This window comes from Phocoena phocoena, chromosome 10 (assembly GCF_963924675.1).
Source record: "Phocoena phocoena chromosome 10, mPhoPho1.1, whole genome shotgun sequence".
Lineage (NCBI taxonomy): Eukaryota > Metazoa > Chordata > Mammalia > Artiodactyla > Phocoenidae > Phocoena > Phocoena phocoena.
In genome coordinates this window covers 44,633,670-45,787,102 of record NC_089228.1, presented here as the reverse complement: position 1 = coordinate 45,787,102, position 1,153,433 = coordinate 44,633,670, and the positions used below count along the sequence as shown (strand labels likewise).

At 43.2% G+C, this 1,153,433-nt stretch overlaps 5 protein-coding genes, 1 non-coding gene and 1 pseudogene across 11 annotated transcripts; 5 read left to right on the top strand and 2 right to left on the bottom strand.

Moving 5' to 3' along the window:
• Positions 1-32,115: 32,115 nt before the first annotated feature.
• Positions 32,116-36,482, top strand: LYZL4 (lysozyme like 4). Its single transcript, XM_065885927.1, has 4 exons — positions 32,116-32,254; positions 32,359-32,481; positions 34,832-34,892; positions 36,413-36,482. Exons 1-4 carry the CDS (start codon positions 32,116-32,118, stop codon positions 36,480-36,482), a joined length of 393 nt encoding a protein of 130 aa, XP_065741999.1.
• A 50,107-nt stretch (positions 36,483-86,589) lies between these two features.
• Positions 86,590-91,658, top strand: CCK (cholecystokinin). The gene is made up of 3 exons (XM_065885938.1): positions 86,590-86,648; positions 87,722-87,937; positions 91,241-91,658. The coding sequence occupies exons 2-3, from the start codon at positions 87,724-87,726 to the stop codon at positions 91,372-91,374; spliced, it is 348 nt and encodes a 115-aa protein (XP_065742010.1). The 5' UTR covers positions 86,590-86,648; positions 87,722-87,723; the 3' UTR covers positions 91,375-91,658.
• Positions 91,659-118,545: 26,887 nt separating this feature from the next.
• TRAK1 (trafficking kinesin protein 1) lies at positions 118,546-216,442 on the bottom strand. Of its 5 annotated transcripts, none has more exons than XM_065885848.1 (16): positions 216,352-216,442; positions 194,344-194,538; positions 160,591-160,667; positions 153,519-153,635; positions 150,837-150,937; positions 149,897-150,005; positions 147,938-148,016; positions 146,842-146,972; positions 146,099-146,173; positions 145,426-145,563; positions 141,703-141,779; positions 140,146-140,382; positions 138,771-139,087; positions 132,423-132,641; positions 122,597-122,699; positions 118,546-119,344 (listed from the first exon to the last, which is right to left on the bottom strand). In XM_065885848.1, exons 1-16 carry the CDS (start codon positions 216,440-216,442, stop codon positions 118,546-118,548), a joined length of 2,865 nt encoding a protein of 954 aa, XP_065741920.1. The 5 variants fall into 5 exon arrangements, with proteins under 5 accessions (XP_065741920.1, XP_065741922.1, XP_065741924.1 ...); XM_065885850.1 differs by having other exon boundaries at positions 132,486-132,641; XM_065885852.1 differs by lacking the exons at positions 194,344-194,538; positions 216,352-216,442 and adding an exon at positions 180,018-180,081.
• Positions 182,165-184,942, top strand: LOC136128932 (hypoxanthine-guanine phosphoribosyltransferase pseudogene; annotated as a pseudogene).
• Positions 216,443-311,611: 95,169 nt separating the features above from the next.
• Positions 311,612-824,485, top strand: ULK4 (unc-51 like kinase 4). Its single transcript, XM_065885322.1, has 36 exons — positions 311,612-311,749; positions 316,186-316,285; positions 318,316-318,455; positions 320,777-320,939; positions 322,836-322,937; positions 323,507-323,590; positions 325,465-325,540; positions 327,504-327,596; positions 330,017-330,132; positions 330,279-330,348; positions 331,685-331,781; positions 336,038-336,142; positions 337,888-337,948; positions 339,306-339,487; positions 340,378-340,424; positions 356,431-356,509; positions 391,200-391,307; positions 397,201-397,284; positions 407,106-407,267; positions 417,530-417,712; positions 435,461-435,588; positions 451,545-451,678; positions 453,086-453,207; positions 453,356-453,412; positions 464,644-464,695; positions 464,798-464,892; positions 486,935-486,986; positions 487,086-487,230; positions 501,010-501,102; positions 530,956-531,004; positions 584,448-584,553; positions 652,552-652,718; positions 663,385-663,483; positions 698,807-698,992; positions 821,449-821,534; positions 824,422-824,485. Exons 1-36 carry the CDS (start codon positions 311,612-311,614, stop codon positions 824,483-824,485), a joined length of 3,825 nt encoding a protein of 1,274 aa, XP_065741394.1.
• A 5,415-nt stretch (positions 824,486-829,900) lies between these two features.
• CTNNB1 (catenin beta 1) lies at positions 829,901-872,655 on the bottom strand. Of its 2 annotated transcripts, none has more exons than XM_065885343.1 (16): positions 872,507-872,655; positions 845,271-845,331; positions 844,603-844,830; positions 844,142-844,395; positions 843,772-844,010; positions 843,482-843,683; positions 842,210-842,354; positions 836,821-836,924; positions 836,400-836,738; positions 835,963-836,121; positions 834,347-834,466; positions 833,579-833,729; positions 833,369-833,490; positions 832,205-832,265; positions 830,967-831,187; positions 829,901-830,664 (listed from the first exon to the last, which is right to left on the bottom strand). In XM_065885343.1, exons 2-15 carry the CDS (start codon positions 845,281-845,283, stop codon positions 830,979-830,981), a joined length of 2,346 nt encoding a protein of 781 aa, XP_065741415.1. In that variant the 5' UTR covers positions 845,284-845,331; positions 872,507-872,655; the 3' UTR covers positions 829,901-830,664; positions 830,967-830,978. The 2 variants fall into 2 exon arrangements, with proteins under 2 accessions (XP_065741415.1, XP_065741414.1); XM_065885342.1 differs by having other exon boundaries at positions 829,901-830,505; positions 872,507-872,654.
• Positions 837,982-838,054, top strand: TRNAR-CCU (transfer RNA arginine (anticodon CCU)). The gene has a single exon. It is a non-coding gene; the product is annotated as a tRNA-Arg (tRNA).
• Positions 872,656-1,153,433: the final 280,778 nt, after the last annotated feature.

The window sequence follows — 1,153,433 nt, the reverse complement described above, 5'->3', positions numbered from 1 at the left end:
TAGCGGAATAACTGAGGCAGAAGAATGGATAAGTGACCTGTAAGATAAAATACTGAAAATAACTACTGCAGAGCAGAATAAAGAAAAAAGAATGAAAAGAACTGAGGACAGTCTCAGAGACCTCTGACACAACATTAAACGCACCAACATTCGAATTAATGTGGTCTCAGAAGAAGAAGAGAAAAAGAAAGGGACTGAGAAAATATTTGAAGAGATTATAGTTGAAAACTTCCCTAATATGGGAAAGGAAATAGTTAATCAAGTCGAGGAAGCACAGAGAGTCCCATACAGGATCAATCCAAGAAGAAACATGCCAAGACACATATTAATCTATCAAAAATTAAATACAAAGAAAACATATTAAAAGCAGCAAGGGAAAAACAACAAATAACACACAAGGGAATCCCCATAAGGTTAACAGCTCATCTTTCAGCAGAAACTCTGCAAGCCAGAGGGAGTGGCAGGACATATTTAAAGTGATGAAGGAGAAAAACCTACAACCAAGATTACCCAGCAGGGATCTCATTCAGATTTGATGGAGAATTTAAAATCTATACAGACAAGCAAAAGCTGAGAGAGTTCAGCACCACCAAACCAGCTTTACAACAAATGCTAAAGGATTTCTCTAGGCAAGAAACACAAGAGGAGGAAAAGATCTACAATAACAAGCCCAAAACAATTAAGAAAATGGGAGTAGGAACATACATATCGATAATTACCTTAAATGTAAATGGATTAAATGCTTCCATCAAAACATACAGACTGGCTGAATGGATACAAAAACAAGACCCTTATATATGCTGTCTACAAGAGACCCACCTCAGACCTAGAGACACATACAGACTGAAAGTAAGGGGATGGAAAAAGATATTCCATGCAAATGGAAATCAAAAGAAAGCTGGACTAGCAATTCTCATATCAGACAAAATAGACTTTAACATTAAGGTTATTACAAGAGACAAAGAAGAACAATACATAATGATCAAGGGATCGATCCAAGAAGAAGATATAACAATTGTAAATATTTATGCACCCAACATGGGAGCACCTCAATACCTAAGGCAAATACTAACAGCCATAAAAGGGGAAAGTGACAGTAACACATTCATGGTAGGGGACTTTAACACCCCACTTTCACCAATGGACAGATCATCCAAAATGAAAATAAATAAGGAAACACAAGCTTTAAATGATACATTAAACAAGATGGACTTAATTGATATTTATAAGACATTCTGTCCAAAATCAACAGAATACACATTTTTCTCAAGTGCTCATAGAACATTCTCCAGGATAGATCCTATCTTGGGTCACAAATCAAGCCATGGTAAATTTGAGATAATTGAAATTGTATCAAGTATCTTTTCCGACCACAATGCTATGAGACTAGATATCAATTACAGGAAACGATCTGTGAAAAATACAAACACATGGAGGCTAAACAATACACTATTTAATAACGAAGTGATCACTGAAGAAATCAAAGAGGAAATCAAAAAATACCTAGAAACAAGAGACAATGGAGACACGACGACCCAAAACCTATGGGGTGCAGCAAAAGCAGTTATAAGAGGGAAGTTTATAGCAATACAATCCTACCTTAAGAAACAGGAAACATCTCGAATAAACAACCTAACCTTGAACCTAAAGCAATTACTGAAAGAAGAACACAACAACCCCAAAGTTAGGAGAAGGAAACAAATCATAAAGATCATATCAGAAATAAATGAAAAAGAAATGAACGAAACGATAGCAAAGATCAATAAAACTAAAAGCTGGTTCTTTGAGAAGATAAACAAAATTGATAAACCATTAGCCAGACTCATCAAATAAAAAGGGAGAAGACTCAAATCAATAGAATTAGAAATGAAAAAGGAGAAGTAACAAACTGACACTGCAGAAATTCAAAAGATCATGAGACATTACTACAAGCAACTCTATGCCAATAAAATGGACAACATGGAGGAAATACACAAATTCTTAGAAATGCACAACCTACCAAGACTGAATCAGGAAGCAATAGAAAATATGAACAGACAAATCACAAGCACTGAAATTGAAACTGTGATTAAAAATCTTCCAAGAAACAAAAGCCCAGGACCAGATGGCTTCACAGGCGAATTCTATCAAACATTTAGAGAAGAGATAACACCTATCCTTCTCAAACTCTTTCAAAATATAGCAGAGGGAGGAACACTCCCAAACTCATTCTACGAGGCCACCATCACTCTGATACAAAAACCACACAAGGATGTCACAAAGAAAGAAATCTACAGGCCAATATCACTGATGAACATAGATACAAATGTTCTGCACAAACTACTAGCAAACAGAATCCAACAGCACATTAAAAGGAACGTACACCATGATCAAGTGGGGTTTATTCCAGCAATGCAAGGATTCTTCAATATACGCAAATCAATCAACGTGATACACCATATTAACAAATTGAAGGAGAAAAACCATATGATCATCTCAATAGATGCAGAGAACGCTTTCAACAAAATTCAACACCCAGTTATGATAAAATCCCTGCAGAAAGTAGGCATAGAGGGAATTTTCCTCAACATAATAAAGGCCATATATGACAAACCGACAGCCAACATCGTCCTTAATGGTGAAAAACGGAAACCATTTCCACTAAGATCAGGAACAAGACAAGGTTGCCCACTCTCACCACTCTTATTCAACAAAGGTTTGGAAGTTTTAGCCACAGCAATCAGAGAAGAAAAGGAAAGAAAAGGAATCCAAATTGGAAAAGAAGAAATAAAGCTGTCACTGTTTGAAGATGACATGATACTATACATAGAGAATCCTAAACATGCTACCATAAAACTACTAGAGCTAATCAGTGAATTTGGTAAAGGAGCAGGATACAAAATTAATTCACAGAAATCTCTGGCATTCCTGTACACTAATGATGAAAAATCTGAGAGTGAAATTAAGAAAACACTCCCATTTCCCATTGCAAGAGAAAGAATAAAATATCTAGGAATAAAGCTACCTAAGGAGACAAAAGACCTGTATGCAGAACACTGTAAGACACTAATGAAAGAAATTAAAGATGATACAAATAGATGGACAGATATAGCATGTTCCTGGATTGGAAGAATCAACATTGTGAAAATGACTCTACTACGCAAAGGAATCTACAGATTCAATGCAATCCCTATCAAACACCACTGGCATTTTTCACAAAACTAGAACAAAAAATTTCACCATTTGTATGGAAACACAAAAGACCCCGAATATCCAAAGCAACCTTGAGAACGAAAAATGGGGCTGGAGGAATCAGGCTCCCTGACTTCAGACTATACTACAAAGCTACAGTAATCACGACAGTATGGTACTGGCACAAAAACCGAAATATAGATCAATGGAACAGGATAGAAAGCCCAGAGATAAACGCACACACATATGGTCACCTTATCATTGATAAAGGAGGCAAGAGTATACAGTGGAGAAAAGACAGCCTCTTCAATAAGTGGTGCTGGGAAAACAGGACAGGTACATGTAAAAGTATGTGATTAGAACACTCCATAACACCATACACAAAAATAAGCTCAAAACGAATTAAAGACCTAAATTTAAGGACAGAAACTATCAAACTCTTAGAGGGAAACATAGGCAGAACACTCTATGACATAAACCACAGCAAGATCCTTTTTGACCCACCTTCTAGAGAAATGGAAATAAAAATAAACAAATGGGACCTAATGAAACTTAAAAACTTTTGCACAGCAAAGGAAACCATAAACAAGACTAAAAGACAACCCTCAGAAGGGGAGAAAATATTTGCAAATGAAGTAACTGACAGAGGATTAATCTCCAAAATTTACAAGCAGCTCATGCAGCTCAATAACAAAAAAACAAACAACCCAATCCAAAAATGGGCAGAAGACCTAAATAGGCATTTCTCAAAAGAAAATATGCAGATTGCCAACAGGCACATGAAAGAAAACTCATCATTAATCATTAGAGTAAGGCAAATCAAAACTACAATGAGACATCATCTCACACCTGTCAGAATGGGCATCATCAAAAAATGTAGAAACAATAAATGCTGGAGAAGCTGTGGAGAAAAGGGAACAATCTTGCACTGCTGGTGGGAATGTGAATTGGTACAGCCACTACGGAGGACAGTATGGAGGTTCCTTAGAAAACTACAAATAGAACTATCGTATAACCCAGCAATCCCACTACTGGGCATATATGCTGACAAAACCATAATTCAAAAAGAGTCATGAACCAAAATGCTCATTGCAGCTCTATTTACAATAGCCAGGAGATGGAAGCAACCTAAGTGTCCATCATCGGATGAATGGATAGAGATGATGTGGCACATATGTACAATGGAATATTACTCAGCCATGAAACGAAACGAAATTGAGTTATTTGTAGTGAGGTGGATGGACCTGCAGTCTGTAATACAGAGTGAAGTAAGTCAGAAAGAGAAAGACAAATACCATATGATAACACATATATATGGAATCTAAGAAAGAAAAACATGTCATGAAGAACCTAGGGGTAAGACGGGAATAAAGACACAGACCTACTAGAGAATGGACTTGAGGATATGGGGAGGGGGAAGGGTGATCTGTGACAAATTGAGAGAGTGGCATGGACATATATACACTACCAAACGTAAAATAGATAGCTAGTGGGAAGCAGCCGCAGAGCACAGGGAGATCAGCTCGGTGCTTTGTGAACACTTAGAGGGGTGAGATAGGGAGGGTGGGAGGGAGAGAGACGCAAGAGGGAAGACATATGGGAACATATGTATATGTATAACTGAGTTACATTGTTATAAAGCAGAAAGCAACACACCATTGTAAAGCAATTATACTCCAATAACGATGTAAAATAAAATAAAAGGTAATGAGGGCTTCCCTGGTGGCGCAGTGGTTGAGAGTCCGCCTGCCGATTCAGGGGACACGGGTTCGTGCCCCGGTCCGGGAGGATCCCACATGCTGCGGAGCGGCTGAGCCCATGAGCCATGGCCGCTGAGCCTGCACGTCTGGAGCCTGTGCTCCGCAACGGGAGAGGCCACAACAGTGAGAGGCCTGCCTCCCAAAATAAATAAATATATAAAATAAAAGGTAATGAGAAGTCACAGATGTAGAAAACAAACTTATGGTTGCCAGGCAGGAAGGGGGAGGGAGGGAGGGATAAAGTGAGAGATTGGGATTGATATATACACATTACTATATATAAAATAGATAACTAATACGGAACTACTGTATAGCACACGGAACGCTACTTAGTACTCTATAATGGCCTATATCGGAAAAGAATCTAAAAGAGGATGAATATATGAATATGTATAACTGATTCAAACTGCTGTGTACCTGAAACTGACACAACATTGTAAATCAACTGTATTCCAATAAAATTTTTACTTTAAGAAATGAGAAAAAAAAGTTGAGGAACCCAGTAGGAACCACCTCACGCCACAGGGCACACATAACAAAGGGGATGAGGAACACAGCAGGAACCACCTCAAACCATATCCCACATCACAAAGGGGATGAGGATCCAAGCAGGAACCAGCTGACACATAAGGGCCCACATAGAGGAGTTGAGGAAAATGGCAGAAGCGTAAGACACCGAGATCACCTTCCTTCCCACAGATACATCCGAAATACATCTACTTGTGGAACTGCTTCTAGAGAACACCCACTGAACGCTGGCAGAAGACCTCAGACCTCCCAATAGGCAAGAAATTCCCCACGTACCTGGGTAGGGCAAAAGTAGAAAGGGTAAACAGAGACAAAAGAATAGTCACAGGACCTGCACCAGTGGGAGGGATCTGTGGAGGAGGAAAGGTTCCCACACACTAGGAAGCCCCTTCGTGGGCGGAGACTGCGGGTGGCGGAGGAGAGCACAGCAACAGGGGTGTGGAGGGCAAAGTGGGGAGATTCCCGCACAGAGAATCGGTGCCGACCGGCACTCACCGGCCCGAGAGGCTTGTCTGCTCACCCACCGCGGTGGGCGGGGGCTGGGAGCCGAGGCTCGGGCTTCGGTTGGCTGGCAGGGAGAGGACCGGTGGCGTGAACACAGCCTGAAGGGGTTAGTGCACCACGGCTACCCGGGAGGGAGTCCGCGGAAAAGTCTGGAGCTTGCAAAGAGACAAGAGACGTTTTCTTACCTCTTTCTTTCCTGGTGCGCCAGGAGAGGGGATTAAGAGCGCTGCTTAAAGGAGCTCCAGAGACGGGCGCGAGCTGCGGCTAAGAGCGCAGACCCCGGAGACGGGCATGAGACGCTAAGGCTGCTGCTGCCGCCACCAAGAAGCCCGTGGGCGAGCACAGGTCACTGTCCACATCGCCCCTCCCGGGAGCCTGTGCAGCCCGCCACTGCCAGGGTCCCGTGATCCAGGGACAACTTCCCCGGGAGAACGCACGGCGTGCCTCAGGCTGGTGCAGCGTCACGCCGGCCTCTGCCGCCGGAGGCTCGCCCCGCGCTCCGTGCCCCTCCCTCCTCCCGGCCTGAGTGAGCCAGGGCCCCCGAATCAGCTGCTCCCTTAACCCCGTCCTGTCTGAGCGAAGAACAGACGCCCTCAGGCGACTTACACGCAGAGGCGGAGCCGAGCCCAAAGCTGAAACCAAGGAGCTGTGCGAACAGGGAAGAGAAATGGAAATTTCTCCCAGCAGCCTCAGATGCAGCGGATTAAATCTCCACAATCAACTTGATATACCCTGCATCTGTGGAATACCTCAATAGACTATGAATCATCCCAAACTGGGGAGGTGGAGTTTGAGAGCAAGATATATTTCCCCTTTTCCTCTTTATGTAAGTATGTATGTGTATGCTTCTGTGTGAGATTTTGTCTGTATAACGTTGCTTTCACCATTTGTCCTAAGTTTCTGTCTGTCCGTTTTTTTTTCTTTTCTAAAAATTATTTTCTTAATAACTATGTTTTACTTTAATAACTTTATTTTATCTTCCTTTTTTATTTTATCCTCTTTCTTTCTTTCTACTTTTTCTCCCTTTTATTCTGAGCCGTGTTGATGAAAGGCTCTTGGTGCTCCAGCCAGGAGTCAGTGCTGTGCCTCCGAGGTGGGAGAGCCAACTTCAGGACACCAGTCCTCAAGAGACCTCCCAGCTCTACGTAATAGCAAATGGAAGAAACCTCCCAGAGATCTCCATCTCAACACCAAGACCCAGCTTCACTCAACGACCAGCAAGCTACAGTGCTGGACACCCTATGCCAAACAACTAGCAAGACAGGAACACAACCCCACCCGGTAGCAGAGAGGCTGCCTAAAATCGTAAAAAGGCCACAGACACCCCAAAACACACCACCAGACGTGGACCTGTCCACCAGAAAGACAAGATCCAGCTTCATCCACCAGAACGCAGGCACTACTCCCCTCCACCAGGAAGCCTACAGAACCCACTGAACCACCTCTAGCCACTGGGGACAGACACCAAAAACAACAGGAAGTACGAACCTGCAGCCTGCAAAAAGGAGACCCCAAACACAGTAAGATAAGCAAAATGAGAAGACAGAAAAACACACAGCAGATGAAGGAGCAAGGTAAAAACCCACCAGACCTAACAAATGAAGAGGAAATAGGCAGTGTACCTGAAAAAGAATTCAGAATAATGATAGTAAAGATGATCAAAATCTTGGAGATAGAATAGAGAAAATGCAAGAAACATTTATCAAGGTCCTACAAGAAGTAAAGAGGAAACAAGGAATGATGAAAAACACAATAAGTGAAATTTAAAATACTCTAGAAGGGATTAATAGCGGAATAACTGAGGCAGAAGAATGGATAAGTGACCTGTAAGATAAAATACTGAAAATAACTACTGCAGAGCAGAATAAAGAAAAAAGAATGAAAAGAACTGAGGACAGTCTCAGAGACCTCTGACACAACATTAAACGCACCAACATTCGAATTAATGTGGTCTCAGAAGAAGAAGAGAAAAAGAAAGGGACTGAGAAAATATTTGAAGAGATTATAGTTGAAAACTTCCCTAATATGGGAAAGGAAATAGTTAATCAAGTCGAGGAAGCACAGAGAGTCCCATACAGGATCAATCCAAGAAGAAACATGCCAAGACACATATTAATCTATCAAAAATTAAATACAAAGAAAACATATTAAAAGCAGCAAGGGAAAAACAACAAATAACACACAAGGGAATCCCCATAAGGTTAACAGCTCATCTTTCAGCAGAAACTCTGCAAGCCAGAGGGAGTGGCAGGACATATTTAAAGTGATGAAGGAGAAAAACCTACAACCAAGATTACCCAGCAGGGATCTCATTCAGATTTGATGGAGAATTTAAAATCTATACAGACAAGCAAAAGCTGAGAGAGTTCAGCACCACCAAACCAGCTTTACAACAAATGCTAAAGGACTTCTCTAGGCAAGAAACACAAGAGGAGGAAAACAGCTACAATAACAAGCCCAAAACAATTAAGAAAATGGGAGTAGGAACATACATATCGATAATTACCTTAAATGTAAATGGATTAAATGCTTCCATCAAAACATACAGACTGGCTGAATGGATACAAAAACAAGACCCATATATGTGCTGTCTACAAGAGACCCACTTCAGACCTAGGGACACATACAGACTGAAAGTGAGGGGATGGAAAAACATATTCCATGCAAATGGAAATCAAAAGAAAGCTGGACTAGCAATTCTCATATCAGACAAAATAGACTTTAACATTAAGGTTATTACAAGAGACAAAGAAGAACAATACATAATGATCAAGGGATCGATCCAAGAAGAAGATATAACAATTGTAAATATTTATGCACCCAACATGGGAGCACCTCAATACCTAAGGCAAATACTAACAGCCATAAAAGGGGAAAGTGACAGTAACACATTCATGGTAGGGGACTTTAACACCCCACTTTCACCAATGGACAGATCATCCAAAATGAAAATAAATAAGGAAACACAAGCTTTAAATGATACATTAAACAAGATGGACTTAATTGATATTTATAAGACATTCTGTCCAAAATCAACAGAATACACATTTTTCTCAAGTGCTCATAGAACATTCTCCAGGATAGATCCTATCTTGGGTCACAAATCAAGCCATGGTAAATTTGAGATAATTGAAATTGTATCAAGTATCTTTTCCGACCACAATGCTATGAGACTAGATATCAATTACAGGAAACGATCTGTGAAAAATACAAACACATGGAGGCTAAACAATACACTATTTAATAACGAAGTGATCACTGAAGAAATCAAAGAGGAAATCAAAAAATACCTAGAAACAAGAGACAATGGAGACACGACGACCCAAAAGCTAGGGGATGCAAAAAAAACAGTTCTAAGAGGGAAGTTTATAGCAATACAATCCTACCTTAAGAAACAGGAAACATCTCGAATAAACAACCTAACCTTGAACCTAAAGCAATTACTGAAAGAAGAACACAACAACCCCAAAGTTAGGAGAAGGAAACAAATCATAAAGATCATATCAGAAATAAATGAAAAAGAAATGAACGAAACGATAGCAAAGATCAATAAAACTAAAAGCTGGTTCTTTGAGAAGATAAACAAAATTGATAAACCATTAGCCAGACTCATCAAATAAAAAGGGAGAAGACTCAAATCAATAGAATTAGAAATGAAAAAGGAGAAGTAACAAACTGACACTGCAGAAATTCAAAAGATCATGAGACATTACTACAAGCAACTCTATGCCAATAAAATGGACAACATGGAGGAAATACACAAATTCTTAGAAATGCACAACCTACCAAGACTGAATCAGGAAGCAATAGAAAATATGAACAGACAAATCACAAGCACTGAAATTGAAACTGTGATTAAAAATCTTCCAAGAAACAAAAGCCCAGGACCAGATGGCTTCACAGGCGAATCCTATCAAACATTTAGAGAAGAGATAACACCTATCCTTCTCAAACTCTTTCAAAATATAGCAGAGGGAGGAACACTCCCAAACTCATTCTACGAGGCCACCATCACTCTGATACAAAAACCACACAAGGATGTCACAAAGAAAGAAATCTACAGGCCAATATCACTGATGAACATAGATACAAATGTTCTCACAAACTACTAGCAAACAGAATCCAACAGCACATTAAAAGGAACGTACACCATGATCAAGTGGGGTTTATTCCAGCAATGCAAGGATTCTTCAATATACGCAAATCAATCAACGTGATACACCATATTAACAAATTGAAGGAGAAAAACCATATGATCATCTCAATAGATGCAGAGAACGCTTTCAACAAAATTCAAACACCCAGTTATGATAAAATCCCTGCAGAAAGTAGGCATAGAGGGAATTTTCCTCAACATAATAAAGGCCATATATGACAAACCGACAGCCAACATCATCCTTAATGGTGAAAAACGGAAACCATTTCACTAAAGATCAGGAACAAGACAAGGTTGCCCACTCTCACCACTCTTATTCAACAAAGTTTTGGAAGTTTTAGCCACAGCAATCAGAGAAGAAAAGGAAAGAAAAGGAATCCAAATTGGAAAAGAAGAAATAAAGCTGTCACTGTTTGAAGATGACATGATACTATACATAGAGAATCCTAAACATGCTACCATAAAAACTACTAGAGCTAATCAGTGAATTTGGTAAAGGAGCAGGATACAAAATTAATTCACAGAAATCTCTGCATTCCTGTACACTAATGATGAAAAATCTGAAAGTGAAATTAAGAAAACACTCCCATTTCCCATTGCAAGAGAAAGAATAAAATATCTAGGATTAAACCTACCTAAGGAGACAAAAGACCTGTATGCAGAACACTGTAAGACACTAATGAAAGAAATTAAAGATGATACAAATAGATGGACAGATATAGCATGTTCCTGGATTGGAAGAATCAACATTGTGAAAATGACTCTACTACGCAAAGGAATCTACAGATTCAATGCAATCCCTGTCAAACACCACTGGCATTTTTCACAGAACTAGAACAAAAAATTTCACCATTTGTATGGAAACACAAAAGACCCCGAATATCCAAAGCAACCTTGAGAACGAAAAATGGGGCTGGAGGAATCAGGCTCCCTGACTTCGGACTATACTACAAAGCTACAGTAATCACGACAGTATGGTACTGGCACAAAAACAGAAATATAGATCAATGGAACAGGATAGAAAGCCCAGAGATAAACGCACACATATATGGTCACCTTATCATTGATAAAGGAGGCAAGAGTATACAGTGGAGAAAAGACAGCCTCTTCAATAAGTGGTGCTGGGAAAACAGGACAGGTACATGTAAAAGTATGTGATTAGAACACTCCATAACACCATACACAAAATAAGCTCAAAACGAATTAAAGACCTAAATTTAAGGACAGAAACTATCAAACTCTTAGAGGAAAACATAGGCAGAACACTCTATGACATAAACCACAGCAAGATCCTTTTTGACCCACCTTCTAGAGAAATGGAAATAAAAATAAACAAATGGGACCTAATGAAACTTAAAAACTTTTGCACAGCAAAGGAAACCATAAACAAGACTAAAAGACAACCCTCAGAAGGGGAGAAAATATTTGCAAATGAAGTAACTGACAGAGGATTAATCTCCAAAATTTACAAGCAGCTCATGCAGCTCAATAACAAAAAAACAAACAACCCAATCCAAAAATGGGCAGAAGACCTAAATAGGCATTTCTCAAAAGAAAATATGCAGATTGCCAACAGGCACATGAAAGAAAACTCATCATTAATCATTAGAGTAAGGCAAATCAAAACTACAATGAGACATCATCTCACACCTGTCAGAATGGGCATCATCAAAAAATGTAGAAACAATAAATGCTGGAGAAGCTGTGGAGAAAAGGGAACAATCTTGCACTGCTGGTGGGAATGTGAATTGGTACAGCCACTACGGAGGACAGTATGGAGGTTCCTTAGAAAACTACAAATAGAACTATCGTATAACCCAGCAATCCCACTACTGGGCATATACGCTGACAAAACCATAATTCAAAGAGAGTCATGTACCAAACTGTTCACTGCAGCTCTATTTACAATAGCTAGGAGATGGAAACAACCTAAGTGTCCATCATCGGATGAATGGATAGAGATGATGTGGCACATATGTACAATGGAATATTACTCAGCCATAAAAAGAAACGAAATTGAGTTATTTGTAGTGAGGTGGATGGACCTGCAGTCTGTAATACAGAGTGAAGTAAGTCAGAAAGAGAAAGACAAATACCATATGATAACACATATATATGGAATCTAAGAAAGAAAAACATGTCATGAAGAACCTAGGGGTAAGACGGGGATAAAGACACAGACCTACTAGAGAATGGACTTGAGGATATGGGGAGGGGGAAGGGTGATCTGTGACAAATTGAGAGAGTGGCATGGACATATATACACTACCAAACGTAAAATAGATAGCTAGTGGGAAGCAGCCGCATAGCACAGGGAGATCAGCTCGGTGCTTTGTGAACACTTAGAGGGGTGAGATAGGGAGGGTGGGAGGGAGAGAGACGCAAGAGGGAAGACATATGGGAACATATGTATATGTATAACTGAGTTACATTGTTATAAAGCAGAAAGCAACACACCATTGTAAAGCAATTATACTCCAATAACGATGTAAAATAAAATAAAAGGTAATGAGGGCTTCCCTGGTGGCGCAGTGGTTGAGAGTCCGCCTGCCGATTCAGGGGACACGGGTTCGTGCCCCGGTCCGGGAGGATCCCACATGCTGCGGAGCGGCTGAGCCCATGAGCCATGGCCGCTGAGCCTGCACGTCTGGAGCCTGTGCTCCGCAACGGGAGAGGCCACAACAGTGAGAGGCCTGCCTCCCAAAATAAATAAATATATAAAATAAAAGGTAATGAGAAGTCACAGATGTAGAAAACAAACTTATGGTTGCCAGGCAGGAAGGGGGAGGGAGGGAGGGATAAAGTGAGAGACTGGGATTGATATATACACATTACTATATATAAAATAGATAACTAATAAGGAACTACTGTATAGCACAGGGAACGCTACTTAGTACTCTATAATGGCCTATATCGGAAAAGAATCTAAAAGAGGATGAATATATGAATATGTATAACTGATTCAAACTGCTGTGTACCTGAAACTGACACAACATTGTAAATCAACTGTATTCCAATAAAATTTTTACTTTAAGAAATGAGAAAAAAAAGTTGAGGAACCCAGTAGGAACCACCTCACGCCACAGGGCACACATAACAAAGGGGATGAGGAACACAGCAGGAACCACCTCAAACCATATCCCACATCACAAAGGGGATGAGGATCCAAGCAGGAACCAGCTGACACATAAGGGCCCACATAGAGGAGTTGAGGAAAATGGCAGAAGTGTAAGACACCGAGATCACCTTCCTTCCCACAGATACATCCGAAATACATCTACTTGTGGAACTGCTTCTAGAGAACACCCACTGAACGCTGGCAGAAGACCTCAGACCTCCCAATAGGCAAGAAATTCCCCACGTACCTGGGTAGGGCAAAAGTAGAAAGGGTAAACAGAGACAAAAGAATAGTCACAGGACCTGCACCAGTGGGAGGGAACTGTGAAGGAGGAAAGGTTCCCACACACTAGGAAGCCCCTTCGTGGGCGGAGACTGCGGGTGGCGGAGGAGAGCACAGCAACAGGGGTGTGGAGGGCAAAGTGGGGAGATTCCCGCACAGAGAATCGGTGCCGACCGGCACTCACCGGCCCGAGAGGCTTGTCTGCTCACCCACCGCGGTGGGCGGGGGCTGGGAGCCGAGGCTCGGGCTTCGGTTGGCTGGCAGGGAGAGGACCGGTGGCGTGAACACAGCCTGAAGGGGTTAGTGCACCACGGCTACCCGGGAGGGAGTCCGGGGAAAAGTCTGGAGCTTGCAAAGAGACAAGAGACGTTTTCTTACCTCTTTCTTTCCTGGTGCGCCAGGAGAGGGGATTAAGAGCGCTGCTTAAAGGAGCTCCAGAGACGGGCGCGAGCTGCGGCTAAGAGCGCAGACCCCGGAGACGGGCATGAGACGCTAAGGCTGCTGCTGCCGCCACCAAGAAGCCCGTGGGCGAGCACAGGTCACTGTCCACATCGCCCCTCCCGGGAGCCTGTGCAGCCCGCCACTGCCAGGGTCCCGGGATCCAGGGACAACTTCCCCGGGAGAACGCACGGCGTGCCTCAGGCTGGCGCAGCGTCACGCCGGCCTCTGCTGCCGGAGGCTCGCCCCGCACTCCGTGCCCCTCCCTCCTCCCGGCCTGAGTGAGCCAGGGCCCCCGAATCAGCTGCTCCCTTAACCCCGTCCTGTCTGAGCGAAGAACAGACGCCCTCAGGCGACTTACACGCAGAGGCGGAGCCGAGCCCAAAGCTGAACCCAAGGAGCTGTGCGAACAGGGAAGAGAAATGGAAATTTCTCCCAGCAGCCTCAGATGCAGCGGATTAAATCTCCACAATCAACTTGATATACCCTGCATCTGTGGAATACCTCAATAGACTATGAATCATCCCAAACTGGGGAGGTGGAGTTTGAGAGCAAGATATATTTCCCCTTTTCCTCTTTATGTAAGTATGTATGTGTATGCTTCTGTGTGAGATTTTGTCTGTATAACGTTGCTTTCACCATTTGTCCTAAGTTTCTGTCCGTCCGTTTTTTTTTTCTTTTCTAAAAATTATTTTCTTAATAACTATGTTTTACTTTAATAACTTTATTTTATCTTCCTTTTTTATTTTATCCTCTTTCTTTCTTTCTACTTTTTCTCCCTTTTATTCTGAGCCGTGTTGATGAAAGGCTCTTGGTGCTCCAGCCAGGAGTCAGTGCTGTGCCTCCGAGGTGGGAGAGCCAACTTCAGGACACCAGTCCTCAAGAGACCTCCCAGCTCTACGTAATAGCAAATGGAAGAAACCTCCCAGAGATCTCCATCTCAACACCAAGACCCAGCTTCACTCAACGACCAGCAAGCTACAGTGCTGGACACCCTATGCCAAACAACTAGCAAGACAGGAACACAACCCCACCCGGTAGCAGAGAGGCTGCCTAAAATCGTAAAAAGGCCACAGACACCCCAAAACACACCACCAGACGTGGACCTGTCCACCAGAAAGACAAGATCCAGCTTCATCCACCAGAACGCAGGCACTACTCCCCTCCACCAGGAAGCCTACAGAACCCACTGAACCACCTCTAGCCACTGGGGACAGACACCAAAAACAACAGGAAGTACGAACCTGCAGCCTGCAAAAAGGAGACCCCAAACACAGTAAGATAAGCAAAATGAGAAGACAGAAAAACACACAGCAGATGAAGGAGCAAGGTAAAAACCCACCAGACCTAACAAATGAAGAGGAAATAGGCAGTGTACCTGAAAAAGAATTCAGAATAATGATAGTAAAGATGATCAAAATCTTGGAGATAGAATAGAGAAAATGCAAGAAACATTTATCAAGGTCCTACAAGAAGTAAAGAGGAAACAAGGAATGATGAAAAACACAATAAGTGAAATTTAAAATACTCTAGAAGGGATTAATAGCGGAATAACTGAGGCAGAAGAATGGATAAGTGACCTGTAAGATAAAATACTGAAAATAACTACTGCAGAGCAGAATAAAGAAAAAAGAATGAAAAGAACTGAGGACAGTCTCAGAGACCTCTGTCACAACATTAAACGCACCAACATTCGAATTAATGTGGTCTCAGAAGAAGAAGAGAAAAAGAAAGGGACTGAGAAAATATTTGAAGAGATTATAGTTGAAAACTTCCCTAATATGGGAAAGGAAATAGTTAATCAAGTCGAGGAAGCACAGAGAGTCCCATACAGGATCAATCCAAGAAGAAACATGCCAAGACACATATTAATCTATCAAAAATTAAATACAAAGAAAACATATTAAAAGCAGCAAGGGAAAAACAACAAATAACACACAAGGGAATCCCCATAAGGTTAACAGCTCATCTTTCAGCAGAAACTCTGCAAGCCAGAGGGAGTGGCAGGACATATTTAAAGTGATGAAGGAGAAAAACCTACAACCAAGATTACCCAGCAGGGATCTCATTCAGATTTGATGGAGAATTTAAAATCTATACAGACAAGCAAAAGCTGAGAGAGTTCAGCACCACCAAACCAGCTTTACAACAAATGCTAAAGGACTTCTCTAGGCAAGAAACACAAGAGGAGGAAAACAGCTACAATAACAAGCCCAAAACAATTAAGAAAATGGGAGTAGGAACATACATATCGATAATTACCTTAAATGTAAATGGATTAAATGCTTCCATCAAAACATACAGACTGGCTGAATGGATACAAAAACAAGACCCATATATGTGCTGTCTACAAGAGACCCACTTCAGACCTAGGGACACATACAGACTGAAAGTGAGGGGATGGAAAAACATATTCCATGCAAATGGAAATCAAAAGAAAGCTGGACTAGCAATTCTCATATCAGACAAAATAGACTTTAACATTAAGGTTATTACAAGAGACAAAGAAGAACAATACATAATGATCAAGGGATCGATCCAAGAAGAAGATATAACAATTGTAAATATTTATGCACCCAACATGGGAGCACCTCAATACCTAAGGCAAATACTAACAGCCATAAAAGGGGAAAGTGACAGTAACACATTCATGGTAGGGGACTTTAACACCCCACTTTCACCAATGGACAGATCATCCAAAATGAAAATAAATAAGGAAACACAAGCTTTAAATGATACATTAAACAAGATGGACTTAATTGATATTTATAAGACATTCTGTCCAAAATCAACAGAATACACATTTTTCTCAAGTGCTCATAGAACATTCTCCAGGATAGATCCTATCTTGGGTCACAAATCAAGCCATGGTAAATTTGAGATAATTGAAATTGTATCAAGTATCTTTTCCGACCACAATGCTATGAGACTAGATATCAATTACAGGAAACGATCTGTGAAAAATACAAACACATGGAGGCTAAACAATACACTATTTAATAACGAAGTGATCACTGAAGAAATCAAAGAGGAAATCAAAAAATACCTAGAAACAAGAGACAATGGAGACACGACGACCCAAAAGCTAGGGGATGCAAAAAAAACAGTTCTAAGAGGGAAGTTTATAGCAATACAATCCTACCTTAAGAAACAGGAAACATCTCGAATAAACAACCTAACCTTGAACCTAAAGCAATTACTGAAAGAAGAACACAACAACCCCAAAGTTAGGAGAAGGAAACAAATCATAAAGATCATATCAGAAATAAATGAAAAAGAAATGAACGAAACGATAGCAAAGATCAATAAAACTAAAAGCTGGTTCTTTGAGAAGATAAACAAAATTGATAAACCATTAGCCAGACTCATCAAATAAAAAGGGAGAAGACTCAAATCAATAGAATTAGAAATGAAAAAGGAGAAGTAACAAACTGACACTGCAGAAATTCAAAAGATCATGAGACATTACTACAAGCAACTCTATGCCAATAAAATGGACAACATGGAGGAAATACACAAATTCTTAGAAATGCACAACCTACCAAGACTGAATCAGGAAGCAATAGAAAATATGAACAGACAAATCACAAGCACTGAAATTGAAACTGTGATTAAAAATCTTCCAAGAAACAAAAGCCCAGGACCAGATGGCTTCACAGGCGAATCCTATCAAACATTTAGAGAAGAGATAACACCTATCCTTCTCAAACTCTTTCAAAATATAGCAGAGGGAGGAACACTCCCAAACTCATTCTACGAGGCCACCATCACTCTGATACAAAAACCACACAAGGATGTCACAAAGAAAGAAATCTACAGGCCAATATCACTGATGAACATAGATACAAATGTTCTGCACAAACTACTAGCAAACAGAATCCAACAGCACATTAAAAGGAACGTACACCATGATCAAGTGGGGTTTATTCCAGCAATGCAAGGATTCTTCAATATACGCAAATCAATCAACGTGATACACCATATTAACAAATTGAAGGAGAAAAACCATATGATCATCTCAATAGATGCAGAGAACGCTTTCAACAAAATTCAACACCCAGTTATGATAAAATCCCTGCAGAAAGTAGGCATAGAGGGAATTTTCCTCAACATAATAAAGGCCATATATGACAAACCGACAGCCAACATCATCCTTAATGGTGAAAAACGGAAACCATTTCCACTAAGATCAGGAACAAGACAAGGTTGCCCACTCTCACCACTCTTATTCAACAAAGTTTTGGAAGTTTTAGCCACAGCAATCAGAGAAGAAAAGGAAAGAAAAGGAATCCAAATTGGAAAAGAAGAAATAAAGCTGTCACTGTTTGAAGATGACATGATACTATACATAGAGAATCCTAAACATGCTACCATAAAACTACTAGAGCTAATCAGTGAATTTGGTAAAGGAGCAGGATACAAAATTAATTCACAGAAATCTCTGGCATTCCTGTACACTAATGATGAAAAATCTGAAAGTGAAATTAAGAAAACACTCCCATTTCCCATTGCAAGAGAAAGAATAAAATATCTAGGATTAAACCTACCTAAGGAGACAAAAGACCTGTATGCAGAACACTGTAAGACACTAATGAAAGAAATTAAAGATGATACAAATAGATGGACAGATATAGCATGTTCCTGGATTGGAAGAATCAACATTGTGAAAATGACTCTACTACGCAAAGGAATCTACAGATTCAATGCAATCCCTGTCAAACACCACTGGCATTTTTCACAGAACTAGAACAAAAAATTTCACCATTTGTATGGAAACACAAAAGACCCCGAATATCCAAAGCAACCTTGAGAACGAAAAATGGGGCTGGAGGAATCAGGCTCCCTGACTTCGGACTATACTACAAAGCTACAGTAATCACGACAGTATGGTACTGGCACAAAAACAGAAATATAGATCAATGGAACAGGATAGAAAGCCCAGAGATAAACGCACACATATATGGTCACCTTATCATTGATAAAGGAGGCAAGAGTATACAGTGGAGAAAAGACAGCCTCTTCAATAAGTGGTGCTGGGAAAACAGGACAGGTACATGTAAAAGTATGTGATTAGAACACTCCATAACACCATACACAAAAATAAGCTCAAAACGAATTAAAGACCTAAATTTAAGGACAGAAACTATCAAACTCTTAGAGGAAAACATAGGCAGAACACTCTATGACATAAACCACAGCAAGATCCTTTTTGACCCACCTTCTAGAGAAATGGAAATAAAAATAAACAAATGGGACCTAATGAAACTTAAAAACTTTTGCACAGCAAAGGAAACCATAAACAAGACTAAAAGACAACCCTCAGAAGGGGAGAAAATATTTGCAAATGAAGTAACTGACAGAGGATTAATCTCCAAAATTTACAAGCAGCTCATGCAGCTCAATAACAAAAAAACAAACAACCCAATCCAAAAATGGGCAGAAGACCTAAATAGGCATTTCTCAAAAGAAAATATGCAGATTGCCAACAGGCACATGAAAGAAAACTCATCATTAATCATTAGAGTAAGGCAAATCAAAACTACAATGAGACATCATCTCACACCTGTCAGAATGGGCATCATCAAAAAATGTAGAAACAATAAATGCTGGAGAAGCTGTGGAGAAAAGGGAACAATCTTGCACTGCTGGTGGGAATGTGAATTGGTACAGCCACTACGGAGGACAGTATGGAGGTTCCTTAGAAAACTACAAATAGAACTATCGTATAACCCAGCAATCCCACTACTGGGCATATACGCTGACAAAACCATAATTCAAAGAGAGTCATGTACCAAACTGTTCACTGCAGCTCTATTTACAATAGCTAGGAGATGGAAACAACCTAAGTGTCCATCATCGGATGAATGGATAGAGATGATGTGGCACATATGTACAATGGAATATTACTCAGCCATAAAAAGAAACGAAATTGAGTTATTTGTAGTGAGGTGGATGGACCTGCAGTCTGTAATACAGAGTGAAGTAAGTCAGAAAGAGAAAGACAAATACCATATGATAACACATATATATGGAATCTAAGAAAGAAAAACATGTCATGAAGAACCTAGGGGTAAGACGGGGATAAAGACACAGACCTACTAGAGAATGGACTTGAGGATATGGGGAGGGGGAAGGGTGATCTGTGACAAATTGAGAGAGTGGCATGGACATATATACACTACCAAACGTAAAATAGATAGCTAGTGGGAAGCAGCCGCATAGCACAGGGAGATCAGCTCGGTGCTTTGTGAACACTTAGAGGGGTGAGATAGGGAGGGTGGGAGGGAGAGAGACGCAAGAGGGAAGACATATGGGAACATATGTATATGTATAACTGAGTTACATTGTTATAAAGCAGAAAGCAACACACCATTGTAAAGCAATTATACTCCAATAACGATGTAAAATAAAATAAAAGGTAATGAGGGCTTCCCTGGTGGCGCAGTGGTTGAGAGTCCGCCTGCCGATTCAGGGGACACGGGTTCGTGCCCCGGTCCGGGAGGATCCCACATGCTGCGGAGCGGCTGAGCCCATGAGCCATGGCCGCTGAGCCTGCACGTCTGGAGCCTGTGCTCCGCAACGGGAGAGGCCACAACAGTGAGAGGCCTGCCTCCCAAAATAAATAAATATATAAAATAAAAGGTAATGAGAAGTCACAGATGTAGAAAACAAACTTATGGTTGCCAGGCAGGAAGGGGGAGGGAGGGAGGGATAAAGTGAGAGACTGGGATTGATATATACACATTACTATATATAAAATAGATAACTAATAAGGAACTACTGTATAGCACAGGGAACGCTACTTAGTACTCTATAATGGCCTATATCGGAAAAGAATCTAAAAGAGGATGAATATATGAATATGTATAACTGATTCAAACTGCTGTGTACCTGAAACTGACACAACATTGTAAATCAACTGTATTCCAATAAAATTTTTACTTTAAGAAATGAGAAAAAAAAGTTGAGGAACCCAGTAGGAACCACCTCACGCCACAGGGCACACATAACAAAGGGGATGAGGAACACAGCAGGAACCACCTCAAACCATATCCCACATCACAAAGGGGATGAGGATCCAAGCAGGAACCAGCTGACACATAAGGGCCCACATAGAGGAGTTGAGGAAAATGGCAGAAGTGTAAGACACCGAGATCACCTTCCTTCCCACAGATACATCCGAAATACATCTACTTGTGGAACTGCTTCTAGAGAACACCCACTGAACGCTGGCAGAAGACCTCAGACCTCCCAATAGGCAAGAAATTCCCCACGTACCTGGGTAGGGCAAAAGTAGAAAGGGTAAACAGAGACAAAAGAATAGTCACAGGACCTGCACCAGTGGGAGGGAACTGTGAAGGAGGAAAGGTTCCCACACACTAGGAAGCCCCTTCGTGGGCGGAGACTGCGGGTGGCGGAGGAGAGCACAGCAACAGGGGTGTGGAGGGCAAAGTGGGGAGATTCCCGCACAGAGAATCGGTGCCGACCGGCACTCACCGGCCCGAGAGGCTTGTCTGCTCACCCACCGCGGTGGGCGGGGGCTGGGAGCCGAGGCTCGGGCTTCGGTTGGCTGGCAGGGAGAGGACCGGTGGCGTGAACACAGCCTGAAGGGGTTAGTGCACCACGGCTACCCGGGAGGGAGTCCGGGGAAAAGTCTGGAGCTTGCAAAGAGACAAGAGACGTTTTCTTACCTCTTTCTTTCCTGGTGCGCCAGGAGAGGGGATTAAGAGCGCTGCTTAAAGGAGCTCCAGAGACGGGCGCGAGCTGCGGCTAAGAGCGCAGACCCCGGAGACGGGCATGAGACGCTAAGGCTGCTGCTGCCGCCACCAAGAAGCCCGTGGGCGAGCACAGGTCACTGTCCACATCGCCCCTCCCGGGAGCCTGTGCAGCCCGCCACTGCCAGGGTCCCGGGATCCAGGGACAACTTCCCCGGGAGAACGCACGGCGTGCCTCAGGCTGGCGCAGCGTCACGCCGGCCTCTGCTGCCGGAGGCTCGCCCCGCACTCCGTGCCCCTCCCTCCTCCCGGCCTGAGTGAGCCAGGGCCCCCGAATCAGCTGCTCCCTTAACCCCGTCCTGTCTGAGCGAAGAACAGACGCCCTCAGGCGACTTACACGCAGAGGCGGAGCCGAGCCCAAAGCTGAACCCAAGGAGCTGTGCGAACAGGGAAGAGAAATGGAAATTTCTCCCAGCAGCCTCAGATGCAGCGGATTAAATCTCCACAATCAACTTGATATACCCTGCATCTGTGGAATACCTCAATAGACTATGAATCATCCCAAACTGGGGAGGTGGAGTTTGAGAGCAAGATATATTTCCCCTTTTCCTCTTTATGTAAGTATGTATGTGTATGCTTCTGTGTGAGATTTTGTCTGTATAACGTTGCTTTCACCATTTGTCCTAAGTTTCTGTCCGTCCGTTTTTTTTTTCTTTTCTAAAAATTATTTTCTTAATAACTATGTTTTACTTTAATAACTTTATTTTATCTTCCTTTTTTATTTTATCCTCTTTCTTTCTTTCTACTTTTTCTCCCTTTTATTCTGAGCCGTGTTGATGAAAGGCTCTTGGTGCTCCAGCCAGGAGTCAGTGCTGTGCCTCCGAGGTGGGAGAGCCAACTTCAGGACACCAGTCCTCAAGAGACCTCCCAGCTCTACGTAATAGCAAATGGAAGAAACCTCCCAGAGATCTCCATCTCAACACCAAGACCCAGCTTCACTCAACGACCAGCAAGCTACAGTGCTGGACACCCTATGCCAAACAACTAGCAAGACAGGAACACAACCCCACCCGGTAGCAGAGAGGCTGCCTAAAATCGTAAAAAGGCCACAGACACCCCAAAACACACCACCAGACGTGGACCTGTCCACCAGAAAGACAAGATCCAGCTTCATCCACCAGAACGCAGGCACTACTCCCCTCCACCAGGAAGCCTACAGAACCCACTGAACCACCTCTAGCCACTGGGGACAGACACCAAAAACAACAGGAAGTACGAACCTGCAGCCTGCAAAAAGGAGACCCCAAACACAGTAAGATAAGCAAAATGAGAAGACAGAAAAACACACAGCAGATGAAGGAGCAAGGTAAAAACCCACCAGACCTAACAAATGAAGAGGAAATAGGCAGTGTACCTGAAAAAGAATTCAGAATAATGATAGTAAAGATGATCAAAATCTTGGAGATAGAATAGAGAAAATGCAAGAAACATTTATCAAGGTCCTACAAGAAGTAAAGAGGAAACAAGGAATGATGAAAAACACAATAAGTGAAATTTAAAATACTCTAGAAGGGATTAATAGCGGAATAACTGAGGCAGAAGAATGGATAAGTGACCTGTAAGATAAAATACTGAAAATAACTACTGCAGAGCAGAATAAAGAAAAAAGAATGAAAAGAACTGAGGACAGTCTCAGAGACCTCTGTCACAACATTAAACGCACCAACATTCGAATTAATGTGGTCTCAGAAGAAGAAGAGAAAAAGAAAGGGACTGAGAAAATATTTGAAGAGATTATAGTTGAAAACTTCCCTAATATGGGAAAGGAAATAGTTAATCAAGTCGAGGAAGCACAGAGAGTCCCATACAGGATCAATCCAAGAAGAAACATGCCAAGACACATATTAATCCATCTATCAAAAATTAAATACAAAGAAAACATATTAAAAGCAGCAAGGGAAAAACAACAAATAACACACAAGGGAATCCCCATAAGGTTAACAGCTCATCTTTCAGCAGAAACTCTGCAAGCCAGAGGGAGTGGCAGGACATATTTAAAGTGATGAAGGAGAAAAACCTACAACCAAGATTACCCAGCAGGGATCTCATTCAGATTTGATGGAGAATTTAAAATCTATACAGACAAGCAAAAGCTGAGAGAGTTCAGCACCACCAAACCAGCTTTACAACAAATGCTAAAGGACTTCTCTAGGCAAGAAACACAAGAGGAGGAAAAGATCTACAATAACAAGCCCAAAACAATTAAGAAAATGGGAGTAGGAACATACATATTGATAATTACCTTAAATGTAAATGGATTAAATGCTTCCATCAAAACATACAGACTGGCTGAATGGATACAAAAACAAGACCCATATATGTGCTGTCTACAAGAGACCCACTTCAGACCTAGGGACACATACAGACTGAAAGTGAGGGGATGGAAAATCATATTCCATGCAAATGGAAATCAAAACAAAGCTGGAGTAGCAATTCTCATATCAGACAAAATAGACTTTAAAATAAAGAGTATTTCAAGAGGCAAAGAAGGCCACTAAATCATGATCTAGGGATTGATCCAGGATAAAAATACAACAATTGTAAATATTTATGCACCCAACATAGGAGCACCTCAATACATAAGGCAAATGCTAACAGCCATAAAAGGGGAAAGTGACAGCAACACATTCATAGTAGGTGACTTTAACACCCCTCTTTCACCAATGGATAGATCATCCCAAATGAAAATAAATAAGGAAACACAAGCTTTAAATGACAGATTAAAGAAGATGCACTTAATTGATATTCACAGGAAATGTCATCCAAAACCAACAGAATACAAATTTTCCTCAGTATTCATGGAAAATTCTCCAGGATAGATCCTATCTTGGATCACAAATCAAGCCTTGGTAAATTTAGGAAAATTGAAATTGTATCAAGTATCTTTTCCGACCACAATGCTGTGAGACTAGATATCAATTACTGGAAATGATCTGTAAAAATTACAAGCACATGGAGGCTAAACCATACACTAGTTAGTAACGAAGTGATCACTGAAGAAATCAAAGAGGAAATCAAAAAATACCTGGAAACAAATGACAATGGAGACACGACAACCCAAAACCTATTGGATGAAGCAAAAGTATTTCTAAGAGGGAAGTTTATAGCAATAAAATCCTACCTTAAGAAACAGGAAATATCTCGAATAAGCAACCTAACCTTGAACCTAAAGCAATTAGAGAAAGAAGAACAAAAAACCCAAAGTTACCAGAAGGATAGAAATCATAAAGATCATTTCAGAGATAAATGAAAAAGAAATGAAGGAAACGATAGCAAAGATCAGGAAAACTAAAATCTTGTTCTCTGAGAAGAGAAACAAAATTGATAAACCAGTAGCCAGACTCATCAAGATAAAAGGGGAGAAGACTCAAATCAATAGAATTAGAAATGAAAAAGGAGAAGTATCTACTGACACTGCAGAAATACAAAAGTTCATGAGACATTACTACAAGCAACTCTATGCCAATAAAATGGACAACCTGTAAGAAATGGACAAATTCTTAGAAAGGCACAACCTGCCTAAAGTGAATCAGGAAGAAACAGAAAATATGAACAATCCAAACACAAGCACTGAAATTGAAACTGTGATATGGGTTGAAGAGCTAAATAGACATTTCTCCAAAGAAGATATACAGACTGCCAACAAACACATGAAAGAATGCTCAACATCATTAATCATTAGAGAAATGCAAATCAAAACTACAATGAGATATCATCTCATACCAGTCAGAATGGCCATCATAAAACAGTCTAGAAACAATAAATGCTGGAGAGGTTGTGGAGATAAGGGAACACTCTTGCACTGCTGCTGGGAATGTGAATTGATACAGCCACTATGGAGAACAGTATGGAGGTTCCTTAAAACACTACAAATAGAACTACCATATGACCCAGCAATCCCACTACTAGGAATATACCCTGAGCAAACCATACTTCAAAAAGAGTCATGTACCAAAATGTTCATTGCAGCTCTATTTACAATAGCCAGGAGATGGAAGCAACTTAAGTGTCCATCATTGGATGGATGGTTAAAGAAGATGTGGCACATATATACAATGGAATATTACTCAGCCATAAAAAGAAACGAAACTGTGCTATTTGTAATGAGGTGGTTGGACCTACAGCCTATCATACAGAATGAAGTAAGTCAGAAAGAGAAAGTCAAATACTGTATGCTAACACATATATATGGAATTTAAGGGGAAAAATGTCATGAAGAACCTAGGGGTAAGACAGGAATAAAGACACAGATCTACTAGAGAATGGACTTGAGGATATAGGGAGGGGGAAGGGTAAGCTGTGACAAAGCTAGAGGGAGGCATGGATATATATACTCTACCAAATGTAAGGTAGATAGCTAGTGGGAAGAAGCTGCATAGCATAGGGAGATCAGCTTGTGCTATGTGACCGCCTGGAGGGGTGGGATAGGGAGAGTGGGAGGGAGGGAGATGCAAGGCCGAAGAGATATGGGGACATATGTATATGTATAACCGATTCCCTTTGTTATAAAGCAGAAACTAACACACCCTTGTCAAGAAATTATACTGTAATAAAGATGTAGAAAAAAAAAGAAGGGAATAAAGACACAGACCTATTACAGAATGGACTTGAGGACATGGGGAGGGGGAAGGGTGATCTGTGACAAATTGAGAGAGTAGCATGGACATATATACACTACCAAACATAAAATAGATAGCTAGTGGGAAGCAGCTGCATAGCACAGGGAGATCAGCTCGGTGCTTTTTGACCACCTAGCAGGGTCAGAAAGGGAGCGTGGGAGAGAGGGAGATACAAGAGGGAAGATACATGAGAACATAAGTGTATGTATAACTGAGTCACTTTGTTATAAAGCAGAAACTAACACACCCTTGTAAAGCAATTATACTCCAATAAAGATGTAAAATAAAATAAAATGAAATGAAAATAAAAGGTAATGAGAATACACCGATGTAGACAACAAATTTATGGTTACCAGGCGGGAAGGGGGAGGGAGGAAGGGATAAAGTAAGAGATTGGGATTGACATATACAAACTACTATATATAAAACAGATAAGTAATAAGGACCTACTGTATAACACAGGGAATGCTACTTAGTACCCTATAATGGCCTATATCAGAAAAGAATCTTAATAAAGGTGAATATATGAATATGTATAACTGATTCACTTTGCTGTATACCTGAAACTGACACAACATTGTAAATCAACTATATTCCAATAAATTTTTTTTTAAAAATGAAACAAAAAACGGGATAAGGAACCCAGCAGGAACCACCTCACACCAAAGGGCCCACATCACAAAGGTGATGAGGAACCCAGCAGGAACCACCTCACACCAAAGGGCCCACATCACAAAGGGGATGAGGGACCCAGCAGGAACCACTGCACACCAAAGGGCCCACATCACAAAGGTGATGAGGAACCCAGCAGGAACCATCTCACACCAAAGGGTCCACATCACAAAGGGGATGAGGTACAAAGCAGGAACCACCTCAGACCAAAGGGGCCACTCACAAAGGGGATGAGGCACCCAGCAGGAACTACCTGAATCACAAAGGGGATGAGTAACCCAGGAGGAACCACCTCACACCAAAAGCCCACATCACAAAGGGGATGAGGAACTCAGCAGGAAACACCTCACACCAAAGGGCCCTATTCACAAACGGGATGAGGAACGCAACAGGAAACACCTCACACCAAATGGTCCACATTCCAAAGGGGATGAGGCACCCAGCAGGAACCACTTCACACCAAAGTGTCCACATCACAAAAGGGATGAGGAACCCAGCAGGAACCATTTGACACCAAAGGGCCCACATCACAAATGGGATGAGGAACCCAGCAGGAACCACCTCACACCAAAGGGGCCACATTACAAAATGGATGAGGAACCCAGCGGGAACCACCTCACACCAAAGGGCCCACATCACAAAGGGTCCTTATCCCTTTTGTGATAGGGGCCCTTTGGTGTGAGGTGAGTCCTGCTGGGTTCCTCATACCCTTTGTGATGGGGGAACTTTGGTGTGAGGTGGTTTCTCATCCTCTTTGTGATGAGGGCCCTTTGGTTTGCAGTGGTTCCTGCTGGGTTCCTCATCCCCTTTGCAATGTGGGCCCATAAGCTCCCGGACCATAACGGTGGCTCCCTCCTGCGATGCCGGCACTTAAAGTCGTGATGTGTCCCCTGCTTGCTTCCAGCTCAGAGTCTCTCTCTGTTCAGCCTGAAGTCTTTCTCCTTCCATCTCAGCATCCGAGGGAGGCTTTGTCCTACACGGGCAACAACAAAAATTTTCATAGAAGAAAACACCTCCTCTCCCCTCTCCCTTTCCGCGAACACACTTTGCCTCAGACAACCCCTCAGTGAGTACACAAAAGTGGGGCTGTTTTCTTTCTGATGCCATTTCAGCTGAAGTGTAAAAATATCTTTTCAAACTAGGGAAGCAACACCACAGCTAGAAATGCTTGGATTTGAAAATAAACGTGTGGCAGATTTACACAAATCCCTTGAATCTGTCAGAGATGCTTTCAGCAGAAGGTACATTGCCTGACAAAAGGGGGCTCACGCCACAGAGCTTTGTTTTCCTTGCATAAGAAGAAGTCTGGAGATGGGCGACTGCTGATAGTGGTTCAGGGATCAGGGGTATCAGGCTGTGATTTGGTATCAGTGTCATTTTCTAGGTCCCCTAATGTCAAATAATGGCAGCATCATCCCTCGTGAGGCTGAGTTCAAAGGGGAAGCAGGGTGGCCTCGAATGGGACTCTCTCCTTCCTTGTGTCTGTTACCAAAAGGAAATCATTCCCAGGGGCCCTCTCCTCAGTGCATTTCCCCTTACATCCTACAGGCCAGAACTAGGTCATACACCCACCCCTAGGCCAGAGACAGGGGTCCTGCTCAATCAGGGCTCTCTGCCCACCACGGAGGTTCTTTTAGGGAGGAATGGTTTTGGCTGGACGACCAAAAATATATTCTCAGACCTCTTTCTTTGGGCGCAGAAGCCCTGAGTTCCGGACCTGGTCCTGTTTCTGCCTTACTCAGATATGAATAACATGATGAACTGGTTGCTTCTTCCTCAAGCCCTGATATCGTCCCTATGGGCCACTTGCAAAGGCAGCACAGAAGGTGAGCTGGCATCAAGGGTTTCTGCATGCCACTGGCTTCACTGGCAAGAAACAGTTTTCAGAACAGGTAAACTAGATCATTTCAAAGGGAACTTCCACCTTGCATGTTTTTGAGTGTCTGTAGGATTGGCTAGCCAGCGTCTTTTCTTGTCTCCAGCCTTTTTTTTTTTGTGCAGACGCTGTACAGATATAGATGCAGATACAAACGTAATTATAGACTGTGTTATCGGGTGATGTCTGAGGAGCAGATGGAGATCCATCTGTTGGGGAAGGCTCAGGAGAAGTCCGGCTAGAGCCCAGGGCTGGGGCAAACTGAGAGGGCTCAGCCCTGTGAGAGCAGGTGAAACTCAGGGATTCAGGGCTGGCTCCCTGTCCCCGACTTAGAAGTGGCTGATCCTGGCCCCAATTCAGGGATCCTGGCTCCTGTAGTGGACTTGGGACTTGAAGCAGCCAAATTTATCTTACAGTTGGATTATAGCTGACAAATGATCTTTACAATAACCAAAGCTGTGATGGAACAGTTGGCAGGGGCCCCCTTATGCGCACATCTCTGTATTCTGGGGCTAAAGGTGGCCTTCGTGTATACGCAGGTGTTCTCCACTTGTGGGAGGAGGGATCCTAGCAGCTTTGCTGGAAGACTCAGGACCATGGAGCTTAATGATTGATGCCTTTTCCTGGGTCACCAGGTGTGGGGAACAGAATGTGAGGGGCCAGTGTGATGTTGTGTAGCTTCCCCCGTAGGTCATGAGTGACACGTAATGTCAGGCCATCCCACTACTGTCAGTGCCAAGCCTGACACCTTGGTTAGAGTGGTGCTGTCAAGACTTCTCCACGCAAAGCACATTTCCCCCTTTGTAATTAGTACAGGCCAGGGAGGGAAGGAAACTACATCAGGTTCTAGGGCTGCAGGAGAGGATGGTCCCACAGTGCGCCTTCCTCAGGGCAAGCACATCCCCTGCCACTCCCGGAACCTAGAGAATGTCCAGATAACAATAAGCACTTATAATATTGACTCCCAAGGCCACAGTTTTCTCCCCTCATGCAAATTCAGTTAGGTCATAGTAAGTGAGGAATGGGTACTGATGCATTATTCCTGGGAGAGTGATTATAGCATCAGAGCTTCTGGGGATCCCAGGACCCAGCCAGGGCCGCTCCCCTGGAAAACCTCCCAGAAGCAGCGTGTGGGTGCCCCATAGTAGAAATGAACATACCCTCACCCTGCCAGTCCAGGCCCACTGACAGAAGCTTGTTTGGGGGTAACTCCAAATGACATAAATGGGGAGATTATCCTGGAGAGTCTGGGCGAGCCAGTGTAATCACACGTGTCCTTAAAAGCAGGAGGGGAGGCAGAAGGTGAGTCCATGAGATACAACGATGGAAGGAGAGGCAGGTGAGATTCAGCGTGAAAGAGAGACCCTTGCTGTCTTTGAAGTTAGAGGAAGGAGGTAGAGTCCAGAAATGCAGATGGCCCCTGGCAGCTAGGAATGACCCTCAGCTGACAGCTGGCAAGGAAACAGAGATCTCGGTGCTACAGCTACAAGGACCGTATTCTGCCAACAGCCCAAATGAGCAAGGGAGTGGATCCTTCTTTAGGGCCCCCAGAAAGGAGCATGGCCCTTCCAACACCTTGCTTTTAGCCTGGTGAGCCCTATTAGACTTCTGACCTATAGAACTTTGAGTTCATACATTTGTGTTGTTTTAGCTGCTAAGCTGGAGGTGACTTGTTATAGCAGGAATAGAAAACTAATACAAATGTGCTGGTGACCAACCCCTCCCTGTTTCAGAATACCCTGGTGCATAGCAACTGATGTCATAGAAAAGATTCTAGAAGAGCAGGTCACGAAGAAGGACTTAGGGTTTGGAAGCTCTTGGGTGAGGGCAAACGGGTGATCAAGGAAGTGACCTCTGAAAAATCCAGGGAGCGGAGTGTAGATAGAGCGACTTTCCTGCAATCAACGTTGAGCCTGTTGCAGTGGCTGCTCTTCCCTTCCCCTGAGGAGGCACCAAGGGCCTGCAGAAGGATGGTAAGTGGGTGTACGGTGGGCACGAACTGGGACAGGCATGACTATTCCCAGCTGCAGGAGATGCACATCAGCACATTCACTTATTGCTCATCCGATGACAGTTCTGTTGGGAAGAGTAGGTTTTTGTTCAATCATTCATTCATTCATTCATTGATCAAAGATTCACTGAGCACCTACTGTGCCCCAGGTTCTGTTCTAAGTTCTGAGGCTAAAGCAGAGGACAAGACAGGCCAGTTTTCTGCATGCCTGGTGTTTACACTCTGGTATGGGAGGTAGACAGATGAACGAGGAACTTTCTGAAATTTACTTATATTGTGAAGAAAATGAAAACTACTTTCTGGGGTGGGGAAGTGCTCAGACAATCCTATTTGAAGTGGTGAGCTTGTGTGAGCTGAGACCATGACAGGAAAGGGCAAGCTGTGTGGTGGTTGGGGGAATCACGTTCCAGGCAGAAGGGATAGCAGGTGCAAAGGACCTGGGTGGGAATGAGATGGGCAGGTACAAAGAAATGTGCAAGGTGACTGTGACGGCATGAAGGTGAACAAGAGGAAGAGAGGAGTGAATGCAGAGGTGCTGTGAGGCTAAGAGACTTCTCTGCTCTTTCCAATGACGACCCAGCTAATCACTGGCAGGTCCGGACAGGTCCAGGTCTCCTTGTGAGGACAATGAGAGAAAAGGTCACTGGAGTTTGGTTTGTAGACCACAGCACAGAATATATTCCAGGATAAAAGGCAATGGTGGAAATAATTCAACATGACAGTGGCTGTTGTGCTCCTCATGGTGGGGCCGTGATGAGTTATTTTTTTCTTTTCTCATTTTCTATTTTCCAAAATGTGTTTCATGAACAAGTTCTGCTTTCACAGTAAAGAGGAAAAAAGCATTTGAGCATCTGTATCTACTGTCAGGAGAAATGAGTGTGAAGAAGCATCCATTGGGTTTTGCTGGAGGGAAAGAATGGGGGTGGGGGGTGGGAAGGAGACCTTGGAGAGAGCAGTTTCCTGAGAAAACAGGAGGTGAAGGGGAGGAGGAGAGGCAGGGCCTTGGGTACCATGGGTTTGCAGTGACACGAAACACAGAATTAGGATGGGAAGAGGTATTGTGGTTAAGCCAGGAGGGCATCCCTGAATTACACACCCCCAGTCCCACAGCGCCCTCCTCTTCGGCCAGAGTCCCAGTGATCTCGGTGAGAATTACCTGTGACTCCATCCACTCACCTGGTGGCCATCACCCTGAGCTGGAGAGGATGAAGGCGTCCATGGTGCTCTCCCTCATTGGGTACCTGGTGGTTCCAAGTGGCGCTGCTGTCTTGGGGTGCTGGGTGGTGGCTAAAAAGCTCCACGAAGGAGGCCTGAGTGATTTTGAGGGCTACAGCCTCGAAAACTGTAAGTAGCCCCTCTCAGCCCCACTCCTCATGTCTTTTACCACTGCCCCCTGCCCAGGCTTCCCCAGCTCTCCTCCGAGCCACACCCCTCCCGTTCCATCTTAGGGGTGTGCCTGACTGCTGCCTACGACAGCTTGCGCGGTGACTACACCGGCTACGGCCTCTTTCAGATCCGCAACCGTGACCGGTGTGACCACGGCAAGAACCGTTGCCACGTGTCCTGCTCTGGTGGATCCCTCCCTCCTTCCACCCTGGGGCCCGCGGGGGCGGCCGCATTGAGCTCAGAGGGCTGGCCAGCGTTTACAAGTTTGGAGCTGAGAGAAGGAGGGCCTGGCAAAGACGGGGCTGAACCAAATCCAGGGTGGACCCCAGGGAGGCCAAGCAGAGCACTGCACTGCCAAAGGTCCGCGAGGAGAAGGGGCTGCGGTGAGTCAGGCTGGGCAGCCTGGGACGCAGCGATGGAGACCCACGTGCAGGTGGGCAGAGGGGGAGGCAGGGAGGAGCCTGACGGGTGAGGGCAGAGGGCTCTGGCTGGGCCTGATATAGAAGACACTCTTCTTCAAGGGGAGCGGAGGCTGCCACTTTGACAGGCAGAGTGATCACCGGGAGAAGATGGGCTGTAATTTATGTCTCATAAGAAGGTTATGTATGTTTATCTCCAGAATCCAATACAATTATCTGTAATAGAGGTGGTATTGAGTGCTGTGATGAAAATACGGTGGACTAGATATCTTGAAAAACCCTCCCACTAGATAAAATGTAAAAAAGTAAAAAAACAAAACCAAAAAACCCCCCATCTTTTAAAGTACCTAGCTGAACTGGCAAGAAGGTAAGAAATCCCTAGAGACTAAAGAGAGGAGCAAGAATGCAGATAGATAAGTGAAGACTGAAGCCGATGATGACCCTGGGGGTTTGAGGTCACTGTGTAGACAGGGTCTGAGCAAGGTACGCAGGCGCACTGGCAACGTCCAAAGAGACCTGAGAGCCCTGAGAGCTACCCTGTCAGCTGAAAGGGATGAGCCAGAAAACCCCAGAGGGAAGACACTCTAACGAAAGGGGTAAGACAGTCTTCCCTGGGAATTTGTAACCACAAGCCAACAGGACTCACAAGGCACCATCTAGAGGGGCTAGACCTTGTGCTAAGTACTGGGGGGCAATTCAGAGGAATTGCATAGTTTTCCTGTCAGGCAGGGTGGGGAACAGAAAAAGCACAGGCTTTGAGGTCAGACAGAACCTTGGCTCTACCTCCACATAATCACTAGTTATGTGATTTGAGCCTCAGTTTTCTTATCTAGAAAATGGAGTTATGGGACTTCCCTGGTGGTGCAGTGGTTAAGAATCCGCCTGCCAATGCCGGGGACACGGGTTTGATCCCTGGTCCGGGAAGATCTCACATGCTATGGAGCAACTAAGCCCATGCACCACAACTACTGAGCCTGTGCTCTGGAGCCCACGTGCCACAACTACTGAAGCCCGCGTGTCTATAGCCCATGCTCCGCAACAAGAGAAGCCACCGCAACTAGAGAAAGCCCGCGTGAAGCAACGAAGACCCAACGCAACCAAAAATAAATAAATAAATAATAAAATTTTAAAAAGAAAATGGAGTTAATAATAGTACCTACCTGACAAGGCTTTTATTTTATTTCAGACTAGGTTATGGAAGGGGGGAGACTGTAGTGCGGGCAAGAAGGAGGGGGTCCCAGGTGGGAGGTCTTGGTTTCACGGTCCAAGGAGGGAATGGAAGGATGGATGCATAGACATGTTGGTTCTTCAGGGGCACCTCTGGGCCCTCTCACATGCTGTTCCTTCTGCCTGGAACAGTTTTCCTTCTGTGATGTCAACCCCTTTTCCTTACCTACTCCACTAGATGTCACTGGGCCCAATAACCCTTCCGTGACCCTAATTCAACACTGAATTAGGTGTCCCCACTCAATGCTGCCTTCCCCCGTGGTTCCAGGTATCCTTTGTATTATAATTGTCTATAATCTTTATCTACCCCCTTCCAGACTGTAGGCGTTATGAAGGCAGGGATGGATTTATTGTGTTTCTCATTCTATCTCCACTGCTTCTTCTATAGCCTAGCACAGGATATTCACTATACATATACATTTTTTTTGGCTGCATCGGGTCTTAGTTGTGGCACATGGGCTCTTTCTTGCAGCGCGCAGTCTTCTCTCTAGTTGTGGCGTGCAGGTTTTCTCTTCTCCAGGTGTGGCGCGCGGGCTTAGTTGCCCCGCGGCATGTGGGATCTTAGTTCCCCGATCAGGGATCAAACCCACGTCCCCTGCATTGGAAGGCAGATTCTTTACCATTGGACCACCAGGGAAGTCCCCATCATATACATTTTTAATGAAAATATCATTATAAGAATTATAAGAAAAAATCAATAGATTTAGTAAAAGATGATGACCACATCCTGCTACTTCCCAGTGTTGTCTGAGAAAAATACAGGGATAGATTTATTCTTGGAATCACATGGAAGCCTCTCTAACGTGAGCCCCTGGTAGCTTCCTTGACATCACTCTGACTTAGCTGCCAAGTGGTGACATGGCATCATTCCACTTCATTTTCTTCACAGCTTTACTGAATCCAAATTTAAAGGAGACAATTGAATGTGCCAAGAAAATTGTAAGTAGCCTGTATTAATGACTTTCACCCACTCATCAAGTCCCACTGGTTTGGGACTGTAAGTGTATAGCAACCAAGATTAAGACGAAAGATTCTAAAGAAATCAAGCCATGTTTTCCTCTATATTAGGACAGTCCCTGGCACAAAATACCCTATGTTAAGTTTTTGTTAAATAAATTATAAAATAGAATTGTCATGGCTTTATACCTAAATGTTGGTCCTTCTTGGAAATTATTTTGGTATTAAAAAGTGAGACAGGGCATCCACCTTTATATTTTTCAAATGGCTGGTCGGTGGTCTCAACACCCCTTATTCGTTAACCTATTTTTCTCACTAAGTTAATAGATTGCATTTTAAAGTGGGAATCCTCTTGTTAATGTTAACTGTCTTCTGGGTGTTGGAAATATCTTTCATGCATAGTCTTGACTTTCCAATTAATTTGGAAGCTTGGCTGGCCCCCTAGGGCAAGCATTAATGAGCTAAAGCCATCTTCATTGTATGGCAGTAAGTAGAGATGTGCTGGGCCAGTCTGATCAAGGTCTCTTACATGCTCAGGATTCCCAGGGAAGTGAGCTCTCATTAAGCTAATACGCCGCCATGGCTTTTCCAAAGCTCAGATCAGGCTGCTCTGTGGAACTTGGGGCGGACAGGAAGGGAGAAGACCCAGGCTCCCCCCACTTGCCTCCCCAAGGAGTTCCTTCTGCAGTGCCTGCCAGGGGCTATGGAGGGCGCTGCAGTTTCTGAAAATACGTCTGTGTGTGTTTTCCCTGCTGCTTTGTAGCTATGAGGGGCCAGGGGGTCGCCGCCCCTTCTCCAACTGTGTGACCCCCTACCCTGGAAGACTCATGGAGCTTCATGCCCGGTCGAGGGATGGGACGAACTGATGTCTAATGGCCTGCCGTGGCCTGGTGACTCCCACCACTTCTAGGATGGGAGAGGAGGACCTGGGGTCTGGATTCTGGCCAAGGGGCTGGGAATAGGAGGGTCATGTTTGGGGGACCAGGAGAAAAGGTTAGAGAAACTCAGTCCAGCTGACCTAGGTTGAAGAGCTGGAAGGAATTTTGGAAGGTGAGGGGTGAAGCAGGTGCATGGAAAGGTAACAAGAGGCCGTGGCTGTGGGACAAGTGTTCCAGTTTCAGGACTAGGATCTGCCCAGTACTCACCATACATGTCACAGAGCTTCTCTGATGCTCACTTCAGAGAAGCTACAAATGCTTTGCAGGGTTGGAGAAGGATTTCACAGTTCACAGCTCAGCCTCTCCATCTTGCAGTGTGGGGTTTACAGGAAGGGGAGATGTCGTGAGCAGGATGGAGGAAGCACCAGCTCTCATGCCAGCGGGTGGTGGAGCCAGCCAGCGAGAGAGACATACTTGGGATGCAAGAAAGCTTTCAGAACTGTGCCCACTCAAATGCTCCAGGGGCCAGGCAGTGGGTTTAAATTGGCCAGCGGGGGCTGAGCTCCCTGGAGATGCCGAGCTGTGAGTATGGGGAGCCCCCTCCGGTTCTCTCTCCCTGGCCTTCCTCCCCGCAGGACCTCCTGGACCCTCAACTGCCAGGACTCTGACACTCTGGAGCGGTGGTTGGACGGATGCAAGCTGTAGCTACTGGGAAGCCCTCGCTGCACTTGCCCCTGGCATCTTCCTAGTGAAGATGCTCTCCTGTTCACTGCCTTCACTCATCCCGTTGATTATCTCACCGCTTGATGGCTCCAGGTGGAAAAGGGCAAAATTTGCTTCATCCAGGGATGCAGGATGCAGAGTAGACCACTAGTTATTCAACCTGGTTCAAAGGGCTCCACTTGTCCTATTATACTGTGATTGTTACGATGAAAATCACTATTTACCATTATCATGCTTCCTTAGTATTTAATCTCAGGTGGAGGATTCGAAGGAAGGAAAACATCTGGAAAATAAGATGTGCCCATGATAGCCAATATTAATAGAGAAAGGAAGAAAAGATACAGAGGATGGGAAGGGGAGTCACAGAAGAGAGGAAGAGACGCCAGCGCCAGCTACGGTGTCCACACCGGGACACACAGGTGGCAGCGAGGAGACCACAAAAATCCTCTCTGCACTTTTGTGGAGAGACTCCAGTGACAGTTGATCTTTCTTATGAAATGTTAAGTTTTAAAAACTTGTCAACACATACTTGTATTAGAGAAATTGTGCAAAAGACAGAAACATAAACAAGAAGAGTCCTCCTGTGATCTTAGAAGCCAATCAGTCACTGTCATGCTTTGGTTGCATTCCCTTTCGGTCTTTTTTTCTGATTTGGGTTTTTCTTCTTTTCCAACAAGGCTGTGATACTGCTCTAGAGAGAGTTTTGGACCTCACTTTTTAGAAAGGAAGAGCATGGTAATGAACCTTTCCCTACATGTATTTCCATTTTAAGAAGAAAGGGGTTTATTTCCAAAGCTTCGTGGCTCACAGAATCCTTGCACGGAGTGGAGCAGCGGGTGACAGTCTGGGCTTCCAGGGCGCACATGCCTGAGACATGGAAGCAGTAGCAGCAGCAGAGAACCTGTTCCTCGGAAGCCAGTTCATTTGCGGGAACCCAAGCTATGATGGGGGACCCTTGTACAGGAGGGAAAGAATGGAAGTGGCCCTAGAGAGCCTGTCTGCAGCAACATCTTCACCAAGGTGCTAGAGCCTTCAGAATGAAATCTTAAGGCCAGTTAACATGCAATTGGATGAATACACCAGATTTTACTTAACTTTTCCCCCTACTGTCAGATTTTTAGATAGAGCCATTTTTTAAACCATTACAAAGAATGCCGTAGTGCCTGTTTGTGGCTTCCCCCTTTTCATTTTCTGCACTTTTAAAACTAAACAACATACATTTCATAAGGAAAACTCAGAGAGTACAGGGAGTCATAAGGAAGGAAATTTAAAATGCTCACCATCCCCCCACTGGAAGCAGAAGTTTTCATTATTGTCAGGTAGACACAGTTGGGGGCACCCTGCCGCGGGGATGGTTAGTGTCAACCTCTTCATGTGTGCTCTTCCTGACTTCATTGTGGGTGTGGGCACATTTTTTCCTTATAAACATGAACTACTACTGTGTATACAGTTCTGTATCTCGCCTTCTTCACTTAATATTTCGTGGTCTAAAATTTCCATGCCTATGACAGGGATCCCAGAACCATTTTTAACAACTGCACCGTATCCACTTAGTGGCCAAACTATAATGTATATAAGCCCATCTTGTTTCTCCGGTCAATCTAGACAGAAAGTAAACAATATGAGTGAATCATGGCCACCTGAAAGGCAGGCAACACTGAGAGCAAGTCAACCCTTCCTTTTGTTTGCTTCCTGGTCATTTTCAGAAAGCAGAAGAAAGAGCTGCAAGTTGGAATTTCAGGGGCAGAACTTTTCATCATTCTCAGTACTGACGGATCAGCTTAATCAGTTGGTTTGGGGTGGCTTCCCCTACCTCTAGAGAAAAGGGTACTTGATAGTTCCTGCCCACACAGCATGAATCGTACAGTAAAATTCCTGCTGGCGGCCTCCCTTGCTGTTGAGGTCATTGAGAAGCTTTTGAGGCCTTGAGAGCCCCTTTCTTCTTGAGCTGGGAACCCACATTGTTTCCGAGGTTGGGTCTGCATGCGATAACACACCTGACCTCAAGCCAACCTTATCCCAGACATTAATGACCACCTACAATTGATTAAAACACTATCTCCTCAAGTGCCACATCCAGCGTGCTGCCGCCTCCTTCCAGCCCATTACTTCTGCCATGGCTCGTCATCGTCCTCTAATGGCCACTTGTGTCAACATGGGCATGAGGCTTGATGACAAAGCAAATGTTAGTGTATTGATTGGACCGGCCTCTCTAGGGTTTCCCAACACCAGCTCCTGGCGTGTTGCTCTCAAAGCCACTGATAATGGGCGTTACGATGAGCACTCATCCCAGGGCCAGATCTCCCTGTCTGCTTTACAGAATGATCAAAGCTAGGTTTAAAAATATCACTAACAATGATTCCTGTTACTATTCTATCACCAGCAACTACCATATTAACGCCAGTTTTACAAATAGTACACATAGGCCCTTACATGCAGTGTTTTCAGAACTTGCAAAATCTTACAGGGTAGGTATGAAGGTATGAATCATAACTATATCATAGGTGGAGAAACTGAGGTTGGAGGAGCTAAATAACTCAGCTTTACTCCAGCCTGGTGAGTGATGGAGATGGAATGGGTATCTCCCCAAAACCTAGAGCTTCCCCACACAGCCCCTCCAAACTCTGGTACAGTACTGGTGTTAATTTTCCATCCCATTCATTAGCTGGAAAATCGCGTCTCCAGCTTTTTAATTAAAGACTTTGCACTGAAGACGTTTTAGGCAACTGACACATAATAATGGGTCACTATCATAGTGCCCAAGTCAAAGGCTGGAAATTGAGGCCCCAGGAGATGAAGTAACTTTCTCAGCTACGGAAAATCAATAGAGAAGGCAGCGTGGTGACTTGCAATGTTTCCACACTTGTGTCATGATAAAAATCACCTGGAGTGGCTGTAAAATGGTGATTCCTAGGCCATTCCCTTTATCTACTGAGTCATAACTGCTGCAAAGAACTCTGGCCTGTGGATTCTCAATGTACACCAGTTCCTGTGAGATGGAGAATGTCTATTACCTCCCTTCTGCCTTCTAAATTTCTGCAAATGTAGCTCAGTGGGGAAGCCAAAACTGCATCTGGAACCCTGTTGGTGCAGGTACCTCCCAGGCCCCCAGCTCCTCCAACCCCAGGGAAAACAAAGAAGCAGGAGTATTGCTCACGACACCATCTTTTCCTTGGTGGGAAAGATTCATTTACTTGAAAAGAGACAAAAAGGATTGTACAAATCCTCAGAGAGGTCTGGTTTAATTAGGTTAATTTGTTAAGTACTTATTGCAGCGAAAAACTTTAAGTTAGCACGGTTTGTTTCTTTTAATTATTAATTTTTACATCGCTATATAAGCTCATAATATATAGAGCAAAATAGGTTTTGTGGTGAAAGGGACGAGCGTTCATTGTAACGCACTCATGGTGATTTGAGAGCATCACACCAGGAGCTGGTGTTGGGAAACCTGGGGACCTTGCCACTACGGCATCTCTGAGAACAACAGCTCACAAATCCTGCATGGATGAGCCCTCACAGGTTTTGTCTACACTGCACGTCCCCACCCTCTTGGCCATCCCTGGCTGATATATGGGAGAACCCAATTTTGGCTATGGCCATCATGTTCTCTGCCCTTGAACTGAGGGGCTGGACCTTGGGTTGCTAAGTCACGGACAAGTCAGTTCACCAAAGAGGTCATCAGCAAACCCTACTGCTGAGTCCACAGACCTGTCCCTGGATCTTGCCCTTCTCCAGCCTTGGGTTGGCTGTTCCTTTTTACTCTGCGGGATCCAGCAGTATTTACACAGTAAGTACTGCTTTTTATCTCATTTGATACCCTAAGAAACTTAACATGATGGAGATTTAAAAAACAAACAAACAGCAAATGATTTACACAGTGAGGGTTCAAAGAGACGCTATTATACAGTCAAGGTTACCAGCCCTGTGTCTGCGCAAAGTAGGTCATCAGGACACGCAACACGTATCTCGTCTCCCTTCCCCCTTTCCTTCTCTTGGGTACCCTACGCGGGAGAGACACACTCATTACCACAAGAATGCTCTGGAGTGTTGTCCTATTGCTTCAGGAGCCCACAGCCCTCTGCCCATCTCGTCTACATACTAATGCAATTTCTCAGTATGATATATTGCAAGCGTGGCTAAAAATCCTGGAAGATTTATTAAGTTCCCTAGTTCTTATAGATCAGGGACAATTTTTTATAAATTCTTGCTTTTGCTAAACACTTTAATATGCCATCATCTAGGCAACAAAATTTTCCTCGATTCGATTTTAAGGCTAATCTGGGGAAGAACTTTCCCCCTTCCTCTCCAACACTATTAGGAAAGGCCATAAGTCCTGATCAAGAACATTTGCTGGTGCCTCACAGGGAACTTCAAGCCTGATTCTGTTTTGCAGCAGTACTGGGTCCTACTTTCTGCCCCAGACCTGATGTCTTGTTGAGGTGCTTGAGGCTACTAGGGGAAAGAGCCCTCAATCACATTTGGGGTCCTGGTACTGGCCATACAGAGAGGCCCCCACCAGGGAACACTGACCCTGGAGAATGAGTCACTCATCTGGTTCTTACCTTCAGCCGTGTAAACTCAGAGATTGAATCTTTTCAGTCCCAGAAGTTATTGATGCTTGAATAAACATAACCCACACGGGACCTGAGAACAAACCAGAAAGAAAATTACTAATTTCAAGCAGCCTGGAGGTTGGCAGCAGTGGGGTGAGAACATTCTCTCCTTGGAGGCATTGCTCCTCAGGAAGCCAGGTTATCCGATGGTGCCTTGGTGAACATGAACTCAGAAAGCGAAATTTTAATGGCTCCAGCCTCTCTCTTGGGCAGTGGGTGGGCAGACTCCACCAGTGTGCAACTTCTGCCTCTCCTTCAGGCTTCCCTGTTTCATCAGCCTTCGCCAAGGGACCCATTCTCCCTGCGAAGGAGTGATTCCATTGTGGGCCTGGGGCCTCTGCATTTCTGTTCACTTGATCATGAGCTGATTTTCTGGTGTAAGTCTCAAGACATCCTTAATTCCTTCCTTCCCACGCTCCCTGGGGTCTCTCTCTCTCTTTTTTTTTTTTTTTTGCTACACCACGTGGCACATGGGATCTTAGTTCCCCGACCAGGGACGGGACCTGCGCCCCCTGCAGTGGAAGCCTGGAGTCTTAACCACTGGACCACCAGGGAAGTCCCTCGGGGGTCTCTTTTAGTCACCATGCAGATAGAATCTTGGTTTGGACTGGACTTGAAGGTGGGTAGGAGGGAGGAGTTAAGGCTGACTCAGGTCATAGATTTGGGTGGCAGGCTGGGCGGTGGCACCATTCTGAGCAGTGTGACAATAGTCCCTGTGTATGGAGTGCTATGCTGTGGACCTCAGAATCATCATCTCATTTAATCTTCCCAGTGTTCCAATGAGAAAAGTACCAGTATATTTCCCACTAGGCTGAATGGCAACTTTGATAAAGTCACTTCTTTTGTTTAATCATTTCATTTTAATTGAAGTTTTCATTATGTCTTTATAGCAGCATTGAAAAGGAACATTCAGAGTGTCCTTGCTCCCATTTCCTGCTGCTGCTGTTGGAGCCTAAGGGTGGACAGGGGGAGGGGGAGGGAAAGGAGAGTAATATATTCTTTAATAAGGAGAATTCTTATGGGCATATTCTTCATTCATGCTTTCTTATTCATATGGATAATGTATTTATGAGAGTCTTCATAATAAAGAACACAGTCTCATGAATGTATTCTCTTTATGCATCGCCTCCATTCCCCGCCCCAGCCTGCCTCTCTTTAATCTCCTTTCTCCCCTGTAATCTTCTCCCCCACTTGGTGCTTCAGTCTCCAGCTGCAGCAGTGGAGAGCTGGGGAAGACAAGAGCTAAATATCCCGTAAAATCCTGATATGGGGACAAGACAAGAGCTGATCAACGGAAACAGGATACTTCAAAGAATCAAACGATTTGGTGACTCGCTCATTTGGTAGACTGGGTCTCAGCGTTTTGGGCGAACTGAGCATTTGACTTGCCTTTTGTCTAACTGCCCACGTTAAGTGACCTGGAGTCCTTTTCCAGATGAGGAAGCAGAGGCTGGGGGAAGTTAAGGAAGTTGCCTGAGGTCACAGTAACTCGTTTGGACTGTTACTGTCTCACACAGTAACTCGTGTGAGATCCACAATTTTAAAAAGGTTCGTTCGCAGGTGAGTTGGTGTCTTTGTGCCATTCAGCAGGATAAGAGCACAGGAGAGAGGACAGTAAACCTAGGATGGTTTCCTGGTGTTTCTAAAGAACCAAACTGGGGAAGCTGATTTTCTTTTTTAAACAGTTAAAGAGGAATTTGTTTATTAATTTTTAAATGGATAATAGAGAGTATCAAATAACCATTCCATTGAATTCATCTAAAGAAGTTGATTTTTAAGTGTCAAAACCTCAAATGCCTACAGAGGCCAGGAAGGTGAGAAAACAATTGCGGGGGTAAAGGAATTAGAAAAATCTAATGTACTCTAAGAAAAAACACAGTGCAAAGTGTGATGCTACCTGGCTCCTGTCACTTGGCACCAATGATAGGGAGGCATTAGAGATGGGTGGGGACTGCGGTGAACAGAAGAGGGAGCTGCCATCAGCATTGTAGATCCTCTGATTATTCACAAAGATCTGGAAATCTTGATTTTGATATCAAATCTCCCAAGCTGTAAGTGTAACTTCAAATTACTTTTAAATACCGTGTAGGCCAATGTAAGCAAATCTGCATGCTGGATTTGGTCTATAAATTTGCAGCCTTTGTTAGTTGGTTGGCATGGAATCATCACCAAATCTGGAAGTCGAATCAAAACCATGGATTCCATGTGGCTGTGGAAATTCTGCAAATTCTGATTATGATAAAGAGTAGATAAAACGGTCAAGAAATGACCTCAATACTTACAAGAATACCATTTTACCACTCAAAGGAAATCAGTTTCAAATATATCACCTTGTCCATGGAGTGAAGAATTTAAAGAGCAAGCTTTGGAACGTGAGAAATCTGGTGCTGAATCCCAGCCCTACCACTTAACCACTGTGCAGCCTTGAGCAAATCAATTAACCTCTCAGTGCCTTTGTTTCCTCATATCTGGATTCTTGTGAGGCTTCAATGTAATAAGATACAAAAATCAAGATAACTGGTACATGGGAGATTCTTGAGAAACGGTGCTTGCTGAAATAGCAATAGTGATTGTTATCATTGATAATAATGGTTATCATCAGTACCTGTATGAGGAAAACTCCAATGAAACTTGTGTTCTAAAAGCTCCATTTTTTGTTTTTCGGCCTCAGCACGCGGCATGCGGGATCTTATTTCCCGGACGAGGGAAAAAACCTGTTGCCTCCTGCAGTGGAAGTGCAGAGTCTTAACCACCGGAGGGAAGTCCCCTTAAAGCTCTTTTCCTGGGTGATTTTTCCATGAGAATGGCGAGGCGTTTTGATGTTACTTTCTCATTTCATTATACTTACATTTGGAAGTCACAAAGTCTCTGTAATTCTGTCTGCAAAGCATTCAGAGAACCCAAGTAATCCGTTCAAATCCAAACCGGGTGGGAATTTCTGACACTTGACTTAGACAGCGTAAGGCATCTCCAGATACTGTTATCCACTGGCCTTTGGGGGAGGCTGCGCCTTGAGAGGATTCACACAGAATTCAGCCCGTTTCTCCTGCACAGGGCTCCTTAATTCTGTTCTCTGCCCCTTCCATGTTGCCCATCTCTTATTGTGCTATTCATCTCAGCCCAGTCTGCAATCACTGTATTCGATGCGAGAACGGGTCGTCCTCCAGGCAGTCCTCCCAGGACTTGCACACACACACACACACACACACACACACACGACACACACACACATGCACGCTCTCTCCCGCTCTCATGCTTGGGGTGAATCTAAAGAGCTGGTACCGAGTGCTGAGCGAGGGTGTGTGTGGGAAACAGGGACCCTTATGTTTTGAAAAGACTGAGAAAATCTCTCAACATAGTCCCAGGTCATCCCGGGAGGGAGAAAGCTAACCTGCCTCACACTGTGGCTCGTGCCCAGGAACACAAGACTTGGGGCTCCAAGACAGTTGATGACAAATGTCCAGGACCCCTCACCTCATTCCTGGCTCACTCCTCACCTCCCAGGGCCACCTGCACCAGCTCCTGACTTTTAGGTTTCGCATCCTAATTCTAGCCCAAGCTCAGACCTGATAGGACAGATCTGTCTTCTCCTGATGAGCTGTGTTGCCTTGTAGCAGATACTGTGGGTGGCTTGCCCTGACCATTCCCATCCATGTGGACCCCATGATGTCCCCAGCAGCGGCAACCTGCTGCCCAAAGAAGGCTTTCTCTGGCTACTTAGACCCACTGAGCTGGCATAAGGAGCAAGTTGTGCTGGGAAATTAAGCCCAGTCCCCCGGCAGCCCTCAACCAATGGTGGATGGTCACTGGGGTGGATAAATATTCCAACTTCCTCACCCTTTCCTGGAGGGACAATCTGAGGTGTGTTCCACCTGCCTTCCAGAGGTCCCAAAGGGGTTGAACTCCAATTGCTCACAGGGGTAGCTGCACATTAAAGCATTCCCTTTCCTGACTCACTTCCCCACTCTCATCCTGGTGTTCCCTAAGATCACCTCCCAAATAAACTCCTTGGCTCAGGGTCTGCTTCTGGGGGAGCCCAGCCTGAGACTGCCCTCTTTCTTATTCTACAGAGTAAGATAATACTCACTGACCACCTTTATTCACCTCACGTCAGCTCCCCAGGGTGAATGTTTTTAATACTCCCACTTTTCAAGTGAGAAAATGAGGCCACAGAGCCAGCAAGTGGCAGAGGCAGAATTTGAACTCAGATCTTTCTGGCTCCAACAGTCCTGCCTGTCCCATCACAAGACACTCACCTGGTTCCTTCCATCTTGGATGTCTCTCCTGCCTGTTCAAGCCTCAGCTACCAGGAAACAAGTGGGCATGGTTGACCGGTTACTGTGATACCAATTATCACCACAAGTAAAGAGCAGGAAATTGTAATTCAGGAACCGAGTGTACCAAGACAGCTGGCTCCAGCCCACAGAGGCAGGCAGCACTATTATTTTGAGAATGCTCCTGGGCACGGAATAGCAGCCTTTGTGTCTGTGGAGGTTGGCACGGGGATGCTGATGCCCTCCCCAGGCTGTGTAGGAAGACCCAGTGGAAAAACCCAGCTTGGACCCTCTCTTGTCTGTCACTCTTTGTAAGAAATAGAGGACAAACAATCTGGAGTCTGCGCTTCTACTTCCCACGCTTCCCTTTATTTTCTGTGTGAATTTCGGTTTCTTGCTTCCCCACTCTGGACCTTGGTTTCATGGGTTCCATGTGCTGAAGCTATGAGCACAGGCCACCAGGGTCCCCTCAACTGCAGCAGAAAGGTTTGAGTGAATTTCGTGTTGGGTGCTTCATTCGGATGTTTTCCCATAAGGTTTGGCCCGTGGCTGACCCCGGACCCAACGTCATCCTTGGACAGGGTAAATAAGATGATAGCCATGTCCCATCTCAGGATAGAAGGAAGCACATGACTGGCCCCAAATTTATTTGTATTATGTGCTTATTCTGACCTGAGATTCTAGAAAAGATGGACATTTGTTCATGCCTGCATTCGAACCACCAACAGCTCTTTAGAGTATACCTTTGTTCTTGGCTTTGAGCTTGATACCATGGATACAAAAATAGATACTACAAGACCCTTAATCCCAAGCGTCAGTGGCACCCGAAATGCCGCTGGAAAGTGACTAACAGGGATGAATGTGATGGAAAAGGTCTTGGGCTCCCTCTGCTCCCCCTGAGTGTTGGCCTCAGTGAGTCCACCCTGGTAAGGGAATAAACCATACAGCTCGTAAAGGAAGGTAAGCTGCCTCCGGACTAGGGGCAACTGCTTCCAGTATTGCAGAGGGGAGAGGGGATGCCCGGAGAACCTAGACATGGTGTTCGGGTGAAGTCCTGAAAGGTGCACAGGACTTCAGCCTCTGGAGATGGAAGAGGATGACCCAGGCAAAGCAACTGTATACAAAGCCCCTTGACATTCTCCGGGGCACATACTGTTTCAGCTGGAAGCAGCAGAGGCCATTGAGAAAGAAAAGGATGGTGGGGAAAGGCTGGAATGGAGCGTTCAGATCATATGATGGAGCTTCTGGATTCAGCCCGAGGAGTGGGCAACTCTGCAGAGGAGACTTGGCCCATGAGTTCTACAATCAGGACTGTGTGACAAGCCACAGAAATCAATTCCACCTAACTTTAGCAAAGAGAAGAATTTATCAGGAGGATATGATGAAGCTTGCAGAACCGAAAGGAAAGCTGACAAACCAGGCCTCAGAAAATGCAGGAACCAGAACATCTAGAAGAAAATTGTGGTAGGAGTAAAGAGCAGTGTATTAGTCAGGTCTTGCTGCAATAAAGCTGCTCAACAAAGAGTCCTTGAATCTCAGTGACTCACAACCTTTCATTTTTCTTGTCCTGGGCATGGGGGTTGGCTGGGATGGCTCTGTTTCAAGCTACAGCTAAGTTCAGGTTGTGCAATACATATCTCCTTATTCTCCTTGGACCTGGGGCTAGCTGGGGCTTGTCTTTTCATAATAGAGAACAGAAGAGTAAGACAAACCGCAGAAGGACATTTGAGACCTCTGCTCCTGTCAAGCTCAGTAATATTCCGTTGGCCAGAACAAGTCCATGGAGAAAGAGAAGGAAAACTAAGAAGGTGGGAATCCATGAGGGGTGTGGGTATGTATGTGAGGGAGAGGAGGGTGGTTTTTCAAGGAAAGATACTATAACTACCAAATAGGGGCAGTTTGTCTGTAGGATTACAACACCAGCCAGAGCCCCCTACTCTCCTCAGAACTCCACTTCCTGAGGAATGTCCTGGAAGTGCTAAAATCCACCCCCTAAGCCTCATGGTATGGGAGACCCTCAGGTGGTTTTACACATTACTGCTCAGACCCAGGTGATAAGGCTGGACCCCCAGGAAGCAGACTTCATGTCCACATTCTTTTTTTTTTTTAAGTATTTTTTTAACATCTTTATTGGAGTATAATTTCTTTACAATGGTGTGTTAGTTTCTGCTTTATAACAAAGTGAATCAGTTATACATATATATATGTTCCCATATCTCTTCCCTTTTGCGCCTCCCTCCCTCCCACCCTCCCTATCCCACCCCTCTAGGTGGTCACAAAGCACCGAGCTGATCTCCCTGTGCTATGCGGCTGCTTCCCACTAGCTATCTATTTTACGTTTGGTAGTGTATATATGTCCATGCCACTCTCTCAATTTGTCACAGATCACCCTTCCCCCTCCCCATATCCTCAAGTCCATTCTCTAGTAGGTCTGCGTCTTTATTCCCGTCTTGCCCCTAGGTTCTTCTGACCATTTTCTTTTTTTTTTTTTTAGATTCTATATATATGTGTTAGCATACGGTATTTGTTTTTCTTTTTCTGACTTACTTCACTTACTTCACTCTGTATGACCTTATCTTTGATAAAGGAGGCAAGAATATACAGTGGAGAAAAGACAGCCTCTTCAATAAGTGGTGCTGGGAAAACTGGACAGCTACATGTAAAAGTATGCGATTAGAACACTCCTTAGCACCATACACAAAAATAAGCTCAAAATGGATTCAAGACCTAAATGTAAGGCCAGAAACTATAAAACTCTTAGAGGAAAACATAAGCAGAACACTATGACATAAATCACAGCAAGATCCTTTTTGACCCACCTCCTAGAGACATGGAAATAAAACAAAAGCAAACAAATGGGACCTAATGAAACTTCAAAGCTTCTGCACGGCAAAGGAAACCATAAACAAGACCGCCCTCAGAATGGGAGAAAATATTTGCAAATGAAGCAACTGACAAAGGATTAATCTCCAAAATTTACAAGCAGCTCATGCAGCTCAATAACAAAAAAACAAACAACCCAATCCAAAAATGGGCAGAAGACCTAAATAGACATTTCTTCAAAGAACATATACAGATTGCCAACAAACACATGAAAGCATGCTCAACATCATTAATCATTAGAGAAATTCAAATCAAAACTACAATGCGATATCACCTTACACCGGTCAGAATGGCCATCTTCAAAAAATCTAGAAACAATAAATGCTGGAGAGGGTGTAGAGAAAAGGGAACCCTCTTGCACTGTTGGTGGGAATGTAAGTTGATACAGACACTATGGAGAACAGTATGGAGGTTCCTTAAAAAACCATATTCTTTTTTTTCACACCTTTTATTATTTTTTAAACATCTTTATTGGAGTATAATTGCCTTACATTGTTGTGTTAGCTGCTGCTGTATAACAAAGTGAATCAGCTATATGCATACATATATCCCCATATCCCCTCCCTCTTGTGTCTCCCTCCCACTCTCCTTATCCCACCCCTCTAGGTGGTCAGAAAGCACGCAGCTGATCTCCCTGTGCTATGTGGCTGCTTCCCACCAGCTATCTATTTTACATTTGGTAGTGTATATATGTCCATGTCACTCTCTCACTTTCTCCCAGCTTACCCTTCCCCCTCCCCGTGTCCTCAAGTCCACTCTCTACATTTGCGTCTTTACTCCTGTCCTGCCCCTAGGTTCTTCAGAACTTTTTTTTTTTTTTAGATTCCATATATATGTATTAGCATACGGTATTTGTTTTTCTCTTTCTGACTTACTTCACTCTGTATGAAAGATTCTAGGTCCATCCACCTCACTACAAATAACTCAATTTCATTTCTTTTTATGGCTGAGTAATATTCCACTGTATATATGTGCCACATCTTTTTTGTCCATTCATCTGTCAATGGACACTTAGGTTGCTTCCATGTCCTGGCTAGTGTAAACAATGCTGCAATGAACATGTGGTACATGACCCTTTTTGAGTTATGGTTTTCTCAGTGTATATGCCCAGTAGTTGGATTACTGGGTCATATGGTAGTTCTATTTTCAGTTTTTTAAGGAACCTCCATACTGTTCTCCATAGTGGCTGTATCACTTTACATTCTCACCAACAGTGTAGGAGGGTTCCCTTTTCTCCACACACTCTCCAGCATTTATTGTTTGTAGAGTTTTTGATCATGGCCATCCTGACCTGTGTGAGGTGATACTTCATTGCATGCCCACATTCTTGAGTGAAGCTTTGAGCCCTGTGGCTCCCAAGTATTGACCACTGGGGAGCACCAAGTGTTCCAAGAGCCTCAGCTACCTGTCTCAGATCACTCAGGGGTTGTGGCACCCAAGTTGAAAATACTGAGCTTCTGGTCACCCCTTAGAGTGGGGATCAAAGCTCCCAGAGGTTGTCCCTGAAGCCACGCACCACTCCAACTCTGCCTCAGGACTCAGTGAGCCTGGGTTCCCCTGGGAAAACGATCTTGGCTCTTCCTTCTCACTCAGTGCTGTGTCTCTGGCTGCTCTCAAGTTCAAAGCTAAAACTTTTCATTCCAATTGGTGATTTTCCCCTCTTGGCCAGGCCACAGCTTAGGTTTCTATAAGCAGAGCGCTGGTTGCTAGGTGACAGCCTCACTCCCGGTTCCAGAGGCAGCCAAGGCAGATATGAACCTGAGAATCTGAAGCTTCCCTTTTCAAGACAAAATACGAAAACTAAAAGAGGAAATAAGACCCTAAATTAATTGGAGGGTTATATAACAGCCAGACACGGTCCTCATGCCCTCCCCACCACCCTGCCAAGACCAGAGGGATATATTTAAATGTATTTTTCAAAATAGACAAAAAAAGTAGGAAGTTGAACTGATAAATATAGTTGGGTCTTTTGATCGGGAGAGGAAATTTCTAATTACGTTGCTTTTCTAAGCTCCCACAATCAGATCTACACCTTCATTAACCACTGAGTCATTAGTGAGACTTATTAAAACAATTAGATCTGCAGAGAACTGCAGCCGTAAGCAGTTCTGACAGCTGCACCAGGAATTTAAACTTTTCATTAAAATTGGATGGAGGCTCTTGCAAATCAATACGGAATAGATGAGCATTCCAAGTGAAAAATGAGCAAAGAACGTGAATAGGCGATTCATAAAAGAACCACAAATGGCCAATAAACAAATGAAAAAAAGTCCCAATTCGTTAGCAACTGAGGAAATATATTAAAACAATAACGAGAAAGCATTTTTTTAGCCTATTAAATGGCAAGAATTTAAAAAATGATATTATACTGGATGGTCAAATATACAGAATATCTGTTTCTTTGATACACTGTTGGAATGAGGATAGAGAAGACCTTTCTGGAAAGCAATTTGGCCACATATTGAAAATGGTAAACATAAGCATCTTTTGACAGAGTAACGTGATGTCCTTATTTACAAAGATGTTCGTTCATTGCAGTGTTTATAAAAAGGGAGAAATTTGAAAAAATATCTATCTAAAAATGGGATGTTAGTTAAGTAAAAAGAAAGCATTTAATCCTGCAAGCCATCCTTCTCCGGATGTGGTAGGAAAGTGTGCAGGGAAGAGGGGCCAGGTCTCATGAGTTGAGTGCACACATGCACCAGGTAAACTCCACGTAGAATCAGGGCGGGACTCCTTGTCGCCTGGGTGATGGCTGCTTTAGCAGTTGCTTTTCTCTTTTGCTAAGAAACCTAGGGGATTGTAGAATGTGAGGTGATAACCCAGGGTGGGGTTCCTTCCTTCAACCTCACCCTTGGACGTGAGGCCCTGAAGATAAGCCTGCCCCTTATCACGGATTCATTTTTACTGTCTTTCAAGCCCTGGACTATAGGGCTACAGGCTGTTTGTAGGTGGTTGTTGAGTTGAGTGTTGATTTTGCTTTGGAGGAGCCATGTCCCTGCAATCTGCACATCGACAATGTTCATCCATAATGCATGAGGCTGGAGACCCAAACAAAGAGTACATTCATGCAAGGGGCTGTGGGAGTTGATTATCCATACAGAAACATGAGGAACATTTTCTTCTGTAAGAGTTAGCATTTATCATCACTGTTTCTGTCATCGTCCTAGGCTTTTATTTCTATGCAATTTTGTACCTTTCAGTGCTCCATGATTAGAAATGAATCAAACTCAACTCACCATATCAACCAGGAACAGAGCACCCCGAGGACTCAGAGGATGGGCATGTAGTGTGGTGGGAAGAGCACTGGTCAGGAAACTGGAAGATCCAGACCTGTCTCCAATTTTCTGTCCCTTATCAGCTTTGGGTTTCAGCTTGTTTTTGTTTTTAATTTATAAAATAAGATATTTGAATGATATTATATTAATCAAGTGTCTGGTATATCATTTGTGTCAAATGTAGCTGCATCAATATTTACCCACCAAAACTCAGGCATAAAATGTAATTTTCTTTGTGTGTGTGTATGCATGTATCTGTGTGTGTGTGTGTGTGTGTGTGTGTTGTATGATACATATGAGAAATATATATGACCATATCTTGCTTCAGAGTCATTTCCCTCTGAGGGCAGAAAACATTTACATTTATCAATTAAAGGTAATTAATTCTTTTAATCAAATTCTTCTGATCTGAATGCCTCTTTTGTGTAAATATTCAGTTAATTCTAAGTTCAAACTTCATGTCTGGAATGACGATGCTTGCCTCTCAAGAATTCTCCTTACCCCTTTTCCTTTCCAAGGAAAATGCAAATCAAAACCACAATGAGCTACCACTTAACACTCACTAGTGTGACTAATGACAGCTAACAAGTGTTATTGAGGATGTGGAGAAACAAACCTTCAAACGATGCCGATGGGAACGTAAAACTGTGCAGGCTTTTAGGAAAACAGTCTAGCAGTTCCTCAGAAGGTTAAACATAGAATTACCGTATGACCCCCTAATTCCACTGCTGGGTATATACCCAAGGGAAATGAAAACATATGTCCACACAAACACTTGTGCACAAATGTTCATAGCTTCATTGTTTACAATAGCCCCAAATTAGAAACAACTCAAATGTTCATCAACTAATGAATGGATAATTAAAATGTTGTATATCCATCCAGCAGAATATTGTTAGACAATAAAAGGGAATATAATATAATACTGATATATACTACAATATGAATGAACCTTGAAAGCCTTATGCTAAGTGAAAGAAGACAGTCACAAAGGACGACACATTGTTTGATTTCATTTATGCGAACAGTTCAGAATAGGCAAAGCAGTAGAAACAGAAAGTAGATTGGTGGTTGTCTAGGGTTGGAGGTGGGAGCTCCGGGAAAGGGGGAATGACTGCTAAAGGATATAGAGTTTTGTTTTGGGATGATGAAATATTCCCAATTGATTGTGATGATGGTTGAATAATTCTGTGAATAAATATACCAAAAACCATTGACTTATCAAGTGGGTGAACTTTAAGAGGGTGAGCTATTTAATATGGGAATTATATCTCAAGAAAGCTCTTACAAAAAGTGAAGAGTCGGTCTCTTACCTCTGATGTTAAGCTGGTAGAATAAAAACTGGAAACTGCTAGTGGTCATATTTGTCTACTTCTGAATGAAGCCAACACAAAGGAAAGCAAACACAAGAAAGGTAGAGAAAGTTTCCTGTAGATATTATCTGAGCCCCTGCTTCAGCCATACCTGAAGCCATATACTCCCGGGACTTTTTTGGTTATGCCAACCAACTAATTATTTTGTTTAATAAATTTTATTTTGACTCTCTCTCTCTCTCTCTCTCATAACTGAAAATATCCAGACTTGTATAGCAAGATGGGCAACCTGTTTTTGTAGAGTTTACCTTGGCTATGATTCCAACTCTACTTTTGAATAGGACTTCCAGAATTTTTTCAGCTACATAAACCTCAGTGTGGGTAAGAGGTGGCCAATTCTGCACACAGGTGTGCTGGGCCCTGAGAATCATCTGTACTGAGTCCACTCCTCACCAGGGATTAGCATGGATGGGACCCCAGTGTCTTGGGGCTCATAGTCGCAGGATGGCCTGTAACATGAGGCTGATTTTGCTGCAGGGGTAACTATTTCAATCTCCACAGCTTCTTACTTGAAAATGTCTCAGGACTTCCCTGGTGGTGCAGTTAAGAATCCGCCTGCTAATGCAGGGGACACAGGTTTGATCCCTGGTCCAGGAAGATCTCACATGTCACAGAGCAACTAAGCCCCTGCACCACAACTACTGAGCCTGTGCTCTGGAGCCTGTGAGCCACAACTACTGAAGCCCGTGCACCTAGAGCTCATGCTCCGCAACAAGAGAAACCACTGGAGTGAGAAGCCCGTGCACCGCAATGAAGAGTAGCCCCCGATTGCTGCAACTGGAGAAAGCCCGCACAGCAACAAAGACCCAATGCAGCCAAAAATAAAATAAATAAATTTATTTTTAAAAAAGAAAGAAAATGTCTCAGATGCTCAGACATAAAGTGTAGAGTGAGCGAACTCATTAAAGCCATGGAATACTTGAACTGAGGATAAAAAGTTACACAAAACCCTGTTTGTTTCTGAAAAGCTATGTGAAATTTATTCAAGTTATTCAATTTAGCAAAAGCAAGACCATAAAAACAAACGTTTAAGCTGGAAGAAATCTAAGGCATTATCTGGCTCAGGAGCTTCTATTTTCGAAACTGAGTTAATGAAAAAAGAAAAAGAAAAATACTTTCCTTCCTGTACATTTGAAATAACAGTACTAAGCTCTGAGTTCACTCCAGAGAAGTGTAGGGTGACATGGAAAACCAGATCCACATGTTTGTCTGTCAAAGGTGCCATGGGTTGGCCATGCAGGGACCACTCAATAAGCCCATTTTCTTATTTAGACCAAACACCATCATATTATTAAAATTCACTTTAGAGCAGATTTCATGTTAAAATTTAATGACACAGTTTGAGTTTGTCAGGAAGTGAGGATGAAGTAGATGTAGGGCTGCGGACCGAGGGGCAGCGGTCAGGCTCAGAAAGAAGGGCAAAAATGGACAGAAAAGGCAAGGTGTCTGAAACTCAGGAGGCAAGAGGAGGAGTCCAAGGTCAGTCAAAGGTGGAGAAGAGAAAAAAAAAAAAAAAAAGATGGAGGAGAGGGAGGCACTAAATCAATCAGGTCTCCATCCAGGGCGCCAGCAAGAGCAGGGACTCGGGGTGCTGGGTGGGAGACTGGACAGCAAGAACCTAGGAGTTTGGACAAAGGTCTGGGTCAGCAGAGGTCAGGGAGGGGACAGAGCCTGGGAACCCAGTGCAGCTCAAGGCCAGCAGGAAGGGCTCACAAAGCTCCGCCCTTGGGCTGAGGGCTACCAGTCAGGGCAAGCGTTCCTGGCTGGGTGGGGGGGTCAGGGGCCAGTTCTTCCTGCACCCCAACCTGGCTCTCCCAAGGTCTCTTTTCCCACCTTGACCCGGCGCACTGTCCTCCAATGCTGGGCTCTGCTTGCTCTGGCTTTGGACCTGGCTCCTGTACTCAGAAGTTAGCTTCTGACCTCCAGACATTCACCCTGTCTGCCAGAGCTCTGGTCTCTACCATAACTCACCCCACAGCTTGGAGCCGGAAACCCACCACTTATTCCCAGGCTCACTGTCACTGTCCTGTGGTGTCCCTTGTCCCTCCCCTCCCTCTATGACACCTCTGCTCCCACCAGACTGTCCCAGCCTCCCGGGCACAATTCCCTCCTCCCCAGGAACCTGCCCAGTCCACTGCAGCTTGAAGGAACAGTGCTCAGACCATGATCTGAGCTGCTCCTTTAGCCCTTAGATTGCCCGTGAGTGCTAGTCATCTGATTTGTGCAAACGTCTTACCTCTCAACTAAAGTGAAAAGTCCCTGAAAGCAGGGACTTCCTCGCAGCCCTTATGCAATGCCAGATATACATGTCGTTGATGCCCAATGTAAGTTTCAGTTGAGTGAATGAGGCCTTTGCGTAGTTTTCTTTTCCGACCATGTTCTCAGCCTGATTGCAGGAGGCTTTTGCTAACAAGCTGTTCTAAATAACGTTGGTTTTGTACTTCAGAATTTGGAATTGCTTATTGGGCTGTTGGTAAAAACCAAACCCAAGGGTGCCTTTTAAGTAAAGGACCCAATGTTTAAAGCTCATGGTAAAAATAAAATAATGAATACCCTGGAGGGATCTTGAAATCAGGGCTGGAATTTCAAATTGGTTATAATTATTTTCTCTCCAGCTTGAGAGCTCTGAAAGCCACTCAGAATTTCCCTTAAATATAATAAACAACCTCAAGTAAGGGAATGAAAGACTGTCCCTGGACCAGAGTCACACGGGGAGGGTTGTAAACGGGGACACCTGTATAGCTGGGCCAGGCGATTTACCTGAGCAACAGGGAGCTGCTTCCAGGCCAGGAGAGGGAAGAGAAAGATGGAAATGCAATGCTTGTTTTTGTAGAAAAGTGCCAATGAGTAAAATAAACATAAGTGAGATGATATCAGATCATTATTGAGAATTTCTGATGTTGATAATGCTTCGAACAAAAGAATCTTTGTGTTTTAGAGATATCTACTGCATGATTTACTAATGAAGTGGTAAGCACCCTCCCTGGGATTTGCATAAAAATAAAAATAGATGCAAGTAATGGGTAAATGAGAATTTGTGTATACTGTTTTCTCTACTTTTATATGTGTTTGAAATTTTCCATAATTAAGAAGTGAAAATGAACAACAGAATAGTCCTGAGCCATCCCAACTTGCTTACGGCCATGGCTTCAGAATTTCTCCATGAGCTGACTGGGGGAGGTAGGGCGAGTGAGGGTAAGCTAAGGATAATTGTTTGCATAACAAGGGCACTCCTTTTACTTAGATGGTTTATTTGGAATGGCCTGGTGAGGGGCTGTCGGCAGTTACGGGAGAGGGGATGGTAAAGTCCCCCAAAGACTGGCTAATCCTAGGGACCTCCCAGTGAGTTTTTTTCTTGAAGTCAGAAACATTCTGGAACATGTGACCTGTTCCTGCAGGTTTGGGGACTTAGAGGAGGAAGAGAAGCAGCGAAACCACAACCGCTGTGTTCTCTGGCTGTAGAGGGACTGGGTCTACTCCTGTGATCTCGGCTGGTCTGGCTCTGTATGGCCAAGCCCTGGACTCAGAGTTCAAAGAGTATTTGAGGATTGATAAACTGACTGATTGATCATTTGATGATCCCTGTAAAGCCAAGTTATTGGGAGGATTACTTGAGAGCACACACCTGGCCCAAGGCTAGGCACACTCAATAAATGGTCATCCTCTCCCTCTGATCCCGCATATTCTCTACCCCTTGCATACATCAAAACTGCACAGACCAGTGCCTGGAAACAGAATTTTTCTCATTTCCGTTTCCTTGCTTTGCTGTATTCAGGTTCTGAACTTAGTAATTCTTTACCAGCTTAAATTTTAAAAGCGTGTTTTTTGGAGAAAACTTCCTACCTAGATGCTGCCTAAACTCAGCAACCATGTATTCTTTCTCTAAAAAAAATATTATACACAGTTAAGCAGTCAGCTCAGGGTCCTGAAGACGCAAAGTGAGCACTATTCACTTACAATGAATACGGGAAAGGCACACGAAAAAGCCCACCTGTCATCACTCTGACCCTCACTTCTTTGTCCCCATGCTCAGTTGAGTCTGTCTCCTGAACATCTCTGGAATCTATTCACTCTCTTCAATCTGAGGACCTTTTTTTTTTTTTTTAATAAATTTATTTATTTATTTTTGGCTGCATTGGGTCTTCGTTGCTGCGCACGGGCCTTCTCTAGTTGCAGCAAGCGGGGGCTACTCTTTGTTGCGGTACGCGGGCTCTAGGCGCACGGGCTTCAGTAGTTGTGGCACACAGGCTCAGTAGTTGTGGCTCGCAGGCTCTAGAGTGCAGGCTCAGTAGCTGTGGCGCATGGGCTTAGTTGCTCCGCAGCATGTGGGATCTTCCCGGACCAGGCCTTGAACCCGTGTCCCCTGCCTTGGCAGATGGATTCTCAACCACTGCGCCACCAGGGAAGCCCAATCTGAGGACCACTGATGGTTAAGAAGTTCATCATCTCTCTCCTGGATCCTGACAGCAGACTACAGCCTCGATACTTCCAAGTGAATGGATTTAAGGTATTTCCTTGAACAATGAGTGAATAGACAATCTCAGGAAGATAAGTAGGGGCCAGTCCACACTGAGAACTGGGTCTTTATCTATGCTCTTTACACTATCTTTGCAGGGAGGGGGAGGGGGAGGAGAGATAAGGTCCTCAGCCAAGAGAAGGGCACCATGGCACTGTTCTAGACACCACAGGCAAATCACCTTTGTCCTTGATTTCAGGTAGTCTCATATGGGTACATTAGCTCGGCACAACTTAGGAAACCTTACTTACAAAAAAATCTGGAAAATGTAGTTTTTAGTTTTTCAGAGGCTGCAGGACCAGAAGCCAAGCAGATGAGGAAAGTGTGTGGTGGGTATTGAGTGAGTCTGTCTACAGTATCTGCCCCAGTGGCTCCCCAAACTCTTCCAGTGAAACTTTCAAGAAAAAAGGTGAGAGGAGAATCAAATAAATACTATGAAAGCTGTGAAGACAAAGAGCCTAAAGCCACCCTCCATAATTCTAACACTTCTTTGACATCTCATATTTTATCTTAAAAATTAATGGTGAGATTGCCTTCTACTCCATAATATGTCTATGTTTGTTTGTTTACATAAAACTGTGATGCTTCCCCTGAACGTTTCTGGAAAAATTGATATTTTAGATAAAAGTACCACTTTTATGTAACAGCTGCTCATACTCCTGGGATGCTGAGAAGCTCCACTGGGGTAGATCCACCTGCCCTGGCCTGAGAAGCTTGGGATGAAGCCAATATGACAAAGTTTGGCGACATGCCTGGAGCTCACCCAGGAGCTCACCCAGGTTCCGGCACCACCAGCAAATGAAGTTGGGAATTTCTCAGCGCTGAGGTTTCCTCTCTTACCTTCTGTAGGGTCAGGAACCAGGCAGGAGGAGCCCACGGGTGGTGAGGGATACTGTTTAGTACTCCTTCTCAGAGGAGCTGGGGAAGGTAGAATAGTGTGGGTATTCTTATTACTGCTTTCATGGGCAATTTCTCCTGTACCACACAGATCCCTATCAGTTTGCAGATAAATTCAACCTCTTTCCACCATGATGACTGCTTCCCATTTGTAATTCTCAAGCTCTTACCTGCAAAACATTTAACATTCTTATTAAAGCTTGTTTAAAGATGTCTTCCTTGGATAAAGTGGCAATTACCAGGTATATGGGTTGTGACTTGGGATCATCTATTATCTTACGATCAATGGGATTGATTTAGATTCTGAGCACTATGGATCTGAATGTTTTCCAGCCAACAGTAGCATCACGGAATGGCAACCAAGTCATTGTTATTACAATGGATGACAGAGGAATCCCTGACAGGAATGGGATTCGAGAACACCATGATTCCCTAGGGTCCTTCCTTTGCAGTCTTAGGATCATTAATGGGAAATAGTTCAGATCCTAATTTTGCAGTTTCCGTTCCTACTCTGGGAGCCCAAGGACAATTTTGTCAACGGCCTAATTGCCTGCTTATACTTTTTACAAAGGATAACCTTGGATCAAGAGAATTATACGTAGCCACTGCAGTCTCCTCATTTAAATCCCAAGAAATTCAAGAAAATGTATCTTTTAAAAATCTATAACTATTTTGGAAAACAAGAGATGGTGCCATTAGTGGACATTGTGAGAGATACCTGAAAGTCAGAAGGAAATGGGATCGATTTGAAGGATATGGGAAGGAAAGGACTCAAAAAGGAGGAAGGGATTCTAGGGGGAGCTCCGAGGTGGGGAGAGGTGGGTACAGAGATCTGAAGGGGTTCTGGCTGGGATATGACAGGAGAAGCAGACAGGTGGTTCAAAACATCTCCCACCTTCCACTGCGTATGCTACTAGTACGTGACAGAAGTGTCAGCGTTCAGGAGGGAGAAGGGAGTGTAGATGCTTAGGTCACCAGGCAGGCAGTATCCTTCCCGGCCAATGACTCAGAAAGAAACCAGTGGTCCCCACATCCAGAAATCTGGACTCTCCCCCGGCAGCTGTATGTCACCCATTGCCTGCATCAATGATGATAAACTGTGGTAAATAATGGCACACACACAGACAGGCTTTCAGGACAACTCAAATGCAAAAATGAACACACAACCAAAATTTACAAAACACCTGAAAAAAGTCAAGATCACGTAAGAGAGCACTAATGAAGCAGAGAGAAGAATGAACAAACACCCGAGGAAGCACAGTTAATCAAGAGAATAAAACTTCAGAAGGATGAGAGAGAATTTCACATTAAGCAAGAATAGGTTAGCTTAAAAAACCAGCTTCAAGGGGACTTCCCTGATGGTGCAGTGGTTAAGAATTCGCCTGCCAATGCAAGGGTTCGGTCCCTTGTCCACGAAGATCCCACATGCCATGCGTGGAGTAACTAAGCCCGTGGGCCACAGCTACTGAGACTGCGCTCTACAGCCTGCGAGCCACAGGTACTGAGCCCGCATGCCACAGCTACTGAAGCCCGCACACCTAGAGCCTGTGCTCCGCAACAAAAGCCACCACGAGATGCCCACGCACTGCAACAAAGAGTAGCCCATGCTCGCCGCAACTAGAGAAAGCTTGCGCGTAGCAATGAAGACCCAATGCAGCCATAAATAAATAAATCAAATTATTTAAAAAATAAAAATAAAAAAGCAGCTTCAGGTGTTTAAAGGAATCCATCCATATTTTCTTTCAGTACTTACGATTTCATTTTTTACATGTAGATCTCTGATCTATTTGAAGTTTATCTTACTATACATATGAAGTATAGGTCCAGTGTGATCTTTTCCCAAATGGCTGGCCAGTTGTCTCAAACCAGTTATTACACATCCCATTTTCCCCACGGATTTGAGACACCGCCTTTATCCCGTACTGGATTGATACATGTACTTGGGTCCTACCCCAGGTCTTTCTATGATGCTCCATTGGTCTGTCTCCTCAGGCAACAATTAGTTTAAATATTGAGGATTTCTAGTATGTTTTAATATATGATAAGGCGATACCATATTCTCCAGTATTTTTCTTTTTTTTCATGGTTTTCCTGGCCAATTTTGCCTTTTTGTTTCTCCATAGGAACTTCATATCTATCTTCGCAAGTTCCTGGGGGTCGGGGGTGGGGGGAGGAGGAAAGCTTTGTGTTTTTGTAGAGATCACATTAAATTCTTTAAATAATCTGAGCAGGATTTAAATCTTCATGATGTTGTCTTCCTATCCAAGAATACGTTATATCTTTCATTGGTTTAGGCCTGCCTTTTTGACTCTCAGGAGTGTTTCAGAGTTTTGCACATAAAGGTTTACACATTTCCTGTTCAATTTACTTCTAGATATTTTATCTTTCTGATGCTGAAGTGCAGTGGCAACCATTTCTTTCTTGCCTTGTTCTTATCTTTAGCAGGAACGTCTTCAGTATTTCCCCATTAAATGAGAAGCTGGCTTTGGGTTGAAACATATCTATTTTATCAGAATGTGACCTAACTTTTGACGTATTCTTTAGGCAGCTGGAGAATGAGCAGAAATTGTGCTCCAGGATTGTGTAAAAGAAAGGCACATTTAGAGAACAGTCAGTAATTTAAAATCATTGTAAGTGGCAGGAGAGTAGGTTGCCTGTTACAGGAAAGGCAGGAAATGGGGATGGAGACCGTTAGAAGGAGAACATGAAGACCTCACAGGCTGTGCTGGGGAGCTTGGACTTCTTCCATAGTATAAAAAACCACCAAAAGGTGGTAAGTAGGAGAATGGCATGATTAGATTTATATTTTAGGAAGATTCTTCTGGAGGCAATGGCTGTTGATTTCCATTAACAAAACATTTCCAATACGACAGCAAATCAGACCAGATACGACCCCACTGGATAAGCCAGGAGGATGAACAAGATCGGTCCAGAGAAAAAAATTGCAGCCATGTCACTTTTTTTTTCCTTTAATGTCTTAAAAATTATGGAGTAAGTAAATCTATTCGGGACTAAACGTGAAAGATATTTTCTTTTTTTTTTTTTTTTTCTGTATTTTCAGGACATTTTCAGGTTGTTTTTCAAAGCCTGAAAGTCTTGCTGGGGAGATTCAGCTCCAGGAGGCTGCTGACTCCTCATCCGACCTCAGCGTGAGCTCGAGTGGGCAGACCTAGTCAGGAAGTGGCCCCAGTGGCATGGCAGGGCCTGAGGGACACTTACAGCAAGCCCCAGAATCCCTTCCTTTTGCTGAGGACATGACTGTCTTCTCTCCCTTTCTGTTTTCCTGAGTGGAGCACTGCAAATAGTCAAGCACAAAGCACAGCATAGTGGACAAAGAATATGATGTTTGCGTTCGTGAAAAATTCAACCCTAATTATACCTCTGGGAGCCAGTGGGAGTTATTGAAACAGTGTGCCCAGAATGTTCATCTTGTTAATAGGTGCTGGCCATGGGGTCCTTATTTTCCATGCCATTTATAAAGCCTTTGATGGACAGAAAGAAGCTACTTGCATCAGTCCATAAAATTATAAGATATGAAGGATATTATAATTCTTTGGGGTGATTTTCTTTTAGTATCTGGTCTAGGAGAATGCCGTTCCTCCCTTCAGTGCAATTTCCAACAAATGCAATAATCCGCTTAGCAGGAGCTCTCAAAATATACACACTAGCTTTGGTTCAGACACCAGGGATGCATTTTGCTGCCATTTAAAAGTAATTATTTTCAATATGTTTGGGAAGGAAACAGTCTTTAAATTTTATTGCTGACTCTCAATTTAGGAGTGATAGCTCCTAGATTGCAATCACACGGACTGACATACAGAAACCTTTCAATCACGTGGTTTTGGACCCAACTGAAATGGGGAAAGCTCAAAGGAAGTTTTCTAAGGACCAAGGCAGACAAGATCCACTTATTCCAGCATGACAGCCAGCTTTCTGAAGGCAAATGAGCAGTCAGATAAGGTAAACACAAAAGAGTGAAAAGGGAAAAGTAGCTGGTCCTTTTGTTAGAAGGACAGAGAATATACAAACAAGGGTCTTCAGCCTGAAACCAAGTTCAAAAACTCTACTTTAGCGACTTCCATCAATGCTTATGTATGTTGAACCACATGTAGCTCCTGACCTACAAAATCAGTCATTTTATACAGTTCAACCTAATGCTTTAGGAATAACATCATGTCCACACCCTAGAACTTGGCATAACCCGCCACTGCTTTGACTCTAAAGCCTTAAACTACCTGACTGCAGCTTCCTGTCCTTCTAGACCTCTTAGGTCCTCCCTTTCATCACACATCCATGTCTGCAGCCCAGACCAGTTTGCTAGTCTTCAGGCCCAATGGAGCCAAAAGTCCCCTGGGTGTCTCTACAAGGAACTCCCACGGATACTTCAGTGTGATGGTTTAAGAAATATGTCTACAAATTCTTTGAAACTCTTCCCTTTAAGAGGTGGAGTCTAATTCTTCTCCTCTTGAGTGTGGACTGAACTTAGTGACTTGCTGTTAATGAATAAGAAGAAGGAGAAGTGTGTAGCTTATGAAACTGGGTCATGAAAAGCCTGTGGCTTTTGTCTTAGTCTCTCTCTCATCTCATCAACTCAATTAGTCTGTTGAGTTATTTTGAAAGTGGAAAGTGGTTCCTTCAGTTCCAATCAAGCTTTCAAAACCCTGCATCTTTGGCTAACATCTTGACCGCAGTGTCATGACAGACTATAGACAGGCTTACCCAACTAAGAATGTCCTAAGTTCCTGACCCACAGAAAATGTGAGATAATAAATGTGTGTTACCGTAAGCCAGTAAGTTCACGGTAATTTGTTATGCAGCAATAGATAACTAATACAACCAAGAACAAGAAGCCCAACTCTTAATTCACCATTGTATTGGTTTCCCAGGATTACTGTAGGAAATTACCACAAATTACCTTTCAACCCAGTCAGTCATTCCAGGAACCCAGGAATGTTTTAGACTCTTCTGTTTTACTCACTCTGACCATCAGTTGGTTACTGAGTTTTGTCAACTTTACTTGCTAGACACCTCAGATCTGCCCCATTCTGAAGGTCCATCCCCACTGTCACTGCCTCAGTTGGGGTTCTCATTTCCTTGTAGCCAGATGGCTGGAATTGCTTCCCAAGTAGGCTCCTTCACTTCCATCTCACTCCCCATTTCTTTGCAGCCAGAATGGTTTTCCTAAAGCTCACCATGTCACTCTTCCGCCTGCAAAATTTTGATGACCGCTTGTTTCCTCAGGAACTCTTTGGGTTAACCCTAAAACAAATCCATGATCTAGACTCACCTACCTCACCTCCTGCCATTTTTTACAAGCATCCTTGGCTTTAGCAATACCAAATTTGCCTTCAGACATCAGAAAAGCCAAGTTGTTTCACGCAGGTGCTGTTCTTTCCATCTAAAATGCCCATGATTTTCTCCTTTCCCACCTTTATCTAGCTACATCCAAATGTGTTTAAAATTCAGGTTATATTTCATCTCTTCCTAGAAGACTTCTCCAAGTCCCCAGAGGGATTCTGATGCTTCCCCCTACAGCCTCCCTGGGCAGAGGGTGTAATTCTAAATCCATCTTCCCCTTTAGAAGTGTGCTTCTGGGCTTCCCTGGTGGCACAGTGGTTGAGAGTCCGCCTGCCGATGCAGGGGACACGGGTTTGTGCCCCGGTCCGGGAAGATCCCACATTCCACGGAGCGGCTGGGCCCGTGAGCCATGGCCGCTGAGCCTGTGCGTCCGGAGCCTGTGCTCCGCAACGGGAGAGGCCGCAACAGTGAGAGGCACACATACCGCAAAACAAAACAAAACAAAAAAAAGTGTGCTTCCATGAAATTCCAGGATAATGTCCATGTTCATCTACCTTTTTTATCCCTAATGCCTGGCACAGTTGTTGCATGTGGTAGGTAAACAGTAAGAGTTTGCTACCTAATAAGTGACTGAATGAGAGCGTCAGGGAAGGCAACATTTATGGCATGATTATAGAGCCCTGATTGAAAAACAAATCTTCTTCTTTGATAATATAACTTCACCCCTTTATTTAGATTAACACGGTGGTACTTTGTAAAAGTTCACCTTGTGTATTAACTGGGGCCCTGCTCACACCTCTGACCACGGAGGAAAGGGACAAAGCAAAAGGGAAACGTCACAGTCTTAATTACTTCCATGCCTGTCATCCAGGAAGGATGGGGTTAAGTTTCCTCATTCCTGAAACAGCCAAGGGTAAACAGACTGAGCTTGAGGGAATCCAAAAATCATTCTCTGCTTCCAGAAGACATGCTAGTCAAATTAAATGGAGGCCTGAAGAGTGCTGCCAGACCTCTGTTTTAGAAAAGGAGGTGGTATCTCCTCTTCCAGCAGATGGAAGGCCTCTGTGGCCTGAGGGGGAGGGAGCATTTCTAAGGTCCATACCAGGGCTTCCCACAGGTGCGTCTCCATGGCTACCTTTTCATTATCACCAGAAACAAGGGCCAGGCTGATGTAGACATCCGCCAGAGGGCAACTGGGATTTTCCAGATGGAACTGCCACACCCTTGATAGAGAATACCTAGGAAAAGAGGAAAGGGGGCAGGGCTGGTAGAAGCGGTGACCTGAGGGCTTGATGGGCCAGCAGAGGGAACCACCAACTAGCCTGAGAGAGCGGCCCAGGACACCAGCCTTGGGGAGCACGCTGGAGAAATGGGAAGATGGCTGGGGTAACAGGAGAGGATGGTGAAGCTCACCCAGCAGGACGGGCAGGCTAAGCATGTCCTCACACATCAGGAAGAGAGGCCAGGAAGGTGACAAGAGGCCGAGAGGGAAAGGCTGGGCTAGGCAGGGTTGCAGAGTCTCAGGATCTTTATACCTGTCCCTGGGCCTTACAGAGGTGAGCATTGTCTTTCGGTCCCAATAAAGATGGTCACAAAGGATGCCCCTAGGTCTGAGCAGAGGGACAGGGATGTTTCCTGAGCAGATGCGGGGAGAAGTTAGAGCCCATAGGAAGATCTGCAGTGATGACCTTCAAGAATGGGGGTAGGAGAACACTGCAGGTGAGGGGCATTTGCATGCTGTCATTTGTGGTGCAATCTGTGATTCTTGAGTATAAGAACTAAAACCTGCACGAGAGGGACCCCTCCAATTTCCTCCTTGCCTTCTAACCTTGTCCCTTTTTCTTATTTCTTTGCTATATAGCTCCCTCATGCTGGAAACCTTGACTAGAGGATAAGCCATGGCTTACAAAAATGCTTCTTGGGATATACTATACTGATGATGGTATTGGGATTGCACTGATGACATGAGCAAGAGGCAGAAAACCAGGAGTGACTTTTAAACCATGAGCTGCTATTAAAGGTGAAAACTGTTGCCTAAACCCAAACCACACGTCCACGTGTTCAGCTCTCCCGTCCTATAAAAACCCTGACCGTGGTTTAATCCAGGGTCACCTGTTCTTTAGGTACTCTCTGATGTGCCTTAATTGATAAAGTCTTTAATTTCTATTTGTCACTTAAATAATTTTCTGATATTCAGAAAAATGGTCCTAGAATGTTATTTGGGTTGTCTGTCCCAAAAGCCACATCTTGGCAAGTGTCCAGTGGCATTCAGGGAGGGGATTAGCCTCTCTCTGCCATGGTTTTGGGCTTCATCTGACCTCACTTTGCCAAGCACACAGCTGTACAGGACGGGGAGAGCCTGAGGGCAAGCATGTAGGAGTTAGTGCAAACCAGATGGAGCATAGCGGTCAGCTCACCCCGTCTCAGTCCATGTGGAAGGAAAGGAGGTGGGGTGGAGTAGGGGCAGGAGAGGGGAAGTTTAATGTCCTTGGGTGTGTGGTAAGCATAAGTTTCATCTTTTGAAATAAAGAATTCAAGAACTAGAACTTGCTTTGTATCCCATGACTCTACTTAATTTCTCACTCAAGTCCCCATTCTGCTGGGCTACAGGAAGAACAACCTCAGTCCTCCCTGGGAAACCCCACTCTCTAGGTGGTCCCACAATCCCCGGTCTTGCACAGCGCCAAGGCATCGGGGTAGGGGAACCCTATTTGGTCCTTAGTCATCAGTGCTCACAGGGAGTCATGACAACACCCGTCATCCTGAATTCCCAATTCCATCAGGCTGGGCAGCTCTTGAAGAGAATTAGTATGTCTTTGTGAAGCACCAATTCGAGTGAGGTCAACATGATCTCCAGGCCAGGGGAGACCATCTCCTCTGGCAGAGAGAGGAGGTTGCTTTTGACAGCCAGGAAAGTTCAAGGGAATCTGGGGATTCAAGACTGTTGGGTTCAGCCACCAAAATGTTTCCCACCCAGGTGTCAAGCTCTCACTCTTTCCCTATTAGCTACTCATATAGTAAGTGGGATTGTTTTCTTAATTTCTCTTTCTGATAGTTCATTATTAGTGTATAGAAACGCAACAGATTTCTGTATATTAATTTTGTATGCTGCAATTCTCCTGAATTCATTGATGAGTGCTAATAGTTTTTTGGACCACCAAAAAACTTAGGATTTTCTCTAGGGTTTTCTATATACAGTATCATGTCATCTGCGAACAGTGACAGTTTTACTTCTTCCTTTTCACTTTTAAAAATATATAAGAAGATATTGACATTCTTTAATCCAATAATCTAATTCATGGAATTATGCTTTAAGACAATAATGAACTTAAAGGAAAAAGATCTATTCACGAAGAAATTAGGCCCTTACCTCCTTAAAAAAAAAACACTGGGGCTTCCCTGGTGGCGCAGTGGTTGAGAGTCCGCCTGCCGATGCAGGGGACACAGGTTCGTGCCCCAGCCCGGGAGGATCCCACGTGCCGCGGAGCGGCTGGGCCCGTGAGCCATGGCCGCTGAGCCTGCACGTCCAGAGCAAAAAAAAAAACACTGGAAATAATATGAATGTTCAAGAGTAGGAACTCTGGGGACTTCCCTGGTGGTGCAGTGGTCAAGACTCACACTTCCAATAAAGGGGGCCCGGGTTAAATTCCTAGTCAGGGAAGTCGATCCCACATGCATGCCACAACTAAGAAGCCCACTTGCTGCGACCAAGACCCAGTGCAACCAAATAAATAAATAAATATTTTTTTAAAAAGTAGTAACTCTGGTTCATTCATTCCTTCATTCAATAGATGTTTACTTAGCTTTTACTATGTGCTAGACATTAGGTTAGGAACTAAGAACCTAAAAACAAATGTGGCATTTGCCTAGGGATCTGCTGGGGGGAACATGCAAACACATTTAGTTCACAATGTGAGAAAACCACAATGAGGTTGATTTCCCATCTTTAATGATTTCAGTGTACTTCCCCCCGTGCACCATGACCTCCCCAGATGAATTGATTTCCAATTCATTTGACATTAATTTCTAATGTAATTGCAATGTAGTTTTATAAAAGATAAACAAAATGATTTTTCAGGTAGCACATATCGATAAACCGGTATCTCTGAAATACTGAAGAGTCCCAAGATATGGGAGATGATATTTGTTCAACAATAGAATTCGATCCATCAAGTTTTAATGGCCTGAGAGAAAATGTATGGGGGGAAATGAGCATGATTTATTTGTAGATGTAAATCTTGTCAGTTTTTTAAAAAATAAATTTATTTATCTGGCTGCATTGGGTCTTTGTTACTGCGCGTGGGCTTTCTCTAGTTGCGGTGAGTGAGGGCTACTTTTCATTGCAGCATGCGGGCTTCTCATTGCGGTGGCTTCTCTTATTGCGGAGCACAGGCTCTAGGCACGAGCGCTTCAGTAGTTGTGGCCCATGGGCTCAGTAGTTGTGGTGCACGGGCTTAGTTGCTCGCGGCATGTGGGATCTTCCCAGACCAGGGCTCGAACCCATGACCCCTGCATTGGCAGGCGGATTCTTAACCACTGCGCCACCAGGGAAGTCCAAATCTTATCAGTTTTTAATGATGCCTTTTTACTCTCTCTGAGCCTAAAATTATGTCCCAAAGGTAGCTTACGTCATGGCAGTGGGGGGTCAAGTTTACACCATCACCAGGCCCAGGTTAGCAGCAGGGCAAGCACATGGGAGCAGGTGTGTGAATAGACCCATGTCTACATCAGAGGATCTGCTCATTGCTGACCTTTCTCAGCACAAAGGCTTTCTGTTGATAATCTCAAAATGGAGCTTATCAAGTTAGGCTCAGACACTTTTAAATGTTCACTTGATAAGCTATTCTTCAAAGTATGTTTATGTAAAACACTGTAAAACTTTTTATGATTGAATCAGACCTGGATGAAGATTTAGGATGTCTGTAGTCCATTCCTCTGCCTTTAAACTGGACGGACCAAGGCTACTTCAACTCAGAAAGATGAGAATTTATCTTTTTTCCTGGTAGCATTACGGTAGTAGCCAAAAACTGGAAACCCTCAAATGACAATTAGAATAAACTGTAAGATATATTCATTCTATGAAATATAATAAACCGAGCAAGGAAAGTGAGTAAACGACAGCTACAATTAATTCCCCCTTCTATCCTATCCCTGCTACATCCCAGCCCTTCATTGAAAAAAAAAAAAAAATCAGTGATAATGATAATTGCTCCAAGAGCTAGTTAGCCATTTCTGCTAATTTGCTCCATTGTTTAGAGACATTAACATTTAAAGGCTTCCTCCTACATTCCTTGTGCTTCAGAATAAATGTAGTCCCTTTGGTTCTAATCATAGCAAAATGAAGGGCCTTGGATCAGTCCCTTGGCCATCTCACCCCCCTCATCTTTCTCTGCATCGACCTAAGAGCCTTGGCTCTACTTGGATAACTCTTATTGCAAAGTTTCCAAACACATGCCACCCCCTGGGCTAGCCTATGGCTCATTTCTCAAGGGACAGTGAGAGGAAAACATCTAGGAATTTATTGTTGGGCAGAGAGGGTATCTGCTCCCAACTCCACCAGTTCAGGGGAGCTTTCCCCATTTGTTTTGAGGAGGCAGTACTGTCTTATCTAAACACTGTTTTCAACTCACTTTAAAATTATTATTAGCGAGCCTAAGAAATGGAAACGAATCTATACTGACAACAGATCAATGGTTTCCTGGGGCTTGGGAGGGAAGGTGGGAAGAGATACTTGGAAACTTTGCAGGAGATGGAAATGTTTGTTGTCTTGATTGTGATGGCTTCAAGGGTGTACACATAGGTCAAAAGTGATCCAACTGTATACTCTATGTGCTGTTTGTTGTACTCTATACCTCAATAAAGTTATTTAATAAATTCTTAGCTGTTAGTTCAACATCTTTCAGACCTCGCCTAATTTCAAACGCCTTGGTTTACTGATTTGGAAAGCAAAATCCCTCAGTCAATAGCTTGTTTCCCCAGTCCCCAGAGCTGGAAACCAGTAACATCCTAAGCAAGCCCTGCTCTGTAAGACAGCCTTAGTTCCCTGTAATCATGCAACCAGTTCACTGTCAACAAAGCCCAGAGAAATTAAGTCAATTGCAATTTGTTCTTGCCAGAGAGCCTCATCCTTGCAGTTCAGCTGGGCGTGGGCCACTCTGTGACATTGGAGAGGCAGTACAATGGACATTTCATAAATGAATATTATGAAGAGGACGTTCAGCTTCAGATATATGGACCACCACCCCCACCAAGACCTCCTCAAGGCCATGACTAGGCCTTTTCCTTTCCGAATGTGTTTGTTGAGGTGCCTTGGGGTTCATCCAGTGTCTCCTTCCCGGCAGCATCCCAGCTGTTTTAAAGGGAAGGGAATCTAAGGCTTTCTCTTCCAAATCAGTCCCCATCAGTCCCTTTTCTCCATTCTCTTCATGGGGGAGCAGTGGAGAGAGAACATGAGAACACTGAGCATCTTAGAACACCTCCAGAGCCTTCCACAGCAAAGGCTCCAATTGCATTACGCTCTAAGGCAAGGTAGAAGAGAGGAGAAGACAATGATGAACACATGTATCCACGTCTGAGCTGCCTTTTCCAAGGAGTAGCGTAAGTCGTTGATTGTAATCACAAATACCCTTCCTATCCCAAGAATAAATGCTTCTTCCTCCATTCACCTGGATAAACAAGGCGGGACACACTTGATAGAAGTCAAGGTTCAGACTGAAATGAATGTGACAAAAGCCTGGCTCAAACAAACTGGCAAGAATTGCAATTTGCTGACTACCATTACTAGGAAATCCAGATGTAGGTCTTCTCAGGCACAGATGGATACAGGAGTTAAAATCCAAAATAGGAAGAAATCAGAGCATCGTTAACATAAATCAGCACTGGAAGGGAACATAAATCTTTTCTTCTGGTTTGCTCTTTTTTTTTTTTTATGTACCATTAAATAGTCTATCAACGGTCCTAAAAGAAATGAGCGACTCATTTTTCCTAAGGCTTACATCTTATGATTACAGTCATTCTGCATTTTCTTTGTCATGTAAATTTTAAGAATCTCACTAGCAGGCTTCCCTGGTGGCGCAGTGGTTGAGAGTCCACCTGCCGATGCAGGGGGCATGGGTTCGTGACCTGGTCCGGGAAGATCCCACATGCCACGGAGCAGCTGGGCCCGTGAGCCGTGGCCGCTGAGCCTGCGCGTCCGGAGCCTGTGCTCCACAAGGGGAGAGGCCACAACAGTGAGAGGCCCGCGTACCGCAAAAAAAACAAAAAAAAGAATCTCGCTAGTAAAATTTCACTAGTATTGGAAAAAAAAAAAGGCATTGTCCATCTCTTTTTCTCTTTCCTGTCTCTCTCTCTCTCAGTCCTCCATACTGGCTGAACTCTCAGGCAGACTCCTGCGTTTTTGCAGCCACCCACAGCTCTTGATTACAAAGGCCTCTACTGATTCTACTGTATCCTAGATAAAGACAAGCCAGCTCCCTCAGTGGTAACGTATCAAGTCTTATAGAGGAACTCTGATTGGCTCTGCTTGGGTTAAGTGCTGATCTGGGAACCAATCACTGCAGCCAGGAGAATGGCCATACCTACTGCCATGGCCCACGCATGAGGGAGTAGGTGAGGAGGGGAATTATAGACCCATCCAAAGCACATGAGTTGGTTTCCCCACAGTAAAGAGAAGCTCTGCTAGCAGAATGGGAGAGGAGATGGCATTCTGGGAAGCTGTCATGGTCCACTAGAAAGAGGAAGAGAAATTGCTAGCATCATACCAGAAGGCTGTTGCCTGAGGATAAAACTCTCTCCACTTGCTACCTCCTGGAGGGTCACAGAACTCGTCTTCTCTCTTGTGAACCTCCACAGCTCCCATTCATCTGGGGGAAAAGGAGATACTTCAACTCTTCTAGAAAGGCTACTGCCCTGCCTCTGCCTGCAGCAGGAGGAAAAGCTATTGGACTGCCCTCCCCATTCACAGTAAAATAACGATGTCGGCTTGTGATTCGTTCAGAGCACGGAGAAACCTGACCTTCACAGAGAAGAAAATAGCTCAGATGGGCAGAAGTGATGATGAATGAAACGTCATTTTTCTTGGCCTTGACCTGGAAGACTTAGATATATAGTGATGACCTTCATGGAGGAAAGGGGCACCTGTAATCATCTTCTATTATGTGCCTGAGGTTTATGTTCTCAGAAAGTCCGTAATTTGAGGTTCTTTCTCCCCCTCCCTTATTCAGTGCTATTCCACTTAAGAGAAAGGAAATTTTAGCTGATATTTCTGTGATTTGAAAGCAAGTCTACCTTGTGCTAAAGCTTCTACTTTTACCATTGACCCCCCATTTCCCTGGTCCCTGCTTTGCCATCTGTTGGCTCTGTGGCCTCGGACAAGTACTGTAATCTCTCCAAGTCTGTTCCCTAAAGGGCAGGTAGAAATAATCAGACCATTTTGGTAGGAAGACACACCAGAAAATGTTCCTCAAATTTCTTTCTTTCCCCAAAACCTAGGACAGCTTTTTAGAACTGCATTTTTAAACAGACTACACTAATAAAATGACACTTGTGCTATATACAAATGAAGGTTATCCAGACCTCCTAAAATGTGAATTTATACACATTTGATATCACTCTGTGCTATGCTAAGAATTGTGTTTTTATCAAATGCTTTTCTTAAATCCATGCACAGTTGCATCCCCTTTCTCCTGACTCTGATGCATGAGCTACTTCCTCATAAACACAACTAGGACAACAACAGGGGAAGGGAAAGAGAAAGAAGTGTGTGTGTGTGTGTGTGTTTGTGTGTGTCCCTGCATGTGCACACACAAATATGTGGTGAGGTGGGTACCATGATTATTTGACCTGTGCATTCCTACCTAGCAAGGAAGTATTCTGATTATCACATATGGGCTCCATTCCCATGAGGATCCTCTGTGGGAACCCAGTGCCTCCATGATGTGAGTGGGCACTCAACCAGTCCTAACTTCATACCTAAGGGAAGGGACTTGTCCTCCTGCAAAGTTATTCCATTCAGAAAAAGCAGAAAAGAAAAAACCCTGCATGCCTGTGTCCTCTCCTCTGCCCTGTTCTGTATCCTGATTGCCAAGTAGAGAAAAAAAATAATAGCTTAGGCTTGGTTGGAGCAGTGTATGAGGACAGAGATCTCAGGATGACTTTAAGCCCTTGACTATCATTTGCTGAGAAAATATGGAATTGCAATCATTTCTCCAACAATGAATATTTGCTTCACTGACAAAATATATCTAGGTCTTACTGCTGTTTCTGTGTAAAAGAAACAGAGAAAAACCTTTTATTTTGATGTCAAATTGTAGTGTAACCTTATGAAAGACATGAAAATAGTGTTTAAACTCAACACGCAACAATGCCATTACTTAGGTGAAGCGATATCAATGTGAACAACTACAGCAATCTAGTCTCCAGCAGTTGTGAGATGCCTGATTTCAAATGTTAAAATGTGAAAAAATATCTACATCTTAGAATTGATAAAATATGGTAAACAGGGACTTACCTGGTGGTCCAGTGGATAAGACTCTGCGCTTCCACTGCAGGGGGTGCAGGTTCGATCCCTGGTGGGGGAACTAAGATCCCCCTTCCAATTATAACCTGCCATCTCAATGAGAAATCGTGCTCCATCCAAGGGACTGTCTAAGAAGGTGAGGAATTAATGCTAAACTCACGCCTCTGATTGCACAGTGAGCCCACTATTGGCAGTAGGTGTCCTATCCCAGAGAATGGGGAAAAGCGCAGCTGGTACCCCATTTTCCAAACACAACAGGCTTGGTCCATACCTGGTTTGCCACCATCCCCAAAGTGAAGATTACCAGCTCTCCAGTAAGGGACTTACTCAGTCCCTTAAGCTAATGTTAGCCTTAAGAGGGGGTAGTAGAATATGCCCCCAGGTGTTCTTGGGCCACATTTTGGCTCCAAGTGGGAAAGGTAATTGTAAATTTCAGCTAACCAAGAAGAAGGAGAGAATCCAGGCTTAAAATGGGGGACACCTGGTCAGAGAAATATTTTTCTTTAGATGCCCTTATTCTGGTTTGGCCCCAGATCTCACACAGACAGAGGATAGATGCAGGTGGGGAAACTGTAGAGGCAGGGGGATGTGGAGGTCACTGCCAGAAAAAGCTAGTTTTGGGGTGATTTGTTATGCAGCAATTGATATTGGAAGGAAGGGAAGGAGCGGGGAGTGTTAGAGGCTATGATAACAGCCTCAGTATGAGCCCATGAGAACCTGAACTATAGACTGAGAGAGAGAGAAAAATCACCTTTGATTTGACCCAGAAAACTCAGAGCTTCTAAGCCCTGACAGACATGAAATAATCCAGCAGCCAGAATTTCCACTGTCAAAACCTTCCAGATTGGACAACAAACCATCAGACAATTTTGGTCACTGCCCCATATAAAGTTCTACTCTGTAAATTTTCCCTGAAAGGAAGAGCGTGTTTTCATTCGCAGTGGTGATCAGGTTCTAGCTACGGAGAGGCTTCACTGATCTCAATGTCAAGCCCTTCTGAGGAGTGTTCTTGAGAAGTGGCTGCTCTGAGGAGCAAACAGAAATGTGTGTGAGGGTGGGAACAAGGTCCAGAAGCTCCTGGCATCCTCCTCGCCTCCTTTCCTAAATTTATCTGCTCTCACTTTCTTTTCTTTTCTTTTTTTTATTAGTTACCTATTTTATACATATTAGTGTATATATGTCAATCCCAATCTCCCAATTCATCCCACCACCACCCCAGCCCCCAATTTCCTCCCTTGGTGTCCATACCTTTGTTCTCTACATCTGCGTCTCTATTTCTGCCCTGCAAACCGGTTCACCAATACCATTTTTCTAGATTCCACATATATGCGTTAATATACAATATTTGTTTTTCTCTTTCTGACTTACTTCACTCTGTGTGACAGTCTCTAGGTCCATCCACGTCTCTACAAATGACCCAATTTCGTTCCTTTTTATGGCTGAGTAATATTCCATTGCATATATGTACCACATCTTCTTTATCCTTTCCTCTGTTGATGGGCATTTAGGTTGCTTCCATGACCTGGCATTGTAAATTGTGCTGCAATGAACGTTGGGGTGCATGTGTCTTTTTGAATTATGATTTTCTCTGGGTATATGCCCAGTAGTGGGATTGCTGGGTCATATGGTAATTCTATTTTTAGTTTTTTAAGGAACCTCCATACTGTTCTCCATAATGGCTGTATCAGTGTACATTCCCACCAACAGTGCAAGAGGGTTCCCTTTTCTCCACACCCTCTCCAGCATTTGTTGTTTGTAGATTTTCTGATGATGCCCATTCTGACTGGTGTTAGGTGATACCTCGTAGTTTTGATTTGCATTTCTCTAATAATTCGTGATGTTGAGCAGCTTTTCATGTGCCTCTTGGCCATCTGTATGTCTTCTTTGGAGAAATGTTTATTTAGGTTTTCTGCCCATTTTTTGATTGGGTTGCTTGTTTTTTTAATATTGAGCTGCATGAGCTGTTTATATATTTTGGAGATTAATCCTTTGTCCGTTGTTTCATTTGCAAATATTTTCTCTCATTTGGAGGGTTGTCTTTTTGTCTTGTTTATGGTTTCCTTTGCTGTGCAAAAGCTTTTAAGTTTCATTAGGTCCCATTTGTTTATTTTTGTTTTTATTTGCATCACTCTAAGAGGTGGGTCAAAAAGGATCTTGTTGTGATTTATATCATAGAGTGTTCTGTCTATGTTTTCCTCTAAGAGTTTTATAGTGTCTGGTCTTACATTTAGGTCTTTAATCCATTTTGAGTTTATTTTTGTGTATGGGTTAGGAAGTGTTCTGACTTCATTCTTTTACATGTAGTTGCTCAGTTTTCCCAGTACCACTTATTGAAGAGGCTGTCTTTTCTCCATTGTATATCCTTGCCTCCTTTGTCATAGATTAGTTGACCATAGGTGTGTGGGTTTATCTCTGGGCTTTCTATCCTGTTCCATTGATCTATATTTCTGTTTTTGTGCCAGTACCATATTGTCTTGATTACTATAGCTTTGTAGTATAGTCTGAAGTCAGGGAGTCTCATTCCTCCAGCTCTGTTTTTTCCCCTCAAGATTGCTTTGGCTGTTCAGGGTCTTTTGTGTCTCCATACAAATTTTAAGATTTTTTTGTTCTAGCTCTGTAAAAAATGCCATTGGTAATTTGATAGGGATTGCACTGAATCTGTAGATTGCTTGGGGTAGTATAGTCATTTTCACAATATTGATTCTTCCAATCCAAGAACATGGTATATCTCTCCATCTGTTTGTGTCATCTTTGATTTCTTTCATCAGTGTCTTATAGTTTTCTGAGTACAGGTCTTTTACGTCCTCATGTAGGTTTAACCCTAGGTATTTTATTCTTTTTGTTGCAATGGTGAATGGGATTGTTTCCTTAATTTCTCTTTCTGATCTTTCGTTGTTAGTGTATAGGAATGCAAGAGATTTCTGTGCATTAATTTTGTATCCTGCAAATTTACCAAATTCATTGATTAGCTCTACTAGTTTTCTGGTGGCATCTTTAGGATTCTCTATGTATAGTATCATGTCATCTGCAAACAGTGACAGTTTTCCTTCTTCTTTTCCAATTTGTATTCCTTTTTCTTCTCTGATTGCCGTGGCTAGGACTTCCAAAACTATGTTGAATAATAGTGACGAGAGTGAACATCCTTGTCTTGTTCCTGACCTTAGTGGAAATGCTTTCAGTTTTTCACCATTGAGAATGATGTTTGCTGTGGGTTTGTCATATATGGCCTTTATTATGTTGAGGTAGGTTCCATTTATGCCCACTTTCTGGAGAGTTTTTATCATAAATGGGTGTTGAATTTTGTCAAAATCTTTTTCTTCACTTTCTTTTCATTATGATTCAAAAATATATTTATTTTATGTGGACATAACCCCTCCCCCACCCAAAAGAAATAATAAATAAGCCTGGTTTTCCCAGGACAGTCTTAGTGCTTGACACCAAGGCATCTGCTTAAAAATACAGCCATTGAAGTGACTCCCTCCTATTGTTCAAGTAATTACACCCACCTCTCCACTGTGAAACCCCGTAAGGCATTGGGATGTCCTTTGCAGTTTCTGTGGGGAGGGAAGGAACTTGGCAAAAGAGCCCTGGGCCTCCTCTTTCCCTTCCAGCAGACAGAAGGGAGAAAAACCTTTGAAGGTTTGATCCAGTTATGTTTACTCTAATGGCATGTGTGCATGCTTGTACATTAAAAGTTACCCATCAGACAACCAGGAAGAGTGATCAGGAACATTTGCACATCGCAGTGGTGGAGAGATCTCGAAAGGAGCTGGCTTGGAGAGCCAAGCCCATCTGGAATTGTCTGACCCAACCACACTCCCCAAAGCACCCTCCATCCCCCGCCCGACTCCTATCACCATCTCCACTCCATGGAGTTAATTCTAGTCCAAGATCCCGATTTCAAATAAGAATCAACAGATACATGGCCACGGTCTGTGTTCTGCCAAGGTGGATCAGTTTTGTTGCTTCTAATGGCTTCCACTTGTGATTTTATCTAGAGGGCTGTGCTCGGGCTACTGGAGTTTCTGCCTGCACCTACAGAAAACCGGAAGTGCCCACACAGCCCTCAGCCAATGATTGACGGGTGCAGCTATGAAAGCTCAGCCCCCTTGCCTCAAGTAGGGACATCACTGAGATATAACTTAAATGCCAGAGCTTCCCTGAGGATCAAGTGAAGCCCAGCCTGTGTGGGATTTCTCTGGGATCACACCCTGCCTTGGCTTCCCCATCCCTGTCTTGCTTCCCTCACTCTTCGACCAGTCTTCCCTGGGAACACTGCCTGCTGCATCACTCAGATCGGCTTCTGGGAAGCCCAGCCAAGACATTTCAGGAACTTGTTAAAAAAGCAGACATCTAAGTCATCTCCAGAGGTTCTGATGCAGTAGGTCTGAGAGGAGACCCCTAGTCTGCCTTTTTAATAGGCATCCCTGATGATTGTGAAGTAGGGGATGGATCCATGGACTCCACATGGAGAATGATTAGTCCAAAACATGGCATTCAGACTCAAGGAAATATATACCTGGGGGTTACCCCGTGGTTTGATGGTCCTAAGAAAGCATGAAAGTCTGGATGCTGGATTGAGGCCACCTCTGTGGATTAGGGGCCATGAAATATTCAGCAAATGCTTTGCCAACTTGCGCAAAAGGAAGCTTCTGCAACCTGCCAAGATAAACCCTCGTGTTCACATCTACACGTCAGCCCCTGATGCCTGGGAGAAGTAGACTCTTCAAAGCCAACACTACACCCTACTAACCACAGCATCCCAGGACTGTGCAGGGCTCTTAGCCACATAGCCAGCAGAAGTTTATAGCCCATGGACAGGGGTAATAAGCAGGAGGAATACGTTTAACCCTGGAATATGACCCAGGTTGATGGAAGCTGGTTGAAAATTCAACCATTGTAGTTTGGGTTTTTGCAGAAGTAGACCCTAAGCAAAGACTTTGAGGGCAAGTGGTTAATGTGGGAGGTGATCCCAGGAAGCACAGGGATGGAAATAAGGAAGTGAGACAAGTCAGGGAAGGCAGCCAATAAAGGTTGCATTACTGAGCATGATACCACCAATGGCCATTAGGGCTGAACTGTGCTAGGGACCCATGAAGCCAGCATGGAAACTGGTTCAGCATGAGAGAGCTGAGGTATGTGGTCACCACTTCCCACTAGTTGCTGGTTGAGGGCTGCTCCTCGGGGCATTCATTCCCTAGCCCTTGAAGCAGGCTCCCCTCTACGAGAGACAGCACTCCGGCAAAGAGTCATGGGGGCTGGGAGCTGGAAGTCAGAACAACCCACACAGGAAAGTAAGTGCTAAAGAGACATGGGCAGGGCACCCATGCCATGTGATGAAGCACCTACACTAATACGTGAGAGCCTGGTCTGTGAAGGCAAGTGCTTTCCAATCACAGTGCCTATTGCATGGGCCTTTTTAAAGCAAGAAAGCAAATTGTTATGGGCAGAAGAAAAAGAAACACAACCACAGCCAAGAAATCAGTAGCATTTCTCCAGACAAATCCTTGAGACCCATCTGTACCTTCTCAAGGAGAGCAGATTGCCTTGTGAGTTCCAGGGTTTTGGCTGGTAACAAACCCAGCTCCTCGCTTCTGATTTCCCAGCTGTGTGTACAGCCCAGGCGAATGCCTTTAGCAGCCTGGCAACTCTTGCAGCAATTAGGATTGCCAAGAAATAGCTACACGTTCACTCCTGCTCTCTGCATCCATGATTTCCCGTTAAAATTAGCATCTTGTTATACAAGGGGTCGTCCCCAGGGAGCCCAGAATAAACCTTCTAAAACTTGATGGTTTCAGTGGACTTGAGTGCTGTTCTCTGTCACTTTGACATCAGTGGAGCTGCTGTTCTCCAAGTAACTGATAGAACTCAGGAGCCCTGGATCTGTAAAACTGGAAGGTGGAAAAGGGCTGGAGGTGAGAGTTTTCTTGTCCCCGAGCCCTCACCTCACATGGCTAAGGTTTATCCCCTTGATGGTTTACATCCTTCTAGGAAGTGATTTCTCCCCACCTTGGTTCGTTGTGCAAACGCAGGGTCGTGAAACCAAAGTGGCTTGCTCTGCGTGACACAGACAGTGGGTGTGAGACCTGAGACTCAGAACTAATATCATTTTCACTATGAAGTTCCCAGGGTCAGAGAAGAAAGAGAACAGCGCCCACCATGAAAGAGGACATATTCCTTGAACATTTCTCCAGGTCAAAATATTTGTACACATTGGTGCACATGTTCCCCCCCAAACAAGAAGAAAATAGGGAGATTTGTGTGTTTTCACAGTTCAAGAATGTAATGGGGTCTTTCCTGAGACTTGCACTTAGGGGCTGCAGGAGCCGCTGTTGATGTTTCACCTGATATCCCCTCTGTCTCCCTGAATTCACCTGCAGCTGTGGGGGACACTTCTTGTACCAGCTGATGGCTTCCCACGCCGAATACCTGCATCTCTCTTCTCTGCCTGTTAGGTCTCCCTCTTTCACACTTGCTACAGAAACCCTCAAACAATAGGACATAGGAGTCACGGATAAACGCTCTAGTGGGAAAATTTTGAAGTGATTTCTATACAGCTTCTTTGAACCCCAGTGGGCCCCAGCAGTAGCCTGTTCTTTTTTTCTTTTTTTTTTAAGACATTGTTTGCTTCATTTTTTTTTAAATTATATTTATTTTTGGCTCCATTCTGTCTTCATTGCTGCATGTGGGCTTTCCCTAGTTGTGGCGAGCAGGGGCTACTCTTTGTTGCGGTGTGCAGGCTTCTCATTGTGGTCGCTTCTCTTGTCGTGGAGCATAGGCTCTAGGTGCACGGGCTTCAGTAGTTGTGGCACATGGGCTTAGTTGCTCCACAGCATGTGGGATCTTCCCAGACTAAGGATCGAACCAGTGTCCCCTGCATTGGCAGGCAGATTCTTAACCACTGCACCACCAGGGAAGTCCCAGTAACCTGTTCTTTTTTTTTTTTTTTTTTTTATTTATTTATTTATTTTTTGTGGTACGCGGGCCTCTCACTGTTGTGGCCTCTCCCGTGGTGGAGCACAGGCTCCGGACGTGCAGGCTCAGCGGCCATGGCTCACGGGCCCAGCCGCTCCGCGGCATGTGGGATCTTCCCGGACCGGGGCACGAACCTTCGTCCCCTGCATCGGCAGGCGGACTCTCAACCACTGCGCCACCAGGGAAGCCCCAGTAACCTGTTCTTTAACCCATGTTGTATCGACTTTTCTCTCTTCCCCACCTTCTCAGTTCAGCTTCCTGGGATGCCCTCCCAAACACACCACCTGCATCTGGACTTTGTCTCAGGGTCTGTTTACAGGGAGTCCCAAACTAAGGGACTCAAAATATAAGCCAACATTCTTGCTTAAAGACTGAGTCTCTTTTTCCTCCCCACTCCAAGCTCTAGAAACTTACATAAGAAACCCAATCTGGCAGCCACCATCATATTCTCACTCCTCTGCACGTCCTCGGCGACCCTGGGCCCAGCACCCTGACGCTCCCCGCTCAGCTGGAGGCCTGTCTGTTGCCAGCGTCTCCAGGGAAGTCTCACAATGGGATAAACAAACCCCTTCCTTCACTCATCATCATGGGTGCTAGGAGAATCTATGCACAGATCCCTCATTTCCGGGTCTCCAATTTCCGCACATGCTGCAGGTTCCTGCCATTCCTTAAAGAATGGATGTCGTGAAAATCTAAATAGAACTTTTACCTTCATGGTTAAATTCCCTCTGCTTTTTTAAAAGCACTGAATGATTTTCTCTTGTCCTTTTGCTCCCTTTCCCGTCGACACGCCCTTTGCACATTGCTCAACATGATCCCTAGGCAAAGTAGCCCCAAACTTGCTCCTCCTAAAACCCTGAACCTCTGGAGCACCTCAGCTGGCTCTGCCCATCTCTGTGCTGAAATCTGACATCTCCCTCTCCACCCTCAGGTCTCAGGCTTGTCCAGGAGAAGCTAGTGCACATGGGATGCCGTGGTCAGGCCCAGTGGTCAGTAGCTTGGTGAGGAGGAGCTTCTAGGCTTGATTAATTATAGGTAAGATTTTCACCCACATGAATCACCGGGGGTCATCCGCCATCATGTGCTTGTCCGTCCAGCAGGCTGTCAGACACCCTGCCTCCTGGCCCCCTCCCACCAAATGCCAGTAGGCACTGCCTATTACTGTGCTCACCCAAAAATTCCTCATAAATTTCCAAAATGTCACCTAGAGAGCAGTATCTGCCACATTGAGAAGTATCACCCGCCCTCTGCCCCCTACATGCACAGGCCACAGGAATTCAAACAGAACGGTGATCCAAAGATAAAACCCAGTGGGTTCAGCTCTCCACCACCTCAGAGCTAGTGCTCTCAGGCAGTGAGGAGGTGGCCAAGAAGCTGGAGCTGAAGCATTAATAAGCAAGAAAAGATAAATATACTGCCCTACTGACAGGTGCGGACAATTGCCCCAAGGGTAACTTGGCAATATTTACCAAAAGTTTAAGTGTACATACTCTTTAATTCAGCAGCTCCACCTCTAAGAATTCATCCCAAAGGTAAAAGTGTGTATGAGCAGAATGGTATATAGTCAAGGAGCCTCGGTTATAATTGGAACATATTGGAAATTATTTAAATGTTTATCAGTAGGGCACTGGCTAGATGAATTAAGGCACATCCATCCAGTGGAATGTTCTACAGAAACAGAGGTAGAATTATGCCAACAATACAAAGTGACCTCCAATATATATTTTAAGTGAAAAAAGTAAAGCAGAGAACATTACGTATTATGTGCTTCCAAGTAGGAATTATACGTGTGTGTGTGTGTGTGTGTGTGTCTGTGTGTGTGTGTTTGACACTTAATTGATTTGCTTGTATGTCCGTGGACTCTCTGTGGAAGAATTCACTAGAAACCAGAAGCAGTCCTTGCTTCTAGGGAAGGACAGGGGCGAGGGGGAGACTTAGTTTTAACTATATACCCTTTTCTACCTTTAAGTTTTTGAATTATGTGCATTTAATACCTATTCAAACCACTTTAATTTGTAAAATTAAGAGCCTTCCCTGATAAGGCTGTCTAGGAACAGCTGTGTCCTCAAGCATTAATTTGGAGTAGGGGAAACAGCTGCCATTGACCAGCAGCCAGGGTGGTAGGTGGGACGTGTCTCTGCTGGGGGCTGGGGACATTGCAGGGACACTTGCTTGTCCTCTGCTATGAGGGGCCCGCTTCGGAGGGAATCTGGATCAGCAGGACCTCAAAGACTTCACACTGCCCCTCAAAGAATTTAAGTCTCCCTGTTCATTAACTTTTCCCAATTATGGCCATAGAGGCTGCTCTTAAAACTTCTACAAAGGCAAGTGACCCAAAAGACAGGCCTGGAGACACTGGTGGATGGTTTCCCCGGCAACTACAATTCCTGTTGGCTTTTCAGTATTAGCTTGAAAAGCAAAGGCTCATTCTGCATGTGGGGATCAATGGGCTGAGAGATGACCTCTCCTCTTTCCTGTCACCTGTTCAGGAGGCGACCTCCCATTTCTGGTGGCTCTTACAACCATGGCTAAAAGAAATGGTGTTACAAACAATTCCTGTGGCTATTTGGGAGACAAACAATTCCTGTGGCTATTTGGGAGTCCATGACCCAGCCAAGGGCCAACCAATGGCTTTTCATTCACCGCTATATGTCTTGTAAATCCAGTCAACTAAACTAAGAGTTGTTTCCTCAGTGAACATGTATTGATCACTTAGCATGTGCCCGGGTTCATTCTTGCATTGGGAGAATAAACCATGGCTCCTGTCCTCTGGCGTACTGGCAGATGAGATGTTCGTATAGATGAAGAGTTCAGTTAAACATCTACTGAGCAACTGCTCTCCTCCCAGGCTCGGGAGTGCTGGTTATGATGTGTGTGCCTTGGGTTATCTCACAGAGACCTCAGCGGGATTGAGTCCACAGCAGTAACCCCCTCGTTAACATGCACTTGATTTTCTTCTGTCTCTTCCCTGCTCCTTCACTCCTGCTTCCTTGAGATTCCTCCCAAGTAATCTCCCTGCACCCAGGTGCTTGTCTCAGCCTTGCTTTTGTGAACATCTGAACTAAGACAAGAGATTCTGAGGGAACTCATCATTAGGAACAGGAAACTGTTCGCCATGACCACAGCTACTTCTTTCTTTTCTGTCACATTGCTTCATGTAATGGCAGATGACATTGGCTATGTGGGCCTTTGGAAAATTCCAGGGCAAATAATGGCATTTCTAATACAAGGTTAAGAGAAAAAAATTCAAGGTCCCAAACAGAAGCCTTCAAACACATTTCTAATCACAGCAAACATTCTCCTGACCTCCTTTAAATGGGGATCACTGTAACAAGTTTAAATTCCATGAATAATAAAGTAGGGGTCTCTAGTAGGTCCCTGGAAATTCCACTAAGTTTTGTACAAAAGCAAAATGGACATATATCTTTGAGATACTTCCCATGTCTTTGAGATACTACCTGGAAACGATCACATTCCTGTTTCAGGGACTGCTTTTGGGGATGCCTCCCCAACTCTGAATGGGACCTCACTAAAATTATCTTCACCACAATCAGATGGAAATTTCTAGATTCCAAACCAATAAACAGTCATAGGTTTTCTCTCACCTCTACTCTCTCTCCAATGACACATCTGGATATGGTTCCCACCCTTCCAGTTCCCTGCATGAAGCTAGGGACCTTCCACATCATGGGGCATCTGAGTCCCAGCTGTGAGTCTCACTCAGTGATAAGAGGTTGGCTGGGGTTGGGGTGGGGGCAACAGAGAGGGCTCTGCCCTTTTCTATTCCTTTCCTGAGACAAGGGTAAAATTTAATTGCCATCTCACACTTGGGAAAATAGAAAAAGAACCTCCAAACAAGGTAAAATTCCATTACAACTCCCCTGGTCTTTATTCGTACTGAGAAGAAAAACCATTTCTCCTTAACATGAGCAGTGAGGTCTACATGTCAAAGACCCTCACAGAGGGACCTCAAGCAGGGGTTTGCACATGTTCATGCAGATACCCTGCCCAACCCCCTCATACCCTCGCCCGGCTCTACTTTTCTCCTAAGCATTTGTGACCATCCAATCACCTACTGCACCTGCTAATATTTGTCTTGCTTATTATCTGTCTCCGCAACTAGAATGGAAGCACCATAAGTGCAGGGATTTTGCCTGTTTTTCTCTCTGTTGTAACCAAACAGTGCCTGATAGACAGTTGGTATCTTCAGTAGTATTATCCTGAAATTAGACAAAAGCTTGGGGGCAAGTAGTTTATTTGGGAGATGATCCCAGATACCAGAAGTGAGGAAATGAGGAGAGGACAGACAGGACACAAGGAAAATTGTTCAATAAATGTTAACTAAATGGATGGAAGGAAGGGAGTTCAGTAACTGGCTTACCCTAAGGAAATTCTACAGCAGTGGGTCTCTAAGTGTGGTCAGGGAAGCACCACCAGCAGCATTAAGGAACTTGTTAGAAATGCAGATTCCTGGGCCCCACCTCAGACCAACTTGAATCAGAGACTCTGGGAGGTGTTTCAACAAGCCCCTTAGGTCAGCAGTCCCCAACCTTTTTGGCGCCAGGTACCGGTTTACCGGAAGACAATGTTTCCACAGACCGGGGTATGGGTGGGCGGGTGTTTCACGCAGTAATGCGAGTGATGGTTCAGGCGGTAATGCCAGCGATGGGGAGCCATGGGGAGCGGCAGAGGAAGCTTCACCAGCTCGCCCGCCAGCCGCCACTCACCTCCTGCTCTGCGGCGGGTCCCTAACAGGCCGCGGACCGTTAGCGGTCCGCAGCCCGGGGATTGGGGGCCCCTGCCTTAGGTGATTATGCTCTATAACAACTTTTGTGTTCTCAGACACTTCTTGGCCACAGTCACAAACCAAACGAGTTTCCCCAACTGAACTACACAGCAGCCTCGTGGGAAAGCCACTGGAAAACATCCAATCTGCAGCTCTGTTTCAAAAATGTTGCCTTTAGATTGCAGAAATGCAGCAGCTTCTAGAGATTAGAAAGGGGGACGGCAACCAGAGGCGGCTCCCCGCCAAGCTCCCTGCCCCGCGCCGGCTCCCCACCCACTTCGATCCCTACAGTCCCACCGTCCCGGGAGCTGAGTACAGATTCCCATTTTGAAAGAACCACTTCCAAATCTTTCTCCGGAAGGGAAAAAAGGGGGAGGAGTGGAGGACCCCGTGAGGGGACGAGGGATGGGTGGCGACCCCCAAGTCCCAGGCTGGAAGGCCTCGGTGCGCTGAGGCTCCAGGGGTCTGTGGAGGAGCCTCGGCCAGGCGCTGCTCCTGTTCGCACCTAGGTTGCCGACGGTGAAATGGGGTTATCAGTGACTTTTGCAGGACGCGGCGAACTGGAGCAGCAACTAGCGGACTCTAACTCAAATGGCTTCAAGGCGGAGGTGGATGTGCACCCCTACGGCGCACTAGCTGGGGGTCGCCTAGCTACGGAGCCAGGGACGCGACCGCGCAGGGAAGGGCGCACAGCGGCCGCGGCGCCACCCGTGTCCCTACCAGGTGGTTGAGTGACGAGGGACGAGGTCCTTATTTCAAAGCCGGCGGGGACCGGGCCAGGTGTGAGAGCTCGGGTACTCAGGGAAGGTGGGAGTGGCGGATGCCGATGCCAGAGGGGAATGGGGACTGGGAGGATTTGGGGGACACTCGCTGGCGCCACTTGGCCACAAGGAGCCGCGGCCACCGCGGGCAGGACGCAGCTCCGCTCGGAAGAAAACACAGCCCTTTCCCAAACTCCAGGCAAAGCCCAGTGGTGTCATCCTCATTTTACAGCTATGTGAATCGGGGCCCAGGACGCCAACAGCCAGCCGTAGCCGAGCCCTTTCACTGACCCGGGAACCCTTGCCCTCAGAATCCTGGAGAACTTCGAGGGCTTTTCATGCGGCTGAGAACAAAGTGAAGACCCCTCTTCCCTCCCCCCGCCGGAGGAAGCCCACTCTCGGGTCAAAAGACCAGAGCTACTTGGGATGCTCCAAGCGGGGCCGACACTTCCTCCGTCTCAGAATTACACTTTGCTGACACCCAGCCTGGTCTAGCGTCCCCTCCACCCCACCCCCAGTTTCCCTTCTGGCCCCTCTGGTCCCCCGAGCGGACTATAGGCGCGCGGGCAGCTTCTCCATCCCGGAGGAGGGTCCCCATTCCTAGGTCTCCCGCCCTGAGAGGGGGAGCTTCGAGCTGGAATGGGCAAGGGAGAGGGGGTGGGCCCGGCTTGGGGAGGAAGCTCTCCCGACAGAGACAGGGCTGACGCCGGACACCCCGCCTGAGACAGGTTCACCCGGCTCCACTGGGCCATTGCCCCCTCTCTCCCGGCAGCCACCTAAATCTTTTGTCGCCCCCGTTGCCGCCCTCTGAGCACGTGTCGCTACCCGGCTGCGTCAGCGCTGGGTAAATAGATGACTGGCGAACGGCTCGGGCGGGGCTATTTAAGAGGCAGCCTCCTGCCCGCCTACCAGGAACTTGGCTCGGCTCCCCCGCTGCTCTGGCAGGAACGCGAAGCCGGTTGTGTCCTGTTCCGAAGGTAAGTTCCCCGCTTTGGGGGATCCAGGTGCCAAGTGTCCTTCATCCAAGTGAAGAAGGGTGTCTTCACTTTTGTGCCCCTTCCGTTTCATTTTTCTGTTTTCTGTGTCTTCTTTCCGACAGCTCGAAAGACATTTCTTGTAGTCAGAAAGGACAGTGCGGGTGGGTAGAGCTGCTTTAGGGGCTTCTGCTCGCCGGCTTTGTTCTTCTCTCGCGCAGGCAACACCGGAGTATCTGTCTGTTGGCTCGGATTAGCATGTAAATTGCGTTTTGCTAGATGTTACACATCGGGGCAGTCTACTTTGCAATCTTTTCCAATAAACTACCGAGAGGTTTTAAGATTTAAATTCCTTTTCTGAATACTGCAGGGAAATTCAAGTCTTTGGGGGAATAGAACGTGCGTGTTTTCTCTGCCGGCGGATCTAAAATGCAGCGGTGCTTGGCTGAAGCCCGACGACTGAGCGCAGATTTCTGACTTTCTTTAAAAAAAAAAAAAATCTGCCTGTGCTTTGCGTAGTGGCTCATTGCCAGTCCCCATGTACACCTTGAAGAAACTTGAAAGATGTGGCTTTTATTTATTGCTCCCACATTTTAAACCGTGCTTCTTGGTTTTTCACCATTTATTTCCCTATTGGAAGCTTCTTAGCTCTCTGGGAAGGTGCTACTATTCCTCAAGGGTCTCATTTCTCCCACAGAGTCTTCTCTTTAGGATAATTTTCACTTATCTTTAATCTCTTGCTTTTCCAGTTAGGAGAAGAGAGACGACACTCTGTAACACTTCCTCAAACTAAAGGAAAACAGAAGACATTCCTTCTGCTAAACAGGGCAGAGGACAGGGTCCCCTGCACCATTGCCCAGCCCCGGCTGTGGTTCCCCAAAAAAAGACGAGCGCGGTGAGCCCGGACGCGCGCGTTGGGGTCACGGCTCCCTCGTGCTTGCACCTGCCTGGCGGGTCCCGAGCCCCGCGCGTTTGGACTGAGCCCCCTTCTCCGTACCTCGGGGGCCCGACCCTCCGCGAGAGCCCGCGGAGGCCCCACCTTTTCGTTCACGTCCCCTCCCCTCTGCTCCCCGCAGCCATGAACGGTGGCTTGTGCCTGTGCATGCTGATGGCTGTCCTGGCGGCGGGCGCCCTGGCGCAGCCCGTGCCTCCCGCGGACCCCGCGGGCCCCTGGGAGCAGCAGGAGGACGAAGCCCCGCGGAGGCAGCTGAGGGCCGTGCGGAGAGTGGACGACGAATCCCGAGCGCACCTGGGCGCGCTGCTGGCCAGGTACATCCAGCAGTCTCGGAAAGGTACGCAGGTCGCCTCCCTGTCTCTCCCTTCTGCCTCCAGCAGGGGCTAAACAAGCCACACTTTTCTCAGCCTCAAAGTCTTTCTCCAGGAATAAGGTGGTTTGGCAGCTCAGTAGCTGAGTGGCATATGGACAGCCCTGTCCCCTTCCTGGGCCTGGCTATCTCATCTGTAAAAAGGGCATGAGGGTGGGTTCCCCTCGGCCCCTTCCAGGTCTTTCTGAGATTCAGAGGGAGGCTCATTCATCTCTAGAATTCCTGGAAATCATGATTTGGACTGGGGCAGATTTTTTCCTACCACCTTTATCCACAGTGATACTGATGGCGAACACACTGACCGGGGAGCGGTATTTTAAACTGGACTAACACAGCTGGACAATAAACCACAGCTGCTGGGAGGGGGAGGGGTGGGCTCCATTCCCACGAGGCTCTCTTAACCTGCTGTTGTGCCACGACCTGGATTTGAAATTTAACTCATGGCTTGATGAGATGGGGAGAAAATAAAGGGTTTGGCTCTCCAGAATCTCCTATAATTCCATATGAAGGTGAGAAGGGACCTTTTTACCAGGGGATTTCAGAAGGAAAGAATAGAAGATGATTTGTTGTATTTCATCCTCTCATTGGGAAACTGTCCCAACTACCATCTTCTATTTTGCTTTACTGCTAATTAAACTGAAAGATGTGGAAATACTAGTCAGATGACAGAGAACATCTGAAAATTTGGGGGGTGCCTGAAAGTAGTTTAGTATCTGTCCTTGGATATGGGTTGAATTGCAGCCAGACCAGTCTGAAATACCGTAGGCTTTTCATTGACCATAATCTGGAAGCCCCTTCATACCTTCAAGAAAGATCCACCAGAAACAGTTGTGGGTAAAAAAGACAATTACCAGATGAGTTCCCTAGAACTGACACCCGCCAGTGGCTTTAAACCACAAATCTTAGCTGGAAGGTCCTTCCTGGTGCCTCTTCTCAGCCCTTTGCCTTCAGCCTGCCGTGACACACAAACTCATATGGGAATACCCGTCACTTGGAACTTTAGCTGCCAACACCCAGGATCAGCAGTAACTAGAAAATAATCATGCTCTTCTATTTGACAAATATGAACTAGAAATAAGTATCTACATCTATAGAGTTTCTTTGACTGTTTTACACATTTTGAGATGACAGTGAATATTTACTCAACTATAGTATATATTATGCTTAAATATTCCAAACAAGAAAACGCACCCTTTGGGGAGTGCTCAAGAGTTTATCATTAGAAACTATCTGTAGAGCTTTCCATGATCTGAGGAGAAGCAATTCTGTTAGTGTACACCTGCCCCAAGTCCAGCAAAGTCCAGTGCTACATCTGTATTGTCTCTCTTCATCCTCACAACAGCCCTGCACAGTAAGGTCTATTATCCTCCTTGTGTCAGTGTGGAAGCTGGGATTCTGGAAGACTGAGTGACCTACATGAGGTAGCACATCTAGGCAGCATCAGGGTTGAGAGTCTACTCAAGTCCTGCCCTCCCTGGAACGTCTGGAAGCCATTCAGCTTCCCAGCTGTACTGTCCATTTTACAAGATTTAAAATTTCAAGGAGCCCGGCCCTTCAATTGTGTAAGTCAGGTATAAGTGCCTACTCTGTGTCCACTAAGTGAGTGAGGACCCTGGTAAATGCACAGAACCATGTGTACCTCAGCAGCAACAGGCAGGAGGATGGGGCATATTGCCGTGTGACTGCACAGATAACTGGGTCTGAGAGTTTGGCTGAATGCAAGGACTAATATTTCACCTGAAAGGTGTTGAACAATTAAACAGCAGGGGCTGTTTTTCCTTTGCATAGACTGGGGATACCTGCAAAGGGGCTGGAACGTGCTGGGGTGACGCTTGGTTCCAAAGCGCTTAGTTCCAAAGCTGGGAATTAATGGAGCTGGGGGTGGGGGAAGAGAGAGGGGAGAAGAAGAAAGGGTGGGGATATAACCTGCTCTGTAGGGTTGTTTCTGGTTTTTAATTTAGCTAGCTTTATTTGATTATCCAACAAGACAGAATACCTGCTTCTGCACTGTCATCAATGAATAAGCCATGGTCTGACTCAATGCAGCCTGTGGGCAGGAGTTGGCAAGGGCAGCCTTGTACAAAAGAGCTCAATGTTAGCTGTGGGACCACGGTGGCTCCCAATACAATAGGAACCATCGAGTGATCCTACACCCCTCTGCCCTTGAAGCCACCTGGGCTTTACCTGTCAAGGTCCCTAAGGGACCTTTCTTGGCCCTTAGGTTGTGTAAGAGAAGGCATGACACTGATTTTCTACCCAGGAGACCACTCTGTGTGATCCGTAGGCCAGGACTGTCACATGCCTCATCATGGCCCTATCCACTCAACGTGAATCATTCCCGGACTCATCCTATTCCTAAGAACTTAACTCCCATCCCTAAGGGCCCATTTCAGGTTCAGTTATTGCATTTTGGTCAAAATGGCTGAATTAAATTACCTCTTTGTTCTGCCCACCCTTCTTTGAGTGTTACTGAGGTGCTGAGATTTTAATCCGATGGTGTGCCTTTTTCTCAATACCACTTTTTTAAAAGAGAAGGTAGCTTTCAAATTAATAATTTTAAAACAGTATTTATCTAGCAGTGGGACTGGATTCCATTTTTTAAAAAACATCCTAACATCAAAATATCGTAACTGCATTACCTTAAAAGGAGTCAGGGGGCTTCCCTGGTGGCGCAGTGGTTGGGAGTCCGCCTGCCGATGCAGGGGACGCGGGTTCGTGCCCCGGTCCGGGAGGATCCCGCGAGCCGCGGAGCGGCTGGGTCCGTGAGCCATGGCCGCTGAGCCTGCGCGTCCGGAGCCTGTGCTCTGCAACGGGAGAGGCCGCAACAGTGAGAGGCCCGCATAACGCAAAAAAAAAAAAGGGTCAGGCAGGCTCAGGGATATTAAGGTGTAAACTTTAGAAGTGGGTAGTACTGGGGAAATCCTGGGTTAGCACCTGCTGAGAGCCAGCTACGTAAGGGAAAACACCCCTAGGAGTAGAAAAACCTAGGCAGGTCCCAGCTGTGAAAGGTGAGAGCGAATGTATTCATACAGATCGCAAACCACACCCACGACTAGAAAAGACTACCCTGTCTCCAGTTAAACAGACATGGGTCCTTCTCCTCGCTTAGATTTTGGCCCAGCAGTCCCACTATCTTGATACCTCTTTGATACCTTTCAGAAGGTACGGGTTATGTATTGTCTGGCCTTTTCTCTTGTTTTCCTTTACAAACTGAACACGTGATGCTCTTAGATATAATGGTCCCGTTTCCTTCCTCTCTGCCCCTTGTAGCTCCTTCTGGCCGAATGTCTGTAATCAAGAACCTGCAGAGCCTGGACCCCAGCCACAGGATAAGTGACCGGGACTACACCGGCTGGATGGATTTCGGCCGGCGCAGTGCCGAGGTGTATGAATACACCTCCTAGAAGACCCAGCCTTCGTCAGCACAACAGGAAGCAAACTCCTGACCCAGAGGAGGCAGAATAAGAAAACAATCACGCTCATAACTCGTTGTCTCTGACGTCTGACACTTAAAGTATCTATTTATTAAGTGTTCAATGTGAAAAATCTGTCTGTAACGTTGTCCAATGTAACCATGCACCTTAGCACAAATGTACAAGTGGAAGACAAAATGTTTCCCTCATCTGTGACCCACACTCCCCGTTCCTAAAGTGTTGCTATGCTATTAAAGTGATTTCATTCTGCCCCTTATTCCCTGTTTCTACCGAGGGCAAAGGGTCCTTTAATCCTCAGAACATTCAAGGAGGGATTCCTGATGTATGCGGCCCAAGGAGGAATCCCTGTGGTAGATGGTCCCAGAAAGGGCTTGAGAAATGAGGGTCGGGCATAGAGCTGGCTTCTCTACTTCAGGCCAGGTAGCTAGTGAAAGGGCCTTCTGTGTCAGTTCCATGGCCCAGCCCTGGCCGCCCTGGGCCCCAGTGGGGCACTGTTGCAAAAATAACCTGCCCAGCTTATAGTGCTACTCGTTTGTCTGGGTGAATCCCAGAGAGGCAGCTGGAGATGGAGGTTTCCATCAGCCCATCCCCACGGGGTGCTCTCATCTACCAGCTCCATCCCACACCAGGGTTTCTCTGGGGGTGCTCTTGGCCTTTAAACAAATAATGGGACAGTGCTGGTCAGCACTTTTATATGTATTGGACCTCTCCATGGCCCTGTGGCACAGAGGTTATTGTCCTTTTACAAATGAGGAAACAGACTCTGAGAGATGAAAGTGACTAGCCCGTGGTTCCCCAGCTAAAGAAATTCACAGACTTGCGGGCATATGGCTCCTAGGTTAGCGTGACCTCCATCGCTCTAGCACTTCTCAGACTCTGGAGTGGGTGTGAGTCACCTGGAAATCTTGAGGAACTGCACATTCTGACTAAGCAGTTCTGGGCTGTGGTCTAAGCAAGCCCCCAGGTAATATCTGGTCCTGGACCACACTTGGGAGTCACGACAGTATAGAAAAGAGTCTGTGATTACAACCCCTTGGGTCTCACCGTATTCCAGAGATGTATTGCCAGGCATGTTCTGGGGGATCTGGTAGCTACCCAGAGCAGAAGCTCTCTTTTCGTGGGCCACTCCCTCTATTGGGTCTCTGCCGGGATCAGCAGAGAGAACTAGTCCAAAGGGATGTCCAGGGATCATCTAACACCAGCCATCACACAGCAGCTTTTCTGTACCTCCTGGCTGAGGCCCCCAGGAACCCAGGGTTTTATCCAGCAAAGGCCGCAGGTGGCCCAATACAACAGGACATGCAGCCCCAAAGGGGACAGACATTGGAAAGACTGGTGGTCGGTTCAGTTTTCAAGGAAGGCTGTTTGGTTCCACATCAGTTGGGCACCACCCAGTGACCAGTCTGGGAAGTAGATGCTGGTCTATGTGTTACTTTAGTTCTCAAAGTCTTCGATATGCTAATTAGGACCAGATTCAAGCTTGCATGGCTTGGGGTGAGCCCTGGAGTTCATGAAGGACTATATGGGGTTGCTTTCCTGAGCTACTCCCTTTCTACGATCTCCCCAGTACTTTCCAGTTCCCTGGGGCTCCCCTTTTTGGTCCTCCACCCAAAAACTTGGGGCTCTGGCTACCCTATTCTGCCACACACTGCCACATTTGGGCCCATGTTCAGGTCCAAGTAGCAGAAGAATAGAGAGAGAAAAAAAGCAATGGGGATTGACTCCACCCTCTTGGGATCACAGCTCCTCTGATCCAAGAGCAAGTTTCCCCTTCCCTAGAGTTTTGGCCCTGGCCAGGCTCATGACTGACTGCTACCACAGCAGCTGTGTGTTTGCCTGGGGGCTGTGGCATGAAAGAAAGAGAAGAAAGAAAAAAACAGGGAATGTTCATGCTCTCTGGCCATTAGGAATTCCCTTTTTCACTCCTCGAGCCAGAACCAAGGGACATCTCCTGGAGGTGTCTGTGGCCCAGACCCCACTTCTGGTCCTCAGCTGTGTTAGGCTCAAGAAAGACCCCACTCATAGCCTTCAGGGACTGTCCCTGCCTCCTCTCTGCCCACCAGGGCCTGGTAGTTTCCGCTGAAATTCTAGGATCTTGATGAAATATTATCTCAAGATGTGCTGAAATTTAAAAACCCAGTCATTCACAGCATCAGCCTACTCTCTAAGATTGGGTGGCTTATTTTATTCTCTTAATTTTGAATCCTTTACTGTGACTCCCAAGAGGCTTCTGGTTTGGAAAATCCCAAGACAGCACAAATGGGATTAGTGACACGTGGGATGTTACACCTAATCAAGCTCCAAGACTAACAACTTCTCTACCTTTCCTTTCCATGGCTCACATGCTGGTCTGGGCACATGGAAGCAGGCAGAATTGGCAAGAGTTCAAGCCTTACCTGCCCTAACACCTCTGGACTGTAGCCAGAGTGACTCAAAGTGTTTGATATTTTTCCAAGTTCCATTCTGGAAAGGATTCAACTGCTCTCTGGTATCACCTCGTGTGGACTGTCACAAGCTCTTCACTAGCCCGACAACACTCATTGAAGCGCACCTGTGTGTCAGGCACTATACTGATATGGCAGGTACAGCAACCAAGAACTCCAGTGGGAGATTCACAAAAGCACAGTATAATGTTCCAAGAATGATGGCAGGTAATATTCAGAGGCTGGGAGAGAGCAGCAGAGCTGGCTGAATTAAGGGGCAAGACAGCTGGGCAGCTGCCCCAGGAGCCAGTCTCAAAGAGACATCTAGTCATCACTGCAGCACTGGAATCTGGGTATCAGCGAAATTCTTCATACTCAGTAACTTAGCTAACTGAAGAAATGGGCATCGATTCCTCCTCTACAGAAGATGACAATGCCCTCAAGTGGACAGTTTTTTAAAACAACCACTCCTGTGGGTGCCAGCTTCTCTCCATAGAGAAACACGTTGAAATCTGCAGGATTCTCTTTGCCAAGCTGCTGGTTAACCCACCTAGTCAGCTGAAATTTTAAAACCAGATAATTCAGGCCCTCAGACTGTTTATTCTAAGAATGGGTGATTTATTTTATCTTAACGTTGGAACTTGAATACGACTGCCAAAAGGCTCCAGAGCTTGGAAAATCACTCAATGAAACTGAAAAGAGAACAAGAACCACCGACAAATGAAACGCTTTTTGTAGAATTAAAACCAAGAAAAAAAAAAAAGGAAATCTTAGATGTATTTTAAAGATAACTTGGTAGCTATGGTTACCTCTAATTAGTGAGCGCCTCACGCTTTCCAGATTTGAGCAGAGGAAAGCTGAAGTGAAAAACAATTCCAAGTTATTAAAAATGTTAAGTTCCAATGAGTGCATGTAATGTACTTTGGAAATGTAATTTAATGTCTGTTGAATCCAGTAATTAAGAAGTTGGTCTTGCATTTTGGATTTTTTAATTTTATTTTTTTCTGTAACTTATCATTATAACATGTTACAAAAAATATTGCCCCCTGATAGATCAACTTAAAAAGCAAAACCAGGGGGGACCTTCAAGATAGCAGAGGAGTAAGACGTGGAGATCACCTTCCTCCTCACAAATACAACAGAAATATATCTACACGTGGAACAACTCCTACAGAACACCTACTGAACGCTCGCAAAAGACCTCAGACTTCCCAAAAGGCAAGCAAATCCACACGTACCTGGGTAGGGCAGAAGAAAAAACAGAGACAAAAGAATAGGGATGGGACCTGCACCAGTGGGAGGGAGCTGTGAAGGAGGAAAGGTTTTCACACACTAGGAAGCCCCTTTGCAGGCGGAGACTGCAGGTGGCGGAGGGGGGAAGCTTCGGAGCCTCGGAGGAGAGCTCAGCAACAGGGGTGCAGAGGGCAAAGCGGAGAGATTCCCGCACAGAGGATCGGTGCCGACCAGCACTCACCAGCCCGAGAGGCCTGTCTGCTCACCCGCCGGGGCGGGTGGGGCTGGGGGCTGAGGCTCCGGGCTTCGGAGGTCAGATCCCAGGGAGAGGACTGGGGTTGGCTGCGTGAACACAGCCTGAAGGGGGCTAGTGCGCCACAGCTAGCCGGGAGGGAGTCCGGGAAAATGTCTGGAGCTGCCTAAGGGGCAAGAGACCATTGTTTCAGGGGGCGCGAGGAGAGGGGATTCCTTCCCTGTCTGCCCACAGAAGGCAGAGCACTGCCTAAACGAGCTCCAGAGATGGGCGCGAGCTGCAGCTATCAGCTCGGACACCAGAGACGGGCATGAAACGCTAAGGAGCATTTCACCTCCTGCAGCCACCAAGAAGCCTGTGTGCGAGCACAGGTCACTATCCACACACGCCCGGGAGCCTGTGTAGCCTGCCACTGCCAGGGTCCTGTGATCCAGGGACAAGTTCCCTGGGAGAATTCACGGTGCACCTCAGGCTGTTGCAATGTCACGCTGGCCTCTGCCGCCGCAGGCCTGCCCCACATTCCAATTATAACTACCATACCCCACACCCCCCAGCATGAGTGAGCAAGAGAGCTCTAATCAGCCGCTGCTTTAACCCCGTTCTGTCTTGGAACAGCCCTTGGGGCCAAAACCAAAGCTGAACCCCAGGAGCTGTGCGAACAAAAAAGAGAAAGGGTAATTTCTCTGTGCAGCCTCAGGAGCAGCGGATTAAATCCCCACAATCAACTTGATGTACCCTGCATCTGTGGAACAGACAACTAATCATCCCAAAATTGAGGCAGTAGATTTTGGGAGCAACTGTAGGCTTGGGGTCTGCTGTCCATGACTGATTTGTTTCTGATTTTTATCTTAGTATAGTTTTTAGCACTTGTTATCATGGGTGGATTTGTTTATTGGTTTGGTTGGTCTCTTCCTTTTTTAAAATTATTATTTTTTTTTTATTTTAATAATTTTTTTTCTTTCATTTTTCTCCCTTTCTTACTGAGCCATGTGGCTGACAGGGTCTTGGTGCTCCGGCCCGATGTCAGGCCTGAGCCTCTGCTATGGGAGAGCCAAGTTCAGGACATTGGTCCACCAGAGACCTCCTGGCCCCACGTAATATCAATCGGCAAGAGCTCTCCCAGAGACTCCGTCTCAACCCTAAGACCCAGCTCCACCCAACAGCCAGCAAGCTCCAGGGCTGGAGGCCCCATGCCAATCAACTAGCAAGACAGGAACACAAACCCACCCATTATCAGAGAGGCTGCCTAAAATCATACTAAGTTCACAGACACCCCAAAACACATCACCAGACACCAGAAAGACAAGATCCAGCCCCACCCACCAGGAAGCCTACACAAGCCACTGAACCAACCTCACCCACTGGGGGCAGACACCACAAACAACAGGAACTACGAACCTGCAGCCTGCGAAAAGGAGACCCCAAACACCGTAAGTTAAACAAAATGAGAAGACAGACAAACAGGTAGCAGTTGAAGGGGCAAGGTAAAAACCCACCAAACCAAACAAATGAAGAGGAAATAGGCAGTCTACCTGAAAAAGAATTCAGAGTAATGATAGTAAAGGTGATCTAAAATCTTGGAAATAGAATGGAGAAAATAAAATAGACATTTAACAACGACCTAGAAGAACTAAAGAGCAAACAAACAGTGATGAACAACAGAATAAATGAAATTAAAAATTCTCTAGAAGGAATCAATAGTAGAATAACTGAGGCAGAAGAATGGATAAGTGATCTGGAAGATAAAATAGTGGAAAAAACTACAACAGAGCAGAATAAAGAAAAAAGAATGAAAAGATTTGAGGACAGTCTCAGAGACCTCTGGGACAACATTAAACACACCAACATTCGAATTATAGGAGTCCCAGAAGAAGAAGAAAAACAGAAAGGATCTGAGAAAATAGTTGAAGAGATTATAGTTGAAAACTTCCCTAACAAGGGAAAGGAAAGAGTCAATCAAGTCCAGGAAGCGCAGAGAGCCCCATATAGGACAAATTCAAGGATAAACATGCTAAGACACATATTAATCAAAGTATCAAAAATTAAATTCAGGGGCTTCCCTGGTGGCTCAGTGGTCAAGAATCTGCCTGCCAATGCAAAGGACACAGGTTCGAGTCCTGGCCCGGGAAGATCCCACATGCCACAGAGCAACTAAGCCCGTGTGTCACAACTACTGAGCCTGTGCTCAAGAACCTGCAAGCCACAACTACTTAGCTCACATGCCACAACTACTGAAGCCTGCGTGCCTAGAGCCCAGGTTCCGCAAGAAGAGAAGCCATGACAATGAGAAGCCTACGCACCACAACGAAGAGTAGCCCCCGTTCACTGCAACTAGAGAAAGCCCGCGCACAGCAACGATGACCCAACACAGCCAAAAATAAAAACAAACAAACAAATAAATAAATTTATTAAACAAAATTAAATTCAAAGAAAAAATATTAAAAGCTGCAAGGGAAAAGCAACAAATAACATACAAGGGAATCCCCATAAGGTTAACAGCTGATCTTTCAGCAGAAACTCTGCAAGCTAGAAGGGAGTGGCAGGACATATTTAAAGTGATGAAAGGGAAAAACCTACAACCAAAATTACTCTACCCAGCAAGGATCTCATTCAGATTCGACGGAGAAATTAAAACCTTTGCAGACAAGCAAAAGTTAAGAGAATTCAGCACCACCAAACCAGCTTTACAACAAATACTAAAGGAACTTATCTAGGCAGGAAACACAAGAGAAGGAAAACACCTACAAAAACAAACCCAAAACAGTTAAGAAAATGGTAATAAGAACATACATATCAATAACGACCTTAAATGTAAATGGATTAACTGCCCCGACCAAAAGACACAGACTGGCTGAATGGATACAAAAACAAGATCCGTATATATGCTGTCTACAAGAGACCCACTTCAGACCTAGGGACACATACCTAGGGACACAAACTGAAAGTGAGGGAATGGAAAAAGATATCCCATGCAAATGGAAATCAAAAGAAAGCTGGAGTAGCAATACTCATATCAGACAAAGTAGACTTTAAAATAAAGACTGTTACAAGAGACAGAGAAAGACACTACATAATGATCAAGGGATCAATCCAAGAAGAAGATATAACAATTGTAAATATTTATGTACCCAACATAGGAGCACTTCAGTACATAAGGTAAATGCTAACAGCCATAAAAGGGGAAATCCACAGTAACACAACAATAGTAGGGGATTTTAACTCTCCACTTTCACCAACGGACAGATCACCCAAAATGAAAATAAATAAGGAAACACAAGCTTTAAATGATACATTAAACAAGATGGACTTAACTGATATTTATAGGACATGCCATCCAAAAACAACAGAATATGCTTTCTTCTCAAGTGCTCGTGGAACATTCTCCAAGATAGATCATATCTTGGGTCACAAATTAAGCCTTGGTAAATTAAAGAAAATTGAAGTCGTATCAAGTATCTTTTCTGACCACAACACTATGAGACTAGATATCAGTTACAGGAAAAAAACTGTCCAAAATACAAACACATGGAGGCTAAACAATACACTAATAACGAAGTGATCACTGAAGAAATCAAAGAGGAAATCAAAAAATACCTAGAAACAAATGACAATGAAAACAAGACAACCCAAAACCCATGGGATGCAGCAAAAGCAGTTCTAAAAGGGAAGTTTACAGCAATACAATCCTACCTCAAGAAACAAGAAAAATATGAAATAAACAACCTAATCTTACACCTAAAGCAATTCGAGAAAGAATAAAAAAAGAAACCCAAAGTTAGCAGAAGGAAAGAAATCATAAAGATCAGATCAGAAATAAATGAAAAAGAAATGAAGGAAACAATAGCAAAGATCCATAAAACCAAAAACTGGTTCCTTGAGAAGGTAAACAAAATTGATAAACCATTAGCCAGACTCATCAAGAAAAAGGGAGAAGTCTCAAATCAACAGAATTAGAAATGAAAAAGGAGAAGTAACAACTGAAACGGCAGAAATACCAAGGATCATGAGAGGTCACTACAAACATCAATATGCCAATAAAATGGACAAATTCTTAGAAAAGCACAACCTTCCGAGACTGGACCAGGAAGAAATAGAAAATATAAACAGACTTATCACAGGCACTGAAATTGAAACTGTGATTAAAAATCTTCCAACAAACAAAAGCCCAGGACCAGATGGCCTCACAGGCGAATTCTAACAAACGTTTAGAGAAGAGCTAACACCTATCCGTCTCAAACTCTTCCAAACTACAGCAGAGGGAGGAACACTCCCAAACTCATTCTACGAGGTCACCATCACCCTGATACCAAAACCAGACAAAGATGTCACAAAAAAAGAAAACTACAGGCCAATATTACTGATGAACATACATGCAAAAATCCTCAGCAAAATACTAGCAAACAGAATCCAACAGCACATTAAAAGGATCATACACCATGATGAAGTGGGGTTTATCCCAGGAATGCAAGGATTCTTCAATACACGCAAATCAATCACTGTGATACACCATATTAACAAACTGAAGGATAAAAACGATATGATCATCTCAATAGATGCACAAAAAGCTTTCGACAAAATTCAACACCCATTTATGATAAAAACCCTCCAGAAAGTAGGCATAGAGGGAACTTACCTCAACATAATAAAGACCATGTATGACAAACCCACAGTGAATATCGTTCTCAATGGTGAAAAACTGAAACCATTTCCTCTAACATAAGGAACAAAACAAGGTTGCCCATTCTCACCATTATTCAACATAGTTTTGGAAGTTTTAGCCACAGCCATCAGAGAAGAAAAAGAAATAAAAGGAATCCAAGTCAGAAAAGAAGGAGTAAAACTATCACTGTTTGCAGATGACATGATACCATACATAAAGAATCCTAAAGATGCTACTAGAAAACTACTACAGCTAATCAATGAATTTGGTAAAGTAGCAGGATACAAAATTAATGCACAGAAATCTCTGGCATTCCTATACACTAATGATGAAAAATCTGAAAGTGAAATTAAGGAAACACTCCCATTTACCACTGCAACAAAAAGAATAAAATACCTACGAATAAGTCTACCTAAGGAGACAAAAGACTTGTATGCAGAAAAGTATAAGACACTAATGAAGGAAATTAAAGATGATACTAATACATGGAAAGATATACCATGTTCTTGGATTGGAAGAATCAACATTGTGAAAATCACTCTATTACGCAAAGCAATCTACAGATTCAATGCAATCCCTATCAAATTACCCGTGACAATTTTTACAGAACTAGAACAAAAAATTTCACAATTTGCATGGAAACACAAAAGACCCCGAAGAGCCAAATCAATCTTGAGAATGAAAAATGGAGCTGGAGGAATCAGGCTCCCTGACTTCAGACTATACTACAAAGCTACAGTAATCACGACAGTAAGGTACTGGCACAAAAACAGAAATATAGATCAATGGAACAGGATAGAAATCCCAGAGATAAACGCACGCACATATGGTCACCTTATCTTTGATAAAGGAGGCAACAGTATACAGTGGAGAAAAGACAGCCTCTTCAATAAGTGGTGCTGGGAAAACTGGACAGGTACATGTAAGAGTATGCGATTAGAACACTCCCTAACACCATACACAAAAATAAGCTCATAATGGATTAAAGACCTAAATGTAATGACAGAAACTATCAAACTCAGAGGAAAAGATAGGCAGAACACTCTATGACATAAACCACAGCAAGATGCTTTTTGACCCACCTCCTAGAGAAATGGAAATAAAAACAAAAATAAACAAATGGGACCTAATGAAACTTCAAAGCTTTCGCACAGCAAAGGAAACCATAAACAAGACCAAAAGACAACTCTCAGAATGGGAGAAAATATTTGCAAATGAAGTAACTGACAGAGGATTAATCTCCAAAATTTACAAGCAGCTCATGCAGCTGAATAACAAAAAAAAGAAACCCAATCCAAAAATAGGCAGAAGACCTGAATAGGCATTTCTCTAAAGAAAATATAGAGATTGCCAAAAAGCACATGAAAGAAAACTCATCATTAATCATTAGAGTAATGCAAATCAAAACTACAATGAGATATCATCTCACACCGGACAGAATGGGCATCATCAAAAAATGTAGAAACAATAAATGCTGCAAAAGCTGTGGGAAAAAGGGAACACTCTTGCACTGCTGGTGGGAATGTGAATTGGTACAGCCACTATGGAGAACAGTATGGAGGTTCCTTAGAAAACTACAACTAGAACTACCATATGACCCAGCAATCCCACTACTAGGCATATACCCTGAGAAAACCATAATTAAAAAAGAGTCATGTACCAAAATGCTCATTGCAGCTCTATTTACAATAGCCAGGAGATGGAAGCAACCTAAGTGTCCATCATCGGATGAATGGATAAAGAAGATGTGGCACATATATACAATGGAATATTACTCAACCATCAAAAGAGACGAAATTGAGTTATTTGTAGTGAGGTGGATGGACCTGCAGTCTGTAATACAGATTGAAGTAAGTCAGAAAGAGAAAGACAAATACCATATGATAACACATATATATGGAATCTAAGAAAGAAAAACATGTCATGAAGAACCTAGGGGTAAGACGGGAATAAAGACACAGACCTACTAGAGAATGGACTTGAGGATATGGGGAGGGGGAAGGGTGATCTGTGACAAATTGAGAGAGTGGCATGGACATATATACACTACCAAACGTAAAATAGATAGCTAGTGGGAAGCAGCCGCATAGCACAGGGAGATCAGCTCGGTGCTTTGTGAACACTTAGAGGGGTGAGATAGGGAGGGTGGGAGGGAGAGAGACGCAAGAGGGAAGACATATGGGAACATATGTATATGTATAACTGAGTTACATTGTTATAAAGCAGAAAGCAACACACCATTGTAAAGCAATTATACTCCAATAAAGATGTAAAATAAAATAAAAGGTAATGAGGGCTTCCCTGGTGGCGCAGTGGTTGAGAGTCCGCCTGCCGATTCAGGGGACACGGGTTCGTGCCCCAGTCCGGGAGGATCCCACATGCTGCGGATCGGCTGAGCCCATGAGCTATGGCCGCTGAGCCTGTGCGTCCGGAGACTGTGCTCCGCAACGGGAGAGGCCACAACAGTGAGAGGCCCGCGTCCCAAAAAAAATAAATATATAAAATAAAATGTAATGAAAAGTCACAGATGTAGAAAACAAACTTATGCTTACCAGGCAGGAAGGGGGAGCGAGGGAGGGATAAAGTGAGAGATTGGGATTGATATATACACATTACTATATATAAAATAGATAACTAATAAGGAACTACTGTATAGCACAGGGAACGCTACTTAGTACTCTATAATGGCCTATATCAGAAAAGAATCTAAAAGAGGATGAATACATGAATATATATAACTGATTCAAATTGCTGTATACCTGAAACTGAGACAACCTTGTAAATCAACTGTATTCCAATCCAATTTTTACTTTAAAAAAATGAAAAGAAAAAAAAAAAGGTGAGGAACCCAGTAGGAACCACCTCACACCACAGGGCACACATAACAAAGGGGATGAGGAGCACAGCAGGAACCACCTCACACCAAAAGGTCCTCATCACAAAGGGGATGAGGTACCAAGCAGGAACCACCTCACACCATATCCCACATCACAAAGGGGATGAGGATCCAAGCAGGAACCAGCTTACACATAAGGGCCCACACAGAGGAGTTGAGGAAAATGACAGAAGCGTAAGACACCGAGATCACCTTCCTTCCCACAGATACATCCGAAATACATCTACTTGTGGAACTGCTTCTAGAGAACACCCACTGAACGCTGGCAGAAGACCTCAGACCTCCCAATAGGCAAGAAATTCCCCACGTACCTGGGTAGGGCAAAAGTAGAAAGGGTAAACAGAGACAAAAGAATAGTCACAGGACCTGCACCAGTGGGAGGGAGCTGTGAAGGAGGAAAGGTTCCCACACACTAGGAAGCCCCTTCGTGAGCGGAGACTGCGGGTGGCGGAGGAGAGCACAGTAACAGGGGTGTGGAGGGCAAAGTGGGGAGATTCCCACACAGAATCGGTGCCAACCGGCACTCACCGGCCCGAGAGGCTCCTCTGCTCACCCACCGCGGTGGGCGGGGGCTGGGAGCCGAGGCTCGGGCTTCGGTCAGTTCGCAGGGAGAGGACCGGCGGCGTGAACACAGCCTGAAGGGGTTAGTGCACCACGGCTACCCGGGAGGGAGTCCGGGGAAAAGTCTGGAGCTTGCAAAGAGACAAGAGACGTTTTCTTACCTCTTTGTTTCCTGGTGCGCCAGGAGAGGGGATTAAGAGCACTGCTTAAAGGAGCTCCAGAAACGGGCGCGAGCCGCGGCTAACAGCGCAGACCCCAGAGACGGGCATGAGACACTAAGGCTGCTGCTGCCGCCACCAAGAAGCCTGTGGGCGAGCACAGGTCACTGTCCACACCACCCCTCCCGGGAGCCTGTGCAGCCCGCCACTGCCAGGGTCCCGGGATCCAGGGACAACTTCCCCGGGAGAACTCACGGCGTGCCTCAGCCTGGTGCAACGTCACGCCGGCCTCTGCCGCCGCAGGCCCGCCCCGCACTCCGTGCCCCTCCCTCCCCTCCGGCCTCAGTGTGCCAGGGCCCCCGAATCAGCTGCTCCCTTAACCCCGTCCTGTCTGAGCGAAGAACAGATGCCCTCAGGCGACTTACACGCAGAGGCGGAGCCGAGCCCAAAGCTGAACCCAAGGAGCTGTGTGAACAGGGAAGAGAAATGGAAATTTCTCCCAGCAGCCTCAGATGCAGTGGATTAAATCTCCACAATCAACTTGATATGCCCGGCATCTGTGGAATAACTGAAGAGACAATGAATCATCCCAAATTAGGGAGGTGGACTTTGAGAGAAAGATATATTATTTTTTCCCATTTTCCTCTTTATGTAAGTGTGTATGTGTACGCTTCTGTGTGAGATTTTGTCTGTATAACTTTGCTTTCACCATTTGTCCTAAGGTTTTGTCCGTCCGTTTTTTTTTTTTCTTTTCTAAAAAATTTTTTTCTTAATAACTATTTTTTATTATAATAACTTTATTTTATTTTATCAAACTTTATTTTATTTTACCCTCTATCTTTCTTTCTTTTTTTCTACTTTTTCTCCCTTCGATTCTGAGCCATGTTGATGAAAGACTCTTGGTGCTCCAGCCAGGAGTCAGTGCTGTGCCTCTGAGGTGGGAAAGCCAACTTCAGGACACTGGTCCACAAGAGACCTCTCAGCTCTACGTAATATCAAACGGCGAAAACCTCCCAGAGATCTCCATCTCAACACAAAGACACAGCTTCACTCAACGACCAGCAAGCTACAGTGCTGGACACCCTATGCCAAACAACTAGCAAGACAGGAACACAACCCCACCCATTAGAAGAGAGGCTGCCTAAAATCGTAAAAAGGCCACAGACACCCCAAAACACACCACCAGACGTGGACCTGTCCACCAGAAATACAAGATCCAGCCTCATCCACAAGAACACAGGAACTACTCCCCTCCACCAGGAAGCCTACAGAACCCACTGAAACAACTGTAGCCACTGGGGAAAGACACCAAAAACAATGGGAAGTACGAACCTGCAGCCTGCAAAAAGGAGACCCCAAACACAGTAAGATAAGCAAAATGAGAAGACAGAAAAACACACAGCAAATGAAGGAGCAAGGTAAAAACCCACCAGACCTAACAAATGAAGAGGAAATAGGCAGTGTACCTGAATAAGAATTCAGAATAATGATAGTAAAGACGATCCAAAATCCTGGAAATAGAATAGAGAAAATGCAAGAAACGTTTAACAAGGACCTACAAGAACTAAAGAGGAAACAAGGAATGATGAAAAATACAATAAATGAAATTTAAAATACTCTAGAAGGGATTAATAGCAGAATAACTGAGGCAGAAGAACGGATAAGTGACCTGGAAGATAAAATAGTGGAAATAACTACTGCAGAGCAGAATAAAGAAAAAAGAATGAAAAGAACTGAGGACAGTCTCAGAGACCTCTGGGACAACATTAAATGCACCAACGTTTGAATTAAAGTGGTCCCAGAAGAAGAAGAGAAAAAGGGAATGAGAAAATATTTGAAGAGATTATAGTTGAAAACTTCCCTAATATGGGAAAGGAAATAGTTAATCAAGTCCAGGAAGCACAGAGTGTCCCATACAGGATAAACCCAAGAAGAAACATGCCAAGACACATAGTAATCAAACTATCAAAAATTAAATACAAAGAAGACATATTAAAAGCAGCAAGGGAAAAATAACACACAAGGGAATCCCCATAAGGTTAACAGCTGATCTTTCAGCAGAAACTCTGCAAACCAGAAGGGAGTGGCAGGACATATTTAAAGTGATGAAGGAGAAAAACCTAGAACCGAGATTACCCAGCAAGGATCTCATTCAGATTTGATGGAGAATTTTAAATCTTTACTGACAAAAGCTGAGAGGGTTCAGCACCACCAAACCAGCTTTACAACAAATGCTAAAGGACTTCTCTACACAAGAAACACAAGAGAAGGAAAACAGCTACAATAACAAGCCCAAAACAATTAAGAAAATGGGAATAGGAACATACATATCGATAATTACCTTAAATGTAAATGGATTAAATGCTTCCATCAAAAGATACTGACTGGCTGAATGGATACAAAAACAAGACCCATTTATGTGCTGTCTACAAGAGACCCACTTCAGACCTAGGGACACATACAGACTGAAAGTGAGGGGATGGAAAAAGATATTCCATGCAAATGGAAATCAAAAGAAAGCTGGAGTAGCAATTCTCATATCAGACAAAATAGACTTTAAAATAAAGATTATTACAAGAGACAAAGAAGGACACTACATAATGATCAAGGGATCGATCCAAGAAGAAGATATAACAATTGTAAGTATTTATGCACCCAACATAAGAGCACCTCAATATATAAGGCAAATACTAACAGCCATAAAAGGGGGAAGTGAGAGTAACACATTCATGGTGGGGGACTTTAACACCCCACTTTCACCAATGGACAGATCATGCAAAATGAAAATAAATAAGGAAACACAAGCTTTAAATGATACATCAAACAAGATGGACTTAATTGATATTCATAGGAAATGCCATCCAAAAACAACAGAATACAAATTTTTCTCAGTACTCATGAAACGTTCTCCAGGATAGATCCTACGTTGGATCACAAATCAAGCCTTGGCAAATTTAAGAAAATTGAAATTGTATCAAGTATCTTTTACAACCACAATGCTATGAGACTAAATATCAATTACAGGAAAAGATATGTAAAAAATACAGACACATGGAGGCTAAACAATACACTATTTAATAACGAAGTGATCACTGAAGAAATCAAAGAGGAAATCAAAAAATACCTAGAAACAAATGACAATGGAGACACGACGACCCAAAACCTATGGGATGCAGCAAAAGCAGTTGTTAGAGGGAAGTTTACAGCAATACAATCCTACCTTAAGAAACCGCAAATATCTCGAATAAACAACCTAACCTTGAACCTAAAGCAATTACTGAAAGAAGAACAAAACAACCCCAAAGTTAGGAGAAGGAAACAAATCATAAAGATCATATCAGAAATAAATGAAAAAGAAATGAACGAAACGATAGCAAAGATCAATAAAACTAAAAGCTGGTTCTTTAAGAAGATAAACAAAGTTGATAAACCATTAGCCAGACTCATCAACATAAAAAGGGAGAAGACTCAAATCAATAGAATTAGAAATGAAAAAGGAGAAGTAACAAACTGACACTGCAGAAATTCAAAAGATCATGAGACATTACTACAAGCAACTCTATGCCAATAAAACGGACAACATGGAGGAAATAGACAACTTCTTAGTAATGCACAACCTGCCAAGACTGAATCAGGAAGCAATAGAAAATATGAACAGACAAATCACAAGCACTGAAATTGAAACTGTGATTAAAAATCTTCCAAGAAACAAAAGCCCAGGACCAGATGGCTTCACAGGTGAATTCTGTCAAACATTTAGAGAAGAGATAACACCTATCCTTCTCAAACTCTTCCTAAATATAGCAGAGGGAGGAACACTCCCAAACTCATTCTACGAGGCCACCATCACCCTGATACAAAAACCAGACAAAGATGTCACAAAGAGAGAAAAATACAGGCCAATATAACTGATGAACATAGATGCATATATCCTCAAAAAACTACTATCAAACAGAATTGAACAACACATTAAAAGGAACGTACACCATGATCAAGTGGGGTTTATTCCAGCAATGCAAGGATTCTTCAATATATGCAAATCGATCAACGTGATACACCATATTAACAAATTGAAGGAGAGAAACGATATGATCATCTCAATAGATGCTGAGAAAGCTTTCAACAAAATTCAACACCCAGTTATGATAAAAACCCTGCAGAAAGTAGGCAGAGAGGTAATTTTCCTCAACATAATAAAGGCCATATATGACAAGCCGACAGCCAACATCGTCCTCAATGGTGAAAAACTGAAAGCATTTCCACTAAGATCAGGAACAAGACAAGGTTGCCCACCCTCACCACTCTGCCCACTATGTTGAATAATTCAACATAGTTGTGGAAGTTTTAGCCACAGCCATCAGAGAAGAAAAGGAAATAAAAGGAATCCAAATTGGAAAAGAAGAAAAAAGCTGTCACTGTTTGAAGATGACATGATACTATACATGGAGAATCCTAAAGATGCTACCAGAAAACTATTAGAGCTAATCAATGAATTTGGTAAAGTAGCAGGATACAAAATTAATGCACAGAAATCTCTGGCATTCCTATACACTAATGATGAAAATTCTGAAAGTGAAATTAATAAAACACTCCCATTTACCATTGCAACAAAAAGAATAAAATATCTAGACATAAACCTACCTAAGGAGAAAAAAGACCTGTATGCAGTACATTATAAGACACTAATGAAAGAAATTAAAGATGATACAAATAGATGGGGAGATATAGCATGTTCCTGGATTGGAAGAATCAACATTGTGAAAATGACTCTACTACGCAAAGCAATGTACAGATTCAATGCAATCCCTATCAAACAACCACTGGCATTTTTCACAGAACTAGAACAAAAAATTTCACCATTTGTATGGAAACACAAAAGACCCCGAATATCCAAAGCAATCTTGAGAACGAAAAATGGAGCTGGAGGAATCAGGCTCCCTGACTTCAGACTATACTACAAAGCTACAGTAATCAAGACAGTATGGTACTGGCACAAAAACAGAAATATAGATCAATGGAACAGGATAGAAAGCCCAGAGATAAACGCACGCACATATGGTCACCTTATCTTTGTTAAAGAAGGCAAGAGTATACAGTGGAGAAAAGACAGCCTCTTCAATAAGTGGTGCTGGGAAAACTGGACAGGTATATGTAAAAGTATGTGATTAGAACACTCCCTAACACCATACACAAAAATAAGCTCAAAATGGATTAAAGACCTAAATGTAAGGACAGAAACTATCAAACTCAGAGGAAAAGATAGGCAGAACACTCTATGACATAAACCACAGCAAGATGCTTTTTGACCCACCTCCTAGAGAAATGGAAATAAAAACAAAAATAAACAAATGGGACCTAATGAAACTTCAAAGCTTTTGCACAGCAAAGGAAACCATAAACAAGACCAAAAGACAACCCTCAGAATGGGAGAAAATATTTGCAAATGAAGTAACTGACAAAGGATTAATCTCCAAAATTTACAAGTAGCTCATGCAGCTGAATAACAGAAAAACAAACAACCCAATCCAAAAATGGGCAGAAGACCTGAATAGGCATTTCTGTAAAGAAGATATACAGGTTGCCAACAAACACATGAAAGGATGCTCAACATCACTAATCCTTAGAGAAACGCAAGTCAAAACTGCAATGAGGTATCACCTCACACTGGTCAGGATGGCCATCATCAAAAAATCTACAAACAGCAAGTGCTGGAGAGGGTATGGAGAAAAGGGAACCCTCTTGCACTGTTGGTTGGAATGTAAATTGATACAGCCACTATGGAGAACATTATGGAGCTTCCTTAAAAAACTGAAAATAGAACTACCATACGACCCAGCAATCCCACTACTGGGCATGTACGCTGAGAAAACCATAATTCAAAAAGACTCATGTACCACAATGTTCATTGCAGCTCTATTTACAATAGCCAGGACATGGAAGCAACCTAAGTGTCCATCGACAGGTGAATGGATAAAGAAGATGTGACACATATATACAATGGAATATTACTCAGCCATAAAAAGAAACGAAATTGAACTATGTGTACTGAGATGGATGGACCTAGAGTCTGTCATACAGAGTGAAGTAAGTCAGAAAGAGAAAAACAAATACCGTATGCTAACACATAAATATGGAATCTAAAAAAAAAGGTTCTGAAGAACCTAGGGCCAGGGCAGGAATAAAGATGCAGATGTAGAGATTGGACTTGAGGACACGGTGAGGGGGAGGGGTAAGCTGGGACGAAGTGAGAGAGTGGCATGGACATATATACACTACCAAATGTAAAATAGATAGCTAGTGGGAAGCAGCACATAGCACAGGGAGATCAGCTCGGTGCTTTGTGACCGCCTGGAGGGGTGGGATAGGGAGGGTGGGAGGGAGGGAGACGCAAGAGGGAAGAGATATGGGAACATATGTATATGTATAACTGATTCAATTTGTTATACAGCAGAAACTAACACACTATTGTAAAGCAATTATACTCCAATAAAGATGTTTAAAAAGAGGTGGTTGGTTACAAGCAAATCAGAAAAACAAAAAAACAAAACCAACCAATCAACCCTTCACCACTGAGGGCTGAGAAGTAGCACAGTACATGTTGTTAAAGTCCCAGAGCCTTGGCTGGCTGTTGACACCTGGCTAAGACCCTTGTACCCATCCCTGTGTAATCTGCTGGTCAGAACTCTGGCCTTGAGAGGGCAGCCTCAGTGGGGCCGAGAGAGTGGATATGAGCTGACGGGAGTAGAGGTACCTTCCTACACAGTTCCTGAGCCAAGCAACCGTTTCTGTGGTGGGTCAGCCACTCACACAGCCGAGCATGCAACGCAGTTTCTTCTCCAGTCACAGACTAATAGCCCAAAGGTGGTGAAGGCCACCGGTGGCTGGACGTCAGGTAACCAGGAGAGTCAGGGGTCACATGCTGTCACTGCTACTCTGGGCCTTAGTGTCACAGGTGACACATAGAAGCCCCTGGGGGGACCAAGGGTTTATATACTGGGGGGCTTGGGAGAACGACACATCTGTGGCTTTTCTCTTCTGAATAATGTCCGTAAACTTTAGCCTGCAGTTGGGAGTCTCTGCTACCGACGGCCCCCCAGTGCTGCAGCTGCCTGGCCCTAGAAAACCCTGCCGAATCCTGCCCTGCCCTCTGTCTTACCTCAGACTGGGGCTCTTCGAGAGCAGACCTGTTTTTCCTCGTAGTCAGGCACCCTGAGGCAGGGCTGTGTCTTCCCTCAGAATGTGGCCCCTCAGTAGCAGTGTTGTGTTTTCTGAGAGTGGTTTCCTGAGGCCGGGCTGTTTCTGTCATCAGACTAGGGCTCCCTGAAGTCATGGCTGTGTCTCCCCTCAGAGTATGGCCCCCTGAGGCAGGGCTAGAGCTCCTCTTTTTTCTTTCTGGTCATGCCCCTCATGGCTTGAGGGATCTTAGTTCCCTGACTAGGGATTGACCTCGGCCAGGGCCAGTGAAACAGTGAAAGCACCGCATCTCCTCCTCACTGTGTCTCCTCAAGGGCGGAGCTGTGTCTCCTCAAGGGCGGAGCTGTGTCTCCTCAAGGGCGGAGCTGTGTCTCCTCAAGGGCGGAGCTGTGTCTCCTCAAGGGTGGAGCTGTGTCTCCTCAAGGGCGGAGCTGTGTCTCCTCAGCCTGAGGCTCCTGGAGGCGGGGCTGTATCTTCCCTCAGACTGGGGCTTCATGAGAAAGAGCTGTGTCTCCCCTCAGACTCAGGGTTTCTGAAGCAGGGATCTCTCCCTCTTTGAGAGCAGGGCCGTGTTTCCTCACACTGTGGCTCCCTGAGTGTAGGGCAATGTTTCTTTCAGTTTCTGGCTCTCTGAGGAAGGGCTGTACCTCCCCTCAGAATGGGGCTCCCTAAAGTCGAGGCTGTTTTAATCCTCAGATTTGTTTGCGCTCCCTGAGGCAGCTCTGTGTCTCCTCTCAGATTCCAGCTCCCTGAAGGATCGCTGTATCCCCACCTCCTCACTGTGACTTCTCGAGGACGGGGCCGTCTCCCCCTTAGACTGGAGCTGCACGAGGCCAGGGCTGTGTTTCCCTCAGACTCGGGCTAAGGAAGGGCTGTATCTCCCTTCAGAATGGGGCTCTCTCAGCAGGGCTGTGTCACCTCTCAGACTGGAGCTCACTGAGGACAGGGCTGGGTCTCCCCTCACATCTGGGTTCCCTGACGGAGCTCTGTGTCTCCCCCTCACTGTGATCCTCAAGGATTGCAGGGCTGTGTTCCCTCATAGTGCGGCTTCCTGACTTAGGGAGGTGTTTCCCCTCAGAATGGAGCTCCCTGATTGCAAGCCTCTTCTTCCCCCTCAGCCTCCCACTCCCTGAGCCAGGGCTGTATCTCCCCCTCAGACTATGGCTCTTCGAGAGCAGCGCTGTGTGTCCTCATGGTGGGGCTCCCTGAGGAAGGGCTATATCTCTTCACAGAAGGCAGCTCCCTCAAGGCAAGGCTGTTTTTCCCCTTAGATTCGTACTCCCTGAGGCAGGGCTGTGTCTCATCTCAAAGTCGGGCTCCTTAAGGCAGGGCAGTGCCTCCCCTCAGAATGCGGCTTCCCCAGGTTCCCGTCTTGCTTGCTTTCTCTGAACAAATACTTCCTCCAACTCTGGATTCAATCATAAAGAATAAAGATTATTTTTAAAAGGAAGATGTATTAAAAGTGGGGTGGGTTAATTTCAAAAGATGGAAATACCGTAACATAGAATGTTGTTTTGTAAACTAGTTTAAAAAGGTGCTTTCGGGCTTCCCTGGTGGCGCAGTGGTTGAGAGTCCGCCTGCCAGTGCAGGGGACACGGGTTCGTGCCCCGGTCCGGGAAGATCCCACATGCCGCAGAGCTGCTGGGCCCGTGAGCCATGGCCGCTGGGCCTGCGCGTCCGGAGCCTGTGCTCCTCAATGGGAGAGGCCACAACAGTGAGAGGCCCGCGTACCACAAAAAAAATAAAAAAAAATAAAAAAAAAAAAAAAAAAAAAAAAAAAAAAAAAAAAAAAAAAAAAAAAAGGTGCTTTCGGGCTTCCCTGGTGGCGCAGTGGTTGAGAGTCCACCTGCCGATGCAGGGGGCATGGGTTCGTGACCTGGTCTGGGAAGATCCCACATGCCACGGAGCAGCTGGGCCCGTGAGCCGTGGCCGCTGAGCCTGCGTGTCCGGAGCCTGTGCTCCGCAACGGGAGAGGCCACAACAGTGAGAGACCCGCGTACCGCAAAAAAAAAAAAAAAAAAGTGCTTTCCTCTGTCTCCTGGGTGTGGCAAGAGGATATTCGAGGTGGTTTCCTCCCCATTCTACGCTCAGTTTTTTCACTAATGCCCCAAACCTGTGTGTATGTCATGCCCTTCGCTGTGAATGCCTGCCTTGGGTTCACCTGGTGAATGTAGACCAGGCCTCATGACTTTCCTCAGTGTCTCTACTAGGACAGCTGCCTGCCTTGAATTACTTTCCAGGGAAAAGCACACCCACCTGATTTTAGGATTGGATCATCAGGGCAGGTTCCTTCAGGTCTTCTGCTGTCTCCAAGTGCCCTCTACAGGCCAAAGAAAATAAATCCTCCCAGGATATGGTGTTTTCCAAATGTGCAAAACATTAATTTTTTTCTAAATTTGACTTAACCCCTATTATGATCTCCCAATCAATTCAGGTAATTCAGAATAACTTTCTACCTCCACCAACTTCTCCCCAGGAAGCGTCTAAGTTCTGTGCACCGGCTCTCATTCGAGCTTGGGGTAGGCACGTGTCCACTTTCTTTATCCTGTTGGAAAGCCCCCAGGCCATACCTGCCTCTGCTCTCAGGCAATGTTTGGAAGTGAGTCCCACATTTGCCTGGTGCTAGACACTTCGGGACCTCCTGCGGATCTTTCCATTGAGACCCACTTGCTGCCACTTCTACTCTCCCTGTGGTCACTGCCCTGTGATGGGGGTGAGGAGCTGCGCAGGGGTTCTGGAACATCTCCATTTTCTCAATCCCCCCAGGAAATGAGCTTGCCTGTCCTTGGATCCCCACACTCATCTGGGGCTTCCCCCGGACCCTGGACTTGGTTCAGGGACAGGGAAGGCGAAGGCTGCCGCAGCAGCTCCCTCCTTCCTGCATCAGCTTGGTGAACCTGTTTGGGCCCTGGGAGGCATGGAGTGGGGCATGGGGGAGGGGCAGTAAGCAGTAGAAGGAAAAACTGCTAGGTTTTCCATCCAGATCTTTTTGTCCTATACCAAAACAGATACTCAGCCTTTTCTTTCTTCGTAACTAAAAACCAAGACTTTGACATCTTTGTTTCCTGGTCCCATCAGCTGCCTCTTTGAGAACTTCCCTTTGGGCCATGGTGCCCTCTGGTCAAGCTCCCTGGGCAGGGGGCAGGGCTCAGATCTACAGAAGGAATTTCGTCATAGAACAGGGAGGGAAAAACCAAACCACCTCGAGCAACCCTCTGCCACAGTCACAAGACGGAAGAATGCATTCATTTTTGTATTTACAAAACATATAGTATGAGGGTGCTTCCCAGCTTTTGAGGGTTCCTTTTCTTGCACCTTCCTTTGAAAAAAATTCTTATTTGCTTTTGCAAGAAATATCTGAAGGTGACTTGCAGAGAGGCAGCTAGTCTCTGCTAGGAAATAGGACATGCTTTCACATAGAGTACAAGGACTGAATTCAGGAAATTTAATATTAATACAATATTTTAAAATATACTCCCAATATTCAAATTTCTCCGATCATCCCAATCTTTTCTTGTATAGCATCTTTTCCAATTTGGGATCATGAATTGCATCCCTTTATTCTGGAACAATTCCTCTTTCTTGCATGGCATTGATATTTTTCAAGGGAACAGGTACATGGTTTTATAAAATGTCCCTCAATTTGGGTTCGTCCATTTGTCAACTTCGTGATTCAGGTTTTGCATTTTTAGAACAGCAGCATAGAAGTGCTGTGTCCTTCCCAGGACATCACACATGAGTGGTACCTGATACCAGTTTGTCCCATTTGGGTAATGTTCAGTTTGATAACTTGTTTAAAGTGGTGCCCAACAGGTTTCTCCACTGCAAAGGTACCTCCCCAGCACTTCGAAAATTAATAAACATTCTATGGGAAGGTACCATGTATGTAAATATCCTGCTACCTAACAAATTCTTACCCAATAGTTTTAGCATCCACTGTTGTCTAAATGAGTTAGTTTTGCAAAATTGAGGTTTTTCTAACTCTATTGTCCCTTCTACTCAGCATTCTACTTAGAAGCATGCATTCCAGCCTCCTTTTCCCATCCCTCCACCCCTTGGAATGCCCTCCCCACTTGGCAAATCCTGCCCATCCTGGAAACCCAGATCCAGGGTCACCTTGTCTCAAAGCCTTCCCCGCCGCAGCCGGTAGATTAACCCACCCGCGCTCTCTCTCCACTTCAAGCAAGGTGGCTACAGCTACAGCTGCCTGGCCTCCCTGAGCCCGAAATAGGGAGACACTGGGGAGGGGAACCCACTCCTCCCACGGCAGGACTCCCACCCGAACTCCGCCTGATCTAGCACAGTGGTTCTCAGAGCCTAGTGAGCCCCAGGACCCCCTGCCGGGCTTGGTGAAACACTTACCTGGACCCTACCCCCTGGGATTCTGATGCACCACCCCAAAACCTCACTGGCTTAACAACAAAAGTTGGTTTCTCCTTCAGAGCGTATGTCAAATGCTAGAGGGCAGCGAGTCTGGTCCACACAGAGACCCAGGATCATGGTGGCTCTGCCAACTTGTGACGCCATCATTTCAACATGTGGCTTCAGAGCAAGAGAAGAGCATAGAAAATCATGCATGGACTTTTCTCTGCTCACAGCTCACTGGCCAGAACTAGTCCTGTGCCCTGCCCACTGCAAAGTGACTGGGAAACACGGGGATCAGGAGGGCCATTTGGTGACACTGGTTTCTCTGCCGTAACCATGCTCCCCTTCTCTACTGGCACACAGCCATGCAGACCTTCTCTCTGTTCCTCAAACACACCACATGCTTTCCTACCTTTGGGCCTTTGCACCAGCTGCTCTCTCTGCCTAGATGCCCGTGTGCCAGATGTCACATGGTTGGCTCAAATGCCACTTCCTTGGAGAGGCCTTTCCTGACGGCCCAAAGTAGCCACCCCATCTCTCACACCAGCCTATTTCAATTCTCTGTTGAAACAGCCCTTACTATGCCATGTTTGGGGTCATCTCTCTCCTATTAACAGACTGTACGCACACTCCATGAGAGAAACTGATCACTTATCACCATGTCCCATAGATGTTCAAAATATATCTCCCTCAGCGCATCAACCCTAAGGTGTATTACTATTCCCATTTTACAGGTTAAGAAAATGGAGGACCCAAACAGAAGTGGCTTGCCCAAGGTCACACCACTACCAAATGGTAGCACCTGATTGAAATCCATGCCGCCACCACCCACTACTGTTTGCTTGTGTGATTTCACTGCTCCCAAATATTAAGGTGGCAGAAAATTTTATTTTATCCTTTCGTTCTCCATATGGTGATCCTCCACTGTGCTTGGTTTTTAAGTCTCAACAAGTTCTATGGAGGGCAATTTGGCAACATCTATCTGGGAATTTCTCCTACAGATATGCTCATGTATGTGGAAAATTACATAGACGCGAGGCTTTTTCATTACAGTGGTGTGAGAGCAAACATTTGGAATTAACTTAAAGGTCCACGGGGGTGTGTATGCATTCACAGTGGGCACGTGCACGTGGTGGAGTAGTATGCAGCCCTGAAAAGTGAGAAAGAGCTTCAGGGTCTGATTGGAAGGTTATCTAAGGGAATGTATTACATTAAAAGAAAGGTGGGTTACAACAGAAGTATATGACTTTCGTTTCAGTTCCCCCAAGAGCTGAATACCTTCAAGTCTTGCATAGAGATGGTCTCCTCAATGAAAAGAACAAAATACAAATCAGAATAGCAGTGTGCTTTCCATCATTTGAACTTATTTTATTGGTACTCGCTAGCAAATAAAATTTAATTGTTGATTTTGGATGCATTACAACACACTTTTTGGTAGTGGGTACACAATGTTGATCATTTATTAACTATACTAAATACTGCAACCTCCGAATTGTTGACTTTTACACGGGTATTTCCTTTATGATGATGGGTGGCCCCTGTCTCTGAATACATAAAATGGTCCGTTCCATCCATGGTTTTCATATTCCTTTGTTATTCTACCTACGGCTTTAAAATACATTCAAATAAAAAGATATAAGTTCCTTGCAGTGAGTGCACACATACCACAGCGAGGAGAGTTGAAAACACAATTAACCAACACCCTCGTGTTCAGAGAATAAATAGTATGAAATCATGGGACCAAAGCTTGCTCCTGGGGACTTTCTCAAAGTATCTTCAGTGGACATAAGGTCACACTCACTCAATTGAAGGATACGTCTTTTGCCAAGGGTGGCGGGAGGAGGGTAATGGGGGGTGCAAATGACGATTTCATTTTCATATGGTGTTATCCTTCCATAAATGTCTGGAAGAAATGGCCACAGAGCACCGTGACGTGCAGTGCAGTCCTCAGATCAGAATAAATAAACGACCTGCTTGGATTGGAAAGCCGCAGGCGCACCGTGACCGAGCTGGAGAGGACAGAAGATGTTTGTTTAAAATACAGCACACACAAATAATAAATAAAAGTTTGAAACTTAGTCAGTGACGGCGATGGGACCAGACTCCCTGTCTGTTCATGGTTCTTCTCACAACACCTCTACCTTTTCCTAAGGATGAAAAGTGGCACAAGGACACAAAGGGCTTTTGGGGACCACTCTCTTCTGAAACAAGAGGGCAAAACGTGTTTTGAGGGCATCGAACGGCTGCAGAAGAAGACCACAGACGTGAAAGCATGCTCACCGGTCTAGGGTCCAGAACAAGGACCAGAACAAGAGGACCGCCAAAGCCTCCTTTCTCTGTGAACCAGTCTGGTGTTACCTTTGGCCGTGGTTCTTCTCTTTTACTGTTGACAAAATTTCATCCACCACCTTTCCCCAACCCCCTTTCCTTATGATCCTATTGGCAAAATCGCCTTGGTCTTAATTTGGTTGTGACACTGGGTCCCAGAAATAAGCTGCTATCTCATTAGCTGCTTGGTGTGTCTGAAACTTGTATTTTGGTGTCACAGAACGATAGAGAGAACATTCACTGCGACTTCCCATCTAGTACCATTACTTCCCTGCATATATTAAAAAAAAAAAAAAAGCAGAAAAATAAAACAAATCACACAGAACACACAGGGGCTGCCAAACGGGGCAGCAGGAGTGTAAATACATTCTCTTTCAGGTCAGACGTCTGGCCCGACGGTGGATTACAAAACACGGAGGGATGAATTCAGGCTGAAGGCATGACAAGAAAAAGTCACAGCTCAAGAAAAGAAGCGACCGTCCGTCGGGGCCGAGCAGTGAAGGTCTTGAAGAAGCTGGGACCCAAGAAAGAAAGAACAGCTCTCCCATCGTGAAAGCTACAGCAGCTGCACGTGGCAGCAGACAGAGGCCCCTTACGCTCTTACAGGGAGGGTGAGACGAGGTGCCCAGTGACACCAGGCGGCACAGCCACTGTGCTGTGTGACAGCTCAGGATGTGTGGCTCCGGCAGCCAGCCACAGCTTCACTGGTTTCCTATCCATGGGATAAGAACACACATGGGGGTTTCAACGCTTCTCAAAGGAAAGAAGGAGGAAAGACACCGGGCTGCCCCTGCCCCCGGCCAGCACGGGCCAAGTCCTCAAGAGAGCGATGTCGGTGCTGGGGTGCTTCCCGTGGGATTCGAAGGAAGGGCAGGGCAGATACAGGTCTCCAGGTCCTATGTACACATTTTACAGAGTCTCCACTCTGCCCCCATTAGGCACGAGGTTGATTTGTCTAGCTCAGGAGGGGATGGGCAGAGGAGAGCAGAGGAAGCGAGTGCAGTGAAGGGGGAGGGGAGGGAGGGGAGAGCAAGACTGGTTTCCTCTAGGGGAAGGGCCTTCTCCCAGCCTCACCGTAAGCTAGTTTGTTTGGGGAGTTTAGCACCCATCAAGATGCCCGAGGTGAGCGTCACGGGGGCTTTCATCTGCATGCTGGACCCCACCATGGTGGGGAAGCTGCGGTTCCGTCGGATGCCACTGTTGAGCTGGAGCCCGCCGATGGCACTGGTGACAGTGGGGCATCCGAGGGGCAGGCCCTCAGGTACCAGGCCTCCGGGGACAAGAGCCTGCGTGGGGCCCGGGGGCCCACAGAGGAGAGGTCCCTGGTCCTCAGTCAAGGTGGGGACGTGGGCTCGCCCCGAGTTCACCACTTTGGCCACACCAAACCTCCTAACTTTGTCCACGAGGTTAAGGTTGGAGACAGACACATCGGTCTGGCTTTCGCTGCTCCGGACAGCCTTCTTCTCCCTCACCTCCCTGAGGATGGAGCTGGCTGGCTTGGAAGCCAGGAAGTTGTCGTAGGGAGGGCTCGTGCACTTGAGCTCGAAGGAGGGTGGGGAAGACACGGGCGACTGCATAGGCGAGTTGGGCGGGGTAGAGGGGATCACGGCCATCCTGGGGGTGTAGGAGTGCAGGATAGAGCCCCGGCCGGCCCTGTCCCAGCTCTGGGGGTCGTAGACAGCCGCGGAAATGCCCCGCTCCTTCAGCAGCCACACCAGCCCCAGGGATGTGCTCATGGTGGTCGTGGACTCACGGACGTTAGTGAAGGATTCGGCCAGGCTCAGTCTCCGCGGAGTGCACGGCGTGGCCACCGGCGTGGACTTCAAGTGGCTGGTGCTGCCACAAGCTGGAGTCGGGGCCGAGTTAAGGCTGATTAAGAAAAGATGACAGGTCATTGATCAGAAAATGCCCACGAGCACCAAGGAAGCAGTCCGCGGCCAGCCGCCTGCAGGGGTACAGCGCAGGCCTAGGACATGCTAAGGGGACTCCCCCAGCCCAGGCTCCCCAGGTGCCTCTTTCCATGTCTGCTTTTCCTCTCACCAAAGGGGCCATGGATTCCCCGAAGTGGGGACGTGGTTTAAGTTAAGGAAGCTGCATGTGATTTCCCTCCTTCAGCCCTAGAGGGTGGGTACAACTGTCCCCTTTGCAGGTGAGGGAACTGAGGCTCAGCTTGGGTGACTTACTCAACGTCACACTCACCTACTCAGTGGAAGACCCTGGATTTAAACACAAGTCTGAGTGACCCCAAAGATAGGGGAGGAAGGCCTTCAGCAGAGAGGCTTTCTGTCCCTACCAAATTTACTCAGATTCCCGCCCTCCTTCCCAGTAGCCGCTTCCCCAAGGCAAGACGTTAACCAGGGCTACGGGATATGAGAGTTTATCCTGGGAATGGCCGAAGCAGGTGGGACATCTCGGTGGAGGACCCTAGGGTGATGGGGAGACTGAGGCTGAAGGTGCCCATCAACTCAGCAGCAGACCCGGGCCTCCTGACTCCCACCACAGTGTTCTTTCCTCTGCACCCTGCTGCCCTCTAGTCCTTCCCCCGTGGTTGCCCAAGTCCACCTTGATGAGTGGAGTTATTGGGACAGAGGGAGCCACGTCACGTATTATCAGATCTTCATCTATGGTACCACCTAGAAAAAGGCCCACTGGGTGTATGAAACCTGGTTACTAAAGGAAAAGTGGAAAGATTCCTTCGTCTACTCATGTCATGCTGACTGAGGACCCACTATGTTCCAAAAGCTGGTATCCAGCAGTGAGGGAGTTAGGGCAGAAGGTATAACAGAGGGGCAGCAGCGGGGAATGCACTGCTGTCTGCCTGAAAACCAGGAGAGACCCACTTTTAACAACTGCTTCAGGGATGGAGTGAGGCCACCCAGGCACAGAGGCCCTGAGCTGCTGCTGGATGAGCAACTGGGCGGCACAGAAAACACACCCCCCGACGGTCTCATGAGATCTGCCCTGGCACCTGCCTAAGGACGCAGCAGGGGCTGCAGGTGCCCCTGGGAACAGGCAGCTGGGTGCCACGGGAGCCGGGGGATAGAGCCCTCTCTCCCCAGCCTGACAGGGGACAGGCCACATACCTTGGACAAAGCACCAACTTAGGGAAAGGGGAGGAAGGGGATGGGCTCTGGAGCAGGTCCTTGGAATGAGTGGAGCAGGGTCCCCCCTGCAGGAGGGGCAGGTCAAGGGCAAGTACAAGCAGAGGCATCACTTGTCTGCACATTCAGGAGACCTCACCACTGGCCAGTCTGCACAGGGTGAGGAACCCAGAACAGGCCTGTCTCACGCAAGCTCGGGACTGGGGATGCTGGTGGGTCGGGAGTACTCAGAGGAACATGGGATTAGAAACCACAGCAGATTCCTCAGGTTAAAAGGTGGATTCTTCAAAAGGCACAGGTGGGGCTTCCCTGTTGGTGCAGTGGTTGCGAGTCTGCCTGCCGATGCAGGGGACGCAGGTTCGTGCCCCGGTCCGGGAAGATCCCACATGCTGCGGGGCGGCTGGGCCCGTGAGCCATGGCCGCTGAGCCTGCGCATCTGGAGCCTGTGCTCCGCAACGGGAGAGGCCACGACAGTGAGAGGCCCGCGTACCGCAAAAAAAAAAAAAAAAAAAAAAGGCACAGGTGGAATTCTACAAAATTGATCTACAAGCAATAGAGGGCCCCCCAAAAATCTGGACTTAAAATCTTGTTCACAGAGCCATTCCTAGGGAGATTCTCTATTTTGTTTCAAGCGGCAGTTCTTTCAAACTCAGGTAAAAAGCCTTTTCTTACTACTGACTTCTCAGGCTTTTTCATCCCTGACGAGGCCAGAAGGACTTAGAGAAGAAGGCAGGAGTGTGGTGCCGGGTCCTATGGCTACAGTCAGAAGGGCACCAGGATGCCAGCCTCTCCCAGGGCGAAGCTCTGTCCAGTGGTTTTAAACATGATCTCTTCAAACATAAAGCTGAGGGATAGGGAAGCCGGGTTCTCCAGAGGCAGGAAGGGAGACGGAGAGACAAGCTAAAATTTAGAGGTCCCCTTCCAGTGAGAACCTCGGTTAGACCTGTATTAGTGCTGGCACTCGGAGTGACTGGGGCATTTAGACAGGTTAGAGGTATCCGCTGTCAAGGCCGAGTTAGCCAGGCACAATCAGAGACACATCCACGCCTACATCGTGGGTTAGTGGCGGCCACGCGTGCACACACAGCTCCTTCATGGGGCCCTGCTGGTGGTGTTCTCACCCCCTGCCTTGCCCGCGGGCTCACTCTCTGCCCTACATCTGCTCTCAGCTCAACGGGGCCTGGGGCTGCTTCGTCGTCCTCCTCACATGACCTGCGGAGAATTATTCATCATTGAAGGTGCTCCTTGGGGCAGCTGCTCCCTCCAAACTGGCCCTGCTCGCCTCTCTCCCGTAAGTTACCTTCCACTCACCCTGCCACCTCGTACCACAGAGAAATCAGCTGATGGGGTCACGCTACCACGTTGGGGGAGACCATTTTCCCTTTTACTGGAAGCTCTGAAATCCAGCCAAGCAGACCGCCCCCCCTACCCCCCGCCCAGGCCATACAAGTCCTCTGTCCCATGGTACCAACTCTTATCACTTCTTGGAGGTGCCCAAGGGAAATGGACCACGCTGGACATGTGGTTCCATTCAAGTTTTATCATTTCGGTCATTACAGGGTGGCTGTGATGCATGGCCCCTGGGGCCATCGCCAGAGGCATAAGTGCTACCACAGGGCTCAGTAACTCCATTCTGTGAAAGAACACGTTCTACTGACAAACTTCGGGGCAAAATGCCAACAGACTTGGACTTGGGGGCTGTGGTAGTGCCCTAAACTTCAGCTGGTTGAGAAGGGACGTAAGAATCTTCCACGGCCAATAAAAGAGCAACTAAAAGTGGGTCCAGGTCTCTCTATCTGTGCTGGATCTGAATCAATAGGGGTCTTGATTCAAAAAGAAAGAAAGAAAGCAAAAAAAGATGGGACTCAGAACAGGTGACTGCAGTGCTTGGGAGATGCTTCCACTGGCTAGGGGTAGATTTGAATGAGCCTCTCTGCTTTGGCTTTCCTCAACGTTAAGTCTCACAGGGAGTGTCTCAACCTCACCCCACCCTGCCCACCCCCCCGGCCGGGTCCCTTACCTTGGTGTGACCCGCGTGAGCTCGTCTGAAGGGTGCAGGATGCGACAGGTGGTGAAGGTGAAGGTGGAGTTTGTCTGTGACATGCACTTCCCAGGGTGGTGGGCTAAATCGGGGGGGGGGGGGTGGGCGGGGAAGGGAAGAACAAAATATAGTCCTTGCATCCAAGTACACCCATGAGAAAAGTCAAAATCCCGCATGGCCCTGGACAGATGCAAGAAGCGATGGGCTACCTTGTGAACTGGATCTGGGCGAGGAAGGTGAAACGCGAATGTTCTGGATCGAAGGTGGTCCCTCAAAAATAACCACACTTTTGAGCACTGGTGTGCAGAGCATCGAATTACAGCTTCCAACCCAGTCCAGACAGGGTTTCCCATCAGCGTTCTTTGGCCAGTAGTGGATCCAGTTTGAAGGGCTAATGGGCCCTTGGGGGTAAATTTGGGTTCCCTCCTCAGAGGTCCAAATCGGCTTCCTTCTTTTGTTGCTTTACTTTTCTTTTCAGTGGCAAATAGGTGCTAAACTCTGCCAAGGGGAGGGGAGAGGTGCAGGGCAGGGAGAGGTACTTGCGCCTGGGAACAGGGCAAGGCTCACGGGCTCCCTTTTCTGTTTACACAAAAAGGGGCTTGAGGAAGCTGGCTCCACTACTGTCTAACTGTGGTCGACAGGGAGGGAGATGGGGCCTCAGCTGCCTCAGCAACAACGTGGCAGGAGTCCCAGGGCCTGGGTTCTCCGCGGGGCTGAAGTGCCAGGACCTGGGCTGGGCTGACACACAGCGGTGCGAGCAGCACCAGTCCCCCTGGGCTGCTTTCTTGCCATCTCTAGGATGTCTGGTTTCTGACGAAAATGAGACAGAACGAGTCGTCCTCAACTTATTTCCTCTGAAAGCTCGAAAGAGTTGTTAAGGCAGCTGAAAGACTAAGATCTGGAGCAAAGTAAATCACAGAAGCGTTAGGACCATGCACCAGAAAGCCGGCAGGGGATAAGTAGGAATAGAGTCTACAGGAGACATCATGATTGCAGAGGTCATCCTCATTCATAACTCAAATGTAAAAAAAGAAGAGAAAAAAAAAGGAAAAATGATGCTGCTCCCAATAGCATGCAAGGTGAGGTCTGGGTCAGCCCCCCTCCCCACCCACTCCACCCCTGCAGCCTCTCAGCCCCCAGAGACCTCCTTGGGAGACAACGGATTAGGATATTGGAGGCCGTGAGCACGCTGAAGATTCGAAAGGCTGGAACTAGAATCTTCTAGCTCTTTATGGCAAGTTTTCTCTTGGATTTGACAAAAAGGAAAAGGAAAACAAACCAGAAGAGATCGGTGCCCCGAACCTACAGATCCACACATGGGTGACTGTATCTTAAAACAAAAAGAAAAGAAAAAACTAGAACCCAGATGAAACAAACAAACAAAAACATATTGGAGACACGCAAATTGAAGGCAGGCAGGACACAGCCAAGGCACAAAAATGGTGGCGGTGACTCAGGAGCTACGCAAGGCTGGTTTCCCCTGATTATTGTGGTCCAATCCATGTCTTTGTGTCAAGGAAGGTTCCCGTGGCCCATGGCATGGCAGCCAGCACCACGGCCACAAGAGCAAACTCTCAGCCACTGGGAGCTCCAGGCAAAGCAGGAGGGGGGTGGAAAACACACGTAAAAATAGCCTTTATGCATCTTTGTTTCTCAAGCAAAAAAGTAATGGTTTAGGAACTCAGATAATTGAGAAATGACTGCAAACAATACAAAAATGTTAGAAGCTATGAAGGAAAGGCAACCAACCAATCACGATTCTCTGATTGCAATAAGGTCTAGAAGCAAAAGCAACAAAAAACCTGAGAAAAGCATTCCAAATAACAGGCGTGAGGGGTTATTTGGGAGGGAGGAAAGAAAAGTGCAGTAAGTAGAAGTAATTAAGACAGAACAGTTGAAAGAGAGAGAACATTTTTTAAAAAAATCAAACAAAAGCAAGGCTTGATTTAAACTTAGAAGTGTACCCCATTTAAATAAATACATGGCCAGAATATCAAATCAAAAGGTCACACATGTTCACTTTCTCCACCCCATTACATATCGGATCTTCAATCGCAACAGTTAGTGTGAGATGGACATTTTAGAGAGACAGTTGCATCAGCAGAAGCAAAACCCATCTTATTGCAAATGGGTTTTGGGAATAGGAAAAGGCTGCTAAAATTCAGAGGTCATCATTCCCCAGAAGCGATGGACAGCTTTAGAAGACCAAGGAAAATCAACAACAAGGATCAAAAGTGCCAAAGCCAGAGGTTCGGCCCCTCCGCAATACCACTGGGACGCCTGGACCGGCCAGCTCTCCGAGTCACCACTGCCCACCGGGCCGCTGCAGCATCTCCCTTCCTTGGGACACAACACAGAGACAGTGAGTCACCCGAGGCTCCTTGAGCTGCTGGGGGCTGATTCCTACAGTTCTGTGAACAGTAGAGAGCAAATTCCCAAAGCAAGAGGCACTGACAGAGTCCTCTAGGCAGGGAGCAGGGGCTCAGTGGGAGCACTCACTACTGCAGTCACCGCTGCACCCCAAAGCCCTGCCTTAGGTGCTGTGGGTAAACCGCATGCTGCTTGCTCGGGGCCTCCAAGGACAGGGGTTTTGGATTTAATGTTCTGACTTCCTACTTAAATCCTCATTCCTTTTCTCGGTCTGACTGGAGGACTGCAGTGTTGTGAGCCAAAAGTATCAACACTGTCAAGTACTTTCATCAAATATTGTATTTGGGAATGAACTTGCACTTCCCCCCCTCAAAAGACCCTAACCTTTATTATTTTTCTTTGTTCCTCCGGCCATGGGCTCTGAAACTGGTACAAAATCCTCATCTGTCAAAGAGAACCTTTAAACTTAATTAATCCTTGATTATTCAAGACCATCTACGTTGGTGAACTACATACAGGTAGCTACCGTGCAGATTTTTCGTTCTTTAAAATGTGCCACCTGCAAGCACACACCCTTCAGCCGAGGTGGGGTCTCAGAGGGCTGTATAAGGAGGACAGTGCCCCTGCCCACTTGCACTCTGACCGACCCCGGTGGGCTTTCTGCCCAGAGCAGGTGCACTTGGTAAATGGCTCTGGACTGGCTGTGCTCCTCTGGGGGCACATGGTGCCTGGTACTGAATGGGAAATTGGGTGCTTGGGATCTTGCCGCCGCAGCCAGTCGTGAGGGAGCCCTGGCCCAGCCCTGAGTCTCCAGTGAGTTGGGGCTTCCTTCTTGGATGCCCTGAAGACCACGCTGGGGATTATCTGCAAGTGTGCTACCCAGACCAGGTTGACTGCTGCTTGGTGGAAGGCTCGGGTCTCCAGGGAAGATGGGCAGGAAAGCCCAGTGCTCTCCTCGCAGCCCAGGGATCCAATGGTGAGAAGAGGAAAGAAACACGGATACAGTTCGGTATACTGGCAGGGACCTGCAGGGTGACTGGGCTTTGCAGCCTGGCCGTCCACGTGATGAGATCTGTTCACACGCGCTCATGCATGTCGGTCAATTGGAACGATGCTTTCCTTCCCCCACCCACAGGGAAGGCCAGGCTGGGAATGTGCCGGGAGACCAGAAACTTCTCTCTCTAAAGGCCATCATAGCATCGTCCTTAAAAGAACCCTCCCGGGAGCCCACACAGCTGTCAGGGTGCAGCTGCCCCTACTGAAACTCTATGGGGAGCTGGGACCTACACACACACGGCTTCCAAGGGGATCTCTGAGGACAGAGGAATGCTGGCCATGCTACACATGCAAGCTATTTTTTGGCTTACAGAAGTAACTTATTAAAATATTTTCTTTAAAATGACAAAGCCATCCCAAAATCTTGGAAAAAGGGGCTTTATCTTTGTGACATACTGAGAGCCTTCCAGATTCTTTTCCCACTCTTCATGGGAAGTGGCCAACTTGTGTAAAATAAACAAAATGGCTTGACATTTTCCCCCTTTTCTTGATTTGAACATGTCGTGTGAAGCTACCATCACACGACTCGGATCTGCTCTGCCATTTCTATAAACTCATTCACACACACACACACACACACACACACACACGCACACACACGCGCGCACACACACACACACACACACACGCACACACACACTCCCCCCCACCTCCTTTAATTCTAGTAGCTGCCACCACATCAACAGTGGCATCCACCGGCCGCCCTTTTCTGTCCAAGAAAAAACAAACCTATTGAAAGTAAAAGCATTGTCCATCCAGCTTAAAGCCATGGCTTGAAAGCCCTGCAAACGTCACTACTTTATTTTTTTTTCATCTTTTTACCAGCTTCTAATGACTTTGTTGTTTTTTGCTAAAGGAGTAACCACAGTGGAGGTGGGATGCGTATCTTTGCCTGTCAGCTACATGCCCCCTTTTATTTTTAATTTTTTTAAGCAATGTTTTAGAATTCTTCCTAAAAAACTAAACTCTCAGGGCATAGCAAAATGCTCTAAAGACTTTTTCTATCACTTCTTTATATAACTCTGCGTATAAATTTTTCTGGAAAAAAAAGTTCTATGATGAGTCCATGTGGGAAAAACTCCATAAAACCTTTGTTTGCCGTGTGCTTCATCATTTACATAAATGCTGTTTGGGATTAATGTGGCTTTAACAAGTGTTTTTCTCTGGGGGGGTAGGGAATCAAGGGCAGTTTCAGATACAGCAGTACAGCTTCTTTTCTTTTTTAAAAAATAAAAGTGATATTAAACTACACAGTATTACAAGATGACATTTTTAAGCCCTTAGTTCCAGGCTTAACATGGGCCTGTGACTCTTTTTCTCTGCTTCTTAAGCATTTCTTTTATACAGCCCCTGTCTGGTCCTGCAGCTCTAGGGACCCCTGAGTCCCCAATGCAGACATCCAGCCCATAGGCACTGGGGAGGTTTCTAGCACAGAGATTGCGAACCACATCACAAGATCTCTTCCTGGTTTCTGTACAACTTGTGTTTCCTGCAAAATTTTTAAAAATAAAAAGTCTACTCGTCCCCCTTACACCAAGCTGTCTACTCTGTTTCATCTAAAAAGTGACTTAACAGAGGAACAATCTCACGGAATGGCAAAGAGAGGACCAGAAATTCCCTCAGGTGGCCCTTGGGATATCTTCAGGAGATAAAATGACTTTAAAAAAAAAAAAAGATATATTTATTTATTTTATTTATTTTTGCCTGCGGCAGGTCTTAGTTGCAGCACGCAGGATAATTGTTGAGGCATGCAGCATCTTAATTGTGGTGCCCGGGCTTCTCTCTAGTTGTGGCGTGTAGGTTTTCTCTTCTTCAGTTGTGGCGTGCAGGCTCCAGGGTCCATGGGCTCTGTAGCTGTGGCCCGCCGGTTCCAGAGCACATGGGCTCTGTAGTTTGCGGCACGCAGGCTCTAGTTGAGGAGCTTGAACTCAGTAGTTGTGGCACGCCAGCTTAGTTGCCCCGCGGCATGTGGGATCTCAGTTCCCTGACCAGGGATCGAACCCATGTCCCCTGCATTGCAGGGTGGATTCTTTACCACTGGACCACCAGGAAAATCCCAAAATCACTTTTTAGAATGCTGTTAAAATATCAAAAGGGCAAACGCAAGAGTCTCTTTGGATTCTTCGGATGCCAACAAAGCTGGACCCTGCGCCCTCTGCCTTCATGTCCGTCCCGTGGCAAACACCAACAGGTGCGGGGAGCGGGCCTGGCTAAGCGGCCGCAAGTCCATCATCCAGCGAGTGCTACCAGAGCCTGTTCAAGAGCGTACTTCTCCCGTGCGTCAACAGGCGGCGCAACCGGACAACTCACCGGAACCTCAACGCGCACCCACGTGCTACCTCAAGGGCCATCCACTTTAGAAGAGGCATTGTACAAACAAACGCCCACTCAACAATCCATGTGAGTGCCCCTTGGAGCACGGCCGTGCCCTCCTATGGTTTTCAGAGGTGAGGTTCCATAGAAAAAGCGGTTCCAGCAAGCGGGCTTGTTCTGGAAATGTTAAGCAGGGTTGACTCCGTGCTGTTTGGGATGAGTCAGTTATGTGATTCTTCATTTTTCACTTTGGGCTGCACTGGCCTGGTTCTGGTTTACTATACATTTTGATGCAAGAGCACAGGGCTTCCTTAGCATCTCCTAATACGGGGGGGTGAGAGCAGACCCCAGCTTTGTCCATAATAACCAAACTCCTGTAACTGCTACACACCAGGGTGGGGTTGAAAAGTCTTCTCACTAGAGTGGGATCTCTTTGTCAACTCCCTGGGTGGAGATAAGAAGGAACCTTCCCAGAGGGTCTGTGAATCGAATGTATCAGACTTTCCCTTCTACATTCATCAGGTCCTCATGGCCAACGTTCCCTCACAAGCCCCTTTGGGTCCTGCTTCTGCAGTGGGACTGACAGTGCAACAGGACGCCCACCCGGGGCTTTGCTCACACCAGCCCCTGCCCCAGAGGAGGCTGGAGTGATACTCAGTTCCTCGAGCTTTCTGTCTGCCTCCTTTCGTCCACCAGCTTTTCCCTTCTCTTCACGTAACCTCTCCTGAACAGAGCCTGGACCTACGTATCAAATAAGCAAGCTACAAAAGAAGCTAGTTCTTGGCTTTTGCTTCTGGGGTCCCAAGTGCTGCAGTTTCAGGGATTTTCAAGGGCACTTTTGGCCAAATGTGATTTTTGCCTTCAACACTCAGCCTCAAAAATGACACACAGCTCCACTGCAGCACCACTGCCAGATAGGCTGCCATGATTTATCGGAGCCTGTTTTAGGATATTTCTCCCACTGGAAATGGTCTCCATGTGTATGAGCATTAAGTAAACTGACCTTTGCTTTCTTCTATGTTGCATCAATCCTGCCTCTGTCTCTCCTTTAAGAATCAAGGCATCCACGATAATTCACCTAGACTGTCCATCCAACCATCTGCTGACCTGTGTGACTTTAAACTCGGACCTTAATCCTTTACCACACGCAGCCTCTTCTCTACACATAAATACCTAAAATTCAGAACACTGGCAGTACGAGATTATGTCTATTTCTGATAAAAGTGCACTTTCTATACGAATTAAAACATAAAATATATTACTGAAATAAAGTAAAACTATAATCTAAAAATTGTTTTACATAGTCCATTTTAATCATCTAAATTATTTACAAATATAACAAGGATTTATCCTTTTTAAAGACATGGGATTATAAAACTCAAATAATGACACAATAATACATTAAAATATATTAATAAATATTTTTCAGTACTCAAAATGTTTTCTCCATGAGAGCAGGCTCTAGACAAAAGTGCCTAATATACAAGTTTTCCCAATTTCCTCCCATAATACCAGTTGTTAAAAAAGAAAGGTTAATCACCTTCTGTCTTCAAAGGTTCTCCCTACTAAGTCTTCCCAGGCAGATGGCAGCTCCTGGAACTGTGCTGTTTGGCAACAGGAAAGGGCAGACCAAGGCAGGGACCAGGCCAGCGGGGGGTACAAATTCCAAGACAGAGGAAGCCCCAGGCTTTCCCACTGAAACTTATCTGTCTGCCTGTGACTCCAAGATTGTGTGCATAATGCCACTCAGGGTCCCTGGGATGATTTATGTAGAGTGACGTGCTTCTTACATTCCTAGAATCAAAGTGGTTCTGTCATTCCCCACAGGGAAAAAAGAGCCAGATCATTGTCCGCGTCTTTCCCTCCTGCACTGAGCTTTTACCAAGTCTTACCCAGAAAACAAGCTCGAAAGAACCTTTGCCTAGATGATCAGACCTTCCCTAAATTACCTTCAGCGATCTATATAATTCTTTCTGGTTGCACACTACCATTGGGACTCCTCTGTAGTTTCCACTGTACGTTTGCGTGCCTCTCCTCCAAGTTGCTGGGATGGATTTGCTGCAGGTTTCAGGAAGGTGGGAAGAAGCAATGGATACGCCTTTGTGTGTGGTAAGGAAAGTGGTTAGGACTTAGCTCCTCGTAACTGGTCCCCTTGCTCCCTCTGTCCTCGGCGAGATATTCTTAGCTGAACTGATAAGCTTTATTCCTTCTCTACAACTTCTTCTCCAAGAGAAACCGAATGGTGCTTCTTTAAATCTACAGGATTCACCTTCTAATCCACCTGCAAGGCTGCAGGGAGGGGTCACCACATTCAACACGATGCCTGCCCCTTCAGCCACAAAATTAGCAGACACAGTGTCTCCTGTACCACGGTCTGCCTTCCAGAGGGGCACCAGTGCTGACGACACAGGGAGGTAACAGTACCGGAGGGAAAAGGGTTCCTTTTCTTAAGTGAGAAGATCCTAAATAATGTGCATTTTCATTCCCTTGCAAGCTTAATCTGGTAACTCAGTGGCTAAAAATTAAAATAAGACATAAACAAACCCAGGTGCTAAATAATCCTTTTTACTTGATGATACCTCTAAAGTTTATGTCAAAGAAAAAAGAAAAGTTCCTTGGCCAGAGGTGTGTGAACTTAGCCAGGGGATGGGAGACACCACCATGAACCTCAGCTCTCTCCTGCCCTGTACTCTGTGGGGAGTGTTGTACCTCTCAGGAACGAAAATTATCAGTCACAAAGATGAACGGCCTCTCCTCAAATCTGGCGGCTTGGGAATGTCATGAGGATGACGACATTGGGTTAATTCATCTTTTTCTGGGTCTCTCCCCTCAGCCCAAGCAGCCAGGGGGTCCAGGAAGTCTGGGGTAAATAGTAAACCACGTGACCCTGTGATGCTAGGGCCCTGGGCACAAAGCTTTTCTTCCCAGTGAGGCCTAGGATGTGTAATTCTGCAACCTCATGGTCATATCTTTAATATCGGGGTGGAGGGAGGTGGGCACAGAGATCAGCCAGTGTTCTTTCCAGATCCATCTAGAGTTCTCTCTCTAAAAAAGCTTACTGACATCCTCTCAGGGTTTGCTGGATTAAGAAGTATTGCTAAAACACTTTTAAAAAAAAATCTACTTTGGGGCTTCCCTGGTGGCGCAGTGGTTGGGAGTCCGCCTGCCGATGCAGGGGATGCGGGTTCGTGCCCCGGTCTGGGAAGATCCCACATGCCGCGGAGCGGCTGGGCCCGTGAGCCATGGCCGCTGAGCCTGCGCATCCGGAGCCTGTGCTCCGCAATGGGAGAGGCCACAACAGTGAGAGGCCCGCGTACCGCAAAAAAAAAAAAAAAATCTACTTTGAACACATGTATAAGCTGGAAAGAAAACACATATGCCTTCACTGCAGTTAGGAAAGGGAACAGGCTGATCTATGAAGTGATCTCTGAAATCCTGAAAACTTTCTGGGCTTCTTCCAATTTTAATGCATCGTGTAGGTAACAGATCCTCTCATTCACCTTCTGAACGATCCAGCACTCATAATTGCCCCTAAAACTGCCCAACTCAGCTCAGCTCAGTTTGGAAGTCACCAGGGGACCCGAGAAGCTGCCTTTTAGACATGGGGAGAGAGCCAGGACAGGAAGGGGGAGCTGATGCTCAGGGCGGGTAGGGGGCAATAATCCACTTCTTTTTAGCAGCCTTTCCTACTCCCCTTTAAGAGCCCACCGGGCCATGCACCTCCAAGGTGGGCAGGGAGCCGCACCCATTTGTTACAAAAGGAGGCATCAGACTCTATTAAAAAACGGAACCGCACAGTGGGAATGCTTTCATCATCACCCACACAGACGAGCAGAAGCTACAGACAGAGAGCCACTACGGATGGTGCTTGGGACAGAAGTGAGAATGGCCCGGAACTCTGCCTCCGGTAGAGATGCCAGGTTTACAGGAGTGATCGCGATGCCCTCACCAGACCCCTCCTCCTCCTCGGCCGCTGGCGGCTCCTGCATCTCCTCTGGGAAAGCCTGAGGCCGGCTCGGGTAACTCCTGCTGCCTGAGACAGTCACGCGTGCTCGGGACCTCTCACCTGAGGTCTCTGGGTGCTGAACTGGCGTGGAGGTAGCTAGGCCCGGGAGGGAAATGTGGTCACCTGTGTCATCTTCTTCGAAGTCGTTAAGGCAGTACACTTCGTCCAGGTCAACGTCCAGCGTCCGGAAGCCCTTGGTGACCACACCAGGCCGGGGGTCCAGGATGCCCCCGAGGTGAGGCTGGGCCAACTGCTGCCAGTGGTGAAGGGTGGCAGAACCTTGCAGGGGAAAGGGCAGAGGGGGCGACAGGGAGAAGAGAGGGTTAGGACGGGGGTCGAAGCAGATGGCTGTTCACCACCCTCCAGTGCGGAGCGTGAGCCCCAGGGGGCCCTGGGTGCCACAGGTGGACTCTGGTAGGGACACCCATTGAGCTTCCCTTGCCCCTCCTGCTGTGCAGCAGGTGCTAATCCCCTTCCATGCCCGGAAGGGGCACCAATTTAAGGACGAAAATCAATTTTTTTACAAAGTAAAATTAACGCCATACTATGTGCCAAGGACGTTTGGTGACAAACTCTTTATTTTAATCAACTGATGTCAACCCCCAAATCCAACACAGAATCACTTTAGAAATAGAAGAGGAAAAGATAAGCAAGGCAAGCACAGAAGAGGGGTGGGAGGGGGGAATGTGTATGGATTCTATACCAAGTACACAGCTGGGAACAGGGAAGACAGAGCAGAGGCAGAATAAGACGATGTCAAACCAACTCTAGGACCCACAACAAGAGAAAAGCAAAAAGAAATTAAAGTAGCACACAGAGAAGTGGTGGGCACGGCCGTCACCTCCTTTACCCAGGTTTTCTGTATTCCGCCAATAAGCCTGATAGGCTGCAGGCTTTGGGGAGTGGGAACTGGCTTAAAGAGACGTGATTTAAGAACACGTAAGTCCACACAGAGGTCTGAAGCAGAGGAGCCCATCTCCTGGCTGACACCAGAGCCTGGGACTCAGATGACACCAAGCAAGGTCTGTAATAACACCGGAGTGCGTCCTTGAGGACCTGGAAGGTAAACCCGGTGCTCCCAAAGAGAGGTGTTCCAAGACCAAGTCTGCTTAGGAAACTTGGGTTAAGAAGTGTAGTTACTGAGGAACTACATCTCAGAACCTTTAGCATGTCACTCTGTGCCGGAATTCTGCCCAACCCATCTGCTAGAGCAAACCTTCTCCCCCTTAGGACACTTAATACCCCTCACACGGCCCTGGTACTGTGGGTGCCCCGCCCGTGGGCATTCTATCCCCATTCCACAGATGAAGAAGCTAGCCACACCAATAACATTCCACGCTCAACAGAGAGACTTTGAGAACAGTTCTCAATGAACTCCCAGACACTCACTGCTGGTTTCCCGAGGGCATCCTCTGTTGGGAGGGCAAGAATCCCTCCAGACTACCAGGATGCCCTGGGGAACGTCAGAAAGGGGAACCAGGGATGCCAGGGGCCAGGAGCTCAGGAGTCAAGATGAAAGAGAAGTGAAAGGCAGGCAGGCAGGCAGTGGGGTCAGGAAGTGGTCCAGGAATGTAACTGAACTCCCCGACCCTCCGCTGTGCCCAGTGAGTGCACTGCCTCCAAAACACTGCTGGGAAATAACTCTTCGTGGGGCAGTCTCGGCCGAGGAGTCTTGAAAGGATTTTGCAAATGGGCAATTTCAAATCCACTTAAAAGAGAAAAAACTGTACACTCTTAGGGGTCTCTCCCGGTTTTAAGTGTCCCAAGTACGATAGCAATCTACGTAACCGCAACCTATTGAATATAACTAGAAAATACTCTAAATGCAAAAAAGAAAGAGATGAAAGGTACATATAATGAAACAAACCTGTGCATGGGATCCTGAGTCCCAGGTGCCACGGCAACATTTTCTAACAAGCTACCCTGTATGGAGGCGTACCAGCAGGGCAGCTTGCTTTACATGTATCACCTAGACTCACTCCTCAAAATCGCCCTGCAAGGTTAAGTATTATTACCCACACCTCACAGACAGAGGTTCACTGAAGTTACGTAACTTCCAGAGTCACCGAGTTAGCGGTAGCATAGCCAGGGTTCAGTGCTAAAGGCCCAGTTCTTTCTGTAAACTCATCCTGCCTCCCTCCTCAAACCATAGGTCTGAAAACTAGCCAGGAACCCGGGCTCGGTGAGAATATGGAGGAATAAGTGGCGGGCAGGGCAGCTTCCCCGTGGGCGTCCAGGGCCTGCCGGGAGATGCACACTCTCCCACCAATGGGGTTTCTCCTGCCACTCCTGGGGACCTCCACGCATAATAATCCAAAATGGGCCCCCGGTTTGTGTGTTCACTGTTCACATGTCCACATTCCTGGCAACAAAACTGCACTGGGGAGAAATTTTAAACAAGGCAATACGACACCCAGCTTGGGGCGGCGCATCCAGGTCTTAGAAGGAAGATGAGAAATCCCCAGATGCAATGTGGCCATGGCCACACTGGGAAGGGGACTCAAGGGAAAGTCAGCACAATGGAAAGTGAAGAACCACGTCAAGGAAGTGGCAGATCTCCTCATCCTTCTGAAGGGGGTTCTAGACGTTTACAACGCACCGGGAAAGAACTCATTGAGGCTGGAGGTCTGGGCCCAGAAAAGAGTCCCGTGGGCCTCCATTCTCCATCTGTTTAACAGGCTGCCCCATCTCTCCCCACCCCATGCATGAGTCCGAGAGAGAAATGAGGCTACAGAGTTGCTATTTGGAGTTAAAAAGGCTACAGAAGTACATGGAGTTTTTTGCATTCCCTGAAAATGCAGAGCAAGGAAATCTAGTGAGATTACAATGGAAAGGTTATGCGGAAAGATGCATAATACGTGCCTTTTTACCCCACGCCTCAGGCCTCCTTTACTCATGGAATAGCCAACCTTTACTGAGCACTAAGGGCCAGGCTCTCTTCTAAGACGCCTACGCTTACTGACTCATTCATCAGGATAACCCTGCCATCCTCACAATACAGATGAGGAAACCGAGCGCAGGGAGGTAAAATGACTTGCCAGAGGCTGCACAGCCAGGCTTTAAACCCAGGCTGGCTCCAGTGCCCAGCCTCTTGACCATAAACACCACATCTCAGATAGCACTGAGGAGGCCTCACATAATGTGAGCCTCAGAAATCAGGTGAGTAACACACATGAATGGTGTTCTAATTCTCAAACAGGTGTCTTCTATTCTACAAAAGTGACTATTGGTGAAAACCTCTGCAAACTTGACTGTCATGTGAGTTATGCCATGCAGGGAGCTCATGGACCATCTCTACTCCTGACTGGTTCTAAGGGCCCGAGCAAACGTGGTGGTCCAGGCGTGGCAGTGGATGGGAGGTGGAGTGTGAGGAGTTCTGCCTTATTCAGAGCCTTTGTTGTCTCCCTCCTATCCCCAGCTCCCCCCCCACCTCCCGTGCCAACCCCTCCTGGCCTCCTTTCTTTGTTAAGCACAAAGCAGGAGGATTGCTGTACTATTAGCTACCTCCCATTACCATCACCTTCTCCCACCCACATGAGAATGAAGCTGGGGTCAGGCAGGCAAAGAGGGGAACCTTCACGTTCCTAGTTGGCACCAGGATGGTCTATGGAGCAGGGCATGGACAGCGCAGAAACGTAATTACGGCCACTGCCCCTTTCCTTCTGTTTGCTGTCTTTCCACACCCCACTGTTGTAACTAAAAGGTTTTCATGTCACCAAAGGAGAAGAAAACTAAATCCATGTATGTCAGCAGAGCACCTAGGGCTTAAAAGTTAGAACTAAACCTGCTGGATAATGTACACCTTGGAAGTGTATGCTTTTCCCCAATTACATATTAACTTGTTTATATTTGGAAATACTATCTGGTTATAATCAATCAGAAAGGAAGAGCAAAATAGAGGGGGAAAATACTGCCTGATTCATCCTTTTAATGCCGATATATCTCCTTCTACTTTGAATATTTTGTTTGTCCTTTACCTGCTTAAAACGTGTAAGATAAGATGAAGAGACAAGAGTGCTAGCATTCTTAAACACCTAGCCCAGTTATTTTGGCTGACACCAATGAGCAGATAGCAAGATTAATTAAATAGGTAAGGGAGACACAGATGGACGACACAGATTGGCTATCTGCTATGATCCCAGCCAACATTCTCCAGGGGCCTCACCACAGGTACATTTACCTGGGCCACTGGAGAGCATGGGAATCCTATCAGCTTCTTGGTGGCAGTGGAAAAGGATGTAAGAACACTGGCCACAGCAAAATACTGGTCCAGGTCTCAACACTGGTAAGGCTAGCCCTTATACCTGAATTACTGGAAAAGGGGCAAGTTCAAGGAGCCTACAAGTGAACAAGCACCTATCAGATGCCGGGCACGATAAAAACGCATCACATTTATTCCTTGACACAATCTTGTGTGGTAGACGTGAGCCCCATTTCACAATAAGGGAAACAGGACTCAAAAAGGTAAAGTAACTTATCCAACACCACAGTTAGAGCTGTAATGAACCCAGCATCAGGCAGACTTCCATGTCAGCACTTCACCATATCAAATTAAACATGGTAACACAGAAGTAATTGTAGAGGAGAGGAAGAAAAAAAATATTGGTTGTATTTTAAACAACTAAGAAGTCAGAGCACTACAAAATGGAGCCAGAGGGATAGATCTCTATCATGAGGATACCTTACAGCCCATAGTGATAAGACATGACTTTTTAATGGTAGTGATATGGGTTCCTGGTGAGCAGGGTACTATAGTTGAAATTTATCTTGCAAATCTAATGGGATTTCCTCTTATTCTATTAATTTATCACAAAACTACTGCTATCTATGTCACAAGATTAAAAGAGAAAAGGATGAATTGGTCAAAATAACTTTTAAAAAAATCTCTTCCTACAATATGCTTGGAAAATGAATCCAAAAACATATCCTTAGATGATCTAATGAAACACAAAGTAAAATATAGAAAGCAGACAAGATAGAGATGATAAATTCCAATGACCTCTGAGAGACAAAGGAGAAAAAAGAAAAGAAAGGCAAAAAGTAAAATTGCAGAAATGGAAGATTTTATTGAAAGAAAAACAGACATAATTATGGATCAGAAAACAATCACCAAGCTTACAACTGAATAAACAGTTAAAAAAAGGATGAGCCATCCCTCTTCTGAAATCTAAGAAGGACCTAAATTATACAATTAAAAAGTAATTATGAAAAAAGAATGTTCGCCCACCCTCTTCCTTCCTTTGGAGAATTATGGCACCCAGCATTTCTTGGGTCTTTTACAAGTACAACCTCATCTTACAGCATGCATCCTAACAGGGGTGATACTGCCCCCCAGGGCTGAAAACTGGTTCTTCTGGGGTGAATATCTGTACTCTCTTTAGGCACAGATAAATATATAACACATATATCTACGGCATTAACTTTTCTGGGGGGGAGGGATTGGGAATTCATGTCTAAAATGGCTTCTTAAAGAGGGTAATAAAAAAAAAGGTGACAAATACTGCCTTACAGAAATTCTGATTTGGCTTTGCATTAGGTACACAGTAGAATTCTGAAATACCTTCTCAAACTCTCTTGGGTTTCCAAACTAAAGAAGAAAAAAAAAGAAAATTACAAGCACTTAGTGGCTCTCAGCAGGGTAGCGGTAGGTAAGGGGAACACATGTTATAATGCCTAAAGCAAAAAGAAGGAAAAAAGGGGAGTTTTTCCATGGGGTTAATCATCTAGGGTGTCCATGACACTAGAAACTGAATTGCCCCTGGAAAAGGTAGGCTTAGAGAGGGACAGGACTCACTCGCCACCACAGCCACCCACTTCCCGGCCCCCAAATTGTGGAGGTCTACAAGCCTTGCTCAGAACACTGCATCTGCGGAAAGCCACACCCTCTTTATTTGAAGACCAAAGCGGAACATGTGAGTCAACAAATAGCAAACCGCTTTCACCTGGCTATTGAAAAAAACAACTTACAGCGTTTGCTTTGCACACCCCCTCCCTGACACCAAATTTTTTGAGAAGTCAAAGCATCAATTGGCTACACTTCTCACACCCCCAGGCATGTCCTGATTAACCTCTGAGGATGTTAGGAGCGCCTCTGCCTCCCCAAAAGATTTGTACTTCTAAGGTCCTAAATGCAAGAGAAAGAGAACTAGGAAAACCGGCGCCAACACGTTTTCTTTTCTTTGGCTGAGTTGGAGGTTAGTCTGGGCTGCCTGTGTGTGCATTTCCAAACCTGCACCGGGAGAGGTGGAGGCCTGGGCACTCAGAGGAACTCAAACCAGCAGCGCGGGTGGCTATCTCGGAAGAAAAAGGAGTAGGCGTTACAGAGGTTGCCAGCTTTCCGGTGGTGGATCAGGGACCACAGAGAGTCGCTGAGGAGGGCAGAGAGGGGCCGAGGCCCCTTGTGATCACCTTCCAGCGGCTTGACGATCTGCAGCTTCTCGGGCAGGTAGGAGCGGCTGCTGAACGACATGCCAGAGAAGCCGGTGAACTCCGAGAAGCGCGAGTGCGTGCCCAGGGACATGATGCTCTCGGTGGGCGTCAGGGAGCCGCTGAGCAGCTCGCCCTTCTCCGCCAGCTCCCTGAGCTTCCGCTCCTGCTCCTCCTCGAAGAACCTCCTCTCCGAGAGGTAGTTCTCCCGGCGGAGGGACAGCCGCCGCAGCGCCGTCTCCAGGTCGTGGGAGCCCGGGGTGCCCGGCGTGCCCGGCTTCTTGCTCCGCTCCTCGTTTCTGGAAGGAGGGGAAACGGGGGGGTGAGCGCGGAGCACCCAGCAGGGGGCGCTAGACAACAACGGCCTTACTGCTAGTTTCCAGGTGGCAGCTGATCTTTTAAGGAAACCAAGGCAGTTGAAATTTAGGCTAAAATGGGGAAACAAATGCCTGTCCAGAATAACAATTCCCTCTGTTGGTTCTTTTTTTCCTCAGGGAGGTGAGGAGGGAGCACTAAGGTGCATTGCAAATTTGCACACACTACATAAAATCCAACCCCTACAAAACATCTCCCTCATGACGCCTTAGGAAGAAACCTTCTTCAGGCCGATAACCAATATTTTATAATAACTCTAAGTGGACTATAACCTTTAAAAATTGTGAATCACTATGTTGTACACCTACCTGTAACTGACATAATATTGTACAGCAACTATACTTCAACAAGAAAAATGATAAAGTCCAGAAAAAAACCAAAGTTCCGATAGAGCAGTTTCCAACTGTCTGACCCATCAGTCAGAAAAGCCAATTTTGTGAAGTCATAGGAAAAGGATGGACAATGAAATGGCGGTGGTGGTGGGGTCCTGCAGGGCTTCAGGATGAGAGGGACAGACCACCACTGAAGAGGACCCATCCCAGTAATGCATAGTGTGGCGGGCACTTGCCAGACACCCTGCACCCCACCTCCTGAAGCAAACCAGATTCTGCTCACAAGACCAAGCCTGAGTCCTCCTCAGCCTTTCAGAATCCAAGCTACAAAGGGGTTCATGAAACAAATGTCTGGTCTGTAGCCTAACAGATAAAGGTTAACAGAAAAAAATTGTCATTTCTCCTCTCCTCCAACATTTTACAGAAAAGCCGACTTCTGGTGCATCCCGTTATAACTCTTTAAACTGGTTAATATAGCAGCATCAAGATAAGCATAAGCTCAGCCGGTTGGTACAACAGATTTGAGAACTGAAAGGTCTACACTTTTCAGGCGACTCTTATCAGCCCCCCTTCTTCTGATTACCGAACCTGTGTTCAATCCCCCCTACCTGTCCCCAAAGCAGAAAGATAAAAGACCCTGGCTGGCTCACCCCAGGTCTGCTGACTCTGCTTCCAGGATGATGCTGTTGGTCTTGTTGTCAAGGACGACATTGCTGACATCGCTGCCGTAGAAGCTGGACCGGGGGGTGCTGACACAGCTGGACAGGAGGGAGTTCATGGCCGAGGACTGGTTGGAGCCAGGGATGTTCATGGGGGACGGGGTCAGAGACCTCTGCTTGACGACCTGGTTGATGTTTCTTACGGTCTCGAAGACTCGCTTCTGGTGACTGGGGAGAATGCACAACATCATCCATGACTAAGCAAATGCAGGAATGACCCTGGAGTTCAACCCTCCAAACACTATCCACTGAGAAGCCAACAGGCAGCTGGCCCACTGTGACCCCCAAGCAACCCGACACCCTGTGCCTTTCACGTGTTTCTTAGGGTGTTGGTTGGAATTCAAGAGACTCAATACCCACAGAATTCAGGGCTCCACTACGTGGTTGTGTCCTAAAGTTGATACTGCTTCCTACCGGAGCACAGGCTCCAGACGCGCAGGCTCAGTGGCCATGGCACACGGGCCCAGCCGCTCCGCGGCACGTGGGATCTTCCCGGACCGGGGCACGAACCCGCGTCCCCTGCATCGGCAGGCGGACTCTCAACCACTGCGCCACCAGGGAAGCCCCTACAGATATATTTAATGGTAACTTTTGTCTCCCACCTAGTTTTCTTCTCTCATGATAGTCTCTAGAAAGCAAATTCCACGAGGGCAGTGTTCACTGCTCAGCACATAACAGGGCTCAATAAATTTTTGCAGAATGAGTCTTTGTTGACCATTCATATTTTTTTAAAAAAGTAAGACTTAAAGTTAGTCTTAAAAACTTCTATGATGAGATGATAAACACCAAATTAGTCTTTTTTTTTTTTTTTTTCTGGAAACTGCCATTTCTAAGAGCAGAACCACACTTTGATGCTCATTTGTTCTCTTTTAAGGAGAAAAAGGTAGGTATGTTTCTATAATGGCTGCTTCTTTCTGGGCTGCAAAGGGCTTCACACATGCACCGAGGCTTAGGGACTGGTCACTTCCAGGATCCCGTTTAAGTTCTGTCTATGGGATTTGGGTACAGAGAAAACTTGATGAAATCAGATCCACAGGTTCCTTACACCTCTGAGCAGGCCAAGTGCAAGGTTTCAAGTTAGGGAGAGACATGGCACAAGCCGGTATGTATGCAGAAAGGAAACGGAAGCCTTGCTCACACCCCACCCCCTGAAGAGCCCTCTGTATCTCAGATTGCATCTTATTCTTCTTTTCCTGACAGACGTCAAAATTCTTTTAGGTAACATGTTCCACTGAAAAGAAAGATAAAAATGAGCGGTGGTGTCAAGATGGAGCCTGTGTGAAGAGAGATGGGAAATACATCTGTCCTTCCCTGACTTTCTGCAAGTTCATAATATATATTTAAAACGCAACCAGAGGAGGAGGGGGGTTGTCAGCTGTGTTCTCTAATTTCCCTTAATTTAGACTGTCTGCGGAAGGATCACAGTGATCACTGCTGGCATCTGAGGCCCACCCCACAGTCCCTGGGAGCTGAGAACCAAGGCCGTACGCGATGTCTGGCGACTCGGGCTCTTCCAGCTGTAGCTCCTTGCGCATGGTTCCCTCGATCTCCGCCGCCAAGGAGTCCTGGGAAAAGCCGGGAGACACACAGTGAGTGAGCAGCAATTCAAGTGCTCTGTCTCTAGAAGAGGCGCGAAGACAGCCTGGACACAGAGCATAAACCGAGGCCTCGGAACACAGGGTGACAGCATCTGCCACGAGCAGAACGCCGGGCTGAGCGATCCCCATGGAGCTGAGTGTAAAGCCCCTTGGCTCCTATGAACTGAGGGTCTGATAGCAAACCCTATGTTCCCTGGGCTTAACCATGGAGCCGTGGCGGTGACCACAAGAAGAGGCAGAGAGCTTGCGGGGGAGGACCTGAGTGATGGGTGCTGTCATTTGGGCTCTGCTCTTGTGATCCCTGGCCTCCGGCAGGGAAAGCTCCCGTGCCCACCAACCATCTGTGGCCCACCCACCTTTAACAACCGGCTCACATCTCACTTCCGCCAGGAATCCTTCGTCTCCTCCCCAAGGAGACAGCAAACACATGAAGACCTTGCCAGTTCTCTGAACACTCCACTTGCGTCTTTCTCTAGCCAGGTTGTGAATTTGTGGGTCTGGGGAAGACCAGTCATTGAGCACTTCTCACCTCCTGGATGGGCCAAGCCCCAAGCTCAGACTCAACAATGGAGGGGCCTGCCGAGTACCCCTCTCCCTGAACCGCCCACCAGGCCTCACTGGGTGAAGCGGAGGCTGACAAGCGATCCCTCATGCTCACGCAGGTGGATGCCGATAGGACCAGGGTGTACAGAAAAGCACCTGCTGAGGCCTCAGAGGAGGACACCACCTCGGAGAACCTGAAGAGGAGGGCTAAATTTGTGCCGAACTTCCTGCGATGACGGGAATGTTCTCTTTCTGCACCATCCAGTATGGGAGACACTGGCCACAGGTGGCTACTGAGCGCGTGAAATGTGACCAGTGTGACTGAGGAACCGAGTTCTTTTTTTTTGCGGTACGCGGGCCTCTCACCGTTGTGGCCTCTCCCGTTGCGGAGCACAGGCTCCGGATGCGCAGGCTCAGCGGCCATGGCTCACGGGCCCAGCCACTCCGCGGCATGTGGAATCTTCCCGGACCGGGGCACGAACCCGTGTGCCTTGCATGGGCAGGCGGACTCTCAACCACTGCGCCACCAGGGAAGCCCGGAACTGAATTCTTAACTGCACTAATTTTAAGTGATTTAAATTTACATAGTCACTTGTGGCCAGTGGCTTCCCAGCTGACAACGCATGGGGCCTCCTCCAGGGCCCCCCAGTCCACTGGGGATGCTCCCGTCTGGAATTTGTAATTTTTAAGCTAGTTTATTTTTCTTAATACTGTTTACATTCCAAGTTCTGCACAAGGGAAGGACCTTCATACCACTTAAGAGAAGAAACAAGATACCAAACTACTAATGACACTGCTGTTCTGAAGGAAAGTCACAAGCAAGGTCTGTGACATTTGTGGCCATGATCCCCCATGGGCCATCTGGAGATGAGCATGGATCCCTTCTCAGAATAATGTTTTTAAATGAATAAAATAATTAGGATTAAAGAGGAAGCCAGATATACTGAGTTAATTACTAAAATATTAATAACTGCAAGTAGGATAGAGTAACACACAGGATCGGGTTTCAGGACTGGTAATGACTGAAGCGGAGATTAGCACAGGTGGTGTCTTGGGACATCTGTGGCCACTGACATGTGCTATGAAAAGAGCTGTGATTTCGATGGATGACAAAGTCACGCTATGGTGATATGCTAATATCGCTGTGGTTTGTTACCTACCTTCATGAAGGAAGGAAACACCAAGTACAGTTAGGGATTAATGAACATATGAGATATAATCCTCCCTCGAAGTTCAAGGGCCCACTGAATCCTGTCTGTAGATCCCAGATTAAGAACTCTTGGCCATAACGCAAGAGAATTGGGAACATACTTGAGCAAAACCTGCTACTCACTGTTTTATTCAGCAGTTAGAAGGGCTGGGAGCAAGAGAGGCAGAGCCGGGTGTTCTGCTCCAGAGACACAGGCATGATGCAAGCTTTGGATTGCCTTAAATACCTTTCATGCATAATGCACTTTAAAAATAGCCGTCTTCAAAAACTGAGCTCTGCCAACAGCAGAAAAAGGGCAAACAAAAGCTCCACCTCAGCAAATAATAAACGCTGAGAATCAGTCTCTCCAGAAGAAACCCAAATGCAGACTTAATTCAACTTTTCTTACGTCCTGGTTTAGCTTTAAAGTACAGGTCTGTCCTTGAGAGCAGGAACACAGGACAGTGAACCCCAGGCATGCAGGAGACAAGACAGCCCCAGGAGATGTGAAACCAGGAAGGAGGAAAAGTGAGGCAGGGAGCGTACAAAGCTACACGGGCCCGTCCGTCTGTGAGCCGAGCATAGTCAGCTCTAGATGGGGATTCAGGGGATATATTGTCCTTTGCTGCCTTCACTGGGATTCTTGGAATCACTGGATCACCAATCAGCTTCTTGGAAAGCTGACTTATTTACGCTGTGTCTTTCTTTTTTGGTTTCCCTTAGATTTCAATCAGGTGGAGAGAGAGCGCCTGACTTTATATACGAAATCAAAGAAGAAAAGGAGATCATGATTTAGAAAAAGTGGTTCATTCAGACAGCAAGGGGTTGGGTGACAGTGTCTGCAGTGTGGAGGGGGAATCTGTGAAGAAAAAAGAGCCCTGAGTAAAGGTCAATTTGAAAGGGACCAACTTTCACAAACATTTATACAGCCCTCCACTCCTATTTCATTTAGAGGAGTTTCTCTCAAAAGGTCTTCTCTCCTCAGAGAGAACTGGTATCTCATCAAAGCATGGAAATAGAGCCTGAAAAGTTTGTGGTGGTTTGCTTTTCAGTCCGTTGATCCAGCCATCCAGATCTAACACCTAGTAAGCACCTACAACTCTACAATGTACCAAGCACTGTGCTAGGTGCAGAGTATTAAAGAGAGGGAAGGAGGAAAGAGCCAATAAGACATGGTCCCCACCTTCAAGGGGCCCTAGTCTGACAGAAGAAGATAAAATGAGAAAGTTCCCCCCAATACTACTGGGAAATGACCGGCAGAGGGGCACCACCCTGTGCTGACCATAGGGAGAGGTCAGCGTCCTGGAAAGCCCCCTTCTCAAACACATTCCCCTAAAGCTTAAGCATGAAACAGATCAGGCCAGGGTGAAAGAAATAAGACTGTGGGGAACTAAGACGAAAAATATAAAAACGTCACACCCAGCATAGAGGGAAATCTTTTTTCAGATCACGGATGCCGAAAGCCACCAGAACGGTTAATAAGCATACAAAGAACCAGCGGAAGCTTAAGGCAATTTAAGAATTCTCCAACGCGCTTATGAGCCCAAAATAGCACATACTCTAAAAAGGTCGGGGGGAAAAATAATGTAGGGTGCCTTCCAAATACCTGAGGTGCCTACTAAATCTAGTTCCTACTAAATTTCTCTTCCAAGGGCAGGAGTAGAAAAGACAGATTCAGAGGGACGGAAAATAAAGGACCAATTCGTCTCACGTGGTTAAGAAGCCACGGGCTGGGCTCGTGAGCCCTCATCTCCGATCCAGATCCAAGCTGCAAAAGGAGAAGCCACCTGCAGAGGCTCAGCTCCAGACCCGCCCTCCTCCCAGGAGCACCTGCTGGCCTGAGGGTGGGAAGTGGGGGTCAGGCAGCAGGCGGGCACTCACCATGGGAAACAGGCCCAGCGAGTGGTAGCGCCTGGACGTGGTGTTGGGCATGGTCTTGTTCCGGAGGTTCTTGAGCTCTTCCTGGGCCTCGTGGAGCATCTCCATGCACTCGGCGTACTTGTCCTCCAGCTCGCGCAGCTGCCGGACACCAGGAAAGGGCAGAGGGCTGGGATGTGAGACCTGGTACCGCCCACCCACCCACCAGGATCACTACCAGAGGCTCCTGCCCTCCACGGGACCAGCTGCCCTGTGTCCTGAGGCCAAAGAGTCCTCAAGGCATAGTTTTTCTTTTACTTGCAGACTCGGAAATCTCCTAAAACACTAACGAGCAACTGAGAGAAAACAAACGAGAGGACGAATCATCACTCCCTCGTTTCCTGCCACGTCTTTGAACGGGGCTCCTCTGACATGGCGTGCTCTGTGTCCTTTCCCTTATTGGAACGTTTGTCGTGGGCCCGTGCGCACCGGGCTCCAGGCTGGTGTACAGCCCAGCCCCCCAGGTGCTCACGACCAGCGTCAGCTCAACTGGGAGCTGCCTTAGGAGTAAGAATGACATTCAATTCAAAATCAGAATGGTCGTTAAGATGGACGGGGCCCACACAGCCTGTTGGAGGGAGGCTGATGTACACCAGCTGGGACTGGGGCCCTGATGAAATGAGGGAGAGCCACTCACCTCGGCCGTGAGCTGCCGCTGGGCATCCTTGGCGGCCCCCAGGTGTTGGACAAGTTCTTCATTTTCCACTGTACACTAGAACGTGGCAAAGGGAAATCAGCTTCTCTTTTAAGACACGTAGAAAAGTCTAACTTTTCCCCTCTTATTCCCTGATCCGTTATGATCCTATCACACGTCCACAGGGAGATTTTATCTTATACTGGAGTAAAATTTTGTCTTTTATATAGTTTGGAAGGCAGCGTACTTCCTGTGTCCGTGTTCATTCCCTATCGCTTACCCCTACCCTCCATAGTCACAGCCGCTCTCTGGAAGCATTTCACCTCAGGCTTCTAGCAAAGGCCTGACGTGGGGAAACTTAATTGTTTTTTCGCTGCTTCATCTTAAATCTAAAGGGGACAAGGTTCTACCGCAGAATATACAGATGCCCTAAGGACAAATACCAAACTAGATCATTCAGACTTTGAATTCCCAAACTCTCTGTTTACAGTCCCTTTACCTTTCTTAATGAGTTCTATTCATTTGCAGATTTTTCTTAGGAGGTGAGTGGTGATAAATGTGATCCCCTTGCCAATTCAGGGCAACAAATTTTATGCTATTGAATCCGCTAAGCTTTAGCAAAAGCTCTAAAGGGACGGCACAAATTCCTAAAATATGAATCTAAAGGGCACTGTCTTTGGGGTAAATGCCCCTTCTCGATCTCAGAACAGCTAGTTTTGTATCGGCCAGAGAAACAGAAGCCTTACAGCTTTTGCCTTCTTCTGCAAATCAACTATCTGGGAAAGCAGGTGTGTGATCTCCTCCTGCTGGCGGGCAGCATCTTCCGTCTTCTTGGCCAGTTCCTCCGAGATACTGGCAATCTGCACGTTGGCGTCCCCTTTGACCAAGAAACGACAGTCGCAAGAGCCAGAGAGAATGGTTTCTTTGTGGTTTGTCCAAGAAAAAAACATCTTTATTACAAGACAGGGGGGAGTAGTGGAGAGGGCACGTGAAGATGGCTTGGAGGGAGAGTCCCCATCTTCCTATATGGGCTCGGTCTGTCGTGAGGAGGAACCGGCCCACCAGCTGTGGCTCGCAGGCTCTGTGTGGGTCCTCACCCCATTGCCCAGAGAAGATCGGGCAGGCTTTCGCAGTCAGCCGTGAGGTGCCATACCAAACAGAAGGCGCCTCTGGCCAATTCTGCACGTTCCACACAGGAACACACCCCCATCAGTAACAGGAACCCCTGCTGCACTCTGTTCCAGAAAGGAACTATCGCCATGCACAACACAATTCCCCTGGGCGTTTTCAACCCATATTCAGAGCCATAACTCATTCTACTAGATTTAAACATAGGGTGCGTTTCATTGACTCAGTGTTTTGCTGACACGCAGAATACCGTGTTGCCCATTTGTCTTAACGTGTAAACTTATAATGGAGAGGGTGGGGGGAAGCACATCGTATTTGCAAAGCTGAGAACTCTGGCCTCAACGTTTACACATCAAATTACTGATACTATAAGGCTGTTCTTCCACATCTTCAGCTCAGGACTCCGATGCTGGACCTAACTCAGACATTCGATAACCAATATTCCAGCAGAAAGCCAAAATTAAAATTAATTTTAATTAATTGCGAGAGACTGGGAATGTATGGCTGACAACACCGCACCCGCTGTCTCATACACGAGGGTGAGGGGTGCCGCACAAGATCAGGGGAGGCCTCTAGTTTTCGGAAAAAATGCTACTGAGCCCAGGCCGGCAGGAAGACCACACTCTATCAGGTGATGCAAATCCGTCTGGTCTTAATGATGGCAGATGGGGAAAGTAAAAGCGGGGGACAGGAGGGGCGGGGGGCAGGCCATACTCAGCTCCTTCACGCAGTCGTTGACCAGCTGCTGCTCCTTTTCTTCATAGGTAATGGTCTCCGTCTTCAGCTGGCAGGCCTGTGGACAAGGCTCAGGTCAGAGATCCCACAGTCGCACCTGGACAGCCTAGGGGATGCAGCAAGGGCTAACCTGGGTCTGGAAAGCTGCCCTTCAGCATCTCCCCAGCTGTGACCCACTGAGCCCTCAGATATAGAAAGTCAATCCCAACCACTAGAGGGCACCACACAAAGCAGCTGCTAAAACTCTTGTGAGCGCCCCCTCTATCAGTCGGCCTGTCTATTCACGTGTGTCTGTCCTGGCTCACAGTCATGGACCCCCTTGTGACCCAAACAGTGGCTATGACACAGCCCTGCCTACCGTGGGCATTCTAAGGATAATCACCACCACAAGAATGGCTAAAACTTATCACCCCTACTACGTGCCGGGCACCATCCTCTGAGTTTCTGAGTGGGAGTTAGACCTGTTGTATTCAGCTGAGCAAAAACAGGGTATAATATGAAAGCATTAAAGTTCAGAGACCCAAGAGCTACCCCTCAGACTCTGGATGGCTTTGCTCCTGGCTGAAAAGGTGGGAAGAGATCTGAAGGCCCCAAGAAAATGTCCCAGTTAGAGAGGTATCTCTGAGCCCTCAGGTCCTGGCCCCAGAGATGCCACAGTCCTGAAAGCCAGATGCAGGAGCTGGAATCTGTGGCTGGGATCAGATTCCCTCCGCTTGCTTTAGGGGAAGACTCCGACAGAGGGACAAATTGCTGTGTGCCTGGGGCTAGAGCATTTACTTGGGGCAGATGCTGGAACTCAGAATAGGGAAAACTGGACTGTAGTCGTGGCTCAGCCACTGCCTGGCAGAGAAAGCTTGGTCGCACTGGGCTTATGTCTCCCATCAGTAAATGAGAGGCTGGAAGAGTTGATGGCTAAGAGACACGAATGACCCTTTCCTCGGGCAGGAGAGCATCCCGTTAAGCCCAGACATGAGGCTCTTCCCAACATGCGAGGCAAGTTCGAGGTGACAGGTGGTCTGCCCTATTGGAGGGACTCTGGGGAACCCTGGGCCAGCTTAGGTGAACATGCAGCCCAAACTTGACAGACAAGGGCCTGATCGATAGGGCTGTACCACACCTCTGGCTAGAAAGCATAAACTCATGGATAAGTAAACAAAAAGTACTAAATTTGCATGCATCTGTATTTCTGGATAGGGGTAGTGGGTGAAGAGAAATAATGTGGGGTTTGGAGCCACAGAGACTTACAAACCCTGGCTCTGTTGCTCACTAATTTGCAAGATCTTTGGCAATCAAAACACTTAGTAGCCTGGGTCCCGGTTTTCCCTACTGTAAATGAGAATCAGAGTAACCAGCTTCCAGCCTTGTTGTGAAGATTTTTTTAAAAAAAGAATGCAGGCAAAGTACCCACCACAGTGACTAGCCAATCAGAAATACTCAAAAGCACGGGTTTCCAAGCTGCCTCACTCAGTTCAACCTTTTTAAGTTAACTGTCTAAGAAATATGTCTCCAAGTTCTCGTGTACTATTAGGGCACATCTGACCTGCAGTAAAGTGAAAACGAGGCTTTCACACCAGGCCTCCAAGTCACTTCTGCGTCCGAGCTGGAGACCACCATGGCAAGCCCCACTTTCCAGGAGCTTTGGCCCTGACCGAGAAGGAGAAGGGTTTGCCACTCTTACCCAGCCTCACGCTGCATAATTCACCAGTCCGTCTGCTGCAGCCCGGACAGTATGTGCTGCCCTTTGAAGGCAATGCCCAGCTCATAAGTGAGGCACGCCCTCTGGGCACTTGGTGTGGCTGTGACCCCAGGTCCACATGGCTCTTTCACAGACCATCACCCTGGAGGACGGAGGGGCTGTAATCACAGCTATTCTCACCAGACATGCAAAATGGGGCCACCACCCTTGCAGAGGGGACGAGGGCAGGGAGTGCACTTCACCTCTGATCGAAGTACAACGTTCTCCTCTTCAAGGTCCTTCAGCTTCTTCTGGAGAGAATCCAGATGGAAGTAATTCTGGACGGAGGAGGACGACTCATTCCTCTTCAACCTGGGGGAGAAAGTTCACTTTCTAGGGAGGGAGGCATTTCCTCCGACCACCTGGCAAGCCATGGAGAAGCACCAAGAAGGGCCGTTTCAAGGAAAGCTCACGAAAGGTGCAGGGGTGACAATGACCCATCAGGCTGCTCCCTCACCACCAGGAAAACAGCACAGGCTTACAACACTTCAGAGCCACATCCCAACCCTTTGCTGTTACTTTGCCTCAGGTTTCGGGGGAACCAACTCTATTTGAAGTCTACACAATCTGGGATGCCTTCTATGTGCCAAGAACTATTTTAAGTACCCTACATGTATGAACCCATTCAGTGCTCACAGCCCCAAGAACTGAGTACTATTATTATGCCCACTTTACAAATGAGGAAATAAGCACAGAGAGGTTAATAACTTGGCCATGAGCCACAGAGCCAAGATCTGAACTCAGACCACCGGGCTCTAGAGTTCATGTTCCTAATAGGAGACTCTGCTGACTCAGGGAAGCCCCTCCCCCCAGGCACCCCCCAAGGACCCACCACAGCACTGCTGGCTCCAGAACCCTGTATTTCCTCCAAATGCAGAGTCCAGCCTGTTACTCCTTAACAGTGAGGCCAAACCAATCTGAACTGACAAATAAGCAGTAAGACCCAGGAAGAGGAAAACTAAAATCCCATCAGAATGGGAAAATCCATCTGTCGGAGGCACTCGGAGATGTCTGGCCTACAGAAGGCTGAGAGCAGCTGACCTGTGCTGTCAGTGAAGGTGACGCTGTCTAGGCAACTCCAAGCACATGGACCACAGCCAGCCAGTGCTCCAGCCTCTAGAGACAGGCCCTTGGGTGACTTACGGGGTGGAGCACACAGACTCCGGCTCGCTCTCCTCTGCGGCGCTGGTGTAGAACTGAAGCAGCTCATCCTTCATGGACAGTTCATGCCGGAGCTGTGACACCTGCACAAACACAGCCCGTCACGCGCTCTCTAAATGTGACAGCATCCCCACTCGTGCTTAAACACTTATTGCTCACTGACAACATTTTTTAAATTCCTCATTCAAAGTGAAGGCATGTCACCGATTTTGTGCTATTCAAGGAAAACAAAGGGCCGAGTTTGATCCCATTTAAGAAAAATACAATTACTTTTTGGCAAAAATCCCTCTGTTTAAATTTGTAGTTTTTACTTTGGTACAAAGAAGAGGTGAGAGGGGACTAGAAGGTGCTAGAATGATGGCTGGGGCGGGGGGCGGCAAGACAGCATAGGGGCTTTGCAAGTAAATGGATGACCAGCTGGGAAAACACTCAGAGACGTGGACCATGTTACCACATGGAGGAAGAGGCCATTCACTTCTGCCAAAACCAAATCCCATCTCGGACCAGGACCCCTGGTGATGTCAGTTCCGGGTGGGCAGCTACAAGCAGCGAGCCCGGCAACCCTTGTTCTCCCGCTTGGAAAATCTCATAGCGCCACCTTGTGACTGCTTACACCCTCACAGGAATTCTGGCCAAGCTTGGCCAGACCCTGCTTTGTACTCAATGATTACAAGATAGGCATTGCAGATACAGGAAGAAAAGAGGCAACCACGAGGAACTGGCCGTACCGACTACTCTGCAAGGATGGTTCTGCAAGTCGCACTTATTTATACTTCAGGTTTAAAATAAACAAACCTGAACCATAAAAATTTTCACCTGCCCTTTCACCATTCAGCACCGATGAATAGGCAACCAGCACTGTGAGGGAGGATTATAATCGTTTTAATTCTTTCTTGTTTCTAATTTGATTTGGGGTCTATAGTTTATCCCAACTTTCCTACACAACACCGTGAATATATTTTCTCTTCCACGGAGAAACCAGTTTTACGTGCGTAAAGGCTTCGGCTTCAACACCTAGACTGATCATTTAATGATGTGCCAAGGGGAAACAGTTTTCAAACTCCAAGGTTTCCCAAGGGGACAAAAAGTCACTTCCACCCCCAAGTGCAGGATGCACTTTGTGTGAGGAAAGGAAGCCCCAAGCAAGGGCAGCACCTTGGAGAAGTAGCACGTGAGGGGCGACGGGTGACCATTTACTGGTTCCTGATGGCATGTCCCTCTGCTCAGAAGGGGCCAAGTAGGGGGCCAGGCTGACCTTCTCCCATACTTGGGAGAAGGGAGATTCAGGTCATGATGCTGGAGGCCGGGACAGCAGGGGTCAACTTTATTTCTCCTTGAACACGACCGTATCTTACCTCATCACCTTTTAAAGAAAGCCCAGGATTAAAACTTGCCTTTATACAGTGCCGTACATCAATTATATCTCAGTAACACCGGAAGGGGAAAAAAAAAAAATCAATAAAAATTACAATAAACGCTTAAAAAAACTTTTTCTTATTGAGTGGCTACTCTGTTTCATCACATTAGATTGGTAAACCCAGACGACAATAGCTGGGAATATCTTTAACGAGGAAAAAGTCTGAATGCGTCTTAGGGACATGAATAAGGGCATCCCCGTCGCCCCCCCCCCCACTAAGAAAGTTTCTGATAGAAAATAAGGGAGAAGAAATGAGAAGAAGGAAAGCCAATCAAAGTCCTCACAGTTCAGTTCAAAGGCCAGTTACGGGGCTTCCCTGGTGGCACAGTGGTTGAGAGTTCGCCTGCCGATGCAGGGGACGCGGGTTCATGCCCCGGTCCGGGAGGATCCCACATGCCGCGAAGCGGCTGGGCCCATGAGCCATGGCCACTGAGCCTGCGCATCCGGAGCCTGTGCTCCGCAACGGGAGAGGCCACAACAGTGAGAGGCCCGCGTACCGCAAAAAAAAAAAGGCCAGTTAGGATGATGGCAAAGACACTAGCAAGGGGGGCCTGGCTGTAAGCTCCTAATTCTGGTTGTAGCAAACCCGCCTGACTCTGCAGCCTTCCTCCTCCCGTCCACACCGTATCCCTCCCAGAAAACCAGTGCCGCTCCTCTGAGACCTCAGCCCCTAAGTTAAGCCTAAAATGTTCTTCCCCTGCCCCCCACCCCCCATAATGATGGGGGCTGAAGACATAGACCAAGATTTGTATCATTAACATAGTAGGGCTTCGATCATGAAAACAATAGGCTATTTTTGGTTTTGTTTTAGAAACACAAAATTATATTGTGCTGACGAAGGGGCAGTCACTGCCTCACTCTGCAGCATGGCTGCAGTTCCTTCTCCGCCTGCCAACGCCCACCCTGGCTCAGGAATCTCCGCTCATTGTTGGAATAGGCTGTGTGCCCTTCAGCCAAGCTCTGAGTGTCTTTCTCAGCTGACATGATGATCTAGATTCTTGGAGGACACGGGCTGTAGCTGGTCCACACTGGGGGCCTACTGACCATGTGAGGGCTGGTCCCAGCCTGGGCGACCTGTCCACACTGCCGGAAGGAGACACAGATGAACAGGAAGGGCAGCAGGAAGGCAGCTCTCCATGTCCGGGGAGGGCCTTCCCCAGCGGGATCCCGTGAAATCATCACCTTCCTCAGGCACGCCTTTTGCGGCACCCAAGCCCCTGCAGATGCCCCTGCTGGCAGGTCCTTACCTCCTCCCTGATGTGTTCCACCTGCTCCTCCAGCAACTCATTCCTCTCGGTGAGTGTCTTGTTCTTCTTCAACAACGACTGGCCGATCCGAGCAGCCAACTCTAGATCCCGCTCTTTCTATGAAAGGCAGAAGCGAGAGCAGAGGTTGAGAAAACCCGTGCTTCCAGCAGGAGCCCACAGAACTCAGGGTCAGCTGAGGAAAACAAGGGCGTTCAGCAAGGACAAGGGAATCAACTAATTCACCATCCACGCACCAGTGTCTGATACCTGTTCAAAGAGGAGCTCACTCAGCTACCAGGGCCCCAAGCAATGAAAGGGAACCTTCCGATCTAACGAAAACAAGTTTCTTCCTACAGCGAAGACATGCTTCCAAAAACCTTTCTATGCAACTGCTTTTGGTCCTTGTGTAATCATTTGATAACCTATCTCTCTACCTGAAGGGCTGAGCTATTGTATCGCCAGCACCCAGCACAGGGAGACACTCGGTAACTATTTGCTCAATGAATACGTGAATCCAGAAATTCCAAAGTGCACTTAAAATAGCCAAGGCAGCCTCTCTGGCACACATTAAGCTGGAATTTACTGAGGTCCTTAGATTTACTGCGTATGAAACAAAAATGTTTAAAGTTCCTCTAAACTAGGATACAGTTATGTGTTTCTTTTACTTATGGAAGGTAGGCTACTTAGGCTTTATTTTTTTAAAAAAATAGCTTTAAAAACGGAGAAACAACGCATAACATTGCCCTACTTCAGAAACAAAGACTATTGCAGACAGAATTTTCTGTTAGCTCAGTTGCTGACATTTAGAGCACAGCAGGGCACAGAGGAAAATCTTTACTGGCATACAAAGATACAGCTGCCTTTATGGGAGGAAAGCTGTTGCCCGACAGTGGAGACAGCGGGGTGGGCGCCGTCACCAAATGCAGACTCACTGATCCTTGCTGGTGAAACTGCTGGCCATCACGAGTAGATGCACTTGCTCACTTTTAGGCGGGGATTGGCACGGGGAGGAGAACTCCGGAAAATGAAATCCTTTTAGAAGCCTACGCTAATTATTCTGCTTATCTGGTGTAAAAAAGCAGAAGAAGAGGGACATGGGCTTTTGAGCAGAAAAAAAGCTGGGGATTCAGGAATCTCCGCTTCTGATAACCATGTAGTCTTGTGGCTTCCACTTAACAAGGATCGGGTACCCTCTAGATCCATCTTTCCCAAACACAGATTATAAACCATCAGTAGGTTGAGAATCATTTTAGTCATGGCAACTGTCATTTTGTTTTAAATGACATTCAACAGCATAGAACTGAAATACCAAAGTGCATTCCACATAGTGAGGTTATCACTTCATGCTTAAATTTTGCTTGTCACACATTTACCGACAACCTAAGAGGCATTTCTTATAGCAGGTACCCGTCAAAAGTTTAACTGCTCCAGGTGAACCGTTCTACCCTAAAATTTGAGAGTCTGGGTTCTGATTCAACATCCCCGGGGTCCAGTTCCCTCGTCTGTGAGATGAGGTAGGGTGGACGGGCAGACTTGCTGAGGGACCCTTGGAAGAACCTTCTAGCTCTATGATTCATTGAGTTGTAAGATACTTCAAAAAAGCATTTTTTATTTCTAACTGCCTATGTATCCACCAAATTATACCACGCAAGAGTAGCACACCTTCCTTTGCTCATCATGGGAGTTTCGCTGAATTACGAGCAGAGCACTGGAGGTCAGAGCATAGTTTGGGGGGACTGAATCCAACAGCGATTTGGCTCTCTGGAGCTCTTGCATAAATGATGGTCTCTCTCCCCTAGGTCTTCCATGGTCCTGAAACCTGTAACTGCTGTCCCAGAAGCCAGCTGGGTGTCATGTCAAGTGAGCCATAAATTCCTCCAACTCCTTCCCAATCTGTGCCTCCCCCTCATGCCCTCCCAGGGAACAAAGGGGACCAGTGAGTCTGCCCAACGAACCGAGACGCCCCTCTCTGTGCATTCATCCGTGCCGGCTACTGTGTCTACCAAGGAGGGTCCTTATCTCAGCGGCCCTTTATTACTTTTCAGACACAACGGTTGTGCGTATTTGGTACTGGGAGGAAATGACCCACAGGGATCGTGTGAGGGAACCCACTTCTACAGGGGCCGTCTCAAAATTAGCAACTAGTGCAGGTTTCAGCTGGCTAACTCTCCGTGAAAACTGTAGTACCCCTGTCCATTTCCCTTTGGAAGTGTGGTCTCCATAAATCTCACTCCAGTCTGTTAAATCTTTCTACTAGAGCAAGCCCTCAGACTGAATAGCCAGCAGGTGCTTCATGCTCACTGGCTCACTGCCTACTGTTCTGTGCTGCTTGCGATCATGCAATCCAGCTGCTAAGTTCCAGCACACACAGACATTTCATATGCAGATTTCAGTGCAAACGAATCAAGCCAAAATCATAATGATGAAGACAGGCTGGGCAAGGCACTGATGAGCACGTGAAGAATGCTGAAGGCTTCCCACGGCACACAGGGGCCTGAACCCAAGAGGAATGGGACGCAGGCAGGGGAAGGAAACAAATGCTGAGGGGCTCGACAACGAAGCCCCTCGCCCCTCCCCACTATACCCCAATACACGTCAAACCTCAGACTTGAGGGCCTCCTTGCCCTCCGGAGGGGACAACTCTCACTTTGTCTACACCCACAATCTAATCTGTATAGTAACATAAAGAAAATGCTCTGCTGGGAAAAAAAAAAAAAAAAAAGGAAGTTAGAGTAAAAATATTCAGAGATGAAATGAAATTCTTAAACAAAAAAGTCATCAGGTCTCTGGTTTTTCTAAGGCAAAAGGCCAGTTGGGTTTCTCTTTAAGAAATTCAGTAAGCGGGCTTCCCTGGTGGCGCAGTGGTTTAGAGTTTGCCTGCCGACGCAGGGGACACGGGTTCGTGCCCCGGTCCGGGAAGATCCCACATGCCGCGGAGCGGCTGGGCCCGTGAGCCACAGCCGCTGAGCCTGCGCATCCGGAGCCTGTGCTCCGCAACGGGAGAGGCCACAACAGCGAGAGGCCCGCGTACCGCAAAAAAAAAAAAAAAGAATTTCAGTAATGAAAAGAGTCTCATTTCTTACAACCAGCCAACATGTGATAAGTATTTACTTCGAAAACCAGGAAAACAGCTAGGAAATGACCACTGGATCAAACTCCAGTGAGAAAATGAGACCATAAATAAATCTCAATTTGGAAATCAGCTATTAGAAGAACTGGTTCTTTTATTCCCCAGGAGATGGCGGTCAGGTGGGGCTCATTCTGGCTCTCCTAGCTCCCTCTCCGCAGCTATGTTTCGCTGAAAACTTAATGCACTGTAGGCTATACGTATATGTATGGCTGATTCATTTTGCTGGGCAGCAGAAGTTAACACAACCTTGTAAAGCAACTATACTCCAATAAAAATATTTTTTAGAAAGACTGTGACTTGTGTCTCAGCCCCTTTTAGCAATGACCATGAACACTCGAGCCACCTGGCACGGCCCCAGAGACGGAGAGCTGCCTGCCTCCCACGCTGAGCAGCTGACTCATCTCATTCACCCATTTTGGGATAAAAAAGCATGACTCAGGAGCTCCTGGAATAACCCTCTCCGTAACTGGGGAGGAGACAGCTTTGCCCAGAGGTAAATTCCGAACAGCAGCAAAAGCCAGGGCGAGCTGCAGAATCCTCTTCCCCTTTAACCCGAAAGCAAACTCTTCACATTGGCCAACGGCTGTGCTCCGGCATCCTGTGCAAATCCCGCCAGCACCCCGCCTGCCTGCGGCAGCCGTGCGAAACCAAAGCAAACGACCAGAGGGAACGGGACCAAAGCCAAGAAAAGCACAGCATGGCACAACCTTCACGCGACTGGGGCAATTAGACTTTAACCAGGAAACCCGCCTAGTTCCAAAGAAAGGCAGCAACTCAGATGTGATTCTTATCAGGAAAAGGAGAGGCACAGCTTTGTATATAAAACACGCTGATGCACACAGACCATGGCCATGGTGAGCTGTTAAAAATAAAACAAAAAAGCACAGCAAAGAGCCACCTGAAGAGACTGCCCCACAAATACTCTTTTGAGCAACTCGGTTTTTTTTTTAAAGATGACAGCATACTTCCTGATACAGTGACACTCATTTAAGCAATGAGCTGTGAAGTGCTGATGACCAGGATCTCCATACAGGGCTGGAGTCCCAGGCTCCTCTGAAGTGGTCCTCAAACATCCAAGCAGAGACAGGTCTGGCCCTGCAGAGTCCTCACCCAGCCCTGCCAGCTCACACCCGGCAGGAGCCAGGAACCACGGGCCATGGATACTCACTGAAGCAGCAGCCCATTAAAAAAAAAGTTATCCAGTTCATGTTTTTAAAGTAAAAATGTCTCATTGACAATCAACTAACCGTACTCCCCAAAACTAAACAAACAGGGCAGTAAACAACTACAGCCAAAATCAACAGGGCCACGTGCATAGTGGTTAAGGGCCCGGGCTGGAAAGCAGCTGAGCCACCGGGTGTCGTCTGTCCTCTCAAATGTAGGTCCCCTCACAGTAGGATGGGGGAAATAGTGGCATCTACTTCTGAGAACTATCGTAGAATTAATGAGATGACGCACAGACAACACCCAGCTCTCAAAGTTTACCCTTAATAATAAGCGTGACCACAGAGGCAGACACTTATCAAAGGCCCATCATTTCCAAGATTAAAAGGGCGAAAGAAATCAGGACCCAACAGGGTCCTCGCCTTGGAAAAACTTCTAACCGATCCAGTTGGATGAACAAAGCCAACAGAATGACAGGGTGGTTCCCGAGCTCAGGGCTGGCTGGGGCACGGACTACCTGGGGCTGGGGGAGTGTGATGGCTTCAGAGATCCCTAATGAGCCCTGCAGTATGACACTCAAGGCAAGAAAAGACAGAGGGGCCAAACGGTGCAAAAGGTCACAGGTGGGAGAGCAGGAGGCAGGTCCCGGTGATGAGTATTAAGACGATTCAGGAATGTGATCGAGTGTGTAGCCTTGAATGCCATGCCAAGGAGTTCTGAGTGTCGTGGGAAGCCGAGGTCATTAAAGAGGGCTTGGGAGGGTGGCAGCTGCAGGGAAGATGACAGAAGAGAGAAAACTCAAATCTCACTGCCAGGGCTCCAGGAGCTGGAGTGGTGGCCTTGGAAAAAAAATAATAAAGGTACAGACGTAGGACCTCCCTCAGAAGACTTGAGGACTAATTGGGTATGGAGTGAGGAGTGGATTTAGAAACAGGACAGTGTTGAGGAAAATTGACACAGCAGGAAGGGGGAACATGGTAAAAACTATTTTCAAAAGTTGGTGGTGCCAACCAAGCTAGCCTACGAGGTCACTAATGCCAGCCGCCGAGACGGCTGCAACTGGAGAGTCACCAGAAGGCCAGTGCCCTAAAATGCCTCACCAATGGCCCTGTCACACAGCCAAAAAATATAAACTCACTTATTCGGGGCTGAGGAGTTTGTAACCTCCCTGACATGCAGGTGGTCAAGCGGGTCTCGGCTCCTGCCCTGTCTCAGCTACACTGGGTCTACCCATGGGGGGCCTCCAGGAGAATGGGAGGGGAGTGTGTAGCAGGGCAGGTGAACCCTCAGGAACTTGAGGTAGGGGTAGGGGAGTATTGGAAGGGTCCAGCCCTCAGAGCAGGTAGGAGAACACTGGATGTGCAGAAGGGAAAAGCGCAGGGAAAGAGAGAGACATAAAAATGGGGTGAAAAGGGCTTCCCTGGTGGCGCAGTGGTTGAGAGTCCGCCTGCCGATGTAGCGGACCCGGGTTCGTGCCCTGGTCCGGGGGGATCCCACATGCCGTGGAGCGGCTAGGCCCAAGAGCCATGGCCGCTGGGCCTGCGCGTCCGGAGCCTGTGCTCCGCGGCGGGAGAGGCCACAGCAGTGGCAGGCCTGCGTACCGCAAAAACAAATAAATAAATAAAGGGATGAAAAGATGCCCCCCACCAAAAAACCTCAGGTCCCACACTCCTGCTTGGTCCTGTGTTTCAACTTTGTTCTGCCACCGGCTGAAAATGATGATTTCTGTGTCTCTCATATCTTTCTACTCTCTTCCTCAAGAAGGGCTAATGAATAGTCACATGACCCCAAATCATTCTAGATTCTAGAGCAGAAACCAGGGTCTAAAAGTTAGCACCTCTGGGACTTCCCTGGCGGTCCAGTGGTTAAGACTTCGCCTTCCAATGCAGGGGGTGTGGGTTCGATCCCTGGTCAGGGAGCTAAGATCCCACACACCTCAGGTCCAAAAAACCAAAACATAAAACAGAAGCAATATTGTAACAAATTCTATAAAGACTTTAAAAATGGTCCACATCAAAAAAAAAAATCTTTAAAAAAAAGGTTAGCACCTCTGCATTTGAGGTCTGATTTTGTGGGAAGAGTGGGAGGTACTGCTTTAAGATGGGCACTTATTCAATAAATACTGAGAACCTACCATGTTCTGACCTGTTGAAGGCATGGGGATACACACATTATACTCATCTGCTTCCAGAGGCCACCACAGCACCTTAATTCTCAAGTGTCAACAGAATGCTGAGAAGAAATTGAGAAAAGCATAGTCTCTAAACTAACTACAGCTCATCTAATCCCAAGCACGTTTCCTAAAATTTTCCTTGCCATGCTTGTTTTGGTTATTTCCATGCTGACACCGCATAATAATATTCCCTTAACCTGATGTAAATAAAAACATAACAAAATGCAACTAAAACATTACAAAGATATGGATAATGATGTATTTTTCTGACATTTTTTGTATACACTTAACATATATCATTAGTATATATTTTAAGGGTTTATAAGTCTTAAACAGGGTATTCTACAGCAAGTATTTAAATGCCACCCTATTCTGTGTCATTAATACATTCCTTTTAAAATCCAAAATACCTTGTACAAAGTTACAGTGACAGAAGCCAACATAGCTCTCAGTTCAAAAGATAAATAAAATAAAGCCACTGAATTATACCCTGAGAGGGCTCAGTTGCTGAGAATCTTCACCGAGAAAGACAGTAATGTATGCTTTAATTGATATAAATTATAATCAGCTATAAATGACTCTTTGCCTTGCCCCAAATCACTTACCTCCTCAAGAAGCCGAGTTACAGAATCTATGTCATTATATGTCTTAGTCATCTGGCCAACTCTTTCAGCACATAAAACTGCAAGAAATAAAAATGACAATGAAACTACTGATGCTACAGGCCTGCCAAACAAACAACCCACCTAAAAAAGTGACTCTAAAGTCGTACTGGGCATAAAGGGTGATTGGTTTTGCTGGGTTCAGCCCCACCAGGTTTCGTTCCCCGGTTCCAGAGAAAAGATTCAAGCTGTGGGGTGAGGGGGCAGGGGTCTACTGTTCACTGCAAGGCCTTGACGCCGCGCGCGTGTGTGTGTGTGTGTGTGTGTGTGTGCGTACGTGCACATATGCACGTGCACACTCGGGGGTGGTGCTGAGGGTAGGGCGCTGGAGTGGAAAGGGGTCTGGCTTCGTATACGGTCAGCAAACCAAAGTGGGTCAGCAGCACAGCGACTGAGGTATGAACCGTCAGAAAGATCCATAGGATCTCGAACCCACTCACTGTACAGACCCAACTACGTGGATAGTCTGGGTCCTTCCCAAAGCAGCTCTTGGTATAATTATTAAACAGCCTTAGCTGATAATTTCATAATGGCACACAGCCCACTCTTCCCCAAATGGACTAAATTCTAAGGCTATGCAAACAGTTTCCAAACCATGAAAACCAGGGTGACAGATTTTTTTGTTTTAATCCACACTCCCACCCAATACTCTCATATATGGTATTTCACGACATATGCCATTTGCTTAAGAGGCCTTAAGAGGCTGTCTGCAGGCCACTTTAGGACTGTGCTCTTCCTCCGGAGAAAAAGGGTGTGCACTGAAAGGAGGCTTTAGTCTCCAGAAGAATCTCAGGGTGGTTTTATTTTAAATCAATGGCAAGGGATCGATGTGTAGTCCAAATACCATGAAGGTAGCATGGGTTTTATTCTGAGGAGGAAGGAGTGAAAGCAAATGGATTTAGGGCCAAAGTGTAAAATTTTTTGAAACCAGCCACTTAGGGGCTACATAATAACTTGTTAGTAACTCCTCATAACTAAGACTCTAGAAAATCATTCTTTTAAGCGTAGAGAACTTCGCTTTCGCAACAACCCACTTGCAGTCACAGCCCATGCAAGGCCTTTGGGAACTGAAGTATACTGCTAAACCAAACTCAGTAGCGTTACTAATGGCTAATTGCAACTGGACAATAGGTTTCTAAATATTTTATAAATCCAAGTAGAGATCATCCTAGTGGGTGAGCGCAGAGAAATCTGATCTGTTGGAATGATTTTCTAGCTTAAGGAGGAGACCTGAAATCTGGTTCCAAATCTGAAACCCTCCCAACACAGGGCCCTCAGAGCTGGGGGCTGGGGGAGATGAGCAGAGGTTCCTTTGCTGGCCTCTCCTCCACCCAGTTTATGGCAGGAACCCTCCAGCCACTGGAGGGAGCATTGCCTCAGGCATTTTCCTTCTCTTCCCACAAGGAAAAGCAAGGGAGATGTACAGGGTTGGTTTGAACCAGAATTTAATATGATGGAGACGGAGTCCAGCTCAAATTGCTCTAAATAGATCATCAGCCCGAGGTCACAAGAAATCCTTAAGTGGAGATTCCTGTGCCTCGGACAGGAGTTGGTTTTCATGCTGCACAGCTGTGATGCTCTGCAATGGTACAGACAAGACCCGGGAGCCCTCTAGCCAGGTCCCTCTAGGAGAGCATGGCGTCCCCTGTCATCTACCGGCAGGTACAAAGGCCTCTCTGTTGAAGCTTGTGCTGCGACTCTAGGGCCAGCTAATGTCCCCCTTGCTCTCCTCAAAGGACCAAGTCCTCTGCTTTCCTGGAAAAAAGGACAACCAGGCTACATTTTAAACTAATCTTGGCTCTATGTCACCCTAACATAAGAGAACAAGATTCGGAGCAGCTTTTTGCTCTGGGATTGTATTAAACAGAAATTATATTTTTAAAGCTATTTTTTAAAAAATTGCGATCACTGTCGTTAATCACGTGTAGATAATCAGATGCAGATGTCAGAAATAACACAGAGATCCCATATACCCTTTAAGTGTCACCCAACGGTAACATTGTGTAACGTTATATTCACAACCAGGGTACTGACATTGCTACAATCCAGGAATCTCACTCGATCTCCCCATTTTACTTGAATGCGCACGCGAGCGCACGTGTGATTGTAAGCGTGCATGTGTGTGTGTGAATATTAAGCTCTAATGATGTTATCGCCTGTGTAGTTTCTTGTATCCCCCAGCACAAGGACCCCTTGTGTTGCCCTTTTATAAAGCTAATTGTAGAAATATTTAACTTGCTTTAACAACTGAACCCAATAAAACGTACACCTGGGCCAGGGTTTTTTCCAGCATTAACCAGTCAGGCACGTAGTGTCACCACGTACACGGTGACTGGAGGCTTGGGGTGCAGAACATGCAGGGAGAACCTCCGGGAGGTTCTGAGGTCTTTGACAGAGCCCACCTACAGAAGTCAGAGGCAGAAATGAAAAACTCCTACGGAAGCATGGGCACTATTATTCCAGTTATGTTTTCAAAATACATATAATCTCACCAGCGGGGAGGTGTACGGATTTACAATACACACAAGAAAACAGCAAAGCCATTAAAAACGCTGATATTTGGATAGAATTACCAATTTTAATATCTTTTTTGTGCTTAACAATTTTTTTGGGGAGTGATCATGCACCGATGGGGAAAACATTACTTAAAATATTTTTCAAAAAATATGCAGTTGACTACAATAGAGGGTCCTTCCTGAGGTAACTTTTAAGAGAAATTAGTAGCAGCAGCAGCCTACTTTTACCAAAGCATGCTGACTACAGCCTAGCCTTGTTCTTAGCCCTCTAGATGGATTATATCATTTATTTCTCAGAGCAATAAATACTACAGGGTAAACACTCACGTTCACCTCATTTTACAAATGAGAAACTGAGGCCCAGAGAGGTTAACTAACTCATCCAATGTCACACAGCTCGCAAATGGTGAATTTCAAAATAAAAGGAGACTCCTAGCAGGGGCAGCAGCTAACATTTATGGAGGCCATGCTATGTCCGGGGATTTAATGTGCTTCTTTTCGTTTACTCCTCAGAACAATCTTGCAGGGTAGGCGCTGTTATGATGACTACTCCATGGATGGGGAAACTGAAGCTCAGAGAAGTTAAGGACCTGACCAAGGTCACAGCAAATGCGGTTGCATATGGCGGGAGCTGAACCGAGGCCAGTCTGGCTCCTGAACTATAAACTAAGGAGCCACAAAGAACGCAAGGGCAAGGCTGAGGTCAGCACAAATGAACAAAGTTTAAGAAGCACACAGAAACCAAAAAGCATCTGTGGTGTAGGTCAGATCCCTGACTCTGTGGCCCTGAGGCTGAAGTTTTCATAGGAGACTCTACCAAGGTCATGAGGCCCTGGGCAAACTCCTGTAATTGTGTCTTGGGTTTCTCTTCCGAGAAATGAGGAATAACAAATGACTCTTTTAAACAGGAAGACAAGCACAAGCTGCATGTTTCGAGCACCAGTTTTCTAGATACTCAATCTAAAATAAACTGTCACAAGTTTTCTCTCTCCAGGAGAACAGTATTTCAAATAGAAGTTCCACTTCTGACCAAGGGAGCTCTACCAAATAAATCCACTTCCCCCAAAAGGTGTCCAAAACAAACGCAAATGTTATGCTCAGCAGAAGCTAGACATAAAAGACCATCTATTATATGACTCCATTCATATTAACTATCCAGCACAGGCAACTTATAGAGACAGAAAGCAGATCGCTGGTTCCCTGAGATTAGTAGGAGTAGGAATGGGGATTAATTGTAAACAGGCACGAAGGATCTTACGGGAGGGAGATGTGTATGTTCCAAAACCGAATTAGGGTGATGGTTGCCAACTCAGTAAATTTACTAAAAAACACTAAACTGTTCACTTAAAATGGGCGAATTTTCCAGTATGTAAATTATACCTCAATAATTTAAGTTACCACCAAATAACATGCAAACAAGCATCCCTGAACTACCTATGCCATATTCCAGCCACGTCCCCATAACATGACAAGGTAAACACATTCTTCCATGATCTCATGATGGAGCCTTCCTCCGGCCCCAAGAATGTTCTCAGACAGCAAAACTGTTTAGGAATAGCAAATCATCCATTCGAAAACTCAGCACTGGTGAACGGCACATAAATGTACTAATCTATGTCACACAGACGAGACTATTTTTATTTTTTATTTTATTCATTATGTATTTTTTTTTATTGGAGTATAACTGCTTTACAATGTTGGGTTCATTTCTGCTGTACAATGAAGTGAATCAGCTATATGTATACATATATCCTCTCCCTCGTGGACCTCCCTTGCACCCTCCCCCATCCCACCCATCTAAGTCATCACAGAGCACCGAGCTGAGCTTCCTGTGCTTTATAGCAGGTTCCCACTAGCTATCTATTTTACACAGAGATAGCTGTCATAAATACTTGCTCAGATGGCAGAAGAATTTCATGATATGTCCATAAGAAAACCGAGAGCCAGCTCTCTCCAGTTTTACTGTTTCACCCTTCTCCCAAGTTACAGCCACTTCTTGGAGATTCAGCCATGCCCTTCCTTTGCCTGTTGCCCTTCAACATCTATCTTCAAAATAATTTAGACTTGGCCCCAAAGCCCAAGTGTATTAACTACTAAGACCCATAAGACACACATGATTTGGCTTAAAAAACAAATAAAACCTATTTTCATGCAGCCCTTGAAGTGTGTACAGGAATAGGGTGAGGCCCACAGTACCTGGTAATAAAAAACAATGCTCATTTGTCAGTAATTAGAACAAAACGAAAAAAGGCAGAACAAATGCTTTGTATTCTTGTTTAGATGGCTTCACGTCAAAACTGGCCAGAAGCGTAACGAACCTAATTCTTACGAATGTCCCAGGTCCCTTCCCACCTGTATAAAGTCACACGATGGCAGCTGAGTCTTATTCATTTGGGGCCCGACACATGGTTGATGCTCAAAAAAAAGGGAAGGTTTTGTTTTACTCCCAGACCGGTCTTTGCAAAGAAAGGCTCATTTCTAAGCAACCAGAGGGCCCAGGGAGGGGTGAAAACATAAAAGCCTGGTGTATATCTCATCACCTCCAGATGAGCATGTGTCTTGGAAAGGGGAGGTACCCCCTCCCCGCCAGGCTTCCTGCATGAAAAAGAAGCCATCTGGAAAGAGGCAATCAAGTTCAAATCCAGCGAGACACAAAGACATGATGAGGCACAAAGCTGCTAAGAAAGAAGCTGCATTAACAGAAAGGCCTCGACTAATAAGCAGCTGTGGTCTTAAGCTAGAAGCAAACGGGCAGGCTGCTGGCTACTACGACTGCTCTTAGGTGAAAGGTGCTGGTTTATCATGGCAGCTTCAGGGACGGTCTGTGGGACGGCGTGGTGGCAGAGGCCGGCCTAGAGCCCAGTCCATCGCGAAGAGTGGTCTGTTTGGCCACGACCAGCATCTGCATGGTGCTGGGTCTGTGCACTGGGAGGCGGGAGCGAGGTGTCTTGCCAAGAGCAGAGACCTGACCGTACAGCTCTGGCTACATTTACCTGCCCATCAACATCACCATCAGCTGAAATTTTAGTGTGACGATTGTACAGGCTCACTTCCCCTTGCCAGGGTAGTCTGAGAGCAGGGCACCAAAGCAAGTTACTGAAGAGGCCAGGAAGAAGAAAGGAAATAACTATTAAGTATTTACAACATGCTAACTGCTACCATGGGCATTTTACAAATATTATTTCACTTAAAACCCAGAATAACCCGATGACACAAATATGACCCCCATGAAACACTATGAGACAGAGAGAGGGGCTAAGTGACTTGTCCAAAGCCAGACAGGACATAACCATGTACTTGAACCTGGTCTGTTGGGGGATATAACCATCCGCCCTTCCCTAACCTTGAACACTCAGAGTTGACCTATGGTGGCCATCCATCACCAGAGCATTTAATGAAGGCCTCCTTGGTAATAACCAAGTGGCTCACTTATGGACTGCTCACTGTGTGCCCAGCCCTCTGCTAAGTGCTAGATGTCTAAGTGCTGGATGTAGACCCCTCCTTCAGGGTCCATCCTCATCCTAGGAAGAAAGTACTACTATTACCCACATTTTAGACGTGAAACTGCACAAGGTCACAGAGCTATAATGAGAGGGTCTGATTCTATTTGACCCCCAAGTTGGGGCTCTTAACCACAGCTGAGTAATAAACACATGAATCCTACCCTCGAGGACTTCGAGGCCTAATTGGGAAGGTCAGACACATGTATAAATTAGTATGGAACAAGCAGGATGTGCCAGGTGACAAAATGCTCTTGGGGAGTTCAGACACAAGATGACTGGGGACTGGGGGACAGGTGCCCCAAGTGGGCAGAGCAGTGAGGGGACCCCAAAATGCACAGACTGTGGGTCAGCTTTGCCCATGGCCAGCCCTGGGGTGATGCTGGTACCCCCACCCCAGAAAGAGAACCGCCCTGAACAAGGGACATCACCAGAGGCCCGCGTGGAGTAGCCATGGATACTAACAAACAAACCCCAGGCTGAAACCAAGGTGATGAAAACCATGGGCAGAGAGACCTTTGTAACAGTGCTGAGGTCAGTGCTGATAAGCTAGGCCAGCTCCTTTCTCTAACGTGATCCTACAGGAGAGAGTCCTGTAAGGACTCAGCGCTGCTGGCCACGCTGAATCAATACAGACCGCAGGGCCCAGGCCTGATGGCTCTTTCCATGGGGTGGACATTCCCACCCCACAAGACGGCACAACCACCAGCGGGACACGGCACCATTCCCCACATGGCTCAGCCTTCCCCCTGCAGCCCAGGATGTCCCTCTCAAACTGGAGGAATGAGCTCCATTTGCACTACTTCTTGTGCTTCACCTTGGAACCATCTGGAGAATTTGGACATGGGACGTTGGCCATCGTTTTCATCTCAGCTTTTGCAGATGATAATTACCGGTCAGTGCTCAGCACCTGAAAACTACCCTTTGTGCGGAAGACTGATGGCAGGCACCTCTGAGGAGGGGATGTGCGCCGTCCCGCGGTCTCAGTAAACCCCAGACCATGCCACATGCTCTTTTCAAATCCTGCCACCCGAAGGCAATCCTGAATGACGCCTGCCAGGAACTGACTGACCAAGCTTGCAATTGGGTAACAGCCTCAGAAGCGTCCAGGTGAAACAACATTACGTAGCCGGGCTTCTTTAGGCCTCTTCTTGAGAAAGCTGCGGGAAAACTGCCATGCAACAAACCACAAGGGAGTGATGACAAAACTCCACTCTTCACCAGTGTTTTCCTGGTGTAGGTGCTGCCACTCGGGCACAGAGGGGGCGTGACCACCATGTCACTCAGCATCACTGTGATTCCCCCCGCTCCAGCTCGTCCTGAGCAGACGGGATGGGGGAAAACAAGCAAAGCCTGTCTTCAAGAACACCACTCAGTAAGAAATCACTTGAGATCGACTCAGTTTCTGCACAACGCAAGCCTCCAGCGACCAGAAAACACAGAGCCCAGGTATTTTCTCTCCTGAAGACAGAAAGAGCAGTGCTGCCTCTGACAGCTGTGTGAGCCAAGCAAGATGCTTCTCCAGGTGCCTTGTGGGTTATGAGGATGACATGAGGTAATGGGAGACAAGGGCCCGAGGATCTACTAGCTGAGAGCCTGGGTGTGGCGGAGGGCAGACCCCAAGGCAGGGCGAAGGCCCTGCTCTGTGCTTGTGGCCCTGGGACTCTGGACAACATATCTGAGCCTCAGTCTCTTTGAGTGCGAAATGGGAGTAATGCTTATTTCAAAGGCTGTCTTGAAGATTAAACGGGTGACACTGGGAGGCCTATCACCCCCACAAGGTAACCTGGGAGGGAACAACAAATGTCTCCTGTATCCATGGCTACCAATATGAGTGTTACCCCAATCTCATTTTGTCCTTCAGTTTTCAATCAGAAGTATCTCTTTTAGAACCATTAGTGGTGTAGAAAACCACCTAAATCACCTCAGAATCCAGGGAACATGGTTACATCCATGTCTTGCACATATTCTCACTATTCACAGGGTCAGAAGAAAACAGGGTCCCACCCAGTGAACACCTTGCTCTGGGATACAGGTCAGGCTTCCAGCAAAACTGGACACAGAAACCAAGACTTCCAAACCAAACCTCTGTCTTCCTGATCTACGCCACAGACTTCCTTCAGGCCGGGAACAAGTCTAGTGAATTTCAATTTACAAAGAAAATTAAGCATGTTGACAGTGAAGTCTAGTTGGCCTTCCATATCCATGGGTTCTGCATATGCAGACTCAACTAACTCCAGATTGAAAATATTCAGAAAAGAGAAAATTCCAGAAAGCAAAACTTGAATTTGCCACACTGGCAACTATTTACATAGCGTTTACATTGTATTAGGTATCATGTGTAATCTAGAGATGATTTAACGTATACGGGAGGATGTGTGTAGGTTATATGCAGATACTATGCCATTTTATATAAGGGACTTGAGCATCCATGGGTTTTGGTATCCAAGGGGGTCCTGGAAACAATCCCCGGCTGATACCGAGGGTCAGTTGTATCTTTCTTTTGCAGTTACTGTCCTGAAAATATTATTTTCACCTTCAGGACAGCTAAAAAAATTTTTACTACTGAAAGGAGGGAAATTGGATGGGAACAAAGAAGAGACAAGGAAGAGAAATACAACAGTCTATCTTAAGATGGCAAATACAGAGACTGTTCCCCCCCGCCCCCCGACCCCTACCATCGAATGTGATCACAAAGTAGAGACCCTGTCATCTGTGAGATGTGGACCAGCACAGGACAAGGTGCAGTGGAATCACCCAGAAGGTGTGCTAAAACCCAGATTGCTGGGTCCCACCCCAGCATGTCTGACTCAGCAGGTCTAGGGTGGGGCCCAAGAATGTGCATTTCTAACCCGTTCCCAGGTGATGCTGATGCTGCTGTGTAGGGACCCTACCTTGAGAACTGCTAGCACAGTACCTAAGAGCAGTCTATGTAGGGCCCTAGAGCCAGTCTATGTAGGCTGAAATCACCTATGAGCTGTGTAACTTTAGAAGAGTTGCTGAAGGTTCCTCTTAGAAGTCTATGAAATGGAAAATGATAACAGTACTTAACCTCTTATGGTTATTTTAAGGATTAAATGCATGAATCCACGTAAAGTACTTGGAATGGTGCCTGGCACATAGCAAGTACATACTAAACACCGGTATCGTCATCATCTGGCTATCAGTTAAAAAAAAAAAGTTCAAAATACATAGATATATGTACATAAAATACATACAATATGGTTTTTCTTCTCTTGACGAGGATATATGATACTGCTCTAGAACCTAGTAAAACCTTTCATTTTAGAATCATATGGTTCAATAATTGATTTTAAAAATGCTCTTACTATGCTTTTAGGCAGCAGCTCATCTCATACTTTAATGTGCATAGGAATCCCCTGAAGGTCTTGTTAAAATGCAGATTCTGACCCAGTAGGTCTGGGGTGGGGCCTGGGAGTCTGCATTTCTAACAAGCTCCCAGGTGATGTGGGTACGCAGGGTGCACGCTGAGCGGCCCAGCTTCAAGGGACACGAGCTGATCCAGTGAAATGTGGGCTGGCCCTAGTTCTTAAGAGCAGATGGAGGCCTTTCTCTTGATCACTTCCAGGAACCCAACAAATGCACAGTCCCAGTCGGTCTTTCACTCCTCTCTCCTTTCACCTCCACCATCTCTTTCATGAAAGGACCAGGCAGGGGGTGCCAGGTTTCAGCACTGCTCCCCCTCTTTCTCCAATTGAACACTTTTAACTGTCCTATAGGTGAAGTGTTAATATTTTCAGGGCAGTAACCTCAAAAGAAAAACACTTTCAGTATATAGCCAATTGTAAACCATTTAAAAAATAAAAAGTTATTCTGAGACATGAAAACAGGCCATCACAGAGGAGAATTTTGAAAAAGTTTTTTGATTGCTTTTACTCAAGACCTAAAGAACTTCTTGCAGTCACTCTTTAAACATTCTGTTTCACAACACCGCCCCCCGCAAAAAAAATCCCTTTTTCCGGGCTGTGAGTGAAAGCCCCAAAAGCCCAATTAGGAAACTCACACTCAGCATTTGGGTGTATCTTTATTTAAAACACTCCTCCTCTTCTCCAAAAGCAGCACCCCTCTGATACAGCCTGGTGGTGAGTTCCCAGGTAATTTCAGTGTCAGCCCTTGTACTTTTCTATTTGAAATATTTCTAAACTTTTTTAAAATTCCTAGTTCAAATTGGTGATTAATAATTTTTTAAAATAAACAATTTCCTAAAGTAAACAAAGACGTATTATTTAATAATGACTCAGTTTCTTGTCCATTAACCCACCAAAAGCCATTCAGTCAGAAGAAAACAATGAAAACTCTTAAAACAGAGTGCTGGAATGCCGTAAAGTGTGTGCATGCCGGGGGACTACCGACGTTTGCAAAAAGTATGAATTTCAGGGCTTCCCTGGTGGCGCAGTGGTTGAGAGTCCGCCTGCCGATGCAGGAGACACGGGTTCGTGCCCCCGTCCGGGAAGATCCCACATGCCGCGGAGCGGCTGGGCCCGTGAGCCATGGCCGCTGAGCCTGCGCTTCCGGAGCCTGTGCTCCGCAACGGGAGAGGCCACAACAGTGAGAGGCCTGCATACCGCAGGAAAAAAAAAAAAAAAAAAGTATGAATTTCAAAGACCTCGGTTAAGCAACAGAAGCTAGACAAAATAATACACACGGTTTGATTCCATTTACATAGATCGAGAACAGGTAAAACAAATCTAAGGTGATACAAGTCAGGACAGTGGTCTCCCAGGAAGGAGGTGTAAACTAGAAAGAAAGTGGGGCAAGGGGACTTCCCAGGATGCTGGAAACGCAGCTTCTCTCCTGGCAGCTTTACATTCACCACGTAAGACGTGTGTACTTGACCTCATACCCCACTACGAAAATAAAAGACTTCTGTGAGATCAGTGAAACAGCCAGGCCTACATAGACACTGAGAGGGAAAGGATCAGACTGGCGCAAAGAACAGAATTTACCCTCCTCCAAGAGGTCCAGGGTTTCAGGCTGCTTGTGGATGGGCTTCCTCTCTTCACCCTGGCAGTCACACTGAAAATATTCTTCTTCTCCTCCCACATCTCTTAGGGACATTGCTGAAGTCACCCCAAAGCCAAAACATCACCCAAAGGAGCGGTCCCTGAAGGAGCTCCTGGCTGCCCTCCCGGAGGAGGCATTGGGGCCGGGGCCCCCGGGGCGCACGCTGGGCCTTGGCTGGGGCCACGGACAAGCCCTGGCTCAGCTGAAGTGGAGAGTGTACACAGGCCCACTGGCCCATTGGCGCCCAGACGACCCGGAAGCGGGTGGCTCCCACAGAAAGAGGCGGGGCGGAGGGGGGGAGAAGCACCTATCGGAATGGGAAAGCCCTGCCCAGCCCTGGGGTGGCCCTAACGGGTGCTCTGGAGTCAGAAGGAAGGAGAGCAGGCAGGTGCACGGCCTTGGGCCAGCTCTCTGCATCCAGATTCTTCTTCCGCTTTTGCTCCCCCAGAAGCAATGAGGAATGGTAGCTTCCTGCAAGTTTCGCAGCAACTGCACAGGGCAATACCATCCATGCCTCAAGCAGGCACACCTGTCTAAAGGTGGAGCTCTGGCGGAGGAGATGCCCTGGTGACTGATTGCCCAGTTCCCTCAGGTGAGAGAGTTCCTGTGGGCGTGCTTCAAAACTTGAGACAAATCTGACTGTGACAACAGCATGACACGGGGCTGAAGAGGGAAGGAAAAGATCATTCTGGTTTCTAGCAAGAGGAAAAGAAAAAACTGCAGTAAGCACTACTTGTATTAAGCTTACTTCATCCCAGTTTTTCTTTGGTAATAATACATTGCATTTGCTCTTTTTTAAACTGCGTCTTGTAAATCACGCTCTCACCCTACATCTGTGTACACACAGCCAAATTTATAAAGATCTTTTCTAATGGCAGGATAAGGGGGAAAAAATCTACAGCCTAATAGTTTGCAAAGTTGCCTGAGAAAAGAATCAAGTTTCATTGCACATCTCACTACCAATTCCTCTACACTGTTTGATTTTGCCTGTAACAGTGAAATGGCAGGTCCTTCCATCAAACGCACTGAACGGTGGCCTGAAGCAATGGTGTCTCAGAGAATCATGGCACATTCTACAATTCCTGTGCTTCAGCCACCTGCCCGCTACACTGTGGCACGTCTCCCTGCTCCTAAAAGCTATACCAGGAGACCTAAACCACCTCTCTGCCCAGTCACCTCCCTCAGGTAACCAAGGGGGCCTTTAGCAGAGGCCAGATCGTCAGCAAGAATCCTCTGCACAAGTTCAGGAACTAGGTCTCGTCCATCTTTAAATCCTTAGGGCTGCAGATCCTGCTAAGTCAGCTAAAAATGTCTGCTAAACTGAATCGCTACCTCCATAAAAATAAACAGAAGACCACAGACCAGTGCCTATAAATAGAAAACCAGAATAGAATAAAGATTTTATTACAAAATTAACACCTGGAGACATACTCATTGCCGGGTTACTTTTCTGGAACCTGAAAACGATTGCTACCTTTTAGGATGATAAAAATGTGTTCTTTGTAAAAAGTAGGGTCAGGGCTTCCCTGGTGGCGCAGTGGTTGAGAGTCCGCCTGCCGATGCAGGGGACGTGGGTTCGTGCCCCGGTCCGGGAGGATCCCACATGCCGCAGAGCGGCTGGGCCTGTGAGCCATGGCCGCTGAGCCTGCACGTCCGGAGCCTGTGCTCCGCAACGGGAGAGGCCACAACAGTGAGGGGCCCGCGTACCGCAAAAAAAAAAAAAAAGTAGGGTCAGTAGAAATTCAGTAGCAGGGAGTTCAAAATCACATTTTGAAAATCTTCATAAGCTTTAAATACAATGTTTATAAAGGCAGACACTCAGGGGAAAAAAATCGTTCTTTAACGATTGGGGCTTGTTAACTCAATGCAAAGGACAGTGAGTCTGAAGCTCTGGGAGGGGAGGGAGGGAGGGAGAAAGCTCCACTTTGTGCATTATTCATTCGGTGAGTATCAGATTGACTATATGATGTGCAGGCTAGTGGGAGGGGCTGTAGTATATATAAATGAAAAAAAAAGCTGATTTCATATATTTGAAAATACTTTTAAGTGATTTTACTCATAACCAGTTGGTTATACTCATCTTTTAACTCAATTCTAGGCTACCTTTAGCAAATGATGTTCAAGTCTCTATATATTATATAATTAAAATATATATACATGTAAATTAAAAGATAAATTTAGGACATGGCATTGTGAACACAAGACCATCCTAGCCTCCCCATGTCACCCCATTTCTCTCATTCTTCAGGGTACTCCCCACCTCAAACCCTTCCTCCTTCCCTCCCTCCCTCCCTCTGCAGGGGGTGTGAGGGAATTCTCCAACCTCATCCACATCTGCATTCACTTCAAGATTAAAGGCAGAGATGGGACAAAGTGTACCTTCTCTGAGAGAACAGTTTTCCAAAAGTCAAAGCAGAACAGACCCCTAAAGACCAGCACGAAAGCCCGGGAATCCCTGTGCCAGGTGACGGATGGACCATGGGACATGGACATGGGAGGTGGAGCTGAGGGTGGCCCAGCTCACCCCGGACAGACAAGCAGCTACAGTGTGTGCTGTCCCAGAAGTAAGGACTAGAGCCGTGGCCCAGAGCGGGGGGGCAGGGCACGGGTTCTGACCCACGTCCGGGAACGTTCAAGGCCACAGAAGGCAAGTGTCACTCGCCTCCCTCCAATCAGAGGGAGCTCTTCCTGTGAGTGTCCTCTCCAGATTTATTCTGCACACCCCACAGAAGTCCACCCTCCGCTGCCCAAAGAGGGGTCACGAGCCACTAGGGCTATTTACATTGAAATCTCTATTGATTAAAATTAAATAAAATCCAAAATTCAGTGGCAGTAGCCACATTTCAGACGCTCCATAGCCACACGGGGCTAGTGGCTACCAAACTGGACAGCACAGAACGTTTCCATCATCACAGAAAGTCCCACTGGACAGGCACGCCCAAGGATGCCCCGCGTCTTCAGACATGAACCTGATGCTCCTCGGCCAGCTTGGCCTGCTTTTCCCCTGCAACCTGTTCCCGCTGACCCCCCCTCACCCTCTGCCAAGAGTCTCCTTCCCCTCTGTATCCCATGCATTCTGCTCCTCTCCACGAGCCTCCCTGTCCTTTTACTTCTCTGCCTGTACAGAGCAGGGTGGCCCGTCACTGAGGGTCACTTCCCCAAGGCCCTTACTTATGCTATTTAAAAAAAATAAATGAGAAACACAAAGCTCTGAAAACTTGGGCTCTAAGCTCCCTCTGGCCCTCTCATCAGTCCTCTAGTCCTCCGCTTCTACATCTGAGGGAGGACGTTATCTCTGCTTTACCAAAGTTGCTGATAAAAATGTACAGCTACGTCATACATTTACATTTAGTTCTTTTTTTTTTTTTTTTAAATCATCTTAACAGCCATTCAGAAGACTGCTGAGTTGGAAAGGGAAAGTCAGCCTCTACCTCCAATGGTGCATCCCACAATAAACACACATGAAAAATGGGGCCTGTTTACATGTCTGAACACAAGTGCAGGAAAGTTAGAAAAGCATCTCAAAAGCCTAGTAACAGTTTTTCAATTAATGCTTAAAATACCTCTGACAAAACTTCACTCGCAAACCAGCCACCCTGACCCTGGGTGACATTTTAGAGGTCACTGCAGTCAGGGAACAGCACCCGTGCCACCTGTGTGTAATGCTGTGGATTTTCATTATGGAATAAGAAGTCCTAAAAACAACCACTGCGCAATCTGCCTGAGTGTCCCCATTTATAAAATCAGTATGAATTAGACCACCTCCTGCTGTGACATTCAAACCTATAATGTTGTAAAAGGGGACACGACGGTGGATGAGTACAAAAGAGTTTGCAGCAAGAAACAGGTGGTCAAGATACTGTACCTTTTTTTTTTCTGGCTGCACTGCACAGCTTGTGGGATCTTAGCTCCCCGACCAGGGTCTGGACCTGCGTCCTCAGCATGAAAGCGTGGAGTCCTAACCGCTGGACCGCCAGGGAATTCCCAAGATACTATACCTTGTTCAAAATACCAATTACCTTTAGAAAGGGATTTTTTAAAAGAACTTAATAACTAGTACTATTTCTGAAAAAATAAAATTAAGCACTGGCCTGGCACTTCGCCGATCACAAAGAGCTTTTACTTTATTTACACGCATTACCCTCCTTCGCAATGGTTCTGGCCAACGTGGTTATCCCCATTTGCCAGATGAGAAAGCTGGGTTGACAGAGGCTCACTGGGGTACCAGGATGTACCCAACCACTGGTAAAAAGAAACAACAGGCCCCAAATGGAGTTGCTTGTGCTAAGCCCCAGGGCAGCCAACCAAGACTTAATACCTGACCTAAATGCAGCTTCAGCCTCTCCCAGGAATGGAGTCTTAACCAGTCCGTCTGGAATTTCCCGGTCAGCAGTAATGAGGTAATCTGCCTGATAGACCCCATCCATCCCCCAAAGAAAGAGAGATAATCTGCTTTTTCCCTGTCCCTGCTCCCATCTGTCTATAAAAGCCTTCCATTTTATACAGCTCCTCAGAGATCCTTTCTACTTGCTAGACGGGATGTTGCTCAATTCATGAATCGCTGAAGAAAGCCAATTTGATCTTTATATTTATCCGTTGAATTTCCTTTTTAACACCACACAGCCATGCAGAATGCAAAACAGGCCCCAAAGGCAGACTCCAGGCCAGCACTCTTTTCCGGCATTCTACCTATTTCTAGAATAACTACGAAAGTGTACTCCAGGGCTTCCCCGGTGGTGCAGTGGTTGAGAATCTGCCTGCTAATGCAGGGGACACGGGTTCGAGCCCTGGTCTGGGAGGATCCCACGTGCCGTGGAGCAACTAGGTCCGTGAGCCACAACTACTGAGCCTGCGCGTCTGGAGCCTGTGCTCCACAACAAGAGAGGCCGCGATAGTGAGAGGCCCTCACACCACGATGAAGGGTGACTCCGCTTGCCACAACTAGAGAAAGCCCTCGCACAGAAACGAAGACCCAACACAGCAAAAATAAATTAATTAATAAACTCCTACCCCCAACATCTTCTTTTAAAAAAAAAGTGCACTCCATTTCTTTAACTTAGGGACATATATAATTGAACCCAAGCCTTTCTGACAATTAAAAAAGCCTCACACTCTTTATAAGCATACTTTTTTTAAGTGACCAGTGTAGCCAAGAAACAACATAGGATTTCGTGACAGACATAAAGAATTATCTTCCAGACCCCTGTGCCCAGGAATGGTCTCCACTCACACTGGCATAGTTTCCCAAACACACCTGACGTAAAGAATCACCGAAAGCGTGCACTAAAGATCCAGATTTCTCAGGGCCTCTCCTGGTCTGGAGTTAGTCTGGGAATCTGCTTTTTTAATAAGCGAATGATTGCCATTATTTGCCAGGTTTTAGAGGTTCCTGCAATGAGAGGTGGGACACAGCCAACGTAGGTAACCAGGACCCTGTTTGACGCTACAGTTGTTGTTTTTTTAATTTTTATTGGAGTAGAGTTGATTTACAGTGTTGTGTTAGTTTCAGGTGTACAGCAAAGTGACTCACTTATACATATACATATATCCACTCTTTCTGATGCTAGAGTTTAAACGGTAAACACTGAGTACATGTGTGAAAATTCTGCGAAGACCACTGCTGTACTCTGTTGATCGCTAGCTATTTCAAAACTCTAAAAATTACCTTAAGGTATCGGGCAATCAACCCCTCCAATTTCCTACTATTCTAAGCCCCTGCCCCATACCGCTTGTTTGGGCGGTAGTGGGGGACACAGAGTATTAGACTCCACAACTAAAACTGATTAAGGGGGAAGGATACAATCAGTGGACTGAATAAAGCTCTCCTAAACCTCAAAGAGGAAAGAGAAAAGCAGCCATTTCTTAATTCCACCTTTAAAAAAGGGGTCCCTAATCATCCTGCAATCTGTATTCCCACCCATATGTATTACTCTTTCGGTGCTCACGCTGCAATTTAAGTGCGAGTCGGTAACTCTGACATAAATGATGATTCTGCATCTTTTTCAAAACATATGACTTATCGTTTGTTATTAGTATGGAAAGTTCCCTAGAAGTTTCCCTCACTAAAGATTCGAATGGCAAATAATAAGAGAGACAAAGCAACGCTGTGTGCCTAACTCCTACCTGGCCTCCTCACCAGGAAGTTCAGGACCAGGAGATGAAAGGGTTATTCAAAGACTGATTTGCAATTTTAAAGATGCATAAACACAAAGGCAAATCGCCTTCGTTTCCAGACTAACCTGCCGAGGTCAGGAAAGAACCCTAGTGAGACACGTATAAACAAGTAACGACAACATTAGCATATTCTTGAATTCCACCCTCTTTTGTGGGGTTTCCTAAACCAGATTAGCTCTGAGCTTCCATTCCTTTAATTCCCTGCTTTACTTAACTATCTTTAAAACGAAATGTAACGGGATTACGAAAACATCAGTTGCCACAGTCAATTCCGTCCCAGTGGCCTTCTCTGCTTCATCTAAATTGGGATGGAGGATAAAGGCAAGTATTTTACTCAACATAATCCCGACAGTAATTGCAATCAACATTTATTTACCCTTGGACAGATGAGCTGCCTCTTCTTCCATTTTCCTTTTCTGCTGGAAGAAGAGAGATCTGGCTGCCTCGGGGCCAAAAGACTCAACTGAGAAATGGCTGGGTAAGAAAATCCTTCCGATAGACACTCAGATAAGAGCAGGCCTCCTCTCACCCTTCAGATTAACCACCGAGAGTGACTGGCTTCATTTCCTCAGACAAGGGTGTAAACAGAGCTGGACGGTGTGCAACTGGGTCAAGACAGTAAGAAACCTTCCTCCCTCACTTCCAGGATGGCTCCGTGGGAGCCATGGCCACACCCAGTGCATCCCCGGGCTGTGAGACAGGCCCTCTGCTGTAACCAATGCTCCGTGATCCTGTGGTCCATACTTTAAAAAGTTATGGAGGGTTCAGCGAGTCACAAATCACCAAGAAAACTTCAAGAGGTCAATGATGGATTCTGAAAAGAAGCACCCCTATAATTGCCTCCTGGAGTTGGGTAATAGGATGGGAACTTGCTTCAAGAATAATATACCCAAAAGAGAAAAAACTGAGTCATCTTTTCCCCTCACAACCCTGGGAGTTGCCCACCATCATCATTACTCAAGATGTTTAAAGATGCACAGGGACTCAACATGGCAATGTCTTCATCTAATGCTTGGGGATGGTGGGGCTCAGCTAGGGAAGCGTCTCAGCACATTTTAATATCCATTCACCCCCACTAAGAAAGGCTCTTGGCCCTCTTCCTGCAGCCCACAGTCAAGGCAGAAATCAGCAGATAAAGAGATAATTATGTAGTTCTTAGCTTACTAATGAGGTCAGGTCCCAGCCTGTTACATCATTCAGGTTAATCAAATGTAGTCATGTTAGAGAGACTGAAACTCCAGATTCAATTAAAAACCAGTTAGTTACCTTACCTATTACTGGCTCGCGTGAGGCTGGGAACATATCATCACTGGGGGAATGGACCCTCTAAGTATATATATTGTTCCCTTTTTGTGTGTGTCTATGTAAAGGCATAGATTGAGAGTCACTTTAAAGAAGAAATTAAAGATGACAGGTTAACTGTGTCATATACAATTTGATGCCAACAGCACAGGAGCCCGAGGCTCCTCCCCTGTAGCCTGAGAATGCACCTCAGTGCAATTTCCTGATGCCTAGAACCTCCTGAGGCCGATCCAGCCACATAAACTCCACCCAGTCTCCTCTGGAATGTGCCACACCCTCCCTGCACACACGGCGGAGGATACCGGCTCTTCCAACCCCTCCCAGCATCTCCCACCCCCATCTCTGGGAGCCCACAAGAAATATTCACTTGACTTGTCTGCCAGGTGGGAGGCTGCTTCTGCCTTTTCTCCAGCCTCCCCTGTGCCCCCAAGTCTGGGCTCAGAAAAGGGTGGATTCTCCCAGGGCAGAGGACCACTTCCTGAAGACACTAGTCCCTTAACCCTAACGAGGACCTCATCTCCACTTGCGCGCGCGCGCGCGCGCACACACACACACACACACACACACACACACGCATCACCCCAGAGAGAATTCAATCCCACTGAAGTGTGATGCTCACAAGCCCATCACACACCAACACCACCTCCAAACTGCCAAGGAGCCTCCCACAATCACGAGCCCTGCCCACCTGCTGTCTCCTCCACCATGCCTTCGCAAGGGTCAGAGCCATGCGGTGCTGGTCCCGTGGCCCTCCTTCTTCCCGTCTCCCCAGGAAGATTCCAGGACACCCCCTCCCCCGAAGGAGACAATGGCCCTACACATCCCCGCTCTGTTCTGCAGGAGTCATAATTACCGTCCGAGCATTCTTCATAATACCAGTCTAGTTCATAATAATCCGCTTCGATAAATTTCTGCATAGTCAGTATTCTTGCAGAGGAGAGAATGCACTTCACGGCGCCATCGACGTCAAGTGAAACGCTGCCATGCCTCCCCGCCCTTCCAAAACACTGGGCAGAAGAGCGTCCCAAAACACGCCAGAATTAAGCTGTGCATTCTTAATGACAGTCTGGAGCCAAAACAGAAAAGGGGCAGTGAAAAGAAAAATTGTGGAGGGTCGGAGGAGCAGAAAGAAAGGCAATTTGCAGAGCTATCAGAGACCCTGGCAGCCCCGCTAATAAAGCGGCACCAGCCAGCAGCCCTGAATGGGAGTAGCCAGAATCGTCCTATCCAGAAGCACAGAAGGTGACGTCAGGGACACACACCACCACCCTGAGGTCTCACTCCAGCCTCGCCTCCCGCTCCCGCTCATCTTTCAATCTCACAGTTGCCATAGAAACAGGCCGGCTCTGAAAAATGATGCAGAGATGGAGGAAATGTCTTCCAAGGATGCTGGGAGCAGGGGCTGAGAGGTGCCGCGTTGGCAGAAAGGAGGGTGCAGGTGGAAAAGGGGGGCAGCACCAGGGACCTTACCACCATCGTACCCTCCAGCAAATGTCAGCACAAGTTTATTTGCTTAATTCTGGGTCACTACAGAATCTGCATTTGAAAAGGCCACCTTTAAAAATCTGCAACCATTACTTCTTTCCTCAACCTGATTTTAAACATTAAGCATGTTTTCTTAAAAATTTTAACGACCACCTAAAGGAAATGTAAAATACTTAGAAAAATGGAAACGTTTTCATTTAGATACAGCCCTGTTCTCTGCTCATGCCTTTGCTCAAACTCCTAGAAAAAGAGCCTGCAACATACAAATAGAGGAGAAGGCCATTACAAAGGGGCCCGTGCAATATAATAGGCTGTTTTCACGGACATTTATATGTGTAATCAAGGTACAAAAATACACACCCGAAGGAAACCGCCCACCCTCAGGAAGGTGGTTCCCTCTGGGGAAAGAGTGGAGGAATGGGACTTTGAAACTGTACTTATAAATGCATCGGTAACGCTTTATTTATAAAAAAAAAAAAGTGAAGTTAACATTTATTAGTCCTAAGTGTTTGGCATGTTTGAAATATTTCTTTTAAATGAGTAATGGGATAATTAAACAGATTTTAGACTTCCTATAAGTTAAACTCACTCCCTAAAGCAGGGTTTCTCAACCACAGCACTACTGACATTTAGGGTCAGATAATTCTTTGTTGCAGGGCACTGTCCTGGGCATGGCAGGATGTTTAGCAGCATCCCTGGCCTCTGCCCATTTAGGTGCCAGAAGCACCACCCTCTCTCTCTGTAGATGTGACATCCAAAAATGTCTCCAGATGCTGCCAAATGACCCTCGGGAGCAAAATCTCCCTCGGAAAACCACTGCCCTAAAGCAAAACTACCTACAGAACCTCACCAGCCTGTTAGCCAGGTACTGTAACCATCTGTTGGTGGCAACAGCAACAAGTGTGGCCTTGATTCAGTTTTCCTCTTAACTTTCTATAATATATATAATTTGTGTATCATTTGTGAATGAGTAATAGTAAAAGGACTCTTCAACCACCACTGGGAGGGCAAGCTTCTTTCCTACCACAGTGACCAAACGGGGACAATTTCCCTTTATCCTTCCAATGGCATATGATACCTCAGTGAATGACCTTGGAGGAAAAGGCATCCCTCTAGGGCAGGGCTTCCCAGGCTTTAACTAGCATGTGAATTACCTGCAGCTCTTGCTAAAGGGCAGACTCTGATGCAGCAGGTCTGCAGTTGGGCCCAAGATTCTGCATTGCTAACAAGCGCCCACATAATAGCAATGCTGCTGCTCCCCAGACTACACTGGATGGCAAGGCTCTTCAATAGAATAGACAGATTGGGGTGGGGGGTAGATTTTACAGTGTGTGTGTATATGTGTGTGTGTGTGTGTGTGTGCGTGCACGCGCCCTCCTCAGACCCTAACTTGGATACACATTTAGAATTTTCTAGGACATTCACCTAATTAAAGTCAGCAGCCAATGATTTTAATTCCTGCTGTAACTGCCCCCATTATCTGAACATATCTCATCTCTCCCTTTGGTCCTTATCATGTCTCTTCCTGGCAATGATGGCACCTCTCAAGAGTCCCACAGCAAACCACTAGGCGACCTCTCAGATGTCATTCCTCATGACAGGTGAGCTGAGGCTGGTGTCCTAAGGTTTTCCGAGACTTTTATTTTTTTAAGGTTCCCTAAGGTGTTTCTAAAAAGATGATTATAGGCCTCATAAATAAACCTATCAACAGTTAACAGGTTCCTCAAAATCAGCATGTTCAACAAGTTCAATCCAATATTCGGGGCGGGGAGAGTCCAATATTAATTTTCAAAATGAAGATGTAATAAAGGAACAGGAAATGCAAACTCCACAAAGCATCATAGAAAAGTTAGATGCAGTTAGAAACCCCTTAAACAAAGGCTGGGCCCATTTACCTCACAGTGCTACGAATTTCAAAAATATTCTATTCATCCCACATCACCATAAAAGCAAAAAATCAATGGATGGATGGATGGTCAACTAATGGCAGGCAGTTTAGCTTCATAGCTAAGAGCAGAGCTTCTGGAGTTGGGCGGCCTGAAGTTTGGTCCAGGATCCTCATTTCCCATCTCTGTGACTTCTTAGACACCTGAGTCTTATCTGCTCAATGGGGTGACTATACCTGCCGCATAGATGGGGCGAGGCGTTAATTAATTAATGCATGGCAGAGCACTTAGCACAGTGCCTTGGGACAAAGTGAGTTTGCGATAAATGTTAGTTGGGATCATCTTCATCACTCTAATTCCTTAAAAAAAGGAAACAAGCCAGTATGAGCAATTAAAAAGAGAGTACAATTTTCTAAGCTGTAATTAGGGAAATGAGGTAGAAACGTCATTTATTAGCTTTTCCCAGCATAATTCGTTAGAAGGCATTGAGTTCACAGTAATGAGCAGAAGTGGCAATCTGGGGGTGGGGTGAGGCCATTTACAAATTACTGAACACAACTTACCTCAAATCCGAAGACTGCATATATACCCAATTGACTTTTTTTTTTAATTAATTAATTATTTATTTATTTTGGGGGGCTGCGTTGGGTCTTCATTGCTGCACGCGGGCTTTCCCTAGTTGCAGCGAGCGGGGGCTACTCTTCGTTGCGGTGCGCGGGCTTCACATTGCGGTGGCTTCTCTTGTTGCGGAGCACGGGCTCTAGGCGCACGGGCTTCAGTAGTTGTGGCTCGTGGGCTCTAGAGCGCAGGCTCAGTAGTTGTGGCGCATGGGCTTAGCTGCTCCACGGCATGTGGGATCTTCCCAGACCAGGGATGGAACATGTGTCCCCTGCATTGGCAGGCAGATTCTTAACCACTGCGCCACCAGGGAAGTCTCCCAGTTTATTTTCTTAGAAAATGTGAAAGAAAGCAGAATGTGTATGAATAAGGAAACAGCATCATTTATGGGTGAATTTTATGGGCCTTGAGCAAATTTTAAATTGAACCTCTATACCAAAACTGCCATGTGATAGGCTCAGAAGGATGCAGTAATCCATCCACAACTCTGCAGAGATGGTTCCAAGGTTAAAATACAGGTTTCTCTGCCTTCAAATCCACACTTTCCTCCAACATTCCCACGACTCGAGAGAGTTACAGCCCTTCCTTGGCCCAGGCTTACTGCAGCTGAAAAAGCACCTCCTCCTCCGATGTTCCTGGGCTCCCCCCCATCACTGCCCCACCCCAGGAGGATCAGGGATCGGGACTGGTCCCAGGAGCAGCCTCAGAGAAGACCCCCTCACTCACCCTCATGTTCACACAACACTATTTAAGAAATGCTGACTGCACATCAGACAACAGCCCTTTACAGCTCACTCACTCCTCAGACCCCTGCTACCTAATACCCCCTTCATTGGGCAGACAAGGAAAGGGGGCTCAGAAAATTGAACTCACTTGACCAGGATCACGCAGCAGAAACCAAGAGCAACTGAATCCAAACCCGGCACCAACCACCTGCAAAGCCTTTTCTGTCTATAATTGAGAAAACAGGCCTGGGCTCTGAGCAGCGGCGGCCGGAGCGCAGGGGCAGGCCGCTCTGCTTTCCCGACGCCTCCCGCCGTGCTGCCGCCTCCCGCCGTGCTGCCGCCTCCTGCTCGGCCAGCCGCCGGCTTCTCCTCCCCAGACGGCCCTCAGCCCGCGCGCCAGCCGGCTCCGTTACGGCGACCCGCAGTCCCAGCGTCGCGATTAGTGATGATGCACCAGGTTATGACCTAGATTTATTCTGTAGACCTAATCAGTATGCTGAGGATTTGGAAAAGGTGTTTATTCCTCATTCACTAATTATGGACAGGGCGGAACGGCTGGCTCGAGATGTGATGAAGGAGATGGGAGGCCATCACATCGTGGCCCTCTGTGTGCTCAAGGGGGGCTATAAATTCTTTGTTGACCTGCTGGGTAACATCAAATGAACAGAAATAGTGATAGATCTAGACCTATGACTGTAGATTTCATCAGACTGAAGAGCTACTGTAATGACCAGTCAACAGGTGACATAAAAGTAATTGGTGGAGATGATCTCTCAACTTTAACTGGGAAGAATGTCTTGATTGTCGACGATATAACTGACACTGGCAAAACAAGGCAAACCTTGCTTTCCTTGGTCAAGTAGCATGATCCAAAGACGGTCAAGGCTGCAAGCTTGCTGGTGCAAAGGACCCCTCGAAGCGTTGGATATAGACCAGACTTTGTTCGATTTGAAATTCCAGACAAGTCTGTTGTAGGATATGCCCCTGACTACAATGAATACTCCAGGGATTTGAATCATGGTTGTGTCATTAGCGAAACTGGAAAAGCAAACTACAAAGCCTGAGAGTTCAAGTTGAGTTTGGAAACGTCTGGAGTCCCACTGAAATCACCAGGAAAATGATCAAATGTTCTAGTTCTGTGGCCAGCTGCTTAGTAGAGCTTACTGAATGTATCCTCTAAGAATTTTATCCGTTTTGTATTTTAGAAAGGTCAGTTGCTGCATCTGCGAACTCTTTATTTGCACTAGGAGCCTACAGACTCTCGGTTCCCTTTGGGTGGATAGTTGTTTGACTTGTGAATGAAAAATCGCTTAAACCACACCACTATTTAAGGAAAATATTGAAATTGTATCTGTAAGAAACATTGAAAGAGAAGAATGTATTAGTTTTTTAATTGGTATTTTAACTTTTATATATTCAGGAAAGAACAGAAGTGATTGAATATGTGCCTTTAGAAAAGAAGCAGTCGGTTTCATATCAGTGACAGCATTTAGAGGGATCGTTATGTCGGATAAACCATATGTCCTGGAATTATTTTAGTAGGTTTCAGTAGTATTAACTGTATTTTCCCGTTTGTTCAGCTTATTTCTGGCGAATCTTTGTCAACAGTTCCTTTTAAATACGGGTCAGTAAGTTCTAAAAACCTACCACTTTTTGAAGTCTTCAATGTAAAAATCCTTAAAATAAAGGCTGTCTCTTTAAAAGAAAAAAAATAATTGAGAAAACATTCAAGGAGTATTTACGAATAAAATTTGAAAGAAAAAAAAAAGAAGGGGTAGAATTAAAGGAGATAACTCAAGTTGGCATCGCACAGAGAAAACAAATTGAAAAGATATTTTTAAGAACGATATTAAAAATGATCAGGAGAGTAAGAGTTAAGTTAAAATTACCAACGTGTCTTTTGTGATGTTAAAAAAAATTCTATAGGTATACCTCAGAGATCCTGCGTTTTTGGTTCCAGACCACCACTTTCATAAACCAAATATCGCAATAAAGCAAGTCACATGAAATTTTTGGTTTCAAAGTGCATATAAAAGTTATGTTTGTATTATATTGTAGTCTATTAAGTGTGCAATAGCATTATGTCTTAAAAATATGTACCTACTTTAATTTAAAAATAACTTATTGCTAAAAAAAATGCTAACCATCATCTGAGCCTTCAGCAAGTGGTAATCTTTTGGCAACTGTAACATCAAAGATCACTCATCACGGGCTTCCCTGGTGGCGCAGTGGTTGAGAGTCCGCCTGCCGATGCAGGGGACACGGGTTCGTGCTCGGTCCGGGAGGATCCCACATGCCGCGGAGCGGCTGGGCCCGTGAGCCATGGCCGCTGAGCCTGTGCTCCGCAACGGGAGAGGCCACAACGGTGAGAGGCCCGCGTACCGCAAAAAAAAAAAAAAAAGATCACTCATCACATCCCCATAACAAATATAATAATAATTTAAACTTTTGAAATATTGAGAGATTTATCAAAATGTGACACAGACACACAAAGTGAGCAAATGCTGTTGGAAAAATGGTGCTGACAGATTTGTTCGTTAAAAAAACCTTCAATCTGTAAAAAATGCAGTTATCTGCAAAGCACAATAAAACGAGGTAGGCCTGTATTGTCAGCTCTGTCAAGAAAGCGGCCCAACTAGGACACTATTCCACCCAGCCCCAGCACATCAACATTCTGGTGCCCAGATCTGGGTTAAATCTTAACAGGGCTCCTTGGAGAGTTGCTGATTCCACGTCTTTGGGCAGGAAAATTCAAGACAGGCCTGCAGTGGCATGTTGCAGAAAAGCAAAAGACCACTCCGAAAGGTCTGGGGTAGAAGTGATAAGGAATTGGCACCTGCTTAAAAGGACATCACCAGCCAGCTTGTGATAATTCGAACACCAAAAAGAAAAGATAGCTAATAACAGTTAAAGGAAAGGGGTTGCGTCTGTGAAGGCCACGAACATCAATGAACGTGAAAATAAAAAAAGGGCAACCAAGTGAACAAGGCAACTGATATATTGCCTTAGGGAAAGGGGAAAATAATAGAGAGACATTTTTAATCCATCTTAAGAAGTAGGGGAGGGCGGGTGTGTATGACTGTTCTCTTTCTGGCACTAATATCTTTTATAAAGCACTGTATGAACATTTCTCTAAGTAGGGTGGCTATGGATAAGCCAACCGCATACGGAATGAGGAGGTAGGTAGAAGAACAGAAAAACCTCATGTTGTGGCCACAACTACCCCCAGGTAGCAGGAGGATCAGATCCTGGGCTGCAAAGTTAGTTCTATATTGGCTTTTGTAAGCATTTAAGAGACTCTAATAGATTTGGTCTGCAAAGTTAAGAAGACTCTAATTAAATTAACCTGTAATCAAAGTTAAATGTGTAAAAGAATGTGTAAAATTTCTGAGTTTCTAATTATTAGTTGTGTGAACACATAACTATTCACATACACAATTTAATAGACTCATATGTATATATATATACACATATAAGAATTTTTAAGCTATTCAATACATTTTAAAAATGACTAAATGCTAACAATTTTGGATTAAATTACTACTGATGCAGTTATGAGTTTGCAGATAACTGCAAATTAAGATGAGTTTCTGATCTTAATTTTTTAAAACACTGCCACTACCAGCCACTGAGCTCCTGTGGCAGAAGGCAGACTGCTAGCGAACAGCTTGCTGTCAACTACCCCCTCCCAAACCATCTCCACCTCATTTCAAGCACAGGAAAAGCAGGCACCCATCCCACCTCCAGGGAGAAGGTGGGGACAGAACAAAGGCAGGAGACGACACCCAACAGAGACCTACAGACTCAAGTGCACCCCAGCCTGGATGCAGTCCTCATTAAAATCACTCATACATCTGAGAAGGATACAGAGAAGAAACAGAGTTCGGATATGTTGCATGGTTCCAAGTTTGCTTCCTGCAACCTGAGAGGGCTGCACAGGGCATCTCACGCCTGGGACCAGCAGGTCATGTAGCAGACGTCACAGGGTTCAAAACACAAACCAGAAGCTCAGAACACAAACCGTACCTCAGAACCACTACAGCCTGAGCCCATCACCCAGGAGGGGCGGATGGGCTACAAGCTGAGCTGTCATGTCAATTTCCCACCTGAGTCCGTTCCAACTTTGTCTTAGACATGCTGGATTCACATGAAAAGGAAAACGGTCAATCTGTACAGAATTGCTTGCCAAGCATTTTTGTTCTTAAAAGAAAAAGCAAAGATAAATCAGCATTGGAGTCTAGAATGATGAGAAAGAGTGAAAGCTGGCAGGTGGCAGGTGACAAAGTAGGCCTAAGGGTCACAGGGTCATCTGCTCACTGGGATAGGTAGCTGGCTGCCCTGCTCACCAGACACTGTGCCCAGGGCTCCTGGTCCCGGTCAGTACCCTGCATGGATGTGGCTGCTTTGGACCTTCAGAGATAAGCTCCTTCAATTCTCCCGGATGCCTGGCGCCCAGGCCCACGCCTGGAGGGGAATGGCGGGGAGGCGGCGCCTTGACCACGTGTCGCTGACATGTGGGGAGTGATGGTGCAGCCAGAGCTTCTCTGCTTCCACCTTTGACCCTGCAGACCTCTGTGTAGCTAAAAGCAATGAAAATGGGCCCAAGGAAGAGCCCGCTCACAGGAGGAGCGAGCAAGAGAGGGGAGAAGATACAATTCCAGGGCTCACTCAGGTCCTCACCTGGAAACAAAATTGCCTGAGGTCTTGAGAGCAGCAGAAAGGACACAACCAGTACGTGGGCGTTTACATGAAAGAAACTCACGGTAACTATTTATAAATATATTATAATGTATACATTTTAGTATTATTTTTGTTAGCTGATGATAACGAAATGTTTTCTCTGGCTATTAGATCCCTTCTCCACGCCCTGTACAACCTCCCCTGACTCCCATCTTTTATCTTTCCTTCCTTCTTTCAACCCCACCTACCACAATGTTTGTCAGCGCTCCACATGGCACCCCTTCCGCAAACACACACGCACACACACACGCACACAGTGTTTTCTCTTAGGTCACCATCTCATATAACTTTTGACCCCTCCCTTTAGAAGGTCAGCATTGTGTGCTATTTATCCCTTTAATTTGCACAGCCTCAGTGCATATCGTGGTGCCTTTATTTTTGTTTCACTTACGATTTTAGTTAGATGAAGGCAATCTTTGGAAGGGGGCAACAAACAAAATCATCTTTCTATTCTGTACGTTGTTTTTAATTTTGCTTTGTTTTTACAAAAAAAGATAAGAAAGGAGAAAAAACTTGTTTTTTAATTTGAAGAAGATGCTTTTCCATTTTCTCTTATTTAAGAAGCACTTATTAAGCACCTATTTAATACAAGGCACTGGGCTGAGGACTCTGGCCTATTCAAACATGAAGTGGACATGGGCTGTACCATAATGGTTAGACTAGATCAACGGCCTTTGATTTTTTTGCCGTTGTTTAAATTAAATGTTACAAAATTAAAATGGGACGGGGAGCTGGTTTAACATGCAGGTTCCCAGACCCCATTCACTCCTCCCACACAAGCAAGGTAGACAACTCAGTACAGGATGCCAACGGAAGGCCTCAAGGGCATCTTGTGTTGGCCCAACCTGGTGCAAAGTCCCTGGTTAGGTAATGAAAGAAAATCAATAATCAGATGTCTTTGCTTCCTTAGCCGGAAAACCTCAGCTGAAACTCAAACAAGTCAAGCTCATGAAAGATTACAGGTACATAACAGGCACTCAATAAATACCTGTTGATTGATTCATTAATAATACTTTACAGCAAAAGCAAACAGTGAGATGATATCTTGAAACTCTTATTTGCTGCATAACCTTCTCTTCTTAGGAAAAGGATTGTTCCAGATAAACTCAGAGGTGAAGTTGTCAGCAGATCATTTGCACTTGATACAGAGAGAGATTTCTTCTCTCGTCCAATGCTCCTTAACCAAAAAGTTAACAAAAAGCACTGCTCTTAGAAAAGGAATCAGAATGAGGCGTAGCTACCCACATACCAACACGGCAACCCTCATGGCTGGTGTCCACTAAATGTTATGAGACTAGAAAAATCTACAGCACACAGAGTCATCTCCACTTGAGTTCAGGGAAGCATAACCTATAGACCACAGGACACAGGGGCAAAAATCACAGGGAAGAAGGAAACCTCATCTTGAAATTAAGCTACATCAGGCTAAGTTTCACTTCGGACCGTGACCTTGAGTGAAAGAAAATGAATTTTGAATATGTCGGACACATTTTTATAAATAAATAAGCTACTGACATATTCTAAAGCTGAGGGTTTGCTTTCTTTACATTTACTAAATGTGTTTTATTCCTAAACTAGAATTTTTTTCTTATTTAGCTTCTCTGAGAGAACGGCTAATTAAGACATAAAGTGAGACCAGACAACCTAGGTTTGAAACTCAGCACCCCACCTTACCAGCTGTGTGATCTGGGGCAAAAGCTCCTTAACTTCCCTGAGCCTCAGTATTCTCATCTGTAGAATAGGGAGAGCAAGACTATTTTATTCACAGGTCACCGTGAGAATTAAATGAGATACTTGTAAAGCATTAAAAACAGTGCCTGGGGGCTTCCTTGGTGGCGCAGTGGTTGAGAGTCCGCCTGCCGATGCAGGGGACAGGTGTTCGAGCCCTGGTCTGGGAAGATCCCACATGCCGTGGAGCAACTAAGCCCGTGCGCCACAACTACTGAGCCTGCGCTCTAGAGCCTGCAACCCACAACTACTGAGCCCACACGCCACAACTACTGAAGCCCGCGCGCCAACAGCCCGTGCTCCGCAACAAGAGAAGACACCACAACGAGAAGCCTGCGCGCCGCAACTAGAGAAAGCCCGCGTGCAGCCACAAAGACCCAACACAGCCAAAAATAACTAAATAAAATAAAACAGTGCCTGGCACACAGTAAGACTATCCTTTCTTCCTGTTGCACCATCGAATCCTAAATGCTCCATATTTATGGGTACATTTGCTGTGTGGGTCATTTTCATTTTCTGTGTTTCTCAGACTCAACAGGAGTGAAAATCCACTTGACTGTTGAAATTTGTCTGAAAAGGTCATTCTACCACCTGGTAAAGGTGGAAACCCAAAGCTTTCTTGCCTCTTCTTAACAAGCCAGGTGAGGGCCAGATTTAAAAGGCAAAGCATCGTTTCTCTCCTCTGGGGGATGACATGTAGGAAAGGGAGATGAGTTTTATCCCACCCAAGGTGTCCACTCTGATCTGTGTAGCAATGGTGTAGGTGACCCTCTTGTCCAGTGGTTCTCACCTGGGGGAGCGTATCAGAACCCCCTGGGGAACCACTTACCCTGATTCCCAAAGAGAACCACTGCCCTGATTGATGCAGAAAATAAATCTAAAATGAAAGGAAGGTTTACGTTGTCTTCCCACACACCTCACAACTGATTTAATATGCTGGTGAGTCACAGTGGTGTGAACCACGGCGTGTCCTGGGTTACAGTTGTAAACAAACAGATGAAATCCAGGTACAGAGCAGGGCTCCTAACCTCTGCTTCCACCGACCCCTGGGCCAGTCTGGCAAGGCTCACAGACCCCTCCTCAGAAGGAAGATTTAGAGACGTAAAATAAAATACAAAGGACTACATAGGAAACCAATTGTATGTCAACGCAGTTATTAAAACTTCAAAAAGAAGTCTGCGATATCCGTGCCTCTTTATCAATGCACATTAAATAACAAGCTCAGCACATCTAATATTGAGTGTAATTTCAAAGCAGTGATGAGTAAAGACCTTATTTCTTCTGTATCTGCTTCTTCTGTAGCGTGACATGAAAATATCTGTGACTTCTACTGGTGACAAAGTCACAGGCCCTGGTAATACCACTGTGCTTTGTTTTTTCTATGTTCATAATGCAAGCAAATGCTGCATTTCAGTTAGAAGTTTATGAAGTTAAGGATGTAATTTTTTTTCCTTTACAAGTTAACAGAACTCCAATTTCTCTCTACAGACCCTTTGGGGGTCCCAGGACCTCAGTTTGAAAGCCCTGCTCTAGAGGGCGCTGTATTTAAGTTAAGAGTTAATGCTTGATCGTTCGTTCATTTAATTGATATTTAGCAAATACCCACTTTGCTCTAAGCGCACGTACCACAGAAGAAAATACAGAATTAAGGTTAGACTTGAAGGCAAACATGCTCTAAGAACTTTTGGAATCTCTGTTCAATGTTTATTTTGGTTTTCTAATTTTATTATAATTTGTGTTATGCACTGCCAAATCCACCAGGATTTTCTCTCTCTCTCTCCTTTAAATATATCACTAGAAGCAAAACAAACAAACAAATAATAACAAGCCACAATGTCTGTTCAAGTATACTGTTAAAAGGATTTTAGAAGCTATAGATCAGTGCTATGGAATAAATACTATGAGCCCTCCACACCTCAATTTCCTTGATAATAAAATCAGCCTGGCCCAAACTGTAGTCATTTTACAGGGACGAGATGAGTCAATTCGTATGAAAGGTCTCTGACAACAGTGAGGTATTATCCTTGGGTGGTGTTCCAATCATACTGTGAATGTCAGTGATTGATCAGTGTGTGTATGAGGGACCCGGGAGCCTCCCTCAGCAGAAATGGCCAAGCGGAGTCCTGCAGAATCACAGGAGGGTCTGTTAAGGAAGAGTAAGTAACACACAGGGATTTCTGGAAAAATAACTCTGCTGTGAATTCTACGGTGAAGCAGTCTGGAGAAACCAAACACGAAACCTACCAGGGAGGTCACCCAGGATGCGGTTTTCCAAAAACTACCACATGTCCCTGGGCATACAGATACCGTGGGTAAAAAACAAAAGTGACTTGTAATGAGCCTCCTCTAGGCTGCAAGATACACTGGAAGTTCTGAAGCGTCAACTTGACCACTAGTTCAAGTCTAATGTGCTTCATATCTGCCCTGGTGTAGACTATTCTATTTTTACTCCTATCAAAACTGACCGTCTGCAGTGCTCACAAACAGACTGTGGGGTTTGCATGAAGTATAAAAACACAGGCCAATTTAAACAAAATTCCTTCCTTACTAATAGAGAAAATGTGAAAATAGCCCAGATACATGCTAAAGAAGAAACTTGCAAGTTCGACTTGTTTATTATTAATGATTTCACAAATTCAAGAATATTGGAGATTGGTTTGTATTAGCAAAAATAATTACAGAAAACTTTACAGATGCACAAAAACGCTGGGGTTTTTTTTCTTTTTTTTTCCCCCACTTTATTTATTTATTTATTTATTTATTTGAATAAGCCGGTTTTGAACCAAGTTATCTCGAAGTAGAAGCAGGACTGCTGTACTCTTTTTTTTTTTTAAGGTGACACAATGATACATGGATATGTAAATGATGTCACTTTCAAAGTGACATCACTAATTTAGACTGGGTTCAAATTAACTTGAATTTTAAGTCAGGAGGGTCAAAACAAAAGAGAACTGGTCTTCCCAATCTCACAGGGCTGCCATGAATTTCTAAAGAGAAAAATTACATCAAAATTACATCTTGAGTGAACGTCAGAGATATCATTGGTATGTTGTAAATCAACTAGACCTCAGTCTAAAAACAAAAAAAGCAATATCATTGGTATGAATTTTTTGAATTATCGTATATTTTTCAAACCTGCAAAATCAAGTTGCACATCCTTGTCATCACAAACACACTGAAAGAAGCCCCACCTAGTGTACTGCTCACCCTAACAGGTGTCAGCTCTGCAGCCCACGGCAGGACCAGTTTGCTGCTGCAGGAACATTTTGCCTCTCCTGAATAACCAGCTTAGTGGGCTTTCACACAGAAATCAGCAGCCTTGATATGTCAGGCTACGTCCTATAAACACTGAGCAGCCTAGAGATTCCCAATACCATGGGTTTTAAATGCAGACAAGCTCCTCCCCAACACAAGTTTCTAAGGATTTACATGGAAGGAAATGGGAGCATTTTTTTTTTTGGCCCTGGCTAGGGAAGTCCCTGGGAGCATTTTCTTTTTTCTTTTTCCATCTTTTTTGTTGTTGTTGTTAGTAAACTTTTATTTAGTCAGTTTTTGGAATTTTATTTATTTTTTTTTATAAAGCAGGTTCTTATTAGTTATCTATCTTATACATATTAGTGTATATATGTAAATCGCAATCTCCCAATTCATCCCACCACTGCCCCCCCACCCTCCTTCCCCCCCTTGGTGTCCATACATTTGTTCCCCATATCTGTGACTCCATTTCTGCCCTGCAAACGTGGGAGCATTTTCTGTTCTTCAATATGGTTAAGAGAAAGCTGGTTCAAATGAAAACTCATACTTGTCCCCACTACTCTGACATTTCTATCCAGAAGACTCAAAGTCAAGGCCTTTTAATGGGGCTAAATCCCACAGCCGCATTTCTTCAAGTACTTTCCACAGATGGCAGGCTGCAAGATGCAGCGGCCAGTAGAAGCGCTCACGTGCGGCCATGGCTAAGGAGGACAGGGCATCACAAGAAAGGGGAATCACTCACGGAAGTACTTCAGCGTCTCCTCAATCTGCTCGGTCGTGAGGTCAATGTTGGCATCTGGAGAAATGAGGGGGGTATGGAGCCAGTCGTCGTGGTCATAACCGTAGATGGTGTCAGCTCTTAGCTTGTAATGGGGCAGCTGCTCCTCCAGCAGGCTGATGATCTCAACTTCCGGAAGGTCAGTGCTGTTGCACACGTCTGGAGGGGACAAGATGGAGAGATGAAAGCCCGACCTGGTGGTGGCCCCGCCGCTGCTAGTGACCTAACCCTGGGGCCTACAGCCAGTGTCTTGGCTACTTACCCGCAGCACAGAGAGGCCAGATGAGGCCACATCAGAGATCCTTTTCCAATTTAAATTCTACTCTTGAAACTAGGAGTTATGCATGCTTACCGCCAGACCTACCTGAAATAGTTCCTGCTTGTTTAGCTGCCTACTTTCTGTGATGTAAACCCAAATTTCTTGTGCTTTCACCATTTGGGCTAAGTCTTTCTTTCCAACCCTTTCTCTGGCCATTCTCTCAATGACTCTACAATTAAGCCAAAGCAGTTATAATTTCACCAATATGCCAAACTTCTTCCTGCCACTATTAAAACCGTGTCTCCACATAGATAAGATTTTGCCTTTGTTTAATTCATTCATTCGCCTGTTCATCCTCCTGCATTTCCTTCCATCCACCGACATCCATCCATCACCATCCAACTACATCCTGAGTCCCACAGTCACAGGAGACACGATGCAAAATGCAACAGTCATGGTCCTGCCTTTGCAATGCTTGTATCCTCATGGGGCTTCCAGCCATTAAACCAACAAGTGCCCCTCCGTCAAGGCACAGCTTGAATACCACCTCTCCCCCGACAGAATGGTGTTTTGAGCATACCAGGCAGTATTAACCTGTCTTCCTCAGGAAGAATGTGGACACCTTTGCCCAGAAGAAGGGCTATACCAGAGACTTACCAAAATCCCCATCTCCTTCGTATTTAATAAGAAGGCTGCACGGCAGCCAAAAAAATTACGGAATCACAGGTAAAGAGAGCGTTCAGTGGCCAACTTCCCCCCTTCTGGGGCAGGAGCCCAGGGAAAGCACCTGCTAGCCGCCCCCCCCCCCCCAAACCTCCTACCACTCCACGCTAACCGTTCTAACTTAATTCAACATATAAAGCTTCACTGCAGGACATTTCGACTCAGGAAGTCCACATGGCTTTTCAAGTGCTTGCGGAAAGAGTTATAAGTGGAAAGTAAAGACATCTCAACTTTTACTTGGAGCTCTGGGGACTGGAGGGGGACATATGAACGCTCAGGATTCTCTGTCTCATGTGGGAAATGTCACAGCCAGCGCACTTGGCATTTCAGCCAGCCCCCACCAGGCTGGAGCTGCTCAGACACTCTGCAAAGGTCTGCAGAGAACAGAGTGATGCCCTCCCCTCGGTCAGGGCCAGCAGCCCAACCTCAAGGCAGAAGATGTCTCATATCTCTTTATCATCTCCCACCAACGACAAAACACCCTCCAAAAGGCTCCAGCTGAGCTCCTAACTAAGGAAGTATTTCCTCGTCTCACAGTCGAGTGGGGAGTAAGTTCCCACAAAGCTCATCTCGAGGTGAGGCCTCACAGCCATAAAATGACGAGCATCTGGCTGAGGGGATACAGGGTCAAGGAGGGATGACACCCAAACGATGGCATCTCTTGGCTAACCATAGATCTGCTCCACAAAAGCCCACGCCAGCCTGTCCCTAGGAGAACGGGCAGGGTACCAACACATTCCTGCGTGACGCTCCCACACGACAGGCTAGAATCTTCTGGTGTCACTGCCATTTGGTGGTGGGAAAGGCAACGGACTCCAAAAAATAAAAATAAAATCCCTTCTAAGAACACCGTGTTACTTGTGAGCGCACTGGCAGCTGCTCAAACGCTGAGACTCCCCTGTCCTTCCAGGTTCCCAGGGCTGAAGGTCAACATATTTACAGTGTGAGTCCTTGTGCCCAAGAGGTATCGTTTTCCTTAAAGCGTATGACGACCAGTGAGATCAAGTATCCAAAGGTGAGGCTGTGTCAAAAAGCCTTTTTAAAAAACTCTGAATGTTTGACTTTTCCGTAATGTGACCCGCCATGTAAACGTCAACAAGTTTTCAGCTGTGTGGCAGGCCCAGAGAATTAGGAGACGATTTTAAAGACTGCCCAGGGAGCTTTCCTTGACCCTGGCTGCAGGGCTAGGGGCCCCAAGGACCCCCTGTGGAGCGGGACACCACCTCTGCCACATGGAGAAGACACATCTGAGGCCTGAGGTTGGGTAAACATAATATGAGAGCCTTTGAGAATTCCCCCGGAATGCTTTCACCGTGCCAAGCACCAAGCCAGGAGCCTTCAGTGCGTTCTCTGACCCTCCCGGCAACCCGCGACGTAGCTAATATTTGCTCTGACTGATAGGTGAGGAAGCTGATTCACAGGAGCTGTGGAATATCTTGTAGGGCAAGGTCACCTGGCTAAATAAGTGGTAGATTGTGTACGAGAAGCCTCAGCCGTCTGACTGTAAGCTGTGCCCTTCCCTCTGCCATCTGCTGCCCGTCTCCCAGGCGAGAGCACTAGAAATGCTGGGGGATTCCCAGGCTATTCTCAACAGGAAGTGTTCGTCCTCAACAGGTACAGATTTCATAAGTATGGTAGAGGTGTCCAACTAAACACACTGACAAATCAGGGAGGTGTCTGGATGATTTTTCCTTCCAGAGCGTAGGAAGTAGAGACAAGAACTGAAGTAGCTTGTCTGCCAACCCACCCCCACCCCCGGCGCTTACTCAAGCTCAGTGCATGAAAGGGCACCGCTGGCCTCACCTGGAGGAAAGGAACCTTTGAATGCTCTCTACGGTCATCATTTCTCCACTGCTCCAGCTCACACTATTAACAAGCTATACCATGTAGTCTCGGGTAAGTCTCAAATGAAGGGCATCCACCTCCTGAGTGAACCCAGGCCCCGAAAGGTCCATGGCTTCTGGCAGATCGACAGCAACAGCAGCCCGGAACCCACCGACCCCCAGCCTGGCAAACCATCAAAGGCCAGGCTCACCCAGGCAAGTCGGGTGGACTTAGGCTCAGCATCCTCCCCTTCTCCAATTACAACAGCCCCATGGATGCCGGCTCCACCTGTGAAAGACACTTTTAAAATCACAGTATTGCCCTGCTTTAAAAACCTCCCAGCTCCCTATAAAGTGCTTCATGATTCAGCCCACACTTTCCCAAGACAGAGTCTACTGACTGCTTCCCGATATCCAATTTCTGCTTCTTTCTTTCGGTAAAGTCACCCCGAAGGTGTGGCTGGGCACGTGGCCACGCAGCTAAAAACTACCTTTTCCACCTTTCCTTGCAGTAAGGTCAGTCCATATGCCTGGTTAACAGGATGTAAACAGAACTTCCGAGTCAGACCCTATCCAACTGTCGAAATGCAGAGATGGGGTGGTGCTGGAGGAGCCGCCTTCAACTGTATAAGTAAAGGCAGCACCTAGGGGGTTACCAGAGCTAACCTGGGTGCCTCGGACAAGCGGACAGGGGCAGCACTCCTGGGCCATCTACCACTTGGACTTTTAAGAGAGAAAGAAATACACATCTACCTTATTAAAGCCACTTCTCAAGTGTCCCTTCAGTGAAGCCACACCAACTTTTTGCCATCCTCCCAACACATTTTTGCACAAACCTTGGTTTGGACATCAGCTGTTCTAGCTGTCCGGAATGCCCTTCCCTACCAGCAAGCTCCATCGCAAAATATCACTCAAATTCACCCCATATTTCAAGCTTCCCTTGACCTCTCCCCTCTGGCTATGTGTTTAGTACAGAGATTATTTCACTACAGTGTTACATGCCTTTTCTAACAGAGTCCCTGGGGAGGAGCTCTGAATTACCCCTTAACACCTAACCCAGCCCTCAGCATCACGCTGGGCAACAGGAAGTGCTCCGTAAGCGCTGGATGAATGATGGGAAAAAGGGAGGAAGAATCAGCAAGGGGATGGCAAGCCTAGTCGGACAAACACCCAGCCTTTAGCATGGGGGAGGTGGAGCCATCTAGTGTCCAGGTCTTTGCAAGTCTCACTCAGTATCTTCATCCAGCACGGAGGAAAGTCCCCACGGGGAAGTGAATGTCGCCTCAACCACTCAGCAAACGCAAATCCAATCCAGTGTCCAGCATTCTTAGAGCACCACCCTGGGAGCAGAATGTACGACTTCTTTTCATCTCTTCAGAGCTATAACCCTTCCTAGTTTTCTCCAAGGCATAAGGTTTGAAGCGGGTCCTCCTGTCCAAGGATGGGGGCTTCACTGAGGGCTGTGGGAGGTGGGAGAGGGCCCTGAGGGTCTGGGGCTGTAGGTCCAGCTATGTCCACTCTCCACCTGACTTGGGCTAGATCCATAACCCCCAGAGGGGGCTTGAAGGAGGCCCCTCCATCTTAGCATTTGCACTGATGCAAAGGTGACACGCCAGGTTCATGAAATGTGCCAGGCGCCCCAGATGATGACACACTTTACAGCAGAGGCTGCAGCTCTGAATTAGTGTCCAACGTTTAAAAATCAGAGAATCTCATGCAGAAATACAGATCCCTAGCCTGTTGGAAAAAGCCAGCATTATCTAGGACCACACAGTTACAGGCTCTGAGTGGTGGCCACCTCCAGATGGGCGGGGGGTAGCTCCACCGGGGTTTCTGGGCCTTCTGCCTGTACACAGGAGCTGAGGGCGCTGGGCCCAGGAGAACAGAGAGCTGCAAGGGAGAGGAGGACAGTATCCTGAACACTCACTCCCCCAGGCTCCGGAGATCCTAGGAAAAACAGCAGGGGGAGAGAGTGCAGTGCTGGACAAAGGGGAAAAGCTTGGCCAGAGAAAATCTGGCAAAATCAAAGTAAGAGAGGAACAGAAGGGCACAGGAAAGGAGGAAGGAGGAAAGCCAGACCCTGAGGCAGGCCAGCCAGCACCACGACTGCCACCTGCTGGCAAGTGCCTGAGGCCCTGGATGCAGCAAGAGCTGCTCCAGGAGTTTGGAGAATGCGCTCCCAGCCCTGGCCCTGCCCCCAACTTCGCCATGTCACCCGCAAGTCACGTCTTGGTTTATCTGGGACTTTGTCTCTCCATCTGTAGAACAAAGGCATCAGGTTGCAGAAAAGCTCTTTTTCTACCCAAAACGTCTCCGAGCCACCAGACCAAGGGCTGTGTCTGGGGGTGGCCGCCACTCCCAGCACACCCCGCCTCCAACGAGGGGGGCCCATAGCACCTGGATATGCCGACTTCTTCTGAGAGGGCGGGGATCTGTATTTTTACATAAGATTCCCTGATTTTTAAATGTCGGACGCTAGTTGAGAATTCTGTAAATACCTGAGGTCAAATTAAACACATGTGCCTCCGGTTTGCACGCCGGGGTTTCCCATCCTGGTGTCTAACTCTGGGACTTGGGAGAAGGTTCCAGGCTACACTAAAGGTGACAAGCAAAGAACGTGACGCCAGCCTGTGCTTGAAGAAGTTCTGGCTAGGGTCCGTAAGCCCCTGTCATTACGCATTAACCTTGGCAGTGACTGCAAACCCATAGCCATGTTTTAAAGTCTTCACAAGACGAGAAAGCTCACCTACTCAGCCGCCTTCAAATCATTCTGTACAGACTTGGAAACAACGCCTTTTTCTTGAGTTATTAGGATTAAAGGGCATGGGCTCAGAGACTCACACACAGGCCATACTGGTGCCAGGGACACATCTGATACTTTGCAACTGGTATCTGCCAGACGTCCTTCTGGAAAATTCTTCTCTATCATAGGGTCACATAGTTAAGAGCCTCACCTAAGCTTCGTCGGGGAACTCAGTGTTAGTAATTATTCTCTAGAATACCACAAAAGTTGTGATTTCACCAACTACAAAGGGGCCTTTAGAACTAGAAATTACTGGCTCAACCACGTCATTTAATAGAAGAGGGCTGCACTCAGAGAGGTTGAGGAGGTGGCTGAACGTCACAGAGCAGCCAGTAGCAGACGTGAGACCGAGGCACGGTCCGCTGCATGGCCCCCCCGCACCAGGAGCCTCAGGAAGTGTCAGGACCACCCCGCAGGCTGACATTCTCCACTGTTTACCCAGCACCCTGCCTGGTAACCAGTAAACGCTCAATAAACATTTTGCTGAACGATACAAACCACTTGTGCCATTTCCACCCGAGACTTCTCAGACCCCTCCCCAGGGCCGGCGTGAGCTCACACCCAAGCCAGCCTCTCCCAGCCCTGCCACCTACAGAAGGGGACACTGAGGCCCTGCCAGAGGTGCGGGGACCTGGGCGAGGTCTCGTGGCTGAGCAGTGTTGGCACTGGACGCCAGGTCTCCCGATGCCTTCCTGTCCCCACCATCCTGAGTTCACCTCCCGACACAATACCTCCTGCTCACATTCCAGCCCCACAAGGACATGACGGGGACAAGAGTTCTCTTCTCTTCCTTGATGCCTCGCTGTGAGCAGTAACCAGTGTCTCCAGAGACATTCGCATGGAAGCAGAGAGGCCAAGGTAATCAGGATTCAGAGAGAGAAACAAAACCTGACGCTGGAAGGGCCGTGGCCTTACCTGCCACCAGAAGTGACTCTTTCTAAGAAAAAGGATAAACAATGACCCCGGTTCAGTTCCGCACAGGTGGGGTGTCAGGTTCTGAGCCGTGGCTTGATCACACACGACACCAGCTCCCCATGACAGCAGCACAAACGGAGACGGCCGAGCCGCCCAGCGGCCGCCTTCACGAGCAGGGTCTCCAACACAAGGCGGAAGTGCCACCTCGTGCAACTGAATGTGGCCCCGGCCACTCAGACTCGCCAGCGTGTTGTGCAACCAGAGGGCAGGAAGAGGCGGGACAAAGCAAAGTCAGAAGAACCCTGCTATGGAGGCCCCCGGATGTCAAACTGATTGCAGTGTTTTGCAGAAATAGCGACTCCAATGGGCTTGGCACAGAAATCTACAAAAGCAGACGATACCACATTACAAGATAGATTGATTCTAACACTAAGACATAAAGTTAGAACTGCACAGAAATTTTATTTTAAAAGGAAAAATCAATGTGTTAATTTTGAGTTAAACCTGCAGGAAAATGCTCAAAACATGGGGTGGGGTGGGGTGGATTAATATTCATTCGAATTTGTTTTACTAGGAAATAAATAGAAAAAACGACTTTGGTTTTCCAGTTTTCTTGATAATTTCTCTTAAAAGCGTACATATTCTATATCTTATAATTATTAAATTACCAGGCGAAAATATTTACATGAAAATAGCCAGTGTCAGTGTGATTGTAATTAATGCGCTCACAGCTGAATTAGTGTTTAGACAGATGGAGCTGGTGGAAATTGGAACGACACTTGCAGCAAACGGTTTGACAGCATGTTTGGAGGACCAAAATTCTGCCATGACCCTCAAACAAGTAATCTCCCATATGGGATTAAAAATGAGAGCGGAATCCAAAAAATCTGAAGGGCAAAATACATAAGTGTGTCTATAGTACATACCTGATAAAGTTCAAAACATGCACAACCAGGTTCCTCGAAAAGTTAAACAGAATTGCCATATGATCCAGCAATTCCACTTCCAGGTATATACCCAAAAGAAGTAAAAGCAGGGACGTGACCAGATATTTGTACACCGGGTTCATAGAAGCATTATCACAATAGCCAGAAGGTAGAAGCAACCCAAGGGTCCTTTAGTGGATGAACAGATAACAAAATGTGGTAGATATGTACAACGGAATATTATTCAGCCTTACAAAGGAAGGAAATTCTGACATAAGCTACAATATGGATGGACCTTGAGGACGTTACACCAAGTGAAACAAGCCAGTCACAAAAGGACAGACACTCTGAATCCTCCTGTGGGGGCTGTTAGAGGAATCAAATTCAGAGACGGAACGCAGAAAGGTGGCTGCCAGGGGCTGGAGGAGCGGGGAAGAGGAATCTGTGTTTAATGGGTGCAGCTGCATCTGGGGAAGGTGACGAAGTTCTGGAGATTTACAGAGGTGATGTGTGCACAACAAGGTGAAGTGTTCACTTAAAAATGGCTAAAATCGGGCTTCCCTGGTGGCGCAGTGGTTAAGAATGCACCTGCCAATGTAAGGGACCTGGGTTCGAGCCCTGGTCCGGGAAGATCCCGCATGCCTCGGAGCAGCTAAGCCCGTGCGCCACAACTCCTAAGCCTGCGCTCTAGAGCCCGCGAGCCACAACTACTGAAGCCCGCGCGCCTAGGGCCCGTGCTCCACAACGAGAGAAGCCACCGCAATGAGAAGCCCGCGCACCGCAGTGAAGAGTAGCCCCCGCTCGCCTCAACTAGAGAAAGCCTGCACGCAGCAAAAGACCCAACACAGCCAAAGAAAGAAAGGCTAAAATGGTAAACTTTATGTTATGTACGTTTTACCATTATTTTCTAAAAATAAATAAAAGATGACCACTCTACTCATGTTATCTCCCAATGTACGGTTTTTGTTGGTTCTGGTTACAAAGTCACATAACTCCTGCTATTTTTAGTGTCCATTTTGTAGAACACAAAGTTTTTCAGAAGCAAATATACTGTGCTACAGCAAGAATGCCTGTCTAAAGTTTAATTTTTGTGCAAATTATTTTCCACCAGTTTTACTGAGATATAATTGGTATACAGCACTGTATAAGTTTAAGGTGGACAGCATACTGATTTGACTTTACACACATCATGAAATGATTATCACAGTAAGTTTAGGCAACATTCATCACCTCATATAGATACAAAATTAAAGAGAGAGAAAAAATTGTTTCCGTGTGATGAAAACTCTTAGGATTTACTCTCAACAACTTCCATATATAACAACAGAGTTAATTATATTTATCATGTTGTACGTTACACCCCTAGCGCTTATTTAGCTTATAACTGGAAGTCTGTACCTTTTGACAGCCTTCATCCAGCGCTCCCTCCCCCGAAGCACCCATCCCCCCCTTTGGTAACCACAAATGTGATCTCTGTTTCTATGAGTTTTTGTTTGTTTGTTTCTGAAGTACAACTGACCTACAACACTCTGTTAGTTCCTGTTACATAACATCGTAATTCAATATTTCTATATATTTCAAAATGATCACTAGGATAGGTCTAGTCACAGTCTGTCACCAACCAAAGATACTACAAAACTACTGAGTATACTCGCCACACTGTACATTTCATACCGTAAATCATCTGTTTTGCAACTACAAGTTTGTACCTCTTAATCTCCCCTTGATCATTTTCTTTGTAATCCTAGCCTTTGGATGGCCTTCCCCATCTCAAGATTACTAAAATATCCAGCAATATTTACTTCTAGCACGTCTATGGCTTCATTCTTAACATTCTCTCTTGATGAATCACCTGGATTTTATTGGGTTTGAAGGAGCTATATAGGGATCCAGCTGTACTGTTTATAATGATAACAAACAACAGCAATAATAATGGCAACTGTTTATGGATGCTACCATCTCCAAGCATTTATCTCCACTGACTCATTTAAACTTCCCAACAGCCCTAAGAGTGGAGACTATTAGCATCCCCACTTTACAGAAGGGGAAACTAAGGCACAGAGGTTAAGTAACTGGATCCACATCACGTGGTAAGTATTAGACCTGGCTTTCTCACACAGAGTCTGGACCCATTGGCCATAGCCACCACCCACGCTGCCTCTGGCCCTCTGGTTGCACTGATTAAATAATTTCTCCGTGTAACTCTCTTTTCTCTAAATTCTCCTCCTCCTCCCAACTTCCACTCTCTTGAGTACTTTGCTTTGAGACTTCCTAAAACATAGCACATCGTTAAAGCTTTACTTTTGACCCATTCAGAGACTTTGTCTTCAAATGTCAGACGTGACTGATCTTACTTTTGTCCTGCCTCCTGGTGGTTCTACTCTCGAGGTTCTGTTAGTTACCTGTCTTTTGTTTTATAGAATATGTGTCACCAGATTCTTTTTTTTTTTTCCCTAGTGATTTAAGGCTGAGTTTCCTCCAAGTGCTGGGAATGGAGGGTGGCAGGCACTAGGCAGGGTGGCCTCCAGCTATGAGTTACCATCACCATTTACCCTTTTGTTTGTTTTTTTTGTTTGTTTTGCGGTACGTGGGCCTCTTACTGCTGTGGCCTCTCCCGTTGCGGAGCACAGGCTCCGGACGCGTAGGCTCCGCGGCCATGGCTCACGGGCCCAGCCACTCCGCGGCATGTGGGATCTTCCCGGACCGGGGCACGAACCCATGTCCCCTGCATTGGCAGGCGGACTCTCAACCACTGCGCCACCAGGGAAGCCCACCATTTACCCTCTGAGCTATGCAAACATCATCATTTTCTTATGGGGGTCATGTTGTGAAAGACAAGGAAACACTGATTTGGAAGGTTCACGCTCTATCTTTAAGATATGACACCTTATGATATCACATCAAAGAGGCATGATAGACACTGCTAGTGGCTTCCCAACCACCCATACTCTCCTACTTTCCTTAGTATCAAAGACCTGGGAAGTCTACATTTCTCAGCCTCCCTCCTAGCAAGGTATGACCAAGAGTGTTAAGTTCTGGCCGTTGAGATTTAAGCAATGGAATGGTGAGGCTTTCCCAAAGGCTGCCTTCCTACAACCTGGAACTTGGACATGATAGCTGGAGCTTCAGCAGCCTTCTAAGACCATGAGGTGACCTTAAGGATAGAAACCACGAGTATGGTGGAAATGAAGGACAGGAGGAGCCCAGGCCTTTGAGGACAGGAGGGTCACACCAGCACGGCAGAGCCTCCCTCTGAACTTCTTTTATGTGAAAGAAAAATAAATCCTATCAGGTGAAGGCACTGTTCCATGCAGCTAAGCTTAAGCCTTGCTGATACAGGTAGTTACCTTTAAATTACTAGGAGGTAAATCTGTATTTCTCTCATTATCTGTAGCAAAAATAGGATAACTTGCTTATACTTCATCTCACTAATCTTCCTCCCCCCTCTTGGGTTTTGTTGCTCTAATCTGGGGGTTCAGATCCAATTTCCTGTTTTCAAATTATTAACTCTTTACACTTAACCTTTGCTTTCTGGTTTCCAAAAACATTTACACCCAATATTTACAGTTAGACTCTCAAAGACCTTCAAGGCAGCCTGAGCAGCTACCAGAGTTCAGGGCCCAATCCTGTCTATCCTCTCCTCTCCAAAGTCAGCCCTTACCAAGGAACAAAGGAAGTCAGTTAGCATACGGGATAAACTTTGAGATAAAGACTTATGTGCCAAATCACAGAAACTTTATTTTATTAATAGAACAAAATTTTGTGAACCCGAAATTCCTGCTGTGCCTCTACCATTCAATGCAGTCAACTGTCTTATTGTTAATCTAAACTAACTTCCGGAACAGGAAATTCTGTTTATAAATGAACAATGGTTACTTTTTCAGAACATCACATGAGATCATCTGGATATTAAAAGATTTCAAACTCATCCAAAAACAGATCACTACAGTCTGATAATAAACAGTTAAAACAGATGAAACAATAAAACCTGGGCGTGAAACGATTCCACGTTACTTGAACCAGGTTTCAAACCAACACAAACGTAAACTCAAAATGTAGAAAAATTACAAAGGATAACCTCCTACAAAGAATACACATGAAGAAATATAAGCCTTTGTTAAATATAAATAAATAAAGGGAAAAAAATTAAAGTTATCTCATCAGGTGACGTATGTATGATACGCAAGTGTCAGGAGCAGTTAAAGTTCCTCTGAGGTGCACACTTGAATAGCATGGATGACCACTCAAGATTCCTTGCTCAACTCCCCAACGCCAGGGATGAGCCAAGAAAAGCAAGGACAGCAGAAACCAAAAAGCGACTCTGTGAAAGCTTATTAAAAATGCAGGGCTTCCCTGGTGGCGCAGTGGTTGAGAGTCCGCCTGCCGATGCAGGGGACACGGGTTCGTGCCCCGGTCCGGGAAGATCCCACATGCCGCGGAGCGGCTGGGCCCGTGAGCTGTGGCCGCAGAGCCTGCACGTCCGGAGCCTGTGCTCCGCAACAGAAGAGGCCACAACAGTGAGAGGCCCGCGTACCGCAAAAAAAAAAAAAAAATGCAGCCACACTGGGAGACATGTGAGTGTATTGGTGGGTGACAGCTAAAGGGCCTGGGGTGTCTTTTTGGGGTGATCAAAATGTTCCAAAATTAACTGTGGCGATGATTGCACAACCCTGTGAACATACTAAAAACCATCAAATTATACACTGTAAATGGGTGAATTCTATCTCATTGAAGTGGTTACTCACACACCAAAAATGTAACCCCACAAGGAATGTGAGAAAAGGTCTCTGGGCACACCTACCACCACCCTTGGGCATATCTCCAAATCTCCTGCCAAACACTGTTCATGAAAGACGTGTCTGAATCCATCCAAAAGGTTAAATCACCTTCCCTATCATCCTAGGAAAGCCCAAGGAATTTCTGATACCCTTCACTGCCATTTCTACTGAAAATGGGTCACGCAAAATGAGATTTCACGCTGAGAAACAATAAACTCTGGCTGCCTGGAGACTCCAACGACATGGAACAACTGTTCACGGCTTAACAATGCTGAGGAGAATGGGCTATTACTGGACCCAACAGGAGCCCTTTGAATTTTTATTTTTGGCTTCTCAGCTAAAAAGGGATATTTCTCTCTTGTTGTTAAGTTGAAGTCCTGATACAGATCAGGGCTTGAAGGTCTAGACCAGCAGTCCACCAACTACAGTCCACAGTAAAATTCGGCCCCCTGCCTGTTTTTATAAATAAAATTTGCATCGGAAAAGAGCTACGCCCATTCCTTTAGGTATTGTCTGTGGCCGCTGTCTGCTACAACAGCAGAGACTACAGAACTGACAAACCTAAAATATTTACTCTCCGGCCCTTTAGGGATAAGTCTGCTAGCCCCTACCCTAGGCCATTGGAGCCCAGGTCCTTCCCCTACCCACCCCCACTGAGTTTCCTAGCCCAGCAGAGCTAAGAGACTAGGCAAAGGGCTTAAAGGTCACTGACACCACTTCAGGGGCTTTCCTGAAGACCACCTACATGCCTGTGCCATTCAAGACCACTACTGCTACCTGAGGGTCTTCTAAAATCCGGGCTGATCTTCCCTCATTCCCCACCCTTGCTATGGCTCACTTTGAATGAAGTATCATTTCGCAACTCAGTGACCTTGAGCTAGGCCATGGAACTTCCCTGGGCCAATGGAATGTGTCACTTACTGCATGTCCAATCAGAGGCTCTGACTGCGCCTGTGTGGTTACATTTGTCCCCTTGAGCTCCTGTCCCCTGCCAGGAGAAGAACACGGCCCTACACAGCTGCTGCCCGTCATCCCAAATCTTCAAATGAGACAAGTGAAGCAGACGTGAAATGAAGCTCAAGCATGGAAACTTAAGACAAAGAGCAAGGAGTAAATGTTGCAGTAGCCACTGTGAAATTGAGAGTTGTTTGTTACCCAGCATTTCTACAGCAAAACCTAACTAATACACACACCCAATTTAAAAGCATGTAAAGTACAGCCACCAATAACTAGGAGGATAAAGTTCACTGCATAGGACTGACATTCCATCACCATCAGGATCTCCTAACAAGTAGTCTAAGCAAGGAAGATGTGGCCACTCTTGGCTTTCACAACACCCTCCCTTAAAAAAACAACTCCTGGAATTAACTCCAGCAAATAGCAGATGGGAATAAAATAAAATAAAGGTGGGATGGACCAAGGCAGGAGAAGAGATGGGAGCAGATTTCTTTTGTTCTACACATCTAAAGTTGCCGGCCCTACCTGTCATACTCTTTAGACAAGTAACTCCTCTCTCCTCCAATCCCTTTCAAAAGTTGCACACCCAGGGCACTGCAGGTGTCTGGTCTCAAGGTTAAGGCTACCACTCCAGTTGCTAGTGCTCCTCTGGCCCACTAGGTGGCGCTGCATCCGCACCTGGGCAGGCCCACACCCTCCCTCAGGTCCCAGACAAAGGGAGGAGAGGACACCAGAACACAAGTACTTCCAGGCCTGCCTCAGACTCAGACTTGACCCTTCCCATTTCTACTCTCCACAAACCCCTCCTTAAATAGAAATGAAATAGCACTGAGCAGTGGAGTTCAAACCTACAGTTAACGACAACCTGAGCTGTCTGTTGTGAGGTTTTTTCAACACTGAAAAAAAAAGTGTAGTTATCAGATACACTGAAATCTAACGTGTTGGGTTGGGTGTGAGAACTGAATTCCTACCAAAAGAAGAGAAGGGAGGTCAGGGTTCCCATGCCCATCGGCTCTGCAAGACCTTCCTTCTCTCCCACCAAGAACATGACCCACATGCACGGTCCATCATGTAGATCAAAATCCAGTTTAGCGCTGAAAACCTCCTGGAAGAGGAAAATTCGAGTCTTGCCCTAAGCTGACTCTCTGGGGGTCTGGGCTTCGTGTTGGCAATCTCTGGCTCCTCTGGCCATACCAGGTCATTTTCTTCCACCTGCCTTAAAAAGTCCTTGCTAGCTTGAGACTGAAAAAGGGAATACTGCCTGCTATATCAGTAAACAAAGAATGTCACAGTCATCACCGATTGCAGCCATCACCAGACAGTGAGCTGGTGAGCCCTGAGGGAACTCGGGAAGGAAGAGAATACCTGCCATCTAGCAACCTTCAGACTGCAGCCACTCCCTACCGTGAGCCCGGAGGAAACTCAGGATGTGAAAACACAAGGATACTGGCCCCAGATAGCCGAGATGCCTATCAAAGGAATGATTTCAGTGAGCCCAGACTCTTGCATCTTCCCATACACAGAGAAGTGCTCAATTCCTTAACTTGGGATATCTGTTTGTTTTTAATTAACAGTTATCTTTTTTTAATTTTATTTATTTATTTATTCTGGCTGCACAGAGTCTTCCTTGCAGCGCACAGGGTCTTCCTTGCAGCACGCAGGATCTTCCTTGCGGCATACGAACTCTTAGTTGCGGAATGCACGCGAGCTCTAGTTCCCCCACTAAGGGTCGAACCCAGGCCACCTGCATTGGGAGCACGGAGTCTCACCCACTGGACCATCAGGGAAGTCCCATAATGATATTCTTTTTTTTTTTTTTTTTTTTTTTTTTGTGGTACGCGGGCCTCTCACTGTCATGGTCATGGCTCACAGGCCCAGCCGCTCCGCGTCATGTGGGATCTTCCCGGAACGGGGCACGAACCTGCGTCCCCTGCATCAGCAGGCGGACTCTCAACCACTGCGCCACCAGGGATGCCCCAATGATACTCTTTTGACATTCAGACTACCTGCCCTTTGTTGCAAAACTTCTATATAACCTGGCTCCCCACTTGCCTCCTTGGAGCAGTTCTCTCAGGGTTACTTGAGATGCTGCCTCTGGGCTTGAAGTCCTAAAAATTCCCACCAAATAAAACATAACTCTCAATCGTTAGGCTGTGAATATTTTTGAAGTCGACAAGACTCACGCTGCCCCTGGCTTGTGCTCACTTGTCCACTGCCCAGTCCGTCCCCCTGCGGCATCAGGCTTGCAGTCATCATCCCCATGACGTGATGGGCACGTCACCTCCAAGCCAAACACCGTCCAACTCCCCACCGCTCAACTCCTGGACCCCATGCTCCCCCTCTGCCAGCGACCTCTGAAATCTGAAATCCACACATCTCCTTCCCTGCCCACAACCCCCAGTCCTCACAGTTCTGAAGACCCCCTCCCCTTGATCCCCCATATCGCCTCCATCGCCTCTTCCCATGCAGCTTCAATCCCACAGCCCTCCCTCCCTCCCTCCCTCCCTCCCTCTGTGGTACTTTCGAGGCACCCACAGGACAAAACCCAACGCTGCACAAAACCAACTGTCCACCTTACTCTGCCCTGAAGCTGGGCTCCGGGGGGTGAGGGGTAATCACAAAGCATGATGGGTAGACGGAGAGCCCTAGAATGCCGTGGGCTCCCAGGCTCACCGCGCTTGGCACCCCATCTCCTCCTCCAGCACGGTGCCCAGGGGTGCCAGGGAAGGAAGTCCAATGGGCTGGTTAGGGTCTGAAACAGCCTCTCCCCGGGCGGGAAACTAGGGTAACACAGCCTCTGCGCAGCTTCCAGGTGCCCAGAGCGGAGGCGGGCTGGTCCTCTCTCCTTTCCTCCTCTCCCAGAGGTCACTTCCCTCCCGAAGACTCCCAGAACTCCCAGCCTTCAAGCCTCCTCTTCACTCCATTCCTCTCCCAGCACGTTTACCTCCATCCAAGAATTCAGAAGATGTCCTGCCCAGGGACTGCAGGCAGAGTTCACACCTTCACGACAAACCCCTGGGTTTCCCAATGAGCATTACAAAGCCCTTCATTATCACAGGAAGCCTGTTACCTAAGACACTACAGGGAAAGGGCCAGCTTTACAACAGGCCAACCTCACCTCTCCCACATGCTGGAAAACACCAAAGAACATTAACGCAGCACTCCCTGTAACCTGCTGTCTTTACCTAAGAGGTTCTGACTGAACGGGACGGCGAGGCTTACCATGTCTTCACCAACCGAGATCCACCTCCGTTGTCAAATTGTTTTACAAGGCAAAAAATTAAAAACTGTAACTGTTTCTTTTTATGCAGTGGGGGAGGGGAAACACAGGGAAGGGAAGGAGAGAAGGGAAGGAGTAGGGAGATGGGGAAACAGGTAGCACGGAGGAGAGAAAAGGAGTGGGAGGAAAAAGAAAGAGGTGGAGAGAAGAAGGGGGACGCAGTGGCGAGAGGAAGAAAGAAGCAAAGGAGAGAAGAAAGGAAAACTGAAAGCAAAAGTTCTCCAAGAGCGCCCTCTGGAACCAGAAAGCCTGCTGGCCCCTGTCTCTATTCGATTTCCCTATTCCGGACATTTCACATGTGACCTTTCGTGTCTGGCTTCTTTCAACGAGCACACTGTTTTCAAGGGTCATCCATGCCATAGCATGTATCAGTACTTCATTCCTTTTTATTCCTGAACTATATATACTCCATGGTATGAATATACCACATTTTGTTTACCCATTCATCAGCTGATAGACATTTGGGTTGCTTCTACTTTTTGGCTATTGTGAATAATGCTGCTTGGAACACTCACATAAAGTTTTGTGCGTGGAATTACGTTTTCATTTCTCTTGGGTACGTAACTAGGAGTAGAACTGGTAAGTCAAACAGTAACTAGTATGTTGAACCTTTCGAGGAACTACCAGACTGTTTTCCACAGTGCAAGCTTTCACCTTGACTGCAACATCATGAGGGACCCTGAGCCACAGCCACCCAGCTAAGCTACTCCTCAATTCCTGACCCACATAAATATGTGAAACTATAAATGTTTGCTGTTTCAAGCTGCCAAGGTTTGCGGAAGTTTGTTTCACAGCGAGGGATAACTAACAGATGAGAATTAAACGAAGTTAGACACAAAAGGTGTTTAGGACAGTGTCTAGCACATAATAAGTGCTCTATCAATGTTAGCTACTATTATCACAGTATCTTCCCACCACAGGGCCTTTGTTCATGCTATTTTCACTGCTTGGAATGCTCTTTCCCTCCCTCCCTTCCTGCTAGCTCCTACTTATCCTTCAGATATCTGCCAAGACTACTTTCCCACAGAAACCTTCTTAGAAATGCCACTTCAGGGAATCCCCTGGTGGTCCAGTGGTTAGGACTCTGCACTTTCACTGCCAAGGGGCTGGGTTGGATCCCTGGTCAGGGAACTAAGATCCCACAAGCCACGTGGCGTGGCCAAAGAAAAGAGAAAGAAATGCCACTTCAGAAATCCCCTTTATACAATCTCTTAGCACCCTGTACTTCTGTGAATATCAAACATAGTCATAGTTAAATCGTTATCTGTGTAACTATTTTCAAGACATTTTCTCCTCTTCCGAAATATAAAAGACTCTCAACCTGGCACACCGCCCTACCCTCTGTACACACAACGAAATCTCAAGAATACCTCTTAAAGGCCAACAACCCACTAGAAAAATGAGCAAAGACAAAAAACAGGTTGCCTGCGGAAAAAAATAGAAAGGAGGCAGAGACTCATTCATAATTAAAAAGAAACAAAATAAGATGAAATACCATTTTTTATGACTATCTGATTAACCATGATGAAAATGGTTGATCAAACTCAGAGACGGCCACTTCCCCACATGGATGCTGGGCACTTAATGGGTGCAGGCTCTCTGGAGGGCCGTGCTGTGATGCACGCAAAATCCTAAATGCACATTTCCTGTTAGCCCACAGACATGAAGGATAAGTGACCCAAAAGATGTACATGCAAGAACGCTGTTCCTTGGAGCACTGTTAGAAAGCAAATACTGGAAACAACTTAAAGCATCCATCAAGAGGGGACTGGCAAAAAACAGAGGCTCTTTTTTGGCCACTGAGTGGCGAGTACGATGAACTCCCTGCCCTTATAGCTGCTACTTGCACAGCAACCCTGTCTGCAGGGGCAGTGCCTGCCTGCTCACCACATACCCTAATGAGGCCAGGTCCACACACCTACAATCAGAATCCAGGCTCCATCATTTTAATTTAGTTTCTCCTTTACATTACAGTAAGGCATTACACTGGTTCTGCTAAGATGATGTGTTTAGAGGGATTCGTTACCTATTAATTTTTGATTAATAAAGGAGGAACTACACAATGTTTGTTATAAAAAAAATGTCTGAGAAAAGCTGGTTTAAATAAATGGAGATGATAACGATACAGCCAAACGAGTGACTATAGAGCCATTGCAAAGCATAAGGCAATATTCCATGTACTGTAATGAAACAATCATAAGTAGTAGTTAATTTTTTTAATGCAGATTAGGGTATATGGTATGGTCCCATTTGTGTATTTCTAGAAAAGGAATTATGTGCATAAAAACTTCCTGGAATGATTTTTTTTAATGGTTACTGTACAGATGGACGAGTGATTGTTACCCTACGTTGACTATGCTTTGGTACAATTCCAAGTTTTACCATTTGCATGTGTTACTTTCATCATTTAAAACCTTAGTTAAATGAAATTATTAGAAGAGAAAAATCCACAATGAAGGAAGCTAAATAGGGTCAGAAAACAACACTACTGGATTGTAAACCCAAGGATGCCTGGTTTCCATGAGAGGACAGGCCACCCCACTCTGCACCTCCTTAAAGGTGAGGGTGATAACAGTACCTGCTTGGCAGGACTGTGCTGAGAAAAAGGTGAGTTTCCAGAGCAGTGCACGGAAGCCTGCCAAGCACAGAGCAACTACTCAATACGTGTCAGCCATTGCTAGGATTTGTGATGGCTGTCAACTTGACTGAGCCATGGGGTACCCAGATATCTGGCCAAACATTATTCTGGGTGTTTCTGTGAGGGCGTTTTTGGATGAGATGAAGATTTAAATCGGTAGACTGAGTAGAGCAGATTCCCCTCCATGACGTGGGCAGGCCTCATCCAATCCACTGAAGGTCTGAAGAGAACAAAAAGGCTGACTCTCCCTCGAGTAAGACAGAATTCCTCCTGCCTGACTGCCCTCCAGCTGACATCAGCTTTTTCCTACCTTTGGACTCAAACTGAAATACCGTCTCTTCCTAGGATGGCGAGCCTGCTAATCCCTGGACTGGAATTACACCACTGGTTCCCCTGGATCTCCAACTTGCCAACTACAGATCTTGGTACTTGTTAGCCTCCATAATTGTGTAAGCCAATTCCTTATAGTATGATATATCATATATATATCTCCTGTTGGTTTTCTCAGGAAAGCCCTGATTAATACAAGATTTATGAAATTTGATTTGTTCCAGGTCTAATTACAGTTACAAAGTTTCTGTTCATAATAGTTTCACTTGATTTGCTCAAGTCTGTCAATGTTCACACAAGATCAGACGTCAGAGAAGAAAGTCAAGTTTCTCTGGGCCGTGAGTCCCAGAGTCACCAGTGAACTGTGTGGCTGGGAGAACATCCAAACCCAGCTGCAAGGCACACCCAGCACCCTCTCTTGCTGAATCCCTGGAAAGCCCCCTACAGCAAACCTCCGCGGAGTGGGACAAACAGGGTGCTGACGGCAGAGGCCCACATCTGGCCGCTTCAGTCCCACTAAAGAGCATCTTGAACGAAGTGTGTGTGAAGTGACACTTGTTCTAATACTTGCAGAACAAATTAATGTAAATCCATTATGAAAACTTGGCATCTAAAAGAACACCCTTAGGAATACTATTTGTGGCTGGGACCAAAGCACCCCTGATCAATTCTTTAATAAGATTACTCTTTACTTTTCTTGTAATTTATTATTTGCCAGCTTCCTAAAATGGTTTAAAGTAGGCAAGGACTAACACCAATACATTAGGTGCATTAAAAACCTGCTTCAAATTCAGAACGAAACCAATTAGGAGGATAAAAATATAGCAGGCACCTGCAACTGTAGCCTCCCAATCACATGTCAAGAATCTTACTAATACATTTTAACTAAATTTTACAGTATATGTCAAAACCTTGTGTGATAAATATTCTACCCACTCACCTAAGGCTGAGAAATGGAGAAGCAAGGTCAGCTGGTAACTCCCAATCTCATTTACAGCATGTTTAAAAGGCAAATGTGAATGTTTTGTGTTTTGCTGAAGGTTAAGTGTTAGCTCTAAAATCAGCATAACAAGGCCCTCCTCCTGCACTGCATTTGCAAAAACAAACCGACTGCTAAATAGGGGCCATTCCACTGAGAGAAGAAGCAAAGAACATTTCTAAATGATAAATTTGAAAAAAACTTGTAATTCCCTAGATTCTAATTCACGTTTTCTCTCTCTGTGAAAGAAGAGATGTTTCACTGTCCATTCTTTTCTGTTTCGCCTAGCCAAGTAAGTACCATTTACATCATATATTTTCAATGGAAAACACAGTAAAAGTTTTATTCTAGACAGGAATTGACAAGCAACATTTTACATTCAATTCGTAAAAGAAGTCCATAATACTTTAATTTGAGCATGTTTTCAGAGGACAAATCATCAACTCTGATGGCTTTAAATCAGTGACAGAAAAGGGACAAATCTGAAATGGTGGCCCTGTGATGACAAGGACACCAGACAGGACAGTTCCCATAAGCATAGTGGCAGCAATCCTGTCCGGGTCACAGCGAGTCATTTCCACCTCTGCCCACCTCCAGGGCTCTGAGGGAGAGGCCAGAGCTCATCTACGGACACCAGCAAAAAGCTGGCCTCGAACAGATGCTAGTTGAACAGAATTATTGAACAAGCCTGAAAATACTTTAAATACACAGACACACACACACACACACACACACACACACACCCCACAGCATCTCCATTATCTCCCAACCAGAGTCTCATCTGTCTTGAAACCTAAAACTGAATAGAACAGGGCAAGAGGAGCTCATGCCTCTGAGGAACTCACTGGTTTGTGGCCCAGCAGATTGTGAGTAACAGCATATAGACAGGACAGAAACCAGATGGGTCATCAATCATCAGACTCTGAGCAGCCTGGAGGAAGTGAGGAGAAACGTCAGCCCCACGTCAAGAGACAAGCCAGAGCAGAACTCATTAGCAAGCTCGCCGTCACCGGGGTGTGGATGGAGGGACCGGGCCAAGCACATTTAGTACAGAAAAAAAGAAAAGTGGGGCAGAAAAGAGGGAAGGAGCGGGGGAGACACCCTGCCTGACTCTGTTCTTCACCTCCTGAAAAATTCCTTGCTGACCCAGACACCAGGTGAAGCTTTAAGAAACCAGGATAAGACACAGGATCAGGAGAATCAGTAGGAGAGGCCAGAAGGGGCCTCAGAGACTGTGGTCAGCCGCTGCAGAGAATTTCAAAGAGCAAGGTGGTGGAGTCCAGAAGCCCGGTCCCAACTCAGACCCACTGCTCATGGCCCTGCAGGGGTCACCTGCCTCCCCTGAGCCTGGATGAGGGGCTGAGGGGTGAGCAGCCTCCGAGGTCCCTCTGCTCTGCCTGTCAATAACTCGATACTGCAATTCCCCACCCCAGGTCCAAGGACAACCCGCCAAGCCGAACAGAACAGGAGAGAAACAACTTTCCCTGTGGCCTTTTCACCCTTCCGGCCGCAACTTTCACAAAGAAAAGCAACAGTGGACACGCCGGGCAAACACACTTACCACATGAGCTTGTCCGAATGAGCCTGCCTGGGCAGAGTCTTGGCAGAGGCTGGGCCCTCACGGGCTGCTCAAACTGAAATACCAATGCCATGTGCAGAAAGAAACTCCAACAGCAGTTCAGAGCGAACAGCGATCCCCCATTAGCACCCAACCCGGGCAGCACTTCAGCACAGCCAGCTTCTGTACCTACTCAGCAGTTCTCTGAGCTTGCTTGTTGGGGCAAATCCTAAGACTACTCGCTGCCCTGGAAGCACAATGGGTTACGTAACTAGAGGCAGCATGGGCACCCTATCGGCTCATCTTGTTAAACTGCCCCAAGAAGAAAATGACGCACCCCAAAATGTGATATCCCTAGGTTGAGGATAAGGGGAGGGAGAGGGGGAGCAGGGCTTTGTGATGGGCATTTGGGCTTTGCCTAAAAATTAAAGAGGAACAAAAAGCCTGCTGTTCATCTCAGCGCTCCCCAGGAACTGTGGGTGGCGTGGATTTATTAGAGGCCGGGTGCCAAACGGTCTCCCAGGACTGCACTTGGCAAAGCCCTTGGAGTCCACATACGCATTCTCGGAGAAACTCCAGATCTCTGGAAAATGTTTTCTGTTCTGTGTCTTCCTCTCAGTGACCGACAAATGAGACTTTAACCTGAGCGTGTTCTGTGTTGTCGGGCTGCATCTTAAACATGTAACAGTGTCTGTGTTTACGCTCCTGTTTACCAAGCCACCGCCAAACGTGACAGCACTGAGCTGCTTCTCAGCTGTCTTATGGTGCTTGCTACAGATGTTCCAGCAAAGAACCCCCAGTTACCACGCCCCATAGCCTTTGAAGTTTCAGCACTGCAATTCTGCCATTACTTTGCCCTCGGTTGTCATGTTCAAAGCGAAACGACTTTGACAAGCTAAATGTTTCCCGGATTTCACTGGCACAGATGCCACTAGAATCCCAGTGATTAGCTCATGTGTTTAGACAAATGAAGATGCAGTTGGGACACTGCCTCCTCCGAGAAGCCCTCCTAGTCTCCCAGATCCTTTCCCCTCCAAGGCTCACCCAGGCACCCTCCTTGATGCTCTCCCGTGTGCTGTGCTTATCACTGGTGTAACCATTCTGCACAGCCTATTTCCACTCATCTACGTCCCCACCCAACTGGACAGTATTCCTTGGTGGGGGGTGGGGGGCAGGTAGCAGGGAACACATACCCCGGGGGTCATGACCTACACGCAAGCCCCGCCCCTTAGAGCTCAGGGTCTTAGGCCAGATGCTGAACCTTTCCTGATTTAGTCTCTTTACCTGTAAAAATAGGACAACAGTCTCCATTTAATGGGGATGCGGTACTAATTAAATGACACAACTCATTCATTCAGCAAATGTTTACTGAGCACTGGCCACAGGCAGGCGCTCTTTCAGACACTGGGACTCGGTGATGCACAAAGTCCTTGCCCTTAGCGAGTTTCTATTCTACTGCAAGTTTGGTCAACGAAATACAAACATGTAGTACTCACGGCTAAGTATGGGGAGACAGCTAAAGCAGGTAAGGGAGATGGGGAAGGTGGGTGTGGACCACCCTCTATGCAGGGGAGTCACAAAAGGCCTCTAAGGAAATGCCATTTGGAGAAAGTAAAGAAGGAATCAGGAGGACATCTAGGGTTAAGGCGATCCAGGTGCTGAGCAGCAGCAAGAACAAAGGCCCTGAGGTGGGATGTGCCGGGTGTATCCAAGAATTAGTGAGGAGGCCGGTGTGTCCGGAATGGAGTGAGTGAAGAGGAGATAGGTCAAAGGGGCACAGGCAGCCCTGTCACTTAGGCCACGGTCAGAAGGGAGCCCGCTGGAGGTTTGGAGCACAAGAGTTAAACCACCTGACGTGGTATTTAAAAAGCCACTCTTTTGGCTGGGCAGAGATTGGATTACACAGAGGCAAGAAGGGAAACAGGAGGCCCAGTTAGGAGGCCACTGCGATGATCCGGGCGTGAGATGAAGGTGGCTTGGACCAGGGTAGTTACTGTGGCGCTGGTGAGAACCAGTCAAACTCTGGACACACTGGGAACAAAGAGTCAACAGACTTCCCAGCAAACCAGGGTCTGATAGAAATACAGAGGTCATGAATGCTTCCAAGGCTTCTGGCCTGGGCAACTGGAAGGATGTAAGTACCATTTAGAAAGACCGCAAAGAAAGCAGGTGGAGGGGGAAATCAGGAGTTCATTTCTGGCCAAGTTAGTCAGAGATGCCCAACAGGTGTCCAAGTGCAAGTGTTGTTGTGTGGAGTCAGATGGACACATCTGGCCTTCGGGGCAAAGGTCCAGTCTGAGGACAGGAACTGGAGTGCTCAGTGTAGAAGCACATTCTAAATCCCGGAGCCCGCGTGAGATCACTTAGGGCGCGGGTTACCCGAGAGCGTGAAGGGCTGAGCCCCGGGGCCCCCAAAGTTCCCAGAGGGGAGCAGCTAGCAAGGTCGGGACCCAAAGCCAAGGGAGGACAGTATTTCCAGGAGAAGGGGGTGGTCGGCAGTGTCAACTCCTGCTGAAAAGGCTAAGGATGGACCCCTGAACCGAATGAGGCCGTCAGCACTGGGGGCACGGTGGGGTCACAAGCCTGCTCGCGGTGGACACAGGAGCAAAACAGGAGGAAAAACAGAGCAAACCGAAGAGCAGAGACACAGGCGCTAGCTGCAGGGAAAGCAGAGCAAAGAAGGATTCTTTTTAAGAAGGGAGAGATGATAGCATGCTTTTGTGCTAACAGAAAAGATCCAGGGGCAAGGAGAAACGGATGGTGTAGTAGAGAGAGGGCGGGGGCCGGAAGCGTGTCCTTCAGGGCACAGGCAAGCAGCAGTAGGATTTAGTGCACACGTGGAGGGGAGGCCCCTGGTGCAATCGGGAGCTCAGGGGGTCAGCACCCAGGCATTCGGCTGGGATCCCGGCACCTAGAAGCCCCTCACACCCAGGAAGCTCTTGACATGGGGTGGGGCTGGGGGCCCTCAATGCCTAACTGGAGAGAGAACAGGGGAAAACTACACACCATTCCCACTCAGAGCCCCCTCCTGTGAGGGCTCCAAGCAGTTGTCTCAATGATCCCTTGAGGAAAGACACAAACGAGAGCTCCATTACAACGTGCCTGAATAGCAGGTGTGGCCAGTGCGCTGGGGGATGAGCGCCCTGTTCTCAAGACACTGGGAAGGCATGACCGACAAAACTCGACAAAGTTTTTGTCTGTGCAAAACCTGACAGTGTACAAAGGGTGCTGCAGGGAGTTCCCCACTGCTGCAGCCCACAGCATCATGGCATGTTATTTCCATTACACCTATCTTATGTCTGAAGAAACTGAGCCTCAGAGAGAGGGGCAGGGGGCCAAACTACACTGAGCCCCGCTACGGGCCAGGGACGCTGCTCAAGGTTCAGTGATCCCGTCTTTAACCTTCACGACAGTTCTATGAGGTGCTGTCTTCATCTCAGACAAGTCAGTTCTGGATGGCCAGTCTCATGATCCCAAAGCTCAGCCTCTTTGCACTTCGGTAGTCCCTCCCCACTCTCCACATCCCTCCCCAGGACCCACTCCTACGGCCCCACCCTTCCCCGGCCCTCACTGACTTCCCCCGTTCCTGGCAAGGAGAGGTGCCCTTACCAGTGATGGTGCAGGCATCCCGGTACCCTCTGCAGCCGGGAGCATCTTCCACAGCCTCGCTTACATAGTGTTCCTCAGGGATGCCCGGGCTGCAGGCTAGGACTGCATGGTTGCACGCCTCCGAAGGGGGCACGGAGTTGGCCAAAGTGTCGTCGTGCAGAGCTGTGGCGTCCAGCTTGGCAGGTTTCACGGGGAGGTGCCCACTGCCATCGGGGACCCCGCTGCCGGAGTCAGGGGCAGTCGGGCAGACGGCCCCCAGGAGGTCTGGCACACCAGCAGCGGCTCCTCACGGGGAATCTATGGGACAATCCAGAGAGAGGAGCTGAGTGACTTAGAGTCTCTGAAAAAAAAAGAACAGAATCTTCAGAAAATAAGGACCCCGAGATGATGTGGGATCAGACTGTAAATTCTGTTTCCTTCAAGCCAAGGTACTTCCAATTGAATTCTTCAGTTTCGATAAAAGAACTGCAAGGGAAGTTCCATTCAACCAATCAGGAACCAGTACAGAACAAAATACAGAGTGTGTGGCTTCATTTACTAACTGAAACCTGTCTTGAAGCAGCTCTAAGCAAATCAACAGACTGGACCACAGCTAAAATGATGACACCTACCCTGAAATGAGCATACCCAGGTCACCTGGCAGCCACATGGAGTGTGGGAAGAGCTATGCATGAGCATCCTGGGGAAGACATGCACCCCTCTAAAAAAAAGCCATCTTTTTTTTGTATATTGAATTATGTAAGATGTGATACCTCTCTTAAACCCTTTCCAACCACCGTATATTCTCAACTCTCCAAGAGCTTTACGGCATGCCCCAACCTTGAGCTACAGCATGAAATTAGAAGACTTCTTTAAGAATATGATGCAAACTACAGACCTTATGCCAAAAAAACACACGCAGGTTCAGGAAAATCAGCCCATTCATAGGCTCTCAGGAATCCAAGGGCAGCAGGTTAAGGGTCTGGGGACTAGCAGGTCACTCTCTCTAGGGGCCATTCCAGCAACATCAGCCTGACCCAGGGTCCACACCCCCGCGTAAAATCTGGATGGGCCTAAAAAATACCTGCTAGAAAAGGGATGGTGCATGGCAGAGGCTACTGAGAACCCCACTTGGTTCCAGTAACAGCAAACCTACATGCAAGAGATGTCTCCACATGGTTCAGGAGAGCGCTACCGCCTTAGACATTAATTTTCAATTCAGCCACGGGCCCTTTCCTCCCAGCCCACCTCCACATACCACATACTGTGGGTATGCACACATATACCCAGAAAAAAATGCCGAACATGACCATCATGAACAAGACAGAAAGCCTGAGAAACCTTCTTCAGCAGGACAGTTCTCAAAGTGTGGCCTGAGAACCCCCGGGGTTCCCTGAAACCAGTTTAAACGGTCTGCAAGGTCAAAATGATTTTCTAAGGTACTTTCACTATCATTCTCTCATAGATGGTACGGTGGAGCTCTCCAGAGATTTCCATGATGTGTGATGATACCTTTGCTCTGAAGGTTAACGAAGGGAATGTGTACTTCTGAATCCTTGTGGTTTAAAATTTTCTGTTTTGATTTCTAATACAATATATGTAAATCAAGGTGACACACATGAACAAAAGCTCTTTGGGATCCTCAATCATTTTCCTGGGACCAAGAAAGTTTGAGAATTATTGTTCTAGTAATGATATATTTACAGTTCATTTTTTTTTAAATAAGAAAAAAAGAGGAAAAAGGAAAGTTAACAGAGGTTTACTCAACATGGTGCAGTCAGTGATGAAGGGAAACTACAGCCCTCAATATGAAGTTATTTACCAAAATACACCAAGAGTTCCTATTGTAAATGGTGATCAACTCCCTGCCCTCATTAAAATGAACACACAAATATAAAGTAGGAAGAGGTGCGGGAGCCTGTACATCCCTGGTGAAAAGTGATAGGCAGCCAGAGATAAAAAACAGGATTGTATCAACAACATCTCCTCAGTGATTCAAGTACAGACAAACGGAGAAGCCGCCCAGTAAGAAAAAGCCTGGAATTCTCAAGAACTCCCAAAATATTGTGGGCAGCAGAGGCCTGAGGGCGTGGACTAGAAGACCTTCCAGAAGGGAACCAATTAAGCTATTGTTATAGGGTACTCTGAGATGTTTAAAGACATAACGACCCCACTCTTCCCGAGGAGCTGCAGGTACTCGGACCACACCTTGTGAGCTATCACTATTAAACAGATGGACAAAAAGAACTCAGAGGTGGGGAATACAAGCTAAGTAGGCACGGCAGTGAAATTAAACCAGGGACACTTAAAAGAAGAAAAATGGGCAAAGGATATGAAGATTCTCTCCCCTCCCCAAAAAAGAAGTATACAAACACACACACCAAACATTTTCAGGACCCTTAATTGTGATCCAAAAAAATCTCTTTATCAGACTGACAAAGATTTAAAAAGTATAACAATGCTCAATTTGATAAGACTTTTAAGAAACTTATAGTGGAGAGATGGGTAATAAATTCAGAAGGACAGCTTGGCTAAATGCATGTGGCTTTTTGGCCCGAGGATGCACAGACCAAGGGTGCTTATCACAGTGAAAGGTTAAGAACAAGCTAACACGTAACAGAGAGGATGGAGCCAATTACGGTGCAGCCACAGAGACGTGAACTCTGCAGCTGCTAAAAGGAAGTGTCAGACCAGATATGAATTGATCAGCGTGGAAGGATGCTCTACACAGAGAAATGGTAGGTAATGAACATGGGCTCTAAAAGGTTTTGAAAACTCATTAATGGATTGGACCCTCATTCAAATTTTCTTTAATCTGTACTTCGACGCAGTCTATATGATCCTTACACAAAAGTTTGAAATAGTTTCTCCCTTTGCAAAATGCCATTGTCCCCCTGAAATCAATAGGGTTTTTTTAAAATTGAAATATAATTAACATACCATATTTTGTTAGTTTCAGGTGTACTACATAGTGATTTGACATTTGCATACGTTATGAAATGATCACCATAAGTCTAGTAACCATCTGTCCCCACCAATCAATGTGGTTTTTAAAACAAAGGGTCAAAAACATAAAGATTTCTTAAAGAGAACTTCAATCATGGATTTTACAACGTTTGCTTTCATTTTCTATAAAATGAGGGAGTTGGCCTAAATCCCGATCACCAGCCCCAAATCACTACTGTCCCTCCTCCTAGTACCTTCGCTTCAACTTACAGCTCTCACGCACTAACTCAGAAACAGCCAAATAGTTCAAGTAAGTGCAAACATTTTCTCAAAAAAACAAATTTTGGAGACACCAGCCCGTGCTCACTCAAGCCTCAAGGGGAACTCAAGCAACCACATTCAAGTCCAAAGTCCCCTTTTTATGGGCATCAACTTGGCAAAGCCTTCAAAAGCTTGAGAAGCCCTCTTTTTTTTTTTTTTAAAGTAGAACAAAACTACTCCAATTGATTTTTTTCATCTCAAACCCCAGTTAAAATAATTAAGCACACAGATGTGTATATTCAGCATTCACATACATACCAACTTGAGGTCCATCATACCCCACGATTTGTGAATTTTAATTCTCACCATATGACTTTTTTTGCCAAAACAGTATTTTTGTTTTACTGTGGTTAAAAACAAACACGTAACATAAAAGGTACCATCTTAACCATCTTTAAGCTCAGGAGTGTTAAGTACATTCACACTGTTGCACAACCCATCTCCAGAACACTTTGCATCTTGCAGAAATGAAACTCTGTATCCGTTAACCAATAATCCCCCACTTCCGCTCCTGCCAGCACGGGGCAGCCACCAGTGTGCTGTCTATCTGTATCTCTATGAACTCACTACTCTTAGTGCCTCCTATAAGAGGGATCCTACTGTATTTCTCTTTTAGTGACTAGCTTATTTCACTTAGCATAATGTCCTCAAGGTTCATCCATGTTGCAGCATGTCAGAATTTCATTCCTTTTTAAAGGCTGGATAATATTCCACCGCGCTGAGAAACCCTTCTTGAAGTAAAAAGATCAATCTTTAGCCCATGAAAATCTAGTGGGAAATAATCTAAATCTCTATCAATACAAAAGCAGTTTATAAATTATGGCCCGCCCAAATCACTGGATTTTATAAAATAAGATTATCCACATAAGGCACTTACGTCCATGCCAGGTACATATCACATTCTCAAAATAATCATTATCATTGAAAGTATCGTTTCCAGACTCTCGGAATCAGGCACCTTTCTGGACTCTCCGCCAATATCCATATGCCAACATTTCCAAACCTATTATATCGCGAAACCTTTTGCCACAGGATATCTGGCCCCATGGCATTTATTTCATGGAACAGACTTTGGGGAAAGCTTCTCTGTATTTGGCAAACCTCCATACCTTCATCACCCCCTGTCCAGGACTCATCTCTCCCACAGGCTGTGGAAGCTCCTTGAAAGCATGGGCTGGCCCTAGCACCTGTTAGTTACTGAGTAAACATCTGCAGAATAAATAATAATGAATGAAACAAGGGGTTTGGTCCAAACGACCTGAGGATTTCCTGAAGCTACGAAGCTGTAGTTCTATGACCCATACAGGAACCAAAGGGTCAAAACTCCCAAATTACACACAGCTAACCCTGAAGATTCACAGAAATCAATGGGGAAACTTTCTGCAACACTCCTGAGGTGTTCCAGGGATGCAGACCACCTCCCATGGGCCCTTCAGAATGGCCTCAAATGAACCTCACTTCATCCTTTCCAATACAGATCAACATACACCAAATGTGATGTCACGATTAAACGTGTAAGATCATCCATATACAATAATTCAGGAATCAGGAAGCCTCATTTACAGACCACTGAAAATCTGGGTTGCAAGTCCCTCATCCAGTTTCTAGAAGAAAGAGTCACAGCAGGTACCCTCTGAGGAGACCCAGGGACCGCGGAGTGCTGAGTGGTGCTCAGAAGGACACCGTTAAGGACTCAATTTCCTAGGACAACTGTCTATCAGTGTTTTTATTCATAATGCAGTTTTTCTGCTGATAACTCAGGATCTCTAACAGCTCAAGGATCAGAAATAAACAGAGCCAGGCATCTGATCAGACTTGCAGAGGAGGCAAGCCTCCACTGTGGGAGAGACCGCCTAGCACATGGCCTCAACGACCCCAAAACATCGTTTGGGGTGAAGAGGCGAGAGATGAGTTCCTGTAGGTCTCCAGCCTCAGTTTCCTCCTCTCTGAGGTAATAACACCCACACCTCTCGGACTGTTAAACTGATTACGGACACAGATGCAAATAATGTCCCCAGCACAGTGCTAATTAAGCACACGGCAACCCTCCAAGTTCACACACTCTCAAAGTGGTCACCTCCCCCTCAAAATGATTCATTTACTGTCTAAGAGAAGTGACCCTTGCATGTTCCTAAATTTTCACAATTTCCCACACCAGTATTCTGTTAAGGCAGTGCACAATTGTAAAATCTTAACAGTATCGACTTTTGTTGAGACTTACGGTGTGCGCCAGATACTATGTCAAGTGCTTTGGAACCTCTAACTTCTACCACCTGCCGCTGGTCACCTCTCTCTTAGCTGAGTACTGCTACCAGTTCCATTTTACAGCTGAGGACAAGAATGCTCAGAGAGGTTCAGTATCTTTCCAAAGGTCACAGAGCCAGCAGGAGGGGAATCCAGGTCTGAACTGAGATAAGTGATGGGAACCCCATGGGAAAACGATCCTCGGCACCTGGTTACTGCCCCTCACTCTAATGTACGCGGGCATTTCCAAGGCTTCACACGGGGTTCAGGAACAAAGCAGCCACAGCCCTGGATGCTCTCTGGCTCTGGCCAACCCTGGCACACCAAGCAAAAGGCTTCTTTCAGGCAGAGGGAACAAACGAGGCTTAAGCAAAGTGAGAGTGGATGGCCCTGAGAGATGAAAGCGCCTCTGTCTTATCGATTCTGCTTAGGGAGCCTTTGGGAAGGAGAGATTTTTCTTCGCAGAGGAGTGAGAAATTCTGCAACCTGGTCAAATTTTCAGCAAAAGAGGTACCAGGAAACGAAGCAGGAAATAGTACCCAAGGAGGCAGGCTGTTTTGCATTTGAGCTGAGAGGGATCTCCGGCCTCTCGCCTGGGGCCCTTGGCCCAGGTCCGGTGCCTCACTCTTCTCCTCAACTCGTGATCAAGATTCCAGCCCCTAGGCTGTCAAAGAGTACTGACCAAGCTGCTCTAGCCTAATGCAGTTTGCTGCTGACAGAATACATGTGTGCACGATTTCCTTCCCCTCCAGCATGGGATTTTTGTGGCTCAGAACCTGAGCAAAAACTCCAAGAGCTGTGTGACACTGAGGGGATGGTGTCACTCCTCTGGGCCTCAGCCACCCCATCTGAACAAAGAAGAGACTGAGTGAGCAACAAAAAGCCAGTGGCCTTGCAGATAAGCCATGCCAGGAACCCCAAGTGCAGGCAGGTGGAGCTGCAGGAGGGCTTCTGTGTCCTAGTCAGCCCTTCCCCCACTGCCCCAGTGCTATTAGCATGAACCCTCTGCCACCCACGAGTAGGTAACTTCTGGCAGGAGAGCCAAGCGATACTGTGCAGACAGAGCTGCCCTTTGTGAACACAGATCACCTGTTTCCCTAGGGCTAAAGGAGGTGCTTCCTCCAGGACAAACTCAGAGGCTGTCAGGAGAAAACCAGAACAGAGCTTCGGGGTTGGCGGCCCAACAGGTGACAAGGAGAAGCCCGTGCTGGGTGACCCCCTCCATGGTCAGCCAGGTGCCTGCGCTTTCAAGGTTTATGTTTGGGGGGCAGAGGCAGCCAATGTATCTGGGGGACTGACTTACGGTCACAGTTCAGCAATTCTGAACAAACAGGTCCCAGCGCAGCAAAAGTTTTCAAAACGGGATGAATTGTTCTCCAGGGTCATATCAGCCCTCTATTGCTATTGTGACAAACTGCCACAAATTTAGTGGCTTGAAATAGTCATTTTTCAAGTCACAGTCCTATAGGTTAGCAGTCTGACACGAGCCTCGCCGGGCTCCAGCGGAGGCGTCAGCAGGGCTGCGCTCCTTCCTGGAGCTCCGGGGGAAAACCCGTATCCAGGTTTATTCAGGTTGTTGGCAGAAATCAGTTACTTGTGGTTGCAGGACTGAAGACCATACTTCCACGCTGGCTGTTAGCCGGGGGCTGGTCTTTGTTCCTAGAGGCTGCCCGTGTTCCTTCTCCTCCTTTCCTCCTTTCCGTGGGCTCCTAGAGGCCTCTCTCCAGTCCCTGCATGCGACCCCTACATCTCAGAGCCAGCAAAGGCATGCCGAATCCTTCACACACTCTATCTTCTCCTTCTGCTGCATCTTTCTAGTCTCCTCTTCTGTCCTTTTCTGTTTTTAAGGGCTCATGTGATCACACTTCAGAAAATCCAGACAATCTCCCTATCTTAAAGTCATGTGACCAACAGCCTTAATTCAACCTGCAAAGTCCCCTCATAGCAGTACCTAGATCATTACTTGACTGACGAACCAGGTGACAGGAGCCTTGGGAGAACAACTTCAGAATTTTGCCGCCCACAAGGGCCTTCGGTTCTAAAGGCACAGTATGCTTTAGAAGCCCCCACTAGCCCCAAGCCTACTGAGAAGGCAGACCACAGTCAGCCCACAGCCTCCCAGGCCCTTTCAGCCCCAGAGCAAGATGACTCAGATCCAACGATGGGTACCACACAGGACTGGGTTTTAGTCCCAGCCCAGCCACCCCCTACTGACTGCAGTCCCGGGTCAGGTTCCAAGATGTCTCATCTATAAAATGTGGGTACGACCAATGGTTGACAAGCTGCCGGAAGAAGCAGACACAATGAAAGGAAATGGCCTGCCAGGCCTAGGACGGCAGGCCTGAGACCGAATCAAACGTCTGGAGACCCACCTTAGGGATCACAAGCATTTAGCACCTGGACATGCAATGGAGGCACTTTTTCACCACATTGTTTCTATCTTAGGAATAATCTCACATGAGGCCAAGGAACTTGCAGGCTGTGGATAGTCCTAAAGGAAAAGAGCCATTTGAAATCAGGGTGAGCACCCCAGAACCTTGATACCTGCTTGAGGCCGACACGCTCGCAAAGGATCTTGACTAAGGCATGACTAGCACCAGGGTTCCCCCCTCTCTGGCCAGGGCTATTTGCTTTGATGCTATCTTACAGCTACTTCTCTGAGCAAACGGCTGCCTGCTTACATGGTGATAAGATGAACATGTGCTTTTTGCAAGTGCAGAGAGCCCCAGCACTCCTTGCAAAATGAGCTACAGGTCTGGCACTGGGCTTGTTCATTTACATGCATGATCTCGTTTAAGGATCACAACCTATGAAGTAATATCCGTATCTGCTTTTTACAGGAGAGAAAACAGCCTCAGAGAGATTAAATTACTCTCCCAGGATGTGAACCTAGATTTGAATGGCTCCAAAGATGTTGCTGTATTACAGTTTTGAGTGTATTGTGCTTTATGTCCTTAAAGTTGTTCGAAGTCCAGTGGAGAATCAGATATTTCATGGGGTCCTCGACCAATGATCATTCTCCTGCATCTAGCCACTGTCTCTCAAAACAATGCTCTTGCCATAACAGAGGCAAAGGAACTCAAAGCGAGGACCCCACTGAGACCACTCAAGCCTGTATAAGAAATATGCACACCCTGAATTCAAAAAGAGTCATGTACCAAAATGTTCATGGCAGCTCTATTTACGATAGCCTGGAGATGGAAACAACCTAAGTGCCCATCATCGGATGAATGGATAAAGAAGATGTGGCACATATATACAATGGAATATTACTCAGCCATAAAAAGAAACGAAATTGAGCTATTTGTAATGAGGTGGATAGACCTAGAGTCTATCATACAGAGTGAAGTAAGTCAGAAAGAGAAAGACAAATACCGTATGCTAACACATCTATATGGAATTTAAGAAAACAAAATGTCATGAAGAACCTAGGGGTAAGACAGGAATAAAGACACAGACCTACTGGAGAACGGACTTGAGGATATGGGGAGGGGGAAGGGTGAGCTGTGACAAAACGAGAGAGAGGCATGGACATATATACACTACCAAACGTTAAGGTAGATAGCTAGTGGGAAGCAGCCGCATAGCACAGGGAGATCAGCTCGGTGCTTTGTGACTGCCTGGAGGGGTGGGATAGGGAGGGTGGGAGGGAGGGAGGCGCAAGAGGGAAGAGATATGGGAACATATGCATATGTATAACTGATTCACTTTGTCATAAAGCAGAAACTAGCACACCACTGTAAAGCAATTATACCCCAATAAAGATGTTAAAAAAAAAAAAAAGAAATATGCACACCCCAAACAGCCCAAAGATGGGGGTCTGACCTCCAGGGCCATGTTGGGCTGGCCGACAGCTGACGGGCGACTGTGCAGGTCTTCTCCTCTCCTACTTCTCCATCATATCACTCCCCACTTCATCTGACTTTTCTGGCCAACGGGACAAGGGGCTAAGGAGTAGAAAATATCATGTAAGAGTTGAACAGCTGGAGGAGGAGGAGATGAGTTGCAGTTTTGCAGCAACGGTGTCAGGAAAGAGCAGGACCGCCAAGAAGCAGCCACTGGCCCTACAGGACGATGCTGCTCTCTGTGGGCTTTCACACATGTAACGCCATTTGTCCCCTAAAATAAATCCATGCCATAGCTTGGTAGAACCGTTCTCATTCTGTGAGGTGGGGAAAGGTTAAGCGACTAGCTCAAAGTTTTCTCTCAGATAATGGCAGAAGCATCTCAGATAATGACGGGAAGCATTTCTTATTTACTCAAAAATGTCAACTACTGCTATACCATGCTGCAAGAGGAAGGAGCATCTTGGGAGAGGGCACGTGTGGCCACCCATAGAATGAGGAAGAATACTCGGAGGAGCTGATATCAGCAACTACAGCCAGAAAGTCGGAGCCACGTGAGGTAACCAAAGGCACAGGAAAGGAGATGCCATATGGTCTCCAGGACGGCAATCAGGGCTCTCTGTGAAGTCCTATGAGCACGCCTGAGGGTTCCTAAAAAAGGAGAGGCCAGGACAGCTGGAGACTAAGGCAGATACTGTCAAGGTTTCCACGAGGATGATTGAAGGGAAGAACTTGAGCACGCAATGGGGGCTGCACGGGTGTGCCCGTCACATATGCCCAACACCTGCGCCTGTCACTTGTGTCTGTCACGTCTGCCTGACCCGGACACCTGACAGGTGTGCCCGTCACGTGCGCGGTGCCCATCACGTGCACGGCCCCCATCACGTGCACCCGTCATGTGCCCCTGACCCGCGCACCAGACAGGTGCGTCAGTGCTCCCATCATGTGCGCCCAAGACGAGTGCGGTGCCCTCACATGTGTCTTTCCTCCCTCGCTCTCTCTCTCTCCCAGGCTCTCATGCCCAGGCACACACAAGCACCCACGGACACCAACATACACGTGTGAAATAAATGTCATTCTTAAGGTCATACTGTTCTCTAGCTCTGAAGGTGAATCCCTCCGATTTTTTTTTTTAATCAAGAATCACTCAAAGAAAATTTCCATCACTCAAGTCAAGTGGAGAAAAATGCCTCTGACCCAGCTTAGTCCCATACCTCAGCCTTCTCTTTCTAAACTGTGCTGAGGACAGAAGCAAACCCACCAATACAAGGCACTGTCCCCTGAAGATGCCTACGAAGTAAGGACAAAGCCATTTCATCGGTCAGGTCTCACTGAATGAGAAGTGTCATGTGACCAAATTCCCCGGTTTCCAAAAATAATTCTGCTACAACCCAGAGCACAGAAGTGCCCAGCCACGCTGCCTTCTGTAAGCCCAGTGCCCTCTCCCAGAATAAGGAAGAAAGGAGAATAAAAAGGCAGCGCGCTCTGACAGCCTTACGTAACAGTCCCTGTCTCTCCGGCTGGCCGCAGCAGATTTATAATGTGCCATAAATAGCTCCCTCTCCAGGGAAAGGAGACCACGCTGTGAGGCTGAGCTGCAGAGCCTCACTGACAGCCTGCCTCTCCTCTTCCATCCCCAACGGAACCTTCATGCGTCTTACAGCACAAAGCGAGTTCAGTGAGAGCAGCTGGCCCAAGCCCAGCGCAGACCTAAGAGACCTGAGTCACCTAAGAGACCCTAAAAGCTGAACAAGACATTCAGGGAGCACCGTAGCACAAGCCAGTGTAGGAACCATAATTACAGCATGGTCCTCTGCAGACAAGCCTCCCCAGCATAGCAGGCCGACAGACCCGCTCTGTGCTCCCAAACCAAGTCGGGACAAACAGCAGCCTCTGGACATTTCATTCTGCTAGCCAGAGAGCGTAAGCCACCCTGGCAGGTGGCAGGCAGGCTGGAGGTGGTTCTTGGTGGAGCATCATGGCCCGTATGCTCCCTGCCCCAATTCGAACCCCCATCAGAAAACCCCGATCTGCACCAGAGTCCTCTCCACATTCCCAGGTCCAGGGAGGAACCCTAGAGGCTGGCCAAAGCCGGGCAGGGTGAAGCAGGAGTGGGAAGCTCATCCCAAATCCCTGTGGGGTGGCTTGTTGGAAATCTCTGCGATTCCAGGCTGGAAAGCGGTTGCTCTGAAGAGGAAAACTTTCCCTGAGAAGACTCAGATGTTTTAAATGAGGAAGCCCTGCAGCCCACACTGCATGTGCTGTCACTTCGAAGGGGTGTGGGGTGCAAGAAACGGGGAGAGAGAGAGTCGGGATCCACGGGGAAGGCAAGTACGTGAGACCTGTTAGTGATAAAACCTCACCCAGCCAGAACAGTGGCTGCGGAGCTGTCACGCTCAAGGATAAAGGTAATATAATAACCAGAGTGAGGAAGAGGCCTGGGAATGCGGGGCAAGGGTGAGAGAGGAAGAGAGGGAAAGAGAACAGTTCTCTGTACGGGACCCCTTCTTGGGTCCCGGCTTTTACTGCACTCACTCCCCGGGTGGAGTCTGGCTTTAAAAAAATCATAATGACTCCAACAAGGAAAAGAACACGAATGCTTCCCGGTTATTGCAGTGACCGTGAGCCCGGCCAGGCCCGGGTACATTACCCCAGGGAATGCTGACCTAAAACTCAGGGCAGCCTGCAGGCCTGCGTCATAGCCCTCCTCCAGTTGCCGATGGGGAAACTGGGGCTGGAGGCAACGCCCCACAGTCCCAAGAACCTATAGGCGGGGCCGGTGTTGAACCCAAATGTGTTTAATGCCTCAGCACGTGGCAAACGCGCCAATAAATGCGTAACGACAACATCAACTTAGTTCATGGTATTCTTCTCTTACCACTTATGTAGATCTAAAATTTTCAAGACCAGTTGGGACATAAAAAGGAGCAAGCCTACATGAAAAAGAAAATTTTAAGATTATAAGAGAATGTCATTTCAAGACAAATGCTTTCAAAGAAACCATGAAGATTATTTTACACTGAAAAATGTTAACCTCCCCAATAAAAATACTCATGTAGGAATCATTATGAGAGAAAATTCAATAATAGTTTTCAGGAGAAAAATCACAAGTAGTCAGAGAAATGAAAATGAAAACAAGTATGAGATACTCTCTTGTTATCTATCCCACATGCACACCTTTTCCCCCTAGTTATAACCTGTGCCTCTGACCATGTGGGTAAGGAGGTCACTCACATCCGGGAGTACGCATCAAAAGCAGTTCCACTTGGGGCTTCCTGGTGGCTCAGTGCTTAAGAATCCACCTGCCAATGCAGGGGACATTTAATAAATTTATTAAAAAGAAAAAAATAGCAGTTCCACTTCTACGATTATTTCCTAAGGAAAAATCATAACGGTGCACAGAGATTGAACTTTCCTCTTCCAGCACTGCGTCACAGTGAAACACTGGAAAATAAAAAACGTCTAATAATACGGATTTCAATGAAATAAAACATGGTCCATCCATATAACAGGTCTGTACATGTTCCATTCCTAATGATGCTGTAGAGAAACCCACGGAAGCCAAGAAAAGGTACTCGGGATAGCCTGAGTGGGAAAAAGGCAGGTCACCAAACAGGGTATAGAATATAGTGTCTCTGTTTCAGTAAAAATGAGACACATACAAATATAATTGAAGAGTATCTCCAGTAGAATTTCATCTCCGCAGGTATCCTTTTCCCATCCACAGAACTACACCCAATAGCCCTGTTACCCCTCCTTATTAGGTCCTTGGCTGTCCTCCAGCACGACAATCGAGCCCTCACCTCTCCACGCTTCAGCACCGCTGCACCGTCCTACCAGTCCACACGTTTAAACAGCCTGGATATGAGCACATTTCCTCACCATGGCCACAGAGGTACAAATGCCATTTCCTAAAGCACATCCACTACAAGTTCAACCCCTCTGGGGACAGAAAGACACCATCACCATTAGTCACTATGGGATGTTGGGCAGGTCGGTTTAACTTCTACAAGCCTCAGTTTTCTCATCTGTAAGATGGGAAATAGTAATAGTACCTAATGATACAGGGCTCTCACGGGGATTAAAGGAGATAATACACTAAAGTCAAATGTCCTCTAAGCCCTTAGTAAATGCTCAATAAATCACACCTCTGCTCAGACCTCTGAGAAAACTCCCCAGAAGCGGGGGTTAACCTTCTGGGGAAATGGGCGCCCTATTTCAACAGGCACTTACCTACAATCAGACTTTATAAAAAGTTCAAGCACACATAATTTAAATTCCATGCCTCCTATAGTATTGGCAGAAACTGAGTAAAATAAAGACTTACTCCTGTCTGTTTTGTTCACTGTTGTGTCCCCAGTGCCTGGAACATAGTAAACGTCGAGTGTAGAATGAATTAAATGATTCACCCTTTATGCTCAAACCTACTGAACACAACCAACCCAACTGTTCTATCTTAACCACAACTACACGATAGGCTAGTCACCACGATAATTGTGGTGACGTAAAGTACAATGGATTTCCACTGAGTCATCTGTCATATTAGGAAATGAGAAGGAAATGTGGGATCTTCCCAGACCAGGGCTCGAACCCGTGTCCCCTGCATTGGCAGGCGGATTCTTAACCACTGCGCCACCAGGGAAGTCCTTAAATTGTGTTTTGAAGAAAACTTCATTTCCATTTCCATGTGAGCTTCTCAATGTGCACTGAACCTACAGTGAAATCATAGCCTTGTGTTTTTGAAAACAGATTCCGCAGCTATGGAAACAAGTTGTCACTGTATACTGACTTCACTGTAGGATCAAGTGAGAAGAAACATCTCAGCTTGGACACAGCTACTTAGCTACAAACATTGTTCTTTTCAATAAAAGTGCTTAACCGTAATCAATAAAGCCCTTAAGTTCCTAATTCTCTAGACAAACTGTAGCACATAAAAGTTCCTTCAGCCAACAATTCATACTTCAGGCACATGTGTAGTAAAAAAAAAGTGTCCCATTCCTGATTTTATTAATTCTAAATAATCCCCCGAGAGGCAAGTGGGTTCCACTTGGTCCACATTCAAAGTCAGATTCTAGACTTAAACCAGCTTGACGGCAAAGAACAAATTCTCTATAAAGCACTAATGCGGGCATCTGGAAATTACCAGAAAGGAATGGGAAATCTTAGCTCAATTTTTATCATCCACTTTCAGTTAAGTAATCCAAAACAGACCTTGGAATTACTCATGAAGTAGCACAAATAATTAGGAATGTGTGGTACTGACAGCAGAAGCCCAAAGTCTCTATATAAGAATATCCCAGGAAGCAGTGAGGTCAGAGATCAGAGCCACCAATGGGCTGAAGGAAGCACATTTTTACCCCAGAAAAAGGCACTCCATTAGTCTTTCTGACTGAAATTAACAGGGCCGTTACTAGGAAACTCGTCAAAACAGCCATGCAAACATTGAGTGAACAGACAGCTGGGCCTTCAGTCACAGAGCTTCCTGGGATGGCAGGATCTCACTAGGGTGAGGGATTATGGTTAGTGCAATACATAAAGGCAACAGCAAGACAGGAAGTGAAAGGAGGAAACACACCAGCTAGGAACTGGATGGCGGGGAGCCGGGGGGGGGGGGGGGGGGGGGGGAAGGGGGCAGGGAGGACTGAGTCATCCCCAAGCAGAAGAGGGCTGGCACCTCACTAGTCCCCGCCAGACACCACCCCCAAGGGTGCCAACTGCGGGCGGCCCCACAGAGGCACCACATCTGACCGTTGATGACCTTGCTCAGAGGGACCAATACCCACATGCAGCTTTATTTAGCAAGCCAAGCTATCTCTTTGTCTCTCCATCATATTTCCAGAACAGAGCAAGCAGCATCTCTGCACAGCCTTGGTGGGTCTAACACACCTCACAGCTCCTCTTCACAACTTAAAGTTGAACAGCAGACCCAGCTAAGACAGCTTGCTCATAGCTTTAAAACAACACCACCCACGTGGCCTCAGGGGAACTGATGGGGTCACATTTTTACAACTGTGTTATGCTTTGCCTACACTGTGTTTTTAATTTTTGGACTAACTGCCAAGTCTTAAAAATCATAAGTTTTCACACACAAAAGTCTGGATTGCTCAGCCCCTCTTGATAAATGTGGAGATCCGGCAACTTGAGGCTCACATTCGTGAGATTTTGCTGACAAGTAACACTTGGTCAGGACCTAGAAAGCAGCTGCCCTCCAATGTGCCAAAGTCCCCACCACTCCCTAGTACCTGGTACCCGGTTGATCTCATCCCTTTGTGTTATCCACCTGGCCTCTATTAGCATGTTCTATGGGAAAAAAAGGGGGCAACATTCTGGAATAGCTTTGCTTCCACCAATACAGAATGATTCCAATCTTGGCAGATCTTCTTTTACATGTCAATGTCATTTGCAAAATTCCAGTTAAAAAGAATCTCCGGAAAGGGGATTGGTTTTAGATAGAGTTCTGATTAGCTTATTGTTTATACTTACAATTGTGACATATAACCCAACATAAAAATTTTTTAAGAAATCCTTAAACTTCACATCATGAGAATTTTCTCCAACAAATCCTACTGTTAATTTACAATCAGAATCTTACAGGAGATCTATTAGACCTTCAAAGACTAGATAATCCCAATTATACTTAAATTGTTCCAGAGCAAAGGAAATGAAAAAGAAATCCATTTCTTTTTATGAAGTACATATAACACTGACACCTAGGTACTTCCCTGGTGGTACAGTGATAAAGAATCCACTTTCCAATGCAGGTTGGGTTCGATCCCTGGGACCCCACATGCCGCGGGGCAACTAAGCCTGCGTGCCTCAACTAGAGCCCGCGTGCCACAAACTACAGAGCCCACATGTCCTGGAGCCTGTGCGCCACAACTAGAGAAGAGAAAACCCACATGCCACAACTAGAGAGAAGCCCGTGCACCACAACGAAGAGCCAGCATGCCGCAATGAAAGATCCCACATGCCACAATGAAGAGCCTGCGTGCCACAATGAAGAGCCTGCGTGCCACAACGAAGACCCGAGCCAAAAATAAATAAAATAAAAATAAATAAATAGGGACTTCGCTGGTGGCGCAGTGGTTAAGAATCCGCCTGCCAATGCAGGGGACACGGGTTCGAGCCCTGGTCTGGGAAGATCCCACATGCCGCGGAGCAACTAAGCCCGTGCGCCACAACTACTGAGCCTGCACTCTAGAGCCTGCAAGCCGCAACGACTGAGCCCGCATGCCACAACTACTGAAGCCTGCGCGCCTGGAGCCCGTGTTCCACAGCAAGAGAAGCCACCGCCATGAGAAGCCCGCGCACCGCAACGAAGAGTAGCCCCCGCTCGCCGCAACTAGAGAAAGGCCACACACAGCAACGAAGACCAACGCAACCAAAAATAAATGAACAAAATTTTTAAAAATAGATAAATAATAAATCTTAAAAGAAACCACTGACACCTAAACCAGATAAATACAGCACAAAAAAAACGTAAACTAGAGACTAACCTCACTCGTGAACAGCAACACCTTGCTCCACGAGGAAATGCCAGCAGCATTCTCAATAAGGTTGGCGACAAAGTTATATCTATACTACTGTAATATCTCCACGGCTATGTAACAATGGGCCTTCATCAGTAACCAGTTAGAAGATGCAACGGAAGATAAAACGCCAAATACGACAACAAAATATAATACTCAGAAGTAAACTGAACAAGATTCATGTAAAACACAGGAAAACATTTTTAAAAATCCAAGTGATTCACTAGGACACAAATTAATTGTAAGAGTAAAATACTGGAAGCAACCTCAATGTTTACATATAGGAGTTTATACCAAACAATGGAATACTACGCCACAGTAAACAAAAGAATGTATCGGGAAGATCTCCGTAAACTGATTCTAGAACAGTCTCTGGAATATACTGCTAAGTGAAAAAGAAAAGGTTACTACTTTCTCTACAAGGAAAAAGGGAAATAAAATATTCACACTTAAGTAGCTGTTTATTTTTACAAAAAGAAATAAGGAATAAACTAACAATGGAAAATGGATTACCTTTGGGGGTGGGTAGGAAAAGGGTGAAAGATTAAGAAGGTAATGAGCCGCCTTTGGGTAGAGCCTTTCCTACACTTTGGACTTTGGATCATGTTAATGTTTTCCATAATCTAAAATTTTAGTTAAGCCAATGAAGATGGAGACTCTAACACTGAATATAAACAGAAAGAAATGGACATAACCAGAGAGCAAACAGTAACAACCTTAGCAACCTTAGCCCTCAGAAGAAAAGAAAGCATCAATCAAAAGAGAAAAAAAGGGCTTCCCTGGTGGCGCAGTGGTTGAGAGTCTGCCTGCCAATGCAGGGGACACGGGTTCAAGCCCTGGTCTGGGAAGATCCCACGTGCCACGGAGCAGCTGGGCCCGTGAGCTACAAATACTGAGCCTGCGCGTCTGGAGCCTGTGCTCTGCAACAAGAGAGGCCGCGACAGTGAGAGGCCCGCGCACCGCGATGAAGAGTGGCCCCCGCTTGCCACAACTAGAGAAAGCCCTCGCACAGAAACGAAGACCCAACACAGCCAAAAATAAATAAATGAATAAATAAATTTATAAAAAAAAAAAAAAAGAGAAAAAAAAAAAGCATCAATCAGTGTCACTGGTGCATACAATACTCTTATATGTACTCAATGAGATACATTCTCTAAGGGTCAGAAAGAACTGCAAAAAGTAAATCTTGAATTTTATATAGTAGGTTTGTTGATGGTAGTGGTATGAGTGTAGCCAATTTTTAAATTATTTGGGGTGCAGTGTGTAAATATATTGGTGTTGTTTATAACAAGGTTCGGGAGTTGTCAGTTTAGTTGGAAGGGCAGGGAAGGCATTTTTGGCAGAAGGCACAAGAAAACCGTAAAAAAGTTCAACATGGGTGGAACTTGAGATTTGGGGGGTAAAGGTGGAGGGGGCGAGTGCAGACGCAGGCCACTTCAGCACACAGCTCCAGGGGCTACTACTCACGCTGTAATCTATGTAATCGTATACTAAGGTGGCCCTGGCCTCGTACCCCATGCTAAAAAGAGCTTGGCCTTTGTCCAGAGGCAAATAATCCACCATGGCAGACATTCTGTCGGCTGCAAGTTCACCCTGAGACGCTCAATGATTTAAAGGTAACCATGGGCTTTGACATGAGAGCTTCACGGCCTGGAGGTCAGGAATACTCAGTATAAACCAACACTGCCAATTCAGATCTGCAGAAAGACATGTATTTTAAAACCCATTCTAAAACCTGTTCTAGAATTTCCACAATTCTGTGACCTCTGATTAGACTCAAACAATATCAAAGCAAACGGCCTTTACCCAATGTAACTACTGAAAAAAATGTGGTTACTTAACCCACTGAAAATATATCCTTAATATTCTAAGGTAAAATCAATTCATAGATCATTTTCAGAAAAGAGTTTTCATTTCCCAGAAGAAATCTAGCACAAATATTTTAACTTCAGTATTTTAGGAAACATTCTGTAAGCTGCTTAAAATCTTTACTTTTCAATTGCTTTTCCATGATAAGTTCATAATAAAGCAAGATTCATCCTGTCCTTATTAGTCTAGAATCACATGGTAGCTTCCCAGATTCCAGTTGACAACATCCTCAGAGTTCTTAGGAATTACATTCAGGTAACTCAGCAAGTTCAGAAAACTGTTTCACAACTCAAAAGTCCTCCTGCACTGACTTGGGACCGTCTGTGAGAGAATTCACATTTTTGTGATGTGTCACCATCACCCAATCCAGGAGCCTTCTGTGGCATGTCCTCCAGGTCCTATCTCACCTTGGTCTTGGGGTGTTTCAGTTATCTACTGTTATACAGCAAACCACCCCAAAACATAATTGCTAAAAACAACAACGACTGACTATCTCTCACATTTCTGTGGGTGTGGCAGAGGCTCAGCAGGGTGGTTCTTCTTCTGGTCTCACTTGGGACCTCTCATGAAGTTGCATCAGATGATAACAAGGGCTAGGGCATTTAAAATGAGTTCCCTCACATGTCTAGCATCTTGGCAGCGATGCCTGCAAGACTGGGACCTCTCTCTCATGTGGAAACATGCTGTTTCCACCATTGGGCTTCTCCAGTGGTGGCAGGAGTGTTCAAAGTATGAGGCAGAAATCGAAGATCTCTTTAAACTCGGTCTTGAGAGTTACACAGCGTCACTTCTGCCACAGTCTACTGGTAAGAGTAAGTCCGAAGGCCAGCTCAGATTCAAGGGGAAGAGATACAAACTCCACCTCTCCACAGGAGTGTGGCAAGAATCTGGAGCCCAGCCCAGATTTGTATAAACTCCTATATGTAAAGACAGCATCGTTATCCTCGGACAATAAGGTACAGCTGTGTTGCCCCTGCCTGCTTTCTCTTTGTTCACCATATGGCTCACAAGAGAGTAAGAACTTGGGACTTCCCTGGTGGTCCAGTGGTTAAGACTTCGCCTTCCAATGCAGAGGGAGCTAAGATCCCACATGCCTCGTAGCCAAAAAACCAAAACATAAAACAGAAGCACGATTGTAACAAATTCAATAAAGACTTCAAAAATGGTCCACATCAAAAGAGTAAGAATTCACAAAGTCACCAAGTCCTTCCCGCAAGAAAAGTCTGATTACACAAAGAACCTTAATGCTTCTTCGGCTATGGTCAAGGACAAGAGTTGCCAAACTTTTTCTATAAAAGGAAAGAGAGTGAATATCTCAGGCTTTGAAAGCAATATGGTCTCTGTCACAACTATTCAACTCTGCCACAGCAGCAGGAAAGCAGCCGTCGATAATATGCAAACAAATGGGTATGGCTGTGTTCCAATAAAAGTTTATATACAACAACAGGTTGGAGGGGGATGGAGTTGGCCTACAGGACTTAATTTGTCGAGCCCTGGGCTAGGAGAATGAGTGCTGGATTTCGGACTGGAAAATCAGGCCTGGAATTCTGACTTTACTCACTATCCATGTGACCTGAGTTTCTTCAACTTTCTGAGGTTACCTTCTTCATCTAAAACGTAGAGAAAATGCCATTCATCTTCTGAGGCGGTTGTAGGAAGGGATATGCGTGAAAGTGCACGGCCCCTTCCCTCAGTAAGAAAAACATGCCTTAGTTCTAGCCTGCAGGGCCTGGAGAACAACTCCTCCAGAGGGGGGTCCCAGGGAAATCTAGCTGGCAGGACAGAAGGACTGTCCACCACTGTTTCCCAATGAAATGGAACCTTCACTGATGAAAACTGTATTTCGCAGCAGACTGAACAGTCTTTGTTAGAGACCTGGCCCTGTTTTGCTCTTCCTCAATAGCAAAATATCTTGTTTTAAGGCATATAGACAGTATAGACACAGATGGTTTTTTCACAAACAAGTAAGCATACATGGTCAGCGAAAAGAAAAAAAATACCAAGTAAGCAAGCCTCAAAAGTGTGATTACTCAAATAGAAAGTTTATTCAGCGGTACAGCAGTATAATCATATTGTATTTAAGCTGGTTTTGTAGCTTCTGAAAGGTTAAACAAAAAACAGTCTCTGAGACAAGTATATATATACATTTTTTAATGCTAAAGGCGTCACTGGAATTTTTTTAACATGGGAGTGCAAGCTTTACTTTTCTAAAATTGGCCCTGATAGGGAAAAATAAAGTATTCAAAAAATCTATCCTTAGCCAAAAGGAATTTAAAGCATTAAAGTACTTGGTTTGCATCTCCCCTAACAGGGCAGTGCTTTGTAATACCAACAGTCCTCTAAGAAAATAAGAGATTTCTATGTAGCTGGCAGCGTTCTACTCCAGCTTTCAGAAGATTCCATTCATCCACAGGAAAGTAGACAGATTAGAAGTTGAGCGATTTGTCCACTGTCAAAACCTTGTCCGCTGTAGGATTTTCCCGCAGCACCCACACGAGCAGGATCTCAGCCATGGCCCCTCTTGCAATTTCATCGTCCCCCTTCTGCCACAGCGGTGTGACCCTGGCCAGAGCAGCTGTCCCAGTCTCCAGGAGAGACAGCTGCGTTCTGGGGGGACGGCGTTAGAAGGGCGTGCGTTCCCTCCTAAGCCCCAGAGCGAGTGCCAATGGCTGTCATCATTTGGATTGAATGTCCCCTTCCAAAGCAATCTGGATCACTTCCAGAGCAAAATACTACTGAATAAAGTTAAAATCTAGGCAAACGGATGGATGGAAGGATGGATGCTTCGGACTTGTTGCTCCTGATCCATAAATTAATAAATGGATACACATTGTTGGTCTTCTGAGTCAGAAATGAGATGGAAAAGAAGTGAGATGACTTAGCATGAGACAAGCAAAAGCGAACATTCCCAAATTCCCTTGTATTTGTACTTGAGTGGAATGGAATTCTCACATGATAGCTGGGATGTCTATATTAAGGATCTCAGGCCAATCTTCTACTAAATAAAGTTCCAGTGGCGTTGAGTTCACATGATACCCAGAGCTCTCCAGACAGCTGCTTGTTCTCCCCACATCTCCCGCTTTGGAACTGCAGCTTCAGAGTACCTGCTTGCCTGCTCTTGCCATGGCCAGAGTCCACCCTGTACCCAGGAGGTGTGAGGGTGATGAGCTATCAAAGGACTGACAGATAACAGAGCTGCCTCTCTCACGCTCTCTGTGTATGTGTGTGTGTGTGTCCGGAGCCTGTGCTCTGCAACGGGAGAGGCCACAACAGTGAGAGGCCGATGTACAGCAAAAAACAAAACAAAACAAAACAAAAAAAACCACCACTGAAGGTCGATGGGTATGAAACATGTTAACATCAGGGAAAGATGGATCAAGGGTGTGTGGAAACTCTCTGTACTCTTTGCAAATTTTTTGTAAATCTAAAATTGTACCATAATAGAGGTTTTTTTTAATAAATAAATAAACTTTAGGTCAACTTGAAGGCTTGAAGCATATCATTCCAGTTTCCAAAGGCTCCATCTACATAAGGAGATGAAGCTGATCAGGTCCCCAAAGGACTGCAAAACACACCTGACGTTCTGTGACTCTTTAGTGTTGACATTAAGACGTTTCCCCCCTCCCCGATGGCAGGCTGCAGCTATACACTAGTGAGATTGCTAAGCCGAGTCCCACCTGCAGGATAGGCAGTCAACTGCTTATTATGTTCCTAACCCTTCCCACACTGTCGGTGCCTCCCTGCCTCCACTCTCCCAAACGCAAAGGGATAACAAATACCAAGACGTGACAATGCGCAGGGGAAGCAGAGGGGCAGTATTCACATGTCTCCTTCTTACCCACAAGAACCTTCCTCAGGAGACCGAAGCAGACTGGTCCTAATTGCGACGGCCCGTGTCAAAACCATGGCGGGGGTGGTGGGGAGAGGGTGGGGGGATGGAGGGTATGGGGGTGATGGTCAGTGGGGGTGGAGGGTGGGGGAAATGGGGGTGAAGAGGTGGGGGGGATAGGGGAAGGGGGGGTGAAGAGGTGGGAAGGGATGGGACCACGGTGATAGGCCTGGACCAGTCAATGCCTGCTCATGCCTCCCCCGCCCCCAGCCCCAGGTGTTGCAAAGGAGGAGGCTAAAGAGTGGAACAAAATCTGGATTCTGTTAGGAAAGAGGAAAGGGTAGTAGAAGACGGATAAGTGAACTGGCAATCGGTTTCTGCTACTCCCATCATTCATTTGCTCATTCATTCATTCATTCAAGCAGCACCGCTGTCAATCTGTTGACAGTCTGTGTCTTGAAAACTCTTGCCCAGAATTGGATTCTAGCCCTCCAGGAGCCCATGGTAGAGCCACATTTGCATAAGAATATTCCATTTCTCTGATATTCAAAGTAGCACTGGATATCCCAGGCAGTCTAAATACCAAAGAGTAATTTACTGGTTTCAGAGTGATTTTAATTACTGCATCGTAAAATGCACCAGTGCCCCACTTCCCATCTCCATGGTCACTGCTGGCTGGGAAGCTGCTTAATCTGAATCGGTTGAGGCAGCAGAAGGTGCCCTTCACCAGGCCCCATCCTATTAATAGCAGCTGTGCGTGACTCAGGTTACAGGTTGGCTCAAATCCGTATCAAACTGGCTCCTCCAACTGAGGCAATTTTGGTACTTAACTTTGTCTCTCACATGAGATTCTTATTTTTAAAACCCAAGTACTGGAAACAGAAAAGTTGATGTTGAAGTATGTTAGAAAGGATATAGAGCAGTCTACTATTACAATTAAGGCCAGAAAAAAGTAAGCACTGTGATTTTCAAAAAAAAAAAAAACCATCCCAAGTACTCCGTGTTGTATCCTCACGTGGCACACAGTTAAAGCTTAAGATACGAAAAACACATACTATTATGTTGCATTTGGGACATTAAAAAGCAGGATTTCTTACCTTGTTTCTACAAGATTTCTGAGTGAATAGAACAAAAAAGAATGCTTTTGATTTGACAATTTCTAACATTCACCTGGGTTAAACAAACTATTTAATGTCAGTTAACAGATATACTATCTATAATTTTAAAACTCAATGATACAAGAGAAAAGGGTATATTTCTATTTATGTTGAAATACGGTAAGCATTTATTGCAGGATACTTAACCCCAGGTATATTTCAATTAAACAAAATCATTTCAAAGGTATGCATGACACAAATGGCCAATAGGCACATGAAAAGGCGCCCAACATCAACAGACATCAGGGAAACGCAAATCAAAACCACAGTGAGACACCAATTCATACCCTCTGGGATAACTAAAATCAGAAAATAATAATAAGGTACTTCCCTGGTGGCACAGTGGTTAAGAATCTGCCTGCCAAGGCAGGGGACACAGGTTCGAGCCCTGGTCCGGGAAGATCCCACATGCCGCGGAGCAACTAAGCCCATGCGCCACAACTACTGAGCCTGTGCTCTAGAGCCCGTGCTCCACAACAAGAGAAGCCACCGCAATGAGAAGCCCACACACGGCAACGAAGAGTAGCCCCCGCTTGCCGCAACTAGAGAAAGCCTGTGTGCAGCAACGAAGACCCAACACAGCCAATAAATAAATAAATTAATTAATCAAAAAAATAAAATAAAAACAAATTGTTTTTAAAATAAAAAAAAGATAATAACAAGTGCTGGAACCCTGATACACTGCTTGTGGGAAAATGTAAAAGGGTGCAACCACTCTGGAAAGCAGTCTGGCAGTTCCTCAAAAAGTCACCATATGATCTAGCAATTCCACTCCTTCCCATCTACCCAAGAGAAATGAAAATATATGTCCACACAAAATCTTGCCTATGAATGTTCGTAGCAACATTATTCATAGGAGCCAAAAAGTGGAAACAATCCAAAAGTTCATTAACTGATAAATGGATAAACAAAATGTGGTATATATCCACACAGGGAATATTATATGGCAATAAAAGGGAATAAAGTACTGATCCATGCTAGAACATGGATGAACCTCGAAAACATCATGCTAAGTGAAAGGAGCCAGACACAAAGGACCATATATTATAAGATTCTATTTATGTGAAATGTCCAGAATAGGCAAATCCAAGGAAACAAAGCAGATTAGTGGTTGCCTGGGGCTGGAGGATTGGGGGAAATATGGAGGAAGTGGTGATGAGTACGGGGTTTCTTTTTGGGGTGATGCAAGTGTTTAAAATTGATTATGGTGATGGCTGTACAACTCTGTGAATACACTAAAAACCAGTGAATTCTACACTTTAAAGGGGTGAATTGTATGGTATGTGAGTTCTATCTCAATAGAGCCATTTTTTTTAAGCTGTTAAAGTCTATGGGAAGGGGTGACAATAAAGGGATAGGCACAATTTGGAGTGATGAAACTATTCCGTATCCTGGTGGTGGTCACACAACTCTATACATGTATTAAAATTCACAGAAGTGGATGCCAAAAGAAAAAAGTCTATTTCGCTATATGACAATGTGAAAAATAAACATTTTTCCATGAGTCTATGGCTTTGGGTACGCACAGCTGACGTACTATGAACAAATGCTCAAAGATAATCACGTCAATGATTAGTCTGTAAGACAGGGAATGACTGACCTCTTGCTGACTTGGCTGTATCTGCTTCAGTGAATAAACTAACCAAGTCACCTCCACTTAGCACCACGCATAAACTATAACATTCCCTTCCAAACAGTTCAACCATGCTGGGAACAGGTATGATGGTGATAAAACAGCAGAAGGCCATTTTGATAGGAAATAATGGAGTCTTCCGATATAATGCCGCTTCTTCCAGCCACTAGGTGAGGAGTGGGACTGGCTGTACAACTGGTGAGCAGGTGACCTGGGGTGAGTTATTTCAGACACTCCTGCTTAAACCTACCCACAGCTTCTCATCATTGCTTAAATAAAACCCAAGCTCCTGATTCTGGCCTGCAAGGCTCTCACTGTGCAGCAGGTATCTGGCTGTACCAGGCTGGGGGCCAGGACAAGGCAGGACAGCAGCGTGGGCCATGAAGCCAGCCAGGCCTGACCCTGCAGCCAAAGGGAAGACTGAAGGAGGTCATTCACTCCACGGGATTGATTCATTGATCACGCTGGCTCAGAGCTCAGCGCAGTAACCGGCACATATGAGCCCTCAATAAACAGCAGCTACTGTTACTAATTTTTTCTTTTTTTTTTTTTTTTGGCTGTGTTGGGTCTTCGTTTCTGTGCGTGGGCTTTCTCTAGTTGCGGTGAGCGGGGGCCACTCTTCATTGCGGTGCGCAGGTCTCTCACTGTCGCGGCCTCTCTTGTTGCGGAGCACGGGCTCCAGACGCGCAGGCTCAGTAGTTGTGGCTCACGGGCCTAGTTGCTCCGCGGCATGTGGGATCTTCCCAGACCAGGGCTCGAACCCGCGTCCCCTGCATTAGCAGGCAGATTCTCAACCACTGCGCCACCAGGGAAGCCCCTACTACTGTTACTATTATAGACACACAAGTTCCACACACATACACAGACACACACACACACCCCCCAACGTCAGCTTCCTAAGGACAGGTGTCTGCCTCCCCCGTAACCTCAACACCCACAAAACCAGTCTTAGAGAACAGAGGTAAGATTCAGGTAGAGCCCAAGTGTTTAGAGAAAATTCTACAAAAATTGAAAGCAGACCTTTCCCAATATCTCTGTCACAGCTTACCTAAGTGTCAGGGTAGAGTAGGCTGTCTTCAGGGAGAGAGATTTTGGTTCCCACCTGTGTGAGACGAGCAGTAAATCCATCGCTGGTCATGGAAAAGGCACAGGGGACCCTCAGCAGACAGGGGCTGGGTCTCATTTCACTCAGGAAAGACAAATCAAGGAGGCAGGGAAGGCAGTGTCCCTGGATTCGGAATACCTCTTTGCTCGGGCCAGCTGAGGCCTGCTCTACCTGCCCAGCCAGGTCAAGCAGGGTCAGTGTGAACTTGGCTCAGAGCAGGCCCTTGCCAGGGCTCCTGTGGGCCTGAATCCTGGGGGCGGCGGCGGGGAGGCAGTGGCTCTTCTGACAGGATTTCTCCAGTCTTCACCCGGGTCCAGGAGGAAAGGAGACCACACCACAGAAGGGGGCCAAGCAGAGTGCACCCAGTTCCCTCACGGAGAGGAGAGGCTTAGCAGGACCCTCGAAAGCAGCCACTTGCCCCAAGGGTCCTCTTTTACCCTCTTCCTTCGCCACCAACGTGATCCCTAATTCTGAATGGGACTGTGGTATTTTCTCTCTGGCAGAGTGTTCGGGTGTTTTTTGTTTTTTTTTTCCCCAGGGATGGGCGGTTGCGGGGTGGTCATCATCCACCTTTTCTTTCTCTAGGTGCAAAGGATGAGCTCAGCTATCACACTACACAAACTGTAAACGTCCACTAAAAGTCAAGCAGACGGGGTCCATAAGGTCCACCAGCTTAAACAAATGGAAAAGAAAAGATTTCATTGTACGGGGCATTGCCTGGGAGAAGCAAGAACTCATAAAAACAGCCATTGTTCGGGAGGAAAGAATCCGACGGCTTTATTCCAGGCAGCACATGAAAAAGCAACATTCAGCCAGCTTGCAGAGTCAGGGAATCTAAATGGCAGTGGAGTGGCCGGTCAGCCGGCTCCCCCTGCCTTTCCCCCTTAACAGAAGGCTTGAGAGGAGCCAGGCACACCAACACCACCAAATGCCATGGGAAAATGACTTCTTGAGGGCCTGTGCACCTGGCCCCCGATTTGCTCAGGATGGAGGGAACTCTGACAACGGGAACTCAAATCCTGAGGCCCCCTCACCACCCCAGTCCTTAGCACACTGGTGTCCGCGGCTCTTGCATGATGGGGGGGAGGGTCAGAGGGAGACAAGGGAGAACAATGCATGCAGTGTGAGCTCAACCAGGTTAAACACACATCTCATAAGCATATGCGCACAGAATAAAGACTGGAAGGAACCCCCAGAATGCCAACTGCTGTTATCACTAGCATCCACACACACAGACCTTGTTAGTTCTTCACATAATGTACAATAAGACAAGTTATTTTTTCCTTCCAGATTTAATCATGCTTTGGGTCCACTTGGCTACTTTCCCAAATCAGAGGCTGAAATTGCTCAACAATGGCATAAGCAGCCTTAAGCAGTGATGCTCCAGGGATATTTCCCTCAGGAAGCCTCAGGTGAGATTATGGCTCCCTAGGGGGACAGCTTTCCAAGTTTTCTGGGACTAAACCCCAAAGCCACAACAACTGACTTTTCTGTGTGTGTCTACAAGATCACCTGAACGAGTTAGCGTGCACTAGAACCTTCTGGAGGGCTTGCGAAAACACAGATTGCTGGGCCCCAAGCCTGAGTTTCTGTGGTCTGGAGTAAGGCCCGAGAATTTGCATTTCAGACAAGCTCCCAGGTTAGCTGATGCTGCTGGCTGGGGACCAGCAGGAGGGCCACTGTTCTAAACCAAAAGGTAATTTCAAGCCAAACGCATCCCTAAGACACCAACACACTGAACTCCAGCACAGGGCTGATGCCATGCCCCTCAGAGCCCTACCTGGGGTGGAGCGTTTTTGTTTTGTAACCTCCTTTAAATTCTTGTGGGTTTGGACTTCAATGATTACTCCCTGCTTCTGACGGAACCTGCAGATCTAATAATTCAAAAACTGGGCACGTGCTAAGTAAGCTATCGTATCACGAGGCCATAGCGCAGCTGCAAAACACAAAAAGGTCTCCAAGTAAGTCACTGGGGTGTCGCCAGGCAGTAGAGAACACAGGATTAGAAGGGGGAAAAGGCGATCCTGATGAACAAGAAATAAAGTTATTTTAAGACCCTCAGAAAATACCAAAACTTAGTGTTCAGAATTGACAATCAAAAAGCATACATTTGGGGTTTCCCTGGTGGCGCAGTGGTTGAGAGTCCGCCTGCCGATGCAGGGGACACGGGTTCGTGCCCCGGTCCAGGAAGATCCCACATGCCACAGAGCGGCTGGGCCCGTGAGCCATGGCCGCTGAGCCTGCGCGTCCGGAGCCTGTGCTCCGCAACGGGAGAGGCCACAACAGTGAGAGGCCCACGTACCACAAAAAAAAAAAACAAAACACAAAAAGCATACATTTACTGGGAAGGAAGAGAAAACTACTCCATTAGCACCAGAAATATGACCCATTGGTGCTTTATGGATTTATGATTGGCAGTTAGTTTTAAGGGAAAACATTTCTATTTCTTCCTCCCAAAACAAGTACTATAAATTACAGCAGACACTGCACCTTCTAGCCTAAAACCAAGCATAACAACTGTGAACACACTGATCCATCTTCCCCCCGTTAGACGGGCTCCAAGCATGCAGTAGACATCCTCTGAATTCCATCTTCGCAGGAGTGGGAACTCCAGCAAGAGCTGGTTTATCCTCCTGGCCGGTCAGCTGAGCCACAAACTCCTCCAGAGCAGGAAGGTCTTGTACAAGCAGCCAGGCAAGGCAGCACAGAAGCAACCAACCAGAACCCACACCTGCCGGTGGAGCCACCTAACTCCAGCCTGCCTTCCTAAGCTATGGCCTTCTGAGGGGCTCTTAGGAGTTCCAGATTAGTGCAAAACTTACGTGTGATTTTTTTTTTTTCCCCAGATGTGCTCTATGGCAGATCTGAATCAATAGAAAGAAATAAAACTGTAACAGTTGGACTTCCCTGGTGTTGCAGTGGTTAAGAATCTGCCTGCCAATCCAGGCGACACGGGTTGGAGCCCTGGTCCGGGAAGATCCCACATGCCACGGAGCAACTAAGCCCGTGTGTCACAACTACTGAGCCCACGTGCCACAACTACAGAAGCCCGCACGCCTAGAGCCCGTGCTCCACAACAAGAGAAGCCACGGCAATGAGAAGCCCACACACCGCAACGAAGAGTAGCCCCCGCTCGCTGTAACTAGAGAAAGCCCGCGTACAGCGACAAAGACTCAACGCAGCCAAAAATAAAATAATAATAAAATAAATTTTTTAAAAAAACAAAAAAACTGTAACAGTTGCTCAGCCAAAACACAACACTTCCAGTGATGCAACACTACCCAAGTGAGTCCCCAGTTTTTATCTGTTTGCCACTCAGTTTGGAGACCACTGCCCCAGAACACACATTACTGGCTCAGATACCAGCCTGGTACAGGAGAGGAGGGAGGTAGGAGAAGAAGGCCAATCTCTGCAGGCTCAGGGGTGTGCAGGCACAAGTGCTCTGCTTATAGGATATACTAAATTGTTCAATTACCTGAAGTTCACACAACCAAAAAGCTCCAACAAACAGATTTTTTAAATTACCTTTATATGTAACGGGCAATTATGACAATTCTGAAGAACGTCTAAATAAAGAGTACACTGTGCATGTTCCAATTTATTAAGCACAACGGCCTGATTTCCAGCCCTTCCAGCTGCAGGAGCCTCGGCTAAGTGGAAAACACATGCCAAGTCCTCAGGATCACAGAACACCGCAGGCTGGGCTGAGATCTGGGTCCCAGTCTGGGGCCCAACCCCGGCAGCGAATGGAGAGTCCAGGGGCCTCAGAGGCCCCATCTTCACTTTAAGCGTTAGCATTAGGCAAAGGGTATCTGATCTTCCTTATCCCAGAGTAGACCCATGACTACCCAACCTCAGAGAAACTTCAGCTTTTGTTTCAATGAATTAAATAACAATGTGATTCCACCGTTAAAACTTCTACCCTGGAACAGTTTCCACAGTGGGTTTCCTGTAAGTGAAGATGAGTCCAGCTTCTACATAAGGTTATAAAATGAAAAGGTATACATTTATAGAGATAAAATATACTATAAAGTGTGTTCTCATGAGCAGAAGTTTATGGTAGCAACAGGTTTCTGCTTTGAGAAATTTTAATCATCACATTTCAAAATTGCCACATCTTACAGGAAATCTTTTTTTTTACATCTTTATTGGAGTATAATTGCTTTACAATGGTGTGCAAGTTTCCGCTTTATAACAAAGTGACTCAGTTATACATATACATATGTCCCCATATCTCTTCCCTCTTGCATCTCCCTCCCTCCCACCCTCCCTAGCCCACCCCTCTAGGTGGTCACAAAGCACCGAGCTGATCTCCCTGTGCTATGCAGCTGCTTCCCACTAGCTATCTATTTTACGTTTGGTAGTGTATATATGTCTGTGCCACTCTCTTGCTTTGTCACAGGAAATCTTTTTAAAGAAACACACAGGCATCAGCTGGTAAAGATTTTATTTTCTTCGAGGAAACTGGTTTTATGGCTTGAGTTTCTTAAACTGAGCTAACTTAAAAATCCAGAGAAATCATGTAATTCCAGTGAAAAAAGAGCCCAGAAAGAAAACTGGCAGCAGGCTCATAGCTGTTTCAGTGGCTGACCAGCTGACCTTTGCTACTAAATATCTGTAATAACTAACAGATAGCATTTATTAATAAGCACTTAACCTGTAGCACCTCCCCTCACCCTCACCACCTGATGAATGAAGCACCCCATCTCAGTCCTACTGAGGAGACCGCAACTTTAGAAGCTTAGGAAATGATCACACGGCTGGCAAGGGGTAGAGGGGGCTAGAACCTGGGCGGTCTGGCCCCAGAGCCCAAGCTCTTGGCACCGCAAGACGAAACTTGTACTGGCAGATCCAATTTATCGACTCTACTTTCTAGGAAAGTTGCCCTCTTACACAGAGAAAACTCCTTCCACATAACACAAATGAGATGCAAACGACCTTTAAAAAAAAAAAAAAAACAACAACAGCCTGAGCCTGGATGGGAGGGGAATCTGGGGGAGAATGGATACATTCTCAGCCATATGTATGGCTGAGTCACTTTGCTCTGCACCTGAAAGTATCACAACATTGTTAATTGGCTATACTCTAATATAAAATAAAAAGGTTTTTTCTTTTACAAAAAAAAAAACAGGCTTAAGAGTAGATGGGGGTGAGGGAGGAAGACACTATAATAATGAAAAAGCAGTATTTTAAAATTCCAGCATCAGTGTTATGGTCCACAATCTACAACAACCCAGTGCCTGGGGCCACTTGAAAGGTGGGTTTGTACCCAAGCCAGGGGACAGGGACACCTGGACTCCAGCAAGTCAAGAGAACTAGCTGGTCACGGGCCACACTTTTTATCCCATACCAATCCACTTCCGGAGATCAGCAAAAAGAATCACAACCAGACGGCAAGGTACACTCGCCTTTCCATTTTCAAAATACTAAACTATGATCACAGTCATCATTTTGTTTTATTTAAACTATACAGCCTCCCACTAACCAAAGGCATTTTAAAGGGCCAGGAAGAAGACTGTCCATCAAGTTATCAAGAGCTCTAAGAGGCCAAAGCATTGTCCTCTTCCAAATCCCAGTCCCCTGGGGAAGGAGTGGGGAGGGGCTCCTGTTCCCTCAGCAGGCCACTGTGTGAGAACCGGAGACACAGGGAGCAAAGCCAGGGACTGGCTCAGAAACGGCCAGACCTTGCAGACACAGCCTGTCGGAGACCATGGACGCTAGCATCCCCTTTACTCCCCACCTCCATGGAGAAAACAGGACACAGGGGCTCGCGTTGGAAAAACCCACAGGCAAAAAGCCAAAGACAACATCCATCTAAAGCTGGAGAGATTCGCCCACAGGGCTGGGGGTTTGGAGCAGTTACAGGGGTGCTGCGGTCAGAGCAAGGACAAAGGATTCCCAAGACAAAGGGGGAAGGGAGAGGGCAGGGGTCAGGAGGAGGGAACTAGGGAGAGGAGGAGGGATGAAGGAGGGACCAGCAGGAGAGGCCATGGGGAGGAGACAGGAGGAAGAGAAATGGGGAAAAGACAGGAGGAGAGGGGCGAGATGGAGGGGAGAGAAGAGGACAGGCAGGAGGAGAACTAAAAGCAAAGACAAAATGAGACAGCTTAGGGCTTCCCTGGTGGCGCAGTGGTTGGGAGTCCGCCGGCCGATGCAGGGGACACGGGTTCATGCTGCCCCGGTCTGGGAAGATCCCACATGCCGTGGAGCGGCTGGGCCCGTGAGCCATGGCTGCTGAGCCTGCGTGTCCGGAGCCTGTGCTCCACAACAGGAGAGGCCACAACAGTAAGAGGCCTGCATACAGCAAAAAAAAAAAAAAAAAAAAAAAAAAAATGAGACAGCTGAGCTCCATGAAACGGTTGCCAAGCTGCTGCCCATAAACCCACAATAACAACCACCGATACACTAATCCTTACCCCAAAAGGGGAGGAAAGGTCAGCAAGAACCGTAAAGCAGAGTTCCCAGGATCGAATTCCACATAAGCACCCTTCCTAATGAATTCTTTACAAAGGAGACCAACATCCTCTGGTAATGAGAACCCAGGATCATCATTCTTTTTAAAAGATGAGACAAAGAGATCAGTATAATTAGCAGCACTTCCAGACCATGACAGGTCAGGGTCTACTTCAATATTAAAGACAGTAATCACAGCGGTGGCAATGATACATAATCAGCCCTAGAGAGTAGAACAGCCCTTTCGCCATCCAAAATAAGAATTGTATTCCTTGTCTGGGACATATACTGTGAAGCAATCACTTTTATAGGTTCTTTTTCCAAAAGAAAAAGGACAAAGAACTTTAGTTCAATGAAAAAGAATTTTTCAAGCACAAGCAATTTCTATTAAGAAGTGTCTGTTTCATTGAAAAGAAAAGGTATTTTCACTTAATGGCAGTTCTGAAAAATAATATAAAAAAGTGAGGCAATTTCTGAAAATCATTTATTGTAATATACCATATTAATAAAATAGAGGACAAAGACCATATGACCAGCTCAAGAGATGCAGAAAATGCATTTCACAAAATTTCAACAACCTTTCAGGACAAAACATTCAACAAATTGGGAATAAAAAGAAACTTCCTCAACCTGATAAAGAGCATCTATGAAAAACTTACAGATAACATCAGACTTAATAGTGAAAGACTGAATGTTTTCCCCTATGATCAGGAACAAGACAAGGACGTCCACTCTTGCCACCTCCCTTTAACACTGTCCTGGAAGTTCTAGCCAGAGAAAATAAGCAGAAAACTACTTGCCGGCTGGGCAACCTCTAATTGGTTTCCATGAACCCACCTCTGGGGGGGTCGGCTGGGAGGATAAAATGCTATAATCCATGTAAATGCTCAATAAATGTTATCCACTGTTATCATTAAGAAAGAAGAATTTCCACTAAGACCAGGAACAAGACAAGGTTGCCCACTCTCACCACTCTTATTCAACATAGTTTTGGAAGTTTTAGCCACAGCAATCAGAGAAGACAAGGAAATAAAAGGAATCCAAATTGGAAAAGAAGAAGTAAAGCTGTCACTGTTTGCACATGACATGATACTATACATAGAGAATCCTAAAGATGCTACCAGAAAACTACTAGAGCTAATCAATGAATTTGGTAAAGTAGCAGGATACAATATGAATGCACAGAAATCTCTGGCATTCCTATACACTAATGATGACAAATCTGAAAGTGAAATCAAGAAAACACTCCCATTTACCATTGCAACAAAAAGAATAAAATATCTAGGAATAAACCTACGTAAGGAGATAAAAGACCTGTATGCAGAAAATTATAAGACACGGATGAAAGAAATTAAAGATGATACAAATAGATGGAGAGATATACCATGTTCTTGGATGGGAAGAATCAACATTGTGAAAATGACTCTACTACCCAAAGCAATCTACAGATTCAATGCAATCCCTATCAAACTACCACTACCAAACTAGTTCCATTTTTCACAGAACTAGAACAAAAAATTTCACAATTTGTATGGAAACACAAAAGACCCCGAATAGCCAAAGCAATCTTGAGAACAAAAAACGGAGCTGGAGGAATCAGGCTCCCTGACTTCAGACTATACTATAAAGCTACAGTAATCAAGACAGTATGGTACTGGCACAAAAACAGAAATATAGATCAATGGAACAGGATAGAAAGCCCAGAGATAAACCCACGCACATATGGTCACCTTATCTTTGATAAAGGAGGCAGGAATGTACAGTGGAGAAAGGACAGCCTCTTCAATAAGCGGTGCTGGGAAAACTGGACAGGTACACGTAAAAGTATGAGATTAGATCACTCCCTAACACCACGCACAAAAACAAGCTCAAAATGGATTAAAGACCTAAATGTAAGGACAGAAACTATCAAACTCTTAGAGGAAAACATAGGCAGAACACTCTATGACAAAAATCACAGCAAGATCCTTTTTGACCCACCTCCTAGGGAAATGGAAATAAAAACAAAAATAAACAAATGGGACCTAATGAAACTTCAAAGCTTTTGCACAGCAAAGGAAACCATAAACAAGACCAAAAGACAACCCTCAGAATGGGAGAAAATATTTGCAAATGAAGCAACTGACAAAGGATTAATTTCCAAAAATTTACAAGCAGCTCATGCAGCTCAATATCAAAAAACAACCCAATCCAAAACTGGGCAGAAGACCTAAATAGACATTTCTCCAAAGAAGATATACAGACTGCCAACCAACACATGAAAGAATGCTCAACATCATTAATCATTAGAGAAATGCAAATCAAAACTACAATGAGATATCATCTCACACCAGTCAGAATGGCCATCATCAAAAAATCTAGAAACAATAAATGCTGGAGAGGGTGTGGAGAAAAGGGAACACTCTTGCACTCCTGGTGGGAATGTGATTTGGTACAGCCACTATGGAGAACAGTATGGAGGTTCCTTAAAAAACTACAAATAGAACTACCATATGACCCAGCAATCCCACTAATGGGCATGTACCCTGAGAAAACCATAATTCAAAAAGAGTCATGTACCAAAATGTTCATTGCAGCTCTATTTACAATAGTCAGGAGATGGAAACAACTTAAGTGTCCATCGACAGGTGAATGGATAAAGAAGATGTGGCACATATATACAATGGAATATTACTCAGCCATAAAAAGAAACGAAATTGAGCTATTTGTAATGAGGTGGATGGACCTGGAGTCTGTCATACAGAGTGAAGTAAGTCAGAAAGAGAAAGACAAATACCGTATGCTAACACATATATATGGAATTTAAGAAAAAAATAATGTCATGAAGAACCTAGGGGTAAGACAGGAATAAAAACACAGACCTACTAGAGAATGGACTTGAGGATATGGGGAGGGGGAAGGCTGACCTGTGACAAAGCAAGAGCTAGTCATGGACATATATACACTGCCAAACGTAAAATAGATAGCTAGTGGGAAGCAGCCACATAGCACAGGGAGATCAGCTCGGTGCTTTGTGACCACCTAGAGGGGTGGGCTAGGGAGGGTGGGTGGGAGGGAGATGCAAGAGGGAAGAGATATGGGAACATATGTATAACTGATTCACTTTGTTATAAAGCAGAAACTAACACACCACTGTAAAGCAATTATACTCCAATAAAGATGTAAAAAAAAAAAAAAAACGAAGAGACAAGTCCATTCTCTATGTCTACATCTTTATTCCTGCCCTGCAACTAGGTTCATCAGTACAATTTTTTTTTGATTCCATATTTATGCATTAGCATACGGTATTCGTTTTTCTCTTTCTGTCTTACTTCACTCTGTATGACAGACCCTAGGTCCATCCACCTCACTACAAATAACTCAGTTTCGTTTATTTTTATGGCTGAGTAATATTCCATTGTATATATGTGCCACATCTTCTTTATCCATTCATCTGTCGATGGACATTTACGTTGGTTCCATGTCCTGGCTATGGTAAATAGGGCTGCAATGAACACTGTGGTACATGTCTCTTTTTGATTTATGGTTTTTCAGGGTGTATGTCCAGTAGTGGGATTGCTGGGTCATAGGGTGGGAGGGGGAAGCTGGGGCAAAGTGAGAGTAATATCAACATATATACACTACCGAATGTCAAACAGTTGGCTAGTGGGAAGCAGCAGCATAGCACAGGGAGATCAGCTCAGTGCTTTGTGACCACCTAGAGGGGTGGGATAAGGAGGGTGGGAGGGAGGTTCAAGAGGGAGGGGATATGGGGATATATGTATGCATATGGCTGACTCACTTTGTTGTACAACAGAAACTAACATGGTATTGTGAAGCAATTATACTCCAATAAAGATCTATTAAAATAAATAAAATGAAATACTTTGCCCAACATCAAAAAAAAGAGAAAGAAGAAGCAAGTGCTAGAGCCCAATTTTAGAGGCTGAAAGAGATTATCTAGATCTCGCTCGGGTTGGTTCCTCTAACACACTCTCCCAACACAGAACATGCTATCCCCTCCACCTGAATGGCACTGCCCGCTCCGTTTGACTGGCTACTTTTCCTTTAGCTCTCGGCTCCTCAGGGGAGCCTTCCCAAACTCCCTAAGCCACAAGTTCCTATGATAGCCCTCCAAGCACAGTGGCCTCATGGTCACAGTTACAACTTTATATTTGTTTGTGAAATTGCATTATGTCCATGTACACAACCATACTGTAGACTCCGGGGGGCAGGTCTGTGTGTCTGTTCACCATCCCCAGCATTGTGCCTGCCACTCATTCAACGAAATCACTGTGCCAGTTATCTAGAATAATCTTTACTTAAAACCAACTGATTATGGACTTTAATCACATTTACAAAATACCCTCACAATAACAGCTAGATGAATGTTTGATTGCATAACTGAGGACTACAGCCTAGCCAAGTGGACACATTGAACTGACCATCACACCCCCTAAGATCAGGAACAAGGCAAGTATGTCACCTTTTACCAAGCTTACTCAGCACAGCGATGAAAGTTCGAGCCAGTGCAATAAGGCAAGAAATGGAAATGAAAGGCACATGGGTAGGAAAGGAAAAATAAAACTGTCTCTATTTGAAAAAACAAAACAAAACACTGTGCCAGGCACTCTGCTAGTTCCTGAGCATCCCCAGTTCACGTGATATATGACGTCCCTGACTTACAGCAGCTTCCATTCTATTTAGGGGAAAGGCTGGAAACAAAACCCATAAACCAGTGAGTAACATCGTAGAAGAAAATAGGCAAGGGTGGTCCAGTGGTTAAGACTCTGTGCTTCCAGTGCAGGGGGCGCAGGTTCGATCCCTGTTGGGGAAACTAAGATCCCACCTGTGGCGCTGCCACAAAAAAAAAGAAAGAAAGAAAATGGGCAAAAAATGGGCACACCATAAGTATCTGTCCAATAAAAGAATGACGAAGACCCTTCTCTAATTAGTTACTTAACTCCTAAAACTATCAAAGTAACTTTTGTTTGTATCAGACCACAATAGCACGGCTCTCCTCCATGGTTCCACAGTGCTATCTCTGCACTCTGCCAGGTTAACTTCAAAGGAGCATAAGCTCCCCAGAAGGTTAAAAGGCACTTCAATAGCCAGAGACAGATCTGGCCTGAAAGTGAGGAGACACTGCCTCTAATTCTCAGGACCAGAAACACATCAATTTTTCCCAGTTGCGACATGAGTCAGAGCAGCCACGGCTATCTCATGACCCAGGAATTCTGTTACACGGCTCTTGTGACTACAACTTGTGATTTTAAAAGGTTCATGAATGTGTGATAAAAGAGAGCACAGGGAGGCTGCAGAGAAAGTCGGCTCCTGTGAGGCCGGCTGCTATTTCCAAATCCATGCCCTTCTATCACTCTGGCGGAGGGACGGAGCAACTTAAACCAGCACCATGAAAACCAATTGGGTTAAGATTGGAAAGCTCACTTTTGCCCTTCAGTCATTCGAGAAATATTTATTGAGCAACTATTATGTGCCAGGCACCATTATGTGCCCCCCTAGTACTGGGAATATAGCAGAAAATGAATACAACAAAAACCCCTGCCCTTGTGGAACTTGCAATCTGTGGGGAGTAACTATCTCAACAAGTTTTGTCCCCTATACTACACAGACAGGAATGGCCCTTTGGCTCAAGAGCCGAATGCCGAGTCAGACGTCTGCATGCCTTCCACTGTCCAACTGAAGCCTTGCACAATGCTCTTTACCGTCAAGGAGCCACAGACAAAAATAACAGCAGTGATAGGCCACTGGAAAAAAACCTGCTGATACAGACGGGTAACCTGGTGTCAGGAAAGCCTTCCGAGGCCAATCTCAGGTCAGAACTAAAAGGTGAGTGGGAATTAGCCAGCCTGCCAGAACAGGCTGTGCAGAGATTGGGGCGGGGGGGGCGGGGGGGGTCCTCTACAGGAGAGGTAACAGCAGAGGCAAAGTCCCGGAGGAGGAAGAAAGCATGGCTCAGTTAGGGAACTGAAAAAGCTCTGAATGGCTTCAGCAAAGGAAGGAGGGGCAGCAGCCTCTTTGGCCCCATGGGGAGTTCCTGAATGGGTTTGAAGCAGGGGAGGGATGGGATTCTATCTGCACTTTAGAAAGGTCACTTTAGCAGCAGAGTAGAGAAAATACTGGAGCAGCCAAGCCTAGCAGGGCATTAAGGGAGATCTGGGAGGCGACTGCCCAGAAGGGAGGGAATAGCAGAAATGGAGAGTCAGGAAAAGGTCCAGGTTCCTGCCTGAGCAGCTGAGAACAGTGGTGCCCTCCAGGTGACTAGGCAGACCCTTTTTATGGCGGGGAGGAGGCGGGGACGAGGGGGAGTACGCGGTGGCACTGGCAGTGGTAACGAGCTGGGCAGTGTCTGTGCATCTTAACACGGAGGTGTGCGGTGCGCAAGCCGGTAGGTAAATGGGTCCAGAGCTCAGGAGAAAAGATTTGGGTTGTGATGGGAACCGAGGCCACAGGTGTGGGGCCTGTAGGGGCAAAGTACAAGGCAAGGTGCTCACCTGAGGTGACACACCCTGAGGACACCACCACTGAAAGGCTACACGGGGGCAGAGGAGGCTGCAGCCTGCCAAGGCGGGGTGGCGGAAGGAGGAGGAGGGAGGCCGTGAGGGGGTAGCTTTCCAGAAGCCAAGGGAAAAGAGTGTTTCGGGATGGAAACGATGCAAGTAATGTAGTCTGTGCTGTCAAAGGTCAAGAACGCCAGGACTCGAAGGTGTGCTCCAGGCTTAGCACCAAATTCACTGTGCTGGTGGTGGTGGAATCATGGGCTCAGGTGCCCAATGGTAATAGGGCCACAAAGAAGAGGAGAGGACGTTTCAGTGAGACTGGCAGCGAAGAAGGGAAAAGCTAGGAATGGGGGTGAAGACATGGGGCCTAGGAAGATAGCAGAGAACTGAGTATGTTATAGGATAGTGGGTGGGGTCCACGGATAGATGATGCTCTCCTAAGAGACAGAAAGGAGGGCCGATCAACAAGCACCAGCCCTGAGTAGGTGGGATAGGATGCGATCCAACAAGAGGGCACAGATCAGCCTCAGGCAGGAAGAGGGTCCTTCCCTCACGTGACAGGAGGGAGGACAAGAGAAAGGCACTCCCACGGCCGGCCGGGCATGAAGGCTGCAGGGCAACTAGGCTGCTGTCTCCTGCTCACTCTGTTAAAAGTATCTACTGGGCTTCCCTGGTGGCGCAGTAGTTGAGAGTCTGCCTGCCGATGCAGGGGACACGGGTTCGTGCCCCGGTCCGGGACGATCCCACATGCCGCGGAATGGCTGGGCCCGTGAGCCATGACCGCTGAGCCTGCGCGTCCGGAGCCTGTGCTCCGCAACGGGAGAGGCCGCAACAGTGAGAGGCCTGCATACCGCAAAAAAAAAAAAAAAAAGTATCTACTGAAAGCAAGCGCTTAGGTATTTGAAAGAGACACGGGAAGTCTAGATCAGTCACTGCAGCAAAACACAGAGAGAGAAGCCCAAGGAACCACAAGGGAACTGCTGGGCGGAGCCCACGGCTCGGCTGAAGCTGCTTTTACATGGTCATCACGTTGGGTGACAGGTGATTATATAATTTCTCCAGCCATCCCCAAAAGGCAGGGGCAGAGTTCTGCCAGGTGGCACCAAGGAAGGACAGCAGGTACTCAGTGAGGACAAGATAGGGTGGAAGGGGAGAAGCCAGGAACCTGGAGGGGGCAAGGAATGCGTGCAAAAGGCTGGAAGGACTGGAGTTCAGAGAACAGGGACGTTACGCCTAGGATCTGAGGTGGAACAGATAACTCCAGGAGATGACACAGTCCAGCTGTGACCGGAGCAGTGGGTGAAGCAGGGTGGAGAAGCCACTGCTGGAGGGGAGACAGGCAAGGTGCTAGGTGAGTCATCAGAATCCAGAATGATTCAGAAGTAGGTCGGGGAAGATGTCCTGAAGTCAAATGCTTAAGTCTTCTATGGAGGAGGCAGTGAGGCTGGGAGCCGAAAGGAGGAAGGAGGGGATAATACACCGAAACTCACCAGCCCCAAAGGAACGGGCTCAGAGCTTCTTCACTGAATGCCTGCTACATGCTGCCAACCAGCAAGAACAAGGCAAACCTTCCTATACATCCCCTTCTTTAATCCCTGCAATCACACTACACAGTCTTATTTTATAGAATAAGAATATGGAAAAGAATATGGAAAAATCGAGGCTCACTGGCTAAGAACTCGCCCAGGGTCACAGTGCTGGACCCAGAATATGAGGTTCCGGCTTCTGAACATCAAGTCAGCTCGTGCCCACCACATTCACAGAGAAGACAGGGTAGATTGCATTATTTATGCCCCAGCAATCACATATGCCCATGCAGGGGTTCTCTAATTGTGCCTCACACCATCTCCGAGGAGGAGGGGTCAGGGGCCACCCGCTGGTGGCTAATAAGCAACCACCTGTCCTCCTGAATGGCTCACTGTACTCACTGAGATGGAAGGCCACAGTAATTACCCAGAGCCCATTAAAAAGAGCCCAGAACATGACGTGCTAATAGTTCCAGAATAAACTCATCGAAATATCTGTTTTTAAGGAAACACTAGTCTGGAATTTATATTTCTAAAAGAGCTAACTTGACCCTACTCGACAGGAAAAATCCCTTCCTTCCCACACTTCCAAACAAAGCAGCCAGCGTTTTAATTCCAATGACAATGGATTTTCATTTCTAGGAGGACAGCGACCTACCACACTTTTTTAGGGGGGTAAAAAATATTGGTGCCACCGTCTCAGGGTGATTTAAAAAACAACAAAAAAAACCCAAAACAACTCTGCCAGAAAGCAGCATGATTTTCTGTCCTCAAATACTTCAGATTCCAAGAGAATGCACCCTTCAAATTCTTTACCCATAACCTCAGCCTCTGACCCACCTGAAGCATGAGCGCCTGCTTTACAAGGGAACCTGCTAAGCATTCTTGGCTCAGTCCCTCCAAGGCTGCGGGGGACCAGCCGAGTCCCCTCACTTCTCAGGAGCTGTGGCTGTGTTTAGTTTCTCCCCTGTGCCACGCCTCAAGGCCAGCCTTGCAGGGAGGGAAATAATCTCAGATTGCTGATGTGAGCAACAGTGATAATGATAAACCTTGGATCAGCTGTTTAATCTTTTTGAATCTCCCTGGCCCCTGAAATTCTGATCCTCCCTGGGGGGAAAATGCTATCACCCACATCCATCATAAGGAAACCGGAAACGTACCTTCAGATAGCCCTAGTCTAACGTATGAGAGAAGCATTTTTAAAATAGCCAATTTCCCAATGCCATTTGCAGCAACATGGATGGACCTAGAGATTACCATACTAAGTGAAGTAAGTCAGACAGAGAAAAACAAATAACACATGGTATCACTTATATGCAGAATCTAAAAAATGATACCAATGAACTTATTTACAAAACAGAAACAGACTCTCAGACATGGAAAACAAATTTATAGTTACCAAAGGGGAAAGGGTGTGGGGAGGGATAAATTAGTTTGGGATTAGCAGATACAGATTACTACATATAAAATATATAAACAAGGTCCTACCCTATAGCAGAGGGAACTATATTCAATATCTTGTAATAAACTATAATGGAAAAGAACCTGAAAAAGTATTTATATACATAAAAAAACTGAGTCACTTTGCTGTACATTAGAAACTAACAACACTGTAGATCAACTATACTTCAATTAAAAAAACATAAAAAATAAGAAATAAAATGGTCGAGTTCCAATAGGGCACTGTCTCCAGACACAGGTTAAGCAAATACGTGTACTTACACTGAGACGATATTATCGAGCCCTTTAAGAATCCCGGACATTTTTCAATTTTGAAAATCCATATTCCTAAGGTTAACGATCATCGATTGTTATTGATACCGTGCTCTGAGGCATATTGCTCCTGTCTCTTCGTCATCTGTTCAGTGGTTACTTCACGCTCATCGATTTGAGAAGCACCTTCTGACTTCTGCCACGAAGCGTCGTTTCTCAGCCATAAAAGAAAATAGCATTCTCGTCCTTCTCATGGTGTAGCTCCAGCTTGAGATGAGGAGGCCTCCACTCATTTCTTTGGTGTTGGGAAAACTTAAACCCCAGTGCCCCTACCAACCACTTGACCAACAGATTGCATGTAACGATTTTTAAGACCAGGATTCTTAAACTGTGTAAATGCTTTGTGATGTTAAAAATTCCACTTAGAATACAGGTAAGATTGAAGGCATCACACTAGATCTTCTTTGCTCGTGGCTTCCCTCACCCAGGGCCAGGTGTCCCGAACTGCCAGCCACCGGGCCACAACACATCTTTCCACTGGCCTTCAGCTGCTACCACTCTCCCTAGGCCTGTACCAACCTCTCCTCTCTCCCTGCTTCCACTCCTGCCCCCAGACCCTGGCTCTCCACACAGCATCTGGGGGATCGGTGAAAAAGTCAATCAATTCATGTCACTTGCCTGTCCAGAATCCTCCAGCAGCTTCCTTCCAATCATACTTGGATTAACATTTCAATTCCCGACCAGGGCCCGGAAGGCCAGTGAGATGCAGGCTTGTGCTGACCATCCCCCTATCCGTGTCCACTTACCCAGGGGGTGCTGCCCTCCAGCCACACTGGCCCTCTTGCAGAGGCCTGGGCACTTGCTGTCTGCCCTACCTGGCACTCTGTTCCTCCATATTTTCCCATGGCTCATTCCCCTCCCCTCACCATTACTGGGTCTCTTCTTACCCACAACATTTGCATCTCTCTGGCCTGCCCCCAGACCTGGACTGTCTATTTACTGTCAAATCTCAAGGCCTGGCCCAGAGAAGCCACTCAACACACGCTTAGCAATCATTCTTCTAAGGAGACCTCCAGCTCCTACCCTGCCAAGAACACCCTCACTCCAACCAAAGGTGACTCTTACCTGCAGAAGGCCGATGAAATCAGAACCAACCACCTTTCTGGAGCAAACATGAACCACTCAGCAAATACATCGGACGTGGCATGTACACATCTCTGCCCACAGCCCGGAGCTCCAGCACCTGCACCCACCAGTCTGTAAGATTCCTCTTCTCCAGATAAAGTTAGGAAAATGAAAAGAGACTGTTCCTGTTTTTCTTTCCCATTCTCTCAATTGGCAGAGATATCAATGTGAATAATTAGTTGCCCAGTTCAGTATCACTTTTCTCATGCTGATCTCACTCTATAGTTGGAGTTTGGGGTGTTGTTGGTTTTTTTTTTACCTTTTTTGCAACTAAATACTTTTTTATTTTTTTTTTTTCGGTACGTGGGCCTCTCACTGTTGTGGCCTCTCCCGTTGCAGAGCACAGGCTCCGGACGCGCAGGCTCAACGGCCATGGCTCATGGGCCCAGCCGCTCCGGCCTGTGGGATCTTCCCGGACCGGGGCACGAACCCGTGTCCCCTGCATCGGCAGGCAGACGCTCAACCACTGCGCCACCAGGGAAGCCCCTCTAAATACTTTTTTAAATTCAAAAAAAGTATTTTTCTACAATAGTTATATTTACTCTCTCTTGAAGAAAAATGCCTAGGTTATAGAAACTTTTCTTAAGATCTACTTCTGACAGTTATAGCAGTTTTCTTACTCATTAGAGTAAGAAAAGATGCTAATGTATGAACATATTATTTCATTATTTTTGAAATGAGAATAAAATGCTGTGTCATAGCTACAAAATTAACATAAATAGTTCAAAATATCAACACTTTGAAATAAACACGAGGAAACTTCTATAATGAAGCCTGCATCACTCTGAGCTTTAAAGAATATACGTTGAGGTCATATCATATAACAGCACATCTCCTGCAGAAATTCAGGCTCCTAGAACAATAATTTAAGTCAATTTGATATTGATTCTATCTTGTGATCCCAAGCTGCGATGTAGGTTACTATCAAAAGAAAGGGAGAGGGGGAAGGGACATGTGGAAGCTGACTGATAAAAGCTGGTCAATGAGATGCAGGAGAGGTCATCAGCAGAACCAACAAGGCACAAATCGTGTGCCAAACTAAACAAAAATTACCCGTGCTCCAGGCCAGCTCATCGATCTGTTCGGGCTTAGAGTGGCCCTGCAGCCACTGCTGTGCCACAAGAACGAAGAGGGCATTTAAAACGGACACTTGGCCAAACAACCTCCAGTGTAGCATCACCCTCGGACTTACCTGCCCTCCTTATACTTTCTAGAAATGCCAAGGTTCACTTTTACCCGAAAATGGGCAAACTTTCTTCCTGCCCTACTGTGTCTTTTTCTAGTTCCACACAGGGTTAAATAAAAGGGCCTAAAAGGAGAAAATAAGGAAGTATGGAAGGGAGGGACAGAGGGAGCACCAGGGGAGTGAAAACAACACAGAAATAGAGAGAGAGAGACAGAGGGAGGGGAAAAGACACAGAGAAGACACACAGAGAGAAAACAGAGAGAGAGAGACAGAAGGAACAGCAGAGAGAGAGAAAATGACACCGAGGGAGTGACAGTGAGAGGGAAAGAAAAGGAAAAAGCTCATGGGAAAAAAGGAATAATGTGTTTCATGGAAAAGCTATTTGTTTCCGAGTCGCTCTTTTTTCCATGTACTGTATCATGCCATATGTGGGAAGTGAGGGAGGCTGGAACTCCGCCTAAGAACATCTGCCAGGGACCTTAAAAGCCTTAATAATAGCACAGCTGGTGTCCCCAGCCTAATGAGCTCACCACCCACGTGACCCCCCCTTCCTCAGAGGCTCCTCCAGGGAAACGAGGGGCCGAGGGCTGGCCCAGGCCCGCCTCCTGCCCTCCCCCACGTCCAGGCTCTCCTTCCTCCACTGCCTTCGCCCTCCCTTTCCTGAAATCACCCCCACCCGTTTTCCTGAGCTAACTTACTCTGATTCCCCCAGCTCCTCGGAACAGAAAGGTTCTTAACACGAAAGGCAAATATCAGAAATAAAAGAGGTGGACATCCCTACAGATCTTCTGGACATTAAAAGCACAATAGTTATGCCAATAAATAATTCAACAGCTTAAATGAAATGGACACACTCCTTGAAAGAGGCAACTTGCCAAAACCAACACCAGAGGGAAGAAAAGGTCTGAAAAGCCCAATATCTATTAAAGAAATGCAACTCCTAAATGAAAAACCTTTCCACATTCAGGGAAAGGCCAGGATGCCACCACGTGGGCCTTTCTGCCAGGGTACAGGCCCCTCCAGGATCTCTGGCGATTCACTGTCTCTGACAGGGAGGCTCTCGGCCAGCTTGACTTTCCCACTGATCACTGCCTGTAACTAGGAGGAAATCATGCACAAAAAATTGGAAAGGAGGGTGCTGGGGCATGGGAACAAAGAAGTGAAGCTTTACAAGTTTGGGAAGTTTTAACCCTCGCTGGTATAATCTTTTGAAACCAATTCCCATCACAGTGCACTTTTAAAGGCCCTCTGGGACTTGAACAAAAGGCACCTTAGCATCAGGATGGGCAAGGATTTCAACTTCTAAGGGGAAACCTATTGGAAATTGACAGAGAGGAGACTCCAGTTGGCCCTGACACGGTATCCATAGTAATTGAAAGAAGCTGAAAAATCTGCAATCTCTCTCTCAGTCCGAGCAACACATCCCAACCACAGTGAGGAGCCAAATGGACATGATACATGGGGCTTATTCACCAGAAAAAGACAAAGGAGGCCACGTTTCAGAAACCGCGCTTGGTGATACACAATACCATGGATGTCTGTAAGCACGTACTGAGGCCAGCAAATTACATGATTCTATCCCTGCCTACCAGGTAATTATATCAACAGCAATCACATGATTAGCTGAAAGGTGGAGAATCATTAACTTTTCCTACTGTTAAACACTGTTACACACCAAAAGACAGTGTTTTATACCTTGTTAATGCCATGAATAAGTTATCTAAGCCTTGACAACTTCCTGTTTTGATTTATAACACCAATGCCACTCCTGCCATAAGTTAACATGGCAAAATTCACAAAAATTTAAAGAACAATTATGGTATTTTAAGGACTATAAGCACTTTTATACATTATTCCCTTTTGTTGAAACGTTTAATAAACTGAGAATCCTTTCCAAAAATAAGAGTTGTTTCCGTTCGCAAAACACCAAAAGCATCAACAGAATCAGTATATTCTTTACCAACCTTGTCCTTCCACTTTCACTTTTTTTAGGTTATACATCCAAGGTCAAGTCTATGGTTCTCAAGTCTTAGGGACTCCTCCTGGCTCCACCTTCGGGCCCATAACAGTACACCTGGCCAAGCTGTATTTGGGCATCAGGTAAAAAGAAAATTCGGTAATACCAATTATGTCTTTATTTAAAATTTTGATTTTTTTATCACTGATTTCTTTACATTAATTTAGACTTTTTTTGAAATATTGCACTAAAATACTATTGATATTGATTACTTAAATGTTTTGGCAACTCCCCCGCCCTTAAATTTTGTACCGTAGGCAAGTGCCTCAGTCACTTTAACTTAGCCAAGGTCCTAGCCCACAATAATAACAACACACCTTGGGTGAACCAATGAAGCAGAATAAACACCCATGCTCCCTGTCAGAGACTGGACAACAGCTGCCTTACGGACCATCTACTAGGGGTATGTATGTGTGTGTGTTCTAAATGACTCCAAGGGGAAGGGGGATTGGTATGAAAGCCACAAGTTCAAGCACAGTTAAATTCTGTGGAATAAATATTTTACATCATGTTGCATTATAATCTAATAGTGGCCAAATTAACTAGGATCTTTAATTATCTTACGCATTCAGCTCCATTAATTTTTACTTACATATACACCTTATACAGTCAATACTTCCTCAGAGGTAACCACCACTATTCTGATCCTTATTCCAGGATAGTTTTGCCTGGTTTTTTTTGTTTTGTTTTATTTATTTTTGACCACACCACGCGGCATGCGGGATCTTAGTTCCCCAACCAGGGATCAAACCTGCGCCCCCTGCAGTGGAAGCGCGGAGTCTTAACTGCTGGACCGCCAGGGAATTCCCTGCCTGCTTCTGAAAACGGAATCCTACAGTGTATAATTTTGTGTCTGGTCTCTTTTGCTCAATATCTTGCCTGGAACTTTCATCCATCTGTTGCGTGGATTAGTATTTCATTCCTTTGTATGGCTGAGTAGTACTCCGTTGTGTGGATATACCAATTTGTGTATACAGTCAGCAATAATTAATGGACATTTGGGCTTCTTCTAGTTTGGAGCTATTGCTAGTAAAGCTGCTAGGAACTAAGTAAAGAACACTGGTTTCTGCTGAGTATATGCCCAGAAGTGAATCACTGGGTCATAATATATACGCTCAGCTTTAGTAAATATTGCCAATGTTCCCAGTGTTTGTTCTTCTTTGCATGCGGTGCATGAGGATTCCAGCTGTTCCACATTCTCACCAGGGGTTGATATTGTCAAATTTCTTATTTTGTCCATTCTGGTGGGGCTGCAGAAGCATCTTTGCTAAAACAAGTGATTTGTAATTCCAATTTTACCACGATTCTACAGTTCCAATAGCACAAACCGTAAAACCTCAAGCAAGATGTACGTGAGTCACGAAGCGCAGAAAAATCTCTAATTCAGAGCTCATTATTTCAGGAATTCATAAAAATACGGACACAAGCAATATGTGAGACAAACACACATGATGCTTGGCAAGGAAACCTGAACACATTCATGAATACCAAAGGAATCCTTACAGTCAACGTGTTACTGTAAGATGTTTACAAGGCTAAGCCAGCATCTCTCCTGAACCATGGAGAACCGAGTGATACAACTCTACAAATAAATGCACACCTATTATGTGTGAACGAACCCAAAGAACATTTTAGCCCTTATCCTCCTTGGCCTCTCACCGCAGAGGGACCCTATGAACCCCACCTATCGCCACAAGAACACTCTCTCCCAGCATTTCTGGTCTCCTCCTGGTCAATCTCTGTGAGTGCTTCTACATGTGGTATCACCACTGTCCACACGGGGACAGCCCCCAGACCCTGACCTCACACTCAGATCTTTCTACTGAGTGTCAGCCCCAGATGTCCCACTGCCCTAAATACCTCCCCTTGGAAATCTCACGAGCACATCAAACTCAGCACACTCACAATAGGATCCTCCAGGCTTTCACCCCTACACAACTGATTGATGTTAATCCAATGTGGAAATCTTGGCCCCAGGCTTGACTCCGCCCCCCTCCCCGAACCCTACCACCATCTCCCCGAAGAGCAGGGCTCATCCCCTCAACATCACTCAAAGGAATCCACTTCTTTCCACCCACAATATCACTTACAACCCCAGGTGAAGTCACCATGCTCTCTCTCCCTGGGTAAAGCCAGGGCTTTCACTGCAGGTCTCAGTCGACTGGGAGGTGGATGAGGCCTGGGACCACACGCCGGCCTGGGCACGTTCACCAAGGGAAAGCCAGCCACCTCCCCTAAACGACACCCCTGCCCTGCCACGGCTTTCTCTTAGGAAAGTCTACAAACTGCATCCCTTTTCCGCCCTTGTGAACAAATGTAGCTGCAGCTTCAGAGTTTATGAGGGAAATTCTGAGACTTGATTATCCTCGTCATTCTCTGTCTTGCTGCCTCTTGCCAAATAGAGAATCCAGTATATCATAAACGATAAAGGTCTGACTATAAGATAACCAAACTCCCAGGAATATTTATTTTCTTTTATCCCTTCCATAGGAGTATTATTTCTCTTCTAGTAACAAGAGACTTACCCAGCTAAAAGTTTTTCATGTCATGGATAGATCTAGAGATTGTCATATTGAGTGAAGTCAGAGAAAGACAAATATCATATGATATCACTTATATGTGGAATCTAAAAAAATGGTACAAATGAACTTATTTACAAAACAGAAACAGAGTCACAGATGTAGAAAACAAACTTACGGTTCCCGGGGGGAAAAGGGGGGAGGGATAAACTGGGAGATTGGGATTGACATATACACACGACTATATATAAAATAGATAACTAATAAGCACTTACTGTATAGCGCAGGGAACTCTACTCAATACTCTGTAATGGCCTATATGGGAAAAGAATCTAAAAAGTAGTGTATATATGCATGTATATAGCTGATTCACTTTGCTGTACACCTGAAACTAACACAACATTGTAAATCAACTATACTCCAATAAAACTTTCTTTTTTTTTTTTACGGCATGCGGGCCTCTCACTGTTGTGGCCTCTCCCGTTGCGGAGCACAGGCTCCGGACGCGCAGGCTCAGCGGCCATGGCTCACGGGCCCAGCCATTCCGCGGCATGTGGGATCTTCCCGGACCGGGGCACGAACCCGTGTCCCCTGCATCGGCAGGCGGACTCTCAACCAATGCGCCACCAGGGAAGCCCTCCAATAAAACTTTTTTAAAAATAAAAAGGTTTTCATGGTAACATTCAATAGTTGCTATGACATTCCTCTTGTACTTGTAAAGTAGCTCCTCGTTTAATAATACAAACTATTTTCCTACCTTGCAAGTATAGTATAAATACATCCACTGCATCAGCCAGCACTTTAGCCTATTTTCCCAATGATCTGTTTGTCATTCCTTATCTACTGTTGTAGTAATAAGAATATTCTCCTTATTTTCTCAAATAGAAAGGTATTTTCTCAAAATTTTAACACAAACTACACTTCTCCCTTTAAGAGACCTTTGAAATGTCTTGATATTTGTGTCCAAATATCAAGTCAAAGGGATTTCTCTAATACCTTGGGATTCTTGCAAAGTTAACCCTTTCTCCTCAGAGCCAAAGGAGGGAAGATAGTTGTCAGATGAACAAAAACCACAGCCTACATCACTTCCTTAGACCACGGGGGCTATTCCTGTTAGTATCGCAAAGATGAAGGCCAGCACACACCCCTAGGGCGTGGCACAGATATGTGCTCCAAAATTATCTGTGGATGAATGGATCATAACGAGTTCAATAACAGCAACAATAATAATGGCTAACACAAAATGCTTACTGAGTTAAGCGTACATATTAATTCATGTGATCCTCTTAAATAACTATATGATATAACTATATGAGGTTATCATATAAGGTAATGATTCAGGAGCTCACTATCATAAACAGTTCTTTGCTGGGTTCAAAATATCTAGCCCTGACAAAGCACCAATCTTAAAGTGGGGAATAAAAAAGGAACACGGCTTCAAACACATCAACAGTATGGTAGTTTATCCAGACACATTGTTAAATCTGGACGTTTTTATTTTTTTACCAAATGAAAAAAAAAACAAGGCTATACACTACTCAGGTCCATAAAGCAAAATTTTACAATTCCCATAGTACTCAGCCTTTTATTGAAAACATTCTAGATACAAAGGTTGAAATGAAATACCCACCGTCCAGATAACAATCTTTTCTTCTCTGCAATGAAAGCCAGTAAGCCAGTTGTCTCAGAAATTCTGCACCCAAATGTAGCACTCACAGAGCACCAGTGAGTCATACATGTAACAAATTGCTCATTTTCCTGCTCTCCACCTTTCCTCTAAATCATTACGGCTGCTATCCCAGAATCATAGGTTTGGTTTTTTGTTTGTTTGGTGTTTTTAATCCCCCATCACAAAGCTTACCAATTCCAACTTTGTTCCAATTTCTTAACTCAACAAGAATCTGCCTGTCCCTTTAGTTTAAGTAAACCTCCAATTTTCTTCCCAGGTTTGAAATTCTCCAACGAAAGCAAGGCCCACGTCTTTGGACTCCTCTTTTAACTGAGGAAAAAAAAAAAAAAAAGGCCCTTGCCATTCTAACTGTCCTGCCAGATTTCTGCCAGTGTCAGACCACCAACACCCCACCCCCACTGAAAGTCAAGGTCCAAGGAGAAAACCAAATTCACTGTTAGAACCCTGTATTCAGAATCACAAAATGTAATGGATTGTCTTCCTGAGTTGCCCTTCTGTTTTATCCTCTTTGGTCCTCCAACTCACACACTCCAATTTCCATTCAAAATAAAAAAGGTGAGGGAAAAATGGAGGCAAAGACCATAAACACAGAGACCCTAAAACACTGGTAGCGTCTAGAAACCTTATTAACCTGAATCCCACTACACTTGCTGAATAAATTAAATGTGACGCCCCCAGAGTTAAACAGCAATCAAAAGCAAGGGCTGAAGCAAGAACTCCTATTACCAACCACTTTTCAGGAACTCCCCAGAGCTCAAAGCAAGGCACAGACCATGGTTAGTGCTGGGAGGATAACAGAATGAAGGGAGAAAAGTGACTTGAAATAACCATGTCACAACCATTATGATGGCAACTATAAAAAACAACAAAAAAAACAGAAAATCGGACTTCCCTGGCGGTCCAGTGGTTAAGACTCCATGCTTTCAACTCAGGGCTCATGGGTTTGATCCCTGGTCGGGGAACGAAGATCCCACATGCCGTGTGGCTAAAATAATTAATTAATTAATTATACATAAAGTAAAATTTAAAAAAACAGAAAATCACAAGTGCCAGTGAGGATGTTGAGAAATTGGAACCCTTGTGCACTGCTGGTGGGAATACAAAACGGTGCACTCACTGAGGATAACGGTATGGTGATTCCTCAAAAATTAAACACAGACTTACCATAGGATCCAGCAATTCCACTTGTGGATACATACCCAAAAGTAGTGAAAGCAGGGACTCTAACAGTTGTTTGTATACCCATGTTCATAGCGGCCTTACTCACAACAGCCAAAAGATGGAAGCAACCCAAGTGTCCAAAGATGGATGAATGGGTAAACAAAATGTGGTACATATATAACAATGCAATAACATTCAGTTTTAAAAAGGAATGAAATTCTGGTACGTGATACAACATGATAAACCTTGAAGACATTATGCTAAGTGAAATAAGCCAGATACAAAAAGACAAATACTGTATGATTCCTCTTATATGAGGTTGCTAGATATTCAAACTCATAAGAGACAGAAAGTAGAATGGTGTTTGCCATGGGCTGAGGAGAGGGGGAAAATGGGGAGTTAGTGTTTATTCAGTACAGAGTTTCACTGGGGTAAGATGAAAAAGTTCTGGAAATAGATGGTGGTGATATTTGTACAACAATGTGAATGTACTTAATGCCACAAAACTGTGCACTTCAAAATGGCTAAAATGGTAAATTTTATGTTATATTTACTTTACCACAATTTTTTTAAAGAAACGAAAATGGTCACTGCATTAGGGATTTCCCTTCATCTCTCAGACTGGAGGACTTGGGCACCTCTAAGGGAAAAACAGAATTTGGCAAAGATAGGTTATCTGCTCCCACACCCCACAGGAGGTTATGGAAGGGGCACGGTAGCCCTGTGGCGCTGCACCTGCTAAGGAAGCAGGAGGGAAGATGGTAGGGTGAGGAGAAAGTTACATATACTGGGGTCAGATCCACTCACCTTCCATCTGGCTCCCATTCTGTCATTCTTGTGGTCTCCCATATTCACAGTGCACATAAGCCAGCACTTAAGATTTACTCTTCAAAGGGTAGGTAGGTGGATAGGTAGGTGGATAGATGGATGGATACATGAATGGACATCTCAACTACTTGGCTAGAATTTGAGAACTGCCTATGACCGCTCTGGCATATTTTTAAGAACTCAAAACACCTCCCAATGTTGGGGTAGGGAGGGTAAACCACTGGTTAAATTTTGGGCTGCTTTTCTCACTACTGATTTAGAATGACAGTTTGTCCCTTCTCTCCTGGGTCCTCCGATTATACAGTTCATTGCATACAAGTGAAGGAAGGGAAGAGGTGGGTGTTGGGAAGAGAGTGGATTCAGCAATCTTTTCTGAAAACCCCAGCCCCTTTCTTTTCAGTGGAGGGCAAGGGGTTGAATCCAGCTTTGAGCACCAATTCTCCCCAGCAACGCAGGGAGCAAGTGTGTGCTGGCTACTTACTCTTCCCAACATACGAGAAGTCTGGCCTTGTGCTTCTGAAAAGAAAGAATATTCTGTGTAACCATGAAGGAATGTCTAACGATTAATACCACCTGGGGACGTGTTTAAAATGCAGATTCAGATTTAGCAGGTCCCGGGCAGGGTCTGCCATTTTGCAGGTCTAACAAGCTCCCAGGTGACGCTGAGGCTGCAGGCCGACCCACCACACATTGAATAACAAGGCCTTACACTCCTGCAATCAGCCGGAACCATGACAGCAGGGACCAAAATCAGGCAGAAACAGCAACAGTCAGGATCTCCCTCTAATGAGCGTCACCCTCCTCCCACTGCCATTCTCCACCCAGGCCACAGCCACTTGGTTCCACTATGAATCTGGACCCTTTGTCCCTTTGGGATAATTAGCCAAGCGGTCTGCAGTCACTCACTCCCAGCTTTTCTCATCATACTGAAGACAACTGATGCTCCTGGAGCTCAAAGAAATTTTTGCTCCCCACTCCCCAAGAAAAGTTTCCCCATGGTCCTCAAACAGAAACTCGAGGATGGCTTCTGCATTCATTGCTTACCTGCTCCTCTTGGCTAAAATAGATGATTCAATAATACAAGTAAAGCCAAACTATTTTCAATACTCTAGGGAGACATTTTAGCTTTGGCCACATCACAAACTGGAAATTTTTGGGGAAGGACCATAATAAAAGGAGGCGAGCATACACTAGATCATGCCTCCTCTACTTTTTGCAAAACTGAAAAACTGAGAGCTTGCAGGATGCTACCATTAAAAAAAAAAAAAAAAATCCAGGCCCACCCACAGTATATGCTGTTGATATTAAAGGGCTGCCTGGAAGGACTTTTTTGACTTTACCAAAACATCAGAGGAACTGATGGAGAACCTCGAAAATCCTCTGGTTCTCCATATGCATGGATGCTTCTTCTCTCCAAACCTGGAGAGAGAAGAAAAAATAAAATCTCATATTCCTATTCTAATCAGTACCTATTTTAAGAGCTGCAAATACACCTGCATCTATGTTATCAAATGTAGAATTTACCAATAGCTAATCTGTGTAAACACAAGTCAGGAGACAGTGGCATTTTTTTTTACGGTCTTTTTTTTTAAAAAATAAATTTATTTATTTACTTATTTATTTTTGGCTGTGTTGGGTCTCTGTTGCTGCATGCGGGCTTTCTCTAGCTGCGGCGAGCAGGGGCTACTCTTCGTTGCAGTGCACGGGCTTCACATTGCAGTGGCTTCTCTTGTTGCAGAGCACGGGCTCTAGGCGTGCGGGCTTCAGTAGCTGTAGCACGCAGGCTCAGTCGTTGTGGCTCACGGGCTCTAGAGCGCAGGCTCAGTAGTTGTGGCACACGGGCTTAGTTGCTCCGCGGCATGTGGGATCTTCCCAAACCAGGGCTCGAACCCGTATCCCCTGCATTGGCAGGCGGATTCTTACCCACTGCACTACCAGGAAGCCCTCCACAGTCATCTGAGATCCCACACCAGGTTTTAGGACTTAATTAAGTTCAGGTTCTTGATGTCTCATCGCAGATAGAATTCAGTGAGAGACAAAGTGATAGGTTAGAAGTGGATTTATTTGGAGAGAAACCAACCATCACAAAGCCATCTCAGAAGGCAAAAGCACACCAATGGCATTTTGTTAGTCAACATAATCACACTATCTACTAACTAAGCCTAGGCATTAGGAGAAGTACAATAAAGAGGGAAGGGCTCTGAATGGCACGCTAAAGGATACTCGTCAGAAAAAGTCAAACCACTTACTCCACATGTTCACAGTTATTTCCAACTAATTCTTTTTTTTTCTTTTTCAATTCTTTTATTTTTCGTTGCATTGGGTCTTCGTTGCTGCCCGCAGGCTTTCTCTAGTTGCGGTGAGTGGGGGCTACTCTTGGTTGCGGTGTGCCGGCTTCTCATTGCAGTGGCTTCTCTTGTTGTGGAGCACGGGCTCTAGGCATGCGAGCTTCAGTAGTTGCGGCACATGGGCTCAGTAGTTGTGGCACATGCGCTTAGTTGCTCTGTGGCATGTGGGATCTCCCTGGATCAGGGATCGAACCCGTGTCCCCTGCATTGGCAGGCGGATTCTTAACCACTGTGCTACCAGGGAAGTCCCTCAACTAATTCTTTTTGTCAAAAAAGATTTCAAAGCCCCCTGAATACCCCGAGCAGGGTCTTCCTTAACATTCAAATCCAGATAATTTATATTCTGGTGGTTCTTTAATTTACTCATATACCTATTTCCCCTAAAAAATGGAGCATCCTTTTCAGATGTCGTACAAAATCCATTTCCTCTGGGAAGATTACCTTCTGCTGTGAAGTGTCCTGGCGTATCATAAAATCTGGAACTAGAAGAGATCCTAGAAATAATCCAGTTCCAAGACTGTCAAACTGGGGTACAGGTGCTTATGCTGTGGGGAGCCCCCAGAGTCCCAGGGAAAATAAGGTACATCTTCCCTGAGCGCTTTTTGACTCAAGGCAGCAATTTAAAGCATTTTTATACTGAAATACGTAAGATGAATCCTGCATTCCAGTCTACATCAAAGGAATCGCTGACGGCTTCCTTGGTGGCAGAGCGGTTAAGAATCTGCCTGCCAGCCGCATAGCACAGGGAGATCAGCTCAGTGCTTTGTGACGACCTAGAGGGGTGGGATAGGGAGGGTGGGAGGGAGACGCAAGAGGGAGGAGATATGGGGATATATGTATATGTATAGCTGATTCACTTTGTTATAAAACAGAAACTAACACACCACTGTAAAGCAATTAAAAAAAAAAAAAGAATCGGCCTGCCAATGCAGGGGACACGGGTTCAAGCCCTGGTCCAGGAAGATCTCACATGCCGTGGAGCAACTAAGCCCATGCACAACAACTACTGAGCCTGTGCTCTACAGCCTGCGAGCCACAACTACTGAGCCTGTGTGACACAACTACTGGGCCTTGTGCCACAACTACTGAGCCTGTGTGCCACAACTACTGAAGCCCACGCGCCTAGAGCCCGTGCTCCGCAACAAGAGAAGCCACGGCAATGAGAAGCCCGTGCACTGCAAGAAAGAGTAGCCCCCGCTCGCCGCAACTAGAGAAAGCCCGCCAGCAGCAACAAAGACCCAACACAGCCAAAATAAATTAATTAGTTAATTTAATTAACTAATTAATTTCAAAAATAAAAGGAATTGCTGAAGTAACACTGAAAAGTCGTGGAAATCTCAGGCTGAGCTCCCCCATCCTCCTTTCCAGGGTTCCTTTGCCCTGAAGGTTATGAGGGCAAGTTTCAGAAGCATGAAGAGAATCCATTTCCTAGCTTGAGACACGGAAACCAAAAGACTTTCTCAAGGCTGTGAGCGGCCGTCTGAAAGGTCACTGCCCCTAGATAGTCTTCAGAGAGATTTACAGTGCTTCTCACCACCACCCAGGTGAGTCTGGGAGCAGTCTTTCCTAGAATGCCAGACTAGAAGCACAAACAAGGATTTTAAGAGCTCGCTTCCCACCCAGTTCCACCCTCTTCTACCTCAGGTGCAGTATTAACAAACACATAATTAAATAGGCTTCTCAATGAATAATGAAGCCACACAGCCCTTCATAAACACATGTCAAACCCTTTCTTTAACCAGCTACACATCATTTGGTATTATATGTAGCTCAGAGGCATCTAGATTGACACATATGCTATTATTTACTGTCTCTTTGCTAAAGCTTTGAATTTTTCAACAGTGCAGGTGGCCTTCATTTGGATACACCTAATAAGAAGGCAAGTCAAAATAGGGAACATTTATTCAAAAAGAAGAAAAAAGAGTGGGGGAGGAACCAGAAGACCCATTCACAGTGTATCTCTATACAACAGACACTCACCCAAGATAAAATCTAAGAACACACATGAGCCTTGGGCTTGGTGGAGATAGTTCTCTCCCTAACATCTGAATCTCCTTAAAAGAACCATCCCTGGGCTTCCCTGGTGGTGCGGTGGTTGAGAGTCCGCCTGCCGATGCAGGGGACATGGGTTCGTGACCTGGTCCGGGAAGATGCCACATGCCGTGGAGCGGCTGGGCCCGTGAGCCATGGCTGCTGAGCCTGCACGTCCGGAGCACGGGAGAGGCCACAACAGTGAGAGGCCCGCGTGTCGCAAAAAAAAAAAAAAAAAAAAAGAACCATCCCTTTGTCCTCCCACAAAAATCATGATGCATACCAAATACAGAGGAGTTAAACAGATCAGGGTTCATTTTCAAAACCAAGGGTCATGTAATCGTATATTTGAACAGGCTGGCCACGGTAATATTATCCTCAAGTTTATTAAGCTGCAAGACAGGTGAAAGGCTTGATTTAATATCTGCAACCCTCAGTGAGTTTAAATGAACTCTTCACCCTCCAATGCCTTTCTCATTGGAGCCCTATAGGAGAAATAAAGAACTGCCCCTTCAGGAAAAGCGGCCACCAACCTGCTTGCCTTCCTCGGCTGTCTTCCAGGCTGTACGGTGCCAAAGAATAATCAAGTGTATGAAAACACCAACAGCTGATGGGGCAGAGAAAGCCCAAGGTCTGCTGCCCATCTTGGGAGCAGGCAGTCAAGATGGGAAGCCCAGAGGGTTAATTCCAGACTCATCTAACAATTACAGAGACCTACTATGTGCAAAGTCGGGGTAGGGGCTCAGAAGAAAGTCCACATCAGATGGCAAACAGTAAAAGGTTGCTAGTTTGGAAACTGAAAGTTTAGGAACTCCTCGGAATGTGAACAGTGCTATTTTATTTTCAAAGTCCTTTTACAGGATCTGATTCAACCCTCACAATAAATCTATAAGAAGGAAAATAACCGCTATTATATCTGCTATCTTATCCCTGTTAGGGCTCAAAAATGTTACCAAGTCACAAATCCAGTCATGTTGGAATGAGACCTGAACATCCTCCCAGGTCATTCAAACTTTTACAGACACTTTCATTCAAAACACTCTTTAATCCTTACAACAGTCCAGTGAGGTTTGTTTGGGTTTTGTTTGTTTGTTTTAGGGGGGCAATCCCAGAGAGGGGGAAGCCAAGTCAAAGAGGTTAAAAAAGGGCCCAAGGTCACCCAGCCAGCAAAGAGAGAGAAGAGCTGGAATCTGAATTCAGGTTCCCCACTCCAAGGCCAATGTCCTTTTTTAACACACCAGAGAGGAGTGTGGGCAACACAGCGAGAGTGGAGACACCCTCCACGGAGAGCTGGGGATGGGAAACCAAATCCCACAGGTCCCTGGGGCATCAAACAGGAAACGGCTTGTGCTCAGGCCAAGCTGAAACCCAACTCTTGCCAAACCTGCTGCACACAGACATGGGCTTTCTACCCAGCTCAGCATCATCCCTGAGCCCGGCTCAGCGCTCCAGGCGACTCAGCCCATGATTGTCTGGGCACCTCTGTGATAAAGCTGGGGCCAGAGGTCGGAGCGCAGACAAGACTGATCTTTCCAAACCAAGAGAAAGAGGAAGGTGCCATCTGTCACTCCAGGTCGAACTCTGAACCTGCCAGCCAACCTGTCATCCTCCACTGGAACTTGGGACACCCTTCCCAATGCAGCCTGCCCAGAGCCCACACTGCTCAGTCGGCCACCTCCCTCTCTGCTGCTCTTGTAGTTGGAAACCGGAAAAGACCCTGTTCCTAGTTTCCCTGGGGTTTGTCTCCCCCCCACCCCATCACCAAAAGATGCTCCACGGAAAGGGTACCCAGCCGGCCTACACACTCGCAGACACTGACAACGTCCACACATTTGTTTGAAGCAAACAAAGTTCTAGGGAAGCTTATGGGAAAAAATATTTTTTAATCAGAGGCCTAGACATACTTAGGAGGCGCTCAAAGTGGACGCTGATTTCAGTTTCTGAACAAGTGCAGCGAAGGGTTCTACAGCACGTAGACTGAACGGGTAGGGGCCATCCAGCGCCAGCCCCAAGAGCAGCGGGGCCGGGCTTTCGACCTGTACTTCCCTAAACACAACTTTACAAAAGAAGCAGCAATACATTTCATTAAGTTTCTTGTTACCTGCAGGAGGCTGACCTTGTAGATTCGAAAAGAACTGAAAAACTCAGGTCAAAAAAGTGACAAAGTGAACTTCTTAACTCTCAGGACGGAAAGGAGGGGTCCTAAAAGCCATTTGTCTCGACCGAAACACTCTCAGGATATGTAGTTTACATTCGTTTTGCGGGTGAGTGGCAATCGGGGTTCAGCTCTCGCTCAGCTCGGGACTCTTTGAAGGTCGCCTCACTGTCACTTCGGAGTGCCGGAGCCCGGAATCCAGGCCACGCGGCGTGACCGATACGATGCACTACTGGCACCCTCCTGTGCCCCCCAGGGCCTCCCGCAGGTGCGGCCGATGCCAGAGGGGGGCCGCCCCCTCAGGGTCCCTGCCTCTCGCCGCTACCACACCACGCATCCACACTCCCGGGACACCAGTGTCCTTCTCCACCCACCCCCGGGCCCGATGCGCCTGAGGCACGGGTCAGCGGTCCACGGGCTTACCCTCGAGAGGCGCACGAAGCGCGGCCCCGTAGCAGGCGTGATCCCGGGGGCCTCCGGCGCGGGGCTGCCCGGGAGCTCGGCTCTCCTGGCCGCCTCCTCTTCGTTGTCCTCGGCCGAGTCCCGGCCGCCCGGCGGCTCCGGTTCCCTCCGCAGCAGCCGGCCGGGCGGCAACGGGGCGCACGCGACAGGCTCGGCTGGGGCGCCTCCTCCTCCTTCCTCTGCCCGCCCGCCGACTCTGCGCTCCCGGGCTCGGGGTCCGAGGCTCCGGACGCGGGGTTCGTCGGGGCGCTCGGGCACCCCAGCGCTCCCTCCCGCGCCGCCCTCCCGCGCGCGGCCGCTCTCTGGGGGCGTCTCGCTCGTAGCGCGCGGCCGTCAGGGGCTCTGGGTGCGCGGGGGCGGCGGCCGGGTGGGCCCCAGGGCGGCGGGCGGGGGCGCTGCTGTGGACCGGGGCACTGATGCGGGCGCCGCGCCGCGGCCTCTCGCCATGGCTCTCGGCGGGCGGGCGCTTCGCACCTCCCCTCCGCGCTGCCGTCACCGCCCGACGCTCGCCGAGCCCTCCCCTTCCCCCGGCCCCGCCTGCCGGCCCGCGCCGCCACCTCCAGGACGCCCGCCGGGCGGAGCGCGGCCCAGCGGCCCAGAGCCAAGCCCCTCCTACCTCGCTGGCAGGTGACCCGCTCCTGCGACTTTGGGCCTGGAGAAGTCCCCGGCGAAATACCCCGGGTCGGGAAAAGATATCACACACCACCACCACCACCACCACTACCACCACCCCCGCCGCGAGCACTTATTTACTTCTAGCACTTCTCCGTGCCCGTCCAGCCAGTCTAAGGGCAGGGTGGAACTCACGCGGAGGCTGTTTGCCGAGAATACAGTAGAAGTCCAGACGTTTCGTTCCTGCAGGCCGGGCTGTCCCTTAGGAAAGCAATCCTTAGTCTTAAATAAGGGTGGGACAGAGCTGGGAGGTGGGGGGAATATGGATGAACAAAATGCCACCAAAGGGTAAGGGAGGAGGACAGGTGTGTGGTGGATCAGGAAACGATCCAGGAAGTAAGTCCTCACAGGCTACACTATTATGCAAATGACCGGTGGAAGGTTTAACGGGGAACAACACGCATGACCTCATTTCCACTTGAGGCTGCTGAGTCTACAGCGTTGGGCTAGTCCCTGGCCAGAGGTCATAGAGGACATTGGGAGGACATGGAGAAGACTCAGACCAGAACCGAAGACCCAAGGAAACTAAACCATAGAAAACCTGGTTTCCAGTACTGGAAGAGTCAGTGTATAGTAGAGACTGGGTCAGGCAAGAATCATCAATGGATACTCACCCTAGGGGAGACTTTACTGGGGAGCAGATATTTACCTGGATTAATGTGTTTTCCCATAGGTGGTTTAGGCTTATTAGTAGCAAGAGAGAAATATTCAATATGTAAAGGCACAGGGAGACAGCACCTTGACCAGGATCAAAACTGACATCACTGGGCTTCGCTGGTGGCGCAGTGGTTGAGAGCCCGCCTGCCGATGCAGGCGACACGGGTTCGTGCCCCGGTCCGGGAAGATCCCACATGCCACGGAGCAGCTGGGCCCGTGAGCCATGGCCGCTGAGCCTGTGCGTCCGGAGCCTGTGCTCCCCAACGGGAGAGGCCACAACAGTGAGAGGCCTGCGTACTGCAAAAAAAAAAAAAAAAAAAAAAATACTGACATCATTAATGAAAGCAGATGGATATCATGTCCTCAGAACACATCACCTATGCAGTATTTCCCGGAAGAATGCATAAGCTGAATCTAATGATAATGAAACCCCAGACAAACCAAAATGAAGAATATCTATTAAAAGGGGGCAGGAGTTGTATTCTTCAAACATGTCAATGTCACAAAAGAAGGCTTGGGAAATGTTCCAGATTAAAGAGTGCTATAAAGTCGTGACAGCTAAATGTGATACCTGGTCCTAGACAGGATTCTTTTGGGGGGAGGGGACGCTGTAAAGGACATTCCAGTGGACAAAATTGGAATCCTGATAGTAGATTAAAGTATTGGATCAATGTTAAATTCGCTGATGTTGATAATTTGTACTATGTTCATGTGTAAGAATAACCCTATCCTTGGAAATACACACTGCAGTATTGTGTAGGGGTAAGGGGGCATTCTGTATGCAACTTACCCTCAAATGATTAAGGAAAAAAATGTTGATAGAAAAATAATAAAGTAAATGGGCAGAATACTAACAGTCAGTGAATTTGGGTACAGGGCGTATTGGAATGTTTCTGTAAGTTTGAAATTATTTCCAAATAAAAAGATTTTGAGGGACTTCCCTGGTGGCGCAGTGGATAAGACTCCGTGCTCTCAATGCAGGGGGCCTGGGTTCGATCCCTGGTTGGGGAGATAGATCCCACATGCATGCTGCAACTAAGAATTCACATGCCACAACTAACAAGCCCTGAAGCCGCAACTAAGGAGCCTGCCTGCCGCAACTAAGACCCGGTGCAACTAAATAAATAAGTAAATAAATATTAAAAAACAAAGATTTTGAAAAACCATCAAGTGGGAGAAGAGATGAGGTGGGAGGAAGGCAAGAAGTGGTCATAAAAAGACAACACGGGATCCTTGTGGTTTTAGAGCTTGTGGCTTTAGAACAGGTGATAAAATCTATATAGAACTTACACAGACACACATAAGTACAAGTAAAACTGGGGAAATGGAGTAAGGCAGATTGTATGAATGTCAGTATCTAGTTGTGATACCATATTAAGGTGTTGCAAAATGTTATCATTGAGGAAATTGGGTAAAGTGTATTATTTCTAATGACTGAATGATTTTTTATTATCTATCTAATGATTTTTATTGTCTAATGACTGAATAATTTTTAATTATCCCATTAAAAATTTCAATTGGGGGTTTCCCTGGTGGCGCAGTGGTTGAGAGTCCAATTTCAATTGGGCTTCCCTGATGGCGCAGTGGTTGAGAGTCTGCCTGCTAGTGCAGGGGACACGGGTTCGAGCCCTGGTCTGGGAGGATCCCACATGCTGTGGAGCAACTAGGCCCGTGAGCCACAACTACTGAGCCTATGCGTCTGGAGCCTGTGCTCCGCAAAGGGAGAGGCCGTGATAGTGAGAGGCCCGCGCACCGCGATGAAGAGTGTCCCCGGCTTGCCACAACTAGAGAAAGCCCTCATGCAGAAATGAAGACCCAACACAGCAAAAATAAATAAATGAATTAATAAACTCCTACCCCCAACATCTTCTTAAAAAAAAAAAGAAAATTTCAGTTACAGGGAGTTCCCTGGTGGCCTAATGGTTAGGATTCCAGGCTTTCACTGCTGTGGCCAGAGTTCAACTGAGGTCCCTGCAAGCCACATGGCAAGGCCAAAAAAAAGAAAAAGAAATTCAATTACAAAAAGAGATCAAGCATATTCCAGGTGTACATAAATGAGCACGGCTGCCTGGGAATTCAAAGAGCAAATGTGCTGGAGCTGACTCCTAGTGGGTTTAGAGCAGACATGGAGCTGTTACCAAGAGCGAGGGTTTTTAAGGAAAAAAAAAAAAGACTATGTGAAGTGTAACTGACAGATCAGGTTCCTACCAGTTCTGTAATTTAAGAATCCTAGAGCTGGGGGATCTTTGAGATCATCTAGTCCAACCTTCTCATTTTCAGGAAACTGCGGGCAGAAAAGTGGTACATGACCAGAGGAGCATCAAATTAGTGGTAGACCCATAACTACAACTCTTGTTTGCTGAACATGTGCAATGGTCTTTGCACCTTTACCAGCTGCCTGTCACTCTCTATATCCATGAGATTTAGTCAAGTTTGGTACAGAATTTTGAAGTCATTCATTCACCCATTTGGAGTGTGACAGTGGCCTTGTGGGAGCAGGGTCTTGACATTTGGTTTCCAGCACCAGATGGCAGACATGTGGATCCCGCTCAGGAGGAGGAGGGGCCAATCTCCCTCTAGAACTCCCAGCTTGGAGGAAACAGGTGGCAAGCAGAACGCCTGGAGTGAGTGAGCCCCTCCCCCCAGCTATGGGCCCTGAGCTGCTTGGAGATGCTGATAACCTGCCGCTGCTGCAAGTCAAGGGTGCAGGGCCCTGGGAGGGAGGCAGGATGGGCACACAGAAGAGAAAACAGTCATTGCCCTGGTAGGTCCCAGTCCCATCCAGTGTTAGCAGAGGTCTCTGCACCAGAAGTGACTCTGGGCTTCCCTGGCGGCGCAGTGGTTAAGAATCCACCTGCTGGGCTTCCCTGGTGTCACAGTGGTTGAGAGTCTGCCTGCCGATGCAGGGGACATGGGCTCGAACCCTGGTCCAGGAGGATCCCACATGCCTGGGAGCAACTAAGCCCGTGTGCCACAACTACTAAGCCTGGGCTCTAGAGCCCACGAGCCACAACTATTGAGCCCAGGAGCCACAACTACTGAAGCCCGCGCGCCAAGAGCCCATGCTCTGCAGCAAGAGAAGCCCCCGCAATGAGAGAAGCTGGGGCACCACAACGAAGAGGAGCCCCCGTTTACCGCAACTAGCGAAAGCCTGTGCGCAGCAACGAAGACCCAATGCAGCCAATAAATAAATAAAAAAATTTTTAAAAAGTCACTCTGGCCTCCCTTGAGCCACAGAAAGCCACACTATTCTTTCCTTTTGTCAAATCAAATAAAAATCAACATGTTTGTTGATATCTGCCAGGCTCTGAATTAGTAACTGGGGGAAAATACAAACAAACAAAACAAACAGCAAAAAAAAAAACCATATCTGATCCCTGAACTTTAGGAACACAAAATACAGCAAAGGACCCAAGATGGAAATGTAGAAAATGATCTGACAAAAGAATTAAAATGCTATTAGCTCTGTAGGCTCGGGTTCTCCTCAAAAGCAGTGTTGGAGAAGGGCTTGAGGGCAGTGATCACTTTTGGGAAGTGATCCCATGGAACAGGGATGGGAAAAGGAACCAGGACCACACAAAACAGAGAGGGAGAGAAAGCCCATCCAAGGGTGCTTAATCTAGGTGGTCACCTCTGTGATCAACTGAGCTCAGTCCCACTGGGGGGGCCCTCTGAGGAACTGCATAGAATGCAAGACAAAAGGAGGATACATCTATCCACCAGCTCCTACCTCTCATTGGTCAAGTGGATGCTGAGCAAAAAAGTAAACGAAGCAAGTATGACACAGGACATACATGCATAAAATGATGGCTGACTCACCAGCAAAAAAGCAGCCTGAGGGCAGGGATTTTTGTCTGCTTTATTCATTGTTGCTTTCCCAGCGCCTGTTACCTAATGGATGCCCAGTCAGTACATACGGAATGGTTGAAATACTAACTCAGGTTGATAATAGAAGACATTGTAAAAAAAAATAGGAGCATAAGTCATTTTTTAACAATTTGTGTCTGTATGTGTCTATTTGTGCCAGGTGTTGGATAGGCTAGGGTGACAGTATAGTGAAAACAGGTATAGTCCTGGCCTCATTGGACCTTTCAGTCTAGGAGAGGAGTCAGGTAACATGATACATACACACATATTGAGTTAGCTTGTGACAAGGGCTATGAAGAAAAGGATGCAGGCACTAGAAGTAGGTAATAGGCAGATTTATGATAGATTACTTGGTTTGGGAGGACCTGTCTAAGGAGGTGACGCTTAAGTCGAGACCCAGAGGAATAGGAGCCAACCATGCAAAAGGGAGGGGGCAGCATGAGACAGAGACCCAGAGGCAACAGAGACTCTCAATAGCTGGAGCTCTGGGGAAGAGCCAAACCATGGGCCTGTGATGGTTTTGGTAAGAGAAGAGTTTTAGGTAAGGGAACTTGAACCTGCCACCATTCCAGAATGAGAGCAAAGGTCCAACTACCTTATATCCACATTCACGTTATCATTGAATGTCTTATCTTGGGGTTTTAATCTAACATTTATTGAGCACATATATGTACCAAGCACAGTACTAAATGCTTTCATAATAACAGCTCATTGAATCCTCACAGTAACTCTATGGGGTAGCTGTTATCATCTGAAGTTTATAGATAAAGAAACTGAACCTCAGAGAAGTTAATTAACTTACCTAAAGTCACATACAATTGACAAGGTCAGAATCCACTCCAGGTTTCTAGCCTCTTATGACTAATTAAACACATTGCTTTTGTTCCCTGCATATAAAGGAGAATCAGCCTCAGTCTCGGAAGATGGGAAGAATGGAAAGGTGAGGATTGGGGCGGGAAAGGAATCCTATAATTAAGACATTAATGTCGATGCATTGCTCACAGATTCCTTAGAAGGAAAAAAAAATGGATTAGTACCAATAGCCTTTATTGCATCTGGTGTTTATCTTGAGACTTTAAACACCAGCTATGCATGGATAGCTTCCAAATTTATACTTCTAGCCCCGACTTTCCCTCCTGAACTCCAGACTCCAGAAGTTTATAAACAAACTTCCTACTTGACACTGTCATTTGGATGTCTAATAGGCATTTCAGCCTTCTATGCCCTAACCGGAATTGCTGGTCTTTCCCCAATTTCTGCTCTTTCAGGCTCCTAGGTTTCAGTGGCTCAGGCCAGAAACCTTGTAATCATTTATAACTTCTCTCTTCTTTCCACCCCACATCCAATCTGTCCTCAAGTCTGTAGGTTCTACCTTCAAAATATAGGCCAGAATCTACTTCTCACCACTGTCACTGCTTCCGTCTTACTACAAACCACCGTCACCTCTCCCAGATTCCTGTTAGAGCCTCCTAAATCCCTGCTTGCTCCCCGGCCCCCATCTCCCCCACAGTCCATTGTCAACACAGGAGCCAATGTTCTGGAAAATGTGAGTCACATCATGGCTTTCCTCTTTTATTTTTATTTTATCTATCTATTTATCTATCTATCTATTTATTTATTTATTTATTTTTGGCTGCGTTGGGTCTTCATTGCTGCCCACGGCTAGTTGTGGAGAGTGGGGTGGTCTACTCTTCACTGCGGTGCACGGGCTTCTCATTGTGGTGGCTTCTCTTGTGGAGCACAGGCTCTAGGAGCACAGGCTTCAGTAGTTGTGGCACACGGGCTCAGTGGTTGTGGCTTGTGGGCTCTAGAGCGCAGGCTCAGTAGTCGTGGCGCACGGGCTTAGGTGCTCTGCAGCATGTGGGATCTTCGCGGACCAGGGCTCGAACCCGTGTCCCCTGCATTGGCAGGCTGATTCTTAACCACTTCACCACCAGTGAAATCCCAGCCTTCCTCTTTTAAAACTCAAAAGTCTCCCCAGTGCTCTCAGTATAAGCAAGAGTCTTCCCAATGGCCCATAAGACCTACATGGTCTGCCCCCGACCTCATTTTCCTCTTTTCTCCGACTCACTCACTCATTCCAATGGTCTCCTTGCTGTTCCTTGAACATCCCAGGGACACTCTCACCTCAGCACTTTGGCTCTGTTCCCTTTGCCTGGAATACCCTTCCCCTCCTTGAACCATCTCATTTAATAATGCCACTTCTATTCCCTTTGCATCCCACTTCCCTTGCCCTGCTCTATTTTTTTCTTATTTAGCACATTTAAAAATACTATAAAATTTATTATTGTTTATTTTCCATCTCCTCTTTCTTGATTCATGAGGTAGACTTATTCCCAGATGTATCCTCAGCACAATAACTAGAACATAGTAATTGCTCAATAAATATTTGTTGAATGATCAAGCCTTCAGAATCTAACCAAAGATCAACATTTTATTGTTTAGGGGGTGGACAATGTAGTAATTTTTGTTTTTCATATCAAACTTAAAAGATCTTGAGGATATGTCCCAAACATTCTTAGCTGTCTTTTCACAGCCCATTGTGAAGTGACCATCTATCAAAAACCTACTAGATCCTATTTGTTTCAAGATCTACATTATTATCCTTGGGGTAATGAATGTCCCACATTACTTTCTGATTATGATGGAAAAAGACTTCTTATCTCCAAGTTCTAGGACTCTACAGTTTCATTGGATGACTCTGTTGACACTGGCTAAACCTCCGGCTTTCATGGACTTTGAGCTCATCTAATCCTTTTTCTAAGCTAAAGAGTCCTAATCTCAGTTTAGCCTGGTAGAAAACTACCTCTGCTATTTTAATTCTCTAGTTGCTTCTATCTAAATCTTTTCAAATGTATATGCCTTTCTGAGTTTCTGGTGTATATTTTAAGTGTGGCTAATATTATCCTAGATGCTTGTTTCCTAGTGCTGTGGGTATATGTTTTGTTTTATTTTCCCCTGAGCAAGGATTCTTCATCCAGGGTCCATGGGGGTCCCAGGGTAGGTGTTGGGGTTAATTAATATTAGAGCAGACTAAAGTGATATAATAGGTAGCACTAAAATATAATGGCTGAACACAATGCCAATTTTTTGCTCAAGTAACAGCCTAGAGTAATTCCAGATTGTTTCACACACTTATTAAAGGACTTGGGCTAATTTTGGCTCTGCCGTCTTAGGTCACCCTGGGCCTGGCCATCTCAGTTAGGGGTTGGGGTGAAGAGCATGGAGGAGGTTTTATGAGTCAGGCCTGGCAGGGGCACACATACCACTTCCACTCAAATTTCACTGGCCAGAGTTCCTACTGACATAGCCACACTTAATTGCAAGGGAGGCTAGGAAATATAGTCTAGCTGAACAACAAAGAAGAAGGGGAAAATAGATTTTGGTGCTCAGCTAGCATTTTCTGCCAAAGGGAGGTCTGAGAAACGGACACATGCACAAAATATATTTTTTATTCCATTTGTTTTGTGCTATTTTGAAAAATATCAAGAAAATTTGCTTCATCAGTTAAAATTACTAGCTTATGGTTTTACTATACTTTATGCTTCATCAGGAAGCACGAAGTTATATGACTGGCCCAGCTCGGTCACATGACTGTAAGGACTTGGGGTTGCCGTCTGTTACTCATGAAAGATGCCAGTACATACGATCTGGCAAGGTACATGTACCATCATACCATCATACTGTGTTATGACATCTGAAATAATTTCTTGTTAATAAGAATGGAGCAAAACCTGCTCTGAGGGACACTCTTGGGGCTCCAGCCACATCCTTTGTGGCCCTACAGTTTCGTGCAGCCAGTACCAGCTGCCAGCCCCTGCATCTCTTTCACTGTCTGCCTCCCCTGGCCACTGAAGGCTGCTCTGCTCAGTACAGCGGCCTGGAAGTTCTGGGGAATTGATGACCTTGTACCAGAAGTTCCTCTGTCCCTTAGGGCAATCTATGTTTTATGCTGGCTGCCAGAATCCCTCCATGTGATTAAGTCCCAGTTAGTTTTGCTTGATTAAACATCCTTCATTGGCTATCCTCCTTCCCCTGTCTCACTTCTCTTCTCTCCTGCCTATGTTTCCTGGGATCACCAAATAAATTGCTTGCATAGCTCTGGATCTTCTTCTGGAGGAACCCAAACTAAGACACCTATCCTGCCATGAGTATTACGCATACTAGTCAGTGTTTGCGCTCAGAACAGATTATATTGGAAGCCGTCAAAGCAAAGCAAAGAGCCTCAAAGAAAATTCTTTAGCCACTCTGTGATTATGTCACAGTACAAGGGAGGTGAGGAGAGGCAGGGTCAGCTGTTTCCGCACTGCAATGTCTCTGAGAAGAAAACGAAAGTAACAATCTTGCACTGCTCAGCACCATCAAGTAGAACATTTTCCTCCTGGTGTTACTAAATTTACCGCATTTAGCAAAATTAAGCCATTGACCCAATATGAATAGATTCCTGTTTTTTTGACTGGGCCCTGGGAATAAAGAACCAATAAGACACAAACTCCAGGGCTTCCCTGGTGGCGCAGTGGTTGAGAGTCCGCCTGCCGATGCAGGGGACACGGGTTCGTGCCCCGGTCCGGGAAGATCCCACATGCCGCAGAGCGGCTGGGCCCGTGAGCCATGGCCACTGAGCCTGCGCATCTGGAGCCTGTGCTCCGCAACGGGAGAGGCCACGACAGTGAGAGGCCCACGTATCGAAAAAAAAAAAAAAAGAAACTAACTCCATGTAGGGTATACTAACTTGGCAAAGACACAGCTGAGTTAAATGGTGAAATAAGGTGGCGAGACACAGTTTAACTTATTCCTCCCAAGCCCACTCCGCATGGACCAATTAAATGGAGGGTGCAGCGGCAGCCTCTTAAAGGAAGATGCCGGGCCTGTCAGCTGAGTACACAAAGAAGGACTTTCAGGAATGGAACGAAGTGCTCATTCCTCTCATTTTACTTGAATCACCCCACGGGACAGGACACAAAAGCCACCTCATCACATAGGATGACGTTATTGCCAACAAAAGCACAAAGCCCAGGGCAAAGTGCAGGAGTGCCTACGTCTGAGCATCTCGGACATTCTGAAGAAAGCGTGAATCTTTTTCCTGAAAAGTCAAACTTGAGTCAGCTTCCATTCAGAAACCTTGTTTGAAGCAGCCTTCAAGGTCATACATCCCAGGGCCAAGCAGGAAAAAATGACACACTATTCGAAGAAACTTGATTAAGTCATCGTTTCCCTTTTCCCCTATTTTCAAAAGCTTGTTGGATAGAACACATTGTTTGGATTCTTTTCCTCCCCCTCTCAATGGGTTTGAAAGTTTTGCAAACGATTTCTATTTCTTTAATATTGACCCTTAAAATTTTAACAAATTTGTATTTTTTTAAAACAAGACGTAATCTTACTTGAGGATGTACTCTAGGAAAACAAACAAGGATGAACACAAATAAAGAACGTAATCATTCACACGCAAAACATGATGATAAAATACAATATATGCCTGGAGCATCTGGGAGTGCCAGCAAGTAAGAAGCGCTCAAAACACAAAACCCAATCCAGCCCACAGTGATAGGGTATGTCAAAGGGCACAGGAGTTCACTGAAAGAGCATCCGACGGCCAAAGCTGAAATAATTTGAACCACAAAATAAAGTAGTATTGGATTATAACCCAAAGTACAAAATAAATAGCCGTGAATCCACACTGATATAGATAAATGACTGAATAAATAAATACATGGGGAGGCAGAGACAGACCTCTCACGCAGAAGAATTCCAAATAAAGTGTGTAGATCTCTACTCTCAAGCACGTGGTGCACAGCTCCGCACTCCGGAAGTGTGGACTGCACGTAGTAACTTTCTTCAAAGAGTACAGCACAGAAAGGGGGAAGAAATCACTGTACGGTGGAAAAACCTGACAACCACCAGCTCAGTTAGGCAATCAAGGTTTTCAACGGTGATAAGTCAGGTTGATAGTATGTAATTTTGATATGATGTGATGAGAATGGTACTGTGCCTCGGTGGTCATCCTCTCCCAAACCCACAACCCCAGTCTAATCATGAGAAATATATTATAAAAATCTCACTTGAGGGACATGCTAAAAATATCTGACCAGTACTCTTCAAAACTGTCAAATTCATCAAAAACAAGGAAAATCTGAGAAACTATCACAGCCAAGAGGAGCCTAAGGAGACACAACAGCTAAGTGTAATGTGGTGTCCTGGAACAACAAAAAAAAGAATATTCAGTAAAAACTCAGGATATCTGAATAAAATATGGACTTTAGTTAATAAGGTATCAATATTTTTTCATTATCAGTATTTGTGAAAAATGCACCACACTGATATGAGATATGAATAATACAGGAAACAGTGTTGATCATATGGGAACACTTTTACTATCTTTGCAACTTTTCTATGAATCTAAAACTATCCTAAACTAAAAAGTTTACTTCAAAAATAGTGGTAAACATTGAAATTGGTACAATTTAAGGTCTAAATAATTTTTAATACTGTGACGAGAATGTTTAATGCATTGGTTATTAAACAGCCATTTCCATTAACAGTATTATTTAAATGTCAACGAAATGAATGACTTGAAATTAAGAGATAATTTCTGCAGAGTCTGGACCGTTATGGGTGAAGGAAGAAGATGGAGAATGGAGATCATTCTAAAGGTTTCATCCTGTGTAAGGTATGATTTTGATGGAGAAAGGTAAGTTTTTTTTAGATATTAGGGGTTATTGCTAGAGAAACTGAAGTATAGCTGTAGAACATTCAGATCAATAGAGGGGAACAGTGATAAAGTCAAAACAAAATATGACAAGAATAAGGGCAATGAGTAACCGATGGTCAGAGGAAACATTAAAAGGTAAATCCTCCTTTAGAAAGAGAAGAGTCTCAGACAGGGTGAAAAAACAAAGTCCAACTTTCTGGTGTTTATGAAAGACACACCCAAGAGAACACGATTTTTAAAAAGTTGAAAGTAATGGGAAGGGCAAAAATACAACGAAAGAATGCACAATAGGGGGCTTCCCTGGTGGCGCAGTGGTTGAGAGTCCGCCTGCCAATGCAGGGGACACGGGTTCGTGCCCCGGTCCAGGAAGATCCCACATGCCGCGGGGCGGCTGGGCCCATGAGCCATGGCCGCTGGGCCTGTGCGTCCGGAGCCAGTGCTCCGCAACGGGAGAGGCCGCAACAGTGAGAGGCCCTTGTACTACAAAATCAAAAAACAAAACAAAACAAAAAAAAGCACAATAAGTTAAGAAAAGAAAAAATAAAGAGAAAGCTCAGGTGACTGTTAATATGGCAGCAGTGTCCTCAAATTCTGTACACCTGCCTTTCTCAGTCAGCTCACATACAACCTGAGTCCACATCCGGCCTGGGTGCAAGGAGTTGTGCCCTTCCCCCCAGTAAACCTGAGGATCCTGAAAACTTCACATTTTCCAAAAATCCATCCCATTATTCTCATCACTTCTTGTGCTGGGCCTCTAAATGACCCATTGCAGGCCCCTTGCCTCTGCAGATCTCACTAGCCAATGCCACTTTGAGGCCCCCCAACTGTCTGCCTGAGCACAGCTAATATAACGTTGTCATGTTTAATTAGAGTTGACTAAGACCTGCGGATAGTAATTACACGTTAGCCCAGTTAACCAGATGGAAAGACTCGATGTTGTGATATGTCGTTTATCCCCAAATTAATCCGTGATTTTATGTAATTCCAATCAAATGCCAAAGAAATCTTATTTTAAGGAAATGACAATATATCCTAAAGTTCATATGGAAGAAAAAATACATAAGATTATACATGACAATTAAAAAAACAATCAAGGGATACTAATTTTGACCAGAAAGCAAAATATGACACAAAGTGACAGTAATTAAGGGGTTATTTCTGTCATAAGAATAGACGAATTGCACAGAACTGAGAGTAGAAAAGCAGAATAATGTATCTGTGAGATTTTAGTTTTATGGATAACAAGACACTATTTTCCCCTCATTATAGTAATCTAGATTCTTAAGGGTCCTGGATAATCAAATAGAAACTATTTTACTGGAAGAAAACTGTATTAAGTTTCATTAATCCTATGGTGCCCACTGTGACATGGGTTTTAGGCAAAATCCTGGAACAAATCAGAGAAAACACTTTTCAAAAAAACCACTTTTCTCTAAGTGTTCCAGTCTTCTCTAATTTCTTCTTCCTTTTTTTTTTTTTTCCTGGTACGCGGGCCTCTCACTGTTGTGGCCTCTCCCGTTGCGGAGCACAGGCTCCAGACGCGCAGGCTCAGCAGCCATGGCTCACGGGCCCAGCCTCTCTGTGGCATGTGGGATCTTCCTGGACCGGGGCACAAACCCGTGTCCCCTGCGTCGGCAGGCGGACTCTCAACCACTGCACCACCAGGGAAGCCCTCTTCTTCCTCTTTTTAAAGAGGTGATCCTGATAATATATCCCTAGGGGCCTCACTTCATCCTTAGAAATTCCAAGATTAACAGCCACCACCAATAAAACCAGCCATTTTTTTAAAAAAGTTATATTATAAAAAATTTCAAATATAAAAATAGAATCAAAGGGACTTCCCTGGTGGTCCAGTGGCTAAGACTCCGAGCTCCCAATGCAAGGGGCCCGGGCTCGATTCCTGGTCAGGGAACTAGATCCCAAATGCCACAAATAAAGATCCCACATGCCGCAACTAAAGATCCCACATGCCGCAATGAAGCTCCCGCATGCCGTGATTAAGACCCAGCGCAGCTAAATAAATAAATAAACAAATATTAAAAAAAATAGAATCATAGAGTGAGCTCGATGTATTCACCACTAGCTTCAAGAATTATCAGTGCGGAGCCGATCTATCTCTACCCTCACACAAGCCCCTCATCCCTTGAATTATTTTGAAGCAAATCCCAGTCCCGGACATCATATAATTTCACTCATAAACATCAGTGTTACAACTGGGGCAAAGATCAGACTTAGGGTTAAGGTTAGGTCTAGGGTTGCAACAGAGTGTGTTTTAGGGTTATGGCTTGGGCTTGGCTTCGGGCATTTGTTAACCTTAGGACAAAGAGCCATAGGGCGGAGGTAGGGCTACGTCCAGCGTTATAATTAGGATGAGGGTTAAAGCCAGTGGAATGCCCATATGGTGAATGTAGTACATGTTCTTGATTTCACACCCAGGTTTTCTAGCCTGGCTAGCGTGCGCATCCTCCATTCACTTCCTTCTTCTGAAATTTACTCTTACCTTAACTGTAACAACCTCAACCCTGGAAATTAGGTTGCCCGTCCCTAGTAGCCTGCAGTCACAGTTTGACTGCTACAGGCATTCTAAAGTGACACCCTTGCCTCAAGGTGGGACCAGCTCTGGGGTGCAAATTTTGGTTCCAAGCTCCCCATGGGTTCAGGCCTATTGTAGTCACCATTGCTTAGCTCTTCTCATGCCCTGTCTTGTTTCCCTCACTGCCCTCCCCCTACAAGCACTTTCCCAGTAAATCACATCCACAAGAATCCCCTTCTCAGGTTCCACTTCTAGGCAATTCAACCTAAGATAGTGATCAACAACCCAAATATAAGAAGGAGATTAATATTCTGAGCTGTCAAAAACTGACAGTCACCTACAATGCTTATCTCAATAAGAAAAGGAAACAAGATGCATAACCCCCACTGACTACATATCCTACTCCAGGGACAATATTTTTCTCTCTCTCCTTCCAGTAAGCTCAAGGAGGCAGAATCCCATTTTTTTGTTCACTGCTTTAGCCTCAGGAGCTAATGTAGTACCTGACACATTGTGGGCCCTCAATATATATCTATTGAATGAATGGACAGATGATACATATGATTCCTCTAACCCTGCTCCTAGACTACTGCTGACTCCAGGCAGTCACGATGCCAGACTTTTCTCTCATAATCTGAGGTTCTTTAGTTACAGCCAGGCCGTGAGACAGCTCAGTGCCCTGACTCGAAATGACCCCCAGTCACACACACTGCACTGCCTTGTCTTAACCATTTTCCCTCTCTGTATCTTTTGTCATCCTTGCCCCTTCATTCTCTGCGATAATTTTTCTTTCTTCTGTATTATTAACATTTAATACCCAGGGGATTAAGAACCATCTCCAACTGGTTCAAAAATGGAGAACTCGATGGCGCAACTTTAATAAGCTAGCAACAAACCTCAATGTGCTTATTAAAAAATTGGTCTGTAATGAAGGAGGCACCACAAATTCCCGAGGAAAGGAAGAATTTTAGCGCTAGGATAATTGGTTAATTATTCTGAGGGGTAATAAAGTTATAACCTAATTTACCAATGTTCATCAGAACAAATTACAGATGGACTAAGTAATCTGATACCCCAAACTGAAACAAGTAGAAAAACAGGTGAATAACTAATTTCCATGTGGGAAATGCCTTTCTAAGGTTAAAAATAATTTTTTAAAAATCACAAAGGAAGTGTTAAACCTTTGGCACCACCCCATCACATATGAATTTATCCTCAGGCAAAAAGTCAGAGATACTTGCCAAGATGGATGTATAAAAATGTTCATTTCAGTGTTAACTATGTATCAGGAAAGAGGAAAAGAAACTGGCATTTACTCTCGACAAGGAGAGTGTGCCTCTCCTCTCCCCTATCAGAGACTGTTAGGGAGGTTGACCTAGTAATTTGTAAGAGAAAAATCTGAACTCAAATAATCTGCATATTCTTTGCACTGCTAAAGGTAAAAGTCAGGAGTGGGCGACATTTGTTTAGGCAAACTCCTCAATGACTTCGCTGATGATGAAAGGTTAGATTAGGTTAGTTCTGTCTAGAGGGAGGTGAGTAATGGATAGAGAGTTTAGATGCTCCAACAGATAACATGCTAAGACTTACAATTTTCCCCTGAGGACAAGGAAGAAAGGGAGGTAAAGTCCTGGATGAGTAGAAGAGGTAAGAAAACTTGCAGGCTGTAGATCGGCCACACTCCATTTTGTCCATTTAAATTATAAATGTATAAAGTACACACATATATAAAATATAATTTAAACATATATTCATTTAAATTACATGGTGTACAGATAGAATAGGTAGTTCAATTGTGTGCTTCCAAGTTAGAACTGTTCAAAATGCATCTCTTATACCCAGTCCTGCACCCATCCACCCACTTCCCCTCCACAGAGTCAGTAGTTACTGGTTTCTCGTCCATCTTTCAGAAGATGGTGGATCTACTCTTTTATATATGAGCGACATATATTCTTGCCCCTCTTTTTTTCTTTCCACAGATGGTAGTCTACTACACTCAGTGTTATGCACCTTGTTTTTTTCCCCTTAATCATTAGTCTTGGAGATATTTTCATATCAATGCACAAAGAGCAAATTCATTTCTAATTTAATCAGTCTCCTGTTGATGGACATTTGAGCTGTTACCAATTTTTAAAAATTACAAACAAGGCTGTAATGAATACTTTTGTGCGTACGTCGTTTTGCAAATGTAAGAATATATCCACTGGATAAATTTTTAGAAGTAGAATTTCTGGGTCAACGGGGATGTGCATTTATTATTTTGATAGATATTGACGGATCGCTCTCCCATCAGCAATGTGAAGGTGCCTGCTTTCTAACACCCTTATAAGCATCATGTCTAACGTTCACTTAAAATTTTTATTGAAATATAGTTGATTTACAATGTTGTATTTCAGGTGCACAGCAAAGTGATTCAGTTATACATACATACGCACACATATATTCTTTTTTAGGTTCTTTTCCATTATAGGTTATTACAAGATACCAAGTATAGTTCCCTGTGCTATACAGTAGGTCCTTGCTGGTTACGTATTTTATATATAGTAGTGTGTATATTTTAACGCCAAACTCCTAATTTATCCCTCCCCGACTTCCCCCTTTGGTAACCAGAAGTTTGTTTTCTATGTCTGTGAGTCTGTTTCTAACACTTTTCAGTTGTTCCCTTTCTGGGCTGTAACCTCCCTCTGTTATTGCTACAACTTCAGTAAAACCTGTTTCACACAGTAACGTGGGCTTTGGGGAAGGAAGAAGAAGAAAGCACTGTCAGGTACACGAGGGGAGTCAGGGCCAGAGGTGGACAGGATGCGCTGGAGATAAGACGGTCGGAAGGGACCAGCCATTAAGAAATTTTTTGCAAGAAGTGACCAAAAAATACATTTTCACTGGAAATCTAGTTCATCCAGGAGTTGCCACAGTATGTGCGGTGGATGTTAGAGTGATTAATTTTGTCATTAAAGGAAAAAGACATCCTAGGAGGCCAGACATTTTACAGGCAATGGGTTAGTATTATAAGGTTGAAAATCCCCTATCCAAGAGGGAGGTGGTGTTTGGCTTTTCAGGAATAAGTTGGTGCTGGAAAGATGATCATGCTTTCTCCCAGGCCTTCCAGAGTGATGGGGCACAGCAGTCCTGAGGCTCCCGGACTCCAGCTTCTGTCTCCAGGAGAATCTGTTCCTTGAAGGGAGGGCTGGAAACTCCACGACACCTTGGCCAGCCTCTGTGTCCAGTTCTCTGGGGAAATGACAACCTAGAAGAACATCATAGAAACCATCTCCTGCCCTCTCGGTTTATACCCCTGGTTAGTGGATTCCTCCCCACCCTCCATTCTGTTTCATTCATTTCTGGGGTTTTTTTGTGTTTTTTTTTTGGTACGCGGGCCTCCCACTGCTGTGGCCTCTCCCGTTACGGCTCCAGCACAGGCTCCAGACGCGCAGACTCAGCAGCCATGGCTCACGGGCCCAGCCGCTCCGCGGCATGTGGGATCTTCCCGGACAGGGGCATGAACCCGCGTCCCCTGCGTCGGCAGGCGGACTCTCAACCACTGCGCCACCAGGGAAGCCCTCATTTCTGTTTTTGTCTTTACTAATGCTTTCCTTCTATTTCCATGGGGATCATTTTGTTGTTATTTTTCTAAGCTCACTGTCCTTGAGCTAAACCTAACAACAAAGAATTGGCAAATCCACAGCCATAACGAGTAACTTCTAAAAATGGTTCTGAGGAACTGGCAGAGCAAGCAGGACAAAGCAACGTAAAAAGAGGATTTGGAAGATTTGAACATGCCAGTTAATAAGCTTGAAGATATGCATATGAAATTTTGAACCCAACAAATAAAAACAAATCTTCTTTTCAAACTCCTGTGGAACATTTAAAAATAGTAACCACCGATTAGACCACAAAGGAAATTTCAAAAAATCCCCCAAAGCCAAATAACGTACAGGCCAACTGCAACAACAGCAAAAGTTGTTAATTAAAACCAAACAAAACCGTAACTCTTAAATATCTCTTAAAGAAAAAAGATAATGCAAACTATGGATGCTATACCTTTTCATGTCTATAAGGCTATTAATTATAATTTTGAAGTTTTAGTCTGCTCTCTGCATTGTTTTTGTTTCCTCTGAGTTACTTTATTCGTTTGCTTATTTTAATCTTTGTCTTTAGAGTCTTTTCTTGTATATCATGATATTTCTGGCTATGTGTTCACATGCAAGGGTAAGGCACTAAAAGGCTCATTCAGTGTTTATTACACATTTTGAGGGTTTATTGATGAATAAGCTGCATTTTGTGTCAAGGTGCTGAAATAGCTCTTTTATTGGGAGAACTTGCCTAAGCCAGAGGTCAGTATTTTCTCTTGGGCAAATCTCTTTTCCCAGCAAGGAACCTTCCAATCTTTGCACCGAAGGTGAGAACACTAGCTACTGCCATCATTCTGGTCAGGAAGGGCCACAAAGTTCAGAAGACATTCTCTATCCTCTAATGCTCTAAGTCCTTTATTCATGTCATTAACGAAGTACTTCCAAGTTTTTATCTTGAAAGCAGAAGCAAGGGCAGAGAGACACTGCCCAGAGTTTCGAGTTAGTTGGTAGCAGAGGTGGAATTCCTTTCATCCACTACCAGGATGAGGATTAAATTCCCAGAGACTCACATGTTAGTGGCTGAGTTGGGGTTACTTCTGCTATAGATCCTCTGCTTATGTGAAGCCAAGTGCCTTCTGTGTTCCAGATGGAAAGGCCTCAGATTTTCCATCTGATGATGATTTCTTTCCTTGTTCTTAAGTGTCGTTATGGTTTAAGTTCTGATTCAGTCACTTTAGTGCGGATTTGGGAGGCTGCATAGTAAATTCATGTGTTCAGTTCCTTGAATCATGAGTCCAAATTATTTTGTGAGGACAGTTATAGCCTTTTACAAGTGTCCTGGTTTGGCTTCCTTCTGAGTAGAAGTGGAGCATCTTTCTCAGGTTCCCCAGTTGTCATAAGAATATGTGAACTTTTTTTTTTTTTTTTTTTTTTGTGGTACGCGGGCCTCTCACTGTTGTGGCCTCTCCCGTTGCGGAGCACAGGCTCCGGACGCACAGGCTCAGCGGCCATGGCTCACGGGCCCATCCGCTCCGCGGCACGTGGGATCTTCCCCGACTGGGGCACGAACCCGTGTCCCCTGCATCGGCAGGCGGACTCACAACCACTGCGCCACCAGGGAAGCCCAGAATATGTGAATTTCTTCAACACAGGTGCTGCATATTTAACTGGCTTTAAGGAAAAACTACACTCCAGGTATTTTTCATGGTAGATAAACGGGGATTTAAAGCTCTTCTGTCATTAAAAGTTGTGACCTAAGTGTAGCAGTGTCAATGGAAGCTTCTCTGCTGAGCCTCTACTCTGAAAGCTTCCCTGGACTAAACAGACCTAGAGGGCTGAGTGCCCTGAAGCATACCCATTCCTGAAGAGGCCAGCGGCATTGAATGGGGTAAAGCTATCTGCTTATGTGGAGCGAACACGGAGAGGAATCCGCCTATGAACTCATAGTGTTTACAACACTGCAGCTTTTCACAGCGCATGTTATAGACCTCGAGGATGCATTTATTTCAGGAATAAATTTTTCCTGACTAAACGGTTTGTTTTTACTTTGTAGCCAGTGAAGATTTAAGATTTTCTCTCTAATAGCAGCTAGAATACACAAAGCCCATTTCAGGGCCCATTCTGCACACTTACCATCATCCAGAGCCTTCAAAATATGTATTTTTTTGTTGTTGTATCTTCTATCCAGGATCCAGGTGAATTTTCTTAATTTGTTTGCCCTTTCCCTAATTTTTTTTTTGCCTAACTTTACATGTATTATTATTTTGCATGCTTCTTCGAATGAAGAAAGATAACCAATAAGTGATTTTTTTCTCCTCTGCAATGTCTAACATAGTGCTTTGTTCAGAGGAACTTTGTATGTGACTGAATGAAGAGATTCTTTATGATAATCTAGACAGTAGGAAGAGGAAGCAGAAGGTATTTCTGAGAGGAAGAGGTTGCATGTAATTCGGCATTTGGTATCCTTCATGTCAGATTCATTCTTACCAACTATAATGAGAAGGAAAATCTAAAATTAAGGTGAAGGCAAAGGTCACCCTGAAAGTGCCCAGGAATTGAAGCAATTAAGAACATGGTGTTTCAGCTCTGCCCTGTTCAAGAACCTAAACAGCACTCAGCTGTTTTTTATTTTTTGAAATTGAACTAATGCCTGTTGAGGTCCTACCTTTGGTCCAGTGGTTGTCACTGAGCGGGGTGAGTTTTTCCTTCAAGTACTCTCTAGCTTGTGTTTGTGATATTGTCTTAAAATTATCTATAGCAGTTCTTAAACTTTTCTGGGTCATTGGTACTTTTGAGAATCTGATCAAACCATAGACTCTCCACCCAGAAGAATGCACATGCACACAACATTTTAACTGCCTTGGCAGGTTTATGTATTCCCTGGAGGCATCCAAAGAACTTAGGCTAAGAAGCACCCGGATTTGGTATTGTTTCTGACATGAACGCGTAGGCTGTCAAAACTCGGAATAAACTAGCTGATATTTCATTGTATGTCTTGATTAATTAGGAAGTGATAGATGAGGAATTTTTTTCTACATCAATTCCCTTAAATACAAAAAACTGACAATAATGGCTAATGTAAGACTCCTGAGAAGGCAAGAAGGGTTAGAAGTCAAAGAATAGGAGATGTGGTTAACTTGAGATCAGAGAGAGGCACGGTTCCTACACGTAAAGGTTTGCAAAGCGTGGTCCCTTATCGGCAATATCCACATCACCTGGAACCTTGATAGAAATGCGAAATTAGGGGCCTCGTCCTGATTTACAGAATCAGAAGTTCTGTGGGTGGGTGGGCTTGTTTTAACCAGCGCTCCAGATGATTCTGATGCCAAAGTTGATAATCTCTGCGCTAACTCGCATGGAAGAGAGGAACTGGCGTTAACGTTTCTGGTGGTTGGAATTTGAGAACATGGAGCTTTGAAAGTCATAAGCAACCAACTGGAGATCAGGGATCTGGTCTGTTTTCTCATGTACAAGAAAGAAAGTAATTCATAGCCTTCTTTTTTCTAAAGGGTCAGGAAGCTATTCGAGGATTCGTTATCCGGATTATGTCGTCACGTCCACCTGAACTCTGGAGGGCGTCAGAAAGAAAAAGGATGGAAGGAAACGGAGGACAGTGGGTGAAGGAAGAAATGACGAGGGCCCAGGACTCCACTGCCACCAACTATGCAACTACCGCCCAGGCAGTTCTCCTCCACCCGCCCAAGCCCCCAGTCCCCACACACAGTTCGGAGGGACACTCTCCAACACTGCCGCCCACTTCCGGGCCCCAGCCAATAGCTACTCAAAGTGCTCAGCCAGTCAGCGCCCCTGCGCTCCTTCCGGCGTTCGGCGTGCTGCCCTGGAAACGGGATGGGCTAATCCAAACGCGGAGGGGTGCAGAACTCGCAAGGCCGGTCGCCGACGCTCTGAGCCCTGCACTTTTTACCCCGACCTAGGGTAGATCGGTGGACTCGTCCTAACGCTGGGCGCGAAGCGGCTTCACTTCCAGGCCCCAGCCAATGGGAAGCGAAACTGCTCAGCCAATCAGCGCCCTGCGCTCCTTCCGGCGTTCTGCGTGCTGCCCTGGAGACGGGCAGGCCGAAGGCAAACACAGAGGGGTGCTAGACCTGCACGGCCTCACGCTGTCGGCCTTGCTCCATTGCTTCGCCCCTGGCTTTTGGCCAGTGGACTCGTCCAAAGGGGTCGGGGGCGAGACGCGCGCGCTGGCGGCCGGCCTCCAGTGGACCTGCGGCTTCTCCCCACCGAGCTAGAAGGTGAGCGGTAGTGTCGTTTTTAATGTGGGTTCCTGTGTCTTTCAGCGTTTGTTTGAGAGACTGTAGGCCTGCAGGGAGCCGCCCACCACCCTCCCTCCCTCCGTGGACCCTGTGCCCTCGGCGCCCCCTCTCTCTTCGGGTTCTGCTTTGTGTTTGTGTTAAACCCTGCACATCTTTTGGTTCAGGGTACGCGGGACACCTATTCTAGACCTGGGTTCGGGAGATGCGCTTTATAGACGCCCCGTATTCGGAGTTTTATCCCTTAAAACGCTGACTTAGCTTTCTGGGTTCTAAGCCGGCCTCGCTGACTGATGTCGGTGGACATGGGGAGGCAGTGAAAGCCGCCAGTTCGCCGGCCGCGATCTACTTGGGGTGGGGAGGAGAGGGTGTTTACGTAGCGACTTAGAGCCTACACTTCCGACGTCAGACCAGGCTCAAAGCTTGCAGTTGATTTGGTCCGAAAAGTGTTGCGAGGAGGAGCACTTGTTTAGTGCTTAGCATAGTGCCCGCCGCCTTTTGTGCTCTCGGGAAAGGTTGACTTCGCCTGCGGTTTTCAAAGGTAGCGCGCAACCGGACGGCGAGTTAAAACGCAAAATTGCTGGACCCTGTTTCCAGAGTTTCTGATTCAGTAGATCTGGGCCCAGGGCGAGAATTTGCATTTCTATCGAGTTTCCTGGTGTTGCTGATTGCCGCTAGAGAGGGAGTTAATGATTTGAAGGTGGGGATGATTAAGAGGAGGGTTCACACATGTCTTTACCAGCGTGCTGTTACCACCTGAACCGTTTCAGAGTTTATTGAATGTAGGCTCTGTCCGCTGAATCTTAAATGCTTCAGTTGCTCATTTGTGTGAATTCCTCTGACTTCTCAGATGATACCTAGGTGAACTTGTAGATTAAAAGAGACTTAAAAATACACCATACTTTTAGAAGATGTGGAAGACTAGACTGTGGTGTATGGGAATGCACACTACAGTGAGAAAACTATAAAGAAACGCATCAAAGTCCGGAGAGTGATTACTTTTGGGGAGTAGGAGTTGTTATTGTCCTAGGCTCGGAAGGGATTCTGGGGTCGCTGGCAAAGTGCTATTCCTGACCTGAGTGATGATTACAAGGATGTCTCTCTTATAATAATACATTAAAGTATACATTTATTTTGTGGGTTTTTCTGTATTTGTGTTTTATTTTACAAGTTGACGTTACAAATGTTAAAAAAATGCATATTAGGAAGTCTAAGGTGAGGAACATCCCTGGAGTGAGTCAAAAAGAATCTTAGTCATGGGCTTTCAAATTTGGAAGATAAACTTAGAAGACCATCTGATCCAATTCTTATTTTAGCCTAAGGAAGTGGAGCTCACAGAATCGGGAAGTGCTGCAGGTAATAAACCCTCGTCTAAACCCAGTTTGTAATTGATGTGTTTTGTTAATTTCAGCTGCCTGCTCTGCTCAGATGCCTCTATTCAGTGAAAGATTGAGGACGTGAATTTGGCCTGACTCAAATTCAAAATTTTAAGATTTTATTTTCTTGTGGCCTAAAACCTTGTTTTCAAGAAATCACTCATCTTACATAAAAACTTCTTATTTCAACATCTTATTCTGATGTATCCTAATGTACCAACTCGTGAACATTTAATTAAGGTCTCTGGTTATTTTTTTTGCCACATAATTACTCCTGTTAAGGCTGCATTTTAGTGGGTTAGGACTCGGCACTGGTTCTGTTTACCTGAACCAAAAGACTGGCACACATTTCTCCAGGAAAGATGGGTTTATTTGGCATCAGCAGGGAATCCCAATTCGGGGTGTGTAACCATGACAAGCCACCGTGCAATTCCCCAGCATGGCAGGGAAGGCGAAAGCTTTTTTTAGAGAGGAAAAGGAAGTTGGGAGGGCTGTAATAAACAAAGAATCCATGGCTTTTCATTGAGTTGAGTCCTTGCCAGCCAAGAAGAGGAATCTTTCTTCTTCTCGTTGGGCTCTGCTATCTTTGCAGGGCATGAGAGCTCCCCGCTTCTGGTCTTCTGACTCTAATTGAGGTTTCTGTTTATTAGTTTTTTACACTTCTCCATTTTGATCAAGATTTTTCTCTGAAAGCGTTGCTGATCAAGAGTCAGGTTTTCTAGTTTCAGGGGCTTTTTGTCCCTCAATGTCGGGAAGTATCTTTCCTGGGTGTAGTGTCTCAAGTCGGAGGGAAAGTGCACACATGGGAAACCTATTAAGGTCACAAGTAACGAGGAAAGGTAGGAGGGAGAACTCTCAGGCACTTTTAATCTAAAATCCGTATGTTGTCAAGATGATAGATATTGGCGATCCTCTGAAGTCTTAGGCCATCATCAAAGGTTTGGCTACTGTCTGGTTAGGCCATTCAAAATGGCTGTTCTCTGCTCTCTGTACACGTCCTGCTTGACCAGTCCCTGCTTCACTCACATGACTATCCAATCATCTTAATTATAGAGGTTAATTAGTCCCTGGTAACTGATGAGCCCATCTGATGTCAATTCCCGCCCCCATAAATGGTAGCCTCCTCCTCCCTTGAGTAGTGAAGAGTGCTGCCACGTCCTGTCCTGTCTGCTGTCTGCCATACACGGTGGGGTGTCACTCCAGGACCTTGCTTCAGGCATGTAAGATTCTCTGTCCAGTAAGCCATTTATGTCTCTGTCACTGAGTCTGGGCTCTTCGAGGCTTGGCAGCTACAAGGCTTGCAGGCCTGAGGGGTACAGCCTAACAGTGGCAACCTTCCAGCAGGTCTGATCTGGACATCTTGGGAAAGCTGTCTCATCAGATACTGTCTGCTTCAATTGTGGGAAATCTTTACTTTCAGGTCACCAGAGGATGTGCAGGTCCAGTCAGAGTGTGGTGCTTCCTTTAGATGTATTGTGAATCCTAGAGTTGTATTCCTTGGAGTTGGTGGCACAAGGGTTGGTTACTAGTATTTGATAGGGGCCTTCCCGGTGATGCTGAAGACAGTTCTTCTGGAAGTGTCTTTTCCAGTAAATGAAATCTCCAGTTTGCAAGGTGTGATGCTTAAGGTCTTCGTCTCCTGAGGGTGCATGGTAAAAAGACTGCTCTACCGGGCTTCCCTGGTGGCGCAGTGGTTAAGAATCTGCCTGCCAATGCAGGGGACACGGGTTCCAGCCTTGGTCTGGGAAGATCCCACATGCCTCGGAGCAACTAAGCCCGTGCGCCACAACTACTGAAGCCCATGCTCTGCAACAAGAGAAACCACCGCAACGAGAAGCTGGCACACTGCAACGAAGAGTAGCCCCTGTTTGCTGCAGCTAGAGAAAGCCCGCGCACAGCAACAAAAACCCAGCACAGCCAAAGGTAAATAAAATAAATTTAAAAAGACCACCCTACCAAAACATGTTTTTTTTTTTTTTTTTTTTTTTTTGTGGTACGCGGGCCTCTCTCACTGTTGTGGCCTCTCCTGTTGCGGAGCACAGGCTCCGGACGTGCAGGCTCAGCGGCCATGGCTCACTGGCCCAGCCGCTCTGCGGCATGTGGGATCTTCCCGGACCGGGCCCGAATCCGCGTCCCCTGCATCGGCAGGTGGACTCTCAACCACTGCGCCACCAGGGAAGCCCATCATGGTTATTTTTAATAGAGACAATTAGATCTTTCAATGTTGGAGTATCTCTCCTTTTATTAATTGTGGGTCGTAAGAAGCAGGAGACAAGTGCTTTGGGTGTCCTCTGATGATCTCAAAGGTTGAGAGTTTCTGAATTCCAAAAGGGGTGGATCTGAGATTTAGAAGGACCAACAGCAATGCTTTTGGCCAAGGTGTTTGGAGGGTCTTTACACATTTTGCCAATTGAGTCTTCATAATGCTGTTAGTACGTTCAACTAAACCAGAGGATTGAAGATGGTGAGTAAAGTGTAAGTGTTGTAAAACCAGCTGAACAGCGCACACTTGTTGAAGCACCTGGCCTGTGAAATGGGTTACTTGATTACTATGAAGTTTGAGAGGAGTTTCCCAAGTGGCGATACTCTTTTCCAAAAGGACTTTAGCCACGTTAAGAGGCAGTAGGCTGTCTGCAAGGGAAGTCCAGTGAAAACGTACAGACCGTGACTAAATCATACTTTATTCACTAGATAAGTTTTATGAAATCCATTTGCCAGACCTCAAATGGTCCATCATGCAGATGAAAATGTCCCGGGGCAGTACACACAGGCCTACATGGGTTGTATTTTGACAAGTGAGGTAGGCACCTTTTGTGGCCTTCTTAATGTTTCCCCAGCAGTATTGATTCATGAAGGCTATCATTTTGTCAGTAGACTGATGCTTTAATGCAGCATGTACAGTGGTGAGGAGTGGGGATCTTGGTCCCCCATAGGACTGTTGTTACTTAGTTCAATCCAGAGCTTTCTCTTCTATCAAACCAACAGTTGCTGAATTTCTAATTTTTTTTTTTAAGTCAGCAGGCAGCTTTCTTTTATTTTTATTTATTTATTTTTGGCTGCATTGGGTCCTCGTTGCTGCATGTGGCCTTTCTTTAGTTGCCGCGAGCGGGGGCTACTCTTCGTTGCGGTGTGCGGGCTTCTCATTGCGGTGGTTTCTCTTGTTGTGGAGCACGGGCTCTAGGCGCGCGGGCTTCAGTAGTTGTGGCACATGGGTTCAGTAGTTGTGGCACGCAGGCTGTAGAATGCAGGCTCAGTAGTTGTGGCGCACGGGCTTAGTTGCTTCGTGGCATGTGGGATCTTCCCGGACCAGGGCTCGAACCCGTGTCCCCTGCATTGGCAGGTGGATTCTTAACGACTGTGCCACCAGGGAACCCCCTGAATTTCTAATCTTGTTTTTCCTTTTCTGAGGCCAACAGTTGGGCCTTTCTAGCCAGTTTTTCTAAATTATCATTTGGAGAAATATCTCTTTGGACCGTGACAGAGGTTTGGCTGCCGTTGGCCCCTTTAAGGGCAGCATTCCTTGTAGAAATAGCAGCAAGGTGATTTCCTTTTGCTTCCAGAGAGTCAAGCTTAGAATGCCCTGGAATCTTAATAATAGCTAAAGCGGCAGGTAAAAGTATTGCATTCAATAATTCCCGAACATAGGGGCCACTTAAAATTTTATTTCCACTGGAAGTAAAGAAGCCACATTGCTTCCCTAACATTCCAAAATCATGAGCTACTCTAAAAACATATCTACTATCAGTGTAAATATTGACACTTTTGTCCTTGGCTAAACTACAAGCCCCTGTAAGGGTGTGTAATTCAGTATGTTGGGCTGAAGTAGCCATAGGTAAAGATGCTGCCTCAACAACATCAAAAGGAGTTGCAATAGCATACCCAGCACAGTATTTGCCGTTGTCACCTTTAAAATAACCAGCAGTGAACTATGAGAAGTCACGTTTACCCAGTGGAATTTCTTATAGAACCATGAGGTGGTTCGTGTGGAGAGGTACTTTGTTGGTGAAGGAGGGGAGAAGAGTAGCCAGGTTAAGTTATTACAACAATAAAAGAGTTATGGGAGGGGCAGTTAACAAAAGGATTTCATAGGCGGTGAGGAGGCCAGCTGATAAACGTTGAGTGTAATGAGAATTTAGGAGAGCTATTGCATGAGGCATAGATGGTTAAAGGGGATCCCACATGATTTTCCCAGTGGCCTTAACCAAAGGGCAGTGGCTATAATGGCTCTAAGGCAAAGGGGTATCCCTGTGCCACAGGGTCCAGGTGCTGTTTATAATACTCTTTGGGCTGATGGTGGTCTCCATGGTTTTGGGTGACTACCCCAAAGGCATGCTCTTCCTTTTCATATACAAAAAAGAAAAAGGGAATATGATAATGGAGATGCCCAAGGGCAGGTAGGTTCATCAAACTCTATTTTAAGGCCTTGAAGGCTGTGTCTTGTGGTCCTTCTCAAAAGATTGGGTTGAGGTTGTTATTGTTGAGTAAAACACGTAGAGATTTGGCTGTAAGCGAAATGTGGGATCCAATTTCTGCAGTAACCAACTAGCCTGAGAAAACCTCACAGCTGGTGCTTAGTTTTGGTTTTGGGAAACGTAGGCTGCCATGAAGTCTATCTGGGTCTAGGTGTAGCCCTTTTTCTGATATTAGATGCCCTAAATATCAAACCTGGGTTTGGGCAAATTGCAGTTTTTCTTTGGTGACCTTATGTCCCTTTAAGGCCAAAAGCTTTAGGAAGTGGATGCTATCTTCCTGTGTTTCTGTTTATTAATTAAAAAAAAATTTTATTGAAATATAGTTGATTTACAATGTTTTAATTTCAGATGTACAGCAGAATAATTCAGTTATACATGTTCATTAATTTTTTACAGTTCTTTTTAATGAGTGGGTTTCAGGGAGGAGAGGAATGTAAAAGGGACTTAGTAAAACTGTTTCTTAAAATAGATATTATCTGTGCCTTTTTTGGGTTTGATTGATTTAAATTCAAAACTGTCCCACATTTTTTCTACTTAGAATTTAGAAATTTCGCTGTTAATAGTTTGATTTCTTATTTGATCTAGATACCAGGTTTATAATCCAAATGACTAAATGTAATTACTAGCCTATTAATGTTTTTAATTTTGGCTGCATTGGGTCTTTGTTTTGTGCGGGCTTCTCATTGCGGTGGCTTGTTGCGGAGCACGGGCTCTAGGCCCATGGGCTTCAGTAGTTGCAGCACATGGGCTCAGTAGTTGCTGCACATGGGCCTTAGAGTGTGTGGGCTTCAGTAGTTGTGGTACGCGGGCTCAGTAGTTGTGGCTCGCGGGCTCTAGAGCGCAGGCTCAGTAGTTGTGACGCAGGGGCTTAGTTGCTCCGCGGCATGTGAGATCCTCCTGGACCAGGGCTTGAACCCATGTCCCGTGCATTGGCAGGCAGATTCTTAACCACTGCACCACCAGGGAAGTCCATGAGCCTACAAGTTTTTATAGTAGAATTTTTCCCATCTTGCAGTAAGTTTTAATTTCATTGGAAGTTGGAATGATAGAGTTATTCCTAGATTCTTAGATTAATGGTTTCCTATACCAAGACAGGGGTCAGTAAACTATTGCCTACCGGCCAAATCTTGCTCCTCTGTTGCTGTATGGCTTATAACCAAAGATGAATAAGTTCTGGAGATATAATGTACATCATCGTGATCATAGTCAGCAAAAATGTACTATGTACTTCGAAGTTGCTAAGAGACTAGATCTTAAATGTTCTTGCCGGAAAAAAGAAATAATTATGTGATGAGATGGTTACCATCATAGCATTACGTAACACTATTATAATGTATAAATGTATCAACATGTTGTACCCTTTAAACTTACACGCTGTTATATGTCAGTTATACCTCAGTAAAAATATTGAGATAAAATTCACATACTATAAAATTCAGCCCCTTTAAAATTGTACAATTCAGTGAATTTTAGTGTATTTACAAAGTTATACAACCATCCACATTATCTAATTCTAGAACATTTTATCTGCCCCCAAAGAAACCCCATACCCATTAATTTATTGCTCTTTTACATTCTGTTTCATAGGGATTTTGCTATGTTCTGACTTCCTGGGTACCATACGGAAACATAAGCTGTTTTTAAAGAGGATATCTTACTGCTTGGATAATTTCAGGGAAGTTTTATGTAGTCTAGCATGTATAATCCTCTCAAAGAGATGCCAGTTTAAAAGATGTTTTTGGTTGAGTAAATAACTTTGTTGTTGGAAATATGTTTAATATATCAAGTCCATTATTTTATTTCAGTTTTAATTAAAAATCTAGACTAGTGGGCTTCCCTGGTGGCGCAGTGGTTGAGAGTCCGCCTGCCGATGCAGGGGACACGGGTTCGTGCCCCCGGTCCGGGAAGATCCCACATGCCGTGGAGCGGCTGGGCCCGTGAGCCATGGCCGTTGAGCCTGCGCGTCCGGAGCGTGTGCTCCGCAACGAGAGAGGCCACAACAGTGAGAGGCTTGCATACCACAAAAAAAAAACCAAAAAACCTAGACTAGTAAAAGACTACATCAAATTGTTATTCACTCAGGAATACTAGGGGATTTTTCTTGGCAAAGAAAATGAACTCATTATCTTTGATAATGATGTGGATGTTTTAAAAAAAAATTCTTGATTTAAAACAGGAGTTGGCAAACTTTTTCTGTAAAGGGCCAGATAGTAAATATTTTAGAGCGTGTGCAGGCCATAGGGTCTCTGTTACAACTACTCAACACTGCCATAGTAGCCTGAAAGCATCCTTGGGCAATATATAAATGATTGAGCATGGCTATGTTCCAATTAAGTTTAATTTATAGAATAGGCAGCAGGCTGGATTTGGCCCAGGAGCCAGTAATTTGCTCAGCCAGTAGTTTATTTGCTTCGAATAATATTTGGATTGACGCCAATCCTTATGGATTAGATAGATGTACTATCATTCCATATTTGTTTATAGAGTGTATTCACAGACATTGTCTCATTTCTCATCATTTGGGTTTAGGTGGGGCATATTACCCCATTCATTATACAGATATGGACACAAAGTGCTTTCCAGTGTAACAGAGAAAGTAAGAGAGGTATCAAGATACACTGGCTGAAATCTCACTCATTCCCTGATTTTGTTCCATGTATTGGAAATAGCTGTCATTTTCATTATTTTTATTAAAGTCTTGTTACTAGGGCGTTGAATATTAGTTTGTGAATTGTTTATTTTTTTCCTTTTTTCATTCTATGAAAAAGACTTGTATTCAACATTTGTAGGTGAATATTTTGAATTTATAGAATTATTAGATTTATTTACATATTAAATAGCTTAGGCTAATTAATCATGCAACTAGCTTGCATTTTAAAAAAATAAATTTATTTATTTATTTGGCTGTTATTTGGTGTTCGTTGCTGTGTGCATGCTTTCTCTAGTTGCGGTGAGTGAGGGCTACTCTTCGTTGCACGGGCTTCTCATTGCGGTGGCTTCTTTTGTTGCACAGCATGGGCTCTGGGTGCGTGGGCTTAAGTAGTTGTGGCTCGCAGGCTCTAGAGCGCAGGCTCAGTAGTTGTGGTGCAGGGGCTTAGTTGCTTTGCGGCATGTGGGATCTTCTCAGACCAGGGCTTGAATCCGAGTCTCCTGCATTGGCAGGTGGATTCTTAACCACTACACCACCAGGGAAGTCTCAAGCTTGCATTTTTAAGTGTCATTTTTGTTTACTTTTTAGGAGCTGGAGATGCTATTAGGCTGCCATTTTATCAAACGTGAGAAGTCAGCCCAGAGATGGAAAACTTCATTCTGTATGAAGAGATTGGCAGAGGAAGCAAGACAGTTGTCTACAAAGGGCGACGGAAGGGAACAATCAATTTTGTAGCTATTCTCTGTACTGATAAGTGCAAGAGGCCTGAAATAACCAATTGGGTAAGTCAAGTATGTTTCCCTCCCTTTGGGAAAAGACAGAGTTATGATCAGATAGAGTAAGTAGTATGTAAACAGAAGCCATTGAACTCACTATAGCAAATGGCACATTATCAATTTGGAATGGGCAGCCTTTTCTCTGTAGTGCCACCAATCCTGAATAATGACTAATAAACATACCCAAGTAATTAGCAACTTAGGTTTTTGTTGTTTGTTTTTGTAAGAGTCAGGGAAAATATACTCTATATTAGATCACTTACTTTTAAATTTAGTATATGATTATGAAGCTTTCCAAAGGCAGGACATTGGGTGAGAGTGACTTGGGTTTGCAGTAGCTGTACCAACTTTACAGCCCAGGCTCATTGGACCAAACCTAGCTTTTTTTTTTCCAACTTTTTTTTTATTGCGGTAAAATACACATAAAATAAAATTTATCATCAAGCATTTTTAAGTATACAGTTTGATATTAAATACGTGCATATTGCTGTGTAGCCATCACCATTTTATATGAGGTACCTTTCAGAAACAAAATACAAAGGTGATTGCCGGAGGCCAGGGGAAGGGGAAATGGGGAGTTATTGTTTAATGTGTATAAAGTTTCAGTTCTGCACGATGGAAAGAGTTCTGGACAATTCAACAATCAAACTCTTGGTATTTTCCCAAAAGAGTTGAAAACTTATGTCCACACAAAAACCTGCACACACATGTTTATAGTAGCTTTATTCAAAATTGAAGCAATCAAGATGCCCTTCAGTAAGTGAATGAATAAACAAACTGCTACATATATGCAATGAAATACTGTTCAGTAATAAAAAGAAATGGGCTATCAAGCCACAAGGAGACACAGGAACCTTAAATGCACGTTGTTAGGTAAGAGAAGCTGATCTGGAAAGGCTACATACTGTATGATTCCAACCATATGACGTTCTGGAAAAGGCAAAAGTATGGAAACAGTAAAAAGATGAGTAGTTACCAGAGTTTGGGGGGCGGGGGGAGGAGTGGGAAGGATGAATAGGTGGAGTATAGAGGATTTTAGGGCAGTGAAACTCTTCTGTATGATACATGTCATTACATATTTGTCCAAACCCATGAAATAAATATACACTCTGTTTTCCACAGAGGCTATACCATTTAATATTCCCACCAACAGTGTGCAAGGGATCCCATTTCTCTACATCCTTGCAGGCACTTGTTATTTTCTGTTTTTTTGTTTGTTTGTTTCGTTTGGTTTTTGTTTGTTAAAACAGCCATCATGTACATGAGGAGGTGTTGGCTTTTGAAAGGTGTGTGAACAGTTTAAGGGAAGACAGGTATATGGGGGGCAAGGTGCACAGTAGTTGGTAGATTCAGAGCTGGGAACATGAGGAATTTCTCTTCTGAGGTGAAAATCTAAGCCTTCAGTTAGGAGATGGGGGAAGGGGAAGGCAGTGTTCTAGAAAAGAGGAAAGAAAAGGTGTGAATTAGTCACCTGGAGAACAGACCAGCTGGGGCCATTTGAGATTGGGAATCATCAGTGGAAGGTAGCTCAGTCAGCGTGGTTTGTGTCTGCTTAAGTGCCGTGGGTGTATGCAGAGTGTGTGGAGGGTTGAATTGAACTGGAATAGCAGTACTAGAGCGAGTGAGCTGGAAAGTGAGTGAGTGGTGGTCATGGACTAGGGTGTGTGGAAGAGATTTTGGAGAGAATACAGTTATCAGTAAAAAGAAAAAATCAAAAAAAAAAAAAAAAAAAAAAAAAAAGAAAAAATCTAGGGCTTCCCTGGTGGCGCAGTGGTTGAGAGTCCGCCTGCGATGCAGGGGATGCGGGTTCGTGCCCCGGTCCAGGAAGATCCCACATGCCGCGGTGCGGCTGGGCCCATGAGCCATGGCCGCTGGGCCTGCGTGTCCGGAGCCAGTGCTCCGCAACGGGAGAGGCCACAACAGTGAGAGGCCCGCATACCGAAAAAAAAAAAAAAATCTAGCAATGCTATCCAGTAGGAATATAATGGGGGTTACAGACATTTTTATTTATTTTTTATTTGTAGCTGTGTTGGGTCTTTGTTGCTGTGTGAGGGCTTTCTCTAGGCGGTGAGCGGGGGCTACTCTTCGTTGTGGTGCACGGACTTCTCATTGTGGTGGCTTTTCTTGTTGCAGAGCACGGGCTCTAGGCGCGCGGGCTTCAGTAGTTGTGGCACACGGGCTCTAGAGCACAGGCTCAGTAGTTGTGGCCCATGGGCTTAGTTGCTCCGCAGCATGTGGGACCTTTCTGGACCAGGGATCGAACCTGTGACTCCTGCATTGGCAGGTGGATTCTTAACCACTGCACCACCAGGGAAGTCCTTGTGGTTACAAATCTAATTTTAAAGTTCATAGTATCTACGATGAAAAAGGAAAAATCAGTGGAATTCATTTTATTAATATATATTACATAATCCAGTATATACAAAGTATTATTTCAGCACGCAACCAGTATAAAGTTATCGAGATATTTTTCTAATTTTGATGTTAAGTGTTGAGCATCTGGTGTGTATTTTACACTTGGGGCTCGTCCCAGCTCAGACCAACTGCTCCTCAAAAGAGCACAGTAGCCATCTGTGGTGAGTATTGGCCACTGTATCTCCTGCATTGGCCAGCGCAGGCTCCAGATGGGTGGTTGCGGTGAGGGTGGAGGGTGAGATTGGCAGCCCAGCGTCTGGAAGAGTGGGTACTTGGCATGTACTGAGTGTACAGGAGGGTCCGGAGGGGTGTGCTGTGGCCTGAATTCTGTCGGGTTTTCTGTACCTCTTTTATTTTTTCACTAGGACCTTCCCTTTTCTGTGCCAGAATCAGCAGAGATCCCTTTGAACTTGCTCACTGAGGGTTCTGCGCATTTTCTCTTGGCCTTATATTAGGGATCTATTACAAGGTGCTCTTCAAATTCTTTCTTAGTCACTCTGATGCTTGGTTTTCTACTCTTCTGTCTTCTAAGTCATGTAGATTCATTTTCCTTTATTTTTGGTACAGTATGAGCCCACCTAATTGTTCCTAGAGTGTGCCAAATTCCATTTCTTTTTCTTTTTTTTTAAATATTTATTTATTTATTTGGCTGCGCCGGGTCTTAGTTGCGGCACATGGAATCTTTTTTCTTTTTTTTAGCTGAGGCATGCGGGATCTAGTTTCCTGACCAGGGATCGAACTCAGGCCTCCTGCACTGGGAGCATGGAGTCTTAACTACTGGTCCACCAGGGAAGTCCCCAAATTCCATATCTAAAATGGGGAGCTCTGTATTTCTACTAATTATGGGCCCGTTAGCCTGTGTTGAGTGACAGTAGAATTTGTAATTTTTTTTTCTTTTTTTAAAGAAAATCAGAAAGCAAGGGTGCAAAGCACTTTGGTAAGTTAGTCATCAGCAATTCTGAGTCTTGATGGTTCGCATACATTTTTGTGGTTTTAGTTCCTATATTTAATGGGAATTTTAAAGGGAGAAAGCAAAAATTCCAGAAGCAACTTAGCGTTTTTAAACGGACAGGCTTTTGCATCTTTATTGTTGAGTTTTGAATTCACTCTTGTTTTTGGTGCATAAGTATTCTTATAATCTAATGGAAATGTACATTTTAAGATCGGTAATCATTCCTCTTTTAAGAATCTAGGTGAATTAATATTAGAATTCACTAAGGATATGCTGAAAAAGAAAATAGAAGGCTTTGAGAGTTCTTTTCAATATTGTAAAAGTAATACACTGTCATTATAGGAAATTTGAGAATATAAAGAACTGAATAGAAGGAAAGAGCAGCATTGTTGTATCACCCAAAGGCAATCATTGTTCTTTTTGGTTTGTTTCTTGTCTTTTTTTCTATGGGCTTTTAAAAAATTTTCTAATCATGGTATTACATAATTTTATTTCTTGCTTTTTTCACTTAACATTATAACGTCATTTTTCCATGTTATAAAATTCAACGAATACTTTAATGTTGGCCTAATAATAATTATTAATATACAACTTGTTTAACTATTATTGTATTTTTGAGCCTTTAGGTTATTCTTACTTAAAGGTTTTTTTTGTTTCCTTTAAAATTATTTCTTTTTTCCTCATTATGAAAGTACTGGGTACTTAATATAGGAGATAGAAAATGAGAAGTAGAAAGAATTTAAAAACACGAGTAATTCTCCTCATAACGGCAGCTATTTTGATGTATACCTTCTGGTCATTTTTCCTATGAATATTCTTTTGTGATGTTAATTTACACAAATACACAAAACTTTCGTACAAGGTTTTGTTTGTTTTTAAAGACTGTACATTGAATTAGCATTTTTCCATGTCACCAGCCTTCATAACCATCATTCTTAATGTCTGTATAGAATTCCACTGAATAAATTCCAGTGTTTTCTTATTTATTTCCCAGTTGTGTATTTAGGTGTTTCTTAATAGATGCAAGGGTTTAAGAACTTTTTTATTTTAGTGTGAATGCTGTGTGTTTTTATAGGTTCGTCTCACCCGTGAAATTAAACACAAGAATATTGTAACTTTTCATGAATGGTATGAAACCAGTAATCATCTCTGGCTAGTCGTGGAACTCTGCACAGGTAAGATCATGTAAGAAGTGCTCCGATTGTAGCCACAATATATAGTTTTGAAAAAACATGATGTAGTTTTTTTTTTTTTATAAATTTATTTATTTTTGGCTGTGTTGGGTCTTTGTTGCTGTGCGCGGGCTTTCTCTAGTTGTGGTGAGTAGGGGCTACTCTTTGTTGCAGTGAGTGGGCTTCTCGTTGCGGTGGCTTCTCTTGTTGCAGAGCACAGGCTCTAGATTCGCGGGCTTCAGTAGTTGTGGCACGCGGGCTCAGTAGTTGTAACTCATGGGCTCTAGAGCGCAGGCTCAGTAGTTGTAGCGCATGGGCTTAGTTACTCTGCGGCATGTGGGATCATCCCAGACCAAGGCTCGAACCCGTGTCCCCTGTTTTGGCAGGTGGATTCTTAACCACTGTGCCACCAGGGAAGCCCTGATATAGTTTTTGCTATTTTCCATTTTCCTTCTATTACAAATATAAGCAGTGTTGATACTATTGAGTACATTAACTTGAACACCTATTGCTTGATAGATATTAGGGACTGGAAAAGGGCAAAGGTGTTTGGTAAGAGGAAGACGTGTAAAATTCAATTTGGGGTTAACTTTACTTTGGTATAAAATAATGCTAAATCACCTATATAACACTTAGAAATCTTTTTTAGTGATTATTGATCAAAAAAGCTTTCCCATTCAGTAAAAACAAAGTATTTTAGGTCAACTAGCTATTAGCTAATTAGTTTACAAAGTGCTTATCTTTTTGTGCAAAGGATACTTGCTCTTAAAAACTTAAGCAATATGGAAAAATACAAAGATGAATCAACAAATACCGCCACCTAGCAATAATTAGAGATAACATGTTATAGCTCTTGCTTGCTATAACTTTCTAGGACTATATACAGGAAGAAAGGTGACTAAATACATAGATACTGTATTATCTGGGCTTTCAGTTGCAGTGTCTTTAGGAAAAAATGTAACAAGTACCATGGTGAGTGTACTTCTATTTATACACTGAGTAATAATAATAAATCATTAAATATTAAGATGAAATATAATTATAGCTTTATGAATCTCCTACATACTGGCACTTAGAATTTAATACAATCATTAAAGAGGTTATTTGGAATAATTTATTTGCATTTTATTTTTCTGAATCAATAGGAGGAGTCTGTGGTTTAATTACTTTCATGAGATGTACACACTTTTGAGGTGATCAGGGCACTCAACCTGTTGTACTTTTTGCTTCAGCTGTTATTTGTGACCCCTGGCCATTGTAATAGCCTAACTCTAATTTATGCCTGTGTTTGGAATGGTTCCTCACCCGCCAAACAAAATGAACAGACCCCAAAATACTCCTACCTTCATTGCACTAATTCTGATTGAACTTTCAGATGCCGGCTAAGACTTCACTTTCTCTGAACTTGACTCCTGTTATAATCTTGACCCTAAAAAAAAAAAAAAAAAGGTTTGTTTCTGGCACTTAGATGATAGGAGATGTGAGTGGGACCCTGGTAGGGTATAGAAATGGAATTTGCAGTGTGTCTGCCATTGGCCTTTTATTTCATCAGTGGTGTACGTCAGCGTTTGTGATTTTCTGACTATTAAGGAAGAGCACCTTTTTTTGTTGTGCAGTTCTTGTAGAATGTGACCTCACTTTGCACAGGAGTAAACGTAACCGTACTTTGCACAGTGTGATTAAAGAGCACAGCTTAGGTTACTATTTAACACTAATTTTTGTAGCTGTTTCTTTCCTGAGGGATCTGGAGTGAGAAATCACAGCACCAGAGTGATTCTCCCTTCATCCCACTGGCTTATTTATTGACTATTCTTACAGTCTGAGCAGTCATTCTCCCTGAGCTGGCTCTGGAGCGTGGAGGTTTCCATTTACGGTGCTTGGACCACTGTTTGTTAACATGTATGTTTCCCCTGCCAGACTGTCCAGGTATACTGATTTGATCATGTTTTAATGCTCAGGTCCCAGCATGGAACCTCCCAGAGGCACTGTGTAATATTGGTGGGTTAAAGTGGGTGATTTTAATCAACTTGCAGGTGGTTCCTTAGAAATGGTTATTGCTCAAGACGAAAACCTCCCAGAAGATGTTGTAAGAGAATTTGGGATTGACCTGATTACTGGATTACATCATCTTCATCAACTTGGCATTCTCTTTTGTGACATTTCTCCTGGGAAGGTAATTCATGAAAGTTTGGGTTTCCTGTTTGTGTTTCAATTCATAGGGCTTCCTCAAAGATGTTTTTATTTTTAGATACAATTTTGATATAGAACATCTTGAAATTTTAAGTTAACATTTTTTTTAAACAAAAGGAAGTACATTGTACTATATTTCAGGTTCCTATTTAGCTACCTATTGAAGTAGCTTTTAGAAAGTGAAGTCTCCCCTCCTTTCAGGGTTCTCTGAGTAATTATTATTGCTCTTGAGGTATATGGTGAATGATGAGCTCAACAGATCAGTAAAATAAGATTCTTTGCTCTTAAATTATAGTACACAGTTATGAGCCATTATTTTAGTTTGATGATGACATTCTTGGCTATGTACGTATGATTCCTGATATTATGGGTCAAATATTTTTCTTTTCTGGTAAAACTAATTATCCATAAGTAAACGTGCTTCAGTGTCGTAGAGTCGCAAAACCTGCTTAGAGTCCGAGCCACTTTAACACTGATATTTAGAAGCTGTGGGCCCTGGACAAGTTACCTTTTCTCTCTCTCTGTACCTCAGTTTTCTTGCCTGTGATGTAGAAGGAGATATTTCAGGGAGATTGTGAGGATTATGCATTATATTTAGGTTAAACTTTTAGGACATTTTCTTAGGGATTGTATGTGTTACTGGTCTTAGCTGCTAGTTCTTTTCCTTTGTTAATGTGAACACAATGAAATGAAAAGTTGAATATTTCCTTGTTAAACATTTTTCTAGGCCATCTATATAAGAACCTAATTAAACCTACAAAAAGCTCCGTAAAGATTCTGTATAACAAATAGAAGTTCTTGTTGAAATATTCATATACTTGTGTCAAGACTATAACCACTTAACTGCATTACAGCCCTGAAAGCAGCTATAGACAATATGTAAATGCGTGGGTGTGACTTTGTTTCAATAAAACTTTATTTATGGACACTGGAATGTCAGTTTCATGTAATTTTCACATGTCAAGAAATATTAGCTGATTTTCATTTTTTCCCAACTGTTCAGAAACATAAAAACCTCTCTTAGCTCATGCTTATACAAGCCTAGAGGCTATAACGTACCAACCTCTGTGTGGGAGCTCTTTAGTGAGGTCTAGTATCAGCTCTTTATAACCTAGGAGCTTCAGGCTGATAGTAAGGTTACTTTTATTCCAGAACTGGGGTTGGCAGAGTTCCGGCAGGATGACTGTTTCTGTAAATGGAGTTTTACTGGAACACCCACATTCTTTCATTTATGTATTGTCAGTGGCTGCAGACTTCAATAATCAGGACAGAAGCCTTACGGCTTGCAAAGTCCAAAATATTTACTAACTTAAAATTTTTATCTGCCCCCTGCCGGTGGTTTTCAAAGTGTGTTCCCTGTACCAGCAGCATCAGCATTACCTGGAACTTGTTAGAAATGCAGCTTCTTGGGCCCTACCCCAGACCTGTTGAATCAGGAACTCTCAGGGTAAGGACTAGTAGTTTTTCTTAACAAGGCCTCCAGGCTGCTCAAAAAAAAAGTTTAAAGGTCACTGTTGTAGACTAACTGACATCCTTAGTATTTGTGACTAGAAGTTGAGGGTAAACTTTAAATTGCTTTTAAGGACCAAGAAGCCCCCTGATCCATTGCCAGGGAGGAAGAGATAAAGGTATGATTTCAACAATCAACAGATAACTTCTAATCACAAATTATATTAGCAGACTTGTGCACTTAACACGTGCCAGTCACTGTCAGAAGCCCTCTGCATCGTGTATAGCCTCAGTCCTTACAACAGTCCGAAGAGTTAAGTATCATTTTTTCCATTTTGTAGGTGAAGAGACAGATTTACAAAGGTTAAGTAAAGTCTGCAGGTCAGACTGCCAGTAAGTGGTGGACCTAGGGCTCAAATCTAGATCTCTAACTTCAACACCCTAGTCTCAACCCTAAATCATACATTCTCATTTGAATGAACAACCCCTAGGACAGGTGGGCTTCCAAATCCTCTTTCAACTGTCACTGAGAATAGGTGAGTATAGATTGTTTCATATACTTTCCTTTTTATCTTTCCCAAAAGACTGAGGTTTCCCTCTGTGGTTAAACGATGTGTTTTTCATCTACATCTGAGAAGGGACAATTTAATATTTGATTCTCTTACTAGTCAAATGTTGAATTTATGTTTCTTTCGCTTCTTTTTTTAAAAAATTGTAAGCATTTAATTTTCTGAGTTGTGATGAAGCAAGAAAACCAATACTCAGAGTTCTATAGTGAGATTACAAGAGGTACGGATGGAAATGCAAATTGAATAGAATTTGTTTCTGAACACATTTGTTTTTTAACCTTTATAGATACTCTTGGAAGGGCCTGGCACACTGAAGTTTAGTAATTTTTGCTTGGCCAAAGTGGAAGGTGAAAATTTGGAAGAATTCTTTGCATTGGTGGCAGCAGAAGAAGGAGGAGGTGATAGCGGGGAAAATGTACTGAAGAAAAACATGAAAAGTAGAGTCAAAGGTACGTGGAGAGCTTCCAGGTCAGAACTCTAGCTGTGGGCCGCCCAAGTCACGTGTTTAGGAGATAATGTCCACCTTTTATGTTGCCAGTCAAAAAATGTATTAAAAATGATCAGGAGAAGTCTGGATTTATGGATGGTTTTGTCCAGGGCCTACATTTTCCGTGTGGCTCTAGTGTCGTGTGAGGTGCAGGGAACCTCTGACAAAGCCTTATCCTTAGCTTTATCACTGACCACTCATTAGAACATAAGGAGGGGGGTTTTGTCTCCCTTCCTGCTGTATCCTCAGCACTTAGAACAGTGTCTGGCATACACTGGTGGCTCAGGAGATACTCAGCGTTGTTGAGCAGCTGATATTCTTCTGCAAGTAAGGAAGGTTTTTAAGGGTGCGTCCTTGGGAGGTGGTTTTGTCAGTGAGATGGGGCCTGGGCAGTTAGATTGCTGTGCTTGAGGGGAGAGTGTGAAGTCATATTTCTTATACCAGAACTTTTGATAGATAGAAGTGATAAAGATCTTTTTTCCTCAAGTTCCTGGTGTATGTACTTGAGACTTTGGACCACCGAAGCTCTGGTACACTCACCAGGAAGCAAAGGGCACTGAGAGAGAGAGTGGCATCCTTGGGCTTGGTAGTCATATGGCCATGGATGAGAGGAATGAGGGAAAGGGACGGCGGGGGAGCAGCGGGTTAACAGAGGCCCCATAAATACAAGCGAGGAACTTTAACTTGCAGGGCCAGTCTTGAAGTAAGATTTCACGCCCAGGAAGAAGGCTTTCTAAATCCCCAAATATCATTCCGTGGCATCCTATGAAAATGAGTATTATGGACTATGCTTTTATACAGAAACCAAGGAGGGCAATATGTTTCAGGAATGTGTATTTGAAATTTTCCCCTTTCGTAAGGGGAAGAGGGCTGTGTTGTGAAGAAATGTCAGAGTTTCTAGCAGTGACACTCGATTACTTCTGAGCTTAATCTAAGAACAGTCCCCATGGTGGGCGCACATTAACCTCTTTTCCAAGGGATTGGTGATTACTCACTTCATGGTAAGAACATTCTCATTGGAAGGTGGGAGGCTGTGGGTTTTGGCGAGTGCTCTGTTACTGCCCAGCTCTGTGACTTAGAGGATGTTAGAGTACCTTCCAGGCTTCAGCTGCTCTCATAAGTAAGCAAGGGAACTTTCTATCTCTAGAATTTGGTGTTTCTATGTAATACTAAACTCTGTATCAAGTGTACATGATACACACTAGTGCTGTTCACCAAATAGGTCCTGTTCTGTTCCTCTTCTGGTTACATGGTAGGATTGCATCTTCCCTGCCAAAGCTCACCAAGTGTGCGCAGAAGTGATGCGAGTCTCTTTGGGAATTTTAAGAGCCAGTGTTTAATTTGCTACGTTCTTTGCCCCTGCCTTGGTGATTGAGGAAGCATGGTTGAAATGAAGCCTGGGTCTTGGATGGACTGACTGTGAGGGTCGGGGCCCCTTGGCTGACCTGTGAGGGACTTGTAGTTTCAGTTATAAGAAAACCTGTGTGGTTAAGTGATTGGGAATTTGGGGTGCTTACTGCTGCATAACTTAACCTATCCTATTCAAAATACTACAATCAAAGGTTCTTTACTTTCAGCTATTTGCATTGTTAATTTAAAAAAAGAATGCACCTCAATGTGCCCCACCTCTTACTCAGGTGAATATTCAAAATCTTTGTATTTTTATATATTCTCACATAGTCTTGGGAAGTGGGACCTTAATATTAGAAAACATTTAAAAAATGTGAAATATGCATGAAATTATATTTATGTGCGTGTTCTCCCATCTTTTTTCACCTCACCTGGTCTCTCCTAGGTTGATTTGTGTTGGGAACAGGACAAACGCCTAACAAAGCTGTCCTTTCTCCCTTGTTCTTAGGATCTCTTATCTATACAGCTCCAGAAATTGTGAGGGGTACTGACTTCTCCGTTACCAGTGACCTCTGGTCCTTGGGCTGCCTGCTCTATGAAATGTTTTCAGGTGATTACTTTCTGGTTCAGTTAAAATCAGAGCTGGACACACACACCCAAAGGTTACATCTGGCGTTTTCAAAGAGTTTACCTATAAGATGTGAAAAAGCTAGTTTTCCTAAAATTTTCTATGTACTGATTTTGGCCGACTTGCTTGGTGTCTAGGCATATGCAGATTTGTAGGAACCTTTGACATGGAGGTATTTTTCATGATAATCATTTGGAATGTTGAAATATGCCTAACTGATGTGTCTAACTGATTATTAGTAGAAAATCTTGTAAAGGTGCCTGTGACTGTGAATTGTCAGATGTATCCAGTGGCCCATGTAGGCATTGGATCATGGTTGTCCATAAGTGAATTTTGTATTTGTTAGGTTGATAAATTTTGAATTACACAACTATAAAAATACATAGACAGTGTGCCTGGTATGTACTAGGCATTCAATAATTAGTTATTGCTATATACATATTTTTTCCTGTAAATTATGCAATCCTGAACTATCTGTAGTTGAGATTTATTAAGAATTATTGGTAACAGCAAACTGTTGTTTAATTTTGCAAGTTTTCACATGATTTCAGGAAAACCTCCGTTCTTCTCAGAAAGTTTCTCAGAATTAGTTGAAAAGATTTTTTATGAAGATCCTTTGCCACCTATTCCAAAAGGTAGGATGTTTTTATTATAAATGCAGTTAATATACTCCTTACGTGGACTAAAGGTGCACTTTTATCCCCAAAGTGTGTTTGTATTGATTCATAACCCCTCAAATTTATATTTTCTAAATAGTCACAAATTGATATTTTTAGAAATGCTAGCATTCCTTTTGCTATTTTTTTTTTTTTTTTTTTTTTTTTTGCGGTACACAGGCCTCTCGCTGCTGTGGTCTCGCCCGTTGCGGAGCACAGGCTCCGGACGCGCAGGCTCAGCGGCCATGGCTCACGGGGCCCAGCCACTCCGCGGCACGTGGGATCCTCCCGTACCGGGGCACGAACCCGTGTCCCCTGCATCGGCAGGCGAACTCTCAACCACTGCGCTACCAGGGAAGCCCCCTTTTGCTATTTTTAAAAAGATACTGAAATGGAAAACAAAGTACTACTAAGACTTTCCCTCGTTTAAAAATACAAATTATCTTGTGCTCCTATATCAGAAGAAGTCTGGTTCAAAGATTTAAGAAACTCAAACTTTTATGTCTTTTTTTGGTGTGTTCATGTGTATGTACCATTTACTTAATGTGTAGTCATGTCCCATGTAGTTATTTCTATTTAGTCCTTGAATAGGAACAAAAAGGTGTTTCTCAGTCCTTATCTTGATGAATCAGAATGCTACCCAGATAAGCTTTTAAAGTCTTTTAAGCTAGATATGGTTGTATTTTTAAAGTGTTGGCAATTTAATCATACAAAGTGTAATTAATGCAAGTCTACCATTAACAGTTTTAAGAAAAGAAAAAGAAGGTACAAACATAATAAAACACTTTGCTACACAACTCAAAGGATGTGAATCTTAAGTCACAAAGATGAAAACAGGACTTTATGAAAAATAAGGTTGTGAGTTTTTAAAGAAAAAAATCCTCAGTAATTAATGGAAAGAACAGAAATACGGAATATTTTCAATATTTTAAGAGTCATCCTTGGTGAAAAAAACAACTCTCGGTATTTTGAAAATGGTCTATATTTCTTAAAACAAAAAGCATTTCTTTTTTATTAACTTTATTTTAATTTTCGTAGAAATCAGTCCTTCCTGTCTCCCATAATGATGACTTCTGATTTTTTTTGTTGTTGTTTTAAGTACTCATAGTACTGAGTATTGTTTTCTCCTAATAAGTTAAAGATTTTTATGTAGGGAACAGAAATCTGAGAATGAAGGTATCAAAGGTCTGGTCAAGATACCACTTTGGCCTAAGCGTAATTATTTCACAGGGATCTTGATCAGACTGTGGCCACAGTGCCTGATAGCACCATCTGTTCTGATGGCTTTGGCCATTATCTTCATGGCCACTTCTTTTTAATGATAGACTGATAATTTGACCATGGTATGTACCTTTCTAATATAAAAAGACAAAACACTTGGAGATTAATGGAATTGGACATTGTCATAATATTGTGATGATTATTTTCCTGTTAAAAATCTTTAAAGAGAGATTGCAAGTACTCTAATCATAGTATATTATAAAGCAAAGCTGGTCAAGTTAAGAGAAAATGGTCAGAAAATGAGGCATAATTAATAGCTGAAGACCAAGGGTATGAGTTTGTCAAGCTGGTGGTCCTTACTGGGGTTGTTCAGTAAAGAGAAAGTTTAGAGGTTAGTCAGAACTTAGTTTTTTGAGATTCATATTTTTTGTGGTCCAGGGAAGAGTTTTTAATTTTTGTGTCCTGCCCCCCCCAGCCCTCTCCTGGCATTAAATGAAGACTGTTACTATGTATTCAGTGTTCTCTTAAAAATAATTTATATGCTTAAAATACTATTATTATGATGTTGATGTAGGGTGTGTTTTCAGCTACTTATCACTTTTTTTCTTTTTTGGGTATTACTTTGTGTATAGATTCTTCTCGTCCGAAAGCTTCTTCAGATTTTATTGATTTGCTTGATGGTTTACTTCAAAAAGATCCTCAGAAAAGGTATGTATGGGTAGTACTTTAACATGAATAGAGACTGGAATCCTTTTTGCCTTTAGTGTACTTCTAACACTGTACCGGTCTTAATATAGAAAGAACTGTTCAAATTATCTTTTTTGGAAAAAAAAGAAATCTGAGTTTACACTGAGTGGCTGCGATCGGTTTACAGGTGTTTTTAATCATGAGGAATTTTAACTCTTTTAACGTAGCAAATAGTCGCCTCATAGGTTGACAGATTTTCTTGTAACTCCCAAATCCAAGAGGTACATTTTTTTTTTTGCCCCCCCGTTGTGGATTTCAGGCTAAAACTGTCTGAGCCTACTCAACTAGGGATGACACTGTCAAGATAATGTAATAACGACTAACGGAGCAATATTTCAATGCGATGTGATTTATGATAATCCTGTCATACTGGGACTATCAAGTGACAGGATAATAGGCACAGTGTGAATTTTCTGTGTTGCAGGGATGGCAGGAAGTTAGAAATCCTTATGGTGTGGAGTGGGGCAGGGCAGGAGGGAGTGGGGAGTGAAGAGGGGGTCTCCCTGGCCTGGGAGACAAGAGAACCTAGGTTCTGGTTCTGCCACTAGGTATCTAGGGGTTTTAGGCAAGCATTTGGGGTCTCTGCTTCAGGGTATAAAATGAAGAATAAATTTAGTGTAGCATGTAATGTATCTTCATTAAATATAACTGAAAAACTGCAGAAGACTGTTGATTCTCGTATAAGTTGTAAGACACTCCTATGCTTACAATAGAATGCTTTTAGGATCAACGTTATTTTAGTGGATACCTTCCCAGACATATTTGGATGAGATATAAATATACTTAATTTAACTTACTTTATTTAGGATTTATTTAGGACACATTTCCACATATTTATATCCCATATTAAATACTCTTTTGCATACATGAGACCACCCCATAATCTAGTCTTTTTCTCTCTCTATATTTGCTTGGTTATTTTAAATGGCTGCTGAATGTACATGTAATAACCTGTAATAACAACATTGAGAGTTTTCTTGATTTAGAATATCATATACACTGACTGCTACAGTAAATATCCTATTTTTGTTTTTGTTGTTCACTTAGGCAGTTATCACCTTTGGATAATTTTCTTAAGGTGGGGTGGCTGGCCAAAGGCTGAGAACAGTAAAAAGTTTGACACATTTGCTGCATCCTAGGAACACGGGTGGGTTTATACCTCCAGCATTAGAAATTTCCTCCCCCCACCATTGTTACCTACAATGGGTTTTGTTGATCTTATAAATTTTTGCTAATCTAATGGATGAAAAAAAATTCCATTTTATTGGTAATTTTAATTGTTAGTGAATTTTAGGAGCCCTTTGTATAAAAGGAATATTATATGTGGTTGCAAATTCTCTCTTTTACATTTGTGTTTTAATTTTGATCAAGGTAGTTTTTATTTCAGTATGGAAATTTTGAACGCTTAAATGAATCAGATACAAATTACTTTTTTGTTTTAAAATTTTAGTCGAGCTTAATCATTCTGAGTTTGAGTATACCTCAGATATAATCTATTTAATTAATTTTTTGGCCGCCTCTGCGGCATGCGGGATCCTAGTTCCCCAACAAGGGATTGAACCCGTGCCTCCTGCAGTGGAAGCATGGAATCCTAACCACTGGACTGCCAAGGAATTCCCCTCAGGTGTAATCTACTAGGAGTAAAAGTTGATGCTTTGCTAGTGAGTCTGGGTTTTAAATATGGCCTGAAGTCATTTTAAAGTGGGTGAGCTAGTTAGATAACGTTTTGACTTCTAAAGAGAAGCGTGACTCTGGATATAGTCATGAGGTTGATAATCTTGTTTCTTTCTGAATGAAGTTCTAAAAGTGAAGTTCCAACAAGAATGTGTGAAACAAATCTGATCTGTGTAACTGGGGCATGTCCTGGGAATTCTCTGTGGTAAATCATGTTAAAATAGATTTTTTACATTTATGTTTTATAAAGATTAACTTGGGCAGGACTACTGCAGCACTCATTTTGGAAGGATGCTTTCACTAGAAAAGATCAGGACTCAAGCAACGAGGATTCCAGTGTCAGGTAGTATAAGCTTATTTTTGTGTGTGGGACATGGTTATTAAACACTTGTACCCTTGCTATTCTATTTTTGCAGCATCAATGACATGAATTTCTATGCCTTCATAATAGGAGGAAATCAAGCATGTGTTTAATTAAGGGTTGCTTAAAGAGTTTAGTCATGACATTTTGTGTTCTTGATTTTGCTGATTTTCTGGTCAATTGTTTATCCAGGCAGAGATTTAGTATGGTCGTCATTAGTTTTTGTTCATTGTGTTCAGCTGGCTTCCCACCTTGTCAGCGCATGGTAGGATCTCATTTCCCCAAGTTAGGTGCAGTCACGTGACTTGCTTTGGCTAATAAAATGTGAGCAGAAGTGACCTGTGTTATTTCTGGATAGAAACTCAAAGAGCCACTGTGTGATGTGCCACATTTCTTTCTCTTGATGAGGTAATTGGGAAGGAAATGTCCAAGTGGAGTTGCTGTCAGGCTGGGTCTTTAGTGACCATGGTGAGCATAGCTTTCCTGCCAGCCTTCAGTGGCTATGTGCTTGAGTGAGACATAAAGCTAGGAGATTCTGAGTTCTAGGATTTGTGGATTTTGTGTTACCACAGTATAACCTAGTTCATCCTGACTAATCCACTTCATTTTATTATAAAATCTTTTTAGCCCAGGACAGTTATAAAAGTGATGGTATTTTCAAAAAATTAATTAATTTGTTTTTGGCTATGTTGGGTCTTAGTTGTGGCATGTGGGATCTTTCGTTGCAGCGTGCAGGCTTCTCTCTAGTTGTGGTACACAGGCTCAGCAGTTGTGGCGCCTGGGCTTAGTTGTCCCATGGCATGTGGGATCTTAGTTCCCTGATCAGGGATTTAACCTGTGTCCCCTGCGTTGGAAGGTGGGTTCTTAACCACTGGACCACCAGGGAAGTCCCAAAGTGATGGTATTTTGAAAAGAACAAGGTGAGAAGTAGATGAATAGAGGCAAAGTCCAGATAATTGACTCTCCCTCTCCTCCTTTCATTCGATGGTAAGTGGTTGTCTGATTCTTAATTTTGATCTTGTAAATTCACTGTATCGGATAGAGAAGTCTGAATTCTATTTAAGGTCTCTCCCAAACTTCAGTTTCTGTGATCCATTGAGCTTCAGCTATGTTTTCACATTGTATTAGACTCTGAAAAGTACAGAAACCTGGGCTTAGGACCTGGTCCATCAGTGTCAGCAAATCCCAGGACACCTTTCACCTTAGTTTGTCATCTTCCTTTTAATCTGTATGCTTTTTATTTCTTTTTCTTGCCTTACTTCCCTTGCTGGGACTTTTTCAGTAAGGTAATGAATGAGGAGTGATGAAAATGAACACATTGCCTGGTTTCTCATTTTAGAATGAAAGCATTCAGCCTTTACTTGTTAAATATGATGAGCTGGAGGTTTTTGTAGCTTCCCCTTTTCAGTTTGAATGAATGTTAAATTTTGTCATTCTTTCTGTATCATTTGATATGATCATGTGGTTTTTCTTCTTTAGACTCTCATTATGGACTCTTACATAAAGTGGTTTTCATATATTGAGGCAGCCTTGCCTTCCCACAATAAACCCCACTTAGTCATGGTGTATTATAGTTTTTATGTCTTGATGGATGTGTTTGGGACCAAGTTGCAGTAGGACAAGGAGAGAGGAGAAAAAAGAGAACAGAGCGACAGGGATTTGCTTCACATTCTTGGGGGTCATAACTCTCTGGCTAGAGAAGAGAATGTTCCTCCTTCAGGGTTTTAGGCACTGGCCAGAAGTGGCTACTGTCCCTTGTAGCTGCTGCAGGATTACCTGCAGGCTGGGGAAGGACAAAATGGAAAAAGCAAAAGCAAAAGAACAAACAAAAAACTAGGGTGTTTCCACTGCTCTGACCCTTAGGGGTCCCCTTTCCTGTTCCTTGGAACAGAAATACAGGGCTTCTCTTGGGGCTCCTGTCTACTCACTGCTTTTGAGTCCAGGTCGAACAATACTGGAAGGGAAAAAAATAAAAGGGAAACTCACTACTGGTTCACTGATATCTTGAGTTCTGGTTTACTTCTCCGATCTGCCTGCTGTTACTTATTTTTCAGGGATAAGGTTTATAGGCTTCTTAGTACAATACCTACCATGTAGTAAGTGCTCATTTTAGCTACTCAATGAAAAATATTACTTTCCTAACTCGCTAGTTGTTTTTTTTTCTGGCCATGCCACACAGCTTGCAGGATCTTAGTTCCCCGACCGGGGATTGAACCCAGGCCCTGGCAGTGAAAGAGCGGAGTCCTAACCACTGGACCACCAGGGAACTCCCTCTAACTCAGTAGTTTTGCCAAATGTCCTGTGCAGTTTAAGTATCTTTTCCAACCTCTTGTTTGACAGAGAAAACTCTACAGAAAGCTCAGTAGTAAGCTTGGTTGTGTTGGGTTTCTATCGTTGAACAGCAGAAACCTGGAGTATTCTGGGTCACAAGATTCCAAGGAGATTCTCAAGAGCCCTCATTGTGGACAAGCAAAAGGGGAGAAGAGTGGTGAGCAGCTCAGTCGCTCGTTTAGACTAGGTGAGCTTTCATTTGGCACTCTTGAACTCAGTGCTATTTCTGAGAGTTCCTAATTTGCGTTACCTTTCTCTTTAAATCTCTGTGTACGTCGTGCCCTGCTCATATTTTTGTTCATTGATGGATATTGTTTTATCTTCCTGCCACAGAAAATCCATCTGAGTTGCGGCCTAAGAGCACTCTTGGGGGTCAGTTGAATGAGTCCATGTTTCTTCTCAGGTATGTAAAATGACGGAGCAATAAGGGATCCATGGGAGATGAAAGTGAAATCTTCTTCAAGTGTCTGTTGTTTGGCTGGTAAACCATGTTACACAGAAATAAAGGACAGGGAGAAATGCAAATTCCAGTCTCACTCTCTACTTTCAAAGTTACTGTTAAGTGCTGGCCAATAGAATGTAGACGTCGCTACGTATTTTTAAAAAATTGTAACCAAACCACCTTATTTTTCCTATTTATAAGGGTTAATTAAAACTTTTTCATTTTGTACTTCTACTTCAAATAAAATTGAATTTAAAATTTCAGAACTCCAGCTTTATTTAGATAAAGACTTATAGAAAAAGAACAGGTTGTGTTTTTATTTAAATGTCGCTTTATCTGGGAGGCTTAAACAATATTTGCAATCATTGAAATAATAAAATTAGAATGGTATTTAAAGTGACCAAGACCAGTGTATTTAAAATTTTATTAATGTGTAAATATTGTGTTATATTTTATTTATAGTTTTAGTCTCAGAGAAATAGTTTAATTTCATGACATAGGGGTTATAATGATAAACTAAAGTTTCCTGATTTGTTTTACTCATATTTAAATATAAAGCATGTTAAATTTATTTATATATATCTTGGGCATTTTAAATTCAGTTTTTTAAAAAAAATTTTGTACGATCTCTGGTATATTTTATGACCTAAGTAAGTCCTCGTTTAATGAATGAACAAAAAGGCAAGTAGGTGAAGGAGGGGTGATAATTTGGAAATTTGAAGGAATTCATTAAAAGAGACCGTAATGATCTGAATGGAAGAATTTCTTAAAATGCAGAAAACTCAGAATCAGAGACCTGGGTGTAATGGAGTGGTCCACAGAGTATGGCAGCCATCGATGAGTGTAGGAGGAATCATTAAAAATAGATACAGAATATAACTTGTTGCTTAAGTAGGTACCAAGGTAATTTTCCATTTCAAACATTTTATGAAATAAAATTGTAAACCTTGTCTATGCTTTGTAGAGTATCTGTTCTATTTTATTATGTTAATCCTGCCTAGATCAGCAGACATTAAAATCTTTTTTTTAGGTTTCTGGTTAAAACAGAAAATACTGTATATAGTATAGAAGCTCCAAATAAAAAAAACAATTACCCAGGAAATTACTTTGAAAACAGTTTAAAAAAATGAGTGTCATAAACACAAATTAGAGTTTAAAGTTTTTAAAATCTTAACGAGGTCACATAGAATCATCATATTCTACCGTTTTTCATGAGATGTGTTTTTTAACCCAGAAAATAGTAAACAGGATAAAGTTTCTGAAATGTGAGTAACGTTAACTGGTGTGCACTTTTCAGTTCTCGTCCGACTCCAAGAACTAGCACTGCAGTGGCATTAAATCCTGGTGAGGCTATGACTCAAAGTTCACCACAGAAGACTTCTCCCTTGACCAAAGTAAGCAGAGATGGAATTTTCTTTTTGCGTAGGATACAGGGATTCAGAAGAATAATTGCAAGTTAATCTCTGAACTGTGTTTTTAATTGCAAAATTTACGACTGAGTCATCTTCCTTGATTATCACTGGTTTTTCTAGTAAGTACTCTTAAGAGAGAGGTGCTTCATAGGTGTTTTTTTGCTAACAGCTTTATTGAGATATAATTGACACACCATATAATCCACCCATTTAAAGTGTATAATTCAGGGGCTTTTAGCATAGTCACAGAGCTATGCAGTCCTCAGCACAGTCAATTTTAGAATGCTCATCATTTTGCAAAGAAGCCCTGTACTCATTGGCAGTCACTCCTATTTTCTTCCAGTTTCTCTACCCTCTTGCCTGAGGCAACCACTAATCTACTTTCTGTCTTTATAAATATGCCTATTCCGGACATTTCATATAAATGGGATCGTACAATATGTGATCTTTTGTGACTGGCTTTTTTCACTTAACGTGATGTTTTTAAGATTCATCCAAATTTACCATGTATCAATACTATATTCTTTTTTACTACCCAATAATATTCTGTTGTATATATACCACATTTTATTTTTCCATTCATCCATTTGTGGACATTTGGATGGGTTTCCCCTTTTGGCTATTCCGAGCGATGCTGCTATGAACATTTGTGTACGTCTTTGTGTGGGTGTGTGTTCTATGCTGTATCGTATGATAACTGTTTAACCTTTTGAAGAACTGCCAAATTGTTTTCCAAAGCAGCTGTACCATTTTACATTCTCAGCACCAGTGTATGAGGGTTCCAGTTTTTGCACATCCTCACCAAAACGTGTTATTATGTCTTTTAAAAAATTGTGGTAAAATACACATTACATAAAATTTACCGTTTTAACCATCGTTAAGTGTACGGTTTGGTGGCATTAAGTACATTCACACTGTTATGTAACCATCACCACTATCCATTCCCCCCTACCCATCCCTCCCCCCAACCCCATCCACTGGCAACCACTATTCTACTTTCTGCTTCTATGAATTTGCCTAGTAACCTTATATAAGTGGAATCACACAATATTTGTCCTTTTGTATCTGGCTTATTTCACTTAGCATAATGTCTTCATGATCCATCCACGTTGTAGCGTGTATCAGGAATTTCATTCCTTCTTAAGTCTGGATAATATTCCATTGTGTGTATGTACCAATTTATTAATTCATCTTTTGGTGCACACTTGGATTGCTTCAACCTTTTGGTTATTGTGAATAGTGCTGCATCGTCTCTTTTTGGTTACAGCCATCCTAGTAAGTGTGAAATTATATCTCACTGTAGTTTTAATTTGCATTTCCCTGTTGGCTAATGATGTCGAGCATCTTTTCATGTGCTTATTGGCCATTTGTATATTTTCTTTGGAAGAATGTCTATTCAAACCTTTTGCCCATTATTGAGTTGTAGGGGTTCTTTATATATTACAGATATATGATTTATAAACATTTTCTTCTGTTCTGTGAATTGTCCTTTCACTTTCTTGACGGTGTCCTTTGAAGCACAAAGGTTTTAAATTCTGATGTAGACCACATTATCTTTTTTGTGTGTTTGTTGTTGCCTGTGTACTCTTGGTGACATAACTAAGAAACAGTTGTCTACTCTAAGGTCTTAAAGGTTTATTTCTATGCTTAGCTCTTACATTTAGGTCTGTAATCCATTTTGAATTAATTTTTGCATATGGCACGAGGTAGGGGGTCCAACTTCTTTGTTTTGCATGTGGATATCCAGTTGCCTCAGCACCGTTTGTTGAGAAGGCTCTTCTTTCCCAAGACATTAAATAATGTCTTGGAATTCTTGTTGAATATTAATTAACTATAAATGTGAAGGTTTACTTCTGGGCTCTCAGTTCTGTTCCATTGATTGATATGTCTTTCGTAATGCTACTAGCACACTGTCTTAATCACTGTGGCTTTTTAGTAAGTTTTGAAATTAAGAAGTATGATTTCTGACTTTGTTCTTTTTCAGAGTTTTTTGTTTTTTGGCTATTCTGGGTCTCTTGCATTTCCATATGAATTTTAGGATCAGTTCGTCAGTTTGTGCAAAGAAGCCAGCTGGGATTGTGACAGCAATTGTGTTGAATCTCTAGGTCAATTTGAGGAGTATCGCCATGCTAACAATATAAAGTTTTCTTCCACAAACATGGGATGTCTTTCTATTTAGTTATTCTTTAATTTCTTTCAATCATAGTTTTTTTGAATGCAGAAATATTCTGAAGTAAAAAATTCACCAAGTTATTATTTATTGTACTTATTGCAGTTGTTGCTGTATTTTTTATGTAATGTGAAATGCATTCGAACCATGTGAAACTTAATTTTGTATGGAAATGAAATGTAAATAGGTTGTAATAAAATCTCACTGTGCTAATAATTGGTTATATGTGAGATAGAAAATCACTGTAAAAGTAAAAAAATGCATTCTGAAATGCGATAGATGTTGAATTTCTTCTGCCAGACGTTTATTGTGGAGGAGTGTATGTAATTATTTTATTGAGAATATTTAAGCACTAATTATATAAGGGAGCTTATGTTTTGTAATTTTTTAAAATAAATTTCTAAGTTTGTTTACTGGCTGCATTGAGTCTTTGTTGCTGCGCATGGGCTTTCTCTAGCTGTGGCGAGCAGGGGCTTTTCTTGTTGCGGAGCACGGGCTCTAGAGCACAGGCTCAGTAGTTGTGGCTCACGGGCCCAGCCGCTCCGTGGCATGTGGGATCTTCCCGGACCAGGGCTCGAACCCGTGTCCCCTGCATTGGCAGGCGGAGTCTTAACCACTGCGCCACCAGGGAAGCCCCTATGTATTCATTTATAAACAAGGGAACATAATTTTATGACTTAATTTTTTCATTTAATATGTAGGACCTCATTGCAATTTTTGATTAGTTTATTCCTGAGCATTTTATTTAACAGTTTATTTTTTGCTATTGTGAATGGGATATTGTATTTTTATAACCTGTTTTTGTGCATACATTCACTTTATGTATATGAAATTAATTTCTACATATAATTTTCTAATTGGTCTACCTTACTCATTTTTAGATTATTGTAAAACTTTTTCAGTTGACTTCATTTTGGCTTTTCTTTCAAGTTTATCTGTTTTGAAAGTCCATGTTCTTAAATTTTCTTTAACATAGTTTTTTACAAAAGTTCCTCCTTATTCTTCATGTGTTTTTAATATGTCTGTCTTCTAAGTTGAAGAAGGGTTGTTGTGGTTTCCATGAACTTTGTTAGCTAATTACTCTGTCCCTTACCTTAGTTTTGGATCATTTCTTTTTCTGCTTACCTTTCACTTCACTGATTTGATTTTCTGGTTAGCATTTTTTCAGTCAAAGTTTCAGTGGAAATTCTTAATGCATAAATCCTCTTTTTTTTGTCTGATGTGAAATACTAAGGCATAGCACTAGGAATAAAAGTTGAGTTTTGGGCTTCCCTGGTGGCGCAGTGGTTGAGAGTCCGCCTGCCGATGCAGGGGACGCGGGTTCGTGCCCCGGTCCGGGAGGATCCCACATGCCGTAGAGCAGCTGGGCCCGTGAGCCATGGCCTCTGAGCCTGCGCGTCCAGAGCCTATGCTCCGCAACGGGAGAGGCCACAGCCATGAGAGGCCCGCGTACTGCAAAAAAAAAAAAAAAAAAAAGTTGGGTTTAAGGAGAGCACAAAGAAACATCTTGAATAACCGATGGGGAACATCTAGTTATTCATTTTCATTATGTGTCAATTCCGCTTTAACTAGGATTTGTAAAGATGTGGGTGCTTAATACTTATATAACAGGTCAGTACTTCAGCTTGAAATTTTTTTATGCTGTAATTTAAATTTCATATTGAATATTCTGTAAAGCAGAAATAAGCTGATTAATTTTTGGTCGATGAAAGATAACAACCCTGCTGGTAATTGAAAGACCAATTTGTCTCATCATAGTTTAGAACATCAAACTATAGAAGATCTGTTTTCTAGTTCTAACCAGCCATTGTGGTAAACACGAGCAAGTCAGTTACTTTCTCTGAGCCTTGTTTTTTTCATCTGTAAAAATGGGAATAGTGATACACTAGATTTAGGATTTTTGTGAAGATCAGATGAGACTGTCTGTGGAAGTGTTTTGAATAGCAGTGGAGGTCCATTGATACAGGTGACTTTTTTCAGTGGAGTCTACTCAGCATCTTACTAGCTCCGTCTCTTAAAGCTTTTCACTAGTCACAGAAACCGGGTCTAATTTTTGTTCTTGTTTCAGATTACACGTGGACACCTGAGTCAGCAGGACCTGGAGACCCGGATGAGAGAGCTTATCTACACAGACTCAGATCTTGTCATCACCCCAATTATTGACAATCCGAAGGTGCGGGAAGGCACCCTAACAACCGAGGGCTGAAATCTGGGTGATGTTTTCATACACAGTATACTTTGCCTTATTTTCCTTTTTTTAAAAAAAATTATTTTTTGGCCACGCTGTATGCGGGATCTTAGTTCCCCGACCAGGGATTGAATCCACGCCCCCTTTCAGTGGAAGCGCAGTCTTTTTTTTTTTTTTTTTTTTCGTTGGTACTATGGCCTCTCAGTGTTGTGGCCTCTCCCGTTGCGGAGCACAGCCTCCGGATGCGCAGGCTCAGCGTCCATGGCTCACGGGCCCAGCTGCTCCGCGGCATGCGGATCCTCCCGGACCGGGGCACGAACCCGTGTCCCCTGCATCGGCAGGCAGACTCTCAACCACTGCGCCACCAGGGAAGCCCTACAGTTGGTTTCTATACCTCCTTAGTTTGCTCTAATCTGTCCTTGTCCTTCACAGTCATGTGGTAATTTCATATTCCTTCCTTGTGTCTCATGATCTTGACACTTTGAAGAGTACTGGGCAGGTATTAATATTTTGTAGAATGTCCCTCAATTTGGGTTTGCCTAAGTGTTTCTCATGATTAGAATGAGGATATGCAGTTTTGGTGAGAATACTACCAGCAGAAGTTTAAAAGATGCTCTATGGAGAGGTTTTGGAGAAGTTAGACATAGCAATGATGATTGAATTTTTTTTTTTAATTAATTATTTTTGGCTGCATTGGGTCTTCATTGCTGCATGCGGGCTTTCTGTAGTTGCGGCGAGCGGGGGCTACTCCTCATTGCAGAGTGCGGGTTTCTCATTGTGGTGGCTTCTCTTTGTTGTGGAGCATGGCTCTAGGCACATGGGCTTCAGTAGTTGTGGTACTCGGGCTCAGTAGTTGTGGCTCTCGGGCTTAGTTGCTCCGCAGCATGTGGGATCTTCCCAGACCAGGGCTTGAACCTGTGTCCCCTGCACTGGCAGGAGGATTCTTAACCACTGGGCCACCAGGGAAGTTCGATGGTTGAATTTTTTAATTAAAAGTGTCATGTTGAAGTACCCCAGCTATTCCAAACTCATGGATCCAGCTGCTATACGCTTTCCTCGCTTTGCTCAAGGAAATGGTGTGCTTTCCTATTCATGAAGTTGTATCTTCGCCAATTCAGTCATCAAGTCCTGACCACTCTTCAAGACCTCATGCCACTTTCCAGGTCTTCCATAAACCCTGCCCTGACCACGTCAACCTAAAGTCCTTTCTGATTCTCTATCTTTTTAGAAACACTTCTCTGAAGTGTTTTGTCTGTAATTATGTCCCACCTGTTTTGCATTCTAATTTAAATATCTTGTGTTTTTCTGTTGTTTCACAGATGTTTGTCTTATCTTTCTAGCCAGTGTGTCGGCTCTCTGGCAGTAGGATCATGTCTTTGTATCCCCCTTAGCATAGTGCCTCACCCTAGCAGGTATCCAATAAATATTTGTTGAGGAACTAAATTTCTAACCTAGAGGTAAATTAGCCTAAGAGTAAGCCAGGATAGGGTGACCCTTTTCCATGATGCTTTATTTTATTGAAGATAGCAATTGAAATGATTTTATTTTATGCATTATTACCTATATTTGTGTATTTTACTCTGAAGGGGCCTTGTTGAATGCTTATTCTTTTTGGTGATAAATTTTACAGTGTTCTTTTCTGTCCTCATTGATTTATAATCTGATATAGGAGACATATCAGGAGATAGATACCCATCTTAAAAGGTTTTGTTTTGTTTTTTTAACCACAGATAATGAAACAACCACCAATTAAATATGATCCAAAAATACTGCATCTACCAGCACATTCAGGTAGGATCATAAAGGGCTTATCAAGCACATAGATTCATGGCGGACAAATACAAATATGAAATTTAATAGCAAATGGAATATTTTATTTATGAATAGCTAAATTTTTATTTTCTTGCCAACTGGCTGTATTCTTGAGACACTATAAATTATAAACAACCTGTAATCCATTTGAGCCAGCGTTTGACCTTACTCAGCTGGGTCTAGTCTGCTCAGTACTCTTGTGACTGGGAAAGTTCCTATGAAACTGGGCGAGTTTTCCTGTTGAACGGGTGGGCCCTTCTCCTGTCCTTTCCCTTTTAAAGCCAGTTGAATTTCCAACATTAATGGTGCTCTTATGGGTACAGAAGGTTGGAAACCACAATGAAGAATCGAGATTCTACTTGAGGGAGTAGGGTCAGATGGTTGGTTCACTTTTGTGGGGTTGATGTAGGACTGGAGATACTTAAAGGTTGATTGTTACATTCCCTTTCCCCTAACAAAGTCTTACTTAGGGTGAGTATAAGAATTTTTCTTATACCTTAAATTTTGTTTGATAAGTTATATTTTAAGCTGTTAAACTAGATCTGGAAAAATTCTTCATCATAGCTAGAGTAGAATCTATGATTTGAAATCAAATCAAAGTAAATTCAAAATAAACAACATACGTTCAAATTGAAATAAACTGTTCCAAGTAGAAGCACTATTTATGAAAACTTAGAGGAAAATTATCTCAAAATAATATTCCATCCCTTTCCCCCTTTACTTTGAATTATTTTAGGAAATTACCGTTATAGCTTATTTTGTTTAAATACAGAGATTAGGTGAAACTATGTTAATTTCAGCTGGCATTTCATTTCCCAGTTTTTGTCTTTTGTTTGTATAGGGGTTTGGAGGTGGGACTCCCAGATGATTTCAGCTTTGTATTAACCTAGTTATGTTTACTAGTAATTTCACTGGGACCTTATAACATCTGTAGAAGTTTTGGCTTTTCCAGTACTTTAAGGCTAGGTTGCTTTATTTATGCAAAGGGTATCTTGTTTTTTCCATAGTACAGTTTTATTTAAGTTTGCATTTTGTTATGTTCTTGGTTGCAAGAACATTCTCCTAAATTTAGGCATCCACCTTCTTTTTTTAAGCATAGGTTTCCATTGACGTAGTTCAAACCGTCTCCATGGGGAGAAAAAGAGATGAACATAGAAGAGCAAATAAAAGTAGTGATGTCTGTCGAGTGTTTTTGGTTTTGACAGTGTAAATTTATAATTTTGTGTGCCATCACCTTAGGTATTGAAATTCTGTGTTCCATTTTATTCTTCTGGTAATGTTCTCAGCAGTCCTTTTTCACATGGTCCCCACTTTTAATATTTTCTTTCCTCTGCAGTGGATAAATTAGTATTTCTAGAAGACCAAGATTGGAATGACTTTCTGCAACAAGTGTGCTCACAGATCGACTCCCCCGAGAAGAGCACAGGGGCCTCCCGAGCCAAGCTGAATCTCCTTTGCTACTTGTGCGTGGTGGCCGGGCACAGGGAGGTGGCCACCAGGCTCCTCCACTCACCCCTGGTACGTAGTTAAGTCGTGAAGTAAAGACTCCTCCTATCACGGGCTCGCAGCTCTCCTGCACATAACTCTTTTATTTCTGTAGAGATTAAAACAAGCGCTAAAATACTAATACGATTTAATTACAATGAAAACAAGTGACTCATCAAGAGGATAGGTTTGCCAGAATTGTCCTCTGTTTAATGCTTAGATCTAGAAGCAGTTGAATCGACAGTGATTTTGAACAACTCCTTTGGTAACACTCAGCTTGCATTTTACGTTAATTTGTAGTAGTTGTATTTTTCGTCTGTGAAACCATAAGACAGAGGTCTTTTCATCAGCTGCTGGAGTGAGCTGCCCACGTGGAATAGGGGCTCTTTTTACTGGGTCTTCCTGGTAAATTCCAAGGCTTCCGATGTGACACTGAACGGGGAACTGAGTCTCTAAGACTTTTCTTTTTCCTTCCTCCCCTGGAGATATTTCTTGGACCGTCTTGATTCATCGATGAAACCATGGGAATTTTGGCAGATCTTTTGAAGTCATCCTCAGAAAGGAGTTACGGTGGTCTGGGGCCTTTTCCCTTGTGGGCCTTGGTTTGGGGACTGGCTTGAAAAAATCTAAGTTCATTTTCTTCCAGGAGAGTATTACAGTTCCTTATTTGGTACTTGGTGCGTGTTTGTGGGGTGAGGGGCAGAGGCATATTTAGGGAATATAATTCAGTGGGAGGAACTGAACGTTCTTATTTTTAGTTTTTATTTTTATCTTATATTTACAAAGATGCAAAAACACTGAACGTAATTAATTTCCTTGGTGCAGGATTTGCATTTCATATGTATACTGGTTTGATTTGTTAACTTAGTGGTCACTTTCTGTGTCATTACATGAATTAAATACATCTTAATTTTTTTTTCTAGTTCCAGTTGCTAACTCAGCATTTGCGAATAGCTCCAAACTGGGATAGGTAAGTAATATTTACATCTTAATAAATTATTATATTATTAAGTAGTTAAAACATACATATTTATCAAAAGCACATAGTCCTAAATACTTATCACGAAATAGTCTAAAGTAATGATGACCCTGAATCATAGCACTTTCTGTAGGCATCCCAGTTGTCCATTTAAAAAGATTTCAAAATAGTCTTTATTCTAATATTATAAATATAATTCCAAGGTTATGTAAACTACATCTGGAAGCTTTATTAATGATTACTCTTTTGAATATTCTTTATCAAATACTTTACAATTATCCCTGTGTTTTAATTTAGTTATGCTTCTAAGGCGTTTTCCCTTGCAACTTTATCTTTCCTTAAGATGGTTTACAAAATCTAATGAGATTGTGTTCTGTAAACTCCTGATGGAAGGATGTGTACTTGCTTATATGAGGGCAGCATACTTGGTGAAAAGCTCATTAAAGTGTAAGAAGGCTCTGTGCTCTGGTTGCCAATGAGACTTGGTCAGATAATTGATTACCTCTTTCCGAGTCTCAGCTTCTGGGGGACTGTTTGTGGGATGATGGAAGTGCTTTGGATTCAGACAGATGTGGGTGTAGATCACAAATCTGCCCCCAGGCAAATTATTATAACTGCTGAGTGTCAGTTTACTCATCTGTAAAATGGGGATAGTGTATCAACTTCATAGATTTTTGGTAACAATCAAATTTTTTTTAACTGAAGTGTAGTTGATTTACAATGTTGTTAGTTTCAGGTGTACAGCAAAGTGATTCAGTTTTATATATTCTTTACAATTAAATTTTGAATGAAGTAGGTGTATGAAATACCTTGCCCGGTGCCTGGTTCTTAGTGGGTACTTAGTGTATTTTGGGGGTTTGGAAGTTGGTGTTATCAATCCTACTTATCTTGTATTATTGTTGAGAAGCTTGTGAAAACTTGAATGTGAAGGGGTTTTGTAAAATGTGCCAGTGGTAGGATAGTAATTATTCTTCTATGCTGCCAAAATATAGGGGAAACAATAGGTGTTCACAAAATGCTTTTTTGGATAATTATTCCTACGCATCTTCTAATGTTACTCTCTCAAGGTAAAATCTGGCGTTACAAAATAGGATTTTTAGATCATTTTTGGGCATGTTAAACTTTGAGAAGGATTGGGGTATGCTCACTGTAAAAGAAACCAACAAAAAAATCTTAGCACTTCGGCTAAAACAGATTATATCCTTGAATAGGGTGCCCTCTGCTGATTTTTAAAAAACAGACATTCTTAATCCTTTCCAGGTACTACTATTTTTTTCCATTTTTTAGATTTAAGTTTGATTGTAAAACAGTTTTTATTTGAGGAAAATATGGATAGATAAGCCCTATGCTTGGAGCCTTCTTTTACTCTCTTTCTCCATTCAAATACTACGTCTTCCAGCGAGGCCTTCTCTGTCCTGGGTCATATCACCTTATCATAGCATATGATAAGGGTCTTTAACTTAGCTGGGGGACAGTCACTGTTGAAGTATGTATGTTTATTCCTTGGCTTTGTTCAGTATATAGAAAAACAAAATAAAATAACATATAACTTTTTACGTTTCTCCACTTTATAACATGTATTCTTTTAATGTCACTAATTAATTTGTCTAAGTTTTTTTATGGTATGCCTCTTTTTATATGCTATGAATATTTGATCATTTTATTTACCCTTCCCTATTTTTGGATAGTATTATAATATTGTAAATAATATATTGATGAACATTTTGTGCTTAAATCTTCATGCCTATTTTTCCTTTCTCCCCTAAGGGCAGATTTGTAGAATTAGAACGAATAGGTAGAGGGCAATAGATACTTTTGTGACTTCTGATAAATTGCTGAAATGCTCTATAGAAACACGATATCAACGTGCATTCCCAGTCAATGTGTGTAAAAATGCTGTTTTGTTAGAACTTTTAACAGTGGATACGTATCAAATTTTATAGCCTTTGCCAATCAACTTTATTGAGGTATAATTCACAGATAATGCGTAATATTTTAATTTAAAAATTCTATTAATTATAAAATATACGTAACAAAATTTACCATTTTAGCCATTTTAAGTGTATAATTCAGTGGCATTATGTATATCGTGATACGTATATTGTGCAACCACGATCACTGTCAATTTCCAGAACTTTTTCATTATTCCGAACAGAAGTTCTTCCCCATTAACCAGTAACTCCCATCCCTCCTCATCCCAGTCCCTGAAGACCTTTGTTATACTTTTTGTTTCTATGAATTTCCCTGTTGTAGATACCTAATATGAGTGGGATCATACATTTGTCCTTTTGTGTCTGGCTTATTTCACTTACCTGAATGTTTTCAGAGTTCATCTGTGTTGTAGCATGTCTCAGACTCATTCTTTTTTAAGGCTGAATAATATTCCATATATGTATATGCCACAGTTTATCTTTCCATTTGTTGATGGACACTTGGGTTGCTTCTACCTTTGGCTGTTGCAAGTAGTGCTGTTGTGAGCATTGGTGCAAATATACCTGTTTGAGTCCCTGCTTTCAGTTCTTTTGTGTATATACCTAGGAGTGGAATTGCTGGATTATTTGATAATGTTATGTTCAACTTCTTGAGATACCATCATAACTGTTTTGCACAGTGGCTGCACCATTTTACATTTCCATCAGCAATGCTTGAGGGTTCCAATTTCGCCACATCCTCTTCAACCCTTATTTTTTTCAATTTTTTTTAATAGTAGCTCTCCTAATGGGTATGAAGTTATATGTCATTGCGGTTTTGATTTGCATTTCACTAATTACCGATGTTGAGCACCATTATTTACCTTCTCTGGAGAAATGTCTGTCCAGGTCCTTTGCCCATATTCTAACTGGGTTTTGTGTTGTTTATTTATGGGAGTTCTATATGTATTCTAGATGTTAACGACATATTAGGTATATGACTGACAAATACTTTCTTCCATTCTGTGGGTTGCCTTTTTACCCTGATAGTGCCCTTTGCATAAAGTTTTAAGTTGTGATGAAACCTAGTTTTTCATTTTTTCTTTTGTTGCCTGTGCTTTTAGTGTTCTAAGAAATCACTGCAAAACCAATGTCATAAATGTTTTCATTTGTTTTTTTCTAAGGGTTTTATAGTTTTAGCTCACATTTAGGTTTTTGATCCATTTTGAGTTAGTTTTTATTTATACAGTGTTAGGTAAGAGTCCAGTTTCATTCTTTTGTTACGTTTATATCCAGTTTTCCCAGCACCATTTGTTGAAAAGGCTGTCCTCTCCCCATTAAACGGTATTGGCACTTTTGTTGATAATCATTTGACTATATACGCTGAGGGTTTGTTTCTGGGCTCCCTGTTCTATTCCCTTGGTTTATAAATCTGTCTTTATGTGAGTATCACAGTGTCTCGATTACCATAGCTTTGTAGTAAGTTTTGAAATCAGAATATGTGATTTCAACTTTGTTCGTTCTCAGGTTTATTTTGGGGTCCTTTGATATTTATATTCTAGGAAGGATTTTTCTAATTTTTAATAGTTTGGTACTTTAATACAGTGAATGCTCATCATCAATTTTTAAAATACAGTTTCTCCATTTGTGAATTACTTCACTTCTTGGTTGATGGGATTTCATTATTTGGTAGTTTTTTGTTTTGTTTTTTAAATAGAATATCTTTCAGGCTCTGCTTCTGGAGTTCCTCCTTCCTTGAAGCTTTCTGCCTGTGGTTTGGGGGCTCAGGCATAGCAGGCTGAATGAGACCTTCTTGCACCTTCAGGCCACACTCACCTCTGTGCCATGCTGCTTTGTTGCTCACTCGTGTGCTGGCTGCAGCTCTGGAAGACTCAGGGGCCAACCTGACTTTTTCTTCCTCTTATATGTGACCAGTTTGATTTTGTTTTCCAGTGAAAAAAGAATTTTTCTTTATATTCCAGGCTTGCAAACTTTTACTAGAATGTATCTAGGTATCCCTTTTTACTAATTTGCATTGCCAGTCGGTCTGTTAAATGCTGCAACCTTTCTTTTCCTTTCCTATTTCCTTAGGATTTCCTCATCTCTATTTCATCCTTTTTCTGCTCCTGAAACTCCTGTAGGATGGGTGTGGGATTTTGTGTGTCTCTCTTTTTTTTTTTTGCTTGCCTATTTATTTATATTTTTGGCTGCGTTGGGTCTTTGTTGCTGTGTGCGGGCTTTCTCTAGTTGCGGCAAGTGGGGGCTACTCTTCGTTGTGGTGCATGGGCTTCTCATTGCAGTGGCTTCTCCTGTTGCGGAGCATGGACTCTAGGCACGCGGGCTTCAGTAGTTGTGGCATGTGGGCTCAGTAGTTGTGGCACATGAGCTCTAAAGCGCAGGCTCAGTAGTTGTGGCACACGGGCTTTAGTTGCTTTGTGGCACGTGGGCTCTTCCCGGACCAGGGCTCGAACCCGTGTCCCCTGCATTGGCAGGTGGATTCTTAACCATTGCGCCACCGGGGAAGCCCAAATTTAGGGTCTACTGACTTAATTTTCTTTTGCTTTCTCACTCTTTTATTGAGATACAATTCACATATCAAAAAATTCACATTTTCTTGGTTTTTTTTGAGTTTATTTTTTAGAGCAGTTTTAGGTTCACTGCAAATTAAGGGGAAGGAGCAGAGTTTTCCCACATATCTCTGCCCCCACATATGCATCGCCTCTCCCAATTATCAATATCCCCTGCCAGAGTGGTACATCCTAAATTGACACATCAAAATCATCCAAAGTCTATACTTTACATTACAATCCTGTCTTAGTGTTGTACATTCTGTGGATTTGGACAAATGTATGATGATGTGTATCCATCACTGTGGTATCATACAGAGTATTTCCACTGCCCCCAAAATCTACGTGTTCTGCCTATTCATCCCTCTGACAACCACTGAACTTTTTATTACCTTCATAGTTTCTCCTTTTCCAGAATGTCATGTAGTTGGAAACGTAAAGTATGTAGTTTTCTCAGATTGGCTTCTTTTACTTCGTAACATTCATTTAAGGTTTCTCCATGTCTTTTCATGGCTTGATAGATCACTCTTTTTAGTGCCAAGTATCCCATTGTCTGCAGGTACCACGGTTTATTTGACCATTCACATACTGAAGCTCATCTTGATTGCTTCCAAGTTTTGACAATTATGAGTAAAGCTGCTGTTAACATCCATGTGGACATATGTATTCATCTCCTTTGGGTAAATACCGAGGAGCCTGATTGTTGGATTGTGTGGTAAGAGTACATTTAGTTTTGTAAGAAATCACCAAACTGTCTTATAAAGTGACTGTACCATTTTGTATTCTCATCAACAATGAATGAGAGTTCTGTTGCTTCACATCCTTGCCAGCATTTGGTATTTTCAGTGTTCTGGATTTTGCCTATTTTGATAGGTGTGTAGTGGTATCTTGTTGTTTTAACTTGCATTTCCCTGATGACATATGGCGTGGAGCATTTTCTCATATGCTTATTTGCCATCTGTATATCCTCTTTGGTGAGGTGTCTGTTCAAGTCTTTGACCCATTTTTTCATCAGGTTGTTTTCTTATTGTTGAGTTTCAAGAGGTCTTTGTATATTTTGGAAAACAGTTTTTTATCAGATGGGTCTTTTGCAAGTATTCTTTTCCAGTCTGTGGCATATCTTCTCATTCTCAACATTTCTTTTGCACAACAGAAATTATTAATTTTAATGAAGTCCAGCTTATCAATCAATTCTTTCATGGATCATGCCTTTGATGTTGTGTATAAAAAGTCATTGCTACACCCAAGGTCATCTAGGTTTTCTATGTTATCTTCTAGGAGTTTTATAGTTTTGCATTTTACACTTAGGTCTGTGATCTGTTTTGAGTTGAAGTTTTGTGAGCGGGTGTAAAGTCTGTGTCTAAATTCATTTTTTTTCTTGTAGATGTCCAGTTATTCCAGCACCATTCATTGAAAAGACTATCTTTGCTCCATTGTATTGCCTTTGCTCCTTTGTCAAAGATCATTTGATTATGTGAGTCTGTTTCTGGGCTCTCTATTCTGTTCCACTGATCTGTTCTTTGCCAATACCACGCTGTCTTGATAACTGTCGCTTTGTAGTAAGTCTTTTTTTTTTTTTTTTTTTTGTAGTAAGTCTTGAAGTCAGGTAGCATCAGTCCTCCAACTTTGTTGCTCTTCTCCAGTATTGTTGGCTATTCTGGATCTTTTGCCTCCATATAAACCTTGGAATCAGTTTGTCAGTATCCACACTGACAATGTGGAATCACATCAAATCTACAGATCAATTAGGGAAGAACTGACATCAGGACAATATTGAGTCTTATTCATGAACATGGAATACCTCTCCACTTGTTTACTTCTTTGATTTTGTTCAATAGCGCTTTGTAGTTTTCCTCATATAGAAATTATACATATTTTATTAGATTTGTTCCTATGTATTTCATTTATTGGGTGCTAATGTAAATGGTATTGTGTTTTTAATTTCAAATTCTACAAGTTTATTGCTGGTAAGACTTATATATTGACCTTGTATCCTGCACCTTGCTGTAATCACTTAATAGTTCCAGGAGGTTTTTTTGTTGTTGTTAATTCTTCAGGATTTTCTGTATAGACAGTCATTTCATTTGCAAACAGTTTTATTTCTTCCTTCCCAATCTGTATGCCTTTTGTTTCCTTTTCTTGTCTTATTGCATTACCTGGAGCTTTCAGTGTAATATTCAAAAGGAATAGTGGTGAGAGGTGATGTCCTTGTCTTGTACCTGATCTTTTTTTATTCCTTAACTATTATTTATTTATTTTGATGGCGCCAGGTCTCAGTTGCGGCATGTGGGCTTCTTAGTTGCAGCACGTGGGCTTCTTAGTTGTGGCACGAGAACTCTTAGTTGTGGCATGCATGTGGGATCTAGTTCCCTGACCAGGGATTGAACCTGGGCCCCCTGCATTGGGAGCATGGAGTCTTACCCACTGGACCACAAGGGAAGTCCCTGTACCTGATCTTAGTGGGAAAAATTTGAGTTTATCACCATTAAATATGATGTTAGCTGTATTTTTTTGTAGATAGTCTTTAACAAGTTAAAGAAGTTCCCTCTATTCCTAGTTTACTGAGTTTTTGTCATGAATGGGTGTTGGAATTTGTCAAATGCTTTTTTTGCATATATTGATATGATCATGTGATTTTTCTTTTTTAGTTTCCTGATATGATGGAAATTCACTTTTTAAAACTGTACAGTTTAGCGGTTTTTAGTGTAATCACAAAATTGTGCATGTATCACCACTATCGAATTCCAGAACTTTTCATCACCCAGTGAGATCTCGTACCTGTTACCCTCTTCCCCTCAGTCCCTGGAAACCACTAACCTACTTTCTGTCTATAGATTTGCCTATTCTGAATATTTCATATAAATATACAAAATGTGATCTTTTGTGACTGGCATCTTTTCACTTAGCATAATGTTTTCAGGGTTCATCCATGTTGTAGCATGTATTAGTACTTCATTTTTTTTGGCTGTGCCACGTGGCTTGTGGGATATTAGTTCCCTGACCAGGGATCGAACTTGGGCCCCTTCAGTGAAAGCAGGGAGTCCTAACCACTGGACCACCGGGAAATTCCCCCTTCATTCTTTTTTATGCCTGAATAATATTCCATTGTATGGATAAACCGTATTTCATGTATCCATTCTTAATGGACACTTGGGTTGCTTCCACATTTGGCTGTTATGAATAACACTGCTCTGATCATGTGTATAAAGGTTTTATGTGAACATATGTTTTAATTTCTCTTGGGTACATACCTAGTAGTGGAATTGTTGGGTCATACGGTAATTCTGTGTTCAGCCTTTTGAAGAACTGCCAAACTCTCTTTTACTGCTCTTCTCTGATTTTATCTTTGGGTTTTCAAGCTTGATACTTATCCTTGCTCATTTTACTGAGAATCACTATTTTATTTCAGCAATCATATTTTCAAGTTTTTGTTCATTTGTTCTCTGATTGGTCCTTTTTCCTAGCTGCCTAATTTGATTTAAAATGTACTTTTGAATTTGAGGATAAATTATAGGATTATAAAAATTCTGTTTTGGAATAGAATTTAGGGTTAAATATTGTGACTAATATTTAAGGTTAAACATTAGGATTATAAAAATTTTATTCTTTTTAACCTGTGGGTCCCTTCGTTTTCATCATGGTCCTGCTTTTTAATGCTGTTGGTTCCTCAGATGCTTGGCGATCTTTAGTGCTTAGTTTATATTATGAATAAATGGTTAAATTGATCAGCATAGAAACTGGCAGTACACATTTCCCCTATGGTTCTCTTCCTCTGTTTCTCCAACAACGTCTTCTTTAAAGGGCTAGCCTGTGAGTGGTTGATGCCTGTTGACTAGTTGACTTGTATGTTGGGAGCCCACCTAGCTGAAGGAGCAGGTAGGCAGGCTGGAGGCCTCTTCAGTTTCCAGGTTGGGTTTTTCTTTGGGGTGGGGCTGGCTTTCCTCCATTAACCTCTTTCCTTGCTCTGGTATCTGGTGTGGAGGACCACTCTCTGTTCTCCACATCCATACTTGTATCCTACCCCAGAGTAGATTGCTCACTGCAGGGATAATTTTACATTTTTACCCTGGAGGCCAGGACTGAGGGTTTATTCTGTGTATCAGGGAGGGAGATGGGAAGGAGGCAGGACCTAACTGGCTCACCTGTTCATTGTGAAGTTCTCTAATCTGATGATTGTCTATGACTAATCCTTGCTTTCTGTTTTACTTTATTCCAAGCCTCTGAGGCTTGTTGGGAAGACCTGTCTTTACCTGTGGTTCTTAGACAGGAATTTCTTCTCTCCATTTTCTAATTGCATCTAAGTGTGTCATCCAGGATTTCCTCAAACATTCTGGTCTACTTTCAGCCCTTCTTTCTGTCTCCAGTTATTTAATTATAAATTTGTTTTCTTTTAGCAGACTCTTGAGGGAACAGAAAAGTGGGTGTCAGTGTCCCGTCTGCTATCGTAAAGTTTTTTTTTAATTTTTTAAAATACAGGTTCTTATTAGTTATCTGTTTTATACATATTAGTGTATATATGTCAATCCCAATCTCCCAGTTCATACTCCCACCCCCGCGTTCCCCCCTTGATGTCCATACGTTTGTTCTCTACACCTGTGTCTCTATTTCTGCCTTGCAAACTGGTTCATCTGTACCATTTTTCTAAATTCTACATATATGCGTTAATATATGATATTTGTTTTTCTCTTTCTGACTTCACTCTGTATGGCAGTCTCTTGATCTGTGTTATTTACACGATTGTGATTAATGGGCTTTTTTTTTTTCTTTTTGCGGTACGCGGGCCTCTCACTGTTGTGGCCTCTCCCGTTGCGGAGCACAGGCTCCAGACGCGCAGGCCCAGCGGCCATGGCTCACGGGCCCAGCTGCTCCGTGGCATGTGGGATCCTCCCGGACCGGGGCACAAACCCGCGTCCCCTGCATCGGCAGGCGGACTCTCAAGCACTGCGCCACCAGGGAAGCCCTAATGGGCATTTTTATTTTTCATTTGCTGTCTAAGCTATACAGAAGTGCTTCTAAATTTACAAATGTTTAGGATTTTTGGTTTATGTTTGTTATTTCACTTTTATTATATCATCATATGTCCTGTATAATTTTTGCCTTTGGGAATTCTATGAATTTATCTTTGTGCTCTAATAAAAAATCATTAAAAAAATGTCATGGGGCTTCCCTGGTGGCGCCGTGGTTGAGAGTCCGCCTATCGAGGCAGGGGACACGGGTTCGTGCCCCGGTCCGGGAGGATCCCACACGCCGTGGAGCGGCTGGGCCCGTGAGCCATGGCCGCTGAGCCTGCGTGTCCGGAGCCTGTGCTCCGCAGCGGGAGAGGCCACACCAGTGAGAGGCCCGCGTACCGCACACACACACACACAAATGTCATGAATGTAGTAGATAATGTGGTAATCATAGCTGGCCTATTCAGCACATATTAAATGTCAGACACCATGGTAATTTCTCCACACGGATTATTTCCTTTGACTCTGAGTAACTTGGTGAGGTACATATTGTTGTTAGTCCTAGTTAACATGAAGTCATCAGGCACATGAAGGAGGAGTAACTAACCCAGGGTTTCTCTCCTCCCCCGCCCCAACCATGGGGCCAAGACTGGCCTCAGGACATTTCATTCCAGAGTCCTGAACACCATCCTATACAGCCTCCCACTGAGTAAGTGTGGTCTGAGTTTAGATCGTAGAGCTTGATATATACATCTGTTACTATGATGCTTGTATGTTTGTATTCACTGTGGCTTTCTTGCTGTGCTTGGGAGAGAGGTAGATTGGAGTTTCCCACTACTATTGGGTTTACTTTTTATTCTTTATTATTATTAATGTAATAATATTATATATTATTATTCTTTATTAATATGGTTTGTAACGACTCACAGCTTACATCCTTTGTAGGTCATACTGTTTTTAGTCCTCAAACAATCTTTTCCTCATTTAATGATTTTAGCCTTAAGTTCTGCTTTGATATTTATGTTGAAAATCCTGCTCCAATTTTGTTTACCTTTATTCAGTCATATTTTTACCCACCCATTTTCTACTAATGTGTTTAGTTACTTTGTTTTGATGTTGATATTATATTCATTCAACAAACATTTATTGAGGGACCATGCCAGGTACTGTCTTAGTGCTCGCAGCCCTGCCTTCATGGACCTTGTGGGCTAGTGGGGGAGATGGATAATAAATAGTCTTTTATTAAACACACAAAGAAGTAACTAACATTTTAGATCTGCTCTAATACAGTAGCCACTAGCTGCATGTGGTTATTTATTTATTTGTTTAAATTTATTTATTCAGTTATTTAATTTTTGGTTGCATCGGGTCTTTGCTGCTGCATGCAGGCTTTCTCTAGTTGCAGTGAGCGGGGGCTACTCTTGTTGCGGGGTGCAGTCTTCTCATTGTGATGGCTTCTCTTGTTGCAGAGCACAGGCTCTAGGCGCACGGGCTTCAGTAGTTGTGGCACAGGGGCTTCAGTAGTTGTGGCACAGGGGCTTCAGTAGTTGTGGCTCGCGGGCTCTAGAGCACAGGCTCAGTAGTTGTGGCACGCGGGCTTAGTTGCTCCGCGGCATGTGGGATCTTCCCGGACCAGGGGTCGAACCCGTGTCCCCTGCATTGGCAGGCGGATTCTTAACCACTGTGCCACCAGGGAAGCCTCATGTGGTTATTTAAATTTAGAACTAGTTCCATATTTCTCAAAAAACTAAAAATAGAACTACCCTATGACCCAGCATTTTCACTCCTGGATATATATTTGAAAGAAACAAAAACACTAATTCGAAAAGATAATGCACCTCAATGTTCATAGCAGCACTCTTCACAATAGCCAAGACATGGAAACAGCCTAAATGTCCATCAGCAGATGAATGGATAAAGGTGTGGTACATATATACAATGGAATACTACTCAGCCATAAAAAGAACCAGATTTTGCCATTTGCAGCAACGCAGATGGACTTGGAGGGTATTATGCTAAGTGAAATAGAGACAGACAAATACTGTATGATATCACTTCTATGTGGCATCTGAAAAATAAACTAGTGAATATAACAAAGAAGCAGACTCATAGAGAAGAAACTAGTGGTTATCAGCAGTAAGAGGGATGGAGGAGAGGCAAGATGGGGGTAAGGGATTTAGAGGTACAAACTAATTTGTATAAAATAAGCTACAAGGATATCTTGTACAACACAGGGAATATAGCCAGTGTTTTATAATAACTATATGTGGAGTATAACCTTTAAAAATGGTGAATCACTATATTGTACACTTGTAACTTATATAATATTGTACATCAATTATACTTCAGTAAAAAATAAACTAGTTCCTTAAAGTAAATTTTGTGTGTGTGTGGGTATACATATATATATTTCTTCAGTTGCACCAGCCATACTTCAAGTGCTGGATAGTCACATGTGTGTGGTAGATACTGTGCTGAACAATGTTTCTGTTATCACACGAAGGTTTATTGGCCATTGCAGCTTTGCGTGCTGTTATGGATGTGGGATGTTCTGAGCTACAGCGTAATGGGTCATGTGGGGCACCCGAAACGGTGACCTTTAAGAAGAATTCTGAATTATGAGACGGAGCCAGTTTTGTGAGGGCATTACATATAGATATAGCTGTATGTAAGTATTTGGCATAAATTGAGAAATACTGTCACTATTAGTTTAAATAGTTTACAACTTAAAACTGTAGGAGTTTCAAGGAGGGTGTTTTCTCTTGTTCTGATAGGAATTGTTTCTCGTGAGAATGGGAAAAATATTTAATTAGCATGTCCCGATACATTTTTCTTTTACTTGGATAAATCTGGTTGCCATTATCTACTTCTGTAGATTGAAAAAGTGCTTCAAGGTTTCTGAAGTATTTTGAGCTTGTCTTTGAACTGAGATAAATAAGTTTTTGCCTTGCATCCTTTAATGCATTAGTGAGTTTTTGATAATAGCATTTGTTTTACATCGTGAGAAAACTCAGAAGTTAATCCATCTGACCTTCTAACTGCACACATTTAAGCAATTCAAAACTGAAGTGTAATTGACTTGACTGTGGTCCCGTATCTGGTCAGTGACAGAGCTGTGACTGGAAGCTTTTCCTTGTAACTTTTGGGCCAGTGTCCTGCCAAATCTTTTTCAAAACCATTACTTTTAAAACATAATCTTCTTACTCAGAGGCAGAATGCTAATCATAGAAATGCCTAGGACTTCTTTAATCTGTTTATGTTTAGAGATTTAAATGGCTAATCCAAGAAGCGTTGAAAGCCATAAGAATTATCTCTGTGTGATAGAGTTCTGACAACATGAACACTTACCTGTGGTACTTCTCTGAGTGTGATTTGTTTCCCTCCATGGGTTCTGCACAGTTTATTTTACGAATATGAAAAGTAGAGGCTCTCTGGATGAGGAACATGCAATGCAAGCATTACTAAGTAAGAGTACAGTTATAGTCAACTCAACCATTTTCTTTCCAATTAAAAAAGTCTTATCAAAACTAATTTTCTCCGTGAAGTGAACTTTCCAAATCACCTGAAGTGATATTTAATAATTTATATTTCATTATAAAACTGCTTTTATAATTTAATACTTCATTTTCTGCTGGGTAATGAAACAAACACCTCACTGAAAGTATTTTTACAATATTTGTTAGACTTGTAAAAATTTCTTTTAAAGCGAATATATACACATACGCTTCACTATCCTGATATTAATTACTGACTACTTGCGTATAAACTCATTGGTCTACTAATAAGTAGAGCAGAAATCTTGAGAAAGAAAGACGGAGCTGGAGGAATCAGGCTCCCAGACTTCAGACTATACTACAGAGCTACAGTAATCAAGACAGTATGGTACTGGCACAAAAACAGAAATATAGATCAATGGAACAGGATAGAAAGCCCAGAGATAAACCCTCGGACATATGGTCACCTTATCTTTGATAAAGGAGGCAAGAGTATACAATGGAGAAAAGACAGCCTCTTCAATAAGTGATGTGGGGAAAACTGGACAGTTACATGTAAAAGAATGGAATTAGAACACTTCCTAATACCATACACAAAAATAAACTCAAAATGGATTAAAGACCTAAATGTAAGGCCAGACACTATAAAACTTAGAGGAAAACATAGGCAGAACACTGTATGACATAAATCACAGCAAGATCCTTTTTGACCCACCTCCTAGAGAAATGGAAATAAAAACAAAAATAAACAAATAGGACCTAATGAAACTTAAAAGCTTTTGCACAGCAAAGAAAACCATGAACAAGATGAAAAGACAACCCTCAGACTGGGAGAACATATTTGCAAGTGAAACAACTGATAAAGGATTAGTCTCCAGAATATACAAGCAGCGCATGCAGCTCAAATCAAAAAAACAACCCCCAAATGGGCAGAAGACCTAATTAGACACTTCTCCAGAGAAGATACACAGATTGCCAACAAACAAATGAAAAGATGCTCAACATCACTAATCATTAAAGAAATGCGAATCAAAACTACAGTGAGGTATCACCTCACATCAGTCAGAATGGCCATCATCAAAAAATCTGCAAACAGTAAATGCTGGAGAGGGTGTGGAGAAAAGAGAAACTTCTTGCATTTTTGGTGGGGATGTAAATTGATACAGCCACTATGGAGAACGGTATAGAGGTTCCTTAAAAAACTAAGAACTACCATATGACCCAGCAATCCCACTACTGGGCATATACCCTGAGAAAACCAAAATTTAGAAAGAGTCATGTACCAAAATGTTCATTGCAGCTCTATTTACAATAGCCCGGAGATGGAAACAACCTAAGCGCCCATCATCGGATGAATGGATAAAGAAGATGTGGCACATATATACAATGGAATATTACTCAGCCTTAAAAAGAAATGAAATTGAGCTATTTGTAATGAAATAGATAGACCTAGAGTCTGTCATTCAGAGTGAAGTAAGTCAGAAAGAAAAGGACAAATACTGTATGCTAACACATATATATGGAATTTAAGGAAAAAAAATGTCATGAAGAACCTAGGGGTAAGACAGGAATAAAGAGGCAGACCTACTGGAGAACGGACTTGAGGATATGGGGAGGGGGAAGGGTGAGCTTTGACAGGGTGAGAGAGAGTCATGGACATATACACACTAACAAACGTAGTAAGGTAGATAGCTAGGGTGAAGCAGCCGCAAGGCACAGGGATGTTAGCTCGGTGCTTTGTGACAGCCTGGAGGGGTGGGATAGGGAGAGTGGGAGGGAGGGAGACGCAAGAGGGAAGACATGGGAACATATGTATATGTATAACTGATTCACTTTGTTATAAAGCAGAAACTAACACACCATTGTAAAGCAATTATACCCCAATAAAGATGTTTAAAAAAACAAAAAAACAAAAAAACTAAGAACTACCATATGACCCAGCAATCCCACTACTGGGCATATACCCTGAGAAAACCATAATTCAAAAAGAGTCATGTGGGCTTCCCTGGTGGCGCAGTGGTTGAGAGTCCGCCTGCCGATGCAGGGGACATGGGTTCGTGCCCCGGTCAGGGAAGATCCCACATTCCGTGGAGCGGCTGGGCCCGTGAGCCATGGCCACTGAGCCTGTGCGTCCAGAGCCTGTGCTCCGCAATGGGAGAGGCCACAGCAGTGAGAGGCCCGCATACCGCACCAAAAACAGAAAAAAAAAAAAAAAAAAAAAGAGTTGTACCACAATGTTCATTGCAGCACTATTTACAATAGCCAGGACATGGAAGCAACCTAAGTGTCCATTGACAGATGAATGGATAAAGAAGCTGTTGCACATATATACAATGGAATATTACTCAGCCACAGAAAGAAATGAAATTGAGTTATTTGTAGTGAGGTGGATGGACCTAGAGTCTGTCATACAGAGTGAAGTAAGTCAGAAAGAGAAAAACAAATACCGTATGCTAACACATTTATATGGAATCTAAAAAAAAAAATGGTTCTGATGAACCTAGGGGCAGGAATAAAGACAGATGTAGAGAGTGGACTTGAGGACCCATGGAGGGGGAAGGATAAGCTGGAACAAAGTAAGAGAGAAACGTTGACATATATACACTATCAAATATAAAATAGATAGCTAGTGGGAAGCAGCAGCATAGCACAAGGAGGGTGGGAGGGAGATGCAAGAGGGAGGGGATATGGGGATATACGTAGTATATAGCTGATTCACTTTGTTATACAGCAGAAACTAACACAATATTGTAAAGCAATTATACTCCAATAAAGATGTTAAAAAAAACAAGCAGAGACTTTAAAAAATTTTTATTTTCCATTTCACTATTAAAGCACAACTTGTTCAGTTTTTGTCACCGTTACAGATGGTGCTACAGAGGGCATTGCGTTCAGGTCTCCCCGTGTACACAAGGGAACGTTCCTCTGGACCGTATACATACAGGAATGTTTGCTCACCCTGTCTTATTCCACTTCTATCTCATGTTAATGCTTACAGTTGTGTAATGTGACTAACTGGGGTTGGTTTCCTTAGTCCTAACTCTCCACTTCAGAGCCCATTTTCTCTCTGTTTACAGAAGGGCCAAGGTAGCTCGGTTGATTGGTTTACTGGCCTCGCACACAACGGAGCTCCAGGAAAATACACCTGTTATTGAGGTAATTTCTTTTATTACTGAAATGTTACGAATGGCAAAGATTGTTCTTGATTTTAGAACATGCAGCTTTCATTGGTGTTAAGTGTGGAATTGTGGCAGTTGTTATAAAATAACCTCAGTAGGCCTGTACACTTCAGCACGGCCGCTCATTTACAGCATAGTCTGTTGTCAAAGGTGGTGCGGTGGAATTACAAGGCTTGTGGACTCTAGTCATCATTACTGCATTTCAGTAATTTATGGATAAGGTTTATTTCATTACTAGTTTTCATGTGGTCTACTCAACATTTTATTATAACTAAAGTATTTTCTACTGAAGCCCAGCTCAACTTCAAATTAAAATTTTTGGGGGTTTTTCACATTGAATTTAGTGTTTTTATCCCCACCAGTTGTCATTTATTTCTGACAATAGTGACAGTATTTAACTGCCAGGCATGCACTAAAAGTATTTTCAAATGTGGTTCGGCACTGTGTATTCACGGATTCTGAGTCTGTGGATTCAGTCAGCCATGGATTGAAGATATTCAAGGGGAGAAAAGTTCTAGAAAGTTTCAGAAAGCAAAACTTGAATTTGCTGTGCACTGGCAAGTATTTATATAAAATTTACATTGTACTCGGTAGAATAAATAATCTAGAGATGATTTAAAGTATGTGGGAGGATATGCATAGGTTATATGCAAATACTAGGCCATTTTATATAAGAGCATCTGTGGATTTTGGTATTTGTGGGGTTCCTGAAACCAGTTCCCCACAGATGCTGAGGGACAACTGAATCAGTCATTTCTTTCGAATACCAATATTGGGAAGCCCTTATTAATTAACCAGTAATTCCAAGTCCCACGAAGTGGATGCTACCATTGTACTGCCCCTTTTTTTTTTTCTCGTGGTACGCGGGCCTCTCACTGCTGTGGCCTCTCCCGTTGCGGAGCACAGGCTCCGGACGCGCAGGCTCAGCGGCCATGGCTCACGGGCCCAGCCGCTCCGCGGCATGTGGGATCTTCCCGGACCGGGGCACGAACCCGTGTCCTCTGCATCGGCAGGCGGACTCTCAACCACTGCGCCACCAGGGAAGCCCTGTACTGTCTTTTTGAATGTTCCTGAACACTAAAAACTACTTTCTATCTATCCTGTTAATGTGTACTGCACTTAACTGGCAGTAGATTTTTATCCCTTGGACTAGGAGAGTGTTGAGTCAAAATAGGTGAGAAAAACCAAGGCTTTTAAGGGGGAAGGGCAGAACTCCTGAAGGAAGGAGAAAATGGTAAAAAGAAGGGATTTTTGTAGAGCCAGACCTGGTAGTGTGGTTTTTGGGGCTCTGAGAAGAATTGTTTAGCCAAGTACTGTCTAATAGAACTATCTGTGGTGAAAGAAACTGTCCTGTATCTGTGCTGTCCAGTACCATAGCCAGTTGCTGGGATGGTATTCCAGCTAGTCCTGGGCTGTCTAGGTGGAAGCAAATGGGAGATTAATTTGTGCTCTGTGCATTTCCTCTGCTTATGATTCCGTCCCCATTCCCTGCAATTATTAGACCTCTGAGCTACTAAAGAAAATGTTAGTAAGTCTAAACTTTTCCTTCTTTTTGTGACCAAGAAAAATGAATTGTGACCTATATGATCACTGATGGTACCCAGCTTGGCTATCAGAGATCTGTAAACTAGATTTTTATCTAAAAGACCAAGCAGACAGGGCGGTGACATTTAGGCAGAAGAGGAGAAGACTTAGAAGCTCAAGAGTGGAGGCTCCTTCTGATGACTCAGAGCAAAGAGTCTCCAATGAAACAGATTTGCTGGAGGAGATGGGAGAGAACTTGATGAAAATTCTAAGACCAAGTCCTGACATTCTAGAGGACATTCCTGGATAATCAAAATAGGAGGGAACAGTGTGCCGTGAAGAAAGAGCCCCTGAAGGTGTAAAGTATGACTGAATTAAAATATTCAGTAGATGCCGTAGTAAGCAGGAGATACTGGGTACCTTAGAAGCCGAGTTAGTGAATTTGAAGATAAGTAGGATATGAATTCTCTTAGGATTCAGAAGAACAAAAAAAAAGGATAAAAATCCTGAATTAAAAAGGCACGGAAGACAGTTGCAGAACATCTCTTACACTGTCCAGTATGGTAGCCATCAGCCAAAAGTGGCTACTAGACACTTGAAAAGCAGCAAGTCTGAATTGAGATGAGCTGCAGGTAGAGACCACACACCAGATTTTGAAGACTCAGTATGAAAAAAAAATAATGTAAAGTATCTCACCTGTAATTTTCTTTATAGATTACATTTTTATTTTAAATTTTTATTGGAGTATAGTTGATTTACAGCGTTGTGTTAGTTTCAGGTGTACAGCAAAGTGAATCAGTTATACAAATACATATATCCACTCTTTTTTAGATTACATTCTAAAACAGTATTTTTGGATATATTAGGATAAATATTAAAATTTCTACTTTTATTTTTTAATGTGGCTACCAGAAAATTTTAAATTGCCCGTGTGGCTTGAGTTCTATTTCTATGGGACAGCACTTATCTAAGAGAAACACAATGGGATTTCCAGGAGGAGAGATCCAAGCAAACAGAAATGAAAAATAATAGGAGAAAATTTCACCCTGAGCTGAAGAAAGACTCACATCTTTAGATGAAAGATTTTTCACCAAGTGTCAGGCAAAACATTGAAAAAAAGAATGCATACGTAGACCTATCCTGGTGAAATTTGTAATTTCAAAGATAAAAATAAAACCTAAATCCCAGGTTATAAGGAAATAAAAGCAAATTAGGCTCAACATTTAATTTTTCTGTAACACTAAAGGCTAGAAGATAAAGAAAATGGTGGAAATGGATTGACACTTAGGAGGTCATGTGATGTTAAATTTCTCTGTTACGTCCATTGTACTGCCTACTCGTGGGGACAGAATACATTTTCAGAAACTCAATCTGAATTTCACCAACATTTCTAAAAAAAATTTACTTGGGCAAGCTACTTGAGCTGCCAACTTCAACACCCACTTTCCCACCCAAGTTTTAAGATAATGTAAAGGAGAAACAAATAAAAACAATGAATCTATTTAACTGTAAGTCTAAATAATAGCTGCCACTGTTGAGAAATATCATCTGGAAAGAATGGATTCTTGAAAAAGAATATAAATATTCTTAAAAAATTAATAGTAGCATGGAAGTAAATTCTGCATTGTTTTAGAGGGTCTGAAAAGGTAGGGGAGAAGGGAATGGAGAAGGAAAAAGTAAGTTCTTTCTTGTTCTTTTACGAATTGAACACTTACGGAGTACCTCTTGTGGGTATGGCCGGTGTTACTTGCAGTAAGACCGTCGTTCCAGGCAAGTTCTTGTCTTGTTCTAGAAGGAATTCATAGATGCTGTTTTATTCTTGGCACTGATAATCCATTTCATTTTTGGCATTGATACTCTTCTTCTGTTTTTTTTTTTACATCTTTATTGGAGTATAACTGCTTTACAATGGTGTGTTAGTTTCTGCTTTATAACAAAGTGAATCCGTTATACATATACATATGTTACCATATCTCTTCCCTCTTGCGTCTCCCTCCCTCCCACCCTCCCTATCCCACCCCTCCAGGCGGTCACAAAGCACTGAGCTGATCTCCCTGTGCTATGTGCTGCTTCCCACTAGCTATCTATTTTACGTTTGGTAGTGTATATGGGGAGGGGGAAGGGTAAGCTGTGACAAAGCCAAAGTGGCATGGACATATATACGATACTCTTATTCTTAACAAATATTTGTCAGTACCTGCATATGTACAGGGTGCTATCTAGGTGCTTATTTTATAAAAATAGATGGCACTCTCTGTTCTTGCAGAGTTTGTGTTCCAGTGTAAGGAGAGAGATAATAAACAAATAAATATATAAAATTCGGTGGTGATAAATGCAGTGGGAAAGATGTAGCAGGGTTTGGAAATGATGAGGTGGCAGCAGCAGTGGTTTAGAGATTGGCTGTTTGGGGAAGGCTGAGCAGAGACCTTAGGGAATTCAGGGAATAGTTCCCTCAGCTGGTGAAGAACATTCCAGATGGGGAAGACACATGCACCCCAATGTTCATTGCAGCAATATTTACAATAGCCAGGATATGGAAGCAACCTAGATGTCCATGAACAGAGGAATGGATAAAGAAGATGTGGTCCATATATACAATGGAATATTACTCAGCCATTAAAAGGAATTAAATTGGGTCATTTGTAGAGACATGGTTGGACCTGGAGACTGTCATACAGAGTGAAGTAAGTCAGAAAGGGAAAAAGAAATGTCATATATTAACTCATATATGTGGAATCTGAATAAATTGGTATAGACGATCTTGTTTACAAAGTGGAAATAGAGATGCAGATGTAGAGAACAAACGTATGGATACCAAGGAGGAAAGGGTGGTGGTGAGATGAATTGGGAGATTGGGATTGATGTATATACACTATTGATACTCTGTATAAAATAGATAACTAATGAGAACCTACTGTATAGCACAGGGGACTCTACTCAGTGCTATGGTGACCTAAATAAGAAGGAAATCCGAAAAAGAGGGGATATATGTATACGTATAGCTGATTCACTTTGCGGTACAGTATAACACAATATTGTAAAGCAACTATACTCCAATAAAAATAAGTCAAAAGAAAAAAAGAAAGGACTGGGGGTAGGTAAGTGATTGGCACGTTTCGAGAAGCAACGAGGAGGCGAGTGTAGCTGGAACTGAGCATGAGACACCGATGGGAGATGAGGTTAGTGAGGTAGCCAGAGGCCAGGCCATCCAGAACCTTGTTGTAAACCATGGTCAGAACTTGGGGCTTTAGTCTGAATGAGATGGGAAGCCATTGGAGGATTTGGAGCAGAGGAGTGCCTTGGTGTGGCCGATGTTTGGAAAGGATCACTTTGTTTCAAGGACAGGGGCAAGGTGGAATCAGACCAGTTTAGGGGGCTGGGGCAGTTCAGATGAGGGATGGTGGTGGTGACTTGGACCAGGTGTGTAGTGGTGGAAAGAGTGAAAAATGATTTTATTCTGGATACGAGTTCTTTTTTTTTTTTTTCACAGGTAGATTTTGAAGAGTGTTGATAGATCTGCCAATTGCTGTGATATTTGAAGGCAGACGTTAATAACCAAGTCTGGCCAATATAAATTCTAGTATTCAATATGAAAAGTGCTGAGGCATCAGAAAAGCAAATCCGAAATGAAATTTCAAGACAGGCACCGGACTGGCAAAAATGAAAAAGCCTTAACAGTCCTCAGTGTCGGTGAAAATACTGAGCAGAAGGAGGGCTCACATGTTGCTGAGGAATGTAAATGGGCGGAGCCGCTCTGGGAAACTGCTTGATCTCTGAAAGCTGAGCACGTCACTACCCTGTAACCCAGGGTCACGAGTGACACGTACAGGAATATATATTGCCAGCATGATTTGTAACAGCCCGAGATTTGAAACAACCCACGTGTCTATCAACAGCAGAATCGACAAAGTATGTCGCCTTCACACAGTGGAATGCTGAATAGCATTGCAAATGAGTTCATCCTTTCAGCACTGGGAAATACGCTGGGGTGAATCTCACAGTCATAGATAGTTTTCCTGGACATCAGTAGGACATTCCCTGGGCAAGACTGATCTATATATTCAGGAATGTCCTGGGGCTGTGATGGCTCTTGTTTAGAGAGTCAGCTCCCGCTCGATGCCAGAGGTGATGAGGGAGAGGCATACGTAGGTAGGAGTCATGGAAGGTCTGGAGATGAGGGCTGCCTTGAGGCACAGAGTCTGGGGAAGACAGAACAAAAGGCAGGGCTGGAGCTGAGAGGCTGCCCAAGTCCTCGTGCTTGGGACTCCTGTGGCTCTGATGGGATAGTATATTCTGCCACAGGAACTGGGCAGGTCTGGGCAGAAGGCACCAGTCACCTCGGGTGATGTGCCCAGCTCACCCCTGGCTCCATGCCTGTGGCCTGGTCCCCCTGGAAATTGCTGCGGCTGCGGCTGTGGCTACTGGGAGCATTTGGCCCAGCAGTTCTTGAGCTGAACCTGTCCCCGTGCTCACTCGGGTTGAGTTCTGTGGCCAGTGCTTTCTTCCCTTCAGAGACTGGGTACTCGGTGTTCTCAAAGTATTTCCCCAGCTCCTGTTGCTGTCCCTTATTAAACATTGCATTCCTGGGCTTCCCTGGTGGAGCAGTGGTTGAGAGTCCGCCTGCTGATGCAGGGGACGTGGGTTCGTGCTCCAGTCCGGGAAGATCCCACATGCCGCGGAGCGGCTGGGCCCGTGAGCCGTGGCCACTGAGCCTGCGCGTCCGGAGCCTGGAGCCTGTGCTCTGCAATGCGAGAGGCCGCAACATTGAGAGGCCCGCGTACCGCAAACACACACACACACACACACACACACACACACACACACACACACACACACACACACACACACACACACCCCCCCCAAAGATAACCCATTGCATTCCTGATGCTCCATTGAGAGGAGGAGGTGCGTGTTAATTCCTGAGGTCCTTGTGTACTCTGTTCTTTCACTTTTCCCTCTCTGGGTGTTTGCTGATGTATGAAACTTGGGAAAAATCATACTTAATTTAAAACAGCAAGTGTATATCTAACTACCTAGGAAACTTTTGAATTATGAATACACTATACTGTGAATTATTTTCTGTTGGATAATGACGAGTTTACAGAATAACTTGAAATTGTGTCAGGTGCTCCTTTGTGATGCCATCTTTTTTATTTATTCTGTTACTACTTAACGTTTTTTAGTTCTTGATTAATTCCTATGACCAATTGGCTGTAACAATTAAAACAACCACTAGAGGGCGCTCAAACACTGGAAACAAAGTTTTTCAAGTTAATTTTATTTTACAACTTCGGGAAGAAGTAGGCTTGGCAGGTATTTGGTACTGTGTTCATCTCTTCCCTGTTTTTTGGAGTTTCTGCTGCATGAAATGTGGTTCCAGTCCATTGGCAATTATTACCATTTGAGGTTAACGAAAGCCATGACAGCCTCTCCAGAACAATGCAGTCATTTCAGGAGATTTGGACTCCTGGGAGGTCCTATGATGAGCCTTAGGTTCAGAACTCTTGAGACCAGCTTTCTGTAACACAGTTGTGTCTTCATACATAGTTTTTCAGTAAATCATTAATAAAATTTCAAGTGTGAGACGCGTTCTGATTTTTCCAGTAGGTTTACTACCAGCAGACAATAAAACTCATGGTTGAAGATCCTGTAGGCATTTTAAAGGCATAGAATCTCATTTTATTTTATTTAAGTAATTTATTTTTTAACTTTTTAAAAATTTTTTATTGGAGTATAGTTGATACAGTGTGTCATTTTCAGGTGTACAGTAAAGTGATTCAGTTATGTATACATATATATTCTTTTTCAGATTCTTTTCCCTTATAGGTTATTACAAAACATTAATGGTTTCCTGTGCTATACAGTAGGTTCTTGTTGGTTATCTATTTTATATATGGTAGTGTATATATATGAATCCAAAACTCGTAATTTATCCTCCCTCTCTTTCCCCTTTGGTAACCATAAGTTTGTTTTCTATGTCTGTGGGTTTATTTCTGTTTTGTATATAAGTTGATTTGTATCATTTTTCTGTTTTTTAGATTCCACATATAAGCGATACCATATGACATTTGTCTTTGGCTTACTTCACTTAGTATGATAATCTCTAGGTCTTTCCATGTTGCTGCAAATGGCATGGTTTCATTCTTTTTTATAGAATCTCTTTTTTTTTGCGGTACGCGGGCCTCTCACTGTTGTGGCCTCTGCCGCTGCGGAGCACAGGCTCCGGACGTGCAGGCTCAGCGGCCATGGCTCACGGGCCCAGCCGCTCCGCGGCATGTGGGATCTTCCCGGACCGGGGCACGAACCCATGTCCCCTGCATCGGCAGGCGGACTCTCAACCACTGCGCCACCAGGGAAACTCAGAACCTCATTTTAAAGATAGATTTTATTCATTTTGTTTTATTATTTTTGGCTGTCTTGGGTCTTCGTTGCTTCAGGCGGGCTTTCTCTAGTTGCGGAGAGCGGGGGCTGCTCTTCGTTGCGGTGCGCAGGCTTCTCATTGCGGTGGCTTCTCTTGTTGCGGAGCACAGGCTCCAGGCGCGGGCTTCAGTAGTTGTGGCTCGCGGGCTCTAGAGCGCAGGCTCAGTAGTTGTGGTGCACGGGCTTAGTTGCTCCACGCCATGTGGGATCTTCCTGGACCAGGGCTCGAACCCATGTCCCCTGCATTTGCAGGCGAATTCTTAACCACTGCTCCACCAGGGAGGCCCTAGGACCTCATTTTATTATTCATCACTGTAATCCACAGTGCCTAGCCAGCCAAGTAACGTGTATTTCTGGTATTCAGTCAGTGTTAAAGGATTTAATGAATGATTATAAGAATGGTGGGAAAGTGTGGCAGTATAATTTGTTACAGAGACAAGAAGAGATGGAGAAAAATCTATTTTACTATTCTTATGATACAATTTAGGTCCTTTCCATCCTATTCTATCATCAATGGCTACAGAAAAGAGTTGGTCATGATCTCTTGTATATATTGAGTATTTAGAAGCATTTATTCAATTCTTCTTTGTCTTTTCTACAGAAAAATATTGCCAGCTGCTTAAACTTTTCTTCCTAGATATCACATTTACCACCCTGTTGTGATTTGTTGTGGTTCTTATGTGTAATAATTTATAGTAAATATTATATTATCCTACATATATGTAGTCTTAAGCATGCAGTGGATATATTTTATGAAATTAAATATAGAGCCTTAAAGTTTAGAACTGGAAGGGATATTAATAGACACTCTTGTTTGATCCCTTCATTAAACATTTTTATTATGGAAAATGTCAACATACATAAAAGTAGACTGAAATAATGAGCTATCAATTCCAACGATTATTAGAATTTTACCAATATTGTTCGTGTGTTGTCTTATCTCTCTCTCACTCACCCTCCCTATCCCATTCCTTCTCTCTGTTCTCTTCCCTCTGTCTTCTCCCTCCTCCTTTCCCTTCCCCTTGCTATAATTTTTTTTTTTTTTGGCTGTGCCATGTGGTGTGCGGGATCTTATTTCCCCAATCAGGGATTGAACGTGTGCCCCCTGCAGTGGAACTGTGGAGTCCTAACCCCTGGGCTGGCAGGGAATTCTACCACCACCTTGCTATAGTATTTTTTAAAAAAATTCCAGACATCATATTATACTCTTAAATACTCTAGTACATATATCTAACAGAAAAGGTTTTTAAAAGATACAATCACAATACCATTATCACACCCAACAAAATCGACAGTGGTGTCTTAATATCATCTAATACCCAGTGTTCATGTTTTTATGATGGTCTTATACATGTCATTTTTGTGTGTGTGTGTGTGTGTGTCGCGTCTTAGTTGTGGCACTTGGGCTCTTTGTTGCGGCGCATGGACTTCTCTCTAGTTGTGGCTCGTGGGCTCCAGAGCGCGTGGGCTCAGTAGTTACAGCACACAGGCTTAGTTGCCCCACGGCATGTGGGAGCTTAGTTCCCTGACCAGGGATTGAACTAGCGTCCCCTGCATTGGAAGGCAGATTCTTAACCACTGGACCACCAGGGAAGTCCCTCATACCTGTCATTTTGTATTTTATCATTGAACCAGGATTGAAACAAATGCAGTGTATTGCATTTAGATAACGTTGACTCTTAAGTCCCTTAATTTCAAACATGTTCCTATTATTTTTTAGTGCCATGTATTTATCAAAGACAAATTGTCATTTGTTTTAGCCAAAGCTGCAATGTTGGAAACTTTCTTCTGTCCTTTTTTTTTTTTTTTTTTTTTTTGCGGTACACGGGCCTCTCACTGTTGTGGCCTCTCCCGTTGCGGAGCACAGTCTCCAGACATGCAGGCTCAGCGGCCATGGCTCACAGGCCCAGGCGCTCGGCGGCATGTGGGATCTTCCCGGACCGGGGCACGAACCCGTGTCCCCTGCATCGGCAGGCAGACTCCCAACCACTGTGCCACCAGGGAAGCCCTCTTCTGTCCTTTTGGTGCCGTGGTTCTCTCTCACCTGTATTTCCTATGAACTGCTAGTTAGGTGTAGAGCCTTGATTAGATTCAAGTTGCTTTATGGAGGAAGGGTGGGAATTCCCCCTGCCTGGTGCTGTGTATTTCCTGTTGCCTCATAGGGAGGTGTGTATAATAATGTCTGGTTGCCTCCTTGTTACTGGTGTTGTGATTGCTCACTGGCTTCAGGTGTGGTCAGCCCTGTGACTATGACCTTGCCCATCACTCTCATACTTAGTAGTTTTAGCATCCATTGATGACCATTGCTTAGTTGCATTAGTCCTTTAGGGTTGCAAAAATGATAATTTTCTCGTTCTGTAATTCCTTTCTCATTTACAGCTGGGAGTTTTCCTTACATAAGAGCTTTCCCATATCAGCTAATTGGTTATCCTAAAATATAGTTTGTTTAGAGAAGGCAGGATAAATGATTGTTGCCCTTTATAGACCAATATTCAGAATAATAAGTTGGTGCCTTAGTAGTCTTAATCTGTCCAGTGAGATTTTCTTTATATTAAGAAATTATGGATTTACATATGTATGTTTATTTCAGTCTGTTGCAGTCATTAGTCTTTTAGATGCTTAAGTTGTTCCATCTCAGGCCAATGGGAGATCGTTCTAGTTTGCTCCTCTCTACTTTCTACATGAGCCTACTACTGTGTCTGATACCTTCCTTGCTTTCTGTCAACAAGATTTCACTGTTCTTGGGAAAAGTCAGCCCTAGTTCTGAAGTCAATTCTGTAAGGAACCTTGTTTAATTTTAGCTGAAAATGGTGCTTCGAGAATGCAGTCTGGGTAGGGGTGCTCACTGCTGCTGGGATTGTCGTTTCTTTTAGAACTTTTCACGGGTGAGAGCTAGGAAATATTTCTTAAAGAGAAAAGTCACAAGTTCTTTCATACCTATACTTAAATGCAGTTCACATTTAAAATTATGTTTTTTACCTTTTTATTTAAAATTTTACTTTCTCATAAACTGCAAGTCTTAGCTGACATTAACATTAACATGCCTATTTTCTTTAACCTATAATTTAGATTAAATAGTTTAAAAATAATAACCATATTATTCCTAACAGTAAAACTACAAAGTGCTGTTTAAGATATTTTTGTTTTGGTTTGGTTTTTTTGGTCCTTGGGATACAATCCACTAGGTGATATATACCGTCAAAATACTGAGTTTTCAGGTCAATTCAAATAATTCTTCACTTTGTACTTCTGTCACCGGTATGATAAATAATTATATATATATTTCAATTTGTATTACATATTTTGGCATTAGAGATTTAGGGATTGCTTTGTGCTTTCTTTTTGAGTCAAAGATGGTAATGCTTTTTTTTTTAACTGAGGAGTTACAAATATACAGAAATGTGTACAAAACATAAATTTCATGCTCACTGAATTGTCACAAAGTGAAAACCCAGGAAGCTGCCACTGGTAACATTGCCAGCTCACGCCCTGTCTCGATCGCTAGTCTCTCCCTTTGCCCTAAAGGTATCTACTACCATACCTTCTGGTACTGTGATTATTTTGCCTGTTTTGAAATTTATTTAAATTGAATCATATGACGTATTCTTTGGTATCTGGCTTATTTTGTTACGTGTCATGTGTGAAATTCATCCTTGTTTTAGGTGTCTAGTTCCTTTACAGTATCACACCACTAGTGATGGACATTTGGGTTGTTTGCCATATTTGGCTATTATAAATAAATCTTGTAAAAACATTTTGATACACTTATGTGAACTTTCTGTTAGATAAACCTAGGAGTTAGAATTGCTAGGTCATAGGGTATGTGTATGTTCAACTTTAGAGGGTAATCTAAACTGTCTTCCAAAGCAGTTATATAAACTTAAAATCCTTTCACCAATGAAAGAGAATTTTCAGTGATTTGTATTCTCATTAATACTTGGTTTTGGTATAAAATCACATTAAATTAGTATCTACCAAGTTCTTTATTTTTAACATGAATGAGTATTGAATTGGTTATATCTATAGAGGTGATTGATGGGTTTTATTCCTATCTCTGTTAATAGGTGGATTATATCAGTGGCAACCCTAAAATTAAACCACCCTAGCATTTTTCAAAGTAACTCTACTTGAGTCATGATGTAGTAACATCTTTATAATGCACTGTTGGATTCTTTTTGCTAATATTTCTTCTGGATTTGTCTCCTCATTTTTCCCCCCATGACATTGAGTTCTTGAAAAGCCCAAGCCAGTTGTCTTGTAGAATGTTCCACATTTGTCTACTTGCTTTTTCTTAGTATCATGAAACTTGATTTTCTAGTCCCTACATTTCCTATAAACTGTAAGTTAGGTTTGGGGGCTTGATTAGATTCAGGCTAAAGTTTTTTTTTTTGTAAGACTATATCATAGGTGATGTTGGGTGCTTCATATTTCGTCATATCAGGAAGCATATGGTGTTTGTACCCTATTAATTGTACTTACTTGGATCACGTGATTAAAGAGGTGATGCCATATGTCTCCATTGTGAAGTTACATCTTTTTCCTTTGCTTTCCTTTCCTTTGGGCTCTTGCTCTCTATGAAGCTGTACAATTGTACCGCTTCCTCCGCTCTGCCGGTGCCTTGCATGCTGTAGCTTTTCATTACTGGAACAACTGCACATGGCAAGCTCAGTCACGGTCCTTATTTTCCACAGTCCTCATTTCCAACTTATAGCTTTTTTGAAGAACAAATGATACTTGTTGCACTTTTGGGGATGTACATATTTTATGTACATAAATGAAATTGTTTTGGGGAATGTACATATTTTATGTACATAAATGAAATTGTTTTTACCTAGAGTTTTCCCCATGTAGCATTTATTATGCTTTTTTCTAATTATAAAATAACGTATGGTTTTCTTCTTTAAAAAATATTTCATTCATTTATTTATTTATTTATTTGTCTGAGCCGGGTCTTAGTTGTGGCACACGGGGTCTTTACGTGCGGCATGATCTAGTTCCCTGACCAGGGATCAAACCCTGGCCCCCTGCTTTGGGAGCACGGAGTCTTAGCCACTGGACCACAAGGGAAATCTTTGGTTTCCTAATTATGACAAGTTAGCTACTTAGATTACCTGGAAATCCTCCCACAGCAAAATAAATATCTAGAAATGCAGGATAAAATGTAACAGAAAGATTTGTAAAATACTTAGATGCGCAAGAAAGGGAAATTCTCAAAAGTCAGAAATGGGGAGCTGAAATCTGAAATGGTAAGACTTTGAGGCTGTCTGAGGCAGGGTAGGGTGGTGGTTATTGCTGTTAATTTTGAGATCTGGTAGAACCTAAGAACAGTAGATGAGGCCTTAGTTTCCCCAGTGGCAGTTAGTTGGAACTAAGGCTCTTGAAGAGCTATCCCTGTAGTAAAAGGGGAATTTTGCAGGGAGAATAAAAAATGGAGCAATCCATTTATCTACACGGGGAGATAACAAGCAAGCTTGTTGATTTTATCTTCAGCTCTAGAAAGGTTAAAAAAAGTTTTCATATAAGTTTGTAATCACAGTTTTTTGAGTTCATTAATGTTTGGAGTATGCATTTATACTTCTTCCCAACTGAGAAATTAACATAAAAATCAGACCTGCGTTGGAGTTCTGGTTCTGGTAATGGTTGAGAAGCTTCTGCCAATAATGATAATGAATCTGGACAGAATATAAAAACGGAAGTAGGTAGAAGCTAGAGGGGACATACAACTTGAAAGAAAGGAATCTGTGTGAGCTGTGTTTTTAACTGGCTTATCCTCAGGCAGGTGCTCTGAGTTCACACAGGGGAACAGAGTTCAAGTAGAACCCAACAGTCTTCCTGGATCAAGGAACTGAGTCCCACCACTTAACTTGGTGGGACTTGACCTCCAAACTCCATCTCCCCAGCACACTGAGCAACTGTTGAAATTTCTACTCCTTTTTGACCTCTCACTCACTGCTTTCTGCTGGGGTCCAGGGAGTTTCACTCAACGCACACACGCAGCCTCCAAGTTGGCCAAGGACCTCAGAAACTTTTGGAAAATTTTCCACAATTATCCCATCAAAAGTTTTTTCTATCTCGTTCTATATTTTATGTGTATGTTATGTTGTATGTACACATTGTATGTGTTTTTGCATTGTATGTGAAATAGGTAATGTTGATTTAAGGTGAAATGTGATTACTTAACGGATGCTATCATAACCTGAAGAGTATCCAGTAAAAACGTAAACAAAGAGCTATAGCTAATTTGGTCAGTAGAAGAAATGAAATGCAATTCTAAATTAATACTCAATCAAAAATAAGTCGGGAAAGGAAGATTAAAGGGAGAAAGATCAAATGGGACAAATAGAAAGCAAATAGCAAGATGATAGACTTAAACCATACCACATTAATAATTACATTAAAGTTCAGTGGCCTAGGTACTTGAGCCAAAAGGCACAGATTGTCATACTGGATTAGAAAGAGAAGCCTAGCTATATGCAGTTACATAAGCCGTACTTTAAACATGAAGATAGACTAACAACACGGAAAAAGTTATACCATGGAAACACTGATAACAAGAAAGCTGCATGGCTATGTTAATAACAAAGTATATAGTAAGGGAGTTACACTAGAGATAAAGATGGGTGTTTCATAATGAGAGTTTCAATTTATAAGAAAACATTAACAATCCTGAATTTGTAGGCACCAACCAAGAGCACTTTAAAATAAATGAAGGGAAAATTGACAGAACTAAAAGAAGTAGACAAACCTGTTATTATTGTTGGGTAATTTTTAAACAAGCAAGACAAAGTCAGAACACAGCAGATTTGAATGATATGAATGAAATTGAAATAATTGACATTTATAGAATACTAATTTGAACAACTGTAAAATATTTACATTCATTTCAAATGCACACTGAATATTCACTAAGACCATATTGTCAGCCATAAAATATATCTTAACAACAAAGGATTAAAATCATTTAGAATATATTCTCTGACGACGATGGAATTTAGAAGTTAATAAGAGGAAATCTAGAAAATCCCTGAAATATTCAGAAATTAAGCAAAATACTTTTAAGTAACTCATGTTTTTTTTTCCTCTTTTTTCATCAGTTGCATGATTTATTTATTTTTACTGAAGTATAGTTGATTGACACTGTTGTTTCAGGTATACAGCACAGTGATTCAGTTATACATAATATATATCTATTCTTTGTCAGATTCTTTTCTCATAGGTTATTACAAAATATTGAGTATAGTTCCCTGTGCTGTACTGCTCCTTGATGGTTATCTATTTTATATGTAGGAGTGTATATATGCTAGTCCCAGACTCCTAAATTATCCCCCACCCCTTTCCCCTTTGGTAAGCATAAGTTTGTTTTCTATGTCTGTGAGTCTCTTTCTGTTTCGCAAATAAGTTCATTTGTATCTTTTTTTCAAAATTCCATGTGTGAGCCATATCACATCTGTCTTTCACTTAGTCTGATCATCTCTAGGTCCATCTCTGGTGCTGCAAATGGCATTATTTCATTCTTTTTTCATGGCTGAGTAATATTCCATTGTATACACATTCCACATCTTCTTTATCCGTTCTTCTTCTGTTGATGGGCATTTAGGTAGTTTCCATGTCTTGGCTATTGTAAGCAGCACTGCAGTGAATTGTAATCGTGCTGCATGTGTCTTTTCGAATTAGTTTTCTCCAGATACACGCCCAGGAGTGGGATTGCTGGATCACAGTGGTAACTCTAATTTTAGTTTTTCAAGGATCCTCCATACTCTCCTCCATGGTGGCTGTTCCAGTTTACATTCCCACCAACAGTAACTCATGTGTGAATGAAAAACTCTGAAGAGGGAGGGTTTAGGTAAATTTTAAACTGAATGATAATGGCCGCCTACCACGTCAAGAGTTTTGTGATGCTGTTGAAGTGGGAGTGAGAGGGAAATAGTCCACAGCTTTAAATGCTCAGAGTAGAGCACTAGCTATGAAAAGCCGAACACATATCCGAGTTGCCTGGAAGGCTTGTTAGAATGCAGTTGTTGGACCTCACCTACAGAGTTTCTCATTCAGTAGGACTGGAGTGGGGGCACAATTTGTATCTTAATAGATTCCTAGATGACTTTGTACTGCTGCTGGTTCCAGGACTGTACTTTGAGAACCACTATATGAGAAATCAAGAATGTTCTAAGTTCCAATTTAGGAAGTTTAGGGCTTCCCTGGTGGCGCAGTGGTTAAGAATCCACCTGCCAATGCAGGGGACACAGGTTCGAGCCCTGGTCTGGGAAGATCCCACATGCCGCAGAGCAGCTAAGCCCATGCACCACAACTACTGAGCCTGCGCTCTAGAGCCCGTGAGCCACAACTGCTGAGCCTGCGTGCCACAACTACTGAAGCCCACGCACCTAGAGCCCATGCTCTGCAACGAGAGAAACCACTGCAATGAGAAGACCGTGCACCACAATGAAGAGTAGCCCCCGCTCACTGCAACTAGAGAAAGTCCATGTGCAGCAACAAAGACCCAATGCAGCCAAAAATAAATCAATAAAATAAATAAATTTATTAAAAAAAAGTTTAGGAAAAGGAAAGCAAATTCAACCCAGTGCAATTAAAATAAAGGAAATACTAAAAAGTAATAGCTGAAGTCAATGAACTGGAAAAGTAACAGTATATAAAAACCAGTAAAACTGGTAGTTCATATGTTGATAAACTTATTAAACTTGTAGCCAAATTGATCAAAAGAAAATAAAGAGAAAATACAAATAAGCCATGTCAGGACTAAAAGGGAGACAGCAAGGGAGTAGATCCAGCACTCAGGGTACTAAGGAGGTAATCTGAATAGCTTTATGCCTACTTACTTGACAGCTTAAATGGACAAGTTGTCCGAATAACACAACTTTCTGGAACTGATAGAAGACAGAAAAATTTGGAGAACCCTATGTGTGTGAATACATTAATAAAAAACCTTCCGCTCCAAACAGCTCTGGGCTTCTGTGAGTTCATTGGTGAATTCAACCACCACCCTGCCCATATATTTGTGTGTGGGTGTGTGTATGTGTGTATATACACATATGCAACAGTATATACATTGATACATGTTTATATTTACTCAGCATCACGTTTACTTAGCTTTATGAGAAGGTACAAGACGGGCAACATAGCATGAATGATAACAGGGCAATTGTCCTTAAATCAGAAGGGACACGATTCACTGTCACAGGAAGAAAGGATTAATAAATGGAGGTGGAGTGGGGGGTTTGATTTGGTGGTGGGAGAATGAGGGATCTTGTATCTAATGGCTTCTGACAATGGAGTACCTCAAGGTCACCACCAGAAAGAGGTGGAGGAGAAGATATGAAGTTGTCATTTCAGAGAATGGGAAAGAGAATAAAGCTGCACAGAAACCAAGTTTGGTTTGTTTCACCTTAAATTGTTTATCACAATCTGCCCAGTTGTGTGATGTTCTCCAGAAGATAATTGGGTCTTTAATCAAGGGAGGACTTGAGTCTGTTGAGGGGAGAGAGTGGTCATTTCCAAACCCTCTTGCCTAAGGCCTTACAGTTTTAGGTCTTTTCTGTTCAGAACCCAGTCTGTGTAGGAAAGCATGTAAAGAAAGACTGTGAGAAGGTGGTGGGATCATTGGCTTGGGTGTTTAAAGGAATATTGCTGAAGGGCTTTGAATAAGGAAGCTTGAGAGAGGTGTGAGTGAAGGCGAGAGGGTGTCTGAATTGGAGAAGTATTGGGGATACTGTGAGGGTTCTGGGTGTGACTGGATGAGTCGGGGTAGAGGAACAGGTCAAGGGACCAAGTGTTATGAACTCAAGGGACCGTGGTGTGGTCAGGGTTCCAGTGTGTCTCCCATAGGGACATCCACTTGGCTGAAAGTGAGGACAGGGGTATAGGTGGGGAGGAAGGTGGTGAGCCAGGAAGGAAGCCGTGTCCTCAGTGGACAAGAAGCATGAGCAGGGGGGTCAGTAGCCAAGGGCACTGAGGAGAGAGGACAGTGTGATAAGATGATGGGAGACTCAGAATCACAGGCCCTTGGTCAGGACAGAGGTTTTGAGAGCATCAGCCGGAGTGAGGAGGAACGCAGCCTCACCCAGCCTCAGAATACACTTTGAGTTCGGCTAAGGATGTTTGCTGCTTGGCAGGGCAACAGGAAACATAGAGAGACGTAGGTTTTCCACGTAAATCTCAGGGAAAACGATCGCTCTCTTCTTTGGCTAAAGTGCTATTGATAAATTTGGCCCACCGTAAGGACTCGCTTAACAGCAGTGCCGCCTGTGCGAGGGTTTGTGTTACAGCCAAACACAGAGCACTAGTCAAAATGTTGCCGGTGGGAAGAGCTCTTAATGAATTAGTTAACCATGTTTTTGTGAATACTTTTCTTTCTAAAACCTGCATTTGAGCAGGATTTTCTTGTTGATGGTAATTTATGAAAATGGTGCTAGGTGCTTGCCTGAAAAAACTACCTCTACCTTGTTGGGCTTGTATTTCCCCCCTTTTCACAGGTATCAGATGGCCCCGCAGGGTGCTTTGTACCCCACTGCTGCCTCAGTGTAGCATCCTCAGCAGTTTCTGTGCTGAGGGGCTGTAAGACGCCATCTTTCACACCAGGCGCTGCGTGACCGTTTCTGGCTTGTTTGAGGGCCTGAGCTGGGACTGATTCTCATTTATAATTCTTCCTCATGGTTAGTTTCAGTGAATTTGCCCTTGTAACTTTCTGCTAAACAAACTTCTTTTTCTGTTACTTTATGGACAGCATGAGAGACAAATTTGTTAAATAATAAAGCAAGGGTTGAATAATATTCATACCTTTGTGTAGAACGAAGTGAAACGTTCTGGGTTTATTGTATTAAGCCATGATGCTGAAGTGCGTATCGTTTGGGGAATTGCCATATTTGAATCACTTTTGCATACAAATTAAACATCTCACATCAAAGAATATTTAAAAGGCATGCTTCCTAATTTCTTATAATGATAGAATTCATTTAATTTCTTACCTGACATCTTGTAGAACAATTTTCAGCCTCTATGTTTGCTGCTCTGACTAATTTTTATGCTCATTTTACCTGGGCTATGAACATACCTTTGTTATAATACTTTTAGGACAGCAGTTGTGAGGCTTATATATTTGAATGGGATATAATTTAGTAATCCTTGGGAACCTAGCAAAGCATCACATTTAATTTTCTGTTAGATGAAAGAAACATGGGAAGAGAATTGGTGACGGAAAGAGTTGCAGAGAACACAAAATGAGAGCTGATTCCTGAAGCAGAAAAATGCAATTTAAAAATGAGCTTCCCTTATATTTCTATTTGAGGAGTGTGGAAAAGATGACATTAAGAATATAGTGATGGGCTTCCCTGGTGGCGCAGTGGTTGAGAGTCCGCCTGCCGATGCAGGGGACACGGGTTCGTGCCCCGGTCCGGGAAGATCCCACATGCCGCGGAGCGGCTGGGCCCGTGAGCCATGGCCGCTGAGCCTGCGCGTCCGGAGCCTGTGCTCCTCAATCGGAGAGGCCACAACAGTGAGAGGCCCGTGTACCGCAAAAAAAAAAAAAAGAATATAGTGACAAGTAAATAATACTAGTTGTATATAGCAAGCTCAGAACTACAGTATTGGAGCTATGTCTTTGTGCCATAACTTTTAAATTATTATACATCGAAAAGAATTTTAATAAAGGACAATGGTAACGACCTCTTAAGGAAACATTTATGTCATGAACGTGATTGTCTTCTGCTCTTCCCAAGTAAAATGTCATTTAACCCTCAGTAAATATATATATATACTTTGCCCCCCAGTAGATGCTTACATTAGATACAGAAGAGGGGACCTGCCACCGTGTGGCCGTACCTGGAATATATGTCTGGCTTGGTTTCTTCTGCCTGGCCTGGAATGGCCTCTTCCTCTGTCTGTGTCAGGTTTAGTTTGTGGGTGCCAGAAGGAAGCAGAGAAGAGTGGAAGGAGGGTATATGCATCTCTTTCTGGTATGGCTGCCAAGGATTGTGGCTATAGTACCCTATGTTGGTAAAAAGGCACGTGTTAGGACAGCATTGCTGTTCTCGTCACCGTAGGTAGATTCTCTCTGGAGGCCCCTGCAGGCTGCCAGTGTCTACTTTGCACCCCTCTCCTTAGCCTCTGCCACCCCGTTGCCATCTGTGTACATCGATGCTTGATGAGTAGTCAAGAAGTGGGATTCAGAGGCTGATTCTCTGATACTGAGATGACATATGAATTCTGTGTCCCTGGTGATTCCAGCAGTTTCTTTCCCTTTTTAAAAAATTTGAGTAAGACTAACTCAAAACTATAAAACCAGTGGTTTGTGAAGGCTTAAAAGGCCATTGCTCAAAATGAAGCCTGATAACTTATTGGTCAGTCTAAGTGTACGATATGGGGTTCCACCATTCTTTTCCAAGGTGGAAAGGATGAATCCAGCTATTGTCATCCAATACTGTCATTTTCAGTATTAATTGATTTCACAAGGTGATAAGGAAAAACTGGAAAGTGAAGCTTTTCAAAGGGGACTACCATTCACCCTCCCTAACCTGTGGTACACTCAAATTGGGATAATTCAATGGTGGTTTATTTACAGAGGGGTGATTGAGTACAAGGGATGGTGCCATTTTCCAGGGTTGGTAATAGTAGAATTGTTCTCACCTTTCGGTCCCAAAGGAATAAGTGGGTTGGGGAGTTCCCTGGCGGACCAGCGGTTAGGACTTGGCACTTTCACTGCTGTGGCCTGGGTTCAATCCCTGGCCAGGGAACTAGGATCCCGAATGCTGTGTGGTGTGACCAAACAAAAAAAAAGAAAAAGAAAAAAAGTGGGTTGGGATGAATGTGGTTCCTGGAGCCCAGAAGGAGATGCGTTTGGGAGGCTGATTGAAAGGGGCAGGACCGTGGATGGTGGAGTTGGCACAGGTGCAGGGGCAAGGATGGCTGATCCATACCTGGAATGGGCATCTCTTCCTGTGAGGGCACAGTGCTGTCCCCTCCACGGTCAGAGGGTTCTAGTGTAGTCAACTTGCTGCTGGCCGGCCGGCCAGGCCCTCCAGGGAATGGAGCTGTATCATGGCTCAGTATTGGCCTCTGTTCATGGCAGGTTGGGCACCCAGCAGTGGCAGTAGCCAGGTCAGCCTGGGGGAGCAGAAGCCCCTGTTGTTGAGCCTATGCATCGCCTCCATCCTTCCCCCCACGTTCTTTGTACATGGCCTCGTTGAGCGAGCACCAGTGTAGCTGGTGAAAGATGCTGCCTGGCATCCGCGGGATCGCTCTGCTGTTCCAGCCGGCTGGTGATGCCCTCTTGTGGGCACTTACATGGTGGGCTGTGAATGTCTTCGCACTCTGTTCCCGTCCCAAGAGCCCATCTATGCCTCTCTCCCTCAGACTTTTTTTTTTTTTTAGTACAGTTGTTTTCTTTCTAAGTATTTGACCCCCTGGCAAGCCTGTTAGCTACTGCTTTCTGTGTTGGTACAGATGCATCCCTAAGTCCATCTCTCTCTGGGCAGTGCATGTACATTTACCATAAACAAAGTCCTGCCCACTCAGAGGATTTCCTTTCACCGCTGTCCTTCTGGGCCACCTTTGGGTGGGATTGCACCGAAGTGGCCATCCACTTTGTACTGGTGCCGAAGTACCATGCAGATCCATGTGTGCACCAGGTCTATTTATGCTTTTTCGTCCTGGCAGGGAGGAAATGTAGAACTCCCTAGAAAGTCACGGGGATGGGCTGAGGAAGGGAGAGGCAGCCGAGCAGTGACAGCGGATACCGTGGGAGTCTGAGCTGCCTGCATGTGGAATGTGAATGAGTGAATCTGCTTGGCTTGGGCTCACACGTACCATTTCAACTTTAAAATAAGATGCTACTGCGCTTCCGGCTCATGATGGGCAGGTCAGGTCCCGAAGTATCTGGAGGCAGGCATTCAGCCTCAGCCAGGGCCCAGCAACAAGCCAGGAATGGCTTTTCAAATGGAGAATGACGGCTGGCAGAGGGGAGGGCAAGACTTATTCCAAAATCTGGGGCATCTGTGCCGTGAGTCTGCTACAGGGGCTTGCCACGGGCTCTCTATAGCATCCCTTTCTGCCACAGTCAGTTCTGACAGTGATAGGACACGTCTGCTGGGTCTGGCAGACAAGCCTGGACCTGCTGCGGAACTCCTTCTTGGGCCTCTCTCAAAACTGGTGGCCTTATCAGTGATCACTGAATGGTTGGAGCCTCTGAAATCCAGATGGGCTCGCTAATCATTGGACCTCCTAATCTTGGTGGGTAGTGCCAGGTGTAGCAAATTCTGTCTCACTTTAGAAGGAATGTAATCGCACGCTCCAGGACCACTGGATTCCTAGGAACTTCACCAATGTTAATAGACCGTGAACTTCTGGCAGGATTTATCTCCTACCCTCTGGCGTGTAAGTTAGGGTGCTGCTCACTAGGTCCAGTTAGCGTAATATCGTCGGTGTAAGGGAACAGCATGTTGTCCCGCAGAGTAACAGGATGAACAGGGTCCCTCTGGACTGTATTATGACAGAGTGGGAGACTTGATATAGGGGCAATTCAGCAAGTAGAAACAACTTTGGATTTTTTTTTTTTTTTTACACTGATTGGCATAGAAAAGAAAGTGCCAGGGGCTGTATTGATTTGCTTCTGTAAAGATGCCATATCTGAAATTGCAGCTACAATCAGCATCGTCATCTGATTAGATTTGCGAAAGCTGTAGTCATTCTGCATGACCCAAGTGGATTCTGCACTGGCCTAACAGGAAGTTCAGTGGGCATGTGGTAGAAATCACTGCCCCGACACCTCTCAGGTCTTTAATGGCACTGATCCCTAATCGTTGATCTCCATGGATATGATTTGCTTTTGGTTTACTGTCATCAGGTGGGCAGGCAGGGGAGGTTTTCTATTTTTTTTTTTTTTGCGGTACGCGGGCCTCTCACTTTTGTGGCCTCTCCCGTCGTGGAGCACAGGCTCTGGACGCGCAGGTTCCGCGGCCATGGCTCACGGGCCCAGCCGCTCCGTGGCATGTGGGATCCTCCCGGACCGGGGCACGAACCCGCGTCCCCTGCGTCGGCAGGCAGACTCCCAACCACTGCGCCACCAGGGAAGCCCTGGGGTAGGTTTTCTAGTTCTAGTTGCTGCCACTTCGGTCCTTCCTACTCTAAATAGGGATCTGTTGTGGGAATCCTGCTAATTAGTATCTTTTTTCACTGTATGTTCTAGGGCTAGGAAAATAAGCAGGGCTAGGTGTGTGGGCCCACTGGACAGATGTGAGATGGATTTGGTTAAGACTCCACGCAGCCCCAGGCCTTAATAAGCTCCTCCTCTGACTCCTGGAGTATAGTGGCACCTTAGGGCTTCAGAGGTCAACCCTCGTTCAGAGCCAGTATCTAATAAGTTCAGAGAGTCTGAGCATTTCCCTTTGCCCAGTGCTCAGTCATGGTAGATGGCTGAGGACCCTCTGGGGAAGCAGAGTGCTGGGACAGATTCACAGCATTTACCTGTGGCCAATTTGTAGGCGTCTCTTTCAAGGGGACTTCAGCTTGGTCCAGGAGCTCTGGGTCTGTGAACCAGCTTGGGCGTGGGATCTGGATAAGAGGCTGTGAGTCCTTGTTACGGTGATTTTTGTTAGGTCTCTGCCCAAATAGACCCAGACGTTTTCTTACTATATGTCAAGTATCACCTTTGTAGGCTGATTTGATGGTCAGTTGACCGCTGTCTGAGATTCTAATGGGTCAGAATACTCTGATCACCAAATTGCCCTGTGACTCACTGTGGCACTTGTACGGTTAAGTGCTGCCATTGGTCTTTGCTATCCCTAAATTCCTTTGCTCCCTCTGTGATCAGAGAACCCAATTCCATCGTCAGTGTGTCTTCCCACTGTCGTTTCTGACCTATAAAGGATCCCGCTGCAGAGCTGCTCAGAGGTGCTGGTGCCCCCCCTCACCAAGGCATGTTTCTTAGGCCCTCCCAGGAGGGGTGGTTTAGGGGGATGGCTGGGCAGTTTGCACTTTGCAGAACCATTCCAATGTTTCCAGCTCCCTGCACTTTCAGACTCTGTCCTCTGTAGCAGTGGTTCTCAACTTTAGTGGCTCATAAGAATTCCCGGGGGGGCTTTAAAAATTCTCATGTCCAGGCTATACCCCAGACCAGTTAAACCAGAATCTCTGGGGGTGGATGCAGATAGCTGTAGTTTTTAAAGCTTCACAGGTGATTCGAAAGTGCAGACACTGGAGTCCCGCAGTAGTGATTCTCAGTGTGGTTGAGGCCATCAGCATTAGCATCTCTTGGCAGCTCGTTAGAGTCGCACATTCTTAGTGCCCACCCCAGGCCCAGTGCATGAGAAGCTCTGAGGGCAGGGCCCAGCTTTCTGTGTTTTTACAGATTCTTCAGCGATTCCGTTGCATACTAAAATTTGAGAACCAGTGCTCTGCAGTATGCTGGTGAAATCCTAGCGTTTTGACCTCATTAATTAAAGGCCATCATTAAGGCCACATTTCAGTTGGTCAAGCTAGGAAACTCCCAGGTGTTTGAACCTCTGGCCTCCAAGGTGAGAGGCATTGTGACTGTGAGCTGCAGACCTGCTTTTTTTAAAAAATTAATTTATTTTGTTTATTTTTGGCTGCATTGGGTCTTTGTTGCTGAGTGCGAGCTTTCTCTAGTTGCGGTGAGAGGGGGCTACTCTTCGTTGCGGTGCGCGGGCTTCTCATTGCGGTGGCTTCTCTTGTTGTGGAGCAGGGCTCTAGGCGTGTGGGCTTCAGTAGTTGTGGCACACGGGCTCAGTAGTTGTGGCTCGCGGGCTCTAGAGCGCAGGCTCGGTAGTTGCGGCGCACGGGCTTAGTTGCCCCTCGGCACGTGGGATCTTCCCGGACCAGGGCTCGAACCCCTGTCCCATGCATTAGTAGGTGGATCCTTAACCCCTGTGCCACCAGGGAAGCCCTGCAGACCTGCTTTGTTTTGATTCTCATGGAAGATTTTGTTTTTTCCCCCACCGTTTCATTCAGTACCAAGGTCTTGAGGTTCCTTACTGCCCTCTCTTGCAGGCTGGTTCACTTCTTATTCGTACATCCTTGGGGTACCAACATAATGTGAATGGTTTCCTGTGTGATAGCACACCATGGGTAAGCCCTAGAGTTTGTGTCTTGTTCCATTTCAAAAGGTCATTTCAAGGTCACAAAGATTCACCCACACGCCTGCAGGGTTAAAGTGTCTTGAATGCTTACCTATTTCTTTATTTTCTTGTTTTCTCTCTGTTTGAATATTTTTTAAGTTTCTGTCTTTGAGATTTCCTTAATTTCTTGCCAGTTCAGCTATGCATTTTGTAAGGATATTTGAAAATATTTTATCTGGCATTTTACAATTACTTTCCATGGGAGGAATCTTTAGGATATTTTGTCTGCCATCTGCCAGAAATGGACAAAAGAATTTTAATGATTAATCAGGTTTTGAACTACAGATTTATTGCAGTTTGACATTGAATTTCTTAACCTGTATAGCAAGATTTCTCAGTATACTTCTCATTCACAGCTTTTCTGGTGATTGGTGCTTTGCGACACTGGTGTCAGTTCCATGATATAAATGTTGACGGCAGACCTTAGCTGCCGCACAAATGATCTTGTACCCTAAGATGTGGGTGCAGTAGTTTACTGACTTGTTTTGTCAGTGATTCTTTTAAAATGGGAAAACGTCATCATTCCTATGTATCATTAGAGTGGTCTCTGTGAATTGGATGATTAGCGCTGTGTCTCAGTCAGGATATGACTAGCTAAAGATATGGTAATGGAGACCATCAAAATCTCAGAGGCTTCAAATTCTCTTGCTGCAGGCCTAGGTGGCTCTGAGGGCAGCTGCCCTCGGCATTCCAGGCTGCTTCCAGCTCACGTGGCATCTCCATTCAGCAGGATGCTTTCATGTTTCCTGGGGCAGGGGACTAGAGTAGGGAAAATTGCACGTAGGTGTACATACATCATTTCTACCCAGCCAGTTGGTCAGAACTACTCACACGGCCCCACCCAACTCCACGGGAGCTGGGAAGTATTTTTGTGTGTCCAGGAAGGGAGGGGAACTGGACGGCGCAAGTACTGTTTACCGCTTTTGCAGGTTGACTCTGCCTAACTTAAGCATAAAGGGTATTTATTAGGGGAAATGAGCAAGGTCAGAGACTCCAAGAGGAGGTCTGGAACAGTCAGGACCTGGGAGCTCCAGAGGGCCTTTGGAGCAGAACCCTCTTGGAGTCTTGCTTGGGACCATTGCTAGAAGGAATGAGTGAACTTCAGCTGTTCCTTTATTCTCTGTCACCCGACTCAAGGTTCAGATTTCTGAGCAAGAGCCTTGGCTGTGGGAGGAAAGATGTTTCTGAAGGGAGCCAGGGGCCCTTGCAGGTTCCATGTTTGGAGGGCTTCCCACACAGTGCCTGCTTTGTCATCCCACAGACCAAGCACAGTACAGGAGAGGTATTTCTTCAAAAGGAAGTTGGGTGATGTTAGGAAGAGGGTTTGGGTGACTGTTGACCAAAAAAATGACACATTCTTTTGCAGTTGGAATTTGTTGACATCTAATTAAAAAATCCAGGAACGTGATAAAGTTTGTGTACCTACTACTTCCAAACTTTTTCTACGGCTGTAAAAGACTGAGAAATTTACTATGCATTTTATTTGCTTTTCCTGACAGTTCATAATCTTTGAGAGAAAAAAATCCACCAGTTACAGGTTGTTTGTTTACATTTAGGCCTTGACAGGGAAGTGACAAGATAGCAGTCCTTACTTCTCCCTGATTATTTGCTTTTAGGAGTTCGATGCCACGTAGTTACCCAATTAGCATGCAGAGAATTAGGGATTAAAGTTTACATCCATAGACGCTATTTTTTTTAAAACATCTTTATTGGAGTATAATTGCTTTACAGTGTTGTTAGTTTCTGCTGTAAAACAAAGAGAATCAGCTATATGTATGCATATATCCCCGTATCCCCTCCCTCTTGCGTCTCCCTCCCACCCTCCCTATCCCACCCCTCGAGGTGGTCGCAAAGCACTGAGCTGATCTCCCTGTGCTATGCAGCTGCTTCCCACTAGCTAGCTATTTTAAATTTGATAGTGTGTACATGTCCATGCCACTCTCTCGCTTTGTCCCAGTTTACCCTTCCCTCTCCCCGTGTCCTCAAGTCCATTCTCTACGTCTGTGTCTTTATTCCTGTCCTGCCCCTGGGTTCGTAAGAACCATCTTTTTTTTAAGATTCCGTGTATATGCATTAGCATACGGTATTTGTTTTTCTCTTTCTGTCTTACTTCACTCTGTATGACAGACCCTAGGTCCATCCACCTCACTACAAATAACTCAGTTTCGTTTATTTTTATGGCTGAGTAATATTCCATTGTATATATGTGCCACATCTTCTTTATCCATTCATCTGTCGATGGACACTTAGGTTGCTTCCGTGTCCTGGCTATTGTAAATAGAGCTGCAGTGAACATTGTGGTACATGAGTCTTTTTGAATTATGGTTTTCTCAGGGTATATGCCCAGTAGTGGGATTGCTGGGTCATATGATAGTTCTGTTTTTAGTTTTTTAAGGAACCTCCATACTGTTCTCCATAATGGCTGCATCAATTTGCATTCCCATCAACAGTGCAAGAGGGTTCCCTTTTCTCCACACCCTCTCCAGCATTTATTGTTTGCAGATTTTTTGATGATGGCCATTCTGACCGGTGTGAGGTGATACCTCATTGTAGTTTTGATTTGCATTTCTCTAATGATTAGTGATGTTGAGCATCCTTTCATGTGTTTGTTGGCCATCTGTATGTCTTCTTTGGAGAAACGTCTATTTAGATCTTCTGCCCATTTTTGGATTGGGTTGTTTTTTTTTGGTATTGAGCTGCATGAGCTGCTTGTGTATTTTGGAGATTAATCCTTTGTCAGCTGCTTGATTTGCAAATATTTTCTCCCATTCTGAGGGTTGTCTTTTCGTATAGACGCTAATGTTAAAACTTTGATATCCAGACATCACCAAGGAGAACTTCTTACAGTGTTGCCACATTGCAACAACATTTTTAATTATTAGATACAGAACTTTTTTTTCTTCCAACAGGTTTACCATCTTTCTGTTCCTGCCTCTTCAGCCTTCTCCTATCTGTCTAGTGTGTTTTCTCTCTCTCAAACTTTTTAAACCAACACTTGTGAAAATGAGAACTTGAAGTTTCAAGTCTACAGATCTGAAATGCAATACCCAAAGAAATCTAAGATTTAATAAAATTGAAGAAAGAATTATGGGCTCTCCTTTTATGTGCCCAAGCTGTGTTTGGGACATTGAAAATGGTGTTCTAAGAAAGAAAAGGGCTGGGCAAAGTGGTATCAATTGGAATTCTCTGTTCCTTTGAGATTGTGGAATGCCTCTTACTTCAGGGATTGGGGAGGAATACTGAATAGCATCTAATTTAGGAGACTATGTTGTTGTGATGGCTGCTGCTGTATCTCCCTTTGGGAATAGTTGTATAGGGTTTCAAAAATGTCCCTTTGGCCTGGACTTTAATTCAGTTTCTGTTTGTAGCTGTTAATTGTATACCTGTTAACATGGACATTTAAAAACTATAATTTGAGAGTCAAGAGCAAGCAAACTCTTTCTGCAAGTTCAGAATATTAGTTTTATAACTGCAGAACTTCTTACTTCTTCATCTTCCTGTCTTTCTGCCTAAGAGGCTCAGTCCAGGGTATGTGAGATTGAAGCACATTTGACCTTTTAATGTCAATCTGATGATTTCAGATAAAGCCAAAAGAGGCCTGGCTTCACTTTGTCAGAGTTGTTGTAAAATGGGTTTTGATTTCAAAATAGTTTAGGGAATAGCATTACAATCTTAAATTATTACTAGAAATAAGCAACCCATCGTGCCCGTGGTTGCAGAAGGATAGTTTCTATTAGGGAAATAGAACCAGTGATGGTGTAGATATGCCTCAAAGCATAAAGATACTAGAAATAAGAGTCCCCCCACCAACCCCCTCATTTTCCTTAGGTTTTCCAAAACTGCACACAATAGTAGCACAATACTTGAATATCCCATTTTTTATCTCTTTTAGTTTCAATGTTAGAAGGCCAGGCAAATTTTTTTTTTATAAATTTATTTTTGGTTGCACTGGGTCTTTGTTGCTATGCAAGGGCTTTCTCTAGTTGCAGAGAGCGGGGGCTACTCTTCGTTGCGGTGTGTGGGCTTCTCATTGTGGTGGCTTCTCTTGTTGCGGAGCACAGGCTTCAGTAGTTGTGGCACGCGGACTCAGTAGTTGTGGCGCACAGGCTTAGTTGCTCCTCAGCATGTGGGATCTTCCTGGACCAGGGCTCAAACCCATGTCCCCTGCATTGGCAGGTGGATTTTTTTTTTTTTTTTTGCGGTACGCGGGCCTCTCACTGTTGTGGCCTCTCCCGTTGCGGAGCACAGGCTCCGGATGCACAGGCCCAGTGGCCATGGCTCACGGACACAGCCTCTCCGCGGCATGTGGGATCTTCCCGGACTGGGGCACGAACCCACGTCCCCTGCATCGGCAGGCGGACTCTCAAACACTGCACCACCAGGGAAGCCCACAGTTTTCCTTTTTAATATTAATATTTCTTTAAATTTTTATAGAACAAGTGGAAAATCTATACAAATAACATTGCAGGGAAACATTATTTGTTGTGTATTGTTTAGTGGTATCCAAAGTTAATTTTTGCAAGTGAGATGTCATGTTGCTGTGGCATTACTGGCATAGATTATATGATGTTTGTCAATTTACAGGACACCGAGCTCCAAAGCAATTTCTTTTATGCTGGAGGCAGTTCAGTTTTATCTCTTTAAGGGTCTGCAGCATTAAAATGTTTTTAATTTCCTGTGATGCTTACTGATACAAAATGCCGGCGGATGATAAAATGGAGAAAGGCTATATGTCCCTGCTATGAATTTTGTGAAGCAGAAAGTTGGATCTGGATTTTGAATTTAGTATGAGGTTGACTTGAAAAGAAGTAAACCTTTTAGTCTGAGATAATTGTAGATTCACATGCAGTTGTAAGAAATAGTACAGAGAGACACTGGGTATACTTCATCCAGTTTTCCCCGATAGTGACATCTTGGAGAACTATCGTGCAATATCACAGCCAGAATATTGACGCTGAGATAGTTAATGAGAACAGTTTCATCCCCACAAGGATCACCCTTATTGCCCTTTAAAACCACACCCTCTTCCCTCTGTCTCGTGCCCCTCCTTCCAACCCCTGGCGACCACTAATCTGTTCTCCAGTTCTGTACTTCTGTCATTTTGAGGATGTATGAATGGAATTGTGTGGTCTGTAACCTTTCAGAGTTGGCTTCTTTTCACTTAATGTAATTCTCTGGCTATTCATCCTGGTTGTTGCACGTGTTAACAGTTTGTTACTTTTTTTTTTTTTGATGTGGACCATTTTTAAAGTCTTTACTGAACCTGTTACAACATTGCTTCTGTTTTATGTCACGGCCCTCTGGCTGCGAGCCATGTGGGACCCCAGCTCCCCGACCGGGGATTGAACCCGCACCCCCTGCATTGGTAGGCAAAGTCCCAACCATTCGACTGCCAGGGAAGTCCCAACAGTGTGTTACTTTTTATTGCTTAATAGTATTCCTTAGTATGGCTGTACCACGGTTTATTTAACCATTTACCTGATGAAAGATACCTGGATCATTTCCAGTTTGGTTAGTTACAAATAAAGCTGTTGTAAAATTGATGTACAGATTTGTGTGTGGATGAAAGTCTTCATTTCTCTGGGATAAATGCTGATGCGTTTCTGGGTTCTCTGGTAAGCTGCATGTTTAGTGGTTCATTTGTGTTTTAGAGAAACTGCCGAACTACCTGTACTATTTTACATCCCCACCAGCAATGGTATGAGTGATCCAGTTTCTCTCCATCCTCAGCAGCAGGTGGTGGTGTCACTCTTATTTTTGCAGTTCTGATAGGTGTGTAGTGATGTCTCATTGTGGTTTTAATTTGCATTTCCCTGATAGCCAGTGATGTTGAACATCTTTTCACGTGCTTATCTGCCAGTTGTATAGCTTCTTTGGTACAATGTCTCTGTGCTTTTGGTATCAGATCTACTCTTTGCCTAGATTCTGAAGACTATCTTATTTTTTTACTTCTAGTTTTCTGTTTTACATTTAAATCCATGATCCATTTTGAGTTGATATTTTGTATAAAGTGTCAGATGACTTAGGTTGATGTTTCCTTTTTGTTTTTCCTGTGGAGAGCCATTTGCTCCAGCAACATTTCTTGAAAAGATTGACTTCCCTCTGTTGTATTGCCTTTGCACCTTTGTCAAAAGTCAGTGGGCCATACTTGTATGGAGCTAGTTCTGGATTCTCTGTTCTGGTCCATTGATCCGAGTGCCTGTTTCTTTGACGATGCCACACAGTCTTGATTACTGTAGCTGTGTAGTAAGTCTTGAAATCAGGTGGAGCAGTTTCAACCACCTTATTCTCCTTTTTCAAAATTGTTTTGGCTCTTCTGACACTTCTGCTTTCCACATGAACTGTAGGATAATCTTATTGATATCTACCGAAAAAACCTTGCGAGGATTTTGATAGGAATTTCAATAAACCAAGCTGTCAGTTTGGGGGAAATGGACATCTTTACCGTGAGTCTTACTATATATGAACATAGTATATCTCCTTTTTGTATTCATTTATGAGATGGTCAGTCAGGAGCCGCCACAAGAGGAGAGAGAGGAGAGGCTCAGGAAAATAAAGTTTATTATGTTTACAGGTCCTAGAGACAGGCATGGCATACAGGGCCATATGGAAAAACGCCAAGGTGGTCAGGAGGCAGAAAAGGGGAGTGCTTAAGCCATAGCCTTTATTGGGGTTTGCACGGGAAAGGTGAGGCAAGATAAACACCTTAGAATTGGCTAGTCTGAATAATTTCAGCAGGCTTTGGGCTATAGGAAGAGTCTCTCGTTGCGTGGTACCTGGTCCTGGGATGATGGAGGCGAAGAATATTGCCTCCTGAGGTATAAGGGCCAGATAGAGGAGGTATGGCTCTGGATTGGCGGGTTTGCATATTAAAGACATGGTCTCCTGGGCCTTTGCTACCTCTGAGAATTGGCTGGCCCTGGGAGGGTAGGGTCATTCTCTCCCCAGCCAGAAAGGTTTTTTTAAGATGTCAAAGCATCATATTGTACAGAAAATAAAATACACAGACACACACACACACACACACACGCACACACACGCACACACACACACACAAATACATCTTTTCATTTATTTAGCTTGTCTTTGATTTTTTAAAAAACAACATTGTTTATATTTATATTATACATAACTTTGTCAGTCTAGTGGTGTCATCATTTTACCCATTCAAGTGAAGTATAGAAAACTTATCTCCCTTTTCAACATTTAACCTCCCTCATTTTTATATAGTTGTCTTAAATATATCCTCTAAATACATTTAGAACCAAATCAAGCATTTTCCTAACATTTACTTCAACCATCCAACATAACTTAGAAAACTTAATAGGAGGCGAAAAGCCTATTGTATTTACCTGTATTTTTGCCTACCATGTTTTTGCTTCCTTCCTAATTTTCCAAGGTTCTTTTTTTTTTTAATAATTTCCTTTCTCTTTAGAATACTTCCTTTATCTGTTCTTTTATGATAGGTATGCTGGTGACAAATTGCTGTTTTTGTAGGTGAAAAGAAAAGGCTGAACATTGTTAATTTCAGATGGGTTCAAGGTAATACTAGTGGATGATCAGTACGGGTTGAAAGAAAAGGAAAACTGTGTGTAGAAGTGACCTGCAAGGGCTAAAGTGATGTATATGATTCCTTTTTCCTCCTCAACCACTTTATATGGGGGATTCACTGTGTGTAAGGCAGTGGGTGGTGGGAGTTACACAAGGTGTTATCCGTGTACAGGGGAATACTACTCAGCAGTGAAAAGAATGGACTATGTGTAAACATAACAACATGGAAGAATCTCAAATGCATTATGCTAAGTGAAAGAAGCCAGACAAGAATGTATAGTATATGATTCCATTAACGTAAACTCTAGAAAATGCCAACTAATGACAGAAAGTAAATCAGTGGGAGGAGAGAAAGGTAGTGAAATGGAGGGATAACCAAGGGAACTTGAGGAAACACTTGGGGGTGTTGCTGTCTTGATTGTGGTGGTGATTTCACTGGGACGTGCGTATGTCAAACATATCTAATTGCACACTTTAAATATACGCAGCTCTGGAAATTCCCTGGCGGTCCAGTGGTTAGGAGTCGGCACTTTCACTGCCGTGGCCCTGGGTTCAATCCCTGGTCGGGGAACTAAGATCCTGCAAGCCTCACGGATGGCCAAAAAAAATGCGGCACATTGTAGGTCAGTTGTAACTCAGTAAAGCTGTTCAGAAAAACCCACATCAACAAGCGTTCCTCCCATGCATGACTATTGTGCAGCTCCCTGATGTGCAACTCCAACTTGTCCACACTCTTGTTTTACAGTACGGGACCAGTAATTACATGCTGGGATGTTGTAGCATCGTCAAGTTGCTCTGAAAGTTTTTAAGTGTTCAGTTTCAGTTTTTAAACTTTTTAATTTTTTAAAAAATTTATTTTATTTTTTGTTTATTTATTTTTGGCTGCCTTGGGTCTTCATTGCTGCGCACGGGTTTTTTTCTCTAGTTGTGGTGAGCGAGGGCTACTCTTCGTTGCGGTGCGCGGGCTTCTCATTGCCGTGGCTTCTCTTGTTGCGGAGCACGGGCTCTCGGTGTGCGGGCTCAGTAGGTGTGGCTCACAGGCTTAGTTGCTCCGTGGCATGTGGGATCTTCCCAGACCAGTGCTTGAACCCATGTCCCCTGCATTGGCAGGCGGATTCTTAACCACTGCTCCAACAGGGAAGCCTTAATTGGTTTTTAAAGTGAGATATAATTGACATGTAACATTGTATTAGTTTTAGCTGTACGACCTAATGTTTTGATATATGTTCAATTTAAAAAGTTATATCTTGTCACAGTAAGAAATCATCTTGTTTGTGCACCATGTTTTCAGTTGCACGCACTGTTTCGGAGCAATGCTTCACACTATTTATATGCAGTTTTTTCCCATCTCATTCTATATGTATCATTCTGAAACCGTTATACCCTGCTTCATGGTCACAGTATCATTTGATTAGCCTGTGTTCTGGGGTATACATTCTGGCATGGAGCACATGGGATTTTCTCAGCGTGAGTCCTAGGAAATTAACTAGATCTGATAAAACATGCTGCCGGATTTCGAAGTGGATTACAGTGGAATGTTGGTATAATGTTGCCCCGCTTGTAATTTTGAAGGAATCACTTAAAAGTTTCATGCAGTGTAAGAATTTTTCAAACTGGGGTGTGCTGGAGCATCCCAGGGATCTGGCATGGGAAAATCTGTGTTCAGATTCTGGTTTCCAAGTGGACTGGATGGCATGGGGGCAAGCTGCTGCAACTCTCTCAGCCTAGGTTTTTTGGCTTTAAAGATAGAGCAACGGTTTCCTCACAGAAGATTGGCGATATAGTGAAAATGCTTGGTACCTGATAAGTGCTGTAAGTCGGTAAGTTTATTTCACTGGGTGTATTTGTATCTTCGTCTGGGAGAGTTACTGTTTTTTTCCCTTCAGGAATAAGGCCCGTATATTGAAAATAATTTGGAAACCAGTTCTTAAAAATGCAAGGTGAATTTTGTAGAGTGTCTTGCCTGTTACATATAGGCTAAAGAACCAAGAGATACACATGAAATAATATACTTTTTCCCTCTCTTTTCAGGCAGTTACTCTCTTAACCGAATTAATTAGGGAAAACTTCAGGAACAGCAAATTAAAACAGTGCCTTTTACCAACCCTGGGGGAGCTGATCTATCTTATAGCCACCCAGGTAAGATTGTCTGGTTAACTCTGTTGTTCTTTGATGTGTTCTGACATATCATGGCGGATATCAAAATCAAAGTTTTTTGATTTTGCCCCTTTGAGCACACCTAAGGAGTTTAGGAAAATTTTTACCTCTGGAGGAGAGAGGCTCTCAGTGTCTTTCTGACTCTTCTTCTATCTCTCCTTGTCTGTCTTCCCTCTCCCCCAGTGCCTCTTTTTCTTTAAAGTGTAGGAGATTCTCAGGCTGTATTTTAAAACCAGTGGACCAGAGTCCCCAAAGTACTTCCTAGGTTGCTGCCATCTTTGACTCCTTCATGCAAGAGGGTCCTGTTGGTTCTCCCAGTGTAAAAGCGCCATTATTATTTAAAACACTATGTGTAAATATAGCTCTTAACATGGCATGAGAATTTGTGACTGCAGAATTGGACCTCTTATATTTCGGAATATATTGAATAGATATAGATAAATTATGAGTTATTCATTTCATGTGATGCTCTGAGTGTTTTAATGAGCACCAGTGAGTTACAAGTTAATCAAAAGCTCTCTCCTTGTACTTATGTTTTGCTTCTAGAACTTGCTTAAATGTTATATAACCTGAGTATCCTTAGTATCTAAATTGACTTTCTGGATGATCATCATTTTAAGGCAATTAACTTAATTACTATAAAACATCAGTATTTAAAATCATTTAGTTCCATGCTTAGTATTGATAGCCTGTACCGCAAATCTCACCTCCTTAGTCTTCGTTTTCATAAATGTCTTGGCTCTTCCTGGCCCTTTACATGTCAGAATAAATTTTGGAATCAGATTGTCCAGTTCTGAAATCATCTTTTGAACCCTGCATTGACTATACAGAAATACTGCTGTCTTTGTGATTTTGAGTCTCCTAATGCATGTTCGGGATTGTACTGCATCTGTGAGGAAAGTATTAGCACATTTATGATATGTTGTCCTTTAATGCACACAAAAATGGTGTTTTCATATATTTATATTAAAAGATTTTTCATTTAAGTCATTTAAATTATTGGGTTGGCCAAAAAGTTCGTCATCTTAACAGAAAAACCCAAATGAACTTTTTGGCCAACCCAATATATTTCACTCATAAAGCTTTTGTACATTTAGCTTGGCTGAGTTTATTCTCAGGTAATTTTATATTTTGAAGAGATAACACACTCATGAAACTAGAAAACTTGGAAGTATAGTAAGGTATACAGAGAAGGGTCTCTTTTCTATTTTTGTCCCCCATCTGTGTAGTTCCCCAATAAATAACCATTACGATTACTTTCTTATATTTACAGCATTAGTTTTGCACAAATGAGTGATTAGAAATGTAGATTCTTACTTTGTCTCATTTTATATAGCAAGTAGAGCAACATTTTTCACTTAATAGTTATACAGTATTAAAAACAGTGTATGGCGATACATACACTGGAGCTATTCCTTAATAATTAATATGGATGTCTTTCTCAGTTAGTACTTAGAGCTCCCTCCCTCCTCCTCTTGCACTGGAACATTCTCTTGTGTGCTAAGTTTTGTGAAAGACAGTTTTCCTTGCAGTTCTTCGGGGGTGGGGCTGGAGAGTTTATATTGATTTTACTCTTACCTTGGGCCCTGGAGGCCTTGACATCAAAGCTCAAATTTACCAAGTTCTGCAGGCCCTCAGAATAAAAGCAAACTTCAGTGCTCTGTTTAGCCCTTCATGCTTGCAGCTAATTTTTGGCTTGATTATTCTTTGTTTTCTTGTCAGCTCTCTGAGGCATTCTAAGGATACAGAATAAAACCGCTTTCCTTAGAAGAAAGGTCAGGTGTCTCAGACCACAGGAAGTGTGGTCTGCCATCTTATCATGGGCGGAAGTCTAGTCCAGTTTTGGGGGGGGCATGTGTCCCATTTTTTATTTTACCTTTCCCGCCAGCTTAATTGAGGTATAATTGGCATACCATAAACTGCACACGTTTAAAGGTTAAAATCTGATCAGTGCTAATCTACGTATACATCTGTGAAACCAGCACCACAGTCAAGATAATGAAAATATCTATCGCCTCCAAAAGTGTCCTCAGCACCGTTTGTTACCCCTCCCTCCTGCCCCTCTCCCCACCCCCAGGCAACCGCTGATTGCCTTCTGTCATATAGACTAGTTTGCATTTTGTAGAGTCTTATATAAATGGAATAATGCAGAATCATATTTCTGTTGGTTTCTAAAAGTAGATCTAGAGAATCATTTCCCTTCGTTCTCACTTTAATTGGATGTAAGCTAGGCTGTTTTAATAAAGGGATGATTCTGTGGCCATGACATTTGACCACATTTTATGATAGCAAACCAGAAAAGGAAGTTATGTCCCTGGACCCACACAAATCACTGGTATTTCATGAGATGAGGCTGTTTGTGGCGTTGTCACTTAGCATATAGGTAAACCTTAACATCTCAGGTCAGTGCTGACATAGTGAGACTGACCTGAAGTGATCTATGTATACGCACACACACATACGTACATACATGCGTATCGTATATAATGTAGACACCTAAGTCCTGTCCTTTTGATTCTCTGGTAACACCCTAAGGTTATAAGCATGAGAACAGAAGACCAGACTGTGATTCTGACGAGGATATTATGAGGCAACACATTTATAGTTTACGTATTTTTTTTCCTGACTTTTGTCAAGGATACATATCACATTGAGGCCAGGTATTCTTATATTTTGTCCTTTTTGTCCAGCCCATAATCATTTCCGGATGATCTCCTTGCTTCACTCTTGTGTCCATTGAAGTCTTCCCCAGACATCAGCCAGAGTGAGCCTGTTAAACCCATGAGACTCTGCCGTTGTCACTCCTCAGAGCCCTCCCATGCTTCCTGTCTTCCCGGTTGTCACAGCTAAATCTCCAGTTACCTTCTGGGCTCTTGTGAGCTGCCTCCCCAGTCCCCATATGACCTCTGCCCTCACTACCCTCTTACTTGTTTCCTCCTCCCAGGCGCACTGCCCTCCCCTCAGTTCCCTGAAACCCCTCGTACCCTGATCCTGCCTCCACACCTTTGCATTTGCTGTTCCGCTTGCTTGCATTGTTTTCCCCCTAGATGTTTACAGTTTCTCTCTGTTCACGTGGATCCCTGCAGAGAGCCTTCTCCTGGCCCTGAGCAATGTGAGATGGAGCCTCTCTGACTACAGTCTTCCTCTAACCCCTTAGCCTGCTGTGCTTTTCTTCCTTTTTTTTTTTAATTAAAAAAGTTTTTTTATTGAGGTATAGTTGATGTACAATGTTGTGTTTAATTTCTGCTGTACAGCAAAGTGACTCAGTTTTTTATATATATATTCTTTTTAATATTCTTTTCCATTATGGTATATAACAGGATATTGAATATAGGTCCCTGTGCTATACAGTAGGACCTTGTTTATCCATTGCTATGCTTTTCTTTATAGCGCTCATCACTATCTTGACTTGTTTATTTTGTTTAATGAAAAAAAGACTTTGTCCCCCACTAAATACCATTAAGACAGCTTGCTCACAGCTGTGTGGCTATTGTTTAGAAGAGTTCCTGGCACACAGTAGGTGCTTTTTTCCACTCATGAACTGCACCAAGGCCAATGGGACTGGAGGGGAATGAGCAGGAAGCAGGGCTGCAGAGACTGGCAGGGACGTGACCATGGAGGGCTCCTCGGCCAAGTCGGATGCCTGGGTCTTGATCCTGAGAGCAAGGGGAAGCCGATAAAGTTTTAAGAAGGGTAAGGGTGTCATCTGATTTAAGTGCCACAAAGATGACTCTGCTTTATAAGTGGAGAATAGAGTGGAGGATGGTAAGAGAGGCTTCTGGATCCTAACGGACAGTAAGTGAAGCAGGAGCAAACTTAGGAGAGGAGTGGGCATTTCAGAAAAGAGAACGTCGATAGGGCTGAATGTCCAAGAAAGGGAACCACAGAGTCCCCTGGCTTGAGTGACACGAAAGTCACCGGTAACCCAAAAAGAGCTGTTTCGTGTATTTATTTATTTAATGTGGAGTGAGTGAGGCCGAAGAAGTCAGACGGCAGCGTGTTGAGGATTTAGGGGGAGGTGAGGACACTTGAGGAAGTGAACGTAAAGCTTAGGATGGTTGTGGGAAAGAGCGGAGGGGCGAGGGGCTGTTGTGAGAATGGGAGACAACAGGGGGCCAGATCAAGCTGGCGGAATAGAAGGACGTGGAGCTCACCTTCTCCCACAAAGACATCAAAAATACACCTCCAGGGGACTTCCACTGCCGGGGACACGGGTTTGATCCCTGGTCGGGGAACTAAGATCCCACATGCCACGTGGCCCAGCCAAAAAAAAAGAAAAACATCTACATGTAGTTCTCACGGCACATCTGAAAATGGGAGATGACAGTGAGTCTGTTCTAGTGGAAATGGAAGGGGTCCCGTGGAGATAGGGCATCGAGCACTTAGGAGAAATAAGGGATGGTCCAGACCCTAGTGACCCTGAAGAAAGCAGGGTGGGAACGGGCTTGTGAGCCCACGTGGAAGGGGTGGAGGAGCCTGTCCTGCTGTAACCACTGGGTATGAGCGGCAGCTTGCTGCAGGTGGAGGTGAGGTAGTAGTTCCTCTCTCATCACTTTCATGGTCTCGGCGGAGGAGGAAAAGTAGGTGAAGTGATGGCAGGGCCGCGGGATTGAAGTACTGTGGTCCTGTAGGAGAGGGAATTGGTCAGAGAGAGAGATGGGCCTGGAGAGTGACGTGGAAGGTCCCTGGGCTTACTGATCCTAGGTCCTTTGTGGACTCTGTGTTCTTGGTGTCACCCTTCCAAGAGCCCAGCTGTCTGAGCGCAGGCCTGGAGAAAACAAGCCACTGGCTCCCTCTAAGGTTGAGTTTCCCCAGGCCCAGGACAAGGGCACTCCAGAGGGTGAGGTCATTCAGGCCTTTGGCAAGAGTGATTAAATGATAGACCAGGAATCTAAATGGCTGTCAGGGAGGGTTGGGGATAGACTGGGGGAAAGAGAAGGGGTGGGGGAGGGGAGACGGGGAGCAGAGTCCAGTGATGTTAAGGAGAGGTTGTGGTGGGCCTCTTGAATAAATGAGCTGGAAGGGAGGAAAGTTGTGTTTGGAAGTTGAATTGGGTGCTGAATTCGCGATTTTTGGGCTGGAGCAGCTCTGGATGGTAATGTCTAAATTATGACCCTATGTGCAATTCCATGATAAAGGGTACAGTTTTAATGGGTCACAATTCTCATCATGGGTATTAAATACTTTTGGATCAGTAAGGTACCAGTTCTAACATTTGGACAATCTTAAAGAAACATTCTAAGCAGAGCTGAATTTCTTCTGCTATAAAAAGATTATTGTTTTTCACTTTTCTCTGTGGCCCCTGGTTTAGTTTGTGATTTCATTTGATAGGTTCCAGGAGTGTTCTAGCGGTTATCTCTCTAATTTGGTTCTTCTGTGAAAGAATTTTTCCTGATGTCATTAAAATCAGTGTACCCGCTAATCATAATTGCTGACTTGTATTGAGCTTTGTCTTGCTAGGTAGCATCCTGAGTTTTACTAGTTCCTGTGGATTATCCGGAGATATTACTCAAAGCTGTGCGTTCTGTGCTTTCCAGTCGTTACAGATAATGTCATACCTTTTAGGTAGGAGTAGCAGTGGAATGGTTTCTCTATCGACCAGGTCATACTGTCATTTCTTAGTTCTCTCCATCTAGCTACTGCTGAGGGGATCTTATCAACATCATATACAACATAATGAGAAACAGAAGAAATACCTTGTATGTACAGTGCAGTAAAAGACCCCCTCATCAGGTCATAATTGTCAGGCTGTACTTTCAATAGAATGTTAAGAAGTTTTAGGTAGTTTGTATATATGAAACCGAGCCTTTTTCTTGAAAGGGTTAATATCTTTTGTGCTATTAGCTTCACTGCCTTTCCTTCCACTTCATTTTAGGAAGAAAAAAAAAAGAAGCCCCGAGAATGCTGGGCTGTTCCCTCGGCTGCATACACGGTGCTAATGAGGTGCCTTCGGGAAGGGGTAAGCCTCCTTTGTTGTCCTCTGTAGACGCTTGCAATTGTAATAACCCTGCAGGCACTGTGTGAGGATTGTAGCCCGCAGCAGTGCAGGAGCCTGTCAACCAAGCAGCGTACTGCTCCTGAATTTAAGTAATGCCGACAAGCCACTGTGAGCCAGGGACCTACAGTGGATCCAGTGTAAAAACGAACTCACTCTCATTCACTTGTTTAAATGTCTTGCTTTTTAAGAGGTGATAGCAAATATCAACAACCTAACTAGTTCTCAACAACACATACTTCATCCTCCCCTCTCTTTTAAAGTTATCAACACAACAGTTTAACAGGCATGGTGTATGCAGAGAATTTTCTGCGAACCTCAACATCCCTGTGATTATCTTGTCAGGTTGCCATTTTGTGGTTCAGAAACGGGGAAGCTGCCACTAGTATCTGTTGATTTTAATATTAAGTAGTAATTATTATGTGATGTGGGGTGTTTTTTTTTTTTTTTCAATTTATTCACATCCCTTCTCATGCTATTGTTAATGGCTGAAAACCAGCCAGCTGGCCAAACAACCAACCTGAATACGTAGCTCCTGTGTGTAATTGTGTAGAGGATTTAGTAACTGACCTAGAAGGTTGGCATTTTTCTGTTTGCTTTAAACCTTGACATTGTTTCACCCAAGGCAGAGCCATAAGCTAAAAACATTCCTTAAGGAATGGAAAAAAACACATGTCAGAATAAACATCTTTCTTTTGAGTTCATTACTTCATGCGTTACATGGTAATGGAATGATGTCCCAAGTGTAGAAGAATCTCTGCAAGGTTTTCCCCTGGTGATCCAGAAAGGAGGTGTGAACACTTACCCGCCTGTAGGGTTAACTGTGTAGTCAGTTGTCACTGTGGGATGTGAATGAAGCCAGTATTCTTTACTTTATCAACAACATGAGAATTAAGTTATTTTTATCTCTAGTCAAAAGCCATGTTTGGATTTATCATTCAAGGCCTCAAGCTAGGCACACCTGGGGGCACATGGATGAAGAAGGTGGAATTTCTGTTCATGCACAGATCCTACCTGTTGTGGGAGCTAAGATAAAAATATAAAGTGGAATCTGTCAAGTACATTCATGCAAAAGAATAAAATACGGGAGCTCAAAGGAGAAAGGAGTCTTCTAGAAATTTTTTAAATGGTGTAAAGAAATTTTAAAAACTTTGTGTCTTTAATTTATAAAACTTAGATTAATGCCTAGTAAAAGACGATCAATTCTAATCCATGAGGTGGTATCCTTTATTAAATATATCCTCCCCACCCCCTCCTGTGTTTTCATTGAGTACATACTGTAAAGAATAGCGTTTGAGGGCTTCCCTGGTGGCGCAGTGGTTGAGAGTCCGCCTGCCGATGCAGGGGACACGGGTTCGTGCCCCGGTCTGGGAGGATCCCACATGCGGCGGAGCGGCTGGGCCCGTGAGCCATGGCCGCTGAGCCTGCGCGTCCGGAGCCTGTGCTCCGCAACGGGAGAGGCCACAACGGTGAGAGGCCCGCGTACCGCAAAAAAAAAAAAAAAAAAAAAAAAAGAATAGTGTTTGATATACATGTGTATTGTTAACAAGTAATAACTGTAAAATAGCGATGTAGCTAATGATATAGTTAATGAATATACACACTTGCCTTTTGTCTTGGTATGTATGACAAGTCTTGTATACTTTTCATTAAGAGGGAGAAAAGAAAAAAAAAAAAAAGGGAGAAAAGTCCAGAACTCTCTAATTTATGAAAATTTTATATGTTTGAAAAGCATTTAAGTGTATGCTTTGGCAGTATGTACACTAATATTGTCCCTGTTAAATAAATTCAGAGGTGATCATCCCCCCCTAAAAAAGGATTTCTGTCCTTACAAAAATAATTCAGTTGTAGCAATTCTTCAGCATATTTGTCTAATGTATTCAGGACATAGTTGAGGAAAAAAAATTTTAAGCCACTTCAGTGATTAAAAAAAATTGTTTTTTAATGTAGAAAACTGTTTTCCCAGCCCCTACTGGTATTTCTGAATGTAGGTTCTTTAATAGTGAAATGTATCTCATATACAGAAGAGTATATGAAATGTAGGAGTATGGTTAAAAGCACACACTCTGACCCACTTACTCTATTTAAAAAAAAGGGAGAGGGGACTTCCCTGGTGGTGCAGTGGTTAAGAATCCGCCTGCCAATGCAGGAGACATGGGTTCGAGCCCTGGTTCAGGAAGATACCACATGCCGCAGGGCAACTAAGCCCATGGGCCACAACTACTGAGCCTGCACTCTAGAGCCTGTGGGCCACAACTACTGAAGCCCTTGTGCCCTAGAGCCTGCGTGCTGCAACTACTGAAGCCTGCGTGTCGCAACTACTGAAGCCTGGGGCCCGTGCTCCACAACAAGAGAAGCCAGTGCAATAAGTCCGTGCACTGCAACGAAGCCCCCACTAGCTTCAACTAGAGAAAGCCCGCACGCAGCAACGAAGACCCAAAGCAGTCAAAAAACCCCCCAAAAAACCAAAAAACAAAAAACGCCAAGGGGAAGTCACCGGTTGCTTAGAGAATTTTTCTGTCTCCCTCTAGGATTGCAATTTGTACTTTCTTTCAAAGAGTAAACACTATTCTGAGTTTGGTGATAAACTTTCCCAAGGTTTTCTTAAAATTGTTTTCTCTTTTTACTTTCCCAAGTTTTTCTTTATAGTGTTTCCCTTTTTGATTGTATTGCTAAATATTACGTTGATTGAGTCTAAATGCTGAACTCTATAAATGGACTGGCACTGTGTTCTTTTGAGACTTAAGTTTTTTGCTTAAAGTTAGGTTGAGATTGGTACATGCTGATTGTGTAAAGTGTTTGTACCACTGAATAGTATGTTGTTGATGTGTGCCTCAGAGACACACGTGTGTATCAGTTTATACTCACACCAGCAGTGTATAGGAGTATCCATTAACTCACATCTTCTTGAACATTTGATATAGTCAGACTTTAAGTTTTTGTCAGTCTCGTGGGCATTAAATTGTTTCTCAAAGTAGTTTTAATATGCATTTTCCTGATTACTAATGATAATGACCATCTTTTTCTACTTATTTTGGTTTCTGTAGTTTTTCCTGTTTTGAAAATGATTGTCTTAATTTTTTCTGTTGCTTTGTAGGAATTCTGCACACTTTCATTCCCACCCTCCCACCCACCCAGCCTATTGTTATAAAATGTTTCAAGTATTAGAAAAGGAAAGAAAACTATAACGATCACCTCTATTTTCGTCACCTAGGTTCAACTGTTATCGTTTTGTCCTCTTTGCTTTGTTGTAATATGTGTGTGTGTATATCTTTCCATATGTGTGTATTTATTATTTATTCATTCATTTATTTTCTGAACTGTTTGAAAAAAATTCAGATGTCATGGTACTCCACCCATAGGAATTTTTAAAAAATGTATTCTGGATATTAACTTTTTGTTGTTTATGTGTATCCCAGATACTTTCTAATTTGTGTTTGGTCTTTTCATTTTCTTTACAGTGTCTGTTGACAAGCAGAAGTTCCTGATTTGAATAGAAATTTATCAATCCATTCCTTTATTATTTGTGTTTTTTATATCTTAAGAAAAGCTTCTCTCCTCCAACTTCATTAAGATGGTCTATTACATATTTCTTCTAAAAGTTTTATATTTCCTTTTTCCCTTTAGAAGTTTAATCTATTTGTAATTGTTTTGTGTGTGTGGTGCTATGTGTGGATCCAGTTTTATTTTTTAAAATAAACATAATCTGTTATCCCAGCATCACTTAACTAAAAGTCCATCTTCCCACGGCTCTGCAGTGTACCTCTGTCATGTCAATGTGCATGTCTCTTGTCTTTATTTAGTTCTGTTGGCCTATTATCTGTTCCATGCTGTCTAAATTAATAGTATTTATTTTTAATAATTTAAAAATATAGAGGGACATTTTTTCTTACCATTTTAATCTTTTTCATGAGTTTCTTAGCTTTTTTTGGTTCCTTTTTACTTAAAAAGTTGATTCTAAAAGTTATATGCAAGTTCACCTGTTGGGATGTTGATTGAGAGTATGTATATCTATGAATAATTTGAGGAGAATTGGTTGATATTAGTGAAAATGGAAGGCATACTCAGTGAGAAAACTAAAAAGAGAATGACACATTTGGTTTAGAAAACACTGGACTAAGATGATTGAAGTTCCTTTGAATTCCTGATGACATTCAGCTAATGTATTTAATTCATTGCTTAAGTTAACTCTCTCATGTACAGCTCCCGTTCTTTACAGGTAGCATTTATGAAACATATTATGTACTGGCTGCACACAGGAAAGGCGAAAATGATTAAGACACTGCCGTATCTTCATTTATTTGGAAAGAAAATTTTTTTTTAATCCCTGGTTCAGTATGCCATTTATTGTTGTTTTGTAACTACATTTGCTTTTTTTTTTTCCCTTTTTCTTTCTTGTGTAGTTACTAAGACATTTAAGGCTATTAACTTTCAACCTAGTGTTAGCTGTATCCCATTGTTTTGACATGTAGTGTTTCCATTATTATTATTTTATAGATAATCCCTAGCTTAAAATTTTATCTTGGTCCAGGGTTGTTTATGAGATGGTTTAAACTTTTTCAAGTGGGTGGGATTTTATTGCCTCTTTTTTCTTTTGTTGCAATAACAAAGTTGCATTACTGTAAAGATCAAGAATGTGGTCTGTTCTATTTCTCTTGTATATTTTTAAATTGTGGTAAAATATATATATATATTTAATATAAAATTTACCATCTTAACCTTTAAGTATATAGATAAGTACATTCACATTGTTGTGCTATCTCTGTTGTTCTTAAACATATTGAGATTTTTTTTGCCTAACTTAATTGACTTCTTTTTTCACTTTCAAAACTTAGCAATGTACCTTTTTGGACATGGGCCGTTGATTCTGGTTTGTACTCCCTTTTCTCCTCCCTTTAATCTGTGCATTGCGAGAAAAGCGGAATGGAAATTTTACTTTTTTGTTTTAATTGATATGTAGACTTCTTAGAAGACAATTTTAGTTTTAAATTATACATATTGTTTTTGTTCATTGTGCATAGATGACTAGCTTTGCCATGGGAGATTCAGACGTGTTTTAAGGGTTTTCCAGTCAAATACCTTGGGACACACTGGGTTAAACAAGGTTGAATAGTTTCGTTTGTTTGTAGTTAGTACTTTTCAGAGCTTTTATTTACTTTTTTCAGAGCTTTTAATTACGAATCTCCATGGGCGCATATCGAATGCAATGTTTTCAAAGTTATTTGCCCACAGACCTACCTTATCCTGTGGCATGCTGTGAGATCCACTTAGGGAGAGGAAGATAGTCTTACACTGGGGCTGGGGCTGTCATGAGTTTGTTTAAATAGTTTTCAGTAGGTTTTCTTTTTTTCAAAAGGTTACCTAAGAGATTATGACCTTGTTTTCCAAACAGGTCAACCTGTTATGATTTCTATAATTTTAACAATGGTAATAGAGATGTGAGTCAAATGCCTTTGATCTTGTTACAGATGTAAACGCCCAGGTGGAAAGAGGGGAAGTATTTAGAGTGAGAGACTTAAGGTGGAACATGCAAAAAAAAAAAGAAGATCTGGTATAACTGTTTTAAAAAGAGTGTGGCAGTATAGAGGAAAAGGTACCCGTGATGACACTGAGTCATCGTTTCAGAGTTGGGGCTGGCATTTCGGAGACCTTGAGCTGGGAGTCAGAGGATGTGGATTTCAGTCCCAGGTGTGCCACTCTTGAGTAGTTTGATACTGGCCAAGCCCTGGGGCCCCAGCTGATGTTTTGTATAAGGAAAGGTACCTGTGTTGGTTGATCTTCCACGTGCTTCTGACTTGGGCCCTCTTTGACAGCTTTCCATTGCATTGCTTTGACCTACTGTAGACAATAGCAAAGAGCAGTTCTCCCCTTGGTATCATTGCTGTATTGATCTCAGGAATATTTGGCATTGAACTTAGATGGCATATGTTCTGTATGTGCATGGAATAGGGAGGCTGAGAAAGCTGGCTTTTCTTGAAGGTAGTTATTTTTATCTGGGTAGGTAGCAACCTACTGTACAGTGCACACAGAAGCTGGAAATAGTACCTAGAGTGTTTCCACGTGTTTAGAGGAGATTAATTTATGCATTTGTATCTAATCAACCACCTCTTTTTTTATAGCTTGCATAAGAGTCTGTATATAATTATGGGTGCTGAACTGACACCTGGCATATGTTAAAATGTGAGGTTCAAAACATAAATGGTTGGCTTTATTATTCATTTCTGAACAATAGCTTATTAGATAATTTTGATGTAACAAAATTCTTTTAAGAGGAAATTGAATTTTCAGTTTTAGTGCTTTTTAAAAAAGAAAACTATTGGTAAATTGCTTGTATTTAATTAGGAAAAGATGGGGCTTGAATTAGAATGTATAGAGGTGTTAGCCATTATATGTATTATCTTTGAAGTGTTTTTAGACACTAGTTAACGAAAATGAGAGAGAAGTTAAAATTCTTGATACTGGATAAAAGTGAAAATGTACAGCTGTATTTTCTGTTTTTGTAACTGTCACAGTTTAAGTTTAATCTTCCTAATAAAGAATGTGTGTGCCATCAACATTGGGTTCTCTGCGGGTACGCACAGTTCTCCTCGCCTTTATGTAGTGAAAGTGAGCAACATGTATGTGGAATAGGAATGATGCAGGGTTTCTTGTGTTTTTCCTTTTAATATCACTATTCATAATATTTGGAATGCTGTTATTAGTAGGATGCAATACTAAGTATGGAGTTACCTAATGTGTCTTGAAGCAAACCTTTGAGAATGGCACAAAGAAGCGATCCTGAGTTTTCACTGAGTAGGGAGTAGACCAGCTTCCAGAGACTTGGTGGGGTAAGAGGCACAAAGTATGGTATGTTCACTGCTAGGGTGAGGTTTATACCTCCTCTTCGCCTGCAGCAGATAATCTTCAGGGGGAAGCTCCACAGGGTTCTACGATTTATATTGGTTCGGTTTCTCTGTAGGTTAGTTTTCACGTTCCTTTAACTGTTTTATCCCATTACATGCTTTGTAAACTTAACAAATTCTACACCTCTTTTGTTTCTTTCTCATTTAATACCTGTCTTTATGTTTTTTCTATTTATCTTTTTATTATTTAATGGTATTGTGTTTAGAGGGAGTGGTATATGTATGATTTTAAATCTTTGGTATTTGTGGATACTTCTCTCATGACTCAGTATGTATACGTACTTAGGGGGAAAGAAAGGTGAATTCTGCCATTGTTGGGTGATGTGCTTTTTTTCTTATAGTAGCTCAAGCTTGTTAATCTGATAGATAGATATAGATATAAATCTGTGTTCATGCTGATTGTTTTTTGTCTTTTTTATCAGAGATAGGGATTTAAATTGTTTTTCAGCTTTATTGAGGTATGATTGACATAAAATTGTAAGATATTTGAGGTGTACAAAGTGATGATTTGATATATGCATACATTGTGAAAGGATTCCCCCACTGAGCTAACACATCAGTCGTCTCATATTTTATCCCGTTAATCTTTTTTTGGGGCTGGGGTGAGAACATTTAATTCTTCTCTTTTAGCAAATTTCAATTATACTATATTGTGTTATCAACTAGAGTCACATTGTTTTACATTAGATCCCTAGACTTTATTCATCTTACAGGTGAAAATTTGTACCTTTTTACCAACGTGTCCCTATTTTCCTCACTTTTACCTTTGTTTTTTTTTTTAAGAATGTCCCTTTTCTTTCTTGCTTAAATTTACTTTTTAATATTTATTTATTTATTTTTACTTTTGGCTGCATTGGGTCTTTGTTGCTGTGCATGGACTTTCTCTAGTTGCGGCCAGCGGGGGCTACCCTTTGTTGTGGTGCTAGGACTTCTCATCGTGGTGTTAGGGCTTCTCATCGTGGTGGCTCCTCTTGTTGTGGAGCACAGGCTCTAGGCGCGTTGGCTTCAGTAGTTGTGTCTCGTGGACTCTAGAGCGCAGGTTCAGTAGTTGTGGCACATGGACTTAGTTGCTCCGTGGCATGTGGGATCTTCCGAGACCAGGGCTTGAACCCGTGTCCCCTGGTGGATTCTTAACCACTGTGCCACCAGGGAAGTCCCTTACCTTTGTTTTTGTTTGTTTGTTTGTTTTTTGCGGTACGCGGGCCTCTCGCCACTGCGGCCTCTCCCGTTGTGGAGCACAGGCTCCGGACGCGCAGGCTCAGCAGCCACGGCCCACGGGCCCAGCTGCTCCGCGGCACGTGGGATCCTCCCGGACCAGGGCACGAACCCGCGTCCCCTGCATCGGCAGGCGGACTCTCAACCACTGCGCCACCAGGGAAGCCCTTTACCTTTGTTTTTGAAGGGTGTTATTGTTGGATATAGATTTATAGGTTGACAGTTATCTTTTTTCTTTTTGTTTTGGTACTTTAAAGATTGTTCCACTGTTTTCTGGTTTGCATTGTTTCTGATGAGAAGTCTCCTGTCATCCTTATTTTTGTTAGGTTATGTGTTAGATAATCTCTACATAATGTGTCTTTTTACTCTAGCTGCTTTTACAGATTTCTCCTTATTACTGGTTTTTAGCAGTTTGATGATGATGTACCTTGGTGTGACTTTTCTTTTTTCTACTTGAGGTTCATTGAGTTTCTTAGAGTGTGAATTATTAATTTTCATAAATTTGAAAAAATTTCAGCCAGTAGTTCTTCAAACAAATATTTTTTCTGCCTCCCTCTCACCCCTTTTGGGATTCTCATTGCACATATATTAGGTTGTTTGAAGTTGTCCCACAGTTCACTGATGTTCCAATGCTTTTTTCTTTTTTACCCAGTCTTATTTCTTTCTGTGTTTATTTTGGATAGTTGTTTCTTTTTTTTCTTTTTCTTTCTTCTTTTTTTTTTTTTTTTTTGCTAAGTGTTGTGTCTTCACTAATCTTCACTAATCATTGAGTCTGCAGAGTCTAATATGTTAATCCATTTCAGTGTATTTTTCATATAAGACATTATAATCTCTAGCCCTTGGATTTAGGTCATTTAAAATTTTCTGTTTTTTTCCTTATGCTTCTTTCTTCTTTCTTTCTTCTTGAGTGTATGGACTGTATTTATAGTAGCCATTTAAATACTTTTTTCTTATTCTGTCACCTGTGTCATTTCCCTTAATTAAATTTTCTTTTTATGAGTTATATTTTCCTACTTTTTAGTGTGTGTGAATTTAATTGGATGTCAGATGTCATGATTTTTATGTTGGGCACTTCTGTTTCTTTATAGCCTTTTAAGTACTTTTGTGCTTTTTCTTGGACTCATTTAAGTTACCTGGAAACAGCTTGATCCTTTTTGAGACTTTTAAGCATTCTTAGAACAATCCAGAACAGCCTTTAGTCTAAGGGTTAATTTGGTCACACCACTGGTGCAGTCTCTTTCTTCGGGCTTTCCTTGATGCCCTGTATTTAGGTGGTCTTTAGCTTATTGGTACACTAATTATTTCCAGCCCTGAGTAATTTCTAAAGATTGTTCTGCATACTCCTTATGATTTTAAAATTATCTTCCGGTTTTTATGTTATGCTGTAAGTGATAATTGTGTATTTTCCAGATTATTTCAGCCTTTTTGTTGAAATACGTGGAGAATTATGTTATGCTAGGTTTAGTGATTAACCAAATGTAATAGTCTTATAATAGCCTGAAAAAATGAGCACACCTCCTAAAACACCTAACACATCCAGGGGCGCTCTTGGTATCAGGGCTTTATGTATAAAGCAGTGATTATGAAGAAATGATGTGTATATATTTCTCATCCTAAATAATACCTATTTAATTTTCTCATTGTTTTCTACTCCTTCTCTCTCTCTAGGAAGAACGTGTCGTGAATCACATGGCAGCAAAGATTATTGAAAATGTCTGCACTACCTTCTCTGCTCAGGCCCAGGGCTTTATTACAGGAGAAACTGGGCCTGTTTTATGGTACCTATTCAAACATTCTACCGTTGATTCTCTTAGGATAACTGCAATATCGGTAAGATGGAGCATCTTTTGGGGATATATTTGCATGTATTTAAATACCAAGCTTGAAGAACTGTGCTAGATACAGAGTAAATTTCATTGGATAGGTAGAAATCTCAGAGTAACAGTTGGTGAGAACAGTAATTTGATTTTCTCCTGAAGCAGGAGGACTGTCAGGAAATTCCTATAGGATCTTGTGTGACCATGAATTACAGTTTCAAAAACTATTTGGAGGTGATAGTGGAAAACCACGGCAGTGGTTAGGGTGCAGGATTTGGTTTGGTATATTTCTAGTGTCCCTTGACTTTTCCTGTTAGCTCCCTCTTTCAGACTTTACGTTAAATGGGTTTATCATGTGGTTCAAATGAATTCATATTAATGTTCAAGCATCTGTGATTTTGCAGTTTCTGTATTTTGATTGGTTGTCTACTGCTTTGCTTCCATGTTTATAATGACTTGATGTAAAGGATAATTATGTATGAAGATGTGTTAACCTGGTTGTATCAATTTAATAGTCGGTTGAACAGACACAGGCCTTTCTCATATGATTTATTTATATATTCTTTTTGATCACCAGTCTTATCTGGACTCTCAACGTTATCTGGTACCCTCCCTGTATTTCTCTAGTCTCCTCATTCTTGTGCTTCTCACTGTGCCAATTTCAGACCTTATCCTCTTTCCTTAACCCTCCAATCCCATGTTTTCCCTCCTGCCTCCTCAGTAAGTGGCTTCCCCCTCAGTAAATACTTCCCAGAGAAAAATGGAGACATCCAGCGAAAATTATCCCAGTGTCTGTCTTACACATCTTTGGACCTCTTTGCATCCACACCTATCCTGCCTCAGTTCTTTCTCTCCTGTTACAGCTGACGAACTGTCCCTTCTCCTGTCAGAGACAAACATGTCCATGATTCTTCTATCTCTTCTTTTTTTGAGAATCTCAACTCAAATGGTTATTTTTGCTCTTTCCTAAATCTTTACCCTCTCCTTGTGTACTAGATCTTTCTAATCAGTGTTCAGGTGTTCTTTACCACATTAAAAATAAAAAGACACACATAAAAACATATCCAGAGTTTCTTAGGAGGTACCTCCATCCCTCCTCCCCCCCTCCCCCGCACCCCACCCCAGCCATACTTCTTTAAAGGGTTATTGCCACAAGCTTGCTCCTTTCTGGCCTGTTTTCTCTTCAACCCTATCTGGTATCTGTCCTAAAAACACTAGTGAACTTTCTCAAGCCATCTTTGAGTCACATCTTAAGGCATTCGTTTTAATCCTGGGCCTTTAATTAAAATAACCTTGCTTTAATTGGGTTTGTGTTATCATTTTCATTTTTATGCTCAGCATGACTTCTTTTCTTGGCAGAGATTTTTTCCCGCTTGTTCCCACCGAAGTCTCACACCTTCTAGCTCTTTCTTCGTTTGACACATTAAGCTTCACTCTTCGATCTTGGGCTTTTTATATTTTGTTCTTAGTGTTCATCTAATTTATTAATTTTTCACTGTAATTTTTCCGATTTCCTCCAAAATGCCTCTTCTTTTCTGCTCTAGGATCATGTTCAGTATCATATGTTACATATTGTTTTCATATTTCTTTAGTCTCCTTCAGTTTGAAACAATTCCCCAGTATTTCTGGGAACTTCATGTCATTTACAGGTTTAAAGGACACAGGGCTTGTATTTTGTAGGGCAAGGCTCGACTTGGGTCTATATAGTGTTTTCCCGTTAAACCTCCTTAACATCATTGAGGACCCTTACCTGTAGCATATGCCTCTGTGACCGTTGCCATATGATGACCATCTGTTTCATTCCTTTTATATCAGAGATTGGCAAATACTTTCTATAAAGGGCCAGATGATACGTATCTTGAGCTTTGATGGCCACATATGGTCTGTGTTCCATATTTGTTTGTTTTCTTTAACACTTTAAAAATGTAAAAACCATTGTACATTGTTCTCATGAGCTGTACAAAAACAGGCCTTTGGTATTGGTTGGAATTCTATTTTAAAGAAGCTCTTTCCCTTCTCCCACACGTATGTGTGTATTTATATCCTTATGATCATGGATACCTTTTTTTTTTTTTTTTTTTTTTTTGTGGTATGCGGGCCTCTCACTGCTGTGGCCTCTCCCGTCGTGGAGCACAGGCTCCGGATGCGCAGGCTCAGCGGCCATGGCTCACGGGCCCAGCCACTCCGCGGCATGTGGGATCTTCCCGGACTGGGGCATGAACCCGTGTCCCCTGCATCGGCAGGCAGACTCCCAACCACTGCACCACCAGGGAAGCCCCATGGATACCTATTTTATTCAATGAATTGTAATGTGATACTACTATTACCACTATTATTATTTATTGTTTGGATGCTCAGGTCATCCTAGAAGCCTTACAAGCTGGCTTTTGTGTCCCATTGACCTATTTCTTTTTTTTTTAAATAAATTTATTTATTTATTTTATTTTTGCTGCGTTGGGTCTTCGTTGCTGTGTGCGGGGTTTCTCCAGTTGCAGCCAGCAGGGGCTACTCTTCATTGTGGTGCGCAGGCTTCTTATTGAGGTGGCTTCACTTGTTGTGGAGCATGGGCTCTGGGCACACAGACTTCAGTAGTTGTGGCGTACAGGCTCAGCAGTTGTGGCACACGGGCTTAGTTGCTCCACGGCATGTGAGATCTTCCTGGACCAGGGCTCGAACCCGTGTTCTCTTCATTGGCAGGTGGATTTTTAACCACTGTGCCACCAGGGAAGCCCCCATTGACCTATTTCTATCATCGATCACTTCCTTACTTTCTGACACCGTGCAGTTTCTGGGCTACTTTTGTACTTGCTCTGCCAGCCCTGGAACCAATCATTTCTCCAAGGGACCTTTGGTATTTAGAAACCACGATCAGAGTGCTGTGCTTATTGCTATGGGGTGTTATTGTTTTCAGGCCTTCTTAGTATTCAGAGCTAGAAAAAAGTATATGTACTCATAATACACACGCATATAGAATTGTTCTTATATCTATCATTGTGGGTATTTGGAACAGAACTCATGCATTCATATTGATACTTCCCATTTGAATCCCATACTTAGGATTCTTTTCAGCCTTCCCATTTTCTGTGTTTGTAAATCTAATCTCATGCAGAAACCTGGTTTCAGTTACTCTCAGTATATTTACTGATCTGTTCAATCAGTTAATTTATTCAGCATAACAGACTCCATCCACTCTGGCCGCTGCCTCTGTGTCATTCTCTTTCTCCCGTGTCACTGCCGAGTGTGTCCTGAGCCACTTGTGCTCAGTGCTCCCATTCCCCTCTGACCTCTTTCCTCAGAATCTGATGTATTGCCCTTGGGAGGGGAAGGTAAGGGAAGATAGACTAAGGAAAACAAAGGGTTAGGTATCATTTTTGATGCTCTATCTTCCCTAATTCCTTCCCCTTTGCTGTTTACATCCAGCCAGTCGACCTGTCCTCTGACTCTAATTCATAGATACTGCTCAGATCTGTCTGCCTCTCTCTGCAGCTCTGCTGCTGCCTCCATAATCCGGGCCACCACCATCTGTCACTGAGACCAGTGGAGTGGCCTTAACTGGTCTCCCACGGCCAGTTTGCTGCTCCACTAGTTCCATTTTCCATACAGGGTGAACTTCATAAAATCACATCTCCTCTTCTTACTGCTCTGCTAAAACTTTTCAGCATCTTAAAAAATTTTTTTAAAGGACGATAATACTAGATAAATACTACAGAGTACTAGGTAGAAGCTAAGAATTGGCAAGTGCTTTGAGTTTCAGGATAAAATTTAATGTTTAAAGCAATTAGCACCTTTTGTGGGGTAAATTAGTTATGCTAGCTTATTTTACTGTAATCCCTTATAGATTGTAAACTCCTGGAAAGCCAGGACTGTGTTTTGTTCATCTTTCTATCAGTTTGAAGCCAGGTCTTTGGTTGCAGGTTTGGACTTTCCCTGCAAAGGTTGATATGGAGCCTCTTGTCTCACGTCATGAGTGGAGGGCAGGAGGTTGATAACATTAAACGTTCTTCTTTACTTGGGCTACAAGGGGAAATAGGCCACAAAGGTCCTGCTAATAATAGAATGGGGAATACAGTATGAGATCATTGTTTGGGGATCCTAAAACAAAGTTATTCTAACATCATAATCTTAAGAAAATTTCACCTGCCTTAAGAAGATTCATTAAAGGTTGAGGATATAGAAACTGAAAATACGCATCCTGAAGACACTTTACACAGATTCCTAGAGGGATGACAGTTGAATTTTCCCCAGCACGCCCTACAGAGCTGAACTTCTTTTTTGGTTTCTTTTCCGATAACAACCTCTCAGGAATGTGCTCTGGAGGTTAACGTACCCATTTAGTGATAAAGATCAGAATTCTTCACATGACTTTCAAGATGTTGGGTGATTTCTGCCTCTGCCTACCTCTTTTGTCACATCTCCTAACACTCATTCCCTCACTTACTGTGCTTCAATGACACATGTTCTGATATTTTCAAGAATTTCCAAGCACTCTTCGGCCTCAGGACTTTTCCCCTTGCTATTCCCTGTGCCCGGGATGCTTTCCTCCGGCTTTTCACATGGCCGATTCTTCATCTTTTAGTTCTCAGCTTAAATGTTACCTCTTTCGTCAGGGTGTTTCTTGCCCCTCGTGTCTCTTTGTGTTTTCTGTCATAGCAGTCAACACAGCTGTATTTATGCAACCTATGTATGCACATCATCATACATTCTGTTAGGAGGTCAGTTCTGGGAAGGTAGGGACCCTGTTGCCGTTGTTCCCTCCTGAACACGTGTGGTAGGTGCCCGGTGGATATCCGTTGACTTGATGGCTGCAAGAGCAAGGCTGGAGGATGGTGTCATCAGTGCTGAGTCACCAACTTGCTCCTTGTTCCGCGTGTTAACAGTCTGTGCCTACGGCCTGTGTCACTGATTTTCTGACCCATTTCTCCTAGTCATCTCTTGGCCCCATAGAGTCCCCCTGTACCAGTGTGACACAGATGAGCAGCATTACCATCACCTGGGAACTTGTTAGAAACACAGGTTTCTGGACCCTGACCCAGACCTGACTCAGAATCTCTGCGGGGAGAGGCCCAGTAATCTGCATTCTGACAAGCCTCCAGGTGCTTCTAATGCCTGCTGAAGTTCGAGAACCAGTGCCCTAGACCTTGGAGCTCTTGAAAAACACTGGCCTGGCTTGGAGTGAAAGATGGCTAATTAATCCTTCCCACTCAGGGGTGGTGGCATCCATTGCTTAGGGATTAGTTGTTGAAGGGAGCGGACCTGACTTGGGAAGTGTATTGAATGCATAAAAGGGTTCCTAGAATTATTAGGATTACAGGGAATCTCTGTATGAGCCACAGTGGGAACGAGAGAAACCTTTAGAGTTAGTTGAGTAGAATGGCTCCTATGAGGGAGGTTACTGGGCTAATTAGAATTACTGAAGTGCTGAGAGGAAAGGTGACAAAGTGAAGAGTTTTTCGGGGCAGCGGTTCTCACTGGGGTTGGAGGGGAGCTTTTCAACAACACTGACTGCTTCCTCCTCTCTCTCCACCCCCTGCCCCTGTTCTGATGTGTCTTAAGATCTCAGAGGTCAGCTGAGAGTGTGTCTAGTTTGAAAAAGTTCCCAATGTAATTTTCATATGACATGAAAAAATCATTCAAAAGACAGAAAAGAAATGGTTCTTAGACTTATTCCGTGGTGATTGTGTTCATGTTTCTAACAGATATGCCGCCTTCAGTTTTGAATTAATCTCTTTCTTAGACATTGCTTTTAATAAATAGATGGTCACAGATTCTGGAGGTAACACAATGTCCTTTTTTTTTTTTGCGGTACGCGGGCCTCTCACTGTTGTGGCCTCTCCCATTGCGGGGCACAGGCTCAGCGGCCATGGCTCACGGGCCCAGCCGCTCCGCGGCATGTGGGATCTTCCCGGACCGGGGCACGAACCTGCATCCCCTGCATTGGCAGGCAGATGCTCAACCACTGCGCCACCAGGGAAGCCCCACAATGTCCTTTTGGAGGCAAATTTTGAAGTGAATTTTGAACTGGAAGTGTACTTTCCAGTTTTAAAATGTAATCTCAAGCTCTATTTTATTAAGTAAATATTTCAAAACCTAGTCACTGAAGACCTGTGTTGAGATTTGATTTCTTTTTGATTTGGAAAATACAAGCCCTCATGTGCTCTTAAGCTTCTGTGAGCTTTCAACCTGTGTTTGATACCCAGAAGTGACGGGTTAAAAGTTATTTGCTGCATGAGCTCTTCAAAATGGAAGGTAGCTTAGGCTTTTGAGCAGCTTTCTGTAGAGGAGAACTTCCAGTTGCCCTCAGATTGCTTTGAGTACACTTAGAAGCAGTCTGGACAAATCTTGTATCAAGAAACATCCCCATTATGATTGCGTAGGGATTTTATATCAATAGGAAGTCAGTTTTGCTGTGAAAGCCTCTCTAAGAATTGTTACCGTGTGTATGAGGCTTACTGTTCATTGTCTCGAAGCCAGTTTAAGGGAGACCCCTAAATATCCTTGAAAAATTCTAATCGTAGCATGATCTTTAGGGGCTCTATTTAGACTGCTCTTATTTTTTTTAATCCAGGGATTGAATAATCTTTGAAATAATACTGACTGAAATAATGAAATAAATCTGTTTTCTTAACTGAAATATAATTGATTTACAATATTATTAGTTTTAGGTGTACAGCATAGTGGTTCAGTATTTTTACAGATGATACTCCATTAAATGCTATTACAAGATAATGCTATCATTTCCTGTGCTATATTCTGTGTCCTTGTTGCTTATCTATTTTATACATAAGTTTGTATCTCTTAATCCCATATCCATGACTTGCCCCTTCCCCTTTTTCTCTCCCCTCTGGTAACCACTAGTTTGTTTTCAGTATCTGTGAGTCTGTTTCTGTTTTCCTATACACATTTGTTTGTATTACTTTTAAAAATTCCACGTGTAAGTCATATCATACAGTGTTTGTCTTTGATTTATTTCACTAAGCATAATATTCTCTAGGTCCATCCACATTGCTGCAAATGGCAGAGTTTCCTTCTTTTTTATGGCTGAGTAGTATTCCATTGTGTATATATGTACTACATATTCTTTATCCACTCATCTGTTGTTTAGGTTTCTTTCATATCTTGGGTATTGTAAATAGTGGTGCTGTGAACATTGGGGTGCATCTATGTTTTCGAATTAGTGTTCTCATTTTTTTCTAGATATATACCCAGTAGTGGAGTTCCTGAGTCATGCGGTAGTCCTATTTTTAGAGTTTTGAGGAACATCCATAGTGGATGCACCAATTTACATTTCCACCAATAATGTACAAGGATTCCCTTTTCTCAGCATCTTCTCCAACATTTGTTATTTGTAGACCTTTTTTAAAAATTATTTCTTTGGCTGCGTTGGGTCTTCGTTGCTGCGCACAGGCTTTCTCTAGTTGTGGCGGGTGGGGCCTACTCTTCGTTGAGGTGTGCGGACTTCTCATCGCGGTGGCTTCTTTTGTTGTGGAGCATGGGCTCTAGGGTGTTCGGGCCTCAGTATTTGTGGTACGCAGGCTCAGTAACTGTGGCCTGAGGGCTCTAGAGCACAGGCTCAGCAGTTGTGGCGCATGGGCTTAGTTGCTCCATGGCATGTGGGATCTTCCTGGACCAGGGCTCGAACCTGTGTCCCCTGCATTGGCAGGCGGATTCTTAATCACTGTGCCACCAGGGAAGTCCCTGTAGACATTTTGATGATAGACATTCTGACAGGTGTGAGGCCACCATTAGCCTGGTACCAAAATCAGACAAAGACACTACAAAAAATAACAGGCCAATATCTTTGGTGAATATAGGTGCAGAAATTCTTGACAAAATATTCACAGAAGAAACCAACAGTATGAAAAAAGGATCATACACCATAATCAAGTTGGATTTATTCTAGGGATGCAAGGATGGTTCAACATTTGCAAATCAATCAGTAAGGTGCACCACATTAACAAAAGGAAGAATAAAAATCACACGATAATCTCAGTAGATGCAGAAAAACCATTTGACAAAATTCAACATCCCTTCATGCTAAAAACTTTCATTAAAGTGGGTATAGAGGGAACATATCTCAACATTATAAAGGCCATTTATGACAAATTCACACTACCATTATACTCAGTGGTGAAAAGCTGAAAGCTTTTCCTCTAAATTCAGAAATAAGACAAGGATGTTCACTCTCAACACCTCTATTTAACACTGTATTGGAGGTCCTAGCCATAGCAGTCAGGCAAGAAAAATAAATAAAAGGCATCATCTAAATTGGAAGGGAAGAAGTAAATTGTCACTATTTGCAGGTGACATGATACTTTACATAGAAAAACCTAAAGTCTTCACCAAAAAAACTATTAGAAGTAATAAGTGAACTCAGTAAAGATTCAGGATACAAGATTAATGTACAGAAATTTGTTGCTTCTCTATACACTAATAATGAACTATCAGAAAGAGAAATTAAAAGAAAAAAAATCACATCAAGTGACTTCCTTGGTGGTCTAGTGGTTGAGACTCCAAACTTCCACTGCAGCAGATGCAGGTTTGATCCCTGGTTGGGGAACTAAGATCCTGCATGTCATGTGGCCAAAAAATTAAAAAATAAAATAAAATCACATCAAAAATACTAAAATACCTAGGAATAAACTTAACCACGGAGGTGAAAGACCTATACTCTGAAAACTATAAACACTGATGAAGGAAATTGAAGATGATTCAAAGAAATGGAAAGGTATCCCATGCTCTTGGATTGGAAGAATTAATATCAAAATGACCATACTGTCTAAAGCAATCTATTAGATTTAATGCAATTCCTATCAAAATACAACATTTTTCACAGAATTAGAACAAATAATCCTAAAATTTGTGTGGAACCACAAAATATCCCTAATTGCCAAAGCAATCTTGAGAAAAAGGAATGAAGCTGGTGGCACCACACTCCCAGGCTTCAGACTATACTACAGAGCTACAGTAATCAAAACAGTATGGTGGGCTTCCCTGGTGGCGCAGTGGTTGAGAGTCCACCTGCCAAAGCAGGGGACACGGGTTTGTGCCCCGGTCCGAGAAGATCCCACATGCTGCAGAGCGGCTGGGCCCGTGAGCCATGGCTGCTGAGCCTGCGTGTCTGGAGCCTGTGCTCCGCAACGAGAGAGGCCACAACAGTGAGAGGCCCGCGTACCGCAAAAACAAAACAAAACAAAACAAAAAAACCAGTATGGTACTGGCACAAAAACAGACACATAGATCAGTGGAACAGAATAGAGAGCCTGGAAATAAACCTATGCACCTATGGTCAATCAATCTTCAACAAAGGAGGTAAGAATATACAATGGGGAAAAGACAGTCTCTTCAATAGATGGGTCTTCATTTTCCCTTCTATACTACCTTCTCTGTCCTTCACCTGAGAGATGCACCAGACAAATTTCCCTTCCGAGAACCTGCTCTGCTCTTCATGTCTCCATGTGAATACGTGTCCTCTTCTCTCTGGCTAGAATTTTCTTTACTTACTTTTTCACCTTACTTTCCCACTCACCTTCAAAAACCGACTCAATTATCATTTTCCTTATGTAGATTTTGTTGACTTGCTTTTTCTGCCTTTCCAAGCATAATTGAGCCCATTTCTATTACAACACATTAAATTCTATGAGTTTATTTATTTTAAGTTTCACCTTTGATACTCTATGAGCAGTTGAGGAGTAGCTCAGGGGTCTGATTACCTTGGTTTGAATCCTAGCTTTGCCATTTACTAGCTATATGCCTTTGAGCAAATTACTTAAATATTCTGTGCCTTAGTTTTATCACCTATAAAATGGGGTTAATAATAATACCTTTCATATATGTTATTTGGAAGGATTAAATGAGGTAGTCTTCAGATATTCTCAGATCATGTTTTTCACATACTAAACAATAAACAAATACTTTTATGACTATTTTTCAACGCTTAGCTTAGTGTCTGCACAAAGAAGGCTTATCTTAATGTTTTTTATTAAAGTTTTTCTGTGTAGACTCATGAATTATTTTCTCATTTTAGTTAACTCATAATGCATATGATCATTGTAAGAGTTTCTAATGTTTTACAGCAACTTAAGTATTTATTGGTAGCTGGATTATTGTTTCCATTTTACATGTGTTGAAATTGCCCAAATTTCTTATGCCAAGGTAAGTAATGAAGGAGCAAGGTAAACACCTTCTACTCCTTTCCACAGAAGTATTTGTTCTCTTGTGGGGGACTGGTTCATGGGCTTGGAGTAGTCTGATGGATCTGTTCTTCTGTCCCTGCAGGCCTTGTGTAGAGTCACTCGCCATTCTCCTACTGCCTTCCAGAATGTTATTGAGAAGGTGGGACTGACCTCAGTAATAAACTCCCTGGCCTCTGCCATCTGCAGAGTCCAGCAGTACATGTTGACCTTATTCAGTGCTATGCTGTCCTGTGGGATTCATCTTCAGAGGCTAATCCAAGAAAAGGTTTGACCTATTACTCTACTTTAAAAATTGTTGTGTTCTCCTACAATTTTAGTGGCTCAATAAGCAATGTATCTCTGTAGAATTTATTTTTCATCTCAAGGGGCCCTTTTGAACTTTGCCAAACCTCTGTACCACAGGACATTCATCTGAAGATGTTATAAAGTCTTTTAGTGATTGAAATAGAAATCTGTCTGCTTGTCCCATTTTAGTAATGAAAAGTTAGAAAATTTATGAGTCCTTCCTACATGCTAATATTTCTTATGCCTCCTTGTCGTCAGCCCTCATCTCTTTTCCCATATCCCTTGCCTGCCTTAAGGAGGGGTCCTTTTATATTCTCTGCTTACCCTGATTCATTTTTATTCCTTTCCTTGTCCTGATACCCTGCTAGTACACATAACCTTCAGAGCTCCGTTTCTCTTGTTTTTAACTTAGTCTCCTTCCAATCCTTTGATATTCCCTTATTTTATGGAGTGTAGAGTTTGTAAGTGTTCAATTCGTATCAGAAAACTACATAGCTACAAAGAAGTCCCTGTAGTAGCTTTCTTCAAAGTGTCTTCTCTAGCGCCTGCTAAGGAGTGATCCCTGGACCAGAAACATTGCATCACCTGGGAGCGTGTTGGATACACAGACCCTCAGGCCCCACCCACACCTGCTGAATCAGAATTGACATTTTAATGAGGTCTCTTGAGGATTTGTTGGAAATTTATGGTTGGAGAAGCCCTGCCCTTGAACATTAGTGTTCAGTGAGGCGTTAACAGGTGAAAAAAAGTGGACCATGGTTATATACACATTTGGAAAGCAATGAATCAGACATATTTTCAGTTGTACAACATTTTCCACTTTTTTGTGTGCTCATGTATATTATGAGTCTTCATGAGGGTAGTGTAGTATGCAGTATTCTTTATACTTATTGGAGCAATTACCCTTTTTCTGAGGGGAGATAACTGTCAAATTGGAGTTTTGTACAACATGGTGAAGGTAACACTGCTAGGAAGTATGGAATGGGGCCACTTAAATATAGTGTTTGCCATGTTTCTCCTGCATGAAATGCAACACGTTAAATTTGGTTTTTTATAAAACTAAAAATTTCAGTAATTAATAATTGTCAGGCTTACATAATAAACTTGATCTTGAAAGTCAAAATAGAAAGCAATCCATTTTTTGCCTTTAATTAATCTGATTTAATTCTGTGAAGAAATTTGAGCCTCAGAGAAAGTATAGTCTGTGTCTAATTTTTCGCTATTAAATTTTCCAAGTCATTGTATTAGAAAAAGTACCACTTGAGTAGTTTTGCTATGTAAATTGTGGTAAGAGAGGCTGAGAGTTTTATTTTTCTCGGATTTATTGAGTTTAAGATATTTCACAAAGGTAGTAAAATAATATGCAGTAATTAATATGACTTTGTAATTGTTTTATAATGTTTAATGTCCCATGTATCTTAAATAAATGATTGAATAATTACACGTGTTAAATGAGAAGTAATCTTTTGATTTTAACTAATATTGGCACTTAAAAATTTTTTTTAAATTGTGGTTAAAAACGTAAAATTTACTGTTAACCATTCTTTTTTTTTTTTTTTTTTTTGTGGTACGTGGGCCTCTCACTGCTGTGGCCTCTCCCGTTGCGGAGCACAGGCTCTGGATGCGCAGGCTCAGCGGCCATAGGTCACGGGCCCAGCCGCTCCGCGGCATGTGGGATCTTCCTGGACCGGGGCACGAACCCGTGTCCCCTGCATCGGCAGGCGGACTCTCAACCACTGCACCACCAGAGAAGCCCTGTTAACCATTCTTAAGTGTACAGTTAGGAGTGTTAAGTAGATTCACATGGTTGTGAAACAGAGCTCCAGAACTCTGTCAACTTGTTTAACAGAAGCTGTATATCCATTGTATATTTTGGGTGTTATGTTTTAAGACTCTGGATTTTATTTAAATCTTCTGTTTTAGTAGGCCTCCTCTGACGCCGAACTGGCAGAGGAAGGATGGTGATGCTTTGTTCCTTCCAGGTTGGGGTGAAAGTCCAGGTTCCCCTGTAGACTTCTCTTGACACCCGAGGGGTGTGGTAGAGCCCCTCCTTACTGCTGGGCAAGGGTGGAAATCCAGGCTTTCCACTGGGCTTCTTCCTATGCCCCCCGGCTGGTAGGGGGAGGGCTCCTCATTATTCCTCCACTGACACTGGTTGGGTAGGGGTGGGCGCCCCATTCCTGGTGGAAGGTGGTAAAGTTGAAGGCTTCCCACTTGCCTCCTCTGATGCCATCCCAGCAGAAAGAAGGAGGGGAACGTGATTACTGCTATAAATGCGTGGAGGTCCAGGCGTCCCATCAGTATCTCTACTGATACCATGGTTGGGGCCAGGGGGCATTGTTATTGCTGGGTTGGGATGAAAGTCCCAGCTCTCTCTTGGTCCTTTCTATTTCCCTGGCAGGGAAGAGTGTTGGGGTGCCTTGTTACGGTCACGTGAGGGTAGGAGACTAGTCTCTGTTCTTGCCCCTTGCTGAAGGGGCCATCGTCTTTCCGTGGTGTTCGGCTAGAGTAGAGTAGCTATTGTCTTAATGTTTTTGGTCTTTCCACGCTGCCCCTTTCCTGATCCTTTGGCTTGAGAGAGCTGATTTTTCCTGTGTATTTGTGTTTGTGTGCTGTTTGGCTCCTGGATTATCCAGCACCCAATCTGGGATGTGTGAGGCAGAGAGAAAACCTAGCAAACTCAGTGATACATTGATCCTCAGGTGCTGAGGCCTCTAACCATTCTGCATCTTTCCCGTCTTGTCCTATAATCTTTAAAATGTATCTACGGCCACTGAGTAATGTACAGTGAATTGTCATTTGAAAGGTAAGGTTCTATTTTTTTAAATTAAAACAATTTATAGCGAACATTTATTATAGGCCAGACACTTAGTGACTTACAACCCTGGGTTATTCTCAAGTGAGACTTAGTGTGTTGAGTGATTTTGTCAAGTTCATGGAGTTTATAAATGCTAAAGCTGATGCTCGGGCCAGGCAGTAAACAAGGAAACAGAATTCCTTTGGATAGTGTTAGTGCTCTGAAGAGCATTACACAGGATGATTGTTGATAGAGTGTCTTGCAAGGGGAAGTGTGCAGGGAGTGGAGCCAGACACCATTTGCTGGGAGGGAAATCAGGGAGGGCCTCTCTGAGGGGGTGAGGTTACAGCTGAGCCCTCAGTGACAAGAAGGAGTGTGCTGTGTGAACCTCTGCAGGAAGAACTTTGTAGTTCAGCTTCCCCGAGGTGTGAGGTGTCATGGGGAGACCCGGGAGGAGAAGGAAGGCCAGCAGTGCTGAACGGAGTGAGCAGTGAGGAGGGGACATGGAAAGAGGCTGAGCAGTAGGAAGAAGACCCGGCTCATGTACGGCTGTGATACTGGCCTTCCTTAGGGGTTTCGACACAATGGCCATTGTTTTATTTTTACTTAAAGAAAAGTACAAATATTTGTATATAGGTGTGTGTTTTAGGGGCAGGTTTACCAATCTTAGTATTGCTAATTGTGTTTTTTCAAGTGCTTGGTTGTTAATGGGCTAGAATGAGTGAAAGAGGAAGGGACCCAGAAACAAATACCAGGCTTATTGCTTCCTGCTGGACAGGGAGGAAGAACTGCACCTGTTCTTTTTGGGGGATTGATGCCTCTATATGGTGATATTTTTTTGTTGTTGAAATTCAGTCCCCAAAAGAGGCCCATGCCATTCCTTTTAAATAAGAGAAATTACTATTTACTGCAGAAAATGTAGTAGAACCTAAAGAAGAAAACAAAATCGACTGTAATCTCACCACCCGGAGCTAATTACCATTGCCACGTGGGTTTATCTCTTTTTAGCCTTTGGTCCGTATGTCTATGAATTTTATGCATACATTTATACAATTACGATAAAAATGTGTCGATTTATCATTTTCATGAATATGTCATTAAATATACCGTAGGAACATTTAAAAAATTACTATATAATTTTTCATTTTGTGCCACTATGGTAACTTAACCCTTCTCCCACTGTTGACCTGTTTGCCTTTGACTTTTTGGTTTGCACTCACCCTGATGCAGTGAGCATCCTGTTTACATACAACTTTTTTTTTTTTTTTTTTTTTTTTTGCGGTACGCGGGCCTCTCACTGTTGTGGCCTCTCCCGTTGTGGAGCACAGGCTCCGGACGTGCAGGCTCAGCGGCCACGGCTCTCGGGCCCAGCTACTCTGCGGTATGTGAGATCTTCCTGGACCGGGGCACGAACCCGTGTCCCAGGCATCGGCAGGCAGACTCTCAACCACTGCACCACCAGGGAAGCCCTACATACAACTTTGTGTCTGCTGCTAGTAGATTACCACAGGTGTTATGCACACTTAGAAGGCTGTGCATAAACAATGCTAAATTGTTCTCTAGAAAGGTAGATGATGAGAGTACAATTTACTTGTGACGGTGTGAAAAGTGTTCACAGCCATGGTGACAAGGGAACTCTTTTGAGTTACAAATCATGTGTTCTGCATATTCAAGTAAATAGAGAAATTGGGCAAAACAAAAAGTGACAAACTGTTTTTCTACCCTGTTTTCAAAAAAGAAAAAACAAATGAAACTCTTAAAAGGATACTTTCCGTACCGTGGTAGATGGTCCTTTGTAAGTAATTCTTGCATCATCACTAGATGTACGGAATTGATAACCTTTTCACAATTCAGATACTTGAATGACTCTCAGCGAGAAGCTTCTGGAAGGCCTGACCAGGCATAAGAGAAAACCTTGTAAGTTAGGTGTGAGTTTATTTACTAATCTTTGCCCTGTAAACTGATTTTTTAAAAAGAATTCCTGGTTTACTTTGTAGTTTTATTTTTCTCATTCTTCCAAGCTTATTAATGTGTCCTACAAGTATTCGATCTTGAAGATCTGGGGCTGGAGGAGTTTGGGAGTGCATAAAGATGTTTGCTGCCGTTTTACTAGGAAAACAGGTATTGGATGAGGTCATTGCAATTTCCCTTAATTTACTTTTTATCAGATTATGTTTATAACTTTTATGAATTTGAGTTTAGTATTGAAAATCCAGAATATATGAGATATAGAATACAGAAGACTAAAATAAACTGCGTAACCATCCCAAAATAATCTCTTTAAAAATTTTGATATATATCTTTCAAATTCATATTTATTGTGTGTATATGTGTACACATACACAGACCTTCACGAATTTCCTTCTCCCTGCTGCCACATACACATGCTATTAGAATCTTTTTACAGTAATTGGATCAGTTGTATACTGTTTGTTCATACTTTTCCTATTCAGTGATGTTGGGAACGTGTGTCTAACTCAGTATAACTCTTCAATATTGTTTTTTTTTTTTTTTTTTTTTTTTTTGCGGTACGCGGGCCTCTCACCGTTGTGGCCTCTCCCGTTGCGGAGCACAGGCTCCGGACGCGCAGGCTCAGCGGCCATGGCTCACGGGCCTAGCCGCTCCGCCGCATGTGGGATCTTCCCGGACCGGGGCACGAACCCGCGTCCCCTGCATCGGCAGGCGGACTCTCAACCACTGCGCCACCAGGGAAGCCCTTCAATATTGTTTTTAAAGTGTTATGACCTTCCATCATGTGAAGGTATCCCAATGCATTCCAGCAGTTCACTACTGCACATTTTAAAATTTCATTTTTTTTTTGCTAGGGAGAACATTCTTATGGCTAAATCCTTTCACATGGACATCTGTAATTATTCCTTTAGGATAAACTTTTAAGTAAAATTAAGCACTATCTTAGCTGCTTCTCCCAGAGTCTCTCATCAAGGATTTTATATTCAATATCTTGGGTGTTCTGTTACAGAGACCACAGGTAGATGTATGAACATGGAAGAGATCAGTTCCCATGAACTCTTCCTGAGGAATCTGTCAGAGGATGAGCTTTAGACAACCAAGAAATGTTTGAGTAAGTTAAGAAGACCAAGTAATGTGGGACTTCCCTGGTGGTGCAGTGGTTAAGAATCCACCTGCCAATGCAGGGGACATGGGTTTGATCCCTGGTCTGGGAAGATCCCACATGCCGCAGAGTGACTAAGCCCGTGTGCCACAACTACTGAGCCTGTGCTCTAGAGCCCACGAGCCACAACTACTGATGCCTGTGCACCTAGAGCCCGAGCTCTGCAACAAGAGAAGCCACCACAATGAGAAGCCCACGCACCGCAACGAAGAGTAGCACCCGATCGCTGCAACTAGAGAAAGCTGTGCGGCAACGAAGACCCAATACAACCAAAAATAAATAAATAAAATTAAAATAAAAATTAGAAACAAACAAAACAGGGCTTCCTTGGTGGCTCAGTGGTTGAGAGTCCACCTGCCGATGCAGGGGACACGGGTTTGTGCCCCGGTCCGGGAAGATCCCACATGCTGCGGAGCGGCTGGGCCCGTGGGCCACAGCCGCTGGGCCTGCGCGTCCGGAGCCTGTGCCCCGCAACGGGAGAGGCCACAACAGTGAGAGGCCCACATACCGAAAACGAAACAAAACAAAACAAAAAAAACAACAGCCCAGTGCCCGATTCTTGATGTTAGAAAATTGAAAATATATAAAACCCCGGGAGCCCTACTCTGCTGTAGTTCAATTAATTGAGCGTAGTGTACTCACATCAACTTTTTTACAGGTTACATGGATTCAAACATCTGCCTCATTTTTTTTTTTTTTTTTTTTGAGGTATGTGACCTTGAATGTACTTTGTAACTGCATAATCAGTGATGCACACATTGCACTTCATATGCTTTGGGGTCGCTTAACAATTTAAACATTACTCTTTAAAGTCATACCGTGTTTCACAGGTGGGTTTGTTCATGCTCGTTGGTAAGATGATTTCCTCCTGGGTGTTACTGACTACGGATACTGCCTTTCTAATTTTTGTCTTATTTGCTAATTTTGACAGGAGCTGCTGTCCATTTTTACTTTAGCAGTCTAGTCTGACTGAAGCTGTTGCTTCAGGTTTCATGTTTTGACCAAGTAGCACAACAGTGATTAACAATAAGTCGGAAGGTGCAGACTGCTTATGTTGTTTGGAAGTACTATGGAAGATCACTGTGAAATTTCATGCATAGAAAACTTTGAAAAATGTGAAAGCTCAGTCAACTCAGGTTTTTTTTTTTCTCACAAAGTCACAAGGCATCCTGACTCAGTGGTTGCTGATTTAAAATATGGTAATTAGTTTATGCATTTTAATAACATGAGTTTGTATTGACATTCTTTTGTCTACGTTAATAAATGTGTTCTATAAGAAACATTTTACTAAGCTACTTGGCTAAACTTCTTTAAGCAAAGTGTAAACCAAAAACAATTTTAGATTTAATCAGTACATTTTTCACTTCCATCAACCTTAAATGGGAAAATCATATCAGAGTATTATCCACATGATTTTTTTTTTTTTTGAGGCTATTATCATTTGGTGGCCAGGCTGTGCTCATTGATTTTCACCTGTGATAGTTGATTGAAACAGATCAGTTTTACTTCTTGAGAAATAAATAACTTGGACGTTGTCTACATCATCATTATTTTTTATTTATCTCATAATTTTGTCCTTATATGTACTGGAGGGGTTTTTATCCTTTTGCTTACTTTTGATCAAGATATCATTTTCTTTGTGATGGAAGCTTCATATATTTCGACCAGTTCCTCACATTGTGAACATTTCATCACACCATCTTTACATTACGTAGGTATGTCCGTTCTGAAATCACTGCCAAGAACCATTTGAATGTTGGACATGAACTCGTTGTTCCGTGGTTTGGGCTATAGAGCTAAACAGCTTCTGTTTTTTTTTTTTTTTCTCCACGTGTAAAATTTAGTTATGTTGAGCCAAATGGCAAGATGAATTTAAATCAAAGCTGAATACATAGTGGATTGCAAACTGAAGTGACCCGAGGTCATTTTTGGTCCTCTAAAGTAGCTTTGATTATTCATCCTTGGCACTAGGCTTTGCCTGCAGCCTGTAATCTTCCGTCCTCAGTGTTGTAAGATTAATACTGTTCTAGAGGTCTGGTGCATGTTGCTTAAGATTAAATATGGTGCCCTGGGCAGTTAGTTTTAGGGAGTCAGTCAGTACTGTTCATTTAGTTTTTCTGAAATGACTAAATGAGAATTTATTTAGGGCACAAGATGCTTGTAGGTTTAGATCCAAAGTTAGAGTCTGTAATATATTGTATCTTCTAAGGGACTTGGAATTACTATGTTAGAAACAAATCTTGTATGCGGTTTCTTTTATCTTCGGGTATTTGCTGTGCTAGTTTGTTTCACTCAAAATAATAGGCATTATTTTAGTTTTGCCAGATTGTTAGTAATGGCTGCATAACACTCCATCAATAAGAAATACGGTAGACCTTAATCATCACTTCTTAGTGACATGTCTGTGTTTTTAAAATTATGACCGTTGCTGTACGAAACTTCTGTTGCGCCTGGAAAAATTTCCTCTTTCGTTATATGCTTAAGCTATATTTCACTTTTGCTGTGTAACTACTTCAAAATGTAGTGGCTTAAACAAGAGCAGTAATTTAACTTTGCTCACCAATCTGTAATTTGGGCAAGGTTGGGAGAGATTGAGTGGGAGCTGGAGAATAAACTTGCCAGAAGGCTCACTCAGATGACTGGGAAGTTGGTGCTCGCTGTTCCCTGGGAATCCTACTGGGCTGTGGGCTGGGAGCCTCAGTTGCTTTCCACATGGGCCCCTCAAGGCTGCTTGGGCTTCCTCACAGTGTAGTGGCTGGGTTCCAAGAGAGAGTGTCCCAAGAGAACCAGGCAGAAGCTGCATGGCCTTTCAGAGCTGGCTTTGGAAATCATGTAGCGTCACTTCCGTGACTTCCCTTTCCTACTCCACCTGCCCTCCCCACGTGCATCATTAGTGTTTGTAATGAAAGAAGGTAAAACTGGATATGGGTAGATGCAATCTTTTCTACAATTAGGATTTAACAAATTCCCTATTTTGGGAATGTTAAGGTGGTTTCTATTTTTGTTTGTCTTATAAATAGTACTACCGTGAGCATTCTTCTCAAAGCTCTTTTGTTCATCACTTGGTTAGGCTAAAATTCTTGAGATATAACAACTGTGTCAGAAGAAAATAACAGTTTTAAGGCTTTGGAGAAGTAACAACTCACTTTCCTACCAGCTAGAGGAAAGGTTGAACACTTACTCTCATATGAGCTACATTTGAGATTTATCCATTTACCCATGACCATGCCAGCTCATCTTTGCTAGTCTGCTTTGTTTTAAAACAGATTCTTTTTCTTCCTAAATTTGCATTTCTTTGCCTACTAGTTAGGGTACATGATTTATTTGCTCGTAGGCAGTTTAGAATTCTTTTATTAGTTGTTTGCTTGTTTCTGTAATTTTTTACACTAGAGTGTTCATAAAAGTTATATTGGTAAAAGTTATTTATACCTAAAGATATTGATTCTTTGTAAAAAGTTTCAAATATTTCAAATACTTTTTCCAAGGTTGTGTATTTATTTTGACAGATATATAGTATCATAAGTTTGTTTTCCCCCGTTATTTAAAATTTTCACAACCTGTTGAGAGTCTTTCTGGTAAAGGTAGTAAAGTAAGGATATCATTAGATGAATAGTCTGCCCTTTATCTTTTTCATTTGCTGAAGTCTTAGATATACTTGTGAATGTTTTGCTCTTTCTTTTGTTTTATTTGTATTTTCCATACAAATTTCAAAAATGGAATTCTTGCAGCTTTATGCTTTATGATATTTTCTGGTATCTAGTTGGACAAACACCTTCAGTCATTATATCAAGGCTATGAAATGTGTGTGTGTAATCATCTCCTACATGCTATTCTGTCAAGCACTGTTGCACTCGCACTCAGGTTTCTTGACTCCAGATTACAAGTTCTTTACCACAATATTAAGCTGCTGCTTCATTTTTTCCAGTGTTTTCTTATCGCTCCATAACAATCAACAGTTTTCTTTGTGTAAATCATACATTTCTCTTTTAAGTTTTCTTAAATTGTTCTGTATTTTTGTCATCCTTAATCAGAACACATATTTATGTGTTTACTAAAAGACACGTATAAGAATGTCCATAACAGCTTTACTCATTGTGGTTCCAAACTCCAAACAACCCAAATGTCCAAGAGTAAAATGGGTATATACATTTTTCTGTGTTCACACCATGGAATATTATACAGCAATAAATTATGAACTACTTCTATACATAACATAGCTGACTTTTACACCATTAAATTGAGGTCAAGCAGTGGTAATTCTTCTTTTTCAGGCAGTGGTAATTCTTTTTGTGTATCTTTGCTGTCTCCCCTTTTTCTTGATTAATTTAGTGAGTGCTTTATCTATTTTGTTGATATTTATCAAAGGCAGCATTTTGATTTATCATTTCCCTTTTTTTCCTTTTACCTTGTTAGTTTCTGCTTGCATCTTTATTTTCTCCCTTTGCTTCATTTTCTTTACCTTGTTCTTTTTACAGCTTTTTGTGTTGGGAATTTAGTTCACACACTTCTTTCATTTTAATTTACAAATATATTTGCAGGTCACATTTTCTTCTGATGACTGCTTTAATTGTATCCTATAGATTCTTATATATGGTGTTTTTACTGTTATTTTTTTTAAGTTCTACAATTTTGGTTTGCATTTTTCCTTTACTCAAGGATTGTTTAATAGAGTGTTTTAAAATTTTCCAGGTAGGAGGGCCTTTTGTATTATTGATTTTTTTTTTTATTACTTTCTACTTCTACAGCACTGTGATCATTACAGTTATTACTTTTTACTTTATGGATTCTATTAAGGTTTTCTTTATCACCTATTATATAGGTACCTTAAAGGAACATTTCATATTTAAGAAAAAGGTACATTTTCTATTATTTGAGTCTAAATTTTAATATATATCCATAATATCTAATCTTTTACTTATGTTATTTAGGTCTTCTATATCCTTACTTATTTTTGTTCTCATGACAGTCTTGGACTGAGAGTAGTGTGATTAAGTCTTCTATTCCTTCTTCCATCTCCTGTAGTCTTCACTTTTTAAAGGTGTTCACTATACTATGTAAGGCATAACCTTCATTACTGTATTCAATACTGTTGTGTATGTGTTGTGAATGGTGGCCTTTGGCATTAAAAAGTGTTGTTTACTTCTTTTTGTCCTAGATTCTATCCTATATATCAGGAAAAATCATTATGTAACTCTTTGTATATCAGTAACAAACTTTCTGCTTTCGTTTTTGCTTGAATTTGCCTGATTGTATATTTATATGTATTGATTTATATATAAAATTTATACACAATGCAATTCATATTTTTTTGGAGTGTAGTTGTACGAGGATTAACACATGCATAGACTCTTGTCACCATCACAAGAACGATACAGAACTATTCCAACCTCCCAAAGAATGACCTTGTGCTGCTCCCTTTTTTAGGTAAACCATGTCCCATCCCAGTCCCTGGCATTCAGTGATGCCCATATGGTTTTACCTTTTCCAGAATGTTATATAAGTGGGATCCTATATGCAGTATGTGGGCCTCTCACTGTTGTGGCCTCTCCCGTTGCGGAGCACAGGCTCTGGACGCGCAGGCTCGGTGGCCATGGCTCACAGGCCCAGCCGCTCCGCGGCCTGAGGGATCTTCCTGGACCAGGGCATGAACCCGTGTCCCCTGCATCGGCAGGCGGAGTCTCAACCACTGCGCCACCAGGGAAGCCCAGTATGTAATTTTTGAGACTAGTTTCTTTTACTTAACATCATGCAGTTGAGATTCCTCTGTATTATTGTGTGTACCGTTAGTTCATTCCTTTTGATTGCTGAGTACTATTCCTTTATGTGGATATACCACAGTTTATTTATCCATGTACCTGTTCAGGGACTTAAGGATTGTTTCCAATTTTTGACTCCTATGAGTAATGTTGCTATCAACTTTTACATGTAGATTTTTCTGTGAACATAAGTTTTCATTAAGTGAAATGATGTGCGGTGGTTTGGGCATATACGATAGATATGTGTTTAACTTTTTTTTTTTGGCTGCGTTGGGTCTTCGTTGCTGCACAGAGCTTTCTCTAGTTGTGAGTGGGGGCTACTCTTCGTTGCAGTGCGTGGGCTTCTCGTTGCAGTGGTTTCTCATCACAGAGCGTGGGCTCTAGGCATGCAGGCTTCAGTAGTTGTGGCACGCGGGCTCAGTAGTTGTGGCTTGCGGGCTCTAGAGTGCAGGCTCAGTAGTTGTGGTGCACAGGCCTAGTTGCTCCGCGGCATGTGGGATCTTCCCGGACCAGGGCTCGAACCCGTGTCCCTTGTATAGTCAGGCGGATTCTTAACCACTGCGCCACTAGGGAAGTCCCTACGTCTAACATTTTTATGAAACTGCTAAACTATTTTCCAGAATGATTGTGTCATTTTGCGTTCCCACAAGCAGTGTATGTAGAATTCTAGTTGCTCCACATACTTGTCATTTTTAATTTTAGTCCTTCTAATAAATGTGTTGTGGTGTCTTGTGATCTTAATTTGTGTTACTATAATGATTATGATGTTGAACATCCTTTCATGCGTTTATTTGACATCTGTGTACATTCTTTGGTGAAATGTCTGTTTAAATATTTTGTCCTTGAAAAATACTTTTCTTAATGTTGAGTTTTGAGAGTTCTTTATATATTCTGGTAACAAATACTTTCTCCTAGTATGTGGCTTATCTTTTCTTACAGTGTCCTCCCCAGAGGAGACAGTCTAAGTTTAAGTTGAGTTCATCAATTATTTCTTTTATGGATTGCGATTTTGGTTTATATCTAAGAATTCTTCCTAACCTAAGGTCATGAAGATTTTCTCCTCTGTTTCTTTTTAAGATTTTGTGGTTTTACATTTTACATTCAGTTCTATGGTCCATTTTGGGTTAGTTTTTGTATATGGTGCAAGGTGTGAGTTGAAGTTTAGTTTTTTGCCTGTGGATAGCCAGTTGTTTATAGCAAAAACTTTTTTCCAAAATTCCCTTTGTACTTTTGTCATAAACCAATTGACTATAATATTTCTGAACTCTCTACTGTTTCCCCTTAGTCTGTGTGTCTGTCATTTTGTCAGTACCACATTGTTTTGATTACTGTAGTTTTAAAAATGTCTTAAAACCATTGTGTGATTCTCCTGTCTTTTTTCCCCCCAAATTGTTGTGCTTATGCTAGTTGCTTTGCCTTTACATATAAATTTTACAATTAGCTTGTCTGTATCTACTAAAAATCCTGCTGGGATTTTGATTGGAATTGCATTAAATCTATGAGTCAGTTTGGGGAGAATTGATATGTATATTAACTATCTTGAGTCTTTTAATACATGAACAGAAAATGTCTTTTATTTATATCTTAAAAATTTTTTTCTTACTGTTTTGTAGTTTACTGTATACAGATTCTTGGCATACTTTTTAAGGTTTATACCTATATTTCTTCTGTTTTTGTAGCTATTTAAAAAAATTGTTTTCCAGTTGTTCATTATGACTGGAATGTACAAATTCCAGTGTATACAAATATATCAGATCTTGCTAAAACTCACTTATTAGTTCAGAAGTTTGTTTTTTTTTTAGATTATTTGGGCTTTTCTATGTTGTCTTGATATCTGATACTATTTCTTCCATTCCAATCTGAATACCTTTTACTTTTCTGTCCTTATTGTACACTGCCTATGACTTTCAGCAAAACATTGAATTATGAATGATGGGACAGCCTTGCTTAATTCCCAGTTTCAGGGTGGGAGGAAGCATCAAGTCTTTGAACATTTAGTAGTTAGCTGTAGGTTTTTTTCTAGATGTTTTTGAGACAGGGGAAGTTCCCTTCTGGTCCTAGTTTGGTGAGAGATTTTATCATGAGTGGATATTGAATTTTGTCAGATGCTTTTTTGTTATCAACTGATGTGATTCTGTGGTTTTCCTTTTTTAATCTATTAATATGGTGAATTACACTGATTGATTTTCATATATCGAACTAGTCTTGAATTCCTGGGATAAATCCCACTTGAGTGTAACGTATTATACTTTTAATATATTGCTGGATTCAACTTATATTTTGTTGAGGATTTTTTTGCATCTGTGTTCCTAAGGCATAGTGTCTATACTTTCTTTTCTTATATAACGAACTGTTTTGGACCTTTTTTATGTCTATAAATACTTGTTTAATGATACTTCCTTCTGATTGAGCTGTTATATTACAGATTACCTCTGTTTCATTTTTTTGTTTTGCTTGGGTGGAGTTGGAGACTCTTCATTGGCTGAAGTACTTTAATTCTCACTTTTTGTTGCCTTCTTAGAATAGCTTTATATGAAACTTGCGTCCTGTGTTCTGTACATTTTGAAATGTCTTAAATTATTCTGGGATAATGTTCCATGTAGAAGAGATCAGAGGTTTCAGTTGTTTCTAGGGCTCTTAGTTATTTTTATTTCCCTTAGTTCTTTTTGTGTTGTTGTTAGTGATATTTATATATCAAGAAATTTAGCAGTTTATCCATAAAATATGCTACAGTTATCTTACCTTGTTTATGCAATTCTTTTTTGTTCATTTATAGTGTTTTATCTCCATATAGAATTTAACATTTTTTGGTATTCACATTTCTCATGCTTGTTTTCTTCCTTTCTAATACATTATTTATGAACATTTTCTCAAATCTGAGATTTTATTTATCTATTTATTTTTGCGATACATGGGCCTCTCACTGTTGTGGCCTCTCCTGTTGTGGGGCACAGGCTCCGGACGCGCAGGCTCAGCAGCCATGGCTCACCGCCCCAGCTGCTCTGCGGCATGTGGGATCTTCCCAGACCAGGGCACAAACTCGTGTCCCCTGCCTCGGCAGGCGGACTCTCAACCAGTGCACCACCAGGGAAGCCCTCAAATCTGAGATTTTATATATGTATAAATATGTATCTGTATCTTCCATGGTGTCTTCTAGATCTTTTAATCATTTGGTGTTTATTTTTTAAATCTTAGATTTGTCTAGGGCTTATTTTCAAGTAGGACAGAACCACCACTCATGACTCAGTGTATTGATTTTGGTTAGATCAACATTTAGCAAACTTTTATTACATCACTTTTTGTTTTCAAATTGCATTCAGATGCATCAGGTATTCCGTCAATTTTTTCTCCTTAAAGAGATCTCTCCTGGAGCCTTCTGACCAACTCTGTTATGAATAGGCAGCCTCTGTACCTGGTTATAGTAGCTATCACTCTGGAATCATCCTGGGATTCCCTTTGCCTCTTTCCTGTGTTCTCCGCTTCCTTGGTTTATTTCCTCGTGGTGACTGTTGGGAGTATATGAGAGGAGTGGTAGTACAATAAGCGATTTTGGAAAGGTAATAACAAGCCAGATTGTGAAGGGCCTTGTATGCCGCGATAAGGGATTTTAGCTTCTCTCAAGGGTTTTAGCAACTGCTGAGGTTATTTTATAGGTGAATAATGTATTTTGCTTTTATGGAAGATCACTGTGGCTGCAACTTGTAGAATAGGTGGAAGAAAGCAAAGTTAGACAAAGCCTGCTACAGTAATTCAAGAAAGATATAAGGATGCATTGAAATAGGGCAGTGACAGTGTGAGTGTTGTTCTCATAGAAATTGGGTATCAGTTGGACACCTGAGAGAGGAAGGAAGAGTCAAGGAGGGTGCTCATTGATGACCCTTATAAGATTATCATGCTTAGGGTAGGTGCCAAGTTTAGTGTTGGATGTGCAATACAAAGAATTGCACTATATCCTGTACCCACATTCACCAGATGTTAACGTTTTACCTTATTTGCTTTATAGTTTCTATCTTTGATCATGTGAGTGAGTGAGTGTCTGTGTGTGTGTGTATTTCTATTCATTTGAGATGAGGTCGCTGACCTGATGCTCCTTTACCTCTAATTCACTGAATATTCCCTAAAAAATAAGCCATCAATTTAAAAAGCAAGAAGCTAACATTTATTTAACATAAATTGCTAATCTGGACCGTATTCAGATTTTGAAATTGTCCCAGTAATGTTCTTTGACGTGAAATAAAACTTCCAGATCTTGAATTGCAGTCAGTTATCATGACTCTCTAGTCTTCTATAATCTGGAACAGTTTTTAAGTCCATGGCTAGTGGGTATTTGAATGGTTTTGGAATTAGGCACGTGGATGTGTGGGAGCAATGTTAATGCGGGAAACAGATTTGTGGTTTTGGTCCTTGGACCACAGTGTATAAATTAGAACTTGGGAGCTGACTGTGGGGAAATGGGCTTTCTACTGTCGACTGGAAAGGTGGAAACAGATCTATTACTCAAAGGCACCTTGGTGTTGATTCTGTTTTTTACTCCAATTGATGAATTAGTTTATTTGGTTCAGGATCTAGGTCAGCCTGATGCAGAGGTACAGATAAATAGTTATATAGATGTATAGATATATCTCCATCCTTAAACAGAAGCATATACCTGACTGTGTAAGCTCTTCCTGCCTGACAATATAGCACTCAATGTAAAAGAACTTTGGCAAAAAATTGAGCTGTTTACATCTACGTTGGACACACAGTGTCACTGCTAGGTGCTTACCTCTGTCAAGGACTCTAGGGAACTTAACGTTCCTGCTCTCTGTAGCCATCTTGCTAACAGTACGATTCCATATTTCTGCCTACTTACATTCATTAACGCTGTGTGTGTGTGTATTCCATTTTTTTGCATATCAATAGGCACCTGAAGTGCAAATCTGTCAGAAGAGAAAATGACAGTAATACTTGTCAACACTTATTCCTCTGTGTTGTATTAAACCTTTAATTAAAGAATGTTATAGGGCTTCCCTGGTGGCGCAGTGGTTGAGAGCCTGCCTGCCGATGCAGGGGACACGGGTTTGAACCCTGGTCTGGGAGGATCCCACATGCCACGGAGCAAGTAGGCCCGTGAGCCACAACTACTCGGCCTGCGTGTCTGGAGCTTGTGCTCCGGAACGAGAGAGGCCGCGACAGTGAGAGGCCCGCGCACCACGATGAGGAGTGGCCCCCGCTCTCCGCAACTGGAGAAAGCCCTCGCACAGAAACGAAGACCCAACACAGCCAAAAATAACTAAATAAAATAAATAAAATTAAAAAAAAAAATGTTATAGAAATACAGGTTTTTCTTTTGTATCCCATACTGGCTTTTTTTTTTTTTTTTTTTTTTTTTTTTGCTGTACGCGGGCCTCTCACTGTTGTGGCCCCTCCCGTGGTGGCGGGTCGCAGGCTCAGCGGCCATGGCTCACGGGCCCAGCCGCTCTGCGGCATGTGGAATCCTCCCGGACCGGGGCACGAACCCGTGTCCCCTGCATCGGCAGGCGGACTCTCAACCACTGCGCCATCAGGGAAGCCCTGGCTGTTGTTTTTATTTTATGTCTGTAGGACCTCAGCTGTGTAGACTAGAGACGTGATCTCTGTGTGTGCAGGTTTGCTCAGAAGTTGATGCCTCCATGCAGTTGTGACTTTCAGTTCTAGTTATTTATAGCTACGCTTCTAGTCGTGTGATGGAGGGGTTAAGAAGCAGGCTTTGTCATCTGCCTGGCCTGGATTTGAATTCAATTTTGTGAATTGGGGCAAAGTGCTTAAATTTTCAAGATTCCTTTTCCTCTTTAAAATAGGGATAATATTATCAACTCTTCATAACTTCTTTTCAGGTTTAAATGAGATCATACATATTAATAACTTGGTATAGGGAGCAGCACAAATTAAAAATGCAAACGCAATAGCTGATATTATTTTATTTTCTGCTATCTGTTTGGTTATTACAGTCTATTGACCCTCAGAGTTGACTGCTCTATTTATTTCATGTTTTCTCAAAAAATATTCTAATGTCTCCCACAGGATTTTGTCTCTACAATTATCCGTTTACTGGACAGCCCCTCGACATCCATCAGAGCAAAATCCTTCCTGGTTCTTTTGTATATTTTGATTCATAACCACGAGATGCTGCTGCTCAGTTGCCAAGCACGGTAAGATTTTCTCTGACAGTTTCACCAATGACGTCAATTTGACCCCTGCTTATTAGTTTTATTAGTAGTATTTCTTGGCCCCTATGTACCTGGTATTCAAAATTTTTTTCCTAGATTTTTCCAAGGGTTTAATGTTTCACTTGTCACCTCAGCTTGGAAACGCTGAAGCAGGATGTTGGGAAGTGCTTGGAGTTTCCTAGATCTGAGTACAGTCCAAGGCAGGGTGTTAAAGTTGGTTTTGGTTTACATTTTTGCAAGGCGTTCTTGACTGGTGGTTTGGTCATAGTTCTGATTTGTGTGAGCTTCTGGAATGAGTAGCTGAAAGCCCAGAGGAGCAGTCTAGAAAAGCGGAGGAAGAGGCAGGGCGAGGATCAGGAGTACATGGACTGGTTCTCGACTAGGCAGATCTCTCACTGTCTCTGGGTCTCACCTCCTTCCTCTAAAAGGAGAAGCTGTTCTGATGCACCTCAGGTTCCCTTCATCCTTTTTTTTTTTTTTTTTTTGCGGTACACGGGCCTCTCACTGTTGTGGCCTCTCCCGTTGCGGAGCACAGGCTCTGGACGCGCAGGCTCAGCGGCCATGGCTCACGGGCCCAGCCGCTCCGCGGCATGTGGGGTCTTCCCGGACCGGAACACAAACCCGTGTCCCCTGCATCGGCAGGTGGACTCTCAACCACTGCGCCACCAGGGAAGCCCCTCCCTTCATCCTTTGATGCTTCTCGATTAACGTTTTTGAAACTGTCTGGTCCGTGCTCTTGAACATACGGTTTATCGCCTATTTCTCGATCTGGCTTTTTACTTGTTGTAGGATACTGGGGAGATCCTAGAATTGCTGAGATGGATCTAGGTTAGGAACTAGAAAACTTCTCCTGGAAACAGAGAGTAAATGTTTTAGGATTTACGGGTCAAGAAGCAAAATTGCTAACACATATATATGGAATCTAAAAAAAAAAAAAAAAACAAATTGTTCTGAAGAACCTAGGAGCAGGACAGGAATAAAGACGCAGATGTAGAGAATGGACTTGAGGACACGGGGTGGGGGGAAGGGTAAGCTGGGACGAAGTGAGAGAGTGGCATGGACATGTATACACTACCAAATGTAAAATAGATAGCTAGTGGGAAGCAGCCACATAGCACAGGGAGATCAGCTCAGTGCTTTACCATGACCTAGAGGGGTGGGATAGGGAGGGTGGGAGGGAGGCACAAGAGGGAGGAGATATGGGGATATATGTGTGTCAAAACTCAGATTTGTTTAGGCTGTGTAGATTAAAATTAATAATATAAATTACTTTCAAAATCACATAGGTAGCCAGTCCAGACTATGGAAGAATGGTTGGTATTTGTTCCTTTGTGCTTTGCAGCCCAGGTATTACACTAGTGAGCATATAAAATGCAATGTTGAATATAAAGGTATGCGAAAGGGAGGCAGACTTCAGGTTAGTGAGATGTTAAAGTTCTCTGTGATGAGTTTGTATAGCAAACTCTTCTCCCTTCCACACCTGTGCCTTGAAACTCCGCTAGCAGCTGTGTTTCCGAGCTAACCGTGATGCTGCCTGTCTGCCGGAGAACTGAAACCTCTTATCAGGAGCCCACGATAACCTTTGCTACATTATGTAGATATTTTTTCCTGCTTACCATCATCACCATCAGCCTTTTATGGATTAACTTTCAGCACGGTTTCTATGATGTCAGCTCTCAAATCTATCTCGTACAACAGGCAGTGAAATTGAGCTGTCAGGGTTAGATAAAAATGATATAATAGCCCCCAAGTGTTCACCTATTTCTCCAAACGATTTCATACTCATATTGAAAATGACAGAAGATAAAACAGGGTCTCGTGTGTCTCTAGAAATGATAACCCTCTGAGGGATGAATGGTCTTGTAAGTTCATTGTGTAGGTTTGCTGTGAGCCAGCAACGTCAATGCCTCCTGATGGATCAGGTTTTCCTAGAGGTTTTTTGTTTGTTTCCCCATAGCATTGCTATTAATATGGTAATCAGTGGGGAAAAAATCTGCTTTGATCTTAAAAGATTTTTTTTTAAAAAAAGAAACGTTTACTTTGTATAATTGGTTAACTGTGTGGGAAAATATTTTCTCAGCTTATACCATACAAAAGTCAATTCCAGATGTATTAAAGAATTATATATGAGAAAGAAACTGTAAACAGCTGGAAGAAAATATGTTTACATATGGGCAAGGAGAGCTTTTCTGAGCAGAAAAGGATTGAAAGAAACCATGAAAGGAGATAGTGATAGTTTAGCTTAGAAACTTTTATATCCCCCGCAAATCATAAATAAAATTTCATGGTAAGAAAATCTGTAAATTATTGCATCGTATATAACACTGAGTTAATCTGTGTACTGTAAAAAAGATTCATAAAGATATTCAGCTTCAAGTCTAATCAGAGAAATGCAAATTAAAATGATAACCAAATACTGTTTCTACCCATCATAATGTCAAATCAAGGGAAGAAACCTTGCACTGTCTTATATCCAAAGTACTATCTTATATCCAAAGTACAGTTACAGGGGCAACTTTTAGCCAGTAGGTGAGGTTACCTTTTTGAGGGCATTTAAAAATGTGTATCATGAATCCTTATGATTCAGAAGTTCCACTGTTATAAATAAACTTGAATCACAGATTCGTACTTTTCCGGGGATGTCAAGTACCTGAAGGATCTGAACCAGCCTTTTCTTGGTTGCTTAGATTTTTGTTAACTTTAGCTTTTAGATATGGAAGTACCGTGAGGCTCTTCAGAGAATCTCCTGGGTAGCCCCAGTCTGCACTGTTTGACAGCAACGTAATATTCCCTTGGTGATCATGAATCACTCACTCTTAATCAGTAGAGTAATCCTCTTCATCCCCCAAAATGGAATTTTTGCTATGTCCTCTGGTGGAAACCTTTCTTCCTTGGACCCCTTCCAGCAGAGCTCAGGGTCATGGAGACTGGAAGTAAAAATCTTGGGAGTGGGCTATCAGGTATAATACTGAGAGGCAGTCACTTCCGCTTCTACCCCTTGATTACCAGTCCTGTGTGTTTTGACTGTGGGGAAGGCAAAAGCATGTATTTTGTTTCCTGGTTCAACGCATACACTTTGTTGTTGTAAGATAGGACCCAGTTTTTCGTTGTGTCGTTTCCCAGCTGGCAGCACGACTGAGTTTGCAGTTGGCCATTCCTCCTTTCAGCCAAGCCAGGTGCCTCTGGGTGATGGCGTACTTGCTGATGAGCAGGTTTAGTGGGCTTGAGCATATTACCACCTTTCTTTTGCTATTAGTAAGTTGCTTGATCAGATATAGTGTTACATTGATTATCGTGATGATAAATAAGGTATTTCTTAAGTCCGTACTTAGTGGCACTGGCAGAGGCATGTGGCAAGGACAGCGAGTCCATATTCAGGGTATAACTGTTCCAGCGAGGAGAGTTTACTGCCCCTTTTGTACACCAACCTGTTGCTAGATGACTGGCTGTTCCCCCCAGGACATGGGGCCAGGCTGAGGGCTCAGCACCGGTTTCTCGTGTTGGCTGGAGCGGCAGAATCTAGGCCATCGTTGATGAGGAGCATTCCTTACATTGAGTGTTCGGATTCTAATGTACATTTTGGGGAGGACACAACTCTTCAGAATATAGTGACCCAAAGATCAGGGTCATGATTCACTTATTGATGCTTCCCTGGGGCGCCATGCATCACCCCTGTTTTCCAGGCACCGAGAATATCAGTAGACATGCTAGGTCATAAGGCCCAGCGTATGGCAAAGCAGCTTACACTGCAAGTTGGAATTGCAGCAGAGCCTTTATTCACTCCAATTCCGCTAAAAACTATTAAATTTATGAGTCTCTCAGATAATGAGTCCGAGGGACACATTCAAAGGTGGTATGTATGTATTGCCTCCTAAGTTCACAAAGCCTACTTTTTGGGTCATAATCAGTAGCAGACGCAATAACTTGTCTTTGACCTGGAGGGATAGCCCAACATGCTGTAGACCACTGAGCCCTAGGAACTTCATTGAGGGCTAGTAGACCATGGATTTTTATGCGGTTTATCTGTCTCTCACATGTTTTACTAAGCCAACTGAAGTGCTTGCTGCTACCTGTTTCTCAGATCCAGTCAGCCTCATGTCATCAAAGTGCTAGTGCACAAGTACAGGTGTGATGTTGGTGGGCCATCAAGAGGATGTAGATCTTTGCGGACTGTTTTGATGGCCAAGAGCAGGATCGTTAGCATAGCTCAAAGGCAAGGCAGTTCTCAAAACAGAACTTTACTGTTTGCCCCGAGTAAGAAGCAAACACGTGCTGGCGGTTCTTCCAGTTGCATACGTAGAACAAAGCCTTTGCCAGGTCGGTAGCGAGTACCACCTCAGGGCGATGTTGATTTGCTCCAGTAGAGGTACCAGACCTGAAACTGCAGCTGCAGTTGGAATCACAACCTCTTTATATTTTGGATAATCCACACAGTCATTTTCTAAGATTGTTCACAGACCAGACAGGCGAATGGGGATATGATAGATTTTATCAATCCCGTACCTTTCAATTTTTTTGATGTTGGTATCCATCCATTCCTATGATTTGGTTTTCTATGGATATGGGTTACTATCTTTTTTAAAGAGGGGACATGCCAGGGGCTTCTGTTTGTCCCTTTTTACCATAATAGCCCTCACTGCACAGATCAGATGGCCGATGTGTGGATTCTGCTAGTTGCCAACTATGTCTATTCCAGTTATAAATTTAGGAGCTGAAGAAATAAGCATGGAGTAGGTCCATACATGTGGTGTGTCAGTGTAATTTGAATTTGGGCCAAAACTGACTATAGCCTGACCATCGCAACCCAAGAGACGGTAGCTGTCATTACAAACAGAAGTGTTGGATGATGAGTTTGTTGAAGATCCCATATTTTTTTTTTATTAATATTTTATTATTTATTTATTGACGTAGAGCTGATTTACAAAGTTTCAGGTATACAGCAAAGTAATTCATCTATATATACATATATATATTTTTTCAGATTCTTTTTCATTATAGTTATTAGAAGATATTGAATATAGTTCCCTGTACTATGCATTAGGTCCTTGTTGTTAATCTATTTTGTACGTAGTAGTCTGTATCTGTTAATTCCAGATTTATCCCTCCCTCCCAAGATCCCATATTTAAACTACAAATTTTTCCTTAAGGGGGAAAATACACTTATAAGTTAAAGGATGTGCAGTAGATACATGAAAATGTGTTTAGATTGAAGTGAAGCAAAGGAAAGCATGGTGTCTTGATTTTCTGGAATAGTGTATGGTTTCACCAAGGAACTGTGTGTGAGGTGGTCCAGGGTGAATCCAAGTGGGATGGATTAGCCACAGTTTGCATCTCATGTCAGCGTCATACTGCACATGGGGAGATCTGCAGTAGAAATAGACAGTGGAGTAGTCCACTGATGGGCACCGAGCCCAGTAGGACCAGAAGGGGAGGGGATGTCTCAGGGGGGTAGGAATGGGGGTGGGGCAGGGGTGAGGGCGTCCTGGAGGAACCCGGGTTAAGGTAAAGCAGGGGGTGTGGCTTCTTCATTTTTAAACCCCGTATAATTGATTTCTCACTATGTGAATGTGCCATCCTCTCAGTAAGAGACTGGTGGAATCTTGTCTGCGGTTCACACCATTTCCAGGCAGCCAGCTCTTCTCTGCTCTTGAGCTCCCTTCTGTTTCTCCTGTTCACCTGCATACTCGTAACTCCTCATTGCCCGCCTGGCTGACTTCCTCTCTCATCATTTATCTGTGCCATTACCAGATTCATATTCCTCAAATGCCACTTTCATGAAGTCATTCCTTTGCTTTTTCCTTCAGTCTCCCTGTGACCCCTCTCCTCTTAGTTACCATGGCCTTTGTTCCAGGTTTGCTGATACTAATTTCTTTAAAAATGGTTCATAGGGCTTCCCTGGTGGCGCAGTGGTTGAGAGTCCGCCTGCCGATGCAGGGGACACAGGTTCGTGCCCCGGTCTGGGAAGATCCCACATGCCGCGGAGCGGCTGGGCCCGTGAGCCATGGCTGCTGAGCCTGCGCGTCCGGAGCCTGTGCTCCACAACAGGAGAGGCCACAACAGTGAGAGGCCCGCGTACCGCAAAAAAAAAAAAAAAAAAAAAAAAATGGTTCATAGCGTTGAGAAACTCACCTCTTCGTATCAGCTTCAAAGTGTAAACTTGTTCCCCTGCCATTCAGAGCTTAGGGTTCTGCTGGGGTTCTCCTTGCTTCCCACGCACATTTTTCCTTCATGTGAGCTTGGGCCTTCCCTTAATGCACTTATATCTGCACCATCATCCTTAGGAAATTCTTTGAAGGTTCTGGCTGTGAATGGTGCAATTTCCTGTTTTTCGGGATAATGTGAATCTCCTTTGGGAATGTGAAGAAAAAAAAAAAAAGGGAAGTATAATATTTGGGTTCAGTTGGCCAACTTGAACCAGAATTTGCCTCTGTGGTTGCAGGGCTCACGGTAGGAAGTTAGCATACATTCTTTGCTTTTGTCCCACCTCAGTCTCTTCTTTGCTGGTTCTCCCTCTTCTGCATCTTCCTGGGCCCTCTGTTTCTCTTACGTTGCTATCCTAATGTGATTTCACCTAATCCAGTGGCTTCAAATACCATCTATTTATTGATATGCACCTGTATGACCTCTCTACACTCCAGCCTTATATTATCTTAACATATTCAATGGCATGCCCGAGAGGAATCTTCAAGTTGCCATAAACGAACCAAATCTGTTCCCGAAGTCCACTTCCACTGCCAGACTCCCCCATCTCAATACTTGGATTACTTCAGATTGTTTATCTTTTTAACTTGATATCTTTGTAGACCACTAAGAAATAACATTTGCAGTTCCATCGTAGAACAATTTTGAAGTGTTTATGGACACTACCCTCAAATGTTTCCACATTTTATTTCCTTCATAGAATGTGAATTCTTTTACTAACTAATGTTCCGCTGTCAGTAAAGTCAATTTATTCTACTATAGCCTGTGTAAACACATCCTGTAATGTGAAGGCGTCAGGGAGGGCATGAAGAAATGAAGCATCATTCTAGAGTGAGTTTTATATTATTTTTAAATATATTATTTATAATATATTATATGGACCCCTTCAGTCTTTTATTTCTCCCAGCAGAGGTAATAGATATTTTCTTATGTGTTAACAGTCTGTGCTAGTGGTTGAAGAGTGAGTAGTTTTTGCCTTAAAGAAATGGTATTTCATACTGTCGTAATTAAGTAGCACGTTATTAAATTTTGCAATAGATAATACAGATTTTAGAAAAAATTGATTCCTTAGAGATAAGTGTGAATTTACTTTTTATACTCTGTAAACTTTGATGGGATTTCTTTTGTATTCTCTGATTTCCAAAAGATAAACATTTCCATTTTCCCTGCCCTCTGTTTCTGGCAACCCTGTTATTTATATGGAGGATTTCCAGGCATAGGGAAAGAACCACTTTTGAATCATCTCAGTCTCTGGTTGGGTTAAGGTGATCCAGGATTATATGTAAATCCTGTCTCAGGAAGTCTAACCCTAGGCCTCAAAATATCCTTCCACTGTTCACAGACTGTGTGGATAGAGTCTAACACTCATCAGAACGTACTCAGGCGTATGAGAAGATAAGATGATACGATACAAAAACCAAATGAGATAAACTACAGTATCCCCAGGGGTTACAATGGAGTTAATCAGATATAGACTTTAAAATAACTACGATCAGTATACTCAAAGAATTTGGAAGATGGAGAATTTCAGTAGACAATTAGAACTATAAAGACAAACAAAGTGGATGTTCAGTAACTGAGAGGAAGAACTCAGTGGATCGGGTTAACTGCAGATTAGACACAGCTGAATAGAGATTAATATACTGTACTCAAATCATCTGGGATCAATGGAGAGCAACAAAAGGATGGAAAATATGGAGAAGAGCAGAAGAGACAGAAGAAAACAGTGGGGAAATGAGGGTTTTTAACAATAAATGGTGCTGGATCATTTTGGCATCAATATAAAAAAACCCTTTATCTCTAAATTACACTGTACAAAGGAGTTAATTCATGTAGATTGCACATTGAAATGTAAAAAGATAAAACAATAAAATTTCCAGTAGATTAGACACATGAACATTTCTTTTTTTTTTTTTTGCTTTACATAGCTTCAGTTTTATATCTAGGACATTGTATTTATCATTAGTATTCAGTAATACTTTAAAAAGTGTATAAATCATTGAACACTAAAAAATAGTCCCAAGAACTATAAATCTGTATTTACTTTCTTCTTTGAAACTCCTATTTTTCTTTTTTTTTTTTTTTTAAAACATCTTTATTGGGGTATAATTGCTTTACAATGGTGTGTTAGTTTCTGCTTTATAACAAAGTGAATCAGCTATACATATACATATGTTCCCATATGTCTTCCCTCTTGCGTCTCCCTCCCTCCCACTCTCCCCATCCCACCCCTCCAGGCTGTCACAAAGCACCGAGCTAATATCCCTGTGCCTTGCGGCTGCTTCCTCCCAGCTATCTACCTTACTACCTTTTATTAGTGTGTATATGTCCGTGACTCTCTCTCGCCCTGTCAAAACTCACCCTTCCCCCCCCCCATATCCTCAAGTCCGTTCTCCAGTAGGTCTGCGTCTTTATTCCTGTCTTACCCCTAGGTTCTTCATGACATTTTTTTTCCCTTAAATTCCATATATATGTGTTAGCATATGGTATTTGTCTTTTTCTTTCTGACTTACTTGAACATTTCTTCATTACCTTGGAGTTAGACCAAGAGTTTTTAGCAGGACAAAGGAAAGTATTGATAAACTGGATTGCCTTAAAATTAAGAGCTTCTCTTCATCAGAATGCATCACTAATAAAGTAACAAGACAAGCCATAGAGTAGGGAAAAGTATCTGCTATACACATAATCGACATGGGCTCTTAACTAAAATATATAAACAACTGAAGGGCAGATAACCCAATAGAAAACTGAGCACAAACTTGAACAGGAACTTTACAGAACTGGTTTTCTTTGAATGGCCAATTAATACCTGAAAAGATATGTTAATCATCATCAGGAAAATGCACTTTGGTCACAATGAAATACCAATGGGTGTCCTGAAGCATGGCTATAATTAAAAAGCCTGATAATGCAGAATTGTGGCAAGGATGTAGAGTAACTGAAATTCTTATACCTGCCTGTTGCAGTGTAAATGGACTTAATCACTTTGGAAAACTGATCATCAGCCATGCCTATTAATCTGAATCTAGGCATACCTTATGATCCAGCAATTTCACTTCCAAATATATGTCCAACAGAAATGTTTCCATGCATTCAGCATAAGAAGTGCTTGGCCATATTCATTAATTGAAATAGCCCCAATGTCCATCAACAGTAAAATGAATAAACTGTGGTATATTCACACACTGGAATACCACACAGCAAGGAAAAAGAATGTAGATGAAGATCTGCAAATATAATATCAAACAAAGAAGGCGTGCTCTCAGATAACTGGTAATATTTAGTCTGGTGGTTGAAGAGTTGAGGGAATGCCAACCTGTTCTAGAAGTACTCAGCGCATGGGCGGATTTTGTTGACTTTGAGCTTCACACCAAGATCATCTCTATGGGCATTTTGACATGAACTTTAGCATCAGTATCACTAGGGTGTTTCTCTTGGGCCAGTTAGTTTCACCGAAGTGCGTTGCAGGTGTCAGCCTGGAGGGCAGGGACCTGGCTGCCTGGGTCTGGGGAGCCACCCTGGGGAAGGCGGCTGGAAGTTCTAGTATTCATTGTGCAGAAATTCACCTAGTCTCCTGGTTTTGTTTGGTGGCCACCTCTTTTTTTTTTTTTTTTTGGCCGTACCATGTGGCTTGTGGAATCTTAGTTCCTCTACCAGGGATTGAACCCGTGCCCTCGGCAATGAAAACACAGAGTCTTAACCACTGGACCGCTGGGGAATTCCCCCAGTGGCTCCCTCTTTGACTTAGTTTGCTTTCTCCTAGTCTAGAAACGTTCTGTTTGACTTTCTTTAGAGAATAAATCTCTAGACTTCCACGTGTGTGCAAGTCTGGCGGTAGTCACCTAGGTTCATTGGGTAGAGGAGGTAATCTACAAATCAAACACTTTTTAATCAGATTTTGCCAAATATTTGTACTTTTGCTCCCTTTCCTTCACCCTTCATTTTTAGAAGTATCTTTTCAATGCATGGTACCAGGGCAAGTGGTTATCTACTTGGAAAAACAGTGGAATTAGATTTCTTTTGAAATCCATATGATAAATCAGTTTCCAGTGGATTGAAGACTTCCGTGTGAAAGACACTCAAAGGAGAAGAAAGAGAAAGAAGGAAAAAAAAAAAAAGGAAGGGGAAGAGGGACAGTTCTGGATCATATAAATAATGCCTCCAAGTCAATAACAAAAGATCAATAACCCGTGGGAGAATGTGCAAAAGACCGGAACAGGTATTGCACAAAAGAGAAAATATGAACAACAAAGAAATATCAGAATATGCTTACCATATTAATAATTACTAAAGTTCGCATTAATACCACCCATTTCTTTTTTTTTTAATTGAAGTATAGTTGATTTGCAGTATTGTGTTAGTTTCAGGTGTACAGCAAAGTGAGTTATACATATATATATATCTATATTTTTTCAATTCTTTTCTGCTGTAGTTTATTATAAGATACTGAATATAGTTCCCTCTGCTACACAGTGAGTCCTTGTTGTTTATCTGTTTTATACATAGTAGTGTGTATCTGTTAATCCCATACTCTCAATTTATCCCTCTCCCCCCTTCCCCCTTTGGTAGCCGTAAGTTTGTTTTCTATGTCTGTGAGTCTGTTTCTGTTTTATAAAGAAGTTCATCCCATTTATAATTAGAAAACTGAAGCTTTAAAGAGCTTAAGAAATTTGGGCTTCTCTGGTGGCACAGTGGTTGAGAGTCCGCCTGCGGATGCAGGGGACACGGGTTCGTGCCCCGGTCCGGGAAGATCCCGCATGCCGTGGAGCAGCTAGGCCCGTGAGCCATGGCTGCCAGGCCTGCGCACCCAGAGCCTGTGTGAGCTTAAGAGATTTGTTCAAGATCACGCTGTTAGAAAGTGCTAGGGCTGGGAATTATAGCCAGATTTGTTGAAATCTCTGTCAATATTATCAAGTTAAAAGAATCACCCTACTGAAGGAAAGGAGAAAAATAATCTAGAAATCATAATGGGGCACAGGCCGTAATAAAGTTTTGGGGTACTGGTGTGGTATTGCTGTTGATTTACCTCTTTTTTAAAGTCAGCCTGACTCTTGGCACAGTGAGAAGATGGAGGTCTATAGCTCTTACAGAAAGGGGTAGTCTGTTTGCAGGGCACACAGCATTTATCACCTGGTAGCATATCTTGTGTAATTGAGCATTACATCACCTAAAAATTTTTTTTAAAAAATTGGCTGTGTAGAACAATGATACTACCTCATGTTTGCAAAACATTTTAACTTAAGTTTTGAATAGGTAACTCCTACTCATGGTCCATAATCCAGAAAAAATCAAAAAGTAAGAAATTACACGTCATGCTCCACAGCCCCAGATTACCACCATGCGAAATAAAGCGTTATTATTACTTGCTTATTCATCCTTCCAGAATTTTTTTTTAAATCCAAGCAAAAGTGAGTATAGATTATATTCCTCTCTTGTTACACAAAAGCATACTATTTTGAACTTTGCTTGTTTTACTTAAGGTACCTCGCGTTTTTTTCCCAAAATATATGTAGAGCTTGCTCCTTGTTTTGGTAGCTACATTGTAACAGTGGACTGTATTTTATTTAACCAGTTCCCTTTTGCTGGACAGTTTCCGCCTCAAATTTTTGCTGTGTGTCATATGTATACAGGTATTTTAATAGGAATTGGAAATGTTTTTTCCCAATTTGTCTTAAAAATTTTTTAGCTTTATTGAGATATAATTGACATATAGAATTATAAGATATTTAAAGTGTACATCGTGGTGCTTTGATATATACATACATTGAGAAAGGATCCTCCCATCTAGGTAACACATCTGTCACTTCACATATTTTCTGTTTTTGTGTTTGGTGAGAACATTTAAGTTTTACTCTTAGCAAATTTGAACCGTATAATACAGTGTTCTCAATTATAGTCACCAGGTTTTACGTTAGACCCTCAGACCTTATTCATCTTGTAGCTTAAAGTTTTGTACCCTTATACCAGCTTCTCACTATTTACCCCAACCCCTGGCAACCACTTTTCTATTCTTAGTTTCCTTTGAGTTTGATGTTTTTTTTTAGATTCCACATATAAGTAATACCGTGCAGTGTTTATCTTTCTGGCTGATTTTAACCTAGCATAATGTCCTTAAGTTCCATCCTTGTGTTGCAAAGCAATGATAATTCCATTGCATGTATACACCACATCTTTTTTTTATCCATTTATCTATTGATGACCAAACGGGGGACGTATTTTTCCCCAATTTATTTGTCTCTTGGTTTTGCTCATGGTATCTTTTCCTAAGCAGAAGATTCTTTTACTTCTTATGTGATCCAGCAGTATAATCAAACAGTAGAATTAAGAAAAAGGCCTTGGGGGAAATAAGGACCAAGGAATTGATGTAGAGAACTAGGTAAAGTCTTACAGCAATCTCAACAGCCATATGTATCTATTCAGCTGATGTTTATTGAGCCCTTATTTTGTGTCAGGAACTATGCCCATAAGTGCAATGATGTTGTGGTGAGAAAAATCAGATACAGTCCTTGCCCTTGGCTATTTTTAAATTTACTGGAATGACAAACATTATCAGATAACAAAAAAATATATCAAGAAACTGCAGTTAGGTAAGGGCCTTAATGCTATGAGACAATGTCATAGGTTTAATTTAAGAAGTCAGTGAAAACTGCAGTGAATTATGGAATATGTATAGGAGTTCACCAGCAAGGAGCGGAGAGAAAAACCATGCAGGCAGAGAGGCAGTACCTTGTTGCTGGGGGAGGTATTGAGTTTGAGGGACTGTAAGAAGAACAGTATGACTGCTGGGGAGAGAAAGCAAGTGGAAGCTGGAGAGATAGTTGAGGGTGTTGTAAGTTATGATAAGGAGTGTTAAGAACTCCCATGTTAAGGAGAGTGGGGTTCCACTGAAGGGTTTTAAACACGGGAGCAAGGTGGTGGACAAGATCAGTTTAGATGTAAAGTGTGTAAGGGTTAGACAGAGTAGAAGCAGGTAGGCCAGCTAGGAGGCTCTGGTCATAGAAGAAGGAGAAGGGAGTTTGGAAGCTTGCATTTGGTGAGGAGTGGAAAAGTGTGATGGTTTAAGGAGTATTTAATGATTGACTTGGTGTGGGAAGTGAGAGAAAGGGCGGTGAGAAGGATGACTCCTAGGTGTCTGGCTTGTAGAGAGTGACGCTGTATGGTGGAATATTATATTCTGAAAGACAACCAGTTTTGTTGGGATGATAATGGTGTTTTTTGGAGATCTGTAGAGTTAGGAATGCCTTTGAGACAAGGAAAAGCAGATGTCAAGTCAGCAGTTGAATGTACAGGTCTGTAGCTTGAGACACCAGGTTTGGGCTGTACATAGGTGATTGGAAAATGTCTGTGTAGATAGGTGGTAAATTAAATCAAGGGTGGGGATGAGATGACCTGCGTGAGATGGGTAGAAAGAAAAGAGTAGTGGACCCAGAACTGAGTTTTGATAGATTTGAGCATTTAGGAGCATGAACCAACAAAAGACCCAGAGAAGGAACAGCTAAAGAAACCAGAGAAGGAAACTAGAACCGTATGCTGTCATGATGTGTAGACGAGCAGGAGTGGCAGGTGTATTGAACCCTGCCGAATTGTTCAGACAGGTGAAGGCAGACAGGTGTCCATTGGCTTTGATGTCATGGAGGTTGTTGGTGACCTCAGAGCAAGTGATGGGAGTGAGAGCACATTGTGGTGGGTTGAGGAAGTTAGGAGGAAAATTGGAGATACAAGCTGTAGATTTCTCTTTTAAGAGGTTTTACCGAGAAAGGGAGGAGAGAGGCAATGGGGCAGTTGGTGGAAGGACGTGAAAAGCATTTTGTTAAATGGGAGAGTGTGAATATATAAAAGCAGAAAACGAGTAATTGGCAGTTTTAAGGTTCTGAGAAAGTGGAAGGGAATGTGATCCAAAGCACAGTTGGAAGGAGAGAGAGGTCTGCAGTTGTGATGGGAGGAAAGGAGCCTAGGATAGGACGCACAGTAAACTGAGAATTAGGAAGGAGAGTTTTTTTCATGATGCTATTTTCTCTCTACAGTAGGAGGCAAAAGCACTCACTGAGAGTCTCATGAGAGGATGGAAATTTCAGGGTATAAAGAGAAGAAAAATTGGAAGATAGACTGGGAATAAGTCGACCAGTGAAATGTAGTTGGGTCACTGGTAGTGGGGCACTGAGTTGGGTCACTCAGTGCCACTGAGTATTGGTGACATGCATTTACAATAGAGTGAATCTGCCCCATATTTAACTTGAGCAGGCTCTCTGCAGATGTACAGAAAGTATATAGATCGTTGGATTCATCCAAATCATTTGGCTGCTTGGGTGCAAAGAAAAGAAAGAGGGCAAGAGTGTAAGTGAAGAAGTTCTGATGGATTGGGAGAAGATGTCATGGATTCAATTAGTGGAAGTTCCCAGCAGGCTGAAGAACTGTCACAGTGCAAGATCGTGCAAGTAGGAATAAGAGCAGATTATGGTCAGAGGGCATGTTTGTAATACTTAGCTTGGAGGGGATGCAGTTAAATGCCGGAATCTTTAATGTTGGAAAAGCTGTTCAGCAGATGGCGAGACTGGGCAGGGAGATATCGCGACCCATCTTGGGGAACCGAAAAGGAAGATGGTATTTTCTGGTCCCGCTCCTTAGCTGGGCTGATGGAACAGGTGTCAACTAACCAAACTTCTGATTTCGTTTCATTCCCAGGTGTTTACTAATAGGGCTCCAAATAATAATAAGCAGGAAGGCAAAAGGCTGCATAAATCTACTAAGAGAACCACGTAAATGCTAAGTGTTAAGATTTCAGTGTACGTTACGTGTGTGTATTGTGTCCAGAACCACCCCTTTCCGGTTTATAGTGGGAGTTTTTGGAAGTTCTGAGAAGTAGAAGTTGGATGGGATGAGTGATTGCAACAGAGCTGGAGAGATGGATAATGGCAAGGGAGTCCAGCAAGGGAGATTGCTGTAAAGGGGTCTTTGAAGTCAGGGGACTCATTGACTTTTAGAGAATTTCGGGGACTGGGAACTTGGGGAGTGGGTCCAGCAAAGGGAAGGAAACGTGGGCCTAAAACTTTTCAACAATACCCTACGTAACGAGACTGATGGTTCAGTATGTCCCCTAGTTCTGGATTGGAGGCAGTTGGTTCAGAGATTGGTATTTAATAAATGCCAATTGTTTGAAGAAGAAATAAGTTTATTGAGACAGATTTCATAAAACCAGTGGACAAAAGGGCATGTGAAATCCAGATGTTCAGATAGTGTCTGCTATCTATATCACCCAGTGCTGAAATGAAACTTTTTCTTTGGATTTATATACACAATTTAATGAAAGAACTGGAATTTATATGACTTGCCTGGGGTTCGGAGCAAGTTTAAGATTGATGACCAACACAAGTGCAGACAACTTGTGGTTCTACTTTGAATCTTTAGAACACCAAAGCCCTCTCCTCTCCAGTCGCTTTTGTTTGCCTTTCATCTGTCGTCTGAAGAATGTGGTTTCCTTTCATGGGCCGGAGGCAAATGAAGTCAGGGCATTGTTTTGTGATACATCGGCAGAGAGATTCAAAGTTGCCTTATTTTCTCTCTGCATAAATGTTCCGAGGAGGCAAAAATAGACTGTGCTTGACAAGTTGCTCCAAATCTAAATGTCAACAAGATGGGGACTGTGCCCCCTGGAAACACTTGCCTTGGTGGCATGTTCGGGCAGGTGCTATCAACTGTTTTATCATGAGAGGTAATCTTTTGCATTTTGCTGTGTGTAGACTGGTGATGTACATCGAGAGAGACAGCAGAAAGACCACTCCAGGCAAGGAACAGCAGAGCGGCAATGAGTACCTGTCCAAATGCCTGGACCTGCTCACCTGTCACATCGTGCAGGAACTGCCACGAATCCTGGGTAAATTGGAGTCTCGTCCTCAGGCCCCTTGCTGCTTACCTTTCTGCGACTTGGCATTTAGGCATCCCTTCTTTTTTTGTTCTTGCCGGTTTTTTTCTTTTTTTCAGGCGAGTGCAATGACACTTTTTCTTGAATGTGTAGTTTCAAAATTTGAACGTGCCTTATCTGTTTTCATAATTATTTTGTATCAGTGACATGAATGAGGCAATGAGCAGGTTAACGGTTACATTGAGTGTCATCTAGCAGTTTTGGAAAATAGAAGGAAAGCATTTTAATTGGTTAAAATTGGACTTAGGCTATCATTTTAGGTAACTTTTCTCAAGATTTCTCTCTGCATAATTCTGAAGAAAAGCTTTTTCCTTCAGGTTATAGCCACAAATTTATTTTTTGTTAAAAAAAATTTAAAATGCATAGGCATTAACATTTAATATTAAAGAATTTTGATATTAAAGTTCAAAGTTTGAAATTTTCTTTGGTCTGAATAAAAGATGAAAGTAATAATGATTTGCAAAGGATGTTTATTACAGCTAACAAAATTGGTTATTCCACTGTTATTTACAGACATGAAAATAATCTAAGGAATGCGTACGCGTACGTTTAGTTTAAATCTCATTCCATGCTTTTCCAGCAGATGTAGCTATAAACCAGAAATGTTTAAAATGTTAAATTTGACCCAACCCATTATGGGAAAAGATATTTAGGTGCAGAAATTCAGAATATTAAATCAAAGTAATGAAAATATCTTCATGGCTGATTTGACAGTAACTTTTTGCTCCTTACTAATACTGTGGGAGATTTTTGCCTGTTAATGACTGAAAATAGAGCATTTCAAAATTTATTTGGATTGTAACCTTTTTAAAATCTGCAAACCAAAGGCCATGAGCTGGTCAATTGATAGTTGAGTTTCTTATTTCCTGACTCGTCCTATCTCAGGAGATGAGGGATTCAGGTATCCAACAAACAAGTTTTATTTATTATTGGACTTGCCATCCGGTGAGAAGTATTAGGAATTGGTATCTTATTACTACCACCCTGTTCTATTGTTAAAAAATTCAGACCTATAATCTGTTCACTTGTAATTTTCTAATAACTTTTTTCTGTTTACATAAGTAATGAGTGCTCATGGTTGAAATTTGGAAAGTGCAAAAAAAAAAAGAAGAAAAAAATCATTTCTATTTTAAATTTCTAGGTGAGATACCAATTTTATATCCATCCTGACCCCAGAGGCCACAACTTTCTGTTGTAATGTCAAGAGTTGTGAATAAAACAATGCAGCTTCTACCCACTTCTTTTATTTGGAGATTAATTGCCTCACTCAGCAATCCCATTAGTGTTCAACCCACAACCAGTGGTCCCTATGTATCTGTGGTCTCTAACCTCACGTGTGCTCTGGGGTGTGCTTCGCAGGTGACATTCTGAACGCCTTGGCTAGCGTTTCTGGTCGTAAACACCCATCCACAGTTCAAGCGAAGCAGCTGAAGATGTGTCTCCCCCTCATGCCTATAGTGCTTCACCTCGTAACGTCTCAGGTATCATCCTGTTTGGAAAAAATGTATATAAATGTGACTCCCTTCTTTGTAAACTGGAGCTGAGAAACATCAACTCAGACAAAACATTTTCATTTTTCTTTTGTACATGGCTTTCGGGATTTAATCTGTGGAAACTTTCATCACACAGGTATTTCGACCTCAGGTTGTAACAGAAGAGTTCCTTTTCAGTTACGGAACTATTCTTGTGAGTAATGCTGAATTCTTCACGTTCCTAATAAAAATGTGGCTGTCTCTACTGTTTGTGGGATTTGGTGTCAGAATGAGGTAATTTTAAAGTCTTAGTGGTACTTATTTGTCTCTAGGGAAGTGACCTTTTTATATTTTTATCTGTTGACTGTAAGAAAATTTGACATTTGGAGGAAAAATACATTCTCTTCTGATAATGCACTTTGTTCAGAGACAGACCCAAGTAGCGTAAATAAGTCCATAGAAAACATTTTCATAGATTTTGATATTAAACATCATGAAAAAAATTAAAATAAATTAAAAAATTTTTATATATTTATATTTAAAGTGTGCACTTTGATACACTTTGATATGTGCACCCCTACGTTTATAGCACCACTATTTACAACAACCAGGACATAGAAACAGCCTAAATGTCCATGGACAGAAGAATGGATAAGAAGATGTGGTACATATATACAATGGAGTATTACTCAGCCATAAAAAAGAATGAGATAATGTCATTTGCAGCAACAGGGATGGACCTAGAGAGATTATCATATTAAGCAAAGTCAGTCAGACAGACAAATATCATATGATATTGCATATATGTGAATCTAAAAAAAATGATACAAATGAACTTATTTACAAAACAGAAACAGAATCACAGACATAGAAAACAAATTTATAGTTACCGAAGGGGAGGATGGGGGAGGGATAAATCAGGAGTTTGGGATTAACATATACACACTAATATTTAGAAAATAGATAACCAGAAAGGGCCTACTGTATAGCACAGGGAACTGTATTCAGTATCTTATAATAACCTATAATGGAAAAGAATCTGAAAGAGAACAGATTTATACATATATAAAAAATGGAATTCTGGGAATATAGCATCATCATTTACTTTGGCTAGCATTGTTGAGTTTTGTGCAGTATCTCTTTTTGTGATGGTATTTCTCTAACTTGAGCTCAATTTTTTTTTTTTTGAGCTCAATGTAATCTTGCCTTTAATTTTGAAGAGATGAGTAACAATGAAAAACAAATCATCATATTATCTTTCACTTTGATTTTTGCTCACAAAAAATAGCCTCTTTGTTCAAGTCGTGGCTCGTGAATTATGTTATCTTTTTCCCTTGCCTGGAATAGTTACAGTATGTACTATTGATAAAATGGGGAGCTGTACAAAGGGTCACACAGCATCTTCGGTCTTACTTTGATATTAATAATAAACAGTGAACGGAGATTTTCAAAATGCCATGTCATATAGGTATCTAGTTAAAATGAAGTAAACATCTCAATTTTATTGCTTGTTTGGAGTAAAAAGAAATGATTGCCACCCACAAGTGAGAATATAGTTTTCTAGAAGAGTCATCATACGGTGAAGTATGATGTTTTGAAGTATGAATGTTGAGAAGAGAGGTCACTGATTTTTGTAAGCAGTGTGTTTAGTCAGTGCAGTACGGGTCCTTTTGTACTCATTTTCAAAGTGTTATCATCCTTGAGTCCTGAATTCTACAAAGCACATAATTTTCCTAGTACATTCATGAATTTGAAAATTATTAGAATTTTGTCTGCCACCTCCTTTAATTTGCTTTTTAATCGTTTTAAAGGACAATGTGGGCATCATTTTTAGCAGAACTATAATTCTATATTTCTAACTCCACTGCACTATCATATTGATGCCTGAAAAGAGTAATTTTGCCCTTGTAGCCCACCTTGGAACATTTTGGCACGGTGATCGTTTGGGACAGATATAATTGTGTTCATTCTCTTATTTTTTCTCCTGTAGTACTTTTCTGGGCCTACATTAACTGAGTACAGTTTAGGTTTTCAAGGAACTACCAATATAAAAGTCCTCCAATATAAAAGTCTTTGTGGACTTTAGGGAGACCTCATCTGCTCCATGTAACTCATCGGCTTCCACTGAGAAAGGGCCTCCTCATCTTCTTCTCCCAGGGGTGGGTGTACCCTGTGAAGGTTGGGGGTGTTCTGTAGGGCTCTGTATGGGTTTTCTTAACAAAAGCACTTTCAGGGCATAGAAAATAACTTGCCTAGTTCAAAGGTAATTGTGATACTGAAAATTCTTTAGCGGTCTTTTCCCTGATAATGTCGCTCAAGTACTGGGAGTTCATACACATAATGAAAAAGGTCTTTTGGCTCTCTTTGGACCATTTTCCTGGTTTGAGTCATGGCCAGTCCCAGAAATCTTTTGTTATTTTTCTTACCTCATCTGTTATTTGGCCTTAGCTGTGTGTTCATCTTTCTTTACTCGGTGTTGATGGCACTGATCAGACACTAGTCCAGGGAGAATAGTATTGGCTAAAATCAAGGACCTGGATTTAGTTACCCACCCAGCTCTAGTGTACGTTATGATGAACCGTTGAGAGTTAGATGTTGCTTCTGTGAGTTGATTCACAGTCTACTCAGAAGATGCCACAAATACTGTTGAAGTCACAGTGCCCCTCTGGTGCCGGAGGCATAGGCAACTCCCCGGCAGCCTACAGCCCCTTAGAAGTTCATGGTGTTCATTTGCACGGTAAAGCCTCTTGAGTTTTCTGCTTTGAAAGAATTACTTTACATTTTGCATAGGCAAGGCTTTCCTGAAGTTGTTTGAGAGGTTTTGGGTTTGTTTTTTCTGGGGGGGTGGTGGTGGGGAGGTTGCACAGTTACAAATGTTTGTAGGCCAGTGTGCAGAATGGCTTTGTGGAGCTGGCCAGAGCACAGTGCTTCTCCCGTCCTGGTGGCCTGGGGGACCAGACCATTCATGTGTATACACTTAGCACGGTGTTGTGAAAGCCCTGTTGTTCTACCTGGAGGTAAATTATTAGTTTTAGTGTTTCTCAGAATGTGTCTGGTTGAGTAGCTACTGTATTATGGCAGGCCTGTTGTCCTTTTATATTTAAAAAATACACCTTAATTTGAGGTATCCAAGCTTGGTCCACCTTTAGTAGCTGTATACTTGGACTTCTGCTGAAGGAGCTCTCCAGGAACTGCTGGCCTGCCTCAGGTGGTATGATCTCCCCTCATTAGAAGGCTCCTGACGGCACAGGCCGGAGGGGGCATTGGAATTGTGTTTCCCATTGGCTTCAGTTTTCCTACTGGCATCAGGCATGGTTTGCCTGTTAACCTATAGACATCTTTTATCTTTTTGGTAGAAAAAGTCACGGTACTTCTTAGATGGAGGTATGAGTAGAGGAATTAACTTTTTGTAAACACTTCTTCCCCAAGTAAAATGAAGTTTTGGTCTCCTTATGTTTTAAAGAGGCAAGTGTTTGGAAGCAATTTAACAGGGCACTTTTAAACCATTATTAAGCTTTCAAAGGGTCCAGGCCAAAGAGAACTACATAGCTGATAATTTCTATTTTCACTTCTTATTGGCAGAAGCAACGTGCCATTGTATCTGCCTCCCTCTCCAGTTAAAAAAAAAAAAAAGTACCTAGGGATACTTTTAGCAGGGAAACATCTAGGGAAGTGCTATGAGGAAGTTCTGCGGTTAATTTCACCATAGTTCTTTCGAGCCTCGTTGAATTGGGCTGAGAAACAGGAAGTAATGACAGGAAGGAAATCTGTTTGAGAACTCATGATGTGTATTATCCTTATGTTCACTGTGTTTCTTGTGTCCTTCTGAAAGTGCTCTTGATTAATGAGCTGAGGAAGAGGACTTTGTTCTTAAGTTCTGGCCTCATCAGTTGATAAAAGTACAGTGGTTGTGTGGTGGTTATAGTTTTCTACAAAAAGACATCAAAATTCAAATTTTCAAATGAAAGAAATGATAAAATTATTGTGGTTTTTCACATAAGAATATAATTACAATCTCTGTCATTGATAAATCTTCACTCATCCTGGGCATTGGGATGATTATTAAAAGACATACTCCTGCCCTCTACAGATTTTTATTTATTTACTTATTTAATTTGATTGTTTTGGCTGTACTGTGCAGCTTGTGGGCTCTTAGTTCACTGACCAGGGATTGAACCCGTGCCCCCTGCAGTGGAAGCTCTGAGTCCTAACCACTGGACTGCCGGGGTATTCCCTGCAGATTTTTATTTTAAGTGAATGTTGTTTTGTTGATAGATTGTGACTTCACTTGTACCAGATAAAGCAAAGAGAGTGTACTCTTGTATTTTTAAAAAATATACTATATAATAATTTTTAAAAACATCTTTATTGGAGTATAATTGCTTTACAATGGTGTGTTAGTTTCTGCTGACTATATACTTATTGCCACACGAATGTTCTTGTTGTAAGGTTTTTTCCTTTTTTTTCCTTTTTTCTTTTCTTCCTTTCTTTTTTTTTTTTTTTTTTTTTTTTTAATACAGACCCCGAATTGATATACCCACCTTGCTTTGAGAGCTTATTCTCAGCTTCTCTGAAGTACTGAATAGTAATGCAGGGCACTGGTCTGCCCTGGACGCACAGCTTTCCCTTTTTCTCTCTAGATAGGGCCATTTTTTTGCCCCACAGTAAGTGCCCATCCTATTTGTTCCCCTGCTAAACTCCCAGCTTTGAAGCTCACACCCTTAGAAGATGCCCCATGTACTGTGGTCACCTACAGATTTTTCTGGGTCATTGCTTCTCACTCAGAGTCTTTTAGCACTGGGCTCACTGTCGTTCTTAGAGAATCGGGTATCCCTAGGGAGGATCCTTCCAACACCTCAGCCTCTCAGCTCCTCAACCACCTCTCTCCCCATGAGCTTGTCTTTCCTTCCCTCAGTTCCCTCCGCCCATGGCCTTATATTCAGCGTCACTGCTCTCTGGCTCCCACACCTAATTTTCAGCTCTCTAGCCCTGTTCCCCATCTCCAACAGCCGTTTAATTCCTCTGAGACTTAAATTGGCCTTTTACCACTTTGCACTAACCATCCTGCCCTCCCTGGGCCCGGTGACTTTTCTCTTTACTCCCCTTAGAGTTCCTGGTTCAACCCCTATCACTGCCACACACACCCGTAATCCCTCTCCTGTCTCTTCCTCCGTTGTCCTCCTCTGGCAAACCCAAGTCCTCGTTCAGTTTAATTCTCTACCTACCGCACCCCTGCTTTGAGTGACTAAATATGGCTAGAGGAAAACATGACGAAAATAGCTGGTCTCACTTTAAATTCATGACTGCTCATCTCAAACAAGCCCTCTCTGCAGACTGGGACATCTAGTTCCTTTTCCTAATTTATACACCTTCACGCTCACCTAGATGACTCTTCATACGTTCCCTCCTCTCCTTGAATCTGCAATGCCTCCCTGCCCTGTCCTCACTCTCACCTGATTAATTCCTATTACACTGAGAATGAAGAAGAAAGAATAGATCCAAAGAGATTTAAATTGGTAAATCATTGAAACATTCAGTAGGGATTTTTTTAAAATTAAACTGGGGAGGTATAAGGAAGAAAATAAATTGAAAGAACCCTGTAGTTTCACCATCTAGAAAACCCTTGTCGCTGTTAAAACAGAAAAAAAATTAATGCATGTGCATAGCTAGAAAATTCCAACAGTGCAGAAAAGCAGAAAATGAATAGTGAAAGTGGGCCAGTAGTCCTCCCCAAAGGGAGCCTCTGCGAGTGGTTCCTGTGACTTCTTCCTCGAAAATTTTTGTTCACATCTATGTTTGTATATTATCTATATATTCTTTAAAAAATCATATGGAAAGATCATACTATAAACACTGTTCTCCCTCTTCTTTCTTTACTTAAGTAAGCTATTGACATTTAAGTAGATTTATTGAAGTCAAAAGACATCTTTTTATGAACTCTTTTCAACATCAAATCCATATTTATTCAGCCAGAGTTATGTGCCCATGTTGAAATTTTTTTTTTTTTTTTTTTTTTTTTTTTTTTTTTGCGGTACGCGGGCCTCTCACTGCTGTGGCCTCTCCCGTTGCGGAGCACAGGCTCCGGACACGCAGGCTCAGTGGCCATGGCTCACGGGCCTAGCTGCTCCGCGGCATGTGGGATCTTCCCGGACCGGGGCACGAACCCATGTCCCCTGCATCGGCAGGCGGACTCTTAACCACTGCGCCACCAGGGAAGCCCCCATGTTGAAATTTTATGAAATTATTTCAGCCAAATTATTACGAAAAGCTTACAGTGCCTCTTTTTATTATTTATTATGTTATTTCGTTGTTAGTCTTTTTTGTTTTAGTTATAGACTGAAAAAGAGAATTCAAGCATTTATAAGACATATGCTTATTAAAGAAAATGTAGAAAATTATAGTGATATTGGAAGAAAAATATCACCTATAACTATCAGTCGTTAACAACCATTGTTAACATATTGTTGTTTACTTAGTGTTTTCAATAGTGTTTTCAATTCATGTATACGCATTTGTGTGTAGAAATCTACGTATGTATATATAAGATATTTATATGACTTATACCAATACATGTGGTTGAAACTATGTTGAGTATATATAGATTTGTTTTCTTTTTTCCATTTAACATTGTATCATAACTATTTTCCCGTATCGTAAATTTTTTTTTCACTTTTTTTTTTTTTTTTTTTTTTTGCGGTATGTGGACGTCTCACTGTTGTGGCCTCTCCTGTTGCGGAGCACAGGCTCCGGACGCACAGGCTCAGCGGCCATGGCTCACGGGCCCAGCTGCTCCACGGCATGTGGGATCTTCCCGGACCGGGGCATGAACCCGTGTCCCCTGCATCGGCAGGCAGACTCTCAACCACTGCGCCACCAGGGAAGCCCTTTTTTCACATTTTAATGGCTATATACTGTCCCATCTGTATGAACTGTATACAGTTTGATATCATTTCAGTAAAGTTTAAAAATACTGAAACAAAAATAGTATTTAGAGATATATGTATATGTGGTAAAACTATTAAGAAATGCTGAGGAAATTATAAATTCATGGCAGTGGTTATCTCTGGAGGAATGACAGGCAGGTGGGATGTGGGAAGCTCATGCAAAGAATTGGGAATATCTTAGTTCTTAACTCGAATGGTAGATTTAAGAGTCTTTATTCTTTATAACATAAAACCTATCTGTATATCTTCTTTTGTGTATGTTATATATAGTCTTGTTTTTTGAATTTCTGAATTTTATTTTATTTTTTTATACAGCAGTTTCTTGTTAGTCATCCATTTTATCCACATCAGTGTATACATATCAATCCTAATCTCCCAATTCATCACACCACCACCCCACCCCCCACTGCTTTCCCCCCTTGGTGTCCATACGTTTGTTCTCTACATCTGTGTCTCAATTTCTGCCCTGCAAACCGGTTCATCTGTACCATTTTTCTAGGTTCCACATATATGCGTTAATATACGATATTTGTTTTTCTCTTTCTGACTTACTTCACTTTGTCTGACAGTCTCTGGATCCATCCACGTCTCAACAAATGACCCAATTTCGTTCCTTTTTATGGCTGAGTAATATTCCATTGTATGTATGCACCACATCTTCTTTATCCATTTGGCTGTCGATGGGCATTTAGGTTGCTTCCATGACCTGGCTATTGTAAATAGTGCTGCAGTGAACATTGGGGTGCGTGTGTCTTTTTGAATTATGGTTTTCTCTGGGTATATGCTCAGTAGTGGGATTGCTGGATCACATGGTAATTCTATTTTTAGTTTTTTAAGGAACCTCCATACTGTTCTCCATAGTGGCTGTATCAATTTACATTCCAACCAGCAGTACAAGAGGGTTCCCTTTTCTCCACACCCTCTCCAGCATTTGTTGTTTGTAGATTTTCTGGTGATACCCATTCTCACTGGTGTGAGGTGATACCTCATTGTAGTGTTGATTTGCATTTCTCTAATAATTCGTGATGTTGAGCAGCTTTTCATGTGCTTCTTGGCCATCTGTGTGTCTTCTTTGGAGAAATGTCTATTTAGGTCTTCTGCACATTTTTGGATTGGGTTGTTTGTTTCTTTAATATTGAGCTGCATGAGCTGTTTATATATTTTGGAGATTACTCTCGATTTCGTCTTTTATAGCTGTTATCAGTTGCTTTATGTATTGAGGTGCTCCTGTGTTGGGTGCATATATATTTATAATTGTTATATCTTCTTCTTGGATTGATCCCTTGATCATTATGTAGTGTCCTTCCTTGTCTCTTGTAACAGTCTTTATTTTAAGGTCTATTTTATCTGATATGAGCATTGCTACTGCAGCTTTCTTTTGATTTCCATTTGCTTGGAATATCTTTTTCCATCCCCTCACTCTCAGTCTGTATGTGTCCCTAGGTCTGAAGAAGGTTTCTTTTAGCCAGCATATATATGGGTCTTGATTTTTTTATCCATTCAGTGAGTCTGTGTCTTTTGGTTGGAACATTTAATCCATTGACGTTTAAGGTAATTATTGATATGTATGTTCCTATGACCATTTTCTTAATTGTTTGGGGTTTGTTTTTGTTTTGTGGTACGCGGGCCTCTCACTGTTGTGGCCTCTCCCGTTGCGGAGCACAGGTTCTGGACGCGCAGGCTCAGCGGCCATGGCTCACGGACCTAGCTGCTCCACGGCATGTGGGATCTTCCCAGACCGGGTCACGAACCCGTGTCCCCTGCATCGGCAGGCGGACTCTCAACCACTAAGCCACCAGAGAAGCCCTGGGGTTTGTTTTCGTAGGTCCTTTTCTTCTCTTGTGTTTCCCACTTAGAGAAGTTCCTTTAGCACTTGTTGTAGAGCTGGTTTGGTGTTTCTTAATTCTCTTAGCTTTTGCTTGTCTGTAAAGCTTTTGATTTCTCCATCAAATCTGAATAAGATCCTTGCTGAGTGGAGTTATCTTGGTTGTAGGTTCTTCCCTTTCATCACTTTAAGTATATCATGCCACTCCCTTCTGGCTTGTAGAGTTTCTGCTGAGAAATCAGCTGTTAACCTTATGGGAGTTCCCTTGTATGTTATTTGTCATTTTTCCCTTGCTGCTTTCAGTAATTTTTCTTTATCTTTAATTTTTGCCAGTTTGATTACTATGTGTCTTGGTGTGTTTCTCCTTGGGTTTATCCTGTATGGGACTTTGTGCGCTCCCTGGACTTGGGTGGCTATTTCCTTTCCCATGTTAGGGAAGTTTTCGACTATAATCTCTTCAAGTATTTCCTCGGGCCCTTTCTCTTTTTCTTCTCCTTCTGGGACCCCTATGATGCGAGTGTTGTTGTGTTTAATGTTGTCCCAGAGGTCTCTTATCTTAGGCTGTCTTCATTTCTTTTCATTCTTTTTTCTTTATTCTGTTCCACAGCAGTGAATTCCACCATTCTGTCTTCCAGGTCACTTATCCGTTCTTCTGCTTCAGTTATTCTGCTACTGATTCCTTCTAGTGTAGTTTTCATTTCAGTTATTGTATTGTTCATCTCTGTTTGTTTGTTCTTTAATTCTTCTAGGTCTTTGTTAAACATTTCTTGCATCTTGTCTTTTTCTGAGGTCCTGGATCATCTTCACTATCTTTATTCTGAATTCTTTTTCTGGAAGGTTGCCCATCTCCACTTCATTTAGTTGTTTTTCTGGGGTTTTATCTTGTTCCTTCATCTGGTACATAGCCCTCTGCCTTTTCATCCTGTCTGTCTTCCTGTGAATGTGGTTTTCGTTCCACAGGCTGCAGGATTGTCGTTCTTCTTGTTTCTGCTGTCTGCCCTCTGGTGGATGAGGCTATCTCTAGCTCGTTTTTTAAAGGAAACAAACTGATATATTTCCTGATTGTGTGTTTCATAATAAACTGGTAGGAACACTTTAGTGATTGTGATGAATTATTGGAGAGTCAGCATGAACTAGCTTGAGAGTTGAAAACTCCTGGGGGCTCAGTCTAAGGTAGGGGACACTTTGTGGGTTTTACCTCCAGAAGCTCCACGTAATTCTCACATTAAAGATTGGGAAAAAATCTCATGTTCTTGACAGTCCAGTGATTAAGACTCTGCGCTTCTAATACAGGCGCTGCAGGTTCGATCCCTGGTCTGGGAACTAAGATCCCACATGCTACTAGTGTTGGAGGGTCTCCTGCAGAAGTAGGGGGGTGGCTGTGGTTTCCCATGGGGACAAGGACACTCTATAGTCTTTTATATTTACCAAAAATTTTAAGAAAATCATTGGATTATAATAAGATCTATTGATATTTTCCACTCCAGGCTAATTGCTGACATAATTATTTTTTATTCCAAGGCTGTCTTATATTTTATTTGCTATTTGTTATCATATCTAAAATATGATGTATGTATTATTTTGTGAGCTAGGGGCAGGCACTCAGTTGCAGTGTCTCCGTGCATCACCAGCACAGGTGCTCCGCCTGTTATTAGCCGGGGCAGTGATGGTTTCATTCACATCATGTTCACAGAGCACCCCGTCTGTTCGGAGCACTCACTTGGGGTCTGGGAGGTTCACCCCAGGTTGTTCACAGCTGAGCTGCTCAGGCCTGCCTCTGAAACATTGTTGGGGGTCATCCCACAGGGAGGCATGGGCATGGTGTGTGGGGCACAGTTAAGGGAGTTGGGTTCGGGGTACAAAGTATTTAGGAGGGTCTCAGAACAGTGGTGAATTTTGAAGACAGGCCTTTAACTGCTGCATCTTGATGCAGTACTGATGCTCAGGGTAGCTAAAGCTTGACCTCCCTTTGAGATGACTGTTGCTCCTGATTCAGTGCCATCCTCACTAATGTCCCAATGTACTGCGTGAGTAAGTTTGGCACGTTGGAAATGGTTTATGTGTCAACTGGATTATCCTCACTTTACCAGGTTGACCTTTCTGTGCTTATATTGCTATTGATTTTATTTTAACATTTCGTCACACTGGTAGTGATTTGTATATTTAAAAATGATTATAGTTTATAGTGTATATATACTATTCATATGATCATGTTTCAAAGCTATGATTATAGTGTTCATAATATGTATATATTAAGTTTTTTTCATTAAGTTTTTTCATTAAGAATGATAGATAGAGTTTTGGGCAAAATGTTACTGTTTTTTTAAGGACCCTCTTATAAATATTATTTATTTGCAGTTACCATTCATGTGTAGTGTAGAATTATCCAAGTTTTAAAAAAAATTTCTAATGACTTTTGTGTGTTAACTCCATCAAGAGACTTTCTAAAAATATTATCTTTCCGCTTCTGGGTAAAGAAATTAATGCCTACTTATCCCATGAAATTTAGAAACTGTAGAAAAATATAATGCGAAGATAAAAATCACTTGATTCCTACTGCCTGGAGTTCATCATGGTGAACATCTATAGGATCATATATTCAGTTTTTTCTGTGCATGATTCTTATATCAGAGCTATTTTAAAATCTCTATTTATTAACGTTTTTATTTTTTACAGAGTCATATTAAATCAGTAGACTCAGGAGAAACTAACATAGATGGAGCCATAGGTGAGTAGACCATGGGACATTTTACATGTATACTTGAGGTATTCTGATATTATGATTTTGGACATATAAATAAACATCTATAATAATTAACTGTATTTCTAGGACTGATGGCATCAGAAGAATTTATCAAGATCACCCTGTCGACTTTTGAAGCAGTGATACAGTATCCTGTTTTATTGAAAGACTATTGCTCTACGGTCAGTTCTGGTGACTTTGGAGAAAGATACTTCTTTGTTTACTTGGTAATTCTGTATATAAAGAGACTCGTTTACATGTGCTTGGTTCATATATGTTCCTCACATGAAATAACCATTGAGAAAAGTTGCCCCTTGACAGGATGAACATAAGAAATCCCTTCCTTCCTTGTTGACTTGTTTTTGGTGGTTCTTTGCTCATTATTCTCTTTCCCTTCTGGTCCACGCCTTACCCCCAGTGTGCTCCTTCTTACTCCTTGCCTGATTATTGGTTGTAACCAACAGCGAAGACTCTTAGAACAGTTTCTCAACCTTGGGCTATGGGCACTTGGCGATGGACAGTTCCTTGCTTCGGGGCACGTCCTGGGCATTGTAGGCTGTTTACCAGCATCCCTGGCCTATACATCGTAGATGAGGGTAGCACCCAGTCCAGCCCCCCTCGGCCGCAACAACCAAAAGGGTCTCTACACATTGCCAGATGTCTTCTGGGCAGTGAAATTGCCCCCATTTGAGAACCTGTGCCTTAGGGTGAGCCTTAGGTGAGCTGAGTGACGACTTTAGAGGAGGGAGGAAAGGTTTGTGACTACGTTCTCATCAGCAGAAAGCCTTCAAGAAGAGGAGCCAGGTCAGACGAGGACCACAGCAATCATTTTCGTATTCTCCTGGTTCTAGGGGTTGACTTAGGTCAGCAAGGCAGTTCTCAGTCAGGGTCTTTCAAGAGGTTCCAGTCAGTGGTGCCTGGGGCTGGAATCATCTGAAGGTCACTCCCTCACATGTCTGCCTCCAGCTGGAACTCTGCAGGCATCTCTCTCTCCATCTCTGTGGGTGTCTCCAGCAGGGAGAATTCAGGGTGGCCCGACTTCTTGCATGGCAGCTTAGGACTTTAATGATACATTCTCAAGAGAGAGGGGCTAATTATAATAATAATAATAATTATTATTTTTTTGCGGTACGCGGGCCTCTCATTGTTGTGGCCTCTTCTGTTGCAAAGCACAGGCTCCGGACGCACAGGCTCAGCGGCCATGGCTCACGGGCCCAGCCGCTCCGTGGCATGTGGGATCTTCCCGGACCGGGGCATGAACCCGTGTCCCCTGCATTGGCAGGTGGACTCTCAACCACTGCGCCACCAGGGAAGCCCGGGATAATTATTTTTTGAGGCTAGGAAATGTCTACCAGCTCTTTATGGTTGTTCTCTTTTCAATATATTTTATTATAAAATATAAAATACAGAAACGTGTATTAAAGTGTGTGTAGTTTGATGACTAGTTGTAAAGCAAGTGCTCAAGAAATCACCACCCAGTTAAAAAAGAAAAACAAAACACAATGTTACCATTCTGAGCCCCGAAGTCCCCTCAGTCACAAATCCTTTCCTCCCTGGAGAGGGGACCACTATCCTGACTGTCATAGTAATCATGCCCGTGCGTTCCTTTGTGGGCCTGTGCCTGCATTCTTAAACAATGTAGGCTGGTTTTGCCTGCTTTTGCTGTTTGTTTCAATACCGTATGTATGCATTTGTGACTTGGGTTTTTTTGCTCAGTGTTTGTAACATCCATGTTGTTAAGTATCTTTGTGCTTTTATTCTTCATGAGTGTATAGTGTCCCATTATAGAAACCTGAGTATATGAAATATCACAGTTTACTTATTTATCCTTGATAGACATTAGGCCATGTCTAGTATTTGGCACTTACAAACAATACTGCTATAGATTTTCTTGTTTATGTATTTTGCTCCACATAAGCATGCATTATTTCTGGGGTACATACATAGGAACGGAATTAGTGGTTATAGGAAATATGCAAACTCAGTTTGTCTAGAAAGCGACATTGTGTTTTCCAGAGAGGTGGTGCCAGTTTACTTGCACACCAGCACTGCAGGACCTCATGTCCTCGTTCTTCCCAATTCTTGTTATTTCAGCCTTTTAAATGAATGGGTGTATAGTGATGTTTCACCATAGTTTTAAATTGTATAGTCAAGACTACTTATGAGGCTGAGTGGTTTTTCACATGTTTACTGGCCATTTGGGAATAATCTTTTATGACGTACTTGTCCACGTCTTTCTAAGATTTTGGTTTTCTTGTGTAGTTTTTCAAATTTATTGGCGTAAAGAAGTTCATAGTATTTTCTTGCCAATTTTTCTTAGTGTTTGTGTAATTTAATAATATATCCTTTAAAAATATTTGCTATTTACTGTTATTCCTTCTTTTTCTTTTCTTTAACAATCTAACTAGAGGTTTCTTAGTTTTAACTAACTTTATCAAAGAGCCAGCCAGTGTTCGGTTTTGCTAATCTCCTACATACTATATGTTTCTTTTCTATTTTATTAATTTCTGTTCTGTTTGCTTAATTTTGTTCTAATTTTGTTAATTTCCATTCTGTTTGCTTAATTTTGTTCTAATTTTGTTAATTTCCATTCTGTTTGCTTCCTTTCTCCTATCTTTGGATTTATTCTGCATTCTTTTTCTAACTTTTTGAGATAAATAGTTGATTTTTAAAAATATTTCTTCTCTTCTGACATATGCGTTGAAGATCGTGTCTCCCTCCTAAATACTGCTTTAGCTGCATTCCACAAGTGTTGGTATGTAGCATTTTTGGTATCATTCAGTTAAAATATTTGCTTTCATTCATGGGTTATTAAGATAAATAAATTTTCAAACATATGGACACTTTTTAGTTTTTTTAATAATTGATTTCTGACTTAATTGCATTGAGGTTAGAGAAATATTCTAATTTCAGTCTATTGAAATTTATTAAGACTTGCTTCATAGTCCATTACAAAATTTTTTGGTAGATGTTCTGTATGTGTTTGGAAAGAATAGGTATTTTGCAATTCTTAGGTGTAGTATTCAGTTATGTGTCTGTTAGGTTAAATTTATTAGTTATCTTGTTCAAATCTTTTCTATCTTTATTAATTTTTATCTGTTTGTCCTAGAAGTTACTAAGAGAAGTGTTTCTAAATCTCCTTTAAGGCTATTATGAACTTGTTTATTCTTGTGTAGTTCTGTAGTTTTTGTTTTATATATTTTGAAGCCATATTATTAGGTGCATGCAAATTTAAAATTATTATGCCATTTTATGAAATTGACCTTTTTCTCATTGTGAAGTGACCTTTATTTTCTAGTAATGTTTTTGTCTTAAGATCTGTTTCATCCCAGCTTAGTATAATCATACCTGCTTGCTTCCTGATACATCTTCTCTCATTCTTTTCCTTTCAACATCTCTCTGTCCTTATGTTTAGATCTGTGTCAAGTAAATATCATATAGTATTTAAAAAAGTCTAATTTGACTTTTCCCTGGAACATACACTCCATTTACATTTACTGTAATTGTTAGTATATTTAGATTCATTCCACCATCTTCTTTCAAGCTTTGTCATACGTATTTTCTCTTTTCCCACTTCTACTTTCTTATCTTTCTTTTCTATTGGCTAACTTTTTTCTGCATTTTTTTTTCTCTATGTAAGGTTGGTAGCAAAAGTTGAACTTAAAAAGAAATGATCTTTTCTTTAAGTAAAGTACAGGCCGTAGCCTACTCAACTCCATTTAGTCCTCTCATGATATATATGTAACTTTTACCTGATATATATATATATTTTTTGATATTTTAAAGTCTGTCTTGTTTCTCTCTCTTTTTAACTCCCTTTTGTTATGAAATGATAAAAGAATACTCATTATTACTACTATAATATGGTCATTTGCCTTTGCCCCCATATTTACTACTTTTCTTGCTTTTCTTTCTTTCTTACTTCTCAGTCCTTCCATCTGGGTTCACTTATTTTTGACTGGCATTCATCCTTCACAGTTTTCCTTAGCTTTGGGTGAGCTGGTGGCAAACTCTTTGTCTGATAAAGTCATTGTTTCTTTTTTTCTCCCCCCAATATTTATTTATTTTATTTGGCTGCGTCGGGTCTTAGTTGCGGCATACGGGACCTTTTAGTTGCAGCATGCAGGACCTAGTTCCCTGACACTGGATTGAACCCAGGCCCCCTGTATTGGGAGCACGGAGTCTTAACCACTGGACCACCAGGGAAGTCCCAAAGTCATTGTTTCTTGAGGGAGATTTTTTTTTCTGACTGTTGAATTCTAGGTTGGCAGTTACTTTTGTTGTTGTTTAGTACTGTGAAGATACTATTTCATTGTCTTACGTTCTGGGTTGTTGCTATTGAGAAGTTCACTGATAGTTGGTTTTTCCTGTGAAGATAATCTGTCTCTCTGTTCCTTGTTTCCTCCTAAGACTTTTTTTGGGGTGGAGGGGGGAGGGCCTTTGGTTTCTATAGACTCACTGTGTCGTAACTAAATATGAACTTCTTTTTGTTTATTCTGCTGAGGATTCTGTGTACTTTTTGAATCTGCGGATTGTCCCTTTTTCTTCAACTTTGCAAAATTCTCAACCCTCATCTCTGCTTATCTTCTCTCTCCCCTGCTCTGTCTCCTGTTAGCAGCTCAGATCCCGTGTATATTAAACTTTCTCACTGTATTTTCTATACTTCTTACTGTCTTTCTGTATATTTCACCTTTTTCTCTCTCAGTGTTACATTCTGGTTAATTTTGCTCTGTTTCTGTGTTCAGTCTGGGGCCACATACATCCACAGTGTTTTAAATTTTGGTTGCTTTTCATGTGTAGAAGTTATGTTGTCACTAGAAATTCTGCTTGTCTGTTTTATTCAATCTACTGTATTGCTTGTTATAATTTCCTCTTCCTTATAGTTACTTCCCAGTTTGTGCTTTGTTTATTCATGTTTGTTAGATGTAGTTATTTTACACTGTCTCATAATTTCAGTGTCAGAAGACTGTGATGTGGTGTCTGTTATATCTTGCTCACACCCACTTCGTCTTGTTTTCTTGCACACCATGTTAACGTTTACTGCGTGTTGGTCATGGGACTTGAAATCTGTTTGTGGGCATTCCCTCAAGCCTAGTGTGGGATGTTCCCTCCTCCAAGAGGCTTCACGTTTGTTGGGGCCCTGCCAGTCAGGGCTACCTCAGACCACGGTCATTTGTACCCAGTGTGAAAATTCCTGAGACCATAGGTCTGAGAGCATAACTTCTCAGAGCAGCCTTCTCAGCAGTTCCCAGGAGTGTGAATTTATGTGGAGGGGTTGGTGACTAGATCTGGTTTTCCTAACTCTGAGGGTATCATCCCCACACCCGCCCCAAAGTGCCCAGCTCTGTGTAGAAGACTCCCAAAACTCCGCACGCTGGGCAGACGTGAGCTCAGACCCTGTCTCTCTGGTCCCACTGGCCTCCATTGGAGCCTTGTGTTTGTGGTATTGGTAAATGCCTCCAGAGCACTATCAGTTCCATGCTCATATGTTCTACTCAACTCTCTAGTTAAGGCTTTCATTCAGAAATTGGTAGGAAGGCTCCCCCACTGCCTTTTCAGGTCTTAAATATTTTAAGGTTTTGGTTGTTGATATTTTATCTGGCAATTTTTCATTGTGAATTTTCAGTGAGAGAATTAATCCAAATAACCATACCCACTATTGCCAGAAAGCCTGTTTGTTATGGTTACTTTCTTAGCAATGATTTCTCAGTCTTCCATTGAGATACTACTTGCCTGAGTGTTGCTTATTGATTCTTTTCCTTAATGAGCAGTAACCCCATGGATAATCTGTTAAGATCCAGTATTTACAAATGTCTATACTTATATTTAATTAGACATTTAATTAGTTTACTTTCTAATCATGAAGTGCTACCATAATAATCATTGCAAGGACAGCCTGTGTTACTATAGGAAAGCTATCATTGTAACTCATGGACTTCCTAAAAAATATTTTTTTAATGCTGTAACTCATGGGAAATCCTCTAATTACCTCTTCTTGAGCATGACTGGAATACGTGAAATTGAAGATCCAGCACTGCAAAGGGTATCACATTATTGGAAGTGTTAGCACAAACTATATTCAAGGGTACTGGTCAGTACTTTGTTATGTGGAAGTGGTTCCATGCATTTAATTCTTGCCAAGCAAAGATAGTTAACTCACATTTTTTTCCCACAGTTGAGATCATTTAGTGCCTCGTAGTTGGAAATTATCAGTGTGGCTTGCAGAGCAGTTAGAAATACCATAATGATTTGGTTTGTACAGAGAATTTGTTCCCATTCATGGTGGTTTCAAAAAAAATGTTATTCATAGCAAAGGGGAAAATAAAGATTCTTTATTAGAAATTTCTAACAGTAATATACATAAGTTGCCTAAAATATAATCTGTTTAAACTTTAAAAACCATAAAAGCTTAAGCCATGGCTTTAAGCTAAGCCATAATACCTTCTTTAATGAAAAGCCTGTCCTTTTGTAAGTTTTTTTTTTTTTTTTAAACATCTTTATTGGGGTATAATTGCTTTACAATGGTGTGTTAGTTTCTGCTTTATAACAAAGTGAATCAGCTATACATATACATATGTTCCCATATGTCTTCCCTCTTGCGTCTCCCTCCCTCCCACTCTCCCCATCCCACCCTTCCAGGCTGTCACAATGCACCGAGCTAATATCCCTGTGCCTTGCGGCTGCTTCCCCCTAGCTATCTACCTTACTACGTTTGTTAGTGTGTATATGTCCATGACTCTCTCTCGCCCTGTCAAAACTCACCCTTCCCCCTCCCCATATCCTCAAGTCCGTTCTCCAGTAGGTCTGCGTCTTTATTCCTGTCTTACCCCTAGGTTCTTCATGACATTTTTTTCCCTTAAATTCCATATATATGTGTTAGCATACAGTATTTGTCTTTTTCTTTCTGACTTACTTCACTCTGTATGACAGACTCTAGGTCTATCCATCTCATTACAAATAGCTCAATTTCATTTCTTTTTAAGGCTGAGTAATATTCCATTGTGTATATGTGCCACATCTTCTTTATCCATTCATCCGATGATGGGCGCTTAGGTTGTTTCCATCTCCGGGCTATTGTAAATAGAGCTGCAATGAACATTTTGGTACATGACTCTTTTTGAATTTTGGTTTTCTCAGGGTATATGCCCAGTAGTGGGATTTCTGGGTCATATGGTAATTCTATTTGTAGTTTTTTAAGGAACCTCCATACTGTTCTCCATAGTGGCTGAACCATTTCACATTCCCACCAGCAGTGCAAGAGTGTCCCCCTTTCTCCACACCCTCTCCAGCATTTATTGTTTCTAGATTTTTTGATGATGGCCATTCTGACTGGTGTGAGATGATATCTCATTGTAGTTTTGATTTGCATTTCTCTAATGATTAATGATGTTGAGCATTCTTTCATGTGTTTGTTGGCATTCTGTATATCTTCTTTGGAGAAATGTCTATTTAGGTCTTCTGCCCATTTTTGGATGGGGTTGTTTGTTTTTTTGTTATTGAGCTGCATGAGCTGCTTGTAAATTTTGGAGATTAATCCTTTGTCAGTTGCTTCATTTGCAAATGTTTTCTCCCATTCTGAGGGTTGTCTTTTGGTCTTGGTTATGGTTTCCTTTGCTGTGCAAAAGCTTTGAAGTTTCATTAGGTCCCATTTGTTTATTTTTGTTTTTATTTCCATTACTCTAGGAGGTGGGTCAGAAAGGATTTTGCTGTGATTTATGTCATAGAGTGTTCTTCCTATGTTTTCTTCTAAGAGTTTGATAGTTTCTGGCCTTACATTTAGGTCTTTAATCCATTTTGAGCTTATTTTTGTGTATGGTGTTAGGGAGTGATCTAATCTCATACTTTTACATGTACCTGTCCAGTTTTCCCAGCACCATTTATTGAAGAGGCTGTCCTTTTTCCACTGTACATTCCTGCCTCCTTTATCAAAGATAAGGTGTCCATATGTGCGTGGGTTTATCTCTGGGCTTTCTATCCTGTTCCACTGATCTATCTTTCTGTTTTTGTGCCAGTACCATACTGTCTTGATTACTGTTCTTTTGTAAGTTTTTTTTTTTTTTTTTTTTTTTTTTTTTTGCGTTATGCGGGCCTCTCACTGTTGTGGCCTCTCCCATTGCGGAGCACAGGCTCCAGACGCGCAGGCTCAGCGGCCCAGCCGCTCCACATGTGGGATCCTCCCGGACCGGGGCACGAACCCGCGTCCCCTGCATCGGCAGGCAGACTCTCAACCACTGCGCCACCAGGGAAGCCCCTTTTGTAAGTTTTTAAACTGAAGGCTGGAGGCTAATAAACATTGAGTAGTTTAACTTGAATGAAACTAAAGTTTTGAGTTAGTACCAAGAGTTGGTGAGGATGTAGAGCAAATGGAACTCTCAGAAACTTCTAGTGGGAATGTAAGTTGGTACAATTCCTTTGGAAACCTGTTTGGTAGTAGCTACTGAAAGTAAACATAAATACATTATGACTCAGCAATTTCACCTATAAATATACATTCAATAGAAATGCAAGCATATGTTCACCCATATACACGTAGAGGATGCTCATAGCCCCAGATGGGAAACTATCCAAATGCCAATCAACAATCTAATGGGTAAGTAAGCTATGATTTGGTCATGCAATAGAATACTTTGCAGCAAGGAAAATGAATGATCTGTAGTTACACTGAAGAACATGGATAAATCTCACAAAGTTAATCTGTGACAAAGATAACAAATACGAAATAACATGATCGATTTGCATTAAGTTTAAAAACAGAGAAAACTAATCAGTTACAAGTCAGGTTAGTGGATACCCTTGGGGCAATTAAGGGTTTACAAGGGGGCTTTGTCCAAAATGTCCTCGAAGTGCCTTTTTTTTTTTTTTTTAATCTGGGTGCTAGTAATATGAGTGTGTTCATATTGTGAAAGTTAACTAAGTTATATACTTAGGATTAGTACATCTTTGTGTTATATTAAAAAGTTTACACAGATATGAAAAATTTTTTCTAATAAAGTGTTTAGAGCTTAATGTAAGCCTATTTTTTTAAGCCTATTTTTTAAATGAAGTTAACTGATATGAATTAGCATATCTATGTATCATTGACATGGACTTGTATTCTGTATTAGTTTCCTGTAGCTGCTATAACAAATTACCACAAATTTAGTGGCTTAAAAAAAACACAGATTTATTATTTTAGAATTCTGTAGGTCAGAAGTACAGAATGGGTCTTTGGGGCTACAAGCAAGATGTCAGCCTACCTGTGTTCCTTTTAGAGGATCTAAGGAGAAAATCTGTTTGTTTGTTTGTTTGTTTGTTTGGCTTTTCCAGCTTCTAAGAGCTGCCTGCATTCCTTGGCTTGTGACCCCCTTCCTCCATCTTTGAAGCTGGCAGTGTAGTACCTTCAAATCTCTCTCTCCCCTCTCTCTCTCTCTCTCACCTCTGCTTTTGTTGTCACACCTTCTTCTCTGACTCTGGCCCTCTTGTCAAGGACCTTTGATTTTACATTGGGCCCACCTGTATAATCCAGGATAAACACCTCAAGTTCCTTAACTTAATCACATCTACAAAATCCCTTTTGCTGTGTAAGGTAACAAATGAACAGGTTTCAGGGATAAGGGTGTGGACATCTTTCTGTCTACCATCATTCTGTCTACCACAAATTCCTATTTTTTTCGATGCCTTCATTACTATAATTATTTTGGTGCTCTAATTATATCAGATTTGGCTTTTCAAGTTGGCTCCTCTGTCCTTGTGACATACCCTCTCATTTTTTGAGTGAGTTTTTACTTTGTGTCACAGCAAGATATTCTTGCCTCAGTTTGTAACTAACCTGACCTGGCTCTAGAATCAGTCATTTCTTTGAGGAGCCCTGGTTCCCTTTCGTGGGAAATGGCTTTAGAGACCACAATCAGGGCGCTAAATGTCTCCTGTCTCCTGGGATGTCTTAGCTTCTAGACCCTTCCAAGAAACAGAGCTAGGAAATATATACATGTAAGTACACGTATGAACACACAGAGGACACACTTGTATGCATACTTACATATACACGTACACACACATAAACATATTTTGAAATCATGAGTTCACACCAGTGTCTTCAAATCCAGTTCATCCCCACATGGTTCTTTCTTGCCTTGCCCCATTCCATATTTTTGTGTCCTTTCTTCCTTTGTAAAAATTCTGGCTTCCAGCAACATCAGCACATTTCCTCATTTGCTTAATGTTATAATACGTCTGAAATTGTTGCAGGATTGCTTTACCCAGACCAGTACGAAAACAAACCTCATGAAATCAGGATTTGTTTGCAGAATTTCCTCCTCCCCCCACCTCCCAGATGTCACCCAAGCAAGGCTGGGGTGTACAGTCAATACTTGGATTAGTGCCCCGTCTACCCTTTCAGTGTGGTCATATTGAATAATATTCATTTGAAATATAGTTGATTTATTTTCAATTTGCTTTCAATTTTAGGTTTTCTTCCCTTCTTATGCTTTTTGATTCGATTTGATGTTTTTATTTTATGTATTTATTTATTTTTGCGGTACGCGGGCCTCTCACTGTTGTGGCCTCTCCCGTTGCGGAGCACAGGCTCAGCGGCCATGGCTCACGGGCCCTGCCACTCCGTGGCATGCGGGATCTTCCCGGACCGGGGCACAAACCCGTGTCCCCTGCATCGGCAGGCGGACTGTCAACCACCGCGCCACCAGGGAAGCGCATTGATTTTATTTTTTGAATATGTAGAAGGTTAGCATGCTTCCAAAAGTAAAAACTGTAAAAACAGACATATTCAGAGCAGCATCACTCCCTTCCCCTCTCCCCCCGCCCGGGTATATAGCCTGCTCACTTCATCACCATTCCATCATACCCTCCCTACTCTTATAGGTAACCAGTCTCGTTGTCTGGCTTGTCCTTTCAGTGTTTCTTTTTGTAGAGATAACGTTTTCTTATTTCCCCTTTCTTCCTTATACAAGAAGTAACATACTATATTTTCTCTTTTGCACTTTGCTTTTTCATTTAGTATGGATACTGGAAATTATTCCATCTCTTTCTTCATAAGAGCAGTGTAGCACTCCGTCATGTTTGTGTATATCGTAGGTTGTTCAACCCATCTCTGATGTGTGGACATTTGGGTAGTTTCTAATCTTTTCAATCACAAACAAGTAACCTTGTGCGTGTGCAGTTTCCTTCTGTTGGAGGTGTCTCTTCAGTGCAAATTCCTGGACTGTGGGATCAAAGGGTAGATGCGTATGTAGTTTTGCTAGATACTTCCCGAGTCCCTTCTACATGGGTTTACTATTTTGCTTTCCCACCAGCAGTGATCAGAGGGCCTGTTTCTCCCCAGTCTTGCCAGTAGTGTATCGTCAAACTTCTGAAATTTTGCCAACCTGATGTGGCCTCGGGAATTCCTTAACATCTTTCTAAGCACTTAATCTTGTAAAGAAGATTTAAACAGTGTTGTGTCTAGTTTTTATAGTTAGTTCTCCTCAAAAGGGGCCTTCTGAATCATCTGCTCTGCCATTAGCAGTGGTAGAGGTCATGTTCTAGGCACGTTTTTCCTGGACACCTGACAGTACCTCGTGTGGGGTAAGGAGACTCGCAGTTGGTGTGAACATGTTAATTGTTGTGCTGTCAGATGTACCAGATTTTTTTAAGGTCTACTGAAATGAAGGAACTGCTGATTAATTTTCAAAGGTAGAGTAGGAATTTTAGTTGAGTGCTTAGAATAGTAAACTTCCACTTTCAAGTTATTTACTTCCATCAGTAAAATTTTTTTTAATTAAGAAAAAACACCCTCTACAAAAATAAGAGTATAAAGCATACTTTCATTATAAATGATTAAGGTTTAGAAATATATTTTCCATAGGTTATAAGATTGTTGCTTTATTCTTTGTGAAATAAGAAAATTTGAATGTGGGTACGTGGTTACTTACAGTTTAAAGCTGCTAAACTTCAGTATCTCATGTTCAACCTTTCTTAAAATGGAAAAGAAGTTTTTAAAATTATAAACAAATCTTCATCTTGGGCATCAGTGGCTTTACTTAAGAACAAATGAAATATGGTTTAGCGTGAGTGTAATTTACATGTTTCAGTGCATTTGTGATTGTTTCGCTTGAAGGTCTCAGAGCTGTCTTTAGCATCCCTACCTCACAGACATTCATTTCTTCTGAGCCATGTTGCTGAGGACCAATAGTAGTAATTAATGAGCATATGCAGACACATGTGTTTTGAATGAGGGACCCAGTTTTGGAGCACAGAAATAAAAATGTCCCTAGACTTGGGAATCTGCATTTTCAAAAAGACTTCAAAACGACTCTGTTTTTATGACATGTCCTGAAATGACCTTTAGCACACATGAATATCTTTGTTTAAGAAAGCAATACCACTAACATTAAATATTAAAATTCCTTGGATTGCTCCATATAGGTGTATTACCTCTGCAACTAAAAAAAGTAATGAATGGTGGAATTTTATGATAGAGAAAAGTCATTAATGCAGGGACATTGCATAGAGTTACAGTGGTATTTATTTAAATGGTGTACATGTTGTTTATAAGTTCTGTGGAAGATTCTAGAAGGGGAAGGCACTGATGAACAAATCATCTAACTCCACAGCAGCAAACGGGCTCTCAGTCTATTGTCTCAGATGTTCCAGTCTCTTCTTTTTAACAAGGAGACCTAGTACCAATGAGCAAACCATGCCAATCGGAAGGGTTAGAAGAGTTTCTCTGTCATAAGCTGTATCAGATTTTTGTCATCCTAGATTCCTCACTGTGACTCGGAAGTGATTTCGTAAAGAGAGTTTTTAGGTTTTTGTCCTTTTTTCTTCTTCATTGTTATCTATTTTATTGCCGTTTGGCATTGGGTTGTCATTAAAGCATACCATTTTCCTTGAGGAAACAGTGGGGGGGGTGGTGGTGAAGAGTAAGCTGGGACGAAGTGAGAGAGTGGCATGGACATATATACCCTACCAAATGTAAAATAGCACAGGGAGATCAGCTCGGTGCTTTGTGACCACCTTAGAGTGGTGGGGTAGGGAAGGTGGGAGGGAGATGCAAGAGGGAGGGGAAATGGGGATATATGTATACATATAGCTGATACACTTTGTTATGCAGCAGAAACTAACACAACGTTGTAAAGCAATTATACTCCAATAAAGATGAAAAAAAAAAGATACACGCAAAAAAAAAAAAGCATACCATTTTCATGTGACTTCTCAAAATGCAGACTGAGGTTCATCATGGGTCACACCGCACTCCCCAAGTGATATTTTTGAATCACACATTCTGTAACATGACTAATCGATAATCGTTCTTTGTATTGGTATTGAAACTGTACAACCTCAGGTGAGATTCAAACACAGCCAAAACTCATACTGGAGCTCAGACCCACTGTCTTTTAATTGAAGTCGCACACCTGAAGCTCAGGTTCTTTATGTCTCAGTGCAGAAGGAACTCAGTGAGAGGCGAAGTGATAGGTAAGAAGTAGATTTATTGAGAGAGGTACATACTCCACAGACAGAAAGCAGTCCGTCTCAAAAGGCGACAGCAGCCCCAAAATACAGGGTGGTTAGTTTTTATGGGCACAGTAATTTCATAGGCTAATAAGTAGGAGGATTATTCCAGCTATTTTGGGGAAGGGGCAGGGATTTCCAGGAATTGGGCCACCGCCCACTTTTGGGCTTTTTATGGGTGACCTCGGAACTGTCATGGCACCTGTGGGCGTGTCATTTAATATATGCTAATGAGGGAGGGCTTAAGGTGTGCCCTGATTGCCATGGGGGGACTGGAGTCAAGCTGATGAGAAACAGAGCATCCTATGTGGTTTGGATAGGAGAGCATATTTAGGTTTCTCTGGTTGGTCTTGAGTCAAAGGGGACACAGTATAAAAAAGAGTGAGGCTGGCAGTTATCGACCAAGTCCTAGCCATTCTGAGTTTATGGCTGCAGCTGTTACAATGTGGCTTCCATGCTGTTTCCTGCACAGGTTGCGGCTGGAGTCCTTTTGTCATAAATAGTCTGACCACTGTTCATTTGTATATTCAGACTCTTGGAAGCAAACATTAGGAGAAGGTGAAAAGCAGATAAAATACTAGAGTCAGTGAGGTAAAAACTCAAGCATTGGCAATGAACCATGGAAAGTAAATAAGCCCTTGCACGTTCCTATAAATCTTGGAGAGGACACTAGATTTCTTAGAGCGTGCAGGGCTAAGGGTTTTCCTTTTAAATCTCGAAGTTTGGGGTGATGGCAGCTGACAACTAGGTTACAAAATCAAATGAGTTTTTTTTTTTTTTTGAGAAATTAGCATTCTATAGGACAAGTACCTTTTATGTTTCAAAGTTTTTTTTTACATCCTATTCATATTAATAGGATAAATTAGTATGAATAGAGGTATAGCAGTGATATAAAAATGGACACAGAAAACACTTAAGTATTTTGTTTACTCATATATTCATAATAAGTGCCTTTTGCAAACCACCTGTTTAAATGAAGCACTGAGAATACACTGGGGTGCTAGAATCAGGCCCTGCTCTGAATCGGTTCAGTGCTGGTTGAGAGGAAGGGACCCATATGGAAAGCAAAGATTGGACCGCCGTAGATGATTGGACTGTGTTGGTGGTATGCATGGGGCATGCCGCGAGCCCTACTCAGTCTAACAGGGTCTGGAGATGATTTTTTAGAGGAGGCAATTCTTGAGCTAAATTTTGAAGGCACGTAGGAATCAACTCCTGATGGGCTCCTGTGGGAGGAGTGGGTGTTATAGGCAGAAAAAAATCATGTATACAAAGGGAGAGGAGTGTGAAACGATTTCATAAGTCATTTTATGGTTTCTCCGAGTATTATTTTGAGAAACCTAGTGTAATTTACTTGAAACTACTTAACCTTTCACAAGAGGTGTGAAATTATATGCATGAGTTAGTTTTTTTTTTTAACTGAAGTAGAATTGATTTACAATTTTGTGTTAGTTTCTAGTGTATGGCAAATTGATTCAGATATATATATATATATATATATACATACATACACATATATACTTTTTCAGATCCTTTTATAGTTTATTACAAGATATTGAGTATAGTTCCCTGTGGTATATAGTATATAGTTCCCTGTGGTATATAGTCCTTGTTGTTTATCTGTTTTATATATAGGAGTTTGTATCTGCTAATCCCAAACTCCTAATTTATCCCTCCCCACCCTTTCCCCTTTGGTAACCTTACGTTTGTTTTCTGTGTCTGTGAGTCTTTGCGTGAGTTAGTTTTAATCTCTGTCCTAGGAGAGGTCAGTTTATATGTGAAGTACACTTTCAGGAATACATCCTCCAGGGATGATTAGTTAGCATTTGAAAAACTCTGATCAGAAGTTCACACTTGTGAGGTGTCTTTATATTGATGATACTTTTGTTAGAAAGATTTTTTCCTTCGGTGAAATTAGTCCTTTTTGCAAGAGATGTGGATTAGCTAGAAATATTGTACAGGTGGCCCACCCTTGGAAGGGTTCAAGAAACCACTGAGCCCAGCCGAGGGGTGTTCTTGGCATTGGACTCATTTGTTCCTGTGTTTTGTATGCTGGAAGCCTTGGGCAGTCTGCCGAGGTTTGCGGACTCCTTCTAACAATGGTGTTTTTAAATGCATAAAGCAAATTAAATAAAATGCACAGGGTTATATAGGAAACCATTTGTACTGAAATATAGTTGTCAGAATAGTTTTTTAAAAAAATTTGCCCTGCTCCTGGGCCCAAATAACCATCATTACTGTGGTTCCAAGAGCCTTTTCCTGTGTTTGTTCTCCCCTGTGCCCCCAGATCACTTCGAGCACCCTTGGAGCTGCTCTTTTATTTTGCAGCAGTCCCCTTCTGTGAGCGAGTACCTGTGAGCTCCAGAGATTTGGGCCCGGAGGCTGAGGCTAGAACTTTGCTTCATTTGTCATCTTGAGACAGTCTCTCAATTTAGGGTTCCTTTCTCATCTCTGACTGGAATCTTGCAAATTGTATGTCTAGATGATTGTTTTAATTCTCATGTGAATGTTTTCAAATTAAATTCAGAGTAAATTACTGTAAATATCTCAGAAAAAGAAGAAAGAAAGCCTAAGTCATCGCATGGATCTCTAGGCCTTTGAATCTAACTTCTGGCAGCTCTTTAGTTTAAAGGCAATGGCAGCAACAACAATAAAATACATCTCAACCTCTTCCAGGAAACGCTGGCTTTTGTCTCCACATCCCAATTTATATAATGTTAGTTACTTTATACATATGTGTATACGTATTTGTAAATGGGCTCATTTCCCTTCTGGCCCTTAGTAGCTATTAAGTTCTGAGAGTGGTGGTGATAAAAATCCCCTTACCTACATACTGTGAGCTCATCTAAATCATTTATTTTATGTTTGTGTGTGTATGTATATGTATTATTGTGTACACACAATTAATGTTTGTAAATGTTGGGATGTGTCAGTTATACAGACTTTTTTCCCTTGCATTTTTTTTTTTTTTTTTTTTCCGTACGCCAGCCTCTCACCGCTGTGGCCTCTCCCATCGTGGAGCACAGACTCCGGATGCGCAGGCTCAGCGGCCATGGCCCACGGGCCCAGCCGCTCCGCAGCATGTGGGATCTTCCCAGACCGGGGCACGAACCCGTGTCCCCTGCATCGGCAGGCGGACTCCCAACCACTGTGCCACCAGGGAAGCCCTCCCCTGCATTTTGTTGAGAGTAGATACCCTTCTGATTTGTATGGGAATTTATTGAAATGGTTTATTTAACTTCCTTTGTTACATTTTCTTTACATTTTCTGCCTTAAACGCTACTCCAGGAACTAAAGATGTTTCTTTGCTCTCATCTCCGAAGTAACTAACATTTTAAATGTTTTATTTTCATGTTGTCTTTTTGGCTGGAATCATTGTATATTTAACTTTAAGTGAACATTTTGCCAAAAGAGATGTGGTCTCCTTTTTCTTGTGAGGATTGTAAAAACAACAGTCTTTTCCTGAACACCATTTATTATTTCAGTCTCTGTAGTTATTGAATAGAGTATAAATAAAACTAATGAAATTGTTCTTCAGTTTTTATATCCTTTGCCTGGTTTGACTGGCTAAGCATGCAGATATTTTCCGTGTAATTTCATTTTTCAGTTCATGTCTTAATGGGTAGCTTTCGTTTGATAAAGTAGTCAACTGTCATCGCTCACCAAAAATACGAATTAAAGGTGAATAGTCAAATAATGTTCTAAACCTTCTTGTAGTCTTCATTTACGTATTATAAAAAGCATTTTATTTTTCCATTACCACCCTCCTGTTACTTCTTCTCAAGGATCATTCTCAGTTGGAAGGATTAAATTTGTATCATCTTGGGATGCTATTATAATTGCCTTGAGTTATTCAGAGGAATACTGTGTTAATTTAAAAATTAAATAATATTATAATTAAATAGATTTCTTCTTTTAAGACTTACGAAATACATTTTTAATACAGACATTTACATTTAGTATGTATTTTAAGATTATAGGTATTGTTTCAGGATACATAGTGTCATGCTGCCTGTATCATTTTGCAAGTTGATGTTTTCATTAAATAATGAAATATAAATGTAATGATTTATTCACTGTCTTTTCACTCCTGAAATCAGACCTGCAGTGAGTGTTTTTAAATGTGTTAGGTAGAAGCTGAATTGCTGAGTTGTATGCTGTGTTCGTGTTCGGCTTTGGTTGGTGTTGTGAAATTGTTCTTCCAAGTTAAATACTGATTTTTTTTTTTTGTGGTATGTGAGTACCCATTTCCCCCAGTCTTGGTATTATGTGATTTTCTAACTGGATTTGTGTAAGTTGGTATCTGTTTTGTTCTACCTTTCATTTCTCTGATTATTAGTGGAGTTGAGTAGTTTTGATATGGTTACTGGCTATTTAGATATTCTCCTTCGGGGGGTCCCCTGTTCATGTATTCTGCATATTCATCCATTGTCAGGTATAGGGATTGCAGAACTTTCTCCTAGCCAATGGCTTTTCTTCTCATTTTGTTTATGAGGACTCATCTACGAGTATTTTTCATTTTAATGTCAAATTTATTAGTATTTAAAAAAAATTATTTATTTTGGGCTGCATTGGGTCTTCGTTACTGCACGCGGGCTTTCTCTCGTTGTGGCGAGCGGGGGCTACTCTTCACTGCGGCAAGCGGGCTTCTCATCACGGTGGCTTCTCTTGTTGAGGAGCACAGGCTCTAGGCGAGCAGGCTTCAGTAGTTGCGGCTCGTGGGTTCTAGAGCGCAGGCTCAGTAGTTGTGACGCACGGGCTTAGCTGCTCAGCGGCATGTGGGATCTTTTTGGACCAGGGCTTGAACCCGTGTCCCCTGCATTGGCATGCAGATTCCCAACCGCTGTGCCACCAGGGAAATCCCTGTTAGTATTTTCTTTTAGTTTGTACTTTTTAGGTATCATTTAAAAAGGCTTTTCCTACTCTAATAACACAAAGGCCATTCTCTCATATTTTCCTTTAAGAGCTTTTGTTTTAACTGTTAGATCTTTTAAGCCTCCAGTAATTTTTTTTTTAGCATTATGATATTTTTTTTTACCAAATAGACAACTAAATTGTACCTATTCCTTCAGTGAATAGTCTATGTGTTTTTCCACTGTTGGTAGTACTCTATCTGCTACTTACTGCGTTCCCATATGTATCTGTTTCTAGGCTCTCTGTTCTGTTCCATGAATCTCTTTGTCTACCCCTTTGCTTGTGCCATCATGTTTATTTCCATCACAGTAAACTTGGAAACTTGAGAAGGTGAACCAAATATGCCTCATGCTTTTTGGAAAATTTTCCATTATTCCTGACCCTCTCCTTTCCAAATACATTATAGAATCAGTATGAGGAGTTCATGCAAACCTCGTTAGAATATTTATTTTTATTGGAATTACAGATTAATTTGCACAGAGTTGACCTCTCTGAGGCTTCTCATCATTTACTATATTTTACCTTCATTTATTTTTTCTCTAACATATAGATCTGAGTGTCTGACCTATGTCATTTTCCTTCTTTCTGAAAAACTTAACATTTCTTGCAAGGCAAGTCTGCTGGCAAAACATTTCTTCAGTTACTGTGTGTGTGAGAAAGTCTTTATTTTTCCTTTTACTCTTGAGGGATAATTTCACTCAGAATTCTAGGGTGGTGTTTTTTTCCCTCTCAGCACTTCAAATATTTCACTCCAGCATGATGTATCAGGTAAAATGAACTGAGATCACTGAGCCGTTAGTGTGAAGTTTTATGTTTATCTGGCTAAGAGCTAGGCTGTGTTTACTGTTTGCCGTAGCTGTAGGTTTCAGAGGCTAAAATTCCCCATAATGTCCTTATTTTGTCTCTCCTGTTGTCTTGGGTTTCCCTGATAGCTCCTTCTGAAATAAAGCCCGTGTCTTTATAATAAAGCAGCTCTCTGTTGTAATCCTGTTATTACACAGGAGCCCTATTGATGTGGTGAGGTGGGGGGAGGAGGGTTCCGTAGCCCCTCTGATTTGGTCTCATTCCTCTTCTGAGCATGTGCGCCTGGGCTGTGAACTTCACAAGTGCTTCTCACCTCACCCCCCTCCCCGTTGTCAGGTGCAGGTGCACGCAGGGCCTGAAGGAGGTTTTCTCTCTTCTGCTCAGACACCGGCAATTACTCAGTTACCCTTTATGTTTTTGCTCCAGCTGCTGGCTCCACTGGTGGTTTCTGCTCCTGTTAAGCCATGATTCTCTGTCTTTGCCTGTCTCTTCACTTCTGGGAGACAGCTGGTTTGCCCTGTGACTTGAAGCCTCTGGTATGTCTGAGAAGAGTTACTGATTTTCAGTTTGTCTTTTTTCTTGTTTTGAGCATGGTTGTGACAGCTTTCAAGCTGTTTTTCAGAAGTCCATCGATGGCTGTCATACATATTTTGTATATATATATATATATATATATATATATATATACACACACACACATATGTATGTATATTTCTATGAAAGTCATGATGTCGTAGATACCTTAGAATTTTATTACTGTTGTAAATGGTATCTTTTTCTAATTATGTTATTTGTTTGGTTGTTGTAGGCATATTGGAAAACTACTGATTTTTGTCTCTTCATCTTCTGACAGCCTTGCTTTTTGGACCATGCCTAATTGTTGGTTTTCGAACTTATTGAGTTGGACATGTAGATAATTTCAGTCCCACTCCTCTCTTAATATGCTCTCTTAAACCTTCAAGATAGATGTTGAGCGTGTTGATAGCGGTTGATAGTGGGATATATTTCTCTTCTTCGCATAGTTTTTGCTTTTGGTGTACCTGGGAGTTTAGAGTTCTAAAAATTCCTTAGTGAAGCTTGATGTCTATGCTTTGAGTGATGTGATGTCACTTAATGGAAGAGGGTAAACAAAACATCCCTAGTTCTTAGGGTTGTGGTACAAATATATAGATATAATGTTACGTATAAACTTATTTTGTGGAGTGGAGCTAGAACAGGGTAACACTGACGGACCACTACCCATGTGTGGAGATCCTTACCTGTGTAGGGTATCCTTTCATTGGTTTGGACAGCAAGAGGGTGGTGTTGGGCCGTGGACCGCTTTTCCTGCCCTTTTGTCAGTGTGGTGAGGAGAGCAAATACACATCTTAGGATCAGGAATCAGTTCAGCTATAAACAACAGGAATTTTGTTTATTGTCACCAAAAGAGTTCACCAAATGAGATAGTAGTTTTCAGAATTACACTGTGGAAATGATTTGTCCTTTCTTCATCATCCATTTTCATTTGGGGGGTAAATTTGTTATTTTGGAGTAGGTTGCAAACCATATTTGATTGTGCTCTGTCTGATATAACTAGAAAATCATAGAGGTGGTTTGTGTAATGGGTTTAGATCTTTGGAATCTATTTCTAAAAATCACCAAGATTAACTTGTCATAGCGCTTTGATGTATTTGCAAAAACATGAGGATTATGTATCTCCTTTTCCTCCAGCATTTTAATTGTTGTTTACTTTAAACTTGACTAATTATCACCAGCTTACATATCTTTATTTGATGGTTCAGTGTCAACCCATGCCAACCAGAGTTTGTATTATATACTAAAGATCCTTTCATAAACTCTGAAGGTTTTGATAAACTACTGTCTTGATGACCATAATGTCATTTTGACCTGAGGACTTTTTCAGATTTAAATGAGCTTGGTGGTTTATTAAATGTCATGCAGAGTTTAAATCCTGGGTAAATTTAGCTGTTGCTTTTTTTTCAGTCCTTTGACTAATGATTCTGTCAGTGGAAAAGGCATGGGTAGTGGTTGATATTGTAATAGGGGTGGGGCGGGTGCGAGTGACAGTGTGTGACCCTTAGTGGGGCGGTTAGACGTCTTGCTCCCCCAGCAGTCAGCCTCACAGTGGTCTGCGCGTAGCAGAGAGTGCGGTGAGAGGTGGATCGTGGCTGGCCTTCTCCTTGGGGCCCTCCAGGCCCTCTGGCCTTGGGCCGGCGGGTGAGCTGGGGGCCTTGGGGGCAGGCTGCAGACTGTGTCCCGCAGGGCTCCAGAGCCCTCACCAGGCCGCTCATGGTCCAGGCTCGGCCTCGAGGCAGTGGCGAACCTCTACCCCATCCCTGCCTCCACGACCTAATGGCGGTGGCGGTGGTCTCCGTGGGTCGCAGTGCGTGGGACACGGCCCCTGATTTGGGCAGCCTGAGGGCCGGTTGGGTCCTGGGCGCCTGGCTCCCTCAGGGATGACGGCTGGGCGGGGTCTGGGGACCTGGCACCGAGGGCGCCGCCAGCTGAGATCTGCCTCCTCAGCCAGGCTAGGCACTGGCGGGAGGACCCGGGCTGGGTGCTGGACCAGCACTCCTGGGCAGGGTGACCGGCCCGCGCAGGGACCCCTCCTCTTAACGGGGCCTGGACCTCGGAGGGCGAAAGTTGAGCCTTGGGATCTTGCCCCTTCTTGTCAGAACAGAGACTAACATTTGTTTGGTGGACGTTTACAGCAGCATCATGACCTGACCTCAAGAGCAAAGGATCTGACACCAAGAAGCTTCCAACAACTAACCCTGCCCCTCCCTCACCTTTCCTGTAAAAGGGCTTTGCTCAAAGCTTTCGGGAAGTTCAGGGTTTTTAAGGCAAGAGCCGCCCGTCTCCTTGCAGGGCCCTGCTATAAACCTTTGTCCGCTCCAAACTGCGACGTTTCAGTATTGTTTGGCCTCACTGTGTGTCAGGCACACGGACTTGAGTTCGCTAACAATATCAGTGTTTTGTTTGTAGGGATTTGAACCAAGTCTTTTACGTCTTTCCTTTTAGGTGGTTGATTATATCCTGCCACCCTTGGTCTCCTTGGTTCAAAGCGGGAATGGTAAGTGTGACCACATCAGTGAGAATTCCATCAGTTACACATTCTGTTTTCATTCTATCTCCATGTGGTCACGTTCTTGGCATTTTGTTTTCTTTCAAGTGGAGTGGAGACTCTTCAGCTTGCGGCTGCTCTCAGAAACCACATCTTTGCTCGTGAACCAGGAGGTTGGTGATGGCAAGAAGGAGGCGAATGTCGACTCTGACAGCAGTCTTCTGGCTCTCATTAGAGATGTCTTACTTCCCCAGTAAGTCCCATGCACTGCACTCAGGTAGAGAAGTGTAGGGTGCCCAGGATGCTTCTGGCAAACGAGGTCCAATGATGGGCTCGGGGTCGCAGGGACCTTATATTTTTGTCCGGGGGCTTATGCGCTTGCTGTAAAAGAGGTCTAGAAAGAGAGGCAGTAACTACTATGCTGTATAGGATGCAGGAGAATCTCAGTCCATCTTCAAAAACATCCATTTAGAACTTTATCTGTTTTCTACAGGGGACATGACTGGAGTTTTGCAGGTTTAAAAATGTTTGTGGCCAGAGGGATAAGGTTTATTATTCAAGGTCCACATGACAAGACTCCTGAACATAAAATTGGGACTTTTCCTGGACCTACTCAGAAATAATAGAGATGGAAAGAAATCTTCCTTTCCTCCCCTCCAAACTCTTGGAATGGAAATTAAGTTGAGTTAAAAACAGAATATTTTTTGCGGGGGAGGGATGGTGGCAGAACAGTTAATGAGTATTAATGAAGAGAAGGGGAGTATTTTTTTCCTTTTACTCCATTGCTCACATAGCACACACACAATAGAGTGACTGCTAAGAGCACCCAATGCAAATATGTTAAGCTCTAAAATGGCACCTTATAATTCAGACAACACTGTAAATTTTATCAAAGAAAAAAGTTGAAGTTAAAAAAATTGAAGCTTAAAAGTGCATGCCACATATCACTATTAAATAAATTTTTTATAAAATTAAACAAATGTTGGAAAGCGCGTCAGGCATTAAAGCGTGTGCCTGATCCTGCTTCCTCAGGGCCTGGCCTGCAGTCTGAGTCAGTTCAGCAAGTTTTCAAGGATGGCAGCTCCACCAGATGCTCCCCGGTATTTGTTAAACTTCTCAAGATCTGTTCTTATTAAAAAGCCTTTTTTTTTTTTTTGCACAATATAGAAACCAGACCTAATTATATTCCGAAGAGCTCGACCACTCCTTGTTGGCTTAGGAAGGTATATTTTATGAAGTGTGTAGCCAGCGTGCGACAACCCTTCTCCCAGCTGAGGGAGCCTGTCTTGACTGACGGGAGCTTGACCTGTGATGGCTTGATTTACAAGCTAGCCCCTTGGTTCTTTTTGCCTCCCGTGCTTCTGCAGTTGGCTTCAGGGAGACTCCTGGTAATACATACAGTAAGAATACTTTTGATACTCAAAGTAAGGAAATGATTATCTATATGAAAAACAATTAAACTTTGTCATGTGGAGCTTTCTCAGTGATAAACTATCAATGAATATATTTTTGGTTGCATTTGTTATATATGCGTGTGTGCATTGTGTGGTTTGTACTTAATGTGGGTAGATATAAGATTCCAATCTTGTTTCATGGGATTAATTAATGCTATCAGTGCCATCTTATCTGCTACCCAACGACTTGTACTGAAGCATTTTTCAGGACCTGAGATGTCCCCCAAGAGGGACAGGATTACCTCCAGCAAGACTTCTCAGTTTAACAATAGTTTGTTAACACCGGTGCACATTTGAAATAAAATCTCATCGTTTCTAAAGTCTGCCCACTTATGGGACAGTCTGTAGTATAAAAATTATTGAATCTATAATTTTAGTGCTCCTATTTTATTCATTTGAGCTATCATAAATAATATGTATTTCCTTTAATGGGCATCTTTACCTTTTCCAGAGATGAGGAATTAAAGAGGAAAACACAAATGTAAACCACATGGCAACTCAAGAACAAATGTAATGTAGATGAGCTCAGGTTTTGTTTTTTTTTTTTTTCCGGTACGCGGGCCTCTCACTGTTGTGGCCTCTCCCGTTGCGGAGCACAGGCTCCGGACGCGCAGGCTCAGCGGCCATGGCTCACGGGCCCAGCCGCTCCGCGGCATGTGGGATCTTCCCAGACCGGGGCACGAACCCGCGTCCCCTGCATCGGCAGGCGGACTCTCAACCACTGCGCCACCAGGGAAGCCCTGAGCTCAGGTTTTGATTAGGCAATTTGAAATGCACTTTGGATAATGTTATGGGATTTATTGGGATGTGGTGTGGAATGTTTTCAAACCTTGTGTACTGATTCTGATGTGAAGTGCAGGTCTTGGCTCTGCATTTAATTCTTTAAGCCTCAGTTTCCTCATCTATAAAATGAGGATAATAGTACCTAATTTAGAAGATTCAGAAATGAGGATTAAATGGGATACTTCTTGTAAAGCACTTAGTACAGTGTGTGGGACATAGTACATTCTTTGTTTTACTGTTTATTTATTTTTGGATGCGTTGGGTCTTAGTTGCGGCATGCGAGATCGTCGTTGAGACATGCAGGAATCTTTCGTTGTGGTGTGCGGGCTTCTCTGTCGTTGTGGCGTGCGGGTTGTTTTTTTCTCTTCTCTAGTTGTGGCATGCGGGCTCCAGGGCGCGTGGGCTCTCTAGTTGAGGAGCGCAAGCTCAATAGTTGTGTTGCGTGGGCTTAGTTGCTCCGCAGCACGTGGGATCTTAGTTCCCTGACCAGGGATCGAACCCACATGCCCTGCATTGTAAGGCAGATTCTTTACCACTAGACCACCAGGGAAATCCCCCATAGTACGTTCTTGACAAATATGTAGCACCACTACTGTTATTATTAGGAACATTGTAATCCCTCCTATTAAACTTTAAAATGAAGATTGTAATGGTACAGTGATAGTAATACTACATACTTCATAGAAGTGGCCATTAAATAGATGCTGATGGCTGTGCCCACCTGGCATATATAGTAAGGGCTCAATAAATATTATGTACAAAATTTAAAAAAATGAAATACAAATGATGAATTCATTTAATTTTGATACTAGAAAACTAGAAACCTTGACAAGGAATTTGGTCTTTCAAGATAGCTCTTGGTAATTAATAAGTTTAGAAATGCTCATAATGGAAAATTCATGTTCTTCAATGAGTATGTGCATATAATGGCTTAAGGATAATGAAGTTTCTAGAGTTTATGGGAGCTATATAAAACCTGCTTCAATGTGCAAATAGACATATTAACGTAGATCCTTTTAATTTTGTTAAAAGTTTTAATCCTTTTTTGACCTTAAATAATACTTTGGGTAAAGCCAAGGTGACAATCTTTTCAAACTTTTCACCTGTAAGTGTTGTATTAGTTAAGACGATTTCTTTTTTTTTAATAAATTTATTTATTTTATTTATTTATTTTTGGCTGAGTTGGGTCTTCATTGCTGCACACAGGCTTTCTCTAGTTGCGGCGAGCGGGGGCTTCTCTTTGTTGCGGTGCGCAAGCTTCTCATCGCGGTGGCTTCTCTTCTTGCGGAGCATGGGCTCTAGGTGCACGGGCTTCAGTAGTTGCAGCATGCAGGCTCAGTAATTGTGGCTCATGAGCTCTAGAGTGCAGGCTCAGTAGTTGTGGCACACGGGCTTAGTTGCTCCGCGGCATGTGGGATCTTCCCGGACCAGGGCTCGAATCCGTGTTCCCTGCATTGGCAGGCGTATTCCCAACCACTGCGCCACCAGGGAAGCCCCAGTTAAGACGATTTTATTTGCAAACAGTAATACTTAACTCAGACTAATTTGCAAAGTAATTATTTGCTCACATAACGAAGAAGTCAGAGACTTGTGCTGGTGTCAAATATAGCTGGATTCAGGGGTTTAAATTACGTCTACAGTACTGTGTGTATGTCTCTTTCTTACCATCTCTTCTCTGCCTACATCTATGTGGCTTTGTTCTCAAAGAGGCTCTTTCTACTTGGTGGTTAAGTGGCTCCTGGCTGATGATTCTAGCGAAAAGAGTGGGTGTCTTTTCTAATGGCTGTTACAAAATTTTCAGGGAGCACAATAATTTAATCTTGTTAAATACCATGTAATACCTCTGTTCCAGGTGCTTTTCAGAACTGTGGTGTGATATGAATGAAAATTCAGTTGTAAGAATAAATATCATATTAAAATAAGTATTAGTTATGGTTCTCAGAGAAACAGAACAAATAGGATATATATATATATATATATATAGAGAGAGAGAGAGAGAGAGAGAGAGAGAGAGAGAGAGAGCGAGAGAGAGAGAGAGAGAGAGGGAGGGAGGGAGGGAGGGAGGGAGGGAGGGAGATTGAGATTTATTATAAGGAATTGGCTCACATGATTATGGAGGCCAAGAAGTCTTAAGATCTGCAGTGTGCAGGCAGGGACCCAGGAGAGCCAATGGTATATTTCCAGTTTGAGTCTGAAGGCCTGAGAACGAGGAGAGCTGAGGGTATACTTACCAGTACCAGTCTGAAAGCTGACAGGCTGGAGACCCAAGAAGAGTTGATGTTTCCATTCAAGACCAAAGGCAGCAAAAGACCCATGTCCCAGCTCAAGGAAGTGGGGCAGGAGGAGTTCCTTCTTACTCAGTCTTTTTGTTCTATTTTGGTCTTCAGTGGATTAGATGAGGCCCACCCACAGTAGGGAGGGCAATCTGCTTTACTCTGTCTACTGACTCAAACGTTAATCTCATCCAGAAATACTCTCACTGACACACCCAGAATGTTTGGTGACACACCAGTAATCAAACGTTGGTGGCCTGTGGCCCAGTCAAGTTGACGCGTCACCCCATCTATCCTAGATAATGTGAGTGAATGGCTTACTATATAAATTGTGAATATCAAAGAACTGTTACCCCTTCTCACTGTGCATGCTTTGCTTTCTAAAGAGATGAAGTTTAGTTACAAGCATTTGTTTAGTGCCTTTTGTATGTGGAGGATTATGTAATAACCATATATAGAGAGATGGTATTTGAGTTAGACTTTGAAACCTGGGTATGATTGGATGGAAGAGGCGTGGCTACCCCAGGCAGGAATGGGGTAAGCAGAGGTGTGGAAGTGGCAGAGTGGTGGGCAGTAAGCAGACCAGCTTATTTCTAGCAGAAATCTGCATGTGAGAGTTCTGTGAAATAAGCTTGGGAGAAAAGTTTTCTCTCTTCATCAGCCCGTTCATTCACTGATACTAATTGTATGCATCTTATTTCATGGGCGTATTTCTAATAATGACTAAGATAGGCACAGCCTCTGCCTTTGTGGAATGGATTGTCTGGTAGAGCCAGGTAGTTCATAAATTAATCATTTTTTTTAACCATAGAAGTTTGTAAGTCATAAATGTTTAAGTATAAATTAAATAAATATCAAAGCTACCGGCTTAAAACAACAGAAATGTATTCTCTAACAGTTTAGGAGGCTGGAAGTCTGACATCAAGGTGTCAGCAGGGTTAGTTCATTTTTGAGACTCTGAGGGTGAATCCTCGTATCTCTGCCAGCTTCTGGTGGCTTCTGGGCATCCTGGGTTTATGGCAGCATCTCTCCAGTCTGTGTCTGTCTTCACATGGCCTTCTCCCCTGTGTGTCTGCCTCACATTCGCCTCTGCTTCTCTCTTGTAAGGACATCACATTCACAGGGGGTCAGCACTTGGACATATCTTTTGGGGGCCATCATTCATCCCAGTATACAGATGCAGGACCAAAGTCACTGTTTCTGTGCTGCCTCACGTTCTTTTAGGTGACCGAAATTCTTTTCACGTGGCCCCTCCATCTTCAAGTCCACAGTGGTTTGTCAAATGCCCTTCATGCTTGCCATTACTCTGACTTCCTCTTTGGCCACCAGCTTGAGAAAACCATATGCTTATTGAAGCTGGTGGTAGTGTTCATTGGTAATGTGGATCTTGTGATTAGAATGTATTTGTATTCAAATCTTGGCCCTGCCATTGACTTGGTGTGTGTGCCCTCTCTTCCTCCTTCCCCTTCCTGCTTTCCATTTCTCCTCCTTTCTTCAAGATAGTTGAAATGCCAGGAACGTAACTGCTATCTGTATGGTTAATGAGGAAAAGTTTTTTTCTGGGAAGAAAGATAAACCACATATACTCAGAAAATTGCCGTGACTTTTTCCAGCAAAGAGATCAGATTTAATTTTAAAGGTTCATGCAGAAGAGAAGAAGCAATATTTAATGGAACTTAAGCCCAGAGTGACCTTATTAATTAAAATCAGCATCTCTCAGAAGTTTTATATCAAAGTCATTATCAGTGAAATCTTAACATTGAAAGTAGTCCTCTGCTGACTGTTGGAACTTTTTCTTCTGACACTTGTTACGTAAGGGGAGAGCATTGCTCTTTCAGTATTTAGCTATAAACAGGACTAGATCCTCCACTCAGGAAACACATCACTACTCTTGGGGAAGAGGAAATTCTAATATTCCTACAAATGTAAATAATGTAATTTGAACTACCTTGTGTGATTGTTCACAGGAGGTTTAAAACCCTTTCTCTGCTCTCCTCTCCCTCCTTTCTCCCATTTATCATATAAATGATATATCAAGTGACTTCTGTGTGCCGGGAACTCAGAATACAGGGGTGAGAAAGATTGAATCCTTGCCCCTCGGTGTTCTTACGGTATATTGGGTGAGACAAAGCAGTAAATAAATATATAAGGTGATTTCAGTTAATTGTGAGTGCTCTGAAGAAAATACAGAAAATGGTGTAAGTAGGTAGAGAATGACACCTGCCGTATCAGTAAACAAAGGATGTGGCCATCAAGCCCTCAGCCACTGCCACCACCCCAGACTCTGCACCCTGGGGGGATTCAGGATGGAGAAAAGCAGGACACTGGCCCCAGATAGCTAAGGTGCATATCAAAGGAATGATTTCAATCAGCCCGACTCTTGGATCTTCCCATACAGAGAAAAGCGCTAGATTCATTCACTTGAGGTGCCTGGTTTTTCTTTAATTGACAGTAATCTTTTGATGTTCCGACTACCTGCCTGGTTTTTGTTGCAAAAACTCCTGTATATCCTGGCTCCTCCCTTACTTCTCTGGAGTAGCTCCTCAGATCGACCTGAGAGGCTGCCTCTCAGGCTTAAGTCCTTAACAAGTCTGCCAAATAAAACAATCCTCAACTTTTAGGTTACACTTTTGTTTTTTAAATCGACAAAGGGAAATGGAGGGAGGGTCTATTTTATTTTATTTCAATAGCATAGTCAGGGAAGACTTTATGCCAGGCAGCAAGCCGTGGGGAAAAAATGCGCTGAGCAATTTGCCTTTGATAGACTGGAACCACTTTGCGAACATGTTTTGTTCTGTTTTCATATTTTTCTTTAGCTTTGAGTGTTTCGTATTGAAAAGAGATCACGCTGATATAAATGTGTTTACAGTGTTTTTATGACAGTAGGACATTCAGCATTTCTCTCCTGGGGAAAGTGAGTACTGTCTTTTTTTTTTTTTTTTTTTTTTTTTTACAATTCTCTTGTGACCTGTACAATCATCAGGGCCATAATGACTTCATAAATTATTAAGGCTTTGTTTTTTAAAATCTCAGAAAGGACTGTATCCTTGACAACTTAGAATTGTATTTCCTTTTAGAAATTTGAATTTATAAATGGATTTTATTAGTTGCAACACACTGTAGAGTTGATGTCTCTGAAATAATATCCAGCAAAAGTCATGAGTTTCACTACCTGATTTCTGTGTTGGTGTCTCAGAGGACATCCAGATGTTTCTGTATTGCATCTTTGTCTCCCTTAACTACAAGTATTCTATGTTAAAATAGGCATGAACTTGACCATCTTTGATGGGAAACAGAATATATAGGAGTATTTCATTTTTGGCCATTCCTTAGATAAGGTTTTTTTTTTTTTTGCAGATAATATTTAATTAAATATTTTTGCACCAAAAGAAAGTTCTTTTTACTTAATCCTTTTATGTTTTGAGTGTGTACCTAAATCAGTGCCTTTAGGTGGAGTGATTTTTCCTCTTCTGAGGGTACAACCTATGGGAATCTGAATTGGGATAATTTGGGAGTTAGAGTAAAGGTAAAGGTACTTTCATCCTTCTGAATCAGAATAATTCCAGTGCTCCAGTTCTTTGGATAATATTTTGTAAACCTTAAGTGTTGCTTTAGTGAAGTCATTGTTTGGTTGTTGTTTTTTAGCCTTTCAGGCCTTCATAATGAAAATTTGCTGTTGATTCTATCGAAGAAGCCCAGACATTAGGGCTTACCACCTGAAATTATATTTAATACTTATTTTGAAGTCTTACTTATCTTTCTCTCACTTAAAAAATATGATATATATATATGTATGTATATATGTATCTTCCCACCATTTGTTTATTTCTCCATCCACTATGTATCCATGTAACTACTGATATGCATAAGTATCTATGCATCCATGCAAGACAATAGAGTGTCACGTAGAACTTAGGTCACATAAAAACACAAGATTGGAAAGTCTCAAGATATCAACTATTTATTTGATTTATGCCCTCTCTCAGTTCATAAAATTTTGGAGTTGACTCAAGATATCACCTAGTACAAATTTTGGAAGAACCTGTACAGAAAGTGCCCAAAAGAGTAGGCTATCTTCCCCTTTCTCATAGCAGTCCAGGGAAAGTCCGCAACTTTCTCCAAAGGTAGATTTCACCTCCATGCTTTTGCTGTTTGGCAGCCTTCTCTTTATCTAGCCCCACACATCTCCTTCCTTTAAACTCTTTAAGCCTGGAATCCACCTTGCACTGTTACAAATGCATTTTAACATAATGCCTTCCTCATAGCTTCCTTTGCTCAGAAACCTTGAAACCTTTAGGTTGCACAAGATAACATTAATAGTTCTCACCCCGCCATTCAAGACTCTCAGTGTTTTGCCTCTTGCCTACCGTTTTATGTTAACATCTGCCTTCTCCACTATATGGTTTCTCCATTCCTGGTGAGATTTACTTAGTACTTTCTGAAATTTCCTCCTTGGAACTTGTGTCTTCCTCCTACCCCCAGACATCGTACTGTGAATATCTGTATCTATACTTATATAACACTCTTTTATTGACTGTCTTGTGATCTCCTTACCTATACCTACATTTATAAATGTTTTAAAATCATTAAACAATTTCTGGTTAGTAAATATGTAGGATTTTCCCTGTATTTCACTATTATATGTACTGCTACAAAGACCATTTTTAGGGCTACATCTTTGGGTGCATACTGATTTCCTTTTGTTGAATCTCTAGATGTGGAACCACTGTGTTGAAAATTAAATACATGTTAAGGGCATTTGACATGTTTTGACAATGTTTTTTTTGAAGATGACAAACGGTGTATACTACCAGCTTCTGTTTATGAAACTGCCTGTTTTTCTGTACTCTTAGTAGCTTCAGCTTGCATTCCTTCAGATAGTCATGATGCTGAAAATTTTCTCCCCATATTTGTTGGCCATTTATATTCTTCTTAGGTGGATTTTATACTTTTTTTTTTTTTTTAGTGGGATGGTTGTTGGTTTGCAAATAGCTCTTTATATATTAAGAATGTATAGGGCTTCCCTTGTGGCACAGTGGTTGAGAGTCCACCTGACGATGCAGGGGACACGGGTTCATGCCCCGGTCTGGGAAGATCCCACATGCCGTGGAGCAGCTAGGCCCGTGAGCCATGGCCGCTGAGCCTACGTGTCCGGAGCCTGTGCTCCGCAACAGGAGAGGCCACAACAGTGAGAGGTCTGCGTACCGCGCAAAAAAAAAAAAGAATGTATAAAATATACGAATATTCTGCAAATAAATTTTCCTGCATTTGATTTGTTTATGGTGGTTTTGCCACTGAGAAACATTTACTACTTAAAAACTGTGAATATTTTTTGGATTCATTTCTCTTTGTTGTCATGCTATAGAGGCCTTCTCACCTAAGAATATGTGAATATTTACTCATTTTAGTATTTCAACAAAGTTAAAATTTGTACTTGAATTTTTAATTTATCGATGATACATTTTCTTAAGATATGGCCTGACCATTCTGTCTCCCTTTCTGTGATGACTCTTGTCCAATGTTGGGTCACCTTTCTTTCCTTTTAATTTGTGTGTCCATTCTTGATCCCACGCTACACTTAACAATTCTAGTAGTTTTGTAAAGTACTTTAGCTTTTCTTTTAGCAGGTTCTTCCTCATTGTATTTGTCCTTAAAATTCCTTGGATATCCTGGAATCACTCTTTCCTCCCAAATTCTCAGAGTACACTCCATTGACATGTGAAATGTGAGTTTAGGGTTTAATTCCAGCAGAGTGGACCTTTTTATGATATGGTGCCTCCCCTTTCCCTCAGTGAAATAGGCACTTCTTTCCATGTGGCCAGTTCTTTGGTCACACCCTCAGAATAACTCCTCACAATAATCAGAGTTATTTAGGTAGCCTGTTTCAGTGTTCTGCCAGCCTACCTGCTTGACACTGGTTACTCCAGGCACTTGACAAGGTAGGGAAGAGTCTATCCCTCGGATCCCTGAATATGTGATTTTTAGCACTTTTCTCTCCTCTTCGATAGAGAATTTAGTATGAATGGCTTTTCTTGCCTGGTTTTCAGCTGTATGGGACCTAGCAAAGATCCCTTATTTGGGGAGGATCCTAGAAGTGGAAGAGAGGGGTGTTGGGACACTATCTGGACAGCATGCTCTCATGTCGATAGCGATCGCAGTCTCTGGCCGGGCTCAGGGCACTTGGAGGGCTCCTCTCCAGCTCCCGTCCATCCAAGTGGGCCAGCTTCTCACTGGTCACTCTCCTTTATAGCCATATCAGGAGTCTGGGGTTATCTTTTTTTTTGTTTTGTTTTCCTGCCAAGTCTTATTCAGAGGAGTGCAAAATATAATTGCTATCAGCTCAGTTGCATTCTCTCTCTTGAGAAAGACAAGCTTAATAAATCACAGCATTCTTTTGGCTAGTTCTTGCTGACCATTAGAAACCTATCTAAAATATGTTCAATATATCAATATTTCTATTCTAAACATATCCGTTATAAAATTTACCCTTCTTTTTCCAAGGGGGGAAAAACATAGTAATATTCTTTGGGAAAATTGTTACGCATTAGGCTGGTACAAGCTTCATCCTTCCCTCCTGTTTCAAGGTGAAATAACCTTCAAACAACCTCAACACATTTGTATTTCAGACAGTAAAAGTTTCATCAGTGTTTTGTTTTTAAATGTAGGTTCTACATATTCTTCAGTCCCTTTAAAAATATTTCATATTTTTCAGTCCTCTTGAGATTGTTTTCTCTATTATATTTCTAACTAATTGTCCATATGTTCTCCTCTGCTTTCTATACAAGCATGTGAGTAAGGACGTCCCATGGGCAGCTTTTTAAAATTCATAGTTTTGTGGTCCTGTCCTCAGTGATTCCAGTAAGTCTGGGAGTGGGGACGAGGGGAGCTGGTCATCTGGGGTATGTGAGTGACTCCTAAGAAACTTCTTACCCCTACTTCTGTTGAAATTCTCTGGCTGACAATTTGCGAATACCAGTCATCAGTGGAAGAGTGCATTCTTCTCTTGTCTCTGACTTTAATGCCTCACTATAAATTCAGCAGTGCCTCAGTTTCCCTGTTAAGGATGTGTGCTGCAAACGCTTAGCTCAGCAGGTGTGGGGTGGTTCAAACCCTGCACATTACGAAGAAACTGGCTCTTGACTCCCTTCTGGGAGAGTCCTTCTGAGCCTTTGGAGTATCCTTCCTGATAAGAGAGTCTGTATCCCTGGGGCCTTGAGCCATGCCAGATAATTCACGCTAACAATGTGAATTAAGGCGGACGGGGCATTGGGCCACACCATATCAGCTTGACCCTCGGAGGGGCTGGAGACAGAGGTTAGCCACACAGGCACTCCACACCTAAGGGACCGACCGCTAATAAAACCCTGGACGCCAAGGCTTCCCTGGCTGGCAGTACTTCACACGTGTTTTCACGCCTTGTTGCTGGGAGGATTAAGCTCTGTCCACACAACTGCACTGGGAGAGGACAGCTAGAAGCTTGTTGCCTGGTCCCTCCTGGACTCTGTACTATGTGCCTTTCACCTTTGCTGATTTTAACCAGTATCCTTTCTCTGTAATAAACCGCAGTCGGGAACATAACAGCTTTTCTGAGTGCTGTGAGTCCGTCTAGCAAATCATTGAACCTAAAGGAGGTCTTGGGTGCCCCCAATTGAGGATGATAAGAGCTTTTTATTTTATAAGACTATTAAGAAAAGGAAAATGCTGAGTTGTTCGTTTTTTAAAAAATTTCGAATTGTATGTTAATTTTACAAATACATTTTTATCACCTCTAAAGATGTTCCTTGATTTTTGTTTTATTCGTATGATAAAATGTCTGGTTTTCCTCAATTTGATTTTTATTTGTTAATATTTTATTTATGAGCGATTGGTATTTTGTCTTTTATCTTTGTCGTACATGGGTGAATCTTTAATTGCTGTAATTTAAAAATATTTCATAAGAAAAATTACTGAAATGTGGTACTTCCTGGCTCCTTAAACAGAGTGTTCTACCCAGTTTAACATTTTCTTGACTCACTACCCCCGTTTTGAACATTATGGTGTGTAATGGGCCCTCAGCTCCCATTGGGGGATGAGCGGCTGCTTCCTCTGCATTAAATGCTCCCTGGACTGCTTTCTGCTAGGAGTTCTTGGGTTTGCTTTCTTTTGTTTTTCCTATGCTTTCAAGCCCCACTTTTTGTAATTCTTGGGTTGTCTTTCTGTAATAGTCCCTCTCCTCCCTTTATGGGCTCCTTTTTTAAAGACTGTGGGCTTAGAGGCTGCATAATTAAGCTTGTTATGTAATGATTTCTAAAATGAGAGTAAATAGGCTCTGAGTAAGAGCCTGGGGCCCTCTACTCTAGAGGATAAAACATCTGCTTCATGTCATGGAGTTTTAAATACACATTTTGGATTTTTGGAGATGTTTTGCTCCCTCGTTAGTTGGTTGTTCTGGAGAGTTAAGTCGTAAAGTTGATTGGTTAGTTTGTCCATTTATTCATTCCTTCATTTGGTGCTTATTAACTGAGCATCTACATGGTGTTGTTTACTGGATAGCTGAACCTAAGTAGGTCACACACAGTATACAGGCCAGCTCTGTATCTAGCAAATAACATGGGAGCGCAGTGGAAACTTTTGATGAAGACATTTTGAGTTTTATTCTCTCTGGTAGTACTTTTCATTTCAGGTTCTAAAGTATTAATAAGAATGCCATTCAGCAAAGAGTTGACATAGCAGATCTGAGACTGCTCTCCTGAGAAAGTCCTGCTTGCAAGGTTGGCCTTGGCTGCCATCTTGGAACTTGGCTCTCAGAGAGCTGCCATTCAGTGTTTAATTGATGAGGGTAGTCCACTGTGCCCAGACTGTTTGTGCAGACAGTATGGTTTATGCTGGATGCCTGCTTTCATTCTGGGAGTCTGGGATTTTTGGTACATGTTAGGTTGCCTATGCGACCAGCCCCACATGATAAATACCTTGGTCACTTGAGTGTCTAATGGGCCCTTGGGCAGTAACATCACGCACCTTTGCTGATTTTAACCAGTTTTTGTGGCTGGGGGGAGAGTGTGCTCTGTGTGACTGCTCGTGGGAGGGAGAGAGGATAAGAAGGACGTAGAATCTTCCAGTCTCCACCTGTGTCTGTCTCCCTTATGACTCAGCTGTGTGCCCTTGCTGTGCTGCTGTAGAACGTCCGTACTATAAATACAACTGTACGTGAGTCTCAGGAGTCCTCTAGAATCCCCGAATGTGAGGGTGGTCTTGCGACACCCAACGCAAATGCCTAATGTTTCTGGGCCTCTTACTGTGTGCACAGCTCAATACTAATCGTTGTACCTGCATTGTCTCATTGAATTTTCCCAACATCCCTGCCCTGTGGGGTAGGTCCGTATCATCACCACCATTGCCAAGTGCTGGTCCTATATCTCATACACTTATTTCAGTATCTGTTTTCTTCCACATGTTGAAAACATGGAATATTATTTCTGTTGTTCAGAGGAAACGTTAAGTGACAAAAGCACTGAGTGTTTTCTAATCACGTTGTCATTTCAGGTACGAGCACATCCTCACGGAGCCTGACCCCGTACCAGCATATGCTCTGAAGCTGCTAGTTGCCATGACTGAAGACAACCCAACTTTGACCAGGTACTGTCGCTTCAAATTTTCTTTTCTCTGTTTCTCATCTAGAAAGTGAATTTTCTGTATTCTGAAAATGTTAAAGATGATGAGATTCTACAAGGCTTATGTTTGAGTTACCGAAGTGGTAAATTTTCATGTTTTATGCTTTGTAGTATCTGTCATCTGTGGTGTATTGGGTCATGTTCTCATATTTTTATTTTTTATTAGAGTTTGCGTACTGTGGAATTCATAATGCTTTAAAATGATAAATTCTTTAAAGAGAAAATACTAACACATATACTTTTATTCTTTTTAACATCTTTATTGGAGTACAATTGCTTTACTATGTTGTGTTAGTTTCTGCTCTATAACAAAGAGAATCAGCTATATGTATACATATATCCCCATGTTCCCTCCCTCTTGCATCTCCCTCCTACCCTCCCCATCCCACCCCTCTAGGTGGTCACAAAGCACTGAGCTGATCTCCCTGTGCTATGCGGCTGCTTCCCACTAGCTATCTATTTTACGTTTGGTAGTGTATATATGTCCGTGCCACTCTCTCAATTTGTCACAGATTACCCTTCCCCCTCCCCATATCCTCAAGTCCATTCTCTAGTAGGTCTGTGTCTTTATTCCCGTCTTACCCCTAGGTTCTTCATGACATTTTTTTCCCTTAGATTCCATATATATGTGTTAGCATACGGTATTTGTCTTTCTCTTTCTGACTGACTTCATCTTGTATGATAGGCTCTAGGTCCAACCACCTCATTACAAATAGCACAATTTCGTTTCTTTTTATGGCTGAGTAATATTCCATTGTATATATGTGCCACATCTTCTTTAACCATCCATCTGATGATGGACACTTAAGTTGCTTCCATCTCCTGGCTATTGTAAATAGAGCTGCAATGAACATTGTGGTACATGGTTCTTTTTTTTTTATTTAACATCTTTATTGAGGTATAATTGCTTTACAATGGTGTGTTAGTTTCTGCTTTATAACAAAGTGAATCAGCTATACATATCCATATATCCCCGTATCTCCTCCCTCTTGTGCCTCCCTACCCCACCCCTCTAGGTGGTCACAAAGCACCGAGCTGATCTCCCTGTGCTATGCGGCTGCTTCCCACTAGCTATCTATTTTACATTTGGTAGTGTATATATGTCAGTGCTACTCTCTCACTTTATCCCAGCTTACCCTTCCCCCTCCCCGCGTCCTCAAGTCCATTCTCTAGGTCTGTGTCTTTATTCCTGTCCTGCCCCTGGGTTCATCAGAACCATTTTTTTTTTTAGATTCCATATGTATGTGTTAGCATACGGTATTTGTTTTTCTCTTTCTGACTTACTTCACTCTGTATGACAGACTCTAGGTCTATCCACCTCACTACAAATAACTCGATTTCATTTCTTTTTATGGCTGAGTAATATTCCATTGTATATATGTGCCACGTGTTCTTTATCCATTCATCCGATGATGGGCACTTAGGTTGTTTCCATCTCCTGGCTATTGTAAATAGAGCTGCAATGAACATTTTGGTACATGACTCTTTTTGAATTATGGTATTCTCAGGGTATATGCCCAGTAGTGAGATTGCTGGGTCATATGGTAGTTCTATTTGTAGTTTTTTAAGGAACCTCCATACTGTTCTCCATAGTGGCTGTACCAATTCACATTCCCACCAGCAGTGCAGGAGTGTTCCATTTTCTCCACACCCTCTCCAGCATTTATTGTTTGTAGATTTTTTGATGATGGCCATTCTGACTGGTGTGAGGTGATACCTCACTGTAGTTTTGATTTGCTTTTCTCTAATGATAGTGATGTTGAGCATCCTTTCATATGTTTGTTGGCCATCTGTATATCTTCTTTGGGGAAATGTCTGTTTAGGTCTTCTGCCCATTTTTGGATTGGGTTGTTTGTTTTTTTGATATTGAGCTACATGAGCTGCTTGTATATTTTGGAGATAATCCTTTGTCAGTTGCTTCGTTTGCAAATATTTTCTCCCATTCTGAGGGTTGTCTTTTTGTCTTGTTTACAGTTTCCTTTGCTGTGCAAAAGCTTTTACGTTTCATTAGGTCCCATTTGTTTATTTTTGTTTTTATTTCCATTTCTCTGGGAGGTGGGTCAAAAAGGATCTTGCTGTGATTTATGTCATAGAGTGTTCTGCCTATGTTTTCCTCTATGAGTTTTATAGTGTCTGGACTTACATTTAGACTTTAATCCATTTTGAGTTTATTTTCGTATAAATAACTCTACTGCCCAAAACAATCTACAGATTCATTGCAATCCCTATCAAACTACCAATGTCATTTTTCACAGAACTAGAACAAAAAGTTTCACAATTTGTGTGGAAACACAAAAGACCCTGAATAGCCAAATCAATCTTGAGAAAGAAAAACAGATCTGGTGGAATCAGGCTCCCTGACTTCAGACTATACTACAAAGCTGCAGTAATCAAGACAGTATGGTGCTGGCACAAAAACAGAAATATAGATCAATGGAACAGGATAGAAAGCCCAGAGATAAACCCATGCACATATGGTCCCCTAATCTATGACAAAGGAGGCAAGAATATACAATGGAGAAAAGACAGCCTCTTCAATAAGTGGTGCTGGGAAAACTGGACAGCTACATGTAAAAGAATGAAATTAGAACACTCCCTAACACCATACACAAAAATAAGCACATATACTTTTAAAAAGTCAGTTCTCGCCTCATTGTACTGAACAATTATTTATTTTTTTTTTCTGAACAATTATTTATTAAATCTCTGTAGTATTTATAGACTATAATTTTTCTGCTTTTTTAAGAATTAATGTTTTTTTAAAAAATAAATTTATTTATTTATTTTTGGCTGCTTTGGGTCTTTGTTCCTGCGTGTGGGCTTTCTCTAGTTGCAGCAAATGGGCTACTCTTTGTTGTGGTGCATGGGCTTCTCATTGTGGTGGCTTCTCTTGTGGAGCACGGGCTCTAGGCACACGGGCTTCAGTAGTTGTGGCACGTGGCCTCAGTAGTTGTGGCTCGTGGGCTCTAGAGTGCAGGCTCAGTAGTTGTGGTGCACAGGCTTCATTGCTCCGTGGCATGTGGGACCTTCCCTGACTAGAGCTTGAACCTGCGTCCCCAGCATTGGCAGGCGGATTCTTAACCTGTGTGCCACCAGTTAAGTCCTTATTATTTATTTATTTTTTTAGTTGACATATTTTCATTGTGTAGTGGAGAGCTTTTTGTCTTTATTGAAGACCCTACCTGTGATGATACCAAATTTTTTCGTGCTAGTTGCCTAGGGTAGCAGCAGCTGCTTCACACTTGCAAAGAACGGTTTGTCAGAGAGCACCCAACTCTGCAGAAAGGCAAGAGAAGAGTTGTTGCTTTCAAACAAGGAGACTAGTTTTGGTTGTATGGATGATGTGTGAGGACCTTTTGGGTTTGGATCCTGTATCTGTAGGTGCAGTGCACCTGTAGAGTTTCCCTTTGATCTTTCTCAGAGAACTAAATCATACAGTCCCAACCACCTGGATTTCACCTGGTCTTCTGTTTACAAGTCCTGCATAGTGATGAGCCAGCATCATATCGTTAGTGCTGAACAAGAAAGGCTATTTGTAGAGTATCTGTATTGAGTGAAAGGCTGACTTAAGACAACCTTCGCAAGGGGTGTGCCAGGGCCCAGGGTATGCCATGACCCAGTTGCAGGGCTGCCCCGGTGCTCTGGGTCTTCAGGTCAGCCACAGTGTGGGGCCTGTCATAGCTCTCAGGCCTATGTCCTGCTGTGAGCAGCCTCATTTGTTTCCAGAGAGTGACATATAAACATTACCGTGTACTCCCTGTGCCACGTTGCAAAAGAATTTGGGAAGCACATAACTCTTTATATTGTTGGCAATTCTGAATCCTGTGTTTCTGTAGTCTTTAAAAAGTCTGTCCAATGAGCCTTCTAAATTTCTCACTCAGAAGGCACCATTCTCTATTCCTACAGAAGAAGTTTATGTCTAAAGAGTGAATCTGTGTTAGGAGTTAAAGCCAAATTCAGATAGTTGTTTCTTTTCTGGACCTTTGATACCAAGTGGGAATATTGTATACTGATTTTATCCTTTCATTAGATTGAACAGATTGCATTTCCTTTTTTTTTATGTTGACTCTTGCTCATTGATGTGGCATGTTTTCAGGCTACTTTCTCTTCTTGCCAACTCTTTATTAAATTCATCTGAATTTCTTCATATTGAGGGAAAAAATCTAGTGAGGTGGAAACAGATCACTGAGGGCCTATAACCTTTTTATTTTAAAATGGTTAGACACTAGGTTTAGAAGTCAGTTTATTTTTTTTTTTTCGTTTACAAGCAGAATTCAATGGATTAATTTTTATAAACTTTTTTCTTTGTTTTCCTTGCATAATTAATACTTGAATATGTTGTCTTTTTATTAAATTCCAACCCTATGATCAAGAAGTCCCCTGGGCTTCCTCATTCCCCACCACTGCTGCACAGGTCTCTCCCCCAGGGCTAATACTTGTTATTATTTTGGTGGGTGTCCTTCCTGAACTTTTTGGGGGGCTATTTAAATTCAGTATATACTGAATTTAAATAGCTTTGCTTTGTGGTGGTCAGTTTTTAAAAAAATCATAGATAGTATCATTGGGTATGTGTTTTTCTGAAATTTGCCTTTTCATTTATCAAAATTATTTGAAGATCTTTTTGCATCAGTATTTATTCACACTCTTGGCAATATCTTTGCCAAAATTACGGATGAAAATGGGATTTCCTTTCATTTTGCATTCACTTATCTACTGATAAACTTGAACCTCTTAATATTTATTCACTAAATTCAATAGTAAAAGGTCCACAGCCTTCAACCGTCAGTTCTACTTCTAATTATCTGTTCAAGAGAAAAACTCATATATACACAAAGATTTCTGCCTAGGCAAATAATTTTTAAAATGAGAAAAATGGTTTTAAAATTAAGTTATGTTATAGTTATAATAAACACAACTATGTAAGGGTTTGAAAGGGCAAGATACATTTTGCATACTGCTCTACAAAAATATCCTAATAATTTTGTAAACTGAAATTGTTTATCACCCCCAAACCCAATTTAAATACCACTTTGCCTTTTGTAGGGTCTCTTTCTGTATTCACTGTTCTCTTCTGTTTGCCTTTTCTCTTGAAACAGGATATTAAAATGAGAGTTGTCCCATGTCGATTTTGGCTGAGGCTCCAGAGGTCAAGAGCAAAGCATTAAAGGCCTGTTTCCACCCACCCGCTCTCTTCTCCCCAACCCCTTCTAAAGGGAGGTGCTAGATCCCACAGGCCCTAGCAACCTGTGTGCATTTTGCAAAATCCATTCATATACCTTGAAGTGGGGGATGGGGGAAAGGAAGTTTTTTATTTCCCTAACTGGATTTTTTTTTTTTTCAAAAACGAATTTTAAGTGCAACATTTCAAAATGGGTAATACATTTCTATTTGGGGGAAAAAAACAATATAAAAAGATAATACCGAGAAGACCTGTTCCTTCCTCTCCCCACTGTGGTCTTTCCTCACCTTCCCATTATATCCCTTACGGCTGACTGCTTTATTCCTTTTATGTCCAAAGGCAAACTAATGTGACTGTGTGTTTTCTCATCTCTCCCTTTCACACACAAATAGCATATTATGTATGTTTTTCTACCCTATGACTTTTTCCCCCAATTTTGTTTCTATGTCGATACATAGAGAGCTTCCACGTTGTGTTTTACAGTTATAAACTCTTCCATTGTATAGATATACCATACTTTGTCTCATTAATGTCTAATGGATAGACTTGAGTTCTTTCTAATCTAGTGATAGAGCAAAGAATGAATAATCTTATATTCATACTTCATTTTGTATGTGTGCATGTACGTCTTACAGGCTAAATCCCTAGATATGGTATTTGTGTATCAAAGGATAAATGCACTTAAAATTTGTTTTCAGGTTCGGCCAAATTGCCCTATGGTGGGGACTTTACCATTTTGCATCTCCAAAGGACATGTTTGAGGATGCCTGGCCCCCTACAACCTTGCTATCAGAATTTGTTGTTAAACTTTGGAACTTTGCCAGGGTGATGAGAGGTTATTTCATTGTAATTTTAATTTGCATTTTCCTTTTCATGAGTGCAGTTGAATATTTCTTTATATGGTTAAGGGCCATTTGTATTTTGCTTTTTGCTCATGTTCTTTGCCATCAGTCCTTGGTCTTGGCAATGCCACCCTTCAAACTGAAACACCCCCTGCTTGGCTTTCCATTGCACAAATACGTTACAGGCCACTAATCCGTTTTACTTCTAACAGTGTCTGCACTATTCCTATTTTTTTTTGCTGTCGTGAGTAGCGTGACCATGGCTGTTACTTTGTATGCTACTTGTGAATCTATGTACGTGTCTCCATTGTGTATCCCTTCTAGAATGGAAATACTGTCTCACAGAGCTTGTGCTTGCCCAGATCCAGTAGATACTGCCAAGCAGTTTTCCAAATTGGTTGTACCAATTTACATTCCGACTAGCATTGTTCACAAGGTCTGGTTGTCATGTAAGCTTTTAATTTTTTTTTTTTTTTTTGCGGTACGCGGGCCTCTCACTGTTGTGGCCTCTCCCGTTGCGGAGCACAGGCTCCGGACGCGCAGGCTCAGCGGCTATGGCTCATGGGCCCAGCTGCTCCGCGGCATGTGGGAACTTCCTGGACCGGGTCACGAACCCTCATCCCCTGCATCAGCAGGCGGACTCTCAACCACTGTGCCACCGGGGAAGCCCTAAAATTTTTTTTTTTTAAGTCAGGTTTATTGAAGTATAAGCTTACATAGAGTAAAATTCACTCATTTTAGGTACGCAGTTCTCTGAGTTTTGAGAAACATATACAATCATGCAACCACCACCACTATCAAGATAGAGTATTTCCATCATTCCAAAATGTTCCCTCATGCCCCTTTGAATGTTAGCTTATAAAAATTCTGTTTGCCTGGAGAATGATATGACCAGACTGATTCTAAGTTTCATTTTAATTTTTAAAATTTATTTTTTAAGAGTTAATATATAACACATTTCAAATTTCAGTATTTGAAAGAGTTTACATAGAAAAGCATATTTTCACCCCAGGAGATAGCCACCCTTTGACCAGTTTGTGTGTGTGTGTATATTATCTTTCACATATACGGTAGTATGTCGACTGCACCATTCTATACTCCTTTTCAAAAATATGTATAACAGCTTTATTGAGATATAATTCACATACCATCTGTACTTTTTTAAAAAAACAGATACATTGTATTACATTTTATGAATATTCCGTGTTTAACAAGTCACCTTTTGGTGAACATTTATGTTTTTCTAATCTGTTGGTATTATAAAACAAGGCTACAATTAATAATGAATTAATTATTCATCACGTGTGTATAATAATGAGAAGTGGAATTGCTTCATCACAGGGTACATAATATCATCTGGGGATCTTTTTTTTTTTTTTTTGCGGTACGCGGGCCTCTCACTGTTGCGGCCTCTCCCATTGCGGAGCATAGGCTCCGGACGCGCAGGCCCAGCGGCCATGGCTCACGAGCCCAGCCACTCCACGGCATGTGGGATCTTCCCGGACTGGGGCACGAACCCGTGTCCCCTGCATCGGCAGGCGGACTCTCAACCACTGTGCCACCAGGGAAGCCCTGGGGATCTTTTAAAAAGTCTAAAACCCAGGCCATATCCCAGGCCAATTAAATCACAATCGCTAAGGCTGGACATAGACATCAGTAGTTTTTGAAGCTCACCAGGTGGTTACAACGTGCAAAGAAGAGGGTTTTCTTTTGCTCTTTCAATTGAGACCTGTTTCTCTGCCTTTTCATTTTGCTTAACTTACTCTGCCTCTGTAAATTTAGGTGAAACACTTAGAGGTTGCTGTCTTGAAGTGTTGTCCTTATATGGGAGTGTCCCTGTGTAGACTGTGCATGCCCAGTGCCTTTCGTGGGAGATCTGGATTTGACGTGGACCCAAGTCACATCAGTGAGTGCTGGCAGCTCTCTGCTAGGTGGGGGTGGAGCTGGAGATGGAGGGGCTAGAGCTGGCACCAGGTGTGAGGCAGGACCACCCCTCTGCTCAGTGGCCATCACCACCTAACAGGGGCAGGGTCTGATCCCAGGTTGTAGAGCAGAGGCCCTAACGGTCGGGCCGGAGCTGGCTCTTTGCCTTTAAGCATGGGCCTTCCCTGCTCCGTGCCCTGGGACCCTTGCCCCAGAGGGGGCAGTGCTGAAGTAAGGGGTCCCGTGGGGGCTTTTGGCTCATGTCAGCTGCAGACAGAGGTTCGATCTGTCTCCAGTGCGCCTCCTGCAGAGGCACCAGTAGTTGTTTCCCTTGCTCTGCTTAGATGCAGTGAGTCCAAGTCCCCTTTGTCCCTCACAGCTGCTCACTCCCCTAGAGCAGTCCTCAGTTTGCGCTCTCCATCCTGCCTCGGGGACAAGCCAGCACGCACCTGTGTAGGCGTGGAGTCCAGGCTTCCCACAGCCCTCCTGTTGGTCCCAGTGGTCCTCCAGCCAGCCAGGGGGCTCATCTCCCCTGTGTAGGACCCCAGGGTTGGGGTCCAATCTGTGGCTCACAGCACTCCCTCCCCAGGGCGGGTCTCCACCCATGTATCTTCCCCTTTTCTCTGAGTTCCCTCCCAGTGGCACAGGTCCCAGGCTGATTGCTTTTCTTCCCTTCCTACCCAATTACTTGTGGATCTTTATCCCAGCCTTAGTTGTACAGAAATCTTTTTTGCCAGTTTCCAGTTAGTTTTCAGTGAGAAGTGTTCTTCATGTGGATGTATTTTAGATGTGTTTGTGGGGGAAGCTGAGGTCCACATCCTCCCCCTCTGCCATCTTGATAGATCTCCCACTGTTGTTAACTATTTTTTGAAGGTAAAGTATCTTACATTCTTATGGAAGATTTTATAGATGGATGTGTTTATGTTATACTGTCTGGTTGTAGGGAAATCCGGAGTGTATACACACATATTAGGATGTCTGTCTGCTTTCCTTGTAAACGATTTTTTGATTTGTGACCCTGTTGAGTTTGTGACCCCTGGACTTTAGACAGGATGCTTATTTCAACAAAGGAATCTTTTCTCATTGTTTTCTTTCAACACATGTGAATTCATGGTTACATGAATACTTAGCAGCTATTTCAGGGTCAGAAGTGTATGGTTTCAGATTGCTTTTTTGGTGTGACATTTACAAGGCAACCACTTAGAGTTTATTGTACACCTTTAAAAGTAGTGGTTCCCCAGTTGTGTACAATAGAGTGCTGGTAAATCCTAGTAGGGGTTCAGTAAAGCTTTTTGTGTTTCACAAGGCATCCTTATCTGTAGGCTTTCCCTGGTTGTCTAAAACAGAGATTCATAAGCTCTGGCCCACAGGGCCAGGGCCTGTGAGGTAAGAGTGGTGGTTATGCTGTGAAAGAGTTGTACAGCCTAAGTGGGCTTCCCTGGTGGTGCAGTGGTTGAGAGTCCACCTGCCAATGCAGGGGACACGGGTTCGTGCCCCGGTCCAGGAAGATCCCACATGCCGCGGAGCGGCTGGGCCCGTGAGCCATGGCCGCTGAGCCTGTGTGTCCGGAGCCTGTGCACCGCAACGGGAGAGGCCACAACAGTGAGAGGCCTGCGTACCAAAAAAATAAAAATAAAAAAGAGTTGTGCAGCCTACAGACACAGACAAATTTGAGGCACAGAGAACTTGTGTCTGGCAAAGCCTAAAAATATACTTTCTAGCCCTTTTCAGAGCATGTTTCCTGACTGCTGAACTGAAGGAGTACAACTTTTTTGTCTTTATTCATGAGAATAGAGAAATATTAGAACATTAGCACTATATGGGACTTTGGGGAGATCATTAAAATGTACATTAAAAAAAATTACTCTTGAGATCAACACACCAGGAAATGACTGCCCTCAAAGAGAGGGTGTGTTACACTCACAGATTCCGAGAGGAGGGAGCACACCACGCCACGGGCAGCCACGTGGGGAAACAACAGAGGCAGTCGGGAGGCAGAGGAAGGAAGAGGAGAACATGGACCAGAGCCTTTGTTGTAGTTGACAAGGGTAGGAGTGGGTGAGCAGGCTTAGGATTGGCTTCTTGAATCATTTCAGTGGGCTCTGAGGTGTGGGGTTTATCTCTACTTAGCTGGTACCTGGCCCTGGGATGGTCAGGGCAGGGAAACAGTGGCCTGGAGTTTAAGAGCTCCATATAAAGGAGGCTGTTGGGGGTTTGGTTGGCTTGCATAGGAAAGGCAAGCTCAAAGGAGAGTAGTTTGCTATCTCTGGGAACTGTCTGGCCCTGGGAGGGGCCTTCCCCCCAGAGTTAGTAAGATCTTAAGATGTCAAAGAATCAAAAATACAGAATAAAAAGACATGATTAGTATCCTGGGCCGATGTCTTCATTTTACACATGAGGAAAGTGAGGCCCCAGAGGGAATTTGTGTGACCCAGACGCCGTAGTCAGTGCGAAGATCAGGTTTCAGATCTAGACCTCCCAGTCCCCTGTTGTTTGTACTTATCCAGCAGAGTCACATTTTAAAAGACACCCAAGTGAATATCACAGTGGATTTTGAAATAGGATTGTTTTAAGTTTCTTTGTGTCACATTTACCTGTAAGAGTGGTCCAGTTCCTCAACATACTTGTCTTCAGTGTCGTGTGGATCTGATAATAGCACACGCGTGATTCTCCTTTGTTTCCCTCTGCCATCGTCGTTAGGTTCTGGCACTCCTCTCTCTCTGTTTTTATCATTGAGGCAGCTCTTGGCCCAGTTCTGGTTAGTAATATCCTGGTTGCTGACCTGTGCCTTCCCTCACTCTCCTGGATTTTGAACCCTCCTCTGCTCATGACTTAAACCACACTTACAGGGTTGAAATCCTTCCTTATTATGTTAATTATGATATAACGCATCATCCTGTCTCCAACAGGAACTAATGTAAGTCTTTTTTAAAAAGAAATAAATTTATTTATTATTTTTATTTATTTATTTATTAGTTTTGGCTGTGTTGGGTCTTCGCTGCTGTACGCAGGCTCTCTCCAGTTGCCGTGAGCAGGGGCTACTCTTCACTGCGGTGCGCGGGCCCCTCACTGTGGTGGCCTCTCCTGTTGCAGAGCACGGGCTCCAGAGTGCACAGGCTTCAGTAGACGTGGCGCGTGGGCTCAGTAGTTGTGGCTCGTGGGCTCTAGAGCGCAGGCTCAGCAGCTGCGGCACACGGGCTCAGCTGCTCCGCGGCATGTGGGATCTTCCCGGACCAGGGCTCGAAGCCGTGTGCCCCGCACTGGCAGGCGGACTCCCAACCACTGCGCCACTAGGGAAGCCCCTAACGTAAGTCTTTACGTAAGCACTCATGGAGTAGGTATTAAATAAATTCTCTCCATCCATCCCAGTCTTCCGATAGAATTATGGAAGGACACCAATCTAAAGCCTTAGGAGTTTGATCCAAGGCATTCTGTTTTCCTTAGTGCTTTGTGAGGAAGATCAACAGTAATTGATCCAAATCTGTTTTGGTGTTTTTTTAAATCTTCTCAGGAAATAAAAAACTCTTATGTGAGTTTTTCCTGGTGCAAGTGGTAGTAATACTTCTGCTTATTTTCTTCTATTATCTTGTTCATCATCACAGAGATTTCCCCTAAGTTCCTGGTGACTTGGTACACACTTTATTGCCTAACCTTACTGTATGGGGATCAGTTGGGTCCATTGAGACTGTTTGTCTCGGTCCTTAGAAACAACTTAATCTCTTGAATCTGTTTTCCCATAGCAGCCCTGTATGCTGGAGGCTTACTCACTTCAGTTATCCTCCTCTGATTCTCACGGGACCAGTGACAACTTTCCTTATGGAGTGGCAACCAGGGCCTGGCCGAGAGCCCAACATGCTGATGTGTCTTTGGTCACGTGGTGCCTGGGCTTGAGCCACTCACTTGTCGTGTTGGAAGCCAGCATTTAGTTGCAGTCTTTGGTCAGAGCAGTCCCTGGCGTTTGGGGGGCTACAATCAACAATAACTCGCAGTTCCTTCCTTCTTTATTTAAATAGACGTTAAGGGATTTTTTAACAGAATGCCGCCTAACATTTCCTCTTGAAGTAGTTCCTTACTTGCCCACAAGAAAGTTCATTTGTTTCTTTCCTCTTCTTCACAAAGTCTCTTGAAGGTTTACAGTTCACTTCCATTGTAGAATTATGGAACTTCAGGGCAGAATCAGCTTTGATATTTTTCTACCTATAGGAAAAGTTAGTATTATTTATTAATTCACTGAGTCACCTCACAAATAGCTGTGTTCTCCGAGTTGGACAAAACATACACGGTCCTGATTTTCAGGGAGCTTACGAATGCATGGGGGTAATAGACAATAAACAAGGAAATCAGTTTAAAAAACCCATGATTTCAGCTAGTGGTGTAAGTGGTGTACAGAACGGTAAAGCGGGGTTAGAGAATGGAGAGTGATGGGCTGGGGTCAGCTGTTTTCAAGAGGGTGGTTTAAGAGCTTCTTTGGGAAGGTGACAACATACAAGATTGAGGTGACGAGCTGCATTAATGCTAGCTTCATTATTAGAGAAGCAAGCCTCTGATTTTCTGCAACTTTCAGCTGAGGGGAACAACAACAGTGTCAGGTGCCGCTCCGAGTCTAGGTAAGATGAGGATGGAGAACTAACCGTTAGAGCTGGCAAGAGGAGTGATTTCTTAGGGGTTATTTTTGGTGGCATTCGGGGGCAAAAGCCTGGTGGAGTTCACTGAGAAGGGAATGATGAGGTGGAGACAGGGAACATCAGTAATTCTAAAGAGGGTTTTGCTATAAAGCAGAGCTGGAAAATGGGGAGCTGGAGGGAGATACAGGATCAAAGCAATTTTGTCGTTCTGAATATTTTAGTGATGTTTCTATGTTGATGAGGATGATCTAGTGCAGAGGTTGGTAAACTACAGCTTAGGGGCCAAATCCAGCGCACCTGCTTTGGTAAATAAAATGTTATCAGAACACAGCCACACTGATTCATTTATTTATTGTTTGTGGCTGCTTTTGTGCTACAGTGGCAGAGCTGGGTAGTTTTGAAAGAGACCGCATGACCTGCAAAGCCAGGAGTATTTACTTCTGGCCCTCAACTGGAACAATTTCCCAACCCTTGGTCTCATAGGAAGGGTAAAACTGATGAAGCAACAGGGTGAGCAGTGCCTTGTTAGACTGATATCCTTGCCTCCTAGGGGGGTAGCACCCGCAATGCTCCCTAAGGGAGAGGTGTTAGAATCCAGTGCACGGGCGCAGGGGTAATTGAGCCCGGAAGTTAGGAAGTGATGCTCTGCCTCTGGGATGCTTGAAAGTGGTGCAATTAGTAGTCATAAAACTGTCTAGAAACTGGGTGCCTGAGGGGGGATTAGAAAAGAGTTTGGAAGTGATGAGGTCATTGAATTGAGTGGTCAAGGTACTGAATTCTTATTTGGGTAACTGGAAACTATGTTCTGTATTCCTATTTTTAGACTATTTATAGAAACGAACTACTAAAGCCTCAATGTTGTCTACATATTTCTGTTTGGGGTTGTTGCCGTTTGTTACTACCCTTCGTTTCCTACTTTCAGATAGAGAGTAAAATAACTATTACTGTGATTATTGTGGTCATTATTTTTTATGAGTTCCTCTTTTTATACTTGGGTTTTAAAAAATTATTAAGACATTATTTTCTCTATGGAAAATGCGTTATATTTCCCTTATTAAACTGTTTAAGCATGTTCAGAATTACTATTTATTCTTAGCTCTTTGAGGTAGGACCGAGCTCAGTCCTCTCTGGAACCCTGCTTAGAGGTGTTTTTTAGCCTGGGTCTTCTATCTAGAGTAGATATCTTCTGCCTAGAAACATATCTAACCATAGAATGTTGGTTAAATCTCAGGTGTACTGTGTCCTTGGCCATATTTTATCACCTGCTCATTACTTGCTCAGACTTAAGCATTAGAGACACAGTTTGGGCCTGTGGTTCTCCATGTCTTCCCTGGTACAGCTTGATGGAGCCTTGGAGTGGTGGGCAGTGTGTGCCGTCCATAGGTCCCTGGTCATCTCCTCCTCAGCTGTTCACTGTCAAGAGCCTTCGGCTTCGTGTGCCCCTAGACAGAGCCAGAGACTGTTCTGCAGACTCTGTGGCCATTGTAGAGATGACATGAAAGCACTGGGAAGATAGTACTGCTCACATACCACAGTTCTTTTAGCGCAAGAGTTTAGCCTGGGCTGTCAGAGTGTCATGCGAATTCTGGGACTGCATTGCAAGCCTCCCAAGTAGTTGAACACTGGGCTTAATTCAGCGGCAGGCTCCTCAACTCCCCAGTCATTATTAGGGAATGAGTCAGTCGCGTAGAGAAACCTTTCTCTGGGTTTTGTGCCAACAGTTTTATAGGTGTGAGTCCGCAGTGAGCTTTTCCTGCCAGTTCTATGAGGAAGTGAAAGCTCTAGGTGGCCTGTGTGCCAGTAGAAATGAGACCTTCCCCTTGGACAGTTCTAGGGTGAGAGTGTCAGTGTCCATGGCTAGATGGCAGTCACGGGCATTGGTAAAACCAAAACCTTCAGCAGCTTTCGTAAGCCATTGCCATCTAAACATTGGTATCCTTCAGTGGAACACTTGATTTCTCATTTACATATAGGGTATGCCGTCAAAGCAATCTACTTTATTCTTTACCATAATAAACAGTTTTCCATTTCTTTATCCAGCCATCATAGGCATCATTATCTTTAGGATTTAAAAGGAGTATCCTTTAAATTATTTGTTTATTTAACATCAGATTAACATCTTCATTTAATTGGTTCGTTAAGGAATATGTCAAGATGACAGTTGAACCAATGGCCTCAGACCAGAATATTAATGTATGATATGTTTATTTTGACTGATGGGTTTATTTATCTTTGCTTGGTGGGAGTTTCCAGCTTTTCTTATTGGCGTCTTTGATTTTTTTGACTCATCAGCTAATGCCTTTTGGTTATTTTGTACTTGTAAAACAAATTTGTTTTACTTCTGATGGTGTTCAAATGTGCAGCACTGGGGACTTCCCTGGTGGCGCAGTGGATAAGACTCCACGCTGCCAATGCAGGGGGCTCGGTTTCGATCCCTGGTCAGGGAACTAGAGCCCACATGCATGCTTCAACTAAGAGTTCAGAGGCCCCAACTAAGGAGCCCACATGCCACAACTAAGAGCCTGCCTGCCACAACTAATACCCACCACAATCAAATAAATAAATAACTAAAATGACTTGGCTGAAGAGGCCCACCAAGTCACTAAAAGAGCCTTCATTAAAAAAAAAAAATGTGCGGCACTGAAAACGGTGGCAAAAGGGAAAAGATAGCATTGGCAATGAAACATTTCTATATTTCGTACTTATACAGTTATTAGGTCTCTTTATGAATCATAGTTAATTTAGGAACCTTTGTTTACTTGGTTATTACAGCCAGCGAACCATCATGGCGTCCTAACTGTAGAAATAACAGCTAAACAAAATCTTTTGATGTGATCGGTGTACCTTCTGAAGTCTGAAAGAATAAGTCCCCTGATAATTTTTGGCAAGATTTAGCCTCACATTTCTGTTGTCATGTTTGCACTTTCTTTTGGTGATTTACCAAGGTAATGGACCATTTTAGAATTAGCAATGTACTTATGCTGCAGACTCGTCGTTGTTGTTAATCTACTGTTGATGAAGCCAGGCGTTGTCTGAATCCATCCCATACACCTGTCACTGTCAGTCATCTTCGTAGAACAAAGTGAAATCCAACCGAGTGGAATGTAACATGAGGCACAAAGCACAGATTACCAATTCAGTCCTCTTGTCTCAACACCAAACCCTCTTCCATGTCAGGTCTTCTGATTTTATATGATGACAGTTATTGGTCAGAATATATTACAGTGTTTGCTGTACAGACGGGGCCTTTGTCATGTAATTAAAGAGCATGAGAGCTGCCAGACTAAACAGTGGTCTGAGTTTCAAATAATGTTCTGAGGCCTCCTTGGCACATTTTTATCACCATCTCGAACATGTGTTATTACTTAGCATTCTTTGCCATAGCTAGATTACAGAGGAAAAAAACCCAGGCAGTGAAGGAGACTAACCCTGGTTCTTCAAGGAGAGAAATGCCTCCGAGATACCTTGTACTTTCAGAATGCGCCGTTTTTGTGTGTGCATCTCTCTGCACATACATCCTGCTTAAACCAACTGTTTACAAAGTCAACATAATGGTCAGCTTTTACGGACAGACTTCATTAGTTATCTTGAAATTCTAAAGAAGGGTAGGCCCAAAGGGCAAATGGACAAAGAACTTGAAATAAACATGAATAAAAAGAGCCCCCCTCATTAGTAATCAAAGAAGATTCCACTACGATGATAAAAAAACATCAAACTGGTAGAGTTTTTTAAAAAAAATAGCACTCGTTCAGAGGCTAGTGAAACATCCACTGTCATAAATTGGTACATCTTTTATGACAGGCAAACTGACAGTATGTATTAAACCTTAAATGTAGCCTTTGATTCCACTTCTAGGAATTCATCCTAAGAAAATAGTACAAGATCTACACAAATACTTATATACAAGAATGTGCATTAAAACATGATTTAAAACAGCAACAACAATATTAGTAAAGACAGCTGGTATCTGTCTTTACAGAGAGCTTTGTATGTACCAGGCAGGGCTGGGTGCTTCACAGGCACAACCTTATTTGCTCCTTACCATCAGGAAGGGAAGTAGGCAGTGGTATCACACGGGAGGAAAGTAACGCTTGGAGTTATGTGTGCAGAGCTAGGAAGATCGAATGAGAAGTTGAACTCATTTGACACGATTCCTTAACCATTACATTTGTTTTTTTCCCTAAAGAATACTAGTGAAAAGTGGAAAACAGGGTTTCCCTGGTGGCGCAGTGGTTGAGAGTCTGCCTGCCGATGCAGGGCACATGGGTTCGTGCCCCGATCTGGCCCACATGCCGCGGAGTGGCTGGGCCCGTGAGCCATGGCCACTGAGCCTGTGCGTCTGGAGCCTGTGCTCCGCAACGGGAGAGGCCACAACACTGAGAGGCCTGCGTACCGCAAAAAAAAAAAAAAAAAAAAAATGGAAAACAGGGGTCCATCAATGGAGGACTCGTTAAATACAATGTAGGGTAGAAAAGTATACAATGGAATATTACTCAGCCATAAAGAAGAATGAAATAACGCTATCTGCAGCAACATGGATGGACCTAGAGATTATCATAGTAAGTGAAGTAAGCCAGACAGAGAAAGACAAATATTGTATGATATTGCTTATATGTGGAATCTAAAAAAGTGATTCAAATGAACTTATTTACAAAACAGAAATAGATCCACAGACATAGAAAACAAACTTATGGTTATCAAAGGGGAAAGGAGGGGAGTTTGGGATTAACAGATAAACACAACTATATATAAAATAGACAACCAACAAGAATCTACTGTATAGCACAGGGAACTATACTCAATATTTTGTAATAACCTATAAGGGAAAAGAATCCAAAAAAGATATATATATATATATATATATATATATATATATATATATATATATATAAAGTATATGTGTATATGTATAACTGAGTCACTTTTCTGTACACCTGAAACTAACACAACATTGTAAATCAACTGTACATCAATTAAAAAAAAAAGAAAAAGTTGACCCTAATAACAACAACAAAAAAAGTATGTAGGTATGAGAACTCATACTTTAATTGAGTACGTGATAACATGGGAAATGTTTTAAATACATTTAAAAAATCCCAATATATGTAGGATGATTTGAGTTTTTCTCTCACCCTCTACTGTGATATAATACACCTAACGATCTATTAAAACAGGCGGATTCCAGTTCTAACCCCAGATCTATTGTTGGCTTTGTGAGTGAGTGTGAGCAGGTTGCTTCACCAGCCTAAGCATCAATGTTTTCCTCTGTAGAATGGACTCAGCTATAGTTATTACACATTAAACAAGGCATGGCTGTCCAAGCCACACAGAGTACATGTACAAGAAATGGTAGCTATTATTTTAACGATGAGGTTGGTCCCATGTCTTATATGAATCAAAAAACAAGGAAATCATACATTAAAACTTATTATTTTCTTAGAGTGCTGGCATTATAATATTTTATTTGTAATGCTTTGCTATTCTCCCAAACGTAACATTCAGTGTATTATATTTTATGCCTCCGTATTTATATATTTTATAGAAAAAATTTTATATAAATAGCTACATACAATTATTATGGCTTTTAATAATTTTCTATAATCAAGAAAAAATACATTTGTTAAACACATACACACAGAGACACAGGCTGGTGGTTCTTATCAAAAGTTAAAATGTGAATGACAGTCTCTAATCCATCTTACGGTTTTTCTGGTCAGCAAGGTAGCCTTTGGTTCAGTAGTTTCAAGTTGATCGTCACTCTCTATTTTTGTCTGTTAGTACCATAGTATCATGGATTGATCTTAGAAGTAGCCCCTGAAATGAGCTTGGGGATACTGAAATTATTCAGCGTAATGAAAGTACAGTTTATAGGAATTGGGACTGAAGCGAAGGTCTGAACATCAAGGAGGTTGAGCTGAGTGTTAAGCTGTTCTTCTTGACCCTTTTCCATTCCACTCCCATTGACGTCCTTGCTTCCTACCTCCTGTGAACTTTTGAGACTTCCAGGTTTTCTTTTTCTTGCCAACTCTTTCAATGTTGGTGTTCCATGGGTTTCTGTCCTCAGCTCACTTCTTGCTCCTCTTTCCAAACTTAACTCACTTCTTCTCCAAACTAGCCTTTCCCCCATACGTTAGCTTAATATTGTATCTTAGAGCAGTTAAAAATCATGAAGTCTGAAACTGATTAGCTGTGTACCTTGGATAAGGTTCCATGCTAGTGTCCTCCTCTATAGAATAGGTTACTCATTCCTACCTCAAGGTAAGGATTAAGTAAGAGGTGAAGCCCTAAGCCCAGTGCATTATTGCATAGGACATTCCATAGATGAGATCCCTTGCTGTGATGTTTGTTGTTCTGGTGGCGGTCATGGCGGTGGCCTCCAGGTAGGACAAGTCAAGCACCTAGAGTCATTCTGAATTTCCTTCCTCCTCTGTCTCTCCTGCATCCAATAGATTTTCAAGTCCTGTTGATACAACCTCGTTGGTCTTTTCCTGTTTACTCCTGCTTTGGTTCTTATCACCTCTCATCTTGAAAGTGGTCACTGGCAGCTACCTGACCTTCCTGTTCCCAGTCCTTTTTGCATTCAGTCCATCCTCTCACTGTAGCCTGAATAATCATTGTAAAAAGGTAAAGCTGGTGATGGAATCATTTTGCCTAATCCTTCTCTTAGTGGTACCCAGTCACCTAGAGCAGGGACATGTGCTAACTCAGCAAACTTTTTCTGCAAAAGGCCAGATAGTAAATACTTTGGGCGTTGCTGGCCATATGGTCTCTGTTGCAGCTACTCTGTCATCGTGGTGTAAAAGCAGCCATGGACAATATGTAAATGAATGAGCATGGCTGTGTTCCAATAAAACTTTATTTATGGAAGCTGAAATTTGAATTTCACGCAGTTGTCATATGTCATGAAATATTCTTCTTTTGATTTTTTTTCCAACCATTTAGAAACCTAACAACTTTTCTTAGCTCGTGGGCCACACAGATACTGGCTGGTGGCAGGGTTTGGCCTGTAGGGTGGAGTTTACCAAATAAGTTGAAGTTCTTCAGCATGGATAACAAGATCTTTTGTGATCTGCCCTGGTTTATTCCTCCAGCCTAATCTTTTTTTTTTTTTTTTCTTTTTTTTTTTTTTTCCCCCGTACGCGGGCCTCTCACTGTTGTGGCCTCTCCCGTTGCGGAGCACAGGCTCCGGATGCGCAGGCTCAGCGGCCATGGCTCACGGGCCCAGCCACTCCGCGGCATGTGGGGTCTTCCGAGACCGGGGCACGAACCCGTGTCCCCTGCATCGGCAGGCGGACTCTCAACCACTGCGCCACCAGGGAAGCCCCAGCCTAATCTTTTTAAAAAATTATTATTATGTTTTAATGCAGACTTTATTTATTTACTTATTATTTTTGGCTGCATTGGGTCTTAGTTGCGGCACACGGGATCTTTCCTTGCGGCGTGCGGGCTCTTTGTTGAGGTGCACGGGCTTCTCTCTAGTGGTGGTGCGTGGGTTCCAGAGGAGGTGGGCTCTGTAGTTTGCGGCACACGGGCTTAGTTGCTCCGCGGTATGTGGGATCTTAGTTCCCTGACCAGGGATTGAACCAGTGTTTTCTGCATTGCAATATGGATTCTTAACCACTGGACCACCAGGGAAGTCCGCAGCCTGATCTTCTGTTACCTTCTCCTTACTTCTTCCACTTATTCAATAAACTCACCTTTTCTCTGTCCTTAATGAGTCATCATGTTTTTGCTTTCTCTCATGCTGTTCCCTTTGCCCAGGGCACAACTCATTCTTAGCTGTCCTCCCTCCCCTTCTACCCTGTCTTCCATCCACTACTTGTAGATAACCTACTCCTCTTTCAAGGTTCAGCTTGAGCAGAACTTACTCTGTGCAGTGAGGACACTCATGTCAGCTGCCTGGGTTTATATCTCAGCCCCACTTCTTGTCTCTCGATCATTTCTTTGTCTCTCAGTTTCTCGTCTGAATAAAAGAAGGAATTCATCATCATCATCATCCCTATGGTTTCTCTTTGTTAGAATCCACTGAGCTAGCACATGGACAGCACTGGGAATCATGTTTTTCACGTAGTTATTGTGCAATCCACGTTTACTCTGCATCTCAGATAGAAGAGACTATTTCTGTTGTCCCTTCTGTACCCTTTATAGACATCTGTCATAGCACTTATAATACTTGATACGGCTCTCGGCCCAGTGCATTGCATTCAGTAATAATAGGTACTCAGTAAATGTTTATTGGGTGAATGAGAGAGAAAAGGGAAGAATCTTAGCTCGACTTTAAGTGGATTCCAAAACAAAAATCTCTTGCATGTTACTAAGTAACAGGACAAAAAGGAGCCATAGAGAATAAGGTTCATTAAATTGAAAATAAATTTTAAAATATCTTATATACAATTGCTGTTTTTTAGTATCGGGCTCATGTCCATAGGAGGAAAGAAATGCCACGTGGACAGTCTAGTGGTCCTCTTAGGAACCTGTGTTCCTGCCAATCCTTTCTCTTACTGATTTGCATTTCTTTCTGTTCCTTCCCCTCCCCAGTCCTGCAAGGATGAGCACACTTCTTACCTGTGGTTTCAACCTGCGGAGCTGTGGGACCAATACAGAATCATGTCTTGGAGAAAGTGCCAAGGATTCAGTGAATTATTAGAGTGAGGAGGCCAGCTGCAGAGCCGCGGGGTTCAGAAAGACAGAAGGTGAGGGCTCAGGACCCAGGCAGAACAGAAAGCACTGGGCTGGGTGTGGGGAGGCGGGGCCAAAGCCCTTGGCTGGTTAACAAGAACGTTGTTGCCTGTGCAGGGACGCTTTGTGTAAAGCCGAGGACAGAACGGGACTTTTCAGGCATATCACAGCATCTGGAATTAGAAGGAGTCAGAGATGTCTTGTCAATGAGCAATACACTGCGTGGAGAGCCTCTTGACTACTGTTCCTCCTTCTCACCTTCTGTACTTTCTGTGATAGAAACATTCTGTTGCCTGGATTCATTCAACAGATGTGGATTATCACAGGGCTGTATTGGGCATCTATTGAGGTAATAGGTAGAGAAGCATGTTTGAAAGTTGCTAATGTAAAGTTCTTCTATTTCCACCTAAAACCTCCTTTCTATTGGAAATCGTGTGCTTTATACATAAGCAAAGTGTCTCTTACTGAAATTCATATCTTTTTCATGCTGCTTTAGGCAGTGGGAGATTTTTGTACATCACAGGTACATTCTGGTATGGCTCGTGTGCTAGCTTATTTCTGACACTTTCTCAGCAAATGAAGCAGTCAACTTTATAACTTGGATTAAGTTATTTTTAGATGGTTTATGTTTTGTGACCACTGGGGTGCAAATTTCCTCAGGGAATAAGTAGAATGCCTATACTAAGGAGGATTCTGTAGGTGTTGGTAAAAATGACTAGATCTGAAATTCTCTGTGCTAAAGCTGCTCAAATCTTAACCCTGCCCCTTCTTTTGGGGAAAAATAAGTCTTTATGTGTGTACCTTTATTGGTAAGACTTCTGCAGTTCTCTGCAAGAGGATTAGCAAGCATTGCAAGCAAAGGCAAACATTTCAAGGAAGAACCTTACAAATATTCTTGCTTTCAAGATAGACATAATATCATGCCATAAGTAAACATTATGAAACCATTTCCTTTTGAAGTTGATTCACTGAACCACTAATTTGAAATGCAGCTTGATGTTAGAGACCTTTTATTTTAAATGACTGTTGTTGGTCCACTAGACTGGTAAGTTAGGTGAGCCATAAGAAACACAAAAGCTTTGTGTGTAGTCTAGCACTCAGTTATTAACAAATGTGAAATCTAAAACTCTTAACCAACGTTGTTGGAAAGCTAACAGACGTCCAGCGTCTATTTTGGGTTTGTACACAAGTTGGCCAGAAGCAGCTTATTCAGAGAATGAAATCTGAATTATTAAAAAAAAAAGGAGGCGGGGGTAAGATGGAATTGGGGGGAAGGTCAAGTTTATAGTGGGCAGAATTCTAAGATGACCTTCAAGACTCCAAGCCCATCTTCTCTCAGTGATTCAGTTAAACACTAACTTAGTCCTGTTGTGAGGGGATATTGCAGATGTCATTAAGGTCCCAAACTAGTTGACCTTAAAATACGGAGATCATTTGGGTGGCCCTGACTAATCATATGAGCCATTTAAATCTGGTCTAGAGGTCAGAGACAGGTAAGCCAAAGAGATTCGAAGCTTGAGAAGGATTCTACGTGGAGGAGATTCTCTGTTGCTGGTTTTGGAGATGGAGGGAGCCACGTGGCAAGGAATGTGAGTGGCCTCTAGAACCTGAGAGGGACCCCTAGCTGACAGCCAGCAAGGAAATAGGGGCCTCAGTCCTACAACTGCAAGGAACTGAGTTCTGTCAACAATGATGGAAAATGGATCCCTTCCACCCTCCAGATGAGAATTTAACCCAGCTGGCATCTTGATTCCAGAATTTTGATACTCTGAGCAGATAACTCAGCCATGCTGAGCTAGACTTCTGACCTACAGACCTTTGAGCTAATAAGCAGGTGTGCTTTAAGCCATGAAGTTTGTGGCCACTTGTTATACAGCAATAGAAAACTACTATGAGGCCTCTGTCATGTCTCCTTTGCATCCCTGTAGTAGCCTAGTAACTGGTCTCTCTGCTTCTAGACCAGTGTTGCTCAAACTGGTGAAGAAACAGTTTTTGAAATTCCAGTGTGTTGCAGACCAGTACTGTGGCAGATCGTTGCAAAAACATCTCCCGTCCCTGTGCTCTTCTGTCACGTGACCATGCCACGCCCTCTCTCAGGAGGCTCTAGTTTCCTCCACCTGAGTCTGGGCTGGCCTTAATGACAGGCTTATAACCTCTTACCATTTTCAGGTGATGCCCTGTGTTGCAAGGCTGTTAGAAAAGGCCATGCAGCTTCTGCCTGGTTCTCTAGGAAGGCTCCTCCTTGGCACTCAGCTGCCATGCTTTGAGAGGCCATGCCACGTGGAGAGGGCAGTACTGGGTGATCCAGTCAATGGAATTAACAGCCTTCCTTGAGTCATCGCAGCCCAGATGCCAGACATGTGAATGAGAAGCCTTCAGATAATTACAGCCCCTAAGCTGGTCTAGTCAACCCCAGCCTTGTGTCTTCCCAGCTGAGGCCTCAAACATCGGGGACAAAGACAGGTCATCCCCACTGTGCCCTGTCCAAATTCACGACCCGCAGAATCAGTGAGTGTCATAAAGTACTTACTGCTTTCTGGCACTACATTTGGGATTGGTTTGTTATGTAGCAGCAGATAACCAGAATAAACATTTTAATAAAATGCTATGAAAGCGAAATTATAAAAGGACAGAATATAAGCAGAAAACACATAGTGTCACTGCTATGCTACTCTGTCGGTCAAAGTAGTTACAAACCTGCCAAGATTCAAGAGGAGAGGATACAGGCCCCACTTCTCAAAGAGAGGAGACTTGAAGAATTTGGGAGCCATTAAAAAAAAATTTTAATTTTGAAATAAATTTAGCCTTATCGAAAAGTTGTAAAAATATTACAGAGAATTTCCATATGCCCTTCACCCAGCTGCCACTAATGGTAACATCTTATGGAGCCATAGTACCGTTGTCAAAACCAGGAAATTATCATTGATGTAATATTGTTAACTGATCTGCAGATTTTATTCCAGTTTTGCCAGTTTTCCCAATAATGTCCTTTCTCTGGTACCGGGTCTAATCTAGGACCCCACAGTGCATTTAGTTTTCAGGTCTCCTTAGTCTGCTCCAATATGAGACGGTCCTCACCCTTCCCTGTCTTTCATGACTAACGCTTTTGAAGTGTACAGGTAGTTATTTTGCAAGATGCCCCTCAGATTTGCTTGAATTTTTTCATGGTTAGATTAGGGTTATGCGTTTTTCACAAGAGTACCCCAGAAGTTATGGTGTGCCCTCCTTAGTGTATGATATCAGGGTGTACATGATAGGTATGTCTTATTCAGTATGTCTTGCTCCTGGTGATGTGAAACGTGCTCCTTGGGGAAGGTGCTCCCTGCCAGGGTTCCCCACTGTAAATACCTTGTGGATAGATCCTTGGAGACTATGCAGACTATGCAGATATTCTGTTTGCCATCATATGTTGCTGGGGCCTTGTTATAAAACTGCCACAAAGTTCAAATTTTTTATCATTAGATCCAACAGATTAAAACTTAATCTTTCCAGTTTCTGTCGTTATAGTGTCATAGATGTGGGCTGTTTGCAGACTGGCTCTGGTCTGCAGACCACACTTTGAGGAGCAATGTTCTAGGCTGCACTGCTTCACCAGTTCCTTTATTCCTATTACTGTCAGACTGGAGTTTGAATAGCAAATCCAACGGTGTCATTCTTCAGCTTAAAATTCGTCAGTCCTCCCATCCTTTTAGGGTGCAATCCAAACTTCTAAGCCCGACGGTCAAGGCTACATCATTCTGCTCCATCTTTCACATTGTCCCTTTGCTAGTTAGACTTCTCCGATTATCCTCACCATTGTATCCATGTAGGCACAGCTGGCTCCTCCACACACTGTAGCTGGCCAATCCCCTGTCTTTCAAGGCTGATGAGCACCTCTTTTCAGTAGTCTGGGCTCACTAGGTTTTCCCCACGTCTCGTCCCCTGTATCCTGTGCATATATCTCTGATATAAGTTGAATTTTGTTTTTATGTTTGGTTATGTATATGTCAAGCCATTTAAAAAAATGATTGAAGTATAATTGATTTACAATGTCGTGTTAGTTTCAGGTGTACAGCAAAGTGATTCATTCATATATTAGCTATATCATATGATATTTGTCACTCAAGCTATTTGACTTGACTGAGCTTAAAGGCATCGATTTTGAGTTATAAGATTAGCCCATGACAAGGGTTCAAGAGTGTTAATCATAACTTGAGATAGTATCCAGGAAGAAATGTCTCCAGTACTAAGTAAGATCTGTGTGACCAGATGGATTCCAGAAATGCAGAGACAGTGTGTGGAGAAGCCCTTTGGGGAGGACATTGTCCCTGATGGATAGGGTTGACTGTTGGGGCTCTAGACTTGTGGCCCTTTTTCCTGTGTATGGTCTCTACCCCAGGGGTAGATAAAAACTTCAAGCGAGGAAGCAAACTCAAGACAGTGGAGTTCCATGGGTGGACCCCTGTGTCTCTGTAGGCCTGTTTTATTGCTTTTGGGGACCACTTTCTTTGTCCTGCAAAACTGAGCAAAGAGCAGGTGGAGATCCTCTGCCTTCCTCTCCCTGTACCTCCTAAGTTTTAAAGGAATATTTTAAAGAATGCTAATAATGGTTTGAAATTCAACCCAACCTAGTGTTATAGCTCTCTAAACAGAACGGGAGTGATCTCCCTGTACAAATTTTTCCTGTGTTGCAACTAGTCTTTTATATCTAAATATTGCTAGGCTTACTTTATATTTAGCCCTATTTTCAAAGTATATGAAATGTAATTGTGCCAGAAAATAGAGAAAAGCAAGGCCACCATGATTCCATAGGTCACCGCTAATAACTTTACCTCGAAAGCAATTGTTCTTTCTTACATCAAAAGTGTTGACCTATTATTTAAACTATACATTTTAATCTTTTTTGGTAATCATTTAGCACATTTTTTTTTTTTTTTTTGCGGTACGCGGGCCTCTCACTCTTGTGGCCTCTCCTGTTGCAGAGTACAGGCTCCGGACGCACAGGCTCAGCGGCCGTGGCTCATGGGCCCAGCCGCTCCGCAGCATGTGGGATCCTCCCGGACCGGGGCACGAACCCGTGTCCCCTGCATCGGCAGGCGGACTCTCAACCAGTGCGCCACCAGGGAAGCCCCCATTTAGCACATTTTATGATAAAATCTTCTTAAAATTTGTGCTCATAGCTTCCAGAGATAAACCTCAACTAAGTATTTATCAGAATTTAAATACATGGTATTCTAAATGAGTTATCAAGCATTAATAAATACATGAAGATGTTATCAATAAATGATTTATCAATTAAAAATTATCAATAAATAATTTATCAATAAATAGATGTTTAAAAATTTCCCAATACCAATGGCAACATTTACTTTAAGAACAGGAGGGAGTTAGAATGCCAAATAATGTATCCCAAAGATTTTCATAAATTCATTCAAAATTTTCTAATTCAAACAGCACCTCTTTTGTTAATAACATAAACCACAGATATACAAAGTCCCAGACAATCTCCTGTAATAAAACCTTGTAAGGAAAATTCTTTCACCATGTACAATCTTATCATTAAATTACACTGTTGAGGGGAAGAAGAACCGCCCCTCCCCAAGAAAAAACCCAAGGTAAAGTAGTCCCAAGAATGGTATTTGGAAAGGGCAGTATATTTCAATTTAATCATCTGGGATTACTTAAATACAGTGTGCTTAGATGGCTAACATAAAGGAAGAAAAGTTTACTGCGCTACAGTTACTATCTTCACAATCCTTTGAAGATTTGGGATAATTTCAAAAAGATCTCTACTTTGTTTGTGGTTTAAAAAATTCAGATAAATCTTTTCCCTTCCTGTCCTTCAGGCTGTCTATAAACCATAGAAATTTCATTCTTTTCAAATTTAGGAAATAACAGACTCATGTAGTAAGATGATACTGGCCATTTAAATCATGGGGGCCAACCACAACAGAGCCCCCGGATAAGATAGCCTTTTGAGGCATGATTTTCCAAAGTCTCTGTGAAGACTTAAGACCTGCTGCCTGATTAAATCCCTGAGAACCGGCCGCATCCACTTTGTTTAGAGGTAAGCCTCCTCCTCCCTGCTCTACAGAGGCCTGAGCACCAGAGCTGCTCCCCAGAGGACCAGGTCAGAGCAAGAGAGCTCCATTACTCAGAGCACATCAAGGGTTGATCATTTGAGAACCGAGCTACTGATTGGACTTCTGATGATATGAAAGGAGATGCTTAAAGTAAGGAGATGGATTTTTTTAAATCAAAATTTAAGAACATATTGAAAACTATGGTCTCTAAAGCAGTCCAAAATCTGTGGATTTCAGATATTTTATATACAACTCACAGTAAAACAAAATGCATTTTATGTCACTACCCAGTACACGTATTCAGACCTATAAGTGAAATAAAAATGCCACGGACAGTACTGTGTGTGACACCCTTGGATATTTTCTATTGTATTGTTTTACATTAAGAAAATGCTAGTCAGTAGCCAGTAAACTCATTGCCCACTTATCAGTCACTTCCCATGGTCTGGAAAAATGCTGCCTCAGATAGTTGTAAGTGTATGCAGCCACCGTTGTCCCATACCTGCTTTAGAGTGCTTTGGGGATTACATGTGAGGTTAGTTCACGAGTCACAGAAAATGTCATAGAAAAGAAATTTTTTTCACTAAAAGTGATTTTATTTAGCTTGAGTTCCCTTTTTAGTTACCAGATGTGGCTCTAAATTATGTGTTAGTCAAATCAAAGAACAAAATTTTTCTGGTTGATTGTGTTCAGAAGAATGTGAGGATCGAAGCGTTAGAACTTGAAGGAGACGCAAGAGGTAGTGCAGGCCAGCCTGCTCGTCATTGCAGAGACCAGGAGACGAACTAGTTGCAATTTTTAAGAAAGAATTAAGGTCGTTTATGTAATCATGTTGGTAATAGAATGTATTTTAAAATACCATCACAGAAAGGCTGGTGTTGTGAGTGGCTGCTTCTGGATCTGAATGTTGGGGTAGGCTGTGATACAGGGAGCTGTCACTTCTAGGTACCATTGGGGAGGCAGTGGTGCCTGTGTCCCTGTGACTTTCTTGGCTGTGGTTGCTAGGGCCCCTTGGAGATGTATGTGCTTGGTTCTTTCAGCCTGGGCCTAATAAAAGTATATATCATAAAAATTGAAAAAGACCTATTTAGCAAACGATATGGTTAACATCTAGGAAGCTGAGCAAGAGGATTAAGAATGTGCTGACGTAAAGTTGTGCTTGGTCCTGAGTCTGTGCATTTCCTGTCCTGCCCAGGCATGGTATAAGGAGCTCCATCCTCACATCTGAGGCTTCAGTTGCCCAGGAAAGTGAGAGAATGTAAATGAATTTAATATTTGTAGTCAAAACCTTTTCCCTCTGATATATCGAGACTACAGAAATCATCGCGTTTATTTTTGCTAGATACTGAGCTAGGGCTTTCTAAGTGCTTCAGTCTCTGAGACTTCTCTCTCTATCTCACTTTTCCTTAACAGATATTTGTAAAACACTGTGATCTTTTTTTGGGCTAATCTCATAGGCTTTTCTTTCATCAATGTATTATCATAGACAAACAAGCTCTAGGGAGGCCAGGCGATAAATTCCCTTCCTGTGCTCCTGGCGTTTTCTGTGAAATAGCCAAACAACACATACATGCTACGAAAACAACATGCTTGTCCTAAGTGCTGTAGTTTATCCTACAAAGTAAATTCTAATCAAGTTAAGGAATCTGATTGTTTTTTTAAACTGGAGCAGGATCAGAAAATTATAGCTTGTGGGCCAAATATGGGACACTGCCTGTTTTTATAAATAAAATTTTATTGGAACACAGCCATGCCTATTCATTTATGTATTATTTATGCCTGCTTTTACATCATGGAGACAGAGGTAAGTAGATGCTATAGAGACTGTGTGGCCTGCAACGCCTAGAATATTTACTATTTGGCCCTTTATAGAAAAAAGCTTACTGACCCCTGGAATAAAGGAATATTTAGAGATTGAAGTATTGTCCTTAAAAAACTATCACTTTTGAATCAAGGCTATTTTCCCTTAAGTAGCACAAAAAAATTCTTCTGTTACAAACAGATGACAATTTATAACTAGGTTTGATGAGAGAAAGTGCCTAGAAACTATTGAGTGATTGATGTCTACCTTTTTTAAAAGATCATTAAAAATCATTGTACATTAAATCATTAATGCTGAGAAGATAGCTAATGAGGCATATATGAAAGATTACAGTGTGGCATGCTAATAATTTAACCACAGGGAGGATTAGTTACATTATTTCAGCTGGCATTGCCTATTTTGACAGTCTTTATAATAATTGTGAACTTTAATAAAATTTTACATTTCTAAATATCAGTCTGAGGTTTTACTTGCTACAGTTCAGTGAGGCTAATAGTCATTTGCAAAGAATCCTCGTGTTTCTTGTGTTTAGATGTAGTTCAGTGTATTAAAATGAGTATTTAGTCACAATATTTTCCGGTCACAGAATTTAAGCAATAAAACATGGGGCTGCAATGCTCCATATCAGGGTAGCAGTTTAAATAATTTTAAAATAATTAATAAATTATCTTTTCATTTTTTAACAGACTTGTGGAAGAAAGCAAACTGATCCCACGCATTTTTGATGTAATTCTGGTAAGAGAAGAAATGTGCGTCTGAAATTCAAGTGAAATTTAAAAGTTTTTAAAGTTTTGACCACGTTGTTTGGTTGGGTTCTAACCCTAACTCTGCCCAGAAGGGTTGTGTGTCCATCATGTCACTTAACCTTATTAGGCCTCAGTCTCCTTGTATGAGCTCTTGTCCAGCTCTGAAATTGTGTAGGGATGCTGTTTAATGACCTGCCCTCTTTCTGAAAATCCTTTGCATTTTATTTCTATAAAGTTAAAAAATATGTTATCTAATATAGAAAGAATACTGTATCTGAGGTTGGTTTGTGGAGGAAGGGCAGAATGACGATCACTGTGCTTCAATATGAAGCTCTCTGACTTTGTCATCACTGGGTCACATCAACAATTTTATGCCTATGGGCAGAAGTTGTCTTCTTCAGAACGTAGAATAGCTTAGCTTCTGTACACCATTTTTTCCATTCATAGAACACAACTTGATTGAAAACCATCGGTTAAAGAAAACCTTTCCTCTCTGGTTCCTATGTGTAGAGAATAAAATGGGACGTAGGGTTGGCTTTTCTCACTTCTGATAAATCCCTATTTATACTAAATAGAAATCTGAGAATTAGGCTGAAAACTCAGTTGGTACTTATAGCAAGGGAGTGCCCTTAGCCAAAGAAGTGTTCTCTTGTACCTGAGTGGGCTGTCCCCCCTTTACCAAAATGTTTCCCTCCATAGCTGACTGACAGTGCAAGGGACAAAGGAGGGGGACATACATGTCCTCAGTCAGATCAGCCGAGCCTGCCTTGGTCATCAGTAGAGCAATGGCTGTTATTGTCTGATAACCCTACCAATGGAAGATTAGCCCTGTTTAATCATCCTAAATTATTAATCTACAAGTTGTTTGCGTGCTGATAGGGCTGTATGGTAAAAACGTTATTTTTCTTAGCTGCAGATCGCCCTTTTTTTGGTGGAGAGCTGTTGGGTTTGCCGAGCTATTTGAGTTAGGCGGGGAGTAGGGGTGGGCATGGGTAGTATTCACAAAGCACGCTCAAGTGACAACAAGATGACCCAGAGCTGCCATGCTAAGAGAATTGTATTGCTTCAAATAGTCAAAGGGGATTTTAGAGGAGAAGAAAGGGAGAAAAAGGAGATGAAGAACCATGGAGATCATCAGCTGTCTAGTGGGGATTTTTAAGCTTTGCCCAGTGGTATGTGCATCTCCCACCTTCAGTAGGACACACATCACTTGCTAATTCGTTGTGGAGTTGGATTTGTTTTTGGAGGGCCACGGGTGCCGTTAATGTTGGGTTCGGCTGCACGGTTGGGCAGGGGGCAGGAGCCAAAGCTGTCCACATTCAGCCACCTCTGGCTTGCACTTGAAAAGAGACTTGGTGCTGCAGACAGAGAGAGCTGGAGCTAGACTGGACCTTAAACTCACGGATGTGACTCATCCCCTTGCTGTGCCAGGAGGGCTTCTGAGCTGCTGAGGTCAATACAGCTCCTTTTGTGACTGATAGAAAGTTCTCTACCCAGCCTTTGGCAATCATCTCAAGGTCTAGAATCCCACACATGGAAAATTCTTCCGTGTATGTTACCGAAACCCCTCCATACGTGATGAATCTTTGTATAACAAGCACCTAGCAAAGCTTCATATTGCGCAAATGTTTAACTGATTAATGCCACCATTGAAACCCCTGTCATTGTGTTGTAGCTGTCGTTGGGGGTGCGTAGAAGTGACATATACTTTCCAGGTCAGGATTTCAACTTGTCCTGAGCCCTGTGACCTCGGAGGCATTTCTGGGAGGAGGCTTTTCCTCCTGCCGGAACAGCTCCATACTCGTGTTTTGTAGGCCCTTATTTTGAAAAGAGGTCCTGCTGCTAAGAAAAAGTAAAGAAAAAAAACAGTTGGAAATCACTGCTTTTTGGGACAGGACTTTTGATGTATTTGAAAAACATTATTGAATCCCTATTCTATTTTTGACCTTCTTGAGTTGAATAATCACTACTTTTTTCTCTGTATAAATACATTTTTAATCAATGAAGTATCTTTGTAGCAGTTATCCTATGAACTGTTACCTTGTCCTTTCTAAATTTTTGTCACCGAGCTAGACGTAATATTTTATTGATTCTATGCTGTACTTTTTTTTTTTCCCCTCATATTTTAACATTTCTGAATCCAGGCTATACTTCCCAAATCAATGACATTTTACAGTTGCTTTCAGCCAGGTGACCTGGTTGTCATTGCCTTAACCAATTCACTTCAGTTTTCTTTTTCTTTTTATTAGTGCCCAAGAATGATATATTAGAAAAATACATGTCTAAGTTTAAAAGAGCTCTTTCAATAAAAATAAAATGAAAATTCTAAGTAATAAGAAACCATGCCATAGTTTAATTGGCAGCATTTTTCTTCTGTAGTGCTTGATAAAATAATGGTGTATCTTAGAACTGATGGATTCCTGGATTCAAGAAAACACAGTGTATACTTCGGTTGGGTTTGGTTTCTAAGTTCAAGGGCCTAGGTGGTGTCTGACATATATATAGCAGCTTCTAGCAATGGTTTGATCAGAACGAGACGTAATGAAAAGATTGTACGAGACCCTTTGGCCACTGCTTGTGTCTTTTAGCCACTCATTAAAAAACACAACAGCATTTGACTCGTTTAGCTGGTGGTCCACTGTGACCTGATGATTTTTTTCTTCACTCTTAGCCCATAACTGTTTTCCATCTTCGGTTTGATGTACTTAGAGTCTGATAATGGGCTTTATAACATCGTTGTTTTCTAGAGTTCCTCGTATGATATGCTCTTACCCACAGTGTAAGACAACCTCTCCTAGATGTTTTTCATTACAAAGCAAAGCTGTTTCTTCTGGTGGGCAGGAATTGCAGTCAGCTTCCATGTCTTTCCTGCAGGCTTGGAGGGAGGTGAAAATGAGGCAGCAGAATTCTAAATTTGTCATCCTGTTCGGTAGGAGGTTTCTCAAGGGAGAAAGAGAATACTGTGAACTCCAGGGGAGGGAGTGATTGGCTCTGCTCCGTGTAGGGAGAGGAGTTTCACAGAAGAAGTAACCTTTGAACAAGGGCCTGGTGCTGCAGGCACCAGGAGAGGGTGCATTCCAGCTTTGGGGATGGTGAGTACTTAAATGTGCCTGCACCAGAGCCATGGAGAGATGGTAGGGAGTGAGCAGTTTGGGACCAGATTCCCGCAGGGCTTTATACTGTGGTTCTTTCTTATTTGTTGGCTTTGCAAATAATTTATGCTCTTCAAAATCACAGTCCTCTAAACAAACTAGTGGTTACCAGTGGGGAGAGGGGAGGGAGGAGGGGCGATATAGGGGTAGAGGATTAAGAGGTACAAGCTATTATGAATAAAGTAAGCTGCAAGGCTATATTGTACATGGGGAATAATTTTATAATAACTGTAAAAGGAGTATAGCCTTGAAAAGATGTGAGTCAGTATCTTGTACACTTGTAGCTTATATAGTATTGTACATAAACTATACTTCAATTTAAAAATTTAAAAAAATCAGGATCCTCTATTTAAAAGAAGACTTTTTGAGCCCCTCTGCTGCCTGGCCATTGGGGTTGGGTCTGGGAGAGGATCAGGATTAGGGTCACGGGCTTATACTGGAAACTTGAAACAGGTTGAAAGCCGGATTCTGGGAGTCACCTGTAGGACTCCATCAGCGAGGCTTCTGACATCAGCCAAAGGGACTGTGGGAAGGGAGCTTAAAAGATAGAGCCGGTCTCAGAGGTATCATCTAAGGGTCCAGGAGTTCTAACACCGCATTCAGGCCAGAGAACAGGCAGGATGTTTTTAATCCTGTGTTCCAGCTGCAAGTGTCCCCACTCTTGGCAGGCCAAGCGGTGGGAAGAACCAGGTAGCTGATAGCTTACAAAAGGGAGCTGTCGCAGCAGCTCGGTGCTGCTTCCCTGGCAGACACTGCATTTTCACGGGCAGCGCAAGGCAGCTGTGTTGAGGGGAGTGGAGGCTCAGGCAGCCTGCACTGATTTTAGCTGACTCGATTCCCACATACAGCCTTCAGGGTCTACGACTCTAAGGCAGTCTGGATCTGCTCAATAAATGCGGTCTCCTGGAGAAAGTCAATCATAGGAGGACCTGGTGGCTTGGTTTTTGAGTGCAGAGTTGCTGGGCGAGCGGGATGGAAAGCATTCTTCTTTCTCCTTTGCCACTTTCCAAAGAGTAGACATTGCTTTGAAATGTGTCTTAAGTATGAATTTGGATGGATCAGCCTTTGGGTTTTGCTATAACTCTAATCTCTCTTCATTTTATTTCAGTGGTTTATGTTTTGACCTACTTCCGTAAATCATTTTAATGCCAAGTAATATGGGCAACCTGTATTTTATTGGAAAAAAAATCTATATTCATAGCAGATTTTCCAATATGTGCCAAAATATTGCTGTCATGATATTTTATGTGTCTATTCCAGAGCAGACAATTAAAGAGCAATTTCATTGGCAAATGTTAACAATAAAAATGGGATTAACAGCACACAAGTTTGACAATTATATTGTTTTAATAGTTCTCGAGGATAGCAGTTGAAGCAAGCTTGAGTAAATCTTCCAAGTCAACTGTATATTTAGAAAAGAGTCTCTTTACCAACCTTTGGAGCCTAAAGGATTTAGTCCCTGAAATACCAAAGTAGTACAGACTGGTAGCCTCATTCCATTTAAGGAACGTTTCCAATCCTGAGCGTTCATCAGGCTTCTAAAATTACTTTGCTCCATTCTAGTTGCAGCCCATCTAATGTGAATTGGTTCTTAGGGTTAAAATGACAAGTTACTTACAAGTTTAAGCGTCTGCATGCTTGTGTCCAGTATGCCATTAATAAGCTGCTGCTCTGTACTTGAGCATGAGTTTCTAAACTAGAAAACATGATTTGATTAAAATTTCAAAATGCTTGACTTAGGAAGGTACTTTAAAAATTACACAAAGAGTACTTACTGAATGCAGGGGATAAATCTGAATTTTCAGTCTACATGGATACCTATCAGGGATTCTGTAGACTGTAAACTGGAGCTCTATAACCAATTCCTGGTGTATACGAAGATGATATTATACACTGCTAACATTACTGCCATTAAAGTATGTACTTCGAAGTGTTTTGTTCAGTGGGGGTGAGGAAGGAGATGGATTTGCGCAGATCTGTTCTGTAAACTGATGTTTACAGAATAACTCTCTGGGGCTAGTGTGCGACGTATTGATACCAGATTGAATGAAGTGAAGTTGCCCGTACAGCAGCGGAACTAATGGCTTTGATCTGATCAATACCATGTTATCTGGTTAGCTGAATAAATGGGTTGAAGCTAAGTAAAATAAACTTCTATCAGTATACTTGGACTAAAGCATGACTAGTTACTGCATAATCAGCCCAAATGGTTTGAAAGAAGATGGACTGTATTAAGATAAAAACTACATGTTATATCCACTGAAAAAATGCTGAAATAGGGCTTAGGATATCTTTGGCCAATCACAGGGCATATATTGGGAGTGTGTTACATAGCGCTTCTCCCAAGTCCGTGTAATCTTGCGTGTTATCATCATTATTCTTGTTTCTAGTTATGCTCTAGTTCCTGGGCTTCACTTTGAGGAAACAGGTACCATTCCCTCTTCCTTCTCTGTAAGGAGATGGTCTAGTTACAAACCGTAAAAGTAGAAAGTGATAGGATGTCAAATAATGTACTTCCTAAGAGTGTTAAGCTTTTGTGTTTTTTTTGGTTTTATTCTTAATTGATCGTGGGATTAGACTTGTGAAGAAGTAAGTGTAAAATTAGGGCATAGCACATAAATGAAACCTCAACAAGAATGAGTTACAGACCAGTGAAAAGAGACGCATGGTCCAATAAGGTGTTATAAGGGAGAATCAAGAGAAAACAAACACTAGATTGAATTTTGAACAAGCAAAAGAATTAGTATAGTACTGGAAGAAGAGGCGGTGTTCTTGTTTGAAGGGCTGTGAATCTTAGGTACTTATGTGAGCCTGTCCCCCTGCACTCATCTCATTGCCTGTGCTGTTGATTAAATTTCTCGTGCAGACCTGCGCTTTTCAATACGGTAGCCAGTAGCCACATGTAGCACAGCGAGCGCTTGAAACGTGGCTGTCTGAATTGAGATGCGCTCACAGTGTCAAATAGATACCAAATTTCCAAGGGAAAAAAGAGTGTAACGTAGCTGATTAATTTTCCTGTATTGATTACATGTTTAAATGGCAGTATTTTGGGTGTGTTGGGCTAAATGGAATATTATTAGAATTATTTTTATGTTTCTTTTTTTTTTACTGCAGCTTTCAGAATATTAAAAATACGTGGCTTGCATTATATTTCTGTTGGATAGTGCTGCAGTAGGCGATTTCCTGTCTTGTATCCTCAGTCACACTGTGACTTTCGCTTCAGGAGGAAACTGCTCTATGTACAACCAAACCGCATTCGTCCCCAGCACGTTGCCCTCCCTGCTTTTTGTTTTTCAGTACGTTTTGATTTATTAGTGAACAAGTGAGGGAAGTGAGGCATGGCTGTTATATTTAGACCCTTTCTTCAATCACAGCTGACCTTTCGCCCCTCGATGGTAGATTGGAAGATGAAACGGTAGGAAGCGCCAGTGTTGTTCAGTATAATGTACTCACAAAAGACAGTGTGGTTGTAGCTCCCCTGAATTTTGGCCATGACTAGTGATACCACTGAACTTTACTTCTTTCCTAACTCTGCAATATATGAGGATGCCCAGTGATTGGCCGGTGGTCAGCTTTGGGTTCAGGCTTCTGTTAAAATGCCCACTGTGGTCATCAGGCCTTGCCTATTCTCACTACTCCAAAGCCCTGTGTGTTTGGGGCCCTTTGATAGATAGAACAAGGTAAGGTGACTTGTGGTATATACAAAGAGGTACTGGAAGAGCCAAGTTTAAAAGCAGTGATCATTCATTCTCAATATATGACCAGTGAATGTTATGTCATCTGAAGGTTCCTCAGTAGTGTAGGACCCCATAAGTTTATTCATGACCAAAATTATTGAGATACCCACTTTTTTGAGAATGTGGAAATACCAGTAAAAAGTTACTAGTTTTGATTAAAGCAGCAAACATCTACTAGCATTTGCTTTTGATGCTCTTTGCATTTATTTTCTTGGATGAGCAAGAAAAAGCAGAATTTATGTGCTTACCCCCTCGCTGCAAAGGATTTTCAAGCTGAGCCAGGAAATCTGATGCAGTAAAGCAGTTTACAGATTTATGGGGAAAGGAGAGCTTTTTAAATAGCTCTAGCAAGTGAATTGCATTTTGGATTTATTAGAGGTACCAAATTGGAGAAACGCTATGATGAGATGCCAGTAAGGGCAAGTTATTACACAGGATTTTTTGGTTTATTTTTTTCTGACAACAAAAACAGTACGTGCTTGTAAAAAGTTCAAATCGTACAGAAATGTCTAAGATAGAATGGGAAATTCTTCCATAATATCACAGCCTACAGCTTGATGCATATTTTCCTCATTGTTTTTCATGGATGTATTTTAAAAAAAGATTTATTTATTAAAAAAATATTTATTTATTTGACTGCACTAGGTCTTAATTGCAGCATGTGGGATCTCTGTTGCGGCACACGGGATCTTTAGTTGCGGCATGCGGGAACTCTAGTTGCGGCATGTGAACTCTTAGTTGCAGGATGTGGGATCAAGTTCCCTGACCAGGGATCGAACCCAGGCCCCCTGAATTGGGAGTGTGGAGTCTTAGACACTGGACCGCCAGGGAAGTCCCCCACATATGTATTATCTCTCTCTTCTTTTTTTTAAAAAAATGGGACCCTACTAAATAATATATTTTATATCTGTCTTACTTTACAGTGTCCATGGCAGCAGGGTGTGTGTGTGTGTGTGTGTGTGTGTGTGTGTATGTATGTATGTACACCCATATGTGTTATTTGTTCTATTTGATGGCCATATAATATTTTTTGTATTAGCATAATTTATTTAGCCAATCCCCACTGACGGACATTTCAGGTTTCCCCCCCAACTTTCTGCTAATATGAGCAGCACTGAACAGAGAATATCTTTGTACATCTGTGTGAGTTTCTATAGGATAAGTTCTTAAAAGTTGCATATTACACCAAAGTATGTACATCTTTTGTATTTTAATATTACTCTCTGAAGTGGTAATATAAAATTCCCCACGCAGCAGTAGTATAGAACAACACCTGCCTCGCCATACTCACAACTGAGTATTACTGGTCTTTTAAATCAGGGGTCCCCAAGCCCTGGGCCACGGACCAGTACCGGTGGTCCTTGGCCTGTTAGGAACCCGGCCGCACAGCAGGAGGTGAGCGGTGGGCCAGTGCGTGAAGATTTATCTGTGTTTACAGCTGCTCCCCATTGCTCACGTTACCACCTTAGCTCAGCCTCAACATTATGGTGAGTTGTATAATTATTTCATTATATATTTCAACGTAATAATAATAGAAATAAAGTGCACAATAAAGTAATGCACTTGAATTATCCCCAAACCATCCCCCCACTCCGGTCCGTGGAAAAATTGTCTTCCACGAAACCAGTCCCTGGTGCCAAAAAGGTTGGGGACAGCTGTTTTAAATTGTCAGTTGTTTGTATTTTGACCCGTGTGCTTTTTAATATCAGTCAAATTTATCAGTTTTTTTTGCTTATAGCTTCTGTTAGGAAAGAACTTCTCTTCGACAAGGTTATAAAGTATTAATCCGTCTTTTATTCTATACATTTATGGTTTTATCATTAAATCCTAAATCTTTGCTCCAAAATAACTTTGTTGTGAGGAACGACTACAAGTCCAGCTTTTCTCTTCCCCATACCTCCCTCTCACCATCACCAAATTCTTCCATTGGTGTTCGTTGATGTAATTCATCATGATGGTGACTTGAAATGCCATATTTATCATTCATTCACTGTATTTTGTTTATTGTTTGTATTGACATATGTAAGCTGCATATATTAAATGTATCAATATAATTTGATGAGTTTTTACATAAATATGCAATCAAGATAATGAATGAACATACCCATCATCACCAACATTTCCTTGTGCCTATTTTTAACCCATCCCTCCCTACCCCCATTCCTGTCCCAAGCAACTGTTAATTTACTTTGTCTCTGTAGATTAGGTTACATTTCCTAGAATTTTATATAAACTAGTAATAAGGGATGGACTCTCTTCTTTTTTAATGAATCCCTGGCTTCTTTTGTTGAGCATACATACTTTTTCCTAGGGAGAAAGCATTATGTCTGATTTGAACCATTGGTTTTGTTAGAACCCTTTAGCAGGTTGAGAAGTTCCCTTTCATTCCTAGTTTGCTGAGAGATTTCACTGACGGATTTTTTTTCTTCATCTCTTAAAATCATCATGTAATCACTTTAAAACATTTTTTAATATGGTGAATTTATTGATTGACTCTCCGCCTGGAGTTAAAACCCATGTGATCATGCTGTATTTTTTTAATATATAATGCTGGATTTGATTTAGTAAAAATTTTAGGTATTTTTGTGACTATGTCCATGAAGGATATTGTTCTATAGTTTTCTTTCCTTATAATCTTTTTCTGTTTTTTGTATCAGGGTAGTGTTGGTCCCAGGGAATGAGTTGGAACATGTTCCCTCTTCTGCAAATTTTTGGGAAAAATTTTCTTTTAGAATTGGTATTTATTTTCTCCTTAAATGTTTAGTAAAAATAACCGGTGAAGCCACTTGGGCTTGAAGTTATCTTTGTGGGAAGCTTTTAAAGTACAAATTCATTTTCACTACCGGATAGAGGGTTATTCACTTTATTTCTTTTGGTATCTTTCAAGGAATTTGTATATTTCATTTAAGCTGTGAGATTTATTGGCATGAAGTTGTTATGGTGTTACCTTATTATCCTTTTAGTGTCTGAGAATCTATAATGATGCCCCCCTCTCATTTCTGATACTGCTTTTTTGAACAGTGATGAAAAAGAGTGTTCCCTTTTTATTTCCCTTCTGGTTTAGTTAGCTAGAGGTTTACTGCCTTTATTTGCCCTCTGAAAGAACTAGCTTTTGGTTTTATTGATTGTTTTTCCTATTTGTTTTCTCATTAATTTCTGTTCTTTATTACACCTTTTCTGCTATTTCCTTTGGGTTTCATTTTCTGCTCTTATTCTGATTTTTTAAGAGATGCTGAGGTCATCAGTTTGTGACTTCTCTGTTTTATTACTGTAATCACTTAGTACTATAAATATCCCTCTAAGCACTGTCCTAGTTTCAATTTTGATATGTTTTATGTCATTTTCATTTAGTTCAACATAATTTCTAATTTCCTTTGTGATTTCTTCTTTGATTCATGGATTATTTAGAAGTCTGTTAGTTAGTTTTCCCATATTTGGGGCCCAAATGTATTTTTTATTGATTACAACTTAATTACATTGTGGTTAGAGAACATACTTTGTATGATTTGCATCCTGTACAATTTCTTCAGACTTGTTTTATGGCCCAGTCTGTGGTAAATGTTTCCTATATACTTGTGGAGAATGTGTAACTGCTGTTGTTGGTTGGAATGTCCTGTGAATGTCAATTAAGTCAAGTTGGTTGTTAGTGTCGCTCAAGTCTTCTGTGTCTTTACTGGTTTTCTGTCTACTTGTCTGTCACTTACTGAGAGAGGGGTAATAGTGTCTCTGGCTAAAATTGTGTCTTTGGCTAGTTCCCTTTCAGTTATATCACTTTTGTTTTCTGCTTTGAAGCTCTGTCATTCCATGTAAAAATTAAATTTGGGATTATGTGTCATTTTGAGGAATGGAACTCCTTATCATTATGAGATGCTCCTCTTTCTCCTTGGTAATATTCTTTGTTCTAAAACCCACTTTGTCTGATGTTACTATCACCACTGCAGCTTTCTTTTTCTTTTCTTTTTTTTTTTTTTTTTTTGCGGTACGCGGGACTCCCACCGTCGCGGCCTCTCCCGTTGCGGAGCGCAGGCTCAGCGGCCACGGCTCACAGGCCCAGCCGCTCCGCAGCATGTGGGATCCCCCTGGACCGGGGCACGAACCTGCGCCCCCCACATCGGCAGGTGGACTCTCAACCACTGCACCACCAGGGAAGCCCATGCAGCTTTCTTTGATTAGCGTTAGTAGGCATATCTTTTCCCATCCCTTAACTTTTAACCTGTCTACATCTTTGTATTTAAAGGTGTTTTCCTGGAGATAGATGTACTTTGATTTTACCTCTTTATCCAGCCTTACAATATTAGTCTTCTATTTGAGGTGTTTAGAACATTTTCATTAAAAATATTTAAAACTACCATCTTACTACTAGTTTCATGTCGCATCTTCTGTTCTTCTTTCTCGTTTATTTCTGTCTTTTCCAGCCACCTTTTATATCAGTTGAGTAGTTTACCTTTTAATGGTTGGTGTAGGGTTTACAATATGCATCTTTAATTTACCTCAGTTTGCCTACTATCATGTAGGTAATTACCCTGATGTAATGATTACCTCCCAATATACTACCAGACAAAGTAACCAAGGGTCATTGGACATAGGGGATCACAGATCAAATAAAAAGAAACTCACATCACGTGATTTATTGACCCAATTAAGTGCGTATAGTGAGAAGTAAGGCGTAGGGTAAATTAAGACCTTTTAATAGGGTGCAAGCAGAGTGAAGTACACTCCACCTGAATCCTGAGGAACAGTGTGTTCGTATGCTATCCCCCCGCACCCCCAGGCTGCATCAGCCTTCCTCAGAGTTGCGTCTGAGGAACAGTTGCCACCGATGGAAAGTATCTCAGGCCAACAGCACATACTTGGTGCGACATGTATAGTTGGCCCTGGCCATACTTGCCAGTGAACTTGCTGACCATCCATGGGTTTTATTTGTGTTTCTTAAGCAAAGAACACACCTGAGTCGATGTCACCAATGTGTGGCTTAATTAAAACTCCATGTATTGGTATCTGCTATTTTAGTATTTAGTTTAATATTTAGTGTATCATGAACATTTAGGGCCCAGATGTCTTATGTATGTTTAATGACTCGTGAATGCTAGGTATCTTCTGGTCGTTTCATCTATTTGTATTCATCTCTAGCACACTTATGCTCTATGTTTATATGCCACATCATATGGGCATCAGACATTCCGTTTTTTCTTCCATCTCAGAATAAATCCTCCATGTAATATGGAAGTGTACGTCGCACCACTCCGTGTCTTATGTGAGAACCTTTCAGCAGCATATATCTATTTGTAGTGGCTTCTTATCACCTACATCATGAGATCCAATTCCTTCCGAACCCTGCATGATCTGACTGTGGTTTCCCGTCCCGCCTCATGTCATCCTCACTTTCCCTTCCTGACTGTGCTGTCACCATGTTGACAGCTCAGTTTACTGAATAGGCTACGCATAGGCCTCCTTTTCTCCTCCTCAGGACCTTTACTTCTACTAGTCCCTCTCCCCAGAATGTTCTTCTCCCGTCTCCTTGCATGGCTGAGTGCATCTCATCCTTTGAATTTCAGAGACCTCTCTACCTCGTCCGCACTACGAGAATAAGGGGCCACACCTGTCTCTGTAGCCTCGGCCTGTCATCTGGCACAGAGTAGCCTTAGGTGTTACGTGGCTATATTATAGTTAAGGAATAATGCATTATTGTTTCTAATGTCGTGCTAGATTTAATACGCGAACTTGTAGAAGGGTCTTTACTTAAGTATTTGTAAATGTATGAAATTGTTCTGTAGTTTTCATGTCAGGCCTACTACTGTTCTTAACTTTATATTGGGATATAGCTATAGTTTCACAAGAAACTGGAAAGGTGGCCCAGAGAGGTCCTGTGTACTGTGCTCAGTTTCCCCCAGTGGTTGTAGCACACTTAACTAGAGTACAGTATCAAAAGCAGAAAATCTACATTGGTGCACCATGTTCTGCATCATTCAATTTGTGTACATTTTTTGAGGGTTGTTTTATGGCCAAGGATATGGTCTTTTGGTTTATGTTCTGTGGATGCTTGAAAGGAATATGTATTCTGCTGTTATTGGTTGAAGTGTTGTATAAATGTTGATTAGACCGTTTTGGTTGATGGTGGTGTTGACTTCTATATCCTTGTGATTTTCTTTCTAGTTATTTTATCAGTTGAGGAGAGAAGGGTGTTGAAGTCTTTAATTATAATTATGGATTTGTTTCTTTCTCTTTTCTCGTCTCCCAGTTTGTATTTCCGTGTGTTTGCATCTCTATTCCTTGGTTCATACGTATTTAGGATCGTTAAGTCTTCTTGGTGATTTGAAACATCATGTCATTTTATCGTTATAATTTTGTCATTATGTAATATCTGTGTTCCTTCTCATTTTCTTTCCTCTAAAGTCTGTGTTTTCTGATATCAATATAGCCACACCTGCTTTGTTTTGATAAATGTTTGCAAGGTATGTCTCTTTCCATCCTTTAAATATTCAGCCTCCCTTTATCATTATAGTTAAAATGAGTTTCTTGTAGGTAGCATATAGTTGGGTCATTTTTATTTCTTAATCCACTCTTCAAATCTGTCTTTTCAGTGATTTATTTAGACCTTTTATATTTAATGTAAGTATTGATGTTAGATATTAAGTTTGCCATTTTATTTTTCTGTTTTTCCTTTTTTCTTTTTGGTTCTTTCTCTGTTTTCTTTCTCCTGCCTTCCTGTGGATTACTTGAATATTTAGTTATCACGTCTCCTTAATCTTCTCTAGGCTGTGGCATTTCCTCAAACTTTACTTGTTTTTGATGACCTTGGCAGTTTTGAGTATTACTGGTGTTTTCAAGAATATCCCATGATTTGAGTATGTCCAATTTTTTTTCATGATGAGATAGTTATGGGCTTGGGGGAGGAATACCACAGAGGTAAAGTGCTATTTTCATCACATCATATCAAGGGTACAGGCAATCAACAAGACCTGTCACTGAGTGTGTTAACCTTGATTATGTGGCTGGAATTTGTCAGGTTCCTCTACTCTAAAGTTACTTTTCGCCCCCCCCCCCCCCATTTCCATACTTTACTCTTTGGAAGCAAGTCATTAGGTACTCAGAGGTTGGGGATTAAGTTCCACCTTCGTGAGGGCAGAGTATCTAAGTAAATTATTTGGAATTTTCTATACAGGAGATTTATCTCTTCTCATTTAATTACTTTTTGACAACTTTAAAATTTCTCCCCTGGTTATTGGCTCTTCAGGGTTTTTTTTTTTCCTTCTTTAATTTACTTTGGAAATTTGAATTTGTCTAGAATATTCAATCCATTATTTATTAAAGTACATTGTGTAAATATTTATTTTCATATTGGACATTTACCTTTCTTCCTAATTTCGTATATTTGTGACTTCTCTCATTTTGTCTGCATTAAGGTAGTGTTTAATGCTTTTTCCCCAAATCACTAGGTCTTGGATATTTACCAATTCAAGTGATTGTATTCTATTACATTAATTTAAAAGAATCATTCATCATTCCTTTTTCTCTTTTTTTTTTTTTGTATGCGGGCCTCTCACTGTTGTGGCCTCTCCCGTTGCGGAGCACAGGCTACGGACACGCAGGCTCAGCGGCCGTGGCTCACGGGCCCAGCCACTCCGCGGCATGTGGGATCTTCCTGGACCAGGGCACAAACCCGTGTCCCCTGCGTCGGCAGGCAGACTCTCAACCACTGCGCCACCAGGGAAGCCCCTTTTCTCTTTTTTTTTTTGTTTTTTTTTTTTTTTTGCGGTACACGGGCCTCTCACTGTTGTGGCCTCTCCCGTTGCGGAGCACAGGCCCCGGACGCGCAGGCTCAGCGGCCATGGCTCACGGGCCCAGCCGCTCCGCGGCATGTGGGATCTTCCCGGACCGGGGCACGAACCCGTGTCCCCTGCATCGGCAGGCGGACGCTCAACCACTGCGCCACCAGGGAAGCCCCCCTTTTCTCTTTTCATTAGAATTATTTTGTTCTTGTCCTGGTCTCTTGATTTAAGTGCTTTTACCCATTTATCAGTTTTCCTTCTGAGAAATAATAGGCATCAACCTGAGCTACATCTGTTTCCTGAGTGTGTGTCAGGGAGAGAAGTGGAAAGTGGTATTATGTGGAGTTTTGGGGCGTGACCTGTGGCCATCATTGTTGTTCAGTCAGTTGGTCATCAGGCACTGCTGGAATTAGAGAGGAGAATGAAACACAGGTCTTGGCCTCAGTGAGCTCACAGTTTACAGTGGAGGCAGACATAACTCAAAAGCTATAACACAGAATGGTGTAAATTGTAACAGAGACACAGTGGGCCAACTCCCTGCTTGTGGGGTGATCAGCACCCCTTCCAGGAGGGAAGCACACTTGGGCTGAGCAGGAAGTGTTGCAGTTTGCACATTGGACCATATTCACCAGCAGAAGTGTGTATTTGTTCTGTCTGCTCCCTTCCCCAAAGGGCGGGCGTGCCTGTCCTTCCTGTGCTTGGATGAGTCTGTTCTCCTGCCAAGGTAAACTGGCAGTGAGTCCTCGTCTCTTTTACCAGCTGTCTCTTCTGAGGATCACCTGGTCTCTGTTGACCAGGTGAGAGGCCTTTGTCACAGGTGCTCACAAAACCCTGTCCTTCTTCATAGCACTTGTCATTTTGCAGTTTTATGCTTGTTTTGTGTGATTAGTTGATTAAAAGGTCTACCGCATGATTACTGACTTCATGAAGCAGAAACTATGTCATATTTGGTCGCCATCGTATCCCTGCACTCAGATCACTGACTGGCACACAGTAGGTGCTCAGTGAATACCTACGCGGTCGAGTGAGTGTGTAAGGGGGAGTGGTGGTGGATGGAAGGAAGGTGCTTTGGGGGTCCAGACTCTGCTTCTTGTCCTCTGTGAGCCTCAGAAGAATATTAACCAAGGATTTGACATGGTTCAATTTAATTTAGAAGTATCTACCCGGGAACCATTTGTGTGGAAAGCACATTCTACAACACGTGAGTAAAACAAGCAGTGTTGAGTAGATTATTTTTGTAGATATTAACCAGTGGTTATTATTCACTAACTTCCCATTTTGAAAATGCCTTTTCTGAGCAGTCTTTTTATATGTTAATGTAGATTCTCTCCTGTGCTGTGGGTAGGAGTGATGTTGAGAGGTTTTACCTATGAATATTGTCTCCACCCACCGAGATGTCCACGTCCTAATCCCTGAAACCTAGGCACATGCTAGGTTGCTGGGCGACGGGGATTTAAGGTTGCAGGTGGAATTAAGGCTGTTAATTAGCTGACCTTCTGATAAGGAAATGATCTGGATTTTATCCCCCTGGGCCCAGTGTAATCACAGGGTCCTTAACTGTGCAAGGAGGAGTCCTCAGAGATGTGAGCAGGACTCCAGGGTCACTGGGTGGCTTTGAAGGCGGAAGGTGGGGCCCAAGGGATGCAGCGGCCTGCAGAAGCTGGAAAGGGCAAGGAGACAGCTTCCAGGAAGGAATGCAGCCCTGCCAACATCTTGATTTTCAGTTCCGTGAGACCCGCCTTGGACTTCTGACCTCCAGAACTGTAAAATAATACTTTTGTGTTAAGCTGCCGAGTTTGTGGTTAATTTGTTTCAGCAATAATGGGATACTAAGGGGATGCCGCTTACTGTATTTTATGATAAGCCTATCTTGTAAACAGTCATGAGGAACATCACAGAGTAGTCTTTGTAGAAGCAGCAACTGAGACTGCCTTGGAAATCTGCTTGGGTCTTTTTGTGTTGGTGTATTCGGCAAGTGATACAAATATCCACGTATATTTGATGTTTTCTTAGATTAAGACTCACATTATGATTCTTGATCTAAATTGGGCGAAGCAGAAAAAATGTTCTCTTTTCCTTCTGATGCTGCCCCACGTGATTCACACGTGAGTACTTCCTGCCGCACCATAGAACTACGGCAGTTTCTAGGTTTCGTTGTAAAAATGATTCATTTTGCTCTCCATGACAGGCTTTCGTTTGAAATACATTACTCATGTGCTCTGGGAGATGCTCGCATACGTCTCTCTCCCCCTGTCTGGTCTCCTGAGATGCTCTGTATCTGTTGAATCATTGGAATTTTATTTTACTTCACTATAAAATGTTTTATAGTTTTCCATAGCTCCAGTTGAGCTACTTTTTAACAATTAATATTTTAGAGGGTTTAGTTGAGAAAGTATGCAGTGCTGTAAACTGTTTAGATAGATGCCGGGGGTTGCAGCTGAAGCCAGGCCAGGCCTTTCTCCCTGCGATGGAGGCTGCTCAGCCATGGGGTGGCGAGGTCATCTGGGACCAGGGCGAATCTGCTTTCATTGGTTTTGCATACTGCGGATACTTGTAATGTTTGGTGGGTCCACTCAGCCCTCAGGGGCCTTAGAACTCTTAAGGGTTATTAGTTTGAGTCCTTTGGGAAGTCAGGGAGCGCCAGTAATGAAAGGAATGCTTAGGAAAGAGGTTGTTTTTGTTTTTAGGAAGTGGTCATTATTTTTTTAATTTAGGGAAATACATGTCAAGAGGCACGTTTCGGTTTTCACTTTTTGCCACGTGGTATGTTTTGCCAATGTATCTCCCTTGGTCCACACAGAGAAAAGAATTCTTGGATCCTGTTGAGTTGCCTCAAGAATCCTTAAGGAAGGCCCAGCTACAGAAGAAGAGTTAGCTCTTGGGTTGGCTTTTGATGGCACATGGAGACATATGTCCCTTAAGGCTTTTCCACGGTGCCCCACCAGAGGGTGGGGAGATACCAGAACACCTGGGTGTCCACTCTGGGTGGGACTTCCCTTCTCAGGCACCTCCATGCTGCCTGCGAACAGGGGCGCTCAGTGGATTTTACCCCTGACTCTTAATTGAGGACTCTGCAGGTGTGGCCTGTTCTCAGGCCTGGCCGCCCACCCGGGGAGCTGCAAAGAGACACTCGGTTGGGATGCTACCTCTGTCTCAAGGGTGGATGTCAGGGATGCTATGGTAGCATACAGTTCACAGGGTTGGCCCCAACAGAGACCTCCCTGGCCCCAAATGTCAGTAGTGCTCACGTTGAGAGAGCTTTCCCTGGAATCTGGCTCACTTTCTTCCTTCCCACATCTACTGCTGTCATCATTCTTGGTGACTTCAGTTTTCGTGTAGATGGCCATCAGTACCTCAGCCGTCTCACTTCTAATGTTCTATTCCATCCCCTGCACGTACCTCGTGTGTCCAGCTGGCGGGACACATTTCTAACCTTGTCCTCGCTCATCAGGGAACTCCCTTCACAGTCTCGCTCCAAGCAGCCCACTTTGACTGCCCCTCCTGTCCTTCCAGCTCACCTACTGTGGTTCTCTCAGGAGTCCTTCCGCCTCATGGGGGTGTCCAGACCCTTGATGCCGCCATTCTCACTATCTGCCCGTCCCTTATGTCCTCACTTGCCTTTCTCTGCTCCGTGATGTATCCATCTCATGCCCTTGGACCCCAGTTCCCTTACCGCCCCCCCATTCCTTACCTGTCACAGCCACAACTTTTATTAAGCCCAACTCTTTTCCTGTTTTCCATCAACCCTAACCTGATAAATTAAAATCTGCTGGAGAAAAACACAACCATACTGACTATACCCGTTTCTCTTTAACTGACTAAATCCCAACTGGGAATCCGTGGTGCTCTGTGTGTTCCCACTCTCAAACCGCAGCTCCCACTACCAAGCGGCCTTTAGCTTCATTGAAACATTTGCTCATCCAGCACCAAAGCTGCCGACCTCTAGGCACGTGTACCCGTCTCCTTCTCTTTCTCCCCCACCGTCCCCTTGGTGGAATGACTAGAATAACCCTCCTTTTATCAATGGCAAACCAAGTCTTCGACTTGTGTTCTGGGCCCACCCCCTCTGGCCTTTGTAAGGTTTTTCTCTCAGTTGTTGTCTTCTCTGGCTCTCTTGTTACGAAATAGTAGGCATGCTCTTCTTCCCACACTTCTCTGCAAGTTATTACTTAATTTCTCTTAGCACCCTAGTAGCTAAATTTCTTGAAAGGGTTGTCTTTGATGCTCTCTTTTTTACCTTAGGCGGTTTCCTCAGCTGCTCTGTAGGTTTTTGTTTCACTTCTTTACTGAGATTGTGCTTGTCAGTGTCAGCAATGACTTTCACACTTGCACATCCCGTGGTCTCTGTTGTTACTTCCTTGACCTGAAAACAGCTCTTGATAAAATTGCCTGCCCTCCCTTGTTGAGACCATTCTCAGCCTTGGCTTCTGTGGCCCCACCCTCTGCAGTTTCCCTCCCACCTCCCTAGCTCCTGCTTCGCAGGCCCCTTTGCGGACTCCTCAAGCTGTATTGGACCTCGAAGATACAGGGCGCTTCAGAGCCTGTCTTGGGACCCCTTCTCTTTTTTATCTGCATACTTCGCCGTAAGTAAATCTATCCATGTCCATAGCTTCAAATACTATTGTGTTAGTAATTCTCCATTGACTGCCCTTTTTAGAACGAACAAACTGCATTTTTAGCCTGCTCAGTGCTCCGGGAGGAAACCAGTACATCACCTGGTTTCCTTAGCCTCTGGCTTCTTTGGGGTTCTGCCAGTAGGAGGTGCTGGCGTGATTGAGGGCACCTCCCCGCCTGGTGGCCGTCCTGGCAGTGGCTGAATTCCTTTATAACTGCACTTCCTGTCTGGGGTCCCCTCCTCTGTGGCTCCAGCTCCTCTGGGGCTGTGGCAACACGATCCCTTTCCCTTGTCACTTCGGGCCTAAGAGTAGTCACCGCTGGTCCCTGGGTGCTTCAGCACCCCTGCAGGCTCTCTCCAGCTTGCCTACGCATCTGTGAAGAGTCCCTTCACTCTGCATTTTCAGCTGAGTCCTTTTGAGTGCGCCATGTGTCATCTCATCTGGTCAGTGCACCACCTGTAATCTGATAACACTGTCTGTATCTGCTGCAAACTTGCAAATCTTATGTTCAACCTTGATCTTTCATTTGGAGCCCAGAGCCTTGTGTTGAGCCGCCCATCTGAAATCTCCACATAGGTGTCTTAAAGGTATCTCAAACTTCACCTAGGCAAGAGGTTTTCTGATTCTGTGCCCACTGCCCTTCCTCACCCATACCCAAACTGTTGCTTCTATAGTTTTCTCCATCTCCGTAAAATATACCTCTCTCCATCCATGTAGGACGATCCCAGATTATATTCTCTTCTTCTAAACATACCTCCATTTGCCTACTTTTTCCATCTCTGTTACCACCACCGTGTCCACCTCACTGTCATATCTCACCTGGATTGCTGCGATGTGTCCTGCCTGACTCATGTCTCTGCTTCATGGTTTCTTTTTCTTACTATCCGTGCTCCAAATGGCAGCCAGATTTTACCTTCTTAAAATGAAAATTATATATCCCTCTCCAGTTTAAAACCTGCCAGGGCTTGACATCCCACTGAAAATAAAACCAAACCTCTTTACTCAGATTCACAAAGTCCACATCATCTCCTCCTTGCACCCCTCACCACTTGCCCCATCACCTGCTTCAGCCACAGTGGCTGTCCTGTTTCTCCAGCTTGTCAACCTGATATCCACTTGGGACCGTTATGTAAAGTTCCATTTGCCTAGAATGCTCTCCCCTCACCTTGGTATGGCTGGTATCCACTTATCATTCAAGTTTGTCTAAATCTTACCTCATCTGGGAGGTGCTTCCTCCAACTGACCCGGTATTTACTTAGTCACTACTTATCAGATCACACCATTTTAATTCTTAATGTGGCCCTTAATACTTTTTGATAGTTTTGTTGCTTATTTGTCAGTTTTGTGTCTTCACTCAGTAAGATTTAAGCTTCATGAGGGCAGGGATCTTCTTTGTCACGTTCAGCACTGAAACCCCAGCACCTGGAAGAGTGAGTGACATTACTAGAAATTGTATTTGTTTTTCTATCGATTGCCTATTCATGGCCTTGCCCATTTTTCAATATACATATTTATCATTTTCTTAGTGATTTATAAGAGCTCTTTATATGTTAATTACATTAAATTTATCACATACGACCTAAATATTTTCTTCGTTTGTCATTTGATTCTTAGTCGTATTTGTTGATCTTAGACATTTCGGATACTTTTGGAGTCACATCTATATACTTTAAGATTTGGGTTTTGATATTAGACTTTAAAATAATTTCCCTGCTCCTAATTAGAACAACATTTCTCTCTCTTTTATGGTTGTGATTTTATTTTCTAACATTGAACTTTTGAATCTACTTAAAATTTGCTTTGGAGTGTGATTCAAAATAAAGATCTAAAATTGTCTTTCTCCAATATTTAATGATTTAACACATATTTAGGGCGTTTAGTATATACAAGGTGCTTTACACATATTAACTTCTAATCCTCATAACAACCTTATGAAGTAGTTTGCCTCATTGTTACCACGAAGACTGCAGAGGCACGGAGAGGCTAAGTACTTGCCCAAGGTCACAGGATGGTAAGGGTCAGTTCTGTCTTGCTCCGGAGTTTTGTACTGTTAACCATTAACAGTCCGCTACCTCTGTTACTGTTAAATATTCATTTCTGCACTGTTTTGTAAGTAGCCCATCCAGCTCTACTGTTTGGAAAAAGCCACTTTTAACATGATGTGAAGGTATATACATACTCAGGTCTCTTCACAAACTTTCTCACCTGCTTAATTGTTTTAACCTCTATTGTAGTGAAAGTACCACACTTAAAAATTTAGACTTTCATTTAATCTTTTCCTCATTCTTCTTCTTCAGGTGTTTTAGTATCGTTATACATTTTTACTAAAACCCAACTCTATAGAAAAATGAAAACCTGGACCATCTCTATTAAGGTTGTTTCAGTTCCATAAATTCTGGCTTTATTATAAGGAACCATGAACAGACTCTTAGCGGGATATGAGGAATTACTTTTTCACACTATGATGACTCAACTCTACGGCCACTGCAGGCCGAGTCTTCACGGGACATGAAATTGTAGTGTGAACGTGATTAGCACAAGGCTGGTGACAGAATAGATGCTCAGTAATTATGCTATAAATGTAGAAATGAGAATAATGTGTCAGTCTCCACATTCTTTTTCTAATTTTCATTTGTATCCTTTCTGTTAGCCTTACGTATTTAATGAGTAATAATGACTTTACTCAAATGAGATGAGGCATTGAAATCTATCCCCTCGTGCCAGTTCCTTTTGGGGAGAGAAAAATGCTGAGTTTCCAGGGTTACCCTTTCCTCCTCCACTGCTATTATCATCCCTACTGGAATGGATTAGGAGAGGCACCAAGATGTCTGGCTTCTCTGCAGGGACTTTCAGAGATTTTATTTTCAGAAAACTTTCCTCATTAGAGCCTAGGCAATTTGGGTCCACAAGAAGAAGTTTAGTAACACAAACCCATTGTTTCTTATAAGGAATCGTTATGTAACCCATTGTTTCTGAGAGAAATGGAAGCATCCATTATATGAAACACTAGTCATTGGAAACCAAGATGAGCAGGGAGATAGAAAGAATATCACTGGGTAACCTTTTGTTCTACTGAGATTGGCATTATGTATGGCATCTTTCCAAAACCGATCTGTGAATAAAATTCCATACCTTTTTTTTATTATGCCTCATGCTTTTCTTTAGGTCAGCCTAGCCACAGAATGGTTTATATCCTAGGGATGAATGATGTCATTCCAGGAAGAATGTTTTCCATTGAGTATTTTCATAGAATGTTCCATATATCAATATTTGTAATGGATTTCTTACGATGAGGCTTTGGAATTGATGTGCTACTTTGAGGACCACATTGTTTTCTTTTTTAAAAAAATTAATTTTTAAATTTATTTTTGGCTGCATTGGATCTTCGTTGCAGTGGGTGGGCATTCTCTAGTTGCCGCGAGCGGGGGCTGCTCTTTGTTGCGGTGCATGGGCTTCTCATCGCAGTGGCTTCTCTTGTAGAGGAGCATGGGCTCTAGGGCACACGGGCTCAGTAGTTGTGGCTAATGGGCTCTAGAGTGCAGGCCCAGTAGTTGTGGCTTGCGGGCTATAGAGTGCAGGCTCAGTAGTTGTGGTGCACGGACTTAGTTGCTCAGCGGCGTGTGGGATCTTCACGGACCAGGGATCGAACCTGTGTCCCCTGCATTGGCAGGCAGGTTCTTAACCACTGCACCACCAGGGAAGTCCCCATATTTTTTCTAATAGATAAGACATTAACCTCCCACTTACATGGAGTAATTGTTGGTCCTAATGGTTAATCCTTGAAAACCACCCCCCCCAAAAAAAATAAATAAAAAATGTCAACTGAGTCATGCAATTTGGCTTGTATTATGCATGTATTATATATGGCTTGGGTTCAGTTGAAAAGTGAAAACAAAACTGGACTTTAGTGACCTGGGGCAACATTCACACTTTGCAGTGCAGATGTATGGTTCTATATTACTCAGTGTCAACTGAATATATTTTTTCTGTGTGTGGTTAGTTTGTGTGTCATTAATGAGGTTCGTGATATTAGTTGCTTAAGAAAAATACACTCACCAAAAAACTAGGGTGGGAATGTTAATGTGCCTACCAGAAAGCAATTGTGTAAGTAATCAACTTAATGGTAATATTATTTTATACACTTATTTTTGCATGTATTAATATTTCCTCTTTTATGTTTCAAGTTAAGGGGCCATTCAAGGGTAAAACACTTCACATAATATATGGATAGAGTTTGATAAACTCCTAGGCCAAGCTAAGGGTAGTGCAAGTTTTTGTTTCACTTACTGTGTTGTTTTGTGCTTTCACCATGTGTGTACAAACTCTATACACATCTGCATAATTATTGACATGTACACATCAACATTTTTCCTTTGACATTTTCTTAGGCAAACTCATTGCAATTATAGTGTTGGGGAGAAATAGTTTATGCCAAATAATTTTAATAAGGTAAATATTTAGAGAAATGAGCTATGACTTTTCCCCCCTGGTTAAATGTTAAAATATATTTACAGAACCCATCACTGCTTTAGGAGTCAAAGAACTTGGGAAAAGGAAGAAAATGTGATAGTTTGTTCATTGGAAAAGGAAAAACAAAACGAACTAGAAAATATTTGCTGGCACTTAGATGAAATAGTCCCTGTGACATTTGATCAGTATTTACCTAAGGAAAACTGTGAAAAAAAATACGCATTTTTGGATTTCCGGTGGTTTGTATGAGTTTAAAATTATATATGTTTGGTCTTCCCTGGTGTCGCAGCGGTTGAGAGTCCGCCTGCTGATGCAGGGGACACAGGTTCGTGCCCCGGTCCGGGAGGATCCCACATGCCACGGAGCGGCTGGGTCCATGAGCCATGGCCGCTGAGCCTGCGCATCTGGAGCCTGTGCTCCGCAACGGGAGAGGCCACAGCGGTGAGAGGCCCGCGTACCAAAAAAAAAAAAAAAAAAAAAATTATATATGTTCTACACCAGGAAATGGTAACAGCCTAGATCATCAGTTTAAAAAACTTAGTATTGTCCTTTAAATATAATGATTGCTTTTCCTTTTTGTACAAGTGTTACATTTAGATCTTCATTGTATGAAAACTGAAATACACAGAAAAGCCCAAAGAAGAAAATAGAAATTAGCTATAACCCCATACCCAGAGATAATCATAGTTAATATTTAGTGTATTTCTGTGTTTGTTTCTATGTGTCTTTCTCTCTATACGTCGTTTCTGTTTTAGATATGAACTAATAAATTTCTTTGTGTGGTTCCAGTATGCATGAATTTCAACTACTGTGGTTTAGTTAAGTAACTCCAGTTTCCTAGAAACATGGCTCACATTTCACTTACCATGGTATATAAACTGTGAGTAATTGCATTAAGTATACACTTCACTGCTAGCTTTTTAAATCAAGTCACTAAGTGAATAACAGATGCACATCACAATGAGTGGCCTATCACATCGCTTCTTTCAAAGTCTGTTGGTGATTTGTCACGGTGTTTCTGTTCAGGCTGAGGCAGCAAAATCTGTAGTTGTGTTTCCTTCTCATCTTCCAGTGATAAACCCACAGGACATTTCACAAATGTGGATAATTGAAAAAGAGATTGAAAGACAAATGTTTGGCAGAGAAAGGAAATGTGATAATGCTGGAAATAAAATTTTAATCAAATGTAAATGGAATTAGAGAATAAAAATCTGTGGGAATGTTGACCCCTGCTGCCATTCCAGGAAGTCTATATATGCAGCCAGAGGAACTCAGCAAAGGTGCATGTATTGACACTAGTGAGGAAGGTGGTTGTGCTGAAAAGAGTTAAGATCTCCCAGAGGAAGTGACATCAGTTAAACAATAGCATGAAGGGAGCTCTCAGAGATATTTCACAACATTGAAAGGCAAATGATAAAATATTAGAAAATGAGTATGACAGTTCCCCAAAGCATAGAAGAGATGATCAGTTTATAAGTTATATGATGAGGAAAACACAAGTACTGTTCAAACTGTTGTTTGTTGGTGTTTTACAGCGATGAAATAAAACACTTTAATTCTCAATGTTTCTAATGTTTCAAATTACAGTGTAGTAAATATCAGGGCTTAAAAATTCCCCTCTACATGCATAGCTGATGATAAGAGTTTTGAATGTTTTGACAACAAATTTTAAAGGTCATGCAACAATTATTTTTTTTTCCCATTAATTATTAAGGTCACTTTGTGTGATTTTAACTTGCACGGTCATTGTAGCAGTAGTTTCTGTAATAACTGTAGAGGTTACAGATAGTATATTTTCCATCAAAGAGAGATCCTTTTTTTCTTAGGCATTTAGGGTAAGGGGTGGATCAACTTAATCCAGTCAGAAAGCAAGCTGTGTTAGGGCTGTCTTATTAAGACTCCGTTCTAACTTTGGTACAGTCTGTTCTTTAGGTGTGGCTTTCCTGGATGTTTGATTGAGACCTCTTAGTTCTTTGTCTCCTCAGCTCTGTAAGACTGGAAGATTCAGCTCTATCCTTCAGAATGTCCCACCCTCATTCTCACATCTAATGCCTCATGTACATGCAGACATATTAAGGCAGATATCTTAAGGGAGAGACCATCTGAATGCTTGAAATGGATTGCTTTTCCTGACTTGTTGTTGTTTCTTTCTTTCTTTCTTTCTTTTTTTGTTATTGGAGTATAGTTGATTTACAATGTTGTGTTAGTTTCATGTGTAGAGCAAAGTGAGTCAGTTGTACCTATACATATATCTACCTTTTCTTAGATTGTTTTCCCATACAGGCCACTACAGAGTATTGAGTAACTCGAGTTCCCTGTGCTATGCAGTAGGTTCTTATTAGTTATCTATTATATATCTAGTATACATCTATATATATTTATATAGTAGTAGTGTGTATATTTCAGTCCCAATCTCCCAATTTATCCCTCTCTGCCGCAGAGCAGAATAAAGAAAAAAGAATGAAAAGAATTCAGTACAGCCTCAGAGACCTCTGGGATAACATTAAATGCAAGAAAATTTGAATTATAGGGTTTCCAGAAGAAGAAGAGAAAAAGAAGGGGTCTGAGAAAATAATTGAAGAGATTATAATTGAAAACTTCTCTAACATTGGAAAGAAATAGTCAATCAAGTCCAGGAAGCACAGAGAGTCCCATACAGGATAAATCCAAGGATAAACATGCCAAGACACATATTAATCAAACTATCAAAAATTAAATTCAAAGAAAAAATATTAAAAGCAGAAGGGAAAAGCAACAAATAACATACAAGGGAAACGCCATAAGGTTAACAGCTGATCTTTCAGCAGAAACTCTGCAAGCCAGAAGGGAGTGGCAGGACATATTTAAAGTGATGAAAGGGAAAAACCTACAACCAAGATTACTCTACCCAGCAAGGATCTCATTCAGATTTGATGGAGAAATTAAAACCTTTACAGACAAGCAAAAGTTAAGAGAATTCAGCACCACCAAACTGGCTCTACAACAAATGCTAAAGGAACTTCTCTAGGCAGGAAATACAAGAGAAGAAAAACCTACAATAACAAACCCATAACAATTACGAAATGGTAATGGGAACATACCTATCGATATTTACCTTAAATGTAAATGGATTAAATGCTCCAACCAAAAGACACAGACTGGCTGAATGGATACAAAAACAAGTCCCATGCATGTGCTGTCTACAAGAGACCCACTTCAGACCTAGAGACACATACAAGCTGAAAGTGAGGGGATGGAAAAAGATATTCCATGCAAATGGAAACCAAAAGAAAGCTGGAGTAGCAACACTCATATCAGGCAAAATAGACTTTAAAATAAAGACTATTACAAGAGACAAAGAAGGACACTACATAATGATCAAGGGATCAATCCAAGAAAAAGATATAACAATTGTAAATATTTATGCACCCAACATAGGAGCACCTCAATACATATGGCAAATGCTAACAGCCGTAAAAGGGGAAATCGACGGTAACACAATAATATAGGAGGAGACTTTAACACCCCACTTTCACCAACGGACAGATTATCCAAAATGAAAAGAAATAAGGAAACACAAGCTTTAAAAGACACATTAGACCAATAAACTTAAGTGATATTTATAGGATATCCCATCCCAAAACAACAGAATACACTTTCTTCTCAACTGCTCATGGAACATTCTCCAGGATAGATCATATCTTGGGTCACAAAGCAAGCCTCGGTAAATTTAAGAAAATTGAAATCGTATCAGGTATCTTTTCCGACCACGGCCCTATGAGACCAGATATCAATTACAGGAAAACAACTGTGAAAAATACAAACACGTGAAGGCTAAAAAATACACTACTAAATAACCAAGAGATCACTGAAGAAATCAAAGAGGAAATAAAAAAATACCTAGAAACAAATGACAATGAAAACACAATGACCCAAAACCTATGGGATGGGGCAAAAGCAAGTTTTAAGAGGAAAGTTTATAGCAATACAATCCTACCTCAAGAAACAAGAAAGATTTACACCTAAAGCAATTAGAGAAAGAAGAAAAAAAACCCACCAAAGTTAGCAGAAGGAAAGAAATCATAAAGATCAGATCAGAAATAAAAAGACAGGAAGGAAACAATAGCAAAGATCAATAAAACTAAAAGCTGGTTCTTTTTTTTTTTTTTTTAAAACATCTTTATTGGGGTATAATTGCTTTACAATGGTGTGTTAGTTTCTGCTTTATAACAAAGTGAATCAGCTATACATATACATATGTTCCCATATGTCTTCCCTCTTGCGTCTCCCTCCCTCCCACTCTCCCCATCCCACCCCTCCAGGCTGTCACAAAGCACGGAGCTAATATCCCTGTGCCTTGCGGCTGCTTCCCCCTAGCTATCTACCTTACTACGTTTGTTAGTGTGTATATGTCCATGACTCTCTCTCGCCCTGTCAAAACTCACCCTTCCCCCTCCCCATATCCTCAAGTCCGTTCTCCAGTAGGTCTGCGTCTTTATTCCTGTCTTACCCCTAGGTTCTTGATGACATTTTTTTTTTCCTTAAATTCCATATATATGTGTTAGCATACGGTATTTGTCTTTTTCTTTCTGACTTACTTCACTCTGTATGACAGACTCTAGGTTTATCCATCTCATTACAAATAGCTCAATTTCATTTCTAAAAGCTGGTTCTTTGAGAAGATAAACAAAGTTGATAAACCATTAGCCAGACTCATCAAGCAAAAAGGGAGAAGATGCAAATCAACAGAATTAGAAATGAAACAGGAGAGGTAACAGTTGATACTGCAGAAATACAAAGGATCATGAGAGATTACTACAAGCAACTATTTACCAATAAAATGGACAACCTGGAGGAAATGGACAAATTCTTAGAAAAGTACAAACTTCCAAGACTGAACCAGGAAGAGACAGAAAATATAAACAGACCAATTACAAACACTGAAATTGAAACTGTAATTAAAAATCTTCCAACAAACAGAAGCCCAGGACCAGATGGCTTCACAGGTGAAATCTATCAAACATGTAGAGGAGAGCTAACACCTATCCTTCTAAAACTCTTCCAAAATATAGCAGAGGGAGGAACACTCCCAAACTTACTGTGTGATGCCACCATCACCCTGAAACCAAAACCAAAGATGTCACAAAACAAACTAAAGACCGATATCACTGATGAACATAGATGCAAAATCCTCAAGAAAATACTAGCAAACAGAATCCAACAACACATTAAAAGGATCATACACCATGATCAAGTGGGTTTTATCCCAGGAATGGAAGGATTCTTCAATATACACAAATCAATCAGTGTGATACACCATATTAACAAACTGAAGAATAAAAACCATAGGATCATCTCAATAGATGCAGAAAAAGCTTTTGACAATGTTCAACACCCGTTTATTATAAAAAATCTCCAGGAAGTGAGCATAGAAGGAACATACCTCAACATAATAAAGGCTATATATGACAAACACACAGCCAACATCATTCTCAATGGTGAAAAACTGAAACCATTTCCTCTAAGATCAGGAACAAGACAGGGTTGCCCAATCTCACTGCTATTATTCAACATAGTTTTGGAAGGCCTTGCCATGGCTCTCAGAGAAGAAAACGAAATAAAATGAATCCAAATCGGAAAAGAAGAAGTAAAGCTGTCACTGTTTGCAGATGACATGATACTACACATAGAGAATCCTGAAGATGATACCAGAAAACTACTAGAGGTAGTCACTGAATTTGCTAAAGTAGCAGGATACAAAATTAATGCACAGAAATCTCTTGCATTCTTATACGCTAACGATGAAAAATCTGAGAGAGAAATTAAGGGAACAATCCCATTTACTACCGCAAAATAGTAAATACCTAGGAATAAACCTTCCTAAGGAGAAAAAAGACTTGTATGCAGAAAACTATCAGACACTAAGGAAAGAAATTAATATACAAACAGATGGAGAGATATACCATGTTCTTGGACTTGAAGAATCAACCTTGTGAAAATGACTATACTACCCAAAGCAGTGTACAGATTCAGTGCAATCCCTGTCAAGCTACCAATGACATTTTTCACAGAACTCAAACAAAAACTTTTTACAATTGGTATGGAAACACAAAAGACCCCGAATAGCCAGAGCAATCTTGAGAAAGAAAAATGGAGCTGGAGGAATCAGACTCCCTGACTTCAGACTATACTACAAAGCTACAGTAATCAAGACAATATGGTACTGGCACAAAAACAGAAATACAGTTCAGTGGAACAGGATAGAAAGCCCAGAGATAAACCCATGCACCTGTGGTCACCTAATCTATGACAAAGGAGGCAAGGATACACAGTGGAGTAAAGACATCCTCTTCAATAAGTGGTGCAGGGAAAACTGGACAGCTACATGTAGAAGAATGAAATTAGAACACTTCTTAACACCATACACAAATATAAACTCAAAATTGATTACAGATCTAAATGTAAGGCCAGACATTATAAAACTCTTAGAGGAAAACATAGGAAGAACACTCTATGACATAAATCACAGCACAGTCCTTTTTGACCCACCTCCTAGAGAAATGGAAATAAAAAGAAACAAATGGGACCTAATGAAACGTCAAAGTTTTTGCACAGCAAAGGAAACCATAAACAAGACGAAGAGACAACCCTCAGAATGGGAGAAAATATTTGCAACCGAAGCAACGGACAAAGGATTAATCCCCAAAATATACAAGCAGCTCATGCAGCTCAATATCAAAAAAAAACCCAATCCAGAATTGGGCAGAAGACCTAAACAGACATTTCTCCAAAGAAGATATACAGATTGCCAACAAACACGTGAAAGAATGCTCAACATCACTAGTCATTAGAGAAACGCAAATCAAAACTACAATGAGGTATCACCTCACAGGGGTCAGAATGGCCATCATCAAAAAATCTACAAACAATAAATGGTGGAACAGGTGTGGAGAAAAGGGAACCCTCTTGCACTACTGGTGCGAATGTAAATTGATAACAGCCACTCTGGGAGACAGTATGGAGGTTCCTTAAAAAACTAAAAATAGAACTACCATATGACCTAGCAATCCCACTACTGGGCATGTACCCTGAGAAAACCATAATTCAAAAAGAGGCATGTACCACAATGTTAATTGCAGCACTATTTACAATAGCCAGGACATGGAAGCAAGCTAAGTGTCCATCGACAGATGAATGGATAAAGAAGATGTGATATATATACACAATGGAATATTACTCAGCCATAAAAAGTAATGAAATTGAGTTATTTGTAGTGAGGTAGATGGACCTAGCATCCGTCATATAGTGAAGTAAGTCAGAAAGAGAAAAATACCGTATGCTAACACATATATATGGAATCTAAAATAAAAAAAGTTCTGATGAACCTAGGGGCAGGACAGGAATAAAGACACAGACGTAGAGAATGGACTTGAGGGCACTGGGACAGGGAAGGTTAAGCTGGGATGAAGTGAAAAAGTATCATTGATATATATACACTACCAAATGTAAAATAGATAGCTAGTGGGAAGCAGCTGTATAGCACAGGGAGATCAGCTGGGTGTTTTGTGACCACCTAGAGGGATGGGATAGGGAGGGAGGGTGGGAAGGAGGTGCAAGAGGGAGGGGATATGGGGATAGATGCATACATATAGCTGATTTAGTTTGTTATACAGCAGAAACTATACAGCAGCATTGTAAAGCAATTATACTCCAATAAAGATGTTAAAGATGTATATATACCCAAAAGCATTGAAAAAAAAATAGTACTGCTCATTGACAATGCATCTAGTTATCCAAGAGCTCTGATGGAGATGTACAACCAGATTAATGTTGTTTTCATGCCTGCTAACAGAACATTCATTCTGCAGCCCATGAATCAAGAAGTCATTTCAACTTTTAAGTCTTACTCTTTATGAAAGACATTTCATAACGCTGTAGTTGCCATAGATCGTGGTACCTCTGACGGATCTGGGCAAAGTCAATTGAAAACCTTCTGGGAAATATTTACTATTCTAGATCCCATTAACGTCATTCACGATTCATGGGAAGAAGTCAGACTCTCAATATGAACAGGAGTTTCGCAGAAGTTGGTTCCCACCTTCATGGATTACTTTGAGGGGTTCAAGACTTGAGTGGGAGAAGCAAGTGCACATGTAGTGGACGTAGCAAGAGAACTAGAATTAGAAGTGGAGCCTGAAGATGTGACGGAATTGCTGCAACGCTGTGATAAAGCTTTCATGGATGAGGAGTTACTTCTTGTGGATGAGCAGAGGAAGTGGTTTCTTGAGATGGAATCTACTGCTGAAGATGCTGTGAAGATCGTTGAAATGATACAAAGGATTTCGAATAGCACGTACACTTAGTTGATAAAGCAGTGGCAGAGTTTGAGAGGATTGACTGCAATTTTGAAAGATGTTCTGGGGGCAAAATGCACTCAAACAGAATTGCAAGCTACAAAGGAATTGTTCACAAAGGGACGAGTCCACGGATGTGGCAGAGTTCATTGTCGTCTTAGTTTAAGGAGTTGTCGCAGCCGTCCCAACCTTCAGCAGCCACAAAAATGACCAGGCAGCAGCCATCAGCATCAAGGCCAGGCCCTCCACCAGCAAAAAGATTGTGACTTGCTGAGGGTTCAGGTAGTGGTTAGCATCTTTTAGCAATAAATTCTTTTTAAATTAAGGTATGTACGTTGTTTCTTTAGACATGACGCTTTCGCACAGTAGACTATAGTAGAGTGTAAATGACTTGCACGTGCCCTGGGAAACCAGAAAGTTTGTGTGACCCACTTCATTATGATATTTGTGTGTTTGTGATGAAACTGAACTTGCAATATATCTGAGTTATGCCTGTACCACTGACTGTGGGAGATTTTACTCAGCCTTTACAGACTTTCTGTTCGGCTTACTAGCCTTGTGCAGCTTCAGAATCCATAAAATGTCTTCCGGGGATACTACTTTTGCACTTGAGGCCCCTGAAGTTTCCTATTTGTCATTCCAGCTCCATACAACCTTTCACACCATTGCTAGTTTCTCATGCCTTCAGTGGAGGCCCTCTCTAGGTACCAAGCTTAACTTTCAGCCAGCATCTAGAACCAGCAGATGCCCCCCTCCCTAGTGGGGGAAATGTTTGGAAGTGTCAGTTCACCCTGGAAAAGTTCTCTACTTTCTGGATTTTAGTTCAGTTACTTCTTGGTGCTTTTGAGCCCCCTGTTATCTCTACAAATATGATTTTGTAATTTTTCTGGAGTTTTCTAGTAGTAAGGTGGTATTATTGGCCTGTGTGACCCATTGTATCCTACTAGAGGCAGAAGTGTCCTAATTCATTATACTTTGCTTTTATCTTTTTGAATTTCCTTTTGCTTTCTTTTGGTAACTTCATTTTTTCCTTAGCTTCTAAAAAACGGAGTGGGTATTTCTATATTTTTATTGTTGCAGTATCTAATGCTGTATGTTTTCCTCTGATAACTTTAGCAGTATTCCATAGATACTAATGCGTTGTTTTCATTATCCTTATTTTCATAGAACTTTGCAATTTAGATCTGTATTTCCCTCAAGAGTTTTAAAATAGCATTTCAGAAAATCTTGTTTGGTTTTTTAATTACTTAATAGTATTGGATAATTGCACTGAAGAATTTTTATTTGGGGGGAAATTTATTGATGTTTTCTTTGTGTCTGCTCTGGTGAATTTTCATGAATTCTCTGTGTATGCTTGTGTACACTCTGTGTACATATGTCAGAATTTGACACATATCTCTAAGATATGGCCTGTGGAGCAGTTATCATGCGTAGCCATACTAATAAGCTATCTTAGATGGAAGGAGGTGGTATATAGTACCCGATTATTAGTATGGTTTCATGTATTTCTCTTCACTTCTTCTGACTTCTGAGAGTTGCTGCTGTGTTATTGGGCGTTTACATATTAGTAACCATTATGAACTTATTACATTTTATGATTTCTAGTTAAAGTTGTTTCGTAAGTGTATCCTTAATAATAATTTTTTTTTCTTTCTCTTCAGACCTTAATACAAAGTTAGAATGGAAAGTTGGTACGGATTTATGTCTGTTCATCACATAACACCCTCCCAACCTCTTTTCCCATTGGTACCATTCTTTCTAAATGTGAGTTTTTCTACTAAGTCCTTTATTTCTTAATAGCCTCCCTTAGGATTTGGCCCAGAGACTCATTTCATTAGCGAATGGTGATTCTAGTTAAGCTTCATAGCTTTATCATCGTGACACGTTTTGCAAGTAAACATGCTTTGGAAAGAATATCTAAAACCCCACCTACCTATTCTGACAGGTGCTTCCGGTTCTCTGCAGAGACCAGAATGAACATCCTTTCCCACTTCCTCTGTGGCATTCCATGAGAGATCGCATGATTGTTGACAGTCGTTTGCCTGCCCCTTGACAGATTGTGTGATTGTTCACAACTCATGTACTCAAGGATTCACATCTAGATGGCTATGCAGGAGCGTCTTGCTGGAAGCAAACAGTCCAGCAGTTCCAGTCTGTAGTAACAAAACACTCGGAACATGGTACCAGTCCATCAAAGAGTCGTAGGAGGAGAACAAGCATGGGGGCTAAGTCCTGAGGAGGTGAGGTGGCTGGTAGTGTGGAACCCACCAGCGGCTGAGGTGGGGATGACTGTGACTCCCTTTCAAGCCTGGTCTAGAAGGAGCTGCCTGGTTGGAGATAGTCTCTCTAGCAGGTAATATGTTACTGTTGAATAGGATTCTAATTAGAGTGTAATGTTTTCCTCTGAAATAAATATAAAACAAAGTATTCATCTCTCTGAATGGTTACTTCCTCATTGCAGAATGAGTAAAATTTTAGATGATCCGTCTCATATTATTAATCCCACTGGGTTTATTAAATGAGACTTGTTTATGCTTGCAAATCACATTGCTATAAAAGGTTGTTTCAATAGACAGAGGTAAAATCATAATAAAATAATTTAGTAAAAGTGGGAGCTAGGAGTATGCTTAATGGAACATGATTAGATTTAATTTTCTTACTGTTTCCATCATTAAAGCTCCATTATCTTTTCTGAAACCTCATTTAGGCTTCCAGCCACAGCACAACTCTGAGGCATTTCTGGGGAGCACACAGAAGCCCGTGAGTTCCATTAAAAAACAAAAAGAGCCAGTAATATGCCGTTCTTTCATTTTTGCTATTTGATATCAGCATCTCACATCCAGAGTATCGTATATCCTCCGTCTAACCTCATCTCTCTCTTTTTTTAAAAAATTTTTTTAGGCATAATCACCATGTGTGGTTATGTTTTGGTTTTTGGTTTTTTTTGGCCGCATTGGGTCTTCGTTGCTGCGTCTGGGCTTTCTGTAGTTGCAGCGAGCGTGGGCTCCTCTTGGTTGTGGTGTGCGGGCTTCTCATTGCGGTGGCTTTTCTTGTTGTGGAGCACAGGCTCTAGGTGTGTGGGCTTAAGTAGTTGCAGTATGCGGGCTCAGTAGGTGCAGCACGCGGACCCTGGAGCATGCGGGCTTCAGTACTTGTGGCTCGTGGGCTCTAGGGCGCAGGCTCAGTAGTTGCAGCACACGGGCTTAGTTGTTCTGCGACATGTGGGATCTTCCCGGACCAGGGCTCGAATCCGTGTCCCCGGCATTGACAGGCGGATTCTTAACCACTGCGCAACCACGAAAGCCTTCTGACCTCATCTCTTGAAAGCCGCATGTATCATTATCTGAGAGCTTTCATACAAAAGAAGTTTGGTTTTATAGTTGAAAAGAAAACTTAAGACTTACTGTTGACTGTGCCTAAAGTGCAGAGGCTCTGAGAATTCCTAAGAATCCTTCTGGTTAGCCCTTTGCCTTCAAGGATATCCACAGCTATATCATATTTGTAGATAATAACAGAATCACTAATAGTGTTAGCCTTCTACTCATGGTAGAAGGATAGTTAAGAATCCGTATGCCTTAAAAACCTCCAGAAGTTTTTGCCCCCTCTGTTTGCTGTATCTAAGGAGTGAGAACTGGCCTTTCCAGCCAGAGAGGTAGAGCCTAGTGAATTCAGGCTCAGTCTGAAGTCAGTGCCCAGAGGCCCGCAGGGCCAAGTGAAAGCAGGGAGGGAGGTGTGGAGGCCAGGTGATGCAGGCTGCTCAGAGGTGAGCTGAGCGAGGTTGGCAGGGAGTGACCCCTGTGGAGTTGACCACGAGGGTGACATGGTGCCACTCCTGCCCACTCTGTGCGGAGATGATGTACCTCAGATCCGTGAGTCATAGTGACAGTGGATGTCTAGTTTGCTTTCAACTCCGCTGAATCCCCAAGAAATTAATATCCTGGGCATTTACTATAAACCAGGATTTAGTGGGTTCCAAAAGTCTTAGCCAAGTGTTGAGAGTGACCGGCCTCAGTGTGCCCTTGTAACGTCTTCTGTCTCTCAGCTGCATGTTCCTAAGTTGCAGGGTCTCTGCTCTTCCTCAGGTTCTAGACCTCCCCAGGTTCCTTCCCAGGTCCGTTCCCGTCTCTTTCTTAAAATCTTCTTTCATCATCTCAGTTCTCCAAGGTCTCATTCCCTGGGATACTTAGAGTAGGGCCTGCCTTGATGGCACGCCGTGCTGCCCCTTAGCCTGTTCTGACTGTCTGCCCTGCCCACCCACTGGATGGGAAGCTCCCCAATGGCAGGTATCTCGGGGCAGGTTTGGGGCGCTTCATCAGGATCTAGGGCAGGCCTGGCATATGCTGGTCTTCAGTACAGATTGTTGAAGGAGTGACACTCATTTGTGTGCCGAGGAGATTTTTCATGTTTTACCTTCTTCAAAATTATATACTCTATTTTCTGTAATACAGCAGGGTATCAGTTGGGCAGCCTACTCAAAATGATGAGTAATTAACGAATTGTTCATGTAGCACTTTGTAAAGAGTTTTGTGTCTGTCTGTGCAAGAGTATGTGTTCGTATGCTTTTAAATTTATGAAGTTTCACACTAAGACCTTTTTTCTCTTTTAGTGTGGGGTCTTAGCTACCATCCATTTATTCTGTCCAAGTCAGTTTTGTTTTCTGTGTTATAAAACCCTGTGATTCAGCAGACAGTAATTCATAAACATACTCTCTTTCTCCCTCCCTTCCAAAATTTATGCGGTGAAGTTGACATTGATGGTAACTCAGCTGGATTCTGCTACTTGGGGTTCTTCTGGGGGGCTGAAGAAAGGCAGGATTCTGAGGACTTTTTTCCTCACATTATATCACAACTTTATATTGTTCTTGGGTTTGATCAGTGAGCATTCTGTGGAGGGGTAGATGGGGGGATGCCAATCTAGTGCTAAAACTTACATTTAAGTGATCTTTGCCACAACCCACAGATAAATATTTGAGACTGTGCAGAACAGTTTCGTTTAACTGTAGTCACAAAGCTTAGAAATTGTTATATAATTTGACATTGTTTAACCTCTCATTCAGAGATTGATTTGGGAAAGACACAGCGTCGGGTATAGCATCAAAGGATGTTAGGGAAGAAAAGGACCTTAGCTTGAGTCTCCAAGTAGATCGTTTCTCTCTGGGCATCCATTTCTGCAGCCATAAAAGACCCCTGCTGCTTGCTTCCAGTGGAGCTCGCAGCCCTGCACCTGGATAAGACAGCTGATGCAAAATGATGCATCTGGGCGCTCTGCCCCTCTGAGTTGCTGTAGGGGAGAGTCTCCCTGTCATCTGTATGGCTTTAGACAACGTGTTTCCAGCTGCCTGAGGTTTTGCCTCTTTCTCTGCCCTTGTTGGATCTGGTGACAATGAGTTGGACGATGTGGCCTAGAGTCATTGCTCTCGGCCTCTCTCTCTGGTGGAGTGCAGATCCCTGGTGGGAGCAGAACGCACACGTTTTGTTGAACTTCAGAGCATAGAGACGTGCAACGTTTCAGAACTGGAGCTACGTGAATTATTCCTTCTGCTTCCTCAACAGGTTTCGGTTGGTTGATTGGTTTGCTTAACCTGCTACTTGTGCCCTGAGAGATGAGATTCTAAGTTTAGCCAATAAGACTGGCGAATGATAAAGTCCAGTCCTCCGGGAGTGGGCTGTTTATGCCTGTGAAGCTCAGGGGCATCGCCTACGGATCAACACCCCTTCTCTGTTCACCCCACACCAACACAAGCTCATGACAGCCGTCACCATTCATTATCATGCACCCCAACAGGAGGAAGGATTCCCGGCCAGCCAGTCAGCCCGAGGGGACCAGGCATCTAGTCATTTGCAGCTCATCAAAATTCACATGCAGGCCCCCACTCACTGCAACTAGAGAAAGCCCGCGCGCAGCAAGGAAGACCCAAGGCAGCCAAAGAATAAATAAATGTAAAGTAAAAAAAAAAAAATCACACGCAGGAGGGGCTGTGACACCATCACTCTACTCACAGGTGAGAGTGTGGTAGCAAGAAAGCAGCCCAAAAGGAGGGCGCCACGACTCCAGAAACAGCTGGAAGTGCCCAGACTTAAAAGCACTTCCTCTTGCTTTTCTGCTCCCTGTCTGTCGAGAATGGCAGGGGTCCCCTGGGGGCTGACGGTAGACAGTGGTGCCGTGCAGGAGCAAGAGCTCTGTCTCTGTGCACCTCCCTCGGAAACACTGGTCAGCATGTCTTTGGAGGCACCCAGTGGCTGGATGTGTGCTAGGTCTGTGCCTCACTTTTCGTTCCAGATGGAGGTGAACAGCTGCCCTGGATGCGGAGACCGCTTGATTTAGCACCTGCAGACGCAGGGTGATTCCCTGAGCTCAGCCCTAGGGGGCTGACTTTGCCTCTCGGGGAAAATCCTTCTGACCCGCTTTTCTTCCTTCCCAGCCTTTCTCCCGCCGTAGTCTGTCTCCCTTCTATCCTTCCTCCCTCCCTTTATTCTTAGCACTCGTTCTGATTTCTGGTTTTCTCTCAGACCTGCATGAGGAAAATTGAATGATGCCAACTTGACATCTAAGCTCTTCAAGCTGAAGTTCATTTATTGAAATACAGGAGTTAAAAATATGAAAACACCATAGCTTTCCCTTTTCCCTCCTCCTCACTTGCTCATTCCTGAGCCCAAGGGACTTTTCATGAACTGGTGGGACTGTTGGTTTCGTGCAGAAACAGTGCCGCGACCAAATGGGCACTCCGTAGATGAGTCTTTGATGCCTAATCTATAGCCAAGGCTGCCAAGGGTGTTTGTCCCAGAATAGATATTAAAGGGGAGGGTCAACTGATGTCTCAAGGCTCTTAGGCATACTGCCTGGTTTGGCATAAGAAATTAATTTAAACTGTCATTTCCCTTTTCAACTTCAGAAATGGACATGGCAAGTATATGGTCACTTTCTCCCATGGTCAAGTTGGTCAGTCTCCTGACTCTTCTCGTTTGCCCAGCCCATGCCCTGCAGGTTTATTGATCCTTTTTCTCAAACCTTTTCCCAGCAAAATACACCTTGATCCCCCCTGTGGTTGTCCAGCATGAACCACATTAACATTGACCAGTTTATGCTTATATCTAGGGAATCTTCCAATTCCATTTAATTTTTTAAATGCTAGTAAGAACACAAAATATCATCTAGGAAATGAAAAATTCCTGAGGTGATTTTATCACATTGCAGCCAGTTTGTTTTCCAAGATGTTATAGTTTTTATCGTCGTGTGGCCAAAAATGAGCTTATCGAACGTTCCAACAAATATAACTGTTATTATCTAAGTAGAGTCTAAGAAGAGGAAACTGCCCTCCATTATGGAGATTGAGGACAAAAGTGTGATCATGCATAAAATACCAAGTGCAACAAATTTTAGGGAGAGTGACAGAGATCTGGGCTGCCTTAGATGCCGCTGATTTTTAAACATCACATATATGTGTTTGCAGTTCCCCTGATGTCTGATTTGTTACCTGCTCAGAATCATTTATTGGGAAAAGGTGCTCCTTGTTTAACATTTCTATGAGATGGCTAGGCTCTCCTGTCACCTCTTTAGAGATAACCCTCTGCAACAAAAACTGGTCGAGAAAATCCTGTCAGCTCCAGAAAGTATGTGCTTCCCAGGCATGGGGGTCAGTAGGCATTACGTTGAGGTTTTCCCACTTCCCCAACGGTATCTCACCTACCTATTCAGGGATAAGAGCTGACCTATCAAAGAAGATGCTAAGGACAAATGAGTCTGCAGCCCTGGGGAGCAGTACTTAAAGCACTCCTCCAGTGTGCACAAAATTTGTATCCATCTTTAAAGTTACCTCCTTGACTCTGCATACCTCGATATGATCGTTATTTATTTTTTTATTGACGTATAGCTGATTTACAGTGTTTTGTTAATTTCTGCTGTACAGCAAAGTGATTCAGTTATACATGTATATACATTCTTTTCCATATTCTCTTCCATTATGGTTTATCGCAGGATATTGAATATAGTTCCCTGTGCTTTACAGTAGGACCTAGTTTATCCATTCTGTATATAATAGTTTGCTCCTGCTAATCCCAAACTCCCAATCCATCCCTCCCCCACCCCCCTACTCCACCTTGGCAACCACAAGTATGCCTCTATATCTGTGATTCTCTTTGTTTCGTAGATAGGTTCATTTGTGTCATATATGAGGTTCTGCATATAAGTGACATCATATGCTATTTGTCTTTCTCCTTCTGACTTACTTCACTTAGTATGATCATCTCTAGTTGCATCCATGTTGCTGCAGATGGCATTATTCATTCTTTTTTATGGCTGAGTAGTATTTCATTGTGTATATGTACCACGTGTTCTTTATCCATTCCCTGATGTGAATTTTAGAATTGTGAGGGCAAAGTGAGGTAATGGAAAAGGAAGATGCACTTCTGAGTTGAAGTCCTGGCCCTATTCCTTATGTTCCCTTCTCAGGGCTTTGATTTCTTTATTTTTAAAATCAAATGATTGGCATAGAAAGTCCTCTCCAGTTCTTCCAAAGTCTGGTAGTGTGATTCTTGCTTTGCTCCCGGCTTGCCAGCTGTTTTGGGGCAGGCCAAGGAGCTCTTATGTTTTTTTCAGCCCACTTTTTTTTCACTTACTGCACCATTTCTTTATGTGCCTTGCAACCCTAGGTTTAAGTAAACTTCCAGTCGTTTCCCAGTAATATCTTTTTCCTGCAGGTTTTACTGGTTCTGCTTTGGGACAGGAACCATGAGTACCAACACCTGGGGAATTCCCACTGCAAAAACTGCCAGCTCCCACAGTCACGACAGCTGTAATTGAAAGCTGTCTTGTGCTAATTCTGTGTATTGATCTTTTCATTCATTTTTGCCTTCTGTAATATTTTCTTTCTTTAGAATAGGACACTTCTTTATATTTGTGAGCAGTTATCTTTAACGGAGGGTCCCATTAAAACTGTCAACGTCTTTCAGAATTTTAGAGTGTACATTTTCCATGCTGATTCAAGTGCTTCATGAGTACTTGACAAATATGTAGCAGGTGAGAGATTTTATGTGTTTCATTTTAAGTGAAAATATCTGAACGTATCACTTACTGCAAACATTATTCAGATGTAAATAGATACTGATTGAAAACGTTTTGAGAAAGGTCTTTTCTTTATCCTTCTGTAGTTTTTTTTCGCACCCTTGAATAGCAGACTTTAGGCGCTCCATAAATATTTACTGATTGCTTCATTGAAGGCAGTTTCTAGTTGCTGACAGGTTCATTTCTCGGAGGAGCATCCCACAAGCTGTATATCCCTTCCCGAGCTGTGTTTGTATAAGTGACATCGAGCGTTTCCTTATTTAACCAGAGGCCACTGCATACTGGGCACTGCACCTAGGCTCTGGAGACCCGGCTAAAAGTCCTGATTTTTCCCTCAAGGGGCTCGGCACTGGCCGAGGAATCGATGAACAACAGTTAAGGGATGTGGTAGGTGCTGTGACGAAGGCAAGCACGGGAAGGTGATGGAAACGCCGTCCAACGTGAGAAGGGCAGCCTTCGTGCCTGTCCGCACCCCAGCTTCAGCACACAACATCTGGCCTGAATTTTTAAGAAGGAATATGAGTTTGCCAAGCCTTTAATGTGTTTTTTTTTATTGTTGTTCTTTTCCTTTTCTTTTTTTTTTTTCTGTTAATTCGGGTATAGCTGTTTTACAGTGTTGTGTTAGTTGCTACTGTACAGTGAAGTAGAGTTCCCTGTGCTATACAGCAGGATCTCATTAGTTATTTTATACATATTAGTATATATATATGTTAATCCCAATCTCCTGATTGATCCCCCCCTCCTCCTTGGTGTCCATACATTTGTTCTCTACATCTGTGTCTCTATTTCTGCCTTGCAAACTGGTTCATCTGTACCATTTTTCTAGATTCCACAGATAATATACAATATTTGTATATTATATACAAATAATATATATAATAATATATTATTATATTATATAATAATATAATATACAATATATATAATAATATACAATATTTGTTTCTGACATACTTCACTCTGTATGACTGTCTCTTATGTACAAATATATATAATAATATATATATAATGATATAATAATATACAGTATATATAATAATATACAATAATATTTGTTTCTCTCTTTCTGACATACTTCACTCTGTATGACTGTCTCTAGGTCCATCCACATCTCTACAAATGACCCAGTTTTGTTACTTTTGTTGTTGTTCTTACTTTGCACGTTGGCAGGGATGCTAAGAGAAGGCAGGAGGGGTTTTGTGTCTGGGATGCACACTTGTATTTTCTCTTTCTCATCTGTCCCTGCTATTTCAGGCCTGTATTTAGCTCAGAGAGCGTGTTGTGGGCCAGAGTGGCCTGTCTTTCAACACTCCAGGCAGACACATGAAAGGGGTACGATCCATCCCTGGGGACACTGGTCCTGGCAGCTTCCCTTCGGCTCCACGGCCAGGGTTCTCCCTCCTGAATAGTGTTGGCTCAGGCCTACTGCGCCTGCCTTGAGGCCTAGGGCCCTGCTGGGAGCCCAGAGGACGGAAGCTTCCTGCTAGAAGCCTAAATAATGTGAAAGGGCACGGCTGGGGAAGCCAAGTGACACAATTAACCTGCCGGAAGGGCATCCACAGTGCACTGCCGTGGGTGTTGCACAGGACTGGGATTCTAGAGCCGAGCTGGCACACTGATTGACAGATGGTACCAGCCGAGCCAGACTCCCTTCTGTGCCAGCTGGAATGTATTGCTGATAATAACTTGTGTTTGCTGCCAGGGGGGCTCTACCATGTTTGTCAGTCAAATTTAAAAACAATTTGAAACTCTTTTCTCTTGTGTGTTTAACCAGGAGGATGGAGGGACATCTAAATAAAAGAAAGGACTTAATTTTATACCTCTAGGCCCTTAGGGTGAGAGCATCTTATCTTATGTTTTTGGCTACAGATGGGAGAAGAACATTTCCAGGCCCTTGGAGTCTCCTCAGAGCCTGCTCAGCCCCACAAAACCCCGACCACAGGGCAGAGGAGCTGGTTAACTGCTTCACAGCTGGTAGAGCAAAGGCCCAGTAGCGGTTACCCCAGCACCAATTTCCTCATACCCCAAACAGTCCCACTTTGGACCCCTACATCCTGGCCTTTCTTCCCAGGAAATCCCATATATATATTTATGAGTGAATTCATTTTAAATCACTCTGCCCTTGCCGTTTAATCCAGTTTGTTTCCTTCCCTGTTTCTCACCCCCAGGGGTCAGTATTTGTCTCGATAAGTCTTGAGACTATTTCGAACTCATAATGCAATGCTCCTCTGGGATTGAAAGCCTTGGAGCTCCAGTGCCCTTGCTGTGTCATCTCCTGGTTCTTGTGGCTTCTCCCCCTTTCAGGCCTTGGAATCCCACTGGGACTTTGGACACAAACTGGGCTGTGGGAAACAGTGGCCTCCCTCCACCCTGGATCTACTGTAGACTCTGACACACTCACTCCCCAGGCTCGCGGCCCCCGATGTCAGCCCTGAGAGTGGAGCCTAATCTCTGCCACTTTAGAAAGAGGAAGCTGGTTAGCAGTCAGAACGGTGAGGCCGGAGGTAGAGATACCTTTAGGAGACGGTGGTGGCCCCGGCCAAAGAGGGCAGTGGCTGTGGGGTTGGAGAGCAGACGACAGATTCAGGAGGGGCTCGGGGAGAACCAGGGGACTGTCGTGGCTGTTTGGATGTGGGAGATGAGAATAGAGACAGTAGTCCCGGGTGATTCCAAGATTTATGACTGGGTAGCTGGGCAGATTGGAGGGTCATTCATTGAATTGGAAAATGGAAAAGGAGAAAGTGTGAGGGGAAAGGAGATGAGTTCAGTTTAGGTTCCACTGAGTTTGAGCTGCCTGTGGGACAGCCTGGTGAAAAATCAATAACATGAAAGTGTCCTCTTCTGCACGCATGTACTCATGTGGTTTGGGTGCTCTGAAGGCTCGATTCTGCAGGCTCCAGATCTCTAGCATTCTGGGCACGCAGGAGAACGTATGAAAAGGAGAGTGGGTGGACACCCCACTACGTCCTGGGGCAGCACATCTGTACCAAGTGCAAGTATATGTTCAGTACAGGGGCAGCTTGCAGAACAACGTAAGTGTTTCCCCCTGAAAGGTGATGTGAATGTGTGTTGAATGGGATATGCTGTGTGTTATTTCTAAGAGATCATGGATGTCACCTGTGCATCACTTGTGTGTGCTTCTGCTTTTCGGTCTCTCGGTGCTCTCTCTGACCTTGTAAGATCGGTTCTTGTCTTCTAACGTGTTGTCTTTTGAATCCCGACCCACACCAAGGGCGGAAGAGAGTTGCCACAGTTCACTGTTATTTTTGATCGTTAAAGGTATCTCCTACCTGGACTGTTCAGACCCCAGCCCCACTTTTTCATCTGGACATCTGGAGTCTTCTAGTGCCGTTTCCATCGTCAGATATTAGCATCAAGTATAATGCTCCGTCTACAGTGAAAGCACTTTGGGAAGGCTGATCGTTTTTTAGCGGTGTTTCCTTGCTGTGCCCTTGGTGTTGCAGAGCTGTCCTCTTCAAGCACTGAAGCAATTAGTTTCGAGAAGGCTGATTCTTCAGGGTCCAGTGCTCTCCTGCCTTTCATTTGCTGAAGCTGTACATTTTAATGAAGTTGTTTCATCTATGTTGCCAAACACTAGAATTTTGTGGCTTCCATTCTAATTATCTCTACTGGCAAATGCTATGTTTTATTAGAACTCTCAAGTGCCCTGTTTGTTAAATGTCCGTACACTGTGGCGTTGGGCACACAAATTAGGTCAGCCTTGCTTATTGGGCTATGGATGAAGGAGTTAAAGATTTTTGTCATAATCTTAAAGTGCAGTAGGATCGCCTTGGGTGTCTTTGTAGGATAGCAGTGATGGCTTCTCCTGTGAGCTCAGCTTTCTTTCTCACCCATCAAGCCTACACTGACACTGAGCGTCTCAATCCTGTGGCTGGTGACTGTGGGGCCAGTATGTAATTTCATCCTTGGGGGTAGTATGCCCATTCTTCCCCTTCCTTAGTTGCCTAATACCCACATCTTGCTTCCCGGGTTGCATGTCTTACAGCAAATGATCTGTATTAAGGGCTCTTGTGAAGCCAGGAGTTCCCAGTGGTGGTGACACAGGGCTGGTCACATTGTAGCCGAAGACGGAGGGCAACATTACAGTAGTGCCCCCAAATCAATATGTCTGTGCCGCTTTCCACCCCTGCCTCTGGATTCTTTTAAGTCCGTGGGTCCTCAGGTGATGTTGGCTAACCTGGGGTGTGCTGACTGGTGACCCTGACACCCCACCCTCCGCTCTCCTGCTCCATTAATGTGGTCAGCAGGCAACGTCGCTTGGTGATTAGGGACCCCTGCCATCCTACAGACTGGATCCCAGCTTCACAGTCGAGGAGCTGGGTGATCCTTGGCAAGTGACACTTCATCTCGCTAACCTCAATGTCCTTATCTGTGAAGAGGGGAGAACTGTAATGACTAAAGGGTTTTGGTGAGGATTAAACGAGATAGAATGCTTGGGGTAGAGGCCATGGCACATAGTACCTTATCAGTATATTGTCAGTGCTGCCTTGTCCTGGCTGGGGCCCACGTGGCTGCTCTTCCTCAATCAGCACAGAAGGTGCTGGTGCCTGGGCCCCAGACCCTGTGCCAGAGACCCTGTTGCAGGTCATTAAAAGCTTCCTTCTCTCCTCACACCACTTTTCTTCCATGTGTTGGGGTGCCAGTGGTGTGGACCCCTTTCTTTATTAGTGAGCCATGGGGATTAAAAAAAAAAAAAAAAAAAAAAGACACCAGGATTTTACCTAGGCTTCTGTTACAGTCCTTTCACCCTGGGGCTCAGGTAGACTTTTTAGGGAGAGGGGTTGTCTTAGAGGAACATCTAATGAAGACACAGCCTTTAATCAGCATCTTCCCTTCCCTCCCCTCCAGCTCTGACCCAATGTCTTTGAATCAAACTTGTGGTTCCCTTTCCTCTTTACATCAGTCTTCCGGGGGCCCAGGAAGAACCCTCGTCCCACATGTTTACCCTGGTGGTTTCTCCCTTCGTATAATTCTCTACTCTGACTTTGAAAGTAAATATGATGTTTTTCAAAGCATAATTTATGCCCTGTGGGCTATGAATATGGTTGTGAACAGCAAGAACAAATCTTAATAAAGTTGCTAAGAGAAATGAAATAACTCAGTTTGATAGAAAATAATAGAAGTATGCTTAATTCACATGTATACCTTCTCAACTATTCTTCGCCTGTCTTTAGCATTCTTTCTGGGGGCAGTTATGATCTAGGCCACAGCAATAACTGTCTAGGTTCCCCCTAGAGAACCATGTTGTCATCTTGAGCAGGAACAGTGACTCTGTTCCACGGTCTCCCTCCCTCATACTAGGTAGGAAACATTTATACCTACAAGAAGGAAGAGGAAGTAAGTACAATTTTATAATATAATTTTAATAATGCCCCTACTTTATTTAGAACAAAGTTCAGTCTATGAATGGTCTGAAAATCAACAACAAAGAAACTAAAGCACAACAGTGCTCTGAATAATGGCTGGAATAGAAAAGGAATCATGCCTCCCAGTCTGGTTGTGGGATTATTGGTCTCTATTCTCTGCATCAACTATGGTGCCCTGAGTGTTTCCAGTGATAAGGTTAGTAGGGGCTTTTGATAGAGTGTACCTTTATGCCCCTCTGCGGATTGAGTAGTGGGGCTGGCAGAGCCCTTCCTTCTGCAGTGATTCTGGAAACCCCAGGCCAGGAGTCTCAGGACCTGGTTGGCTGGGGTACGGTCATGGGTTCTTAGTGTTCGGGGATAACGGAGGTTTGGAAACTTGGCTTTTGTACTTAAGGGAAATGCCTACATCAACAGGTGGCTGTCGCTCTGTGAGCACAAGGAAAAACCAAAGTATTGGCTTTGCAATGAGCCAGAAATACTGCCAAGAGCGCAGAAAAGGTGCATTTAATCCTAAAAACATGTATATGGAAGGAACAATGGATTTATCTCCAGTAAAACTGACCTATATTTGCCGACAGACTGGCCTTTGAACCAGGAGTGGTATGTGTTATTTTACCAAATGGGACCAAAAGAAGAGACTTGTCAGTGTCTTTATTCTTCACGAGAACAGGTTTCCTACGTATCGTTAGTTACTTTGTCATGAGTAACATGTCACGTCATCTTCGTGCTTATTAATCACCCTTTCCTTCCAACCAACTGTACGAATAATTAGATGAAATTGGTGGCAGCCCGTTGCTTCCACATTAATATTCTTAAGCTGGTGTCAGTGAATTTTATATGGTTGAGGCTGTTCAGTTTGGCTTCTCCGTATCTATCCATTGCCCTTTTTGAGCAGAATGAAGGTGTTTTTATTAAGCTTGGATGCCAGTGAGAGTTATTTTACGGTGACCACAATGCAAGGCACTGTCAGCATGTCGGGGAATGGCAGGCGTGGCGCTGGACGGGCTCGGCTATCCCCCGGGCCCGGCTGCCAGCCCCGCAGCTAGTAAGTCTTCTGTTTAGGCTCGTCTCATGTCTTTCCCTCACTTATACGTTCAATGACCTTGTGTGTATCTATCTGTAAAGGTAAAACAGAGAAACTCACAGCCTAATAGCATCAAACATTAACATCCACTCTTAAGCCTGTGTTTCTACAGAATATAAATTTTCAGCCAGTGGTATTTGGAAAGCAGACCTTTTTGGCTTGTATTAAAGATATAGATGGTAAGACTCATGAAATCAAGTGGCTCCTGTTGGTGGGATGTACATGTCTGTTAACTGCAGTTTCAGAGCCTGATGCCGTGTTGGTATTTTGGTGCGCTTTGGAAGCCATGTGTTCATCAGGGGAGTCCCGGTGTCTCTGCTTCATGTCCTCACTCTGAGACCTGGGCTAGTGGAGCCTTTACCGTCTAGACCATCACTGGTCTTAAGGGCAGAGGAAAGACAGGACGGCGAAGCCCTCTCTGACCCTTAAAGCGTCTGCCCAGTTGAGTCTATTGGCCAAAGTAAGTCCAGTTATGGGCATCTCGAATTATGAGGGGGCAGGGAAGTGCCATCCTCCTGCATATGTAGGAGGGGGAAGTGGGAAATCGTGTACACTTGTAATGACTAACTCGAAGTCACAAATGTAGATTCTTGAGTAAAACGGAAAGCTGGTTCCTTGAAAAGGCCAATAAAATAGGCAAGGCTTTGGTGAGTCTGACCAATAAGAAAGCGGGAGGAGACAGGTAAAAGGTGATGTCAGTCGGTTCAGAGAAGACAGGTGAAGACAGGTGACTGCTGTGTACGATTCTATTACAATACGTTTGGAAACTTGGACATTATAGGTGATTTTCTTGGAAAATGGAAATAAAATTGGGTCAGTGTGTACATTCCTGAGTATAAGATGTTTTTCAAAAAAATATTTAAAGATCTACCGGTAAAAATACACTGAGCCCAGTTGCTTTTATTAGTGAGTTCTACCACATCACCCAAAATAGATGTACAATAAGTATTTGTGGAATAAAATGGATGGACAAGGCTAGCGTGAAACTGATGCTAAAATCAGATGAGGATGTCACTCATAGGCCAGTAACATTGAAGAACATTGATTCAACTACCCTAAAACAAACTAGCTAACAGAACCTGGCAGCATAAAGAGTAAATCCAAACCTGCTCAGACGCTGCCTTCCGAAGGAGGTATGCCTTACGTGCCTTGTTTAAAACTACAGCCTTCCCCCGCGGCACTCCCAAACCACTTTACCCTGTTCTGTTTTCTCCTGTAGTGTGTATCATCTTTAACATACCATGGAATTATTTACTATGTTGTCTTCCCCCTCTGCTTCAAGGTAAACTCCACAGGGCAACCGCAAGGGCAGAGCTGTTTCTTAAAAAAAATTCGTGAAAAAAAATTTTTTTTGGTCTCTTCTATTCACTGACATAAGCCAAGTGCCTAGAACAGTGGGCACTTAGTAAATATGTATTGCAAAAATGAGTTAATTCTAAATGCAATATGGGATCCTGGATTGGATCCCAGAACAGAAAAGGATGTTAGTGGAACATGTGAAATTTGAATAAAGTCTGTAGTTCCACTGTTAGTTTTGTATCAGTGTTAAGTCCCTAGTTTTGCTTCTTATTTTAAAGATTTATTTTATTTATTTTTGGCTGCGTCAAGTCTTAGTTGCAGCACACGGGATCTTCGTTGAGGCATGCGGGCTCTTTTTTTGTGGTGCGCGGGCTTCTCTCTAGTTGTGGCATACGGGTTTTCTCTCCCTAGTTGCGGCATGCAGGTTCCAGAGCGTGCAGGCTCGGTAGTTTTCCAGCACGCAGGGTCTCTACTTGAGGCGCGTGAGCTCAGCAGTTGTGGATCATGGGCTTAGTTGCCCCGCGGCATGTGGGATCTTAGTTCCCTGACCAGGGATTGAACCTGTGTCCCCTGCATTGGAAGGCGGATTCTTTTTTTTTTTTTTTTTTTTTTTTAACGTTTTTATTGGAGTATAATTGCTTTACAATGGTGTGTTAGTTTCTGCTTTATAACAAAGTGAATCAGTTATACATACACATATATCCCCATATCTCTTCCCTCTTGCGTCTCCCTCCCTCCCACCCTTCTAGCTGGTCACAAAGCACCAAGCTGATTTCCCTGTGCTATGCGACTACTTCCCACTAGCTATCTATTTCACATTTGGTAGTGTATATACGTCCATGCCACTCTCTCACTTTGTCTCAGCTTACCCTTCCCCTTCCCCGTGTCCTCAAGTCCATTCTCTAGTAGGTCTGCATGTTTATTCCCGTCTCGCCCCTAGGTTCTTCATGACCTTTTTTTTTTTTAAGATTCCATATATATGTGTTAGCATACAGTATTTGTTTTTCTTTTTCTGACTTACTTCGCTTTGTATGACAGACTCTAGGTCCATCCGCCTCGCTACAAATAACTCAATTTTGTTTCTTTTTATGGCTGCGTAATATTCCATTGTATACATGTGCCACATCTTCTTTATCCATTCATCTGTTGATGGGCACTTAGGTTGCTTCCATGTTCTGGCTATTGTAAATAGAGCTGCAGTGAACGTTGTGGTACATGACTCTTTTTGAATTATCGCTTTCTCAGGGTATATACCCAGTAGTGGGATTGCTGGCTCAAATGGTAGTTCTATTTGTAGTTTTTTAAGGAACCTCCATACTGTTCTCCATAGTGGCTGTATCCATTTACATTCCCACCAGCAGTGTATGAGGGTTCCCTTTTCTCCACACCTCTCCAGCATTTACTGTTTGTAGATTTTTTTTTTTTTTTTTTTTTTGTTTGTAGATTTTTTGATGATGGCCATTCTGACCAGTGTGAGGTGATATCTCATTGTAGTTTTGATTTGCATTTCTCTAATGATTAATGATGTTGAGCATTCTTTCATGTGTTTGTTGGCAATCTGTATATGTTCAAATTTGGAGAAATGTCTATTTAGGTCTTCTGCCCATTTTTGGATTAGGTTGTTTGTTTTTTTTGATATTGAGCTGCATGAGCTGCTTGTAAATTTTGGAGATTAATCCTCTGTCAGTTACTTCATTTGCAAATATTTTCTCCCATTCTGAGGGTTGTCTTTTAGTCTTGTTTATGGTTTCCTTTGCTGTGCAAAAGGTTTTACGTTTCATTAGGTCCCATTTGTTTATTTTTGTTTTTATTTCCATTTCTCTGGGAGGTGGGTCAAAAAGGATCTTGCTGTGATTTATGTCATAGAGTGTTCTGCCTATGTTTTCCTCTAAGAGTTTGATAGTGTTTGGCCTTACATTTAGGTCTTTAATCCGTTTTGACTTTATTTTTGTGTATGGTGTTAGGGAGTGTTCTAATTTCATTCTTTTTTTTTTTTTTTTTTTTTTTTTTTTGGCGGTACGCGGGCCTGTCACTGCTGTGGCCTCTCCCGTTGCGGAGCACAGGCTCTGGACGCGCAGGCTCAGCGGCCATGGCTCACGGGCCTAGCCACTCCGCGGCATGTGGGATCTTCCCGGACTGGGGCACGAACCCGTGTCCCCTGCATGGGCAGGCGGACTCTCAACCACTGAGCCACCAGCGAAGCCCTAATTTCATTCTTTTACATGTAGCTGTTCAATTTTCCCAGCACCACTTATTGAAGAGGCTGTCTTTTCTCCATTTTATATTCTTGCCTCCTTTATCAAAGGTGAGGTGACCATATGTGCATGGGTTTATCTCTGGGCTTTCTATCCTGTTCCATTGATCTATGTGTCTCTTTTTGTGCCAGTACCATACTGTCTTGATTACCATAACTCTGTTGTATAGTCTGAAGTCCGGGAGCCTGATTCCTCCAGCTCCGTTTTTCTTTCTCAAGATTGCTTTGGCTATTCGGGGTCTTTTGTGTTTCCATACAAATTGTGAAATTTTTTGTTCTCGGTCTGTGAAATATGGAAGGCAGATTCTTTACCACTGGACCACCAGGGAAGTCCCATTTCTGAGTTTTGATCAGTGTACCTTGGTTGGGTATGCTGTTAACATAGGGAACATCTGGGTGAAGGGTATATGGAAACTCCCTACACTGTCTTTGCAACTCTTCTGTAAATCTAAAATTATTTCAAAAGAAAATTTTATTAAAACTAAGTTCAAAGAATTCTAAGATCCTTCAGCATTTAAAAAGTAAAATAAATTTTCCACTCAGATGACACCTTCTCAATGAGTCCCACCCTGACAACACCATGTAAAATGATGGACAGCCTCACTGCTGAACTCCCAACCCTCCTTTCCTGCTCTGCTCTTTTCTTTTTCTACCATAGCACTTGTTATCTTCTAACACGTAGTCCAGTTTGCTTACTTACTGTGCCTGCTTTTTTTTTTTTTTTTTAGTATTTATTTATTTGGCTGCTCCGGGTCTTATTTGTGGCATGCAGAATCTCTAGCTGGGGCACACGGGATCTAGTTCCCTGACCAGAGATCGAACCTGGGCCCACTGCTTTGGGAACACAGAGTCTTAACCACTTGACCACTAGGGAAGTCCCTGTGCCTGTTGTTTGTTGTCTCTTTGCATGAGGACAGGGAACCTTGTTTTGTTCTCTCAGGTGCCTAGAACTGTGCCTAGAACAGGTACATAATAGATCTTCATTAGTTATTTGTTGAGTGACTTAATAAATATGATATAACTTATGTTTAGATAACAGAGCAAACCATGTATTCTGTGTGTGAGTGTGTATGAGAGAGAAAGGGAGAAAATGAATAGGAAAGGGTCTGGATGGAGTCTACTAAATTGATACACCCATAACCCTTTAGGATAGGACTCGTTATTAACAGAGTGACCAAGGGGCGGGGCCAGGGCTAGTGTGGGACAAGCTAACCGCCTAGAAGCACTCACTTCCAGCAAGTGCTTGCATTGGCACAGTCCTGAGAAGAGAGTGCCTCCATTCTTTCTATACTCTAAGTTATTTTTTAAATTTTGTTTTATTTATTTTTGGCTGCGTTGGGTCTTCGTTGCTGTGCATGGGCTTTCTCTAGTTGCAGCGAGTGGGGGCTACTCTTCATTGAGGTGCACGGGCTTCTCATTTCTGTGGCTTCTCTTGTGGAGCACGGGCTGTAAGCATGGGGGCTTCAGTAGTTGCGGGATGCGGGTTCAGTAGTTGTGGCTCACGGGCTCTAGAGCGCAGGCTCAGTAGTTGTGGTGCACGGACTTAGTTGCTCCGCAGCGTGTGGGATCTTCCCGGACCAGGGCTCGAACCCATGTCCCCTGCATTGGCAGGTGGATTCTCAACCACTGCGCCACCAGGGAAGCCCCAAGTTATTTTTAAGGTCCCTTAAAAGTTACAAAGAAGTTGTCTTTTGTGTCTTTACAATGAGAAATGAAGGCCAAAGTTACTCCCTGCTGTATGATGCAAAGCGTTAGGGAAAGCAAAATTCACTTTTTCAGGTCCCAAGTGTAGTTTATTACACTGAAGCAGTGATGCAGTAAGTCATATCCGACGTAACCAGCAATGTGTAAGACTAAAGAAGGAGAACAGCAGTTTACTCTCCAAACTGCAGCAATATTTCTTTCAGAAGTTTTTCTTCTGTGATCTCAAAATCACTTTCATGTGGTTTCCTAAGTTCCACGTACTTGATCTCTGATCTCTCTGACTCCTTTGGTGCCCTTTGAAAGCACGGAGGGCTATGTGGTTGTCCCTCAGTGCGTGGGCAGGGGACCGCACGCAGCAGTGCTGGCGCTGAGCGATTCGTACTGCCTCCCGCTCACCTAACGCACTGATGGGGCCTTGCCACAGAGGGGTCTGCTTCACCCAAGTGCAGAAAGATAATCATTCAACCTTGTAAAAGAATGCAGGGATGGAGGTCGTTTGATCATTTGTCTTTATTACGATGTAATGCTATTTCTGTACTGTTCTGATGGAATGGTGATCTGTTACAGGAACATCAGGCGAACATTCTGGGTAACACCATGCAAAGTGTGGTTGCCTTGCTCAACAATCTGGTCACCTGCAAAGATCTGAATATGAAGCTCCTTTATGAACAAGGTAAATGCTTCTTAGACTTCATCTTTGATTGTGTTGAATTTTGCCTATTTGTAAGTTTCCTCATTTTACATAGTAGAGAGTCAAGAAGTACTATTTAAAGTCGATCAATCAAAATAGATGTTTAAAAGTGTACAAATAATGATAACATTACCAGCAAAAATGGAAAGTGTCGTTAGATTGTGGTAGATTCTCTGAGTTAATTCATTGCCCTTCATGGCACAAAATCAATACAAACTCCTTACAGATGAGAAACCAAGAAATAGAGTATAAGCAGAGTATTTAGACTTACTTGTGCCTATCAAAATGAAAGCATATATGGTTAGAAGCACCTTGGAAAATGAGACTGGATGAGTTGAGGGTGGCTTTACGTTGCACTTTATGCATATCTGTAATATTAAAATGAAAAACTTTTTAAGGACTTCATTTTTTTAGAGTAGTTTTACGGTTAAAACCAAACTGAGAGGGAGGTACAGAGATTTCCCATAAAACCCCTGCGCCATTATCAACATCACTCACCAAAGTGGTATGTTCTTTACTAAAGATAGACCAACGCTGACATCCTAGTCACCCAAAGTCCTTAGTTTACAGCAGGGTTCACTCTTGGTGTTGTACGTTCTATGTGTTTGGACAAATGTATGACATATATCCATCATCACAGTATTACACGGTGTCTTTTCTTTCATTGCCCTAAAAATCCTCTGTGCTCTGCCTCTTCACACCCCTGCCTTCCGCAAACTCTGATCTTTTTATTGTCTCCCGAGTGTTGCCTTTTCCAGAATGTCATAAAGTTAGAATCACACAGTAGGTAGTCTTTTCAGATTGGCTTCTTTCACTTAGTAATGTTTATTTAAGGTTTCTCCATGTCTTTTCATGGTTTGATAGCTCATTTCTTTTTAGCGCTGAATAATTCTCCGTTGTCTGGATGTACCACAGTTTATTAATCCATTCACCTAACAAAGGACATCTTGGTTGCTTCCAGGTTTTGGCAGTTCTGAATAAAGCTGCTGTAAATATGTGTGCAGCTGTTTTGTTGTTGTTGTTGTTTAACATCTCTATTGGAGTATAATTGCTTTACAATGGTGTGTTAGTTTCTGCTTTATAACAAAGTGAATCAATTATACACATGTTCCCATATCTCTTCCCTCCTGCGTCTCCCTCCCTCCCACCCTCCCTATCCCACCCCTCTAGGTGGTAATAAACCACCTAGCTGATCTCCCTGTGCTACGCAGCTGCTTCCCACTAGCTATCCACTTTACGCTTGGTAGTGTATATATGTCCGTGCCACTCTCTCACCTTGTCACAACCTCCCCCTCCCCCTCCCCATATCCTCATGTCCGTGCTCTAGTAGGTCTGTGTCTTTATTCCCATCTTACCCCTGTGTTCTTCATGACCTTTTTTTTTCCCTTAGATTCCATATATATGTGTTAGCATATGGTATTTGTTTTTCTCTTTGACTTACTTCACTCTGTATGACAGACTCTAGGTCCACGTGGACTTAAGTTTTGAACTCCTTTAGGTAAATACCAAGAAGTGCAATTGCTAATCATACACTAACTGTTCGATTTTGTAAGGAACTGCTAAATTGTCTTCCAAAGTGGCTGTACCGTTTTGCATTCCCACAGAGAGTGAGAGGTCCTGTTCCTCAGCACCCTTGCCAGCAGTTTGTTTTGTCAGTATTCTGGATTTTGGACATGGTGATAGGTGTGCAGTGGTAGCTCATTGTTTTAATTTGCCTTTCCCTGATGGCATATGATGTGGAACATTTTCTCATATTCTTGTTTTCCATCTGTATATTTTCTCTGATGATCTCTGCTAAGATCTTTAACCTAATTTTTAATTGGGTTATTTGTTTTCTTACTGTTGGGTTTCAGGAATTCTTTGTATATTTTGAACAAGTGTCCTTTATCAGATCCGTCTTTTGCAAATATTTTCACCCAGTTTTGTGGCTTGTCTTCTGATTCTCTTGGTATTGTCTTCTGCAGAGCAGAAGTTTTCAATTTTAATTAAGTCCAACTTATCAGTTATTTCTTTTATGGATTTTGTCTGTGGTGTTGTATCTCAAAAGTCATCACTATACCCGATGTCATCTTGTTATGTTATCCTCTAGGAGTTTTATAGTTTGGAATTTTTACAATTAGGTCTGATCCATTTTGAGTTAATTTTTGTGAAAGGTATAAGGTAGGTTTTGTGTGTGTTAATTTTTGTGAAAGGTATAAGGTAGGTTTTGTGTGTGTGTGTGTGTATGTATGTGTATGTTGCTGTCTAGTTCCAGCACCATTTGTTGAAGGGACTGTCTTTGCTCCATTGTATTGCCTTTACTCTTTTGCCAAAGGTCTTTTAGCTACGTTTATGTGAGTCTGTTTCTGGGCTGTCTGTTCTGTTCCATTAATCTATTTGCTTATTCTTTCACCAGTACCACACTGTCTTTGATGTCTGTAGCTTTATAGTAAGTCTTGAAGTCGGGTAGCGTCAGTCCTTCAACTTTGTTCTTCTCCTCAATATTGTGTTGGCTGTTCTGGGTCTTTGCCTTTTCGTATAATCTTTAGAATCAGTTTGTTGATACTAATAAAATAACTTGCTTGGACTTTGATTGGGATTGCATTGATTCTATAGATCAAGTTGGGAATATTGTTGCATTTTAAACATAATGTCTACTACTTTTATATTAATAAAATCTTTCATTTGAATGTTCATAAAAATAAGACTTGAATGAGATCAGTCAGTGGATAAGATCATTAAGTCCCTGTTCTGATTTTTTCCCCCAAGAATTTAGAGTTTTGTTTCTATGTTGTCATTATATTTAAATGTTGGCAGTATTTTTTTCCTCCCCTAACCCTAAGAAAAATGTACATTCCCAGCAGTAGTAAATATTGCCAACAGTTGAGGGATTCGAGTGCATAGAAATATTTATTCTTTTATACAGCAGCATCCTATTCTGTTTTATGAGTATGTCAGAATAGACCAGTACTCTAATGGTTATGGGTAATGTCCAACCTTTTGCTATTACAGATAGTTCTGCAATGAATAACCTTATGCATGCATACCTTCACACGGGAGCAGGGCTATCTATAGGGTAAATTCCTGGGCTTAGAATAGCTGGATCAAGGGGTATATGCCTCTGTAATTTCCATAGATATTGACAAGGTGTTGTAAGTAACATGCCAATTTGTACTTCCATCAAGTCACATGAGATTGGTTGTCTTGGGACCTAAGAGTATGTTATGTTTTCCCATTCGTTTGACTTTGTTTCTTTATAGTTTTCCTTATATAGGCCATATGCATTTCTTGCTGTTTATCTCTTCCCGGGTTTCTTCCCATCCTTTTTTGCTTGCTGTTAGAAATAAGGAATTTTCTGCCAATATAGTTTTCAGTTATTTTTTTTAGTATGTGTTTTTGATTTCTATTTATTCACTTTGTTCCTAGGTTAATTCTCTTATTACTTTCCATAGTAATGGTTTCTAAATGATTCTGTTTACTTTCTGGTTATATAATAATAACCATTAGTAACCATCTTCGTTTTCAACTTTTATAGTTCTATTTTTTCTTTCTTGTCCAACTGCAAGATTCAAAGAGAATGAGATAGAGGATGCCTTGGTATTACCTCAGAATCCTTTGTTCCGTTTAAGAAGTACCTATCTATTTAAATTTTATCTTCTGTAATCAAGAATAAATAATGACTTTTGTCAAATGCTTTCTTGGCATCTCTGGAAATGAGCAAATGATTTTTCCTTGGATCTATTCATGTAACAGATTATATTTAATAGATTACCTAATATTAAATCATCCTAGCATTTGAGTCAGTAACCACACTTAATTGTGATATAATATTCTTTAATTGTGCTACTTAAATTCTTTGTTAATCTTTTATTCATGATTTTCCATTGCTACTTATAAGTAGGATTGTTGTCTTTAGTTTCGTTTCCTGTTTCTTTCTTTCTTTCTTTTTTTTTGCATGTGGGATCTTCCCGGACTGGGGCACGAACCCGCGTCCCCTGCATCAGCAGGTGGACTCTCAACCACTGCGCCACCAGGGAAGCCCCTGTTTCTTTCTTTTTTAAAAATACTGTTTTTTGCTAGATTTTGGTGTCATTGCTGTGTTCCTTCTTCTTCTTTTTTTTTAAAGGAAGTTTTCTCTCTTCTTTTGAACTGAATTGAGATAGCAGAAATTATGCAGTGATAGGAGATGTAGGAATTCCATCCTAGCAGAAATTATGCAGTGATAGGAGATGTAGGGATTCCATGCTAGCCAGTGGAGAAACCTTGCTATGCACCTAAGTAAAGTTACACCAGCCTGAAACTAAAGGTTACTCTAGACCTGCCATAGAGTTTCGACCATGTCCTAGGACTAAGGATTAAACCACTGTAGACCTTTCCTAACAAATAATAAAACTAATCCCTTAGGATCAAAAGATTCACAAGGAATTTAACTGCCTGCTAGAACAAAATACCACTTAAGAGATGACAATATAACCCACACTCTCTACAACATATTATCCACAGTGACAAGTATACAGCCAAAACTTAATATACATGAAAAAGAAGCTAGAAAATATGGCCCATGATGATGATATAATGATGATGATAATAATAATTATAATAATAATAATAAAATGTCAGTTCAAACAAAGCCCAAGATAACCCAGATGTTGGAATTACCGATCAGGCGCTTTTTCCCTATCTGTTAAAAATGTTTATTAGCAAATAACAGAGAGGTAAGATAACCCTAGCACCCAACTGATGCTCTCTTGACAATCACGAGATTTGAAAGGAGGGTAATGCTCTCACTTTATTATTCAAGGTGATTTCATGTGGTCTTGGCATTCTTGTACTTCCTAAAATCATCCCAAATTCTGAGAAACTCAAACCAGGAATCTGTACCAGTTTTCATGTGTTGCACTTTTTTTTTTTTTTTTTTTTTGGATAGAGTTTTTTCCAGCTTTTTAAAGATGTAGCCGAACTACAACAATGTGTAAGTTGAAGGTATACAAGGTGATGATTTGGTAGGTGTATATATTGTGAAATGGTAGATCAGGCTTTTAAACAGCTGTTATAAATATATCCAAGGCCAAAGAGAAAAGAGGTAGGGAATTTCATCAGAGAAATGGAATCTCTGAAAAACTAGAGCCAAGTAGAAGTCTAGAACCAAAAAGTATAATATCTGAAATGAAAACTTCCCTGGAGTTTAGATTAAAAACTGCAGAAGAAACAGTAACTAAACTTGAAAGATTAGTAAAGTTTTCCCATTTGAAGAACAAAGAGAAAGATTTTTAAAAAATGAAAGAACGTCAGTGACCTGCTGGACAGTAATCAAGCATTCTAACATATGTGTAATTGGAATCCCAGAAACAGAAGAGGGATAATGGGGCAGAAAAAGAATTTAAATAAATAATGGCCAAAGTATTCCCACATTCGGTGAAAATATTTGCTTATAGATCCAAGAAGCTAAGAAAACCCTTAGCAAGACTGAAAAACAGAAACTACCTAAGCACACAATATCCAAACTTCTGAAAATTGAAGATAAAAATTTTGAAAGTGTTCAGAGAAAAATGACGCATCAAGGAGGTCAGCAATACAAATGATGGCTGATCTCTTGTCAGAAGCAGTAGAGGCCAGAAGAGCAGAAAAATACCTTGAGTGTTGACATAATAAAAGCTGCCAACCTAGATTTTTATATTCAGTGAAAATATCCTTTCAAAGTGAAGGTGAAATATGGACATTTCAGATAAATGAAAGGAAGGGGAATTTTCTGCCTAATGGTAAGTGTTAAATTGACTTTTCAAGATACAGGGAAGTGATACCAGATGAAAACTGAAACTCAGATCTGCAGAAAGAAATAAAATATACAAGGCAGGGCTTAACTAGAAAAGAATATCTTTTTTTCCCTCTTCTCTGAAATTCTTTAACAGAAAACTTGCTAGGCAGGCTCCCAGAATGGGTACATTGATGACCCCCATAAACCTATCTTGCCATGAAAGTAACAAAAACACTGGAAAAAAAAGTTTGGTAGTAAACTTTGTGAGCTCTGGAAATTACCAAATTACTATAGGCTTGCAACAATGTAAGGAATGTTTATTCAAGAAAAACTGATGAGTCTCTATAAGAAGAGGAGAAGGCTCTCTGGCTGGAGCTGTAAACTGCCTAAATGTTGAAGGCATTCTCCAACACACACGCAGCCCCTTGGCAAAGGTGGAAGACTTACTGATTCAAGGCATTTAAGGAAATCTCTGGCCTGTCTTTAGCTGGGTGCTGAGCTAAATGACACAGACTTCTGTGGCTTGACACTACAGGTAATACAGACTTAAAGAATTAGCACAGGAAAGTCACTGAACTAACTACAACAAAACAGCAGTAACTGAAAACCGTTGGTGTGTGTGTGTGGGGGGGGTCTGATTTCCAAAGTTTACACATTATATGATCTAAGATATCCAGTTTTAATCAACAATTACAAAGCATGCTCAAAAAAATAAAAAATAGGAAGGTATGGCCCATATACAGGAAAAATGCAGTCAATAAAACTATTTCAGAGATCCATATGTTGGATTAACTAGACAAAGATTTTAAATCAGCTGTTATCAATACATGCAAAGAACTAAATAGGAAACCACGTCTAAAGATTTAAAGGGTAAGCGTGAAAATGATGTCTGTACAAGTTGAGAATATCAATAAAGAGATAACATTATAAAAAAGAACCAAATGGAAATTCTGAAGTTGAACAGTATAATAATTGAGATGAATAATTCACGAGAGGTTCTCAACAGTAGATATGAAATGGCAGAAGAAGGAATCAGCTAATTTGCAGCTAGGTACGTCATTACTACTGACCTTATAGAAATAAGAAGGATTATAAGGGAATACTATAAACTAACTATATCCCAGTAAATTAGATAACTTAGATGAAATTTCTAGAAAGGCAAACTATTAAAATTGTTTAAACTATTAAAACATCTGAATCATTGTTCCTTTTCCATAAGAATGACCCGTATTTATAGCTTAGTAGGTTTTTCAGCCTGATTCCTGTGCATAGAAGTTAGGGGACCCCAATACCTCTTTTCATTCTGAAAATGAATTATCCCTGTCCTTTTTAATCCAAGCTGGTGGTTCTTCTGACGTTATAATTCTAGCAAAAACTTTGTTAGTTTCCTGTAAATCTTATTGAAGTTTATTCCATTAAACAAAAAGCCTACCCATGAATCCTTCAAAATATTCTCCTCTCTAAGTTGGGCTGAGAATCAGGATACTGTGGAATAATGCCTGTAAGATTCTTAGTAGCCCTATTGGCCAGCTGAGAGAGTGGATGAGGAGTCAGGTGCCTGAAATTGAGATTCCAGGGGTTGCAGCTACTAGCCCATGAAAGCATGGGATTGCATGGCCAAGGCAGGATAAAGGAAAAAATCCTAGAAGACAGAATCTTAGGGAATTGAGAGGTCAGGCATGGAAAGATTGTCTATGATGATGGAAGGCATCTACTGAAATTCTGTGTTCAGAGGACTGTTAGATTTGGAGCACCGGAAGAAGCACAGGCGGATTTAACACGAAGCTTAAGTGGCAAGGGCCCTCATTTATGCAGGGACAGTTTACATTCGTAGTTTTTTTTTCTTCTTACAGCCTATCCCCACTCCCCAACTGGATAAGCTTCAGTTCTCATAATATCTAGCCCCTTGCCGTGTTTTGTGGAGTGGAGTGGACATGACAAAAATAATTATGGCAAGAGTAGTGTTAGTGTAACGTTGAACTCAGAGAATAAGGGGGCAGGGGTGATCTAGTGGTCTGAGGATGATGGCAGTTGGAGGAGGGGAAGTAGGTGGGACAGACTTTTGATCTGAGATTCAGTACATTATAGCCTGCCAGCTGGCTGCTTACTTTTACAAATAAATTTTTGTTGAAATATAGATATGTCCATTCATTTGCATGTTGTCTGCGGCTGGCTTTGTCGTATAATAGCAGCGTTGAGTAGTTGAGACAAAGACTAAAATATTTTCCTCAGGGCCTTTTAAGAAAAAGTTTGCCAACATCTGGTCTAGAAGCAGCAATAGGGTACGAGGCGACACCACCAAGGCCCAGTGTTAAATGCGGACAGAGCGGACAAAGAAGTATCCATCACTTGAAGGTCCTGCTGAGGAGACAAGGCTCTAAAAGGGGCAGGTTTCAGGTAGAGTAGGAAGATAAAAGGTACATATAGACGAGAAGAGGATGATTTGAGGGATTTAGCTGATAACTGACTATGAGCTCCAAATATCACAGTGGAAGGGGTTCAGAGGTTGGGCAGGGATGGGATGTGGCCTCTGAAAGGAGATGCACAAATCCTCTTGCTGTTTATACTATTTGTGGGTGACTGGGAGTCCTGAGCTTCTTGTGACAGCATGAGTAGGGACAGAGGGCATGTTGAGTCCAGGTGGTCTTAAGGCTGAGAAGGGTGGTCAGGCTGCAAGTGTGGTGGGGTGAGGAAAGGTAGTGGGATTCCAGGAGTACACCGAGGGATCTCCTTCCTGGCCCTTGCTAGGGGAGGTTAGAGGGGAGGAGAGGCGAGGCCCTTGTGGCTGCAGAAAGTCTGATTTCATTCTCCAGAGATAACACCAGGTCTGGCTTTCCGTTATACTCTGCTGCTTTCCAGACTCTTTGGCTACTAAATGTGTGGGCTGATTTTTCCAAAGTTGGGTAAAAGAGCTGTTGGGTGTTTGCCAACCCAGAGTGTATTAAGATTCAGTGGAGCATGGCCACATGAATGGGCTTGAATGTATGTGGTTGGCTTGAATGAAGTCTTCTTGTTAATTTTTATTTTGGATCAATTCTGGCTCAGTCTTTGGTTTATGTATTCATTACTTGTCATACAGAATTAAATTCCCTCTTCCAAACATAGTTAACTTGTAACATTAATACCTTAAAAAATCACCCCAATATAAGTGAGCTGTACTGCAGATGGAGTAGAAATGATTATTCCTGCCTTGAGGTGCTTCATTACGGAGCTGTATTAGGCCAGTGTCAAACTGAGTTTCATCCTCAGACCACACACTAACACCCAGTGGTAGAATGAATTCTAAGGTATACATTTTTTTGCCCCTCCCATTTTAGTATCTCTGAAATAAGTACATCAACCATTGCTATCCACATGGCAGTCCTGATACAGTTTTTGCTGCTGACGTGTGTGTTGAACCTCGTGGACTGGGTATGAGTGCCCTGGAAGTGAACCCAGAGACCTCAGGAGAGATGCTTTGCAGTGCTCTCTTGCATCCGTGTTCTCCTGGAACAAAGCTTACGGAGCAACGTGGACGTTGATGATTCCGAGTTGACAAATGAGAAGAGTCAGCCTCCAAATGGGAAGAATTTTTTAGAAAAGCTCAAGCGATTAATTTTACTTAGATTTCCTTTTTTATGTATTATAAAGGCAATATATGAGAAAATGCATATCAAAATAAGTCTCAGAGCACTTGCATTGAGTGTAAGACGAAGTTCTAAGTGATAAAGCGTGTGCCATGTAATTGGTAGCGTTTTTTCGTTCTTAGTGGTACATAAAATAATACTGTTCCTTCTGATCACTGGCATCTTAGACTCGTTGAGGTGTGGTAGGTAATATATGTGAGGACCTCCGTACAGCGTCTGCCACCTGGTAGGCATCCCAAAAAGTATGCAGACTCTGAGAAGTAGAGTCATTGACACATCTCCAGTATGCAGCTGCATTGTATAGTTCAGGTTTTTTGCTTAAACATTTTCATTTTTAAATGAAACGTTTAGGGAAAGAATTAAAAAACAAAGACCTTTTGTTTATATTTGAAAAAAGTGTTAGAGTGATTAACATTTTAAAATGGGCTGCCGGCTCATCTCGGTGCAATGACCTTTTGATAATGGATATTAATTCCAGCTTCAGTTTTACCAGCAGAGCTGTCAGCATAATGGATGTACATGACACACTGCAGTAGCCAAAAAACTGTAGCACCTCCAAAGGAGCATTTAAGGAAATTGTTTGTCCCCGTTGGTTTATGGTGTGTCAGAAATCAAAACACTCATTTCTTGCTAGGTTTATTATAAAACTGCCTAAATCGGTGTTTCCTCAAGAGACCAGAAAATCACTATGAGAGCTGTTTGGGCTTTGAAGGTGTACTTGATAGCTCTCTTCGATTCCTTTATATTTAAGAATAACGTTCAAAATGATGTCGCAGAGCAGGAGTTGGCAAACCTTCCTGTAAAGGCCGAGATAGTAAGTATTTCAGGCTTGTAGGACCATATGATCTTTGTCGCTACTGATCAATACTGCCAGTATAGAAGTGACTTAAAACAATATTTGCTTACTCTTCCGTGGGTCAGCAGCACAGTCTGGGCTCTGCTGGTGTCAGCTGGACTCACTCGTGTGTGTGTGTGTGTGTGTGTGTGTGTGTGTGTGTGTGTGTGTGTGTGTGGAGCCTTGTGTGGCTGGGGGGATGCTCACCCTCAAGGAGGCACCCTCAGGCTTTTTCCCGTGGTGGCAGCATTCAAGAAGAGTTCGAGTGGAAGCTGCAAGGGCCCTCGTGGCCTGGGCTCGGGAATCTTCCGTCGCCTCCATCACATGCTATTGAGTGAAGGAAATCACTAAGCCAGCCTGGGTCTAGGGATAGGGAAAGAGGCTCCGTCTTTGATGACAAGAGCTGCAATGAATCCATGACCATCTTTAGTCTAGTATAGTTACCTAGACATTTAGAACCAGAGCGTTACATGACACCACGACTGGCGCACTTGGGGTTGGCACACTACCCTGTAAAGAGCCAGATTTTACATATTTTAGCCTTTGTCGGCCGTAATCTGTTGCAACTACTCAGTTCTGCTCTTGTAGCAGAAAAACAGCCATAGACAATAAATACATAAAGGGATGAACATGACTGTGTTTCAGTAAACATTTATTTACAAAACAGATGATTTTCCACCCTGATCTAGATCATCCAGTCTTTCAACAAGTATTTGTGTGCCAGGCATTGTTCTCAGTGTAAGGAATATGTCAATGAACGAAACTGGTAAGACCTCTGCCCTCATGGAGCAGACATTCTGGTGGAAAAAAATAGACAACAAACCAAAAAAACAAACAAGAAGTTTACATTAGATAAAGTTAGATGTTACACGGTGATAAATACTGAAGGAGTCAAAAAAGAAAAAGGGGGTATGAGGTGTCTGGATGGGAGTGAGGTCGACATCCTACCTTGGGGAGCCAAGGAAGGCCTCACTGTGAATATGGTTGTTAAGTAAAAGCTGGAAGGAAGTGAAGAAGCAGCCATACGGATAAACCTGAGGGAAGGTGGGCGGAGAGAACAGTAGGTGTGAATCCTAGGTGGGAGCCTGCCTGGCAGGTCAGAGGAACAGTGGGGAGGCCAGTGTGGCCGCAGCAGAGGAAACACTGGGCAAGACACGAGGAAAAGCCAGCAGCACTGGCTGGTGCCTTCGGGGAGTACAGAGTCATTTTTGTCAAAAGCTGTTTGGAAACTTATGGCTAGACTGCAGTTCAATTTGATTAGGAAATTGGTTGGTAATTACTGACTACCTACTTACCCCTCTATCTTGGTTGACTTGTGAAGATTAGACCGGTGGCTTGGGAAGCAGTGGGACTGAGGACGGTTCCAGGTGAGGCTAGTGATAACCCAGGTTGGAAAATCTTTGGTGTATAGACTCAGCTCCCACACAGAGCCGGACTCTTGTTTGCTGTCACCCTGAGGGATTGCTGTGTGAATGGGTCTGGAATTAGAAAGCCCTTTATCCGCAGGAGTAGCACACTCCGTCCTTTGAAGAATTCTAATTGTTAGAAAGTGTTTCTTTACCTTGAACTAAAACTGGCTTATCTGTGATTTTTACCTTAGTTGATTCTAGTTTTCCCTGTTGAGACTACTTAGACAACATTTGTTTCCTTCCTTCTTCCTCTCCCTCCCCTGCCCTCCCCTCCCCTGCCTTCCCCTCCCCTCCCCTCCCCTGCCTTCCCCTCCCCTGCCCTCCCCTCCCCTGCCCTCCCCTCCCCTCCCCTCCCCTCCCCTCCCCTGCCCTCCCCTGCCCTCCCCTCCCCTCCCCTCCCCTGCCCTGCCCTGCCCTCCCCTCCCCTCCCCTGCCCTCCCCTCCCCTCCCCTGCCCTCCCCTCCCCTCCCCCCTCTCCTTCCTCCCCTTCCTCCCCTTCCCCCCTCCCCTTCCTCCCCTTCCTCCCCTTCCCCCTCCCCTTCCTCCCCTCCCTCCTCCCTCCCTCTCGCTGCATAAGGTCTTACTTGCAGCACACAGGATCTTCATTGAGGCATGTGGGATCTTTCGTTGCGGCACACAGCTTCTCTCTAGTTATGGCGTGTGGGTTGTTTTTTCTCTTCTCTGGCTGTGGTGCGTGGGCTCCAGGGCGCATGGGCTCTGTAGTTTGTGGCACGCAGGCTCTCTAGTTGAGGTGCACAGGCTCAGTAGTTGTGGCACATGGGATTAGTTGCCCCACAGCATGTGGGATCTTAGTTCCCCGACCAGGGATCGAACCCCTGTCCCCTGATTCTTTACCACTGGACCAGCAGGGAAAGACAGATTCTTTACCACTGGACCAGCAGGGAAGTCCCTTAGATAACATTTGTTATTTCAGTTACTTATAGGAGGCATTAAATACCTTCTAGTATGCAAGTAAAGTTTAGACTGTAGTAATATCACAGTTGGTATCTTATAATATTTTACATTTAAGATGCCAGAAATATTTTGTTGAGTTTTTTCAGCTAACTATTGATAAGAGGCATGTGTATTTCTTTACTACCCTGTGTAACTATAGCATCCGTTGTTAACATATCTGTCAATGTTTGGTGTTCCTTGATTTCAGTGTTCACTTTACTTTGTCCTTTATTGAGGGGATTTATTCAATTATACCTATTCATTCTAGATGGAGTTTATTTCAAGTTCATTTGGCTATTGTTGGATTACAAACCACCCTATAACTCTGTGAATTAAAACAAAAACAAAAACCTGTTATTTTGACTCTCGTGTCTGTGGGCTAAGCTCTAGGGTTGGCTGTGAAAACTCTTACATTAACAAGTTGCCTAAGTTGGGGTAACTCCAGCGGACCCCAGTGAAGTTGGTTTCTTCTAAAGTTCTGCTTGGTTCTGGGTTGTCTTCCCAATCCTTAAATGCATTCAGTGGCCATGGTCAATGTCACCAAAATAAGCATGGTAGTCTTTCACCAAACAAGGGCCCCTGACTGTGACTCCCTGACTACTATGGCTTAATTTCCTTAATGGTCTCAAGCATTTCACGTGAGTTTCCTGCACCCTCATCTTTCTGAATGCCCTGTTCTACCTATCAGCAGTTCCTGTGGTCTCCATGCCTAAAGATTCTGTGATGGGGGAGCTAGGACTGATTTTCAGGATTGATTTTTAAATTATTTATTTATTTATTTATTTGGCTGCATCGGGTCTTAGTTGTGGCACGCAGGATCTTTGTTGCAGCATGTGGCTCTTCATTGAGGTGTGCGGGCTCTCTAGTTGTGGCGCACGGGCTCTAGAGCACACCGGCTCAGTAGTTGTGGCGCACAGGCTTAGTTGCCCCGTGGCACGTGGGATCTTAGTTCCCTGACCAGGGATTGAACCTGAGTCCTCTGCCTTGGAAGGTGGATTCTCAGACACTGGATCACCAGAGAAGTCCCAAGGATTGATTTTTTTTTTAATGTTATCTCCAAGATATTTCTAGAAAATACTTTACTCTTCTGTATTTAGTGAAATTTCACTTGTTTAATGTGTAGGTTTAGACATTGAGGTGTAATTCACGTGCCACAAAATTCACCATTTTAAAGTGCACAATTCACTGCTTTTTAGCGTAGCCACAAAGTTGTGGGACTATCTCCATTATCTAATTCTAGAACACAGTCATGACTTCAGACAATCCCGCGTACTCCTTATCAGTCATTCCCATTCGTTCGTTCCCGCAGAAACCACTAACTCCTTTCCGTCTCTGAATTTACTTATTCTGGACATTTCATATAAACGGAATCATATAACATGAAGCCTTTGTGTTTGGCGTCTTTCGCTTAGCAAAATGGTTACATTTTAATGTTAAAAGAAAAGGCACAAATAATCTAATTTATTTTTTTTAAGTCTTTATTGAATTTGTTATAATATTCCTCCTGTTTTATGTCTTGATTTTTTGGCCGCGAGGCATGTGGGATCTTAGCTTCTCAACCAGGGATCGAACCTGCACCCCCTGCATTGGAAGGCGAAATCTTAACCACTGGACTGCCAGGGAAGTCCCAAATAATCTAATTTAAAATCTTGTCACCTGAGAAACTTTTGTATGTTTAAGTAACAGTTATTTTCATCATGTACTTGAACTTTTCTGATTTCTCACTACCTTGATATCACTAAAACTTTGCATTAACAAACTGCCCCTATTAGCTTCAAAGAGTATTTAAACATGTCTACATGAAGTTTTGAATCTGAAGTAAATTCTTATGCGATGAGTAGGTATAATCCAGCTCTTAGTTTTAAAAATTGTTCTCATTTTAGGTGAATATAGGGGAAATGTATAAGATATGAATGCTCTCAAAAATATTGAACTTCAGCTGAACATAAAGTGGGCATTTCTTGAATTTGACATGACATTATTCAGTAAGATAATATTACCAGACTTCATTTAAGAATAGTATAAGGTGGATGCCAAGTTGGCTTTTCTTTTCTCTTAAAGATGCTTTGAGAACTCTTCTCTGTTAAGCTAATACTTGGATAAAGATAGGCTTGTGATAAAACTTGGGGAAAACAAGGATCCCAACTTAAATCTCAGGTTATATCTTCCTTCTCGGACAAGAACACACTGCAGCATTAGTTTTCAGTGCTGCATGTGGGTACTATATAAAACTAGGTATCTGGAAAAGCCTTCATTGAACTAGATATACTTTCCTTTAATGGAATCGCGAGGTAAGATACAAGGTTCTCTTTCAGTTTCTGTTGCTACGAAGTGTGTCTTTTCATTTCTTGTCTTGCCACTCATATGAACCAACAGTTTACTGTACTGAATGAATCAAAGAAAAAGCAGATACTTTTCCCTTTTCCCCATTTACTTGGCTTCCTACTTGTAAAGTGGCTGTAGTATTACTTGACTCATTCAGGTACTATGCAGGTAAATGAAGTCTTAGAGACTTCTGAAACCTGTCAGGAAAGATGCTGTAGTTAACAAAACCCTCCCTAACAAGTGGGCTGTAAGATGAATTCTTTATACATAAGTGTCTGTGTCTATAAATTTCCACTGATAAATTCAAGTATACAGTTAGGCCTAAGCTCTAACAGAAAATCATAAAAAACATGACCTGCGAAGGCAGTAATTTGAAGAGTGGTTTCAGGGTATAGTAGTATTAAGTGACCTCCAGCCTGGACTGTCTGCCATTCTGTGCTTCTCAAGGGCATGTCTGTCTATGGGCTGTGGTCAGTCTCCTGTCTGATCGTTATTTATACCTCCTGCTCTCTGAGGGAGTACATTATTTTAATTTTCCTTTCATAAAGTGAAAATTTATGGAGATCTGAAATTCCATCATTCTATTCTGTCCTTACAGTAGCACCATGAAGTTGGTTTCCTCATCAATAAAATAGAGCTTAAATCTTCTTTGCAGGGTTGGTAAGATTTAAATGAGATAATGTATCAATATGTAAAGTGCTTAATAAATAAAGGACTCCCAATAAATAGCTGTATTATTACCACTATTTGGTACCATCCTTGGGAAATAATAATGACTTGCTAGATGAATTAAAGATTTGATTTTTAAAGGCCCTTTTGAATGTTTCTGGTAATAGGAAAAAAGTGACTTTAATTTTACATCTACATTCCCAGACCCAAATAGAGCCAAAGTGCAACTCCATTTTTAAAAACTGCAAAACCTTTGAAATATATCTGCCAAATATTGTGAATTTTATACAAAGGTAAGCAATATATACCTCATTAGGCTGAGCAAGGTATATATTTTCCCCACATAAGCGCCACAGTCCTGAAAGACAGCTTCCTGGGCCCTGCGTGGCACCCAGGGCTGGGTGGGGAAGGGTAGAGAGTGGATTGGGAAGGGAGGCAGGAGACATACAGCAGGGGAATCAAGATCAGTTTTTCTTGTTAGTTAATCAAGAAGCTAAAATTTGTTTTGGATTCTGTTTTGTTTATAGGAATAGGCAATGCTGTCTTAATTCCCCTCCAACCATGCTGTAGGACTTGGGTCTCAGTGAGGCCCTGTATGAGACCTACAAGAGATGGGGGGCAGAGGGGGTCTCTCAAGAATCTTTCACTTGCTCAGTTGGCGCAGATGCCCCAGTTGGACAGTTGTATGGAATAAATCACAGCAGAGAACAGAAGCAGTGTTGCAGAATCCTAAAATGTTTATTTGGACCCTGTTATATTTTCCGGTGATGTTCTCAGTCCCACCTTTCACCTGGGTTTGCCTTGCCTTCTTTATTTCAGGCTTCGCCCCTCTTCCTCTCTCAGGTGTGTTCCTGTCTCTGGCCTACTTCAGGCCAGTGGACTCCGTACTGGGTCCCAGTTTTCTTTTCAGCTCTAATCCTGAGTATTTTGGAGATCAGGAAAGACTGGAGGAGAGCATTGAGGGCCAGTTTTAGGACTGTGGTATTGATGGGTTTTCCCTGTACTTTCTCCTGGACTCCTGGTTGGCCATTGATTTGCTACCAGGGTCACTACTGGGCATCCCTTTGAAAGTCCATTCAAAGGATGAAGAGGTGAGAGAAGGAAGAATAAGAATGGGGAAGGGGAGGATGCATTTGGGTGAATGATAATCGCTTGTTCCTGGACTCCCTCTACCTTTTAGTCACTGTTTTAAAAACAGCTTTATTGAGATTTAATTGACATACCTTACAACTCACCCATTTAAATGGTACAGTTCAGTGGGGTTTTTTTTTGTGTATTCACAGAGTTGTGCAATCAGTTTTAGAATATTTTTTCATCCTAGAAAGAAACCCCATCATTCATCACATCCCCCCAATCCCCTCTGTCTAGGAAACCATTTATCTCTTCTGTTTTTATTGATATACCTGTTCTAGAAATTTCATATACATGGAATTATATAATATGTGGTCTTTTGTGACTGGCTTCATGTTTTCAAGTTTTATCCATATTGTAGCATATCTCAGGACGTCATTCATTTCTTGCAGAATAATATTCCATTGTATAGATATACCATGTTTTGTTTATCCATTCATCAGTCGATGGACATCTGGTTTTTCCATCATTCAGTTATCGTGAATGCTGTGAATATTCATGAACAAGTTTTTGTGGGGACATATGTTTTCATTTCTCTTGGCATATATCTAGGACTTGAATCTCAGGGTCATATAGTAACTTTATTATTAATCTTTTGAGGAATTGCCACACTGCTTTCCAAAGTGGCTACACCATTTAAAATTTCTACCAGCAGTGTTATGGGGGGGTTCAATTTCTCCACACCCTTTCCAACCCTTGTTATTATGTGTCCTTTTTTATTATGGCTATCCTAATGGTATGAAGTGGTATCGCACGTGGTTTTGATTTGCATTTCCCCAAAGGTTAAGGATATTGACGTTTTTTTCATGATTTGTGGAGGACTGATCTTGGAACAGAAGAATCTTGGAGAAGGAGATGAGAACTCTCTGATGTATTTTTCATGTAGCGACAGCCAGAATGATCATTTTAAGGGGCAAATTTTATCATATCACTCCGTCTGCTAGCTTTCTGCTGCTCTTAGGAGCAAGACTGGAATCATTAACATAACCAATAGCTCTTATTTCACCAACTTCATTTCAAGCCACTTTTCCCTCTTTTGTCTGTGCTGTAGCCACAGTCACCTTGTCTCTGGTTTTGTCAGGTACTGTGTTGCTTTCCACCGCATGCCATCCCACGTACCATTCCCCACCCTTCTTACCTTATTACTTCCTTCAGTGCTCAGTTCAAACACCATTTTCTCCAGGAAGCCTTCTTTGATATCCCATATTCTCCTTTGTTGCACACATTACAATTTTAATTAAAAAATGAATTATGTAATTAATTGGTTAAAGTCCATGCCATCTGCTAGAATGAAAGCCTTACGGAGACAGGAACCTGCCTGTCCCATTCACAGTTGCATCCCCTGCACAGTTCCTGGTGCGTGGTCATCACTCAATAAATATGCACTGAGCGAGCGAGTGAGTGAGTGATAGTGGATAAGAGTAGGGCTCACGTTCCACAGTCTCAGCCACAGTATGCCCTATGCCGTATGTGTTGTCTGACTTCTGACCTCACCTGCAGTGATGTGTTTCATATCTTTATTCCCTCGACGTATGTTTATTCAGAACCTGATATACATAAGACAGTAGAGTTCTTTTAAGGCCACCAAAATGGTTAAGATTTGGGCTGCTTACCCAGGTCTTACCCAGTTCCTCACTTTCGGAATCCAGCTGACTAATCTCCAAGGGGAAGATGCTGTTGCTTTGGAGCACAACGAAAACCACTGGTAGAAACTGAGAACATAATCTTGGATTTTGCAGAGCAGTTTTTGGGAGCTACAAACTTACAAGCAGTGATGCTATTTTTGCTTCCTTCATTTTGTCTGACCTTAATTTTGAAATATGAAGAACTATGTGTTAAATAGATTGAACTGTCCACTTTTCCTTCTTTAATGTTTCATTGAGACGGAATGTCTTTATTCCCCTTCCCAAGAGTCTTGTCACCAGTACTCACTTGCGCTTCTTAATCTGAAATACTCTGAGATATCAAAGCCATATTATAACTTATCAAAAAAGTTTTTTAATAAAAGAAAAGACATTTAACAAGCTCTTTGGCTAGGTCAGATTAAAAACATGTTAAAAATAGGAAGGAGGGACATATAATAGAAGGTGCAAATCTATAATAGTGTCGGGAAATAGCATACAATGAGTTGTACCTCTTATAAATATATCTCAAAGAGCTACTCAAAGAGGTTTGAAGTTATCTTCCCAGATAAAGGAAATACGTAAGTCCATTATTTAGGGAAGAATTTGAGAAGTTAGCATGTGAGTGGAAGAAAGTAATATGGTATGGTCATTGAAAGAGCTGGGTTTAAGTCCTGAGTCTACAGTTTATTTGGTGAGATATTTTGGATCTTAATCTCTTTAGGATAATGGTACCTATTTCATATGTTTGTTTGGAGGATTAAATGATCATATATGTAGATTTGTCATGTATAATTAATACACTTAGCATAAGTATTTAAAAATAAGTACTAAAAATAACTGAGTGGTCCTCACATGGGACCATATAAGCAGATCATTAGAGTGAGAAAAGTGAAGCCCAAGATAAGATATTAGATTCTAAGACAGTATCAGGCATTTAAAATGAGTTAAACTTTACTGCTCCAAGTAGGTTACAATGCAGTGTATTGAAAAATTCAGAGGCCTTTTAAAAAAAAAAATTGAAGTATAGTTAATTTAAAATGTGTTAATTTCAGGTATACAGCAAAGTGATTGTTATACATATATATATATACACATATATATACTTTTTCATATTCTTTTCCATTATAGTTTTTTTTCACAAGATACTGAATATAGTTCCCTGTGTTATACAGTAGGACCTTGTTGTTTATCTATTTTATACACAGTAGCTTGTATCTTCCAATCCCAGCTCCTAATTTATACCCCCACCCCTTTCCCCATTGGTAACTATAAGTTTGTTTTCTTTATCTGTGAGTCTGTTTCTGTTTTGAACTTATTTAGTTCATTTGTATCATATTTTAGGTTCCACAGATAAGTGGTATTGTATATTTATCTTTTCTCACCTGACTTACTTCACTTAGTATGATAATCTCTAGGTCCATCCATGTTGCTGCAAATGGCATTATTTCATTCTTTTTTATGTCTGAGTAGTATTCTATTTTGTGTGTGTGTGTGTGTGTGTGTGTGTATATATATATATCTAACATCTTCTTTATCCATTTTATATGTGAATGGACATTTAGGTTGCTTCCATGTCTTGGCTATTATAAATAGTGCTGCTATGAACATTGGGGTGCATCTTTTCAAATTAGAGTTTTCTCTGGATATATGCCCAGGAGTGGGATTGTTGGATTATATGGTAACTCTATTTTTAGTTTTTTAAGGAATCTCCATATTACTTTCCATAATGGATGTACCAGTTTACATTCCCACCAACGGTGTAGGAGGGTTCCCTTTTCTCAACACACTCTCTAATGTTTATTATTTGTAGGCTTTTTAATGATGGCCATTCTGACTGGCCATTGTTCTTTTTTTATAATTAATATTTATTGGTGGGATCCTTCCTTCCTTCCTCCCTTCCTCCCTTCCTCCCTTCCTCCCTTCCTCCCTTCCTCCTTCCTTCCTCCTTCCCTCCCTCCCTCCCTTGCTTCCTTCCTTTTCTATTGAGATATAATTTACGTATAATGGTGTATATGTTTAAGGTATACACTGTTGATTTGATACACATATATTGCAAAATTATATTATGCTACATAATTACCATTTCTTTTTTGTGGCGAGAACATTTAAGTACTACTGTCTTAGCAGCTTTCAAGTATATAATACTGCATTATTAACTATAATTACCATGCTGTACATTAGATCCCTAGAACTTATTCATCTTATAACTGGAAGCTTACACTCAGAGTTATAGTTCTTAAGAAGTTACAAAGAAATAGGGGTGCCTAAGAGCTTAGGATGGAAAATATCTCATTTACAGAAAGAAGAATGGAGGAATTTCAGAACTATAGATAAATCTGGCTACATAAAATGATGATGATGTTAGTCTGTGATAATTGAAAAACGGAGAGGCTAATCAGGGAAGGCCTGAGACCATATTTAAGAGGCACTAATAGAGAGGACATCTTGGAGATGGAGATAATTAACTCTTAGATGATATAAGTAGGCTGTGAACATTTGTACAGACAACTGTTAAGTTGGGTAATGCTAGCTTGTGGGAAAAAAAACCCCAAAATTTCAGTAGATTAACACAAAAGAAGTATATCAGTTGTATAATAGTAGAATTTGTGGCCTTCCTGGTCAGTGGGCTGCTTTCTTTCATCTCATTCCATTCCATGCATCTGTCATTCTCCTGGGTCTTTGAATCCTCTGCATCCAACAGGCAGAAGAGTAATATAGTGGAGAAGACAACCTGGTTCTCAAGAACCCCAGCTAGAGATGAAAATACTTGCAAATCATATATCTGATAAGGAATTAATTTCCAGAATATATAAAGAACTCCTACAACTCAGCAATAACAAAAATCAAACAAATAATTGAAAAAGGGGCAAAGAGCTTGTATCGATATTTCTCAAAAAAAAAAAAAAACTACTAATGGCCAATAAGCACATGAAAAGATGCACAACGTTATTTGTCATTATGGAAATGCAAATCAAAACTATAATGAGATCTTTCTTTGAACTTATTAGAATCACAACTATTTTTTTTAAAAAAAGGAAAACAACAAGTGTTGGTGAGATACAGAGAAACTGGAACCCTCATGCATTTCTGGTGGCAATGTAAAATGGTACGACTGCTGTGGAAGGCACTGTGGTGATTCCTCAAAAGTGAAACATCGAGGGCTTCCCTGGTGGCGCAGTGGTTGAGAGTCCGCCTGCCGATGCAGGGGATGAGGGTTCGCGCCCCGGTGTGGGAAGATCCCACATGCCGTGGAGCGGCTGGGCCCGTGAGCTATGGCTGCTGAGCCTGCGCATCCGGAGCCTGTGCTCCGCAACGGGAGAGGCCACAACAGTGAGAGGCCCGCGTACCGCAAAAAAAAAAAAAAAGTGAAACATCGAGTTACCATGTGATCTAGCAATTCCCCTCCTAGGTATATGCCCAAAAGAAGTGAAACAGGGCCTCAAACAAATACTTTCGTGTGAATGTTCATTGCAGCATTATTCACAATAGCCAAAAGGTAGAAATAATCCACATGTCCATCAGCAGATAAATGGGTAACAAATGTGGTATATATGTACAGTGGAATATTATTCAGCCACAAAAAGGAATAAAATTCTGTTCCATGCTACAACATGGATGAACCTTGAACACATTATGCTAAATATTAGAAGACACAAAGGGACAAATAATGTATGAATTTACTTATATTCTACAGAAAGTAGAATAGTGGTTACCATGGGCTGGGAGAAGGGGGAAATGGGGAGTTTTATTTAATGGGTATAGAGATTCTGTTTGGGATGGTGAAAATGGTCTGGAAATAGTGGCAAAGGTTACACAGCATTATTAATGTATTAAATGTCACTGAATTGTATGGTTAAAGTGGCAAATTTTATGTTATATATGTATTTTTACCACAGTCAACAAAGAAACCCGGCTGGAAATAACACATGTCCCTCTTGCTCACATCCCATGGGTGAGAACTGGTGTCTGGGCTATGTGATGGCACAAGGAGTTTGGGGACTGGAGAGCCTGGCTGAGCAGCCACTTTCTAGCAAAGATTCCACTCTTTGGAAAGAAGAGCACAAATATTTTGCAAATAGCAACTATTGTGACATCAAAGACTACATTAAAAAACAATTTTTTTTAGTATGTATGTATTTTGCAAGATAGTAAATCCACTTTGGAAGTAACTTCCTTGAAACTGTAGGATCAGAAAATCCTGAAAAATTCTTATCAAACAGGAGCCACGGAAAAGAAATTAATATTAAAGTTCCCATTTTACTAATTATAATGTATGAAATGTTTAAAATGAGTAAAGTGTTCCTTATATTTTTGTATTTGTTCCACGTCTTATTATTAAGGTTTCCATGAATGTACTTTGGTTTTCCTGTCCCTGTTTTCCCCATATGTTCACACGTGCTTCAACTTCAAATTCTCGACCACATTGCTTTCAGCGGGTGGACTACTGTCTGATGGCCCAACTGTGGGGCATCAAATGACTCCTCTGTATAAGGAAGAATGTTGAGTTTACTTCTGGGTTAAACATTAAAGAAACGTTGCAGGTAAAACTAGAGGCTCCTTAGCTTTAGGCATCCATGGTGGAGAGGCTAATGGAAACCATTCCTTCTAAGGAGTGCAGAGGATGCTGGGATGTTTGGCTTGTAAGCCAGATAATTAATCAGAGCTTCCAGCACTGTCTGCAAATGTGTCTGCCTCTCCTGGGAAACGGGAGGAGGTTCATGTTGTGAGTTGCTCCAATAGGCAGGACTTTGGGTCCTAGGGAAAGTTCCAGGGCAGCCACTTCCTGTTCAGCATAAGACAGTTCTTTCCAAGGGTCTGAAAACTTAGGTAGAGAGATGTCGGCTTCTGGACAAAGTGAGTGCCACAAGTCTCCAAGGGAGACCAAACAGAGAAGCGGTTCCAGTGTGGATGGGAGGTTGGCTGAGGGCGTCTAGAGCCCCTTGACAGCTCTAGAGATTCTGTGATTCTTTCTTATACTTGCCAGCAGTTTGCAAATATTCCTACAACCTCTAAGATGAAAAGCAGAGGAGAAGTTAACGTAATGAAAGAACACTATTAAGATGTAAATTGTTTTCTCTGTTAAGTGCTTTCCCAATGTGCTGAAACACACATTTACTTTTATTCCCTCCCGTCTAGGCTACTGACACTCAGGAACTAAAGATGAAAATGTGGAATCAAGCAGGTTATACCTGTACAAAGAGAGACAGCTAACATCTGGCTCTTTCTTTTTTCCTTTAAATGATATAATCAGTGTTGCACAGTGTGTCTAACGCCTTCTCTGTTACATCCTTAGTTTTAGAGAAAAAAATCAAATGCCAGGTGGCCATTATTGCAGCACATTGTTGACATATTCAGCAAACAGGCCATTGAAAGTGGTGACAGTTATTAATGGGATTAGAAGAATAATAAAACTTTATAGAGGAGTTTAGTAACTCGTTTACAGACCATGAAACAAAGCTAATAGTCAACCTTCATGGGTGAAGTGTTCTATTTGTCCTGTGGTCCACTGCTTTGACTTTGAGTCCAATATCAAGAGATCACTTAGATTTCAAATGTCTCAATGTGCCTCTTATTTTTAAAGCCTGTAGAATTTTGCACAATTAAAAAAATGAGCCCCCACAGAGCAATGATTTAGTGTTAACATTTTCAGTAAAATGTAAGCTATCAGCTCTTTCCATTTACAGATACAAAAATGAGTGATTGGCAGACAGTATGATCTTCTGTCTATATAAGCACCAAATTTTGGATTTAATCCAGTTTTCTTCTTTAGGTATCTCTTGGATATTAGGTATAAACAACTGAATAAATCATAGGGCTTTTGTTTCTCATTCTGTTAACAATTTCCACCGTAACTGAGTCTGGGCATTATAGTTTGTCCTCTCCTCCCTCCTAAGAGCTCTTCCACTGCACCATGCCCAGAAGACTTCGTTCCTGTTGGAAACAATTCTTCTGATTTGGGTTTTGTTTCCTTCAATTTCATTCAGTAACCCTTTTTTGAATCACAGAGGGTTTAGAGATAGAGTATTCCTGAAAATCATTTATTCAAAAACCGCTCATTGTACGGACGATGAAAGCAAGGCCAACAAGGTGCAGAAACTTGCCCTGGGCTCCCTGAGCTGGAAAGCAGCTGGGATGACCCTGAGGTGTAGAGATTGTAACTTGAGCCCCTTTGCTCCCTATGCCTTCTCCAAGGGCTGGCTTACCTCCATCTTCAGAACTGCAAGTGTTTGGTCAAAGCACCATTGGGTATTTTCTTCTGCCTCTCATTTGGAACCAAGCTTTTGCTTTAGTTTTGTTTGCTGTTGATGAAATTGACTGGAACACTGCCTTCTTTCTTTGAGGGTAATATTACTGATGACTCATGGTCCTCCTTTAAAGACATGGGTCAGTATCTTCTCCCTTGATGTCCTTGGTGACCAGTGGCATGCTATATATATAGATATAGATATAGATATAGATATATAGATAGATATATAGATATATAGATATAGATATATAGATATATATAGATATCTGGCCAGTGTTAAGAAAAGACATCTCTGCCCAGAGAATAAAGCCATGCATTCTTTAATCCTGGGCTTCTACCAGCTGAGCTCTCTATCTGGGGATGGCATTCACCCTAGTTCTCTGATACGTAACTGGTATGGAAAACTTGATACCTACTTTAAAGATAGGTTTCAAATAATCAAAAAAGTGAGGAGTTGTTATATCTGAAATAAAGAAGAAAGAGTAATTGTTTGGGGACAGGTCCATTTTCTGAAATTGAAGTAGTAAGCAGGTTGGTGGAATTCTCAGTCCTCCTAATCATGTCTTGACAGGGTGGCCAATCCAAAGGGTTTTGACTCAGACAGCTTGATCAGGTATTTGTTACTGGGTAAAGGGATACTCATTCAGATTTTTCTAGCACAACAGTGGGCATGTCATTGTTGCTCAAGAAATATTTATTAAGTGAATCAGTAAAAGAATGAATGAGCAAATGCACTTGAAAATTAAAGATCATTGCATATGGTGTGTGCTTGTGAGAGGATCAGGTGATAGGAGAGAGAATAGGTCCAATAATAAAAATAATGACAGTAAGTACAGTAATAAGATGTAGGACCCAAGATGGCATGTTTTCTAAAGACCAAGGTGTCTGTCCTTGAACAACTCTGGATCAGGGTCTCTACCTGGCAAAGTGAATGTCCCTTGAGGAAAACCAGTCATCCACATCCTGGGAGCCCATAGGGGGAGCTTTCAGAATGGCAGCATGAAAGTGGAACCTGGTTTTGGCCTGAGGGGTTATTTTACTTTACAGTTGAAGTGTCTTAAGGTAAAACGTATGTAGCCAATGATGCTGTAGACTCATATATTGTTGAAGGGGCAAAAATGTACAAATATATACCAGTGTAAACATTTTCACAAGCCCCCATTACAACTGTGTAGCAAAACCAAAGAGAGAGAGAGAGACACACACACACACACACACACACACACACACACACACACACACACACAGAAAAACCCTGAAGCTTTAGTCCTCAAACATGGACTTTCCAATTAAATGTGTCTAATTCTCTTCTGGTTTAAAATGGCCTGATCGTAAATCACTCTGCAGTCTTTTCAAGATCCAGCTCCGTTTGAGAACAGTTTCTCCTCTCCCACTCCTCCCCAAGACAGTCTGGACCTACAGGGGTGCTTGTGTGTCCTGGTGGGGCTGGGGGAAGGGAGAGGCTCTTTGGATCCCCTTGCAATTAGATACAAATGAAATAAACATTATTTTAAGCTCATTTCCTTCATTTTAATGGTATGAAATGCCTTTTAGATTTTAATCAAATATGCTCCATTATTTTTGAAAATGTGATTTAGCATTTTATGATATAGCAGTTGGTGATTTAGTTTATCTTTTTCTTAATTAGCAGACTTTAGTTTTTAGAGCAGTTTGAAGTTTATAGAAAAGCTGAACAGAAAGGACAGAGGGGCCCCTGTATGTCGTCCTCCCCTATCTCCCCTGTACGGGTTCCCTTCTTATTAACATCTTTCATTAGTGTGTTATATTTATTATAATTGAACCAATTATTATAATTGAACCAATTGATACATTATTATTATATAAAATCCATGGTTTTCTTTAGGGTTCACTCTTTGTATTATACAATTCTGTGGGTTTTGCCAGGTATATGATGTCACGTATCCACCATTACATTATCGTACAGAATAGTTTCACTGCCCTAAAAATCCTCCGCTCCACATGTCCATCTCTCCCTCCTTCCCACCCCAAGCCCCTGATCTTTGTAATATCTTTCTAGTTCTACCGTTTCCAGAATGTCATCTGTTCGGAAGCATCCAAATGCAGCCTTTTCATACTGGCTTCTTTTACCAAACAATATGCATTTTAAGGTTCCTCTGTGTCTTTTTGTGGCTTAATAGCTCATTTCTTTTTATTGCTGAATAACATTCCATTGTATTTACCTTATTTATTTATTTAGGCTGCTCCGGGTCTTAATTGTGGCACGTGGGATCTTTGGTGTGGCATGCGGGCTCTTTAGTTGTGGCCTGAGGACTTCTCAGTTGCAGCATGCATGTGGGATCTAGTTCCCTGACCAGGGATCGAACCCGGGCCCTCTGCATTGGGAGTGCAGAGTCTCACCCACTGGACCACCAGGGAAGTCCCTACCGTATATAGTCTATCAGTATTCCTTTGGGTTACCACAATTTGTTTATCCAGTTACCTATTGAAAATACCTTTGTTGCTTCTAAGTTTTGGTAATTATGAATGAAGCTGCTATAAGTATCTGTGTGCAGGTTTTTGTGTGGACTTAAGTTTCCGGCTCGTTCTAGTATACACTAAGGTGCAGAATTGGCTGGATTGTCTGGTAAACCTATGTATAATTTTGTAAGAAAGGCCCAGACTGTCTTCCACAGTGGCTGTACCGCTTTGCATTCCCACCAGCAATGAGTGAGAGTTATTTTTACTCTGTATCCTCACCAGCATTTGGTGTCAGTGTTTTGGATTTTCACTATTCTAATAAGTTTGTGGTGGTGTCTTGTTTTAATTTGCAATTCCCTAATGAGGTACGATATGGAGCATCTTTTCATATGCTTATTTGGCATCTGTGTGTATTTTCTTTGATGAAGTATGTGTTCAGATCTTCTGCCTGTTTTTTAATTGGGTTGTTTGTTGTCTTATTGTTGAGCTCTAAGGAGTCTTCCCGTATTTTGGATACAAGTCCTTTCTCAGATATGTGTTTTGCAAATATTTTCTCCCAGTCTGTGGTTTATCTTTTTATTTTCTTCTGGTTTGATTAGTTTTGATACTTGGTTTTAATGGCTGTTACAGCTGAAAAGTAAACCTCATCACAGTGCATAGATCTTTGTGGAGAAAATGCACCATTGACTCTGCTTCCTAAATTATACTTATTTTCAAAACCGTATGCCAGTTATGCAAGTATTTTAAAAAATAATTAGGCTAGTAAAATTTCATTTTCCCAGAACATTGCCTATTCTTACAAACTAATTGGAACACATCACATTCTTCTATAAGAATTGCTTGGAAAACATTTAAGTGGGTGTGAAAATAGCCTCCATTTTTGGTCCTATCTCATTTACTTTTTACTGAGTTTTAACATGTAGTAGTAAACTACATAATTTTTAAGCATACAGCTTAATGAATTTTTACATATGTGTAAACTTATAAAACCAACACATAGATCCAGATAAAGAACATTTTTACTACACCAGAAAGTTCCTTCTTATCTCTTCCCAGCTCATGCTCATATCCAGGGCCAATCAGTATTCTTATTTCTATCACCATTGATTACTTTAGTCTGTTCATGAACTTCATATAAAAGAAATATAAATATATCCACTTTTGTGTCTGGCTACTTTCATGGCATAATTTCTGTGAGACTCATCCACCTTGGTTCTTTATAAGTTATTTTTTTTAACTTAAAAAATTTCTGTTTAGTATCCCATTGTACTAATGCATTACAGATTCTTTCTTTTCCTACTGCTATACATTTGGCTTGCTTTCAGTTTATGTCTGTTATGAATAAAGCCGCTGTGAACATTCTCTTTTTATATATAAATTTATTTTATTTTTGACCGTGTTGGGTCTTCGTTGCTGTGCGCAGGCTTTCTCTAGTTGTGGCAAGCGGGGGCTACTCTTTGTTGCCCTGCATGGGCTTCTCATTGCAGTGGCTTCTCTTGTTGCAGAGCACGGGCTCTAGGCACGTGGGCTCAGTAGTTGTGTCTCACGGGCTGTAGAGTGCAGGCTCAGTAGTTGTGGCTCATGGGCTTAGGTGCTCTATGGCATGTGGGATCTTCCCAGACCAGGGCTCAAACCCGTGTCCCCTGCGTTGGCAGGCGGATCCTTAACCACTGTGCCACCAGAGAAGAATATGTACATTCTTGTACATATCTTATTGTGCACATATCCCCTCATTTGTTTCAGAAACATGCAGAACCACGCATGCACACCCACACAGACACACATACCTACATACATACATCTACTAGTGGAATTGCTGTGTCATAGGGAAGCCATGTTAGTCTTGAATAGATTTTGCCAAACCGTTTTCTCAAGTGTTATGCTAATTTGTACGTAAACTGGCAATGTAAGAGAATTCCAGTTGCTCTACGTATTTGGTCTTTGTCTTTTTAATTTTAGTCTTTCTGTTGGTGTGTAGTAATATCTCGTGTTTTAAATTTGTAACATTTTTATATATTGATTGGCCATTTGGATATCCTCTTTTGTGCCTCGCATGTCTTTCACTCATTTCTAATGTTGACTTGTGTTTTTCTTACTGAGTTATAGGTTTCTTTATATATTGTAAGCAGGAGTCCTTGGTTGGATATGTGTATTGCAAATAATTTCTTCAATTCTATAGTGTGCCTTTATACCCCTCAGTGATAAACTTAAGGAGCAAATGTTCTTAATTTAATGAATTATACAGTAAGTCCCCTACATATGAACGAATTCCATTCCGAGAGTGCGTTCGTAAGGCTAATTTGTTCGTAAGTCCAACAGAATTAGCGTAGGTACCCAACTAACACAATCGTCTCTATAGTACTGTACTGTTATAGATTTATAATACTTTTCACACAAATAGTACATAAAAAACAAACAAAAAAATAAAGAAAACATTCTTAATCTTACAGTACAGTACAACAGGGGCTGGCAACGAGTAAACAGGCAAGAAGAGTTGCTGACTGGAGGAGGGAGAGGAGGTGGGAGATGGTAGAGCTGAAGGGCCATCAGCAATAGGAGACAGAGGGCAAGCTGCGATTTCACTCATGCCTGACGTTGATGATTCTGCTTCCTTGCTGGAACCAGATGCACGTTTGCATCTTTGAAAGTTCTCAACTTGAAGGTCCATTTGTAGGGGACTTACTGTAATTTATATTTTTATGGTTAATGCTTTTTGTGCCTTGTTGAAATATTTTTTGCCTGTGCCATAGTCATGAAGATGTTTTCCTATGCTTTCTTCTAAGCTTTATTATTTTCCTTTTATATGTAGGCCTGTGAAACATCTCCAATTACTATTTGTGTATGGTGTGATAAAGTGGTCATGGTTCATTTTTTATCTTCTGCATTATTCATTTAAAGACGTTTTCTCTTTGTCTGATTTTTCTTATGGTATATATCTGAGGACTTTCAGCAGATATTAGAACAAATTACGCTATAGAAAAGTCCATCAGATGATGCTGTATACTTTTTCAAACATCGTTTTTCAAAATGCTCTCTTTATAGTAGTTAACTTTTTCACTCAATGTTAAAACTTCTCTTTCACCTTGAAGGGACAGGTGAAGAGTGTGTTAAGAAGAGATGTGTGTGTGTGTGTGTGTGTGTGTGTGTAATCATCTGCTACATAGCATACTGACAACTTATTTGTTACCACACAAAATCTTAGCAAGTTTCTTTTTATAAAGAAAAAACTGCGTAAGTCATTTTCAGGTTTAGCAGCTCTTTTAAGATCTTGGCCATGACATTAGCAATGATCACTCTACGTCTCATTACAAAATATTATAAAGACATTCCTATTTTAAAGATCTTGTTTTTTTTTTTTTTATTGTTGTCGTTTTTAAAAAACTAACCCCACCACTGGCTTAGTGTTTGAGAGTGGGCTCTCTTGATCCAGGTTGCCTGGGTTTAAGTCCTGGTTCTGAAACTTATAGCCACAATGACCTTGGGCAAGTCTTAACTTCTCTGTGCCTCAGTGGCCTCACCTGTAACAATAGGTTTAATTACAGTGTCCAGTATAGGGGTTGTTGCAAATAGTACATGAATGACAGTAAAGAGGTCAGGATGTTGTCTTGTACAAAGTTCATGCTCCATAAATAGTATACGTTCAAATACTGTCAAGTATGAAACCTCAAAGAGGCTTCTGTATATCTTTCATTGTTTCCTAAAATGTTGAGAAATACTAGACTGAAAATCACATGAAACAGTTTTATTTTTCTATTGTAGGTGCTTAGTATAAAATTCTTTCCAATGATGGTGGGAGTTAATATAACTAACATAATCATATAATTTCTAGTGAAAATATCAGGATAAAATACATTGCAGGATTTGTTGCTATAGCAGTAGCTTTCAGAATTTTAGTTTTTTAAACTGACTTCTTTTCAGGACTGATTAGGTTGTCATTGCTTTTAGCATCATAGTGTAGCTGAGGGAAAGTGTAGGAAGCAGAATTGTTCTGAATTTTTGTTTGTTTGTATTATTAGTATTAACTTCAAGTTCACTTTTTTTCAGGAGTGAGATACTTTACCTTTTTTAAAAAAAATTTTTGGCTGCTTTGGGTCTTCATTGCGGTGCGCGGGTTTCTCATTAACGTGGCTTCTCTCGTTGCGGAACACAGGCTCTAGGCACGCGGGCTTCAGTAGTTGTGGCACGCAGGCCCAGTAGTTGTGGCTCGCGGGCTCTAGAGCGCAGGCTTAGTAGTTGTGGCGCATGGGCTTAGTTGCTCTGCAGCACGTGGCCTCTTCCCAGACCAGGGCTCAAACCCGTGTCCCCTGCATTGGCAGGAGGATTCTTATTTTATTTTTTTTTTTTTGTGGTACGCGGGCCTCTCACTGTTGTGACCTCTCCTGTTGCGGAGCGCAGGGTCAGCGGCCATGGCTCACGGGCCCAGCCGCTCCGCGGCATGTGGGATCTTCCCGGACCGGGGCTCGAACCCGCGTCCCCTGCATCGGCAGGCGGACTCTCAACCACTGCGCCACCAGGGGAGCCCGGCAGGAGGATTCTTAACCACTGTGCCACCAGGGAAGTCCAGTACTTTACCTTTTGATTATAATTTAGTTAATACTAAATAATATAGTTGGTGCATCCATTGAACCAGATGCACATGAACGGCTATTATGTCCCAGTCCCTGGAATTTTACAAAACCCATGGGATTGCCCACTCTCCCTGAGTCCTGCAGCTCACTCTTTTCCCTCTGGACAACCAAGCGCCACTCTCTTTATGCAGCAAAGTGATGCATAGATCCAGTGGAAATACCAGTTTTGTTATTTTTTTTTTGGTAAAAATAATTATAAGTTAAGTTCTTATATTTTCTTATCACACTCCAGTTGATCACTTTGGCCTGTGGTCTAAAATAACAAAAACACTAGCTTAAGTAACAGAGGACACGGAAATGATTCAATAATGAAGGACTCAGTGTTGGAAGGCAAGAAAGTTAATCTGAGAGGAAAAATAAACTATTTATGGGAGACAGGCATTTCTAGCTTAGTTTTTCTTACTATGTGGACAGTTAAAAGAATAACACTACAGAAATGCATTTGACAAAATGTAACACCTATTTGTAATTTAAAAACCATTAGCTTACTAAGATTAGAAGGGAATTACCTTAGTTTGATAAAGAAGATCTCAAAAAAAAAACCCCAAAACTAAAGCAAAATGTCATATTCAGTGTTAGAACATTGAGAATTTCACCCTGGGATTCAAATAAATCAAAGATATTCATCATCATCACTTTATCAGTAAACATTGTATTGGATGTCCTAGCCAGTGCAAGAAGGTAAGAAAAAGAAATAGATGTGTAAGAATTGGAAAGAAAGAAATAAAAGTACTATTATTTTCAGATGACATGAATGTGAACCTAGAAAATTCAAAAGAATCTCTGAGCTATTGACATTAATAAGAAAATTTATCAAGGTTACCAGTGACAAGGTCAATATAAAAATCAATTGATATAAATATTAAAAAATCAATCATGTTTCCACCAAGTTTAAACCAAAAATTTAAGACTTGCTGTGTATAAGTAGCATCCAAAATTCAAGTAACTAGGAGTAAATCTAATTGGCAAAATGTCTACACTGAAAACTATAAGACGTTATTGAGAGGCATGTACAAGGATGTTCATAGTACAATATTTATAATTACAGAAAAGTGGAAACTACTCAAATACTCATCAACTTTAGAATGTTTAAATATACTTTGGCATATTCACACATTGTAAAGCTACACAGCAACGAGAATAATGAACTACAACCACTCAGTACAGTGTGAATGGATCTCATGAGCATAACTTGTGATTCTAGCTCTGCCGACTACAAAACCAGGCAGTTAATCCTTGAAATTGGAAGTCAGTGCAGTAATGACTTTTGGGGAGGAGAATAATGTCTGGTGGAAGAATAAGAGGATTCTGGGTAATGGTGATTTTCTCTTTCTCAAGCTGCAGGCTCTTTACATGGGTGTTTTCAGTTGGGGAAAATTCATCTAGCTGTGCACTTATGATATTTACACATTTTTTTTGTTTATAGCAATAAAAAGTTTTTCTAAAAAAATCTATTACTGTTTGTATACACAGATGGTAGGTTAACACTGAGTATATGCCTACCTTAGATTCAGTAAGTCAGATTGGTTTGTCATTTGATAGTACCACATAATAGCTGTGTGACCTTGTGCACTCAGCTAGGGCACATGTGTGAATTGCTTCCTCATCTGTAATATGGGGATAATATCATCATTGTTTAGTTATATTGAGAATTAATATGGCACATAAATGTCACTGAGAAAATGATCATTTCCCTTTAAGGGACTGTGTGTGTGTGAATGTGTGTAAAAAAATATATGTATATGTGTGTGTCTATAAAAATATGTGTGTATGTACACATACACACATATCTATGATAGAAAGCAACAACTCAGTGGAATTTTATATTACAACTCGTGATTAGATGATCTTTCTACAAATGAAACCGTATGTCTAAATGTACGTTTATAATTTACATTTTGAAACGAAAGTATAGCCATGTATTTAGCTATGTTCAAATATAGAGCAGAGTTCATTCAAAAATCTTTTACAGTGAGACTGTGGCCATATTTTTTTTTCCTCTAAAAGCTATTATGTATAATAAAACGTATCATTAGTTACATTTAGGTTGTTATAGATGATAGGTTGGGATCTAATAATGATTTGTCTCCCTTTGCAGCTTGTCAGATTTAATCAGTAGGTAATGAGACATTGATGGAAAATGAAATTCAGAGTTATGCTCTACACTTCCATATTTGCATACATCACTCGGAAGACCTGAGCCATTTTATAGTCCAAAATAACAGAAATAGCTTTTATTTCCGTTCATGTAGTCATTCAAACGTTTATTTATTTGAATATTTGTTGAGAATGACTAATTCCAACTACTTTTTTAGGCACCAGTCATAGCAATGGATAAAACAAGGGCCCCTGTCTTACCGGTGATTATATTCTAAAGGAGAGAGACAGTAATAATTTGTGTGTCAAATATATGTCAGATCATGACATGAATAAAGGGGTAGGACGTGCGAGATGGGGGTGTGTACAGGAAGATGGGGGAAAGCTTCTCTTTCAAGATGACATTTGAGCAGAGACGTGAGGGAAGGAAGAGAAAATCATATCATTGTGAAGGGGATGAGCATTCTCTAGCTGACCAACTGAATACCTCGGTCTTAATTCAAAATCAAATGACCCAAAATAAGAATTTAAAAAACATATCTACTTCAGTGGGGTGTTTTTCTTCTGTTTGTTTTTGTCTATTTCGACTCAACCAAAATGGCCTTTCCTATTGCTGAAATCAAAGCAGTGATTCAAATGACTAGTTCTGAGTGGTGAGGCTCTGTAATTCAGTATTTCTAGCTCTAGCTCCCCTTTTCAGAATCCTTGCTTTCAAAATGTATTTATATCATGAGGGACTTCCCTGGTGGCGCAGTGGTTGAGAATCCGCCTGCCAATGCGGGGGACATGGGTCCGATCCGTGGTCCAGGAGGGTCCGATATGTCACAGAGCAGGTAAGCCTGTGTGCCACATCTAGTGAGCCTGTGCTCTGGAGCCCGCGAGCCACAACTACTGAAGCCCACGTGCCTAGAGCCCGTGCTCCGCAACAAGAGAAAGCCTGCACACACAGCAACAAAGACCCAATGCAGCCAAAAATATAAGTAAGTAAATAAATAAATAAAATGTATTTATGTCATGAGTAAAATTCAGATTTTTTTTCAGAAGAACACGGTATTGTTTTATGTCATTTTAGAACATTCAGATGTCAACTATTAATCATCAGGTTTCTTCTTAACAAACCAGAAAAGAAAAAGAAAACCAAATGATTCATAAAGCATGTGTACTAATTACATATATGTTATATTTTTAAGTTAAATATAATGTGAAAAAGGGACTTCCCTGGTGGTCCAGTGGCTAAGGCTCTGCGCTCGCAGTGCGGGGGGTCCGGGTTTGATCCCTGGTCAGTGAACTAGATCCCGCATTCTGCAACTAAGACCCGGCGCAGCCACATAGATAGATAAAATGTGAAAAACTCATTATTTATGTTAATTTTTTAGGCAGTTCAGAGCTCAGTGTCTTTAATCTTTTTCAACATTCTAACCTAAATAAATGATTTCTAAACAAACAAATAAAAATTAGTTATCCTGTGACATTAGCAGGAATTTTTCTGAGATTTTTAGGGCAGACAGGACCTTTGGAGTGTCGGTGAGTAGGTCCTGAGGAAGGTAGGGTGCCTGCAAAACTAGATGAGACAGCTGTGATCTGCAGGCTCTAAAACCAATGCCTCTTCCTCTTCCCCAGACCAGTTATAGTTTTGTCTTTTAAAAAATGTGCTGGGGGCTTTCCTGGTGGCTCAGTGGTTGAAAGTCCGCCTGCCGATGCAGGGGACACGGGTTCGTGCCCCGGTCCAGGAAGATCCCACATGCCACGGAGCGGCTGGGCCCGTGAGCCATGGTTGCTGGGCCTGCACGTCCGGAGCCTGTGCTCCGCAATGGGAGAGACCACGGCAGTGAGAGTCCCGCGTACCGCAAAAAAAAAAAAAAAAAAAAAAAAAAAGTGCTGGACTGAGAGTTCTGGGGCATCACCAGCACTTCTGGTGTCCCCTACAGTGTAAAGAAGAGCTGATGTCATGATTATTTGTGTAAATAATCTCTGAAACGTTTTACATATATTTAGTTTGTTAACAACTGAAGTTTGATCTCTGTTGGCTTTGTTATTTGCCTTTGTGCTCCCTGTGGCAGAGCCACTGATGGTCCTTCGGGTCGTCAACTACATCTTAAGCGATGTCCAGCTCCCTGAGATTTTGTTGCACTAACCTGGTTTCTTGTGAGAGTTACAAAATTAAATGGTGACTTGCTGAGAAAAGCCTTCCTTGCTTCTAGAAGACTGAGGCTCTGGGCACCTGACATTCGTAATTCTAACTTAGTCTTCGGTATGTAGGATTCCTTTTCACAGTCATATGGGGCTAAGTGTTTTCTGTTCTCTTCGTTAATCAGCTGATTCGTTACCATGCCCATACCTTCTCTGAAGTTCTGCAACTATTGAAAAGTCCATTAAAAATGCAGGTATTTTCTTCTTAGGCTAGTTTATCAGTCTGGTGTATTTCTATGTCAAAAGGCATTGCATTTTTTTTTTTTTATAATTGGAGTATAGTTGCTTTACACGGCTGTGTCAGTTTCTGCTGTACAGCAAAGTAAGCATTGCATCTTTAAGGCAGTCGATGCGTAGATTTGGTGTGTGTGTTTAACCAGATTTATTAAGCTATAATTTACATGTAATAAAGTACACTAGGTATGCAATGTGATGAGTGTACAGTTGTGAAACCATCACCATAATCAAGATATGGAACATATTCATTACCCCAGTTTCCTTGTGCCCCTTTGCAGTGAATTTTCTCACCCACTCTAAGGCCCACGCAGCTGCTAATTTTTTGTGTGTCTATAGTTTCATCTTTTAAAAAATGTGCTGGACTGAGAGTTCAGGGATATCACCAGCACTTCTGGGAATTTCTGAGTTGACCTGATCCTAGAGATTGGCTACAGGGAACATGAGGGCCCTCACTCCATCTCCCTGATTCCTAAAGAAACGTTTCCTACCTTTGCTCAGCTTGGCTTCTCCTTGCCCTTTACACCATCTCTCCTCCCTCCCACCACCAGAGATAAAAAGACTAAAATAAGGAAGCTGATACCCTGGCCCCACCTTAGACCAATGAAATTAGGGTTATTGTACATTGGGACCCTGGCATTGCTGTTTTCTAAATATCAGGGTGTCAGCCAGGATTGAGAACCACTGCCTTAAATGGTTTCAGTAGAAAAAAAAAGATAAGATGAAAACTAATGAACTAGGATTCAACTTAAGAAGTTAGAAAAAGAAAAGAAAGGGAAAAAACCCAAAGGAAGGTGATAATAAAGACGAGAGCAGCAATTAATGAAGCAGAAAAGTTCATGAATACAGTAGAGAAGATCAGCAAAGGCAACTCATAGGTCTTTGAAATGATTGATAAAATTGATCAAACTCAAGAAAGCCTCAATAGAAAAAGGACAGAAGGTACAAATAAATAGTGATAAGAATAAAAAAGAATAGTGACTGAAGAAATAATAAAAGAATATTATGGAAATATTATGCCAATAAATTTGGAAACATAGAAAAATAGAAAAACTCTTAGAAAAAGATAACTTACCAAACTTGATTCAAGATGTAGAAAGTCTGAATTGTATTATAACTAGACTGAGTATATAATTTATCATCCAAATCTAGTACTTTCAAAATATTTGTTTAATATGTGTAAATCAGTAGTGTTCCAGACCAAGTAGAATATGTAGTCACCCTGTCTATAACTGTTCAAGAAATTTAAAAACCTTCCTAGAAAGAATAAATCAGGCTCAGATGGTTTTACATGGGAGTTCTACGAAAGTTCAAAGGCCAGATAATTTCAACTTTACACTCTTCCATTATCCCCTACTCATTCTGTGAGGTCAGTTTAATCTCATACTGAAACTAGCCTAGGACAATACATTAACAAAAAATTACAAATCAGTCTCATGTATGAACATAAATGGCAAACAGAATTCAGTGAAATATGAAAGAGGAAATACAGTATAAACATATAGGTTTTAATCCAGTAATCTAAGAATGGTTCAGCATTAGAAAAATCTATTAAATGTCACTAACCACATTTACAGACTAAAGAGGAAAAAAATACAATTGATACAGAAAGCCATTTGATAAAATTCAACACCCCTTTAAGATTAAAATGAACCCCCCCAAAAAAAGCTCTTAGCCAAATAAAAACAGAAGGAGACTTCCTTAACTTGATATAGAGTATTTACCAAAAATATCCAGCAAAACTAAATTGTAAGATAATGCCTAAGAGGCATTAGTTCTGAAAATTAGGAACAAGATTATTGCCCATAGACACAGTAAGCCCCTATCCAGCACAGAATGATGTTTAAAGAATATAAAAAGTATAACAATTTTAAAGAAACAAATTGTTGCTATTTATAGATATAATGTTCTACATGGAAAGCCACTACAAGAAAAATATTAGAAATAAAGGGAATTAGCAAGTTGGCTCAATTTAAGATTAATATATAAAAATTATTTCTATATATAAATATATAATATTTAGCAGTAAAAAGTGAAGTCCCAATACATTAACCTAAAAATCTATGTGCAAGGCCTTTATGTGGAAAATTAGAAAACTTTATTGAATGACATTAGTGAAGACAATTGGAGAGATCTGTCTTATTCATGGACGAGAAGACCTGACTATAGCAGGGGTACTAATAGTCTCCCAAATGGTTAATGAACTCAGTACAGTTAAAATAAGTGTACTATCAGTGTTTTGATTTTGATTTTTGAAAGTTGGTTATCTGATTCCAAGCTTTATAGCAAAGAAGAAAGGCCATGTATAGTCAAATTCTGCTAATTAAGACAGCAGAGTTTTGGTTCAGATATGGTCAAATAAACCCATGGAACAGAAAGATTGCTTAGAAATATAGCCCTACTTGTTCTGTGGCAGAAGTAGCATTCCAGATCTCTGGAGAAATGATGTAATATTCAATAAATGGTCCTATGATAATAGTTTCTTAGGATAAAGAAATAAATGGGGCCTCTGCTTTATACCATTCAGAAGAATCAAGTCCAGATGTTTTATATATTTAAAATACAAAAGAGTGAACTCTAGGGCTTCCCTGGTGGTGCAGTGGTTGGGAGTCCGCCTGCCGATGCAGGGGGCACGGGTTTGTGCCCCGGTCCGGGAAGATCCCACATGCCGCGGAGCGGCTGGGCCCGTGAGCCATGGCCGCTGAGCCTGCGCGTCTGGAGCCTGTGCTCCGCAACGGGAGAGGCCACAACAGTGAGAGGCCTGTGTACCGAAAAAAAAAAAAAACAAACAAAAAACAAAACAAACAAAAAAAACCGAGTAAACTGTAAAACTTTTAGAAGAAATGTTGAGTGCCTTAAGGTTTTAAAAATTTGTTCATCGTAAGGCACCATATTCAAAGTGAAAAGACAAAGCATAAACAGAGAGAAGCTGTTTCTGACGTATACAATTGGCATAGGATTAGTTTCCCATGTATATGAAGAACTCCCACAATTCAGTGAGAATTGAAAAAGACAAATATCCCACTAGAAAATTAAGCAAAAGAAATGAATAGGTGCTTACTGAACAGATATATGGCTAATAAATATGAAATTGCAAATAAATATGAAAATAACAGTCTTTTTAATAATCGGGAAATACAAATTAAATTCTCAACGAGTTATTTTTATACTATTAGATTGGCTCTAGATTACTGCTAAAGTTAATGGATCAAAGTGAGCACTGTGTATGGGTGTCTACAGTCATGGCTCGACTGTGGACAATAGTTACACTGTCTTGTAAAATCGAATATTTGTATGTCCTTTGAGCAATTTCTCTCCTACAGATATATGTTGGAGAAGTTCTTGCATATGTGAACCCAGAGAAATGTACAAACATATTTATAGCAGCATGGAACCAACCCAAATGAACATCAGTAGGTAAATGGATTTATCAGTGTGATAAAACCATATACTGGAATATTTTCCAGCAATGAAATGACTGTCTCATAGCTATATGCACCAATAAATATTAAGTGAGCAAAAAAGTAGGCGGCACAATTCTACGTATAGTATAATAACCAACTTTATAAAATTCAGAAACAAAATTAAACAGTACGTTTAGGGATACGTATAAATAATAGGATTGTGAAAGCAAAAGCAAGGGAATAAAACATTCAAAATCCAGAATAGTGGATATATCTATGGAGGATTATCGAGGAAGGTTAAATGGAGTTGGTGAATTTTTAAGTTCAGTGTAACATTTATGTGCATTTTATTATTATGCTTCATAATTTATGTGCCGGTATTGTTTTGATTACATCAAAATAACAAAATTTAATGAAATGTTGGAACTACAATGACAGATTATTTAGAAAATAATGGCTCAGGAAAAACTATATATTCACACTTTGTTTTTTCAGTTAAGCTCTTCTCAGACTGAAGTTAATGGGTTTGAATTCTTTTGTTAATAAATAAGAAAAATGAAGATAAATGGACCATGTATTCAACTCAGGGAGTTCAAATGAAAGCAGCAGTAGAATGGAAGAATTAATTAATAAGCGTTAGGCAAATAGTTCAAAGCTAAAAATAAAGTTAGCAGAACAAATATCAGCTTAAACGTTTCTGCAGAGGCAGATAGGGCTATGCAACAAGATCAGGCAACTATAAAACGTCCAGTGGGCCTTTGTCTGGAGGTGCTCCTGTGGGGAGCTGAATCCCCATGTAGGAAACTTCTATGCGGAGAGATGGGTGAAACCTCTCAGGAGACTCTGGGCCATAGCACGTGGTACACTGTGGGTTACAGGGACTGGAGAACTTGGTCCTTCATTCTGGCCGCAGGTGGGTAGGACTGGGGTGGTGGGTTCATAGGCAGGGCGTCTCTGGTCAAAAACAACCTTGTTCTTTACCCTACTTTGCTGTGCTGATGTTATCTTATTGTCCCCCACGAACGTGCCATTTCCATCAACATAAAGCTAGCAAGCTCTTGTGGAATTAGTCCATTAATTAAAATTTCAATACATTAATTGTTTATTGCCAGATATCTAAAGCCAGAAGTGAAATTGGACAACTGAAAAAATCTTTAAACTCCTACCCCTTGCATTTTGCAGTGCATTGTCCTACACACAGGAAAAAAGCTGCCCCTTGCCAAGAAACATTAGTATTCCACTGTGATGCTTCAGAGGTTTTGCAAATATTTATTTACTTCAGACTTTAATGTAGTCGTCTCATAATTGCCCAGGCCACCAGAAGGGGAAAGTGCATGGTTGGAAGGGGGCATTTAAGGATAGATCACAAGCAAGACATCTTTCTCTTCATTTCAACAGAGCACCTCTACTCTCATCTGTTTTGTATATTGGGGTTCTTCATGATATTTCCTAGCAAAAGAGTTTTCATCAGTTAAAAAAATTTTGAAAACCAGTGTTCAATTGCACTTTACCTGTAAGAATTGAGTTCCTTGCTCAATAAAAGTATTAGCAAGAGAATGAGAGAGAATGAATGAATGAAGTGGTCTCATGGTAAGAACATGTAATGGAGTCAATTTTAATTCAGCTTGATATTTAAATTGTCATTAAATTTGATAGCACAATATAATACAGAGGCATGAGATTTAGGGCAGGTTTTTTACTGGGTCCTATTTCCCATCTGAGCTTTTGGTTTCTAGAGATTTGTCTTTTCAGGTCATTTCACATAAATGGAATCATACAATATAGTATAGTCTTTTGCATCTGACTTTTTAAAAACTTACATAACACTTTTGAGGTTTATCAGTGTTGTAGTACGTATCAGTATTTTGTTACTTCTCATTAAAGAATAGTGTTCCATTGTGTTTATTTTTTTAACTTTTTATTTTGTATTGGAGTATAGTTGGTTAACAATGTTGTGACAGTAACTGGTGTACAGCAAAGTGATTCAGTTGTACATATACATGTATCCATTCTTTTTCAAATTCTTTTCCCATTTAGGTTGTTACATAATATTGGGCAGAGTTCCCTGTGTTATACCATTGTGTTTTTATTTTTTTATAAATTTATTTATTTTTGGCTGCGTTGGGTCTTCGTTGCTGCGCACGGGCTTTCTCTAGTTGGGCGAGTGGGGGCTACTCTTGGTTGCCGTGTGGGGGCTTCTTACTGTGGTGGCTTCTCTTCTTGCGGAGCACGGGCTCTAGGCGAGTGGGCTTCAGTAGTTGTGGCTCATGGACTCTTGAGCGCAGGCTCAGTAGTTGTGGCACACAGGCTTAGTTGCTCCGCGGCATGTGGGATCTTCCTGGACCAGGGCTCAAACCCATGTCCCCTCCGTTGGCGGGTAGATTCTTAACCACCGTGCCACTAGGGAAGTCCTAGTTTTTATTTCTTAAGGAATTCTTACTGTTAATTTATTATGATCATATCTTCTTTTATGTCTTTCAACATGTTTTTATTTGCTGCTCTAAACCCTGTGTCATCTTGGTGTCTCTGATGTATCTTTTCTTGGTTATGGATTACATTTCCATGATTTTTTGCATATTTTTCATTGCCTGGTGGCAGTTCTGGAGGCTGTATTGTGAATCTGAATTTTGTTGTCTTCCTTTAGAGAATGTTGACTTCTGTACTGGCTGTCATTTTATTTACTGGTGGTTCTGTTTGATTCTTTCAAGGCTTGTTTTAAATTTTTGTTACCACAGGTTATTAGTAAGGTGTGGTTTTTCTAAGGTCTCAGTTGAATACTCAGTGTGTTTAACAAGGTCTTCTTTCTCTGGATTCTCAGAGCTCCTTGTCTCCCAGCTCTGTGCAGTTTTCGCACTCTCCATTCAACCTACAGCTTCCAAAGTACTGTTCTCTATCACATCTCCTGGAATCTCATCCAGTGAACATTTTAGTATTTGGCTGAAGACTTTAGGGTACCACTAAGCAGGTGTCTGAAACTTTTTTTTTTTTTGCCGTACACGGGCCTCTCACTGTTGTGGCCTCTCCCGTTGCGGAGCACAGGCTCCGGACGCGCAGGCTCAGCGGCCACGGCTCATGGGCCCAGCCGCTCCACAGCATGTGGGATCTTCCCGGACCGGGGCACGAACCCGTGCCCCCTGCATCGGCAGGCGGACTCTCAACTACTGCGCCACCAGGGAAGCCCAATGACCTAATTCTTACAGATCTGAAACTTTTTTTCTGGACAGCTCCACCCTCTTCATTAGTCTCCCTGGCAAGTTCTAGCTGCTTCAGCAAACCCTAGCTTCAGTCTCCTGCTCCTCAGCAAAGTGGGTCTGTGATGCTCTGCTTGGGCCCCATCACCCTGTGCTTAGTCTGGAAAGTTCTTTTGGGCAGAATGCCAGTGTGATTATAGAGCTCATTTCATGCATTTTCCCTCTCTTCAGGAATCAGAATCCTGTACTACTTGTCTCACATCTGAAAAACAGTTGTGTCTTTCATTTTGTCTAGGTTTAACATTATTTATGGTAGAAGGACTAGTTTGATACCAGTTATACCATCATGACTGGATGTCAGATTCCTCAGTCTGTTTTAAATTAGAAGTTTACTTATTATCCGTATCTCATCCTTTATTCGAGTCATTTGTGTTTCCTTCTCTTCGAAAGGTATATCTATTTGTTTCCTTTGAGCACTTTTCTTCTGTGTTTTTCGTGTTTTCTTATTGGCTTGTCAGTGTTCTTTACAAATAAATGAACATTAACCCCACCATATGTTATGCAGGTATTTGCTACTTTCTTGTTTGACTTTTAATGTTGTTTGTTAATCTTGCATTTTAGTACGGAAATATGAGATTTTTATAAATATTATTTATAAATCTTTTATGGCTTTTGTGTTATATTAGGAGTGCTTTCTCAACTCTAAATTCAAAGTTCTCTTTTATTTTTTTCTGTTACTTTTATGAATTCAGTTTCGATTATTAAATCATTGATTCACCTGGAATTTATTTGATTTTAAATTGTGAGAGTAGGATTTATTATTTTATGAATACTCCGTAGTGCCAGTACTGTTAAGTGAATGTTCCGTCTTTTCTCCATTGATCTGAAATGCAATCATGTTACATTTCTGTGTATTTTTGTGTGGATTTCAGGCCTCTTCATTCTTCCCTCCAAGTTTATTTACTCACGTACCAGTGCCAAACTCTTAATTTTTGTAGTATTGTTAGTTGTGTATTTAAATGTTTGATTGGGATAATTCTCGCTTCTAGTTACTTTACCTTTTTCAAAAGGTTCCTTGCTCTTTTGATTTCTTTCCATGATAACTTTGTAATTAGGTTGTCTAGTTTCAGAAAACACACTGAGTGCTTATTCTTATCTCAGTTACTTTGAATTTATAGATTAATTTAAGAATCAAAATTTTATGATTTTGAGCTTTTCTATCTAAAAACATGTTATGACTCTCCATTTGTCTATCTGTCTGATTCAGTGTCCCTTGATAGTGTTTTAAGCGTGTCTTCACATAGACCTTGCAGAGTTCTCGTTATATTTATTCCTAAGTATCTCATCTTCTTTTGTTGCTAATGTAAATGGGATTGTCTCTTCAATTCCGTCTTCTAAGTGGCTATTACTCTCTTACACTGAATGTTTTTCTTTTTGCAACGAACTTTAATCTGTGATATTCATAACCTTCATCTAAATGCTGTCCCCTGTCTCTGTCTACTTTTCTCACTGTCAGTCACACAGATATCTATTGAGCACTGGTAGATGTCAGCCACTGAGATGGACTCTGGGTATATGATGCAGAAGATGTAGTCCATACCCTCAAGCACCAGTGATTTTATTGTCCCTCTCACCTAAATTAATTTACATATTCATTTATTTGTTCAGAAAGTACTGAATGTATTTCAAACACCATGATAAGCATTAAAGGACCCACAAAAAAAGCACCCTGTTCAATTCAACTATATATATTCCAATATTTTTTAAGTGTACTTTTCATTCCATTATAATTTCTTTCTTTGAGGAGCTTGCTGTCTAGTTGGGAAGAAACATTTTGCGTGGGAAGTAGTACTACAAGATGATATTTCAAAAATGGAAGGCATAAATGGAAGCTCTCAAAGGAGAAGGAAGTGAGTGGAAGTTTGCACTTTGAGTGAAGTGGAGGCTGTTGGGAAGTTGAGGAGGAAAGACCACATTGGCTTGAAAGAACAGCAGGAACAGAGGTCAGAGGTAGGAGTGAAGGAGGAGGTGCAGGGTGCTGAGAATATGCATCCTGGCTTGACAGGTGGGTCTGTGTTGGTAGGCAGGGTGTGGAGGACCTTGAATGCTGGGTTGGACTCTGACTTGGTCAAGTAGGTGATGGCACAGTGCTCGGGTTCTCTCTTGGCAGTGAAGGGACATTACGTCAGTGAAACTGAGCCAAGATTAGGCTGCCCCACTTGTGGGATGGAGATTGGAGGCAGAGAGAACTGACAGGAAGCTGAAACAGTAATTGTAGATACATACGTGGTGATACAAGCCAACACTGGAACAGGAGAGGAACTACTGTAGCATACAGGGTCATTCAAGAGACACGGCAATAGGGCACAGGCATTTGGGCGGAGAGGGAAGAGATAGCCTTGCTACCAAGGTTTCAAATCTCAGGAGAATTCATCATACCTTTGACCTTTTCCTGAAGATGTCAGTCAGGGAGTCTTATCCTCTGAATCGAATTAACATGTAAAGTTGGGGAAGTGAAAGTATTCATATGTTAGAATAATCCTAGTCATACCCTTTGTGTATTGATATTAATACTATATGTTTTAGTCTTTATAGTTAGAATACAATGATTAGAATTTTGCTAGCCAAGGTAGGTGGGAGGTGACATCTGAAGGACAGTCTCCTTTGAGAGATATCAGTTGAATAACTCCTCCATAGTAGAACTTGTGTTTACTGGATGTCAGAGTGTTAGTGCTGAATGCTTTGGAAACTTAGCAGCAAAGTAGATGCATTTCTTATACTAGAAACAAGAACTTTGCACGTAGTGCCAACGGAGATGAAGCTTAGGGGCAAAGCATGTACTGGGAGGGTTTAGGGGGAGAAAAGATTGTGCCAGGAAGGGTGATGGTGCTGGCTTTTGGGTCATCACGTTATTAGTAGGATTTGGCTCCACTACCAGAGGAGACCTACCTGTTAATTGTGAAACACTGGGCCAAGCCAGAGAATGAAAGCATAACACCCCCTACCATCTAGATACTCCTAGTCTTCAGAAAGATCCTGTTACTGTCCCCTTGTACCCAATGAAATATTCTCTTACCAACCAACTGATGATGAGTGACAGAGAACCCAGCAGGGCAGTGAGAAATAAACCGTTGTTGAAAATAGATGATCAAATGCTAAAGTGCTTGTAGTGAAGTACTTTTTGAAAATTCTATTGATGACTTTAATGGTAGAAAAAGTAGGAAGGAAACAGGCTTATCTACACTGTCTGTAAAAGAAAGAGAGATAGGGCTTCCCTGGTAGCGCAGTGGTTGAGAGTCCGCCTGCTGATGCAGGGGACACAGGTTCGTGCCTTGGTCCGGGAAGATCCCACATGCCGCGGAGCGGCGGGGCCCGTGAGCCATGGCCGCCGAGCCTGCGCATCCGGAGCCTGTGCTCCGCAACAGAAGAGGCCACAACAGTGAGAGGCCCGAGGCCACAACAGTGAGAGGCCCGAGTACCGCAAAAAAAAAAAAAAAAAAAGAAAGGATGGTAATTTTGAGGGACCACCCAAAGCCAAAGCCAGTGGGAGGTTTCCTTTGGATTGAGAAATTGGCTTAGTTGAAAACAACAGATGAAAGGGAGAGAGGAAGGAAACTTAAGTGAAATTGAATAACTCAGAAGTGAGGGTGGGTGGGTGGGAAGTGGGTGAGAAAGTTTGGAGAAAGCAGAAGGGTATGGGATAGCAGTCCTCCTTTTTTATTTTCCCCCATAACATTCGGTTTTTCTCTCTGTCTCTTTTTAAAAAAAAATTTATTGGAGCGTAGTTGATTTACAGTGTTGTGTCAGTAGGAATGAGACTGCTTTTGCTCTGAGACCTCCAGGAAAGATGACCAGAGTATGTCATTTTCTCAGCTCCATTTTCTGTCTCCTTGATTTTCACATGCTCCTGTACCAAAGCCATCCCAATTAGATAAGCAAAGCCAGTACTTAAATGTCTCACAAGCTTCCAAGTAGTATTTGTTTTCTTGGTATCAAGCTTCCTCACAGCTGAGACACTTGAAACTTTCTTCAAGGTGGAACAAACCTCACGGAAGTGTCAGAATGGAATACAAGTTTACTTGGTGTTACAAAGGTTCAAACTGAACTCTGAACAGAAGCCTTACTCACTGCTAACAGATTTGTACGTTTCAGATCATGATTTAAAAAATAAAGTGCTGTCAATTTACAGTTTAATTTTTTTATAAGATGTAAAATATCTGTATCTTTTCCAATCATAAAAGCAACATATACTCATTAGGAAAATTTATATAATGAGGAAGTGTATGAAGTTAAAAGCAAACCCAGGTCACCTGGGTTATCCATGTACATAGAGCTTTCCCAGCAGAAGTAGACAGTGAGAAAGAATCCAGGTCTGGAGTTAGCTTGCCTTGGTTTACACCTTACTTATACAATTCTCTGGGATGTCCCCACTTTCTCATCTGCAAACTAATGGGAATAATAACTGGATGGCCATGGAGGATTAGATGAGATGTGTGTAAAGATAAAGTGTGTAAAACAGCACTGTGCTGAAAAACTAGGAAGTGTTTAATAAAAAAAATTACTCTTAAATGCCTGTAGTATATGCTATTATACTATATGTATTATTTATTAACTTGGTTTTCCATATTCTATGCTGTAGACATGTTTCTGTATCAGTACATGTAGCTCTACTTCATCTTTTTTAATGGTTGCAAATCTCACTAGTCCCCTCCCCACATAGGCTTTTAAAAAAGCCTGTTAACTATGAAAGTAGTTAACCATTATTATTGCCTTGGCTAGATTATCCAACAGAATTTTTATTTTTTTAACTGAAGTATAGTTGATTTGCAACATTGTATTAGTTTCAGGTGAAGAGCAAAATGATTCAGTTATGTGTGTGTGTGTGTATAAACTGAATCATATATATATTCTTATATTCCTTTCCATTATAGGTTGTTATAAGATATTGAATATAGTTCCCTGTGCTGTATATACAGTGGGTCCTTGTTTTCCAACAGAATTTTTAATGAAAATTGTGAGAGTGGGCATCCTCTCCTTGTTCCTGCCCTGAATGCATATGCCTCTACTGTTGATTGGCCAGTTACATAAATGGACAGTGGTCAGATCCTATATGAAAATAGACTTCTGACTTACAACCTCTGCAGCAACCATTCCAGGACGCCAGACCATCACCTCTGTAGCATTTGGCCCAAATCGGTCAGGACTTGGTCAGGAACTGCCGGCTTCCTTAATTTTTTCCCCTGCTTCCAACTCAGGACCAGCCACAGAAAGTCAAATATGCTCCCCCAGACAATGACAAGGTACCTTGCTCTTAGTTAACCCACCTCCAGCTTCCCCATGCCAACAGCCTCCAATCAGTGTGTTTGCGAAGCCTCTCTGTCTTTTCACTATAAAGCTGTCTCTCTCCTGCCTGCCTGCCTTTGACTCTCTGCCAAACACAAGTGATGCTAGCTGACTCCTTTGCTACAGCAAGCTCCGAATAGCCTCTGCTTGTTCTCATTTGGGTAATATTTGTTTATTCCCACACACTGTTAAGTGTGTCTTCTATTAATGGTTTTTCTAATGATTAATCAGCTATGAATTTCTAGAATGAGCCCTTCTTTGATCTTGTTGTAATGTCAGTTACTCAACACAAGTTTGTTGAGTACCCAGTATGAGCCAGGGACTGTGCTAGGCTTAGGTGAGATAGGAATAGCCCCAGTAGATGTGTTTCCTGCTCTTGTAGAATTTATGGTCTAGTAGGGAAGACAGACAACTCATCAGATAAGTACACACCTTGATTGTGGTGTGAAGGACAAAAGAGCTTTAGGAAACTGAGGAGTGAATGGGGAGGAAACACAGAAGTGTGGGGTATCCTGTAAGCCGAGAAGGCGGCAGCATTTCCAGAAGGTCAAATGTGTCAAGAGCCATGAAGAGGTCAAGTGTAAGGAGGTAAAGAATGAGTATTACGTTTTCCTGTTTTTAACCAGTATTCCTCATATATTTTCTTCTATGGTTGTTTCTGCCAGCTTCATCGTTTACATTAAAATTTAAGTGAGTTTTTGCAGATTCCTTTATAGCTTGAATTGATTTCCAATGTGACTTCAGATTTTTCAGAAATTCGATGTATAAAAGCTACATATAAAATTCTTTGTGAGGATTTTGGCCAGACAGGTGAAAAGGAACCCTGAGGCCAACTGGCTGTAATGAGAGTCAGCCGGAAAGAAGACATGACCCCAGGAGAATCCTTCCCTGATCCTCTGGACCGGCTCTGCAGTCTCTCTGGTTTCACATCTCATGTCACTTCATTGGTATCTCCCGGTGGCATTTGACATCTTCTGCTTTGGGTTAGATGTGTTTGTCTAGTGTCTCCTCATCCCTGATTTGTGGCCACTTACCCAAGCCACAGAGGGAGGGACCCCTCCGCCTGTGCCTCTATAAACATCAGGAGTGCTGCCTTGTACGTGACAGGTGCTCAAGGATTTTTTTTTTTTTGGACTTGAGTTCAGGTGATGAGGATCTAGTGATAGCTATCACTAAGAAGAACAAATTCCAATAACTGTTTAGAAAAATCTTGATGAATTTATTCAATTAGATGTTTGAAACGAAGGATGGGGGAGGATCCATGCTAAGCTCCAAATTTCAAGGTGGAGACCTAGGAGAATGGTGATGGCTGCCACAATGTTGATATTTCCTAACACTGCATTTGCAAGCTCGACATTCAATGTTTCTTCATTTAGAGTCCGCAGCAATCGCTGGGAAGTGCCGGATTTTGGCGTGAATGCAGAATACTATTGTAAAGATATTTTGCTTCATGTAAAGACGAGCACAGCTGTTGTTAAGCATCAGAGCTAAGTACATATAGACAAGGACCTGCTGCACAGCACAGGGAACTCTACTCAATATTTTGTAATAACCTATATGGCAAAAGAATCTTAAAAAGAATATATATATATATTCATATATATATATTAATCACTTTGCTGTACACCTGAAACTAACACATTATAAATCAACTATACTTCAATAAAAAATTAAAAATGCAAAAAAAAATTCTTCCTAAGGTTTATTTTCTCCACCAGAAAATGGAAAAGAATGTACATTCCCTGCTGATCGTTGTCATTTACTGGACAGCACTGGTGCTGAATACCTAATATTGCTTTGTGTCTCCTGCACCATCAGCTAGAATAGGCTCATTCTGTGAGTGGCATCTGTTAATTAACTAATGTGGAAAGATGTCACTGACGTGGAAGACTGTTGTGGGATAATAGACCTGCTGTGTACAAATGCCAAAATAACTTATGCAAAATAAGATTTTTTTTTTTTTTGCGGTACGCGGGCCTCTCACTATTGTGGCCTCTCCCATTGCGGAGCACAGGCTCCGGACGCGCAGGCTCAGCGGCCATGGCTTACGGGCCCAGCCGCTCCGCGGCATGTGGGATCTTCCCGGACGGGGGCACGAACCTGTGTCCCCTGCATCGGCAGGCGGGCTCTCAACCACTGTGCCACCAGGGAAGCCTGTAAAATAAGATTTTAATGAAGCAGATTGATTTTCAAGGCAGAGTGTCTTGGTGCCATGGCAGTTTTCTAGCCCTTCTTTTTGTTTACACTTCTTTAGCCCTTTCTATTTCTCTAGTAGTGGGAGAGATTCAACTTGCTATGTAAAGCCCTCCCCATTACCTTTCTTATCCTTATCTCTTCCTAATTACATCTTTTAAAATAAATCTGGGGTTTTTTTTGCATTCACTTACTAGACTGAATAGTTTTATTTTCCTCTTTTTCCTTTTTCAGTCATTTCAGTTACAGAAAAGCAATCTTGCATAGTGTGTAATAGCACAGACTGTGGAGCCAGATGGCCTTGGCAAAGGCTTCTAACCTTTCTCAGCCTCAGTTTCATCATCTGTGAAATGGAGCTGTTAAGGAGATTTTTTGTTGTTGTTGTTAGATATCTGTTAAAGCACTTAGAATAGTACCTGGCACGTGATAAGAGCCATCTAGGTTTTTGCTATCATTACTGTTTCTCTGGCTAGTTCTAATATCTAGCTTTTAGTTTAGAGTATTGATGTTATTTTATTATTTATTTATTTATTTTACTAATAGTCACAGTTTGTTATCGTGAATCTTTATTGAAGTGTCTGCAAATAATTTTCCATGTAGCGTTTTAGTAGGTTTAGAGGAACACAATATTCATTTGCCACATTCTGACTTATAATTACAAAGTATCAGAGCTAAAGGAAACCTCAGGTGTCACACAGTGCTCCTTCATCATCATTTTCTAGTAAGGAAATTATGGCTCAGTAAGAAGGAGAGAGTTGACCACAGTCACTCTGTTAGGTTCTGTAGGGCTGAGACCAGGATATGTGTCTCCAGGCTGTCAGTCCATTGTGCTTTCTCTGCTATAATTTGAATGATATAGTCTCCCTCTCCATATTTGGCCAACCAGAAATGAGCCAATTCATAAGCTTTTCCTACAGAACAATGTAATGACTATAGAACATCTCTAACATTATCAGATTGGGTTCTCTAAGGTTTTGGTCTATCAGCTGATGCAAACGCAGAAGTATGTCTCATTAGTAGGAACAGTGGCTGAGGACTTCTTGGTAAAGACGACAGACTAAGCCAAAAGAATTACTTTTGTTTCCTCTTTGTATTAGTTTCTAACAAAGCGACAGGTTTAGCATCCTAAAACAACATAAAAAATGTATTCTCTTACAGTTCTGGAGGTCAGAAGTCTAAAGCCATCTGTTGGCAGGGCTTCATTCCTTCTAGAGGTTTCTGTTTTCCTGCCTTGAAAACCCAAGTTGAAGAGCTGCTAGAAGCTGCTGTATTCCTAGGCTTGTGGCCCCTCCCTTGCATCACTCCAACCTCTTGCTTCTGTCATCACATTTCCTACTACTATCTCCCAATCTCCTGCTTCCCTCTTCTAAGAACCCTTGTGATTACATTCGACCCACTTGGATAATCCAGGATAATCTCTCCATCTCAGGATCCTTAATCACATTTATATAGTCCCTTTTGCCATTATAAGGTAATATTCACAGTTTGCAGGGATTAGGATGTGGATATCTTTAGGGAGAGGGGGCATTATTTATCCTACCACAGTCTCAAAATGCCATTAAAATGAGAGTCAAATTATTAAAATTGAAATTATTAATAATTTATCATTAATAATTATTAAATTATCAAATTTTAAAATTATTAAAATAAGAGTTAAATTATTAACTCTGGGAAAAACAAGAAATTTCCCAGGAAAGGAAAAATAATCATAGTTTTCTATATGATTTATTTAGGAATAGTGTTTACAGTCATAGCAATGTAATCACTGAACATCAATCTGATTAAAAGTAAGAGATAATCATAGTGGGGGATGAGGCGTGGGAATTGTGTGCATGTGAGGTAGGGGTGGGGAAAGAGAGCTGCATCTTCATTATTTTTTTTAAAAATTTATTTATTTATTTATGGCTGTGTTGGGTCTTCGTTTTCTGTGTGAGGGCTTTCTCTAGTTGTGGCAAGCGGGGTCCACTCTTCATCGCGGTGCGCGGGCCTCTCTTGTTGCGGAGCACAGGCTCCAGACGCGCAGGCTCAGTAGTTGTGGCTCACGGGCCCAGTTGCTCCGTGGCATGTGGGATCTTCCCAGACCAGGGCTCGTACCCATGTCCCCTGCATTGGCAGGCAGATTCTCAACCACTGCGCCACCAGGGAAGCCCTGCATCTTCATTATTGCATGGTAGGAAGTCATCAGATAATGTCTAAAGCTAAAAAACTGCAAGCGTGTTATTTAGTGATACAGAGATTAAAAAAATAAGTAAAACTAGTTGCCTCTGGGGAGAGGAGGATGATCTGGGGCTGCAATAGACTGACAAAAATAAAAATAAATAAATAAATGCAGATTGAAAGAAAGGGAAGTAGGACGGGGATAACGCATGGAGTCAAGAAAGGATTTTTTTTTTTTTTTTTTTTTTCCAGTACGCGGGCCTTTCACTGTTGTGGCCTCTCCCGCTGCAGAGCACAGGCTCCGGACGCGCAGGCTCAGCGGCCATGGGTCATGGGCCCAGCCGCTCCGTGGCATGTGGGATCCTCCCAGACCGGGGCACGAACCCGTGTCCCCTGCATCGGCAGGCGGACTCTCAACCACTGCGCCACCAGGGAAGCCCAAGAAAGGATTTTTTGAAGATGACTGAGTAACTTGAAAATTGACAGTTGGGGAACTGCTAATCTATCCAGTTAAAAGAGGACTTAAAAACAAGAATTCCCAGTCTCCTGTGTTGGTTAGGACTCTTACCTGCATGTATCAGAAACTTGACTCAAACTAGCCACATGAAAAGTGGAAGGTCTGCGAGTCCAAGGGTGTCTGATGGCACTCGAGGCAGAATCATTCCTCGGCCCCAGAAACAGCTAGAACCAGGGGCCCAAATGTGACACTCGAAGCCCTTCTCCCCCCAGTTTCTCTTTTCTGTCCATCACTTTCCTTTTCATTCTTGCTATAGCCCTGCATCCTTGCTGTTTGATCCTGGAGACGATGCATCACCACTGCCACTCCCCTGTTTCAAATGTTAAAATGTGTTCCCCAGAGAGATGTGGCTCTCTCCTTCCCTGCCCTGCTTTTGGAACTCCAGGGGAAGAAAACAGGGCTGGGGACACAGTCACCTCGCGCAGAGCATACAGCGGCCAGGCGATATCTAAACTTCCCGGCTTCTCCTTCTTGGGATTAACTTTATCATGGAATTTTATTTTAAAAATGGGATACTATCTAGTTATTTAAAAGAACAAGTAAGCACTTTATATAGTGTGGGAAGATGTCTCTGACAGATTCTTCAGTGAAAAAAGGCAAGCCATAGAATCTGTTCCATGCATGTATGTGTGTGTGTGTTTATGTATATTTCACATGCCTCGAAAGAATCCATAGCAAGCCCTTATGTATCGTGATTTTTAAGGAAACGGAATGTCTAGGGAGTTTTAATTCTCTATGTCACACATTTTATATACAAATACATATATCTGTATTATTCGAATATTTACGTAAGAAAAAAATGCAAAATGTGAGTTTGTCCATAATGAGTATATATCGCTTTTATAAGAAACCAATGGGAGAAATCTTTGCCACTTTGCATTGCCTATAGGATAAAACCTAGGGTCTTCTGCCTTGGGAATCTGACTACAGCCTCCCTCTCACAGGCCCTATGTTCTAGCCTTCCCGCAACTGCTTGACTACGGCATGTTCAAATCCCAGCTGGAAATCTTTCTCGTGTTTCTTGACCAAAACTAGTGAGCCCCTCCTCCCTCCTGCCTATCCAAACCCTCATTTCCTACCAAGGCCACTTTGAGTCCCTCCTGCTCCTGTCCTCCCACTGATCATTGGTCTCTGACAGATAGCACCAAGCTGACCTTTTATTCTGTGATGTGTTTCCCATGTGGATATCTTTTTAATGGGCCTTGAAAAGAAGGAGCCACTTGTTGAGTTTTTTCCCCCATTGTCTGGCACTATGAAGTGTACATCATATGAGCTCCCTCATTGTCTGGCACTATGAGATGTACATCATATGAGCTCTGCATATCGCAAATGAACCATTGGCTGCCTGATGCATGTTTTCTCCTGAACGTTTACCCACCAGCTGGGAGATAGATGGCAGGGGAAGGAAAAGGAAGGACTGAAGGTCTTCTGGGGCCTCAAGAGCACATCTCTAGCTCAGGGCCCAGCTCATAGAAGCCCCTTCATAATTCAGCAAGTGCTGCGTTGTAGTCGGAACTGAATTAGACAAAGCTTCCAGGCTTTGGGGAGTGGACTTTGGGCTCCTGCTTTTGTGTCCCTCCCTCCCAGGAGGGTTTCCTTCCCTGCTCCTCCACTCCACTCTCTTCTAGCGCTTTCCTGGGTGTTGCGCGTGTATGATTCATTGTTCTTTACCCATTAATTTCCTGATAAAAACTGGAAAGTTTCTGTACCTTTGAGTTAATAAAATTTACTTAGTCATAAACAACATTGTATTATAAGTTTCAGGTATGAAATTAGCATCCACTTCTACTTTTTATATTCTCACTTTCCAAAATTGTTCCAGGTATATTTGTTTAAATTAATCCTATGCTCTTTTAGCTGTCTCTGAGTAATTAAAATTCACGTTATCTTCAGTGCATAAATCCTTTACGTGTTAAGCTGCTCCTTTCAATGGTTTTTATAATTGAGTTCATTCTGTCCAAAACTTTTACCTCTCAAGTATGCAACTAGAGCCTCATTCTGGCCACACAGAAATAGGTTTATGTGTTGCTAAAATTCAGGACCTCTGTTTAAACCAGAAAAGGGCATTGCAGCCCCTGAGACAGGTGGCCAGGATAAATCATACACCTGGAATAATTCAGTCCAGTGTTCTTTATCTGTGGAACTAAGTGATTCTGTGCTAATCACAGGAGAATCCAGGGAGAGTTGTAGACTCAGGGGAGCTGGAGTGAGTTTGTTTTTAAGATACTCTCATAGACAAAGTTTTCTTAGGAAAGTAATTCAGAATGAATGCCCTGAATACAGAGTCCGTTCAGGTTTTCGGAAGAAAAATGTCATTTAAACATTAGTGTCTGTCATATTTGAGAGGTCCCAGCCTATGACATACTTTCCGTTTCAGGTTCAATGAGTTAGTAATTTCAGAGCATAGAATTATGAATTGGCTAGTCATCCTCATCTAGCAAGACTTACTCAGTGTTCCTCTCCTGACTGGGGAAAGCCAAACTCTCATGGGCCCTCGGTGTTTGGGAGGGACAGGTGTGAGGGTGAGGGCTTTAGGTGAGAGTGGACACCAAAGCTCCAAGGCAGAGGCATGCAGAATTGGAAGGGCAGGGACTTCCCTGCTGGTCAAGTCGTTAAAACTCCGTGCTTCCACTGCAGGGAGCGCATGTTTGACCCCTGATCGGAGAACTAAGATCCTGCATGCCACACGGCGCGGCCAAAAAAAAAACAAAAAAGAATTGGGAGGGCAGATGCGGGAGGAGGATGAAGGCTGGGGTGAGGGTGTGGGCTGGGACCAGGCACAGTGTGGACACCCAGGGCCTCTTAGGAAGCACCTATGCCAGCCTGTGCAGGCAGATTGGACACAGATAAACGGGCTGGAGAAAACAGAGGCAAAGACTGACACAAAGATGGTTCAGTAATTCTTAACCTCAGAGATGTTTGGACGTGTTTTTGTTTGGGGTCATTTCTGTGTGTGTGTGTCAGCTCCTTAATTTTGGCCAGGAATGGTTGCTGGGATGCTACAGCTCAGGACCCATGCAGTTCACAGATGCCTCCGTTTACCCTTCCGTGTATCCAGGACAGCATTGCCACTTTCACCCTCCATGTTGTTCTATTTAAAAGAAGACATTTAACTCGGCTGATGTGATGTGACTTTGGTGGTTTTGGTGGTTAAGCGTTGATCATTTGGGGAAAAACAAAACCATTTCCCCACATTGAGTTGCACAGATACTTTTTTACTCCTCTTCCGGATTGTCTGTTTAGGTTGACTCTAATGAACCCTAGTGGAAATGACCACATGTTTTTATGATGTAAATGTAGAATTATCTGCAAGGAAGCCTCTATCTGGGGAGCTTATGCTTGGATTTAGAGTGTTGTTTTCAAATCATTAATGATAGAAATGGAAAGTACTTTCAAAAGCTTGGAATTTCAAAGTGTACTCATATTAGTTCTCTGCTCCAACAGATTTTGAGAAAGTAGTGTTATAATAAGGACACAGTGACCAAAGCTGGGAACAGCTCATGCACGTTAATATTTCTGGAATATGAAACGCTTGAAAATAACTTATGGGGATGACCCCTTTAGAGATTTGCTTATAATTAACACAGAATAATTCTTGGATTTTTTTGGAAGAGTTGGTTATGATTCATGTAAAATAGTTCTTGCATTCTATGACTTAATGAATTTTGATTTCTTTTAGAGATGCTGGGATGGAGTATTAAGGTGGCATTTGGCCAGAGGACTGGGCAGTACTAGGACGCTATCCCAGATGTCTTTGTACATAATCTCTAAGGGAGATGACAGGCAAGCAATGCACAGAAACCCTTTTCATTATACTGGTCTCCATAGAGGACCACCCTTAGCCCCACTTCCTATACTAGGTCCATCTGCTGGCCTAGAAACAGAGTTGGCTGTTGTTATTCCTGTGTATTTGCCTCGGCGTTGGAACTTCACTCTTGGATCTCAACACCCTCCTGCAGGAGAGCCTTCTCTTCCTTGCGCACAGATGCAAGCCAGCTAGCCCGAGGGGAGGGCCAGGGGACATAGCAAGGGGCTGTGCATTTGCCCTGAGGGTCTGGAGCAGAGCTGACCTTAGCCACAGGTGGCTAGTGTATCTCAGACTGGGTCTGGTTGAGGGAAGAGGAGCAGAAACCCCCTCCCAAGACAGCAACAAAAGAAATGGCTGGGCCCTTCCCAGGGGCTCAGGCCTCGGCCTCTGCTGTATTGTCATTAGCCTTCTTAGGGGCAGAGGAAGGTAGGAAAGAGCCATACACACGTGCCTGCTGACAGGTGAATCCCTTGGAAAGTTTTCACTCTGGAGAACCCAGCCTCGCAGTATCCTGGAACTTCATTCAGTCTCTTTGGAGGTGGAGTGTCTTTCTCTTGACTGGGGAGAGTGAAAGTACAGAAATAGGGAATGTTAACTTCCTTTCCTCCCCTTTGCCACCTCCTTAGATTTATGCCTTCACTTTAGTAAAATGCATCATGTGTTAGCTCCTTCACAGAGCTTTGCCTATTTGAACAGTCTAATCCTCAAGTTCCATACGGTGAGGTGAGGGGACCAACAGGCTGCCTCCTTTGCTCCCACAGAGGATGTGGACAACTGGTGTGGTCAACTTTATGCAAATGCTAGTCCAAACTCTCCTGCCTTCCAAGAAACTCTATTTCCTAACTCCCTCTATGGGGAAATTCTGGACAGCATGGAAGCAAATATGTCAAAACCTACATGGTATGTGGGAAAATGTAACAAGGAAGGTCTGGCAACTTGAAGTCTGACTTCGGGGCACAGGACCTAACAAATTTTACCAACAACAGTCATCAGTAACCTGGAAGTGACCCAATCGGTGAACTTTTCTCAGGCTTTGAACTATGTCAACTAGATACCCTTGACACCCTTTTTCTGTTTGATTCTGGTCATTTGTTGATGTCTGTGGCATTATGTTATTATGGCTCTTTCTCTGTTATGTTGGCACCTTTGCCTCCATCTCCCCTGTAAATTCCTCCCCTGTCTGGGATCTACTCATCTCTCAGTCTTTAACTCTGGGCCTCTGTCTTGCCCGTCCTCGGAAACTTTTCCACTTTCTCCAGTCATCTCCCACCTTTTTCCGATCTGACTGTTAGCTGGTTTCTAGGCCTTTATCTCCAACAGCCTTTGGGCTTTGGCTTTTGGATGTTATCTCAAACCCAGTGTGTCTTGAAAACTAGCATACATTATAGTTCCTGGGAAACTCACTTGCCCATTTCCTCCAGTGAGGGTCTAGTTCTCCTGTCTCTTACTGAGGCTTTTTGGTCACACCTCACTGTTGCCAGGAAGTCACAAATCACACTTGCTGAGGGATGTTTCTGCCCCCTCCTTGCTTCCCACCTCACCAGCACTTGGTCATGGCATAACTGCAGAGGTTTCCTCATTGACCTTCTGGTCTCAGTTCCCCACTGGTTGCTCCCAGAGCCTCCGTGATATTGACAGAAATGGACCTTGGAGTTATATGCAGGTTCAGATCACTTTGTGACTCCTGCTTACTCTGTGATCTTGAACTGGTTACTTAAATCCCCTGAGTTTTCGTTTTCACGTCTAGAAAGTGGAGATATTAGCATCTGTCCCCTGGAGCTGTTAGAGAATTCAGGTGAGATATTAAATGTAAAAAGCCAAGTAAAAGTCCAGTGCCAGGCACAAAGCAGGTGCTCAGTAAATGCTGCTCTCATCCCAGCAGAGACCACACTTCCTGCTTCACTTAACTTCCTCCAACCTCTCTCAGTCTATCCCAACTGATTTCTTTTAAAATTTACATATGGTTTATATACAGTGAAATGGACAAATGTTATATATACAGTTCAATCATTTTTGAAAAATGCATACATTCCTGTAACTAACACCTCGTTAAAGTATAGAACATTTCTGTTACCCTAGAAAGTTCTGTTCTGCCCCTCCCTCAGAAGCGGCTACTATTCTGTTTCAATCAACGTAGACGAGTTTTCTTTAAACGTATTCATACAGCTGAGTTTATATACCCTCTTTTTGTTCCCGGTGTCTTTCTTTCAGCCCTGTTTTTGAGATTCAGCCATGTTACTATGGGATTTAGTGGTTCATTTCTTTTTGTTGCTGAGTGGTACTCCATGGTATGAATATATCTCAGTTTGTTTATCTGTTCTCCTGTTGATGGACACCTGGGCTATTTCCGATTTGGGGCTATTTTGAACACAGGTCTAATGAGTCTTTCTGTGGACATATGTTTTCATTTTACTTGGATAAATCCCTAAGAGTGGAATTGCTAGGAAGTGTAGTAAATATGTATTTAAATTTATAAAAAAATGCCATCTGTTTCCCATCAGCAGTATATGTAAGTTCTGGTCATTCTACATCCTCACCAACATTTGGTGTTGTCAGTGTTTTCATTATAATTATTCCTGTTTGTGTGTGGTGGTATCTCATTGCAAATTTGGAGTTTCCTGATGACTAATGATGTTGGATACTTTTCATGTGCTTACTGACATATCTTTTGTAAACTAAGTGTTCAAGTCTATTATCCATTTTAAACATTGGGTATTTTGGTTTTTTATTATTGAGTTTAGGAATCATTTACGTATTCTGGATATAAGTTCCTTTTTTTTTTTTTTTTATTACTGGTGTCCCTGGAACTTTATAATGCCACCACTCTCTCTGATTGTCATTGTCATGACAGTGCAAGTGGCTAAACATGGCTACTTGTGATACACGTGATATTTGGACTTCAGTTATTCCAATTATTGCTGACTTAAGGTCAGTTCAACATACATGAAAGAGAGTTTTAAAACCCACATCATCTGTCAGTTGGCACCATCCATGTTGCATTTATTCCATTTATCCCATGATCATTTGCTAAGAGAAACTGTCAGTTGCCAAGTGTCACTTCTGTGGCCAAAATCTGAATTATTTTTTTATTTTTATTTTATTTATTTATTTAGGAATGTTAAAATATTTATTCAGAGATTAGCCATATATTGGGGGTCCTTTCCTAAAACCCAAACATGAAAACCCCCAAAGGAAAATTCCATATAGACTATGATTGCAAATGACTAATGCAATATAATTTAAGTAAAACATGGAAAATACATTGCCTTTTTAATAAAGATCTAAATTGTGTTCCTTTTTGAAGGCTTTGTTTTGTTTTTGAATTCTATTTTATATTTTTTATACAGCAGGTTCTTATTAGTCATCCATTTTATACATATTAGTGTATACATGTCAAACCCAATCTCCCAATTCATCCCACCACCAGCCCCCACCACTTTCCTCCCTTGGTGTCCATACGTTTGTTCTCTGCATCTGTGTCTCAGTTTCTGCCCTGCAAACCAGTTCATCTGTACCATTTTCTAGGTTCAACATATATGCGTTAATATACGAAATTTGTTTTTCTCTTTCTGACTTACTTCACTCTGTATGACAGTCTCTAGATCCATCCACATCTCAACAAATGATTCAATTTCGTTCCTTTTTATGGTTGAGTAATATTCCATTGTATATATGTACCACATCTTCTTTATCCATTCGTCTGTCATTGGGCATTAGGTTGCTTTCATGACCTGGCATTGTAAATAGTGCTGCAATGAACATTGGGGTGCATGTGTCTTTTTGAATTATGATTTTCTCTGGGTATATGCCCAGTAGTGGGATTGCTGGGTTATATGGTAATTCTATTTTTATTTTTTTAAGGAACCTCCACACTGTTCTCCGTAGTGGCTGTATCAATTTACATTCCGACCAACAGTGCAAGAGGGTTCGCTTTTCTCCACACCTTCTCCAGCATTTGTTGTTTGTAGATTTTCTGATGATGCCCATTCTAACTGGTGTGAGGTGATACCACAATGTAGTTTTGATTTGCATTTCTCTAATAATTAGTGATGTTGAGCAACTTTTCATAGGCTTCTTGGCCATCTGTATGTCTCCTTTGGAGAAATGTCTATTTAGGTCTTCTGCCCATTTTTGGATTGGGTTGTTTGTTTTTTTAATATTGAGCTACATGAGCTTTTTCTATATTTTGGAGATTAATCCTTTGTCCATTGATTTGTTTGCAAATATTTTCTCCCATTCTGAGGGTTGTCTTTTCGTCTTGTTTGTAGTTTCCTTTGCTTTGCAAAAGCTTTGAAGTTTCATTAGGTCCCATTTGTTTATTTTTGTTTTTATTTCCATTACTCTAGGAGGTGGATCAAAAAAGATCTTGCTGTGATTTATGCCAAAGAGTGTTCTTCCTATGTTTTCCTCTAAGAGTTTTATAGTGTCCAGGCTTACATTTAGGTCTCTAATCCATTTTGAGTTTATTTTTGTATATGGTGTTAGGGAGTGTTCTAATTTCATTCTTTTACATGTAGCTGTCCAGTTTTCCCAGCACCACTTATCGAAGAGACTGTCTTTTCTCCATTGTATATCCTTGCTTCCTTTGTCATAGATTAGTTGACCATAGGTGCGTGGGTTTATCTCTGGGCTTTCTGTCCTTTTCCATTGATCTATATTTCTGTTTTTGTGCCAGTACCATATTGTCTTGATTACTGTAGCTTTGTTGTATGATCTTAAGTCAGGGAGTCTGATTCCTCCAGCTCCATTATTTTCCTTCAAGACTGCTTTGACTATTCGAGATCTTTTGTGTCTCCATACAAATTTTAAGATTTTTTGTTCTACTTCTGTAAAAACTGCCATTGGTAATTTGATAGGGATTGCATTAAATCTATAGAGTGCTTTGGGTAGTATAGTCATTTTCACAGTATTGATTCTTCCCATCCAAGAACATGGTATATCTCTCCATCTCTTTGTATCATCTTTAATTTCTTTCATCAGTGTCTTATAGTTTTCTGCATACAGGTCTTTTGTCTCTCTGGGTAGGTGTATTCCTAGGTATTTTATTCTTTTTGTTACAGTGGTAAATGGGAGTGTTTCCTTAATTTCTCTTTCAGATTTTTCATCATTGGTGTATAGGAATACAAGAGATTTCTGTGCATTAATTTTGTATCCTGCAACTTTACCACATTCATTGATTAGCTCTAGTAGTTTTCTGGTGGCATCTTTGGGGTTCTCTATGTATAGTATCATGTCATTTGCAAACAGTGACATTATTACTTCTTTTCCAATTTGTATTCCTTTTATTTCTTTTTCTTCTCTGATTGCTATGGCTAGGATTTCCAAAACTATGTTGAATAATAGTGGTGAGAGTGGGCAACCTTTTCTGTTCCTGATGTTAGAGGAAATGCTTTCAGTTTTTCACCACTGAGAATTATGTTTGCTGTGGGTTTGTCATATATGGCCTTTATTATGTTGAGGTAAGTTCCCTGTTTGCCCACTTTCTGGAGAGTTTTTATCATAAATCGGTGTTGAATTTTGTCAAAAGCTTTTTCTGCATCTATTGAGATGATCATATGGTTTTTCTTCTTCAATTTGTTAATATGGTGTATCACATTGATTTGCTTATGTTGAAGAATCCTTGTATCCCTGGGATAAATCCCACTTGATCATGGTGTATGATCCTTTGAATGTGTTGTTGGATTCTCTTTGCTAGTATTTTATTGAGGATTTTTGCATCCATAATTATCAGTGATATTGGTCTGTAATTTTCTTTTTTTGTAGTATCTTTGTCTGGTTTTGGTATCGGGGTTATGGTGGCTTCGTAGAATGAATTGGGGAGTGTTCCTTCCTCTGCAATTTTTTGTAAGTCTTTGAGAAGGATAGGTGTTAGCTCTTCTCTGAATGTTTGATAGAATTCACCTGTGAAGCCATCCGGTCCTGGACTTTTGTTTGTTGGAATATTTCTAATCACAGTTTCAATTTCATTACTTGTGATTGGTCTGTTCATATTTTCTATTTCTTCCTGGTTCAGTCTTGGAAGGTTATACCTTTCTAAGAATTTGTCCATTTCTTCCAGGTTGTCCATTTTTTTGGCATAGAGTTGCTTGTAGTAGTCTCTTAGGATGCTTTGTATTTCTGTGGCGTCTGTTGTAACTTCTCCTTTTTCGTTTCTAATTTTATTGGTTTGAGTCCTCTCCCTCTTTTTCTTGATGAGTCTGGCTAATGGTTTATCAATTTTGTTTGTCTTCTCAAAGAACCAGCTTTTAGTTTTATTGATCTTTTCTGTTGTTTTCTTTGTTTCTATTTCATTTATTTCTGCTCTGATCTTTATGATTTCTTTCCTTCTGCTAACTTTCGATTTTGTTTGTTCTTCTTTCTCTAGTTCCTTTAGGTGTAAGTTTAGATTGTTTATTTGAGATTTTTCTTGTTTCTTTAGGTAGGCTTATATAGCTATAAACTTCCCTCTTAGAACTGCTTTTGCTGCATCCCGTAGGTTTTGGATCATCGTGTTTTCATTGTCATTTGTCTCTAGGTATTTTTTGATTTCCTCTTTGATTTCTTCAGTGATCTCTTGGTTATTTAGTAACGTATTGTTTAGCCTCCATATGTTTGCGTTTTTTACGTTTTTTTCCCTGTAGTTGATTTCTAATCTCATAATGTTGTGGTCAGAAAAGATACTTGATATGATTTTAATTTTCTTAAATTTACCAAGGCTTGATTTGTGACCCACGGTGTGATCTATCCTGGAGAATGTTCCGTGCGCACTTGAGAAGAAAGTGTAATCTGGTGTTTTGGGGTGGAATGTCCTATAAATATCAATTAAATCTATGTGGTCTATTGTGTCATTTAAAGCTTGTGTTTCCTTAGTAATTTTCTCTTTGGATGATCTGTCTGTGGGTGTAAGTGAGATGTTAAAGTCCCCCCATTATTATTGTGTTACTTTCGATTTCCTCTTTTTTAGCTGCTAGCAGTTGCCTTATGTATTGAGGTGCTCCTATGTTGGGAGCATATATAATTGTTATATCTTCTTCTTGGATTGATCTCTTGATCATTATGTAGTGTCCTTCTCTGTTTCTTGCAGTAGTCTTTATTTTAAAGTCTATTTTGTCTGATATGAATATTGGTACTCCAGCTTTCTTCTGATTTCCATTTGCATGGAATATCTTTTTCCATCCCCTCACTTTCAGTCTGTATGTGTCCCTAGGTCTGAAGTGGGTCTCTTGTAGACAGCACATATATGGGTCTTGTTTTTGTATCCATTCAGCCAGTCTGTGTCTTTTGGTTGGAGCATTTAATCCATTGACGTTTAAGGTAATTATCAATATGTATGTTCCTATGACCATTTTCTTAATTGTTATGGGTTTGTTTTTGTAGGTCTTTTTCTTCTCTTGTGTTTCCCACTTAGAGAAGTTCCTTTAGCATTTGTTGCAGAGCTGGTTTGGTGGTGCTGAATTCTCTTAGCTTTTGCTTGTCTGTAAAGCTTTTGATTTCTCCATCAAATCTGAATGAGAACCTTGCTGAGTAGAGTAATCTTGGTTGTAGGTTCTCCCCTTTCATCACTTTAAATATGTCATGTCACTCCCTTCTGGCTTGTAGAGTTTCTGCTGAGAAATTAGCAGTTAAACTTATGGGAGTTCCCTTGTATGTTATTTGTCTTTTTCCCCTTGCTGCTTAGAGATGAGGGTCCATTTCTGGAATGTGGAATTGGAAATATCTGCATGAACTCATTATTTCTTTCTGTCTAAAAGATGTATACTTCTTATCTCTGTCCACTGAATCAGTGACCCAGTAGCAATGAGTGTTTCTAGTGCTGAGACCATGGTCTCTAAATACCAGTCTCATTAAAAGAAACCAGGACTCCTTCGAGAGGTAACTAATGCACAGTCTTAGGCAGGAATTCATAAGATGAGCTTGAGACATATTATCTTAGTAGAAGGTAGGTAATTTTCAAGGGTTCTCAGTGGCCATAGATGGACAAGTTTAGCATAAAAATAATAGTGATCGAAATCAACTAAAATCCATAAAATACGTTATTTAAAAATCTATTATATTCACATTGATGCTCCAAAGTGAACTGATCAGTAACCTTGGTAATTTCTAGCTCCCCCACCCCGCCACCTCGGTCCCATTTGGACTTGCAATCACTCTAAAATCATTGTTGTGAAAACTGGTGAATGATAACAAAGAAACATTTATCAAGCATCTACCTTGCCTTTCCTTTACAAACCATATTTTATGATAGCAAAATAAGTTGATAAAGGAAGGTTCTTTATGGAAGAAAAGCAGATGAAAAAATATACAAGGAATGACAGAATGAAAATTCCATATTGCCATGTCTAAAATAATACAACTGGACATTGGTCATTAGTAGATAACGTTTGATGTGGAAGTTTATACTGGATGAGTTAGGCTAACAGCCCGTGAACCCATGGGTCAATTTCAGCATTATTAAGAGTAGAACAACCGGACAGTATATCCCTCCAGATATATTGCAACAGGATATACACAGTAGCCAGCTCCAAGTATTCTTGCCAAAATAATCAAACCTGAATTAAATTGAGTCTATAGGTCTAATTACCAGTTTACAGGAAATGCAGGGATATAAGAACAACCCAACAAGAACATCTGCCGGAAAAATATTCTCATTTGTCCAACAAATAAATGGCCTGAAAAATTGCAGGTGGGGAAGAGGACTGTTAGAGGTTGAAGGAGACTTAAGATCTGTGGCCAAATGGAATGTGTGGACCTGCTTTGTATCTTGAGTCAAACAAATGAACTGTAAAAAAGAAGACAGTTTTTTGTGACAGTTGAGTTTTGAACGCAGATGGTATATTGAGTATGTTAAGAAGTGGGTTAATTGTATTAGGTGGTAATGGCGTTGTGGTTATGTTTTTTAAAAAAGTATATGTGAGACTTACAGAAGCAGTTACAGGAGAAATAAGATGATATCTAGAATTTGCTTTAAAATACTAAAAAAAAAAGTAGATGGGGATAATTAAACAATATTGACAAACTATCATAATTATGAAAGAGGGTGATAGGGATTCATTTTACTGAAATTTCTCATGACTTTCTTTGTTTTCATAATAAAATGTTTAAACAAGAAAAACTTGTATTTTCATCTGAAGTGAAAGTTCTGTCTATGAGGAGCACTGACTATATGGCTGAGCTAGGCCATGTAACATCGTATTAATGGGCTTTGCTGGCATTTTCACTGTTACGAAGAAATACTTAGGTCATACTTCACTTCTAATCTCATATGAGCACCTTCCCTGACAGCCGGTGACTTCCAAGTGTAATCTCAGAGCTTGGTGTTTGTTGCCTGTTTTTTCACAGGCTGGAAAGGCTGGCCAGCCCAGCATGGATTCGATCACATTCATTGTTTGTGCTGCTTGAAAACTGAATAAAGATCAGGAAGAGCACAGTTGTTCATCAGCTGTTTCGTCTGAATCAAGCAGCATGTAGATGGGTATCCAGGGGTCCGCCTCCTCCTTCTGAAGGACCACTGTTCACATAGCTGGGTCCCTTGCACCTCTGACCATCAGCATGATGTGTCGCAAAGTAATCATGAACTCCCCAAAAGAGAGCATCTTCTCTTGCAGCATGTGTTTACCACATACTACGTTTTACCTTCTACCCTACCTGCAGCTCACAAACGCCAAGTGCTGATTCATAGACTGCACTTGAGTGATGCAGGCTAACTCAGAAGAGAATGCCTGTCGGTGTAATGCATGCGTCCTAATAATTGCTTTTCTTTACTATGTGTCATTGATGATTTGTGCTATGAAACCTTGTCACTTGATAGAGAAATTTTGCGAATAATTCATTCGACTTTCCCTTCAAGTGTATTTATTTTCAGCTTTGTGGCTTATACCAGTTTTTGCCGCAAGGATTACAACTTTGAATGATGCTGTGTAATTTTGGTTTCTCTCTGCCTTTAGTGATAAAGTTAATTGCTTTTGTAGTCTAATTACTTTGCACTTGTCTAGGAACACTAGATTGGTTTACTGAAAATGACCGTGTGCAGTGTCTGGGAAGGGTACCAAAGGTCGGATGGCTGTGCCTGACAGAGTTTCCATCCAATTGTCCTGAGAACTAGCGACCAGTGGATTGCAGGGCCAATAAATAAGTGGATTGCAGGTCCAGCTTACAACACATGTCCTCCTTCCTTACCATGTTTTTTTCCCCATCTGCTTGTGTAAAATATTTATAGTCGAAGATTCACTTTTTTCTAGAACGTTGAGATCTGTTGATACTAAAGGACCCCCTTACCGTTTCGGTTTATAACATTTCATGTTGTCTTTTCACCACGTTTACATCTGAATCATTTTGGGAATTCAAAATGTAATGCTGCGTTACAATAATAATAAAAATGCCAACTTAAATGTATTGGTCATAACAAACTACATCAAAGTGAAAGTTGAGGGCTTCCCTGGTGGCGCAGTGGTTGAGAGTCCGCCTGCCGATGCAGGGGACACGGGTTCGTGCCCTGGTCCGGGAGGATCCCACATGCCGCGGAGCGGCTGGGCCCGTGAGCCATGGCCGCTGAGCCTGCGCGTCTGGAGCCTGTGCTCCGCAACGGGAGAGGCCAGAACAGTGAGAGGCCCGCGTACCGCAAAAAAAAAAAAGTGAAAGTTGATGAAGACCAGCCACAGTGTGAATATGAGGTTTGCAGAGACAGACCTGGCAATTTCTCAATTTCACATTGCTTAAAATCATTATCGTACACTTTGGAATGCATGTGAAAAAAATCACTTCATTTCTTTAGCCTCTGGAGGTGACCCAATTACTTTTCCATCCTTGATAGATCCCCAGTTCACTTGTGGTCTCTGAGCCACCCCTTGAAGAACTGTACCTTTAAACAGAACCTGGGGACAGGATGTCTGCATATAGCACTGTGCAGTGTCAGGGAGTCTTCCATCCCTGGAAGCCTGTCCATGTTGTATAGTGTTTCTCAAAGTGCAATTTGGGGAACCCTTCCATCAAAATCAGCGGGGGAGCTTTTTAACAAGTATATTCCTAGGCCTCATTCCAGGCTCCTGAGCAGACTCTCTGGGCGTGTGGCCTGGGAACCTGCATGTTAGAAACGCTTCCCAAGTGTACCTGGTACAAATAACAGCTGAAGGACTGTTTAGAGTTTATGCAACGTAGACTATGTATGCCTGCTCTGCTGGGTTTACGTGACACGTTATTTTTATATTTTATGATGAATGTTTTTACCCTTCTCCTATTTTACCACCAGGACTGGTCCATCATGTCTGTAACCTGTTCACTGAAACTGCCACACTGTGCTTGGATGTGGACAATAAAAACAACAACGAGATGGCAGCCGCCCTGCTATTTTCCCTGCTTGATATTTTGCACAGCATGCTGACCTATACCTCCGGGGTCGTGCGACTGGCTCTGCAGGTAGAGGACCTCTTTCTCCACATCTTGAACTACCCTGTGCCACGTCCCACTTCCCTTTCCTTCTCTTTTCTCTCATCTTCCTTGAATGTGGCTTTATTTTTGGAAAAGAACATATGATTCCGTAGGGAGAGAATACCATATTCATTAGCCATCTTTGGGTGACCAGTGTCAAGGACAGGTAATTTGAACACAAAATCTGAAAGGAAAGCAGGAGAGGCCCAAGCAAAGAATTGGTGAGTACTCATTAGGGAACTGCTGGCGACCCAGAGATCATTTGGACTGTGAGGTTGGCCAGGCAGTGTGTAGTCTTTCCTGTCCAGAGATGGCACTCCAGCCCACCCCCAACAGGATGGATTAGCTAGTGAGCAGCAGCGGATTGAGGTTTTAGGTACGCATACACACGCACACATAATGTGTTTGTATGTGCATAGATACACACACATACATATACATGCATATGCAACACATAAACCCTCACACTTGCTTTCCGTTATGACTGATAATGTGGAATTGCAAGATGGTTTTTTTTGTTTTTTAATATCTTTATTGGAGTATAATTGCTTTACAATGGTGTGTTAGTTTCTGCTCTATCACAAAGTGAATCAGCTATACGTATACGTATATCTCCATATCCCCTCCCTCTTGCGTCTCCCTCCCACCCTCCCTATTCCACCCCTCTAGGTGGGCAGAAAGCACCGAGCTGATCTCCCTGTGCTATGTGGCTGCTTCCCACTATTTTATTTTACATTTGGTAGTGTATATATGTCCATGCCACTCTCTCACTTTGTCCCAGCTTACCCTTCCCTCTCCCCGTGTCCTCAAGTCTGTTCTCTACGCCTGCATCTTTATTCCTGTCCTGCCTCTAGGTTCTTCAGAACCTTTTTTTTTTTTTTTTTTTAAGATTCCATATATATGTGTTAGCATATGGTATTTGTCTTTCTCTTTCTGACTTACTTCATTCTGTGTGACAGTCTCTATCTCCATCCACCTCACTACAACTAACTCAACTTCATTTCTTTTTATGGCTGTAATATTCCATTGTATACATGTGCCACATCTTCTTTATCCATTCATCTGTCGATGGACACTTAGGTTACTTCCATGTCCTGGCTATTGTAAATAGAGCTGCAATGAACAGTTTGGTACATGACTCTTTTTGAATTTTGGTTTTCTCAGGGTATATGCCCAGTAGTGGGATTGCTGGGTCGTATGATAGTTCTATTTGTAGTTTTTTAAGGAACCTCCATACTGTTCTCCATAGTGGCTGCATCAATTTACATTCCCACCAACAGTGCAAGAGGGTTCCCTTTTCTCCACACCCTCTCCAGCATTTATTGTTTGTAGATTTTTTGATGATGGCCATTCTGACTGGTGTGAGGTGATACCTCACTGTAGTTTTGATTTGCTTTTCTCTAATGATAGTGATGTTGAGCATCCTTTCATATGTTTGTTGGCCATCTGTATATCTTCTTTGGGGAAATGTCTGTTTAGGTCTTCTGCCCATTTTTGGATTGGGTTGTTTGTTTTTTTGATATTGAGCTACATGAGCTGCTTGTATATTTTGGAGATAATCCTTTGTCAGTTGCTTCGTTTGCAAATATTTTCTCCCATTCTGAGGGTTGTCTTTTTGTCTTGTTTACAGGTTCCTTTGCTGTGCAAAAGCTTTTACGTTTCATTAGGTCCCATTTGTTTATTTTTGTTTTTATTTCCATTTCTCTGGGAGGTGGGTCAAAAAGGATCTTGCTGTGACTTATGTCATAGTTTTCCTATGTTTTCCTCTAAGAGTTTTATAGAATCTGGCCTTATATTTAGGTCCTTAATCCATTTTGAGTTTATTTTTGTGTGTGGTGTTAGGAAGTGTTCTAATTTCATTCTTTTACATGTAGCTGTCGCGTTTTCCCAGTAACACTTATTGAAGAGGCTGTCTTTTCTCCATTGTATATTCTTGCCTCCTTTATCAAAGATAAGGTGACCATATGTACATGGGTTTATCTCTGGGCTTTCTCTCCTGTTCCATTGGTCTATATTTCTGTTTTTGTGCCACTACCATACTGTCTTGATTACCGTTGCTTTGAGCTGGAGGAATCAGGCCCCCTGCAAGATGGTTTTGAGGGCTAGAGATGTATTGGGTTGGCCAAAAAGTTCCTTCGGTTTTTAAATAAAAAGACACATTTTTCATTTGCACCAAGAACTTTATTGAACAACATATTCACCCTTTTTTGTTCCACTGCCTTCTGCCATTTTCAGGCAACTTCATAATTCCATTTTCCCAAAACTTTTTTTCTTTTTGAGCAAATAACTGTCCCAGGTGCCTTTTACAGTTTTCCACGGAATGGAAATTTTTTCCATTAAGAGAATTTTGTAAAGACCTAAATAAATGGAAATCCGAAGGTGCAATGTCTGGTAAATATGGCGGATGAATCAGAAGTTCCCACCCAAGCTGTAACAGTTTTTGCCTGGTCATCATAGAAACATGCGGTCTTGCGTTACCCTGATGGAAGCTTATGTGTTTTCTGTTGACTAATTCTGGACACTTTTCATTGAGTGCTGCTTTCAGTTGGCCTAATTAGGGCAGTACTTGTTGGAATTAATCGTTTGGTTTTCTGGAAGGAGCTCATAATAGAGGACTCCCTTCTGATCCCACCATATACACATCACCTTCTTTGGAAGAAGACCAGCCTTGGTGTGGCTGGTGATGGTTCATTTCACTTGCCCCACAGTCTCTTCCATTCCACGTTATTGGGCAGTATCCAGTTTTTATCACTTATCACAATTTGTTTTAAAAACAAAACGTTTTCATTACATTTCAATGGAGAATCACATGCGGAAATACGGTCAGGAAGGTTTTTTTCCCTTAACTTATGTGGAACCCAAACATCAAAGCGATGAACATAACCAAGCTGGTGCAAATGATTTTCAGTGCTTGATTTGGATATTTTGAGTATGTCGGCTGTCTCCCGTATGGTATAAAGTTGATTGTTCTCAGTTAATATCTCAGTTTGATCGCTCTCGATTTCAACTGGTCTACCCAACCGCGGATCATCGGCCAGCGAGAAATCTCCAGCATGCAACTTCAGAAACCGCTTTTGACATGTTCGATCAGTCACAGCATCTGCTCCATACACTGCACAAATCTTTTTTTGCGTTTCAGTTGTGTTTTTACTTTTCTTGAAATAATAAAGCATAATATGCTGAAAATGTTGCTTTTTTTCTTCCATCTTCAGTATTAAAATGGCTACACAAAAATCCACCAATTTTGATAAGTTTTTTTTTAAATGCACGCTGATATGACAGCTGTCACTAACAAAATTGTTTCAAATGAAGTTAAAGACAGCTAAGTGCCACTAGGGCCATCTTATGGAAACGCTGAATGAATCTTTTGGCCACCCCATTATTTAGTGGCTATAGAAAAGTCAGGTAGCCCCAGACTGTAACCTGGCATCGTGCTCTGAGGGAGGAAGGGCATGTGAGTTCACTGAGTAGTACTTTATATGTTAGGTACCACCACATGCATAATTATCTCCTTTCACGTTTTCTCTAAAGAATTGAGTCAGCTGATACTTAGATCATGGGATAGCACACAGCCAATATGAATTCACTGTTATATTTAGAAACCCAATAAAATTGCAAGAGATGTGTATCAGTGGTAGCATCCTGGCTTGGATAGATGCAGAAGTTGATGTTGAAAGCAGACTGTTCTGATACCTTGCCAAGAGTCACAGTAGCAGACCCAAGAATGAATCTCTAGACCCCGGTTTAGTCTCTGTTATTCATCATTATCTTTTACCTGCAGTTAAGGTGGTGAAGTATGTAGCTTGTCTTGTGTGTTTTACTAAATAATTCCAAGATCCCCTCAACCAGGCTGATAGTTAGTCAATAAGTTTTAACCCAAACTTGTAAAGCCAGTAGATGAAAATTGCCTTTGGACTACGTTGCTGTTTTTATTTGCTCATATTCTAAATGAACAGTAAAGCTTGGCTAAGTACTTACAGAATCCTGAATTATGGATTTCTCCTAGTTTTCCCTCTCTTTTCTAATAAGTGTCTCTTCAGAGAGCATTGTTTCTTTTTCTTAAAATTTTTATTGGAATATAGTTGATTTACATTGTTGTGTTGGTTTCTGCTATACAGCACAGTGAATCAGTTATACATACACATAGGTCCACTCTTTTTTAGATTGTTTTCCCATGTAGGTCATAACAGAGTATTGAGTAGAGTGCCCTGTGCTATACAGTAGGTCCTTTTTAGTTATCGAGAGCATTGTTTCTTATTTCACTTTCCACAGTGGTAGCTTTATGTAATCCTTCAAGGTGTCGTTGATAGTTACTCTCACAAGATGCTTTGATGAAATCAATCTGTAAAAGATTGTGGGGCTTCCCTGGTGGTGCAGTGGTTGAGAGTCCGCCTGCCGATGCAGGGGACACGGGTTCGTGCCCCGGTCCGGGAAGATCCCACGTGCCGTGGAGCGGCTGGGCCTGTGAGCCATGGCCGCTGGGCCTGCGCGTCTGGAGTCTGTGCTCCGCAACGGGAGAGGCCACAACAGTGAGAGGCCCGCGTACCGCAAAAAAAAAAAAAAAAAAAAAAAAAAAAGATTGTGTAGGTTGTGGATAAAAAGGATCAGAAGTCTAAAAATTCTTTAAATTCCAGAACATAGAAATCCTCTTTTATTTCAAGTGATCAGGTAGGGTGTTTAAAAGGAAACTCCTTAGTACAAAATATTTTCTAATTCTTTTTTTCAATTTGTTAGTGTACCAATAGATCACTGTTTTTTATTCTTTCATTTTTTTCAGCACCACTTTTTTTTTTTTGCGTTACATGGGCCTCTCACTGTTGTGGCCTCTCCCGTTGCAGAGCACAGGCTCCGGACGCGCAGGCTCAGCAGCCATGGCTCACGGGCCCAGCCGCTCCGGGGCATGTGGGACCTTCCCGGACCGGGGCACGAACCCGTGTCCCCTGCATCGGCAGGCGGACTCTCAACCACTGCACCACCAGGGAAGCCCTCAGCACCACTTTGTATTTTACTGCTCTCATCTTTCTAAATCTTTCCCTATAATATCTGCCAGGTATTGCTTTTGACCTTGATGACCGACTTTGATTTACATGATACCTGGTGTCAGTCTGAAAGAGGTAGGGTCCTTGAGACTGAATTAGGGAAAAGGTTGCGAAAAGAAATGGAGTGGGCGCCAACGACACGTCCTTCTAGAACACTGAGCTGAAAGTTCTTTCCAAAGCACAAGTCACCTCTTCCATTTGTCTGCATACCTGGGATTCTTCTGCATTCAAAGCTCATGTCTGCTTTTAACAGGAACCTCTCGAAAGTAGAAGAGCTGAGTGTTGCCAGTGTTTAAAATGATAATAGTGCTTAGATTTATGAAGCGCTTTTCTTTTTCAGGGAGGAGAGGGATATGATGCAGGAATGTGTACTGGGAAGGTGAGGAGTAGGGGAGGGAGGTGTCAGAATCTCTGCTAGGAGTCCAGTCCCTATCCCCAACCTACCTTGTGAGTTTGTGTGTGAAGGATGTGGAAGCAGAGACCAATAGATGCTCAGGACTCACTGGTGTGGTGGGAGCACCTGGGCCTTGCAGGCTGGAACACCTTGGATTTGAATCCCAGCCACGTCACTTTTTTTTTTTTCTTTCGGTACATGGGTCTCTCACTCTTGTGGCCTCTCCCGTTGCGGGACTCACAGGCTCAGCGGCCATGGCTCACGGGCCCAGCCGCTCTGTGGTGTGTGGGATCTTCCCGGACCGGGGCACGAACCCATGTCCCCTGCATCAGCAGGCGGACTCTGAACCACTGCGCCACCAGGGAAGCCCCCAGCCACGTCACTTTTACCTGTGAGGCGCTGGGCATGTTACTTGTCCTGAGTATCAGTTTCCTTGTCTGTAAAGTAGACATGCTAACTACTCAGCAGGGGACTTAAATGAGAGAACACAAGATATGTAAATATGATGTGCCTTAAGTATACCTGGCCCAGGGAAGGTAAGTGATAAATGGTTGCTGTATTATTAATAGCAACAAGAAGAAAGGTGCTCACCTCCCCTTTCTGTTTACAGAGGGTTCCTGGGGGCCATGATTTCTTCATTTCTGTGTCCTGGCACATGGGAGGGCACTCAGTTCGTATTTACGGAGAGAATTAATTCCTAGCAGGCTTACGAGATATAAATTTATGGTTTTATTTTGCATTTGTGAGCTTAGCCTAGGGCTTGGCACCTGTGATTTTGGCAGGAATCAAGAGAAGAAGGGTGTTAGGTGTCAGGGAGCTTCATTTTGGTATGACGGCCAATACCCAAATAGTGGAGCAAATCATCATCTTAATACACTGAGATGCCTCACCCCTGGGAGGTACAGGGTCCTGCAGAGTGAACAGCGGCGGGGGATGTTACCAAGTTTGGGGGTAGGGAAAGAAAATATTCAATATTAAAATCCAGGTCACCTGACTTCCCAGTCTGGGCCTTGTCTCTCACTTCTGGAGTGATGGGGGACAGCTTGATACATTACTCTGGTAGTAGGACGGTTTATCTGCTGTTGGTCGGCAGGTGTGTCGGCATTGCCTGGAAGACTGAAATGTGGCCCCTGAGTCGTCTTTGATCTCACACCCACGTGAAGGCTGCCAGGGTAGGGGCTACAGTCTCTATTTCAGTATCCCTTGGACTTACCAGTTCGACTCCTCCAGGCTTTGCCCTTATTGTTGTCCCCCATGAGCTACCCTGTCTGGTGGCTGAGTACAAGTGAGATTTGTCTGCTGTAGTCCGTGGTCCTCATCGTTTCTCTCCTGCCCTTGAAAACTTCGATGACATCTCATTATCTACATATCATTTTCTAACTCCTTTGCAAGACGGTCAAGGCCTCGTATGATCAGCCCCAGGGTGGTTTTCCAGCCTTGTCCGCCAGCCCTCATGCAGCCCATGCGCACGCCAAACAGTCACCTTGGCATTTTCCACATGGATCCGGTGCCTTTTCACTCCCGGCCTTTCCTCACGTGATTCCAGCACCTGAAACACCGGCTGTCCATGTCATTCCCTGCAGACCTCGTCCCCACCATCCAAACGGTGACTTTGTGTCACCTTTTCCTACTCCCGCCCCAGCTCCTCTATTCCCTCCTCCACTGTGGCAGTTTTCACACTCTGCCTTTAGTGCAGTTATTTGAAAGCTTGCCATTCTTCTTCTTCTATTTTTAAATTTTATTAATGTATAGTTGCTTTACAGTGTTGTGTTAATTTCTGCTGTACAGCAAAGTGACTCAGTTATGCATATGTGTACTCTTTTTCATATTCTTTTCCATTATGGTTTGTCACAGGATATCGAACATAGTTCCCTATGCTATACAGTAGGACCTTGTTGTTTATCCCTTCTATGTATAATAGTTTGCATCTGCTAATCCCAAACTTCCAATCCATCTTCCCTCGCCCACCCCACTCCTCCCCACTTGGCAACCACAAGTCTGTTCTCTATGTTTGTGTCTGTTTTATAGATAAGTTCATTTGTGTTGTGTTTTAGATTCCACATATAAGTGCTATCATATGGTACTTGTCTTTCTCTTTCTGACTTACTTTGCATAGTATGATCATCTCTAGATCCATCCATGCTTCTGGAAATGGCACTATTTCATTCTTTTTAACGGCTGAGTAGTATTTCATCGTATATAGGTACCATATCTTCTTTATCCATTCATCTGTCGATGGACATTTAGGCCGTTTCCATGTGTTAGCTACTGTAAGTCGTGCTGCCATGAGCATAGGGGTGCATGTATCTTTCGGAATTATAGTTTTGTCTGGATATGTGCCCAGGAGTGATATTGCTGGATCATATGGCAACTCTGTTTTTAGTTTTTCGAGGAACCTCCGTACTGTTTTCCATCGTAAAGCATGCCATTCTTTTAATGAAACCGTGGGGTTCTACAGAGTGGGGACTGAGTCGTATCATCTGTGCATGGCAAGCGTGTGGGTGATGGTGTCTGGGGAGCACACCGAGTGTTGACTTGAATTGTCTAGGCCACACCATTGCACGTTGTGCTCTGTTGTGCTTAAACCTGCTTAAGACGTTGGCAGCAGCTGCCCGAGGAATTGACTCTTGTTCACTACAGGTGCCGTACCTCTGTGTTTATGTAACAAAGCTCTGTTGAGGACCTGCCCCCTGTGCACTAGATTCATGTAGCAGTGGTAGATGTAATAGAGTTATATTCTTCCTGGCCTTTCTTCTTGTGCCAAGAAGTTAGCTGTATCCCCTTATCTCATTTTGGGTAATGCTGTAATGCCATTTAATATTACATATGGCTCATAAGTTGACATGCCCGTGTTTTATATGTTTACAGCTATTAAATTTATATTTGTACCTGGAGTTCTCGTCTGAGATCCGTACTTAATATATTCAGTAGTTTCCTAAACGTGACCACTAGAATGCCCCACAGTCCCCTCAAATTCAACATGTCTAAAGCGGAGCTCAGGACTCACCTCCCAAACCATTCTCCTGCCAGCAAGCCCTGCCCCTCTCATCCTGCTGTGCAAACTAGACACCTGGGGGTCATTCTTAAAATTTCCCTTTTTCATATTTCTCATTTAATTTGTCAGCAAATAATTTAGATTTTGCCTCAAGCACGACTGCTAGCACCCAACTCAGGCTGCCCTCTCCTCTTGCCCAGGCTGTAACAGCTGGGTGAGCCAAGAACCGTGGATGGCCAGGAGTGGGGTTGGTTACCAGCCAGCAAGGACTGGGGCAGTGAGTTGCTGAAAGGGATCAGTGGGACAGAGGCAAAGGCAGAGGACTGGACAGGGAGGACCGTAGCAACATCACGGCAGAGGTGGATTTTCTTGCTGTGGAAAGAGCCCCTTGCAGAATGCACACATGAGGTATCTGGGAATCGAGAGGCTGACTCTGGAGAGTGTGCCCTTGGGGAGCTGGAGAGACCCTGAGAGAGGCTGGCCAGGCCCCTGTATTCGTTGCTCGGCTACCCACATGTGATCCCCTTGGCGCACAGAGTTTCTGCTGTGGGCCTGGATTTTTGTGAGGAGAGTTGAATTTCATATGCCTTCCTGATGTGCACCTTCCTCTTCTGCAAGCTATAGCATTCCCTTTCTGGAACGCCTGGCATCTTTATAAGGAGGTGGTACCCGAATACTGGCGGGCAGGGTCAGGTTGTTTCTTGGTGACAATAACAAATGACTGTAGACCTTGGAGGGTCTGGAGGCCCACTGGATATCCTGGCGGGAAGAGTCCCACAGTGTGTGCTTGTGCTTGTAGCCGTGTCTCCTTACTTATGTGTGTTTGGAAAGGAAGCAGTGGCCCCATGCCCCTCCCTGCCTAGGTGCTGGTTTGCAAGACTGCCTTATTTTTCCCAAGAGACAGTCGGTCCTCTCTAAAGGATAACATTAATGTGCAAAGGCCGATATTCCACCTCACATGGTGCTTCAGAAGGCAGGATCAACAGCCGAACCTCAGAAAGGTTCAGACCTAGGGTAGTGCTACGCCTTTGTTTTCTGGGAGGAAATTTCACCTCTCTAATAGAGGCCAAGGGTTGAAGTAGGGATAGGGGAGGGGAGAGGTGAGAGGAAACTCCTAGCTACCAATTATTGTTGTCCCCCTTGGCTGCAGAGAGGTGCAAGCTGTTAAAAGGCAGGTGTCTGATTTTCCACAACATCCTGTTTTTTTTTTTCTTTTTCCTTTTTTTGAACGAAGGAAAGCGCGCCACTTAAATTCTCTCCATACGCCCGAAGGCAGAAGGAATCTTGGCATTTATGTGAGGGGCCCCAGAGTCCATGTTAGTGACCTAAGGCGGGGCAGCCTGCTTTAAAAAGGCTCTGGCAAAGGTCATTACCTAAAAGTAGTTTTGTTCTGAGTGAAATTAAAAACAGAGAGGGTGTATGTGAATGAAATGTGTATGTGCTATAGCAAATACAATAAATAATCAGTGCCTTCTCTCAGTATGAAATTATTCATCTCTATGATAGAAATCTTCTCTGAAATGAGGCAGTTCTATAAAACTCCTGGAAAAGGCACACTTAAAGTTAAAGCCACTCATTTCTGAATTCTTACTTCCATTGTGTACTTCCTAAGTAATGTAGACCTGTATCTGAAGCTTCTTCATGCAGTGGTCCAAAGCCTGTTCATTCGATCAATATTCTAGATGTTATTTGAGCAGGTGTGTGCATATAGAGAAGGAAGGCACAGCAGAATGCATTTGGTCTGCATCATATAATGTGTATGTATAACAGTGCCCAGAAGAGGTGAGCTTGTGTGATTTGGGGGCATTTAGCCTGGATTCATCCTCCAGCTTTGTCACCCATTGTCTGTGGGACTTTAGACAAACTACTCAACCTCTCTGAACTTTAGTTTTCTCCCCTGAAAAATGGGGATAACTGCACCTCGCCTCAGGATGGTTGGGAAGGTAAAGTGCTTTACTGCGTGCAGTGTGTGAACATCAATATCATCCCTCCAGCGACAGCCCTGGTTATTGCTTTATCTGTGGTGCACCCAGATCCGCCTCTGTGGCCTCAGCTGGTGGCAGTGTGAGTACTCTGTCACATGATTACCCAGCATAGCTTCTCTTCAGGGGCCTGAGGTCAGATGCTTCCTCTGCGCCGTCATCTGTTGGGACTGGGTGGACCTGTCTCCTGCGGCCAAACTGACTAATCTCCAAGACCCCCTTCCCCTCTCCTCCCCCTGTTCAGGCACAGAAGTCCGGCTCTGGAGGGGACACTCAGGCCGCAGAAGACCTGCTGCTGCTCGGCAAGCCTCTGACAGACCTTATCAGCCTGCTTATCCCGCTGGTAAGAGCTCACACACCTGCTTGTATGTCTCTCAGGTCGTTGCAGAGGGTGAAGTGATTTTATTTGAATTTCATGATGTCTTGAGTTGCTGTGCTCTTTTGATTCCTTTCAAAACTAGAACCGAAAGAAGTTTCAGAAGATTATTTAGCCTGGAAATACTAAATTTCTACTTTAATATGCGGTGGCTAATCATTCATTTAAGTGGATATTTAAGTAAGGCAGAGCCTCAAATTCTTCTTAATGGATGTGAGGTTAAAAAAAAAAAAAAAAAAAAAGGAAAATCAAGAAATGAATTCCAAGAAGGAAGAAGAAATCCATTGCGGGCGTCAGTTCTCTTTCAAAAAGATATTTTAGGGTTACTTGGCATGCAGGACTACCCTGAAATGCAGAAGCGCAGACAGAGCTAGAGCATATCCACCACAGTCTCCATAGAAATAGAATGAAATAAGTGAAATTACACGAAAACAGATGAGACTGCACAAGACTACTGAGTATGTGAAAAGAACCCAATGGAGACTTGAAGTTTGAACCTCATTGTAGTTTTGACTTGCATTTCCCTGATAATTAGCAATGTTGAGCATCTTTTCATGTGCCTGTTGGCTATCTATATTTCTTTGGAGAAATATCTTTTTAGGTCTGCTGCCCATTTTTTGATTGGGTTGTTTGGTTTTTTTTGTTATTGAGTTGTATGAGCTGTTTGTATATTTTGGAAATATGCAGGACATAGATGGGGCTCCAGTGAACAGAGGGAAGACTAACCAAATCATGCACTCTTTAAGGCCATATAAAAGACTCAAAATATCCCCACTAAATATAACTGATGCAATATATGGTATGTAGGATAATACTTATATTAATAGCATATAAGATTTAAACAATAAAAAAAGCTTAAAGGCAGTTGAAGAATCTATTTCAGGTAAACTTCTAGGACACTCTATTTCACATATGTATCTTATAGACAGGGTTTTGGTGTTTGCCACATTCTGAGATTTGCTTTAATAGTTGAATTTATTCCAATTAGATTTATTCTTAAACTTATCTTTGGTCTTAATTTTATTGTCTTATTGTATGTTTTCTTTCTAAGTGTTTTCCTCTATTAGACGTAAGGTTTAATGCAAACAAAAAACCTTTATCAGGACAAAGAGAAGGACTCTACAATGGTAAGGAGTAAAGTCCACAGGAAGATACAATAACTATGAACCTTTTTGTGTCAAATATCAGAGCATGGAACTATAAAAACAGAGAAGGACCAAAACGTACAGGGAAAGACCAAAACATATAGGGAAAACAAAGTACAGTAATATCAAGAGATTTAACCTGTCTTTCTCATTGCTTGACGACTCAAGTGGGTGAAAATGATGATGTAGAGCAGGGGTTGACAAACTAAGGCATGTGGACTAACTCTGGCCCACTGCCTCTTTTTGTAAGTAAAGTTTTATTGAATACAGCCACACAAACAATTGTCTATGGCTGCTTTTGCATCTTGACGGTAGAGTTGAGGAGTTACAACAGGGACTCTGTAGCCCACAGGCCTGTGTTGTTTACTATCTGGCTCTTTACGGAAAAAGTTTGTTGACCCCTGGTATAGAGGATATGAAAACTTTAGTAAGATTAATCTAATAGAAGTATATCTGTCTTTCTACCCTGAAAATAGAGACTGTACCTTCTTTTCAATTTTCTGGAAATACTTTAAAAAGTTCACCATGCGTTAGGTTAAAAGCATATCAATAAATTCCAATAAGTAGGAATTGTGTAGACCACATTGTTTAACCATAATATACTTTAACTAGAAGGAAAAATAAAAACAATGAAAATACACTGTTAGCAAATATTATCGATGAGCACAAAGACATTGTGATTGCGTCAGTCTGGGTCCCAACCACATAGTGATTTAAATAAAAGAATTTCAATACAAAGAATTATTAAGCTATAATTGACGAGTAAATGTAAGATTTCAAAAGAACTCTGTAGGGTATCCGAAAGCTGAGGGAGAGGGAGAGTACCTCAGGAAGGACAAACTTGAAAGGGGATACCTCTTCCCCAAGGCTGTGGGTCAGACCTCATTGGAGAAGGTGTGACTACAGCCCACAGGACAGTGGGCAAATTTGCTGGGTTGCCCAGGGCAGAGCTCGTCCACAATCGCTGGGAAGCAGGAAGCAACCCTTGAGAGTGCCGGTGAATCTTAGCTAGCGGGCAGACACACAGAGGGTGGCAGGGTGCCGCTGCTGGTGGTGGGAGGCCTGGAGGGTCCGATGTCTGTGTAGGGAGGACCACAGGAGATGAACCCAGAGAGGCAGGCAAGTAGGGGGAGTCGGGGTGCCAGTGCTCGGGAAAGCCTGGAATGTACAGTCTCCACTAGGGAGAGCAGTGGAACTGTGATCACAGGCCAGGCTAGGATGAGGGCTGCAGAGGGGCCCAATATTGTGGGCCCCCGGTAAGGTCAGACCTCCACCAGATGCCATGACACCCGTACTTCTGGCCTACACTACAGCTGCCAGAAATAGCTGGAGAGCCCCTTCTTGCTGCAGTGTATCCTCTGAGATATTTTCCCCAGCCTTTGGGACTCTGAACTCCTGTTACTAGTAACTTGATCACACTTAGGTTCTAGTACGTTGGCCAAATGTCTGCCTAAAGTGTGTGAACTGTGTTGTGTATGTACACATTTACCACTGGAGTCATTAGGTTTAAAAATGGCCTGCGACAAACAATATGTCTTCTCTGGAAAAGATTAATACACATTTACAGCTGTGTATACAGTGAAGAAAAAGAGTAATAAGGCTATTGAGGGCCTCAACTGGAGCACATACAGACCAAAGATAAATTTTTACAGTGGTTGTTAAAAATGTGATAAGTTACAGAATGAGGTGCTGGAATTGCTTTCCCACAGGGAAAAATAAGCAGACTTTTAGTTTTCACTGGACTTGGGTAATTGTAGAGGTATTTTACCTAAAGGAAGGAGAGTGAACTTGTTAGTTTTTGAGGTTCTTTCCAGATAGGGTCCTGTGAAAGTAAGCGTACTTATCCTTCAGGGAGCATGAAACCTGTCAACCCATAATTTACGACCCATGTTTACACTATAAAATCATAGTGAACTGTGGGTATAAGATGGATTCTCAGTCTGTTTTTTTTTATATATAAATTTTTATTTTTGGCTGCTTTGGGTCTTCGTTGCTGCACCCCGGCTTTCTCTAGTTGCGGTGAGCGGGGGTCTACTCTACGTTGCGGTGTGTGGGCTTCTCGTTGCGGTGGCTTCTCTTGTTGCGAAGTCCGGGCTCTAGTTGCGCGGGCTTCAGTAGTTGTAGCTTGTGGTCTCTAGAGCTCAGGTTCAGTAGTTGTGGCTCACAGGCTTAGTTGCTCCGCGGCACGTAGGATCTTCCCAGACCAGGGCTCGAACCCATGTCCCCTGCATTGGCAGGCGGATTCTTAACCACTGCGCCACCGGGGAAGTCCTCTCAGTCTGTCTTGAGTGTGAACTACTTAGAGAATCTGATGATTCTAAACTCTCTGGGAAAAAATGCCTAGACTCACCTATATGCAAAGTTCTGTACACAATACAGAATTTCAAGGGGCTCTTTGAACCCTCAATTGGTAACCGTAGTGTGAGTAAGATATGGCTAATAAAATATATAACAAGTTGACTATGTCTCCTGAAGAAAAGACAAAGCAGGGTAGTTGTTTGACATAAATATTTTCTTTTTTTAAAAATAAATTTATTCGGGCTTCCCTGGTGGCGCAGTGGTTGAGAGTCCGCCTGCCGGTGCAGGGGACGCGGGTTCGTGCCCCGGTCCGGGAGGGTCCCACATGCCGCGGAGCGGCTGGGCCCGTGAGCCATGGCCGCTGGGCCTGCGCGTCCGGAGCCTGTGCTCCGCGGCGGGAGAGGCCACAGCATTGAGAGGCCCGCGTAACGCAAAAAAAAAAAAAAAAAATTTATTTTATTTATTTATTTTTGGCTGCGTTGGGTCTTCATTGCTGCACGCGGGCTTTCTCTAGTTGCGGTGAGTGGGGGCTACTCTTCATTGCGGTGTGCGGGCTTTTCATTGCAGTGGCTTCTCTTGTTGGGGAGCACAGGCTCTAGGAGTGCGGGCTTCAGTCGTTGTGGTGCACGGGCTCAGTAGTTGTGGCTCGCGGGCTCTAGAGCGCAGGCTCAGTAATTGTGGCACATGGGCTTAGTTGTTCTGCGGGGCTCAGAACTGTGTCCCCTGCATTGGCAGGCAGATTCTTCACCACTGTGCCACCAGGGAAGCCCCTAAATATTCCCCTATTAAAATAAGTATTTTCAAATTTATAAGAGAGAATTGGTTTTAAGGTTTTCCTTATTATATGCCAAAAATGCCAGTCTTCAGCCTGGCTTATACTTTTCATATTAACCATGCCTTTCTTGGCCACCGGAAAGCTGTCCCTCTGCAGTCTGGTAGGATTGCAGTCCTCACCTAGCATCTCCTATGTTGATCTCCTGTAATATCCTCTGGATAACTTTTCTTTTAGTGAAGTGTCTGGCATTTCTTCTTGGCTGTAAACTTGTAGCCTCCTGACAAAAAATTATTGAATTACAGAGATCCAGCATATACTCTGCAGATAATAATACACAGGGTCCTCAGTATACCTTCATAAGCATCATGCATAAGATCAAAGAACAGCCATTGGGTACACAAACATGCCAATTTATCACACAGTACAATATAGAAATTCTTTTGCTATGCTTCTAGGTTCCCTGGGGCCCTGTGCAGGGAATAACTAACTACATGATTTGGGCCAAGGAAGAAGGGCTGTTTGAATTTTTTCTCTTTTTTTGTTGTGATGAAATAAACATAACGTAAAATTTACCCCGTTAATCAATTTTAAGTGCTCAGTTCAGTAGTATTGAATATATTCATAATGTTGTACAGTCATAACCACCATCCACCTCTGTAATGCTTTTCATCTTGTAAAACTGAAACTCTATACCCATTAAACAGTAACTATCCCTTCCCCGCTCCACACAGCCACCATTCTATTGGGTTGGCCAAAAAGTGCCTTCTGTTTTTAAGTAAAAATAAAAGACACATTTTTCATTTGCACCAAGAACTTTATTGAACAACGTATTCACCCTTTTGTTCCACTACCTTCTGCCATTTTTCAGGCAACTTCATAATTCCATCTTCCCAAAACTTTTTATCTTTTTGAGCAAAGAACTGTTCCAGGTGCCTTTTACAGTCTTCCACGGAATGGAAATTTTTTCCATTAAGAGAATTTTGTGAAGACGTAAATAAATGGAAATCCGAAGTGCAGTGTCTTGTATATACGGCGGATGAATCAGAAGTTCCCACCCAAGCTGTAACAGTTTTTGCCTGGTCATCATAGAAACATGCGGTCTTGCGTTACCCTGATGGAAGCTTATGTGTTTTCTGTTGACTAATTCTGGACACTTTTCATTGAGTGCTGCTTTCAGTTGGTCTAACTGGGAGCAGTACTTGCTGGAATTAATCGTTTGGTTTTCTGGAAGGAGCTCATAATAGAGGACTCCCTTCTGATCCCACCATATACACATCACCTTCTTTGGATGAAGACCAGCCTTTGGTGTGGTTGGTGACGGTTCATTTCACTTGCCCCACAGTCTCTTCCATTCCACGTTATTGGGCAGTATCCACTTTTTATCACCCATCACAATTTGTTTTAGAAACAAAACGTTTTCATTACATTTCAATGGAGAATCGTATGTGGAAATACAGTCAAGAAGATTTGTTTCCCTTAACTTATGTGGAACCCAAACATCAAAGCGATGAACATAACCAAGTTGGTGCAAATGATTTTCAGTGCTTGATTTGGATATTTTGAGTATGTCGGCTGTCTCCCGAATGGTATAACGTTGATTGTTCTCAGTTAATGTCTCAGTTTGATCGCTCTCGATTTCAACTGGTCTACCCGACCGCGGAGCATCAGCCAGCGAGAAATCTCCAGCATGAAACTTCAGAAACCGCTTTTGACATGTTCGATCAGTCACAGCATCTGCTCCATACACTGCACAAATCTTTTTTTTGCGTTTCAGTTGTGTTTTTACCTTTCTTGAAGTAATAAAGCATAATATACCGAAAATGTTCCCTTTTTTCTTCCATCTTCAGTATTAAAATGGCTACACAAAAATCCACCAATTTTGGTAAGTTTTTTTTATATGCACGCTGATATGACAGCTGTCACACACAGTCTAACAAAATTGTTTCCAATGAAGTTAAAGACAACTAAATGCTGCTAGAGCCATCTTACGGGAAAAAATGAACAAAACTTTTGGCCAACCCAATATTTTCTGTCTCTGTGATTTTGACTATTCTAAGTACCTCATGTATGTGGAGTCATATATTATTTGTCATTTTGTGACTGGCTTATTTCTTTTAGCATAGAAGTGGTATTTCATTGCAGTTTTAATGTGTTTTTCTCTAACTATTAGTGATATTGGGCATCTTTTCACGTGCTTATTGATCATTTGGATATCTTCTTTGAAGAAATGTCTATTCACGTTCTTTGCCCGTTTTTGAATTAGGTTGTTTGGTTTCTCGCTGTCGAGTATTAAGAAACTGTAATCTGAAAAATTAACGCTTTATCAAATATATGATATTAAAATACTTTATGCCATTCTGTGGGTTGCCTTTTTACCTTGTTGATATTGTGTTTTGATGCACACTTCTTGAAAATTTTCATAAAGTCCAGTTTGCCTAATTTCTCATTTGTTGCCTGGTGCCTTTTGTGTCATATCCAGGAGATCGTTGCCAAATGCAGTGTTATGAAGATTTTGCCTTATGTTTCTTCCAAGAATTTTATAGTTTTAGGTCTTACACTTAGGTCTTTCATTCACTTTGAGTTTATTTTCACGTATGGTGTTAGGTAAGGGTCTAACTTCATTCTTTTGAATGCAGATATCCAGTTTTCTCAGAACCGTTTGACGAAAAGACTATCCTTTCCCATTGAACGGTCTTGGCACCCTTGTCAAAAATCATTTGACTATATATGTGTGGGTTTATTTCTGGAATCTATGTTCTCTTCAGTTAGTCTGTATGTCATTCTTCCGGTTTCATCATTGTAGAGTAAGTTTTAACATCAAGGAGTCCAGCTTTATTGTCCTTTTACAAGATGGTTTTGGTTATTTGGGGTGACTTGAAATTACATATGGATTTTTGGATGGGGTTTTCTATTTCTGCAGAAAACTTTATTGGGATTTTGAGAGGGACTGCATCGAATCTGTAGATTGCTTTGGGTACTGTTGTTGTGTATTATATTGATTGATTTTCATATACTGAACCATCCTTGCATTCCAGGAATAAAGCCCACTTGTTCATGGTGTTTAATACTTTTAATATGCTGCTGAATTTGGTTGTCCAGAATTTTAAGATTTTTGCGTCAGTGGTCATTAGGGATATTGATCTGTAGCTTTATTTTTTACACTGTCTTCTGGGTTTGGAATCAGGGTGATGCTGGACTCATAGAGCAAGTTAGGTGTTCCCTTCTCTTCAATTTTTGGGAAAAATTTGAGAAGGATTAGTATTAGTTCTTCTTAAAATGTTTAACAGAATTCATCAGTGAAGCCCTCCAATTCTGGTTGGGGAACTAATATCCCACAAACTGCACGGTGTGGCCAAAAAAATTAATAAATAAATAGGGACTTCCCTGTTGGTCCAGTGGTTAAGAATCCGCCAGGGGATGTGGGTTCCACCCCTGGTTGGGAAACTAAGATCCCACATGACGTGGCGCAACTAAGCCTGTGCACTCTAGAGAGCACGCCACAACTAGAGAGCCCATGTGTTGCAACTACTGAGCCTGCGCGCTCTGGAGCCTTCACGGCACAGCTAGAGAGCCCTCACACTGCGACTGCTGAGTCCATGCGCTCTGGAGCCCACGTGCCGCAAATACTGAGCCCACGTGCCACAACTAGAGAGAAGCCCATGCGCTGCAACGAACACACCGCACACTGCAAGGAAAGGTCCCGAATGCCGCAATAAAGATCCCGTGTGCTGCAACTAAGACCCTAAGCAGCCAAATAAATAAATAAATAAATAAAAATGTTAATAAGTAAATAAATAAATGAAAGAAAGGAAAATAGGAGACTATTTTTTAAAAAATCACATTATCTCACTTGGCATCCAGCACGGGCAGCAGAATTGGTGTTTGACGTGTAGCTGAGGAGCCAGCCCCATGTGCACGCCAGGAGGTAGCACCTAGGCTCTGTGTTGTTGTGGTCTGCAGAGGTACTTGCAGAAGATTTTTGATCACTAATTCAATCTCCTTACTAGTTACAGTTCTATTCACATTTTCTACTTCTTCATGATTCAGTCTTGGTTGCTTTTGTGTTTCTGGGAATTTTTTCAGCACGATATTTTTTTTTTGTGGGAATTGTTTAATTTGTTCTAAAATGTTCATGAAATACAAAGAACCTTAGTATAGCCAAGACAACTTTGGAAGAAAACAAAGTTGAAGGGTTGACACTACTTGATGTCAACATGTACTATGAAGTTACTATAATCAAAATAGTGAGGTATTGGTGGAAAGATGCCTTTGAAGTTTGTGGATATGTTTGTTACCTTGATTGCTGTATGTTATAAATATGTGTAGTTTTTTGGCATGTCAGTTATGCTTCAAGGAAACTGTTAAAAATAAGTCCTTTTGAGGCTACTCTATTATTTTCATTTCTTCCTGAATGAATTCACCCGGTAGTCATTGTGTTTGGTGGTTCTCTTTCTCTATTTTAGGCTTCCTTCCTAGCCAGGCTCATTAAGAGTGGAAGTTATTTGTATTTTGTGATGCTGCTGTTTCTTTTCTCTGCACCAGCCCCTTGCTATCTAGTGATATTATGGTTACCTTGACTCTGCTCTGGGTCCCCAAATTCCAATATCATGATGATACTGGATTTATTACAAATCCAGACATCGAGCCTGCAGGGGATTTGGCACGGGTTCTGTTGCTGCTCTTTTCAACAGTAGAACAGCTTCATTTATTATCCGAAGCCCCAAGGCTGGAACAGCTTCTTCAGCTTCTTTTTGTGGACAGGAACCCCAACCTCCATTTCACACTCTGTGCCTGACTTTTGTCCCAGCTCCACATGGGGTGTGGCCCCAATTGTATTGGAGATCCTAGTCAGTATAGATACTTCTAACAGCTTTTGAACCTCAAGCTTCAGTGTGTTTGTTTCATTTCTGGTCCACAAAGATATTTGTATCGTATAAATTTTTTTCTTATTGTACTTATTATGGAGGTAGTAGTGCAAAATTTGAAGTCACACACTATCTTGACTGAAAGTCACTTGTCTGTTTAGTTCCCAGCCTTACTACCCACCCTTTCAAAGTGGTTGGCCATCACAAGCTGTCAGTAAATAATTGTGGGGTGCACGAATGAGATATAACAAGTGCCGAAACCTAGTTACAAAATTGTAATACGAGCTGATTTATAGCATGCTGTTTGTATGTGTGTATAAAGGGCACAAAAAGAAGTGAGGGTAGAGTGATTTATACCAAGGACTTAACAGGATATTTCTCGACAATTTTTTATTAAAATTTTGATTTAGGGTGTGAGTCATAAAACAGAAAGGTTTAGTGTAATGATGTGGGGCAAGGATCCTCCTGAGAGGGCACGGGACAGGTGACATTCAGCCTCAGCCTTGGAAACATTATTCATTCAAGAGTGGCCAGAAGCTGGCCTCAGAGGCAGCTCTCACCCTGCATCAGTGGGGACCAAGGGGTCTTCTTGCTTTTCCCTGAGTATAGTAGGTAAGGCATGGAAGCAAAGCAAGGAAGCAGCTTAGTGCCAGCTCTTTCCTCTCTAGAGATATCTGACATTCTGTCCATCAGATGGAGAGTTGTATCTGGACTGTAATTCTAGCTTCAGAATCTTGAACGTTTTTCCTAATACACCTTATTTTTAGTAAACAGTGAGGTGGTTTTTTTTTTTCTAAATTTAGGATTTGAATTCTCAGAGTCAGATCTGATGGGTACTCCATGCTTCTTGAATGATTCAGAAGCATGTATCTCTCCCACTATCTCTGCCAGTGGCCAGCACAGTAGGAAAACTTCATAAATGTTCACCAGCTCTGCAACTCTTAAGTTTCTCACAGTAGCTCCTACAACAGAATTCACTCTTTAATTCTGCCAGTAAGGGTCAACATACTGTTCTGTTCAATGGAGACGAAGAACGATTTGGTTGCATTTCCTGTGGCAATAAATTCACTCTGTGATGCTATACTAAACTATATTTTGGTCCTCCAAAATGAGCAGCTAGGTATATCTCAGTAGAGCATAAAAGTTTATGTTGAATTTTAAAATGTTGTTCTTCTACTTTAGGCTCAGGAAGTTCCATGTCTGGGCACCTGTGCTACACCCATGAAATGATAAGAATAGTGATTTCTTTTAGAAAAAAGCAAATGAGATTTTTTTGATCTACATTCATTGTGATGATTGCTAATTGTAATTCTTTTTTAAAAAATATTCTTTTATTTTTTTTCCTATATTTTAAAAAGTGAATCATAGTTAATTTACAATGTTGTGTTAGCTTCAGGTGTACAGCACAGTGATTCAGATATATACTTTTATCAGATTCTTTTCCTTTATGGGTTGTTACAAAATATTGAGTAGAGTTCCCTGTGCTGTACAGTAAGTCCTTGTTGTTTACCTATTTTATATATGCTACTGTGTATATGTTAATCCCAGACTCCTAATTTATGCCACCCCACCACCCCCTTTCCCCTTTGGTAACTGTAACTTTGCTTTCTATGTCTGTGGGTCTATTTCTGTTTCGTAAATAAGTTCATTTGTATCGTTTTTTTTAAGATTCCACATTTAAGCGATAGCATATAATGTTAGTCTTCCTCTGTCTGGCTTACTTCACTTAGTATGACAATCTCTAGGTCCATCCGTGTTGCTGCAAATGGCATTATTTCATTCCTTTTTTAAAAAAATTTATTTTTTTAAATTTATTTTTGGCTGCGTTGGGTCTTCGTTGCTGTGCGTGGGCTTTCTCTAGTTGCGGCAAGCGGGGGCTACTCTTCGTTGAGGTGCACAGGTTTCTCATTGTGGTGGCTACTCTTGTTGCAGAGCAGGGGCTCTAGGCACGCAGGCTTCAGTAGTTGTGGCACGCGGGTTCAGTAGTTGTGGCTTGTGGGCTCCAGAGCGCAGGCTCAGTAGTTGTGGTGCTTGGGCTTAGTTGCTCCACAGCATGTGGGATCTTCCCAGACCAGGGCTCGAACCCGTGTCCCCTGTATTGGCAGGTGGATTCTTAACCACTGCGCCACCAGGGAAGCCCTATTTCATTCCTTTTTATGGCAGAGTAATATTCCATTCTTGATGCCCTTCCTGAGTGGGCATGTCACTAGCAGCAGCCCCTGGGTCTCCTTTCTAATTACTGTTAAAGAGCATGACTACCTGGTCCCCCTTCCCAAGCAGGCCATTTTGGGCAGATGGACCCTAACATGTCCTTATCCAGTGACCCAGCACAGCCAATTGACACAGTGTGTAAAAAGCACCATTTTCATCCAATTTATCTGAAAGGTTCACCAGGGAGTTAAAATGACCATGTCTTGCCTACAGGTCAGTAGTTGGACCAGAAGAGCTCTGCTGGTCCCTTCAGTCTCTGTCATTTTAAAATTCACTCCAGAGATAATGAAAACTACCTAGTATCAGTATCAGAAAAGGTGTAGTATTTTTCAGAAAAAAATTCTCAAGGAATCTTGGTTACATGCAGTTCCATGTTCCTACTTTGAAGTATCACTTGGGCCAAAAGATAATTGTATTCATCTTTAGTTCAAAGTTACGACTTATTCTCACATAGAATCTTAGCAATTTTAGACTTATTTGGGGCCATGTCTGCATGATCTGGTGAAACAACTTGAGAATCATCAACCTTGACTGAGTTGAACTGATTAGCATCCTTCTTAGAAATTGCTGTATCGTTGTGTGGATTCTAAGCCTACGTGTGTACCTTCTAATAGGTATTTTTATTTTTATTTTCATTCGATTCCCTAGGGTCATTAGTAGTCAGGTTTCCATAGTTTCTGTCTGTCCTTGGAATTGAGCCATCTTCGGGAACAACAGTATGACGTCACTAAAGACTCGTCATGCAGAATTCATTTCCTGTCATCATTCTACCATCAAGAGCATGCCTTTTGGACTATACACTTTCAAATTCAGTAGACAAACACTCATTTTACAGAGAAGTAGATTTGCGTATAAACTGTTTGGTTAAGCTTCCCCTGGCTTTCTTTTTGTCAGGGTGAATGGAAGGGTTAAATTTTCAACTCACAACTTTTTTTATAAGTGTGGTTTAGCACATAATTAAAGATACCCTTGAGGCAAAAACAGGAAACTCACATTTCACGTAAATGAAACCTCAAAGCTGTTTGGAATGTGGAGGCCAAGATAATTACAAAATCCATCATGCTGAAACACTGCAAATACAGAAAATTCAATGTGTAACTTTGTGATCAGTTTCTCTTAATTTATCACTGAGAGAAAAATAAATTGAATATTTAATAACTAACCTCTTCTTTCCTGTACTAGTTATTGTTTAAAAATCAGTTCAAAACATTTTGAGCATTAACACTGGGAAAATATAAAGTACCAAAATATAAAATAATAATAGAATAATGTATTATGTTTTTATGCTGGACCCTCACATACATGATGCCAGAAAGTGCAAATGAAACATGAGACGGTAATCCTGATGTATGGGTAGAACAGCTCCCTTCTGAGTTTTCATTTGTTTGTTTGTTTTTAATGCTTATAGTGACACGTAGTTTTTGGGTGTGCCTGTGAAGGTGTTTCTGAAAGAGATTAGCATTTGAACAGTAGACTCAGTAAAGCAGACAGAGGAAGGTGAATTTGCTCTGCGCTTGAGCTGGGACTTACATCGGCTGCCATCATATGTTAGAACTCTTGGATCTTGGGTCTTTAGACTCAGACTAGGATTTACACCATTGGCTCCCTTGGTTTTCAGGGCCTCTAGGTTTGGAGAAGAACTATACCATCAGCTTTCCTGAACTTCGAGCTCATGGATGGCAAATCATGGAACTTCTCAGCTTCCATAACCATGGGAGCCAGTCCTTCATAATACATCTCTTTCTGAATAATTATATATCTCCTGTTGGCTCTTTCTCGGGAGAATCCTGTCTAATATACTAGGTGAAAGGGTTGTAAATTTTAAATTTTGATATATATTACCAAATTGCTGTCCCTAAAAGGTGGAGAACCAGTTTTCATTCTCACTAAAAGAGAGACTGCCTGTTTCCCCACAGCCTTGCTGATACTGAGTTTTATGAAATTACATCATTTGCTTTTCTTATAGATGAAATTTTGTATGTCTTTGGTGTTTTGTATTTATTTCATTTTAAATGTAATTTAGCATCTTTTGTGGGTTTGTTAGCCGTTTGTGTGTCTTTTCCTATAAATTGCTTTAGTGTAATCTTTGCTCATTTGTTTTCTATTTAGTTTTTTTCTATTGATTTTTAAAAATTCTTTGTATATTAAGAAGTTTATAATTTTGTCATAACAAATATACTTTTTAATTTTCTCTTTGTATTTCTAATTTTTATTGGTACTTTAGCTATAAAGGTAGTTTTCATTCAGTAGTCAACATTATCAGTGTTTTTCTTTTTTTTTTTTGGTGGTACTTGGGCCTCTCACTGTTGTGGGCTCTCCCGTTGCGGAGCACGCGCTCTGGATGCGCAGGCTCAGCAGCCATGGCTCACGGGCCCAGCCGCTCCGCGGCATGTGGGATCTTCCCGGACCGGGGCACGAACCCGTGTCCCCTGCATCGGCAGGCAGACTCTCACCCACTGCGCCACCAGGGAAGCCCATCAGTGTTTTTCTTTATGACTTTTGAATTTTATGTCATCTTTTAAAAGGCCTTCTCATTCCAAGACTATAAATATATTCACCTGTATTTTCTTTTAGTACTTTCATGTTTGTTTGTTTTCTACTTTTAGATATTTGATTTAGTCAGGATTATTTTGTTGTAAGAAGGGTGGACATCTACATGGTGCTGTATTTGTAAAAGATTTCAAACATCAAGTACTATTAAGATTTTTGTTTTGTATCCTTTGCCATATAATTATTAGATAAGTGGGAGTAGCACCTGCATATCTTATGAAAATACCATTTCTTTGAATATAATTATATTTATTCTTTGCGCCACAATCATTAAATAATTGGGAGCAGTTTGTGTCCTAAGAGATAATAGGAAAACATGTCCTATGAAAATAGCATCTCTTTGGCCTAATTGGATGTTTTCCTAATAAAACTGAAGGGGATGAAACCATAGTGATTCTTTTATAGCATAGGAAAGGAAGTGAGTAGTAGCCTCCAGGTAGGAGAGCTATTCTGATATATCCTGCCAGGGGTTACACAGAAGAGCCTTGCTTTTACATTATGTGATCCTCCAGAGAAAGTAGCATTTTCAGCTGGTTTCCTCTGTGGAAAGACACCTTTTCTCCATTGGTTAATCAGAGAGAAACAGTCACGCTCAAGACATGCGGGGTGATGAAGAAAACTCCATTTAAAATTGCGAGGTGTTGATGGATAACAGATAACTTGATATATATATTTGTGTGTGTGTGTGTGTGTGTGTGTGTGTGTGTGTGTGTGTATTGTATATAGGTATTTTATGTCTACTTTAAGGTCATACTGATTGCGTTTTACTTTGTCATTGCTGGTCTTTAAATATCCCGGCCTCGTACAGTGTGTGCTAGATTTTTAAACTGTGGAAACTGCTGTTACTTGTCTTCAGCGGGGATAATAGCCTAATAACGCGGAGCTCTGCATTTATAGATAACAGCAACAAAAAGAGAAATGGTTACATCTTTAAAAAGGGGAGACAAAACGATGATATCTGATTGATTTGACAGTCCACATGAGGCTGTTTGGCAAGGCACAGTGGCATTTCCATGATGGCGTTGGGTCACCTCTGAACACCAGTTAATTTAATTACGGTTGTGTTGGCTTCTTTGGTTGCCCAGACGAAAGACCTTGGGCAAGTTAGTAAGTCTCCATTTCCATGTCAAAAAAAAGGAGAAAATTTTAACACCACACGGGGTTGTTGGGAAGACTAAAGGAACAGTGTGTGAAGAACTGTTGGCACGGCACTTGGCACATAGTAACGCCCACCACCAGTGTGCTTTTCTCTCTCTGTTGTATCCATACTGGTGGCGGCATTATCTTTATTACTCAGTAGTACAATAACATGCGATGCAAAAACCCCTACGGCTACAACCTCAAAATGCAATTCCCAGGTGCCTTCAGACCATATTTAAGATGAGCAGTAAACACCCTGAATTTGTTTTATTTTTGCCACCCTGAAAAAAGCCCTTTGATTTCACGTAAATTCAGAAAGCATGCCGGTGCATCATTTTTGAAGCAGAAAAATAATGTGGATATTTACCCATAACTGTGGTACAGTGAAGTTAGCAGTTTTGATAATGGTGTTTGGCTTTTTTGTTTTGTTTAATGCCTGCAAAATTATCCTGCCTATAGCTCCCAGAGGTCCTTCCCATACAGCATGTTCTGTAATCATATTACGGATCTAATAAACATCTCTCTTATTGTAATGAACTCTTTGTGAATAGCCTCATTAATGTGCTGAAATAATGTACCCAGGGGTATTGCCAACAGTTTCATTCTAACTCTAAAATAAGCTGCCCTAACTAACTGCCATTTCATCTCCAGTGAGTGTGCCCTGCAGTGTCGCACAGATCACGAAGGTGCAAGGGGCAGAGCCTCCCAGTAAAGCTGCTTTGGGGGCAACAAAGTCCCACAGTATAAAACTTCAGACAAACAGTCTCACTTTTATTTTAATCCTGGATCAGTTTCTTTGAATAAGTGAACCATTAGTTTGTAAAGCTGAGACTTTACCGTATGGAATTTATGCTTAATGTCTAGATAATAAAGCCATAACTATAATTAACCATTTTATGCAGAGAATTTTCTTCTCCCAATTGTAAAAAATTGCCTGGTTTGATAAGCTTTTTACTGTGAGGAAGTGTTTTTTAAATTTTATTAGCCTGGTAACTTTACTATAAAATATCCATTCGTTTAATGGAAATAAAAACCCTTTTTAGGGATAAATGTATTATCTCCTATACATTTTCCTTTGGGGTATATTCTCTACCTCAAACCTGTATTATTTAGATATGAGCTTTTCAGAAAGGGATTATTTTAGCATAAAGAGAACTCCAGGTGTTTTTTGATATCCTGGATTCAGTAAACAGTAATTTTTGCAGAATTCTAATCCATGTAATTCTGTAATACATTTTTGAATCTTTTTTTAATTATTATTTATTTATTTTTGGCTGAGTTGGGTCTTCGTTGCTGTGCGCGGGCTTTCGCTAGTTGCGGCGAGCGGGGGCTACTCATCATTGTGTTGTGCGCGGGCTTCTCATTGCGGTGGCTTCTCGTTGCGGAGCACGGGCTCTAGGCACATGGGCTTCAGTAGCTGTGGCTACTGTACAGTAGCACAGTAGCTACTGTGGCAGTAGCCACATAGCACAGGGAGATCAGGTGCTTTGTGACCACCTAGAGGGGTGGGATAGGCAGGATGGGAGGGAGGGAGATGCAAGAGGGAAGAGATATGGGGATATATGTATATGTATAACTGATTCACTTTGTTATAAAGCAGAAACTAACACATCATTGTAAAGCAATTATACTACAATAAAGATGTTAAAAAAATGATCTCATTCTTTTTATTTTTTAAATTTTTTTTTGTTTTTTTTCCTTAGACACAAGATAGCATAATTTTTTAACACCTTTATTAGAGTATAATTGCTTTACAGTGGTGTGTTAGTTTCTGCTTTATAACAAAGTGAATCAGTTATACATATGTTCCCATATCTCTTCCCTCTTGCGTCTCCCTCCCTCCCACCCTCCCTATCCCATCCCTCCAGGCCGTCACAAAGCACCAAGCTGATCTCCCTGTGCTATGCAACTGCTTCCCACTAGCTGTCTACCTTACATTTGGTAGTGTATATGTGTCCATGCCTCTCTCGCGCTTTGTCACAGCTTACCCTTCCCCCTCCCCATATCCTCAAGTCCATTCTCTAGTAGGTCTGTGTCTTTTTTTTTTTTTTTTTTTTTAATTTATTTATTTATTTATTTTTTTTGCGGTACGCGGGCCTCTCACCGCTGTGGCCTCTCCCGCCGCGGAGCACAGTCTCCGGACGCGCAGGCTCAGCGGCCATGGCTCACGGGCCCAGCCGCTCCGCGGCATGTGGGATCCTCCCGGACCGGGGCACGAACCCGTGTCCCCTGCATCGGCAGGCGGACTCTCAACCACTGCGCCACCAGGGAAGCCCTAGGTCTGTGTCTTTATTCCTGTCTTACCCCTAGGTTCTTCATGACATTTTTTTTTCTTAAATTCCATATATATGTTTTAGCATACGGTATTTGTCTTTCTCTTTCTGACTTACTTCACTCTGTATGACAGACTCTAGGACTATCCACCTCATTACAAATAGCTCAATTTTGTTTCTTTTTATGGCTGAGTAGTATTCCATTGTATATATGTGCCACATCTCCTTTATCCATTCATCTGATGATGGACACTTAGGTTGTTTCCATCTCCTGTCTATTGTAAATAGAGCTGCAATGAACAGTTTGGTACATGACTCTTTTTGAATTATGGTTTTCTCAGGGTATATGCCCAGTAGTGGGATTGCTGGGTCATATGGTAATTCTGTTTGTAGTTTTTTAAGGAACCTCCATACTGTTCTCCATAGTGGCTGTACCAATTCACATTCCCACCAGCAGTACAAGAGTGTTTCCTTTTCTCCACACCCTCTCCAGCATTTATTGTTTCTAGATTTGTTGATGATGGCTATTCTGACTGGTGTGAGATGATATCTCATTGTAGTTTTGATTTGCATTTCTCTAATGATTAATGATGTTGAGCATTCTTTCATGTGTTTGTTGGCAATCTGTATTTCTTCTTTGGAGAAATGTCTATTTAGGTCTTCTGCCCATTTTTGGATTGGGTTGTTTGTTTTTTTGATATTGAGCTGCATGAGCTGCTTATAAATTTTGGAAATTAATCCTTTGTCAGTTGCTTCATTTGCAAATATTTTCTCCCATTCTGAGGGTTGTCTTGTTTATGGTTTCCTTTGCTGTGCAAAAGCTTTTACGTTTCATTAGGTCCCATGTTTATTTTTGCTTTTATTTCCATTTCTCTAGGAGGTGGGTCAAAAAGGATCTTGCTGTGATTTATGTCATAGAGTGTTCTGCCTATGTTTTCCTCTAAGAATTTGATAGTTTCTGTCCTTACATTTAGGTCTTTAATCCATTTTGAGCTTATTTTTGTGTATGGTGTTAGGGAGTATTCTAATCTCATACTTTTACATGTACCTGTCCAGTTTTCCCAGCACCACTTATTGGAGAGGCTGTCCTTTCTCCACTGTACATTCCTGCCTCCTTTATCAAAGATAAGGTGACCATATGTGCGTGGGTTTATCTCTGGACTTTCTATCGTGTTACATTGGTCTATATTTCTGTTTTTCTGCCAATACCATACTGTCTTGATTACTGTAGCTTTGTAGTATGATCTGAAGTCAGGGAGCCTGATTCCTCCAGCTCCATTTTTCGTTCTCAAGATTGCTTTGGCTATTCAGGGTCTTTTGTGTTTCCATACAAATTGTGAAATTTTTTGTTCTAGTTCTGTGAAAAATGCCAGTGGTAGTTTGATAGGGATTGCCTTGAATCTGTAGATTGCTTTGGGTAGTAGAGTCATTTTCACAATGTTGATTCTTCCGATCCAAGAACATGGTATATCTCTCCATCTATTTGTATCATCTTTAATTTCTTTCATCAGTGTCTTATAATTTTCTGCATACAGGTCTTTTGTCTCCTTAGGTAGGTTTATTTCTAGATATTTTATTCTTTTTGTTGCAATGGTAAATGGGAGTGTTTCTTGATTTCAGTTTCAGATTTTTCATCATTAGTGTATAGCAATGCCAGAGATTTGGGGGCATTAATTTTGTATCCTGCTACTTTACCAAATTCATTGATTAGCTCCAGTAGTTTTCTGGTAGCATCTTTAGGATTCTCTATGTATAGTATCATGTCATCTGCAAACAGTGACAGCTTTACTTCTTCTTTTCCAACTTGGATTCCTTTTACTTCCTTTTCTTCTCTGATTGCTGTGGCTAAAACTTCCAAAACTATGTTGAATAATAGTGGTGAGAGTGGGCAACCTTGTCTTGTTCCTGATGTTAGAGGAAATTGTTTCAGTTTTTCACCATTGAGAACGATATTCGCTGTGGGTTTGTCATATATGGCCTTGAGGTAAGTTCCCTCTATGCCTACTTTCTGGAGGCTTTTTTATCATAAATGGGTGTTGAATTTTTTCGAAAGCTTTTTCTGCGTTTATTGAGATGATCATATCGTTTTTATCCTTCAGTTTGTTAATATGGTGTATCACATTGATTGATTTGTGTGTATTGAAGGATCCTTGCATTCCTGGGATAAACCCCACTTGATCATGGTGTATGATACTTTTAATGTGCTGTTGGATTCTGTTTGCTAGTATTTTGTTGAGGATTTTTGCATCTATGTTCATCAGTGATATTGGCCTGTAGTTTTCTTTCTTTGTGACATCCTTGTCTGGTTTTGTTATCAAGGTGATGGTGGCCTCGTAGAAGATCTCATTCTTTTTAATAGCTTCACAGTATTTCATAGTGTGAATGTACTGTTGTTTATTCAGTTGAAACATCTCCTGATGCATGGCCAGTCAGGTTGTTTCCACTTATTTGCTATTAGAAGCATAATACAATACACATCTTTGTTTGGGTTTAGGTACTTCTGTATTTCCTTTGGTTAGATAAGCACCCAGAAGTGAGATGGTTAGATTAAAAGTTACTTTTCAATTTTAATAAATATTAATTGCCATATGACTTCCCAAAAGATTTTAGCAGTTTATGTTCTAATTAAAAGTGTATAAATATACTCATTTTCCTACATCTTCAGCACTACATCTTCTGAGTCTTTCTAAAATTTTGTCCATTTGACAGGTAAAAATGATGTCTCACTATATTAATTTGGATCCCATGGCTGTAGCATTGGGAAAGAGAAAGGAAATATAGCCACACAAATGGAAACTATGTGTAACATTAAGGCATTAACTTTGTATAGAGAAGTAGACGATTTTATAGAAAATTAAAAATTACCAAAATTGGCATCAGAATAGATAAAAATATCAAACTTCAAAAGATGTAAATTTAATCATCTAATAATATGTCTCTCAAACTGTTTAAATAGGAATCCACAAGGTCTAAATTTGTTTTCACCACAAGCATGTGGAAAAGAAGGATATGGCAATCCAACAGAGACATTATGAGTATGTATACCTTGTAGAAATTCAAAGATGTCAATGTAGGTATTATCACGAAAGCAAATGTTGTTAGGTAAGGTAAAAATCAGAATTATGTTTTAAAAGTTACATGTTGGTTACAGAGGACATGATCACCCTCTTTTCCTTCTAGATGTCTTATGAGGCTCCGTTATTAGAAATGATATTTTCAAGGACTACTTTATGATATACAATAGATTCTCCTTTTCTGTAGCTGCAGGGAAAGAAGGAACATTTTCCTCTTTATTATTCTGCTAAGATTTCTTTCACAAACAGTTAGAAGGGCTGCCAATTTGAAGGGTAGATACTAGAATTGCATTAGTTACTACCAAAAGAAAAAACTTAAAATATAGAAAAAAAAAAAACACACAACAACCCAGACAACCGGATTCTAATAATGTGATATTTTGCATCTACAAGATCTATCATTAAAACATTGCAGGCCTGGGTGGTTTTACAAGTGAGTTCTAAATTTTCAAGAAATAGACAACTTCTATACTCTTTAAATAATTTAGAGTACAGAAAAAGATGGAAAGCTTCCTAGTTTATTTTCATAAAGCTATAATAAATCTAATGCCATAACCTACTCTAAAATAGTACAGAACAAATGAAGATCACTTTTACTTATTAATAACAGAGGTGAGAAAATTTCAAAAAAGTAAATCAGATCTAGCAGTATATTAAAGGACCAATGTAACCAAATAGGTTTTGATCCAGGAATTCAAGAATAGTTCAAGCACTCAAAAAGCATAATTTAATATTTTAAGAAATTGAAGGAGAATAAAAACATGATCATAATAATCAATGCTAAAAGTTAGTTCAGCTAAACCAGTCTTCATTTTTAAAAACTCCATTTAAGATAGAGTGAATCTTCCCAACATGTTGAAAGTTATTTTCTAGAAATTAATTGTAAGCATTTAAAATAAACATTGAAAGCATTTTCATTAAAATTGAATAAAGAGGAATGTCTTCTACTGTCACGAAGTAGTCAACAGTGGCGGGGGGAGGGAGATATGTTGTTGGTAATGCTGTAAGATAAGAGAAATATTAAGTCTAAAAATGATCATTACTTGCAGTTGCTAAGGTTTTTATACCTAGGGAAAAAAAGATTGAAATAAAAAACTTGTTGGACTAAAAGCAAATTTCAGTAAGTTGGTGGCTTAAAACATAATACACCAAAACCAAGAGCTTTTCTTTATACTGGCATTAATCTGTTAGAAGTTTTTCTGTGAAAAGAACTCCACACCCCTGCCCCCCGCAAAAAGGCCAAAACTACATGTAACAAGAACATGCAAATTATATGACGATAACTGTGTAACATTTTCAAAGACATAAGGTAGGACCTGAATGAATGGAGAGACATGCAGGTACCTGATGGTAAGATTTAAAAATACAGATTCTTCCCAAACTCATCTACAAATTTTAAGTAATTTTAAATCATAATTTCATCCACACTCTTTAGTTCATTAAAATGGTCCTGTGGAATAAATGTGAGATTTACGAAGAAAATCTTGAACAGGAAGGTCTCTTTTCACTGTTCTCACTTTTCACACGTCCATCCCCTGTCTCTCACAAGACGCCTTTAAAGGAAAAGTGCAGGAACTCAAGAAAGAATAAAGTTAGAACAATGAAGAGAAAGGGAACATGGGAGTCAGTAGCAGATTAAGATTTCAACGTATTTCTAGGAGACAGAAGGAAGCCTGTAGAAGGATTAAACAGGCAGAGGAAGCCTGGCCCCAAAACACCCTGCAGGGTTGCCAGCAGGGTGGTGGGAGTTGGCCTTCCCACTGAAACCCCACAGCACCTCTGGCCTCTGGGGAGGAGATGAAAATAGGGATGTTTTCAAAAGTCTGTATGAGGAAAGCTCTGCACTTGATCCCTCTTATGCTTTTCTCCAATTTCCACATACAGAAGACCAAGTAGCCTAGTACACGTCCTCCAACATGATGCCGGGACTTTTCCTAAAGAAGTCGAAGCTGAGAAGACATCAGACAGTACCCCAGAGTAACGCCTGCCTGAATTTTCTGAGAAGGGTGGTGGTAGAAGTGATGTGTGTCTTCCCTGAAGAGAAGCTTTCCAAGCTCCACACCTGCAGTGTAGGGCTGGGCTACCACCCTCTCCCCGGGTGATCTCACTCAACTCCTTGATTTCAGTGGTGGCTCTACAAGGAGGATTTCCAAGTTTGTATCTTTAGCCATGACCACCCCTGGAACTCCACTCACATATCCTATAATGCTACCTACAATATCACCATAAGAATATCTAAGCTCATGGTGGTTCAAGCAGTGAATGAGGATCTGACTCATGTTTGTGCCGGCTCTGCGCCATCTTGCCCTCTCTGGCCTCATTGTCTAGCCTCTTCCACCACATTCACTCCAGTCATGCTGCCTCGTTGCTCAGACAGGGTCTTGTCAGCCACAGCAAGGCCTTTGGACTATATCTAAATGCGCTGAGAAGTTTTCGGACGTTTTGAGCAGGAGGGCGATATGATCTGAGAAAAGTTTTTTAAAAAATCACTGTGGCTTCTGTGTGGAAAATAAATTGTAGGGAACACAAGTGGAAGCATAATGGAATATTTGGTTACTTCTTGGGTATCTGTCTCGAACATCTTTCTGTCATCCAATGACAAAAACAGAATCCACCTGAATGTCTACAGTGGAGAGAGAGAAAAATAGCAGAAAGGGACATATGATCAGGCCAAAGCTTTTACACAGAACCTAGCATCTTAGCAGTCGGTGTTGACGTATTTACCCTCTATGGTTTCTGCAACTTTGGTGCTTCAGTAGAATTATTTAAATCTCCTTCTATATTGACTGGTTATAATTTTTAAAATGATCTATGTTTTCCCATTCTTTAGTTATTGATGAGGAAAATGTGAAGTTTATTATGAAACTAGTCAGGGCAGTGCAGGAGGCCCAGAAGTCGATGCTGATTTGACCTACCAGTGACTTTCAACTTATTTTTGGATTTTTTTAAAACCCTGCTACTCTAGTCTATGATATATAGACTTACAACTGAATCAGTAATGGTAACGGCAGGTTTTCTTCCCTCAAAATTTCCACATTTAGGAATATAATGTGCCTGGGGGTCCAAGAAGTAAGGATAACTTCTCAGGGGAAGGGGACAGTGTCAAGGCTGTGGTCAACAGTGTTTCTGGGGCGCTGTCATAAGGAATTAACCACCATTCATCAGCTTAATGCTCTTTTCTGCTGCCTCTTCAGCTGAGTTTGGGCAGGAGGGATGTATTAAAATGAAGAGGAACAGAGATTCATGGCCTAATGTGAAATCTTGTTAAAGATGTCTTGGTAAAACAGAGGGAATCTTTTCTCCAGGTGTTTAAATAATATCAAAGGGGTAGAAAACCTTGTATTACTAAGTGGTTTTCTTCTTTTCTTTCTTGGTTAATATATTCTCTTCTCTGAAAATAAATATTCCCTTATAATTTTGGCAAAACACTGTACTAGGCAATATTTTAAAAATAGAATATAAAATGAGAAAGGTTTTGAGATGCTGTATTGTATTATGTGGGTTGAATAAAGGGAAGTAAACAGTACAACTGTGATTTTCAATTTTTTAAAACAGTTTTTAAAGTTGAAGTATAAGTTTACTTTGAGATATATCCAATTTGTGTGTGTGTTTATATTAGTTATCTCATCTCTCCCACAAAGCATTTGAGTTTGCTAATGAGAATGTTTGCTATCAAGTTAGGGTTATCCGGTAAATTACAAGATGCCAAATGGATATACTTAAACTAAAAAAGATAAATTGTTTATCTGAAATTAAAACTTAATTTGGGTGTCCTTTAAAAAAAATAAAAGGTCTGGCTGAAATTTCTAAGTAGAAAACGTGAAGAAAACAAGGAAGGTAAGATAGGGTGAAGTTTCTATACAAATATGAAGTCTAATATAATTGCTAAAGTTGGGCCATGGTTTTGGCCTTAAGAGTCCTGGTTGCAAGACAAAAATGAGAATATAATCATTTACAAGTTGTACCTTGCCCAGTAAGTGGGGTGAGTAGTGGGGTGAGAGTTCTTTGGGGCAAAAAACATATTCTAGTTTCTAGATCTGAAAGAACACTTTTTTTATGGGTCTCCATTAAAGGGATCCTTTGCAATGGGGGAGGTGGTGGTACTATCTACCTCTTATTGAGCATATATGAACTAGACAGTGTTTTTCAAAGAGAAGTTTTTGATTAAATGAAGTCCATTTTACCTTTTTTTTTTTCTTTTGTGAATTGCACTTTTTGCATCATATGTAAGAAATCTTTCCCACATCCAAGGTCAACAAATTTTTTGCCTCTGTTTTCTCTTAGAAATTTTACAGTGGTAGGTTTTGTATTTAGGTCTATCAATATATATATTTTAAAGAACCATATGAGTTTCAGGGATTCCTGAGGATTCTGGCTTCTTTCATTTAGTGTGGATGTTCCTTGGTGGTTCTGAGCTACCTTAGCTAACCCTAGAATGGACGCATGCTATCAAGTATTTTGAGTTAATTCTGGTACGTGGTAGAAGGTCTAGATTGAAGTTTATATTTCTGCATATTGTTTGAGCACATTTGTTGAAACTGTATTCTCAACTGTATTGCCATTGCACCTTTGTCAAAACTCAGTTGTATTTGTGAGGGTCTAGTTCCTGGTCTCTGATCTGTGTCTAACTTTACGCCAATGCCATACTGTTTTAATTATTTCAGCATTATAATAATGTCTTGAAATCAGGTAATATTATTCTTTCAACTAATATACACATGTATAATATAAAAACTTAGAATCAGTTTGTTGATTTCTACCAAAAAAAAAACAAACCTATTGGGGTTTCGATTGGGATTACATTTAGTCTTAATTTTGGGAGAATTGGCATTTTAACAAAATTGAGTCTTCTCACTCATGAACAAGATATATCCCTCCAGTTATATGGATCCTCTTTAATTTCTCTCGGCAGTATTTTGTGGGGTTTAGTGTACAGGTCTTTCATCTTTTGTCAGATTTATCCCTAAATCTTTGAATTTTTTAGATGTACATGATATTGGTTTTTTATGAGTACATATTATAATTATTTACTGTTGGACATTTAGACTGTTTATAATTTTTTCACTTATAGCATTGCAATGAATAACTTTGTACATGCAGATATACTCACATGTGATTATTTCCCTTTAAAATTTTTTAAAATTATATTTTATTGAAGTGTAGTTGCTATGCAATATTATATAATGTTATGGGAGTACAATATAGTGATTCATAATTTTTAAAGGTTATACTCCATTTATAGTTATTGTAAAATGTTGACTGTATTCCCCATGTTGTACAGTATATCCTTGTAGCTTACTTTGTGTTTAAAAAATGATTTATTTATTTTTTAGTATTTATTTACTTATCTATTTATTTATTTATTTTGGCTGCACCGGGTCCCAGTTGCAGCATGCGGGCTCTTAGTTGCAGCCTGTGGGCTTCTTAGTTCCAGCATGCAGGCTCTTAGTTGTGGCATGTGGACTTCTCAGTTACGGCTTGCATACTCCTAGTTGCAGCATGTGAACTTTTAGTTGCGGCATGCATGCAGGATCTAGTTCCCTGACCAATGATCGAACCCAGGCCCTCTGCACTTGACCACCAGGGAAGTCCTACCCACTGGACCACCAGGGAAGTCCCCCTTGTAGCTTATTTTATACCTAATAGTTTGTGTCTCTTAATCCCCTACTCCTATTGATATATTGCCCCTCCCCCCTCCCTCTCCCCATTGGTATCCACTAGTTTGTTCTCTGTATCTGTGAGTCTGCTTCTTTTTTGTTATACTCACTAATTTGTTGTATTTTTAAGATTCCACGTGTAAGTGGTATCATACAGTATTTGTCTTTCTCCGTCCCACTTATTTCACTGAGCATAATGCCCTCCAAGTCCATCCATATTGCTGCAAATGGCAAAATTTCATTCTTTTTATGGCCAAATAGTATTCCATTGGGGGTGTGTGTGTACATATATTTATTTATTTTTATTTATTTATTTATTTATTTATTTATTTACTGCATCTTCTTTATCCATTCATCTGTTGATGGACATGTAGGTTGCTTCCATATCTTGGCAACCGTAAATAATGCTGCTATGAGCATTGGAGTGCATGTATCTCTTTTCCATTTAGTGTTTTTGTTAACTGTGTTAAACTCATTTATGGGGTCTAGTGGATTGTTTGTGAATTCCATTGGATTTTCTACATCGAGAATCATGTCTTCTGCAAATAAGCAGTTAAGTGTTCCTTTCCAATCTGGATGCCTTTTATTTATTAATTTATTTTGGCCTGACTGTGCTGACCAGAACCTCCCATGTTGAGCGGAAGTGGTGAGAGCAGATGTTCCTATCTATCTTTCTGATCTCAGGGTGAGGCATTCAGTCTCTGACATATTTTTTATCAGGCTAAAGAAGTTTCCTTCCACTCCTTGTTTGCTGAGTTTTTGTTAGAAATAGGTGTTGAATATTGTTAAATACTTTTTCTATTGAGATGATCATATGGTTTTACTTTTTTAGTTATTATGGTGTTATGGGTTGACTATATCCCTCAAAAAGTGTGTGTTAAAATCCTAACCCCCCAGTACCTCAGAGTGGGACCTTATTTGGAAATAGGCTGATTGCATGTATATGTAATTTGTTAAGATGAAGTCATACTGAAATAGTGAGGGCTCCCTAATCCATTATGACTGCTGTCCTTATAAGAAGATGACCATATGAAGCCAGAGACACAAGGGAGAATGCAATGTGACGTTGCAGGCAGAGATTGGAGTTCTGCTGCTACAAGCCAAGGAACATCTGGGGCTATTGGATGCTGGAGGAAGCAAGGAGGGATTCACCCCTGGAGGCTTCAGAAGGGGCATGGCTCTGCCTTGATTTCAGACTTCTAGCCTCCAGAACTGTGAGAAGATAAATTTTTGTTGTTTTAACTCCCCTAGTTTGTGATCCTTTATTATGATGGTAGCCCTGGGAAATTAATACATTTGATTTATTACGTTGACTGATTTTTTTGAACATTAAACAGACCTACATTCCTAGGATATACTCTGTTTAGTCAGGATGTATTGTCTTATTATTATCCTTTTAATATTTTGTTTGATAATATAATATCCTTTTAATATTTTATTGTTCCTTTAATATTATTATCCTTTGATTTGCTATAATTTTGTTTAGAATTTGTGCATCTGTGTATATGTTTTGTAGTTTACTTTTTGTTTGTTTGTTTGTTTTTGTGGTACGCGGGCCTCTCACTGCTGCAGCCCCCCGCCTCCCCCCTCCCCGACCCCGCCGCGGAGCACAGGCTCCGGACGCGCAGGCCCAGCGGCCATGGCCCACGGGCCCGGCCGCTCCGCGGCACGTGGGACCCTCCCGGACCGGGGCACGAACCCGTGTCCCCCGCATTGGCAGGCGGACTCCCAACCACTGCGCCACCGGGGAAGCCCTGTAGTTTACTTTTTTATACTGTTTTTGTCTGGTTTTGGTATCAGGGTAATAATGTTGGTCTCAGCAAATGAGTTGGGAAGTATTCTCTCCTCTTCGTTTTTCTTGAAGACTTTGTGCAGAGTTGCTATTGTTTTTTAAAAAAAGATTTATCAGGGGCTTCCCTTTAACCCCTGTAAAGTGTACAGTTCACTGCTGTTTAGTATTTTCTCAGAGTTGTGCACCATCACCATTATCTAATTCCAGAACATCTTCGTCTGAATGTTCAGAAAGGAATTTCATATTCATTAAGAGTCACTCCCCATTCTCTCCCCTCCAGACCCTTGTCAATCACTAATTTACTTTCTGTTTCTATAGATTGGCCTATTCTGGATATTTCTTATATATGGAACTATATAATATGTGGCCTTTCTCTTAGCATGATGTTTTTTCAAGGTTCATTCATGTCTGTAGCATGTATCAGTACTTCATTCTTGGTTTTGGCAAATAATATTCTATTATATAGATACACCATAGCTGCTTATCCATTTATTATGGACATTTGAGTTGTTAACACTTTTTGGCTATTTTGAATAAGGCTACTGTGAACAACTGTGTACAAGTTTTTGTGTAAATGTGCTTTCTTTCTCTTGAGTATGTATCTAAGAGTGGAATTGGTCAGTCCTGTGATCAGTGTGTTTAACCTTTTGAGGAAATAGAGTGCTTTACAAAGCTGCCATCAACACCAGCGATGTATGAAGGTTCTAGTTGCCCCACACGCTCACCAACACTTGTCATTGTCTGTATTCTTAATTACAGCCATCCTAGTGGGTGTGAAGTGGTATCTCATAGTGGTTTTGATTTGCATTTCCCTGATGGCTAATGATGTTGAATATCTTTTCCTGTTGTTATTGACCATTTATATACCTTTCTGCAAGAAATGTCTATTTTATTTGCCTTTGAAAAATTATGTTATTTGTCTTTTTATTACGGAGTTGTAAGAGTTTTTATATTGTGTGTGTATGCAAGTCCCTTATTAGGTATTAGATTCATAGCAATTTTCCCTTATTCTGTGGGTGGTCTTTTTACTGTCTTCATGGTATCATTTACAGCACAAAATGTTTTGATTTTGTTGAAGTCCAGTTTATCAAAATTTTTTTGGTTGTTGCTTGTGCTTTTGGTGTCCTACCCGAGAAACCATTGCCTAACCCAAGGACACAAAGGTGTAATTACTCCTATGTTTTCTTCTAAAAGTTTTATATGTTTAGCTCTTGTATTTAGGTATTTGATCCGTTTGGAGATAATTTTTGGATGTGGTGTGGTGTACAGGTCCAACTTCGTCCTTTTGCGTATGGATATCTAGTTGTCTCAGCACCATTTGTTGAAAAGACCATTTTTCTCACCGCCTCCCATTAAACTGTCTTGGCACTCTTGTTGAAAACCAGCTTACCATAAATGTAAGGGTTTAATTAGGGGCTCTAAATTCTATTCCATGGATCATTATGCATGTCCTTATTCCAGTACTACATTTACTGGATTACTGTAGCTTTGTAGCAAAATTTGAAATTGGGAAATGTGATCCCTCCAAATTTATTCTTCTTTTGTAAGTTTGTTTCGGCTATTCTTAGTCCCTTGCGTTTCCATATGAATTTTAGGATCATCAATTTCTGAAAAAAAAAAATCCAGCTGCAACTCTGAATGCTTTTAATCTGTAGATCAGTTTGGGGTATGTTGCCAACTTAATAATGTTAACTCTTCCAATCCTTGAACATGGAATGTTTTACTGTTTATGTACCTTGTTTAATTTTTTCCAAGAATGTTTCACTTTTCAGTGTACAGGTTATGTACTTCTTTCAACATTAGTTCTAAATATCCTGTTATTTTTGACGCTATTATAAGTGAAATTGTTAATTTAGTTTTCAGATTCTTCATTGCTAGTGTATAGAGATACAATTGCTTTTTTTTATTGGGATATAGTTGCTTTACAGTGTTGTGTTAGTTTCTACTATACAGCGAAGTGAATCAACTATGTGTATATATATATCCCTCTTTTTTGGATTTCCTTCCCATTTAGGTCACCACAGAGCATTAAGTAGAGTTCTCTATGCTATACAGCAGGTTCTCATTAGTTACCTATTTTATACATATTAGTGTATGTTGATCTCTTATTCTACCACCTTTCAGAACTTGTTTATTTTTATAGTAAAAAAAGTGGATTCTCTAGGATTTTCTGTATGTAAGATCATGTAATCTGCAAATAGGGTTTGCCTTTCTAGATGCTTTTTATTTCTTTTCCTTGCCTTATTGCCCTAGCTAGAACTTCCAATGTAGTGGTGAATAGACCTGGCAAGAATGGACGTCTATCTTGTTCATGATCTTAGAGGGAAGGGATCCACTCTTTACCCGTTAAGTATGGTGTCAGCTGTAGATTTTCTCCTAGATATCCTTTATCAATTTGAGAAGGTTCTGTTCTATTTACAATTTGCTGAGTTTTTTTTTAATCCTAAAAGGGGTTTTAATTTTGTCAAATGCTTATTCTATGACTGTTGAAAGGCTCTTATGATTTTTGTCTTTTATTCTATTAATGTTGCACCTAACATTGATTTTTAGATGCTAAACTAGCCTTACATTCCTAGGATAAGTCCCACTTGGCCATAGTATACAATACTTTTAATATGTTGCTGAATTTGGTTTGCTAACACTTTGCTGAAGATTTTTTCATCTATATTCATAAGGGCTATTGGACTGAAGTTGTCTTTTCTTAGAATGTGTTTGTCTAGTTTTGGTATCAGGATAGTACTGGCCACATAGAATGAGTTTGGAAGTTTCCATTTCCTTTAGCTTTCTGGAAGAATTTGTATAGACTTGGTATTCACCAATAAAGCCATCTGGGCCTGTAGTTTTCTTTGTAGGAAGGTTTTTAACCGTAAATTCATTTTCTCTAATGGCTAAAGTGCTATCCAGGTTACCTGTGTCTTCAGAGTGAGCTTTGGCCTGCTCCCTTCTCTCTGGTACTTTGTCCTATGAACTCTAGCTGCTTTGGTTTTCTGAGACTTTTCACTCTGTCTCCTCAACTTAAATTTTTTATCTGCTGGTTTCCACCTCAGTTGCTGTCCCTGTGCTTAGGCCTGGTGACCTCGTAAGCCTCTGACCTGGGACAAGAGTAGAGCTCACCTCAGTTGTTCTCCATCCCTTGGGCATCACTGTCCTACATTACCTGATGTCTAGTGTCTTAAAAACCATCGTTTTGTGTATTTTTCTGCTAGTTTGTTTTTGCAAGCACTTGGGTATAATCTTATCCTGTTAGTCCAGGGAAGATGGAAAGATTTTTATACCATCACAATCTTTTTGGTAGTGGTGGGTCAGGGCACACAAAACAAAACAAAACACAAACATTATCAAGTTTACAAGGATCCAAGAAATAAGCCATCTTTGAAATTATTACTTATGATAAGCATCCTCCCATCATTTCAACAGTGAAGCAAAACTAACTCAGAAATGAAGAAATGTTAAAGTAGACTGAAATAGAAGCATGAATGCCTGTTCGTATCTCACTAACTACCCAAAAGCTATGAAAATAGAGAAAGGATTAAATATCTTACAATCATGGGAGAATGGAAGGAGAAGCTGTTAGTGGAAAAGAAATTTTGTGCGGTTACTAGATGACAGAAAGCAGATGGAACTGAATCGAAATACAGTGAAGAAACTTATCACCCAGAACATACATAGGAAGAAACTAACCAGAAGGTAGGAACAGATGCAGATGATCTATAAACTCAGAGTGGAAAACTGATGGAGGCCCTAGGCACTCAACCAGGCTAATTGAAGATGCACGTTTAGAACAGGCAGGCCTGTCAGTCCCCTTCCCTTATTAATTTTGCTCTGCTTTATTGCAACATAATAGGTCAAGAACTGTACTGTAAAGAGAATGAACTATCTGATGTGATTTCTAGTTTGGGGTTATGCCCTAGAAAGAAGCATTTGGAGTTTGAGGAAATCATAGAACGCAGGCAGAGAAGGCAACTTGAAGAATCAGACATATACAAATGGAAAGGAAATGGAAGCCAGCTGCCTATAATAATCTGACCAATCTTTCATTCATAGAATAGAAAGCCAAGGACCACCAGACATTTGGGGAAGCATAACAGCCAGAAGGAGAGAAACCAAGGTGAATAAACAGCTGAGCACACAAGAAAGTTGATAGGAAGTGTAACGGGTTGAATTGTGTCCGCCACAAAAATGATACGTTGAAGTCCTAACTCCCAGCACTTCAGAATATTAAACCTCATTTGAAAATACTGATGGTCTAGATGTAGTTAATTAAGATGAGGTCATACTCAAGTGGGGGGGGCCCTAATCCAATGTGACTGGTGTTTTTGTAAGAAGACAACCGTGTAAATTCAGACACACACAGGGAGGAAGCCATGTGATGGCGGAGGCAGAGATGGGAATTATGCAGCCGCAAACTAAGAAATGCCAGAGGTTTCCAGCAAGTCATAAGAAGCAAGCAAAGATTCATACTATGAGTTTCAGAGGGAGCAGGGTCCTGCTGTTTGATTTTGAACTTCTAGCTTCCAGAACTGCGAGGTAATACATTTCTGTTGTTTATGTCACCCAGTTTGTGATACTTTGTTATGGCAACCCTAAGAAAATAATATTGGGAATAAAAGAGAATTTAATAATACTTAATGAAAACACAAAACAAATGTTCAAGTAACCCACAGGAAAGTTAAAAAAAGAGAGAGGGAATCAGAAAAATAAGAAACAGGGGAAATAAATAGAAGACAATAAAATTGCATGTTGGACTTAAACCCTAGCATCTTGATATTTATCATAAAAATGTAAATGGTCTAAATGCACCAATTAAAAGACAGAGATGACTAGAATGGATAACAAAACATGGTCTAACAGTGTGTTGTCTACAAAAATCTCACTTCAAATATGATACAGGCAGGTTGAAAGTAAAAGCTTGAAAAGTATATACCATGCAAATATTAATTTTTAAAAAGCAGGAGTGGCTGTCCTAATATACATGTTAATTTCCTGATTGTGATCTTGTACTATAGTTATGCAAGATGTTTCCATTGGGGAAGTTGGGTGAAGTATGTGTGGTATCTCTTTGTATTGTTTCTTACAATGGTATATGAACCTGCAAATATCTCAAAATAAGATTTATTCACCTGCAGAAGAATGAAGGTGGTCGCCTAGTCATACCATATACAAAAATTAATTCAAAATGGATCAAGACCTAAATGTAAAAGCTGAAACTATAAAGTTCTTAAAAATGAATGTAAGCGCTAAAACTATAAAAATTCTCAGAAGAAGCTTAAATCTCAGGACCTTGAAATAGGCAATGGTTTCTTAGGTTTGACACCAAAATCACAAGGAATAAAAGGAACAGATAGGGACTTCCCTGGTGGTCCAGTGGTTGAGACTTTGCCTTCCCATGCAGGGAGTGTGGGTTCAATCCCTGGTCGGGGAGCTAAGATCCCACATGCCTTATGGCCAAAAACTCAAAAAAACATAAAATAGAAGCAGTATTGTAACAAATTCAATCAAGACTTTAAAAATGGTCCACATCAAAAAAATCTTTTAAAAAATGGATAAATTTGACTTCATCAAAATGAAAAATATTTTGTGCCTCAAAGGACACTATCAAGGGACTTCCCTGGTGGTCCAGTGGCTGAGACTCAGTGCCCCCAATGCAGGGGCCCAGGTTCGATTCCTGGTCAGGGAACTAGATCCCACATGCTGCAACTAGACCTGGCGCAGCCAAATAAATAAATATTTTTTTTAAAAAAGGACACTATCAAGAAAGTGAAAAGGCAACCCACAGAATGGGAAAACATTTTTGAAAATCATATATCTGCTAAGGGATTTGTATTTAAAATATATAAAGAACACTTAGACTCAATTCTAAAAAGACATATGACCTATCTTAAAAAGTGGACAAAGTATCTGAATAGACATTTCTCCAAAGACGATATCCAAATGGACAATAAGCACATGAAAAGATTTTCAACATCATTAGCCATCAGGGAGGTACAAATGAAAGACCACCACGAGTTACCACTCCACATGCACTAGGATGACTGTAATTAAAAATACAGGTAATAACAAGTGTTGGTGAGGATGTGGGAAAACTGGAAATCTCACGCATTGCTGGTGCTAATGGCAGCTTTAGAAAACAGTCTGGCGGCTCCTCAGAAAGTTACACATAGGCTTGCCTGGTGGCGCAGTGGTTGAGAGTCCGCCTGCTGATGCAGGGGACACAGGTTCGTGGCCCGGTCCGGGAAGATCCCACATGCCGTGGAGCGGCTGGGCCCGTGAGCCATGGCCGCTGAGCCTGCGCATCCGGAGCCTGTGCTCCGTAACGGGAGAGGACACAGCAGTGAGAGGCCCGCGTACCGCAAAAAAAAAAAAAAGTTACACATAGTGTTATCACATGACTCAGCACCTCCACTTCTAAGTATATACCCAAGAGAAACAAATGCTTGTCTGCACAAAAACGTTTGTACACATGTTCACAGCAGTGTTATTCATACTAGTCAAAAGGTGAAAACAACTCAGATGTCCATCAACTGATGAATGGATAAACAAAATGTGGTATATCCATACAGTGGAATATTACTACATAATAAAAAGAAATGAAATACTGATACATGCTACAGCATAGATGAATCTTGAGAACATGCTAAGCGAAAGAAGCCAGTCAGATAGGGTCATATTTTGTATGATTTCAAGTATCTGAAATGTCCAGAATAGGCAAAGCCAGAGAGACAGAAAGCACGTTAGCACTGGGCGGGGACTGGGGGTAGAAAGGAAGAGATGACGTGAAGGTAGCGGTTACAAGGTACAGGGTTTCTTTTTCAGGTAATGAAAAAGTTCTAAAATTGGTTCTGTTGGTGGTTGCACTACTCTGAAAAATACTAAAAACCATTGAATGGCAGATATATGTTAAATGACTGAATTGTATGTCACAGGAATTATAGCTCAACAAAGCTATTAGAAATAAAATAAAACATTAAAAGGTTAAAACGCTTATGGTATGATGATTATTTCATAATATACCTTTTAATACAGAAACAATGCTTTCTCTCTGCCTGTTTAGTCAGTAATGATTTGGAAACAGACAAGTTCAACCTTGTCTGTTTCTTAATATCTTCTAGAAAGTGGATTTTCCTAAACAAGTTAAGTAAACAAGAATGTAAGGGTTGTGCCTCGGAAAAATCAAACTGTTTCCACACCTATAGATGCACATACACCTGTATGAATATATGCATCTATACATATGCATATAAAATACATGTTGGTCCTTTGCTTGTCACAGGTCATTCATCACTATGGATTAAAGAAAGGACTGCAGGATTTCCTTCTGATTTTGTGCTCTTAGCCTTGTTTGAGTTACTGTATGCATTTTGAAAAAGATCCATTCAAAAAAATACTCCTTTCATTAAACTTTGTCCTCAGACTGACATTTTATCCGTTACGCCAAATTTTACTGTGGTTCTTGAGGAATACCAGCACCATCTTCAGTTAAGCTTAAGTCGTCCAATTTATTAATTTTCAGCTTCCTAACGAGGATCCTGAAATTTTTGAAGTTTCATCCAAGTGTCTGTCTATACTGGTTCAGTTGTATGGAGGAGAAAACCCAGACAGCCTGTCTCCCGAAAATGCAGAGAATTTTGCTGAATTACTGACGTCCAAAGAGGACCCGAAGGAGCAGAAGCTTCTGTTGAGGACTCTCAGAAGAATGGTGAGTCCACACAGAAACTGGGGCTTGGGTGGGTGGCCTCAGTGGCAGCCAGTAGATGGGGAGTTGTCATTTTTTTCGACCTAGTTTCATCAGAGAACTCCCAGTTACCTTTTCCCGTAGTCACCTACTGTTAACATTTATCATATTCTGCATTTCTATCTGCATGTACAAGTATTTTTCTTGAACTGTGAGAGAGTAAGTTATACACATTGTTCTTGCTTACTCCTTAGTATGTGAGTGTGTACTTCCTAATGAAATGGATGTTCTGTTACTTAACTAACTACAGTTATCAAAACCAGGAAATTTAACACTGATACAAATCTTTTACTAATCTGCCATCTGTATTCCAGTTTTGTCAGCTGTCCCCATAATGTCCTTTATAGCTTGTTTTCTGGTGTAGAAACCAGTCCAGGATCATGTATTTTAGTAGATGTGTGTCCTTAATCTGGAATAGTTCTGCAGCCTTTCTTCGTCTTTCATGACATTTCTGAAGAACGGGCCAGATGTTTTATAGACTCTCCCTCAATGTAGGTCTCTCTGATGTTTTCTGGACAGTTGGATTCAGGTAAGCCCCAGAAGACATACTGTGTCCTTCTCAATCCATCAGATCCAGAGGCTTATGATGTCTGTTTGCCCTTTACTGGTGATGTTAATTTTGATCACTTCATTAAATCAATGTGGTGTTGTTATTTTTAAATTTTTTAATGGTTGCAAAAGGGAGATTTTCAAACTCACAACGTTCCTAACCCCCAGTGTGGTACTGTAGGAAAAATTTTCCCTTTCGCCCCATGTATTATTTTTTTATTTTATTTTATTTTATTTTTTGGCGGCGTTGGGTCTTCTTTGCTGCACCAGGGTGTTCTCTAGTTGCGGCAAGCAGGGGCTACCCTTCATTGTGGTGCACGGGCTTCTCATTGTGGTGGCTTTTTTTGTTGCAGAGCACAGGGCTCTAGGTGCACGGGCTTCAGTAGCTGTGGCTCACGGGCTCTAGAGCGCAGGCTCAGTAGTTGTGGCTCGCAGGCTCTAGGGCACAGGCTCAGTAGTTGTGGCGCTTGGCTTTAGCTACTCTGCGGCTTGTGGGATCTTCCCGGACCAGGGCTCGAACCTGTGTCCCCTGCATTGGCAGGCGGATTCTTAACCACTGAGCCATCAGGGAAGTCCATCGCCCCATTTATTTTATTTTTAAAAATATAAATAGCTGATGTTTACTTGAAAGTACTTTTGAAGACTGACTGACTTTCTTTTTACAGTAGATCTTGTTCTGCTGCTTTCGAAGGCCGTTATTTACAGCAGCGGTTGTGGAAGTTAGTCGAGGAGTGGAGGTCCCATTAGTCTGTGTCATGTTCTGGCTTGTCATTCTGTGTTCACTTCTAGATCCAATTATCTTGAGGTGTCCTTTGGCAGTGGAGGCTATGGATGCTCCAGAGAGTTGCCTTCAAGACAGTTTTTATGCTAGTTTGATAGACAGCTGCAGTACGTGACCCAGCTAGATCTACACAGCAGGTTATGGGTGACAGAACTAGAACAGGGATAGAGAGTTACCCTCCTCGCTGCTACATTATGCTTTTGTACAGCCAAACCTCCCAACCGCAGCAATGCTTCCTGTCTAGTGGAGTCATTCCCTGAGTAACCGGATGATGACACAATCTAAGCGAGCCTCCCAAAGTGTAGGATAAATACTTCTGGGGAAAGTAGATCTTGGGCATGGTACTCCAACCTAGCACTAGATGACATTGAATCACATAGTAAGGCAAATATTTCCTCTTCCATTTTATTTTGATCTTTCTGATGATTTAGGGGGAAAGTCTCAATTTGGTACTGCTGTGTCTTTAACACCTCTCGAATCCTTCAGAATGTCCCTTTTTAACAGAGAGGAAGCCTCTCAGATGACTAGCTTTTTCAGTAGAGATAAGATATTTCTTTCAAAAAATAGTTTTATTCATTTAAAACTGGTGAGTCAATGTGAGGTCAAGTACTAGAAAATATGGTAATATGAGTGATACGTACATGTGGCAGAATCGTGTGTTTGGTACAGAAACAAAAGCTTGGGGATATTGACCTCACATCTGATACAATTAATTTTATAGAGATTCACCATCTCGTATTTGAAAATGTTAGGGCCATATTTAGTTTGGACTTTATAATTTCCAGATCTTTTGGGCATGGTGCTTATACTATATATGATATGACTCCACAGCAGTCACCTGGGGTGGTACCGTAGTCAAGCATGGTAATATTTCTGCTGCAAAGTGTATGAACATTCACACCAAGTGGGTAAACAAAAACTATATGTGACCCCACGTGGGTTAGGTCAGGTTTTGCCACCAAATATGGTTTTGAACCAAACTTAAGAAAAAAAGTTTTGATTTTCAGAGCTTTCTAGATTTTAGAATTGCAGGGAGATTATGGACCTATCTTTGGAATAAATTACATCATTTTTAAAAACCAGGTTAATTTAATCATGCAGGAAACAGTTAGACCCCAACTTGGTCAAAGTAACCAGATTACACCATCTTTTAGTTAATTTTACTGTCTGAAATGATTTCCTTATAGTTTCTGACCTGCCACATATAGGGCCAGGTAGGTTTTGTTGGTGGAAGAAAAGTTGAATCCAAGTGACTTTATCTGTGTATGTGAAAATAGAAGTCGTTTCTGGTTCTGCTCATCTGCTTGTTTTTTTTTTTTAATTGTAGCAAAGTAAACATAATATAAAGTTTACCAGCCATCTGTGATAAGTGCTTTATAATCTTCTGAAAACTTTCTAAATTAGCCATGGATGGGTCAATGTTGGGTTCAAGTGGTGCAAAACACACAATCAGGGATTCTGGGCCTTGAACTTGCCTATCCTGAGGCTCGGTTCTGCTTAAACTTAGTACTGAGTTCAGTACGTTTGGAGAGAAACAGCAGCAGATGACCCAGAGTTGTATGATGCCAGCGCGCACTCTCGACTGATGTGGTCCTTCCCCTCTCTCTCGCCGCTTCCTGTCCTCACCTCCGTGGTTGCCATTGCTTTGTAACTGTCAGCTTACCATCTGTTCTCACCTTCACATTACCCTTGTTCAGAGTAGTGATGTGGTCTTTTTCAGCGTGTTTATAGTGTCTAGCCCATGAAAGGTTGTCAGCAGATGATGTTTCTAACTGTGTTAAGGACTTCTGGTGAATTATCTCATTTAATCTTCACAGCTACCTTAGCGGTCAGCTCCAGTGATTGCTTCCATTTACAGGTTAAAAGCTAAGGCTCAAAGAGCTTACGTAACACTCCCAAGGCCACCAACTAGGACTCGGCAGAGCTGGGACCAGCCAAGCTGACCTGACCCTAGCTTGTGCTCTTGCCAAGTAGCTAGCCACCTTGCTGCTGCTCTGTTCAGGACTGATCTGGACTCTGAGGGTATTTGTGAAGCTGAACTTGACTGAATTTCGATCTAGAAGGCACCGAAGAGATTCATTCTTTCATTCATGGGAAAATAATAGTTATTACTGTGTGCATCCTCTACACTGGGGGAACTAAGACAGTAAGATATGCTCTTCCTGCTGCCTGTTCTCAGGGATCCCTAACTGGAGCGAGAGAGAAGCGCCAGCTTCATTATAAAGCAGAGTGCAATCAGTGCCACGCTAGAGGAGCCAGCAAAGTTCCACAGAAACGTTCCCTTTGGGGAGGAGATTGGCCGGGACATGGTGTTTGAGCAGTGTGTAGAAGGATGTGTTGGTCATCCATGCATGGACTGGGAAGAAGCACATCCTGAATAATGGCCCCAAAATCCACAGGGCTAGACTGACAGACATAAGAAATGGACCAGGAAAGGCCAGAGGGGACCAAACATTTGGAGTTCGGACACCGTTGTTAGAATTAGGAAGTTCTGGTCTCTGAAACCAAAGGACAGTGGTAGCATCTCAATTGAATTCAAATTATGTTTACGGTGAAATAAAGCTTTCTCACAGTGCCCGGCATGTAATTGGTATTTAATAAGTATCCACTGAGCTGAGTAAGAAATGTCTATAAAATCTCTACTTTTGTTATTGGCAATTGTTCATTTTTGCTCTTCAGTGTATATTGTGAGCTCATTTGAGTGCTTTGTAGATGCACAGGCCAGAATGAGAGGGACCTTAAAAGGCATTTAGTTGTTCCCCAGTCTGATGCTTCGGTCCCCTCCACACTATCCCTGCCAAGTTTCTTAGAAGGGGGTGAGATTGGATAGGTAGATGCATAGAGGATGGGAACCTGGGAGATAGAAAGAATGTGAGCAAAGATTTCCTGTGATTTTAAGGGGGCTGGCGTCTCGGGCTCTCCTCGGTGGCCTGGGGGAGCCAGACTTGATAGAGAGGCAGGGAGCAATTTGGATTTGTTACCTGAATCAGTAACTGGATTAAGGAGGCTTGTTAAGTGCAGCCTTCTGATTGTAAGAAGTTAAGGAGGTAAAGACAAGCTCTTTAAGGACCTACCTCAAAGGACGTTTATTAAGTGCACACTCCTTCTTGGGAGCAATTCTTTTTTTCTTAATTGAGGCAAAACTGGCATATCGCATTATATTAGTTTTAGGTGTACAAGATATTTGTATATATTGCAAAATGATCACCACAGTAAGTCTAGCTAACATCCATTGCCATAAATAGTTATACATTTTTTTCTAAGATTTATTTTCTTAGCAACTTTCAATTATACGATACAGTATTATTAACTATAGTCACCATACTGTACATCACATCCCAATGACTTATTTATTTTATAACTGGAAATTTGTACCTTTTAATCCCTTCACCCATTGTACCCACTCCCAACCCCTCACCACCAATCTATTGTCTGTATCTATGAGCTTGGCTTTTACTTTCCATTTTTTTTTTCTTTTAAGATTCCACACAAAATTGAGATTATGTGGAATTTATCTTTCTCTGTCTGACTTACTTCACTTAGCATAATTCCCTCAAGGTCCATCCATGTTGTCACAAATGGCAAGATTCCTTTTTTTTTTTTTTTTTTTTTTTTGCTTGTACCAGGTCTTAGTTGCAGCAGGTGGGCTCCTTAGTTGCAGCTCATGGGTTCCTTAGTTGTGGCATGCATGTGGGATCTAGTTCCCTGACCAGGGATCAAACCCAAGCCCCCTGTATTGGGAGCATGGAGTCTTATCCACTGCACCACCAGGGAAGTCCCAAGATTTCATTCTTTTTTATGGCCAAATAATATTCCATTGTGTGTGTGTGTGTGTGTGTATGTTTGTGTATCAAATTTTCTTTATACATTCTTCTATCATTGGACATTTAGATTGTTTCCATATCTTGGCTATTGTAAATAATGCTGCAGTGAACATTGGGGTGTATATTTCTTTTAGAATTAGTGTTTTTGTTTTCTCTTGATATACACCCAGAAGTGGAATTGCTGGGCCTTATGGTAGTTCTGATGTTAATTTTTTGAGGAACTTCTGCACTGTCTTCCATGGTGTTTGCACCGGTTTACATTCCTACCGACAGTACACAAGGATTCCCTTTTCTCCACATCCTCGCCGACATTTGTTATTGGTTGTCTTTTTGATAATAACCATTCTGACTGGCATGAGGTTACATCTCCTTGTGGTTTTGATTTGCATTTCCCTGATGTTTAGTGACGTTGAGCATTTTTTTATGTACCTGCTAGCTATCTATATATCTTCTTTGGAGAAATGTCTATTCAGGTCTTCTGCCCATTTTTTATTCAGATTGCATTTCTACTATTAAGTTGTATGAGCTCTTTCTATTAATATATTTTGGATATTATTCCCTTATAAGATATATGATTTGCAGATATTTTATCTCATTAGGTAGGTTGCCTTTCATTTTGTTGACGGTTTCCTTCACTGTGCAGAAGCTTTTTAGTTTGATGTAGTCCCACTTGTTTATTGCTTTTGTTGCCTTTGCTTTTGGTGTCAGATCCAAAAAAATCATCTCTAAGACCAGAGTCAAGGAGCTTACTGCTTATGTTTTCTCCTAGGAGTTGTATGGTTTTAGGTCTTATGTGCAAGTCTTTAATCCACTTGGAGTTAATTTTTGTGTGTGGTGTAAGATAATGATTCAGTTTCATTCTTTTGCATGTGTTTAGTTTTCCCAACACCATTTATTGAAGAGACTGACCTTTCTCTATTGAATATTCTTGGCTCTTATGTCAAAAATTAATTGAACATATATGCATGGGTTTATTTCTGGCCTCTCTATCCTGTTCCATTGATATATTTGTGTGTTTTCAATGCCAGTACCATACTGTTTCGATTACTATATCTTTGTAATATAGTTTGAAACCAGGGAGTGTGATACCTCCAGCTTTGTTCTTTTTCAAAATTGCTTTGGCTACTTGGGGTCTTTTGTGGTTTCATACGAATTTTAGGATTGTTTGTTCTATTTCTTTGAAAAATGCCATTGGAATTTTGATAGAGATTGCACTGAATCTGTAAATCGCTTTCGGAGCATTTCTAAAAACAAGAGGGTTCTACTCTGTGAGACTGTCTCTTTTTAAGCCCTGATTGAGGAGTGCCTCTTTCCCCAAAGCTGAGCAAGCCGGGATGATTTCAGAGAGGGCAACCCCAAAATACCCTTGGCCCTACAGTTTCTAAGGCCACATAATAAGCGTGTCCATGACCGGTAAACTGTGGTTATTAGAGAGCCATCTTAGGAATAATGTGGCAGATTCCTCCCTGTGAGTTACACAAAAGGCCCTTTCTTGAAATATCTGTTTCAGCTCCCAATCTTGTGACTGTAACTTTCTAAAAGCAGAATTTTCACTAACAGATGAAAGAAATAAGATGTTTAATTTGTGCTGATGGGGTTGGGATATGTTTTGCCCCTAGGGTGCTCTTCCTTATTTAGTCTGCATTTAGAACACTGAGAAAATGTTGGGGAAACCTGAGAATTTAATTATGTACTGTAATTTACCAGGATGTTTGGTGGTTTTATAATTATACTTTGTACTCTGGCTTTAAAAATGTGATGGAGATCCTTCCGGTTGCTGCCAGGTTTACCTGTCCCTTAAACTTGATGTCAGTGGGAGTTTTCTCAGGGTAATGATCGTGGATCAGCTGCTTGTCACTTAATTAAAGCTAGCTTTACTCCAACACTCAAAATATTGGCTACACACAAGCCACCACAAACTTGTTCTGTAAAACTGACTGCTCTCTGAAAGCAGAGGGTGGTCGTAACACGCTGAGGTTGCTAACTCCTTTCACCTGCCCGCTCACCCATCTACCTGGTACAGCAGAGGTGGCAGCAGTGGGACTTGGGCTCGCTTTCTGAGGGTGAATAGTATTAAAGATTATTACAAATATCCATCCCTTGGGGACCCTTTACCCTGCCGCTTTCAGAAAATCTTGCTATGCTCGCCACTATTTTTCTTCCAAATTCTCATGTAGGTCCCCTGGTCCTTTCCATTTTCACCAGGAGAGCAGAGATGTTGTGTTGCTGAAAATCAGTGTAATAGCATTTCTTCACATACAGAGTTTTTAAAGCTCTGAAGAGACCAAATGAGGAAACTAGGAAATCTGCAGCCATTCTTTTTCTATTTTAGGAGCAGGATGAGTTGTAGATGTAGAATCAGAAGGGACCTAATTTCTATTAGAAAAGTAAAGAACTATTCCTTGAGGCGTAACGAGAAGGCAAAATGATACCTCTCCCTCCTAGCTTATTTTTCTCATGGTAAGGCCTTCTTTTCTTGACTTATTTTCCTAAAGGGAAAGAAGTGGGGAGATTGTTGTGAAGCCAGTGAAAATTTTTAGAGAAACACTCTGTACCCAAAGGAGTAAAAAGCAAATGTAATCAATTTTTGTGAAATCTCGTCCCTTAGAACGTTTTCCTGAGACTCTGAGAGGATGCTCTTAGGAGTTTCCAAGAGGGCTCTTTCCCTGAATCCATGCACACCGTTTATTGTTACACTGGATGAGCATCTATGCCCGCGATTGCCATAGGACTCACACGTTAATTGGGAACTCTTTGATTAATTTGGTTGTATCTTTCCAACAAAGAAAAGAAACATCTTGCTGACAAATTTTTCCTTAGTTCCCTGAGGGAACATTCCTGAGATTCTGAGCAAGACAAGATCAGGAAGCTTATGGCCAGTGGAATAGGGTCATTTACAGCCAGTCGCTCTCAAGACCGAAACTTCTGTGTTTCTGTGAGTGAAGCCACATCCACCTCAGAGAGGAAGTATGTGGATCTTTGCCGTGGGTTTCCTGAGGATGTGCAACATGTCTCATCCCTCTGAACATGTCTCATTCTCGCGCACATTTCCTGTGTGCATGTGCCCTCTCCCCTGCCCCTTCCCACATGGAGGTTCCTCAAGGTCAGGCTGGCACCTTCCTGTCCTCCTTCTCAGTCTGATGTTTGCGGGCCCTGGGCAGCATAATTTCCCTTCTGTTTTGACTTCTTATTTCAAGAGATTCAGCTCCCTACCTGCCTCCTGAAATTCTTTTGTCAGATAAAATTCGTTCTCTAATGAGTCTTTTCCTCTTTCCGTTCCCGTTGCCATGGATGGTATCTTTAGCCACCTTGCTATTATGAAAGGTTTCAAAACCACATGAAAGTTGAAAGAGTAATATGATTGGGAACCTATGTAATCAAGAATTATTATCAGAACTGTTATCATTTCACCATATTTTTCAAGTCTCTGTATGTACTTTATTCACACAAAATGTTGTCACCCTGATATTTTTTATTTCTACGTGTGTGTTTTAAATCATGTGAAAGCAAAGGAATCATGACACTTGGCCCAATAACATTATCACACCCAAGAAAATTAATAACGATTCATAATATCATTAATACCCAATTCATGTTTAATTTTCCTAGTTAAAAAACGACTTAATAGCTTTTTTTTAAAAAACCATGTTCCAGTCAAGGCTCACATACTGAATATGTTGTTTTCTTAGTCTCCTTTAATCTAGAAGAGTCTTCCTGCCTTTTTTTTCCCCTATGAAATTGACTTTTTGGAGAGTCTGAGTCAGTTGTCTGGTAGAATGCCCAACAGTCTGAAATAGTATGAATATTTCCTCACAGCATTTTTGGTCACAGTATCTCATTGGTAACGGCCCCTAATCTTGTATCCCATCGGGAAGCATATGATGCTAGGCTGCCCACTTTCAGTGATGCTAAGTTTGATTGCTTGGCTAAGGGGTTATCTTATGCTTCTCCATCAGGTAGATACGTGTTTCCCTTCGCAATCACTAAGTAATCCTCACAGAGATTCTTTGGCACTGTGTGAATATCTGTATTCCCCACAACTTCTTAAAGAAAAGACTATAAAAAGACTATAAAAAATGGGCTAATGGTGATGGAGCAAAAGAAGTAGTTAATTTTTAAGCATTAATTTTTAAACTGTGGAAAGGACCAATCTGCTATCCTTGAGAACAGGTATCCCTCAAAAAGAGAGAAGACCTGCTGCTTTCTTGCATAGTATTAGTTTGTTGAGAATCTACCCATTGTAAATTATAAGTAAACAGCTAAGGGTCCTTGGAATTTGTTTTATGTTTTTTTGTGTTTTTTTTTTTTTTTTTTTTTTGCTGTGCGCGGGCCTCTCACTGTTGTGGCCTCTCCCGTTGTGGAACACAAGCTCCGGACGCACAAGCCCAGCGGCCATGGCTCACGGGCCCAGCCGCTCCGCGGCATGTGGGATCCTCCCGGACCAGGGCACGAACCTGTGTCCCCTGCATCGGACTCTCAGCCACTGCGCCACCAGGGAAGCCCATGACATGCTTTTAACAAAACCATTCTGAAAATAGTGAACATTCAAAGCATGTTAAAAATTAGGATGAACACGTTTACTTCCTTGTGGATACAGAGAGCAATGAAAATTGCTCTGGAGGACCTTTCCTTAGGAAGACCTATACTAAATGTTTCTAATTTTTGTATTTAAAAGAATATTTTAAATGGAATTTTCCTTTGTATAATCTATAACAATTTTAATAAATGAATTCTGTCCGCTAAAAGAATAGTTAATGTCTACATTATATTCATAGGAATATCTTCCTTTCCTCAAATGGGTTGTTTTCAAGTTGTTATACTGTATATGACGAAGAACCAGAGTTGGGTTTTGGGTTTTCAGTTTTTAAATAATCATGGGAAAAGCTAAAGATAAAAAAACTTTCAGTTGATATTTTAAATATTTATCTGAGAGAGTATTTTAAATTCAAGCCGTTAGAAAAGTTTAATTTAAAGGTGAATTATGACCTCTTATTGTTGTTTTGTATAAGCAAGTGTTTTGAAATTGATCAACAGAAATACTTGACCAAGTTTAGGTATATGATTTTGCAACACAGGGGTTCCTTTTTGTTCTGGAATAAGTAATACTGGAAAACTAACCACCACTTCATGTAAATTCACTTAAACTGGCCACCTAACAACTGTGGTAAGTAATGACAAAATGTGTGGCTGGGGCTTGATCTCAAGAAATAAAACTGAAATTTATTTAAATGCATTGATTTTGTCTTTTAACAACATTATGAAGACATTCTTATAATGGGTCACTTCGCATTTTGTAAGCCTGTGCAGAAAAAGTCTTCACTAAGTAAGAGTGACCACTCGCTCAGCAAGTAGTTATGCAGTGCCTGTTCAGTGCGAACAACACAGACTAAGATCCCTGCTCTACTGGAGCTTACCAGGGAGAGTGAGATGGCAACTGCATTTATTAAACTATTGATATTTTAGATAGTAAAAGCACTAAGAAGAAACATACAGACGGAAAGAAAGATAGGACGCACAGTGGGACATCTGCAGCCCTGGATGATGTGACCAGGGAAGGTCTCACCGAGATGACATCTGAGTAAAGACCTGAAGGAAGCCAGGGGGAGATTTGGAGCAAGACACACTAGACAGGGGACAGCATTTGCTAAGTCTGTGCCTACCCAGGAACCCCAAGGAAGCCAGTGTGTCCAAAGCAAAATAAGCAAGAAATAGATACATAAGATGTGAGGGAGATGACAGAGAAGGGTTTGGTGGAGGGAGGAAGTTATCCTTGCAAAGACTGGCCTTCATCCTGAGTGAGACGAGAGCCTGTGGAGGGTTTTGAGCAGAAGGGTGAGGCGATCTGGTTGCCACACTGAGAGCGGTCATTGAAGCGGGCGAGGGGTGAGAGATGCCAACAGGTTATTGCAGTCCTGGGGAGTCCTGGTCATGGCTTGGAGCGGTTATACTTTGCATAAATCTTGACAGTACAACCAGTAGAATTTGTCAGCAGATTGGATATGGGCTGTGAGGCAAACAGCAGTCAAAGATGATTCCAGTTTGGGCCCAGCCCAAAACCTAGATGGCCAAAACTCAGGAGGAGCTGGTCTGGGAGAAGAGGGGAAATCGGAAGCAGTGTTTGGGACACGTTATGGGTAGATGCCTGTCAGCCATCCAAGTGGGAATGTCTAGTTGGCTGTTGGATCTACAGGTCTGGAATTTCAAGTAAGAGAAGTCTGGACTGGAGGGAGAAACGGTGAGAGGTGGTGATCAGAACATGGGCTGTTCGAATGTGGATTCTGGAAGGCTGCCAGTTAATGGCAAAAACCAGGTCTAGAGTAAAACCACAGGAGTGAGTGTCTGAAGTGTGGAGGAAGACAGGGTCATGGGAAGGAAAACCAGAGACCTGAGTGGTACTAGAAGGACCCTCTCTATGGACGGCAATATTACCAGGCACTGTGACAAGAGTGGCACTGGGGACAAGGACAGTGAGCTGGGAACCCAGTGATCCACAGCTGCAGCAGGGAGAGTAGCAGGCGGTATTCTCTGGCGACATTAGGTTTAAAGCTGGGGGGCGGGGGCGCTTCCCTGGTGGCGCAGTGGTTGAGAGTCCGCCTGCCGATGCAGGGGACACGGGTTCGTGCCCCGGTCCGGGAAGATCCCACATGCCGCGGAGCGGCTGGGCCCGTGAGCCATGGACTGAGCCTGCACGTCCGGAGCCTGTGCTCTGCAATGGGAGAGGCCACAACAGTGAGAGGCCCGCGTACTGCAAAAATAAAAAAAGCAAAAAACCCTGGGGGGTAATGGAGGAGAGGTGGGGAATGGTCAGGAAGCAGCAGGGAGGACCACGGAGCCATCTCCGTGAATAAGGAACCCGAGAAAGGGCTGTACAGAGCACTGTGGGTGTGAGCCCAGGGGAAGAGGGGTGACCTGGGAGACCTGGGCTCTGCATTGTGATCAATGTAAACTAGGATGAAGTGTGGGTGCTGGAGACTGGTCCCGACTGAGATTGCGCAGACAGAATGCATGAGGCTGTGAGCAAGAGGCAGGGACCTTGCTGGTGCCTGCAGAGTTCTGGGCCTTCTCCTGACTCTAGCCAGGACAGAGGTGACCCCACGTCTCTCTGCCCACGAGAATCAACAGAGGGCTTGTCTTGCTCTGAGTGGGCAGAACCTACCCGAACCCTGCCAGGGCGGCCTGTAGCTGGGCCCTTTTCCTCCATCACATTGGGCTGTACCAGCAATTCTAGACATTTTTGCGTGTCATCTTTCACATTCTCAAAAGTGCATGATAGCACATTATAACAGCCTTCATATCTAACCTTCTCAGCATCATCGTAAAATGCGGTCTTTTTTGCAAAACTGTTTAAGGTCTTCATTAATTTTCCATTGCTATTCAAATTAGTATTCCCCTTTGAAGTTCCTGCCCTTTCTTCACACTTGAAGAGATTTTTCTCTTCTTTAGCTGGTGACCATCCGGTGTTGTCTGTCACACCTTCCCTCTTCAAAGACTTTGTATGTCTGTGTCTTTATTTCTGTCCTGCCCCTAGGTTCATCAGAATCATTTATTTTATTTTATTTTATTTAGATTCCATATATATGTGTTAGCATATGGTATTTGTTTTTCTCTTTCCGACTTACATAGAGAATGGACTTGAGGACATGGGGAGGGGGAATGGTAAGCTGGGATGAAGTGAGAGAGTGGCATGGACATATATACACTACCGAATGTAAAATAGATAGCTAGTGGGAAGCAGCCGCATAGCACAGGGAGATCAGCTCGGTGCTTTGTGACCACCTAGTGGGGTGGGATAGGAAGGGTGGGAGGGAGACGCAAGAGGGAGGGGATATGGGGATATATGTATATGTATAGCTGATTCACTTTGTTATAAAGCAGAAACTAACACAACATTGTAAAGCAATTATACTCCAATAAAGGTGTTAAAAAAAGAGACTTTATGTAATTCTTCCACTATTACTGGCAATGATTTAATGAAATCCCATATCTTTTGTAAGATGTGAATTTTCCCTTTGTAGTTGATTTCTGTATCACAGATATGCTAATTAAAAAAAACAAAAAACATTGTGCCTAGGCCTGGCTGAACACGTGTGTGTGTGTGTTTGTGTGTATGTGTGTACATGAGAGAGAATCACCCATCAATTTATCAGTAAACATATCCATGCCCCAAGTTCCTGGGGCCTGGGTTTTTGAAAATAAAAATTTGGGTAATAAGAACCCTTTGCCACTCTGTAATCACCCTTTTAGCTTAGCAGATCTGATGATCCCACATCCAGGCATAGTTTCTGCTTAAGAATTTGCCTTTAAAATTAACCATCACAATAAATGACCCTTCTGATCTATGTCAGTAGACATTTACTTTGATCTTTCAGTGTTTTGACTCGTGGGGTGGATGAGTAAGCCTGAGCAAACCCACACGATCTCTTTCTAGTATCCCTCCTTAGGACTTCAGGAGATAGATGAGGAGGTTAGGTGGCCGACATGTGGGGTACAGAGACCAATTCTCATTGACATCTTAGGGAGTTGAGCCAAAAATCCTAGACCAGTATCTCAGGGGTCGTTACTGAGACCTGTCATAACTTTTTCTGTTTCAGGGATTAGCTTTTTCTAACAACATTGCTAAAGGAAACGTATTGAAAGTGTTCCTGAGAATTATTTCCCGTAGCATCTTGCTCTCCTATTTCAGTTGCAAACATGCCACTGTCATGACCCTCCTGGAAGCAAATAATGACTGGGACTCTCATTTCGAATTATCCTCGCCTCCCTTCTTGATTTATACACAGAACAGATTTATCCTTTTGTCAAAGAAAGTTGTTAAGTTCTACACAGTATAATTTTTTTCAGGATATTAAATACTTTTATTTACTATAAACTGAGAGTACTTTCTTTCTTTAAACCCCAAGAAGCATTGTAGGTTTCATTAATTGGGTCACAAAGATATTTGGTTTTAAGTACCACACAAGTTTTGATGCCATTTGCTTTTTTTAAAATTCCTTCATTATTATGTCAAGAAACAAAGTCTGTTTATAAACTCCACATGGACTTTTTGTGTGATGGTTATGAGAAGGTTTTAATGAAATTTGAGAGTGTCTCTAGAGATCACAGATCCTGGGGCCTTTAACGTTACTGGGTTGCCTAGCAACCTGCAAGTCATTTCATTTCCAGGCTCTGTAATAATATGATATACTTTTCTTTGCCAGTCCCTGATGAAAATGTAATGGAAATAATCCCTTTCTAAAGGTTGCACTCCATGAGTGGGCGGTAACATAGATTTTTTTTTTTTGTCACCGTCTGGGCAGGTTTTTAATTAATTGCACAAGTATTGCCTTCTGAATGTTGTACGTGACAGAGTGAAATACATTCTAAGATGGTATTCTTAAAAGGAAGACCTACTCTTCTGATATAATGATTAGAAATACCATAGAAGTTGTCAACATACATAAGTGTACTTTCACCATGTTGAAAAAAAGGGTAAACTTGTCAGTTGACCACCAGTTAATGCAAGAATGTCTGCTTACTCCTAGATAATTTATTAGATCCAAGTATTTGCAGGTATTAGACAGGTCTTAAGAGTACAGTAAAACGAAACGCTTTTGAGTAATAGGAACAAAGCCAGTCTACATTAGTGAAAAGTTTGACTTATTGACTGTTTTTGAAAAAATATTTTTGTAATTTTTCTAAAGCAGTATTTTTTAATTATAAAAGTAATACACAGTTTGCACATGAAGTTCATACATAGTAGCATTGTCCATAAACAGTGGTAACAATCCAAATGTCTGTCAACTGAGGAATGGATAAATAAAATGTGGTATATCCATGCAATGAAGTATTATTCAGCCACAAAAAGGAATGAAGTACTGGTACATGCTATCACATAGATGAACCTTGAGAGTGTTTTGCTAAGTGAAAGAACTTAGGTGCAAAATGCCACACACTGTGTGTTTCCATTTTTATGAAATATGTACTAGAATTGACAAATCTACAGAGACAGAAAGATTAGTGGTTGCCAAGGGCTGGAGGGAAAAGGGAATGGAGAGTGACTGTTAATGGATACGGGGTTTTGGGGGAATGATGAAGGTGTTCTAAAACCTATTGTGGTGATGGTTATACACCTTTGTGCATATTCTAAAAACCACGGAACTGTACACTTTAAAATGGTGAATCTTATGATACGTGACTTTGTTATAAAAAATAACGGCATCCAAAAAAAGGAATGTGACTTGGGAAATATATAAGAGTAAAAAGGAAATAATGTCATCCTTAAACTTATAATCCATACATTACCATAGTTAATGTTTTATTTCTTTCTAGACACACAGATGACATATATGTATGTATGTGTATATACATATACACATAAACACATATATTGACATACAATTTCTAAACAAGTTAAGATTTTAAATTATGATGGTGAAAAAGTTCATGTGTTTACCTTGATGGCCTCCCAAAATCATTGAAATGATCAAAATAGGTATAAAAATGAGTGAAAATGCGCAACCTCACTGGAAACAAGGAAAGGTATCAGTGGTAGATGCCTAATTTGGGAAGTTTCTACAAGACACAATTAGTTTAACAGAAAGACTATTCAGAATTTAGGAAACCGTAGACCACCATAGGGAAAGAAGCAGAAATGCTGAGACGCTCTAGAAGAATCTCAGGAACAGCAGAGGCTCAGAGGAAGGGCAGAGCCGAGGCCCAGCCCACACCTTGGAGCTGTTCACTGTGCACAGGGTCTTCCCTAGGGTGCCCTGTGGTGGGCACAAGAATAACTGAATTCCAGACTGGGCTGCCCTGGTCCTCCAGAGCCACTGCCCTCCGCCAAAGTGGATGCCCAACCTTCCATCCTGTTCCTTCTCTGAAGTTAAGTCTTCATTCATTTTTCTTACATTTCTCTCACTCACCCCAGGGCAAGGCTGCCCATAGCTCTCAGCAGCATCATTCAGGAGTAGCTTCCCCAAGGAAATCAAAGCGAGATCTTACAAATTCCTGAGGTACCAGTCCTCGCTCATTAGATCTTCATTTTACGAAAGATGGGCAGACAAAGAAGAATTGCTGGACATTTGAGGAAAGTCAGTGGCCAAAGAGTGGCCACAGGTGAACCAGAAAAGCCAGTGGCCACAGGAAAAAAAATATAAGAAAGAAGACTTAAAAAAAAATTCTAATTAGTATTCTCACAGAGACTTCAAAGATTATCGCATCCGTAAAACAAAACACGACGTTCCAGTTTTAAAACCCAGTAGAGGGATTGAATAACGGAATAAACTGACAAAAGCCAAGTGAATTATTTATGAAACCAACTTGAAGAATTCTTTCTGAGCACAGAGTGAGAGAAATGTTACGAATTGTGGCAGATGGGTCCAGGAAACCCCACAGCTCTTCGTGGGAACAGTATATTAGCAGGTCTGATGACCCACCCACATTCAACACCCTCCTGGCACAGAGAAGGTGATGAAACCCTCAGTTGTGGACAGGTTCCCCACATCCTCCACAGGAGAGCACTTTGCTTATAGGGTATGTGCCTAAGTGGATATCTATTCCCTTCTTTTTTTATTCCCTTCTTTTTTTTTATTCCCTTGTATTCCCTTCTTTTTAAATGAAGCAAGTGTTAATGTTTACTGTGATGTGAAGAAGTGTTCACTCACGACAGGCCCTGGTAGGACAGCTAGATCTTCCAGACCAGATACTGAGATGATTCAGCGAAAGGCACTTTTAAAAACTTGAAGCATAATTGATGTACGATGTTATATAAGTTACGGGTGTGCAATATACTGGTTCATAATTTTTAAAGGTTATACTCCATTTATAGTTATTTTTAAATATTGGCTATATTCCCTGTGTTGTATAATATATCCTTGTAGCTTGTTTTGTGATAATGGTTTGTACCCTTTACTCCCCTGCCCTTGGATTGTCTCTCCGCTCTTTCCCCTCCCCACTGGTGACCACTGGTTTGTCCTCTATGTCTGAGTCTATTTCTTTTTTGTTATATTCAGTAGTTTGTTGTATTTTTAATATTTCACATATAAGTGATGTCATACAGCATTTGTCTTCCTCCGTCTGACTTATTTCACATAGAATAATACCCTCCAAGTCCATCCATGTTGTTGCAAATTTCATTCTTTTTTTATGGCTGAGTGATATTCCATTATATATGTATACACATACATACATATACATGCATGTATGTGTCACACACACACACACACCACATCTTCTTTATCCATTCATGATGAACACCTAGATTGCTTCCATGTCTTGGCTATTGTAAATAATGATGCTATAAACATTGGGGTGCATGTATCTTTACCAGTTAATGTTTTGAGGTTTTCTTGGATATATACCCAGGAGAGGAATTTCTGGGTCATCTGGTACTTCTATTTTTAGTTTTTTGAGAAACCTCCATACTGTTCTCCACAGTGGCTGAACCAATTCTCATTCCCACCAACAGTGTATGAGGGTTCCCTTTTCTCTGCATCCTCGCCAACATTTGTTGTTCGTGGTCTTTTTGATGATAGCCATTCTGACACATGTGAAGTGATATCTTGTGGTTTTGGTTTGCATTTCCCTGATAATTAGCGATGTTGAGCATCTTTTCGTGTGCCTGTTGGCCATCTGCATGTGCCCTTTGGAAAAATGTCTATTCAGGTCTTCTGCCCAATTTTTAATCAGGTTGTTTGGTTTTTGGATGTTGAGTTGTATGAGCTGTTTATATATTTTTAGATATTAACCCCTTATAGGTCATATTATTTGCAAATATTTTCTCCCATGCAGTTGGTTGTCTTTCATTTTGTCGATGGTTTCCTTTGCTGTGCAAAAGCTTTTAAGTTTAATTAGGTCCCATTTGTTTATTTTTGAAAAAGCACTTTTGGATTCAGAATTGAGTCTAGTGAAAATACTGAAAAGTGCCACCTTGGGCATAGTTTCCTGGTGTGGTGGGGTTAACAGGACCTCTAGGCCCTTGCTACTCAAAACGTGATCCCAGACCTTCAGCAGCTTCATTACTTGGAAGCTTATTTGAAATGCAGAATCTCAGGCCCCACCCTTTGCCTGTTGAGTCAGAATTTGTGCTTTAACGTGATCCCCAAGTGGTTCTAGAGGTGGTCCTAGCATGGTCTAGAGGTGGCTTCTAAAAATCCAGAATGGGTGGTTAGCAGAGCCGTAAGCAAGATTTGAGTCTGAGAGATGCCCTTTTCAGAACCCAGTGTGTCTTTAGCCAATTCCAGATACTTTCAGTTATGTTTGCTGGGAAGGGGACTGGAACTCTTTTTTTTTTTTTTGAGACTGGAACTCTTAATTTGTGTCTGTCCATTTATTTCTGGAAGACCTACTGACATCAACTTCTAAAAATCTTTTTTATTTCTTATTTTAATTTTTCTCTTATTTGAAAATGATAATGACATTCAAAATTGATGTAACTGTTCAGGGTTTCTGTCTCTAAAGGTTATTTTATCTAGTAAAGAATTCACAAGGGGAGAGACTTGGAGCAACACCGGGAGAGAAATATCAGGAAGAGAATACTGATTAAATAAAGCTGTGAAACAGGCTAGCGGAAAGTAGGAGAGTTTTTTTAAAAAATCTGTTAAAATGGTAATATCCTCCGGCTAATGCATTAATAATGCAGTAGCAAGGGCAAAGGGCCCAGCTTAGGGGCTGGTGGAGAGCAGGTGGGCCAGCATTGTTGCTGATCCATCAGTTCAGGTGCAGAGGCTGGGACGTGGGTTCGGGGGAGTACTGAGTGAGCCCTTTTAGACAGTCAAGCACCAGTGACTGGATTAAGGGAAGACACTTGGACATGGACAGGCAGGTTCAGACCTCACTCTGTCCCTTAGCTGCAGTGTGTCCTTGGACAGGTCACTTAACATCTCAGAGCTGAGTGCTAATTTACCTGGTAGGGCCCTTAATAGAGGATTACAGGAGATAGTTACGCAAAGGGTTTATCATAGTGCAGTGCATCCCTTGTCACAGCACAGAGAAAGCCACCGATAAAAGACAATGTACATGCGCGCACACACAGATACATATTTTGGAAACGGCAAGTGTCTTCATAAATATCCGGGATCCAGGCATACATGCCTACCAGATTGTACACTTACCTCCTTCTTATTTGCTCAGTAAAGGCTTTTTTCTGGTTGAGAATGCACATCCTTCCTGTCAGGGATACACACCTCCTGCTGAGGGGTTCAGCGGCAGCCGAATGAGAACACATACCGCACGATGCACGTGTTTTTATTGCTTGTCTCCGCAAGAACCCAGAGCTCGGAAGTCAGCTTTCTTGCAGCTACAGTCAGATGTGGGGAAGCAAGCCTGGGCCCCAGCAGTCTCCCAGCACAGGGAAGGCCTCTGCCGTCTGCTTCGCTGAACTAGGGATCTGTCTCGCCCAGGAAAGCACAGAGCAGTCACCAGGGCTGCTCATGACTTATGCATGAAGCGAGGTGATCCCATCTGGCCTCCCTCAAGGTCTTGACCCTTCCTTGGCCCTTGCCTGCTGCCAGCACATAATCCTTAACCCCTGGGGAACCAGAGGCCCGTGGCCAATTACTGTGGGCATCTCCGTGTGCCCCCCAAGGAGCTCCTTGTGCCTTGTTAGGCTTAATTGCATGGCCCCTGAGAGCTGGAGCCTCTGGTATGGGTCTCATCAGTGGCCCCGGGGCATTCTGAGGATGGGCCGCACTGCTGGGAGAGTCCACTGCGAGGTGGTGCACGGGCTGGCGGCCTCCATTACCACTACAAAGGCTGCAGGCTGGCGGGCTCTGCATCACTGCACAGTAACCTCCCAGAGACAGTGCAGCCAGAGTGGGGCTCTGTTCTCCGGAGCTTCTGAGCCATTGTAAAGCTGGAGTGTTCTCTGCTGCTAAGTGCAGGGACCTTCCAGTTATTGTCACTGTTAATCAGATGACTCTAAAGACTAGGAAACGGTTTTCTTCAAAGTTACTGTCTTGACCACCCTCTTCGTAATGATATAACAGCCAACGTGTATTGACCACCCTCTTCGTAATGATATAACAGCCAACGTGTATTGGGTGTTTTCTCGGCTGGCCACTAAAGCTGAGTCACTGACCTGGAAGACATTAGAGCCACCCTATGAGGGGAGATAGGAACACCCCATTTCCCCAGTTGGGGAAACTGAGGCACAGGAGGCCCCGCGAGTGTGTGGGGAATCGAGGATTTGAATCCAGATATTTTAATTTAACATCTTTAACCATCGTAAGTAGTGTATATTGTATCATATTTACTGCAAATAAGGAAGAAATTGTACACCTTAAACGATTAAGATGGTAAATTTTATGTGACATGTATTTTACCACAATTTTTAAAAATTGAAAAAAGGAAAGGAAGAATGGGCAAAATCCTCCAGGGACCTGTTTTTGTAAATGTGTTGCTGATGTAAATCTTCCTAACTGATCTCTGCTTTATCAGTAGCCTGAATATGTCAGTCTCTAATTCAATCCCACATGTCTTTTCTCTTAAAATTGTCTTTTCTCAAAAAAAAAAAAAAATCCCCAAATAATTTAGCACTGTCATACCTAGGAACTTTCTGTATATTTCAGGCAGCAGTACTTGGAGGGGCTGCATTTTTCATGCTCTTTAATCCACAGGTCTATGCCTGTAGGACCTCACACCTGAAATGAATCACCTTACTATAATTAACCCTCTGCTGTTTGCTCTGGCCCAAGAAGTGGGCTGTTCTGGTTCATTGAGGCATTCAACTGATGGTGTCTCAGGAAAGTAGACTGCAGTAAGAGAATGTTTATCAGCAAAACTCTTCTAAACACAAATTAATCTCTGCTCGACTATTTTGAGCTCCTTTCTGAGTAGACAGTGACCTGTGTAATGTTTCAAACAGCGAAACGCCAAGTATAGGCTTACTCAGTTATTTTGTTGTTTTTTACAAGAAGGCTGAAGCTCTTACTTCGTAATGATATAAATCCATAATATAAACCACCTTCCCTAGAAGCAACTCCAAAGCATTAGAATCTACCTTTAAAGATATTATGGCAGAAACTTGCATGTAATACACATCTATTATATCAGAATTTGAGTAAGGAGCTGCATTTCATTATCATTATTGCTATTACACACTCACACAGAAACGTGTGGAGAACAAAATAATAAAGACTCATGTAACCACCACCCAATAAGATGCTGCTTTGAAAAAAGGTTTAATCACACTGGGATATGAAAACTGATGGTAATGTTGTAATATAAAATAATCCCTTATAATGATGTATGTTCAACAGTACAGCTTTCCAGCTTCTAAGCAGTTTTCTAGAGTATATGCAACAAGTTCTGGTGGATTCAGTCGCCCGCATCCTCAGGGGATGGCCCGTGTCAGCCCTGATCCCAGGAAAAGATGAATTTGTGTCCCAGAGCACTTTTCAAACAACAGGAGAAGGAATTGGTACTTTTGATAATTTTGTCTATTTCTCCTGAGTTTTATCTCATCAAATGAGGGTTTTCTCTCAGTCGACTCTTAGTTTACTGTTTTCTCTTTCAAACCTTTTTAAAAGATGTCCAAACCCATCATTTTTTTTTTCCATCTTCTCTCTCGGCTAATGATTTTTCTTCACACTTCGCTGAGAAATTAGATCAGGAGAGAACTGCCACAGGCTCCCACCCCGACATCGCCACCTCCCACCTCTTCTGCGGGGGAGGCCAAGGCCTCCGTCCCCTCCCTCTTGCTCAAGGATGTGCCTCCAGCATCTGTTCCCCTTCCATCTCCTGCCTCGCAATGTTCCCCTCCGCGGGGTCAGTCCCATCAGTGTACTGATACGTTGTCACATCAGCCATCTTTAAAAAGGAGAAAACACTTTCTGTACCCACATCTCTGCCTAGCTGCCCCATTTCTCTCCCCGTCCCAGCAGAGCTCCTTGGGATCCAGGTAGCCAGGCTTCCGTACGCACCTCTCCGTCAGAACAGCCCTGAGCATGGTGGCTTGTGAACAACAGTCCTCGGCCTTCCTTTCACTTGGCCTTGGCACAGCTGGTGGCTCCTTGAGGAAACTCCTCCCTTGGATTCTGGGACGCCGCACTCTCTTGCTTCTCCTCCTGACATGCTGGCCATTCCTCTTGGTTTCCCTTGCTGGTCTCTCTAAACACTGCGGCGCTGAAAACTCCGCCCTAAGCCCACTCCTCTCCATCTGCGTCTGCTTCTCAGGGAGCTCAGTCCCCGGGGCCCCCGAACTTGAATCTGATGGCGTCGGCAGCCAGCTCCCCATCTTTGCTCAGCCGACCACGGGTATCTCAGATGTGCTGTGGCCTTCCTTCCCTAAGCCTGCTGCCCCATCACCCTCCCCATCTCAGCCATGGCAGCTTCAGGTATGTCAGGTCAGACCTAGCACAGGCTGTACGAGTGCTTCTCCAGCAGGGCGGCCTTTGAGCGGGGCCCAAAGGAAGCAGGGGAACAAGTGAAGGCATCTTTAACTTCTCCCCATCTCGCTCCAGCCCCGTTGTCCACACAGATCAAGAACCTGATCTTTTCAGTACCTCCACCTCCCCTGTGCTGATCCATCACCTCTCACGTCAATTATGATAACTGCCTGAACGGGCCTTCCTGCTTTACCAGTGCCCGTCCCCGCCCCACAGGCTGTTCTCAATACAGCCGCCAGGGCGATCCTTTTAAAGCCCAAGTGAAGTACGGCTCCCCATCTCAGAGGAAACTCACAGCCCTCCCCTCACCTGCAAGGCTCTCACAGTTTGGCCTCCACTCCCGGCACATCTCAGCATCCCTCCTGCCACCTTTCTTCTTGCTGCCTCCAATCCAGACATACTTGCTGCTCCTTAAACACACCAGCCACGCTGGTACCTCAAGGCCTCTCTCTCTGGAAGATGCTTTCCCAATCCCACATGGCTTCCCGCCTCCTTTCAGGTCTTGACTCAGGTGTCACCTGGACCGAGAGGCCTTCCCTGGGCAGCCTCAGTGAACGAGACGCCCCTTTCCCTGCCTCTGTGCCCTCTGCCTCCTGACCCAGCTTGCTTTTTCTCCATTACACTCATCGTTTGCTGGTGTCTTGTCTGTTTGCTTGTTTATTTTCTACTGCTTATCTCCGTCGCTAAGATATAAGCTCTATGAGGTCTATTTTTAGCATCTTTTCTGTGTCCCTCACACACAGAATTGTACTGGGCCTGTGGTTTGTTTGGATAAATGAATGGTTTTTATAAACGTTGCACCTGTTCCTCCTTGGCTGGACTCAAGCCACAGGCTGTCCTGCAGAGCCCACTACTTCGTGGTGTGTTTGCCCCCAAATGCCCTGTGGCAAGAGATCGTGTAAGAGGCAGCATGGCATAATGATAAGTAGCCTGGACTCCAGAGCCAAAATCGCTCGTTTGAAACGTAGCTCCGCTTACTAGCCCTGTGACCTCAGGTTCCTTAACCTGCAGTGTCCCAATGCCTTCATCTGTGGCATGGGATTCTAATAATACTCTCTTTGTGTAGCGCTGTTGTGAAGTTCAGATGAGTTACTTCTGCAAAAGCAGTTAGAACAGTGCCTAGCACATTGCGAGGTACTATCTCAGTGTCAGCTCTGTTGTTTTTATTTATCTTCGGATCTGCCGTGACACCAGCCACAGCAGCCTGAATTAAGTGAGCATTCATCAGATTGACATGTCTCCTGTCGGGGGGACGACGTAAGGGAGAGTGGGTGGCATGTTGGATCGTTGGGCTGCAGACTGATACCCAAGCCACTCCCATTTCATAAAGGTGTTCAGCAAACGCGCTGAGCCCTGCTCTGCACCATGCTCTGTGCTGGTCATCGGGCAAAGCATGATGGGCAAACCCAGGTAAGTCTCCAGTCCCAGGGAGCTCTCAGCCCTGCCCTGTTGAGCCGTCCCACTCCGAGAAGCTGACAGTGAGGGAAGTAGCCCAAATGCAGTCTGTGGTTTCATCTCACTGGCTCCCACCCACCCCAAGGCAGTTGTGGTCTTCCTGCCAGCTCCGTGCACCACGCTCAGAGGAACGTTCTGCCCACACACCACTGACGTTCTCAGAGTTGGCTCAGAGCTGCTTCCCTCCAAGCTATGGTTCATGAGGAGACAAGGCTTTCATTTCCAGTCTAGGTATAAGTCCCTGCTTATGCCATTGGGAAACCTTGGATAAGTTACCTAACTTCCGTAAACGTTCTTTGCTTTATCAATGAACTACAGATGAAAGCATCTGCCTGTAGGCTACTATGAGGATCACACGTTTGCCCAAATGTCGTCACATATCCCAGGCTTTTAGGGTCACCATTTCCCTTAATCTCCAAGGAAAATATGCCACAGGGTCCAGCACTCCCCCAGGGTTGCAGAGGGTGCCTGGAAAGTGGAGGGGGCTTCGATTTTATAGGTTACTTACATCCCCGATTCCTGCCTGCTGCTGGCCTTTCTCTCCCTGCCCTGCTCAGAGCTTGGACCTGAGCCACCTTCAAAGTTCCACCTCCCCAAAGGTGGAGAATGGGGTGTTTGTGCCATATTCTACTCTGCATCCCACTTCCCACGCTGCCCCTTTCTTTTTTTTTTTTTTTTTTTTTTTTTTTTGCGATATGCGGACCTCTCACTGTTGTGGCCTCTCCCGTTGCGGAGCACAGGCTCCGAACACGCAGGCTCAGCGGCCATGGCTCACGGGCCCAGCCGCTCCGCAGCATGTGGGATCTTCCCGGACCGGGGCACGAACCCGTGTCCCCTGCATCGGCAGGCGGACTCTCAACCACTGCGCCACCAGGGAAGCCCTGCCCCTTTCTTTTCAGCTCCTGCCTTGTCCCCTACCTGGGACTTGCCCTTGCCACTTGAAGCTACCCCTCAGGCTCCTGGCTCTCATGGGCTTTGCCTGATATCACCTTACCTTCCACACTGACCCTGTCTTCCTTGTGGACCACCTAGACTGGAGGAACATTCTTGTTTTCTTAGCTAACAAAATTCAGTCTTTATTTGCTGATTGTACAGGTAACATCAGACCTTTAGTCATAATCATTCAAATGTTGCAGAAATGACTAAGAAAGTTAAAAATCCCAGAAAAGGGAGTCCGACTAAACATACTGTCCCACAGCTGCCCTTTTGCACTGGCTGGTATGGCGTGGAGTTTTAAATCTGGTTCGTCTACAATTAATAAATAGGAAGCATATAGTTTACCACGCTGTGATTTGGAATACCACTGCATTCTCGGACTTCTATGAGTGATTGTATCAGAAAAGAAAGGTCAGAACCACTAAGAATTCAAAAGGGAGTATCAAGAGAAAGGGCACTAGCTGATAATAGGGCAGACCCGACAATAACAAATCAGATGCATTTCTACCAGGCAGCTTCAGGTCTCGTCTGTGTGTCTGACACATCCCAGTGACTGTCACAGCTCAATCTCCTATTAACAAGACCTGATGTTTTTTTGAGCGATCCTCTTTCCTTTATAGAAATACACGTAAGGTCACAGTAGAGCCAATGAACAGTTCGGCACAGAGAACACGAAGGGACAGGACCCCTGCATGGTAGCCTTCAATATGAACATAAATTTAATTACGAGGGCCATGGCCTATTATTCATCTTACCCAAGTAAGAATGATTTTTAAAAATTACCTGTATGGAAGAATTACTGGAGAGTTAAATGAAATATCCAGGTGTTTACCTGAAAGAGGCTGTGGGGTATCCTCAGGGCTAGAAATCAGGTTTATCAAGAGTTTTTGTTCATAAGTTTTCTGTTTTGAATTTGATGACATTTTTCAAGCTAGCGGTTTCATTTTAGCATACCCAGTAATGAAATAAACAAAGTGTGAAGTGTGAGACACTGCTAGTTAAACATTTATACCAGCCCTACCCTGTCATTTCTTGAAACTATTAAAATGTAATGTTTTTATATGAAATCATTATAAATTTATAACAAGTCTAATCTGTGGTGATGCGCTGTTCCATGGACTGTGAATTATTGTTCTAAATTTCGGGTGGCAAATGCTTTCTCTGAGCTGTGGTGCTCAGATTAGTTCCTATGATGCAGTATAAGAATATATCTTCTAATTTGCATAAAACATGAGTGCTGATTATACAGTTTGATTTGAGACCTTATAAAATATTTTTCCCAAACAAGTCTTGACAATCAGCTCTCTTACAATAAGGAAGTGCCGATTGATTGTGAATATTTCCCTGAAGACTTTCTACCCCAAAATCTCTATTATTAAGAATGTATCCGTAGCGATGATGACACCAAAAAACATCACCAAGTCTTCAAGATGGGTGCAATAATTGGGCTGTAAGCAGATCTCAGGTTCTGCAGGGCTTTAGCTACGCCCAAGGGCATTCTTGGGCTTGGAGGTGGGGATTTAACCCAGGGCTGGATCTCTCTTCCAGGGCAAGTTTAGGTGTGGGTGGACCAAAAGCTACCATGTTTTGGGGGTGATTGAAGAGTATCAGGAATGCCTTTTCACCTCAGAGTATCTCTGCCTTTCAGGTCCTCCCTGAAACCATCATCAGTTCCTAAAATTCCACCACTAGAGATCTTTCTTTGGGGAACAAGCTCTCATTAATAGGCAGGCACTCTTGGAAAGAGTGTTGTGTTTGCCCTTAGCACCGTTAGTTCCTTGGCAAATAAGAGTTTTCTAGTGGTTTTCCAACGTGGTAGGGAGCTGAGAACAACTCCTTCAAGAATGATGAACCTAATAGGAAGAGGGCAGTGTTTTGATGCATGTGTTAGGGGAAAGGAAAGGAGATGATCCAGATCACTGGGGATAAGGGAATCCACAAGGTAGGAGTGGGGTCAGCAAGCCATTCTGGATTTCCACAATATAGCAGAAGGCAAGTGTTTACCTAGACAACACTGCACGGTAGCTCTTGTCTGCAGTTGCATGAATACAGATTTGGAAAACAAGTTATACTGTAGTAAACACAGGTTCTTTGGTGGGCTGGCCTGACCCCCTCAGAGTTTCATTGCTCTGTCTCACAGTGGGGCCTTTGTTTCCTGAGCTTCCAGGAGCCTTTTATAAGTTGGCCTTGGTTAAGCTTCCCTTTGGTTCCCTCACTTAAGAGCAGATAAAGTACAATAAAAGAGCACTCTATTGTGTCTTGACCTCAGAGAGCTCCCAGTCTTAACAGGCAAGAGGCCTGTTACCACACATTGTTTGTAATTAGAAGGTGAAATCAAGAAACAGTTAAACGAAGATGAGAATTACCTGCAAATGGGGTCTAAAGGTAGCTGGTTGAAAACCATTCAGCATGGACATCCCTGAAACAGCCAGGGAGGCTGGTTTGTAATGGATGCAGCCTCTGCCAAGTCACTCAAGCCTTCAGTAAAAGGGGATTGGTCCTCATGGTCTCATAAGGCCCCTCCCCATGAGGTCACGACCCCAGCACAGCCTCTGCTCAGCCACTGTGGACTGACGGGAGAAGGAGGGTGACGGGAGCCAGTGATGCGCCAGCCATAGTCATCCTCTCATGTGACTCACAACGGGACTGCATATCCCAGCACCCCTTGCATTCGGGTTCTAGCCAATGGGGTGTGAGCACAGGTGTGGCCTCTGAGCTGAGGCTCCTTAGGAGGCAAAGGTGTCTTTTCCATCATCTCTCTGCCCCTTTGCCGGTTGGATACACAGGGCTGTGAGGCCCCCGTGGGACAGTGAGGCCACAAGATGGAAGGAACATGTGCCTCGGAGGCATCAGGCCACCTTTGAAGCTTGCACTGAACTGTTAAAGGAGACAGTAATAAACTTCTAGGGTGTTAAGCCCCTGAGGTTTAGGTGAAAGAGTGGTAGGGATTATCTGCTACTTCATCTAGCATTATTTTGACCAAGGTAGTAGGTATTACGTTAGTTACTTCTATGGAAGTAAGATGGAACGTTGTTTTGCTTTAGTTGTGATTGACTTCTTTTTTTTTTCTTCTGTATATCCTTACAATGAATATTATTCGGCCTTAAAAGGAAACGAAATTCTGACACATGCTACAACATGGATGAACCTAAAAAAATTATGCTAAGTGAAATAAGCCAGACACAAAAGGACAAATAGTGTATGATTTCAATTTACTTGAGACACATAGTGGTTGACTTCTTATTAACACTCCACTACTCCAGATTGTTAACCAAATACGTCAATATAGACGTGTGCCTATTTCACTGGCCTTCTGAGAGCCTTATCGGGTTTGTATTCAGTGAAGTAGGTCAGTGCCTAGTGGAGCCAGGCCCCGCAGGTTCTAGCCCGTGGGAACCTGATGTCCAGAGAGGCTTCTAAGATGGGGAGACTCAGCAGAAATGGGTGTTAACCTTAGGACTTCATAGAGTAAGCAGGAAACAGTATCCCTGGGAGAGGCCAAAGTCAGATGGTTTCTTAGATTCTTTAAGCCCAACGAGGAAGGCCACCAGATACTGCTGGCCTTGACGGCAAGTCCAGTTGAGGAAAAGCACGGGAAGGAGGCAGATGTCGAGGCCCATGGGTACCCTTCTGACCCAGTGGAAGATGCTACGGATCTGTTTTGCTTGGGATTGGAAAATGCATATACCCTGTTCTCTTGTGAGTTGGCCTTGTCTGACCACAAGAGCTTTCTCATCCCCTGTTAACCAGCACCTTAGGAAAGATCCCCTGAGTCATCTGCCTTCCTCCGTGCCACACAGCTTCCTGTTTGGGTTTTGCGCTCCGCAGAGGCTGGGAACCTAGTCTAAAGGAGGAGGTTAAACAAAGAGGACTGCTAAGTTGCTCTGCTGGGCCAGTCAAAAGGGCACTTTTCTGGGAGGGGAGGTTACCGTGGTGTTAAGTACTTTTGGCTTCTTCTTGGTGGCCAGAGAGTCCTAAGCCTGGAATCAGAGCATGGGGAGAATGAGCTTATACCTGAGAGAGAGGGGTCCCAGCAACATGAAGGGGGCAGGGAAAGCACTGGTTAACAGGCGACCAGCTAAATCCCCTAGAGGGACACCAAAACTTGACATAGACTTCTAAGTGTTCTTTTTTTTTTTTTTTTTTTTTTTTTTGGTGGCCTTGGGTCTTCGTTGCTGCACGCGGGCTTTCTCTAGTTGTGGCGAGCACGGGCTACTATTTGTTGTGGTGTGCGGGATTCTCATTGCAGTGGCTTCTCTTGTTGCGGAGCACGGGCTCTAGGCGCGTGGGCTTCAGTAGTTGTGGCACACGGGCTTAGTTGCTCCACGGCATGTGGGATCTTCCCGGACCAGGGCTCGAACCCGTGTTGCCTGCCTTGGCAGGCGGATTCTTAACCACTGCACCACCAGGGAAGCCCTAAGTCTTCTGTTTTGAATGGCAAATCCTTACTCATACTCTCAGTAAATACTGTGGTAAATATTATTCAAGAAAGCTGTGCCTGGAGGGATAAAGGAAGTGGGAGCAGTGTGCATCCTGGCAGGGGCAGCGTGGGGTGTGACCTCACCTTTGTGGCTACAGTGACCGTTGGAGCACTTGTTGGGGAGGGAATCAGTGGTCCCCGAATCCAGGTGGTAAGTAGAAGCTGAGTCAGAGGATACCTGCAGCCGAGTAAGAGTGTGAGGACATAGCTATACATGGGAACAGTCTGGAGACATCCCAACCCCCTCACATACACTGGAGCTGTGTTTGTCTGTCTTTTTTTCTTTTGCCATTTTGTACCCAAGGAAACTTAAGACATTTTTCCTATTTGCTTCTCCCTATAAAATTTAAATACCACAGATATTTTATATATATACATACATACATATATACAAATATATGTGTATATATATATGTGTGTATATATATGTATATATATGTGTGTGTGTGTGTGTATATATATATATATATATATATATATATATATATATATATATATATATAGTGGTCCTTTGGAGGGACACAAATCATTGTAGTAACTAAGGTGTAGTCCTGTCCCCTGCCAAAAGCCAATTTCTACCCCTATGGGAGCAATATTGCCCTGGTAAAAATGCATGTCCCAAAAGGTGACCTGGATAGAGGAGGGAAGGTCAGGTCCTCTACCCCGTGGATAGGGTGACCCCAGCAGCTAAACACAGAGGAACACCTGTCCCTGTGGCGTGGAGATTCACTAGGTGGTACGGAAGTTGGCTACGTTTGAAAAGGCAGAAACTTGGATATGTCCTAAGTTTATCTTTAGGCAGTCCGTAAGGCTCCTGTAGCAATCCTGGGGGGTGGGTGGCAGGTGGGGAAGTGTCTACAGCTTGTAGCTGGAATAAGAAGAGAAAGAATGAAGCAGTGCCCTGTCAAATACCATCCACTCTGGAATGCCTGAAATTTCTAATTATTTCAAAATACATCCTGGAAAAATTGGCGATTATGCCACTTTTTATCAGCTGCAACTGGATGTGTGTGGTTTCAACCAAAGAGCTTCTGGTTTGACTCCTTTCGTGAAGAAGGAAGGGCCATTAATCTCTGCCTCCACGGGCTCTGGTATCCGGCCTTCCACCAACAATCCCAAAGAAATATTTCCTGCCAGGCTAAGTTGTCATTTAGGAGAGTCAAGGCCTTGACTCACCAGCTTCTGAAGGTGTTTGTCAAGTGGTGACACAGGGTGTGAAATTTCCCCCTCCTGCCCAGAGGCTTGCTGGCTGTCCAGAGGACAACTCTTGGGTGGTTTGGCCCATCTTCCGTCCAGAACACTCCTGTTGGGAGTGAAAAAAGGTGGCCGCTCACTCTGAGAGCCATCTGGAAGGGAGAAGTTGATCATGTGACACACTTAGAAGTCTTGTTTTGGCTTTTGCCAAATGAATGAGGGGAATCTTTCATTACAAGGTCCTACGGTTGCCATCACTGATGCTCCTGAGAAACCCTGAGTTCTTTTGACTGAGCTTTCATTGTGGAAAAGCCGGGTGGAGGCAGATACCTCGTGAACCTCTCTGTGGGGAAGGAAGAGGCCCCGCCGCTCACCCTCCAAAAGGACCAAGTCTCGTTAGTTCCTCTACAGAAAGAAATCTGCAGACGTCTGGCGACAGTACCCAACTCCTTTGAGACTTTAAAATGGAAATTCAAACTTCTGGATCTTTTCTGTGATGACAGGGGCAGCTCCAGTGAGGCAGACCTTGCCAAACACAAAGACACTTCTTGAAAGACGTAGTGAAGAGTGAACCATGAATACTACACGATTCTGGAGTTGCTTGATGCAAGCCTAGATTTGGTTACTGTAAAAACCTACACACACACACACACACCCCTGGCTATCAAACACTCTGCCATAATCTCACTTTCTTACTGAAGCTAAATATAACAGCAAGCCTTCAAACTGAAGTTTATTCTGAAGCAGGATTACTTTTTGGTTTATATGTACAATAGGCATATAAAAAGGATAATGAAAGGTATATAATACTTTATACAGATTATTGTATTCATCTTAAAGAAATAAACTTGCAATGAAATATAACTAGTTACATGAAACCTCTTGCATTTCTGTTCATGCATATTTTTCTGGAGAATGGATCCATGACTTTTAGTCTTAAAAAGGCCCGTGACTTAAAACAAAAAACAAGAAAAATAAAATAGAAAACAAAGGGTCAAGGACAGCCTCTATAGGGGAGAGAGACATCTACAGCCACGTCAGAATTTTATAAAATGATTCCCTCAGCTGACACTTTCATTATCTTCTTAGGTTAAATATGAGGGCGCTAAATATGATGAATAGTAGGTTTGCATAAAATATGGGCAAGATCTGTGTTTATGAAGGAATGACTCAAATCACGTTTATCATAATGTAATACTAAATTATAAAATATATACCATGTGCCTGGAAATATACCCGTGAAATAGCACAGAGAATTTATGTCCATATTAATAATGGCAAGATGGTCAAAGTAATCTGGGTCTTATTTTTCAGAAGGATATGTGTGACCTTGACAGTGGTGCCATGGTGATGCTTCCTTTACTTCATGGAGGAAAAACCGACATAAAGGAAAATTATTCTGTTTCATTGAAAGTAGAGATGAAGTACCTTGGGCCCTGTATTCCATAGCGAGACCCTTCCAAGGAGAAACCTGTATGCCTTGTATGTGTGCTCAGAGCTCCAAGGGGAAATTGGCTTTATGTTTATATTTGATAAATGGGATGAGGGTAGAAAAGACCCTATTCCTGTTTTGCCATTCTAAAGCCTGCCTTTGCCTTTCCTAGAGTTCAGTTCTACTTGAGGGACAGGACTTTGAAGCTGCTTCTTATTACTACGACTAGTAATACTTCTACTAGTAATACTACTACCAGTACTACCACTACGGGTCCCTCTCATCTATCTGCTCAAGAAATGTTGGGTGTTGGCGAATGGGGAACTTCCATACTGGCCCCTGAGGAAGACTCAGGCATAGGGGCTGGGAGGAGAGGAGTTTGGCTTAAGTCATCCCAAGCTGAATGGACTTAGAGGCCAGCTCTCAGGAACCAACCTAGAAAATCAGACTTCCTTAAGGATGACCCCAGAGACCTGGAGCTTCTGAGCGTGCATTATTCTGCAGGTGCTTCTTTTGCCCCAGTCAAGTCACAAGAGTCTGTGACTGCCTTCTAGGAGCTATATTAGATATGGACGAGAGATGAAGGGATGTTCTGTTATTGTGAGAAAACTAGGCTCTATAAATGATAACACTAGGGGGCGGGTATGAGGTAAATTCAGTAGGAGTTCAGCCTTCCATCTTGTGTGGCCTTTAGTATGGCCTGACCCCTGGAGATCCACTGGTCTTCCAGATGTGCCCGTCTCTCTTGGCACCTGTATCTTAGAGACTGACTCAGGGAAGAGTGAACCACTCAGGTCACAGCTTTAGGAGGGCACTTTGGTTCCTTGGGTCTCTTGGTTCGGGGTCAGCTTGCGGAAGATGTTCTCTCCTCTGGAGTCGCCAAGCTTTCTGAGTCTTGGCGTAAGGTGAGCACCAAGAAGGCACAGCCAAGCCGTGTTCATACCTTCTAATTCAGATTATGCTGAATGTAATAGATGAGTAAATTAATGGACATGGAAGGAAGCTCTCTGGGAAGTGTGATGTATTATGCCAATGTGGGGAACTTCTGTTGACCTCTTGTGATTTTTCCTGCTGTAAAACTAACAATGCTCCGAAGAGTTTGATGTGTACTTTTTTTTTATGTGTGTGCGGTACGCGGGCCTCTCACTGCCGTGGCCTCTGCCGTTGCGGAGCACAGGCTCCGGACGCGCAGGCCCAGCGGCCATGGCTCACGGGCCCAGCCGCTCTGCGGCATGTGGGGTCTTCCCGGACCGGGGCACGAACCCGTATCCCCTGCATCAGCAGGCGGACTCTCAACCACTGCACCACCAGGGAAGCCCTGATGTGTACATTTACCCTTGTTTTCCTGGAGCTTGGTGTGTGTGTTCAGTTACACTTCTCTCTCTTAGAATATGATGATCTTGGGGCAGTGTAAGGAGAGAGACATAGGCTTTGGAGGAGAAGAAATTTCAGCTGTTTGGACCTCCCTGAGCTCACATAGCCTCTCTGACCCCCATTTCTCCTCTGCGAAGCAGAGATAATAAAACATACATTCTAGAATTGTTTTTGAGAAATAAATGAAATAGTGTAAGGAAAACACTTGCAGAAACCCCAGCAGGTCACAGACACACCCAGTGGTAGCCATTACCTTGTTCTCCAGGACACCTTGTGTAGGGACCCGGAAATGCCGCATTGTGTTTGCTGGTGGTCAGTGCTACACCTGTGCCAGAACTTCATCCTTTTGCCTTTGAGACCTTGTCTTTCTTTTTGCCTCCTCTCAATCCCCATTTAGTTTTTTAACGTATTAAATCAGCAAATCTGCCTGTTCATAACTTTCTAATACCTTATTTTTCATATAGGGAACAGGTACTGAGGCCTGTGGTAAATCAGGCTCTGCACTAGGGGTTACCGTGGGTTTACGCTGCCCTCAATGAGCCCACAGTACGTGGCACAGCAAGGCAACATGTGGTCCGCGCGCTGCAATGATTCCATTGGGACGAGGGCCTCCTTTTTTTCTTGGAGATACTAGGTGGTATCTGAGATGAGTTTGAAACATTCATGTATGATGTAGGCGTGCTGATATAGGGGGAAGAGCATTCCAGATACAGGGAACAGCCTGAGAAAGAGTATGGAGGCAGAAAAGGGAGATCCATATAGGGGGAAGGAAAGGAAGTTTTAGATGGAGGTTTTTTAAATTTAATTTTTTTATTGAAGTATAGTTGATTTACAATTCTTCAAGTGTAGAGCAAAGTGATTCAGTTATACATATATATATACACACATACATATATATGTTCTTTCTCAGATTCCTTTCCATTATAGGTTATTAAAAGATATTGAATATGGTTCCCTGTGCCGTACAGTAGGTCCTTGTTTATCTGTTTTATATATCGTAGTGTGTATATGTTAATCCCAAATTCCTAATTTATCCCTCCCACCCTCTCTTTCCCCTTCGGTAACCATAAGTTTGTTTTCTGCGTCTGCGAGTCTATTTCTGTTTTGTAAATAAGTTCATTTGTATCATTCTGTTTAGATTCCACATATAAGTGATATCGTTTGATACTTGTCTTTCTGTCTGACTGACTTCATTTAACATGATAATATCTAGGTCCATCCACATTGCTGCGAATGGCATTATTTCATTCTCTTTTATGGCTGAGTAGTATTCCATTGTGTGTATGTGTACACACACACGCATATATATATACCCCATATTTTCTTTATCCATTCATCTGTCGATGGACACTTAGGTTGTTCCCATGACTTGGCTACTGTGAATAGTGCTGTTATGGACATTGAGATGCATGTATCTTTTTTTTTTTCCTCACACACACACACTCACACACAGACACACACACACACACACACACACACACACACACACTGTATTTTATTTTTACAAGAGATAAATAGACTGACACCAAGCATTGTAAATGGATGACCACAACAAAAGCAACGATTGCAATTACCAAACACGAAACACACTCATACTATGTCATGATATTGACATTCCGTCCAGGAATCCTCCACTGTAACAGCTCCTTTACTTTGCAGTGAAAGTTGATTTGTATATTCTTTGCCTCTGAGTCCTTGTGGGATTTTTTATTTTTATTCAAACAGAAAGTCACAAAAATTATAATCATCTTCATCAGTTCACTCAGTCCCATGTAATTAATTTTTTTTTCATCTTGATCTTTTGTTAGCACTTTTATGAGTTCATCAGTTTTCCATTAGAGTTCTGAAAATGCTTCTTCGTTCAGTTCAGCAGTATCGTCAGTTACCAGAAACCTGTACTCGTCAGAGTCTTTTCCATGAACTCCTTGGAGATGAAACCCTCTTATAGGAACATATTTGCAAAAGCATCAGAGTACACCCAGAGCTGTCTGTAAGTGACAGAAGACTTAAAAATGACCACGGTTAAAGATTGGATGAAAGTTCATAATAATGCAATTGACAAGGAAATTTAGTTATTTCTGAGATATACATTTTAAAGTAATAACTAGAATTATGACTTATAACATTAGACCAGAACATATAAGAGTTTTAGAAATTTCATGTAATGTCTGAAACATTTATATTAACATATTTCCATACAAATAACCCAAAGAAAGTTTAGTATTAGTTGTTTTGTTTGTTTATACTGCAGGTTCTTATTAGTCATCAATTTTATACACATCAGTGTATACATGTTAATCCCAATCGCCCAATTCAGCACACCACCATCCCCACCCCACCACAGTTTTCCCCACTTGGTGTCCATATGTCTGTTCTCTACATCTGTGTCTCAACTTTTGTCCTGCAAACTGGCTCATCTGTACCATTTTTCTAGGTTCCATTGAGATGGAACATTGAGATGATGGACATTGAGATGCATGTATCTTTTTGAATTAGAGTTTTTGTCTTTTCTGGATATATGCCCCAGAGTGGGATTACAGGATCATATATATGGTAGCTCTATTTTTAGTTTTTTAAGGAGCCTCCATACTGTTCTCCATAGTAGCTATGCCCATTTACGTTCCCACCAGCAGTGTAGGAGGGTTCCCTTTTCTAGATGGAGTGTTAAATGCATGAAAGGGAAGAGGAAGAAATGAAGTTGCCAAGATGAATCGGAGCCTGATCTGGAAGGGGTTTGTCTACCGCCTGATTTTTGAGAGCTGGGAGAAATATGTCTTGTCTCCTGCAGTGTTATAGGCTGTCAATTCTCCCTTTTTTTTAGACTATGAACTCTAAACTAGAAATATGCAAAGTTAGAATTCTCTGTTTTATGATTTCTCCAAAAATAAAGAAGCATTTTGCATGCTGAAGACTTGAAAGCAGTAGACACACAACAAGTCTAGTTAGAACATGTGTAACTTTGGGCTGAGTCTACTATTGGGATAGACTTTAAAGCTGATACTGTGTGCCTTTGAACTCAGCCAGAGCTGCAGGGATGGCACTTTCATTTAGTTCTATTCAGAAAAAAGTATAAATCTTTACTTGTGAATCCTATGTTGTTGTTTTTTTACCTAAATACTTGTCCCTGTGTCTAAGAAGGGGGGATTCCAGTGACTAAATTCTGTAATTGGAGTTCTTTGAAGATAATCCTGAGTAATGACTCATGTATTACAGGTTATTTTTAAGCCATTAGAAAAGTTGGAAGCTCATCAGAAAAAGCATTGAGTCTATACATGACAGAGCCCCCAAATCCACATGACTGACTCACACCCTTGTCACGTTCAATGCCGTATACTCAAAAATACTTGGAAAATGGTTTTCTAAGTGAATTATTTCAGGAGAAGAGAACTCAAGGATATAGCATCTCTGCTTGCTGTCATCTTTTTCAATTATTTTACCTACGGTTTCTTTTCCACGGCATACGTGAAAATGTACTTCTTCCTTATTCATTTTGCGGTTATTATGAAAAGTCGGTCACGATGCAAATGAACGTCATCCAAAAGCTTGCACGTATTGAACTAAGCCTGAAACCATTCAGTGTCAGGATTCTTCTGCCCCTTTCAGCCTCCCCTGCTCCCTCCCCACGTCTGCTGTAGATGCGCCTCCTGGGCCCCATTTTCCGGGCACTAAAAGGAGCGCTGAGTCTGCAGAGAAGGAGAGCTAAGGACTTCAGTAGCCAAAAAAGTTGGGAACAATGCTGTGGAAGAGGAAATCTAGTTGTGAGACACGTACAAGAAAGAGACAATACGAACTTTCAAGAAGCTGATAAAATTAAGTACCGATGTCATGACGTGTCCAAACGTGAGCGGTGTGTCATGTTGAAGGTGACAAGAAGGATGGACCGTCCCAGTGAAAGCATGTCCTCAGTGCATGGGGCAATCCGCTCGGTAAATACTGGTTGAGCGCCTCGTGAAAGCACCTTCCTGCCCTGCCGAGAGCCTATCAGCGGGTCCCCAGTGCGCTCAGGATAAACCCTGGAGTCTTGAACTCGGCTTTTGAAGTCCCTGCTGACCTCTGCTCATCTCCCTAGTGTTGCCTCGCCCTCCTCCCTCCTTGTACCTTCACTGCAGCTACTCTGGCCACTGACAGTTCCCCTCGCTGACCAGACTCTTGTTCACCTTTGAGTTGTTCCCTGTCCCTGGAGCTCTGTTCCCTCCCAGCCCTACCTCCTGTGCTCACCTTCTTCCCCTGGCAAACCCCTGCTGTCTCTGCAGGCTCAGTTTACAGACTTTTCTAACCCAAGTTGGGTAACATCTTGGGCTTTCCCCAGTGTAGCATTTCACGGCATTATTGTGTTTCGTTTCTGCATGTAGACTGGATGGTCTTTGAGGAACTGTCTTGTTCACATCCACTAGCAGTTAGCAGAGTGCATGGACCATACGTAGAAGACTCCCTGACATCGAGAGGGAGGGAGGACAGAAGAATGGGGGAGAGAAAGAAGGGAGGAAGAAGAAAGAGAGAGAATCGAATGCCTGCAAGGCATTGAGCCAGACGCTGGGAATAAAGCATCAGTTAAAAAAAAATAAATTCCCTCGCCCGCAAGGAGCTCACAGCTTGGTGGGGAAGAGAGGTTCGTACTAAATTATGAAAAATACAGCACGAGAAAGCATACGACAGGGGTGCGAGTCATATGCAACCAAGTGTGCTGAACCCCCTCAGGGCAGCTCTTGAGCACGAGAATGAGGCCTTGCTACAGAGCTCAGGGTCCGCGGGGAGCAGGGGCCTCCAACAGGTGAGGCCAGGCGGTCGGGTGAGGAGGCCACCCTGGGCGGAATGCTGGCTGGGGAGGTTGCCATCTGCAGACACAGGTGCCCACGGGACCCACCTTGCTTCCTCTTGAGATGGTTGGGTCAAGCCTGTGCTTTGTGTAGGGACACTGAGGACCTCTGGACTTGCGTGCCCCAAATCACAGAAGAGCACCCAGGGCTGCCCTCCTCTGATTCCTGCAGGCGTGCTCTCTCTCTCTGTCTCTCTCTCTCTCTGTCTCTCTCTCTCTTTCACATGAAGAGAGAGGGAGGGAGGGAGGGAGGACTTTCAGCATTAGTATTGTTCTGAGGAGCTGCTTGAAGTAAGGTTTACCCTCTACCCAGAGCTAGCCCAACTTCAACAGTTGCTGCGATGCTGTTATAATAAAGAATACGGGTGGCAAAGTATATACAAGCTTATCAAATTTGGGCATTAACCACTATGATCTTGGTTAAAGTGTTTAAAAACATATAAAGCTAATATAAAGATGCCCAGAATACAGTCTAAGTGAGTCACTGTTTTTCATGTAAACTGTGTAAGACCAAAGAGAGGGGCACATCAGCCCTGCTGTGGCTCCTTGTTTGCCGTTTATGTCTCGTCAGTAATCTCACGAGGCCCCGGGTGGGAAAGAAAAAGATAATTAGCGTTAGGCTGTGGGAGAAGCTTCCACAGTGACAGAGGCTTATTCATTGTTACGAACAATCACAATGCGACAGGAGCTCGTAAGGATGCAAATTAAAACAAGACCACAGCTTGTCAGTGGTTTGCTTTTTTGTTCCTCTGACTCTGTATTAGACAGTAGCCGCTTGCGTACTTCTTATATGACTTTAGCTCTAATAACAGTAGCAACATCCTAGTCATTAGGGGCCCCTAAATCAGCTTTGATTGCAACACAGACAAGGAAAAGCTATGAGAAGCCTCGGCTCAGTAGCAAGTCGAGATGGGAGCATTAGATTGTGGTGCAAGTCCATTAGCCTCTCAGGCAGCCCTTTCCCTCTCCACGTCCATCCCTTTCCCCGGGATGTGAAGTGGCCTGTGGCCGTGCACATCTGATATGACTGGGTGCGCTGGCCTGTCCCCGGGCACGAATACGCAAATGGAGAAGCTTGATTCTGAACCCTCACCTCAGTAACGTCGTCTCCCCACACGCTTCTCTACTCAGCATCGACCAAGAACTTAAAAGGAGGCAGAGAAACTTATTAAACCATCATGGTAGTTTCTTCCATTTCATCCACGTCTTACCACAAACCATGTTGGAGTTGTTTTCTCCAAAAAATTACGTCCTTGAACACATCTGCTAAATTTTTGTGCGTTCTTAGCTTTTCACGTAGTGCGCTTTATTTATAAATGTTTCAGGAAATGTTCTGATATTTGAGATGATTTTACAGATGCTTTAGGTCTTGTTCTTCTCCCTTGTAGCCTCCACCAGGAGATATAGCCAACTTCCTCCAGCGATTCTCAGGAAGAGTAGTCCTGAGCCCAAGGGACAGAGATGAGAGGGGTGCCTGCCCCGCTGGGAGCGGACCAAGAGTGTGGGACGGGTGAGGAGAGTGGCTCACGACCGCCATTCATACCTGTCTGTTCATCTGTTCTCCTGGGCCAGACATGGCTACTTGCTGGTGATGTTATCCCTAGGGACACCCGTTGATAACGTTGGTAGGAGAGAAAAGAGATTTGAGGGATGAGGTTATTTTCAAAGTTTCCCCTTCCCCTGTCAGTTATAAAGAATTTGCAGTAGAGGCATATAGTGTGCTCTGTGAGGATGGCTTAGGCACCTCTGTCTTTTGTGAAATCAAAGTTACAATATAGTGATAGTGATGGTTCCAACATCAGGCTTTCTCTCTTTATTTAGGTTGCCGTTCTGGTTTGGGCAGGTCTCCGCGGCGCAGGTAAACTTTCACTTGTGGGGCTGCGGTTGTCCAAGCTTCCCTGGTCTGTCTTTATCATGCTTAATGTGGCGCCACCAGGCCAGCTCCTCCAAAGAGCTCAACTACCAAACAAAATCACAGTACTTTCTCTGTACTTTTTCTGAAACGGGCCTAGCCCTGCCTTTTGTCACCGTCTGTAATGATCAGCTATCATGAAGGTAATGCACAGCACAATGATATAACACACTACCCCAGAACTCTGTAGCATCGCGTCAATAAGCATTTATTTCTTGATCACATGATGGCAGGTCATCTGGGTTTCTCTGATCTAGACTAAGCTCAGCCAGGCCTGGCCCCAGGCCACAGGTTGGATTCAGCCCCGCTCCATTCCTCAGGGCCAGTAGACCGGTCGGAACAAGGCCTTCTCCTGGCAGTGGCAGAAGCACAAAAGACCAAACCCAACCATGCGAGTCCATTCCTGGCCTCTGCTTGTGCCATGTCCACTAACATCCCGTTGGCCAAATGAAGTCACATGGTCAAGCCCCAAATCAAGGAGATCCAAATATCTCTACCCACTGTGAAGCCAAATCAAGTCGCGTGGCCAAGGCCCAGTGAATAGTTGCTGGAAGTAATGTAAACTATCACACCATCACAGGGCCTGGCCACAGAAGGTGAATCCCACATCAGTCTCCTTGTTCCTCTCTTGCCGCTTATGCTGAAGACTCTTAACCCCTTCATGGTATAACCACAGTACTTGCGGGAGAATTAAGAACTCACGTGTTGGAGAACAATTATAGGCTCTTAATCCAGAGGGAGCACCAGTTATGACACCAGCCTGGGACATTCCCAGGTGGGATGACACAACGGCCAGGCTTCCATTTGGAAATTTGAGGAGGCTGGTCCTATTCTCAGCTTCGGAACCATTCTTTTACCCCCAGCCCCAGCGTATCGTTTGTACATGTGTCCGTCTCCTCTACTGGGTTCAGATGTCCTTCGAGAGCAGAAACTTGTCCCTTTGTCCCCTGTGTTTCCACCTCAACCCCATCCAGTTCTATAAAAGACTCCCAGGGAACGCCTAGAAAATGGCAGAAACTTCAGCCTTGCACTGCACGTGGTTACCAGTACGAACTGGGCTCATTTTCGCACCATTTTAATCATGGAACATTTGAGATGTAAAGACTTTGAGCAATCATGCAGTTCAGCAGTGTCCAGTAGAATCTCCTGCAGTTGGAAATGTTCTATGTCATACTGTCCAGTACAGCAGCCACTAGTCATAGGTAGCCCTTGAGTACTTCTAATGTGTCTAGGGGAACTGAGGAACTGAGTTTTAATTGTATTTAATTTTAATTAGTTTAGATGTATACTTAAATAGCCACATGTGGCTAGTCACTACTATATTACAATGTAGGTCTAGTTAACCGCTTGTTGGCCCAGAGTGGACATCAGTAGATATTTCTTGAATGGATGGATGGATGGATGAGTGAGAAAGAGAGAAATGGCCCCCACCCCAGTGTCACACAGCAAATTCGTGGCAAAACCAAAATAAGGGGCTGGGATATGGACAGACTGACCTGGGCACTCCCCTGACACCATGTCACCTCCTCAAGGCCTGTTTGCATTACTTTCATCTTAACTCCTGTACTTGTAACCTTCTAGCAACATCTGAATACCTCACGGTCAAATAGATTGTGGAAAAAAAAAAAAAAAACGGAAAACAAAATTATTTTTCTGCCTTTAGTAACTAATTTGAAGAGTGAGCATTAAAAACCCAAACATCAAATAATTTTTACACAGTAGAAATAACATATACTTTCCATCCAAATTAAAACCCACGCTCCCAGCAATTTAATTATGCAAATGTGATATAAGCAGCAGTGAAACGGTGTTAAAGGGGAAGAATGAAGATTGATAAGCTGAAATTTCTGGTGGCATTTTCCTTTTTAATTTCCTCTTCTGGTTAATATTATGCTGATTTTCATGCACTGCTTAGGTGGAGACTTTCTTTGTGATAAGTGCCTCTACAAATTTATGCAAATAATATTAATCACTGTTGAGAAACCAGCAGCCTTTCCCAGCCCTGCTGCCCACAAGTGTTAGACAACAACGCTAGGTGGGTCTTGAGCTCTGAACGTGATTAAATACACTGGTTAAGCAAAGCTGCTGTGTTCAGAAAGGGCTGTTTTCCTTTAGCTGCTTGGAGAATTCTAAATTCAAAGTATAATTCCCACCTTTGCTCTAAGAGGGGCCCCCAACCGAAAAGTGAAGAGTGGATGTAGGTTGTGTTGCTCCCACTTCACCCGAGGAGCCCCATTCCGCTGGTCCTTTGCAGTCAGGAACTCTGTCTTAGGGTGGGTTCTTCAGAAGCAGACCTTGAGGTGAGGATTCGGGTACAAGGAGTTGACTGAGGAAGTGCTCCCTGGTGAAACCTATAAGGGGTTGGGAGACACAGGACATGGAAGGGGAGAAAGCCAAACAACAGTGGGATCTCAGGCAGAGTTCTGAGGAGGGTGGTCTCATCCTGATTCCACAGGGGACACTGAATGTAAGTTGTGCATCAGAATTGGTCCCCACTTGAGACCAGGGGACTGGGCTTTTGTCCGTGGCCCTCCAGTCAGTCATTGGCAAGAGGTATCCTGTGGGATGTGACTCCCCAGGTACTGCAGCCCACTGGGAGTGCAGGCCCTTGGGTGTGCTCTGCACACTTGGGAAAAGAGACCCGAGGGGACTGGGCAGAGCACCGGCTGTGTCTACTGGAATCTTACTCCAGGCCCCTGCCCACAGCTGGCACCCCCAGCCTGCTGCTCTTCCTCCAAAGCACGTGGTCTCTCTTCCCTGGAGTCCCTTTGGGGCCCTTGAGGGCTTCCTATCCAGGCAACTGGGATTTCTTTCATAGGGGTTATTATTCCATCAGATCACAGTGGTATGTTAACAGCAGTCTTCAAGTTTTAAACAGAGGGGTGAGCCGTGGAGGGAATTTGTAGCCAGGCCAGTGAGGAAGATGTTTGGGTCAAGAGAGCTCCTCACGAGCAAGGCCAGCCAATGAGGAGCCCACATAATCCAGAAATTAAGATTTGGTGTTTTTCCTCCAGCATCTGGGAATTTCCTTATAAATCTTAGGAATGCTGTGGTGATTCCTGCCTTGCCGTGGCCAGCACATTCCGAGCTTGATCTCGGAGCAGTGGAGTGTCCAGCGGGTCATCCTGCCACTTCTGCAGCCGCCTCCACAGGCCTGGGCACAGTCAGGGGAAGGAAACTGGAATTCTGGGTGTGGGTACCCTTGTGTCGAGGCACTCAGATCCTATTGGAGAAAAATTGGAGCCCCAGACACTCTCTCTCTTCTTATTTACTTCCTCCCTCTCAAAGAAGGTGCTTCTCTGATGGGCTCTTTCTGCAAAGCAGAAATGCTATTTTGAAGGTGAACATAAAAGCTTTCTTGGCAAAGAAATTGCTTTGTTCCATTTGAGAATCCTCTCTGCCTTTGAGAGAAGAGAGGGTGTGGGGCTGTGAGAACTTGATTAGCCCTCATCAACTTTCCCTCTGGTTTTCAGAGACGAGGCTAGACAGAAAGGCTCACACATTCTCCCCATGGCTCTCTGTGTCCCCTAGTCGCCGAACTTCAAGGGCCGCCATATCCAGAGCTGCCGGAGATCCTGGGATTTCTATTAGGATGGCAAACCCAGGGGGCTGGGCCGGAGCCCATACTGCGGGAGAGGAACCAGATTTGGATTAACCGTCTGGGTTGAGACAGACTAAGTGGCTTTGATTAATTCCACCTTATGAAATGAGGACATTGTATGAAGGGGGAATTGTAAACTGTAAATTTTAGCTCTTGGTGGTGATAATGGTGGTGAATTCTGGGCCTCAAGACTTCACAATTCTATGTGAATGCACAGCTGTATTTGCATCTGTGCACACGTGTGTGTGTGTGTGTGTGTGTGTGTGTGTGTGTGTGTGTGTATCGTTTTTCCTATCCTGGCAAGTGTGGCTGGTGTTGATGTGACCTCAGATACCAGCCCTTCCCGCCCCCCGCCCCCCAGAACAGGGAACGTAGGAGCTCCCTTCTTCACCCAGGCCCTTCCAGACACCCCCAGTGACAGAGAGGGGTGACAGCTACTCTTATTCCCGAACCCCTCCCCAAGCCCATACAAGGACTCTGTCAAAACAACGTCAATTTTATTTTCCCAAAATTGCCTAGTTTCGTATTTTTAAATAAACACAGTAAATACATACTGTGTAGTAGAATTTTAGAGCCCAGAAATGTAATATTCAAAATAAAAATTAAATCATTATCAGGATTTGGAGTTACAAGACATGGATTTGAGACCTGCATTTACCGTTGGCTCATTATGTGGCCTGCAGTGTCTCGGGGCTTCCCTTTCCCCATCTAGAAAGTGGGGCTAAGGCCGAAGTAGAAAGACTGTGTGACAGTCCAGTAGGATGACGTTTGAGAAGTGTAGTGACCTGGAGAGGACTTCTCACACGGAGCTAATGTCATCAGCGTCTTTAATAAAGTGTTTGGAGCTGCGGCGAAGCCCCTCCCCAGTTGGTATTTTTTTAATAGATCTTTATTGGAGTGTAACTGCTTCACGATACTGCACTAGCCTCTGTTGCCCAGCAAAGCGGATCAGCCACATACACACGTACATCCCCATATCCCCTCCCACCCTCCCTATCCCACCCCTCTAGGTGGTCACAAGGCACCGAGCTGATCTCCCTGTGCTGTGCAGCTGCTTCCCACTAGCTGTTTTACACTTGGTAATGTATATATGTCGATGCTACTCTCTCACTTCGCCCCAGCTTCCCGTTCCTTCCCGTGTCCTCAAGTCCAAGCAGAGCTTCTTCATTCTCCCCCGTCGTTCCCAGCAGGTTACTGGCAGTGGGGCTGTAGCCGCACGGCTTCCTGTGCCGGGCATCCCTCAGGCTGCAGGCAGACGGCAGGGACGTCCTGACTCCCCGTCTCCCAGGCTCCCCGGAGACCCCATCCTACCTGGTCCCACCCATTGCTGGGCTCTGTAAGCGCAAACGCTGGACGCCTACCTGGGGCAGTTAGTGGCCTGGCCAAAGAAGGGGCAGCCCACGGGCATTTGTAAAGGGGAGTGTGGGTGGACTTTGGGGTGAAATAGCAGTTTATCCTCCAGCCCTACGCCTGCCTGTACCGGCAAGTTCACTTCTTAAACCTTCAGTGCATTGACTCCTCCTTGAGAGCTGAAGAGAAGTGGCTTCTGTGCTTGTGCAGAAGCAACATGGGACAGACATCCATAGGACACTCCTCTGACCACTTTGTCTTTCCCAGGCTGGAGCCCGGCAAGACCCCTGGACTTCAGATGGGGCTTGAAGTTCTCCCACCTTCATTTTCTGTCACGTTTTCTCACAAGCTTTAAACTTGGTGTGGAGGACCCTTTACTGCATGTTATTTTCCTAGAGCTCTTGTCGGTAGTTTCTTTTGTACAGAAAGTGTCGTCCTCCAGAGGCAGTTTCACTATAGTGGGGGTTTTCCTGGTAACAGTACAGGGGTCCTGCTGGGAGTGCCTGAGGCTGGGACGCCACGTCTTGCAGGGGCAGCAAGCTGAGCCCTGATCCTCCCGCTTGCCTTCCCTGCCTGGTCTCCAGGGGTAGCTGAGTGAGTCTGGGTGGAGGACAGGCTCACCTTCTTTGTGGCAAATACTATGCAGTCAGCTGGCATAACTGGTTCCCTCTTTCCTCCATGTAGCACCTCGCTTTCTCTCTTTATCCCTCTCTCTCTCTTTCTCTCAGCCTTGTTCTAGAAAAGGTTTACAAGGGTTTTTGGGTTTTTTTTTTTTTTTCTATTTTCTGGTTAAGTATTTCTGTATAAGAATGTAGAGCATTTTTTATTTGGGTTCTTTTCATTTTTTGCATATTCCTTTAGAGGCTCAGAATGGACATTTAAAAATTATCTAAAATAAGAAATAATGTGAGACAAGAACATTGGTGCTCTTCAAAGACCAAATACATCCTTTCTTTCTGTCCTCATGCATGTGACATTCAACTCTCTTAAATGCCTCATGCCTCCAAGACACACCTGTTTTGTAACTGCCAATTTCCGTGGTGTAAGTCAGCATTATGTACAGTATTCCTTAACAAAATAGTTCTTTGCGTATACACCTTATAATAATTTATAAGGCCATAATTTTCTTACATCTTGTGTCATTAGTGGTTGTGACTTCTTTGCAAAAGGGAACAAGTATTTCATTTTATGATACTCTTTCTTGTATTTCTTTTGTCTGTCCCCAAGAAACATCAGCTACCACCAAGAAATATTTTAGTAATTTCCAATGCTGTTAAACTTGATGATAATATGAAGATGAAGATATTCTCATTTAACTACTTAAGAATTTATTAAATAAAAGAAAATAGAGATTGATGAATATTCAGAGTCACTGATGACATCAGTTCTCGTGTCCCAGGTCATGAAATGTGATTCTTTACACTCAGATCACCTTACTGTGGAGTTAACCAGCATTAAGCGACCTGAGCCTTAGTTCCTAACTCAAATTAAGCTAATTAAAAAGTCCACCCTTTTTTTGTTTTGTTTTTTTAGCTGTCTTTTAAAAAAATTATCTCTTTTTTTGCAAAGACACAATGTAATTATTGACTACATTCCCCTCACTGTGCATTTTATATTCTGACTCATTTATTTTGTAACTGAAAGTTTGTACCTCTTAATTCCTCCCCCCAAGCATCCTTCCCTTTGGCAACTACCTCTTTGTTCTCTTCTATTTTGTTACGTTTGTTGTTTTTTTCTTTTTTTAGGTTCCACATATAAGTGAAATTGTATGGTATTTGTCTTTCTCTGACTTATTTCAGTTAGAGTGATACACTCTAGGTCCATACATGTCACAAATGGCAAGATTTCATTCTTCTTTATGGCTGAGTAATAGTCTACCGTATGTGTGTACACGTGTGCATGAGGGTGTGTGTGTATGTATCACATTTTCTTCATTCATCTGTCAGTGGGCACTTAGGTTGCTTCTATATCTTGGTTATTATAAATAATGCGGCAGGGAACAGAGGGGTGCTTATATCTTTTTGAATTAGTGTTTTTGTTTCTTTGGATAAAGACCCAGGAGTAGAATTGCCAGCTTGTATTGTAGTTCTATTTTTTTTTTTTTTTTTTTGAGGAATCTTCATACTGTTTTTCATAGTGGATGCACCAATTTCCATTCCCATCAACAGTGCATGAGGGTTCCTTTTTCTCCACATCCTTGTCAACACTTGTTATTGGTTGTCTTTTTGATAATAGCCATTCTGACAGGTGTGAGGTGATATCTCATTGTAGTTTTGATTTGCATTTCCCTGATGATTAATGATGTTGATGTCTTCATGTACCTCTTGGCCATCGTATATCTTCTTTGGAAAAATGTCTTTTCGGATTTTCTGCCTAATTTTTATTTGGAATTTTTTTTTCTTCTACTATTGAGTTGTATGATTTCTTTCTATATTTTGAATATTAACCCCTTATCAGATATATTGTTTACAAATATCTTCTTCCATTCAGTAGGCTGCCTTTTTTTTAATTTATTTTTTTAATTTAGTTTTATTTATTTTTTTTATACAGCAGGTTCTTATTAGTCATCAGTTTTATACACATCATTGTATACATGTCAATCCCAGTCGCCCAATTCAGCATCCCCCCACATCCACCCCCCCGCTGCTTTCCCCCCTTGGTGTCCATACGTTTGTTCTCTACATCTGTGTCTCAGTTTCTGCCCTGCAAACCAGTTCATCTGTACCATTTTTCTAGGTTCCACATCTATGCATTAATATACGCTATTTGTTTTTCTCTTTCTGACTTACTTCACTCTGTATGACAGTCTCTAGATCCATCCACATCTCAACAAATGACTCAATTTTGTTCCTTTTTATGGCTGAGTAATATTCCATTGTATATATGTACCACATCTTCTTTATCCATTTGTCTGTCATTGGGCATTAGGTTGCTTCCATGTCCTGGCTATTGTAAATAGTGCTGCAATGAACGTTGGGGTGCATGTGTCTTTTTGAATTATGATTTTCTCTGGGTATATGCCCAGTAGTGGGATTCCTGGGTCATAAAGTAATTCTGTTTTTAGTTTTTTAAGGAACCTCCATACTGTTCTCCATAGTGGCTTTATCAATTTAGATTCCCACCAACAGTGCAAGAGGGTTCCCTTTTCTCCACGCCCTCTCCAGCATTTGTTGTTTGTAGATTTTCTGATGATACCCATTCTAACTGGTGTGAGGTGATACCTCATTGTAGTTTTGATTTACATTTCTCTAATAATTAGTGGTGTTGAGCAGCTTTTCATGTGCCTCTTGGCCATCTGTATGTCATCTTTGGAAAAATGTCTATTCAGAACCTCTGCCTATTTTTTAATAGGATTTTTTTTTTACTATTGAGTTGTATGAGTTCTTTCTATATTTTGGATATTAACCCCTTTTTGGTTATATTGTTTACAAATATCTCCTTCCATGCAGTAGGCTCCCTTTTTATTTGTCGATAGTTTCCTTTGCTGTGCAAAAGCTTTTCAGTTTGATGTAATCCCATTTGTTTATTTTTGCTTTTGTTTCCCTTGTCCAAGGAGACATATTCAAAAAGTATTGCTAAGACTGATGTCAAAGAGCGTACTGCCTATGTTTTCTTCTAGAAGTTTTATGGTTTCTAGTCTTACATTTAAGTTTTTAATCCATCTTGAGTTTATTTTTGTATATAGTGTGAGAAAGTAGTCTAATTTGCTTCTTTTGCATGTAGCTGTACAGTTTTCTCAGCACCATTTATTGAAGAGGCTGTCTTTTCCTCATTGTGTATTCTTGCCTCCTTTGTTGTAAATTAATTGCCCGTGTAAGTGTGGGTTCATTTCTGGACTCTCTATTCTGTTCCATTCATCTATATGTCTGTTTTTATGCCAGTACCATACCATTTTGCTGACTATAGCTTTGTAGTGTAATTTGAAATCAGGGATCATGATACCTCCAGCTTTGTTATTCTTTCTCAAGACTGTTTTGGTTATTATGGGTCTTTTATGTTTCCATATGTATTTCAGAATCATTTGTTCTAATTCTGTGAAAAAGGCCACTGGTATTTTGATGAGGATTCCATTGAATCTGTAGATTGCCTTGGGTAGTACTGTCATTTTAACAATATTAATTCTTCCAGTCAATGATCGTGGTATATCTTTCCATCTGTTTCTGTCTTCTTCAGTTTCTTTCATCAGTGTCTGTTTTCAGAGTATAGATCTTTAGCCTCCTTAGTTAGATTTATTCCTAGGTATTTTATTCTTTTTGATATGATTGTAAATGGGTTTTTTCTTAATTTCTCTTTCTGATAGCTCCTCATTAGTGTATAGAAATGCAACGTATTTCTATATATTAATTTTGTATCCTGCAACTTTACTGAATTCACCAATGAGTTCTAGTAGTTTTCTGGTAACATCTTTAGGATTGTCTGTGTATACCTCATATCATCTACAAACAGTGACAATTTTACTTCTTACTTTCTAATTTGAATTCCTTTTATTTCTTTTTCTTGTCTGATTGCAGAGACTAGGGCTTCCAATTCTGTGTTGAAAAAAAAGTGGCGAGAGTGGGTATCATTGTCTTGTTCTTGATCTTAGAGGTAATGCTTTCAGCTTTTCACTGTTGAGTATGATGTTAGCTGTGGGCTTTCATATATGGCCTTTATTATGTTGAGGTATGCTCCCTCTATACCCACTTTGTGGAGTGTTTTTATCATAAATGGTTATTGAATTGTGTCAAATGCTTTTTCTGCATCTGTTATTATTCTTCAGTTTGTGAGTGTGGTGTATCACATTGAGCAGTTTGCAAATTTTGAACTATCCTTGCATCCCTGGGATAAATCCCACTTGGTTGTGGTGTGTGATCCTTTTAATGTATTGCTGAGTTTGGTTTGCTAACATTTGTTTGAGAATTTTTGCACCTATGTTCATCAGTGATCTTGGCCTGTAATTTTATTTTTTGTGATGTCTTTGTTTGGTTTTGATATCAGGGTGATAGTGGCCTCATAGAATGAGTGAAGAAGCATTCCTTCCTCACCACTATTTTGCAATAGTTTGAGGAGGATAGGTGTTAACTCTTCTCTGAATGTTTTTAGAATTCACCTGTGAAGCCATCTGGTCTTGGACTTTTGTTAGCTGGGAGTAAAACTCCACTCTTAATAAGTACGGTAACTACTATTTTTTTTTTGTAACCTAATTACTCATTCTAAAGAACACAATTATAAAGAAAGAATCTTGTGCCACTGTTAAAAGTACCTTTTAAAAAATCAATTTAGAATTGTCAAACTTTTGTTTCTGTCACTTGTATAACCATCAGTTTCATGTAAATAACAATTTACCTTTGTTGACCTTTCACTCTCAACTTTATGAATTTTTGTCCTACTTTAAATTCTTTGTCCCTAGGAAAAGAGTTATCATTTTGACTGTCCCTTTCCCGTCCAGCTGTGACATTCCAGAACCCTGTTCAGTTTTTCCTTCCCCCTTTATTTGAATCTTGATCTCTACTCCTTCAAAGGGTGAATTAAAACATAAGTTAATTAAACATGAAAGTTTTGGGCTTGCCTGGTGGCACAGTGGTTAAGAATCCACCTCCCAATGTAGGGGACCCAGGTTTGAGCCCTGGTCTGGGAAGATCTCACATGCCACGGAGCAACTAAGCCCGTGTGCCACAACTACTGAGCCTGTGCTCTAGAGCCCGTGAGCCACAACTACTGAAACCTGCACACCTAGAGCCCGTGCTCCACATCAAAGAAGCCACCGCAATGAGAAGCCCACGCACCACAAGGAAGAGAAACCTACGCACCGCAACGAAGAGTAGCCCCTGCTCGCCGCACCTAGAGAAAGCCTGCGTGCAGCAACAAAGACCCAACACAGGCAAAAATAAATAAGTTTAAAAAACAAAAAAAAATGAAACTTTTTTGTGGTTAAATCTTTTCCACAAAATTCACATCCATTCTGATACTAAAATGCACAGCTCAGATATCTTTCTTTGGCAGTAATCTTCAAAGACCCAGAACTCTTTCTTTGTTTAAATGGTATGTAGCCACACAAGGGGACTTCCTGCCACCCTGTTTGGAGAGTATGTGGAAGTTGAGTGGGGGAAGAGTAGCAGACAGAAGCACCTGCAGAGCCCGCATTAGCGTCACTCTCCACAGCTCATGGTTATGTATATATATTTATGGACAAGCATGAAGCCTCCAAAGATGCTTAAAGCAGGTTTACCAATTTTAAAATGTCTGTCTGTATTTATTAATATTTATATAAATATATGGTCTAAGCAGAAAAATAGCCCATAAAGAAAATCCCCCAAAGTCATGATGGAGGTCCAAGAATTTAGAGCTGAAAGGAACCTAGGATATCAGATGGGACACCCTTTCTTTGTAGCCAAGGCTTTGGGTCCCTCCAGTGTAACGGAGGAAAACAAAGAACACAGTGGCTAACAGAACCGAAAGAGACTTGACAGACCTCCAGATGAGAGTGGATGAGGCAGCCTGTCAGCCCAATTCAGAGAAATAATTTTAACAAAGATTTCTATAGGTTAAGCTCTCTCCAGTTTGCAACCCCTTTCACAAGCCTCCAATTCCGCACTCTTCCTATCACCATAGCAACACTCTTCTAATAAACAACTAGAAGGGAAAAAGCGATTTTGCAAATGTGACTGTCTCCTACCCTCAGTTTTGCCATTGTGTGTGTGTGTTTTCCTCAGTTTTCCTATCCTGTGAACTTTTATTCTCTCTCAAGATCTTACCATTTTATAATAAATAGCACCTGGCCATTAAAATGGGAAAGCCAGGCCTGGAAGCTTTAATAACTTGGCACTATGTGTTTCACTTAGATCAATGGTTCTCAAGTGCCAATCCATGGCCCACCTGCTTTGGAGTCAATTAGACCCCAGTCCAGACCAGCTGAATCACAATCTCTGGTCAGCCCGGGAGTCTGAATTCTTAATGTTCTCCACTGAGGTGCTACCAGGTTTGCCAATCATGATTTATCTTATATTATACGTGTCCTGAATAGCCAGCATCCCAACTGTTTATATGTCCTTTACAGCAAATAGATGAAAAATAAAACAGCTCAGTTCAAACTGCCTGAATGATAAAAAGAAACTACAGGATCTGTTTCTGACAACTTCTCCCCGCAAGAAAAAGAAAGAAAAAGAAAATTATCACAAGATGACACTACCCTTAGTTATCCTTAGGTAAAATATGAAAGATTTCAGAGTTTTAAAAATACCAGACACTGAGGCGAAGAAACAGTACTGCAGGCCAAGGTGAGTATGAAACATTTGCTGATTTCAACTCTTTCCCCGGACAGAGGCCCAGTACAGATCCCCCAATTCTGATTGTCTATCCAACTTCTCAGCATTAACTTTTCCATGATTTTTAGTGTATCTCCATTTAAAGGGAAGTAAAAGGCGTCACAGTCACAAATAGAAATGAGTGGTGACTGAATCACCAGTTCCCCTCTGTGAATGCAGGTCTGTTGAGGTTGTGTACACCATCGGGTTTTACTATTATAACATTAATTTCCATAGATGCCACTGGCAGTCAGTCTGCAGTTTGAAATTATCCAGGTCACACTTGTCTGCATGATTCAATTTAGTGACTTGATCTGAAACATTTCTGGATGATGTCTTCACAGTTTATTCTGACTCTGATATAGTCTGAAATGGGACCTTCAGGAAAGATTCTCTCTCACGCTGTCTGGATTTATCATGGCCATGCATAAGTCATCCAGAAGTGTGTTATTTTCCTGCCCTCTGGGTCTCAATGTACCATGCTTTGCTTGAAGAAAGAAAAAAAAAAAAAAAAAGATTTGTTTCAGAAATTTCAGCTGAGATGACTAGAAAATATTTTTGAAGATTGATTAAAGTTGGTTTAAAGGTTAATACCAAGCTTCTTAAAGAAAGGATCTTAAACTATTACCTTGCTTGCTATATACCATCTGGCCTTCCGAAGCAGCACAGTATAGGCTTACTCCATTGAGCAGCTAAGACTTCTGGCTTCTGACCAAGACTGACGTTGGGAAGATGGGTAGCTCTAAACACTGTCGTTTTATAGCACTAAGTGTCATTAATCATGATGAAATCAAGTGGTTTCTTGCTTAGACTTGACTGTTCTCCAGAATTTTTCCTAAAATCACTTGAATATTTGACTGGAATTCACAAATGTTGATGTGGCCCTCAGATCCGCTTTGTCATTGGTGCTTCTGGAGTTGATCGGCTTTGAAATGGAAATGTAGGCTTGTTGATTTGTGTCTTATTTTTTCCCTCTTGGCTGGAGAATCTGTACTTACTGGAGGAATGAGCCTTGTCCTCTAGGCCATATAGTGGTCATGCTCAGATTTCCAGTGGGTGCAGAAGAAAGACTCGTGAGCTTTTAAGACTCAACATCCCAAGATCTTACTTCTTTTAATTATTATCTGGTACTGCTACACCATATATTTCTTACATCTGACTTTCTCTTTAAAAGCTATTTATTTTAGCTTATAGAAAACTTGGAAAGACACTTGAGGAAAGAAAAATTATACCATAGTCCCAGATAAATTATTGGTTATAATTTTGATATATTTCCTTCTAGTCATATATCTACTCATTCCATATTAAGAGATATTCACTGATCACTTGCTCTTTATAAGGCACTAAGGAAGGCTCTGAAGTTATTGACAGTCAACCAAACAGAGACCAATTGCATTATTAGGTATCTCTCATTAAATACAAATGGATAAAACAAAGTGCTTAGAAATTTGCCTTAAACAGCCTTAGAGCTCTATTCTGTGGGCTTGGCAAAGGTGTTAATTATGAGGGAATTGGATTGCAGAGAAAAAGTTCATTTTCACCTTGAATCTATAAAATACTTAGGAAAGTGTGTAAGTAAATATAGAAAAAGGAGAAACTGAGGAATCCTAAATGACGTCGTGACACTTTTGTTATCTTGGGGTTGGGGATGTAGAGAGAAAAGAAGATCATAGGAATAACCTCAGGTAGACATTTTTCCTCATGTTTTTACTTTTTTCCCAAGGATCTAAAGGCACGGAATTAATATTAAGCAGTCAGGTTTTATTCTATAGTTGTGCATGTTATTACCCCAAGAACACTCCATTTTCTTCAGGTAATTGGAGTAGATTAGCTGTCAAGAACCGTGGAGTAGATGCCCAGTTTGAATTGACTCGCCCAAATGTTTCTGCTCGCTTGATGAGTCCCTTACATGCATCACTGCTGTACCATTTCCTCGACTGTTGGCCCAGAGGAGCTCCCTGCCCCTCGGTAGACAGTCTTGCCTGACACAGTCCGTACTAACTAGATCTCTTACCCTAACGAATGGTTGCAGGCCCGACCTGCAGAACTAACATTTGCCTAAGTCGGTCTGGGGGCAACTCCCTTCTTTCACCCAAACGGCCGCTGTGCCCGAAAGAGTTCATTATGGAGTTTACTAATAGCCCGTGTGTGTGTGTGTGTGGTGCGTGTGTGTGTGGTACGTGTGTGTGTGGTGCGTGTGTGTGTGTGTGTGTGGTGCGTGTGTGTGTGTGTGTGTGGTGCGTGTGTGTGTGTGTGTGGTGCGTGTGTGTGTGTGTGTGTGTGGTGTGTGTGTGTGTGTGTGGTGTGTGTGTGTGTGGTGTGTGTGTGTGTGGTGCGTGTGTGTGTGTGTGTGGTGCGTGTGTGTGTGGTGCGTGTGTGTGTGTGTGTGCGTGTGGTGCGTGCGTGTGTGTGTGTGTGTGTGTGTGCGCGCGCGCGCATGCTACATGAGCAGGCTCCTTGGTCTTTGGGAAACTGCAATGCCAAGCGCTAAGCTGCAGATCTCATGTGACTCCCTGCAGAGCCTGGCAGATGGACCATTCCTTCTGGTCTCCCTCTGGCCTCCTCACCCCGTTTCTCTATGACCTTTTTAGCCACTGTGAGCATAACAGCATGGCTTAGTAAGAACCCTGAACTCCAGACTACTTCCCTGGCTGTGGCTGGACTGCTTTCATAGGCTTAGCTCTGCTGCCTGGAACTATTATGGAGCCCAAGTGAAATTATGGGCATAAAAGTCCTTCTAAGCCACAGAGTGCTGGGGCCAAAGGGTTCTTTGGAGTTTTTAGATGCCTTAGGGGTAAATGGGGCTCTTAGCCTGTGACTTGGCTCTGGGCCTCTAACTCTCCAGTCACCCCTCACCTTGATGACCCACAAGCTTCTTACAGCATCATTGCTTGTCCATGCCCAGCCGTGGTCCCTGAACCCTCATTCCCAGATGGGTTTGTAGCACAGTAGGAGAATAGTTAGACCTCACTTAACTGGTTTTGCCTATAAAAACTGCCTAGGTAAGCATTGCCTGAGGAACTGGGACAATGTGTGAGCAGTGGCCAGCCTCGGGAAAGGTCCAAATGTGCTCAGATTGTCAGATAAGTCATGAAACTCATCAAAAAAGAAGTCAGTATAGCATCGATTTCCTTGGGAAAGCAAAAGCAGTCCCAGGAGGCTTGTGGGGACGAGAGAGAAGACGATTGAATGAAACAAGGAGGAAATAGGCATGCAGGGATCCGAGAGATGCAGAGCATCCTTGTGCTGGCAAATTCTAATGTCTCTGGCATTGATCCTGGTACACTTGAGTCCAGAAAGCTCAGTGACGGCAGGATTGTAACATCAGTGGCAGGAAACAGCTCTCAGCTTCAGGGGAGAAGCACATTTAACTGTCTAAAGAGAAACCACTGGGGCCGTGGAGGTGAGGCCAAGTAATGTGATATTAATCTGAAACACCTTCATGCTTGTACAAGTTGGGAACTTCTAATCTTGGTGCCTATGTTTTAATAATCCTGTATGTTTCTGTATTTTTATTCCTTAATGCAGTACCATTTTTCAAATCTAATATGCTCTTCCAATAAATACCCTTTCTTACGGAGAGCTGTATTTTTTCATTCAAATGGTTTTAAACCCGAAGATATATAAACAAAGGTGTTTATTGTTACATTGCATTAGTGAAAACTTGGAAGCAATCTAAATATTCATCAATATGGGGACCTATTATGTAAATGTTGGTCTATCTGTATAATAGAATACCATGCAATACACAAAAATAATGAGGTGGAACTATATATATTGATAAGAAGAGATGTTTGTGGTACTGGGTTATAAAACTGTCGTTTTAGTAAGACTCCATTTTTATCAATACTGAATATATGTAACTAAATAAGTTTAGAAAAGAGTTTATAAGGAATAGGCATTACACTATTAAAGCGTACTCCTCTAAAGGTGAAAGTTGTAGAGGGAAGTTTTCCTTTTCTTATCCATGTATATATGAATCGATCTGTAGTATGTGGGTTTCTTACAATGAGCCTGTGACTTTTCTTTTTTAGAGTTCAGGTTCCTTCAAATTTAAAGAGCAGTGGAAAGAGAAAGATCACTAGAGGCACCAGATATTATAATTTTCTTGAACTGGATTCACTGCTCCCCAGATTAAGCCAAGAAGTTTGGAAAACCTGAAAAACCAGAGATTTCAAAGTAACCAAAATAGCCATTGGATGTTCCCCAACATCCTCTGTTTAAGAATTTGAACTGTTGACACGCACAGCAACTCGGATGCATCTCAGAGGCATTGTGCTAAGTGAAAGAAGCCGGTGTCAAAAAGTTCCATACAGTAGGATTCCATTTATCTGACACTCTCAAAATGACAAAACTATGGGGAAGAGGTCAGTGGTTACCGGGCTTTGGGAAAAGGAGCAGCAGAAGGGAATTAGTTTTGGTGATGGAACTGTACCATATCTTGATTGTGGTGATGGGAAACGTACAATTTACATGCCAAAATTCTTACTGACAGAAACATATATTTTACTGTACGTTAATTAAAAAAAATTTTAAAGAGGTAAAATAAAGGGGAACCAAGGAAGATTGTGTGTCTGTCCCACATAAGAACTGGGCTGTGGTCTTCTGGTTTGTTCAGCACCAATATCCACCTACTCTGCAGGCCTCGCTCTCCTTGGCTGAGTCCCAGGGGCAGCCTAACCCTCACCTCTGCCCAGGATCAGTTCCTCCACCTGTAAGGGATTGTTTAGTTTCTATTTGAGTAAATCCCATATCAGGAAGCCCAGCATCTTTCAAGGCTTTATGTTGGATTTACATATAGGCCTTCTGTGTAACTTCCTCTCTGTAACTTCCACCAATGGAATCTAATTTTGCTCACTGGTAATAAAATAAAACTAAGTCCAACCTCTCTTAGAACTCCAGAAACTTCTGTATATTGCAGTCACATCTCTGCTCTCTCAGCATCCCGCCTCTCCTCCTCAGAACTGTTTCTTTGTTCATCCTGCTACATGCTGGTTTCCAGACCCTCCACCCCTCTGGTCTCTTTTGTCTGCCGCCTCGTTTGTCAGCATCCCTCTGAAAATGCAGGGCCCAGAGTGAATGTGCTTCTCCGTCTGTGGTCTGACAATAGAGAACAGAGCTGGCCCACTCTCTTGCTGATTCTAACAGTTCTTAATTTAGTGACAGTGATGGTTTCTTCTCCATCTGTAGAAACTGTATCACTCTGTGGACTGGAAGTGTGCAAACACTGCCTTTTTAAACATGCCGCTGTGAAGCCTCAACTCCCCATCCTGTTCAGTAGGAGCGGGTTCTTTTGTCGTTCACTGCAGAATTCCGCATTTATCCTGTTCAGTTACGTCTTCCTTGGGTGACCATCCTGAATTATCCAGATCACTTTGCATCCTGCAGTGTTCTGGCGTCTGGCATATCTACCGTTCTCCCCACACTCAGGCTCAGACGTGCCAAGTCTTCATCTCCATTATCTTCATCCTCTAAGACGTGAAGAAGGGAGAAGTCTGAACTTCATTTCTGCCCCATTGCCTCTGACTCAGTGGGAGAGCCTTTTCCACAGGAAAAGAAATGCCAACATGCCCTAAGGTTTCCTCTGCCTGTGTTCCTTTCCAAAAAGGTCCCTCTTGTGTTCTGAATGTTGTCACTCTTTATTGGTGACTGTTAACGGTACGCCTTGATGCCAGTTTAGGTGGCTGGGGCAGGATGGCGCCGCATAAATACAAGTTACCATGCTAATTAGCATCACTGCATACTTAAGCAGGTTGGAAACCTCACGGCCTCCTCTGGTACTTCATAGGTCTGTAGTTATTAGGAAATTACTACACATCTGCGTGTCTTATTTCCATAATTGCTGCACTTGAAAGGTGACTACTGGTCTCTTCCAGAATGAAAAGGTGTCAATTATGTTCATAATTGTGAATTCTGAAGCAGGTTCTCTTAGTGGGTCCTGGAGGGGAGTGTGCTGGAGATGACAGAGAAGGCAAGTGGCCGGGGCCCCGGTGCCAGTGCGAGGGCAAATGGCTATGAACGGAAGTAGAGATTCCATAGAGAGAAGTGAGAAAAATATCTCAAGGAAAAGCAAGTTATAAGTGGTCATCGACTTAAGGACATGGGGAGGGGGACGGGTAAGCTGGGACGAAGTGAGAGAGTAGCATTGATATACGTACACTACCAAACGTAAAATAGATAGCTAGTGGGAAGCAGCCGCATAGCACAGGGAGATCAGCTCCGTGCTTTGTGACCACCTAGAGGGGTGGGATAGGGAGGGTGGGAGGGAGACGCAAGAGGGAGGGGATATGGGGATATATGTATACATATAGCTGATTCTCTTTGTTTTACAGCAGAAACTAATACAACATCGTAAAGCAATTACACTCCAATAAAGATGTAAAAAAAATAAATAAATAGTCATCAAAGCACTTTGTTGGCATGACTAAAAAGTGCCCTTGCTATAATGAGGTAAATTAAATAGGCCAGGGATTTGGTGCAATTTCCTTCTGAACAAAGTCCCCTGTGGACTTTGTCCAGCAAGATATCTTCTTCTAGCAGGTTGCTCAGGATGTGAGGATAAAGGTAGAAGGTGCTAGATTGTCCTTTTTCTTCCCCTTCTAGAAACCAGGGGTTTAATTCCAAAAATTGTTTTTTCTCATTTCACCAAAAATAAATAAACCGCCCCCAAAGCAAAACTTCTGTGCTGGTCCACCTTATCAAAAGCTTGGAAACATCAAGTCAGAGAGCCTAACATATAAATGCAGTGTTATCAAACACTGAGCTGTTTTATATAGTTATTGCTAAACTAGTTGGTCAGGGGACTGCATTCAATCCGGAGCCCTTACCTAAAACATCTGCCAGTGTGTTCTAAAGGCCCTGCTCTTGATGGGATGAGCGGGGGGAGAGGGGTTACGTGACTTCTGGCAGGGGTCCCTCTGGTTGCTAGTCTGGCTCATGGTGCCCCTGTCCTCTGTGGCCTTTACCGTGTCCCTCCAAAGCATCAGGCACTGTCAAAGAGGACCATTTCTAAATGACCTTGAAACAGTTAAACTGTCCATCCTACCCATCAGCGTGAAGTGACTTAGGGAGAAAGAGAAGACACTTCATTAAAAACAGCTTACAACTTCTGTCAAATGGACTTCGCACATGACCACCAATAGATTGCATGTGAGCTTTTCTTTTATCCCAGAATCCCCAAACATGTACCCTATTGACTGTAAGCTTCTTTTGCCTTAAGTCTGCCATTGACCTAATATTTTTCTTTTTACTTTTTTTCAACACAGGAGGGAGGATATAATGTAATCCACTATATGCGTGTTCTTGTGTATATACAAGCATGCAAATGGAACTTTCTTTAACTTAAGGTTAATACATTTTCCAACAAATGTAGGGTAATCTAGTTGAAGAGGAGAATTGGGAATTGTAGCCAGCAGGCGTTTCAATCACAGATTCTAAAGTGCACTTCAGTTAATAATGAAATTCTTGCAGGAATTAACTGCAAACTTGTATTCAAGAAGCGAATTCGAGGAGTTGTCCGTATTGATTTGTGAGGTATAATGGTACCTCTCGTGACCAGAATGCTGTGAATTTGCTGCCTGCAGAGAGAATGAGAGAGCGGGTCAGAGCAGTCTGTTCTTGGGGAGCTCCAGCTGTGCTGAAGCAAACAGTCCCAGTTAGTGGGAGGTCCAGGAGCCTCGTCATTGTGTACAGTGATTTTTACTGGAGTATGATAAAGACCTGGCTTTACTCTATTACATATATAAAAGCATTATTTTATATGTCTATATAAATATACACATTTATCTATATAGATGTGTACAGACATACACACGTGCATGTATGCACATACAGTTAGGTGTGTGTGTGTGTGTATAGTATGTAAAATAAAATCCATTGTTTCATTAAAAACACCTTCTCAGTTCCAGGAACTTGGCTCCTCACATGCAATTTCAGTGTCTCTGAAAATCATTTTCAACCCAGACAATGACATAAATCCTTGAATTTACTGAATGGATAAGTATTTGTATTGAAAGTATCTGCTTTACATAACATCACATAAAATCTGATTTCTTTTTTATACTTAATTGGAGTTTAACTCTTATCTTTCTTCTAAGAAACCAGTGAATAATTTATATTTAAATATAAATATTGTTTGAAAAGTGGTTTCTGTCTCTAATCCACACGTAGTCCATCTTAATTCTTCCAGCTGCCCAGGACACTCCCACCTCCTGGGCTTCTTTTATTTATTTATTTTTAAAATACCATTTATTTATTTATTAATTTTGGCTGTGTTGGGTCTTTGTTTCTGTACGAGGGCCCTCTCCAGTTGTGGCAAGCGGGGGCCACTCTTCATCGCAGTGCGTGGGCCTCTCACTGTCGCAGCCTCTCTTGTTGCGGAGCACAGGCTCCAGACGCACGGGCTCCGTAGTTGTGGCTCACGGGCCCAGCTGCTCCGCGGCATGTGGGATCTTCCCAGACCAGGGCTCGAACCCGCGTCCCCTGCATTAGCAGGCAGATTCTGAACCAGTGCGCCACCAGGGAAGCCACTGGGCTTCTTTTAGATGTCATTTTTCTGAGTTACCAAACTGGTATTGTCACTTTTTCGATAGAGAGCTTTGCCTAGGGGATTCTTGGGAGAATATTGCCACGATAGCCATCTTATAGTCACCAGGGGCTGAGTGTACAGTTCAAGCGGTTCTTTAATGAAAAGCATATCATTTAAGCCATCAGAAGATCATAGTTTATGCTGTGAAGAAATGAGGGACATTCTTACCACTGTAAGAGGACCAGCCCTGCTGGCCCTTCCCTTCTCCCTGCTAGTGTAGATAATCTCATTTGGCTGGGTAATTACCTCCTTTGGAAGGATGATGGTTTGTTTTTATTCTCGCGGTGCTAATGTTTTCCCAATCTATAGTTTTAGTACAAGATTTCCTTCACAGGGCTTCCCTGGTGGCGCGGTGGTTGAGAGGCCGCCTGCCGATGCAGGGGACACGGGTTCGTGCCCCGGTCCGGGAGGATCCCACATGCCGCAGAGCGGCTGGACCCGTGAGCTGTGGCCACTGAGCCTGCACGTCCGGAGCCCGTGCTCCGCAATGGGAGAGGCCACAACAGTGAGAGGCCCGCATACCACACACACACACACACAAAAAAAAAAAAAAAAAAAAAAAGATTTCCATCACGCAAGAGGGAAATGTGCACAGTTTATCACGATATGCTGGTTGGAAAACAAGAAAACCAAAGGAGGCTCTTCTGAGATCACGGTGCACAGGGTGAAGGAGGAAGATGTCCTTATGTTGCTTTTGATGAAGTGAAGAGAAAAATGCTGGCGAGTAGAGGCCCAGAGAGAGAGGGTGCCTTTCACCTCAAGCCTTTGCTTTTGCGCCTACTGTTCCCCCATTGTTCTTTCCACTTGCCCGAATCCCGTCCATCCTTCAAGACCCATTGCCATTTCTGCTCTCTCAATAGCTGTCAGCCCCCTCCTCTGTTGTCTGCACACTGAATGGTTGTTCCCCCGACACTTAATCCTCTGTACCTGATGGTAGTTCTCTGTGCCCTGTTGTTTCTGATTATTGAGTTCTTATTAAACTTTTCATGTTTGCTCTGCTATATCACATTGCCTCTGTGTAGCTCTGCACACAGAGTAGATACTCAGTAAATGCACTGAATTTGCTAAAGGATCTCATAAGACGTTCAGTGGTCCCCCCTCACTCAGCTTAGCTGCAGCCTCTGAACCCCGATCTCTGGTTTGCCTGCCTTCCTGCTGAGCCAAACCTGCAGTGACAGTCATCATTCCTCAAAGCCAAAGAACTGAAATGCTGCTGGATCATGAAGCAGCTCAAGATAACCAGGTGTAGGCTTTGCTGCCTTCCCCCCTTTAGGAACCCAGGGGAGTAACTAACCTGTACCGCCCACAAGAAAGGGGAAACATTTCCAATCTTTTCTTTTTTTCTATTTTTTTTAAATTCTAAAGTCTGTCTGTTCCCCCTTGAATTGCGGTTATTTGCTTGTTACTTTTTGTTGTCAGTAAAAATGCCTCTCCATCACCTTATCTGCCTTTTACACCACTTGCAAGTGCTCATGGGCGTGAGATTGGGGAGGGGGTGCTGGGGGGAAGAGGACTCTCGGCAAACCTGCAGGTGCAGCCAGCCCTGCCTGGTGGGCAGTAAGTAGGCAGGGCCATATGCATGGTTGCAGGATCCCTGAATGTCAGTCAGCTCCTAGCCGGCCAATGGAGAATTAACTTTCTATAGCACAGGAGTGCTGAGACCACTGGAGTATTTAGTCAATACTGTAAATCCTGGTTAACAAAAATGTGTATTTCTTTGTCTTAGAGCTGAATTTAAAGTTTCTCCGTCTAGAGAGACTTACTTTCCCCACTCTTTTTTGTTGTTTGTTGCTGTTACTCAGCTAGGAGCCAGGATTTAGTTGTTTCTTCTCCTTCTCCAATCTCCACTCACACACAGAGAGCTCTTTTATGTATGTATGTGGGTGCATTTCAAACGACACTGTACTATTGATAATGTTTTTTTAAAAAACTTTTTTTCCTCAACACTGGACTTTAAAACTCCATTCATGTTACTATATGTACACGTAGTTCTTTGCATCTGGAGTACAGATCCAGGATGAACTTACAGGACCAAACGTAGGGCATGGGCAGGCTGTCTTTCAAAAAGTACTGAAAGATTGTTTGACTTGATTTGACAGAGGTTTGACCTGCACCAGGTTAAACCCATCCACAGTGGCTCTTGAGGGTTCTTGGCTTCTGCACATCCTTGCGGGATTTGGTATTACCCAACTTTCTGTTTGCTGGGCACTGATATCCATTTCGATGGGTGTCAGGTAATATCTCATCGTAAATTTAATCTGTGTTTCTCTGCAAACAAGTGCTTCTGTGAATTTTCTATTTCTATCCTTTGCTTATTGTTCTCTTGGTATCTTTGGCCTTTTCTGGTTGATTTGCAAGTATCGCTTATATGTTCTGGGTATTTAGATCTAAAGATGGCACATATTATCTCCATGCTTGTCATGCTTGTTAACTTTGCCTGTGATGTGCTTCGTTAACCAGAAAAAATATCAGCTGTTTGCCTTTGGTTTGTACCTTTGGAGCCTTGCTTAAGAATTCTTTCCCTTATCCAGATCATATAGATAACTACCTACAATGTGTCCTTCTCACCTTAATTTTCAAAATGTCATCCTGTAAATCTTTGGTATATATTTATTTCTGTTTCTTTTTGAGTGAAGCAAAAATTTTGACTCGAGTTTTAATATGTTTGTGATGTAGTCTAGCAAGTACGCTGAGAATTGGCTGATTTGGCCAGAAGGAAGCATCCATCATTTCTTTAACCAGTGGTTCCCAAACTTTAGTGTTCATGGGAATCACCTGGGAGCTTTGAACAAATACAGATTCTTGACCTCTACCAAAGATTCTGGTTCATTAGGTCTGGGGTCAGGCTCTGCTTTTTATCCAGTTCTAGGTGGTTCCGATGCAGGTGGTCTGTAGCTATTACCTTGAGAGCTACTACCTTACAGTGGGTCCAGTTGTATCAGGTACATCGCTTTAAGAAACACTGTCCACAAAAATTCACATAAGGGACTTAGAGCAAAGGGAGGTCACGGAAAATTTACCTGCAACATCAACCCAGCCTTTAGAGTGGGAGTCTCACTGGGTGGGAGGAAGCAAGCCTTCTATATATGCAGGAGTTGTTGAATATTTTATACCCCAGCTCTTTGCACACTAATGCTGAGTTTCTAAAGGCCACTGGAGACTAGAAAAGGGTTTTCCGAGGCTGTTACGACCCTAATTATTACCTCTCATCTTATTTTAAAGGGGCCCCCTGAAGTAGTAATGGAATCGTGAAATCTTGGCAGGAAAAACCTTCCCAGGATCCGAATTTGCTGCATTATAAAGGGAAAAAGTAAGAACCAGGAAGACCTGGCAGTTAAGATCCATGGACTGTTTCCAGGCCTAAAAAAATGCAGTAAGATATAATTGCATGAAATTACTGAATCTTCAGACTCATTCTGAAGCAGCCTAGATGCCTTATTTGAAGGATGGGCCTCAGAATCAATTCAGAAGCCTGTTCAAAACTGAGAAGTGGGGCTTCCCTGGTGGTGCAGTGGTTGGGAGTCCGCCTGCCGATGCAGGGGACACGGGTTCGTGCCCCGCTCTGGGAAGATCCCACATGCCGCAGAGCGGCTGGGCCCGTGAGCCATGGCCGCTGGGCCTGCGCGTCCGGAGCCTGTGCTCCGCAGCGGGAGAGGCCACATCAGTGAGAGGCCCGCGTACCGCAAAAAAAAAAAAAAACTGAGAAGTGGGCTTCCCTGGTGACGCAGTGGTTGAGAGTCCGCCTGCCGATATGGGGGGCACGGGTTTGAGCCCCGGTCCGGGAGGATGCCACGTGCCGCGGAGCGGCTGGGCCCGTGGGTCATGGCCGCTGGGCCTGCGCGTCCGGAGCCTGTGCTCCGCAGTGGGAGAGGCCACAACAGTGAGAGGCCCGCGTACCGCAAAAAAAAAACAACTGAGAAGCATTTTTGTCCGGGACCGTGGCCGGCGAAAGCTGTTCTCAGTGGCCAGCCTGGGTTGTGGGGCTGGGCAAGGTTAGCGAGTGTCCTCTTTGTCCCACAGACACTGGAGGAATTTATGCTAGGTGTATGAGGCTCCTGGGGACCCAACAACTCTCCCTGTTACTGAAAATTCGGCTGTAATTCCAACAGTTGACTTGTATAATCACATTCATCGTCGTTTTCAGGGTCATGATAGTGATACTCTCTGGATTCACATAGCACGGTTTACATAGGACTTTGCACTAGATTATCTCATGATAATAATGGCTGCCTTTTGTTGAGTGCCCACAATGAGATGGAGGCTTTATGTGTATGACCCTTCATTCTCCCAAGAAATCTGTACTTTAATAGCTGGGGAAACAGGCTCAAAACCACTAGGAGAATTTCCTTTAAGTCTCGTAACCAGTAAGCAGCAGAGCTGGAATCAGAATTCAAAGAGCAGATTTTCTAATCATATATGGCCTATTTCGTAATTTAAAGAAAATTCAAGTTTATTTTCGTTTAAACCCTTAAACATTTGAAATGTAGCGTACTTATATCATTACTGAGTTTTACTAAGTTATGGGAAAGTTTTGTATCTAAATGTATGAAGAAACCATTATGGAATCAGTAGATAAAAGCTTGGGCTCTCCACTTATTAATTCAGTGACTCCGGCTCCACCTCTTATTAATTCAGTGTTAAGTTTAAGGAGACTTATTTAACCTCTCTGACCTCAGTTTCCAGATCTGTTAATTGGGTACAATAGCAATACCTATTTCATATAGCTTTTAGGAGGCTTGCATGACCTAATATATAAAAGTGTTTAGAAAAGTGTCAGGTGCATGGTAAACAATAAATGTTAGATGTTTAAAAATTGAATATGGTGATATGGCATTTCCTTGGCAGATTGGAGATGTACTTGCTTTGATCACATACCAGAATATATTTAGGCTAGTAAAAACAATGTTTGCAAAGGTTTCTCCTTGTTTAATAGAACCTAGATTTTGAAAGAGCCACAGACCTGCAGGTTCTCCCTTTTGATCTGGGCTCTCCCCAGATTGATAGCACTTAAACATCTAGCTCATTCTTTTCTGGGTGGGGGGGTGGGGAGCAGTAAAGCTTTATTATTATTTTTTTAACATCTTTATTGGCATATAATTGCTTTACTGCTTTATTTTTAGTTTCTGCTTTATAACAAAGTGAATCAGCTATACATATCCATATATCCCCGTATCTCCTCCCTCTTGTGCCTCCCTCCCACCCTCCCTACCCCACCCCTCTAGGTGGTCACAAAGCACCGAGCTGATCTCCCTGTGCTATGCGGCTGCTTCCCACTAGCTATCTGTTTTACATTTGGTAGTGTATATATGTCCGTGCTACTCTCTCGCTTTGTCCCAGCTTACCCTTCCCCCTCCCCGTGTCCTCAAGTCCATTCTCTACGTCTGTGTCTTTATTCCTGTCCTGCCCCTGGGTTCATCAGAACCATTTATTTTTTTTTTAGATTCCATATGTATGTGTTAGCGTACAGTATTTGTTTTTCTCTTTCTGACTTACTTCACTCTGTATGACAGTCTCTAGGTCCATCCATCTCGCTACAAATAACTCAATTTTGTTCCTTTTTATGGCTGAGTAATATTCCATTGTATATATGTGCCACATCTTCTTTATCCGTTCATCTGTCGACGGACACTTAGGTTGCTTCCATGTCCTGGTTATTGTAAATAGCTAGCTCATTCTTGATGAGTTATGAAAACCATGCACATATGACATGAAAAGCGCTTTTAAATCTTTTGAGCCATTGAGAGCTCAGTGGAAACGAGGTGTGCTAATAGCTCTTATGATGGAAATCACCTGGTTTGCGGTATAAATTGCCGTCACAAGCAGCCCCTTGTACTAGTCCACAGACACCCCGCCCTAGAGGAGATACCCACAGACACCTGAGAAAGAAACAGTCTGCAGGTCCGTTCCCAAGGCTGCCTCAGTCTCCACATGGCCACTTAAATGTTTCTGGGGCCATCTTGTACTAGTTTTAATATTGCATTTAAGTAAAAAAAAAAAAAAAAAAAAAAGGACCTGTTTCTAGAAATCCACAAGAAATATCTAAACTCATTTTCATAGACCTGTTACAGTTAATCATATCTTTTCAGACGCGATCCTTTATTCCTCAAAATCCATCATAATAGAATCAGTGATACTGAGTCCTACACAGTTCTTTTTAGAACAAAATTAACACATACTGGAATTAAGTTTTCTAAATGAATCAGTCATCTTCCACCAGTTATGGGGACGTCACTGATTAAGACCTCCTCATTCCAAATGCTGCCCATTTCTTTGTAAGCCACAGTTGGACACACAATGTCAACAACAGTGTCCAAATAGTTTTTCTAGATTTGCTCTGACCACGCAGACGACGTGGCTGACTGCCTGCCGCTGTCACTCCGAGATGACTCAGGTGGCTGGCTGGCCCTGTTCATCAGGATTTGCCTCGGGGCACGTCACAAACCCTGGACTTTTCTTTCTACCAGCATCGTGCATAGTACCCTAACTACAGAGAAGATTCTCATTAAAGTGTTTTAGGATTAGGTAGCTATAAACAAATCTTCATTTGTGGCATTTCTCGTAGTACTATTATATTTATACTTAAAAAGCTACAGTTTTTAAGTAAAAACTAAATATAACTGTGCCTACTTACTGAATTCAAGACCAAACCCAAGTATTCATTTTTATGAAAATATGCAAAGAACCATTTTTTAAAAACTAACACATATATATGGAATCTAAAAAAAAAAAAAAGAAAAGAAAAAATGGTCAGAAGAACCTAGGGGCAAGACGGAAATAAAGATGCAGAGGTAGAGAATGCACTTGAGGACACGGAGATGGGGAAGGGTAAGCTGGGACAAAGTGAGAGAGTGGCATGGACATATATACACTACCAAATGTAAAATAGATAGCTGGTGGGAAGCAGCCGCATAGCACAGGGAGATCAGCTCGGTGCTTTGTGATCACCTAGAGGAGTGGAGTAGGGAGGGTGGGAGGGAGGGAGATGCAAGAGGGAAGAGATATGGGGACATATGTATAACTGATTCACTTTGTTATAAAGCAGAAACTGACACACCATTGTAAAGCAATTATACTCTAATAAAGATGTTAAAATAAAAATAAAATGTAAAAAAAAACCTAACAACACAGTTCAAACAGATATGGACTTCTTAATTTATAACCTCAAACTTAATCTACAGACTGAAATTATGTTTTGAGACCCACATTTTAAAAATATCTTCTCAACTCTCTATGCCAGAGAAACAGAATCTCAACTATTACCATTTATCACTCATGGAATGGAAGAACGAAAACAAGGGTTTTTTTTGTCCATCTTACTTTTTTCACCTATATTTTCCTTCATTAGGATTTGCTCAAGAGGCAAGATAAAGAGTTGTAAGCAATTTTTGCCTTAAAACATTAATAATTTACCTTAATCCCTGGGACAATAGCAAAGGATATACCCATTAGTTAAAAGGTCAATAAAACTACATCCACAGGAGAAGGGAGGTCAAGTGACGATTCCCTGCAGCATGTGTGAGTTAACAGTAAACAGCTATCAAAAGAGAGGAGCTGGCAGCAGCTTTCCCAACCTCAGGACCAGAAACTAAGTCTTTCTTGTCTGTAATCATGGGAAGTTATTCTAGTGAGTGGCAGAGCCCCAGTCTGTGGTTTAGATAGCATTGCAGGATAAACCAAAACACCTTCTGGAGTATTTCGATAAATTTCTCCATCAGAATTGCAATTCTGTTCGGCATCAGCTGTTAATCCTGAGGTTCCTACTATGATAAAATCAGTAAATTTTTGTTTAGAAGGATGTATATTTGACCAAGAAAAAAAATGGTGGTTGTGTCTTGGTCAGTGTGAGGGGAGGGAGGGGGACATCAGGCTGGAACTGGGCTATGTCACCTCCTCTTCCATCACAGAAGTTTAGCAAACCCTTGTGTTAGATTATTTACCTTTATAAATAATCTGCTGTACAGGGACAGCAAAAAAGTGAAATGATAGTGTTTCAAAATCAGAAGTGAGTTTGAATTGCTGAGAGAGTAGATGTAATTGCCTATTTTACATTAAAATATTGAATCATTCAAACCTTTGAATGTTTAAGGAGAGTATTAATGTTTTTAGAAAATGATATAGTATGTTTTTAAAATTTCAAAGAAAAATATATGGGCGAAGAGCAAAAGAAGAGGAAAATATTCCAAGATGTCAACTCATTCACTTAACGAAGACTTGAGTGCCTGTTATGTACAAGAGGCTGTTGTAGATGCTGGCATATGGTGACGAACTCAAAAAAAGACAAGTTCCTGCCTTCATGGAGCTGGCACACCAGCTGTGGGGAGGGGGCACAGCATACTAGTTGTTGTTTTTTTTTAATTGAAATATAGCCGGTTTACAATATTATGTTAGTTTTAGGTGTATAACACAGTGATTCAGTATTTTTGCAGATTATACTCCATTATAAGTTATTAGAAGATGATGGCTATAATTGCCTGTGCTGTACAATATATCCTTGTTGGTTATCTATTTTATACATAGTAGTCTGTATCTCTTAATCTCACACTCCTAATTTGTCCCTTCCCCTTTGGTAACCAGAAGTTTGATTTCTTTTTTTGATTGAAGTGTAGTTGATATACAATATTATGTTTCAGGCATACATAATGGTTCACAATTTTTAAAGGTTATACTCCGTTTATAGTTACTGTGAAAATATTGGCTGTATTCCCTGTGCTATATAGTATATCCTTGTAGCATATTTATTTTATACATGGTAGTGGGTTTTTAAAAATATTTATTTGTTTATTTATTTTGACTACGCCGGGTCTTAGTTGTGGCGCACAGGATCTTCGTTGCGGCATGCAGGCTTCTTAGTTGCGTCACGCGAACTCTTAGTTGTGGCATACATGCAGCATCTAGTTCCCCGACCAGGGATAGAACCCGGCGCCCCTGCATTGGGAGCTCGGAGTCCTACCCACTGGACCACCAGGGAGGGAAGTCCCTATACGTAGTAGTTTGTACCTCTTAATCCCCTACCCCAGCAGTCCTCAACCTTTTTGGCACCAGGGACCGGTTTCGTGGAAGACAATTTTTCCACCGACAGTGGTCGGGTGGGTGTGGAGGATGGTTGAGGCGGCAATGCAAGCAGTGGGGAGCGGCAGATGAAGCTTCGCGCACTCGCCCACCGCTCACCTGCTGTGCGGCCCGGTTCCTAAGAGGACTTTGGGGACCCCAGCCCTACCCCTATCTTGCCCCTCCCTCCTTCCCTCTCTCCACTGATATCCACTACTTTGTTCTCTGTATCTCTGAGTCTGTTTCTTTTTTGTTATATTCACTAGTTTGTTTTATTTTTAGATTCCACATGTAAGTGATATCATACAGTATTTGTTTTTGTCTGACTTATTTCACTTAGCATAGTAGCCTCCAAGTCCAGTCACATTGCTGCAAATGGCAAGATTTCATTCTTTTTGTGGCTGAATAGTATTCCATTTTTGTGTGTGCTTTGGGGTGTGTGTGTGTGTAACATATCTTCTTTATCCATTCACCTGTTGGTGGACACTTAGGTTTCTTCTATATCTTGACTATTGTAAATAGTGCTGCTATGGACATTGGGGTCCATGTAGCCTTTTAAATTACTTTTCGTTTTCTTCAGTTATATATACAGGAGTAAAATTGCTGGACCATATGGTATTTCTAGTTTTAATTATTTGAGAAACCTCCATACTATTTTCCACAGTGGCTACACCAACAGTGTACAAGGGTTGCCTTATCTCCACATCCTCACCAGTATTTGTTATTTGTGGTCTTTTTGATGGTAGTCATTCTGACAGGTATGAGGTGATATCTCATGGTGGTTTTGATGTGCATTTCTCTAATTATGTCTTCTCATGTGCCTGTGGGCCATCTGTATGTCTTTTTTGGAAAAATGTCTTTTCAAGTCTTCTGCCCATTTTTAATTGTTTCTTTTTTAATATGTTGAGTTATAAGAGCTGTTTATATATTTTGGATAGTAATCTCTTATAGGTCATATCATTTGCAAGTATTTTCTCCCATGAATAGGTTATCTTTTTGCTTTGTTGATGGTATCCTTTGCTGTGCAAAAGCTTTTAAGCTTAATTAGGTCCCATTTGTTTATTTTTGCTTTTGTTTCCTTTGCCATAGGAGACAGATCCAAAAAAATGTTGCTGTGATTTATGTCAGAGTGTTCTGCCTATGTTTTCTTCTGGGAGTTTTATGCTTTCTGGACTTATATTTAGGTCTTTAATCCTTTTTTTTTTTTTTTTTTTGCGGTATGCGGGCCTCTCACCACTGTGGCCTCTCCCGCCGTGGAGTGCAGGCTCAGCGGCCACGGCTCACGGGCCCAGCCGCTCCGCGGCATGCGGGACCCTTCCAGACTGGGGCACGAACCCGTGTCCCCTGCATTGGCAGGCGGACTCTTCAACCACTGCACCACCAGAGAAGCCCCTTTAATCCATTTTGAGTTTATTTTTGTATATGGTGTTAGAAAATGTTATAATTTTATTATATATATATAGCTGTCCATTTTTCCCAATACCACTTATTGAAGAGACTGTCTTTTCTCCATTGTATATTTTTGCCTCCTTTGTCATAGATTAATTTACCATAAGTGCATGGATTTATTTCTGAGCTCTCTATATTGTTCCATTGATTTATGTGTCTGTTTTTGTGCCAGCACCATACTGTTTTGATTACTGTAGCTTTGTAGTAGAGTCGGAAGTCAGGGAGTCTGATACCTCCAGCTCTGTTCTTCTGTCTCAAGATCATTTTGGGTGTTCAGGGTCTTCTGAGTTTCCATACAGATTTTTAAATTATTTGTTCTAGTTTTGTGGAAAATATTCTAGTTCTGTATAGCTGGGTCCTGGTCCTGGACCTTCTCACGGGCAGGGCATGTCCAGGAATGGCTAAGGGCTCAGGGGGGTTCTTAAGGCAGCCTATTTGCTGGTGGGTGGTGCTCTGTCTTCACCCAGTTAGTTGCTTGGTCTGAGGCATCCCAATACTGTTGTCTACATACTGGTGGGTGGGAGTGGTGCTGGGTCCTGAGGCTAATAAGCCAGAGGGAGGATTCCAAGATGCCATTTGTCAGCACCAATGTCCATGTGGTAGAATGAGCTCCCCACATTCATTGCCGCCAGTGTCTATGTCCCCAGGGTGAACTCCAGTTGCCCCTTGCTTCTCCAGGAGACTCTGCAAGATCAGCAAGTAGTTCTGACACAAGCTCCTTTCAAATGACTGCTTCTGCCCTGGGTCTCGGAGTGTGTGAGATTTTTGTGTACATTCTTTAAAAGTAGATTCTCTATTTCTCACAGCCCTGTGGGTCTCCTGAAAGTAAGTCCTCCTGGCCTTCAGAGCCAGATGTTCTGGGGGCTTGTCTTCCTGATGCAGGACACCCAGGCTGGGGAGCCTGACGTGGGGCTCAGACCCTTTGTTCCTTGGGGAGAACCTGTGCAATTATAATTATTCTCCCATTTGTGTATTGTCCACCCGCGGTTATGGGTCTTGACTATACTGCTACTCCACCCCTCCTACCCATCTTGTTGTGATTCCTTCTTTATATCTTTGATTGTAGAAGATCTTTTCTCATAGGTTCCAGTCTTTTTCACTAATAGTTGTTCTGTAAATATTTGTAATTTTGGTGTGCCCATGAAAGGAGGTGAGCTCAGACTCTTTCTGCTCTCCCTTCTTGGCAGTCAAGTCCTCTGTTCATTTTTCTTCATTCTTGTTTTCTCTTTGTTCTTTGGATTGCATAGTCTCTCTGTTGATATAACTTCAAGTTTACAGATTCTTTTTTCTGCCCTTTGAAATCTACTGTTGAGGGTCTCTAGTGAACTTTCTGTTTCATTTTTGTACTTTTCAACACCAGAATTTAATTTTTTAAAAAAAAATTATCTGTATTGATATTCTCTATTTGATGAGATATTGTCATCATACTTTGCTTTACTTCTTTAATCATGGTTTCTGTTACATCTTTGAGCATATTTATAACGCTGCTTTGAAGTTTACGTCTGTTAAACCTAGTGTCTGGGCCCTGTCATGGTTTCTGTTGCCATTTTTTTTCCTCTTTGGGTCATGTTTTTCTGTTTCTTTGCATGTTCATAATTTATTGTTGGTAACTGGATATTTAAGATAATATATTGTAGCAACTCTGGTTACCGGTCCACCTTCCCTCAGAGTTTGTCGTTGCTAGTTGCTTGTTTATTTGTTCAGTGACTGGCAAGTTATTGTAGTGGAGTCTGTTTCTCTCCTCACCCTCTCAGCAGCATGGAGCCTCTCATGAAACTTTCTCAGGAGTGCAACACAGTCACCCTGAGATGACCATGATTTCAGTAGGCTCTCTATCTCTTTCCCTGATCTCTCCAATAAGCTGTCTGCATTTTTGGTATCGTATCAAACTGTTATCCTTTATTAACTGCTGAGTACCATCTTTGTTTTCAAAATGCTCTGGGAAAAAATGGCTCACAGTCTGATCCAATTAAATTTGGGCCCCTTTGCAGGGACTTTTTGAGGCTAGTCTTGAGATTTGTTCTGACCCCAGGAGGGCTCCTCCAAGCCGTCTCTTTCCTTGGTTCTCTCTGGTAAAGAAGTTGGCCTGCGGTTTAGGTTGTTGCTGTGATGAAGCTACTGACCTCCCCTTGCTTGCTGACTACCAAAACCTTATTTGTTTTTGAGAGCATCCTTTGCCTTGAACTTCCTCACACTCTGTTCCAAATAAAGTCAGTTCCTGTGGGAAGAGCTTTGACGTTCTTGGTTCTTAAATCCTGCCTCTTCCCCTGGGCAAAATCTCTGAGCCACAAATCTGGAGCTGGGGGAGGGGACAGTGACCAGTTTCTCTTAGAGTGACACCCTTGTTTTGTGAGCAGCGTCAGGTGGGGGCTGAAGCCTCTGGCCGTTTCAGTTTATGTATTCCAGGGTGGATCCTCTGCCCTATGAACAAACAGGGGTGACGGCCATCTGGGCACCAGTATTCTCAGTGTGCCACACCTGATGTTAGAGCATCTGCTCTCTGAGTGGGAGCTGGCTGGAGGAAGGGAGCCCCCAGCCTCTCAGCTGTATTTGTCTAGAGTTTAGCCTCTGCAACACATAGTTGGGCAGGATGAGAAACACACGTGGCTTGCTCCTCCTAGGAGTGTATCATAGCCCTTAAGTGGGAACTGGCAGGAAAGGGAGCCCTGTATTCTTGGTGCACCAGCCTGGAGTGGAGTTTCCATCATACTGAGGTGGAAAGGGTGAGAGATTAAGTGGATCATGGTTGAAATGCCACAGACTTTCACTGTTCATACTGAGTATTAGTGGGTTTTCTTTAATAACTGTTTCTTCATTTGTTGTATGCCCTTAAGACAATTTTAGACACTTTTAAAAAATAATTTCTACCAATTATGCTTGTTTTGCTGGGACCGGGTCCATGGAGCTCCTCACACTGCCATTCCGGAAGTCAGGAATACCATATTTACTCAGAAGAACAACTAATGACAAACTGATTAGACTCAAACATTTGGCAGTCATTTTCTCAAAAATGAAAGAAGTCTGTCACTTTGGAAAAGACAACACATTTGTTGCCAAAAAATTCAGTTTTCATGCAAAAATTAGAATTTTAGAAATGTGTAATCGCCACTGAGTTTGGCAACCTCCCGATACTTAAAAGACTTTTCTGATGAGATCAGTGGTGATATTAATGAGTATGACTTTTTTGATATTAAATAATGAAATGTGTCAACATTTGGGCATATCTTTACAACTCAGTAGAACAATATTTTCAAGATGACAAACACAAGATATTACAAAATTTTATGTGGTAAAAGACCTATTTTAAGTGCATGATAAACTGATCAATTTCAACATAATAGAGTATGAAAAGTATACTGATACGGTTTCCATTTCATGTCAGTTATCCTTAAGAAACTGACACTTGCTCTATGTTGGAGTAGTATCAAAGAAGAATATTCACAGTTCCCTGGAAAGACAATTATGATACTTCTCCATTTTCCAATTTTGTATCTGTGTGAGGCTGAACTTTCTTCATGTACTTCGACCAAAACAATATATCCCAGCAGATTGAATGCAGAAGCAGATATACGAATACAACTGTCTTTTAATACACCAGACATTAAAGAATTTTCAAGTGTAAAATAATGCCACTCTTTTTTTTTTCGCGGTACGCGGGCCTCTCACTGTTGTGGCCCCTCCCGTTGCAGAGCACAGGCTCTGGACGCGCAGGCTCAGCGGCCATGGCTCACAGGCCCAGCCGCCCCGCGGCATGCGGGATCTTCCCGGACCAGGCACGAACCCGTGTCCCCTGCATCGGCAGGCAGACTCTCAACCACTGCGCCACCAGGGAAGCCCAATAATGCCACTCTTGTTCCTAAATTTTCTTATTTTAAAAAATGCATTTTTAAGTACAACATTTGCTAATCTGCATGGTTTTATTATTATAATTTTTAAATGAATTTATAAATGTTTTTTAAATGTCTCAGCTTTAATTTCTAGTACAGTAAATCTTGATAAATATACCCCACATAAACAAAATGTCTTCGAGGTCCTCCAGTTTTAAAAATGTAAGGGGTCCTGAGAACAAAAACTTTGAAAACTACTCATCTAATGTAGACCTATATATAATTTTCATTAGATCAGTGTTTTCATATATATATATGTTTGTGTGAGTGTATGTGTGTATATTTGTACATATGTGTGTGTGTATGTATATATATATATATATATATATATATATATACACACACACACACACAAATACATATATGTATGAAAGCCTGCACCAGACAAAGATGTATTCTTTACAAGGACATATGGAACAATTACACTTACAGCTTATTACAAAATTTTTTAACAAATTTAAAATAAATAATATACTCAGACCACATTGCTAACCACAGTCAAATTAAATTAGAAATGAATAATAAAATAAACCATCCCATCACCACTATCACCACTACCATTATTTGTTTGTTTGGAAACTATGGAATATACATATTCTTAAATAATTCATGTCTTTAAAAGAATTTCATAATGTTAAAATTAAAAGTATTTAGAACAGTTATGGTTGTCTATTGCCACAAAACAAAGCATGCTGAAACTTAGTGGCCTAAAAATATAACATTTATTTTGTTGACCGGTCTGTAGTTTGGCTTAGACTTAGTAAAGTCATCTGTCTCTGCCCCTCTATTCCACGGGACATCAGCTGGCACATCTCAAAGTCTGGGGGTTGGAATCATCTGAAGGCTTACTCTTGTGTCTGGCAGTGGATGGTAGCTGTCAGCTGGAACACCTATACACGGCCTCTTCACATAGCCTGGGCTTCCCCAGAACATGCTGGCTTGTTCTAAGGATGACCGTCTCAGTAGAGCCTTGCAGTAGCTGTATCTCCTGCTATGACCTAGCTTCAGAAGTCACTCACCATCACTTCTCTCCACTTGAGCTCAGTCAGTCAGGCTGAAGGAAGCAGGAAATTAGACTCCATTTTTTGATAGAAGGATTATCAAAGAACTCCTGGGCATGTTTTAAAACTACTATAGAATTGAAGTAATAACATTATATAGCTTAACCTAGGTAGTACTTTAGTGCCTTAGCTAGCTAGAAGGACATTTTAGCATTAAAAACAAAGTTTGAAAACAAGAAACATTGAAAATAAATGTGTTGAATGTTCAATTAAAGAAGCTTGTAAAAGAATAACAGATTAAGCTGAAAGAAAGCAGAAGGAAATGCTAGATATGAGTGGAAATTAATGAAATAGAAAATAATGCAATAAGTGAGAAGATCAACAAAATCAAAAGATGTTCTTAGAAAATACTAATAAAATAGTCCAACTGGCTAAGGGAAAATAACAAATAAGTACCAACAATGGGAGCAACCCCTAACATTTAGTGAGCACTAGATATAATAGTTGTTATCACTTTTATTGCCAAGGACGGGTCTAAGCATATTACATACATTAACTAGTTTAATTTTCACAACAATCATGTGAGATTGGTTCTTTAGGTAACCCTAATTTACAGATGATGAAACCAAAGTATTATAGAGGTTGAATAATTTACCCGTGGGACACATAGCCACTGAGTGCCTTACTACTATTTGTCTTTGCTGTATCTGTAATTACGCACCTCTTTTGATTCCTGATGGTATTTTTTGTCTTCTCTCATTTTCTCCTGAGGTTTGTCTACTCCGTTGGTCTTTAAGACCCATCTCTCGACATTGTTGATTTGTGTGTTTGTTTGTTTCTGTTTCATACATCTTTGCTCCTACAGTTCTATTTTCTTTAGATTTAGTCTTCTCTGCTTCTAATTTATTATTGAATAATTTTCATGATAAGCTTGTTACTTTTCAGCCTTTCTTCTTTTCTAATATAATCATTTAGGGCTATAAATATCCCTCATAGGGCCGTTTGCACAATTCTACAGGTTTTGATATATAGCATTTTTATTATCACTCAGATCTAAATTTTTTAACAATTTTATTATAATCCCTTCTTTGGATCATGAATTATTTTTAAGTGAGGTTTTGGGGTTCCAAACCTCTGGGTTGTTTTGTTGTTACTGACTTTTAATTGAATTGTACTGTGGTCAGAGGACCTTATCTGTATGGATCCTAATTCTTGAAAATTTTTGAGACTTGCTTTATAGCCTAGTGTGTTATCACTAATGTTTTATATGTGCATTAGGAGAATATGCATGCTTCACTTGTTGGGTGTAAAGCTCTATATATACTCATTAAATTGAGCTTATTAATTATTTTGATGAAATATTCTATATCTACTTAAATTTTGTATCTGCCTGATTATCAGCCAGATTGTAAATTTGTACCTTTCTCCCTTTAGTTCTATCAGTTTTTGCTCCCTATATTTTGACACTATTTCACTGGTGCATTCGAGTTTAGAATTGTTTTATTTTATTGGTGATTTCAAACCTTATTATTCTGTAATAACTTCTTCTATCCCTAATAATGGTTTTTATCTTAAGGTCTATTTTTTAAATTAATATAGTTACACTAGATTTCTTTGATTACCTTCCTGGTTGGTCTTTTTCCACATTTTTCGTGCAACCTTTCCGTACCTTTGTTTCAGAAGTATCTCTTATAAAGAACAAGGAGCTGGAGTTTGGTTTGTTTGCTATTCTTCGGATAACTCTCTGTTACACGTTTTACTTAATTGTTTTCTTAGTTTAACTCTTTTATTGTAAAATATCTTTCAGACAGAGGGCATGTAAACATATTTGCATAATTTAAAGAATAATTATAATGCAAACAGATGGGTAACCGTGATGCAGTTTAGGAAAAGAACATTTTCAGCCCCTCAGAATCCCTTGTGCAGCCTCCCCTGCTATATTCTGCTCTCTTCCTCAGTGTAACCACTCTCCTTGCTTTGTGATAATCATTCCATTGCTTTTCTTTATAATTTCATCATCTTTCCCACTAAGTTTTAAATTTCTTTTAATTTCTAATAAAAACACTTAAGACTTTAAATTATCCTTTCAGTAGCCCTTTAGTTAAAAACTGCAAATTTCAAATGTAGTCCTTCTATTCTTTTTTAGTTCTAAATATGTTCTGTGTTCCATTAAATACATTCTGTATTCCATGAGTTCACCCTTGGTCATTTAGCAGTATGTTTTAAATATTCAAAATTTATGATTTTTTAAAGTATCTTTTAATTATTTTTGTCTATTTTAATTGTATCATAGGTCAGAAGATACCATCTTGCTGATAATAGTTGTTAGCTATTCACTGAGCCTATCCTTTGTGGTCAATTTTTGTCATTTTTTCACGTGTTTGAAAAAAACTCTACGCTCTAGCTATAAGGGTACAGAATTGTATGTGTGTCCGGTATATTTATCTTGTTAGTTCTGTTCCATTCCTGTCTTTATCATCTTCCCAGTGTTTTTGTCTGCATGATAGACATCTCTCACTGTGATTATAGATTTCAATATCTCCTTATAATTCGTTCATTTCTACTCATATATTTAGGGTTGTAGTATTTGTGTCTATGCACATCACAGTTGTTAGCTTCCTGGCAAACTTCCTAGAGAACTGTTCTTTTATCAGTGTGTTCAGGCCTTCCTCGTCTTCATCCTTGTTTTTTTATTTGGAGTATCATTGCTGTACAATATTATATAAGCTATAGGTGTACAATATAATGATTCACAATTTTTAAAGGTTATACTCCACTTATGGTTATTATAAAATATTGGGTATATTCCCCATCTTATACAATGTATTCTTGCAGCTTATTCTATACCTAATGGTTTGTACCTCTTAGTCCTCTATTCCTATGTCCCCCCTAATGCTCTTTACCTTAAGGTTTGTTTTACCCTTTGTTTGCTTGTTGTGTTGGTCAGGGTTCTCCAGAGTAACAGAACCAATAAGATGTGTATATAGAGAGGTTTATTTTAAGTAATTGGCTCACACAATTTTGGAGGCTTGTTGAGTTCAAAATCTGCAGGGTTAGGCCAGGAGGCTGGAGACCCATGGAAGTTGCAGGTGGAGTCCAAAGGCAATCTGCTGGCAGAATTCCCTCTTTTTCTGGGGAGGTCAGTCTTTTTCTACTAAGGCCTTCAACTGATTGGATGTGTCCCACCTACATTATGGAGGGTAATCTGCTTTACTCAAAGTCTGCTGATTTCAATGTTAACCTCATCTTAAAAAATGCCTTCACAGAAACATCTGGAATAGTGTTTGACAAAATGTCTGGGTACTGTGGCCTAACCAAGTTGAAGCATAAATTTCCATCATACTTGTTATTTCATTTTTAGTTTTACTCTCAGCCTTGCTCTGCTTTTGTGCTTTTAGGTAGGTTTCATTTGTTATTCATTTGAATAACATAAAGTTAGATTTTGTTGTTGTTGTTGTTGTTGTTTTTTTAACATCTTTATTGGGGTGTAATTGCTTTACAATGGTGTGTTTCTGCTTTATAACAAAGTGAATCAGTTATACATATACATATATTCCCATATCTCTTCCCTCTTGCGTCTGTTGTTGTTTTTATCTGATCTGGCAACCTCTGTCTTGTAACTAGTCCATTTATTCTGTTCACATTTATTGTGATCATATTTGGAGTTAATTTTTTCTGCCATTTTATTGTATTTTTCTGATTCTTTCCCCTTCCCTTTTTTTTTTCCTGGCTTCTAGTAAACTGATTGAGAAGTAAATAAATATATACCTTTTTCCTTCTTCTACTGGTTTGAAAAATAGATACATTTTGTTTCTTTTATTTAGTAGTCATCTTTAAATAGTTAACGGGTATAGTTAATTCAACAAAGTCTAAATGCAGTGTTACTCAAAGCATGAACCATAGATTGGTGCCAGTCCAAGGACTTTTCTGTACAATGAGATTTGGTTCACAGTGAGATTAATAAAGAGATTGAGTTTGCTCAGCACGTGAGGATGGAAAGTGAGACCTTCGATAAATATGAGAAGGGAAGTGGAAACTCAAGCTTTTGTGTACCAAAATGAGCATGTTCTCAGGCAGCCACCACTGCTCCAGGTTTTAATTTCTTCCTTGTGTTTCCCCACTGGGGATTTCCCTTACTTCCTTGCTAGTTCAGCTGTTTATTTAAGGGAATGTGGGTCATATTTTATCAGCACATCTAGGCTATTATAGTGTGAGAATTTTTAGTCTAGGCCTTAACGTTGGGAATGGAAGTCTCTCACAAGGCATCTTTATCATCAGGAAAAATATTAATTAATTTAAATGAAACAAAGGGACCCACCTTTACAGAGGGCTGGAGTTCCCCTTTCCAGGGTAGATATCTTCCCCCTCTGGGCCTGACCCTGTCACGTTGATGGCCCAGCATGTGCACCCCTGTCCATATTAGGGGAATGTTCCCCGCCTTGTAACTCTTGGCAGGAAGCTGCCAAGACTGTCTCAAATGATAATACTTTGTACTCCTATTCCAGCCTCCCTCGCAGCTGGGCTACAGGTGGGGATTTCAGCTCTATCTCTCAGACTCCCTCACTGCACAAATGGCATTGCCAAGAAGAAGCAGGGCTGTTGCTAGTCATGGCTGTAGGATAACGAGCTTCCCACTCAGCAGAGAGCGTGGTGCAGGCTGGGGTCCCTTGTGGCAGTGGTGGTAATTGCTGTGAGCTTTGTCCCTGAAAGCTTAGCCTCAAGGCTTCCAGCTCCCCCCCAGAATCGTGAGCCCCTGATGTCTTTCTCTGCTGAAGTCAGCCAGGGTTGATCTCAGCAGCTTGCTACTAAAAAGTAAGAATCCAAGTGTTACATTTATCCATGTTCAAAGTTCCTGTTTCTGCTGAGCCGACAAGACCATGTTCTCTTGAAGAAGGAAACCCCGGGCAGATGTTTCACCGTTTTACACGTGATACTGAGTACCCCCTACTCACATTTTTCAGGCCTTCAAATGTGTCCCTCTCTTTAGTGACAAATACAAGCAGAGCATCCATTGGACATGACTACTGGATGTCTGGCCCCCTCCCAGGTATTTCTGAGTATTCTTGGGGATTTTGAACACCTCTTGGCTGTCACCTCTCACGTTATTCTCCGCCACGCAGCGCCCAATTTCAGTCCCGGGCACTTCTGCAGGCTGCTGTCCTCCCCAGCTTGGCATACCTCAGAGCACAGGTGTAGCTACAGAGCTTGCTACCCAAGGTGACCCTGAGTTACAGACTTGAGCATGTCAGAAGGAAACTACAGTGCAGAAAAGACACATTTACAGCTGCAGTCTTAAAGACCATCACTAGTCCCTGGCCCAGAGAACCCCTTATCTCAGAGGACACTGCTAGACACATACGCAGAAACTCACTTCTGTTTGTGAATCACTTCTGTATTTTAGTGTGAAGAAATAACTTAGGGAGAAATCAAGCTGACACCTCACTAACTTCACTGCCTCCATGGAGAGACATTTGCACGTTACTCCAAATGTGCTCTAATATAAATGTGGTGGCACAGTTCTGCAGTCACAGGATCTTAATTTGAATGATTACCACTTCTCCCGTTTTCTTTGGGAAGTGGAATTAACACTCCAGCATGAACTAGAAATGCTAAATTGTTAATAACCTCCCTAGAGTTTTACTTCTTGCTGTGACATCTTCAATGATTTAATCTTGATTTAGGCAGAATAAAATATCACAGTGTAAGCTCCTGAACTGGAAGTTCTTTAAATGTTCTTCAAGAATAGGCAACTCTTTTCTCCTGAACCCTGAGAAGAAGACAGTGTCAAAATCAATTATGAGCCAATGCTATCATTTTAAAAAACTGTAATGACTTAAGAATAATGATAACATTTGCTCATTTATATTTGAATGTTTGACGTTTTATGAATTTTGAATACGATACTGATTTTGGTCCTTCTGACATAAATGCATAATTTTGTCTTCTAATCTTTTGCTATGGACTGTTTCAGTACACTTCATTTTAAGAAAAACTTCACTTTAATATTATGAAATTCTCTTATGATGTCTGCATTGAATTAGGGATAAATTATTTAGATTTTCAAATATTTAAATAAACTTGTTTATCTAAAGTTTGACATATAGAGAGCCAAAGATAGCTGATTTGCTAACGTAAATCACTGAAATGTTTGAAATTATCCATATTCCCCAACAGACATTCATCATGATTTTTTAATTTAGAATCATAGCTTTTTATTATTTTTCTTCATTTAAAAATTCTATGTTCACTTTAAATAAGGACTGTTTTGCAACTTGGAATCTGAACTTTTGGCAGAATAATTGGGAAGTAAATAAACCTGTGCTACAACAGAGCAGTATTCTAAATATTTCAAGTACTTTGAAAATAGTTAAAGTAAATGGCTCATCACAACATGCTGAGTTTTCATAAAACTATCTCTTTTGATCACAAACTTGGTTATTCAGAGAATAATCTCACTGCATCGTTCCTGTCAGCTGTCTATTCTTTCATATTCTTTCTTCAGAAGGCCACCAGGGGAACTTCCCTGGTGGCCCAGTGGTTAAGACTCCATGCTTCCATTGCAGGGGGCATGGGTTCGATCCCTGGTAGGAGAGCTAAGATCCCACGTGTGGCAAAAAAAAAGGCCACTAGACATTTAAAAGCCACAATGGTAGCCTGGCCTTCACCGTCATCCCTGTTCCCTCTCTTATTCTGGATTCAAGACATATGAAAATCCCTGTGTACTAGCTTGCTTAAACAACTGAGTCTTGATTCAAATATCATTTTGTGTCCACTCAATCATGAGCTGGAGAAAACTCCATTTATCTCAGAGAGGAAAGCTGAACATACTTTAAACTGATACTCAAACTCTTTAAATACGTCTATTCAATTCTCCATTAGCCAAGCATTCTTCATAGCACTTCTATTGATAAAAGTTGTTTCCTACACAAGAGAAGGAAAAGACCTACAAAAACAAACCCAAAACAATTAAGAAAATGGTAATAGGAACATACCAATCAATAATTACCTTAGGGCTTCCCTGGTGGTGCAGTGGTTGAGAGTCTGCCTGCTGATGCAGGGGACATGGGTTCGTGCCCCGGTCTGGGAGGATCCCACGTGCCGCGGAGCAGCTGGGCCCGTGAGCTATGGCCGCTGGGCCTGCGCGTCCGGAGCCTGTGCTCCGCAACGGGAGAGGCCACAGCAGTGAGAGGCCCACGTACCACAAAAAAAAAAAAAAAAAATTACCTTAAATGTAAATGAATGAATTGTTGAAGCCAAAAGACACAGACTGACTGAATGGATACAAAAACAAGACCCGTATATATGCTGTCTACAAGAGACCCACTTCAGACTTAGGGACACATACAGACTGAAAGTGAGGGGATGGAAAAAGAAATTCCGTGCAAATGAAATCAAAAGAAAGCTTGAGTAGCAACAGTCATATCAGACAAAATAGACTTTATTAAAGACTATTGCAAGAGACAGGGAAGGACACTACATAACGATCAAGGGATCAATCCAAGAAGAAGATATAACAACTGTAAATATCTATGCACCCAACATAGGAGCACCTCAATACAAATGCTAACAAGCCATAAAAGGGGAAATTGGCAAATGCTAACAACCATAAAAGGGGAAATTGACAGTAACACAATAATAGTAGAGGACTTTGACACCCCACTTACACCAATGGACAGATCATCCAGACAGAAAATAAATAAGGAAACACAAGCTTTAAATGACACATTAGACCACATGGACTTAATTGATGTTTATAGGACATTCCATCCAAAAACAACAGAATACACTTTCTTCTAAAGTGTACACAGAACATTCTCCAGGATAGATCACATCTTGGGTCACAAATCAAGCCTTGGTAAATTTGAGAAAATTAAAATCATATCAAGCATCTTTTCCAACCACAGTGCTGTGAGACTAGATATCAATTATAGGAAAAAAAAAACTGTAAAAAATACAAACATGTGGAGGCTAAACAATACGCTACTAAACAACCAAGAGATACCTGGAAACAAATGACAATGAAAACACGACAACCCAAAACCTATGGGATGCAGCAAAAGCAGTTCTAACAGGGAAGTTTATAGCAGTACAGTCTTACCTCAAGAAACAAGAAAAATCTCAAATAAACAACGTAACCTTACATCTAAAGTAATTAGAGAAAGAAGAACCAAAAAAACCCTAAAGTTAGCAGAAGGAAAGAAATCATAAAGATCATGTCAAGGGCTTCCCTGGTGGTGCAGTGGTTGAGAGTCCGTCTGCCAATGCAGGGGACACGGGTTCGTGCCCCGGTCCGGGAAGATCCCACATGCTACAGAACGGCTAGGCCTGTGAGCCATGGCCGCTGAGCCTGCGTGTCCAGAGCCTGTGCTCCGCAGCGGGAGAGGCCACAACAGTGAGAGGCCTGCGTACCGCAAATAAATAAATAAATGAAAAAAGAAATGAAGGAAACAGTAGCAAAGATGAATAAAACTAAAAGTTGGTTCTTTGAGAAGATAAACAAAATTGATAAACCATTAGCCAGACTCATCAGGAAAAAAAGGGAGACGACCCAAATGAACAGAATTAGAAAGGAAGAAGGGAATTAACAACTGGCACCTCAGAAATACAAAGGGTTATGAGAGACTACTGCAAACAACTATATGCCAATAAAATGGACAACCTGAAAGAAATGGACAAATTATTTTTTTTAATTAAAAATTTATTTATTTTTGTCTCTGTTGGGTCTTCATTGCTGCACATGGGCTTTCTCTAGTTGTGATGAGTGGTGGCTACTGTTCGTTGCGGTGCATGGGCTTCTCATTGTGGTGGCTTCTCTCGTTGCGGAGCATGGGCTCTAGAACACACACTCAGTAGTTGTGGCACACAGGCTCAGTTGCTCTGCAGCATGTGGGATCTTCCCGGACTAGGGCTCAAACCTGTGTCCCCTGCACTGGCAGGTGGATTCTTAACCACTGCATTGCCAGGGAAGCCCCTGGACAAATTCTTAGAAAGGTACAACCTTCCAAGACTAAATCAGGAAGAAACAGAAAATGTGGACAGACCAATCACAAGCACTGAAATTGAAACTGTGGTTAAAAATATTCCAACAGGGCTTCCCTGGTGGCGCAGTGGTTGAGAATCCTCCTGCCGGTGCAGGGGACGTGGGTACGTGCCCCGGTCCGGGAAGATCCCACATGCCGTGGAGCAGCTGGGCCCGTGAGCCATGGCCGCTGGGCCTGCACATCCGGAGCCTGTGCTCCACAACGGGAGAGGCCACAGCAGTGAGAGGCCTGCTTACCACAAAAAATTAAAAAATTAAAAAAAAAAATTCCAACAAACCATAGCCCAGGGCCAGATGGCTTCACAGGGGAATTCTGTCAAGCATATAGAGAAGAGATAACACTTATTCTTCTCAAACTCTTCCAAAGTATAGCAGAGGGAGGAACACTCCCAAACTCATTCTACGAGACCACCATCACCCTGATACCAAAACCAGACAAAGATGTCACAAAAAAAGAAAACTAAAAAAAAAAAAAGAAAACTACAGGCCAGTATCACTGATGAACATAGATGCAAAAATTCTCAGCAAAATACTAGCAAATAGAATCCAACAGCCCATTAAAAGGATCATACACCATGATCAAGTGGGGTTTATCCTAGGAATTGAAGGATTCTTCAATATATGCAAATCAACCACTGTGATACACCATATTAACAAATTGAAGGATTAAAACCATATGATAATTTCAATAGATGCAGAAAAAGCTTTTGACAAAATTCAACACCCATTTATGATAAAAACTCTCCAAAAGTGGGCATACAGGGAATCTATCTCAACGTAATAAAAGCCATATATGACAGACCAACAGCCAACATCATTCTCAATGGTGAAAAAAAATGAAAGGATTTCCTCTAAGATCAGGAACAAGACAAGGATGTCCACTCTTGCCACTCTTATTCAACATAGTTTTGGAAGTTTTAGCCATGGCATTCAGAGAAGAAAAAGAAATAAAAGGAATCCAAATTGGAAAAGAAGAAGTAAAGCTGTCACTGTTTGCAGATGACATGATACTATACATAGAAAATCCTAAAGATGCCACCAGAAAACTACTAGAGCAAATCAATGAATTTGGTAAAGTAGCAGGGTACAAAATTAATGCACAGAAATCTCTTGCATTCCTATATACTAATGATGAAAAATCAGAAAGAGAAATTAAGGAAACACTCCCATTTACCATTCTAACAAAAAGAATAATATACCTAGGAATAAACCTACCTAAGGAGGCAAAGGACCTGTATGCAGAAAACTATAAGACACGAATGAAAGAAATCACAGACGATACAAACAGCTGGAGAGATATACCATGTTCTTAGATTGGAAGTTTCAACACTGTGAAAATGACTATATTGGGACTTCCCTGGTGGCACAGTGGTTAAGAATCTGCCTGCCAATGCAGGGGACACAGGTTCAATCCCTGGTCTGGGAAGAACCCACATGCCGCGGAACAGCTAAGCCTGTGAGCCACAGCTACTGAGCCCGCATGCCACAACTACTGAAGCCCGCATGCCTAGAGCCTGTGGTACACGAGACAAGCCACCACAATGTGAAGCCTGCGCACTGCAATGAAGAGTAGCCCCTGCTCGCTGCAGCTAGAGAAAGCCCGTGCACAGCAATGAAGACCCAACACAGCCAAAAATATATAGAAATAAATAAAAAATTTTAAAAAAATGACTGTACTACCCAAAGCAATCTACAGATTCAATGCAATCCCTATCAAATTACCAATGACATTTTTCAAAGAACTAGAACAAGAAATTTTACAATTTGTATGGAAACACAGAAGACCCCAAATTGCCAAAGCAATCTGGTGAAAGAAAAACAGAGCTAGAGGAATTAGGCTCCCTGACTTCAGACTATACTACAAAGCTACAGTAATCAAGCCAGTATGGTACTGACACAAAAACAGAAATACAGATCAATGGAACAGGATAGAAAGCCCAGAGATAAACCCATGCACATATGGTTACCTTATCTTTGACAAAGGAGGCAAGAATATACAATGGAGAAAAGACAGCCTCTTCAATAAGTGGGAAGCTGGGAAAACTGGACAGCTACTTATAAAAGAATGAAATTAGAATATATCCTAACACCATACACAAAAATAAACTCAAAATGGATTAAAGACCTAAATGTAAGGCCAGACACTATAAAACTCTTAGAGGAAAGTATAGGAAGAACACTCTATGACATAAATCACAGCAAGATCCTTTTTGACCCACCTCCTAGAGTAATGGAAGTAAAAATAAAAATGAACAGAAGGGACTTAATGAAACTTAAAAGCTTTTGCAGAGCAAAGGAAACCATAAACAAGACGAAAAGACAGCCCTCAGAATGAGAGAAAATATTTGCAAATGAAGCAACTGACAAAGGATTAATCTCCAAAATATACAAGCAGCTCATGCCACTCAATATCAAAAAAAACAACCCAATCCAAAAATGGGCAGAAGACCTAAACAGACATTTCTCCAAAGAAGAGATACAGATTGCCAATAAAAACATGAAAAGATGCTCAACATCACTAATCATTAGAGAAATGCAAATCAAAACCACAATGAGGTATCACCTCACACCTGTCAGAATGGCCATCATCAAAAAATCTAGAAACAATAAATGCTGGAGAGGGTGTGGAGAAAAGGGAACCCTCTTGCACTGTTGGTGGGAATGTAAATGGATACAGCCACTGTGGAGAAGAGTATTGGAGGTTCCTTAAAAAACTAAAAATAGAACTACCCTATGACCTAGCCGTCCCACTGCTGGGCATATCCCCTGAGAAAACCATAATTCAAAAAGAGTCATGTACCACAATGTTCATTGCAGCACTATTTACAATAGCCAGGACATGGAAGCAACCTAAGTGTCCATCAACAGATGAATGGATAAAGAAGGTGTGGCACATATATACAATGGAATATTACTTAGCCATAAAAAGAAACAAAATTCAGCTATTTGTAATGAGGTGGATGGACCTAGAGACTGTCATACAGAGTGAAGTAAGTCAGAAAGAGAAAAATAATATGCTAATGCATATATATGGACTCTAAAAATATGGTACTGATGAACCTAGTGGCAGGGCAGTAATAAAGACACAGACGTAGAGAACGGACTTGAGGACACGGCGGGGAAGGGGAAGCTGGGACGAAGTGAGAGAGTGACATGGACTTATATACACTACCAAACGTAAAATAGATAGCTAGTGGGAAGCAGCCACATAGCCCAGGGAGATCAGCTCTGTGCTTTGTGACCATCTAGAGGGGTGGGATAGGGAGGGTGTGAGGGAAGATGCAAGAGGGAGAGGATATGGGGACATATGTATACATATAGCTGATTCACTTTGTTGTACAGTAGAAACTAACACAACATTGTAAAGCAATTATACTCCAGTAAGGATGTTAAAACAAAAAAAGTTTCCTGTGAGAACACACAAAATGCCCACGTTCTTCATCCAAGAGCTTTGAATGATTCTAATTTCCCCCTGTTCTTGCTCTGACTCTGACATCTTCAGCCTGGCCATTTGTTATCAGTTAAGCCTGGGCTTCAGTGTCAATCTTAAATAGAAATTTTAATGAATTAATATTATAAAAATATTTACTAATCAAGAGGCCTAGATTGTTTTAGAACCTTGAACTGAGTTTTACTATAGGTAATCAACATCAAATAGCTCTTAGAAATAAGAGTACCTCTTGCCAACAGGTGTTACATTCATCATGGATTCAAAGTTAGTTTTCACAGACATGTTTTGTCCCTATAAGTATTTTGATTATGAGATCTTTTAGTGATATCTGACAATGTTTATTAAATGGCAACGAGTCTCTTGATTTTATGTTTTTCACATTTTTTCATTTGTATTAATAGATACTTAAAAATTAGTTTACCCAGATGCATTCCTTTGCAGTATTGTAAACACAGCACCCCTGTTTCTGCAGAAAATCATGACCAACCATTCTACCCGGTGCTTAAGCTGTTGTCTGGCTAAAAGTTAAATAAGTTAGGATTGGCGTAAAATCTTTTCAGCTGTCTCTGTACCGTTAAATAAGTTAGTGATCATGTGTTATATCAGTTCCTGGTGGGTAACTCGGAGCTAATTAGTAGGTATCCTGGGTCTCAGCAAGATTCAGTCCACTGTATTGTCATTATATTGAAATGCACATTTCCTCTCATTTTTAAAGACTGAATAGCATTTCACTTAAAGTGAAAAAGAAATGCCAACTGGTTAAGAGAGAAAAAAATCTACTTAGTATAATATTCTTCATATCAGCGGCACCATCCCTGCAGGTATCAATTTCTCCCCACTTCGCTCAGCACAGTCTTGACTGATGAAGGAAGCCGGCAGTGCCAATGATCCCTGGGCAATAAATGATTCAGAAATCACGCCATTTCATTTTGGAGTGAAATACAGCAGCCTCCTCGGACCCTTTCTGGCTCCTGTTCCATCAATACGGACGTGACCTTGGGCAAGTCCCTGAGCCAGTCACACCACATACTTCCAAGACCCTCCTCCTCAGTCTGGGTTCAGCTACTTCCTTATTGTGACTTTAGATCCCAGCTATTCTAGGTCAGAGGAAGCCCCCAAAATCCGTGAGATGGTCAAAATTTTATTATGTTCAGTCCAGAAAGTGTTCCATCGGTATTGTGAGATCTGTGCTCAAGAACTGTTCTGGGACTGACGTTCAGTTAATGCGTCCTGGAGCTTCTGGCTTTTCTATAGTCCATCAGAGGGCAGAAGTGCTGCGCCATGCCCGGCACTGGATTGTCGCACTGGTAGTACCATCTTTTATTGTTTCAAGGCTCCAAATTAACATGACCTGTTTTGGAGTTGAAGGTTTCACGATTTCTCTTTCTCATCCCTGATCCCAGGGTCTAAAATTAAGGGGAGGAAAAAAGTCAATTGAACAAATACTTATCTACCATATACCAGACTTCGTTCCAAGATCTGGGGATGCATCAGTGAAACAGAACAGACATAAATCCCTGCTCTTGTAGACTTTACATTCTAGTGGGGGGAAGCTGACAGTCAACAACAAGCACAGGACATTATATTATACAGTGTATTACGAATTCTACAGTGTAGCAGGAAATACTAAGTGCTGGGGGCAATTAACAAAGGAATGGGAGTATAAGGTATGAAGGGGTTTGGCTGCAATTGGGAAGGTGACATTTGTGTAAAGACTTGAAGGAGGTGAGGGAGTGAGCTGTGTAGGTGTCTGGAAGAGAATCCCGGGGAGAGGAAACGGCAGAGGCAAAAACCCTGAGACGGGAGCGTACTTGACTTACTCAAAAAACAGGAGGTTCAAGGAACAGCAAGAAACCTGGCGGGCTCAGGGAACATCAGGGGAGGCCAGTGTGGATAGAGAAGAGAGGGGGAGGAGGAGAACAGTGGAAGGTGATGTCAGGTCGCTTATTACAGTTTCAAGAACAAAGATAACCGTGGCTCTGCCCAGGGTGGTGGTAGCAGGGGTGGTGCGAAGTGGTCAGATTTTTGAAATGTTTTGGAGACAGAACTGGATTTCCTAACAGATTGGATTTGGAGCGCGAGACAGAGAAAGGAGTCAAAAATGACTGCAGGTAGAGTAGATTTGGAGAGCAAGATGGGGTGTTCACTTGTTCAATATGTTAAACTTCAGATGCCTATTATCTGCAAACTCATGTCCACCAGCGTATTTGACTTTTCCTTCCAGTCTTGGTATTGACTTGGTCTTGGCGAGGCATGTGCATAGGCTCAGAATCTTCCGGGATTTCCTTGCTGTTGCATGGATGTGATAAGCTGAAGGTTAGGCTGAGTTCCTAGAGCGTTAGCTATAACCCACCCCTTAATTTGCCATGCAAAAGAGCCTTCCAGAATGCAAGAAGGTGAATGTAATATTTCTAGGTGGTAACCTTGGGTTTCTAATCTGTTTTCCAAGAAGAGAAAATTAATTCTTTTATAAATGTCAGTGTTCTAACTACTGTTAGCCACAAGTCACTTGTATCATGCCTGGGAGGATGTCAGCATAGCATTCTCCTAGCTGAGACCTATGTGGTGCTTTCTTGTCACCATCTGGGTGAGGAAGTGTCCATTGCCCTCACCAGGCTGTCTGGTGGCTGTGTGTGGACATCCTTAAATTAAGACAAAGCTTCTCCCAGCTGTGTTCATATTATTTGGGAAGTGTTCTGCAATCACAGAATAATTTTAATACAAAAATCAGTGAAAACTTATTGCAAGATTCTGTATTGTTATGATTATGTTAAATAATGCCCATTAAAAACATACATGTAGAGCAAAGTTACACATGCATACATACTCAAATACTGTATCTGTAGTGATGAAGCTTCCTCCTCTAAAAACTCATTTTTTGAAACGCCAGTACCCACCAGTTTTCACAATTCAGAGCTGCTGTAAATGTCCCAGAAATAAATATCTAAGTAACATTTACCTCTTCCTTAATCCTCTGCATTTTCAAAATCTTATGCCAACCTCATTTATCCAGTGGTATATAAATCAGACAGCTCTATGGTTGCCCCAGGCTTTCATCCACTCAAAGAAATGTAAGCAAAGCTCCCCGTTTTCAATGTTTCATCTGCTAAATGTGCACCTCCTAAAAATAAATCCAGTTTTGGCAAGTGTGTGATGACACTGGTGCTCAAACCCTGCTCATGTCACTGGAAATTGGTTCAGCCCCTGTGGAAAGGATCTGATGGCGTGTTTCAAGGGCCGTATTATTGTTAATAACCTACACTCAGTAATTCTGTCCCTAAGGATCTGTCCTAAAGAAATCATCCAAAACATGGGAAATGTTTTATGTAAAAAATTATTTGTAATTCTTGGAAGTTACAAGCAATCCAAAAGCCCGTCAACATGGGCATGATTAGATAAATGATATTATACTCCTTCAGTGCAGTATTTTATAGTCAGAAATTACTATAATAAATACAGATAAGCAGTGTGGAAAAAGATATGGGCTATAATGGTTGGAAGTATAGCAGCACAAAAAGCGTATGTTCACTAGAGTTACAAACTACTCCTCTTGAGTAGAGAATCACAGAACATAAAAATCTCCCCATCTAAATTTCTGGGAGACCCCACCCCCAGTTGCATCAGTTAACTATTGTTGCATTAACCAATCACCCCGAAACTTGACTTAAAACAAGAGCCATAGTCATAGCTCATGATTCTGCAAGTCAGCCATTTAGGCTGGGAGGTGCTGGCCTTTCTGGGGCGTCTCATGCATCCCTGCTCAGCTGCAGGTCAGGTAGGTGGCTCTGCAGGACTGCTGGGCTGTCTCACATATCTGGAGCCTTGGCTGGGACAGCTGGGCCAGTTCTGCCCCATGTGACCTCTTCTCCGACAGGCTAATCCGGGCTTGTTCTCTTAGAGGTCCAAGAGGCAGAATGGAAGTGTGCAAAATCTCTTGAACCCTAGGCTTGGCACTGGTACCATATGGCTTCCATCACATCCTATTGGCCAAAGCGAATCAGAAGGCCAACCTGGATTCGAGAGTGGGAAATAGACGCTACCTCTTGATGGGAGGAGCTGCAGGGTCACGTAGTCGGGGGTGTAGATACAGAGGGGAAAATCATTGCAGCCATTTTTGTAAATATTCTGTGCCACCAACTCATTGAATTGTTGAGGTTCCTAACCCTCAGTGATTCCCTAAAGAGTTCAGCTATTCCAAACCTGATGTTTTACTCCAGCCTGAGATCCCACCCAAACACCCAAACAAGCGCCACTTGGGATGGGCCATGGTGTGCATCCTGGCTGGTCAGTCCCTTGCCGTGCCATTTCTTACGTATTTTGAATATTTCTTCCATTTGACCCTCTCTGATTGGAGAACTCCTAATATGCATGAAAGTTTACAACCTTCCCGGTGTTATCACTCCTCTAATATACAGTCTGGAGAAGGAGAGCCTAATTGTTAACTGATTTAATCTTCAATAACAGAGGGCATAGCTATGGAAGCTGGGACCCTTATTTCTTATTTCTAGATCAAAATCTTATTTTCTTTTTAAGAGGGAGAAATGAGAATAGGAAGATCTAAATATTTCCAAATAGCACCAATTCTGGTGAATTTATTTATGTTAAAGACAGGAAAACACGAGTGGACAGGGTATAGTGTTGAAGTTCTGTCTGACTTTTGGGGACTGATCGATACGGGGTTGAACAGAAAGCTTTTAAACTCTTCACTTTTTATCTTTAAATGCTTAGCAAAAGCCACTACTTTTGGTCCCAATGCTCTCTCTCCTTATGGACAGAAAAACTTCAATACTTCATCCATCAGCAAACACAAAAGCTCAATTGTAAAAGTATCTCAGCAGCTTTCTGGTTTGAGTTTATGTATTAGCCTCGTAAGCCAGATATTATTTTTCATCCATTGCATTTTAAGCTGAATATCGCTTGCTGTATGTGTTGTATGATATGATATGGTCTGATTCTTCCATTCATTAGCAGAATCCAGTGATAGATGCAGTGTCCTCAGTAGAGATGGGCAGGTTTTTGCCTGCTGTAAGCCCGTAAGGTGAAGTGTTGCCTAGTCAATTGTTGACTGGGGAGGTATCGATTTGTGTTAGGCCTTCGACCTATAGGTGCTGCCGGTGTGGATGTTACATTGCCAAGAGAGCCTCGTTCGTGCCCTTTGCATCTGGGATGATGAGCTGAAGTTCATGCTCTCCTGCAATATGATAATGCGTTAGCCCATCCAAGAACTTCTGATGGCCTGACCATCCTCAGCCTTTTACGGTGCGAGAGGCTGTGCTTGGCAAGGTACTTTACTTTGGAAAGCAGCAGTGGTCCATCATAAAGCACCTCAGATGTTGGAGAAAACACATCAGTTAATAGTGTGAACTTTTCTTTGCCTTCAGTTGATTTCAGTGGCTATTAACCTACGGAGCTTTAAGAAAGTGTTGGCCCCTAGTCCCGAAAGATTCTGATGTGCTGGGTCTGGAGGGGCCTGAAGATCTGTGTGTTTCAAAGCTGTGGAGGTGATTCTGGTGTGTAACAAGGGTTGAGACCCCCTGGATTAGACCTGTGTTCTGAGGAAGAAAGGTCTGGCAATCCTTTAAAGAGGGCTCAACGTCGGCAGCCTTTGGTCTCCTCCTTTCCAGTGCAAGATGCTGGGAAACTCTGTGGGACCCTCCTGTGGCGTGGCATCAGTCTCAGAATCAAAAAGCTGAGACACACCCTCTGTTCTGCTTTCCGAGCGACTGAAGCGGGAAGCAGCCACCCCCTGCAGGTGCCAGGCATCAGTGACTACAGAGAGTCAGGAGCTAGGGGCCCGGAAGGAATCTAGGATCACAAAGCACACACGGGAAAGCTAAACAGCAAATAAGTGCGGGCGAGAGCACAGCAGGGACTCGTGGAGGCTGTAAGAGGGAGAGGAGTTTCTGGAGACATGGGGTCCCTGCAGGATGGATAGGCTTTAGTGAGGCAAGGAGAGAGCACCTTCCCGGCAGGGAGCTGGTACACGGTAGCACCTGGGGCATGGCCCCCTCACTGTCTCAGGCCCCATTTGCAGAGGTCTGAAGCGTGACAGGCCTGTGCTTGGGAAAAGTTGGGGGATTAGGTCTTACCACCGTGTTCACTGTCCGTTTCCCCAACCTGATACTTCCTCCCCCTTCCTTCTGTGACCCCCATTCTGCTTGTTCTGCCTCGATCTGGATGTCACCCCAAGGCCCTTGGCAGCCTGGGCCCCGTCTCCCCCGCAGTGATCAGCTTCTGGCCGTGGAGACCCCGGCTTTTTGCTCAGGCCCTTTGCGGTCTTAGAGCCATTAGGCGCGGCGTTCCCTCTGCTCACGACGCTCCGATGCTCTGCTCTTCCTCTCGCTCCTCGTGTGGCCGCCTCCCGTTCTCCTTCAGGCCCCAGCGTAAATGTCAGCCCCCAACAAAGGCCTCTCATGTCTCATGCTTCTTCCTTTTGGCGCCAATGGCACTGAGCTGGCCGCCTCCCCACCACGGTCCCCAGCTGCTGGGCAGAGATTTCTGTGCTTGTTTTACAGGCAGGACAGACCTTCCTGACTCCCATCCTCAGCCAAGGAGCTTAGCTCTGGTTTCGCAAGTCTGGGGCCTGTAACCTCGGGCACCCACCAGGCTGGTGCTACAGCCGCCCTTGTGGTGGGTACCCTGGTCAAGATCCCTGGAGGGTTCGGCTTCCCGCCCCACTCTCCACTACCCTTTAGGAATCCTTTCCCTCTCTTTCAGACTGAATTTTGTGTCTCCTTGTCGTTTTGGTTGTGTGCTACCCTGCGTTTCAGTGCGTTTCGACAAAAGGAGGGACTTTCCCCCCCATCACTGCTGCTGACCATATTGACCTGGAGTCACATTACTACAAACCAAATCTGATCACTTCCTTTCCCGAAACTCTCATGATTCTCTCCTACTCACAGAGATAGGTACAGGCTCCTTCACATGGCGCACGAAGCCTGGCACAGCTGGCCCCATGGTCCTGGACTCACCACACCCTTCACATTCTCGTGCCTCGGTTCCCGCTGTCCTCTCCACAGGCAGTCGTTTTGCTTCCTCTCCATCTCACAGACTGCATCTAATCCTTCAAGATGCAGATCAAGTGTCGCCTCTACCATGAGGGCCTCTCCACCCATCTCACACCTGCCCTCTGCTAATCCCTTGGCATCCACCAGCGAATCATGGCTTCTCTCGGCCTGACTGATCTCACCCCCAAAATCGAATCCACCATCAGCTGGAAAGGGACCCTGGGGATTGTAGTTTCTGGGGTTCCCTGCTGTGACGGGCAAGAGCTTAGAAGGGTACCGATGGTCCAGAGTATCAGGAAATGGCATGCATGTGCCACAGTCCTTCCCCACAGGGAACTCATGACCTAGAGGAGCCCGAGTAATCCTGGGCAGCACCCGGTACGTGCTTTATGACATTGCCTCCCAGCCATTCGGTATGTCAGCAATAGAACTCAGTCCAGTTCCTTGGGCTTCCCCGAACCGTTCCCAGTGCAAGCCCACCGCTCACTAATACCACCACACAGCCAGAAAGGGCTTATTGAGGAGTGGAAGCCAGGGAGGATGGCAGAAGCCTAGGCGAAAGGCAATATCACCTAGAGAGTAAGAGCAGAGGCTTGGAAGCCAGAATGTGAGGGTTCGAATCCCAACTCCTCCACTTTCCAGCTGGGTGGAAGTTACTTGACCCCTGTCTCAATGGAGGTCATAATCACGCCTCTGCATCCAACTGTTGTCTGATTAAATGAGTTCATACATATAAAGTGCCTGGTACATAGTAAATCTTCAGTAAGCTTAGCTGTCATCGTCACCACCACCACCGTAATCAGCATCAACGTCATCCCTATAATAACGTACGGCAGAGAGCTTACCAGGTCTTGTACCAAAGTAAGCTTGCATTAATGGAGAACGTGAACATCGGGGGCCCAGTGCCAAGTATTAGACTGACTCACTCTCCTCCTTGGGCTTCTGCCCTCCCGTCTGAGCCCTGTTCCCTCTGTACAATGAGGAGAGTTTGGATGAATATGCCCCCAGATTCCTTCTGCTCTGTCAACCTTGGATTCTGCGGCCGCCTTCAACCTGAGGCTCGGAAGGATGCCAGGGGATACCGCTCAGGCTTTCATCCTGGCGAACGTTCGCCTCAGCCTTGGCCTTTTGTCAGTAGAATGTGTTTGTGTTGAGTCACCAAGTCATATTAAAGTCACTTTGTACTTTGTGGATATTTTCAATAATGCTAAATTTCTGAGGGAATTTTGTGGAAGTGATTATGATTATTGTTATGGGTTTTGGGTACAGACGATTATAAAATCTAATTAAGAATTCTGAGTATTGTGTCGCCCTTGGGGATTTAAGCATTTATTCCAGTCGTTTTAGTGCACTGCGTCTTCTCCCTCAAACACCTGAAATGGTAAACCCGGTAAGCAATAGCCATGACTTTTCAATGGTCCTTGCACTCAGATGATGGTGTATTATTCCAGAGGCAAGAACATTTTAAGTATGTGGTTTATAATTGCCATAACAACAGCCGTAACGAAACAAAGCAATTTCAATAAGTTAACTAAAAATGTGTACATGTGTGGGAGATGCAGCTATACTCGCAAAAGGTCGAAAGCCTCAGGAGTGGCCTGGCTGCTTCACATGCTCCCTCCACGGTGCCCTCGGACACGGAGCCTCCTCCACACCCAGTGTGTTTGGTGCTGTGGGTCCCCAACAGTCAGGTGGGGAGGCCCGGCTGGGGAGACGCTGCTCTCTTGTGAACCAGAACAAAGGGGAATCCAAAGGTTTGACCATCAACATTTCAAGACTAGGCTGGAAATGATGGCCACTCAGAGAATTACTTTGAAGAGGGTCCTTCTCCGAGTAAACACAGCCACCGGGCAGGTGCGTGAGTGGGGCTGGCTGGTCTTTGGCTGCCGTTCCCTTGGGGTATGATAAGTTAAGGCCCCTCAAAGCGTTCTCGGCGTCATGTATTAGGTACTAGTAGTTATGTTATCAGCAAGTCACAAAAACCCCGAGTCAGGGCTTCCCTGGTGACACAGTGGTTGAGAGTCCGCCTGCCGACGCAGGGGACACGGGTTCGTGCCCCGGTCTGGGAAGATCCCACATGCCGCGGAGCGGCTGGGCCCGTGAGCCATGGCCGCTGAGCCTGCACGTCCGGAGCCTGTGCTCCGCAACGGGAGAGGCCACAACAGTGAGAGGCCCATGTACCGCAAAAAAAAAAAAAAAAAAAAAAAACCCCGAGTCAAACAGTGCAAGCGGGGAGTGGGTGTGTTACATCTTATGGAAGGGGGTCCGGAGCTGCACGAGGCTCTGCTTGCCCCTCGTTGTGCAGCTGCCCTCCTTCTACCAGCTGCTTTCTGGGGCTGTAGCAGGACATTTGCCGCAGCTTCAGATCATACCAAGACCGACCCTCCAGAGTTTCACCACCTCCTGCCCAGGTCTTAGAGAAGGGACCCTTTCCAAGAAGCTCCCAGCAGACTTGCCCTAAAGTCTTAGTGACTAGATCCAGGTCAGGGTCCTGGCTGGCGATCAGCTCCCAGGATTCACTCAGACAGTCAGAAATGACCTCCTGTCCCCCGGAGGCTCGGTTAGGAAGGGAAAAGTGGAAGTTGGGTTTGTTATGATCACACATGCTGTATTTCAATTTTTTTTTTTTCTGTTTGTGAAATCACTTGAAGTTGAGTTTTCCCACAAAACTACATACAAAGAATAACCAGACTCAAACTGAATTTTAGTATAATTCTTATCTTTGTCCAAAAAAATCACTGTGTTCCCTTTAGGTCTTTCCAAGCACCCTGAAGGTAACTCTGAAGACACTTAACCCAGTCACATTATGTTACACAGACTCATGGCATCTCTTGGCCAACTGAAGGTCCAACTGAAGGTCCAACCTAGTTTGGCCAGCTGAAGGTCCAACCTAGTTTAAGAAAACAAGGCTCGCATACTCTGCCCCCAGATGTCTCCACGTGTAGCCCTGATAAATAATAAAATCCACTGGACTAAACTTTATGAGTAAACGTGACTTTGGTTCCGGTGCAATAACTTCCCGTTCACAGATGGCTCTCGTTCATATATTTGGACTCTGGCAGATGTTAATATCATCCTAGGAAGGTTTGAGGCTCTTACTGGGAGGATTTGGTTGAGAGAAAAACTCTTGCTTCTCCTGGAGTTACCGCCAGGCCCTCGATGTGCAGGGAGTGCCTTGTGCGTCGGCCTCTGCCATCTTCTGTGAGCGGTTTGCACAAACAGTGAACAGCCCATTACAAGGTGAAATTGGCAGCAGGCCGACCCTGAGACAGATAGTCCAGGCCTTGCTGTCTTGGGTCCCTGGAGAATCACGGTTGGGTAAAGATGATGGACATCCGTGGAGAGCCTCCTGGATTAACTGTCACTCCTAGGGTTGAGGTCTTCGGAGGGGCTGAAGGCCTGAGGCAGCGAGGGCTGGTGTGGAGAGAGAAGGCAGCCCCGAGCGTGTGAGGGCCTGAGCTTGGGGTACAAGGAAGATGCCCTGCAGTTTGGGCAGGAAGCCTTGCCCCAAACCTGTGCTCCTACCCCGCTCTGAGTGTGTGTTCGGGGCCACCTTTCTTCACCTGGCACCAGCCTCCCTGCCTCCCTAGCCGTGGCTGTGGCTGCAGCCTGAGGTGTTGCCTGGGCCCTGCCTCCTCTCCTGAAGGCCTGGACGGGTCTTGCGGCTACACCCAAGCGGGACCCTCTGCGGCTCGTCACAGCCTCAGCCAGCCAGCTGCCCTCGCTCACTCCCCCTTCTGCTTCTGCCTCGGCTTAGGGCAGGTTCGTGGCCTCTGAGCTCCTGGGCTGGGCAGATCTAAAAATGCAGCCTCGTGAGGCTACATTTAGGGCCGAATCCAGGCTCAGGAACTTCCCTCTCGGGCTCAAGAAAGCTGCTCTGAGCCACACTCCAGGTTAATTTAGGACCAAATCCAGGTTCTGGAACTTCCCTCTTGGGCCCAAGGAATCCACTCTGAGCCGCACTCGCCCCCTCTGAAAAGCTGAGATAAAAATAATGCACACCTCAGAGGGTTATTTCAAGGATTCAAGAAGATAACATATGAACGACCTTCACAAACCATAATGCACCGATCTATTATCTTTTTAAAGGAAATTGTTCCATATCGATCTCTGAAGATACAGTCTGTCTCATTCAGCGTGGCACGTAAATCTGTCCATCAAAACGAGGTACCAGAAAAGACCTTCTTTCCCTAGTTCTTGACAAAATGAGTTCAGCTTTAAGGCAATCTCAGGTTCAAATTTCAATTGATGAAAAGAATGTAGAGTGAACAGTCTCTCATCCAGTCCCGTTTTCCAGTCACTAGACTCTCCGCTCTGGAGACAGCCAGAATGATCATTTTTCTGGACATTGCTCCAGAGATGCTTTATGGAGGGGAATGTTGACTGTCCATCATCCTCCCCTTTTACACAAATGGCAGCTGACTCTGCACACTGCACCTCTCTTTCCCACCCACCCCCCACTTGTTTTATCTTTGCCAATCAGAGAGGTGGTAATGGTATTTTGCTGTAGTTTTCATTTGTATTTTACTTACTGTAAGTGAGACTAAGCACGTTTCCTGTCTAAAAGCCATGTGAGTTTCCTTTCTTGTGAACTGTGTTTTTGTATGTTTTGCCCATTTTTTAAAAAGTTGACCCTGTTATTGATTTCTGGGAGCTCTTTACTAGGGAAAGGAGCTCTTCGTGAACTATGTCGCAACTATTTTCCCAGTTTTTCATTTACCTTTTAAAAAAAAATTATTTATTTATTTGGCTGCGCCGGGTCTTAGTTGTGGCATGTGGGATCTAGTTCCCTGACCAGGGGTCGAACCCAGGCCCCCTGATTGGGAGCATGGAGTCTTAACCACTGGACCACCAGGGAAGTCCCTCGTTTACCTTTTGATTCTGTTCGTATTGGTGGTTTCCGAGCACAATTTGATTTTATGTAGTCAAGTTTCTGTCAAAATTCTTTGCAAAAAAGATGAGGACAAAGTGCTGTTCAGCTCTGACCTTCCAGGGAGTCTGTCTCAAACCTTTATTCTTTTTCTAACCCCTGTTGTGATCCTCTGATCTCCCCTGTCAGCCAAGGGAAGGTGGCAAGGGCTACTAGGGCTCTGACCTGGGATGGTCCAGAGAAGCAGGGGAAAGTCTAAAACTTTGAGCCTTGCACCAGATGGAGAACACAGATGACACCTGAAGTGAAGGGCTGTCTTGAAGGTCAGGTAACTGGAGCATAGGGCTTCCCCAGAGCTCTGGGAAGGGCGTCTTTTGTTCACTTGGGGTTGGTTAAAGGTTCCAAGCCTGCCCCACACTTACCATCATCAGACAACTGTAGGAGAATGAGAGAATTCACCTAGTCAGTGAGTTGAAATCCAGTGTGTGGTCAGCCAGTGGGGCAGGTGTCTGCCATTCACAGATACCTTCCCTAGCTCATTTGCTCCCCCTAGACACTAAACCAGGCTCTTGTGGATCAACGATAGTCTCACCTGTTACATATTCTGTCATTGTAGAGTCTTGGAATCAGGGGCTGGTTCTCAGTCCTTTCTGCATTGAGGTCCCTTCCTAAATACAGCTGTGGCAAGGCCCATGCCCAGCAAGGACAGCTTGCTACCCACTTACTCTGCCCGTAGGCTGGTGGCAGCAGCAGCTGAGTCAGTCTTGGTCGGTGGGCACAGCAGAGCCTCACGTTTCCTGGGCAAATGGCATCACCGTGGACCCTACCAATGTTGGGAAAGATTCTGAGCGGGTTCACCAGCAGCTGAATAGCTCAGCTCTTGAGCTGTTGGAAAGCTCTTGAGCTTTCCAACATTTGACGGATACACCAACTTGTCTGAACTAGTAGCCGGAAGGTTTGCTCTGAATGCCATTACTGCTTCTTCCCCACCCTTTCTCTCTCCGCCCTTTGGCCATTCTCTTAAAGCCGGATTCTAATCTTTCTTTGAATAGAGTATTTCTCAAAAGAAATGTTTTCTCCCTCTGCTGGATACTTGTGCAAGAGAAGATAAGTAGGAGGCTTTGATCTTCTAGGCATTCTTTTTAAGTTTGATCTTTTGATCTAATGTTTTGTTTCTGTGTACTTAATGGTTTGCTTCAAAATCACCTAAATATCAAGTCAAAGAAGACAAATACTTTTCAAAAGCAGAATCCATACCCATGCTTTATTGTAGCCCCTAACAAAGCGCTATTAAATTGTCCTTTGCAACCAGCAAATTGTTTCTACCCTGGCAAGAGGTGAAGAGGAGAGCTGCGCCAGCCCGCAGCCCAGATAGCGAATGACACGGCAGTCACTCTGCTTTGTCATATCACTGTCCTAATATCCTTTATAGGAAGTAATATATAAGTTCTTCTTGCAGGACGTTCACTGAGCACCACAGGCTGTGCAGTGGGCCCATGTCTTTCTTGTGAGGGCTTTGAGTTGACCTAGTTCACCCTACTTCAACCCCATTGGACTCTGGGCCTCTGAGGCAGTTTAGTGGGCAGTGCAGGGCACAGCTGTCTCAGGCATTCCCACACAGAAGTGTTAGTGGACAGGGCACCGCATCCAGGTTATCAGAGTTGCAGAGCTATGACAGAGGCATTCTTTTCCCATCACCCTTCATCTTCCCTGCTACCAGGTAGGTAGGAGTCCTAGGCACATGAAGCCATGAGATACAGGACGCAGAGGAATTCCGACAACCTGGAGCACAGCTGCATGGGATGTAAGTGGCCGCACTGCTTGCTGAAGTGTCAGAAATCTAAACAAACTGCAGTGGATCAAGCCCACCAGGATTTTTATTCTGGTTCAATATAGGTATAGTCATGTAGTCTAGGCCAAGGCCTGTAATTAATTTGGCTATATCTGTGCCAAAAGATTCTTGCAAATAAGAATTTAAGATTCTGTGTTTGCTACGCATCTTTAACTCCGTGAGTCAGTCCTTAGAGCTTTTTTTTTTTTTTAAAAAAAGGTAATTAATCTGTGCTCTCTGAAGAAAACTATTACCACTGTAACTGAACATCAGTGTATTATTGGCTATCCGTGTTGCTGTACAACCTTAAAATATACTGCAAAGTAATGCATGTGCACACAGAAAAGGAAAAACTGGACACGTTCTAGGTATGATAGAGAAATGTTTAGATAAATTTTGGATGTGTAAGCATTACAAAGTAATACATGAGGACTTCCGCTTTAGGGAAAGATGGAAGAATAGGACACGATACACCCTCTTGCCTGAAACAACAACACGATATATATAAACAGTATATAATAAGCAATAAAACAGTGGTTTTTAAGACACTGGGCATCAGGCAGTGAAAGATAGTGATCCCTGAAAGACAGTATACAACAGTCCTGCCCAACAGCCAGTATCCTAGAATTGAATCTCATTGGCCTGGCTTGGGTGACGTTCCACTGGGACTTCTTAGACAGGCTTTGGTCGTATGCCCACACCTGAAGGAAAGGGTGGGTATCAACCTCATCCAAACCACACCCAAAGAAAAGTCCAGAAGAGAGAAAGCGCTCTGGACAATTAAAGTACTGCTCCCATCCCAACAGGCTGTACCCCAGGTCCTAACGCCTTTGCCCTGCCAGGACCATGATCCTGGGGTGCGCTGGGAAGTGGCTCTCTGAGGGGGACTTTGGAAGGGATGTGGCTGGGGCCACGGCCTGGGTGTGCTGCTGGCTGTCAAGAGAGGGGACTGCTCTGGACACTTGAGAGGAGGAGCTTGTTGGGGTGGTTCCTTGGTATTTTGTATATTTTCTCTTCCAGACGAACCTCGAATCATATCAAATTCCATCCAAAAGACTCTCATCGGCATTTGATAAGGGTTGCATTGGATTTTCAGGTGAACCCTGAGAGAGCTGACATCTTTCTGTATCTTCTTCTCGTCCCTGAGCGTGTAATTTCTCTTCTCGTATTTGAATCTTCCTTAGAAGTTTTCAGTTTTCTTAATAAGTCTTGCCCAGTTTTTGTGAGTTTACTTTTCCTCTCTAGGTATTTCATAGCATTTGTCATCTTTTCTTTATTTTCTAACTGGTTATTGTAGATTGTATCACGTATGATTATTTTGGTTCCCAAATGACAAAGAAAAACTCAGTTAAAACTTCTTTATAATAAGTGATTGGATAAACAAACTGGTATATCCATACAATGAAGTACTAAGTAATAAAAAGGAAAGGATTAGTGATACGGGCTACAATATGGATGAATCTCAACATAGTCATGTTGAGTAAAAGAAGCTAGACACAAAAGAATATGTACTAGATGACGCCACTTACATAAAATTTTATGAAGTGCAAAGTAGCATATTGTGACAGAAAGCAGATGAGTGGTTACCTGGATTGGAGGGGGGAGTGGGGAGGAGAAGGGAGGGATTATAAATGGGCAGGAGGAAACTTCTGAGGGTGATGGGTATGTTCACCATCTTGATTGTGGTGTTTGCGTCACATAGGTATACAACACGTGTACATATACACATATGTATACAACTGTATACATATGTACTATATACTCATATATATACAGCTGTATACATATGTACAGTTTAGCAAATTGTACAGCTTCTGTTTGTATAGTTTATCATGTCAATCAAGCCTCAGTAAAGCTGTTAAAAATTAATATGTGCAGGGCTTCCCTGGTGGCGCAGTGGTTGAGGGTCCGCCTGCCGATGCAGGGGACACGGGTTCGTGCCCCGGTCCGGGAAGATCCCACATGCCGCCGAACGGCTGGGCCCGTGAGCCATGGCCGCTGAGCCTGCGCATCCGGAGCCTGTGCTCCGCAACGGGAGAGGCCACAACAGTGAGAGGCCCGTGTACTGAAAAAAAAAAAAAAAAATTAATATGTGCAGACAGAATGAAGTGATAAAATATAGAAAAAGGATGTAGAAAATGTAAAAAAAAAAAATACAGTTTTATAAGTCCTCTATCAATTAGGTAAAAACTGCACGTGATACAGATGGTTAAAAAGAAACCATTTAGAAAGATGGTTATTTTAGGGAAAAAAAAGTTACTACAATAAATTTTGCCAGTTGTTTTAATAATACAGAAACAAATAAATAGAAGACAAAAATGCCCTCTATTCTCAGATTTTGTCATTTTTATGGATTTGAATTTCTATTTCTCTATTTAAGGTTTTTAATAGCTTCCTTAGCAATATAAACTTTCTGTGCCAAAATCTCTTCATGTATAAAATGGGAACTTTAATAACACTTAACCCTTAGAAGCTTAAATGAGCTAATTCATTTGTAAGTTCTTAGAACAGCAGTACCTGGCATACGGTAAGTGCTCAGTATTTGTTCGCTCCTGCCATGACCAGCTGCTACTAACAGAGCGTTGCCACAAGGCTACCTTGGATCTCGGGAGGACCAGCAGAAGATTGAGCTTTAGAGCACTGATTCCACCCCCACCCCCATCCCTGTGTACTCAGAGACAAATAACAAAAGTTAGAAAAGACATAGGGAGGGAAGGGAAGGGGCTCAAGATCTTTGTTTATAGTTTCTCACTCTGAGGACTTGAGACCTCACAGAAGTGCAGAGCGATTCTTTGGGTTCTGTAGGGAGAGGAGTGGACAGGTGGGGAGGTGGAGCCCTCAGCCAAGGTCATGGGCCCTCAGCTGGGGGCAGTATGATGGGTGGAGTGAGTACCTTACCTGAATGTCCAGTCCTGGCCCTCAGACCCTCCCCCATCTGGCTGTCTCATCCTCACCTCTTTTTCTGGACTTTGGGCCCCCTATTTGAAGAGGTAGTTTTTATTGTGTATTGTGTACGGATCCTTTCTTCTCTGAGTGACCTCTTGGCCTCCACGTTAGCTAACAGCCTGGTCTGTCATTATCCTGGGCTTCTGACAGTGATGTGTGTATGTGTGTTTATTCTAATGTATATGTATATTTCACCTAGTATGGAAAAGTCTATAATTTTCACATATAACAGTTCATACTGATAGTGTTTTCATTGCACCTTCAAACTAGAGGTAGTGTCATCACAAAGTACTGAGGGTGGAAAAAAGATGAGCCACCGCAGGGTCCAGGATGTTCCCCAGCACCCTTTCAGCTAGTTATGTTCAAGTGCTTTACTCTATCCTTCTATTTACTAAGTAATTTAACGTTATACGAACGTGTAAAATCAAATGCTTACCATTTGAATAACTCTAAGAGGCATGGAGATTGGACTATTTAAAGGAATCCTATGAAGGTCCAGTATGTAGATAATCTGCATAAAGTTGCATTTCCTTAAAACAGTCCCAGAATCCCTAAGTTCTTAAGTCATGCTTCATTATCGTGAACCAAAGCATCTCATCAAGGTAACAATGGATCGTGGTGCCATTCTGTCATGAGGTGAAATGGACTGTAGCCTCATAATAGCCCTAAATTAAGGGAGCCTGTTGTTCCCCTGAAGCCATCTCATCCAGATATGGGAGACGGTGCATTAGCAGAGGACCATCAATTCCTGGAACTCATTTGTCTATCCTAGGCCCAGTAACTGTTCCTAGGATCTTCTGTAAAAGGACATGCTGAGTGGCATGGAAAATTCCTACAGCCTGTGGCCTTTATTCTTTTCATGGAGTTGCACTGAAATTATTCGTGAAGCTAATTGAGGAGGATTACCCATTTCCACGGGATACCTTGGAATGGTGATTGAGTGATTATCCTCTAAATACAAAGTAAGAACGTCGTGCCCGTCACACTTTTTCCAGAATCCTGATCCATTCCGAAACTCACACAAAACTAATTTTGGGGGAATATAATAAAGCTTGCTTAACTTAAACTCTCACTCATGTTGGTCATATGGGGAAAAAAAAGAAATACCTAGTGATAGCTGAGTGCCAGTTTGGTCTGGATATAAAACATCTCCCCTGGATTGGTTGAGTCAGTCAGTGTAACTGGTGAGCACTTTGGTCCAGAGAGCAGCTCAGGGGCTGGCCTCTGTGAGCTGCATCTGAGGTACTGCTGCTGGGCCGGCAGCAGCTATATGCAAAATCTGTACTTTCTGGAGCCACATTCAGGGATGGCGGAGCGTGGGGTTTCAAGGATGCTTCACCAGGGGGCGCTCTGCCTTAGGAAGCCGGGGAGGGCCCAGCAGCACACGTGCATTCCGGGTGGGATACATCCCAGTGATGGTCACAGACCCAGGTACCGCAGAAGGAAGGCCATTGTGTATCACAACAAAGGCTGGTCCAAGGCCTAGCTTCATATGTTTAAAAAAAAAAAAAAAAAAAAAAAAGGAGAGGTAACCTCCTGAATTTCCTCAGACATCCTAGCATAACTTGAGAAGGCAGCAATCCGCCTCAGCCAGGATCCAAAACCCAGGGTCTCTCAGCCTCAGCGCTGTGGACACTTGAGCAAGGTTCCCCCTCCTCCCCTCTAGTGAAAGAAACCCTTTTCTCTGTCTGTTTATTTTCCTGTCTCTGCTCAGGGAAAACCTCCTTAGAATACTTCTGCCTCTGAACTAGGGTCCTTGAGGCACTTTAAGTCATGAATACTCGACCTCATCTGAAAGCACCGAACGGTTTCCTCTTGGGTGATGCTCTTTGGCTTCTAAGAAGCTTGACCTTGTACTCGGAGCCATTGAGGAAAACGTGGAGAAACCACGGTCCAGCCTGTCTGTGGGCAAACCACCTACTTCTGAGAATCCCCTCACGGTCACTCGCCTGGGTCGAGGGGGAGGCCCTGTTGGTCACAGAGCTCTGGGCCCGACTCTGCGAGGCCCCTTCTGTGTCCCGTCTGCTCTAGAAAGGAGCACAGGCAGAGCCTGAGGCTTCTCTAGACCTCCACCCACTAGAGACTCACTTGGACCACAGTTCTGGCGTCCCTCTCAAAGTGCTCAGGGTGACCCGGAAGGAGGCCGCACGAGTGGTCACTGCTCCCTTGAGTCCAAGACCCTAACCCTGTCCTGTCACCAGCACCGGCTCCTTGTCCCCGTGCCCCGCCTCCACCGGGGCCCAGCAGCCCAAGGATGAAGGCGGAGCCTGCAGAGGTCGGCCACCTCAGCCTGCCAGACCCTTTCGTAGAGGAATACCCAGGCTCTTTGATGTTGCTCCGGAAGCCTCCAAGACCTCGCTTCAGTTAATTTTAACCGAGGCCAGTTGGACACTTGTCCGGGAAGTTGTTTCCTGCACGTACCAACTCTGCTTGGCCCTGTGCGGTCCATCAGGTTCGCCCAGAGCGGGAATGTTTGGGTCGGCAGACTTCTCCTGAGAGTTTTCCACCCCCTATCACGCACATGCACATACCCTGTCATCACCCAGCTGTGCAGAATGGATGCTTTGGGGGTCAGCTGACGGCTGACCTGTCTCTCTGAGGTGAAAATCCAGGAACTTCACCAGGCCCCTTCCCCCTTGTGGGACCAGCCTTTCTCAAAGGGCCTCACAAAGATTTCCCTCCAGCGGTGGTCCGGCCTGTGGGAGGGGAGCCCGAGATCTCAAAGGAACTGCTCATTTTCTAAAAATGGTCATCAGTAAAATATTTCCAAATGGAGTATTTGATCAAGTCCCTCAACAAACATAAGAGCCACCAGGGGAATTTTCAGCAGTCAATGTCTGGCCTAAATTTGGACTAATTGATGTCTGATGGTTTTAATTATATCAACCAAATGTGCTTTAATTTTCCTTCCCATTTCGTTTCCCTCCCGGTGTTATCAGTCCGAGGAAATTTCAGCAGCCCCTAATGTTTCCTTAGAGAGTCCCAGAGGATAAGGTAATGTTTGGAGGGCAGTGCAAGACAGCAGAGGAAGTAAGTAGACTCTTAGCTCTGCCCGACCGTGTCTGCCTCGTTCGGATGGGTGTCGAGGATGCTGCCGAGGTGACGGAGTCCCTCAGAAAGCAGGCTGCTCCCCGCGGCCAGGCTTTTGCTGACCGTGGCTGCCTGTGTCTGCAGACCTGCCCACCAGCCCTGAGCGGCCCCTCACTTGCCTTCCTGGCTGGAGGCCAGGCTGAGTGTTCTGGTCCAGTCTCCAGGCCTGGCTGTCTTGAACTGCAGCCCCCGAGACCCTCTGTCGGAACTTACAAACCCCAACTCGATGCCTCTGGAGTCCTCTGTCGTGGCGGCCCTGAGGGCCTGTGGTGACAAGGTACTAGACCCAGCCCCAAGGCTCCTTCTGTGCTTGTGAACTCAGTGGATTCACGGCGGCCCAGGAGCTCCTGCTCAGTGCAGCGTGTGACTATAAGCAGAAGTCACAGCCGGCCACGACCAACTGACCTTTCCCCCCACCTGTGACGTGTGTGTTTCAGGAGGAGGTTGAAGACTTCGCTCATTTAGGTGACAGTTTCACCGTGTGTTTCGGAAGTGGTCACTTACCAAAAAATGAAACACTCGTTTACTAAGTCTGTTTACAAGCTTGCTGATAATGGTCAGTAATTTATGCCCCGCCCCGAGAATTAATAAGTAATCCGTGTTACCCGTTTTTCAGATCTAAGCTCTCCATGCCTGCCTTTTCTTCCTCTTCTCGGAAAAGTCCTTGAATTGCTTTATTTCTGATAGAAATCTCCAGGGCTCTGTTTCCATAGCATAGAGGCTAGGATGCAGACTCTCCTCTCGTTCCCCCCAGAAGGATCTGTTTAGGTGCTTTGCCTGCGAGGAAAGGTCCGTGCTTGGCTCGTCAGCACCCTCACCCCGGCGGTCACCCATGCCTCACCTCTGCTGACCCCGGCGGTCACCCACGCCTCACCTCTGCTGACGTGCAGGCTCTGCCGTCCAGGACGAAGGGCCCGGCAGCATCTCGTCTGTGCTTAGTCGAAGGCTCAGCAGAAGGGAAGGTGCTGGCCGGAGAGTCCTTGGGTGTGGTTCGCTGAGCCCTGCCGCCTGCCCCTGGGCCGGTTCTGTATCCCCTCCTCACTGGCTCCCTGCTTCCAGCGGGTCCCTGCTTCTGCCACCTCCAGGCCCCCAGCAGGGTCCTTACCCCCTTAGGACCCGCGTGACAGCTGCTCTTGCCCCTCCGCAGAATACGGGTCCCCAGTCTCTTCTCGTGGCTCGTTCTTTCTCACCGTCACATCCTCACGCGTCGTCTCCTCGGGGAGACTGTCCTGGGCACGCGGCCGCCCGCCGCACTTTCTCTTCTCCCCTCTCCCCTGCTTGATTCTTCCTGACGCCCACCGCTGTCTCAAATTATCCTGTTTACTCTTTTTTTAATTGAAGTTTTGTTGATTTACAGTGTTTCAGGTGTACAGCAGAGCGATTCAGTTATACGTACATACGTATGTATATTCTTTTTCAGATTCTTTTCCATTATAGGTTATTACAAGATCTTGAATATAGTTCCCTGTGCTATACAGTAGGTCCTTGTTGTTTATCTGTTATATATAATAGTGGTTCTCTCTCTGTTAAACCCAAATTCCCAACTTATCCCTCCCTGCCCTTTCCCCTTTGGTAACCAAGTTTGTTGTTGTCTGTGAATCTGTTTCTGTTTTGTAAATGAGTTCATTGTATCAGTTTTTAGATTCCACCTGTAAGTGATATCATATGCTATTTGTCGTTCTCTGTCTGACTTATTTCCCTTAGTATGATCATCTCCGGTTCCATCCATGTTGCTGCAAAAGGCATTATTTCTTTCTTTTTTATGGCTGAGTAATATTCCATTGTATATACATAGGCAGCATCTTCTTTATCCATTCATCAGTTGATGGACATTTAGGTGGTTTCCATGTCTTGGCTATTGTGAATGGTGCTGCTAAGAACATTGGGGTGAGTGTATCTTTTTGAATTAGAGTTTTCGTCTTTTCTGGTTATATGCCCGGGAGTGGAATTGCTGGATCATATGGTGACTCTGTTTTTAGTTTTTTAAGGATATTCCGTTTACGTTTTAACTGTGTTTCTCACAGTGGAAGCTCTGCCTTGACACCCATCCTACACTATACCCCCAGAATCTAACTAAAGAGGACTTGGCATGTAGCAGGTGGTCAAGACACCCCGTCTTCTTCTTCTTCTTTTTTTTGGCCACGCCATGCTGTTTGCGGGATCTTAGTTCCCCAGCCAGGGATCGAAACTGTGCCCTTGGCAGTGAAAGCACAGAGTCCTAACCACTGGATCGCCAGGGGATTCCCAACACCCTGTCTTCTTGACCACAGAATCATGCTAACTAAGATTTGTCGACCCTTTACGGCTGCAGAAAGAGCCTTCATGTGTATTCAGCTCGTGTTGGACTGTGATTTCTTCTCTGCCCGCCTCTCACTAGCCTTGAGGGCCTTGGGAGCGAGGATGATAACGCTGGAGACCTCAAACTGAGCATGTCCCCATCGTCATTTCACGTAATCGCAGTCACGTTCCACACATTGCTTTTGTATTTTCTGCTCTTTACCTAACATTAGAGGGTGTGCGTTTTCCTGATTGTTCTTATTTATGATGCTGGATCACAGCAGCGTGGTTTAGTGGCCGACAGTATCCTCACTAGGTCGAGTGAGGAACTGGGGAAAGAAGGAAACTGGGGGGACCTATTAAGCCTTGTTGACCTGATATCACTCACTTGCCCCCGCCCCTTTCCCCACCATCCAATAGAAAGCTCAGAAAAAGGACTGGAAGCAGGCACTGAATAAGCCACTTCCGCTATCTGCTTCTCCACCTCAGAGCCCCACCATTAACACACACACCCTACCCACACCACAAATTCAAGGACTGCGTTGTCAAATAGACCCCTCAATATGACCCCATAGAGCATTCCTAAGGGTCAGCTGGGATTTGTTTGGGTCAAGCTCACATAATATCTCCTCACATAGTTCCTCACTTCTTACTACCCTAAGTTCTCACACTTACCAAATCACAGGACAGTTACTATCTTGGGTGTTTTCTCTTGTGAGGAACTGATTCCAGACACATCCCGTGGTTGACATCCTAGCACCACTGACTGGGAAACGTATTCTATCGTGTTTGCCTTTCTAAGCACTTGGATCAGGTCCTCTGGGGAAAATGGTGCGGTCTGATCCTGTGTTTCCCCAGAACTTTCTTTGGGCCAACTTACAGTTTATTCTTATATCCACAAGAGATCCACAATCCTATTTCTTTGCCAATTAAAACTGCTTTTTCCTCACTTATTTTGGACTTGGCTGTCATAGTTAGTTGGATCAGGTCTAAAAGATTTCCCAAACCAGCTATATTTATGTTCAACATTTTAAACTTACTGGATGGAATGGCCAGAAACTGATGTCATTATGAACAGTTTCTAAGCATTAAGGGCATTTTTACTGCCCCGAAGAGAGCTGAAGAGAGCTTCATTTAGCTGGCCTAAAATGAAGAGGGCAGCTACGGATAATTTTCTTCTAGAAAGCAACCGTGTCTCATGGGGTGAAAAAGAAAAGCATTCACATCCTCAACATGTCATCTCCATGGGCTCTGGGTTTAACAGGTGCCCACAGGTACAGACGGGAGTTTGGAGAGGAGAACTGAGGTGTCGGGCCAGGTTGGGGAGCGTACAGACCCCAGGAGGAGAGGAAGGAAAGGTCAACAGAGAGAAGAAAGTCCTTCCACACTGGCGTGTTCTCACTAAGGTCAGCTCGCCCGTGCCATTTGGTAACTATTTGCCCACCATCTGTCCTCCTTTGCTTTTGCTGCTTCTCCAAATCTGGAAAGATCAGATGAGAGGAGAGTACTCCCCAGTTTGACCCCGGCTCTAGAGACTGCGGTCTTAAACACGGCAGGCCAAGCCATTCCTTCCGGGACCTGGGCTCCTGGAAGCCGGGGCTGGGTCCCCCTGGGCCAGAATGGCAGCCTCCTCCTTACTCATGGAAGGTGTCAGCTCCTGCCTTCCCCAGTGGCCACTGGCTGTCTCTGTGCCACTGCTTCTGCAGCCAGACCCTTATGGGGGCGGCAAAGGGCAGCACGGCGACTGGGGCAGGGAGGGCGGTGGAGCGAGTTGGCCAGATCTGGGTCTCCGTGCCAGCCTCACCCCATCTCTAATGTGAAGTCATAGAAGACCTTCCTCGTAGGGTTATTGTGAAGAGAACAGGAGATAATGGTACACAAACTGTAAGTTCACGTCCCATCCCCAGCAGGGCCAGCCCTCCACCTGAGGGTGTGAGGAGAGATGCAGAAAAGCCTTCTGGTCGCCAGGTGCTAAGAGAAACTACCAAGCGCGTGGTGGTCTGCACATCAGGGTGTGTTTGCTGGAAGTACATATGATCCAGGGACTCCTTCGGTCAAGACCTGGAACCCCTGACGCTGTCTAGGAGAGAGATTCTGTGGACCCTGCTCCCACTGGAAATGTTGGGGATCAACAACAGCAACAATGAGGGGAGCAAAGGGTGCCAGACGATCTACCGGGGTGGCAGGGGGCACCAAGCAGCACGGTTGGCATGCAGCCAGTGGAGCCTGAAGTGAAACACCGTGTCATCGGTCACTCGGTCATTGATTGTTATTAATCAGCCAGTCGGCCATCAGCTGGGCAGTGTGCTTAGCAGACGTGAGGATGGAACGGACTCTCTGGAAGGGCACGTGGATCTTGAAGGTGGGGAGACTGGGTCTTAGCTCAGTTCCACTGCCTGCCGGCCAGGTGACCTTGGGCAAGTCACATTAGCCCTGCTGGCTTCCGTTTCCTCTTCTGTAAAGTGAGCCTAGGAAGACTTCTTTTTCATGGTCGTCAGAAAGAAGCTCACATATTTGAAAGCACTTAACCCTGTTCCTGCACACAATAGGTGCTCAGAAATGGTGGTTTCCTTTCTTGAACCAAATTCCAAGCTCTTTTTGCTCTAAGGCCTGCTGACTCAGTTAGTTTTATAGACAAAGGTGAATCACGACAATTTTTACCTGAAACCTAGGTTTTCTTAGCTCTGCCTATGCATGTTGGTGAACGCCCTGTGCATCCTCCCACCCTCTCCCCTCCCCGTTCTCTTTGAATGCTCGGCATGGAAACTCATGGGTGATCTTGAACAAGAGGAGCTCAGCTGTTTTCTTCCTCTTCAGCCTTCTTCAACTTGAGGAATCACTGTATCCGGATGCCACCGTCTCCCCGGGCCTCTGTGCTGCCAGGGTCTCCCCGTGAGTTAAAGCTACACTGGGCTCCATGCAGCGCGTGGAAGAACGCCTCCATAGCAGTCCGCCTGGATGCAAAGATGGTGCCGCTTCTGGCCCGATACCACCCAGCTTCACTGTAATGTCTCGGTCTCCCTGCAGAGAACCTGAGTTCACAGGATCTGGGCCAAATCCGGGTGACTAAGGCTTTGGAACTGGGCCTGCCTCATCCACAAGCCCACACCTCTGCCCTCAAGATGCCCCAGTGTATGTTCCAACTGGACTCCCTCACTCCTTGGTGATCAGCAGATCTACTGACAGGCATTCTTAGGGATGCCGCTAGATTTCCTTCAGATCATCCACCTGATTACTAGCCTGGGTCAGAAGGGGGCCTCACTTGCTTTTGTTGAGGAATACAACATTTCTAAATGGACTCCCGGGAAGGCACAGATGCCATGAGGCAGCCAAAGGCCGTGCGTGAGAATTACTCCCTTCCATCCCGGATACATTCAGCAACTCATGGAAGACGCACACGGGCCTGGATGCAGAGCAGCTTGTATTCATACAGTCTTGCTTTAAATGTGGATGTGAAAGGCAGCTCAAGAAATTTCTGGAGACACCCAGAGTGAGCACCAGGTGGAAAGCGGGGAGAGGCTGCCAGATTCCATCACGCCGACCAGAGGTTCTTCCCAGATTCCAGCCTGGCATCAGAAGGCAAGGGGATAGCGTGTCTCAATATGCAAGGGGTAGAAATGGCTTTGGAGTAACAAAAACCTTAACCGAAGAGAAGACAAAGTATATGTTAGGAGAACAAAATAAAGGGGCTCGATGGATAGGTTTATTTTTGAAATTGAAACTCTCTGAAGTAGAGTTGTCATAGCTACCTGCTTGTTTTTACTCGTATTTATGAGATCTGAAGGCCACGGAATTAAAATAATCCTCCCGTGTGTGAAGTGCGTGTCTGTAACAACAAGCGCCGGGGAGCACCTGGGCCACGCTTGCTCTCGTCAGCTCCGTCTGCTGGGTTTTTTCTGGTCTGTCCATGTTGCCCGGGCCTGTCCAGAGGAACTCACGATTAGAAAACTAAGGTTAACTTGGCGGCGGCGTGCCACACACATTCAGGATCAGGGAAGAGACAGACACGTATCATTACACGCTCGTAACAGAGGCCGGCGGCCTGCCTGTGCCTGCCTCACTCACGGCTACGGAGCTCCACACGTGAAACCATTTCCAACCAGAGACGCTGGCAGCGAAGCTTTTACGAGCTGCAGGAGGACGATGCTGTGAGTCAGATTCATGAGCATAAACTCACAATGTATCACGATGATACAAAGTAAAGTACATTCTGACTTAACGCGTTTTTAAGGCCTTTATTAATGTTGGCACCAGGCCTGGCTTTGTCCCCCGGTGGCCACTGTGCCCCAGGAGACCTAGTCTCCCCTCAGCTCCCCCGGGCACGCTGAGGAGGCTGCCAACTTCAGGCTCCTGTCATTAACCGAGGGCTTGAGATGGCTTCTTTTGGTAGTTTGCATTTGGGAAGCTGAAATCCGGAAAGGAGCCAGCCCACACTCCGTCCTGGACGGTGGGTGTGTTTAAAAAAAAAAAAAAAAAAAAAAGCCACTACCTTACAATTTGTGAGCCTGGTGGGAACGTGAGGGATGATTCTGCAGGACACCAGCCTCTCCTTTCAGTGTTTTGGTTACACAGTGATTCCTGAATGCTCATTGACACAACCCACGTTCAAGGGACTGTAGCAGAAGGTTGAATAAAGTAGCATATTTACCCTCAGTCCATCATCTGCTTTTTCATATCCCCTCAATTAAACAGAGATGGAGGAATTGTCTTTCCAAGTTGATCTTAATTCTAAGCTCAAATTCCCGACCTTTTTATGGTGTTTCCCTTAAAGATCCCGATGTTTTGAATGGATGCCTGTCTACCAGGTGAACTTGTATGTATTTAGTATAATTCATGTTTCCATTTTGATTGACTTTAGCCATCCAGCTACCAGTCAGATGTCTTAGGAGCAGGAAAACTGTGAGGCAGGCGTGGCTTAGTTTTCAGGAAATGGACACCTGCCATTTGATGTTTTGAAATAATAAAATCTACTCATGGACTCTTAGAGGTCCAGGAACCTCTGCTATAGAACATTATTGCAAAATAAAATTGTTTCCTTGTCTTGGCTAATGGAAGTGACTTCTAGTGAAAATATTAACTACAGGAGGAAGGTACTGTGTTGACTCTCTTCGCTAGTGTCCTCTTGCATTATTTATTTTCTTAGAGAGTCACTGCAGTGCTCGCTCTTGACTACTGTCATCAGAGCCATGAGAAATTCTCCAGCAGTTGCTCAGCCGTGAATTCAGTATCTCAGTGGACAAGTGTCACTTTCCCTCCTGCCTCATGAAGGACGGGTCTCAGGGTGCCCAGAACGTTCTCTGCTTAGGTAACTCAGAAGAGGAGGAGGTGGGATGACTTTTGAGCAGACCCATAATTTGCTGTTTAACAAAGTTTAAGTACTGAGAAAATAGAAGGGTAAAGGCCACACTGTCTGATAAATACAGTGGGATGTTTCTAAAAGAAGGTCGGTACCCATCATAATTTATAACCTTTGGTGGCCAAAGAGGAGACCAGACTCTGGGAGAAAGGAGTAACTCATTCCAAAGGATTATTTCAAAGCCATTTAAAATCCTATTACAAGCTTGACTAATCCTAGGAAATTGGTGTCAGAGGGCAAAATAATTTAGCAAGGCAGATTAAAAGTCTTATCTTTTCAAAAATTATCCAGACTTATCTTTACTGATATCTCATTAAAAATCCAGTCAGACCTATATACCAAGTAAGGCATGAAGGCTTTCCTAGCTGTTTTTCCATTTCCCTGTTGAAGGACGTCTCGGTTCCTTTTTCTTTTCAGTGATTTTTGAATAAAGCTACTACAGACTTTTGCACGCAGGTTTTCGTGTGGACATAAGTCTTCATTTCTCTTGGGCAGATACCTAAGAGTACAATTGCTGGGCCGTATGGTAAAACTACGTTCAATTCTATAAGGAATTGCCAAAGTGTCTTCCACCGTGGCTGTACCATTTTGCATTCCCACAGCAATGAATGAGAGTTTCTGGTATTCTGCATCCTGGCTGGCCTTTGTTATTGTCAGTTTTATGAATTTTAGGCATTCTAATAGGTGTGTAGTGGTATTGCATTGTAGTTTCAATTTGTGTTTCCCTAGTGACAAATGATATTGAGTATCATTTCATGTCCTTGTTTGCCATCTATAATACCTTCTTTGATGAAGTGTCTATTCAGATATTCTGTCCATTTAAAAAATTGGGTTATTCTCTTGCTGAATTTTAAGAGTTCTTTATATGTTCTGGAGAAAAGTCCTTTATCAGATATGTGATTTGCAAATATTTTCTCCTAGTCTGTGCTTTGTCTTATTCTCTTATCAATCTTCTACAAAGAGCAAAGGCTTTTAAAAAAATTTTATTTATTTATTTTTAAATTTTTGAAATTGAAGTGTAGTTGATTTACAATAATGTTCGTTTCAGATGTACAGCAAAGTGATTCAGTTATACATACATATGTATATATCTATATTTTTTATTCTTTTCCATTATAGTTTATTACATGATATTGAATATAGTTCCCTGTGCTGTACAGTAAATCCTTGTGGTTTATCTATTTTATATATAGTAGTGTGTATCTGTTAATCCCAAATTCCCAATTTATCCCCCCCGCTTTCCCTTTGGTAGCCATAAGTCTGTTTTCTATGTCTGTGAGTCTGTTTCTGTTTTTAAAATAAGTTCATTTGTACTATGTTTTAGACTCCACATGTAAGTGATATCATATATTTGTCTTTCTCTGACTTACTTCACTTAGTATGATAATCTCTAGGTCCATCCATGCTGCAAATGGCAAAATTTCATTCTTTTTATGGCTGATTAATATTCCATCGTACATATATAAAGAGCAAAGTTTTTAACATTGATAAAGTCCAATTTGTCCATTTTTTTCTTTCAGAGATTGTGCTTTTGTGTTGTATCTAAAAACTCATGAACAAACCCAAGGTCTCATATCTTTTCTCCTATATTTTCTTCCAGAAGTTGTATAGTTTCACATTTTGCATTCAGATCCATGATCCATTTTGAATGATTTTTTTTTTTTTTTTTTTTTTTTTTTGGCCACGCCTCACGGCTTATGGGATTTTAGTTCCCAGACCAGGGATCGAACCCAGGCCCTCGGCAGTGAGAGCGTGGACTCCTAACCACTGGACCGCCCAGGAATTCCCTTGAATGATGTTTTATTTGAGGTATTAAGACATGTTCCTAGGGTCCTGTTTTTGCATATGGATGTCCATTTGTTCTAGCATCATTTGTTCAAAAATGTTCCCTCATTCAGTTACCTTTGCACGCTTGTCAAAACTTTGACATTGTTTGTGTGGGTCTGCAAAAAATCCTGCTGGGGTTTTGATAGAAACTGCATTAAACCTATATTTCGGGAAAATTAATATCTTTACTATATTGAGTCATCTAATTCATGAACACATTATATCCATTTATTTCGTTTTTTAAAAATTTTATCAGCGTTTTATAATTTTTAACATAGATCCTGACATATTTTGTTAGATTTATATCTTTGAAATTTGTCAGAACTTGCTTTATGACCCAGTATGTGGTAATATGTTGAAAACTTTCCATGGACATTTGAAAACAACATATATTCTGCAGTTGTTAGATGAATTTTTCTATATATGTCGATTAGGTCAGGTTTGTTAATCTTGTTGTATAAAACGTCCATGTCCCTTCTGATTTTCGTATGCGTGTTACTGGGAGAGATTGAAAAATATCCCACCATGATTATGGATTTGTGTAACTCTCACTTTGGTTCCGTCATTTTTTTGTTTTACAGATTTTGAGGTTGTTATCAGGTACGTTTAGAATTTAGACTTGATATATCTTCCTGGTCAGTTGATCTTCTTTTTTTTTTTTAATTAATTAATTTATTTATTTTTGGCTGTGTTGGGTCTTCGTTTCTGTGCGAGGGCTTTCTCTAGTCGTGACGAGCGGGGGCCACTCTTCATCGCAGTGCGCGGGCCTCTCACTGTCGCGGTCTCTCTTGTTGTGGAGCACAGGCTCCAGATGCGCAGGCTCAGTAGTTGTGGCTCACGGGCCTAGTTGCTCCGCGGCATGTGGGATCTTCCCAGACCAGGGCTCGAACCCATGTCCCCTGCATTGGCAGGCAGATTCTCAACCACTGCGCCACCAGGGAAGCCCAGTTGATCTTTTTATAAATATGATATGTCTCTCCTTATTCCTAGTTATAATTATTGGCTTAAAGTCGAGTTTGTCTGATATTAGCTATGCCAACTTCCTTTGGTTACAATTTGTGTGGCATCTCTTTTTTCGTTCTTTAAACTTCAGTTGCTCTGTGCCCTTATATTTAAGGTATGTTTGTAAGCATCATGTAGTTGTGTTTTATTTTGGTTATATCTAATCTAACAATGTTAGTTAGTCTTTTATTTGTAGTACTTGGTAAATTTAGATATTGATATATTTGGGCCTACATTTACCACATTACTCTCGATTTCTGCTCTGTTTTTCCTTCCCTCTTTGGGTTTGGGTTTGTTTTGCTCTTTTTCTAGTTTCTTAACATGAAAGCTTGGATTATGGATTTGAGACGTTTCTTTTTTAATGTAAGTATTGTACTATAAATTTCTCTTTAAGCACTACTTTAGCTGTACCCCACAGACGTTGATATATTGTATTGACATTTTCATTCAGCTCAGAATCATTTCTAATTTTCCTTGGGATGTCCTCTTTGATCCTTGGATTATTTGAGCGTGTTGTTCAATTTCCAGTTGATTTGGAGATATTTTTGTTATCTTTGTTATTTATTTCTAGTTTAATTCCATGATGATCAGAGAATATAATTTATGTGATTTCAGTTCTCTTAAATTAGTAAATATTTGTTTTTTCACCCAGAATATTGTATACCTTGGTGAACGTTCCTGGATTCTTGGGAAAAAATGTAAATTCTGCTGTTGCTGGGCTTTGTGCTCTACAAATATCAGTGAGATCCAGTTGGATGACGGTGTTGTTCAACTTTTCCATATCCGTGCTGATTTCTGGTCTGCTCATCCTATCTGTTACTATAAGAGTTATTTGAAGTCTCCAGCTACGGTTTTGGATTTGTCTGTTTTTCCTTTCAGTTGTATCAGTTTTTCTTTATGTATTTTAAATTTCTGTTGTTAGATGCATACACATTTATTGTTCTATCTTCTTAGTGAGAGAACCCTTTTATCAGGATGCTATGTCTTTATTTATCCCTGATAATTTTCTTTGTTCTAAAGTCTTCTTTGCCTGATATTAATACAGCCACTCTAGCTTTCTGTTGATTCCTGTTTGTATGGTGTATCTTTTTTAACCTTTTATTTTAACCAACACAGGTTGAAGGTGAGCCTAGAAGTTCATAAATAATTTTATGGGGTTGCTTTCTTGAGCTCTTCCCTGTTATCTCCCCAGTACTTTCTGGCTCCCTGGGTCTCCCATTTTCTGTCTGGCCACAAACGGCTTAACCTCCACAATTGTCATGTCGGGGCCAAACATTGTGAGAACAGAGAGAGAGAAGAGTTTTGGCTGATGGCTCCTGTTGCTGCCACCACAGAATTGCCTGGGGCCTGGGGCAAGAGAGAACTGAGGAAGAGGAAAGGGGGGTTCATCTACTCTCTCTGAGCTTTTCGAAGTTTCCTTTCCCATTCCCCAAGCCTGGCTTCTCCTGGGGCTCTCTCGTGTGCCCCACTTGTGGGGTTTGGGTGTGTTGAGTTCAAGGTGGTCTGTACTGGAGGGAGAGAGGAGATGGCGCTTCGGTTTCAGTGTCCTTCCCCAATCTGCCAGTGTTGTTTACTCTTCAGTGTTCTGAAAGAGCTGCCCTGTCCATTCTGTTCAGGTTTTACATGGAAAGGGTGGCATGTGTTTTCTCTGTCTTTCCCAGAACTAAAACCTCTGATTGATATTATTTAAAATTTTTATTTTCTAATTAACTCATATTGATAGAACAACAGTTGATGTTGCTAGTAAGAGTTCAGGTAAGTGGCCAGATCGCATAGTTTTCAATTAATTCTCTGGGCTTTGTTTATGCTTTGCATTTATGTCAGCTACACACGGTGCTATCCTCGTCTCTCCCTTTGATCACACAGTTTTCACCGTATTCTTCTGTTTGCACCTTCCAGCTAGCCTCGTGAGTGAATGTAGTCTTGTTATCTCTTTGCAGCTTGGAGCACAGCCTCTTACCCACGATCCCACGGTAGGGCTGGTAAGGGCAGTGAGTCTGGATGTAGCTCAACTGAGCTGTATGAGGCAGGGTTTTGAGAAAAATTAGATGGGAATCCTCGCTGAAGACCCTTTCAGGGTAAGTTTGTGCTTGCTTCAGACAGAATTGAACTACAGCAGCCTTCTGAACTCATCAAGTGGTGTGTAATTTCAGAACAGATTTACACACAGCTCTTTTAAGATGCAAATCTTTGCAGAAATTACACCTGATGCAGTCGAGCTGGCAGCTGGGGTCTGGCACACTCAGGAAGCGGGATAGGGGCTCAGTGGAGGTGCAGATTCATTCACGTACAATTCAGAGGCCACATTAAGGTCTAACTACCCCTGTGACCTTCCTATCACCATGAGTGATTGATTAAGAAATATTCAGCCTCTCCCTGAGAACTACAGAGATGATAATCCAGCCCTGGTTGCTATGATCAAGTGGAAAGACAGAAAATGGTGGGGCCAGCCGAGGCCAGCCTGGTTCCAGCCTCATGTGGGGTTAGGGTCAAGCTCCCTGTGTACTGCCGTAGTGGTCCCTTAATCTCACTAAGCTTCAGTCACCTCATCTATAAAACACACAACATGCTTACCTTGCAAGGTGAGGCTACTGAAAGGGATAAGTGAGAAAATGTACGGGAAACTGCAGAGCCTTTTGAAATGTGAAGTTCCATACAGTGTTTATTAGAAAATATTTATTAAATATCAAAGATAAAAATAGGACATGAAAGGTGCATTAAGAGAAACAGTCTAATTGCAGAATCAAGGTTCATTCCTGAAGTCTTCTCTGCCTCGTAGGGCATGGACTCGTTTTACCGAAGGGCTGAATTAGGAGGTCTCCAGGAGCCTGGGCTGGGTCAGCGCCTATCCGAGTCCCTTCCAGCCCTGATAGTTTATGATTCTGCCTCTGGCGCCCAAGTGTCCCTCCTCTGTGTCTCCCGGGACGGTGGCCATTGGCAGAGGCACACTTCCCAGGGTACGCGGGTGAGGGTGTGACCAGTTTGATTCCTAGTGCCTCTTTCTTTTCCCAGGCTCCTGAGATCACGGGAGCCCAGCATCATCCTTCTGTCTATATGAAAGAGGTTGTGTTGGGCTTGGGACGCATGGGCCCACTGGGTCCCGGAACCGACAACTGGAAAGTTTGTCCACCCATGATCTGCTTTAACTGAAATGTTCAGGCTTCCAGAACACAGACCCTCCTGAGGGACCGACGGGAGGCACCCCATCCTCCCCTGGCGCATCTCCAGCTGCAGCGGACTCCTTCCTGCTCACCCCAAGGGTTGCCTCCGTGGTCAGCAGTGCACTGGGGCTCAGGGCTCACTGCCCGATAGCACTGGTGGCCTGAGACTCAGGGTGCCCGTCCAACGGATCATGGGTCAGGGATGGGCCAGCCGACCGCTCTCCTCTCCCTCCCTTGCAGATCACCTCCAATGAGAAGCACCTGGAGAGCCTCAAGAATTCGGGCAGCCTCCTGCGGGCTCTGGAGTGGCTGGCTCCGGCTGGGGGGTACGTAGGCCCAGGAGGGCTGTGGGAGGAGCAGCACAGAGCGTACCTGGGCTCAGCAAATAGCCTGGCATTCCTTTTCTCCACTCTTCTTTCTTCCCCCGCCCCCCGGTTTCCCCTACACACCAGGGACCATCACCTTCCCGCCTGACACTGCCCACTGAGATCCCTCCCTCCCAGTGTGGGATGGGCTACTCTGCCCCCCCCCACCCCCCAGGAGTCCCCACTATGGAGGCTGGGGGAGGTAACAGGAGGGAAGAAAAGAGCATCCTAGCCGTGCAGCATGGGGAGGCCGTATTCCCATCTACAGATGGGGACGGGAGCGGATTATGACCAGGTGGGAGACCTGATGAACCTCATGAGAAAAGCAGTACCTGTTTGTGCACACGTGCCCCCCGCAGCAGCCTGGCCAGAGGCCCCGTTACCACCACCTCGCGGAGGGTCTGGAGGCCCACTCTACAGCCCCGGCTGCCGTCAGAGGGAAAACTTGAACGCCTAGAAGAGTTTGACACTGAGAAGCTGAGGTTAGGTCAGCCTCTCAGTCCTCAGCTTCGCAGTCAGTACGTCTAGAGCATCCTGGAAGCGAGGTGCCGAGAGCAGGACGGCCCTGTCACCCGGAACACGCTGCACCCTGTGGAGGGAGGAACCGGCCTCTCTGCCAGCCCCCCGGTGACGCCGATGCCGGTGTAGTGAGGGCGCTGGGAGGGCTCTTGCCGCACACACCCCTGCACTCCCTGGAGAGGCGGTTCCAGGGTTGGGGGGGGGGGCGGGTAGGGCTGACGAGTCATTTAAAATGTTAGTGCCACGTGACCAGAGAAAAATGGCATGGGAATAAAGAGAGAACTGCCCCCAGGTATCCACCCTTTAGGCAGCCGGTGTGCTGTGTAATGGCTCGCTGCATGTGACAGCGCCAGGGCCTGGCAGGTGGGCTCTGGGGGCAGTTCAGGGGCTTGATTAAATGACTCGGGTGAGTGCCTTGTCGCCAGAGCTGAGGGAGGCTGCCGGAGGGCGTGGTGGCCCCTGAGCTGCAGCTGCTCTCCCTGCCCTGGGGAGGAGGCCCCACCTGCTAAGGGGTACCTGGCCTTCGCTGGGTGTGCGGGACGCGGGGTGGTGCACGGCATTCCTGGTAGTTTATTTTCAGGGCCACAAGGTTCTGTGGAATCTGCTTCCTGGTGTTTGGGGTTTTGTATTAGTTGGAGAAGCATATGCGGTTGAGGTATTGCTGGGAAGGTGAGTCTGCGAAGGCTCAGCTCCATGCAGCCTTGTTGTATTAATCCTGGATTGGGTGGGGAGGGGACAGCGCCTCCTGGCCTACCCCACCCCCTTTACTCTGTAGCTTAAGCCAAAGATGTCAGTTCTTTCCCGTGGTTACTGTGAGCTGAGGGGAAGGACGGGCTGACTTTGATGGGAGGGGCCCCTGCTCAGCCCGGTGGCCCCTGTGGTGTAAGGCACGGACACTGGCTCCCCGGGCTGGGCCATAGGCCTTCCGCTAGACTGGTTTTTGTGAGGAGCGGGTGATGACCATACCTGGGGACCCTGGCCTTGTGCAGACAGCTGAGATGAGGCCCCTGTGAGCAGAGCAGATGTGTGCTGGCAGAGGGTGGGAGAGCCACCGGGAGGCATGGACTTGAGCGGGGAGCTGCTGAGAGCCCTTCCTCTCCACGGCCTGCCTGTGTGGGACTCCCCCGCCCCCCAGCTGGGTCCGAGGCCGGTACATATTCATGCTCTACCAGTTTGGGAGCGCTGGACCCAAATTTGGACCAAACATGTGAAAACGAGCCTCCCTGAGGCTGGTGGCCTCTTCCGTACCCACACGTGTCACTCCAGCAACTAACACGCCTACACCAGGCAGATCTCATACTGGTCGACAGGCTGCTGCTCTGAAATTGTCCTGTTCGGGCTTTGTTCGGATGGCCCCACCAGAAGAACGGTTTCTCGTGTTGACAAAGAGTGACTGGGTGGCAGCATTCTCAGTTCTGATGGGGCCCTGCCAGGTGGGTGTGTCCTCCTTGCCGGTCACTGGCCCCCAAGGGCTGCTCTGGCAGGCGGAGCGGGCAGCACGGCTCCACCCGAGTAGCCTGGTCTCAGCCGGGAGCAGGCCAAGTTCAAGTGCATTCCCTCCGCCCTCAAAGGGGCCTTTGATGCACAGAGCAGGAGTGCGTGGCACCATCTCCGACCACAGTCCTGTCCCCCTGCGACCCACCTCTTTTATGCGGCCCCCTGGCACTTGGCAACAGCTGTATTTCTGTGTAGCGAAGGGTGTGCTGTCAGCTAATTTGATACGTCAGGGCACGCTGCTACGCGCCATTCTTTTCTTCGGTGACAGTTGTTAAAGCACAGGTTTAAATGTGTCTCAAACAATTTGCTCCAGTAACGAGGTTTCCATTTGCAGCTCTTAATTGCACATCCGCACCTATGAGAATAAACCCATGAGACCTATGAGAATGAGCTTCTGGCTGATTGGCCAGAAGGGGCAGCATGGAGCAGGGAGTGTCAGCAGCCGGGATCTTTGCTGGATGGCACAAGTCAGCTGCAGGCAGGCGCCGGGCAGGCTCACTGTGGGCCTCGGGCCAGCAGGCTCTGGCTGCCATCCGCCTGACTTGCCCTCACAGCTCAGCATCGGTGCACCTGGCCAAAGTGGGCTCAGACGTCGAGGGGTGGGTGGCAGGGCCGGTGCTGAGCCCCTGTGGGACTGTGGGCTCCGGGGTCCTCCCCTCATGGCCCTGGAGCCTGCAAACGCTGTTTCTGCTTCTCGGGATGATGCTAGGGGCAGCTCTGGGAAGCAGCTGGTCCATCAGGTACTCGGGTGCAAAAGAGGCCAGCCCCTTTGGGAGACAGCGCATTTTACCCTGGGGATGCCTAAATGTCTCTACTTTGGTTTTTCTCACAGTTCGTCGGCCAACAGTGCAGTGGCTTCCTTGGCCCTGGAGATCCTCCAAGCTGCTGGACACTAGGCAAGAAGGCATTTAGCACGAGCCCACTCTGCGGCACCCACCCTCAGCTACGCACATTCACCACGTGGCACCTACAGCTCTATTTGGATCTAATAAAGTCAGCTGAACCCAGAACCTCTGACTCCAGATCCTAGAACACCCACTCAGAATGGACCTCCTCGGTGCATGTGTGATGCATCTGGGAACCCCAGGTTTGCTAGCTGTTCTCAGAATGCTCTTTCCCTCTGTGTGGGCCAGGTAGGCCTCTGCTAAAGCCTGCACTGCCTGTGCTAGTCTAGGCCTGCCAGCGTCTATAAGCATCTTTCTTCTCTGGAGAAGATTTAACAGGCAGGACTAGGCAGGAATGCTCTCCCAGCTACAGCTCCAGAGCAAGCCTTTGGAAGTTATAGTCTCTTCTCTTCCTCCTACTTTTACCTGCTTGGCTTTTCTTCATTTCAGGGATGAAGTGATTCCAAGAATCTTGGGGAGAACTGGGCAAGACTGCACTAACAGGAACAGGTGGTTAAAACTTTGCCTAAAGGAATGCAAAACACTCAAGGAACGCTGGCTTCCTTGAAGATCTGCTCATCTAGATGGGATGATGGCATCAAGGTAGAATCACACCCCCAACTTCTACCAGTGACCGCCCCCCCCCCCTTATCCTCGAAGCCTTTCCAGCGTCTTCCTCACACATGTGCCCCTTAGTGCCCCCTGTGTAAGAGTCAAGCCTGTGAAAGTACTGGGTGGACACTGCGGAAAGGGGCTGGGACTGTTGTACTGAGGGAGGGAGGGGTGGACCCTGGGCAGCTTGAACCAGGTGAGCAAGTTGAGAACATTCCTTGGCCTCCTCTCTGGGTCCTCTGTTTCCCCACCTGCAGAATGAAAGGGCTCGACTACATCAGTAGCTGCAGTGCTCTGGGCTGCCTAGAGAGGGGATCTGCCCCTTGACACACACTGCCTGAGCCCAGATGGGCTTCTGTCCCAGGCAGCAGCCCCTATGTGGGGGGAATGGGCGGGGGACGCAGAAGCGGGAGGCACAGGGGCACAAAGGCGGCCCCACGCCTACTGCATCACGGGAAGCTGGGCACACTGTCACCAACAGGCCCACTTTGCCACGGTGATCTGGGTAATGTGCCAGCTTCCATTTGGCTTTGTAACGAACACAGCAGCTCCGTGCCCCCCTCCGTCAAAGGCGTGGATGTCACTTACCTTATTTAAACCTCACCACCTGCCAAGCAGACCTTCTTATCTCCATTTCATAGGTGAGAAAACTGAGGCTCAGAGGAGCCAGTCCACTTGCCCAACTGCTGGGTTGAACTCGGGACTCAGACTCCGCAGCCTGTGTGTCTGCCAGTGGGATGTCCAGAGTCGAGCTGAGTAGCAGGGGTGTAAGGGGGAACCCCACCCAGGAGCAGGCAGTGTCCTTTGCTCTCATAGCCTCCTAAGTGCCCCACAGGAAGTCCTGCTGGGCAATGTGCCCATCACCAGGCTGTGCGCCCAGGTGGCCCTGGCCTGGCTGGATTTGTTCCTGGGGTGGGGGAAGCTGATGGGGAGCAGCTGGAGGCCTGGCCTTCAGCTCCTGTTGCTTTGCCTCTTTGGTCCAGGGAACAGGCACAGTTCTCCCTGTTTTCCCAGAAAATCTGTTCTCTCTCCTTTCATTCAGCTCTTAGGGGAAGCACCCTGGAGTTCTGGACCTAGAGTCCCCCAGAAGGTATTTCAGAGCAATCGAATTCGTCTTTCTCTACCCTTTTGAGTCGAGCAGGGAGGAGTCTTTGCTGCTTAAGGTGAAACAGGAGGAAAGTTTTAACATTCCAGAACCATGTTAAGTGGACCATGCCTGGCCCTGAGTCCCACAGCCTTGCCTCTTTGAGGAAAGGCGTATTTGAATAGGCAAGGGGCAAGGAGGAGATGGTCCCAAGCAGGGCTAGTACCCCACCAAGGGTGTTCAGCCCAGGGTGACAGGCGCTAAAGCTAGCCCACGCCAAGTTTTGCACCCTGGCATGAGGCTGTGTCCTCCTGGAGTTAGGGGATCCTTTTTGTCCTTCTCACAAAGGTGCCTTACGGAAAGCAGCAGCCCCAGTCCTAATGAGCTGAGGGAGGGGACATGAGCAGTCTGGCTGAGTAGACAAGAGGGAGGCGGAGAGCAGTACCCTTCCCCTGCCCCACGTGAGAGGCCCATACCCTTTTGCGGCTTCCCCGGCTCCAGTTCTGAGAAGACCTGGGCCCCAGCCACCCATCAGAGCTCTCAGGATTCTCGCAGTGACCAGAGGCCCAGACCCAGGTAACGACCGGCCCTCCTCTTCCCACCACCTCCAAGCTTTAGCTGTTTGCTAATTGGCTACAGTCCATCGGCTGAGCCCCCCAGGGGTGAATGGCGTCACTGAAGTTGCAGGGTGAGGGGGCGAAGGAGGCAGCAGGAGCATTTCTTGCGTGGAGCGGAGCGGAGCGGACCGGCGAGTGGCTGCACCAGGCTGCCTTCTTTCCCTAACAACAGGCCCAAAGCTTTGAGACCTTGCCTCAACTTACAGCCTGAGAGTAGGTGCCCAGGGAGCTGTCCCTCTGTGACGATCTATCTGGGGTGACTCTGGCCTGGGGGGTATCCTGAGAGGAACTGACAGTCATCTGGCAGCTAAGCAAGTGGCTCTGTAGGACGCAGCAACAGAATTTACCGACTGACGGTTCTTTGGGCTTGTCTAGCTCTTCCCATTTCCCATACTGTCATGAGGTTTCCCCTATTACCTCATGAGGTTCTGAGGTCAATTTTGTGAATGCAAGGCAGCTCTTAGCCCTGTGGGACAGCTCAGAAGTGGAGGCTCCGGTGGCTAAGGCTTTTGTCCAAAGTGAGCGATAGTGAGAGGACCTGGGTCTCTCCTGCCTCCACTTGAAGCAAAATGCCCTTTATTCTCCCTCCTCCAACAACAGAAAAATATGTAGAAATAAATCTCTCTGATAAATGGACTTACGCAGGGGCTGAGGTAGGAGCCTCAGGAGGGAACTGGTAGGGAAGGGGGCGGCAAGAAGCTACAAAAGCCCAGAGAGGCTTGGTCCCTGGGGAGACCTGTCTGGAGTGGGGTGGGGGCAAGACTCACTGAGTTTCAGGAGGCTTTGGCCCCAACAGCCTCAAGCTTCCAGGAGGCCGAGGGCGGGAAGGGGCAACAAGCACCAGCCTTGGCCCAGAATAAGGACCAGGGCTGTGTGGAGTCTTGCTGTGACCTGGAAGAAGGCTGGCCTTTCACACCTGGCCTCTGGTCTCTCAGAGGCTTGATGCTGAGGTGGCAGAGGAGGCCAGTCACCCCCCTGTAGATTACTCATGAGGTGGGGAGGTGGAGTGGACACCACACAGGGCGTTGATGAATAAGAAAAAGGAAGCACTACCTTTTCAGCTTCCCGCCCCCATTATTTTCTAATTGCATTTGATGGGTGTTCACTCAAGCAAGGCAAGCAGTTAGATTCTCACCTAGTAGAACAAAACAACTGCAGTGGAGCAACTCAGCTCTCTGCTGGTTTACAAACCATATGGCACGATTCGGATCTTCTGTTTTTATTACACTAATCAAGACATATTTATCTCAAGATCTTTCACTGTCAAGGATTCCAATAACCAGATCAAAGCCTCATGTCTAGAACACCTCATCCAACATGGAAAAGCTTCATTTTTCAGCTCATTGGTGGTCACTGCCATGGGATCAGATGTCCTACGCACCTCCATCCCCAGGTAACCACTATTCTGTTTTTTTGTGGTAATCTAAATTTTCTTGCTTTTTAGTTTTACTATCTCTAGATGATCTCCTTAAAACAGTTTGCCTTTCTTTTTGCACCAGTGCAGTCCTACGGCATGCATTTGTGACTTGCTTTTGTTCAGTATCATATTTGAGATATACCCATACTATTGTGTTGAAGCTGTAGTCTTTTACTGCATTGCGGCCATTCTCTTGCAAATTATTGGACACGTGGGCTTCCAGTGAGGGCTTTTGATATTTTGTTGATCATGGATTTTTTCTTGCATTAATTTCAGTTTTATCCAAATGGCTACCTAACTGTTCTACACTTTTACTAAAAAGTCCCTTTTTCACACTGACCTCCAATGCTACCCTTAAAGTGTCTATTGTCTTCATCTTATTCTGTTCCCTTAGTGTATACTTCTACACACGTGCCAATAACAGTGTAAATTTTACCACCTCTAGCTTTACAGTTAGGCCTTGACAGCTGACAGAACAAGTCCTCCTGTCATCTTATTCTTCACAAGTGTCTCTGCCGTTCTTGGCTCTTTGTCCTTCTAAGTGCACTGCAGAACTACCTTTGCTGAATCAGATTAACCTTCATATAAAGTTTTTACATGGAACTTCAAAACTATAATGGTTTTAGGCAAAGCTCTGAAATGTTTTTGGTTTAAAAAAAAAAAACAAAACACCCTGCTGTGGTTCTTTATGTTAAAAGCTGAACTCACTGAAGATCTTCGCTCTAACCAATAGCTCTAGCCTACCTAATAGCTCATGCAGTGCTGCCCTGGTTCTCTGTGTCATGCACTGGAGGCACAACTGCCCCCTCACCAGGTACACAAATGTTTCCTCTCCAATCCCAATTACATCTTAGACCACAGGGAAGAATTTACAAAGCTTTCTCAAAGGGTCCTCATCCAACAAAAAGGTACTGAATACATATTTTTAAATACACAGTAAATCACAAACAGCCCTCCCTAAGCACAAAACACTTCCATGCTTTTTAAAGCCCAAAACACAAGTTCTAACAAACAGGTCTACTGACTCTGCCCTCAGGGATGAACTAAGCCTGTCAGACCTACCACCAGGATGACAGGCTCACCTGGCAGACAGCATGGAAGAAGGCCCATTCTAGTTCTCTCTGATATATTCAGATAAACACCGGCAGGTAAACCATCTTAACTATCAGTTCAAAGTGGAGTTGAAGGAATTCCCCGCTCCAAATGAGTCACACTTCTGTGAAGGTGCTTGAAGTCCAAATCCAGGTGAGTAATTCTTCATTATTACCTTAAAGGAATGAAACCATGTGATGGAGTCTGGGGTGGGGGATGCCTGTTGGGCAACACGGGACAAAACTGAAAGCCAAAGAACTAGATGCCTTTAGTCACGTGGGCAGGATTTATACACGTGGCTGCAGCCAGGATGAAGGAGTCTTGGCCATAGCTCTAAGCCCAGAGTCCTTCAGTTGGAGACGATGGACTCCCCCCCTCTTCTTACACAAGCTCAGAATCAACGTTCAAGGCTGAAACACTTTTGGTGCAATTTAACCCAGGGGTAAGTGCTAAAGAAGCTTGGCAAACAATTCCGTCTACTAGCAGTAAGGCTCTTTCCATCATTACTTAAGTTTATTCAACTTCATCCTGAGGAAGACACATAGTGAAATAATTTATTACCCTCGCAAACCACTAAGTGACAAGGAAAAAAAGGTGACACAATCGAATGAATTAAAAGTTTAATTCTGAACCATTTTTATAACTGCATTTTCTCTTGAAGCATTTGTATCACCGCAGGTTACAACAACTTTGGGATAAAAGGCAACTGGTAAACTGTCCAAAACAAGGTTCCAAATAACACCTCTTACTGATTTACCCTACCCATACATATCCCAAATAAAGTTTTTGATCAAAAACATGAAATAGATCCACCTGCTTATTTTAAGCATATTAAAAAGGAAACTAATTGGACCATTTCTATTTGTCTATTTTATACAAAAAGGCTACACAATGTTACACTTTATTCAGATTACAATTAGAGTGATTATGAATTAGTGTTCTACACCATTACTCAATTTTTAAAAATTAGAAATTGCTGTAGCAGTATTCACTATAACTTAACACTATGAGAGACTTAAAAAACTAACAGTTACTGCAAAAAAAAGAAAAAAAAAGCTACTTCAAAGCAAGCAAAGTCAGTACCATTACAGATATTTAAAAAAAAATTTTAACAAGCAAGGCTAGAGTTTGATAAATTCCATCTTGTGATCCATTCTTGTGCATTCTTCACTTCTTGAGTCACTCCCAAAATCCATTTGTATTGTTACTCCTCGACCAAAAAGGACCAGAACAAAAAGTTTACTTCAATTGTTCCCATAGGAAACTCAGCTTGGTTAGTGTGTCAGGCACTTTCTGAGATACCAGCCCACCCCTCGAGCCCTCTCAGCAACTCTACAGGCCAATCACAATGCAAGTTCAGACAATACAGCTGTATAAAGAGAGAAAGGCTGCTATTAATGTTTAGAACAGCAAATGTTACTCATTTGAGTATTAAGTTGCAAAAGCTGTGGCAAAAAACATTAACGTTAATAACTTCCACACATGACCACGTAACAAACCAGAAATCTGAGAACATTCACATGTTCCAAGACATCTCCTTTCAATGTATCTTTTTTTGTGGCAGATTTACAAATAGGCCTAAACCACTCCCACCCTACCAACCAGGTCTTTCTGAAGTTCTGTAGGCAGAGTAAAAGTATTTTACCCAAACTGGCTTTTTTAACTTCTTACCTAAAGGATGATTTACAGGTCAGTATCAAACCAGGCCAGCTGATTGCTGTCACCTGGAGGCAGCCCATCCATGAGGTCCTGGGCATGCCCCAGATCTGGCAGCCCATCAACTGGATAGTCAGCACCAGGGTGGTGGCCGCCCATCTCATGCTCCATCATGGGGTCCATACCCAAGGCATCCTGGCCGTATCCACCAGAGTGAAAAGAACGATAGCTGGGATCTAGGAGAGTCAGGGGTAGCAACGAAATGGGTAAGGGAGAGAGAGAGAGAAGACATAAAAGTGAACACTAAGGTTAGGAACATCCAAGGGCAGCAAGCTTGTCAGAAAGCGCTGCTTTCTAACCTCTTCAAAGTGCCAGTGCCAGGCCACCCATGAGGCCACACAAAGCCTGTTTCCACCAAAGGCAGACCAGCAGGTTCTCGTCCTGGGCCTCTGGCATCTACCCAGGCAGGGACAGGTTCCTGAGGGGGGAGCAGCAGCAGCAATCTACTGTGTGTGACACCGAGGCATCAAGGAGTCATGGCAGGCAGTGAAGGCAAATAACAAGGAGGTCTGGCAACTGTCATCTATTGTTAGAAAGTCCAGGCGACACCCACAAAAGTACAAAGAAAATGTGCCAGTTTCCAATGAAACCTTTATATGTTTTGTATTAAGGGTTAACAACATGTACCTGTGAAGGTAAGAAGCTTATAAGCTTTAGTGGTTTATTAACTAGGAAAAACCAGGTAAGATTATAAATTTAAGATGAATAGTTACAGCTGTTAGTGGTCTACCCCTAATTATGCTCCACTCGCCACTACCCAGGTTTGAACTGTATTTTTAGAGTTTTCTGCAAAGCTAACTATGTAAATACCCGTCCCAGAGCGGAGCCTGGGGACAGAAGTTGCCATACTCTCACTTCCTGGGTGGGTTGTAGACACAGGTATTATGGGTTCTCTGAACAAAAAAAAACGGAATAAAAAGCCAGGCGACTTGTCCCCCCTGCACTGTACTGCAGAGGCCTAGCAGTAGTGACGTGTTTACTGGTGTGATCCCACTGCTTGCTCAGTGCGGCTCAGAATTCCCTGTGCTCCAATACAGAGACTACTGCTGACTCTAGAATTTAAGAACTGCCTTTAATTGCTACCACTACTTTCCTGCCAACACTGGTTTCCCAGATGAGCAAACCAGCTCTTTTGATAAAGCTTTGGACCTTTAGCTTGATCTGGAGATAATCAAGAAATGTGAGACACATACCATCCTGGCGATATCCAAGGGGTTCTCCCTGGGCACCGATATCAAGTCCAAGATCAGCAGTCTAGATAAACAGGTATAAAGCAAAGAAGCAAAATGAAAATTCTCAACTCAGAGCATACTGTCCAGTATTTTGAAAACATACTTATTTTGAGATTATGAAAAGAATAAAGAACTCAAACATTATAGAAATACTTAGAAAATGCAGAATTACTCTGAAATACAGATGTATACAAATACAGAAATACTTCAAACTCTACCCTTCAAAGATACCTAGAGATACTAGAGAAACATGTTTTCCCATTGCACACAGTATTAAAAATACTAATTTATTCTTTCCACAAGTATACATTATTAAGTACTTACTACGTGCCAGGCGCTGTTCCTGGTGCTAGAAATATAACAGGAAACAAAACAGGCAAAGTGTCTACCCCCAAAAGGAGCTGCTGACAGGATATGTTATATGAAAAGACTTTTAGAGCCTGCGCGGCTAGAAGAACGAAGTTGCCATTAACTGTGAGAGGAGAGGTCTGGAGAAAGGGAGTGGGTGAGGAAGTTCAGAGCTCAAGCTGGAACATATTGAGATTGCCTATTAAACAGCCAACTAACATACTACTCACTGTTGGGCAGTTTGATTTATTTTTTTTCCACCTAACAATATACAGGATCTCCCTCCATTCATTCAACAAATTTCAACAAATATAATTCACTTTATGACTATGTACCATAATTGAAAAAACTTTCAGGGTGGTTCTACTGTTTCAATGAACAACTGTACTGAGGACAAATACTGAACAAATTAATAGAAATTCAAGTAGAAAAGTAGGTGAAAAATTGAGCATTTTTTAAGTACTGATAAACCGACCTCCAACTACCGGTGGTTAATAGACTGCCTCTTTCCCAACAACCTTTTGAAAACTGTTCTTCAATCTGCTAACGTTTTCATCTGTCTCCCTTGGAAATTCTAACTTGTTTGTTCTGAATAGGCTGTTTTTAAAGCTGTAGTTTTTCCTCACAGCAGTTGCTAAAAGAGTGTAAAGAATGAATATTCAAGCCAAGGACACAGTCGGTGCAAATGAACGTGTGCTGAGTGGTCTGAGAGGAAACCACGAACCGCCTTATACCTGCTCTAGCAAACAGCCCAATAAGCGTGCTCACGCTGCCTACCTCATTCCAAGCCATTGGCTCCGTTCTGAAGAGAGAACTGGTCAGCTCAACTGAAAGCCGTTTCTTATAATCCTGTGGCTTGTCCTCAGACATTCGGAACAAAACAGCAGCTGCATATGTTGCTGGGAGAAGGATGGAATAAAGGTCCTTGAGGAAAAGCTGAGGCGTCACTGTACACAAGCTAAAGGCTCTGGTTCCTTTCCTACTTACCCACACCTTCATTCCTAGAATGAAGTAATTCTGTCAGAGGAGCTGTGGCTCCCTCAGCTTCAATAGCTTCTGCAGCCTCCTTGTCCTGAGCAAGTTCACAGAGGACCCCTGCAGCTACTCTTTGGATATTTTCAATGGGAGAATAAAGCAGCTAAGGAGAAAACATACACCCAAAACCTAATTAAGCCTAAAGTTAAAACATGACAAGCACCGCACTGCAGTGTAAACATTCCCTAAGCGGTATTTGTACTGCTTATATTAAATCATAAACTCTAAATTTATGTTCTTGAGTGATGCTCAGGAGCAATGGTTTTCTAGAGCACTTTTAGCTATGAACCTTTTCTTCAGAGTTTTATTCAAGCTAAAACTTGGAAGACCCAGAGGTGGCTGGAGGCCTGTGCTCTAGCAGCCCAGACCAGCTTTCGTGCCTTCAAAACTGAGCAACCCTTAAAGGTGGAGGAGAAAGTCTCCTTCCTTTCTTGAGGTTCTAGTCCCAATGTTTCTCCTTCTACTGCCCAAGAAAAACGAAGGGAATTTTTCATAAATGTATTCAACTAAAAGGACATGACACATTGAGATTCTATTTTTTATACTTTGAACAGGAAGCATGGGCAGTACTGCCATTTTAGAAATGGTGATAGTAGAAGAAAAATTAAATGCTGGTGCCCCTATTTTGGTCTCTAATTTCCTGATATTTTGCTTATCTTTAAAATCCTGAAATTCTACTGACACACAGAATCTAGAACACCTCACTTAAAAGCAACATACCTGCACAAACAACGGAATGGTATTTAGGCCTCTGACAACAATTCGGTTGTGAACATCCCGAGCTAGGATGTGAAGGGCTCCAGTACAACCTTCAACTATTTCTTCCATGCGGACCCCCTCCTACCAAGAGAAATGTGGTTAATAAATAGGGCATTGTCCTCTCTAAAGTTTATATACTTGAAAGGCTTTCTGTTCTGAGTAGCAATTACTAGATTAGTTATTCACATTATAAACCCAAAGTTCCCCCGAATTTGCAATTAATTAAGCTCAGGAATGAAGGTGGACTCCATTCAGTTGAATGTCACTTTCTGAAAGTGGCCTCTTGTCAGCACTAATTCCAAGCAGCACCCCTCCCCCATCACGGTACTGTGCACAGCAAAGCACAGCTTCAATATACCTCTGAATCCCAAAGATAACTTTCTTACAGTCAGGGCACCAATCACTCTGGGTAAAGGGATATATAAAGAAAAGATACACAAAGATGGGAAAGTGACGTGCAGACTATGTCAGTGTTTTCTTTCGGATGCTCCCTCTATCTTTGTACATCTATGTGTATTTGGTGAAAACTTAGCAAAGTTTTATCACCAACTGCTAAAATTCTACTGAGCTGCCAGTAGAAAATCCACTCACCTCCTCCAAGACTATTCAACTGATAGCCTATACGGGAGAAGGAAGTTAGCTTTTGCAAAATATAACTACAATCTGCTTTCCCTCTATCTGAGTTTTTTAAAAGGTCATAATTCTGCTACTTGCGGCAGCTTTTATATTCAACTTCATTTTTATAAGGACACAAAAGCTCCTTTCTTCCTAGAGAGATTTTAAAAGGTACCCTTTGCATTCTATTAAGCCACCTCATGGAGACAGGCCAACACCAAAAGTAATGAATAGAGAAAGGCAAAGCCTCCTAATGAGTGCATCCATATCACAACTAGCAATCAGTCTCAAGATCTGTTCTTGTAAAGTCTTGTTCTCTAAAGTAACCTGATTAAATACGAGAGAATCTTTGAAGGTCTGAGTCTTAAAACACATTCTGAGGAATCAGAAGTGTCTTTAGATACTTGTAATGAAGCTAGTTTTAAGACCGCAACTTGACATCGAAGTTCCAGGCTAAGATTATAGGTAAAGATCCCAGAAATGCTACTAGTTAGTCTTGTAATTTGTTGGCATTCGTTAAGTCCAGGGAAATAGTTTTAAACCACTCTTGGAAGAGCTAGTAAAAGGTACGTTAAACGTTTATAGGTAGAACTGCAGTGGGGGATAAGAGACTCTGAAATCAGACAGACCTGGATTCAAATTATGGCTCTGCTACTTCCTAAGGATGTGAACCTTTTGTATGGGTTAAATGAGACCCCAAAGCAGTAAATCACACTCCATACCCCCTTTGTACGATTGAGGAGGCAACGATGTTAAGGACATGTCAAAGGACATACCACCAGGGGCCACATTACTCCTTCTTCTATGCAGCCACAGAGACATGTCAGTTTTTTTAGTCAATAGCAAGCAGCCCTTCAGGCAGGCAGGAGGATGGAGGAAGCCAATGACCTCAGTAGTTCAGGATCTTATGGATTTTTGCATTCCTTTTAAATAGCCAGATGTCACTATTAAGATTTACCTACCACAAACTGCTGCTGTGTTCCACCCATAGATGTACGGCGCTGGGTATCCTGATGTGCACGAACCAGCAACTGAACTAGTCGTGGAATGGCACCCTGCTCACGCAAAGGTGCGTGATTTGCGGGACAAAGGGCAAGATTTCGAATCAATCCAACGGTAGCCTGCAGAAAAGAAGGAAGAGTAAAGAACTGGCGAACAACTCAACAAAACCATTTTCTTACCCTAAAATTCCTAACACACTACATCTATCACAATCACTTGAAAGTAAAACTGACTACAGAAACACTTCAAACCCTCACCTCCATCCCAGACATATTTCCTATTTACTAAAGCATACAACTCCTACTTACCAATGCCCGGTGCCTAGACAGCCATCTAATAATAGTCAGAGGCAGTTCATTTTCAATTCTGCAACCTTCTACTTTCACTGACAATTTACCTTGATCAGAGGCCAATGGGATGGTGGATGTAGGAGTTTAACCACAACTGGCAGTCCATAGTGAAGGCGAACAGCATTCTGGGCCATCTCAGCTTCCTGGTGTCGGCTGGTCAGATGACGAAGAGCACAGATGGCAGGCTCAGTGATATCCTCCCTGTCACCGGCACGAAGGACAGTACGCACAAGAGCCTCTATACCACCCACTTGGCACACCATCATCTTGTTCTTGTAATTATTGCAAGTGAGATTAGAAAGAATTCCAGCTGCGCAGGTGACCACATTTATATCATCTGAGCCCAGAAGCTGAACAAGGGTCCCAAGAAGACCTTCCATCCCTTCCTATGGAGATGAAAACAGATGCTCAGGACATATTCAGCTTGACTCTTTTCATTAAGGCGGCACCAGTTTACTCAGAATTTACCTGTTTAGTTGCAGCATCTGAAAGATTCCTCAGAGTCCAAAGACAATTCTGAACAAGACGTTGACTTGGATCTGTCAGGTGAAGTCCTAAAGCTTGCATTCCACCTAAAAAGATTTAAAAATATCTAAGGCGATGGCTAATAGCTCACAAGTCGTATCAGTACAAAGTGTCTTCTCTAGTCTTAGAAGGTGTCCCTCTTTATTGCCAAAGCTTATCCTCTCCATCGAAGTCCTTTATTTCCTTTCATCTTCTACAATGCTGCTCAGTTTCCCTTTCTTTTCCAGTTCATCTCACCTAGTGACAATTTCTGTCAAATATCTATTGTTTCTCCCCTGTGTGGAAAAAGCCTTCATTCTCTCCACAGTCCCCCTGTAGGTAATATTCCTATTACTTACTTCCCTTCATCCAATTATTTCAAAAATATTTAATACCAGGCTCTGTTTTGAGTTGGAGCTATACCAGTGAGCAGAACAGTCTAAAACTCCTACCTTCACAGAGCTTATGGTCTACTTGGAGGCAGACAATAAACAAATGCACAACTAGTAAACTAAAACTATACAGTGTGTCAAATGGTGTTAAGTGCTACAAAAAACATAACACAAGACAAAGGAGGGGGCTACATTTTTAAGTAGGGTAATTAGGTCACCTAAGTGTGAGGGTGACATCTGAGCAAAGACCTGAAGGAGTTATGTAAACTCATGGGGTGAGAACAATCCAAAAAGAAGGCACCAGAATGCTTTACGTCTCGGACTGTATAAAAGACACTGACTCAAAAGATGTGCTTCCAAGTTTCACAACCTTCCATCATTTTAGGACCCTAATGAAGGACGTTTACACTGGCAGAGAAGTCTAAATGGAAGCTCAACTCCCCACACACTGGCTTAACTTTACCATCTCTCTCCTACCGACATCACTTCTAAATACAGTGGGATGTACTTTTTCCTTGTCTCCTTGTTTATCTTTTCAGGTCTGCTTTATTTCCTCAATTAGGTTAGGTCTACCTGCTATAATTCTCACGGCACCCTGTACTTTTCCCTTCACAGCATTTATCACAACTATAATTTAGCCTACCACCACTACAGTAAGACAGTATCATCCCTATCTGGTTCATTCCTCACAGTAGCTCCAGCTGCTAACAGAGAGCACAAGGCTGATGCTACTTCCCTGGTGGTCCAGTGGCTAAGACTCCATGCTCCCTATGCAGGGGGCCCAGGTTCGATCCCTGGTCAGGGAACTAGATCCCACATGCCACAACTAAGAGTTCACATGCCGCAACTAAAGACCCCTCATGCCACAACTAAAAGATCCCTGACACTGCAACGAAAATCCCACGTGCCGCAACTAAGACCTGGCGCAGCCAAATAAATAAATTTTTTTAAAAAGTAAAATTATATTTAGAAAAAAAAGACTTGATTCCCCTCAGATCTCATTCCCTCCCTCCACTGTTAAGAGAGTGGATCTTAGTTCCAGATGCCTCTCAGAATAGCCTGAGAGACTTAAAACACACACATTCTGATTCAGCATGCCCAGGGTAAAAGTCCGGTGCAGATGGCTTAGAGGCACCCCTGCCTCTTCCCTGTAGCCCTTACTCACATACACTAAGAGGGCAACTCCCAAATCTCTATCCCAGCCCAGTCTTCCCTTGCATTCCAGTAGCATACATTGCCAGCTACCTACTGATCTTTAGTCACTTTGAATATGTCAATTCAAATAACATTCATCCTTTGCTATGTATTTTTAATATCTAATGACTTCATTCCTAGAAGCCTGTAACATCCCAGTGGCCTGGTCTGCTTGCCTTTGGTCATTCGAACTGTCATACGATGCTAGTATTAATATTCCCAACACCTCACTGTGATGCTGTGCCACTGCTCAACAGCCATCAATAGCTTCTCATTATAAGATAAAGACCAGGGACTTCCCTGGTGGTGCAGTGGTTAAGAATCTGCCTGCCAGTGCAGGGGACACGGGTTGAAGCCCTGGTCCAGGAAGATCCCACGTGCCATAGAGCAACTAAGCCTGTGCGCCACAACTACTGAGCCTGTGCTCTATAGCCCGTGAGCTACAACTACTGAGCCCTTGCACCACAACTGCTGAAGCCCACGCGCCCAAAGCCCGTGCTCCGCAACAAGAGAAGCCACCGCAATGAGAAGCCCACACACCACAAGGACGAGTAGCCCCTGCTCGCCGCAACTAGAGAAAGCCCGCGCACAGCAACGAAGACCCAACGCAGCCAAAAATAATTAATTTTTTTAAAAAAAGAAAGATAAAGACCAAATGCTTTAGCATAACCTTCAGGAGCCCTTTAGGATTTGGATCCCACCTAGTATTTCAAATTGACCTAAGCATTCTACACCTGTGTTTCCAAAGCTGGAATAAAGCATGAATAAACATCTTCCAGGGACCTAGAAACTCCTGCACAATATAGCCCTGCCTGGCTCTAGCTCATTACCCTCATCCTGAGCTATTCATCCCATTTACTCACTAGGTTCTACTTACACAGACTTTCTCTTCGGCACCTAGAACTCAACAATTTCTTTCCTACCTTCAGGACCATCTGGAAGGCACTTAATCCTTCTCATATAGCTTACACCTTCTCATTCTGCAATTTCACTTAACACCCCCCCGCAAGGAAGCCCCTTCCCTCCCCATTAATTCTGTATCACTATCTGCTTGCTGTTCACTTCTCTTGTGACATTCATTCCAATGTGATCACTCCATCTTTCTGCGTATTTCTGTCACCTTCACCACCTATAAGAATAAATGCAGGGACCATATGCCTATTTTGTTATCCATTGTATGCCATGTGCTTATTACAGTGCTTGAAACACAGGGGCTGAATATTTTCAGAATAAACAAATGAGCATCAGAATAACCTAGGGAACTTCTAAAAATCAAGATTCCTAGGCCTCCAGTCCCGTACATTTCCAGCTACCTACTGACTCTCTCGTCACCTCAAAACTCCAGGGATTCTGATTAAGTAAGTCTAAAAATCTGTATTTGTTGCACACATTCCAGGTATGCGGCGAGCCGCTTCTGACCAGCAGAATGACGAATCACCACACGCTAGATTCTTCTCGCATCACACTTTATTGGAGTACAGCTTGGTTTCGGGCGGATGGAAGGAAGACCCCGTACGCTCGAGCCTGTCTGCTTATATAAGGGCTTAAGGACTCGTGTAAGTCCCTGATTCGTCCGTATGGTTATCGCATTTTGCAAGCCGGACTTTGGATAGGCCACTGCTTCAAAACCTGATTAGCATATTAGGTGCATACGCCCTAGCGGCATACTTAGTGCATGCGCAATGGCTATCCAGCCGCGCCCTACATCTCCCCCTTTTTTCTTTTCGACCATTGCAGCGGACATTGACCTGTACCAGTGCTCATACCGGGGTATGTACACGGTGTACCGGTAGTTTCCGCTTGCATTCGCAGACACCCTCCTGCGTGCAATGCTCGCAATCGAACTGCAGGGTGCAAGGGCTGTCTTCACGTGGCATGGGCTCCTCATGGAGGTGCAATGGTAACGAGACCTCTCCGTGCAGAGGCAGCCCCTAGGGCCGATCCCCTATAGAGGTGCAATGGCGGCAAGGCCCCTCTGTGCAAGGGCGATCATATGTTTTTTAGGGTGGAGAGCCAGGCTGCGGGGGACTCGCCTTCACTGATGGCCACAAGCGCCTGAGTGAGCATTATCCTATCTCGCCGGGTTCGAATGCGAATACGACAGACCAACCAGAGACACAACACTATCCCAAACAAACAGCAGGCTGCGAACAGTCCCACACCCACCCATTCCTTAAAAAAGGAAAATGCTCTAGCTAGCCATGCGGTAAATTCTCCAAGACTCCACTCTGGTTGCATTCAGCTGCAGGATATTCAACTTCTGCTTAAATATCATCTTCTCCGCCTCGCGGGACCAATTTCCCTTTAGGAATTCTCCAATCTGCTTGCTCTTATTCAGAGCATCCAATCTGTGCTTAGTGGCCTAGCACAAGCCGTATTCATCTCACAGCTAGTGGAATACAATACTGGGAGAATGGTACTTTGAGAATGAACGGGGATGGGGACTGGCCAGGTTCGGCTAATTCGCCAAAACGTCTTGATCTCCGCCTTGAGCAGGGGGAAGCTCATCAACAGTATCCAGCCCAGTGTCACTCCTTGAGCGCTCCACATTGTTCTTGGGATTATCTTCCACGACTCTTGTTAACCTTGTCGGGACCCAAATCGGATCTTGATCCTGAGACCAGACTTCTCTGGGTATGAATGTACACTTTGGCGGTTCCCGAACCGCAGCGCCAGGGGGCGCGCTAGCAATAAAAGCGGAAGTCTGAGCACATGTTAAAGCTTTTGATTTAGCAGAAGCACAAAATGGCGGACGAGCACCCGCAGAGGCACAAAATGGCAGACGAGCACATGGGGAACTGCCATATCGTCCTCTTTCATATTCGGCAGCTGCTTCTTCCAGATCTGCCTCCTCCTTGGGATTCAACTCATCCTAAACTGGACTACTTAACGGCGGTTCACTCCGTGTCGAGTTCTGAATCGGTCCTCCATGCGGGGCGCGCAGATTCCCAGGTTTCGGCACCACTTGCGGCGAGCCGCTTCTGACCAGCAGAATGACGAATCACCACACGCTAGATTCTTCTCGCATCACACTTTATTGGAGTACAGCTTGGTTTCGGGCGGATGGAAGGAAGACCCCGTACGCTCGAGCCCGTCTGCTTATATAAGGGCTTAAGGACTCGTGTAAGTCCCTGATTCGTCCGTATGGTTATCGCATTTCGCAAGCCGGACTTTGGATAGGCCACTGCTTCAAAACCTGATTAGCATATTAGGTGCATACGCCCCAGCGGCATACTTAGTGCATGCGCAATGGCTATCCAGCTGCGCCCTACACAGGTATTTCTGGAATAGCTGTTATCAAGCCAAGTATTAGGCACCTTTTTTTTTTTTTTTTTGCGGTACGCGGGCCTCTCACCGTTGTCACCTCTCCCGTTGCGGAGCACAGGCTCCAGACGTGCAGGCTCAGCAGCTGTGGCTCACGGGACCAGCTGCTCCGCGGCATGTGGAATCTTCCCGGACCGGAGCACGAACCCGTGTCCCCTGCATTGGCAGGTGGACTCTCAACCAGTGCACCACCAGGGAAGCTCCTAGCCATCATTTTTGATGGGTAATATGAACACTGCCTAAACTAGGCTTGCATAGCACCAAAGAAGGTGTCTAGCAGAACATACACTTTGTCTGAATGCAACTTTGGCTTCAAACTGAATAGGACCATCTACTTTCAGCCTGTTAAGGTCAGTTCTATCACCCTTTTCCTAAGAAAGGTAATCTAATTAGAACTACACGTGCTGCAAACATGAGAACCCAGAAGAGACAAGTATACTTACCAGCTTCTACAATAGCCGGCTTATTACTAGAGCAGACAGACAGCACCTTCAGTACTCTGCTTGTGGTCCACAGTAGTTTCTCATAGGTGTAGGTCCTCATTATATTCACTAAAGCTTGAGGTCCACCACTAGCCAAAATGATCAGCTAGAAAGATGCGTATATATTGTTAGTCACAGAATCTCGATCAAATGCCTGAGAAAAGCTACTATTACCAACCTATTTTATTATACAATAATTTCAGCCAGCTTAATGACTTAAATATATTCCTGGTCGTCATTAGCTAGACCCCCATACTGGGGCCCTATTTAACCCCTCCTTGTACAACATTTCACTCAAATTCATGCACCCCAGTCCTCCCAAAAATATATAAACTCTGGCCCAGTTTTCTTCTTCCCACACTGATCATAGTAAAAGGAAAAACAAAAACAACCAAACACCGTGTTGGTATGAAACAGTAATGCCCAGATACACAAGTTATATCAAAGCCAATGTTGAGTGAAAATGTGAACCAGAATGGGCACTTAAAAACTCTTAATGATCTGGCTCTTTGCTATTCCTAATCATAACCACCTCAAAAAGAGACAGCATAAAATAGTCGTTCTTGCCCTTTACTCCCCCGCACACCCCCACCTCCTGACTCTACCCCGATCTGAAAACACATCTCATCACTTCAGGCCTCTGCTAAAAACTGTTTCGCATTATTCTTTTAACATGTTCCACTAAGCCCTGCAGGATCTGCCCTATCTCAACAGTCTCATCTCACACACTTCCTCTTCCTTACTCTTTGCATTTCTTGAATTTCCAAATCTTGCCCTGCTCCTCCCTCAGCAGAACTGTCAAAGATGCCATTTCCTCTCCCTAACCTTCATTCACCTTTAATCAATCCCATCTTATCCTCAAGAGCTAAACCCAACTATCACTTTCTCCAAGAAATCTGCTTGAACCCTCAAAAGAGGGTCTGGTTCATTTACATGCTCTCATAGCCCCTTTACTTCCTCCTAACATACGAATTAAATAGTAAATAGGGTATTATTTCAGTGTCTCTCTTCCACCCAAGAATAAAAGCTTTAAGAGAAGCTTGCATGCTATATCCCTATCACCTAGCATTAGTGCATTACATACTGACAACTCAAATATTTAAAGAAATAGAGATGTCCAACTTTTCTAGGATACATACAAAGGGTGAGGCATACAATGAATTTGCCAAAATCCATAGAAGGACATGACACTGGGGGTCTCCCATGCTCCCACATTCAGTACAATTCTTTTACCTTGCTTTCTTGATTGCCATAAGCTAAAATCTGAAGGCAGTCTGTTGTAATAGCCAAGAATTTAACATTTGTTTTGTTGAGCAAGGCAACCATTTTCTGCAGCCCGCCAGCTAAACGCACTGCCATTTTAGCTCCTTCCTGATGCAATAAAAGGTTGTGGAGAGTTGTAATGGCATAAAACAATACAGAATCCACTGGTGAACTGGGAAGAAGAAAAAAGTCTCATCAGAAATGTTGTGATTGCACTCTTCTCCTTCTGAGCTTGCAGCATTCTGACCATGTTTTCTTACCCAAGCATCTTCACCAGGGCAGGAATGCCCCCAGACTTAAAGATGGCCAGCAAGCCCTCACGATGATGGGAAAGATTGTGTAAGGTCCCAGCAGTACAGCGAGCCGTTTCCACATCATTTGTATTCTGCATGGTGCGTACAATAGCAGACACCATCTGAGGAGAACGCATGATGGCGTGTCTGGAAGCTTCCTTTTTAGAAAGCTGATGGACCATAACTGCAGCCTTATTAACCACCACCTATAATGTACAGGAATTAAGAGACATCATTTTCCAGTTTTCAAATACTGATACTGGGTAGATATTATAAGACTACTTCCTTGGGAGTTTCCTTCAAAGCAGATTAAAAAGCTAGCCATGTCACTACTTACTTGGTCTTCATCGTTTAGCAGTTTTGTCAATTCAGGGATTGCACGTGTGGCAAGTTCTGCATCATCTTGATAGTTAATCAAATTTACAACTGCATGTTTCAGCATCTGTGATGGTTCAGCCAGACGCTGGACATTAGTGGGATGAGCGGCATCAAACTGTGTAGATGGGATCTGCATGCCCTCATCTAACGTCTCAGGGAACATAGCAGCTCGTACCCTCTGAGCTCGAGTCATTGCATACTGTCCATCGATATCTGGAAAAGGTAAATTCAACACTCAGTATCCATAGCTCAGCATTCACCAAGTATTTGCTATCCTAAACAGTCATGGTGATATTGCAATCACTCCCTTCTCTTTACCACACCATTTTATTTAAGCTATTATACACTAACTTTTATTAGAATAACTATTTAATTCTCAAAACTGCATTCTGACTTTCAGTAAGGCAATAATACTCTTACCAGCTACTTGTTCTTGAGTGAAGGACTGAGAAAATCCCTGCTCCCACTCATACAGGACTTGGGTGGTATCCACATCCTCTTCCTCAGGATTGCCTTTACCACTCAGAGAAGGAGCTGTGGTAGTGGCACCAGAATGGATTCCAGAGTCCAGGTAAGATTGTTGCTGCCAGTGACTAACAGCTGCTTTTCTGTCTGGCTCCATGGCCATGTCCAGCTCCATCAAGTCAGCTATAAAAATCAAACAGCACTAGTATTACTACCAGGGAAATGTTACCTTAATTAGAAAATAAAAATCTATGATATGACTCACTGAAATCTTTTTAGAAATAAAGTCAAGTCTGAAAGACAGCCAAGGATAAGAGAATGATGGCCAGGATCAGCTCAGTGATGAAAAATCTGTACTCTTAGGAGACCACCTAACAGTTACTCACTGAATCAGTGAAGAATGGTACTGCATCCAGGCTCCAGAAGCAGTCATCCAGACTAGATTCCTGCTGGTGGCTTGTTTGCTATTTCACCAAGCCATTAGGAGGAGTGAGCAGAAAATGGAGCAAAAGGTAGCCTGACAAGTAAGCAGGGAGAGAGGAAAGCAGGGGAATCTGAGCCAGACTGGGTTAATGGCAATGAAGCAGAGTCCCAATTCAGTAACTAAAGACTATGATACAAACCTTGGGTAGCCATTGTCCACGCAAGACTTTCAAAACCGTAGTATGGTGTACTTCAGAGACCCTAAAAGAGTTAATCAAAGTCATTAGGATTTAAAATTGTTTGACTTTAATACTCATAAGTCACTAGGATGGCCTGTCAAACATCATGGACTACATCCACAAAAAGCCCCAAGTCGTCTTTTACCATGTGATATAGTGAAACACCGACCTCATGGTCTCCTCCAAACACTTCAACCACAGCTCTATCATTGCCAAACTTCTAAGTGAAAACTTCTCTTTAACAAGCACCTCTTTTCAGGAGAAATATAAATTACAGATAAACAGGATGTCAAAAACGCAAAATTACTGAAGACGACAAAGAGAGCATAAGCACTCTACAAATGAAAGCCAGGGAGGGGAAAAGCTATTCAAAATCAACTCCTCCTTGAGTTCCAGAAGTCCTCTCCTCTCCCTTTTTAATTCCTTTCACTGAAAAATTCATAGGGCTTCTTTGGACAACAGAGGTCCAGTGGGATTTTAAAAACACCAAATTAAAAAAAAAACACCAAATTTTCATTTAACGGGTCAATTGTTACTGTTTTCTTTTCTGATATAATACAATGCCATCTAAAATAACTTCATAAGGTATTTCATGTGTGGTGACTGGATCAGAACAGTAGATTTCAGACTTTGTACTAAGAAGTAAAATTACTTCTCAAATTAAAGTTTGCAACACAAATTAAAAGCACCTTTTTTAATCAAACTTTTCTAAGTTCAATTTTATAGCAATGATTTATTATAAATACAAGTGAATGCTTTGATCAATGTAAAAATCATTCACATATATATTAAAAAATCTTAGCATCTCATTTATGTCTGCATTTTGGCATTTTTGTGTAATATTCAGGAAAACACTGAATTACACAGGGATCTATTTGCAAATGAGACCAGTTTAAGGGCTCATGGTCTCTAGATATTCCTAATAACAAAACTTCCTTTATTACATAGTTTGCCCCAAACAAGTTCCTCTTGCACTACAAATTAAAAATTAGATGTAAATTACCAACGTGGACTAAGATACTTAAGTGTGAACTGTGTTTTCTATCAGTGTCCAAAAAAGTTTAAATGTGTTTAATATAATGCAGTTGGAAACTGTACTCTGAAGTCCTATTTTCTCTATGTAAAGGAAGCATGTGTTGATTATTCCTGGATTTGCTCTTCCAAAACTAGATTTTTATAACCATAAAGATCACTTGACACCTAAAGCTGACAAGAGTTGTGGACACAATTGTCTTATCGTCCACAGTAGGAACAACTGACGATTTACTTACAAGGCAAAGTGAAGGACAGAAAATAACAAAGGTGATTCCTGTCAACAAGAAACTTATATTTTAAAATCACGTACTAAGTAGGATTATGTGTTTATTGTTTCGATTCAATAGGATGGGAAGGGGTGTGTAGAAACCTGCACTTTTAATGAACATTCTAAGGATGCAGAAAGTGATCTGCAGACCATATGTTGAGAAATACTATGATGGAAGAAACCCAGGTTCTCTGTCCACCGATGACTGTATTTTAGTTCGCATCTTCTGCCTATCTTTGAGAATGGCTATTTAACCATTTCTCCACCCCTCTGAAAAATGGGTTCCCCACTCCAGCTCCCAATATATTTCCAGGGAAGGAGACTTAAAACATGTTTTACACTGAGCTTCTCCTCTGGCCAATGCCACAGGACTCAAAAACCAACTAGTCACATCTACAGGTACAGCTGTTTAACAAGTGCTTTGATGTACCTGGCATCAAGAAAAAAAAAATACTTAGTGTTTTTTTCCTTGTTGAGACAAAGACAAAACATATTAGCCATATTACTGGGTAAAATCTACTTATGTGGGCTGACCTAGTAACTTGACCAAGATTATAATGATTTTATGGAAAAAAGCAAGTTCATGTTCCAAACTTACAGTATCTACTTGCATGTTGGGGACGTCTTAGTACTATTATTTTTTATAGCACTTTCAAACTTATGTAACATACATAAAAATTATTCTTGCTCTTCTCGGCAACCCTCTGAAGCGAGGGAGGCCAAGTGTCAATCAGCAAGTAAAGAAGTAAAAAGTAGGAGTGAAAATGGGGATCTACATAAGCAGCAGTATATACCAACTCACCCCTACACTGATCTGCAGACAAATCCAAATTTACCTAAAATTTGAGAAATATTTACTGAAGAAATTGAATTTCCTATCCAGAGAACTACGGCAGAATCTTGCCCCAAAGGAAAGCTTTCCTTATTCTTCCTCTTGGCAGAGCTTTCAGCCCAAGGGCTGGCTCTCCTCTACTACACCCTGCCATACATTAAGGGCCTAGAGCTCCTAATTAACTAAGGCTTATCAAAGACTTCAGGAAAACCAGACTCCAGAGAAACAAAACTTTAAAATCGGGGTAAGGTGGGGAGGGAAACAGAATGTTTCACTTTATTACCCTCATAAAAATTGGAGAGAATAAATAAAAAGTTCAATAGATAACTGAAACTGAGAAAAACTCCTAGAGCATAAAGGAGAAAGACACACAGAATACAAGAGAAGGAACAAGAGGATCAACTCAGGGGATCAAAGCTCCAACTTCAAAAAGAATTATGAGAAACAAAAATGAGGAAAAGCCCACTATGTACCAATCAAGATAAAGGGAGTATGATGATTAAAAAAAAAAAAATGAAGTACTAAATGCTCCCAGATGCAAGTGACCACAACTATAGACTACATTTAGAATGCTGTGTGTCCTGACAGCTTTATCACCACCAAGTGGTGCTCTGACAAAGAAAGAGGGTGCTGGGGGATCACCAACTTATCCAGTCTAATGAGGTAATGGATACATGCACACTTCCTTTTATTTTTCTCTTTTTGCTTAACATATACTCTTTTCCAATTATATATTTTGTAAAGAACACCTCAAAATTCATCTATTTCTGACTTAAACTCTATAAGGTTTAGAAAAATATATATCCATTACATATAATAATTTCAATCTAAGGAGAAAGTTCATCCTACACCGTACCTTATTCTAAGTATTACTATGAGTAATTTTTCCTTCAGCTTTTCTAACAAGACTACTTAAGCGTGCTAGGTTTTTCTTTTTTCTTATGAAATTTTTCAAATATGCAGAAAAGTGGACACAACTTTATAATGCACACATCACCTATACTTAACAATTATTAATACTGTGCCATACTGGTGCCTTCCTACAGAATGATATTAAAGTAAATTACATACATTAGTACATTATGTGGCTATAAAAAGTAACGATATTTTCTTACATACCACATTATTATAAAAGATTAGCCTTAGAGCTAACTTCAAAATGATTGTTGGGGGGCTCTACTTCACCTTCTGTATTTTAAGTGGCCTTCGGTCGAAATCTTGACACAATATAGATATCACCCATCAACACAAAATTATCTTAATTACCTTGGATTTCAAAAAGTTTGAGTACTACTAACTAGAAGTAACTTTGCTATAAAACAGATTATCAAACCAGTTTATAATAGAATACTGGCTGTTCATGCTAACAATTAACTTTTCCAAGAATCTAGTAAGAAAGTGCACGAAAAACTTTTGATATACTCTCAGGAATCAGAAAAAAAGTTCTTACTAAAGTCCATTTTGTAAATCTAAAAGCACATACATATGCATTTTTATTAACTGTCACTACTAATACCTTGCCATTTAAAAACTTATAGTCTCCTCAAATCTTCCTGGCTCAGCACTTTTTATTCAACACTAACACTTTTAAGTCACAACTTACTCTAGTTTCCTTTCTGCTTTTACTCCTCAGCTGTGTGTGTGTGTGTGTGTGTGTGTGTGTGTGTGTGTGTGTGTGTGTGTGTGTGTGTGTGAGAGTCCATGTCCTGGGAGGGGTCTTCCCCAAACTGGGCAATAAAAAACAAACATTTAATGACACTTGCGCTCCTCTGAAACACCTAGATTGATACTCCTGGTATTATCTTTAAATATGTAGGTACAAAAATGGCCATTAGAAATCTGAACTGTCTGTGGCTAGGGAAAATTAGAATGTTCCTGATCATTTTCCTTCTTTCATTTTAGTGTCTCTTCTACCTCATCCATAAAAATAATATATGCTTAGTATAAAATGGTATTTTCCTTTGGCATTCCCATAATAATGACATTGTTAATGACATTGTTATATTTGGTGTTCTGTTAAATTTACTGTTGGGGGGGGGGGCTTCCCTGGTGGCGCAGTAGTTGAGAGTCTGCCTGCCGATGCAGGGGACACGGGTTCGTGCCCCGGTCCGGGAAGATCCCACATGCTGCGGAGCGGCTAGGCCCGTGAGCCATGGCCGCTGAGCCTGCGCGTCCAGAGCCTGTGCTCCACAACGGGAGAGGCCACAACAGTGAGAGGCCCGCGTACCGGGGGGAAAAGAAAAAAAAAAATTTACTGTTAGGTGTTTTTTTTTAATATAAAAATAAAAAGCCAATTCCTTGTGTTGTAGACCCTTAACAAATATTATCTGTACTGTATCATAGTCTATACTATAATTTAACCATACCTCCCATTCTTGAATATTTAGTTTGTCTTTCCTATTTAGTTTGCTACTCAAACAACACTGAAAAAACATCTTTGCATATAAATAGTTCTCTTAATTTCTTCCACCTAAGGACTGCTTCAATTACTGGGTTAAAGAATAAGAACGTTTAAGTTTTAAGGCTTTTGATACATAGCTCCAAAATACTGATGGAGCATAAATTGATACAGTTTTCAAAGAAGGCATTGTAATAGTGATCACCTTACCAAGGGCCTATCAAGCGTCAACTGTTACCTTGGACAACTTTTTTTTTTTTTTTTTTTGGCTGCGCTGGGTCTTCGTTGCTGTGTGCGGGCTTTTCTCTAGTTGTGAGGAGTGAGGGCTACTAGTCGTTGCAGCGTGCAGGCTTCTCTTTGCGGTGGCTTCTCTTGCTGCAGAGCATGGGCTCTGGTGTGCAGGCTTCAGTAGCCATGGCACACAGGCTCAGTAATTGTGGCTTGAGGGCTCTAAAGAGCAGGCTCAGTAGTTGTGGCGCATGGGCTTAGCTGCTCCACAGGATGTGGGATCTTCACGGACCAGGGCTTGAACCCGTGTCCCCTGCATTGGCAGGTGTACTCCCAACCACTGTGCCACCAGGGAAGCCCTCGGACAACTTTTAATAGCTATGTCCACCCATCTAATGTATATACCACCACCCCACCTTACAAGTTTTTCTAAATTCTGAGAAGACTGAATGCTTAATTTTTTCCCCTACTTGCAGCCGTTTGTCTTGCCAGATTTTTATGTCGTCCTTTTAACATTTTTATGCAGTACATGTATATGTCATGCGTAAGAAGTCACTTGAATAATCGCTGACATAGTACATTTAAACCAACTACATGTATCTGAGAATATGATTTCACTACTTAAAATAATTCAATTATGGCAATATACTTTACATGTATGATATGTCATTAGTCTCACTGATGAGTAACTGCACACAGCATCTCTGGTCAATAAACACAATCCTAAAATAGTTCTGATCCGTCACGAAAAAAAAATGTTTTAAGACAAATTTTCACTTTTTCCACTCTAAGAACAAATTACTACAAAAAGTAGAAACTGTTTTTCTCCAGCTCATACTAATATAAGCTACCAAAAAGACGGATCTTTTTCAATTTAATTTCTTTCTTTTAATTTTTCTTTTTTTTTTTAACTATAGTTGACTTAAAATATTGTGTTACTTTCAGGTGTACAGCTTCAGATTCTTTTCCATTATAGGTTATTACAAGATATTGTAACCTCCCTGTGCTATACAGTAAACCCTTGTTGTTTTTAACTAGTTTATATACAGTGGTATGTATCTGTTAATACCATACTCCTAACTGATCCCTCCCCCTCCCCCTTTGGTAACCCTTTTCCCCTTTGGTAACTATCTCTGTGAGTCTGTTTCTGTTTTGTAAATAAGTTGATTTGTATCATTTTTTTAGATTCCACATATAAGTTATATCATATGATACCTGTCTTTCTCTAACTTACTTCACTTAGTATAATAAACTCTAGGTCCATCCATGGTGTGGCAAATGACATTATTTCATTCTTTTTTATGGTTGAGTAATATTCCATTGCATGCATATATATATATATATACACACACACACACACACACACACACACACCACATCTTCTTTACCCATTCATCTGCTGATGGACTGATGGACACTTAGGCTGCTTCCATGTCTTGGCTATTGTGAATAGTGCTGCTATGAACACTGGTGTGCATATAAGACTGATATTTTAAAATACAGCTATTTCAAAATACATACAGAATAGCCTTTATCGACACAGGCACATTTTTATAATTTCCGAATATAATTTTATGCAAGTTGAAAAAAAAAACCCAACACTTCATATTGTTTATGTAGTAAAAGTACAAAGAATACATACCTGCTTCTTAATACTCAGGGGCAAAAGGCATAGTATGCAAAAGGATATTAAAGATGGCTTCAATTCTTTAGCTGTGTGTGTGTGTGTATGTGTGTATGTGTTTAATCAAATAGCAAAATTACATCTGTTAATCTGGGTGGTGAGTACATGAGTGTTTATTACATTAATCTCTACACTCTGCATAGCAAAAAGAGCTAAATAAAAATAAGAAAACAGCCATACATCAATATTTCAGATAAAATAATTTAAACTCCAAATATGATTTTAAAACACTTTTGTATGTTAATCTTTTAAAGTTCATTAAAATGGAGTTAGCAGAAACAACATGAATATTTTGAAGAAACTTTTGTTAAATCAGCTAAACCTTACACACTCAAGTCTCGAATATGAGAATAAAATAAGCATGTCCATCTCCTTGAAAAGGTAGCAGTCACGAAAGCTAAACAGCCTACATGTCTATTTTAAAAGGCTAGGGGTTGTAGTTATGTGGGAGGATCTGTTTCCATTACATCTTGAAACTGAAAATTCTGTTTCTCAAAGTTCACAAAATGATGACTGGCTACTTTTAAACTGAGGACACTCTTTTTAACATTCTAGAGACACTTTTATACCCATTTTAAGTGGATTTTACAGTCTGATAAAGCTGTACAGAAAACACAGTTCAACCAAATTTTTAATGAAAGTTATTAAATTATATACAAACTAGTTTCCTATATACATTTAAGACAGTCAGAAAAACATAATCACAAAGAGTTCACTCATAATTGCAACAAAACAACAAAAAAAGGTACATACAAAATTAAAGGAGAGCTGTCTTATTCTTGACTAGAATTTTTTTGTACTATATAAAGATGCCAGTTTTCTCTAACTTAGTTTATAAATTCAGTGTATTCCCAAGAAAATGCTCAGTTAGATTTCTTTAGGAGTGAAAATGATTCTTTTTTTTTTTTGGCGTTACGCAGGCCTCTCACTGCTGTGGCCTCTTCCGTTGCAGGGCACAGGCTCAGTGGCCATGGCTCATGGGCCCAGCCGCTCCACGGCATGTGAGATGTGGGATCTTCCCGGACCGGGGCACGAACCCGCGCCCCCTGCATCGGCAGGCAGACTCCCAACCACTGTGCCACCAGGGAATCCCCTGAAAATGATCCTTAAATTCATTTGGAACGGAAGTGTGAAGATAATAGAAAAAAGACTAAAATAACGATAAGGGACCAATTCTATCAGATACTAAAATTCATTATAAATCAACAGCCAAAGCAATTAACAATTACATTATAGGGGGTAGGAATGGTTAAGAGACTATACTAATCAGAAAGCACCCAGACTGGGCTTCCCTGGTGGCGCAGTGGTTGAGAGTCTGCCTGCCAATGCAGGGGACATGGGTTCGTGCCCTGGTCCGGGAAGATCCCACATGCCACGGAGCGGCTGGGCCCGTGAGCCATGGCCTCTGAGCCTGCGTGTCCGGAGCCTGTGCTCCGCAACGGGAGAGGCCACAACAGTGAGAGGCCTGCGTACCGCAAAAAAAAAAAAAAAAAAAAGAAAGCACCCAGACTTAATGTAGCAATTTAATAAATGTAAACGGTGATATTTCAACTGGTGGGAGACAGCTGGATTACTTAATAGTATTAGGAGAAAGGGACTTTTCCTTGTAAAATACCATTTTTTCATTCTTACTGTATTAAAATTAAACCTACATATGCCAAATATTTACAGGTTAAAAAAAAATACCAATGGGATAAAATATGGTCTATACAAGGGTGGTGTATATGGAAATAAAACCATGGTAAGAAGCCCAACATAAGCATGACTTGGAACTCTGAAATCAAATAGATAGGATAATTTGTGTGTGTGCATAAAACCTTAAAATCCCAAGCAAAAACCCACCATGTATAAAGTAATTTTTAAATGACATATTGGACACCAGAAGTGAAATATGATTAAAGGCTAATATCCATAGTACACAAAGAACTGAGGAGAAATCAATAAGTACAGCAGAGAAAGGGCAGGAACCATCACTGAAGGAAAAATAGAAAGTAAGCAATAAACATATGCAAAAGAGTTTAAACTCATTTATTTCTGCTTATCAGACTGGTAAGACTGAAAAGATAATACCGACTGCTGAGATGGATATAGTTAAACTGGCAGAAACTTTTTGGATGGTAAGTTGGCACTATCCATTAAATGTAAGTGTAAACACTTTCACATAAAAATTCCAATTTTGTAATAGAAATGTATTCTGCAGAATATTCACAGAAGCATGCCAAGGGACTGCACAGTGACGCATTCACAGAGAAAAAGCTGGAAATTACCCAAATGCTCATCAACAAGGGAGTGAATAAAAAATAATGTATCCATTGAATGGAATGTATATTCATCTCTTCAACAAATATTTAAGTATCTTTTACGTTACTAGCATTGCAGGAACAGTGAATAACAGTCAGAGAGTCAAGGTCATACGTCTAGGAAAGCCTGCATTCTACTATTAGAGAGTTAAGCAATAAAAACAAGATAATTTGAAGAGTGAGAACTGCTGTGAAGAAAATAAGGTAAGAATAGAGTGACTTAGTTGGGGAGGAGGGCTACACTATGTAAGAGTGAGTGATGAGGATGGAAGCGACAGGAGCACAGAAGGAGGAGCTAGCCAAGTGAAGATGGGGCAGAACACTCCATGCAGAAAACCAATGCAAAGGAAGGAAAGACCTGTAGGGAAACAGTACTGAAAGGTCACCAGTATAACTAGAAATCAGGGAACCATGAAAAGAGGTAGGGAGCAGATGGATAAGGGTACATACTGGGAAGCCACTGAAATAACTAACACCTGTGATTTAGGATTTTTAAAGTTCACTCTAGTGTCTATATGGAAAAAAAAGACCACGAGGGTCAAAAGCAAAGCAGGGAGAAGAGTTAGGAGGCTACTGTAAATCATCCACGTTGAGAGGGTTAGAGAATTACTATGAAGACGTTAAAAGTTAAAAAGAATACATAGAAAAAATTCAACATATATCTAATATGCAAGGCACTGCATACTTTTTAATAGACATTTTTGCATACATTTGCAAAGAAAATGTATAGAAATAATATATCGGTATTAGAAATGGTATTTGCCCAAGAAAATATCTATCATTTAGCCCACTCTATGTTAGCCAGTGATATACAGCATTAAGTAAATGTTTCTAAACATAAAAGCTAAGTGGCCTATAAAATGGACTTTCTGCAAAAGAAATGTGGGAACTACTCAGCCAACCATTAGCACCTCAAGGCACAAAGAAATTGCTTAAAAAAAGAGACATCCTTAAAAAAAAAAAAAAAGAGACATTCTTAGGAAAAATAACCAATGTTTTCTAAAAGCAAAGAAATCAAACTTACTGTAGGTTTTTAAAATATTTAGGCAAATGTCATTTTATTATATCAATAAATTTCTATTTTTAGTAATTTAATCTAACAGAGATTTTTCATTCAGTTCTTATTCTACTAAAGCTGCAATATTCTAAAAATCAACTGCATCACAAAGTAATGGAATCTTCCCAAGCAACCTCATAAAGTAGACAACATTCCCCCAAATCATCAGATGAAAAAAATGATTAGCAACAGTTAATATGAGTAGAGCTATTAAACTGCTCTGTTAAAACTCATATCCAGGTCTGTCTAGCTCAGTCACATGCCCTTTCAATCAAATCATTTATCCCATCCCCACCCCAAAGTTACACACTATTAGTATTTAACAATCACTGTTGCAGTTAAGTGCAAGAGAAGGGTTAGCAACTTTTAGATAAAAGTATCATAAGTAATACTAAAGAACTACATTCTTTAAACAGTAACCACAGCAAAAAAAAGAAAAATTTAAAAATATTTCTAAGATTTGAATCAGTACATACTCCATATTTTGACTCTGTGCCTAGCAAAAATGCTGACAAGAAAATGCAGGATTTTCAAACATGAGTATATTATGCCAAGGAAATGGAAGATTTTACTTCAAGAAAGTTTCTAGATGTTACTCTCTAAATTCAGGCTACAGGCAGAATTAATGGAAGGGAATCAAAGACTTCCAGAAGCAATTTAAATGCATTGCTTTTTATCCCATAACAATAACCTTCCTCTTCTCCACTTGTTATAAGAGTTCCCCTTCCCCACCATACCGGCACACTGATCTTTAAAAAAAAAAAAAAGAAAAGGCAAGCTCAATATGTGAACTCTGAGAGGTCTTGGGGCTGTACCTTTAGCTCCTCACTGCTTCCAAAGTACTTAGCACACATTAAGCTCTTAAATACTTGATGGACTGAATGTGCTAAAAACAAGAAAAATGTTCTAAAAGTAGGCAGAACAACTAAAATGTAATATAGAGGCTTAGAAAGCCAACAATTATATATACCTGAGACTTCTTAAATGCCTTTACGAACACGAAGGATTCATTTGTGAACAATGTATATCATCTAGAACAGAAGTCAGCAAACTTTTTCTGTTAAAGGCCAGACAGTAAATATTACAGGGTTTTGCAGGCCTTAAGCTCTCTGTAGCAACTATTCAACTCTGCTATTGTAGTGAGAGAGCAACCACAGGCAATATGCACACTAATGAGCATGGCTAGGTTCCAATAAAACTTTATTCATGGGGCTTCTCTGGTGGCACAGTGACTGAGAGTCCACCTGCCGATGCAGGGGACACGGGTTCGTGCCCCGGTCCGGGAAGATCCCACATGCCGCGGAGCAGCTGGGACCGTGAGCCATGGCCACTGAGCCTGCGCTTCCAGAGCCTGTGCTCCGCAAAGGGAGAGGCCACAACAGCCAGAGGCCCACGTACCGCAAAAAACAAACAAACAAAAACTTTATTCATGGAAGGTGCAAATTTGAATTTCGTAAATTTCACGTGCCATGAGATATTATCTGTCTTTTGATTTTTATCAGCCATTAAAAAGTATAAAAATCATTCTTAGTTCTCAGGCCATACAAAAACAGGTGGTAGGCAGCAGTTGGCCAACCCTTCACTTATTTATTACTTTCACTAAGTACAAACGAAAGGCAAGTGAGTTTACATTTTAATTAAGTACATTAAACCTAAATGTGAAGACCAACAAGAGAAAGGGTTTTTAAGTGGGCTACTAGGTTACTAAGAGAAGTCACTCACCTTTTTCCCAGGAGTATCTTCAAAAGCAGGCTGTGTGAAAAAAATGAAACTGGACCAAATGACATATGAAAGCCACATCAAGTCCATTTGTTTGGGAAAAACATATCAGGCCATTAAGATCAGGTATTTGCCAAACTAGAACATGGCTTCAATATGCCTTTTTCTTCCCCCCATAAAAAATGTTAGCCACTGTTGTTGTTATTAATTAATGATCATTATTAATATCACTTAGACCCACACGTTTGGCCAATGGAGACAGTGTCTACAGAGGATGTTATGATGACACAGAAATTATGAGTTACCTAGAATTATTTTTTAACTCTCTAGAAACAATTTCTAGTGTTACTGTCACAGAGAGAATGATTTTTCATCTACTTTTCCCCCAATAGTGTATATATATATATATTTTCTGATTATAAGTTAATACCTTTATACAGAGGAATATGAAGAATATTACTGTCTTAATAAGTCCAACTTTCTCTCTATGCATTTTAGTCTAATTTTTCAACAGTTACGCACCTGGTACTTTCAGAAAGTGCTCAATGAACATTTTTGAAGATATATATACACGGCTGACCCTTGAACAACACGACAGGGGTTTAGCGGCACTAGCCCCCACATGGTAGAAAATCTGCATACTGCTATCTCTGCCTCAGAAACAAAGGAACTGATAAATGACTCACCCAAGGATGGGACAGAATCAAAACTCAAACCCCTGGTTTGTTTTGGTTTTTTTTCTTCCACATACTGTGATCTCTAATCCAACAGAAACTTTTCCTCACACTTAAAGATTTGTAAAATCAAAATACAGGCACTATATTTATTGGTGGAAAAAAGTGTTTAAGTTGATGTATGCAGTTCAAACCTGTGTTCTTCAAGAGTCAACTGTACAGGGCTTCCCTGGTGGCGCAGTGGTTGAGAGTCCGCCTGCCGATGCAGGGGACACGGGTTTGTGCCCCAGTCCGGGAAGATCCCACATGCCGTGAAGCGGCTGGGCCCGTGAGCCATGGCCGCTGAGCCTGCGTGTCCGGAGCCTGTGCTCCGCAATGGGAGAGGCCACGGCAGTGAGAGGCCCGGGTACCACAAAACTAAAAAAAAAGTCAACTGTACTACGTATCTTCATACCAAATGTGTTTTCTAAAGCATTTTAACTAAACAATGTATCACAGAGATATCAACGGATGTAGATATAATACCAAATTCTGTAAAACTGTACAGATTATCAAAGAATTTAAATTTCTTATAGCAAACTGACTTTGATACAAATACTGTTACTTCTGCTATTTATATATTATTTGATATATTTTTGCTACTTCTCTTTCACCTTTTGAATCTTTGTTTTAATTGTTTTAAATGTGCCTCATACATTGAATATTATGTTGGGTGTTATCTTTTTTAACCCAGTTGGAGAGTCTTTTTTTTAAACATGTTTTTTCATTTATAGCTGTTATAAATTATATGCTGGTCTTGTTCCTCTTGTCTTACTTTTGTCTGCAAATCCTAACATCTGGGTTATTTCACCATTTTTTTTCTCTTGACTTTGGGTGACTTTTTCTTATTTTATCACATGTCTAGTAATTATTGATTGTATATTGCATACATTATAAATTGTGTATTAGATATATTGTGGAGACTCTGGTTTCTGGAGTCTTCTAAAGACTGTTGCGTTTTCTTCTTTAAGGCAGTTAAATCACCTTAATTTTACGGAGCTTGGTTTTACACTTTCTTAGGAGGAATCTATTTCAGATTTTACCCTTAGATTTAGGGTAAATTACCTTAATCCTGGGAAATGTCTTTACTCCTAAGGTGTGACCCTTCTCTGGTTTCAAACGAAAAGCATGAGGTGTTTACCAAGACCCCCTAACTTGGCAGGACCAAGCTCCAAACTCTTCTTCACTGTGCGGGTGGAAGCTGAAATTTCTGCTCATGTTCCTCAGTGTTCCATGTATTGCTTTAAAATGAGTTCCTTGGAATTGCCACCCCCCACCCCTCGACACACACACACACACACACACACACACACTTCTGGGGTAGGCCGAGGATCTGAAGGGAGTTATGTACAGATTCTGAAGCTCCCCTCTGGGACTCCCTCCACTGTGAATCTACCTACCCCCCAACTCAACTTCCAGCCATCCTGGCAACCCTGAGCTCCATCGTCTGATACTTCATGAGTTCTAGTCGTACTGCACCAGAAACACTGGTGATTGTTCTCATTGGAGAAGCCTTAGAAATATGGATGTCACCCAGTGAGTGCAGTTCCCTTCTTTCATGGGTCACATCTCCTCAAACTTCTTTTGCAGCTCTCTTGGTACCTTCCAACAGTTATTTTTATTTTTTTCCAGAGTTTATAATTTTTTCTTCCAGTTTTATTGCGATATAACAGACATACATACTGTATAAGATATACAGCATGATCTGATTTACATACATCATGAAGAGATTATCACAGTATATTCAGCAAACACCCATCATCTCATATATAGATACAAAATTAATAGAAAAAAATTGTTTCTGGTGATGAGAACTTAGGATTTACTCTCTTAACAGCTTCCATATATAACATAAAGCAATGTTAAATTACCATGGTGTACATTACATCCCTAGTACTTATCTATCTTTTAATTGGAAGTCTGTACCTTTTGACTGCCTTCATCCAATTTCCCCCTTTAAAATTGTGTTTTACTAAAAAGATCTCCAAGCTTGCTTGTAGAACCCTTTAAACTGGCAAACAGATCCTTCCAAAGGCTCTAACCCGGAACTTTAAAAAACACAGGTTACCAGGCTCCATCCCCACGGTTTTCTATCAGCAGGGCTGGGATAGAACCTTGGCACTGTATTATTTTTTTAAGTGCCATACATGTTGCTGATGCTGCTACCCTCAGAGCAAAGGGCTACAGCTGTAGACAAACTATATGACTCAACTCTATGTATAACATTAGTCAGTAACCCAAGCTAAAAAACCCAAAACATAAACCTGACTCCACAGAGTAACCCTAACATCAGCTCCTTGCAAAGCATCTATTCATTAAGACAGCACATATTCTAACTTAATCTTTAGCAACCTTCTGCCCCCACACGACGCATATCAAGTTTACGGCACTCTCCCAAGCAGAAAGACATCTTGCTGCGTTTGACAGCCTTACCATAGCAGTAGGTCTCCTAATTATGAGGCTCTCTCAAATTTAGGAAGAGTAGCAGAATATTATAGAAAGCAGAGTAAGCTAGGAAACTTTTATTTTCAAAATGTTACTCCATTACCTGAAAACAAAGAAATTCAAGGAACTCTAAATCTCTGTTCTACTGTGAGTCCAAAAATACACCAATAAATAAGTCATAATCTGGAGCTATATAAGAATGCCCAATTGGTATATTATCTTCCCAGCTTACCAAATTGTGATTTAATCAAGAGATTTTCTGTTCCACAAGAAATCTCTCCCACAATTCTTTCACTTACTCCATAGTTCCAGGTATAGCAATACCAATAGCATAAATGCAATGTAAAGATTTCATATATTCAAATTTTGTTATGCAACTGCTACATACCAAGAAGAGTAGATTCTGGGGACACAGTGGTGATATAAAATAGATGTGGTCCTTGCATTCTTGATAGACAGACAACAAGTGAATAAACAATTACAAAGAGTGATAAGTGTATAACTAAGTTAACAAGTGGGAGAATGGAGTGGAAATGACACTAGGACAAGTGCAAGGCCCTACTCAGAGTGGCCACAGGCTTCTGTGGTAACCTTCAAGGGTACCTTTAAGCTGTGAGGATAACCTTCAAGCTGAAACCTGAAGAAAGATGCAGAAGAGCCAGCATGTAAGGAGCAGAGCAGACATTCCAGAAACAAAACATGTGCAGAAGCCCACAAACATCAGGACCCCCGTCATCTTTTAAGACCACGGTGGTACGGTTAAACTGGGAAAGTGTGATTAAAATGAGATGAGGCTGAAAATAGCCAGATCATGTAGGGCTCTACAGCCTTTGTTAAAAAATGTATTTTTTACTCTAAGTGCCACTGGAAGTCCATAAAAGGTTATAAGCAGGTGAATAACAAGATCGTATTTGAGTCTTTCAAAACTGGCTTTGGCTATAATGAAAAAAAACTGAAAGGGGAACAGAAAAAAGGGAAACCAGTAAAGCAACTATAGCAATGTCCAGGTAACAGATGGTGGTGGCCTAGGCTAGGGTAACAGCACTAGGAACAAAAAGTAGCTAGGTTAGAGAAATAATTTGGAGATAGAAAAGAGTCTCTGGTTGATGGACTGATTGCAGTAGATGAGAGAAATTAAAGTAGATGAGAGGAATTAAAGATGACTACTAGGTGTTTGGCTTGAGCAATTAGGTTGTGATACTTACTGAGTTTGGTGCAATGTAAGAAAGGAGGATGTTTCTAGAACTGCGCTGTCCAATACAGTAGCCGTTAGTCACACATGAGTATTTACATTTAAATTTTATTAAAATTTAGCTCGTCAGTCACATTCCAAGTGCTCAAGAGCCACATGTAGCTCGTGGCGACCACATCAGACCACACATATGTAGAACACTTCCACCATCACAGAAAGTTCTACTGGACACTACGGTTCCAGAGGGAAGTTAAAAAAAAAAAAAAAATGCACCAAATGCTGAGTGATCCAGCAAGACTAAAGGTAAAAAGTATCTCTTTGACTGGTCAGCATGGAGGTCCAACAGTGAGTTCAGCAAGAGCACATTCACTGAAATAATGAAAGCAGAACACACACTGGAATAGGAGATGAAAAATGAAGACCATATCCATAGGATATCTCTTTCAGACTATGAAAGGGAGCAGAGAAATTAAAGGGGCATTAGCTGGAAAGAAACAAAGGTCGTCCAATTCCAGAATATTCACCCATTCAACAAGTATTTATTAGCACCTACAACTTCCAGATGCTGTTCTGAGTACCAGGCATACAAATCAGAAAAAGACAGTGACAGGGGAAAGAACAAGCGAGTAAACAAATGTTACTTCAGAATATGATTAAGTGCCACAAACTAAATAAAAGAATATAATAAAGTGAAAATGAGTGAAGAGGGAAGAACTCAATCTGACATGAGCCATAAATGACAGGAAGGAACCACCTCTGCAAAGGTGGAATATATTTGTATGCTATTGGGAAAGATCCAAAATGAGGTGAAAAGATTTAAAAGTCATTCACTCAACACATATTCACTGATCATCTAGTTATGTACTATTCTTCTAGGTACTGGGAAGAAAACAGTAAGGAAATAGACAATAATCCCTGTCTTCCTAGAGCTTATGTTCTAGGAGGCTAAGAAAAAGGTGGTAAAAAGGTAAAGTATCTATTATGTTAGACAGTGATGAGGCCTAAGGAAAAACATAAAGTGAGACAGGAGATAGAAAGTTGGGGAAGAACTGCACTTTTACTGAGTTTGCAGAGCCTATTGTTTCTAACTCTAAAGCATTCCTCCAATCTAGCTACTCTGTGCCTACTGCTACTACCCTAACCTAAGCCACCACCATCTGTCACCTGGATGACTGCCGTAGTTATTTTACTGGTTTCCTCTCTTTCTTTCTTATCTCCTTTCAGTTTTATTTCTATGAAGAGTGAGAGGAGGAAAGGAGTAGGTGATAAAGAGAGTAGTCCAAACACATAGGAGTTTGTGCTTTTACAGAATGAGACGGTTAAGCCCCTGGAGGTTTTCAAACAGAGAAGTTATATGATCTATTGCTTTAAAAGGATTATTCTGGCCACTGTGTTGAGAATACGTTTAAGGGGAACAAAGGTGTAAGCAGGAAGACCAGTTAGAAGACCTGTGCAGTAATCCAGGCAAAAGATTAGGACAGCAAGGCTATGAAATGGCACGGTAAGAAATGCCTAGATTTTGGACATATTTTAGAAGGAGAGCAGACACAATTCTCAGACAGGGTTTGGATATGGGGTGCGATAAAGACAGTCAAGAACAGCAAGGTTTTAAGTGTGAGTAACTGGAAAGACAGAGTTCCATTTAGGACTGACTAAGAGAAGCAGCTTTAAGAGAAATTGGGAGCTCAGTTTTAGATATTACATTTGAGAATGCTTCTGAGACATCCAAAATGTTGGGGGAAAAGTTGGCTATCAGGATCTATAGTTCAGGGGAGAAATCCAGGCTAGGGATATAAATCTGGAAGCCATGAGCAAATAGATTAAATGTTTAAAGCTATGAGACTGGAGTGTATTTACACAATGAAAAAGGAGAGGTCCAAGGACTAAATTTTCAGCCACTACAACATAGAGGTCAGAGATGACAGAAAAAGCAAGGAAGACTAAGGAGGAACCACCAGTGAGGTAGAAATAAAACCTGCTAGCAGATGCGGTGGCCTAGAAGCCAAGGGAAACTTGTGTCTCAAGCAACTGTACCAAATGCTACTGAGAGGTTAAGTGAGATGAGGACTTAGAGATTTATAACATGGTGGTCACTGGTAGGGGCTGAAAAGAAAAGGGGAGAGAGTGTATCCAGGCAATTGTTTCAAAGTGTCTTGTTCGAAAAAGAAGCAGACTGGGTGGATGAAAGGGGAAACAGGAAGAAAAGATTTTTTTGTTTTAAATGGGACAAATAATATCATGTCTGTATGCTCACAGAAGGAAAAACCAATGATGCAAGAGAAGGGAGAATGACAGGGTCGTATTCTTGAGAGCAAGAGGGAATGGGATCTCGTATAGAAATGAGCTGGTTGTCCTTATCTCTAAACACTACAGTTTGTCCATGATGACAGAGGAGAAGGTAAAGGGCACAGTCACAGATGTGGAAGCATACAGGAATTCTTCCAATTATTCAATATGCTTTGTGAAATTGAAAGCAAGGATGGGGGAGTGGGTTTGGGGAGGTTTGAGGAGAGAGGAAAAAGATACAGTCATAAAGAGGGGTGAACTAGGAGACCGAGGACCACTGGACATGAAATCAGAGAGGGACAAGGTTGTTGAGAGTTTATATAAGGAAGTGATTATGATTCAACATGAAATTTCAGTTGGGTAGAAGTGAGGGTGAGGGATACTGAAAAGCTTAGAAAGACAGTGTAAGTTTCAGTGGGGCTGAAAGGCTGTTTGAATTGAAGTACTGGGGGGGTTGAATCAGATGGAAAAATAAGATCACTGGAGGAGAGGACATCAAGGAACTAAGAGGTCAGAACAGCAGAAGCATCCTCTACATCAGTGCTACTCAAAGTACCAGACCACGACACCCTAAGGAGCTTGTGCCAGATTATATAAACCAACATACTGCTTCCTTCATCAAAAAAGTTCTGGTACCAAAAAAAGTCAGCTGAACTAAACACTGAACTTAGCAACACAGGTGAGTTACATTTTGGCACAAACTCCTTACTGCAATTCATACTGGTAACAAACAGTTCACAGACCAGGTGACATTTTGAGCAGCACTGCTCCACATGGATATTGGTATCACCAAGAACCAAGAATTATGACAGAAATAAAGACGACAGTGAGCCAGGAGATAATGGTATTCAAGGAAGTAGGGGAATGACCCAGTAAAGTTGGTAGATGACTGAAATGAGGAGGGGTAGTGGGTGGTATAATTTGATGGCATGAGAGTCAAAGCTTAAAGTTTTGGAAAAGGATGGTCAAGAAGTGATAACGAGGAACAAAGAAGACATCTACTCTACCTCTTGGTTCACCAATAAAAGGTGTGCAAGAAGAGGAAACATCTACCACTTCAGAGAGTTTCAAAGTCAGTAGCATTATCAGCGGAGAGGCTAGGTTATAGCTGGAGCAAGAAAGAGAAGGAAACATTCCCAGAACAGATAGACAATAAAAAGTATTTGCTAAGGACTATGAGTTCCAGAAGGCACAATGAATGGACTTCAGGAGATGATAATATGTGGGAGATGGAGACCAAAAACAGCAATGGGATTCAAATGTGGAGGGATATGGGTAATACATACAGAAGAGTGAGGCATAACTAAAGAAACAAAGTCCTACAAAACACATGTGTTAGGACTGACCTCTGACCAGAATATAATGCTTACTCCTTTATAAAGATGGAACCTCCATCCATGCAGATTGATAATAAGAAGGTGAAGGAGTTCCTACTTATTTAGCCTCTGATGGGGAAAAGGGGACTAGTATGACGAGCAAAGAGACGGTTAAACAGTCTTCTGTCTTAGCACTTTCTAGAGAAATGTAATACGATCTGGGGTATAACGGCAATAAGGAGAAACCTAAGGCTCTTTGGCATATAGTCAGGGCATTCTTCAAGCATGATTCAAGAATGTAAGTATTCTTACAAAAAAGATCCAGTTTTAGTATTTTAACTATCATTACTTTGCCTTATGAGTGACTCCCAGATTTCTAATCTGTTAAACTTTGTAGCCTCTTTTCATTCTATGGGGAATAGGCTGGCTGGCACTCTGACTCGGACCTAGGAAAAATGACAGCAGAATTAAGGCAGGAAACGGTGACCTATAGAGGACAACTATCAGATATGAGTTTCACCTTGTAAATGGATCACAGAGGACATTCATAAGTAAAAGTTACAACGATATAAACCTCACTCATATCTCATGTGGCTTTTCCAAGAGAAGATATCAAATTAAAAAAATAAAATAATTTAAAAACTAAACAAACTTTAGGTAAAACAACTTTAAGCAAAGTACCAGAAAGACTAATAAGAATCTATCTAAAGAGTACCATGTCAGCATACTATGTTTCCTATATAACATTTATGTAGTGTCTACTTTTGTATCTAAATGAACTGTTGGGTATAAAGTAATGTTTGACATTGCTATATTCTTTCAGTTGCTCAGGAAAGATTTGAAGTGTCTACCTCAGCACTTTCTACACAATAGAATGGAACTCCACTTAGAAACCTCCATAGTTAGTTGGATTGAAAAATATTTCCAAGAAACCCTTCCTCCCTTACACATGGGTCATTCATCTGGTATATAGAAGACTTCAAAGACAGACTCACTCCCTACACCCTTACCCCCAAACCACTTAATTATACTACAAAGTAGGGGGGCAGCTTTTACAACCCCCTCCCTGAGAAGCAAATTACAATCATTAAGATCATCTTCAAAATGCATTCCCGAGAAAGTCTGCAGTAAATCTAACTTCTCACAATTTTATATGGATAATGTACAATAGTGTGTGTACATAAATATCACAATTATTTCAGCTATCATAAAACCTGTTAATAAAAGAAACTTATTAACTAACCCTTTAACATGTGCACATCTTTTCGTTCCAAGTCAGATCAGTTACCAGAATTTAAGATAAGATTTATCACAACTATCCTTTGTATGCCATGAGGACTGATGAACTTCAAAGAACTGAAACAGGTTAAAAATATCTCCCTCACCCCCAATTTTTTAACTAATTGTTTAACACACCTGTTACGTCAGTTAAAAGGAAAATATCAGTCCAGCAACATGTAAGTTATGAAATCACAAGTAAAACCATGGGAATATTAGTGAAGAAATTAATAGATGGAAAGAAACAGGGGAGCAAAATGGCACTGCGTGAAGCAGTTTCAAACCAGCATCATCCAGCTATTCATACTTTTCAAACTGTTTTTTTTTGGGGGGGGGTTGCAGGGGAGGCCTTTTCAACAAGTTCAAAAGAAATCAGGGGCAGGAAATTTCTGGACTATTACAAGAGAAACTTTACAGTGGCTCTGTAAAGTTATATGGGGATTGCGGAACAGGCCAAGGGGTGAACACCTTGGGATGAATGTTTTGTGAAAAGTCCACTGATCAGTTTGGCTTGCATGCTATACCATATCATATAAAAACAATTGCAGTCTTCAGCACTATTTTCAGATTATTTTTAAAACCAATGTTGGCCTATGTTTTGCGTTTTCAGCCCAGACATAGTCTGCCATTTAAACATGTAGTCAGAAAACTAAATACCCAACTTTCCAAACCAATGTGTGCAAATCATGGGATGCACATTAATCCAGATTTCCTGCTTCTCTTAGGGGAAAAAAAATTCAGATGATGTGGAAACATGAACTACTTTCCCACACAATGGCTGGAGCTGAAGACTGGCTTAGACAGGACATGTGTTCCCCAATTTGTCATAGTTCACAGGGTCCCAGTTAGTCCATACCTGCCTGGCCCTGGAGACACTGAGTAGTTATTCCCACTGTGATGCAAGATCAATCCTATATGGTTTGTGACAGCCATCTTACTTTAGTCACTTATCTTGAATGTCAAATTGTTGCATGCTATATAAATGAAGACAAGCAGCCTATTTCAAGAGATAAATTAGGTCCTCAACAGGCAGAATTTTTTTTTTTTAAGTAAGATGTACATAGTTTTCAGGAGAACTTTCAAATCTACTCTCATCTCATAAAAATCTTGGAAAACTGGAATAGAAGCTATTTGACCTACAGACAGTAAATGATGCAAATACTAGTTATGGACTTAGACATTACTTATTCCACATATGATGCTTTCTGAAGGATCACAACCCATTCTGAAATAACCATTTATATAAAACAGCTGAGGCAATCTTGCCTTATGTTTTTAAAAAGGTATAACAGGGACTTCCCTGGTGGCGCAGTGGTTAAGAATCCGCCTGCTAATGCAGGGGACACAGGTTCAAGCCCTGTTCCAGGAAGATCCCACATGCCACGGAGCAACTAAGCCCGTGTGCCACAACTACTGAGCCTGCGCTCTAGAGCCCGTGAGCCACAACTACTGAGCCCGCGAGCCAAAACTACTGAGCCCGCGCGCCTAGAACCCATGCTCTGCAACAAGAGAAGCCACCACAATGAGAAGCCCGCGCACCCAAAGAAGAGTAGCCCCCGCTCGCCACAACTAGAGAAAGCCCACACGCAGAAATGAAGACCCAACAAAGCCAAAAATAAATAAGTTAAATAATTTTTTTAAGTCTATTAAAAAAGGTATAACAATAATACATTTCTTAAATAGTCAAAAATCATTATCAATGTTTCCACAAAAATATACTAAATTCCAAGAGCGAAATAGAATAGTAAGTGATAACATTTTCCCTCCCTACTCAATCAACTTTTAAATTTCATTTCAAGCACCTATCTATGGAAAATATACAAAGTTAAAATTTTTTTTTCTAAACTGAGAATCTTCCATAAAATGACCATTTGACTTCTAAAAGCTATTTTTTTTTTAATGTTTGCTTTTATTTATTTTTGGCTGCACTGGGTCTTCGTTGCTGTGCGCAGGCTTTCTCTATTTGCAGCGAGCGGGGGCTACTCTTAATTGCGGTGCACGGGTTTCTCAATGCGGTGGCTTCTCTTGTTGCAGAGCACGGGTCCTAGGGCATGCAGGCTCAGTAGTTGTGGCTCGGGGGCTCTAGAGCGCAGGCTCACTAGTTGTGGCACACGGCCTTAACTGTTCTGCGGCATGTGGGATCTTCCTGGACCAGGGCTTGAACCCGTGTCCCCTGCATCGGCAGGCGGATTCTTAACCACTGTGCCACCATGGAAGTCCCTAAAAGCTATTTTTAAATGGGCTTTCTTCCTGTTACTAATCAGAACCTGATTTAAAACAAGTATTTTCATAAAATAATGATACTAATAGAAACAGCAAGAACTTTTAACATAGGAGTGTGGAGAAAGGTTTTTACTGAAAATTTTAAAGGTCAAAATACTGGTATTGTGCATCACAGCACTATACAAATGTATACGCTACACAAATGCCTATAGTCACTAGGCATTGTGCTCTAGAGTTCACGTACGTTGACTCAACTAGCTTTGTTGATATCCAGTTCTTAACACAGACATAATATTCCTTGAAAATAAAACCAAGCTGAAGACTTACTCATGTTCTACTGTATAAGAGATTTTAGACAAATTGACAATTCACCTCTTTGTTAACTTCTTCTGAGAATTTTAGTTTCTGTAATTCATTAATATGGCTAGACATGAGGATCATTTACCCCAAAACTATACTGAGTTTTTGGTTTATAATTATGATATATTTAAGCAGAACTTCCTATTTTAAGTAACAAATAAAATTTAACCCCAAACTTAACTTTGACCTTTCTCCTGCAAATAATGGTTGAGATGACATGTTCTCAAGACGATTTTTTAATTAGCAGTAATAATATAAAAAAGCTATTCTAGAATTCAAAAGGTTCCTTGACTGATGCTTTCCCATCAAAACCGTTTGTAAATATATTCCACGCAAACTTGATGGGGGAAAAAAATACCACTGGCATTATATTATATCCACTGGAGGGCACTCAATGTGACCGAAGCATGCAATAGTATGCCCTAACTCTATTCTCACTCAACTGCATCAAGTTTGAGGGAGACTTTGGGGATAGGGAATCTCTCTTAAAAGAAGAGATGCCCACAATTAACAAACTTACAAAGATAGTTAAACTCTAAAAAGGGTTCCTAATGTGACTGACTTTGTCTATTAAGAGCTGCTTTTTCCTTAGGGAGAAAGCAGATTAAAAACATACTTCAAGGATACAGGCAGGGTTCAGGCCTCAACAGAAGTATCTAGATTTCAAAGCTGGTCAAGCTCAGACTTGCGTAAAACACAAAAGCAGCATTCTTAAGTAAACAGAGGAAATAAAGAACTTTCTCCAGAGTTTAAGTGATGAAAAACTACACAAGTTAACTCCTACTCATTTTCAAGCAATACAAATCACATATTTTCCTTTCATGAAACTTAAGTACTTATTTTAGCCTATTACTCTATCACACCACAATTAGAAAGGTATTACATAAACAATAGTCTGTTAAAGAATGAGAACTGATTCTGCAACTCAGTATCCTCTCAATGAGGGTACAAGAGGCAACAGCTACATGCTCTGGACTAATCAGCAAGCAGTAGCTCCTAGTCTATGTTTTACTATTTACTTTCATGGTATAAAAATGTTTTTAGTCAAGGTGTTTCAACTAAAGATACCATATTCCCAACAAAGAGAGAGCTACAAGAATACAACTAAGTTAACACAACTAATGTTTTCACAACCAATGTCACAAGTCAACATGTAGCACGAAAGAGTTGCCAATACTTTTTATTAGAAGTTTGTCCTGCTCTAAATGCATTCATCCCTTCTGCCCTGGGTTGGCAATCAAGCACACTTCCAACCAAGCTCAAAGTACAAACTTAAAATTTACCACCTCCTCCTCTACAATTACTATCAGCAACTAGTAAACCATAAAAGAGAAATAAAAGCTTATTGTAACTGGACAGATGTATATTGTTTCATTTCAATAACACAAAAGTTTCATTTGGCTGAAGATACTACATATACTCCATTTCTGTGGTTTTAAGTTCACTGCTACTTAAAACTATAAAAGACTGAGATTCAAACTTTTGAATTCTCCATGTTCCTAGTTTCAACAATACTTATGCTCCTCTTTCCACCCCTCCCAACAATAAAAAAGGATATCTGCAGATAAAGTTTTCCTAAGAACCAAATCTCAAAACACCCTTAGAGAAATCTGCCTACTTCATATTTTCCCTTTCCCATTTGGGGAGGTGGAAGAGGGAAGTGTCTATGAAAACAAAAATACACTTCATTTATATGTATAATTTTTATTCTCTTAATCACTAGCAACAGTAGAAAGCTCAATTCAGTTTCAGCTTTAATATGGGAACCTACATTTTTCTACATAATTACCTTGGTAAAGGAAATAGACAACATTTCAAAAGAAAGAAAATTCTTGAACACTTACTGACACTTGAACACTGCTAAATTTTTTTTTTTAAGCCACCTTTTTTTTTTTTTTTAATTGGTTTTTCCTGAAAGTGATTTTAAATGACTGCTCTAGCCTCTGGGAGAATCTCAGGCCTAGAACTCCACAAGGGCTCTAAGTTACATACTATACTAAACTTTCTAGTGCAGTTTTTTAATTTCCCCCTCAAGGACTTCAGACTTGAATAGTCTCAGCATTCCTTTAATCCTATAGAATAGTCTTCTGGAAGTTTTTCAAGCTACTGTTGCAATCACTTTAGGGCCTTGTACAAGGCCTTCAGAACAAAGACCAGGTCAAAGTAATGAATACTGGGCACAACTTAATCAAATTTTGTGAAAGGATATTCTCAAACCTTAATGGTACTTTTTTTTTTAACCCAGATATTTGTGGGTTTTAAATGTAAAAGTAAAATAAATGTAGCAGCCGCCTTAGTTCACACCGGGGGGCGGGGGGGCGGTGAGCCTTCCAAGTTTACGTCACTAATTTAAGCAGATACTAAACAGCAGCATTATATAAATAACATTTCAAGCTATGTCCACTATTTCTTAGGACGAAGACAAGTTAACAGGAAGATAGCTGAAGGTACTGAATGTACACCAAGGGACAATAATGAAATGGCTTCCCAAGTTCCAGACAAAATACTTTATAACTTAGCGATCCAAAAAACAGCAGCCCAGACTTTATCAAAGGCTAGCCGTCTCTTCAAGTTGCTGTCTAGTCTAAGCCACCACTATTCACGACACAAAGCTCTCGTTTCACTAAAACCACTCCTCGATTTCCTTCTGCCGACCTCTGCATACCAGCAGGCCAGTCTCCCTTCATTCACCACTCACAAACTCGGGGGGAGGGGGGGGAGACCACAGATGTCTGGAAGATACAAAGTAGGAGACAATGCTCCCTCCAACAGGGAACAGAAATCGAAGGAAACAACTACATCCGACTGCCAAAGCTTTCAAGTTTAGCGGATTCAGAAGCGGGCTGTAAGAACTGAACTTCGAAAGTCTCTGTTCCAGGTCCTCTCCCCAGACAAAACACGGAACGAAGTTGCAACGCTTGAATTTCCTTCGGGCAATTTCGTAGCGAGGGAAAAATTCACCCCGCTGGAAAGTGTTCTCAAAATCAAGTTTAGCTGCCATAAAACTATCTGAATAAATAATTTCCACGAACAAAATTTTCGAAGCAGTCAGAGGCTGAATCCCATGGGTCACTTGATAAGAGCCAGTAAGCCAGTCGCCCTCGCCCTTATTTTTCCCAGGACCTCCCTTGCACGCCGCTTTCACCCACCTGCACCGTACAAGAAAATATACGTGCAAGATATGGATTTTTATCTGTGCAAACCCTCCTGGCGCATCGCACCGTCTGCAATAGTAGTTTGGATCCTCTAAGGTTTAAAGTTGCTTCGATTTAAACAAGCGCACTCACGCCGGCAGGGCATTAAAAAAAAAAATACTAACGATCCTCTTAACAATCCGTCCTTAAGCACGAAAGGGGGAACCTGGAGATGGGACCTCGGGTGGCGTCCCAGGCCCAGCGCCCGCACCCCAACTCCCCGCGGAGGCCGGGAAGGCGGAGTCCCCCGTCCCCACCCCGCCCCCCACCCCGGCGCATCCCGAGGCGCAGGGTCCCTCCCCCAAACTCAGCCGCGGCCGGAGCCCCGGACAGAAACCACAGCACTCCCCCCCATACCCCGCCGGCCATCCGAGCTCCAGGACGCGCCCTCGCGGCGCCCCCTCCCCGAAAGCGGTGCCCCCCGGGCCCCCGAGGAGCGGCGCGACCGGAACCGGGCCAGGCCGCCGCCCTCCACCCCCCGAGCGCGGCCCGCCTCCGCCGCCTCTCCGGCGTCCCTAGCCCGCAACCCCCGCTCCCCACCCGGGGCCTCTGGGCTGCGCTGGGCCCGGTTCCCAGCTGCCGCCGGGACCGCGCGCCCGCGACGAAGTTTGGCTCCGAAGCGGGAGTGGGAGCAGCCCCAGAAGGGTAAGGAAAGGAGCGCCCAAGCACCTCAGGGGAACAGGCTCCTCCCGCCGCGGTAGTCCGACCGTCCTCGGCCTGCAGTGGCGGCTCGACGGGGATCGGAGCTGCTCCTCGGACCTTCCTCGGTCTCCGCCTCCCCTCGCTCTCCGCTCCCGGGGCCGGCCTAACGCGGCTGCCACAGACCGAGAGGCTTAAAATGGCGCCGCACAAGGAGCTCTTATAAGTCGCGCAGGAGTCTCTGTATCCTGCCGCCAGCGGCGCAGCGCGAAGCGTTCCGCCGCGCGAGGACAAGGGGCGGGGCGCGGGGGGGCGGTGGAAAGTAGTCCGCGGGCGCGCTGCGGAGCAGCCCGCCGCCGTCTGCCCGCCCGGGGCAGGGGCGGGGCGCACGCGTCCTCTCCGGACGCTGTCCCGGGTAGAGGCCGGCGGCTGCCCCGCCGTGCGGAACGGGAGAGCGGCCCGCTAAGGCGCCGTGGTCCGAGTCAGGGAGGCCGGGGGCCCCCGCGAGCCGGGGTAGGCTGTGGGGAGGACGACGCTGGTACTCTCCACTGTCCGAAGCCCGACGTCCCCGCCTCGCGCGTGCCCCGGGCCGTGAGAGCGGACGCGGGGCTGGCCGCGCGTTGCCCGCTGCTCGCGGGAGGCGGCATCGGGACCCAGGCCCTCCGGGGCCGAGCGGGCCAGGCGGCACAGGTCCCGGGAGGGCGGAAGTTCGGGGCCGGGGCCGCGCCGGCGGCGCGGGGAATGAGGTCGGGGCCCGCCCGCTCCGGGCGCTGCTGGGCGCCGCCGCCGCCCGGCTCCCGGTCAGGGGACCCCGGCGCGTTCGTGCTTCCGCCGTAGTTGCGGTCTGGGCCCCAGGCTGTCTGCAGGACTTGGCTCGCAGGCGAGCCAAGAGCCCCAGAGCCCCCCCACGGTCCGGATCGTGGATCTCGCATCCCTACCGGCTGTTCACCCCGAATCTGGAAATGAAGTACCCGGCCGAGCCGCCGGTTCTCCCCACTCTCGAAAGCTGTGAACTCGCGTTAGGATAGGCGCCTAGCCCGCAATTCAACAAGTCCTGATGAGTCCCTACTGTGAACAAATGACTGATAGAAATGGACTAGCTCTAGAGCCCTGCCAACTAGGTTAATTCTTACAGATTCCATTTTCATCTGGTTCCACTTTGTTACTAAGTATCAATAGATTTTTGTGGTGGTGCCGAGGATTTTTCTTTGGAAGAGGTGCATTTATAGGGTATCACTTATTTAAGAAATCCAAGTATGTTGTTTATGGAAAGAGCTATCGATTAGGCAGCTTCTAATTTTTTAAAACGCATTTTCTATTCTTCGAAAACATTTTCGAATTCGTCTTAATAGGTTGAAGTTGGTTCTTCATTTACCTTGGAAATGTCTCCATTGTAATCCAGCAGGATTGGCATTTGTCAAAGCTGAAAAAATTATGATCGATTCACTTTCTCTAGTCTGTTGTTGTATGCTTATTTTTCCTCCAAAACAATGGAGAGAGTACAAAAAGCAACAAAGTTATCTTGAGGCTTTTATCTCTGTAATTAATGCATGCAAACAATAGGTCTTTATACATAGGTACTGGCAGGAAACCGTCTTACTCATTCACTCATGGAGTAGGTTATGTAGTTTTACGCATAGCTATGCTTCAGGGGCAACATGTTCTTTAAATAATTCAATTTTTCCCCCTATCTTAAAGATATTTTATTATATACCGTGGTAATGTTAACTGCTGTCTATCACCATAGCATACGTGGGGCCCTGCAGTGGGCAAAGTCCACAGACTAGGATGATGTTCAGTGAGATCCATTGTCTACAACGACTTTCTCATTTGTGCCTTTGCTAGTAGTTCTGTAGAATTAAGAGTAGAGGATGGTTGCAGTTAACCATCTGGTCATAATTTGAACGGATCGAAAGGAAAAAGATACTTCATCAAAGCAGTGTTTCTAATATAAACTTAAAACTGTAAATGGCATTTTTTCAGGTACCGATCCCCAATTTTAATGTTTATATACACAGTTAAAGAATATGCAGTTGATTTGATTAAAGTCATATATTTAAAATAAGATGACTAATAAATATCGGAGTGATTTTTTAACAGACGTTTCCTTTTTCTGTGTTCAGGTTTGGTTCTGTTTTGCTGAATAAGGCACACTATTAAAACTGGTTAAGGAATATCTGCACCATTAGAACATCTAAAGGATAAAAACTCTTCTAGGTTTGTATTTCTCTATTTACATGCCAAAATAATTGAAGCATTTTTCTATAATTTAGATATCTTAATCTAAATTTATAATTAATATTTAAAATCTCTAGCTAATACTTTAAGCAAACACATGTTAGTAAAGGAAATGTAAAATTTGCAGCAGGCTATTTTTCCCATCACATCTAAGTGTACTGAAGAATTACTGGGTGACTAGCACTAAGACGAATTAGTTGAATTTAACAAATTGCTCAGAATTTTTATTTGCTTATCCCCAAGATAGAAATTGTTCCAATTGCCTCACCAAAAATATGAGATGAATAACTTCTCTGAAATGAAGACAAATATTAACATTAAACCAACAAGAAATACAAGCATCAAAATACCTGATGAGTTGGTGAAATAAGTGATTTTGTAACAATGATTTTTAAAAATTGACCTTGGGCAATATATTTCATAAAAAACACTTGGCTATCTTTTTACACCTTTTCCTTCTAGAGCTAGCCACTTGGGTTTGACGTGAATTAATCCATTTTGTGAAACTGCAGAGGACAAATGGTTCTAAATTTCAGGCTGTGTTCCTGGAAACCAAAAGTGTCTCCAGCTGGTTTAACAGAGGAAGTATTACCTGTCATGATTTCAGACCATTGGCACATCCAGCAGTGGTTCCATGGAGCCTGAAGGTACAGCGTCCCTTCACTAAAACACATACTTTTGAATCACCTTAGGCAAAGAAATGCCCAGATTGTTTTTGCACTTCCGACAGAAACATTAATCAAGGCAGCATTGCAAAGAAGGCCCGTTCCCTTTTGGGACAGTTAACTCTATCAAATCCACTAATTAAACATTTATTGAACACTAAGACAATGGGCTTCCTTTAGAGAGAAATGGATGCCTGGCTCCTTTTGATGAGGATCCTTAAATGAATGTGTAATTGTAATTGTTAAGAAGCCCTCCTTGAAAAGAAACAGAAACAGTAGAAAACAGTGAAACGAGGGTGTGGTCTCTTGTGGACAATCTGAATCTCCTTGGGAAGAATCCTCCCCCAGCAGAAAGGTAAGACTAAATAATATTCCATGCATTTATAAACAATAACTCCCGACTCTCTAAGAAGGCTCGTTCAAAAATATTTCTTTTCAACAACCTGCAAACACTGGACAAAAATCAGAATCAGCTTTTCATTTAGCAGTTCATCAAGTGGGCTGTTTATGGATTGGGGCTTGTGATTTGCAATCCATCATCTCAGGGTTCAGTGTTATCTTTTGATTTCTTTCCAGCTGAACAGACTAAGTAGTTGTAAATACCTCTTGTCAAACTACATGGTTGGCTATTCTTACACACAGAAGTCATCTAGGAACCCACTGGGCAAATTCGGCGGAGAGCCACTATGGAAAGCTTGCATCTGGTGTGCACTGCGGCAGGAGGGGGGGCAGTGAAGGTGGTGGGAGGCGATGTCCATGGTGGTGGCGGCGGCAGCAGCAGTGGTAGTTATGTTCATGGCCGCTTCAGCTGTGCCAGGAACACTTTTCATGCTTGGAGTTATGTGTTCTCCAGGCCTTCATTGGCTTGACACAAGAGTCTCTGCCATACTAAGGAAGTACATTTTAATGGCTACCATAGAAGGTGTAAGGAGAAGCAATGGAGACATCGTCCATCATATTCAAAGAGCACAAAGGTATACGTTTCTCAATGTTTCTAAGAACTAAGACAAACACCGCTGCATTGCTAAGAAATCATGCTTTGGAGACATACCTCCCCCAAACATACACACACACATACACATACACACACACACACACACACACACACACACACACCTCTCTATTAAAAATTTCAAAATGGTTGCAGATACTTCATTCACAAGAAGGTTAAAGGCGTTTCCCATCGAAAGAAGGATTAACTTACCGGAGGATTCTGGGACTGCAGATGTATACTGCGACAAAATCCTAAATTCATCGAAAAAAATCATTTCTAGACTCCAGCTGCTAAAAATAATAGAATTATAGTAAATCATGGATAAGATTAAAACAAGCCATTTTCACATTCCAAAGTGTTCAGGAAAAAAATGATTCTTTTCTTTTAACTCCTTTCTTAAACAATGCAAATTTTAAAGTAGCTTTTTCTTTCCAGAGCACGCAGCGCCATGAAATCGATAATTTTTGATCTTTCGGTTAGTAGGCAACATGGTGAGCTATTGCAGGGACTGCAGGCAGCAGACATGTTCTTGTCAGCTAAAAAATTTCATATTGTTTTTGAATCCATTGAGATTTGTAGATGTGATACCACTGGTTTTTTGTTTTAGCTTGCACTAGGCTATAGGGACACAAACCCTCAGTTTATCGACATATCCAGGTCTATTGCTTTATATATATTAAAAACAGGGAGTCTTACTGGATCTTAAACAAAAAATTATGTAAAAGGAGTGGCTGGTGTGATTATAATCCCATCATGCAGGGTCCACGGTTCCCATTTAGTGAAATTTCGCAGAGGGCAACTTCTTAAGAACATCCCTGCTGTGCAGAGTGAAAAGCATGAACAAACCAAAGACAGAATTCATCTGTGTTTATATTTTACAAACAATGAAAAACCTACTCTTTGTATGCCTTTTTTCCCCCACCTTATTATTTCATGAAAACTGCAGCATTTTCCCCGCCCCCATCCAAACACTCACCACCCCAGCACTGCAGTATTCCGTCCCTCTGTTGCTTCTCCTTCGTCTTCTTTTTCGCTTTCACAAATTCTGCACGCGCCATCTTTGTGTGGGGTGATTCTTTGCTAATTTCAGTTACCCATTCTCTCACAAATCGGTTCAGAAATAGAAAATTATAGTGTGCTTTGGGGCTTAATTTGCCTAAATTTCTTCCAGCCTTCCCTTCTGACACAGAAACATGGAAACAACAGGGAGGGGGGGCAAAAAAAGAGATATTTCTATTATTGCCATAACCTGTTGTATACAGTGGTGATAAGAAATACTATTAACATAATAGCAACAGCTGCAGCCTAATAGAAGCTATGAGATAATTAATGTGCTACAACAAATTAATTTGCTGCAGGTGCCTCTGCTGCGAACTGCGAACCCATGCCATATAAAGTCTAAGTAAAATGATGAGTCCCCCCACATGCTAAAAGAATACAGAGCAAAACGTCTTGTTCAGTAAATATTATGCGTGTCTGTTGTAAAAAAAAAAAAAAAATCCTCCCCAGCCCCTTCCCCCCTGTCCCCCACCAACCTATCTCAAATGGTTTAGTCATCAGTGGATAACAGTGGAGTTGGATCGGGTGTTTATGTGTATGAGTGTGTATGTACGCAGGTGGAGGGTATAGCTTTCTTAAACATATGGAAGTTTGATGCCGGGTCTTAGCTGGAAAACGTATGGAACAGCTATAGATTTCTTTTTAAAAATCAGCTCCATTGGTTTTAAAACAAAAATTAGTGTATTCATGTGTATAACCAGAAGGAAAATAACAGTGTTGAGCTGTAGCCCATCTTTTAAAGATAATTAATCTTTTTAAAAATCACCTCCCTTACAAAAAAAAAAGGAAATGTGTTTATAGTGTGGCACTCTTCATTGATGTGAAAGAGAGACTTTTTCTTTACTCTCACTTGCTGTCAAGTTGAGTGTTTATGGAGAATGATTGCTGGTTATATCACAAGTGTGTTCCAGAAATACACCGCATCAGACAGGGCAGCATGGACAGGGCCTGGGGAAGGTCACAGTGCCAGAAGCAAATGTCCATTTTCCGTTTTGCACCACTCAGCAAAAAATAACTTTGAGCCTAGAAAAGTGGAGGAACATATAGATTGATTTTTTTAACTACTTGAACAAAAAAAAAAAAAAATTCTCTTAGCGTAGGGATATAGTCATTTCTGAGTTTTCTCCCAATAATGCTACCGAAGGAAATGACATTTCTGTTTTCATTGCAGCCTCAGTTTGTTGTTTGTTTAAAAGTCAAAAAATATAAATTTTACCATTGATCTAAATTTTCAAGGATATTGTTTATTCAAATTTACTTTATTGGATGATCTTAAATTTTAATTCTAAATCTTACAATAAATTAGATCTATAGTTTCTTAAACAATGCATAGATTTTTTAAAATAGCATTTTGCTTTAACTTTGCAGAAATTTTATTTCTAGGAGAGGATATAAAATTATTCAAACAGAACACTGTTCCGGCTGTATCCAGAAGGGACACTGCATTTGCACGGGTTTTCTTTTAAATATATTTTACTTCACATATTCTTTCAGGTGGACAGCAATGCTCTGAGTTACCACCATTCTCTAGACGAAATTGCCGTGTATTTGTCACACCATTTCTCATGCAGTGACGGACATACATTTTACTCCATCTTTCTTTTGTTTATGCTAAAGCTTTTTCTTCATAATCCACTTTCAAATCTGCCCACATTTTGAATTTATGATTATAGAATCTGAATTAGGGGGGGAAAGGAATAGAAACAAAGACTGCATTGTTTTTCTCATAAAAAGAGGGGAAACAGCCAATTCTTTGATAAAAATGAGAAAAGTTGATAAGTATGGAATATATCCATCTCCTCTGGGATTTTCCAGTAATTTTGATGTTAGTCGACTGTGTCGTTCCACACAAATGGAACTCTGTGAAATCATATAGTTCTATAATTATGAAATCAATTAGAGAAAGAAAAAATGCTTCAATTTCTGTTGCTTTAAGGGATCATCCATTCAAAATATTACCCTTCCCCTATAAACTGTATTAGAATCTAAGCTATAAGAAATCAAGACTGTAAGTGTCTAACACACATATTCCTCTCTCCTGTGAATGTTCTCTTTGCATAGCATCATGATGCCAGATCTCTCAACCTTTCCTCATAAGACTTAGTTTTCAGAACCCTTATTCTTACATTATCAGAACAAGGGACACTGTGCAAGTTCTCAAGAGTAGAAAATGATTGTTTTAAACCAGCTTGCTCTGGGGTGGTTTGTTACACGGGAGAAGCTAACGAATGTAGCTAAGATGATGCAACTTTTGCCTTGTTTTTAATAATCACATCATACCACAGGTTTATCCTGAGCTTGTTGTCTTCTACAACAAAAATGTCTAAAGATTTTAAATTATGCAGTCTGGTTAGTAAAAAAATGTTGAGCATATGCTCTCTAGATGTCTATTTATTTAAATCATATACAGGTACTGCTGTCAATACATGTATTAAATATCAATGAAGCTTGGCTTCTTTTTTTTTAAGATAAAAAGTCAGTATAGGAGTTGCAGTATTTTATTTCCTCATCCCAATATATCCTCCTGGGCACCTTTTGGGTTATATTCCCACTATTCAGGACCACTCTTCTAAAACTATGAAATCTTCCACAAAATCTGCCTTAAAGCATTGTTCATCTATTCTGAATGTGTGCAATTTGTTTTTTAAAACTAAACTCAGCTTTATTTATCATAGTTGCTGATTGTTGCAGAACCCTTTTGGAAATTACACGTTGATCTTTTCTATTAACTGAGTTTAAATAAACCTCCTTTGGTTAAAGACAAAAACCACCATTTGTGTTTCTAGCAAATGTATATACTGGTTTGTGGGGTCTCTTGCATCACCATTTTCTCTTGGTATTTAACTCTTTTGTGTATGTGGATATGTATCCCATTTCTTTCTTTAACTATGTTTTAAGAAGGGGATGTTGGGGACTTCCCTGCTGGTCCAGTGGTAAAGAATCCGCCTTGCAATGCAGGGGACGCGGGTTCCATCCCTGGTCAGGGAACTAAGATCCCACATGCCGCGGGGCAACTAAGCCCAAGCGCCACAACTACTGAGCTCACATGCCTCAATGAGAGAGCCCGTGTGCCGCAAACTACAGAGCCCACGTGCTCGGGAGCCTCTGCACCACAACTAGAGAAGAGAAAACCCGCATACCACAACTAGAGAGAAGCCCGCCCACCACAATGAAAGATCCCGCGTGCCACAACCAAGACCTGACACAGCCAAAAATAAATAAATAAAAGAAGGGGGTGTTAACGACATTTTCAACAAAGAGGACGAGGATGCCTTTTCAATGTCAAAAGATTCTGAGATACCTCACATGATAGTAGCTGTACTTTTAGTATCTGTTGTTTAAGAATCTGCATGATGACAAAAAGCTACTATAAAATCAGTAAGGCTTTTAAACAAATTTGCGTTTTATTAATCACTGTGGAATCTACATGAATGTGAATACTAATCACGGACATATGTGGAAGACTCATTTTTCAGGGCACAGACGATTCTTCATGCCCTTCTGGGGTATTTGGGCCCTTGCTTAACTTGGTAATGAGAAAGCCACCGCAGGAATGAAAACAGGAAACACAAATCCCACTCCGTGGTGCACTAGTTCAGTGACCCGGACAGACTCTTTAACCTCTCTGAGTCCTGGCATCCCCTCTGTAGTGGCAGAAACAGCAGTGATGGTGGGAGTCACAGTAATCCAAATGGTGACATCCATTTGCTCAGGTTATAAGCTAGATACACAGAGCTGGAATTTGAACTCTGTACTGTCCAGTGCAGTAGCCATTGGCTGTGGGTGGCTATTTAAAGTTAAATGAATTAAAGTTAAAATAAAATAAGGTTAAATTAAATTTTAATTCCTCAGTCTCATTAGCACATTTCAAGCACTCAGTAGCCACATTTGGCTACCATATCACACAGCATGAATAAAGAGCCCTCATCAGTTCCATTGGGCATTGCTGAACAAGACTGTCCAACTGCAAAGGTTGTACTTTTGCCACTGGATTTAAATCTTCCTTACTCATACATTCCTTTACTTTTCCATCCATTTAGCAAACATTTACTGAATACCTACTACATGCCAGGCACCATGGTGAACCCTGGGGAGTTACCTCACTGTGTTGTTGTCAAGGGCAAATGTATAGACATAAAAGAGCTTTCTAAGCTATAAAGTTTTAGATGAAAGTGAGATACTTGTAGGTTGTAGTTGCTATAATAGTAGGACTCCGCTTCACTGAGGGCGGGGTCTATGTTACTCTTCTTGGAATCCGCTCCTCCCTCCCCCACCCCACCTCCAGCACGTACCCATCAGATGTGAATGCATAGCTTCCCGTTATAGTGCATATGTGTCCGTTTTTATCCATCCACTTTCTGAACCCTTTTCCTAAATGAGGGGAATTCATCAGGTAGCGTATGGGTCGTGGAGCTGGATCATGGGCATGATGCCTCAGCTCAGCCAATCAGATTCTCTGCTTGGGACTTTGAAACTAGAGCGCATGACGTGAAGAAGCAGGTTTACTTATTCCAGTGACTGCAGCTGTTATGTCCACTTCCTACGCAACTGTCACTTTACCGGATCTACGATGGTTACTCTTAAAGGCAACTTTATTTTGTCCACCCCAACCTGACACCCCCTTAAGCCTCCTTCTTAGGGATGGTCCCACCATTACCATTGGATGCCACATGAAATGAATGCCCGTGACTTTCCTGGTCTTTGTCAGCTAACAAAGTTTTCTGGTCACTACGTTGCAAAACACGGTCTCAATTTAACACTTCCATCTTCAGTCGAAGGTAAAAATTCTCCCCTCGTCCCAGCTAGGGCTGCGAGGAGGGTGGCTTGACTCCTGCCTCACACCATCATGTCCTCCCCGCCGCCCAGTTGCTGTTTTTGACCCTTCTGGGGTTGCGGCCATGAGGAAAGGTAAGAGGAACGTAGTATTTCTTAACAGACTGGTTACTGTTGTCAACTGGCTTTTGCTGTCTGGGTCTGGCCAATGATTAAAGGTGGCCCTGTTGTGGACATTCTTGTGGGTTCTTGGGCAGCTCCCCTGCCAGAACACTCTGCCACTCCCTTGGGTACGGAGTGACTCCACAACAGCCCCTCTGACGTTCTCTTCAAGGATCTGCCTCCAACCTCGATCTCTCATCCCTTTCACGTCCTCACTACGCTCAGTTCTGGGTCATCCGCTTTGACATTTCTGCCTGGTGACCTGCCCCATACCTTACTCTGACATTTAAAAATTGTCATATCTTTGTGGTTCACTTGAACCTTCTGGCCTGACTTCCTGCTCCCCTAGGGACAGCAGTGAGGGCGATGACAACAGTGACCTCATCAGATGCTTCTGTGGGTATTGTTTCCTCACCTCCTTGGGCTTCAGCTTTTATTTTGAGCCTGTTGCTTCTACCTTCCTGGTGATTCTGTGAATTATCTAATAGCCTTTCAATACATTCTTTTTCTGCTTTAGCCAGCCAGTCATTTTCTATTCCTTAAGTTCAACACCTGCTCTGTTAAGCATTTCCATTGTAATGTGTTTTTCTAAATAAATTCATTTATTTTTGGCTGTGTTGGGTCTTTGTTGCTGCACGTGGGCTTTCTCTAGTTGCAGCGAGCCGGGGGCGGGGGGGGGGGGGCGGCTACTCTTCATTGTGGTGCACACGCTTCTCATTACGGTGGCTTCTCTTGTTGCGGAGCACGGGCTCTAGATGCGCGGGCTTCAGTAGTTGTGGCTCGCGGGCTCTAGAGTGCAGGCTCAGCAGTTGTGGCGCATGGGCTTAGCTGCTCCACGGCATGTGGGATCTTCCCGGAGCACGGCTCGAACCCGTGTCCCCTGCCTTGGCGGGTGGATTCTTAACCACTGCACCACCAGGGAAGCCCCGTAATGTATTTTTGACTGTTGTCTATCTATCTCCCTAGTTTGCATCTAGTCACTATATCTCCAGTATCCTTTCACATTGCAAAGCAACGCAGGCACCATGTACAGCAGTCAAACAAATCCGAAATATGTAACATGGAATAAAAAAGTGCTACGTAATTCCATGCCCCTCAGATTTCCATGTTCATCAGCATTTCTAAATTTATTTTGGAAGCAAATAATAGATTCACATATTTTCAATATATTTCACCCTATCCACAAGTTACCAACCCTCACCTTAACTCTCTTATTTCTTCCGTATCCCGCCACTTTCTCTATGCATATGTAAACAAACATGACCTTGTGTTATTTTCCTTTTACCCTCCCCCCTTTTTACGCAAAAGATAGTATAATCTTCTTGCACTTTACTTTTGTCACTTAACAACGTATCTTGGAAATCTCACCACATCCACTACCCAGAGAACTGCCTCAATTGTTTTTAAAGCTGAAGAAAGACAAATACTGTATGATATCGCTTATATGTGGAATCTAAAAAAATACAACCAGCGAGTGAATACAACAAAAAAGAAGCAGGCTCACAGATACAGAGAACAAACTAGTGGTTACCAGTGGGGAAAGGGAAGCAGGGAAGGACAACATAGGAGTAGGGGAGGAAGAGGTTCAACTACTATGTAAGAAATAAGTTACAAGGATATATTGCATAACATGGCGAAGATAGCCAATATTTTATAATAACTATAAATGGAGTATAACCTTTAAAAATTGTGAATCACTATATTGTACACCTGTAACTTATATAATATTGTACAGCAACTATACTTTTTTAAAAAGCTGCATTTTAACTCTCCCCTTCCCATCGATGGACGTTAGATTGTTTCCAAGAGTTTGTCATTACAAATAGCACTGCATAAATCATCTTACACGTGTGTCATTTATGACAGGTGCAAATCTTAACTGTAGGATAAATTCCTGGAAGTGGGACTGCTGAGTCAAAGGGTATATGTACCGGGAGGGCGGAATCAGTACTAGGTACTGTCAGATCCCCAATAACTAGTTGGCACTCCCAATTGCCATAGATAGGTGTTGTAACAGTGTCTGTTCTCACCAGCAATGAGAGAGCCTGTGCCCTGGGAGCTTCACTGATGGAGAGTGTAGGGAAAGATGCTGCCCTGCCTGACCCACACCCGCTAGAAGGTCTTCTCTAGACCAGCTGCCACTCTGCCCCAGGGCTTCTTTCTGGCTCCAGGAAACAGGCTTGACCTGTGCGTGAACCTGGGGGATGAACAAGGCAGAAACGCCTGAGAGTTCATTCTCCACAAGCAACCATCAACCAGTGATGGTCAGGGAGTTGGTGGATAAATACCTCAGCTTCCCGTTCTTAGAGGGGATAACCCTGGAATGTGTTCTGCACTGTCCCCCACGGTTCTCCAACTGAGCTCCAGGCTTGGCTTCAGAACACACCCTTCATAACACCTTTCCCTTTCCTCCTCACTTCCCTACCTGTGTTTCCTGCCCTCACCTCCCAAATAAACTACCTACACTGAAATATTCATCGCAGGGCCTGCTTCTGGGAGAACCCAACTGAACAGGCTGTCATCAAAATTTTGGAATTGTATGAATGATATTGCAGTGTCATTTGGATTTGCATTTCTCTTGTGAGTGAAGCTGAGCATATATTCATTCATTTGAGCTATTTTTAGTTCTATTTCTGTGAACTGATAGTCAAGTCTTTTGTCTATTAGTCTCTTCAATTTCTATAAAGATCACTCCATAATAGGAAGATTAGCTCTTTGTCTGCAATATGAATATTTTTTCCAGTTTGTTGTCCTTTTTTTATTTTCTGTTTTTCTGCTTTCTTTTCTCCTTCTCTTCCTTCTCCTCTTTTTTTTTTTTGCCATTCAGAAGTTTTACTTTTTATGTAGACAAATTAATCAATCTTCTCTCGTCTCTTCTGTATTTTGAGTCATAGTAAGAAATGCTCTCCTCCGTTCCAAGTTATAGAAGAATTCCATGTTTTCCAATAAATCTTTTTAAAAAACCTTTAGCTTGCATCTTTAACCCACTGGAATTTATCCTAGTGGATATTCATCAACTATTACCTTCATCATGCTTCTCCTGCACTGTGATCTCTCCTAGAATCACAATCACCCTGCAACTGCCCTTGGATTACTTTGAGTGAGGTGTCCTATTTCACTGCCCCAACCTATTTCCTCTTGTAGATGATTATGGATCTCTTGGCTTTCCTCTTAAGTTGGCCTTTACCACCCTTAGTAGCAGAAGAGTTTCCTGCTACAGCATTTTTCTACCTGCAATAGCTCCCCTGTATCTTTTTCTTACTGAGCCCATAGGTTATCTCATCTGACAGTGTACATTTTCTTCCTTTCCCACAACTCTTCATTTTTTCCCTTTTGTTCTGTTCAAAATGGCAGAGCAACTTGTGTGCCATTTTCATATGGTATTGGACCGGATCTCTCCTCAAGATTGCGGTGTGTTTTTCCTTGCAGCCTCAAAAAGTAATGAAAAAGATTGAGAGTGCCACAAACAATTTTATAAATCTGTGGGGTCCTTTTGCAACTCGGGATGTTGCGGTGTACATTTTAAATTTATTTTTGTCTTGATAATTATTCACTCTTAGGGAGCAAAATACGAAAAATAGACCGACAGACAGATAGATAGACAGAGCTGATCTGTATTCATCTATGGAGTGTTAAATAAGTCACCCAAATCACATCTGCATATGAACTTGATTAAATTCTGTTGTTTGGGCCAAAGTGGACAAATTAGAAGGATTAAACCTTTTTTTTTTGATTTGTTGCTGCCTTTCTGTTTGGCCACCCCTTAGGTGTGCTTCTAAAAATACTGCTCTTGCACTTTTGGTGCTTTTTTATGACATTCTAGGTCAATTCTGCCCCCTAAATGTGGGTGAATCATACTCAGTGATCTTTGACCTTCTTCTAGTTAAGTAACACCCATGGAGGGCTAGTCTCTTCTTGGAATGAAAGAAGCCCATCATGTTCTATTGGCCTGGTTAACTGTCCTACCATTGAATCAGAGGCTCTATTCAACGAGAGAAAAGGAAACCAGCTATCGTTCCTTCCTCCCACGGGCCTTTTAAGCTCCTTTTGCCCACAGATGCCACAAAAGAAAATGCATCACCTCTGTCTGTTTACTCATCTGCCTCTGTGTGTACCAGACTCTGCTTGTTCTACCTGAGAAGAGAATATTCCTGCCTGCTGCAACTAAAGTAACACAGGGTCCCCTTTCATGGATACCCTCCACGGCCTTTCTTCCTTTTTCCTGCACGAGACCACGGGAGGAAAATTGGGCGGTGAAGTGCCCATCTCCCTACCAGACCTTCATTCTTCCTGCCTGTTTGCAGTGTCGCCTCTGTGGAAACTTCCATCACAGACGTCTCCTCCAGGCATCCCCACCTTCCTCATCAGCATACTCCTCCCCTGAGTGTCACTAGCTGTGGGATTGTAAGACTCCATTATAATAAAGGTGACAATGACAGATCTCAAGGAAGTCGAGCTCCAAAGTGAGGGAGGGAGGCACATCAGAGAGAACGGGCCCTGGGAGCCTGATAATGAGATGGAGAGGACTTCTTCTGCTTATGGGTGAAAAAGACAGGGAAGTCTCTGAAGACAAAGCACATAATAATGTGATCACAGAGCCCTCCTAATGGGGCCGATGTGATGTTCAGAACATATATTCTTTTCACTGCCTTACTCTTATGTTCCAGCGGAAAGGTCTTCAAATGAGTGTTTACTCAGTGTACCTCACTCGGTAACGCCAGACTCTGGTCAGGACTTTTATTACAGCAAAGTTACATGCAGGTATATGTTTAATTGACTTAATAACCCTGGGGCTCATAGATAATTTTTTCTAAACTCTTTGTCTCAGTTACAAGAATTTAAAAAAATGTTTCGTCAGACGTAAATCCCTTAATAATGTTGTCAATTTATTTCTTAAAGATTTTCTAACACGCTTAGCTGGGTGCTCCGTTGCTCTTTTCTTCTCCTAAAAGGCGGCTTTTTTTTTGGAACAGAAGTGTATAAACTGGGTCAGCCATCATGGCCAGCTTCCTGTGTAAGGAACGCCCTGTTTTCTCCAAGCTGGAATTTGGAGATGCAAGACCTCTTTAGGAAGTGACTTGAGGGCCTCTTGGTGTTCAGGAAAGAAACAGGCCATAACTCTGCCTCGTGTGCTGGAGGGGACTGCTGCTCTCATGGTAGCTGGGGATGCAAATGTTCACGTTTCTCTCGGACTGGACCCGGGCCGGACCTATTGGCATGGCTTGATTGAGTTGATATAGCCTTTCCCTTTCTTTCTGTTGATATAGCCTTTCCCTTTCTTCTGTTTCTCAGTCCCTGAGTCTGGTGTTCAGGAAAGAAACAGGCCATAACTCTGCCTCGTGTGCTGGAGGGGACTGCTGCTCTCATGGTAGCTGGGGATGCAAATGTTCACGTTTCTCTCGGACTGGACCCGGGCCGGACCTATTGGCATGGCTTGATTGAGTTGATATAGCCTTTCCCTTTCTTTCTGTTGATATAGCCTTTCCCTTTCTTCTGTTTCTCAGTCCCTGAGTCTGGCAGTCAGAAAGGCAATCGAAGTCATGACTCTCCCAAGTGCATGTAGATAACAGAGGATTTTCCAGAGCTATTTGTTCCCAGAGGGCTTTCTGGATGGTTCCTGAAATTAGGAACGAGAGGGATGGTCCACCAGCCCTAAATATTTTTTGCTTAGGACTAAGGTTTTCCAAATCCTTAGTGGGAATAAAGAATGCTAATGGGTATGGGGGTTTCTTTTTGGAGTGATGAAAACTTTCTAAAATTGCCTGTGCTGATTGTTGCCCAATTTTATCAATATACTAAAAATGACTGAATCGTACACTTTAAATAGGGAAATTGTATGGTATGTGAATTATACTTCAACAAAGCTGTTATAAAACTGTATTCATATGTCTGATTGTTAATAATTAATCCTGTTCTTAGCGGATCCCATCCTTAATGAATCTAATGATATGCATCGCTCAAGACCAATAGGAATCCCCTGGGACTAAGTGCAGGTGTCAAAACAGATGACCAGAGTTGGCGTAAAATTTGTTCCTGTGACAGACTCAGAAGCTCACGTAGTCCTAACGAAACACTGTTATGAAAGTCATTCATTTCAAAATAGGGAATCTGAGTTTTGTATTACTTACTTACGTAGCCTAAGATTAAGTTTTAAAATGTTAGGGTAAATAAGAGCTCAGAAATACACGTAATCTTCTGGTCACCACTTGCCCGTCACCTGCTACTTCCTGATTCACTGGCAGGAGGGATCACACGCAAACATTCCCAGTGGAATTCTGGGGTCGTGGACCTCAGCATTTTCTCAGGGCAGCGGCAGGTAGGGTCAGGATGTTGGGAAGTCATTGAATCCAGGGCTTTCGAATGCCTGTGACCCCTCCCCTCACTTTGGTGTTGACCTCCAAGAGCTAGCACCTGTGTTTCTTTTTTAGAAGCTGGTCCTCAGTCTACAGGGACCGTATGCACAGAGAGCCAGCAGTGCCTAGGAAGAGATGTGCCCACCCACACGGGGCGTGGCCCTTAATCAATGACTGATGGGTGCACACGGGGAGCATTGAAATGCCAGGTGGAGACAACTCTGAGGCATCACTCACCCTCTAGAGCCCCTTACGGCAGCGGTCCCCAACCTTTCTGGCACCAGAGACGGGTTTCCTGGAAGACAATTTCTCCACGGAAGATGGGGGGTAGGGATGGTTCAGGCGGTAATGTGAGTGATGGGGAGCAACGGGGAGCGGCTGATGAAACTTCACCTGCTCGCCCACCACTCACCTCCTGCTGTGCAGCCCGGTTCCCAACAGACTGGTCCGCGGCCTGGGGGTTGGGGACCCCTGCCTTATGGGAACAGGCAAGGCCCCTCCGAGGGTCTCTGCGGGCGAACGCACCTTTGCTTAGTTTCCTCCCCTTCCCTGCTTCCCTACGGGTCTCCCCTGGGAGCACTTCCTCTAGAAATCCCCTGCACAGGGATCCTCACAGCAGAGGCTACTTTCAGGGGCCTGACCTAAGAACAGAGTCCACATACCAGGCTAATCCGTGTGCTGGTGGTTAGCGTGCCTAGGCACACTGTGGGTACAACTGGTCTCCGAGTCTTAACTGTGTGAATCCAGCCTTTCCCTCTGGAAAATTGGAGTGCGTGGGCAGGCAAGGGGTCAGGTGGGACTTGACAGAAGCAAGATGTAGAGAGAGAAACACGGGGGTCCTGGAGCAGGGCCAGCTTTGTGGGAATGCAATCTGTGCGGTCACATAGGGCTCTGCACTTAGAAGGACCCTTGGTTTAATGCTCTTACATCGTCAACTTGAAATTCCTAATACTTTCTGAAAAAGGGCCCTGTGCCTTCAATTTGTGCCGGGGCTTGCACATTATGTAGTTGGACCTAGTCCATGTATCTAACCATATCTGAAGCTACATACTCCTGGATGTTTTCGGTTTCACAACCCAGCAAATGTCCTTTGGGCTTCTGTCATTTGCAGCATATAGAGCTATGAGCACAGTGGGTTCCCAACTGCAAATGTCAGAAACTCATTCTAGCCGGTTTCAGCAGAAAAGGAATTTGTTCAAGCATTATCAGATAACTCAGAGAATCTGAGAGGTCCAGAGGAACAAACCTGAACGCCCAGCGGCAAAAAATAGTGGCCAGATTCTATCACAAATAGAATACATCCCTGGACACAAATATCACGTTCACGTACCCGAGTCTGGGGCTGGGATGCTCCTTGGAACCTTTGTCACAGGGAACTGGATACTCTGCCGCTTCGCTCAGCTGAATGGGTTCCATGTGCCACCAAATTCTTCATGGCATTAGCTTCCCAATCGAAGTCTCCTGTGGGTGTCAGGTTGGTGAAGGCTATCTCGTGCCTGTACCTGAGAAGCAGTAGCAGCTGGGCAAGAGGCATTCTAAATAGCTTCTCTCTTGCATTGGGTGGGGGCGGGAGGGGGGCAGTCACGAACCAGAGAGTTTCCCCAAACACAGTAAAGGCATTGAAATCTGTTGGGAGGCATCCACGGGTACCCACTACCCACTACTTACATACATTTGAATTCTGCTGTTGACTGTGAGCATAGGAAGTACCTCATAAACGTGGAATGAATCACACACACTTTCTACTGCTCTCAGTGATTCAGGGGTCTCCCAGTATGCTCCCCCCAACCAACCCTTAGGACATCCTACACCTTGTTGCCTTTTTGGGGCTGCCCCAGGCCCACTTTTCGACCCCATGTCCCTGGTACTGTACTATTTTCCACCCATCTGGAATCCCAACCAGGACAATACGGGTACGTTTCTGCAAAGCAAAACAGAACCAAGCCCTTAGGTTGTAAGGGTTTGTTTACCTGGAGGCAGGTGGAAAGTGCTTGATAGATGTTGTTGGCTGCCACAAAGCAAGTCCCACACACTTACTGCAGCTGGCAGGTAATGAACCTATTTCTATGCAAAAAAGGATCTCTTTGTTGCTAATAATTTTTATGCCACTTCCACCCTGTTCAGGAGTATTTTTCGGAATCAGGTGTTAACAAAATAATGAACCAAATAAAATGTACGGTTAGCAATTATCAGTTTCCTTTGATGAATCCGCCCTCGAGTTTGTTATTGCCAAGGTGATGTAAAAATTAAACAGAAGAACAAAAGAGTGCCTCTGGGAGGGGCATGAAATCATTTAAAAACAACTGTTTCATCCATTTTGTACCGCTGTACTGAATACATTTATTTCAAAGGAGAGGCTGGAGTAGAGAGTGGAAATGGGCAGAGGGCCCACCATGGACACCAAGCTCCTCGAGGCGGGGCTTTTCGGCTGTTTTGCAGGAGGCTCTGGGTAGCCTGTGGGGAGAACACCTTGGTGTCAGAGGGATGAGGTCGGGCAGACATCAGCGCGGCCAGAATCGCGTCTAACTGGTGTGTGCTCGGGGCTGTGCAGGATTTGGAAGCCGGAAAGAGCAAAGAGCTGTGTCTTGTCCCTCTCTGCCCTGGGTGAGCTCATCGGCTCGGTTTTTCTGAAGCTTCACTGCTGGTTGGGGTGGGGTTGGCATGAACCAGGGCTCCTCTAAGACGCTATTCTCTCCCCACACCCCGGTTAGAAGGATTGTCAACCTTCATTCTGCCAGAGAGGTCAGGCATTGCTAGAGCCTTCAGTGTCCTTCAAGGGCGGGGGCGGGGAGGGTGGCTCTGAACTCTGCTTCCCTGGGAATCAGCGAGGAGGCTATGGTAGGTGCTCAGAAGACATTTGCTGAACAACTGCTTGTTCACTTTAAACATTCATCTGGGCTGTTTCCACTACAGCATTCTTCCTCTTTCTGTGCTGCCCATCAGTCACTATGGCTTCTTGGAATTTTGACAGAAAGCATTAAAACATAAAATGAAGTCATAAATCATTCTCCTGAATGCCAGGAATACATATCCACCCTGCGTGGACTGCCCCGCAGTTAGGGCCCGCTCCTGCATCCCCAATCCTCAAGCCCGGCTCCTCTGTGTTGCCCAGGATGGGATAAGAACACAGGTCAAATTCCATGTTTCCACTGCGAAGGAAGCAGCCACCTCCTTAGAGGCAGTTTCTGAATAACCTGCGCTGTGTGTTTTCACTGACCTTAAATCCAAAGCCAAATCGATGATGAAGAGCCATAAGGACGAGACAGGAAGCTTGAGAGATTCACTCTTTAAGGGATCAGCCACGTCTGTGAAATCTCATCTCGGCTCCCAAGTGCCAGTCTTCACGCCTAATACAGCGCTTCTCGCGACCTCCCCTGTGGCATCCTGTGGGCTCTGGTCTCACCTCCTATCATCTGGAGGAGATGACGAGGCTTTCTTCACATTGAAGCGGAGACACAGGACACACACGTCTCAGCTGCCATCTCTGAGATGCAGAGCACACTTCCTCCTGTCCCTGGTGGAACCACGGCAGTGGGTTTAAATCCACAATCAAACTCATTTCCGGGCATGTGGGAGGTCACTTTCTGAACTGAGGTTCCCTGCCTGCAGCCTCTGAGATCAGAGTGACCAAGTGGAGCTTCCTCTTTTTCTCCCCAAATTTGGCCAAGACAAGATCTTTCGGTAGGCCAAGCTGCAACTCACCACCAAGATACTTCTGCATTTTTTCTTTTCAACGGGATGCCTAAATCCACAAAGGGGGCAAAAGCATCTTTTCAGAAGAGATGCCAGATCAGCTGCTGATTACCCGTGCTAGAAGTACACACAAAGGAATAAAACACCATGCCGTAGAGCGCCCTCCCCGTTCTGCTCTTGGAAGAGCTTTGGCTTCCTGAACCTAAGAAACATCATGGCCTAGCAGTGTAGGGCATACCCATGATTACAAATCCCGGCTCTGCCACTCTCTGTCTGTGTGACCTTGGGCAAGCAACTTGACCTCTGCGACTCAAGTTGGTCATCTGTAAAATGAGGGTAACGGTTGTACAGCGTCACAGGGGTGCTGTGAAGATTAAATGAGACAGGGCATAGCCTGGTACCTGGAACATTCGGTAGGAGCTTAGCGAACATCAGTCATTAGCCCGTTACTCAGATGTGGGCAGAGGAGAGAGACGTAAGCTTCCTGGGAGCCTGGAATCCTGAAAGACGCGCTCCTGAGGGGTGCAGGAGCATGAACAGGGTATTGGGGCAAATGCTATCACCCTTTAAAGTGGCAGCTAGGAGCCTTCAACTCTGACCAGCCTCCCCCGCACGGATGGCTGCCTCTGCCTGGATGACCTTTAAAATGGGCAAAGCCATGGGCCCAGAGGCTTTTGCTCTCCCTGCGACTGATTTGTCTAATTATCATTCTCCCTGGGATTTGACTGACCAGAGGTGAGCTCAAGAGAAAAGGAGGGGTCAAATATCAATAGAACCTTCTGCCCAGCACAGAGGAATTGGAGTTTTCTGGAAGCTAGGGCAAGCCTTCCAAAGATTTTCAGCAGAAGGGTTGCAGGATCAGAATTACGTTTCTGGAAAATCACAAGGGAAGACGTTGTACACCCACAGGTGTCTGTAGAGGGCCATAGAGTCAGGCAGGAGGCAGGGGGTGAGGGAGACCTGCAGTGGACTCCCCAGTTGCTCAGGGAAGAGGTGACCCACCCGGACCAAACAGGGCAACAGGAATGGAGAGGGAGAACGACGAGAGAAGGGGTATGAGTGAGTCGAGAGGTAGAATCAGCTGTGCTTTGTGAATGACTGGGTGCAGGAGCGGGACTGTGGGGAGAGCAGCTCTCACGGTCCTGTCTGGAACGTGACGCTGCCCAAGGCAGGATGAAGAGCAGGTTTGGGGGAAGATGAGCTTTGGGACATGCTGAGTTTGGGGTGCTTGTGGGAGGCCCCAGTGGCAGCTCCTCCCTGAAGATGCAGGCTCAGAGTGGGTACGGTCTGCACTGGGGTGGTTAGTTCCAGCTGTGGATGAGCTGCCCAGGGAGAGAAAACTTAGATGAGCACAGTGATGGCTCTGATGTCAACTCAGCTGAGTTACAAATCAGCGTGACCTCAGCATGGCAGGGCACCGCCCACCCCGAGGTCCTTGGGTGTGGGGGGGTGTCCAGGCTGTACCTCCTGAGACCACTGCTTCTGGAGAACTTGGAGGAGAAGCAATGTGGAGATTCTGTGCAGGGCTGGAAGCTGGGGAGCCGAGCAGTCTCACAGGAGTGTCAGCCCTCTTCTGGTTCCCCGGCCTTGCACACAGTGCCCCACTCCCTCTCCATGCCCTGCACAGAGCCACAGTCAAGTGGGCGGGAAGCCCACCCCTGAGACAATTCTCTGCCTGCCCTGAATCCCTGGGGATGCCTGCCAGGGAGCACTGGGCCTCTGGGGAGCTTTGCTTTCTCGCCTCTGAGGCTCTGCAGAGCCTTGGCTGTCGGCGGGAGACAGGAGGGCAGCATTCCCTGAGGCTTGGCACTACTGCGGGGGGCGGGGGGGGGGGCGCAGCACGCTGGTTCTGCTCTGGGAGAGAGTTCACAGGTGAACACCGCGGGTGCGGCCCACAGCCGCCGAGGAAACAGAGAAACACTCCAAGCTGTGCCTTGTACAACCAAGTAAAGCAAAGACGGACAAAGCGACTCCGTCTCCTTGCGAGCCTGCTTGAGGCACAAGATTGATGATGGGGTCCTCTGCAGTCAGGGACGTCATTTATTCACTCATTGTAGGTCTTGTGGAAATGCCACATCAAAATGGCCTGAATCACTAGCACATCCATAGGCTCACATACTCACGAATCACCTACACTCTCGGCGTCAAGAGGAACTTCATCATCCATCCATCCATCCATCCATCCATCCATCCCAGAGACTGCCACTGTGCCACACCCTCAAGTGCATGTAGGGAACACAGTGGTGAATCAGACACGAACCTAAGAAGTACACAGCCTGGAAGGAAGAGAGGGATAAATGAACATAGCCCCCATTATCTCCACCATGATGGTCTTCCTGTTATGATTGGTAGACTTCAGAACAATGGTAGGGACACAGAAGTGGGCGTGATCAGTTCCACTTAGGTTAGAATGGGTGGCTGGTCAGACAGGACATAGCTTTTGAGATCAGTCTTGCAAAAAGCAAGAGGGATGTTTAGCAATATGCTATTCTGTACGTCTCCAAAGTTCCTGAAGTTCTAGTAGTTAATCTTTGCTACCTTGAACTAAAGACCAAACTTGTGGTCTCTGGGGGTATGGAAATGGACTGAAGGGCAATTGATTCTTTTTAAGGTCCTGCTTAGATATTAGAAAATTACTTAAATTTAACTTTTCCAAATATTTTGAAATATGAATAAGTGGATAAAATTTCACTGAATAAGAGAATGAGTCTTTTCTAAGAGCCCTGGTTATTGTCAAAAGAAAGAAAAAGGACAGCAAAAGGGAGGTTCTTTTGTTACAAATGGGCCTTTATAACTTTTAGGGAGGAGGAAGCTAAAATATGGAAATTTCTATCACTCATTTTTATTGTTTCATAATCACCTGATTCTGTTAAAAGGAGTTTTTTTTTTAAAACTCTCACATGATTTAAACTATCCTTTAAAAGTAGAGAGACAAGAATTCCAAGATGTCAGAAGAATGGAGGCTGTACTTACTGAAGGTGTGCATTAGAATCACGTGGGCCCTGCTCAGTACTTTGTTCCAGCATGCCCCATCCCTGCTGAGGAACTGCACATCCCCAACTCCAAACACATGACCTGGGAGGGGGTGTGCCAGTTACAAGACTCTGACCCCTTGCTGGGGGATCATGTGACCCAAGCAAGACCAATCAGGGTCCGTCTCTGAGACTTTTCGGTTGGAATTGGAGAAGGGCCCTGTCCCAGGGGTTATGGATCAGAAAGGAGTTGAAGTTGAAGAAGAAGGTGGCCTTATTCTCTACCACTCAGAGAAAGCCTGTCTGCTGTGGGAGAGAATGAACCAAGCAGATATAAGCGAAGCAAAGGGAGAGACAGAGAGCTCTGGTTTCGTTTCTCATCCCTAAAAAGATACATAAAAATGAGCTTTGAATGGCTCAAAAGGATTAGGAAAAATAGGTCAACTAAGAGAATCCAAATGTAAGAGGTTCATTGGGAACACTCAGTGTGGTAGAGATAGAAACATGAGACATGTTTTTCCTCCCCATTGCTGTGCTCTGTGATATCTGCTTTTCTTGATCTTTAATTTATCTTGGCACAGTCCACAACTTTCTGGCCACTTTCAGTGATTAAATACAGCCAGGTCCTAATAAAAACACCAATCTTCTATCCAGTGCTGTGATTTCTCCTCTGCCATTGCTGCCTAGACTTGTGGCTCAAAGGACTTGTAGGGAGAGAACGCATGGTCTTCCTTTCCCTTATTTCCCATCGCTCATGTTTCTAGCTGGTCTACACTGGGCAGTAGGGGAGGGATGGGAAGAAGGGGTCAACTTACACAACTCCCATGTGGTAAGGGGGCCTTGATTTCTCTCTGGTTCAGTACAGCCTGCCAGGTGATGCAGCTTCCAATGGCTCCGAATATGCTTTGCCTAGATAAGTGACCGGTGGACCTTTTGTCTCATCTGGTAGGCTGAGAGGAAATTGAGCTGCCAAGCCATATGAAGCTCCCGCTAGAGATTTGAAGGAAGATGAATGGTACTTAAGTAACAAGAAGACTGTGAAATCAAACAATTAAAAAACAATTTCAAGACCAGTCAACTTCCCTCACCTTCTTTTCACTGTGATAAAGCCCCCCAAAGTCATCGGATGGTTCTTTTGATCTTGCTTAAGTTGACTGTGTTGACTGTCTCACCATTTTCCACCGGGGCACAGAGGTACTCCTTGCTTTGGGGGAAATGCCGCTTCTGGGAGAAGATGGGGAAAGGGGAGACTCCACTTCCTTCCCCCACTTTCTCCAGTTATTTTCCAGCCTTGAGGACAAAGCTGGGATTTCTGAGGCTGCAGTCACCAAGGTTGCCTGCAGGCATACCTAAAAGAGAGAGTCTCACTAGGCTTACTTTTCTCTGATTTTTAAAAACTTCTTTCATCCAATGTGAGCACTCTGTCACTCTCTACCCTAGAAACTTGAGTTCCAAATTGAGGTCCAGGAGGGACTCGTGTGGGTTTTTGGCCCATGGAGCAAGATGCCTTTAAATCTAGTGGTGATGGTGGTGTGAGTGTCACCTAGGATGTCATACATTTCTTCTTCTGTCCCAAAAACCCAACTTCCCAACTTTCCATTTTTTAGTTTTTAATTTAAAAGTTAATTATACAAATTATAAAGAAATGCATTCTCCTTGTGAAACATTAAAGCAAAACACTTTGGATAAGATTACAGACCACTTTGACAAACAGTGCCACCCGCCCACTAAAGAAGTAATAGCTATGGCAGGAAGACGTGTACCCCCTAGCTCTTTTTCTACTCATTAACATTCATGCTGTGTATTTATGTCCCCGTAGAAAATATAAAGAATGTGTGTTTACATTTATTAAAGGCATTCTGTTTTGCACACTATTCTATAACTTGTTTTTCCATTTGACATGGTCCTTCAGGTTGGAAGGACTGAACTCAGAGCTCTCTCTCTGGTAACGCAGCCTGGAGGGCATGAGGGAGGCTGAAACCCAGCCCATCTCCGCCAGCTTAACCCAAAGAGAAGGCTGTCTTTCTCTGACTATTCTAATTCATTCAAAGATATGGTGTGTGATGTGGTGGTCCTGGATGGATCCTCCATGCTCTATTTAATTGCTTTGTAGTATTCCCTTAGTGTGGACACACTGCTTTCGATGGATCCATCCCCGTGGTTGGACATCTAAGTTTCTTCTAGTTTCTCATGATCGTAGGAAATGCTGCCATGAAGTTTTATGTCTGTCTCTGCACATGTGCAAATATTTCCCTAGAGAAGTAGTGAGATTTCTGAGTCACAGGGATGCACATTTTAAATTCTACCAGACAATGTTAAATTGTCCTCTGAAGGGCCCCACCAATATGCAGTCTCACCAGCAGTGTACAAGAGTGACCATTTCCATCATCCTCACCAACACCGGATGCTGTCAGACTTGGATCTTCCTTCCAACTGCCGTCCCCTTCTCAGTGTGCATCTGGTCGACCCTACCGCTCTGGGCTTGTTCCCGACCCCCTGTCTTATTTTGTTCCTGGTTTCTTCATCAACCTGATCTCAGTCTTGGCTCTCTGGCCACCTGAGCTTCTTTCTCCTTTGTCCTGACAAGGAGCGTCTGCTCTCACGCTGGCCTGAATTCCAGGTGGCAAGTGGGCAGGAGAACAGCTCTGCCTCCATCTAGCTGTGTGACCATAGATGAGGCCTCAGTTTCCCCATCAGTAGCATAAAGGAACTGGGTTCCAGGAACTCCAGGATCCTAGCTCTCACTTTAACCAGGCGCTCTTGCCCGCATCAGAGCTAACTACCGTTTGGTCCGGATGGAATGCTTTACTGCAAGTGCCCACAGTCAGACATGAGGCATCTGAAGAAGTGATGGGTAGGTATGGACTTTATTGCTCCAATAAATTATGTCACCACTCATTACTGTGTTTTCATGGGTGAGGACGGGTGATGAAGGAAGGACCTTTCGGTCTGCCCAAGCTCTCCACCATGTAGCGAGCCTTTCTCAATTAAATCGGGCTTACTCACACCTCTGCAGCCACTTCCTTCTTGCTTTTCAGACCAGATCTTCCCCATTTATCCTGAAAATATTTATTAAGCGGCGGCAACATCCCCTTCTCCATGACCACTTTTGCGAGGGATGAGAGTAGAAGATGCAGGGGGTGGAAAAGTGCTTTTATGAGCTGCCTGCTCTCGTGGCTTAGTTCACTGCTGTTTAATAGAACTGTCTGAGATGCTGGAAATGTTCTCCAAAATCCATGCTGTCCAGTATGGACAAACTGAAGTGCCTTGGACCACTCGTTATAGAAGGTGTGGTTGGGATCCCTGTGCTAGTGCATAACGAATGTAAGGAAGCAATACAGTCCTGGGGGGCTCGCAGCAGACACTCCAGAACTCAGTCCTCTCCACTCTCTTTAAAGCTTCAGTCTCTTAATCAGTAAAGAACTGAATCGAGGATGAAAGGACATAGCGTGTTTAGGCCTCGACCCAGGGCCTGGCCCACTGTAGATGGCCAACTGGGGTATTCCCTTCCCCTCTGCTCTGCTGTCTGGGTTCTCAGGACTCCTACATGCTTCAGACAAGTAAAAGGTTCCACCATGAGGAGGTGGGACTCAGGGAGCAGGGCCTCTGCTTCAGGCTGGAAGGACTGAACTCAGAGCTTCTGGGAGGGGCAGGCTGAAGAGGCCACCTCCCCCTTCAAAGGCTTCCAGAGCCTCAGACTCTGATTCACCCAGGTGAGTTGCATAACTTTATGGACGCCACAAATCATATCGCTCCCACTGTGGGGATTTTCAAGGGTGGGAATTTGCCTCTCCCACTACAGCCTACCTGGACAGGTGTTGGAACATAACAGGCATTCAGTGAATAATGGTGGGCGGGTTGATCACCCAAAGTCATGTAGTTTGAGTGGCAGCCAGGAGCTATGAGGTTTAGATACCACCCCCCACCCTGCCCCCAGCTGTGTTCCAGGAAAATACAAGGACTTTGGGGTCGCAAGTTAGGGCTGGACCCTCAGCTTTGCTGTGGCCTGGCTCTGTGATCTTCGCAAGTGCTGACTCTGCTTGTTGTCTTTATTTCCCTAGTGCCCTCCAATTCTGGGACCTGAATATGTATGGCCTGCTTTTGCTGGGCAGGTCCTGAGGCTGGCATAGGCGTTAAGGACACACTTCTCCTCAGGCTGGGGTTTGTTCTCCCAAACCCCCGCCCCCTCTCCACACAGCGGAGCTTGCAGCTGGCTTCCTGTGGCTCCAACAACAGGCGGGCGGCGTTCTCCTTCCCTTCCCTGACCTCACCCAGCAAGCACTCCAGAGGCGGTCAAAACAAACAGGACTTGCACGACCCGGCCAGGAAATCCAGAACAAAGGAGGGCTTCTTTTATCAGCTGTTTCCTTTTGTCAGAAGATAAATCGTGAGAGCAATAACCTTAAAAAAAAAAAAAAAAAAACTGGTACAGAAGAGAAATAAAATCAGTTAAATACTACTTTGATAAATTTGAGTAATTCATTTATTTTTCATTCAATGAGTATGTGATTATTATGTGTCAGGTACGTGGAGCTGTGGCTGTTTCATGGTGTACAAGACATGCAGTTGGACCTAGAAGAGTTCAGGGTTTAATGGAGATTAGAAATAAGAACCCGACAGGACTACAGTACAGTAGGACTAGGGGTCACTGACTTGGTCATTACCGTGTCCCTACTGCCTGGAATTCGGTGGGCGTGTAATGGGTGCTTAATAATGATTTGTTGAGTGAATGAGGACAGATGCTTGGGAAGCCCATAGGAGGGGTGCCTAATCCAGAATCCAAAGCTTCTTGGAAGAAATGACAGAGAGACCAGAAGACTTGAAGAAAAGGCAGGAGTTAGCAAGGCAGAAGTGGTGAGGGGAGGTAGGGAAAGATGGGGGTGGGCAGGGGTTGGGTTTTGCAGGCCGAGGAAGCAGCATTGGGTTGAGATTAAGGGCCTTGGGTGAGCTCAAGCAAATAAAGTTGCCAATAACTGACCACTTTTGACTAAGAAAAACTGCAATGTCACATGGTTCAACCAAATACTTAAAATGTCACTGAATAATCTGGGACGAGATCACGTGGGGCCTTATAAGCTGTGTCAAGATATTGAATTTTTCTCCTGAGGGCATAGAGTGGCAACGAGGTTTTACTCTTTTCTCCCCCCTAAAATAAAACTATTTATTTTTCATATGGCTCTATAACCCATACATGTTATTATTTTAAAAATTCATATTATAACAAGAGTGAAAAGAAAAAAGATAGTAGTCATCTTTGATCTCACCACCCAGATAACCATGGCCAGTTTGAAGCGACATAGTCACGACAGTGTGTTCTGCCTTTTCCCGACTTTTCTCTCGAGTTGTATACATGAAGAGGAGCAGGGCATGAAGCTGCTACTTAAAAGTTGCCAGTGGCCTCTGTGTCTAACCGAGGCAGCTGTAGGTTACCATGGAAAAATTCATTTTTGTTTTGTGAGCAATCACAGTGGGAGAAAGACACGGCAGGACTTTTTTGGGCCTAGTTGCTGTATGTCCTCACACACGGCTCACATGAGGTTGCTTGGGACAAGGTGGATACATAGGTACAAGGTCAAGGTCAAGGGCATTGAGATCTAACATTTTCTCTAAAAAACGAAAACAAAACCAAAAACATTGGAAATTTGAAAAATGGAAAAAAAATTCAAAAAAGAAAATGATCACCTGAATCCTACCTTGCACAATCCCATTATTGACATTTTTGGTATATTTGCTCCCAGAGTCCTTTTTCTCTATATATTGTGTTCATATACATAGTGATAGATCAAATTGAATTAATGTTCAGCAAATACTCACTCTTTAGTATTTGCGTGTGCATGTATTCATATGTGTACACCCACACCCATAGAAAATAAGTAGTAATGTTTTGTGTCCCTCTCCCTTTTGCCATTTTATTTATTTTTAAAATAAATTTATTTATTTATTTATTTTTGGCTGCATTGGGTCTTCGTCGCTGCCCACGGGCTTTCTCTAGTTGTGATGAGCGGGGGCTACTCTTCGTTGTGGAGCGTGGGCTTATCATTGCGGTGGCTTCTCTTGTGGCAGAGCACAGGCTCTAGGTGCACGGGCTTCAGGAGTTGTGGCACACGGGCTCAGTAGTTGTGGTGCACGGGCTTAGTTGCTCCGTGGCATGTGGGATCTTCCCGGACCAGGGCTTGAATCCGTGTCCCCTGCATTTGCAGGTGGATTCTCAAACACTGCGCCACCAGGGAAGTCCCACCATTTTATTTTAGAACTCTAGCTTGGAAAATCTTAAAGGGATTTTGTTAACCTGAAATAATCCTTTGCAACTCTTTGATGATATGCCCTTAACTCTAAGAAGGTCTTTTATATCCTAAAATTGGTGGGTTGGAGCCACCGTTGATATCTCTTCAGAATCAGAGCCTCCTCCTTTTTGTGGTGTTATGTTTCTTACCAATTTTACCAAGGGTGGGCATAATTGACATTTATAGAACAACAAGTCAAGTCCTGCCACTTATAAAATTGGTAAGCGGGCCACAGACACTTCTCTGTCTCTGTGGCTGGCTTTCATGGGGTGTGGGTGGATGGCAAGGCTGTCCACACAGAGCCCAGACCTGCTGCCCAGAGTGGAGAGTGAACACCTGAAATTGATCAAGTGGCTGCTTGTTCATTAAACAAGCCCTGCACCCCTCCTGGTCCAGACCCACCACTGCCCCCCACCTCCCTGAGCCCCCTCCCCAGGGTTCCAGGCTGACTGCCTCTCCATGATGGGGGAAGCTTCAGCCCACAGGCCCCAGCCCTCCCAACCCAGGCACATTCTGGGTGGGGCTCAGGGTTGGCCATGGAGAGGCAAAAATTATGGAGACTTGTGACATTTCACTGATACACTGAGCGCTGAATCCATTTTATCTTTGTTTCCGTATTTCTCTTGGGGAAAGACTTCACCTACTAAGACCATTCCCGTGCAAGATGGAGATGCCTCAGCTCTCTGCCCTCTTTTAATAACTTTCAGTCTTCCAACTTTTTCTAAGTGCCTTTAACTTTTGCAGTTGTAGAGAAGAGTTCTCATTCTAAACTTACTCTTTTTTGCATATGCTCATGCCCTCTTAATGGCTTGTCCTATGCCACCAGCAACCCTCCCCCTGCACGTCCCCGGGATTGCAGTCTGCAGCGGCATCTGTAGGTTGAGGGCTCGCCTGCCCAGCCACCAGGGTCCTGGTGGGTTTCCTTGCAGTCCCCTCAGTTGCTGTGTATTCCCTTTCTGTTGTCTTGGGACTCAACCCCTTCTTCTGTATCATCTCATATTAATTTTATTAACCAGAAGAAATTAGAGATTTCCTGTTGGTCTGGCAATCAGAACTCCAGCCTTGATAATGACACCTTCTTTGTTTCTTGTTCTTTTCTCTACTGCTTTCCATAGCGAGCTTTGAGGCTCCGGATCAAAGATATTTTTACTCTTCATCTAGTATGATATTAATAACCACTCAAAGGAACAATAAAGCAACAATAACAACAACAACAGCTTACATTTATTGAGTGCTTACTACGCACCAGGCACTGTCTCACGTATCTTACCCATATGACCTCTTTTGACCCTAATAACTATCCGCACTCTACAGATGAGAAAAGTTAGGCACAGAAAATTTACATAGCTTACCGAAGTGCTAGAACCAATGTATAAACACAGTTAGTATCCCAGATTAAGAGCCAGGAGAATACACTGCTTTTAGAAATACCCGCATATCCCGTTGGCCCACTTCCCAAAGCCTGCTTACGTGGTCTTGGGCCATCAGATACGCTTTGTCCCGAGGGCATGGATGACTGCATATGTCTTCTTGAAGGCTCTGCGTCAAGACTCTTTTTTTTTTTTTTTGGTTGTTCCTGTCTACACTGGCTGCAGCTGCTTCTGTAGGTTCTCAGGGACGTGCTTTATCGGGATTCAGATGTCCCTTCCCCAGGCTCGAGCAGTGCTCTCTGGGATGCATCCCTGATTGGAGCCCCTACGACTGTGTTCCCGATACCTTGGTCTAGCCTACGGGTGATTCCATGACAGGCTCCGGGCTTGGGCCGGAGGCAGGAATCTGCATGCGTCAGCCAGGGGCTGATCCTCTGCTTCAAAGGTGTTTTAGTGAGGCAGGCACAGCCATCAACTTCTAGATACCTGGGGCAGCTATGATGGTCCATGGTCCTGGACATCAGTGTCATGTTCCTGCTGGTATACCTTGTCCCCAGTACCTCCCCCCAGGTGCTCCTTTGAGCCAGCCTCCTGGCTTTCCTCCAGCCCTCTGGACCCCAGCGATATCAGGTGATGGGGCCAGACAGCTGGGATCAGTCTCCCTGAACGGCTCTATCTATAATTTCATGGCCATTTGGACTGGTATAAATGACAGTGGTAGAAAAAATAACCCCATGTGCAGAATGACTCTGGTAAGGTGCGTCAGACTCAGTGACAGAGGTGTGGGTTATGGTCAGAGTGAGGCTTCAGTAGAATCTACACCGACCCAGCAGCCCCCTTCAGAGACGTAGGCCTCCTGAAAACAAGACAACTTCCTATAGTAATGGTGTCACCAGGGGTCCTGTCTCTCTGCTGTGGGACCACTCCTCCACCCAATAACTGGATGAGTTAGAAGAGAATGGTGACCCTTCCAGCCTGCTGGATGTGATAACCAGACATCAGGAGGCAGAGGGTGAGAAGCTTCCCATCAAGGCAGAGGAAGAGCTGATGTGGGGAGTTTGGGCCAGCGGTCCCTGAGCGGGGGTGCAGAAGTGGTCAGCAGCAGCATGAAGGTGCAGAGGTTCAGAAGCCCAAGGCCTCCCCAAGGGGCGCTAGAGCCGAGGAGCTCAGAGCTACTGACAGCAGCGGACAGGCTAAGCGAGGAGGCATTCAAACGGTCCGAAAACTCGGGAAAAGTGCCCCACCTCATTTAAGTTTGTTAAAAATCAGGCTGGCAAAGATGAAAACAACTTATTGGTGAGCAAATGAAGAAAACGGCACTCTCATACACCGCCGAGGGAAGCATAAATGAACACTGGTCCATAATCCATTACCTGAAACTCTTGGGGACAGAAGTGTGCTGGAATTTAGAATGTTTCAGATTTTTGAAAAGCAACATGACGTATAAATTATATAACACTCCCTGTAGGAACTAGGGCAATATATACATTTATGTGTCTGCATGAAATGTACAAATACTCATACTAAGTGGGATAAATAAAGCCATAAATAGCCTCGTGTCCATTCAGGTCAGGGTGTGCCACCAAATGAGTTTAGTTGTTAAACTTAGTAAAGCCTTTACAGTTTTCAGAGTTTTCGTGGAGGCAATTTCGTGGAGGCAGTTTTCGTGACCTTTCTGGAGGGCAATTTTACCATATGCATTAAGAATCTTAAAATAGGGACTTCCCTGGTGGCGCAGAGATTAAGAATCCACCTGCCAATGCAGGGCACACGGGTTCGAGCCCTGGTCCGGGAAGATCCCACATGCCACGGAGCAACTAAGCCTGTGTGCCACAACCACTGAGCCTGTGCTCTAGAGCCCGCGAGCCACAACCACTGAGCCTGAATGCCACAACTACTGAAGCCTGCCCGCCTAGAGCCCATGCTCCGCAGCAAGAGAAGCCACCGCGATGAGAAGCCCCTGCGTGCACTGCAACGAAGAGTAGCCCCCCGCTCACTGCAACCAGAGAAAAGCCCGAGCGCAGCAACAAAGACCCAACGCAGCCAAAAATAAATAAATAAATTTACTAAAAAAACAAAAAACTTAAAATACACATGCTTTTTCACCCAACAATTTTTACTTCTAGGAATTAGTTCTACGGACATAATTGTGATTATGTGCAACAATCTAGTAATAAGGATGCTCATTACTGCATTGTTTTTGTTTGAAAAAGAAAGAAATTAGAAACAACCTAAATGTTTACTAATGAGGAATTGTTTAAATATGCAATGGACTGTGAGGTGATCCCTAAAAATACGTTTGCTTACTGACTTGGAAAGAAATGCATGATATATTGTTTTAAGGCAAATTTAAGCTATGAAGACAATCTTATTTGTGTAGTAAAACTTAGAAGAGGACATATGCACCAACCAGAGTTATTTCTAGGTTTCTATTATGCATAGTTTTTCTTTATTTATTGCTAATGTGGGTTTTCTCATTTTCTTTGAGTTAGAAAAGTAAGACTTTCAAAGAATTCAGATGTATATAAGCTGTATAAAACAAAGGCTTCCACTCTTCTCACCCCTCCCTAACTCCTCCTTGGGGGTAACATATATCCATTAGGTGGGTTTCTTTCCAGACAATTTTTCTCTGTTTGTAAATGCATAAAAACTTTTTTTTTTAACATCTTTATTGGAGTATAATTGCTTTACAGTGTTGTGTTAGTTTCTGCTGTATAACAAAGTGAATCAGCTATATGCATACATATATCCCCATATCCCCTCCCTCTTGCATCTCCCTCCCCACCCCCCATCCTACCCCTCTAGGTGGTCGCAAAGCACCGAGCTGATCTCCCTGTGCCGTGCAGCTGCTTCCCACTAGCTACATATTTTACATTTGGTACTGTAGATATGTCAATGCTACTCTCTCACTTTGTCCCAGCTTACCCTTCCCCCTCCCCGTGTCCTCAAGTCCATTCTCTACATCTGTCTCTTTATTCCTGTCCTGCCCCTAGGTTCATCAGAGCCATTTTTTTTTTTAGATTCCATATACATGTGATAGCATATGGTATTTGTTTTTCTCTTTCTGACTTACTTCACTCTGTATGACAGACCCTAGGTCCATCCACCTTACTACAAATAACTCAATTTTGTTTCTTTGTATGGCTGAGTAATATTCCATTGTATATATGTGCCACATCTTCTTTATCCATTCATCTGTCAGTGGACACTTAGGTTGCTTCCATGTCCAGGCTATAGTAAAGAGTGCTAAATGCATAAAAACTTTTAAAGTAATTTTTCCATCCATGGAATTTTTCCACACCGTGTATATTGTTCTACATTTGACTCTATCAATAACCTGTTTCCATGTTGCAAGGGTGGACCTTAGTTTACTCAACCCTTTCCACCTTGTTGGACATTTAAGTAGCTTCTATTTATTGACTATCTCAAACAATGTTGCAAAGAACATTCTTGGGCATGTGCCTTTGTGGACATGTGCGTCATTTATGTGCAAGAGTTCTTAATTTTCATTTTCCTACCATGAACATGTGTTCTTTAGATTATTAAAAATCTTATTAAACACATTAAAAGATTCCATTAGATTATTTCAAATAGCCTGAAGCCACTCAGTTGGCCCATTTTTTTCTCAGGATAAATGAGCTATTTGTTAGCACCACCTTATAAATAAATGCCACATGTTTTTGAGCCACACGTATTTTTTACAGATTCATCCTCCCTGAGGAGTCTCTGGTCCAGGGCAGCAGACGGGAGTCTTGGTTGCAGTTGCCAAAGCCTCGAGGGGTGGGGTGTGGGTGTGGATTGTCCTTGGATGGCTCTGCGTGTCCACTTTGCACAGACAAGCAGGTGACCTGGGGGCCTTCCCTTGCCAGTTGGTGGTCGCTGACCACTCCTGGGAACGCTTCAGTTGCTGATCCCAGGGGATAATGGTTTCCCTGGGGGTGGGCTGGCTTCTCTGGAGTTTGGGCCTGATGGGTTTTCTGGAGGTATACGGGGGTCCTGGATCCAGAGGGGAGCTCCTGGGGTAGTGAGGGCAGGCAGAATGGGTCCTCGTCCTGGGCCCAAGTTCTGGGCTTCCAAGCCCTCTCTTCCTTTTGTGAGTGCAAAGCAGATGCCACATTTCCTTAATTTTCAGAAAACCATTTTTCTTTTGCATTGCAATGCACCTGCAATAGGAAGCGGACATTGAATGTGGGAGTGACCTTCCCCTGCACTGAATGTGGGAGTGACCTTCCCCTGGCTCTTCCTGAAGCCTGTTTTATCAGAGGCTGGAAAATCCCATCCCTTGTATGCAAAGGATAAAGGAAAGTCTTTTCTGAAATTCAGACTGGACTTAAGTGTGAGGCAAAAGCCGAACTCATCATTCCTTTTCCTGGCTGCTCGGTGCCCATCCCTTCTCATAATGCTGCCAGAAACCCTCCTGTGTAATCAGTGGGGCCGTAATTAATACATCAGAGGAGTCTTCCTAACAGATCCAAGCCAGTGTGTCCTCTTAAAATGGGGTGGGACGCAGACTTTACAGGCTTCTACATGTTGACCCGAAAACGTCCAGTCAGACAATCGCATTGTCATCCCCGGCCATGCACATTTATATGCTTCTCAGACACAGCGGCCCCGTGGAGGAAAGCAAAGGGGTGAGGAAGGGTTATGAGTGATTGAACTGGGGACTGGAGACAGTGGGCTTAGAGAGCTGGAAAAACTGTGCATGGAGCTGTGGTTCCAGTAATAGAAACTTAGGAAGGCAGAGGTGAACCGGGTGGTGAGGCAGATTGGGTATGTCACAAAGAAGTGAGTGTTTATGAAGCACCTACTATGTGCCAGGCACTGAGATGCTGTCTCATTCAACTCCTGAGATAAATGTCAAGATCTCCCCTTTTACAGGTAGCAACGGGGTCCCACAGTGGTGATGTGACCCTCAGAAGGCCACAGTTACGGACTGAGTTTCTTCTGGCTCCCAAGGCTTAAAGGAAAATCATTCTTACTGCAATCTTTCTTCAGTCTTTTCCCACCAGTCCATCCAGCACTCCATTGGTGAATGAATGTCCTAGAATCTTGGTTCGGCTCACTCCCTCCACCACCTTGCTGGTCCCTACCTCTGCAACCTCATTGCCTGTGGATGGAAAACGGGCCCCCTTTTTTACAGCCTCGCTTGGGTGACAGTGAAGATATTGGCCGAGACACTCTCTGAAGTCTCTTCTAGGCCTACTGGTCATGATTTTATGGTTGGAAAATATTTATAAAATTCATAAATATTTTTCTAATTAATTTTACAGAAAGAAAGAAACAAAAAGAAATAAAGTAAAAAAAGAAAGAAAGAAAGAAAGAAAGCTCACCAGACACTCCTAAGAAAAAAATAAAACCATGACCATGACCATCCTACACTCAGTTGACCAAGCAGAGCCTTGGTGTTCCTTTTCCCCCTCACCCAGACTTAACCATTCAGTCACAAATCATTAACAAAGCCTAAATAGCCTCTAACCCACCCCTGTCTTTCCATTTCTCTTATCTCCAGAACTTTCCACCTGCTTGTCTCTGAGGCTTGCGTCCTCTTTCTTCCCCTCTTGGTTAGTGGATTCCTACTCCTCTTTTGGGATCTCACCTTGGAGGCACCTCTCCCAAGATCCTTGGAGCCATTCCGCCCCCAGGTTGGGCTTGGGAGCCCCTCCTGTGGCCGAATGACCCGGCCCACAGTTCTCCCATGGCAAGCACCAGTTAACATATGTGAAGGTGATTTTAAACCGTAAAGTGCCATTCAAGCATTTCCCCTTCTTTTCCCCTTTGCTTTCTTCTTGCTGTTCTTTCTTACTTTCACCTTTCTTCCTCCTCCTTATTTAGCAGAGGTCCTTCATCTGAGGGCCAGTAGGCGGCACTTCCCGTGTTTGGGTAAATGTGTATGTTTCTGGGGACTAGGTCCAGAGCTTTCATCAGCGCCTCAGGTGTCATTGACCCGAAAAAGGTTAAGAATCACTACACATTTTCTTGACACAAATGGGGAGCAAGGTGAAGTAGGCTTTATTCTTCAGCTCGTCATCATTCTCTCTGTCCTGCTTTATCTTTCTAGAACACGGACACAGACTTAACGTGGTAAGCCAAACTTTCAGATCTAGGTTGAGGTAATATTGGAAGCACTAAAGCTCAACCTCAAAGCAACTTCTTGCCTCAATATTGTCTGTCCCCAGGAAGGCAACTCCAATAAACAGTGCTTCCTTTAAATGCCGGGGAGAGTGAGGAATGAAAGGCCAGGCTCCCTGTGTGGCTTGATTTTCCTGGGGATCAACTGAGGCAGCAGGTGCTGAGTGGGATTTGCACCACGGACCAGAGGCACCACCCCTGGCATCCCCAGGAGAGCTGCCTTCCTGCCTCGTGGGCCCAGCATTCCCAATTGCTTCCTCCCAATGAGTCCTGGGGCGCTTGTGAGAAGGGATCACTATTGCTCAGTTTAATGCCCATTTAATATATATTTCAAGATAAAGACCGAAGATTCATGGGTTCAGCCTGTGAAGGTACAGCATAAATGTGTGAAAATAAAATATCTCCTGACCTCGCCATCAGAGACATAGATTTTATTTTTTTCTTAGGAGTGTCTGGTGAGTTTTCTTTCTTTCTTTCCTTTCTTTCTCTTATTTTCTTTCTTTCTTTCTTTCTTTCCTCTCTCTCTCTCTCTCTCTTTCTTTCTTCTTCTCCCTTTTTTTTGGTGGTGGTTGTCGTAGCTCAACGGGGCTTTACATTTAGGGAGTAGTCTGATCAGTCATATCCAGAGCCGGCAGGAGCGTGGACGATGTGACCTGGAAATACAGGCCTATGAGTTTTGTAATAAAGCCCTCAGTCTGCGGCTGGGGCCCTGAGGGGAGGCTCCAACTTTAGCCTGCCCTAAACAAAGGGTGGAGTCATAGAAACAGCATCATAGTAACCCTCTCAGCGTGCTGATCGAGGCCCCGTCTTAGTGTAGGGGGCCCCCAAGCAGATCGAGGTAGGAGGAGTTTGGAGAAGTAGGACAGGGGAGGGAAGGGAGCTGATCCAGGGTGAGTAAGTGAGCAGGTCACCTCTGTAGGCAAGGGGGGCTCAGTCCACCAGGGAGGAAGTTGGGGCATTTATTCATGAACTCCGGTCCCTCACCGGTGGAGGATTGCTCTCCAGGGTGTTTTCTGGCTTCTGTGACACAATATTCTGCTACACCTCCAATGGTTTTCAGTCTACTTTTTGGGGTCCTCTTACTCTATCCGTCATTTTTTTAAAATATAAATTTATTTATTTATTTATCTGGCTGCATTGGGTCTTTGTTGCTACGCACAGGCTTTCTCTAGTTGCGGCGAGCGGGGGCTACTCTTCGTCACCGTGCGCGAGCTTCTCCATTGTGGTGGCTTCTCTCATTGTGTAGCATGGGCTCTAGGCGTGTGGGCTTCAGTAGTTGTGGCATGCGGGCTCAGTAGTTGTGGTTCATGGGCTCAGCTGCTCTGTGGCATGTGGGATCTTCCCAGACCAGGGCTTGAACCTACGCCCCCTGCATTGGCAGGTGGATTCTTAACCACTGCGCCACCAGGGAAGTCCCACACTATCCATCATTAAGTGTAGAAGTGCCAGAGGACTTGGTCACATCCCCGTTTTCTCGGTTATCTGCACGATCATCTTAACGCTATTTATCTTATCTGCTCCCTTGGCTTTAGTTCTACCTGTGTACTCATGACTCGGTCGGTAATTCCCAGCTTGCGCAGGCTCCTAGCTGTTCCCCCAAATGTCACCTGCATCCCTAGATATTTGTCAAACACCACCCGCTGGCTCTGGAGCCTGAGGAAGGGAGAAATAACATCAGAGGATGAGCTCAGGAAGGGTCTGCTTAAAATAGGCGAGATTGACGGCAAAGGAATCGTGGCTCATCCTTTTCAGTCATTTCCTTGTAAATAGCAATGAGCACCTTCCCCTTTTTTTGGCAGTCTAATCACTATGAACTCCCCTCTGGTGGGTACTTTTTTTAGAGCATAATAGAAGGTGTGATATCTTGTGAGAGGCGCCAGAATCACTTGGAGAACGGCAGCTCCGGGATTGAAGGAGGAGGTGACAAGTTCCTGGGAATATTAAAGATTAACACCAAATACTTTGTTGCTATTTAACTCTGACGATTCATGTTGCTGGAGCGGAAACAGAACATTTCTTTCCCTCCCTACTGTTTATTCCTTCCCTTCTCTGTTCTAGGGATTCAGAAGCTGCGGATGTCAGATGCCAACTCCTTAAGGGCTGAAATGGTTTTATATAATAACAGAGAGGGGGAGCCTACAAAATGAAGAAAGAATCTAATTCAGTGCTTGGACTGAAATGGGAACTGGAAACGAGGGTGGGGGGGAAGCAGTCTTAAAAATAGCTCACTCAGAGAGAAGAATGCGGCTTGTCTCCCAGTGGCAGGCAGGCGCAACCCTTGGGTGAATTATAGGAACCTACTGTAGGCCTGTGTGTTCGCTTTTGAAATGTTGATCATGGCTAAAAGGAGGCGGGTGGAGGGGAAGGCTGCTGGTGCCTGACGCTGGGAGCAGCCTTTGGCAATGGATGAGGCTGTCAGGCCCAGGTCCACTGCCTGCACAGGCAGCGTGCCACCTGGACACTTATGCCCTGTGCCCTCCTGCTGGTTACTTATGCAGCTCCCGGTGCTGAAACTCCAAGCCTTCCCAGTGGGGTACACAGGTCTCCAAAGGAGGCGGGGGAAGCAGCCTAAGAAGATGGGGTGAGGTGGAAAGAGAAGGAGGAGAGAGGGCTGAGACGGGAGATGGTGTTGAACATCTTAGACACCCAGTGGCACACACACACACACACACACACACACATGCAGACACACAGAGTGAGAACATGAGAGAGAGACAGAGAGAGAGGAGACAGAGAGAGGGAGAGAGAGAGTGCGAATGGGAACAGAAGCCCACAGGGAGAAGCAGAGAGAAGCCAGACAGACCCAGAGACAGAGGGAAGGAGGAAGACCGGCAATGAATTTATTGCTGGGTAATGAGAAGGAATGAGATACAGCACTGGCCCCCAGGCTGCAATGATGCCCTCTTCCTATGCCCCAGCCCCTCACTGCGCTTGCAAGAGAAGCCATGGTTGATTTTGTCTTGTGGTCACATCTTCGCTTCTAATGGACAACCCCCAGGAGGAGGCTGAAAACTGTAGGCTTTCACTGCAGACCTCCACCGTGGCAGGTGGTCAACCAAGGCCTCAGCTTCTGTGCCCAGTGCGTTGAGGGATTTCTGGATCAGCCCTCTTTCTTTTCCTTTTCATTGATGACAACGCCAAGTGCCTCATCTATATCCCCCTGAGATTCCCCCAAACAGGGAAGTGAACCCTGATTCCTTCTTCCCTGGCCCGTGATGCCTGAGAAGGTGAGCATGCAGACAGACCAGGTGACCAAGAGCACCTCCTATAGCATCTTGCAAATCTGCACCCGTAAGGAGGAGGATGGGAAAAGAGGGCAAGACCTCTGTCCTGCATTCCTAGTGTCTGGCGCGGCACCACCATGGGGGCCCCTCAGCGCTCACCAGTCCCCCTGCTGCAGGTTCTGGTCCCAGACACGTGTGTCTCTCTCTGCCTGAGGACTCTGACCACAAGTGCGTTCGGCTTTGGGAACAGACCTAAGCCAACCAACGACCGTGGATAAGCACTCCACCTGCCTCATCTCTTGGATGGCACAACTCTGAGGCCTGTCAACACAGCTTCTCAGGGCACCCCAGGTGCCCAAAGAGGTGACCTGTCCATAAATAACCCCTGTATCGTCTGTCTTTCCTTCCCTATCCCACTGCACCTACTGCTCGCCTGCAGCTTTCTGGGGTGGCCTCCCAGTGACCCAGGTGCCCTCCAGTTCTAATCCTTGGGGGGACCCCCCTCTCCAAGACAGGGTCTGTGTGGTTACAGTTGTTTCCTCCCAGTGCCTGTGAATGGGCTGGGCTCTGTCACCAGCGTGTAAAGCGTCACACCTCATTCTCATCTGGGTCGCCCAGAGACCCCCCCCAGGGAACTTGCTAGAATCAAAATGTGTCTCTAGGACTGCCAGGCAGGAGCTGCCTTAATCAAGAAACAGCAGAGAAACAAGAAAATCGTGGGAAAAGAATAATCACGGTAATTTCTGCACTCTGACAGACATACTTTGAGAATTAACAACCCAAATGAAGTCAAACGCCCTTGAAGCAAACCCTGAATTCGGAGTGAGCAGACCCAGCCTATCTTGGTCCTTCTCAAACTCTGGCTTTCAACGGTGATCTGTGAGGCGGGCTCAGACAGTAGAAGTGTGGACAGTGGCTGCCGCCGCCTCCATCCTTAAAGAGAAAGATTCTGGGAAGAATGATCCTCCTAAGAGAGGGGCCAGTTTGGTCAGAACCAAACCGAGCAGAGTTTGGTCACTGGAGGACACAGGCTGGAGTCGAGTCGCTGCTCCGCCACATTCTGGCTGTGTTGCTTTACTGAGCCAAAGATGTAACCTCTCTGAGCCTCAGTTTCCTCACCTGTACCTCAGTTTCCACCCCCTGTGATGGGGGCCATCACACCTCATGAAATTGTCGTGAAGATTAAAAATGACTTAATGCACGTCCAACAGCTGATATCAAGTATAGCCCCCTTTGCCTTCTCTTTGTCCTCCTCCAAGGGAGCCACCCCTGACACAGGGCAGGTTGAGGGTAAAAGGAAGTGTGTCCGGCCACACAGTCAGGCATCGGGACGGCCGGACACCACGGCTCCCATACACAGCCTGTCTGCATCCGTGGGCGTGGGAAAGAGATGTAAACGCAGACGGGCATCAAACACGAGTTAGACATGCCATTCCGCGCCACCGACACATTTCAGAAGTGCACATCACAAGGCTCTTGTGGAAGGCCTGGCGGCCGGCCAGGGTCAGACCACAAAAGGAAGTTGTTTCCCCGCTGGAGCAGCCGGGTGTGGCCAGGGCACCACGTCACTGCAGAGAGTGGGGCTCTGCTGGGATTTCCTGCCCTCCCTTCCGCTCTTTCTCCCGTGGGCCCTGCTGCCAACGGCTCAGGTGCCAATACCCCGGCCAGCGAGGAAAGTCAGCTTTCATCTGACCCTTCCCCACGTCCCCGGAAGGGTCGAGCCGGTGCTATTTACACAGGGCCTCTCGATATGGCCCTGCAGCCCTCCGGACACCGCCGTAGCTCTTCCTCCCCTCAGAGGACCAAGGAGACGTTTCTTTCATCCACAGTTGGTAGAAGTCGCATTCCATCTGTGGCATCAAGGTCTGAAAGGCAGCCACAGGCCAAGAGGTGGCAGAAGGTGTGTGACGTGGTTGGCCTAAGTCATGCCTCATTCCCGGCAGACAGTCTGCAAATATTTATTGAGGGGCCGCTCTGTAGCAGCTCTGTGCCCAGGTCTGACAGAGATGCCCTGTGCGAGACAAGGGGCTTATGTTCCAACTGGGAAGACCAGACTGACACGTGGAAACCAGGGGTCCTGTTGACCCCGATCTATGCTTATGATACTCCGATGTGCGGGAAGGTGCAGACCGCACACGAAGACGCTGGCTACTCTCCGAACCCCAAGGAGGCTGTAGAAGGATTCTGGTTTGGCCCATGGACTGTCCTTCATGTAGCACTAAATGCACTAAGTTCTCAGATGGGCCCCTTGTGGTCTCTGGCCTCCTTCCTTACTCTCATTCCTTTGCCCCATATCTTCGGTCCCACATAAGTTTGATCCCTTCAATCTAAGCTTGAAAACATCCATAAGATGTTTGCATTTGTCAATTAGCCCTTGCAAACAACCTTGCAAGTGAGGTCCTGCTATTTCCGTTTTGCCAAGGAGGAAACTAAGGCTTACTCAGCCTCAGGTATCAAACCGGATACCTTATGTCAATAGCATCGTGCTTTTGTAGAGCACCTCGGTTCCCTTTTCTTATATGTCCAATGACAGCCTGGCTCACGTCTAGCCTTCCCTCACCCGGGGGCCCTGAGCATGGTGCTGGGCATACGGTAGCTGCTGTGGGAATTAATTCCACCAGCGAGTTCGCTCTTGACTCAGAGCTGAGCTCCATGTACTAAGGGAACGAGTATTTGTATTAGGGAAATAGAAGGGGGTCATTGTGGGACTGAGGCTCAGTCATGGGGGTGGGGAGAACCTGGGGCCTTGGAGGCAGGGAAAGGGGGTCCTAGGAGGCCAGAGATGGACACAGAAAAGGAGATGGAGGTGGTCAGACATAAGCTTCTCCTGTGCTTCCACTTTGTTCCATGCAGAGGGAACTCCTAGGATCTAGGGGTTCGTGGACAGCCCCTCCCGGGTCAGGAAAACCCCCGCTTTCCCTCCTTTCTTTCTTTCCTCCCTCCTTCTCTCTCTCTCTCTGTCTGCCTCCCAGACTCCCAAAGCTCCTCCCTCCCTAACTGCATTAGGCTTTAGCCTTGGAACTGGCACCTGTATTTTTCAGGCAATGAAAGCAAACCCTTACTGTGTTGTGATGTTCTTTTCAACCAAACTGCCTTTTAGGTAAATACTTTTTGGGCCAATCTCACTGAATTAACTATCTGGGTCATTTGAATTTCTTCTCCAGGAGATAATTATGGCCTTTGGGATATGTAAAGTGTACCGCAGCCCTATGAGCGGACAGGGAACGCCAGCCTCTCTCTCCCTACGCCACCTCCTTCCATTTCTATGTGACCCAGGGAACTAAATTAGCAGTGACTCCCATCTCCAGGGTCCAGTGTTGCTTTGTCTCTCTGGGGGAAGTCCCTTAGGCGTTCAAGGTAGCTCTAAATGTGAGGGAGAAACTATGCATGTTCTTTTCCGTGAGAGCAGTGATTTCCTTCCAGGCAGCTACATTTTTTTTTGGAAAAATAACATTCTGTAGACTCCCTCTCCAATTCTGGAAGGTGAAATAGAGCAGTAAGTAGTGTCGTTACCATGCTATCGCTTTGGGACCACTAAGGCTCATTCACAGCACAAGACAAAATCTCTTAGACCCGAGTTGGGGAGTGGGTTGCTGGTAGGGGTAGCTGCATAGCTTTGATTATAGTAATGAAACTCTGTGGAGGAAGAAGCTGCTAGCCCTTCTCTGGCTTGGGAATATGGGAAGCCACCTTGAACATGCGAATGGTTCCTCTGTACCATGAAAAATGTAAGATGAGTCAGTGTCGTCCTAGGGGAGAGTGGACACCTTCTGTGTCAGAACAAGACTGGCTCTTCCCAATACCCCTTGAGGGGCAGAGCTGGCAGGAGGGAAGATGGTGGGAAAGTTTGCAAGGGGCTTTCTATTCATTTGCCAGGACAGCCATAACAAAGTACCACAGACTGGGTGGCACGAACAACAGAAAAACGTTTTTTCTCACAGTTCTGGAGGCCAAAAGTCCGAGAGAAAGGTGTCAGCAGGGTTGCTTTCTTCTGAGGCCTCTCTCCTTGTCTGTAGTTGTCCACCCTCTCCCTGTGTCCTCACGTGGTTTTTCCTCTGTGCAGGTCTATGGTCTAATCTCTTCTTGTAAGGACACCATCGATCACACTAAGGTAGGGTTCACCACATGACCTCCTTTCACCTTCGTGACACCTTTAAAGGCCTTATCTCCAAACAAGGTCGCAGTATGGGGTACTGGGGATTAGGATTTCAACATATGAATTTTGAGGAGGACAAAATCCAGTCTCTAACAGGTTTCCTGGGACGAGGGCTGGGAAGGTGGGAGTTGAGTGACTAGGGAGTGGAGGGGAGATTACTACTTGTGCCCCAAGCTGCCGATGTTCAGATAGGTTAGAACCTCCATGGGGCACTGGGTCATCCTGAGGCCCCTTGGCCAGAGGATACCAAAGGGCCCAAAGGTGAGCTCACCACGGAGGAAGGGAGGCCTGGGCTCTTGACCCAGGCTCACCAGCACGGTCTGGAGGCTGGCGTGTGTGGGCGTGAGGAGTCGGGGGGTGGGGGGAGAGCAGGGGTGGGGAGGGGAGCTGCTGGAAATGGCTGAGCATATGAATGCAAATCAAAGAACTGCAACCCTGGAGCCCAAACTGGGGCATCACAGGCCGTGCGGAGGCTTGTGTGAGTGAGGCTGCTGTGCACAGCTGTACCAGCTGCAGATGGCATATTTGTGTCCTATGGCCACATGGCTGTGTGTGAGAACGGCACCCTTGGAGCTGGGCTGCGGCCTGCGCGGCGGGGCAGTGTGGCTCTGACCCCAGTGGAGGGGCATCCATCCAGCTCTGCAGGACCAGTTTTCAACAGTGACACCATGTGGCAGCCACAGAAGCAATACCAGGAACAACACTGGGCAGACTGTCACTCTCTCTCCACCAGGCATTTCAAGGCAAGGCTGGCCTCTTTAAGTCTGTAAGGCCCAAGTATATTGGGAGACAGAGATAGAGAAGGTACCAAGGAGGAATTTTCTTCCACATAAGGTGGGAAGATGGGAGTTGGGTGATTAAAGAATACAAGAGATATGACTGATTTGTACCCCAGGTTGGTTGAATGGAACATACCAGTTGTATTAAGATCCCTTTGGGAAGAGGGGACAACTTTTTTGGGTGAGATTTTAAAAATCTGCAGTTCTGACACCATTAAGCTCCTAGAAGAGATCATAGGCAAAACATTCTCTGACTTAAATCGCACCAATGTTTTCTTAGGTCAGTCTCCCAAGGCAATAGAAATAAAAACGAAAATAAACAAATGGGACCTAAGCAAACTTACAAGCTTTTGCACAGCAAAGGAAACCATAAACAAAACGAAAATACAACCTACGGAATGGGAGAAAATATTTGCAAAGATGCGACCAACAAGGGCTTAATTTCCAAAATATACAAACAGCTCATACAACTCAACAAAAAAAAAAAACAAACAACCCAATTAAATAAAATGGGCAGAAGACCTACATAGACATTTCTCCAAAGAAGACATATAGATGGCCAGCAGGCACATGAAAAGCTGCTCAACATCACTAATTATTAGAGAAATGCAAATCAAAACTACAATGAGGTATCACCTCTCACCAGTCAGAATGGCTATCATTAAAAAGCCTACAAATAACAAATGCCGGAGAGGGCGTGGAGAAAAGGGAGTCCTCCTACACCTTTGGATGGACTATAAGTTGGTGCAGTCACTATGGAAAATGGTATGGAGGTTCCTCAAAAAACTAAAATAGAATTACCATATGATTCAGCAATCCCAGTCCTGGGCATATATTCAGACAAAACTATAATTCAGAAAGATACATGCACCCCTATGTTCACAGCAGCACTAGTCACAATAGCCCAGACTTGGAAACAACCTAAATGTCCATCGACAGATGAATGGATAAAGAAGATGTGGTACGTATACACAATGGAGTATTACTCAGCCATAAAAAAGAATGAAATAATGCCATTTGCAGCAACATGGAGGGAACTAGAGATTGTCATAGGAAGTGAAATAAGTCAGAAGGAGAAAGACAAATACCATATGATATCACTTATGTGGAATCTAAAATATGATACAAGTGAACCTATCTATGAAACAGAAACAGACTCACGGACATAGAGGAGGGGGTTGGGGGAAGGATGGAGTGGGAGGTGGGGATTAGCAGATGTAAGCTATTATATATAGAACGTATAAACAGCAAGGTCCTACTGTATAGCACAGAGAATTACATTCAGTATCCTATGATAAACCATAATGAAAAAGAATATTAAAAAAGAATGTATATGCATAATTGAATCACCGTGCTGTACAGCAGAAATTAACACAACATTATAAGACACCTATATTTCACTACAGAAAAAAAGGAGAAAGTCTGCACTTTTGGATTTTGGTTCAAATTTTGACTTGTCATACATCCAAATGTACACGTTTTATCAGTTTGTACTCATCAACCGGGCAAAGATTCTTATGCAGGCACTCTGGCAGACACGGACAGAGCAGTATTAGCCTCCAGTGACTTACTAATGAAGGAGGAGAGCCCTGAGCTGTTCCATCAACTCTGTCCCACATCCAAGTCAGCTGCCTTCAGGGAAGAAATGCTCTGTCTCAGAGTGGGTTTCTCAGAAGCAGACCCTGAGACAGGGATCTGTGGGAAACTGATTTATTAGGGAGGTGCTCCCAGAGGGAGGGATGGGGGAGCAGGGCTGTGAGCCCAGGCAGAGCTCTGGAAGGTCACAACTCACAGTTTGTGGGCTTTCCTAGTCCCCAAACAGTCAGTCCTTGGCTAAGGGACTCCTGGGAGGTCAGAAATTTCCAGGCACTTGGAGCTTTTTGCTCTTGTGAGCAGAGTGCCGTGGCAGCCCAAGGACAGTCTTCCCTAGGGAGAGGCAGGTATGGCTGCTGGAACCAAAGGAACCCACTGCTGGGGGAAGGGTGCACAGAAAGGATCAAAGGGATGCCTCTGGGGGTGGGTAGGGCTCTGTCCAGGGTCCCACTTCACGAATGAACAGCTCCCACACCTCATGTTGACTCCTCCCCCTCAGAACTGTTCTAAGACCTGATTCAGTGGAGTGTGAAACTTGGGCCAGAACCACCGAGGCTGAGGGTGACTCCTTAACTCACCAGCTTTGTGACCTTGAGCAAATGACTCTGACCTTCACTGTCCTCCCTGGCAAGATGGGAATGGTAATTCCTCCCTCCCAGGGCAGTTGTAGAGATAAGAGAGGCAGAGCCTGCTAGGCACCTGGCCCCCTGCTTGGCCCACAGCAGGAACCTGTGAAATGCCAACTCCCTGCCCTATGACTTCCCCTCCCTCTTCTTGGGGAAGAGCCTGTTCCCCGTAAGCGCCAGGTGCGCTGCAAAGTCCCTGTGACCTGCTCGTTTTGTTTACGTACCGCTCAGCGGAAGGTAACAATTTAGATGGCAAATTGCACTGCCAGAGTCGGGGAGTTGGTGTATTAATTCCTGACTATTTACTGTGACAGGTTTAAAGCCCAATATGTCAGGGAATACTGGGGCTCCCACTCTGCAGCACACAGAATTACAAAGACAGACGCACCTTGCTGCTTCCCGGCAGCATTAAGCATTTCAGGGCACTACAAGTTCCCATCGTCTCCTGTGCTCAGAGGGCTGGGAGCACCCAAAGGGTTGACTTCATCCTGTCTCCTTTCCCAGCAGCTCCCGGGCTTATGGGTGCTGGGGGAAGCCACCCTTTCTCTCTTGGAGGGGCACAGACAAGCCCTTCCGCAATCTGTATAGCTCTGTACAGTTGCAGGACATACTTCATTCCAAATCTGAATCGATTTGTGGAAAGGTAACACGACACAAACGTTCTCTGTGTCCAAATAGAAGTAGTTTAGGAAATGTCCAAGAGAAGCTCTGCCATTATAGGAAATTTCTCTAACACACCCTGTCCAACACAGCAGCCAGTTAGACACATATGGCTACTGAGCCCTTAAAGTGTGGTGAGTGCGGACAAGAACTTGCATTTTTAATTTTAGTTCATTTAAGTTTAGATAGTCACACATGGAAACTGGCTACTGGTTTGAAGAGCACTGGGGTACCCTCCCTTTGCCGTGACTTATGGAGGCTATAAAAATGTTAACCACAGCACACATGGGTAGTGTCCATGAATAACCATGAATAGCACACATGAATGCTCCACAATGAGTTATTGCTAGAATATACATCCTAGTGGAGCTAAGAAACACAGCACAGGCGTCATAAAGGATTTGCTGATCACTCCTTGGAGGTGACATGCCTAAGACACAAACACTCATAAGTGATTCCTGCCTTCCAGGTTGACGAAGGATTCCTGCGGGGAGGACCACGATGATCACCTCTGTTTAAGTGAAGCTGGTCATCTTCTCGGCCTCAAATTGAAATGGGAAATGAAGGCATTTAGGCCCCTTTGAATCCAAATGAGCAAGTTTCCACTGATGTTCCTGGCTGATCTACAGGGCTGATTTATTTTAAGAGAGGCAAATATCCTGGGGTAGACTGAAAAAGCCAATTCCTATCTCTTCTCTTGAAGCTTCTGCCTCAAACCCTATTAAAGTATGAAGAGGATCCTTAAGCCAGAAGGCCAGGTAATCCTGTGTCTACCCTAAAATAAATCCGCAAGAGGAGCCTTTTAGAAATCTGAATATCTTGCAACACTTTTGGAAACAAGTGCGCCAGAATGAGGTGTGTTTGATAACACGGGGACAGATGACTCAGTAAAGTGACCTGAATCGTAGAAACTGCTGGTGCTGTGAACACTGTCCTTTATCATGTGGCCAGGGAGGTTGAACTAACCGGCCCAGTAAGTGATCCTGGCAGATCCTGGCAGATCCTGGCAGAGTGAGGAGGCGCGGGGAGAGACGGAGGGGTGGAGTGCTCCCAGAACCAGGGACTGAGGGCTGCACAAGGGTGGCAGAGACCCAGTCAAGGCCGGGGACACCGAGGGGGGACACAACCTGGCCGGTTAATATTTTCCAATTCTCCCAGTTTCTTATTTTTCTTATTTTTTTTTTTTTTTGCGGTACGCGGGCCCCTCACTGTCGTGGCCTCTCCCGTTGCGGAGCACAGGCTCCGGACGCACAGGCTCAGCGGCCACGGCTCACGGGCCCAGCCGCTCCGCGGCATGTGGGATCCTCCCGGACCGGGGCACGAACCCGTGTCCCCTGCATCGGCAGGCGGACTCTCAACCACTGCGCCACCAGGGAAGCCCCTCCCAGTTTCTTGAATGAAAAACTAACCTTTATGCTGAAAGGAGTTTTCCCGTGGATGAATTAGGGAAGTTGTTACAGTTACAGTCCCCTTAGGAAGGGATTGCAAGTAGGAACGCAAGAATCAGGGCCAAGGGAAAGTCTGGTTTCAACCAGCGTTCAGAGAGTGTCCACTGCACTCCAGGAACCATCACTCAGGGTCATTTCCTGGGTCACCTGTCCCTGAGTCACCTAGCACACAGCATTTTGTGCCTCGCCTTCCAAAATTATCTATTGCTATCTAGATTTCTAAAAGACTCCTCTTGTTGATTTAGACACAGGATTCCCTTGCCTACCGATTTAAGAATCCTCCCCACAGGTTCGTAGGTTTGACTCAAGAGCCTCAAGGAAAGGAGGTAGGAAGGGGTGTGAGAGATAGGGATGAGAGAGGCGTGGCTGTCTTCTGGTTGCTCCTGCTAGAGTAAGGGAGACGGGGATGGCAACCAACAATTATAACACCACGCGGTGATTGTTTAAATAAAGCTGGGCGCTGTGTATCTTGGAGCTCAAAGGAAAGGATGACTAACTGGGGAGCAGAAAGCAGAAGGTGAGTTAAGAGAAGTGAGCTGGGGAGTTACAGCAACTTAGCAGACCTTAGAAAATAAGTAGTAGGACAGAGAAAGGAAAGGCAGGCTTTCTAGACAGGGTGCAGAGGGCACAGGTGCAGAGATCAGTGTATTTGTGGATGAACAGAGCCCTGTAGCCTGGGCAGGGTTGGGGGGAAGTGTGCAGTCCCAAGAGTCAAAGCAGGGGAGGGAGGGAGGGAGCATTAGGACCAGAAAGGGCCCTGCGTGCCAAGTGGAGGAATCAGAGTTTTATCCTGTAGGTTACTGGGAAATAGCAGAGGTCTTGGAACAGGAAGTTTTGTGATTAGCTTTGCTTTTTAGGACTGGAACCGGGTATTCTTCCTTCCTTATCAGCCTGTGCGTATAAGTGAAGTTACAATGAAAGTGCTTTTGCTCCCGTAATTTCGTATCACCCTCCCACCTGCTGAAGGGAAGGACCCCACCACACCTGGGATATCCCCAGGGGACCCTGAGGAGGAGGGTCCTGCTGGTAATTCCACGGCCTCCTGCTGCCAGGCCGGCACACAGCTCTCCAGGGTTGAAGGTGGCCTTCCTGCCTCCACGGAGACCACCTGTGCTCCCCTCTCCCACCTGTCGGGATATTACTTCTTCTCTGTGTTAAGTCCTGCTAGAGGGCCCCATGGCAGGGTGACTCAGGCCCAGAAGCATCACTGGGTTGTCAAACTTCCTCTTCGTCTTTTTTTAATTAAGATTTTTTTTTTAAGGGAACCCTCCTACACTGTTGGTGGGAATGTAAGTTGGTGCAGCCACTATGGAAAACGGTATGGAGATTCCTCAAAAAACGAAGAATAGAATTACCATATGATCCAGCAAGCCCACTCCTGGGCATATATCCAGACAAAACTATAATTCAGAAAGATACACGCACCCCTATGTTCACAGCAGTACTATTCACAATAGCCAAGACATGGAAACAACCTAAATGTCCGTCAACAGAGAAATGGCTAAAGAAGATGTGGTACATATGTACAATGGAATACTACTCAGCCATATAAAAGAACGAAATAACGCCATTTGCAGCAACATGGACGGAATTAGAGGTTATCATACGAAGTGAAGTCAGGAAGAGAAAGACAAATACCATACTATATCACTTATGTGTGGAATCTAAAATATGACACAAATGAACCTATCTACAAAACAGAAACAGACTCACAGACATAGAGAACAGACCTGTGGTTGCCAAGGGGGAGGGGGTTGGGGGAGGGATGGAGTGGGAGGTTGGGGTTGGCAGATGTAAGCTATTATATATAGGATGGTTAAACAACAGGGTCCTACTGTATAGCACAGGGAACTATATTCAATATCCTATGATAAACCATAATGGAAAGGAAAGTAAAAAAAGGATGTGTGTGTGTGTGTGTGTGTGTGTGTGTGTATGTGTGTGTGTCTGAATCACATTACTGTACAGCAGAGATTAATACAACATTGTAAATCAAGTATACTTCAATAACGATATAAAAAATTGAAAATTTAATTTTTTTTAAAGAAGTGTAAGGTTCACAACCAAACTTCTGTTTTGCTTTGGGACCCCCCAATTTCTTCCCAGAGCACGGGGCTGGATTTGAGGCTCTTTGCTGGGTTGAGACATTGCTGGAAGCTTTTCAGCCTCCCCTGAGACAGGCAGATCATCCGTGGGAATTTATGGTTGTGTTTAAGTGAATTCTCAGCAACTCAGAAATATTTTCGAAGGCAAATTGAATTTTGGAGGCTTTTCCATCGTGAATGCTGTGCTTCTCCTCTGTAGTGTCAATAATCCTGTACAGGAGGGCAAGGAATTGGTGATACGGCCAGGTCCCAGAATTGAACTAAAGTAGAGCAAATCCCAGGTCTGCCACTTGTGGTGTGACCTTGGCCCAGTTACTTAGTTTGCTCTTTCTCAGTTTTCTCCTCGATTAAATGGGGATAATAACAGTATTTCCTACATAGAACTGCTGTGAAGATCTAAACGGGTGGATGAAGTTTAGGGCAGTGCCTCGTATAGCACAGGGGCTCAGGCAGTGGTGATGACGTGCGATTACTTTCTGCTTCACTTAACGGGAAGAAAGGGAATGTGGATGGTATAACTGCAGTGGTGTAGTAAAGTGTTAAATTAGTAGGAATTTCAGGTGGATCGAGCTGTGAGACACTGCTTTGCTTTTCAAATGAGCATGGTCACAGGAAGTTGGAGAGTATTTTTCTGTAGATAAGATTCAAGCGAAAGCTGACAATGCTGACAATGATTTTCATGGGGGATGTTAAAAGTAGCTTTGCCCAGAGTGAGGGACATAGATGCTCTGACCTGGACAAGCGTTGTCTCTGTGAGATTATGCGGCTCTCATCGTGGGGTGTGGAGGAGTTTGGAAAAGTGAGCTCTTGAGAAAGACACGTTGCAAAAGGAAGACATTATACCCCTCTGGCCCTTGCACTCTAGTTGTTCTAGAAGCAAGGTGCAGGCAGGCTCGGAGACTAATGAAATAACTGCTAGAAGCCCCCAGCTCTCCTCTGGTAGCAAGAGGTTCCTCAGCTGCTAACTAAGGAAGGCTGGTTCTTTCCCGCCCGGGCCTTGGAGCCTGGGGCTGCTGCTCAGTGTTTAGCCTGGAAGGCAGGCAGTGTCCTCATGAAGTTCATTGTCTCAAGCCGGTCTCCTTGTTCATAGGCAGTCAATGCAGCGCGAGCACGTGAACCCCAAGCGGCCATCCAAACCCAACGTCCCAGTGGTTTTCGGCCCTAGACCGGTAGGTAGGACAGGTGGGAGTGCTCGCTGTGGCCAGGCTGGATGGTGCCGTGGGCAGAAGGCCTGCATCCCAGTGTTCCTCAGCAATTCCTGGCTCTAGTGGATTCCACTCGCCACCAAGAGAGGTGTCTTCTCCCCACACCTCAACAGTCCATCTTTATGTAAAAGTAATTTTCTTTTATCAAAAGCTTATTAACATCAAAATTTTAGTAAAGTCAGCTTTAGAGAAAGAAAAGAAAATCCCCTTCCCACCAACACAATTATTTTTGCATATTCTCCTTCAGTCTTAGCCACGTTCTACATATAGTTTTAAAGATTTGCAACCAGTAGTCTACAACTTGTAGTCTAGTTTTCACTCGACCTCATGTCATAAGCGTCATTAGTGTCGCTCTATGATTTCCTAATTCTTTTTTAGAGCTTTATGACATACATTCCATCGAGTTACTAGACTATCATTTATTTAGTCATTCCCTATTAATGAACATTTAGATCATTGTCAGCGTTGGCTATGATGGTGACTGCTGTATGAATGCCTTTGTATTTATAGTCAGTTTCTTCTGTTAAATTCTTTCTTAGGATAAAATACAGGAGATGGGCTTACAGGATTGAAAGGTATGAACATTTGTTTTCTTCTTAATACAGATCATCTTCCAAAAGGACTGAACTGATTTACAACGTTACCAGCTACATATGATGGTACCATTTCCTTCCCAACTTCTCTCGCATTGGCAGTTGCAATACACATTTGGATTGTTAACTTTTATAGTACCCTATATCTGTTTCAATCACATTTCTTGGATTAGTCCTCCCTCTATCTGACCCTTTAGTCCAAGAAGATCTAGCAGTCCACCATGCCCTGCTGGCCTTAACTTTCTAGTACCTCCCTACAGCCTCCAACTTAATCCTGAATCTGTTTTCACTGATTCCTAAAGCTGGGGAGAATCTCCCTGCCTGCCCCTGGCATCTGCCAGACTTGGTTCTCTTCTGGATTCTTCTAGCATGGCACGTTTTCTGTCTCGTCAACTCCTCCAATTGTTTCAATTAAGGAATTACTGTTCCGTGCTCTCTGGACAGCATCCCTCCCTCTCCTGATAGCAAGCACTGATGCGGACAATTAGTGCAAGTGGTAAAGAACACTTTCCCATACATTTGACTATAACATGCTTTCTCTTTTGGGAGTTGTCTATATCCTTTGCCATTTCATTCATCCATGCATTCATTCATTCCGACAAATATTACTGGGTGCTTAAGGAATTCTGGATGGTAGAGATATGACAGTGAAAATATAATCTCTGCCCTCCTCTAGCTCACAGTTTACTGGGGCACACAATATTAACCAGTGAGCAAGTGGACAAGTAATATACCAGGCAGTGATAAGTGCTAAGGAAACAAAAGCTAAAGTAGGGTAAAGGGACAGAGAATGCTGGGGAAACGTAGGCAATGGTGTTCTGGAGCTGGCTTGCACCATCTCTTGAAAACTGTGCATCCCTCCCCAGCCCGTGTCCAATGACCTCACAGTGGCAGCTTGAAACTGGTCGTGGTGGAAGTGTTGACATCACAAGCATAAAATTCTACAATTCAGGAACAGCTTGTTGTTAAACTTTTGTCAGCACACAACTGGACGTGGTGTTGCCATTTTGTGTGGGTTGGTCAGGGAAAATCTCACTGAGAAGGTGACATTGGTCCTGGAGGAGGTGACGGAGGAGCCCTATGGTATCTGGGGGAAAGGCATTCCAGGCAGAGGGAACAGCCAGTGAAAAGTCTTGAGGCAAGTTGTGGTTGGCATGTTTTAGAAACAGCAAGGAGGCCTGTGTAGCTGAAACAGATCTGGAGGGGCTGGGGAGCGGAAGGGTGGTAAGTGATGAGATGGCATGGGTAGGGGGTAGACTGGTAGGAGATAAGATCAGATATTGGCCTTGCAGGTCACTGTAAATATTCTGGCTTTTACTCTTGATCTGAGATGGAAGTCACTGGATAATTTGGAGCTGAGACGTGACATGTTCTGATTTATGTTTTAAAAGGACCACTCTGGCTGCTATGTTGAGTATATAAGTGTAGGAGGGCCGAATTCCAATCATTAGCAGGCTTTTGAAATCATCCAGGAGACAGTTGATGGTTGTTTGGGTTGGTAGTGGAGGTGAAGGAAGGGTTAGATTCTGAATACATAGCCCAGGAAGAACCCACCGTATTTACTGATGGATCAGGTATGCTGTGTGGGAGAAAGAAGCCAAGGATGATCTCTTTCTATTAAGGCCACTTCCTATATTAACTTTAAAGAAAATGTTTTAGTTTAGGAAGATTTGAGGCATCGTGGCAGACACCACTCAGCTCTTTGGTTTATACTTCCTTCAATACAGATCTTACTCTGATGAAAGATTTCCATTTAACTATGTTTGATTTTGAGCAAGCCACTATGCACAGATGTTGGGGAGAGTGCCAGAGGTCCACAAAAATCCACGGTCCCCTGTTCTCACACATAGTAGCAGAATTCACACTAGGCACAAGGCAGCTAGATGCATCTCTGGGAGCAAGTGTGGGCCAAGGGGAGGTGAGTGGAAGTATCACCTTGAGGTGAGCACCACACAGAAGAGAAGACATTTTCCCTCTTCTCTTAGCACATAAGCTCAAACATTGACGTCAGATGTGCCGATGACTTGGCTGTGACCATGAACCGGGAACTGCGAAGGAATAGCCGGAGAAAACCAAGGTTCTGAGATGACCAGGTGGAACAGAGCTGCCCGCCACCACTTCTATCAGGACTGTTACATGAGAGAGAAAACACAGTCTTTTCCAAAGCCATAGTTTCTTGGGAGTCTTTTTGGTATAGCAGCTTAAACTTTACCCTAACGTAAGAGCCAGTTCCAAAACCAACCAATGAACCAGTGGAAGATCAGAAGGTAGAAAGTGACATATTCCAACTGAGGAAGGAAGCCTGAAGGATCAGACCCTTTAGGCGAGTACAGAATGGAGGAAGACCGAGGGCAAAGGGCCACCCAGTAGCTGGGAGCACCTACAGAAGGCTAGTCGTGATTTTAGGTGGGCGCAGTGGGAACAAATGTGCACCGGTAACAGTGAGTAGAAAGGCATTGGGTGGAGGAGAGGAAGCACTCTGGAGTTTTAAGACAGAAAGATTTTCCTAGCATGAAACCAGTGTGTACTGGGAAGTGGGGACTGAGGTCAAAAGTCTATTAGGGGGGTATCATTCCACCGTGAAGAAGGCAAAACATGAGAAACGATCCTGGGAGAAGACACTCTTGCAGTCATTGAAGAGGTGGAAAGAAAGGACCCAGTAGGCCTTTTGAAAAATATGTCTTTTATTATCCATGCACTAACCTTGATCTATGCTAAGGGAGGGGCGGAAAGACACCTAACAACCTTCCCCATTAAAGTTAATGGGGAATCTTCTATAAAGTCTAAGGGCAGACTATGACATGATGAATCCATATGATTATATCATGAAGCTTCCCAAAGATAAATAAGGCTCTTAAGAGACATGTTTATTGGTGAACAATTTATATCGGTGTACGTACCATCAGCTGGAATGTAACACACAATTGCTGAGGATAAGGTGGGAAATGATGACCAAGTTTGGCTCCAGCTGGCGCTGCAAGAGCTGGAGTGCAGTAAATAACTGCCGAATCACGATGAAGATAAATTGGTGCACTGGGTGAACGCTTCCCGAGAGCCAACACATACTTCTTACTCTCTATGAGGAGCTGACATTGCCTGGCCCTTGAGGGAAGCAGCAAGGTTTCCCATCAAGGCCACTTCAGAGGTTAGGTCAACGTCTTTGGCAGGAGGAAAGGAGCTGCGTCCTCATGCTCCGGCATCCTGGTCAGGCACACGTGTGAGCCTATGTTTCAGCCAGAGGGACTGGACTGCCATCTTTTCCATAGCCCTCTGGGTGTCTGCACCTGGAAGAGCTCTGCCCACTTCATTTCTCTCTGTGTCTTCAATACTTTGTCACTCTAAGGGGACATTCTTTTTTTATTTTTTTTAATTGAAATATAGTTGAGTTACAATATTGTGTTAGTTTCCGGTGTACAGCAAAGTGATTCAGCTCTACATATACATATATATATATGTATTTCAGATTATTTTCCATTATAGGTTATTATAAGAGATTGAATATAGCTCCCTGTGTTATACAGTAAATCCTCGTTGCTTATCTATTTTATGTATAGTAAATAAATATACTACATTTTTGTCTGTTAATCCCATACTCCTAACTTATCCCTCCCCCCCTTCCCCTTTGGTAACCATAAGTTTGTTTTCTATGTCTGTGAGTCTGCTTCTGTTTTGTATATAGATTCATTTGTATTATCTTTTAGATTCCACATATAAGTGATATCATATAGTATTTGTCTTTGTCTGACTTACTTCACTAAATATAGTATTCTCAAGGTCCATCCATGTCGCTACAAATGGCAATATTTTATTCTTTTTTATGGCTGAGTAATATTCCATCGTGTATATATATCACATCTTAAGCCAATCGTCTGTTGATGGGTTATTTCCATGTCTTGGCTATTGTAAACAGTGCTGCTATGAACACTGGGGTGCATGTATCTTTTCAAATTAGAGTTTTTGTTTTTTCTGGATATATGCCCAGGAGTGAGATTGCTGGATCATATGGTAGCTCTATTCTTAATTTTTTAAGGAACCTCGATACTTTTCCATAGAGACTGCACTAATTTACATTCCCACCAACAGTGCAGGAGGGTTCTAAGGGGATCATGACACATGGCGAGCACTTACTAAATGTTACCAATTATTCATTGAAGCGTTGTGGTAAAGATTACTTGAAAAATACATATACCAGGCTTAGATTGATGCTAGGACATGGAAACACTGGATAACTGTTTGCTATTATTAATTAAATTCATTGATTACCTCTCCAACTGCCAAATCAATTGAGCATTTTCTTCATCTAACCAGAGTGCATTGGAAACTGTTGGTCACTCCTATAACCTTGAACTTGCTGTCCTTGGGTATCCACTGACACTGAAGTCCCCCGGTTCTCCTCATACTCTTCCAGCTGCTTCTTCCTTTTCATTCATGAGCTGTTCCTTCTATTTTCTTTCATGACTTCCTCCTTTTCCAAAAACCTTTTACATGTTGATGTTCCCTAAGGGTCCTCCTAAACACTCCTTTTATTTCCATGCTGCACCCTCTCCCTAATTTAATCTACTTTCTTGGTTTCATACTCTTCTGTAGCTCAATGACTCCAGTCCTCTCTTGAGCTCAATTCTAAGGTATCCGATTGCTTCCTCAACACCTCCGTCTGGAAGTTCCATAGACACCTCAAAACTCACGCTGGGTCACACTGACCACTATCTCCTGCAGCCTGCTTTTTCTCTTATGTTCTGTGCTTCTGTCGGTAGTTACACTCACTCCCCTAAGCTGGAAACATTGTCAGCCTGACTTCCCCTCCTCCAGCCTTTTTAGCCAATCAATCCACAAGCTCTGCCCATTGCTGCCTCTTAAGTATGTGTCAGAAAGAGCAACTCTTCATGCTCACTGCCATTCCCCAAATCCAAGTCACTTCATCTCTCAACAGAATTACTACCATCACTTCCTAAGTGACCCCCTCCCTCCCGGCTTCCTATGCCAACACATTTCCTACACAGCAACCAGGATGATATAAAATACAGATTATTCCAATCACTTCATGCTTAAATCCCTCCAGCCTTCTTGCCTTCAGCAGTAAATCCAAAATCTTCAACACAGCCCACAAAGCCCACAGCTCCAGCTTCATTTGTGCCTTGTGCTCCAGTGAGATGAAGAGCTCTGGTTTCCAGTCCACATCCTGCTGGTTCCCACTTTTATTCACTGCCTGTGACATTCCCTCTCCACGTAGCACCTCCCAAAGCTCATCACCTTTAGGATTCATTTCAGGTGTCAGCCTGCCCTACCTCCTCTTTCCTCCAAGTCTTATCGGCCCCTCTGGACTACAGCCCTGCATTTATTTCTATCACTCCACTTAAACCAACAGAATAAAATGGTCTTCGTTTGTATCTGTTTATCCCACTAGGCTGTAAACTCCATGAGGGCAGGAACTGGCTCTAGTTTTCTCCGTATATTCTTAGATGCTAGAACACTGATAGGCATATCACAGGGGCCCAATAAATGTATTTTTAAGAGAATGAGCTCACGAAGAAATAGACTGTGATCCGGCTGAGGTCAGGTCCTTCGAACGAGAGGCAATGGGCTGTCCTACCCTCATTAGCTGGGTGTGCATGCAGAGAGACAGTGTCCCTAGGCTCAAGTTTCTGGAAGAATTGAAGAAGCCTATTAGATACAAGGCAGAAAATGGGGTGAGGACTGCATGCATCTATCTGGTTAGGGCTCTTCAGGATAACCTGAACTGGATAGGGACGGGCAGGAGTGAGCACCTTCCTGGGGAAGCGTGACGTGAATGCTAACAGGGCTGATGCTAAGCCAGTTGTGCTACATTATCTCCCATAATAATTATTCCTCTCTATATAACCATACCTCTTTGCAATGACTTTGCAGCTCTTCCCATCAGGAGGTGACGCCTTTTTCCCTACCTCTTGAATCTGGGTTGGCCTCATGACCTATTTCAGCCAACAGAAAGTGGCAGAAGTGACACTGTGACAGGTCTGAAGCTAGGATCCAAGAAGCTTTGTGGATGTTTCTCTCTTGGAAACCTGTCCAGTCATGTGAACAAGCCCAGGCCAGCCTGCTGGATGATGAGAGACCAAGCGGACAAGAGCCGAGTCAGCCCAGTCGTCCAGCACAGGCCTCAGAAATATGAGAGCACAGCGACCATCAGCAAAGCCACCCTACAGCTGACCTGCATCCGACTGCAGGGGTACGAGGGAGCCTCGCCAAAGCCAGAAGGAGCACCCACTGAACCCAGTCCCAAATGCCAGGACATGCTATTGCGAGCTAGATAAATGGCATGGTTTTAGCCACTTCGCTTTGAGGATGTTTGTTATACGGGAATAGATAACTAATACATCATTTAACAAAGTCGGATGGGATCTGAGAGTCAGAGAAAGTGATGTGGGTCTCTTTCCCCACACTTAGCTCTCACTGCAAACAAATGCCATTGTCCTTTAAACTTAATTTTACTGGCCATTACAGGGGAAAATTTCTGGCTCATGTCTAGGTCAGTGGCACAGCTGATAAACTGGGTGATCAGTTTATATCCTGTCTCCAAATGCCCACTTCCAGAGCCCCTCTCATCTTTGGACATTATCCCTAAGGAGAACCAGCAGTGATGGCTACACCACCCACAACACTACCACCTGAGCTCCTTCTGCCACTCCTTGAAGGTGTGTGCCATGATGGGTGAGCATGGGAAGGTAATGACCATGGCAGTGACATGTCTATACCTGAAAGCTAACAGTGGCTCACTGTGGGACTTGATCTCCTTTTTTTTTGGCTGCGCTGGGTCTTCGTTGCTGCACGCGGGCTTTCTCTAGTTGCGGCGAGTGGGGGCTATACTCTTTGTTGCTGTGTGGGCTTCTTGTTGTGGTGGCTTCTCTTGTTGCGGAGCACAGGCTCTAGGAGCGTGGGCTTCAGTAGTTGTGGCACGTGGACTCAGTAGTTGTGGCACACAGGCCCTAGAATGTGTGGGCTTCAGTAGTTGTGGCACACGGGCTCCAGGAATTGTGGCTCACGGGCTTAGTTGCTCCACGGCATGTGGGATCTTCCCGGACCAGGGATCGAACCCGTGTCTCCTGCATTGGCAGGCGGATTCTTAACTACGTCACCAGGGAAGTCCCGGGACTTAATCTCCTTGACCCTCAGTTTCTTCATCAGTAAAATGGGGCCAATAATGCTTGCCTCAGAGGGTCACTATTAGGATTAAATGAGATAGTACTTGTGATAGGCCTATCTCATTGTAGGGTCATTATGAAGGGTGGGGGAAATCATGGAGGCATGGGGCCTAGCATAGCTGAGCTTGAAAAAGATGTCTTTTCCTATATGAATGAGGAGACAGTCCCAGTGCTCCTTGCTAGCTACAGGCGTGGGTTCAGATTATCTTAGAGCCATCAGAGGAGGCCTGAGGCAGGTAGGGCTTCCCCCCGGAGCCCCACCCCCACCCCGGCCTCAGAAATCATGTCCCTGGCCAGAAACCATGGGTCCTGCCCTTAACGACTCTGCTGCTGTCCTGGTCGGGACAGGGCCATGCTCTTGGCAAATCTTCTCTGTGCTTTGTGCTGGCGATGTAGTGTTTAGTGAATTTCTTCCTGTTTGGGAGCCTAGAAATGCTTGTCTTGGTGGCCCGGGCACGTGTTTTCCTAGCAGAAGAGCACATGCGTGGGGGATGGTTTGCTCGTTTGCAGCCAGGTCCCCCCTGCTCCCCACTGGTCTACACCCACACCCGCAATATTGCTCCAATTCTTGTGGGCCAGCAGGCTGTGCCCAGGGGTGTGGACCGACGTCCATCACAAGTCAGATTGAGGGTTAGGAAAAATCATTTGGGACGTGATGACAATCGCAGGCACAGACCCTACACTTGTGGCTGCTGTTTCTTTTCATAGACTATTCCCAGGGGACCTCTGTCCTAAGCAGTTGCCAATCTCTGCTAAAAACCTCCATATTTCCCCAGACCTCTAGAAAAGTTTAAAGAGGAAAACACTTCAGCTTTGAGTCATCTACTCTTTTTGCTACCCTCTATCTCATTCCATACTCTTCCAGTATTTTTGTATATGCACACATATATACACACTGATATACATCATACATACGTGTGAGTACCTCTCTCCGTATATATGTATGTGTGTATACATGAAGAGATAATACATGTATGTATGCATGTACGCACATAGACACATGTGTATGTGTAAAATGGGATCATACCGATTAGCAGCCTTTTGTTTTCACTTAATATATCATAAACATCTTTGCTGATCAGTAAACTTTTACTAAAAGGCCACAGTCTAGAGAAGCCAAAATTCAGTGCCAAGTTCAGTGCCTAAAAGATCTTGTTTGATAGTGTCTTTTCAAGACTTTAATTTGAATGTCTTAGGAAGGGGCATAAATCCTTCAATCCCTGACTGGCCCTGGAGGCATCTGAGACTGTCATCCTGAGTTTTCTATTATTATTTAAAATTATTATTATCCTACCGTATCAATCAACATTTCTCAGTAGTAACTGGCACTTGGGGACAGACAGTTCCTTGTTTTCTGGGACTGTTTTGTACATTTCAGGGTACTTGGTATCTCTGGCCCCCACTAACTCAATGCCAGGATGCCCCCAGGTCAATGTGACAACCAAAACTGACCCCATGTATGGCCAACCTGGGCCATCTGTTCTTGTCCTGGGTGAATGATGAGATCATTGTAGACTCTCCTTCATTGACATGTTTCAGTATGATGATCATATATCCTAGTTCACCTGGGACGGTCCCAGGAACTCCTGGGGTCCAGATGTATTTATTACTAGCACCCACTTTCACTCTTAGAAGTATCCTTGTTTGGATGATAAACGGCTACCCCCAAGCATAAGGCCCTGCTTCAGAAGTGGTTAGAGTTGACAGAGTTCTGCCTGGGAAAGACTGCCTGCTAAAGGTGCTAACTGTGTCTTCCCAGAGTTAACCTATCTGTCGGATGCTGGATGGCTTCCGCTGGGCGGTGCCATGGACAGATCCCATTCCCAATTCCAGGGCTAAACATCAGGGCATTCAGTGACCCGGGCACACTTTTTAAAAAAGTGAGCAGAGGATTGGCTTAAGGACAGTACTTGGTTGGAGAGTCAGGGTGTCTGGTGACCCCTTAGATTGATGAAGACCTGGGGCTTTACAAAAAGGGAGAACCTCTTTTATCCACCCTCTGTGGAACCCCAAGCAATGAAACAGGCTGCAAGTGTGGTATTAACACTTATGCTATGGACTGCACATCTATTTCCATAGTGCATGTATATCTGTGCTTTATATATAAGGATTAAGAATTTTTTCAAGCCCCCCTTTAAGGATCAATTTTTGCCCGCTTGTGGGTGATAGCACTCCCGTTGAGAATGTGTGGCCTAGAAAGGTCTGCCCTGGGGAGGGGAGGGGAAGGGGAAGGGGAAGGGGAAGGGGAAGGGGAAGGGGAAGGGGAAGGGGAAGGGAAGGGAAGGGAAGGGAAGCAGAACTTTAGGGTATGAAGGGCTTCAGGGTCCTTGCACCCTCCCTTCCCTGGAAACTTGCATTCTCCCTTAGCATATCCACAGGTGGAGGGTCAACCTAGCTTGCAAACCCTGGCCCTAACCTTAACCCTGACTGGATGGTGGATGGTGTGTCACAGACATCACTCAGGCAAGAGGCAAAGTCAGGACTTGGGGCTCCCCAGTCTTGGGCCAGAGCTCTTACTTGGGTCCATTATGTCTGTCTTTGGATCTCCTCTTAAGATGCTTAAACCTTCATGCTCTCATTTACATCTAAAAGATACAGTAGGTTTGGAAGGACCAGATGTCTCAGAGAGAAGGCTCCTCGAGGCTGTGGGAGATGAAAGTTCAACAGTCACTTAAAAACCAAACCCAAAGGACTGAGACTTCTCTGTGGGCTCGTTGGAGAAGTGAATTCCATCGGGAACCTTCTAGTTAACCCTTTTATGTGGGGACAAATGCTTCACTCACTCAGGTCTTCTCCCAGGAACCTGGCCCAGGCAGCTGGTTATCTGGGACACGGAAGGAGATTCACCCCAAACCTTTGACTGCAAAGGAGCTGGGTTGAAGGTAACTTGGACTGACATGGCTGCAGGCCCCGCTTCTGCCTCATGCCATTTCCAGGTGGATCCTTAAGTATTTGGAGTAGGCCCCGTGCAGGAAATGTGTCCTGTGTGGAAAGCTGAAGTTCTTGCTATTGTTCATTCTTATTTATGGCCTTTTATGGATTGGTGCTCCTTTAAAGAGATGTGTCAACTATTCCTGTGGGCAGCTCTGTTTATCGACACACGATTTGCTCTGTGTTAGTTATGCATGAATCATGGGCATTACTACAATCTGGAAGACCACAGAATTTTACACAAGGTGGTGCCTTTCCTGCCATCAGGTTTCTCAAATGTCCTTTCTGATTTTGCTCATCTAACCTCACCTCAGATTCATACTTTCCACTAGAAATGATGTATTGCTACTGGATTTTAAAAATTGAAACTATTCTGAACATATGTGGCAAGAAACACTTTGGGAATCAGTACATGTTAATATCAATATTAATCAAAATAATAATATTGTTGGGGCTTCCCTGGTGGCGCAGTGGTTGAGAGTCCGCCTGCCGATGCAGGGGATGCGGGTTCATGCCCCGGTCCGGGAGGATCCCACATGCCGCGGAGCGGCTGGGCCCGTGGGCCGTGGCCGCTGGGCCTGCGCGTCCGGAGCCTGTGCTCCGCAGCAGGAGAGGCCGCAACGGTGAGAGGCCCGTGTACCACACACACACAAAAATAATAATAATAATATTGTTTATTGGGCTCTGTGTACCAGGTCTATGCTAAGCACTTCCATGGACTAACTCATTTAATCCTCATAACTACATTGCTATATATATATGTATATATATAATCAATTCTCTCGTGTCACAGAGGATAAAACTGAGCCTCAGAGAAGTAAAGTAACTTGATCTCACCAGTCAGAATGGCCATAATCAAAAAGTCTACAAATAATAAATGCTGGAGAGGCTGTGAAGGAAAAGGAATCCTCCACACACTGTTGGTGGGAATGTCAATTGATACAGTCACTATGGAGAACAGTATGGAGCTTCCTTAAAAAACTAAAAATAGAACTACCATACGACCCAGCAATCCCACTCCTGGGCATATACCCAGAGAAAACCATAATTCGAAAAGATACATGCACCCCAATGTTCATAGCAGCACTATTTACAATAGCCAAGACATGGAAGCAACTTAAACGTCAATTAACAGATGAATGGATAAAGAAGATGTGGTCCATATATACCACGGAATATTACTCAGTCATAAAAAGGAATGAAATAATGCCATTATTTCATTCCTAGAGGTGACCTAGAGGTGATCACGCTAAGTAAGTCAGAGAGACAAAGACAAATATCATATGATATCACTTACATGTGGAATCTAAAATATGACACAAATGAACTTATCTATGAAAGAGACTCACAGACATAGAAAACAAACTTATGGTTACCAAAGGGAAGGTGAGGCAGAGGGATAAATTAGGAGTTTGGAATAACATATACACACTAATATATATAAAATAGGTAAACGCAGGGAACTATATTCAATATCTTGTAATAATCTATAATGGAAAAGAATTTGAAAAATAATATATATGTGTGTGTGTGTGTGTGTGTATACACACACACATATATATACACAACTGAATCACTTTGCTGTACACCTGAAACTAACACAACATTGTAAATCAACTATAGTTCAATTAAAAAAAAAAAGTACAAAGCCACTGAATGGCAGAGCTAAGATTCAAATTCAGATCTATCTGATGCAGAGCCCGAGCTCTTAACTACAAGGATATGTGGGCTCAGAGAACTTGGGAGAAGAGGGCCCCAGTTACCTGTTCTCTCTGAGGCACATACACTCCCAGCGCCTCTGCTTACCAGGAATGCAATGTGGGTCACAAAGACATCACTGCCTCAAAGTCAGAAGATCTGGATGTGAGTAGCAACACCTGCCCACCTATATTCAGTTTATTATAAAGACCGAATGCTACAATGTGCATGACTAAGGTCTTTATATTTGTAGGTTGTGATGGCTTTTATAGAAGATGGCTGTTGTGTGTATATACATAACTGTCTCTACATGTTTATATATAACACACACATAGACACACATACAGGAGTATCCAATGTTGATAGGCTTATATCAGGTTGCTCACAGTTGGACAAGCCATTCTTGGGATGAGGAATGATTAGCCCTGAAGGGGCCTAAGAGATCATCTGTCCTTTACAAGTGAGGACAATGAGGTTTGGTAAGAGATTTCTTTGTACTTTCTCCAGGGCTGGCAAAATAACACTAAGGCTTAGAGACAAATGACTCAAGGGTAGCCAGGGACCAAAGAGTTGTAACATTGAAATGTAATACTGGAAAGCCTGGATCACTTGGTGGTAGGAACCAGTCCAAAGTGGGAGGGGAGCAGACTGGAACCAGAGAGACAATCAAGAAGGCTGGGGGGACCAGGAAGGGAAGGTTCCAGGTGGCTGGACAGTGCTATCTATTTTTAAGGGAGAGTATTCAGAAAGCTTTACACCTGAGGTGACCTGATACCATTACTTCTTGATGGGTCCTCACACTGTTCATTCCCAAATTGGGAATTTGGGTTTAACAAAGACACACTACTATATATAACAGATAAACAAGGACCTACTATACAGCACAGGGAACTATAGTTAATCTCTTGTTATAACCTATAATGGAAAAGAATCTGGAAAAGAGTATATATATATATATATATATATATATATATATATATATATATATATATATATATGGCTGAATTACTTTGCTGTATACCTGAAGCATAGTAAATCAACTATACTTCAATCAAATAAATAAATAAGTAATTTGAGACAGTGGTGGGTGTCACGAAGAATCAAGCAGGGGAGAGGGGAGAGGAGAGAGTGCGACAGGTGGCCAGGTGGCCAGGACAGTCTCCCCGAGGAAATGATGCCTGAAGATGCAACAATAAGAAAGAACCAGGCGTGAGAAGAGTCTGGGGACTCGTATTCTGTGGAGGGGTAAAAGGAGCAGTGAACAGTGTTCTATGGCTGCCCACCTATGGGTAATTGCGTTTTACTGTGTTCAGTGAGGCTGGCCTGAGAGTACATATTTGACATCTGACCAGGACGCTGGACTTCAGAGTGTACTGAAGGGTGGCCCCAAGGGCAAGTCAACTCCCAAGACTAGGACGTAGTTGGGGAGGGAGCCTGAATTGAGTCCACCAGTCCCAGGTGGAAAAGCCAAGGTGAAGGGTTTGATTCCTAAAGGGGTCAGGAGCCATTTGGTCTTTACAGAAGTGACTCCTTGGCCAAATTCCATATGAATCTCACCCATGATGCCCCCAGACTCCGCATGTACCCATTCTTTCCTCAGAGGTCTAGCTGACCCCGCACTCATCTTTCCCTACCCTCGTGCAAATGCCTGGGCCCAGTCCAAACTAGATGAGAGGGTACCGATAAGTAATCCAAGTCCACAGCTGACAAAACAACCCACAGCACACGTCCTGTGTCCAGATGGGGACCAGGGGTCAACTGTGTCATCTGTCTTTATGAAGAGAGCATGCTATTATACTAATTACAGTGTACTGGGCTTTACTGGGAACCAAAAATAGATATATGTGGCTTCTAAGGACAGGCATGAACATTCCTTCGGCTTCCTTTGCTACGTGATTTTTTTTTTTTTTGGACAAATCTTTGCCATGATTAGTAAAAAAAAAAAAAAAAAAAGAAGAAGAAGAAGAAGAAGAAGGGACTGCCACTGTGCCACCTTAAGGCACTTCTGGAAGGGCATTTGCATTTGACCTGTGCTACTGTCACATGTGCCCTGTTCATGGTGTTGTTCCCCACGGTCATGGGTGATTGCAAAGGACACAAGAGAGACAGCCCCACTGTATCCTCTGCTGTAGCTTTTTTATTTCCAGCCTCTTTACATCTCTTAATGAGGAGCTGCACATCACAGCCCAGCCTGGGTGGGCCCACGAGGCCTTTTCCCTGGAGAAGAAATTGGTGAGAGGTTTGGGCTGACTCTGCACCAGGAGGAAAGAAGGAATTAGCATTTATTGAGCTCCCGCTGTTATATCTTGTTGTGCTCCCCTGAGCCAGATGTTTTGGCTGATCACTGCAAAATCTCTGGAAGGTAAAAGAAGAAGCCTCTGCATAAAGAAGTCAAGGGTGGAGCTGGAATCTGGGCTCAAGGCTTTTCATTCCGAGCCCGTGTTCTTCCTGTGTTATCTCAGGATAAAATTAATCCACGGCCAGATAAAGGCTGAGTAGAACTTAGTGCTTGGCAGGTTCTGTGAGATACAGGCAGTGGGACATGGTGTGTCTGTCCGGGTGGGCGTTTGTGCGCTGGGGGTGGAGGTTGGGTGGGGAGAGGAGATGCAAGGAGAGGTGGTCAGAACAGACCGTGGACGTTCTGGATGTTCTTAGTACTTTGAAGACCCTGAGGAGCCAGTGAAGGAGGGGTGGTGGGTCCAGATCTGTGTCCTGTAAGCATTGCTCTGACTGTAGTGTGGAGGCCGGGCTGAGGGCAGACTTGTCTCAGTAACGCAGGCAAGAAGCCATCAGGGCCTCGTGAGCCGTGGCTTGCAATGGCTTGTGATTTAGAAATATGAGACTGCTGGCGACTCAGTGAGGCACTGACGGGGAGAAGCACCGTGAGCGCCAGGCTGTGGCTGGGTTCCACTGCAGTGGTTCTGAGTTATGGCTATCAGAAGTCAACCTCTGCTGACTGAAGCAGAAGAGAGCTTCATGGAAAGGACACTGGGCAGCTAGAAAATCCGTTGGAAGGGAGACCCCTGATCTCAGGGATAAGTAGCCTGGAGCAACACCCAGAACCACGTGGGGGCAGAAGGGGGCTGGGGAAGCTTCTGCTGCTACTATTGAACCCTGGGTGGCATTGCTGCCACCTCTGTGCCACACACTTGAACCTGCGGCAGAGACGGAGGGAAAGAACTCCATCATTCCTGCTTCTAGCTCCTGAGTCAAAGCCCAGTGTGGGCACAGGGCTGGTGGGTCCTGCAGGTGGCCTGTGCCCTGACTGTAAAGTCTGCTGGAGATTCCAGTTTCTGTCACTGTCATCGTATACAATGGGTGGCAGGCACCCAAGACAATGAGAACTCATAAAGTGGGAGACGCCCCAAATAAAAAGGCGGTTGAGACACTGGATGGCCAAATAAAATGATCAAAATCCACTAATATAGCTTTAGTTGAGAACTGAGAAACTGGGGGCAGAATTGAGAAATTGGGTGCTGATGGTAAGAATATTCTCTTAACAGGTATTGAGCGATTACTCTGTGTGCTAAGTGCCCTAAATGCAGAATCTCAGTTAATCCTCATGACAAATCCCCTGGCAATTAGGACTATTATATCAATTTTACAAGAGGCAAATGTATTACAGACATGTCCCTACACACACCCAGTAGGTGGCTGAACTGAAATTCTAGCCTAGGCAGCCCATCTTCTGAAACAGTGGTAACGCTTCCGTCAATGAGGGCTGCGTGAGGACCTCAAGGTGTATTTCTTTATATTAGAGCATTGTAACCGACTGTCCCTAGGCCTCACTGGTCATGGGGAAAAATTATGCCACATTAACTGTTAATAGGAATGCCAGTCTCTTGCAAAGCCCCATCTCAGGGCTCTCGTGGGAGTCTCCAAAAACAGCTGAGTGGGATTATGAGTCAGACCAGGTAATTGGTTATTGGTCACTGTGTTGTCACCATCCTTTGCTAAGTCCAGGCCTGCTGTCAGTGCTGCTGGCCACACTGAGAAACCCCAGTACTCCCATCCAGACTTTTGATGGGTGGACACTCTCCTGCAGCCCCTCTTTTTTTTCAAAGTCAAGTAGAGTTGATTTACAATGTTGTGTTAGTTTCAGAGGTACAGCAAAGTGACTCAGTTATACATATATAGGTATATCTATTCTTTTCCAGATTCTTTTCCATTATAGGTTATTACAAGATATTGACTAGAGTTCCCTGCACTATACAGTAGGCCCTGTTGTTTATCTATCTATTTAATATGTAGTAGAGTGTATCTGTTAATCCCAAACTCCTAATTCATCCCTCCCCCTCTTTGCCCTTTGGTAACCGTAAGTTTGTTTCCTATGTCTGTGAGTCTGTTTCTGTTTTGTAAACAGTTCATTTGTATCATTTTTTTAGATTCCGTATATGACATCATGCAATACTCGTCTGATTTACTTCACTTAGTATGATAATCTCTAGGCCCATCCATGTTGCTGCAAATGGCATTATTTCATTCCATTGTGTGTGTGTGTGTGTGTGTGTGTGTGTGTGTGTGTATATATATATATATATATATATATATATATATATATACACACACACACACACACACACCACATCTTTTTTATCCATTCATCTGTCGATGGACATTTAGGTTGTTTCCATGTCTTGGCTACTGTGAATAGCGCTGCTACGAACATAGGGGTGAATGTATCTTTTTGAATTAGCCCATGAGTGGGCTTGCCAGATCATATGGTAGCTCTATTTTTAGTTTTTTAAGGAACTTCCATACTGTCCTCCATAGCGGCGCCTGGCAGCCCCTCTTGGTGGCACTGGAAGTCCCCCCCTCTGACAACTGCCCCCCATCTGCCAGACTGAGGCACCTGCAGCTACACAGTCCCCCAAGGCCACCACAACTGCTTCTCAAGCCCAAGATCCTCCAGGGCCACTGGCCCTCCCCCAGGAGCGGCCTTCAGAAGCAGATGTCTGTAGCTCACTCCGGCCCTCATGGCCACTGACTGTATGAGGAGAGAAGAGGATTAGCTCCCCTCAGCCATGCTCTGTGACAGGGGACGCGCAGCAAGGCTACTTGCTCCTCTAAGATCCTCTAATTTTAGTGGGAGGGCAAGTTTAGTTACTCCTACAAGCCACACCCACTTCAAATCATTCTCCTCCCATCCCAACCTCACATTCATTCGTTCATTCGGTCAGCAACAAATATTTAGAGTGGAATGATTATCTGTAAAATGATAATACCTACGGAATAATGGTATCTATCTGTCTTGGTTGGGATCTCCCTGAAAGCAGGGACTTGGGTGTGGGCTGTTGGTTTGGAAAGTGATGCCAGGAAGCAGGAGGGAGGGGGCAGGAAGATGAGCTGGGAAGGAGGGAAGGCCCATCATGAGGGTGCGTTATCGGGGTCCGAGAAGTGTGCAGAGCCCCCCGGAACTGTCCTCCTGAAGGAGGGGGGCAAGAGCATCTATCCACAGCTCCTAGCCCCGCCCCCCTCAGTGGAGAGCTGCCTGGAGCGGGGACGGGGTGCTCTGGGTTACCTGCCCCGTCCTGTCTTTCAGTGGGTTGCGGAGGTAGAGAAGGTCAAGTGTGGGGATGCGCCCGAGGGGTCCTGTCCAAGGAGGAGTCCCCCACCACAGCTGGACTGAAATCCGGGGTGAGATGAGAAGCCATGATGCGACACCCAAAACATATGTTGCACTTCCCTGGGACGTTGTTAATGGTTAAGTGAGCTAACTTATGTAAGATGACTAGAACAATACCTGGCCCCAGTGAGGCTGTGTGTGTGTTTGCTATTATTATTGGTGTGACAACTGCAATGTGCCTGGTGCTTCTCTGTGGATAAGCCCTCATGGGACTTACCTTCAGGTCACAAAACATGCCTTGTTTATGTATCAGAACTCTGGCATTGTTCAAGTTCCTTTGCCAGGAGGTTCTTAGCCCCCAGGTAAATGGGTCGCCTTGAGGATGGTCGGATGACATGACCCCACCTGCCTGTTTGCCTTGTATCTCCGTTCTATCTCTGCTCCGTCACGGAGGCCTCCCTGTGCACCCTGCTGCTCAGGATTCGAACAAGGATTTGAAAGCTAAGGTTTGAGTCCTGGGTGTAAAATAATCAAACCCAAGTTGTCTACCTTCTGAATTATATCCTGATGGGAAGAGAAGACAGCTGGGGAGTAAAGTCACTTAGCTTTTTAATAATTGATGGATAAGAGATTGCAGTATGTGTAAAAACATACCTTCTGGATATGCCACTAAGAGCGGTTCAGGCAGAAGAAACCACTCTCCCGTCCCCTGAGGCTGGCCTGCCTTTAGCTAATCTGATGACCTAATCCCTTCACATGGGAGAGGACCAGAGCCTGTGCGTCCAGGCGATAAATGCCCCTCTTCACTGAGCCTTCTGGAGGCAAGTCCAGTCTAGCCAGTGGCTCACCCATCCAAGCTAGATGACCTGCCTCCAGTCCCAAATAGGAATGTCCAGTCCTCCTACCCCTGCCTTGTTCCCAGACTAAGCCTTGACCATGCTGGCCCCGTACCTGTCCCTAAGATGCAGCCCTTGATATGCCTCCGTGAGGACTGCCTTGGTCACCTTCTTGCTGGCTGACTCCTTGGTTTACAGTGGTTTCTGGCTTCACAGGGAACCCCCTTCCCCTCAACCCTGTGGTAACACAGCCGGTCATAGGACTGTTGCAGCCCAGGGTACAGTCTGCTCTAGCTTCACCTTAGCTCTCACAAGTAGGAGTTGGTGAGGTCTCACCCCGAGTGACAGCCAGAATTCACTTACTTTCCAAATGTTAACATATTGCTATGAAAACTTGTTTCTATTGGTCTGTAGTTTCTTATTCAAAATCTCAAGATCCAGGGCTTCCCTGGTGGTGCAGTGGTTGAGAGTCTGCCTGCCGATGAAGGGGACACGGGTTCGTGCCCCGGTCCGGGAAGATCCCACATGCAGTGGAGCGGCTGGGCCCGTGAGCCATGGCCGCTGAGCCTGCGCGTCCGGAGCCTGTGCTCCGAAATAGGGAGAGGCCACAACAGTGAGAGGCCTGCGTAGAGCAAAAAAAAAAATCTCAAGATCCAAAAAAGCTCTGAAAACCAAAAGTTAATTATAATCTAAACGGCAGCAAAATCTGACCTAACTTATCTCATTTGCCAGAAATATCTGACCTACACTCGGGGGAAGCTATTTACAGACTTTATGGATCTCACTTGGTGTGAATATGCATATATGCCGCTACAAAAATATTAATGCCACGGATGATGATTTGTCCTACAGCCCACTGGGAGTGCTGTGTAAGATGGGGTATGTGTACCACATTACCCTTCCAAAATACATTCTACATTCTGAAGCGCTCCTGACCCCAAGAGTTGGGGATGAAGGATTGAGGCCTGGTGTCAGGATGGCCCCAGGGAGGGTTATGATCTGGGAGAGGTGGCCATGAGTGACTTTTGCTCCAAAGCTTAGGATGCAGGGAACCGGGAAGAGCTGCCGTCTGAGCTAAACTGGGGTTGGAAGTTGCTTGTCATATATTGCAATAATAAGGTCCAAGAAATACGGACAGGGCACTGACAGCGTCCGTACACTTCTTGTCGTTGAAAATTCAAAGCAATTTTTGCACTACTTTATCCGATTTACAGATGAGGGAAAAGAAAGTTTTTCCCCCAGTTTGGTGGGAGAGCCAGCAGAGTCTGGAAGAGCGGTAACTGTGCTCAGCAGGGTTGGCGCCTAGTGATTGGTTAAGTAAAGGGTATGTTATCCATCTCTGACCAATGAGACATGAGGGAGAGCCTGTGTGTGCGTGCGTGCACGTGTGCGTGTGCGTCTGTCTGTGTCTGTTGAGGTGGGGAGGATGGGGTGGGGGGAGTGTCTGGGGAAGGTGTGCCATCTCCTAGGAAGGAGACTCAGTGAGAGAAATAGCGCCCTCCTCCTCGTGGGCTCTGCCAGGAGCGCTTGGTACTGATGTGTCGTCCGGCCCTCACCCCTAGGAGAGTTTGGCATCGAGGATGGCTGAGTGGTAAGACGGAGGGTCCCTCAGTCTCTAACCACAGTATCACCTGGCGGTTGATCTGTTTCCACTTCAGACTATTCTGCCTCTGGACTGGCTTATTGTTGAAGCCATGGGTGAGCTGGAGCTCTCTGTTCTTTGTACCCCAAAGCATCCTAACTGATAGCGTTGGGGGTCGTCATGTCCTTGAGACAAGAGCATCCGCTAAGGTGAGAAATAAGGGAAGGGCATGCCATGGGCAATGGGGAGCTTGGCGTTTTCAGTGAGATGGTGTGAAACATACCTCGTACTCTACCTGGAACATCCCCAAGCATCTATAGTAATTAAATAACTATTAATGAGCTTTTATCAGGCGTCTACCCCATGGACAGCACAGGGACAGGTCTTTCTGGGAATAAAAGAGTCACACAAAGCACCGTCCTTGTCTTCAAGCATCATACGCTTTAGTTGGTGGAGACAAGACTAGAAATAAAACAAAATAAATGGTTTAGAGAACGGTGTGATCAGCGTGTGCTGGAGTAGGTAAAAGCTTCATGGAGATGGGACAGCTGGGGCTTCATCGGGGGACGGACAGAGGGGAGGACATTGAGAACAATGTGCTCCAGATGACACTGCCTGAAAGTAACAGAGCTGAGATTCAAATCAGGATATCTGACTCCTTCCAACACCTGGGCATCTGACTACCACACAGGGAAATATTCATGCTCTCAAGATGGATACGCAGGCTTGGAATGCTGATTTATTAATTTAAAATGAGAAAGACGAAGTGAGAGAGTGGCACTGACGTATAGACACTATCAAATGTAAAATAGATAGCTAGTGGGAAGCAGCCGCATAGCACAGGGATGTCAGCTCGGTGCTTTGTGACCTCCTAGAGGGGTGGGAGGGAGACGCAAGAGGGAAGGGATATGGGGATATATGTATACATATAGCTGATTCACTTTGTTATACAGCAGAAACTAACACAACAGTGTAAAGCAATTATACCCCAATAAAGATGTTTTTAAAATTTAATTAATTAATTAAAATAAAATGAGAAGTACAACTGGCCAGTATTATAACCCCAAATTATAACCCAAAATTTGGAAAGCCAAATTATATTCACTAGGTCCCTGAGGGAGCCTGAAGCAAATCAACAGATACCCCCGATGCCTGGATGGGGCCATGTGTCTTCAGGGGTGAGGCCCCGGCTAGGTACTGATAAGAAAATGGCCAAGCCTCCTGGTTCAAAGTTCCTAGTTCAGTTCCAGGCTGTTTATAATACGCTTCTCCAGACATGGTCAAACTCAATGGGCCAGGCTCTAGGAATTAATTACCCTTCCATTCAATGGCGCAGCTAGTAAGTGTTCAACACATGGCTCTCCAGGAAAAAAAGCCTTGATTTGTAGAAGTTCCACAGCATAAATATTCCAACCAAGGCTGATCTCAAGCTACCAGTAGGCAGAGCTGTGCACAGTGGTCCTCCTGACTGGTATGGGTGGCTTCCAGGACACCACTGTGATCACACTGCATCCTGCCTCTCCGAGACGATGTCCAGATGTCCTGATGGGAGTGTGGGGTGCTCCCAGACTTCTCAGTAGCACATTTACCAAATTAGTCACAGCCACTGAATACAAACTTTTTCACTTAAATTCTTGGGGGAAGCCCTCATTTCCAAGTTCTTAAAGAACACTTTCTTTTTACCCCCACACACCACCAACTAACACAGTTGTCAGGTGGCCATGATAGTGACTAGGAACCTGATGGGCTCAAGAAACCAAAAATGGATTTTCTTTTCATATTGTCTAAAGTCCAGAGTTCCGTGAAAAAAAATTATAAAGAGTGGAGTATGGGATCTGCAGTGGACCGAGAAACACCATGGGTGGCGATAGATACATTAGTACAGAAGAATCTTCTGGAACACCCTTGTTCCCTCTACCCCTCCCCCTACCTCGCTTTGCTGTCTTGCCCAACATAAAATGACAGGAAAAAAAAAAATCTGTGTTGCTTAGTAACAGCCCAGGGTGCAGGGAAAGACCAGTCAATATAACTCTGAATTAGGGCAACAACACCCCACAAAAACTCCATCTTGAGGATTCAAAGGAAAACCAAAGCACAGTTATAGTCTCACTACCTGGTGGTGGGGAAGTCTCATTAGCTCTGGGCATTGGGCTATTTAAGATGAAATGTCTGGGATATGGATTTTTTTTCTGGGAAGAATAATCTACTCTGAGGTCATCAAAATCAATAGGCCACTTTGAAGGCCGACTCGAACCATTATTGGTAATGTTTTGGATGTGTTTGCGAATCAACAGTTCAGCAGAAATAGGACCATTTAGTAGTTCCCATGGAGAGCCCTGTCAGGCTTGCAGTGAAGCCTCTCCACCCACCGAAAGCACTGGCGTCTCCCAAGGGCTGTGGGGAACCTGAGGGAGCCTGAAAGCTGAAACCAGCAAAAGAGATTGAGTGTGGAGCTTCCAGGGTGACCAACGGTCCCAGTTTGCCTGGGACTGATGGGTTTCCTGGGATGGTGGACTTGAAGTGCTAAAACCAGGACAGCCCTGGTCAAACCAGGGCTGCTGGTTACCCTAAGCCGTGGTTCTCAACTGCAAGTGATCTTGCCCCCCAGGTAGGGTTACCGGATAGAATCCAGGATGCCCTGTTACATTTGGATTTCAGATAAACAATGAATACTTTTTCAGTATAAGTATGTCCCAAATATTATAATAAAATGATTCCTTGCTTACCTGAAATTCAAATAAAACTAGGCATCCTTTTTCTTTCTTTCCTTTTTTCCTTCCTCCCTTCCTCCCTTTCTCTTTCCTAAATCTGGCAAGCCTACTCACAGGGGACATTTGGCAACAACTGGAGGGGTTTCTGGCTGCTACAACTGCAGCTTGTGTGCGTGCGGGGTGCAGGGCAGTGCCACCAGCATCTAGTAGTAAAGGGTGATGCTAAGCTTCCTAGAATGCATGCGACAGCCCCTCATAACAAGAAATTATCTGGATTCCGGGACTTACCTGATGGCACAGTGGGTTAAGACTCCATGCTCCCAATGCAGGGGGCCTGGGGTTCGATCCCTGGTCGGGAAACTAGATCCCACACGCATGCTGCAACTAAGAGTTCGCATGCCACAACTAAGGAGCCGGCAAGCCACAGCTAAGGAACCCATGTGCCACAACAAAGGAGCTGGCGAGCTGCAACTAAGGAGCCTGCCTGCTGCAACTAAGACCCGGCGCCACCAAATAAATAAATAAATAGATATTTTTTAAAAAAATTATTTAAAAAAAGGAATTATCTGGACCCAAGTGTGAGGAGTACGGAGACTGAGAAAGCCCATCCTAGATCTCACTTAAGCTGGGCACCCACGTAACTTCGTCTTTTTGGGAGGACACTTAAGGACCAACATGGGTGCCTCTGCTTCACATACACACGGAAAAATGTATTATAAATTCCTGACCTTGAGTGTTTTCAGTCCAAAAGTCAAACAGCCATTGGCATTTAAGAAGTGAGTAGGAAAAGGATTTTCCCTTGCAAGGCACCCCCTTCCTTCCATCTTTGAGGAGAGCCAGGCAGGGTGTGCATGACACAATAGTTCAGATAAAAGCTCAATCGGTGTGGTCTCTAGGACGCCTCCATCTCTCCAGACTTTTATGGTGACATTTCCTCACACTCCTGAAGCTTGTTCTTGGCTTTGAAAACAGGGCTTCAGAATGTCTTCATTGTTTTACCTAGCCGGTACTGGCAGCGCCTGGAGTTTTCCTGAAGGAAACTGTAGCAGCAGGAATTTTGTGTAATACTATAATAAGGGGGCTTTATCCTTTCAAAAATACATCCTTTCTCCTTGTTGCCAGCTCTCCTGCAGCCCTGTGAAAAATGTAACTCAGAAGTTACTGAGGCGTTTTTATGTTTTTCCTGTCCCCCTATAGTTCATATCAAGCAACAGAAGGCAATTATTCTGTAGTCCAGCGGTCCCCAACCTCTTTGGCACCAGACACCGGTTTCATGGAGGACAATTTTTCCACGGACGGGGTTGGCGGGGAGAATGGTTCAGGCAGTAATGCGAGCGGTGGGGCTCCCTCGCTGGCCCGCCGCTCCCCTCCTGCTGCGTGGCCTGGTGCCTAACAGGCCTCGGACCAATAGCGGTCCGCCGCCCAGGGGTTGGGGCCCCTTGCTGTAGTCCATGCTTAGGAACGCTGGCTTGAATGAATGAATGAGTGAATCAAAATGTCAATTCTGTGCTCGTTTCCCTATTGTGTGAGCAGTGAAATGTAAACAGGGGCATCTGCTTAAAAGGAATTGGTGGATTTGATGACCCTAGGTGCCTCATAGAAGTGCGATTAGTGTTTTATGGGTACAGAGTTTCAGCTGGGGAAGATAACATGTTCTGAAGATGGATGGCGGCAATGGTTGTACAACATGATCGTACTTAATGCCACAGAACTGTACACTTAAACACGGTGAAGGTGGTAAGTTTGTGTTATGTATATTTAACCACAATTTACAAAAAGGAATTGGTGGTATGGTATTCATCTATGCATATAGTAAGTGTTCAATAATGCTTGCTGATTGACTGTTAACCTAAGGTTGATCTGGGTCTAACTATTTGCATGTTTTCCCCCCAAAAGCTTGGCAATTTGCCTCATCATCCTGTATAGTTATCCTTAAAGTGAGGTGGACACTGCCTCTTCTTTACTCCAGCAATCACTTGAAGATAAGCCTCTACCCTCGCGGAGGAGGAGCAATGAGGTTTGGGGCCTTGACCTCGACTCCAGGGGCACACTGGATTGGGCTGCAAGTAATCCCAGTGGCCTGGCCTGTGATCTGTTTAGGACCAACGAGTGACCCATTTTGGACCAGTGAGCCATAAGGAGAAGGGGGCTGCAGGTTCTGTGAAAACTCTGATGGCATCTCAAGAACAGAGGGGATCCAGGTATAGGATGAAGCTGATTTTTAGGGGGCAGAGAGGGAAGGCAGAAAGACCCTGGGGTCCCCAGTGTACTGCTGGATCCACCCCTGAAGCCACCCGCTTCTGATTTCCAGTCTGTATGCCAGTGAGGTTTCTTGTTTTTGTAGCCACTTTGAGCTGGCTTTTCTGTCACCTGCAGCTGGAAGCGGGGCTGATCCCTGTGAAGCTAAATAAACATAAGCTTTAGATCGCTCCACTTGCATGAGCCCTGCCAGTGCCACAGGAGGTCCTAACAAAGCATTCCCATGTTTTTGTAAAATTTGCAAAGGCCAGGTATTTTAACTACAGTGCCTGAAACCGCTGCTTCTTTCTGATGCACCTGTGTCACAGTGCCTCGGGGGTTGGTGCCGTTGAGGCAGCCATGGGCAGTCCTGGGATCCGGGAAGGGGTGTGGAGGGCTATAGATCACAGTCACTTTGTGGTTCAGCCAAGAATTCTCTTACCTGCCCCAGAGCTGACTCACTTGGTTTAACATCTTGCAACCCTCTATGTGCACATATATGAAGCTAAACCTATAGCCAAGGGCTTAGGAACCATGGGGTCTCCCAGATCCATGTTTAAGTCCTGGCTCTGCCCTCTGTGTGGTTTGGGGTCACATATATACCTCTCTTAGCATCACTTTTCTCATCCATAAGATGGGACCCACCTCACAAAACCACCGTAAGGATAAAATTATGCAAAAATCTTGGCATACCCTAAGTGCTCAAATAGTGAGAGACATAAAATATTGGATCTGACCCTTAAGAGGATGACCCAGTTTATTCAAAGCCCAGAAAGATAGATGGTTGAGGCCAAACAGGGGACACATGTGGGTGAAGTGTGACCAGAGGGAAGGGTGTGGACTGTGACAAAGTGGAGAGGGTAGGCCCTGCCAGAGAGCAGCCAATCTCAGCTCCAGCCAAGTGTTGCCAGGCAGTGGGAGTTGAGCGATGCCAGTTTTTTTTTTTTTGGCTGTGTTGGGTCTTCATTGCTGTGCGCGGGCTTTCTCTAGTTGCAGAGAGCAGGGGCTACTCTTCGTTGCGGTGGGCGGGCTTCTCATTGTGGTGGCTTCTTTTGTTGCGGAGCATGGGCTCTAGAGAGCAGGCTCAGTAGTTGTGGCGCACGGGCTTAGCTGCTCTGTAGCATGTGGGATCTTCCTGGACCAGGGATCGAACCTGTGTCCCCTGCATTGGCAGGCAGATTCTTAACCACTACGTCACCAGGGAAGCCTGATGCCAGTATTTTTAAGAAAAGCCAGAAAGTCAGATTTTTTTTTCCCCTAAATTCTGCAGAGTTTTTAAAGTCTTCAAGTAATTTTTAAAAGTTAAACCCTGTATAGGCCAAACAAAATAGAAACAAGGGCTGAATCTGGCACACCTCACTGGTTTGCTACACTTGCTTTGAAGTCTGGAGGTCAGTCTGTGAGCTCCAAATGCCAAGGCCACCTGGCCTCTGGCTCTGCTCTCTGTCCCTGCATGTCTCCATCCATCCCCTTGACTGTTGCAAGTCAGGGAAAAAATACTTCTACGTGTGGACAGCTGAAGACATGATGTGAAAACCATCAAGGGGAAGAGAAACGAGAACAAGCAGGGAGATAAAGTTTCTGCAACTCCTTCCCCCTCGTGCAGACATTGTGTTTCGTTGGAGACCAAAAGTCAACCTACTTCAGCTCAATTCATTTCAATTAAATTTCCTAAATATTACTGCATGCCAAGCCCTAAGCTAGGTCTTGGGGATTTTTTTTTTTTTTTTTTTGCATGCTTACTGTGTGCTTGGCACAGAGTTAGATGTTTTAACTACTTTGTCTCACAACAACCTTGTGAGGTAGAAATGATCTTCTTCATTGTGGAGAAATAAAGACTCAAGAGTGGTGAAGCTCAGACACAGAGAACCGAACTGTGGTTACCAAGGGGGAGGGAGTTGGGGGAGGGATGGAGTGGGAGTTTGGGATTAGCAGGTGCAAACTGTGATATATAGAATGTATAAACAACAAGGTCCTACTGTATAGCGCAGGGAACTATATTCAATATCCCATAATAAACCATAATGGAAAGAATATGGAAAAGAATATATATATGTGTGTGTGTGTGACTGAATTACTTTGTTGTACAGCAGAAATTAACACAACATTGTAAATCAACTAAACTTCAATAAAATAAATTGAAAAAAAAGAGTGGTGAAGCTGCTTGCCTAAGGTCCCCTCACTAGTCATTGACACAGCTGGGTTTAAGCCCCAATCTGTGATCTGTGCATCTTCACATCCCTTCTTGGCTCTGGGCTACCATTCTTTTCTCAGATGCAAACAAATGAAGTGTAAATCTTGCAGCAAATGTGCTAAGCGTTCCAGTGGAGGTGAATGAATGTGCAAGGGGAGGACAGGAAAGGGAAGGGCCTTCCCCAGTGATTCTCAGGCTGCCGTGTGCACGGGGATCACCTAGGGCTTTTCACACCCGGGGTTCTGAGTCAGTGGTCTGGGGAGGGGCTCCAGAGTCTGCATTCCTAAGAAGTGTCCAGGTGATGTCCAGGCCGCTGCTCTGTCTGCCACACCTTGAGAAGAAGGGCTCTATCCCGTGATCTCAGACCCTTTGAGGAGAGCCACTTGAGTGGAATGGTGACAAGGCAAGGATGTGGCCGGTCAGTGTGAATCCATCACTGTTTCTAGAAAAGCAACCCTCCCCTCTGCCTATCTTCTGATGTGTACCTACTCATCGTTGCCAAGAAATTTGAGGCTACTGTCCAATTTGATCCTCAGTTATCACTATACACATTTTACAGATGGGGCTCAGGGCTCTTAATAGTTCTAGTGAATCTAGCATTCCTGATTTCAGGCAGGGGGAATGAGCTTGAGATGTAGCAGGAAGGATTCAGTGCAATAAACAATGCCAGAAACACAAGCCCCAGACCCCAAGTGAAAGGGGGCAAAGACGTAACTAAGGCCAGAGAGAGTGGTGGAGGGGTGAGAGGTGAGTGATTCGGGAAGCCTGGGAACCAGTGGCAAGTTGCCAAAATTAGGATCTTGGCAGGGCTATGCATGCTTCCTGGTCTAGATTTCATCCGTAAAGGTCCATGCCAGGAACCTCCCTCTTCAGTTAGAGGAACTGAGTCTAAGGTTTCTCCAGTGGAACCCACCAAACTCAGAGGCCCAGCCTTGCAGCCACCATATTTAGAGGTGCTAATAATGCTCACCGAGCCTGTAACATCCTGCCCTAGGTGGTAGCCTTTCCCAGATGCCACTGATGTGCATGGCTACCCTAAGACTTGCCTGCTAGTCTTCCATTTTTATGATTTATCAGTGAAGAAGTGTTGGGAGATTTCTAGGACAAGACACACAGGCACTGCGGATGAGAGAGAGGGCCTTAGGAACTTGGGGGATTAAGTTCTTAGATCCATCATGATGAGAGGTGTGTGTGAGCTGTCATCTTGGGGCCCTAGCAGTAGGTCTTTTAGGCCAGCAGATTCCTCATCTCTAGTTTTCTGGGCCACCCTATAAACTTGGTCTAGCAATCTGGCACCTCTCCATAGAAATGGGAGGAAGGTTGGTTATTGCTTGCTACTCAGGGCCTGTGTTGGGGAGATCCGGTCAGCTCTGTGATTCCAGGTTTCAAAAGACTCAAGTCATACCGGAAATCCTAGGTAAGTACGTCATCTCGGAGCAACAAACATGTGCTGCTTCTTCCATGCCTCCTGAGTTAGCAGAAATGTGCCCTCCTGCCCCAGTGAGAACCCAAGTGGTTTCTAAATTTCCCCTGGCCTAGCTGGAACTGATTCTCTGAAGGCAGAACAGGTTAAAAATGTGTTTTAAGCTCCAGGCAATTGGAGGAACCTTGCAAAACCCCTGACACCAAGAGGACCTATACTGGATTTTATCTAATATTAATAATGATCAAATGCAGTTGGCATTGCAGCTCTTAAGATTCTCCAGAACATCTTTTGGTTTGAGACTCAGAGAAGACAGTATGATGCTTGGGGTGCAGACCTCGTCAGGAAAATATAATCAGGAAATGAAAGAGCCCCCAGATCAGAGTCTTGTGCTCCTAGTTTAAAAACATGCCCTGAATGTAAATTGGTGCAGCCACTATGGAAAACAGTATGGAGGTTCCTCAAAAAACGAAAAATAGAGTTGCCATCTGATCCAGCAATCCCACTCCTGGGCATGTACCCAGACAAAACTATAATTCAAAAAGACACATGCACCCCTATGTTCACAGCAGCACTATTTACGGGAGGCAAGACATGGACACAACCTAAATGTTCATCGACAGATGAATGGATAAAGAAGATGTGGTATATGTATACAACGGAATATTGCTCAGCCATAAAAAAGAATGAAATAATGCAATTTGCAGCTATATGGATGGATCTAGAGATTATCAAACTAAGCAAAGTAAGTCAGAAATAGGAAGACAAATACCATATGATCTCACTTATACGTGGAATCTAAAATACGACACAAATGAACTTATCTACGAAACAGAAACAGACTCACAGACATAGAGAACAGACTTGTGGTTGCCAAGGAGGTGGCGGGGGGGGGGGGGAAGGAAGGAGTGGGAGCTTGGGGGTAGCAGATGCAAACTATGATATGTAGGATGGATAAACAACAAGGTCCTACTGTATAGCACAGGGAACTATATTCGATATCCTGTGATAAACCAAATGGAAAAAATATGGAAAAGAATATATATATAAAATTGAATCACTCTGTGGTACCGTGGAAATTAACACAACATTGTAAATCAACTATACTTCAATAAAATTTAAAAGGTACAATAAAAACACGCCCTGAAAGCACGAGAGAGGGTGTTTCTCTCTACCGAAACACCCTCTTTCCATAGGGAGAGGTCGCTCACAGAACTTGCCTCATATGGGGCCCTGAAGGAGAGAGCAGGTCCCTTCCCCTCCAGCCAGGAGGACGTCACAGGGGCAGAAAGGAAGGCTGACAACCCTGGTGACCAACAACAGCAGTGGATCTCATAGTGTGGTCCTAGGACCAGCCACAGCAGCATCTCGTGGGAACTTGTTAGAAAATCAACTTTCAGGCTTCAGCCCAGAACTGCTGACTCTGAGAGTCCGGCGGTGGAGCCCGGCAATCTCTGTTTCACTAAGTGCTGTGACAGACTGTGATGCTTACTTAAGTTTGAGAACCACTGTTCTGCATCAAACAATGGGACTAGACTGGTGAGAAGATGTATGTGTATTGACTGGTATAGTGTTTGAAATTTTTTGAACTGACTTCCAATGTTTCAAAATGGGTATTTTTATACGAAAATTCACATTTCTGAATTTTCCTGTGGCCTTTCTTGGGGAAAAAAAATAGGAAGATCTAGCCACAGGGGACTCTCATAACTGCTTGGCAACGATTGCCTGGTGCCGAGGAGAGGCTACTGCTCTTAGAAAGGGCACGAGCCCTCCTGGGAGCAGCAGCCCCTCATTACGTATCTCACTGGCCGGCTGCACTCACTTCCACCGGAGGCCTTTGAGCCATTGGCCCATAACCTATATAATGTCTAGTGTCACCTCGAGTTGAAGTTTATTCAACACCCATTTGCTGAACACTTACATGATAGGATGGGCTTTCTGCCGTCCACATCATCTTCTTTTCTCCCTGACCCTTATCATTCCCAAGCTCAACTCCCTCCACTTTTTGCTAAGATGGGGAAAAAAGGAATGTCTTGTTTAGCGCAATACCCAGAGTACAGCCGTGGAAGGCAGTCACTCTGCTCTGATCGCAGTCTTGAAACAGGGAATTCATTATCATGTTCAGGAGGAAGGGACACTGCCCTTCCGTCAGGCTTGCGCAGGCACTATCCGTGGTTTGGGGGTCCTCAGAGGTAGACACACTCATTCAGCAGCTGGTGGCCCCCTAGCCTGGGATGGTCTGGAACAGTTGACACTCTTCTCTGTGCCAGACACTGGGCTGGGCTGTGAGAACATACAAGGTGATGGAGAGCCTTCTCTTCTCTCTTGGTAGGGGCAGCACGTAAAGGTCAGTCTGCATTGTCAATGCCAAACGCATAGTCCTAAACAGGTGGCAGATACTCTACCCTTTATGTCATTCCTTCAGTCCCTTTCTCTGTCCCTTTTTACAAAAGTAACAATCCCTCTTTATAGACAAAGGGTCTACCATGGTGCTTTCTTCCATTAGGTCGTTTGGTTATCAAGCGAGGGGTAGGTTCTGGGGAGGGAATGAAAATGAAAACTGGGGAGTGAGGGGGATTAGAGTGCCCACAATTCTACACTTAGCTTTTCTAGACCAGCCGTGACTTGACAGCCCAAGGCATCCTCAATTGAACATAAACCTTCTCATTTCTGAATATACATCCCTGAAGGCAGCTGGTAAGCTGTGTACCCACCGGGGCCTTAGGACCCAATGGCACTGCGTGGGAATCAGTCAGAAGAGTAACAATGTAGGGCTTTTCTGATGGGTACATGTTGCTGTTGACTAATTCCTGGGGCCTGCTTGCCAGAGGATGCAGGGGCAAAAGAGGGGAGGTGGGTCGTGGGGGCCAGGTTGAGCTGCCGGAGATGGAGAGTGTTACCAGGAGGCTCAGTGAGGATTTTTAGGTGGGAGGCTGAAGTAAGAGCCCGGTGGCGGAAGGGCAGGGGACGCGGGGTGTGTGTAACAGATGGATAAGAAGTTTGTACAAGGGAGACGAACAGGAGTGAGGACTGGGGAACAGGACAGAGCGATCGAAGACTCACTCCTGTGATCATGAGGTAGCCACCATGGTGTCCTTGGAGCTTAATCTTGCCTCTCTTGGCTTTGGGCAGCTCTTGAATAATGTTTACCCCCAGTAGGACCCATCTTCAAGAAGAATGAGAGGTGGGAGAGCAGGGAGGGGGAGTTAGAATCAGAAAATTCAGTCATTAAATGTAAGCCTCACTTCAACCCTGCAAAGTACGGAGTTGTGTTCCCGCGTGGCCCGGATATCCGCTGACCAGTCTATCCTTTGACACCTAAACAGAGATGCTTTTCCCCCTGTGCCAGGCCACTCCCCTTACTGAGATGTCTGTGATGACCCGGGCCTAGGTGCTTATGACACTTCTGAACTCCCGTGTTCACCCCCACTTGCCTTCCAGGGCCACTTCCTCCGTGCTCTGTACTCATCTTCTTCCCCATGCCTGGCCTCCCTCCTTGAACTACTTTTCGTGGGAGTGGTAGACTTTATCCAAGTCTGGGAGCAGCAGATGGCTTTGTCTTACAAACAACATCAGATGATACTGGATATTCCTGATCCTAAAAACCCGGCCTTCACCAGCCCAGCCACCACCTTTCTCTTTCCATCTCCATCGGCTCACGTGATTCTCTTCCATCCCCACACACTTCTGATACCTTCTTGGTGCACGGTGTGTTAGCTGCCACCTTGCCTCACTGTTGCCATGCAGACCATTTTCTGGGGGTATCTCCCTCCTTACCTAGCGTGGCCCATCACAGATGCTTCCTGAACAAATATGTAAAAGGGATGCTGGTGCCAGCCCAAATAACTTTTTTCACCCTGCTGCAACCACTTTACAACTGAAGTCTCTGAGGTTCCAAGAAGTTAAGCAGCCTGGCTAGGACACGCATCTTCTGGGCCACCTGGGGAGACATCTGAAGGGGCTTCCTGCCCCCCAGGAAGCTGGACACTTGGAGGGCCTCGGCTGGTGGGGGGGTCTTGTCCTTCTGTTTCCTCTTCATGTCACGAGTCTCCTGTACTCGCAGGGCTCCCTCTTTTTTTTTTTTTTTTTTTGCGGTACGCGGGCCTCTCACTGCTGTGGCCTCTCCCGTTGCGGAGCACAGGCTCCGGATGTGCAGGCTCAGCGGCCATGGCTCATGCACCCAGCCGCTCCGCGGCACGTGGGATCCTCCCGGACCGGGGCACGAACCCGTGTCCCCTGCATCGGCAGGCGGACTCTCAACCACTGCGCCACCAGGGAAGCCCTTGGGGTTCCCTCTTTTAAAGCAAGGCTGTGGAGGGAAGGCTGTGACAGGGTCAACATTCCATCAGTTCGCCCTCTGGATGGAATGGCTGTGGGTGCCGGGTAGGCCAAAGTGCCGCAGTGTCAGCGAGTTCCCTCCCTCCAGCTGTAGCCAGCCCAGCACACTTGTCTCAGTTTAACACGCTGCCGAGTACATTGTACCTCATAGCTCAGAATCAATAAAGCCAAGGCAATTTCCTTAACATGCCATCAATAAAAGATTATGGAAGGGGGAGGGTTTTCTTTAGAAGCTAATGCCTTACTAAAGTTCAAATGAGGCAATATATAGTAAAATAAATTCAATCTCTATTTTCACTCCTTGCAATTTTAGCGGAGACTAAATGAAATGGAACTGTGTTGGTCTTAACCCGTTCAATATATCTTCACTTCCTAAGAACCAAGGTCATTTTTACCTTCATGGGAAGGGAAGCAAAATATAAAATACCCATACTGAACAGTAATGCATTTGCAGGGTTTTGAAAGCCAGGTAGGTGGCTGATACATTATGTAATTCATTTCATGGCATAGCTGAATGTGTTTTATAGATAGTGTTTAACCTTGCCAGTTCTGCTCTGAGATAATCCCCCTTCTGAGGATAAAAATCATATATTTAACATAAAAGGAAAAGTTGGGAGAGAAAAGTAGCATAATGTGTTCTGTATAACGGATAACCAGAAGTTGCTTACACAGAAAGATGATCAGAGCAAGTTCATTGCTACTTTGCCTTATTAGCTAATCGTCATGTTAATATTAATGAGAAATGAGGTGATAACCACTTGAGTGGCACTGTGCTACTGAATGACAAAATGTATCCAGTGTTGCTTGGCAGGGTGGCATGTGGGCAATGGCACAGACCCTATCTATCACGTAAATGTTCTGTGATCTTGGGTAATTTACTTAATCCCTTTGAGGCTCAGTTTCTTTGTCTGTGGATGGCCATAGCTACAATCACTGTAGTGGATAATACTGGTTATTTATTCATCATTCATTTTCCTTCCTCCTCCTTCCCAATGGAACCCTGATTTTGTTCAAGTTTTTCCAACCCCTAATTCCATACAGGAATCTTGATTCATTCCAAGCAGTACATGCAGCCCCTGGCATCTATTATTAGTCCAGGGAAGGGCATGTGGCCCCAGTTGGTCCAATCAGATTTAAAACAGAGGTATTTTACTGTCAAAATGACTATACTACCCAAGGCAATCTACAGATTCAGTGCATTCCCTATCAAATTACGAATGGCATTTTTCAGAGAACTAGAACAAAAAATTTCACAATTTGTATGGAAACACAAAAGACCCTGAATAGCCAAAGCAATCTTGAGAAAGAAAAATGCAGCTAGAGGAATCAAGCGCCCTGTCTTCAGACTACACTACAAAGCTACAGTCATCAAAACAGCATGGTACTGGCACGAAAACACAAATATAGACCAATGGAACAGGATAGAAAGCCCAGGAATAAACTCATGCACCTATGGTCAGTTAATTTACAACAAAGGAGGCGAGACCATACAATGGAGAAAAGACAATCTCTTCAATAACTGGTGCTAGGATAACTGGACAGCTACATGTAAAAGAATGAAATGAGAACATTCTCTAATGCCATGCACAAAAATAAACTCAAAATGGATTAAAGACCTAAATGTAAGACCAGATACTATAAAACTCCTAAAGGAAAACATAAGCAGGACACTCTGACATAAATCACAGCAACATCTTTTTGGATCTGTCTCTTAGAGCAATGGAAACAAGAACAAAAATAAAGAAATGGCACCTAACTAAACTTAAAAGCTTTTGCACAGCAGAGGAAACCATAAACAAAATGAAAAAACAGACTACAGAAAGGGAGAAAATATTTTCAAATGATGCAACTGACAAGGGATTAATCTCCAAAATATACAAACAGCTTATACAATTCATTACCTAAAAAACAAACAACCCAATTTAAAAAAAAAAAAAATGGACAGAAGGCCTAAGTAGGCATTTCTCCAAAAAAGACATACAGATGGCCAAAAGACACATGAAAACATGCTCAACTTTGCTAATTATTAGAGAAATGCAAATCAAAACTACAATAAGGTATCACCTCTCACCAGTCAGAATGGCCATCATCAAAAAGTCTAGAAATAATAAATGCTGGAGAGGGTGTGGAGAAAAAGGAAACCTCCTACACTATTGGTGGGAACATAAATTGGTATAGCCATTATGGAGAACAGTATGGAGGTTCCTTTAAAAAACTAAAAATAGAGCTACTATATGATCTAGCAATCCCATTCCTGGGCATATATCTGGAGGAAACCATACTTGGAAAAGATACATGCACCCCGATATTCACTGCAGCACTACTTACAATAGCCAAGACATGGAAGCAACCTAAATGTCCATCAACAGATGAATGGATAAAGAAGATGTGGTATGTATGTGTGTGTGTGTGTGTATGTATGTATGTATATATATATATATATATATATATATATATATATATATATACCACAACGGAATATTACTCAGCCATAAAAAGAATGAAATAATGCCATTTGCAGCAACATGGATGGACCTAGAGATTATCATACTGAGTGAAGTAAGCCAGACAGAGAAAGACAAATATCATATGATATCACTTATATGTGGAATCTAAAAAAATGATGCAAATGAACTTATTTACAGAACAGAAATAGACTCACAGACATAAAAAATAAACTTATGGTTACCAAAGCGGAAAGGTGGGGAGGAATGAGAAATAAATTAGGAGATTGGGATTAACATATTCATAATACTATATATAAAATAGATATAAGAAATAAGGACCTACTGTATAGCACAGAGAACTATACTCAATATTTTGTAATAACCTATAAGGGAAAATAATCTGAAAAGATAGATAGATAGATAATATATATAAATGAATCACTGTGCTGTATACCTGAAATTAACACAATACTGTAAATCAACTATACTTCAATAAAAAAAGTTTTAAAAATCAATCAATCAATCAATTTTAAAGCCAAAAAAAAAAAAAAAAAAAGAAAGAGGTATTTTAACTTTCTCCTGGTGAGTATGAACAAGGAAGCATATTGTCCCAAAGGCCATTAGTCACCATCTTGCAGCCACATGGGGAACTAGACTTGATGTGAAGGCAGTAGTGAAAATGACAAAGCATACTACCAGGAAAACTATACAACAGCTCTACAAAATAGTTCTAAAGAAGTCAGGGAATTGAATGAAGATAAAAGAAGAAGCTAAAGGCTAGAAAACAAAAGAAAGAATAATCAATAAAGGGACTTCCCTGGTGGTCCAGTGGTTAAAAGTCCGCCTTCCAATGCAGGGGATGCAGGTTTGATCCCTGGTCGGGGAACTAAGATCCCACATGCCGTGGGGCAACTAAGCCTGTGTGCCACAACTACAGAGCCCACGTGCCGCAACTACTGGGCCCACGCGCTCTGGAGCTTACACACCACAACTAGAGAGAAGCCCACGCGCCACAACTAGAGAAGCCCGCGCGCTGCAGCGAAAGATCCCACGTGCTGCAACAAAGATCCCACGTGCTGCAACTAAGACATGACGCAGCCAAGTAAATAAATTAAAAAAAATTTTTTTTTAGATCAATGAAAGCATTCTGTGAGTATCAATGGGCTATATGGAATTTACAGTAAAGAGTATAATATCATTCATTATTTAAAAAAAGGAATAATCAATAAACCTTAAACTTGTTCTTTGAAAACACCAACAAAAAGATAAACCTCTGGCAAATCTGATAAAGAAAAACATGTAGACGATACAAATTTGAAATATACAATTTCAAACTTTTTCCTGCCATCTTATTTTAGTTTTATATTTAACATCTTATGTGTTCTCTCTTCCCCTGATTCTGGTTTTGAGTGGAGTTGACTGCATTTTATTTGATCCTTTTCCATCTTAAAGACTTGAGAAATTATATACTATTTCTCGCCTTCTAGTAGTTACCTTTACTTTTTAAATAAAAATATTTAAATAGTTTTCTATCCATATTTAAAGTTCATAAATGTTTATGTCCTCTCTCCAAATAAGAACATAACTTTGGCATATTTTTATTTTCCTAGTCTCTCTGCCATCTCCCTCCCACCCCACTGCAGTAATCTCCCATGCTGAGATCATTTAGCACTTTAATATTAATTTTTATTCTTTTTATCAAGTAGTTGATACCTTTTTAGATAGCTGTGAGTTTTGTCGATTTCTTTGTCATTGAACCTCAGCCACCCAACTCACATGGTCATTTTCTAGTCTAGAATTTGTCAGCCATAACAAATGAATCATGACCGAATTCTCCATTTTAAACATCCAACTATCTTAACATCATCACCTTTCTTTCTATCTCATTGTTCTGGTTCTCTCACGGCAGAAAATATCTGACTTTATTGAAACTTCTAAATCTTTGACATTATCTTTTGTCACCATCCTTCACTGCCTAATTCCCTCCCTACCCACTTTAAGTTACATGGACAGCACAGTATGACCATCCCTTGTAAACTCTCTTTGTCCCCTCTCCCTTCATAATTACTCCTGGAAAAACAACCTGGTTAAACCCAGTTTTATGCTTACTCTACGTTTGTGCCCAAGAAGCTTAATATTACTGGAGAAAATTACATTAAATCACTTTAAATTTATGACCTTAGATCTCATATGGGCACGCAACCCTTCCAGACACTCTTACTACTCTTCCCCAATAAATGTACTTTTCCACCCTCAGAAACAGAAGCTTTACTTCTTCTCTTCTTTCCTCAAGCCTCCAAAAGCCCCTCACCTCTTAATCTCAACGAGGACCTCAATTCCAACTTCACAGAGAAAAACTTTAATTAGATGTGAATGACTTTGTCTTCCACCTGTTGGTCTGCCATGTTGTCTGTATTTGTACCTCACTGTTATAATGAAAAACTTGGGTCCCCTCCTATCTAAGCCCTGCATTTTACCCTGCATCCCATCCCCTCTAAATTCAAGGATTTGCATACTGCTATTATCCCCTTTCTGTCCTGCATTGACACTTTCTCCCTTTCAATTAGGTCATCTCACATATATATATACATACCTCAGTATCTCCCTCCTCAGGTAAAACCCTCTTGATCTGGCATGTCCTTTCAGCTTTCCCATTTCTCTGTTCCCAGTCACAGCTAAACTCACTGAAATATTTGAGTATAAACCAATCTTTCAAATTCCTTCCTTCCCATTTTCACTTCAGTCACTCCAGCCACATCTCAGCCTCATCAATCCACACTGACAGGGCTTGTACTAAGGTTGCCTTTGACCTACATCTTGCCAAAGCTGAAGGCCAATTTTCTGTCCTCACCCAACCTCTCAGTGGTATTTGATCCATCCCTACTGCTCCGTTCTTCTTTGACACATGACTTCTTCTGATTCTGAGATAACACACTCTTCTTATGTTCTTCCTATCCTACTGCCCACACTTTCTCAGTCTCCTTAGTTGGCTGTCTCTAAATGTTGGAATGACCAAGGCTCTTTCTTTGATCCTTCTCTGTCCATAATCTATTGGTGGTCTCCTCCAGTCTTATGTACGTAAATATAATGTATGTGTTGATGACTCTCAAATTTTAATGAGCAGACCTGATCTTTCCTCTGAATTTTAGACTCATATATTCAACCATCTACTCAACATCTCCACATGCTTGTCTATTAGACATCTCAAACTTGTCCAAAGACAACTAGTGGTGACCACACCCTCCCCCAGCCTAGCCCCAACTATCCCCTCTATGTCATCCCCATAGTACCACATGTCACTACCCTCCATGGCGTTTATGATGCCAAGAACTTGGTTAATTTCAATTCTTCGTTTTTCCTCATACCCCACATGCAATTCACTGGCAGGTCTTGTTGGCTTCACCTCAAATTCATAGCTCAAATCTGTCCACTTCCTTTGTAACAACACTGTCTTTGGTTTAGTCCAATTTTCCTTTAATCTTTCCCCTGGACAACTTTAATAACCTCCTTAGTGATCTTACTATCTCCATTCTTGCTTCCATAACAGAATAAAATACACACTGTGGAATATTTCAGACTCATAGGAAAATACAAAGAATAGCACAACAAACATCTATACCCATAATTCAACATAAGAAATAAGATATTCTTAACATAGTTGAAGTTTCCACAAGAAAATCCCTGATTGTCACTCTCTCTCCTCTAGAGGTTACTGTCCTCTTTCATTGTGTAGTTATTATTTCCACATATGTATTTATGTCTTTATACTTTAACTAAATAGTATATATTTAAACAATATGCATATATAAGCAATATGTAGTTTTGTTTTTCATCCCTTGGCTTTTTTTTTTTTCAGGGATGCCTGTGACATTCCTTAATGGCTATGATTCCCTCTCCTCTGACCTCAAGACATCTGGACCCAAATTTGTGCAATTTGCATAGGGCCTTTCAACTGCACAAGACCTTTGGGTTCTCAAAGGTCTCACTGGCCTTTGGGTCAGTCTCATTGCGCTGACCCACCCACTGGTACTTCTGATTTTTCCCTTTGTCCACACTTCTCACTGACATTATTTGAAATCATGTATATATTTATGTAAGTTGCTGCAAAATGTTTTCTTATAACTGGGCAAGGCTCAGGTCAATACATAAATAAGTAAATTTCACACCTCCTAAAAGAGAGAGGAGAGTTTGATATAGAGCCCTTGCATGGTGGCAGCAGGAAGCCCTCTTTTTTTGCATTCAGCATTCTGTTCTACAACAACTGACCAGGTCACCTTGTACTGTCCCAGGAGCTAATCTGATGTCTTAATAACATTTTAGGATTAACTGCATTATTCAAAACTGTACCGTAAAGGATCATGAACCATAAACCACCTGCTCAAACACCTAACCACACAATGTCATCATAATGACATCCCAAGTCTCCATTTTCATTGGAGTGGGGAGGTGGAATAAGGATGTAGGAAGTGCTCTCAGATCTCATAATTATGATATAATATATTTAAGCTCACCCCCATTAAACCTTCTATTTCAGACTTCCCTGGTGGTGCAGTGGTTAAGAATCCAGCTGCCAATGCAGGGGACACGGGTTCGAGCCCTGGTCTGGGAAGATCCCACATGCCGTGGAGCAACTCAGCCCGTGTGCCACAACTACTGAGCCTGCACTCTAGAGCCTGCGAGCCACAATTACCGAGCCCGCGAGCCACGACTACTCAGGCCCACGTGCCTAGAGCCCGTGCTCCACAACAAGAGAAGCCACTGCAGTGAGAAGCCCGCACACCTCAATGAAGAGTTGCCCCGGCTCGCTGCAACTAGAGGAAGCCCGCACGCAGCAACTCAGACCCAACGCAACCAAAAATAAATACATAAGTTTATTTAAAAGAGAAAAAAAGGCTTTTATTTCTTCGAAACAATTGTAGCATTGATTTTCAAGGATAGGCTGGTACCCTGGTAGGTTGTTGTGTCAGAAGAAGGTAAGTCTAGGATAACAGAGAATATGGCGATTGTCTTCAGACACGAAAATGGCTACCAACGCGGGAAGAGCACTGGAGTTTTTCTGTGTAGCCCCAAGAGGTAGAACCAGGTCACGGTGTTTAGTTCAGTAACGGGAAGAACTTTCTTATGGTCAAAACTGGCAAAAGATGGAATGGCTTAAGCTATCTGTTGTTATTTTAGGTCTTGAGACAAGTGCAAAATGAGAAAAGTGCGTGAGGTCAGCTGTGTCCTCTGGTTGGCAAAAATGAAGTCTCCCTTAGCTGTGAAATAAAAAGACACTACCCATTCCTAAAAAGTTTACAGATATATCTATTACACATCCATTAATTGAAGATGATGAATTCTGAGTGCTTAAGAACTTCACGAAATCATTATAACGATGTGGATGTTTGAGGAAAGGGCTTGTCAGTTCTCAAAGGAAGTTTCATCCTCATTTATTCTGTTTGGATCTTCTGAGGTGACAGGTGAGAGGGGATCCTTCATGCCAATGAAGAGGGCTATGAGCTGAGAAAAGTTGGAGGACTGTTGGACTCTGCTGTGGCTTACTTGGGCTATCAGTCCCCTATTCGGAGTGATCAAAGAAAAGAATGAGAAAGGATTGCTCTGTCCTGGTATCTGAAGTGTTAACCTTGGGAAGTGTGCCCCAACAAGTGAACAGCAGTGAGTAGACAGACATCTGAGATACTGAGTGACTCATGGCTGAAATCGTCCATTTTGATGTTCCTGTGTATTGCCGAATACGTACTTTATCTTTCCATAGTCTGGAATACTGGCAGTCCTATTTGAAAGGCAGTATTTCACAACAAGCATTAACACTTGTGCATTTGAATTCCATATTCTAAGCTGCCTTTCATCCTGTGCACATGGCCAGTGGCCACAGCTTCCCCAGTGGTCAGTGATGGTCAGGGGTTGTAGAGAAACACTGGAGCACCTCACCACCTCCTCAGCGGCGTCCTGACTGCTCTGGGTCAGCTGGGATATCCGCTCAGCCACTCTGATGCCCACGGCCAGGAGTACAGGGAGTGAGCATCCCACGGGGAAACCCTTGACCAGCAGGGACAGAAGCTGGTGTTCTCTCCTTCCCTTTTCCCAGCAACCCACTCCTATTTCTTAGGATCATTTCCCAAACTGTGCAAGCCCAGGTCCCAGGTTCTGCGTTGGGGAGTAAACTTGGCTAAGACGGACACCAATTTGTTTTACTTTGTGCAAGTTCCTTTCTCTCCCTGGGCTTCTCTTTCCTCTTCCTTGAAATGAGAGAATCAGGCTTGTTCATTCCTTCCAAAACTAAGAGTCTATAAAAAAGAGGAAAATCGTCAAGAGTTCCAGGAAATCCCATCTTCCTCATTAATTCCTTTATCAACATTCAAGTGATTTAACTGCAATTCAGATAAGCCTTCCACAGTTTTAAACACTTCCATTCCTCGTTGTGAGGGTGTGGCAATTCTGCTTTAGAGTTTCTGTTATCCCCCTGGCCCTTCAGACCTTATCCTGAAGTAGCAAGAAAAAAAGCTATCAGGGAACGTAGTAATAGAAATGGTCACAGGTCCACCCCCCCTTACTATTTTCCTACCATTCACAATGACTGCCTCACCAGGGAAACTTGGAATGGGGTTTGGTCTCTGTAAATAACAGTGGCATTGCTGAGCCCAGTAGTCATGAAGGGCAGGGACAGAAATGACATGCTGTCAGCAAACACTGGTTTCAGTCACATGACGCAATAACGGAATAGAGAAAGTCAAGCAGCTCTCCACTCGGAAATTTCACCTTCAGGGTCCAGACCTGGAAAAACTGGACTGAATACATTTTAGGAAATAGCAGATTCCCATTCAGCTACAAACTTTAAGGCAGTTTAAGATTGAGACGAAATATTTAGTGCTAATAGAGCATTTTGATGCTTATTTATTGGTTGTTCCTGGTTTGAATAGCAGAAGCCAGGAGAAAGGTGGATGGTGGCCGGAGGTTGGATTGTTTGCACTCAGGTGGTGGGGGACAGCCTCATAGTGTAAAGATGCTGGGAAGAGCTACCAGCTGCTAGGCAGTGAGGGTCTAGGGCTGGTAACTTCCTGCACTAAGGCATCTTTGCAGGACTTTGTAGCGGGTAGGGTGATAAAGCTGCCACCAAGTGGAGGTTTCGTCTAAATCCAGCCACTTCCCTTAGTCCAGGCCACCATCAGCTCTCTGGTGAATGACCTTCCCATTGGTCTTTGTGCCCCTCCCCCTCTATTCTTTCTGCATGTAACAGCCAGTGTGTTCTTTAAAACATAAGTCACATCGTGTCTCCCCCCACCTTAAATATCTTATTTATTTATTGACTTGTTTGTTTTCTCTCCTTGCCCAGTAGAATGTGTGCTCTAGGAGAGCAGGGGTGTCTGTGTTCTTTTGACCACTGTATCCTCAGCAGTATGGCTGTCCTTGGGACTTATTAGGTGCTCAGTAAATATGGGTTGAACTGTTGACTTCCAAATGTCCTCAAGAATCATCAGTTGTGTTCAGAGGGAACCAAAGTCCTCCAGAAAGAGAGCACTCCCCATACCCAGAGGGATGCAGCAGAAGGAACTCAAAAGATGAAAATCTGGTTGATGTTGGACATGAAGAGGTGTTCTTGGCCTCAGCAATTCCTTCTGAAGAAGGCTCTTGTGCAGTAAGAAGCTTTGAAAACAAGAGGCTAAGCCTTTAGCTCATGCCTGATACTACTCAACACGTAACGCATCCTATCACCAGGGATTGGGAACAGAACATGTACCAGCAGGCTGCTCTGAGGCCGACCACCTGGCAGGCAGTGTACTGCAAAGCAAACCCTGAAGATGCACAGGGTCCTCCCCTTCCCATTCCCAGACACTCCCCATGCAGCACCAGGGGTCTTAGGAAGAAAATGACAGTCAGCTGGACATGGAGCTGGTCCCCAGAGGGAAGTGACCACTTGACTGGCCCCACCACCTTTTCTTGGGGCAGCAGAGCTGGTCTCGGGGTCAGCTGTGAACCAGAATTTGTTGCAGTGAGAGCTGGGTAGCCCAGCTTTCAATTTGGATCAATGAGAAGGTTGGAGTGATTGATGTTGAGGAAGTGGAGCTGGAAGAGTGGGGCAGACACCCAGGTGTGCTGGTCCTTTCATCTTCACATCAAATGCTACCTGGTGAGTTACAGGGAACAGGCTGGGGGTGGAAAGACTGAGGGGTACGCAGCTGCTGCTCAAAAGCAGAGACGGGACCGTGTGGCTGAAGACGGATCCCGGCTTCCGGTCAGACAGCTAGCTCTGAGGAACAGGCTGCAACTTCCTGGGAGGGGTAGACAGGTAAGCGTCTCCTAGTGGATGAAAGAGCTGGGGGCTGATGATGTACACAATGGAAATATGATAAATTATTATTCATTCACGTATTCATTTGTTAATTTAACAAGGGTCTACAGCCTTGATAAGCAAAGTAGGGGCCATGGCCCAGCAGTGTCAGCATTATCTGGGGAGCTTGTCAGAAATGCTGAGTCTTAGGCCCCACCACCACCCTCTGAACCAGAATCTGCCTTTTGATAAAACTGTCAGGGAATTCTTAGCCATTGCCAAGCCAGAAGGCCTGACCTACAGGATAACTGTAACGGCCCACTACTGGGTAGGGCCCTGCAGGGAGGCTGAGGGGGTGCATCTGGCAAACATCATGCCCCCCACCCCCTGCACTGTGCAGGGCTTGGAGGAGGGGGCCCAGGTGCTCCCCCTGCAGGCGTTACCTCTGAGAAGACACACCTGGCTTACTCCTTTCCGAAGTTCATGTAACATCTGCCCACTTCAACAAAATAGGAACACAAATGACAATAGCACGCAGCAGTGACGAAGAACAAAGGAGGCGTGAGTTCCCTTTTATTATTATTATTTTTTTTTGCGGTACGCGGGCCTCTCACTGTTGTGGCCTCTCCCGTTGCGGAGCACAGGCTCCGGACGCGCAGGCCCAGCGGCCATGGCTCACGGGCCCAGCCGCTCCGCGGCATGTGGGATCCTCCCGGACCGGGGCACGAACCCGTGTCCCCTGCATCGGCAGGCGGACTCTCAACCACTGAGCCACCAGGGAAGCCCCGTGAGTTCCCTTTCTTGACGGGTTTGAAATAAAGCCCTTCTCTTGCATCCTCTCCCCACCCCCAATGAAATTCCCAGTGTCCTCCCACCAAAGAAAAGTTGCTCTTTCTGAATGAATGAATCTGTCCCAAATCACAGCTCTGTGTGAATTTAAATCAGTGACCATGTGCATTTCGACACTCTTGATGATGCCAGAGCCAACAAACAGGTGGGAGAGGCATCTGGGGACAGAGATTGTACACCATTCAGGTGAGTTATGTCATCTTAGAATGAAGGTCCTGAAAACGACCCTCCCAACGTAGAAATCTGTAAAAAGCACTTTCCAATTTATAAAAGTACTTCTTTCCTCAGGCACCTATTCTGTAGGTGAAGAAACTGAAGTTCAGAGAGGTTGTGACTTGTCCAAATTTGCATAACTAGCGGTAAGTGTTAAAACTGAGATTTTTAACCTAGCTCTTCAACTAGAAAATGTGTGTTCTTTATATACTGTTAGGCTGTTTCTACAGTAGGAGAATTCTGGGTTATCCAAGAAATCCCAAGTCCCTCATCTTTTTCAATTTTCCATTAATTCATGCAAAAAGAAATTTATTGAGTACCTTCTTCATGCTTAGAGCTGAGGAAAGAGGGCAGCTACAAAGATAACACATCTATCTGCCCATCTATCCACCCATCCATCCATCCATCCGCTGATCTATACATCCAATTGCTGCTTTCAACCTCAAGAAATTGACAGAACGATAAAGGAGAAAAGCCACACTGAAATAACTATATTATGCCCATGCCCCTGTGATAGGAACTGAACTTGCTTCACCACCAATTTCTTGGCCCCATATAACCGATGTCCTCCCACTGACAAATGCTAAAATCTAGAGTGCACTCTCTCTCCGGGCTCTTTACTGCCAGCTACCGAACCAAGTGTGCTAACCACATTTCACCGTGTCAGTAGACACCTGGAATTAAGCCACTTTACCACAGTCCAGAAAAATATACACTCCTGCATTTTTCGAGCTTAGATATGCATTGACAGCTGAGATCTGCTGAGTAGCAGTGGCACTATGGGAGTAAGGCTGTCTCCCTCCCACTCTGTCTCTTCTCACCACCCCTTCTCCATTCAGGGAAGCTCCAAGGCTTTTCTCCCTCTTTTCGGGTGAGTCATTCACCCATCTCCTAACCCCAAAGTTGTACAACGAAATGTATCATAGTCCTCAGGAGAAAAAGGACTTTCTCTTTGCCAGGAGGACTTGAGAGCTGTGATATTTTATCTTTCAATAAACTCTTTGGTTGACATACAGCATACAGGCAGAGAGTGTACACATTAGAAGCCATACCGTGTGACAAGTTTTCACAAAGTGAACACAGGTGAATGACGAGTATCCAGACCAAGAAACAGAAAAAAAGCAGCACCCCAGAACTCCCATCTAAGACAGCTGGTTAATTGAATGAGCAGAGTTTTTCTTCCTATCACAAACATGAGAGGAACGTGGAAAGGGCCATGAAGGAGGAATCATATCCTACCAGAAAATGGAGGAGGCTTTAGTCTGGCAGGAGGGAGCAAAGGAGGCTTCAGAACAGAGCCCTGCGAGCTGAGTGGTGTTTGGTCCAAAAGGTAAGGGGATCGTGCACCAGGGTGGCTGGGATGGCTTTAGCTTCCGAAAGGATGTGAAGGCTTTCAGCGACCGGCAAGGAGCCCAGTCTGGTCTGTGACTGGAGATGGGGGAGGGTGAGAAGAGAACACTGGAGAACCTAAGGCTGGGACCGCCTTGTGAAGGATCTGGAATATTCAGTGGCAGTTGCAGGACTTTAGATATATCTATTAGACTCAGTGCTCCAACCGACACACACAGAAAATCAGATTTGTTTAGGCAAAAAAATAAAAAGCAACATAGTGCCTCAGGCTCTGCTTCATCGAGAGTTCAAAGGATGACAAAGAATAGGTTTGTCCCCCCTTCTGTTATTTTATCTCTGTCCTCGGAGTTGTCACCTTTTCATTTGGGTTCCCCCAAAGCAGACCCCAAGGCAGGGATTTGAATGTCATTTGGGAAATGCAGGAAGTACAAGTGGGGATGTGGGGAAGTGACACAGAGAAGGGAAGACAGCCAGAAAAAGGGGCGGCATCAAGCCAGCTCTCACTGTGGGTGCCTGGAGCTGGATTCCACTGAGAAGCTCTGGAAACCATGTAGAACACACACTTCAGTGCTACCCTGCTCGAGGGGCGAGGTAACAACTCCACCAGCCTTTGGTGGAGGGCTGCTCATAGGGAGTGTTAATTCCCTGGCACTCAGGGAATGCAGCCTTCTGAGATTTTTGAGAAAGCCCATAGGCAGAGATGCAGTGGCGAGTGGCTGGTGCCCATGAAGGGGTAAGGGGGCCCCAACAGCATCAGCCATTCTTTTTTTTTTTTTCTGCTTTACAACAAGATGAATCAGTTATATATATACATATGTTCCCATATCTCTTCCCTCTTGCGTCTCCCTCCCTCCCACCCTCCCTATCCCATCCCTCCAGGCAGTCACAAAGCACCGAGCTGATCTCCCTGTGCTATGCGGCTGCTTCCCACTAGCTATCTACCTTACGTTTGGTAGTGTATATATGTCCATGCCTCTCTGTCGCTTTGTCACAGCTTACCCTTCCCCCTCCCCATATCCTCAAGTCCATTCTCCAGTAGGTCAGCATCAGCCATTCTTAGCGGGACCTGTCTTCACCCTCACAAATGGCAACCAGCATTTCTTGGGGCTGGAAGGGAGAGATTTTTCTCCCCCAATACACGAGCAAAAGACCCGATTCTAGCTTGCACTTTGTCCAAATTGGGTCACTGGAATTAATCTGAGGTCGGGGGAGGTGATATCATAGAAAAGAACTTCCATGCCATTACTTGACTCAGCAGAGGAAGGAGAACTTAGTTCCCACTGCAAGATGAGGCGTCTGGTGGGGATGTGATGGGGTGTCCTGGAGGCACCTGGTTTGTGGAATGGAAGCCTGAGAAAGGGCTTGGGCTGAAAGTGTTGACGCAGGTGCCCGTCTTCATTTGGGTCTCCCCAGAACAGACTCTAAGACAAAAACCTGGGTGCAGGTGGCTTATGTGGGAGGGGGAAGTGATACAGGGAAGGAAAAGAGGACATTTCAGGGGGTGTTAATGGCATGTCACCTCTGTGGGCGAGTGAGACTCAATCCTGCTGGGACCTCTGGGAACCAGTGTAGAACATACCTCAGAATTTCTCACCAAGGCAGAGGAAACTGAAGTTTCTGTTCACTAGCTCCCATCCCTCCTTGGCTGAAAGATTTTCTGAGGTGTTTTTTACTCCCCAGTCCTTCCTGCCTGATCTGAATGTGGACTCAGCATGTGCCTATGGACAGAGGATGCCCTCAGGCCGAGAGGCCCAGGAAGCCATCAGCAAGTGGCCATTAGCTGGCTGCAGGAATCCTCCAGGGTGGACTGGAGGGGATGTGGCTGGGACACCATCATCATCTACTGCGGGGCCCTCCTGTTCTCCTGTCACTGTGGCAGAGCCTGCCCCCAACCCAACTCACACCTTTTTCAGTCTTTAAATTCTTCACTCTCTGTTCCCAGGTAGCTCCAGAGTCCCTGTCTCCTCTTACCCCACTATCTGTACCTCCATTGGCCCTGGACGTCAATGTTCTAGATGGAAAAGGTAGTCCTTTGATAAATTCCCACATTAAAAGGAAACAAGGAATAAAAGCTCGCAGAGGGCTTTTAATCCAAGATTGTCCCTGGGCATGAAAATGGCCGTTATGTGGGCAGAAGTTAAGCCACCAGCCCTGTAGCTATTAGCTTAATTGAATCAGTGCTTCTCAAGTGGCCTGGAGGGTAGTTTGGAATTTCTGGGGAGTGTGAACCAGGCACACGGCCCCCTCTGAATCTGATGGGCCTCCCTGCAGAGGGGTGGAGGTGGGGACACGGCCTCCTCTCTGCCTTTCTGGTGAGGAATCCCTGTGTGAAATCTGGGAAGTCACTGATGTGCGAGCCTTGGAACGCAGACCATGTGGCGGCACAGGGAAGGCTGAGAACCGCTGGTTTGAAATATAATCCTGTATCCCCACGTGCAGTAGAGTGGGAGGAACTTGTGGGGAGAAGACATGGGTTTGAATTCAAAACTGACTAGCCCCTGAGCTTCTCTGCATCCCAGTTTCATCATCTGTAAAATGGGAATGATAATGCATGGGGGAACTGAGGGAATTTATAGAGTTTCTGGCACAGCATTTGTACTGCACACTTATTTATCATTGTTCATTTTGCAATCAACCCTCTGAGTGATCTTTAATGCAGAGCCCCTACCCAGTGTGCTTATGGAATAGCAGTCTCCTAGGCCCCTCCCTTCCAACCGTTATTACTGACCCTCCTGCTGAGCTCCTGGTTGGTGTCTGCCTCAGAGTTCAAGCTCCCTCCACTGTTGCCAAAGGGTCCTCAAAGCGAGGGGTCAGGGATGTTCTCCTTCATCTCATGATCACAGCTGTTATAGAGCACCGCTCTTTGTCTTGCAGGCTTGGAGAGCAGGGGCACTCTGGAGGCGGGCTCAGATGTCCCAAGGGCTACCGCAGGCTGCAGATAAGGTCTGCTTGCAAGCCTTGCAACAAAGGGTGGTATTAACAGGAAAGGCTTTGCTAGGGCAGGAAATAGAGGGTGAGCATCCTCCCTGGCAGGGACAACGGAAGTGAGAACCATGACCAGATCACCTCCTCAGAGCCCCCTTCCTGACCTACCCCCTACTCCTCCTCCCAATGTGAATTTGAAGATGTTCCCTCCTCCCCCCTTTGAGCCCCACAGGGCACACTCTCACCAAACAGCTGTCCATCTCATCTATTAGGTGCATTTGTCCGCATGACTATTTCTCCTTTTCTTACATGCCTGCAATTAGTACCGAAGTCACTGCCCTCAAACATTCAACATGGTATTTTTTTTTAAAAGCGACAGTAAACAAAAAATAGCGCGCGCGCACACACACATACACATACACAAAATAGAACGTTCAAGGAAACTTCACTTGCATTCCTAAAAAGACGCTGAAGGCTGTGGCTGTGGATTCTCTGAGAAGCCTGGGTAAGTTAACAATGTATCCTAAACCCAAATGCAGACACAAATGCCCTTAGGGTGAAAAGCCAGTTGCTCCCATTTGGAGGAGAGGAAGTGGGTGGAAATTCCCAGGAATTCCCTGGGTGAATCCTGCAGAGGCATTGCCTCCAGAAGACTGATCCCAAATTTAGCAGGTGCAGCTGGCCCAGGGCAGGAAAAGCATTCCTGGGCTGTTCTTTACCCTCAGCCAGCAGGGACTCTGCCTCACAGCGTGCTCTCTTTTCTGCCTCCTGGATCAGTGTGACATGCTCCAAGCCTTTTTCCTACCCTTAAAGCCCCATGCGGCAAAATGAAAAGGAAATTGCTGTCCCCCCCCGCCCCCCCCCCGCCCCTTCCCCTACTTGCTTCACCCAATGACAGCCAAGGACACGTTTTTGGCTCTTTTTCTGTGACTGCTCCATGCACTTGCTGAATATACTAGGAAGCCAAGCAGAAAGTTCCTGCAATGAGAGCCTGCCCAGTTCAAGTCCCCCCAGGGCAGGACCTCCGAGAAAGCCTCACACACAAGATCGGTGGAGGAGCTGGAGAGGATGCAAAGTCAGCCCAGCTAGTATATTCCACTGGCCACTTCTAATGCACAACCCTATGCACAATTCCTTCTGGAATAAGGTGGGGAATAGATGAAGAGATAATTACACAATGTTAGTTACATATTCATATATTTAGCCTTTACATACAGACCGTATTTTCAGAATAGTTTGCAAGTGTTCTACATTCAGGGACTCACCGTGGGTGGTGTATACTCATGTTTGAATCTTTCTGTAATAGGATTTGCTGAAAAGTAGCGAAAAGATTGGACCATTCAATAAAGGTGTTGGAAAGAAACAATATCATACTCCTACACCACACCATGCACAGAAGTATAAGTGAAGAGGATTAAGAATTTAGACTTAACAAAATGTAATGCTATTAGAATAAGGCACGGGACAGTTCATTAAAAAAAAAACCCAACAGTGCTTGGGTGAAGGCCTTCATAAGCAAGAAACAGACTCCAAAAAGCCACAGCGCTGGGAAATTAAGAAATTTCACCTTATAAAAATACAAAATTTCTGAACAACAATAAAAATAATCCCATAAACAAAGTTAGATGGCAAAAGTTACAGGCAGAAGAAATATTTGCAACGTATTTGATACAAAAGGGATTATTAGCCAGAGTAGGTATGTGTGTGTGTATATGTGTCTGTGTTTTCCAGATCAATAAGAAGCTGTGACAAAGCGAGAGAGAGGCGTGGACATATATACACTACCAAACGTAAGGTAGATAGCTAGTGGGAAGCAGCCGCATAGCACAGGGAGATCAGCTCGGTGCTTTGTGACTGCCTGGAGGGGTGGGATAGGGAGGGTGGAGGGAGGGTGGAGGGAGGGAGACGCAAGAGGGAAGAGATATGGGAACATATGTATATGTATAACTGATTCACCTTGTTATAAAGCAGAAACTAACACACCATTGTAAAGCAATTATACTCCAATAAAGATGTTAAAAAAAAAAAAGAAATAGTTGTTGTTGTAGAAAAGTGGACAAGAGATGTGAATGGGCACTTTGGATTTTGCTTGAATCCTTGTCTGGGGGAAACCAAACGAAGACAACGGGGTCCTCCTAGAAGGAAGGCAGTGGTGGCACCACCTTTAAGTGGCTTCCCGATCGGTGAGCATCAATGAAGGGACCAGAGAGGAGGAAGGGGCAACTATTCGAGAGCATATGTGTGACCTTTGCAGTTTGGAGGAGCAGGGTGTGGACAGACTTTTTTTTGCATGAGGTGCAGGCTTGTGCCACTGAAATGTAAATTATTGCTGTTACTGGGATCTCCACTTCGCTTACATTGCCATCAGTGGGACAAAAACACATGCTGTGTTAGGGTTTCTCACGGTCCCTGCTTTAAATAAGACTAGGACAGCTGGAGTTACGGGATTACTGAAGGTGCACTTTTCCCAGCACCATCAATCACTGCTCAGAGATTTAAATTTCACACATGGAATCTGTAGCCTGTGAACTACTGCTGTTTAAGTTGGATATTAATAATTTGTGCCCCTTCTACTACCAAGAAAAAGTTTTGAGAAATTACTGCTTATGTTGTGAATTTTAGAACATCCTGGGTCAATTCATCTTCTAAAGTTAACTGGTCAAAGCAGCTGCTGTTTGTGACATCAAAGATTAAGTTTTCATAATCCACGGTGGGCTGGCTCCAAACACAAGACACAAGTTTCCAGCCTACCTGGGGATCCTTTGATTCAGATCCTTTTCTTCCACACACAGCAATCGTTGAATCAGTTCAAGCCAAATGGACTTATTATGAAGACCATCTCCTTTCTGGAAGGTGATACAAAGTCAAGACAGACCTTGAAGGCACTTCTGAGTCTCTGCAAGTGTGTTATGTTGTTACTACTGGCAATATCAGATTGTTAAGGCATAGGAGAGGTCAACTAGTTCGTGCCAGATGAGATGTGCCTGAGCCACCTGCCATGCTGGTCTCACGTTACATTGGACTTAGCTTCTTTGAGATGCAGCCTACAGGATGATCAATTAATACTATTAACCGTGTAGATTGTGCTGATTGACAGGTGCCTATATAGGTGCAGGTGGGCGGCAAGTAATGAAACTTGTCTCAGCAAATCAGTTTATTTGTAAGCTATAGAAATACCTTGTCTTCTCCTTAAAAATGGCATAGACGAGAAAACTCTGTATTACTATAGATGACAATTTTTGTGCTGTGTTGACCCTAAAACTCATCTAGGTGTTGCTCATTTGATAATATGCCAGGTGGTTTGGAAAAGATTCTAACGTTTAGCATGACTGGTCAAAAGATTTTGATGAGAAATCCATACAGATTTCTGCAAAATGAGTGCAAAGGCAGAATTTCTTGACATAAATCTATCTCGATATAAATCAATAGATATTTATCCATCTATTTAGTTTGAGAAAGGATGTAAGTTCTTGTCAACAGCAGTGTCAAGCAAATATTGGAGTTCTAAATTTCAAGGTGTGTATGACCTCTGTATGACATAAACCAAAACTTTCAGAAAGGCCCAGACCTTTAAGAAAGGTCATTCAGTGGCTGGGTCTGCTGGGACTGAGGGAGGCACATGACTGCTCAATCCTAGTAACTCTCCTTTGAAAAAATTACCTTGTGTTTCCCCTTAATTACAAGTTTCTTTGCTTATAAAAGATCTGGATGTGCTTTCATCCCCTTATATCACCCAGCCTGAATGCAGAGCAGGGTGAGGGTGGTAGGTGCCCAGTTGTAAAAATTCAGGCTGGCTTGGAGTGGGACACACAGGCTTGTAGGAGGCAGAGAAGGCTAGGAAAGAATGGCAAGAACGAGGGCTGGGGTGAAGGACAGGACTCTAGGGCAAGAGGCTTGCCAGGGTGACCTAGACTTTGGTAGACCTTAGGAGAGTCCAAAAGAGCAGAGGCAGTAGGTGGTGCTCTAAGCTGGAGAGGGCTGAGCCCATGGGGAGATGAGTCCACTAACCAAGCTAACTACCCCCTGCTGAAGCCACAGTGCACAGCACCACGTGGTTCCTCTCCAGAGCAAGGGTGTAGTGGATCCTCAGCAGTTTCAGGGCTCAGGCCAAGAAGCCTGAAGCTTAACACCAGGCGTGTGGACAACAGAGGGTGGGTGGCTGGCCCAACACAATGCTATGAGTGAAAGGCTGACACGGGGGCGTGGGGCCCTTTGGTGGCCAGAGGATTCATCACAGCAGATACCACGCTTGTGGCTCAGCAGGAGTAATTCCAACCCCACATGCTGGGGCTGAGCTACTGAGACGCCATTTGCTATAAGGCATGTCCCTGATTGGCCAAGGGATATGCCTTGCATCTTGAAGGATGTGGCCTTCTCATAAGAAGCCCAAGAATGGCCCAGATGCACGTGGGACTAATAAAGCAAGTACCATGTAGCACGCTGCCCTTCACAACTTGTCCCTGTGTTCCCTTGTGCAGTCTCAGCCAAACTGGTCTCTTTGCTTTCCCTTAGGAAGACCCACTGCTCTCCCACCTCAGGGCCTTGCCACTTGCTCTCCCCTCCACCTGGACTGCTCCTCCCCCAGACATCCTCCGGGCTCACTTCCTCACTTTATTCCAGTCGCTGCTCAAATAAACCTAAGAAAGGCCTTTCCGGACCATCCTTACTAAAACAGCACTTTTTCTTTCTCTAGGCTTTTACTCTGGATTTATTTTTCATAGCACTTATAATTCCTTGATACTATATCATCTATTTATTGTACACTATCTCCCCACTCTAATAAAAGCACTATGGGGGGACAGAACCAACTTTGCCATCATATTTTCAATGTGTAGAACCAGACTTGGCACAAAGAGGTGCTCAATAAATATTGAATGCATGAATGAATGAATGAGCAGACTACCAGTGCCCATCACATGGAGCGAGTGGCTGTGGTGCGCACCACCCGCCCTCGTGTGTGTGATCAGTACGGTTAATTAACTGAGGTTGCCTAAGGTTGCCAGTGGTCCTAAGAGAAGACTAGAGGACTCCAGAAAACTTGGGGTTGCTGGGTGTTGTGAACAGAAGCTTTCGGTTTGCAGTGAACCTTCCCACTGCATGGGCCTCTCCCCAGCTGGCTGTCCCCATCTCCTGGGCACAGTGGCAGCCATGTCTGACACAAGCACCCCCAGACCTCCTGCAGGGGCTAAAGACGGGCAGGCTTCCGGCAAGTTGCAACCTTGAAAACAACCTGGGAACTGCATCCCCAGGACACAAAACCCTCTAATTTGTATTCTCAGTAAGAGTCGAGAGGACACTGCACTGTGGAAAAGGGGGAAATCTGAAATCAGGGTAGATTGCTTTCTGATGAGAAACATGAGTTCTTTAATTTAGAAAACCATTCCGGAGAGCATGAATAGCATAGTGAATAAGGCAGAAAAGAGACTCATTGATTCTGAAAGATGGTTTGATAAATTATCTGATTACTCAGAAAGGTAAAAAGATTTCCTGTAAGTGTAAAAAGATTGAGATTGTGAGCAAAGAGTCAAGAAAAATTGATTCAGGAGGTGTAATAAAAGCTATTTTCCTGAGCTGGAAAGACTAGAATCTTTAGATTAAAAGGGCTTACCAAGTATCAGAGAAATTAAAATAAAGAAAGAACACACACTTAGAAATATCCTGGAACATTTTTTAAAAATTTAAGAATAAAGAAAAAAATCTTACAAGTAACCATGTAGATAAAACAAAATGATCACGCTGACAACTCACTTCTTTTCATTATTTTGATCAGAAGCAAATGAAGCAATGTTACAGATAGCAACTGAACGATTCTGGGGCCAGGCAAATGGGGGAGGAATTCCCGGACAGACAAGGTCTCCGGAAGGATGTAACTCACTTCTTTTCCTTCATCCTGTTTCCTCAGAAAGTAGTCCAGTGATCTTGGAAACAAATCACAATACAGAACTCAAGCATGAGGAAAATAAAATATGAAAGAAGTGGGGTGAGCAATGATAGAGTTAAAACATGTGCTATATATATATATACAATGCAATATTACTCAGCCATAAAAAAGAATCAAATAATGCCATTTGCAGCAACATGGATGGACCTAGAGATTATCATACTAAGTGAGGTAAGTCAGACAAAGACAAATGTGATATGACATCACTTACATGTGGAATCTAAAAAAATTATACAAATGAATTTATTTACAAAACAAAAATAGACTCACAGACATAGAGAAGAAACTTACGGTTACCACAAGGGGAGAGAGATAAAATTAGGAGTTTGGGATTAGCAGACACACACTAGTATATATAAAATAGATAAACAACAAGGTCCTACTGTAGAGCACAGGAAACTATATTCAATATCTTGTAATAAACTTTTTTTTAAGCATTCAGTGTGATTCTCCACTTTATTTCTTTTTCCTGGGGTTTTTTAAAAAAATTTATTTATTTGTTTATTTTTGGCTGCATTGGGTCTTTGTTGCTGCCTGTGGGCTTTTCTCTAGTTGCAGTGAGCGGGGGCCACCCCTCGTTGCGGTGTGTGGGCTTCTCACTGCAGTGGCTTCTCTTGAGGAGCACGGGCTCCAGGTGCATGGGCTTCAGTAGTTGTGGCTTACAGGCCTAGCCGCTCCGCGGCATGTGGGATCTTCCCGGACCAGGGCTCGAACCCGTGTCCCCTGCATTCGCAGGCGGATTCTTAACCACTGCGCCACCAGGGAAGCCCTGTAATAAACTATTGATATAATGGCAAAGAAAAAAAGAAGCTTGCTTAATAGAAAGAAAGTTGAATTATTGTCTAAATAATTAATAAAATATTTAAATACAATATTAAATATAATTAATTCAGTATTTAATTTTGTAAGGAAACAAGGCAAATATAAAAATAATTGTGAAAAGAAAAAGATTGATAATTAAACAATATCATTAGCTTCGATTTGAAAGCCAAGGTTATACCAAAAAAATCTTGGGAAGTTGGAGGTGGACATAGGTGGGAAAGATAGGCAAGTGTACTAGGTCTCTCATTTTCCATGGAGAGGGTCAGCAGGGCCTGTAGCATTCCTGACAATGATAAAAGGGCATAGGAGCGACTATTTTTTTGAAATATAAGGGTAACCATCAACCCATTAAAAACAGAATTAACAACTTTCAAATCGCTTGGGTAAAAAGAACAAGCATACAAAACATTTGGCCAAAGATAGGAAGAAAAAAAAGCAAGGAGTCATAAAAATCCCAAACAGATTGCATAAACCAGGATGAAAGAAATAAGACCAACTATGTGCATCTTCATATCAAATACGATAATAAATAAAAGCAAAGAGTCCCAGGTTGATCCAAACATAAGTGATTTATAAGAGACATATCTAGAACAATGACAGAGAAATGAAAATAAATTAGTAAGGAGATAAATACGTTCATACATAATGATGACGGGGCAAGAATCTACCAGGGTAAGACACACAAATAAGAAAAAGGAATCCATTTAGGAAGCAGGCTTGTGGAAGGAAGCTTGTTACGCCCCATAATTCCTCCTAGCGCAAGCACTGTATTTATGTGGAAGGAATCTGTTGATGGGCCACTGGGGTGACGTGGAGAGCCCAGGGACAAGCTTAAGCCTCAGAATACGCCATGCAGGGCCCAAAACAGGACTTACCCATGATCCCCAGAGGGAAGTAGAGAGAGAAGAAAAGGAAGTGGCAGGATGCTATGCTCTGCACTGTGGCGCCTTCCCTGTATTCCCCACAAGGTCAGTTAGGTCAGCTGAACCCCCGCTGAGCCCTGGGCATCAGTGGGCTCTCTGTGGAAATGGGTAAAGGAGCTTGGCTTTCCATCCAAGTTGATAAAGACTGAAATATTTCAAGCAGATTCCAGGTGCAGAGAGGATCCTAAGGAGGCAGTGGCAGCAACACAGAGAAGGCCTTTCGAGTTTTCCCGGGGGCGCGGGTTTGGGGGTCTGACTCTGATGCACTGACAGTGAGGTCACACCAGTAAATGCACTCTGATGGAGATGTGGGGACCACACAAACCAGACCAGAGCAGAAGTTGAGGGCTGGAATGTAACAGACGCAGGCGTTAAGCTCCCATTACCACATCCATACCAGGAGTGGTGGAGTAAAGAAGTGGAGTGGGGAGCTGGTAGCCCTGGCAGCTATGCTTGGTCATGGGAGGCCGTCTATAAGTTTGGGCCTGTACCCTCTACTGGAATAAGTGCATGTGGACCACGTCAGTGCTCTGTCCACATGCCCTCAGACCCCTTTCTACCACTCTCGTGTGCTCCCTGCCTGCCCTGCGTTTGCACTGGCGTGCAGCGTTTTTCTGGAGGGCTCCTTCAGGCTGCTGCAAGCCACCAGGCCTGCCCGAAGGCAAGGCTGGGAGCTCCTGGGAGTTTGCTTCTCCACCGTGGCCCTTAGCCAGTGACTAATGGGTGTGGGTGGATTCAAGCCCATTCTCTTTTCTGAGGTGTCCCTTCCACTCTCTTTTCTGAGGTGGCCCTTCCAAACTTACATTCCAGAGCTCCTGGCGGGGTCAGGCTGAGACCGCCTTGGTCGGGACCTTGCTTGAGATCACTCCCAGCTCAGCTTCCTGCCCTTCTGGGTCCTGTACCCCCTACTCCCTCATCAGATCCTCATCTCAGGGTCTGCCTATGGGGAATCCAACTACAACAGGTATGCCAGCTTCTTGCAGTTCTGGTTATTTCTACTGTCTAATTTCCTCCCTTTGCTCTGGCTTCCTGCCACAAGCAACCTCATGACTTGTTTCCCAGGTAGGTCCTCTCACAGGGAATGAATGAGTTGAACTACAAACACCCGCATTAGGGCGTGCTCTCGCTTTACACCTTACTCTCGGAGGACCTGTTAAAGAATATGCCCCCCTCCAGCTTTTTGAAAACCTGTAAAGTGGTGGTGGAAACTTTTAGTTGTTGGAGTCCCGCTTTGTCTATACCGGGTTTCTCCTCTGTGGAACATCAGGTCTGGGATGCTGGCAAAACACAAAAGATATGTGGAATATAGTCTCTACGGGAACAGTATCATAAGTAGAGAGTCAAGTTCTATCTAGAAGAGAAATTAGGGTGGAATGTAACAGATCATGGGTAGAGTCAAATCAAATACCAGGAGATCGACGATGGCTAAGGAGAAGGAGAGGTTAAGATAGGTAAGATGGGAGCTAAAGTGAGCATCCAGAGATTAAAAAGAGCTAGAGAAGTATGAACAGGTAAGAAAATCTGCTCTCACAACTTTTATTCAACACTGTACTGGAGGTCTTACTCAAAGTAAAAAGGCAAAAAAAAGAGGAAAAAAAGGGATGTAAATTGGAATGAAAAAATAAATAAAATGTTCTTTACTCACAATGACATGATCGTCTACATAGGTTATCCAAAACAATGTACAAAAAATCGACTTGAACTAATAAATGGATTTAACAAATCTGCATGGTATAATATCAATATAAAAAATCAACTGTAAGTCTATCTACTAGCAACAAACAATTGGAGATTGAAGTAAAAATGCCATGTACAACAGCACCAAAAATTATAAAATACTTAGGGACAAATCTGACAAAAGATGTGAAAAGGTCTGTGTGCTGAAAACTATAAAACATTGCTAAAGAAATTAAAGAATATCCAAATAAATGGAGAGCTAAACTTTATTCATGGGTTGGAAGACTCTGCATTGTCAAGATTAATATTATTCCTTGATTGATCTACAGATTTAACAATCTCTATTAAAATTCTAGTAGGCTTTTTGTAGAAAATGACATCCTGATTCTAAAATTCTTGTGGAAATGCAGTGAACCTTCTTTCTTTACTCATACTTCTACTAATTCTCTCTACTTTTTCTCCCTTTTATTCTGAGCTGTGTGGATGAAAGGCTCTTGGTGCTCCAGCCAGGAGTCAGGGCTCTGCCTCTCAGGTAGGAGAGCCAACTTCAGGACACTGGTCAACAAGAGACCTCCCAGCTCCACATAATATTAAACGGTGGAAATCTCCCAGAGACCTCCATCTTAACACCAGCACCCAGCTTCACTCAACGACCAGCAAGCCACAGTGCTGGACAACCTAAGCCAAACAACTAGCAAAACAGGAACACAACCCCACCCATTAGCAGAGAGGCTGCCTAAAATCATAATAAGGCCACAGACACCCCAAAACACACCACCAGACGTGAACCTGCCCACTAGAGAGACAAGATCCAGCCTCATCCAGCACAACACAGGCACTAGTCCCCTCCACCAGGAAGCCTACACAACCCACTGAAACAACCTTAGCCACTGGAGACAGACATCAAAAACAACGGGAACTACGAAAGTGCAGCCTGCAAAAAGGAGACCCCAAACACAGTAAGATAAGCAAAATGAGAAGACAGACAAACACACAGCAGATGAAGGAGCAAGATAAAAACCCACCAGACCTAACAAATGAAGAGGAAATAGGCAATCTACCTGAAAAAGAATTCAGAATAATGATAGTAAGGATGATCCGAAATCTTGGAAGTAGAATGGACAAAATGCAAGAAACAGTTAACAAGGACCTACAAGAACCAAAGATGAAACAAGCAACGATGAACAATGCAATAAATGAAATTAAAACCACTCTAGATAGGACCAATAGCAGAATAACCGAGGCAGAAGAACGGATAAGTGACCTGGAAGATAAAGTAGTGGAAATAACTACTGCAGAGCAGAATAAAGAAAAAAGAATGAAAAGAACTGAGGACAGTCTCAGAGACCTCTGGGACAACATGAAACGCACCAACATTCGAATTATAGGGGTTCCAGAAGAAGAAGAAAGAAAGAAAGGGACTGAGAAAATATTTGAAGAGATTATAGTTGAAAACTTCCCTAATATGGGAAAGGAAATAGTTAATCAAGTCGAGGAAGCACAGAGAGTCCCATACAGGATAAATACAAGGAGAAACACGCCAAGACACATATTAATCAAACTGTCAAAAATTAAATACAAAGAAAGCATATTAAAAGCAGCAAGGGAAAAACAACAAATAACACACAAGGGAATCCCCATAAGGTTAACAGCTGATCTCTCAGCAGAAACCCTACAAGCCAGAAGGGAGTGGCAGGACATACTGAAAGTGATGAAGGAGAAAAGCCTGCAACCAAGACTACTCTACCCAGCAAGGATCTCATTCACATTTGATGGAGAAATTAAAACCTTTACAGACAAGCAAAAGCTGAGAGAGTTCAGCACCACCAAACCAGCTTTACAACAAATGCTAAAGGAACTTCTCTAGACACGAAACACAAGAGAAGGAAACGACCTATAGTAGCGAACCCAAAACAATATAGAAAATGGGAATAGGAACATACATATCGATAATTACCTTAAATGTAAATGGACTAAATGCTCCCACCAAAAGACACAGATTGGCTGAATGGATACAAAAACAAGACCCTTATATATGCTGTCTACAAGAGACCCACTTCAGATCTAGAGACACATACAGACTGAAAGTAAGGGGATGGAAAAAGATATTCCATGCAAATGGAAACCAAAAGAAAGCTGGAGTAGCAATTCTCATATCAGACAAAATAGACTTTAAAATAAGGACTATTAAAAGGGACAAAGAAGGACACTACATAATGATCAAGGGATCGATCCAAGAAGAAGATATAACAATTGTAAATATTTATGCACCCAACATAGGAGCACCTCAATACATAAGGCAAATACTAACAACCATAAAAGGGGAGATCAACAGTAACACATTCATAGTAGGGGACTTTAACACCCCACTTTCACCCATGGACAGATCATCCAAAATGAAAATAAATAAGGAAACACAAGCTTTAAATGATACATTAAACAAGATGGACTTAATTGATATTTATAGGACATTCCATCCAAAAACAACAGAATACACATTTTTCTCAAGTGCTCATGGAACATTCTCCAGGATAGATCATATCTTGGGTCACAAATCAAGCCTTGGTAAATTTAAGAAAACTGAAATTGTATCAAGTATCTTTTCTGACCACAACGGCATGAGACTAGATATCAATTACAGGAAAAGATCTGTAAAAAATACAAACACATGGAGGCTAAACAATACACTACTTAATAATGAAGTGATCACTGAAGAAATCAAAGAGGAAATCAAAAAAATACCTAGAAACAAATGACAATGGAGACACAACGACCCAAAACCTATGGGATGCAGCAAAAGCAGTTCTAAGGGGGAAGTTTATAGCAATACAAGCCCACCTTAAGAAGCAGGAAACATCTCGAATAAACAACCTAACCTTGCACCTCAAGCAATTAGAGAAAGAAGAACAAAAAAACCCCAAAGCTAGCAGAAGGAAAGAAATCATAAAAATCAGATCAGAAATAAATGAAAAAGAAATGAAGGAGACGATAGCAAAGATCAATAAAACTAAAAGCTGGTTCTTTGAGAAGATAAACAAAATAGATAAACCGCTAGCCAGACTCATCAAGAAAAAAAGGGAGAAGACTCAAATCAATAGAATTAGAAATGAAAAAGGAGAAGTAACAACTGACACTGCAGAAATAAAAAAAATCATGAGAGATTACTACAAGCAACTCTATGCCAATAAAATGGACAATCTGGAAGAAATGGACAAATTCTTAGAAATGCACAACCTGCCCAGACTGAATCAGGAAGAAATAGAAAATATGAACAGACCAATCACAAGCACTGAAATTGAAACTGTGATTAAAAACCTTCCAACAAACAAAAGCCCAGGACCAGATGGCTTCACAGGTGAATTCTATCAAACGTTTAGAGAAGAGCTAACACCTATCCTTCTCGAACTGTTCCAAAATATAGCAGAGGGAGGAACACTCCCAAATTCCTTCTACGAGGCCACCATCACCTTGATACCAAAACCAGACAAGGATGTCACAAAGAAAGAAAACTACAGGCCAATATCACTGATGAACATAGATGCAAAAATCCTCAACAAAATACTAGCAAACAGAATCCAACAGCACATTAAAAGGATCATACACCATGATCAAGTGGGGTTTATTCCAGGAATGCAAGGATTCTTCAGTATACGCAAATCTATCAATGTGATAAACCATATTAACAAATTGAAGGAGAAAAACCATATGATCATCTCAATAGATGCAGAGAAAGCTTTCGACAAAATTCAACACCCATTTATGATAAAAACCCTCCAGAAAGTAGGCATAGAGGGAACTTTCCTCAACATAATAAAGGCCATATATGACAAGCCCACAGCAAACATCATCCTCAATGGTGAAAAACTGAAAGCATTTCCATTAAGATCAGGAACAAGACAAGGTTGCCCACTCTCACCACTCTTATTCAACATAGTTTTGGAAGTTTTAGCCACAGCAATCAGAGAAGAAAAGGAAATAAAAGGAATCCAAATAGGAAAAGAAGAAGTAAAGCTGTCACTGTTTGCAGATGACATGATACTATACATAGAGAATCCTAAAGATGCCACCAGAAAACTACTAGAGCTAATCAGTGAATTTGGTAAAGTAGCAGGATACAAAATTAATGCACAGAAATCTCTGGCATTCCTATATACTAATGATGAAAAATCTGAAAGTGAAATCAAGAAAACACTCCCATTTACCATTGCAACAAAAAGAATAAAATATCTAGGAATAAACCTACCTAAGGAGACGAAAGACCTGTATGCAGAAAATTATAAGACACTGATGAAAGAAATTAAAGATGATACAAATAGATGGAGAGATATACCATGTTCTTGGATGGGAAGAATCAACATTGTGAAAATGACTCTACTACCCAAAGCAATCTACAGATTCAATGCAATCCCTATCAAACTACCACTGGCATTTTTCACAGAACTAGAACAAAAAATTTCGCAATTTGTATGGAAACACAAAAGACCCCGAATAGCCAAAGCAATCTTGAGAACGAAAAAAGGAGCTGGAGGAATCAGGTTCCCTGACTTCAGACTGTATTACAAAGCAACAGTAATCAAGACAGTATGGTACTGGCACAAAAACAGAAAGATAGATCAGTGGAACAGGATAGAAAGCCCAGAGATAAACCCACGCACATATGGACACCTTATCTTTGATAAAGGAGGCAGGAATGTACAGTGGAGAAAGGACAGCCTCTTCAATAAATGGTGCTGGGAAAACTGGACAGGTACATGTAAAAGTATGAGATTAGATCACTCCCTAACACCATACACAAAAATAAGCTCAAAATGGATTAAAGACCTAAATGTAAGGCCAGAAACTATCAAACTCTTAGAAGAAAACATAGGAAGAACACTCTATGACATAAATCACAGCAAGATCCTTTCTGACCCACCTCCTAGAGTAATGGAAATAAAAACAAAAATAAACAAATGGGACCTAATGAAACTTCAAAGCTTTTGCACAGCAAAGGAAACCATAACCAAGACCAAAAGACAGCCCTCAGAATGGGAGAAAACATTTGCCAATGAAGCAACTGACAAAGGATTAATCTCCAAAATTTACAAGCAGCTCATGCAGCTCAATAACAAAAAAACAAACAACCCCATCCAAAAATGGGCAGAAGACCTAAATAGACATTTCTCCAAAGAAGATATACAGAATGCCAACAAACACATGAAAGAATGCTCAACATCATTAATCATTAGAGAAATGCAAATCAAAACTACAATGAGATATCACCTCACACCAGTCAGAATGGCCATCATCAAAAAATCTATAAACAATAAATGCTGGAGAGGGTGTGGAGAAAAAGGGACACTCTTGCACTGCTGGTGGGAATGTGAAATGGTTCAGCCACTATGGAGAACAGTATGGAGGTTCCTTAAAAAACTACAAATAGAATTACCATATGACCCAGCAATCCCACTACTGGGCATATACCCTGAGAAAACCAAAATTCAAAAAGAGTCATGTACCAAAATGTTCATTGCAGCTTTATTTACAATAGCCTGGAGATGGAAACAACCTAAGCGCCCATCATCGGATGAATGGATAAAGAAGATGTGGCACATATACACAATGGAATATTACTCAGCCTTAAAAAGAAATGAAATTGAGCTATTTGTAATGAGATGGATAGACCTAGAGTCTGTCATACAGAGTGAAGTAAGCCAGAAAGAAAAAGACAAATACCGTATGCTAACACATATATATGGAATTTAAGGGAAAAAAATGTCATGAAGAACCTAGGGGTAAGACAGGAATAAAGACGCAGACCTACTGGAGAACGGACTTGAGGATATGGGGAGGGGGAAGGGTGAGTTTTGACAGGGCGAGAGAGAGTCATGGACATATACACACTAACAAACGTAGTAAGGTAGATAGCTGGGGGGAAGCAGCCGCAAGGCACAGGGATATTAGCTCGGTGCTTTGTGACAGCCTGGAAGGGTGGGATGGGGAGAGTGGGAGGAAGGGAGACGCAAGAGGGAAGACATATGGGAACATATGTATATGTATAGCTGATTCACTTTGTTATAAAGCAGAAACTAACACACCATTGTAAAGCAATTATACCCCAATAAAGATGTTTAAAATAAAAAAAAAAGACTTAATAAAGCTATAGTTATCAAGATAATGTGGTATTGGTCTCAAATTAGAGAACGAGATCAATGGAACAGAAGAGAGAGAGAGCCCAGAAACTGACCCATACATATGTGGACCATTGATTTTTTTAAAATAAAGGTGCATGTAGTATAGAGAAAGATTAGTCTTTTCAATAAAGTGTGTTTAACAATTGGAAAACACACACACACATATAAATGATGAACTTGAGTCCATACCTTGTACCATAGACAAATATGAACTCAAAATGGATGATAGATCTAAATGAAAAACCTAAAAATATTAAGTTGGAGAAAAAAAATAGAACATCTTTTTGACCTTGAGCTAGACAAAGATGTTTCAGATATGACACCAAAAAATAAAATTTAATAAAATTAACATCATGTAAATTAAAAACTTCTTCTCAGGGACTTCCCTGGTGGTGCAATGGTTAAGAATCTGCCTGCCATTCCCTGGTGGCGCAGTGGTTGAGAGTCCGCCTGCCAATGCAGGGGACACGGGTTCGTGCCCCGGTCCGGGAGGATCCCACATGCCGCGGAGCGGCTGGGCCCGTGAGCCATGGCCGCTGAGCCTGCGCGTCCGGAGCCTGTGCTCCGCAACGAGAAAGGCCACAGCAGTGAGAGGCCCGCGTACCGGAAAAAAAAAAAAAAAGAATCTGCCTGCCAATGCAGGGGACACATGTTCGAGCCCTGGTCCAGGAAGATCCCACATGCCACAGAGCAACTAAGCCCATGCACCACAACTACTGAGTCTGCACTCTAGAGCCTGCAAGCCACAACTACTGAGCTCGCATGCCTAGAGCCCATGCTCCACAACAAGAGAAGCCACCGCAATGAGAAGCCCGTGTGCCGCAATGAAGAGTAGCCCCCGCTCGCTGCAACTAAAGAAAGCCTGTGCGTAGCAGTGAAGACCCAATGTAGCCAAAATATAAATAAATAGATAAAACTTTTTAAAACCCAAAAACTTCTGCTCTTAGAAGGACACTGTTGGAAGAATAAAAATACAAGCCAGGTACTTCCCTGGTGGCGCAGTGATTAAGACTCTGTGCTCCCAATGAAGGGGGCCTGGGTTCGATCCCTGGTCAGGGAACTAGATCCCACATGCATGCCGCAACTAAGGAGCCCATGTGCCACAACTAAGGAGCCAGCAAGCCACAACTAAAACCCGGCGCAACCAAGTAAATAAATAAATATTAAAAAAAAAATACAAGCCAAAGACTGGTATAAAGTCTTTGCAAGATATATTTCTAATAAATAACTTATATGTCATATATATAAAGAAGTCTCATAATTTAATAATGAGACAATTTTTTAAAGTGGGCAAGAGATTCGAACGTGGGTAATAGATTTGAACAGGCACTTCACCAAAAAAAGATATATAGATGTCAAATGAGCACACCAGAGGATTCTCAACATCATTAGTCGTTAGGGAAATTTGAATGAAAACCACAATGACATAAAACTATACATCTATTAAAATGTATCAAATTAAAAAAATCTACCCTGCAAAGTGTTGCTGATGATGTGAAGGAAATGGGACTCGCAGACACTGCTGTTGAGATGTTAATTGGTCCAACCACTTTTTTTTTTTTTTTTTTTGTGGTACGCGGACCTCTCACCGTTGTGGCCTCTCCCGTTGCGGAGCACAGGTTCCGGACGCGCAGGCCCAGCGGCCATGGCTCACGGGCCCAGCCGCTCCGCGGCATGTGGGATCTTCCCGGACCGGGACGTGAACCCGCGTCCCCTGCATTGGCAGGCTGATCCTTAACCACTGCGCCACCAGGGAAGCCCCAGACTGCATTTTTGATACGCGCAGTTTACTGCATGTCAATTATACCTTAATAAAGGAACATCACTTTCCTTTTTCTTTCCTCTGGGGGAAGGATCTGGATAAAATCTGAGTGAGCCAACTTGCCTATTATGTTAAGCTTCCAGCTCTCCATTGCAAATCCAGGGGTGGTCTGCCCATTGCTCCTCTCAATTATCCTGCTTGGTGGGTAACATTGCAAAGTACCGTTTCGGCTCTGCTGGAAGGCTGAGCTCTATTTTCAGTGGAGCGGAATTTAATCTCATGATCACCAGCGGTCCGGTTAGGGTTAGGGTGGATGGCCCTGCCTTAAGACTGCAGACCCTATCAACAAGATAAGGTGCATCATTTCCAGGAGATGTAGGATTGCCACTGCAAAACTATTTTTAGGAAGCTGCTTTTCTGTCTAGAACATCCACCTGAAAATAGCTCTGAGCATTGTGGAGGCAGCACCTTGCAGCATACTGAACTGAAAGCTGAAAGCTAAAGATTTATGGAGCGGATTTTACCTCTGATTCCAGATTTCGTAATGATACAAAACATGTTGATAATAAACAGCAGCTCTAAGAAGCTTGAGAATATGATCCAAACTCAATTTACTCCTTGCCTTTCATCTGGGAAGAATCAAATTATCAGGTTCCTAGAGGCAGGGGGGAAACAATTAATATTTCACTCCCCTCCCAGATAATAGTGGATCGTTCTAGGGCATTTCTACTCACAGCTCATTTCCTTTTTCCTCCTTGTTAACAGAGTCCTAATTTTGTTCAGGCAGCAGGCCAATCATGGCAAGCCCGTCTCCTTTTGCTGGTGATTGGTATAGAGGTAGTCATGAGAACAAGGGCTGGCAAAGGAGACGGAAGGGGAAGCTTCTAGGAACTTTTGGGGGAATACAAGAAATCCAACACATGAAGGAAGCCCTCTCCACTACCTCTTCACTCCTCCCTTTGGGGCAGGGTATGGGGGTCTGATGCCTGAAGTTGCAGCAGCCGTCTTGCCACCAGAAGACCACACCCGGGGAAGTAAAGCCAGCACACACTGAAGAGGCAGCATGGAAGCATGGGCGCTTCATGACATGGGGAACTCCTGAGGCAAACCTTAAACACTCTACCTCTGGATTTCTTGATAATTAAAGAATAAAAGTCCTAGCAGCTTAAACCATTGAAGGCTGGGCTTTGGCTGTTTATAGCTAAAGCAATCCGAAGGGATGCACACCCCGTGGCTTTCCCCCAATATCTGTTCTCTCCATCTTCCTTAGTAAACAGAACCCCTCAGTTTTCATCTGGGCATATAGTCACTTGGATTAACGCTCCATTTCCCAGCCTCCCTTACAACTAAGTGTGCCCATGAGAACAACGAGAGCAGTTGTGTCAGGTGGCAGCTGCAGGGAACTGTCTTTAAAAAGAATTGTTGCACACACTTTGCTCCTTTTTCTTTGTCCTGTCCTTTATTCACCTTCTTGGAATGAGAATGTGATGGCTGGAACTTCAACCACTGTCTTGGACTGTGAAAAGGAAGGTCTCATTCTAGGGCAAGTGGCAAGGTGAGAGAGCCCAGGTCACCGAGTCTTTTATAGGAAAGAACAGCCCTGGATTGCCCATCTTCAGGCTTTTATATGACAGATAAGTCAGCTTCTACCATGTTTAAGCCACTATAATTTTTCTAAATGTAGTTGAATTTAATCCCAACTGATACATTAAATAAGCAGCTGCTGGAGGTACCCCGTAACCATCATAGCTATCATGTCCTGGGTCCACAGCAGACCTCTAGCTTCTAGATGAAAACAAAGGAATTGACAGGAAGTTGCAGCCACTCGAATATGCTGTTGTAGCATGAAAGCAGCCAATAGAGAATATGTAAACGCATGGGTGTGGCTGTGCCCCAATAAAACTTTATTTATAAAAACAGGTAGTGGGCTAGATTGGGCCTGTGCACTATGTGTTTCCAATGCCAAGTGCTATATTAGATGCTCATTTATCAAGCATTTGCGATGTGACTGACCTTGTCCAGAATTTTCAAAACACTATCTCTCATTATTCTAATCAGAATCCTGAAAGTCTTACGGATGAGGACACTGACACTTGAAGATAGTACGTAGCATGGTTAGGGCTCACAGCCAATAACAGTGCTGGAAGTGGACCCAGACCCGCATCTCTAAAATCCATGCCTGTGTGAATACATCACTCATTATTTTCTGCAAATGAAATTTCTCTTCTAACAACTGTGTGAGTTGTGCCTGTTAACACGGTCCGCAGGCGCATCTGACCACATTTCTGATGTTCCCCAAGGACCAGAAGAGAAGAAATGCCAGCAAAGCCCTGGGATGAGGCGAGAGCACAAATATTGTCTCGTTTAACACACTTCCTGCAGACAGAACAGTCAGCTTCAAACCGTGGGTGGGAAAGGAAGGGAGAGACAATGGAAGGAAAAAAAGAGAGGCACGAGGCTCTGAGGAATTCCACAGCAGAACAGCCTAATTATAGTGTCTCCTCTCTCAGGCCTGAGAACCCAGTGGGCAGGAAGTTAGAAATACCAAGCCTACCAACAGGGATCTACCATGGGCTGACCCCTGAATGAAGGGCTTTCTTTCTGTGATTTTTATTTAATGCCCACAAAATCCCCATGAAGTTGATAGCAGGACCCCTTTCTTAGTGGCATCAGAGACTCAAGAGAGTTGGGTAGATTGCACAAGGCCACCCAGACAGTGAGGGGCAAAGCTGTGAATTAAAGGACACCTGTCTCATTCAGAAGCCCAAGTCCACTCCCCGTCCCCTGGCTTTCCAGGGTCACTCTTGAGGTAGAAGAGCAAGGAGGGCTTCTGTGGGAGTGGTTTATCCGAAAGGCAACACCCCACTGATCAGAGTGTGTGCCTGTCCAATCCTGGTCGTTCCTACTTGTTTCTCTGTGGGCGGGCCAGCAAAATATGCAGGGATGTAGGGAGTCGGAGTCCTTCTGGCTGCTCTGTGATAGCAGAGTATATATGTGTGGGAAGTAGATGATTTGAGTGGGAGGTGGTGGGGCTAGGACTAGGGAGATGGCCCTGGAGGTGAAAAAAAATGGATGGATTTGGGAGCGCAATAGGACACGGTCATGGACTCAATGTGGGAGGGAGGAGGAGAGAGAAACTGGGGGACAATGCCCGGAGTCTGGCTTGAGCAACCGATTTGAGAGAGATGGGTTACAAGTTCCATTCTAAATAAATTAAGTTTGAGATTTTTTTTTTTTTTTTTTTTTGCGGTACGTGGGCCTCTCACTGTTGTGGCCTCTCCCGTTGCGGAGCACAGGCTCCGGACGCGCAGGCTCAGCGGCCATGGCTCACGGGCCCAGCCGCTCCGCGGCACGTGGGATCTTCCGGGACCAGGGCACGAACCCGTGTCCCCTGCATAGGCAGGCGGACTCTCAACCACTGCGCCACCAGGGAAGCCCTAAGTTTGAGATTTTGGTGACATATCTAAGTGTGTGACGTCACCTAATGAGTCTAGAGCTGGGGAGCGAGGTCTGAGCTGGAAAACAGACATTTGAGAGTTGTTGGCATTTGCCTGTGTAAGACCAGCGGCCGGCTAGGTGTCCCAGCCTCCAAGAGACACACCATCCTTATGCTCTCTTTCTTGTGCTGACTGGCCCAGCATCTTGGTAGAGCCCCAGCTGCCCTGCTGACCCCAGCATGCGTTCACACTGCCTCTGTAGTGGCCTTAGAGCACACCAGACCTCCTCTCCTCCACAAAAATCCTGTGTAAGTACGGACAGTCCAACATGGGGCACCAGGCCCTAAGCTAGGACCCCATTCCTCTTAAAGGCCCCATGGTACCCAGCACTCTCCAGGAGGACCGGAAGGGGCTGAGTACCCAGTGCAGCACGTGGAGCTTTGTGCGTGATGTCTTCTGGTTCCCCTGCTTCTGGATCCTTGTATCTTTGGTCCTGATCTCTTCCCAGCTCCGGAAGAGCCCTTATCTCCCTTGTTGAGCTTTATTCTCCCAATTTTAGCATTGTGTGTTCAGTGACCTTTAAGCAATACCCAACCACCTCCAAGTTCTTTCTAGCTTCTTTTATACATCCACCTAAAATGTTCACTCTCTTTCTTCTAGATGTTAAACAGAATTATCAGAACCAGGCTCTTTTTTGGCTACGGCAGGTGTTTCTCCAAGTTTCATATTATCTGCTATTGTCACTGATGTGCTGGGATTCCGGTATAAACACCTCTGCTCAGGAGACAAAGGTGAGATAAGGGAGACTATAGGTGACTAGCTGGTGGGAATTTGCTGCAGGGTCCAGGGAACAGCACTTGTCTTGGGCCCAGACAACCTGAGTTCAGTGCCAGGATCCACCTGGTAATAGGTGTGTGAATGAGGGCATGTCACTTGACCTCTCTGTGTCTCAGTTTCTGTGTCTGTAAATAGTGATAATAATTTCAGGATTATTGTTAGATTGTGGGGTGTGTGGGGAAAGTGCTTTGTACGCTGTGCGTAGAATTACAAAGGTAATACGTTATTTCCTGTGCACAAAACTCAGCAATTTGTATAATTGAGGCTCTTACGTTTCTGCTCGCTCAGTTGCGTTAGATGGTAAACATCCTGAGGGCTAGCTCACACGAGCCCGGACGGCTGCTGGGCGCTCGGCGGAGGTACAGGGTTGTGGCAGCTTCTTCCGTTCAAAGTTGCCTTTGTCTCTGTGCTTCTGCACTTTAATCAACTTTTCTTTTTCTTTCTCTCCTTTCACATAGTGATGATAATCAGCTCACATTCGGCATATATCAGGATTGTCAAGATGTCAGAGTGGGAGAAAGGATGCAGGGAACCGAGGAGGGAGGGAAAATCCACAGATAATGGAAGCATCAGTGCTCACATCTTGGTTTTTCTCTTTACCTGAAGAAATAAATGAGAAGCAGCCCACCTGAAGTGGCCATAACCCCAGGGCCTTTACAACCCGTCCTCCTGGGTGGCTACCTGAGGGGAATCTTCCAGCTGAACTGGTATCAACTGTACCCCTTTGTCTGTGAGTGTCTGGAGTTCTCACTCTGTGTGCCCTTTGGCCTGAGAGAGCTGCCGGAAGCCTCCTCGACGTCTGTGTTGACTCTCTCTGCTTCTCTGGCTTTTCTCGGCCTCTTTCCTGTTCACCTCTGTCCTCAACTGTCTGGTAAGCCTGACTCATAAGAAACCACAGCCAAGTCACCTGGAGGTCTGAGTCACTGGCTCTTGGAGCATCTCTTTCTTAAAAAAATAATAAAGGCAAAAGTAAGTGCCTAAGTCAGGGCTGTATTTTGCAACAGATTTCAGCCAAGTATTGCTTTAAATGGTTAGTTCTGGGAATTCCCCACATGGGTCAGATGACTTATCTTTGGCAACTAGGATACTAGTGAATCATTTTATCTCTTAGCAACGGACTTCCCTCCTCCCTCCCTCTTTCTCTGCTTTGCCTCCACAAGGGTTTGCAGAGAACCTGCGTGTCCCAAGCGTGACACTATGTCTTGGGTGTAGAAATGAGACACAGTGTGACGCTCAGTGAGCTCCTGGTGCACACAGGGGATAGACCAGTGAATGCACAGGGACACATGTGACAGGTTCACCAGTCAGGTTAGCACAGGGGCACTGAGCTCGGCCTGGGGATTCTCCTGACCCAGGGCCGGGTATGAGCAAACCAGGTGAGGGGGGCAGGGGAGACATCCTAGGCAAGGTCAGAGAATTTTCTGCCACCTTCTTTGGTGGTCACCCGAAATGCTCTCTTACACAGCAGCTGTCTTCTACCGTTGGGGCCAGTTGAGCTTGACTCTCCTCTCCATCACATGGGAGCGCCCTGCAGGAGCGGGGATACGACAAAGGTAGCGGTCAGAAGGAAGATGGAAGAGGGCGGTCCCTTCCTTAGGGAGCCCTAAGAAAGGCAGCTACCTTCCATGCCAATGTCCTTTGGGCTAGACTCACTAATCAATCTTCTGTGTGATCCACTGGTGAGCAGTGCACCTGCCGGCACAGCGGGGAGCAGGAGATGCAGAGGGACAGTACGGTGGTATCCGATGCTTTTGGTACCCTGTGACACACTCCCTCAGCCCACCTATGATTCAGCCGCAGCTCTGATGGAAACTCAGTGTGGGCTCACATGACGACATCCGGCTCAAATGCAAGACGAATCTTCCCGTGTCCCTGCCACAGCGCCATCTCTGAAGCGGGGAGCCCTCACACAAGCACAGCCTCCGAGTGTGATGAGGTAAAACCTCCGGAGCCAGCATCTACTTGTGGAGGATGAAAGCCAGTAGAGATACACCCAACTTCTCATCCTTTGGGTAGAACGTTCCTCAGGTATGTTTGCAGTCCAACAGGAATTCAGAGGAGTGAAGGTATGACGGCAGGTCCGTTGAATAACTTCTCCAAGTGGCAATAGGCATGGCCTTCCACCCTCTGGCCACATTCCACCTCCTCTTCTCAGGAATTCCCTTGTAAAGGTGCACCTTGTTCCGACCACGAGTGCACAGTGTTTCTCCTTAGGCCCTTGCGAGCCACACCCTCTAAACTGGGAGTTCTGTGGCCTTGGCTGAGTAACCAGTTGGCTGAGCCGTGTTGGTTAAAGGCCACGTTATACTTTGAGACCTTCGACTGGAAGGGAGAAGGGCTGAGATTTGTGTACCTGGTGCTCTTGATGTCTAAGTTATTCTACTCCACTCAGTCCCCACGCTGGCTGGCTTTGTGCTGGGCACTGGGGATACAGCAGGGAATAAAGCACTTGCTGTCCCTGCCTCCATGGAGTTTGGTGGGGAAAACAGACAGTAAACAGATCAACACTGAGAAATACGTAGTAGCCCTTCCAGAACTCACTGCCAAGAGACTGGTAGCAGAAAGATAAACCAGGGAAGTCCCAAGGAGATCAGGAAAAGCTCCTCTGAGGTGCCCCTTCAGCTGAGAGAGATGGGGCGGGGGCAGGAGGCTGACAATGTGCTCCAGGTGGAGAACCAAAGCGTGCAAAACAAGGGGCACGGAGTAGCCTGAAGCTTTTCGAAACTGGAAGTGAGCTGGTTGGCCGGAGAGCGGGGTGCCTGCGGGCTACGGTGAGATCTGTTCATTGCCAATGATGAATGGTGACAGGAGCACAGCCTGCTGCTTCCAACGGTCAGCCTGTGAGCAAGCATTCGCCGAGACCCCACGGGCTGAGCTACACTTTGTGGGGTGCAGAATAATGTTTGGGCCCTGCCCTTAGGAAGTTCCAAGCCACAAATGAAAAGAGAAGTGTACTTCAAGGAGATGTGTTGTTTTCAATCTATGAAAGGGTGAGCTGGCGTTGGCAGACTGAAAATATCACCAAGAGGTCTGACCAGCCTCTGCAGCTGTTGTACATTACTGGGGTCCAAAGGTCTGGCCTTGAATGTCTTATTTTTTTCTCGCCCAGTATCCTTGCTTTAAAATAGAAAAAAAAAAAACCCAACCAACTTAAAAACAGTCTTGTTTACTTTATCCAAGATTAAAGAGCTTGAACCGACTTGGATGGTCTAAATGGATTTTTAAGTGCTTTATGGACAAGTACCCCTAATTGCTAAAATGCTAGACTGGGCTTCTGTGACTCTGTGCAGTGCTTGTGTTGTCTGGGTTTGCTTATTTACTCTCCTTGTTAGAGGTCAAAAGCTAAGTCTCAGATTAGAAGATTTTAATTTTTGAAGCTGAGGACTGAAACAAATTCTTCGGAGCCACGTCACACACTGGGCAGTGGCCTTCAATTTTCTTCCCTGAGTAGGACAGTCCAAGGTCTAACAACGCCTCTAATCCAGTGCTCTACACAGGAGAAATCAGTGCAGTGGTGAAGTGCCCTAGAGGTGCACGTCATGGTCCACGTGTTTTGGAAATTCAGAACCACCACAGACAAGTGTCGTGGGGTGGGCGGGGCAAAGCTAGAGTCTCTGGCCTCTCCTTCCTCTTCTGTTCACCCATCATGGAAGCAGCCTGGGATGGTAGAAAGAGCCCGGGATGTGGAGACCCAGGTTCTGAGCGTCAATCCTCAGTGACTCTGGGTGGGACACCTCACTTCTCTGAGTCTTGGGTTCCTTATTTGTAAAGTGGGGATGATAATACCCGCCTCAAGGATTGGTTACTGGTTCTAAATCGTGAAGCAAGCGCTCAGGCATCCCCAAAGCCATCAGACTCAACAGAGCTCTTGTGAGAGTCCCTCCCCTAGAGAAAAAAGTCCTACAGTTTTTGCAGAAACCATCCTCCTGGCATTAGAAGAAATTATACTTAGGGATTTTTCCAGGGACCGGGAAGAATTTCTTAGATACTTTGTAAAGATTTATTGCAATATTCTTGGGAGAGGCCTGGCGGGAGGGGTTGGGGCAGGGTAGTTTATATAATTTCTTTGCAATTGATTATCTACTGAGCTTTTTATTAATCAAAGGTTGGTGTGGCCCTTCTCTTTCTGCTGTGTCATTTCAGCCATTGCTTTTCTCATGATTTCTGCAGGATGGTGGATAGGAGGTGAGCTCTGCACTGTGGACCCACCCAGCAGGTTAAGGATCCCCAGCCAGTCTGGTTTTTACAGGCCCATGAGATGAGTCTGTGGGCCTCCAGACCATCCAAGTCTGGTGGCTCAGACCCGGGGGCCCCTGGCTCTGCGGGAGGCTGGAGTCACCCACTGGGTGGGGCAACCCTTCCCTCTGGCTGCCCAGGCAGCGTTCCTGAGAAGCTTTCGCGGACAGATGACTGAATGTCCATTGTTCTCTGGAGAGAAGGGCCAAGACCTGTACTAGAAACCTGCAGGGGAAACAAAGGGAGATAAAGCGAGACTATGAAGCAAGCCCTGCGTTGTGAGGCACCAGCTAGCCAACGGGTGTGTGTATCAGGTGGGCAGTGCTTCCTGCCCTGAGTCCAGCAAGGAGGCGGAGGCAGCTCTACTCATAAAGTGGGGTGCAGTGAGGGGAGCAGGGCCGGTGAGAGACTCATCCCCATAAGGGGAACGGAAAGGGGGCTCGCTGCTGAGGGTACAGTCTGAGCCAGGCCTTAAAGAAGACTGGAAGAGGGGTGGGGAGGTGGCCTTAGCCGAGGCAGCTGAATTTTCAGACGTACACAGGTGTCGTGGCTGGAGCTGCGAGTTTAGTGTGAACCAGCTGTTGAGTATCGCAGGGGAGACCTGGATGAAGGAGGCGCTGACCAGCCTGGATTTTTGGCCTAGGCACTGGCTGGATGTTTTCCATCACGTGGGTGACTCAAATAAGTTGACGGGATGCACATTGGTATGAGGCTCTTTTCACTTATTTACCATGTGGCACGGGAAGCTCTTTCAGTATCCTAAGAAGAATTCGTGGTGGAAGAACTACACGAAAAGAAAGTCATATGAGACTAAAGATCTGAAGAGAGGATTAGAAAGAACAGAGAGCGAGAACTCTTTTTAATGCACAGGGTAAAATCAAAATGGATGGACTGGGCTTCCCTGGTGGCGCAGTGGTTGAGAGTCCTCCTGCCGATGCAGGGGACACGGGTTCGTGCCCCGGTCCGGGAAGATCCCACATGCCGCGGAGCGGCTGGGCCCGTGAGCCATGGCCGCTGAGCCTGCGCGTCCGGAGCCTGTGCTCCGCAACGGGAGAGGCCACAACAGTGAGAGGCCCGCGTACCAAAAAAAAAAAAAAAAAAAAAAGGATGGACATCCAGTTTAAGTTGACCACACTACTTCTCTCTCCTGTGACCCCACTGAAATGACTGCAAATGAATTTTAAAAAGGAAACCCCCCCCAAGAGGTCCAAGAAACAGGAGAGGAAACAGCAACAGATGAAAGCATTCAACAGATGTTTGGAAATCAAAATGTGGGTGAAGCACGGTAAAGCCAATTCACTCTACAGAATCTGGACTCAAAAACGCCAAGGACAGCAAAGGTCAGGGAGGCCCTGGGAGCTGGAACCAGGGGGGCCGGTTAAAGATGTCTGCATATCAGCTGTACTCTCCTCTGTGCCAGTGTCACGGAACAGCCCCCTCCGTGGGAACCTGCCTCCTCCTAGGTAGGCTGACTTAGAAAGACTCAATGCAGAGGACACGAGACACAGTCAAGGTTAGTAGGGGAATTAAGGCAAAGCGTGTGTGCTAAGCAGGGGGACCTCTCCACATTCTTCCTCTCCCAGCCCTCCCCAGAAGGCTGATGGTCAAGCATGGGCAGCCAGGGAAGACTGAAGCAATAATCTCTGGAGAGGATAGATATCTCCGGACTGAAAACTGGATATGAAGGTAAGTGGGATAGAACGTATTGTCTATTGGATCCCATTACTCACGCTGCTATCATATTGGTTATTACTGATTCATTAATTGTACCACTAAAGAATACAGAAATGTGGGTACACCAAAGTGAGAAGGTACTGTCTGACCCTGGGTCAGGGGAAAATGAATGTCCAATGACTTCCTGAAAGTGACTTCATAAAGACGGCTCAAGGTCACTCAAATGTTACTCTTATTACCTAATTCTCCAGGTCACACGGTTCTTACATAATTAGGTAACAAGAGCTATAAGGATGCTGCTTCTTTGTGTTTTGAAGCCCATGATATAAAGCCTTCATTAAGTTGAACTAGTATCTGAACATCTTTGACACCATGCCAGTTTCATATGGCTCAACCCACTAAAGAGGGGCTCGATATGACAGGTAGAGAGAGGGACTGTGCTGGGTTTTGTGGCTCCAGGTTCTTCATGTTCTGGCAAAAATCTCTAATAAGAAATAACCTTGGTTACCTGGAGCAGAATTTAACTTCTTTAATAGGTAGGCATCTTTAAACCACAGTAAGATTTAGAATCTTTAAACCACAGTAAGATTTAGAATTAAGGATATAACGGCTTAAGAGAATAAAAATCACTCTACTGATGTTTTTTTTTGTTAAGAGGGAATCATTTTGGGCTTCCCTGATGGCGCAGTGGTTGAGAGTCCGCCTGCCGATGCAGGGGACACGGGTTCGTGCCCTGGTCTGGGAGGATCCCACATGCCGCGGAGCGGCTGGGCCCGTGAGCCATGGCCGCTGAGCCTGCGCGTCCGGAGCCTGTGCTCCGCAACGGGAGAGGCCACAACAGTGAGAGGCCCGTGTACCGCAAAAAAAAAAGAGGGAATCATTTTATTTGATTTTATTTTTTCTGTGCTTAGCCAGGTTTTTTTTTTAATTTATTTATTTTTAACACCTTTATTAGAGCATAATTGCTTTACAATGGTGTGTTAGTTTCTGCTTTATAACAAAGTGAATCAGCTATACATATACATCTATCCCCGTATCTCCTCCCTCTTGCATCTCCCTCCCTCCTTCCCTATCTCACCCCTCTAGGTGGTCACAAAGCACTGAGCTGATCTCCCTGTGCTATGCGGCTGCTTCCCACTAGGGAATCATTTTATATTTGGCATTTTCGGTATGCATAATATGAGAATTTGGCTAATTTAACTCAAATTTAACGCAAATTTAAAATGTGTATTAACATTTTCTATTTATATATATCCATGTATATATCTCTATCCCTATTAATCTATCTGTCTACGTAGCCCACTACCTGTCTTTGTAAATAAAGTTTTATTGGAACTGAAAAATAAAATAAAATGTGTATTAAATATTTGTTTTAAATTTGTGATTTTAGGTTGAATTAGAACATTTAAGATAACATTAAATTCAACATAATGATGGATATTTTAAACATAAAAATTATTTACATTCTCAGGAAAGTTTCGTTTGTTAATTCAGGAAAACGAAGTATTTAAAAAGAAAATTGAAAATACATAGAACAAAAATGCCTAGAAATACAGGGATAACTTAACAAAATCACAATGATAGTAGATTTTATTACAGCTCTGTCATTATTTGGTATATCGAGGACCTAAAAATAAGCAACGTAGAAAGGATTTAAATATCACAACCAACAAGTTAATTTAATAGCTCTATATAATTTTTTTTTTTTTACCCTGGAAAGCATGTTTAAAACTCAGCATTTACTTGACCACAAAGAAAGTAAATCCTCTTCAATAAGAGATTTTTCAGGTCTCATTTTCAGAACACACGCATCACAGACAGGCGATTTCTGCAGCCCCCTCCTGCAGTCCACTCTACTGGTGAATAAACCAAGCCTCCTTGGGGGTAGTAATGAAAGGGGGCAGAGAGTGAAGGATGGAGCAAAGGGAACTGGTGTTATCAGTGCCTACTGTGTACTGACTCGTCTGTGTACCATCTGCTTTTCTTATATTTTCTCACCCAATTCCCAACACCCTGTAGAGGCATCACGACCCATTTTGCAGGTGACAGAGCGTTACTCTCACTGTCCACAATTTGGACTATCAGACCCCTATCAACTCCAGCCAGCAAAGTTCCTGCCTTTCACTGGAGGGAGGAGCTTCACCCTCTGCCCCCAGACTTAAGTCCTCTTTCCCATCTCCGGGTGGCTCTCGTCCACCTTTGTGGTAAAACGGGGACTGTCACATTGACCCACTTCCCAGCAGCGGCGTGAGATGTAACAACTAATTACGAAGGCTAATAAAATATTTACAGAGCCTATCACACACTTTGGAAGTGCAAGGGCTAACTTAATAAAAACAAAATAACAGTGCTAGATAAACAGCACACAGAGCCTAGTGCCACTCTGGAAAAGGGTAAACAACTTGCCAGGGTAATTTCAGGCTCTATTAGACACTTGCAGCAAATATCACTGTTATCCAAGAGGAGAGAAAATCTGCCACATAGGAAATCCCGACTGAAGGCTGCAGTCCAGCCGTGCAGAGCAATGTGGTTTGATAAAAATGAGCAGTGACCTTTCATGCAAGTGCTGGTACCTCTGGGCTTTTTCAGAATTCAGGAAGGTAGAAGCGCGCTGGCTCCATGTAACCTTGGGCTCAAGCTCCAGGGCCTTGCCTGATTTGGAAAGAAACCCATCTCCAGGAATCTGAAGCAGCTCTGGGCTGGCCAGGCTCAAGAAAGGAGGGATGTCTTGATGAGAAGTGTAGGGGCATTTGGATCTTTGCAGGGGACAAATGAAGGAGAAAGTAGCACAGCCATCTAAGTAACAAAAAGAAGGCCAGTGTCTCAGAAGGGTCCAGACAGGAAGACAGATCCCATGCCAGGAATTTTGTGCAGGGACTAGAGGGAGGAGAAAAGCTGAAAGGGCACCCGGGAGACACTGAGGCCACCCAGAGACCATCAACAGAGGGAAGCTGCTATCACCCTCAGGGGCCAGAGGAGCAAAGGTAGAGGAGGTGTTGCCAGAGCCCAGATGTGAGCTGGACCCATGAAGAAGACGCAGCTGATGCAGAGACATGACTCGAAGCAGAGCAAGGAGGGGACAAATCCTAAGATGCATAGTTTGCACGGTGGGTACTTGTGGCATTGAGCAGGGCAGGGGAGGGCTCTGAGGGCCAAGATCAGATGCCCAGCGCAGAGCAAGGCAGTGGAAGGCGGCACTGAGCGAGGTCAGCTAAGCTAGATAGGATGCTAGGCTCCCACCAAAGCACAATGGGAAACACTTAACAGGCTTTTCCGTTTTTTGGGGGTTTGTTTTTGTTTTGTTAATCCCAAATTTATCTCCCCACCCAACCCCCCAGCCCCCTGCACTATCGCCTTTGGTAACCATAGTTTGTTTTCTATGACTGTGAGTCTATTTCTGTTTTGTAAATAAGTTCATTTGTATCATTTTTGTTTAGATTCCATATATAAGTGATATCATATGATGTTTGCACACTTAACAGGTTTTTAAGCCAGGAGTGACTTTCCCATCCCACGTGCTAGATAAACAGCAGGTCAGTAGCAGAGCTCTGGACTCCTAACTCCCCGTCCAGCTCATGAATCATCACCTGGGGAGGCTGGTACCCACTGCATGCACTGTCCATGAGAACAGGCCTTTGGGTGGAGGAATATGATTCTGGTCACTTAACACAAGTTGTGAGAATCACAAGGCTGGCAGCACCCCCGCCCCGCCCTCGGGAGCATGTGAGCTCTCTTTCCCTGAATTTGAGTTCCAGCCTTTTACTATTTCAAAGATCCAGTGCCAGGGGCAACCTAATTCTAACTGGGTAACCAAATTCTAATACCATGTAGGCATGGAATTCCAGTGACAGAAAGTCACCTTTACTTCCACCACAAATTACTAAGCCTGACAACAGGGTCAGCGAACGGAGCAATGTGTTAAAAACATCAGGGTACGTGAATCGGTCAGGTGACCCCAGAAAGTAATGTAGAAAGCTCTAGACAAGCCCTGCTTTAGCTTTCCTCCCCAAGAATGGTGTTTAAAATTGTAAACTGTCTAATGAATCAAATGAGGCGCATAAGTTCACGGGGTGTTAATTTAATGGCTCACTTGCACTTTGATTGACTAATTTAGCTCTTGCGACAGTGTGATGATTTTGGAAACTCCAAACTGGGAAGTAACACGAATTCATTTCACCCACTCTTTGTCAACAGAACTGAACTGCTGGGAACTGAATTGCTGCATGCCTCTAGGTGGGCAAGGAGATGGGGGTCTCATAAACTCACAGAGTCAGGGAAATAATTTACTTAAGGTTGTCTAATTTGTTAGGGGCAGAACTGGAGCCCAGAATCCAGGACTCCAGGCCTGGGGTTGTGCCTGCCGGTGACACAGGGAGAGCTATTTGGTTAACAGTGTCCCCCCACGTCCCATATTCTTTTCCAAGCCTCCTGTATTTTTCAAATAGCTGGACCACAATAATTACTCCTACCTCCCATGGACATAACACTGCATTGCTTCTGGAGCTCCAAGAGTTTTCAGATCTGATCCTTATCCACAAGCTGTGAGGAGAAGCCCATGGGACTCAACCGTCTGATCTTAGGATAAAATGAGAGAATGCATTTCCTGGCGCCCAGCACAGAGCCTGGGACACTGCAAGCAATCAAGCAACACAAATGTCTTCCGTGGTGGTGGTGTTCATTAGCAAATATGCTGGGCAGTCTCCATTGCCTTTCCCAGCAGACCAACCCTGACGGCAGGCTCTCCGTCACCCCTGCTTTCTGTCTGCTGTCGCTGTAGGAGGCACGGGAGGTTGAGGGGCTGCAGTCCTCCTCCATAGGCCACGGCTCTTGTGCGGGTCATCACCCCTCCCTGTGCCACCTCGGGACCGGGAAGGCAAAGGCTCCCATGGCTGCTAGCCTCCGGTGCCTCACCGGCCCATGCTGGCTTCCTAACCCTGTCCACACCCTCAAAAACCATCCTTCCTTATACTCACCTCAGTTACTCCATCTGAGTGTGCCCGCCTTTTCTTTTCTGGACTCTATCTAATCTAGTAGTTGAGTAAACTATATTTCACAGTAAAAAGTCTGTTTGAAAACTCTCAGGGCCTGTTACAGGCTCTTTGCCCAGTTGTGGTCTGGGCACACCTGTGTCTTTGCTATTTCATCCTTTCAAACTTCTCATCAGGCAGGTTATGGGAAAGGAAGTAAGGGGAATTTGGCCAAGGAGGGTGATCAGACATTTGACTTATGGCCTACGCATACAGATTTTCTGGATCATGGCCATCAAAAGTATTCCGTCCCACTGTAACCTCAAGTATGCTTGGGTACCATTGCCAAGCTCATGAGTCCCATACACCTCTCTTCTGTACAGGTCACAGATTCTTACGAGAACTACCATATCCAGACCATTCAGTGTGATTTCTGGAAAACTGAGTATCAAATTCCAGCACTAGAAAAATGTTAGGTACATCCCAGGGCACTCAATACCTATTCATGGACTAATGAATGAAGTCTGAGATCTACCACATCCCACTACGGTTGGCATATGGGGTAGACTCATAGAAGTATAACTTCCTGAGTGCAAAACATGCCCCTATGTCTCCATGCCTACGTGTTCAGGCATTCTCTGTAGAAGGCAATTGAATGAGCGTTGCTAGGTACCAACAGAAGCATCCAATTGGGTCTCTGATTTTAAGTTGTCTTTTCTAAGGGAATATACCTTGCCTTCTTGAGGCTGGCATTTCATTGAAAGCCCCTGATTCTAGCTTCTTAATTGACTAAAAGAAAAAAGGACGAGAAGACTCTAAATCTCTACAGCTACCTCTACCAACTCACTGCTGGAGAACATTGACCAGCAGTTGCCCACAGGATGACTCATACGAAAATACTGCTTTCATGCCACAGGTCCTTCTTTCTTCCTTTTGGGGTTTGGTAATATTTTTCTGCCCCTCAGCCAGCGCCTCTTTTGTGTATGGACCCTGGGGCCCCAGGGAAATCCTGACAGAGAGTCAGAGTTGCTTGGCCTCCCAGCGCTCAGGCCTCAATGGCTAAGCCTGTGCCTGTCTATTACTTGCTTTTCTGAATGGACACACTTCATAGCAAAAGGTCCTGTTAGAATGTGTACTTCCTGGAACATGAAAGACATGGATGGGAGAGTTTATGTGGGTGAATTGGGTGGCAATATAGAAATACTTAAATTTGACCAGCACATATTTAAATATAAAGAGAAGAAAAAAGAAAAAAAACCTCATTCTACAGCACCTGCCTACACAGAAAGAAAGAAAATTTAGCTGAGAGGGCAGGGAGTGGGCGAAGACCTCTGGTCCTAAAGCAGTTTGCTTGATCTGAACTTCCTGCTGGTCAAATTTGCTTTCAGGACACTCCCTCTAAAACCCTAGTGATCCCTGGGCTTTAGGAGCTGGTACCGTGGGCATGAACTCAGGCTTCACCACTTTCTGGCTGTCTGAACATGCTTAGGAACCATGGGCTTCAGATTCCTCATAGAGAAAGTGGCCAAAGATACTTCTCTTGAAAAGTTGGTCTGAGGATGAAATTAGATAATGTAAGGGTTTTAGCTAAGTGATGGCATACGATAAATGCTAAATAAATACAAGATTGCCCTGTCTTCTGACCTTAATTCATTTAATTTCACAATCCTGAAAACCAGGCATTTACGCACTCATTCATACAACAAATAATTATGGTGCTGACCTCGGTCCTTGGGTATATAACCAAAGCATAACCCAAGCGATGAACAAATCTAACGGGTTCTTGCTCTCAGGGAGTCTAGCAAGAGAAAATAAGCATTAACAAAGCTCCACACGAAGAAAGTTTTAGCCACATGTGCGTTAGGAAGAGAAAGAACAGGGCCCCATGAGACACCATAATAGGCAGATATGAGTTTGTATGTGGAGGAGGTCAGGAATGCCTCTCTGAAGAAGACACATTGAAGTTGAAATGAAAGGAACTGTTAGAGTTTGCCCAGCAAAATCAGAAGGGTGGGAGGAGAAGGAAGAGGAGAACTCTGCAGTACATCAAGATGTGTGAAGACCCTGAGGCAGGAAGAGGTTGGTGTGCTCAAGAAACTGAAGGGAGGGTGTCATAGTGGGTGTGCTTTGAGGGAGCTAGAGAGTAGGATCCAGTGACAAAGGAAAAGAGTAGCCACTGAGCGTGAGAGGTATGTTGGTGGCCTCAAATGAAGTAGGAAAAGCAGACCAGAGGATTCGTGGCCCCACGTGCCCCATGTTGTAGAGATGGCCAGCTCCCATCAAAGATCATGCTTCCAGAGTACAGACTTGTTCCTGCGTAAAGGCTGTCCAGTCAGGACACCACTAGATTTCCAAGCCCCTTGCATTTAGATGTGGCCATCCGACTACAAATCAAAATGATGCAAGTCATTTCTTGATCAAGACTCTGAAGAAGCAGGTCCACCTTCCCCATATGCCCTCTTTCCCATCTTTCCAGCTAGAAGCAGATGTCTTTGAGACAAAGATGCTGGAGTGCAAGACAGAAGGCACTTTGGTCCCTAAATCCTGGGGGATAGCTGCTGGCTTACTAGGGCCATTCACCATGGACTGGTATGGTACTGTGAAGTAGCCTTCTTTTGTGTTTCAACCATTATATAATTTTTATTACAGCACTTAAGCATTCCACTTAGACACTGTACAAAGGAGTTGTTTTGTTTTGTTTTGTTTTGTTTTTTGTGGTACGTGGGCCTCTCACTGTTGTGGTCCCTCCCGTTGCGGAGCACAGGCTCTGGACACGCAGGCCCAGCGGCCATGGGTCACGGGCCCAGCCGCTCCGCGGCATGTGGGATCCTCCCGGACCGGGGTACGAACCCGTGTCCCCTGCATCGGCAGGCGGACTCTCAACCACTGCGCCACCAGGGAAGCCCTACAAAGGAGTTTTGATTTTATCCTCAAAATTTTATCTCAGGACTTCCCTGGTGGCACAGTGGTTAAAAATCCTCCTGCCAGTGCAGGGGACACTGGTTCAAGCCCTGGTCCGGGAAGATCCCACGTGCCGCGGAGCAACTAAGCCCACGCGCCACAACTACTGAGCCTGTGCTCTAGAGCCCAGCCCATAACTACCGAAGCCCCTGTGCCACAACTACTGAAGCCCACGTGCCTAGAGCCCGTGCTCTGCAACAAGAGAAGCCACTGCAATGAGAAGCCCGCACAATGCAACAAAGAGTAGCCCCGCTCACCACGTCTAGAAGAAAGCCCGCGTGCAGCAACGAAGACCCAACACAGCCAAAAATAAAAAAATAACTAAATAAATTTTTTTTAAAAAAACTTTATCTTGAGTTCTAAGTGTAGTGGGAAGTCACTGAAGAATTTTCAGCAAGGAACTGGCATGACCTGCTTTCACTGTAAAATGATTACTCTGGCTGAACAAATGCAGGGAGGGGTTGGGAGGTCTAGAACTGTATAGTAAACAAGGAAAGAGATGATGATGGCTAAAAATAGTGGTAGCGGTTGAGAGAGAGAAGTTCTGGTGTTCAGGATCACTAGGACTCCATGACGGTGGGTAGGTGGGTGAAGATAACCCTCACGTCTGACTGGAGCATCTGCCTGCCATAATGGTGGACTCTGGGAAGAGTCCTGGCTCGGGGAGAGGGCAGCAAGGGTCAGAATGTGCAGGGCAGAAGCAGGGGCATCTCTGCGTCGCACCGTCTCTGTCGGTCTCTGCAATGGAGCTCATCTTTGTGGGATGCTGCAGTCACATTACCAGACAGAGTCTTCGGTCTGGTTGGCGTGGGACGACTTTCCCATACTAAGCAGGAAACCCATCATCCATTCATTTATTTGCTCATTCATTCACTCAACCAGGTACGTTGCTAGGGACGGGGGTGGGGGGTGGTCAGCACACAGTCCTGCTCTTGAGAAGCTCATAGTCTCATACTCTCCATCGTTCACTGCTCATATAAATTTATCACAGTGGAATCAGTAGCCAGAAATACGTGGCCAGAGGAACTGACGATTAATGAAAATATCGTTTCTGATACGGAGAGTAAGTGGTGTGAGGGGCAAGGGTGGAAAAAGAGGAGGTCTAGGAACAGAAAGGGCAAAGAAGGACTGTTTCCCCTAAAATTTACAGTGTTTCCTCCTATACAACTTTATAGGATACTTAACATGTGCAGGGAAAAATCAAGACCCAGATGTTTATGGACCTCCCCAAGGTGTCAACAGCTAGAACAGTCTTTGACTCAAGGTCCATACCTCCGTCACTGCACGCCATGGGATGCTTCCCTGGAGGGGTAAGTGCTGTTTATAAATGAGTTTGGAGGAAAATGGTTGAATGTGGGGATTAAGGAGAGGCTATTCTGCAGAGGGGCAGAGTGATGCCCCTTCACCTGGACAGGTGCTCAGGGCTGCCTGACCATCTACCCTGGGTGAGGTCCCAATGGTTAGAACTGGTTTGGTCAAGTTCCCAGTGTGGAGGCAGAGGGTGACTGCAGGCTGTGTCCTGTGAAGCCCAGGGAAATTCTGTCTCCTGGTCAGGGAGGAGGGTATTGGGCTGGAAAAAAGGACATGCTGACAAGGTCAGAACGTGCAAGCAGTGGACCAGTGGTGTGTAGGAGATACGGCTTGGTTTCTAGACCTCAGGGCCTCAGTGGGGGGCTGTTTAAATCTAGTCAGAAGCAATGTCATTCCCTCAGAGAAAGATAACCCTGTCATGTGTGCGTGCGTGTGTGTGTGTGTGTGTGTGTGTGTGTGTGTGCGCGTGCATGCCCACAAGCATATGTGCATGCTCTCATACATACACACATACGTGCTCAGGGCGTGTTCCATGCTGGTGTGGGGTTCAAGACGGGTAGAGTGGAATCAGGGGAACATTAGGAACAGGAAGCCGACTAACCCGGAAGCTGGGAGAGCCAGCCTGGGACAGCACTGGTTTCCGCCCATGCGGCTCTCTCTGTATCACTGAGTCTCCCAGTTTTGTTCCCAAGATTCACCACACACCGTTCTTTCTTACACGATCCTTACTTATAACGGGGGAGGTATGCTGAAGACTTGGGGATGCTTCTAGCTCTCCCCAAGATGGAAGAGGCCCCGTTAGCCTTTGCTAGAAGGAATCAGTGGCAAAACAGACACTGCGCTAATATCAAACACTTGGATTCTGTCTGTGAAAGGCGATCTGTTAAATACAAACATGCCTTAATGTTTCCACCTTCTGTAAGACTTTTCATGAGTATATGCTTATAAATCGTGAAAGCTCTGCTTATATATTCAGTGCCTTGATTTTCAGACTGGAAAAAGTGGTCTCTGTCTCAGCCCATAACGACAGTGGCTTCCCTGAGGATTATATGCAATTTAACACCAAAGTGCTTACATGATGTGCCAAACACTTTAAAAATACTCTTTCCATCTTCTAACAACCCCACGAGGTAAGTACTCTTATCGTCCCATTTTACAGACTGGGTCACTGAGGCTCTGTGAGGTCAGATAACTTGCCCAAGGTCACACAACTGGGAAGCGGTGATGGCAGGATTTGAATCCAGGCTGTCAGGCTCCAGAGGCCCTGCTCTTGACCATGCATTCCTCCTTCCATGGACAAGAGAGGCCTCTGCTCTGCCTTGTTGCACTGAATGGTTACCAGGCTGTCTCCTGCCCTAAATAGGAACCTTCTGGGAGGAGCTGTTTCTAGTTTCTCGTCACTCCTCCAGCTGGAGGCACAGAAGCTAGCATGTGGGAGAGCCCACCAAGGCTTGTTTCATGTCTGCTATTGGGACTGGAAAGGCCTGCCTAGGTGATCTGGTCCATTCTTCTGCCCCAGCAGCATCATCTGGGATTCTACACACAGTGACCTTATCCACAGCGCCTCAGCCCCTGACGGCTTTCCCTCCACAGTCTCATCCCCTCTCAACAAGCTCCCCTGGCAGACCAAGCCCTGGTGCACGACCATGGGCATCTGTCACTTCCGTGCAGGGCCAAGAGGAGATGTGCCCGCAGCACTGAACGGGACACACTTTATCTGAGCTGGACACCAGAGCAGGCTATGGTCGTTTGCTACCTCCACGACAGAATGCCCTCCAGTTCCAACAAGGATTTATCCAGTGAGCCTGCTGCCAGTCTCACTGTGTTCCTTTTGTTTCAGGAGCACAGCAGGTAATTGGTGAGGCAGATGCTGAATGAAACTCAGAGATTCAGACGTAGACACGTTCCTGAGTGGGGAAGAAACATTCTGTGTGGCTTGGGTTTTCTCCAGAATGTTGTCCTGAGGCCTAATAGGAATGAGAAAAATAGATGGGCCTTTTCCATTTCACTAGTAGACTTGGAAAAGAAGGGAATTTAATTTTAGGGACTTTAAAGTCCTAACCACATTTTAAAAATGGTGGACCTTTTTATTTAATATTAATTTTTTTACTGAAGCATAGTTAATTTACAATGTTGTGCTAGTTTCAAGGGTATAGCAAAGCGATTCAGTTGCACATACATATATATATATATATATATATTCTTTTTCATATTCTTTTCCATTATATGTTATCGTAAAATATTGAATATAGCTCCCTGTGCTGTGCAGCAGGTCCTTGCTGTTTAACCTATTTTATATACAGTGGTGTATATCTGTTAATCCCAAACTCCTACAAAACGGCAGACCCTGACCCAACGAAAGAGCTGATTAAAGGAGGCAGGAGGGTAACATTTACTGAGCTCCTGCTATGTGCCAGGTTTTTGTATATGTTCCTTTAAAAGTCCCAATAAGTTCACAAAGTCACTATTTTGAGGTGCACACAGACGAGACAGATTCAGAGGTTATGTGACCTGCCCAAGGTTACACGACCAGCGGGTCACGGAACATGAATACAAACCAAGGTGCGTGTGACCCCAAAGTTCACGGTGTTCCCAGCACACAGCACTGCCACAGACCTTTACTGAGCTACCTACGAAGAATGATTCTCTAGATTGCTTCAAAAGATGTCTCTAACTTTTAAAAACACCATAAGTATATAAAGAAAAGTCTTCTATTTTGAACACATAACACCTGTTCCAAGATTTAAATGGTAAATAGCATAGTGGTATATTGTATTTTGGAAATAGCATATTTTTGAAAAGCTCTCCTAAACTAACTTGACAGAAATAAACCATACCAAGTAAAAGTAAAGAAAGTTATAGCTGCTCCATTTGGTATTTCAAAATTTTTCTTTCCGACCAAAGCAACAGAGTCAAACAAGGAGACGTTAACTATTAACTCGGGGGTGAAAAGTCAATGGTAAGCACATTCTTGGTACTACCCTGCCCATACTTCAGCAAATATTAACACATACGGGCAAGGACATTTTCCTGTAACTATACGAGTGTGTTGTATACATTTGAAAAACGCCAGCAGTGAAGGCATTTCCCCAATGCTCAGCCCTTCTGTGACAGAGGCCCAAAAAAGTAGCCTGCTTAAGGTCACCTGGTCAGTTAGAACTGGGACCCCCGAGGAGAGCAGTCCCTGGCATCCCACCTCTGTGTGATGGTTGGATGGCTTTGACCTGGTTGGACAGAACTGCAGTACATGGCATGACTGCTTCCATTTACAAAACACTGATGAGTTCATCGTCCTCCTAGAACTAATATCATATCTGAAATGAAAAATAAATTCACAGTCCCATTCTGATCTTTTGCCTCAGGTCTGGGGCTAATGGGTAGATGACTATTGATACCATAACTTTCTAGACTTGAGTTTGCAGACTGGTTTTCTAGAAGGAGAATGGCATAGTAGAAAATGCATGCAACGGCATCAGACTGAGCGAGTCCACAACCTAGCACTGCCACTGGGCGGCCGAAAGCTAAGGGCAAGTAATATCTCCCTCCTCCCCGGATCTCAGCTTTCGTATTGACGAAAGGGAAATAATGATATGTAATAATCCTCATGTGTAGAGGGCTGAACGCTGTCCCTCCCAAATTCATGTCCACTGGGAACCTCAGAATGTAACCTTATCTGGAAATAGAATCTTTGCAGATGAAACATATTGGATTGAGGTGGACCCTAAATCCAATGACTGATAGTCTTATGAGAAGAGGACAGGATACAGAGAGTCAGAGAACACTGTGTGAAGACAGAGGCAGAGATTGGAATTACACTGCCACAAGCAAAGGAACGCCAAGAGCCATCAGAAACTGGAAGAATCAAGGGAGGATCCTCCCCTAGAGCCTTCAGAGGGAGCGTGGCCCCGCCAGCAGCTTGATTATGGACTTCTGGCCTCCTGAATTGTGAGAGAATAAAATCCTGTTGTTTTAAACCACCACTTCCGTGGTAATTTGTTACGGCATCAGAAGGAAACTAATACGCTGTACAAAAGGCTCAGTAGGGTGCCTATCGTGGGGAGAATAACAGATAAATGCCTGTGCTAACTTGGAAGATAGAAAATGAAGTTTTGGGCACGTCCAGAAGGATCTCCATGCAGAATGTTGAAAGTGTCAGCTGACTCTTACTAGCTATACATGGTTAAGTTACCACAAGAAAGAAATGGACTCAAAAGAGAACTGGCCAGTTTGCAAGCCAATTTTAGAGGGAATATGGAAAGACTTAATGTGAAAAATTAAAACTCTCTAGCCTCCTGAGTGAGGAAAAGATGATCAAATTAATACATGACCTCAAGGTAAGATCAAATCAAGGATGTGTTTATGAAATGCTGAAAGAATTAAGGTATCCCTGGTAGGTCCACTCAGCCGGACAGAAGTGCTTTCAGAAATTTTAAGGGTGATGTCCCACAGCAGGTCACATACTCAAAATGGCAGTGATTAAGTCTACCGAGAGAGACTTGTCTTGAAAAGGACTGTGGATGTGACCTTGTCTGTTCGGATAAACAAAACGGGGTCTGGAACACAATATATATTTGTTCAGTGAATGGGTGTATTAATGAATGAGCTAGAAGGAAAAAAGTCTAGAATAAAATGATATATCTGGAGCTTGCATTCTAAGTGGGGGGAGATAGACATACACAAGTAAACAGATAAAAAACAAAAAGAATTCATATGAAAAAAACAAAGAAAAGTAAAGGGATAGAAAGTGACCAGATTTGGGGGGCTGGTGAGGGATTGTATTAGATTGGCTAGTCAGGGAAGGCTTCTCTGAGGAAGTGACATTTTGGGCAGTGGCCTGAATAATCCGAAGGAACAAGGCTCTCTGAGGGGAGAACTTCCCAGGTAGAGGGAATGGCAGGTATAAATGTCTGAAGTGGGATCAAGGATGAGTTTTACAGTTTATGTCTGCAGCAGAGGTAAACTCAGTTCTAGATGATCATATTCTCTGGAATTCGATGAGGACCATCCTATTATGTGAATACTTTACGATGCATTTTCGGTGGCTTCCAACAGTAGAAGGGGGAGGGGCTGGGATGAACGAGGAATTTATGCGGATAGAGGAACAGAGAAAGACATTGTATGCATTTGAATTTACAATTCCAATATAAATAGCTGGGTGTTTTTAGATTATCCACTTGGTTTTTAGATTACTCAAGCTTCAACCCCCTTCCACTAAAGCAGGCGTTTGAGAGTGGCTGGTTGACATCTTCAAGGATCTGGTCTTCCATGCTGGGCTGTGCAGCCTCCCCGTGGTCCTGTCCCACCTCTGCCCAGGCTGCTCTCTCTCTGAGCTGTGTGGTTGATCTCTGCTGGCCGGGGAGCTTTTGTGTGTGTGTGTGTGTGTGTGTGCGCGCGCCGGGGAGCTTGTGTGTGTGTGTCTGCCTGTCTGTCTGTCTGTCGGGAGGCAGCACGTCTCCTGGGCACCTGCCCTCCTGAATACAGGTGGGCTCTTGGCAGTTGTGGGACCCATCGCCATTCCCTTTACTTTGGGAGAAATCTCAGGGGCTCTGAATGGTGACCCGCTTTCTCAAGGTCACAGGGCATGACCACTGATGGTAGCCGCCTGCATTTCAACACCTCTCTTTCCTGTTTGCAGTGACCCAAGAGCTCTGGGTCTCTTCCTTCCCTGGGAGACTGCTCACCCCAAGCCAAATGGTGCCTCCTTACCCAGAACCAAGCCCCGTCCCCTAAATAGCCTCCTTGCTCTCTTGCGCTGCCCTCGAGCTGCTCTAGGTGTTTCCGCTGGGGGTTCTCCAGCCCTTAGCCTGCCACCCTTGACCTTCCTGGAGTTAAGACCCCTCCCTCCCTCCGCAACCTCACCTTGGGGTGTGTTGCCATGTCAGCCAGGCAAACGGCTTGACTCACTTGACTTGAGTGTCCCTCATGGGACCTGGCTCCAGCCACAGGTGGGAAGAAGGTGGGGTTTCCTCTCATTCCACACAAGCCCGAGCCTCAGTAGGAGGCCTGGAAAGCCCTGTCTTCGGTGGAGTGAAACAATTCCTCTGCGCTCACTGCAGCGAACAGCCTTGGCTCCCTTTCTACAACCCTTGCTCGTATCTCTTCGAGGCAAGGCTTCCCTAGGAGACTGCTGAGTCAGACAGTCCCCAGGGAAATCCAGGGGAAGCTTGCCAGGCAGAGCGGCCAGTGGGGGCCCCTCCTACTGAGCCCTGCATCACCCACTCCTCCTCTGCGCCTCCTGCCAGGGCCACAGTCAAAAAACACTGACCCTCCTGTGACGCCGGATTTGGCTCAATCTATGCGTCAGAGCCTGGAGTGTCTCCCATGGGCCAGGCCCTGTGATGTGGGCCGGGACTTTGAGGAACTGGTACAAACCCTGCCATGACAGGTGAGGACACTGAGCCTGGACAGAGTGCTGGCAGTGCTTTCCTTCCTGCTTCACAGCACCCCCTGCAAGAGGCCCTCAGTTCTTCCCGGACCATCTCCTTCCTCTTTCCCTCAATTTCAACTTCTCTTCATTTTTTTTGTTGTTTTTTATTTTGCGGTACACGGGCCTCTCACTGTTGTGGCCTCTCCCGTTGCGGAGCACAGGCTCCGGACGCGCAGGCTCAGCGGCCATGGCTCACGGGCCCAGCCGCTCCGCGGCATGTGGGATCTTCCTGGACCGGGGCCCCTGCATCGGCAGGTGGACTCTCAACCACTGCGCCACCAGGGAAGCCCCTCCCTTCGTTTTTTGTAACGAGATCATGTGGAGCCAAACTCCATCGGCCACGTTTAATCTGTGTTCTATTCATGTGGAAAGCTGCCCTGACTATGTATCCTGGAGAAGTCTGGCCTTGGTCCTTCTCAGGACCCACTCCTGTTAGCAGCCACTTTCTGTGCTTCTGCCGGAGGAGCAGGGCCTTTGCCCTCACAGCACTAAACGTGCTGGGGTGAGTACGCCTCCGGGTGTTGACTGAAATCTCTGAGGCTCAAGGGTCCATAGGACTAAACCAGAGACCGGGGGTTTGGGATGGTCTCAGAGCAAGGAGGCATCCACTGGTAGCCGTCACATCCCATCCCATCCTACAGGGCATAACTGCTGCTGCCCGGTGCAAAGGGAATTTTTTTTGTTGTTTATTTTGTGGTACGCGGGCCTCTCACTGCTGTGGCCTCTCCCGTTGCAGAGCACAGGCTCCGGACGCACAGGCTCAGTGGCCACGGCCCACGGGCCCAGCTACTCCGCGGCATGTGGGAATCTTCCCGGACCGGGGCACGAACCCGTGTGTCCTGCGTCGGCAGGCGGACTCTCAACCACTGAGCCACCAGGGAAGCCCAAAGGAAAGTTTTAATTGGAAGCAAACCATCGGGTTGGTGTGAATAGCTCACAAATCACAACAGGAAGTACATCACACCATTGGGAATAAATGCTGTGGCAATTTTCTTCATAGAAAAGGAAGGGAGAGTGTTACATCGTACCAGACATTTGTACAAAATGACTAGTTGTGGAAATAAATAGCTAATTTATTTCAAGTTTCGTATTTGTTCGTTTTCCATTTATTCTAATGTAATTCTCCTTAGTATAATGGCGTGGCATGTATATATACATGTGTCTGCAGGCCTGCAGTTGAGAAGGAGATCCAACCCTCAGCGGTTTTTGTCTGATTCTGCACCCAGCAGGCAGCGATGTGTCCCACTGTCCCTTGTGACTATTTGGCCTCACTCCAGAATCTCATCACATCCCTCACTGCTGAGAGAGTACGATCCCTGTGCCTGGCATGGGGACCCGCTGGGACAATCTCAATGCCATTTTCACAGCCAAACACATTGAATTTACATTCTTTTTTGCATAATGCTGTTTCATTTAACATTTTCTAAAATGGGATGAGAAAAAAAGGGTTTTTTGGGGTAATTTATTTATTTCTCTCTTGGTTTGGGTTCTTCCCAAAACAGAGCCTGAAACAAAGCCTTACATGCTAACAGTTTTTTTGAAAGGTGATTCCAGGAAGTAGAAAGAAATGGGGAGGCTGAGAAAAGAGGAAGAAGAGAATCCAATAAAAGATGAGGGATTGAAGCAAATACAAACTGGTTGTTTTGTGGGTACCTGGAGTAGTCTTTCGGGGGGCCCTCTATGGAATTGTGTAGAATGCACCTCAGAACTGTCCACTTGACCAACAGGAGGTTGGGACATTTTTGTACCAATTCCCATCCTCCTCTGAATAAAGGCTTCTCCTGGGGATGTCAACCCGCCTCCCCCCTAACCCTCTGGGCTGTGCTTGTGTGGAATGAGTAAGCCCTGGTGGCCTTGGAGAAGCTGCAAGGTAGAAAAACCAAGAGAAGCTCAGCAGGTTGGGATGCTGTTGCCTGCAAATATCAGTGCATCACAGCCGCCAGCTGAAGCTGGAGAGCACAGACGAATCTGCAGCAACGTTTCTCATTCAAAAGAGAAAGAAAGGAAAAAAAAAAAACAACCCCAGATTTGCAGTGGTATACACAAACACCTACAGTACAGGACATCAACGATGTGAAGACATTTTGCAATGAAGGGGGAAAAAAGAAGATAGAACAAAATTTCCCTTAGTTCTTCCTAGCAGCCAGTACAAGGAGAGTGTGGCTGTATTTGGAGATGCGGCCTTTAAAGAAGTAATTAAATTAACACGGGGTCATCAGGGTGAGCCCTAATCCAATGTAACTGGTGTCCTCGCAAGACGAGGAGACTGGAACACAGACAGCACAGACAGAGGGACAACCACGTAAGAACACAGTGAGAAGGCAGCCAAGTGCAAGCCAAGGAGAGAGGCTTCAGAAGAAAGAAACCTGCTGACACCTTGATCTTGGACTTCCAGCCTCCAAAGCTGCGAGAAAATAAATTTCTGATGTTTAAGCCACCTAGTCTGTGTTACTTTGTTATGTGTTACTGAGCTGACTAGTACATAGTCAGTATGTGCTGTTGTATGAACTGGATCATGTGATCTTTTTTCTCTTAAAGGATTTAAAAAAATTTTAATTTTCATTTATTTTTGGCTGCGTTGGGTCTTCACTCCTGCGCTCAAGCTTTCTCTAGTTGCGGCAAGTGGGGGCTACTCTTCGTGTAGTGCGTGGGCTTCTCATTGCAGTGGCTTTTCTTGTTGCAGAGCTCAGGCTCTAGACACGTGGGCTTCAGCAGTTTAAACATGTGGGCTCAGCGGTCGTGGCTCGTGGGCCCTATAGCACAGGCTCAGGAGTTGTGGCACGCGGTCTTAGTTGCTCACGGCACGTGGGATCTTCCCGGACCGTGTCCCCTGCGTTGGCATGCGATTCTTAACCACTGCACCACCAGGGAAGTCCCTGGATCATGTGATCTTACCTCCCTGCTTGGCGCGAGGCCACGGTGGGCACCTGACCCAACTGAGGCCTGACTACGGGCTCACCATCAACCCATGGAGAGTCATCAAAACCTCTACTTTGGGGATTTGGGCCAAAAGACATGGAGAGGTGGACATTGTTGGCCTTTACTGAGCACTGGGAGTCCCAACAGACTTGGGACTAGAGCCCCAAGTTAACCCATGAGAAAGTTAACCCATTGGTAAAAGAAGCAGATCTGCAGAGAGAGAAGGGAGAAGATGGGTAGAAGGAAACACAGGTGAAAAACACAGTCCCTAAGATACGGAGAGAGGCAAGATATGAGATACTCCTGACTCCTATGGGGGGGCGGTGAGGGAGGGGTGGACTGGGAGTTTGGGGTTAGCAAACACAAACTATTATACCCGGAATGGATAAACAACAAGGTCCTACTGTATAGCATAGGGAACTATATTCAATATCCTGTAATAAGCCATAATGGAAAAGAAGATGAAAAAGAATACATATATATGTATATATGTATAACTGAATCACTTTGCTGTACAGCAGAAATTAACAAAACATTGTAAATCAACTATACTTCAATAAAATAAATTAAAAAAAAAAGATATCCCTGACTCCTAAAGACTTCACTTCCCACAGGCCTAACTTAGTTTCCTGTTTTGGGAATATCCTTGATTTACAGATTTTTATCTGTAATTTTTAAAGTCTATTTTATTATAAGCTTTCTTTGCACTTAAAAATTAATGCTGCTTTACTCACAGACTTAGAGAATGAACTTATGGTTACCAGGAAGGAAAGGTGGGGGAAGGATAGATTGGGAATTTGGCATTGACATGTACACACTGCTATATTTAAAAAAGATAACCAACAAGGACCTACTGTATAGCATAGAGAACTCTGCTCAATATACTGTAACAACCTAAATGGGAAAAGAATTTGAAAAAGAATAGATACATGTATGTGTATAACTGAATCACTGTGCTGTACACCTGAAACTAACACAACATTGTTAATCAACTATATTCCAATATAAAATAAATTTTAAAAAAATTAACACTGCTTTTGTACTTTGAAGTATTCAAAAAATATGAATATATTTACTCTAACTCTTAACTCCATCATGGCTGGTTAATTTTGTAGAGAAACTACAACCATACACATGCTTTTTAAAAAAAATTTTCATTGGAGTATAGTTGCTTTACAACATACACATTTTCAACGCATTATACAATGTAACACACGTGTATCTTCTGTTTTTTATATAAAACTTCTAATAAAATAATTTGGAGCAAATTTAAAAAAAAAAAGACCTCTCTGTAACTTTTAGTAAACTCCCCTGGGTACAGCATCTAATCCTTAGCTGGATGGAGAATATGAGGAGAAAGAATGATTTACGCAAGAAAATGGAGAAATCAGGGACCTAAGGTTCACGATGAGGTCGCGAAGGGGAGAAGCAGGGGTGGCTGAGTGACACATTTTCCCCAGCAAACCTGTCAGCTCCATACATCTGTGCATGTTAATGTTCCATTGGCCCATAATCAATCCAACACGCTAACCCTTACAAAGGTATTATTTTTTACAGGACAAATCTTTTATTTCAATGATATTTTGGACTCAAGAGTTTATTCAGTCTCAAAATCAGGCCAAGCAGACCACCGTCCTTTCTTCTTTTGTGTAAGTGGCATTCATCTTGTCTGCACTTCCTGGAACCAGTAAACCGCCATCTAGGTGGTCTGTATGGGCCCCTCCGGTGTCCACTGAGCCATATCTTCCATCCTACACAGCTGTCATTTACATGGAAGGGGCTGCAGTATTACCAGCGCCCCAGCAGTGTGGCCCAAGTCAAATGTACGGGTATGGTGGTTGGTTCACACCCTCTAGTCTAGACGTCAGGGTTGGGTGCCAACCCCAGCACTTCCCTAGTGCATGTGTCATTTTTCCTCATGGCGTTAACACCTTATGCTTTATATTTTATAACTTGTTGAATAGACTGTGCTCTGTGACTAGACTGCAAGCTCTGTGAGGACAGGACCATGTCTTTCATGATCACTGTGGCTCCTTTAGTGAGAGCGCAGGAATTTGCTTGGAGTAGGTGCTCCCTAAATATCTGTTAACATAAAGCGGAGTACACTGTCCCCAGCTGTTGGCCAGGGGATGAGGCCATCTGATTCCTCACTGGGAATACCACAGTTGTCAGAATGTCATTTCTGCATCCCTAAATTGTGTCCTCTTCTCCATTTAATACATTCCCCTCAAGTCTTAAAGAATCCACAGAAAGAGATGGCGGCGACCACAATTCGTCTATCCGCTCTGAAATGTGAAGTCACTTTGTGGTTATGAGGCAGTAAATTTGCCATCGTTTTTATTGGAAATGGTGACAAGAAGGCAGTGATCAGCTCCCACTGCTTCTCTGGGATTTCCTTCACGATCGATGGCGTGGCCACTTTTCCTGTCACTATCAAAGGTTGCTTGGCCTTTTGCCGCGGGAATTCTTGGAGTACGAGGAACGAGGAAGGGCACGGGGAAGCCCACCTGAATTTATCAACCTGGATTTCCAGTAGGAAATGGGTCAGGTTGCATGCCAATGAGAGACTGTTTCCCCCACAGTCCCTGCTGTGTTCAGGTGGCTTCTTAATGTCTATCCTGGATCCGGGCAGGCACGGTGAGCCACAAGGGCATGCCATGACGGAATGTAGCCTGATTGGTGATAATGAACAACCACTTGGGAAAAAGACTGACTACAGAAAATGTAATTACTTTTAAGTCCCCCAGTTCTGTAAATGCATATAAAATCACACAGGACTGGGCTGGTTTGTCTTCATAAGAGCTATGAAGGAAAGGTTTGCTAACAAAACAGATTAAACAAAGATGCAGGCGGCACGTTCAGACACCTTAGGGAACCATTTTTTAAGCTCTTTAGCAAAGGCTGTATGTAAATCAACAATGAGCCAGAATGTTTACCTATTGAACTTTGTTTTTTTAGACAGGGAAAAAATATTTTTTTGGTCTTAGTCATAACGGAAGGAAAGGGAGCTCTTTTAGGTGAAGGTGGGCTGTGGGACCCTGCAAGCTCAAATGTCCTCTTACCATCTGACCCTCGTCCACGGCCAGTGTTGACCCCTCAAGCACCTCTGCAGAGACCTGGGACGCCAGGGAGGCCAGTTTCAAAGCCACCAATCTGACAGGTGTGACCTAGATTTGGAGCTATCTGATAAGAAGGTAGAGGAACTGCACATGCTTTAGAGGAACCAGATTGTTTCTGAACAAAACATGCTCTAACCACGGCTTTTCTTTCACCAGAGACTTATCCTCATTCAAATATCCTTTGCAATTAGCCCAAACAATTGTTTAGAGCCCTTCAAATAAAACGATTACAGAGAAGGGGTGGGAGAGACAATACGAAGCTGAGCTGCAAGTGATCACAAGTTCTTGGAAGAACAGCAAAGGGAAGGACAGAGGTTACCTGGTCTGTGCCCGTGTCAAGAGAGGAGGCAGGAAGGGAACAGTGGCATGGAGTTGAGAGGTTTGAAATGGTTATTCCCAGGAGCCAATACCAATATACTTTCAAAGGCACTCGGCCAACCAGGAGTGTGGAGCCACATCGCGAGGAATGGCTGCTGCCAGCACGAGTGTGCCACATGCCTGCTGGAGGCCATTCCAGACTACATGGTCCGAGGGCTGCAGACTGAAGTCCAGCAAGGTCGAGCCTCTGGCCAAGGAGCTACAGCTCAGCCTGACCGGCATTCCCAAGCAGCTGCTGTGGTCAGTGTCCCCAGACCCTCTGAACACTGCTGACCCTCCCATCCTCACATCTCCATGTGGCCACCATGATTTACCACCAATATGCCCTGGAACATCAGTGGATTGAAGTGGGCAAGGATGCTTAGGGGTCTGCATTATTTAAGTAACTCTCCCATTCTCTGTGTATTAGGGTGCCTGCTCCTTAAGAGCAGGCAATATGCTTTACTCCTTCTATTTCCCCAGGAAACACTGTGTTGGGTGTTCAATATATGTTTGAGGATGAGTGGAAGGGAGGGTGAGAAGTAGGAGAGGAGTGTGGGAGGAGACGGCAGTGATTCTGGACTTGTGATGCTAGTCTTTCAGCAGTGATCAGCCTTTTAGGCCACCCTCAGCAGCGGCTTGCCCAGTGCCTCACGAGCCAGCAGCGCCCATCTGCCTTAATCTTTATGCTCACTCTGCTGCTTCGAACACCCACTCCCCTTATCACAAAGGAAGGCAGCACCAAGCTTTCAAGATTCCCTTGCTGGAAAGGCTGCAACTCTCGCAGCACTTTCTTTCTGTTTATAAATAAGTTCATTTGTGTCATACTTTAGATTCCACATATAAGTGATATCATTTGGTATTTGTCTTTCTTTTTCTGACTTACTTCACTTAGTATGATCATCTCTAGGTCCATCCATGTTGCTGCAAATGGCACTATCGATGGACATATAGGCTGCTTCCATGTCTTGGCTATTGTAAATAGTGCTGTTATGAACACTGAGGTGCATGTATCTTCTTCTGGGTTGCTGGATCATAAATACGTTTGTTAAGTTTCTTTTAAGCTATTACAGTTTCTCCTCTCTCATGTTCTCAATGTCATTTATATATTGGAGAAATCCAGTCCTTTGTCCCACAGAATTTCCCATTTTTTGTTTTTTTTTTTTTAAATTGGGCTACTTTCTTCTTCAGTAATGTTGTTTAGAAAGTTCCTCTATCTCCTGAATTTCCTATAAACTGATAGTTATGTCCAGATGCTTGATTAAATCCAGGTTTAGTTCTTTCTGGCAAGAATACTCCTTAGGGAATGTTCTTGTATACTTCCAACTGCATTATATGAGGAGACATAATTCCCATGGCAACTTCTTAGCTTACATCCTTATTAAATACATAAAGTTTCTTAAACTTTATATACTTTTCTTGAATCACAATCTGGCTCCACTTGTAGGTTCTTACCATTAACTTTAAGATTTAGCCCTAGAACCATGATAAACCACTGGGTACCCCCAACAGCTGAGCCACCTAGAGATCAGCAGGTATAACATAGGAGACTTGTCCTTAAGTTTCTTTTTTTTTTTTTTTATAAATTTATTTATTTTTGGCTGTGCTGGGTCTTTGTTGCTGCACGCAGACTTTCTCTAGTTGTGGCGAGCGGGGGCTACTCTTTGTTGCGGTGCGCGTGCTTCTCATTGCCGTGGCTTCTCTTGTTGTGAAGCACAGGCTCTAGGTGTGCAGGCTTCAGTAGTTGTGGCACACGGGCTCAGCAGTTGTGGCTCGCGGGTTCAGTAGTTGTGGCTCGTGGGCTCTAGAGTGCAGGCTCAGTAGATGTGGCGCACGGGCTTAGTTGCTCCGTGGTATGTGGGATCTTCCTGGACAAGACCTCGAACCCATGTCCCCTTCATTGGCAGGTGGATTCTTAACCACTGCTCCACCAGGGAATCCCTTAAGTTTCATTTACTGTCCCCATTTATCATTATGCCATGCTGTTGATTTTTAACCTCTGGAGCCACGACAAAGTTCTGCTTGGAATGAAATAGTACATGGCATCGAACCAGTTGCTTGTGTTACACAGTTATCCTCAGAGCTGTAGGGAGTCAGCCATGTTCTTATAAACAAAGCAACTACATCCACAGATGTAAGTTAGTGATACCAATAAATAACTTGCATGCTTTGGTTAAAACTTCCCAGCTACATTTAAGCAAGTTTGCATAAATTGATTAACAAGAATTCCTAGCTGCAATAACACTTAATTATTGTCCCAGAACTCACAACTATAGTTTTGGGAACTAGATGCAAAAACGTCCTCCATCCAGCTAAGACTTTTATTCGCCTCTCCAGAAATTCAGGCAGATATTCGAGGGCCCTGGTATCTCAATGCCTAATGCTTCTGCAATTGCAGAGAACGAGGCGATTGTGAGATTAGCCCAAGTTCTGCTTGCCTGCTTTCTTTCTACTCAGGAGCTGGGGAGATAATTTTCACTTGTTAGGAAAAATTAACCCAACCTCTCAAATTAAATGGATGCAAATCTCACAATCAGGGGCTCAGAATCCAAATGGAGTCACAAACGGTCTATTGTGCAGACCTGTCTTATGGAAACCTGATCCATTCATAGAGGAGTTGGGATTCTTCTTCGGGATGTATTTTGAGTTTTATGAAGACTCCCTTGGGAATCTGGAGCCCCCAAGGGAATGGGCTATCAGACACTGGAAGGGAATATTTGCCAATCACACCCAAGTTAGATCACCTTTACAGAAGAAATTGGTGTTGTTTATTGGTACTGAAATTGGTGCTCCTAGAGACATCCCTGATTTGGGCCATGAACTTGGCTCTGGTGACTAACTGGGAGGCTGAATCCATAGCAAACTTCTGGAGCAGGGCCACGTTGTCACAATCCGCTGATTAATCCACGAGCAGGTTTCCAGGGCCCTTCTCCAGCTCCTGGGGCAAGTCATCTCTGTGTCTCAGTTTTTCCACTATCACAGGGATAACAGCCGCCCACATTGGAGAAAAAAATGATTGGAAAAGCAACGCAAGAGTACGCTGTGAGTACCAACACCGTACTCACAATTCCCTAAGCCTGGAAGCTCCCATCCGCCATGGAGAAAAGTTTTATTTCCTTCCAGTGGTCAGGAAAACACTCACGCTTCATGGCTTCATCAGCCCTCCAGCTTCCAGACCGAGGCAAACGGAGTCAGTGGGAAATTGCTGGGGAAGCCAGCTGTGCAACAGTGAACAACTGTCTTTGTGAGAGAGGAAAGCTGTGCCGGGCAGTGGCTAATGGGCGTGCGCGGTGGAATTTTTCTCCCTTTTAAACCAGACTGAGCCTCGCTCCCTTCTGGCAGGCAGACAGGCCCCCTCTTCCAAGTATGCAGGAAAGTTCTGTTTTGACAAGCACACACATTCTTTTTCAAAAGCCACAGAGGCAAACGCCTTTGTTGCAGACGGACCAACTCCCTTCCAGCCCAGGAGGTGAAAACCCTTTCATGAGCCACATAATGGGAGCAGCACTGCACTGGCTGATGCAGGCCCCGAAAAGTACACAACTTCCATTCTGTGGCTTCCACATATATAATGTCCTTCCCCTCACAAATCCAAAGGCTGGCAGGGCTGTTTGTCCGGCACTGGGCCTGCAGGGAGCAGGGGGTTGGCAGGAGTCATGAGGCATTTTTCTGTGGGCTCTGGTTTCCTGGCCAGTTGAACCCAGTCCAATGATTGTCCCAAGGTTCTGCCAGATAAAACAAGGAGAGAGCTTTTCTAGATGCCTGGTGACTAAGAGAGGGAGGAGGGAAGGCACAAGCAGGATGGGGGGAAGGGGCACCCAAGTCCCAGCCAAGGCCGTGGCTCAGGAGACCCCTACCCGAGCAAGGACTCTGACTCTGCCCCATGGAATGGCCTCCAGAGACCTTGCCCTTCAGGTGAGCGCGTGGCACTCAGGCCCTTCTCCCCCTGGCACGGGGCCCTGATCTTAGCACCCCTTGTGACCGAAAGTCAACTTCCCTGGAACAGGGGGTTAGCATTTTCAGTGAACTAATCCCTGTTGCGATATTCAGTATTCTGAGCAGTCGGCCCTATCCGGGAGCAGTCTGGAAGGCTGCTGCTTCCCTGAAATGGTATCAAGAATGGTATAGGGACTTCCCTGGTGGTCCACTGGTTAAGACTCCGCGCTACCAATGCAGGGGGCCTGGGTTCGATCTCCGGTCAGGGAACTAGATCCCACATGCCACAACTAAAAAGATCCCGTATGCCACAACTGAAAAGATCCCGTATGCTGCAACTAAAAACATCCTGCATGCGGCAACAAAGATCCCACATGCTGCAACTAAGACCCGGTGCAGTCAAATAAATAAATAAATATCTTCTTAAAATCAATTATTTAAAAAACAAAAAAAGAATGGCGTAAGACACTATCCACTTCCAAAGTACCCCACTGAACTGCCCATCTACTGTGCTTGAACTTCATACGCTTGGAACCACTAACTGGGAGTCACTAAAGCATCATCTTCAAAAAATTCTGCTTAATATTTACAAACAATGCTACCAACAAGGGCTGAATTTCCAAAATATACAAACAGCTCATACAACTCAATAACAAAAAAACAAACAACCCAATCAAAAAATGGGCAGAAGACCTAAATAGACATTTCTCCAAAGAAGACTTACAGATGGCCAATAAGCACATGAAAAGATGCTCAACATTTCTAATTTTTAGAGAAATGCAAATCAAAATCACAATGAGCTATCACCTCACACTGGTCAGAATTACCATCTTCAAAAAGTCTATAAATAATAAATGCTGGAGAAGGTGTGGAGAAAAAGGAACCCTCCTACACTGTTTGTGGGAACATAAATTGGTATAGCCACTTTGGAGAACAATATGGAGGTTCCTTAAAAAACTAAAAATAGAGCTACCATATGATCCTACAATCCCACTCCTGGGCATATATCCAGAGAAAACCGTAATTTGAAATGATACATGCACCCCAATGTTCACTGCAGCACTATTTACAATAGCCAAGACATGGAAGCAACCTAAATGTCCATCGACATATGAATGGATAAAGAAGATGAGGTACATACAAACAATGGAATATTACTCAGCCATAAAAAAGAATGAAATAGTGCCCTTTGCAGCAACATGGATGGACCTAGAGATTATCATACTAAGTAAAGTAAGCCAGACAAAGACAAATATAATATGATATCACTTATATGTAGAATCTAAAAAAATGATACAAATGAACTTATTTACAAAACAGAGACTCACAGACATAGAAAACAAACTTATGGTTACCAAAGGGGAAAGGAGGGGTGGGGGGATAAATGAGGAGGTTGGGATTAACATATACACACTACAATATATAAAAGAGATAAGCAACAAGGTCCTCCTGTACAGCACAGGGAGCTATATTCACTATCTTGTAATAACCTATAATGGAAAAGACTACGAAAAAGAATATATATATATATATATGTATAACTGAATCACTTTGCTGTACACTCGCAACTAACACAACACTGTAAGTCAACTCTACTTTGATCATTTTTAAAGTTCTATTTCAGATGCACATGTTAAGTTCACTACTATGCTCTAATTAAAATACATAAAGTCATGTAGGCAAATTACAAAATATATATAGACTTCACTCCCCTGGGGGGTCTAGTGGCTACTCCTCTGGGACCTCTTCTTCTTTTGCCCTGGCTCTATGTTCCTCTCACTTCCTCAACATGAAGACCCTCCTTCCACATCAGTCTCAACACACCCACACTGGATTGACTATTTCCTAGCGTCTAAGCCGAGGAGTTAAACACAGAAGTTGTCCAATGTCCAGTATTTAAAGTATGGATACTTTCTGTGTTGGTTACAGTTCAGCAATTCTATTTCTGTTGCTCTGTTATTTTGGTACCTAAGTGTGACTGCATAGGTGTGTGAAATGTTGACAATTCCAGAGGAGCTCTTTTCTCCTGAAATATAAGGGCTCTATGATATCGCTTTTTGTAGAAATGTCTTTGAAGTCTTCCTACAAAGTGCCTGAGTTCAGCCCTGCAGAGGTGGGCAGGGTGAGAGGGTGAGGGCTGCTGATAGGCAGGAAGAGGACATCATCCAGGCTGCTGGTGGCCAAAAGGATTCTGACAACTCCAGGCTCTTTCCCCTGCAGTCACTTTAGGTCTCCCACTATCGAATGCCCCTCTGGCTCTAACAATTTTTCTCTGACCATAAAATGTGGCTTAGCCAATGCTCGATGTTTAATTATTTCAATTTCATTAAGTCTAAGTTACTCAGATTGTCTTCTTGTCTTCCAGTTCTTTCAAATCCAACCTGAAGAGTATTCGAGACCTAGGGCTTTAGGATCAATGCAGGGAGGAAGGTCCAGGCTTCTAAGCCATTCCCACCTCTAGGTAAATGCATAAAAAGAATAAAACAGGGCTTCCCTTGTGGCGCAGTGGTTGAGAGTCCGCCTGCCGATGCAGGGGACGCGGATTCGTGCCCCGGTCCGGGAAGATCCCACATGCCGCGGAGCGGCCTGCGCATCCGGAGCCTGTGCTCCGCAACGGGAGAGGCCACAACAGTGAGAGGCCCACGTACCGCAAAAAAAAAAAGGAATAAAACAAACCTATATACTAGGAAGCCTAAGGTTTCCCATTGATTTTCACTTTCTTTTTGTTTTTAATGAAGGGTAAGGAAGGCAGAACTGTGAGGCGCACGAGAGGAAAGGGACAGAAGGGAGAGCGGTGCCAGTTTAGGCCAGAACCATTGGTACAGATGGTCTGGCAGGAGCAGCGCTGGACATCATCTGCATTGGCCGGAACGCAGCACAAGCCTTCAGAGCCTCGGTGAGCCGCATTGGCAGCTCCAGCCAGTTTCACCCCTGAGACCAGGCCAGCGGTGACCTCAGGGAGTGACCAAGTTCAAGGTGAGGCTTCTTAGTGTGGGCACAAGTCCCAGAGACAGGAGAGAGGCCAAAATCACAGACAGAGACAAGGGCTAGGAGCCCGGAAGCTGGAGTGGAAACCAGGCAAGAAGGACCCCAGCAATGAACATTTTAGCTGGAAACTTCCACTTAACAGTCATCAGCTGACTTGAATGTGGATGGTAAGATGCTGGGACGAGACAGCTGGGTTCAAGGAAGGAAGAAAGCAACCAGATTCTGGTAGGTAGAGTTGGGCACAAGAAGGGTTTCAGGTAATGCTTTACGAATGATTTAACATTTCAAAGCCTAACATTTTTAGCCCTTTGTGGCTTTATAGGAGGATGTGCCCCTGTCTTCTGGAGCCGTACCATAACTACTTGGCCCAGGCCCATCCTTGAGTCAGATAAAGGCAGTGGCCGTAGTGTGACAGCAGTTGAGCTATTGGCATACATCCTGCATCCCGGGTGCCCATGTGGGGCCAGAGGGCTACTCCCCTAACCAGGGGATGTCTTGGTCTTCCCCTGCCTTGTTTCCAAACCTCATTCATTTATTCAATAAACAGTTATTAAACAATTACGGTGTGCCTTGTGCCATGCTATACAGAACTGTTTCCTTATAGTCTGGTGGGGATTTCAGACAGTAAGGAGGCAAATAAAAATAATTACAAGTGATCACCGATTATGATCATGGTTTTGAAGATAAAAATATGATGGGACGAGAAAGAAAAAGTGGGGTTACCTACTTCGGAATGGGAAATCCATGAAGACCTCCCTGGAGGAGTGGCATTTAAGCTGTGGCCTGAATCAAGAGCAGGAGTGGGAGAGAGATCATGCAGGCATAAGGAAGAGCATATGTGAAGGCGCTGACTCAGGAAGGAGCTGGAAGCATCACAGAACCGAAGCAGGCTTAGCCTGGGTATGTTGTCACGGTGGTGACAAAAGGCAGAAGCAGAAATGCAAATGGAAACGTGTAAGTGCTCTGTCAAGCATCTGCTTGTGTCACCTCTACTAACGTCCCATTGGATAAAGCAAGTCACATGGCTGGATGCAGAGAGAGTGGGAGGTCATCAGAGGTCATGGCAAAGTACATGACTGAAGGAAGGAGTGAGGTATTTGAGCCATAGATGTGATCGCTCTACCACACCTGCACTCTTCTTTTTTTGCTTCTTGGTAAAGGAGGAGAGCTCATCTCATTAGGAATTTGGCCTGATTTAATGTTGGAGGATCACTGACAATTTTTGCTTTATATATTTTAAATTTACATACCAAAAACTTCACCTTTTTTTTTGTATACTTCTATGATTTCTACCACTTGCAGAGACTTGTGTAACCACTACCACAAATAAGATACAGCGTATCTTCATCACCCTTCAAAATTTCCTTAGGTCACTGCTATTTTGAGAGCTCATGTCTGGATGTTACACCCCAAAGAAAACAGGTAGGGTTTCTTTGTTTGTTTGTTTTTAACATCTTTATTTGAGTATAATTGCTTTACAATGGTGTGTTAGTTGCTGCTTTATAACAAAGTGAATCAGCTATTTATAGCCCCATATCCCCTCCCTCTTGCGTCTTCCTCCCACCCTCCCTATCCCACCCCTCTAGGTGGTCACAGAGCACCGAGCTGATCTCCCTGTGCTATGCGGCTGCTTCCCACTAGCTATCTGTTTCACATTTGGTAGTGTATATACGTCCATGACACTCTCTCACTTCGTCCCAGCTTACCCTTCCCACTCTCCGTGTCCTCAAGTCCAATCTCTACATCTGCGTCTTTATTCTCATCCTGCCCCTAGGTTCTTCAGAACCTTTTTTTTTTTTTTAGGTTCCAAATACACGTGTTAGCATACGGTACTTGTTTTTCTCTTTCTGACTTACTTCACTCTGTATGACAGATCCTAGGTCTATCCACCTCACTAACAGATAACTCAATTTCAAAGCTGGTGGTTTTGAATGAAAAAAGTTAAATCCTTGACAGCAGCTCTGGAGTGTTCTGTAGCCAAAACTTGAGGTTTAGCTGAGAAAGTGCCCTAGTCAAAAGGGTAAGCCATCAGATGGAACACCCTGTGAAGACTACGGTAACAAGAAATTTAAAAATCTTCATGTCGGAGGGATCTCAGCTGGAAGAGATCTCCACCCCACCATTTTACAAAAAATACGAAATCCCTGATTGGTTTGAGTGCATTTTCAAGGAGGAGGGGAGAGAAAGAAAGAGAGAGAGAGAGAGAGAGAGAGAGAGAGAGAGAGAGAGAGAGAGTGAGAGAGCTAAAACAAGAACCCAAGTCTCTTGCTCAGTCCAGTGTTCTTTCTGCTGTTCAAAGCTTCTTTAGCCATTGGCCACTCACCTCCTTTATAATGTTCATCTCTACCTTTTGTGTTCATTCTCTGATCATCTGGCCCAGTGGGAATGGACTGGTCTCTCAGTGCTCTGTTTTCTTAATTTCTCTAGTAGAAGCTGAAGGCATTGTTTTTCTCCAAAGAACCCTATTTGGTGCTCAGGGATTTGAGATGCCTCCCCTAGGTTTGCAGAGGGAACGAGGTTTTAGTTCCCAGAAAATTTAATACACAGTTTGATCTTTGCTACTCTATTGAACTCCTACTGAGTTTGCATTTCCTTATCTCATAGCTCTCCCAGCTGCCAGGTAATTTGATCTGGATTTGTCTTATCAGTCTGAGGACAGCAAGCAGGTGACGAACGAAGGGCTAGGGAGGCAGCTGTCTCTTCTTTGAAGCCATGGCATTTTTGGAAGGGACTGTGTGTGTGTGTGTGTGTGTGTGTGTGTGTGTGTGTGTGTAGCAGTTGCTAGAAATGGAGGTAGAACTCACTCCTACACTTATTAGCCCAAGAACTGTAGTGTTCTTTGTCTTTGCTCCCTCCAACTCACTTAGATGGGACTCTTTCATCTTGAGGGTTCTTGGTGTTCATGGGGTTTTGTGGTGGCCTGGTCATTGTGGCTCTCTTCCCAGAGGACAGAATTTCCCTGGCATGACTTTGGTTGATCTTAAAACGATAGCTCACACTTATAAACCATGGTCAGATGCTCAAGCTGAGTGTGGAATGGCACGGCAGGTGGATTATTCAACCTCCCAGAAGACAAGCCCTGTTGGTGCCATGGGGCTGCTGCCCCAGGTAACCTGGCTAGGTCTGGAGCTTCAGAAGTGAGATTAGAGGATCAAGGAGAAGCTGTTGAGGCATGGCATCTGACCCACTTAAACCTGTTATACTCTCTTCAAGAGTCTGATATGTCCTTTGAGAGGCAACGCCTCTGCATTGTACCTCTCCTGCATGACTGCGGGGAGAAAGCCCTCTATTTCTACTGGAATAAAAAAAAATAAGCAGGGAAAATGGAATCTAGACTAATGGATATCCAGACCCAGCAGGACAAAGCCCTGTGATGGTGAAACCGCCAGGCTGACTCTGTGCAATACTATTGCTGCCATAGACTAAAGAGAAAGGTACCCAGCCCAGCCACTTGATACCTCAGCATCCCTGTGCCTTGGGGGTGTGATGTCATAAAACAAGTCAACCATCATTTAAGGGAGTCATTTCAGGGTTTCCCATCCCTGCTCTCTGGCTCACTTTCCCTCTGCTGCTGTCACCAGGATGTCAGCACCCAAATTAATGCAAGGCCCCAAACCAAGCAAGCATCAATTGGATTGTCAGCCCAGTGAATGACCCACCCTGGGGACCTGCTGTTATAGCCCTACCTCAGCTGTCACCTTCCTGTGGCCTTCCACTTTCCCCAGGCAAGCAGAGCTGCCAAAAACAGCAGTCAGCTTCTCCCAGAGGAAGGGAAAGCTGGGTGGAAGGTCAGGTAAACACAGGGCCTGAAAAAGCTCTTCCCTCCCCAACTCACACACGCTGCTGTGTCTTATCCTGGCTTCAAGCTAAGGACCTCTAAATCCAGCCACAACTGTAACACTGGGATGGCAGGAGGAATGTTCAGCCCGGAAACCACATCCTCTGCCGTGCCACAGCTGGCACCGGTGAAGGACGTGGAGTTAAATCGAAGAGGAATTTGAATGACAAAGTGACACAATGTCCATCTCAGTTAATGATAGGACAAGTTGGTCTTCCATCACTGGCCAGGCAAAACTGCCAGGCCCAGATCTGTATTTAAAAGCTATTTCTCATGGTTTTAAGTCACCAGCTCAAGCTCAATATCTAAAACAAAGAGAATGAATTATGGAACAGGACGAAGGGAGCTTGTTAATTTTCTCACTGATACACTGTGAAATGAAAGCTTTATTCTAAGAATGGTATATCCTCAGGGCTCTCTCTGGAGAGACGCTGACAAATCCAAATGTCCTTACTGTTTCCTTTACCCCCCCTACTTTAGGGCTTTTTTGATACACATTTATAAAATATGTATATTTCATGGTATGTCTGTATCTGTAGGACTCGGGGAATTCAAGTCTGTGATTCTCTTCAGGACTTCTCTGACCATAAGAAGTGTTTAGGTGGTACTATTGAACACACACACACACATACACACACACACACACATACATCAGGCTGTGTACAGCCTGTCTGTATGTATTACAGAGACACCCCTGCAGGCTGCTGGCTATTGTCCACGCTGGTGAGCTACAGCCCATCTCCAACTGGAACCCAATGAAATAATCATGATAATTTTGCCTTCATGTATCACCTTTCATCAGGAAGGATGAAAGGACTTCAGACACTCTGGGTTCCTCTTTGATCCGGGCTCCTATCTGGTGCACCAATCTCCATTGTGTATTCTGCCCCTACCCCACAGATGGGCCTCCCATTGATGGTAATTGAACTTCCATATGCAGAGCACCAAGGGGCCAGCCTGGCCTGAGAGCCTCCTGTCGGCTGCCAGGAAGGAGAGGGCTGCTTCCAGAGGGCCTGCAGTGCCTGTTCAGCGTTTGCAACAGAGCATGGACAATAAACATGGGGAAAGAGGGAAGGAATTCTTAGCAGCAACTTCAGTTTTTAGAGAGGGATGCTTAACGGCAGGTGGAGGAACATTCTAGGCAGCGATAAAACAAATCTCCAGAATGTAGGTGTTGCCTGAGCCTCTGCTCTTAGCGGTCTTCTCAGCCACACCCAGGACTTTAGGTATTAGCTTTATGGGAAGGACTTTGAAATATATATCCCAGACTCAAACTCTCCCCTGGGTCTAGCCAGGCCTCTCCAGCTGTCTCCTGGGCATTTCCATCCACATATTTCGCTGGAACTTCTCAACTTCCACCAAATATAATGTATGATTCTTCCTCCTTTGCTCTCAAATAGTTCCCTTCCCTGACTTTCCTATATGTAGTTGCTGGAGTTAGAGTGAGCCGTGGGTAAGTTAGTCAAGATCTTTGTTCTCGTGGAGCTTGCATTTTGGAGAGGGGGTGGGGAGGGGAGAACGCAATAAACAAATAATAAATGAAGATGAGAAATGCCAGGGAGTGATGGGTCAGGTGATGATAGGCTAGGGCTTTGGACTGCCTTGGACAGCGATCAAAACTGGCCTCTCGGGGCTTCCCTGGTGGCACGGCGGTTGAGAGTCCGTCTGCCGACGCAGGGGACGCGGGTTCGTGCCCCGGTCCGGGAAGATCCCACATGCCGCCGAGCGGCTGGGCCCGTGAGCCGTGGCCGCTGAGCCTGCGCGTCCGGAGCCCGTGCTCCGCGACGGGAGAGGCCACAACAGTGAGAGGCCCGCGTACCGCAGAAACAACAACAACAACAACAAAAAAAACCCACAAAAAAACTGGCCTCTCCAGGGAGAGGATCGGGAAGAAAAGCATTTCAGGTGGAGGGAAGAGCAAGCACCAATACCCCACGGCAGCAACGAGATTTGCCCGTTTGTGAAACAGAAGAGATGCTGGGCTGCTGGAGTATGACAGAGGGTAAATGGGAGGAGAGGAGGTGGGAGAGGTGGGCAGGGAGCAGATGAGGCAGGGTGTGCTGTGTGAAGTTTGGATCTTAATCTGAGTGCCGTTCAAAGTCAGAGGAGGGTTTCGGCAGGGGCTCTGGGAGCTGACGTCCATTACTCGCATCTCTCAGCTGAGCCTTTAAGTCACTTTGACTCTTCTCTGTATCACACACCTCTCGCTTTCCACATCGGCAGTATCTAACAGGGAATGAGGGTAAGGTTTTGGTAATCCTCCAACTCCCCGCATCTCCCCTCCAGGGTCTTGGACAGAGTCCTCTGTGTTCAAAACGACTATAGCAGCCAAACGGAAAACAAAGCATCCCTTTTGTGATCACTGGGAAAGCACCAGTACCCCTAAGGCTGTGAATGTGGCTTAGGCTAGCGGACCAAAGCATAGTTTTCTCATATTCTGAGAATTTAAACCTTGGAACCCACCTGCCCAGGCATGCCTGCTGGAGGAGGGGGTGAGCGTGGGGTGGTAGAATGGAGATTGGCTGGTGCATCCATCTCTCAGCTGCTGTCAGTGTTGGCTGCTAAAGGATCACACCTGTTTCCTCTGCCAAAGAATTCCCTTGGGAGGTCACACCTCCCCATCAGGGGGCAGTGGGCAGCCCATGACCCACTGGCATGGGGGTACAAAAGGCCGGCCCCTTACCACCGGGTGAGACAAGTCTGTGGTGCAGTTCATGCTCCAGAGCTCCCTCGGGGTCAGACCAAAGCAGTCTCCAGCTGAGCCCCCTGACTCCTTGCTCTGTCCTCTGCTCCATCTGGCTCCCCCACTCCCCTTCCCCTGACAGCATACTCTCAAGACACATGCCCTCAATCACCTTTTCAGGCTCTGTTTCTCAGGAAGGTAACCTAAGACAAGTGGAGATATAGCCAGACCTTTTAAGGATCCTGGACTTGGGCTCCCTGCCACCTGTCTCCTTTAAATTCATCCATTTATTCAACAAACAGTTGAGACATGTTTCGTACACTCAAGACCATGAGAAACCCAATGGGCACAGCCCATGCCATCGTGGAGAGTACTAACAGGGGGAAACGCAGACATTAGACAGGTAAATGCATCCACTGGGTACAGGGTGGCCAGGCAGGTCTTCCTTGCTGTAACGGGATTGTTTGCCTCCAAGGCCATATTTCCAGGATGATGGAGGGGTAAGAGAAGCCCAGCCACCAGCCACCAGAGCCTTTCTTCTGCTTCGGGAGCTGCTAGGACGTAGTTGGGATTAGGGGCCAAAACGACATTATTTAGTCTCACCATCTCCCCTTGAGCTGACTCTTGTCAGTCAACCCACATAGGGAGGCGCAGTTAAAGGGGAGAGGACACTGCGGGAGGCCCCTTGAGGTGCTCACTCCTTGTTTTTCTAATTCTTTTACCTTTTGGAAAGACTTGCTCTTTTCAGTCTCTCAGGAGGATGGTCTACCCATAGGCGATATGGCGGCCTCCCCAAACAACCTGGCCAGGATTTTAACCACCAGCCCACAAAATCCTAAACAGTTTATGCCCAGCAGCCCATGCTGTGAGCTGAGATTCATGCTGCAGTTCCCATGACTGAAGGAGAACATTCCAGCCATCCCTGGGCTCTTCTATGGAGGCTATATCTTGCCAACGAATTCTTTTTGCCCTGGGACCCGTGGCCACTCTGCTGGGCTGAGAATCTTCCTGTGTTCATGGGGTTCTCCTGCTCCCAGTGGCAACAGTCGTCTCAGTTTCCCACCTGGAGAGGTAGAGGAAAGCCGTTGGCCGACACTTGTTCAGGCCACTCTGAGACGTGCAGCCTAGGGAAGACCTCTGTGAACGGCAGCCAGATCCCAGCATCCTCTGTGAGTGCCTGCTAGCGGAAGAGATCCCTTAGGGCCAGCAGCAGCAGCATCTTGTGTGCCCTGTGCAGTTACACAAGGCTCCCCCCTCAGAAGGGTCTCGTGCTTGGTTTAACGCTCTTGGTTTAATGGTCAGCAGTGGGAGAAGACAGGAGTGGGGGCAGAGGAAATCCCGCTTGATTGTCAAGAGGACCAGATCTGTCTTCTCTTGCTCTGGCAGACGTTTGGAGCTGGTCATTTTTCTCAGGGAGCTCTTGTGGGCTCCTTGGAGGCTTCCTGCTAGCCCTGCACTGGGAGTTGTCTCCCTCCAAACAGATGTTTCTCTTTTCCAAGAGTCAGCTGAGGCTCTTTCCACAGCCCTTAGAGATCCAGCATTCCCCCTCAGCTCCTGGGGCTTCTCTTCAGAGGAGCCCAAGCGAACCCCACTCTTTCTTCTGCAGAGCCCTCTTCCACCCAACTCTGTCTCCTCAGTCTTGCCGCCATGGGCCACTTTGTCTCTGTCAGCTGTGCAGTAAGACACTGACCTTTCCTTCCACACTTCCCAATGCAGGCCACGCATGTCACAGTGTTCTGAGTGGCCCCGTGGAAACCCCCTCAGTAAATCTGAGGCAAAAGTAGCACTTCCTGCCACTTCCCGTAAGTGGAGTGAGACATCTCATGTCCTGGCAACGGCTTTCTCCAAAAATAAACACACACACCCCTTCAAAATTCTCTCTCCTCACTCTCTACTATATTTGTGTATTTTCTATACAAAATATAGTAGAGTGGTGGGTGAGAGAGGACTCAGGAGTTTTGAAACCAGTTCTTGACAATTTTCTTTCTTTCTTTTTTGTTTTAAACATCTTTATTGGAGTATAATTGCTTTACAATGGTGTGTTAGTTTCTGCTTTATAAAAAAAGTGACTCAGCTATACATATATATATATCCCCATATCTCCTCCCTCTTGCGTGTCCCTTCCACCCTCCCTATCCCACCCCTCTAGGTGGTCACAAAGCACCGAGCTGATCTCCCTGTGCTATGCGGCTGCTTCCCACTAGCTATCTATTTTATATTTGGTAGTGTATATATGTCCATGCCACTCTCTCACTTAGTCCCAGCTTACCCTTCCCCCTCCCGTGTCCTCAAGTCCATTCTCTAGGTCTGCGTCTTTATCCCTGTCCTGCCCCTAGGTTCATCAAAACCATTTTTTTAAAGATTCCATATATATGTGTTAGCATACGGTATTTGTTTTTCTCTTTCTGACTTACTTCACTCTGTATGACAGACTCTAGGTCCATCCACCTCACTACAAATAACTCAATTTCGTTTCTTTTTATGGCTGAGTAATATTCCATTGTATATATGTGCCACATCTTCTTTATCCATTCATCTGTCGATGGACACTTAGGTTGCTTCCATGTCCCGGCTGTGGTAAATAGAGCTGCAATGAACATTGTGGTACATGACTCCTTTTGAGTTATGGTTTTCTCAGGGTATATGCCCAGTAGTGGGATTGCTGGGTCATACAGTAGTTCTATTTGTAGTTTTTTAAGGAACCTCCATACTGTTCTCCACAGTGGCTGTACCAGTTCACATTCCCACCAGCAGTGCAGGAGGGTGTCCCTTTCTCCACACCCTCTCCAGCATTTACTGTTGACAATTTTCTTTATAATTTTTTTCTTTTGGCCCCGCCTCACGGCTTGCAGGATCTTAGTTCCCCTACCACTGCTGGACTTTGGACCACTCTGAACACGGTCTACCCTTGTCTTCACCTCATGTGCCCTGTTTTGTGTATTTGGGGGTCCCTGCCCACAAGTGAGGTTTACTTTTCCTGCCTCTCAATACTTCAGGCCTCTGCTGATTGTCTCACCTAATTACCTTGCCTTCACAAAGGTGAGAAGGTCGAGGCAAAACTACAAATCCCAGCTAGGCTACCTGTTTTCATGCTTTCAGTGGCCTGTCAGAGACCATAGCTTCTGACCTGGTCAAGTCCCACACTAGTCACGCCATCCCAAAGAGTGTCTGACATGGTGGGCAAGGAATCAGGCTCCTGGGTAAAATTTACATGTGGACAAGATCTTGTACCTTCAGATCTTACATCAGATGGTCATCTACAGAGGACTACCCTGGCCTTGAGTGGAAGCAGCTTTGTACTCACTGAGGACATTGTAAGTGATCTAGAGGCGTTATCAAAAGGGCAGAGGAACTCAAGTTAAGGAAACACTGGGTAAAAACAAGAAACAAAAGATAATAATATTTAGTACATAATGTATTTAGTAACTGCTAAACACCTTCATGCATTATTTTTTATCCTAACACTAAGCTCATCGGTCTATGGGGCAGGTATAATTATTTCCACTCTTCACATCAGGAAGCTGGGGTACAGAGAGGTTAAGTAACTAGTCCAAGGTCACATATAAGTGATAGACACAGGATTCAAACCTGGATCTTTCTGAGTTTGAAGCTTATGTTATTAATCATTATGCTGTGTGTGATCTGACTTCTTAGGGACACTGGAGAGGAAAACGGTAGATGTATCAAATGTGGGGAAAACCATAAGAGCTATTTTAAAGAAAGAATAAAGCACCTTTGTTCCAAAGTTCCATCAGTGAATATGCCACGAAAATGTGTATGATTCTTCTAGATTCGTCTCTTCCAAAGTTTCCCAAGCACTCTGCCTTGGCTCATAATGTAAATAATGGCTCTACAACTGAAGTTTTGCAAGCTAAAGCATCTTTAAAAGAACTCTGGATGTGTTACAGAAAAGTGATTTTCCAAAAACACACATTCCTTTAAAATTTCATTCTGAAGGGCAGTCATGAGGCCTCCTGCCCCTGTGGCCAAATGCACCACATTAAAGCAAATGAAAACATAACTCAGATGGTTAATATGAATTAGCCTTTCCATAACCTTTCATATTGTCAAAGTGCTCTGCCCTGCTGCTTCTGGTTTATATAAACTAAGTGATTCAGTCAGCCAAACACCAGGAAGAAAGATTTCACCAGGCTTTGATTGAATTAAATGGTCTACCATTCTTTGGCCAATGCTAAAGGTTTTATATGAAATTGAAACAAGAGAAAATTCCTGGGCTAAGAAAGTCTGATGACCAAGAAAACCTCTGGAATAATATTCTCACTACAGTCAACCAAGAAATATCCAAGCGCCCCCCGCACCCCTCAAGTAGGTAGCAACTCTGTAAGAAAATAATTGGTAGGCCTTTGTTCTTTCCCTCTCTACAGAGTGAAAGCACCAACCCTTTCCCTTTGGTGGCACGGCTGGCATGTTAGTGAGTTTTGTCCCCAAATCCAAGGGACCCTGAAGAGCAGTGTCTCAATTCAGGTACTCCCATCAGCAGACCCCGAGACAAGAATTTGAGTGTGAACGGCTTATTTGGAAGCGCACGCCAGGAAACTCTGGTAAGAGAGTGGAGAATTAAAACAGGGAAGAAAAGCAACCAATGAAAGGTCCATATTCAAATAAGTAGCCACTTTGGGACATGAGAGAGCTTAATCCTGCTTGGGCCCTTAGTGACTCTGAGTTTCCAGCCTGATGGGTAAGGAGCTGGGGTATTTACACACCACCATTACTTATAGGTTAATAGCTGCTGGATAAGGATGTCAAATCCCCAGCAACACCAGCCCTCCCTCCCGCAGACGCAGACGGAGCCAGCTCCAGCAAGCCAGAGAGAGCCCTCAGGCAAAGTGCCACAGGTGCTACAGTCAACATGCATAGAAATGGTAAATGCGATGCAAGCTGCATCTTGAGGAGGGGTGGAAGAAGGTGAGAAAAGCATAGAGGCAGGGCTGACTCACGTATTAGGCCACATGATGCTTTTAGGGGCCCACGAAAATGTTTTAATTTGAATTTCTTTTAAGATCAGAAAAAAGAATGAACATAATCATTAAAAAGATATAATAAAAATCCAGCTTGTATTTGTCTTTATACCAGCACTGTCATAAAATATAATTTTTAACATTTTTTAATGGAGGAAGGGGCCCATGGAGACTCACAAAGTCATACACTGTCCTTGCGCAGAGGAAAAGCTTCAGTTATTTTTCTTGATTTTTGGCATATTCTACCGTTTCAAATGGCTCACACTGGTCCAAACCACCTACCTCTCCTGTTTCATTCCCTTCCTCTTTTCTTTCTTTCTCTTCTGCTTCCATGCTCCTGTGTCCCTCCTGCTGTATTTTTCTTTGTGTATCTGTAGTAGACATCTGTTAATTTTGTCTGCCCAGCATCTACTCCCAAATCTTTTGATAAAAGCCTCTGAATTTGCTTTTGAGAAGCCAGTCTGCCCTACCCGCTCCTGGCCAAGAGACAGGCAGGCACTTGACATAAATGAGATACTTGCTCCTTGGAATGCGACTTCTGAAGAGAGTAATGTAAAAACTACATTACTTCCTGCTCCCCAGATCCCTGGTGTGCCCTAGCTCCCATCCTCTTTGAAATCTCATTCTTCAGCTCTTCCTTCCATTCTGTAATGTATAAGATAGATAGATAACGTATATGAGGGGCATATATATATATGCCAATATATATACATATGTATAGGAGAGGCATACCGTGTTCATAGATTAGAAGACTCAAGACCATAAAAGCCATCCATTTTTGTTGATTTGATATCCCAAACAAAATATGAGTGGTTTTCCTTTCCATGAAAATTAGTAAGTTCTTTCTAGAATTTCTATTGCAATGCAAAGAGCAAAGGATAACCAAGACACTCTTGAAGAAAAAAACATAAATCAGGATGATTTGCTTTACCAGATGACAAGAATTATTATAAAGGTTTAATTACTGAGGTACAGATAACTAAGGTAAAAATCTAGACAAATACACCAATGATACAGAACAGAGAACCAAGAAACAAACCCATATATGTATAGATACTTGATTTATGACAAAGATGGCACTGCAGAGGATTAGAAAAAAGACTTTTCAGTAAATGGTGCTGGGACAATGAGATACCTACATGAAAAAAAAATGAAGTGGATCCCTACTTCATACTATACACAAAAATCAATTCCAGATGGATTTAAACCTAAACGTGAAAGGCAAAACAACAAATTCTTTAGAAGATAATATAGGAAAATATATTCATTATCTTGGAGGAAGGAAATAATAGAGAAACACATAGTAATTAATGAAATAGAAATTTGTTAAGATGGTAGATCTAATGTTAAATGTTCTTATCACAAAAAAAGTAGTAGGAAACTTTTAGAGGTGATGGTTACATTTATGGCATTGATTATGGTGATGATTTCACAGATGTATACTTATCTTCAAACTCAAATTTCAAAACTCAAAATCAAGTTGTGGGAAAGTCTTTGCCTCCCTCGCTCTTCCACTCACCCCTTTCTTGTGAACTTTTTACACCTCTTGAGTTAAACAAGGCATAGAAAACACTGACCTACAGGAAAAGATTACTAAACAGGACTCAAAGTTAAGAACTTGTTCATAAAAATCACCTTTAAGAGCATGAAATTACCTTTAAGGACATGGAGATGCAAGCCACAGAGTGGGAGAAAACCCATTTGGAACACATATAACTGACAGAGGACTTGTATCTGGAATATAAAGTACTATAAATCAATAAGAAAAAGGCATACAACCCAATGAAAAAACAGGCAAGGGACTTGGGCAAGTCATTTAGAGAAGAGGATGTCCAAATGGCCAAAAATACATGAAAAGGTGGTTAATTTCATTGTAATGAAAACTGCAACCACAATGAGATGCCGATGGATGTCTCTGACGAGGGAGACCAAGTGTCTTCCAGGTTAAGAGGAAATTTACTCTTTACTGTATACACTTTTGCATTAAGTATATTTTACATTATACTTCTATTTAAGTTAAAAGAAGGAAATCAAAGTACATTTGAATTAGAGAAGGAAAACAACGGAGGGAAGAACAGAATTGACAAGACAAACCCTATGTCCTCACTGTGGAACAGTGACAGGCGTCAGCTGATTGATGTTCTTGAGCTCTGACAACCACACAAAGAGAAACTCATGGCTGATACATTAATTGATGGAGTAATCCAACAGGTAATTCAGGCTCCCAGACCACTTTTTCTTTTCTGAAAGAAGTCTGGTTTAGTGGGAAATCTGGTTTTCTTTAGCTCGTGGAGGGTCATACTAGCCTGGGATGATATCTTACTGACTTGAAATAAACCCCTTTGGAATACATGTATGTTTTAACTGAATTATTTATGGAGGGGCTAAATTTTTCTATCCTGATGGACCAGTCGTTCACCGAATATTGATTATACCACGTGCCACGCACTGCACTAGATAATGAGGATGCAGCAGTGAACAAAATAGACAAATTCTCTGCCCTCTTGAAGCTAATCTAGAAGGAGAGACAGAAAATAAACAAATAGCAAGAACAACAAAGAATTGCGGGTAGTGCTATTTCAGATAGGGTGGCCTGGCAAGGCCTCTTTGAGGAGCTGAGATTTCAGCAGAGAGTGGAATGAAATGAGAGCGGGAACCATACATCCTCCACAAAGGGAACAGCAAGTGCAAGAGGCCTAAGGTGGTCTGCGTATTGATGGGCTCTACTGGGGTGACTGTTGATTCGTGGGATTAGATGCTATTTTACTGTGCTGTGTCCTTTAAAGAGGTAAAGTTACAGGTGGGTTTCATGTCTGTCATTTGTCTGGATGCGCTCCTCTAGACAAGCCTGGCTTGAGCGTAGATATTGTCGGTGACCTGCTACGAAAGAACAGATTGTCTGCCCTGGTATCGTGGCCATGTCATTCACATCCCGGAATGGCTAATGAGGTGTCTTCTTTCGGTATAAAACTAGGGTCTGGGGATTGTTGGGCTAATTCTGTAATGTCTCCAAAGTAAAGAGGGCATCACTAACCACCATCGTAAACTGGGGGTCCTAAGCTCCCTCCCACCTCTCCTCTCGGGATTTAGAGGGCGTATCTTGAGCTTCCAGACCCCATCCAGGACCACCTGTTGCTCCCATTCCCACAGTCTTCCTTTGGGTTCCGACTTACACTCTTGTTTCTTCCATACAAAAGCCCTATTTTCTTTTCTTCCACAATGAAAGTTGGCTCGTCAAAACCTAGAGCTCAAACATTTAGCAACCAAAAAACTGGTTCCCCTTTCCTTCAGGGCAGGGAGGGCTTGCTCTTCAAACTCTGCCAGCAAGTGATGAGAGATGTGCTTTCCATCCTGGAGGTGGGAAGTGTCCTCCACTCCCAGAGCAGATTGTGTCCCACTAATGGGACAAAGGAAAGGGAGGAGAAACAGTTGTCAACGTGTAAAGCCAGGTGGAATAATCAGTTCCTGCTACCTTTTCTTCTGCCTGTGATCTGTTTGTGTCCCCAGTGTCCCCAGGACAGAATTACTTTCATTACGTAGACACACCACCCACTACTTGGGGAGGGACTCCCTGACTTCCTCGGGTGTGTGCCTTAGCCTGGCCCCTAGATGAACTGCTCACCCCCTTTGTGCTTTGTTTCCCAGGGTGTGATTTCCTCATTATTCTGTCTCTTGTTCACCTCTGGGTCAGCCTGCAAGTGTTATGAGGCTCCAACATCACCACACAGGTGTTAACTGAAGCTATGGGAAAGTCTTTGCCTCCCTGGTTCCCCGACCCGACCCGACCCTCTCTTGTGGCTGCCTGCGTCTTCCTCCAATTCATATTTGACTTTCCTGCTACAATCCCTGGGGAGTCCACCATCAGACCCACCTTCTCAAAAAGCACTCCCCATCCCCTGCCCAGCCAAATGAGCCCACCTACACTTGAACTTTGTACATATAGGGACAGTTTTCCCATCATCCTCCTTAGGAAAAATAACCAGGTTATTTCTAATGTGAACCACCTTGGTGTTCCCTCTTCCACTTCTTCCCCATATTTTGTTGAAGGGTCAGGACTTACATGGGCGGCTTTCAGTAATGACCATTTTGTTCTTGCCATATTGTCCTCAAATTTGTTCCTCAATTGGTCCCCTTCTTGCGGCTCCTGGCACCTTACTATGGTAACATAATTTAGTCAGGTCCCTGCTGTACTAAGCAGCAGTGGTGATTAAATGCTACTCTTCCTGTAACTTGGGTCTAAGGCCACCTGTGCCCTTGATCCAGTGGCTCACCTCCTTCACTTATCCCCAAGCAGAGATGGTTGGTAACCAAAGTCCCCTATCAAACGTAATGGCATCTTTCCTGGTGGCATTAAGCATGTAGTAAAAGTACCACAGAGGGTCTCTTGCTTCTTCTACTCAGGGGAAAGTGTTCCTATCTGTGTACATGGTGAGAGGAGGGTGGGTCAGGCAATGGAAAGGATGACCCTCCCTCCTGAAGGCAGGAGAATATCTGATGTCCCATGAAGCTCCTGATCCAGTATGAATAGGGTAGTGGGTCTCAAGACAGAATATGCATTAGAACTCTTAGGGATCTGGTGAAAATGCAGATTTCAGGGATCCACTGACAGATAATGAAACTCAGACACAGAGATTTTATATAACTTGCCCCTTAACCTGTAAATTATACTGTCTCTATTTAATTCTTTTAAACATATTTATTTTATATTCTGAATTTGATGCTTTTATTATCTGAAATTCTTAAGGGTCCAAATCTGCTGTTGGTTGATTCTCCTCATGGAATCATGGCTCACGGAGTTTTGTCTGAGCATTTGTTTTATAATTTGAAATTGTGAGTTCAGGTTGGGTGGGCTACATCTGTGGGTGCCCTGTGTGGCTTAAGTTGGGGTAGGAGGAATCTCTCCCAAACGGTTTTAGTTTTGCTTCTTTCCAAATGTCTCAGAGATGTTTTTTACCAAGGATCACTTTTTATTAATTTTTTGGTTTGGAGTCTCCTGGGATAAATTTTTTTTTTTTTTTTTTTGGCTGTGCTGGGTCTTCGTTGCTGTGTGCGGGCTTTCTCTAGTTGTGGTGAGTGGCAGCCTACTCTTCGTTGCGGTGTACGGGCTTCTCATTGCGGTGGCTTCTCTTGTTGCAGAGTACAGGCTCTAGGCACATGGGCTCAGTAGTTGTGGCACATGGGCTTAGTTGCCCCGTGGCATGTGGGATCTTCCCGGACCAGGGATCGAACCCGTGTCCCCTGCATTGACAGGCAGATTCTTAACCACTGGACCACCAGGGAAGTCCCATCCTGGGATAAATTTGAACCTGGACCCCATATGCAGGAACTCTGGGGATGCAAATTCCCCAAGGAGAATATTTTCCATTCAGAGGAGAGTTGAGAGAGATTTAAGCTAGTTGGTCACTTTCCTTTGATGGTAAGTAGACCTTCTCTAGTTCACTGTTTGTATTAGGGCTCTCCAGAGAAACAGAACCAACAGGATGTGTATATATGTAGAGAGAGATTTATTTTAAGGAGTTCCTTCACATGATTGTGGAAGCTTGGCAAGCCCAGAATCTGCAGTGAAGTCTGGCAGGCTGGGACCGAGGGAAGAGTTGCAGTTCAAATCCAAAGGTGATCTGCTGGCAGAATTCCTTCTTGCTTACAGAGGTCAACCTTTGTTCTTAAATTAAGGTCTTCAACTGATTGGATGAGGCCCACTCATATTATGCTTTACTCAATGTCCACTGATTTAAATGTTGCTCTCATCGAAAAAACACCTTCACAGAAACATCCAGAATCACATTTGACTACATATCTGGGCACTGTGACTCAACCAAGCTGACACATAAAATGACCATCAAATCATTTGTGTGAGTGTGGGATATCTGAGGATCCCGGCTTTACGCAAGGGTCTCACTTCTAACTTTCTGCCTCACACAGGCCCCAAAACTTCATCTCTTACCCTGCATGGAATTAGTCTATTTTTAGATCCAGGTTTCTGAGCTCCGTTTAGGGTGACCTAATTCTCAAAACTTGAATTTTCATTTGGAAGCCTATTATTGCTCTCATTAACTTACTCTTCTCACTTGATGTTCTTGAGAAAACCAGCTCTTTAATGATGTGTAGGGATTGTGGTAGTGTATTCCCTTGACCCACAGATCTTAGACCGAGTGATTTGGTAATGGATTTTAGCACCTGCAATTCACAACGTCTTCACTTGCTATACTAAAGGAAATTCAAGTTAAAATGTTGTCAGCTCAGAGAGCAATTATCATCCGAGCCCAGCTGACTGTGGTGTCATGTGGATCTGGCTTTATAAAACCATGGCCATAGATTAACTAGAACTCACTGCAGAGTGTGTATACCATAGTCATTGAAAAGGACCCAGTGGGTAAATCTTGTATTAATGTTACTGGTGCTAATAAAGCCACCATTTATGAATCCCTTACTGTTAGGCATTGTGCTAGGCACTGTGCATAGCATTTTTAGAGAAGTTATTTCCTCTGAAACCCATGGATCCAGGAGCTCCAAGGAGCTAGGGTCTGCAAGAAATAGGTACTTGTTGTTACCATTTTACAGATGGAAAACAACCAAAGCTTGGAGAGGTTGCCTTAATAGCTAGGTTTATATTGCGATATTGCTGTGCAAAAAACGATTCCAAAATCTCAGTGGATTTCAACAAGCATGGGTTCGTTATGGTTACGTTTTCTGTTTAGTAAATTGTACATGCTTCAACCTATAGTATGGATTCAGTTCTTATGAATTAACCCTTTTTGAACCCCAGCTGTCTTAATTCTAGTTCTCTAGAAGCAGGACCTGAGATGGGGATTTTTGCGCAAGTGACTTATTGGGGGAAAGCTCTCAGGAAAAGAAGAGTGAAGGAAGAAGAAGGGGGTGGGGCAGAACTAAGCAGAGATGTGGTCTCAGCTGGAGTCCACTTTAGTCTGACCCCCCATATCCCTGATCTGCAATGTGAATTGAACCACAGAATTGGCCCCACCTGGTGGTAAGGGGACTGGGGTTTTGTAACTCTGTATCAGCCAGGCAGTGGCTACAAGTCGCCCAAGATTGGTGGTGAGTGCCTGCAGAACCCTATCTAAGTGATGTGCAGTCCTCCTGCAGCCTCATTGTAGCCAAGAGAAAGTTAACATGCTTCCATTGTGCAGGGAGAATATCAGAACATCTGCTATCAGTGGCTGGGAGACACTGAAACCCTCTAGAGAGGTGGGAGAATATTAGCAATAAAAAGTTGTGTCTGGGCTTCCCTGGTGGCGCAGTGGTTGAGAGTCCGCCTGCTGATGCAGGGGACACAGGTTCGTGCCCCGGTCCGGGAGGATCCCACATGCCGCGGAGCGGCTGGGCCCGTGAGCCATGGCCGCTGGGCTTGTGCGTCCGGAGCCTGTGCTCCACAATGGGAGAGGCCACAACAGTGAGAGGCCCGCGCACAGCAAAAAAAAAAAAAAAAAAAAAAAAAGTTGTGTCTGGGATGACTTGATTGAAGCCTTGCCTGAAGGTGGAGGTGACTTTACATTGCATGGTCCCTTTCTGAAGACGTGAAGTGTTTTAATAAAGTGTATTGCTGTGAGAAAACCCTTTTCCTTATTAGAGAGTCAAAAGCCAAGTGCTGTGTGTTATTCCTGAGATTTTTGCTTACATCTCTGTCTCTCCATTCCTTGTATAAAAACCTTAGTTCTCTAACAACAAAAGATCAGCAAGAGGAATTATGAAAACAATACCATTTAATATTGCATCGAAAAGAATAAAATACTTAGGAATAAGCCTACCTAAGGAGGCAAGAGACCTGTACTCCAAAAACTATAAGACGTGACGAAAGAAATTAAAGATTACACAAATACATGGGAAGACACACCGTGTTCTTGGATTGGAAGAATCGGTATTGTCAAAATGACTATACTAGTCAAGGCAATCTACAGATTCAATGCAGTCCCTATCAAATTACCAATGGCGGGGCTTCCCTGGTGGCGCAGTGGTTGAGAGTCCGCCTGCTGATGCCGGGGACACGGGTTCGTGCCCCGGTCCAGGAAGATCCCACATGCCGCGGAGCGGCTAGGCCCATAAGCCATGAGTGCTGAGCTTGTGCATCTGGAGCCTGTGCTCCGCAACGGGAGAGGCCACAACAGTGAGAGGCCCACGTACCGCAAAAAACAAAACAAACAAACAAAAATTACCAATAGCATTTTTCACAGAACCAGAACAAAATATTTTTTAAATCTGTATGGAAACACAAAAGACCCCAAACAGTCAAAGCAATCTTTGTTTTGTTTTTTGTTTGTTTGTTTGTTTTTTCAGTACACGGGCTTCTCACTGCTGTGGCCTCTCCCGTTGCGAATCACAGGCTCCAGACGCATGCTGCTCTGCGGCATGTGGGATCTTCCCAGGCTGGGGCACAAACCTGTGTCCCCTGAATCGGCAGGCGGACTCTCAACCACTGCGCCACCAGGGAAGCCCCAAAGCAATCCTGAGAAAGAAAAATGGAGCTGGAGGAATCAAGCTCCCTGGCTCTACACTATACTACAAAGCTATAGTCATGAGAACAGTGTGGTGCTGGCACAAAAACAGAAATATAGACCAATGAAACAGGATAGAAAGCCCAGAAATAAATTCACACACCTATGGTCAATTAATCTATGATGAAGGAGGTAAGAATATACAATGGAGAAAAGATACTCTCTTCAATAAGTGGTGCTGGAAGAACTGAACAGCTACATGTAAAAGAATGAAATTAGAATATTCTTCTAACACCATGCACAAAAATAAACTAAAAATGGATTAAAGACCTAAATGTAAGACCAGATATTATAGAAATCCGAGAGGAAAATATAGGCAGGACATTCTTTAACATAAATTGCCGCAATATCATTTTGGATCCACCTCCTAGACTAATGGAAATTAAAATAAACAAATGAGATCTAATTATGCTTAAAAGCTCTTGCACAGCAAAGGGAACCATAAACGAAATGAAAAGAAAACCCACACAATGGGAAAAAATATTTACAAATGATGCAACTGACAAGGGATTAATCTTCAAAATATATAAACAGCTCATATAGCTTAATATCAAAAAAACAAGTGACCCAATCAAAAAATGGGCAGAAGATCTAAACAGACATTTCTCCAAAGAAGACATACAGATGGTCAACAGGCACATGAAAAGATGCTCATCACTGCTAATTATCAGAGAAATACAGGTGGTCCCACCCCCTGCGCCCAGAATGGAGCCCGCGTTTCCGCAGAGCTGGAACTCCTGGCTCGGGGTCTCTTCCCTCCGCCATCACTGAACTGTCCCAGAGCCCGAGAGGAGGGTGACCTCACTGAGGCTGCTGGCTCTGGAGGGGCCCCACCAGCCGAAGCCGCGACAGTCCTTGGGACCACGGGCCAGATCACTCATCCTGGGGTAAGTCACCTGCCATGTCATGAGGACACTCAAGCAGCCCTAAGGAGAGATCTATGTGGCAAGGAACTGAGGTCTCCTACCTACAACCACTTGACTACAGTGTGCTGAGTCCAGTTCTTTGAAGTATACAGACGATCGTAGTGCATTTCTGGAGGAGGAGCTTCAAGATGGTGGAAGAGTAAGACGCGGAGATCACCTTCCTCCCAACAAATAACATCAGAAATACATCTACATGTGAAACAACTCCTACAGGACACCTACTGAATGCTGGCAGAAGACCTCAGACCTCCCCAAAGGCAAGAAACTCCCCACTTACCTGGGTAGGGCCAAAAAAAAAAAAAAAAAAGGAAAAACAAGGACAAAAGAATAGGGACAGGACCTGCACCAGTGGGAGGGAGCTGTGAAGGAGGAAAGGTTTCCACACATTAGGAAGCCCCTTTGCGGGCGGAGACTGCAGGTGGCGGAGGGGGGAAACTTTGGAGCCACAGAGGAGAGCACAGCAACAGGGGTGCGGAAGGCACAGCGGAGAGATTCCCGCACAGAGGATCGGTGCCGACCAGCACTCACCAGCCGGAACGCGTGGGGCTGGGAGCTGAGGCTCGGGCTTCGGTCATATCCCAGGGAGAGGAATGGGGTTGGCTGTGTGAACACTGCCTGAAGGGGGCTAGTGCGCCACAGCTAGCCGGGAGGGAGTCCGAGAAAAAGTATAGAGCTGCTGAAGAAGAGACAAGAGACGTTTTCTTGCCTCTTTGTTTCCTGGTGCGCGAGGAGAGGGGATTAAGAGCGCCGCTTAAAGGAGCTCCAGAGACGGGCGCGAGCCGCGGCTATCAGCACGGACCCCAGAGACGGCATGAGACGCTAAGGCTGCTGCTGCTGCTGCTGCTGCCACCAAGAAGCCTGTGTGCGAGCACAGGTCACTATCCACACCCCCCTCCCGGGAGCCTGTGTAGCCCGCCACTGCCAGGGTCCCGGGATCCACGGACAACTTCCCCGGGAGAATGCACGGCGCGCCTCAGGCTGCTGCAACGTCATGCCAGCCTCTGCTGCCGCAGGCTCCCACTGCATCCGTACCCCTCCCTCCCCCCGGCCTGAGTGAGCCAGAGCCCCCTAATCAGCTGCTCCTTTAACCCCGTCCAATCTGAGCAAAGAACAGACACCCTCAGGCAACCTACACGCAGAGGCGGGTCCAAATCCAAAGCTGAACCCCGGGAGCTGTGTGAAAAAAGAAGAGAAAGGGAAATCTCTCCCAGCAGCCTCAGAAGAAGCGGATTAAAGCTCCACAATCAACTTGATGTACCCTGCATCTGTGGAATACATGAATAGACAACGAATCATCCCAAACTGAGGAGGTGGACTTTGGGAGCAGCGATATATATATATTTTCCCCTTTTCTCTTTTAGTGACTGTGTATGTGTAAGCTTCTGTGTGTGATTCTGTCTGTATAGCTTTGCTTTTACCATTTGTCCTAGGGTTCTGTCTGTCTGGGGTTTTTTTTTATTCCTTAAAAAATTTTTTTTTCTTAATAATTATTTTTTAGTTTTTATTTTAATAACTTTATTTTACTTCATTTTATTTTATCTTCTTTCTTTCTTTCTTTCTTTCTTTCTTTTTTTCTCCCTTTTATTCTGAGCCATGTGCAGGACAGGGTCTTGGTGCTCCAGCCAGGCGTCAGGGCTGTGCCACTGAGGTGGGAGAGACAAGTTCAGGACATTGCTCCACAAGAGACCTCCCAGCTCCACATAATATCAAACAGCGAAAATCTCCCAGAGATCTCCATATCAACGCCAAGACCCAGCTCCACTCAACGACCAGGAAGCTACAGTGCAGGACACCCTATGCCAAACAACTAGCAAGACAGGAACACAACCGCACCCATTAGCACAGAGGCTGCCTAAAATCATAATAAGGCCACAGACACCCCAAAACACACCACCAGACGTGAACCTGCCCACTAGAGAGACAAGATCCAGCCTCATCCAGCACAACACAGGCACTAGTCCCCTCCACCAGGAAGCCTACACAACCCACTGAAACAACCTTAGCCCCTGGAGACAGACATCAAAAACAACGGGAACTACGAACCTGCAGCCTGCAAAAAGGAGACCCCAAACACAGTAAGATAAGCAAAATGAGAAGACAGAAAAACACACAGCAGATGAAGGAGCAAGATAAAAACCCACCAGACCTAACAAATGAAGAGGAAATAGGCAATCTACCTGAAAAAGAATTCAGAATAATGATAGTAAGGCTGATCCAAAATCTTGGAAGTAGAATGGACAAAATGCAAGAAACAGTTAACAAGGACCTACAAGAACTAAAGATGAAACAAGCAGCGATGAACAATGCAATAAATGAAATTAAAATCACTCTAGATAGGATCAATAGCAGAATAACTGAGGCAGAAGAACGGATAAGTGACCTGGAAGATAAACTAGTGGAAATAACTACTGCAGAGCAGAATAAGCAAAAAAGAATGAAAAGAATTGAGGACAGTCTCAGAGACCACTGGGACAACATTAAATGCAAAAACATTCAAATTATAGGGGTCCCAGAAGAAGAGAAAAAGAAAGTGACTGAGAAAATATTTGAAGAGATGACAGTTGACAACTTCCCTAATATTGGAAAGGAAATAGTTAATCAAGTCCAGGAAGCACAGAGAGTCCCATACAGCATAAAGCCAAGGAGAAACACGCCAAGACACATATCAATCAGACTATCAAAAATTAAATACAAAGAAAACATATTAAAAGCAGCAAGGGAAAAACAACAAATAACACATAAGGGAATCCCCATAAGGTTAACAGCTGATCTTTCAGCAGAAGCTCTACAAGCCAGAAGGGAGTGGCAGGACATATTTAAAGTGATGAAAGAGAAAAACCTACAACCAAGATTACTCTCCCCAGCAAGGATCTCATTCAGATTGGACAGAGAAATTAAAGGCTTTACAGACAAGCAAAAGCTAAGAGAATTCAGCAACACCATGCCAGCTTTACAACAAATGCTAAAGGAACTTCTCTAGGCAGGAAACACAAGAGAAGGAAAAGACCTACAATAATACACCCAAAATAATTAAGAAAATGGCAACAGGAACATACATATCGATAATTACCTTAAATGTAAATGGATTAAATGCCCCCACCAAAAGATACAGACTGGCTGAATGGATACAAAAGCAAGACCCATATATATGCTGTCTACAAGAGACCCACTTCAGACCTAGGGACACATACAGACTGAAAGTAAGGGGATGGAAAAAGATATTCCATGCAAATGGAAATCAAAACAAAGCTGGAGTAGCAATTCTCATATCAGACAAAATAGACTTAAAATAAAGACTATTACAAGAGGCAAAGAAGGCCACTAAATCATGATCAAGGGATTGATCCAGGATAAAAATACAACAATTGTAAATATTTATGCACCCAACATAGGAGCACCTCAATATATAAGGCAAATACTAACAGCCATAAAAGGGGAAATCGACAGTAACACAGTCATAGTAGGGGACTTTAATACCCCACATTCACCAATGGACAGATCATCCAAAATGAAAATAAATAAGGAAACACAAGCTTTAAATGATACATTAAACAAGATGGACCTAATTGACATTTATAGGACATTCCGTCCAAGAAAAACAGAATACACATTTTTCTCAAGTGCTCATGGAACGTTCTCCAGGAGAGATCATACCTTGGATCATAAATCAAGCCTTGGTAAATTTAAGAAAATTGAAATTGTATCAAGTACCTTTTCCAACCACAACGCTATGAGACTAGATATCAATTACAGGAAAAAATCTGTAAGAAATACAAACACATGGAGGCTAAACCACACACTACTTAATAACCAAGAGATCACTGAAGAAATCAAAGAGGAAATCAAAAAAATACCTAGAAACAAATGACAATGAAAACACAACGACCCAAAACCTATGGGATGCAGCAAAAGCAGTTGTAAGAGGGAAGTTTATAGCAATACAATCCTACCTTAAGAAACAGGAAACAGCTCAAATAAACAATCTAACCTTACACCTAAAGCAATTAGAGAAAGAAGATCAAAAATCCCCAAAGCTAGCAGAAGGAAAGAAATCATAAAGATCAGATCAGAAATAAATGAAAAAGAAATGAAGGAAACAATAGCAAAGATCAATAAAACTAAAAGCTGGTTCTTTGAGAAGATAAACAAAATTGATAAACCATTAGCCAGACTTATCAAGAAAAAAAGGGAGAAGACTCAAATCAATAGAATTAGAACTGAAAAAGGAGAAGTAACAACTGACATTGCAGAAATACAGAGGGTCATGAGAGATTACTACAAGCAACTATATGCCAAAAAATGGACAAATTCTTAGAAATGCACAACCTGCCGATACTGAACCACGAAGAAATAGAAAATATGAACAGACCAATCACAAGCACTGAAATTGAAACTGTGATTAAAAATCTTCCAACAAACCAAAGTCCAGGACCAGATGGCTTCACAGGCGAATTCTATCAAACATTTAGGGAAGAGCTAACACCTATCCTTCTCAAACTCTTCCAAAATATAGCAGAGGGAGGAACACTCCCAAACTCATTCTGCGAGGCCACCATCACTCTAATACCAAAACCAGGCAAAGATGTCAAAAAGAAAGAAAACTACAGGCCAATATAACTGATGAACATAGATGCAAAAATTCTCAACAAAATACTAGCAAACAGAATCCAACAGCACATTAAAAGGATCATACACTATAATCAAGTGGGGTTTATCCCAGGAATGCAAGAATTCTTCAATATACACAAATCAATCAACATGATACACCATATTAACCAACTGGAGGAGAAAAACCATATGATCATCTCTATAGATGCAGAGAAAGCTTTTGACAAAATTCAACACCCATTTATGATAAAAACTCTCCAGCAAGTAGGCAAAGAGGGAACTTTCCTCAACATAATAAAGGCCATATATGACAAACCCACAGCCAACATCGTCCTCAATGGTGAAAAACTGAAACCATTTCCACTAAGATCAGGAACAAGACAAGGTTGCCCACTCTCACCACAATTATTCAACATAGGTTTGGAAGTTTTAGCCACAGCAATCAAAGAAAAAGAAATAAAAGGAATACAAATTGGGAAAGAAGAAGTAAAGCTGTCACTGTTTGCAGATGACATGATACTATACATAGAGAATCCTAAAGATGCTACCAGGAAACTACTAGAGCTAATCAATGAATTTGGTAAAGTAGCAGGATACAAAATTAATGCACAGAAATGCCTTGCATTCCTACATACTAATGATGAAAAATATGAAAGAAAAATTAAGGAAACACTCCCATTTACCACTGCAACAAAAAGAATAAAATATCTAGGAATAAACCTACCTAAGGAGACAAAAGACTTGTATGCAGAAAATTATAAGACACTGATGAAAGAAATTAAAGATGACAGAAATAGATGGAGAGATATACCATGTTCTTGGACTGGAAGAATAAACATTGTGAAAATGACTCTACTACCCAAAGCAATCTACAGATTCAGTGCAATCCCTATCAAACTACCACTGGCATTTTCCACAGAACTAAAACAAAAAATTTCACAATTTATATGGAAACACAAAAGACCCCGAATAGCCAAAGCAATCTTGAGAAAGAAAAATGGAGCTGGAGGAATCAGGCTCCCTGACTTCAGACTAGATTAGAATCTAGTCTGTACTGTAGACTACAAAGCTACAGTAATCACGACAGTATGGTACTGGCAAAAAAACAGAAATATAGATCAACTGAACAGGATAGAAAGCCCAGAGATAAACCCAAGCACATATGGTCACCTTACCTTTGATAAAGGAGGCAAGAACATACAGTGGAGAAAAGACAGCTTCTTCAATAGTGGTGCTGGGAAGACTGGACAGCTACATGTAAAAGAACAAAATTAGAACACTCCCTAACACCATACACAAAAATGAACTCAAAATGCATTAAAGACCTAAATGTAAGGCCAGACACCATCCAACTCTTAAGAGGAAAACATAGGCAGAACACTCTATGACATAAATCACAGCAAGATCCTTTTTGACCCACCTGCTAGAGAAATGGAAACAAAAATAAACAAATGGGACCTAATCAAACTTAAAAGCTTTTGCACAGCAAAGGAAATCATAAACAAGGCGAAAAGACAACCCTCAGAATGGGAGAAAATATTTGCAAATGAAGCAACTGACAAAGGATTAATCTCCAAAACATACAAGCAACTCATGCGGCTCAATATCAAAAAAACAAACAACCCAATCCAAAAATGGGCACAAGACCTAAATAGACATTTCTCCGAAGAAGACATACAGATTGCCAACAAACACATGAAAGAATGCTCAACATCATTAATCATTAGAGAAATGCAAATCAAAACTACAATGAGATATCATCTCACACCGGTCAGAATGGCTATCATCAAAAAATCTACAAACAGTAAATGCTGGAGAGGTTGTGGAGAAAAGGGAACCCTCTTGCACTGTTGGTGGGAATGTAAACTGATACGGCCACTATGGAGAACCGTATGGAGGTTCCTTAAAAAACTAAAAATAGAACTACCATACGACCCAGCAATCCCACTACTGGGCAAATACCCTGAGAAAACCATAATTCAAAAAGACTCATGTACCACAACGTTCATTGCATTTCTATTTACAATAGCCAGGACACGGAAGCAACCTAAGTGTCCATCAACAGATGAATGGATAAAGAAGTTACGGCACATATATACAATGGAATATTACTCAGCTATCAAAAGGAACGAAACTGAGTTATTTGTAGTGAGGTGGATGGACCTAGAGACTGTCATACAGAGTGAAGTAAGTCAGAAAGAGAAAAACAAATACCATATGCTAACACATATATATGGAATCTAAAAAAAAAGAAGAAGGAGAAATAAATGGTCAGAAGAACCTAGGGGCAAGGTGGGAATAAAGATGCAGACCTACTGGAGAATGGACTTGAGGATACGGGGAGGGGGAAGGGTAGGCTGGGACAAAGTGAGAGAGTGGCATGGACATATATACACTACCAAACGTAAAATAGATAGCTAATGGGAAGCAGCCGCATAGCACAGGGAGATCAGCTCGGTGTTTTGTGACCACCTAGAGGGGTGGGATAGGGAGGGTGGGAGGGAGGGAGGGAGATGCAAGAGGGAAGAAATATGGGGACATATGTATATGTATAACTGATTCACTTTGTTATAAAGCAGAAACTAACACACCATTGTAAAGCAATTATACTCCAATAAAGATGGTAAAGAAAAATTATTAGAGAAATACAAATCAAAACGACAATGAGGTATCACCTCACACCAGTCAGAATGGCCATCATAAAAATGTCTACAAATAATAAATGCTGGAGAGGGCGTGGAGAAAAGGGAACCCTCCTACACTACTGGTGGGAATGTAAATTGGTATAGCCACTTTGGAGAACAGTATGGAGGTTCCTTAAAAAACTAAAAATAGAACTACCATGTGATCCTACAATCCCACTCCTGGGCATTTATCTGGAGAAAACCATAATTTGAAAAGATACATGCACCCCAATGTTCACTGCAGCACTATTTACAATAGCCAAGGCATCGAAGCAACCTAAATGTCCATCAACAGATGAACGGATAAAGAAGATATGGTGTATATATACACAGGGGAATACTGCTCAGCCATAAAAAAAGAATGAAATAATGCCATTTGCAGCAACATGGATGGGCCTAGAGATTATCATACTAAGTGAAATAAGTCAGACAGAGAAAGATTAATATATGATATCGCTTATATGTGGAATGTAAAGAAAGAAAAAAGATACAAGTGAAATTATTTCCAAAAGAGAAACAGACTCACAGACTTAGAAAACAAACTTATGCTTACCAAAGGGGAAAGGTCGGGGGAGGAACAAATTAGATGCTTGGGATTAACGTACACACACTATTATATATAAAACAGATAACCAACAAGGACCTACTGTATAGCACAGCTCAGTATTTTGTAATAACCTGTAAGTGAAGAGAATCTGAAGAATATATATATGTATGAAGAATATATATATATGAAGAATATATATATATAATATATATATATATATCTGAATCAGTGTGCTGTATACCTGAAACTAATATGATATTGTTAACTATACTTCAATTAAAAAATTAAAAATTTAAAAAGAAACAGCAGTCAGGTTACAGCAGTGCAAAGAATTACACTTGAGATATTCTTTCTATCACACCAAATTACCTCCAGAGACAAAGGAAGTAGGCTACTCCTCATTTAGTTGTTGGCTGTGAATCCAAGAGATTTGGTGACACACTGTTTAAATAAAATTAGTTGGAATACACAAACTGGTGTGAGCTGGGTGGAGTAGAGGGTAACTGGATTAATTTAAAACAAAACAAAACAAAACAAAAACTTAGTTCTGACCCGCATGGTCTCAATCTTGGGTTGCTATGTCAGTGGCTTCATCATTCTCGTACCTCCAATCTCTCCCCCTTCCAGCCTGATCATGTAATACTAATACCGTCACACCTTTGATAAAGTCCTCCTGGGGAATATCTAAATCCCCTATCTGGCCTTTCACACTGTCTGTGGTTTGACCCAACCTGCCCTCACCACTCTGTTTCCCACCACTTTGAACCCTATCCCTTCCTCCTCTGCTTCAGGGGTTCCTGATCACACTCACTGGTGTCTTTTACCATCAGCCCAACTTGTGCCCAGCAGCAAGCCAGAGTGTCCCATAAGCAGGTCAATAAGGCCCAGGATATACTGCTGCCCACAGGTGAGAGGTCCCATTTGTTGGGAGGGGACAAGAGGTGTTGCATTTAATTGTAAGACAATACAGGAAGAGGGAAGGAGCAGCCCTTAAGGCAAATACCCTAGGTTACTCTTGAGGTTATGGAAAGGTGTGGTTTTGAGGAGTTGAGCACAGAAGTTGCTATGCTGGAGGCAGAGGAGTTGAATCCCAAGCGTTTCAACATTGCAGAGCCAAGCCAGGCATGGAGAGAAGCAGCACGGTGAGTTCACCTCAAGGGCCTGGAAGCAGGCATCTGCCAGTCCAATCCAGTTGAGTCAGTTATGCCAGCTGTTCCCACAGGGCATGGTGCTTGGTGCTGACAGGAAGCTTCTCACTCTCTGTCCAAGTTAAAGCAGCATTCTTGATCTGGGCAGGTAAAGGCCGGCAGGTGAATGCTGTTTCCCAGAGCAAGGCATAAACACTTCTGGTTGGCAACTCTAGCCCAGAGCTCCAGGCCTTCGGGGCTGGGGGATACGAGCTCTAACGGTCCTTTATCTCTCTAAGCTACTAGTTTCCATTTCTGTAAAGTAGGCAATAACATTGCTTAGTTCATAGACGGGCTGTCTAAGTGCCTAGCACAACATTTAGCACACAGTGAGCGCTCAATTAGACTTTAATCTTCTCACTTCTGTCGCATCTTCTGCCACAGGAAGCACCGCTCCCCTTCCCCTGGGAGTGAACTTCAAGAGTCTGTACTAGTTACACCTCCCCAGGACCTCCTGGGCTGCCCCTCCACCAACTGCATTTTCTTAGCACCCACCCGACATGCATAGTCTTATCACAACATAACAAGGAGCACTGTTAATTAATTTCATAACTGTGTTTGTGCCTGCACCACCTCCCTACCCTGCAGTGTTACGCCATTCATCAGTGGTGCAGACATACTTCTTGCCCAGTGTGATTCCTCCAAATGTTAGAACTTATTCTTGGGCTAAACTAAACCAGCCCATCTTGATGTCTTGAGCTGGGACAATGGTTAATAACACCATTATTCTCTCAATAAAAGGAGAGAATTTGCACCCTCCTCTGAATTTGTGCACATTGTGAATTTCAGACTATACTGGCTGAATACAAAGTTCAAAAGCTTTTTTCTTTGATCTCAAGTCTAACCGCCAGACTCCAGTTGAAAGCTTCAGCTGACATGGTTTGCTTTTCATGACGAAAGTACGTCTTAGGAGATGTTTGCCTGTCAAGAAGAAAATCTATGAAAGCCCAAGAGTTAAACTCTGCCAGTGCGGCCACAGCTCCTCCATCCTATGTCGCATCTTCCTCCGTCCTTGAACAGTTGATAATATGGGTGGTGCGGGAAGAGAGGAAGATAACACAGTCACCTTTTTAAAGTCAGCCTTGCTTCAGCTGTGAGAACTGAAGACTATGAAGATCAGAGCAAGTCCATATTCCAAGTCTTCAATGGACTTTCCTTTCCTTTGAACATGAAAGCCCCAACTTAGGCTCCCCGAGGCATGGAATCACTTAAGCGATGGTCACCCTAGGCCCAAGTCCAGCTGTGAATAAAGTCAAAGATTTCAAGGCTCAAATCTTTATGAGAATGGGTCATTTGACTACACCATGTATTTCCAAAAATACGCTGAGGATTGGAAGTAGGAGGAGACCTAGTGGCTTGGTTTTCCTCCAGTGCCAACCGGGGCTGTGTCTAGAGCTCTGCCTTCCCTTCCTTGTTGTCCACTGTAGGACTATCTGTGCAATGTCAATAAGAAAGGGCCCCAGCCCTTAGATCTTTTGCCCCTATTTCTCAGTTTTAAAAAAGAATGTGTTTTGGACACAAATGTTTTAGAAACTTTTATGCATGAACTCATCTGCCTTTAGTCTCATTTCCTTACTCTCTGGATGAAATAGCTTTGGGGTACAACACACAGAAGAACGGGACCCATTTGCCTTCTCACCTCCTGCAGTCTTCTAGACTCCATGATTGGAGCTACTTACTACCACCTCCAGACTCTGAGACCAGTCCTTTCCGGATCCTAAGATATTTAATGGGGTTCTAGGCCAGGTGTTCTCTTCTACCCACATGAGACATGTGCTGGCCTTATACTCCATTCCTTGTCCCAGGGGCATCCCTTTGGGTTTGGGTTTTTTTTTGTTTGTTTTGTTTTGTTTTGTTTTGAACCAATCCGATATTTTACACTCCACTTCTAGTTTGGCTTTGGCTTTCTTTCTCCCCCCACCCTGCCTTAGTCTCTCAGGAATTTTCTTATTTTTACCCATCCTGTGCCACCTTTGTGACACTCTTCTGTCTTCCCATATTTCTCCCATTCAGCCTCCTGCCAAGACAGCTTGCTACTCATTCATCCTCTTCCTGGATATTCTGTCCTTTTACCTCCTGTCCAGGCTATATGTTGCATTCTTCGGGGCCTTTCTAGGTCCCTGCCAGCCTTGTGATATACTTCCATTGCCTATGATGCCTCAGTAGTCTGCCCTGCCAGCCCCTGGGATCTGGTTGGATAAAAGGGTATGACTGAGCCTCAGCAAATCAGCTATAGCTTGGTGTTCTGGATCAAGAACTGTAAATATGGGCCTGGAACGTTTGCCACTTTTTGAAGAAGTTTCAGTCCTGGGTTTACTGGCAATATAATGGTTATAGAGAACCTGGCTTTTTGTCTTAGCTCCACCTTTCAGCTTCTGGGTCATTCTGGCCAAATCTCTTCCTCTTATTTTCCTTATCTATGAAATGGGACCCTGAAGACTCTTCCAACTCTGAAGTGCCTTGATTCGAGTATATTTTCATCTGAGGCAGTTCTGCTTTCAAAGATGCATGGGCTCCTTATGAGATTCATCAGTTTGGGTGGAGAAAGCTAACATCCTACACTTGGTCTTTATCTAAAACTTGGTCTCTATCTTCTTTTCCCAATAGCATTTTATTTTGTGTTGCTCTATTTAGAGTCTCATCAAACAGTTCAACAAATACCTATTGTATACGGGCATAAGGGAAGAATGACTTTGAGAATGAGATAGGACACTTGCTCATGAGTGTCTTCCTCCTTAATGGAGATAAAACCACCAAAACTGCCATCTGGGGACCATCCCAGAGCTTCCAGATGTTCCTGCCCCTGCTCTGCCTCTCACAGACCTAGGGCTAGGAATTTTATGAGCCTTCCTAGGTATGCATTTTCTCTCCTTACCGAGGAAGAAAATAAATCAACCTATACCTTGGGAAAGATCATTAAGACCAGGGTCTTTAAAAGAGTAACTCTGAGCCGACCCAGTCAAGACAGGCTCTTCTCCATGTTTATCCTGAGAATTCTCCTTGTAATATGACTGGGCCAAATAACAGCATCTCATATTTCTATAGTAATTCAAACCTCACACATTGTTTTTGTCTACCTTACTTGAGCCCTAAAAATAACTTTGTGAGACAGGCAAGGCAAATATATATATATATGTATGTGTATGTGTGTGTGCATGTGTATATATATATGTATGTGTGTGTGTGTGTATATATATATATATATATATATATACATATATAAAAAATCCTGTTCCCATTTTCCATACACGAAAACTCAGGCTCAGAAAGATTGTATGACTTGTTCAAGTCACTCTCCTGATGACTGATCCCATGTCCTCTCTCTTCCCTTCATTATCTTTTTTAACCTGAGAATGTGTGTCTGCCTGCTCAGCCGTAACCTGAGCCTTGCTTTGCAGTGACGACCAAAGAACCTCTTCAGACAGTTTCATAGATCATTTTCAGGCAGCTGTGGAGAGGACAATAAACACGATCTTATAGCTCAGTGTGCAGAGAAGCAAGCAAGATATGTTATTATACATGGTCATGGAGCCAGAAGCCCTAGATCCAATCCTCCTGGTGGTATGACAGATGACTTCATAGCTCCAAAAATATTTTCAGTCAGTTTCTCATAAGCTCCAGTTGTCCAAAGCTTCCAGAAGCATTTATGAGGTGGGGAGAGGGGTGGCAACAGGGTGCTTATTGCTGCTTTGCTTTAAACAAAATTACAGAGTGAGACTTTTAATTTGCCTCTTCTCTAGCAGCTCGACCAGCACATGTGGGTGGGTTGATAAGGTCTTTTCCTCTCCTCTACTTTTTAGCAGGAGAATTATTCTTGGGGAAAACCAGATGCTGCAATTACTTGGAAAAAAAAAGAGAGGACCAGCCATGTATCTAATTACTAAGCCAGCCTCACATGTGTGCCTGCTTACCTACTGATGTGCAAATAGCCAGAGAGTCCTGTATATGGGGAACAAAGTCCACATAAGCTCACAGACACACCCATGCACTGCTCCTCCCAGGAGGACCCTGAGGACAGCTCTCCAAATGAACATGGCAGGGCTGAGTCTTTAGGAGCTGAAGGGGAAGAGGTCCTCCCCAATGTGGCAATCTGCTAATGGGAAAAAGACTATCTGGTCTTAGCATGTCAGAGGACGGAGGGCTCCTTAAGAGCCCTGCTACAGCCTCCTGGTCGTAACGAGAGGAAACCAGAGACCAGAGAGGGCCACGCTGAGGACCAGGGCCAGACACAGCCCTTGGGTGGCTGTTCTTGCTTTTCCTCCCAAGGCAAGCCCACTGAGGCAGCGCAGATCTCCAGAGCCTCCACACCTGCTGTGCGTCTGAGTAAGGGGGAGCATTCCAAAGATGCCTGAGTCCCTTGTGTGTTGGGATCGCATGCAGGAGGAAATGGACTGCAAGAACACACAGGGTAGACTGCACAGAACACAAACTATACTCAGGTGGTCACCACAGCCTGTATTCTGAGAGAGAGAGAGAGAGAGAAACGCTATCCAGGCTGACTCCTAAGTAACAAGGAAACCCAAGGGAAACTAGGACAGTGCTTGGCTTGCTGATAGGGGCAGCATGCTGTGAGCCCTGTCAGGTGTGACAGTGTGTACACCTTCACAAAGGCAGACAGACTAAGTCCCAGGATGCAGTGACAACGTTCCTTTAAGTAGACAGAAACTCTAGGTGACTCCACAGGGCCATGGATGCTCTGGGGGACCCCGGAATTTTTGCAGCTGCACCTTGGAGGGGCCGTAATGTGTACGGGGCAAACTTTAGAGGTGGTTTTGACTGCTCAAAGCATTTAAAATTCCTTAGAAACCCACTACAGCAATGAGCAGTCTCTGCTAAAGATGTTTTGTAGAGAGAAATGTGTGAGCCCGCGGCCTCGGAGCTTGCTGCTAATCTGTCTGCTGTCCAGTGTCAGCCCCTGCTCAGCACTCCTGCTACACCTGGTTATCGCAGGAGGCAGAACCAAGAGGTTTTTCTGTTTTGTTTTGTTTTTTGTGTGTGTGTGGCAATTTATTTTATTTATTTATTTAGTTTGTTTGTTTGTTTTTGGCTTTCCTGAATAGGTTTGTATTTCAATTAGTTCTCACTTGTCTTTCTTTGAAATGTGCCGCTGCTTTTCCTCTGATTTTACCCCCCACTCCCCGGGTTGGCTTTTGGCTTTGACAAAAGTAGGACATTGAGGGGCTTCCCTGGTGGCGCAGTGGTTGAGAGTCCCCCTGCCGATGCAGGGGACACAGGTTCGTGCCCCGGTCCGGGAAGATCCCACATGCCGCGGAGCGGCCGGGCCCGTGAGCCATGGCCGCTGAGCCTGCCCCTCCGGAGCCTGTGCTCCGCAACGGGAGAGGCCATAACAGTGAGAGGCCCGTGTACCGCAAAAAAAAAAAAAGTAGGACATTGAAAAATAAATCATAAAAACCAGAAACTTCCTCACCTCCGACATGAAAAATCTTGAAGTTGTACATATGGTATAAGTCCAAGTCTTTAGTCTTGATTGGATCAGAAAGACTGCAGACTTTGGAGCTGGACAGACTGCAGTCAAATCCTATGTTTGATATTTACTTCTAGGTTCCTTTGGGCAAGTTCCTTAACCTCTCTGCATCTCAGTTTTCTCATCTGTAGAGCAGAGATCATTATGCCATCCTTATTAGATTGCCTGAGGATTTAATCAGTCAGTCACGTACAGCAAGCAGCACATGGTAGCTATTCAACAAATGCTACCTCCTTCCCCAGCTGTCCTCTTGTCCTCTGTGTCCCTGTCAGCAGCTGTCACCCCCAGACATGGTTTACATGGCCACTATCCATCTTCATAAAAAGCCTGACATGGTGGGTTCTTTTAGGGAAGCATGAAGGGAAGGGGTAGTCAGGAGCTATGAGCATCTGTTAATCCAAGCATTTTAATAGATTTCCTTTGAACAGAGAACACCCCTATCATATACCACGTACATGGGAGTTTTCATTCTCCATGGAGAGACATTTTGGTTAAGCATGAGACTCTGGAATCAAGCAAGCCTGAGATCTTGTGCCAGCTCAGCCATTTACTAGCTGTGTGACATGGGGCAGGTTACGTAATTCTCAAAACCTCAGTCTCCTCATTTGTGAAATGGAGGAAGCAGATCATACCTCACAGGGTTGGTTGTTATACTGATTAAATGAAATAATACTTATTTTGCACTGTTTCCATTATCTGCTACTACACAACACACCTTCCCAAAACTCAGTGACTTAAAAGAAAGGTTTATGATTTCTCACGATTCTGCAATCTAAGCCGGGCTCAGCTGGGTGGCTCTTCTGTTCCATGTGGTGTCCATGGGGCTGAAACATCCAAGATGGCTTCTTCAAGCCCATATCTCACACCCCATGGTGGCTGGAACAGGCGAGGATGATACAGCAGCTAGCTAGCTAGCACTCTCTCTCTCTCTCACCTCACCATTTCAGAACTTGGGCGGTCTTTCCACATGAGAGTCTCAGAGCTGTTGGACTTCCTATTCGGCAGCTGGCTCCCAAGAGAAAGAAGCAAAAACTGCCAGACCTACTAAAAGTTGGTCTAGAACTGGCACAGTGTCATTTCTACTACATTGTGTTGGTTGAAGCAACTCAAAGGGCCAGCCAGATTCAATGGAGGGGAGGTAAGCCCCATCTCATCCAGTGAGGAGCAACATGCACCTGCAGGATGGGAAGGACTTGATGGCCACCATATTTGGAGACCTGGACAATAAGCCTGCAGTCCAGTGCCTGGAACGAAATTCATTTTTGAAAATGCTTGAGATCAGATCAAGAACTCTGCACATATCAGAAAATGAAACATAGACTCCACACCTAAAATTTTAGGAGATCTTGGGCCCTTCAGATGGATGAACAAGAAATAATTCCAAGCAGGCATCCCCAACCGAAGCCCCAAGAATGCCAGGTTCCTCCTCACTCATTACATCCATGTCTTGTGCCTACGTAAACAACCTTCTCAGAGTGTTGTAAGCAGGGCAGAGGTCCTATTTGCCATGGGGATTAATGCAAATTCATGCAAAGAATCTTGGGGAAAGGTGGTTCTTACAGCTCAGAGCAGAATGTGAAAGCCATTGTAAAGACTTGTGATGTTTCATAGTTACTACAAAAAAACCATTTGGTGGAGAGATTTCTACTACAATAAGGAATGATTTTGTGTGTCTGTGATCCTGTAAGCCATTAGACAGTGATGGATATGGAAGAGGATACTGCTGCAGCAAGTTGGAGGTGTAAAGAACATGGATATTTTCATTAATCAGACTTCAGAGCAAATGAGACAGGCAGAGCCTTAATAATGCCGGGTCAGGTCTGGTCTCCTAGAAGATTAGGTTTTCTTTACGCCCCACCTGCCACCCGCCACAAGTTGGCAAAGTTGTATAATATTCTTCTTAAATAAGAATGGAGGGCTTCCCTGGTGGCGCAGTGGTTGATAGTCCGCCTGCCGATGCAGGGCACACGGGTTCGTGACCCGGTCCAGGCAGATCCCACATGCCGCGGAGCGGCTGGGCCCGTGAGCCATGGCCACTGAGCCTGCGCATCAGGAGCCTGTGCTACGCAACAGGAGAGGCCACAACAGTGAGAGGCCCGCGTACCGCAAAAAAAAAAAAAAAAAAAAAAGAATGAAATAGAGGATAAAGCAGGGAAAGAAATGGCTGGTGTATATGTTCAAGCCCAAAGACGATGTCAAGAAAAATTTCTAATTTTGGAGAAACTGAGAAAACAGATATAACCACTAGATGAAATTACCAGGTTTTGCTCCCACAGCTTATACCAGTATATTTAACTGCAGGAGGAAATAAAACAGCAAGACAATATAAAATCCTGCCTTTTGAGGTTAGGCAAAATTTAAAGTTTGTAGAGACAGGGAAGAGATTGTACCTGTGTTGCATGTTCTGTGTTTGGACCCTAGGCAGATTTAAATGTGTTTGGTGACATGGCCTGTGGTCAGAGTGAAACTGAAGTAGGCAAACTCTTCTTAGATTCTCTTTTCTCTTTTTACTCGCCAATCTTGCTTCTGAGTTGCCCTTTCTATCTCCCTGTTCCCGAGTGCCTGGTGCTCTCACGGTGCAAGATCTCTTCTCCCATGTCACAACAATTTATACTAGAAGAGGAAAAAAAATTTTTTAATCTGCTGGGAGAAGAATTTCTTTTAGGAAGGAAATTGTCTTTGTGTAGGTAATACAGTACCTTGACAGGTTGCTGAAGGATGGAAGGGAAATACCCTGAGGACATGGTCTGGGAGGAGGCAAGGAAACAAAAGAGAAGGCTGAAGTGATCCATGCTGGAAACACGCAGGAGCTAGAAATAGGGACATAGCACAGAAGACAGCATGGCCAGGAGCTGGCACTTATGATGGCAGAAATGGCCCAGCAACATTTCTTGACAGCGTTCTACTACAACAGCAGTTCCCAGACATTCTTCGTTCACAGCGGCCTTAGTCTCTCTCTAATTTTTTTCATGGTGCCGCTCCCCACCCCCAGCAAGGGCCAAAAGAAATACGTAACCATGGTTTTATTAATTAAGTAGTAAGCCTAAACAGTTTAATATATCCAAACAACTTAGCAGCGTTTCCTGTTCCATGTTATTTTTCACAAGGTACTTGCTTTTTATCTCAGCAGCCCTGAACATCCAAGATTCACAAAGATAAGATATCATTCAAAGGAATGTAGCACAATCTACTGTTGAAACAGGGAACTACTTTGAGCTAGTAACTTGTGCAGTGCCCAACAGATTTTGAATACCACTTTGTTTCTTCTGAAAGTTTAAAATATCCTACAGCACCACTGTGAGTTTGCTGCAGCCCCCCGGGGTACCTGGTAATACAGTATTGGGAAGCATGATACTGCAGTATTCACTTTTCAGTTGCCGGTGTTGACTGCCATGTTGTCCTGCTGTCTCTCCCAACTTTCAGCAAGTTCTAATACACCTGAAAAGGCCTTGTGTGAGTGTCTAAAGTGGATGAGTGTTGAAGATGGTTTGTTGAGTCAGGCTGGGGACAGCAGGCACAGGTCAGAAGTAGAGCAGAAAGCAGAACTAGTTCAGCAGAGGCAGGAGCTCAATGTGAGAGGTGTACCCTTGGACATGACCTCTGGGCCTTTTAGAAATCGCAGGGTGGCATTTCACTTTCTGTAAGATTTGGAATGGAATTTGAGCCAGTCTTTGGACAGAATGACTCCAGTTGGCATTTGTCAAGAGTTGAGTATCTATTATCTATTGGCAAGGTTTGTAGAGTATTTAATATAAATTACCATCATTGCTTAGCCTAAAATTGGAAAAGTGTGTTGTGGGGACCAAAAAAAATCCTTTTATGGAATATATTTTGACAAAGTGGAGGCCAGCCTTGAAGACTGTCATTTTACATCAATCGCACAATAGTGCCATGACTAACTGGTAATTTGCCCTTTTATTTTATTGAAATGCAGAACATAAAATTTACCACTATAACAATTTCTAAGCGTACAATTCAGTAGTGTTAAGTATATCCAATGCGTTGTGCATCCAACCTCCAGAACTTTTTCATTGCAAAAATGAACCTCTTTACCCATTAAACAACTCCTCATTCCCTCCTCCCCCCCCAGTCCCTGGTAACCACAATTTTGTTTCTGTTTCTACAAATTTGGCTACTTTAGATACCTCATGTGAGTGGAATCATACAGTATTTGTCTTTCTGTGACTGCCTTATTTCACCTAACATAATGTCCTCAAGGTTTATCCATGTTGTAGCATGTGTCAGAATGTCCTTCCCTTCTGAGGCTGAATAATATTCCATTGTATGTATATAACATATTTTGTTTATCCAGTCATCCATAGTGGACACTTAGGTTGCTTCTACCTCTTGATTTCTGTGACTAGTGCTGATATAAACATGGGTGTGTACCCTCCTCTATTGTTTCCGTTGTATTCCCCACTATACCATATTATACAATTGACTTATTTAATATGTTTATTGTATACTGTCTGTTACCCCTCACTAGCATGGAAGTTCCATTACGGTAGGGATTTTTTTCTTGTTTCTTCCCTGATGTATCCCAAGCAGAACAGGGTCTGGCATATAATAGAGATTCATTAAATAGTGTTATTAATAAAATTAGTATCAAACACTGACCACGTACCAGGCCCTGCGCTAGGCTGGAGGAAGCACCAGCGAATAAGACGTGGAATTTACACTTAGTAGGAGAGTTAAGTAAAATTAATTGGCGGGTTCAAATTTGGTAAAACAAGCTTACTTACAAGAACGTTGTTCGTTCTGCAGCTGACCTTTTCCTTCATGTGGCCCCTCTTGCTTGGATATCACTACCTCTGTTACTTATGTGTCCTAATGACTAGAATAAGTTATTTCTATCTACTCATTTAAATTCTACTTGATCTGAAGACATTTGAATAATTTAAATTGTGATTGAATAGCGATTCTATTTTTATGGAACATTTCCACCTACCGATCTGGCTTAACCGAAGAGTATATTGCAGGATTCTCCTAAACATTCTTCATTTAAGATTAATATCCACATGAAGAAAAGCTTTAGATGTTTTTCTCATCATATCTTCATAGAATTACTTGGAATATCTCTACAAAGGTATGATCTGATTTCCAAAACCCAGGTGACAGCTATTTTTTTCACTCCGTATTTTTACTTGAACAAAATTCCAATGTTCCTGAAAATAACTAAGCACCCTCCTAGGTTGGTGTCCTAGGAGTTTATCTATGAAGAGCTCAGAAATTCTGTTCTGTTCTCTGGGCGTACGTGGTCAGTGTGCTTGATTCTCTCTCCTGCTTCTGCCTGATCTCATATTAAAACTATTCTTTTTATTCCATCCTCTCAGTAAATAGAAAAGTTTCTTTGGTTTTTTTTTTCTATGAAAAAAAGTAATATATGATTATTCCAGAAAGCACAATCACAGAAAGAACACACAGGACACAACTGCTCCAACTGCTATTAAAACCTGGTGAATATGATTCAGATCTGTGCTGTCCAAACTGGCAGCCGCTAGGCACATGTGGCGATGGAGCACTTGGAATGTGGCTAGACCGAATTGAGATGTGTTTAAGATGAAAACACACATCAGATTTTAAAGACACATACACACACACGCATGCGCGCGAGGATGGAAAATCTCTCAATAATTTTTATATTGATTACATGTTGAAATTATAGTGTTGTGGATATGTTGGTTAAATAAAATATATTATCAGTTATATTCATTTCTTTTAACCTTCTTTAATGCGGCTTCTAGAAAATGTAGAATTACAGGGCTTGCATGACATTTCTAACGGACAGTGCTGCTTGGATAATCATTTTCTGTGTGTCTCTGTGCCTATATACGTACTTTAAGAGCAAGATCATGGTACTTTCTATTTCATAACCCACATTCTTCACTTATTATTATATTGTTGGCATATTTCCATGTCTATAAATATAGTTCTTCACGATTATTTGTAATAGCCACAACGTTCCATTGTAAAATCACACCATAATTTCTTGAACCAATATCCTATTATTAAACAGTGAAATGTTTCCATTTCCACTATTAAAAGAGCATCGAAATAAATATCCTTGGGCCCGCATCTTTGCTAATGTAGTGACTATTTTATGAGACTAATTTTCCAAAAGTAAAATTGCTAAATCAAAAAACACACATTTTTAGGACTTCTGTTACTAACTAAAAACTATCAAGTCACTCTCTAAAAATGTGGTGCTAATTTAAACTCATCAGCAGGTATACTTGGGTTCATTTCCTTATAGCTTTCCTTTACCGATTGGTATGGTTTAAAGAAAAATCTCACTGTCTTCATTTTACTACTTCTGTTGTAAGTAAAATGAAAGTGTTCTCCATTTTTATTAGCACTTTGTGATCCAACTTTTGTAAACTAACTTCATGTCTGCAGCCCATTTGTCTTTTGGAGAATTTCTATTTTGTTATTGACTTACAAGGATTTTTTTATAGATTAATTATATTAATCCTTGGTCACACATGTTTCATACATTTTTCTTAGTTTATTTGCCTTTTAATCTTTTATGTTATTTTTTGATGTTCAGAGGTTTTAGTCCTCACATAATTTTCTTTTAAGATAACTGCCCTTGAGCTGATGTTAAGGAAGTCCTTTCATACTTTAAAACGATGTCGTTATTCAAGTATAACGTCTTCCAGTATATTCTTGGTGACATTTTTTATATTTATTCCCTTACACCATATGGAATCTATTTTTGTATAGAAATTATGAGGCTTATCTTTTCAAAATGTTTAGCTACACATCCCAATTCCATTTATTAACCAGCTGTCCTTTTTTTTCATTGGTTTAAAAAGTGAGCTAACATGGAATGATTGAGTCCATACAAGGTCAAGTCCATGTAACTTCACAGAAGTAGGATGGAAAAGACATATACCTGGGTCTAGGATATAGGTGGGCAGGGATCAGGTAAATCAAAGCGGAGGAAGAGGAAGAAGGGGACAGGCTACCAGCCTTCTGTATGTACTGTTCCCAGTCATGAGTGACCTTAGTTGAGTCTATGGTTTTAAGCTGTGCAGAATCATGTACCACTTAAAAAGTCTGAGTAAATTTAAGGTGTCTTGCCCCAGCAGACTGTGTACACATATCCATCTTTGAACATAATAGCATGAGGTTTACAGATCCCCTGAAGTCTGTCCAGGTACTTATTGGGGTACATAGACCTCAATGAAGAGGACTCTTTACCTTGTGGAAGAGAAGATCAAAGACCTAGAGGTAAGTCATACTCCAGGTAAAGGCAGGTACAGGGTTCTACTCCTCCCTTTATGCTGTCATACTGAATACCTGCCAGCCCCCAAGCTAAGACTATACTTCTCAGTCTCAGGCCTCTGTTCCTACTGACATCTTGTCTAAAATGGCATTTTCCGCTGCAGTGGATATTGCCTCCCGAGCATCCATTCTCCACCCTGAAATTTCTATCAGAACCCTTAGTTATCCTTACACCCCAGGAATGGACCCCACCCCTCCCAGCACCAGGGGTGGATCCTGGTTGACTCAGACCAGCCAGGACACTATATGCTTTGACCATAGTCAGTGGTCCAGGAGTGGACATGTGATCTAAGCCATACACTTGATGGAAATGGAGGTCTCTTGCTTGGGCAAAAGCTGGAACAGAAGCACTCTCTCTCCCACTGGACACAAAAGGGCAAGCAAAGGCACCACCTGCTGCTGTTAGCCATCCAACCAACCAGCTTTAGAATAAAGGCAGCACCATGGAAGGCAATGTGAGGAGTGGAGGAAATGCCTTAATGAGATGCTGAGCCACCAGATCCATCATCCTCGAGGGCTGCCCTAACTCAGGACTCCTGTTACTCGAATCAATAAATTACTCTTGTTGTTTAAGCTATTCTGAGTCATGCTTTTTGTTCCACATAACGTAAGTTTCCTAACTGATACATCCTGGCCTAGGGAAACCCGCCGAGACACTACCTTCTCTGTGCCTTCCATGGTTAAACCAGGTAGAAGGGATGCCTCCCTCCAATGCATCTCTACAGCCTTTTGTTCTTCCCTCTCATATTGTATGAATGCCCCTTACTAGACTGTACACAAATTGTAGGTCAGGAACCACAGCTTGGGACCTTTCACATCCTCACAACACCTAGCTGTTAGCTGGTGTTCAGTGACTTTTTGAAAGCTACACTACGATTGCCTCACTCCATGACTGGGTCTGTGGCTTCCTTTATCACCAAGATAAAGTTTTTTAAAAGGGCTGAAAGAAAGGTTAACAGAAGTTTCCCTGATGCCCAGAGAACCAGCGAGTTTCACAGGTTGTGATTCTCCAATCTGAATGTATTTTTCAATCACTGGAGAATTTTTTAAAATACAGAGGGACTTCCCTGGTGGTCCAGTGGCTAAGACTCCACGCTCCAAAACAGGGGGCCCGGGTTTGATCCCTGGTCAGGGAACTAGATCCCACATGCCACAAATAAGAGTTCGTATGCCTCAACTAAAGATCCCGCATGCCTCAACTAAGACCCAGCACAGCCAAATAAATAAATCAATATAAATAAATAAATAAATAAATGAAATATAGATTCCGGGGGGCTGGTTCAAGAGATAAGAGTAACCTCACATATTTACTACTAAACGGCAATAAGTGGTCAGAAGATGATCTATTATTAATAAAGGAGTGAAAATGGTGAAGGAACTGAGAGACGCTGATGAATCTCAGGGCAGAGTGGGACTGGAAAGGGGCATCACAGTTCAGAGGATACAGAGAGAACAGCTTGAGAAAAGTGCTGGTTGCTGGGTTGCTGGGTAAAAAGAGTGGGAGTGGCAAAGGGCCACAAATTGAAATGACTCCTACCTCTAGGACATGTAGCATCAGAATTTGCCCCTAGGAGAGGAATTCAAAATAAATGAACAACATGATTGGATGTCTGATGAAGGGGTTGCACCTTTGGGCTTGACTCTTTCTGTCTTGATATTGAGGGTCACTGAGTGATCACCTTGTCTCCCTGGGCCCCCTAAAATGAAGCCTTCTGGTTGATCCATCTGGTCTACTTATACAGAGCTTACAGGCAGCCTATGAAGGAAATGGAACTTCAAAAAGGTAGGGAAAACTCCAGCCAGTTATCCATATTAATTGCCATAGTTATTCTTTCATGTATAAGATGGAACAACCAAGATTCACCAGCTACTGCAGCACACAAACAGAACAAATAAGATGCGCCAATATGAACAGACAGAACAGGGGCCCCCAAAAAGCAGCAATAATTTCTGAAGGAGAAAAGAACTTTAAAGAAATCTCATTTCTCTCCAGAGAAAGTTAAGTGGCTACCTCATCCGTTAAACAAGAACATGCAGCTATAAAAAGGAGCAGTAAAAGAATGAGTTCATAAATTATATATATAATGTATAATTTTACACATACTGATTTTATATTTGTAAAAATTACATGCATATGTATGTACATATCATTTAAATTTAGTTTGCCCCACTAGAATGTAAGTTCCATGAGGGCAGAGACTTTGTTTTTTCCATTTGCTGTGTTCCTACTACCTAGAATCTGACACAAAGAAAGAAAAATAAAAATATAACCAACCCAAAGGAAAATAGAAGGGGGTGAAAGGGATACTATGGATGAGCTAAAATTCTTGCCTTTCAAGGTAGAGAGTCAATAGATACTTCTTAAAGTTGAGAAATCACGAGAAAATATTATAGGACTTCCAGGTCAAGATGGTAGATTGAACATGTGGATATACTTTTTCTCTGTCTCAAATCCAAATAACGTTTGGAAACTGGAGAGTAGATGGATGAGGACTAACTTTCTTAACTGACCTGGAGCACCTGAATTCCAGGCTTATAGGAGAGAAAGTTGTGAAAGGTCCATTGGTAAGAGATGGGGTGCAGAGCATGTACGGTTTGATAAGGTAGAGGTGAGATAAAAGAGGACTGGACCTGCATCTTCTGAAGAGGGAGGATGATAAATACTAAAAAGTTGAGAAGTGTGTGTGTGTGTGTGTTTGTATATACATTATATCTATATCTGTCTGTCTATCTATCTATCTATCTATCTATCTAAAACTTAGTATATGGAGGTAACTACCAAAAGAATCCACTAAAAGAATTTAAAGCAGTTAACTCTGAGGAGAGCAAAATGAGAAGGGGGCTTCTGTTGTTTGTAACAAATTTTGTCGGACAATTTGTAAACTGTGTACCTATATAACCATAATAATTTTTTAAATTGTTGAATAATAATAAAAAGTTATACACTACCAGGTGAAAACAAATAGCTAAAAGTGGTCACCTCGGGAGAGCAGGATTATGATGGAGGGGGCTGAATGAAGCATAGAAATATTTTCATACCTTTAAATGCCATTTGAGCTTTTATCTCCATGTGTGTTCAGTAAATATCTCTCTTTCTTTCTTTCTATCTATCCATCTATCTATCTATAAATAGACTGATTACAAAAATAGTCAATGGGCTTCCCTGGTGGCGCAGTGGTTGAGAGTCCGCCTGCCGATGCAGGGGACACGGGTTCGTGCCCCGGTCTGGGAAGATCCCACATGCCGCGGAGCGGCTGGGCCCGTGAGCCATGGCCGCTGAGCCTGCGCGTCCGGAGCCTGTCCTCCGCAACGGGAGAGGCCACAACAGTGAGAGGCCCGCGTAACGCATAAAAAAAAAAAAAAAAAAAAAAAAAAAAAAAAAAAAAAAATAGTCAAGATAATTGTCCTCTTTGTATCCATGCCCTTGTGTAGTACCTTCTGCGTTGGTCTCCGGCTTTGGTCACTTGACTTGCAATGGCCAACAGGACAGTAGACAATGGGACACAAATGTGATAGAAGCTTGAAAAGTGCTTGTGCATTGGGGTTTGCCCTCTCTTGCTGCTCTTGGGACTCTTAACAGTGCGGTCATATAAAAAAGCCCAGGCTAGACTGCTGGAGGATAAGACAACATGTGGAACAGGTACCAACTATTCCAGCTGAGGCTCTCTTAGAGCAGCTAGCCCCTGGTCAACCTGGCAGCTGACCACAGAGGCCCAGCAAGACCAGCAGAAGAACCACCTAGCTGAGGCCAGTCCAAATTCCCCATGCACAGAATCACAAGCTACTGAACAGTTACATGTATAAGAATGAAATTAGAACATTCTTTAACACCATACACAAAATTAAACTCAAAACAGATCAAAGACCTAAATGTAAGGCCAGACACTATAAAACTCTCAAAGGAAAAAATAGACAGAACATTCTTTGACGTAAACACAGCAATATCTCTTTTGATCCATCTCCTAGAGTAATGAAAACAAAACAATAAACAAATGGGACCTAGTTAAACGTAAAGATTTTGCACAGCAAAGGAAACCACAAATAAAATGAAAAGACAACCCACAGAATGAGAGAAAATATTTGCAAATGAAGTGACCAACAAGGGATTAATTTCCAAAATATACAAACAGCTCATGCAGCTCAATATCAAAAAAACAAACAACTCAATCAAAAACTGGGCGGAAGAACTAAATAGACATTTCTCCAAAGAAGAATACAGATGGCCAGTAGACACATGAAAAGATGCTCAACATCACTAATTATTAGAGAAATGCAAATCAAAACTACAATGAGGTACCAACTCACATTGGTCAAAATGGCCGACATCAAAAAATCTACAAACAATAAATGTTGGAGAGGGTGTGCAGAAAAGAGAACACTCCTACACTGCTGGTGGAAATGTAAATTGGTACAACCACTACGGAGAACAGTAAGCAGGTTCCTTAAAAAACTAAAAATAGAACTACCATATGACCCAGCAATCCCACTCCTGGGCATATACCTGGAGAAAACCATAATTCAGAAAGATACGTGCACCCCAATATTCATTGCAGCACTATTTACAATAGCCAAGAGAAGGATTCAACCTAAATGTCCATCAACGGATTAATGGATAAAGAAAATGTGGTACATATATACAATAGAATATTACCTAGCCATAAAAAAGAATGAAATAATGCCATTTGCAGCAACATGGGTAGACCTAGAGATTATCATATTAAGTGAAGTAAGTCAGATCGAGAAAGACAAATATCATATGATATCACTCACATGTAGAATCTAATTTTTAAAATGATACAAATGAACTTATCTGCAAAACAGAAACAGACTCACAGATTTTGAAAACAAACTTATGGTTACCAAAGGGGGAATGTGCGGGGGGTCGGGGGGAAGATAAATTAGGAGATTGGGATTAACATACACACACTACTATATATAAAACAGATAATGAACAAGGACCTACTGTATAGCACAGGGAACTCTACTCAATATTCTATAATAACCTACATGGGTAAAGAATCTGAAAAAGAATATATATACATATGTGCATAACTGAATCACTTTGCTGTACACTTCAAACTGACACAACACTGTAAATCAATTATACTCCAATAAAATATAAATAAATAAATAAATAAAAATTTTTAAAAAGAACCATGATCTAAATAAAAGTTTGGAGACTTCCCTGGTGGTCCAGTGGTTAACACTCCACACTCCCAATGCAGGGGGCCTGGGTTCAATCCCTGGTCAGGGAACTAGATCCCGCATGCTGCAACTAAGAGCCCATATGCCCCAACTAAAGGTCCCTCATGCCACAACTGAAAAAGATCCTGCATTCCACAGCAAAGATCCCGCACACGGCAATGAAGATCCCGCATGTCCCAGTAAGACCCAGCACAGCCAAATAAATAAATAAATATTTTATAAACAAACAAATAAAAGTTTGTATTAAACTTTTAAATTTGGGGCAAGTTATTATGTGTCAAATGTTAACTGATAGATGCAGATACAAAGATAGAAATAGAAATAAAATAGAAATCATATATTTCTAGATCCCAACCCAGATTTCTAGATTTCTGGATCCCAACCCAGATTTATGAGATCATACTAGAGGGTGTATCCTGAGAATTTGTGTTTAAAAATCTCCACAATGACTCTAACACAACCTGGACAAGCATTTGAAAACCACTGGTGTGAAGCAAAGATCAAAGGGTTTGGAGATCTGAGTTCCAAGCCAGGTACTTCTACTTACTAATTGTGTAATCTTGGGCAAGTGAAGTTAAACTTCTCTGAGCTTCCATTTTATCCTCAGGAAAAGAGAGGAAAGTTGTTATGGCGATTAAATAGGCTGGTGTATGCAAAGTGTCCAGCATCACACACGGAACTTCTTCCCCCACCTCCTTCAGCAATCCCTAACGGACCCTTACAGAGGAGGCTGATTCTGTATATAATTCTGGAAAGCCTGCGGGTGGTTTGGCTATGATACTGGATTCTTATTGTCCTTTCTATCTTTAATAAAGCACAAGACAGAGAGAGGTTGATGGAAAACCACCCACAGAAGGGTTTTATTTCCCTCATTTGTCAGGGTGACTTTATAAAAATGTTATAGTGTGAAATAAGAATTTTCCAGGATAGAATGGAACAGGCCATGAGGAAAAAACAGGGCTGTTATCAGATTCATGATTTTGAATGAATGATTTGGGAAATCTCAAATACAAGATGAGAAGTTTCCAATGAGGGGACATCTTAGACCCAGAGCATATAGCATGACAGCAACCTCAGAATGTCAAATTGCCTCCACTTTCTGTTTGAGTCTGTAGAGCGAATTAGGGTGACTGGGACCAAGCTTTGTAGAAGTTTGAAAGGCGAGGGCCTCGGTGTTCCCATCTGTAAAATGACAGGCTTGAATTAATTGCTCTCTGAGGTCGCTGTGAACACTGACATTCTATTAATTTACAGCCAGAACATTTCTCCTCCTTGTCTAACTGTATTGTGCTTTCTACTCTCTGTTTTGAAAAGACTTTCTTTAAGATAAGCACATATGTGGCCTATCATCTATGTCTGTGTTTCTTTTCTTTTTTTACATTTTGGAGCACCACACTATCCAAAGAAGAGCTATATGCACTGCCTCAGTTTCCCCTAAGTAACCAGCATTTGTGAGGACAAAAATAAAATGGCTTAGTGACATTAAAAACAAACAAACAAAGGAACAAATAGAATGATTGGCCACGCTTATTTGTCAATGCCTGTTTGCTCTCATATCAGCCAGAAAACTGGCACAAACTCAGAACATTCATTTTACTGTATTACAAACTGCATCATTAGTTGATGTTGGAAAGAGAACATATACTCTGTGTGGACTCCTAGTGACCAGAGTCCCAGGCTTTACCCAGGTTTTTGTTACCCAAACATCTGTCCCTGAGCTTGGGGGCCCTACCCGGGGCAGTGTTATGCACAGCCCCTATCGTGAAAGAAGTTATTATGCAAGAAAATTGGAACTGAATACAATCAGACAAGCTTTACCCATTCTGGACTCAGAAAACCATCTAACTGGCAAGCAATACGTTCTAAAAATACTTGCAATATAAAACTATTTAAAATCTTCTTTTAATCCTATCAAAGAGATTGATGGCATGTTTTACAAAGTGAACATTTTAATATTACCACTTGATCCTTCCCAACATGATCATAAAACCATGCATGGGATACACAGACATGGCCATGGACACATTCACTGACTGCATATCCCAAACTAAAGGCACTCAGTACATTACCAGCTAGGCCAGTGATAGCCCAGCTTTGCAGGAAAAGGGGAGTGAACACTACTACCCACATCACTGATTAGAACTTGGCCGCTCCAAGCATATTCTATGGACCAGGGGCATCAGCATCCCCTGAGATACTGTTAGAAATACGAATACTCAGGACCCCACACCAGACCCAGTGAGTCAGAATTTGTATTGTAAAAGGCTTCCCAGGTGACTCACGTACATGCTAAAGTTTGAAGAGCACTGGAGTAGAGCATCTCCCTTATCCAGGTGGGATTATTTTCTCACTGGGAGAGACTGTAAAAACTGGCCACAGATTTCTCCCACTTCTGTTTGCATTCCGCTTTGCTCCCCCATCAAGATGTGGAGTCTTTTTCTCTACCTCTTTGAATCTGGGCACTTTATGTCTTGCTTTGAACCACAGACTGAAGTAAAAGTGATGATGCTGGAGTTCTAAGCGTGGGCCTCAAGTGGCCTTGCAGCTTCTGCTTTCACCCTCTGGAGACGCTGAGAACACTAAATGAAGAAGCTCAAGCTAGCTGGCTAGAAGATGAAAAAAATGCGGTGAGGCCCAGCCAAGAGCCATAACCATTAACCCAACATGTGAGTGAGTCATGTTAGATCATCCAGCCCTGGTTGAGCTGCCAAACGGTAGCAGCCTGGATAGTGTCCTCTGAAAGGCCAGCAGAACAAAATATGAGCCCAATTTCATCTTGGTGGAAGAAATCACCTTTGCTGATGTAAAACTAAGGGTTGGGTAAGTTTATTCCTCGGGAAGCCCCTTTGGTGATAGGTTCACAAATGATGGAATGACAGATCTATTCATGCTGGGTGATTAACACAAGCTCTACAACCAGTGTTACCCTCTCCACAGCTCCCTGGATGGATGCTATGAAGAAATAATAAATAAATAAAAGCCATGATCTGAAAGGATGCTCAACATCACTAATCATTAGAGAAATGCAAACCAAAATTACAATGAGGTATCACCTCACACTGGTCAGAATGGCCATCATCAAAAAATCTACAAACAGTAAATGCTGGAGAGGGTGAGAAAAGGGAACCCTCTTGCACTGTTGGTGGGAATGTAAATTGATACAGCCACTATGGAGAACAGTATGGAGATTCCTTAAAAAAATAAAAATAGGGGCTTCCCTGGTGGCGCAGTGGTTGAGAGTCCATCTGCCGACGCAGGGGACATGGGTTCGTGCCCTGGTCTGGGAAGATCCCACATGCCGTGGAGCAGCTAGGCCCGTGAGCCATGGCTGCTGGGCCTGTGTGTCCGGAGCCTGTGCTCCACAACGGGAGAGGCCACAACAGTGAGAGGCCCGCGTACTGCAAAAAAATAAATTTTTTAAAAAATTAAAAAAATAAAAATAGAACTACCATACGACCCAGCAATCCCACTACTGGGCATATACCCTGAGAAAATCATAATTCAAAAAGAGTCATGTACCACAATGTTCATTGCAGCTCTATTTACAATAGCCAGGACATGGAAGCAACCTAAGTGTCCATCGACAGATGAACGGATAAAGAAGATGTGGCACATATATACAATGGAGTATTACTCAGCCGTAAGAGAAACGAAATTGAGTTATTTGTAGTGAGGTGGATGGACCTAGAGACTGTCATACAGAGTGAAGTAAGTCAGAAACAGAAAAACAAACACCGTATGCTAACACATATATATGGAATCTAAAAAAAAAAAAAAAATGGTTCTGAAGAACCTAGGGGCAGGACAGGACAGGAATAAAGACACAGACATAGAGAATGGACTTGAGGACATGGGGAGGGGGAAGAGTGAGCTGGGACGAAGTGAGAGTGGCATGGACATATATACACTACCAAATGTAAAATAGATAGCTAGTGGGAAGCAGCCGCATAGCACAGCTAGATCAGCTCGGTGCTTTGTGTCCACCTAGAGGGGTGGGATAGGGAGGGTGGGAGGGAGATGCAAGAGGGAGGAGATATGGGGATATATGTGTACGTATAGCTGATTCACTTTGCTATACAGCAGAAACTAACACACCATTGTAAAGCAATTATACTCCAATAAAGATGGCTAAATAAATAAATAAATAAATAAATAAAAGCCATGCTCACAATTTCCTGATATCTGGCTCCCAGATTTATGCAGAGACCTCTGGCCTGTCTGGCTGCTCTCTTCCCCATGCCTGATAGTTTCTGCTCGAATCCAGACACCAGCCAAGGCAGTGACTTAGGAGTCTTTGGTGAGCAGTGCTGAACTGGAAAGACTCTAAGCTTTGGGGTCACCCAAACTGAGATTCAATCCTGACCCTGCCACTTGCTAGTTAGGTGATTGGGGAAATTATCTACCTTTTATGAGACTCAGCTTTGTCGTCTGTCAATTGAGATTAAGAATCCCTATCTATCAAGATTGTTGAGATTATGTATAAGAAAGAGGGCATATTATGAATGCTCCCTAGTATATTCTGCATAAATGAGGCTAGGGGTGTGAAAGCCATAACATCCCTGACAAGTGTCATTTTGAAAAAGACAAAACACCAGCCCCCACCCCCTGACCACAACCCTGCCCACCCTTCCAGAACACCAGACTTCTATACAGCTGGACACTCCGACTACAGTCTGCATGTTTATCTGATACCTGCTTGGCAGCCATTCCATTTACAGCCGTTGGAAGGAGGGGGCAGGGTGATCAGCACTCATCTCTGGGTCACCAGGTCAAGTGGGTACTAATCAGGAAAAATGTTTGGCTATTAAATGCTCCATTGAGTGCTTTAAATATCACCTGACGTGTCATACATCTGGATTAGCCGTAGAAAATCAATCTTTACCATATGCAAATTAAGGACGAAATGAGATTGTCCTTGTGAGCCATTGCTGTGCCTTAGCACACTGGTCCTTCAGCTTTATTTAACTGGCCTGAATTTTCTCCCGTTTTGCTTCAGTTTGTGACTTGAAACCCATTATCCCTTACGCAGTTTATGGTCAGAGAGCGCTGATCCCAAAGATAACCTTTAGAGGGATTCTGCAAGTGGCCACTGGCTTTGTTTCCTCATCTCCCCCGTGTAGACTTAGCGGCCACCGGGAGTGAACTTAGCTGTGCTGGCCTTGGCCCTGAAACCATCTCCTAAAAACTGGATGTTTATCTTGGTCGTGATGCACATGGTGCATGCATGTGTGTGCCTATGGGTGCAAATATGTATTCTAGGAATATATTCAGGAAGTTAAGTTTTCCCTTAAAAATAAGACACAATCTTTATTAGTCACTCTTCTTGATTCTACAGAGCAGTAAAGCCTTGGGATCGGACTTCTCAGAGCTGGATTAAATCACTGGTCTTGGGATGTCAGAAAACAGGCAAGTTTTTGACCACTCCCCACACTGCTCTGTTCCAGCCCATACAAATTACTGTAGCAGAAAACCTCAGGTAGGGAAAGGGAACAAAATCATTGGCGACCTCCCAGGGGAATGAAATGCTAACTTTAAGGCCCAGCAGCCGCCAGCTACCCAAGAATTTAATAACGCTCTGCCTTTGTATTCGGTAAGCTCGCAATAGGATGCAGCTAATTAGCCTGCCTGGGAACCAACTGGCAGGGATTGGAGTGGGATGGAACGGAATGATGAATAATCGTAAACTCTGTGTACTACTCACAGTTTGCTAAAAACTTGCAATAAATTATCTCACTTAATCCTCTCAACAGCCACGTGAGGTTGGTTTAATTATCCAAGTTACAGTATGAAAACTGAGATGCAAACAGATTAAATTAACCTATGAAAAACCTTAAAAATGTTCATGCCTTCTGACTAGTAATTCCTTTTCTAGGAATTTACCTTGGGAAAATTATAAGAAGTCCAACAATAAAGAGATTTATTGACAGATACCTACAAGGAAGGTACTTATAATTGTAAAAAATTGAAAACAACTTACATTGTGCAAAAATTAAAAATTACTTGGATAAATCACAATAATTCAATATAGGGGATGCTCAATAATCTCTAAAAATCAGGTTTCTGGGGCTTCCCTGGTGGCGCAGTGGTTGAGAGTCCGCCTGCCGATGCAGGGGACACGGGTTCGTGCCCCGGTCTGGGAAGATCCCACATACCGCGGAGCGGCTGGGCCTGTGAGCCATGGCCTCTGGGCCTGCATGTCCGGAGCCTGCGCTCCGCAACGGGAGAGGCCACAACAGTGAGAGGCCCGCATAACGCAAAAAAAAAAAAAAAAAAAAAATCAGGTTTCTGAACATGATTTAAGGAATTAAGTGGATTATGATTTAAGGAAAAAGGTTGACTATTTTAAGATAAAGAGTATTTTAAAAAGAGAATTGCCTCCTTTACATACAGTATAATCCCTATTTTTCAGTATCTGTGTCTATGCCTGGAAAACAAGAGGAAAGAAATACACTAAAAGATTAATAATGGTAGTGTGTGTTTCATGAGTCCATTAACATGTTCCCCTCTTTTTATTGTTCTCTATTTTCATAACTCTCTATAATATATAAATATCATAATTAAAAGTGGATGACAATAAATTAATAAAATAATAGTAATATACATAAAATGTGTTAATGTTAGCTTACTCATGAGGAACTCGTGAAAATCAGGAAACTAAAACATATGAGATACTCGGAATGCTTTTGAAGGTCAGAGTAAACATATACCAAATATACTTATTTTATCAAAACCATTTTGCCCATTTCTAACTCATTTATCTTTAACAAGATAAACAAGATTTCACGAGGCTCTGGTAATGATCCATCTGTGAAATCACTGGATGTTTGGCTCGTCCCTGCAATTTTCTATACTTATCTTCCTTATCCTTCACAAAGTACTGTCAGTGTTTGGGAAAATGGTTTTGTGAAACTTAGTAAATTGCTAGGTAAAATATTTCCTCGGATAATGGTGTGTCTGACACTTTAAAACATCTGAAAACCCTCCGAGTTATTAGATCTCGGGTAGAGGAGGTCAGATAATATCTCTGGAGACGGCTCCTATTAGGGGAGCTTTGGGTGATATAAAGTATGAGCCAGGGGTGGAGGGAAATGGCAGGCTCCAACTGCAGAATTCTAAACAGACATTTAGGAGGAATTTCCAAACAAGAGGCACAGGCCCTGTTTCTATCAGAGTGGAGGGAAGCAAATTGATTCTGCAAGGGAAAAATCTGGCCTTAATGAGGAGACTTCTTATGATGTCCAAATTCCATTTCTTAACATTTATTTTTTGGTTAAGCTTCATTGAAAGCTATAATTTTAGCATTTTTGATTTGGGGACTTCGAACTTTCAATGTATGGGTTTTCCAAAATTATTAAACTCATTTGGATTGTAGTGATAGTTTTTTAAATGTATTTTTTTTTTTTTAGTTTTTGGCTGCGTTGGGTCTTCACTGCTGCACATGGGCTTTCTCTAGTTGCGGCGAGTGGGCGCTACTCTCCATTGCTGTGTGCGGGATTCTCATCGCAGTGGCTTCTCTTTGTTGCAGAGCACTGGCTCTAGGCGCAAGGGATTCAGTAGTGGCACACGGGCTTCAGTAGTTGTGGCTCGTGGGCTCTAGAGTGCAGGCTCAGTAGTTGTGGCGCACAGGCTTAGTTGCTCCGCTGCATGTGGGATCTTCCTGGACCAGGGCTCAAACCCATGCCCCCTGCATTGGCAGGGGGATTCTTAACCACTGCACCACCAGGGAAGTCCGTACATGTAATTCTCTTTTTTTTTTTTCTTTACCATCTTTATTGGAGTATAATTGCTTTACAATGGTGTGTTAGTTTCTGCTGTATAACAAAGTGAATCAGCTATACATATACATATATCCCCATATTTCCTCCATTTTGCATCTCCCTCCCACCCTCCCCATCCCACCCCTCTAGGTGGACACAAAGTACCAAGCTGATATCCCTGTGCTATGCGGCTGCTTCCCAGTAGCTATCTATTTTACATTTGATAGTGTATATATGTCCATGCCACTCTCTCACTTTGTCCCAGCTTACCCTTCCCCCTCCCCGTGTCCTCAAGCCCATTCTCTACATCTGCGTCTTTATTCCTGTCCTGCTCCTACGTTCTTCAGAACCGTTGGTTTTTTTTTTTTTTTTAGATTCCATATATGTGTGTTAGCATATGGTATTTGTTTTTCTCTTTCTGAATTACTTCACTCTGTGTGAGAGTCTCTAGGTCTACCCACCGCACTACAAATAACTCAATTTCATTTCATTTTATGGCTGAGTAATATTCCATTGTATATATGTGCTACACCTTCTTTATCCATTCACCTGTCAATGGACACTTAGGTTGCTTCCGTGTCCTGGCTATTGTAAACAGAGCTGCAATGAACATTTTGGTACATGACTCTTTTTGAATTATGGTTTTCTCAGGGTATATGCCCAGTAGTGGGATTGCTAGGTCATATGGTAGTTCTATTTTTAGTTTTTTAAGGAACCTCCATACTGTTCTCCATAGTGGTTGTATCAATTTACATTCCCACCAACAGTGCAACAGGGCTCCCTTTTCTCCACACAGTCTCCAGCATTTACTGTTTCTAGATTTTTTTGATGATGGCCATTCTGACCGGTGTGAGGTGATACCTCATTGTAGTTTCGATTTGCGTTTCTCTAATGATTAGTGATGTTGAGCATCCTTTCATGTGTTTGTTGGCAATCTGTATATCTTCTTTGGAGAAATGTCTATTTAGGTCTTCTGCCCATTTTTGAATTGGGTTGTTTGTTTTTTTGATATTGAGCCACATGAGCTGCTTGTGAATTTTGGAGATTAATCCTTTGACAGTTGCTTCATTTGCAAATATTTTCTCCCATTCTGAGGGCTGTCTTTTCATATTGTTTATAGTTCCCTTTGCTGTGTAAAAGCTTTTAAGTTTGATTAGGTCCCGTTTGTTTATTTTTGTTTTTATTTCCATTTCTCTACAAGGTGAGTCAAAAAGGATCTTGCTGTGATTTATGTCATTGAGTGTTCTGCCTATGTTTTCCTCTAAGAGTTTTATAGTGTCTGGCCTTACATGTAGGTCTTTAATCCATTTTGAGTTTATGTTTGTGAATGGTGCTACGGAGTGTTCTAATTTCATTCTTTTACATGTAGCTGTCCAGTTTTCTCAGTACCACTTATGAAGAGACTGTCTTTTCTCCATTGTATATTCTTGCCTCCTTTATCAAAAATAAGGTGACCATATGACTGGGTTTATCTCTGGGCTTTCTATCCTGTTCAATTGATCTATATTTGTGTTTTGTGCCAGTTCCATACTGTCTTGATTACTGTAGCCCTGTAGTATAGTCTGAAGTCCGGGAGCCTGATTCCTCCAGCTCCATTTTTCTTTCTCAAGATTGCTTTGGCTATTCGGGGTCTTTTGTGTTTCCGTACGAATTGTGAAATTTTTCGTTCTAGTTCTGTGAAAAATGCCATTGGTAGTTTGATAGGGATTGCATTGAATCTGTAGATTGCTTTGGGTAGTAGAGTCATTTTCACAATGTTGATTCTTCCAATCCAAGAACATGGTATATCTCTCCATCTGTTGGTATCATCTTTAATTTCTTTCATCAAGGTCTTATAGTTTTCTGCATACAAGTCTTTTGTCTCCTTAAGTAGGTTTATTCCTAGATATTTTATTCTTTTTGTTGCAGTGGTAAATGGGAGTGTTTCCTTAATTTCTCTTTCAGATTTTTCATTGTTAGTGTATGGGAATCCAAGAGATTTCTGTGCATTAATTTTGTATCCTGCTGCTTTACCAAATTCACTGATTAGTTCTAGTAGTTTCCTGGTAGCATCTTTAGGATTCTCTATGTATAGTAGCATGTCATCTGCAAACAGTAACAGTTTTACTTTTTCTTTTCTGATTTGGATTCCTTTTATTTCTTTTTATTCTCTGATTGCTGTGGCTAAAACTTCCAAAACTATGTTGAGTAAGAGTGGTGAGAGTGGGCAACCTTGTCTTGTTCCTGATCTTAGTGGAAATGGTTTCAGTTTTTCACCATTGAGAATGATGTTGGCTGTGGGTTTGTCATATATGGCCTTTATTATGTTGAGGAAAGTTCCCTCTATGCCTACTTTCTGGAGGGTTTTTATCATAAATGGGTGTTGAATTTTGTCGAAAGCTTTCTCTGCATCTATTGAGATGATCATATGGTTTTTCTCCTTCAATTTGTTAGTATGGTGTATGACATTGATTGATTTGCGTATATTGAAGAATCCTTGCATCCCTGGGATAAAGCCCACTTGATCATGGTGTATGATCCTTTTAATGTGCTGTTGGATTCTGTTTGCTAGTATTTCGTTAAGGATTTTTGCATCTATGTTCATCAGCGATATTGGCCTATAGTTTTCTTTTTTTGTGACATCTTTGTCTGGTTTTGGTATCAGGGTGATGGTGGCCTCGCAGAATGAGTTTGGGAGTGTTCCTCCCTCTGCAGTTTTTTGGAAGAGTTTGAGAAGAATAGGTGTTAGCGCTTCTCTAACTGTTTGATAGAATATACCTGTGAAGCCATCTGGTCCCGGGCTTTTGTTTGTTGGAAGATTTTTAAACACAGTTTCATTTCAGTGCTTGTGATTGGTCTGTTTGTATTTTCTATTTCTTCCTCATTCAGTCTCGGAAGGTTGTGCTTTTCTAAGAATTTGTCCATTTCTTCCAGGTTGTCCATTTTATTTGCATATAGTTGCTTGTAGTAATCTCTCACCTACATTTAATTCTTTAATTCACCTGGAATACATGTAATTTCTTTTTTACATAAAATATTTATCCACTGAGAATTAGTATTAGTAATTTTATTTTTTTATTTTTTTATTTTTTTTAAAAATCGTATTTCTTTTTTTTTTTTTTAATTTATTTATTTATTTTTGGCTGTGTTGGGTCTTTTCTGTGAGAGGGCTTTCTCTAGTTTTTTAGCAAGCGGGGGCCACCCTTCATCGTGGTGAGCAGGCGTCTCACTTTCATGGCCTCTCTTGTTGCGGAGCACAGACTCCAGACGCGCAGGCTCAGGCTCAGGAGTTGTGGCTCACGGGCCCAGTTGCTCCGTGGCATGTGGGATCTTCCCAGACCAGGGCTCGAACCCATGTCCCCTGCATTGGCAGGCAGATTCTCAGCCACTGCGCCACCAGGGAAGCCCAGTAATTTTATTAATAGTAATCATCCCCACTACCATTTGTTAGCACTTGTTATCTGCTCTGAATTGTACTAAGTCCTTTTACATACATTAGCAGACATCACTTGCTTTAAACTTCACAACACTATGAAGATCTGGGAACTGAGCCTCAGAAAGGATGAGCAGGGACAGAGCCCTTCAACATTCTGCTGTGATGTCATTTGCATCACAGACCAAAGAGTTACATCAGGCATGGTCCCTTCCTGCAGTTTTTGTTTGGCTCCATTATTCTGCCTGTCCAGTCTTGCATCTCATCATTCAAACAGCTGATAGGTCAAGTCTACCCCGATGAGTCTACATAATCAAAATTATTCTTGACTATTCTTACCCATACCTTCTCCCAAAAGATTTTTAAAATAATTTTCATGTTTTAATTATCCAAGTAATACATACTCATTATTGAATGCTTAGGAAGTACACATAAGCAAGAATAATAAAAATTAAAATCACTTATGAACTTGCCCACCCAGAGATGATCACTGTGCCAGAATTTCCATGTTCATCCTGTTTACTTATGATCTGTCTCTTCATTAGAATATAATTTCCATGTAGTGGGGGTTTGTCTCTTTTGATCACTGTTGCATCCCTGGGATCTATGTAATGGGTGACACGGTCTGCTGCCCAGACCACAAGCCCAGGACCAAGGTGCTCATTACCCAGTCTGCTCAGAGTGCTGGCTCACAGGTTAGCCCTTCTCTAGGAATAGCCTTCAGCCAAGGGGAATGCCTCTTCCAAGGTTACATCTCCTCCACAGAGGTAGCCCACATCAATGACCTGTGGGTTTGAGGGTATAAAGGCCAAGCCCCCTGGCCCCAACTTGGAACAACTCCAAAGGGCCATTTCATTCCAGAGCTCCCTGTGGAACTGGCTGAGACCTATGATGTGACTGCATCAGGTTCACCTCCCTCTGCCCAGTCTTGCTTCCATAACTCCCCTACCGATGCTATTTCTGAGACTACTCCCAGTTAACCTCCTGAAGGTGAACTTCTGCTACAAAGTCTGTTTCCAGGGAACACGACCCAAGTTAATGTAGAACACAGCCTGACACAGAGTCGGCTTTATAATATTTCTTGAATGAATATACGCAAAAATTTTTAGGGGTCCCTCCTTCGTTCCTGGTGATTCTTACTCTTCAGCAATGAAGCAGAAGCTCCATCATGCCCCATGAAGCGAGAAGAAGTCAGCTATTCCTGTGCAGCCATCAACACTATTGCAGCTTCTTCTCATTACTGCATCCTCGACTCTTGATGATGCCCCAGGGCCCCATCCACTGCTTGTTAAAACCGGTGACCAGGACAAGATCCCAGCTTGCCTACTGATTCTGGGTAGCTCTGCACCCAAACTCCACTGTTCTCCCCAAATCCTGAGGCTTATTATCACTGCTTACTGAAGCCAGGGGATCTGCAGAGATTCCAATCCTGCTAAGCCTGCATTCCTGGGTCTCTGCCCCAAGTTACAGTGGTCCTGGAGGGTGGGAAGGATGCTCCCTCCTCAGTGTCTTGTTCAGATAAGGGCACTCCACAGTGGAAGTGGCCTGGTCTTTCAACTTTCAGATCTTGGGTTCATTAACATGGCTACTTCTTGAGAGCATGACCCAGTCAGGATGACTGTGTTGGGACAAGTAAGACAGATCTGGAAACCAACACATGCCCCCAACTCTTGGTCAAGTCGTCACCTACTCTGATGAAATCTCTCTCTGGGTCTATCTGAGGTCAGGATACCTAGAAACAGAGACTGAAATTGGGTATTCTTGAACATTAATTTATTGAGGAACACTCTCCGAAGAAAGGGAAGCAGCATGGGGAAGGGGGAGGAACTAAAAAATATGTGGTCTCTGCTGAGTCAGCTTCAGCCTGATCCCATGGGGAGCTTTGGAGCAGAGGTTCTACCACACATTTTTGAAGAGCTAGAAACTAATTCCTATAAGTTGTTGTCATTGTTCTTTTTTGCAATAAGATACATCACTTGATACACTGTAGAAAGTATGACTGTCGATAGGATCTGACAGAATCCACATTACACTATAAGGGGCCAATACATCTGTTATCAAAATTTCCCCTTTGGTTCACCCACAGAACATTTTCATTGCAGCCTCTGAATCAAGAAATGAAGCTTCACTCAATTTCATAGACAATCAAGGGGAAAAAATGATGGGTCAACATCCACAAAGCAATCAATATGATAAACCACATTAACAAAATGAAGGGTAAATATCACATGGTCATCTCGATAGATGCAGAAAAAGCTTTTGACAAAATTCAACATCCATGCGTAATAAAAACTTTCAGAAAAGTTGGTATATAGGGAACATTTCAACAGAATAAAGGCCGTTTATGACAAACCCACAGCTAACATCATACTCAATGGTGACAAAATGAACGCTTTTCCTCTAAAATCGGGAACAAGACAAGGATGCCCACTCTCACCATTTATATTTAACATAGTATTAGAAGTCCTAGCCACAGTAATCAGACGAGAAAAAAGAAATAAAGGCATCAAAATTGGAAGGGAAGAAATAAAACTGACACTATTTGCAGGTGACATGATACTGTATATAGAAAACCCTAAAATCTCCACTCTCAGGTACACACCCAAAAGAAATGAAAACCTATGTCCACACAAAATTTTGTACACAGGTAGCAGCACTACTAACAATAGTTGAAAAGTGGAAACAACCCAAATGTCCATCAACTAATGAGTGACTAAAAAATATGTGATATATCCATACAGTGGTATGTTATTCAGTATAAAAAGGAATGAAGTATTGATAAATGCTAGAAAATGGATGAACTTTGAAAATATTATGCTAAGTGAAAGAAGGAAATCACAAAAGGCCACATATTGTATGTTTCAATTTATATGAAATGTCTACAAGAGACAAATCAATAGAGACGGAAAGTGGATTAGTGGTTGCCTAGGGTGCATGAGTTCGTTGGGGGTTGGGGGTGGGGAAATGACTGCTAATGAGTAAGGGTTTTCTTTCACGGTGATGATAATGTTCCACAATTAGATTGTGATAATGGATGCACAATGCTATGAATATACCAAAAAGCACTGAATTGTACACAAACAGGGCAATTTTACGGTATATAAATTATATCTCTAAAAAGCTGTTTAAAATAAAACTAGCACTATCTCCATAAAAGGCCCAAGAGTTAATCCACAAATTAAAGACAAACCGTTAACACTCACAATTATAATGCCCATAAATTGCACAAAGTCCCATCACTTGGAGGGATGCAACAATAAATTTTCCATCACTATGAACAGCAAATCATGGCTACCAACGTGAGCATTTAGGAGGAAAAATACCGACAGCAAATACGGAAATATACATCAGTTTGACACTAATTAGTGTTGGTTTCAGTCCCTATTTTGTGGGTTGCCATATAGGTTTTGTATTTTTTCCTCCAACCTTTACATCCATTGCCAAAATCAGGACATTGCATGTCTTAGGGAGGGGTTTCCTGCTAAACCAGAAGAGTCTCAAGCAAACCGGGATGGTTCATTATTCATGGACAAGAGAGAAGGAAAAGGTCTTTCCTTCCCTGTGTCATGCTCCATGTGAGGGCAACAGACTGGACTATTTGAACCCCAGTGTCCTGCAGAATTTTTATTCCTAATGTATTTCATCTTCTCTGTCGATCTTATGAATGAGACATTTTCTTTTGTATTCCATTTATTGTTTGTATATAGAAAGGCTGCTGACTTTATATATTAATTTTCTAACTACCTTACTGAATTTTCTTATTGTCTCCTAGGTTTTCAGTTATTTTTTTCTGGGTTATTCAAGGTTTATAATCATGGCATCAGGAAATAATTATAATGTTGCTTCCCCCCACCCATCCATTATTTTAATCCCTTACTTAAAAACCACTTTATCTGTAAAGGATAAAACTTCCAGAAAACCCCAACAGTCAATTCAGAAGGCATATCTTGTCACTTGCTTTAATGACAATACTGCTATTAAGTATTTCGCTATCAAACTGACTTTTGGGCAGAGACAACTTTAGCATTTCAAGGAGTATCTATATATTTCTATTTTATCTCAAGATTTTATGAAGAATGGATATTGAATTTTTTTCAAATGACTTTTTTGAATCCTTGATATGAACAAACAGTTTTTCTCCTTTGATTGGGGTGAAGTGTATTGATGATTTCATAATATTGAATCATCCCTGGCTTTATTGAAACTGGATCTCACTGAGCCATGGTGCATAATTTTGCTAATACAATGCTCAGTTCTAGTTACTAATTTTTATTACAATTTTTACATCAATATTCATGAATGAGCTTGGAGGTCTTCTCTGTGTTCTGTCTGATTTGAATGCCGGTGTTATTTTTGGCTTCCTATCTATCGTTGTTGGGCTTGGAGACAGTTTTCAGTGTCGGATTTCTCTGTTACTTGAATGTTTGAAATTATTTACCTGAGAAACCATCTGGGCCTGGTGATTAGGGGATGATGCATTTTCACTTTCTTCTCTGATTATTGGCCTGTTTAGAATTCTTATCTCTTCTAGAGTAAATTTTGGTGATTTCTATATTTTCTAAACAATTAATCACTTCATCCATGTTTCAATCTAATTTGCACCGAGGTTTGCCAATCATTCCTTGAAACTTCTTTTAATATCTTCTGTACCTCTTGTTAATTCTTTCTAATTTTTTATTTATTTCTAATATAAGTGGTTTTGTCAAAGAAATGGCAATCAGATTTTTAATTTATTGATTCTTCTTTTTCTGCTTTGTAATTTATTAATTCTTGCTCTCAATTTATTACCCCTGATGGTTTTTCCTAACCTCCTGAATGCATTTTAAAAAATTTTTCACTTGTAGTTTCTAATACATATATTTATGGCTTTATTTCCCTGTGAAACCAGCTTTGGCCATTTTCCATTAATTTTGAAACTCTATATTTTATTATTGCTAATTTCTAACATCTGCAATTTCAACTTCAACTTTCTCACTGACCCAAAAATTGTCTAAGAGGAAAATTAAGGGTTTCCCTCCTTGTTATTGCATTATCAAATAAATGTAATTACACTAATAAATATGATGTTGCTTATTGGTTTATAAAAAATATTATTCATCATGCTAAATTAGTCAAGACCCTGGCAGGAAGCAGAGGGCACACTGAAAAGAATTTAACTAAACAGAATTGAATGAGGATACTAAGTATAGACGCATAGGCTGGGTTGAGGGAACTGACAAAAGATAGTGAAGTGCCCAGGACCTAGCAACAGTGAGAATCCATTACCACCCCTAGGCCTGAAGAGACAAGGGCAGGGAAACATATTACTGCAGCCACCACCACTGCTGAGACTCCAGGGGGTGGAGTGGAATGCAGAGAATAATTATCCAACCCCTCATCCTCTTCCAGGTTTCTGCCCACATCCAACAGCCAAACACAGAGGACCCAGTAGATACAGTCTGTGGAAGTCAGCCTCAGAACGACACAGAACAGGGTAGAAAAGGGAGGAGAAAAAAAGTTTGGGAACAAAAACTGGGAATAGCCCAGTAGTAAATATCATTTTCCTCTTATTCAAACATCAGAAATAGATATAAATTCCGTTAATGCTCTGTGGTCCGGTGATGAATTCTATTTATTGTTTATATAATTTCAAAGCATCCTTGCATTCCTAGAACCCCTGACATATTCTCTTCATTATGCTTTTCAGTTGCTGTAACCTTTTATTAAGAATTTTACATCTACGCTCATAAATGAGACTGGTCTATAATTTTCCTTTTTGAATGGCAATCAGTGTTATGCTTGTCTTGTGAAATGAATCAGAGGAACTTTTCACAGTTTTAAGTTCTGCAATAATTTATGTAACAAAAGAATTGTGCATTTCTTAAAAGTTAAAAAAATTATTCAATCATGCTCCTGCTAGGAACTGGTGGTCTTCTTTCAGGTAATTCTTGGATAAGTTTTAGAGTTTTCCATAATTATTAGTTTGTATAGATTTTCTACTTTTTTTTTTTTTTTTTCTGCAGTACGCGGGCCTCTCACTGCTGTGGCCTCTCCCGTTGCAGAGCACAGGCTCCGGACGCGCAGGCTCAGCGGCCATGGCTCACGGGCCCAGCCGCTCCGCGGCATGTGGGATCTTTCCGGACCGGAGCACGAACCCGTGTCCCCTGCATCGGCAGGCAAACTCTCAACCACTGCGCCACCAGGGAAGCCCTAGATTTTCTACTTTTTGAGTCAATTTTGGTCATTTATAATTTCCTTAAAAATGGCCCCTTTCCTGGAGATTGATTTTCTCCAATAAGTCCATTTTCCCCAAACTTGGGGTAAAATGGTCCTGGTAAAGGGCTTCTGCATCTCCTGGGCCAGCCCAAAGGGTTGTCATGGTTGCAGCATGGAGAGATCCTCAAAGGTAGGTTAAAACAGTTAAAACTAATAAGAGGGGTTTTATCTTGAGACAGGATTGTTCAGGCTTCCCCACAGCTGTTGACAAAGGCTGTGCCCCATGGAGCTGATCACAGGAGAATGAGCTTAAGGTGACCTTCCATCCAGAGTGATTCACCATGCGGTTGGGTAAACTCAGCACCTGTCTACCCTGGAAACTGACCTCTCAGAACCACGGCTGTGATTTAGCCTCCTGCTTAGCAAACGTGACAAGGAAGTGGGTGTGAGGAGAAAGAAGGGGAAGCAGGGAGCCCAGCTCTAATGACGATGTGACTCCCTGGCTCGGCCACTTTGGATGTGTCATTGTGACTAATCTCACTGGGCTTCAGTTGCCTGATCACTGAAATGAGAAGCTCTGAGGACTTCGCAGATTTATGATTCTATTAACAGATTCCCCCCAGGAGTAAGCTTAACACAAACAGTTTCATGCCTCACCTCCAGTTCTCTCCCTAATAAGAAATGGATCCTCCTGTCTAAGTAACAGTGTCTGAGATCTGCTGCAGGGGGGACCAAAAGTCCCTGCTGTTTCCCATATATCTCCCCTCCAGCCTAACCTGCCTTGGACTTAAAAGTTTTCGCATGCTGGGTTTAAGGCATCAACAGCCCGAGCGAGAACACTGTCCTGGAGAAACAACCTTTGGAGTATCTGACAACTTCAGAGGCACTAATGCATCCAGTTGGTAAGGTCCTGGGGCAGCAGAACGAGCTGATGGGGATGGAGAGGTCTAGTGCATGGGATGCGGCTGGGGAAGGCCAGCCTGGAATGACAACCACAACTGCAGGGGATGGATGGGGAGAGGTACAACTGGCAGGCAGGGGACAACATGGTGGCTTTTGGGCCGCTAAAGGTGGAAGTGGCCTGAAACACACATTAGCCTGTGGGAGTCTGAGGAATGATGAGCATCAAGGACTCTGGCAATGTAGTATCTTTGGAAGCCAACCAAACTGGGTTTCCACCCCAGTTCTGCCACTCACTACTGGGCTACTAAACCTCTGTGAGCCTCTTTCCTCAACTGCAAAATGGGAATAATAATGCCTGTCTTTAGGGCTGATAGGAGAGTTAGGTGAGATAATGTATAAAAAGTACTTAACCATGGTGACTGGTACAAGTGAGAATTCAATCCATGTATCTATTATTATAATAATTCCCAGTTTTACCACCATCCTTCTCTGGAAGCCAATTTTAATTAATGTAACTAATTACAAACATTTTTGTGTTCCTGCCAAGCACCGTGTTGTTCACTGTTTGGGTTTTACGGAAGAATGTGGCATATTCCCTACCCTCCAATAGCTTCCAATCCAGTGGAGTAGATTTGTACACAACCAAGTAAAACACACAGCAAAACAAGCACAAGAAACAAACAGAGATGCCCCAGCGTACTGTGGGTTACCTAGGAAGAAGCCATGGACTCTCAGGGTAGGAGTGGAGAATGCATCGGGGAAGAATCCTTGCAGGTGAATTAGGCCTTAGAATCTGAGAGGGTCCTCTAGTCCAACACCCTCACTTTGCAGTTAAGGGCCCAGGAAGATTTAAAAAATCCAGGCTTAACAATCATTCAGATAGTGAACCCAGACTATGTGCCAGTCATTGTCAAGACTGACTTTTCAAACCTCACAATAACCCTTTGAGATGGAAATTCTTGCCATCACCATTTTACAGAAGAAGAAACTGAGGCACGGTGAGGTGAAAAGACTTGTCCAAGGTCACATAGCTTGCAGGTGAGAGAGCATGGATTTGACCCATGTTGTCCTGTCCACCACAGCTGCCTCTCTTAACAACAGAGCTAGAGCTTAAGCACACGACTCATGACTTAAAACCCCAGGTTCTCCTGTTCTCTCACACAGCTGCTTCCCAGAGGAAGAGAAATGTTTCAGAAGGTGAGGAATTCTGGGTGATCTTTCCAGGCTGAGCACAGAGCAGGAGCAATAGCATGCAGATCTGAAGTACTGTGTTGTCGGAAGCGTGTGCAGGTTCTCATAGCTGAAGGGCAGAATGAAATTAATCAATAAAAGACAGCAGCTGAGGTTCCTGCACCGTTACAAACCTCAAATATCAGGAAAAGAAGAAGCCAGGAACAGCAACATTCGATAAACTTTAGACATAAGGGGAGGAAAAGAGCTGTCGTTTGGGCATCAGGCTCCCCAGTCAGCATAGAGACGATAGAGATTTAAAGCAAACCTCCATATATCTGGAGAAAACCATAATTCGAAAAGATACAGGCACCCCAATGTCCACTGCAGCACTATTCACAATAGCCAAGACATTTAGGAAGCAACCTAAATGTCCATTGACAGAAGAATGGATAAATAAGAAGTGGTCATGTATACAATGGAATATGACTCAGCCACAAAAAAAGAACGAAAAAATGCCATTTGCAGCAACATGAATGGACCTAGAGATGATCATACTAAGTGAAGTAAGTCAGAAAGAGAAAGAAAAATATCTATGATACCACTGATACATGGAATCTCATTTTTAAAAAATGATACAAATGAACTTATTTGCAAAACAAAAACAGACTTATATCAAAAACAAACTTATGGTTACCAAAGGGAGAACATGGCGGGGTGGATAAATCAGGAGCTTGGGATTAATATACGCACACTACTGTATGTAAGACAGATAACCAAGGACCTACTGTAGAGCACAGGGAACTCTACTCAATATTCTGTGATAACCTATATGATAAAGGAATCTGAAAAAGAATGAATATATGTATATGTATAACTGAATCACTTTGCTATATACCTGAAACTAACACAACCTTGTAAATCAACTATACTCTCATAAATTTTTTTTTTAAATAAAGCAAATCTCAACTCTAAACCCACTCCTCATCTTGGGTTCTCTAGCTCTGCAAATATTGATACTTCCACCATCCATTCTCTTGCTAGTAAGAAGACCAGGAGGCATCATAAACTCATCCTTCTCCCTCGTTCCTCTGTCAAGTCTATTTTTTAAATATTTAAAATATTTTTAATTTTGAAATTGTCTCCTGTGTTAATCTAGGTTCTCCAAGAAGCAGATGCCAAGTGTGTGTAAACATGCAAGGATTTTGATTAAGGGAAATGCCTATGAGAGAAAACATGGAGGAAGCCAGGAAGGCGGGAAGAGTCATCAAACCACGATGCAGTGTGACCCCAGGTGAGAGAGAGGGAAGGAAGGTTGGGTAGAGGTATCCTATACTGCTGTGTAGTGTAAGGAAGTTTCCACAAAGCCATTGGGGAGTTCTGGAGCCAAAACCAGCCATGAGAGGAGTCCACGGTCTCCTGGGAATATTCCTGCATTTGTATTACTGCCACCCTCAATGACTGGCGGAGAGCAGTCCATGGGAAACATGGCTTCAAAACAAGCATGATGTTGGATTGCAGAGAATGACAGCAGGGCCCCTGGTCAATTATGTTCCCTGTCACTGGAGATCTGTGAGACTGGGCTCATAGGTACCACCATGTGAGGATAGACTCCTGGCTCCTCACCAATCCTACCATCACCAGCCCAGTTTAGACCCTTCCATTCTCTGGAGGATTGCAGCAGACCCCCAACTGGTCTTCCTGCTGCTAATCTTTATCCCCCTAAACCTTTTTCCACACAACAGTCAGAAAGACCTTTCTAAAACACATACCTAACATGTAAATCTTCTGATTAGAGCCTTCGATAACGATTTTACCAATTCCTTTGAAATCTATAAATGGAGTTCTTGCTTTGAATAAGAGATTGATTGAACAATTAATCAAAAAATATGTCCTTGAACTAGTTAACACGTGCATTATTCCAGCACTCAGACCTCTGGGTGAGGTAAGACTCTATGGAGACTGAAAATACAATTTAACCAAGATACTTAAAGCATTATCTCCACTGAAAGTCTAATAAATGTCTTGTTGATCTTGTTGGGGAATTAAAACTTTTGTAAAATGTGACTTTGCTAAGCTTATTAACAGCTGATTATTAATGATATTACAGCAAAAACACAATTAAACTCAAGCAACTACACTTGGAGTTCTTCATTTGGAATTTTGTGGACCTTGGGATTTTCCAATACTTTACGGACACCCTGCCATCTAGGACTCAGGGGTGGTACCACCTTTTGGAAATGGTATTAACTGATCCTACCTAATCATGAGGTAAACAAATCATTAGCCATGGAAAGACTGGAGGAAGTTCTTGCCACAAGACATGAGAATCACAGTGTGGCTCCCTAGGAACACAAGGTAAACATTTGCTTTCATGTCAGTAACTTAAAAGTCTGTAACTCCTGGGACAACTGGACCATTACACGTAGCCCTGATCACTAGCTTTTATCTAAGGATGAGACCATAATTTTATGTTCACTCCCACCTATGCAATGCTGAAATCCTTTGACATAGCAATATACGAGGAGAAATACCTATTAGGAAAATCAGAATACCACTGAACATTGTCATGGTGATCAGTTAATTGTGTGAAACCTGAAATTGGTTCATAATGTAAACTGAATATTACTTCTAATACAAAGGAATTTGAATCACCCTTTAGTATCGGGACCAGTTCATATCTGCCTGAGAAGCAGCATGGTTTCTCCAAAAGACATTCATCATATTAGTTTAGCTATTATATAAGTAGTCCTCCAGGAATTATCTACATGAGAGTTTGAAAAACTCCTAGGCTTGATGGCTAGTTATTAATCCCAATAATGCCAACACGTACAAAAAAATCATACACCAGCACACTATGACACTGGCTTCTAATATCTTCCATGATCAAGTAACTCTTAACAATCATTTCAGGTAAATGGCTTCTTGATTGTGGTAGATTCTTTTTCCAAATGCCTCCAAGCTACTAAAGATTGAGGGTCAGAGGACCAAGATTCTAAATCCCTCAATCGTTGGCCACCAGCCTACACCTTTGGCAGGTTCCTAGGAAAGAGACAAGAAAGAGGCTAGGGTGAGGGAAATGCAAGGTTGCTCTTGCTTTGGCCCCAGAATTACACAGGAAGAGTCCAGGCTTGGTAGCTGAGTTGGACCACAGAAGGGTGACAACCTTTGTGTCTCTGGCCAACCAACTACACTAAAAACAGTCTGTGATGGTCTTATGTGTCAACTTGGCTGGGCCTGGTGCCCAGGTAGTTGGTCAAACATTATTCTGCAAGTTTCTATGAGGGTATTTTTGGATGAGATTAACATTTTTATTGGTTGACTGAGTAAAGCAGATTCCCCTCCATAATGTGGTGGGCCTCGTCCAATCAGTTGAAGGTCTGAATAGAACAAAAGACTGACCTCCCCTGAGCGAGAAGAAATCCTGTACACACACACATGCGTGCACGCATGTGCAAAAATCAGAATGCCACTGAACATTGTTATATATATAAATATAACAATCATATATAGATACAGATATAGATATAGATCCTGTTGGTTCTGTTTCTCTGGAGAACCCTGTCTAATACACAGGCCAGGAGGATTCCTTGAACTTTCTCTCAGCCCACAGCTGTGAAGAAGAAATGAAAGGTAAACCTTCCACCCGCCAAAAAAAAACCCTGACCCACAGAGGGGGTGTTTGTCTCTCACCAGGGCTGATAGCTGATCTGCCTAAGCTCACACACTGAGGCTCTCCCAGGGCAGAGGGAGCCTCCGAAGTAGGCATTTGACAGTGAAGTGTTTCCACCCCAGAGTGCTGGAGCCTATTTTACACTAGGCCCACATCACCTGGATGCTCAGAGTCACCAAGATGCCCTGTGCTGGATATTTTCCACTTGACCCTTTCTATCCAATCTGCCTATCCATACCAACCCAGGAAGCTGATTTTGTGAGCCACATCAACAGGCTCTCTTACCTCCAGGCCTCCAGTTGGATTCAGCCACTCCCCCAAAGGTCATTTCTCCCATCTGCATCCCTCCCCAGGGGGTCTCTCTGTCTCGGGGTTCTGAAACCCCTCCCTCTCCTCAGTCCTTTAGAAGCACTCATTGAACCCTGCTGTTTCAGACTCCTATCAGTCTACGTGTTCTGCTGAAACTGTCCACACCTCTGTAAATAATCTCTTTCTGAAACTCTCTTCAAATTACCCAATTTAAACGTGTGATCTCTTTTCTGACAAGACCCTGACTGATCTACCACCTCCATTAGGGGTGAAAGATTTAACAAAATAAAAATACAGGATGCCCAGGTGAAGTTGAATTTCAGACAAATAACAAATTTTTTTTAGTATAAGCAGGTGCCAATATTCATTGTTTATCTGAAAAATTAAAATTTAACTGGGCATCCTGTATTTTAACATTTTAACTGGCACCTCTAGCCCTCACCATCAACTAGGAAAATATCTTGGGGATTTTGGTGAACTTCAGCCGATCCCCGAAATAAACAAGGTTAATGACAGACTCAGAATCTTAATACTCATGATGCACATATGGTCCTAATTTTCAGGACTGTTCTCTCTCTCTCTCTTTTTTTTTTTTTTTTTGCTGCACAGCATGTGGGATCTTAGTTCCCCGACCAGGGATCAAACCCACACCCCTTGCAGTAGAAGTGTGGAGTCTTAACTACTGGACTACCAGGGACATCCTGCAGGACTGTTCTCTGAGTTGTATACATGTGTGTGTGTGTGTGTAAATGTGTGCATATACACTGAGAGAGAAAAAGGAAGAATGTGAGGAAAGGTGAGAGCAAGAGAAATTAATGGGATATAAGCCTGGAAAGGAAGGATGGGACTGGTTATTCAAGAACTTAAATCCAGTGATGACAACTTGGGCCAATCCACTCTCTATGACTTTATCAAACTGTTGGATACACAATAAGAGCTCTGGCCCTCCTCTGCATTATCCAGATTTTCTTACATATCTTATATGATTGACTCTGATGAATCTGGCTCTCCAAGTTTGCTTTGTCTTTTAAAAAAATCTCCTGAGGGCTTCCCTGGTGGCGCAGTGGTTGAGAGTTCGCCTGCCAATGCAGGGGACACGGGTTCGTGCCCCAGTCCGGGAAGATCCCACATACCGTGGAGCGGCTAGGCTCGTAAGCCATGGCCGCTGAGCCTGCGCGTCCGGAGCCTGTGCTCCGCAACGGGAGAGGCCACAACAGTGAGAGGCCCGCATACCGCAAAAAATAAATAAATAAAATAAAATAAAATAAAATCTCCTAGATTTATATCAAAGGATAAAATTGGACTCTAGGAATCCTGCTAGTCCTACTAACTTTAAGCCACCTTTGGATATTATTTCATGTTCAATTTGTAGGACAGATTCTTGATCATAAGATGAGATAAAAAGGTTCAATTTAATTCCCCTTTTCTTATATTTTTCTTACAAAGACATAAAGAAAGAAAGAATAAGAAGGTGAATATAAGATTTGATAGCTCAAATTAAGTGGCTGGGAAAAAATGGAGACGTTGTGGCTCTAGTAAATCGATAGGGAAAAAAACAGAAACATGATGTAATCACCAAATAAGTTATTATTTTTCTCAGCCTCCAGCTATTATAATTTCACTGGATATCTCATAAGCTCTTACTGTTCTGGGAGATACTCCAAGCCTTGCTCCAGTATTTCACAAAGAAAAATTTGCCACCAGTCTAGAAAGTGTTTGATGAAGTATTATTGCAAGTGCCTTTTCAGCAGCACGGTGGGGTGAAACAGGAAGAGGAGGGGCTTCTTTCTTAAGACGGATGAAATTGAGATCGTCGTTTGAAGGACGAGAAGTGAATACAGAGCTCCTCTGAGAAGATATACACACTGTAATGACTCAAAGAGCTGAAATTTTTGAGATGAGTATCAGAGCAAGAAAGTAATAGTGAACATGAAGGAGAGAAAGAGGAAAAAGAGAAGGAGGAAGAGGAAAAGGAGATGGGCTAAACGGAAAACAATAAAGGAACAATTGAGGTTTTTTCTAACTCAATTGTTAAAGTACAAATTTTTATCAGTGGATAATAAATTAAAACCTTCCTTAACACCAGAAAACCTTTCTGCTCTATGTGAATTTACCCTGTAGAGCAGTGGTTCCATTATTTCTTAAAAGTCTTAATAAATTCACCATATTGGATCCCCCTTGTTGGAATGAAAGATCCCAAAGTCATGAAAGAAATAGATATAAAAAGGTGGGGCCCACAGAATTTCTAAGATGCAAGTGTTAACCAGCAAAATGTCACTTAGGCAGGTATCCCTAGAAGCAGACCCTGAAACAGAAATTCAAAGGCACACGATTTATTGAAGGAAGATCTTGGGAGAAGGGGAATGGAGGGAGCAGGATGGGGCAAGGAAGAAGCTAAGCTTGGGTGTCGTCCCCACTGGAGACAAGCCTCAGCCTGATCCCCTGGGTTGTTCTGGAGGATGAAGTGCAGCATAACTTTGGTCCCACTTTAAAGCCAGCAGCTGGCCTTTCGTACCCCCATATCAGTCAGTCATGGGCTGCCTCTCGAGGTGAAATGTGTAACCTCAGGTTCAGCCAAGGGCAATCCTCTGGAGAAGGAAAAAAATTATGAGCCATTAGCAGCCAACACTCACAGCAGGCAGGAGCTGGGTACACCAGCAGGTAAAGGGCATCTGGTGGGAGCCTAACTCCAACTGTGGGCAGGATTTGAGTGTTCTTCCCTGGAAGTTCCCCAGCCCCAAGCAAAATCAGAGGATAGAGACAGGGACCACCCAACTCCATATGCCAGAAGCATTCAGACATCCAACCCTGCCAGGACACTAAGTGACACCTGTTTTAGCCCTAGTCTTTGCCTTTCCCTCCCTTCCTAGGGTCACAATTGACACAGTTCTGGCCCCTGATCCTTCTGCATTCCTGTAACCCCCCCAGCCCTCTCTACCATCTCAATCTTGGCTTAGGGCCTCTTGGCTACCAGTCCACCCTGAGGCGGGCACTCTGTCTCGCTGAGTCCTCATCCCTGCTGGGATTTGGTCTGAGAGACCATAGGAGCCTTTAGGCTTAGGAAAGACATAGAACACTGGAGCCTGAAGGACCTTCAGAGACTCATGCAGTCCACATGCAGGCCACAGGGTCTGTGGTGGGGAAGGACCTTGCCACGTGACTGGTCTAGTCTCTTACCACAGAGCCCAAAAGTTTTACAAGCATCAACCGGCTCAGATGTCCACTCCCAGTCCAGGTACCTTTGGTTAGAGTCTTAAGGTACATAGGGCAGTCTCTTCCAGGCAGGGACTGTGGGTAGAGCAGGCAATGAACATACATTCATCTGACCCAAAGACAGCCTATCCACTGGCTGGTCAAGAACCAATCAGATTTTCTTCCTCAAAGATGCAAAATGAGATGCACAGAGATTATGGTTAGCAAGGATCAGTACCCCCACCGCCTTAAAAACGATCACGGTGTAGAGAGAAGCCAGTGGAGGTCATGTAGGATTTCAACAATATCTACATGTCAGGTACTTTCATAGGTTAAGAGATCTTCACACAAGGACATTGACAATTATGGAGGCAAACGTGAAAATTCATGCAAGCTTCCGTTGCTTTTTCTTGTCTACACTGCAGAAAACACAGTCCTTGCCCCCCCCACCCCCACCAAGACTGGCATTTTGGTAAGGTTTTATTTTTTTTTTTTTTTTTTTTTTTTTGGCCACACCATGCAGCTTGTGGGATCTTAGTTCCCGCACCAGGGATTGAACCTGGGCCCACGGCAGTGGAAGCACGAAGTCCTAACCACTAGACTGCCAGGGAAGTCCCTTGGTAAGGTATTTTAAATTCTGCTACTTCCAAATGACAATTAACCAGTTTCTCAATTTCAAAAATCTAGCCTGCTGTGAATTGAGTTAGGAATGGTAGAATTTGTCTAAGGAGCTTGACAGTTTTATGCATTTTGCCATGGAGATTATAGCCACTGCAGCGTGGGGACAGGGGCTGGCTTGGGGGGGAAATGAGTGCTCACTGAGCATTCTGTTCAGGCAACTGCCCATTATCCAGGGGGTGGATGATCCAGTTTGGGGATTTTTCATGCTTCTGGCTTCTCCTCCCTGCTACTGTCTGCCCTTTGGCCACATTACAGATCAAATTAGAATGTCTTTGAGAAGATAGAAGGGGAAGGGACAGGTAGAATTCAAATTGGTCAGTTTTGCAGCTTGTTCGCAGTTCTAATGCATAAGATCAAAACCAAAGGCTAACGTGGGGTTTTGGATTATCAGTGGATTATACTGAACCTATAACAGACATCCCCTCCATTCCTAAAGAAATCGGAGTCTGACGAGGATTCACTGTACTTCACATGGACGTCAGGGCTCAGTACACAGAATCCCAAACACAAGCATTTTAAAAGTTTAGAGCTGGAAAGGGCCTTAGATATGATCCAGCCTTGGAAAACTGAGGCTCTGAGATCTGAAGCGAAGTGTCCAGAGTCACGCCATAAGATGATTGCCAGTGGCTAGTGGACAACATGAGAGGAGAACTGAAACCAGTTAACTCAAAAATTACATATCTGTGGCTGGTTGATACGTGACATATTAATTAAATGTGCCCTTTTTTGATGCCCTGTGGCTTCTTGTTGGGACGCTCCACCAACCGAGAACTAAAATCAAAATCACCCATTGAGGCACAGATGCCTCCAGCACTGGGAATAGAACCCCTGACCCTAAAGAGGATGTGGCGGTGATCTGGTGGCTGTCCCCTTCCTCCCTCACTGCTCCATGTGCCTCCCTCCTGAAGCCGTGTGCTTGGTCAAAGAGGACAACCTTCCCAGAAAGAAGAGAACCCTTTTCCAATCAAGGGTATATGAGCGACAGCGCACCCCTGCTAGGACCTCCGAACAAGAACACAGCTCTGAGACTGAGACTGGACAGACCCCAAAGGCGTGTCAGGGGGCAAAAACCAGGTTTTCCTTCTGCCTGACTGGAGGAGGGCAGAGTTTAAAGATCAAGAATGAGAAGCCATGTGTCTCACTGCCCACACACACATCGTCATCATCGTCACGATCATCATCACCATCACCATCATCATCCTCCTCAGAGAGAGGAGAAATAGAAGAGGGTTCTTCATGAGGTTTAGGGAGAGCTGAGAGAGAAGAGGAAGGCCTTTTGCTTCTCTTCTGGAGGTTTCCCAGGGTGGCACTCTCACCCAGGTACCTTGCTGGAGCCAGCAGGGTGTAAGGGAGCTGGTACATAGGAGAGGAGGGAGGCAGGCAGCGCGTTCGCCAGCCGTGGTGTAGTGGGGAGGCTCCCATGGTCCCAAATCCCCCCATGGAAAGAGCCAGCATGCTGCCTTGGAAGCTTCCAGGTGAACGAGGTAATTCACGGAGATACGCACCAAAAGGGAGCACAATTTATGTGTTCAGGGTCAAAGGGAGGCATGACTGATTTGGTTCTAAGCGAGTTTTTGGAGACCAGATCACCCACAGGCCACACTCAGAGTATGAATTACATGAGCAACATGCCTCAGCAAGGCTGTCAGTATCCTGTCCACCTGTATGGGGAAGCCACCCCACCCTCCACGCAGCACCCAAAGCAGGGGAGAAGGAGGTGGCTGCTACCTACTAACCCACAGCAGGTCACCACAGATCATCACTCACTGCCTGCTCCTAAAGCCCAGCAGTTTAGTAGAACCAGGAGAGGCACAAAATACCACCGTGTCATTCTGGGACCAAACTGTAAATTGTAGATCCTGAGTTGACCCTAGAAATGAACTAGATGAAGTTTTCTGCTGTCCAGGGGAACTGGAACTTATTCCAGGGAGGGAAAGAAAAGGAACTCCCTTGCTGTACTTGGTGTCTGGAGGGCTGTTGTTTTTTTTTTCCCCCACTTTTTTTTTTTTGGATTTTTGAATTTTATTATTTTTTTATACAGCAGGTTCTTATTAGTCATCAGTTTTATACACATCAGTGTATACATGTCAATCCCAATAGCCCAACTCATCACACCACCACCGCCACCTCCCCCCCGCTTTCCCCGCTTGGTGTCCATACGTTTGTTCTCTACGTCTGTGTCTCAATTTCTGCCCTGCAAACTGGTTCATCTGTACCATTTTTCTAGGTTCCACATATACACATTAATATACGATATTTGTTTTTCTCCTTACTTACTTCACTCTGTATGACAGTCTCCAGATCCAGCCACATCGCAACAAATGACCCAACTTCGTTCCTTTTTATGGCTGAGTAATATTCCATTGTATATAGGTACCAAAATTTCTTTATCCATTCATCTGTCAGTGGACATTTAGGTTGCTTCCATGACCTGGCTATTGTAAATAGAGCTGCAATGAACATTGGGGTGCATGTGTCTTTTTGAATTATGGTTTTCTCTGGGTATATGCTCAGTACTGAGACTGTGGGTGATATGGTAATTCCATTTTTAGTTTTTTAAGGAACTTTCATACCGTTCTCCATAGTGGCTGTTTCAATTTACATTCCCACCAACAGTGCAAGAGGGTTCCCTTTTCTCCACACCCTCTCCAGCATTTGTTGTTTGTAGATTTTCTGATGATGCCCATTCTAACTGGTGTGAGGTGATACCTCATTGTAGTTTTGATTTGCATTTCTCTAATAATTAGTGAGGTTGAGCAGCTTTTCATGCGTTTCTTGGCCATCTGTATGTCTTCTTTGGAGAAATGTCTATTTAGGTCTTCTGCCCATTTTTGGATTGGGTTGTTTTTTTTTTTTAATTGAGCTGCATGAGCTATTTTTATATATTAGAGATTAATCCTTTGTCCATTGATTCGTCTGCAAATATTTTATCCCATTCTGAGGGTTGTCTTTTCGTTTTATTTATGGTTTCCTTACTGTGCAAAAGCTTTTAAGTTTCATTAGGTCCCATTTGTTTAGTTTTGTTTTTATTTCCATTACTCTAGGAGGTAGATCAAAAAAGATCTTGCTGTGATTTATATCAAAGAGTGTTCTTCCTATGTTTTCCTCTAAGAGTCTTATAGTGTCCAGTCTTACATTTAGGTCTCTATTCCATTTTGAGTTTATTTTTATGTATGGTGTTAGAGAGTGTTCTAATTTCATTCTTTCACATGTAGCTGTCCAGTTTTCCCAGCACCACTTATTGAAGAGACTGTCTTTTCTCCATTGTATATCCTTGCTTCCTTTCTCATAGATTAGCTGACCATAGGTGCATGGGTTTATCTCTGGGCTTTCTATCTTGTTCCATTGATCTATATTTCTGTTTTTGTGCCAGTACCATATTGTCTTGATTACTGTAGCTTTGTAGTACAGTCTGAAGTCAGGGAGTCTGATTCCTCCAGCTCTGCTTTTTCCCCTCAAGATTGCTTTGGCTATTCGGGGTCTTTTGTGTCTCCATACAAATTTTAAGATTTTTTCTTCTAGTTCTGAAAAAAAATGCCATTGGTAATTTGATAGGGATTGCGTTGAATCTGTAGATTGCTTTGGGTAGTAGAGTCATTTTCATAATATTGATTCTTCCAATCCAAGAACATGGTATATCTCTCAATCTGTTGGTATCATCTTTAATTTCTTTCATCAGTGTCTTATAGTTTTCTGCATACAAGTCTTTTGTCTCCCTACGTAGGTTTATTCCTAGGTATTTTATTCTTTTTGTTGCAATGGTAAGTGGGAGTGCTTCCTTAATTTCTCTTTCATATTTTTCATCATTAGTGTATAGGAATGCAAGAGATTTCTGTGCATTAATTTTGTATCCGGCAACTTTACCAAATTCATTGATGAGCTCTAGTAGTTTTCTGGTGGCATCTTTAGGATTCTCTATGTATAGTATCATGTCATCTGCAAACAATGACAGTTTTACTTCTTCTTTTCCAATTTGTATTGCTTCTATTTCTTTTGCTTCTCTGACTGCCCTGGCTAGGACTTCCAAAACTCTGTTGAATAATAGTGGTGAGAGTGGACATCCTTGTTGTGTTCCTGATCTTAGAGGAAATGCTTTCAGTTTTTCACCATTGAGAATGATGTTTGCTGTGGGTTTGTCATATATGGTTTATTATGTTGAGGTAGGTTCCCTCTATGCTTACTTTCTGGAGAGTTTTTATCATAAATGGGTGTTGAATTTTGTCAAAAGCTTTTTCTGCAGCTATTGAGATGATCATATGGTTTTTCTTCTTCAATTTGTTAATGTGGTGTATCACATTAATTGATTTGTGTATATTGAAAAATCCTTGCATCTCTGGGATAAATCCCACTTGGTCATGGGGTATGATCCTTTTAATATGTTGTTGGATTCTGTTTGCTACTATTTTGTTGAGGATTTTTGCATCTATATTCATTAGTGATACTGGTCTGTAATTTTCTTTTTTCGTAGTATCTTTACCTGGTTTTGGTATCAGGATGATGGTGGCTTCGTAGAATGAGCTGGGGAGTGTTCCTTCCTCTGCAATTTTTTGGAAGAGTTTGAGAAGGATGGATGTTAGCTCGTCTCTAAATGTTTGATAAAATTCACCTGTAAAGCCATCCTGTCCTGGACTTTTGTTTGTCGGAAGATATTTTACCACATTTTCAATTTCAGTGCTTGTGATTGGTCTGTTCATATTTTCTATTTCTTCCTGGTTCAGTCTTGAAAGGTTATATCTTTCTAAGAATTTGTCCATTTTTTCCAGGTTGTCCACTTTATGGGCATAGAGTTGCTTGTAGTAGTCTCTTAGGATGCTTTGTATTCCTGCGGTGTCTGTTGTAACCTCTCCTTTTTCATTTCTAATTTTATTGATATGAGTCCTCTCCCTCTTTTCCTTAATTAGTCTGGCTAATGGTTTATCAATTTTGTTTATCTTCTCAAAGAACCAGCTTTTACTTCTATTCATCTTTGTTATTGTTTATTTTGTTTCTATTTCATTTATTTCTGCTTTGATCTTTATGATTTCTTTCTTTCTTCTAACTTTGGGTTTTGTTTGTTCTTCTTTCTCTAGTTCCTTTAGGGGTAAGGTTAGATTGTTTATTTGAGATTTTTCTTGTTTCTTGAGGTAGGCTTGTATAGCTATAAAGTTCCCACTTAGAACTGCTTTTGCTGCATCCCATAGGTTTTGGATCGTTGTGTTTTCATTCTCATTTGTCTCTAGGTTTTTTTTTTTTAATTTCTTCTTTGATTTCTTCAGTGATCTCTTGGCTATGTAGTAATGTATTGTTTAGCCTCCATGTGTTTGTGTTTTTTACGTTTTTTTCCCTGTAATTCATTTCTAATCTCATAGCATTGTGGTCAGAAAAGATGCTTGATATGATTTCAATTTGCTTAAATTTACTGAGGCTTGATTTGTGACCCAAGACGTGATCTATCCTGGATAATGTTCTGTGTGCGCTTGAGAAGAAAGTGTAATCTGCTGTTTCTGGATGGAATGTCCTATAAATATCAATTAAATCTACCTGGTCTATTGTGTCATTTAAAGCTTCTGTTTCCTTATTTATTTTCATTCTGGATGATATGTCCATTGGTGTAAGTGAGGTGTTAAAGTCCCCCACTGTTATTGTGTTACTGTCGATGGCTTATTTTATAGCTGTTAGCAGTTGCCTTATGTATTGAGGTGCTCCTATGTTGGGTGCATATATATTTATAATTGTTATATCTTCTTCTTGGATTGATCCCTTGATCATTATGTAGTGTCCTGCCTTGTCTCTTGTAACATTCTTTACTTTAAAGTCTACTTTATCTGACATGAGTATTGTTACTCCAGCTTTCTTTTGATTTCCATTTGCATGGAATATCTTTTTCCATCCCCGCACTTTCAGTCTGTATGCGTCCCTAGGTCTGAAGTGGGTCTCTTGTAGACAGCATATATATGGGTCTTGTTTTTGTAACCATTCAGCGAGCCTGTGTCTTTTGGTTGGAGCCTTCAGTCCATTCACATTTAAGGTAATTACCGATATGTATGTGCCGATGACCATTTTCTTAATTGTTTTGAGTTTGTTTTTGTAGGTCCTTTTCTTCTCTTGCATTTCCTACTTAAAGAAGTTCTTTTAGCATTTGCTGTAGAGCTGGTTTGGTAGTGCTGGATTCTCTTAGCTTTTGCTTGTCTGTAAAGCTTTTGATTTCTCCATCGAATCTGAATGAGATCCTTGCCAGGTAGAGTAATCTTGGTTGTAGGTTCTTCCCTTTCATCACTTTAAGTATATCATGCCACTCCCTTCTGGCTTGTAGCGTTTCTGCTGAGAAATCAGCTGTTAACCTTATGGGAGGAGTTCCCTTGGATGTTATTTGTCGTTTTTCCCTTGCTGCTTTCAATAATTTTTCTCTGTCTTTAATCTTTGCCAATTTGATTATTATGTGTCTCAGCGTGTTTCTCTTTGGGTTTATCCTGTATGGGACTCTCTGCACTTCCTGGACTTGGGTGGCTATTTCTTTTCCCATGTTAGGGAAGTTTTCAACTATAATCTCTTCAAATGTTTTCTTGCATCCATTCTCTCTCTCTTCTCCTTCTGGGACCCCTATAATGCAAATGTTGTTGCGTTTAATGTTGTCCCAGAGGTCTCTTAGGCTGTCTTCATTTCTTTTCATTCTTTTTTCTTTATTCTGTTCCACAGCAGTGAATTCCACCATTGTGTCTTCCAGGTCACTTATCCGTTCTTCTGCCTCAGTTATTCTGCTATTGATTCCTTCTAGTGTATTTTTCATTTCAGTTATTGTATTGTTCATCTCTGTTTGTTTGTTCTTTAATTCTTCTAGGTCTTTGTTAAACACTTGTTGCATCTTCTTGATCTTTGCCTCCATTCTTTTTCCAAAGTCCTGGATCATCTTCACTATCATTATTCTGAATTCTTTTTCTGGAAGGTTGCCCATCTCCACTTTATTTAGTTGTTTTTCTGGGGTTTTATCTTGCTCGTTCATCTGGTACATAGCCCTTTGCCTTTTCATCTTGTCTATCTTTCTGTGAATTGGGTTTTTGTTCCACAGGCTGCAGGACTGTAGTTCTTCTTGCTCCCAGAGGGCTGTTTTGACTGTGAAATTCCCTATCCAAAACATTCGTCGTTGAAGGCATGGCTGTCCTTTGTCTCCTGAAAGCAACGTGAGAGCATTTGGCCTCAAACTGTGGCTGATGAGACAGTTGGAACTACCCACTAGGCCTGCAAGGACAAACTGGTGAAAGGTATCAGCATCCAGTGAGCAGCTATAATGCCCCACACTGCAGTCAGTGCCTACAGCTTTCTCAGCACCCTTCTTGGAAAGTCTCCACATGGAGGAAGTGTTAGAAAAACAGGTAGTATGTACCAGCATGGGCACTTACATCAGGTCACTGAGATGCCAAAGCCCTTTCCTGCTATGCCAGGTGCCTCCCAGCACAGTTAATCAGAGAAGCTGAGAACCATCCTCAACCCCCAGCCTCACCCCTCCCTCCTGCTATCCCCTCCCCAGGTGCTGTAAGAGTAGGACGGTCAGCAGCTGCGCACACTAATGCAGCCCTGTCTGGGAACAGAGGACCCACGGAGGATGCAGCGGTGACCTCTGGAGGGGTCAGCGACTTGTCCAATTGAAAGCCTACCCTCCCTTTGAACCAGGCACAATCCCCCCGAGGGGCTGGGTTGTGTCTTTCCCTTGGCAAATCACACCAGCCCCTTGGGAGGGAGACTTGCTGAATGCGGCAGTGTTGACACAGCAGTCACTGGACATGTCCCGGGAAAGCAGGCCCCAGCATGTGAGATGAATTTTCTCTGAACCGTGTGGTTTCCAACGTGTCAGAAAAACAAACTTGGAGAAGTCCGTCTGGCTTGTGTGCCTATACAGACCCCCCTTCCAGAGCTGAAAATGCAGTTGGCCATAGCCTCTTCTTGCTTTAAAACAAATAAATAAAGTCGGTCCTTGAGTCTGGTTCTTTGAAACGTGAGGCGTGGACAATGGGGTCTCTTTCAAGTAGCAGCCCCAGTGGCCACGTGACCAGGCCTGTGTGCCCGAGGAGGCCAGTGGAGGCTGCCTCTGCTCTGGGCACTGGGGTCATTTCAGCTGAGCTGCTGGCCCTCCCCTCGGCCTGCCTGCCTCCAGGCCCTTGGCTACTCCTCTTCCACCCAAACATCTGAGCTCCTGTTCCCAAAATAGCTGTGCAGAGGAAACCACCAGGACTCAGGGCCTCTGCAGTGAGTGAATTCTCGGACCGGCAGGGATGCAGGGAATAGGCAGGGCCTGGGTGGAGGGGGCCGGGGGAGTGACTGCCTGTCACTCCTGCAATTCACTAGTCAGGGCTCCGGTTCACCAGCTGGGGAGATGCCAGGAGGCCCGTCAACGCCCACTCCCCTCGCTCCTCCCACTGGAACTTCTGTTTTTCCCATACCAGCAAGGCGAGGCAGCAGCCCAAGACAAACTCGTTTCATTGCTTTCCCACCCTGCAGGAAAGGCACTCAAGTGTGTCTGACCTTCACATGAACTGCCAGGAACTCCTCCTTTCTCTCCAGGGACTGTGGCTAGCTGGGCACATGAAAAGGGAAGCATTCTAGCTGCTCCCCACCTCCCACCTTCCCAGGAAATGATGCCAAAGAGGCCCCCTTTGTTTGTGGCAAAAGGAGGGGTCTCTGCTCCTCCCTGGCTGGTAGCAAGGAGGAGGGGCTGGCCTTGAGTCAGAGTCCTGGGAGGGGTTCAGCCTCAGCGCCCTGGGCGCTAGAACTCCGGCAAGGGGGCCACTCCTCTCCCTTCCATTAACATAATGAGGAGACAGTGTCAGCCAATTCTCTAAGCCAGGCGTTCTCAGCCCCAGCTGCACATGGAGATCACCTGGGGGTCTCTCAATAACCCCTTACACAAGCCGCCCCCTGACCAAGGAAGTGAGACTCTCTGGAAGGTGGGACCAGGAGCTGGTATTTTCTAAAACTCCCCAGGTGGTTCCACTGTGCAGCCACGTTTGAGAACCACCGATTTCACAGTCCTTCTCAAACTCTAATACCTATGAACCACCCGGGATCTTGTTGAAAATCTAAGTCCCTGTGACCACCTAGAGGGGTGGGATAGGGAGGGTGGGAGGGAGAGAGACGCAAGAGGGAAGAGATATGGGAACATATGTATATGTATAACTGATTCACTTTGTTATAAAGCAGAAACTAACACACCATTATAAAGCAATTATACTCCAATAAAGATGTTTTAAAAAAATAAAAATCTAAGTCCCAGTTCAGCAGATGAGAGCAGGGCCTGAAGTTCTGGAGGTTGAACAAGGGATGCTGCCACTGCTGGTCCATGGAACACACCTCACACACTTCGAGTAGCCAAGCTTTAGGAGACCTTAAGAGTCTCTAATAACACCCTGTACTTCTCCCTGGCTAATCTGATGGGAGCAATGAGGAGAGAAGATGAGGGAGTCAGACTTCTAGGGCTGGAAGGGACTGCTAGGCTAGAAGCCATGTCCATGCATCTGGAAAATCTCTTCAACGGAGGAGCGGTCTGACAGTGGAACTAGCACTGAATTCAGGGTGGAGTGAAATATAAAGGTAAACCTTAACCTTCAAAGCTGGGATGCAAGAAATGGCAGTGTAAGGGGTTACCTCCGACAAGCCAGCTCCACACCTGAGGCTAATGGTGGCAACACCCATCTTAACGCTGACACAAGAGTGACATAAAGCCCCATTTGGGGTTGTCCAGAAACATCTGGCTGAACAGGGTGATGGGATCCCAGTGGGTTAACCAATGAGAGGGATAAGGCATTTACTTGTCTCGGGGGCTTCCCAGTATCTCAAATAGGGCTGACATGCTCTGCCTACAATAGGGAAAGCCTTTCTGCTGCTTATAACTTTTTCTGTTTCAGTCATCGCCTTAGAGAATAAGAGTAGCATCAGAATCTCATCATAACAGGTTTCTCAAAGTTATACAGGCACAACATCCAAAGTCTTTGAGCCACAATTGCCAAGCATTCCCTACTTCAACACTTAAGTCAGAAGGGCTGGAACAAAAAGCATCGACACAGGCAGGATTTGGGACACACTACTCTCCCCAAAGCTCTTTAACATTGGTAAGATGGGGGGAACAAAAGGACCTACCTCATTGGATTACTGTGAAAATTAAATGAGGCACTATATGTAGAGCACATAGCACAACACCGGGTATATACTAAATGCTCAATAAATGCTAGTTGCTATTATAATTATAATAACAGTAATTACTATTAAAATAATAATATTCCTCTCATAGGATGTGAAAACACCTAGCATAATGCTTAGCATAGAGTAGATGTGCAATAGGCACTAAAGCTAAGCAACAGCTAGGTTAAGTTTTCCTTCTCTGCCTCCCACTTTTTTAGGGTGCATCAGCCTTTAGTTGGTTTCCATCTACCCCTCAGTCAGGTTTCTTGGCCTCAGCCCTAAACCTGCTCCCGAATCCCCATCCGACAGCACAGAGAAGGTTTAGAATGCAAATTCCCCTGGGATAAGTGCAGCCAGAAGACCCGCCTGCTTTCCCGAGAAGAGGCCTTCCTGGTGGGAAGTAAGAGGAAAGGGTAGGGGCTTGGGAGAGGAGCGCTTATTTAGAGACCCCGTAAGTGAAGGGCTCAGGACCCGGTGCCGCACAGATGCTACTCAGTCATGGCCAGCATCCCGCCCCGCTTGAAGAGGAGGAGTCATCCACACCTAAGATGAAATACATGCCTTGGCACCAGGTACCCTTGGCACACATCCACGTGCTAGGAGAATGGCTTGAAAAATCATTTCTTCACCACTGGAAGTTTCTGCCTCTGTTGGAAAATACATCTCTCTCTCTCTTAGGACTCAGAGCAGTAAGTCTGGATGGACTTACAGCAGGCTCACAGTGCCCCCTTGAATTTAAATAGACGAAGACTCCGAGGGAGAGGCTGGGGCTAAGGAGGAGCCATGCCCTGGAATGTGACAGCATATGTTCCCTCGCGGAATTCTACTTCCCGATAACCCTGTGCTGGAGGATCTGCTTTCTGCCAACCTCGGTCTCCATCTAGCTCAAGACATTCTGGGGTGGGAAGTGGCAGAGCAGGCCTTCTGGAGCCCACAGAACCTGGGAGGAAGGAGGCCTTCTGACAGGCGGTCCACGTGGCCTTGGTTGTTAGAAGGGGGTTGATGCTGAGCACAGTGTGGGTTTGTCTCCCTGGCCCCGTGGACTCAGGTCTGTTCCGGAGAAGAAAGCACTAATAGGGGACATGGGAAGACCCGCGGTGTGAAGAATGTGAGGCTCTGAGGAGAGAGTGTAGCCCAGCTCTGCCTCTCCTCTGCCTTCTGTGAGCTAGAGTGGAGAGACACCTTCCTCTCCTCCACAGAGCACTTTGTCATGCGGAGGGCTCTAGCATTTTCTTTGGCCGGGCTGGCAGCTCCTGGTGTGGAGTGGAACCACAACCTGCCAGAGGTCATGACATCCGGTAGGCATGGCAGTGCCCAGGACAGGCTGCAGTGCCCAGTGAGAGGGAAGGATGGAGGTGCCCATGCTCCCAAGTCCAAGCTCATACTGCTTGCCACACGACAGGCCAATCAATCGAGAGAGTTTGGGGGGCAAGGAATAGCAACTTTACTTAGAAAGCCAGCAGACCAAGAAGCTCGTGGACTACTGTCCCAAAGAACCATCTTGCCTGGGTTTGGGTGCTAGGTTTTTTTTATCGAACAAAGATGGGGAGGTGAGGACGTAAAGTAAAAAGGCAATAAGTCACTGCAAATATTTCCTGGTTCTGGCCCGAAACAGGCAATGCTCTAGGCCAAAGGGCAGCAAAAGAGGCAGGGGAGGACTTCCCTGGTGGCGCAGTGGTTAAGAATCTGCCTGCCAATGCAGGGGACATGGGTTCAAGCCCTGGTCCAGGAAGATCCCACATGCTGTGGAGTAACTAAGCCCATGCACCACAACTACTGAGCCTGCGCTCTAGAGCCCACAAGCCACAACTACTGAAGTCCGTGCGCCTAGAGCCCGTGCTCCGCAACAAGAGAAGCCACCACAATAAGAAGCCCGCACACTGCAACCAAAAATAGCCCCCACTCACCACAACTAGAGAAAGCCCGCATGCAGCAACGAAGACCCAATGCAGCCAAAAATAAATATATATAAAATAAATAAATTTTTAAAATATATATTTAAAAAAGAGGTGGTGGAGCCGGGGACACCACGTGGTGGCCAAGTGGGCTTGGGCTTGAGCTCCCAGAGGGTTCCTAGGAACCCTGTACGGGAGGAGTCGCCAGAAACCGAAGCCCTGTATTGGCTGGTGGTGGGTGATTACTGTCTACATCATTTAAGTTTTCACCCAAGCCTGGGAGGGCCCGAGGAATGCTGGGACATTTGTCAATTTACCAATATCATTGGGATGAAGCCTATTTTATGCACATAGCCTTAAGCACTCACCCCTTTCCTCTCTCTCTCTTTTCTTTGCCTATCTGGGTTTTTGTCTGCCTCTGCCTTCCCTCCTTCCCCCCATCTCCACGTCTGTCTCTCTCTGTCTCTGTCTTATTTACCCCTTCTCCCATTCCCCACACAACGCTTGACCCATGACAAGCATTCAACAAAGATTTTTTAAACTTCATATTATAGACAAAGTCAAACAGACACAAAAGTAGCAGAATAATTTCCGGAACCTTTGTGTGCCCATCACCCATCTTCAACAATCTTGGAAGTCCCCTCCCACTGCTCCCCCCATATTATCTGGAAGCAGGCTCAGACACTGAATTACTTCACTCATAAATATTTCAGAAGATGTCTCTAAATGATAAGGACTCTATAAAAACCATAACTACGATCCCAGTAACACACTCAAAAATGATCAAACATCAAGTTAATATTATCAAACATCAAGTCAGTGTTCCAGTTTCTCCAATTGTCTGACTTTTTTCACAGTTTCTCAATTCAAATCCCCTAAATACGATCCACTAATGTGTTCTGTTAATAAGTGTCCTAAGTCTGCCAAGTCCCTCTTAAGCTGTAGCCAACAGATATTTCAACTGATCACGTCTCTTTCTGTTTCTCTGTGACTTTCCATTTTTCTATCTCCCCTGTATCTACATCTATCTTCCTGTTCCCCACTTTGGTTTCTGTCTGTCTCTGGCTGTCTGTCTCTATCTAACTTTATCTCTCTATGAATATTTTTCTCTCTCTGTGCCTTTATCTGTAACTTACTCTCTCTGCCTCCTTCCCAAGCCCTGTCTTTGTGTCTCACACACACACACACACACACACACACACACACACGCCCAGGAGAGTCAGTAAGGAGGCACTACACACACCTTTGACTGAAAGTGTATGAAGAGTTGGGTCCCTGACTGAAAGGTTAGTGCAGCTTTACCGAGGCACCTCCTGCTTTTTTGTGCTAAGCCCGGTCCACTGGCTCTCTTGAGACCCTCTGCTTATTGAGTTACCCTCGACAATCTACATGTAGGAGACAGCTGGGACCACAACAGAACAACCAACATGCAGGCTGAGGAGTGCTGCACAGATGTCCGTGGCATTTGTTACTTTATCTGCTGCTCCAAATAAAATTTAAAAAGCTGTAGAATGCTCGATGACCAAGCGCTATTTTACACCAATCATAGGGACAGTGCTCGGTTTTTAAAGAAATCTTTTACAAAGTCTTAAATTATTTGTTAGAGCTGGAGGCAACCAACCCAGAGTTTTTCCATTCTTTTCAGCAGTGGAATTCTTTTTGGAATAAAAGCTTACATAAAACCCAGATATATAAAGGGGATAAAAACAGAACATGGGGTGGCTTCCCTGGTGGCGCAGTGGTTGAGAGTCTGCCTGCCGATGCGGGGGACACAGGTTCGTGCCCCAGTCCGGGAAGATCCCACATGCTACGGAGTGGCTGGGCCCGTGGGCCATGGCCGCTGAGCCTGCGCATCCGGAGCCTGTGCTCCGCAACGGGAGAGGCCACAACAGTGAGAGGCCCACGTACCGAAAAAAAAAAAAAAAACAGAACATGATATGTGTGGGGTGGGGAGGTAGAAGGAGAAGTCTGTAGAAAATAACTTAGAAGACGGACCTAACCAAACTCATTTTGCAAAGGAGTAGACTGCCTGGCAGAGTAGGGGAGGGGACCCACGCAAGGTCTTGCTCTGCCTTCATCGTAGAATCAAGGGCAGACCCTAGCTCTCTACTCAGTGCCTCCTACCTGACAAAGCAAATACAGCATTTCATGGAGGCCCTGGACCTGGGGCTTTTTGGTTTTTTGAAGCTAGTCATTTCGGCAAACGTTCTGAGCTGAGTAGTGCCAGAGCTGTGGCTCCTTTGCGCTCAGGATGGAACCTGTTGGTCGGCTCTGGCAGATGACTAACAGCAGGATGACTTTAGAATCTGATCACCAAGGTCAGAGCTGGAGAAATTGAGACCGCCTCTGATGGGAGTGGTCCTGCGCTTGTGGGAAGGCGAGTCCGGAGCGACTGACTCACAGAGCCGGAGAGTGTCCTTCCTTGATGAAGAGTAGGTGCATCGAACAGATTTGAGATGGAAGGACTGAGTGACAGGAAAGTACCTGCTGGAGGAGAGCTGACCTAGATACCTGGCCCACAGCTGCACACCTGGGCATTCAGGGAAGCCACAGACAGCAAAGCTGAGCACCTAGAAGAGACTCCTGGTTCTTGCTGGCGGGCTACGTGCATCCCATTGGGTCTGCTGCGGAAAGCTGCTAGGGTGGCCCAAGGCAGCAGAATCTTGGTTCGCAATCGAGGTCAATGATATATAAGCTCAGTGGAAAATTACGTTATTCTGTGTAGCTCGGAGAACTGAGAAACACCTGAGCTTCAGGACCAGAAAGACTGCACATAGATTCCAGCCCCACCACTTTCTAGCTAAGCTTCGGTTTCCTCACCTATGAATCAGGATGATGCCGCCTACCTAGTTCACAGTGTACTTTCACATCAGTTATCTCTCAGCAACATTGCGAAGCATACTGTGATGCTAACTTTATCAATGAAGAAACTGAGCCCCAAAAGGACTCACCCACCCCATCCCATATAACAGGTGAGTGTCCCAGCTGAGCTGATCTTCATGTGGCTCCTGGTCCACGCTTTTTCCATCGCCCCATGATCATGCTGCCTCTTGTCTAATCTCCAGTTGGACCAATGAGAGCACAGGGGCTGAGAAATATTACATCTTAAAACAGCCAAGATTCAAATTTATAGAGAAAGAAAATAGACTACTTGTTGCCTGGGGCCGGGGTGGGAATGGAGATTAACTGTAAATTGGCACAAGAGATCTTATTGGGGGATGAAAATGTCATAAAACTGATTTATGGTGACAGTTGCACAAGTCTGTAAATTTCCTAAAAAGCACTGAATTGTATGCTTGAAGTGGCTGAGTTTTATGATATGTAAAATATACCTCAATAAAGCTGTTAACAAAAGCCAAGATTATAAAATATGTAGTTTCTTAGAATTGTCTGTTTTACTGATCATAGTTGGAAGCAATTAGTATTAGTTTATTTCCTTTAAAATTTATTCCTTGTCATTATGGATTTGAGAAAACAGAAAGATCCACTTGGCTCTATAGTAACCATTAGCAATATGGTTAAAATCTGCTTCACCTTGTTCTCACTGTGAGACCATAGGCTGGTGACCATGAGATTGGTCAACATTAGAGGTAATACATGTAAAGAGCTGGCGGGGGGAGGGGGGAGGGTGGCAAATGGTGGGCTTTCACAAATGGCAGGGTTACAGGCCTGGAAACACCTTTATACCCGACCATCACAGGGCGAGTCATCGGCACGGTGCAAGGCTGTTGTGACAATTAGAAATACCACGGGAAAGCACCTACACCCCTCCTGGCACTTAATAAATCAAGGCAATAAACATCTTATGTCCACCGGACCTACTGCATCCCCGGGACCTCAGCTCTGCGCCAGAAACCCTCCTCCTCAGGAGACCCCACCCATGTCCCCAGTTCAAATCCTGGCCTTTTAGAGGCTCCATTTCTGCCCACCGTGCTGTCAGGTACATGGGAGAGTGTTCCATCACTAATTCTTGCCCGCGAAGGACCAGGAGGGGAAAATTCCAACAAAGCTGTATTTTAAGAAAGGGCAGTGCCTGCAGGGCTGCCAATGTGGCGCTTACAGTATTTTGTGATGGCTGATTCTACTCCTCCATTGGATTAGAATTGAAAAGTTAAAAGAGCAGCTCTTTGTTGCTGTTTTATAAAGGAAGTAATGTCTGCAGTTTGGTGACATATACATTTTTCAGAGTGCTGGGGCTGCATGTTGGTGCTAGTTGGTGCCTGGGTAGGAACAGCCAGGTTCCATGTTGGTAGGTGGGAGTGGACTTATCAAGGGCTTTGCATCACCCCATGTTGTCTCCAGAACCAACTGTGATTGTAAGAAAGAGAAAAGAAACCACAGAGGTGTTTGCAGCCCTTTGTCTTAACTGGATCCCTCTGGAAGCAGGGGAACAGGGATTTGAGTGCAAGTAGTTTATTTGGGAGATGATCTCAGAAAGCACCAGTAGAGGAGTAGGGGAGTGGTCAGAGACGCAAAGAGAGACTGAGCAGGGCACAGTAATAAGCAGGTTACCCCTGGAGCAGCCAAGCCTTCGGGGAAGGACTCTAAGAGACTCAGTAGAACAGATTCTCAAACTTGAGCACGTATCAGAATCACCTGGAAGGCGTATGAGAACAGATAGCTGGGCCCACCCTCTGAGTTTCTGATTCAGTAGGTTGGAAGAGGGTGGGACTGAGAATTTGCATTCCTATCAAGTTCCCAGGTGATGCCCAGGCTGCTAGTTTTGGGACCACTCTTTGAGAATAACAGTGAAGAAGTAGCTGGTCCAAAGTGGGAGAAGATGAGGTATTTATATACTGATTCCCATCTCTCATTGGCTGAAGGCTGTCCTGGGGTGGTTAACTCTCTAGTGCCCTGTGTACCGGCCCTGCAGCCAAAGTCCTTAGATTGAGAGTAACAAGCACTTGCTGTAAGGAGCCACAGGGCTGTATGGGAGTAGAGTTCTGGGGCTCTCACAGGCCAGCCACACCACCTTCAGGAACAGTGTATCTCTCAGTAAAATCACCATCCCCTGAGGTAGATGGAAAGAGCACTAAAACACAGTGGTACCAAATAGGGTTAGCGCCCCAGCTGCTCTCCCACTCATAGCTGTGAGATTTCAAACAAATCTCTCACCCTCTCTGGACCCCCAGCTGGAAGATTTCCAAGGCCCCAGTTGTCTCAAAGATTCCCTGATTCTCTGCCAACTAGATTCAAGGTACCATGCCCAACCACAGCCTATGGAAAGGTCCAACTGAGCAGAGCTCCAAGAAAGCACGGATGTTCACATTTGTTGCCCCCGCCCAGTCCTTCCCCCAGGATGTGACCTTTGCCCAGACAAGTGCTGCCCCCAGAGTGCCAAGCAGTGCCCTGCAAAGCCCTCAGGCTCCCTGGGCTGGGCATCCAGGGAAGGTGGGGGTCTTCAGGCCCTGGTCCCCAGGCGCCAGGCTCACTGCTTTCCCTTCACGTCCTTGACAGGTGTATCAAGCATTAATGAGGCACTTAGTCTCAATCAAGGACATAAGACTATATGCATTTTCTTTTTCTCTTTTTTTTTTTTTGCGTTTTCTTTTAATGGGTTATGCAGTTAAAACAATAAGCTGCTTAATCTTTCCATTTGGGGCAAAATGATGTATTACAGGAGACTTGATTGTTTCGCCACCTCCCGCCATTTCCCTGGGCAGACTGGCAATGACCACTGCCATATGGTTGAGCTTTCTGGGCACTTGTGTATAAACAGCAAGCCTGGGGTTCTCCAGGGCACTACAAAGGGCAGTTTGGCCTTTCCAGTGCCAGGGAAGCTCATGGCTCCTGCAGCCGGTGTAAAGAAACACAGGGGACTCAGATTCTGATAGAGTGGGCATCTACGGGTTTTGTCTTTCAAACAGTCACATCTTTTGTAAGAAACAGTTCCCCAATTTTTTATGGACATCCCACACTTCCACATTCTTAATCCCAGTGGTTTGGGATGATAGGAGCCACCTGGTCCTAGGTGAGCCTCATCAGCATATTTTATAACATTGGTCCAGTGAGGATCAGTCCAGTAATAGCCAGTGAGGATGCCAGTCCACTAAGGGAGTTCCTGCTCCAGGTGCCAGAAAATTCCAGCACCAGGATTCTGGGTTTGCTTACAATTTTCGTGAGTTAGATGGAAAGAGCACTGAAATACAGAGCCATCAAAAATTGTCCACGCCCAGCTGCTCTTGTACTCACAGCTGTGTGACCTCAAACAAAACTCTCACCCTCTCTGGGCCCCCAGCTGGAAGATTTCCAAGACCCCTCTTATCTTGAAAATTCCCTGATTCCTTGCCCAGAAAAGCCCTGCAGCCTGACAACTAGATCCAAGTTACCATGCACAGTCACAGCCTGGGAAACATGATGGTAGATAAGTCATTTTGTAAGTCCACGGATGGTAGTTTTGGCAGAAACACGAGTGCAGGGAAGGCAAAACCATATCCCGAGTAAGAGTCTATTCCAGTAAGGACAAAAGGCTGCCCCTTCCATGATGGAAGCAGCCCAACGTAATCAAATATCCTCTTATACAGTGCTCTAGCCTAATTACCTTGGGGCTGGGAGGACTGTCCATCAGCCAGGGTCAGGAAGGGAGGCTTAGCCAGTACAGAAGCCCAGGGCTTTCCTAATCTCTGCGCTTCACCCACCCAGAGACCTAGCAAGTGTTTGGTTAATCTGAACCAAGTGGATGGATGGATTTAATAATGCAAGCCAAAAGTCACCCATATCTGGGTTTGGAATCCCTCTAAAGGCAATAACTGCTTCTGATTTTTAGAGACATTTCAGGAGGAGCCCAAGGATAAGGAGGGGAACAGGAAGGATCCAGGGCTGTGAATGTCTTTGCTTCCACAGGAGAAAAGTCAGAAGATACTCCCTCCATCCACTCTACTTTGCAAGTTAGTCATTCCAACTGCTTTGGAGATCTTCAGCAGGAAACTAAATGTCCAAGTACTTATCATTTGTGTCCTGCCTACTTGCTACAATGGACCTGAAAGAACTTACAATAAAAGCACACGTGGTAGTTTGGGAAAACTGCAATAAAGATGAGAAAGAGACTGTAGAGAAAGAAGAAGGTCACTGTTTCATTTACCAAGGAAGAGAGTTAGTTTAACAGTAATTGAGCTTTGAGCTTCCTGGGATGGAGGAGCCTGACCCCTTCCTCACAGTTCTGAAGGAAAAGGCAGCAGCCTTTCTCCAGGCAGAGGCATGACAGGGATGGTGTCCCCTTCCTGTGAACAGAGTACCTTGAGCTGTCTTGGTACTGGTATCGGGTATTCCCTGATCTGGTGACCCTGGGGGACGAGGGGGATGAGGTCAGATCAGGGGGTGAGGGGATTTCCCCCAAGCACCACAGTGTATGGGTTTACCAGCCAGAGAGAGCCCTCCAGGCCTGCACTCTCAAGGCAGTTGCCAAATTAAACAGCCAGAGTGGGTTGTCCTTCTAGCCTGGCCAGATGTCCTTCCTCAAACCTAAGCCTGGGTTTCCTTGCCTTCCAAACAGAGGAGTTTTATCTCTAAAGTCCCTTCCAAACTCAACAGTTCTGAGTGAGAGTGGAGTCTCTTGGAGGATGTCTTAGGTGAGTTCCCCTGGAAGCAGAGCCTGAGACAGGGATTCAGTGCACAGGACAGAGGGAAGCAAGACAAGGAAGGGGAGGGGCTGAACTTTTCTCCTCTCACGTAAGTTTATCCTGAGCCCAGTGCCGGGGGGCAGGGGGGCGGAGGGTGTGCTCTGGAGCAGAAATTCTACTACACAGTCTCCCCCTAAAGCAATTAAGGGCTTTGTACCCCTTTGTCAGTCAGTCTTCATGGGCTGCCTTGGATGTGGTGTTCATACCTCCTGGGCAAGGTGGGCTCCGAAGGCAATTCTCCAGAGAAGGGGGGCTGCTGTGAGCCATGGCAGCCCCTCATAGCAGCTAGGGGAGGGGAGAACCACAGCCACCAATGCCTGGGACACACAAACATTAATTCTGTCAGACCTCTACATAGAAGAGACTTGCTGGGGATGGAAGAGACATCCAGTGTTCTGTAAAGCCCTCCCCTTTCATTCAACTAATGTGACTGAGATCCTGCTACCTGCCAGGCACCATTCTGGGTGTTGGGATATGAGGCTTGGTTTCCCAAAAATCATGACAAATATTCTGGTTACAGTCCCCCTCTCAAGAAGGGCTGGATCCCTGCTCCACGGCAATCCTACCCAGGGGAGAGTTAATCACCAGCTGCTGACAGGCATCTTCTGGGCTGGGGAGGACGGGAGGAGGAGTGGTGTAGGATGGCAAACGTTAGGTTTTGAAACGCCTAACGTGGCACATTCAAGCAGAGCTGCGGCAGCCACTCCGGGCCAATTTGGAGGCAAGTCTGGCCCCACTCTCCAGGAGTTTCTGGCCAGGAAGCTTACTGTGCAGCTGACCGCAGCCTTCATATGTCTGAGCAAATTCCACTTGGCAGGTGGAGAGCAAGAATTTGCTAGGCAGTCCTTTCCCTTCAAAGCCTTGCGCACTTCTCTCTCACCTTTTAACTTGCATCTGTGCTCACCTCTACAGCCCTACTTCTTCTGTTGGACCCTTTCCCAAGGGCCTGGGCACTCACACTTGGGCAGCCCCGGGGCAGCTCTCACACCCCCAGAGATCGACGGGGTGGGTGGGGGGAGGATGTGCGGTGGGAAACGTGAGCCTAAGAAGCAGGGTCAGATCTGGGCTCCTGCCTGGAGGTCCACAGCAGGCAGGCAGTGAGGGAGGGGCCGCCAAGGAGGGGGACAGGACCACAGCCTGTGAAGCCAGGGGGCAATTACAACAGGTTGTTCAATGTTCCGTCTTCAAGCTCAAACTCCTTCCTGTTCATGGAATTATAAGAGGGATGTTTGAGGCGTAGGAGAAAGGGGCCTAAAGCTAGCATTGTGCTAGTGAAAGTGGGCAGGCCTGGGGTGCTGGAGAGAGGTCCCTCACAAAGCACCCATTAACACGCTGGGAAAACCAGGCAGTGTCTGGGGACTCATGCATGGCAACAATGCCAACTGCAAACTGAATTTATTGATGGCTCCAAGCCAAACTATCAACCAGAGACAACCATCATGGGGCTCACAGTTCTGTCTCTCCCTCTGTCTCTGTCTCTGTATCTCTTTCTGCATCTGTCTATCTATATACACACATATATATCATATATATGTATGTGTATATGCATATATTTGTGTGTATATACATATACACACTCACACACATTTCTCTAAAATCTGGACCAGACCACGTTCTATCTTTCAGAGTAAGGTCCAATAGCAAGCCAATTAGGTGGCCACTAGTCTATAACACATGGCCATAATTGTAGGATTCCTGTGTCATTCCAGGGACAAATAAAATACGTGACAGAAAAGATATTGACCAAAACGCTAACATTCATTGAGCACTTCATGTGTGCCAGGCACTGTGCAAGCCCTTTCCTTGCATGATCTCAGTTCTCCACAGAAAGCCCAAGTGTGAGGATCATGAGTGCTCCCTTTTGCAGATAAGGAATCTGGAGCAGAGAAGAGAACCAACTAATCCAAGCTCGCACGCCCAGGGCAGGGGGTACTCCCGGCCCAGCTCCTCACTGCTGACTGTAGACAGACGTAGACTCCAGTACAGCTCGGCCTCATGCAAAAAGTCTTCAAAAGCAGTGTCAAAAATAAACTTGTACAAATGAAGTCCAGTAATAAATAGAAGAGAAGGACTGGGGCAGAGAGGGGACAAGGATGGAGAGGGAGGAGAGAGAAAATAACCACAAAGAAAAATGAAGCCAGGGCGAGGGATGACGCCAGGCCAGACGACTTAGCCCAAGGCGTCCTGCAAAGTAAGGCCAAGGACACGAGGGGGTGGCATGCTCTCACCTGGAACAACTCAATTCACTTTGTCAGAAAAGAGACCTTCCCAGCCCTAAGTCCTGAAATGGATCCGTCCCAGTTTTTCTTACTTAAAGAAAAAAATTCAGAGATTGTTATCGTTGAGGAGGAGGATAAGGACGCTTGTCCTTTTGGTTGGTATTCGTTGAGAAAAACTTCTCTGAAAGGAACCCCTCCTACACTGTTGGTGGGAATGTTGGTTCTCTCTATGGAAAACAGTATAGAGGTTCCTTAAAAATTAAAGATAGAGTTGCCATATGATCCAGCAATCCCACTCCTGGGCATATATCCAGAGAAGACTCTAATTTGAAAAGATACATGCACCCCTATGTTCATAGCAGCACTATTCACAATAGCCAAGACATGGAAACAGCCTAAATGTCCATCGACGGAGGAATGGATGAAGAAGATGTGGTACATATATGCAATGGAATACTACTCAGCTATAAAAAAGAACAAATAATGCCATTTGCAGCAACATGGCTGCAACTAGAGATTATCATACTAAGTCAAGTACGTCAGAAAGAGAAAGACAAACACCATATGATATCACTTATATGTGGAGTCTAAAATATGACACAAATGAACTTATCTATGAAACAGAAACAGACTCACAGACATAGAGAACAGACTTGTGGTTGCCAAGGGGGAGCGGGGTGGGGGAAGGAAGGAGTGGGAGTTTGGGATTGGCAGATGCAAACTATTATATATATAGGATGGATAAGCAACGAGATCCTACTGTATAGCACAGGGAACTATATTCAGTATCCTGTAATAAGCCATAATGGAAAAGAATATGAAAAAGGATATACATATGTTTGTACATATAACTGAATCACTTTGCTGTACAGCAGAAACTAACACAAACTTGTAAATCAACTACACTTCAGTTTAAAAAAAAGAAAGCCTTCTCTGCCTCAGCTGCCTCTGTGAGGGACTGGGGAGTGGGTAGTGGCCACTGACCAAGGCTGAACTCCTGAGTTCTAAAAAATAGAACATCCATGCCCACATGTATGTCTCCCATCTGATGTTCTCTTACCACCTCTGACCTCTCCTTGTTCTACACCCACACCAATGCCCTGCAACACTGAGGGGGCCTGACATTTCGGTTCTGCAACTGATGGATATGCACTTCAAGTTGCTACCCACTTAGGTGATAGTAAACTGGACTCAGTTATGTGTTCACCCTTACTGACCCCACATCTCATTCCCACTCCTGGAAACTCCTGAAAAGGACTCTGTGCAGTGTGTGTCTGCAATGGTGCATGTTCCGTCTTATTCAGATGGAATAGTTATAATTATAATGAATTATAATTCATTATAGTGTGTGTGTGTGTGTGTGTGTGTGTGTGTGTGTGTGAATCTATCCTGCCTGGCATTCCATGCACCCATCAAATCAGAGGGCTTAATTATTTCATAAAATCTTCAGTCTTTAGTTCTTCATATATTTATTTTCTCCCCTCCATTTACTCATCCCCCTCTTTGTGAGAGTTTTAGGGAAAAAAATGGTGACACTTCTAATTCTAGCCTCCATATTGTTTTCTGTCATTCTTTCCATCTCTTTACCTTTCTGATACCTTCTGGAAGAGGGATGACCCAAATATCCCTCTCAACAATCACTCTCTAGCTGAATCCTCAATGTTTCTTCAACCCATACACTAGGTGCTCTATTTTAATTCTACTTTTCATACCTATTACCTCTAATTAGTTTCCTTCATAAAGGTTATTTCTACTTCCTGATCTCCCTGAGGATATTTATTATGCTTATTTAAAATTCTTGATCTATTTGTTCCATCAGTTCTGCTCCTCCTACACAAGTTGCCCCATTTGCTGGGTCTCTTAATAGCACATGCACCCCTCGGATGTCTTAGAAGTTTACCTGAGAGCACTCACCCCACCCTCCTTGGGATTGTCAGCTGACAGCCAGAACAGTCCACTTGCCTGGAGATGGAGAGCTCCCACTACGCTCCTCCGGGGTAGAGCCCCTAGGTAGCACTCTGGGCTCAGCCCCAGGCAAGCGTGCTCCTCAGGGTGGGACTGGGGAGGAAGATCGCCAGCCCACCTACACATGTTGCCATCCTCTGCCCTGATAGCACTGTGGGAATTCTCTCTGGCAAGACTGCATCCTGCCCTGTGAAGACCAACACAGAGGGCAACTATCCACCCAAGGCAACGTGGGAGAGAAAATGTGCAGCTGGAAAGCCCCAAACCTGCCACTGTTACTCCACCCTGGAACCCTACCGCCTTTACTGTCCCAGGGTTTTCTCCCAGTTTCTGTGTTGGTTCTGGAGATCCAATCACCTCTCTTGTGCCAGAGGCATTTCTACATTTGGAAATGACGATGCAGCAGTCCATGCTCATGGCCACCTTGTTCAGAAACCTCTTTCCATTTCTGTGACTCCACTCTCTGCCCACCAGGCCCTTCTCAGGGAGCACAGCCTCCAACTGCCAGCCACTGCCTAAATCAGGGCCCTTCCGAACAAGAGACATTTATGGAAGCAAGCCAGGATTTCTTCAGGGCTTCTGACATCTTTGAACGAAGCCAGGCCACCAAAGGCTGATCTTGCCCTCACTTCCCATTTGCCTCCAAAGAATTGCTCTGGCAAGCTACTGTCCACCCAGCCATACACAATCCCTCTGGAATCTTGTACCCAAGACATTTCTTACAGTCAAGTACTGAAACCTTTACTTCTCCTGAGAAACAAATATGTTGTGTTCTCTCTGCTGATAAGGAATATATAACTGACCCCTTTCCCCTTTTGGCTTTGGATGTTATAAGGTTCAGAGCCAGGACTTGAGCTGAGATCCCAGCACATACATGGAGAGACTCATAGCCTGCATATCCTGATTTACTACTGGGTCTTGTTGACCTTTTTACTTGTCTATTTATTTAGACCCTGATTAGCTGATGGTTAAAAATATATATATATAGAGAGAAAGCAAGCCTCTTTTAGAGATCCATGAAATAGAAAAAGAAAAGAATAAGCAAAGGAAGTGACTGTACTTCTCCAGACCTGCATTTTAATTCTAAGCTATATTTTACCATTTTATTTCATCTGTTTCTGTTGTATGTCAACTCAGTTCCACTGTGGAATGAGGCTGGGTACACAAAAAACATATACAAAATAAAACACACAAAGTCTATGGACTGTGACTTTGTGAGTAATCCTATAAAACACCAAGATATTCTACACATGGCCATTCGTTACATTCAGCCTTAATGGAAGTCGAGGTTGACCAATCAGTGGAAGTGCCCCTGGTTTGCAGCTGATCAAGAAGCTTTTGTTAGAATAATGAAGGCACACACTATGGCCTGGGCTGGGGCTTGAGCAGATTCATCTCACAGGAGGGAAGGTGCCCCTACCGCAAGCTACTTTCTTATTTGGTGAGGATGCTACCAAGCCTTCATGAATAAGGTACATACTTGTTAGCGGATGAATTTGCACTGAGCTTCTCATGCTCTGTTGGCCCATCTGCCCACCAGCAAGGGCTTCCCAGAGTGCAGGTGCAGGTGAGGATGTTAACTGGCCCATGGAGGGGGTCCATGACCACACAAGCATTGAGGGGGAGGAGCTCTAAAGCTTCAAGAGAATTCCAATTCCACCAGTTGGAGCCCTGTGATTTTCCAGGCATAGGAGGATGTGTTAAAATTCCTGGCTGATCCACAACTGGCCCCTAAAAGCTTGCTTTCTCCTGCAGGAGGAACTCTTAGAGGAAAACATAGGCAGAACACTCTATGACATAAATCACAGCAAGATCCTTTTTGACTCACCTTCTAGAGAAAGGGAAATAAAAACAAAAATAAACAAATGGGACCTAATCAAACTTAAAAGCTTTTGCACAGCAAAGGAAACCATATACAAGACGAAAAGACAACCCTCAAAATGGGAGAATATATTTGCAAACGAAGCAACTGACAAAGGATTAACCTCCAAAATATACAAGCAGCTCATGCAGCTCAATATCAAAAAAACAAACAACCCAATTCAAAATTGGGCAGAAGACCTAAATAGACATTTCTCCAAAGAAGATATACAGATTGCCAACAAACACATGAAAGGATGCTCAACATCACTAATCATTAGAGAAATGCAAATCAAAACTACAATGAGGTATCACCTCACACCGGTCAGAATAGCCATCATCAAAAAGTCTAAAAACAATAAATGCTGGGGTGGGTGTGGAGAAAAGGGAACCCTCTTGCACTGTTGGCGACAATATAAATTGATACAGCCACTATGGAGAACAGTATGGAGTTTCCTTAAAAAATTAAAAATAGGACTAACATACGACCCAGCAATCCCACTACTGGGATATACCCTGAGAAAACCATAATTCAAAGAGTCATGTACCACAATGTTCATTGCAGCTCTATTTACAATAGCCAGGACATGGAAGCAGCCTAAGTGTCCATCGACAGATGAATGGATAAAGAAGATGTGCCACATATATACAATGGAATGTTACTCAGCCATAAAAAGAAATGAAATTGAGTTATTTGTAGTGAGGTGGATGGACCTAGAGTCTGTCATGCAGAGTGAAGTAAGTCAGAAAGAGAAAAACAAATACCATATGCTAACACATATATATGGAATCTAAAAAAAAAAAAAAAGGATCTGACGAACCTAGGGGCAGGAGAGGAATAAAGATGCAGACATAGGGAATGGACTTGAGGACATGGGAAGGGGGAAGGGTAAGCTGGGACGAAGTGAGAGAGTGCCATGGACATATATACACTATCACATGTAAAACAGATAGCTAGTGGGAAGCAGCCACATAACACAGGGAGATCAGCTCGGTGTTATAGGACCACCTAGAGGAGTGGGATAGGGAGGGTGGGAGGGAGACACAAGAGGGAGGGGATATGGGGATATATGTATACGTATAGCTGATTCACTTTGTGATAGAGCAGAAACTAACACACTATTATAAAGCAATTATACTCCAATAAAGATGTTAAAAAAAAGAGAAAGATACAAGAAAAATCTCAAATAAACTATCTAACCCTACACTTAAAACAACTAGAGAAAGAAGAACAAAGAAAACCCAAAGTCAGTAGAAGAAATCATAAAGATCAGAGCAGAAATAAATGAAATAGAAATGAGGAAAACAATAGCAAAGATCAATAAAACTAAAAGCTGATTCTTTGAGAAGATAAACAAAATTGATAAACCTTTAGCCGGACTCATCAAGAAAAAAAGGGAGAGGATGCATATCAATAAAATTAGAAATGAAAAAGGAGAAATCAAAACTGACACTGCAGAAATACAAAGGATTATAAGAGACTACTACAAACAGCTATATGCCAGTAAAATGGACAACCACAAAGAAATGAAAAAATTCTTGGAAAGGTACAATTTTTCAACACTGAAGCAGGAAGAATTAGAAAATATAAACAGACCTATCACAAATATTGAAATTGAAACCGTAATTTTAAATCTTCCAACAAACACAAGTCCAGGACCAGATGGCTACACAGGCAAATTCTATCAAACATTTATAGAAGAGCTAATACCGATCCTTCTCAAACTCTTCCAAAAAATTGCAGAGGGAGAAACACCCCCAAATTCATTCTATGAAGCCATGATCACCCTGATACCAAAACCAGGAAAAGATATCACAAAAAAAGAAAATTATAGACCAATATCACTGATGAACATAGATGCAAAAATCCTGAACAAAACAGTAGCAAACAGAATCCAACAACACATTAAAAGGATCACACACCATGACATCTTCCAGATAAACTTCCATTAGAATAAGTTTTGCTGCTTAAAAAGAGGTTTAATAACCTGGACTAGAGGATCTCTTGAGAGTTTTTTATTTGGCTTTTGTTTATCTCCCAGCTCTGAAAGTCTACAGTTCTTCAACACAGAGCTGCAGCCCATGTGGTTTAAGAGACTGGGTGTTAAATCATCCCATTAGGATTGGAAACAGTTCCTAAATCACACCCTACGAGTGCCTGAAGCAAAGGCCCAAACATAGCTGGGAGCAGCAATTTTGAGCTCAGAAAAATCTAGTCACAAAAATATAAGAATTACTGAATCCTACCCATCAGAGATGACACACAGTAAAGGAGGCATTGCAGCTCTACCCCACCCTCACCCCGTCCCTCTTTCCTTCCCCTCTGGAGGTTTCGGCTAATGATAGAAATTGGGTAGGTGCTGGTTCCCATGTTGCAAATTTTTCTTCATTGATATATATAATTTTATTTCATTTCTATTCAATAATTCTTTGGAATAAACCTTAAGATATGCAAAATGAGCAATGAAGATGAAACTGTGAGATGTTAAAAAGTATCCTGGAAAAGATATTTCTAACCCTTTCTCCCTCTGGGCACAACTTTGAGGTTGGGTAAATTTTCTTGATTCTTAAAAAAATAAATCATAAAAAGAATATATGAAGGAGTCCTCTAAACTATCAAGATATTTACATTAAAATTTAAGATATTTAGTGAGTTCACCATCTCATACATGTTTATACCTAAGGTACTGTTATATCCCGTGACACAGCCATATTTCCCGAGAAAAAGAGCAACTTCAGAGCCTACATTGCAAGTATCTTATGTTTTTCATTCTTTGGAAATATTTCACCACTGGCAAATAAAATGATGGTAGAGGAGTTTGTTCATTTCAACTGTGCATAAAAAGATAAACCTGTTCTTTCTTAATTGCCAACAGGAGAAAATACATGAAACTTCTAATGGGATATTGAAACAAATTAAATTCTTGCAACTGCTTGTAAACACTGTGTGTAAGCAACAGCTAGAACTCAGGAAGAGTGAGATCCTGGTGATACTAATTCCAGTCACCCATTTAACCATTACTGAGTGTCTTCTGTGCACCAGCACTGTCCTGGGTGCTGGGGACACGGCAGTGAATGAATCTCTAAGATGCCTTCAAACGTTGAAATATTAGTCCCATCATTTTATGAACTTGGCATATGTATTGGAAAGATGTTTCCATTTTTAAATCTCTGTCTGCTGCTCTGATAAATAATGTTCTCCCAGGTTCCCAAAAGGAGAATTAATCTGGTGAGACAAATCAGTTGTTGTTCCACTCATTGTTATGGTAATAGAAAAATTCGGTTTTTAATTAAGGCTGAGGAAGGATGGAAGAGCAGTAGGCAAATAAACGCCCACACGGTTTGATGCAGAAGGGGTACAACAGAGTCTCCTTTTTTTCTATGGGATCTAAAATTCTCATCGTTAGAGCAGCTTCTGTAGGTGAAGGCATTTTATCTAGGAGGTCCCAGCTACATGCAATTTTTGCCTTGGAAATATGTTAGCACCCACTGACTTGGCATAAGGATTGAATATCAGCCACTTTAGGGAGATACACTGTGGGTATCACTGTTTTGAAAATGAGTAAGCTGAAGCTTTGAGAAGGTAAGAAACACGCTCCGGGTCACACAAATGTGAGACGGTGTGAGGATTCAAATTCAGGCAGTTTGATTTCAGGATACTCTGATCCTTTAACCTGTATTGACTTTTACTACATAAAGGTCTCAAAGTATCCAGTACATTTATCATCCATATTTATTTTTTGAAATCACTACACTATGTTAAATTACAGAAGGAATGCATGTTAATTGGAAGAAGAAGAAAAGAAGGAGGAGGAAAACAAGAAATGGGGGGAGGGGAGTAAAGGAAAATACAAAAGAAGCATAGAGACAGCTGCTCCATTTCTACTACTCACAGACTGTGCATTCTCAGTGGGGACGGCATGGCTCCTAAGGGATCAAAAGTTGGTCCTCATTGGGAGAAAAACTTATTCTCTACATATGTAAAGTAGAGATAGCCATACAATACATAACCAGCTAGACACAGACTATATCTGTGGCATTAAAATTTCATTGGGGGGCAAAATTTGGGGGAAAAAAGGCTTGGAGGGGGTGTGATAATTTTTTTCAAAGTTGAGCATACTGACATAGGTATCAATTTTAACATACTGGTAGCCATCTGTACAGATTTTTCTATCTATGCTATGTTTTCTTTTTACAAGAATGGGATTATGTGCACATACCGTGCCTGTGTCAATAAAAAACCTTCATAATAATATTTTATACCATTAACAAACAACTCCTACATATAGTATCTTATTTGATCCTTACAATAACTTGGGAAGATAAATATTTTTATTATTATGTCCATTTTACAACAGAAGACACTGAAGTTCAAGGAGGTGAATTAACTCACCCCGAAGTCTCTTAGCCAGTGTAAATAGCAGAGCCAAGATTTAAATCCTATTTCTTAAGATCTTTGGATTTATCTTGCTATTTTTTTCAAGCCTCTTGAATAGAAAGCTTAGTTCACTTATTTTTCATCTTTTTTAGTTTTCTGATAAAAGCTATAAATTTTCCTGTAATATCATTAGGCTTTATCACAAGGTTTATACTGTTTCTCCATCAGACAGATACAAGAAAATCTTCCTTATCCTTGCAAACTTGTTACAAGTTTCCAGTCAGATACCGTTGAGGGAAAAGACTTTGTGAAGCTTAAAGAGTTTTCCTTATGATACGACCTTGTACCTTCTTAGAGGATTCTGACTATCTGTCCCTAAACAGGCCTTAAACAGATTTCTGGGACTTCCCTCGTGGTGCAGTGGTTAAGAATCTGCCTGCCAATGCAGGGGACACGGGTTCAATCTGTGGTCCGGGAAGATCTCACATGCCGCAGAGCAACTAAGGCTGTGCGCCACAACTACTGAACCTGCGCTCTAGAGCCCGTGAGCCGCAACTACTGAAGCCCACGCACCCTAGAGCCTGCACGCCACAACTACTGAAGTCCGCGCACTCTAGGGCCCGCGTGCCACAACTACTGAGCCTCAGCAGCACAACTACTGAAGCCCACACGCCTAGAGCCCATGCTCCACAGCAAGAGAAGCTACCACAGTGAGAAGCCGTGCACCACAACGAAGAGTAGGCCACACTCGCCACAACTAGAGAAAGCCTGTGCGCGGCAACAAAGACCCAATGCAGCCATAAAAGAAAACTAAGGGAAACCAGGAAAATGATGTATGCACAAAATGAGAATATTAATAAAGAGATGGAAAAATTTTAAAAAAAACAGATTTCTGGCATCAGGATGCTATAATAGGCATGCTCTCCCAGGTGAACTCCTTTGCCTCTACCTTGTTCTAGACACCGTGCCCAGTCCTGACACTTGGGGTCTTGTTCACAGCTTGACTGTGGTGGGAACTGAGGGGCTGACTATTGGTTTAAATCAACAGCAGGCAACCAGCAGCAAATAGGCCTTGAAAAGAAATGACACTAAGAAACACTGGTTTACATTTGACCATGAATATTTTTAGGGATTTTTTGTTCTGATTTTTTGAGAAGAAGATGGAATTTTCTGTCCAGCTCAAACCTTGCTGGCCAAAAGGTAGAAAGAGAGCATGGGTTTGCAGGCAGGCACTCGGGTACCAGCAGATGAACCTCTGCAAGAGTCGTCCTTACTCGCTGGGACCCTGAGTCCTGCAGAGTGTCCAGAGAGGGGATCCACGTGTAATCTGACCCTTCCCTGGTAAATCACTCCAAATACACGGGCAGTGTTCCTCTGCTATGTCTCTACCTAGAATGGTTTGGTGTCTTTTCAGGGCCTTTTCCCACTGCCTTCACTGCAGGCCACTCTGAGCCAGTTTAGCCCAATTCAGGCTCTGCTCTTCCAGGGACAGCATGCAGGAAAATATTCTGGTGTCTTGTGAAACTTGTTCAGCTGAGACCTTGGCTACAAGGTTTGCTATGGCAACCTGACCAGATGATTAGCGAGAAAGCTGTGCTTCCTGCTGGGGTGTGGGATGTATGTTGGTGTGTGCACATAAGCATGTGTAGCATGGAGGAAAGGAACGATGACTAAGAAAACAAACTTGTTCCTAGTCGAATGGACCCTGGACTCAATTGCAATTTCAATTTCAAGATAGCCTGAAGCCAATTCTTTTCGAGTTGGTTAGATTAGTTCTTTATTTGCTGTGGAAATCTTCCCCTTAAAGTGTTTCCACCAAATTTTATTGAGATATAGTTTCTTCATAATCTCCCAAGATAATGGACCTGCAAGCATCCATAGGTGGATGGATGCTATGCCTATCAACTTGCAAATGTTGTTAGTGGCAGATGACAGGTATGTCAAGACTGCTTATAAGAATCGGATGCATCTTTAAATGTTAATTAATTTTTTTGAAATTAAGTCTAGAATTTCTACAAGGTGTATCATCAAACATGATTTACAGATTTTGAATTTCATGTAGTACACTCAATGTCTGTAAAAAATTCTGCATCCTCGGTACCTAGTTATATAATTAAAGAGTTTTACACACTTCAAATATTTATTTCATAAAACATTTTAACTTCTCAAGTGTAAAACATCTGAATCACATGTCACTGAAAAAAAGTACAAGAAATGCTATAATTGGAGATTTAAAAAATTAGAGACAAAATGAAACTATACATCTCCCTCTCCTCTCAGATATGAATAATAACAAAAGATTTACTGGGTGCTTATCATGTACCAGGCTCTGCTCTAAGAATTTTATACGTCCCTATTCACTGAATCCTAACAAAAACAGCACGCAGTAGATATTATTATTATCTCTGTCTTACAGAAAAGGGAATGCAGACACAGAGAGAAGTTGCCCAAGTCAGAAGGCAGTGAATGGCGTCATTGGGATGCAAACTGGGTGTCCTGGCTCCACCACCCTTCTGATAACTCTCCCCAGAGTCCTCCCAAACTATGGATCTGCCCCAGGATGGGGGTAAGGATGGAGATCCCTGCTCAAAGCCCACCCCAGCACTTTTCTATATTGCTCCCTCTCTAGCTCTCTGACTCTCACCTCCTACAGATCTTGTTTCCTTTCGGGTAGGAAAACAAGTTCATCATCACGCTCTCCTTCAGAAACTTGTTCAGAGCATAAACTTTGGGCGTCTGGTATTCAAGCAGCCTAAAATTTTAAAAGTCTTATCTGTCAAAGTTACTGCCTCTGCCATGAGCTTCAAACGCCTGTTTCAAAACCCAAAGCTGAGCACTGGCTCATTTCTATCTCCCCATTTCAGTCCATTTCTGAGGAGGTAAGCCTCAGCCTCACTTGTCTAATTTTAGCTGAGGAAGGACTGTAGATTAAAATGAATTAGTAAGAATGAAGACACTTCAAGCAAAATTTGAAAATATTATTCCTCTACATGTTGTATCTAGGAATAATAAAATTATTGATTGCATTTGTGAGAAGTATATGAACCAGTAAATAAAATGTATTAATATTTTAACCGTTCAGATGGGCTGTAATGTGTATGTTATTCAAAGTAAAGCTGGTAGATTTCCAAGCCCTCTGGGTCAGAGTGCCATTTCTGAACATTCATTCAACCTTTTGGAACAAAATCATCCCAAATTTTAGCCACCTGGAGTCTATACTTCCCAGCCTCCCTTGAGCTAGGTGTGGTCATTTGACCAAATTCTGGTTTAGGACACTTCTGCTTACTGGCCTTGTGAGCTTGAATAAGCCACAGAGTCTCAATCACAGAACGTACCAGAAAGAAGCATGGAGATAAACTACCTAAAAGCAGAGGAAGGATGAAAGACCAGAGCTGGGAAGTGAGGTTCCCAGGTTCCCCACGATCCACTGGAAGGGCTGTGTCTGTAGCCCAGTTGTCTGCTGGCTATGGTAAGTTCTTTATACTACCCCTCAGCCCCCTCCCCTTCTCTTCCCTAAAATTCAGCTTCTTCTTCTGCAGTGTGAGGGCAATAACAGCACATAGGTAGTAGACATAGTGGATGACTCCCCAGGTTCCGTTCCACGTAGCAATGAGGTTTGAAAAATGGAGACTCACTCCAGAGGTGAACCCTGATTAGTCTCAGCCAACCATAATTTCCCCCACTTCCCCTACCAGTGATTGATTCACAGCCTTTGATATTCAGCTTGTTAGCCTTTGATATTCCTAATTAGCCTTTGATATTCCCTTGGTACAGTTTTTGGACAAGGCATGGGCATGTGATCTAGGTTGGTCCAATCAGAATTAAGATTTTTATTTGTTGGCAAGGAAGAAGTACACCCTCCCCCTCCCTTTCCCTCTTCCTCTCTCTCTTCAAACATGAAGGAGAAAGCCTACAGTGCTGCCTGGGTAGCCATCCTACAACCTAAATTATTCTTGTCCTGATGTGTTGTGAACTTAAAAGAGGCAACATAGGTAAAGCGCTTAGCACAGTGCCTGGCCCATAATAAGTGCTCAGATAACAAAACAGTCTGTCCACAGCTACCCTGGCTCATAAGGAAATTACCACATGGTTCCATTCCTTCTACGTTAGTCAAGGTGCAAGGTTTACCTTTATAGCCCACCTCATGCAAATAGTTAATATTTCCCACTCAGTGTTCAGGAGGGTGTTTCAAGGGGTCCTGATGGATTGTCTTCCAGCTATAGATCAGTGGGAGTTCATCAGGGAGAAAAAAGTACATCTCCCTTCCACCCCATTCCTCATCCTAAAGACAGGAGGGCCTTCCTCACCCCCTTTACTCCAAGCATTTCCAGTTCCTCTGTACCTTCCTTCCCAGTCTGCCTTCTCTTCCCCCGCCCACCAGCCCCAGTCATACTCAGTTTGGGAGAACAGAAAAACTTGCTTTAAAACACCCATCTTAACTTTTCTGTTGGTCACTGTAGCCTACAGCTTCCTTAAGTCTTTGTTTCTGCCTCATTAGGGAAATAAAGAGTGGTTTTCAGTGTACCTGTGAGAGAAAAGGAGGGTAGGAAAAAAAAGAACAGGGTACGTAAAGATAGATTCTCCACCCTATTGAGGAACAAATGCATTCACCCGTTTAAGCATCCAATCAAGTGTCCGGCTCGTTACAAGGACCTAAGTCATAATAGCTATTGTCATGTGTAATAAGTTCGCTGCAAACATAGCCCCAATTCTCTGTCTGCCTCTTCTCATATCTTTGCCCTTTTGCCATGTGACTTTGCAGCCCCTCCCTTCAAGAGATGGAGACTACTTCCTCACCCCTGGACTCTGGGCTAGCTTGTGATTTACTTTAGTCAGTAAGATTCTGGGAAAGTGATGGCGTGCCAGTGCTGAGTGAATGCTTTCCTCTTCCTCTTAGAACCCTGCCTCCATACCATGAAAATAAGCCCACACTAACCTGCTGGAAGATGAGAGATCACGTGGAGGAGAGACAAGCCACCCTAGTGACTGTAGATGCTCGAGTGAGCCCAGCTGATACAAACAGAGCTTGGGCAAGATCCGCAGACCTGCCCAGACCATCTATAGATTCGTGACCTGAGATAAATATTTACTGATGTATGCCACCGAGGTTTTTCTGGTTGTTTTTTCATAAATATGATTGTGGCTATAGCTAACTGATGTGTTGTTTATTATTACTATTATTTTCAACAGGCTGTTGGCTGAAGACAAAAGAGCAATTTTGTGGGCAGGCTGGCTGAAGGCTGCTCAGGCAGAGTCCCATAGATAAGCTGGCCGTGGACTGGGGAGGTGCACTGGGCAGAACCAGGAAGGGAAAGAAAGCACCTCCTGTCTTTGCAGCAGTGACCTTCCCATAGTTCCACGGTCATCACTTTTTTGCTTACATGCACATCTCAGAAAGAATTTTGAAAAACTATGTACCCCGTTGCATATTTTTAAGTTCACATGTAAAAGTTTTCATCCTAAGTTTAGTGATTACAAGAGACGTCATTTTCTCTTTGCTGTAAATATTGACATTTAAACATAAAACTATCAGTCATTGAAAATACTGAAGGGAATCTGGGCTCATGCTCACTACCACCCAATTTAAAATATGTGAATAATCTTCACTGTTGAGAAATTTTACATCTTTCATTTTTCTCCTTGAATTCGTATTTATTTGCTACTTCTTTCATCAACCTTTAACATAATTTAACATACTTTTAAAATTTGAGAATCTTTTATTGATCGCCCTATCATACATTAAAAATACATTAAATATATATTCTAATACATTAAAATGCATTTTATTCTTGTGAATGTAAGGCTCTCTGTGTTTCAAAAAATTGGTTCTGGATTGAATTATCACAAAATGGACCAAAACTTCAAAAAATATATATATGACAAATTTTGATAATTTTTAAACATAGAAAGTGAAATATAATTGGAAAGGCATCTTCTAATGAGTTGAAATATGATCTAGCTTTTCATATGCATTTAATGAAAGAAAAGGTACATTCTGCTGAAAATTAATCAGTCCAGAAGCTAGAATAATATTATTCTTGTTAATAGGAGGTAGAAAAGGTTAAATATTTTATATGGTAAAATAAAATGAGCATTAGCTATCTTTGGATGATTTCATAAAAAGGATTTTAAATTACCTTACTGAATAGCATACACTACATCCAAAACAAGTCGCCTAAACTTTTTATCTGTGGGTTTATTTGATGTATCCTGAATGTCTTGGCAAGCCTTTCAGCTATATTTAAATGAATCGGTGTCACTAAGCTACATGCTTGGGCTGTGCTATGGTGTTATTCCTTTCAGCTGAAGACCTGACCTGGGTTTAGTACTGAGTGTAGTTGGAAAGTACTGCTTACATTTAAATACATTTTTAAAATCTGAGCTCTTTCTTCTTTAGAATTCAGTGATTCCGGCTGATGATCTTTTTGCTTTGCTGTCATTGGACTGTCCTTCAAGAAGCAAAGTTACCTTGACTCCTCCCACGGAGGCTATGTATCCAGAACATCCTAACATGGTCAAAATACTGTTTCTTAGACCATCTTTCCTCTAAACACAAAATGTATTTACATACCTTGTAGCAGTGAATCTTAGTCAGATTGGGGGTAAGTGAGGGGTATGCCTTTTGCTTTTTTAAAAATAATAATAATAAAATGGTAGAAAAAATTTGTAAATTCAAAGGTATTCTCATTCAAATCAAACCAGAAAAATGTGTATATGGAAATTAAGGATCTAGACAATGATTCCCTTAAAACAACCCATGCTCAGTACCCCTTTGAACTTTTTCACAGGCCCCTAGGTGTTACTGTCTTTGTTCACAAGGCGCTTTCCTACCTATACAAAAGGCTCTGGCATCCCTGTCTCATCTGATCTTGCAGGACTCTGTATCCACTTTAAAGATGTGCAGACAGAAGCTCGGGAACATTAGGTGATCGTTCCAGGCCATGTATGCGGTCAGGGATAGCGTCAGGATCCCAAATCCAGTGCCTAGACCTCTCACCCTGTAGATGAGGGCCTGGATGCTATAACGTGTTGGCAAAATGTCCACTGTGTGTCAGGCACTGGGCCAGGCTGGAGGAGGCATCCATGGGCCTCCAGCCAGGGTTGAAATAATATTGATAAGCTATTCATAAAGAAATACGTCTATTATCAATCAATGGATAGATGGATAGATAAGGACAGAGAGAGAGAATAAGAAATTATGTAATTCTTGTTAGGACTGATCATTTTCAACATGAGAAAAAAGACAACTATAAAATTTTTAAATTTAGTCATAAACCATATAACCTTAAATTTAAACAGGAAATAACCGTATGAACACATGATCTCTCTTTCTAAAAAATGTCCGTTTCTTACCACTGTCCATTGGAAAAACCTATAAGTAACAATAACTCAGAGGCAGTGAGCACTCCTAATGCCCCCCAGCTACCAGTTTACAGAAAGTACAGAGGATGGAGGAACATGATAACCAACACAGTGGAGATGCGACGCTGAGGCCAGAATGTGGAAATTCTCCAGGCCAAAAGCCCTGATTTCTCCAACAAATAAATGGCATAAGAAAGTGGAGGGAAGGGTGCTAGACACGAGTGGTGAACCAAATACAATGTGTAGTCCTTGTCTGAATCCTGCTTTAAACAAAATAACTCTAAAAAATATATTTGAGACAATCTAGGGAATCTAAACACAGAGTAGGTATAAAATAATATTAAAGAAATATTGTTTTATTAGGTGTTATGTTATTATGGTTATGAAAAGTACCTTCAAATATTCAAGATATATATGCTATATATATGGAATCTAAAAAAAAAAAAAAAGGTACCGATGAACCTAGTCGCAGGGCAGGAATAAAGAGGTAGACACAGAAAATGGACTTGAGGACATGGGATGGGAGGGCAAAGGTGGGGCGAAGTGAGAGTAGCATCGACATATATACAGTACTGAATGTAAAATAGTTGGCTGGTGGGAAGCAGCAGCATAGCACAGGGAGATCGGCTCGGTGCTTTGCGATGACCTACGGGGGTGGGATAGGGAGGATGGGAGGGAGGCTCAAGAGGAAGGGGATATGGAGACATGTGTATACATACGTCTGATTCGCTTTGTTGTGCAACAGAAACTAACACAGTATTGTGAAGCAATTATACTCCAATAAAGACCTATTTTAAAAAATTTAAAAATAAATAAAATGCTCCACTAAAAAAAAAAGATATATATGCTAAATATATATACGTTTACAAATATATATATTTACGGACAAAATGACTGATGCTTGTGATCCCCTTTGAAATACTGCATTGCTGTGGGTGGGAGGTAAATAAGGGGAGGATAGAAGAAATAGCAATTAAGTAAACCTCATCTTGAAGTGCTCAGAAAGGAGTGCTCTCCTAAAGATACCTAACCAAACCAGTGCTGGACACTGTGGCTGCCCTGCCCAGATCCCCACCCATTCCCTTGCTGCTGTGAATGATACCCACGGGCCCTTCTCTGCAAAACTGCCCTTGGCCAACTGAACCGCGGCCATCTTGCCAGGAGGTTAGGCATGACCCCGCCCCACAAGCCAACAGTCAAAGACTCACGCAAGGGTCCAAAATGCAGGCACCCTTGCCTCTGTGGCGCAATTTACTCTCCAGAGATCCCCGCGGGATCAGGCTGAATCCCACCCAGACTGCATCCTTTTTAGCCCCTTCCCCTGCCTCATCCTACTTCCTTCCCTCCCTCTGTCCTGAGAGCTCTCTCCCATTCAAACGTGTGCCTAAGAACCCCACCTCACACTCTGCTTATGACAGACTTGGTGTGGAGAAGAGGGCGGGGTTGTCCCCAATGTGACAGTAGAGGATAAAGCCAAGGACCCACCAAGCTGGACTGGAAGGATTAGAGAGAAGTTGCTAGGTGTGTGTGGTTGGGGCATAGTAGGACTAATTATACCAATAAAACAGAAGGACTTGGGGATAAGCATGTCAGCAGCAGCAGGAGACTCCTTATACCTTCAAATATCCCTTTAGAGCTCCCCCATCCGAGCAAAAGGGAGCTCCGGACAGTGACCCTTTAGTTCCAGAGGGCTGGGCAGGTGAGGGATGGGGAGTCTGGCGGGCTAGCTGAGCAGCACTGGGACAGGACCTCACCTGGGGCTCCAGAGACCTGCCTCCTCAGTGCCCAGAAAGTCCCTGGAAGTAACTTTAGCCCTTGCCTCTGGGATTCACCTGATCCTGTGCTCTGGCTAGAATGAACATTTTATTTACATCTGCTCAGAACAGCCCTCCTTTTCTGGGAAATATTCCTCCAACCTCATTCTAGTGAAGGTTGCCAAGAACAGTACCTCACCCTAGACATAATGATTGGTCCAGAGACGGGCACATTACTAGGCCAAGACAAACAAGGGCTAGAATTTTCAACTTGTAAAAAAAATCACAGTATTTAATACCCTAACTAGGCAATACAGTTATATAGTTCAACAATCAAAAAGTCTAGAAAGGTATAAGGCAGAGAGTTTTCCTCCACAACTAGGCAATTTGGGTGCAAATATAAACAAATACAAATTTATCAACTCACCCTCCTTTTATGTTACTTAAACGGCAGGGTAAAGTACACATTTCCTGCTCCTGGATTTTTTCCCTTAACATTGTATCTTGGTGGAGAGCTTTCCATATCACTCTAGGAAGTACTTCCTCACCTGTGTTTTTTTTAAACCTAGAGCTACAGAGTATGCTATTGAATATATACAGCATGTTTAATCAGTGCCCTCTCAATGGACATTTAGGTGATTTCCTATCTTACCTGTTTCAAACAACACAGCAATGACTAATCTCGTACATATATCATTTTACATGTCTGGGAATATATGCATGACAAATTCTTAGGACTGAAGTTGCTTGTCTTGCTATATGTGAGCTAATCCCCCTCTACAGGAATTACACCAATTTTCCACTCTCACCTTTAACGCACAGAAATGCCCATTTCCCCACAACCATGTCAAGAGAGAACCATCAAAATTTTAGATTACTGCCAATCTGGAGAGTTTCAAAATGGCCTCTTGCGGTAGTTTTAATTTTCAGCATTTTTTAAATCTTTGGATTGGAAGATCAAATGCATGCAAAGTTCTCAGGAGGGGACCCAGGCTGTCAGTCTCCACACCTCAGCCCTACAGAGAAGGCCAGTTTGGGAGACAGTCAACCACAGGCAGACAGTAGCAGAACTGAGGGATAGAAAGGAGGTGGAGGGTCCCTGGCTCCAGGTACCACCCCCCGACACACACTGGACTGCACCAGCCAGTGACTCCACTCTTGATTTAAGCTGGTGCAAGCTGGGGTTCTGTTGACCTGCATCCAGATTGAGGAACACAAATATCCTCTTCAGGCTACCATGATCTGGTCGCCAGGTGGACCTGCCAGCTGTCAGGCCAGGAACAAGAACATCTGTAAGATGCTACTGTAGGTACAATACACCACTTTGGGAAACTGATGGTTTCTAACAAAGTTCAACATACACCTACCCTAAGGACCAGCAATTCCACTCCTAGGTATGTACCCTGGGGAAATGACTGCCTATGTCCCCAAAAAGTCATAGCTGCTTTTGTCATAACAAACACTAGATATTACCCAAATGCCCATCAACAGGAGAATGAAAAAAGAAAAAACTGAGGTATTTCTTTGGATAAAGTACCACTCAGCAATAAAAATGAATAAACTACCAATACACACAACAACGTGGAAGAATCTCACAAACATAATGTAGAGCAGAAGTCAGACATAAAAGCATACATCTCACATCGTTCCATTGTTACGAAGTTCAAGAAAAGGCAAGACTAATCTACAGTGATGAGAACAGCTGTTACCCCTGCAGAGTGCATTTCCTGGAAGGAAGCGTGAGTGTACTTTCTGGGATAATGAAAATGGTCCATGTCTGGATGAGTCATTCTTTTGTGTGCATCACACAGATCATGTTCACATGATCTCGTCTGTTACCATTCGCTTATCCAACAAAGTCATCCAATCAGAAGCTTAAGGAAATAAACAGATAAGCATATAAAGGAACCGAGACTCTGGGGCACATTGCCTCTGTGTGCTCTCCTCTAAACACACTAGGAAATCGGCCTTGACCTTACTTGGGATTGGCTGAGGGTCAGAGGAGTGGGTCCAGTTTGCATTTTTTAAAATACTTGAAATATTTTAAAAATGTATTGGTTGTTCCAAGTTTACTGTGAAAAGAATTTTGCATTAAACAAAACAAGTGATGGGAAAGCAACTGTGAAGAAGTGTCACCTTTCCCCAACCTCAAGGATGACTTTTCCTAGTTCATGTCTTGAAAAAGCAGGGTGCCCTAGGTTATCTCCTCCATCCTCACTGGCCACCTCTGGGACCCTGGCACCAGCCTCCTCTCTGGGATACTGCCCAGCACAGGCTCCAGCAGAGAACAATGTGAATGAGCCACTTTTGTCATGACTGCTTGACTTTTAACTCCTATAAGCCACGAGCCCTGATTTTCCAAAGTCCCAGCCTCCTCTTTGCCCAGCCTCTGGTTTCTAGGAGGGACCTGCCTAGTAGAAGCTTTTCACTGATAGCTGTGTAGACATCCAGCCAGACAATAATCCTGGACAATAACGTGTAAGGCTCTGCCCCTTCGTGAGGGAGCAAGAGAAGGATCTCTCATAACACATGTATAATTGCTCCCGTCATGTAAAACACCAGTGGGAATTCCTTTAAGCCACGTCAACACGTCTCAATCATTTTCAAATATAACGTGCAAAAGATATACCTAGGATGTTACGTGAGATACGTATTCCTAGAAAATAGATGGCAAAGTCAAATGAAGTAATTAAGGAGTGGGGTTTTTTTTTAAGATTTATTACTTATTTATTTTTATTTTTGGCTGCGTCGGGCCTTAGTTGCAGCACACAGGATCTTCGTTGAGGCACGCGGGGTCTTTCGTTGCAGCGCACAGGCTCTTTGTTGTGGTGTGTGGGCTTCTCTCTAGTTGTGGCGTATGGGTTTTCTCTTCTCTAGTTGTGGCGTGCAGGCTCCAGGGCACGTGGGCTCTGTAGTTGTGGCGTACGGGCTCTAGTTAAGGCATGCGGGCTTAGTTGTCCTGTGGTATGTGGGATCTTAGTTCCCTGACCAGGGATCAAACCCACGTCCCCTGCATTGTAAGGCGGATTCTTTACCACTGGACCACCAGGGAAGTCCCAAGGAGTATTTAATAAAAGAACTATTTACAAACATGGGGGAAAGATTAAGGGAAACGGACAAGGGTGGTACAAGAGTGGGACCTGGTGCCATCCCTAGATCTCCAGGGTCAACTGAAGGAAACCGGGAGGAAGAGTTGTTGGAGAGACATGCCTGAAAGGAACTGCAGCATAGAGTAGAAGGCAGAGCAGGAGGGAACCAGGGGAATAAAACCAGGATCTCTCTCTCTCCTCCTGTCCTCTCTCACTGGTGCCCTCCACTGACAGAGAGCAAGGGAGCCCATCAATGAAACCCATGCCAGCCATAGAGCTGCCTCCCAGGCTCAGACCAGGTTGGTGAAGTTGGAGAATAGATTTGGAGAGACAAACAGAAAATATATTCAGATCAAGAGTGATTACCAATCTGATAACTTAATTGGATTATCTGGTAAATTCTAAATGTCACAGTTGATTGGTGATATTGGCAAACTGGCCATGAACAAAATAAGAGTGATGAAGGTGTTGGGAATTTATTTTGAGGATGGTTTTATAAAAATGGGAATATTTAGTCTGAAGACAAGATTTGGAAGGGATAGCCAGCAACTATCTAGTTTAACTGGTTTGATCTAGTATGACCTGTTTTGATGGTTTAACTGGTTTGAACCACTCCACAAATGCATGTCAAATCTCTTTACTTTTTCTAATTACCTACTTGAGTACACAGAAGCTTCATCAACAGTTGGTTGAGTATATCCCTCTTGAGGCTTCCCATCCATCCAAACTGTATTGTCCCAAAACCCCAGGGAGTTACTTAGTCCCAAAGGAAGCAGCCTACTCCAATGCTGCCTGAGGGAACTGGAATCTGGGCATCCTGTGACAACCACTGTTTCTCACTGCCAGACTGTGGCTGCTGGAGCTTAGACCCACACCATTCCTTGCATGCTTGTGCCCAAGGATAGTCCCTGGGCAAGCACCACAGGTCACAAGCTCAGGCACCAAGGTGACAGTTCTTCTAGCCCACATTTGCACCCTTAGTCTCTTCCCCAGGGTAGAAATGGGCAAGCTCTCCTCAGGAGTGCTCGGGCAGTTTCTCATTCTAGCACCTGCCACATTACAGACTATCAGGGAGAAAGAAAACCTTTTCTCTACCCTCTTATGTTCAGTCCTTGGGGGTGTGCAAATTAAACTGACAAAAGACAGATTAGCAAGAGAAAAGAAAGATTTTTATTCATGGCTGTACACAGGAGTTCACAGGGAAAAAATGTGACTCATGGTTAGAATTGCATCTTATATAACATCTTAACAGGCGATGAGGAGGGCAGAAGGGCACTACTGGAAAGACAGATGACTTTTTAAAAAGATAAACGGACGCTTAAAATAACAGATAGGAATATGATAATTTTGTGACAAGGTCTGCCTGTATGTGGTGCCAAGTTCTCACCTCTGAGAAGATTAGAGTTGTTCCTGGAGAGGGTATTGATGACCATCGAGTTTGTGGGGGAGGTTCTGCTTTTAGGTAGATACGGGATTTCAGGTTATCAAATGCCTTGAACTCAAAATAATTTTTTTGCCAGAGCGGTATATCCTGATGCCCTTGACAACTCAGAACCAATATCTGTTTCTTCTTCCCCACCTCCTGTCCAACTCCCTGTGGGTAAGCCTGATTTGTTTTCAAACCTTTAAAAAGCTTCCCTGGTGGCGCAGCGGTTGAGAGTCTGCCTGCCGACACAGGGGACACGGGTTCGTGCCCCGGTCCGGGAAGATCCCACGTGCCGCGGAGCGGTTGGGTCCGTGAGCCATGGCCGCTGAACCTGCGCGTCGGGAGCCTGTGCTCCGCAACAGGAAAGGCCACAACAGTGAGAGGCCCGCGTACCGCAAAAAATGATTCTCCCTTGACAGTTGAGGCCATCCTCCTTACACCCAGACTTTTGAGAAAGCTGCCCTCAGAGGTACCAAGATAGCTTTCTCAGCAGCTATAGTATGACACAGAGGATGACTTCCTCTCACTAAGAAGACAACAAGGGTAAGGTATATTCCCCTGCAAAGTGCTCTGATGGTGAGCCATCTTTCCACAGAGCTACTCGACACATTTTTGACAGAATGACACCATGCGGGCCCTCATATTTGGGGGCTACAGGGACAGAAGGTTCAGAAAGTGAAAGAGAGTGACAGATTTCAGTTTGATACTAAGAAGAAATTTATAATGATGAAAGCTGTTCCAAGAAAACTGGATCTAGAGTGATTGTGAACTGTGCATACGCACAGCTACGCACAGATTAGGAGGATCACAAACTAAGAAGAGACGGATTATTGAACAAATGGTATTGGGGAGAATAACCATTTCTGAAGGGGAGAAAAGTTAGACTTCATTCAGACTTCACAATAAACAAAAATTCATCTGTGTTAAATATGTGCTAAATACTTTTTAAAGAATGTAAAAATATAGATTAAAATGTAAGTGATACTTAAGGTTTTTACAGAATGGAGGAATGTGTCTATGGATAAAAACAGTAAAAAATTTCCTTTATTTTTTTTTTTATTTTATTTTTGGCTGCATTGGGTCTGCGTTGCTGTGTGCAGGCTTTCTCTAGTTTTGGCAAGCAAGGGCTACTCTTCATTGTGGTGCGTGGGCTTCTCATTGCAGTGGCTTCTCTTGTTGCAGAGCATGGGCTCTAGGCGCACGGGCTTCAGTAGTTGTGGCATGCGGGCTCAGAAGTTGTGGCGCATGGGCTCAGTAGTTGTGGCTTGTGGGCTGTAGAGCACAGGCTCTGTAGTTGTGGTACACAGGCTTAGTTGCTCCGCAGCATGTGGGGTCTTCCTGGACCAGGGATCAAACCCTAGTCCCCTGCATTGGCAGGTGGATTCTTTTTTTTTTTTTTTTTTTTTTTTGTGGTATGCGGGCCTCTCACTGTTGTGGCCTCTCCCATTGCGGAGCACATGCTCCGGATGCACAGGCTCAGCGGCCATGGCTCACGGGCCCAGCCTCTCCATTGCATGTGGGATCTTCCCGGACCAGGGCATGAACCCGTGTCCCCTGCATCGGCAGGCGGACCGTCAACCACTGCGCCACCAGGGAAGCCCGGCAGGTGGATTCTTAACTACTGTGCCACCAGGGAAGTCCCACAATAAAAGATTTCAGAGAGAAAAATACAACTCCATAAAATTAAAAATATCTTTCCATCAAAACCAATAATAACAAAAAGGTAAATTATAAATTAGGAAAGAAATATTAAAATAAGTATGAAAAATATAAAGGTTATTGTTTTAAGTCATAAAAAGTTCTTTTAAGTTACTTTTAAAAACAGTATCATCCAGCAATCCCACTCTTGGGCATATATTCAGAAAAGATGAAAATTCGAAAAGACATTTATACATGTACCCCAATGTTCATAGCAGCACTACTTAAAATAGCCAAGACATGGAAACAACCTAAATGTCCATCAGTAGATGAATGGATAAAGAAGATGTGATATATATATACAATGGAATATTACTCAGCCATAAAAAAGAATGAAATAATGCCATCTGCAGCAACATGGATGGACCCAGAGAAGGGAAGCAAGTCAGACAGAGAAAGACAAATACCATATGACATCACTTATACGTGGAATCTAAAAACATGATACAAATGAACTTATTTACAAAACAGAAAGAGACTCACAGACATAGAAAACAAACTTATGGTTACCAAAAGGGAAGCGGGGCAGGGATAAATTAGGAGCTTAGGATTAACAGATACACACTACTATATATAAAATAGATAACCAACAGGGACCTACTATGTAGTACAGGGAACTATATTCAATATCTTATAATAACCTATAATGGAAAAGAATCTGAAAAAGAATATATACATGTGTGTGTATATTTGTATAAATGAATCACTTTGCTGTACCCTTGAAACTAACACAACATTGTAAATCAACTACACTTCAATTTAAATAAATAAATAAAACAATATCACGCCAATAGAAAAAATGCAAAGAAAAGGTAGAATTAAATCACAACAGAATGAATATCCATTGTAAGCATATGAAAAAAGACACTCAATGCCTCTAGATCAAAGAAGTAGGAAATAAAACACTGGCAAGTATAATTTTTTGATTATAAAGTTGACAGGGTGTTAGAATGACAAAGCAGGCAAACTTTTATTGAGAGAGGCTCTCTTTTTTAAAAAGAGGGGCAAGATAGGTTTTGCAGTGGTAAGCTCGCCATCTCTTGAAGAGATTTAAGAGCAACTGGGTACCAGCTCTTAGAGACAGAGCAGTGAGGATTCTAGGCTGCAGGGAGATGTTGGGGCCTGACGAGTGACAAGCAACCCCCTGCTTCTGTGGGCTTTCAGTGCTGTTCCAGAGTTGGACTGCCACACAGCTCACTTTCACAGTAGAGATCCTCCAGAAGAACAGGTTTTCCAGGACCTTACTTCCTACATTTCTATGTCAATGCCTCCAGTGCTTACAGGTAAAAACTAGAGCAAAGACGCTGTCCTTAAAGCACTGGCATAGGGGTGGGTACGTTATCGAATTAAGGACAAGCTCAGTTGTCCAAGGTAATGTGATGCAGTATGTATTAAAAAAAAAAAAAAAAAGGTCTGCCTACGTCTGTCTGGCAGCTCTTTTGTGAGTGATGAGTTATTGAGTGCCACCCAGTGCAAGGGCACTCAGGAGGCCCAGTCAAGCTGGCATGGTGTGACAGCTTCTTGCATTCCTCCGGGGAAACAGCCTCAGTAAGTAGCAGCTATTGCTGCAAACCAGAAACCAGTAACCAAGAGGTTCACTGCACAAAGTATTGATCCTTAATTATTGATCTTCTTTTAAAAAGAAAACTAGTCTCCCTCTCCCTGTCCTGCTTCCTCTCCCCTTCTCTCTCTTTCTCTTTCTCTCCGTTAAGACACCTACACAAGTAGGTACGTCAGGGAGAAAACATTCAAAATGGGTGCAACGCGCTCAATGATTCCCCTCTAGGCCATCACTGAACCGCAGTGGCTGGCTGACTCACTGTTCAGCTCATCCCCAATAATGTTAACCTTTCCTCTTCCATCTCAAGGTCAACTTCACTCTTCAACTGCATCTAAAAATACTACCATTTTGAATGTCCTAGAAATTAGCTGCCACCTTGGCTACTGTGTTAGTGCCAGTCCCTGTCAGATTCCCCCACCCCTCCCCTGACCAAGAGGCAGAGCACACTTTTCCTT

What these genes read in the sequence shown, in the direction of transcription:
- CCK (XM_065885938.1), top strand. Translation starts at nt 87,724, where the DNA reads ATGAACGGTGGCTTGTGCCTGTGCATGCTGATGGCTGTCCTGGCGGCG. An exon ending in CATCCAGCAGTCTCGGAAAG is followed by an intron (nt 87,938 to 91,240) that starts GTACGCAGGTCG and finishes TGCCCCTTGTAG; the next exon opens with CTCCTTCTGGCCGAATGTCT.
- CTNNB1 (XM_065885343.1), bottom strand. An exon ending in TGCTAAACGATGAAGACCAA is followed by an intron (nt 844,011 to 844,141) that starts GTAAGTAGTGAC and finishes TGTACATTATAG; the next exon opens with GTGGTGGTTAATAAGGCTGC. An exon ending in GCCCTGGTGAAGATGCTTGG is followed by an intron (nt 843,684 to 843,771) that starts GTAAGAAAACAT and finishes TCTTCTTCCCAG; the next exon opens with TTCACCAGTGGATTCTGTAT.
- LYZL4 (XM_065885927.1), top strand. Translation starts at nt 32,116, where the DNA reads ATGAAGGCGTCCATGGTGCTCTCCCTCATTGGGTACCTGGTGGTTCCA. An exon ending in GGGCTACAGCCTCGAAAACT is followed by an intron (nt 32,255 to 32,358) that starts GTAAGTAGCCCC and finishes GTTCCATCTTAG; the next exon opens with GGGTGTGCCTGACTGCTGCC. An exon ending in AAGAAAATTGTAAGTAGCCT is followed by an intron (nt 34,893 to 36,412) that starts GTATTAATGACT and finishes TCCTCCCCGCAG; the next exon opens with GACCTCCTGGACCCTCAACT.
- ULK4 (XM_065885322.1), top strand. Translation starts at nt 311,612, where the DNA reads ATGGAAAACTTCATTCTGTATGAAGAGATTGGCAGAGGAAGCAAGACA. An exon ending in GGCTCCTCCACTCACCCCTG is followed by an intron (nt 339,488 to 340,377) that starts GTACGTAGTTAA and finishes TTTTTTTTCTAG; the next exon opens with TTCCAGTTGCTAACTCAGCA. An exon ending in TTAGGATAACTGCAATATCG is followed by an intron (nt 407,268 to 417,529) that starts GTAAGATGGAGC and finishes CTGTCCCTGCAG; the next exon opens with GCCTTGTGTAGAGTCACTCG.
- TRAK1 (XM_065885848.1), bottom strand. Translation starts at nt 216,442, where the DNA reads ATGGCATTGGTATTTCAGTTTGAGCAGCCCGTGAGGGCCCAGCCTCTG. An exon ending in CCCGAGTCGCCAGACATCGC is followed by an intron (nt 140,383 to 141,702) that starts GTACGGCCTTGG and finishes CATTCTCCCCAG; the next exon opens with TCACCAGAAGCGAGTCTTCG. An exon ending in GCAGAGTCAGCAGACCTGGG is followed by an intron (nt 139,088 to 140,145) that starts GTGAGCCAGCCA and finishes CCCTCCTTCCAG; the next exon opens with AAACGAGGAGCGGAGCAAGA.